The sequence below is a fragment of the Lepidochelys kempii genome, chromosome 5, assembly GCF_965140265.1.
Source record: "Lepidochelys kempii isolate rLepKem1 chromosome 5, rLepKem1.hap2, whole genome shotgun sequence".
In the NCBI taxonomy this organism is placed as follows: Eukaryota; Metazoa; Chordata; order Testudines; family Cheloniidae; genus Lepidochelys; species Lepidochelys kempii.
Genome location: NC_133260.1, coordinates 68,223,825 through 69,327,143, shown reverse-complemented (window position 1 = coordinate 69,327,143; position 1,103,319 = coordinate 68,223,825). Strand labels below are relative to the sequence as shown.

Below are 1,103,319 nucleotides of genomic sequence, written 5' to 3'. Positions count from 1 at the left end.
CTGAGATCTCAAGCTTGCATCTGTAAAGGCAAAATTCAACACTTAACAGAGGCAGCATTGTTCACACCAGACAGAGCAATGATTCCCCCATACTTAAGGGCAAGCACAGTCTACACAATAGCAGAATTTGCCCATCCCAAAGTGAGCGCACATAACCCACGGGAGCCCCAAAATGGTGAGTAAGCACAGGGTCAAGCGTGACTGATTGTTTCACGGCTGTACTGTCCGCTGGGTTTCTGTGCCTTCGGGAGAGCTAACAGCGGCAGGGGCCCCCTATACTGAACACTGTCCCCACATTTTTCACAGGAATTCATCCTGGAAGATATCTCGCTGCTGAGGGTGACCTGGGAAGCAAGGGAGGGTCTTCTGCTACAATGCGGCTTCCGCCCTGGCCCATATGCAGCTTGCCTGTGTGCAGCAATGGTCCCCTTGCCCCTCATGGCAGAGTGGCATAGACAAGTTAGCCTGACTGGGACAAGGACCACAGTGGCTCTCCCGAGAAACCTGCACAAGCGCATTGCCCAAGTTCTGGATGAGACCTTTGAAGAGATCACTGAGGCCGATTACTGCAATGTGAGAGAGCACGTCAACGCCCTATTCCGCATCCAGGCATGCATGCAGCCCTAACCCTCCTTGCACCAAAAGCCTGCACCGAAAAACTTCCTTCCCAAAATAAAAGCCGCTTACCAGGAATCTCCTCTCGTGTTTGTCCTTCCCCAAGCACTGGCCCCCGCAACTGGCTACCTTCCTCCTGGCTGCATGCATCTAGGGATTCCGGGGTGTCTTCCTCCGCCTCAGCACCCTCGCTCCCGCTTTGCTCCTCCTCCTCCTGCCTTGTTGCACTGGGCTCTGAAGTTCCCATGGTGGTCCCCGGAGTGGAGGTGGGGTTGCCCCCAAGTATCGCATCCAGCTCTTTGTAGAAACGGCAGGTTGCGGGGGCAGCACCAGGTGGCGGTTTGCCTCACAGGCTTTGTGGTAGGCATTCTGCAGCTCCTTCACTTTAATCCTGCACTGCAGTGCGTCCCAGTCATGGCCCCTTTCCATCATGTCCCTTGATATCTGCCTGAAGGTATCGTAATTCCTATGGCTGGAGCACAGATGGGACTGGACAGCTTCCTCCCCCCAAACACTGATGAGGTCCAGCAACTCGCCATTGCTCCATACTGGGACTTGCCTGGCGCGTGGAGGCATGGTCACCTGGAAAGATTCGCTGGAAGTACTCCACGCCTGGCTGAGCAAACAGGAAGGGATTTTTCAAAATTCCCAGAGAATTTAAAGGGCGGGTCTGATGGTTGGTCACCTGAGGGCAGGGCGGTAGAGTTCAAAGTGATGACCATAGTGGCTAGCACAGGCATTGCGGGACACTTCTGGAGGCCAATCAGAGCGCACTATAGGACCAGGGCATCCACATTGGTGCCGCAGCTCTCCAGCGGGGGCACAGCAAACGTTATTCCACTCGCCAAGGTGGAGTACCAGTAGTGCTCTAGCCATGGAGTCAGAGCGCCCTACGTGCCTTGCCAGTGTGGACAGGTAGTGAGCTAGTGCGCCAGGGGCTCCTTTATTGCGCTGTAACTCACAACTGTAGCCAAGGCCTTAGTGGAAAATCATCAGAGGCATCACCAAACAATCAAAACCTCTTAGAGGTAAAAAAGGAACATTACAATAGACTGAGGTTTGCCCTGGCTGTGAATGGAAACAAAATACTGTTTTCAGTATAACAAAGTGTAGGAAAAGGCACTATTCATTCACTGAGGAAACCACTTGAGGAGCAAGGGTACTTTCATGAAAATTTGGGATCCTTGTTATTCAGAAAATACTGAACTTGGGGCAGGTGGGGTGGTGAGGAAAATCTGTATTAGATACAATAGGTAACTACTGCTTAAGTATAGCCACAGGTTCACATTTGATTATTTTATTTTGTATTGTAAACATTTGCTTCCAGCACTCTTTCTTCTTTCTATTTAAATTTTTATTCTTTCTTAAATAAACCTACTTTTGTTTTATCATAAGTGCTGTATGGTTTACAGGTAGTTTCAGGTAAAACTGGGGTACACTCCACCTTTGGGTGTAGAGGATCTGAAATTTCTATGAATAGTCAGTTTCAGGGGCTTGATACCACAGGGAACAATTCAAGGGTGAAGTTAGGGCTGGCATAGCCCAGAGAAGAGAGCCTGAGTGGCTGAGAGGCTGTTGGTGCCAGGAGTTTTGTCACAGGTGCCCTTCTCTGTTCTTTTGGACCACTGCAAACAGGCTGGACAGTTCCATGTTTATAAGCACCAGTGTGTTATTGATTGGGTCTCCTCTATCGGTTCACCAGTACAGTCTTGTGCAGCAACATACAAATTAGAAGTAAACTTCCCCTTTGGGCCATTCTCCCAGAAGTACTCCTGGAGGGAATTCTGCACCAAAAAGTTAAAAATTCTGTGCACAATATTTTAAAAATCTGCATATTTTATTTGTCAGAATAACACAATATAATCATGCCAGTTTCAATTATTTTGGTAATTTATTTTAAAATTTCTGTCAACTAGTATGTCTGTAACAATACAGACAACAAAAAAGAGTCAGGAAATGTTTTTTGACAAATAGATTCCTTACTAGGCATATTAATATAGAACTTTGAGTAATAATTCATTGAAACTACAATACACAAACATATTTCCCGCACCCCTTAAAAGCAGTGCAAAGGCTTGGAGTAGTCAGGGGTAACAGAGGAGCTGAGGGAGAGAGAAGTAATTGCTGGGAAGGAGCCTGGGAGTCTACCTGGAGGGTTGTTGGGTGTGGATGGGAGAAATATCGAACAGGTTGGTGGGAGGGATTGTTAGGGAATTGGGGAGTCTCCCCCATGCCTGACTGACCCCTAGCATCTCCCATTCAGTCAGGCACATCTGCCTCTATTCCCATGTGTCCCTGCACTCCCCTGTCACCATGTGGCCCTGCACTCCATCCCTCCATCCACACGTGACCCTGTACTCCCACTTACCCTCCCATTTGTCCCCATGTGGCCCCGCACCCACACTCCCATTCAGCCCCTGGCTCAATGCTGTCATCCCACTAGCTCCTGTGCACCTGCCCCAGTCTGTTCCCCAAACTAACCATTCTGAAACCCCAGTTTGTGACCTCCCAGAAGCCCTGTGTGCCCCACACTGTCTGCCACCCCTATGTCCCTTACCTTTTCACCTGGTCCCAAGGGCAGGGTGCTCTAAGAGAATGAGCTCTCAAAACTGGAGACTCATACAAAACCAACCTTCCACACAAAATTCCACATGGCTGGACTTTACAAAAACAAGACAAGCCATTTACAACACACACTTGACTTCTCTACAGAGGAAAAAGGACATTAAACTATTTAAACTCCTACATGTCACAGGGGCTACAAGAGTGGTACCCTTAACTCATCCAACAATATTGTTAATCTATCCAACCACACACTTAGCCAACAGAAGACACTGTCCTATCTTGAAGACTCCCTTTCTGCCGCAGCCCACCCCACACACATGATACAGTTCTGCGGTGATCTGGAAGACTACTTTCGCCGTCTCCTACTCAAGGAATATTTTCAACACACCACTGAACCGAGCACTGACCTACAGGAACCCTCCTACCAACATTACAAGAAGAAGAATTCTGCGTGGACTCCTCCTGACAGTCAAAATGGCAGACTGGACTTCTACATAGAGGGCTTCCGCAGATGTGCACAGGCTGAAATTGTGAACAAACAGCATCATTTGCACCATATCCTCAGCTGTACAGAACGCAACACCATCCGCAGCCTCAGAAACAACTCTGACATTATAATCAAAGGGGCTGACAAAGGAGGTGCTGTAGTCATCATGAACAGGTCAGATTATGAAGAGGAGGCTGCCAAGCAACTCTCCAACACCACATTCTACAGGACACTATCCTCCAATCCCACTGAGGAGTACCAAAAGAAACTACAACATCTGCTCAAGAAACTCCCTGCTAAAGCACGGGAACAAATCTCCATAGACACACCCCTAGAGCCCTGACTAGGGTTATTCTATCTGCTATCCAAGAGCCATAAACCTGGAAATCCTGGTGCATTGGCACTCTTACAACAGGATCATCTGGCTATTTGGACTCTCTCCTCAGACCCTACGCTACCAGCACTCCTAACTTTGGGACACCACCAACTTCCTGAGGAAACAACCATGCATTGCACATCCTGGTGCATTGGCACTCTTACAACAGGATCATCTGGCTATTTGGACTCTCTCCTCAGACCCTACGCTACCAGCACTCCTAACTTTGGGACACCACCAACTTCCTGAGGAAACAACCATGCATTGGTGATCTTCCTGAAAACACCATCCTATCCACCATGAATGTAGAAGCTCTTTACACCAATATCCCACACGAGGATGGACTACAGGCTGTCAGGAACAGTATCCCTGATGAGGCCATGGCACACCTGGTGGCTGAGCTTTGTAAATTTGTCCTCACCCACAACAATTTCAGATCTGGGGACAACTTATACCTTCAAGTCAGCAACACTGCTATGGGTACCCAGCATGGCCCCACAGTTTGCCAACATTTTTATGGCTGACTTAGAACAACACTTCCTCAGCTCTCGTCCCCTAACACCCCTCCTCTACTTGCACTACATTAATGACATCTTCATCATATGGACACACGAGAAGGAGGCCCTTGAAGAATTCCACCTGGATTTCAACAATTTCCACCCCACCATCAACCCCAGCCTGGACCAGTCCACACAAGAGATCCACTTCCTGGACATTAAAGTGAAAATTAGTGATGGTCACATAAACACCACCCCATACCGGAAACCTACTGACAGCTGTACTTATCTACATGCCTCCAGCTTCCATCCAGGATACATCACACGATCCATTGTCTGCAGCCAAGCTCTAAGATACAACCGCATTTGCTCCAGTCCCTCAAACAGAGACAAACATTTACAAGACCTCTATCAAGCATTCTTAAAACTACAATACCCACCTGGGAAATGAGGAAACAGATAGACAGAGCAAGATGGGTACCCAGAAGTCACCAACTACAGGACAGGCCCAACAAAGAAAATAACAGAACACCACTGGCCATCACGTACAGCCCCCAGCTAAAACCTCTTCAGCGTATCATCAGTGATCTACAATCTATCCTGGAGACTGATCCCTCACTCTCACAGACCTTGGGAAGGAGGCCAGTCCTCGCTTACAGACAGGCTCCCAACCTGAAGCAAATACTCACCAGCAACTACACACCATACCACAGAAACACTAACCCAGGAACCAATCCCTGTAACAAACACCATTGCCTACTCTGTCCCCATATCTACTCTAGCGATACCATCATAGGACCCAACCACATCAGCCACACCATCAGAGGTTCATTCACCTGTACATCTACTAATGTGATATATGCCATCATGTGTCAGCAGTGCCCCTCTGCCATGTACATTGGCCAAACCAGACAGTCTCTATGTAAAAGAATAAATGAACACAAATCAAACATCAGGAATGGTAACATACAAAAGCCAGTAGGAGAATACTTCAATCTCCCTGGACACTCAATAGATTTAAAAATAGCCATTCTTCAACAAAAAAAACTTTCAAAAACAGACTTCAAAGAGAAACTGCAAAGCTACAGTTCATTTGCAAACTTAACACCATCAATTTGGGCTTGAATAGGAAGTAGGTGTGGCTGGCTCACTACAAAAGAAATTTTCCCTCTCTTGGTATTGACACCTCCTAATCAATTATTGGGAGTGGACCACATTCACCCCGACTGAATTGGCCTTGTCATCACTTTTTCTCCACTTGTAAGGTAACTCCCTTCTCTTCATATGCCAGTATATTTATGTTTGTATCTGTAATTTTCACTCCATGCATCTGAAGAAGTGGGTTTTTACCCATGAAAGCTTATGCCCAAATAAATCTGTTAGTCTTTAAGGTGCCACCGGACTCCTTGTTGTTTTTGTGGATACAGACTAACACAGCTACCCCTTTGATACTTGAGGAAGGCAGCCTCTCCCCCCTCCCTTTCCATGGCAGTGAGCCAGCTGCTCTCTCTCTTCTGGCACCGCAGCAGCCCCTGGTGGGAAAAAGGTATAACTGTAGCACCGCCCTGGCAGAATCTATTATTCTATGGGTTGAAAAAATCTGGGAGGGGAACCTGGTTTCTGCACTTATGCAGTGGCGCAGAATTCCTTCAGAAGTATAAGAAGGAAGAGGACAAGTTCTTGCAATTCTGAGATCCTGTATCCCCGACCCCTGCCAGCCTTCCTCCTTGCACTTTCTTCCTGTTTTTAGCAGTTCCAAGCTGACAGATTGATTACTCTCATTAGCTTTTCAGTCTGCTGCCTAATAAAGTGAATGAAAACCTTTCCCCACAACTGAACCCACTCCAGGGAGGAAACAGCTAACTAATATCTTAGTGATCAGAGTGCTAGGTCCTAGCAGTCTGTCATAAGCTGACACCCAACTACCACAAGAAAGACTCCCCTCTCACTGAAGGCAGGTCCCCTCTCACTGAAGGCAGGTCCCCTCTCACTGAAGGCAGGGAGTAACAAGGTGACTCACAGTCCTGGATATCCTGAGAACCATCACAATAGCCATCAGAAGTTAGATGGGAATAGAAATGGAAGCCTACACTCAGACTTTAATACTGGGTCGAGACCAACATTTCCACAATTCTGAATTTCAGCCACAGTGTTCTCATTTTAACAGGGCATTGAGATGGGGGTCTACCGACCTTATGCTGAACCAAGGCAAGCAATAGAGCAAAACTGGTCTAGGGAAACCCCACCCCTCAGCAGGTGCAGGGCATGCTCTCACTGGAGGAATAGATTAAAAGGATGCGCAGAAAAAGTGTGCAGGTTGCAACAGGAAGCAAGGCTGATGCTCAGATAGGAGTAGTTACAGCTTTGTTAAGATTGTTATAGCAACAGTTGATTTCCCTACCCCTTGAGAACTGTAGGTTTCTTTATGCTAAAGTTCTTGACCCACTGCTGGTTATTCCAAGTCTGCATGACTATGTGATTCCACCAGTCTGTGCCTGTGGCCTTGCTCCAGAAGTACCAGTCTATGTGGAGGTCATCAGTGGTTACACTGAGAGTCGTAAGCAGCAGCAGCCAGTTCAAGTCCGCCATGTCTGTTTGTTCTCCATATCTGACAGGTACCTTTGATAGGTCAGAAAAGGCTTCCAAAATGTCCACCAGTATCTCATGGGTGCTCTGCCTGTTTCCTGAAACAGGAGTGAAAGTCCACACAGGACAAATTCTTCAAATGGTGACTCTTCCATGTTGCTGGCAGCATACAGACCCAAAAGATGGCTCAGCTGGATGTTGTGGCAGGCTGCAACAACTTCCTGTTAGGTGCTGGGGAAGACAGTCACGTTTTCCCATAGTGCCTCATGAACAAAGGGCTACAGTGACTTGGGTTTACTTGGGTTTGCATCATGCAGTGTAGATGCCTGAGCACAGGTGTGAGACCTGTGTTAACAAATTCTAAACCTCAGATAAATATTCAGTGTGGAGGCCCACATCTGGGCTTACAAACACTGAGGCTGCAGGCTTGAGTCCCACAGACTCTTGGTTTACATTGCAATCCAGATATACCCAGGGCCTAAGTCTCATTGAAAGTCAATGGAAGTTGGCATCCTATGTGCCTAATTCACTTTTGAAAATAGGACCTAGCTGTCTAAGTCACTTAGGCTTTGCAGCACTGGGTGAAGCAATGCCTAAACTTTGAAAATCTGAGCCTAGACCCTTATCTTGGATTTCAAATACCCTCTCTTTTAGATGAAAATAATTTGTAGTGTCAACAATTCTTTTTTAATTTAAAAAATAGTAATTAGGGCCTGATACTGCAATGAATCCAGTACAGTTCTCCATGTTGAGTTTATTGCAAGACTGAGACTTAAAATTAGTAACTAGCTTGCATAAAACCAAATATGTATGCAATGGAAAGAAAATAACCAATAGCTATTTTTCTAATTGTAAGAGGAGATGTTTGTTAAGATGCCATTTTTTTAGGTTGGACTTTTTTTCAGCTACATTGAATTTGAGAAGTCTTAATTTAATTGCAAAAATGCTGAATAAACAAAGGGTTAAATTGTCTGAAGAAGCAACTGACACATTGCGGGTCATGGCTTAACTGCAAGTGTAGACCAGGTTAGACCTTACTGTGGAAGCTTGCTTGCATAAATAGTCCTTACCCAAGAGAAATTGCTCAAATGAATAGGAAGGACAAATATGAGTAAGGTAGGGTTTGTAGGATCTAGTCCATGGTTTAGATAATCTAGCTGACCTTGATTATTTAGAAGCTGTTTCAAGGTTAGGGTAGTATTTCTCCCTTCAGTTTTGTGGGAGAAGTTGAAACAGTTTAATCTTAAAAGCCAAACATTTTTTCCATTAAAGATGTTTAATTAGTTAATTTGAGACTGCCGCTACAGCATGCTCTATTTCAAGCCTTGCTAATGTTTATGCAATAAGAGGAGGTAAAAACAGAAATCACTTTGTCTCAAGACAACCAACCTCTATAACATCATCTGCTATATCCTTTGCCAGTTTCTTACCCATCAAATAAGTTCCAACCTTTCTTTCACACTCTATTTGACTGTCCCTATGGCCCTGGAAATCCCATGTGATTTTCTCCTTTCATAACAGCTTTTCTAGTCCTGTTCGATTAAGCTCCAGCTATCCAGAATCCTTTCCTTTTTGCTTTTCTGTCTGCTATCCCTTCAAGTTCACTACCAGACCTATATTTCAATGCTTTCTCTTAATTTTGAATCCTCCTCTCCACCCTTGTCTAGTTTCTTCTGCTTTCTTATACATAGTCTTAAATTCCCAAATGAAATTTGGAGTGTGTGCTGCACAGTGCTAATCCTTGTGCTGAGAAACCTTAAAGTTGTACTTAGGGGACAGATCACTACTTTGTGTTCCATTATTAGAAAGAACAGCACAGAGAACAATATCAAATTTTAAATGAAATTACATGCCTAGAAGGGGAGTATAAATGTAAGAGGGAGAGTACCTCATTATTGCTCCTCTAAGCAGCTAAAACAAAATTCAAGTAATTGTAAATTTAAAAAAATAAAAAATAAATCTCTTGGATATACTAAAAATGCTATTATGCACACAGCAATAATATGGGAAAGTTATTAGAGAGGGACATTAAGAGTAAGAAATTGCAGAGGCAGATTTCTGTGAGGGATAAAAAATAATAAGCTCATTAATAAATATCCTGAAGTAGTCAGCTCTCAGACTTTTGAGCAGAAATTGCATTCCTTGGAGTACTCAGCCAGTCAAGTGATATAAACTCTTCTAGTTCACTTAGATTTGCTACAGGTCTTTGCTGAGCCATGCATGAAAGTATGTATCAATAATGTACTGTATATTCTTGGAAAGATTTGCAACTGCCAGTGGTGCACATCCACGGTTTCACTCTCTTTCCTCCACCCCTTCTTCGATTTGCTACTACTGCAAGATAGGAGAAATATGGCAAAGGAGTTAAAAACACAAACTAGTGAAAAAAGCACTTGAACTTTTATACCAGGTGTCATAAATATAAAGGGAAGGGTAACAACCTTCCTGTATACAGTACTGTAAAATCCCTCCTGGCCAGAGGCACAAAATCCTTTTACCTGTAAAGGGTTAAGAAGCTCAGGTAACCTGGTTGGCACCTGACCAAAAGGACCAATAAGGGGACAAGATACTTTCAAATCTGGGGGGAGGGGGGGGTTTGGTCTGTCTGTTCTGTGTGCTTGCCAGACACAGATCAAGGAAGCAAGCAATCCAGCTCCATTAGAATTGGTAAGTACTAGCAAGGGAATATGTAAGCTTATTTTTGTTTTGGCTTGTGATTTTCTCTGTGCTGAAAGGAAGGTGTATTCCTGGTTTTCTTTTTGTAATTTCAAAGTCTGGCCCAGAGGGCAATCCTCTGTGTTTTTGAATCTTTTGTTACCCTGTAAAGTTATTATTTCATCCTGATTTTACAGAGGTGATTTTTATCTTTTTTTTTTAAATAAAATCCTTCTTTTAAGAACCTTTCTGATTTCACAGGGGTTTGGGTCTGTGATCACTTTGTAACCAAGTGGTTAGGATAGTATTCTCAAGCCTCCCCAGAAAAGGGGGTGTAAGGGCTTAGGGGGGATATTTTGGGGGAATAGGAACTCCAAGTGGTCCTTTCCCTGATTCTTTGTTAAATCACTTGGTGGTGGCAGCGTACCTTCCAAGGGCAAAGAATTTGCGCCTTGGGGAAGTTTTAACCTAAGCTGATAGAAATAATCTTAGGGGGTCTTTCATGCAGGTCCCCATGTCTGTACCCTAGAGTTCAGAGTGGGGAGGGAACCCTGACACCAGGAATGGAGAACTGTTATTGCTGTGTAAGGGACTTGTGCTCTTCAATTTCTTTTACATAGTGAATAACAATCATATGTTAACATGTAGTGGAATGATGAACTTGTGGGTAAGAAACAGAACTGGGAGTCAGGAGTTCTCTTCCCCACTCTGCCACAGACTTCCTATCAGTCTGACCTTGAGTAGGCCATTTTCTGTGTACTTCAGTTTTATCATATGTAAAACAGGGATAACAATACTGTTATAAGCTGTGTGAAACTTTTTTATGGTATTGACACTGATAGGTGTGAACTCACCCTTCAGTTAACATAATGGTAAGCATAAGCTCCTCCTAAGACAAAGGAAGTGTGTGAACCCATCCAGGAGCTGAGGATCATTTTAGGCAGATGTAAGTGAGTGAGAAAGCAGAACAAAAAGAAATTGAGAACAGACAAGAGAGCAAGTGCTTAAATAGGCAGCCTCAATTACAGCAGGGTTAATTGCTTCCCTTAGAAGAAAGCTGGTGCGGATGACATTTGGGGTGGGATGGAGGCTGAAAATAGCATTCTTGGTGCTGTGAGTATAAGAAGCTGTTTCCTTCTGCGTTCAGAGACACAAGACTTTGTACATTCTTTGTGAATAAAGAAAGCTGCATCCAAGAAATGCCTGATTCCATCAATACCCAGCTGGAGCACCCACAGGGCCTTAACTTTGACTAGCCACTCAGGTCAAAAGGGACAACAGTACTTTCCACCATGAACATTACAAGGAGTAATGCCTGGATACTCTGGTATCTGTGGGAGTAAGTGCCTAAATACCTTTCTAGGATCTGGGCCGAGGGCATTAACAAATGCCTTTCAGATCCTCGGATGGAAGATGCTATACAAATTTGTTTATTTTATTTTTATTTTTATTTTATTCTTTATTTTTATCATCATAGGGCATAGAAATCCCAGTCATTGATCAGGACCCCATTGTGATAGGTGTTGAACAAAAAGACAGATCCTGCCTCAAAGACCTTACAAGCTAAGTATAAGACAAGGGACAACTGATGGATGCAGACAGATGGGAAACAATAAGGCAACAGAATGACAGTCAGTGGTCTCAACACAGTGGCTGTCTAACTGTTTCCAAGTTTTTTGGTAGGTCTCACAGCAGAGTAGAATTTTAAGGAGGGTTTTGAAGGAGGATAGCATGGTAGCTCTGCGGATGTTTATAGGGAGCCTCTCCCGAACATGAAGGGCAGCATGGGAGGAAGTACAAAGGTGCTTGTTTGAAAATTAAACAAGTGGGCAGTAGAGGCTGGAATCAAGGGCAGATTCGAGGTGGGAATCAACTTTTAAATACTGAATGAGAAATGATAGGTAGGGCAGAGATAGGTCATAAAGGGCCTTGAAAGTGAAGACAAGTGGCTTATGTTTGATACGATAGACAAGCGGGAGCTCATGCGGGGATTGAAAGAGAAGGGTGACATTGTCAAGCCAATGGGTAGGAAAATGATCTTTGAAGCAGCATTCTGAATAAATATTAGCAGGGCATTTGTTATGTCCAGAGAAAAGGATGTCGCAGTAACCAGGATTCAAGATAATGGGAACCTCGATGACGACAGTATTAGTTGATGAATAACATTTTAATGATTTACATTGCAAACCTGTTGATCCTCAAAGTGTAAAATTTTAAATTCTTTTACACTCACTGCATATAGAGTTACATGATTGCTTGCTATATTTTTCTACGAATGTTTTATCCTTCCTCCCCTCTCCCTTCTTTTGTAGTTAGTATTTTGAATTTCAATGTGTGTTGCCATGACAACATCATGATCTGACTGGAGCTGCTTTCTGAGTGTTTTCCAGTCTATGCTGTGCTATTTAAAACTACACATTTTCTGTTGAAGGTGCCTGGAGATTTCCTCAGAACAACCTGATAAGCTTTTCCCTATCAGAAGCTATGCTGCAGACACACGTTCGTGATTCCTAACACCTACTCTTGATTCCTATCCCCAGGCATAAATTACTTTGAAGAATTGCTTCTCCAGGCCATGCTGGCTAAATCTGAACTGGTGAGGATGGGTGTGGAATATATACTATATACCTAGCAACACTGTCATCCCACTTTCCTTCAGGAAGCAACATGTGAACTGGAACCCCTAGGCAAAATTTTCCAGAGAGATTGACCCCCGAATCCACCAGCTGCTACCATCAGCACCAGAGAAGAGTGGGAAGGAGATAGCAAGCTCCCTTAATCTCTACAAACCAGGAAGAAGTAGCCAACTCAGTCCACTCCCAGAGAGTCAGGACTTTGGGGCATTTGGCCCCAGGGTATGACATAGTTATATCCTCAAAAGCCTCATGATATCAGCAGTTCCAAACTCCAAGCTGCTATGTGGGCTTTGGGAAGAGACTGACTGTTGGGGAGGGCCAATGTAGGTAATAGGTAGGCCACAGTGGATTCTTCACAGCTCCGGGCTGTAATGACATCAGCGTATATGCTCCATAACTGATCAATGGACTTTCTGCTCTCCTGTAGCTGTCACTTTCAGGGACCCTTCCCTGGCCCCTGGACAGGAGCAGGGAAAGAGGAATAATTTTGAGGGTCCTGTGGTGCCCAATGTACATGGGACAGGTTTCACAGGGTAGGGAACTTCCGAAGAAGTACAGGGAGGTGAGATTGTTGTGGGGATCATCATTTTTTTTTAAAGAACTAATAATGCTAATCTGTATAGAAAGGTAGAAAAATACATGCTATGGAGGTGCCAGTTGCAGTCATTAGTTACAATTCAACAGTTCAACTCTCGCCTCTCCTAATGTTGTCTAAACTCCCATACAATTTACAACCCTTATTATTGACTGCAACAATTAGCCACAGTGTAGAAGACAAGAGCTGCTAAACATTTCCATTTTAAAACAACTTAGTAGAGAGCTTATGCGAGGTCACTGCAGGCACAGATCCCGAGTCTCACATAAACAAAACCAATATTATCCAGTACATCACAGGGTGACTTAGGTGCTGCAATGGTCAACCTAACTTTTAGGGGCAATGCCACAAAGTCGAATTCCCAGCTCTGAGGCACGCAGGCTCCCTATATAATGCCTGGAGAGAGTTAAGTGTCTAGAACAGGGATTCACAGATGCTAGCATTCTGAGTGCTGAGCTGCATAAGCTAATCAATAGGAAATGCTGAGGAAAGAGATGGGGACTAAGTCTCATCACTCAGAGGGAGTTAGGCACCTAACTCCAGGCCAGAGGGAGGTGTCTCGCTCCACTAAGGATTCACAGCCTTGAACCCTTTCCCAGAGTTAGGCACCTAAACACCAGGTCAGTAATTTTTCAAGAAAAACTGAGGGGGAGCTGCTGTCCTCTATCCAGAAGTCAGAGCACTAATCCAGGATATGGGAGAAGCGGCTTCAACTCTCCATTCTGGTTGAAGTGGAACAGAAACTTGAATTCAGGTCCCACAAACCCCCTGTGACAGCCCTAACCACTGGGCTATTAGGTATTCTGGGGAGGGTAGCTCTCAATCTCTCCTTTTAAAGATGATCAGCTTGGTTTAATATACTTTTAGTACCAAAAAAAAAAAAAGAAAGAAAAAGATTATCTCTATAGCCAGTAGTTATGGCACTCATGTGAAATGTAGAAAACCCAGTTTTGAATTATTCTGAGTCAGACAGAGTGAGGATTTTGAACTTGCCTTTGCCGCAGCCCTGGACTAATGGATATGTGAAGAAAAGAACAGCACCACTATCTTCTTCTTTGGCTGTTTTTTATAGTAGGGGCGGAGGGAACTGGTAGCTATGCTCTAAGGCAGTCTCTGAACACATCTGCTGTGGAGATATAGGGAGGTAGGGATGCCTAGTTTGTGACTCACACAGTACGAGTTGAGGCACAGAGATGCTTAGTTGTGTCAGGATTGACATGGCTCTGGGCATGGCCATGGGCATGGCCATGAGCAAAAATTTAGCCACCTAGGGGACTTTACCATTGGAACGTTAGATGTCTAAAAAGTTTAGGCACCTCGAGGGTTAGGCAGCAACAAACCAGGCATCTTGAGGATCTAAATATTGTGCTTGGGCACCAAATGTGGCAGTTCGATGCCTCAGTCTCCACAGTGCCTTTCAGAGTAGGGTGACCATACATCCTGCTTTGGTCGGGACTGTCCCTTTTTTTAGGCCCTGTCCCAGGCGTCACGACTTTTTTGACAAAACTGGGTATTTGTCCTGTTTGCTCTTTTCAACTGATCATCAGAGGGGGGCCTTGGGCAGCCCCATGCATGGGAATGCGGCGGAGGGACTCCGATGACCGGTGCTCAGCTGGCCCCAGGGGGTTCCCAGGTGTCCAATTTTCAACTGAACACCCGGTCAAGAAGGGACCCTCCCCCCAGTCCAGTGAAAATGAGCGATTGAGTGAGGTGGGGGAGAGTGAGCGACAGAGGAAGCAGGGGATGGAGTGAGCAGGGCAGGGCCTCGGAGAAGGGGTGGGAGAAGGGTGTTCAGTTTTGTTCAGTCAGAAAGTTGGCAACCCTAGGCACCAGTGTGGAGGGGGACCTCAGGGTGTCCTCAGATGGGTGGGAGGCAGGGAGGGCTTGGCCCGGCCTTGTGCGTCGGAGGGGTTGCGTGGGTGAGCGGTGCGATTCAGGCAGCCCCAAGCATGGGGAAGCAGCAGGAGGTCTGGGGCCAGCCCTGGTGGGGGGAGGGACCTCAGTCCAGCCCTGCATGGGCAGGAGACAGGTGGGGCATGGGCTGGCCCCACACGGTGCAGGGCTCAGGCCGGCCCAGGGGTGTACCATTTTCCCTTTGGGAAAATATGGTTACCCTATTTCAGAGTGACTAAACCAGTTTGTTATCCTACTTCTAATTACTACAACCCACATTCCTTTTCCAGATCCAGGAATTGAATCCAGGATTCTTGATCACTAATATTCTACTGCAGACCAGCCAAAAGTTGTGTAACCCCTCCTCCAGGTGCTGGGCTAGAAAGGAGCTAGCAATTACCCTGAATCTCAACTAGTAAGGGCCTCAGCTAAAAATCTGAAGCTCAAGGGAGTGAAGCCATGCTGCCTATATATGTGGGGGGAAGGTCTGGTTACATGTGATTCACAAAGTGAAAAGACCACTTTAAAACAGTGACTTCAGCAAATTAAGGCAAATTAAATTCCCAAATGCATGGAATGTGTGACAGTCAGATGTGCTGATATGTTGAAATACAAGCATATGAGGTCACTATTAAGCATTTCTGTTAGAGTCCAAGTTTGGTTAAGATGTAGTACATTCTGCTTTGGGGTATCTGTGGGAGATGGAAGTGAACCCCTAATGGAGTCTTGGAGTGTGTTATTGGATGTGTGGGCAATATGAAGTTGAGCAAGTCTTTCCCCTTAACTTCTTAAGGTTTTGTGTAGATGGGGTGTGTCCTGTTGCAACCTTTGCTATTACTAAACATAGTTTTTTGTTTTGCTAATTGGATACATTTCGAGGCAAGATTCAGTGTTACTGAAGCCACAGACATCTCAATTAAACCCCATATGTTTTCCACATCACAGAATTATTTGCCAGTGCAATGGTCTGGGTGGCAGGGTTGAGAGCTTCTAGGGCAGTGCAGCTGCAGAGCCTGGCCTGACCTGATGCTCTGTGCTGGGCGGTGGGCATGACTGGCTCCAGCCGGGCGGCTCAGCTGTAGCAACACCAGCCACCAGTGCTCCAGGCAGCGCGGTAAGGGAGCAGGAAGCGGGGGGATTGGATAGACGGCAGGGGACTTTGGGGAGACTGGTCAGTGGGTTGGGGTGTGGATAGGGGTTGGGGTGGTGAGAGGGTGGGGAATGGGGGGGATTGAATGGGGGCAGGGGCCCCAAGGGAGCAGTCAGGGAGAAGGGGTGGTTGGATGGGGCAGGGGTCCGGGGGAGGGGGACTGTCAGGAATGAGAGGAGGGGTTGGATGGGGCGGCGGGGGGGCAGTTAGGGGTGGGGGTTCTGGGGGCCGTCAGGGGACAGGGAGCGGGGGGTGCGTGGATGGGGCAGGAGTCCTGGGGAGGGCCATCAGGGAACGGGGGGGTTGGATGGGGCAGGAGTCCCGGGGCCGTCAGGGGGCGAGAAGCAGGGTGGGGGGAATAAGGGGTGGGGACCAGGCCACACCTGGCTGTTTGGGGAGGCACAGCCTCCCCTAACTGGCCCTCCATACAATTTCCAAAACCCAATGCAGCCCTCAGGCCAAAAAGTTTGCCCGCCCCTGCTTTGGCAAGTCATAAGAAATACAAACCTTGGGTAGTGCTAGTGGCTAGAAACACTCCAAGTCAGAAGACATTTATGGTTTTATTTTTCTTTTGCTTTGAAATCTTTCTGGAGTGGTACCAGAATTCTCCTTAAAATTCTGACCATCACCAACAAGTGGGCTCTCAGCTTGACATTTCATTTTAGCAGAATGTGGTTTGGATTTCTAGGCCTCAATCCTGTGAGGTATTTAGTGTGTTGTTGTTCTTATTAAGACATGGAAAACTGGTATTTTAAAACTATTACTCGTTAAGCATTGCATAACACAGCAATAAGAGCCTGCTTCAAGCTACAGCTAGCTACAATCTGTTTTGCCTCGTGCAGTCCACAACGCCACCTTCCAAAATGGAGGATGGCCTTTGGTCTTTGCAGCCACAACCACATCTTTACACAGCAATGACAGCTATTCCACATCTTCTGCTTTTATACAAAAGCAAAAAACAAACCTTATTTCTACACCAATAAATTGAATCCCACAAAAAAATTCTTTTTCAATAAGTTTCTTGGGTGTTTATTTGAAAACTATTCTGTCACTACATATTGTTGCAGGTGTTAAAACAGACCATTTAGTAGAAGATCCTGGAATTGCAACTGCATGTTGTGGTGACATTAGTCCAACACATCATTACCAAGAAAGCACAGTGGTTCTGTGCCAGGGTATTAATATCCTTGGAAGTCTCATCTAGTTATACCATTTCTGTGCAGATTAGTATGGCTCCAGGCAAGTCCAGTCCATAGGCTGTTGTAAGAGTGAGCACATGTGCACATTTTTCCATATGAACCCTAGTAAGTCTTTGGTCGGTGAAGCACTGGAACCAGAAACAGGTGATTAAAGTTTCTTCTTAATAAGAGTCTTACACAATGATAACTACGCCACACACTGAACTTTTCCAGCAAGGTGCTGCTCACCTTCCCATTGAAGCCCTTGCTGATTATTGGGGGGCTTGTGCCCCGGCTTGCCCCTCCTTGTGCACACCTGTGTGCCACCATTCTCCTTCATGATGTTGTGCTGTGATTCAAGCAGGCTTCTCCAAACGACCAGTATCCAGGTTCCTGCCCCATTCCACTGAGCCTTCTTTAGTCCTTGGACTTATCTTCTTCTCTTTCCAAGCCCCTTCCCTTCTTGAGGCTCTGCTGTGATTCAGGCAGGCTGCCCTAGCTCACCAGTCTCCTTTCTGGTTTGGGATCTCATCTCAAAGGCCCTCTCTCCTGACTTGATGCTCCCCTGTCATTCTCTTCTGCTAGGAGTCACCTAACGGCTGGGTTTTAGCATGTTAAGGAGGAAGCTACCTGATTAACACCTGGCTTCAGCGAGTCTGATTCTCCCTTGAATACCTGTTTCCTTGGAGCAGGGTTCGGCTGGCCCAAAGCACCACTATCCCTTAAAGGGGACAGACCATCCTGTTATATCAGACCACTTCCAACAAGCTCATATATCACCAGTAGTACACGTACCACAGTACTACAGTAAAGAAACTGTGCCCTCTAAATTCTGACGTAGGTTTCTACATGAGAAATACTTTCTGAATTAGCCTCTTCAACTTCGGTATTTAAAGGGAAAAATCAGCAGAAAATATTAAAATAGGAACTGTCTTCCCGGTTGCAAATATAATAATTGATCTTGTTTCAAAAAATATCTATTTTGTCTTTATCTCTATTTCAGTCCTGATTGTATCATAATTGTACATTAAGTGCAAACAGTGTGCTTCTTAGAAGATTGAAAAAAAAAAAGGTTTTTTAAGTCAAGACTCTGTTCTCCTTCACTGATAGATGTTATTTAATGTAGATGATTGCATTTGCAGGACTACTTTGATATAATTTAAAAAAAACTAAAACCAAAAACACCATTAATGTATTTGACTAGGATGTTGTATAGCGTTACTGTATGTAGTTTATTTTATAGGCACTCATCACTATATTGATTTTTATTAAACACAGAAGTTGCTTGGCTGCCTTTCATTAACTATCTGGTACTTGGGACAATGTTTGTGTTTATGTACAAAGTTGTTGTTTTTTTGCAAAAACTACCTTAACATCTCTACGTCTTTTTTGGTTTCTTTTAGATATTCATGCCAATACACCAAGAACACACTATTTGTTTCTTTTTCATCCTTTTATGTCCCTTTGTCCTTTTTACATACTGTATGAATGCAAAGGCTTGCCTGAACTTGAAAAGTAGCACAGACTGCACCACACTGCCACAGAAATTTCTTAATCTAGGAGTGAAACTCACCAGGCAAGAAGGGGTTAAAGAGCAGCTTTGGACCCACAAGGCATGCCGGTCGTGGAGAAGGAGCCTTAAAAAGGAAATTTCAACCAAAATGCTACTGCTATTTCCGAGAACAAGGTTAGGAAAAATGCATCATTTTGCCCACGTTAAAAACTTCCAGCAACTTTTTCTTTGAGAAGCTCTAGTGCTCCCAAGTTTTGGAGGAGGGTCTTGAAATCTGGCAGAAGTGGCCTTTGTGTCAGCTTTGAGCCTTTTGCCATCCCTGTGAAAAATTAACCCAACTTTGGCATGCTCCAGCCTGGGGTAAAGAAGAACTTCACTTGCATTTGGAAACTACTGGCTCCTAAGAGCCCTGTGGAGCAGGGACTCAGACCTGTGGTCCCTGACAAGGAGGAAGGGAAGATTCTTTCTCTGAATGATGTGTTTGTTGGTTATTTCAGTCAGGAGTGACAGTGGTTGTTCCTGACTCTTTCACAAGTCAGGAAGGCCATGGGTTGGATTCACAAATCTTGGGCCAGGACTCCTTTAGTATGTCCAGAACATCTTGATGAGTGAATGTAGTGAAATCTGGGACTGCAAGTGATTATTGATTAGTGGATATAGGTGGGCTGGATCCATGCTGTCTGAAAAGACTTCCCAAATGTGTGTGATGGTTCTTCTCAGAGGTTGGTGCTTGGCTCAGGTGCAGGTTGTAGGCATTCAGGATGGATTGATCCATTCATCACCCTGAATAACTCCTTGAGGAGAGATTTGACAGCCTCAGTGCAGGCTGATTAGAAGGTTGTCTTGGTCTGTAATATAGCTAGGCTTTGAAGAATTTGTTACATTTCATCCTGTCTGAATCATCCTTTGTTTCCTGCCATCAGTGCTGGAGTCTCCACTCATCTCTACTTGTCCAGTGCAGGGTGTCAAAAAAAAACCCAGGTTTCAGAGTAGCTGCCGTGTTAGTCTGTATCTGCAAAAAGAAAGGAGTACTTGTGGCACCTTTGAGAGTAACAAATTTATTTGAGCATAAGCTTTCGTGAGCTACAGCTCACTTCATCAGAATGCATCTGATGAAGTGAGCTGTAGCTCACGAAAGCTTATGCTCAAATAAATTTGTTACTCTCAAAGGTGCCACAAGTACTCCTTTTCTTTTTAAAAAAACAGGGAGATTTGTGTGGGTGTGAGGAGTAAGGGGCAATTTTGGGGCTAACATGTAAGTGGTAGAAGCCAGTTTAGAATGGTAGTGATTCACCAGGCCGCCAACTTCTTGCCCTATGGGTGGAATGGACTTGGACAGAGAGTTGTATGGGGAGAATGGGACTGGCTGGGCAAGGAGCCTGGACTGAGATAAGAGGCCTGAGGAGTGGAGATTGTTACCCGTATCTGAGGAGAATGGGATTAGGATAAAGAAACAGGACTGGCACAAAGGCAGGTTGAAGTGGATGAGGCAGAAGGAATCAAACTTGGAGCAAAAGTGCAGAAGCTTCTGTGCTCCCTAAAGCATGCTCCCCTCCAGAGCCTTGAATGGAACCCAAGATTCCTGAGTCTTACCATTCCTCTCTGGTTAGCAAATGTCTCTGGAGTGCTGTGACAAAGTGCCTCATCCCCATCAAGGTTGATCCACATAGAGGATTACATATTACAATTTACAGTGGCTAGCATTAACTCCATTAGCTCAAGTGGCTGAAGTTTGGGTGGCGGATCTAAAGGTTCCAATCTTACTGATGAAACATGGGTGACAGTATGATGCCAAATGATGGAATTTCTAGGGTCTGTTTAGTTTGATTTTAAAAAAAACCTAGCAAATTACTCACAAAAATTATATTAAAAGAACATTATTAAGGTTGTAAACTCAAGTACCCAAAAGTTAGTAAATGCTACAATTAAGATTTCCTATGCAAACTTAATTTTTCCTTCTTGTGCATCTGCTTTATGATACAGTTTTAAATTACATGATCACATACTATTTTCTCCACAATACCCCTGCCTCTTTAAGTGCACAGAATGGACCTGCTATATGGGTAAATCAGTGTTGTGTAACAAAAGGAGATTTTTATCCACAAACCCCTGCTTCCTCCGTGAAAAAGTTGGAAGGCGTGTCATGAATGAGGCAGGGGATTTCAGGAAGAGAAAAGATGATGGCATGATTAAGATACTTAAATGTTGCCCAGGGGAGTTAGATTCTATCCTAGCCTCTGCCACAAAGTTCCTATGTGATGCTAAGCAACTCAGTTAAAACAAGTTTTTCAAAACTTTGCACAGGTAATCTTAATTCTGGCATTTCCTAAGTTGAATGCTTGACTTTGCGACCTTAACAATGTTCTTTTAATGTAGGTTTTTGTATATAAATATATAGTTTCCACTGAACTCTTTCTTTTCTCAGCTACAGGCAAAACACCAGGAAATCAATTGCAGAACTTCTTGAAATTTAGCTTATAATAATTGTGTTTTTTCCATTTTCTCATTGTTCAGTTTTTTAAAAACAATACAGCTCTCTCAAAATTGTTTCCCACATTCATCTTCATAGGCTGTATGCATAATTAGTAGCTCAGTCTCATATTAGCATGTGGCCAGCTGTCACAGGATGGCACTATAGGGAATCCAGTATAATTTTAGTACAAGCTGCAGAGTCACATCATCCATAAATCTAAAATTCACTTGATGGTTTATAAGGGACATAATTATCATCAGACCTGGAAACAAATCCTTCATTGCTTTTATCTTGAGTCTCATCATTTACTTGGCTTAAATTATTTTAATTATATAATAGATGTTGAAGCTCATCAGTGATAAAGTTGCAAAGTACAGTCTCAGTTGCAGAACTCTTTTAAAGTCTTCCCAAAGACCTCTGATTCTCCCGCCCCTCCCCAAGCCTTTCAGGGTTTTTGGTTGCTTTTTTCTTAATACTTTGCAGCCCCTGAAAGAGATCTGTGGGCTGCTATCACTGAAATGTCATATCTTATGATCATGACTAAAAATAATCAGAAGCATACGTGTGTAGCCTAACTGCAGCCTAGGAATTTCAGTGTGAGTACAGATTTTATTGTCGGAAAGACTATAAAAAGTGTCAAATGGTCACCTGCTCCAGATTTCTATCAAAACCTGACTGTTCACTTCCTTAATTTCTTATGCTGATTTAATTAGTAATCATTCTTTTATTTTTCACATAAAACAGTCCTATAGTTTTCCTGAAAAAAGAGACAGAAGATGAAATTTAGCTCAGAATCATCTTCTTACTTTAGTAGGATCAGAGTCTCACATTCCCACTGTGTGTTTAATCTTTTACCATGCTTTACAAGCTCCTGTGAATTTTGGCATAAATCTCTGATTAAGGTGGCATAAAGCACTGAATGACTTCTAGAAAGTTTTTTAGAATGCAGTGTCTAATAATAAAATTTATTGTATTTGTATAGTACTGTCCAGCCCTAAGAATCCAAAAGTGCCTTACAAACTGTGGACCTGATCTTACAGTCCAGGTTCATGCTGAAAATAACAGGGTCTAGATCTTTGGAACCAGCCACATGCAACCAAGTGCAACTTTTGAGGGGCAGCTGCAAAGATCACTCTTACTGCTCATTGATCCTCAGGCTTCCAAGTTCTGGTCTAGTCCTAAAGCATTTTTAGAGTCTCTTATAGCCACTCTAACTTCAGCCACTTGTAGTGACCCCTTCAGGGCTATTGCAGCAGCTAGTGATCGCTGGTCTGCGGCAATACTCTCATCCCCTTTTCCTGGCTACATTGCCCTCGGTTGCAGGAGTATCGGGGTGGGGGGTGCAGAGAAGAGGTGGCGTAGCACTTCAGATAGCTGGTTAAGGCAAATATAAGTCTGCTCCTTGCTACCAGAGAGGCACTAAATGTCTCAACAGAGATTGTGATCAGACTTTGGAAGTGCTGCTTGTGTTATGATTGCAGGATTGAGGTCTATGCTTAGGAAATACTTCACCCACACCTGTGTGCAGCCACTTCTCAAACAGAATGACCGTGCTGTATCTTAAGCGGGGTGGGGGGAGGGCATTGTCTACATGTCTGGGGGACAGGGGTATACCTCTCTCAGGGCAGAGGCATGGATGTTGTTGCGGCTGCCGAGTGGATCAGCATGAGGACACTGACTCATTCCCTCCAGGAGACTGCTAAGAGGGGGGAGAGTAGATAGATGCAAGCTAGGCAGGAGAAGACATCTTTCACTCAGATTCTTCTGGAAGGGCTTTGGAACCAGAGGATATACACTGGGAGGAGCAAGTGGAAGTCAAAGGAACTTGCAGAAGTCAAAGAAGGATCAAGGAGGCTGGGGTGAATCAATAGTCCTTTGGGAGGGAAGCAACCCTGGGGGCTGCCCTGTGGAGTCTTTGAGGGCATACATGGCAATAAGACCGAAGAGTGATGATCTCCTTTTTGTGCATGGTGACAGGAATTGCCTCACAACATACCAGTTCATTACAGTGTTGAGATGGGGACTGGTGAGCCTGGGGCTCCCAGGCTATGAATTTGGTTCCCACTCATTCAGGATTAGGGTAGCAACAGCAGTGACACAGCTGGGTTTGGGGGCTAGGCCAATTCAGGCAATTGGGTGTTGGCATTCGGAATCATAAGGAACCTATGTGAGACCCCAGGTGGAGGAATCAATGTTCATTTTCTGTTGTGTTTTCATTCCAGATGTGGGAAGATGGGCCAGGCAGGCAGTGGTATGGATCTGTAGGCACAGTATTGTACTGGGTGCACAGGTGGGCTTCCATGTTGTCTGAGGGTTCGCAGCTGGGGCTCACTGATTAAGCAATCCTGAGCTGGCATGGAAGGAAGGGCATGTTATGTGATCAGCTGATGCTCCTTCTGTATGTTGTGGGGGCTCATAAGTGGGAACCACATATAATTGTGATGCACCTTGGGGGAAATGATTTGGGAGTGTGTAAAGGAGTAGCCTCAATGCTTAGAGTGAAGAGGGACCTGGGGGAGCTCTTGGAACTTTTTCCAGGAGTAAAAATTGTGTGGTTGGACGTGCTGCAACACAGGGTGTGGTGGGGAACTATGAAGGTCCCCTTGGGTTGACAGGCTAAGAGGTATGTGAGTAGGGAGGTGGCCAAATTCATGGGGGTCATATGGGGCTCAGTAAGTTTGAATCCTGATATAGCATACAGGATACGAGAATTATTCAGGGAAGATGGGGTTCACCTCTCAGACGTGGTGGCTGACACTTTTTTGGCTGATATTAAAGGGAACATTAGGAGACGCCTGGGAACCTGGCTGGGTATGCAGGGGAGTGGCCGCCTAGTTAATTGCTGGCACCTCCTTGTGACAGATGTCCAGTGTAGGTACTCCAGGGAAGGGATACCGTGATCAGACAAATGGTTTGGTAAAGGATTTGAAGGAGGTGTTTGTTAAAGTAGCGGAAACAGGGTGGGATTCAGGGTTCCTATGACTGGCACGGCAGGGAGCCACCCCTCCTTCTTTATAGCCTACCTAACTCTCATTCAAGGGTTGGGGAGATGGTAAGATCCCAGCACGGGGTTGGCTGGGGACCAGGATGAAAAAAAAGCAGGAGGGCCTGATGGAAGCCCTCCAGGTAGATATTGAAATGATCATAGAATTACCTGCACTGTACACTTTTATCTGCTGGGTACTCCCAGACAGTAATATAAAAGTTGTGGTCTAATTAAACGCATCCAGTTTTTGAGCTGTAGCTCACGAAAGCTTATGCGCTAATAAATTTGTTAGTCTCTAAGGTGCCACAAGTACTCCTTTTCTTTTTCCAGTTTTTCCTGTCCACTTTCCAGTATAGCTGGACAATGGATTTAATATTTACAAGGGGATTGGTTTATGTCTCATTTTAAAGAGTGCACCCCAGAACCTCATTTCTGTCTGAAGACTATGCTGAGGCACTTGAAGAGTAACATGTTTTATTTCTATTAGGCTGGGCCTGTTCACTCCTTGGATTTCTTAATTTGGGCCGCCTATCCAGAGTGGATATTGCTGTAGAGTAGTGACAGGATGTTTTATTTTGATTCAACAGAAATGCCTTTAAGACCAACAAAGAAATTCCTAGCAAAACCAAGAAAGATCAGAGAATGATACAGACAGCACCAGCTTCACTGATGTCTGAACATCCTGTTACATTATGCGTCAGTTCATCTGTGTAGACTGATGGTGAGTGCCTTCTCATTCTAACAGCATACCACAAAGCTATCTCAGTTGGTTTATTCTGCCAAGCATCTGTCACTTCATGCTTATTGTATCCCCTATTGTTTTGGACCCCTGTCTGGAACTTTTTCTTCCCTTGCTTGATTTCTGTACTTCATTGGAAATTTTTTACCTCCTAATTCGTTTCTTATAACCCTGATGTCTGCACTAAATTCCTGCTGGTTTTCTTTGACCTCTAGCTATATTTCTGGCTGATAGTTGCACTTTATTTATTTTTTTGGATTTACTTTTACATCTACTGTTCTTTAGAAAAGTGCTCTCCTGACCAGTGTTGTTATACTTCAGGTTTTTACCAGCTATTTTTCAAGATGTGAGTGGTGTCAGAAGAAGTACTTTTTCTTTGATTGGCAGTTTTAGGACCCTACACTACGCTATGAAATTAGGTCGAATTTATAGAAGTCGATTTTTTAGAAAGGGATTTCATACAGTCAATTGTGTGTGTCCCACTAAGCGCATTAAGTCGGCGGAGTGCATCCAGAGTACCACGGCTAGCATCGACTTTCAGAACGTTGCAGTGTGGGTAAGCTATCCCACAGTTCCCGCAGGCTCCGTTGCCCATTGGAATTCTGCGTTAAGCTCCCAATGCCTGATGGGGCAAAAATATTGTTGCGGGTGGTTTTGGGTACGTCGTCAGTTGCCCCTCCCTCCGTGAAAGCGACAGCAGACAATCATTTTGCGCCTTTTTTCCGTGCGGGCATCATACTGCTTTCAGCAGAGGGTGCAATAGGATGGCAAACCATTGTCATCGAACGACCGCTTCCGCTGCCACTCTGCTCTCCTGATGCTATGAATCCACCTGCAGGTCCTCTATATGACCGTCATCATCCACTGCTTCTGCTGCCACTCTGCTCTCCTGGTGATCTCGCAGGGCCACTTCCGCTGCAGCTCTGCTCAGCTGCTATTGTCTCACCATACCACGGCAAGCGTGCAGCCCGCTCAGCTATTGTGTCCTGGCAGCAGACGGTGCAGTAAGTCTGCAAAAACGGTCATCCAACCACCGCTTCCCCTGCAACTCTGCTCTCCTGCAGACGCCATACCACAGCAAGTATGGAGCCCGCTCAGATCGCCGTGGCAGTTATGAGCATTATAAACACCTCACGCATTATCATACAGTATATGCAGAACCAGAACCTGCAAAAGCAGATGAGGAGGTGATGGCAGCATGATGACGAGAGTGATGAGAACATGGACACAGACTTCTCTCAAAGCACAGGCCCCGGCAATTTGGCCATCCTGGTTGCAATGGGGCAGGCTCATGCTGTGGAATACCAATTCTGGGCCCAGGAAACAAGCACAGACTGGTGGACTGCATAGTGTTGCAGGTCTGGGATGATTCCCTGTGGCTGCGAAACTTTTGCATGCGTAAGGGCACTTTCATGGAACTTTGTGACTTGCTTTCCCCTGCTCTGAAGCGCAAGAATACCAAGATGAGAGCAGCCCTCACAGTTCACAAACGAGTGGCGATAGCCCTCTGGAAGCTTGCAATGCCAGACAGCTCCCAGTCAGTTGGGAATCAATTTGGAGTGGGCAAATCTACTGTGGGGGCTGCTGTGATCCAAGTAGCCAACGCAATCACTGAGCTGCTGCTATCAAGGGTAGTGACTCTGGGAAATGTGCAGGTCATAGTGGATGGCTTTGCTGCAATGGGATTCCATAACTGTGGTGGGGTGATAGACAGAACGCATATCACTATCTTGGGACCGGACCACCTTGGCAGCCAGGCATAAACCGAAAGGGGTACTTTTCAATGGTGCTGCAGGCACTGGTGGGACAAGGGACATTTCACGAACATCAACACAGGATGGCCGGGAAAGGAACATGATGCTTGCATCTTCAGGAACTCTGGTCTGTATGAACAGCTGCAGGAAGGGACTTACTTTCCAGACCAGAAAATAACCGTTGGCGATGTTGAAATGCCTAAAGTTATCCTTGGGGACCCAGCCTACCCCTTAATGCCATGGCTCATGAAGCCATACACAGGCACCCTGGACAGTAGTCAGGAGCTGTTCAACTATAGGCTGAGAAAGTGCAGAATGGTGGTAGAATGTGCATTTGGACATTTAAAAGTGCGCTGGCGCAGTTTACTGACTCGGTTAGACCTCAGTGAAACCAATATTCCCATTGTTATTACTGCTTGCTGTGTGCTCCACAAAATCAGTGAGAGTAAGGGGGAGACGTTTATCATGGGGTGGGAAGTTGAGGCAAATCGCCTGGCCGCTGATTACACACAGGCTGACACCCAGGCGATTAGAAGAGCACAGCAGGGTGCGCTGCACATCAGAGAAGCTTTGAAAACCAGTTTCATGACGGCCAAGGTACTGTGTGACACTTCTGTTTGTTTCTCCTTGATGAAAACCCACCCCCTTAGTTGCCTCTAAATTCCCTGTAAGGCAACCGCCCTCCCCTCCCTGCTTCGATCACAGCTTGCAGAGGCAGTAAAGTCATTGTTGTTTCAAATTCATGCATTCTTTATTAATTTGTCACACAAATAGGGGGATAACTGCCAAGGTAGCCCAGGTGGGGTGGGGGAGGAGGGAAGGACAAGGCCACACTGCACTTCAAAACTTATTCAATGCTAGCCTTCTGTTGCTTGGGCAGTCCTTTGAGGTGGAGTGGTTGGGTGCCCGGAGCTGCCCCTGCCCCCCGTGTTTTTGGGCATCTGGGTGAGGAAGCTATGGAACTTGGGGAGGAGGGCAGTTGGTTGCACAGGAGCTGCAGTGGCGGTCTGTGCCTTTCCTGCACCTCAACCATACACCAGAGCATATCAGTTTGATCCTCCGTAGCCTCAGCATTGCATCCTGCCTCCTTTCATCATGCTGCTGCCACCTTTCCTCTTGACCCCGCCACCTCTCCTGTTGCTTCCGCCACTTGTCCTCACATTCATTTTGTGCCTTCCTGGACTCTGCCATTGTCTGCCTCCATGCATTCAGTTTGGGTGGATTGCATGAGCTCAGAGAACATTTCAACGAGAATGCGATTTTTTCACCTTCTCATCTGCGCTAGCCTCTGGGACGGAGATGCTAGTCACAGCGTTGAAACATTTGCAGCTGCAGGAGGAAAAAAAGGGAGATTAAAATTGAAAAAGACACATTGGCCATTTAAAAGGAGGGGCTGATGTTTTCGGGTTAACTTGCAGCACAAACCCAACTAAACCTCCGCACACACCCAATTCTCTGGGGTGATCGCTTCCAGATCTGTGTGGCTAACAGGGGGGGTGATTTCTTTTCAGCCACAGGCAAACATCCCAGCAGGAACGGGCACCTCTGATGTCCTCTGAATAAAATTCCCCTATTTCAACCAGGTGACCATGAATGATATCACTCTCCTGAGGATAACACAGAGAGATGAAGAACAGATGTTGTTTGAATGCCAGCAAACACTGGGACACACACTGCCATGCTTTCTTATGCAATGATTCCAGACTATGTGCTACTGGCCTGCTGTGGTAAAGTGTCCTAGTATGGAGGATGCAATAAGGCTGCCCTCCCCAAAAACCTTTTGCAAAGGCTTTGGGAGTACCTCCAGGAGAGCTTCATTGAGATGTCCCTGGAGGATTTCTGCTCCATCCCCAGACATGTTAACAGACTTTTCCAGTAGCTGTACTGGCCGTGAATGCATCCCAAGTCTTCAGGGCAAATTAATCATTAAACATGCTAGCTTTTAAACCGTGAATTATATTTACAAAGGTACACTCACCAGAGGTGTCTCCTCTGCCTTCAAGGTCCGGGAGCCCGGGTTGGGACAGTACTGTCTCCAGGGTGATAAACAGTTCCTGGCTGTTGGGGAGAACGGTTTCTCCGCTTGCCTGGTGTGCGCTATCTTCAACCTCCGCCTCCTCCTCATCTTCCTCATCCCCAAAATCCTCATCTCTGTTGAGTAAGACTCCCTTGCAGGAGTCCATGTACAGGTGTGGGGTAGTTGTAGGGGCGCCCCCTAGAATTGCATGCAGCTCATCATAGAAGTGGCATGCCTGGGGCTCTGACCCCGAGCAGGTGTTTGCCTCTTGGGTTTTTTGGTAGGCTTGCCTAAGTTCCTTAAGTTTCACACGGCACTGCTGCGGGTCCCTGTGATAGCCTCTGTCCTTCATGCCCTTGGAGATTTTTTCAACTATTTTGGCATTTCGTCTTTTGGAACGGAGTTCTGATAGCACGGATTTGTCTCCCCACACAGCAATCAGATCCAGTACCTCCCATTTGGTCCATGCTGGAGCTCTTTTGGGATTCTGGGACTCCATGGTCATCTCTGCTGATGAGCTCTGCGTGGTCACGCCACGGTGGCCAAACAGGAAAAGAAATTCAAAATTTTGCGAGACTTTTCCTGTGTACCTGGCCAATGCATCCAAGTTGAGAGTGCTGTCCAGAGCGGTCACAATGGAGCACTGTGGGATTGCTCCCGGAAGCCAATACCGTTGAATTGCGTCCATACTAACCCAAATTCGATCCAGCGATGTCAATTTCAGCACTAATCCCCTTGTCGGAGAGGAGCACAGAAATCAATTTTAAGAGCCCATTAAGTCGACAAAAATGGCTTCGTTGTGTGGACGGATACAGGGTTAAATCAATCTGGTGCTGCTAAATTCAACCTAAACTCGTAGTGTAGACCAGGGCTCAGAATATAAAATAAAAAGCACAGTGATTAGGCAATATTTACTCTACATGTTATATAGAAAGGAAACAAAGAACAAGGAAATCTATTGATATTCCAAGCCAAATGCTGACACTAAAATGGAGTTAAGGTTGAGAGTAAGTATGAATAACATAAGGGTAAAAATCTTTACAGGGACATTGTAATCATCTCAAAACCAAATATAACAAACCCAGGAAATTCAAAGTTAAGGTTACATTTAAAAATGCAAACATTAACAGTTAAGACACCCTAACAACTTTAACTTTGCCCTGAAATGATTCCATGCAATAACCAAGTGAATTTTTTATTTAAAAATTTTAGTATTTGTACTTAGATTAAACTGATTTTTAAACAGTTAGATTTTTCAGCTTTTTTCATTTTTTTTCTCCCCTCTTGGTGTCACTTTCCCTGCCTAAGTGGCTGAACCCTATAGATATTTGAGTCAGTAGAGCCTTTGATCTAACAGATCCAGAGGTCTTGGATAAGCCGTCATGGGATAAGACAGAAGGTCATCTCATGAATCAGTGGTTAAAAGAGGGAAACAAAGGGTAAGAACAAATGGTTAGTTTTCGGAATGGAGAGAAGTAAATAGTGGTGTCCCCCAGGGGTCTGTACTGGGACCAGTGCTGCTCAACATATTCATAAATGATCTGAAAAAGAACATGAACAGTGAGGTGGCAAAATTTGCAGACGATGCAAAATTACTCAATATGGTTAAATCCAAAGCTGACTGTGAAGAGTTACTAAGGGATCTTACTGAACTGGGTGACTGGGCAACAAAATTGATCAATATTGATAAGTACAAAATAATGCACATTGGAAAACATAATCCTGACTATACATAAAAAATGATGGGGTCTAAATTAGTTGTTACCACTCAAGAAAGAGAGTTTGGGATCATCGTGGATAGTTCTCTGAAAAGATCCACTCAATGTGTGTAGCGGCAGTCAAAAAAGCTAACAAAATTATAGGGGCCATTATGAAAGGGATAGATAATAAAACAGAAAATATCATAATGCCACTTGTGATGGGATATTCACCCCATACCCGCCTAGAAGGGCGTAATGAGGCTGAGGAGAGACCAATTAACCAGATAGGCCACAGCTGAGGGAAATTAGCTGGCCTAAGTAACCCCCTGAATAATGATAGAACTCAGCTTGGAAGCAATAGGTGGGGCTAGGATAAAGCCAGGAAGCTGGTAGCAGACTGGAATTGCAGTGAACACCTATAGCCATTCTTAGGATAGTGCAGCAGAAAAGAAGAAAAATCAAGTTGGAGCTAGCATAGGAAAAGGTGGTAAGGTTTAACAGGATGCAGACTTAGCTGCTGATTAGAGGGTCCCTGAGGTAGAACCCAGAATAGAGGATGGGCCTGGGTTCTACTGGGGAAGTGGCATGGTTTGGGTAGAGGAGGTAAAACTCTTCTCTTGGAAAAAAGTTTCCAGAAGGGGAAAAAAAACAGTGATTTGGCAAGAGGGCTATGACAGGAAGCACCCTGAGTCAAGCAGAGTGAGGGTGGATGGTGGTAGTATATGCAGCAAGCAGCTGAAGGAGGTGTTGGACCTTGGAAAGAGCTAATCCACTAGTGGTGAGTGAACCTCACAATGCCACTGTATAAATCTATGGTATGATTAAACTGTGAATACTGCATACAGTTCTGGTTGCCCTGTTTCAAAAGTCCTATTAGAACTAGGAAAAGTACAGAGACGGGAAACAAAAATGGTTAGAGTTATGGTACAGCTTTCAGAGGAGAGACTAAAAAGACTGGGACTGTTCATCTAAGCAAAGAGGTGACTGGGGGCAGGAGGGATATGTTAGATGTCTATACAATCATTAATGGTGTGAAGCAAGTGAACAGGGAAGTGTTAATTATCCCTCCACATACTACAGAAACCAGAGGTTACTAATGACATTGAGAGGCAGCGGGTTTAAAACAAAGAATGTACAACTTCACAGAGTTAACCTGTGGAATCTGTTGCCAGGGCACGTTGTGAATACCAAAAGTAAACTGGGTTCAAAAAAGAATTACCTAAGCTTATGGAGGATAGGTCTGTCAAGGCCACAACCCCATGCTTCAGGTGTCTCTAAACCTCCGTCTGTCAGGACCTGGGACTGTATATCAGGGGATAGATCATTTGAAATTGCCCTATTCTGTTCATTCCCTCTGAAGCATCTGGCACTGGCCACTGTTGGAAGACAGGGTACTGAGCTAGATAGATCATTAGTCTGATCCAGTGTGGCCATTCGTATGTTTAATTCCTGCTGCCAATCCACCCAAAAATAATGTGTTAATATTTCTAATGATCTGAAAATATGAAATAACAGTCTTAAAAATTAAAATTTTAAAAATAATTTAACAGCAACTTCACTGAAATGCTAAAGCAGCAAAAAACAACCAGCGTATATGAGTGGGTCTGGCCTTTATTTGCAATTGACTGGTTGACTTAGATGACTGTTAGTGAGACCATTGCTAAGTAGAGGGAGAGTCCAATTCTTGAATCCTAATATGTCTGCCCTTTAAAGGGTTCTCCCTATGTTTCTGCCCAGTTTCCCTAGCCATGTTGTCTTCGTATATAGTGGTGCCAAGGTAGCATTGCCATGGGGAGTCTTTCAAGCACTCAAGCCCAAAATAGCATGTGGACACAAAACTTTTAAAAACAGGGATAGTTAGGCCACGCAATCAACAATGAGAACTTTTGACAGTGGTATATGGAAGTATAGACACGTGACTCACAACAATAGAATTATTGCTTGCAAAGTAGTTGTAGAATGGTTTGCCTTTGTCACAATAGTCATACTTAAAGCATTACCTGAGCTATGATGTGACCCTATCTGTAGCCTGTATAATAGTCATGACAATGAGATACAAGGTTTGTTAATTTTCTCTATAAGGAAAGTTTAGAGTTTTTGTTGTCCTATATTTATAATCACTTGGAACAAAGATATCAATGCAGCTGATTTTCTTTTTATTTAACTCAAACTAATTAGTGGATTTAATTGGAAATACCCTGATTTCTAGAATAAATTTTATGAGAAAGGGCTGTAACTTTGGGAAGTGTACTCTACCTTTCATACATTAATAAGGGGTTGGATTCCTGTTTGAAGTATAAAATGGTTCATGTCCCTGCTGCAAATCAGGTAGAATGGGGATTTGAAAACAGGTTTCTGATATACCAAGTGAATGCCTGAACATCTTGTCTATTTGGTATTCTGACACTTTCACACTTGCCTGAAAAATTCCTAATCTAGTCACCCCAGTTGTCTTGGGGTGAGGCCTGATTCAGTAGACAGGTGTCCTGGATTGAGCCCCACAGAAGATAGGAGGCAGAGAGCCTGATTTAAGGAGCCTGCCAAGGCTCATGTGTGAGGGTGGGTGGCAAGCAGCTTGGTAGCATTAGGACTTGGGCACTTTTGCACAGACTCAGGAGTGGCAATGTAGATAGTTTGAACTTTTCTGGGTGCCCACAGGTATAAGCAGCAGTGGAGTGGGATTTGAGGATCCCAGGTGGATTTATATAGTGGACTTTGCCACATAAACTGGCAGTTAAGAACCTATGTACCTCTGAGAATCCCTTGATCTCGGCCTGGCCCTCAATACTGTACCATCTGAGCGCCTGACATGAAAGCATATACAAAATTAGGAGTGTATGAAGGCACAGCTGGGAGCGATGTGATACTCCAAGTGGAGGGAGATAAGTCATGACCATGAAGGTGTAAAGAAGAAGCTTGAACTTTATTTGGAAGAAAAGAGGAAGTCAGTGTGTAGTGATTCAAAAAGTAGGGGAGGTATGGTCAATACACCATGTGCTGTATTATACATATGTTTATCACTCTATTATTGCAGCAGATGACTATTGGTATTTAAAAAAAATACAAAAGAAATCCCATTATCGCTGTACTAATTGTATTTTATTTGAGAAATATGGTTCAATTTTGAAAAGGCAGTACTTTTGACTGACAGTGGACATAGCAGCAGCAGCAAGCATGGTGATTCATAAAATGAACCATTGAGGCTATGGGAAGCACAGGAAAAAGTGAGATGAGCAGATGAAACATACCACACAGTAGCATTTCTTTTTTCTGTACATGCAGTTTGGTGGTTTTTTTCCTGTGCTTTTAGCAAGAGGAAAGGCACTGATTGCACCATCCCACTCAATGAGAAATAAGATATAAATTACAGTGTACAAATACTGATTATGCTTCTAGAACCCTACAGGAAGAAGCAATGCTATTTTGTCTTTGGCTGTGTGGGCCTGCCTTATCTTTCACCATAAGAGATTAAATTCTATAATCCTATTTTAATAAATTAGGATGCAAGGGCCATGCATAGCAGAAGGAAAAAGGAGCTGAGACTTAGAGTTGGAAAGACAAAGCATTCTTATGGGGGAGAGGGGAGGGGAGGATTCAGCACTGGAGATTTTTTTTTTTTGAGTATTTGTTGGTCTTTTGTCCTGAAAGCTTTTTTTTTTTTTCCCCCCCCCCCTGGTGTTGCATCCTGTCACTCTCCTCTTTAACACGAGGATCAGGCAATTTGGAGTTAGCTAGAAGATACCTATAGAAACTCTTTCAGTATGTTGATGACACCCAGCTTTTTATCGCCACTTCATCCCATACAGACAGTGTGGTAAAGCATGCTTTCAAAAGCTTGGTAGGTATTGGGTCATGGATGACAGCAAGTTGATTGAAGTTCAGCCTATGCTAAGGTGATGAGAGATTATGAAAAAGTTACATCGGGCCCCTTTGACAGTGTGCATCCATGAGTTCACTTGAGTTCCTAATTTGGGAGAATCTTGTTAGATTCCCTAGTGATTTTAGACAAAAAATAGCTGCAGGGACCAGGATGGCTTCCTTTCATCTGCAACAAGTCAAGATACTCTCTTGGTGGGGATCTCACTATTATGATTGAATCCTTTGTTGGCTCAATATTAGATTACTACAGTGCACTCTATTTTCACCACAAAATCCATTTGAAAATGGAAGCTAGGGCAAAATACAGCTGCCAAATTGTAGAGTATGAGCACGTGAAATCTGTACTCTGGTATCTACACTGGTGGAATGTTTCTGATTACATGGTGCTGGCTTGACCTTCTAAGCCACCTTCTCCTTTATCACATCAAACATAAACTGCTTGTATTCACTGTCAAGGTCCTTCACAGTCAATCACCATGGTATCCATCATTTCTCATTGAGCTGACAAGGCTCACTTTTGATTGCCCAGGTGCCAGACTCCACTGACGACTTGCTAAATTTTAAAACCAGCATCTTCATGCTTTCTCCCATGCTGCCCCACGCACTTGGAAGGCATTGCCTGTAAACATCCACAAAGCTACCTCATCTTCAAATCCTTTGCCATGATGCCTATGTAGAACTAGATAGTGGTTAGGCTGCTTGTGTGCAGAGACCACTGCCTACCATGCTAACCAATATTGTCTCATTGTTCACTCATATTTCCCCTTCTGTCTGTATCCATCTCTTGTCTCTTACTTAGGTTGTAAGATCTTTGGGGCAGGGACTGTCTTTGTTCTGTGTTGGTACAGCGCCTGACACAGTGGGATACAAGTTCACGACTGGGGCTCCTAGGCACTATAATAATACGAATAAACAATAATAGAAGTCTTGAGACCTGTTGGTTTGAAAGACTGCATCTCTCATTAGGCAAGAATGCCTCAGTTGTGACCAGCATTTGTGCTCAAGCCCCTTTATAAACACGACTGGAATCAGAGGACCTGGGATCTATTCTTAGCTGGTTGATATTGGGCAAATCACTTAACCACATCATACCTCAGTTTCCCCATCTGCAAAATAGCAACAATAGTATTTGATGATCCCCTTCATAAGGTACTTCAAAACCTTGAATGAAAGGCACTTTGTGATTAAGTATTGCTTTTATTATAAACGAGGGGGCTGTCTCAGCAGCAGCATTTTGTGAGGGTGCTTGATTCTGGAATTCTATTTTAAATATTAGAATAGTTTTAATTCAAACTCCTAACCCTAGAAAGAACGGAACCATTTTTCTTTTAGTCGTAGATGCTGTCTGTTGGCTCTATATACTATTCTCACCCACCCCTGAAAACAAATATCTTTTGTGTTTTGAAAGATTACATTGACAACAATTACTTGTTTAGGTCTTACATGCCATTGTTGTTTGTTCTGACTGGAAAATATTTTTCATTATAAATCTCACGGACCAGAAATCAGGATACAGTAATAGATGTCTTACATTACTTCGCAGTTTTTAAATACTGACTATAAAATGCCTTTAGTGTTTGAGAGGGGGATGCTGAATTACCCCATCATTCACTTCTTGACCTTTCTGCTCCAACTGGCAACAAGCATACCAATTGTTTCTGAATAGAAACTGGACTGAAACCAGCTGGCTGTGGCTGAGTGAGGGGTGGGTGATTTGTTGAGGAGATGGGGGAGTGTTCAACAGTCAGGAGTGGGTTAGAGTCGCTTTGCTCAACAGTTGGAACAGGATTGCTGGGGGGAGAGGAGGGAGAGCTTTTCAGAGAAGGAATTGTAGGAGGATTCCATAGAAGAGTTGTTCAGGTCAGATTCCAGAGCAGTATATTCACTGAACTACACTAAAGATGAAGTTGAGTCTGCAGTATTTTAAGGGATACATCTGGTGATGTTACAGACTAGATCCCATTTCTTTGTAATGCAAGCTGGTCAGTCTGGCACTGTTCTGTTAGCTTTTTTTTTCTTCTTGAATGAAGAGTGAGTAACTTGTTCCATTCTGTGACCCCCCCTCCCCCCGACATTCAAGGGTTGTCAAAATTTTGACAGCTAATATTTTGTGAATTGAAGTGACCTTTTTAAAATACTATGTTCTGGCCACATGGCCACCCCTTTCCTCTCTGGATTTTGGGACAGTAGCCAAGGCAAATACAGAATACTGAAAAGATTAGTATCACATTATCATAACTCAGATAGTCACAGAGTGATTCCTCATTCTTCTGACAAAGCTCCTCACAAATAAAGGAGGCTAGATGGTACCGACAATTCACTTGGGTTTATTTATAGGCACTTACAAACATTTTACCTTCTATGTCCCATTTTCAAAAATGACTTGGGCACTTAGGGTCAGATATTCAAAGATACTTAGGCCAAAGTTGCTGATAGGTGCCTAGCCTGCATAGGCACTCTTGAAAATCACACTAGGCACCTGGGTCCCATTGATTTCAGTGTATTATTAAAACTGGTAATGAAGCTTTGAATGATTGGAATGTTAAAATAAATGGTTATCTATTTAGGAAGGATGAAATGTACAAAAAGGGAAGGAAGTAGCACTCTACTTCAAAAACAGCATTACCTGTTTGAGTCACTGCTAATTCAGAAGCAAATAATCTTGAATGCTTATAGATCGATGTGCTATCAAAGCACAAGATGGGGTATTAGTTGGTGTCTGTCACAGATCATTAAATCACACTAGAAAACAGCTTGATCAACTTATTTAAGAACACATCTGTAATGTGTATGGGGGGTGAGGGGAAAAGCTGTGTTATGTGGGACTTCAATCTGGGTGACCAACTGGAAGCCTCAGGGTGCAATAGTAAAACATCAGAAAACTATAGATTTCCTAACTCAGTGTTGCATCCAACATAGGGGAAACCTATATTAGTCCTCATTTTGATAAGTTAAGAGGAATTGATCACAGAACTAAAAATTAGTGGTTGCTTTGGTGCATTTGAGCTTGACTTGATTTCATTTGTTGTGTGCAAACAGGATAAAGTCCAAACCAGCACTTAGGAATTTAAAAGGGCCAATTTCACAAAGTTGAAAACAATTATAACCAAATTATCTGGGAGAAAAAAAAATCAACAGAAAAATGTGAATAATTGGCAACTGCTAAGAATATTTTACTAGATACCTGAGAATCCTCAATCAAGGAAGAATACTACAATGATTAAAAAGTTAACATGGTTTAGAGTGGAAATGAAAGCAACTATAAAATTTAAATATATAACAAATGGAAAAAGGGGGAAGTTGATAGCAATGTACATAAACTGGAAGCTAAAGAATTGTAGAAAATAAAATGGAAAAGAAAGATACCAAGAGAAATCAATGGCTAGCAGAGTAAGGAGTTTAAGCGTATTAGAAACAGAAGGAATTCTAAAAATAGTATCCTACCATTATTTGCCTTTTCTGCATTATTGACAAATTGTACCATTTCCATGGATGTTCAATAAATACTTGTTTTGTAGTTAGGGATAGGCTATGAATACATCACTCTTCCCCTATGATAATGAAATACTTTCAATTCCAACAATAACTCAGGATGTTAAATAGCTGCTATAGTTAGTCAAAGGTGTATGCAGAGAGCCAAAGGTGTAAGGGGCTGTTGCCACCCAACTTGCTCTCTGCTCCTTTGCACCACATTATCACGATCCTAAAGTAGAAGGGAGAATCAGGGAATGTGTATGTGCAGAACACATTTTGTACAATAGTTATCATACCATTTTAGTGAAAGAAAAAAGTTACGTGGTGATGAACATATATTCCACTTCAGGTGACTCGCCAGCAATTCCCATGTCGATGGCTGGACTTCAGAACCATTGAATAATAACCTAAACACCAACATGCTGAAGTTTGCATTAGCTCAGGAAGTCTGGATAATGGCTTAGCACCTTGAGAAGGTTTGCCTAGATCATGTAGCAGCCCTGCAGATGTCTACAAGAGACATAGCTTGAGGCATTCTGGAATAAGCCATTATCCTTGTTGGAGGAATGAGTTTAGCAAGGTCATGGCAATATTTTTATAAACTCAAATACCCAAAGGAGACAGTCTTTGAGCTGAGACAGGTTGTCTTTTAACTCTCTAAGCATATGCTACAATCCACCAAGAAGATGCTCTGAACACTTTGGTCCAATTGATAGAAGATAATGCTCTACAGCTATACAAGGTATGAAAGCTCACTTCACTTTTATTTGCATGAGGCTCAGGACAAGAGATGGGCAGCTAAATCTGATTCAAATGAAAAGCTGAAATTATTTGGACATAATTTCAGGATGGGGCCTCTGAGTAACTTTGTTTATGAAATACCATGAATGGCTGGCTCGCTAAGAGATCCTGCAGCTCTGAAACTCTAACAGCGGTAACTGCTATCAAAAAAGCAGTTTCCATTGACAGGACTGATAAAGACTGTGGCAGACCAGGTGCCAGCTTATGCCAAGCCCCTAGGCCTCACTGAACAGTGACAAATGCATAGGTAGAAGCCTGTTTGCTATTAGATTTATAGAGGTGTGTTTGAACTTTATGAAATGTTTGTAGGATGCTGCATGCATTAATCTCACTTTTAAAATCTGTATCCCATGTTATAAGACACTAGTTAAGGGTTTTTGCTCTAATTATTAAAGCATTTTCTATGAAACCAGAAACCCCCATAGTCAGAGAAGCATTACCAACTGTGAAATACTAGTTTCTGATGAGGTGTCATCTCCTGCCCAACAAAAGAAGGGCTATACCAGACAAACTGTTTTTGTCCACTGATGTTCAACAGGTTTTGTTTTCCCCACACCAATTAAGAAGGGATGTGCACAAATGCTTGTCCCATCATGGCTTGAATTCATGGAGAAGGAAATAAAAATCCCTGTCAAGAAGAAACTATCAGAATGTTGCTTGGAATTTGGAGAGGGCAATATTTCTAAGAATAAGCAAGGAATCTCCAAGCTGCTTAACTTAGTTTAGCCCTAAAGGACACAGAGCTTGTACACTGTATACGACTTTTTGGAACCTCAGTCTAACTCATATGTTTACTTGCTTTAACCTTGTAAATAACTCATTTCTTTTTCCTAGTTAATAAACCTTGAGTGAGTTTTTATTATAGGATTGGCTACAAGCATTGTCTCTGAGAGATCTAGGGTGCACTTGACCTGGGGTAAGTGACTGGCCCTTTAGGACTGGGAGTAATCTGAATATTATGATTTTTGGTGTAAGGGACCAACTATGACAAGGGAGACCTGTCTAGGTGGCAAAATAGACTGTCAGACTGTCTGTGACTCCACATTAAGGCTGTTAGAATGCCTGAGGGATTCACACTTGATACTGGGTTGGTGAAATGTAAGTATAGAACACAACAAATTCAGGGTTTATGCCCTGGTTTGTAACAGTCTACCCTGAGGTTGGTACTCACAGCCATGAGCCACTCCACACAGCTTGACAGACTGTCACCATTAGTTCAAATGGGGGTCCTACTGAGCAAGACAGAACTAAGTTCAGGGGGGAACTGGAAATGACATGAGGATCATCTTAGACAAGACTTCTAAGGAATTTTTGTTACCATTGGGTGTGAGAACCGAGGAACTATTGATGGGTGGGTGAAAAGTTGAAATGGCCATCAAATGAATTAACACCAAACTAATTGAGAGATGTGCAGGTTTCAGATTGAATGAATGGTCCAGCATATGCATAACTTCAGTGTGAGAAGCTGAGAAACCATGAGACTGAGCCTAGACTGAACCTTTTCCTTTGAGCTGAATATAACTCTCATTGAGTCCTCTCTAGTGCTGTGAGTCCTGTGAGATGAGCTAAATCGTTGATCAGCCAGAGATGAGATGAAGGCTCTGTAAATCTGGATACAGAGTGACCTTGATTTTGAGATGGAAGATCTTCCATCAGGGGCATGATCAGCAACTGTACTGAGAATTGCAAGAGATCAACTAAAATACCAAATAGCCATTATCACAGAGGGAATCCCAGGTGAGTGCCCTAACCATCATGGTATAGAATCATTGGCCCAGTGACTATTTATCCAAAGACTTGCTCTTTAACCCTTGGTTCCCTAGTGTGGGGCTTATATACCCATCACATACCTTCCCTCTCTGGCTAGGACCCAGAGGCAGGTCTTCCTCCTGTCACCTCCTCCATCCCAAGAAAAGAAATTAGTGTTTGTGTGCCTTTCCCAGATGATGGCGTACCTGCAAGTCATAGGACTGCAGAGAAAGGTACCCTTTTGTGATCTGGGCATTGGTGTCCTTCATGGAGTTTAGCCAGTGGAGGTGGGCCATGGTCTGTAGTGTATAGAACAGAGTTCTTTAGGAGAAATCTCTGGCCCATTTTACAGCCAGGGCTTCTTTCTTGATCATCAGGTAGCCCACCTCTGGAGGGAACATCTGTTTACTTGTGAATAGGATCAGATATTCTTTGCCCTCGACCTCTCAGGACCACATCTGACATGTCCATTTGTGGAATGGATTGTTTCATGAAGTCAGGGTGGAAGAGAACTGGCCCCTGGATTAACTGGTTCTTTAGACTTCTGAAGGCCCTGTCACCAGCCTCCATCCACTGCTCCTCCTTCAGGGCTGGTGCCTTCCCACAAGTTGGTAAGAGGGGTGGCTACTGTGGCAAAGTTGGCCTGTAATAGCCAGCCAAGCCTAGGAATCCTAGAAGATTAGAGTTGGAAGAGACCTCAGGAGGTCATGTAGTCCAACCCCGTGCTCAAAGCAGGACCAACACCAACTAAATCACCCTATCCAGGACTTTGCCAAGCCAGTTCTTAAAAATCTCTAAGAATGGAGATTCCACCACCTCCCTCAGTAACCCATTCTAGTGCTTCACCACTCTCCTAGTGAAATAGTGTTTCCTAATATCCAACCTAGACCTCCCACTGCAACTTGAGACTTACTCCTTGTTTATCATCTGCCACCACTGAACAGCTGAACTCCATCCTCTTTGGAACCCCCCTTAACGTAGTTGAAGGCTGCTATCAGATCCACCCTCTTTTCTGCAGTCTAAACAAGCCCAGTTCCCTCAGCCTCTCCTCATAAGTCATGTGCCCAACCCCCTGATTTTTATTGCCCTCCACTGGACTCTCTCCAATTTGTTCACATACTTTCTGTAGTGGGGGGCCCCCCAAAACTGGATGCAATTCTCCAGGTGTGGCCTCACCAGTGCCAAATAGAGGGGAATAATCACTTCCCTCTATCTGCTGGCAAGGCTACAAATGCAGCCCAATATGCTGTTTCCCTTCTTGGCAACAAGGGCACATTGCTGACTCATATCCAGCTTATCATCCACTGTAATCCCCAGGTCCTTTTCTGCAGAACTGCTGCTTAGCCAGTTGGTCCCCAGCCTGTAGCAGTGCATGGGATTTTTCCTATGTAAATGGAAAACTCTGCACTTGTCCTTTGTTGAACCTCATCAGATTTCTTTTGGCCCAATCCTCCAATTTGTCTAGGTCACTCTGGACCCTATCCCTACCCTCCAGCATGTCAACCTCTCCCCCAAGCTTAGTGTCGTCAGCAAATTTGCTGAGGGTGCAATCTATCCCATCGTCCAGATCATTAATGAAGATGTTGTACAAAACCAGCCCCAGGACCAACCCCTGGAGCACTCTGCTTGATACCGGCTGCCAACTAGAGATCAAGATGTTGATCACCACTCATTGAGCCTGACAATGTCATACCTGGTTTTTTTGGCTGACTGCATCAGGCAATTTCCCAGCACTTGGTCCTTGTCTGCCGGGGGAGCAGCCAGCTCTGCCCCATAGTGTATCTGAGGTATGTCACCGATCTGTCTGAAGTAGCACTTGGCAGGGTTCACTACAAGTCCTGCCCTCTCAAGGGCTCAAACAATTGTGGTGACATGCAGTATGTGATCTTCCCCATTACAGCTATAGGTGACTGTCATCAATGAATGTGGCTGTGTACTGATCACAGGGCCACAGTACCTAGTCCATCCACTGCTGAAAGGTGGCCAGAGTGGACTCAGCCTTTCCCAGTCTCTCGGGTAGCTCACCCACCTGGGGCATTGGGTATGTGCAGAACGTCAATATCTCATTGACTTTCTAAAAGTCAGGGCAGAATCACATCAAGCCATCAGCTTTTGGAACCAGCACAATCCAATTCCTCCTTTTACTGTGGGACATGTTAACAACTCCAGGTTAGCAGAGCTTGTAGTTTGTGGACCACATTCCTTGGCAAGGGTAGGTGACACTGGCATACTCTTGGCTCTGGTGCTGTCGCAAAGTGATGGTGGGTTAGAGCTTTCCCTAGGAGGGCCAACAACAGCCTGGGGAATGCCTGAGTCAGTGGCAGCATTTGTGCTCATTGCATCAGGTAGAGCTCTGTCTCCATTGGCATGGAGCCTGGGTTCAGAGATGTCATGGCTTGAGGCCCCCCACTTTGGCTATGGTGGGTACGGTGCTACCAGTGAGTCCTCCTGAGATTTCAGGCCTTTAAGAGGTTGAAATGATATGTTTGCATCTCTCCATTTTCCAGGCAGATGGATCTCCCAGTCTACAGGCCCTACCCTCACTGCTTCAAATGGCCCTTGCTACTGGGCCAGTAGTTTAGAGTTTGCTGTTGGGAGTAACACCACCCTGTCTCCAGGTTCACCCCATCACAAGTCCCCTCTGTTGGGGGTGTTTTTTTGTTTTTTGTGTTCTCTCCCTTCTATATCTACTGTATTTTATCACAACAATTTGTATTCAACCCAACTCAAAACACCTACACAAGCCTAATGGGACTCACTTACCTACTTCACTTCAAGCATATATGAAAGTATTTGCTCGATCAGGGATCTAACAATATATTTTTTGAAATAAAAGTTTTAACAGTTAAAGTGCAGGAGGTTCTTGCTTAATGTGCATCTCTCTTTCAACATAATGACTAGAGGTTGTTGGGAACTGGCATTTCCATTCTGTAGGAAATTCTGACATTTAAATTTAGTTCTGAATCAGAAACATCAACATTTCTTATGAAATGAAAATTCTGAAATTTTGACTCCAGACCATCAAAACATTTTGAGTGTCAGTGTTTCATTTTGTTTTGGCTTTTGTTTGTTAATCTGGTATTGAAAGGAAGCTATAAGTGAAAATGACTCTGACCCCTTCCCCTAGAAAACCTTGTCAAAATCATGTTTCTGCAAAACATTTGGATTTTTGACAAAACTGTATATTTTGACCAACTATTCCATCAAAATTTGTATAACGAGCTCTAATGATGTAGTTTCTACTTAAGTATCTACTACTTAGTGTGCAATGTCTGAGGTCACTGTCATTCCCCCTTCCTCCATAAGGTGTAGTTTCTACTCTCAGGAATACTCTATTTGTCAGGTATTGTGCTCCTACTCGCACTGAAAATCTCTTCCTTTACCTCTACTACAGACTAGTATTTGTTTCTGTTGCTAGAAATACTGGTACTTTTTTTAATCTTTGTTTTTTGGTGGGTTCCTCCCCCACCTCTTGCGCTATAGATAAGCGGCAGCATACAAAGCTTTGCACATGCATAAGTGTTTGCCTGACTGGTATTCTAGTGTCCTAAAAATCTATAGGTATCTGTCCTCAGGCATTTTCTGAGGTCTGCATAGGAGTCCCTTTAACTCAGTCAGTAATGGGACCATTATGGTTTGTAGATACTGCTGTCTAGTTTTATACAACTGTTTTTATGATATTGTACCTTTTTTGCTTTTTACATAACAAATGTAATATGAAGGAACAACATGGGCACAGGGCAGTCCAAATAATGTTTTTTACTTCCTGGATCCTGTACAACTTACAAAGCCTAGCTACACTGCAGTTCTGGGAGGGTTCTGGTGCCTTCTGAAACAGAGGACAATGAAGCCACTAGAAGGTGTCAAATCATTTCTAGGGATACCACCAAATTCCTGTACACAGCTAACTGATACCCTTTAAAGATGAAGTACAAATCAAAAGACAAATAGCATATAAACTTATACTTAGCTGATGCTCAATCTTCTCACTGTAGGAAGCATTCAGCACAAAAACACTTTTTTAACTTCCTCTTTTAAGATACCTCCCCCTTTACTGTAGAATCAGTGATTCTACAAACTCTGTGGTCCTTACTCAAGCACAACTGCTATTGTGTTCAGGGGAGTCTTTTGTTCAATCAAGGACTGCAGAATTTGGCCTATGGGTTACAACTAGACTTTTGGTATTTGCTGTCACAGTATGACACTGATACTATCTGGGATACTTATTTTCAGAGAACCAGGAAGTACCAAGTGGTTTACAGAGGGAAAAATATTTTAAAAGTGAGTTCAGTGTTTGTTTCATGGCCTTACCCGAATAGTCATTAGTGACTATTAGCGGAGTTGTCCCTTGGGTACAGCAAATCAGGGTGACCACTCCTGGCCCTGCTCTTTGGGAGGCTCAACAGGCCAATGCAATTGGCTGGCGTGATTGGTCCCAGAAGTGACAGATTCGTCTCTTTCACCCCAGGCCCTGCACCCCACTAGGGACAGCCCTGGCTATTAGTCACAATGATCAGGGATGCAATCCCATGCTCTGTGTCCTTAAACTCCGATTGCCAGAAATTGGAAGTGGACAATGGAGTGGATTGCTTGATAAAGTACCCTGTTCGCTTCCTCTGAAGCATCTGGTACTAGCCACTGTCAGAAGACAGAATACTGGGCTAGATGGACCATTGATCTGACCCAGTATGGCCATTCTTATGTTCTTACCCTGTTCTTCATGCTGAGTAATGAAAACTGTTTAGCACTTAATTTTAATTAATCATAGATTTAACTTTTGATTTGCAGTTCACCTTTAAAGAATAACTGAGCTCACCAACAACCACATACCACACAACAGAACCACTAACCCAGGAACTTATCCTTGCAACAAAGCCCGTTGCCAACTGTGCCCACATATCTATTCAGGGGACACCATCACAGGGCCTAATAACATCAGCCACACTATCAGAGGCTCGTTCACCTGCACATCCACCAATGTGATATATGCCATCATGTGCCAGCAATGCCCCTCTGCCATGTACATTGGTCAAACTGGACAGTCTCTACGTAAAAGAATAAATGGACACAAATCAGATGTCAAGAATTATAACATTCATAAACCAGTCGGAGAACACTTCAATCTCTCTGGTCACGCGATCACAGACATGAAGGTCGCTATCTTAAAACAAAAAAACTTCAAATCCAGACTCCAGCGAGAAACTGCTGAATTGGAATTCATTTGCAAATTGGATACTATTAATTTAGGCTTAAATAGAGACTTGGAGTGGCTAAGTCATTATGCAAGGTAGCCTGTTTCCTCTTGTTTTTTCCTACCCCCCCCACCCAGATGTTCTGGTTTAACTTGGATTTTAACTTGAAGAGTGGTCAGTTTGGATGAGCTATTACCAGCAGGAGAGTGAGTTTGTGTGTGTATGGGGGTGGGGGGGATGTGAGAACCTGGATTTATGCAGGAAATAGCCCAGCTTAATTGTCATGCACATTGTGTAAAGAGTTATCACTTTGGATGGGCTATCACCAGCAGGAGAGTGAATTTGTGTGGGGGGGTGGAGGGTGAGAAAACCTGGATTTGTGCTGGAAATCACTTTAGATAAGCTATTACCAGCAGGACAGTGGGGTGGGAATAGGTATTGTTTCATATTCTCTGTGTATATATAAAGCCTGCTGCAGTTTCCACGATATGCATCTGAAGAAGTGAGCTGTAGCTCACGAAAGCTTATGCTCTAATAAATTGGTTAGTCTCTAAGGTGGCACAAGTCCTCCTTTTCTTTTTGCGAATACAGACTAACACGGCTGTTACTCTGAAACCTGAGCTCTTTTTGCACAGCACAACAATCTGAAAGTAAATAAGCTAAGAAGGACAGTCCAGTAGGAATAAACTGTGGAAGGTAACTAAAATTAAAGGTTTTAATTAAAAATGACTTTTCTAAATCTACAGATTATGCTGGCCATTCTTCTTGGAAAAATTACACTGTTTGTGACAGACATAGGCATTGCACTCTTTCAGAACTTGTAAAACCAGCTCTAGCCTACTTTCATACTGCCTTAATAATTAAGAGGAGCATCTATCCTTAAAGAATTTTTTAATTCAATTAAGTTTAAGGATAGAAGCTCTTCTAACTCTTGTTAAACCAATATGAAAGCTGGCTGGAGACTATTTTACAAACTGACATTGGAATTTCTCTGCTAGTGTCAGAGATGTTATACTTTATAGGCAGATGGTTGTATGCCAGGATTAGCTTGAGAAGTGTCAATTGTAATTAAAAACAAACAAAAAAACCCCACCTCTTTATCTAAGCAATCATAACCCCTGTCTGGTATTTCCTGGCAGTTACTGACCAGCTGGAGTTGTTGAGTTAAAGATCCAAGGCTTTAACTGGCAGGAAATGATCTTCTAGATGGTCCTTATGCCTGTTAATTTTTTAAAATATTTTTATGGTTTAAGAAATAAAGCTCATTTTTAAAGTAATTTCTGATGCAAACTTAATTGTTGCCATGGACACTCTGTTTATAGTCCCAGGCCCAGATTCTGAGTCAAGATCCACCCAGAGAGGCTGCTGGGGTGGGGAACAAGTCAAAGAGCTGGTTATAGCGATTCACAGGCTGACCTGGCCCTGGGCCGTAGCATAAATTAGAGCAGACTTGAGCTGCTTTGATTTGTCAGCTTTTATCTCCATGTAACAGGTATGGGTGGGGATCTGGGCAGCAAAGCAGGGTGTGAGTGAAAGTACTTTTGGGCTTGGAATCAGGAGGTGAATCTATTGGAGTATGATGCTATCTCACCAACATAGTTTCTGCTGCTCATTGAGCTAGTTCTATTATATTGACAGAGCTCACTCCTGTTGACATAATGTGGCTACACAAGTGATCTTACAGCAACACAGCTGTATTGGTGCAGCTCTTAATTTCATTTTGTACTTTTCCATTTATATCTAAATTAAATCTTGAGATAGGATCTCCTTTTCAACTGGGTCATGATCAATTGAGCTCCAGTCTTTCACAATCTCACATAAATACATCCATATGCCAGTGCTGTGAAGGATTTCACTATTTCCTGGGACAGATACTTAAGGGAAAGTTCACAGCTGCTGAAAATCTATTTTTCCAAGTTTATTTTTAAACATGACACAAAGTTGTGCTTATATGATTAAGCTCCATTACCCACTACCTCAATCCTTCTTCAGACTCACTGTGTATTTTTAGGATCAAGCCTTCCTAGGAGGCTCTCTTAGCTTGGCAATAAATATATCTCTAATATGAAGATAAACAAAGACTTGAGGACAGGGTTGGCTCTAGGTTTTTTGCTGCCCCAAGCTACGAGAGCGCAACTGTCCAAGCCCCTCCTCCCCTCCCCCCCCCCCCCACAAAAAAAAAAAGGGTGGCCGGAATGCTGCCCCAGAATTGTGCCACCCCAAACACATGCTTGCTTTGCTGGTGCCTAGAGCCAATCCTGCTTGAGGAATTAAGATTCTTTTTTCTGTTTGTAGAATCCTCCAACATGCTGTTTCAGAATACTGATGTAAATCAGCCACCATTGGTATTAAGAAGTTGAATTTTGTATCACTAATAGAATTACTTTCCAATAATTATTTGATGGAAATACCCATTTCATCTAAGTATCACTCTTGTGTCTATGGAACTTCATGTGGATTTGGCAGGACATCCTTTAGTTTAACATTCTAATCTAAGACATATGACCCAACATCTTAATGATAGGCTAAGACAGCTGTCAGATGAACTCTTAGGGAAACTTCCCTTTATCCTCCATCTCTGACACCTGCAGGAGGTACTCAAGTAGTTTTTTCTTTGTGGTTTTTTTGTTTTTGTTTTTTGGTATGAAGCATGTAAATGGATTAATTAGAGCTTTTTTGCACTAGACCACAAACAGTTTTTGCAGATACTAATACTTTCCATAGACATACTGTCTTGGTTTTTTTTTCTTTCTTGGCTGGTAGATGCCCACTAGATATTTCTTGTTGGACTAACCCCAAGCCTGCAGGGTTTCTTGAAACAGGAGACAAGCCCCTAACAGACCTTGCTTTATATGTAAAACTTAGTGGACTGAGTGGTGGCTGCAAACAATGGCGAAAACAACATGGGAAAACCAAGTCTTAGTTGTCTGCACGTTCCTCGATTTCCCCACTCCGGAGGCAGTGAGGCATTCAAATGACAAGAGGCTGCAAAGAATCTCTGGTGCCAGGTTGCCAAAAGGAAACCAGACAACTCTCTCAGTGTGCACTTATAACTGCAGAATACTGACAAGGGAGGAATCTATTAAACCATCTCATGGAGGAAAAGGCAAAAACAACCTGCAATGTGCTGGGTGTTTGTGAAACGTGATGAAAGAAGGAGATAGAAGTCAGCTGGAGGGATGGAAGCACGGTCCTTCTAGGAAAAGGAGAAGGCAGGAGGACAGTTGGAGTCAGATTCATCATAAACAAAGAATGGTCTTGAAAAATTCTCATTACATTTTAAGTCATTGCATATCAGGGTTCTTTACCTCCAACTGAACTGAAATAGTACCCTCAAATCATCCAGATCTATGCTCCCACAAGTGTATGCGAAGATGATGTGAAAGGATTCTATCAGGAATGGGAGGGAACCCTTGCCCAGAGTTCCACATATATGATTGTGATGGGAGATTTTAACACTAAGGTTGGAAGAGGGAGAGAGGGCAAAAAGTTCATAGGAAGGTACAGTATCAGAGAATGAAAGGTGTGAGGAGAACAACTAGCTATATTGGCAGAGACTAGGAGAATGTTCATTGGTATGATCCAGGTCCATCTTCTGTTGGCCTTCTTTTGGAACCAGGTGTTACCAAACACAGGCAAAAAATGAAAGATTATTTTCTGACCAATAGACAATGCATTGTGCAGGATATTTCAGTAGTGCCATCATTCAATATTGGCAGTGATCATCGCTTATTGAGAGCGAGCCTATTGAGAGCTGTGTTAGGGCAGCAAAAAATGGTCGCTGTCAAAGATTGAACATCAGCTGTCACACAGAGGGCAATGGAACAAACCATTTTTGGGCATTGCGCTCCACGATCACATCCCCAATGAAATAATTAGGCAGCAGTCTAGAGTGCGAGATGTTATTGAAAGCAGGCTCAGCAAAATGCAGCGGGCGGGACGTGGCCCAACTCAGTGACAACAGACGGACTGCAGCTATATCAGAGTGGTATCCGCGAGAACAGAAATGGCCATGCTGTCGGCCTCCAAAGAGGTGGGATGACTTCCTCATAACAAGGAGATATGGACAAGCATGGTGAAGGATGTCTAGAGCGAGAGAAGATTGGAAGATGTGTTGTGTTGTGATCAGCTCAGTCTCAACCGATAAAGGACCGACAGTCTACGCAGTGGACTGATTGCTGTTATGGAATATCCAGTCTCCAGAGTTTTGAATGAAGACTGGTAAAGCAGATGGCCCAAAAGAGGCTCTAGGTCTTAAATGGTGGACAGCACAGAACCTTTTGAGAACCATTACATTAGTGCTTTCGGGGCTACTTCTCTCCATAACAATAAATAAACCTGTAGTTCCTGGAGAAATTGAGAACTCTGGGTGAAGAATTCATCCCCATGAGCTGCCTGTCCTAGGTAGGATACATCATGGTTACGGTTACAATTTAGCAGTCCCTGCATTTCCACCATGCCAGAAAAGTTTGGAGGTCCATTTGAGATATGAAGTCTTTGTGTACATTGTGGCCACTTGGACCTCAGAATCCTGAGGTGGTCTAATGCCTTTGAAACTATGATTATTGTTAATCCCTCCTATCATGGACCTGTCTTATAGCTTCTGGTTCTGGCAAGTCCTTTTTTACCTGTTGTTCAATGGTCTGGATGCCAGTCTCAGTCAGGAAAGCTTTGAGATGTCTCACATATATGTATTCCAATTTGTTTCCAGGATGCTGAATAGTTCTCTTGAACCCTAATGACTCCATTACCCTGCTCGTGGGGTGGTCTGAATCTTGGATCTCTTCCTTGATAAGTTGGTAAAGGAACACCCATACTCCACTGTGTAAATATATGGTCACTATCATCAAGCATTTTGTAAAATTGGACAGTGCCAACACCAACTCAAATTGGTGATAGTGTTACAGTATTAGACATATGAGGTATGTGTCAAGTACAGGGTGCATCTGTGACAACAATTTTCAAGGTTGATATTCTGCTCTCCTGTTTAAAACAAAACCCTATTTTGAATTTTTCTTTGACCAAATAAGTGATGGGCCTCAGATGGGCCCGTGTTCTGCCCGTCTCCAGGACTGATGCCCTAAAATCCAGAACTCAGTGGGTCAGCTATTGCCAGACGCTTTCTGTCCTCCTCCACCCCATCTCCTTTCGCTCCTGGAAGAGACAGACAAGGCAACATATCCAAGAGGGAGTTAATGTTTTTGGCCTTAGTGAGGGCTTCCAGAGGAAGTTCACACTGCTTCACAAGGATTCTGGTTCTTTAAAGCCTTATCCTGCACTGAAAATAGATACCAGATAGGAAAGCAACATAGCTGAGAGAACAAAATGCCAATGAGCTGAGACAAGCCTTCCTTTTAATTGTTTGTTGCTTTGCAGGCTTGGAGCTGGTGAAGACTCCTTACCAGGTGTAAATACCTTTTTTTTTTTTTTTTTTTTTTTTTAGGAATTTTTCACTAGTTTCCGATGCAAGGAATTCTAGGAAGCAGTCTAGGCTATAAAAGCCTAGATGTAACTGAAGACAGGATTTAGCTCTTGCTTGTCACTTGAGGATGACTGAAGAGTCTATTTCAAGGGAGACATTATGCAGAAAACCCTGGAACAGCTCTCACAGCAGGGGCACAGATAATTAGGTAGAGCTTATATGTTTGATTTTTTTTCTCACTTTGCAATAAACAGTTTAAGTTTTGCAGGATACTACATCAGGACACTATCAAGATGCCAGCACTTCTATCACAGTATCCTTAATTTAGATGCTCCACTCAGAGAGCAAGTATGACACAAAATTTGTGCCAACTAAAATTTAAAGGCAGTGTTATCTGTTGGATTGGATAGAGCTATCGCTTCATTTATTGGGCAATGACTCTAAATTATTCATACCTGATCTAAGCAGGGCCACCAGAGTGTTCACATGACAGATTAGGAACCAATGTGATTGGATGGCTACCCAATTATCCATCAGTATTTTACCACATCTGATCATTACAAATTAAGCTATTGATTGTCACCATTTTTCTATTTTTGCAAAGAGAGGATGCCTTCTGGCATTTAAAACTGCCTGCAGGGTTGGTGATCAAGGAAAAGAAAACATACAAACATAACCCAGAATAAATGATTCTTACATATATTTTGCTTCCACCTGTAGGAGTCATAATGTAGACTGATCCTCTTATTCTCATTTCTGCCAGTGACTAATCTAACTTCATTCTCCTATCCATACTGGCAAAAGTACCAGAATCATGTGAGGATGATTGATTATAGGTTTAATGAAAGGCCCTGTGTACTCAGGGGCATCATCAGCCTAGATCCTGTGGCAAGGTCCTATGGTTTTTTTAACATACCAGTTAAAAATTTAAAGTTTTAAACAGGAAGATTGTGATGAATTTTATATTTAATACAATCGTCAGAAATATCCCTTTTTATATTGAATTTAGTTTATTTTACCTCTTCCTTGAGGCACAGATTTGTTTTTTGTACTAATGATTCCTACCCATCTATAGGAGTTGCCAGAAGAAGCTGGAGGCTTTAGCAGCTGTGGAGGGGGCAAGTGGGCCTTTAACAATGGAGTAGCAAGAAGTTTGGGACTGGGAGATAAGCCATTAGCTTCATATTTCTGCTAAAATAAACATCAGTAAAATAAGTGTTGACATTAAAGTGGTTGTCGTCATACATCAGCATGAATGCCACATTGAAACAGGATAATTACATCTAACTGTCAGCAGAGTAAAAAAGATAGGACTATATCCATTTTACACTTAGCCATTATGTACAAAAACCTTAAAACAAACTATCAACATAACTTTTATTTTTTTAAAAAAGAAAGCTTAGATGCCAGTGCAAAATTCAGTAGCAAGGGGTGGATTGTGTTAGATATGGTGTGTGCTAGACTGTGAACTATACAAGGCCTTGATTTAATGCAAACATAAATTAAGGACACTTTTGCATAATCCATGTTCTAAGCATGTATGTTCTGTTACACTCCCTGATGAGGGACAGTTTTAGAACTGGAATTTTATGACACTTGCTGCAAAATAACCAACACATGCCCCATTGCTGCTCAGTCCTTTTGGAACACATGCAACTTTGCTGCTGCACACCAGAGCTACCCCCATTGATCCTTTCAGGAGACTGTCAATCCTTAAAGGGACAGAGTACAGGTAAATCAAACGCTCATATTCCCTTATGAGTGCTACATATGCACTTTTGATCCTTTAGGGAAAGGAAAAGGAATAATGCTGAAAAAGATGTAGTAGTATTCATGACATCTCTTAAAATAGGAAACTGTCATTTATATAATCTACTGTGGCATGTCTGTCTCCATTTGTGTAATTTAAATGAGATTATGCATCAACTGTTTTATAGAATGGAAAAACTAACTATAGTAACTAGCAAATTATGACTAAGACTTTGAAAAATACCTTCCTAAAATAAGGCTTCGAAGCCAAGATTTTCAAAGGTATGCAATGGCTGTCTGTTAAGCATCTAACATAGTGTCTAAGGTCCTTCTAGTTACCTGTGCCATTTTCAGAAGGGGGGATAAGCATGAATCAGGTCTTACTGGCATATTTCTGGGGACAAATAAGTTGTAAAAATTCTATGTCTAATGGGAAATGAGGAAAAATTCTGAAAGATATGCTGGCACCTAATTTGAGCTTTTTGAATGGGAACCACACTGACCTCATCAGGGGACCTATGGGATTGGTATACAGGTGATGCCTCGTAGGGGCAGTATAAATCCTGGTTCATGCCCCTTGTAACCCAATAGGGTGTGCGGATGCACTGGATATTTGCACATATAGAAAATTAGGCAGGGTCAGCCAACAATTACCTTTCCAGGAGCAAGACCAGGTAGTCTTCACCAAAATATTGTGTGCATAAATTTAGATATTTATTAGGCCTTATCTACACAGCTAGTTACTGCGTGGTCAGCCAGTGTGTGAATCTACAGTGCACCAGCTTGCTGTGCAGTAACATCCCATGAGGACCCTGTTGTAGTGCAGTGAAAGACCTAGAGTATGGGTCGGCATGCTACAGTTTCAAGAAGTATTCTAAAAATTCCATCCCATAATCCTTATTTAGGATCGCCCTAAAGACTACAACCTAACTGTAGTGCTCATTTTTAAAAATTTTGGCCTGTCATTATGCGTGTAGTACAAAGGAGAGCTGTACAAACAGGGTCCTTTTCATTCAGATCTGGAGGACAAATCCTGGCCATCACAGGGTGTAGTGGAGAAATCTGAGGAGAATGTTCTGATTTCAAACAAATGACATTTACTCCATAGTTTAATCTATTATTGAAAAATTATCACATACATTGCTAAAGAAGCATTATTTTTATGCTGAAGTGAGACTTTTCCAGTTTTCTTAACTAATCCTAATTGGGTTAAGTGAGTTAGGTGTTATGCCCTTTTTTATATTAATAATAAATTAACCATATATTAAGCCACTTGGCCAAAGTGTTCTCCCTCCTTGCACCCCCCACACCCAAATAGGTTAGTTATTTGGTTTTGTAGTTTAAATGCTGTGGGCTTTTTTTTTTTTTCCCCCATCACACCCACCACGTAAGATACTTATGTGTGGAAATTACATATTAGTTAAAATCTAATTCTCCCAAACACACTTGTGGGCAGAGAGAAATATCACCTTGATATTTACTTCAATGATAGACCTATGCAGTCTCTCTGGAGCTGTGAAATTGTTATCTAGGACATAGTAATCAAAAGGGGAGGTGATCATTTAAATTCCAACATGCACAAAGCCTTGCTCAATGAAGGTCACTTATAAATCAAATCAATGTCATTTCATAAACACCCCTAAACAACTGTACTCCATTATCTAAATGGGAAACAGAGCTGTTAATGGGTATCTAAGGACTGAAATCAATTTAGCTTATAGGCACTCAGCTGTTAGAACAGTTGTGAATGTGTCTGAATGTTGTTAAACATTGGTTAGTATTACCATCCCATACACATTTTGTAATGGGGCTAGAATGAAACTTTAAAATCATTGAAGGGTGGGGCTTGCTGATAAAGGTTCAGTTTTCTTTATGCCCCGGGGTGTGTAGAGTTTACCATCAGCTTTATATCAAAGCACTAGCAGTGCTAGGTTCGTGAGTCTCTAAGGTGCCACAAGTCCTCCTTTTCTTTCTGTGAATACAGACTAACACGGCTGCTACTCTGAAATAGGTTTTGGAGACTTACTCCCAAAGGCACTCTTTGCTTGTGATGATGCTCTGAAGGAGAATGTGACTGGGCTGTAATGTGCAAACAACATACACTATTGCACTGCATGCTTAAAAAGCATCCATGGGAAGAAGAGACTTGGAGCCATGAAGCAGACCTGTAGGGGATGATGCAGATATTTTGAAATGGAGTTTGGAAGCTGCCTAATTATATAGCTCAACTGTCAGTGTCTTTAGCCCAGCTGTGTTTTTCTTGTGATTTTTTTTTTTTTCATAACGTGATGATGTTACTGGGAAGGGAGAGCCTCTGGTATCAACTACAGCAGAAGTAGAAAAACTCACCAGAACAAAAACAAACATTTTGCTCTCCAAAACAGGTGAGGACCATGTCAGCTCCACTTTTTAGAGGTAATTAGAAAATGTGAAAAATTAAGGGGTAATCAGTCTGGTCAGACTCTACCAATCCACAAAGGTCTGAATGGTACTCCTGGGGGAATTCTGCGTGTGCCTAGAATTCATGTCCCTTGCAGATTTCTTTGCTTCCCTGCAGAAAAATGACTTTCTGACAGGGAAGCAAAGAGAACCTGCAAGAGCAGTCATGCACCACTCCCTAGCAGGCCAGGTACATAGTTTCAGGCACCTGGAGCAGCCGACAGAGACCTAGTGGCTCCTATCCTGAGGCAGAATCAGTTGCTAGTCCCAGCTGAGGACTAGGTAGGAGAGGATTGGACTTCCTCTTCCCCTGCAAGGAGTGGCTGGGGCTTTGTCAGATCCACCCCCAGCTGCAGGAAGCTCAGCATCCTCCCCTGCTTTCTACCTCCATCACTCATCAGCTGTGGAGGGAGGAGTCACTGTATTGGGAACTGCTCCCCCATCTGCCCAACCCCATGCAGCTGGACTTCCCATACCCAGATATGACTGCTAAGCCTCACCCTACACACCCAGAACTCATGTAGCACCCAAACCCCACCCCTCTGAACCTCAACTCCTCCATCTGGAACCTCCCTGCATCCAGACCTCCACCCCTACACACAGACCACCCCCCACTGAGCTCCCTGCACTGAAACCCACATCCAGACCTCCACGACCCTCAGACCTCGCTGCAGAATTTTAAAATATTGTGCACAGAGTTTTTAATTTTTTTGGTGCAGAATACCCTCAGGAGTAGAGAGGCAATGGAGTGTACTTGCACTATCTTGCCACTCTGAAATATTGGCTGAAAAGAAAGCTCTTTGATTGAACCAATTTTGACCCCACATCCTAAAGAGGAGTCTCTTCAGAAATGTGTGCCCTCGGAAGAAGAGAAAGTGAACTGGTTTTTGGGAAGCTGCCTGGTGTTCAAGAGTTTCCAGTAAAGAGTAGAGAAAAGACCTCATGGAATCAGAGTTTGAAGAAACAAAGGAAACTATGAAATAAATGTCTAAACTTGCAAAACACTCCTAAAAAAACAACCTTGGGCTGGAACAAAACTTGGAAGCACTTGGGAATTAAGTTAGGGTTTGAAATATGCATATTCTTGGAACATCAGCTTGGTTTTTTTTGAGCCCCAAGCCATAGCAAAGCAAATCACTTGTGGACACTCCAAATGATCCCATATATATCTATATATATATTATAATAAAAAGAGGAATTATAGAGCCCCTACATGTAAAAACAAAGTGTACAATGGAGGAAGCACAACTACTACCTTGTGTAATACGTGACAGAAAGGGATTGCTGAAAGCAGCTAAGCCCATAAGGAATCACTTACCAGAGTTAACATATTATTTTTCTCTGGTCAAACCCCTGTCATGCAGGTTGATTCAATAGTTTGTATGTCTTAGAAAGGCCATAGAAAGAGTCAGGATTAGAAACAGCTACATTATTCTTAGCAAAATTGCAGATAATCTCTTGGCTCATTAGTTCAGCTAAAGCCCTGCTGGAAAAGATCCTTAAAGCCAACTGATCTAGCTCAGCTGAATTATCAGAGGAGAAAGGGCTAATGTTTAAATAGTAATTACTGCAAATAAGAGAATTTTTACTTTAGGGTGTGTCTACACTTTGAGCTGGGGGTATGATTCCTAGCTCAAGGAGCCATACCTCTGCTCGCACTCTCATTTAGCTAGCATACTAAAAATAGCCACAGGGGCATGAAAAGCAAGAAAAGCCAACAGAGTATATGCTTAGGGTCTTGGATGGGTACACATTCAGGAAGGCTAATCCCTCTAGCTTCTCGCACTGTTGCAGCTACATTCTATTTTTAACATAGTTAGCTAAATCCAGAGGTAGTACATGTTTCCCTGAGCTGGGAATCACGCCCCCAGCTCAAACTGCAGACATACCCTTAGTTGCCAGACATCTTATTCTATTGCAGATGGATTTACTGTCTATCCATCAATGGAATGCTTTTCCCCCTTCTTCTGTTACAATTGTGTATAGCTGTATCACAATGGCAGTGCATACACAGTGAAAGCAATTAGGAGAATTCTTGTGGGCCATAGTAAGACAAAACTTACATTTTCAGCAAGTTACGTTTGACATCTCCCTATTAAAAATGGCCAAAATTTTCATATTTGGATAACTAAAGTTAGGCACCTAAATAAAAATGTCTTTCTTGCATTGGGGATGCTTCAAATTGTAGCCAATACTTGAGGAGGGGAAGGAAACTCCTCTTAGCATAAAGGATCATAGGAAGATCTCCCAGGTTTCTGTTTACAAAGGGAGCAGTAAAGATTAATTTTAACCCCTTTCTTCCTAGCATACAGCTCAAGTAGTAGTAAAATTTTCCAGATCCATAATACCTCCGACCATACTGTATTTGGTGTTCAGCCTATAGTCTTTTAGCCAGGGCTAGATTTGGCCATGTGTTCTTGCTCCAGGCTATTATTAGTACTATTTGTATTGCAGTACGGCCCAGAGGCCCAATTCAGGATCAGGGTCCTGTTGCTCTAGGTGACATACAGAAGACTAGGAAAACACAATGCCTTGTACTGGTGCCAAACATGAATATTCCCCTCTCCTCAGTGGCACAAAGTCATCTTACACGAGACTGGAGCACAGGTATTGAGCATGTGTGGCAAAGTGACTCATCAAAACACCCATTGGAGTTATCACTTTGGTCTTGGTCTCCCTGTGATTTACATGCTGTAAATGAATTGAATTTGCAAAGGAAGAAGACAGGAGACATAATGAACAAAGTGGAGCCACACTGCTGGGGTACCAATGCAAAGGCACCAGAGATGCAGTGCAAAGGGACAAGGAAAGGCCTCTTTGGATCTTGGGGAACTGCCCGTTTCTAAGACAGAACAGTAAAGCTGAATCTCTGTAAGATTTTCTCCCCCACATCCCTCTCCTGTGGGTTTTACCTTGGACATGAATGATCTGGGTCAGAAATGTCTTAGTGTAGCTAAAGTTATGTGTTATGGGGAAAGTACACTTGCCTAATCCTTTCCCAGAAAGTGTGTCAGATTGATGTGGGTAACCTAATTAACATGAAAAATGGAAGAGAGAAATTGTGAGCACAACTAGTATTACTAAGTTACCTGCATTGATTCATTTCATGGCAATAGGTGAAGATGGTAGCAGTAATTGTGGATACTTAGCATGGCTCTGCTGCTCTCATAACAACACCAGTCATCTTCTCTGAAAGTTGAATGGATTAAACAGTTGTTCACAGCGTTGGGCCAGTTGGTGCCTTCACCCTGGGGACCACCATCTTCTTGGTGTTTGTCTTCAATAAAAAAGGGAAAATTAGGTTAGGGTTTTTTTAATTAATAATATTCATTCAGCCACAGAGCACCTGAACACATGAACAGCCTGCCAGATCTTTGTACACACTCAGAGGGCTAGTACCACACACTAACAGGTTGCAGACTGATGCAGAAGTACCATGAGAGCGATGCACTATTTGCTTTTATATCCATTGTGAAGAACTATTGCTGCTGTTCATTTAATAGAATTTTGGTGAAATAGGTGATTCTACTTCAATACACTGATTATATTTCATATAAAGAGTTAATAAGAGTATTTAATTAAGGAACAGATGTTGGTGTAGGTAATTCAGCTGCTGCTCTTCTTCCAGGTCCCAGTAATAAACTATGACCTCGAAGAAATGTTATTACTATAGATGTATTATGGCTGTCCTTATGGTGAAATTGCTGGTTAACAGTGAAGTAAGCTTAATTATTTCTGGATGCTATAATATTTAGAAGTGTTACATAAGGAAAGAGATGATAAAAGATAAAAGCAAGCTTTTTAGGAAGCCTGGAGATAAGACAAAACTTGAGGGATAAAGAGGAAACAGACCACAAGAGGAGATACTAATTCAAAGAAAAAAAGAGAAAAGTAGAGGAGAGCGAAAGACAGAAAAGGTAGTGACACATTACTCATTGGCAGGAAAAGCAGCCTGAAACTGTTGGTACCTGTAGGGGAAGTTTAAATAATCTGATCTATGCATTATGTGATTTTTTTTTAATTAAAATATTTTTGAAAGACCACTAGGGGATAGGAGAAGGGAAGGGAGCCTTATATGTCTTAGAATAACTTTCAAATAGACTTTTAAAGCACTTTTGAAAAATATACATGTGGAGGATTCCAGAACTTGTTCTCCTATTGAGATTCAAAGCCTTTAGCAAATTAAGCTTCATGCCCAAGCATTTCTATTATGGCATAATGGCAAGGACTTTAAAACATTTCTGACTCTGGGGGTTTAAAGTTAATAATGGCCTCTGCAATGCTTTCAATGTATTTATAGTTTTTGATCTAAGATAGACATAGTTTAATTGTGTTTAAAAAAAAACAGGTGAAATTTTTAGGAATTTTTTTGCTCAGCTACCAAGAACAACACTCACATGGATCATCCATTGTTGAGCTCCTAAAAAAAAATTAGAGGAAACGTTATTTAATATATGCATAGGCCAAGTTTACTTTTTCCAGATTGTTTTTAAACCAACAATTTTTGAAGTTATAGTTTAAATAAGAGAATAAAGTAATTTAACATGTTATATTTCTGGTTGAAGGTTTTTATATTTCAAAATTATATAGTCCCTTCCTGCAAACTCTGTACAACACAGTGCTATAACTATGTCTTTGTGTCAAGCATAACTAATAGAGCCTACAATTTGAATTGATATGCATTATTTAATAAAAACAGAAGATAATATGCCCTTAGGGACATTGTTTTTGGTCTGCTTGCATTACTTTATTGTATATTTAAAATATCTTAAAAGAAATACATGGAATAACCACATGTAATTCTGATCTAAACTTCTCTGTGTAAAAGGAACTTTGATGCTGTCAGAAAAATAAGCTTTTCTGCTATTCTTTTGAGGAGCAAAAAGAAAACCACTGATTAGGTTCTTATTTTTCTAATTTTCAAATGATTTATTGTACTGTATACTTATCTTTTATATGCCCGAAGGTAATTATGACATTCCAGGGTGCAATCCAGACCCGGGAAGGGGCTATATCACCACCTGCCCTGAAACCTTGAGTGCCTCACAATGTTTTGCTGCTGTATTCCCATCTGGGTTGCTCCAAACAGCCTGCCAGCATGCAGGTCACACCCTGAATGTCTGTGTTTAGCTGCAATCTTCCAGCACACTCCAGTTGCACTCAGGCTTCCACCAGCCTCGGTTACTACACAGAAGGTGACCCCAACATATTGCCAGTCCTGGATTTTCCCCCCAAAACCTATGATCTGTACTAGGCAGCCCTCCCTTAAACAGTCCAAGTATATTATGTCCATTGCCCCTTGAAGGGGATCAAGATAAAACCGTTTGTCACCTCAAATGGAATTACCCACACAATTCACAACACTTTTTTAATTAAAGAACAAAAAAGTGTATTTAATTAAGAGCTGTTTTAAGCAAGTACAAGTATTGAGGCATAAAATCAGAAATGGCTACAAGAGAAAAAAAAAAACATGCTTTCTAAACTTAACAAACTAGACATGGTTCAAGAAAAGTCCCTTACCACATGGTCCAGTAACTTTGCTGACTAAACTCTCAGGCCAGGATCTGTTTCCAAGCTTCAACTTTTTTTTTTGTCCTTAGGTTTATAGTTGTCACCCTTTGAAATGCATTTTCCTGAAAGTGATCTCCTACATAAATTTCTTTCCAACTGTGACCAAAGAGACATTGACTCTGGTGGAGGATGTTCCATGCTTTTTCTTTACACCTGCATATGCTGAAACAAAGATTTGCCTTGTTTCTTGCCTTCCTTTCTTTCCATGCCAATGAATGGCTGCTTGATACATGATGGCCCATCAGCTTTGACACCTGGGTAGAAGCGTCAGCTTGTCCTTTGACTTTGAGATATAGGTTTACCCACTTTCTGGACTGCTCTGGTAAACACACTTCAGTCATGATTTCAGCTTATCTTCATAATTTTATATATAATGTTACTACATACATGTCACCATATTATTGACCAGCAAGTTATTAGTTTTCTAATGATACTTTACACGAGATATTTTGTACAAATATTATTACAGTGGGGTGTAGGGTGTGAATACAGGGGTTCATTCCACCACAGTAATACAGTGGTTGGACTATCTTTCCTGGATTCAAGTTACTCCATCTGTTCTACTTCTGAAGTTTTTCTTATTATATCAAAGCAACAGAACCTCTGAAGATATTTTGTCAGGATTCTCATTCCTTGGGCTTGTGCACAAGGTAGAAGGAACTCCTCAAGCTCTAAGGATTTGTTTGATCCGTGTGGGTTAAGGCACAGCCACTCCCTACTACAATGGTGGTGCATGTCACCTTTTAGATTTAAAAGTCACATTTGGAACCCTTCCAGTTAGTTCCAGATTTGACCAGGACATAAAGGTTCAGCAAAGAAAAATCAGTAAATCATTAAACAAAATCAGTGCCTCAAAAAGTTAGAACAACATCTTTGAAAGGTAAAACCGGGCAAACAAACCAAAAAGGTTCCCTTCTGAACACAAAAGGGAGGTAGGTGAGTGCAAATCCTACCAGAGTTCTGTCCGCAGAATTACAAGGAAAGTAATTCCATGTTATCTAAAGAAACTATCTTTGGAAGCTTTCAAAAGCTTTGGGTTTTTGATGTTTTGGAGAGGGAAGTTAGGCCTGCTTAGCTTATGTTGATGATGATGCTGTGGCCAAATGCCCTGTGTTGGGGGAAACTAAGCCCTTTTAAGTCAATCATTGATTTGAAAGTTTTGTAAATTGAGTATTTCACTTCATGGCTATTGGAAGGGGGGGGCATTTGATAAGACACACATCTAAAGGAAGGCAGAGTGACTCTTAACTCCTTTATCTTCTCTAGATAGGTTCTTGCTGGTATAGAGTAGATCCTATTCCATGCCTCTTGGTGGAATGTTGAGATCTGCAGCCAGTCAGCTGTGTGAACATTCACTCCTGAAACAGGGCTCTTGCTACCATATGCCTAAATCACAGGACTCCTGTACCTGATGTTGTATCACAGCCAGAATTTCAGGCACTAGCTTTTTAAATTCCTGATATTTGTCCTGTGAAAGAGATTCAATAAGGGCAAATAAATTTTTCCAGAGCTTGTACCTTTTGACTATGAAGGCTTGGTTATCTAAATTGTGAAGGGTAGCAGCTGCACACTGAATTTTGTTCAAGAAATCCCAGTACCAAAGCTCAGGTGTATAGGTACCATGTGTTTACAACTGGTCTTTGTTCTGCCCATGGGCACTACAGATCCTGAGTTCTCTGGTGAGTGGGTGGAAGACATAACCAGCAGCACCCTCAGAGAGGACATATTTTTGATGCCTTTCAAGTCAGAGCAGTGATCTTAGGTGTCCCCCATACCTTCTTCGTCTATTGACCCAAAATAGGGTGGAAGGATACAGTAGCCCTACTGAACAGGGTTTTGTGGACCAAGTACCTCTGCACTGTGGCCCCTAAAGATACCTGTCTCAGATTCACCTGACTTAGCCCATCTTTCCATAAACTTGCTCTCATGCAAATAGTTCTAGCAGAAATGGAGATGAACATGATATTGATACCATAGGCTGCTGAAAAAGAAGTAGAAATCTTCAGGAACCACTCTTTTCTTACCCTAAACCCACGTAAGCTCTCTTAAACTAAGTAGGATTGGGCAGTGCTAACACTTCACTTAGAGACTTGCAAGAACAGCTAGGTGCCTGGGCCAATCCCCATCTCTAAAGGCATATGACAATGTAGAGCCAGGATTGTGTCAAAGTTTAAGAGTTGAAAAGGGCAGCATTCATTTCAGTGAGTTGCAGGGGATGATGCAACACAAAGCAGCTGTCTCAAAGCTCTGGCTCTCTGCCCAGCCTTACCTCCCCAAACTTCACCTTTGTGGCGTTCACGCAGCGGGACTTCCATGTTTTCTAAGGAAGGAAATGAAACCACATAGGTTCCTTTGCCTCCCTTTACTTACTTAATGGACATTTGGGGCTGGTATTTGTCCCCCTCTTGTACTCTTCCCACCTAAAAACAAATGAAATAATTGGGTCCAAAGTTTGTAAAAGACTTTGAGATCCTTCTGTATGAAAGTAATAATATATAAATGTGAGTTCATTCTCAGTCTTATCAGTTTTCTTAAATACCACACATTGTTAATCATTCTCAGGACAGTACTAGTTTTATTTGTTTGTTGTTGTTCTGTCTTTGAGGGGAAAATGCTAATTTTTAATAATTTACAAGAAATTAACATGACAAAGTAATTTCATACTGTTATTCTTTTTATTTTTGTGTTTTCAAATGTAAATGGCTTAACAGGCTTGTAGAGACCAAAGATGACCAGTATTCTGTATTCAGTAAGAAACTCTTTGATTCCTGTTGAGTATGGACAGCTGGATGTTAGCATTTGCATTGTGCTTAAGAGCCATCATGTAAAAAAGACGCACACACATAAAGGCTGATTGTTTTTCATTATGCCCTTGAGCAGCACATCATTAACAAAACTTTGTCCAATTAGTTTATGCTGTGGAGCAAAATTCTACTATACTTTCTAAATTAGCAGAGAGGAAACTCATTTAAACCTGCCGTAAGTTTCAAGCTAGTATCTCTTAGGGTTTCTAACTTACAGGAATGTAATAACTGACCTATTGTGCTATGCCCTAAAGCAACACAAGAGTTGAAACAGTATCTAATTAACCTCCTGCTAAACCTCAAATGTCAGGCAGGAATATCATCAAACCTAAAAGGTTTTTTAATACAGTAGACATGGATGGAATTAGTTGTTCTCGATTTTGAGTCAATTGCCCTGAAAGGTGACAAGTCACTAACAGATAGGCACTTTGCATTTAAAACCTGGGACTTTGCCAAAAGGGAAATCTAAGGTCTTCTATATTTCAACCTATGTTTGTAATGGTGAGACAGACACTAGTACCTGAAAATTACATTTTGCTTTTTTTTAAGCTTGAATTCGTTTGCAAGTAAATTGGTTTTCTGTTGGGAAGCTGTCATCACTGACCAGAATGTGCACATGATGATCATTCCAATTCATGTAAATGTAGAAAGGAAAACTTATTCACGTTGTGTAGCAATTCCAATTTGAACATTTTACTTATCTGCTTTATATTCTTGATACACAGATGTTAAACCTGGATATAATGCAGAAATTCAGTAACAAATAAATTTCCCATATAGCTTAATAAAACAGAATCACAGGGAAAAAAAAGCTTAGAAATTAAGATGCTCTTGGTGGGTCCATATGCTAAGTGAGTCAGTATGAAAAGCACCTCAAATTATCTTGTACATCTGCATCAGAGGCTAGAGAACATAAACTTCAGTATTTTAATTGTTTATGCTCAAATGTGTAGAGTTATGTGCTGGGAAGATGATCGTGTTTCAGTAACGGAAGGGTTTTGGTCAGAGTCCAGTTACGCTCTGAACATGGAGAGGTGTGCTCCGCACCTGGAGTAGTAGTTCCATTTTATGCTATTTGTGAACCATAAACATCTTGTTAGAATGATTTTGCTGCTGTGCTAGCTGTGCAATGGAGAGAGAGAAAAGTTCACTCGAGGTTCAACTCTGAACATAAAGTTACCTCTCCAGGTAGCATTTTATTGCAGGGTTTGAGATTTTAGCACACGTTTGGCTAATTAACTGCATTCCTTACATGCACTTTCACAAGCAGCAAACTCGAAATCCCTTCCTCAGAAAGCACAAACCATACTAGTAGCTCTCATGTTTCCCTCAAACTCTGTGCTCTGGCTTCTGATACAACACTCCTTTTTCCCTCCCTTCACTGTGGTGCCACACCCGTATTTTAAGGTTTTTAGCTTAAATAGTAGGATGACCATATTTCTCAAAGGGAAAACAGGACACTGCCCCCCCCACCCCCCTGCCCCACTAGGCTGTCACTGGAACCCAGCCTATCCCCTGTGCAAGGCTGTGGCTGGTTGGTGGGACTCTGTTTCCCCCCCACACACACACAAGCCCTGCCTGCCCCGTGCATGCTGGCACCCTACGTGCCCCTGCCAGAGCCCTGCCTCCCCCATTGCATAAGGCTGGCATTGTAGCTTCCCCCCAAACATTCCTCTGCACCGCACCCCACTTTTTTGACAAAAGTGGGGATTTGTCCCATTTGCTCTTGCCAACTGATTAAGTCAGAAAGAGCAAATGGAACAAATGGCCACTTATGTCAAAAACAGGGATTAACAACCGGACTGTCCCAGCCAAAATGGAATGTATGGTCACCCTACTTAGACTCCATGACACTTAGGAACATAGGATAGGAAGGGACCTCCTGGGAAACCAAGTTCAGTCCCCTGTCATTGCAGGCAACCATGTCACATAAGTGCATTCATAAATTTATCAAGCTCCATCTTAACACTAATTAAGTTGTTTCCTGCACACACACTATTCCTATTGCCCTGCTGTTCCAGAACCTCACTCCTCTGATGCTTAGAAACTTTGTAATTTCCAGATTAAATTTATTCATGGCCAGTTTATACCTATTTGTTTGTGTGTTAACATTGTCCTTTCACTTAAATAGCTCTTCACCCTCCCTGCTGTTTACAGTCCTGGTGTACTGATAGGGGGCAATCATCTCCCCTCACAGCCTTCAGTTTGCTAAGCTAAACAAGACAAGCTCTTTTAGTTTCCTCATCCTAGTAGCCCTTCTCTGCACCTGTTCTAGTATGAATTAATCTTTCTTGAATAGGGGTGACCAGAATTGTACATGGTATTCCAGATAGTGTCTTTTTTTCAGTGTCTTTTTTTCACCTCGTAGCCTTTCTACTCTGCTGTGTAGGTTCGTACATCATTCTTATCTCTGTAATATCTGCACCTCCCAGCAGTGCATTAAATGATATAACATCTGTCCCGTGTTGTTTGTTCTCTCATCCTCTTCCCAGGCGGAAAAATATGTAAAGCTGAATGTCTTGTTTTGGTAAGGATTTTTTTAATTAAAAAAAAACCCATGTTGCTAAGGATTGGGCTATTCTACCGCGGTAAATCAATCTAACTTACGCAACTTCAGTTACATGAATAACGTAACTGAAGTCGATATAGTTAGATCCACTTATTGTGGTGGCTACATTGTGCTGTGTAGACGGGAGAGCGTCTCCCATTGACTTCCCTTATGCTTCTTGGGAAGGTGGAGTACACAAAGTGATAGGAGAGTGCTCTCCCATCGATTTAGTGTGTCTTCATCAGACCCTCTAAATCGACACTCGCTGTATTGATTGCAGCACTGCCAATCTATCGGTAAGTGTAGACATGCCTTAAGTATCTGTTAAAGAAGGCCAGGTCAAAGTAGTATGCCTTGCATTTGGAGTGGAAGGTGGTGAGATCCATCCTGTCTATTCAGAATGTAAACTCCTCAGGGTGGCGATTGTCTCTCACTGTGTGTTTGTACAATGCATAGCAGAATAGGGTCCCTACCTTGTTTTGGGTATCTAGGGCACTACTGTAACACTGTAACTAATGATATTTCTGATTCAATCACATACCATATTACGAAGCTGTAGGATTACTTGAAAAGTTCTGCTTTATTTTAAAATAACAAGAGTACTTGTGGCACCTTAAAGACTAACAAATTTATTAGAGCATAAGCTTTTGTGGACTACAGCCCACTTCTTCATCAGCAGAAAAACAAAAACAAAAACTTTTGTAGTGATAATCAAGATGGCCCATTTAGACAGTTGACAAGAAGGTGCGAGGATACTTAACATGTGGAAATAGATTCAATATGTGGAATGACCCAGCCACTCCCAGTCTCTATTCAAACCCAAGTTAATGGTATCTAGTTTGCATATTAATTCAAGCTCAGCAGTTTCTTGTTGGAGTCTGTTTTGCCGATGAAGTGGGCTGTAGCCACAAAAGCTTATGCTCTAAAAAATTTGTTCGTCTCTAAGGTGCCACAATTATTATGGTTTTTTGGGGTTTTTTTTTTTGTGGATACAGACTAACACGGCTGCTACTCTGAAACCTGCTTTATTTTAGGCTCTGTCTAGTAAAATACATGTCAGTCTCTGGGTTTGCTCATTTTAGTTATCTCAGTACCTACAGTAAATAAACTTTTACTATTTTTCTATGCATGAAAATTTTTCATTTAAGAAAATTAGAAAGATTAAAAGACAGCAGTTATTGTATGGTGTGTTACTTTCTATTTATCTGTATTAGCTTCAGATGCAAGATAAGTCTCCATCGTTTCTGTAATGAACTTTGATTTTTGTGGTTTGCTATCAGAACAATTCTGATTTAGGACATTTTGTTGTTCTAACTAAAAATTAGAACTGCATAGATTAAGCTACGGGCATGCAATATGGTACGACAAGGAAATCTGGATTAGCTTCTCATCTTGATTTCTTGTTCCTGGGAAGAGGCAAGAAGAGAAATAAAGTTAGGATATTCTTCTGGTTGGCAGAGTTTGGGAGGAGATAGAACCCTTGACCACTTCTGGTCAAATGAAAGTGCTCATTGACTGACTGCAGAAGGAAGCAACATCTAACATTACTGGAAGAGGGGAAAGGTTTTTGTCACACCAACGGACTTTTGAGGGAGGATTAGCATGACCTGGAAGGAGAAAATTGATGGACTTCAGAGATGTACCAACTAGGGCTGATTGTGCCCCCAAAGATCTGTATGTAAGGAGAATCTTTATTGCACAGATCACATCCATGCTTCATGAAAATTGGAGGAGAGAGAGAGGAAGCAAAGAGAGGCAGCAACCTCCATGGCAGCAGCTAGCTGTCTTCCCCAGAGCCTGTGGAGCGAAAAGGGGATGAGGGCTAAGGGGGGAGGAGTACTGATGGGGTTGTCCCCTTCTGTGCCTTGTGAAATGTGGTAGAGAAAGTAATACAGTACCAGGTTGTATTATCTCTCCCCGTACGTGATGGTGATACCTCATTAAGGATTGTCCTGGAGTAGCTGCTGTCTGAGGAAGCCTCGACTCCACATCCAAACACACTGAAACTCAGCAGCTTGGCCCCAATTCCAGTTGTCATTTTTTAGTTCTCCTACACCTCTCCACTTTCTTGTTTGGGCTGCACCTGAAAGCAAAAATACCTAAAGCGGAGCCATTTTTCTGGTATTTCCACCAGTATTTCCAGTTTCTCCCCCCAGTAAACTTCAGGTAATCTACTCAGCTCTTCTCTGACAGGGACCTCTCAGAACCCCAAAATCTTTGTGGTTTGTTCATCACTGGTAAAGACAAAATCCTTTGTCACTATTTCTGCTGGGATATGTCATACATCAAGTTGCACCACTCTGATCACCAAAAATGTCATGTGGCATGGCAGTCTGATAAAACAAATGGAACAGTAGCAGGGTGCACTTAAGATGCAAGGGTTAATTTCTATTAATTATGTAAGGGTCATGCACAAGAAAGTTTGAAGTATTTTTATGAATCATGTAGAACCTTTCAAAATTCCTAGATCTGTTTAAAAGTCATGGCAGCAGGCCAGCTGACTCTGTAAGTTCCATATGAAGAAAGAGCAAGAGACAGGAACAGAAGAACATTGCAACTTAGAAGGTATTTAAAGCCTTGCTAAAACTAGCATTTCCTTGCCAAGTTTGATAGGGTATAGCTAATTTTAGCAAGTTTATTTCCCTATAATCTCCCTCTCTAGAGTATCACATGCCTTCAAAAGAGAAAGATTTTTTTATTTTCCAGTCTGAGTTCACCCTCAGCCCACACCATAATGATGAAATACAATGTAAAGAGTCATAAAAGTTTACGAATGACATATTTCTGATTACCTGAGGTTTCCTTTAGAAAATTCTCATCACAGATTCCACTGGGCATGATTTAGCCTAGTTGGGATTAAGGACACTCAGCAAGATATGTTCTAGTCTAGATAGATCCTTATAGTGTGCTCATCACAGTAGTATCTGAGCACCTTCCGGTAGGACATAAATAACATGACTTCTAAAATCTGACACATTTCCTCACCCCAGGGGGAGAAGCATGTGCTGTGGATTGTCTTGTTTTGTAAATGTGTTTTTTGCGAGCACGGGGTTGGGTGGGATTCATTTTGTGTTTTATTTGCTTTTTAAATATACATGTTGCTATGTATGTGTTAGAGGCTGCAAGGTTAAAGAAATGCACCTCACACTTGGAGAAGAGATGGTGAGATTTGTTATGGTCCTTAGTTCTTGTGGGATTTTGTTCCAGAATTTTAGGTCAGCCTCTGAGACAGGAGCCTCTGGGAGCCTCTGTCTCCCACACAGATGAGTTTTACCCTTACTGTGAACAGTTCCATTGTGCCAGAGGAGAGAAGATGTCGACCACAGTGCTCATTCAGAATCCTTAGTAGTCTTTTAGATATCCTGGGTCAGATACCCTGGACCATGAAGCACCTTGAACATAAAGTGTAAGACCTTGAACTTGATTTAAAATGTTCTGGGGAAATCAATGGAGAGAGCAAAAGGCAGGCGTGACATGCTCACACTAGCCTTGGTTGCTGAGGAGACACGCTGCAGTGTTTCTATACTTGTTGGAGTTCTTAAGCATTGAAGCTTTCATGCGCAGTTATACTGCATTACTGTAGCCCAGCTGAGAGGTAACAAAAGCATGAATAGCTGAGGCCAAGTCATCATCTGACAGGATGGGACAGAGTCTCCTAGCCACCCAGAGATTATAGAAAGTGTAATTCATGAATGCTGCTAGGTGAGAGCTTAGTGTGAATGAGGAATCCAAAGTAATTATGTAATTATTCTCTGTTGCTTAGCCTGATCAAGTGAATTTAAGAGGCACAAAAACAGTGAAAGAGAGTATCTGCCCACTAAATCTGAGATGCGGGTGAATCAACAACCTCACCACTTTTCACAAGTAATTTTACAACGGTACCCACTGAAAGAACACTGCACCCATTTTCCTTTACCTTTTCCCCTTATCGTTCAGAAAGGAAGAAGCAATTTTCACAGTGAAAACACTAATGCATTTAAAATACATTTGACATTTCTGGGTCCATGTTGGTCATTCCCGTCTTGCTGAAAAGTGACATTGGCAATATAACAACCCAAAAAGCAATAGTGCTGTAAGTAGATGCAGCCATGTATTCCATGTAGGTGTGTATGAGCAGTCCCCTTCAGACCTGGCAAGTGAAGCCATACCACAGCTCACACTGCCCAGGCCACAGACCATGGAATTGAGGCCATTGCTGGGCCCAAAGGCCTCCTTGATGCTGGTGAACCCTTTGCCACCATTGTTGTCTTGGTGACAGATCCCATTGTCAAGTTCAGTGCTGGCATCCTCTGCCCAGTCGGGCTCGACACATGCCAAGCAAGGGGCCAAACGGTCATTTTGAGGATGTACGCGAGGGCGACCTACCAGACTGTTCCCCAGGAACCACTCCATCGTATATCCTCTATCTGCACACCACACTAATATCATCCCGGCCTGGCTTGGTCTTAAAGCCACTGCTGTAATCTAATCCAATCTAAGCAGCTAGGCACTGGGAAAGCACAGATATTACACCATCCAAGTGTGATGAAAATGAGACAAAGCTGCAGGTCATCTTCATACAAATTGTCTTGCAATCTTCTTCAGTGGCTTCATTGAACTTGAATAGGAGAAATTACAAAATCGAGCCTTGTGGAAGGTGCCACAAAAAATCCTTCCAGGCAGGCTACTGTGCAAAAAGCACCCTTTGTGACTTCTTGTGGAGGAAACAGTAGAATTAATCAAGAGCAACACCATCCACCTTGGCTGGGTTGGTAGGCAGGTTAACAAAACTTCAAGTCAACTATATCAAAGAATGCTGGCAAATCTAAAAGAATTAGTATGAACTTCTAAACATGATATCCTCTAACAAATCAGCCAATGAGACTAGAGCAGCCTCCATCCCATATCCATATGTAAAGTCAGCTCAAAAGGGACCAAGGAAGTCTGAGGCCTACAGCTGATGCCAAAGTTATTTTATCATAAAAATCCAAATCTTTCTCAAGGGAAGATTAAAGAGACAGAGATCATTAGCAACATTGCCAGCATTCAGAAATGGTTTTATGATTAAAGGTCAAACAACCATTGGTTTGAGAGAAGCTGGCCATCCATCTTCCCACAGGGAGGCTGTGGAGTGGACTAGTTGGTCCAGTTGCAATTCTTTCACCAAGCTGTTTTCCTTCCAGGCTTTATTTTGAGCCATTGTGTGCATTAGTTATGGAAAAAACCCCACAAGTGTTTTTAATATAAACACAGATCCAAGAGCAAGAAAAAGTCATACTCAAGCCAACAACCCAGCTCTTGAACAAACAAGTATAAAGGTGAACCTCAGAGACCTAACTTCCGATGACCATGTAGATGTTCTTCATAGAAATTTGCTGTGTTCTCTCTGAGAGCCTGATTAGGCCTTCAGTTCTCAGCTCCGTTTCATTACTTCACCTTGTCCACCGGCGTAAGAACTAAACATATTAACTCCTTGCTGTCTGGAAAAAAGATAGTGTCTCTGCACCTGACACACATGATTGACTAGAGTCTATTTTATCTCAGTTGGAGGGGGAAAAGGCAGCAGCACAGAGGTATTGACAAGCCCAACTAACAAAGGGACAGTACCTCTCCTCTTCTTTCAGCATGGATACGAGCAAAGCTAAAGAAGGAACTTAAAGTAGGGAACCAGGAGGTGCAAATCATTAGTTCCTTCTGTATTTCATTCACCTTTTTGATTATTGGATTCCCAAGCAAGAACGAGACACCAGCATACTGGAAGCACGTTTGAGGGTAGCCAGACGATGAGTTGCTTTCCTTGCTGGTCCTGCTACGAGCTGCTCAGTGAGAATAAAGTTTGACAGTGAATTGTTTTCTCATCATCAAGTTTCCATACTAAACTACAAAGAAACAGTACCTCATGAACTGAGAGCTGGCAGGGGATGTGAGCCTCCCAAAAAGAGAGGCTACTCTGCAAGCTACTTTCATTGCTCATGTGTCAGGTGAGTCTCACATTCAATGGTACTCACATCACAACTGAAGCAGAATACCAGTGTTCTTTTCAGCCTCACGTTGGATGTTTTTTTTTGCTTTTTTATCATCCAGGATTTTAGGTAGATGTCAACAAGTTTACTGTAGCACAATGAGAAATTAAATGTCACTTTTCCAGACTGGGTTATGATTATCTAGGAGTGCTGAACAATGACTAAGATAAAAGTGAATACAAAATTTATAACTGGCTAAAATCATTACTGTTTTACCCAATGGAATTACCCTGGATATTAATTTTATTTATTAAGACTAAGAGAATAGAGGTCAAGGACGCAAAGGACATTGGAGCTTATTAAGCACCGTACACAGTGCCAGAACAACTTCTGAATAGTAATTTTGATTCTAACCTTTCATTGGAAGAAATAGGAAATAGCTTCATGAAAATCCACTGAAAACCTCTGTAGCATTTCCTGGTGTTTAATTACTAAAACATGGATCTTCAGTGTACTGAAACTTAAACCTTAATCTAGCTCTTTTTGTAAGAAATCCTCAATTATAAAGATGGGAAATCTAGGAGGGTTTGCTTAAGGGAGCTGTGATTTGAGACTATCTTCTTTTTTTGTCATAAAAGTTGAAGGTACCTGGGTTGTGAGAGAAAGGTGCCATTCATTCCTGTGCAGAGTGTCCACACAAAACTCATTCCGCACACTTATGCTCCATGGTAAGATCTTAAACAGCATAAAGGTCTTGTGTGGGTTCTCTGTACTGAGGTGAATAAAATGTCCCTCTATGGCCCAAATTCCCTGCTGGTGTAAAATAGTGCCGCTCTGTTGGGTTCCGCTGAGAATTTGGGCCCTAGGGCCTGGATCCACACAAACGTAAGCATTGTGATGCTGACCATTGCCTAAAGGCGCCTTAAAAATCACTGGAATCCATAAAGTCTGAGTTGGGTGCTCAGGCTATATACAATGCACAGGGAGAGAGAGAGGCCCCTATGAATGGGATCCACAAAAAACAGCACACTAGGCAGGGAGCCAGCTAAACTACAAGTTTGAGAGATGGCAACAAGAGGGGTGTATCTTAAGCCCCACCCTTCTCAGGGAGAGACTATAGAATCATTTTCACCTTTTCTCTGGCTCAATTAATATTTATTACAAAGCAGAACAGCTTGAAAACAGGAGACTTGCATCAGAATAGGCCACAGGCCTGTGGTTAGGATGTTTTGCCTGGGAGGTAGGAAACCCCTATTCCAATCCTTTCTCCTTATCAGGCACATGGGGGGAATTGGACCAGAGTCTCCCACATCCAGGTGAGTTTCCAAACCACAGGGCTAAAGGCTGGTTATCCTTCTCCCTGTTTTGTGTGGAGTTAGGCAGGTGCCAAAGCCATTCTTGCAAGAAATGCCTTCGGTGTCTAAGCCTATCTGACTCCAGAAGACAATTCCCAGCTGTGGATTGCAAGCAGAGATAGGCATCAGCACAGATTTAGGTGCTGAAGGCCAGATCTTTACATATATTTAGGCATCTAGTGAGAATTTCAAAACATCTAGGTACCTAACACCCATTCAAATGAATGTGTTTTAGCCTAGGTGCTTTTGAAGATCCCACTAGGAGCCTAAATAGTTTTAAAAATCTGTCTCTGAGCACTGTAATGTCTAAGTTCCTTTGTGAATCTAGCCCTAGATTCTTAAGGGGTTGTTAAGTGATACCTAGGAGCATGCACCCTCTGCACAGGGTGAAGTTCATATATAGAATCATAGAATCATAGAATCATAGAATATCAGGGTTGGAAGGGACCCCAGAAGGTCATCTAGTCCAACCCCCTGCTCAAAGCAGGACCAATTCCCAGTTAAATCATCCCAGCCAGGGCTTTGTCAAGCCTGACCTTAAAAACCTCTAAGGAAGGAGATTCTACCACCTCCCTAGGTAACGCATTCCAGTGTTTCACCACCCTCTTAGTGAAAAAGTTTTTCCTAATATCCAATCTAAACCTCCCCCACTGCAACTTGAGACCATTACTCCTCGTTCTGTCATCTGCTACCATTGAGAACAGTCTAGAGCCATCCTCTTTGGAACCCCCTTTCAGGTAGTTGAAAGCAGCTATCAAATCCCCCCTCATTCTTCTCTTCTGCAGGCTAAACAATCCCAGCTCCCTCAGCCTCTCCTCATAACTCATGTGTTCCAGTCCCCTAATCATTTTTGTTGCCCTTCGCTGGACTCTCTCCAATTTATCCACATCCTTCTTGAAGTGTGGGGCCCAAAACTGGACACAGTACTCCAGATGAGGCCTCACCAATGTCGAATAGAGGGGAACGATCACGTCCCTCGATCTGCTCGCTATGCCCCTACTTATACATCCCAAAATGCCATTGGCCTTCTTGGCAACAAGGGCACACTGCTGACTCATATCCAGCTTCTCGTCCACTGTCACCCCTAGGTCCTTTTCTGCAGAACTGCTGCCTAGCCATTCTGTCCCTAGTCTGTAGCTGTGCATTGGGTTCTTCCGTCCTAAGTGCAGGACCCTGCACTTATCCTTATTGAACCTCATCAGATTCCTTTTGGCCCAATCTTCCAATTGGTCTAGGTCCTTCTGTATCCTATCCCTCCCCTCCAGCGTATCTACCACTCCTCCCAGTTTAGTATCATCCGCAAATTTGCTGAGAGTGCAATCCACACCATCTTCCAGATCATTTATGAAGATATTGAATAAAACCGGCCCCAGGACCGACCCTTGGGGCACTCCACTTGATACCGGCTGCCAACTAGACATGGAGCCATTGATCACTACCCGTTGAGCCCGACAATTTAGCCAGCTTTCTACCCACCTTATAGTGCATTCATCCAGCCCATACTTCCTTAACTTGCTGACAAGAATACTATGGGAGACCGTGTCAAAAGCTTTGCTAAAGTCAAGAAACAATACATCCACTGCTTTCCCTTCATCCACAGAACCAGTAATCTCATCATAAAAGGCGATTAGATTAGTCAGGCATGACCTTCCCTTGGTGAATCCATGCTGGCTGTTCCTGATCACTTTCCTCTCATGCAAGTGCTTCAGGATTGATTCTTTGAGGACCTGCTCCATGATTTTTCCAGGGACTGAGGTGAGGCTGACTGGCCTGTAGTTCCCAGGATCTTCCTTCTTCCCTTTTTTAAAGATTGGCACTACATTAGCCTTTTTCCAGTCATCCGGGACTTCCCCGGTTCGCCACGAGTTTTCAAAGATAATGGCCAGTGGCTCTGCAATCACAGCCGCCAATTCCTTCAGCACTCTCGGATGCAACTCGTCCGGCCCCAGGGACTTGTGCACGTCCAGCTTTTCTAAATAGTCCCTAACCGCCTCTATCTCCACAGAGGGCTGGCCATCTCTTCCGCATTTTGTGATGCCCAGCGCAGCAGTCTGGGAGCTGACCTTGTTAGTGAAAACAGAGGCAAAAAAAGCATTGAGTACATTAGCTTTTTCCACATCCTCTGTCACTAGGTTGCCTCCCTCATTCAGTAAGGGGCCCACACATTCCTTGGCTTTCTTCTTGTTGCCAACATACCTGAAGAAACCCTTCTTGTTACTCTTGACATCTCTGGCTAGCTGCAGCTCCAGGTGCGATTTGGCCCTCCTGATAACATTCCTACATGCCCGAGCAATATTTTTATACTCTTCCCTGGTCATATGTCCAACCTTCCACTTCTTGTAAGCTTCTTTTTTATGTTTAAGATCCACGAGGATTTCACCATTAAGCCAAGTTGGTCGCCTGCCATATTTACTATTCTTTCGACTCATCGGGATGGTTTGTCCCTGTAACCTCAACAGGGATTCCTTGAAATACAGCCAGCTCTCCTGGACTCCTTTCCCCTTCAAGTTAGTCCCCCAGGGGATCCTGGCCATCCGTTCCCTGAGGGAGTCGAAGTCTGCTTTCCTGAAGTCCAGGGTCCGTATCCTGCTGCTTACCTTTGTTCCCTGCGTCAGGATCCTGAACTCAACCAACTCATGGTCACTGCCTCCCAGATTCCCATCCACTTTTGCTTCCCCCACTAATTCTACCCGGTTTGTGAGCAGCAGGTCAAGAAAAGCACCCCCCCTAGTTGGCTCCTCTAGCACTTGCGCCAGGAAATTGTCCCCTACGCTTTCCAAAAACTTCCTGGATTGTCTATGCACCGCTGTATTGCTCTCCCAGCAGATATCAGGAAAATTAAAGTCACCCATGAGAATCAGGGCATGCGATATAGAGGACAGTAACTATTTCTCTTCATGAAAACCTGAACTTTCTCCCCAGAAATCATTTCAACAGCCAAGCCTTTATACTAAACTTTTCTACATTGTTATGGAAAAGAGGGAATGACACTGTATATGGCTCTAGAGGGAATAGCAAATGCTTTGGGGCTAAAAGGAATAGGAGGTCTTCACAGGTGAATGCAAACCTTACATGAAAATTGAATTAAGCCCAGAAATGTGTGCTGAATGTCTCCCTTAACTCGTCTCTGGGAGTGTGTGGGACCAATGGGATCCGGGACCTCACAAAATGATGTAATTCAGCAGACAGTATCAGACAATCGAACAGAAATGGAGAAATAATTATTTAAAAAGTAAATGATCCATTTATGTGTGTTCCATGTCAGCCATAGTCTGGTACTGTGGGCAGCGTTTTTATTAATTAGTCAACAATATTGCTGGTCTCTTTACAGACCAGGGTGAGGTGACAAGGGCCCTGCACCCACTCAGCATATTTTTTTTTGGACTAGTTCAATTTTCATGTTAACTGTGCTGTTCACCTTTAAGCTTTTGAGCTGTTTGCTCACGTTGAAGCTATTAGGATTCCCTTTAGTTCATTCCTGGAAACAGGCCTAGTGACCTCGGTAAGTCAAATGAAAGGGGGAAAATATTGCACAGCATTTCATGGGACAAAAAGAATTTGAAAGTACATCTGTTGTTGCCTATTGTGGTTACTTTGGGATTTTGTCACATTTTGACAAAACTGCCTTTTCTCTGGTGGCAAACAGGTCCATAATCATTATTCCCTATTTTTGACAGATATAGTCTGCAAGCCCAGGGCGCTTTCATCACATTGGACAGACTCCAAGATCAACCACTATGCTGTCTACACTTATCAGTTATGTGAACTGTGCCTATACTCTATGCCCTGGTCTACACTAGGACTTTAGGTCGAATTTAGCAGCATTAAATCGATGTAAACCTGCACCCGTCCACACGATGAAGCCCTTTATTTTGACTTAAAGGGCTCTTAAAATCGATTTCCTTACTCCACCCCTGACAAGTGGATTAGCGCTTAAATCAGCCTTGCCGGCTCGAATTTGGGGTACTGTGGACACAATTCGACGGTATTGGCCTCCGGGAGCTATCCCAGAGTGCTCCAGTGTGATCGCTCTGGACAGCACTCTCAACTCAGATGCACTGGCCAGGTAGAAAGGAAAAGAACCGCGAACTTTTGAATCTCATTTCCTGTTTGGCCAGCGTGGCAAGCTGCAGGTGACCATGCAGAGCTCATCAGCAGAGGTGACCATGATGGAGTCCCAGAATCGCAAAAGAGCTCCAGCATGGACCGAACGGGAGGTACGGGATCTGATCGCTGTTTGGGGAGAGGAATCCATGCTATCAGAACTCCGTTCCAGTTTTCGAAATGCCAAAACCTTTGTCAAAATCTCCCAGGGCATGAAGGACAGAGGCCATAACAGGGACCCGAAGCAGTGCCGCGTGAAACTGAAGGAGCTGAGGTAAGCCTTCCAGAAAACCAGAGAGGCGAACGGCCACTCCGGGTCAGAGCCCCAAACATGCCGCTTCTATGATGAGTTTAGGGGGTTCAGCCACCACTACCCCAGCCGTGTTGTTTGACTCCTTCAATGGAGATGGAGGCAATACGGAAGCAGGTTTTGGGGACGAAGATGATGATGATGATGAGGTTGTAGATAGCTCACAGCAAGCAAGCGGAGAAACCGGTTTTCCCGACAGCCAGGAACTGTTTCTCACCCTGGACCTGGAGCCAGTACTCCCCCAACCCATCCAAGGCTGCCTCCTGGACCCAGCAGGTGGAGAAGGGACCTCCGGTGAGTGTACCTTTTAAAATACTATACATGGTTTAAAAGCAAGCATGTGAAAGGATTACTTTGCCCTGCCATTCACGGTTCTCCTGGATGTACTCCCAAAGCCTTTGCAAAAGGTTTCTGGGGAGGGAAGCCTTATTGCGTCCTTCATGGTAGGACACTTTACCACTCCAGGCCAGTAACACGTACTCGGGAATCATTGTACAACAAAGCATTGCAGTGTATGTTTGCTGGCGTTCAAACAACATCCGTTCTTTATCTCTCTGTGTTATCCTCAGGAGAGTGAGATATAATTCATGGTCACCTGGTTGAAATAGAGTGCTTTTCTTCAGCAGACACTCAGAGGAGCCCATTCCTGCTGGGCTGTTTGCCTGTGGCTAAACAGAAATGTTCCCCGCTGTTAGCCACAGGGAGGGGGGAAGGTTGAGGGGGTAGTCACGCGGTGGGGGGAGGCAAAATGCGACCTTGTAACGAAAGCACATGTGCTATGTATGTAATGTAAACAGCAAGGTTTACCCTGAAAGAGTGTAGCCACTGTTTTATAAAATGTGTCTTTTTAAATACCACTGTCCCTTTTTTTTTCTCCAGCAGCTGCATGTGTTTCAATGATCACAGGATCTTCTCCTTCCCAGAGGCTAGTGAAGCTTAGAAAGAAAAAAAAAACGCACTCGCGATGAAATGTTCTCCGAGCTCATGCTGTCCTCCCACACTGACAGAGAACAGACGAATGCATGAAGGCAAATAATATCAGAGTGCAGGAAAGCACAAAATGACCGGGAGGAGAGGTGGCGGGCTGAAGAGAGTAAGTGGCGAGCTGAAGACAGGGCTGAAGCTCAAATGTGGTGGCAGCGTGATGAGAGGAGGCAGGATTCAATGCTGAGGCTGCTGGAGGACCAAACCAGTATGCTCCAGTGTATGGTTGAGCTGCAGCAAAGGCAGCTGGAGCACAGACTGCCACTACAGCCCCTGTGTAACCAACTGCCCTCCTCCCCAAGTTCCATAGCCTCCACACCCAGACGCCCAAGAACTCAGTGGGGGGGCCTCCGGCCAACCAGCCACTCCACCAGAGAGGATTGCCCAAAAAAAGAAGGCTGGCATTCAATAAATTTTAAAGTTGTAAACTTTTAAAGTGCTGTGTGGCATTTTCCTTCCCTCCACCACCACCCCTCCTGGGCTACCTTGGTAGTCATCCCCCTATTTGTGTGATGAATGAATAAAGAATGCATGAATGTGAAGCAACAATGACTTTATTGCCTCTGCAAGCGGTGATTGAAGGGAGGAGGGGAGGGTTGTTAGCTTACAGGGAAGTAGAGTGAACCAAGGGGCGGGGGGTTTCATCAAGGAGAAACAAACAGAACTTTCACACCGTAGCCTGGCCAGTCATGAAACTGTTTTTCAAAGCTTCTCTGATGCGTACCGCGCCCTCCTGTGCTCTTCTAACTGCCCTGGTGTCTGGCTGCGCGTAACCAGCAGCCAGGCGATTTGCCTCAACCTCCCACCCCGCCATAAACATCTCCCCCTTACTCTCACAGATATTGTGGAGCACACAGCAAGCAGTAATAACAGTGGGAATATTGGTTTCGCTGAGGTCTAAGTGAGTCAGTAAACTGCGTCAGCGCGCCTTTAAACGTCCAAATGCACATTCTACCACCATTCTGCACTTGCTCAGCCTGTAGTTGAACAGCTCCTGACTACTGTCCAGGCTGCCTGTGTACGGCTTCATGAGCCATGGCATTAAGGGGTAGGCTGAGTCCCCAAGGATACATATAGGCATTTCAACATCCCCAACAGTTATTTTCTGGTCTGGGAATAAAGTCCCTTCCTGCAGCTTTTGAAACAGACCAGAGTTCCTGAAGATGCGAGCGTCATGTACCTTTCCCGGCCATCCCACTTTGATGTTGATGTCCCTTGTGATCCACCAGAGCTTGCAGCACTATTGAAAAGTACCCCTTGCGGTTTATGTACTTGGCGGCTTGGTGCTCCGGTGCCAAGATAGGGATATGGGTTCCGTCTATGGCCCCACCACAGTTAGGGAATCCCATTGCAGCAAAGCCATCCACTATGACCTGCACATTTCCCAGGGTCACTACCCTTGATATCAGCAGATCTTTGATTGCGTGGGCTACTTGCATCACAGCAGCCCCAACAGTAGATTTGCCCACTCCAAATTGATTCCCAACTGACCGGTAGCTGTCTGGCGTTGCAAGCTTCCACAGGACTATCGCCACTCGCTTCTCAACTGTGAGGGCTGCTCTCATCTTGGTATTCATGCGCCTCAGGGCAGGGGAAAGCAAGTCACAAAGTTCCATGAAAGTGCCCTTACGCATGCGAAAGTTTCGCAGCCACTGGGAATCGTCCCAGACCTGCAACACTATGCGGTCCCACCAGTCTGTGCTTGTTTCCCGAGCCCAGAATCGGCGTTTCACAGTATGAACCTGCCCCATTAGCACCATGATGCATGCATTGGCTGGGCCCATGCTTTCAGAGAAATCTGTGTCCATGTCCTGATCACTCACGTGACCGCGCTGACGTTGCCTCCTCACCCGGTATCGCTTTGCCAGGTTCTGGTGCTGCATATACTGCTGGATAATGCGTGTGGTGTTCAATGTGCTCCTAATTGCCAAAGTGAGCTGAGCGGCCTCCATGCTTGCCTTGGTATGGCGTCCGCACAGAAAAAAGGCGCGGAATGATTGTCTGCCGTTGCTCTGACAGAGGGAGGGGCGACTGACGACACGGCTTACAGGGTTGGCTTCAGGGAGCTAAAATCAACAAGGGGGGTGTCTTTACATCAAGGAGTATTTCAGGCAGGACTTTACGGAGGGTTCCAATAAGAAATGGTGCACCTAAGTTATTGTTCTTATTGGAACAAGGAGGTTAGCCTGGCCTCTGATTGATACATGGCTAGATTTACCTCACTGCACCTTCTCTGTGAGTGACTGCAGTGTGACCTAGAGGAATGAGTCCCCTAGACAGGGGAGGAGGCAAATGAGTACAAAACAAATCTGGTCTATTTCTTGTTTTGATCCACTCCATCTATCTTTTACATCTTTGGCTGGCAGCAGACAGTGCAGAAGGACTGCATGCCATCCACATCTCATGGCTGCTCGGCAGAAGATGGTACAGTACGACTGCTAGCCATCCTCATCTCTTGCCTGCCCGGCAGAAGATGGTACAGTATGACTGCTAGCAATCCGTATCGCCTGCCTGCTCACTATAAGACGGTTCAATAGGACTGACTGCAGGACTAAAGAGAATGACCTAGTCAAGTCACTCCAAATTTAGTCCCTGCGCCCATGTCTGCCCAGGCGCTCCCAGCCGACATGGCCAGGAGCACCTCGGACATGACGATGACGGCTACCAGTCGTACTGTACCATCTGCTGCCACAAGGCAAGGGGTTGCTGCTACTGTGTAGCAATGCTGTACCACGTCTGCCAGCACCCAGGAGACATAGGGTGACGGTTACCTGAGCGGGCTCCATGCTTGCCGTGGTATGGCGTCTGCACAGGTAACTCAGGAAAAAAGGCGCGAAACGATTGTCTGCCCTTGCTTTCACGGAGGGAGGGAGGGAAGGGGGGCCTGACGATATGTACCCAGAACCACCCGCGACAATGTTTTAGCCCAATCAGGCATTGGGATCTCAACCCAGAATTCCAATGGGCAGCGGAGACTGCAGGAACTGTGGGATAGCTATCCACAGTGCAATGCTCTGGAAGTTGACTCTAGCCTCGGTACTGTGGAAGCACTCCGCCGAGTTAATGCACTTAATGCACTTAGAGCATTTTCTGTGGGGACACACACACTCGAATATATAAAACCGATTTCTAAAAAACCCACTTCTATAAATTCGACCTTATTCCGTAGTGTAGACATACCCTATGGGTGATACTCTGCCCAGTGAAGCATTCTGCTTGTTGGAATGAGCTATTCTCTCCCTGTTGACTGAAATATGCTACTACAGATGTGGGGTTTGTTCCGGTCAAAGCTGCTCTGTCCATGACACAGTCAAATTATTACCAAGGACTTGTAAACTTCCCTTTTGCCTTCAGTTCATATTGGTGTTTTTTCCTGTAATCATCCCCACTTCTCCTGTATATAGAATGTCCAATATTAAAAAGCAGTAAATCTGTGCAGTTGTGATGGTGTTTACAGATCCCACACAGAGCCTAACAAAAAGAAGGAGCAGTACTGGGCCAAAAGTTGCAAAGCATGCTTCAGGGGGAGGATCTGCTTAAAAGGATACTCGGTCAGGGGTGCGGTGTGACAATAAATTTACTTGAAAGGGTCATATAGAAAGTATTACAAACACATATAAAGGTAGGATTAATCTATTTAAAAGTATTGCTGAGATTAAGTGGCAGAACAGATAAAAAATTGGTGATGATGCTATACAGAGCATTAATAAGATCAGCCATATGTTATGGGTGTCCAGCCTTTAGTTCTGCATTTGGAGAGGAGCTTAAAAAGTTAGTCAATTCAAGCTCAAACACTACAAACTCAATGTGGTGCATTTCTTAATAACACAATGTCTAATGTAGGTAGCTACTAACTAGAGAAATGCCTGTTAATTTAAGGGTGAAAATGTTAGATCTGACACTTTGGGCTAAAGTTAAGGGAAATGGCACAGATAAGAACACTGAACAAATATATGAGGCATGTTGGGAATTAAGTGAACTAAATGTAGCCTGACACAGTAAACTTCATCATGCTCTTGGGGTTAAAATGTAGGTAAAAGAGTTAAGTGAAAAGGAAGGATTAGACGAGATTAAAATCTATGGCTATGAGGCAGAAAATGTATACCTGGAAAATCATCTCTCTGAATGTGGACTTAGAATTATCTAATAAAGTAAGGGGAAAGAAAGAGCCATCTTATATGACAGATAAAGTTTGAGTTTATACATACTAAATGGAGTCACCATTGCTGAATATAGACTGACAAATTTAAAGATGAAAAATCAGGTAGAGTAGGAGTAGCATTTTGCATCCTTGAGATTGGAGTAAAGAAATCTAAAAGAATATCTAAGTTTGTAGCCAGCCTGACAGCTGAATTGGTAGGAATAATGTGCAGATGACTGCAGCTGTTATCTTTTTTGATTCATTATCAGGTATATTGGCAATTAAAAGGAGTACCTCAAAGCAGGAGTGACCTAATGAATGAAATATTGTTTTTGACAACAGTTAGTATGCTCAGACATGAACATAGCACTTCCACCCCCTCAAGTTACCTGGTGCCAACAATTCCCTCCTCTGAAAGCACCCAACAAGAGGGGCAGGCTGTGGGATGGACAATCCGGGGGGGGAAGCACCCACGTGTGAAAGGACCCCTCTAGGGTGGTGGTGTCCGCAGCAGCAATGGCTGGGGCTGGGGTCTCTTACTCTCTCCCCCAATCAAAGGGTCAGACCCAGATGGGGACACCGAGCAGAGAACCTCGGACAGCGCCCACCGCTCCTCAAAAGGATCAAGGGAGTTGGTGGACGCCACCCAGAGGAACTCCGCCCAGATACGTGAACGGACCGAGGATCGGAAAACGGCCCCACAGTCACAGGAAACTCCATCGGCCAACTTCCTCACTCTGGTTTTATAGATGGCCGTTTTAGCCAGGGCCAGGAGGAAGTTAACTAGGAGATCCCGCAACTTTGTGAGGCCACGGATGGGGAGTGCATAAATAAAAAGGTGAGGGGAAAAATGCAACCAAAAACGTAATAGGAGATTTGTGAGGAGCCGGAACAGGGGCTGCAGCCTGGTGCACTCCAAATATATGTGTGCCAGGGTTCCCTCACACCACAAAAGGGACAAGTATCTGGGACGAGGGTGAACTGCTCCAAGTACGTGCCTGTGCTCACAGCTCTGTGAAGGAGCCACCAACTGATGTCCCTGATGGGCCTCGGAACCAAGATGGAATATAGGCTGGCCCACTGGGGCTGCTCACCCTCCAAAGGTGGCAGAAGGTCTTGCCACTTTGTGTCGGGGCGGGACACTAGGGTGAGGGCATGAAGGGTGTGGAGCACGAGCGTGTATAGATATTTCCTTGGCGCGGTTTGGAAGCGTACCGGCTGCAGTTCATGCAGCCGGCTCACAGTGAAGTGTGGGGGGGGTCAATTGGATCTGTGGGGCAGGAGTCCAATTAAAAAGTCCGGCAGGCCTGGGGTAGAGGGTGGGCGGGGCATGCCCTCAAGCAGGACCTGGTCGAGGTAAGCTCGAGCAGAGGGCGGCAAAGCGGCCTTCACCTCCTGAAGTACACACCGGGAGGTATGAGGTCTGGAGAGTCCCATGTGCCGGGCAAGCATCAGGGGATCCAGCCAGTCTCCCCAGTCGTAGTACAGGAGGTCTCTGACTTTCGTGACTTCTGCCAGGACCAACCTCTGGCGCACCGAGCGGGACTCCGCCACCTGCACACGGAGCTGGGGGTTGTGTAGCAGGGGCTCTGTGAGGAGATCTACCCCCTCGGTGGCCGCCACAGACCTGATCATTAAAAACAGTTTCCAAGTCCGGAGGAGGTCCTGGTAGAAGACCAGCAGCCCGGAGAGGTCTCGCGGAAGGCCTCCCGGACGGAGATAAAAGAGCTGCTGGTCATATTGGAGCCCTCGGATGCGGCGCAGGATGGCGTGCGCCAGTATGCTCCACGCCGAACTGCCTGCACCATAGAGGAGCCTCTATAGGGTCTGGAGGCGGAAGACACAGACCTGAGTGTGTAGACACTTCAGGCCCTGTCCTCCTTCCTTCAGGGGTAGATGAAGAACCCCTACAGGGGCCCAGTGAGTTCCTGACCAAAAGAACCCCAGAACCGGTGTCCGGAGGTTGGTCAGGAAACCCGGGGCTGGGACCAGGGTGTTGAGCCGGTACCAGAGCATGGACAGGACTAGTTGATGTTAGGGATTGTCTATAAATGAAACAATTCCTAAAAAATCTATACCACCAGTCATATTAAATCAGACTATTTATTTATGCTGTGCTACCTAGAAACTTCCACTTTAAATGAGTTGCATCTGCTTACACGGGGAAAATGCATACCTCATGAAGCGGTGCATAGGTCATGTGGTGACTCTCTGCAAAGACATGAATTTCACCTGGTTTGAATTCAGCCCATAGGGGCTCCCATATAAGGGAATTTCACTTCCTGACAGGAATTTGAAGGAAATTTAGGGCATGTCCACAAAGGAAACCCAGGAAAGTTGACTAATCAACTAAAGGTGTGAAATCAATGTGCATAAATTAAAGTGTGTTTAATCCTCTCTCTATCAAGGATACTGTAATTCAGGAATGAAGTGGTCTGTGTTCACTGTAATTTATATTCGTATAACAACGTCGCTCAGGGGTATGAAAAATCCACACCCCTGAGTGATGCGTTTGTAGCGACCTAATCCCCTGAGTAGACAGCACTACATTGACGGGTGGGCTTCTCCCCTCAACATAGCTACCATCTCTCATGGAGATGGATTAATGAGGTTTAGCAGAGTCTTCACTGAAGCACTACAGTGGCTCAGCTGCGCCACTGTAGCATTTTAAGTATAGACCTGCCCTTAATCCTCTTTACCTAGGGTTTGTCTACACTGCAATCACAAGGTGTGATTGCTGTTCATGTATGCACACCTGAGCTAGCTTAAATCTAGCTAGTTTGGTTAGCAGTCGCAGTGAAGCTGCAGCAGGGCAGGTTCCACAAGCCCACCCAGAACACTGGATAATTGCTTTGCTGGCTAGCCTGCACTGAAGCCCATTGTCCTGCAGCTTCACTGCTCTAGTACTCAAACTACCTAGGGTATGTATACATGAGCTGTTATCACACCCCGCTATTGTAGTGTAAACATAACCATTGTGAGCCGAAACGTATGCTGTTTTCTCATGCCCTAGTGGTAATAAACTCTGCAGGAGAGAAAGTGGCCCATATTTGCTATTGCATCAAATAAATTGTCTTCTTTAAATATCTGCTTTTAATTTATTTTTATTTTGGTTATCAATATACACAGGTCTCTTGAACTTACTGTTGGCTGATATGTGATACAGTATTGTGTACAGCAGGCTTGTCTAGTCTTTAGATGAGCAGAGCCCATTGTAATTATGTACAGCAACACATAAGTCTAAACCCTAAATTCCTGAAAATGTGACCTTAGGGCCAAAACAGTAAAAACCTTTACTGCTGGAGTGAGTCTTCTAATAACCTCAGTAGACAATAAAGTTATTGGCACCACAAGCTTTGCATTTATAAAACCAACAAACAAACAAAAATAAAACAGGTGACTTGACATTTCATATTTGAAATCAGGAGTGTAAATACATGTACATAAACCTTTGTATCATGATCTAACTAAGGAGATGCACTGTGCTGCTGCAGGCTGTATGAGCACAAACCAGTTTTATTTCACTAGCTCAGGAATAACAGATGTCTGGTACAGAAGAGATAATCCTCTCTCAAGAGAAGGCCAAGTAAAAAGAAGTAGGCTGAAAAAAAAAGAGAGGAAAAACCAAAGGACTGGACTGAATTTTATTTACTTTCACTTTTGTGAATTATACTAGATATATAAAACTATTTATACAGAGACTGGCCCTAGTTCTCCAATGTACTCAAGTTGTACTAGGACATGGTGGAGAGTGGCATTTACTACCCACAACATGCACATTCTTTACCCTTGTGCTAGGGCTTGAAGGACCAGACTTATGACCATGGAAATTGCCTCTCTAGTGGGAAAATTCACCTGTGGGTATCTCTGGCTGGTTTAGGTTACCTTTGTGCTGCTTTTATGGTGCAATGTGAACTTGGCAGGCCAGGAAATTTGGCCTGCTGAATTTTTAAAGGTCATACCAACCCTCATGTTACAGACTGGAGATGACCAGCTTTTTGGAGGGGGTCTGGCATTACTTGCTTGATCACATTCACTTCTCACCTTGGAGAAAGCCTAATTAAAACCCTAATTGAAAACGAGTGGTTTTTGAATGATTATGTATGCTTGGTCTATACTACAGAGTTAGGCTGACAAGCCAGCTGACACTGACCTAATTATGTCAGTGTACACACTATAGCCTTGCCCCTGTGGATGTAAGTGTTCTAGTACACCGACATAATAACTCCACCTCCACAAGAGGCGTAGGGCTTACGTTGGTGTAGTTAGAGCAACGAAGTGTCTGTGTAGACACTATGTTACTTATATTGGCATAGAGCCATGAAATTGACAAGAAAGTCAGGCTGTCAACCTGGGGCTGATGGGGCTCTAGCTAGAGCCCAGCTGCCCCCGAGGCTCCCTGCTCCCATACCGGCTGCGCCTGCCCTATGTGGAGCTGGGCTGCGCCCCGGGTTCTGGGTCCCCAGCCTGGCTGCTGCTCAGGCTCCATGCTCTCCACTGGATTCACCCTGGATTTCCTGCTCTCTGCTGGGCTGGAGCCCAGGAGCCTCCTGGACTTAGGGTACGGAGCTCCTTGCTGGGGCAGGGTGGGCAGCTGAGCTCCCGCATGCAGAGTTGTGTGTGGAGCTGAGAGCCTGGATGGTAATTTACTGCGGTGGTTGTAGGGCAACCTACCACAGCTTGACTAAAGTTTCTAGTGTAGACATGCCCTTAGTTTACTACAGCATTTTAATGTCATGCATAATACAATAACAGTCACAGATGGAGACCATAAAAACATAAAAATTGCCATACTGGGTAAGATCAAAGGTCCATCTAGCCTAGTATCCTGTCTTCTGACAGTGGCCAATGTCAGGTGCTTCAGAGGGAATGAACAGAACAGGTAATCATCAAGTGATCCATCTCATCGCCCATTCCCAGCTCCTGACAAACAGAGGCTAGGGACACCATCCCTGTTCACCTTGGCTAATAGCCACTGATGGACCTATCCTCCATGAACGTACTCGTTCTTTTTTGAACCCCGTTATAGTGTTGGCCTTCACAACATCCTCTGGCAAGGAGTTCCACAGGTTGACTGTGCATTGTGTAAAGAAATACTTCCTTTTGTTTGTTTTAAATTTGCTGTCTGTTAATTTCATTTGGTGACCCTAGTTCTTGTGTTATGAGGAGTAAATAACACTTCTTTATTTATTTTCTCCACACCAGTCATGATTTTATAGACCTCTATCATATCCCCTCTTAGTCATCTCTTTTCCAAGCTGAAAAATCCCAGTCTTATTAATCTCTCCTCATACGGCAACCGTTCCATACCCCATATCATTTTTGTTGTAATTTCCTGAATCTTTTCCAATTCCAATATCCAATATATCTTTTTTTGAGATGGGGTGACCACATCTGCACACCGTATTCAAGATGTGGGTATACCATGGATTTATATAGCGGCAATATGATATTTTCTGTCTTATTATCTATCCCTTTCTTAATGACTCCCAATATTCTCTTTGCTTTTTTGACCTCCACCACACATGGAGTGGGTGTTTTCAGAGAACTATCCACAGTGACTCCAAGAAGAAAAGGAGTACTTGTGGCATTAGAGACTAACTAATTTATTTGAGCATAAGCTTTCATGAGCTACAGCTCACTTCATCGGATGCATACTGTGGAAAGTGTAGAAGATCTTTTTATACACACAAAGCATGAAAAAATACCTCCCCCACTCTCCTGCTGGTAATAGCTTATCTAAAGTGATCACTCTCCTCACAATGTGTATGAATGCTTTTTCATTGTTCTCAGATCCAAGGGTTTGGGTCTGTGGTCACCTATGCAAATTGGTGAGGATTTTTACCAAACCTTCCCCAGGAAGTGGGGTGCAAGGTTTGGGAGGATTTTAGGGGGAAAGACGTGCCCAAACTACGTTTCCCAGTAAACCCAGTTAGAGTTTGGTGGTGGCAGTGGAGATCCAGGGACAAAGGATAAAATTAATTTGTACCTTGGGGAAGTTTTAACCTAAGCTGGTGAAAGTAAGCTTAGGAGGTTCATGCAGGTCCCCATATCTGTACCCTAGAGTTCAGAGTGGGGGAGTGTGGGGGGGGCGGGGTGAGAAAACCTGGATTTGTGCTGGAAATGGCCCACCTTGATTATCATACACATTGTAAGGAGAGTGATCACTTTAGATAAGCTATTACCAGCAGGAGAGTGGGGTGGGGGAAGGTATTTTTTCATGCTTTGTGTGTATAAAAAGATCTTCAACACTTTCCACAGTATGCATCCGACGAAGTGAGCTGTAGCTCACGAAAACTTATGCTCAGAAAATTGGTTAGTCTCTAAGGTGCCACAAGTACTCCTTTTCTTTTTGCAAATACAGACTAACACAGCTGTTACTCTGAAACCAGTGACTCCAAGATCTCTTTCTTGAGTGGTAACAGCTAATGTAGACCTTTAGTCATGACCAGAAAACCAGCTGAAGCATATGTTTTTCATAAAGGCTTTGAGGATTTTTTTTCTGATCGTCTTCTTCAGTAAATTCGTATTGAAATTGAATATGAGACAAAATTGCTTTTAGAATAAGGCATAACAACATTGGGTCTGATTTTCAGATGTAATCAACACCAGCAGTTTCCACTGACTTAACCTGGCTTTCCGTGTTTAGCACTTCAGAAAAATAAATTCCCTTGTCATGTGCCATTTGGTTTGAAACTCACTGCCTCAGTGCCTCACCTTCTCCTGCTGAAGCAAAACTCAAAAATTTACAAGTAACAGAAGTGTGTGTGTGGGGGGGAATAATAAAAAGCAGAGTAAATAGTGAAGCTACCAGACAGAAAGTGGGGTTTTTAAGTTTTTTGTATTTTGTTTTCTTCCCTGTCTTCTCATCTCATCTTCTCCCACTTACTTCACTATAAGTTAACAAGGCATTTCTCCTCAGACCACCTGTCAGATATTTGTGATTAGAGTGTCTGCTTATATGGGGAGAATCCCAAGTAGTCTTTTGAATTGGAAAGAAGAAGCTTTAAAAAAAATTATTCATTTTTTTCTTTAAAATTTGAATAGTTAATGGGGACATTTTCAATATAACTAACTGGAAAATTATTCCTATTAAATGTGCTTCCTTTTGTGTTAGATGCCTTAAAATACCTTACCTAGATAGGTAATTACCATATCTTGGACACATTTCAAAATACAAATCATGAGAGGGCATGTTCCCACAGGAGGACCCCAAAACATGAGGAGAACAAATGAAACATGTACATGAACTTGTATGAATTAGCAAACAATTGTGAGTATAGGGACAGGAAACTGGAAACTGTGAGGGACAAGCCTGTCATAAGGACATTAAATAAAGAGTTTCCTTGAACTTGCTTGTCTGAGAGTAGCTGGCCCTCTGCAATCTTTTATTAAACACTCCAACCACTAAAACAACACAGCAAAAACAGACATAAAAAAAAACAACATAAAGGGTCAAAAATAGAGACCATACTCATGCAAGACAACCTAACCGTCCTCTTCTTTCTGTCTGATATTCCCTTGACAGGAGAACCTCAACACTAAAGGTTTGTGCCCATCCTCCAAATACCATCCATTTGGTGTCCAAAGTCCAATCCAAGAAGAAATCAACCTTGATCAGTTGTCCTTGCTCAATACCATAACAGGTGCTACATCTCTCCATAGAAAGCCCCATACATATGCTGAAAATTCTGCTTCTGGCATCCTTCCAAAATGTGGGTGCAAACACAGCTCCTTGATACACAGAAACACATCGTTCCATAAAAACCAAAGGATAGAGAAAGACAATCAGCCTACAGCTATAACAAAATCCTCAGTCATTACATAATACTGATACTCTGTGCCCCAACATATTAATCAGTTAACTATACTCTTGGTCCAATGTAATTTCCCCCACCTTATACAGTAATCCTTTTCCAATTCCCACTATATCATGAGCTAAAACACATTCCAACATCCTCTTACTCCTTCACACTTTTGTCCCAAATTTACTTCCAAAGGCCTTTGTGCCTATACACTGGGCTTTTCTCCCTCAAAGGAGAGCAGCCCAACCCAAACTCAATCCATGTTAAACTCCACCACGTCCTCTCCTTCTCTAGGCTGCATTTCCTCTCTGCATGCCCCAACACCCCCAGCTCCTTCGGGATTGTGTGCATCAACTCCTTCACAGATTCCCACATTAGAATCATAGAATATAAGGGTTGGAAGGGACGTCAGGAGGTCATCTAGTCCAACCCCCTGCTCAAAGCAGGACCAATCCCCAATTTCTGCCCCAGATCCCTAAATGGCCCCCTCAAGGGCTGAACTCACAACCCTGGGTTTAGCAGGCCAATGCTCAAACCATTGAGCTATCCTTATTTCCTAATAGGTCATAGGTTTCTTCTGAAACCACCACCTCACACCTTGCCTTGTACACAGGACCATGCTGATGAGATAGAAGGTCTCTCCTTCCCACTATACCAGACGTGATATACCAGCCTTGAAAAATCCCCATATCCCCATTGGGCCCTCTCTTGTCCTAAAATAACTAGCACTTTCAGCATCCTTGCTAATCCCACCTGAACCTTCTGAGCCCACAGGTATTCCCCAACAAATACGCCAGAGCCTTCTGGACCACCACACCCTCCTGAACACAGCTGTTGCCTGGGACGTGCCCAGTCTTGTTTTTGCCAGGTTATCTATACTTCCCGCACGGCCACTTTATCAAGGCAAAGCCTCCAGGCCATCTCTTTATATTTAAAGGGGACCCTCTGGAACCTTAGAAGTTTCAAAGCCCCCAAAATGACTGAAGGGCTAAAATCTATATGCTATTTATGTAACAACCTGAAATATAGACCATGTCAGCTCTTTTTACAGGCCCAAAGTCCAGAGTTTGGTCAAGAGGCCAGAGGCCTAGCAAATAGTGAACAGTATTAGCTAAGAAGCAGAATAAACAAAAGACAACCTTGCTTATTGCTGAGATAAGCTTGGTCAGCAAGATGTCAGGTGAAGAATTATAATTGGTGGTTTTATCTAAAAGTTGCAAACAGACCTAAGGAATGAAAGGGGCCCTGTTTCTTCTGTAGGAAGAGGTGCCTTTCCACACACCAACCTTGAGTTTATGGAAGAGGTTCAAACATGTTAGTATGAGATATGACATCCTCCTTCTCACAGATGTACACCCCTCCTCCAAGCCACTACCAATGCCTGCCTTAGAAACACAAATGAGCAACTAAAAAGTAATCTTTATTGCCATGTGCTTTTCATTTGTCTCTTTGCTTTAACCCCTAGGTATGTACCTGTGGACAATCAGAGGAGCTACTTCATTCCTATGGACCCCAAATCAGAATTCAACATATATATTTTATACTAACACAGTTTATACATTTTTAAAGGAAAACACCTGTGTACTAATTGTATGTTACTTGTTAACCTGAAACCATGGGTGGAGACATTATGTAATCTTTTTACTATTGGCTACTGTGCTTATCTTGTCTTGCTGCTAGACCTATCCAGGGGTTTGGGACTGCCTACCCCGTCATTTCCTCTGCCCATGGAAAATCCATATAATCCACTGTAATCAATTGTTTGGCATTGTCTCTGAGCCTAATAAGCAAGTTGACACTCCGCCAGCGCTGTGTGTAACAAACCCACATGCTTGATTCTACACAGTGTCCGTTTGGTCCTTCAATGACTATCATCTGGACCACCAGCTGGCTGTAAAGGCTCATATACCTTCGCCTCCAACACCTGCTGGTACATCCCCTATCTGGTCTATCCTCCTCTCATCTCACCCCAGCATGTCCACCATTAGACAGGAGAGATTCCAGAGGACTGGAAAAGGGCAAATATAGTGCCAATCTATAAAAAGGGGAATAAGGACAACCCAGGGAATTACAGACCAGACATCTTAACTTCAGTACCAGGAAGATAATGGAGCAAATAATTAAAGCAATCAATTTGCCGACACCTAGAAGATAAGTAACAGTCAGCATGGATTTGTCAAGAACAAATCATGTCAAACTACCCTAATAGCTTTCTTTGACTGAGTAACAAGCCTTGTGGACAGGGGGGAAGTGGTAGCCTTTTCATACTCCATTTCAGAGTGTAATCTGGTTTTCCGAATCAGGTCTTGTAACAATCCCATCTTCCACTCTCGTGTCGTTGGTGCTCTAACACAATTCACATTCAATGTCCCCATCAGAGGATCCAGCTCCCCTGTCTGCCCCTGCCCATTTTGCCCCTGCAGGTCATATTCTCACAACACATCTTGTTCACTTCGGACAGGAAGGTGGGAGGAGGGGGGAAGAGAGAGAGAGACTGACTGTTAATAGCATTTTTATTTTTAAATCATTAGGAAGTGATCATGCTCCACTGAGGGGAAACTATATAAGTATCTACATAGAACAGCTAAGTTTGTGATGCAAAGACCATGCCAAACTAACATGATCACTCTTTTTTGACATAAGTGTTGGTGAATGAAAAGACTACAATTTATCTGTATTTTAACAATTTATAATACTACACAGAAAACTCAGTGAGTGGCTGGAGAAATATTGTTGGGCTAGTATACAGTAAAATGGGTAATCTAGTTACTTAAGAAAAATATTATTTATCCCGATCAGACCAAATTACTGTGCGAGGATGTGTAAAATGGGATAAGTCAATATGGGAACAAGCATTATTCACCATTGTCATTAATGACCTTGAGAAAAATGTTAATTCAACATGAATTCAGTTTGGTGATGAGACAAATAGAAGGTACAGCAAATATAAAAGCTGATATATTAAATGTGCAGAGGGTCTGGATTATCTGAAACACTGGGCAGAACAAAGTGAGATGAAGTTAAATATTAACAGACCTGCCAAGACTATTTTCCAATATAGACTACAGGTTTTTGTCTGCAGGAAAGCTCATGTACACTGCTGGTCTTGTGCCCACTGATGTAATGGTAAAGGCTCAGTGAGGGGGATTTCATATGAAATTAGAAAGTGGTGTGGGGGTAAATACCCTTGGTATTAAAATATTTCAGTCATCTGCTTTCTTGATTTCTCTCAATATAGATTAGCCAAATCCATATATCCCGGGTTCTCTCACAAGCAAGTATCTTTCTTTCATTTTTTTAATGTCCAAATTTCTCACTTCATCCTATTTAAAATTTACTATGAGAACTTATTGGCGCTACCATGGAATTTTACAAGTGGCTCTGAAGTCAGAGAGCCATCACTTTTGCATTTTTGAAAGAAGTTCATCCCTGACTTTTGAATCCATGATCTTAAAATATAACTACCAGTTCTTATAAGAGCACCAGTGCAGTCCTTTTGACATTTTTGCGGTTGTTATAATGAAGCAAGGGATAGTACTCCCAGGGAATCCTCCCCAAGTTACTGCTTGCCAAACTGGAAATGTGGTATGAATGCTTTTAATTTATTTAATGGATTTATATACAGTATGTGACAAACAAACGATTGAGTAAATGTGTGCAATTATACCCTCATAGTGGGGTTTGTTACAGCATAACTTTAAAAAAGGAAGGGTGATGCTTCTGATGATCTATGCCTGAATTTATACAAATGTATGAAAACTTAGTTAACTTGCAAATCTAACGCTTTGTTGCAGAGGATGTTGGCAGGTGTGTGTTTATAAAAGCCTTCAACATAATACAACTGGGGAAGTAATTCAGCAAAGATATATATTCATGAATTATTTAGAAATCAGTCATGAAGAGAGATGTAACTGAGTGGTCTGCCCCTTTAAGAGCTAGGGGACCTCAGGCCAGCCACCCTTATTCTGAGACAGAGCACCTTTAAGATTAGGTATTTGGGCCTGGGGATTATCAGACACTTGTGGGAAGGGCTTGGGTGACTCCTCGATGAGCACTTGATTCCTATAACCACTGAAGGAATGGGGTGCAGAGTACAGAAAGCAGGTTGGCTCATATGGCAGTTGCTAGAGTAGGGGGATGTCCAAGCAGATGGTCTGGGGAAGAGCTGCTAGGAACAGAGAGACTCTGGCAAGGTAACCCCTGGATCAGGGGAAATATGGTTTAGCTGTTGGATTTATGTTGAACTGTTGGGTTTTGCTGAAGATTATTGGTGCCTCTGATAAATGAAGTCCAGAGGAAAAGGGCCTGATCCAGACTCAGGGTGTGGCGCCAATCCTTTGTGGGCTAGGGAAACAGATGATCAGCCCTCAGAAGAGACTGAGGAGTAACGTTGGGAAACACACTAGATGAGTTCACAGCATAGTGTTGTGAAGGGCCAATACTGTTCTGGGATGTGTAGAAAACATAGAGGGATCTCTTCACACTGCATTGGTAAGAATGAACCTGTGATATAATGCTGGAGATTGTTTTGGTGCCAACAGCTTTAAAAAGACATTAGTATGATAAAATAAACCTAAAGAATGGTAACTAGAGCAATGAAAGGATTTCAGAACAGTTTCAATAATTAAATTTGTTTAAATAAAGCTAAGGAAGAAGGTGGTATCTTCATAGAAAAACATAAAAGGGAAATTATACAAGGGAGGGAAATACTATTTAGATCTGATAATACTAGTAACAAACAAGCGGGGAAGACAAATTCAACTTGGAAAATAGGAAAGTCTTTTTTGATGACATTAAGGACAAGCAGACAGCAGATCGGTTTGCTTAACAGAGGAGTTAGAGCAAACTAAAAGCAATTCAAGTCAAGGCTAGATCACATTATGTATAGTATAGACTGTTTCTCGCTTGGCAAAGGTGCTGCTCCCACCTCTGTAATCTCCGATTGTGTAGTGTTCTGCTTTAACTGAAGATCTGACAAATTTTGGCACTTGTGAACTTTTTTCTTATTTACAGTAGTAATAGATTTAAAGTATCACTCTTAATATTTTCTGCACTGTATTGACAAAAAGTGTGTGGTGCCTAAGTGCAATGTGAAAGCATACTTGTGTATGTATCAATATGTTTCCATAGCACACATTAGAAATGTAGGCACTATCCATGAAGAAAACATAGAGTTAACTTTATTAATCTGTTTCTGCCCTCATCCATTATGTTCAGTTCAGAATGGCTTATGTTAAAATATTTAATTTTTGTTATATATGTATGTGTTCTGAATGTTTTGGAGGATGCCTCTGTCTGCTAGGCATTCACTTGGCATTCCTGTCCATAGAATAAAACCATGTCTCCACACTAACCCAAACCAGACTAGAAAAATATCATTATTTGTATAGTAAAATGTGATGCTTTCAAAGTAATTCTTACCATATCTAAAGTTAATGAGAAATTCAGTGACTCCCTCACCTAGCTTAGCTGAAATATGCTTCTCAAAACATCCTTTAATTAAATTTTACAGTGTTTTGCTTTTTAAGTCCTATTGCTGTTGGCTGTTATGAAAATAGGATAAGCGTTACTGCTGGAAGGAGAAAAATCCATTTTTTCATCCAAGAAAGCACCCTTTGGCTAATCAGCATAGCGTGTAAATAGTGTGTTAGACGGTGTTTCTGTCTAAGGGGAAGGAACACTGAAGCTGGCAAGATACAAGTAGAAACTCAGCCAAAGATGCCAGGTAACTTGCTGTAGCCCCACAGTTTTTCCATTTGGAGAAATTAACTCTTAGTCATATTGATTTGGAGGAATAGAGGTCAGTGCGAAAACTGGATGAATCATTGTTTTATTTTTTGGGTACTCATGTGGGATACAGGAGACCCAAGTTCAAATCCCTGTTCCAAGTATAGATATAAAGCTTTAACAGAAGAGACTGAGGGAGACCCACCCTCCAGTACATGACAGTTTGGGGGCACTCCCCTGCAAAGAGGGAGACCTGGGTTCAAGTCTATGTTGCAGAGCAAAGAATCAAACATGAATCTTCAACATCCCAGGTAAATGACTTACTCTGTAGGTTAACTCATTGGGTATGAGGGGCCATGAGTACTGCTTCTGCTAAATCCCTTGTGAATCTAGTCTGAATTATTTTGTCTTAAACTGTCAAATATGAGAATAGTTTTAGTCAACCTGAGACTGCATTTTTTGGGCAAATAAACCATTTGTCTGAAATTTTTTTTAACTTGGTCCTAGCCAGAATATAATCCACTGTGTTCAAAGTGCAGTGTGTACTGAGTGAGACATGATCATCTCTTTAGCGGGGGGCGGGGGTGTTATCTCCTGGAAAACAACACATGCCAATGATATTTACTGCATTCCTAGTAAATGAAAAAGACTGACTTACTAAGTAAATTGCTTAAAAGGCCCCAGTAAAAATGAGATTTGTTTCTTCTCTCCTCCCCCCCAACCCCCCCGCCCCAAAAGAGAGAGGTCAACAAATGTAATAGTCATAGGCGCTGACTCCATGGGTGCTCCAGCCCTGGAGCAAACATTAGTGGGTGCTTAGCACCCATCAGCAGCCAGTTTCCCCCCTCCCCGACCCCAGTGCCTCCGGTCCGCCAGTGGCCACGCTGATCACTTCCTCTCCCTCCCTCCCAGCGCCTCCCACCCACCACAATCAGCTGTTCCGTGGCTTGCAGGAGTTGCTGGGAGGGAGGGGAGAAGCGGGGATGGAGCATGTTCAAGGGAAGGAAAGTGGTGGAGCAGGGGCTGGAAGAGGTGGGGGCTTGGGAAAAAGAGTGGGGTGGGGCATGGGGCAGAGTAGGGGTGGGAAGAGGCGGGGTATGGGTGGGGACTTGGGGGAAGGGGGTCAGTGGGGGTGGGGCCTGGGCAGAGCAGGGGGTTGAGCACCCCTTGGTCCCAGAGAAAGCCAATACCTGTGGCAATAGCAGATCCTGAGTTTCTACTTTATCTTCTTACAATTTAAATTGTTTACAGACTTACAGCTTAGATATAGAGAAGACATAGAAATTTACTTCTTTCTGAAGATGTCATCTCTGGGATTTCCCTCTTCTTTCCATCTTCCAATTACTTTGGGTGCTACTTTTTTAGACTATGAAGCAGTACTTCTCCTGAGCTAATAAGCTCCAGGACTTCTTGTTTTTATCCTCTGAGTTTTAGCCAATGAAATGGTTACTACCAACTTAACAGGGAAAGTGGTCAACTGTTATACTGAATGTATTATGATACTCAAATGTACTCTCCATCATCTCAGCTCTGCACTCTGGCTGCTATAAATCCTTCTGCTCCGATAGTCTATAGCCCTCAGGACCATATGCCCATACAGATAAGGATGCATTGACTTCTTATCCAGTCATCCCTCTGACCCCCATCTTCTCAAAATCTACCCTTTGATGATCCGTACCTCCTGAGGAAGGTTTCCTTGCCCCTTTTACTTCTTGAACTAAGATTAATTCTATTTCCAGTTACACTAACTCTAATTCTCATTTATACTCAGGCCCATTGTACTTAATATTTATTGTTAAATTGTGTGATAGAGTAGGAAGGGGAAAGGAGAAGAGGTGACCATACGTGTTGTAAGCAGTGTATTGCAATAAAGCAGTTTATTCCACGATTGATCAGTCTGAGCCTGGATCGAGGCAGCACCTGGGGGTTAACCCTGCAGCACAAGCTATATTCTTCAGTCTGTGCACTACAGTGTTGGAATTATTATTATTTATGCAGGGTATTAACATAACAGTAATTTAACCATAAAATCCTTTATTAAATCCAAAGGCTGAATGGTATTTATACAATTGCTTATTATTTAGGCTTTTAGGCTTGTTTAGAGCAATTCACTACATCCAAACAGGAACAAAATATTTATAAGCATTATCAACTGGCTAAACTCTGGGGTGCTTAGACCCATATTAATCAGCTCTAACTTGGTTAGGCAGATATTAGCAATGAACCCTTTAAGAGTTTGTTTTTATACCCTTTAACAAACAAGTGATGTCTTTGCCAATTATCAGATTTTAGCTAAGTCCAGATGAAGGAGTTTCTTATATAGCTAATTATATTCTGCACCTGATACCCAATTAACCATGTTTTATTTCTATTAATTCAGCCCAAACCTGAAATAAGATAACACTGGTATTTCAAAAGGCCTCTACAAGTTTAGCACAACAACTCTTCTTTCTCATGATTTCATTCTTTTTTGGTCATAGGCTTTGGATCTGTTGCTCATGCTAATATCCTAACTCAATTTAAAACCATAGTTCATACAGGTTTAATTTGGGCCTATATTCCTACATACAGAATATCTGCTTGTCCTGTCACCTGTATATGGTAGCTGTACTCTGTACTTACTGCACCTGGATCCTGTCTCATTACCATCACAAAGAACACTACAGGCTTATGGATGGGGAATTTTGCTGATCTCTACTGCTGCCTTTTCTCTCTTCCCCTATGCTAATCACAAAGTAAAAAATATGATCGTTTAAGCTTCATACACAATGTCACATCTTTGGTTTTTATAATCCTTCTCTTGCCTTTCTGTTCCTCTTCCTTCACTGTTATTTCTGTATTGGTCTAATTTATGCTCCCCATTCCACTTTATGTGGGAATAATCTTCAGGAACCATGCTACAAATTTCTCCTTCAACCTCCAGCTTCTACAAAACTACCCTCGAGGGATGGGATCCACATCACAGAGCGTCAAGCAATGTAAATTGTTGCAGCCTCTGTGCAGTAATTTACTCTGCTTTGGCACACGTCTGTGTGCAAAAATGTGGCAGAAATTTGCCTATCTGTCCACATCCATTGAGCTGTGACTCCCTGGAGCATACCATGGAGGAGACATCCCCTGCCAGCTGTGAGCTCTATACCTAGGCTCCCTTCTGTTAGCTCTTCAGGGAAGGGACTGTGCCAGTTTGTTTTCTGCAAGGAATCTTGCAGATTTGTGGCACAATATGAATATTAAATAATAATAATCCTGAGGACAGTAACCAGTCAAAGCAGAGGGATTTACATAATCAATGTGTGGCTGTAACTGTGCAGTTATTAGGCATATGTCCCATCTCTGGCTGCAATGGCTCTCAGCCAGTCAGTATGACTATTAGCATACTATATTGTTAAAATACCAGTAATAATTGTATGAATAACTTCCTGACAGTTCTTGCCACTTGATGTCATAGAATCATAGAATATCAGTGTTGGAAGGGACCTCAGGAGGTCATGTAGTCCAACCCCCTGCTCAAAGCAGGACCAATCCCCAATTAAATCATCCCAGCCAGGGCTTTGTCAAGCCTGACTTTAAAAACTTCCAAGGAAGGAGATTCCACCATCTCTCAAGGTAACACATTCCAGTGTTTCATCACTCTCCTAGTGAAAAAGTTTTTCCTAATATCCAACCTAAACCTACCCCACTGCAACTTGAGACCATTACTCCTTGTTCTGTCATCTGCTACCACTGAGAACAGTCTAGATCCATCCTCTTTGGAACCCTCTTTCAGGTAGTTGAAAGCAACTATCAAATCCCCCCTCATTCTTCTCTTCCGCAGACTAAACAATCCCAGTTCCCTCAGCCTCTCCTCATAACTCATGTGTTCCAGTCCCCTAATCATTTTTGTTGCCCTCCACTGGACTCTTTCCAATTTTTCCACATCCTTCTTGCAGTGTGGGGCCCAAAACTGGACACAGTACTCCAGATGAGGCCTCACCAATGTCGAAGAGAGGGGAACGAACAGGTCTCTTGATCTGCTGGCAATGCCCCTACTTATACATCCCAAAATGCCATTGGCTTTCTTGGCAACAACAGCACACTGTTGACTCATATCCAGCTTCTCGTCCACTGTAACCCCTAGGTACTTTTCTGCAGAACTGCTGTTTAGCCAGTCTGTCCCCAGCCTGTAACGGTGCATGGGATTCTTCCTTCCTAAGTGCAGGACTCTGCACTTGTCCTTGTTGAACCTCATCAGATTTCTTTTGGCCCAATCCTCTAATTTGTCTAGGTCCCTCTGTATCCTAACCCTACCCTCCAGCATATCTACCTCTCCTCCCAGTTTAGTGTCATCTGCAAACTTGCTGAGGGTGCAATCCACGCCATCCTCCAGATCATTAATGAATATATTGAACAAAACCGGCCCGAAGACCGACCCTTGGGACACTCCACTTGGTACAGGCTGCCAACTAGACATGGAGCCATTGATCACTACTCGTTGAGCCTGACAATCTAGCCAGCTTTCTATCCACCTTATAGTCCATTCCTCCAGCCCATACTTCTTTAACTTGCTGGCAAGAATACTGTGGGAGACCGTGTCAAAAGCTTTGCTAAAGTCAAGGAACAACACGTCCACTGCTTTCCCCTCATCCACAGAGCCAGTTATCTCGTCATAGAAGGCAATTAGATTAGTCAGGCATGACTTGCCGTTGGTGAATCCATGCTGACTGGTCCTGATCATTTTCCTCTCCTCTAAGTGGTTCAGAATTGATTCCTTGAGGACCTGCTCCATGATTTTTCCAGGGACTGAGGTGAGGCCGACTGGCCTGCAGTTCCCAGGATACTCCTTCTTCCCTTTTTGAAAGATGGGCACTACATTAGCCTTTTTCCAGTCGTCCGGGACCTCCCCCGATCACCTTGATGTTTCAAAGATAAAGGCCAATGGCTCTGCAATCACATCCGCCAACTCCTTTAGCACTCTCACATGCAGCGTCATTCATGTCATTCAGGCCTAAGCAGAATACAAGCACCACTCTGACGCTTGTCTATAGAACAAATGCAAGGAGTATGGAGAATGAACAGGAAGAACTGGAAGTATTAGTGTATAAGCCAAATTATGATGTATTTGGCATCACAGAGACTTGGTGAGGTAAGTCTCATGGACTGGAATATTGGCAAAGGGGGATATAGCTTGTTCATGAAGGCCAGGCAGGGTAAAAAGGGAGGAAATGTTGCACTGTACATCAAGAATATATATACACTAGTTCTGAGGTACATAAGGAAGTAGGAGGAAGACCAGTTGAGAGGCTCTGTGTAAAAGATAAAAGGGGTAAAAAAATAGGGTGATGTCATAGTAGGGGTTTATTATAGACCAACTCAGGAAGAGGAGAAGGAAGAGTCATTTCTAGAATAAATAACAGAAATATCCAAAACACAAGACCTGGTAGTAATGGGAGAACTACCAGACTTTTCTGTTGGAAAAGTAATATGGCAAAACACAAAATTTCCAAAAAGTTCTTGGAATGTATTGGGGACAACTTTTTGTTTCAGGAAGTGGAGGAAGCAGTGATTAATTTGTAATGAAAGAGTTGCTGGGGCTCAAACAATTTTTTTACTTTCATATATGATGGGGCAACCCCAGAGGTGCTGGGGCTATGAACTGGAAAGCCTAGAGGTGCTTGGGCTCAGCCCTGGCAAGCCCTGGCACAAATTAAGCACTGGGAGGAAGTAACCAGGGATACAGCCATTTTAGACTTGATTCTGACCAGCAGGGAGGAATTGGTTGCGAATCTGAAGGTGAAGGCAATTTGGGTGAAAGTGAGCATGAAATGATACATGTCATGATTCCAAAGAAAGGAAGGAATGAGAGCAGCATAATAAGGACAATGGATTTCAAAAAAGCAGACTTTAACAAACTTAGAACTGGTAGGTAATGTCCCATGGGAAGAAAATCTAAGGGAAAAAGGAGTCCAGGAGACCTGGCAGTTTCTCAAGGAGACAATATTAAAAGCACAATTGCATACTATCCCTATGCAAAGGAAAGGAAAAAGAGCCAATCTGGCTCCAGCAGGAGCTTTTTAATGAATTGAAAATCATAAAGGAATCCTCCAAAACGTGGGACAAATTGCTAAGGAGGAGTACAAAAGAATAACAAAAGTATGTAGGAATAAAAGCAGAGAGGTAAAGGCATAAAATGAGTTACACCTAGCAAGGGACATAAAAGGCAATAAGAAGACTCATAGACTCAAGAGGTTCTTTAAATACATTAGGAGGAAGAGAAAGACAAAGGAAAGTGTAGGCCCTCAACATACCAGGGAAGGAGAGCTAATAATTGGCGACATCAAGAAAGCTGATGGGTTTAATGCCTATTTTGCTTCAGTTTTCACGAAAAAGGTTAATGGTGAGCAGATACTCAAAACAATGAAGGGGGAAGGAATGTAAGCCAAAATGGGGGAGGGAGGTTAAAGAATATTTAGATAAGTTAGATGTATTAGACAGATAACTAGGGACAGGTATAAAAATATTGCTAGCGCATGCAGGGGTATAATAAGGAAGGTCAAGGCACGCTTGGCATTGCAGCTGGCAAGGGATGTGAAGGGTAACAAGAAGGGTTTCTACAGGTATGTTAGCAACAAGAAGAAGGTCAGAGAACGTGTGGGACCCTTACTCAATGGGGGCAGCAACACAGTGACAGATGATGTGGAAAAAGCTGAAGTACTCAATGCTTTTTTTGCCTCAGAATTCACAGACAAGGGCAGCTCTCAGACTGCTGCACTGGGCCACAAAGTATGGGGAGGAGGTGGACTTCAGTAGAGTTGGAGAACAGTTGTTCACAGTCCCCTTTATAACAGCCCTTCACATATTTGAAAACTGTTATCAAGTCCCTTCTCAGTCTAGTTCTCAAGACTAAACATGCCCATTTTTAAACTTTTTCTCATAGATGAGGTTTCCTAACCCTTTTATCATTTTTGTTGTTCTCCTCTGGACTCCCCAATTTTTCAAGATCTTTACAGAAGTATGGCACCCAGAATTGGACACCATATTCTAGTGGAGGCCTCACCAGTGCCAAGTAGAGTGGGGCAATTACCCTCCGTGTGTTAAATATGGCACACTGTTAATACAATGCAGAATGATACTAGCCTTTTTCGCAGCTGCATCACATTGACTCATTTAGTTTGTGATCCGGTAACACCCAGATCCTTTTTCAGCAGTACTAGCACTTAGTCAGTTATTCCCCATTTTGTACTTGCGAATTGGATATTTTCTCTTCCTAAATGAAATTCTTCGCACTTGTCTGTATTGAATTTTATCTTGTTGAATTCAAACCACTTTTTTAATTTGTCCAGGTCGTTTTGAATTCCAATGCTGTCCTCCAAACAAAGTGCTTACAACCCAGCCAAGCTTGGTGTCATCTGCACATTTTATAAGCATACTCTCCACTCCACTATCCAAGTCATTAATGAAATATTGACTAGTACCGGACTCAGGACTGATGCCTGCCAGACCCCATGAGATACGTCTTCCCATTTTGACAACAAACAATTGATAACTACTCTTTGAGCACAGTCTTTCAACCAGTTGTACACACACCTTATAGTAATTTCTTCTGGACCACATTTCCTTAATTTTCTTATGAGAACACCATGTGGGATGGTGTGAAAAGCCTTATTAAAATCAAGATATATCACATCTACTGCTTCCCTCTTCTCCACTAGGTCAGTAACCCTGTTAAAGAAGGATATTAGGTTGGTTTGGCATGAGTTGTTCTTGCTGGCTATTTCGTATCACCCAAATATCCTCTGGGTGCTTATCAATCGATTGTTTAATGATTTGTTCAAGTTTCTTTCCAGGTATCAAAGATAGACTGACTGGTCTATAATTTCCTGGGTCCTCTTTGTTCCCCTTTTTAAAGATAGGTACTAAGTTTGCCCATCTTCAGTTCTCTGGATACTCATCCATCCTCCATGAGTTCTCAAAAATAATTGCAACAGTTCTGAGATTGCTTCAGCTAGTTCTTCAAGTACCCTAGCATGAATGTCATCAAGCCCTCCTGAGTTGAATACATAGAATCATAGATTATTAGGGTTCAGAGAGACCTCAGGAGGTCATCTAGTCCAATCCCCTGCTCAAAGCAGGACCAACACCAACTAAATCATCCCAGCCAAGGCTTTGTCAAGTTGGGACTTAAAAACCTCTAAGGATGGAGATTCCACCACCTCCATAGGTAACATATTCCAGTGTGTTACCTCCCTCCTAGTGAAATAGTGTTTCCTAATATCCAATCTAGACCTCCCTCACTGCAACTTGAGACCATTGCTTCTTATTCTGTCATCTGCCACCATTGAGAACAGCCGAGCTCCATCCTCTTTGGAACCCCCATCCAGGTAGTTGAAGGCTGCTATCAAATCCCCCCTCACTCTCGTCTTCTGCAGACTAAATAACCCCAGTTCCCTCTGCCTCTCCTCATAAGTCATGTGCCCCAGCTCCCTAATAATTTTCGTTGCCCTCCACTGGACTCTTTCCAATTTATCCACATCCTTTCTGTAATGGGGGACCAAAATTGGACGCAATACTCCAGGTGTGGCCTTACCAGTGCCGAATAGAGGGGAATAATCACTTCCCTCGATCTGCTGGCAATGCTCCTACTAGCTACAGCCCAATATGCCATTGGCCTTCTAGGCAATGAGGGCACATTGCTGACTCATATCCAGCTTCTTGTCCACTGTAATTCCCAGGTCCTTTTCTGCAGAACTGCTGCTTAGCCAGTCGGTCCCCAGCCTGTAGCAGTGCACGGGATTCTTCCTTCCTAAGTGCAGGACTCTGCACTTGTCCTTGTTGAACCTCATCAGATTTCTTTTGGCCCAATCCTCCAATTTGTCTAGGTCACTTTGGACCCCATCCCTACCCTCCAGCATATCTATCTCTGTCCCACAGCTTAGTGTCATCTGAGAACTAGCTGAGGATTCAATTAATCCCATCATCCAGATCATTAATGAAGATGTTGAACAAAACTGGCCCCAGGACTGACCCGTTGATCATGACCCATTGAGCCCGACAATCTAGCCAGCTTTCTATCCACCTTATAGTCCATTCATCCAATCCATACTTCTTTAACTTGCTGACAAGTATACTGTGGGAGACTGTATCAAAAGCTTTGCTAAAGTGAAGGAACAACACATCCACCACTTTCTCCTCATCCACAGAGCCAGTTATCGTGTCACAGAAGGTGATTAGATTAGTCAGGCATGACTTGCCCTTGCTGAATCCATGCTGACTGTTCCCGATCACTTTCCTCTCCTCTAAGTGCTTCAAAATTGATTCCTTGAGGACCTGCTCCATGATTTTGCTGGGGACTGAAGTGAGGCTGACCGGACTGTAGTTCCCCGGGTTCTCTTTCTTCCCTTTTTTAAATATGGGCATTATATTTGCCTTTTTCCAATGGTCTGGGACCTCCCCTGATCGCCACGAATTTTCAAAGATAATGGCCAGTGGCTCTGCAATCACATCAGCCAACTCCCTCATCACCCTAAGACGCATTAGATCTGGACCCATGGACTTGTGCATGTCCAGCTTTTCTAAATAGTCCTTCACCTGTTCTTTCACCACTGAGGGCTGCTCACCTCCACTGAAGGTAGGACAAGAAGTAATGGTCTTAATCTACAGGAAGGGAGATTTAGATTAGATATTAGGAACATTTTTCTAACTATAGAGCTAGTTATGCTCTTAAATAGGCTTCCAAAGGATATTGTGGAATCCCCACCATTGGAGGTTTTGATAGGTTGGACAAACACCTATCAGGGACGGTCTATGGTTACTTGGTCCTGCTACAGCACAGGGAGTTGAACTTGATGCCTTCTCAAGGTTTCTTCCAGCTCTAAATTTCTATGATTCTAATACTGTTTTCTTTTTTCAGCTGGTGGATCTATAGCTGCTGTACTTCCAGAACTACTACTGCTGGTTTCTTCAGTGGAGTTTTATTGAATGCTCATGTAGTTGAGTTATATGGAAACTTTAGGAGGTCTGTGTGTAGTAGGTCTGAAAATGTTCTGCAGAGGCTCACATCCTTCATGCTAATCTTCAGTGCAACAGACTGAACTGTTACACTGGTGTAAATCTGAAGTAACTTCATTATCTTCAGTGGAGTTACTCTGGATTCAGAATGATGTAATTGAGGTCAAAACCTGGCCCAACGCCAGAAAGTTTATGAATATACAGTTATGCTTTACAGCTGGACATCCACATGAGCTGACAGTCTAGTTTAAAATTAGCATTTTCCATAATTTCTTTCCTTGCCCTCATGTCTGATCTTATATTTGTAAGATTCAGTCCTGTGAAGTTATAAGTATCAATATATGCCATAAGGTAAGAATACAACTCCAGTGCTAAAAATCTGACATCTAGGCAATAAAATTATTTACAGTTTAAAAACACAATCCAACTCATATTTAAAAGATACTATCCTAGATCTTTAGCTTGGCTAAGGGGCTCACAAGGCAACTCAGGAGAGGATAATAGTACAAGCGTGACCTTTGTGCTCCCCTAATCCTGTGCTGAGGGTTTGCCAAGCCCACCTCCCCACATAATTTATTGGAGCCTCTCCAAAGTTTCCCCAAATTATGCCAGCTATCAATTGCCCAAGTAGTCACTATGGCTGCTGTGGATCAGTGGGGTGGGCATACGGAGGCCCAAAAATGCCCTCTGCATCAACACCGAGGAAGAAAATTGGTACAGCAGCCTCTTTATCAAGTCAGTACTACTGCAAAACATCTTTACGGTTGTGATCATCCCCTGTCTGGCTATGCAGCCAGACTTTACTCGTGTGTGCTTGGATTTATTAATTTTAGCAAAATCTACCACCACCATAACATAATTTGAACCATTTGGTATTGGCTGGAGTTCTAGGCTCTTCTGGGACCAATTAGTTTTAACTTATAATGCTGAATATTACACGTGAGTAGTTACTGAATATTTTTCCCATTAAAACTTCCTGAGCTTACTGAAGTGGCAAATTTTGTTTTATTTGCATGAATATAGCCTCTGCATTGCATGTTCTTTCAGAAAGGTACTTGTTATACCAACAGAAAAGGTCTGCACTAGCTTGTTTTCGAGTCAGATCTTATCCTCCTTATAAATGTTTCGCATTTGACATGGTTTAAAGGGGGAAGAAAAAATCCACACAGTTGCAGTAGATGAACATTCCTGTGGCTCAATTTTAAAAACTAGCTGTTAGCAGGTTATATTGTCACTTGTATTGTTTTTCCTATGGAAATTCTTGATTATGAGTTACCCTGGAGGCAAGTGACTCAAATCTGTTAATATTTATATGTTGCTCTTGTTATTAATTTGCAACACACTAAATGGTCAGTTTTCAGAATGCAGAGGTAAATAGTGGTGTTCCTTGGGGGGTCTGTACTGTACTAGTGCTGTTCAACATATTCATAAATGATCTGGAAAACGGGTAAACAGTGAGATGACAAAATTTGAAGATGATACAGAACTATAGTTAAGTCCCAAGCAGACTTCACAGAGCTACGAAAGGATCTCACAAAACTGGGTGACTGGGCAACAAAATGGCAGGTGAAATTCAATGTAGATAAATGCAAAAGTAATGCACACTGGAAAACATAATTCTAACTATACATATAATACGATGGGGTCTAAATTAGCTGTTAGCACTCAAGAAGGAGATCTTAGAGTCATTGTGGATAGTTCTCTGAAAACATCCACTCAATGTGCAGCAGCAGTCAAAAAAGTAAACAGAATGTTGGGAATCATCAAGAAAGGGATAGATAATAAGACAGAAAATATCATGTTGCCGCTATATAAATCCATGGCATGCCCACATCTTTAATACTGCATGCAGATGTGGTCACCCCATCTCAAAAAAAGATATATTAGAATTTGAAAAGGTTCAGAAGAGGGTAACATAATGATTAGGGGTATGGAATGGCTGCTGAATGAGGAGAGATTAATGACTGGGACTTTTCAGCTTGGAAAAGAGATGACTAACGGGGCATATGATAGAGGTCTATAAAATCATGACTGGTGTAGAGAAAGTAAATAAGGAAGTGTTATTTACTCCTCAGGTCACTTGTCAGGATCATCTGAATATCTTATTTAATCAATTTCTTGCCATCGCAGGGGCCTTAAGTATTGGTGCAGCTCGGTCCCTCCTATTCTCTGCCTGTGGCACATAATAGTTTAGTCCCTGAGGGCTGTAATACATTGGTCTAATTTCAGTTGTTGGGTTTAGTGTGCAGGTATTGGCTGGTGTTGGTGTCCTATGATACACAGGTAGCCAGACTGTGTGATGATCCCTCTGGCCTTAAATTCTGACTCTATGACTCTGTCTGCTTGAGCATGTAGGCAGCCTGACATAAAAGCTCTACAGGGTGTGAACTACCCTATGCATCTTAATAGGATGTTAACTGTTCCATCCCCACCGAAGACCATGTATAGCAGGAGGAGAAGAGCCCAGTTGGCCAGGTCCACCCATGCAAACATATATACCGCAGCTGCTGAGGTAATTATTGAGGCCCCCCTCTGCTGCTACCACTGCCTCTCCAGGAGAGAGGCTAAGGGAATCCCTGCTGAATGAGTGGACCTTCCGGAGTGAAGTCCAGTGTTGTTAATGGCCTAAAGGGTGAAGTCCTACATTGCCTTAATCCTGTCCTGACCTAGGCCCTAGTAAGGTTTTGTTTCCTTTCTCCTCTTTTCTTTTTCTTCCTTGCTTTGTAATAGGGTGGAAATTAAAAAATTTTTCAAGCTACAATAAAAGTAAAGAGGAGGGTTTATTATGACAAAAGCAAAAAATACTGAAATGGTCTAACTCTCTGTTATGTCTGGGTATAGCAGCAGATGGAACATTACTTTTATCCCTATTAATTAGACACCTATAAATAATAGGATGAGCAGGACATCATGGTCAGTGAATATCAGCTGATTTCTTCATCCTATTTGTTCTCTAGTAATGAGCCACTTTTGATTCTGAGCAAATGCACAGATCCCCAAAATGCAAAAAATTCACTTCTTGAATATCAAGATCTGTCAGACAAGTCATTGCCTCTGAAGTGTTTTAAAATGTCTGAAATGATTCAACTCCATTAGGAATAAGTATTTTAAGAACTTCACGTTGCAAAGTGTGTGAAATAATTTTCATCTTTGAAGATGAAAAGCAAGTAGTGTCTAACTTGAAGAGCTTTATTTTGAGCCTTCAGACAACTTTCTTTTACTTCCTGCCATATAATTTGTGATCCATCAGCATGAACGACTGCAAAATATAAGGAAATGATTTGTCAGTTTTAATAACTATTTCAAAACGATATTTTATGTACTTCTGTACCAGATATGGGCTGGTCACAGAACTTGCTTATGCACACCAGATGTGTTCATAACACCCTTTAATGCTCTTCCAGCGATGGCTCAGGTAAATAAGGTATTTTATGCACAGTATCACCTAGTGACTGAAAAGTATAATACAGTATAGCATTCCATTACAGATATCACTTCTGTTTCCTGCAAAAGTTGATGGAGTTATCCAGAAGACTATTTTTCATTACAAATATTTATCAGCCAGCCCTGCTGGATTGTTTTTGGGGGGATGATCACTGAATGAATGATGTACATTATAACAAACCTAGAGGAATGCTTTTATGTACTTAATTTCTTTTATTAAACTTGAGCTCTACCTCTTTTTCTTCTAGAAAGTGTGTGTGTGTGTGTGTGTGTGTGTGTGTGTGTATTTAAAAACCATTGGCAATAGCCACTTATCTGTAAGCACCCAAAACATATATTTAGTCAATTGGTAACCCTTTATAAATGATACTTGGGAATGGGTCTATATAGAACATATGCGATTCAACTATGGGCATATGGTGGGGCATACAAATCCCACAGTAGCCAATCAGCCCCAGCACACTTCATGTGCAAGAGCTGTCAGGTATGAAGGGTGCTCAGTCTGTGTAGTGAGAAAGTGGAAGAGGAACTATCTTCTGATTTTCATTGTGGGAAAAGAAAGGATGGTCGTGAGGCTATCGCAAAAGATAGGGAAATGAGTGTTGTGCATTCTATTTCCATTTCTGCAACAAGTTTCCTGTGTGATCTTGGGCAAGTTATTAACTTCCTTGAGCCTTACTTTCCCCATCTGTAAATATAGGATAATGTCAAACAATTAATCTTTGTAAAGTACTTTGTAATCCTAATACATAGAAGGCACATTAAATTGTACAGATCCCTGCAGCACTGTCACTGGAAGGGCTCTGAGTTGCACTTTTTCTCAGTTGGAGACTGATTGGGAAGGAAAGCAGACAAGGAGCTACCACGTTGCATGAGAAATCTGCATGGGTCAAGGAGCTAACTGAAGTATGTGATCTTGCAGGACCTCCTTGTGCAAGGGTAGACCTGACACCAACTGTTATTTTGATTTGTTATCAACTACCAGGAACCTGTTGGTGGGTGATAAGGCAAGCCACTGCAGCTGGGGCCTGCCTAAAAGGAAGAGAGCTGAAAGCTGAACCCACTAGTCACTAATTCTTTTTATGTATTTATCTATTTTTGTACATTGCTATACTAGCTGTTTCTATGCTAAGTCATCTTCCGTTTCACAGAACTGCAGTATTCTTTGACTAAATGTGTCTCTATATAGTTATTTGCAGCTTATTTTCTGAGGTCTAGAGGGTTTAACACGTACTCTGACTCAAAGTGTCTCATCTATAAAAACAGACAAAAACCTAACAGGAAAGTAGCAGTTACTAGTGTGCATAGCTGTGGGCTTTGCAAGAAGTGCCTAGAATTACAGCTTGTTGGAACTATAGGTTGTTGCCTTGCAGCAAAGGTGCTATCCCTCTACATGCCCTAATGGCATAGGATTGCAGGAGCACTGCCTCCCCCAATGGAGTTTCACCCAATGGAGTCTTCAGGACACTTTGGTTACTGATGACACCAGCCAAGTCACTGCGAGAATTCAACTCCTTTCAGAGGTACAGAGTCCTCAAGTCAAAATCCAACATAAACACAAACCAAAAGAATCTTCTGCCAGTGCCAATTCAGTACCTGCTGTTTACTATGGCTCTAAGTGGCAGTGGACCCCAGTCTTTATGCTGCTTTCTTGTTCTTTGCTATAAGCTGTGCTGCGATAGTCACAAACCATATCATTCAAGATTTTTGTGGAAACAGCCCGTGTCGCTGGAGGGCTCACATGCACATCCCTTAGGATCAGTTCATTTGGGACAGTGGCTGGGGAGAAAAGAGGAAGAGGGGCTTAAGAATGAAATATCCCACTTGTCCACGTCCATAAATTGGGAGGTAAGCAAGATAGATTATCTGCTGGTTCTGAGACCCTCAAATCAGTTCTGCTCATAAAAGCTCTAGGTTTATTTGCTATTAAGATGACAGTATTGGATCCTAACAGGTGGTATGTTCTGCTGTAACAAATACTTGCAAACTGAAGTGTCTCCATTATAATGCTATTGTTTTCTGCAAGATGTGTTCTCCACATGGATTCCACTCTTGATGATATACAAAGTCTGATTCTTTTGGCCAGCAGAGTCAAACTGAAACCATGTCTGGGCCTGAGGTGCCCTCCCACTTGAGGGCATAAAGGATGGAGCAGTCCCAATCACCCATCAGCACCTTTGCCAATACAGAAGTCCATAGGAGCAGTACTCCATAGTAGTTGATTCCATGACCCACCCTCTTTCCCCGTGTGAAAAACACATTTAAAAAACCAAATCACTCCAGAATAATACTGGTTTTTCCCCCCTCCAAGTGGTTGTCCACACAGATTCCACACTTGATGACTAACAAGCAGTTGTCTATTGCTTGGAGGTGGGCAGCATGAGTCCTACTTAATTAGACTACAAATCAGCCTTACTAAAACTGGCATCCGATCTGGAAATCTCTGTTAATTAATAATGTATTGTAAATGTGTTTGAGCTCCATTTAGTGCTCTACAAATCTCAAACAGGCAGCAGAGGCTGCCTGAGCTCTTTTTATTATTTGTATTACAATAGCATCTACCAGTATGGCTACAGAGCAAAGAAAAACCCATGGGTGGCCCATGGGGGTTACATCTGTAACTAGGGTCAAGCCAGTGGCTTCACAGTAACACTCTTTACTGAAGTGATAAAGACACAAATTTAGGAGGAATCTCAGTCTTTGAGCCAGTGGATAGAAATGTTTGGGCTCTAGGAAGAATGCAAGTACTGTTCAGTGTCATTCTTTCTGTCAGCCAGTAACTAAAGTGAGAACTTTCAAAATTGTGAATGGAGATTTACAATTTACATGCTCAAATCCCAGGAACATTAGTGGGAGCTTTTTTACCTAACCTGCCTCCATGCCCTCCTCCCATACCCCACTTGTGCAGCTTTAAAGATGCAACTTTTAGTAGCATTAGCCACATCACACATGTTCCTGTCTGTAGGGACAGAGATTCAGTCAAAAAGCCATCTAAATAATGGTTGGTTCTATGGGGATAGAATAATGGGGTGCTGCAGGACTCATTTAAGTTACTTCAAACAGCAAAATCTTTAGGAACAGATCTAGGCTATTTCAGTTAAGTAATTTCAATTTAAACGTGGGCAAAACATAGTAAGCCGTTTTACCTATTTCAAATTAATGCCAATGCATAGAGAGAGAAAGCAGGCCCAGATTGTAACCTCAGGCTAACCCATAGGGAATGTAGACCTATAATTAACCATCATTAGGTATCACTACTGCTCAACTTAATTGCAGCTCAGAATGCATTTATCTAGCAGTGTAAAGTACTTTATATGTCTCATACAACAGCTTTGTACAGTTGCATTTCTAAATAAATCCACTTTATTACAAGAAAGCTTGGGTGGGAGGATTGGGAAGCATGAAGCTGTGTAAATATGAAACTTTATTAAGGAATAAAATTGTATGTCATTCAATGGGAATAGGTGCCATATGTTCCAGTTCTTGCACGCATTGCAGTAAATGGGAGTTTTGCTATTGACTTTCTGGGAGCAGGACTAAGCCCCTAGGATCACTGACCACTCCTATCTGACCACTGACATTTATTTAAACTTTAAAATAGAGGCACCTCCAAGGGTCTGCCTCATGATTTTTGATCTTTTAAGGTTGGCACTATTGCAGATTTTCTAAAGAGCTGTGCATGCAACATGCTGAGCTTTTCAGAAATCTGCCTTCTATTTTGATATATAAATGGAAGGCGAAATCTTTTGAAAAACTAGCTCAACATCTCTCATAGTTCCTGTGAGGGTGATGCACCTTTTCACCAGCTCATACATGGGACTGTGCCTTCAAGCCCTCTATATTTGCCTTTTGTAGTAAGGGTCTTTTCGCCTACTGATCTGGTGCAATAGAAATGTTGAAAAATCCAGTAGAGGACCTGATCCTACAACTTCTACACACTTATGTAGACTACATTGAGACTACTCATGAGTAAAAATTGCAGGAACAAGACCACATTCAGTGATCGGAATGCAGTATGGCATAACTATTTGGATAAGATTGTATCAATTTAGTAATTAACCATGACAAAATATTACAATAAAATATTAATCCTAAAAGAGAAAAATATATATATATATGAAAAAGTAGTATAATGGTAGAAAAACTAGAAATGCAAGAAAGTTATGTGTACATAATTATTGTATGTGTTTTATAGTTTAAGCGGGGCTTGCTATTTTGCCAAGAAATACTTGGCAGAAGATAGATGGTATCCATTGGTGCCACACATTATGGGTGTACCTGTAGTGGTCCCTCACTCACAAGCGAGGAGGGAGGCCACTCCACCTCACTACTGCAGGCAACAATAGCTGGGCTTACTGGCCCCCATAGACGACTGGTGCCTCCCCAAACTGGGCAATCTAAAAGGGAGGACATGTGACCACCCCATGTGTCTCCTCTGACCAGCAACACCCCCTGCGCCCAGTCTGGGCCCGCCGTGCTCTCCCCTCCCCATGTTACCTGCGAGGAGGGGCGGCTTTGTCCTTTTTCTGCTGCACCATGACCTTCCACCCACCACAGCACGTTTGACCGTTCTCCCTCGCAGGTGGGCCCGGGCAGGGAGCAGGACAGCGCTGCTTCTCACGTGACTGAAGCTGGCCGCTCTGGGTCGCTGCTCTGTGCAGCGCAGCAGCTGCCTGAGAGCCTGGCTGGGGCAGCAGTGGTGGCCCGCCCCAGGTCTGGCTGCCAGGGACAGGAGCCAAGCAAGCTGGAAACATGCTGGAGCAGGTGGGGGGACTCCAGCTCACTCGGCCCCTGTCCCTGGTAGCTGGGCCCGTGTTGGGGGCAGAAGGGACGGGCCGCCCCGCCACCTCAGGCAGCTGACATAAGAAGTGGCTAGTCCCACCCCTTCCACTCCCTGCCTGAGCCCAGCTGCTTGTGGGGTGTGGGGGAGCAGGTGCAGCGGGAGGACAGAGCCCCTCTCCCACCCACCCCCAACAGGCCAATATGAGGGAGCGTTTGACCCCGCATGCCCCCCACATGCGTTGCCCCAGCTAGAACCGCTGGCCGAGGCAGAGCAACAAGCAGTCCTTAATCCTAACCCTTCTGGCTGGGGCAGACAGCCGTCAACAGCCAGAGAGGAAGTGTACAGCCAACCCCAAGTATGGGTATGGCAACAGGGGTACAGGGGCCCAGGTCCACCCCACTCCACTGAGCCCCAGCCAAGGGTTTTGTTAGTGGAAGGTGGTCCCTTCATTAGGTCAGCAAAGAAACAAAAATACACTGCTTTGCTTCCTACCAGCACAACCAGACCAAAGTCTAGTTCTGCTGGACTACTTCCTACCCAGCTCAGACAGCTTTGCTCTATTGGCCCCAGGCTCCTTCTCACCGCTTCACAGTCGGATGGCGTCCTTTCAGGCAACTCCTCAGAGTCCTCTGCCTCTTCGGTCAGTAGGGCGCTAGTCTGCTCAGTTTCTCGTCCGGGATCCCGCAGAAAGCTCAGTTCCCCAGAAAAGATGTCTGTCTGTTCCAGCTCCAACTGAGCTACAGAGCCCTCACTTTTATACTTCCTGTCCTGCCCGGATACTTCCGGCAAGTGAGGCAGGGCAGGACAGGAAAATAGCCTCTCTCTAGCCCAGAGGGAGGCCACTCCGCCTCACTACAGTGCCCTTCAGGATCTCCATTAGAAAATGTGTGAAATAGAGGGATATGAGATAAGATGCTGTACCATTTTAATATAGGTTTTACCACGGCAGATCTCTTAAGTTACTGAAGATTTCACAGCTTTTCTGGCTTTGTTATGTTTGCATAAGGGTTATGTATACCTTCAGTTTGGGGATCTGCAATTGTTAGAAGGAGTGAAAATGTTTAACTTTGTTGCCCATTGGAGACTAGACTGACAAAGCTTCAAGGAATATTGAGAGCTGTATTTTCTCTGAAAGGTTCTGCCATGGCTGCTGCTACAAGATAAAGGGCCAGGTTCCATGTAGGTTTATGCTGGCATAAACCCTGGCAAAGACCACAACCTCATTTCCATGGAGAGACTGTAGGGACTCAGCTCTGCTCGAAACATTTCTAACGGATTATCATAAATGGCTCCCTGAAATAGGAAATGGGATTTGATAATTTTCTAGTCATATATATTTTTGTCACTTTTATGAGGCAATGTACAGGTTATGTTGATAGAGTAAACTGGGCAAAGTGAAAGATTACAGACTGTTCATTTACAGACATTTTATCATTTGGCTTTTTCAAAGAAGCAGAATTTTTGAAAAGAAAGTATATTTTTGGTGTTAGCTGAGCTTCCCGGAAACACACATTCAGTCTTAACTCCCTCTTCAAAACTATTAGTTTCCAGATTACTCTTTAAATATAAACTTTTCCTAAATAAAGGTAAAAAGTCTCCTGGCAAGTCTGTTACCACAAAGGTTTTCAGCCACATTGCCCTTTGGCTTGCATCACCTGTTTCTGACAGAATTTCAGGCACATACCTAGTAAGGTTTTTCTCAAGACAGCTTTTGTGTTCAGTCCTGTATCTCTTTTGGGGGCAACCTTCATCTTGGTCTGGACTTACTCATTCTCTGGCTTCCCATCACTTGGTAACCCCCAGATATTGGTCAGGTATTTTTGGGATTGGCTCACTCAAGTTTTCAAATTCCTTTCATCATCTTGTAGCACGGGGTGGCCAACCCGTGGCTCCGGAGCCACCTGTGGCTCTTCAGAAGTTAATATGAGGCTCCTTGTATAAGCACCGACTCTGGGGCTGGAGCTACAGGTGCCAACTTTCCAATGTGCTGGGGGTGCTCACTGCTCAATCCCTGGCTCTGCCATAGGTCCTGCCCCCAGTCCACCTCTTCCCACCCCCTCCCCTGAACCTGCCATGCCCTTGCTCATACCCCCCCTGCCCCCCCGCCTCCTGCATGCCACAAAACAGCTGATCTGGAGATGCAGAGAGGGAGGACGAGGTGCTGATCGGTGGGGCTGCCGTGGGCAGGAGACACTGGGAGCAGGGGGAGCTGCTGACGTATTACTGGGCTCTTTGACAATGTACATTGATAAATTCTGGCTACTTCTCAGGCTCAGGTTGGCCACCCCTGTTGTAGCATTTTATAAGTTATTGCAACTAATTTAATGATAAATCCTTCCAAAGACAACTTTCTAAAGCATATTAAACAAAATGTAACCCATTTAAAACCACTTATTAAAAATAACAAAAATGCCAGTTTAAAAAACAGCAACCAGTTAAATGGCTTGTGCATGTTAATTAGGAAGTGTTTCATGCAGCTTCTCCTTTCCTTTCGGTAAGCAGGGGAAAAAAGCCATCAAATTCAGCCAGATCTTCTCCTCTATTTTCAGTATTTATAACAGAGTAAACTAATTTAAACAGTGAGTCAGCAGAGCTACACTAATGATCTTCCTCTGAGTACAAGGAGAGAGGAAACTGAGGTTAATACCTAGTTCCTCAAGAAACAGGCACTGTTGTATGCATTGTCACACCTCTGTGTGGCATCAACAATTTTTTTTTTCCCTTGAAGGTTATTGGGGCTTTCCTGAAAAAGGATAATCCCTCCTCTCCGTTTGGTACTTAGAGTGGAAGAAACAATGAAACTTTCAAAAAAGCATTCTATATGACATACAATCTGTCAGTAACACTTCTCAGATGTATAACAAATAAGGAGCAGTCTAGATATACAGTGTCCCATTCTCATTTGCACAAAGACCTCTATGCTGCCAGAGTAATGTAAAATGGTTATAGTGTAAATGACACTCAGACTCATATACTTTTAAACGCCTTTGTACAGAATAGGAGATCCAATGTCACTGAGTACACTCTTGTATATAGATCTGACCTAATAAAATGTACAGTTGCATTAGAATCTGATCCTACATTCCTTACAAACCAAAACTCACTTTGCATTCATCAGGCATTCTGAATGTTCATGGAAAAATTAGGCCCATTATGTACAGCACTCAGTTTGTGATCTTCAGATTGAGAATATGGGATAAATAATATAATTTTTCAGAGCACAATATGGGCCCATGTGAAAAAAGACATAATAAATAAGAAATTGGTTCTAAAAAATGTTGCATAGATACCAAGGTCATAAGGATCATTGTGATCATCTCATATGACCTAGTATAAAACACAGGTCATAGAGTTTCACCAAAATAATTGCTAGAGCATATCTTTTAGAAAAACATCCAATCTTGATTTTACAAAAGTCTGTCTATTACATCAACACTATTACCTTTATCAACCAAACTTGTAATCTCATAAAAAAAAGATATCAAATTAGTTTGATATGATCTATTTTCTATAAAGCCATGTTGACTGGTATTAATTATATTATTATCCTTTTAATGAAGTCCTGCTTCATTAACTTGCCCAGGATTGACATCAGACAGAAAGCCCTATAATTACCTGGGTCATTCCATTTATCCTTTTAAAATATTGAAACAACATTAACTTTCTTCCATTCTTCTGCAACTTCAAGACTTATAGAAAATCAACATTAACAATCTAGTGAACTCCTCAGCCAGCTCTTTTAAAACTCTTGGATGCAAGTTATCTTGGGCTGCTGATTTAAAAATGTCTAACTTTAGTAGCTGCTCTTTAGCATCCTCCTGAGAAGTGGAATGGAATGGAATACTAGTGGAATGGAAAAAGTGTTATCATATGCTATGACTACATCATCTGTTCCCCCCCCCCGCAAATACAGAATACTCCTGTAAATACTCCTCCTCATCCTTGACTCTACTAGCCATAGATTTCTCCTTGTGTCCCTTTGTATCCCTGATCAATTTTTTACAGTTCCTAGCTTCTGATTTGTATTCATTACTATCAGCTTTCCCTTTCTTCCATTTGTTATCTTTTTTAATACTTACCCTCACTTCCCCTCTAAACCAGGTCAGTTTTTTTATCCAATATAGCCTTCTTCCTCAAATGTGGATTGTGACTTTTTGGGCATCTAGTAAAGAATTCTCAAATAATTCCCAATTATCAGTCAACATTTTTCTGATTAAATTTTTTCTGTCAGCTGATTTGGCTAATAATTGTTTTCAACTCTGTGAAAGTATCAAGTACATATATTACTGGTCTAGACTTTATTCTTTGTGCACATTATAAACATGATCAGGTCATGACTGCTTGTGCCTAGGCTACCATTAATTTTTAGTTCTGTTATCAGTTCTTCTTTATCTGTCAAGAAGAGCTCAGATATTGAATTCCCCTGTGTTGAAGGCAACGCTTTTTGGCTTAGGAGATTGTCATCTATAATATTTAGAAATTCCAAGGATGTTTCAGTACAGGCAGCATGAGACTCCAGCATGTGTCATTCAAACTGGAGTCCCCCATGATCACACAGCTTTTTTTCCTATACATTATAGATAGGTACATAAGGAGCACTGGCCCTGGTCTTCCACTAGGAGAATGGCAGCCATAGTGAGACAGTTCCCTGGTCCTCAGTTGACTTCTTGAAGTTGGAGCAGAAGGGGGAGCCTCCTGACTTCTACAACTAGCTGAAGGTCTACAACAGCCATTGGAGGATTAATCGCTATGGAGCTCTGCTCCTCCACACCCCCTTTTGTCCTTGGAATGACCCCCCTCTTCCCTGATGCTAGTGGCAAAGAGGTAGCTGGTGCAGAAACCAGTGTAGAGTTCCCCTACAGAAGAAGAATTCTCTACTGTCTGTCTCAGGCCATTTTAAGGCCATGTGGCATTAGCAAACTGGAGAATCCAGACTACTGTATATTTTATGCCACAGTTATTTATTTTACCTCCTGTGTAGTTAAGATCACTATATGATACCTTAGAATACAGAATCTATAGTTTAAATTTTATGGTAGCAAGGAAGTATGAACCACAGTCATAGAAGCACTAGTTATGTGTCCCTGAGAAAAAGGTAAGAGACAGATTTCTGGGAGAAGTTCTGTCTGTAAAGGGACTTAGAACTGTGAATAAAGAATCTGTCTCCTGATGTTTGATTCCTATTGTGTTCAGAGAAACAGGACATTTTTACATTCTTTGTAATTAAACAAGATTGTAGCAAAGAAATACCTGACTCCATCATCTGTTTCTCCCCCAGATGGAAACAACCCAGAAGACCCTGCAATGTGGCTAATTGCTCAGGTTTATATATTGTGATTGCATCTATACAGATGATCAAATCTTGTGTGTTACTGTAAATGTCTTAACCATTTAACAGCTGTGAGAAGGGCATTATATAAGTCCATGAGAGAACCAGGCAGCCTTGCTGATGGGTGCAGCCTGCAAATATGTGGCCTAAATCTTTTGATTTTGACTTCACACTTTGCCACTGCAGCCAAAGGCCCCACTTATAGTCATTATCAGTGCATCTGATCACACCACTTCTGAAGCAATCAAACTTTCCCCAAAATGGCATGGAAGGTCAAAACCAGAGGCCTGGACTGTTGGATCTGTCACGAGATAGGCATTGGCCATGTTTGTAGGTTGTTCTTGCCACCTACCACACCGCATGCAGGTGATATCAAGGTTCCTTTGGCAAATTGTCCAAATGGGGGTGACTTGAGCTGAGATGATGGCTCAGTGGATTAAATACATCTTGAAACAGGGATAGGTGTGATATGTCTTGCATCTAAAGGAGCATATTCCACAAGGTGGCTTGCACCTGATGTCAGGAGTGGGGATGTTGAACAGGACTGGCAACCAGGCCAGGTTGATCAGTATCATGGTACCCATTATACACATGGTTCCATTCAGCTGAGTATCTATTAGTCCGGAGGGGTGGGGGAGAAGGAGGAGGCTGAGCCACACTGGGGAGCAATACTCTGCCACAAAATAGCACAAGACATGCCAAGAGTATCTTAATGTCTGCACATTGGCTCCCCAGGTAGAACCAGCTAATTTGCTGATCAGGTTGTTTCTTGTCCTTATTTTCTGTGAGGTCTTGGTAAGATGTTCCTTGAAAGTCAAGGTATATTTCAGTGTAACACCTGAAAGTCTTTGGGTTGTGGTCCAGCCTATGATAATTCAGGAAGATGCTGAGCTGTTTGTTGGTCTTTGTGTGGTATAGATGGAATCAGCTGGAATGTCTCTTTTTGGTACTATATTTAAGTAACTTTCACAATAGTGGGTCAGATCTCTGATGTTATCATTAAGGACTTCTTCCAGGTGACTGACATCCTGGTTCTGTACTCCCAGACAGATAAAACACCAGGCAGTGGTGTTGATAAAACATCTGGCAGTAGTGGTATGAAAATCATTTTTAAAGTTTAAAAAGTGTCAATGCTAGACTTTAACCCTGAAGCAGAGCATTGTTATGGGACCTCCAGGAGCTATTTTGTGTGTGTGTTGTGTGTTTTTTTCCAGGTAAAACTTGGAAAAGATGGCCTCTCAGCAACAGTTCCACAACCATGAGAACCCACTTCGTTAGGACCAATGACAGTTTGTACAGTAGGCCTGTCTATCAGATCGTGTCATATGCAACAGTAGGATCTAGGAGTACTGTCTTCTGCCTGGTCTGGAAGGAATTCTCATTGTAAATGGTGAGTGTCAGCACTTGAACACAGATATTTAGCTACACTCAGGACATCATCCAAGGTGGGGGCATTTCTTTGAAGGATAAGCTTTTCAAGTAATTTGTACACGCAGCTTAGCAAAGAGATGGGTTGGTAATTTATTGCAAGCTGGTGATCTCTCTCTCAGGTTTTGGCAGGGCTATTACTTTTGCTCTATGCCAGAATTTAGGTATTTTATTCTCCTGAATGGCTCTAGATGGAAAGGTGGCTAGCTTTTGTCTGCTAATTTTTCCCAGGTTCTTCAGGAATTTAGGGGAGTTGTTATCAAGCCCACAGGCTTTACCATTTTTCAAAGGTTTCATTGCCATTTCTATTTCTTCTGCAGTGAAAGGCTGGAAGACTTCTTTGATATGCACTGTTTACATTGCTGCCATTTCTTCTTTACCTCTCCTTCAACCCTTTTGTTCTTATTCATCTTAGCAACATTTATCAGGTGGGTAGCAATCCTGTTTGGAGAGACAGGGTAATGGGGCTGTACTGGAAGCTTCCGAGAAGCATTAAGTTATCTGATGAGTGCAGGCCTTGTGGTAGGATCTTGACATGTTTAGGTCCAGGGTAGCCTGATTACACCTTGCTCTTCTACAAATGTTCAATCTGTCTAAAAGATGTGTGCCAATGACTGGATTGCCACTCTCTTCATAATTCTTGAAGAGTTCTGTACTCTCCTCATCTGGGCAGGGAACATATTATAACAGCATCTTGGAATTGACTTGGTGGTAACTTTGCAAATAGTTTTGGTGATCCGCATGTAAGCTTCTTCAATAGAGTTGTTGTGTGGGATACAAGTGATGTGGTGGTGAGTGAATTGAGCAAATCTGGGTCAGTTTGCTTTCTGATAGTTCTAGAGAGTGTTTTTATTAGTGCTCAAAATAAGCATGATTACTTTGACTTTGGTAAGGATCCGACAATGTTGACCATATGGAAAGTTTTTCAATACACTGCTTATAGTCAATTCTTGCCTGTGTTGATTGTCCAGGTGAGGTAAGGAGAGTAGTCTTACTTCCATCGGGTACAATGAAAAGTACTCAGTTGTCCCTGTTGATCATTCAGGTCGAAAGAGGTAACACCAGTCACAATTGATTTAGTAGGAGAAAAAGAAATTACTAGGAAGTCCATTTTGCACTTAAAAGTCACAGTGAGACACATAGAAATGAAAAATTGTAAGTAAAGCACTGTAGGTGAAATCGTGGCCCCACTGAAGTCAATGGAAAAAACTCCTGTAGATTTCAATAAGGCTAAATGAATGAGTTAACACAGGACAGTATGTGTGTAGCCAAATGCACAGAGTCCGATCTGGTCTGATCTGCCAACAAGGATCTTCAGAAAGCAATGACATTTATGGCCTTATTTTAGAAAGAGAAGAGTTTAATTTTGCTTAAAGTAAAGCCCTTTGAAGCAAATATGTCATTGGGTTTAGCCAGATTTTTATAACCTATTGCAAAAAATGCACTCTTCTTGTAAGTATAAAATATAATGCAGTATAGTAGGCAAAGGATGTTAAGGATGCACTTTTTAGCCTTAACATTGAATTTCCTGGATTATGTCAATTTAAAAAAGTCTTAATGTTATCTTTAACAATTTTTGTGTGTGTGAATTTATTTTCTCCATGTTACTTAAAAGACAAAAAGTTGCAGTGAGGAAACTACAATAATTCCAAATGAGACACTCTGTAGTTTTCTTGAAAAAATCTGTACTGAATGCTTGGAAAGTAGTATTTTGGTAATAAAGTAATATTCTTCTTTAAAAGGCAGTTTCTACTTTTAAAAGTTACAGGATAATTTATTTCAAATTTTGAGCTAATTTTAATTCAAAATTAATTTCACTGCTTTTTTAAATTTCAGGATGCATATTTTTGTCTAATACTGGTAATTCTGTATATTTTTCACTCAAAATTTGAAACTTGTAATTTTAAAAAAACCTTTGTAAACGAAAAGGAAGTGGTGCAGAGCTGAGACCTTTAGCACCTAAGTTTCTGTATTAAATAAAGTTTTATTGACCAATGACAAAGGCTAACCTAACAATAAGGATTTTAATGACACCATAGACAGCAGACATGTACTTATAGCAGTATTATGGGAGACCAGAATACACCTTTTTGGTAATCAGTGTAAATATGCTGTTTCACTGCAATCTCAATTATACAGGCTTTTACAGATGACAGCGATTTTAAGAAAATTATGGCAGATCAGAATATTTTGAAACATGTGCCACCTCTTTCCCCATCCTCCCTCCTCTTATTGACAGCCTGCCACTTAGGTTCTAGTTTTCTTTTAATTGTACCTTAGCACCTGAGCTGTATTTCTTAAATGTTTGTTTTCTGAGTAAAATGCTGCCATCTTGAGGCTGTCTTAATTAAAACAAACAAACAAAAAACTTCTATTTTTTCCCCTACACTTCATGAAGTATTCATAAATGTGGATTTTTAAAAAAATTATTGAAAAGTTCTTCAGCTCAAAAGAAGCAGCTACTTTTATAGCCAATCAATTAATGGAAATATTACTTCATTTAACAGGTGTACACACTCATATGCCCAAATCCTGCAAAAACAAACACCTGTCACGGATGTTCTACATAATACTTAGACCTGCCTCAGTGTAGTCCTCAGCAGACTGGACTAGATAACCTATGGAGGTCCACTCCAATCTTACATTTCTGTGATTCTATGTGCTTAACTTTATGCACATAACCACATGTGCAAGTCTTTGCAGGATCAGAGCCTAAGTTTTAATAATGAATCAGGTACTGACAGATTCTGAATTTATACTAAGAAAAAAATCTCTGACATAATCTTTAGGATGTTATACGAATGTATGTGAAAATGAAACTGGCAAACGTCATTTATTGCAGCAGACATTTCAGATGAACTGCATTAAGCAGGCTACAAGGCATTCAGCACATCAACAATTACATTAACTTTCCTTTTCCTTCCTCACATTGCCCTGGCTAATTGTGCTTAGCAAAGTGATCACATAATGCAGCAGAAAGAAGCACGGCTGGAGTGAAGACTGGATCTATAAAAGCTCTGATAACATAGTAGATTTTTTTCATTTAAAATTTATGACATGGTTTCCTTTTTAGTACTATATACCCCTGATGATATACAGTAATATAAAGATAGGAATTTTCAGATTACCATTTTTCCAAAGATTTTTGTTTAATGTGGCACACAGAAACCATCATACTCGCTCTATAAATATGATCTTATGTATGCCATCCATAAATAGATCAGGATTCCAAAAGGCAAAAGAAATCAGTACCTGCTTGATCCTGAAGCATATTTATGGACAAACACTAACCCAAATCATTCAATTAAATTAAAAAAAACAGTTAACATACTTTTAAAGTTGAAATATCACAAACTTTAAAAGTCAGAAATTCAAATTATTATTCCCATGGACATATTCAGTCACATTATATGTATTATGTTCTATTTTCTACTACTGTTTTATTAGTTAAATGTAAAATATTCAGGATAGCATGGGTGAAATTACTTAATGGAATTATGGAAATTATGGAAATTACTTAATCTTTTGGGATTTCCTAAACTTTATGTACCTGATATTGGGAACTGGAACATATCTCTTCCAGTTGTGACTTCCACGAGCCTCATGAGCAAGAGCCCCGAGATCATTGCTGAGTCTGTCTCCCCCATATAGTACAGCAACATGTTTCTTCTGGATCCCGAGGTTAGTAATGTCACTGACATTTTCCTCTTTGTGATTTATTTTCACAACCCAAATCCAGTGAGAATAAACATTTTAAATTTGGTGATAGTGATGAACAAAGGAGTGGAGGGAGTTTAAATTAAATTCTTTGGAGCGCTTCAGTTAAAGCTTTGGGGTCATTTTTCCGTTTCCCTTGTGTCAACTATGATAGGATAAGAGACTGATCTTGTGGAAACAGATATATGAAAGTTTGTGAGATTCAGGAGATCAGATACTATGATAATAATGGCCATATCAGTACCATAGATAAAATGATTAAAGGAATAAAAACCTTCTCTGATCATCAATGACTTTCAATATGAGAAAAATCTCACTTAGAAAAGGAAAAGTCCTTGGCCAAAACTATTCTTGTGAAATGCCAACCTTCTATTCCTCGTAACGATCGTTTTACAAAATGTAATGCAGCCAGTTGCTGGGAATGAAGATAACTGAAAGTTGAAAGTAGACCAGTTCTCCTTCAACCCAGCTATCCTCCTTGGTGAGTATATTAATATCTGTATATGCCCTATATAAGTACATTATTAACCAACTTTTTAAAAGTAACCCAGAGTCACTGTGTAAAAGTGTATATGCTGCCTAGATGTCCAAATGCAATTTCCATAATTTCACATGAAAATAAAGAGTTAGGTGACTATCATTTGCAGGAACAGTCACTGTAATTTCATGGGCATATGTAGGCACATGACTGCCCATACATTTTGCAGATAGACCTCAAATCACTTTCTAAAAGAGTCTGTTGGCTTCTATGTATGCATAAATACACTGTACAGAATACATTTTAATTTATACTAGAGCCAAATTCTGCTCTCATTTACACCTCTGTAAATCTGGAATAACTCCATTGTTGTTGGAGTTACTCTAGATTTACATTGATAACTGAAAGTAGAATATAGCTTTTTTCCTCCCTTGCCTCTTACTCTTCCTGTTCAGCACAGGAGAGAAGGCACCTTCTCATTCATCTCATCATTTTTTCTTTATCATTTTATTTTATCAATTTATTTTATCAATTTATCATTTTATTTTCTTCCTATCCTTTCCCTCTGACAGCTGCTGACATGATGCTTTGTCAAATAACCTCTTCCTAAGCTAGACCCAATTGCACTCAAAGTTGCAGCCAGCATGGGAACATTGCAAGAGAAATAATGTTATCAGCAACCAGTCTCCTAGGGTCCAGGTCACCTCTATGTTTAACTCATGGACATAGATGCAAGCACAAAAAAGGTTGGGTGGATGGTGAGGGAATCAGTAGACTTATTTGGACTCACAAGTTGAGGGGGAGGGGCAACAAGCTAGCTTCACAGAAAAGCTTAGTTCTATTCTTCCCAAAGGTCTCCCCAGTAACTCCACAACCTATATTTACACCATAAAGGTATGTGTGTGACTATCTTTTGTGTACATATGTGTATACCCAGTGATTTGTCACCCCCTTCACCCCATTATTCTGTCCCCTTCATTCTCTCCCTTTGTGTTTTGTTCCCCACCAGCCTGTGTTCTTAGTCCCTTCTGCACTCCCCCATGTTCTCTGTTTCCCTCACCCATCTTTTGGATCCAGGCAGTATCTGCTTCCTTCCAAGCAGTACCTTCTTCCTTTCCATTGGGAAAGTCACTGCTGGGTGTTCTCTTCTTCCTCTCATAAGTTGCAGCTTGTGGGGTCACGAGGGAGGGGCTCTTCCTCCCTGCCCCTGTGAATATAACCAGAAGGTAGGAAGTTTGACTTTTCCCTCTGGTTTTCCCTGCTGGATCTGTATGGTGCTGCCTCTGCTCTGCCTGTCAGATTGTAAGCAGCTCTTATCCTCACTCATCATCTATTAGTAGACTCAACAGGGGATGGAAGCAAGAATGCTGAGCCCACTGCTGGTGGAACTCATCCCCATTTGCTTCCCCTCCAACACAAGCTCAAAGTTGGGTGAGAAAAGACAGGGGTTGTGCAGTCTCACAAGTAATGTTATTTTGGCCCCTGCTGCAGACAGTCTTGCAATGATGTGAAAAGCTATGGCCCTCATGCAATTTTTTAGAAGTAAAACTAGAGAGAAAGACGCATCCCCACACCCAGCAATGCCCCTGTAGCAGAAGCTTTAACTGAGAGTTTATAAACCATGAGCTCTAGTCTCAGCTCTTCCACTGACTGCTGTTAAAATTTCTGTGCACTTAACCACCCTTATTATGAGCAATTTCATTCCTTTTCTGGTAATTTTCATAAACCTATTTCACAGATAAGATCAACAAGAGCTTGCACAAAATCACTTCAGACAGAGCTCACAACAGAAGTGAGCTCTCTAATAATAGACCTAAGTCTTTGTCACAGTCTTTTGAGAAGAATTTGTGAACGTAGGTGTTTGTTTAACTCTTACTAAGGCAGTGTGACTCTGTCACTGTCTACCTACAGCACATGTAGAGATTTATGGCTCTGCTACTACTTCCACACTGAGAGAGCTTGTTTTCTATCTGCAGTGGTAAATGCTCATGCTTTCACATGCAGGGTCCCAGTCTCAACAGACTAACCAGACAGCATAGTTGTTACATTTGGACATGCTGTCTGTAATCACTAAACAATAATCTGCTCCCAGAGCCAGGAGAAGAATCCTGGTGCTCAGTGTTCCACTGCTATCTTACAAATACTGTAACCCACTAGCACTGTGTGTATTGTAGGGGATGGTTCACATATCAGATAACAGCATGCTTTCACTCTCTAAGGCTCCTCTTGTAGGTGGAGTGGATGCTATAGATCTGAATTTTGTGGTTTCAAACCTTTCTAACTGTGAATAAATTGAGCAACTGTCTTGTCAAGCTTAAATGGAATAGAAGTATTGCAAACGTTAGGCCTCAAACTTCTGTTTACTTTAAAATGTAAGCCTTGCAAAAACAAAGCCTAAGCTTGTGGCTTGTGGTCAGGACGTGCTGCAACCAGATAACAATTTATGCTGACTCCTATGTACTTATCAACCCCAAATTACCCACATTCAAGATCTAATTGGCTACAGAAAATAAACAGGCCTGAATTATATGAACAACTAAAAATTGGACATAAAAATTAAATATGCATCTGTCATAAATATAAAGGGAAGGGTAAACCCCTTTAAAATCCCTCCTGGCCAGAGGAAAAATCCTCTTACCTGTAAAGGGTTAAAAAGCTAAAGGTAACCTCGCTGGCACCTGACCAAAATAACCAATGAGGAGACAAGATACTTTCAAAAGCTGGGAGGAAGGAGAAAAACAAAGGGTCTGTGTCTGTCTGTATGCTGCTTTTGACGGGGACAGAACAGGAATGGAGTCTTAGAACTTTTAGTAAGTAATCTAGCTAGGTATGTGTTAGATTATGATTTCTTTAAATGGCTGAGGACAGAGCTGTCCTGAATAGAATGACTATTCCTGTCTGTGTGTCTTTTTTGTAACTTAAGGTTTTGCCTAGAGGGATTCTCTATGTTTTGAATCTAATTACCCAGTAAGGTATTTACCATCCTGATTTTACAGAGGTAATTCTTTTCTTTTTACTTCTATTAAAAGTCTTCTTGTAAGAAAACTGAAGGCTTTTTCATTGTTCTAAGATCCAAGGGTTTGGGTCTGTGGTCATCTATGCAAATTGGTGAGGATTTTTACCAAACCTTCCCCAGGAAGTGGGGTGCAAGGGTTGGAAGTATTTTGGTGGGAAAAATGTGTCCAAACTCCATTTTTTTCAGGAACCCAGATAAAGTTTGGTGGTGGCAGTGGAAATCCAAGGGCAAAGGGTAAAATTAATTTGTACCTTGGGGAAGTTTTAACCTAAGCTGGTAAAAGTAAGCTTAGGAGGTTTTCATGTAGGTCCCCACATCTGTACCCTAGAGTTCAGAGTGGGGAAGGAACCTTGACAGCATCAATTATACAAGTAGGGCAACCACATAAACAATGTGGCCAACCCTGATTGGTTGATCTGTTCTAAAACACGGCCGTCAAATCAGATAAAAAGAACGAAGGCATGGGACTGTGTGTATGTGTGTGTTTTCGGTACCCACACCCCCTGAACCGAAGGGACATGCACTTCTCGACTGTCTGTATCTGGCCAATGCGGAAAATGGCTGACTGAAGGGTAACATATTTTCGGACGAGTGCAGGGTAAGTCTATGGCGTAACGAAGTCTGGTCACTCGAGCTGAATTGATCATAGTTGTATCGATACTGTAGTATAAAATCAATAGTAGGTGGCTGATGCATAATAGCTTTGCATGTATTTGTGCTTCTTTTTTAAGTAGTCTGAGCAGATGCATGTAGTGCTGTGGTTCACTAGCTCCTTATTCGTATAGTTGTGTTGCCACAATATTACATGTACTTATGCTTGTCTTTAATATAATCTGCCTTTTGTATTAATTCTTATTCAGTGCTGGTCTTTGGTTTTCCTTTTCTTGTTTTGTTTATGCTGTTATTGTCATTGAAAATCATTAAAAGCCTTTCTTGAGGAATAATTAGTAGTTATAAGGACACCACTTAACCTCATTACATCTGTGTTGAGTGGTGGGAAGTAGCGAACACCCCGGGGTGAAATAGGGCCCCAAGGTGTGCCTCCTTCTTCCTTTATCTCTGCATTAATGAGCCATGTGAGGGTAAAATACATTTATGTATAGAAATTAGTGTAAGGATGCTGAAATGATTTTATATTGCAAAAATCACAGAGCTAAAATATGATTTCATCTTTTAAAATCTGATGATTTGGGGGCCAACTTCATGGTGTTTGGGGGTGTCATAAATATAAAGGGAAGGGTAAACACCTTTAAATCCCTCCTGGCCAGAGGAAAAAACCCTTTCACCTGTAAAGGGTTAAGAAGCTAAGACAACCTCGCTGACACGTGACCAAAATGACCAATGAGGAGACAAGATACTTTCAAAGCTGGGGGGGGGGAGAAAGGGTTCTCTCTGTCTGTGTGTGTGTTGGTTTTTGCTGGGCCCAGAGCAGGAATGCAGGTCAGAACTCCTGTAAAAAGTCAGTAAGCAATCTAGTTAGATATGTGTTAGATTCTGTTTTGTTTAAATGGCTGATAAAATAAGTTGTGCTGAATGGAATGTATATTCCTGTTTTTGTGTCTTTTTGTAACTTAAGCTTTTGCCTAGAGGGATTCTCTATGTTTGGAATCTGATTACCCTGTAAGGTATTTACCATCCTGATTGTACAGAGGTGATTCTTTTACTTTTTCTTCAATTAAAATTCTTCTTTTAAGAACCTGATTGCTTTTTCATGGTTCTTAAGATCCAAGGGTTTGGGTCTGTGTTCACCTATGCAAATTGGTGAGGATTTTTTTCAAGCCTTCCCCAGAAAAGGGGGTGTAGGGCTTGGGGGGATTTTGGGGGAAAAGATGTTTCCAAGTAGGCTCTTTCCCTGTTATATTTGTTAGATGCTTGGTGGTGGCAGCAATAAAGTCCAGGGACAAAAGGAAAAATACTTTGTACCTTGGGGAAGTTTTAACCTAAGCTGGTAAAAATAAGCTTTGGGGTTTTTTCATGCAGGTCCCCACATCTATACCCTAGAGTTCAGAGGGGGGAAGGAACCTTGACAGGGGGTCTGACTCATTACTTTTGAACTTTTTGTGTTGACTACTTTTGTCGTCCTTCCCTGTCTGAAAATTGGAGGCAGGGAATGATCCTTGTGTCCCCTTTGTACTGGTACTTCCAATCATGGATAAATTAAACAATGATCTTCCCTTTTGAGAACGTGTTTACTTGAACAGATAATTTCACCCCTTGAGCACCTATTTGTGGGCTCAGCAAATGAAGTGCTCAGCAGTCTGACCCTAATATAGCCAAACATTTAAGTACATGTTTAACTTTCAACAGAGGAGTAGCCCCACTCAAAGTTAAGCATTGCTTAAATTCTTTGCTGGATCAGGGCCAGGGTTCTCAGCATCTTGCAGGATAAGCAGGTGATCTCTGTCAAATACACAGTTGTGATGCATGAGAGAGAAAAATAGAATAGCTTCATTTCTTTTAGCAGCCCAGAATGGTTTAGTCCTACCTTTAGCTCACCATTAACTACATGTATCCTGATCAAATTTGCAAGGAGATAACTTTGATAAATGTCATACATTCAGAAAACTTGATTGTAGTATATCCACTAAATCTTTAGCAGCATAAACTAGGTGGGATAGATGATTTTTTCAGTGTCCAGGTAGTGCATTTAATTGAATTTCTTGGATAGTTAGTTATTCAGCTTTTGGTTTTATGCCTTTTAATCTCAGCTAATATATGCAATAATCATTCAGAAATGCACTGCTAGTTATGTCCTCTTGCTTAAATTAAGGTAGTTAAGACTTCACAGCTGATCAGATTGCTTGATTACTCCATTATCTAATATTTCTGTCTCATCCCGCTGCCACAGCAAACCTTCACATGGTGCTCTTCTTGCATGAAGCAATAGTGACATCCAGTGACTAAATATATATATTAATCACAAGCATCTATGCCCATTGACTTCTATGTATCCCTCAGGACAAAAATTCCATAATTGAAACTTTATGGGTTTACAGCTTCTAATAGGCCAAATTCTCCTCTCAGCTACACCAGTGCAACCCTATTTGGCTAGCTGTGTAGATGTTTAACAGTAAGCAACATTTAAAAATGTTGCTTGAAGAATTACAATTACTTTAGTCTCAATACAAATTTACTGGGAAAAAATCTGACATACTCATAGATTATTAGATCACCATTTTACAAAAGATTATAGGACCAAACTTGCTCTACCTGATCATAGAAGATATATATGACCAGATTTGGATCTAATCTACTCTGAAGTTAATAATTCATTTACCCTATGATATTTGATATTTATATCTGGGAACAAAGAATGTAGGTCATACTTACAAGATGGGGGACTCTATCCTAGGAAACAGTGACTCTGAAAAAGATTTAAGGGTTATGGTGGATAATCATGTGAACATGAGCTCCCAATGAGACACTGTGGCCAAAGGGGCTAATGTGGTCCTGGGATGCATAAACAGGGGAATCTCGAGTAGGAGTAGAAAGATTATTTTACCTCTGTATTTGGCATTGGTGTGGCTGCAACTAGAATACTGTGTCCAGTTGTGGCATCTATAGTCCAAGAAGGATGTTGATTGGAGAGGGTTCAGAGAAGAGCTACAAGAATGACCAAAGATGAGAGAACATGCCTTATAATGATATATCCTAGGGCTCATTCTATTTAGCTTAATAAAGAGAAGGTTAAGAGGTGACTTGATTATTGTCTAAAAGTAACTACACAGAGAACAAATATTTAATAATGGACTCCTCAATCTAGCAGAGAAAGGTGTAACATGATCTAATAGCGAGAAGATGAAGCTAGACAAATTCAGACTAGAAATAAGATGTAAATTTTTAACAGTAAAGGTAATTAACCATTGGAACAATTTACTAAGTTGTGGTTTCAGAGTAACAGCCGTGTTAGTCTGTATTCGCAAAAAGAAAAGGAGTACTTGCAGCACCTTAGAGACTAACCAATTTATTTGAGCATAAACTTTCGTGAGCTACAGCTCACTTCATCGGATGCATACTGTGGAAAGTGTAGAAGATCTTTTTATACACACAAAGCATGAAAAAAATACCTCCCCCCACCCCACTCTCCTGCTGGTAATAGCTTATCTAAAGTGATCATTCTCCTTACAATGTGTATGATAATCAAGGTGGGCCATTTCCAGCACAAATCCAGGATTTAACAAGAACGTCTGAGGAAAGGGGGGGGAGTGGTAGGAAAAAACAAGGGGAAATAGGTTACCTTGCATAATGAATTAGCCACTCCCAGTCTCTATTCAAGCCTAAGTTAATTGTATCCAATTTGCAAATGAATTCCAATTCAGCAGTCTCTCGCTGGAGTCTGGATTTGAAGTTTTTTTGTTGTAATATCACAACTTTCATATCTGTAATCGCGTGACCAGAGATATTGAAGTGTTCTCCGACTAGTTTATGAATGTTCTTGACATCTGATTTGTGTCCATTTATTCTTTTACATAGAGACTGTCCAGTTTGACCAATGTACATGGCAGAGGAGCATTGCTGGCACATGATGGCATATATCACATTGGTGGATGTGCAGGTAAACGAGTCTCTGATAGTGTGGCTGATGTGATGGTGTCCCCTGAATAGATATGTTGGCAACGGGCTTTGTTGCAAGGATAGGTTCCTGGGTTAGTGGTTCTGTTGTGTGGTATGTGGTTGCTGGTGAGTATTTGCTTCAGGTTGGGGGGCTGTCTGTAGGCAAGGACTGGCCTGTCTCCCAAGATTTGTGAGAGTGTTGGGTCATCCTTCAGGATAGGTTGTAGATCCTTAATAATGCATTGGAGGGGTTTTAGTTGGGGGCTGAAGGTGACGGCTAGTGGCGTTCTGTTATTTTCTGTGTTAGGCCTGTCCTGTAGTAGATGACTTCTGGGAACTCTTCTGGCTCTGGTATTTTTGACGTCTCTGACTCAAGGAATATTTCCAACATACCTCTGAACAACATACTAATCCACAGAGACCTCCCTACCAACACTACAAAAAGAAGGATTCTAGGTGGACTCCTCCTGAAGGTCGAAACAGCAGACTGGACTTCTACATAGAGTGCTTCCGCCGACGTGCATGGGCTGAAATTCTGGAAAAGCAGCATCACTTGCCCCATAACCTCAGCTGTGCGGAACACAATGCCATCCACAGCCTCAGAAACAACTCTGACATCAAAATCAAAAAGGGTGACAAAGGAGGTGCTGTTGTCATCATCAATAGGTTGGAATATGAACAAGAGGCTGCTCAGCAGCTCTCCAAAACCACTTTCTACAAGCCATTACCCTCTGATCCCACTGAGAGTTACAAAAAAACTACAACATTTGCTCAAGAAAATCCCTGAAAAAGCATAAGATCAAATCCACACAGACACACCCCTGGAAACCCGACCTGGGATATTCTATCTACTACCCAAGATCCATAAACCTGGAAATCCTGGGTGCCCTGTCATCTCAGGCATTGGCACCCTGACAGCAGGATTGTCTGGCTATGTAGACTCCCTCCTCAGGCCCTACGCTACCAGCACTCCCAGCTACCTTCGAGACACCACGGACTTCCTGAGGAACGTACAGTCCATCAGTGATCTTCCTGATAACACCATCCTGGCCACTATAGATGTAGAAGCCCTCTACACCAACATTCCACACAAAGATAGACTACAAGCCGTCAAGAACACTATCCCCGATAATGTCACGGCTAACCTGGTGGCTGAACTTTGACTTTGTCCTTACCCATAACTATTTTACATTTGGGGACAATGTATACCTTCAAATCAGCGGCACTGCTATGGGTACCTGCATGGCCCCACAGTATACCAACATTTTTATGGCTGACTTAGAACAACGCTTCCTCAGCTCTCGTCCCCTAACACCCCTACTCTGCTTGCGCTATATTGATGACATCTTCATCATCTGGACCCATGGAAAAGAAGCCCTTGAGGAATTCCACCATGATTTCAACACTTTCCATCCCACCATCAACCTCAGCCTGGTCCAGTCCACACAAGAGATCCACTTCCTGGACACTACAGTGCTAATAAACGATGGTCACATAAACACCACCCTATACCGGAAACCTACTGACCGCTATTCCTACCCACATGCCTCCAGCTTTCACCCTGACCACACCACACGATCCATTGTCTACAGCCAAGCTCTGCGATACAACCGCATTTGCTCCAACCCCTCAGACAGAGACAAACACCTACAAGATCTCTATCAAGCATTCTTACAACTAAAATACCCACCTGCAGAAGTGAAGAAACAGACTGATAGAGCCAGAAGAGTTCCCAGAAGTCATCTACTACAGGACAGGCCTAACACAGAAAATAACAGAACACCACTAGCCGTCACCTTCAGCCCCCAACTAAAACCCCTCCAATGCATTATTAAGGATCTACAACCTATCCTGAAGGATGACCCAACACTCTCACAAATCTTGGGAGACAGGCCAGTCCTTGCCTACAGACAGCCCCCCAACCTAAAGCAAATACTCCCCAGCAACCACATACCACACAACAGAACCACTAACCCAGGAACCTATCCTTGCAACAAAGCCCATTGCCAGCTGTGCCCACATATCTATTCAGGGGACACCATCACAGGGCCTAATAACATCAGCCACACTATCAGAGGCTCGTTTACCTGCACATCCACCAATGTGATATATGCCATCATGTGCCAGCAATGCCCCTCTGCCATGTACATTGGTCAAACTGGACAGTCTCTATGTAAAAGAATAAATGGACACAAATCAGATGTCAAGAATTATAACATTCATAAACCAGTCGGAGAACACTTCAATCTCTCTGGTCACGTGATTACAGATATGAAAGTTGCGATATTACAACAAAAAAACTTCAAATCCAGACTCCAGCGAGAGACTGCTGAATTGGAATTCATTTGCAAATTGGATACAATTAACTTAGGCTTGAATAGAGACTGGGAGTGGCTAATTCATTATGCAAGGTAACCTATTTCCCCTTGTTTTTTCCTACCACTCCCCCCCCTCCGTTCCTCAGACGTTCTTGTTAAACCCTGGATTTGTGCTGGAAATGGCCCACCTTGATTATCATACACATTGTAAGGAGAATGATCACTTTAGATAAGCTATTACCAGCAGGAGAGTGGGGTGGGGGGAGGTATTTTTTTCATGCTTTGTGTGTATAAAAAGATCTTCTACACTTTCCACAGTATGCATCCGATGAAGTGAGCTGTAGCTCACGAAAGCTTATGCTCAAATAAATTGGTAGTCTCCAAGGTGCCACAAGTACTCCTTTTTCTTCTTAAGTTGTGGTTGATTCTCTGTCAATGGCAATTTTTAAATCAAGGTTGGATATTTTTCTAAAAGAGATGCTCTAGGATTTTTTTCGGTAAAGTTGTATAACTAGATGATCACAGTGATCTTTTCAATCTATGAATTAAGGGGGCTTCTCTGATTTTGCAACAAAGCTTTACAGTCGTTGAAGTTTATAGGATCCTGTCTTGAGCAGGCTGGGTCTTGTCTTCAGTTAATCAATGCTGTAAAAAGAATATTGGCAATCTGAGAATCCCATAGAACTTGCAAAGCCAGAGGGAACTCTGAAGACTAACTGCTAGAAAAATCCAGATTGCCTAAGACAAATATCTATTTGTAAATAAGTAACAGAGCAATTGAAAATAATATGTTAATTAGTAATTGGGTAAAGCTTCCATCCTTAGGTCCAAATACTGATTCATATGTTTCATATTTACTGTGTGTAAATAGTCTTTTGTTATGTGAATTGGCCCCTGAATATTCCCACTGTATTCCACCTCAAGTGCTATTGAGTTTCAAGGACTTTCTGGAAAGCAGTGCCCGCTGGGGCCACAAAAATGCCCTCTCACTGCTCTAAATGTTTGGAGCTAAACTCTTTCCTTTATGCAGCCAGTAGTGATTATAGGGCCCTTCAGTTTGTATCTGGAGTGATTTCTGGGTGTGTAGTCTAGACTACAGAGTTAGGTTGACGTAAGGCAGTTTTCGTCAACCTAACTCTGTAAGTGTCTACACTACAGCATTGCTCCTGCCAGTGTAAGGCCCCCATTATGCTGACCTAATAACTCCACCTCCACAAGAGGTGTAGCGCTTAGGTTGATGTAATCAGGTCAGTGTCTGTATAGACACCGCATTACTTACATCGTCTGTCAGCTCCACACCCTGCCCAGCTCCCTGTAGGGAGTTCTGTGGGGAACTCAAAGCTCAGCTTCTCAGCACCTGGCAGCCGGGCTCCCAGCATGGAGCTCCGTGGGGAGCTGAGATCCCAGGCTCTCAACACCAGGCTTCCAGCAGGATGCTCTGCAGGGTTCTGAGAGCCCAGGCTCTCAGCCCCTTCACTGTCCCTCTTAAGTTGGTGCAGGTGTTCCTGGTGTGGACGCTAACCACCGCAGAAGGATAGTGTGGATATGAAAAACTGTGGTAATTACTGCAGTGGCTGTAAGTTGACCTAACATAGGTTGACTTAATTGTGTAGCATAGACAAGGACTTAATTTATGGTTTGTCATAACTAGTTACTTAAGTTTGGTAGTTCATTACCCAGTGTAATTAGGGGCTGATTCCGACGCCAGTATGGTACTTCAGCAATGTATAGGGGCTGTGAATGACTTGCAATTTCTCCCCCTTCCCCACCAGAGAAGAAACACTGGGCCAGTGCAAGAGGCTATATGCTTCCCGCTCCTAGCAAACCTTGGACCAATAAAAGATGTTATCTCCTTCACCGTCTCTCTAATTGTTGCATAAGATTGTGTGGCTGCAGAGACCAATAGTCATTCTCCCTTTTGAAAGATGGGGTTCTGGACTGCAAGCAGCAAAACAAACTGTGGCAGACTGAATCTTTCAGCAGGCTCTCACTGCTGTGTTACATAATGCTTAAATAATAATAATTGTTAATCAGTCTTTCTATGCCTCAATAAGAACAACACCACAGATATAAGTAAAAGTAGCCATAGCACTCAGCATAAGGGAGATTCTGGGCTTCATTGGCCATTATCTTTGAAAATTTGTGTGATCGGAGGAGGTCCCGGACGATTGGAAAAAGGCAAATATAGCGCCCATCTTAAAAAAGGGAAGAAGAAGAACCCGGGGAACTACAGACCAGTCAGCCTCACCGCACAGACCAGTCAGCCTCACCTCAGTCCCTGGAAAAATCATGGAGCAGGTCCTCAAAGAATCCATTTGAAGCATTGGAGGAGAGGAAGGTGATCAGGAACAGTCAACATGGATTCACCAAGGGCAAGTCATGCCTGACCAACCTGATTGCCTTCTATGATGAGATAACTGGCTCTGTGGATATGGGGAAAGCAGTGGACGTGATATATCTTGACTTTAGCAAAGCTTTTGATATGGTCTACCACAGTATTCTTGCCAGCAAGTCAAAGAAGTATGGATTGGATGAATGGACTATCAGGTGGATAGAAAGCTGGCTAGATCATCGGGCTCAATGGGTAGTGATCAACAGCTCGATGTCTAGTTGGCAGTCGGTATCAAGCGGAGTGCCCCAGGGTTTTTTTCAACATCTTCATTAATGATCCAGATGATGGGATGGATTGCTCCCTCAGCAAGTTCGTAGATGACACTAAGCTGGGGGGAGAGGTAGATATTCTGGAGAGTAGGGATAATGTCTAGAGTGACCTAGACAAATTGGAGGATTGGACCAAAAGAAATCTGATGAGGTTCAACAAGGACAAGTGCAGAGTCCTGCACTTAGGACAGAAGAATCTCAAGCACCGCTACAGGCTGGGGACCAACTGGCTAACTGGCAGTTCTGCAGAAAAGGACCTAGGGATTACAGTGATGAGAAGCCATTGTCCATCAATGGCTATTAGCCAGGATGGGCAGGGATGGTTTGCCAGAAGCTGGGAATGAGCGACAGGGGATGGATCACTTGATGATTACCTGTTCTGTTCATTCACTCTGGGGCACCTGGCATTGACCACTGTTGGAAGACAGGATACTAGGCTAGATGGACCTTTGGTCTGACCCAGGATGGCCATTCTTATGTTCTTAAGCCGGGTATGAGTCAACAGTGCCCTTGTTGCCAAGAATGCTAATGACATATTGGGCTGCATTTGTAGGAGCATTGCCAGCAGATAGAGGGAAATGATTATTCCCCTCTATTCAGCACTGGAGTACTGTGTCCAGTTTTGGGGCCTCCACTACAGAAAGGATGTGGACAAATTGGAGAGAGGCCAGCGGAGGGCAACGAAAATTATTAGGGGCTGGGGCACATGACTTATGAGGAGAGGCTGAGGGAACTGGGCTTCTTTAGTCTGCAGAAGAGAAGAGTGAGGGTGGATTTTATAGCAGCCTTCAACTACCTGAAGGGGGGGTTCCAAAGAGGATGGAGCTTGGCTTTTCTCAGTGGTGGAAGATGACAGAATAAGAAGCAATGGTCTCAAGTTGCAGTGGGGGAGGTCTAGGTTGGATATTAGGAAAAACTATTTCACTGGGAGGGTGGTGAAGCACTGGAATGGGTTACCTAGTAAGGTGGTGGAATCTCCATCCTTAGAGGGTTTTAAGGCCCGGCTTGACAAAGCCCTAACTGGAATGATTTAGTTGGGGTTGGTTCCGCTTTGAGCAGCGGGTTGAACTAGATGACCTCCTGAGGTCTCGTCCAACCCTAATCTATGATTCTGTGCAGTGCAGCTAATAGGCAGCTGGGGAAAGGCTACTGCAAGTTAGGGCAAGGTTCATTGCACAGTAGCTGCCAGAGGGTATGCAATGGTGCATGTATACTGCTTAAGGAAAACCTTGCTCTCTGCTTTTGTCTATTACTCCCATCCTCTTCAACTCTGTCTAACTCAACCTTTTCTTTGTCTCCTCCTATTTGTGGCTCAGTGTTTCCCCCTGCTAAAATATTTCCTACACCTATAACTTACTTCCAAAGCTAGCCCACCTTTCCCCATCCTTCTCCTCCTTCAAGTGTCTCCTTAAGAGACTTCAAACAAAGCTATAAGTTGTACACTTCCCCGCAGTGAAGTGCTCAAATCCCCTTTAATAGCTTATTGATAGCTTTCAAGTAGGGTTGTCAATTAAACAGTTAACTCACACAATTAACTCAAAAAAAATTAATCAAATAAAAAAATTAATTGCGATTAATCGCAGTTTTAATCTCACTGTTAAACAGAATACCAATTGAAATTTATTAAACATTTGTGGATGTTTTTCTACATTTTCAAATATATTGATTTCAATTACAACACAGAATACAAGTGTACAGTGCTCACTTTATATTATCATTTTTATTATAAATATTTGCACTGTAAAAATGATAAAAGAAATAGTATTTTTAAATTCAGCTCATACAAGTACTGTAGTGCAATCTCTATCATGAAAGTCCAACTTACAAATGTAGATTTTTTTTTTTTGTTACGTGACTGCACTCAAAACAATGTAAAATTTTAGAGCCTACAAGTCCACTCAGTACATCTTCTTGTTCAGCCAATCACTAAGACAAACAAGTTTGTTTACATTTATGGGAGATAATGCTTCCTGCTTCTTATTTACAATGTCACCTGAAAGTGAGAAGAGGCATTCACATGGCACTTTTGTAGCCGGCATTGCAAGGCATTTACATGCCACATACCCTAAACTTTCATATGCCCCTTCATGCTTTGGCCACCATTCCAGAGGACATGCTTCAATGCTGATGGTGGTCGTTTAAAAAATATGTATTTAAATTTGTGACTGAACACAGGGGGAGAATTTTAAGTCTCCTCCTCTGTTTTACCCACATTCTGCCATGTACTTCATATAGCAGTCTCAAATGATGACCCAGCACACATTGTTCATTTTAAGAACACTTTCACTGCAGATTTGACAAAACACAAAGAAGGTACCAATGTGAGATTTCTAATGATAGCTACAGCACTTGACCCAAGGTTTAAGAATCTGAAGTGCCTTCCAAAATCTGAGAGGGACAAGATGTGAAGCATGCTTTCAGTAGTCTTAAAAGAGCAACACTCCTATGCCGAAACTACAGAACCCGAACCACCAAAAAAGAAAATCAACCTTCCCCTGGTGGCATCTGCCTCAGATGATGAAAATGAACATGCGTCGCTCTGCACTGCTTTGGATCGTTATGGAGCAGAAGCAATCATCAGCATCGACACATGTCCAATGAAATGGTGGTCGAAGCATGAAGGGGTATATAGATCTTGAGCACATCTGGCACATAAATACCTTGCAACACCAGCTACGACAGTGCCATGCGAACATCTGTTCTCACTTTCAGGTGACATTGTAAACAATGTCAAATATTATCTCCTGGAAATATAACAAAACTTGTTTGTCTGAGCAATTGGCTGAACAAGAAGTAGGACTGAGTGGACTTGTGGGCTCTAAAGTTTTACATTTTATTTTTGAATGCAGTCATTTTTTTTACATAATTCTACATTTGGAAGTTCAACTTTCATGACAAAGAGATTACACTACAGTACTTGCATTAAGTGAATTGAAAAATACTATTTCTTTTGGTTTTTACAATGCAAATATTTGTAATAAAAATAAATAAAGTGAGCACTTTGTATTCTGTGTTGTAATTGAAATCAATATATTTGAAAATGTACAAAACATCCAAAATATTTAAATAAATGGTATTCTATTATTGTTTAACAGCATGATTGTGATTAATTTTTTAATCACGATTAATTTTTTTAATCACCTGACAGCCCTACTCTCAAGACAAATCCTCCATTAAGAACAAAAAATATTTACGGAATAAGATAACAACACTTCCTGCTAATCGCGAACTGTAGCCTGTGAATGCCTTGCCCTGTGCTCCTTCGTTTATCTCCTCCCTAGCATGTAGTGCCTCACAGAAAAAAACACAGAACTGCTTATAGAATGTACAGGAACTGTGGCATCTCTGCTCCTCCTGAGGACTCACTCTATAGCACAGCCCCCTTTCAATTTTTTAAATTTATATTTTATTAATTTTTTTCCCTCAAAAAATAAGGGGAGAACAAAACAAACAAACAAAAAAGGAAGGGGAAGGGAAGGAAAAGGGAAGGAAGGGGGACTGGTAGGAAGAAAGGAATGCCACATCTCAGTTTCCATCTGCCAGGAATTAATCAAAGGTTTCTAAAATGTTAGAGCAAATCTTTTCAAATTTGTATTGAGGTCCCTCGTCTCCAAAACATTTCTCACTCTTTAGCTACCAAGTCAGTCAAGTTGCTGTGCCAAGCTTCTACCCGTGGAGGCAGTCTGCTGTTCCAGCTAAGCAATATAAATCATTTGGCTACAAGCACAGCTCAGCAGAACCAAACTTTCTATGAGTTGGAGAGTTTCCAAGATGCTGAGAAGTAAGTAATTTTAAAGTCGGTATCCATTATCATATTACTTCTCCTGCCGACTTCTAGCAAAGAGGATAGTACCCTGGGACGGTCCCAAAACATATGAGCCAGTGTGGCTCTGGGAGAATCACATCTCCAGAAGCAGTCTGTTTTACCAAGGCCCATGCACTGTAACCTGTGTAGGGATCAGTGTAAACAAAATACAGTTTTCTCTTGGATTAGCCTTAATCATAGATCAATAGTATGGTTTTTAACGTTTTGTGAGGCACTTATACATTGGCTAGGTTTCCAATATATCCATAAATCTTTTTTCCAGGCTTGGTCCAGGTAATCTAAATTAGGGAGGGTCTTTTGGGCCAGGACGTAATTTTTTTTTCAATTGACATGTTACATACACATTCAGTGTGTTACGTTCTCTTTTTTTCCCTTCCTTGATTTTGTGTTGCCTACTCTAATGTAAAGCTCCTTGGGGCAGAGTCTGTCTTTTATAAGTTTGTAAAGTGCCTAGCAAATTGTGGGTTCAACACAAACAATAATCAATCATTTGTAGACAGGCTTGTAGGAATCTTGAAAGAAATCTGTCTTCAACAGTCTTAAAGAAAGAAAATGTGGGAACATTTCTTACAAAAAATATAAATCACAGTTGTGCGTTTGATAATTTGATTTTGATAGAACAATCGTTTTAAAATCACATCACAGACAGAATGTCTAAATGTAACCACCTTGTTTGGGCAGTTCTCTTACTATGGAAGTAGGAGCAGAGTCATAAACCTCTACATGCTAGAGGAAGACACGTCATTATACTGCATTAGTGTATGCATTACACAAGCACCTGCTATGGCAGGTATCGTCAGGTAGCACTGGTATACATAATCTTCAAATTTATTTTTCTTTGAGTGAAAACAAATGATAAGCCTTGGAAAGACATGATGTGTGTTGTTGTTAGTTTTGTTATGCAAGGTTCTGTGTAGCTGTTGTGGTCCTTGGAGGGGCAGTTGTGCAAGCAGCAGGAGCATTTGCTGTCTGCCTCAATCCTTGATTAGAATCAGTTCCTGAAGTAAAGTTGCTCTGTGGGAACCAGGCATTGATGTTGGACTGGGATTATTGAAAGATGAGATTGCCAGCATGCTGTTTGACCACCTCTGTTCTAAGAGTGGTTTACATGTGTAAATAAAACAAGTTACACTTAGAATATACTCAGACTCCACATCACTGACTTCTCTTCTCTGGGAAGGCAGCCTTCAAGACCCCAGCATTTACGAACTTTCAGGAGATGGGTGATTCTGGTGTTAGTATGAGATGCTGGTGTCTGGAGAAGGAACAATACTGTTATAATTTTTAAAGTGATATTGAATAGACTTGTCCATAACATTCAAGCCAATCATATTGACAGCAAAAATATCCCTACCAAAAGAATAATTTAAAAAGAAGTTTACTATTTCTTTCTTAAATAAACATATTAGAATATTTATAAAATGAATTTCCTATACTTGGTTCTCCTTGCATAAATGGAACTAGTCTTAAATCTTAAATTTAAGCATCACCAAATACAAGTGATTTGTTTTGAATATTGAAAAGAGATGTGTAATAAAATTGAACTTGTTTAATACCTGAATTATCTCTTTGATTTTGTCAAGCTGAATTGTTAACTTAAAACATCATAATCTTCCATGAAAAACACTGCATTTCTTAAGGAACAATATACACTGCATAAATTCATCACAAAGCCTCTAAAAGAAAACTTTCTGTTAACCCAGAACACACCAACTTTCCTCTGAAACATAATTCAACATGCACATAATAAAAGAACTCGTCAGAGCTTTGATTAAAAAAGAACAGGTTCCACAATAACATTTTTAATAGCTTAAAATAAGTTTAGGTAATTTTATATTTGAGAACATCATCAAGTTTTAGTGCTCTGTAATTTTACTGTAAGTTGATAAAATGCTCTAAGGTTAAATCAGCTGGAATCAGAAGGCAACCTAGGTCACAGGCTGTGTGATCATGGAACAATGAAGTGATGGATCCTGCTCTGATTCTTTGAACTGTACTAAGGAATTCATTGATTCCAAGACCGATGAGACACAGTGACTTATAAACTTAGTATAAGGCATTCCTAAAAGTTCTGGGAAGATAGGAGCATTTTGAAATGCAATGTTCACTGCAAGGGTCAATCTTTGTTGCATCAATAGAGGACTAGAAATGTTCATACTAAGTCCGGCTGCATAAACCCAGAAGATAATGAATTTTTTTCAGGGTAGCAATTTCAGACTGGATAGTGTTCCAAAAACTGACTCATCAGACTCAGAAACCCAATATTTGCATGTATCTCTTTAGATTTATTCTGTAAAATACAAAATCCCTGAAAATGAAACTTCAATTCCTAAAACTGAGCAGCTTTAATACTTGAGCAGTTATAACTGTTTCAGAGCTCCTTTCATAGAGATTAACTATTATTCCAGTATACTAAATATTAAAAAATGGAATTTAAGCACATTAAAACAGAAGCTTCATAATGAACTACAAAAATAGGAATTCATATTGAGAAAAAGCTGCTGGCATCAGAAGATTTAGTAAATCTCATGTGTGTAAAGTGATGACTGTAAGTCAGTACATTCACCATATATTTTAAAAAGGACAGTCAAGTTAAAAATAATACAAAAACAAATAAATACATTTTACAGATGTAATGCCCTGCGTGTTTGGAGTGGTGCTTTGTCCCCCTGTAGTGTTGGCTAGGCCCTGTAGAAAATTATGAGCTTGCTACAGCCTTGGCTAACAGAGATGCGTCTTCCAGAGGTCCCAGGGTTGATCCTTGCTGCTCATGCCCATGTGTGGGTAGGCTTTACAAGTGGTGGCCCAAACAGGGATTTCAGGCAATTCAACTGGGAAACAGCCTCGGAAGCTTGGGAACATGTTTCCCTGCCCAGGGGGCGTATGTAATCACCTGCTTTCTCTGAGGGGCACTCATGTAGTGGTGGCTAGGCCCTCTAGAGCAGCAGTTCTCAGACTGTGGGTTGGGACCCCAAAGTGGGTCGTGACCCCATTTTAATGGGGTGGCCAGGGCTGGCATTAGTCTTGCTGGGGCCAAAGCTGAATCCCGAGCCCCACCTCCTGGGACTGAAGCTGAACCCCGAGGCCCACCTCCCAGGCAGCAGGACTCAGGTTACAGGCCCGCTGCCTGGGGCTCAAGCCCTTGGGATTCAGCTTTAGGCCCCTCCACTGGAGGTAGTGGGGTTCAGGCTTTGGCCCTCCTGCCTGAGGGTTGGGGCTCAGGTGGCTCAAACTTCGGTCCCGCCTCCTGGAGATGGGTAATAATTTTTGTTGTCAGAGGGGGTTGCAGTGCAATGTAGTTTGAAAACACCTGTCCTAGAGAATGCTGAGCCTGTTACAGTCTTGGCTAATAGACAGGTGTCTTTTAGCTTGTGCAGTAGAAGCTAATGCATTTAGCTCCAGAGGTCCCAGTTTTGATCCCTGCTGCCAATGCCCATGTGTGGGTTGTTGCTACACATCTATTGACAGAGTGAAAGATAAAGGAGTTAAATAGGTGAATGGTCAAAATAAAACTATGATCCTAACTTTGCTCAGCAACTCCTACTGATTTTAGCTAGAATTGGGTGGGTGGTCATCACTTGTGGAAATAGAGCCTGAGAAATATCTATGTTCAGTGCCAATGCAATAAACCTAAAAACAAAAATAGAACAAAACCTAGAATGCTTGGCAATGGAAGAGGACTGTAACATAATGGACATTATTAAAACTTGGTGGGGCAGATCCTCAGCTGTCCTGCAGTAGAACCCCTATTTTATGCGCCAATTGAGGCAGTCTTAAAATTGAACATCTCAAAAGTACAGTAGGCACTATACATAAATTGCAGTATGATTCACTGCATTGCTTTCTTCTTGTCCTTCAAATCATGCAAAGTGATTTCTAATGCACTGAAGGCATCAATGTGAAGGGATGTCAACTTGTTCTTCAATGACATCACTTCTGTTATGTGATTCCCTCCTCCCCCCCATCAGGAATAATAACTTGTAAAACTGGTCATTTGTAAGATTGGTATTTGTAAAATGGAGATTCTACTGTCAGTGGAAAGATGACAAGTTACACCAACTGAGGATCAACCCTGGTGGTTTTACAAAAGTCCATAGGATACAGTATCACGTGAGTATAATCTATATAGGAAGGACAGATTAGGTCACAGAAATTGGAAAGTAGCATTATACCTGAAAGATACCATGTAATCTAATTAGATGAAATTTCTGTAGGAAAGGACCTTACAGTAAAACCTGTACTGATACAAATTCCAAGGCATCTGAATTCCAAAATATTAATATGGTTATATTTTTTAGTATAAAAACATAGAGACCCAAAAAAGTACCACCGTGGCTAAACAACAACTTAAAAGAAGAAGTGAAAGACAAAAAGGCATCATTTAAAAAGTGGAAGTTAAATCCTAGTGAGGAAAATAGAAAGGAACATAAACTCTTGCAAGTGAAGTGTAAAAATATAATTAGGAGGCCCCAGAAGAATTTGAAGAACAGTTAGCCAAGACTCAAAAAGTAATAGCAATTTTTTTAAGTACATCAGAAGCAGGAAGCCTGCTAAACAACCACTGGAGCCACTGGATGATCGAAATGCTAAAGGAGCACTCAAGGATGATAAGGCCATTGTGGAGAAACTAAATGAATTCTTTGCATCAGTCTTCATGGGTTAAGGAGATTCCCAAACCTGAGTCATTCTTTTTAGGTGACAAATCTGAACAACTGTCCCAGATTGAGATGTCATTAGAAGAGGTAAAGAATAAGTCTTCAGGACCAGATGGTATTCACCCAAGAGTTCTGAAGGAACTCAAATGTGAAATTGCAGAACTACTAACTGTAGTCTGTACCCTATCATTTAAATCAGCTTCTGTACCAGATGACTGGAGGATAGCTAATGTGATGCCCATTTTTAAAAAGGGCTAGAGGTGATCCTGGCAATTAGAGGGTGGTAAGCCTGATTTCAGTACCGGGCAAACTAGTTGAAACTATAATACAGAACAAAATTGTCAGACACAAATTAACATTGTTGTAAGCAAGACACAAGAAATAATTCTTCCGCTCTACTCAGCTCTGATTAGGCCTCAACTGGAGTATTGTGTCCAGTTCTGGGCACCACATTTCAGGAAGAATGTGGACAAATTGGAGAGCATCCAGAAAAGAGCAACGAAAATGATTAAAGGTCTAGAAAACATGACCTATGAGGGAAGATTGAAAAAACTGGGTTTGTTTAGTCTGGAAAAGAGGAGACTGAGAGGGGACATGATAATAGTTTTCAAGTATTAAAAGTTTGTTACAAGAAGGAGGAAGAAAAACTGTGTTTCTTAACCTCTGAGGATAGGACAAGAAGCAATGGGCTTAAATTGCAGCAAGGGAGGCCTAGGTTGGACATTAGGAAAAAACTGCTGTCAGGGTGGTTTTGCACTATAATAAATTGCCTAGGGAGGTTGTGGAATCTCCATCACTGGAGGTTTTTAAGAGCAGGTTAGACAAACAACTGTCAGGGATGGTCTAGATAATTAGTTCTGTCATGAGTGCAGGAGACTGGACTGGATGGTCTCTCGAGGTCCCTTCCAGTTCTATTATTCTATAATTTGTTGTGGAAGAGTCAACATGGTTTTTGTAAATGGAAATCATGCCTCCCCAATCTATTAGAATTCTTTGAGGGGGTCAATAAGCATGTGGACAAGAGGGATCCAGCGGATATTGTGTACTTAGATTTTCAGAAAGCTTTCGACAAGGTCCATCACCAAAGGCTCATAAGCAAAGTAAGCTGTAATGGGATAAGAGGGAAGGTCCTCTCATGGATAAGTAACTGGGTAAAAAGATAGGAAAAAAACAGGTAGGAATAAATGGTCAGTTTTCAGAATGGAGAGCGCTAAATAGTGTTGTCCCCCAGACGTCTGTACTGGGACCAGTACTGTTCAACATATTCATATTCATTCTGGAAAAAGGGGTAAACAGTGAAGTGGCAAAATTTGCAAATGATACAAAACTATTCAAGATAAGTCCAAAGCAGACTGCGAAGAGCTACGAAAGGATCTCACAAAACTGAGTGACTGGGCACCAAAATGGCAGATGAAATTCAATGTTGATAAATGCAAAGTAATGCACATCAGAAAACATAATCCCAATTATACATATAAAATGATGGGGTGTAAATTAGCTGTTACCACTCAAGAAAGAGATCTTGGAGTCCTTGGGGGTAGTTCTCTGAGAACATCCACTCAATGTGCAGTGGCAGTCAAAAAAAGCAAACAGAATGTTAGGAATAATTTAAAAAAGGGATTGATAATAAGATAAAATATCCTATTGTCTCTATATTAATCCCTAGTACACCCCCATCTTGAATACTGCATGCAGATGTGGTTGCCCTATTGCAAATTAATAAGCAGCAGGTTTAAAACAAACAAAAGGAAGTCTTTCTTCACACAACACATAGTCAAGCTGTGGAACTCATTGCCAGAGGATGTTGTGAAGGCCAAGACTATAATGGGTTTCAAAAAAGAACTAGATAAATCCATGGAGGATAGGTCCATCAATGGCTATTAGCCAGGATGGGGAGGGATGGTGTCCCTAGCCTCTGTTTGCCATATACTGGGAATGGGCAACAGGGGATGGATCACTTGATGATTATCTGTTCTGTTAGCTCCCTCTGGGGCACCTGGCATTGGCCACTGTTGGAAGACAGGATACTGGGCTAGATGGACCTTTGGTCTGACCCAGCATGGCCACTGTTGAGTTCTTATACTAATGGATTCCTATTCAGGAAAAGGATATTGTGTGCACACTGCTGAGGGAGATGAAATAGATAACTAAATCTAATACAGCAGTAATGCTCAGTGACTTCAACTATCTGTATATAATCTGATTGTATATCATGTGAAGACAAGGTTTACAGAAGCTATTTGTAGACATATGACTACTTCTTAGAATAAGTAGTTCTACACCAGTCAAAAGGAGAGGCTTTACTGGTAATTCACTGTGATGCTTCCTGGGGACACAGAGTTGTGAGGTACCTCGCTACCAGCTTAGTGTGAGGAAGTGTTGTCTGTGCCTGCTGTGAGTCAGCTCCCCAGTTCCACTGGCCATAGGCAATACAAGCACTGCCTTCCAGACCTCCACAGACCTGCTCTCTCTTTCCAGATTTGTGATAGGCACATATCAACTCCCGAGCCCTGTAATCATCTCCCTGGGTTTCCGGCCCCTGTTCTACTGGACACTCACAGAATTCACAGATTCACTGCTCCCAAAGGAACAGTACACTCCAGCTTACCAGTTTCACCTCAGATCATTACTCCATTTAACATGCAGCACTTACATATGTTTATAGTGAAAACATGTAAAAGTTTACTTAACAAAGTACAGAGTTTCACGTGATACCAAGGAGTATTAGACACGAATGATAACATCTAAAATAAAATCATAACATACATTCTATAACCCAGAGTTATTTAACTAAGCACTTTCATGTTTTATAAAGCAATGCTCTCTCAAAGCCTTCCATCATTTTACGAGACAAGTCACGCTGTCAGCTTTCCTCCTCAGTGAATGCTCCAATGTTTCTGTTTGCACCCTGTGGTGCTGGAAAATTTTTAAGAGTTGGGGTGCTGAAAGCCATCCCCCTTACCTCTGTCCACCCCACTCGAGAGCTGAGGCCAGGATCCTGGGTGCCTGGGGCTGGCAGCCGGGAGTTTGGGGGTGGTGCAATACCCCCCCCCCCCCGCACCCTTAGTTCCCATGCCTATGTTTGCACTCCCAGATATATCAGAACAATCCTTTGTCCTTATTCATCACAAGATACTTCTGTGTGGGTTGTTTTTCCTGTATACTTTTTTATTGTAGATTTCACAATCCTTTAATCAGCATCTGGCTCAGTATGGAAATAGGCCTGCATTGTGACGCATACAATACACAATGACCAGACAGGGAGATAAGCGTCTGTTACCCCTGGCCTGAAAGGAATCCATCCCAGACATGACACCTCCTTGTTACTTGCCTCAGGAACATAATTTTAAGTATAGACACGTAATTCCTTAAATATTATTTGTGCATACATTTCACAATGATCATGGTGACCAGTGGGCTACGGGCTTGCAGTAGAGCCAGCACGTGTCACCCTTCAGTTCCCTCTGCCATTTGGCACCAAGAAATCCCTGGGTCACACTCAGGTAACACTCAAGGAACATAAACCTCAACTTCAGCTTTCCCCCCCACCTAGTCATTCCTAGTTTACTGCAGGCAGTGGTGGATTAGCCACTTGGCCCCATGCCCAGAGGCCCCGACCAGCTGGTGGCCCCCTGGAAAAAATCCACTACTGGCAACAGAAGCCTGGAGCCCCCGCCACCAGGCGGGCAGGGTGGGGGAAGCCCCCGATGGCAGCAGCTCTGAGCAGGTGGGGTGGGAGAAGCCCCAGTGCCCTGACCCCGGTCCCCTACAGAAGTGTAGGGGGGATGGCAGGGAAGTCCCAGCACCCAGACCCCCACTGCGGCCCTGGGACTGGAGGAGCTCTCACTCCCTGCTGTGACCCCGGGACCGGGGTGCAGGGAGAGAGCTCCTCCGATCTTGGGGCTGTGGGGGGGAGGGCGTGGTATGTGTGTGGCAGAAAGGAGCAAAGGGGTTGCAGGGCTGCAGTTCTGTGGGAGCAAAGTGGGCGAGAGACCCTGGGTGGAACAGGGGCAGGCCCTGGGGAAGGGACAGAAAGGGGTGGGGCCGCAGGCAGAAGGGGTGGGGAAGAGTCTCCCACTTGCTCTGGCCCCGGGCCCCAGCAAACCTTACTCTGTCTCTGGGACATACTTTGTGGGAAGCCAAACTCTTGGTGGTTTTGAGCCTTGTTAAGTCTTAGCCCATCATTGCTGAAGACTAAGGTGTCTACACTGCAATTAAAAACCCATGGATGGCACGGACCGGCTGACTCGGGCCTGTTTAATTGCAGTGTGGGGCTTTTTAAATGGAGTGTAGACATCACGGTTTGGTCTGGAGCTTGGGCTCTAGGATGCTGGTAGGTGGGAGAGTCCCAGAATTCAGGCTGCAGCCCAAGTTGGAATGTTGCAGCCTGAGCTGGAATGTCTACAAGGCAATTAAACAGCCGCACAGCCCAAGCTGGAGTCAGCTGCCACAGGCAAGTCATAGATGTCTAATTGCACCGTAGACATACCCTAAGTATGATCTTGAAAAATACATGTATAACTTGACTCACCTTGGTAGCCCTATTTAGTTCAAGAGGAACTATACACATAAATCAAGTTAGTCCCATGCTTGAGTGTCTGCAGGAGTGGGCCTGAACATAGGTATAATGCAGTGTCAGTTGGTGCAATACCTAGCAACCATGCTTGTAAAAGGAGAAGCAGTTACTTTGTGTGGGGCAGGGGAGGCAGGAGTGAGGCTGTTTTTGCGTGTATGTGGAGGGGGGAGAAGGGTTGTTGTGGGTGTATGGAGGAAGGGAGAGGGGCTATTGTAGAGATGTATGTGTGGAGAGTGGAGTTGTTGTGGGGATGGCGATAAGAGGAGGAATTGTGGATGTGGGGGAGTGGTAGGATGACCAGACAGCAACTGTGAATAAACGGGATAGGGGGTGGCACGTAATAGGCGCCTATATAAGAAAAAGTCCCCCAAACCGGGACTGTCCCTATAAAAACGGGACATCTGGTCATCCGAGCGAGTGGAGCTGTTGTGGGGATGTGCGTAGGCGGAGAGTGGGGCTGATGGTGTGTGCATGTAAGGGAAGTGGGGCTGCTGTGTCTGCTTCCGGGGAATGGGGCTGTTGTGGGGTGTGTCCTGGAGGAGTGGGGCTGTTGGGGGTGTGCCTGGAGGGTGAGGACAGCCCCTCGCCGTGAGCCCGGGGAGTGACTTCGCGGAGGGCGGGCTCCAGGCTCCTTTCCAGGCGTCTCGCTGAGCATCCTCGGCCCCAACAGCCGTTGCGGGTTGGCGGCCCGAGTCCAGCCCGGCCGCAGGCGGCAGCAGCAGCGCAGAGTGCTGGCCCCGAGGCGGCCCCTCTTGCTGGGCCGCGAGCGGCGCCTGGGTAAGGTCAGGGCGGCGGTAGCGGAAGCTTCTGCCGGTTCCATGTCCCGGAACAACCGGCGCCGCCTCCCGCTCGCTGCCACCTGCTGCCGCGCCCAGCGACCGGCCCCCGCCCGGGCACCATGACACCCGCCGCCCCTGCCACCGGCCGCAGTTGACACCGCGACGGGACCTGCCTGGGGGCGGCGGCCGGGCCCCCGCAAATCCCCGCTCTGGAGCTTCCTATATGGGCCACCTGCTCTCGAGGGAGGGAACCAGCCTAAGCCGGGAGAGGAGTCGCCGCCGTTGCGGGAGCAAGGTGCCGCCGCGGAGCCGGAGCTGCTTCCTGCGCGGGCCCTGCATGCTCTGCTTCATCGTGCACGGCGCCAGCCCGCCCGCCCCGGAGCAGCCCCTGCCCGGCCGGGACTCGCCGCCTCTCTGCGCGGCCCTGAGTTCCCCGGAGCAGCGCGCCGCCCGCCGCCTCCTGCACCTCTCGCCCGCCGCCTGGGAGCAGCGGGGCCCCTGCCAGCGCCTGCTCCTCTCGGGCCTGCTGCCTCCGCCCGTGCGGGCCTTCCTGGGCTCGGCGCGGCCGCCCGGCGAGCCGGCCCCCGACATGGTGTGTAAGCGCAAAGGGGCCGGCCTGCCCGCCTGCCCCCCCTGCAAGCAGCCCCGCTGCGGCGCCACCGCCCCGCCGGAGCCAGAGGCCGCCGTTTGCGAGTGCCCGAGCGAGCAACAGCTCTCTCCCCCGCCCTGCGCCTCAGACCGCGCTGCTGGCGGCGGGGGGCCGCTGCCCAGGGGCTCCGCCGGGGAAAGTGGCGGCAGGGGGGAACTGGCCGCTGAGCTGCCGCCGCAGGCGGAGGAGGAGGAAAGCAACGAGCCGGACCGCCAGGAGCCGCTGGAGAACCCCAGCGAGTGCTGCCGAGAGTCTCTGCAGCCGTCGACCCCTGACATCAATCAGCTGCCGCCCTCCATCCTTCTCAAGGTGGGTCCGGGTGCGGGGGAGGCCCCGCCAGAGGGGGCTGATTCCTCGCCAGCGGCTAAGTGGGAGCCGGAGTTGAAGGTGCTTCAAACTCCTTCTGCTGATGGTGGTGTCTGTCGTCATCAGGAGTGCTTGCATCGACTTAAGTGGACCATTAAGTGGACCAGTGTTGGGGGTGACAGCAGGAGTCTCTCCTTCCCCATCCTGGGGTCTGATAGCAGGAGTCGAAGTGGGGAGGCTCCAGCAGTGAGCTTGGGACAGGGCTGACAGACAGGGGTGGCAGAGCTCAAGCTGTGAGCCCTGGGGTGGGGCGGACAGCTAAGAGATGATGTAAGTAATACAGTATCTACACAGACATTGCAACACCCTAATTACATCAACCTCTTACAGAGGTGAAGTTATTAGGTTGATGTAGTGGGCAACTTACATCGGTGGGAGCAATGTTATAGTGTAGCTGTCTACAGAGTTAGGTCAACATAAGTTGCCTTACATCGACCTAACTCTGTAGTGTAGATAAGCCTTAGCTGCCTCAACAATGCCACTTCTCTCTGCTGCATCCCTTTTCCTCTAGGACCTTGCAGGATGTGGATCCATGCATGGAGGTTGATGGGGTCTGCTTATGAAGATAATGGGCGTTCCGGGGTTGGGTGGGAAGGGAAAAGGCATGTGATTACTTCAGTAGCTTTACAGAATAATCTGGGAGACATTTAGTGAGGGTAACCTTGCCTACCTTCTACCTTGTTCCCTTCAGAGTTCCTCTGGGCGGTGTCCACTGGCTCCCTTGGCACCTTCGAGGAGCAGTGGGCACTGTCCGGGGGTCTCTGCTTGGTGTCCCCCTAGGGTTCCCTTTGTTTGACCCTTTAACGCTCATACCTGCCCCAGTTACATTTTTGGTTGTCCCCCTTAATTATTTGCATTCCTGGACCTTGTGGAATCTCCCCTAAGGCTGGGGGAACATCCTTTAGCAATGGACGGGCTTTTGCCCACCCGGTTCCCGAAACGCAATAGGACCTTGTTCCTTTCTGAGAGTCTTACCATGGGATGTGGAGTGACTGAGCTCTTAGTGGTAGGTAATGAGTTCAGTTTCAAGACTTAGCTCAAGGTTAATTTAAAGAATTCGAATGTGTTCTCTCCACCCCCTGAGCCCCTAAGGCATAATCTCAGGTGAACTTCAGATTTAACCTTTCCTTGCCAAAATTTTCTCTATCATGTAAATACACCTGTTTGTTACAGCTGACAAGTACTAGGCTGTTGGAGTTGTGTGTGATTGAGGGAGACACATGGGTGACCACTGATGGGAGAATAAGAGATGCTGATAAAATGGAAAGGATTTTCATTTGACAAGATTGTGACCCAACTCTTGGGTCACACTTCAGAGGAAGTGCTGTTCAAAATTTATTTGAAATTAGTTGTACGTATTAGGCAAATCTGACTCTGTACAACAATTGTAATACTCTTCCTTAGGCATATATTACAATAACGCCTTTTAATGTATGGTTCAGTGTGGGAAGTAAAATAAAATAATTCATGTGGACTTGTGTTACAAATTTACAGAAAAGTGCTTAACGTTTTGCCATCAGTTTCTATCTATTTTCCTTTGATTCTATTCATGTATAAAATTCTATTTGTTCTGTTCACTTCTTGTTCCACCCTTGGTGTTTAGTCTTCAGATACTTGTAGACTGTTATATCTCCCCACTAGCTATTTTTTAGCCACGCTTTTCATGTTTAGCTCTTAATCTTTCCTTATGCATCAAACTCTCCAGTTCCATATTTGCTTTGGTTGAGCATTCTGATAAAGAATTACACTGGAGTTGTACACATTGGGATAACTGCTTCCCTATCCTTCGTATTCCATGATGCTTATTTGCAGCTTAAAACTGCATTAAGTTTTTTATGTTGGCATATTGCATTGCAAACTTGTCTGTTTTGGTATCCATTACATGGGTTTCTTTTAGCAGGACTGCTTTCCACATTTCTCCCAACGTGAATATTATCAACTTTCCTGGATTATTTTTCTTAACATACTGTGTTTACTGTCTTTCCAAGTACAAATTGATGTGGTTTTCCCCATTTTGCTAATTTCTTGGTCCCTTAGTATTACTTTTGTCCTCACTAGTGATCAGAGTGCTTTCTCATTTTGTTACCTTTCTTTTTGTGTTGCTAACCAAGATATTAAATGAAATATTACTGGATCCAAAGATGGATAGTTGTTACCTCTTCCATAACTTAAAACATTGTTTCTTTACCTATTTATTTTCCTTACATACATTCCCCAAGCCAGTCCTACTCATACAATTCAGCTTTTGTGAGAGACTATTGAATGCTATACTAATACTCAAGCATGCATCATATTTCCTCATCGACTAAGGTCCCAATCCTGCTGACACTTAAGTATTTGCATAATTTATAGGAGCAGCTTCATTGAGTTGATGTGCTTTAAATGTTTGCAGGATTGGGATCTTTCTTCATAATGCTGTGAAAACAATTGCTTTGGTCTGGCAATATTAATTCTTTATAAGCCTATGTTGCTCATGGTCACAGTATTCTCTAGGGATGTTAAGTGTTTGTGTTTTTCTTCTTAATATTTGTTCTATTATCTTACTGTCACTAACTTCTATTCCTAGTAATTCTGAGGATTACTTTTTTTAAGATCATTGGCACATTTGCTTTTCTTTGGTCTTGCAGTACTTCCCTAGATCCCCAGGACTTCTCAAAATAGCAGCTTGGTGAGCCCACTAGCCCAGTGGTTCCCAAACTTTTCTGCATCACGCCCCTTTTTTAATTTTCAAGAAACCCTCAAATCCTCATGCCCCCCATCTCTCCTTTACCATCATCCAATCCCCCCTGATCCTTGTCTGCTGACTGCCCCCACAATTTGCAGTCTCTTTGACTGTTGGGGAAATCACAGTTCTTCTAGACCAGCTGTCCATCTGATTTCTCCAACACCAGTAGCTAGTAGGGGAACCCAGACCCGCTACCTGCACTGGGTTCCAGACTAGGGACCCTATAACATGTACTGTACTGACCTAGTCCTTACTGCTGTTTCCCCAGGCTTCTACCTATATAACTGGCTTCCACCTTCTCTGGGTATGCCAGCCTCCCAACTCCCGTCTCTCAGGAAGTAACAGCAGCCTGCCTTCCTGCTGTCTCTTGTTGCTCTCAGCTTCTGGGCTTTATACAGGCCCAACCTGTTCTTGCCCAGCTGAGCCTGCTACTAATTAGTTTACAAAACTTAAAAGCTGTATGTTTATTTCCTCTAATTAGTGGCCTCTTTGTAGCCTACATCTCTCCCTGATTTGCTGCTTAATTGGTTAATTAGGTGTGCCTCCCTAATTTATTTTCTCAGAGCCAGTTTGGGGAATACACCCCATCACAGGTGCTCTCTCTGGACCTTGCTTAGGGCTCTATCTTAAATATTTTTCTTTAGCTAGTAGGCATTTGACAGACTTGAAGCTCTACCTCTCTCTAGGTTTGGGAAAGACCTTTCCATATCTTTTTCCTAACTTTGTAGCCTCCTGGCTACTGCAAGGAAGTAGGTAGAAAATAAGTTAGCATTATTCTCTCCAATTAATTCCAATTTTTTCCTACAGTTGTGCACAAATTTTTCCAAGCATGAAACTGACTTGGTGGGGTGTCTTTGTTTTGTTTTGGAAAGTTCACTGCTGCCCATAGCATTCCAAAAAAACAGTCTGAAACTGACTGGTCTTGTTAACCTCATCATGCTGCTTCTGGGTGAAGCTAGGAGTAGCATCAGAGGCACTGTTATTGTCAGAAAGATGTTTTGGTTCACGTTTTGAAGGCTATCTTTGCAACCATAATGTTTAGAAACTTTTTTTTAACATCTTAAATTCTGCAGAAATTGATGGCTTGGGCTTCTGCACTTGTCATTAAAAACTTCTGACTTATCAGTGTTCTGTTGTAAGCATGCTATGTACTATAAAGATGAATTTACAAAGAGTTCAGTAAGTGTCTCAATTTAAATTGCTGCACAATGGTATAGAACAGCATGGGAGAGCAGATCATAGGAAAAATGACTGGGGGATTGGGAGAAGAGAGGAGGCATATTTGTGAAGGGAAAGAAATAGACTGGCAACGGGAAAGAAGAGGTGGGACTGGTTCAGATGCTGTATGAATCAACATTAATTTTTGACAGGTTTCAGAGTAACAGCCGTGTTAGTCTGTATTCGCAAAAAGAAAAGGAGTACTTGTGGCACCTTAGAGACTAACCAACTTATTTGAGCATAAGCTTTCGTGAGCTACAGCTCACTTCATCGGATGCATACTGTGGAAAGCTTATGCTCAAATAAATTGGTTAGTCTCTAAGGTGCCACAAGTACTCCTTTTTTTTTTCATTAATTTTTGGTGGCAGACTTATGAAAGGCAACCTTAAATATTTGAATGCTGTAAAGTAATCGAGCATCACCTGCCTGATTTTGCAGTCAGCATGAAACAATAGTTATGAGAGAAGTGAACTCTCATTCACTTTTTTTGGAAGCATCCATGGACTTTTCCCAAGATGTTGTGGAACACCTCCCACTGCAAAAATGCTATGCATTTTGCTGCAGTCATGTGCCTTCTGTCTCTGCCCTGCTGGAGTCAGCCTGTAGCTGCCTTTTGCTCTCTAAAGCTTTTCATAAAATTGGTTGGGGGTTAATTGGATTGTCGTATGTGTTCCTGAGCTGATTTGTAGAGCCAGACAATTGTGGATCAGGAAGTCAAGCTTGCAGCCAGTGCAGGGTGGGGATCCAAAAGGGCAGGCTGGGTACTTGGGCTGCCTTGTGAACAGCACAGAGCCAAAGGCTGAAGAGATGAGCTGTTGGAGGCTGGCTACCAGCCTCCTTTCCCTGACATGCATGGTGGGGAAGTAGGTTCCGAGATTGGACTGACTGAACAGCACTACAACAGTCAAGATTTATGGAGCTGCCTGGAGAGCATAATGAATAACACCATCAAAAAATAATCATTGCTGAATATAATTGATGAATTTCTCAGTTGAACATGCTCATTATGAGCTGTAGTAGTAAGTGAGGGAGGAGATGGGATAGAATAAAATATTACTGTGTAACTTAGTGATGTTTGTTACAGAATTTGAGCCCTTGTCCTACTGAGTACACATGGGACCATGCCTGTATCCGATGTTCAAGTGTTAATACAGTTTTGTGTTCAGAATGAACTTTGAAGATGAAAAGCACTATACTATATGAGTGCTATGTAATTTATCTAACACAGACTTCAGTTGTGTTCCATTCTTTGAGGTACCTGACAGCTAAATATATTTGCTTTTTTTCCGTAACTTTTTCCTGGGAGAAGTGTTTCAGAGAAAATATTTTTCTGTCAATTGTTGTTACCAGATTTGCCCAATATTTGGGGTGTGCTAATTGATTAGGGTTACTCTTCTGGGGTGTGTGTGTGTAATTCTATCAATGTACTGCTTGTATCACTTGTGTTGTCATACGGAGCTCTACTTCTCCCTGCTTCAAGTTCCCTCCCAATGGAGCTATCCTGCAGGACCTAGGTTCCCCAGGGCTGGGTTTTTCCAGCCCCAGCATCAGACAAACGCACACATTAACAGAGCACATCTTAGCAGCACTCCCAGGCAGACCCCTTATATGTTCCTGGACTCAGCAGGCTGGGTCAAACAGCACCTCCAAGCTGTCACCCTCAAATGCCATGGGCACCACACCAGAAGTGTGGGGCCCATGCTTGGGGTGGGGGCAGCACGCAGAGCCCCGTGGTCCCACTGCCTAGAAGCTGGACCCGCTGCTGGCTGGTTCCGGTACTGGGTCTCTACCTGAACTTTGAAAAACACTGCTATAAAGGATTTACTGTCTCTGAGCTTTCCGCCATTGTGTCTGTTTTTACTTTCTTTTAACCATATTTAGGAGTTCCCTAAGAGTAAATAGTAGCAACAGTATATTATTATTAATAGGTGGCAGCATCTGCAGGACATAGGCTGGAGGGGCCTTGTCTGGCAACAGCAGCCGGGCTAGCAACTTAGAGTAGTAATTGTATACCTAGTACCTTTTTTCCTAAAGCTCTGGTAGCAATTTCTTTCACTTCATTTTGGACCAAGGACTTTTGGCTGACTTTTCATCTCCCACTCATTGTCTCCAAGTGCCATGAAAGCTTCCAGCATTTTTTCTTCAGTCTTATCTGTAGTCGCAACCTTCTTTTTTCGCATTACAGCCATACCTCTGAAAGAGGACTGGGTGTGACTCCTTTCCTAGCACCTCCGCTCCTATATACCCTCTCTAGAGTGACACGGATCATTCCATCTTTGAAGATCATGGTGTGTCTCTCTAGCATTCAAAGCCTCAAATTGGGATAAGGATAAAATGCTAATCCTGCACTTGGATGCCTTGCATTGCAGTGATTTGTATTGTTGAACCTCTGGGCTATCCTTGTATGTGATCTCTGAGGATGCTTTTTAAAAAATTAATGAATATGTTTGTTAATAAAGCATTGTCGCAGTGTTTAAAAGGTGTGCCATGTCTCAGGCACATGCAGAACATCAGATGTAAAACTGTGCCTGAACTAAATGTTTAAGTAGAATCCATGCTCTATACCATATGGTTTATATGACTGAGATAAATATCTCAACAAAGCTGTTTTGTTAGTCCTGTTTTTCATCCTTGGCTGAACAAGTTGGAGACAAAGAATAGAAACAAGTGGAAATTACAACTATATGAATATTTTTTCTGTCTGTCTTATACACAGGTTTTCATGGTCCACTAATAAGGAAAGCATTTAATTCTGTGTCTCATATATGGTAACCATATCTGACAAAGTTTTTCTTCTTTTACAGATATTTTCCAATTTATCCTTGAATGAGCGCTGCCTTTCAGCATCATTAGTTTGTAAATACTGGCGTGACCTCTGTTTAGACTTCCAGTTCTGGAAGCAGTTGGATCTCAGTAATCGTCAGCAGGTATGAAGACATAATTATGAAAAATTGAGTACATTTGGACAATTCAAAATTTGTTAAAACTAAAATCAAAATTGTGAAGTACATGCTGGTAGTTGGTGATCTTTGTTCCTTCACTTTTCAACTTTACTTTTCCTGTTAGAAGCAGAAGATGAGTGAATTATGTCTTAATTTAGATTTTCTAAATGCACTTTTGCTTTACTTTGAAGTCTGTTAGAGCACACCTTCATTCTGTTCTATTTAAATCAAGTGGTGTGTTACCTGTCATCTATTCATTGTATACTTATGTAAATAAGACTACCACTGTTTAATAGCTGATCTTGGAGTAGAGGCCTGCCTTTGCTTAAATTGTTGAGAATTGGTTGCTACTAGATCTAGTTTTTGTGATCTTTGTCCAGCTGGTAATTGGTTCAGCATAATCTTAGGGAGAGGCGTATCTGTGGTGTTTTGTGGGTGTTTTTTTTTTTTTTTTTTTTAAATGACCCTCTTCATCAGTAGAGGGTGCACCACTTAAACATGGAGTCTGTGTGTCTCCTGGGTGAACCAAGTCCAGAATTAAACCTATCTAGGATTCACAGAGCATAAAGTCCATTTTGCTCCTCCCTTAGATTCCTTACGGTGTGTGACAGGAATCTTATTGGGCCTGGTGTTGGAGTTGTAGTTGTATATGGTTATTTTTAAATGCTGGCTTCTTATTCTGTAACAGCCTATGTGATTATCAAAGTGACTTGAGAATCCACTCAAAACAGTGGTTACACACTGTAGTTTATCTTTGGGATAGACCTGGAGATTGAAAATATGAAGGTAGTACATTGGTCATGGTCAGATGAGCCCTTCCTTTAGACCAGGGTGGGCAAACTTTTTGGCCTGAGAGCCACATCGGGGAATATAAATTGTACGGTGGGCCATGAATGCTCACAAAAGTGGGGTTGGGATGAGGGCGGGAGTGAGGGCTCTGTTTGGGGGTGCGGGCTCTGGGGTGGAGTTAGGGGATGAGGAATTTAGGGTGTAGGAGGGTGCTCTGGGCTGGGACTGAGGGGTTTGGAGGGCGGGAGGGGAATCAGGGCTGGGGCAAAGGTGAGGGAAGGGGTGCAGGTTCTGGCTGGGGGTGCGGGCTCTGGGGCAGGGCTGCGGATGAGAGGTTTGGAGTGCAGGCGTGTGCTCCGGGCTGGGATCGAGGGGTTTGGAGAGCGAGAGGATATCAGGGCTGGGGCAGGGCATTGGGGTGTGGGGAGAGGCTCAGGGGTGCAGGCTCTGAGTGGTGCTTACCTCAAGCGGTTCCTTGAAGCAGTGTCATGTCCCTCCTCCAGCTCCTACGTGGAGGCGCGGCCAGGTGGCTCTGAACGCTGCCCCATCTGCAGCCACTGCCCCGGCAGCTCCCATTGGAGCATGTAGGAGCTGTAGTGGGGCCATGCTGTGGCTTCTGGGAGCCCGTAGTGCGGCTCTTGACCCAGCGCCCCGGCTGGAGTGGGGCTGAACCGCGTGGTGTGGCCCCCGACCCAATGCCCAGGCAGAGCGCCAGGGCGGGGCCAAGCTGCAGACCCCGCTCCCCAGTGGGAACGGCTCGTGTAGTTTGCCCACCCCTGCTTTAGGCTGAGGTCAGGGCTTAGCCTTACTTCTGATAAAGTGGAGGTATTGGTCTTATGGTCTGCCCTACGACCATTGGTCTAATGCTCTGATGTAGGAGGTTCCTTGTTGAGTTTCCAAGTGTGATATTTGACCACTAGTCCATTTGGTTGATTATTTAATAGGATACTAAACCAGTTTTTTAAAATGCACAGTCATATCTTCCATCCTTATGGGTGGGGTGTGTGTGTGTTTTTAGAAGTCACTATGGTTTTACAAATAGCCATTGGCTGATTAAATAAGGGTGGAGGCTTGAGGACCATTAACGGCAAACCGATTGTTTATTCCTGTACTGTACAAGAAATGGAGGCAAAAAGTTTTTATTTTCATCTGCCCATAGCAAAACCAAGATCTCATACAATGTAACTGAGTGATGAACAATTTTGTCAATTTAGCTGGGTTTGCTTTACCTCTATTTTTAAAAGTAAACTTTTCTTCCTTACTGTTTCTGTTTCTTCATTTGGATAGGCTTTGTACTGTATTCTGTCCAATATGGTAAAGCTTTGAATTGATTCATAGGCTTAAACAGCTGGAATTTGGCTGTCTTTTCTACTTTAAAAGACTTATATTATGCTAATAAATTATTGGTTTGAATTGATGAAATGTGTTTAGGTGCCAAGGAGATGAGTGCTGTTACAAAGGAACTACTGTGAAAGGCATTGTATAACAATTCCTGGTTAATGATGACTGAGCGTGGGCTAACTGACATTTTTAAAAAAATCAAATTTTCTATTTTTTTTAAAATGAGAACATTATTTTTTAAGAGACTTTCTATTCCTGTTTTTTTTTTTTTCCCTGTCAACATATTGGATTTCCAGTTATCATCAGACTCTCCAAGCTGCTGCTGTCATTAAAAAACCGGGTATCACTGACATCACTGTAATGTTGAGATGGTAACAGCTATTGGATGGCTGCCAAAAGCTATCCAATACATAGCTTCTTAAGTGAAGAGCAATATCGAGTAATTCCAAGCAGCACGAGCACAATAGCTCTCTACTGTGTTCATAGAAAAGTACCACAGCAGGAGTGAGATTAAGGCCAGGTCTACACTCGGAAGTTAAGCTACATCACACAAGGGTATGAAAAATCCCAGTCCATGAGCAATGTCATTAAGATGACCTAACCACCAACACAGACCATGCTAGGTTGATAGAAGAATTCTTCCATTGACCCAGGCACCGCCTCCTGGGGAGATGGATTAACTATACTGATGGGAGATGGATTAACTATCCCCTCCCGTTGCTGGACTGAGTGTATATGCTGAAGAGTTACAGTGGTGTAGCTGTAAGTGTTTCAAGTGTAGACAAGTGCTTAGTTTTTTCCCCATGAAAGACGGTGGTCCCCTGTTGAGGGTGTGAGCAGGCCATTTAAAACTATAGCTTTAATTGTCATCAGGGATTGGGACAGGACTCGTACAAAGGTAACTGTCAAGTTGATTACAGTAATTCATGCTTGGAATCTGTAAAAAACAGAACTTTTTCCTCCCCTCCTTTGTGCAAATGCTTCCTGCTACCAAGTCATAGTACTCGTGTATTCACATATGATATCTCCTTCATTATTCGCTCTATATACATGTTTTTAATCTAAAGAATCAGATGACTATGAGAATATTAAATTGAGAATTTGAATTTTGTTGACAGGTCACTGATGAATTACTGGAAAAAATTGCATCAAGAAGCCAGAACATATCTGAAATCAATATTTCTGATTGTCGCAATGTGTCAGATACAGGAGTCTGTGTGCTAGCATTTAAATGTCCTGGACTTCAAAGGTATACTGCCTACAGATGTAAACAACTTTCAGACACATCTATCATTGCAGTAGCCTCCCAGTGTCCTCTACTTCAGAAAGTACATGTAGGCAACCAAGACAGACTCACTGATGAAGGACTCAAACAGGTAACCTTAAATTTTTGTCAGTGATACCAAACTTGATATTGTCTTTTGCAGTGATATTAGGTTGTGATGACAGACTTTCTTCTAAAATCAGGCTAGTCCTTTTCAGCTGTATGACGATTGTTATTAAAGGGGTACATAAAGAGGTCAGGAAACTGAGGATTTTCCATACAGACCTTCCATAAAAGAAATATTACTTGGAGTGCCTGGTCTGGTGTAGTGTAAATACATATCTTGCAAAATACGAAAAAAAGTAACCTTTTGCTCTGTTTTGTTATGGTTTAGAAAAAGTTAATCCTTTAGACCAATAAGTTTTCCCCCGATGCTTGCTCTTAACATAAGAATGGCCCTACTGGGTCAGACCAAAGGTCCATCTAGCCCAATATCCTGTCTTCCAACAGTGACCAATGCTAGGTGCACCAGAGGGAATGAACAGAATAGGTAATCATCAAGTGATCCATTTCCTGTCTCCCATTCCCAGCTTCTGGCAAACAGAGGCTAGGGACACCATCCCTGCTTATTCTGGCTAATAACCATTGATGGATCTATCCTTCATGAATTTATCTAGTTCTTTTTTGAACCCTGTTATAGTTTTGGCCTTTACAACATCTTCTGGTAAAGAGTTCCACAGGCTGACTGTGCATTGTGTGAAGAAATACTTCCTTTTGTTTGTTTGAAACCTGCTGCCTATTAATGTCATTTGGTGACCCCTAGTTATTGTGTTATGAGAAGGAGTAAATAACACTTCCTTATTTACTTTCTCCACACCAGTCATAATTTTATAGACCTCTATCATACTCTCCTCCCTCCCCCCCGATGTCTCTTTTCCAAGCTGAAAAGTCTGTCTTATTACTTTCCTCCTACCCCTAATTATTTTTGTGGCCTTTTCTGAACCTTTTCCAATTTCAGTACATCTTTATTGAGATAGGACAACGACATCTGCACGCAGTATTAAAGATGTGGGCATACCATAGATTTATATAGACAATATATTTTCTGTCTTATGATCATTTATCCCTTTGTTAATGATTCCCAACATTCTGTTTGCTTTTTTGACTGCCGCTACACATGGAGTGGGTGTTTTCATAGAACTATCCACAAGGACTCCAAGATCTCTTTCTTGAGTGGTAACAACTAATTTAGACCCATCGTTTTATATATATAGTTGGGATTGTTTTCCAATGTGCATTACTTTGCATTTATCAACATTGAATTTCATTTGCCATTTTGTTGCCCAGTTAGCTAGTTTTGAGAGATCCTTTTGTAGCTCTTCACAGTCTGCCTGGGACTTAACTATCTTCAGTAGTTTTGTATCATCAGCAAATTTTGCCACCTCACTGTTTACCCCTTTTTCCAGATCATTTATGAATATGTTGAACAGGACAGGTCCCAGTACAGAGCCCTAAGGGAACCACTATTTACCTCTCCCCATTCTGAAAACTGACCATTTATTCCTATCCTTTGGTAACTGGTTAAAAGACAGGAAACAATATATGAGAGGACCTTCCCTCTTATCCCATGACAGCTTACTTTGCTTAAGAGCCTCTGGTGAGGGACCTTGTCATAGGCTTTCTGAAAATCTAAGTACTGTAATGTACACTGGATCCCCCTTGTCCACATGGTTGTTGACCCCCTCAAAGAATTCTAGTAGATTGGTGAGGCGTGATTTCCCTTTACAAAAACCATGTTGACTCTTCCAACCCCCCAACCCCCCCCAGAAATTATGTTGATCTATGTTTCTGCCAATTTTGTTTTGTACTATAGTTTCAACCAGTTTGACTGGTACTGAAGTCAACCTCACTGGTCTGTAATTGCCAGTATCGCTTCTAGAGCTCTTTTTAATAATTGGCGTCACATTAGCTATCCTTCAGTCACCAAAGCTGATTTAAATGATAGGTTACCAACCACTGTTAGTAGTTCTGCAATTTCACATTTGAGTTCCTTCAGAACTCTTGGGTGAATACCATCTGGTCTGGATGACTTATTACTGTTTAGTTTATCAGTTTGTTCCAAAATCTCCTCTAATGATACCTCAATCTGGGACAGTCCCTCAGATTTGTCTCCTATAAAGAACGGCTCAGGTTTGGGAATCTCCTTCTCATCCTCAGCCGTGAAGACCAATGCAAAGAATTCATTTAGTTTCTCTGCAACGGCTTTATCATCCTTGAGTGCTCCTTTAGCATCTCCATTGTCCAGTGGCCCCACTGGTTGTGTAGTAGGCTTCCTGCTTCTGATGTACTTAAAAATTTTTTTGCTATTACTTTGAGTCTTTGGCTAGCTGTTCTTCAGATTGTTTTGGGACCTTCCTAATTATATTTTTACATTTCATTTGCCAGAGTTTATGCTCCTTTCTATTTTCCTTACTAGGATTTAACTTCCACTTTTTAAAGGATGCCTTTTTGCCTCTCCATGCTTCTTTTATTTTTACTTGTTTAGCCACAGTGGCACTTCTTTGGTTCTCTTACTATGTTTTTTAATTTGGGATGTACATTAAAGTTGAGCCTCTATTATGAGGGCATTTTTTGGTGAGTTCTCCCTGGAAATAGGACTATACGAATATGAAGCTGATACCTTAGTTTTTTGCCTTTGGTCAGGATGCAGGAATTCTGAACTTTGCCTCAGTATTTGAATTATTTTCTCTTGCTCTGTATTCTTTCACGCTAAATACAGTGGTTTCTGATTTCCCTTTTGCAGATTAGACATATTCTTCTATTAAATGGACATAGAAAGCTGTGCTACTTTAAAAAGTAACTTCTAGTTTTTACTTTTTTTCCCCCTCCTTCCATCTGAATTTTTTTTTAAAAATTTCTGCCTCTGAAATCACAGTTAAAAGAACAAAGATTGGGAGACTCCTGAAACTAAAATCTATTTAAAGCAAAATAGACCTTCAAAATAGAACTTGGCTAATTAATGGGAGACTTGGTGGGTGTCTTTCAAGTTATATCTTGAGTTTTCATATTGTGTGGAAAGTTGAAATTTCCATGAATGTTTTTTAAGTCATTTATTTTAATATGAAATAAGTCTTCAAAAACCTCTCGGTTTTTTTAGAATGATTATTCATTTGTTTTATGTTGTTTTCAAAATCAAGATTATTACAAATTTTCATCTTATAATACACCAATGGTGACAAGGAAGAGAAAAACCATAGAGTTTAGAAGTGTGTGTAGGGATAGGAAACACCAATGAGGGAAGAAACATCTCTAGTTTTGTCTCAGTTCTCCCTACCCTCCTCCAACGATTTCTGGTTAGTGTGTTGGTGGTGAGGAGTTTAGTTTTCTGGGAAATTAATGTGTTGTAATTTTTCCTTCCACCTCTTAATAGCCCTCCCCCAACTCTTTCTATAGACCTCCCCAGTACTACTTGCCTTATTTGCCTGAGCAAGGACAATTCCTGGATGACTCTATCTGTACCCCATTCTGATTATATCCTCTGCAATAAGGGTAAGCAACAGGAATAGATGAATTATTAAGGAACACAGATCCTATATTCACACAATTACCTAGTGTTTTAATAATAAAAAATACAGACTAGATCATGTAAATTCAATCACTTTTTTTCAAAGCTCACCCAGGCATCAGCAGGCCTTTGAAGAAGATGGAAAAATTGAATGTTGAAGAGTAAGTCAATATTCGACTTCAGCAAAACACAACACACTGATCTTATCAAAAGAAGTTTATTTCCCCAACTACACTTTGAGATCACAGATGCCTAAAAGACTATATGAATTCAAGTTTCCAGTACTACTGTTTGTGATATCATCTGTGTCAGGAAAGATTCTGGAGTCTGGCCGGTTTAGTCAAGTGAAATGAATTTTCAGATTTTTTGAACAGTGCATTTAGTAAGAAATGTTGATTGTACATATAAAGCTTGATATTAAAACGAACAAGTGAACCTACAAGCATGTCTAATTTTTATACACAGCTACTATGTGGGACAGAGTCTATGTAACTGGGCAGATTGATGCTGGAGTCTTAAGCAAAGAAAGTCATCTTGAATTTTTTACTTTACCGGGTTTTTGGTGTACCCTTCAATTCAAGCTCTTCCTGGACCACTGTTGTGCCTTGACTCTTAAATCTCAATGTCTCTGTTGCTCAGAAGAGCCTCTAGGAGCAGCACTGAAGTGAGGTGTGTGCTGACTTTGAGGAGGGAGTTAGGCGTCAGTAAACTAATACATAATGTATTGTCAGTCAACTGAGTATCATAATGATTTAATTGTGCATTCAGTGCTTGCCCATTTTTAAAAGTTCAGCGTATGGAACTACCTGTTCTCAGTTTTGTAGCATAATGTTGTTTTGGTGGGAGCAATTAACCTACAAAAACAAGTGAGAGAAAACAATCCTCCTTACACAGTGACTGTGTAATTGAACCACTTGTTGGCATTTAATAGGTTAACATGGAGGCTGGGAGGAAAAATGAAATTCTTTGGATTGTTCCAGAATTGTAATATCTACCTGAGTTTTTTGCATTTTTCATTATGAGCTGTACATCAGGCACTGTGACTATTGAATCACCTTCATTTTAGGCACGCATATATCTTGCTGCACATCTATGAACTGTAAATTAGGATAAAAGCTGAGAGTATAATCTTATTTCAAAGGGTACTGTAAGTATTCAGCCTTCCTATTACAGTTGTTATGTGGCAACCCAGTTCAGTTCAGGCTGACCACTGGCACAACTTCTTATATAAAGAAAAGAGGTGAAACGTTTTTATAAGCCAAGATTTTTAAAAAGTGTCTAGTGATTTTTTTTTTGATGATCTACCCCCCCCCCTTTTTTTTTTTTTTTGCTTGTCCATGTGACAGAGTGGCCTGTTTTTCAGAAATATAGAGCACTTAGCCAATGAAAATAAGGCCCCTTTAAGGTTCCTCAGGTTAGGCAATCAAAAGTGGTGAAGTTAAAATAGCTAGTTACTTTTGAAAATTTCAGGGATATGGTAGTAGCTGTCCATGCTCAAATGCCTATTCATGATTTGAAGAATGTAGCCCATGAACCATTTTTAGTAGTTGTTCATTTTCTTACTGTAGACAGGACTTTAGTGATCTGGCAACTAGAAGTTCAACTTGTTAAAACAAATACACTAGGAAGTTTTGTTGCAAAATGGAGATGCTAAACAGAATTGATGTATCTGTCTCTGAGGTAACTTTTCCTCAGTCTGTCTGTTTTTCCCAATGCAGACAGTGCAGCAGATACCTCTGATTTTGCCTTTGGCCACAGACATTTCCCATAAAGGGATTTCCTTTACAAAAGGTCACTATTGTACAAAGATGTGCATTAAAATACTGGTTATTCTTGCACCCCAGAGAATTTCCATTTCTTGACTACTTCCATTAAAGATCAGGTAATAGTGTACCGCCAAATAGCTACACTTTTTCTTCAGTACAATGGAGCCCTTATCGCTACCGCATTCCATCCTGCACGTGGGAGTGATTATGAATTACAAACTTCACAAAATATGTATCCTGAAGTGGTCTTAGTCATCCATTCATTATGCTTTAATTTTCTCAGACTGAGTGCAGTCTGAGTTTTTCAGGAATGACAGCCTTCTGCATAGACATTGTGATCTGGGCAAGGTTTCATGAGAATCTCTGCCGAGAGTCTTATTTTATTTATCCACCAAAATGGGTCACCCATGAACTAATGAAATACTGAAGCTGGTAGTAATCTAAGTTCAGGTTCTGATGTGGGCAACTTATCTCAGAACCAGAGGGAATGGTTATCACAACAAATGGACTTTTTGACTGTGGACTTTGATTCCTCGGACAAGTTAGTTCAGGATCTGTGGTCTCCACAGGAATGTCACAGGTGTATCAATTGTCTAGATCACTGAGCAACCTGATTAATTTATTGGGCAATAATTTCAGTAAAAGGTTGCCCCATGCTATCATTAGTGAAAACACCATAGCCATGTCTGTGTGAACAGGCAAGGAAAACAGTCACCTTCCCTATATGAGGAAATTGAATTCTATGTTTGTTAGATTTCAGAGTAGCAGCCGTGTTAGTCTGTATTTGCAAAAAGAAAAGGAGTACTTGTGGCATCTTAGAGACTAACCAATTTATTTGAGCATAACTTTCGTGAGCTACATCAGATGAAGTGAGCTGTAGCTCACGAAAGCTTATGTTTGTTAGAGAAACTCTTCCCTCCATTTGGGAACTTTCATAAGAAAGGTCTTTTTTTCATAGCAGACAAAAAGTGACCTGTTGAAATGGCACTTGCACAACACTGGCTTTTTTGTCGCTCTCTCTGTTGGTAAAGATTTGGCTATCTAGCTGCAGACTTTTTTGTCAGGCAAAATTACAAAAGACCTTAGCTCTAGATGCTCTTTCCTAGCCCTTCCCCAATTTGACCCCTGGTCTTTCATTAAGTACATGGCAGTACAGTCTATTGGCACCTCTCTTAAGCTGCCAGGTTGTGCCCCAGAATCTAAGCTTTAATTCTGAGTGTAACCAATGCAGCAATATTGATCTGTGTTTGCAGAGACCTGAAACAATAGTTCTTATTATTTTAGAGCTATCTTGTTTCCCTCAGTGAGATATCCTGATGATTTTAATATCAACATCGCTACCTATATCAATTCTAATCAAAGGATGTAAGAAGGGAGATGAAAGTTCACATTATGGAATAATGGTGGAAATCTCCTTTGCAAACAGATTGGAGAAGATCTGGAAGACAGGGTAATTGAATTCAGATTTTTGTCAGAACAGTGTGTTGTGGGATCTATCTTTACTCTCCGTAACTCCAGCACAATGGTGCCCTTGTTACTGGTATTGGTGGAACTTGCCAAGTGCTGCATCATCTCCTATCCCATTGCATGGTAGGAGGGGGGTTAGGGCTGCCCTGTTCCCTGGCTGGAGGAGTTGGGGGGCCTCTGGCTTGTGATCTGTAGTTGATATTTCCAAGCTCAAATCCAAATTGTGCTGGGAATGGCCCACCTTGATTATCATGCACATTGTAGGGAGAGTGGTCACTTTGGATGAGCTATTACCAGCAGGATAGTGAGTTTGTGTGTGTGGTTTTTGGGAGGGGGTGAGAGAACCCGGATTTGTGCAGGAAATGGCCCAACTTGATTATCATGCACATTGTGTAGAGAGTTGTCACTTTGGATGGGCTATCACCAGCAGGACAGTGAATTTGTGTGTGGGGGGGGTGGAGGGTGAGAAAACCTAGATTTGTGCTGGAAATGGCCCAACTTGATGATCACTTTAGATAAGCTATTACCAGCAGGACAGTGGGGTGGGAGGAGGTATTGTTTCATATTCTCTATGTGTATATAAAGTCTGCTGCAGTTTCCACGGTATGCATCCGACGAAGTGAGCTGTAGCTCACGAAAGCTCATGCTCAAATAAATTGGTTAGTCTCTAAGGTGTCATAAGTACTCCTTTTCTTTTTGCGAATACAGACTAACACGGCTGTTACTCTGAAACGTGTTGTTTTATGTAGCTCTATTTCTCATGCTTCCTAAGTAAAGCTACTGATAGTCTTAGCTCCAGAAGCTGTGGCTTTAAGTAAAATATTAAATATCGGGAGACTTATAATATTTCCAGAGTTCGCTACAGGTGTTAACGTTCCTAATTACAACCTAGTTTTTTAAATATATACACTGGTTGAATGCGGCTAATGACTTAACTGAATTGAAGGACAGCAAGCCAGATCTTTTACAATGTTTCTCACATTTTAAAAAAATTAACAGATTTTATTTTAAAATCCCCACATTTTTTTTGTCCACAGCTCAAAGTGCTACAAGTTTGGGGAAGATGCACTTTATTTTGTGTATGAAATAAAGAAGTCGAATCCTTATTAAAGGGGAAAAACTGATCTCGGCCTTAATAGCGGCACTACTGCATATCTATAAAATATATAGACACGTAGGTGCAGTCCTGAATGGCACTGAACAACTTCTTTCCTTCCATATCTTAGGAGCTTCTAAAACAAATGAACAAGAGTTTTGTTCAGATTATTCCACGTGTCGTCTTAAAAAACAAACGAATCAATGTGAGCATTTTTTGGCTTGTCATGCAGGAAATACAAGTGCATTATCTGGGTTATTTAATACTGTTTGGCTGATTTTCATCAATGAGGGAAACTACAATTAAAAGAAAAAAGGGTATAAGAGAATACTCTAAAATAATTTGTATAGTTTTCTTCAGCTTGCTTGATTACTCTGAAAATCAGTTTACGATCAAATATATTTATTTACTTACTTCAAGTGTAAGTATGGTCAGTATGGCTATTGCTTCTCAATTTTCTTTACAAGTGTCTGCATGATAGTGTATTGAACCAAGTTTCCTGGTCAGTCAATGAAGGAGGCTCTGGAAAAACTGCTTGTTACCTCTGAACTTTTTGAGGTCGTCTTGGCTTTCAGAAAGTTGTTTTTATTTGCCAGTGGTTGCTAGGTCTGCAGTTAGTTGCTCTTTTTCCCAACTGCTGCCTATAAACCCCCAATTTTTTTTTTCAGTGGTTACTTTGGTACCTAGCTTTTAAAATTACTTGTCAATTGATTAAATTATCTCTAATGTGTCAGTCTGGAGATTAATTGTATTACAAATTTTTGGCTATTATGCCTGAGTTTTTCAAGGCTTGACTGCCATTTGGAACTAAGGTTTGAGTATCTAACTTGCAGAATGAAAGAGAGAGTTACTTGATTCTGACTGCTTTTATTCTTATTAGGTATGCCCCTCAAAATTTAAGGAGAATTAGAATTAATGAACATATATTTTAAACTGGTACTTACAACACAATTATATATTAAAACAAATGTGTTGGAACTGGCATGGGGCACAATCCTCCTGGGCTGCTCAAAGTTGTCCTGTCAGAAATCTGATTTTCCTAGGCAATGTTGTAAACTTCTTTCAGGTTCTTCAATTTCGTCATACTATAGGAACACAACAATCACACTAGTGTTATTCACAAACAAGAAAAAGTATCTTTCAGATGAGCATATGCTTCAAAAACATGCTACAAATAAGTTTATATTCTTGTATGTTTGCTGTTTTTCTTTAAGTATTAACATTAATTTACTTACTTGCAGCTGGGCTCAAAGTGCAGAGAACTGAAAGACATTCATTTTGGCCAGTGTTACAAGATCTCCGATGAAGGAATGATCATTATAGCTAAAGGATGTCTGAAGTTGCAAAGAATATACATGCAGGAAAACAAATTAGTAAGTACATGTTGAAATATATGAAATTTTAAAAATGCTCATGCTGTCCTTTGTTGTTCTGGGTCCAACTTTTCAGCATCAATATTTTCTCTAGATTTTAGTTCTTAATGCTATTTCTAAATACTTTTTTTGAAGTTGCTAAAACAACTTCTCAATTTGAGATTTTCAGTTCTCTATAGATAACACAGCTGACTGACAAACTGAATGTCAAAACTCTTTTGGTATGTACTGATTAATCCTCTTGGAGGACAGCATATCTAATACCACTCCAGGTAAGTGTATGTTTTTGCACTTGTTGCATGATCTACCCTACAGACTTTTTTTTTTTTAAACTGCTTCAGTCTAGAAATAGATTTCTTATAAAATATGTTCAGGCGTCAGGTAGATAGATAAATAAGAACAAGTCAAGTCCGTGCACAACCTTCTGCAATAATTACACTCTTACCAATACATTGTTTAATAGGAAGTCAGTGCCACTTTCTCTGAACTTTCAGATGTGTAGTTTTTGTAATGCCTGATCAGAAATGCTTGCAAGTACAACAATTTAGTAGTCTAATCTGGAAATGTGAAACCATTTCTCAATCAGGTTCTAGTAGAGCAATCTTCTTTAGATAAAAGGATGCTATAACTGTGCAAGTAATTTATTGAAGAGTAATACAGCGTCTTTTGTGACCTAGATATTGGAGGCCATTTCTGAAGTGACAAGTTGTTACCATCAAAGCCAGCAACTGCTGAAAGCAATAGGTTAGAACAAGTGAGTGTCATGTATGTAGGTGAGCTGCATACTATAAGTGTATGTTTGTTTAAATGGTTCTTAGCCAGTTGATCTTTAATCTCAATTAGATAGTTTCACAGTACAGATACTAAAGCAGAATGGCTGTCTGTGTGTGGTATCTAATGAAAAATGAGCTACACTTTGTGGTGAATGATAGAGACGAAAGAATACTTTGTATTTGCAGAGAAGTATGGGGCGCAGCAAAAATTAATGTGATTGCCAAATGTAGCCCAGAAGAACATGGAAAGGTCACTTCTTCATGGTGAAAAAATGGCATTTTTCAGTACAAGAGACACTAAAATGATGGTAAATAATATTGACTCAAAGTGCCTGAAAATATTAAAACAAAACCAGATTTATAGTAGTATAAGTTTCCAAAGATCAGGAGAAATAATACACACTACAGAATACATTGGTGAAGAAATTTTTTTTTTCTTTTGAAAAGGCTGTTTTTTGCTTAGTTAGATTTAATGGTACTCCAAGGAAAGGCAGAAAAACAATCTCTGCCAGATGTGAAGACCCACGATTTGTGCATAATAGCATATGTAGATTTCAATAAGTAATAACTGCAGTTGTGCATACCAAGTTATTTTATGTATTTGTGGCTGCTAAAGAGTGGAACTAGCTGCTATTGGCATAATCACTATAAATATATGGTTATGCAGTTTCTTGTGTAATTTGACCCTCTGTGTACCTGTTTTATTTTAATTATGGCATCTGTCTTTACCCACTGTATTTTCATATTTCTCACCTGAAGTCATAGTCCTTGATTTGTGACATCCTAACTATTTGCATTAGAGAATTTTCATAACAAGGATTTTGCTACACAACAATTCAACTTATTTCTGAAATTATTTTTATTAGGGTCATTGTAGAATACTCATTTCTGAAATAATTTCTGAAATTATAACCCCCTTTTAGGGACACTGTAGTCAGAAATGAGTATTCTGCAATGACCCTAATATAAAATTATATTTTCAGAAATGAGTTGAATTGTTGTGTAGCAAAAATCTTGTTATGAAAATACAGAAGGTAGAAAAACTTTTTTTTTTTTTTTAAACATTTCCTGTAAGTAGTATGCTGGTTTAAGTTGTAATTCGAAGTTTTGTCTTTATCTTCACTTATAATGTATTATCACTAAAGCTGAGCAGAAAATGGGATGAAAACTGAAATTATTTCTTTTGAGATTTCAAATCTCAACTATTTATAGGTTTTTTTTTTAAACTGTAATTTTAAATTTCCAAATGAAATATTGTTTTGAACTGGAAACTCAAAAGCTTTCATTTTAGGAAATGTCGAAACACTCTGTTTTGACAACTTCAAAACTTTTTTTAGCATTTTTTAGAGTTGAGAAATTTGTCCAAACTGACCTGTTCCTGCAGAAAGTTTCAGTTTGAATTGTATTTTGCAGCGAATTAAAAAAATTTCAGCTCTAACTATCACAAAAAGAAACTGAATTTGTCACAAAGTATTCCTTCTCTAGAATCTTGAAACTAGAAATGAATTGTGAGACTGAGAGAACTAGATGACACAGGATATTTAGTTAATGGAAATACTGTAATATTCAGTGATGATACTTATTGGTAGCAAAGCTTTCAAAAAGCTGCTAGGTTATTTAAAAACTCCAAGCCCTACGTTTTCCAGCCCCCTAATGCAAAAACCTCATCTGCTATGGGTCAGGACAGTAGGTTGTGAGTTTTAAACTGTGTCACAGTTGTGTGGTAATAATTTTCAGTTTAGAAATCTGAAGGAAAAGGTTCAGAATCATTTGATGCCATGGGGTTGTCTGAAAACAGAGTGATAGTAAGTGGCAAATATGTGCTGATCTATGGTTTGCTTTAAGCAAGTCATAATTTTGTAGACTTAGCTTTATAAAACACCATATATTGCTGGTTGTGCTTAGTTTATTGCTCCTTTGAAATTATGTTCGCTGTGCAGATTGTTCTAGCATCTTGTCAGATTTCATTTAAACTGAGATACATGAAACAGATTTATCCATGGACTACTTCCCTCAAATCACACATTCTCTAGCAAAATAATTTTAAAAAAAGGCCTGACATATAATTTGTATAAATATATTCTTTTTTTTCTTTGTAATTTGTTTTATGGACTAATAACATCCTATAGAAAAGCTGTTTTTATTCTAAACGTTCTGTTGTGGCTTCAGTCTATAAGATTGCGGAGCAACTCCCTTCTCTCTCTGAGGAGTTGAAAATATGTACATTTCACTGACTATTTCTCCTAATAGGAAACTGTAGCAGTGCAGCATAGAGTGCTCCCTGGTGGCTGAGTTTGCATGTGGACTCATCTCAGAGTTTGTTATATTAAAAAATGAACAAACAAAACTAGGAAGCTTCAAGTTTACAGTGAAAACAAACTCATCAGTAAAAATTCAGCTTTTCTATCAAATGCATAAACAGTATAATTAGGTCCCTGTTTATACCCTGTGAAGGAATCACAAACTAATTAATGAGCTTATTCTGTCTGGGGGATCTTGAACAGTGTAAGACACACAGTGTAGGACTAAGGGTGACACCTGAATATCCCATCTGTAATTCAAGAATGGCTGGGCATAGCACTCTGGTATTTGTCTGGGAGTGACTTGCATGCTAGAGACTAGGGTGCGTGGCCATAGTGGCAGCTCAAATGGCAAAGCAGGGCATAGTGCACACTGGACTGGTGAGTTAAGGGGACGGCACAATGCAACAGTCCAGATTCTACCCTGGGATATGTCACATAGATCTCGTATCACAGAGCTGTGGCCAGGGGGAGGCTGGCACAGGAGCCGCTGTGCTGCCTCCACTAGGTTTAGGTGAGCAGCTAATTTCTGTACACGGGGAATTCTTTGCTGGCCACCTCTAGTCAGAATCCTATGGCCACTTTGCATCACCTTAGTAGTGCATAGTAGTTGTAGTGGACCAGTGAAGCTACCTCAGACGTGCAGGCAGCCTGAAAAAACACCTGAAAGTGGCAAATTGCCCTGTTTTTCTCACTGGATTGTGTCTGAAACCCAATGATTATAGTATAAATGTCAGCATTGTTAATGGTTTTATTGCAGATCACTTTAAACTGGCATTTCTCAAACTATGGGGCGGATCTTGCAAGGGAGGTGTGGGAGCATGTCAAGGGAGGTGCGAGCTGTGTGGTTTTTAAGAGCTTTGTCAGCCCCAAGTGGCTGGGACTTGTGCAGAAAGGCTGTGCACACCTGGTGGTGGGTATAAAGGAGGCAGCTGGAGCCCCACCACTGGGCTCAATCTCTCCTTCGCCCACCCCATCCCTCACCTGGAGGTGGCTGGGTGGCATCAGCAGTGCAGAAGTAAGTGCTAAGTCTGCTGTGAAAAATATTTACAAATATCACTTAGCCACTCTTACTTCTGTGCTGCTGCTGGTGCATGCTGTCTTCAGACATGGGCGCCTGGCCAGCAGCCTCTCCTCTCTGCTCTGCCTTCAGAGCTGGGTGGTGGTATATGTACTTGGGGAGGGGTAAACAACAACTGACACAAAGAAGGGGACCTGATCAGATAAGATTGAGAACCACCGCTTTAAACAGCTAGGTAAAGTGCTTATTCCATGATCTCCATACAAATTCCAACTGCTTCTGACCCAGCAGCCAAAACCTCCATTGCTCCCAACAGCTTTTGTAATGTAGTTGTAAGTTGCCAGTTCAAAAATCGGTAGCATATCAAACGAAAATGTCTTAAAATTATATTTGATATCAAAGTAACACCAGATGTTCTGTAATTTCTTCATTATTTATTTTCATATGTAAACACGTCCTTTCTTTTTTTTATTCAAAGTAAGTCTTAAAATCTTCCCTTTGCAGCACTGTTGCGGTGTAGTTTAGGTCTGGCTTGCTGTAGAGTAAATACACTTTTGCTTATAACAAATGGTTTGGAACAACCCATGCTATTACAGAGCCATCCAGCAGCAAAATGATGTCTTTTAGAGAGAGGATTGCTTTGCAATGAAATATAGATTAGTGAATACACTTCAGTTGCCTCTTATATTGCAGAGTAACTCCATTATGAGGCTGGTGGGTAAGAACAGGGAAAGCAGAACCTTTTTGTTTTTTTGGTAACTGGCTGTTCATAGCACCAAAAGCATGCGATGCACCTTACAAAATAGACAGACGCATTCCTTGCTTTGAACTGCTGACCGTTGAATGGTGGAAATGGTGTACCATAGAACCTCAGAGCTACGAACTGATCGGTCAACCATACACCTCACTTGGAACTGGAAGTATGCAATCAGCAGCAGAGACACCCCGTCCACCCCCCCCAAAAAAGCAAGTATAGTACTGTGTTAAACTACTATAAAGGAAAGTTTTAAAAAAAAGATTTGACAAGGTCAGAAAACTGTTTCTGTGCTTGTTTAATTTAAATTAAGATGTTTTTTCTTCTGCATAGTAAGGTTTCAAAGTTGTATTAAGTCAGTGTTTGGTTGTAAACTTTTGAAAGAACAACCATAACGTTTTGTTCAAAGGTACGAATATTTCAGAGTTACGAATATGACCTCCACTCATGAGGTGTTCATAACTCAGAGGTTCTGCTGCATTAAGTGGAAGTTACAAACAATAGACAGAGAAAGAAGATGGGAGAAGTTATACTGTCACTTGGTTACTTTGTGTACATGTCTTATTACATGTGGACTGTTTTGTTTCTATCCCATTAGAATGTCATGCTTGCTTGCTTGATTTTATATTCTCTCTAAACAGGAGAGAAAATACAGGCAAAGCAGGGTGTTCTCCCCCTCCCCCCCCACTCCCCATTGGGCAATTGTTCAGTCTGATAACATAGTAAAAAGTAACAAACATTCCACTTTGCAAGCTTGTTGATTTGGTTTGATTTTTATAATTGCTCTGACAGTTTCTGATTTTATAATAGGGTAAAAACTTACATCTAACTACTTTACAGTAGCCGAACATAAATGGAAAAACTGTTTTAGAACCAGGCTTTCAAGTTTAACATACTGGTGTGAGGATATGGTTTTTACTTAGCTGCTGCTGCTGCTATTATTTGTCTGGCTGGAGCTAACTTCTGCAAGGCAAATATTAAATATATTTCAAATGAAATAGTAATGTAGATCAAGATGGTAGGAGATGAATTGGTTAATATTCCTCACCCTATCCCTCCAAAAAAGGTGATTAGTAAATTACTGTACATACTCACTAAATGAAGCACATAATCCTTGTCCTGCATTCAAAGGCACTGAAACCTCTCAAAAAGTGTAAAGCAACAGTATGGTATTGCCACCCTTATTTCTGCAATGCTGCTGGCAGTTGCATTGTCTTCAGAGGTGGGTAGTTGGTAGGGTGACCAGACAGCAAATGTTAAACAATCGGGACGGGAGTGAGGGTAATAGGAGCCTATATAAGAAAAAGACCCCAAAATCGGGACTGTTCCTATAAAATCGGGACATGTGGTCACCCTAGTAGTTGGAGACCTCCCCAGGCTACCTCCCCTCCCTGCAGCAGCAGTCTTTATTTCAGCAGTTCTCAACTGGGTTTGAGACCCCTGTGAGCCCACAGTATGTTTTAGGGGGTCTGCCAAGCAGGACCAACATTAGACGCACTGGGGCCCAGGGCAGCCAAAGCCCCATCACCCTGAGCCCCGCCATCTGGTGCTGAAGCCTGAGCAACTTACCTTTGTGGAACCCTCTGTGGCATGGGGTTTGGCCTTTGCCCTGCTTGCTACCCCCTAATGGTGGCCCTGGCTTTTCTGTGCAGAAAGACAGTTGTTGTGGTACAGGTGGGCCATGGAGTTTTTATAGCATGTTAGGGAGCCTCAGAAAGAAAATGGTTGAGAACCCCTGCTCTATTAGGGAACTTGAAATATGGTAACCTGAGCACAAAATCTAAAGGTTATCACATTTTTTTTTTTCTGATCCAGTGACTGTCCTACAATAGCCTTGTTGATTCCCTTTTGGGCTGGGACCCCCAGTTTGAGAAACTCTCTGCTCTTACCAGATTGGACTGGGAAGGGTGTTTTGTTTTTTTTTTCCCCCCACCTCCACCCCTTCACCTTCCTGTCCATGTGTACTTGATAGCAGAATCTGCAACAAGTTGTTCCATATTTATAATCTTTGCTTTTCCCCATGCTGTTTTAGGTTTGTATCTTTTAACAGAGTAGAAATGGATTGTAAAATCTCATGCCATAATGATTAAATGTAGCTATAAAATTAAGAGTGGATGTAAAGTGGGCAATCATTATAGTCCCTATATAAAGGAGACACTAGGCAAGGTCAGTTCAAGACATTTCAGTATAAATGTTTCTATCTCTCTATTGAATACATGTATGTATGTATGTATGTATGTATGTAGAAACACTAACTTAAAAACATATTTATACACTAAGTGAAACCCTCCTCTCTCTCCTTAGTGGTACTTAAAACCTATAGGAGAAAATAAATTTGCTTCTAACTTCTTCCACATAGTTACTGTGAAGTAACTTGATCATTGATCCCAAGGGTATGTCAACACTGCAGTTGCAGTTGAAAACTTGCAGCTAGCCTGTGCCAGCTGACTTTGGTGTGTGGGGCTTAGGCTCAGAGGCTGTTTAATTGCAGTCTTTCTCCACATTAGGCAGATGGGTCCAGGATATGGTTTGACAGGGTTACATTGTAGAATTTTCAAAGATTCCAAATCATTTTCTCCTTCTTCCAGTATCCTCAAATCTGCAAAAGAGGCAAAATATGTAAAAGCCTATAGATTGTCCTTTGTGAATTGGCATGATAGAGTTCCTGAGACAGAGAGGTTCTCTGACCAGTACTTGGTCTTGTTTTTGGTATCTGGGAGATCCGGGGAAGACAGCACTGTGTTGGACTTTAAACACGTGAACAAATTCGTAAGGAGAAACAGATTCAAAATAGACACCTTGAAGTCAATAAGGTGGTCTTCCAGGGAGATTACCTTATGGCCTTTGATTTGAAGGAGGCCTATCGTCGTGTGCAAATTCACCAGCACACAGGAATATTCTATGATTTATTCATAGGACCAATCTTTTCAATACTGCCTTTTGGACTGCCATCCATTTTCAAAGCACTGCCTTTTGGATTGCCACCCATGCCTCAAATGTTTGCAAACGTTCTTGTTGTTCTGTTGGCTTCTCTCAGGCAGAGCATGTCCAACGGGGGGTCGACACAAGAAACTCAGACCACAGTGCAACATCATGAATTTATAGTAAATTTTGATAAACCATCTGCGGCCATCTCAGTGCCTGCTTCACTGTGAAGTGTTGATAGACAGACAGGACCTCAAAATCTTTTCATCAGCTAGGAGATCAGATTGGCGATTACCCCTGTGAAATGCCTGAGGATGTTGGTAGGCACTCTAATGAATATTCTAAGGATGATTGTGTCCTGCATAGGGACAGTGCTTTGGGCAAAAATGTGTCAGAGGACTCTCCAGGGATTCTTCTATCCTTCCACTGCTATCTTCTGATACTTTCCATTTCAGAAGGTGAACAGTACAGTACTTGTTTGAATTCACTGGTTTGCTGGATGTGTCCAGAGAGATTCCAGGGAGGCCTGGCCATGGTGGAGCCAGAGAGGTCTGTCATAACTGACATGAGTTTGAAAGGCTGGGGATCGTTTCCTGAAAGTCAGTGATTCAGAGGATTTGGTTCTTCTCAGAATGAAAGAAAAGCACACATTGTCTCAAAGTGAGGACAATAAAGTATGCTCTTCAACAAATGGCTGAAGCATTGCTGAATGGTCACATCCTGGTAATGATGGACAACACACCAACGGTGGCCAGCATAAACCATCGGGCGTGGGTACAGGGTCAAAGGATCTACAGAAGGAAATGGCATCATTGATGCAGTGGACAGAAGGCCCATCTACCATCTGTCAGGGTCTCGCACATAAAGGGTGCCAGCAATATGAAAGCCAATTGGCTGAGCAGAAGGAGAAGAATCAATTTGGCAGAATGGAGTCTTCACAATTAATCCTTCTGGTTGATCCCCAAAACTTTCAGCACTCTGATTCTGGATATTTTTCTGTGTAAGGCAAACTGGAAGGGTCACCAATACTTCTCAAGTGAGAGAGAGCCAGGAGCCTTAGGCACATATGCCCTGCCATTCAAATGGCGAAAGGGCTTACTTCATGCTTTTCCCCGCAATGCCCATCATTGCCAAGGAAATACAAGTCAGGAAGGAGGAACAGAAGTGATTTTAATGGCTCTCCATTAGCCCGGGAAGTCTTGGTTTCCTGACCTCATGAACGTAGAATTGTACGGTTAGAAGGGACCACAAGGGTCATGTAGTCTAACCCCCTGCCAAGGTGCATGGTTTGTTGTTGTGTCTTAACCATTCAAGACAGATGGCTATCCAGCCTCCGTTTTCAAAACTCCAGTGAAGGAGCTTCTGTAACTTCCCGAGGCAGTCTATTCTATTGTCCTACTGTTTTTACAGTTAGGAAGTTTTCCCTGAGATTTAATTTAAATATGCTATGCTGTAGTTTGAACACATTGCGTCTTGTCCTGCCCTTTGGGGTAAGAGAGAAAAAACTTTACTCCATCTTTTTTATGGCAACCTTTCAAGTATTTGAAGACAGCTATCATGTCCCCCCTTTAATCCACTCTTTTCCAAACTAAACATACCCAGTTCCCTTTAGCCTTTGCTCATATGACTTACATTCCATTTCTTTGATCATCTTTGTCGTCACTTCTGGATCCTTTCCAGTTTCTTTGCATCCTTTCTATACATTGGTGACCAAAATTGGACACACTACTCCAAATGAGGCATAACCAGCGCCAAGTAGAGCAGTACGATCACATCCTATGACTTGCATGCTATGCCTCTGTTAATGCAATGTTAAATTGCATTTGGTTGCTTTTTTTTTTTAATTTTTTTTTGCAATAGCATCACATTGTTGATTCATGTTTGAGGTCATGATCCACCACAACTCCCAGATCCTTCCCAGCAGTGCTTCCTAGCCGGTTACCCTGCATTCAGTATTTGTGCATTTGGTTTTTCTTCCTTAGGTGTAGCACCTCACATTTCTTTGTTGAATTTCATTTTGTTGGCTATAGCCCAGTTCTCCTCCAATTTATCAAGATCCCTCTGAGTTGTAGCTCTATCCTCCAAAGGATTGGCAACCCCCACTGGCTTTGTCATCTGCAAATTTGATCAGTATGCTCTCTATACCTACATCCAGGCCATTAATAATGGTGCCTCCACTGACGTGTTGTTCCTGAATCCAAGGCTGGATTTATCATCTGGCGGTCCAGTTTTTCCCCAGGATCCAAAAAGATTATATATAGCAGCCTGGCATTTGCAAGCAAGTTTCTAAAATGAAAGGGTTGCACGGCTTGTTGCATTGAAACTCTGTTGGCATCTAGGAGAAAATCAATAAATGGGGCTTATTTTAGGATGCGGTCTAACTTGAAAGCTTTGTTCACAGGGAGATGTGTTCAGCATCATGTAGCCAAAGTGTCTCATGTTCGGGAATTTTTACAGGATATTTTTGTTCTCAGGTTACAAGCTAATCACTTGAAAGTATGTTTCTGCACTGTCAACAATTTTGAGTGTAGCCAGAAAATCTTCCATTTCCCGCCATTAGGACATATGTTGCTTCATTAGAACAATTGAGATACTGTGTCGCCCTACAGCTCATAGAACTCTGTCTTGGGATTTGAACGCAGGCACCTTTTGAAGCTTTGAAATCAGTTTTATTGTAATATTTGACTATCAAAATGACCTTTGTGATCTCTATCACCTCAGCACCCATGGTATCTGAGCTGGAAGCATTAACAGCTAATCCGTCTTGCTGCATTTTCCACAAAGATAAGGTGGTTTTGAGAATGGATCCCACCTTTTATTCCAAAAGTAAAGTTGCTTTTCCCCTCGTGCCCCTCCCCCCCCAATCAAATTCAGGAGATCTCATTGCCTTCATTTTTGTCCAAGTCCTTTTCATCCAAAGGAGAATCTATGGCATTTGCCGATTGTAAGGTAAGCCTTAAAGCTTTATATTAAAAGAACTGAGAGCATAAGGAAAAGAGGTGCAAAGGCATCTAAACCATCTGTCTTATGGTGGATATGCTGGTTCATTGCTGAGGCATATAGAGCAAAAGGAGTCAATCCTCCAAATAGGCACAAGAGCTCACTCAGTACAAGTAGTGGCAGCATCATGGGCTGAGAAAGTATGAGAACTCTTGTAATGAAATCTGTAAAGCTGCGACTTGGTCATCCTTGCATAGTTTACCAAGTTTTACAAGTAATTTTACTTGGTTTTCAGCTAATGCAGCCTTTGGCAGCAGGCAGGCCCTGCTCAGTGTGGTGTGACTGCTTAGGGTAAGGGAGTACTTTATCTCAATGATGTTATTTTGTTCCCTGATAAGGTCTCTCACTGAGGATCTGTGGTCCTAGCGCTGAAAGAGATTGGGAGAATTTGTGGTTGCGCACCTGAAAAAATTCTCTTATTTGACAGGATAGGACCATAGATCCAGCCCTCCCTGAAAAAGGTAACTAATGGTTAAAGTTATCTGCAGTAATAAAAATCTCTTATTCATAGTGTTCTCTTTTTAAGGTTTTTTTTTTTTTTAATTTTCTTTTTTTTTGCAAGGTGCTGATGGGTCAAGAGATTAGTGTTTTGTTTTGTGGTGCATTGTTGTGAATCTATGACTAGTATAGATACCTACGGTGCAAAGAATAGTTAAGTGTATTAGAGGAATACTCAAAGGCCAGCAAAGCTTTCTTCCTAGCTACAGTCTGATCCTTTGCTTATTACTATGCATGAAAATCCTTGCCTTTTGATCCAGTTAAGAAGTTTCTATTTTGAAATATGTTTTAAGGGGAAAAAAAACCTTCTTGTCAATATCTCAGAGAAATATCAGTAGTGTTCAGATTTTTGGTTAAATATATTTGGTTAAAAGCACTTGAACTGCTATATAAATGTTTAATGTTTAATTTTTATGACAGTTCTCTGTAAATATCCTAGTACTAAATACACATCTTTACTTTGTGTATTGGCCTTTAGGTGGCAGTATTGACTTTGTAGATGGCAGTAACAGGCCTTTGTGTCCTTGGTATAACAATAATGAAATGCCAGTACGCAGGCTGTTTTTAAATACAGTACTGGTACTGTATGTTGCAGTATCCTTTATTCCTGTCATATACAAGTCACTGGATGACTATCTGTTTGTTGGTTTTTCTTTTAAAAGCCATTTCAAAATATGTTGACAGCGAGCACATAACAGGTAATTTAGCCTACATATTTAAATCTTACAATACAGATATGCATATTTTAGTTGCAATTTTTTTAAAAGCTTTGCTTTTTAAGTATAGGTCATTGCTTTGTTTCCAAAAATGTTAGCAAAGAATGGGGGGCAACTGACATGAGTTGTGGTGTTTGGGGAGTATATTAAACCCTTTCTTTTATAAAGTAAAGTTAGTTAATCGTGTAGGACAGCAAACATATCCAGGGCAAGGAATATATGGAGTAGAAAATAAATGTGCTGAGGCTAAACATCATGCATCCTTAGGGAAATGTTGGGGAGAAACAACTATTGTTCCTCGATTAGACTTTTGCCCTGTCTTAAGGTCGTATGTCTGTATTGTGAGTTGTGAAAGGTGAGAGGTTGGTGGTTGCTCATAGAGCACAAAGACCCCATCTTCTCAGGATGTGGTGTATTTGGGAATTCAACCTAAAGAGGATGGAAGTCTTCATCTAAGTACTGACATGCTGTCAATAATCAACAGCTAGTGTAAGGTGGTACCTCAGGAAATTGGAGGAAATTCTGACTAGAACTGTATTGTTCATGTTCAAAATAAAATTAATTTTATTTTACTTATTTCTGTGTGCATGCACATTTCTCTCTGATACTGTGTATTTTTTATGTATCATATTACGTGCCCTGTATAATACAAAATAAAAATACTAAAGCTCTTTGAAAATGTATCTGAAGAGCTATGTTTAGTTATTTTCAAGTCTAATATATTTTATTACTTCTGAGTATGACTTAAACAAATCCTATTTAACTCCTTGCTGTCAGGTAAGTCAATAGCTCCTTATCAGTTAGCACTGTTGCATCTCAGGTGCCTCCTCCTCTAATGTTATATTAACATTTTTTTCTTATTGCATAGTTTGTTCAAAAGGCATTTTGGTATGTGCAGGAGGAAGATACCGCTTAGAGTGGAGCAAATCTTTTTATGTACATAGTCACTGTTTGTTTTTCACCATCTTTAATAAATTAACTTAGTACTTAGGCCCATTATTACTTTTCAGAATTCTAATAACTTTATCAAGCAAACAGTACTTAAATAAAGTTAAATATATATTCAGCTTTAAAATAAATTTAGTGCTTTTGAAACATGCCAGATTGACAGCATTGGAAACTGAAGTCCTCTTTTTGTCCACTGAACAGGTACAACGTGAGCAGCAGCAGTGCAAGCTTCTCCACACTGCCCCACCCCTGTGCTGCAAACCCTGACCTAGAGGATTCCTCTAGGATGGGTAAGAGAGTAGTTCAGTCTCCATGCTTGTTCAATCGTTACTGTGGCTGCCAACGAGAGTCCCCATTTGTGATAGTTGATAGCATCAAGAACTGGACTGAAACCACCAGCTCATTTTACATTAACCACCGAACATCTGTCCATGGTAATAACTTCAGTTACAGCAGACCTGGACCATTGATAGAAAAGTGAAAGGCTCCATGTCCCTTTGCCAATTCTCCAAGTCTAATCAAATATATAAACATTAATTATGATCACTACTTCGTTATACTGTACAAAAAAGTGTACAAATTATAATTATTTTGTAAAGTTAATGTCGTACAATTTTTAAATGGCTACCTCCTTAAGATTAAGGGCCATAATTTAAAAAAAACAAAAAACAAAACTTCAGTTACATAATTGTACTACTCTGTACACTGCAGACACCTTTAAGTGCCTTTAAGTTAGCGATTTTTTTTAAATGGTTTATATGACTTTGTCATTATACAATGTTACATACAGTATTTTTAGGCACTAAGCAATTTAAATTGTAATATGTATCAGCTTGTGCATTGTATATCTATTCTTTTTACTACATGAATTATGTTTTCAGTGCTCTGTTAGGTAATAAATGGGAGATAAATTGAATAAGAAATTTTTATAATTTTCCAATTGCTAATTTTAAGTTATCAGACACATTTTTGTATAAATTTATAATTTGGACATTTGATATTTATTAATAAAACATAAATGTAAATAGGTTATTGAATATCATTTGTGATATTTATTCAGGTGTTAACTTGTTATAACATTCCTGGCTATAAATATTTCAGATATACGTGAAAAACTTGGTGGATACACAGGAGCTGTGCAAATTGCAAATGAATATAACAGAAAAGATTACATTCAGTAGAGCTGGTTTTATGGTTTAGATAAGATGGAAATTAAAAAGTGATGGATACAAAGCACTGGTAAAAGCTGTGTCTATGATTCTGGTCAAAGCGTAAATGTGGTATGATCCTGACTATTCTTCCATAAACAACATATTAATATATTTTGCATACAGTTGTATGGATTCAATGCTTTTATTAATTATTGTTGACAGGAGACTTGCCAGTCATTAAAATGCAGGCACATTAGCACTACGTAAACTTGTACATTGAATTTACAGTGTATATTAATGGATTCTAGTTTTAAAATTCTTTAAATCTTACTATATCAATCATAGCGTAATGAGTGGAGTTCAAATGGAAAATACGAAATTTAAAGCTGAATGAGAGTTAAATCCCGCTTTGACCTGAGTAATCTAATGGAGTCCTATATTGTAATTTAAATTAATACTGCAGGTAATGGGACTAATCAAGTGCGTAAGGTGGAAGAGGTTTGTCCCTGTTTTTATAGAACATACGTTTTATTTTTATCAAATATCCTATTGATCTTTATTGTAATTAGTAGTTATTTAAAAATAAAATCCTAAAATTTCATTATTGCTGTGGTTTTTTGGTAATTTGAACTGTTGGCTTTTATGGATCAAGGAGAAATGTTAGCAAAATTAAACCAATAGAAAGGTTGCGTTAAGCAAATCTGCTCCAAACCAGGATATCGCTATAGTTCAGAAAAATTATTTTACAGAAGCTAAATATTTTACTGAAGGATATTTGTAAAGGTCAAGGTATTTATCCTGAAGAGCCACAATCACCTTTTTTGTGAGATTTATTATGCTTCAAATTTTTTACCAAAATGAGCAGAAAGAATTTATTAGAAAAAACTCCAAACTGTCTGAGCAGGATAATTCAATGTTGTTTATCAGGTTCGTGTATTATGTAGTGGACATCATAAATCTTTGGTTAATCTGAAGTATATGTACCTGATATTTATATTAAAAACAATAAAAAAATCTGCCCTGAGCTGGATATGGAGCCCCTTTGATTGCTTGAACATATGCATTATATTATAACCCAGGTCAGTGATGATCAAGCCATTACATTTTATACTTCTATAAAATGAGAATTCTATAGTGTTAGAGTGACCGAAAAGGGGTTTCCGCAGGTACATATGGTTAGGTGAGAAGAAACAGAATGTTTTAGCATTTCTGAAGTACTTGATATCTTTAAAGCACTGTACAAATAGTAAACCTCTGAATAAACCCGTGTGACCTAGCTAAGTGTTATCTCCATTTTATGGATGAGGGGGAAATGAAACATAGAGGTTGAGACCTGTCAGAAGCCACACAGTGAATCAGTGGCAGAGCTGGGGCTAGAAATCGTGATTTCATTCTATCCTGGCCTGTGTCTAGTCCATTGGAGCATTTACCTACCTGTAAAAAGCTAGGAGCAAATTTTTTCTAACTCGGGAGCTCAAAGTTAGGCACCTACATAAAAATGACCTGGCAATTCAGAGTTGGTCAGCACCCAGAGTTTCCACTACAATAATTTAAACAAACAAACAAAAAAATTCCACCCACCACTGTGGGACAAGAATGATTCTGAAAATCAGTCCATTTTTACTTTAGTGTCTCTCAACTTCCAAGCTTGAAAAACTTGATGCTAGCTCCTTATGTCACAACTAAATTAAATAAAGAACTATTCAGATATTTCCTTTTAGTGTAACAACATCTTTTAGTTGAAGAGAGCACTGAAAAACTCTAATTATATGCGATTCTCCATTTACATAGTCATAATCTTGACCTCTTTTGTGTTGCTAAAATTTCTCAGCCACTCACTTAAAAGTGAGCAATGAATCAAAACAGTTGTTACTTCCTGTGAGCTGTAGTGCCTTCTGTTGAAAAGAGATCACAGTTATGATGCTATGAAGTGAGTCCTCATAACTGTTGGTATCATTTCTTTAAAATGGTAGCGATTTGCATCCATCAAAGATAATATAAAATAGACTTTTTATATCAACAGAACACAGACAAGTTTATGCAAAAATAAAATGCCAAACAAGCCTTCCTATTTAAATCAAGCAGCTCTAACAAATACCAGTAAACATCCTTTTAGCTTTGTGAAGCTAGGTTAAATGATCATATGTTCGTCCTTGTTCTCAGTTTTAAGCAGGACTTCAGCGATTTCTGTTCCCTCAAAGGAGATATTGATTATCACCATAAGTAGTTCAAAGTTTGGGAGTATAACAGTGCTACCTCATGTTCCATAGTCTATCAAATGCCTTTTTTAGTGCAAGAAACTTCTACAAATTCTCTTCATCCATGCCAGTATAGTGCACCTATCACCGTAATAGCTAAGCACCATGTGTAATCATGACCTTTTGATTTTATGTTTTGAGCTGATTTTAGCACAGTTACTACTGCATGGTTGGACACAGGTAACATTGTTGGCATATGCACAATAGAGGCCACAGACTGAATGGGCATGGAGACTGAACTATTCTGTCAGTGTTTAGAGGTAGTTACTCCTAAATCAAGGTTAAGCCTTTTTGCTTTTTTTCTCCATTGTTATGAACAACAGAACCATCTGTCACCCATGTTTACAATCTTGGGTTCCTATTTCATGCTTCACTTTCCTTCTTGCCAGGCTTCCTGGTTGTCACCATGTTTTGCCACTTCAGCAACGTAAAATCTTTCCTGTGCTGTACAGATCAAAACCACAGTCAAACCCTGCTTTAATTACTGTAACCTCTACTTTGGCCTTTCTCCCCACATTAGTCCTGTTTAGTTTGCCCAAAAATACAGCTGCTAAAATTATCTTCTGTTAATCAGGCCTTGTTGCTTCATTCTTCAAATCCCTTTACAGACTTACCTTTACTTGTCATTTCAAAGTTCTTGTCCTTGTCTGCAAAGCTATGCACAACTTCATTCTGGCTTCCATGTCAGATTCCATTTCTTACCATGCCATTGCTCAGTGATTCTATCTTTGCCTCCTTTGCTGATTTCTTCCACTCCTGTCTTTTGCCTTCGTCCATGGTACCCCCATGCCAGCATCAACATGCCAGGTGCATTACCCTTTTTGCTGTTTTCACATACCTCCTACAGACTCTTTTGGTGTGAAGTCTTTGAATACTAATCTGTGTCAGTCTGATGTCCTCTCCACTCCAGTATTGTAGAAGAGGGATACTCACGCTTCATATATAAAAATTATCTTCTTCTGGGTTTCATAGTGAGATTTGTTTTGATTGTTTACCTTTATAAACTTGAGGTGTAGAGATTCTGTACTTATCTTGTGCAGCATTAGAACATGATAATGCATGCCAAATAATAAGACCCGTTAGTAGGGGATTGGGGGAAAGATTGCATTGCCACTGTCCCATGCTCCACTTATTTTGCAGATAAATCAGGAGACCAACTGTGTTTAATAGAAGAAATACTTGTTTACTGTGCAGAACTGGTTAAATATCTGTCCCTAGACGACTTAAATGTTTGTTTGAAAAGAGTGAACTACTGTTACAGTAAAATGCAATGAAAATGATCAAAGGGGAAACAAAAGTTGCTTTTTAATTTACTCATTTGTTTCTTGGTCTTGTGTGAACTTTACTTTTGTTCTATGTGCCTAACCCAAAAAAAAAAAAAAAAGTATGTTAACAATTTATGAGCTGTACAGAAATCCAGACGAAAAGAGCAATTAAGACTTTGGAAGGGTCAGTGAAAACTTGCTGCTGTTAATATTTTTGTGAAGCTCCAAAATATTTAGTTTGATGTGACAACTAATTATTTTATTACTATAGTACTGGTATTGGAGGGCTAATAGCAGTAGAAGTAACAATAACCAAATTTATGGTACTTTTTTAGCCTTTAAATGATTGGTTGAGAATAAAACAAAAAGGCTATTGTCAAATTATTTTTAAATTAATTTGAATTCATGACTGACAAAGGTGAAACACAAAATATTAATAGTTTCCAGGTTATACAATTCATTATGCTTTTTTCTTCTTCTGGCCTGGATTCAGATGTTGGTCAGACTGGTTAAATTTAATGGTCAGTCTTGTCCCTCAGTAGATGTTTAGTCAGCATAAAATATACAAACTTTGGTATATTTGACTTTACATCTCTAAAATAGTATGGAATAGTTGATCCAGACTGAAGAGCATTAGAGTTTGTAACTTTTTAGCTACTATGATGATTGATCTATAGTGCGATCACTGATAGGTACAAGGATATAGACAGCTCAGCACTGAGAAGGTTGTGGAGAAGACAATACTACAGCAGCAGCAATTTTGATTGTCTCATCCAGACCTCCTCTTGCAGCTTCCAGGGAGTATAAACTGCAGTGGTAACTCTCACTCTTTTTAAAATGATTCTTACCAGTGCTAAGGGCGGTGTAGTCATAACTCCACTATCACCGCTTCCTGCTCCGTTTGTAAATGCGGGTGCCAGTGTCTTTTTCACGGAACAGTAGGATTGCTTCTAGGCCACTCTGCATTGATATTGCTTGTGCCTCTTTCTTCCCACAGCCTTCCTTTTATATCCGTGTAGGGCTAGCCAAAGTATAAACCTCTTAAGACAGGTCTTTTTGCACTACCGAAGTCTGCTGTGTTCAAAACTCCTTTTATACAGTTATAAGTTGTTTCAGTGGTGCACAAGGCTCACCACTGCTTCAGCAGGTTGTTCTGCTCCATTGTAGTGCGAGTGTAAATCAAAAGTGCTGGTGTCTTTTAGTTGCATTGTTGCAATTAGTTTATCTATCACAGTCCAACAATACTGAAAAAGAAATAGGTCCATGTCTGAAGGAAAACTTATTTTTGGTGAATAAACCAAACGTTTTTCAGAATTTCAGCTGTGAAGAGCTTGCTACTGCAGAACATTAAAGGTTAAAATCAACCCCCCTCTCCAAATTCTCCCCAGGCAATCCCTTCTCCACTTCTGCTTGGTGGATGGGATGTGAAGAATCTCAGATGCACACATGACCCATACTAATGTCACTCTTGGAGGGTAAAACCGTTTTGGATTGTTAAGAAAGTTCACATGATCAAGTTTGTACAATATGTGTATATTGGGTCTCCTTTCTCTTGTCTCTCTCTAGTGAAAGCTTTTGGCAGAATTTTGTTCTGGATTACATAAAGGGATGCTGGTAGAACATTTTGACAGACTTTTTAGGATGAAAAGCTTATCTACAGCACCTTTTTCATTTATTGTGGAGCAGAATTAATCTCTGTCCTGGTTAAAGTTGATTTCCTATATTTAGGCCTGTGGTATGGACTTTTTTTTTGCGCCTCCCTCTAAAATCCACTGCATCTTTTCAGAATCCTGTACATGTCTTAAGATTGTGGAACGGGGGGTTTAGAATCTGGGGGAAGTGAGAGGACGAGAGGGAGAATAGTAGGTCTGCAGCTACATGTTGCTGAACTGCAATGACAATGCTCCCACTACTGGTTCTCCATAGCCTGGCAAACTGAAAGCCAAGAGAGATTTTAGTGCTTTTGAGGAAACAGCAATTTGTTATGAGGTAATAGTTTTAGTGAATATACATATCAGATGGTACAATATCTCTTTATTGATGTGGGAGTGGGAATGGTTCTGCACCCCAGCTTCTTTTGAAAGCTCATCTGTGGTGTGTGTGAGGGTACCTCCAAGCCTAAATTTTGGTTGGCTCTGCAGAAAACTACTGGCATTTTTGCCACACATATGACAAATCTGGAAGGACAGCATGGCCATCTCTGACAGCAGTAGCCTACCTGAATCAAAAGTAGGCTACTGCTGTCAGTATCTTTCCTGCAAATGGAAGTAGGGAATTAATTGTTAACGTATCATGCAAATGTAAATACTGTCTCTTTTTCCTTTGAAGCCGTCTATTTGCGGATCACTTCTACACCCGCAGGAATAGTAAGGAATTTTATAAGAGGCCATGCAGTATTCATTCACTAGTATAATCTGATGCTGCTGCCTTAGTTTGTCTTTTTTAATATCCCTTCACCTTCCATCAACAGAATTTTGTAGCTTAGGAGCTAGATGGATGCAAGCTGTTTACTATAACTGTGAATTCAGAGCTTTTAAGGAGTTTTCCCTAACTTTCTTCTTTTATTTTTTAAGGGATGTAATTAAACTAGGGTGGGGTCATCTTGGTATCCAAAAACACTCTAATGGCAGTGTTAATTTAAAAATTGAATCCTAATCGCTATGAAATAAGGCACTAATTCTGGAAAAACTTAAGTCTTTGGTACTATTTGTGCATAAAGGTAACTGTTTGGAAGATTGGGACTGAGGGTTTTAATGTAGGTATTTAGATATCAAGTTTTAGTTAAAAAATGTACTCCTAATTTTAAAAAATGTATAGTTTGCAAAAAAAATAAAATAAAAATAAAATATGGAAAACTGCTTGCTGTTATTGACCATTGTGTCTGCTAGGAAATGTTTCCTAGTAACTTAATTTGAAATATATATTTATTTTAACTACATATGTGTGTGAGGTTTGAGGAATGCCTAATTTTTCTACTTTAGGGCATGGGAATAGTGCTATTAAGATGGTAATATACATTTTGGCTTATTCTCATTTGTTGCTTAATATTGGTCAAGTGATTAAAGATGGACAGGGTACCTGAGCATATGAGAGCTATTAAAGGAAAATGCACATAGACTAGTTATCCCTCCAGTAATGTTTAAGACCTGATATTTCTGGCCAGGAAAGTGTGTGCTTGATTACAGCTGGTTTCTGTTCTGCAGAGGATATTAGCTACACTATATTACCCTACAAAGGAATCAATGTAACTAAACATAAGTGATTTTTTTAGCATGCTGTTTGAATAACAAGAATTCGAAGATTTCATTACCTGCTTTTAAAAAAATTATTTTTAATAAAATTTGGATCCAAAAATGTAGGAGTTCATTTTTGTCCAGTAGTTCAAACAGAAATTTTAACGGGTTCATCTTGAATTTAACCATGCTATTTATCTTTCTGCTTCCAGTATTTTTAGGAAACATTGGTTTGAAAGAAGATAAATTTAGATGCATAAATGAAAGGCAAAAGACAGATTAAAGATTTAAATCCAGTGGTTCAAGACCTTGCACCCAAAATGAATGTGTTCCTTTTATCTGGTAGCTGTGTTAACGATGTCATTCTTTATGGATCAAATCTACCCTGCTGAAGTCATTAGTATGCTGAGACTGTATTTTCTAGAACATTTGGCTTTTACAGTACTTAAACTATTCATCAAATTGGAGTTTAATTCCTATTCTTTGTACCGAATACTAGATTATTCCATTGCTTACTTCTGACAAATTTTATTATTTTATAACTAAAACTGGATTACACCATCCTAAAAGTTAAAATTAGTTTTTTAAACAGTGTCCTTTTTAGTAATTTTTATTTTCCTTCAGATTTCTTTAGGGAAGGAATTACCCTAAATAATTTTCTTTGCAGTACTGGTTGGGGGTGGGAAGCAGGGGAGATTTTATTTCTTTTTTTAATTGCTTTTGCCCATTTGGGGACAAATTCCACACTTCATGATTTTTGTTTTACTCTGGACTTATATTTACCACCTAGGATAATTAGGCAGATTCATGAATTAAAGTAGTAGGTATTATTACTCTCATAACCTACAAAAGCAGCATGTTTATAAAGGAAACTGGTTTTGGTTGATACATATATTGCAAGGGACCGTTTACTATTATTATTTATTTATTATTTATTAAACTATTTTAAAATTGGGACATTACTGAATAATTGATGATGATAATTTAGTTTAACGCCTCTAGTTAATGTTGCCAAATTCTATAAGACCCTATTTTCAGTTGCTTATAACTTTGCCAAACTTTTACTGTTTGTTTGGGCTGAAATTTTCCATGTAGGGTGTCTGTCTCAGGGTGATTGTGTGATGCTTCAGCAATAAAGGTTCAACTGTTTTTGAAAACCCTTAAGGTTAGAGAAAAATAAGTTGTTTTGCCAATGTGAAATCCTAGTGTCAGGGAAATGCCATTTGCTGTCCCTGTGAAGAAAATCGCCATAAAGTAAGTCAGTGTATAATCCTCTGAAAAATGCAATTTGAACATGTTCAGCCAAGATTTGTTGTTGGCTGGCAGCACTATTCTTTGAAAATTGTCTGTCTGCTTTGAGCATGCCTCATTCCCACACAGCTCCTATGTTCCAGCCGGACTGTGCGTGCACAGAGTGACAAAGCATGTTCTATTCCGGGTTGGAAGGGGCTACAAAGCAATTGCTCCTCCCGGGTGCCAGGAGCTGCTATAGTCCTAGTAACCTGAACTAAGATCTAGGAGTCTGAACTGGGTCCCTCTATGAGCACCCAGTAGGAACTACCTGACTCAAATACAAAGGGTTGAGGAGCAGAGACGGGAAGAGTTAGGAGCAGAGTGAGAAACTGAAGTCTGTGTAAACAACTAATGTACACTCCTTTTCTGGGCCTAGAACTGAGTTGGAGAACCTTGAATCTCAACATTCCTCAGATGCCTAGCCAATGGCTGTGAAACCCACTAGCAAAATGTCTCCTCTTTTTCTTATTGATCCCCATACAGGATAACAATCTACTACTCCTATCAATCTGTGACTCTAAAAGTCCTAATCTTGTTCATAATGTGGGGGTGGTCCGAATGCTTCTGCATGATGAAATTTTTTTCCCCAGTTTGTTTTTATAAAAACTTAGCAGTTTTTTATATAATTTCCTATGTTAGAATATTATGTTTGCAAAATCAAGCACTCAGATATAAGAAATTGATATTGCCAACCTCAGTTCTCGCATTTCCCAACTTTTTTGAGTGTTTGATTTTGCAATGTTAACTTTCTTCTAACATACATTTAATTACTCCGCCCCCCCACCCCAACAGCGTGTGCACACACAAAACTACGTATAGAATGTTTAAACAGTTTAAACAAAAATCTGGTCTATTAAAAACACTGAAGCACAGTGAAACAAAACCCTGTGTAAGTAAATCTTTCATCTAATGTACATTGGATATCAGGTTTCAGGCCATAAACATGGAATAATATGTGAATTAATTGAATGAAATACTCCTGAAATCTCATTGGTTTATGTATAAATGCAGTCAGATCCTGTACATACACAAAGAAATTGCATCACTAGATCCATGCTTCAAAATGAGCCATAAAAAATTGTAGACCTTTGATATAGATTTTGTCCATGTATCCAAATTAAGGTTGGGTGGTGTGTGTGTGTGTGTGCTGCCTCTTTAACTATTATTTTTTATATTTTAGTTCTACCACCAGTCTTCTTAAATGTTGTTCCCTTCTGGCAGCTGGCGGATAAGCAAGACAGTGTATGAAAATTTTTATTTCTGCAATATGCTGTTAATTTAGCACTTTCCTGAGAATATATTGGTTTCCATGCTGGTTTATGGAATTAGAGATGTACTATTCTATAGTAAATTCCACTCCTTTCTTTAACAACCTGTTGCACTTTCTTTCCATTTGCAAAGGCACTTAGAGCCAGTTAGCAATGATAAGGATCTATGCTGAAGGTTAATCAATCCTTCCAAGAATGGATGTTCAGGACTACTGGTCTCTGCCTCAGTTGTATGGGCCCCTTTGAGCTAGGTGTAGAGACCCAGGCTGTGTAGTCTCACTAAAGAACTTACAGTGGCGCAATTGCATTGGAGAAGCTCTCCTACCAACATAGCATTTTCCACACTGGTGCTTAGGTCGGTGTAACTTATGTCACTCAGGAGAGTGGCTTATTCACACCTCTGAGCAACATAAATTATATCGACATAAGTGGTAGTGCAGATATAGCCTAAGTGTCTTCTGACTAGGGAATAACTCACAACCTTAAGAATGAGCCCGTCTTAACAAGGTTCTTGCATATACAAATACTAATTATGGATAGGTTTTGTTTTTTTAAGAGTCTTTGAATGATCTTTCTCTCTCCTAGCTAATTGCATTCCAGCTCTACCTCTGTGCACCACAGCCCTGGTTGTTTGAAAGGTTCCAAATACAACTTTATCCAATAATAGTCATAATTGGTAGCTGGAAGCATGAGCTCTAATGTGGGGATATGCCAAACAACTGCAGCTGACAACATTTGTGAAAACTTTTTAGTCTAGGTGTTTCTGTACATTCTTTTGATTCTCTAATTTCCTGAGTTTTCCAGACTTTACCACATTTGTCAAACGTGGTAACTTCACATCTTGTAGGCACCACCTACATTTGCTGAAGGAGAGTCCGGCATCATAAAAAATTTCTATTCTGAGCTCTGATGTTAGAGGTAGCTTACAGTGAATCTTCTGGATGTTCTATATAGATATTAAAGCTGTGTGATACTTAGCCCAAAAAGAAGTGCCCCCTCCAAAATGCGGTATTATCGTTGACAGTTTGTCCCATTAAGTATTTTGATGACTACATTTATTTGTTACATTTATGCCTTAATTTGTGAACAGTGTGGCTGGTTAAAGTGGCTCTGGGAACTGTAGCAGAAGTTTTTTATACTATTTTAATTTGAGTACTACATTCAGTTATACTGTTTGAATTCTTTTATTTTCCCTTTAAAATTATGTAAAATATACATTTAAAATCTGTCTGCATGTGTTTTAAAGTACTTGCTTTTCTAACTGTAGGTTTTTGGTGTTTAATTTTTGGCAGTGCATTGGTGAATATTTGACAAGTCATTGGCTCATTATGTTCTTGCAAGGACTGAGCCTCAAAGCTCCACCTCTATCCTCATTCTCTGTGCTGTTTCCCAGCCAGTCTGAGCTCCATAAGAAAGGAGGAGGAATGCTCCTGAATTGGCCCTTGCTTAGCTCTGTTGTTGCAAGCTCTTGTCAGGGGAGGCATATCTTGTGTTTCTGAACATGGGTCTCATTCCCATAACCCACTCACTGACTAGTTTAGCCAACTGCGGGGGTGGGTGGGGAATGGCTTGAGCGTCTCTTCTCATCCATGTGTCTGTCTTAAAAAAAAAAAAATTGAAGAAAACTTCAAGATGTGGGAATAAAAGAGAAAAATAGAAGCAAACTGCTTAATTTTGAGAGGTTTTATATCTTCATTTCTTTTGGTTACTTTTACAATTAACTATCACCTTTAACTAGATTGAATTTTTCAGATAGTTTCAGAACTAACCTCTTTCCCCATTCCTCTTAAATGTTTTGAGCCTTCCCCTCATGAAAATTTAATACTCCACCCCACTCAACTCTTATCTGGAAAAGGGTAGGGCTAATAGAGTGATCTCATTATGGTTCATGTTCACAAATTTAATGCAGCCTGTGTCGACAGTGGTTTCTTTTCATCAGCTTGTAATGTTGTCGTCTTTTCTGTTCAGTTGCCTACGTTAAATTAATATTGTTCTATCTTCATGATGATGTGGGGTTTTTGTGTGTTCTGTTAAACAAGTTGACTTTTAATTGTCATGTTGTGGAGGGGTTTTTTTGGTATTGAGTTTCTCTTTGTTTCTTCTCTAATCTGACACGTTCTTTCTTTTTGCTCATAATATTGTTTCCTTTACAGTTTCTAGTGTTACTGAGTTCCTAGAGAAACCACATAAAGATTTGGACTTCTTTCTGTATTTCTGAATTATCAACAGCCCTTTTTTATATTCTATTCATCATATTGTGAAGATCACATTTTCATCTCTTTATCCACCATCCCTCCCTGGAGGCTAAATGTAATTGTGTCTGCAGAGATTTTAATATCTTTCCCACTGAATCAAAAGTGTGTAAGAAATGTCTCATTCATAAGACGTTTCTGTAACAGGGCGCAGGTGGGCCCCTCTATCTTTGGCCAGTTCTGTACCCACAAACTAGCCAGAGACCTCTGCTTTGGTGCATTCACCCATGCTCTTTTTATAAGCTCCCACCACCTTGTAACTACAGACAGCGTTCAGCTTACAGCCTCAGGGACTGCTAGCTTCTGCAGCCAGCAGGGGAGAGCAGCCTCTAACTCCCTGGCTCCTCCCTTTCCTCTCCCCCCATGGCTTCCTTCCTGCCAGCCTTTATGCAGCCCCTGGCTAACGAGGCCTGCAGTTGTTCTCTATTTGCCACTTAGGCCTGGGCCTACTCAGCCAGGTCCAATTTCCCTTTCTGGATTGGAGCTGGCATGACAGGTCTGGCTCAGGGTTTCCTAGCCTGTAACAGTTTCATAATGGCTGTCACCATTTTTTTTTCATTGTGAGCAAGTGGTCTGCTTATATAAAATCTTCAATGTGCCTTGGTTACTTAAAATATATTTTGCCTCTTTATATTAGTGTTGTCTTGAAAAATACATGAAGGAGGCTGACGAGCCTGAAGTCATACAAGGCTTTCTTTCTTTAAAAAAAATAAATAATTTGTGTGTTACAGGTTCTTTCTCTCCATTTTATGACATGAACACTTATTTTTTCCCCCATTGTTGTTCTTCCGCTATGCTCTTGAGATACTTTATGATGTCAGTAGTGATGTTTTTTCCCCTCGAGCACACTTTCTCTTGACTGCTTATTTTCTCTGCTTGTTGTATCTTCACCGTTTATTTTCTGCTTACAGATGTTGGTGCCAAGGTCAGTTTGTAGAACTGTTTGTCTAGCAGTAAAACTCTGCTACCTTCTGTAGGATGCCATCTCGCTTTATAATTGTTTCATTGTTTGTCCTGCAAAAACTGTCACTTTTTTCATTTGAGAGTCATTTCCTTTTAGCCCTTTTTTCCTTCCAGAGTGATATTTTGTTTCTAGGATGCCTTTCTTTAGATCACCCATGTTGTCAGATGCAGAAATCACAAGGTGTATATCTCCATCTCTTCAGCATGTTTTTATTATGTTATGCAAATAATTTATCTTCTTTGTCCAGGGTTTATAGATATATGGTTTATTAAATAAAACATGCTTTTCTGTGGTTTGTTTGCAAGAACTTAAAATCAGAAACTAATTTCAAGCGAGAGAAAAATGTACCATCTTTTCTAAGTTAATTCTCAATATTTTGTACACTGATCAGTTTTGTGTTATGCAGCTTTGTTGATCTATTTTGATTCCATTTCAAGGATTTTCATGTATTGGCACCCTGTGGTCTTTTCTTTTTTTTTGCTTTTTGTTTTGCTATGAACAGTTTTTTGCCAATAAGCTAACACTGTATATAAAAAATGAATAGTACTGCACATATTTAAAATATACTTATTTCAGAAAAAGGTTGGCTTAATTTTGCTGAAAATGGGAAATCAGCCTCCAGATTTCATATTTACGTAGATCATGGATAAACAAATAATACAACTGGATTAAACTAGTTTATGACCTGAGTCCCAGGGGAGCCAGCTGAGGCCACTCAGGGTGAACTGGAAAGAATGGTGCAGATAATCCCCAAAGAATGGTGGATATTCCAATATTTAGGTTTACCAAGCCAGCACAAAACAGCTTCTTTACTACCTCACTGGTTACTCAGAAGTCAACACCACAGTTCCCTTAAAATAACCCAGCCTCAGGCCTCCACATAGGCACCCAAGTCAGATATGATGAGTGTCAGAGTTCCCTCCCCACTCTGAACTCTAGGGTACAGATGTGGGGACCCACATGAGAGACCCCCTAAACTTATTTCTACCAGTTTAAGTTAAAAACTTCCCAAGGCACAAATTCTTCCTTGTACCTTGGATTAGGTAATGCTGCCACCACCAAGTGATTTAGACAAACTCAGGGAAAGGACCAGTTTCTACTCCCTAAAATTCCCCCAAGCCTCCACACTCCCTTTCCCGGGGAGGCTTGAGAATAAATAAGATGAGCATTGACCAACCTTGGGCTTTTTTAGGACACTAAAAAAAAACAACAAAACCCAATCAGATTCTAAAAGAAACTTCATAATAAAGAAAAAAGGTAAAAGAAGCACCTCTGTAAAATTAGAATGGAAGATAATCTTACAGGGCAATCAGATTCAAAAACACAGAGGATTTCCCTCTGGGCCAAACTTTAAAGTTACAAAAAGAAAATCAGGAATACACCTTATACAGAGAAAACCACAAGCCAGAACAAAAATAAGCTAATGCATTCCCTTGCTAGTACTTACTAATTCTAATGGCGTTGGATTGCTTGCTTCCTTGATGTGTGCAAGCACACAGAACAGACAGACCAAAACCACCTCTCCTCCTCATCCCCCAATATGAAAGTGTCTTCTGCGCTTATTGGTCCTTTTGGTCAGGTGCCAGCCAGGTTACCTGAGCTTCTTAACCCTTTACAGGTAAAAGGATTTTGTGCCTCTGGCCAGGAGGGATTTTGCAGTACTGTATACAGGAAGGTTGTTACCCTTCCCTTTATGACAATGAGGATTAATGAAAATCTTATTATCATACAAAAAAGGTTTTACCAATCCCAAAGGATCAGACACATTACCTCCCATGTTAATGAGTATTCCAGATCTTAGTCAAATACCCACTTACAGCCAATTCTTATTAACTAAACTAAAATTTTATTAAAAAGAGGAGAGAGAGAGAGTATGGTGAAAAGATCAATATACATACAGACATGAGTTCAATTCTTGAGGTTCAGATTCATAGCAGAGATGGTGAGCTTTGTACTTGCCAAAAGTTCTTTTTGAATTTAGTCCATAGATTATAGTCTAATGTCCAATATCATATTCAGGGTGTTCCAGCTTAACTGGAACTCAGTCTCAATCTTGTGACTCAAACTTCCCCTGATGAAGCTTAAGCAGATCTGAGATGACAGGATCAGGACCCAAGGATCTTTTATTAAATTTCAAGGCCTTCTTTGACAGATCGGAGTCTGTTAGCTTACAGTAGGCAATCAGGGTGACTTTGAAGTAGGTCCATCACCGGTACTTAGCTACATTAATTAACATAGGGCAGTTGCCTGTTGTTCCACCATTCGCAGATTTACTATACATTTCAAAGAGAGATTAATAGAGCGATATCCTATGTTTACAGTTCATTTAAATGTTAAGAAGTTATTTTGATCTCTGAATAACAGAATACAGCATAGACAGTGACTGTTGGATTATATTGTTGACCTCCAATATGTATGTAAATACACAAAAACACAAACATTATCTCCCCATATGTTTTTACGGGTTAAATTTGAGTAATTTGTTCTGCAAAATGTTTAACCCTTTCTGGTCATTTCACACAGTTATGAATCTGTACTGGTTTCTTATATTTAGATCAGTGAAGATCTGTGCTTTCCTTACAAATATATATGTGATCACTGTGCTGCTACTTTCCAAATGGTCTCCTCTGCACAAAACTGACACAAGCAATCTGTTGTGGCCTGGCAGTTTGTCCCTTGCCCCTTACTACTTTTCTGGTATGGATCTTGCAAGGGCCTGGTTCAAAATTCACCATGTTAAAGTGGTGATTGTGCACTGTATTAGAGTGTCTTGATGGCTGGGATGAGAATCTGAATTGATGCCTCTTTTCCGTATTTTCCTTCCTCTCTCTCCAGGAATGCTGTGGGTTGCAGATCAAGCAGTGGACTGTGACCCCCTGCTTACCTAGTTGATGATCTGGCCATGTGGCAGTTTGTGTGTCTTGAGGAGTTCTGGCCCAGATCTTCAAATGTGCCAAAAGTTAGATTCTGGAGCCAGATTAGCAGCAACCAGCAGCTCCTTTAAATAAGTTGTTGGATTTTCAGTTGAGTTTGGCTCCCATTCAAATATCTGTTAGGAGCTGCTGGTTGCTGCACCCTTCTGAAAATCTGCCCCCGTCATTTAAGTGCCAAACCAGGAGCTGAGCTCTTAGAAAAGTTTTGCATGTTGAGCACTTTTGAAAATATGGTCTATACATTTATTTTTAGTCTCCTGAGTAAAGATGGCCAGAGTTTCAAAGGCATTGAGCATACTCAGCTCCCATTACCTTTCAAAAGTGTTGAGTATCAATAGATTCCTTTGAAATCAGGCCACCTTTATTTCATGGATTATAGCTACTGAAATTTGTAAATTGACACATTCTTCACATGATGATAAAATGGGAACTGTATGAAATCTACTGGGCTATGCTTGTACTCTGAATAAGACCTTTTAATCTGTTCTTCCAGACTGAAGAATACCACCATTTTCAAATGTAATATCTGAATATTTACAGTTGGGTGTCCAAGATACTATTATATAATTACAGTAAGAGTCTGAGAATGATTTTAAACATGCTGCATATAGTGTTTTAATTTTTCTTCTTTGCTTTGATATAGTGTCCAAATACTGTGTGTTTCAGTGATCTTTGAAAAGATCATATATAATATGTAGTAGTCTTATTCTGTGCTGTAAGACTTCCTGAAAATGAAATTATTGCTAAAATACATAGCCTTACTAAACTCTGAATTAAAAAATCAAAATTTGTAATTTTCCCATGTATCTGTTCTTTTATAGTTTATAAGTTGATCATAGTCCTCTTATATGAAATTTCTATGTAACTGCTAAAAGCTGCATGCTTTTATTGCTGTTTTTATGTATGTAAAAAACAAAAATTTAAAAAAAAACCCTTCTCCAACCCTTTTCCCTCCCCGCCCTTTCATTGCCGCTTGCCAGCTGGCCTGCAGTGACCTCACACAATATCAGTTGGAAACCTTTTTTCAAAAAAAAGTCCTTAGTTTAACTACAGGACATTCAGTAGCTTTTGTTTTCTGAGGAAAGAGGATTTAAACAAACTCTCTATTACATTTGTTGAATGTGTATTTCATAGTAACCACCATGAAGTTCACAGCATTTAAGGAGACGACGAAGCTGAGATGAAAAGATATAAATTCATGAAGGCTTGGCTTCACAGTTGGCGTATAATCCTTTCTGCTGTCATTGGTACCCTAACCCCAGTACCCACCAGAACAAAAGAAACTGAATTGGAAATTGTGGGAGCTAGGGAATGTTCTGTTGGCAGCACATCTCATGGCCCATAGGCCTTGTCAGGTCTCAGTTTGATACCCTTTATTCTATCTGACAGATGTGAGGTAAGTTCTATGAAGGGGAAGTCATTACTAGAGTGAGGGCAGTGTCAGATCAAAAGTAACCAGTGATCAAACAAGGTGAAGGGCTGTGGAAAACAGGCTTTTTTTTCTGGCCTTGACACCTGCCTGATCATTGAGGGGAACAGTCCTTGTGTGTCAGGTTGAGTTGATTCTCTTTGATGTACAGTGAATGAGTGAAGATGGAAACTGAACTGGAGAATGGAAGATTTTGGTTTCCCTTTTCTTTCGGGTCAATTAAAGGTGCTTTGTTATGTGACACTGACATTTGGCTATACAACTGCATGTCCTGTGTATGAAATAAAATGTTCAGTCTTGGGGTATTGTATTTTAGGTGCCTTAGTCTTGCTAATTAAATTTGAAGTAGCACAAATTGTGCTTAGTGAAAAAACAATCTGGTGTATTAGTATTTAAGATACACTTTTCAGAAAAGAATCAACTCGTGGTTTAAAACACTCAATCTTTCTAGAATAACTTGTTTAAAATTATGATTAATATGTGCTACTGTTGGGAGAAAACTCTTCTATTTTGTGGAGTTACTTTGAAAACTGCAGGATTTGGAAAGTGTCTCTGCTGTTAGTATACTCACACAGTAATGTCTCTCTCTTGCCTTTCAATCTTGATTTCTACATTTTGGTAGAAAATAATACTTTTTTTCAAAAGTAAGAAAATTTACCCACAAAAAGTACTTTTGCTTGTATCATTAATAAAATAAAGTGTAAAATATTGAATACTTTCAAATGAAGCATGTCTATAGAAAGCACCCAAAGGATTTGTATAAATCGCTTATTGCCAGTTCAAATGTATTGATAGCACTTACTGGGGTTCTAAACCTAACAACTAAACATGTAGTCTGTTCAGCAAATAGAAATATATTATGTAAGGGCTAAATATACAAATATTATAAATAGAAAATGAATTTTATAGTTGCCTAGAGTTTAATTTTAGGCTCTCCATGCATTCCATTGAATACATGATTGTATAAGCTACTGTAGTTTCAGTGAACTTCATTGGATCCCACAATTAGGATAATTTCTGCCTCATTTCTTTGCATCCTTTTTGATCTCTAGTTCAATATTTTTTACAATATTTTCATATTTCTGATGGATGGATGTCTTAATATTTGTAATAGGAAATATTGTACAAAAATTCTATGGAAAAGAAATTCAGTCCGCTCATAAAGTGTGGTGTTAACTGTAACATGTTCACAGATACGTACTGAAATTAAATAAGTTTCATATTCTCATACCTCTAAGTATTGCACATCACATCACAACTATATTTTTGTTTTCCTCTTTGCAAAAGTATATCGGGTATACAAACACACGTGCAAAAATATTGAAAATTTAAAAAGAGACAGGTACTTTAAAAAAGAAAAGCATTTGAAAGAAGAACTGTTTGATATAATCTTAAAGAAGCTGTATTTTAAATGAAATATTCTATATTACTGCTAATTATGGTCTGTTTTTTTTTAAAGATGATATATCTGTTTCCACGTGTTTCTATATGTTTTTGTAGTTAAACTGGAAATTTGACAATATGGATTTCCCATAAATTTTAGTCAGTATTGGACCTCTTCAATATTTCTTTTATTTTTAAAAATAAAATATTTAAGTTAGGTTAAGTTAGAGATAAACCTACCAATTTTAATTAAAATAATGGAAACTCTAATTGTTACCATCTTTTCTAAGCAATGCTGAAATGCTTGTGCAGTTCTTAACATTCCAAAGTTCAAATTTGAAAGATCACAGAATTGACTGTAAACATTATTAAAACAGTCACACTTGACAACATACAGAGGAAATCTTTCTCTCTCTTTCTTTCTACAACTGTAAATTTTGTTTCTGTAGTAGGTCTGAGATTCCTATTAAAAGAGTAATTTGGCCGTCAGGTGGTCTCTTAATTTTTATTTATTTAGGGCTGTCAATTAGTTGCAGTTAGTTCACGAGCTTAACTCAAAAAAATTAATTGCGACTGAAAAGATTAATCACAGTTTTAATTGCACTGTTAAACAATAGAGTATCAATTGAAATGTATTAAATATTTTGGATGTTTTTCTACATTTTCATATATATTGATTTCAATTACAACACAACACAATACAATGTGTATATTATTTTTTATTACAAATATTTGCACTGTAAAAATGAGAAACAAAAGAAATAGTGTTTTTGAATTCACCTAATACAAGTACTGTAGTGTAATCTCTTTATCGTGAAAGTGCAATTTACAAATGTGGATTTTGTTGTTGTTACATAACTGCACTCAAAAACAAAACAATGTAAAACTTTAGCGCCTACAAGTCCACTCAGTCCTACTTCTTGTTCAGCCAATTGCTAAGACAAACAAGTTCGTTTATATTTGCAGGAGAAAATGCTGCCCGCTTCTTGTTTACAATGTCACCTGAAAGTAAGAACAGGCGTTTTCATCGCAAGGCATCGCAAGATATTTGTGTCAGATGCATTAAAGATTCATATGTCCCTTCATGCTTCAACCACCATTCCAGAGGATGTGGGTCCATGCCGATGACAGGTTCTGCTTGATAACAGTCCAAAGCAGTGCAGACCAACGCATGTTCATTTTCATCATCTGAGTCGGGTGCCACCAGCAGAAGGTTTGATTTTCTTTTTTGGTGGTTTGGGTTCTGTAGTTTCTGCATCGGAGTGCTGCTCTTTTAAGACTACTGAAAGCATGCTACATACCTCGTCCCTCTCAGATTTTGGAAGACACTTCAGATTTTTAAAACTTGGGTCAAGTGCTTTAGAAATCTCACACTGGTACATTCTTTGCGTTTTGTCAGATCTGCAATGAAAGTGTTCTTAAAAGGAACAGTGTGTGCTGGGTCATCATCCAAGACTGCTATAACATGAAATATATGGCAGAATGTGGGTAAAACAGAGCAGGGGATATACAATTCTCCCCCAAGTAGTTTAGTCACATTTAATTAACGCATAATTTTTTTAATGAGCGTCATCAGCATGGAAATGTCCTCTGGAATGGTGGCTGAAGCATGAAGGGACATATGACTCTTTAGCGCATCTGGCATGTAAATATCTTCCGATGCTGGCTACAACACTGCCATGAGAACGACTGTTCTCACTTTCAGTTGATTTTGTAAACAAGAAGTGGGCAGCAGTTTCTCCTGCAAATGTAAACAAACTTGTTTGTCTTAGTGATTTGGCTGAACAAAAGGTTGGACTGAGTGGACTTTGCTTTATTTTTGAGTGCAGTTTTGTAGCAAAAAAAATCTACATTTGTAATTTGCACTTTCATGACAGAGATTTCACTACAGTACTTGTATTGGGTGAATTGAAAAATGCTATTTCTTTTGTTTTTTACTGTGCAAATACTTGTAATAAATAAATATAAAGTGAGCAGTGTACACTTTGTATTCTGTGTTGCAATTGAAATCAATATATATGAAGATGTAGAAAACATCCAAAATATTTAAATAAATGGCATTCTATTAACAGAGCAATTACTCGTGATTAATTTTTTAAAATTACTTAGCGCTATTTTTATTAATTACTAATAAATATTACATTGTTTAATTAACCTGGGAATTAACCTCAGGCTACTCTTCCAGTTCAGGTTTCCCATATGGTCAGTTACTTATAAACACAAGCACAGAAATTAACTTTTCCATCTGTGGCTGTTTATTAATATCAGCTTTTTGAAAGAGAATATATCAATACTTTGGTAGGACAGTGCTTTAAATTTTGATTATTTTCTATCTGATGTCATGACACTACAGCTAAGAATCCACCAGCCAATGGAAATTCACGACATTTTTGGTTTTTTAAAGTTTTTTAGGAGGGTGACCTGTTACAATTGTTTTCATCCTCTTGTATGGTGCCCTGAGTATTCTGGGAGGAGGAGAACTATACAGATAAAATGATGAAGTGACCATTATACATTTTTTTTTTTTTTTTTTTTTTACTGAAGCAACTCACTGTGTAAGCTCCAGAGGGGTTAAATGCTTAAGGTCTCAGTGAAATGCAAAGCAATGATGCAGCTTTAACTAGGAGCCCCCATTAGTGTTTTCATAGTATTCAGTTTGTCTTAAAGATTTAGAGGATTATCATCAAGAGCTTTGCATTCAGTTTGACTCCTCTTAAAATGTTTATCATTTAATGTGTAGATTCAGTTAACATGCTTCTCTTTTTGAACATACCTCCTAACAACCCCCCCACCCCCCAAAAAATTCAGAAAACAACCCAACAATCCCAACTTTGTGTGGTGTCTATCAAACAGATGTGTACATGTGCTGTCAGGTATCACAAGTAATGCACCTAGCTCTTTTTGTTTTGTGGTTACAAGAATTTGTGCATTCCTCTTTAAACTACTGCTTCAAGAAGAAATTAAAATAAGAATAAGTTGATTTACAGTAAAATATTTTAAAAAGTAGTAAATGTAAGTTAAATTGAAAACTAAATACCTTTATAGTATCCCACTAAGAAAACTGGCACTAATTTTGTAAATTAAACTACCAAGTACTTAAAGTAATAGATGCTCGTTTTGTGTGCATTGGGACTCCTTCGTAAAAGAAGTTTACTGGATTTGAAATGGACAGTTTGGATGCAGCATAAATTTATACTAATATTTAAATTCAGTTACTCAAATAGTTTAGTAGAATACTGTATGGTACTAAATAATACTGATTTTGTCATACCATTGGATGATTTTGTCTGAACTATTACTTCCCTAGCCCCAGGTATTGAAGGGGGTATTGGTTCACCCTCAAATTCTCCTGCTTTTTTAAGGATATTAATCTTGTGAGTCTCCATAAAGCGTGCCTGGAGAAAACCCCCAGCATTTTATATTTGTGTACATCTCTATCTCTGTCTTGATTTTGAGGGGTTTTGGAGAAAGCTGTGTATGAATCAGTTTTTTTTTCTTTAACTGCCCTCAAGCACTTAATTCTCCTATGTTGCTGTAAAATGCATTTTTACCAAAATGTTTAGTTTTGCTAACAGTGCACAGAGCTGACTACTAAATATCTCAACTTTTCAGAAAACCAGGGAATTTCAAATAGCAAAAGTAACTTTATTTCAATTTAACATGGCAGATACTTCAGGTATGTTTTAAATGCTGAAACCTTTCTGTCACATCTGCTGTGCTATCCGTCATTAACATGCCATTAGTACCACCAGAATATTAGGATGTCTGGTATATTCAGCATGGCTAGTGTATTGTGCCTGGAACATTAAAATAATGAACAATTAAAATATTGTATCCGAAAATGGTATAAGCACCTTGGATATGAATATCCAAACTGTGCCTTGATGAGCATTTTAGAAAAATGTATATACTGTAGCCTGTAAAATTCTAATGATCAGCTTCATAAAAGCTAAGTCTTGAATTGTCACTGTTGCATTAAGGAATTTACAACTAGTTGTGTCTTAAAGTTGTTTTGACTGCTGAGGTATAATAAAATAAAACAGTCTCATATTTATAAAATCTTTACATTAAGAGGGGGAGAAGTCTGCACATTGACCAAACCAAACTGCATCTTGAACTTCCAAGAGAGTGGCTTAGAAGCAAGTGAGTAAAAAATAATTGTAGAAATTCTAAAAGGTGGGGGGTTTTTCTTTTTGGTTTGGTGTGGGTGTGATGTGGTTTTTTTTTTTTTAGAGAGAGAGACGAGAGCGAGCGTGACATTTCAAGTAGTATTTTGGAGGTCGGAGGATATTTTCTTGGAGGAAGACTTAATTTAAATCCATTAGAATTCCAAAGACCCTTGAGATGCACTAAATTATAGAATCCTACTTAATATTAGTATCTTTTTCTCTCGACTGCTTTGAGCTAACAAGGGGGGCAGGCGGGCAGGGAGAGTTTGGAAGCTTTCCAAGACCTCAGTCTATGTGTATGAGAAGTTATGATTTCTGGCTGTGAAGTCTGAGTTTTACTGGGCAGGCTTTTCTGGTGGGTTAAAGCCCCCCTCTATCCCTTCCCAGATGGTAACTGGCTTTTATAACAAGAATTACTTGACATTCTCAGACCTAACTAAATGGGGCATCCACTGTAGGGTTCACATGCTGCCAACTGAAAGAAAGTGACAAATGAGAACAGATGACAAAACAGACTGGTATAGTAAGAGAGAGGAAGAAGAAAAGAGAAAACAAAAGGTATGAATATAAAGAAAAGGGAGATGGACATTGGGGAAAAATGAGGAAATAAAAAACAGAGGTAAATAATGAGCTCCAGCAAGTTTCAGGACTTCAAAAATTTATTACAGGAGTAAAAATATGCCCTTTGCAATTAAGGATACAGTGAAGATTTGATGATCTTAACTATGAGGTAATCTAGTGCTCAGTAATAGTGAAATGGAATGTTATCAGCAAAGTTTGCAAGATATTTCAGTGGTCTTTTTAGGTAAGGCCGGGGGGTTTTGAGTCTTTTTTAGAACCATTTTTCGAGTGTAGCAGGTTAGAAATATATTTGAAATTGGTTTATATAATCTGATCTCTGTATTTACCTACTATTACTGGTTAGAACTGCCCTTTGATTTAATTGTCTAGAGAAACTTATCATTTGCATAGTGAATACCAATAAACAGAACAGATTTCTAGTAAAGGAAAAAATTACAAAAATATATGGGCCTTAGGTGTTAGAAAATGAATTCTAAAGAATTCCACACTTGAAATTATATATTTATTATTTTTAACTATTTTAAACTACTTCCACTCTAGAGTACTTTTTAGTGTTGTAAAATAAAAATAACGTAGAATGTTATTTTTAAAATAGCCAGAGGAACATGAGAGCTCAACTGAATTTTGTTTGAACTGCTGTAAAATAATTCTGAACCTCTTTTACAGAACTTAAAAGGGAGCAGTGAGTCCAATGGGAGTCTTGGCAATTATTTCAAGAGTAACAGGATTGGTCTAATTCAGTAAAATCTAATACTCTCCTGAAAAATTAAAATTAAAACAGAATCTAACACATATCTAACTAGATTGCTTACTAACTCTTTACAGGTTTCAGAGTAACAGCCGTGTTAGTCTGTATTCGCAAAAAGAAAAGGAGAACTTGTGGCACCTTAGCGACTAACAAATTTATTTGAGCATAAGCTTTCATGAGCTACAACTCACTTCATCGGATGCATTCAGCGGAAAATACAGTGGGGAGATTTATATACATAGAGAACATGAAACAATGGTGTTACCATACACACTATAAGGAGAGTGATCACTTAAGGTGAGCTATTACGAGCCGGGGGAGGGGACCTTTCGTAGTGATAATCAAGGTGGGCTATTTCCAGCAGTTGACAAGAACATCTGAGGAACAGTGGGAGGTGGAGGTGGGTAAATAAACATGGAGAAATAGTTTTACTTTGTGGAGAGTGGGGTGGGAGGAGGTATTGTTTCATGGTCTATGTGTATATAATGTCTTCTGCAGTTTCCACAGTATGCATCCGGTGAAGTGAGCTGTAGCTCACGAAAGCTCGTGCTCAAATTGGTTAGTCTCTAAGGTGCCACAAGTACTCCTTTTCTTTTTGCGAATACAGACTAACACGGCTGTTACTCTGAAAACATCCCCCACTGTTCCTCAGATGTTCTTGTCAGCTGCTGGAAATGGCCCACCTTGATTATCACTACAAAATGTCTCCCCCCTCCCCCCCCCCCCCCCCCGGCTGGTAATAGCTCACCTTAAGTGATCACTCTCCTTACAGTGTATATGGTAACACCCATTGTTTCATGTTCTCTGTCTATATAAATCTCCCCACTGTATTTTCCACTGAATGCATCCGATGAAGTGAGCTGTAGCTCACGAAAGCTTATGCTCAAATAAATGTTAGTCTCTAAGGTGCCACAAGTACTCCTTTTCTTTTTGCGAATACAGACTAACACGGCTGCTACTCTGAAATCTAATTAAAATCTAGTATTTTTTTAGCAGCTGTAATGCTCTTAAGCAATAACATCTCTGCCATCAGAATCCCTGAATTGTTTATGGCAGTCCTTATAATTAATTGAGCATTTTGAGGTCTAAACTATTATACAGCACCACGTGCATTTTAAAATGTAAATAAAGTGTCATTTCTGGGAAGTCTTAGGTATGACTGTATAAATATGTTTTTTGTTGCTGGTATTTAAAAAATGTATTGCTACATTCAATGGGTAGTTTATAATTGGACTTATAGACATAAAAACCTAATAAATCTGCAAAAGTCCCAGATATGTATAAATGTCAAACATGTTTAAGTGACAGGAATCTGTTGTACATCCTAAAGGTTTGCAAGAAGGTGATTGTTAAATACCTTATTTAGAAAACAAAACAAGAAACCATCTCATCCAGTCCCATACTTAAATTGACCATCTGCTGAATACAAGGTTCACAAACCTTGGCAGCAGTGAGATATTTTAAATTCATATGCTAATATAAATAGAAATGCCAAATTTAAAGCTTTGATAAATCAGGAAATATAAAAGTTGCACTTGAAGGCTCAAACATTTTGTTCCAATTTACTGTCTGTTTTTCATAGTCTGAATATGCTCTCAGAAGGAAGTTTTCTTCTTATGATGGTAGTAGCAGTGTACCCTTTAAGTAAATTGCTAGAAATTGGTGATGCAATTTAATATTAGTTGATTAAAATGATGACTGCTGTTGCTGGTTGTGTATAATATTAAAAAGCTACCAAGCTATTTAAATTTTCACATTACTAGGATATTTATTTTGATACTTCTGCCATATATGTAATTTTCTAAGGAACAGTTAGAAAATCATATTACCGAATTTGTTCTGCATTTTTGTTTTCTATAAGAACAATTAAAATTTCAGGGCTTTTTTCCAAATACAGTAACCAACACATTAATGTCTTGCATTTTTTTTCTTAGTTTCTTGTCCTTCCTTTTTTCAGTGGCTGTTGCTCAATGTTCGAGTTAAAGAAATCGATAACTTGAAAAATAATGACTTTTCAAGCTGAAAATAATGTGAACTATTTTTGTTACTTAAGTAACTTAGTTACAATGTGGAAAGCAATTTAGATTGGAAGCTCCTTGGGGCCAGGATCTTGTTTTCTATCTTTGCCTCAAAAGCTCTGTTCTAAAGTAGTAAGATTTTTAATTTGGTACTTGGGGGTCCTATCATTCCTTTGCCAAGCATGGTCCATGGTGTAAAGTTATCTATTACAGCCAAAGTCTTACTTTTCAACTACATGCACAAAGTGAAAATAACCAGTTTCTATTTTTGTAGGATTTTATCCTGTGTGGGGATAGCACTGAATTGTAACATGGAGACATTATGTCACAGCATACATGGGATTTGGGAAGGAGTTCCTCTTGAAGGGAATTCAAAATTTTGGAAATATTGCAAAGGATAGGGCAGTACCCACCAAATTAAAACCCTCTGTAAAAATTGCGGATGGTGGAACATGTGTGTGGAGAAAGACATTAGTGAAGCGCAGCTCACCTTTGCATCCTGTATTCTATTGTGTTTGTTCTCTTTCTTACCCCAAAGTAAATGAAATAACCTGGATGTTAGAGTGTAATAATAGAAATCGGCTGTAACACGGCTGCCAGTCTATTTCAGCCTTATGGAAAAGCCATTGCAAATACCTAATTACTATTCAAGGCAATCTAGTAACTTCTGCGCTGTTACAAAAGCATTTTTCCGACTTGCAAATAAAAAGCATCAACAATTCTCACGTCTCAGCAAAGATTTCGTATCATAGGGCTGTAATGAGGTCTCAGATTACCACGATTTCATTTTTACAAAAAAAAAAAAAAAAGAAGAAGATAGAGAGAGAGAACATAAAAAAAAAAGAAGATAGAGAGAGAACATAATGACTTTATTCTAAATAATTAAAAGTAAGTTACATTTGTCAAAATAAATTAAGCTATGTTTTGTGATGCTCTAGCCTTGATTTTTTATTTTTTTCATTTACTTGCTACTTTACAAAGTTGAGCAATATTTAATGGGTTTCCTAGTTATTATTGAGGTTCTACTGACTGTTTTTGGACACGGACCATCTTTGGGATATGTGCGTTCAGTTCCAATTACTCTTTTGTTTTAAATAAGTAAATAAATCTAATAGGCCTCTGTGCCCAGTTATATATTTCCAGTTCCCTCAGCTCGCACAGTAGTTATTTGAATATATTTTCTGTAGTCTTCTTCACTATTTATTTGGTAGCATATAGGACAAAATGTAGAGGATTTGAACAAATGAGGCATTTTCTGTACTCTATCATATTAAGGATCACAGTATTTCATAAATCTAATGAGCATTAATGAAGGTAAGTAGCTTAAGGAAGGAATGTTTGCTTAAAATATTACTAACAATGTTCACAGCACTGGAAAAAATATATATGTAAAAATGTAAACTAAATCCTGCCTTTTTTCATCACCTCTGCTTGTCCATTTCTCTTTTTCATAAAAATAGGGTTTACCTGGGAGAAATTGGGAGGGATAACTAGGCTCATCAGATTAAGAGGAAGGCAGTAATGATATTGTTTTAGGACCCAATCCTCTGAAATGCTGAGCACATTGAGCTGCTTTTTAACATCATAGGTATAGCCTTCTATGTTTTACCTTTTATTTAGGAAGTGTGAATGTTCATTTTTATTTCAAATTTAACTAGGAAATATGCATTTGACAAAAGCTAAACATGCAAGAAACTGGTTCTACATACTATTTGTCCATTTTCATACTCTGCTTGTATCAATATTTCTCGAAAATGCTTCAGTGTTTGATTTTTAAAATTGGAATAAATAAATTATTGATCATGTAAAAGCACTTTAACTAATGGTTTTGTGTATTATCTACATTTTAGTCCTGGGTTAAATTGTTTTCTTTTTATGTTACATTAGTAAAAGCACATCCACTCTTGGTAATGGAGAAGATCATTGTAACAGTGTGAGCATTTTTGCACTCTCTCTTTATGTAAAGGAGATTAACACTTGTAGATTACAGCACAGCTGCTGGATGGGTTTTTTTTTTGGTATTTTTTGGGCAAGCATATTGGTTTCCTTTCATAGAAATAAGTGTCAGTTTGCAAATTACTCCAATATTTTGAATCTTGCCTTCTATATATAGAGGCTTGATCAATGTGCTTTTAAAATGTATATTTAATGTATATTCTTTTAATGTTCAGAATAATTTTATAGGGTACATAATTGATTATACCATATTCTTAACATCGTGATAAAGTATAATCAAATTAATTTACCGAGGCTTACTCTACTTTTGTGTTTTATATGCTAGTGAATGAAAACTACACAAGACTGTCAACGGAAAAGAGTAGTGAACGCTTCCAATAAAACAAACCAGACTTAAGCATCTGTTGTGTTTAAAAACAATAGACCTGTAGGCACCTGGCTCATATTTGTATGCCTTCATTATAGATTAGGTTCCATTGCTTTATTAAAGAACATTGCCATTTGTAACTTATATATAAAATCTGCATTTCAGTAAAGTACACTATGCGAATTAAATGCTCACATTTATACTATCTGTAGTCTTGAAAGATTTGGATATATGCAGTGGTCTTGATACATATTTAAAGTGATAATAGTAAGACAGGCCTTAAATTTAAAGTATCTTTAAATTGTATGGGATATTATAAATTAAAATGTGATTTTTTTTTAATTAATTGTTTTCATCTAATTGTTCCACAAGGCTGAACAATTTAAAAAATGAGACTAAACAGAAAAGTATGGCACACAGTGTAGGTTCCAAGAATAAATAAAAGTGCTTGCAAACATGAAATTTGTGAAGATATGGTTATATATCTCTTTGTTTCTGTAGTACCTATTAGTACCACGGATGGGATAGTTGGTTTGTTTTTACTTAATGATTCTTGCAATATATTTAATTTTACCCAAAAGCACTATGAATATGTTGTGTTTTATTCCCCTAAGCCACATAATTTTTTAAAAAGAAGTTTAATTTTGATGGCTAAGCATGTTGAGAATTCCGGTAGTAAACAAAGCAAGAGATTTTGAAAGCTAGTTCAAGGCATATCTTCCCTTTCTAAAATGCACATGTGTAAATAAATTATATTTATGCACAAGCGTACATGCAGACACTGATATATATTTATGCCTGCATAATTTTTAATAACTGGAAAATCAAAATAAATTAAAAAAATTCACATATGCAGCTAAGTTTTAAACTCAAAGAAATTGTATGCTATATACTCTAAAATTAAACAGATTTTTCCACTTAAGATCAGACATTTTCAGTAACACGGCTTCACTAAGAAAACCAGTGGCATCTACATGACTATTTATTTGAATTTTTAAAATACAACTATAGGTAGAATGTAGCTAACCAATAAGATTTGAACAGTTTAATACGGAGTGCCCACCCATTTATTATGCTGAGAAAGCTAATCTGTCCTTTTTTAGGAAATGTCTAACTTCTGATTGCTTAGTGCAATAGTAGAAAAACATAATATGTGACTCATAATTTGGAGTTAGTTCTTGACATTTTAACATGACTAGCCATTATCTAGCTGTTATCAAAGCTGTAATTTTACTTTATTGATAGCAAATGTAATCAATCTAAAATGCATAGTAGGGTTTTTAGTTTGCATAGATAACACGATGGCTCTCAGAAATTGTGGAATGGTTTCTTATTGACACAGCTTCTGTGTACTGTTACCACACTGTAAAAGTAATTTGTTTGCTAGTAGTATCTTAGTGTTCTAGTAGGTTTCAGAGTAGCAGCCGTGTTAGTCTGTATCCGCGAAAAGAACAGGAGGACTTGTGGCACCTTAGAGACTAACCAGTTTATTAGAGCATGAGCTTTCGTGGGCTACAGCTCACTTCCTTAGTGTTCAAGTAGTAGTACTTTACCTGGTAGCGTTTAGTGGAAAGTTTAGGTTGTGGCACACAGGCTAACCTGAACGTACTCAATACTTTACATTTTCTCTTTCTAAATTGTAGAAGTATTCTTGAATTGTATTATAAACTTAAAGTGTTAGGTTTGATACTGTGGAGACTTCAATGTTTGTAAAAAGAGAGTATTTTATTCATGTTAAATTATGATTAAAAATATTGTATCTATAAATAGGGTTTTATTTTGCTAGAAATATTAACCACTGTGAAGAATATCAGATATACAAGAACTTAACATCTTGCAATATTTGTCTGAATGGAGACTATATGTGGATGACAGATAACTTTGGAAGTGTTTTTTAAATCTTTTTTAGGTGGCTGCTCTTTCCTGTGCAATAATATTGTAATATGTTTTCAAGGTCCTTTTTTTTTTCTTAATGAAGTGTGCTCTGCTTCGATCACTGTGAATATTTTAAAAGCCACTACATTTTAAGGTAACCTGTTCTGATAGGCTATTGTTATCCCTACCTTATGAGCTTTAATAGTTCGTAATATTTTATTTTGGCAGTAGCGTAGCTCTTGTAAGTGCCATTTTTGCTAAAGCGTGGTTTCTTGATTTATTTTTTAACATGGTACATTTATTTTACTTAGTTTATGAATGTTGCTTTTTGAAAAATATTTTAAAAGTATTTTTGTTTTTATTACGATAAGTTGAACAAAATGGTTTAAAGTAATAATTGTATATTGGCCTTCTGTTTCCTCTTAGATTTGCAGATCTGCTAAATGATAATTTGAAAGTAGATACTTTTTGCTATTAATAATAATGTTTTTTTTAATGCCAAGAGCCCTTAATTTTTTGTCTCTGTATTTGATTGGTATTCTAGATATGTCACAAGAAGAAAGGGGAGCTAATGTGATGCTGGCAACTCTTTTCGGAAATTCTTTATTGCTGAACATGAATAATAGAAAATCTGAAAATAAAAACATAAATGATAAGAAAAGATGAAAACAAATAAAACTCTATACTGTCAGAAAGGGTTCACTGAGGTAGGGGTTCATAAAATGTCAATAGTTAGTGCGAATGGATTTTTGGATCTTTATTGTTTGACTAGACTGCCTAGGTTTTGATCTTTTGCACGTAAGAGCCACATTATTCAGTGTAGTTTGACAAAACTAGAAAGTAATTAATCTATCTGCCATTCTGAATTGATTATTAGAGAACCTTGTCATAGTGTACATAATGTATGACTTTGTCTTCTGTCGATAGTGATATATTTACAACGTACAGAATTTAAACATGCGTCAATTTCTTTTAATATGTCCTTGAAACGATCTGCTTATACTACACTTTGTGAAAAACACTTAGTTCTTGACACAGCAGAGAAGTAATGTGTTACTAGAAAGTGTAACTCATTTTAGCTTTTTGCATGTGTTAATGCAGCATCATGGTAGTGGCTCTATAACTCTGGTGCTTTTAGGACGTCTGAAAGTGACTTGATTGGAATGAAACCTAGTTTCCTTTCTTTCCTAGTTTTCAGATTTGTGTTTGCTATCACTGCGAGATCACAAAAAATATTGTTTCAATCAGTGTAGTGAAGTACTTTAATCTTTCATTATATGAAGGATGGTCTTGTGCCTAAAGCACAGGATTAGAGGTCAAGAAATCTGGGCTATATTTCTAGCTCTGCCTGATTATGGGACTTCATTTTTATTCCTCTTTCTTCCCGACAGCAACAGCCTAAAGGCCTGCAGGCTGGGAAGGGGAAGAGAGAATTAGTTATTTCTGTTGTTAAATACTTGAGATGTGCTCAGACACTATACTACTTGGCACCCTGTGAGGAGATAGATTAATGAACTTCCTGTGTTACCTTCAGTAAATTACTTAACTCTTCTGTGCCTTGATTTCTCAATCTGTAAAATGGGGATAATAATGTCTACCTCATAGGGGGTGGGAAGAATAATGTTTTCAGTGTGCTTTGAAATCCTGTGTTGGGAAGGTGCTATGAAAGTTCAAATTGTTTTATGTGGTTTGAATCTTAGAGCATAGGAATACTTAAATTGCATTGGGGAATCAGAAAAATAAGGCTAGAGAGCCCCTTCTGTCCCATCAAAATTTAGCAATAATTTGAAGACAGGGCAACTGAAATGTCATTTATCCAGCCTTTTATGCTGTGACTGTTCTCCGAGTACCCAGGATTGAGAATCACCTTGTTACCTTCCTGCTTTCAGCATGAGAGAGACTTACTTGTGCTTAACTGGGGATCGGCTCGTTGAAACCACCAGTCTGTTAGGCCAGAGGAGAGTGCTTGGGTGGCTATGCCAGCCTTTACGTAGGCTTGTGGGTTAACAATAGGTGTACCCGAGTTCCTGAAGCCCTTTGAAGCATTCCCCTGTAGTATCCAGCCCCTTACCTACTGAATGCTCCTAGAAATACCAGGTCTGCTGTCTCCAAGGGAACAGTGTACATCCCAGCTTGTATGAATCAGCTTAATATCACAGCATTTAGATATATTTATAGTGAAATGAAGGATACATTTATTACCAAAGATGCAAGAATAAGGATAATGGAAACCAAAGGGTTACATATAAAACAAAAGCTTCACATGCTTTCTAGAGACTAAACTTAAGTGTTAGGTTGACCTCCTGTCTAGTGAAGTTTTTCACCCAAAGCCTTTTGCAGCATCTTGAACCAAAGCTGGTTGTGGTCCCATTTTCATGAGAGTAAACGCACTGCCTCTTTACTTCTTGATGGGGTGTCTTTTTTGTTCCCCAAATATAGGCCAGCAAACCTTTGAAGTGTATTGCAAGATAAGGTTCTCTTCCCCCATTGTGTGCTCTTCCTTGTTGACTTGATCTCTCTCTGACTTGGTATGTGTAAATGTGCCTCCATTGTGATAGCTTACAGTTTACATGCCAACAGAGAGACAGGTGAATAAACCGTTGTTTGTCTAACAAGAAACGTGTTTCTCCCCCTGTGGTGTGATACAGAATCTAAGAACATATTTTCAGTATAGCTCCATAACTCCTTACCTAATATCGGTCCAACATTTCACAACAATGACCAATGTGACCCTAGGTTTCATTTAAGACCTCACGTGACATTCTTTGATGAATCAGAATGTACACACCAGAATCAGGATATTCTTCTAACCTACTTGACTGTTGCCATTGAGGGGTTTTTGGGTCATATCTGCCCACTAGCTATTTGCAGATGGGAGTGAATGTGACCTCTGACTGAAATAAAGAACAACTCAAACAAGGTGAGGATCAAGAAGAACTAAGGATGTATCTACATTTGAAGTAAAGAGGTGAGTAAAGCATTGGTAGGCATACCGGTGTTAGGTTTAATCTAGCTAGCGTGGGTAACAATAGTAATCTAGAGGTCACGCTACAGTCTTCAACCTGGACTAGCAACCAAGCCTGCCAGGGACCCAGGGTACATACTTTGGTTGCTAGCCGGTGCCACCACATCTATGTTAGCTAGTTTGAACTAGCACGGATAGGCATACCTGTGATGCAGTCACATTTTCACTTGCAATGTAATCATACCCTAAATCACTAGTGTGATGGCCACTGCTTCTTGAGGCTGCACTCAGAGAAACAAAACCTGTGGACTACTATTCTCAAATATTTAAGTTGATTGTGCTTCTGCATACTATGCATTGTGGAGGTGCATTGTGGATAGATGAAGAAGAAAGATGGTAAGAGGAGAGGGAGAGATTCTGAAAGTGAAAGGGAAAGGAAAGAATACTGATAGAGGCAAGTGTTTAATACACGTCAGAGTTTTAATATTGGGAAGTTGTATGTGTGGTAAGGAAAACACTTCACATCAGGTTGTCTAATTAAATCTGTCTAGTTCATGGTAATGTATATGTATGTTAAAAAGTTACTTGAAGTCAAAAAATAAATACTGTAGGTTTATAAAAATTCTGTTAAATTTGCAGTTTATATATTGAACACACATAAAAGATTTAATTGCCAGTATATAAAGATACAACGCATCAAAGTTATGCTGGCATTTTCTACTTCGTCTTTAGTTGGAAGGTACATTTTTTTTTATAAATACCATTAGTTTTATATAAAACATGTAGTGACCAGAATTCATACAGTCTGTCATGATTTCCATAGAAGTTTTACTAAATTAAAGAAAAGCAAAATTAAAATTTTTAAGATAATGATTCCAGGAGTTGCATTTCAGTACTCTGTCTCTGAAATACTTCTTTAATGCACCTGACGTTTGCAAAAATAAATACCTTGTCTTTATCGGTTTGGTCAATATACTTTGAATAATAAGACTTTGCTCTTATATAGCTCCCTGTTTTCAAACCACTCTAAAAATATTGAGTAATTAGTCCTCCTTGAGGGCATAAGAATTTAACAGTTTAACGTTTCATACAACACCTCAGGTCCTTGGGCCTATAAGAAATTGAGATGTCTTCTAACTTTTGGGAAAAAAAATTTCTTGTTCACATTGTATGTACTTAACTGACAAATGTTCCTAATAATTGTGATATTTTCAGAACTCCATTCATTAATTTATATTCTGAAAATTCCTTTCTCTCCACTTTTATCCTACATATATCTGATTACCTACATGTCTAGAGTTCTTGAGCTCTGGATGTAAATATTGCAGACTACAGTTATATATGTGGACAGAGAATGATGACAGACAGGAAAAAAGCTGAACCATAAGAAAACATTGAAATGCTGGTCCAGATCCTTGGATATTGTGTGGCAGCTTTACACTGCACCAGTGGCACATTCTGTCATGAGAAAATCACCCCAGTGTAGAGAGATCTGTCAGTGCTTCAGGGCTGCAATATCTTCTCCTTTCACACTAGTGCTGGCATAAAGACATGGTTGGCGTAAAGGTGCATGGCTTGTGTTTCCAAATGACCGGCTGATTACCAACTGCACTATAGAGCTTTTGGGGCACTGGGAGATGTTGTGACTTGGAACAGACGTCAGGTTGCATAAATTACACTGGGAGCTGCCTCAGGATCAAGGGAGCAGAGCACATTGTCTCTTGAGTTGAATGCTCGCGCTCTCTATCTCTGTCTCTCGCACTGCAGTGTGAGCTCTTTGCGTTATTTCTTTCCTCATCACTAGGAATTGTGAATGTTTGATGTAGTGATTGGTAAATGGGTTTTGCAGGAGGGCTGTTAAGAGCAGAGGGAGTAATGGTTAGAGTTGTGGAACAGGGTCTGTGGTGTACTGATGCTATTTAGTGTTTGCTTCTGATTGGAATTTCTACATACAATGCTTCAAACCTCGTTCTGGAGAGGAGAGCTTATTTAGAGATCCAGGTCTCACTGGCATATCAGTTTTACCTTGAATAGAAGCCACTAAAGGCCTTAACTTAAAAATGTGTTGGAATTCATCATGATTTTGGCTGTTTTTGAAAATACCTTCTAGTTTTTCAAATGTAACACAATTTGAAATAAAAGCCAGCAAGTTTCCGACAACAGAATGTAGGGCTGGTCTATGCTTGAAAGTTTATTTCAGGTTAACTCAGGTATTTTTCAGAATCAATTGCCTTGTGTCCAGATAAACTTTTCCCCAGAAATTTTCTGGCATCACATTCCACATTCATTAATCTACTATGGAAGTGAATTTACTCAAATTCAGAAGAAGTTATTCTGCCATAATGTAGGTGTGGATTCAGATAAGCTATTCCCGTTCTGGCAGTACTCTGGCTGCTGTCCTTTACTGCATTGCTGCACACCTGCTTAAGCCCGTCTGTTTGTCTGTGTGCCTTCTATTGCAGTCATCTTGACCTAATGTTGTTTTGCTATTTAAATTCTCATGCACAGCCCTTTGTGATTGCAGCTTCTGGAGAGTTCATGCACCCAGAGTCACATACTGGTTATACAGCAGCTGTATTCAGCAACTGTGCTCTGTACTTCCCAGTTGTTCCCTGCTGAGGACTTGGACTTCCTTTCCCTCTGGGGAGAGGAAACAGTCCAGTTCCCTCATAGCCCCAGGTACTCAAATGCCAAGATATATGATAGGATATCAAACCAAATGGAGGACGGGGGCACTCTAGGGCCCTGGTCTAGTGCCACAACAAAAGAAAGATGTTCCAGCCGGGTTATAAAAACAGAAGATTATGACGACTGTTCGGGAGGAGAGAAGGTTTGTATGGTCCTGAGCCTGCTGTGAGGAGCTGGACTGGATTTTTGCAGTGGAGGCCATCATCAAACCCTGACATTTTCTGGACAGCACTGAAGACACCCCAGTGGATGCTGATTAGGCAGATTGACTATCCATGGTAGGATTAATTTGATCCACAAAACCCTGAGATGCAGGTGAGATCCCCACCCCCATCCCAGGAGGATGGGACCTCTTCCAGTAAATGTTGGGTGCTATATTACAATGCAGTTGTTGTGGGGGATTTAAATAACTTTGTGCTGGGTACTGTCAAGGCACTGCCATATTGGGCAGATGTGAGCTAGGAGCCTCTCACCTTTGCTTGCATTTTTGGTTTAAGTTGGCACTAGATTTAAATTTGTACTGTTATGTTCAATAACATTTATAATTCAAATCTTGGTTCATTTATTTACAGCTTTCACCCAAGATACCTTCAAATTCTCAGCCAGATCCTTCCTATTTGTCAGAATCAAATCTTGCCTCTCCCCTCGTTGCTTTCTCCACCTTCTGAAATAAAAAGTTGTCTACAATGCATTCCAAGAACTTGTTGGATAATCTGTGCCATGCTGTATTTTCCCAATAGATGTCTGAATAGTTGAAGTCTCCCATCATCACCAAGTCCTGTGCGTTGGATGATTTTGTTAGTTGTTTTTAAAAATAGTCATCCATCTCTTCTTCTTGGTTTGGTAGTCTGTAGTAGGACTCCCACCGTGACATCACCTTTATTATATACCTCTTTTATCCTTACCCAAAGACTTTCTACAGATCTGCCTCCCACTTTTGTCTCAACCTCAGTTCAAGTGTATATATCTTTGATATAAAAAGCAACACCTCCTCCCTTTTCCCCCCTGCCTGTCTTTCCTGAACAAGCTGTACCCATCTATACCATGTTTCCAGTCATGTGAATTATCTCACCAAGTCTCTGTGATGGCAATTATGTTGTAATTGTGATTATTCACTACAATTTCTAGTTCTTCTTGTTCCTTATACTTCTTGCATTCGTATACAGACATCTAAGATGTTCATTTGGGGTTCCTTCTACATTATTTTTTGTTTCCTTTGCCCCTGCTATGTTTACCCCTATGTTCCCCATCTTCCCCAGATTCTGATCCTTCATCAAGATCTGTCTCACTTCCCCCCACTGTCAGGCAACCTTAATAGGTGGTGGTACACAGAGCATATTCTACGTGAAGAAATGGGATTATATGTAGATATATATGGTGAATTGAAACAAGCATCTAATAGAACATAGGCCATTTAGAAAAAGAGAGTAAGGCTTCTGGAAAACCATAAACCCTGCAAACCCCATAATTCTTCCTGTAAGGATATAAAATGAAGTATTTTAGCTTGTTCAAGGCACTTTTTCAGTGTAGTGTTTCTTGATAGTTGCAGTGGGAGAGGTTTAGATTGGATATTAGGAAAAACTTTTTCACTACGAGGGTGGTGAAACACTGGAATGCGTTACCTAGGGAGGTGGTAGAATCTCCTTCCTTAGAGGTTTTTAAGGTCAGGCTTGACAAAGCCCTGGCTGGGATGATTTAACTGGGAATTGGTCCTGCTTCGAGCGGGGGGTTGGACTAATGACCTTCAGGGGTCCCTTCCAACCCTGATATTCTATGATTCTATGATCTATAATTTATTCAAGCAACTTATTGATGCTCTTTGATATTTGTTTGAACAGGAAAGAATTGGTGAGAGAGGCAGGCTGCTGTTTGCACAAGTTCCAACTAAAGAGAAAAGGGGCTTACTTGAACTTAAAAGATACAAGGTTAAGAATTATTCATTTGCTAGTATTGTTTGGAATTTAGCACTGTATGAAAATACTGCAGTAGTCAATAAACAAATAAATGTCTTTATAAATGTCATCAACTTTTGACTGATTATTACAAACAGTTTTTAAAATAACAGCACAGTCTAACTTATTCCTGGAATTGTGCATAGTGCTTAATAAATTGTTAGTTAAAGGAATGGGTATGTAAATTTTTTTGAGAGAGCCATGAATATGAACATAGGAACCAGAAAGCACTTATGGCTGGTAATGTAGAAACCTGATGGTCAAGCACAGGAATTACTTCCTCTAATTTTTTTTTCCAAATGTATGGTCTATTTGGTGAGTAACTCACAGGGTAAGTCTTACAAAAAAACAACGACCCGAGGTGTTCAGATAACCTGAAGTGGTCAAATTATTAGATACCTTTTTCCACAGACAAGGAAACAAGCGATTGGTTTTTCTAAGGATGGAACCCAGTCTAAGTATAGCACAAGAGTCAGTCACCAAGGTTCTAGGCAGAAGACCTTCATTAACAATGCAACTACATCTTTATAATTCAATTTCCAAGGCTAGCCACAATAAGGGAGAAAGTTCTTCTGAACAGTAAAAGACTGTCAGACAACTTGCACCTTGGAGATCATGTGGGAGTAATATGCTCTGGGATAGAAGGAGATGTCTCAACCAAAGTTTTTCCAATGATCAAAATCCAGCAGTGCCCTCAAACATGAAGGGATTACCACTGAGGTTTCACATCAGTTACTTTATATTTACAATATTTTTAAACAATACCAGCAAATGGAGAATCATTCTTAACCTCATATGTTTTAACAAATATGAGATGCAGGATGGAGTCCCTGGATTTTTAGACAGCTTCCAGAAACATAGAGGATTTAATGTCTTAGATCTGGGGGATGCTTAGCTGTACTTCACGATCAGGAAATCATACCAAAGTGTGTTTGAGGTGTTATTAATAGAACAGACACTTTCATTTGTGAACGAGTTCTTTTGAATTAACTACAACTACACTTTTTTGTGAGCATGTGAATAATGAGTATTGCTTCCCTTTAGTCATTAGAAGTGCATATTTTCTCCTTTTTGGATGGCATTTTGACAAAGATATAATCTTTCAAGCTGTGCTGTTACCTGGTTGGGCATGAGGGAACAAACCTTGAAAGTGGTCACAAAACTATGACAACTAATCACTCAAGTGTCACAGTTTTGTGATGAATTTCAAGATCCGTTTCTTCATACGCTGGTAGGTGATTGATTTCAGCACTACCCCCAGATATTTAATGTAAGAAAAATGTTCCATAACATTGAGTCAATCATGAATATTAAATTCAAAAGATCTTAATTGGTTCGAGAGATGATGAGGGTTTTGGGTAGATGGTACCTTTTTTTATAGGTGTGACATGGGCCAAATACCTCTTTAGTTCCTTGAAAATGTTTAATCAGGGACCTAATTTTTCAAATAGGTCATGCAAGTCTACCTTAGAACCTAGGGCCAAGAGTTTAACTAAAATCCAGTAGAAATCATGGGAAAAAAAAAAAAGTACAGACCTCTTTAATCTGTTATCTTTGCAAATCTCTCTTAGCCTATTATGTGTGGAATGGTCCTTCAGAATCTGTTAGTCAAGCCTCCGTCTGCCTCATTCAGATTACGACTATAGATTTGCTTCTACAGAAACAGTGTGCACACACACTAATATACGTATGTTTGTGTTTTCACTAGACAAAAGGGCTATCAAGACATATGAACACCCAACATCATAATTGTATATCTGAAATCCATGTCTTTCCTTACCGCTCCCCTTCCTGGTATATGTTATAGTCTTGTTTGTTTCAAATCCATCCATTAGTTTATAAACATTATGGGACAGGACCTATTCTTTATATGTTTTCTGTGAGGTGTCTAGCACACTTGAGGGTGATATAAAATAGTTGGGATTTTTTTTTTGTGATGGCTTAGAAAACAAACCACAGATAAATATTCAGTTAATATATTAAAATGCTTTATGCAAAGTTGTTTCAGGAACATCTGTATGCATTGTCCCATTTTCTGTTTTGACTGATGAAGTTGAAATGCAAACATAAATAAGGTGTGTGTACAATATGTATATTAGTATAGTGTAGTATATGGTAATGTTAGGATTTTCTTTAATAGCCCCTTGGCTACGTTTTTGGAGTATACTTCTATCTATATATCCTCAAACAGCTGAAACGATAGGAACTATAAAAGCATATTTGCCTTTTAGGCAGGAAAAACTAATGGCAAGGATTGTTAGAAATTTGTGTGAACTGGTTCTATTTCTATTTTCTCATGTTATTGTTTGTATGTGGTTGGTGGGTTATTGTTTCCAGCATTACCTAGAAGAAGCTAGGTATTGTATAAACATAAAAGCAGGTATTATCCTTCCCCCAAAGAACTTACAATTTAAAACACAAAATGATGCCTCCTCTCCACCACTCCCTACTCAATTTTAATGTGTTGGGATAATTACAAACAGATGAAAAGTGAATTGAACAACCTCTGCTGTTGCAACGAGTGCTCTATAGAAGTCACAGAACTCAGCAAGCCACCACACTGTTGGTGTCCAATAATTTTTAATTAATGGAAGTATAATGGTAATTTTGCAGTAATATCTAAGGCCCTGTCAAACACCTCATTTAACAGAATAATTAGGAGAATATTTGCCAATTTGGATATTCAAATCTTGGAATCTTCCGAAGGATGGAATGGATTGATTGTGAACTGTGCTAGATAGTCGTTGGAATGTTCCTAATATAATAAGCAGTGTTGACATTAAGTGTTCATAAGTAGACTTCAAAGTTAACAGCTCATTTAGATGAATGAGTGAAATTAATTCCTGATGCTTACTGTTTTAGTTTTTCCCAGTAGAAAACAATTCAAACATAATTCACATACTGAAATGGATCTGAAAGCTTTGAATACTAGCAGGCTTTTTAAAATGAATTACTAGATTCTGGACTTTTGTGGGAAAGACTGTGAATCTTAAGTAATGTAACGGTAAGGAAAATCTGTTCTATGTAAACATAACACTACCTAAGAAAAGTGAATAAACAATCACTACTGCCCAACATTTCATGTAACGTTATCACAAATGTTAGGCATTGTCCTCCAGGCCATAAACTGGAATGTTCTCAGTATCAGTGCTGACTAATATGAAGGCATGAGTGAATGAGATCCTGAAATGTGACCTTGTCTCTAATTCAGGGTCCATGACATAGGCTCATAGTGAAGGAGAATAAAGAGAAAATAAGGTTTATGCTAAAGAGTGGTTGCTAGCAATTCATACTGCTAAATTCTGTCTAGTTTGAGATTTTAAAAATGTTTGTTCTTAAATTTGTGGCACAGGTAGTTTTCCATAGGATATGAATAAACTTACTTAGAGTGTTATCAGATTTTCTTCAAAGCATTCAAAGACATTTTGAATACTGGAAACTCTTTAGTTTTATTGCACGTGGAATGGGATTAGAATGTGTTGGTGTGTTGATTTTTTTTTAATGATGGATTAATACAAATTATAAAACTTTATATTTTTCATTGCTGTGTAATCATTAATTCTTATAACAAGCTTATGAAATACATTAATGTCATCTTCATTTATGGAGAAACTGAGGTATAGAGTGTGACTTGTATGATGTCGTGCAACAAGTCAGTGGAAGAACTAGGGGTAGAACTTGAGTCCAGGATCGAAACAGTGTGACATTTACAGGAATGTGGTCATTTTGAGTGAGGCTAGCATTTCTAGCCAGCAATCAAGCTGACTATATTCTTGTAGTGTGCAGTATTGTAGCCATGTTGGTCCTAGGGTGTTAGAGATACAAGGTAAGTATCTTTTATTGGACGAACTTCTGTTTGAGAGAGAGCGAGAGACAAGCTTTTGAGCTTACACAGAGCTCTTCTTCAGGTCTGAGAAACGTTCTCAGAGTCACAGCTAAATACAAGGTGGAGCAGATGTTTTAGGATAAGTAGTTAACGCATATTTCAAGGGACCATTCAACGGAAGTGGCCCATTAACACCCCTAGAGTCATAGGGGGGAAAGAAGGTGTGGGAAAAGGCCGCTGTGTGTGTGTGTGTTTGGGTGTGTGTGTGTGTGTGTGTTGTTGTTGGGTTATAGATTTGTTGTAATAAGCTCTAAATCCATTGTTGAAGTTGTGATTTTTAGCGTCTTACAAAGTTATGAATGTAGCCTCCCAAGCTTGTCTTTTGAAAGTCTTGTGCAGGTTTCCTTTTGAGGAGGAGGACCGATTAGACTGATTGCTTTGTGAAAAGTCTTCATCCACAGGTAACACAGTTTTTGTCTTTTATCATTTTCCTTTGTGTGTTCATTCGAGAGCATAATAATTGTCTGCTTTCACCCACATAGTTGTTGGGACATTGAGGTACACCATATGTTGTGATAGGCATGTGTTGAACCCATGTATCTTGAAAATGTTGCATGGGGTGTTGATCATCGTAGCAATGGAGATATGTCTGCAGGTTTTGCATCTGTTGTTCTGGCAGGGTCTGGTGCCGCTTTGAATTGGTGTGTTCTGGTCTGTGGGGAGCTTGCTTCTGATAGTGAGCTTGGAGAGGTTGGGAGGTTGTTTGAAGGCTGGAAGAGGGGGTTCAAGAAAGTTTTCTTTCAGGTTAGGATCTCCACTGAGTATGGGTTCTAGTTGTTTGATGATACCCTATATAGGTTCCAGTGTGGGGTGGTAGGTGACAACTATGGTGTGCAGTTGGTGGGGGCGGGGGAGGTTATTTCTTTATTGAAGCAGATTCTCTTGGGATATTTGGGTGGGCCATTCCATGATGCAATCTACTTCTCTGATGGAGTGTCCTTGTTTGATGAAGGCAGTTTTGAGTGTGTTAAGGTGTATATCGTGGATGTTCTCCCTGGAGCATACTTGGTGGTATCTGAATGCCTGGCTGTAGATAAGATTTCTTGATGTGTGTTTGGGGTGGTTACTGGATCTATGAATAATATGGTGGTGATGCATGGGTTTCTTATATATAGTTATCTGTTCGGTTCCATTGTTGAAGCTGATTCTGGTGTCCAGGAAGTTGATGCTAGGGTGGGAGTATTCCAGGGAGAGTTTTTAATAGATGGGTGATGGTTGTTGAAGTTGTGGTAGAAATGTATGAGGGAGTTTGTCCTCTGTCTAGACAATGAAAATATTATTTATGTATCTCCCGTATATCATTGGTTTTGTGATGCATTCTTATAAATGGCACTGTTTTGCTAGTTGGGAACACGATCAGAAGTAGCAGAGGCAGACTAAATTCTCTGCTGCTGTTTTGATGGACAGAAGAAAATGAGAGACAGAAAATGTTTAAAGCCTTCACTGTATTTTTTTATCTTTGCATATATCTGATCATCCTCGATCTATACCATGCCTGATTATATCTTTCAAGCTTTTGTAGCTTGTCTCTCTTTCTATAAAGTCAATAGGTGTCAGGAGTTAAAATCGAGCACATTGCTTTGAAAATGGCTCCCTTCTTAATATAGTTATGATTTCTTTTATTAAATATGGATTTCCATTGAATGCTTTTATTTATTTTTAACGTTGAATTAGGAAGTCTGTGACTGATAATAGATATCAAATATATTTACAGGCATCCCATATCTTATCCACAGGGCAGCATGCAATAAGTCTGAACTGACATTTGCTTCTGTCAAAAAGGCATTAAAAATATATGTTGCTCTTTAAAATGAGGCACAAAAGGATCTGTATGTTTGTTTTTTCTACTGAGACATCAAAGTGAGTGCTAGGACTGTATCAAAATCTGAACCCTTATATATTAGTAATGTACAGTAAATAAATCCATGCTTTTGGGTCTCTGAGAGGTTAGTCCTTTTTCTTTTAGGTTGTATTTCTTAAATAGCAAGTATTCCTAGCATAGTGATCTCCTATTAATAAAATATCTTTAATAAAACAGGAAGTTAGAAATGAAGTACTGCATAAAGTACACAACCTTTCCCCCCAAAAAACCCTGAACAAAACTCTCCATTCGTCACATGTACATTCTTTGTTATCATGAAAGTAAGTGTTTTCTTTTAAAGAAGATCTTTCTGTTTTTCAATGGACTTTGAGAACTTGTTTGCAAATTGCTTGTAAAAAATTCACTTTCACCTGAAATTGGGTATATTGTACATACAGAGCTGTAATCTCAGACCAAAGTGAGTTAAATATGTTTTTAATAAATAATATGGCACAAATATTTTATTTAAAATTTTGCCTGGTGCTGTTTCTTTGAAAGAGTGTGCTGGCTATTAATCTGTACTATGGACTAATGTGTTTTACTTTAAAACAAACAAAACCTATTGTGGTTTATAAAGTAATTATGGTTTATGTGCCGTTCTTCTTTTATGTAAAGATTTTTATTAGGCCTTTTATGAATGTTCAGGTTAGCATAATGAACATTTAAAAAATCTAAATAGGAAATTTACCATTTCCCTTGAGTAAAGTCAGTTAAAATGCTTCATTTAGTAAAACAAAAATATAGAACTTTTACAGTCATAACTCTTCATTTTGTTTAGTGTATTAAATAGGACATCTGGTTTTAAGTCAGTGTAAAAAATAACAAATAATGTTCAGCAATGAGAATAGTAGAAATTTAAAGTTTTCAAAAGTTGAAATAAGAAGAAATGGTGAGAGAAATTATTTTATAAAATTATTTTATATTATTTTATATTTTATGGCTATTTTGACATAAGCTTCCACACAGAAGATTAACAATTTTTCATGGTTTTGACTTGTGGTATTTGTAGAAAAATCATTTTACTTGCTGTTAATATAAAGCTGTTTTGTGACTCTACATTTGCATTGATATATAATTCAAGAGATGTTATCTTCAGCCTTGATGTCCAGCAATCAAGTATATGATTAAACGGTTATGGATTGTTAGCAAGAAGTCTGTGTGTGTGTTTGCACTAAATGCATTTTTAATCTAAACAAAAATTAAAGTAGAACACATTGAACACAAGCTTCATGGCCAGGACATAGTGTCATAATTCATCTTCTGTTGTATTCCATCTGAGTTATAATAAAATTATTTGAATACTTGAATTAAAATTTCAAAATATTTCAAGCATGTTTTAAAAAAAGATTAGTGTGGTAGGAAAAATATTTTCAGAAATGAAAATAAGTCATAAACACATAAACAATAACACTCTCAAAAGAAAAGTAAATGACAGAAAAGTTAAGAAAATGAAGAAATAGGGTGTTTTAAAGTTAAAGTTGACTTCTCACAGAGTAAGGCAAGATTATTAACTCTGAACCTTGTGTAATTGTAATGACAACTGACTGAAGCAGGTAAGTACCTAAAATACTGACGAACAGAAAGGACCTAAATATTTTATGGACTGGATAAATACTGTTTAATAGTCAAAATGAGCTTAATTGCGAAATTAATAGCTTGATTAAATGTATGGTACATTTTTTCTGAATTATATTCAGTCTTTTATTACGGGTCTAACTATAATTAACAGAAATCTTAAAATACTTGTTTTTAACGTTGACCAATTTGCACATACATAAGTTCCTTAGTAGTGAATACAGTAGCTAAGCGAAAGTATTTTGCAACGTTATAAACTTGCTTTCACTTACTCATAACTTTCTGAATAAACAATTTTCTGCTGAAACTTTCCATGCATGTTCTCAGATGAAAGGTAATTTTTTTTTTTTAATATTTGAAGGAAAATGGTCAAGCGATTTTTGAGTTGTGTGAGGCAGAAGAAATATTCCCCCCCCTATTGAAAATAAGTGCGCACAGTTTTTTTTCCTGATCATTTTGATAGCACAGAAGGTTGTTGCTGGAATAATTATATGAAAAAATTATAACTTTCTCATTGAAATAGAGAGAAAAATCCTCCAAGCTCTTTACCATATTAACATCAGGAAAGGAGAAAATTGTGGGCCTCTGAAAACTGCATATCCCATGATTTTGTGATTTCCCTACAATTTTTGCTTAATTCTCCAACATTCCGCTTTCATTTAAAAAAAAATCTATCTTTCTTTCTTGCTAAGATACAGATATATAAAAATGGGGAATATCTAATTGCCGAATTGCAGCATCAATGGTGTGAACTCAGCCTTCCCCAACCTCCTCATCTCAAAAAGATATGAACTGCAAATTCTAATTGGAACCATTTGAATGGTAACATATTAAGCGCAGGCATCTCTTCCCCGCCCCCCTTCTTTTATAAAAATGGAATGAAAAACTAATATGGCATTGACGTTTAACACTTAAAATCACAAAATGGCAGGAATTTCAAAAGCCAAAGTTTCCTTCAGCAACATTAGGTCAGCGGCGTTGCACATCCTGTGTTTTATGGCATACATTTTATAGCTTTGATCCCAATCCTGCAAAACCCTTACTCATAGAGGTAGTGCTTACTCATGTGAGCAGTCTCATTCATCTGCATGAGGCTTCTCATTTAAGTACTTTGTGCATATATAAGATTTTCAGGATTGGACCTTTAATCAGTGATTTACTAAGCTATGCATTTATCCAGAGGAACAACATATGGTACAGTTGGAATGTAAAATTTTATATTTCCTTTGTTTTTGAAATGTACTTTGAAGTTGCATTAATGGTAATTTGCACTTGATATGGCACTTATTAAAACAATCAACTATTTTACTAGTATTATATCAATAATTTTTTCTGTTAAACTGTTCATTTTCTGTAGTAAACCTAGTGTAATTGTTCCTTTTCCATCATTAAATGTGACCAACAAAGGAAAATTAGATTGGGTTTGTCCCCCTTTTTTCTATTCTGTTTTTTGTGTGTATGGTATCTAAAGATGCGGAAATTGGTTTTGGTTCTTTTTTTAATATTTTTTTCTTCTTGTTTTACCTTAGAAATATAAGGAATATTATTTCCTATTTGGGAATGGCATGGTGGGGCATGGTCTATTTAGAGGTCTAAAGAACTGTAAACTTTCCCAGCCTAATTTAATTGGTGGATGTTGAACTGTTAAAAAAAATATTTTCACCAAAGGGCTTGTCACACATTTGAGTTATGTGGGTGTTAACAAATATAAAAATAAACAAACAAAAAATCCCAGGATTTTAAACAGAGGCTAGAAAATTGCACCACTTTAAACTAAATCGTCGGGAAAAAAATCAGTCTGGTTAAACTGATGCAAGCCCCTCATGGAGACACACTTAAATCAGTGTAAGTCAGTAAAGAACCAATGCAAGCTTAACCAATTTAAGCAAAGCTTAAACACATTTGTATGTGTGTCAGGAGTTTGTTGATTTAACTAGATCAACTTTTCAATCACTTAAGCTAAACTGATGTTTTTTTCTAGTATAGATAAAAACTTAAACTTCTTCCTCTTGCTCAGATATCACTTCCTAAATACTTGCTATGTCATAATCTTCCTAGTGTAGTTCTCAAATCATCCACAGAGTGTGCAGGGGAGAACAAAGTAAACAAAGTCTGAATTCCTTATGGAGAAAAAATCATCAGGAACTCCCATTCTTTTTAGGGGAATTTTTTAGCTTTCTTTGTTCATCATAAAGGGCAGTAGAAAAGGCACCACCACACTTTCTCCCTCCCCTACCTTTTTCTGTAGTAAGGTATATACAGATTTTTTTTTTAAGAATACTGTATAATTTTGAGTAAAATTTCCTTAAAATTAGAAATTTTATATATTCCATTTAGCCCAATCTATGAAATTGAGAGGTGAAGGATCCATCCTGCTGTCTTTTGAAGTCCATGGCAAAACTCTTGTTGAATTCAAAGAGAGCATGAGTGGTGCTCAAAACAGCCATTTTAATGCATGCCCTTGGATATTTTACTTTTGATTATTCATTTAAAAAAATGAATAGTGTCCTTTGAGAGCTATCTGCTATTGATATTGACTTTTTGGGTTGGTAAATCTGAGAGTTTGTATACTTTCTGAGAGTACAGTATAGTAAAAGTCAAGTTTTTTATTCTTTCTAATAGCATCCATATAAATACCTTGTGTGTAACCTTGTTCAAATCTTTTCTCTTAATCAATAAATCTTATTTTACACTTTTGGCTTTGCCATCTATAATCAGGTGCATATCATGTAGCAGTTTCCAATAACTGAAATAGTTTTCACTTTACTTTTCATTTTAGAAAAGAAATCAAAGCTAATTGAAAAGAGAGCTATTATACTTGGTTGACTTTATTGATTATCATAATCTTATTAATATCGAATGCAACAAATCATATACATCTATTATTCCTGTAAAGGTGACTGGCCAATTAGAAATAATATGGAATTGGCGGCATAATGTTGTATGGCTATTGGACAGTTTTATTAGAGACAGTTTTCTGCTTTATCCTTTCCTCCTCTCCGTGAGTCATTTTGAGATTTTTTTTTTTAAGATATACTGTTGTGTTAAGACAAATTGGTCAACAAATATTTAATTTAATCTGTGTCCAGTTAAAACATTTATGTGTAAATACTTGTATCCACATAGGTCTCCTGCTTTCTTCCTTGATTCAAGCCATTAGCCAGTATTTGTGTCTATGCAATATTTGAAGAAGATTGTTGTATGTGAAAATTGTGTTTTTTGTAATTTTTTTGTGTGCAAAATCTTAATGTTATGATTATACCAGTGTAATTTTTTGCATTTGCCACATTTGGTTTTTAAAGGAAGTCTATGGGAATAGTTGCACAGTGATATTAATGCACAGAGTTTATTACAATATTAGCAAATATGCGTGGGATCACACATTCAACATACTGCATTTATATGAATGTATAATCGCTACATGAATTATTTCAGTGCTTTGCTGTCCAAATATATACAAGCTTCTGATGCACACTGAGACTGATAAGCGCAGTACAGGTTCTAAACAGACAATATATATGTTGGTTTTCATTTGTTTCATAATTTTTAACCACAGTTTTTTCAAACTTGGAAAAGCTTGAGAACTGTTATACAATCAGAAGTTGAAATTCAGACAAATGTGTTTGAGTACAAAAATGTCTTTAATAACTAAGGTGTGAATTTTTTTTCATTACCTGATTACTGGCTAATGGCTGGATTGAAGTTTGTCAAACTTCCCCCACAAAGAGAATACAGCCTTTGAACTCAGAACATGCATGAAAAAATTGGGCACAGAGAGCCATTTTCCTGGCAATTTACATGTGCTTGAAAACAGGGCCTTAGAATTTGTGGGTTTTTTCAAAACCATGGGTTAAATTGCTTCCTCCTTGTGAAAAGACATGGTAGTGGGTTCTTTTGGAAAAAACCTCTCTCAAGATTGCTTCATGGAAATTCTTTCAAATTATCCTAGTGGAAATAGGGAAAAGCAAAGTTTTTCTCTCAGGGTAAAGTGGTGCAGAGACCTCATTCAGACCTGGCAGATCCCATTAATGCCGCATTACTAGGGGTTCCCTGACCACACATGATTACATAATTTGGTATATTATCTTTTCTGGATAAATTCTACGAGGTTAGAAGTGGGGCCATTTGCATTCTCACCCACCCAGTCTTCATCTTGTTATCCAGAGTAGACCCAGAGAGAGCAGGGCAGAGGATGTGGGTGAGTTGTTAATATCATCTGTGTTGTGAATCCTACAGGCAGGATGTGCATACAGAAGAACTCAGGTTATCTACTTCTCATTCTAATTTCAGAAAAACAACTGGGGAAATTTTGGATATCAGCTTCTTGCTGATATTTTTTATTAATCTCACAAATTAGAAATGGGAAAATACTATTAAATCATCTAGTCCATATGACTTATGTTTTGATGGTGCCCATCACCATCTAAGTACAGTACACCATCCCAGTACAGCACTGGAACCTACAGTATGTTTCTACTTCTTTGTCCAGCGTAGTTTTAATGGTCTGAGACAATGAAACTTGTGTCACTTTATCAGTGAAATTATTCCACAATCTAATGTCAGTGTCCATTTGTTTGCTGATATTCAGCCAAATATTTTTCTTCCATAATTCCTAATTATATAAATTTGTAGCAACCTAAATAATTCCTCTCCTTTATGTTTATACTCTTCCTGCTTTACACACTTTATATAATTGCAAATGATTATTATGGCTAAGACTTTTTTTAAAAATGAGTGTCCAAAGTTACACTGTCTTAAATAAGTAGCCTGATTTTCAAAAGTGCTGCGCACTTAGCAGTACCACACAGTTGGTCCATGGCTTTTCAAGTCTATCTCTCATTTTTTGTATATACATATTTACATACACATATTGATTAGGAGAGTCTGTGTAGATCCCTCAACATAGCAGCGAAATTACAACAATGGGTTCTTTTGAGTCTGAAAATTATTCCCCTATCCCAGGCTTGTGGACCGAAATATAAAAATTACATAAAATAAGACTGTCCTGGAATATAAATATCGTAGCATGAATGTGTTTCTTAAATGTGAACATACACTATGGATTGATTGCAAGTTTGGAATTAGATTTGTCCTTTTAGTGATGTCATACAATGATATGTTCAAGCGAATAGCAAAGTGCTGGTAATATTTTTTGGGGGAAGAGATTTATTTATTTTTAAAAATGATTCCTTTTCTGTCCTGTCCAAACAATTTGATTAGTGTGAATATTTGACACACAGATCTATACTTAACTCAGTTTTCTTTTTTGGTTTGCAGTTAACCTTTAAATAAGTTGCATTAGCCCTTAATCAGAGTAGCTTAATTGAGATACATGAAAGCATAGCTAATAGGATAATATTTTTTGAATGAGATGCTGTGATTGAATTAAGGGTATGTCTACACTACGAAATTAGGTCGAATTTATAGAAGTTGGTTTTTTAGAAATCGCTTTTATATATTCGAGTGTGTGTGTCCCCACAGAAAATGCTCTAAGTGCATTAACTCGGCGGAGCGCTTCCACAGTACCGAGGCAAGCGTCGACTTCCGGAGCGTTGCACTGTGGGTAGCTATCCCACAGTTCCCGCAGTCTCCGCTGCCCATTGGAATTCTGGGTTGATATCCCAATGCCTGATGGGGCTAAAACATTGTCGTGGGTGGTTCTGGGTACATATCGTCAGGCCCCCGTTCCCTCCCTCCCCCCGTGAAAGCAAGGGCAGACAATCGTTTCGCGCCTTTTTTCCTGAGTTACCTGTGCAGACGCCATACCACGGCAAGCATGGAGCCCGCTCAGGTAACCGTCACCCTATGTCTCCTGGGTGCTGGCAGACGCGGTACGGCATTGCTACACAGGAGCAGCAACCCCTTGCCTTGTGGCAGCAGACGGTACAGTACGACTGGTAGCCGTCATCGTCATGTCTGAGGTGCTCCTGGTCGCCTCTGTGAGGTCGATCAGGAGCGCCTGGGCAGACATGGGCGCAGGGACTAAATTTGGAGTGACTTGAGCAGGTCATTCTCTTTAGTCCTGCAGTCAGTCCTATTGAACCGTCTTATGGTGAGCGGGCAGGCGATACGGACTGCTAGCAGTGGTACTGTACCATCTTCTGCCGAGCAGCCATGAGATGTGGATGGCATGCAGTCCTTCTGCACCGTCTGCTGCCAGCCAAAGATGTAAAAGATAGATGGAGTGGATCAAAACAAGAAATAGACCAGATTTGCTTCCCCCCCTCCCCTGTCTAGGGGACTCATTCTTCTAGATCACACTGCAGTCACTTACAGAGAAGGTGCAGCGAGGTAAATCTAGCCATGTATCAATCAGAGGCCAGGCTAACCTTCTTGTTCCAATAACGACAATAACTTAGGTGCACCATTTCTTATTGGAACCCTCCGTGAAGTCCTGCCTGAAATACTCCTTGATGTAAAGTCACCCCCTTTGTTGATTTTAGCTCCCTGAAGCCAACCCTGTAAGCGCCCCTCCCAGCGTCAGAGCAATGGCAAACAATCGGGCATCTGAGAGTGCTGTCCAGAGCACTCACAATGGAGCACTCTGATGGGGCTAAAACATTGTCGCGGGTGGTTCTGGGTACGTGTCGTCAGGCCCCCGTTCCCTCCCTCCCTCCGTGAAAGCAAGGGCAGACAATCATTTCGCGCCTTTTTTCATGAGTTACCTGTGCAGACACCATACCACGGCAAGCATGGAGCCAGCTCAGGTAACCGTCACCCTATGTCTCCTGGGTGCTGGCAGACGCGGTACGGCTTTGCTGCACAGTAGCAGCAACCCATTGCCTTCTGGCAGCAGACGGTGCAATACGATTGGTAGTCGTCCTCGTCGTGTCCGAGGTGCTCCTGGCCACGTCGGCTGGGAGCGCCTGGGCAGACATGGGCGCAGGGACTAAATTTGGAGTGACTTGACCAGGTCATTCTCTTTAGTCCTGCAGTCCTATTGAACCGTCTTATGGTGAGCGGGCAGGCGATACGGACTGCTAGCAGTCGTACTGTACCATCTTCTGCCAGGCAGGCAAGAGATGAGGATTGCTAGCAGTCGTATTGTACCATCTTATGCCAGGCAGGCAAGAGATGAAGATGGCTAGCAGTCGTACTGTACCATCTTCTGCCAAGCAGCCATGAGATGTGGATGGCATGCAGTCCTTCTGCACCGTCTGCTGCCAGCCAAAGATGTAAAAGATAGATGGAGTGGGTCAGAACAAGAAATAGACCAGATTTGTTTTGTACTCATTTTCCTCCTCCCCTGTCTAGATCACACTGCAGTCACTCACAGAGAAGGTGCAGTGAGGTAAATCTAGCCATGTATCAATCAGAGGCCAGGCTAACCTCCTTGTTCCAATAACAACGATAACTTAGGTGCACCATTTCTTATTGGAACCCTCCGTGCAGTCCTGCCTGAAATACTCCTTGATGTACAGGCACACCCTTCGTTGATTTTAGCTCCCTGAAGCCAACCCTGTAAGCCGTGTTGTCAGTCGCCCCTCCCTCCGTCAGAGCAATGGCAGACAATCGTTCCGCGCCTTTTTTCTGTGCGGACGCCATACCAAGGCAAGCATGGAGGCCGCTGAGCTCATTTTGGCAATTAGGAGCACATCAACCACCACACGCATTATCCAGCAGTATATGCAGCACCAGAACATGGCAACGCGATACCGGGCTAGGAGGCGACGTCAGCGCGGTCCCGTGAGTGATCAGGACATGGACACAGATTTCTCTGAAAGCATGGGCCCTGACAATGCATGCATCATGGTGCTAATGGGGCAGGTTTATGCTGTGGAACGCCGATTCTGGGCTCGGGAAACAAGCACAGACTGGTGGGACCGCATAGTGTTGCAGGTCTGGGACGATTCCCAGTGGCTGCGAAACTTTCGCATGCGTAAGGGCACTTTCATGGAACTTTGTGACTTGCTTTCCCCTGCCCTGAAGCGCATGAATACCAGGATGAGAGCAGCCCTCACAGTTGAGAAGCGAGTGGCGATAGCCCTGTGGAAGCTTGCAACGCCAGACAGCTACCGGTCAGTTGGGAATCAATTTGGAGTGGGCAAATCTACTGTGGGGGCTGCTGTGATGCAAGTAGCTCACGCAATCAAAGATCTGCTGATATCAAGGGTAGTGACCCTGGGAAATGTGCAGGTCATAGTGGATGGCTTTGCTGCAATGGGATTCCCTAACTGTGGTGGGGCTATAGACGGAACCCATATCCCTATCTTGGCACCGGAGCACCAAGCCGCCGAGTACATAAACCGCAAGGGGTACTTTTCGATAGTGCTGCAAGCTCTGGTGGATCACAAGGGACGTTTCACCAACATCAACGTGGGATGGCCGGGAAAGGTGCATGATGCTCGCATCTTCAGGAACTCTGGTCTGTTTCAAAAGCTGCAGGAAGGGACTTTATTCCCAGACCAGAAAATAACTGTTGGGGATGTTGAAATGCCTATATGTATCCTTGGGGACCCAGCCTACCCCTTAATGCCATGGCTCATGAAGCCGTACACAGGCAGCCTGGACAGTAGTCAGGAGCTGTTCAACTACAGGCTGAGCAAGTGCAGAATGGTGGTAGAATGTGCATTTGGACGTTTAAAGGCGTGCTGGCGCAGTTTACTGACTCGCTTAGACCTCAGCGAAACCAATATTCCCACTGTTATTACTGCTTGCTGTGTGCTCCACAATATCTGTGAGAGTAAGGGGGAGATGTTTATGGCGGGGTGGGAGGCTGAGGCAAATCGCCTAGCTGCTGGTTACGCGCAGCCAGACACCAGGGCGGTTAGAAGAGCACAGGAGGGTGCGGTACGCATCAGAGAAGCTTTGAAAACCAGTTTCATGACTGGCCAGGCTACGGTGTGAAAGTTCTGTTTGTTTCTCCTTGATGAAACCCCCCGCCCCTTGGTTCACTCTACTTCCCTGTAAGCTAACCACCCTCCCCTCCTCCCTTTAATCACCGCTTGCAGAGGCAATAAAGTCATTGCTGCTTCACAGTCATGCATTCGTTATTCATTCATCACACAAATAGGGAGATGACTACCAAGGTATCCCAGGAGGGGTGGTGGAGGAGGGAAGGAAAATGCCACACAGCACTTTAAGCACAGCACTTTAAAAGTTTACAACTTTAAAATTTATTGAATGACAGCCTTCTTTTTTTTGGGCAATCCTCTGTGGTGGAGTGGCTGGTTGGCCGGAGGCCCCCCCCACTGCGTTCTTGGGCGTCTGGGTGTGGAGGCTGTGGAACTTGGGGAGGAGGGCGGTTGGTTACAGAGGGGCAGCAGTGGCAGTCTGTGCTCCAGCTGCCTTTGCTGCAGCTCAACCATACACTGGAGCATTCTGGTTTGGTCCTGCAGCAGCCTCAGCATTGACTCCTGCCTCCTCTCATCACGCTGCCGCCACATTTGAGCTTCAGCCCTGTCTTCAGCCCGCCACTTACTCTCTTCAGCCCGCCACTTACTCTCTTCAGCCCTCCACCTCTCCTCCCGGTCATTTTGTGCTTTCCTGCACTCTGACATTATTTGCCTCCACGCATTCGTCTGTGCTCTGTCAGTGTGGGAGGACAGCATGAGCTCGGAGAACATTTCATCGCGAGTGTGTTTTTTTTTCTTTCTAAGCTTCACTAGCCTCTGGGAAGGAGAAGATCCTGTGATCATTGAAACACATGCAGCTGGTGGAGGAAAAAAAAAGGGACAGCGGTATTTAAAAAGACACATTTTATAAAACAGTCGCTACACTCTTTCAGGGTAAACCTTGCTGTTAACATTACATACATAGCACATGTGCTTTCGTTACAAGGTCGCATTTTGCCTCCTCCCACCGCGTGACTACCCCCTCAACCTTCCCCCCTCCCTGTGGCTAACAGCGGGGAACATTTCTGTTCAGCCACAGGCAAACAGCCCAGCAGGAACGGGCACCTCTGAGTGTCCCTGAAGAAAAGCACTCTATTTCAACCAGGTGACTATGAATTATATCTCACTCTCCTGAGGATAACACAGAGAGATAAAGAACGGATTTTGGTTGAATGCCAGCAAACATACACTGCAATGCTTTGTTCTACAGTGATTCCCGAGTACGTGTTACTGGCCTGGAGTGGTAAAGTGTCCTACCATGAAGGACGAAATAAGGCTGCCCTCCCCAGAAACCTTTTGCAAAGGCTTTAGGACTACATCTAGGAGAACCGTAAATGCCAGGGCAAAGTAATCCTTTCACATGCTTGCTTTTAAACCATGTATAGCATTTTAAAAGGTACACTCACCAGAGGTCCCTTCTCCGCCTGCTGGGTCCAGGAGGCAGCCTTGGGTGGGTTCGGGGGGTACTGGCTCCAGGTCTAGGGTGAGAAACAGTTCCTGGCTGTCGGGAAAACCGGTTTCTCCGCTTGTTTGCTGTGAGCTATCTACAACCTCCTCCTCATCATCATCTTCTTCGTCCCCAAAACCTGCTTCCGTATTGCCTCCATCTCCATTGAAGGAGTCAAACAACACGGCTGGGGTAGTGGTGGCTGAACCCCCTAAAATGGCATGCAGCTCATCATAGAAGTGGCATGTTTGGGGCTCTGACCCAGAGCGGCTGTTCGCCTCTCTGGTTTTCTGGTAGGCTTGCCTCAGCTCCTTCAGTTTCACGCGGCACTGCTTCGGGTCCCTGTTATGGCCTCTGTCCTTCATGCCCTGGGAGATTTTCACAAAGGTTTTGGCATTTCGAAAACTGGAACGGAGTTCTGATGGCACGGATTCCTCTCCCCAAACAGCGATCAGATCCCGTACCTCCCGTTCGGTCCATGCTGGAGCTCTTTTGCGATTCTGGGACTCCATCATGGTCACCTGTGCTGATGAGCTCTGCATGGTCACCTGCAGCTTGCCACGCTGACCAAACAGGAAATGAGATTCAAAAGTTTGCGGTTCTTTTCCTGTCTACCTGGCCAGTGCATCTGAGTTGAGAGTGCTGTCCAGAGCGGTCAGAATGGAGCACTCTGGGATAGCTCCCGGAGGCCAATACCATCGAATTGTGTCCACAGTACCCCAAATTCGAGCCGGGAACGTCGATTTAAGCGCTAATCCACTTGTCAGGGGTGGAGTAAGGAAATCGATTTTAAGAGCCCTTTAAGTCGAAATAAATGGCTTCACTGTGTGGACGGGTGCAGGTTTAAATCGATTTAACGTTGCTAAATTCGACCTAAAGTCCTAGTGTAGACCAGGGCTAAGAGATGTTTAAAAGTGAAACAATACTTTTAAAGTAGAATTAGCCTATAAATATAATTGTACAGATAGATAAACTTTAAAATAAAGTACTTGAAAATCTGTTGTTCCTTTCTGTACTTGTCAAGACACGAGTTTAGGTTTCTATTATAGATGACAAATCAAACCTCAAAATAAGAAAAACAGGGGATTCTGCTCCCTGCTGTTGAGAAATTTACCAAATAGTAGATGAGAAAAACAGAAACTGAACTTGAATTTTGTAAGGGTGTGGGGGGGGAATCAGTTTTTTCAGCTCCCATGGCTTCATTCAGAGTCTCGTGATTGGTGTTTTTCTTAAAGTCCCAGCTGCTGGAATCATGTGACAGCATTAGAATATCAGCTTTTTTAAAAAAAGTAAACTTCTACCTCTTATGGTTGGAAAGTAAAGCCTACAACCATGAACGAAGGACTAAAAACAAAAAACGAACCCTTAGTAAAAGAAACCTAATTTACTATTTTTAACAATCTCGCGATTTTTAAGTCAAGGTCATGATTTTTGAATGCTTGGAGTTAACAATACTGAGGAGCAGATAGTTCTCTTAGGCCTGTATTTAAATTGCCTCTTGTTCCCATTCTCCTCAACTCTGTTGGACTGTCCCTAGATTGTGAGCTCAGACATGACTCACGATATGAAAATTTATTTTCTTAAGATACTGAAAATTTTTAAGAAAAGCATGTAGTAGAGAAATCTCTTAACATCAATAATGTTTCTGAGCAAAAATTGCAACTTCATTTTGTTCCACTTAGTTTTTCTTTGTTTAAGTAACTTCTGTTTTCTGTTCAGATTTACTCTTGACTTTCAGTATACAGTATCTGTATTATTGCTACTGCCTTTTGTATTCTGGAAATGCCAACAATGTGGTTAGTAATTTCCAAACACGCAGACACATAATTACTGCCCTGAAGAGTTGATAATTTGCTCTTAAAATAGTGTAACGTATGTGACCAAGCAGGAATTATATCCCACATATTCCTACGTGACTTGAAAACAGGCAATAAAAAAGATTCCTTTGACTGTGGAGTAGATGTTTTGGCATAGAGCACTTAAACTATGTTTATTTTGTTCTTTGATTGCATTTAAACTAAACTGGCAATTGTTCCCCCTACTGTTTATTTACTTGTATTGCAGAGATGCCTAAAGGCCCACTGAAGAGGTTCCAAAGGATGGTGCATATATTTAACACCCCAAACTTTTCATTTCAGAAAAGTTGACCTAGATTGTCTTTTAATTGTACAGCTAGAATATCTATATTGAAGCAAAGAAGGTGCTTTACCCTATACACTATTTTTGAAGCATAACTGACTAGAAAAATCCCAATACTTAACGACGCTGGAGGGTAGGGATAGGATACAGAGGGACCAAGACAAATTGGAGGATTGAGCCAAAAGAAATCTGAGGAGGTTCAACAAGGACAAGTTCAGAGTCCTGCACTTAAGAAGGAAGAATCCAAAGCACCGCTACAGACTAGGGACCGAATGGCTCGGCAGCAGTTCTGCAGAGAAGGACCTATGGGTGACAGTGGACGAGAAGCTGGATATGAGTCAACAGTGTGCCCTTGTTACCAAGAAGACCAGTGGCATTTTGGGATGTATAAGTAGGGGCATTGCCAGCAGATCGAGGGACGTGATCGTTCCCCTCTATTCGACATTGGTGAGGCCTCATCTGGAGTACTGTGTCCAGTTTTGGGCCCCACACAACAAGAAGGATGTGGAAAAATTGGAGAAAGTCCAACGAAGGGCAACAAAAATGATTAGGGGTCTGGAACACATGAGTTATGAGGAGAGGCTGAGGGAACTAGGATTGTTTAGTCTACGGAAGAGAAGAATGAGGGGGGATTTGATAGCTGCTTTCAACTACCTGAAAGGTGGAGCCAAAGAGGATGGATCTAGACTATTCTCAGTGATGGCAGATGACAGGACAAGGAGTAATAATAGTCTCAAGTTGCAGTGGGGTAGGTTTAGGTTGGATATTAGGAAAAACTTTTTCACTAGGAGGGTGGTGAAACACTGGAATGCGTTACCTAGGGAGGTGGTGGAATCTCCTTCCTTAGAAGTTTTTAAGGTCAGGCTTGACAAAGCCCTGGCTGGGATGATTTAGTTGGGGATTGGTCCTGCTCTGGGCAGGGGGTTGGAGTAGATGACCTCCAGAGGTCCCTTCCAATTCTGATATTCTATGACGTACAGCTTGATTGTCCATGTCATTGCATTGGCTGGGCTTGTTCAGAGGGGTGCACGTCCGTGGGTTGGCTCAGGGCTCCCAGCAGGCTCCAGCAGTGCTGTGCTTCAAAGTTCTCCATGAGGCCCAGTGCCTACTACCTTGCTACTGGGGCTGTGAGGCTCTGCAAGGCATAGTTGATTTTATAATGCCTGCATCAAGATAAATTCAAGTAAAAATAATCTTTGTTTTGTTGTTGTTGCACTCTAAATTTCAGTGAGCAAAGCTTTTTTTTTTTAATCATATTTTGTGAGAATCTTTTACTGCACTGTCAGGAGTTGAATATTTTAGAGGAACATTGAAGCTGAACAGCTTTCTCATAAGTTTGTTTTGACAGTAAATGATGTAGAAGTTTATATACAGGTTGCTAAAAGTAGATGACAAAATATGATGCAGAAATAGATTTTCTAAATGGTTTTACAGAATATAGTTCTTTAAATAAAAATAACAGGACTCTTATAGGAAGCAATGTCATGAGTAGGTTTTGAGTGACAGAATGACGTATATTTTAGTATGAGCAATGTTTGGTTTAAATCAAGGCAAATCAAAATTGTAATGTTCAAATAAAAATATGTTCTTTAAATGTTCACAGGAAAACATCTTGCAAAGTAATAACTATTGACTAAGTCTTTAAACCTTAAAAGACACAAAATACATCTTCGTTCAAGTGGAGATATCGTAAGCCTGACAGTGACAGTGTGAAGAAGGCTCTTCTCATAAATAACTTCATAAATAGTTCCAAGGTGTCTGAGTAGATTCTTGAATCACGTTTTTCTGGAATACTCTGCAAATGACATTAACTGCATTGGGATAGACATAGTTCACCAATATCCTGTGCTGTTCAGAATCATTACCTTATTTAAGATTTTCATGGTATTTATGGTGCTGTGTGTGTGAAAAACATGAGTGCTGGATAGTTCTTCCCCCTCTCTTCTCCCACCTTATTTAGAAATTATACTGCCAGTGTGCTTGTCAAAGAGCACTATGAATAGGGAGATAAAAATACCGGTAGTTAGATGGCAGTGTTTTATCCTTGCACGTTATTGATCCATAAAGACTTACAATGTATTATTCTAAGATTGCTATTGCTATAGGGGACCGAGGAAAGGATTAAGAAACTGCATGTTCAGATTTCAGAGTAACAGCCGTGTTAGTCTGTATTCGCAAAAAGAAAAGGAGTACTTGTGGCACCTTAGAGACTAACCAATTTATTTGAGCATAAGCTTTCGTGAGCTATAGCTCACTTCATCGGATGCATACAAGTACTCCTTTTCTTTTTGCATGTACAGAAGTTGTCATTTTAATAACTAGCAATTTTGTTTGGGGTAGGTGGAGCAGTGAATAATACAATCAATCCTATCAGCAAGTATTTTTACAATTTTTCCTAGTTTATAACAAATGTTGTACATACCATCGAGGTCATTTGATGGTGTTCCCGAGATATCCTTTTCATATCATTACAATACTGGTGTTTTGAATAAACTGTCATGTCCAATTCCTTGGAGTTTCCTCAGCACAGTGAAGCAATGAGATAGGAAATAAGACAGCTGCAAAATGAGACAATCACTTCAAAGTAATAGTTCTAGTATTTTTTGCAATAAGTAGTTTTTAGTACAGATCCTCCTCTCTTCTTAGTCCCTAATAAATGGCTGGTGCCCAGGCAAAAAACATTTCCAGTAGAAGCAAAAGGCCTATGTTTGACCAGAATTCTGATAACCTGAGCAGATGTGTTTTCCTTCCTTTTAGTTTTTGCCTGCTGTCTTTAATGCTCCTTTGCTCTTGTAATAAAAACTCGATGGTAGGGGCAGAGATGGGAAACACACTTTATAGACTTGGGAAAGGTTGCGCTGAGGTGTATCCTCCAAACATAATTTGTGTAGGGCATAAATACATTTCTTTATCATGAGGAAGATAATACCAGATTTGTGTTAGAGATGGAACAAATCTAAAGCTGCCTTAATGTACAGTTAAAAGGTTCAGTCAGGCCTCCTCACAGTATATGTTATTGAATCCATGCCAGTCTGACAAGAAAAAGGGTTTTATTTAGAGTACTAGGTGATTATTACAGGGATTCATGTAAGTTAGTTTTGAGAATATTCTCTTCCTTTAAGGATCCCAAAAGGAAAAAGTTCAGTATTGTGAGGTATGGAAAACTTGGGTAGTTTCATTGAAAACCTCTACACAATAAAACATTCTTACATTCATTCAGTGGAAGATTCTTCTCTGTTGATTTCAGTGGAAGATTTTGGGAGATATTAAAACTTGGGTAGCAAGCATTTAACTATACTTTTTCTCTTTTTCATTAAGAAGTATCCTGGGGTAGCCATTTACTAATACATGTTTATATTCAGCTAGGCTTCTGGATGTTATTCCTAGCCTGTCTCCTCCACTTCTATTCATATCTTTAAAGCCAAAGTGTTAATCTTGGCACAAGCATAAATAGTTATAAACTGAACATGAACAAATTTAGGTTGGAAATTAGAAGAAAGATTCTAACCATGAGAGGGGTGAGGTTCTAGAGCAGCCTCCCAATAGGAGTAGTGCTGGCAAATAACTTAAATAGTTTTGAGAGAACTGGACAAATTTAACAGTAGAATTGTATGATGGGGTCGCTTGTGATGATAGAGGGCCTCACTTCTAGTTTGTCTTACGTTGCTAACGCTCATATTTCAAGGTTTCAGCCGGCCACTATGTTCTGGGTTGTTTTTTTTTTAATCTCCTCCTTCTGAAACATCAGGGATGGGTGTTGCTGGAGTTGGGACATAGGGCGGAGTGGGCCGGGCTCTGAGGTGGCACTGAGCATTCTCTCTCTCAGGTGCTTGGCTGGCTGAGGATCTAACTCATTGGTTCTCAAACTGGGGGTCGCTGAGCCCTGACACCAGCATGCGAGCCCTGAAACCTGCACCAGGCTGTGAGCCCCGACCGTGACGCATGGCTGCGAGCCCGACTCCTGTGTGGAGCTGCGGGGCTATGAGCCTTGACCTGGGCACACAGCTGCAGAGCTGCGAGCCCCGACGCCGACAGGGATGCGGTGCTGCGAGCCCCGACCCCAACCCTGGCCAGGACCGGGGCTCTAGCTCCGTCCAGGCATGGGGCTGCGAACCCTGACTCTGACCCCCCCAATGGGACTGTGGGCCTAGACCCCAACCCTGGCCAGGAGCGGGGCTTTGAGCCCTGAGGTGGGGCATCCAGGACGCTGTGAGCCCCAACCCCTGTACTGGGTTGTCAGGGGGAGCCCGGTCATGCTGAGGGTTATCAGCCAGGTGATCTGCCAGGCACGAGGTTAACCTCCAGCCCTGCCACACACAGGGTTGTCAGCCCCGAGCCCTGCTACCTGCTGTGAGCCCGGCCAGGCACTTGATGATGAGCCACCATCATCACCATGTGCTGACCTCAGAGCCCCAAGCTCCTCCAGCCCAGATCCACCCCAAACTTGGCTCCACCCCCAACTCCACCTCCAGCGCTGCTCCACCTCCAAAAAAAGGGCACCAAATAGAAGTTTGCCCAGGGCGCCATTTTTCCTATGGCTGGCCCTGGTACCGAGACAACATTAGAGGGCTTGATTCGCAGCTGAACAAGTACTTTATTAATTAACAGTCAGACACACAAGTGCAAACTTTCTCCTGAAAACAATGGCCAGTTGTACTGCTAAAACTGCTAAAAAACAAAAGTATCTCGAGTCTTACATTATACTTGGTTTTACCAGTATCATCACCTCTGATATTGAAAAACTGTAATGTGTAATTTGCTGTGAAGTTTTGTCTGCTGAATCAATGAAACCATGCAAAGTGCAGCGACATCTTGAAACTAAACATCCTGAGCATAAAAATCGAAACGTGGATTTTTTTCAAACGCAGACAAGAAGCAACAAAAGGCGGCCAGGCTTGATGCTGGTGGACGTGTCCGACCGCAAACGTCCTCAGCTGTGGAGGCCTCTTTGTTGTGTCACTACGAGCTGCCCGTACCAAAGTGCCGCATACAGTAGGTGAGGAGTTTATTCTGTCAGCATGCAAAGAGCTTGTGGCACTTATGGTTGGCAAGGATACTGCCAGAAAACAGAATATGCTCTCTATGTCTAATGATACCATGAAACACAGAATATGTGAGATGCCTGACGATATCAAAAAACAAGTTGTACACAAAATTCTGCTTTCAGTATGTTCAACCTGCAACTTGATGAAAACTACTGATGTTACTCACTGTGCACACCTGATTGCATTTGTCCAGTATGTTAATGCCGGGGATATTAAGGATGAGTTCTGATTCTGTGAACAACTTGAAACAACCACAACAGCACAGGACATTTTCAATAAGGTGAATGCCTTTTTTTTCAAAAGCAATGGCATTGAATGGAAAAATCTTTGTGGTATCTGTACTGATGGTGCTCCAGCAATGATGGGTGCATGGTCTGGCTTTCAGCAGAAGGTAAAGTGCGTCTCACCTAATGTGATTGTCACTCACTAATGTGATTGTGTGGAATCCATCGTCAAATCCTAGCTGCAAAGACATTGCCAATATGCCTTAGTGCTGTGGTGGATGTTGTTACATGAGCAGTGAACTACATTAAAGCTCATGCTCTGAATAGTAGTCTCTTTCGAGAGCTCTGCAATGAAATGTGTGGTGAATGTGAAGTTCTGCTTTTCCATACTCAAGTCCGATGGCTTTCTAGGGGACGCGCATTAAAGCGCGTTTTTATACTCCGTGAAGAGATGGTAGAGTTTTTCCTGCGAAAACAGAAACGAGCTGAACAAAATATTGACAAGAAATGGCTTCTCTGCTTGGCATACCTAGTTGATATCTTTGGTAGCCTTAATGATCTCAATCTGTCACTTCAGGGAAAACGTTCAACATTAATAGACCTGACTAATAAAATCAAAGCCTTCCAGATGAAGTTGGATCTGTGATGCAGGAAGCTGGACACAGACAGATACGGCATGTTTCTGACACTTTCCTCATTCAGTGAGGAAGAGGAGGAAGTTAACATTGATAGTGCTCTCAAGTCAGCGATCAGTGAACATTTGAGAGCCCTTCATGAAGAGTTCTCACACTACTTCCCAGCACTACGAGAAGCTCTTCATTCCCTGGTGAAGAACCCTTTCAGTGTGACAGCTGAGCAGTTACCTACTGAAGATATTCACACACAGGAACAGTTTGTCGACCTGATCAATGATGATGAAGTGAAAGCAAAATTCACACAGCTGACTCCAAACCAGTTCTGGTGCTCAGTTGCAAGTGAATACCCACTGGTGTCTGAAATGGCCCTGAGAGTCCTTCTGCCACTTCCCACTACCTACAAATGCGAGAGTGGATTCTCCAGCCTTCTCACAATAAAGATGAAATCTCGAAACTGGCTTCATGTGAAGTATGACATCAGATGCACCCTTTCTAAAACAACACCAAGAATAAAACTTCTTGTGTCAAATAAACCGCATCATTCACCTCACTGATTTTTGGCAGCTTCAGGTCATTAATTGCTGTCAAGTATTAAAATAAAATTCTACTTAAAAATAACTTTTCCACTTATTTTTAGTTTGATAAAAAAGTGTTTTAGTCTTAATTTAAAAGCAGTGAGAAAGGTAAATTCATTTTAAGTAATAGGGTTTAAATTCACTATTTAACATAGTGTTAAATATCCAAAATGTGTTCTTAATTTCTAAGGGGGGGGTCGCACTCAGATGCTTGGTGTTCAAAAGGGGTCACCAATACAAAAAGTTTGAGAACCACTTATATCTGTGTGTGGGTTTGGAAAGCAGTTTTCCCCCAGATGAGATTGGTAGTGACCTTAAGGGTTTTTTTGCCTTCGTCTGCAGCATGGGATGTGGGTCACTTGCAAAGATTATCTGGATATATCATTTAACTTATTTCCCTGCCATTGCAGATGCCTAGGGCCTTGGTGAACCTCATTTCCCTCCTGTTCTCTGTCAGTGACACACAATAGTCCAGCTTCCTGTGGGTTGTAATACTTTGGTCTAATATCTGTTGTTGGGTTTAGTGCATGGGTGTTGGGGGTATTCATGGTCTGTGAGATACAGGGGGTCAGACTGATCTGGTGGGCCCTTCTGGCCTTAAACACTATGACTCTGAATCCCTTCTACAGCATAGAGTTTCTAGTAGCTAGATGTGCATTCGCCTTCTGAAAATTCCACGAGGGAAGAGACAGGGAGAAGAGAATCCTACTCCCATGGTATGGAGTGGCAGTAAATCTACTCAGCAGCCAGGAGACATTAGTACCAACCCTGGCTCGTGTACTTCTGCTCTGTAGTAGAAAATGGCTGGTGAATCAGTACAGCCTTTGCTCTGCTCCAGATTTTCCCTCTGAGTCCTCACTGAACTCCACACCCCAATGCAGGCTCCTCAAATCTTGTTTCTCCCTTCCATTACAGCAGAATTAGTGTGCCCGCACAGCTGCGAGGCATAATTTACCTTTAAATACATTGCATGAAATCGTGACTCTGTTAAAGTGAATGAGAGCTTGGCCATTGACTTCAGTGGGGCCATGATTTCACCCATTGCTCTACCTGGAATCCACAGGATGACAAGGAGTTGCAGTCTGACAGTGTTGGTAAATAAAATGGACTGACATATGTTTCAGCAAAGTATAGAAATAACTTGATATACATAAGTAAAACTTACTCAAACTCATCTCAATCCTTAATGGAATGTATAACAAAAGTATTGTAGTATATTACAGAAACTTACATTCTAGAACTGGATTTAATCTGTTCTCCTTTCATGTTTTTTATTAGAAGTTTGAAGTGCAAAAATAAATAAATGTTGTGTTCTACTAGTTGAATTGAATTCAAGTTTACTTTCAATTCTTATTTGCATTGCTAATTAGTCTCCATAAGTTCTTATGCATGGGTTGATTCTTAATATGACAACTTACGTTTTAGATGTGTTTTGAAGATATTGCTGGTATGCTTGAAATAGTTTACATATTATTTAAACAGACACTTGTAACATTGCAAATATTGGTAGTTTTAGTTGTGCAAAGTATTGTATTTAAGTTCTGAATATATGGTTATTGTAATTGGTTGCTACCAGTGCACATTAGCTGTGTAATTCTCACTTTATTTTCATCACAGACAAAAATTAAATCTCTAAGAATTCTGTGTCCTCTCATCTTGTTCAGAGCTTCTCTAATGCCATCAAATTGCAGTTTTGGCTTGATTGCAGGTTTAGCAGATCCTGTTTTTCCCTGTCATTGATTGAGAGACTGTTATACTTCCATATTTGTATATTTTTGTACATAGTCATAAAAAGGAAGAAATATGAGAAAATATTTATGTAAGGACTTGGATGTATTGTGCTGATATGCAGGAAACTACATGAGGTTCCTTTATGGAGCACCAAATGCAGACTGGATGTATATGAGCACAACTCTAGGGAGACAAATTTATTTTATAACAGATCTAAGTTTGGCAGGGAGTATTTGCTTATGTGCCCACTGGGAAATACACCACATTGCTTAAATGGCTCACTCATTATACAACAATTTTTTGCTAGACTGTGCAAGAGCTAGAGCAGAAAGTAATGTGCAGGAACATTAGGAAACATATGAGTAATGGCCAGTCTTTCTTTTTCCCAAGATATTTTTCTCCATTTCGGGGTAGGCCGGAGGGGCCCATATTCAGGCATATTTACTTGAACCAACAAGAAATTTCCTAATTTGGGTCTAGACTTGTATATTCAAGTTTTTCCCTATCTTCTCCCCACAATATTTTTCTCCGTGGACCGGATCAATAATAGGTCTTTCCTATCTTCATGTCAGCTTCAATGTAATGTCAAGTTTTACAGAATGTTTAGTTTGAGTATATAATGGTAATCTTTCTCTCACTCTAGGAGACTGTCCAAAGAGCATCAAGTTTGCAGCCTAGGACTGATTATTACCAGCTAACATGGTGTTGAATCTCATGCAGACTGGGTATTGAGTGAGGTTTTGAATGAAGATAGCCCAGCTAAAAGCAAACCGATTTCCTAACCTAGACACACCCATTATGTAATCTTAGACTATAGTGTTGACCCCAGTTATACCTGTTATCCTGACTTTGTGGTCTGATAGTTCCTTACTATATGCAATCAGTTGCCTTTATGGTAAAATAAAAAGGAATTCAATAGGTTCTGTTCTGCATATGCTCAAATTTGAGCAATTCTCATCTTTTTATTTTTATTCTGAAGATTGGGTCGCTGGTGCCTATGTTAAAGATCAAACTGGGTTTGAGGTGCATGTGTGCTTTCCTTTAGTCTTCCTGAAGCTGTTCTTGATGGACTTTTTCAGTAGCAGTGTTGCTAAGTTTTACAAAATGTGATGTTTTGTGCCAGGTCCCAGCTCTTGGAGTAATGTGATTATCTGAGAATCTCACCTTTCATTTTTTAAAAAGAAAGTGGAACAGAGTGGGGTGCTAAGATCCCAGTGCACAGAAAAAAGCCTGAAAAAGTGAAATGTCAAAATGAAAAAGGCAAATGAAAATCAAAACTTTATTTGTTTTGAATTGTGGCTTAAAAATTATAAATCTCATTACTTTTTGGGGCCTAGCTCATGATGATTGAATACTTGCAGTGGGCAATACTGCAGTAATAATTGCCATGACTAGAATAGGAATTGGCAATGAACTTTGTTTTTAGCACTACTGTGTGTGTTACACAGAAGTAAATTAACAGGTATAAAATATTTTTTCCAAATATTTAAGTTTAAAAAGAAATTAAATTTGTGTATTCATATTGTAATGGCAAAAGTTTAGGACTAGGCATTTCCCAGGACCTGAGAGAGAGCCCAGGGATCTGGTCATGAGAAGAGGACAGTATTCTATAACTGTCACTGTTGGTGGGTGGCTGGGTATAATTTCTGGAAATTTTGTGTATGGTTTGGATTACTTCAGTGAAAGATCAACAAGACTCATGTACATAGTGGAAATATGTCAATAAATTGCAGTATACCTGACTTAGGGTCACAGATTTCTTTAACAACTCAATCTGACTTGCTGCAAGGCCTGAAAAAGAACTACTGCTTGGTCAAAGCAACAACAGAATTAATACGGAATAGAAAAACTACTTCTTAGGCTTCTATTTATAATTAAAAATGGACATAGATGGTAAGATATAAAAGTAATCTGTAATAAAGAAATATAAAATTCCTTGCTGCACAGTTCAAACTGGGAATATTTCTCTTCATGTTACAATCCTAGATTTGTTTAGTTGAGTTGCAAGCAGCTCAAACAGTAGTACATCAGGGGGAGTACCTCCTATCCCTAAGAGATTGATCACAATCAAGCTTTAATTGAAAAAAAACAAACAAACCAACAACATATCTACCCTTAAAGGTTGCAAAGAAAACCTTCTAAAAGTGCTGAGTCTGCTATTGACAGAGAACCCAAAACTATTGCAGTAAAAGAGTATACTCCCCTTATTAATTTTAGTGGTCTGTTAATGCTAACAGACTGTCTCTGGAAGACATTTTTAAAACGTTTTCAGTTATTTATTTTAAAATCAGAATTGGGAGGGATGTCATTCTCTCCAAATCCCAGGCGGCATGAGAACAGGAAACCTATGGAAACCCATGCAGAGCCAGAGAAACTATATAAGTGTTCTCCATTAAAGGCAGGAGAGAAGGATGACCAAGTAGATGGGCATAGCTGGGGGCCAAAGACAAAGGAAGGGAATAATCGAAGCAGACTGTTGTGGAGGGTGTTGTATAAGAACCTGAGTAGCAGGCCTGGATTAACCAATGTGTACTCAAAGCACTTGTACAGTGCCTCATCTCAGGGGAGGGGAGTTCCCTGACCACTGGATAAAAACAAAAATAAAACTGAGTTCTGCTGTGACCCCATGCACCAGGTCACAATGCAACTAACTCATATGTGGCCTGGCCTCCTCTCCATCATGACCGAGGGATGTTCAGGCCAAACTGAGTGGCACAGGGCTGTGAGACTGTGGGGAGGACGATGGAAGTGAGTGGATCTGCCTTAGCCTTGGAGAAGTGCAGAGCACTGAGCTGGGGGGTACTAATGAGTGGCCACAAAGGTCACAGGGATGGTGGGTGAGAGGCTGGGGGTAAGTTGTTGGTGTGCTATGGGGTAAGTGGGAGTGTTGGTGGGCTGTGGAGTGTGGAATTGGAGGTGAGTGGAGATGTGGGTTGGGGTCCAGGATGTTGGGGGCTTGGTCAGTGGGGCTCTGGGGAGTGGCATACAGGTGAGTGCTGCTGGGATGTGTGTGGTAGCTGTCAGAGTGGAGGGTTGTTGGGGTTTGTGGTGTGGGAAGAGGTGAATTTTGGTATCTGTGTGGGATGGGGGAGCTTTAAGGAAGGTGGGGGTCCCCAGTTTGCATTTTGCACAGGGCTCCAAAATTCTTTAATCTGGGCCTGCTGAGTAGAATACAAGAGTACAGAATGAAGGGAGAAGGGGCCAAAGGAAGTGGAAGTGGACAAAGGGGCTACAGGATGTTAAATAGAACTAAGGATGGAAAGAGGCAAGAGAGGACAGGGATTGCCAGCTTCTTCTCAGACCCTGCTATGTTTGCACAGCGTAGATCATCACATATTTGCTATTCTACCTATGACTACAGCTAATGGAGAAAATTATTCTTCTTCTACTGTTACACAGCTGAAGAACTACTAACATTGTAAAATGACCCAGAATTATTCACTGCTGATGGAATAGTGTTTATTCATTGAGAGTTGACTGAATTGGTTGCTTTTCAAGAAAACCAGGATCTTGAAGATTTATTGCTTTCTATTCATTATATTTACACAAAGTTGGAGCTCATTTACGAAACAAAAAACCAAAAAACCAAACTCATTGAATGATTAATAGTGTCAATGCTTAAATTTTTTCCGTGGATGTAGTGGCTCTTTAAGTAATTTATGTATTTTAATGGAAATAAATGTGATCCATACTGATTTAAATAATAAATATGAATAAAGAAAACAACTTTTCAGATACAGTACTGTGTATGTTGCACGTTGGATATAACACAGAGATTCATGTAAGCAGTAAGACAAATTGGGTTCTGTAGCATGAAGCCGAAGTTAGTGTTACTTAAGTCTTAATGGCGATATCCGTAGGACAGCTGACAATCTGTAGCAGGGGTGGCCAGCCTGTGGCTCCGGAGCCACATGGGGATCTTCGGAAGTTAATATGCGGCTCCTTGTACAGGCACCGACTCCAGGTCTGGAGCTACAGGCGCCAACTTCCCAGTGTTCCGGGGGGTGCTCACTGCTCAACCCCAGTCTCTGCCCCAGGCCCTGCCCCCACTCCACCCCTTCCCGTGCCCTCCCCTGAGCCTGCCATGCCCTCACTCCTCCCCCTCCCAGCCTCCTGCACACCACAAAACAGCTGATTGGGAGGTGTGGGGAGGGAGGGGAGGCGCTGATTGGAGGGGCTGCTGGTGGACAGGGGTCGCTGGGTTGGGGGGAGCTGGTGTGGGGCTGCTGACCTATTACTGTGGCTCTTTGGCAATGTACATTGGTAAATTCTAGCTCCTTCTCAGGCTCAGGTTGGCTACCCCTGATCTATAGGAAAAGGTTGATAACTCCACAGAGTTTTTACACCAAATTCTGTGGAATATTTTTAAAATTATCTGCCAAAGACCTCCCTCCCCCCAGTTTAATTTAAAATACACTTGCAAACACAAGTTGTTTACGACATTATTTGTGTGTGACCTATTCAATAGTGCTCAATAAAATAGCTCTTCCATTTTCACATTTATTTTTTACAATCTCCCCTTCTGGGAGAACTTTTTGTTTTCCTCCCCTACATGAGAGAAGGAAGCCACTAGCCAGTTTGTTGCAAAGAATTCCCTCAGATCCAGTCATAAGGCCTGCCCCTCAAAGTCGAGGAATAGAAATTGAAAGGGTATGATTTCCCTTTTATCTGTTCATTAATCTCCTTATTAGTAACATCTGGCTGATGTCCAATTCCAAGTAAACATTGCCCACTCACAGTGCTGAGCTCTATGGATAAAATGTACTCTTTTTTTACATTGGGCTGACAAAGAGCTTCTGCACCACATAAGCCCTATAATGGAGATGTGTGTGGAGTTTCTTTTTCCTTCTGTGCATACCATGGAGAGAAGGAAGTTGCCAACAGGTCTGAATAGGATAATAGAAAGTGAGGATGGAGGAGGGCTATGAGAGGCCCTGATATCTATTACTAGGCTGATCCACCATCCAGTATTTGTGGGTCACAAAACCCACAAATGAAGTTTGTGAATGGATAGTTATTGTCTTTTCCAGTGTGTAGGCTGAAATAAGTGGCTGTATTTCAGTTGTGTGGCCTTTCTTACAGTTAAGAGCTGTTAATTTAATTTCCATAACCCTGGTTAGTTCCCTGTAAAGTAAACCCCGTTATTAGTTTATTTCTGGAGTTCTAAGATTTTCATAGTGTGGCACATGTCATAATATAGGGAGTGCATTGTGAACACATTCCTTCCCATTCACAGTTGCACTGCCTCCCCTCCCATGTGAATTTGCCTGATATATCTGTGATAATGAAAGCAAAGACGTAAATGAAGAATTGTCAGGAGGTATATAATCTTAGTTCTCTTTAACCTAAGTGTTTTGTTCATTTCATAAAAATTAATCGCACTCTGTTTAATCCTTTACTCTTTTAACACATTTTTAAATGACAAATTTTGTTGTAAAATATGCTAAAATGAGCACAAAATAGAGTGGAATATATTTTATACACCACCTAGGGTCTGTTCTTATAGAACAATGCTATAGCTAAGAGCTTGCACATTATACTTCATTATATTTTTTAGATGATGTTTACAGTGCCAGTGTTCCAGGGCTCATACTTTTTAATTTAATGCTGGAGTAGGTTTATAAAAATAACCCTACATTAATAACCAGATTTCCAGTCAGATAGATGCTTGGGCATTGTCAGCTTGTGAGATTTTTTTGGTTTTGGCTTTTTTTGAGGCATATATAACAATTAATTTGGTTTTGGTCCTGCTTCAGCTCTCCTTTTTGGTTTTGTTACATTATTTTCAGTGATAGGTAAGTTTTTGCACACGGGGAAAAATCTGGTAAGTATTTGTCACACAAGTGTACCAAGAACCAAGAATATCACAGGTGCTTTCCACATAAATTGTATGAAGAGAATTTTTAGTAAATTCACGCTGTTTGATTGCAACTCATTAATGAGTTGGGTCGATGTGTAAAAATCTCTCAGAAGAGATATTTGACACTATTTGACACTGTGCACTGGGGTTGAAAAACATGGACTTGCCATAAAGCCAGTGTTAAAACCAAGTGAACATATGATCCTCTTTGAATTTCAGAGGAGATGTTTCAGTTTATTCCAATTGCTTTAAATTTTGCTGCCAAAATACAAAACTACGGTTTTAAAGTATACAAATAAATTGTCTGTGTTGTTTTAAAGGGTACTTACAGTAGAGAAAAAGCGTCTCTTTACTTCTTGGTTTTGTTTTTAAACTTAAGGGTGAGAAGAGAATAGGTTAAAAGAAACAAGTTGAAATAAAAATAAATGTACTTTATTTAGACAAATTCAGACTATTAAGTAAGGCGTAAATTTTCAACGGTAAGGCTAATTAACCATTGTAACAATTTACCAAGGGTTGTAGTGGAATCTTGATCTCTGTGCAGTGTAAGTACAAGAATGGATGTTTTTCTGAAAGATATCCTCTAGGAATTATTTTGGGGAAGTTCTATGGCCTATGTTATACAGGAGATCAGACTGGATGATCCTTGGAATCTATATGAAGCTATGATTGTGTAATTGGCCAGTCATCACAGGCTATTAGGTGGAAACTGTTGTGAGCTGTTAATAATGGAGGCATAATCATAGAGTCGGACTTATGGAAGTTTTGTTCTTGCTTGAAAGAACACATTGATACATGAGTGTAATGTAATAGAAAAATCCATCTCCAATCCACTTGTTGAATCGTATTGCAACATGACTAAATGTCGTCCAAGCCCTAGTTACTAGAGGCTTCACATTCCTAAGTATAAAGCTAAAGCCAACCAATGATAACTGAAGACAAAGAATTATAACAATGAAAGAGATCGGGGGAGAAGAGAAGGAGAAAGAACACTCTAAGCAAAGTTGCTTAACTTATGACAGGTAATGGCAAACAGCAGAGTCCACTAATAGAGTCTAGTATGGCTAGCTCAATGCAAATCTTAATTACAGTATTCAGTAGATATCCACTTCCCTTAAGGAGGTAGTTCTTCATTTAATAAACATTTTTTTAATGTGGGCACTCACCAATTATTGTGGATCCTTGAGAAACCTTAGCTATACAAGTTCTGTTTTATTCTTGGTCACGCTTTTATATTAAGCGTACATTTTATATATAGTTTATAAAGGGATAATACATGATAAATGTTTTAATAGTTAATGGTTGATTTCAGCAGGTCAATATGCTGAAAAACCATCTGCAACACACACCGGTCATAGTGTTACCTGAGGTTCTTTCAACCCAAAGCTCTTGGTAACTTTTACTCTGTGTGAGGTGGTGTCAGGAAATAAATCAGGGGAGACACGGCCGTCCGACCGATAGATGGCTGGCACAAACAGGACAACACAAGAGTGCTTTCACTTAAAGCTAAACTTTACTTAGTCTCAAGCACTTATACACACGTCTGCAACAGGTTAGTAAAACACCCCAACCCTGGATAATTACCAAAGCTGAGTGTGGCTCTCGAGTGACACAGCGGCAGGCTTCCAGTGGCCAAATCTTCCATCTGCCGGTGAGGACTGCAAGATGTATCCTGAGGGAGAGTCCAAAAAGAGTCTAACTACCTCAAACTTTTTCCCCTTATTTATACATTAGTAATAGAATGACATGTCCCTTAAAGAAAATGTGTTAAGTAAGCAGTTTCAATAGTCAAGCAAGAGGTTCCTTCTGATTATCGATTAACCAGGTGGGAGGTTTTCCAGAATTTGCAGCCTTGAGGCCCCCAATAGACATTCCTGGGGTATATCCTGCTCTTCTAAAATGCATGTATCCGCCACTTCAACACAGTTCTTATCAGGAAGGACGTGGGGTCAAATTGCCCTCTCTGTGGCACCCAAAGACCTCCCTCCCTTCCTGCCTTGGTTAAGCTAAGCCTGCTGACTTGATGAATTTACAGCCTGCTGACTTGGCTGCTTTTAGCAATAAGCCATAGTGGTTTCCAGCACTTTACTGTTTTGCCAAAGTCTCCCCATACAATAGCTGCAACAGGCTTCTAACATACATTATTTATTAATTGTTTGCCGACTATTCATATATATACTTTTGAAATAAAGTGGGATCCTGTTCTCCTTAGGATCTTATACTGTGTTCACTACCAAGGTATCTTAATGATCCAGATTATGCAAAGAATTATATAGTTCAGCCAGGCACTAGTGGGAATTTGACTTAGCTGGCATTGTCAAAGTTCCTGGCATGGCGAGCTATTCAAACTAGAGGAAAACAGTTGGGAGACCAAATGAAAAGCTGGTGCTACTACTAAATGAATTGACAGAAGCTGTACAAGACTTTGACAAACAATTCTAGCGTGAAATATTATTGAATTGAAAGGAGTCATTCCTTGTATAGTTTTAACAAATCTGAAAATTTGATGGCAAGCGGATGGTCTCTAAAGTCACTTAGGTAAGGTCAGGTTTCTGTACGTAGAGCTTGATTGAATCGATATAGGAGAAATCAAAATAATTCAAGGAGGATTCAGTGCCAGAAAGAGAACTTCCTCGTGTATGTGTTATATGAATTTCTTTTTTGCTACCTACAATAACTGACTCTCACACTTACCTAAGGTCACCCACAATGAGAATCTCTTTGTTTTTGTAGTCTTTTGTTATAAATTATAAGTGGCCTTTCTACACAAATTGTTGGAAGAAGGAAGAAAAATAAAGATTTGAATAATTAAAGCCTATTTCTCTAATTTTGTAATACCAGTGAAAAAAACTTAGATTAGGTTGGCAAGGATATATAATGGTAACAAAATATCATGTGGGGACCAGTGATAGGTAATCTAGCTTAGTACTAATTACAAAGGCAGGGTCTTGGGTGCTGCTAAGACTGTACAGTCAACTATTGTGTCAAGGAGGATTTAAAAATCGGATGTTGCTTTGCACTGGCCACTTTGGTCATTTTGAATGTGTTATTTCTGGGATTTTGAGTAAGCCTCACCCAGCCTTTGGAGAAAGGATCATTGAGACATAAAGGCATTTAGGGAGGGTGGAGTAAATGGGAGGGAAAAAAAAAAGATTATTGTTGCTCCCAGACTGACTGAGGGGATTCTCACTTCCAGAAATGAAAAATAAACAATTTGGAATTCTCTGCCCTGTGTTATGTAGGGGAGAGGATCATCATATAAAACATTGCACTTGTTTCCCATTCTTCCAACACTAGTGTCCCCTTTTTGAGACTGATCTTGGCAAATGTCCAGTGCATTGCAGACAGACTTCCCAGTGGAAGAAAATTCTGTGATGCAGAATTTGTGGGTATATTCTAAGTCTCTAACTTCTTATTTAGACACATACAGCAATCCTGGATTTTAACAACACTGATAAATGATAAAACAAAAATTCTTCATCCAGTAATTGGAGGAGATTGCAGAGTAAAATAAATGATTGCCTGTCTTGGATTACTGAAGGCATTTAAAAATATGAATTTAACTTATGAATTTAACATGTGATTGACAGCCCTGGTGACTGGTATCTTCTTTGTGCAGCGTACGTACAAGACAAATAAAATCGTAATCTTCTCCACGTTGCTTGGTCAGTGTAGTTTAACTTCTGTCCTGAAAGGAACATATTTAGGGGGGAGATGGGATAGTTCTGTGTCCAGGCTAGTGTGTCGGCACCTTGGTACAACTGGGACTAAAGATGCTAACTGTGGTGGTGTCATATATGAATGACAGAAGATGATGTAAGAGTAAACAAATTGGGGTAATAAATTTTAGGGATAACTTCTTAGGATTTGGAAATTCTTGTATTTTTCTTTCTTAAAACTCTTCTATTCTTGTAAAAATAATAATGTAAAATTCATCAAAATAAGCAGAACAATGTTTACTCTTTTCCCAACAATTTTAATATATATTAAAGCATGCTGTAGGAAATAAAGTATGTAATAAAGACAGTATAGATTTCTAAAATCCTTAGTGAATAAACTATGTATCTGGTTTACAAATCTCTGTAGATCATTTTCAGTGCAATTGTGCTATGTATTCTGCAAAAAACATTTAGAGAGTTCTCTGCATTCTAAACGTTAGCAGGATCTTATATAATTGCACTCTAAGGGAAGATTAAACGCTGTGCTTTGGAAGCAGTATTTTTAACAATCCAGAGTAAACAACATCTTGAAATGAATAACATTTTAGCATGAAAGCAATATTTTAATAAGCTAAAGAAAATACTTATTAGTTTTAGAACTTTATTTCAGTTTCACAAGAAATAAGTTCAAACTTTTTGATAGTCCTGTTCAATATAACGGCAGTCAAATAGTGCTTTATTAAATGGTGGGGATTATTAATGTTGAATCAAAGATAATTTTACTGTAATACTGGTATTTCTTTAAGTCATAATTAAATTCTGAAGGCATGCGAGATGACTGTACATATAATTTTTCAAATTTCCTATGCTCTTTATTTGCTGAGATTTAGCCTCTGACTAGGTCAGCAGTTAAAGTAGATCAAAATAGGAAGGGAAACGCACCAATTTTGGTGGCTATCATCACAAATCTCTATGTGAAGTGATGTGATGTGATGATTTAATGACTGGGTGCATCCAGGCGGAGAGAATAGGACCAAAAGAAGAGATATTCCGAAAGGAGGAGGTTTGCGTTTGCAGGACCCTACCCAGCAAACAAGTGTGAGTGCAATGGGCATAGCTGGCCACTTGAATTATTAAACTACTTTGTAGCTCGTACAGATACAGACAGACATCATCTTCCTTTCCAAATGCAAACGGATGGACATCATACCAAAAGGACTGAAGGTAAAAAATCCATTACAGTCTACATACCACACAGACTATGCTGACAGATTGTGCCACACACTCTCAAAGAAACTGCGGAACCACCTGTTCAACGTTCTCTACAGCAAACAGCGAAAGATTAAGAATGAGCTCTCAAAACTGGATACTCTCATAAAAAAACAACCTTCCAAACAAACTTCCTCGTGGCTGGGCTTTACAAAAACTAGACAAGCCATTTACAACACACACTTTACTTCTCTACAAAAGAAAAAGGACACTAAACTATCTAAACTCCTACATGCCACAAGCGGCCACAACAGTGGTTCCCTTAACCCACCCAGCAATATTGTTAATCTATCCAGCTATACTCTTATTCCATCAGAATAATCTGTCGTATCTCGGGGCCTCTCCTTCTGCCCCTCCACCCTTACGAACATGATACAGTTCTGTGGTGATTTAGAATCCTATTTTCGACGCCTCCGACTCAAGGAATATTTCCAACACACCTCTGAACAACATACTAACCCACAGAGACCTTCCTACCAAGACTACAAAAAGAAGGATTCTGGGTGGATTCCTCCTGAAGGTCGAAACAACGGACTGGACTTCTACATAGAGTGCTTCCGCCGACGTGCATGGGCTGAAATTGTGGAAAAACCAGCATCACTTGCCCCATAACCTCAGCCATGCAGAACACAGTGCCATGCACAGCCTCAGAAACAACTCTGACATCATAATCAAAAAGGCTGACAAAGGAGGTGCTGTCGTCATCGTGAATAGGTCGGAATATGAACAAGAGGCTGCTAGGCAGCTCTCCAACACCACTTTCTACAAGCGATTACCCTCTGATTCCACTGAGGGTTACCAAAAGAAACTACACCATTGGCTCAAGAAACTCCCTGAAAAAGCACAAGAACTAATCCGCATAGACACACCCCTAGAATCCTGGACACCTGGAAATCCTGGACACCCCATCATCTCAAGCATTGGCACCCTGACAGCAGGATTGTCTGGCTATGTAGACTCCCTCCTCAGGCCCCTACGCTACCAGCACTCACCGCTATCTTCGAGACACCACTGACTTCCTGAGGAAACTACAATCCATCAGTGATCTTCCTGAAAACACCATCCTGGCCACTATGGATGTAGAAACCCTCTACACCAACATTCCACACAAAGATGGACTACCAGCCATCAGGAACAGTATCCCGGATAATGTCACGGCAAACCTGGTGGCTGAACTTTGTGACTTTGTCCTCACTCATAACTATTTCACATTTGGGGACAATGTATACCTTCAAATCAGCGGCACTGCTGTGGATACGCGCATGGCCCCACAGTATGCCAACATTTTTATGGCTGACTTAGAACAACGCTTCCTCAGCTCTTGTCCGCTAATGCCCCTACTTTACTTGCACTACATTGATGACATCTTCATCATCTGGACCCATGGAAAAGAAGCCCTTGAGGAATTCCACCATGATTTCAACAATTTCCATCCCACCATCAACCTCAGCCTGGATGTGTCCATACAAGAGATCCACTTCCTGGACACTACAGTGCTAATAAGTGATGGTCACATAAACACCACCCTATACCGGAACCCTACTGACCACTATACTTACCTACATGCCTCCAGCTTTCACCCTGACCACACCACATGATCGATTATCTACAGCCAAGCTCTACGATACAACCGCATTTGCTCCAACCCCTCAGACAGAGACAAACACCTACAAGATCTCTATCAAGTGTTCTTACAACTACAATACCCACCTGCTGAAGTGAAGAAACAGATTGACAGAGCCAGAAGAGTACCCAAAGTTACCTACTTCAGGACAGGCCCAACGAAAAAAAAACCAGAACTCCACTAGCCGTTACCTTAAGCCCCCAACTAAAAGCTCTCCAACTCATCATCAAGGATCTACAACCTATCCTGAAGGATGATCCATCCCTCTCACAGATCTTGGGAGACAGGCCAGTCCTTGCTTACAGACAGCCCCTCAACCTGAAGCAAATACTCACCAGCAACCACACAACAGAACCACTAACTCAGGGACCTATCCTTACAACAAAGCCCGTTGCCAACTGTGTCCACATATCTATTCAGGGGACACCATAATAGGGCCTAATTACATCAGCCACACTATCAGAGGCTCGTTCACCTGCACATCTACCAATGTGATATATGCCATCATGTGCTAGCAATGCCCCTCTGCCATGTACATTGGCCAAACTGGACAGTCTCTACGTAAAAGACAAATCAGATGTCAAGAATTACAACATTAAAAACCAGTTGGAGAACACTTCAATCTCTCTGGTCACTCGATTACAGACCTAAAAGTGGCAATTCTTCAACAAAAAAACTTCAAAAACAGATTCCAACGAGAGACTGCTGAATTGGAATTAATTTGCAAACTGGACAGCATTAGCTTAGGCTTGAATGAAGACTGGGAGTGGATGTGTCATTACACAAAGTAAAACTATTTCCCCATGTTTATTTCCCCCCCCCCCCGATTATCACTACAAAAGGTGTTTTTTTCTCTCTCTCTCCTGCTGGTAATAGTTCATCTTACCTGATCTCGTTATAGTGTGTATGGTAACACCCATTGTTTCATGTTCTCTGTGTATATAAAATCTCCCCACTGTATTTTCCACTGCATGCATCCGATGAAGTGAGCTGTAGCTCACAAAAGCTTATGCTCAAATAAATTCCAGCCTCTAAGGTGCCACAAGCACTCCTTTTCGTCTTGCAGATACAGACTAACACAGCTGCTACTCTGAAACCTGTAAACTACTTTTGTTACAGTCTTGAAAGTTGGATTATTAGTGAGATCTGATTGTGCCAGGTGCTCTGTATAAAAGTCAGTTTGACAAGTTTTCTATCAAGAAAACTTGTAGTGTTTGTTTAATGTTAGCCTTTAAAGAAAGGGACAGGAAACTCTTTTACCAGACCAAATCTTGAATTATAAGAGTATATCTATAGCAACTGCAGTAGGCTTGACTTTTACATTATATATGTTCTCTCTCAGAGTGAATGACTTCAGTTTCTAGGAAATAATGTAAACTATCTTAAAACTCACATCTGAGTAAAGACAACAATATAACTTTACTACGTTAAGTAAATGTTCTCACAGTTGAACACCAGCATATTTTTATCTTTTGGAAATATTTGTGATTAAACAAATGTGCCCTGTGCAACAAACAGTTTGACTATGCTAAGCAGACTTTTGGGGATGCTATAAGTTTTGTGTTCCATTGAAGCAAACCCAGTCAGTAAAATGTACTGAAAATGTAAGTGTTCATTGTTGTCTTCTAGGGTATGTCTTCACAGCAAAGGAAAACTCGTGTCTGGCCTGTGCCAGCCAACTCAGTCTCTCAGTGCTAAGGCTGTGGAGCTGTTTAATTGCTGTGTAGACTTCTGGCCTTGGGATGGAGCCCAGGCCCCACGACTTTGCAGGGTGGGAGGGCTGTAGAGCTCGTCTCCAGGTGGAGCCTAAAAGTCTACATAGCAAGGAAACATCCCTGCTGCCTGAGCCCCGTGGCATGGACCAGCCACAGGTTGTTTTTTTTTTTGTTGTGTAACAGACCCATAGTGTCTGGACCTTCATGAAAAAAAGATGCATCACATGAGGCTATCTCAGGGTGCAAAAGTGTTTATATGTATAACTTATTTTAACAAAACTCTAATGGATATAGAATTATGGTAATTCAAATGCTTTGATCTTAGCTACAGGAACCGGAATTGAATCTTGGTAGCTTTTGTTAGAGGCTGGATATATGTAAGAGAAGAAATCCTTTGAATGTTCCTTGCCCTTGGCCAGAAGAAAGACCTGATAAAAACTTAACTAGATTGCAATAATCAGTAGCAAAATTTGAGATGGCCCATTGTAACAAATGATGAGAGAATTGATGAGCCTTTGCCTAGTATTTCCCATTAAGCAGTATGTAAATCATTCTGAGACCTGTTACAGAAATACTAATGAAGCAGTACAGAAATTATTTTAGGTATTGTAGCTATAAAATGGCACTATGTCTTCCTTTTTTTAACCATCTCCTATTGAAAATCTTCATCAGAAATTAACATACATTACATAAACTGAAATTACACTACTGAATACTTGAAACATAGGTTGGATTGTGCAGTATTTTCAACTCTTAAAATGTCATTATAAATTCATAAATTGTTCTGAAATAACTTCATCAAAGAAGTGGAGGATATTGAACAACTGGTACTAGAGAGGGATGATTCCTGGAGCAGCTTCAGATCATGCAACAAGGTTTCTGGGCTTGAGAAACCAGCATGGATTGTTGGGAAAGGATTGGTCTGCAGATGTGGGATGACTAGCAGGGATGAGATAATTTCAGGATGGCAAAGGCAATCTTTTTTGAGATATGAGCTGAACTAGCCTTGGAGCTGCAGTGACAATGCACCAACACACAATACCCCATACCCATGGAGAAGGGAGTTGCCATTGCCATCTGGAAGCTGGTCACCCCAGAATGCTAGTGGTCCATAGCCAACTGATTCAGCAACGGAAGGGCCTTTGAATGTTAGGGCCTTTGCCATGCAAGTGTGTAATGCCGTGAAAAAAGTACTGTTGCACCGGGTTGTAAAGTTTGGTAATGCTCAGGAGATTATTGATGACTTTGCACTCATGGGGTTTCTAAACTATAGCGGGGCAATTGATGGGACCCATGTGCCTATTATCTACCTTCCTTCTGCCATGCCTGCTTCCCCAGAGCTCAGAATTTATAACAGAAAGGGGTATTGCTCCATGGTGCTCCAAGGCCTGGTTGACCACTGTGGCTGGTTTACAAACATATATGCAGAATGGTCTGGGAGGTTCCACAATGCTTGATCTTTTGGAACTCAGCTCTGTTTACTTTCATGGTTACAGGATAGCTTACCCACGTGGTCATGATGGACATTAAAGGGTGGAGATTGCTCCAGTTACCCTGGGAAACCTGGCTTATCTTTTGCTTCCCTGGTTAATGAAGCCATTCAGAGGCTGCTTGGACAGAAGGAAGGAACTGTTTAACTGTCACCTCAGTAGTTGCAGAATGGCAGTGAAGTGTTCATTTGGCCATTTGAAAGGAAGGTTGTACTCTTTGTGGAAAAGGTTGGTAGCTTGAGAAAAAAAGAGTACCTAAGATTGTAGCTGCATGTTGTAATTTGCACAATATTTGTGAGGATTAAGGAGAAAGCCTTAGTGAGGGTGGGATACTGACGTGTGGAGACTTGCTCAGCGGTTTGAACAGCCAAGAAGACATCCAGTAGAAAATGGAAACCTCCAAGGCAGTATTGGAAGGGATGCCTACTATTGCTCTTATATTGACTCTCAGGTCTGAAAATGTGCAACTGTACATCCCAGCTGTTAGCCCATGGAGGGGCGTTGGGATGGATTGTGAGCAATGCAGTTTCATTTTTGGGTGGTGGATGTGGCATGTTGTGGCAGTCCTTATTTTATCTTGTCAGTGCCTAGATACTTTTTGTAAAACCCTATGAATTAATTAAAATGCACAGACTTTCTGTGTAAAATGCATTGATGCATCTTTATGAAGCAATTTTAAATGGTTATTATTAAACAATCTATGATTTAACACCAGAAATAAACCTTTAATAAAAACAATATGAAATAAACATTCCAAGTGACACAGTGCAGAGGACGGCAGACCAATGCAAGGGGAGGGGGGGATTCAAGTCACAAGCAAATATATGCCTTGCCTCTCTGCCTCTTGTTCTTGGGCGTTAGGGTGACCAGATGTCCTAATTTTATAGGGTCAGTCCTATAAAAGATTTTGGGGTCTTTCTTATATAGGCTCCTATTACCCCCCACCCATGTCCCGATTTTTCACATTTGCTGTTTGGTCACCCTATTGGGCATTCTTGTGTTGACTGGTGATGCTTGAAGTTATCAGGGGTGTTGGATGGCTCAGAAGAGCTTGGCTCCCAAACTTCTTCTTGCTGCTCTGAGCAGGGGTCTGTGAAGGGAATGACCCATGGGAGCAGAGCTGATGGGGTACAGTGGGGATGAGTTGCTGGTGTTCCCAACACACTGTATAGTCAAGACGCTGCAGGACATGACTGGGTCCTGGTTTACAGCATTACATTTCCTTCCTGGTGCCCTAACAAGACCCTGGGTTGCAGCAGAGCACTCTGGCTCTATATTGTCTCCAGGAGTTGCCTCTGCATCTCCCTCTGTTTTTCAATTGTGTCATGGCAACACTGTGCTTGGCCACTGCAATGCTGCCTTTGGCCACTACAACAATCTTTCTGGAAAACTCCATTTCTTTTTCTCTCTCTGTCCTCAACTGCAACCAGCACCTCTCTGTTCTTTTGGGCTATTGTTTGGGGGTGGTGGTGGGGGAGGGGAGGAGTCTGTAATGAGGTTTGCAAATATTTCATCCTGAGTTTTCCTTTTTGCCCGTCCCCCCCCAGGGTAGCCAGCCACTCAGACGTTGGTGAAGGTCCTGCAGGTGTTGCTGGCTGCTGCAGGTGCTGTGGCTGGGAGTAGGGAAAAACCACAAGTAGTTATTGTTCATAGAGAGGCTAAGTTAGCATTTTTATATGCATTTCTGACTTTCCCTTCTGGAGAGTCTTCCCTGTATTGGGAGAACTTGAGAGAGGGTAAATGGTGTGTGCATGAGGGCTGTATTGGGATTTCTGTTTGCAGAGTATATGCTCTTTGGGTTTGACTTTGTGCCTTGGAGGGTGGGGAAGGGGTAATGGGAAATACGATCCTGGTTTCAGTTTGCAGTTTTGCTTATTTGGTGTCGGAGGGCTTAGCAGGGGCATCTGGGACTGAATTGGGTAGTAATCTCCTTACGTCTCCTTTAGGCTGTCCCACTTACTTACTCAGAGGTAAGTAACTAGAAGGCAGAGAATGGCCATAATTCAAAAAGGAAAAGGGGAGACCATTGAGAGATGCTGTGAAGTTAATCATCAGCATATTCCTCCAGAAGTGCTGCAGGAGTGGAAGGGAGTTGGAGCTATACTGCGGAAATGACCATGCAGCTTCCCCTCATAACGGCTGGAGCAAAACAGAGCAATTTCTCTGTCTTAAATTCTGCTTTATCTCCCCTGCAGACATGGTGAAAGTGCCGAGAAAAATAGATAGGGTTCTGCAATGATTATCTGAACCTTTCAGTGTTCCCAGTTTTTCTCGGTGGAAGCCTGTAAAAAGCCATCACGAGCTTTGCCATCCCTAACATAAAGCTCTTTTCCTGGAAGAATGAGTGTTATAGGGCATTTAAGCCTAAGTGGGGAGCTGTAGTCTTTGTACCTTTATGGGCATGCAGTGCCACATCTACTTCTTGTAAACTGACAACATGAAACAAATTTCTTTTCCTGTAACCACTGTCTGAGCAAACTGTTGAATTTTCCACAATTGAATGTTTCATTATCTGAATCTGCTGTGGAAGGTGAGGAGGGAGGATACTGTGGCTGTGCCACGTTGCCTGACTGCCATTTTGAGCTGGAGAACCAAGTGCGGGCAGAGTTTGCTGGGCAGGACAGAGGCGGGGTGGGGAAAGGAAAATAGGTAGATGAGCATATACCCTCTGAGTTGTTGGCTTGAAAATGGTCAATGGTCAGGGCTTTAACATGACACAGAGGCCGATTTGCCTGGCTGGAGCAGCTGCCATTTAAAAAATATGAACGGGGGCAAAACGGAGAGTGTGGGCTATGGGAGGGAGGGGAGCCAGAGACTCTCAAAGTCTCCTAACTCACATCTGCCTCAAATGGCTTTAGCTGTGGAACGTCCGGAACAGAAACTAACAGGGCAGTATAGCATACAAATAATATTAAATTGTAACTAGAGATACTCATATGATGAGTTTCCCTTGATAGGGTCGGCCTTCTTATTCCTGGCCTGTGTTTCTGGCTGGGAATTGGGCTCATTTCCTGCATGGCAGGAATTTAGTTTGCCTGTGAACTGACCAGTGTCAGGGTAGAGCTAAGAGAGCTAATTCTGGGGAAGCTCTTCACTGGCCTCCTGGTGTACATGCTCCAATGACTTCCTTTTTGGCCTCTGGGGAGGGGAGAAGCAGAGCCAGCAGCAGGGTCCACAACCTTCTTGGGTTGGGTAGTTGTGCAATTGATCAAAATCCTGTCCAGCGCCTCAGAAAATGGACAGGTCACATGTCCACTGCTGGAGCTTTTCCTAGTATCCTTGGTTTTTAAAGTACATTTTTGTGAGCTGTTTGCTCTTTATCTTGCACTGATAGGCATCCTAGTTGTGGCCCCTCATGGCCATTTGCTTAGCAATGTCCACAAAAGATCCTGGTTCTGATGGCAGCTTCCAGCACCAACCCTTCTCCCCAGATGACAGTCAGATCTAGAATCTTAGCTCAACTCAAGGCGGCTGCTTGAGATATATTGTAGGGCTTCTGGAGTAATATCACAGCAATGCTGATATACTTGAATCTAGGACAAACGGGTAATTCCTGGCTATGCACCAGTTTTTAGACAGGGAAGGGGACGTCCGGTAACCTTGATGCTGGAGCAGTGGACACGTGCATGTAAACGAATGCCCACAAAAGCAGTATGGGATAGCAGTTGGAGGACTGCCAAAGTTGTGCTCAGCATCATAGTGTACACATTAACTATGGACCAAACTCACTTGGTTCGCATAAAACATCTTCCATTTTGAAAGAGGACTGCAGGGTTTGTGATAAATGCAGAGTTAGTGCACTATAGTGAATTGTGTTGTGTGAACACAAGCATTTTCAGACCAGATTAATTTGAACTAATCTGATTTAACCACCTCAAGTAGACAAGCCCATAGTCATAGAACTAGTCATTATGCACATGAGTAGCTTCCCTGACTTCCGTGGGATTATTCCCATTCGTAAGGTTCACTTGCGTTCCAGGTTTTGGCTCTGTATTAGAAATAATATACTATAAGGCCAGGAAGGGCCATTGCAGACTCGTTAGTCTGACCTCCTGTGTAATAGAGGCCATTGGATTTCGCTGAATTAATTCCTGTTTGAACTAGAGCATATCTTTTTGTAAAAAACATCCCATCCTGGTGTAAAAATTGTCAGTGATGCACAATTCACCACAACACTATGGTAAATTACCCTCACTATTAAAAATGTATGCCTTATTTCCAGTCTGAATTTGTCTAGCTTCAACTTCCAGCCACTGGATCTTGTTAGAGCTTTGTTATATTCCATGTTTAGATTTCAGCTTTAAACACTAATGTATATTTCATGTGTCCTATGACTAGAACATGTGTAGGTCTTCTTCATTAAAATTCATTATTGAAAATGTCCACTGTAGTAAAATGTTCAGTTTATTGTTGATGATCAAAAATTGGACTTGCAATTTTGGCAACATAACTTTCCCCATGTTTTGAAACAATCAACTAAATTAAGACATGAACGTTCATTTTTTGGTTAATAATCTAGAACTTTTATTGTCATATGGTAATATAGCTCACTTGAGCAACTATAAGATTATTTCTCTTTTATAGGGTAAAAAAAAACCTAGAAAAGTTTTATAAAGCCATATTATGAAGAGAATGTATAACTGTAAATATTACAAATAATTAAAAAGAAAAAAGAAAATTGGATAATTTCCTTACCTGCTGAGACTAGAGCACAGGAGTCTGTTATCCCCCTGCCACTCCTGCTCCCCCCCATGTTTATAATACTGAGTTGGCAATAAACCTGAAAGCTCTCTATATTACTGCAGATTTAACCCAGAGCTCTTGAGTTGCCTTTTTGAATAAATCCACAGTTAAATTATCCAGCTATTGTACTGAGCCTTAAGAAATTAGTAATGTGACCAAAAGCATTTAGATAAGGTGGGCATAGTACTGAACCATTAATGAAATTTGGATGTCTTGTACATTGAAGAATAATGATAAATTATCATCATCTTATCTTTTGCAGATGTTTTGTAATTACTGTAGGGATTTGTGAATTAAAATAGTCACTTCAGCACTGGTTGCTTTCCCAGAATGTTTGCTCCAATTATCATTTAAATACAGTATGCCATTTGTAAAAAGTAAGCATCTGTACCATTTCTTTTAAATTCTGTGAGAACCTTTCACTAAATTTTAGATAAGTCCTTTTTTATGTATTTATATTGAAGCTGTTTTCCAGCAATTTTGTCTGTGTGGAAATGTGCCCCCATACCGTGTGTGTGTGTGACAGAGAGAGAGAGCGAGAGAGAGCCATATTCCCATCTAACTCAATACTACCACTTTAAATTCTAAGTTTTATATTTGTGCACTTTAAGGTAGCATGGTCAATTTCTATTAAACTTTCTTTATTAATAAAGGTTAGAAATAAATGTTAATGAGTGCCCCTGGCATGCTAGGGGAAGGTGCCTTTAATTGCCTCTATACCCAAAAATGGTTGCTGCAGCCTGATGTAGAAATGGATTTCAGTGAAACTGAACAATTTAACAGTTCAGATTAAAAACGTAATAATGAATACTCATTTCTAGGGAGGCATCTCTTTTAGGCTTCTTTCAAGCTCATCTGTGATTGCAAGTTACATTTAGTCTTTGATGTATGTTCCTCTTTCCTTACTCAACCAATAGGGACATTCCAGAATATACAGTGTGATAGCTTCACCTATGAGGAGGTGAATAGACGAATCGGTGTGCACGCCCTGTATATAAGGTCCCGGCACATCTGTCATACTATATTTAACAGGTTTTTTTTCTTTGCCTCCTGTTCCTGGAAGCATGAAGCATGCCTTTGTTCTCATGCCTAAGTTCTTCTCTTCCCAATCCTGGAAAAAGAGTGAGGAAAAGAAACGAGAGTGTGCCGGGAAAATAGAAAACCAGGGGCAGAGAGTCCTTAACAGTGAGTCCTCTGCTTCCTTCCTATCCTCCTTGTAGGACAGGGTGGTAATAGCACCAGCAGCTGTGAAAGGCAAAAGCCCCCAAAAGCTTCCATCCCTAGGGGCTCTTAAGTTGCGTTGCGTAGCACTCATCCCCACTCTGTTCAGCCATCTTGCCTTGTTGAGCAACTGCCTCTATCTTAGCTTCTCTGAATCAGGAAGCCTCTGTCCATAGCTCTTCACATGTAAAAAGTGAAGGAATTTGTTTGGCAAATTAATCGTTAGTCATAAATGCTCTGTAAGATAATAGTGTAGAGGGACTGTCACAGGAATCGTGAATAACAGTTAGCCATGTTTGGCAGATGTGTAAGACGGGTACTTGCTTTCACGTTATGTACAAGTGAAAAATACAACTCCTCTGTCCGGTATAGAAAAAGTACTAGATAACTGCAAATTTTTGAATTAGGCTGTTTTGTATATGCTTAACTTAACAGTGACAAGGTAGATTCATTGTGCCTTATTGTAAAGCAATGTATTGCTTTTTTCCGTCCTCTTTCCTTTTGAAGGACAGTATCACAGTTGTATCTCCTCTTCTGATAGGCTCTGATGTCTTCATAGAAAAACTTTGAATCGATTATAGTAAAAGAAACATTTTGATTGATTACTGTGCCAGTGCTCATTTACAAATTATAGGTTTCAGAGTAACAGCCGTGTTAGTCTGTCTTTGCAAAAAGAAAAGGAGTACTTGTGGCACCTTAGAGACTAACCAATTTATGCTCAGATAAATTGGTTAGTCTCTAAGGTGCCACAAGTACTCCTTTTCTATTTACAAATTAGTTTACCTCTTATTTTCCCAGCCATATAGCTTGATTTAATACAAAACATCCCTAATTATGCAAAGATACTGACAGTGCTGGTGGTGGCAGTATGACACCCAAAAGCTGGGCCCTGAAGTATGCATCTAGGGATGACAGAAAGGTCAAAGGCTACTTTTCCCAAACTTGCTGGCTCCTATGGCTTTTTAAGAGCTTTTCAGGGCTGAGCGGAACAAGAGCTCTGGTATGCAGAGCTTAGCTTTTGACTGAGGCTTCAGACAAATCTCTTGGGCTTTAGTTGGCATTCTCATACCTGAAACTCTGTTAATTGGGGCTCGGATTACTGAGGTTGGACTGTATGCAGAATTGTATAATATAATTACTCATACGTTTCCAAGGTAATTTTTCTACATTCCTCAGACAAACCCTCAGATATGAACTACAAAATGACAGCAACTAATTCATTTGTTAAAATCTCTTTGGTGACGGTCATTGTAATGTTGAGTACATTTACTAAAAATTCCTCTAAAATAATACCACCATGCTCACAGTTTATTACTCAGAAGGCAAAACTTTCCCCAAGTGCTCTTTAATCTGACTTTAAATGATCTAAATGTTTTCAGTGCTATTCTATAATAAGGGATTGACCATAAACCTCTCCGATTAAGTGGATCAATCGCTTGCATTGAAGCAATTGTCACAACTGCCTTATCCTTTTAGACAAAATGGCAGAGTAAGTCTCATCTTTAATTATGCTTTTGTAATTTGACGTGCTTTAGCAATGTGGTAACCAGATTTCTTTTCTGAACTGATTTTTAGTAGTACATTTACAGTAATCTCCGTTTACAATAGTACTTTTGCTTTTGTCTGTATTCGCAAGAAGGGTACACAGAAATAGGAACAGTTTTCCTTACCTCTTGCCTTATAACATGCAAGTAGTTGTCATAACTTTAAACATTTTCATTTCTTCTGTGTTATAAAGGAGCCTACTCCCATGTTGCAATAAAAGCTGGTAAAACCATTTCCCCCAAATTTCTCCTCTGGCATATTTATAAATGTATTTATTCTAAAGTTCACAGTAGTGAATTCTGTAGGGAAAATTGTGTAGATTTTCATTGTTATAGTTTTATGTCCTTAGATTTGTTGTAGTTATATATGATTGTAAATATAAATTTTTAAAAATGTGTGTTTGTGTATAGCTGTTGTGATATGCTTGAAGTAGTTTTACCAAATCCAACCATGTCATTGCCTGAACAGTAGCCGATAAATACCATGTTAGCACATGTTATTATCATCAATTACCAATTGCCTAACTATTATTTGGCTGATCTGAATGTTCTGAAAGTAAAGTCTTTAGCATTAAATGTGGGAATCACTGATCTTAAGGACTATTGCTCTTATAAATCATTTTCAGAAGTTGCTAACAACATTTCTTCAAATGAAAGAAGAAGAAAAGAGCAGTAGCGTGGCTGAAGTTAGTATATTGAAAGATATTTGTACAAGTCAGATGACAAATTATATTCTTACAGTTTATAATCCGAAAATACTAATTTATACTAATTATTCTTTTTCTCCTTAATGAATAGATTAGTGGAAGCCATTGAAATATTTGGAAAGAAATATGGTCTAGAGCAGTGGTTCTCAACCTTTCCAGACTACTGTATCCCTTTCAGGAGTCTGATTTGTCGTGTGTACCCAAGTTTCACCTCACTTAAAAACTACTTGCTTACAAAGTCAGACACAAAAATACAGAAGTATTTTAGAACACCATTACTGAAAAATTGCTTACTTTCTCATTTTTACCATATAATTATAAAATAAACTGATTGGAATATAAATATTGTACTTAGATTTCAGTGTGATATTCGAGCCTGTTTTTCACTTGAGTCTTGTCTGAAGCTGGAGCTCTGAATGAGAGGGCTGAAGCCTGAGCTTCGCTGCCTGGGGCTGAAACTGTAACTTAGCTTCACGGGGGCCCTTTTGGTGTGGGGCCCCAGAGAGTTGCCCTGCTTGCCACCCTCTAATGCCAGCCCTGCACTTGCAACCCCCCTAAACTCACCTTGCGACTTCCCTGGGAGTCAAACCCCACAGTTTGAGAAACACTGATCTAGATGAGTTGATGTACCCCTGGAAGATCTCTGTGTACCCCCAGGGGTACATGTATCCCTGGTTGAGAACCACTGGTCCTTAGTTTAAAGAAGGGGGTAAGGAGCCATTGAGAATCTGAATCTGTGTAATAAGTATCGATTACACAAACTTGTGGGTGCACTTAAGACTTCAAGATAAAAGAAGCTGCAAGAAGATAACTTTGGTATCTCAGATACCAGTGTGTTGGCAATTCTTGGAAAAGATTGATTTCTTATCTTAAAATTATTCATTTTGGCAGTGTGTCTTTACACTAGATTAAATATTCTAGAACTAAAAACAGCCATGCAGCTAGGGATGCAGAAGTATCATGTCATGGGACAGGATTATGATAATCCCACTCTCTTATTATTCTGGTGTGACAGCCTCTGTGATATTGAGATGCCTCCTGGGCTCTTCATTATCAGAAAGATGGAAAAATTGGAGGCATTTTAGGAACGAGATCTGGAAATAGTTAAGGGGCTGGTAGTTTTATTTAAGATTAAAATATACGTACTTTTAGGTTAGCTAAATGATGACTACACAGGAAATAAATTCACAGGTACTTGAAAGATTTAAACACCAAGGATAGACAGAAATTCTTCATATACTTATATATCCAGGTTAGAAGAGAACCGAGAAAGAGGAAGAGTGGCCAGGATGGACCAAGTTGGGCTGTCCAGCCTTCTGAGTTCCCTCCAAAAGGCACCTTTGTAGCTCAAGTGATAACGGTCTGCAGTGACATGGTGAAAATTTAGGCCTCCAATCCTGAAGATGATGTATGATATGAGGTCTGTTTAATTTGCAGATATGGAATTTGCTTTCATTTCCTTTTTAAAAAAAAGTAATTACACACACAGTCTATTCAAAATGTTATGGTTTCGTTTTAACTGTTGCTTTATATAACCTTTTTATAAGTGTACCAAGAAAAGGGAAATGTTAGACTAATGATCAGAAAAAAGGTTTCTAACAGTGATTTCTCTTGGTTTGTGGCATAGCCTTCGTAATAAAAGGCGAAGAAAGCCCTGGAAAGAATACTCTTAAGGGGATCGTCATGCTGGCAAGTGGTCATTGAGATGACAGAATAGGTTTTTTCCACTTCCAATTTCTATGAAAGCATACCTTGTAGTTTCTTTTAGAAAATTATATTTCAATCAACCAGTGAGGGTCAGTGGGTGGGTGCGCATGAATTCACATGAGTGGCCAATCTTGTTCCCACTGAAGACAAGAGGTATCTCCCTTTATCCATTATGAAGAAGCAGAAAAGGGCTCAAACAATTTTTTCTTTGCAGGTGATCCTTAAAAATAGCCCTTAGTACAGCTAAAGGGACAAATACTGCCTTCCTCTGCAGGCATGGATGTCCCAAAATCCAGTGGCTCTATTATAGTTCCTGTAAGCCAGTGGGTTAACTCACTGTCCTGCATAACAAAGAACACTCTCCATCCACAGGAATCCAGCTCTACGTTGCTACTTTCTCCCAAGCGCACATGGTAGGCGTAAGGATGGGGGAGGCACCACCTGGGTCCTAATACTACCATACTGTGCAGGCTAAGCTAGGGTGCGCACACCTTGTGTGACACAGAACACAACTAGATGGGGGCTGCACACCAACATGTTGTTGTGCAGGAAAGATTTCAGGGTGAGCTGACAGAGACCTATTTTGTTTGTATGCATTGGGTTCCATTTTTAAAAATGTGGTCCTTGATATTAAAGCTGAGATTATGTACAGTAATGTATGAGTCTCAGGTGAGTTCATACTGGGTAATGTGTGGTTTAGTGCCTGTGCACCAGGTAGGTAAAAGTGTTTTGGTTTGAATTTTGGATTTCCTTGCATTTGTCAATTTGTGACCATTAAAAACACTAACTTTCTTTAAACATAAAGCTGAATTCAACTACAAGAGACAACAACAACAGAAATTCAGTCTGGCTTATATGAGCCCTGAAAATCTTTCTGTATGGAGAAAGAAAATCTGGAAAAATAAGAATTGCATGGTTGCACATTAACGTCAATTTGTAATATGCATTTATAAGTTAGGGAACACAATTCCTATTTTAATCCAAGCTTTATTTATAACATTAGCTCCTTTTATGTATTTCCAATTATTTCTGTTTCAGCTTCTCTTTAACTTTGTTAATCAGTTATTTTCAGTATTTTTTGTTGAAATTTAAGTAGCTTGTGTTATTTTTCATTTTTGTTTAGAATTATCACCTTTGCTTCAGAGATAATCTTTTTTTGCAGACTTGAAACTTGAATAGAATACCAAATAGGCTAATATTTAGTGAATTTAATTCAGAATATCCAAAATAGTGAATCTGAATAAAATAATGCAGAACTGCAATAATAGAAACTAGTCCAATAAATTAAAGGAAAATGGTTAAGCCAGGCCTAACTTATCATAGATCATTTTAATAGGTGAAAAATATCTGTGCCATTAGTTCCAGGCCAATGTCTTTCCCATTCACAATGCTTTAGTGCATAACTTATAAATCTCTGCTCATCAGCTTATATGACTATTTCAAAGCAAGACTAGCATTGAGCAAGGCAGAATGAGTGAAAGTCAATGAAGGTCGAACAGGCAATCAAATTATTACAGATTCCTCAATGAGCACTAATGTACTTTTGTAATGTGATTAGTTGCGAATTTCTGTGCCCTTGTTGACAAGGGGTCATTTTTAGTAGAACTATAGTATATTCTTTGATTTGCTTTGAGTTGCACTGACTAACCTGTGTGTGTTTACATGCAAAGAAAGATAAGGAAAAGAAAGTTATTTTGGTTGCAAAGTCAAGCACTCAGAAATTAGGAAATCCCAAATTTACAGATGCCTCTGCAACCTTATTTCTGACTCTTGTGCTTCCGTACTGTGGACTGAATGATGCAGGGGTTCACTAAAAACAAATTATGTGATCATGTAAGTAATGATTATCATAATGCACACATACAAAGGCACAGAATTAAGATTGTACAGTCACTAAGTCTGACATTTCCTAACTTTCAAGTGCTTGATTTTGCAACCTAAATAACATTTTTAACACAAACTTTGTGTAATTTCTTAGTTGCTTTTTTAAAGGAAATGAAAGAAAATTCCATTATCTGCAACTGTAAATAGCCTTCATATATTGCATCATCATCAGGATTGGCGCCCTAAACTTTCACCATTGCAATGCAGACTGTTCTTACTTGAGCTACAGAACTAATTATGTTAGCTGGGTATAGAGGGTGCCTCTGGGGGGGAATCAGAAAGTTGGAGAGCCCAACTTGGTCCAGCTGGCCAGTCAGTCTTCCTCTTTCTCTCTGATCTCTTCTTACCTGGATGAAGGTTTTAAACACCAAAGATAGGCAGGTCTGATTTAGTGTGGTATAAGGATTAGAGCTGGGGATTTCCCAGTACAGCTGCTGCTGCTGCTTTGGCAGCAGCGTGTACTTGGCCTAGAATTTTCATGTTCCATTATTATTTTGCCAGTGTTTTCCTTAGGCCCATTTGTGAAAGAAAGGAAATGGCGATTTTTACACTTTGTATCTTAGCAAAAGTTGAATGGAATTTCCTGGGACAAAGAAAGGGAACTTCTGTAATTTGAGGGCGTTCTCTTTGCTGAATATCAAAGGTCTTCTGCAAGCAGTGGAGTTGGGGAAGCTTCTCAAATAAAAGACTGTAAAAAGTTTTTATAATGTAAAGTGCAACCTGAATGTTACCAGCTCTTCCTATGAAATATTATAATTCATTCTCTCTCTCTCTCTCTCTCTCTCTCACACACACACACACACACACACACGTTTTGTTTTCTGAGCTGAAATCTTACACTTGTTATATATGTACATTGTCTGTTCTTATGTATTGATGTCTGTCTATTTATATACATGTTCTATTTATATATAAATCTCTATGTAAATAGCAAACACAAAATACTAATAAAAGAACATTACGAATACAAAGTTAAGCACTCAAAGTTTAGAAGATGCTAGCATTAAGCTTGTCTGTGCAATCTTAATTTGGCCTCCTTGAGCATTTGCATTTTGATACAGTTTTTAATTACATGATCACATACTATTTTTTCCACAAAACCCCTGCCTCATTCAGTGCACAGGATGGACCTACTCTCAGAATGAATCAGGGATGTGTAGTGACCTTTGGTTCATTTGTTGCAGAAGTTGGAAGGTGTGTAGTGAATGAGGCAAGAAGTGTGGTCTTGTGGTTAAAGTAATTTTGTTTTGTTTTTTTAAAGATGCATATACCTCCGTTTGAATAACTCTCAAAATTTTTGAAACACTTCTCTCCAGATGAAAACATTGCATTTTCTGTAGGCCTGTTGACTCTTTGCAAGGAAAAGTAATGTCCAAGTTAGGTTTGGTAATGGGATACTGTTATCAGTGATTCTGGCTGGATGCAATGCTAAAATATTTGACCACAAAGATATTTTTTGTTTGTTTGAAAAAAAAAAACAAACCCTCCCAATCCATCTCTTCCACCTCCCAAAATATCAAATCAAAACAGCTACCCTAAACACATCTAACACTAAATATCTGGCCAGACACTGAAGGACTTATATCCATTTTTCCATAGAAGTCTGTCGCTTTAATCATGTCCCAGCTGATTCCCATTTTTTATCGCAGCCAGGGAAAAGAGCAGCCATGTGTTAAAATTTCTGATTATTAAAATGTCTGGTGACATCTGTTGCATACTCCCTGGACACTGCAACATTAAAATATCCATTTGCCGTGTATAGCATTTGGGCTGAAAAAATTCAGGAACTCCTGAGTACAAGTATGGTGAGGAATGTTAACTAGGAAATTACAGTGCTGACCAAAGAAATTTTATAATTTTCCCTTGAAAATTTAAATTAGCCTCCACAGTTAGTGGAATTTCTGCTGACTGGCAGCCAAGGAGGCTATCTATTATTGAACTGAGTCCACAGTTGTTAAACTGTTTCAGTGCAGTACTGGTTTTTGCAAGTCAATATTTAAGAGCACTTGTGTATGTTAGCAATACCCTATTGATGTCTGTCTAAAATTTAATCAGTTCATGCATAATGTAAATAATTTCTATGAGACCGGAAAACATATGACTTGCATACTGTAGAAAAGGAGTGAGAGACCATATTTGATTGGGTGTATACTAAAATTATATATGACATTGAAAAGGTCCACTCAAGTAATAACCTATTTTACCAGTAAAATATCCTTTGTGCAAAGATTACTTGGTATGTAAAATGTTTTGTTGAGTACATTCATGTATTAGCAGGAAAGCATTGTGAAGTTTAGTAATTTTATTATTTGCAAACAAGTCAAATATTTGACATGTTTGTCATGTATTTAATATTAGTCATATATTTAATATTAATGTGAGAAACTGCAGAGCCTTATTATAAATCTATGGTATTTGACCATCTAACCCACTATTTGCCCACTCCATATCAGCACGGGGGAGGGAATGTTACGCCACACTGAAAGAAATGATGCTCATACTCCAAGATGAGGTGGAGGAGGGAGTGTCAGAGCTAGCTTCTTCTCCAATATCAGTGAATGGAGGAATGTGCATTGGGCGGGTGTGGGGGAGGTGATTTCTCTGCCTTCCATTGGCTGGCTAAAGGGGGGAGTAGAGCAGCCAGTTGGCTATCATTCCCCCCTCCCCCATTTCAAATGTCCCCAGGCTTTCAGTAGCCCTCTTACGCTCTTTGTCTACCCCAGTAACCCATCACTAGAGTGAACATAGGTCCCATAACAGTCCTATTTCCAGTGACCGGACCCTTGGGGAGCCAAACCCTGCCAGTGCTGCTTTTGTTGCTGCCCTGATCTGGAAGGAATGTGTGCAAAGTTCTCAAATTAATAAAGTTGCAGACTGCTACTGAAATCCATCTATAACAGGGTAGATGGCCCCTCAAATGAAATTGGACCCAGCTCTCCTGTTCCAGTCCAGATGTGCTATGGTTTGGTATAATGAGGGAGGGTAGGGCTATCTCTGGGAATTATAAATGAAAGTCCAGAACCCAGAGAAGGGAGAGTTCAGATCCCAGTGTCCAGAGTGGGGGACGGGTGAGATGGGAGAGTCCTGAGAATAGAGAGAGCTCAGAACAAGAGCAGGGCTGTGCTATGAGCTTCAGAGAGGGGATGCTCCTGAAGAAGGGAGCAGTGAGAATTCCCTAGTTGGGCACTGGGGGCACATCGAGCTGGTGAAAGCAGAAGGCAGCTAGGGGTCAGCTACAAACCTTCTCCAGGCCAGACAACCACAGGCAGAGCAGGCTGGTGAGGGATGAAGGCTGAGAGCATCAGCGGGAGATGTCTGCTGGCTCTCTAAGCCAGAGAGCTGAAGTAGGAAGGCTAGAAAGGGCTGAAGGCTGGGGAATAATGGAGGAGTGAGCCCACGGATCTCTCCAGGCAAGAGTTGGAACTATACCAGGAAAGGAAACAAGGCAGAGAAGCACCCCTGCTGGAGGGGCCTGGGTCAGGCACACTGAGGAACACTGCAGCTATACCTAAGAGCCAGAGCATGGTGAGGTGGCGTGTTGATGGACTGTTGGACTGGAGAATTTTGGACTATGGTTGTGGGATTTTGGGTAATAAATTAAGCACATGAAAGGCTGTTTATATGTGAAAAGCTATGGTGTAGAGTTACTGGGGACCCTGTCAAGAAAGGGAAAACTGAGGCAGGCTTGCTGATCATTCCTGTGTGTCTTGATCAATCTCCTCCAGAATTTTTTTTAACTTTTCAAGCTCCTTAAAAGCTTTAAAAATTTTTTTGTTGTTTCCCACATTGTTCTACTTTTCCTTCTACTCCAAAATGTGGAATTTCCCTCCAGAATTATCCTGGTCTAAGGTCAATAATGGCTTTTCTACACATAGAAATGTCATGAATTTAAATTTGTCTCATGATCCAAGAAGCCTAAAATTAGTCCTATCTTCCTGTGGGGACCCAGCAGCATTCTTTTCTAAGGTGCTTGTCAGCAAAGAGGACATGGGTGCATGCACACAGCATTTAGTTGTATTAAGAGCGTTACATGCATACTGTGCATGGAAAGGAAGATTTACCCAAATGAACATTCATTTTCACATGTCAGAAGTTAACCTTCAAAAAATATTCTAAGTAACTATTAGTGAAGAAAAAATGCTCTTGATAACATTCATTTTAATTTTCTTTTTATATTTTACTGATTATAAAAATAAATTTTAAATATATGATTTTAATTCTCATAACCTTGAATATTTTCCAGTTGATTTGTTTGTGGTTCAGCACTGTTTTGAATGCACAGTTTTAAATGATGAAATGTTGCTCATGTGTTAATGAGGAACAAAAACATCCTGTGAATGGCAGATAACAAAATGGTACTGAAAAAGAAGATCAATCAAAAGAAGGTGAAAAGAAAAATGAGGGCTTCTGAGCTCTCTTTAAAGTAATGTTGCAGACTAGAAATAGTGTCATAATGCTCACAGTGTTTCAAGAGAAAAACTTGAGACAAGTGAAGTTTAGAACATGTTAGAATGTATTGGAAAAGTTATTTATTGTATCAGAATTAGAACATATACTGTAGAGCTGTACATGAGGTTGTAATGCTGTATACAGTAATCATTCTTCTTACTATTGCAGATAAATATTATAGTGTAAAACAAAGTATCCTCATACTTCCAAGGGACAGGAAACAAGATGTATCTAGATGTATGTTTTACTGCACTTAGAATCAGCTAACTTTTGTAGCACGGTAACTTTTTCAGCATATATACATTGGGGTCCAGTCCTATTCCCATTGAGGCCAATGGCAAAACTATCTATGACTTTAAGGCAGCAGACTTTTGTGCACTTTGCTATCTTTAACTGAGCATATAACTTTATATATGATGAACATCCTTTTGATTCAACCTCAGGAAAGTGGAAAATGAGAAGGGAAACATGATGAAGAGGTTTTATGACAATAAAAGCATAGACTTGATTTGTTTATGGTACGTTGTATATTCTTTGCTTTAAACAAGTCTTCAGGAGAAAATACAATACAAAACAATGCAAACTCAAAAAAAACAAACAAACCCCAAAACCACAAGTGGCAACAATGCCTATTTTGCATTTATTAATACAACCCTTAGCTTAAATATGCTTCAGGCACGTATTACATTTGAAGGTGAGCTTAATATTTCAACAGATGAATGTTGATGCCAGTGGCTTCATTTCTTTTAAAAAGTACCCCTTTTGATTTGTTTTTATATTATGCTTTTAATATACTGTACTTAAGGATGGTGAGTTTTCAATGTCTGCTTAAAGTAGATAAAGTTCTAAGCTGACATTCTTAACAAGTAAAGCCAGTGTGAAATAGGTATTTGTAGTGAAGAATAGAAAATCTAATAAAAATATGTAATTGTCTGGATAGTAAAATTGAATTCCAAACTGTGATGGAGAAAATTGGGTTTGGTTGATTTAAGCCATGCCTTAATAAACCATTGGGAGAAATACAGTAAAATATGGAGAAATATAAAGGAGTTGAAAATTTAAGACGACTAAAAGTTTAAGGAAAGGAGTTCAGACTATTGTCCTTCCAATGAGAGAACATTTTTGTGCAGAAAATCTAATATTAGAATATTTAAGCATCAAATTGAGTGCAGCACATTGCTCATGTTACATTTTATTAAGTTTTGTTGCAGATATAGACTTAATTATAAAGCTTTCTATATAGATAGATATAGATGTAGAAAAAGTAATATTCCAGAATAACAAAACACGCAGCCTGTACACCTGGCTTATAATGGGAGGTGGGGGGAGAAGGGGAAGGAGCAGAGATTAAATTGGAAAATTAGTCTCTCGTATGGAAAGTGAGGACAAAGCATTATTTACAACTGCTAGCCTATGTATAATACATTCACTTCTGTTAGTCAAAGATTTACTCATTGACAAGAAATTAGGATTGTGTTTTAAGATGAAAAAACCTTATTCATTCTAGATGGCTTAGATTTAGTGGAAGTTGTTTGAAAGATGAAGTAAAAAATCTTCTTGAAATATAACATAGTTCAAGTACTGTCTGCACAGCCAGTAATGGGGACCATGAGAGTCTGCAGGAGCTGGCAATAATTTTCATTTGTTGATGTTCTGATGTTGTGCAAAGTTATGTGAAAAACAGTTGGAATGGATTGTTTTTCCCCTGCAGATAAATTCAGTAGTAAAATTTGAAATTCACTGTCCATCATCTAGTAGTTACTGTCTTTCTCTTTTGCTGGGGGAGATGATTCTTTTTTATCCCATACATATATATCTGCAGACCTGTAGGCACGCTATACTTTCTCGCTCATACTGTCAAGACAAAGAGAACTATTGAACCAACAGTTCACCACTGTTGCTGAGATGCTTGCTAGATTTCATTGAATTGAGTAGATAAGAGTGTCATCTTCAACTGCTTTCTCTCTATCTCTTTGTGTAGGTGACAGATCACTCGGTAAAAGCATTTGCTGAACACTGTCCTGAGCTGCAGTATGTTGGGTTTATGGGATGCTCTGTTACATCTAAAGGAGTCATTCACCTCACCAATGTAAGTACAGTAGCTACAGTACTTAATTATCACCAAAACTGTTGGCATCAACAGTATTATGCTTGTACGTATAATAAAATAACTAGAACTGAGTAGAACGGAAAAAGATTTTTTTTGTGGTCATAAGAAAAAAAAGTCTTTGAAAAGTAAAAAGTGGGCTTTCCCTCTTCAACTGTATACCATAAACATGTTGTGTAAAAAAATCTTCCCACAGAAAAAATAGTGTAAATGTCAAATGTCTTGTAGGCAATCAGTCAGATTAGATGTATAGATTCAATAGAAAAACTTTCTGAAGTTCCGTGCCCTCAGTTAATTGCAGACATAAAATTGTGGATGCAAATAAGACTTTAAACACCTGCCTGTGTGCACCAGCATATATTTTACATGTGTATGTATATGCATACATATACTATGTATATGGATATCTGTATTATGTAATATATAATGTAAATCACTCTTGATAATTATCTTTTATGTTTCCTTATTTCCTTTTTAATCAGTGTGGGAACATGAGAGAAATATGCCAGGCTCCAGAAATTGGTTTTGGGACTGGTCTTATTTAATATCTTCATTAATGATGTGGAAGAGGGGATAAACATATTAATTACATTCATAGATGATATTAAATTGGGAGATGATGCAAAACAACAGGAAGGACAGAGAAAAATGCAAGATTAGCAATATAGCTGGGAAATAACAATGACATTCAAATAGGAAAATGCAGTCTAGTACAACTGGTAGAAATAACCAGGAATAGGGATGTCACAGGGTGACTGGACCTTTAAGGGATGAGAGGTGCAGCCCAACTTGTGACACTTAGGTTACTTCTCCTGCTTGTCATGTGACTTTGTTTATATGCCTAAAATCAGGCTTTGGGGGTGGCAAGCCAAGGGAGAAGAGAGGACAGACAGCCTGGAGAGGAGCATTGCAGGGGGAAGCCTACCTGCCTGCTTCACAGCTGAGGAGGAGTGTGGAATCCCTTTAACCTATGGGAAGGAACTGAGTTCCCTACAAGCTTAAATTAGAAGCCACAAGGGGGTGAATAAGTATGGCTATGAAGGGTCAAAGGAGACTACATTGTATACTTACTAAATTAAGCTCTGGAAAGGGGGGTGTTACTTTAAGAACTCCAGGCTGTGGATAAGCTATTGGGAAAACCAGGAGGGAACTGAGTGCAGGTTATATCAAGACCATGCCATGCAGGTTAGTGCTGTGGGATAGGATCCTACCTTAAATGTGAGAGAGAAAACTGTTAAGCAATAGTGACCAAAGAGACCTATGGGTGGCAGGTGACATCAGAGAGCATATGAGATAAGAATTTGTAATGTAATATGGCTGCAAAAAATACAAATACAATTTTGTGATGCAATTGTGTCGGCCTCTTGTCATGATAGTGGTTAATTATAGACTCTCTGTACTGGTCAGACCATCTCTAGACTATTCTGTTAAGTTCACATCACCTCAGTACTTGAAAATGTTATTGAACTGGGAGGAATTCACAAAATTAATAAAGTGGCTGGAGGGACTAATTTACTTGAAAAGTTAAAAAGAATTAATTATGTCTAGTTTGGATACATGACCGTGTTGGATACTGAAATCATGTCCTAGCATCTGAAAGGTGTAAACAACATTAGGAGAGAGGAATTACTTAAGTGGGACAAATAGGACTAACCTTCAGTGTCTTAACTGATATGTAAGTATTGTCCTGGGTATGCAGGAAGAAAGAGAAGATGTAAGGAATATGGTTTGATTAGGCTGAGACTTTATTAACTTGTCTGAGAAATACCCTGACGATAACTTGTATAGTGCAGGTCATCATTCTTTCCTTTATCATTCCCATTGGTATGGGAGGGCTGCTGCCAGCTCTCCCCCTTCCCAACCTGGTTCCTGCTTGTTGTTGGAATTCTGCCACCTTCCTCTTACAGGACGGTTAAAGGGGGTTGGGCACTATACTATATATTAGGAGCGCCAATTCACTTTCGCCAGCTTCTTTAGAGGATGCCTTCCTGTAAGTCCACTTCTGACTGGTTTATCAGGGAACTGGACCCCCTATGGAATGAGAACCTGCCAAAGAAGGCAGCAGCTAGTTTGGTTGCCTCATTTTATCGTCAGCTAACAATTTCCCGATAGCTAACAGTTCCTACCCTAATACTGGCAAAAAATATATCCATGCTGTGGTCAGACAGGTATACCCCGTTATCCCTAAATAACTTGGATACCCCATACAATATTTCCTGATGGGTAAAGCTAAGATTTAGTTATGGGTAATTTTAGTAAAAGTCATGGACAGGTCACGGGCAATAAACAAAAATTAATGGCCCTGTGACCTGTCTCTAACTTGTCCTATATAACCCTGACCAAATCTTGGGAGTTCTGGGGGACTCTGGGGGCACAGCTGCTGGTCTGCATAGGGGGCTCTGGGGCACCTGCTGGTGCTTGTGGGGGCAGCACTCCAGCGTGCCTGATGAAGCTTGGGGGGCGAGGGATGGGCTGGGATTGTCGCTGTTGTGGTGGAGCAGTGCCACAACTCCTTTTCTTCTTGCTGGCCAGACAAAGCCTCACCACATTCAGGTTGCATTGACTTCATTTAATCTAACCTATAATTTACTAAGAAATAGAGAGGTTAAGTAATCTGTCTAAGGTCCTGGAGAGATGACCTCGCATGCTTTTGATGCAGGACCATCCTTTCCCTTATTCTAATCTAGCGTTATCTATTATTTAAGACGATTACATCATCTCCTTTCACCAAGTGATCTTAAAATATACAAATATTTGTTAATATTAAGAAAATATTAGGTTTCTTCCTCTGATTAATATTAATTCATTTTTCTTAATATTTTCAATGTGATTTTTTCTTTAATAAATGAGGTTTTGTCATATCTGCACGCCAGAGTTCAAACTGGCACTCGGTGAAATATAGACTAGGGGAAGACTAGGAGAACCAGCCAGAGGAACCGACAGGCTAGTGAAGGGAGTGTGTGGTGTTCTGGAAGTGTTGTGGTGCTCGCTGGGGGGTTTGTTTTGCTGTGGGTGGTGGTGTGTTGGTTTGGTTTGTGTTTCCTGGACTAACAGGACTTAGGTGTGAAGGCTATGACAGATACAGAGGCAGCAGTGGTGGTGACCCAAGCAGTGGAAGATACAATGAAGATGACTGGATGTGGAAGCTGTGGTATGTGCAGGATCCTAGAGGGAGTATCTGAAAAGAGTTTCATCTGCATGAAGTGCTGCCTGATAGAGCTGATGGAAGAAAAGATCAGAGGATTGGAGATGCAGGTGGAAACTCTGATTGAGTTTAGAAGCGGGTTTGAGCAGATGATGGAGCAAAGACATGAGGGGAGACTGCTGGGTGGGTGAGGAAAGTGGACAGTGGAAGCATGTGACTAAGAGAACCAGGCAGAGAAAAAGATGGGCTAGTGAAGGAAAAACAGAGCTGAGGAACAGGTTTGCGGAGTTGGAAAATGAAGAAGGGGCACAGCAGGTGGTCACTGAAGGTGGGAGGGCAAGGAAGAAGAGAAGAGCAGCTAGTTCTATAGGAAGAGACGAAGAATCAATGGAGATAACACCAAATATGAGCCCCAGGAGGATATAGGATGGGTTGCAGAGGATTGCAAAGGGAGGATAGGAATCGAGAGGACTTGCAGCCAGAGGGAATGGGATAGACCGGAGAATCGCACCATCACCAGGAAAAGGCAGGTCTACATGATTGGGGACTCCTTACTGAGAAGAATAGACAGCCCTGTAACAAGAGCTGATCCAGAGAACAGAAGGGTGTGCTGTCTGCCGGGTGCAAAGATACGGGATGTGGACCTGAGGTTGAAGAGGATCTTAACAGGAGCGGGAAGGAATCCACTGATTGTCCTTCATTTGGGAACAAATGATATGGCTAGATTCTCGCTGGAATGTATCAAGGAAGACTATGCCAGGCTGGGGAAGACGCTTAAGGAAACTGAGGCTCAGGTGATCTTCAGTGGGATTCTGCCTTTTCCTAGAGAAGGGCAACAAAGGTGTGACAAGATTACGATGATCAACAGTTGGCTCAGGCAGTGGTGCTAAAAGGAGGGCTTCGGGATGTATGGCCACTGGGAGGCATTCCTGGACAGAGGACTGTTCTCTCAGGATGGACTTCACCTGAGTAGGGATGGAAATAGACTTCTAGGATGGAGGCTGGCACAACTGATTAAGAGAGCTTTAAACTAGGAATTTGCGGGAGATGGTTGGGAGATGTCCAAGTAATCTCCATGCCGGATTTTAACATTCAGAAGTAAGAAAGGATACAGCCGTGGGTAGGAGAATGGACATAAGGAGGAAGGGAAGTTTAGATACCAGTCTGATACTGGCGGTAGAATGTCTGTGCTTAATCAGGTAAAGAATGTGAGCGAAGCCAAACAGCAAAAATTAAGATGTTTGTACACCAATGCAAGGAGCCTAGATAACAAAATGGAGAAACTAGAGCTACTGGTGCAGGAAGTGAAACCAGATATTACAGGGATAACAGAAACATGGTGGAATAGTCGTCATGACCAGAGTACGGATCTTGAAGGGTATGTGCTGTTTAGGAAAGACAGAAATAAAGGCAAAGGTGGTGGAGTAGCATTGTATATCAATGATGAGGTAGACTGTAAAGAAATAAGAAGTGATGGAATGGATAAGACAGAGTCTGTCTGGGCAAAAATCACACTGGGGAAGAAAGCTATTGGAGCCTCCCCTAGGATAGTGGTTGGGGTGTGCTATAGACCACCGGAATCTGATTTGGATATGGATAGAGACCTCTTTAATGTTTTTAATGAAGTTAAATACTAATGGGAATTGTGTGATCATGGGAATCTTTAACTTCCCAGATATAGACTGGAGGACAAGTGCTAGTAATAATAATAGGGCTCAGATTATCCTGGATGCGATAGCTGATGGATTCCTTCACCAAGTAGTTGCTGAACCAACAAGAGGAGATCCATTTTAGATTTGGTTTTGGTGAGTAGTGAAGATCTCATAGAAGAAATGGTTGTAGGGGAATAACCTTGGTTTGAGCAATCATGAGCGAATTCAGTTCAAACTAAATGGAAGGATAAACAAAAATAGATCTGTGACGAGGGTTTTTGATTTCAAAAGGGTTAACTTAAAAAAATTAAGGAAATTAGTAAGGGAAGTGGATTGGACTGAAGAACCTGTGGATCTAAAGGTGGAGGAGGCCTGGAATTACTTCAGATCAAATTTGCAGAAACAATCAGAAGCCTGCATCCCAAGAAAGGGGAAAAAATTCATAGGTAGGAGTTGTAGACCAAGCTGGATGAGCAAGCATCTCAGAGAGGTGATTAAGAAAAAGCAGAAAGCCTACAAGGAGTGGAAGATGGGAGGGATCAGCAAGGAAAGCTACCTTATTGAGGTCAGAACGTGTAGGGGTAAAGTGAGAAAGGCCAAAAGCCATGTAGAGTTGGACCTTGCAAAGGGAATTAAAAACAATAGTAAAAGGTTTGATAGCCATATAAATAAGAAGAAAACAAAGAAAGAAGAAGTGGAACCGCTTAACACTGAGGATGGAGTGGAGGTTAAGGATAATCTAGGCATGGCCCAATATCTATACAAATACTTTGCCTCAGTCTTTAGTGAGGCTAATGAGGAGCTTAGGGATAATGGCAGGATGACAAATGGGAATGAGGATATGGAGGTAGATATTGCCACATCCGAGGTAGAAACCAAACTTGAACAGTTTAATGGGACTAAATGGGGGGCCCAGATAATCTTCATCCAAGAATATTAAAGGAACTGGCACATGAAATTGCAAGCCCATTAGCAAGAATTTTTAATGAATCTGTAAACTCAGGGGTTGTACCGTATGACTGGAGAATTGCTAACATAGTTCCTATTTTTAAGAAAGGGGAAAAAAAAGTGATCTGGGTAACTACAGGCCTGTTAGTTTGACATCTGTAGTATGCAAGGTCTTGAAAAAAATTTTGAAGGAGAAAGTAGTTAGGGACATTGAGGTTAATGGTAATGAGGCATGCATTTATAGTGGATTAGTTAACAACACTGTAAACCCAAGTTTCAGAGTAACAGCCGTGTTAGTCTGTAATCGCAAAAAGAAAAGGAGTACTTGTGGCACCTTAGAGACTAACCAATTTATTTGAGCATAAGCTTTCGTGAGCTACAGCTCACTTCGTCTGCATTAGTAGCTGTCATATTCATTTTGGCATTCAGAATACAATAATCATATTCTATTATGGAATCTACAATACCAAATATGTTTACATGAAATAATTTTTCTAAACAGTAGCAGAATTTACTTAACTAGGATTTGCTGTGGAACATAACCAATATATACAAAAATTAAAAATAAGGAACGCCATTACATAAAGGAAAAGTAGACAAAAGTGCTTATAATAATTTTATATATACAAAATACAGTGCTTCAAATAATTTTGAAAGAATTGCGGCTACTTTTTTGTTCAGAATGTGTATAGGTACATTTTCATCTGGATTTTTGGAAATTCATGCATCTGACTCCCAATGTACATACAAGTGTATAAACTCTGTTAAGTTATGAATTAATGGTATTGGAATATATAATATCCAGCTCCTAAATATAAATTTGCCTTTTTTTCCAGGTGGTTTTACAGTTATTTTTACTAGTAATTCATAAGTGATTGCTTCTGGGTTACCAGGTATTAGTTTCAGCACCTATGATTGGTTCCATTAAATATCAGTTTTATTTTTTAAATTGTAGATACATGTGGGAAATGTCTGATTCCATAATGAGGTGTAGAGCTCTTCCTATCCTAATGGGAGAGAGTGGCTTTACCAAATGGCTAATTATTTATCTCATCAAGGACTTTGTTTTGCTTGTCATACTCCTTTCCTATCTTTTCCCTAATGTTTTACTTTTAAAGATAAAGATTGTGATGGGTTCGGTCACAGAGATCCCCTTGGGACTGTCACCTGAAGTGCTGAAATTACCTCTGAGCCCGTTTTCCTTCCCAGGAAACCCTGCCTTGTTGAGCCAGACACTCTAGCCTGCTGCAACACAGACTCAGGGTCTGGGCCATGCCCCCAAAGCTGGAGACTTTAACCAAAAACTGCTCAGCAGATTACCTCTCCAGCACCAGACACCCAGTTCCCAATGGGATCCAAACCCCAAATATATCCATTTTACTTTGTATAAAACTTATACAGGGTAAACTTATAAATTGTCCGCCCTCTATAACACTGATAGAGAGATATGCACAGCTTTTTGCTCCCCCAGGTGTTAATAACTTACTCTGGGTTCATAATAAACAAAAGTGATTTTATTAAATATAAAAAGTAGGGTTTAAGCGGTTTCAAGTAATAACAGACAGAACAAAGTAAGTCACCAAGCAAAGTAAAGCAAAAACACGCAAGTCTAACTTAATACATTAAGAAACTGATTATGGTTTCTTGCATCTGAAGAAGTGGGGTTTTTACCCATGGAAGCTTATGCTCATATAAATCTGTTAGTCTTTAAGATGCCACCAGACTCTTTGTTGTTTTTGTGGATACAGACTAACACAGCTACCCTCTGATAGTTGAGTACAGGTAATATCTCACCCTCAGAGATATTCCAATAAGCTGCTTTCACAGACTAGACTCCTTCCTAGTCTGGGCCCAATCCTTTCCCCTGGTACAGTCCTTGTTAGTTTCAGCAGACATATTAGGTGGTAACTAGGGGTTCTCATGACTGGCCACCCCTTTGTCCTGATCCACCCACTTTTATAGCTTTGGCACAGGGTGGGAAACTTTTGTCTCTCTGGGTCCCCACCCCTCCTTCTAAATGGAAAAGTACCAGATTTAAGATGGATTTCATTATCAGGTGACATGGTCACATGTCATTGTAAGACTCCTAGTCTCCATTCTTCCTGGGTTAACCCACATGTAAACAGGAAGATTTGCAAGTAAACAGCCATTTACAGTTCATTGACTCTGAAGTACCCTTAATGGCTTCCACTTAATATGTTTACATCAGTAATACAAGTTTAAATCTTATTCTCCTAACTTCAGACATAGAAATAATAAATGCAAACAAATAGGATGAACACACTCTTCATCGGATGAAGTGAGCTGTAGCTCACGAATGCTCAAATAAATTGGTTAGTCTCTAAGGTGCCACAAGTACTCCTTTTCTTTTTGCGAATACAGACTAACACGGCTGTTACTCTGAAACACTCTTGAGACTATAAGATTTGTAATGAGACCTTATAAGAGACCTTTTGCATAAAGCATAATCCAGTTACATCATATTCACATTCATAAGCATATTGCATAAAGTATATGGAATGCAACGTCACAAAGATAATGGGTAAAAATTTGTGCTCTTAAAATAAGACAAGTTATGACCAAGTCATATAAGACAGTGCCATCATTGAGCAGCTGAAACAATCACAGTGTTTACTAGCACCTGAAATGATGGCAATGAAATAAGTGTCAGTGCAAACTGTAGCCACTGTGCTGCACTAAATACACCAGCTGTGAAGTGGTTGGTATTGCTGAGTAAATCCCTTTCTTGCTGGCTTGCCCCTGAGGCTATGAAAAATGTCAGAATTATTCTACCTTTGAGCCATGTAGTTCAAGAAAGAGTCCAGATATCTCATACAATGGGATGTAAGGCTATTGTACGGTATATAAAAATGGGCTCACTGCACTCTGGCAGCTGAATTTCAGAATTCATTGTAAGAGGACACCTTTCATGTTTAAAGGAAGTAGGGTTAATCAGTTCTTCTGTATGTTAGGTTAAATGGAAAACTGGTTTCCAATTTCCTTCTTTAACAAAACTTTTCTACTATATTCTCTATGTTTTCCATGCTGTACCTTTTTATGGAAGGTTTACTGAAAATTCTTCCCATAAGAGTTTTTTTCCATGTTTCATGATAATATTTTGCACCTCTATAGCATCTTTCATTTGAGGACTCTTTAATAAATATGTGTGCGACATAAGTATTGCGATCCATGTTTTATTAAAGAGTAAACAGGTACCGAGAGGTTAATTGATTTGCTGAAGGTCATACAGCAAGGAAGTAGCAAATAAGCTTCGGAATCCAGATTTCTTGATTCTCAATCCATTGCTCTTAACATGATATATTTCTTATGTTATGTTTTACGTTAGGTTTAAAAATAGTCCTTTTACAAAAGCTATAATTCCTGTATGTTGTGGGGAAGAGAAGTACCTTGAATGTATGTGTTTCTTTGAATGTTTTCTGCTCCTAAACATGATGAAATTATACAATCAAACAAACAAAAACTAAATACATTTTACAAAGATAGAAGTATTTGTTCTTGTGTCTTAGGTAAAATACTTATAATCTTAGACCTAAAATAAATCACAGTAATGAGACAAATAGGTGTAGGTAATCCTAGGACTCCATTCTTTAACTGTAACCAGCAGAGTCTTCCGTTTCCTCTCAATCGTAACTTAAAATATTGTTACCATTGTCAGTTTCATAGCTGTAATGTCATTTTACAAATAGTGCCACAAAACAGCTTGACAGTTCTCTGTGATGCCAAAAGGATTTGGTCAGTGGTTCTGCACTCTTTTGGGGTGGAGGAAGCACACTTAGTGAAGGATTGGGTGATTACACACTTGTATACACAGTAATGCGCTATAGGGATTTCTTTTTTAACTATTTCTTTAGAAATCTTCAAGTTTACACATCCTTGCTATGTAAATATCAGAAACAAAACCATTATTACAAGAGTTAGTTTTTGTTTAAAGAGACATTATACAGGATTAAAGTAATCAGATATTTTTGCTTAATAGGGTGTTACTCTATTACAGAAGGAGTATCATTACAACCCCTATGTTGTTTCTAGTGATTTTATTAAACTGAGTGAAATCTTTATCTATACATATTTAATAGACCAGGTATGTCTATCAAATATTAATTTTAAAAAAAGGGACAGGTGTGCTGAGTTTTTTTGCAGGTGAATGTACTTGTCTGAGTACTGAATAAAAGATAACCAAATAGTTATGTATCTATTCGTTGTCTGTTTTGCTGGGTACAAATTGGTGTGTTAATTTTTCCGTAATCACAACCTTCCATATTTTTTTCAAACATTCCTCGATGGTTATTTTTCTTTTCCCAGTAAGAGTCTACCAAGAGCCAAGCAGCTAGTAGTAGATAAGAGATCAGTTCATTTCCTTTTGTGTGGCTGTTTCCACTAGGAAGCCACAGGGAGATTACCAAAGAATCATTTGGTAATAAATATCCATCAATGTGTGAGATTTGGTTATGGATTGCATTCCAATACTCTGATTGGGCATGTCCACCATGTATGAATAAAATCTCCTCTTTCATCATGATTTCTCTAACATTTGTCCCTATCCTGTCTCTGTATTTTTAATCTGACTGGTGTAAGGTATCATTGAAATAATACCTTAAAGAAGTTTTCTTTTGTAGTGCTACAGGCTGAGGTTGCTGGTCCTCTTTTCCAGATCAAACTCGATTCGTCTGAGCTAATTTGTCTAGCCACAGCCTTCTTCCCGTGTGTCATATATGGACACCTTTTTGTCTGCAAAGATTTATATCCGCTAGTTATAAGTTTTTTAAAAAGAAAAGGAGTACTTGTGGTACCTTAGAGACTAACAAATTTATTAGAGCATTTGCTTTCGTGAGCTACAGCTTGAAAGCTTCTGCTCTAATAAATTTGTTAGTCTCTAAGGTGCCATAAGTACTCCTTTTCTTTTTACGAATACAGACTAACATGGCTGCTACTCTGAAACCTGTCTTTATAATTTTTTTGTTTCCTAATTGACCAGACACTATTGCTTCTATTAAAGTTAGCTTTCTGTATAAAACAGTGTTTCTAGAAAGTTGAGAAACATAGTGCCTGGCTTGAAAGTACTGGTACCAGGGGACAGTGGGCCAGTTAAAGTTAGTTCTGATCTCTAAATAAATTAGAAAAGTTTCTTTATTGAATAGCTAGCCAACCATGTATATTCCACATTTCTCCCATCTTTGAAGCTCTCTAGTTCTTGATTTGGGTTAAAATCTGGATTATCTGCAATGGGTGTCATTGGTGAGGGAAAAGAACTGATATCTCTAGTTCTATCCCAAATCCAAACCCACTGCTAAAGGATGTGTGTAAATTTTCTGGTGGGTATGATTTTTTTAGTAATCTGTGGTAGGCTAGTGATATTTACACTTTTGCAATCTTTTTGTGGCTAGGTTAGAGCACCCCCACTCCCCTACAGTTTAGAGCTGTCTGGCATGTTAGTACAATAGAACATTTGGAACAGCTAGTCCACTCTGTTTAATGGGTCTGTACAAAGTATCTGCTATCTCTCTTGGACTTGTCTTATTCAATATAAATTCTACCATCATCCTCTGTATTCCTGCTAGGGTGGGATGATCACAGAAGGATTTTTAAATAAGAAAGAGATCCTTGGGTGAATATTCATTTTGACTGTGGCTATTCTTCACCACCAAAAATTGGCATTCTTCCGCTAGCACTCCAGACCTTTTCTTCATTTGCTGAAGTGGTGTTTTGACATTTAACTCATAGAGCTCTTCTAGGGTTGTTTGAGATTTGAATTCTGAGATATCTTATAGAATTTGTTGCTCATTTGTATCCAAGTGTTTTCTGGAGGAGTGACTTTTCAGAGTCTAGCAAATTTATAGCTAACGTTTCAGATTTGGCATAATTTACTTTAAATCCAGACACTTTCCCAAAGTCCTGGATTTCTTTAGAAACTAATTTTAGGGAAAATAGTTGGTTTAGATAAAAATACTATTACATTATCAGCATGTAATGCTATTTTCTGATGTGTTCCCGCAAATTTAAGCTTTCGAGCAAATTGCCTATCAATTTTATTTCCTTTTTCATTAAACTGCTTTGTATACCTGCGGGCTTTTCCAGAGGTGTCTGTCCATTAACATATGCAACTGTCCTCTAGTATTAGTAACTGTTATCTTTTTTTTCTGAACCTGGGTTTTTATTAATGTCTTGTAACCTTTTCATTTCCTGTTCTAGTTTTATTTTTTCTTCAGCTCCTTTTTTCAATTGAGAACCTCTGCTTTTCAACTGACCCCTAAATATGCTTTACCTGCCTCCCAGAGAAGCCCTCTTTTTTTTATTTTTTATTTTTTTATATTGTCCATATAATTTATTTGGAAGTATTGAACAATTCACTCTTCAATTGCTGCAACCCAGTCTTTGTCTTGGAGAAGCAAGCAGTTCATTTTCCAATACAGTGATTTTTAGGACCAACCCAGATATCAAATATTGCTTCCACTGGTGCATGATCTGACCATGTAATGTTGCCGATTTCCACAGACCTTGTCTGCTTCGTTAATGACTTAGAGATTAACATTAAGTCTCTTCTAGTATATAACCGATAAGGATGTGAATAATATATGCAGTCTTTTTCCCCTGGGTACAGTTTTCTCTAGAAGTCTGAAAGATTGAGTTGTTGGTACAGAGAAGTCAATGCTGTATCTGCTTCCCTGTCCCCCATGTCTTTTTTTATCAGATCCCTCCCAGTAAGGAGTCGGTGTGGAATTGAAGTCTCCTCCAAGTAGAATTTCCCCCTCCCCATAGTGTTGCAGTGTTTTAAATAAGTCCTTTTAAAATTTTTTTTTTGCTTTTGGTTGGGAGCATACACTGAGCCCACTGTTTTTAATAACCTAGCAATTGTGCCCTTCAACAGTATAAATCATCCTTCCTTATCCTTAAATTGATCTTTAATCTGAAAAGTACATGTTTAGCAAATATTATTCCTACTCCTCTTTTCTTTTCTTTAGACAAAATGTCTGTTGAAACCAGTTACCTTTCATGTCTATAATTTGCTCCTCCTGAAAATGAGTTTCTTGAAGTAGAATAATTTGAGAGTCGGTTTTAAGTTCTACCAGGGCTTTTTTCCTTTTAACAACATGATATAGCCCTTTGATATTCAAAGATGTTACTCTCAATGTGTCTTCCTTTTAAAGTAACTGTTCAGCTTATTGAAAAACCTGAAATTATTGTGATTCTTCAGCTGTTTGATAAAATGAACCCTTGTGTTGCCAGTGACTCTCTTGTTTTTAATTATGTTGCATTCACTATTGTGTGCCTGAATATGGCTTAGTTTCTGTTTGTAAACTTCCATATTTACTTCTTGTATTAATTCTGCCTGGCATCCCCACTTCTCTTCCCCCTTCTGCATTCCCTTCACTCTAAATTAACAAATGAAATACCAACGTAACATGTAAAACAGTCCCAAAACGACTATGCTTTGCTGAACCCTCATCCCTGTACTCTCCCCATAAGCACTTGGATTGCTTCTCTTGCAATCCAAAGGAGGTACATTCTCCACCTATAGGACCTTGACCCTCACGTTTAGGGATATATTTCTATCTGATCATTTGAGTTATGGGGAGGGTTTACACAGAACCCGTAAAGACTCCTTCCCAACTCCTCTCTATCTTCTCTAATCTCCTCCAACCTTGAAATCTCCCCTTCCCCCGACTCCCTTCGTATTGTTCTTTATTTCCTCTACGTTTTAAAGTACAGAACACAACTATTAAAGTAAGCTTCATACTGTTTTGCTTATAACATTAGCATAGTCACTGTCCAGTTGTTCATTCCCGGTGACTCACAAGAAGTCCCTTCTGATTAGTTTTTGGATTATTGTCAGGTATCTGAGTTCTCTTGTTCAGCTTCACTTCTGCCATTACTAGTGTATGGTCTCTCTTCTTTTTTTTTCCTGTCTTCTTTTTCCTGGGTTTCAACATTCACCAAGAGATCTTTTTAAGTAGCTTAGTTGTAGTTACTATCTCTGGAGAATCTTCTTGTATTTCTTGAGATTTGGATTTGTATCCTAAGTGACTGGAGTGTATTTTTTCCTTATTTACAGTCTCTTATTGTATAATACTGATTTTTGGAAGATGAATCAGATTTTAAATGGGAATCCCTGTTTATTGTGGATATCTTCCTTCTTGAATGCTGCTGTAATTCCCCCCGGCTCTCCTCTCTTTTTTAAAGTTAGGGCAGAGAGGTCATGGAAATTTTGCAGCTTGTGGCTTTTGAGTATGAGCTCTCAATACTCTCTGGCTTTTTTCATAACTACATTTTTTTGCTGATAGTCATGAAATTTCACAATGAGATCTCTGGGTTTATTAGTATTATGAGACCCAAGTAAGGGGAGCAGCACCCTGTTTGCTCTCTCCCCTTTTCCAGAGAGTTCAGATGTAATAACTGCGCAATTAAAGTTTTTACATACCAAATTGGGTGTCCTCCTTCAGCGTTGTCAGCCAGTCCCATAATTCTGAAATTGCTGCTTCTTGGTCTTTTTTTCTATATTCTCCAATTTAAGGCAGCATTTCTGTCTCTTTGCTCCACCACAGCCAGGCAACACTGCAGCAGTTTTTCTCGCTTGCTTTTCTTAGGTCTCCAACACTGTGACTGTATCTTCTAAGTCAGCACCTTCTTTCTTTACTGCGAGAAGCCTGGTCATCAGATCATCTCTCATGGCCTTATACTCCGAGAACTCATGTCTGCTTTGGTAGCTATTTGATTTTCTTGAGCCCTGGCATTTCTGCTTGATTTGGCTGCTACATGTTCACTTGGAGCCTGACAGGCTTCTCCATACTGTGAGCCAGAAACATTCTTCTTCGTGAGATGTCCTTTTCAACTGTCAGATTTTCTCAGAGAATCCATCCTCTGCAACTATGTGCTCTGTGTTTTGGGGGAGTGTAGCAGGTTTTGGGAGTCGATGGAGGCACATTGCTCCTGACCCTTGCTCCTTATTCCAGGCTCCCACTGCTGGTTCCTGTTTCTGCTCCAGTTGATACTCTGGCTCTGACCCTTGGCTCCTGATTCCTGGATCTTGGCTCCATCTCACTCCCTGGACTTAATATGTCAGCTCCTGATTTGGTCTTTTGCCACTGGGCCTGGTCACCTCTGCTCCAATCACGAGGCCAGGCAACCACCTTGACCATTAGATAAGACTGCCCACTACCCAGTCCGCAACAGTGTCTTGTGTACTGCAGTAGCTCAAATAGTTGTGCTGGGAATAGAGGATGACCTGACATTCCATTTTACTGGGTTTGACCCAGTTTGGGTAGAAAGATAGAGGGTCCCAGCTGTTTTTAGTAAAATCAAGGATTTTAATTTGGTTTTCCTGTTTAATTTGGTTTTCCAGAGTAACCCAAAGACGTTTGGTCAGCTGCCTGTCTCATTGCCAACATGTGCTGCTTTGTCCCCAATCAAGTCTGCATTTTCCCTCCCATGATTCTGTGCTGGCTGCTTCTCAGGTCTTTAACAGATACATTTCTAGCAGATATACTCTCTTTAGAGTTGGTGTCAGTGAGTTTCAACCTTTAGAGGTTAATCTTCTGTCTAATACATTTAATAAAGCCAAGATAGATTTGTATTCATATTGAAGCCTACTTCCTTGTATTCATATTGTAGCCTAATAGCTTATCATTTTATGAACACTTCCCCTAATGCTTGTATGGGTGAAGTTGAGTGCATGATTTGGTTTAAAGTATTCCTTTTGCATTAATCCTAATTGGGCATGTCTTATTTTTCTCATCACCAATGTATCAGGTGATTCTTCATCTAAGAAACCTTTTACAGAATAAAGTTGTCATAATATCTGCCTAGCCATATTCTGATAATAGCTGCAACTATGCTATGTTGCCAAGAAATGTCCTGCACAACTTGACACAAAGAAGGTGCTACATGCCTGTGTGTGTGTGTGTGTGTGTGTGTGTGTGAATGGCTGGTTCTATGAGGGGAGATGGGAGGTGTTGCAGAGTTGGCCACAAGGGATGAAAGGATTTCAGGGCTCTATTAGGACTGAATGAACCTCTTAGGTATATGATTAGTTTCCAAAACCACAAGTGGTGAATTATACATGACACTTTAGTAATTAATATGAAAAGAGCAACATAGAACATAGCAGCAATTTTCCATTTTCAGCTCATAATCCCTTAACTATTTTGGGCAACTATACATGCAGCTCAACTTTTAAATACACATACACAGAAATTTGAAAAATATGAGTTGGGGTTTTTTTGGTTAATATTTTCAACCTGCTGTCATGGAGCAGCAATTTGAATACAAATGTCCTTCATTTTGTCACTGCACTGCAGAGTCTGTTGTTGTGAAAAGGATGTATGCATAACATTATTGCTTTATTCAATATATCTCATCAGTAGTCATACTATTTCTCCCTAGTGAATATACAAAACACTGAATATATAAAACACTTTGAGATCGATAAATGATGCTAGATTCTCTCATTACGTAAACTCTTAAAATGTAGTCTCTACTGTGCTTGCTAGGGGTCTGATCATTAAGGGTGCAAGTCTGTCACGGAGGTCAAGGAAGTCACAGATTCCGTGACTTTCGGGGACCTCTATGTATTCTGCAGCCAGCTGGTACGACTGACCCCAGGGCCACTGGAGCAGCTAGGGTAGCCCCAAGACTGGCCACACTGGCCCATCCTCAACAGTGGAGGTCCCAGGCCACTCCTTTTTCCCCCAACAGGGACCACCCACTCCGCCGAGCTCCAGTGGGTGTCCCGGAGGGGCCCCCCCCAGAGCACTAAAGGGCGCTCCAGAGCCCCCCCTCCTGAGCAGCAGCTGCTCTTCCAGAATCCCCCCAGGACACTCAAGATTTAGTCATGGGTATATAGTACAAGTCATGGACAGGTCACGGGCCATGAATTTTTATTTATTGCCCGTGACCCATCCCTGACGTTTACTAAAATTACCAATGACTAAATCTTAGCCTTCCTGATCATACATGGTGTTGAGCATACTTCTCATTGTAATCGGTGGGAGTTAAGAGAATGCAACATGTTGCAGGATTTGACTTTAAAAATGTTTTAAAATAAAACTTGTAGACATCTGGATCATTAAAGTACTCTGTGGGAAAACAATTTCTTCCTGACCTACTCAATCATCTTTCCTTATTTTTTTAAAAACCAGGGATGATTACTATTTAATGACAGCCATAGATATGAGTAGTATAACTGAAGTTAATCACTGAATGTAAAAAGAAGCCATTTACCTCCATCTTTAGTAAAGTCTAATATTTGTACCCAGCATTTTAGAATGTGAGATTCCATTCATATCTTCTTGGTGACCTCAAGTTTTTAATGGCAGTTCTTTAGAAATGCTTTAAAGTGACAGGGCTTGATTTTGCTCTCTTAGGGCAGTGGTCTGCAAAGTGGGGTGCGCAAGACGATCGAGTGGGGGGCGCAGCAGAAGAAGCGCTGCCAGAGCAAAAGGGTGGCGTGGCAGGAGGAGCACCGCCGGAGGGGGGAGGGAAATAAAAGGGGGGGTGGGGGGCGGTCTTGAGTCCTCCAGCCCGTGGAGGAGCAGCTGCGCAGCCAGCGGCCGGAAAGAAGCGGCACTTTCCCCTTCAAAGCCGGCCGGAGAGAAGCGGTGTTTCTCTCTGATCGCTGGCTGCGCGTTTGCCCCTGCTCCTCCTGAGTCCCCCGGCCCGTGCTCGCAGGGCCGCATTCCGAAAGGGTCTTTAGCGCTGCAGGCCAGGGCCCCGGGGCCCCGAAGCCCCTAACCCCCCTGCGTTCCGGGGGGGTGGAGGGAGGGCAGCTCCCAGAATGGTGCCGCGTTGCGGAGAGCCACCTGCGCACCCCCTGCACCAAACAGGAGCTGCCCCAGGTAAGTGCTCTGCACCTCCGGCCTGCCCCAGCCCTGAGCATCCTCCCACACCCTAGCTCCCTCCCAGACCCCGCACCCCACCCTGAGCGCCCGCTGTATCACAAAGTGTTAAGCCAAGATTTTCAAAAATAATAAAGCGTATTCAATCACATTGCTCTCACTAAAAATATTATTAATAATAATTTTTTTTAGTGAGAGCAAAAAGGTTTTTTGTACTGTTAATAAAATAAAATATTTTTTTTTAAATATTGTTTTTCATCTTTATCTCATCATTTTTAATTTCTATTTTTGTGTATGTTTTATAATTTACATAATATATTAGTACAGTAGTACATGTATATAATTTATACATAAATAAATATACATATATTGGGAGTGCATGCTCAAAAATTTTTTACTGATAGGGGTGCGTGATGAAAAACGTCTGGATACCACTGTCTTAGGGAATGCCTACAAGGAGACACACAGGAAAGTTAAGCTGAATTAATGTGAATTTAGAGTGCATTAAGCCCCTGTATGGATGCTCTCATTCATAAGGAAAGTGGCTTTAGTTCCTACAGGGTATTAAGCTAAAGCAAACTAAGGCACTTTGCTTCTGAATGAGAGCATCCACACTTGGGTTTACAAAAAGAAAAGGAGTACTTGTGGCACCTTAGAGACTAACCATTTTATTTGAGCATAAGCTTTTGTGAGCTACAGCTGAATGCGTCCGATGAAGTGAGCTATAGCTCACGAAAGCTTATGCTCAAATAAATTGGTTAGTCTCTAAGGTGCCACAAGTACTCCTTTTCTTTTTGCGATTACAGACTAACACGGCTGTTACTCTGAAACTTGGGTTTACAGTGTTGTTAACTAATCCACTATAAATGCATGCCTTCAGTTAATTTGTCTTAACTTTCCTAAGTGTACCTTTGTAGACATGCCCTTGCACATTGTTTCTGTGCCTGACTTTATTGATTTTCTTAAAGAAACAATGAAAAGTAAAAAAGGTCAATGACTTACAGGTTGTCTGTTTCCAAATACTGCACACTTCATGGAATCTCCAGTAGAAATATGCAAATGAGGCAATTTTGCCCCTGTCAAGGCTGCAAGACTGGACAATACTATGTAGACACAACATGTTAGGGAGGGGTATAATAGTAATAAAATGGGAGAATATATACATGAATAGAGAAGGAGAAGATGTGGGGGGCAGTGAAGAGGAGTTAGGTGGAATGGAGATCTGGCCTTGTTTGAACCTTCTCAATATTTTTTATCCAAAGGTATCTAAAATTTCTTTGTATTCAAATAATTGTTTTCTATGGCAATAAACTGTTCTTTCTTTGGCTAAAAGAAAAGGAGTACTTGTGGCACCTTAGAGACTAACCAATTTATTTGAGCATGAGCTTTCGCGAGCTACAGCTCACTTCATCGGATGCATACCGTGGAAACTGCAGTAGACATTATATACACACACAGACCACGAAACAATACCCCCTCCTACCCCCCTGTCCTGCTGGTAATAGCTTATCTAAAGTGATCATCAAGTTGTTTCATGGTCTCTGTGTGTATATAATGTCTACTGCAGTTTCCACGGTATGCATCCGATGAAGTGAGCTGTAGCTCACGAAAGCTCATGCTCAAATAAATTGGTTAGTCTCTAAGGTGCCACAAGTACTCCTTTTCTTTTTGCAAAGACAGACTAACACGGCTGTTACTCTGAAACCTTTCTTTGGCTGTAACTCAGACAGGTTTGAATTCCACTGCTGTGTTCTGGGCATAAGTCTACTCTTCCATATTTGCAAAATCATGCTGTGACAGGGTCCCCGCGGTACAACCTGGACTATGGGACTGCTGAGCCCTCCAAAACCCACCAGCCTGTGATGCTGATGTCAAGCTACAAACCTCTGACAGGCACTGTACTTACACAGACATCCTTAGGCAGGTCCACACCCAACTGTGTTACATGAATGATCTCCCAGCCACTCAAGAACCATTAATAGAGAGACTCCAGCCAATTCCCCCCAGCTCTCCAGCCTTGCACCACCAGAACTTTGCCGATTTGCACTGGTCAGAAGCCTGGTCAGTATAAGCTCACTGGTACACCAGTCTGAAAAAAGGGTAGTGGACATGCAATAGCTCTTGTTAACCTAAGCTGAGTTTTTGCAAACACTTCAACCAAAACACAGTTTTAGGTAAAATATAAAACAGATGCATTAACTACTGAAAGGTTGATTTTAAGTGATTATACATGCTAGTCATAAAGGTCAGAGATAGTTACCTTAAGAAAATGAAAAATAAACATGCATTCTAAAAACTAAAATTGTAGTCTAAGCAAGAGTTGAATCAAACAATGTCTCAGTCTGACAGATGGTATAGCAGGTTAAGTTCCTTAATGTACCGACTAGACTCCCTTTCTAGCCTGGGACCACTCATCCCAGTTCAAAGTCTTTGTCTTCCAAACAGATCCTTTTTCCAGGATCAAAATGTTGAGATGTGTGGGAGAGAGGCCAAGTGATGACATCACTTCACCTCTTTTATATTTTCTTCGAGCGGTTGGTTATGAGCGTCTCCCAACCTTACAACATACTTCAGTAACACGTGTAGCAATGCTTCATAACTTCACAAATTATGATAGCACCATACAATTCAATAGGATATTGATGTTCAGCAGATCAAGACTTTTAAAATGATACCTCAAAAGGTATACTTTGTACAAAACATATCATAAAAATATCACCATGGTGAATGTGGGGATTCCAGATTGGTACTTAGAGGTACGGAGTATCACACATGCGCTTTGTGATCATTGCAGCCCTAAAGAACCAAAGTCTGTGTGGCAGAGTTAATCCCATTTTACCAGGTAAATGTCCTATGATATAACTTTCATCTGCGGTTTGACTCCTGAAGCGGAGCTTTATTTTAACTCTAGAGTCCACCTCTTTCCACAGCTGCCTGACTATTGGACAGTCCCATCCGTGCATCAGGGTTCTTTTTTCTTTTTTTGTTGTATTAAGCATAGGCTGAGATCCACAGATGCACTTTTAACATTATATACTTTGCTACTGGGATTCTTTTTAAGGGATGTGACAAATCCTTTGTCCAAACTAGGTTCCCAGTAGTTGTGGCCTCTGGCAGTCTTAGGGCATCTGGATTAATTGATACATTTAAAGCGGAAAAATCCCTTTTTTATACGCAAAACCGTGGGAGTGTCTACATTTGTCAATGACTTTTTGCATTGAAACTCAGAAGTTTCACCGCAAAAATGAAACCACCTGCATGAGAGATGGACAGCTCTTCGCCCCCCACCGCCCCAACCTGTCATCAAAATGGAGAGAGCTTCACTGTGGGATAGATGCCCTAGAGCGCTGCTGTCATCGGGAATGGAAGTGCTGCTAATATAAACACTCTCTGAGGCCCGAGGAATTAAGTGAGTACACAAACCAGTGCTTTACTTTCACCGGTTCTCTTAGTTGTAAGTACTGCCACTCCACTGAGGATGGCAGGCCATAATGATGCTTTAGTGTTAGAAAATCACTGACTAATCGAGAAACGTGTATGATGCCCCTGCTCAGGCAGTTCTTCCAAATCATGGGTTTGTTCCTAATTTGCAAGTCTTGGTTGCCCCAAATAGGTGCTTTTGCACACTGGCAAGGATTAAATTGCTGCATCTCTGCTTGGATAGCCCAAATCCTTTGTGCAGCCACCACAGTATGCAGCTTATTTTTTTCTTCATCGGACAAAAAGAGGAGCCAAGGAACCCATGGGGGCAGAACAGGTTCGGGGGGAATTGGATGCATTAATACACGTTCCATTTCCATCCTCATGATTATAACAGTGTTAGCATGTTGGAACCAATCTAACATCTGAGACATCATAAAAGCATATGATTTATTTTGTAGGCCTCTGAACACAACCTGCTTCCCCTTTGCCTCTTGGGAGTTGGAGTTTTATTAAATGATAGTTGTGAACGTTGACCAGGGTCCCACCGGAAGGCTCTGATAATGCTATTAAATTTTCTTAAATAAGACAAAGGAATATATGCAGATAGGCCACTTAGAATGTAGAGGAGCCTAAGCAGAATATTCATTTTTATTGTGATAATACTTTCCCATAGACTCAGGAAGAGAGGATGCCACCTATTTGTGTCACTAACTGTTTGAGAGAGTACAGGATCTAAATTTATTATCACTAGTTTATTAATATTTCTTGGAACTTTTATAGATAGGTTCATAACTGCATCCGTTTGCCTATGAAAATTCCACTAAAGAGTGCCCTACTACATGCCAACTGGGAGATTTCCAATAGTTCTGCTCCTCCCCCCCATTTTATTTTGTATCCAGATATTGATAGAAGTTTTTGAATTAGTGCTAAGAGGGCTGGAATTGTGATTTCTGACTTGCATGTAACATCAATTTATTTACCATGGAACCATGTTGGAAGAGCCTATATGGCTATTGCCAGGGCTCAAGAGCCAAATCAAACAGTAATGGAAACAACTTTCCTGAAGAGGCTGAAAGTAGCCGAAATCACATTGTTGGTTATGTTGTGGAAGGTGAGGTGAGATCATAACACTTGGATCCAGGAACTAAATACAGCTCCAAATCCAAGTTTTTGTACGGTATAAAACATACCTGTAGCCCACTGTATCAAAAGACTTCCCTGCATTTAAGACTAAAATGGTATATGGTTTGGGATTGTCGTATTTTATTGCTATAATATCAATTAGTCAGGCATCGGCAACCTTTGGCACACAGCCCGCCAGTTTACTTGCAGCGTCTGCAGCTTCGGCCAATCGCAGCTTCCGCTGGCCATGATTCGCCATTCCAGGCCAATGGGGCCTGCGAGAAGTGGCAGCCAGCACATCCCTCGGCCCACACTGCTTCCTGTTGGCCTGCAGTGGTGAACCGCGGCCAGTGGGAGCTGTGATCGGCCGAACCTGCAGATGAGGCAGGTAAACAAACCGGCCCGGCCCGCCAAGGGCCTTACACATGCCAAAGGTTGCTGATCCCTGCAATAAGTTGGCGAAGCTTAACAGAACCATGGCAGCCTCTGACAAACCTGACTTGATTTGGATGTATGATAGAGCCCAAAACCTTTTAATAGAATCATAGAATATCAGGGTTGGAAGGGACTTCAGGAAGTCATCTAGTCCAACCCCCTGCTCAAAGCAGGACCAATCCCCAACTAAATCATCCCAGCCAGGACTTTGTCAAACCTGACCTTAAAAACCTCAAAGGAAGGCGATTCTACCACCTCCCTAGGTAACACATTCCAGTGCTTCACCACCCTCCAGTCTCCTTGCCAGGACTCTTGGCAATATGTTGACATCACTATTAGTAAGTTAAATTGACCTGTAATTGGAGTATAGTGGCATCTCTTCCTTGTTTAGGAATAACTGATATTAAGGCTTCTCTTATCATAGGCAGAAGGGTACCCTCTGTAAGTGACTAATTAAATATTTCAAGCATCTTGTCAGACAGAAGTTCAAGGAAGTGTCTATGGCATTTAACTGAGAAGCCATCGGGCCCAGGGGCTTTCCGTACTTTTATATTCTTAATTGCCCAATTAACTCATCTTATGTTAGGGGGGTGTCAAGGTTTCAACACTAGATTGCAGTAATATTTTGAAAAATTGATCCAAAACTCTTGTGGAGAGGTTTGTGTCTAATTTGTACAGATATTTATAGAAATTAAAGAACTCTTTATTAATATCTTTGTGATGAATATAATTTACCATATTTGTCATGGCTGGTTGTGATTCTACATGCAGATGCGTTCTCTCTTATGTGGCATGCTAACAGCTTGCCTGCTTTTTCATCTGATACCCAGAAATCCTGCCTAAATTGAAATAGGGTGAATTCAGTGTGTGCCAAGTATATCTTGGTGAATTTATATCTACAATTGATCAGGGATCATAACCTATCTGGAGATGGGACTGTGGCATAAGAAAAATAAAGCTCATTTACTTTTTTCTCAAGGGCCATCATATTTTCTCCATGTTCCTTCTTCTAGGCAGATGCAAAACCAATAATTCTACCTCTCAATAGGCCTTGAGCATCTCCCACAATAGCCTGCTAGAAGCTGTTGAAGGTTCATTTATCTCCAGGAACAGACCAATTTCTTTTTCAATAAGAACTTTGAAATGGAGATATAATAAAAGTGAAGTAATAAATGTCCATCTACATGGCCATTTCTTACCCGGCTCTTTTGATAGTTGAAGAGTTTTACAGGGGCATAATCAGAGACAACAACTGGTATCGATGGAAGAATCAATTACAGAATTAACCAAGTCCCTGGAGATCAAAGGTAATCTATATGGGAGTAGGACTCGTACTGGGGAAAAGCATAAATAGTTCCTACTTATTTGGATGAGCTGTCAAATATCACATAGTCCCAGGACTTTAATGTGCAATTCCAGGCCATTCTATTTTTGGTTAGTTTATGACCCTTATGACAAAAGGATCGAGCCCTTAATTAAAATCCCCAGAAATCATAACAGGGGGTGTGGGGTTCTCCATATAATTTAGTAAATAGTATATGAAAGATTTTGGAATCATCTAGATTAAGTCCATACAGCAATTATTATTTCAGATTCATTTACTGTGACTTTATGGGTTAAAAATCTGCCCCTGATCATCTGAAGTTGACTTTGACTTTGTTACTGCCAGCACTTTTTGGAAGAGTACGGCTGCTCCTCTGTATTTGGATGAGAAGCAGCAAGACACTGCTTCTTCTACTGAGTCACATTCTAATTTAGCAGCCTCATCTGCGGTCAAGTGTATCTCCTGCAAAAAGCACTACATCTACTGTTGCTTTCTATAACTAGTACACTTTTTTCTTTTAACACTCCCCACAGAGAAGGGGAGAGGGAGGAGCAAGAATCTATGGCTAAAATGCTGCACATGTTTGTTCCACAATTTTTGGATTGTCTTAGAATCATAGAATATCAGGGTTGGAAGGGACCTCAGGAGGTCATCTAGTCCAAACCCCTGCTCAAAGCAGGACCAATCCCCAATTAAATCATCCCAACCAGGGCTTTGTCAAGCCTGACCTTAAAAACTTCTAAGGAAGGAGATTCCACCACCTCCCTAGGTAATGCGTTCCAGTGTTTCACCACCCTCCCAGTGAAAAAGTTTTTCCTAATATCCAACCTAAATCTCCCCCACTGCAACTTGAGACCATTACTCCTCCTTCTGTCATCTGCTACCACTGAGAACAGTCTAGATCCATCCTCTTTGAAACCCCCTTTCAGGTAGTTGAAAGCAGCTATCAAATCCCCTCTCATTCTTCTCTTCCATAGACTAAACATCCCCAGTTCCCTCAGCCTCTCCTCATAACTCATGTATTCCAGTCCCCTAATCATTTTTGTTGCTCTCCGCTGGACTCTTTCCAATTTTTCCACATCCTTCTTGTAGTGTGGGGCCCAAAACTGGACACAGTACTCCAGATGAGGCCTCACCAGTGTCGAATAGAGGGGAACGATCACGTCCCTCGATCTGCTGGCAGTGCCCCTACTTATACATCCTAAAATGCCATTGGCCTTCTTGGCAACAAGGGCACACAGTTGACTCATATCCAGCTTCTCATCCACTGTAACCCCTAGGTCCTTTTCCGCAGAACTGCTGCCTAGCCATTCGGTCCCTAGTCTGTAGCGGTGCATTGGATTCTTCCTTCCTAAGTGCAGGACTCTGCACTTGTCCTTGTTGAACCTCATCAGATTTCTTTTGGCCCAATCCTCCAATTTGTCTAGGTCCCTCTGTATCCTCTGCCTACCCTCCAGCATATCTACCTCTCCTCCCAGTTTAGTGTCATCTGCAAACTTGCTGAGGGTGCAATCCACACCATCCTCCAGATCATTTATGAAGATACTGAACAAAACCGGCCCCAGGACCGACCCTTGGGGCACTCCACTTGATACCGGCTGCCAACTAGACATGGAGCCATTGATCACTACCCGTTGAGCCCGACAATCTAGCCAGCTTTCTATCCACCTTGTAGTCCATTCATCCAGCCCATACTTCTTGCCAGATGATTGCCACTTGCCAACCTCCAGGGAATAGGGTAGGTGCAGGAGGATTGGGTTGATACATCAACGTTATTTGGAGCTGCCTGCAGGAGCTTGATGCAAATCACATTCATGTAGGTTGTAATTTTCTTGAGTGCTGGTGTTAGAGAGAGAGGTGAAAGCGGGTGTGGAAGAGTGAGTGTAATAAGGGCTCTGGAGAGGGGGAAGGAAGAGCCCAAAAAGACAGGTTAAAGTAAAAACATCAGGATACATAACGACTTGACCTATTACCAAACATGAATGTGCTCTCTTTGGTGTGTCGTATTTTCCCATCTCTCCTGAGTGATAACTCCACTTAAAAGGTAAATCATAATGAAAAAGCAGCAATTGTCCAACATGTAATGCTGTAAACTAAATTAAACCAATCATCAGTTCTAGAGAGAGTTCAAGGCCAGGAGCTTCATCAATACCCACTATTTAAAAACAGACATCCTATATTTCCTAGACAGCAAAGAAATAAGCACGTTGTAAGGAGATAGAAAGGGAGTATACAGTCCACAAATGTGATATTTTCTTCACCTGGAATGTCAAGTATATGCCTGTGTGTTATCCCCTAATTGTCATCTTTTCAGTTTGCCAAACCAAACACCAAAGAACTGGTAGTGCAGGTTGGAGCACTGTGAGAGATGATGTATGTTGTGGGGATTATTTTCCCAGGGCCACATGCTCCCCTCCCTTTGTTTTACAACCAAACGTTCTCTTTCCATTCTCCATATTAATGAACATATAACTGATGGGAGAAATTCATCTGCTTTACAAATTGTAAATTTATGCACCAAATAGCACAACTCTCAGTCCAATTCAGCCAGTGACTCTTCCATACTATTTTCATACTCCATGTCCATGGACTCAGGACTCAGCTTATAGAAAATGTTAGTTTGGGGAAAGGGACTGAAGAATTTGACAGGAGGCAGGGCCGGCTCTAGGTTTTTTGCCACCCCAAGTGCCCCCCCAAAAAAAAAAGGGCCAGAGTGCCGCCCCTTGAAAAGTGCTGCCCCACGCGCATACTTGGTTTGCTGGTGCCTAGAGCTGGCCCTTACAGGAGGCTTTAGTGGGAGAGGGAATGAAGCAAGAGGGGGAAAAATTGGGGAAATAGAAGATGGAATAAGAGGAGCCAGGGAGGCATGGAGGGAGAGTAAGGCAGGGGAGGTGGAGAAAGAGATAAGCAGTGAAATAGAGAGGAAGTAGGAGCTGATAGGGATGGCAGAAATCACTAGTCCATGTAGCTCAGCAACCGCTATTTTCTCCTGCTCCGTTAGCCCACATGGGGTACAGCTGCATTACTCGGCCCCTGTGCATCATACGAGGAGGAAAGCTACTTCTCATCCTTCCAGCACATCCAATGTCCCGTCACCAGGCTTTGAGGACCCACCAGTAGCTAGTTGTGGTGACACAGTAAGGTCTCTCCCTGAGATGAAATTTTAAAAGATGGAATCAGAGCTCTCAGGTTCCTACGGAGCAACAGGCAGCTGAACTGCTGCTGTGATCTCTTTGATATACTTCTGTGCTGAGGTAACACATAGATCTTGTATAATCACAAACAAATATTTCATGTTGATCTATCCAGTTAGGGATGTCGTCAAATATTTCATTGACTTCCCAACACAAATACGGGCACAAAGGCACCAAGTATTGTTAATACACATTTAAATAAATCATTTTCACAGTCAATTCTCTCCCATGAGATCAGTTTAGGATGAGGTGTTCCCCTTAACAACCCTTCTGGGGGACTTCACTTTAGCCATTTGATGAGATGTGATATTTATGTCCCAAAAGTTAATAAAATAAATGCTTGGCATAGAAGAGAGAGTCCAAATAAGTTAGTTAGTCCCAGTCACTGGATAAGTTTGGATGTGCAAGTAGGGTAGACATACCGATTGGGAAGTAAACTTGGCATAAACTAGAATAGATGCTTAATTCATTGCAGGCGATTTAAAAATATTTCTGCTTCTGATTGCTTTTGGAACAGATACACTTCATCCCCCAACCTTGATGTAGAACTGTGCTGCAAACTTCTTAAAATATTGGAGCCCTTGCTGCTTCGCAAGTTCCCTTGCTCTTCTAAAGGCTGATCTCTACTCAATCACATCTTTTGCTAAATCTTGAGGAAATCATTATAGCATTTTGTGACATCCCCCCAAAACAGTTCTCTCTCTTCATGAGCTAGCTGCATTATTTTTCCTTTTGCAGTAAATCTGAGAAATTTAACAATCAGTGCATGAGGCTTTGGCTTGTTAGGTCATCTTAGGAGCCCGGGACCTTTGTGTGTTTCTAAATTATATTTAAAATCATCCAGCAGATGGAGCACTTCTGCAAGAAGCCAGGGAACCAATTCTTGTGGTTTGCCTTTCTCTGCTTCTTCCGGTATTCCTGTAATTCTTAAATTACTGCAGTGAGCCCTTTCCTCGAAGTCTGCCACTTTAGATTTAGGAGAAGGTAAGTCTGTTAGGCTTCTCTTCACCTGGGTAGAGAGCCCTTGTACCAGATCTTCCACTGAGGATATTTTCCTTTCTGCTTCATTCACCTGTCCTGTCAGAATTTGTAGAGAGGAGTTAATCGAGGTAACAGTCAATATTATTGTGGCCGTTGTGGCCTTGATATCTGATAACACCTGCAACAACTTTCTCCAGCAGAGGCACCACAGACACCGTGCCTGCATAGCCATCTAGTTCAGGGGCCGAAGGGGGAGGGGGGGTGTAAATGGAATTGAATTAACTGCTATTTCCTTCTTTTCTAGCTTTTTCTTTTTCTTTTTACTTTCATATTTTTAATTCTTCTATTTGTACAATTCTTTCTGTTTCAAGAGAAAGGGTATGTTTACACTGCACACTCCGTTTGGTGGTGTTTAGAGTACATACACAACACGCCTTCCAAGCCCAAGTATATATAGCGGTGTAGATGGTGAGGCTCTGGTTAGGTGAGTAGACACTCCTGTATCCCATGGGTGTGTACCCCACTGGGTTCTCTACTCAACCAAGCAGTGTCTCCCCATCTACACTGTGATTTTTAGCAGTATAATGTCCTGCTACCTCGCTCTGCTGGAGTCTTTCCCTGCCACAGGTGGGGAAAGGCTCCAGTAGTACCCTGAAAGACTCCAGCAGTGGGGAGCAGCCAGAGCTTTCTCCCCTGCAGCGGAAGACTCTGGCAACAGGAAAAGCTCTGCTGGGGGAAGGCAGCAAGAAAAGGCTCTGGGATTTACCTGCTGCTGACCCTTTCTCACTGTCTCCCCCCAACCAGAGCCTTCCAATGACACATGTAGCTATATATGACACTGTAGATGCAGCCTACCACAGTGTAAACACATGTCCAACATGCCACCACCAGTAGTGTGCAGTGTAGAAGTAACCAAAGAGTAAGAGAGAGTTGTTTCGTACTTAGGGGAAAAAATGCAGAACTCAGCTTCTGCTTCACTTTGACTGCTGCTGGTAGTCAGTTTTGAGCTTTGGAAGTAAGTGTTGGAGAAAAGAGGGACTAATTGCAGGAACAGTCATCCTAAAAGTAGTCAGTAAGAGGGTATTGCTGCCTGTCAGAAGGCAGAGGAGAATTATACTCATTCTCATGCTCTAAGATGCAAAACTTAATTAATAGAATATTCTGTTCCTGCATTGTCTGTTTCTGACCGTGATTAAAAGTCTCGCATGTTTAGGACACTCAAGATTCATGCCTGACGGATCAAAAGTCCAACTGTTTACAAAGGTTTTTTAGTGTTCTGTGCTCTAAGAGCAAATATGTAAATAGTGAAATGATCATGTGTCTTGGTGCTGGAGTGGTTTGTAAATCAGTGGAATGGGAATTTGTTTGTTTTTGTATTATAGTTAATTGTGTATTAATGAATACATACTTTGCATAAAGATTTCAGATGCAGATCTTCAAAGTCCAGTTTAAACGATTAATTCCTAGATTCCAGCATGGTTATATTATTTAAAAGATTCAAGACAAATTTCTAAATCTTTCATGGACAATTATTTTTTTCTTCTACATTTCAGGTACAAATATAAATAAATGTTTTGCCAGATATTCTGCAACCTTGTGCAACTAAAAATCTACTGGTCCACTTAGGCCTAGAAACAAAATTCCTTAGTGCTTTGGAGTTTTGTGTCCCTTGTTTCCCTGTGGGTCATTGTAAAGTTATTTGGTTCTTTCCCCTACTTGTAAAACTTGAAACAAAGAAGGAACACTGAACAAAGTTTGTGAAAATTCTATACAGCTTTTCTTTACTAAGTCTTTATAATGTGTTGCAGCATATATGATGGTTGGAGTAGAAGACTGGGAGCCAAGAACCTTGGATTCTATTCCCATCTTTCCTACTGTCTTTATTGTGTGACTGTGAATATATCATCCACTGTAATTCAGTGTCTCAGTTTCCCCATCTGTAAAATTGCAATAATATCCACTTTGTAGAGTTTTTTGAATCTTTACACTTCAAAGTGCTTTTTGATCCGGGATTAAAGATGCTACATAAATGCAAAGTAGTAGTAGCAGTGCGATTATCAATTATTCATACATTTATAGTATTCGTGACTTACAGGGAACTTAACACTGTGGCACTTATGCTTTACAAAATACTTCCTTTGAAATCAAATGAGAATGCCATGAGCATATGACAAGAGAGCATACACTCAACTCTAATTTAATTCATGATGAAAATTGATGCAAATATATTTAACACAATTCACTAGTAGCTAATGGCCACTGCCATGTAGTCCTTACCAGTTAGATCAGGAGGGATATGGCCTTTCCTTTTCATTTGTATAGCACCCACTGTCAAGAAACCACAAGGCTCCACTGTAGCTCAGTTGAACTAGGCACTAATGAAGCCAATAGACCCACCACTGATGTCTGAGCAATTCAAATCTTGTATACTATTGGGCTCTCCCAAGCCCAAAACAATCCCTAATGGTTGGCTTATTCGTAAACCAGGACAGCCTTAGCAAATATGATTGTGTGGGATGGCTTTCCAGTGAGAATCACAGTTGAGATTTGCATCCACTCCTGGTTAGTGGCAGCTGGAGTATTGGCACCCTGATATACCCAAGGTAAAAGGAATGCTGACCAGATCTTACTCACCTTCCAGAAAAATCCACCTCAGTTTGATTATTAGACCAAACATTTCACACTCATTTCCTTTGTGGTCTTTGATCCCATGGTGACTAATAATTACTTCTGGCCAGTTGTGCTTGTGCTACATGGTATGGATAAGGATCACTAGTTGGTACAAGGACCTGCCTCGGATACCTTCTCATGTAATTTGGTTGAGTTCCTGTTAAATCCCAGTTGTGAGCCTCACTTTTTACCATTGACATGGTTTTGAAATAAAGGGGTATTCTGTGAGTGTTTGATAGCAACCACCTCTAGAACATAGTAGGAAGAAGGATAGATACAAACTTTCTGCCTATCCTAGGAAATTTTGCTACACCATCAGATGCACCCCTAAAAATCTCTCCAACTGCCATTTGTCAATGGCTCTCACTTCATGGTCTAGGGATCATCTATAGCAGCTGAGGTGGGGTCCTTGATATCAAAGGTTCAAGTTACATATTGTCTCGAAGGAAAGCCCAAGAGAGAAGGTCTTGCAGTGGATTGTCAGAAATTGGTACTGGATAAGGAAGAGCTCTATTCACAGAACAGAAAGCTCTTTCCATGGGGGTGGAGTGATACAACTTGACTATTGTGAGCTGTCTTGGTAATGAATCATTATAGGATGATGATCTAGGGCAAAATATTCCAAAGTGTGTCACTTAGAAACCTAAATTCCATTTTCAAAGTGGTTTAGGAATTTAGGCACTTAAGTCTCATTGAAGGTCATTGAGACTTAGCCTCCTAAGTTATTTAGGTGCATTTTAAATATCTTACCCGTAGCTCATATTCCTTCTGGTCTGTCTGTGAGAACTGGTTGTGAGGCTCAAATCAATCCTAAAATATATACTTGTTCCCCTAACTATAGTGAGTTGGATGTGTCCCATCTTCTAGTCCTTACAGGCTGTTCACTCACCTGAAGTTCCCCAAAGATAGTGATGGTGAAGTAGCTTGGAATAAATGATGCTTGAAGAGCCTGGAGCTAGCCACTCTTACTAGCTAAATGGATCCCTTAAGATTTGTGAGGAAATGTACATTGTGTATTTACAGTAATAACAATGATAAATATTAAGTCTAAGCTTCTCCACTGGTCAGGGAACTAGGTAGGCTACCTGTGAACAAGAGGATATGACAATTAATAGAAAATGAATAGAATAAAATAGAATAGGATGGTGGAGTGATGGTAATCTCTAAAGATATGTCTACACAACAAAGGAAAACCAGCAGCTGGCCCATACCAGCCACTTGTGGGATGGGTCCCAGCACTCAGGCTCCAATCCAAGCCTGGAAGTCTACACAGCAATGAAACAGCCCAAGCCCCATGAGCCCAAGTCAGCTAGCATGGGCTAGCCATGGGTGACTAGTTGCTGTGTAGACATACTATAAATGTGAATTGGCCATGGAGTGACTGTGCAAACAAGGGATGACATCGTGGCCTCATTGAACTAAATGGCAATTTTGTTAATGATTTCACTGAGACTAGAATTTAATCCTAGTTTTGGGGGGTGTCTCCATCCAGAGCAAAAAGCCTTTACTAAGAAATTGTGTATTCTTATTTATGACACCCCCTATCCTTCCTTCCCTGAGTTGACCCTATCGTTTTGGTGCCCCACTTGTAAGTCACTTGCAGTAGGCCTCAGAGGCCTCATTTTTCAGAAGTGCTGATCATGCAAATCTCCAGTTTAAGTCAGTGGAAACTGCAACATTGGGAGCTGTTGAAGTTTTCAGCACCTCTGAAAATCGGACATTGAGTCTTTTTATCTTTATTAAGTGGTGCCCTTTGTTGGACACTGTAAAACAATAAATAATAATAATAAAACTCATGAAGGGAAAAAAGAGCCAGCAACATTGGTATCTGTGAGTAAACATAATGGGGCTTGAAAAAAAGAGTGCTTTTGGCTGGCCTTCACTTCTTGTAATATGTAGTCCCTTATTACCTCCAGGAGTTCCCTGATGGATATTTGGTATTGTGGTATGGTGCACACGCCCTGCTGAATTGCCCAACAGAATTATTTCCTGCCCTTTTAAGACACTCATGCTTCATGGGATGGTCTTGTGGCTAAGGCAATGGACTGGGATTCAGGAGATCTGGCTTTAATTCTCCACTACAAACTCCATGTGTTAACTTGGGCAAACTTTGTATCTCAGTTCCCCATCTGTATAGTGAGGATAAGAGGATAGTTGTCTACCTCGCAGAGCTCTTCTGAGGCACCTAGATACAGTGATGATGAGCACCATATGAAAACCTCAATAAATAAATCATTGAGAGACTCTGGTACATCGTTGATTAGCAGCCCTCCAACAGTGAGAGCTAGGGCAAGTATGTGTGTTTGATTATTCTTTAGACCTTGTGTCTTTCTGGGATTTGGAGTGATTCTATGCAAAAACATTTATTCAGAAAACAGCAGTGAACTATTCCCTGGTAACAGTCTTTCATAATGTATAGATCCATTCTTCAGTTATAAGTGAAAGAGGAGAACATCTTTTCTAATATTGCTGTAGGATGTACATTTATTTGGATTGACATATAAAATATTATTGTAATGATTTGTTTGATGTTTGTGCATGCCGTTGATTGACTAAATGGGGGTTGCACTGCTTGCGGAAAATTTTTGAAGGGAACCATTAATTAGGATTACCATCCAAATTCATGACTAGCGTAAGTAAGACTTCAGTGGACTGTCATGTGGCCTGTTATTCCCAAAATTATTACTACGTGTCAGATTATTTAATATAACCATTTAGTTGAGGCGAATCCACATCCCAATAGCAGCAGAGTAATTGCAGTTTCACTGCACAGATACAAAGGGAGATGGGATGCCTTTGTGGGGGACACTGAAAGTGTTTCTCCCCTGGGCTGTGTAGAGCCCAGTGCTGCTGAGGCTCTCTTTCCAACTAAGTGCATGTATTAGACAGGAGAAGGGCCAAGAAGATCTGCTGCTGCTGTATGAGTCCATTGTCCCCCAATCTATCCGAACCCCATTTGCCATTCTTCTCCCCCTCCCAGTATGCATGCACAAAGTAGTAGGAATAAGTTAGGGTTACAGAGAGCCTTTCAGCAATTGGACTGGAGTAGCCTCTACATAAAGTTGCCCTATGTCTCATTTTGGCTGGGACCCTCCCTTTGTAAGCCCTCTCCAGAGTGTCCTGAAATTTTTTGGAAAAAGCAGGGTGCAGAGGAACATGCGGAGGGGTGAGCAGTGATGCCAGCCCCATGCGGGAGGATGGGAGGAAAGACAGAGCTCTGGTGGGGGGCAGGCATGGCTCTAGCAAGCAGCAACGTCAGCCCTAGCCTCACACAAGTGGCAGGTGGGCTCAGGTGAGCAGGGATGCCAGCCCCAACCTTTGGGAAATATGGTCACCCTATCTAGTATGTGCGTTGCTACTCACCCAAGCACTGCCTGCTCCCTGTGCGGGGAGAGGGCTCAGGTCATTCCCGCGCTGGGGGTTTGGGCGAGCGGCTCAGGCCAGCCCCGTGCGGGGTCCTATTTTCCCCTTGGGAAATATGGTCACTCTACCTCTACAAAACAGCTCTGCAACCTGGGGGTAGCATTCTTTTTCCCACTCCTTGAGGAAATATTCTCCATCCAACCCATTACTGGGGACTGGGTCCCTGAATTTAACTCTTAATCAGCAGAGTTTTGTAGGCAATAAATCTATTTAATTTCTTTTCTAACTTTAAATTGGAGAAAGTTAGACCTTGTGGAATAAAACATGGTTACACCAGTTCTAAAGATTGCCTGCATTCTAAGTCCCCAGTTTCTTTTAAATATCTTGACTTAGTGTTTAACTACTGAAGTGAACAATTTATATGATCTCAGTTGTAAGCCTTTACTTAATCAAATCCGTGGTGGTGACTTAAATCACTGAATAGGATTACTATTCTTTCATACAGAGAAGGTAAATTTAATTAAAATGTCAGTATTACCTAAATGCAATTATTTGTCCTAGAGTATGCCAGAGATTATTTCAGACAGCTTTTTTTTTTTAAACACTAGAAGTTACTATGACTAAGTATATTTAGAAAGAAAAGGATTGAGAGTTATTGTCTGAGGAGTTTGTGGCAACTTGTGTACATTAACTCAAAATATGCCTCCTGCTATATCCATCCTTCACTTACGTGCATACTGAGTTCATCCTTTTTTATTTTTACAGGGAAATACTGAAAAATATTAAAAAATGGGAATACATCAAGTTAATGTTAAAGTTACCCAGGCTATATCGTTTGTCATATTGTGCTCCTCCCAGGAAGGCAGGATTGTGTTCTGTGTGCCTTTGAATTTTGTGTAACCCTACTCTGTGGATAGATATTTGTTTAAATTCTCCATATATAACTATAGTTAGATGTAGTATTTTAGACTGTTAGGTTAATAAGATAGTACTCTTTATACAAGATCACTCTGTCCGGAATGAGCTGGAAGCTGCCTGTTCCTGGAGAGAGAGAACACAATAAAAAGACAGCACAATTTTTGATGTAGGTCTGACTACTGTAATCAGGGATCAGTTAACTATTCTGGTAATAGTAATGTCTACTGTTTATAGGAAGATTGAGTATTTTAGGGGTATCCTTCCTGTCTCAATGAATTTGAAAAAAGGCTTTGATTTAAAGGGAAGTTGTCAATATGAAAATCACATTTCCATATGAAAACTATCACAGGTCTCCCCAAAGTGACTGAAAGAGATTAGAGAAATTAAGTCGATCAAAGCGAAGGTGTTTTGATTACTCTCTGTAAATACTTACATGGAGAGAAGCTTTCAGATAGTAGAGGCCTCTTCAGCAGAGAACGGGCTTGTCCACATGGTAGGATAGAGGTTGCGCGCTAGGGGGGTGTTGATTTTTACTGCTCAGTAACATAGGCACTAACTGTTCCCTCGTTCTCATGCTTTAACGTAAAATGCGCTAGGGAACATTTAGTGCACACCAGTAAGGTCTACAAGGACCAGTTAATGCATGACGCATTAGTGGGTGTTAAAAACCACACATCCCTAGTGCTTATTACTACATTGTGTAGGCAAGTCCAAAGATATAACAAGATACAGTATTGCCAACTCTTGCGTTTTTATCATGAGACTTACACTACTTGTAATTTTCTTAAAGCTTTGGCTCCCAGAGTTAAGTGATTACATTTGCATCTCAGCTCTTTCTTTTCTTTTTTTTTTAAATGTCTCCAGCACTTGTGGTTGCAAAGAAAAGCTTGAAAATTGTGATCTAAAGTTTGTTCAAATGGCTCAAAAACCAGAAGGCAAATACCTCCCCTGCAAGTTTTTTTAAACACCTCATTATTTTTAAGCCAATCTCAAAATTTTGGAGGGGGTCTAACTTTGACTGCTTTTGGTTGACAATACTGAAGACCAGTGGCTGTGAGGATATTCACCATTGGATTACTTAACAATGGATATGAGGATTCCCCATCATGTAGTCTTTAAATCAATTTAGATGTCTTTCTAAAAGATACACTTGAGTTCAGCTGGAAATTGTGGACTCGATGTAGAAACTGTATCATGGAAAAGCAATGCGATGTCCTGCAAAGATTAACTTTAAAAGTCAAAGTCACATATTTAAGTTCTAAAGTTGTAAAAAGTTTTTGAAAGCATTAACTTTATTTGCCTTCAACTAAACCACCACCAAAGAAACATTTTAGTATTTCAGGAAAAGAAAATGCCGGAAGCCTCTGATTTCATACAGCCAAAAGCCAGAGCAGAGTTTTGCAGGTACTAAACCTGGGGGGGGGGGGGGGGAATTCATAATAGAACTGCTAAAACACTCTAAACTATAGATATGCTAGAGGGCCCATATAATACTAGCCAACAGTTATTCTGTCATTTTAATTGTATTACATTTTCAGTAATAAACTCTTCTCAAAGAAAAATCTGGTTGTCTCATGCTGATGTCTGTATTATGTTTCTGAGTGAGAAGGGCTTTTCATGAACTGTAATGCATCTTGCCTGTCTGTCCTATACTGCACATGATTCCAGAAAGGTGTAAAAGCTTTTATAACAGAATGTGTCAGTACTTACTGAATATTAGTACCTTTTCAGACACTTTCCTCTTTATTGTATTTCTCTCAATAGCTACGAAACCTTTCCAGCCTGGATCTACGTCATATCACAGAACTGGATAACGAAACTGTGATGGAAATAGTGAAGAGATGCAAAAACCTTAGCTCCCTCAATCTCTGTCTGAACTGGATCATTAATGACAGGTAACTTAATTATACCATCTAACAGCAGTAAATCTCAGAAGAGCAAAGTTAACCCATTGTATTGAATAATTGGAGTCAGTGATGATTCATAGCAGTTTGGTGGGAAAGAACTCCTAAAAGCAAGCAAACTGTTTTTCAAACTGATGTTTCTGTCTATGTTGGGTAAATCATCTAGACCCTTATTTTCTGGTGCGTCCGTCATATTTTTTAACAGTAGAGAGTGAGTCACTTATAAATGAATGAGGGCATTATTCAGTTTTTCTTGTAGATAAAGTCAGAATGTGCTCCTTGATTTGGTTGCTTGAGATATAGAATTCCTGTTTTGAATACTTCTGCAGACAGGTGTGCAGTATTTGAACATTGCTCATGGGCACATAAAATCCAAACAAAAACATGAGTATGCAAGGAATGATAATTTATTTGTAGGTTCAGTTTGTGGAACTTGTATTTGTTAAAAGTTAGAGAACTGTATTACTGCCAGGCTTTTGGCAAAAGAAATAGTGTGTATCAGTAAAGAATTATCCTTAGATTAACTTTAGCTATGACTTTATATGTTCCTGTTTCTTTCTGTCTGTAAACTAATCTTGTATTTAAAATTAAGAAAAATCTCATGGGAAATTTAAGTTTACACCTTACATGGGGTGGAAAATATTGTTAAAACATGAGACTAAAAAGTTAGAAGTGTCTTTTAAAACAATTTGAAAATATCTCAAAGCCAGTTCTTTGAAGTGAAAAGCAACAAAAAATTCTTCTGAGTGAATTTCTACAGAAGGAGTTTTATAAATGCTGAAAATAGAGGCCTTAAGTAGAAGCCATGAGATATCCTTAGATTACAGTGGTTGTTCATAGTGCATTTCACACTAACCATAAAGACATTGTTTAACAGTTATAATATATTCCTCTTCCTAACCACAATCACAATTTTATTTTTAAACCTCTTACAATCTTTTTTCTTTATCCATTAAAAATTATACCTGAAATAAAAATGGGAAGTAAGTATTGAAGCATATGATTAAAGAAATATTCACTCTCTCTCTCTCTCTCTCTCTCTCTCACATATCTATATATCTATGACTGCCTTAATTAGTTTTCTGATTTTTCTTGAAATGGCCAACAAATTTATTTTTAACTTCATTACATTTTACTGATATTTTCTTTTTAATTCACACCAGTACCAATTCAATATTGTTTTAGAATTTTTGTGGGAAAATGGGTAAAACCTTTTTGGATAAAGGTCTTCTCACTCTCCCTTTGTCTTTATTTTTAAATGCCTAACATATGTTTGTGATGTACAGTACCATCATAGACCACTAACATGAATACCAATTATACCTCAGATTCAGTCATCCTTAGGCTGAGTGGTTAATTCCTTTGATAATTAAATGGGCACAACAGATATAGTAACATACTTTCTTATAGGTTTCAGAGTGGTAGCTGTGTTAGTCTGTATCAGCAAAAAGAATGGGGAGTACTTGTGGCACCTTAGAGTAGACTAACAAATTTATTTGAGCATAAGCTTTCATGGGCTAAAGCCCACTTCATCAGATGCATGCAGTAGAAAATACAGTAGGAAGATATATATATATATATATATACAGAAAACATGAAAAAATGGGGGTTGCCATACCAACTCTAATGAGAGTAATCAATTAAGGTGTGCTATTATCAGTAGGAGAAAAAAAACGTTTGTAGTGATAATTAGGATGGCCCATTTCAAACAATTGACAACAAGGTGTGAGTAACAGTAGGGGAAAAATTAGCATTGGGAAATAGTTTTTTGTTTGTGTAATCACTCATCGACTCCCAGTCTTATTCAAACCTAATTAATGGTGTCCAGTTTGCAAATTAATTCCAGTTCTGCAGCTTCTCGTTGGAGTCTCTTTTTGAAGTTTTTTTGTTGAATAATTGTGACTTTTAGGTCTGTAATTGAGTGTCCAGGGAGGTTGAAGTGTTCTGCGACTGGTTTTTGAATGTTTTAATTCTTGACGTCTGATTTGTGTCCATTTATTCTTTTGTGGAGAGACTGTTCGGTTTGGCCAATGTACATGGCAGAGGGGCATTGCTGGCACATGATGGCATGTATCACATTGGTAGATGTGCAGGTGAACGAACCTCTGATAGTGTGGCCGATGTGATTAGGTCCAATGATGGTGTCCCTTGAATAGATATGTGGACAGAGTTAGCAACGGGCTTTGTTGCAAGGATAAGTTCCTGGGGTAGTGTTTTTGTTGTGTGGTGTGTGGTTGCTGGTGAGTATTTGCTTCAGGTTGGGGAGCTGTCCATAAGCAAGGACTGGCCTGTCTCCCAAGATCTGTGAGACCCTTGATGATGCGCTGGAGAAGTTTTAGTTGACGGCTAGTGACTTTCTGTTACTTTCTTTGCTGGGCCTGTCCTGTAGTAGGTGACTTCTGGGTACTCTACTGGTTCTATCAATCTGTTTCTTCACTTCAGCAGGTGGGTACTGTAGTTGTAAGAATGCTTGATAGAGATTTTGTAGGTGTTTGTCTCTGTCTAAGGGTTTGGAGCAAATGCGGTTGTATCATAGCGCTTGGCTGTAGACAATGGATCGTGTGGTGTGGTCTGGATGAAAGCTGGAGGCATGTAGGTAAGTATAGCAGTCAGTAGGTTTCCGATATAGGGTGGTGTTTATGTGACCATCACTTATTTGCACTGTATTGTTCAGGAAGTGGATCTCTTGTGTGGACTGGTTCAGACTGAGGTTGATGGTGGGATGGAAATTGTTGAAATAATGGTGGAATTCCTCAAGGGAAAAGAAGCCTTAGTGTGCCATGTTATAAAATAGGAATCCTTATTGTCTTGTGCTTCTTTCTGGAGTGTTTCAGCTTGAGAAAATGGCTTTTTGTGGTTGGAGTCCTGGGATCCAGAGGAACATTTCCCACTCTCACTGTTGCAGAAGAAGGTAGGATTATATTCCCTGTCTCTTAGTAGACTGGAGAAGAAATGGTCTTGCATGTTTGATGGCCCTTTCGAGGCTGAGAATAGGGAAAACTGACCATTCCCTTAAGTTCAAGAAAGGAACAATCAGCAATTTTCTGAAGTGTTTGGATGGAGGCTTACAAGATGCCTCTAGAAGACAACACTAAGTATGCAGACAAGGGCAGGAGCTGTTGTTGTTTTGGAGGTAGGGAGTGTCCTATGGGAGAAGTCATTTAGGTGAGTTTTTTCAATTTTGTATCAAAACCAGTGAGTTTTGCTGCTTTTGTACTGAATTTCACTTTGAGGATTTGGATTTGTTTGTGTAAAACAAAAACTTAAAAGTGAAACTCTGGAAGTGTTGAAAACATGCAAACCAAACATACTGGTAAAGTTACATGTAATCTGGTTGACGAAAAACTAGACTTTTTGTTCAGCTTTAAGGTATAATGGTGAATAACCATGAAATGCATTTGATGTAGAACAGCAGTGAAATGAGGACAGACACATGGATGTGGCAGGCCACAATTTTTATTAATCTTAAATACAAGGGAGGGGCACTACCTACCCATGACCCATACACTCCTATGCTAGGCATTTAGTTCCAGTGTAGGTGTTACAGAGCTCCTACCATATAACCTGTAACTTGTGTGGTAGGCTCTCCTCAGCCTGCACCCCCAGGATTCAACTTGCTCTGAATCCAACACACATACCCCTGCAAGGAGAACAAAGGGTGCGGAAGGGTGGGGACCTCAGCTCCATGAAAGCCACAAAGTCTTACCTTACCCCATGAGCCCAGGGCCCGTCACCAAAATCCCAGGTCTTTCACCTCTGGGAATTGTTCATTTTATTATTTTAACTGCACAGGAAAGCAGATGCAAGTTGTGATGAATCAAGAACTCAACCAAGTACCTCAGTTAAGTACCAAGTGCATTGTTACTTAACCTACCGTGGCTTGACAGTGTGTGCAGGAAAGGCGTAAAACTCCCTGGCTCATGGGAGAAAAAATTCCTTCCTGACCCCAAAATTGACTAGACCTGCAGCATGTGTGAGGCCAGATTCCCATTCCTAGTTTGGGGTGGATAGGGTGGACTGCTGGGACGGAGTTGAAAGACGCTCCCCATTGCTCCTGCGCCAGGTTAAATCCTGGGAGCTGAGGAATTCTGGCCAGTCAGCACCCCTCTCCCCAAACTGATCAATGTGTGTCAGAGGAGTTACCTGGTGTCCCACAGTGAGTGTCTCCCTCCCTCACTGCTGGGCCTTTCACCACCAGTCCCATAAAGTTCCTCTACCTGTTGAGGTGAGTGAGTGGGTGGCATTTGCAGATTCTTTGGCAAAAGTAATCAAAGTTTGCATTTCAGATGCAAAGTACCTTAATCTGGAATCACTAGTACTGTGGCAATGCACCAGTCTATCTACAATGTTAATTCCTCCTGGTTGCACAGTGCCATCTCCCATTATGCTGCAACCGAGGCATTTCTTGTTTTCAGGAATTTAAGCCTTCAGCGTGCAAGACTTTCACATGTCTTGTATACCCTGTAAATCATCTCCACATGCAGAAACTCATAAGATCTATTGATTATTTTTCATGTTTTATTAAAGCTATTTTGTCATAAGACGTCTGTGTCTTCAAGGCAAGCACAGAGAAATAAATTCATTTTCATTTTTACCTACAGGAAAAATATGTTCACTTAAGATAACTGTGAATTAGTTTTAATATGTAAAGAAAATAGGTTTCTTGTCATGACAAATAAACCAGTCTGTCAGAAGCTGAGGGCTAAATAGGAACTTGAAAATAGTTTATTTTAAAATGGCTTATTAGGAAAGTCTAAATATGTTGAATACCTGAGTAGGTATTCAAAGTCGCTCTGAACTTGCACAATATATGTATCACTTAGGTAAAACAAAATGTGGAAAGAATTCCTTACTACCTGTTTCAAATGTGAAGAAAATCAAAAACTGTCGTCAATTCCATTAATAGACAGACTTGGGGAAAATGGTCATTATAGATTATTAAATCATTTTGTATCCATACTTTATCATCTGATGGGTACAAACAGGAGATCTCTGTACACCCCTAGCTGCTGTAACACGCTTTGACACTGTATTTAAATATTTCTGTGGACCCCAATATTTTCTGCTTGCTTTCTTTTTACATCAAATTTCAGTTGATTCAATAAAAATGGTGACATTTGGAAATAAAATTAATGGGGGATTTGAGCAAGTGGTGGTTTACCAAATGTTTGCAGAGTGCCCCATAGTATGTCATTTTCCAAGAAAGGTTTTGTGAACTTGTGCTATGTGTTGTATCTATAAATGATCAAGGATCAGGCAGTAGATGATCTGTTATTCTTTTGTAAAAGTCATGTCACAGTGCACTTGGAATTGCAGTCCATGTCAATTTCAATATTACTTAATTCACCTAGAGATAAGTTTAAAAACTATACAAATGAAACAAAACTATATACTAAATATGGCACACACACAAAGTAGATTTTGTTTTACAGAACTTCTAGTTTATCTTAAACTTGGGTGCTCTGGAAAGGAGAGATGGAATTTTCACTCAAACTTTTGGTACAAGGCTTGAGCAATTTTTGTTTTTCCTCTCCATGAATGGCAATGAAATTTTTGGCATATTACGGGCTGCATAAATTGCCTTTCATGCTAAAACACTTTATTGGTAGTATTTGCACCACAGATGGTCTGTCTATGTCTATTGTGATCAACATAAGTTTTGAGTGGAGAGGGAACAGTACAGGTTTTTGTTTTTATTTTTAAATCATTACTAGAGAATTGAGGCAAATAATTTTAATTGGTGTGACTTTGTTTCTCTTAGCCAAGAGCATGTTGTACTTTTTCCACTGTATAAGAAAAGATAGAATCAGTGGGCATGGGAAAAGTAGCCACTGAAAAGATACAACTGAAAATGGAAGCAAAGAGGTAGAACTCAGCAGAGCTGAATTTTCAGTAAATCCACCAAGTGCTGAAACATAAAGTTTTTAGTTCTGTCTTGTACTTCCTTCTTAAGAAAATTGTGTGCAGTTGCATATATATTTTTGCAAGCCATTAAATATGAGGACCTATCTGCATGACAAAATTGTCAGTATTCGGGGACACTACTACAACACAGTAGTGCCCCAGCTATAATTAGAACACAGTTTGATCCTGCCTGTGTAGATGGTATCAAATAGCGTTATAAACATGTTTCAGTAGAGTTGTAAAAGAGTTTGGTAACATGGTGATAATACTGGCTGGTGCTATATAAAGAGGCAAAACCGACTAGTGTCAAAGCACAGTGGGGGGTACTACCATGTTATTACCTAAAGTAAATTATTATTAGAGCCATAACTACAATAGGGAAATATATGAACAGTTTCTATTGTTGCTCACACAGGTTCATCTGAACTAGTGTTAACAACTTTGGGAGACTGAGTGGAGATAAGGCTTCTTTTCAGACTGCCAGTTGCATTTGTTGCAACCAGTGCTAGATGATAAAGTGCTGAAAATGGTGTCAGCAGCTGACTAGCTCCCTTTGCTAGTGCTCCCAAAGTTGCTAATGATGGGTTCAGCTAAAATGGTGTTGGCAGTGGTGGAAAATGAGGCATTAGGACAATAACTAAGCTGTTACTCTCAGGTGTCTACTAAAATGCAGAATCACTTGTTGCTAGAAACAATCTTAAATGTCTAAAAATGGTCTAGTACATTTTAAAGCTTGTCCATTACATGTAATGAAACTAAAGCTGTTCCTTTAGAAAGTATAAGTTACTACATCTTGATGTTGAAGCATTATTTTAATAAAACACATTTTAAATTCAAATGTACATAGCCTTCCTTGCACCGTATTTTTACATGAGAAAGAGAATGTACGCTCTCTTTATCGGTGGTCGCTCTCTTTATCGGTGGTAGCTACAGTAGTAAATGGTGCGTGTTCAGATCCATCATCTTTAATCTGACTGAAGTGGAAATGTACTTCAGGAGCATTGATATTTATTCTTCTTCCTATCATGTAATATAACTTGTGCTTGGGGATATTTTAGAGTCTTCCAGAAGAATAAATGTACTTTGTACTGTATGACAGCTGACATGAATTACTATAGGTAAATCCTAGCATTTCTTAATTCTGAATGCATTCACTTCTTTCAGTTGTCTTCTTTCGGTGTTGTCTAAAAGATCATATCCCTTGTGTCTTGCTATTATGCATTTTGATGTCTACATATTCGTAAGACGTTTACAACCATCTACGTTTAAAAAAATGCTCAAACTCCACCACTAAAAAAATAAGTTATACAACTTACCTTACTTAAATAAGTTATACAACTTACATTAATGCACATATGACCGATATTGCAATCCTCTGCAATATCTTTGGGGACCATATTGTATTATGTATCACTGTGGGCCAGAAATTGGGGGGGGGGGGATGGTTACCAGAACTCGTCCAGGAACAAAAAACAGTGTATGTGGGGCTGATTAAGGTGAATTGCTTAGGTTGTAAACACTTTCAGAAAGGCACCGCCCTTTGGGAAGGCTTGCATATACTGGTACTCACTGGATTTTCCAGAGATCAAAGAAAGGACTTTGGGTAAATAGCCTGAGTTTAAACTCAGGGCTCTTCTTCCTGATCCAGCAGACAAACAGGGCATTCTGTCCAGGAGGGGCCCCAACCCTTGCATTACGGTGTCATTGTTCTCTGGCTGCTGATGGGCACCTCTTACAGTACGGATACTGAAAAATGCTTTGGACACCCCATCTGCCTATATGGGAGTCTCTGTGATATAAATTGGGTCATACCGTCCACTTGTGTTTGAAGAGGATGAAGCTCTCGGATCCCACTGCCCTAGTCCCTTTAGTATGGTCTCAGATTCCCTAACCCCAAAAGGGGTAGGGGATAGAGGTACCAACCTCTACCTTGGAGCTTGCCCAACCTATCCTGTCTGATCAGTATACCAGGGACATTTTCTCCATATAGGCGGGGTGGTGGTGATGCTAGTGAATGGCCTGTCTTAGGGCAGTTCCCCCGAAGGCTTCCAAATGTCTCCCTTGGGAACTATAGAACCACTGTCTGCTCTCTCCCAGCTGCTGGGAACTTCCTGCTTTTAAGCCCTTATTCCACGCCAACATGATAGACAAGGCTGGAAGGACAGGGGCCAGCCTTGCTCACAGCAGCTCTTTAATCCCTTTGTCACTAGTATGGGGTTTATAAAGGTTTGGAAATACTTTAACTTACTAGGGCCCCATAGGGCTGATGAATGATGAACTTTTAGCATGCATATGGGAATGTTTGTTGTTTTTTATGTTTTCTCTGTAATGAATGCATGTGCTTGCTTGGAAAGAGCTGTGTGGTAACTTTTAACTGCTGGCAACACAGTGTTAGTAGCCCTCAGAGAGAAAGAGAAAAGCCCAGGTACTGACTTTTGGGAAGACTGGCTTGCTGGGGATTTCACGGTGTAAAGAAAGGAGCTGTGCAACTTTAAGCCCTGCACCCCACATCAGAAGGGAGAGAAACATGAATCTCTGCCCAATGGAGGTGATTGCTGGGAGCTGGAAACCTTAAATGAGTGGAAAGTGGAAACCTTAAATGAGTGAAAAGTGGAAACCTTGAGGGAGAACTGAGGGGGAATACAGGTGCAGTTACCTGAAAATGTGACAGTGTATTCATAAAATTACTTATTCTCTGAGAGTATCATACTATTGTGCTTAATTGAAGTAAATTTAGAAGAACTTTTACAACTTAAGTCTTTCATAACATAATTAGTTGATGAATGTAAAATATTTCAAACTTTTAAATTTGGAGATAAAGTCTGACCAGTCAATAGAACTGGAATACTTTGGATGAGCTCCTACTTTAAATTGTTTTATTCAGAAGCTGTTTTATTTTGAAGATTGAAACTGTCTGTGAAAACAGTGTCTTTGTGATGAATACAGAGGTTGCATTAATCTAGAAGCTAAAGTAAATGGGGAAGACACAAAGTGTTTGTTCCTTCACCATTAAAAACAATCGGAGCTTTGCCATTGAATTCTGTGGACATAAGATCAGGCTCAGAAGTTTAAGCCAAGTGTTAAAAATGTTCATATAATTAAGACAGATGTAAGATCACTGAGACAAGAGGGATCAATCAGGAAACTATCACAAGCATTTTCTGGCAAACATAAAATTGCTGGATGAGAAATTTGTCAACCTGACTTCTGTAAACAGAAAAGTATGAGGCACGTTAAGTAAGGACGAAGTAAAGACAACTTCCCCAGAACACCAGTCAACCTAAAAGACCAGTGCCTGTGCTTTTTCTTCAGTGGCTATGAATAGCATATTGCCAGCAGTTACAAGTTACCACACAGCTCTTTCTAAGCAAGCACATTTATTCTTAAGATAAAGGCATTGCAGAAAAACCATAAAGACAACAGACATTCCTTTGCACATGCAAATAGCTCATCAGAAGTTATTCATCAGTCTTACAGGGACCTAATAGGCTAAAATCTTTCCAAACTTTCTGTGAGGTGTGGGGCCCCCCTTTGAATAGAAAGTGCTGTCCATCTGTTGATTCAGTTGAATCAGGCTATTTATCCAAAAGTCCTTTCTTTGTCCCTTGATCTCTGAAGAATCTAATTTGCCCTAGTATCTCTCTCTTTGGGGTTATTACAATTTGGGTCATTGGGCTTAATCACTGCCCACTATTTTTAGTTTCTGGTGGAGCTGCAGCAGTCCTCCCTCATGAAGTAGAACACAAAAAGAAAAGGAGTACTTGTGGCACCTTAGAGACTAACCAATTTATTTGAGCATGAGCTTTCGTGAGCTACAGCTCACTTCATCGGATGCATACCGTGGAAACTGCAGCAGACTTTATATACACACAGAGAATATGAAACAATACCTCCTCCCACCCCACTGTCCTGCTGGTAATAGCTTATCTAAAGTGATCATCAGGTTGGGCCATTTCCAGCACAAATCCAGGTTTTCTCACCCTCCACCCCCCCACACAAATTCACTCTCCTGCTGGTGATAGCCCATCCAAAGTGACAACTCTTTACATAATGTGCATGATAATCAAGTTGGGCCATTTCCTGCACAAATCCAGGTTCTCTCACCCCCCTCCCAAAAACCACACACACAAACTCACTATCCTGCTGGTAATAGCTCATCCAAAGTGACCACTCTCCCTACAATGTGCATGACAATCAAGGTGGGCCATTTCCAGCACAAATCCAGGTTTTCTCACACCCCCCCACCCCCATACACACACAAACTAAAACTCTGTGTGTATATAAAGTCTGCTGCAGTTTCCACGGTATGCATCCGATGAAGTGAGCTGTAGCTCACGAAAGGTCATGCTCAAATAAATTGGTTAGTCTCTAAGGTGCCACAAGTACTCCTTTTCTTTTTGCGAATACAGACTAACACGGCTGTTACTCTGAAGTAGAACACAGTCATACATAAACCATTGATTTAATACAATGGACTCCAAAGATGCTTCAACTTAAATTCAATAAGGATATAACAGGAAGTTGCGATATCTGTCAGATGCCTCCATGCATCTTTGGTTGGAGACTTTCAGTAGAAGTGCCCATTTGGCCTGCACATGTGCTTTGGATCTCCTTCTGCCGTGTTCTAAGGCTATATCGAGCTGCACAGGCAAACCAACCTCAGTTCCTTCTCAACTGCCCTACGGCCCGACACAGAGCATCTTGCGTACCTGCTTTAAGCCCTTTAGTTTTTACATCTTAGACTTCTTTAGTTTTAGCTTACTCATTGGACTTTGAAGTACAGAAGGAACTGAGGATCATTTATCTATGCAGCTTTGTATATCCTCAGTATGGGACATGAGGAGGTCTGGAGCACATGCGTGGGTTGAACAGGCAGTCCTACCAAAAGTCTCGAATCCAAGGCTCTTGGGACACGTGTGCTCCTGAAGTGGAGCACCCATACAAACACTCATTTAAAAAAACTCCAGTTTCTGAAGAAGGTAAATAACCTCTACAACTGGCATTGCTCTAGTCAGAGAGCATTTTAAAACTACTAATAAACGTATTTAGTGAATTCAGAATATTCTTTATTGTTTTCTGGTTATAGTGTTATGATTATGAGGAAATGGATTACAAATTCTTATTCTTGGAATTTTTGATAGTTTCACTTCAGTGAATGTTAGGTGTGTTAATAGATAAGGACGTGTCATGTATCACATTTTTCTTCATTTTTCTCTCAGATATATTTTGGTAACATTGGAAGTTGTCCTGATTAAATGGAATAAGTTTTTGGAGCTTTTATTTTGTTAATGGTGTATAGGTTCTATGCTTTAAAATGTGTACATTATTGGATGATTTGATTAATTTTTCTCTTTGCAAGTAATAGTTTTATGTGAATCAGTATATTATAGAATTTAATTGAGTGGGGGGCCTGAGGATTTTGGAGTATCAGATAATTCTGATGCAGTGTAAACAGGAAAAATATTAATAAGGTATTTACATATGTAATTAAACAAAAGTTGGCTTTCAATTGTTTTATTGCTCTTTGTGGTTGCTACTTCAGATGTATTTCTGTTAGATTAATTATAGCCAAAAAAGTTTGCTTGTTTATAGGTTTCAGAGTAACAGCCGTGTTAGTCTGTATTCGCAAAAAGAAAAGGAGTACTTGTGGCACCTTAGAGACTAACCAATTTATCTGAGCATAAGCTTTCGTGAGCTACAGCTCACTTCATCGGATGTTTATATTCCCTCTATTCTGTTGTCTCTCCAAGTCAGCTGTATCTGTTGCAGCTTTCACATGACTGTACCTAAAGGTGTTGACTATTAGGAGTTTTTCAACAGTAACCTAAAACCTGATTTTACTGTACTCATAAAATTGATTCATGGTAGCGTCTTTGACAAGAATTTATGGGAAACTAAAAGGACAAAATTATTATGTCTGATTCACTATCTCCTCCACGTTATATTCTGCCAACAATCTGTAATTTAAATAAAAATGCAAGTTCACATCTTTAGGTTCTCGCCATTGTGGTTTTAGGGAATTCCGATATCAGTTTTCTTTTAAAATCAATTAAAATGGTGAAGCTGCATTGTTCTGCTTACTGAATATCGAAGCACATATTCTGCAATATTTCATTATAACAGTAATGTAACATTTATACACACAATGTCTCCACTGACAGATTTAGGAGTTGTCACTCATTCTTTATTTCAGTAAAGTAATTTCTTGCATGATTTGCTTTTTGTTCTCATTGAGCAATAATGTATAGGTAAAAGGAACTTCATCTGATTATTCTTAGTAATCCATGATGAAATTTCTGTACAAGCTAGCAGTGTACATATTAAAGTGCCATTCCACAGAGCTTTCTTTGGATGATGGAAGTACAGCAGCCACTTAAGTATGTTTACTGAAAAACAGTCTAGGGCCAGTTCCCCAAACACCTCTCCTAAATCAAAGTGCTTACTATAGTGAGTAGTCCCACTGAAGTCAGCTTATAGTAGTAAGCACTACATCCAATTAGAAGTGCTTGTGAATTGAGGCCCTTTGGCATTTTTACATCAATTTCTATTATAGGAGACAGATTTTAAATATCAAGCATTTGATTGAAACAGATCCTTCTCATAGTTGTTTTTAAAGTTTTACCAGACATAGACTCAGAGTATATTCTCAGTGATTAAGGTGGAAGTGTATGTTTGTACCCTTCTTAATTCTACTTTTACATACCACCAGTGTTAAAATAAATGTCTCCTTAGAAACCATTTTCTGGTGGAGATGGATTTTACCAGAAGTGTTAAAATATTTAAGCCACATTGCCACCCTTTTTATTTTCTTCTTTCTATACTTGAGAATTGGGAAAGGCAATTAAATAGCTCAGTGTTGTCAAACTGCTAAAATGTATGATAAATGAAGCTCTGTAAATAGTGAAAATATGCTAAAGGTGATTAACTCCGACAATTTTCATGTAAGAAGCTTGAGATGATAAATCTCTCCTGTGGTTAGTTATTAATTCAGTGCAAGGGATTTAGCATCAGCCTAAACTATTTTATGAATTGTGGCATAAAAAAATTTTTTAGAAGTTAGATACATGCATGTTAAACCAAAGGAGAAGTTGTTTGGACTTGATTGGTAGTAATTAAAAATGGCAGATTTGACGTAAGTGTGACTTGGCTATTTTCTATATGACAGTCCTTACAGAAATTAACAGAGTGCAGTGGACCCTGAAGGTATGAAAAATGACAGAATATTATAAATGAGTCCTTAGACCTACCTGAAAACTGAAAGGTTGTATAGATATCATTCCTCTACAGATAAAATATTTGCAGTGGTATAATTTAAAGTACAAAACAGTAAAAAAAACCCAGTTATTGACACATAGAAAACAAGACACAATCTTTATTGCAATTATAGTTTCATTTTGAGGCTACCACCTATAATTTACCATGCAACTAGCATGGACACTCTATTTACACAAGAAAGAGAAAAAAGTGATGGTTGTCTTAATGATTTACGGCACTGACTATATTGTTTAGAGTCTGTCAGTATTTCTGTTATAAACACCATTTTTGAAGGGTGAATAACTCATCTTTTAAATTTGCCTTGGGGTCTGTCTTGGTGCATGGGATATCAGCGCAAATGTAGATTGTTCCTTTTTAAAATTTTTGTGCGTGAATTTGCTTTTCATAATAAATGAGTGATTAATATTACTGAGTGGAATCTGACATAGTGTGGGCAGGAGCTACGCAAGGTGCCACAGACAGCTCTGCTAAATCCCTTGAGTCCACATTTATAGTATCTCTGTGATCCCAGGTCTGGGAGCACTTTTAGCAGAGATTGCTAATAGTCCTGAATTTTTGTGGTGGTTTCGTATGGACAGATATTCGCTGGGAACAGAGGGCGAAATGCTCATATGGTCAGAATCCATGGCTGGCCAAGATGATGTGCAGGAGAGGAGATGTGAACTTCTGCTTCTACAGAGGTAGTGATCCAGGGAAGGTTGTGGGGAGGAGGTTATCAGGACATGATGAATCTCTGAGGGAGCTTAGTAGCATTAGGATGGTGAGGTGAGGGCTGCATCAGAGCTGGTACAGATTAAGCAATGGGGAATGCAAGTGTTAGCAAAACCAGCAACAGGTATACATATATGTATATTGGGAGGGGTGCAGTGGCTTCTGAAGCTTGTGAGAGAGCAGACTTCTGGGAGTGTGTGTGGAAAATTAAGAGAAAGGCTGGTGTTCTGAGGGAGGATTTAGGAGCAGTAGTGAGCACTACTAGTTGTGGTGGAAAGTAGGAGAGGATTAAGGAAAAGCAGCACAGTGGGAAGGACTATGCCTAGGGGAGGCAGAAGGAACCCCTGACTCCTCACCAAATATAGTTTCTCAACTCTCACCTTTCACTGGCAAGCTTGTCTGTCCCTCATTTGTGTCTTAAAGAAGGCCACTCAGTACTGGCTTGTCCCTCTCCTAATAAGATCTGTGTCTGCATAGATTGGTGGGCTGATTTGGAATACAGTCACCCTCTTAAAATGATGCTATATCAAGGGCACAGGTGCTTATCGTAATAATAAAAGAGGAAGAGATTCAGGCAGATAGTCGTAAACAATCTTTGACTTTGAGGACCATGAGGTGTTACTACTTACTTCCACAGCCATTATGAAGGTAAGGAAGACATTTTCTGTTCAGAAACATAAGACCCTCCAATATTAATACTTACATTTCTATTGTGGATAGAAATAATTCTTTCTCCTGTGGCATCATTGCAATTAGTGGGGAGGTCTGGCCAGGACCTACCTGTTCTTTGCTAGCTCTGCCCCATAGTGAGGCATATAGGCTTCTAAGAGAGAGAAAAAAGTTTGTAGCAGCATCCTAAAAGAGAGTCAGATACTGCATAGTGTTTTCATGATGACCTTACTTTCAGCTCTATGGAGGTACCTTCAATTTCTGTCCATGAGATATGAAAAAAGACTGGAATGAACCATTAACCCACTAGGCAACCTGTCTTCCAAAATATTATATTGGAATTGGTATAGTCAGTTTACAATTAAATAAAATCAATAGGTTTCTTTTCTGCCGGCCTCTGAGACAAAAATGTTCACAAATAGAAATGTCAAGCCATTAATCTATGACTGCTTTACTTCTGGCCCATAAAAGGATGTACTACTACTTTTAAACAGACTTTCTTTAAAAGTTAGCAAAAACAGCAAGGCATTGCAGGTATATATGAGAGCACAAAAAGGAGGTTTGTGTCTGCCAGACATACTCGGTGCATTTGGCATTTAAATACAGTGAACTGGCAACTGATGTTTCCGTTGATTTACTGTGGTATTTTGGTGTATTTTCTATTGTGCTTATTTGTAATTATTTTCCTTCACTGTATATTTAAAATTGTTATGCTTTTGTGTGTCCTTTTTTTCCTCCTATTGTGGGTGTGCGCATGTGTGAGATCATTGTTGAGTTATGTTATATTTGGGGGACAGGGGAAATATTCTATATTTGAATAACTGCTAAGGATATTAATGTTTTCCTGCTTGCTTGACAGTTTAAAATTACTGTTAAATCTTTACAGCTCTCAGGAGTGAAGTGGGGGGAGAAGATTTTATTTGAGATGAGGCCACACTACAAAATTCAGATACAGATTCAACTCCATATTTTAACCCAAAGTTTAGGATGCTATGGCATGTTGCAGATTGAAACTCTAATTATGACATTGAAACCTGGGTTCAGATCTGGGTTTCAAGCTCTACATCACTTTGAGGTGTTCAAATTCTTGTTCCTGGATCATTTCCTATACTTTGCTAAAGCAAATTATTAACAACTATATTTTTAGAAGTTAAGAGTTGTTGCTCTGTTACATACAGATGACATTATCTTTGGAGCTCTGTTGCCAGTGTTATTGAAGTTGCATGGCTTACCACAACTAAGAAACATCAAACATATGAACAAGTATAAAAAGGGAAGTGGGCTGGGGAAATACTGGAATAAATTTATATTTGACAGAATGCCAACATGAGACAAAAGCTCTCTTATAGGTCTCCATTAACTAGGGCTAAAGGAAGAGAAAGCTGTTTTCTTTAATTCTTTCCACGTAAGTATAAATTGATAAATTAACCATCTGTACAGGCATACAGCTTTTGAGAATCTAATAATTATATTTTCAATTTGGTTAATGTTTTGGATCATAAGTGGCGTGCTTACTATAACTGAGACTTTAGAAAGTTTTAGACTTCAAAGCAAAGTGCACCCTTGAAATGTATTTGTTTACTTGCCATAATATCTTCAAGTGGAATTTATTCCCAAAGTTTAAACATCATTATATTGTAGAGAACTGCCTTTCTGTGGTGAATCATGGCAGCCATCCATCAATAGGACATAACAGTGAACTTGTTAGACCGAAGACTGAATGAAGTATTGCCAAGCAGGTCTTGTCAGATGACATTCAAATATTCATGCAAGTCATTGCAGGCTCTTGATAGTGGTTGCCCACTGTGAATAAAGCAACTGCTTTAACTGGAAGTTCGTAACTTCAGAATGTTATAGACGTATTGTTTACTCTGTGCATACCCATGTTTCTTTCAGTTCTGGGTGTACACCAATTTCTTTACTGTTTAGTTTCAAATGTATAATACTGTATCTCCGATTTTAAAAACCATCACTTTTTGGACACATTTACATACATGAAAAAATCGAAGACAGTGGATTCTACTTCTGGAATTTTGATTTAACGTGAATGTTGTCTCCTACTTCAAGACATACAATGTAAGTGGTAGAAATTTTAATTAAAATTTAAATCTCAGGAATGATGCAAAGTTATGACTCTTTGTTTAATTTACATTTTGAGAACCTGATACAGTTGCATACTTTTTTTGTGATATGTAGTTTTGTGGATCTGAAATTGTTTACAGAGTGTTTTAATAGAATATACATATGTGACTTTTATTAATCTGTTTAAATATGTTTCATGTAAAGTTTTTTAAAATAGTTTTTTATTGTGTTTTAGTTATAGTAATATATCACTGTCTGTGGATATATCCACACTATGAGCTAGGGGTAGCTCATGTACACATACACATGCTAGCTTGATGAGTGCCTCACATTCAAAATGGAGTTTGCAGCTTGGTAAAGATACATATAGAGTTCAAATATCATAGACAATTCATAAACTGTACAGACAGAGTCCCCAAAATCATCACAGTGCTTAATACCCTGATTTATACATTCAAAGAACTTCTTGGGAATTTCTTTGCTTTCTTCTGACCCACATAATCCAAAACATGCTTTTAGTGATGTTTGAATCTTGATTCTCAGATAGCAAAGTCATGATTTGAGGATTCTCTTCTTATTTAAAACAGTTTTGATCGTGAGCCTGGAATAATTTGCATTCTGGAAGAAAATTAAGGACCATTTAAATGCCTACAAAATGTTACTGCATAGTGTATGATACACTGTTTGCATTTCATGCATTATTTCCCCACAATTTTAATGAGCTTTCCCAAATTCATTCCTACAGGAGCAGAAGTAGGTAAGTGACAGACGCACCACTATTGTTTACTGTACAAGGTTACCAGATAGCAAGTGTGAAAAATCAGGACACTCTTTTTTGGTGTGTGTGTGTGTGTGTATGTGTGAGAGAGTGAAATAGTTCCATATATAAGACAAAAGTCCTAATATCAGGATCGTCTCGATAATGTCAGGATATCAGGTCACCCTATTACTATAACAAATGTGCATACGTTGAAGTATTTTTGCTTACTTGTCATTTTATACACCAGAATTATATGAGCTTGAAACATTTTTAACTTGGTCTCATCCATAACCAAAATATGATCCCCACCTTCCTTTTACCGTTTTCTGTTCCCACAAGTACTTAAAAAGTAATTATTTTCTGAAGCAACAATTTTGGTAAATATTCTCCCTTTCATACAATTTTTAGGTAATTTAAGAGGACCTGCACACCACTTTCCTAGAATTCAGTTGCCAGTTCGCTTCATGAAATCAGAAGTTACTTTACATAAAATCATGAATACTTTTCCTCTCTTCCTCAAAGAGCACAAAATCTAATATTACATATAAGCAAAATTAAGGAGCAAACACAATAGTGGAATAGGAATGGGGAGGAAAGACAAAGACTATTGTAATAAGATTACAAGGTTCCTCAACAAAGGATGATATGCAAGAAGGATATTTTTTCATAAAATGTGTAAGTAAAATAAGTACATGACTTTTTAAGTATAAATATTTGTCATGATTTTTTATAGGTGTCACAGTTAGAAATGGGTCTTAAGGAAGGATTTGAAGGAGAGGAGGTTATTGGCCTTGATCATACATAGACACCTCCCACCCTTTGAGACACTCCTAAACAAGCAGTGCCTCTCACTTCTCTTTGGAATGCTCCAACCAGCAAACCTGTTTCCCCCTCTACCCACAGGGGAAGGTGCTATGCTGGAGGCCTTTCCTGCTCTTCTACTCCCAATTAACTTTTTCTTTCAGTACTGCATGAGGAGTCCAGGGCGAGGGGGCTGAGGCTGGTGCTGCCAAACTTGAGATCTCTGCTGTACTAGACCTGCTTCCGGTTCTGTCCTGCTCAGAGTACACGGTTATGTACTGCAGGCAGCAACTGTCCGATGCTGTCTGCTGCACAAAGTGGCACAATAACTGTCTGTTGGCCAAAGGGGGAATTGCTAGGAGCTCAGGTGAAAAGTCCGAGCTACTAGCAGTTAATGTACAGGATTGAGAGTCCCCTCAAAATCTGACCTACATTGTGACAAGTTTTGGCAACGCTGCTGCTGCTGCTGCTGCTTCTGAAGATGCCAGCAAGCAGGCTGGAGGACACCCAGAGTAGCAGAAGAATGAGCCCAATTCCGTTAGGTGAAATTTGTTTCAGTTCTTCTTTCTCTGCCAAAAGGGAATTTGATAGCATCATCTTAATTTGTGTTTATTCCCTCCCAGCACAAAGAGGCCACAGAGGACAGCTAAGGAGTAGAAAATGTGTGCGTGCTCCTTTATAATATTGGAAGGGTAAAGAAGGACATATACTGTCTATGTCGAATAAAATTGGCCAGTATTTCATTAAATGGTTCCGAATTTAGAAATGTAGAAACCCTTTGCAATACAGATGATGTAATCATCTCCTTGAAGGTCTACATTCATGATGTATCTGGAATATTACATTATCACTAGTAGATGAAAACCCGCTTTGTCATGCACATGTGGCAATTGGGACAAGTAATATACCATATGTGCAGTCTCCCTCAGACAGCCAATTAAATTGTTGCATGCAAAATAGCTGTCAAGTAAAGTTGATGATAGGTTAATTAATCTGTGATATCATTATGGTCTAGAAACTCTTGGCATGGCACAGATACATGGCTTAGTGTATCTATACACTGCATGGGTGTAATTCGAAAAGTCAGAGTGACTGAGAACTTGAGAACTTACAAACTGGACAATTAACAGACCACAAATTCCAGTTATGATTGAATGTGGTGGTATTCTAAACAAAAAGAGCTCTCAGACATACTTATCGCTGTTTCCATCTCTCCATACTGTCTCAATGGACATTCTAGGCTTCAGAGTAACACAGTCTGTACCACAAGTTAGGAAGTGATTCCCTGCTCCTGTACGAGAGCTAGTATGAATATAAGTAGTAATGAAGCTGTGGTTGCATGGACAGTGATATGTTGCCCTGGGTTTATACCCGTTGGTTTTACTTGGCACAGCTAAGCTAAGTTTTTTTGCTGTTTGAAATATTTGATAAGAGAGTTTGCCCTTTCCATCGTTTTCCATACTAATGAAAAAGCTTCAGGAATAAGTGTGGAGTGATGCACTAAACTCTTGCAAAAATTCGGTGACATTGAAACTTCTTGGAAATTTCTTCACCTTCTCCTAGTTCATATAATAATAAAAATGCTCAGCGATGATCTTATCAGGGTTCTCAGTGATTTGGAGAATCCTTTTTCTTTCTTATTCAGATAAGTTTTTATCACTTTGTTGGTGTGCATGGAATAATTAGCATGCTGAAATCAAAGTAAGGTCCAGTTAAATATCCACGTGAGGTAACTTCATGGTGGACTTTAAGCATGTGTCCTACAATTTTAGTTTTCTTAAATCTATTCACTAAGAGGTAGACCCAAACACGGATAGATCCACTATTGTACTTAACCTCAGTATATGCTAGGGAGACCAGACAGCAAGTGTGAAAAATCAGGATGGGGGTGGGGGTAATAGGTGCCTATATAAGAAAAAAGACCCAAAAATCAGGACTGTCCCTATAAAATCGGGACATCTGGTCACCCTAGTGTATGCCCACACAAAATTGTATTGTTGAGCAACCTATGTGAGGAGTAATAACTGTTTGCTGAGTCTCAGATCTTTTACAACTATTCAATAACTGGTCCAATATTTCATGTCTATCTTTATATGGGTTATCTATACTTAGGTTTGCTGCTACTCATTAGAGCAAAAGGTTTGAGAGGCAGTGTCTAGAAAACTGTCTTTTTTTGTATTTGCTTAACGTAAGCTACAGTTTCTCTTGGTTGAAGTTGTTGCTTAATGTATGCTTATCAGGTTCAATTATGTGTTCCAAGATGGTGTTTCCCTTTGCCTTTGAGTCAGGAGTCCTAGTTTTGGAAAATTCTTTAAAGATTTTTTCCTTTGGTTTACCTGCCATTCTTTCGTGCCTGGTTGTTCCCTGGACAGCTTAACCTTGCAAATCTTGAATAGCTTTTTCATACTCAAAGGAAAGTAAGGTTCAGTGTGTCCTTGGCGCTTTCCCTCACCTAATTACTTCATAGTTATAATTTCTTCTCTCTCTGACATACATTTGTGAGAATTTACAAAAGCAATAAATGAACTCTTGAAAAGAGGAGGAAAGAAAAATTAATTATAATCTATTACAATATCCTTTGCCAAAATGTACTCAAGTCAAGCAGAGCAATTAGTTACCGAATTAGACAAAGCTTTATGTAGTGTATTTCTCTTAATGCTGTTCTGATCATAATGCCAGTAAACCTCTTATAGGTTTGGCCAAGACAACACTGTGATGTATTTTTTGAGACATGTATAAATAGGCTTTCTTCTAATGAATAGGTTCAGTTCACCAATTTGGGCCAAGAAAACATGTTTTCATTATAATACCTTTGCTTATTTATAAGGCTGAGGATAAAGTCCTTCAGAAATTTAATAATTGGATTTCAAAAGAGGGATCTCCACATATGTGAAAGCTAGTTTTTGATTAATGACTTGGCCTTCCATGCATTTCTGTGAAGTTTAGGTTTTGTTTTTCCAGTGTATAGTGCTGGATGCAGCTCTTCAACTTTAAGTACTCAATTACACTGCTCTTTGCAGCATCAAGATTTTAATCACTGTCAATTGACATTATCAATAAAACATTTGGCACAGATCATATTTCTCCTGTACTTTACAATGAATTACACAAAATGCACAAAATGTGGGAACAGTTGAAGATTAAGCAGATTATAGAAGCACATCCTGCACATGTCATCACAATATCTCAAAGTTTTTTTTTAAAAAAAAAGAAGAAAAAAAAAAGGGTTTTCTGGGTTGTGAAGGCCATGTCCCCTGCTCTTCTGTTTGTCCAGAAACTCCTTGCCCCAGGGGGTGACCATTTAAATTCATGGAGTTTCCACACACTTCGTTCCTCCTCTTTCACATTTTGTCATGGGAAGATATGGTATGACCCAAATTGGATCTAATGATTTCACTAGTATTCTGATTAACAATATTCTGCATGAGATTCACTAAAATACAAAATTGGGCAGAAAGAGATGTTGTTCTGCTCTCTTTTTTCATTTCCCCTAAGCCAAATATAGATAATAAATAAATAGATGTGCTAACATGGTAAAAATGTCATTAACTTGCTTTCAGGGGTTTTATTACTATGAATTTGCAGTAAACATGTATTCAGGATTGTTAGTTTAAATACAAGATTATGGGGTATAGTGGGTACAGTGTTTTTGTTCTTGGTTTAATAATTGTGTTGAGAGACTTGTACAAATCTCAAAACCAAAGATGTTTTGTGGCATACTTTAAATTTTCACTTTTTGTAAATAAAAAGTTGATTTAAAAAAATAAATACAAATTTTAAAGCTCAATGGTGTATAATGTGTACTTATTTAGTTATTTAAAATTTATGAGGTTGAAAATTTTAAAAATGGATTCCTCATAAGGATTGTCAGTGGCAGACACATTTGCTAGGTGTATTGTGTATAACAAATTATTTGGCTAGTGCAGTGTATTGCTTTGAAATACAATATGCAAATACTTCTCAGCCATTACAGTGAATACTGTCAGTTATATCTGTATTAATAATTGTGAAAATATGCACTGACAGAAATGTCTCACTTGATCCTGTAGAAGTTGTAGTAGTCTGTTTTATCAACTATTTTTGGATTATGCCAGTGAGTCTATCACTGAGACTTTTAAAAAACTGTTGATTATACTTACCTTTTTAATATTTCTGTGGGAATTTAAAAGTGTAATGCATAATATTAGTGCTAAGTATTATCATCCTCATCATTGTCATCACTGTGTTCATACCTGTGCAATTCTGTACTTCAGTGTCACGGGGCAAACTGAGAATGGTGTGGACGTTTTAATTCAGCTCTTTCATGGTACTTGCTGTTGCTTTTGTGTCTGAGAGATTCATGTGCTGCTGAAGCATGGTTGTTTTTAAGGCTTGTTTTCTCATTTGTGTTCCACAGTCCTCCATTTGTATCTACTAAATGTTAGGCTAATAGCACTGAGTAGCCTAAAATAGAGTCTATGTAAACAATTGCTTCTGCTTTATATTTCCTGTACTCTCGAGTTCTATAACACTTAGTCTTTATAAAACATTTTGTGATAATAGTTCATCTTCAGCTTGTGTGTTCTGAATTTTTTTCAAAACGTCTAAACTTGCAGACAAAGACATAATAAAATCCACCATCAGGAAGCTGAAGCTTGACAAATTCAGAGTGAAAATAGGGTGCAGACTTTTCACAGTGATAGTAACTAACTGTTGGAACAATTTACTGAAGGCTGTGGTGACTTCTCAATCACTTGGTGTTTTAAATGAAGATTGGATATCTTCCTAAAAGCCATGTTTTAGCTCAGCAGAAGTTAGGGGCTTCATCCAGGAATTACTGGGTGGAATACTATGGGCCATATTATATAGAAGGTCAGACTAGATGATTATAATGGTCTCTTCTATTTTCAAGTTCTATAAACCTATATGCTTTAATGTAATATGAATTAAGATAAGTGAAGACAAAACTGGGTATTTTAGAAAAATAAAACTGAAGCAAGATTTGTAATTTTCACTATTTACATCCTTTTGTTTAAATCAGGGGTGGGGAACATTTTTTTAATCAAGGGCCATTGACCCACAGAAAAAATCAGTTGCGGGCCACACACAGCCCTGTTTGCAGGGGCGGGGGGGGGGGGAGAAGGGGGCACAGAAACTCGGGGCTTCCCCTAGGCTCTGGGGTGTTGCTGTTCAAATACAAGACAGCACAGAGCTTTAAGCAAGCAAACAGGCTGGTCTGCCAATGGACTGGTCCTGTCAGCTTTCCACCCTCTCCTTTATTCTTTCTCTCCCCCCGCGCATTACATTCTCCAACAGATAAAAGGAATACACTGGCTTTGTTTAATATTCTTATTTACCAATTTCTATCTACCGCATTCCTTGCTCTTGGGCCTTGAGCCCATCCTGGGAGGCTTCCCACGGTTCATGTCATCTGGGCGAGATTCCAAGGTTCATGCCCTTGAGAGGAGCTGTGTGTGCACAGCTCTTACACAACACTCCGGGTGTGCCCTGAATGTTGCCAAGTGCATGAACCCTGTATGAATCCTACAGTGGGGTGGGGCCAGAAATGAGGGGTTCAGGGTGCAGGAGGGGGCTCCGGGCTGGGGCAGCGGATTGGGACGTGGGAGGCGGTGACGGCTCTGGCTAGGTGTACGGGCTCTGGGGTTGGGGTGGGATGACGGGTTCGGTGTGCAGCAGGGGGCTCTGGGCTGGGGCCAAGGGGTTTGGAGTGCAGTAATGGGTTCAGGGCTGGGGCAGGGGGTTGGGGTGTGGGAGGAGGTTCAGGGTGCGGCCTCTAGGAGGGAGTTTGCGTGCAGGAGGGGGCTCAGGGCTGGGGGTTGGGGTTAGGGTTGGGGTGGGGGTGCCAGGTCTGTGAAGGAATTAAGGTTCAGGAGGGGGTTCCGACCTGGGGCAGGGGGTTTGGGGCGTGGGCTCCAGCCAGGCGGTACTTACCTCAGCCAGCTTCCGGTCAGCGGCGCAGCAGGGCTAAGGCAGGCTCTCTGGCTGCTCTGGCTACGCATTGCTCCCTGAAGTAGCCGGCATGTCTGGCCTCTAGGCAGAGGGGCCAGAGGGCTCTGTGTGGTAAGTGCTGCCCGCTCCTGCAGGCGTTGCACCCACAGCTCCCATTGGCCACAGTTCCCGGCCAATGGGAGATGCAGAGCCAGCGTTGGGGGCAGGGGCAGCACACGGAGCTTCCCTGATTGCCCCTGCTCCTAGGGACCACAGGGACGTGCTGGTTGCTTTTGGGAGCTGTGCGGAGTCGACTGGAATATAACGGCTCGGCAACCTTAGCTTCCCACGACAGTGGGGCGAGCCAGCGCTCGCAGCTTGGCATGGAGGCTCGAGCCTTCCGGCCAGCAGTGCAGAGACTTGTCATGGGTCGGATGAAATGAAGCAGTGGGTTGGATCCGTCCCGTGGGCCAGAGGTTCCCCATCCCTAGTTTAAATAATGATTTAATAACACACAAATTAGAGATATAAAACATTTATTTCAGGATCAATTTTTATGGATAATTATGTGCTCCAAGTACCACTTCTTAGTCACAGACATCGTCTCGTACTCCTGGGGGAATTCTGCACCAATGCGTAAGTGCAGAATTATTGTCCCCACAGAATTTTTTTTCTCCTCCAGAATAATTGATTCTGAAAGGGAGGCAAAGGGAAGCAGCAATTACATCTTTCATCCACCACAGTCTGAAATGGCTCCAGAAGAGAGGCCAGCTGACTCATGGGCTGGAGCAACAAGCTGTGGAGAAGGAGGGGGCAGGGGCTGCCTTCCTCACAGTGCCCTCCCCATGGGGTCAGGTGCGGAGGCATGGGATATCTGGGGGATGGACAGAACAAGGCACATGGGATTGCTGGGGTGGGGGGTGTCACACAGACTGAGGTTCAGAAGGGCCAGCGGGGGGAACAGAAGGGAAGGAGGCCCAGGAGCTAGTGTGGTGACATTGAGCCAGGGGCTGAATGGTAGTGGGGGTACAGGGCCACATGGTGACAGGGAAGGGGAGGTGTAGGGAGTGTGGGTGGCTGAGTGGGGGTGCAGAGACACATTGGGCAGGGGCAGCTATGCCTGGGTGAATGGGGAGTGGGGGTTCAGGGTCAAATGGAGACAAGGGCAGATGAGCCTGACTGAATGGGAGAGGCTAGGGGTCAGACTGCGTCTGTATGGGGCTGGCTCTTCAATTCCCTAACAATCCTTCCCCCACCCCCAAAAAAGCAACAACTGTTCCATGCTTCTGCCACCCACACCCAACAGGCCTCCATGTTAATTCCCAGGCTCCTTCCCAGCAATTACTTCCCTCTCCCTCAGCTCCTCAGTTACCCCTGACTCCCCCAAGCCTTTGAACTCCTTCTGAGGGCTGCGGGAAATAACATTCTGTATTGTAGTTTAAATGAATTTTTACTCAAAGTTCTGTATTAATATGCCTAGAAAGGAATCTATTTGTCAAAAAACATTTCCTGAATCTTTTTTGTTGTTTGTTTGTATTGTTATGGACATACTTGCTGACAAGTATTTTGAAATAAATTTCCAAAATATTTGAAACTGGTGTGATTATATTGTGTTGTTTTGACAAATAAAATATTCAGCGTCTTGCAGAATTTTAAAATATTGTGCACAGAATTTTTGTGTGTGTGTTGGGGGGGGGGGAATGCGGGGTTCAGAATTCCACCGGGAGTAATCTAGATCCATTTAGTGAATGCATGAAATCACACTGTGGTGCATAGTAACTTAATGTGCTTACCTTTCAGAAATGAAAAGATAATCACTCTTTTAAAAATGCATTTTTACCAAATTGTTGGGGTTTTTGCACTTTTTGTAATACAGTATCTTCCCATAATCTTGCATTACAAATACCAAAAAGAAAAGAATAAGCTTTGTCAAAAACTCCCTTGGGATTTTTTTATATTGACAGCCAAAAGGCAAACTGCCAGGAAGAAACAATAACAGGTGCTAATTTTACTTCACTAGATCTTGCCCTAGTTTTTGGCCCAGAGACTTACAGGTTTATTATAATCGTATGTTTATTCAGTTTTTATTGGCATCTTTCCAGATTTGGTTATTGACATGCCTAAAAGTAGCAGAATGTAACCTCTGAATTTTTGAAACAGGTTTTAGTCAGTAGAGATATAAAAATCATATTGTTAAAAAGACGTGTGCTAAGGGGACTGTCTTTTGAAGCAGAGATCTTAATATGGATATAAAGCAATGCTCAGACCAACAGAGTCTACTAATGGACACTGAGTCTTTTTGGTTTCTCTGTATGTTGTTACCATTTAAACAATAAACATCCTGTAAATAAGAATGAAATAATTAGGTCTGGAATGGAATGGTGCTGTATTTGAGATAGTTGTATGTATTATTTTGCACGAAAGCATTTAGTGCCTTCTAGGGCACTGGGCAAGCCATGGCCGTTTGGTTTAGAAGAAAAAGAGCAGTGCTTCTGCGTTTGGAAACAGTTCCAAGGAGTAGAAACCAATCATGATAGTAGCAGAGAGCTGTGGGGGAAGAATCAGTCCCCAGTTGAGCCCTGCAGGCTGCCCTCACCTGCTCAACCTCGTGGAAAAAGTGGTGCCATCAGATACTGCTTTCTTCAGTTTTAACTCTGGGCAGTTTTTACTCTCTGTTGATCAGATTTGAGCTAAAAAGCTTCAATGGCTTTTCCATTTTATTTTGGGAACTGATTTTATCACTAACTTTCCTTCACCTTGTTTTTCCTTTTTAACTGGTGCATTGAGTACTGTACCTCTGGCCTGCAGGGTAGAGTAAACACCCTCTTTTGAGACTGCTGATAATGCCAGTCACTGTATCAGCCAGCAAAGAATGCTTTAATAGCTGGCACTCTCCTCTGCATGCTATGTGTTGCTGGTCATGATTAGTCTCTACCAGCAAAGGGCAGGAGAGTAACGGTGTTAAACAGGCTCCTTCATCTAAATAACTTGCGCTATCTCAAGTCATGCGGTCATGAGTAACCTCATCAATATGTAAAACATATACGACTATATTACAAAGTAAAAGGGATTTCAGGAAACGAGCTATTTAAAAAAAATAAATATCAAGTGTCAGATTACCATATTTTAAAATCCTTTTCTGAGATTGTTTAGGTGAGAGACCTCCTCACCTGTGCCCCCCAATTCAAAATACCATTTGAATTTCAATACTCATATAAATTACTTGTATAGAGTGAAAAGGGGCAAGCCAACAACATCTCTTGTTTATAGGGAAAAATAATTGTTTCATCAAATATAGAGCGTTTTGATACATAGATACCTCCGAAGATGATGCTTTTCCCACTTCAAGATTATATATATGAGTAGAGGTAGTATTTGTAAAATTGTTTCACATAATTTGGTACTCCAGATATTTCAGTATGTTGTGAAATTTCAGGAGACTGAACGTTTTTTACTTTGAGGCACATGATAAATTAAAAAGGCTTATTACACAATATTTTATTCAGGAGGTTTATTGTGACTTTTTGAAGAGGAGATTCCATGGAGAATACCTAGTGTAGAGAAAACATAGGACTGTAAGCCCCTGAGTCACATGCTGATTGTGCCACTGATAGGACTTTACATTTATACTTTGCTTTTACATAGCACTTTGCAAGTATTGTTTGATTACAGCTCATAACATCATTATGAAAGAAGCTGTGTTTTCCAAATTGGGAAACTTCTGTTCAGTGAAATTACGTGACTTTCCCAAGATCATATAGCAAGTCAGTTTATAAAGAGGACTAAAATCCAGTCTACCGTTAAACACAGCCTCACAGGAAAGTCACTTAACCTCTCTGTTTCCCCATCTGTAAACTGAGGGTAGCAATTCTAGTCTACCTCCATCTATATGTTTGTGTATATTTTTAATGCTGCATATCTTTATTATTTTACAGTGTTATAATAGAGAATTGTATGAAACAGTATTTAATAAAAAAGTAGAGCTTGATGGTCAGATACCGTCTCTCTTATGTGTTTAGTAGTACTTGGTAATTGCTTTTCTAACGGGAGAGGGAAATGATTTTTAATATAGAAGTGTCAGACATGCAGCCTAATCCATGAGAAATCTGAGCTTTTTTTAGATGCTTTTTTAAAACAGTCCTTGTTCAATGTGTACTCCGAATAATGGGGACATTTGATTTTATGTGGATTCTGCCTTTTCTATCAGTTACAGTGAGCCAAAGGGTGTGTGAAAAATTGAAATGATAAAAAAAAATTCTTTAATATGGTAATAGTGACAGACAGCAGTGTTCACCTTTACAGGATCAATGGATGCGTTGGGGGATAGATGATATAGAGTGTTCCTAAAATATTTGTCACTTTTCATTATCGTATATGATGTAATAGAATTTTCTCACCCCAACTTAATTATTTCTTTCTAGAAATTAAATCTTGCCCACATGAGTGCAAATGTAAAATGCAGTTGTACTTTAACACCAGCATACAGCTGGTGACTGAGAACCACTTCCTTTGCTTTTTATTTAATATGTATGTGAAACGATAGGGATAGCGATTCGTCTAATTGCTGTACTGTAGTTACAATTATAGAGAAAAGGTCAATCTAGTCATCACCAATTAAAGTAGGAAAAAGCTACATTTATAGCCCTGAAGAGCCATTATGTCAATTTTATGCTGTTCATCAGGGTATAACACATTTTCTAGGATATATAAATCTAATCTTCCTTGGTAGCAGACTCATTTCATTATAGGCATTTGGTGCTGTAGAGGAGAAGTAACCCTGAGCAACGTCTGTTAATTGCACATCCTTTCATTGTATCTCATGTTTTTCAGGATTCATGTACTGTTAAACCTGGCAATTGTAATGAGTAGAAATGGATGTTCCAGATTGCTATTTGACCTCCTATTCTTACATATTTAACAATGTGAAGAATGAAATTGTGGAGTCTTGTGTCTTCTAACCTTTTCTTAAAGGCTGTGAGTGATAGTACTAATTGACTTCAGTTCTAGAATTGGCTACATTTTTAAAGGGACTGTTTTCACAGTTCCTAACATGATAGCAGGTACTCCCTGGAACTTTAATATGTAAAGTATTACCAAAAGCTTAAAGGGATATTCAAGAACTTACTTATTCATGTGTCTTTGCTGTGTGGTCAAAGGGCTTTCTCTCTGGTTCTTCATTTTAGTTGACCTGATTCTACTCTCATTCTGGTTAAAATCATGAGTAGCTACATTGATGTGGATAGGATTACATTACTATAAAACTGGTGTGATCATAAAATTGGCCCACTATATTTATCTTAAAAAGTTACTTAACATTTTGAAACAAATAAAACCCCACATTTTAATAGATTATATTTGAAACTCACAAATATTAGGTACTTTTAAAGAAATTATAGAACAGCACAATTATGGTGGATGGCATATATTATATTATTTAAACTTACATTTTTAGTCATTTGACTTACTGATTGCTGCAATAGATTAAATACAAGCTATAATATAAGGTTTCAGAGTAACAGCTGTGTTAGTCTGTATTCGCAAAAAGAAAAGGAGTACTTGTGGCACCTTAGAGACTAACCAATTTATTTGAGCATAAGCTTTCGTGAGCTGCAGCTCAACTTCATCGGATGCATACTGTGGAAAAACAGTATGCATCCACAGTATGCATCCGATGAAGTGAGCTGTAGCTCACGAAAGCTTATGCTCAAATAAATTGGTTAGTCTCTGACAAGCTATAATATAAGTTTCTAAATGTTTCAGAATGTGTTTGAGTTAAAATATAATTGTTGTTTGCCCCCAATGCTAACAAAATTAAATCTGAGGCCATGTCTCCATGCCCTAAACTTATTACTGTATGTCTGTCGTCATGAAGCATGTGATTTTTTTTCCTAGGAACATAAGAATTTTGAGGCAAATATTTCCTTTTCAGCAGAAGACTGAACAGCTAAAAATTTCTGTGAAAAATTACTACACTTTCACTACAAATTAAATTTAAATGTGAAGGCATACTTTCAGTACAGCTTCTCTGCCAAAGCCATCTTGCATTTCAAGAGGAGTGTCTGAAAGTAAAAACTGGTGGAAAGCAAATTAGGAAAAAAAATAATTTGACAGTGTACTACAGTTTTATTAAAAATTCCTCTTAATGATTCTTTTTAAAGTAGGTGGATGGGCATGAGCAAGGAAAATTAATATAATTCCATTAATTAAGCTCAGTGTTGATTTAAATGTTAAGAAAGGCAAAGTTTTGGTTACCTGTGCATAATGAAAGTAGTATAAGTAAGCAAGAATGCAAAAATAGTTATTGATCTTATAAGATATACTAGTTAGATATGTATATAAGATTTTTGTAGAAAAAGGTCTGGTGTATATATGGTTATTTGAGAAAATAATATGAGACAATAACTTGAGATGATAGAATTAAAGATTGTATTGTAATCCATAAATACAAGGGGGCAAAGTTAAAGTTTCATGCACAACTTTTACATTGTTTTCTCAGTTTGGAACACTTAATGCTATATTATTAATGTTCTCTTAACATAGCTTTAAAATATAATTTCTTAGGTTTTTTTTTAAACAGAAAAAACAAATTCTATAGTTTAGATCTGTTTGGTGCTATCTTGCCAGAATACTCTATTGTGTACGCTATATGTAAGAATTTTGCAGATGAGAATCTTCACTAAATTCTATGAACGGGGCTGCTTTTATGTTTCAAGAGGCACAGTGAACGTTGCAAGGACGCCTGATGTCTGGATTCCTTTTCTAACCACTTAAAATTATTTACAGTAGTTAAGGTGCACAGCGAATGCTTAGAAAATATGCGGTGAATGAGGCTAGGGCTTCTTCTGGTTCCTGAAATGCAATTTTCAGACTTATTGTTTGGTCAAACCAAAACTATTTTTCACCAGAATGCTTAAACACACTTCCCTTCAGAGAAAGCAGTTTTGAAATTTCTATGCTCAGCCATTTTGCCACTAGAGCTGTTAATAAATAGGGGTAGCATTTAAAAAAGTGCTTAGGAGGTTTAGAAGCACAAGTCCTTTTTGAAAATCTCTCCCAACATTGTGTGTATATATACACTCACACATACTCTCACACATATTTTCAACTTGTCCTGCAATTTGGCTTAAAGAATGGCTCAATCATTTTAAAAAGAAATCTCCTTAAGACAAAGACAAGGCCTGGAAAGCTTCAGGTCAAAAATGACTTTATCAGGACATTACAAAGGACTAAAGCCAGCATTGTAGAAAGGAGGTGCTTTTGCTCTCTGTATAATGTAGTAATCCTTAACTCCCAGTATCTTTCATTTCAACAGCAAACCAAATGTTGTGAACACTTAGAAGAAATATGTAGTGGTGTTTAATTATCTTGTCCAATTTTAGATAGATGTAGCAGTTTGCAGACAGAATGAAAATCTAACCTTTCTTAAAACTTGCGTATGTTTAATATTTCTAATTTTAAAAAATCTATTATGATTCTGACATAAGCACACGTTTACAAGTGTTCTTCCTGCCCATTCCTTCCTCTCCCCCTCTCCTCCCTGCTCTCCCCTCTCCTTCCCCAGTTGGAAAAGGTTTGGCACAGTGTCAGACCACAGTCAAAATACATTTCAGCCCTTTATAGATAGAAAAATAAAATAGTGAATTATACAGTAGTATTTTAAACTTTTCAGCATTATTTGGGAGACTTATTGTTTTGTGAAGACTTAGAGCGTTGTAGCAATTACAAGCCCTGGAGAAATTAATTTCTTTGTAAAATGGTTCTGGGACGTTGCCAGAGAAGGTATTTATGTGATAGTTAACCTTCTTTTCCCCTCTGTGAATCTGTACTAAATTTCTATGAAGTAAGGGTTGGTTTTCTGTGAAAGAGGTGAACACTTTGAAAAGATTGTAGAAAAGAACTAGTGTGAATATAATGGTATTATTGTAAACTGACATCTTATGTTCAGTTGTGCTAGGTTTTTAGGTTTTAGTTCCTGAGATCATACTGACAGAGAGTGAATATCTCCCAATGCTCCATTTTAAAAAAAGGGTGAATGGATGATCCAGCTAATTATAGGCCTGTAAGCCTGACATCGATCCTGGGCAAGGTAATGGACAGCTGATACAGGACTTGATTAATAAAGAATTAAAGGAGGGTAATGCAATTAGTGCAAATCAATGTAGTTTCTGGACAATAGATTCTGTCAAAATAACTTGATAGCTTTTCTTTTATGAGACTACACAGTTGCTTGATTTAAGGCAATAGACTTCTATAAGGTGTTTGACTTGTTTCTGTACAATATTTTGGTTAAAGCACTAGAACAATATATAATTAACATGGCACTCAGCCAGTTTTTAATCCATTTAATAACTGAGACGTCTCAAAATGTAACTGTAAATGGTGAATCATCATAAAATGGGTCTGTTTCCAGTGGGGTCCTGCAGGGATCTGTTCTTGGCCCTATGGTATTTAACGTTTTTTTCAATGATCTGAAAGAAAACATAAAGTCATGACTGATAAAGGTTGGAGATGACACAAAAATTGAGGGAGTGGTAAATAATGAAGAGGACAGGTCATGGATTCAGAACAATCAATCACTTGGTAAACCACATGAAAGCAAACACTGTGCGTTTTAATACAGTTAAATGAATACATCTAGAAACAAAGATTGAAGGCCATACTTACAGAATGGGGGATCTATCCGGGGAAGCAATGACTCCGGAAAATTTTTTTTGGAGGTGAGGGTGGATAATCAGATGATTATGAGCCCCAGTATGATACTGTGTCCAAAAGACCTAATGTGATCTTGGGATGTATAAATAGGGGAATCTTGAGCAGCCATAGAGAGGCTATTTTACCTTTGTATTTAGCACTGGTGTGGCCACTGCTGGAATACTGTGCCCGGTTTTGGTGCCCACAATTCAAAAAGGATATTGATAAATTGGAGGTTCAGAAAAGAGCCATGACAATAATTAAAGGATTAGAAAACATGCCTTATAGTGATAGACTCCGAGATCAATCTATTTAGTTTAACAAAGAGAAGGTTAAGTGGTGAATTGAATACAGTCTATAAATATCTACATGGGGTACAAATTTTTGATAATCAGCTCTTCAGTCTAGCAGAGAAAGGCATAACAATATCCAATGGCTGGAAGTTGAAGCTACACAAATTCAGATTGGAAATATAGCGTACATTTTCCATGGTGAGATTAATCAATCATTGGAACAATTTACCAGGTTTAGTGTGGATTCTCCATTGCTGACCATTTTAAAATCAAGATGGAATATTTTTCTAAAAGATATGCTCTAAGAATTATTCTGGGGATATTCTTTGGCCTGTGCTATACAGAAGGTCAAACTGGTGGTCACAATGGTGCCTTTTGGCCTTGGAATCTATGAAGTACCTCCTGTCACTGAATTGAGCTCAGATGCATTTTGTGTAGTAGAAAGAAAAGCTTCATACCATGTTATAAATTGTTCAGTATTGGCCAACATAGGTTTCAAACAAACAGAATACAGTAATGGCATTTCAGACTGTTAATGGAAATATATGGACAACATGTTTTCATATTTGTGTGGAATTTTTAATTTTTTCCATACTCTTATTTAAAATAAATAGATTTGATTACTCTAATCAGACCAGCATAGATCCTAGAGTTATCAGTTTCCCCCCTGCTCCTAGTCTAGAATGCAATAGCTAAACTTCTTAGGATTACAGTTATTGATCATGTATTTGTATAGACAGTCTTAAAAACTTAGTTGCAGATTGATCTAGGTAGCACTCGACCTGCAAGGAGGCTACATCTCTTTGGGATTTGCCATGATGCTGCTGATGATTGTATATTGGTTCTTTCATTGCTATTGTAAGGGGTTGACAGTAGCACGTTGACTGTAATATAAAATGCATCAAAAACTGGTACTATGTTTTGTGCTTAATCTTATTGTATCTTTTATCTGGAGTAGATCCTTTGTCTCTGCTCATTTTTAATTAAAAACAAAATGGACAAAACAAGTCCAGTGTAGAAGTCTTTCCACATTTTATTATTTTTATTTGAAACTCCTTCTGAACAGTTTTCAGGACAGCTTCCTTCTTTAGTGTAATTTAATAACAAAATTTAAAAAAAAATCTTTTCTACTTAGCGAATGGTAGTGAATATGTTGCACATTCTTTGTTTTCTAGTTGTCCGTGTTTTAGATCAAGTGTTAACAAATTCCACTATCTAACTGGAAAAAAAGGATAATTTAGTTTTTGTGTACTAAGTATAGTAATCAGTACTGCTTCACGTAATCATGGCAATATATGACCTTATTTCCAAATGCATTTTTTGATGGCTTAGCACATACAATATCTGTACTTTAGAAACAAATTGTGATTTCTGGGACTTCTGAGTAGGTCAAAAGTCCTAAGCATTTCCATTAGCTCATTTTGGTAGGACAGTAATGTGCCAAGTTAGAGGATTTACTTGATTTTTTTTCAGCCCCCCCCCACCCCCCATGGAAAGAGAAAATCTTGAAGGAAAGTTTCTGAAACATTATTCATAAGAGCACAAATTAATCTAGCATTTCCAGATGTGAGGCTTTCATGCAAAAAACCCTGTAGATTAGTTGAATGCAATGGACCTACATAGGGTTTTTCAGGCTCTTTGCTAAAGGAACCATATATCCCATAAACATTACTAAATATGACTGTAGTTCAGACATCTTGCCTAGGAAATCTCAGTGAGATTTCTGGGGAAGAAAAACATAAAGCACTTATTCTTCTGTCTATTGTTATGTACATTCAGTTAGTTCAAAATTCTGTAACTATAATGCATTTGCTGAGAAACAATCTCTTGTACATGATTTCATGGCATATAGACTTCTTTATAATTTTCATTAGAGTTTTCATAATCCCAACACGAAGTTTATCATAATCTATAATCCCCAGAGCCTCAGAGGTGAGGGTTTTTTGTCTGGGACAACACTTGCTTTTGGCCTCTTTAAAATTTGTAAACCCCACCCCCTTCTTGTGAGCTTGAAGGGGAGAGAAAGGGGCCTTTGTGGTTGATTGGTTGGGCAGCCAATTGGCTCCTGTGCAACCAAGGGTAGATTTTGTAAGCCCTTCCCTAGCCCTATTCTGCACAGGGAAGAAAAATCCCCCTCCTCTTTTGGGATTAGGGTAGGACCAGGTTTGGGGGCCTTTCTCTGGATGTTATGCTTGTAGCCTTTTTTGGGCTGGGAAGGAATTTTTCCCTTACTGCCAGATTGGCTTGTGTAGTGTGGGTTTGGTTTTTGTTGGCCTTACTCTCGGTAGTCCAGGGACCTGGTGGGTAGGTTAGATTGTAAAATCCATTTTGTTGCAACTTGGCAGGTACCCAGTGCAGATACTTGTTCCACAAGTGGTCATATTTTCTGATAAACCAGAATTGGAAGAGGATTAAAAGAAGACATCTCCTAAAGAAGGTGAAGAATTGGGTTGGGGATCCTAATGTTTGGTACAGTGAGACAAACACCCATCTTCCCCACGCCCATACCCTTGTATAAAGGGGAGGTGATGGGGTCAATTGATAAAATGTCCTGTTCTGTTCATTGCTTCTGAAGCATCTGGCACCGGTCACTGTTGGAAGACAGGGTTCTGGGCTAGATTGAAAGTTGATCTGGCTCAATATGGCCATTCTTACGTGCCCCAGAAATGGTGCTGGAACAATTTGTGTAGTGGGGGTGCTGCGAGTCATTGAACCAAACTGTAAATCCTGTATATGATGGAAACCACTTAAAGCCAGGGGGTGCTGCTGCAACCCCAGCACACCTACTTCCAGCAGCTATGGTGCTGGGATCAGTTAATAGAGCCGGGGGCTGAAGCCCTGCACCATATGGAATGGGTTACAAAGGAAGGATGACTTTCACTGAACAAGTTATGCCAGATATGCTAATGAAGTTGTGGCCTAGTTAAAACACATTTTTGCTGTCTTCCTGTGATGTCCGCGACAATTAACAAGAAGCATATCTGGTTCTTAGAATCCAGGTAAAGTTCATCTTTGGGAGGGAAGGGGAACATGAAACAGAATCTAAATTATGTATTCTTATGGAATCATCACTAATTGTAATGCCCAGGGATTTAAAAAACTTTTTATGGATAACCTAGTACTGGTGTGGTTGCTTCTATATAATCTAAGTAATGTTAGTGGACAATGCAATTGATAACTTTCTTCATGAAAATCATTTATACTATTTTTATTATAAAATATGTTTTCAGAGAATATCTAGGACTGTATCTCAAGAATACAGAAATATACATTACTGTATGCTCGAAAGTATTTAAATTTATTTTACAATGTATATAACATGACTGTGACAACTACTGAATGTTATTTATGAAGTGTATGAATGTACGTATTTGGAGCTAAATCCTTTGAGGCCAGTGGGAGATAGATGCTCAGCTTCCTTTCTCTATTATTATTCTTATTTATTTGCTTTACCATTGTGCCTAAATGTCCATCTATTGTTCTCTGATTTCATGTAATAATTGGTTAAATCCAAACCTTACTAGGCATTGCTATACTTATTATTTACTCCAGGAGAGGAGCCTGGCACAAGATAGAATGGATTAAAAGATCACGGCTGGTGGGAGAAGAAATTTACTTAGTCTGTGTATAAAGCAAGTTATTAGAATTAAGGCTAAGATTTTGTCACAGGTATTTTTAGTAAAAGTCACAGAAGGATGAAAGCAATAAACAATAAATCATGGAAGCCCGAGCCCCGCCGCTGACAGCTAGAGCCTCGCCACCCAGGGCTACAGTCACGAAGGTCACATACAATTATGGAATCCGTGACCTCCATGACCAACTCGTAGCCTTAATTATAATTAAAACAATAAACTAAGTCACCCCTCTATCTTCGTGTTATAACTACAAGCTTTACCCACACTCTCAAGGCTACTTGTAGAATTGACACAATTGCCTCTGAACAGGGTGAAGGCTTCTCTGGAACAAAAAACGATGCACATAGAATGCGTTTACTCTGTAGACACCACTCTGCAGAGATAAAGAAATCTTAACACTTGACAGTTGTTGGTAAAAGGATGTGGAACTTCATTAACCAAGGAACTAAATAAGGAAAAATAAACTATTTAAATAATATATTTGGTTCAAAAAGAAACCGTGAAAAGTTAATGTTCTTTGCCCTAAACACATGTTGTTGAATCTAATCCTTCTTTGTCACTGTGGTATTTGAGCATCTTACAAGAAAACAGAATTGGGTAGTTTATGTAGAATTAGTCACTTCTCTGTTCCTATCTCTCCTGTTGAATGGGAGGGAAGGGTATTTGAATTTAAGTTTGTTTGTTTTGGGGGCCTTTGTCTTAACTTGGATCAAAAGGTGTTGAGAGTTGAGATTGCTTTGATTTCTTGAGAACAACAATTCCACAGTTGAGGGCTACCTACTGAAAAATTCTGGCCCCAGCTCTCTCATGTCTTACCTTTACTGTGGACAACACTGTCCTCAAGGAGTGTAACTGATGTGAAAAATTGTAGGCTTGGAGGGGAGGTAGATTTGATATTTAGTGGAGAACAAGTGTAATAATAAAAACAATCATAGAATTGTAGGACTGGAAGGGACCTTGAGAGGTCTTCTTGTCCAGTCCCCTGCATTCAAGGCAAGACTAAGTATTAGCTAGACCAGCCCTGACAGCTGTTTGTCTAACCTGTTCTTAAAAATCTCTAATGTCCTACCTAAACCTCCCTTGCTGCAATTTAAGCCCATTGCTTCTTGTCCTATGCTCAAAGGTTAAAGAAAACAATTTTTCCCTCCTCTTTGTAATACCTTTTATGTACTTGAAAACTGTTATGTCCCCCGTCTTCTTCTCTTCTCCAGACTAAACAAATCCATTTTTTTCAATCTTCCCTCATAGATCGTGTTTTCTAGACCTTTCATCATTTTTGTTACTCCCACCTACGCATTTTGCTGATAGGATATCCTCACTTGTTCTCAGATGTAGGACATGTGCAATAATAATCCAGCCTTGAGGTCCCAAAAACTTGGATCATCATTCCTAAGTCAATAGTGGGAGCAGACTCATTTGAAGAAGGTTTTTATAGTGTTAGTTATAAATTGGGTCTACACAGAGAAACTCCCTTAATGAAGTGAGAAGAGACGCTTCTAGCTAGTTCTTCAAAAACCGCTTCATCTTCCTACCAACATGAGTTTCCTGGGTTTAGGTTCAGCCAGCTGCTTATCATTCATGCATTGGTATTACATAAGTATTGGAAGAGAAGGAAGATCATATTTCCTAAACTTGTTGGGAAGAAGTACCGGCACTTGAGTCTCTCAATCTCCCTTCATGATCATTTAAAAGAGATGATGAGATCCTGTACAGCACACATTATAAAACCTAGGCAAAATGGGATAATTTTTGGATTTAGGTGTAAGCATTAAGAAGAAATGTGAGGTTTTGTGGTAGTTTGTTACTCTACAAAATATAGGGAAAGCATTGGGCTAGGTTTACACCTCTTTCAGACTTTATATATTCAGTGAAATTATTAAGACTTGACACACCTCATTTAACCTTCATATTTAATATATTAATTTCAAATTGTAATTAAAATGTGACTCCCAGAAAAATTGAGCTTTTCAAGTAGCTCAGCATCCTGAAACAAAGCTTTTTCAGAAAAACAAAGAGTAGAGAATTTGACTAATTCATCTAATTATTTTATATGGTAAAATACTTTTTTGTTTTATTTTTAGCCAGGGAATTGTGTGGGAAAATTGGCAGACATCTCTTAGCTGTGGTGCTAGAGATTCTTCCTGTTCCTTCCCTTCCAGTAAAAAAGAGGTCAGGAGATGGAAAAAAAAATTATCAGTATGCACAGAAAGTATTAAATGTGTTCCTGGGAGCCATGTTAAAATGCAAAACTGAGTGTCTGTGTAATTGGTTACTTAATATGGGTACTGTTCCTTCAGGTTAAAAGCTAGTCTGAATCACTTCTTTTGCTCTGAAATTGTGTTCCTTCCTCAGAGCAGTTCTGATCAGATAAAGTTCTCTGAGTTAGGCTGATTGTTTCATTTATGGGAGCAGTAAGCAAATCAAATAATTAGCCATAAAGAGGTGTGGTCTGGGCAAGGTATTCAGCAAATAGAAGGAAAATGAATGATCTATAAAGTTAGAAATAATTGCAAAGTAGTTGTGCATAAAGGGATAGGCTGTTGAGAAGCAAATTCATAGAAAAAAGTTTGAGATCTCAATTTAGTATTTGATAGTTCTAGTTATAGTCAAGATATTTTATATAGACTGCTTAAACTAAACTAAATTCCTCTTGCAGATGATATTAGATTCTTCTGTAATTTAATTCTTGAATGGGAAGATGAAACCTTCGTCAAAATAATATAAAAATGGTTTAACAATCTGTGGTTGCAAACTTCTATATTTTGAAACAGATCCCGAGTCCTTATCTAGTTCTCCCTCACTGTCTTCAGTGGGAATTAACTTGAGTACAAGAATTAAGACATAAGTTCTATAATTTTCAGTCATAATAAAAAAGAACAGATATTCCCTCAAAATAAACTGAATCTCAACCCACCAACCACTCACCAGGCCTGAGAGGAAAGATGAGCCTTGCACCATGCTATGAAGGTCAAAATACTATATCAAACCATGGGATGGTCTCTTTCCTAACCAGGACCAAGTAGAGAGGGCATTATTCATCAACATTTACACCCACTTGAATTGAACACAGAAATTAATAGGAAGCCAGTACAGTCCCTGACACAGTGAAAATCAGATAACTATATACAGGCAGAATCAAGAATAATCTAGGTAGAAACCTCATTTTGGGAGAATCCTCCATTGTAGAACCTTTAAAGCAAGGGGTCATTTTTATTAACATATTGTAATAAATGTTGTTGAATGCTTGGTCATTACTTAAGTACCTTCTTTCTGATGCAGCGGGACAGGAGTCAGCTAGTAGAGGGCTTCATAATTCCTAGAATACAGGAAAGAGAAGTAATATCCTAAGGTCAGAGAGGCCAGACTCAGAAGAGAGACAGAGGTTTTCATGACGGCATGAGCAGCAGGCTGGCAGCAACAACCTTAGAGCTGAGACTAGAAGCATTAGAACTGGGGAGACACATCCTGTTGCCGGCAGGTGGCAAGCAATAGCCACTAGAGCTCGGTGAATTATTGAGCTGGGCCACCAAACTGAAAAATTAAAAAAAGGGGGGGATTTAGGTTGACCTAAAACAATGAATTGTTGGTTTCTCTTGCTGAAATGAAAAACCAAAAGCATGTAGTTTCTGGTCAAACTAAGGGCTTGTTATAACTTAAGTTGCTCAGGGGTGTGGAAAAGCTACCCCTCTTAGCGCCATAAGTAACACCAACCTAAGCGCCTGTGCAGACAGCACGATGTAAGTGGGAGAAACTCTCCCGCTGACATAGCTACTGCGACTTGGGGAGGTGGAATAATTATACTGATGGAAGAGCTCTCTCCTGTCAGCATAGAGCGTCTGCACTAGAAGAGCTACAGCGGCAGCTACATCGGTACAGTTGCGCCACTTTAGCGGTTCATGTGTAGATTAGCCCTAAATGTTGAGTGCTCTGCACTTTCATTCTGTTTTAGCTAAATTTCACTAAATTTCAAAGTGAAAAGTCATTTTGAAACAGAGTTCAAATGTTTTGTTTCAAAAACTTTTCAACTGTTTTGGAAAGTTTTTTGTTTGTTTGTTTGTTTCCCTGGCCAAAATTATTAGATGAACAGTTTTGGTTGGCTCCAGACTATATTTTTTTACAAATAAACAATTTGTCAACATTTTTGCCCATCTGTACTAGCCGCAGATAAAAGATATTGAGCAGTGGCCTTCATTGAAGAGAGTGTTCAGACATTATGAGACACTGTTACCCATGTGCCTTCCAACAGCACTGCCTCTAAAGACTTAGTTAAGAACTGTTGGGTTGATTATTTTGTTGTAACTGGTAAGGAAATTGTGTGTATGGTATTTGCATGTTTTTGTTTATGGCAGCCTTGGCAAAATAATTTTCTGTTACTCAGAATGTGAAAGTGTTTATGGAAACTTGCCAAGGTCTACAGCCAGTACCGCTTTGTGCTTGGATCTCCTATAGAGCTTGCGTCTGAGCTCATGGTCCACAGAGCAGGCTACCAAACTTCCACAGGGGACTGGGAAGTACCACTACTCTCACAGCATCATCCTGCAGTGGGGATAGTTACAATATTTTTTTAAACAGTTTATATTCAAGCTTTGGCCCATATCTTTCTATTCCTGGACACTATTGTTACATGAGTTATGTCCATAAGTGATGGGAGAACTGGCAGAATCTTAGTTTAAAAGCTTTAAATTCATTTAGCAGTGAATGGCAAAGATTTGAGTTTAAAAAGTCCCCAAGCCATTAGCATCCCCAGTCTACAACAAAATGTAATTTATTCTTTTGGAAACATTTTAAAACATTTTACCTTCACTTGCTTGACAGACATGAATTCAGGATTTCGTAACCTCACAAATCCCTTCAACAGTTTAGCAAAATGGAAAGAAAAAACATCTTATGTCCTGATTTTCAGGACGTCTGCACCACTCCCATTAATTTCAGTGAGATTTATGGATGCCCTGCATTTCTGAATCTCCGGTCACTAATGAAGAAGAAATGGAAAAAGATCAGGTTTAAACTAAAGAATCAGAACTGGGAAATTTTGGGAAGCTATTTGGTCCAGCAAGTAGGCCACTGGATGGGGACTGAGAGATTTTGATATTATTCCAGGCATTTCTTTTACTACATTTCTGACTACTGAGAAAACATTTAACCTGTCTCTGCCCTCATTTCTTCTTCTGTAAAATGAGGGTAATGATGCTATAACTCAGTTTTATATATCACTTTGATAGCTACTGATGTGGCTCTTTATAAATACTAAGTATTGATGGCTGTTATGGGCAGGGATGGCGTCCCTAGCCTCTGTTTGTTAGAAGCTGGGAATGGGTGACAGGGGATGGATCACTTGATGATTACCTGCTCTGTTCATTCACTCTGGGGCACCTGGCATTGGCCACTGTTGGAAGGCAGGATACTGGGCTACATGGACCTTTGGTCTGACCCAGTATGGCCATTCTTATGTTGTTAGTTATTTTAAAACCAGATTTCAGCACAAGTAGGTAGTACTGTCTTGTGGCGTGACTGTACCTTTGTATTCACTTCCGATTTTCCCATCTCCGCTGTAAATTTTTGATAATGGTGGAGCCAGGCCACATGTTGTCCATTTTCTTTCGGTGATCAGAGAAAATGTAATGACATTTAACATGCTGCAAATAAGGAGAATGCTATCCAGTTGGGGTTGTTTTGCATAGTTAGAGTAAATTGGAGTGAGTATACTGGAGATTAAATTTCTCTGTAGTTTAAATAAAAAAAATTGCCTTGTCTTTTGTAGTTTTATCCAAATGAAAGAAATGCTTAATCTTTAAAGTCACTGACTTTTGGAGGAAGTTATCTTCTCCTCCTTCCCACTGGCACTTTTAAGACTTCATTTTTCTTAGTGTTTTTCTACTGAGATTGTGTTAATCTCTTTTCCTACATTTTCATGTACAGTTCCTTCCTTCCTGATCTATTTATTTATCTTTCAGTTTATAAAATGTGCCTGCTGCTGAAGTCTCTGAGCATACATATCCTTAGGTTCTACATGTTGTGTGTCTATTCTGAAGTTGGGGCAAGCCTCCTAGCCCAGATCAAAAGACTCATGCTGGCAGTCTTTGAGCTAGCCTGCTAAAATAGCTGTGTGTGGACTTTGCAGAGACTAGGGTTAGCCACCTGAGCTCAAGCCCGCCCAATGTCCTAGTCTTGAGTTTTGAGGACTAGCCTCAGTCTCCACTGGAGCCGCAACATGCACGCAGTTATTCTTGGTGTGCTTGCTTGAGCCCCGCTAGCAGAACTGTGTCTGCCTGAGTTTGGAGGCGTGTGCCAAGCTGCAGTGTACATCCCTTAATAGGTCAAATAATTAGCTCCTCCCCAGCCTCTCATCTAAAGCCTATGAAGAGATTATCTTTTCTCTGTGCCTGTAAAGTCAGTAAATTTCAGTTCTGTGAATTCCAAAGTCAAGGATCCTTCCCCAAGAAGGATCTGTCCACTGAAATTTAAATATGTGGTCTTGTTAGCTGATGCTTGGCCCTATGGGGAGAGGGTGGAAGCAAGGACTGACTACATGTGATAAATGTTAGTCACATTGCTTAATACATTGCTGGATAGCATTCAGATACTATACTGATGGGGGGAATGTAAAAATCAATACAGAATATATCAGAAAAAAACTACATTAAAAGGAACATTAAGGTTGCAAAGCACTCAGAAGTTAGGAAATGCTAGAATTAAGAGTGTATGTGTATCCTTAATTGAGCTCCCTTTTGGGTATGTGTTATAATAGTCTACAATTATATAATCACATATTATTTACTCCATTGGACCCCTGCCTCATTCTGTGCACATGACAGAGGTACTCCCTGAATGGATAGCTGTACAGTATTTCTTCTGATACTCATCATTCAATATGTGGCCCAGTCCTTACTCACTGCATATCATCCAAACCCTCCTCTAAATACAGAATTATTAATTTTCTCAAGGACTTTTCTGTAGCTCATCGCCATAATATCTGGGTGCCTCACAAACATTTCTGAATTTACCTCCTTATTTCCCTGTGGAATTTTGAAGATATTTTAATCCTCATTTTACAGATGGGGATTTGAGACCAAGAAAGATTCAAGCCAATATTTCAAGTGTCCATTAATTTTGAGTCCCCAATTTAAGATGCAAGGGCCTGCTTTTCCAGGCCTTGTTTATAGCATTTAATATGTGTAAAGTTGCAATTGATTTCAGGCGGAGATGTAAGTGCTGAGCACCTTCTGCAAATTTGACTCCATGTGTTTCACTCTGAGCACCTGTAAAATAAGAAACACCCAATAATTTAGTTCAACACCTGAGAGAATTTTTGATTTACGTAACTTGTCCAGGGTCATATAGGAACTTTGGCAGACATCGGATAGAATCTAATTCTCCAGGATGTCACTCAACTGCCTAAATCATAAGACCATCCTTTCTTTTCTTGTAGCTCCCTGCCTCATTCACTATACAGCTTTCAGCTTCTGCAACAGAGGAGGCAGGCCTCCCGCAGATAAATCTTATTTATTACATAATGCTGATTAGTTCTGTCCTGTACACTAGCAATCCTGTGGGGGAAAATAGTTTGTGATCATATATTTAAATATTACATCATAATGCATATGCATAGGGGGGCTAAATCAAGGTTTCATGGACAACTTTTCTCTCTCCCCCACCACAGCTTATCTCTGCCCCTCCCTTTGCCTCCATCCCCTTCTGCTATGCCCCTTCATTGCCCATTTGTCTCTATCCTTCTGTTCTTTATTCCAGTCAGGCAACTTCCTTCTCCTGGACAATAGCAATGGGATCCTGGAGAGCACTGGAGAGTCAATCTCCCTGCTGTCAGTTCCTGTGGCTCGTACCACAATAGTCCCTAGATTCTAGGAGATGTAACGGCAAAGTATGTTGCTCAGCCCCTGCAGTCCTGGGATGGAGCATGCGTAGTACAGATAGAATCTATGGAGAATTTAGCTGCTGTTCTTGAACATGAACATCTACTGAGCATTTGCAAACTATAGTTTTTCTGAGACTTAGAATTTGGCTGAATTTTGCTAAATTTGGGTAGATTTTCATAGGGGAGCACAAAGCACATCACTGAATCCAGGCTGATGCACCTGCCAAATTTCATTTCCCTGATGCAAAGCATGGAGATCCTAGAGCTTCTCAATGAAATGGTTGGTTATGAAATTTTTTTAACAAGGGAAAAATAATGTATTTTCCCCCAATTTAATTCTGAGGAATGGCTGAAACGTTTAAAACAAAAAACAGCCTGAGGCCCACATACCAGAACTTCACCCATTCAGTTCAAGAGTGGCAACGTTATAAGCAACAGGGTAACGGGGTCTTATAGTGGTAAGTGTTAGACAACATTAACTGTAGCCATTGCTGGCAGCTACACCTATATGAATAGAATAGAGCGGAGCTCTTGTGAAACTTTCACAAGCCAGGGCAAGGCATTCTTGATACTGGGCTCTACCTTGTAAAGAGATCCTAAATGTTGTCCTTCATTATCTACTTTCCATAATTCATGGTGGTTGAAAATAGAAGTAGGTACATTCAAATGTTTTGATTTGGAGCAATATTATCCTCTTTTATAGAATATTATTGGAAAGTGAAAAGACTATAACTTAGCATGGCAAATGGGAAAATATGTCTGTCCTGCTTTTCTGAATGAACTTGCACTTGTTAAGTCTTTTTTAGCTGGACAATTACTTAATACCTAAAGCCCTACTTCATTTGTGAAATTGCAAAAATTGTGGATTCCACCATATTAGTCTTCCACTGCAGTTTTGATTTTAATTAGCTTATTTTGCACAGTCCACAATTTTGCATAGATTTTGAGGTTTGCAACACACACTTTTTCTCCATTAGTACAGTAGAACCCCTTTTATCCGAGTTGACAGCATCTGGGGCTCGGGCTGTCATCCCCAGGCGTCTGGGGCTCAGGCTGTCAGCCCCGTGCATTAATGACTATAAAATAGTTGCCGCAAAATGTCTGATTATCAAAAAAAGTAGGAGGCATAACATAATACTTGAATGCTTATATTGTTGCAGGAAATTGTTCTTAAACAAATAGGTTTTCTCTGGCTTTTCCAAATACTGCAATTAATAAAGCTCCATTATTACTTTTCTGTGATTTTTTCGTGCCTTGTCCTCAACTGAGCCACAATATTTGACAATCGTCCTGCAATTGAGTTAGGGCCTTATTAATACCACATTTCTCACATCTCATGGATTTCTCCTCGGCAAAACTTTCTGACACACTATTCTTTTAAATTTTAATTTGCTCCTGTGAATCTGTTTTCTGAAAAGGAAATGTATCAGATATTCACATTTTGTAAGTCCAACTCTATTAGTTGCTTGAAGATATATCTACTCCAGTCCTCAACTAAAATGAAATTGCATCAGGAATGAACAACACAATGCAAGCAGTGAGGTATTATTGTGATGGGGACCAAATAAGATAAAGTAAGAGAGAGAGAGAGAGATTAAAAAAAGAGTAAGAGATACTGTGACAAATTTTTGTGGCTTTGATATGTCATCTGTAGAAGCAGTGTATATGCATTTGTACAATATTGTGTATAAGATGTGTAATATTATGTGCATATATATCATAGTTAATGTATATATTGCATTGCATATTGTAGAGAGAGCTGGCAGCATCAATGTTGCCTGACATTTTCCTTTATAAAATCCCATTTTCAGTTGGTACAACCTGTGTGCTGGAGGATGTAGGGGTCCTATGGGCAAGACTATCAAAAGGCTCACGCAGAAAGAGGCAAATTAAAGTTGCACAGGCAACCTTACCATTGGCATCACCTAAATTTTGAGTTCTTGACTTTTCAATCTTGATAATACTCTTATAACATCGTTTTGTGTGTGCAATCTAATATATACATATATACACACACTACTCCTAAAGCTATTTCAGAACCACAGAAGTATATTGTCTTTCTTTTTCCATTTATCTATATCTTGCTTCTTTTCTCTTATCTACTGATATGGCCCCCACCACTATAACACCTGAATGTTTTGCATTGTGGTGTCCCTTCCTCCTCTTCTTTAATTTTAGTTGAGGACTGGAGTAGATTTTGAATTAAGACAAATTTCTGATAGGAAAGACTATATGAATGTATTAAACATACTGTGAGGAACAATATAGGCAATGAATTTAAGTATATGAAAGGGAAAAAGCACTCTGTATACTTTTTAATGTCTGACATTTGACTTGCTTACAAATTGCCAGTAGTATTTTATAATCTGGTATGGCCATTGCCACAGAAACATGAAAATATTTTCAATCTTCGTTGACAGCATGCCTGTGTATTTTTGCATAATTTCATTCTAGATTGGATTTGTTGTATACTTATAGCTCTAAGGAATTCCTTTCATGTACTGAAAAAATTAAAATGAAGTCCACCATGCTATCACTTATTATTCCTGTGTATTCATATTATAAATATCATCTTGGGGGCTAGGTGGTGCAGTGAATTTGTGTAGTCATTTTTCATTTGTGATGGGTCATCAAAACATTTTAATACCTCCAAATGCAAAGTTATACATCAAGGATCCAAGGCATTCAGGCCATACTCTACAGACTGAAGGACTGTATTCTGGAAAGCAATGACTAAAAATGATTTAGAGGGGTCATAGTAGAGAAGCAACTGACCATGAGCTCCCAGTGCAATGATATGGCAAAATGAGCTCATCTGATCCCTGGATTTATAAACAGGGAAGTAATGAGTAGGAGGAAGGAAGTGATTTTACCTCTGAACTATGGCATTGGTCAGACCAATACTGGAATACTGTGCAAGATGACTTGATTACAGTTTATAAATCTCCTTCAAAAGGAGGTGTTACACAAATAAAAATGATGCCAACAGGATCTTGTAAGAGGGACAAGGCAAAATGCCACGTTTATTGTAAATACAACAAAATATTCCTATATGCAGTTTCTATATAAATCCATTCACACACACAGACATTCACAGAGGTTCTGCAAAAAGGTTGTTATAGTTACCAGCCTAGACTTTGCTCGTGCCAAGTCACTGGCCAGGTGGCCTGGACATGAGAGTGGAGCCGAGTCGTTGTCAGATGCACATCCAATGCTCCTGGAGGGTGGTCGTAGAACCAGACTCAAAGAACACAGTCCCTGGACCCAATTTTTATAGGTCTCTGGTTCAATATGAGTCTATGGAAGTTGCTTTATCATGCTGAATTTACAATGGAAATGACCATCAATCAGCAGGTGGTACATCCATGATGGCTAGGTGTTATCTTCTTGTTCTTCCTTGATGCGTTTTGGGTGGATTCCGGTTCGCCCTCCGGGGGTTATCCAGTTATCTCCACTTTGCATATCCTTCGGCCCATCGATACCAAGGTTGAAATTTTTAGGATTAGGCTGGCACCATTTACTAACCAATTAACTCTCTGCTTCAGGCTCTCAATTCCATGCACTCATCATTCATTCTTTTACTTAACAACACAATCTATGACTCTTGATTCATTTAACAATTTTTTTTTCTCCACTATCTTTTTTTCCCCTCTTTGGATATCAAGATTTACATAGGCATGACAAGGGGCACCCCCGCGGGGGGAAAGCATCAGGGTGTTGTTTTAAAGAACAGCATTGTTTTATCAAACTTCTTATCACTTTCCAGCACAGACTCTTTATCCTGTACAGGCCTGAAATAATGAGCACTTTGGCCTTGCATTTGTTACAGAGTGAAATTCAACAGCATGGAACTGATGTTCATACCCTTTTAAAATACCTATATACTCTTTTGTCTATCTTTATTTCTACTACTACGTAACTAAATTATATGATACTTATATAACTTTGAGGGTGACCCAACAGAGGCAATAATGGCTACTAAAGGACTCTGTAATCTAGCAGAAAAAAGAGTAACAAGAACCCATAGCTGGAAACTGAAACCAGACAAATTCAAATCAGAAACAAGGTACAATTAACAACAGTGAAGTTGATTAACCAGTGAAACAAACTACCAATGCAAATGGTGTATTATACATCTCTTAAAGTCTTCATTTCGTGACTGGATACTTTTCTGGAAGATATGATTTAGCCAATGCCAAATCATGCTTTAGTCAAACCTGAAATATTGAGCTCAGTATAGGGGCAAATAAATTGGGTGACATTTAAAGGCCTGTGATATATAGGATGTCCTAAATGATATAATGGACCCTTCTGGCCTGAAGCCCTGTGACTGTATGACTATGATGATTTTGAGGTAACTGGTTTTAATTGCGTTTGTGTTTGGGAATGTAAAGGGATACAGCAGGCCTTTCCTGTTCCTGGTGCTCCCTGTAGGTTGTCAACTCCACTTAGCAGATCTTCAGATCTTGGTGTGAGTTGCACTGTCAAAAACGAACCCCTTCCGGGGTAGCAAAGAGTTCAACAAATAGTCTGTTTGCTCTCACTAGGGTTTTCGGCCCCAAAACCAGGCCCTTTAAATTCAGCCCTTTGCTGTCACTTCTAAAGAAGCCTTGTCCCCTTCTCAGGACTTCATCAGTGGCCACTGGGGGAACATCCACCCACCTACTACTCCAGGTTCTAACCCAGGGACCTATAAACAGCAGAGACACACTGTTCCTTTCAATTAGTTGCTGCTACTTCCTCTTTCCACTTGGCCTCTTTATCTTCAACCCTCACCTTAGGGTTAAAATTCTCAGATCCAATATCTCCCAGCTTAAGCAAATGCAGCTACTTGAGCTCCTGTGGCCAGAGAGGAGCACTCCTCCTTGTCCCTTTGGTCTGAGCCAGGAACTGACTTGCTAAATTTCTGCAGGCCCTTTTGTCTGAGCCTGCTGGGCTCTGATTAGTTGCTTCTGTGCAGCCTCTCTAGGCAGGCCTGGAGGACCCATCTTTGCTGCTTCTTTTCTGGGGCAGGGTGTAACAGGACTGTGTGGCCTCCTGCAGAGTGCCATGAAGGTCAGGTACACCCCATCACTTGGAGTAATTACAGTCAACTTTGTATGGGGGAAAATACATTTGTATTAGGCTGATTACCTTGCAGAGAGTTGTATCACACCAAAGAACTTCCAACACCAGTTGTTTAACAAGGAAACTAAGTATTTTGACTATTCAGACATCAAAGAAAATTTTATCCCCATCAGAATCTGCTAGAATGCACTTACAATGACAGAGAGATCATTAATAAATCTCAAATAAACTTAATGTAACTGTTTTAGTGTTCTAAACTAATTGAGGTTTGAAACCCACCAGTAATAATGGTTGTACTAGAGAGGTCATAGCTTGACATAGAAGAAGGTGATCAAAGACTTCATGATATCTATAACAAGGTTTCTGTGATTGTGCCAATTTGTTAGGCCAGTCCTGCATATCTCAAACAGTGCACATGAAGTACAGTCCCAGAACAATGGCAGCTAATGCAGAGACCCATAATTCTATCTCTTGGCGGAAGGAAGAGAAATTCAGATAGGTTTAAGATTGTCAGTATACCTGCTAACTCGAAGATGGCATTAGTTCAAAATTGTCCTACTCCTTTATATGTTTAGATTTACGAAAGAGGCACATTTCATTGTAATCTCTTTTCTGTTAAACCTTTTAAAATGTTCCACAGTTTCTCTCTGGATCATGTTTCTGTGTTTGTGAATCTGAATCTATAAATATAAATATTATTTTGTAAACAATCTCCGGTCTGATCTATGAATCCAGATTAAATTCTAGTCACGCTCCATCATTTTGTAGTATCATGTTACTGCTACAAATATCCTAGAATCATCACACATCGTCCTAAATATGACAATATGCCTGAGAAAAGGTGTTATTTCTCATGATACTTTACAATAAGGAAGTTGATCTACATGGGGTAAGCTTGGTTATGGTAGACTTTTTAAATCAGAAACTAGATGCAACAGTAATAGCAATGAAACACTATATTACAAATGTTACTCAAAGAAAATATGATCTCAAGTAACCTTTAAACTAAGTCTCATATAAAATGTATGCTTTAGGCAGTGATTAGCCTCATAAATTCTGGTTCACAGTATATCTATATAATTATTGTAAAAACCTAAAGGATGTTAACGGTTCATTAAATTGACCATGTTTTTTTCTTTACATATTGTATAATGCTTCTGTAATGTCTTATAAAAAGAAAAAAGTAATCAGTAGTTAGATATAATTGACCTAAAGAGTTTTTAGGGGATTACAAACTGAGCCAGGCAAAGTGGCATAAGCCCTTAACGTTTTATTAAAGAGTTTCCTTAAAATGTTTGTACTGTCTTATAGCTGTAACAACTTAAATGTGAGATTCTGTTGTTTTTATTGGGTATGCTTTACTTGGTTCTATATCATCTTTTATGTAAACTATGGCTTAGTTAATCTTTTTTCTCATTCCTCATCTTTTGTTGAACTAGTTCAAATCTGGACTTTCACCATGAGAAAAGTGGAGGAATTTAAGTACTTTGTGCAGGGCAGGAGGGAGACGGTCAGTATCAAACTGATGACGAGTAAACACTTGTGGCAGGGCTTGTGAGTCAAGATCTCTTCCAGATTCAAGAAAAATAGCATACATTGTTTACTGAAAAAGTTATGACACTGGCAAATCACCAGTACTGATGGGATCCATCCCAGAATTCCTAGGAAATTAAATAAGAGGCTAGGCGAACCACTGGGATTTTTTTTTTTTGTAATTCACTGAGTATAGGGAGGTTACTCAATTACTGAACCAAGATGTAAGTAGTACCAGTTTTGGGGACAGGGCTGTTTGTTTATTTTTAAAAGATAGCAGCTGGTAATTACAGGTGAGTAAATTTGACTTCTGTTCCTCAAAAAACAGGAGTTAGACACTTAGGTTTACTAAGGCAATATGATATCTTCAATGGAATAACCAAAAATATTGATGAAGGCAGGGCACTGGGTGTGATTTATCTGGGTTCCAGTAAAACATTTGATGTTTGAATGGTAGCTTAAGATGGTAAATATAGATATGGGGTGTGCTCCAACAAACACCTTTACACTTTTACCCTTGTTGTCCCCTGGGAAGAGCTCCCTGTAAAAATTTCCGCTACACTACTGTTCTTTCACTTTCTCCTTAAAAGCAGCCTCAGCTATTACACCTACAAATCACTAGATAGTGGCTAGGAGTTGGTGTGCTGTGACCACTGCCTATTATGCTTATAATAGTCTTGGTGTTATCTTGTACTCCCCCCATCTCTTTGTGGTATCCAATTTCGGCCCCTCTTATACTTAGGATTTAAGCTCTTTGGAGTAGTAACTTTCTTTTTGTTGTTTTTTGTACAGTGCCCGGCACAGTAGGACTAGGGACTCTAGACATTACTGTAATAAAATAATAAAAACTATAAATAAATAAAACTATAAATAAGTAAAAATAACTAAACACTCTCCTTTATTTCCCAGCTATGGTGCAACAGAAGCAGCACCTATTTCCAAAGTAATTAATAATATGCTGTTTCCTTTCTTCACCTCCTCTGCTCTGGATTAGGCCCCAATTCACCAAAGGATTTAAGTATGTGCTTAAAATGAAGCTTGTGAGTAATCCATCCCTGTTCTGCATGTGTTTAAATCCTATTAATTTCAATGAGACTTAAACATGTGCTCAAAATTCTAATATCCTTGTACAGTGGAACTATGCCAACTACACTTTGTGTGGGGATGACTGTGCATATGGACAGTGAGGGAGAGAATACTTGTCACCAAAAGTGGATTTGTCTCTTATTTGCTAATAATATTTTAAAAATACTAAACTGATTATAGAACGTTATGACCTAATTGTTAGCTAAATACAATGTATTGTCTTAAAGCCATATTTTAATTTTACAGACACGAAAAAGCATTCAAAGCAGAGAAGCTTTTTTTCATATAATCACTTTTAAAATGAATAAAGAGAATAGGTTTGCCAGGTTTCATCTTGGAGTAAATATTCATAATAGGTGTGACTGAGAAGCTGACAGACCCTTAACTTTTCTTGAGCGCAAACTCTGATCATACCATAAACATTGCTTCTGATGTTTTTCATTGTGGATATTTGTAATCATTGTATACTGTACCTGATCAGCTTTGTTTGTTCTCCTGAACAAATGGCCATCTACACTGTAAAATAAATATGGTAAAAGTAAATATGGGAAATTCTCAGATTCTTGGAAAAGTTCAGATTCCAGTGAAGTTCAAAAGTACACTTTATATCAGCTGACCCATTCTGATCCTCTAAGACAGCGGTGTCCAATAGAAATTCGATGCTAGCCACACTGCTAGCCACCCTTGTGGTTTTGAATTTTTCTTATTAGCCACATTATAAAAAAGCCACATGCATTAGCCACAATTCAATAGTCTATTAGCCACATGTGGCTAGTGGCGAACATATTGGACACCGCTGCTCTAAGAGCAGCACCCACATCTGTGCTACCTTAAATGTTCAGATTTTATTTTTTTTTAAATAACAGAAGTAAGTGGCAAGTGTTTGATTGAAGTAATTTCCTCAATGAAAACTTCCACTGCAAATTAACAAGGCAAATTAACAAATCTGTATAAGCAACATGGTTGTGGTAACAGTTTTATTGTTACTTGTCATTAAAGGCCTCAATTGGAAAGGATGGAAGCCTGATAGACAAAAAGAGTTTAAAAGTTGTACAATTGCAAGTAAAGCAGTGAAAAAAATCTTTATGTAGACCAAATCATATGTTTGCAAATATAAACCTAATCTCTAGTCAGTGGACTGAGTTTTTGTTGTCCGTATCTGAGTTATCCCTGAAATATTAACAAAACTGACCATTACCTCTACCCTTCTATTCTGGAAATATTTGAAGTAAAAATAATTCTAAAAGAGGCTTCAATAGTCAAGAATTGACATTCCCACCTCTAGATTTATATGTTCTTGATTCTTTCAGAAAAAGTCAGAAGTATTAATATTTACTTCTAAAAAATAGTAGTTGGCTAGAATTTTGAATATTGCTGGAATATTGCTCCATAAATTTTCATTTTGTCTTATTTCTTACTGAGCTTCTCTCTTTAATTCCTAAGTTAAAAAAAGGCCATTCATTTAAATGTTTTTCTTCATTGTCTTTTAGATTTTTAACATGCAATTAATTTTTAAAAGGCTGCAATTAGTGTTATTTATGTAGATTATAGAGACCGAAGCAGTTAACATATTGTAACAAATTGGCGTTTATTTATAATAGCCCACTGTTTTGAGGACTGAGATTGTCTCTTGAGTGTCAGAATGTTGTTGCTTTGAGTTGACTTACCAAAAAAAAAAAAAAAATGAGCATCTGGAAGTTTCAGTCACAAATTATTTACAGTTTTACCTTATCATTCTGGGTCTGAGTACAGATTTAGCTCATTAAACACCTTTTAAGAATCACCTGCTGCTGGGAGTAAAGTGGGAAAAAAATTCCCAAAACAGTCTTTGAAAAATTACTGTTTGCAAAAAGATTACAGGGGAAGCAAAACATTGGATGCAAAGTAATTACAGTTAGAGTGCAGCTTCACAGTTTCTCAAGTACCAGTGCAAAAGTGATAAGACGTGCATGAGAGAAGTAATTTTGAAGATGTATTCAAATAAATAAACACAAATATTTAGGGTAATTAAAATTCTAATTCCTCCTGCTGCTATCTTCTTATCATTGTGAGAAGATGTTAAATATTTATAGGGATGATGACCTCTTGAGGTCCCTTCCAGTCTTACGATTCTATGATATGGATCACAGAACATTTTGATTCGGAGTCTAGGTCAGTGTTTCTTAAACTATAAACACCTAACAATGAGAAAATCAAATAATAAGTTTGCTCAATAGCATGAATAGTAGTTATATTGGATGAGGTGAATGTTTTTAAAAGGGAGCTGAAAAATATTTGGAAGTGAATGTGATGACAGTAAAGTGTTAAGGATTAGAAGATTTCCAAGGCTCCCCAGAGTATTTCAGCCAACTAGTGACTGGATTTAGATTCTTGTATGATTTGGAGCAAGGTGTCTGCTTTCTTTTCATTGCTTCCTGGAAATTAGTAAGAAAAAGGTCTCACATTCCAATTCCAAACAAGTAAAAATATATAAAGTTCCACTTAACAATATATTGTTGTTATTTTATGTTTTGACACAGACAGGAGGAGAGGCAGAGCAAGTGAGGTCTCTTTCAAGACACGTTTTAGACTTTTGCTTTAGTTAGTCTCTGCTGACAGTGTTGGGTAGTTGCTTTGTTGTGCGTCAGCTCAGGTGCTGCAGTCCTTGGTTGCAGTGTTGAGTTTTTTGGTGGGGGAAAGTCTGTGCACAAAAATGTGTAATTGTATGTGTAAATACAGGCATGCAGTCAGGCAATTGTACATACTACTGGCTATTTAGGCATCTAAAATAGCATTCTCATCAGTCTCTAACAGACATGTGAAGACCTATAAAGATCCAAAAAGAAACTGTGCGTATGTCCATAGAAACATATGTTTTTCATTTATCGTTTTAAAGTGTAAAGTCACAAAAGGGCACTCCTGCCAACCACATGCTCCAGTCTGTCTCCACTCCCTGGACCCATCTGCTACTGAACAGCTCTCCCTGCTGGGATATTGTCATAGAGAAATCAGCCAACCTTGCAATGAGTCTTCTTAGTGATGAGCAGCAGGGGGAGCTCTAATCAATGAAATGATGCTCTGTTCTATGTCTGACCTCTTTAAAACAGCCAGAGGCAGTTAGACAATCTATTTCCCTGTTGCAGCAAGCAGCGTAATCCATGCGACAATCCAGAAATCATACAAACTTGATACATTTCTAGAATTCCCATGTATGCTGACAGACATGACTATGTCCAGTGCTAGTACATACGGTATGATTGGTGAACATGGTGGTGGTCGTGGCATCATTCCACTTTACATTCTCCCTTCTTCTGGGTCACCACTGCTGCTACCCTGCTGCGTGCCCTTTAAAAAGTTGCAGTGGCGGCAGCCTGACTTCTGCTGCTGTGTTCTATGACAAGGTTTGATTAACAGCTGGTTCCAAGCTTCTGTGTTTGAAAATAAATTTTCTTAGGTATCACACTCTTAAAAGGGACAAGTCAGCAATGGCAGTGAGGGAAGGCAGGGGAGGGGATTGAGGATCAGAGGAGGAACATAAGCCCAGCTGCATAATTAGACTGTAAATCCATTGAAGAGGAGGGGTGATGAGATAAAACATATAGACAGAACAGAGGTGGGTGTACTGAGGCTACCAGAGCCACAAGATTAGCTTTCTGTCTACAAAAGAAGTATCATAAGGGTTTAATAATTGTTGTGTTCTGACACATTCTGCTTCTCCTACCCCCACCTTCCTATTTAATTGACAGATACATTTTTAAAGAAGGCCTTGGAATTTTTTGGTTTATGTTTTATAGCATGTGAAATAGTGAATTATGAACATCAATAATTGGTAAACCAAGTAAACAGCAGCAGGTGGAAAGGATATGCACCAGAGAAAAGCAGAGTGAGATTAAAGTAAATAATTTTTAACGTGCAGCAACTAGAATGATCCCCTCAGGAACATTCCACCAGCTGGGGAATTGGTGCAGCACTTTGCATAAAACCCCATTTTGCCCATTGTGCTTTCTGTGCTGGCTTTACACAGGCCCAGAATTCCTCCATACAGAGATGTGGTATCTGCCTTACACAGGAAAGAGGAAAATGTAGTATTGCCAATCCATTTCGGTTCCTTCAAACCTTGTAGTTTACCTACACCAGCAGTCCAAAATGACACTGGTAGAGCTCAGCACCTGGCCCATGGGTGGTATTATTAAGTTTTATAAACTTTAAAAAAGGTACTTTTAGCTTGTTTGTAGTACTCTGCTATAGTCATGACAATAAATGCAGTGTGCATTATAATTAGTCCACAATAGTTCCCTTGTGTCATTTCTCTCATTCACGTGATACTGACGTGACTGTGATACATGCTGACAGACATGACTATGTCCAGTGCTAGTACATACGGTATGATTGGCGAACATGGTGGTGGTCGTGGCATCATTCCACTTTACATTCTCCCTTCTTCTGGGTCACCACTGCTGCTACCTTGCTGCGTGCCCTTTAAAAAGTTGCAGTGGCGGCAGCCTGACTTCTGCTGCTAGATACGTGTGTGTGTCTGTAGGTGATGCAGTGAGTTTGTGTATGCACACAGACAGATGTGCATACACTTAACTCACTGCGTCACCTAGCCTAGTGCCATGACAGCAGGAAAAAATATTCTTACACTGTACTTCAGGGTGGCCACTTATCGTTTCTCTGCAAACTAAAGCCACAGAAAGATTCCATGCCACACTGTATATAGTGCAGTTGCATAACATGCTTGCACTTTCACTCACTGATGCAAGTGTGCGATGCCTATATCTTTGCCACTGTTTCGTTAACCTTGACTCAGACTGCCGCTGGGTGAGCTCAGGCTGGCTCTTCCTATAAGTCTTTGCTCCTGTTTGGTTGACCCTAGGTCTCTGATGTCTTGCTTGCTGCTCTTATATTTCTTCAGTTGGCTCTGAATTCCCTGCCCCACTATGCTTGGGTAAGCTGGTGGATATTATGCTACCAGCAGCATGTTTCCTCTTTGTTGTCCCTGATGCCTGAAGCTGTCCCTTAAATCCTGAATAACATTACTTACACTTCCAGTAATCACTTCTACTTCCCACACCTTGGGCTACTGTTGTTCCCTGTTTTCAGCTTACGTGGTTTCATCTTAGTACGATGAACCTTAAAAATTCTAACCTGAACCTGGCAAAAAGCACACTTGCAATCATTTCCCAACCCTCTTCTGTCACTCCCACACTTTTCATATTCAGAATTCCAGACTTGGCTAACATGGTCTCTCATTCTCCAAATCTGACTAGTCCCCTGACTTCAAACTGCCGTCTGTAATTCTTACAAATGTAAGCAATTATTGGTGTTCGGCTACTCTGCTGTGTCTATTTTTGTTCTCTTGGATCACCTGTTTCCCCTGTGTGTTACTGCCTCCTGCTTTGAAAATTGACAAAATGCCTTGACATTACAAATCTTGTAGCTGGTGACATCTTGTATCAGTCATCCTAAGAGTAGCACAGTGATTATGTGACAAATTCAAGTCGTCGGTTTAGATTTCATTGGTTGGGATTCCATGCTTTATTGATGTGCTTGCAAAATTGACCAGTCTCTCCTATAATTTTCACTCTGCTTGGGTTGCCAGTCATCAATAGCAAGACACATTTGAAGAAGAGAGTTATTAAATGTAGTTAGAAACATTCATTTTTAATACTTACACAACCATATCTCATACTACTGTCCTTATGTGGTCTCAGTCAATATCCTGAGATAAACACATTTGGCCACAATGATTCGTGCAGTTGTGATATTGAGGAATGAATGTGAAGATATTGATGCTCCAGGTTGTAGCAAGAAGCTGTCCATCTACTTACTGTACGGATCATGGCTTGATCGCTCTCTCTCTTTCTCTCTCTCTCTCATCAGCAAAGTACATGCACTAAACAGATGTTGATAGAATTCTGGATCATTTCAAGAATCTGGTGGTGATCTTGAAATCTCTCAATTGGCTTGACCCAGGCTATCTCAAAGACTGCTATTTTCTGCTACAACCTGGCTTACCCTATCTATTTAAATCACTTGATTTTAAAAGATCATTGGTTTAAATCAAGTTGCCGCTTTGTACAACTAATTTGAAAATGTGTGCTATAATTTTGATTACAATTTATAATGAATTAAATAACTGCAGTGTTTTTAAATGCCACGGTTGGTAGGATGTTCTTATTTGAACTTTACTAAGCTGTTATAGCAAAAAACCCACAAAATATTGAAAGGCCCTGAATCTACAAATACTTAAGCAGGTACATAGCTTTACTTCTGCGTCTTCAGTGGAACTTGTCATGTGCTTGAAGTTAAATGTGCACGCAAATGTAGCATCAGAGACTAAATCTTTCTCTTTTTTTCTCTTAAATCTTTTGTCTTAGTGGCATAAAATCTTTGTCACTTAAAAATAACTTTGGTTCAGTGTTAACAATGGAAAGCTATTTCAATTTTCAATACATTAACAAAGTTGTTGTGAAGTCATTTTGTAGACACAGGCCAATTTTTTCCCCAAAAACAGGAGCTTAAAGGTGATAAATACAGACTCTTCCTAGCAAGCACACCACTTTTGTGTATTGGGTATGTGAGTTATCTGCAATATGAAATTGCCTATGTATAAACATATCTATTTAGCAGAATTAAGTTTGAGTTGTGTTCTGGTGCAATTTGGTCTTCTCTGTTGGGATAGGACCAAACCATTTATCCAAAGATGGGATAGGACCAACCCATCCACTAGGGAGGAGTATAAAAATATTGCTAGAGCGTGCAGGGGTGTAATCAGGAAGGCCAAGGCACAATTGGAGTTGCAGCTAGCAAGGGATGTGAAGGGTAACAAGAAGGGTTCTACAGGTATGTTAGCAACAAGAAGAAGGTCAGGGAAAGTTTGGGACCCTTACTGAATGGGGGAGGCAACATAGTGACAGATGATATGGAAAAAGCTGAAGTACTTAATGCTTTTTTTGCCTCGGTCTGCACAGACAAGGTCAGCTCCCAGACTGCTGCACTGGGCAACACAGTATGGTGAGGAGTTGAGCAGCCCTCAGTGGTGAAAGAACAGGTTAAGGACTATTTAGCAAAGCTGGACATGCATAAGTCCATGGGTCCAGATCTAATGCATCCAAGGATGCTGAGGGAGTTTCCATTTTGAAGCACTTGGGGGAGAGGAAGGTGATCAGGAACAGTCACCAAGGGCAAGTCATGCCTGACCAACCTGATTGCCTTCTATGATGAGATAACTGGCTCTGTGGTTATGGGGAAAGCAGTGGATGTGATATATTTTGACTTTAGCAAAGCTTTTGATACAGTCTCCCACAGTATTCTTGCCAGCAAGTTAAAGAAGTATGGGCTGGATGAATGGACTATAAAGTAGATAGAAAGCTGTCTACATTGTCAGTCTCAACAGGTAGTGTTCAACGGCTCAATGTCCAGTTGGCAGCCGGTATCAAGCGGAGTGCCCCAAGGGTCTGTCCTGGGGCCAGTTTTGTTCAATGTCTTTATTAATGATCTGGATGATGGGATTAATTGAACCCTCAGCTTGTTCTCAGATGACACTAAGATGGGGGGAGATGTAGATACGCTGGAGGGTAGCGATAGGGTCCAGAGTGACCTAGACAAATTGTAGGATTGGGCCAAAAGAAATCTGATGAGGTTCAACAAGGACATGTGCAGAGTCCTTCACTTAGGAAGGAAGAATCCCGTCTACCACTACAGGCTGGGTACTGACCGGGTAAGCAGCAGTTCTGCAGAACAGGACCTGGAGATTACAGTGGACGAGAAGCTGGATATGAGTCAGCGATGTGCCCTTGTTGCCAAGAAGTCCAATGGCATATTGGGCTATATTAGTAGGAGCATTGCCAGCAGGTCAAGAGAAGTGATTATTCCCCTCTATTTGGGACTGGTGAGGCCACACCTGGAGTATTGCTTCCAGTTTTGGTTCCCCGACTACAGAAGGGATGTGGACAAATTGGAAAGAGTCCAGCGGAGGGCAATGAAAATTATTAGAGGGTTGGGGCGCATGACTTACGAGGAGAGGCTGAGGGAACTGGGCTTATTTAGTCTGCAGAAGAGAAGAGTGAGGGGGGATTTGATAGCAGCCTTCAACTACCTGAAGAGGGGTTCCAAAGAGGGTGGAGCTAGGCTGTTCTCAGTGGTGGCAGATGACAGAACAAGAAGCAATGATCTCAAGTTGCAGTGGGGGTGGTCTAGGTTGGATATTAGGAAATACTGTTTCACTAGGAGGGTGGTGAAGCACTGGAATGGATTACCTAGTGAGGTGGTGGAATCTCCATCCTTAGAGATTTTTAAGGCCTGGCTTGACAAAGCCCTGGCTGGGGTGATTTAGTTTGGGTTGGTCCTGCTTTGAGCAGGACTAGATGACCTCTTGAGGTCTCTTCCAACCCTAATATTTTATGATTCTATCAAGGTTAAAAACAAACAACAGCTCCACATGTATTATCCATCAAGGCTAAAGTATGGGGGTAAGGGGTTTTGTTTTGTTTTGTTTTTAAACTTGGTTAATTCCATCCTTGCAAGAGTGACCAAACCCTGTTATAACACTTTTGATATTAAACTGGGTTAAACAGCTACTAATATTAAACAGGGTTGGGTTTTTTTGGTCATCCATAGTGTAAAAGGTTCTTGGGTCTTTCTAGTAGTCGCTCTCTTAATACCTCAGATCTTATTTAATCCCTTCCCTGTGACAATATAGATTTCAGGTTGTCTGAATTCTAGTTAGTTATCTTTTTAGACTCACTTAAAATGCATGTTAGATTATGGTTCATTATATGAAGGTGAGCAACATAACAGAAATGACCTTATATACTCAGACATGCATGATAGTGGTCTATTTTGTTTTCTTTTATAAAGTTATAAAACATTATTTTAAAAGAGAATAAACTGTCACAACTGTTCTGATATACATTTGGAACATATGGCAGTCCTGTTTTATATCCAAAGTATGAAAAATGCGAACTACACAAACAAACCCGCTATGGGCACACCTGATTTTCACATTGTTAATGTCGTTTGCTTTTAAATTAGCCTGGATGAAATTAAAGGTAATACAACATGAATGCATGATTAATTTTGATTCAGACTATGGGAAAATATCTTTTACCATGTGCATTTTATTTATAGCCCATTTATATTTTTAGTGCTTATTCTTTCTTTGGCCAAACATTTTTCTCTTTTTAGTTCTGGTAAAGTTAGGAGTTTGAAATCATTCCTAAAACTGTCAAGAGAAAAGGGTTAAAATGTTCGTCTTTTGTGGTGGGGAGTGGATTAAAATGGCTTTGTTCAATTTATCTTTTTTCTCTATTGCTTTCAGGAAATATTGAAGAGACCAAAGAAATTTTTCTAGATAACTGAAAAAGCAGGTTCACAGAGAGTGCTTTTGCTTTCCCCCAGATTACTTCTAGAATTACTTTTCTCTTGAATTTGTCACATAAAGATTATCAAAGTGTGGGTGAATTTTTCAGTAAAGTTTTTGTTTTCCACAGTGGATCAGTTTTCTGTGCTTATTCTGTTTGAACGTAAGAACAAGCATTCTAGGTCAGAGCAATGGTCCACCTAGCCCATTATCCTATCTTCTGACAATGGCCAGAGCTGGATGCTTCAGTGGGAATGAACAGAGCAGGGTAAGCTATTGAGTGACCACCACTTGTCGTCGAGTCCCAGCTTCTAGCAGTCAGAGGTTTAGAGACACTCAGAGCATGGGGTTGCATCCCTGACCATCTTTAGCTAATAACCGTGAATGAAGCTATTCTGCCTGAACTTACCTAATTCTTTTTTTAAACCAGATATACTTTTGGCCTTCACAACATCGCCTGGCAACAGGTTCCACAGGTTGACTGTGCATTGTCTGAAGAAGTACTTCTTTTTGTTTGTTTTAAACCTGCTGCCTATTAATTTCATTGGGTGAGCTCTGGTTCTTGTGTTATGTGAAGGGTTATAGAACACTTCCTCCACACCATTCATGATTTTATAGAGCTCTGTCATATCTCCCCTTAGTCCTTTTTTATTTAAACTGAACAGTACCAGTCTTTTTAATCTCTCCTCATGTGTAAGCTGTTCCATACCCTTAATCATTTTTGTTGCCCCTCTTTGAACCTTCCCCATTTCTAATATATCTTTTTTGAGATGTGGTGACCAGAACTGCGCACAGTATTCAAAGTGTGGGTATACTGTGGATTTACATCGTGACAGTATGATATTTTCTGTCTTTTCCTAATGGTTCCTAACATTCTATTAACATTTTTGACTGCCGTTGTGCATTGAGTGGATGTTTACAGAGAACTATCCACAATGACTCCAAAATCTCTTTCTTGAGTTGTAACAGCTAATTTAGAGCCCATCATTTTATATGTGTAGTTGGGATTATGTTTTCCAGGGTGCATTACTTTGCATTTATCAACATTGAATTTCATGTGCTGTTTTGTTTCCCTGTCACTCAGTTTAGTGAGATCCCTTTTCAGAGTAACAGCCATGTTAGTCTGTATTCGCAAGAAGAAAAGGAGTACTTGTGGCACCTTAGAGACTAACCAATTTATTTGAGCATAAGCTTTCGTGAGCTACAGCTCACTTCATCGGATGCGATGAAGTGAGCTGTAGCTCACGAAAGCTTATGCTCAAATAAATTGGTTGGTCTCTAAGGTGCCACAAGTACTCCTTTTCTTTTTGAGATCCCTTTGTAACTCTTTGCAGTCTGCTTTGGAGTTTGAAGAGAGTTTTGGAGCAGTTTCGTTGGGTGTGATCTTTTATTTGGAGGCTGTGCTAGTTTTATTTGATTTTTGTATGCTTTTTTATATGTATGTATGTATGTATTTCCTGTAAATGAGATTGTGTAGTACCACATGTTTGCAGAAGTTGGAAGCAGCATAGTTCCTTGGGTTAGTTAACACAGTTGGGATTTTTGTCTGCATAGTTCAAAAACTATCTCATAAAGAAGTGTGAGACAGCACAGCATAGGGATGATATCTTCTCTTTGATACGGTATTAGCAGTAATTTATTAATGATTAGGGTGACCAGACAGCAAATGTGAAAAACTGGGACAGGGGGCAAGGGGTAATAGGAGCCTATATAAGAAAAAGCCCCAAATATCAGGACTGTCCCTATAAAATCGGGACATCTGGTCACCCTATTAATTATACTTATCTTTGTGAACACATTTAACAATGCTGTAGTTTAGATCCTATGTATTTATGGTTAATACCTTTTTGGTAAGCAAAATTAAAGTATTGGAAACTGTCAACAATAGCTAATCTTCAATAAATTGATTTAATTGCTTATGTCACAATAATTTAACATTATTTTCAATTAAAGTCCTGTGATATTTCTATTTGAAACATTGTTTCTAGGAATTGTGCTGTAGGTATATCAAAGGATAAATTGTGCATTAAAAAGTATTGTTGAATCCCAAAGTATTTGATCTGAGGTGTATTCAACATAGAAGAGCTAGGCAAGATGCCAACTCAATGAAACTTATATTTTCACTTAAGAGTTTTTATTTTTCTCTCTGAGACCAACTTATAGGAAATGGAACTAATTGAAAGTAGTTATAATCTATATCTATGGTAAACCATCCATGCTGGTTTTGTAACAGCAAGACTGAGTATAAATATTAAAATCATTACAACAGCTTTGCTTTAGCCAATCAGAATTCTAGGTCATCAGAGTTCATGGATTTGTAATTTTAGAAGGGTTTAAAGTGATGGTTAATTGAACCCCTGAAACAAAGAGCACCAATCTCTAGCTTTCTGTTCTCAGTAAGAGAGCATGAGATCAACTAATAATATATCCTCGGGAGTGGTGGTGGGGAATTAAACTAATGTTACATTTAAACCAATCACTTCAAATAGAAATGCAGATAAAATTATACCTGGATGGTACTTCTTCATATTCCTAGAACCTAATTTTTGGATTCTCACTTCCAGAGTGGAGGTAGAGAGAAATTACAGACTACTTTATCAGGTGATAAACCATGATATTATACCTCAGCTCAGAACCCCAATGTCCCTGTCTTGAGATGGCATTATGGTTAGTTTTGGAAGAGGCAGATGCTTTGCTTTTCCAGCCAAACTATTCTCTAGGATGGTATGTATTCTGAAGGGGCGCAAAGGAAGAAAGGCATCTGAAAGAGGGAAATAAAGAAAGTGTAGAATGAAGGGGTAATTGAAAACTGGAGATCTGGAACTGCAGGCTGACAAATAATAATAATAATAATTAACACTGATAAAAAACCACTCTTGAACCTCTGCCCCTGGAATCCTTTTGCATATGCACTGAATTATGATAAACAAATGAAGGTTCTCTTTCTGCCCTTATATTGTAATAGAGTGTGTGTGTGTGTGTGTGTGTGTGTATACATCCTGAGATGATTGGAGAGGGGAAAAATTTAATGAAAAAATATGAGTCAATTCAATATTTTCTTTCTGTTGGAACAAGTAACAGGTTCTACTAAACGTGTTTCCAAGAAAATCATGTCTAAATGGCAGTCGGATAGTTTGATTGCATTTGTAATTGTTACAGTGTGGTAATGTGAAGGACAATCCAAAGGATGTCAGTCTTTGTGGCCAACCTCCAATCTATTTCTTTCCAGGGCTATTTTAGGGTCTAAACCTGCAAATACTACTTAAGTACATACATAAGTGATTGCGGCATTAGGCCCTTAAATTGCGCATACTCAAAGTCAGAAGAGTTAGGCAGTTTCCTAATACCAGATCAGTTGCACTGCTACAGTTAAGCATTAGTGATGCATCAGATTCCTCTAGCAAGGATGCCTGTAACTGTGGGGAGACCCATTGAAAGCAATGGAACTCTGCCTGGATGCAGAAGTCTATGTTAGCAAATCCCAATGAATGAGTGAATCCTAAATGGATAAGAATCCAGTTCATGATTCTAGTTTTTTCTTGTAGCAAGATTCATAGCTTGCATTAAGAAGAATAATCCTTCCCTGTACCAAAAAAATGGGGTTTTGAGTTTTATGGTAAAGCCATGTGACGTAATCCTTTCAGAAAAACTCTCAAAAGCAACTTACGATATCTTGTTAAATATCAGATTAGAAAAGTGTATTGTTTAAATCACCTTCTGAAGAGATTTGAATTTTCAGATATTAATCAAACATAAATGTAATAATGCTCCTCGAAATGGTTTGGCATTGTTTGATGTTGCTTCTTTGTTAAAATAATCCTGATGATTTTAGCCCCTTAAAGCACTTATGATTTTTTAGAAGTTGTTTTTCTGAATGTGTGGCTTTACATGCTGAACCTCATAATTGGTATCATCATCAGCTGCATACTAAAGTGTTCCCCTTTAACTTTCTTTAACAATGATAAGAGAGATCAACATCACATTAAATTTTAAAGATGCCCAGAAATAAAACTGTGGTACAGAACTTCACATAATTTTCATCTATGCTGTGTAGTCTCCTAATGCATATGAAATTTTATGAGCTAGGTACAGCCATCAGAAGATTTTTAAATAAATAAATATATAATCTTAGAGTACTACTTGCCGCAGGGCAAGTTATAATAAGATGGCAACTACACTCAATGTGACATTAACCCTTTAACTTTTCATTTATTTTACAACACTGTTGATCTTGTAAAACAATATTTTACCATTAAGCCATAAACTAGTTAGGCTAACAGACCATAACGGTATGACTCTGCAGATTTTAGGTAGAAAGCATCTCCTGTTAAAAATGATAAACTAGAGAAATACCAGAGCTGTTTGTGAGTAAATAAGCATATTTTTGCTGTGTGAGCTTTCTGATAGATGTGAAGCAATGGATAATAAACTTGAGAAGAGTGACTGAATTAGCCCTGTCTTCGCATTTTAGGGATGAAGGTAATGAGCCTCTTTTGAAGAGATTATAGATTAAAAAAAGTATCATTAACACATGATTCTCCCATGAAATTTGGCAGATAAACTTTTAACATTCCTGAAATGGCATTCCTTGGAAGTGTCATAGTATTTAAATGTAGAGTACATAAACATCTATCTGGGCTTAATTCCTCCTTTAGGAGTCCACAGAGGTTAACAGCTTCCTGAAAGTTTTAAATTAAGTCATAATGATTGTTATTTTCCACAAAATTCATGTAGTGGGGGTCCTAAATCCACATTACAGGAATTCTGGTATTTTACAGGGAAATGAAACAGTTCATAGAAATTTTTTTCCCCATGCATTGGTATTAGATTTCGAATAGTAATATTTTATAGTTGTTTTTATGCTAAAAGATCTATAAATACTTCACAGATATTTACATATATGCAACATCACTGACATGCAGTCATCTCTATATTGGAAGGCAGCAGTTAACTGGCACACAGGAGGAAAGGAAAACTTTGACTAAAAATCATAGACTAAGCCTCTACTTATCATGGAAAGCAGCGTGAGAGTCATTTGAGTTTTCCTTTTAAGAAAATTAATGTAAGTTTGTGGAAAATCCAGCTCTGATTGGAATGCCCATATAACTCATTAATGTGATATGTTTCTGAAAGCATTTTCCTACCTAATTTCTTTCTGTAGCCCTGATACGCCAGTTTGGAATTGTTGGCTCATTGCTGTGATGTGAGTGGTAGAGAGAGGCATCACTTAAATTGCATGACTATTGGTCCTGCCCTGTGTCTCCTTGATTGCTTTGTATCTCTCTTGAAGGAGCTACAACCCTCAAGATCCCCTTGAAATAAAATTGGTGGGTCCCTTAAGAGATCTTACGAGTTTGTGGCTGACATGCTCATTGTGGCATGGTTGGAAGAATTTCTGTCTTCCTCTAACAGGGCTGTGTCTCAGTCCTATTATATATGTCAGGACTCTCTAATCTCATGTCCTCTTATCTCCATGATATGTCTCAAGACTGTTTAAAAATGTCTTACAGTAGCAAGCACCACCATAGTGACATTCATGTACAGGAAGAAAGAATTCTGCAAAATTCTGGATCATGGTCCTTGCACATTATGATGGTTACTTTTTGAAAGATCCTTAGACCAGATACCAATGGCCTGATCAAACTCCCATTGAAGAAAATGGGATTTTTTCTGGGACTTCAGTGGGCTTTGGATCAGGCTGTTAGGGACATTACAGAAATCAGAGGTGGTATGTATCTTCTTCGGAGACACTTCAGTCCTCTAATTCTTCTAGTCCATATGTATAGTAAGTCCATTACTGATTTTTGACTTTCCTTCTATAATGGATCACTTAGGGACTGATAGTGGAGAAATTATCAACGGAATTTGTTGTTTCATTCCAACTTCACTCAAGGGAGAGTTGGGAATACACAGTTCTATTAATCATCCCCACTGAGAAGCTGTGGGGAAAAGAGGCAGACATATCGCGTTTCTTAATTAGTGGTGGTGCTTTGACCAGTGGACCCTCTTGATAGTCACCCAGAGTCTATTACGTAAAGATTCTAGACCTTCCAGACCAATCCTCTCCATAGTCCATGCACCTGAAACATTAGCTTTCAGTGAAAGGTTCCCTATCCTGATGGTTAGTAGTGCCTGTTAAAATGGATCTCTCTGAAACCTGACTACTTCATAGTGACCACAGGGGCTAGGCTTGTGATATGGGGCCCTGATTAGGTGTGCAGAATGGTATAAGGAAAGTAGTTCTTTTCTCCATGTGAGGATTTTTCTATTCTTTTTTCCCATATGCTTAGAAAAATCTCCTTACTCTTAAGTCCAGCCATCGGGAAAATGTAATTACGCATTGTACTAGGAACATGAATCCCGTGTCTCTCAGTTTCTTGCTATTGTTCAGATGGGACACGCTTCTTTAGGGAGCCCTCTCCTTGTCCTCCTTAGAAGCCAGATACCCCACCGTTATAGTAGCTACATCAATTCACACAGGAATCTTTTATGGATGCCTTTGTGATCTTGTATAACTGTTGCTTCTAGTGGTTGGGTTTTTTTGGCTCCCCCTCAGTGATCTTCCCTCCTTTATTCCCCCTTTTTTCCTGTAATGGACCCTTTCAAATTCATTGAATTAGCTTTGAATTTTAATGAGTAGTTTTTATTATAATTATTTTATTGTAGTTTAAATGTTCCTGCTGTTCTGCACAGCACTAAAAGCATCTGATTAGAGGAGGGGTCTTTAAGAATAAAAGGATGATGATGAAGGAATGAATTATTATGAAGTGAATAATATCAAGGAATAATGCACACCATTTTATTTCCTACCGTTTTTTTCTGAGATATGGAATAATGCTGCATTCAGTTTGCCAGTTTGGAATAAACATGGCATGGAAGAGAATAGATTAGAACCACTTCCAGCTGATTAGAAACCAGTGAGCTGGGACAGTTCCCTGAACCAGCCAGGCCTGTGGGGAAAAGGGTATTTAAAATTGTTAACAGCTACCAAAATTGTTCCAAAGCTATGTTAGCTAGATTTTTGTACCGTCAGCAAGCAGAATATTGTTTTCAGTTCTTTGTCTTTTAAATGCTGCTGAGGGAGATACATAAGTTATAATTGATACAAGTGAAGAGATTTAGAATTTTATACTCCTATAAATTGGCACAGTTACATAGACTAGAAGAATGACACAGAGAAAATTATTTTCCGGGGCAAATAATACAAATGCTGTTTACACACACTAAAACATTTTTCAATCCATTCATTTTCAGTACTAGCTGTATAGTCCATTTATTGTTGTACAATAATGTGGGGGACAAAGTGAAGAAGTTTGCAGTACTTTTGTTTATAAGTTAGGGCTGTTAGGTGATTTAAAAAATCATTTGCGATTAATGAAACTGTTAATAATAGAATACCATTTATTTAAATATTTTTGGATGTTTTCTACATTTTCAAATATATTAATTTCAATTACAACACAGAATAGAACATGTATAGCACTCACTTGATATTTATTTTTGATTGCCACTATTTGCAATTTGTAAAAAAGAAAAGAAATAGTTTTTTTCAGTTCACTTAATACAAGTACTGTAGTGCAAGCTCTTTATCGTGGAAGTTGAACTTACAAATATAGAATTATGTACAAAAAATAATTGCATTCAAAAGTAAAACAATGTAAAACTTTAAGGCCTACAAGTCCACTCAGTCCTACTTCTTGTTCAGCTAATCGCTCAGACAAACAAGTTTTTTTACATTTGCAGGAGAATAATGCTGCCCACTTCTTTTTACAATGTCACCTGAAAGTGAGAACAGGCATTTACATGGCATTGTTGTAGCTGACATCGCAAGATATTTACGTGCCAGATGCGCTAAAGATTTATATGTCCCTTCATGCTTCAACCACCATTCCAGAGGACTGGAGGGCAGCCTAGGGGTACCACAGATGCTCAGGGGGGTGGCCAGGGGGCGCAGTGGGTGCTCAGGAGAGGGGGTGCGGCAGGCTCCCTACCTGGTTCCACGCCTCCCCAGAAGTGGTAACATCCTTCTTCCTCAGCCCTCTAGGTGGAGGCATGGCCAGGCAGTTCTGTGCACTGCCTCCGCTCTGGCTCCACACTTCCCACTGGCCGGGAATTTCAGCCAATGGGAGCTGCGGAGGAGGTGCCTGCAGGTGGAGACAGTGTGCAAAACCCCCTGGCTCCTCCACCTAGATGCTGAGGAAGGGGGATGTCCCACTTCCAGGGATCCCCCCCCCCCGAGATAAGCGCCACCCAGAGCCCGCCTCACCCCATCCCGGGCCTCAACTCCCTGCCCCCTCGCACCCAAACTCCTGCTGCTGCTGGGGGTAGGATGGCCTGAGACTGCCCCAACAGCAGCAGGTGTGACTGGCCCAAGGCTGCCTGAGCTGCTCAGGTGGCCCTAAGGCCAGGCACACCCAGCCACTGCAGAGGTCACGGAAATCCGTGACTTCCATGATCTCCATGACAAACTCGCAGACTTATGCATAGCATATGCATTAGCCTACTCACAACCTTAAACACATCACATAATCTCAATTGCATAGTAATTTCTATATTAATAATTTGATGCTTTATTCCTGCAGTTAGGGCCACATCCATTTCTCAATATTGTTTCCTTCAAAAGCAATTAAGAATGGAGAAGCCCCTCCAGCCTTCATGATGTCTGGAGAGTGCAACCAATATTGGAGAGGATGTGGGGTCGTTGCTCAAATTATATTTGGTGGATTGTTCAGTACAAATTGTAATGATGACTATTTATTATATGCATTTCCAGTGTTCTCATGGAACCCGAACGCATTGGGGTGTTCACCATTTGGTGTTCAAATTTATGTACTTGAATGTGGGACACCATGTCCATGACAGTCTCACTGCATATTCTGTATGATATTCCCGCTACTACTAATGCAATCCTCTAGGTAATAGTGCAGGCTTTGCATCATTCTCAGCACAGTGTTCACAGTTTTGTGACCTACAGTTGATTTTTCTACTCACATCAACTTCTGTTTATTACAAAGCTGTCATTTTCCTCATGAGTTGGAGGTACAATATGTATGTAGCTAATTTCTTTGCTAATTTCTTGCTCCTTGTTTTTACTATAAAGGGGATCATCTGGCTTTATAGCACAAATACTATATATAAAATAATATGTATAAGCAGTAAAATACATGCACAGCATGAAAAGGGGTATTTTAAAAAACAAAATTGTGACAGAAGTTAATAGGGGATAGAATGGACTGAGGGGATTTAGGACCACAATATTAAAAGTGTATCCAAGTGAAACCCCTGAGACACAAGCACAAACTGAGATTTGCATGCATTTTTACTTGATCACTTCTTAAAATTTGTCCCATGCTGACTTGAGAGGGAAAGATGTAATGGAAAAGACAGTGTGATACAAATGAGGAATGGACATGCTAAAAAACATAAGAAACCATGTTATACAAAGCCACAGAGTTAAATTTTATGGATGTAGAAGGAAAAATAAGTAAAGAAATAAAGTTAGCACCATGTAACAGTTAGCTCTGGACCACCAGCTAGTGGTCTGTGGCTCATCAGTTGTCCATAATCAAAATTTGGGATTGTCTTCTTTGAATGTTCCCCCATAGGCATGTAGCACAGTACCTTGACCTTGAGATTACTATAGCTTTAAGTGAGTTCCAAGATTCATCTCTATTTGTTTTTCAATTTGAATCATGACAATACACAATATATCATTTAAGGAGTAAGATGGAACAAAAGGAAAGTAAATAGAGCTAATGTAAATAGATTAGACAGTTATAGGGCAGAATGATACAACATTAAGTGGTGAATTTGGATATTATGATACAATTAAGGTTTTATATATAGAATGTTCAGATATAAAACAATATAATGGACTAATCGGCAGCTCTTGGGTATCAATGGCAGCTGCAGCTCTGTATTTAGGTGGATGGTAGAGAAAAACATTTTAAACATTCGATCAACAGAAGCTGCTTTAACACTTTTCTTGTAGATGGAGGTGGTCCCAGTTTGCTTTCCAGCACTGAAATCTCAATGTTGTTCTTATTAATATTGAAATATAAATGTCACCAGGAATGTTTAGTTCTCTTCCAACTTTGTGCTATTATTTAACTTGGTGAAGATGGGTATAGATTTTAAGTTTACATTGTAACAGATGGCTGTTGCTAGTTGTCTAGCACACAGTGGATGCATGGTTCTTTCATGGTGCTACTGAGAAACTACAAAAAGGAAATCAGTTTAGAATAACTGGACTCTTAAGTCTGAATACTAAAATATACTTGCCATTTACATGTTTCAGTTACTTAGTAGAAAGTAGCAGGAATAACTGTATACAAAATTTTAAGTTTAGAATATGTTTATTTCCTACAATGAATCTATTAAGAAGAAAAATGGGTTGTATAACCCAAATGTGTAAACAACCACGATTATCTTGTCCTGCTTCTGTGGATTCTCTGTCTGAAATTCAATCTGGAAGAGATTGAATGTTGAACATTGATTTATAAATTGAAACCCATCACAACACAATGGTAAATAATTTCATCCGTAATTACTGAGCTAAATTATAGCTTTGAGAGCCAGTGTAACACTGAAGAAATGGGGAGGGAGAAGAGAGCATGTGAGCAATAGGAATGGTATGCTATAGCTGTATAAGGCATAAGGTAACCAGGATCCCAGAAGGCAATTTGATCCACAGCAGCATTTACTGTACCTGCACAAAAGATGTAAAAGACCTATAAAAAGACTCCCCACTGCTGTTCTCCTCACACTTGACGGTAGGTATGGGGTGGAGGCTAGGGCCTGTACATAGGTAGAAGCAGCTCCCTGCGCCCTCTCTGCTACCTACCACATGTGTAATCTGTTTAACTGTGAATAGCTCCGTCCATAGGATTATCAATCAGTGGTCTTTCAGTAGTCCATATTTCTTCTTCTTCTTCAACGCTTAGCCAGACACTTGGCCATAGCGATCGTTCACCATTTGGTCCATTCCTGCACAGCCGCAAAGACTTGACGGCCTGGGAGTCCAACATCGGAACAGACTTGATGAACCCATGTAATAAGGGGTCTGCCTTTGGGCCACCTCCTCCCCTCGGTTGGTGGAATTTTATCCCAGATGTTACAAGCCACCCGGAGAACGGAGTTTGCTGGAACGTCTTGTGGCATCCCTGCAACATGTCCAAAAAGCATAAGGCCCCTCCTGCGGACAATGGCCCCAGTAGTCTGTAGACCCAAACGACCATAAACATCTGCATTACAGATGAAGTCATTCCACTTTATGCCCAGTATATGACATTGACATTTTGTGTGTAACGCCTCCAGCTTTATCTAGTCTGTGCAGCGTAGTGTCCATGTTTCGCAGCCGTACAACAGTATGGGAAGGATACAGCTCGAATAAATCCTGAACTTGGTTGTCATACTAAGATGATGTTGATTCCATATCTGTTATAAATGGCCCATGGCAGATGCTGCGATGCCAATCTAATGGGAAACCTCTGTGTGAGAATTGAAGGAGATGGTAAGTATAGAACCCAGATAGTAAAAGCTGGAAACTGACTTAATGGTTTCATTGCTCAAAGAGGCTGGAGTCACAAGTGGACCTGGTTCAAATTTTGCAGTTTTGTCTTTGACCATGAAACATGGAGACCAATTTTAACTGACTCCTCCTCCATCTGCTGGAGTGCCTCACGAAACCTGTTGGGGCTCTGTACTAAAAGAACAATGTCGTCAGCGTGGTCAAGGTCTGTGAGTAAGAGATCACTGATCTCAATTCCTATGGACCTGATGGAATGCTGCAGTATGAAATCCATTTCCCGACGAAAGAGTGCAGGGCCAGAATGCAACCCTAACACCAGATACTGATTTAAAAGGCTCTGACATCCGGTTCCTTAGACGGACACAGACAGTGGTTCCATTATGCAGCTCTCTAATCAAGTCCAGCAGAGTGGTAGGACACCTTCATCCATTAAGGCCTTCCATAATGCGACACGGTCTCCTTAATCAAATGCAGCCTTAAGATCAACATACACTACGTGCAGGGGCTTCCTGAACTCACGATGTATCTCTGACAACAAGAGAAGGGCCAAAATGGCATCTAATGTGGACCTGTTCCTCGTAAAGCCTGACTGTTGAGGACGACACTTGCGATATAGCAAAGGCTCTAGGCGTGCCAGCAAAACATGCACAAACACCTTCCCTGGAACGGAGAGCAAGGTGATCGGCCTGTAGCTCTTACATTCGCTGCACAGTCCCTTGCCCTTATTGAGTGAGATCACAATACCGTCCTTCCAGGCAATTGGCAGGGTTCCAGTTCTCCACAAGCGAAAGGATGGCCAGAAGTGATTCTGCTACAGAATCAATAGCACATTTTAGCAGCTCTGAGGGGATGCCATCAGCACCGGCTGCACATCCATTTTTTAGTTTAGAGATGGCACACTTCACTTCATCCAATGTTGGTACATCAGTCCATATTTGGGCTCAAAAAATCTAGATAAATTTACAACAGATATAAGGTTGTGTTTGTGCATGTATACAGTGTTTGGTATCAGTATACATTATTGCATACAAGATGCCTTTCTAAATTTGTATACTCCAAGGAACAAAATCTACATGTGACGATAACATAAAGGTCATAAGAAAAGGAGTACTTGTGGCACCTTAGAGACTAACCAATTTATTTGAGCATGAGCTTTCGTGAGCTACAGCTCACTTCATCAGATGCATTGGTTAGTCTCTAAGGTGCCACAAGTACTCCTTTTCTTTTTGCAAATACAGACTAACACGGCTGTTACTCTGAAACCTGTCATAAAGGTCATACTATCATACTTCAGCATGTACTAAAATTGCTAGGTTTTTGAATATACAACACCTTTTTTCCTGTATACAATTATTTTCTTGCCTGATTTGCTTCAATCAGCCATTTAGTGATATATGTATAATTGTGCGTCCATAACAGTAAATCTCAATTAAAATATATGATGTTATGAAAAATTTATAATAATTTTAAAACCAAAGATTCTTACTTATTGGGAACATAATGAGTGGGATTGACTAATCAGTGACAAATCAAAAGTAGTTTTAAGCGTAAGCAAATTGTAAAGGTTACTGTGCACAATAAATCAATAGGCAATTGTGCAGTTCCTTAGAGTTGATATAGGCAAAAAATCATGAATTTGTAACCACATCATGAAGTGCCAACTCTTCTGTTACATTTATCCTTGAGTATTTATTACAGTACAAACAATCAGAAAGTCAGTATAGTGGCCTTCACATTTGGCATTACTTTGTGCAGAAGGTTGCTTTTCGTACTCAATACAAATTCTGCAGAAAAAGAGTCGTGTATAGCTAAGGGGAAGAACTTGTTTTGTAATTACATTAACTGGTAATCATAGCTGATGAAAGCAGCATATCCTCTTATCATATATTGTTGAAATGAGGAGGAAACAAAAATGCATTTCTTGATAATTCATTTTTAGCAGTTCTGCATTTTTCCATTTGAAATCTTAATCTAAGAGATTTAATTACATAATTAGGAACCCAAAGTTTTTGCTCACTAAATATATTTTAATTATAGAGTTCAAAAATATTGTATGCCTTTGTTTTACATGAATTGTGTCCATAGAAGGTTGCCCTAAATCATTCTACTATGTAGTAGACAGTGGCATATGCTAACTATCCAACCCAGAATTTATCCAAATTTGGGCTAATTATACACAAGCCAAAATGATCTTTTTGGCTGCTCACCCTTAGCAATGCTTTGAGTTTTCTAGGCCAGAGGTTTTCAAACCTTGGGTCATGACCCAGGCACTGGGTTGCCTTGCTCAGCACCCAGGGACCCTAGCAGCCGGCCAGTAAAAACTAGTAGTCCCTACCTGTTCTGACACCACGCTGCGCACTGGAAGCGGCAAGCAGCAGATCCAGCTCCTAGGCAGGGGGGCCATGGGGCTCTGAGCACCAGCTCCGCACTCCCAGCCAATGGGAGCTGGGGGGGCAGTGCCTGTGGGCGAGAGCCACATGGAGCTGCTTGCGTGCCTCCACCTAGGAGCTGGACTTGCTGCTGGCTGCTTCTGGGGCACAGCAAGGTCCGCAGTGCCAGGACAAGTGGGAAGCCTGCCTCTGCACCCCGGCTGTGCTGCTGACCAGGAGCCGCCGGAGATAAACCCGTGCCCCAACTGCTCACCCCAATCCCCTGTCCAGCCCTGATCCCCCCCAAACCCAGATCCCGCTCCTACACCCCAAATTCCTCATCCCTGGCCCCACCCCAGAGCCCTGACCCCCCTCCAGCGCTCCAACACCCTGCCCCAGCCCAGAGCCCCACCCCACAGCCTGCACCCCCACACCCCAACCCTCTGCCCCAACCCTGAGCCCCCTTCCACACCGCAAACCCCTCATCCCCAGCTCCGTTGGGTGATGGGCATCAACAATTTTCTTCAACTGGGTCACCAGAAAAAACGTTTGAAAATCACTGTCCTAGGCTGTTCAGCCTCCAAAGTTCCATGCAGTGCTGATTTCATCTTCATACAGTACTGCTTCTTTTCTTTCCCTGGAGAACTGTGTAACTCAGTGGCACATACATAGATTTGTTGTTTGCAGCAAGTCATCTGTTCTGGTTAGTTTGACCTTCAGCATGGCTAGAATGCATAGCTTTCCAAGTTATGCTGAATTTCTGCTAGTTAGGCCTGTTAGGTTGTTGCGGGGAGATCGGGAGGACAATTAAAAGAAAAGTGCAGGGAGGCTGAGTTCTTTACCATTGAAATATAGTAGACTTATTTTTCACCTTTTTACCAGGTGAGCTTGAACTCTGGAGACATTTCTGATTGTGCAGTAGATATGAAAGAAATTATTCTAATCTCTTGCCTAAATTGGGTATAAAAGATTTTTTGGAATGTTCAGTGTGCAGCTAGATGATTTCACCATGCCAGTATTGTGTTCTGAGTGTAGCAGCACCCAACCAGCAAAATTAATAGGTGCAAAGTTCATAGGCTATAGATTTTTTGCCAAAGTAAAATTCAGATCCACAAAGTTGGGGTGGGTATAAAGGATTTATAAAAGGACCTAGGCACCTAATGGCCAGAATCAGGCCTTGCTCTGCTGCCCACAAACCCTGTTGGCACCTAAACTTGCTCAGGGCCTAAATTTTTCAGTAAAAGCTCCCTAGGCAGCTATTTTTGTGCCTCTCACAAGCACATTGCAGCCCCGTATCAGGTGTCCAGATGTCTAAGCTCCAGACTGAGGCATGGACCCTGGGAAAATAGGTGTTCCTCCTAACTCACCTGTGAGGCCCAATCCAGTAAGCATGCTCAGATCTCACCTACCGGATTGCGCCCATGTAGACAAGCTTACACAAAATGGGGGGAAGGGAGTGAAAGGCTGCTTTAAGATAGTGGTTAGATAGGGTACTCACCCAGTTTTGAAGCCATTGCACTGTGGATAAATAATGAAAGAATCACTGGGAGAGAGAGTGAGTGTGAGCAAGCAAGCAATCAAGCATGCATGAGAATGATTCTGCAGTGTGGTAGGGAACTCACCTAAGAAATGGGAGATTCAGGGTCCAGGGCCCTGTCTCCAATGAATTTTTATTTATTTATCCACAGTGCAACAGCTTCAACAAGAGAGACTGAGGGAACCCCTCATAACAATATCCTATATCCCAGTGGCTACATCCGTCCCCTGAGAGGTAGCAGATCCCAGTTCAAATCTCTTCTCTCCCTCAGGTGGAGGGGGGAGTTGAACTGGTGGTCTCCAATGTGCCAGGGGAATACCACTGGGTGAAAAGTTATAAGGGAACGCCTTCTCCTCCTAAATTTCTTTGTGAATCTAACCCTAAATGTATTCAGGTGAGGTTTTTTTTTCATATATAGAGAAGGTTTGCTATAAGAGTTTCCAGATTTACTTTAACAATTTTTTGGTTGTAAATAATCTACCACGTTAATATTTGTCATATAAAATATATTTTTGAAATAAATTAAATCAGTAAGAAACAATCTACTCTGAAGTGGTTTTATAGCTGAAAAACCAGGCATTGCTTAGCACCGCTATTTACAAATACTTCTAATTTATTTAATATAAAATATTAATATTTTAGTTTAAATGAGTACTGTAGCTTATAGTGGAGATTAAGGTCATACAGTTGTATAAAAATTAAGTGAATTTTGGTTTTGTACTTTCATCAGTGTTATATTAATTGCTTAAGACAGTGATAGGCCCCTTTGAAGCTATTCTAAAAATACTTTTACTAGATCCTTTTAAATAGAATCAATAAACAAGGGTGTCAAAGCTTTATCGTGTTTTTTAATTTTCACTTCAAACAGTTTTCAGCTAAGGTGTTCTTCAATTAAGTGTTGAGTTTTTAACCCCCTTTTACTTGTTTTTTCCTGTTTTGAAAAGTAGTATCTGCAGCTAGTTGTTAATATGTATAAATTCACTGGTTCACTCTAGTGCAAAAAAGGGTCATTCTGGAACAGAAAGCAAAGTGATTGCAGAATTTCAAGCAGTTTTTGCTGCTCAGCAGGGTCTGTTAAAAAAGGGTCAGGCTAGCACCTGTTGCAAAGATGTTCTGACCTTGTCACAGTTAGAAGAGACCTGATGCTAGAATGAATGGTCTCTTCATGCATTTGTAGTAATAACACTATAGCTACCATGAGAAAATAGGCCACTGTAGCCCAAAATGGTTAAGATCACTTTTTAGAAGATCTACTAAAATGTCATCCACATTAGAACTGCATTTTTTAATTCTGCTTGCCAAATATTTGAGACCAATATATATGTAACCAGGATTTTCACCCTTCCTGTTTATTAGTTCTCTCCCACTGCCACAGTGATTATAGCCAGCTTCCTTGCAGCATCTTTTGTAGGTATCACAGTCCATTTTAAGTTGAGTCTTCAAGCCCATTCCCTCATTTCTGCTTCTGCCTCCCTTAGAGTCAGAGGACAGTGTGCATCTTTCTGAAGTGCCTGACAGAGGACTTGTCTACACAGCCACTGGAAGTGAAATAACTAACTCTCTGGTTTTAAATCATTTTGTTGTTTCAGAGCAAATCTGGATGATTTCCTCTTATTTTGCATTAAGATGATCCATACTCAGGTTTGTACCAAAATAGCAAAGGGTGTGAATGAAGACCCAAGTTAAGTAATTTCACTTCCCATTAGTATGTAGATAAATCCAAAGATTATACCCGCTAGATTTCGACACAACCATTCCATGTGTTTGGGGTGGGAGTAGTTACTTGTCATTGGATGGAAAATCAAAGAGAAAATGGTAAACAGTTACGATGTAAACAGAATGATGTAAACATAGGCAAATGCAATACGAAAAGCATAGCTATGCATGATCTAAACTTAGGTACACAGCATGTTGGTTAAGAAAAATTAAACTATGTATCTTAGAAAATTCTTTCTCAGACACATTCAGCCGGCTTCTCTCACGTTTCCCCAGGCAGGAGTATGACAATGAAGTTTCTGTTTGCCAGGGAGGATCTTAGTCCTTTATAGGAAAACATCTTTTCTTTGATTTCCCAAAAGCATCTTCCCTTTCTTGTGCTGAAGGAGATCAGTTATCCATTGTCTCATGGTCCCAGACCAGTTTGAAGCCGCTGCATCCTTCTCCCCAGCCTCCAAGTGCTGTGAGCAATAAACCATATATTCTTTGATTAGCTGCTTGTAGTCCTGCATTTGTAGCAATTTGTCATAATGACCCTCCACATTTTAGCTAAACCTATGTTTTCCCGAACAGTTTTGTTCAAGAATAATGTAATTTGATCATCTGTATTAGAGATTAGTTTAATACAAATGTCAGAGGGTTTGCCGTGTTAGTCAGTATCCACAAAAACAACGAGGAGTCTGGTGGCACCTTAAAGACTAACAGATATATTTGGGCATAAGCTTTCGTGGGTTAAAAAACCCACTTTTTCAGATGCATGGAAGAAGTGGAGTTTTAACCCACAAAAGCTTATGCCCAAATAAATCTGTTAGTCTTTAAGATCCCACTGGACTTGTTGTTGTTTTAATATAAATGGATTGTTCTCCTTTAGTAAATGATTTCATATTTCCTAAATGAAGATTTCTCACCCATTTCAAATAGAAGATCCTGTGTTTCTTGGAATGCTTTATGGTTGGCCAGTCTTGTGGCCTATAAACTGTTATGTGCAGGAGATGCAAGTCTCTCACTCGCTAAACCAGCAAGACAAAAGCAGATTGTGGACTGTGATGGGAGGAGAGTCTGAGAGTTTAATTTAAAAGATTTGATCTCCAGATTCTGATTGGGATGCTTGTTTCAGGAGACACATTGGCCTGCAAACATGCTATAAAACAGGTGACAGGGCAAAAGCCATATCATTATAATAAAATCTTATTTTGTCAGCATATTAATTAAACCACACAATAAGCATTACAAGACATCTAAATGAATCCGGAATACACATTATTAGCCACATTTTTATTTCAAGATGTACAAAGAAAATGATTGACCTATTTTTCTTCCTATTTTCATTAAGCATATAAAATAGACTCAGTTCTATCAATTTTGATTACTTATTTGGGCTACTGAAATTGACTGTGAAATTCTATGTAATGGAAGAATATAATTCCCTTGTCAAATATATTGATCACTTGTAAAGAATTAACTTTGCTGTTTGTTTAAAAGCTCATATATGATAGTGAGTAGTGATGTGGCTGCCTCCCCCAGAAAACAATCATTTGATAGCCAAATGATACTAAAAATTAAAAAAAAAAATCCATAGTAATAGAGAATTACACATTTGTATTTTGAATATATAATGCATATTTCTTTTTGAAATGGTGTCTCCTTACTGTAAGTGTAGCACCCAGAGTCTCCAGTCAGGATTGGCACCCTTTTGTACTTTCCTATTGACCCTACTCTTGTCTAGTGCTTTTATAAGTTGAAACTAGTGCACAGTTATTTTCCTTCAAATTAAAAAAGCAGATTGAGGTAATCATGTCAATCCCCAAAGAGTTTTGGATGTTTATAGTCTAGTTTGGATGAAATGGGTTGCTGACCTTTTTGTTAGTCCATCACTACTATTATATAAAATATATGTATTTAATAAGAAAGCAGCATTAATAGCATATTAAGGATTTAGAAATCAAATATTCAAAAGTCAGGAAATTCCAAAGGTTACAGTTGAAAACTCCTTATATCTGCTTGCTTGTGTTCATGCTTTAAAATATGGGCTTTATATCATTATTATTTATCAAATAATACAGTGTTGTCCAAATCCTGCTGTTCTTATATATGAATAGTCCCACTGAGTGGAATTACATGCGTGCATAATGCAAATAGGAGTTTACCTTATATAATATAACTAACATATAATGCATAATATAAAGACATAATATGAAAAAAAAGTATAAATTCATGCATCATACTCAGAGTTAAAGTCAAACTTTAATTTTGAAATTTCTTGTCTTCTAGACTTTGATCTTTCAATCTTAACATTGCATTTTTAAGTCTTAACGAGATCTACAGACAAGTCAACTTTGAACATTCTGGTTTCTACTGTTTTGAGCTAGCCAAGGGCAGAAATTCTGATTGGAACATATGGGGGAAATATTTTTCATAACTAGAAGACTCAAAAAATATTTTATTTTAAATCACTTTTCAGCTGTGGCTCAAAATAGAAAAACTTTTAGTTCAAAATAAATTTTTTTGAGTGAGGTCTGAGCATCTAAAAGGTAGGCTAGAGTGTAATCAGAACTAAACCTTAACTAAATGCAACCCATCCCTGTTGTATTAAAAACAGTGCCACTTTTAGCCCTAAGATATCTGCTTCTCTATAATAAACTTCATTTCAAGCCATAAAGGTTCATTCCAGGCTGCTATGTGGAATACAAAATAGGTTTGGGGAAAATTTCTTTAAATTAGTAGTATTCCAAGAATGGGCTCTGTGTAGTTCAGTATTTGGTATGACCTATGGGAAAAGGACAAAGAGGAGAGAACAAGATGGGAGGAGTGTATTTCCTTTGCAGATATTGTAGCTCTGTCAGTTTGGGGGAAGGAATTGGCGTAGTTAATTGTTTTCAGCACTTATATGTTAATAGTACTGATTAGATACTCTGGATTCTGAAGTTAATATTGGAGTTGTCTTGGCTGCTTACCTATATTTTTAGTATAAGTTCAAGCTGTTTTTATCTTGGTTGTCCCTTTGACAATGTAAAAATTGTCTAGGTGAGGGAAAAGCCAAAAATCCAAAAATAATAAGTATGAGTGTTACTTGCTGTGTACAGTCACTCTCTTTCTCCCCTACAGCTACTTCTCATTTATGTCTTTGCAGATTGTCTTTATAGATTGCAACCAGTGCTCAATTAATTATTTTTCTTAACATCAGAAAGCTAGATTGAAGTATGTTTCTTCAAACATTTGCACTGGAATACCACTTTCTTCCTGATTTTCTATTCTAGGCATTCCTCCATCTTTTCCTCCTCCACAAATTCTCCACTCAGGAGACACACTCACATTTTTAAGTTCCTCTGATAAAATGCCATTAATCTCAGTTCCTTTTGTCAGAGCATTGCTCAGGGCTCTGTCAAAAGAGGTATTTCACTTCATTTAACGCAGCTCCCTGATTGTTTATGTCATTTACAACACTAAGGACTCTGGTTCACCTAGTTTGTGTAAAATTTGACTGGAAGTATATTATTAACAGATATATCTCTATTAATAATCAAAAGTTTCCTTGAAGTACTTTTTTATGCCCTTGTAATGCTTACTTTGGGAAAGTTATACTATTAATACCTTATTGTCAGTAATCCAACACAAAGGCAAATTATCCTTAAAAATATCCACAACGCTACCTCATTATCCAGTTGCAAATCCCTTTTCAAAACTCTCCTTTGCTGTGATGCCTATGAAAAACCTGAAAATGATTAGGTTGTTGGTGTGCTGAGACCATTGCCTGTTGTGCTGACAGACATTGTCTCATTGTTTCCTTGGCTTTCCCTGGCTCTATCCATCTTTTGTCTCTTGTATTATACTTAATTTATTATGTATTTGTCATACTGTAGCCCCTATGGGCCATAGTCATAGACCAGGACCCTATTGTGCTAGGAGCTGTGTTATGCTATACAAAGCACACAAGATCTTTTATAGGGGAGAAGGCAAAACGCCAAATTTATTGAGAATAGAGCACTTAGCATATGCTTTTCAGTCGCGCACACACACACACACACACACACACACACACACACACACACACACACACACACACACACACACACACACACACACACCATGCACACAGTCCCATCAGTCGATGTTTATAGTTACCAGTCCAGAGTCTGAATCAATCTAGTGGCCAGCCAGATTGGTCACAGAGGGGAGCTGGGCTCTGTCAGTCGCGAGCCAATGCTCCTGGAGTGTGGCAAGACGAACCCAAAGTCCCATGGCAAAGCACCCTGTTCTTACAGTCTTTTTTTCTCCGTTGAAGTCTATGGATTTTGCTGTGTCAGTCTGTGACTGGTTACTCCTTAATCGATGTTATCTTCTGGTGTTAACATTCCAAAACACCTCCGAGAGGATCATCCTGTCCTGGATTTGATTTAATCAATTGTCTTTAGGGGTGCCAGCCCTCACCTCAGAGTCGTCAATCTGCCCTTCCTCAATCATAGATGCATGTTGATGGTTCTCTGGTGTCAATAAGTCTTGATCAGTGTCTTCGTTCCTCCTTTCTTGACCATCTGGTTAACAATGGCCTTCACAACTTATCTTTTCCTGATGCATGCATTCCTCATTCACACAAACAGTCTTTTACAGAGACCTTTAAGAATGCAAACAGCGGCATTTTACATTGAGCAAAAAGACCTTGTAAATTAAACCTTGCTAAATTTTATAACCAAAACAATTCACATTGAGGCCCAGCCCTTCAACGTTCCTCTAATCTACTTAACATAGACACAATGCAAGATCCTGTCTCTTACTAACCAAACCTTAAAACAAAGAACTAAAAGGGCTCAATTTGTAATGAGTATGGGAAACAGAATCCCATGGTACCAGAGGGTCATTCCTTTCTGCTCTTCAAAAAGGGTGACTGGCAGGATGAAATCAAATCATACATTAATTCTCACAGTACAATTATAAAAATCCTTCTCCCACAGCTGTACAGTCAGGGACCATCTTTTTGTTATGTTTGTATAGCACCTAACACAACAGGGTCCTGATCCATAACTAAGGCTCCTAATACAAATAATAAACAATAATATATGAAATAAAAGTATGTTTATAAAACTAATGTATTAATTTTATTGCTAAATTAAAAACTACAATCAACTGGCATTCAGATTGTGTGCATATCAATTACTTAAAGGCAGGGGCAGTGGAACCGAGGGGCGGGGAGGCTTGTATCCTTGCAATGGAAATATTGTGGGTGGCTGATGTATGTTTCCACACACCCCAGTGTTGTCTGCCCCCATACTATCTCTTGGAGGTGAGAATGGGACCTGGCTATGTTTTTGCTCCCCCCATCCATGTACATGGGGAAGGAGTGGAGGTGAGAGTGGAGCCCAGAGGAGGGGCTAGAGTAGCCGCTGCACACGACATTGACCCAGCTGCCAGGGAGCAGTTAGGAAACACCCAGTGGAGACACCCGGCCCAAGTGAAGGGCAGGACTTGGAACACATGTGCCAGCTGGCATGGTAAGGTGAATGTGCGGGTTCATATCTTTTACTGAACCAGCATCCGCTGGTGAAAGAGACAAGATTTCAAGCCACATTGAGCTCTTCTTTAGGCACAAAAAGTGGTCTGACACCAAGAGCTAAATTTTATTAAGTATCCATTTTTGCTGAATTTTAACTCATAAATTAATTAATCTTTTACTTGAAAATTCTCAGAAATTTCATTCTGTACCCAAAGTGTCGAAGTGTTTTAGTTTTGGGAAGGATCCACTCTGTTCATCATACATAACAAGTGGTGGAATCTCTGTGTTTTAAGTATAAATCTCAACTCATCCTTTACTCCGGAAGCATGACTGGCACGTCTATAATACTACTACTACTAATTATTATTATTATTTATTGTTATTAATTGCAATTGCTAGTCTGTAGTTGCTACCTCTGACAGTTCCTCATTGTCATTCAGCAGCCTGTTACTTTCTTGGTGCATGTTACTGGACGTACATTATTGATGAATGATGGGTATTTTCACTACAGTTGACTCATGTTATATTTAATGCATTTTTTAAAATTGTTTTGTATTAGAGCAATGTTTTTGGATCCTTTGACTTACTCTATGCATAATTTAGTTTTAAATCCTCAAGATGATTTCTTGGGTTCTCTTATTTCCCTTTAAAAAAATAAAAGGGGCAGATGTTATCTTACTTTTCCTTGTCTGCATGCTATCCTGTGCAAGGAAAATGTTAAAGGGAAAGTTAATTTTAAAAAATAAAACTTTTTTTTTATTCAATAATTAAAAACTTTTCCCCCATTTATATTGGTTGATATTGAAATTCAAGAGAGAGGTAACTCAGTTTAGTTCAAAAGCCACTTTCTAAATGAGAGGAATTAACTGGGAACAGTACTACATTAACACACCCTGCCAACAGCTGAGCTCTGCATACAAAACACTTGTTCATGTTTTCCTGAACTCCTTTGATTGGACCTAACATTCAGCTTACACTGAATGAGCTCTGTCTGAACCTTGGCAGGAATTGGAGAATGTTGATGTGTGTTGTAATGAATAGTGGAACTTCGAAAGGCTTAAGTGTGCTGGCACAAGTACTGTCTCAGTATGATGAGCTAAACACAGGCATTGTTCAATGAGAAGCCTCTGTGTCTTTTTTGGAAATTAAATCTTGGCCAGTGAACATTAGATCTGAATTGAATTTCTTTGTCTTCTTACTGTGGTATTCCATTCATAATCAAACATTTCAAGCAAAGTTCTAAAGAGGTTCTTGAATGCCACCTCCTTCAAATATGTCCTGAAACAAGTGGTTGATGTAAGGATGACATAGTCCTCTCTCTCTTAATTGGTAACATTCCTTAATTTACATCAAAAACCTTAAGAACAAACTTCTTGCTCTAGTCATAGTTACAGCTGGAAAATAGCATAGAGATTTATGACTGTTGGGGACATGATTCTTCTGAACTCAATGGTAAAATGAAATTTACAATAGAATGTATAATGTATGGTACTTTTATATCTAGAATGCCTCCTGAATTTGCAGTTGCACTTCTATATTTGTCTCAAAATAAATCTAAAGTCAAAGAATCCATCTGTTTTCTAACAAATGCCTGCTGTTTGCATGCAGAAAAATATGAAAGTAAAATAATTATTTAAAGTATTAATTCAAACTCATTAAAATTAGGGCTGTCAAGTGATCAAAAATATTAATCGTGATTAATCGTGCAATAAAAAAATTAATTGTGATTAATTGCACTGTTAAACAATAATAGAATACCATTTATTTAAATATTTTGGATGTTTTCTACATTTTCAAATATATTGATTTCAATTATAACACAGAATACAAAGTGTACAATGCTCACTTTATATTTAATTTTGATTAAAAATATTTGCACTGTAAAAAACAAACGAAATAGGTTTTTTTCAGGTCACCTAATACGAGTACTATAGTGCAATCTCTTTATCATGAAAGTTGAACTTACAAATGTAGAATTATGTACAAAAAATAACTGCATTCAAAAGTAAAACAATATGAAACTTTAGAGCCTAGAAGTCCACTCAGTCCTATTTCTTGTTCAGCCAATCGCTCAGACAAACAAGTTTGTATACATTTGCAGGAGATAATGCTGCGCGTTTCTTGTGTACAATGTCACCTGAAAGTGAGAACGGGTGTTCACATGGCACTTTTGTATCTGGCGTAGCAAGATATTTAGATGCCAGATGCACTAAAGATTCATATGTCCCTTCATGCTTCAACCACCATTCCAGAGGACCTGCGTCCATGCTGTATATAAAAGTTTGTTACAAGGAGGAGGGAGAAAAAATGTTCTTCTTAACCTCTAAGAATAGGACAAAAAGCAATGGGCTTAAATTGCAGTAAGGGAGATTTAGGTCGGACATTAGAAAAAACTTTCTGACTGTCAGGGTGGTTAAGCGCTGGAATAAATTGTCTATGGAGGTTGTGAAATCTCCATCATTGGAGATTTTTGAGAGCAGGTTAGACAAACACCTGTCAGAAATGGTCTAGATAATACTTAGTCCTGCCATGAGTGCAGGGGCCTGGACTAGATGACCTCTTGAAGTCCCTTCTAGTCCTATGATTCTGTGATGACGGGTTCTGCTGGATAACAATCCAAAGCAGTGCGGATTGATGCATGTTCATTTTCATCATCTGAGTCAGATGTCACCAGCAGAAGGTTGATTTTGCGGGGGGGGGGGTGGTTCGGGTTCTGTAGTTTCCGCATCAGAGTGTTTTTCTTTTAAAACTTTTGAAAGCACCTCCACACCTCTCAGATTTTGGAAAGCACTTCAGATTCTTAAATCTTGGATCGAGTGCTGTAGCTATCTTTAGAAATCTCACATTGGTACCTTCTTTGCGTTTTGTCAGATCTGCAGTGAAAGTGTTCTTAAAATGAACAGCATGTACTGAGTCATCATCCAAGACTACTCTAACATGAAATATATGGCAGAATGCGGGTAAAACAGAGCAGGAGACATACAATTTTCCCCCAAGGAGTTCAGTCACAAATGTAATTAACACATTTTTTTAATGAGCACCATCAGCATGGAAGCATGTCCTCTGGAATGGTGGCTGAAGCATGAAGGGGCATATGAATGTTTAGCATATCTGGCACATAAATTCCTTGAAATGCCGGCCACAAAAGTCCCATGCGAATGCCTATTCTCACTTTCTGGTGACATTGTAAATAAGAAGTGGGCAGCATTATTTTCTGTAAATGTAAACAAACTTGTTTGTTTTAGCAATTGGCTGAACGAGAAGTAGGACTCAGTGGACTTGTAGACCCTGAAGTTTTGCATTGATTTATTTTTGAGTGCAGTTATGTAACAAAAAAAATCTACATTTATAAGTTGCCCTTTCGCAACAGAGATTGCACTACAGTACTTGTTTGAGGGGAATTGAAAAATACTGTTTCTTTTTATCATTTTTATCATGTTATCATTTTTACAGTGCAAATATTTGTAATAAAAATAATATAAAGTGAGCAGCATACACTTTGAATTCTGTGTGGTAATTTAAATCAATATATTTGAAAATTGTAGTAAAACATCCAAAAATATTTAATAAATTTAAATTTGTATTCTATGGTTTAACAGTGCGACTAAAACTGCGATTAATCACGATTAATTTTTTTGAGTTAATCACGTGAGTTAACTGCGATTAATCGTCAACCCTAATTAAAATTGATCAGACTACTAACTTTTTTAAAACTTCACTTTCTACTCCATTTCCTCCCCAATTCAAAAATCTATCACAATGGGAATTACTGAGGGAGCCAGGCAGGCGGGTGTTGAGGAATAGGAATTTGTACAGCAGTGCTTCATTTGTGTTATGAGCCTTGTGTATTCCATGATTCTGCAGTCACGTGATTTGCTGTGGAATCCATCCCTCCCTGAATTGTGCTCTAAAAGATATATTCATGCATCTAGTCATTCCACCAAGAACCCTCTGTAGAGGTCACTGTCCCACATGGTTCCGCTTCTCAAATGCACAGTAGGGTGACCAGCCATGTCCATATGTCCCTCATCTCAGAGAACCTGCAGATGGTATTTTTTGGATCTGGGGAAGCAGGAGAAGGATTGGCAGGTGGGGTGTGACCCTGTTGGAGCCAAGCATCATTCTTGAACCAGAACAAGTTCTGAGTAAAATATAATACAGCCCCAGACTGTATTATCTTTCTATGCCACTCTACCTACTCACCCATTCTCTATGATGAGAAATTGCAATAAGGGGGTTCCTTCATCCATGTGGATCTGGTAGATATGTGATTTTTGTGCTCAGGCCTTGCTGCCTGTTCCATGGGGGAGCAAACCTTAACTCCCAAATGAAATCAACAGGGAAAAGTTCAATGCAGTTTTTTAGTACAGTAGAAGACACACACACACAATTTTGTGCCTGTGTTAATCTGGTCTTCCAAATGACCTCACAGAATACACTGCTCTATTTGGTACTGGTGATGCTATGTGTTTGTCTTCAGGACATTCTGTTCCCTACTGAGGCATTAAGGCATGGCATTAAGGCCCAGTGTTTCCAGGATGCACTGATTCAAATACAGTTAGGCAGTGTCATTAAAGTACAAACATGGTTGATCCCTGGTTGTGTTGTAAACACAATTCAACCATATTTCTTACATCGGATGAGAATATCACAGACTTGTTATAAAAACAAGTTTGTATTGGTAGTGTAGACAGGGACTTAATTTGGGAGGAGAACAAGGGACTGGATTCTTCAAGTTTCAAACTCACCCTAACCTTCCTGGTCCTACAGGGCCAAAGTACTACAGAGAAAGCGGGTGGCTCATGTTGCTCTTGAACAACCTCTTCTGGCTGACACTTGGAGTGATATTGATGGACTCTGGAGGGATGTTTGGTATGACATGATATTTTATAGGATGATGGGGTTATTGAAGAAAATAAAGAGGGCAAATTAAGGGTTAAAGTCACCCAAATGGCTGCAGAAGATCAATGCAAACAGTGTATCGGACATCTTGATTTGATGTCAGTGTGCTTATGAGGACAAGGAGATCTTTTTCTATATGTTTTGATCCTTACAATGATAAGAAATATAAGCCATTATGTCTAGCTTTCAAAGCCAGTGAGAAGCTTAGTAAGAGCACTGGAAGTCTGTTTATTTCCTTCTTTGCAAGGGGAGTTTCAACAGTACCCTCCTGGGCATGATGTAAATAAATAAATACAGTCTCAACTAATAGTTTAGAAATATTGTCGTATTCCAAAAAGAAAATACTTATCCCATCATGGGACAATGATGACTCAGGTTTGCCGACTGCATTAGCTCCCTAATGGCAAGATTTATGCCTGATATGTACTGCTCAGCATTCCTAGATAGAAACTGTTGATAATACAAAACCCTTTTAAAAGTAGTTCATGAATTGCTATTTTTTCTCATACTCTTTCAAAATATTTACCAGGTTTGTATGTAAAGGGCATAAACAATCAAACATACATAATTAATTTTGCATTTTAAAAACATAGAGATACCTTTGTAACTTGTTTGTGTAGAAGAGTGTTTTACCTGTGGTTTATCCCAGTTTCTTGATTAACTCATGAGTCTCATGGTACTTAATTTGGATGGAGTAATGACTGAAGGAAAGCATGTCTGATTGTTGTTGCTTAGTTTCACCGGTTGTGCTGTGTGCATGTATTATAGTGGTGTAAGGCAGCTTTATTTTTGACATATCCAGGACTTGATGGTAACACGGATAGTACAATACCTTAAATTCCTTACAAGACTACAATTTGTTTTTTTATTATACTTACTTGTCCAGGTGAAATGTTTATGTTGTTTGTTTATGTTGATTTTAACAGATATGTATTGACTTGGTATTTACTCAGGGGGTAAACTCGGTGTTCAGCTACTGTTAATGACCTTCAGCTAACAGTTAAGCACTCATGGTACGAATTGAAATTCAAATACTGATTGTAACAAGGTCAGAGATTTGCACTTCTATCACAAAGTTTCCTCATGATTCCTGTGTAGTTTTTAGTAAAGATTTACAGTGATCAGTGTTACTGAGTTCATTTAAAGACTTTTTCTATTATACCTCAAGTAATATTCAGTAACTTCAAAAATTGTATTTGCTTTTTCCATAACCTCTTGTATGGTATTGTTTGACTGTCATCGTTCTAAGATAAAATTTTATATTAAACCCCACAGAGTTTAAGATTTTAAATCTTATTCAACAATATGTACAGTTAGACAGATCCACCCTTCTTGGAAAACACTATTTGGGAATGTGTAAAAGGGTTCAATTACTGGCCAGAACATGAAGGGACTTGATGCAGATTCATGTTGTCGGACATGCATAAACGCAGGGTCTGGCTGGGAGCTGTGGGGTGCTACCTGGGTGGACAAGGCACGACAGATGTTGATGGGGGTGGTCAAATTCCTTGGGTTCATAAGATGCTCGGCAGTTTGGGTATCCTGGGGAACCAAAATTACTTGGAGTTTGGGGTTCCCCCATCAAGCTTTGGAGCTGATTTGTTTTGGCTGATATAAAAGGGGGGGCAGTAAGAGATGTCTGGGAACCCAACTGGGTTTTGGTGGGGAGGCAGCCAAGCTAATTGCTGGCACCTCCATGTGGTATTCTTACGTAATCCACTGAAATTCAAGTAAAGTAGTTTCTGCTGAGAATTTGAAGGGATCAGTTTGACAATATACATTGAAATTTCATAAATCGGAACAGCAAACAAGCTTTCAATATAAACCTTTCAGTAAATTCTTTAATCTGTCCTTTTAGAGAACATAATTTGGATAAGAACTGTCTGTACCTTCTGGTCTGTTAATTCTCCCTTTAAAAATTGTACATTCCCCAGTAACATAATCAAAAAGGGTCCAGTTACATATGCAGGGAAAAAGTAGTTAACGTATCCTAAAAAATATCCTTTGAAATTCAAAGGAGGCACAGATACACACAGTGAAAATCTTCATGTTTACATGAAAACAGGCTAGATATTTGAATCAGGGTTTAATGACTCGTATACTGTTATTGTCGAGGTCCTCTCTTGTTTGATAGAATATTTTGAAGTAAAAAGATAATGAATAAAATTAGGGCAGAATTTCTACCATAGCATTACAAATTAACTTTTCTCTCACCTTTCCTCTTTCTACACATGCAAAGGGCTATGGGCTGTGCTGCACTAGAAAATTAGATGAGCCCAGCTATCTCGCTGAGGGGTGTAAAAAGTCCACACCCGTGGAAGACCTAATTAATCTGACCTAACTCCCAACATAGACAGTGCTTCCATTGACCTAGCTACTGCCTCTCCGGAAGGTGGGTTACCTACAGAGATGGGGGAAGCTCTCCTGTCACTGTTGTAAGTGTCTTCATTGAAGTCCTACAGTAACACAGTTGCAGTGCTGCAACTGTGCTGCTGTAGTGTTTCTAGTATAGACATAGCCTTAGAGATTCATGTATGTAATTGAACCGAGAATTTAACCCATCATGTATTTACACTTTTTCCTTTTTTATGTGTACTCTACTGTGTGAGTCACTGGTTTATATCATAATCTAGTCAATAGTAAAAAAATAAAAAGTGACCTCACTGAGTTTCTAAATACACTGAAAATATTTAATATAAATAACAAATGAAACAATATAAACTTAACTAAAACTCATTCATTTGTATTGCTTCAGTTTAGTTGATAAATGTTAATATAGGTAATCTGATAAAAGTATTCACATAATATAAAATAGTATTATAAAATAAATGATAGTGCTAAGTAATGACATCTGGAGAAAACAACATCAGACATCATTTATATTGCTTTCCCATCTTGCTTTTCCCAAGATAAATGAGAACTTTTTAGTATCTATCTGCAATGCTAAAAAGTGATGTGACTAACTGAAATCAAAATCTATCTTCATAAGTAGTGAATAGTTTATCATATTATTAGATCTCTGTGTGAGGAACTGTAGAGAGATATGGTACATATAGACATATTACTAATTATTTTGCACTTGGTCTATTTCCTGTAGCACATCAGTACAGTCAAATGTTGGGAGATACTTTAATATGTATAGAAAGAAGAGTAGTATATACAGACTTTTAGGGACTGGTGGTAATACATTTCTACAAAAAATTATCAGGTAGGGATACTTATTGGACTGATTGAAACCATATGTAGATATATAATGTATGTAAGTATTTAATCTGATAGACAATGGTACAATGATTTTTAAGTATATAATTTGATTTCTGTGTTAAAAAATTTGCTTTGGCTCAGTGGATGAGATTTGCAAGCTTTCTCACACTTATTAATTATACTGGATTTTTAGTTTTAATTAGAGTAGCTCTTCTGGGACTGAACCTTTTTACCATTAGGCCATTTGAAACCTATGAGATAAAAAGGAAGAGTTCTTTCAGAATATTATTTACATGATTTTAATTAATGATTATAATCTCCATGGTCATTTTTGCAAAAGAGCATTTAATCCCTTAACCAGTTTTCATGATTTGCATTTTGCAAAAACACGTAAGCCCCATAGGCTTATTATCTCCAATTTTTTTCAAACCAAACTTCTTTTTAGAAAATTTTATTTTGTTCCTGCTCCAAGTCTCATTTCCTACCATAACACCTGTTTCTCATGCAGAGTGAACTGATAGGTAGAAAAGTAAAGTTTGCTTCCTTTTGCCAAGACAGAACATAGCCCTTGGCAAGGTTACCTTTGAAAACAGCTTTTCATGCAGAGACCGTATACAACAGTATTGCTGTTGCCAAGCTCCTCTGACTTTCGAAGGGTCGGAGCAATAGTGTATTCTTTCTCATTGCTGGCGGCACGTATATGTAGCATTTCTTTTGAGGAAAGGCACTCTAGTGTTCCAAACAGAAGCTAGAAGTTTAACCTTCTAGGAGGAAGGTCAATGTTAGTTTTATTGATAACACAGAAGGAAAGCAACTTTATAGGAATATAAAAGTTAAATTCCGTGCTGAGCAGAAACTGTTAAAAACAATGAGTTTTCAACTGTTTTTATGAAAATCAGTGTGAAAACTTTTATGTTTACAAAGTTGCTTCTTTAGCTCTCAATGCAGACTTTTGTTTAAAATGTCCATATTGACGATTTGGAGAACTGATTCCTAACCTGTATTAGCATACAGACTGAAATGAAAGGTCAAAATTTCAGGTGCACACTTATAGATAGATTTCCCCTTTCATTCCTAATTCAAGTTGTGCAGCATTAGGGAAAAAATGTACCCTTTAATGTTAATTTGGTTTACAAACATTGATTACTCATAATGCTGGAGAGCATTTGCACTGTGTGTGTATTTTCAAGTCTTTGCAATATATGATATTTCACAAAAGTATAGTTTAGGACCATATAGTTTGTGCTTAGACATGAAAATTTTGAGTAATGAGAGGTTTCAGAATGGCAGCCGTGTTAGTCTGTATCAGCAGAAAGAATGAGGAGTACTTGTGGCACTTTAGAGATTAACAAATTTATTTGAGCATAAGCTTTCGTGGGCTAAAACCCACTTCATCAGATGCATGCACTGGAAAATACAGTAGGAATATATATATGTATATGCACACACAGAGAACATGAAAAAATGGGGGTTGCCATACCAACTCTTAACAAGACCAATCGATTAAGGTGGGCTATTATCAGCAAGAGAAAAAAAACTTTTGTAGTGATAATCAGGATGGCCCATTTCAAACAGTTGACAAGAAGGTGTGAGTAACAGTAGAGGGAAAAGTTAGCATGGAGAAATAGTTTTTAGTTGGTGTAATGACTCATCCACTCCCAGTCTTTATTCAAGCCTAATTTAATGGTGTCCAGTTTGCAGATTAATTCCAGTTCTGCAGTTTTTCGTTGGAGTCTGTTTTTGAAATATTTTTGTTGAATAATTGCGACTTAGTGTCCAGGGAGGTTGAAGTGTTCTGCAACTGGTTTTTGAATGTTATAATTCTTGACGTCTGATTTGTGTCCGTTTATTCTTTTGCGTAGAGAATGTCCAGTTTGGCCAATGTACATGGCACATGATGGCATATATCACATTGGTAGATGTGCAGGTGAACAAGCCTCTGATAGTGTGGCTAATGTGATTAGGTCCTATGATGGTGTCCCTTGAATAGATATGTGGACAGAGTTGGCAACGGACTTTGTTGCAACGATAGGTTCCTGGGGTAGTGTTTTTGTTGTGTGGTGTGTGGTTGCTGGTGAGTATTTGCTTCAGGTTGGGGGGCTGTCTGTAAGCGAGGACTGGCCTGTCTCCCAAGAGACAAAGCAAAGCAAAGTTGCAACAAAGCGCGTTGCCAACTCTGGACAGTCTCTATGGAAAAGAATAAATGGACACAAATCAGATGTCAAGAACCTCCCTGGACACTCAATTACAGACCTAAAAGTCGCAATTATTCAACAAAAAAACTTCAAAAACAGACTCCAACGAGAAACAGCAGAACTGGAATTAATCTGCAAACTAGACTATTCCTACTAAAAGAGTAAACCCAATTTTCTTGAAGGATTGTTTTTTAAAATTAATTTTAACTCAAAAGCTAATTATTAATAGATTTACTTCTACATTCTGTCAGTGGGTAAGTGCTGTAATTTTGGGGAGGATGTGGTGAATTTTTCATAATACAAATAATAATAAAAAGATTGAATTCTACTTTAAGTGCAAAGGTGAACTCAGCCCTAACTATGGAGCCTCAACTGGAACCTGCATAATGCTTTCTTCCTCTCTGCAGAGCTCTTCCTCTGCTTTTCCAAAACAGAGCATTTCTTATCTCTGTTTCAGAACAAGTTTAAAACCCCAGTTTGATATGGAACTCGGGGCCTGGGGCTTTCTCTTCAGTTAAATATTTTGAATGGACAATATCTAGCTGTTTTGAGAACCTGTCTTTTCTGTGTTTACTACATACAGACATTATACATGGAGGATATTTCCCCCCATGTGTCTGCAACCCTTTTGAAGTTTACACATAGAACTTCTATTGCACACTAACAATGGGCTTGCTAATTTAATAGACCCCTATCTACAGGCCTTGGTTCACCAGGATAAATAGTTTGTCCTTTTTAATATCTTGTCATAAAATTGTATTAATTCACATTTTCAAAACCACTACAGTTTCCTCACAACATCTCAAGAATGCACCAGCCAAACCAAGTGCTTACCTGTAGTTGGTAGTATATTTTCAGTTACAATACACAAAGTGTTAAGTAATATAGAAACCTATGCTTAGTACCTGTATCTTGACTTTGTTTTTTAATTGGATATGTGCTCTAGAGGGCATTAGGTTGAAGTGAACAACAATATAGAAACAACATTGTATTCCTTGAGTATAGCCAATTAATCTCCCTCTACCTTTCAAAATAGTTAGGTCTAAGTAACTGTTGTATAAATTAGGTCCCACTGCAATTGCTATACAATAAACAAAAGAGAGCCAGCTACAATGCAGATTAAATGCAGTATACATTTGATAATTCTCAACCCCTAGTGAGATAATCCATAAAACCTCATTGTTTGCACCCGCCAAATAGTTATAGAAACCATGACCACAATGATTATGTAGTCCCATTGTAATTGCATATTTAAGTCTTGCAAACAGGTGTTCATAAAGACAGATTGTTATGCCTTTAATTAGGTTCTCTGGGTCTAGTACACTGTATAGTATTGCAGAGTGTTGTTAAGAAGTGTTTACTTTTAACTAGCTGTGACATAAAAACTTCTCTAAAGGCACTTGCAAAAAGAAACCAACCAAAGAAAAACAACCTCACCCCTACCTCTCAGGGAAATAAAACAATGATGAAACCTGCTGGGAACTAGATGGCTCATATTTTGTGCACTGGTTTTTCACCTCTTCGCCTCTCGGTCACTGCTCTGAATTCAGGGTAGGTCCTCATTGACCAAAAGTAGTTTTGTGTTCAGGCTATTCAGTGACCTCTGAGTAATGAGTGTGGTCATACTCCACATATGTCCACATCAGAGTTGTTGCAAACTAGCAGTTTCGTTGGCAGTGTCATTGAAGATGCCAAAGTTTGAATGGACCTGGAGACTGGATAAGCTGTTCATGCCTATGTGCTTTGAAAAGAAAGAGATGAACTGTCACTGACAAAGATCAGACCCTACTTATTATTAAAAAATATTATCATAGAGAAATCAAGAGGAAAATATTGACAACATCTTTCCATAACTATACAAATTATATATTATATAAGCTTTATATTGTGTTCTTGAAAGTCTTTGTGGTGTTGAAAGTTATAGCTAAGGTTGAAAATCAACTTTTTTAAATGAATTCCTATGTTTACATGATCATGACTGTTCCTCAAATTTTAGTTTACAGCTGAAATGTCCATGCTTAAATTCTCACAAAAGGTGAATTTATTTTGGTAAAAGTATGATCAAATGCCATTTAGAATAATGCAAAAAGAGAAAATATCAGTTTTGTATTTTAAAACAACTGATTGATTTGTGCATAGCACTCAGAAAAACCAGATTAATTTTAAAATGCCAATCTTCTCAGCCAATGGCTGTTCTTCACTGAGACAAATGCTATGTTTGGAAACCATATTTTAAAATAATGAAATTTATAACCAATTTAAAATTTGTTTTTGCAAACGTTCAATAAACGTTGTCTTAGACTTTGTTTCTAAATTGCCTGCAGCACAAAAAAATAGATTTATTTGCATATATGTATTATATAATATTATTTAAACTATGCAAATTATAATAATACAGATTCATGCTGAAATCCATATTGCCACAGCTCACATATGATTTTATTTTTTGTTTCTGCATTCTCTTTGGTGTATATAAAAATAAAGGAAAGTAAATAACAAAACCTATATTAATGGAGCATCATGGTTGTAACTTGAAATATGAGATGTCAGGAAATGAAAAAGTCAAGTTCACAATACAACATGAAGTCAGCTCTGCTGTTAAATATATGTGTAGTACTTTTTATTAATATTTAGATACCTATGGCCAGAGTCCAGCCTCCACTACAGCAAATCTTGTGCTGCCCTGGGGCGCATAAAGAGGCCTTAAAGCTTCCTTCAGTTGCTCCTACCCAAAGCAAAGCTTCCTTGTAGGGGGGAAGAAAAGCCAACGTCTCAGTGAAGTCCACTAGGAACATCACGTTGCCACTTTTTTTCATGTTGGAGACCTTAAGACATCACATTGTTTAGGCCATTACAAAACCACACCACCTCCTTGCCGACCCTTGTTGTAGTCCCCAGTGTATAGGATGTGTCAGACCAGAGTAGCTTTGGCAATCCTTCTCTTTGGAGAAACTTGAAATCTGTTCTAAATTGCATTGAGCCAAACTGGTACCTGGATGACCACAGGAACAAAGGTAGCTTAGAGCCGTGTTTGAGCTGTAAGGTCACCATACCTATAGAGGTTACCATTAAAAAGCCAATATTTTCCCATTGTCACCACCCAGTGGAATCTGAGATACTGTAGTTAGGGCTAGGCAACACACAAACCAATTCACCTGCAGCAACATAATCCACTTTCCTTTCATCTGGTCTACCACAGATGTTGACTACAAATGGAAGCGAGTTGCTCCAGCATTTGTATCAGTCTCTGATTAACACTGTCTTTGAGAATTGAATCTCTTATATTGCTTTAGTCCCTCACGGCAGCAATGACTAAACCAACCATAAATTGTTTTGCCAGATTTTAATCTTTAGCAGTTGCTCACTATGACTTTTGAAAAGCAACTTCTCAGGGGAATTTCCTTAGAGGTGTCTTACTTTCAGATAATACTGTATACCCACATCATAAAAGTCAGACCTCTTTAAGGTGTCTTATATTGGCAGTCAAAATCACTAATCACTTTTCAAAATGTCGGCCTTCAAAACCACCAACTTGCCATCTTAAAGTAATCAAGCATAATATCATCTCTTTTCTGAATACACAGATCTAAATATAGTTTTTCTTTGGAAAAAATATGCAAGTGATGGGCTATAATTAAAAAAATGGTCCTCTCTAAATTTAGTTTCTTTTGTTGGTTAAACCCCTCCTGCTGATTTGAGGGTTCTGAAATGTTTTCTATACATTAAAAAGTCAGAGTAAAGAAGTAATAAAGCTGACCCTACCCTTCTTGCTTACAGTGTCATTCAAAGGTTAGCATTTATTTATGGAGTAAGTGGTAGTTTTTAGAGCCAAAGCCCAAATATATTTTCTCCTTACACGCATCTTTATTTGGGGTTTCAAACTTTTCTTGTCTCTTTTCAACTTCATCCCACCAAATCACAATAATCAAAAAGTAAGAACAGAAGAAACAACACCAGTTATGCTACTGGTAAGCAATCACTGCTTATGATTTTAGAAAGTAGAAACTGTGTAAGCCCATACACTCATTTTTCAAAAGGAATAGCTATGGCAGGTCATAAACAGTTGTAAAATAGGCATGGTGTGTGTAGACTAGGTTGATCTAACTGGGTTAGCAAATTACACATTAATAAGCAGTTTTCCAATTTACCAACCTTTATCCTCATTTACTCTTTTTTTATTTATAGTACAATATATTTCATAGACGTTTATTGATGTAACTTTTGGTTCGTTTTGTCAGTTTCTAGGCTTTTCAGTAGATAATGTACTATGTGCACAGGCCTCTTGTTAAACATTTTCATAAATTTGTTTAAACTACGAATTTCAAACTCCTCCTTTTGCAATCATAGTATATTCTGAGGACTCTTCTGGAGAATCCCTTGCTTGCTACAGATCTAAAGACTATGTTTTCTCATTTGCTCTGCCATTTAGTGAGTTGTTTATGGGCACAAATACCTAGTACAGTTATCATTTCTAACTTGTAACATGGGATAGTGCTAAAATAAAGTATCATTCTGAGGTATGGACAAGTTGTTCTTAATGTTGTACTAAGTGTAAATGAAAAGAACTAGTACAATGTGAATTTCTGTGTAAAGAAAATAGTTTTCCTACCCTTTTATTCTTTGGCTTAGTTCTTGCATTTGTCAGTTTCACATTTGTCTATTTTTTTTTAAACAACAACAACTGCAAGTTTAGTGATACAATCAGCATTGAATAAGGCCTGGACTGCCTCCAGCAATTCTGTAATGTCTTCAGTACCATGGAGCTGATGTAAAATGATTTTACAAATGTGTCAGTGGTTGAGGTCAGAAGCTTTATAACATTCTGTACAACTTATATGACATTCTTTAGATTGTGATAGCTTTGATCCAGAAATAAAATAACAACAACAATAAAAATTTTTTGTATAACTGAGAGTTACAAAGGAAAAGTCTTGTTTATAGATAACATTGTTTTTGATATGACTACCTGTTCAATATCTTTAAATAGTATCATAGTGTGAAAGTGATTAGTTAACATCTTACTGCATTGGATTTCGTGTTCCTATATGCAAATCAGACTGAGTGCCTTGTTCTAAACTTTGCCTGCTTGTACTTCACAAAAAAAAATTGCATTTGTCAAAGATAGCTTGCACCACCACTTAACCTGATTATTAAAAAGTATTGCAGGAATCATAGATCCCCGTGTGATGTTCCACACAACGTATATGCAGTGTTGCAACATATCCGTTGCAATACTGAAGCACAAGCAATCATTAGAGTCAACTTTCTGCTTTCAATTTGTTTATGAGTTACTTTCTGTCAAAACTAGAGCATTACTGTAAAGGCAAACAGCAGTTTCTTTAAGATTCAAGTCATTAACAGAATATACTTGAAAAATCAAGGATTAAAAATAGTTACATACTCAAACAAATTATTTTGAAAATCATTTCTACTATCTTCAACAATCTGGGTTCAGTGAGTTGTCACCATTATTTTACAGGTCGTAGCTGTTTATGGTGTTAACTATTGAAGGGAAACCACATAACTGAACGCAAATCAGTTTTAAAATAATGGTCCAATTTGTGCATTAGCCTACACTCCTGTGTGTAAATCAGCATAATATTACACCTATTTTATTTAAAAATGTAAAATGCTTGTTTGTAATTTTAAAATCTACAGTAATTGTTTCTTCGAACTCCCTGGTATGTATGTCTGTATCCATGTGTTGTCCTTTGTCTTATACTTAGATTCTAAGCTCTTTGGGCAGGGACCACTTTTTTTGTCTGTTTGTACAGCACCTAGCACAGTGTATCTTGGTCCATGACTAGAGATTTTAGGCACTACACTGAAACAAATCTATCATAATCATAATTAATAATATACATGGATCAAATTGGAAAACATAAGTGTTGATAATCTCCTAGGCTTTGCCTGCTTGAGATGCCATCTTGAGATGACACTGGCAATAGATTTTGCATGTCTTTGAAATACACTTGCTGCTCTTCTTTCTTGCATGCTTAAATCAATCAGCAATGAAAAATAACAATTAATAGTTAATCTTTCCATTAAAATTATTATGACTCTTCAGAGATTGTGAACTGTTACTTAAATTAATGAGCAATTATTCCTGTGACTGGAACCCACTTCAGCCAGTGGGAGCTACTCATGAAAAAAGTGCTCACTAGCGAGAGTGAGGGTGGTCACAAACTGACCCTTATATTTTTTGTAATAAAGAATTAAACAATGAAGTTGAATTCAACCCATATGTGTGCATATATCATTAGTGATTTCTGACAAATTCACACTTTTAAAGTGCCATTCATCTTTAAGGTAGCTTGTTTATATGTTGTTTATTATTTTTTTCATCTAGAATAGAAGGATTTTTTTTTATAAATAATAGAAAATGTGGGGAGGTTGGTCTCATGAAGAGGGTTTGAATAATTTTTTCTTTTTACACAAATTCTTGCATAGTAAGACTACTATTGACACTTCTTAGCCTGTTCAGAAACGTAACATACAATACACAGAGCATTATGTGAAACTGTTTTTGCTTTATTATGATGGTGAGACTAAAATTCTCACAGTACTTTATTAACCTAAAATTCATTATTCTGAAAAGAAACTATTTTGAAGCCTTTGTGGGCAATAAATTTTGGCTTTTTGGAAAAGAAGTGCTATTTGTCTTTGAAACTTAGAATATTTTTCCATGTATATGTTATCTCAAACCTATAATAAATCTTTATTTTTATCTTAGAAATTATTTTTCTCCAGTACTCCCATGTACCATGCAAGTGGTCTTAAATGGTAAATGTTGTTACTCAGAGGGCGTTCCTATAGTAGAGGACTGAGATGAGTGGGTGTTATTTTGCTTGAATTTTGAGACTGTATGTTACAAAGAAAGCATTCTCCGAATGTTGTACTGTATGTATTATTTAAATCACTGAATTAAAAATAAAATTAAGCAATTATAATGTGCTTTAGTCAAACAATAACATTGATCTGTCCAACAAACAGGTCAAAATGGCTGAACCTTGAAACAGTATGTGGTTTTTAACTAAGTTATATGTGGATTTCAAATGATAACTTGGTAGTGTGTAGAATTCTTTTGTCTTATTATTTAAGATAATGTAAAGTTCCTTTAGATTTATTATAGTAAAATAAGGAATTAGGGAACATAGTATATAGAGTTTCAAAATTCAAATAAGCTATTTAAAATAATATAATGAACTAGTCTTCCCTCTCAAATAAAACACTGAATATGAATGTATTAACAGATACTTTATTCTCTGCCAGTTTTAACGATTTCCAACCTTCTAAAATTTATATAAAATAAAAAACATAAAAAATTGCTTTGCCAGTGGCTGGTTCTCAAACTGTGGTCAGTGGACAGCCACTGGTCTTTGAGCCCTTTCTATTTATCTGCAGAGTGAAACCTGTGAAGCAGCCCTGGCAGAGTGGAGATCAATTAAAGGAGAGTTGCATCCATGAGAAGATCTTTCTCTTACAAAATGTTCCTCAGAATAGCAATTTTGGAGAACCACTGGCCTGGCACCAATATCAATGGCAGAGGATCACAGTCCTGGATTCAGGTTAGCAAGGACTGTGAGTGCTACAGAATAGTGTAAATGAATCATTCATATGCCTCCTGTTGCTCTCCAGCAACGTTGGTAGCTAACAGGTGGAGCATTATTTTGTAGTGCCCATACGTTTTCTGGTAGCTTCACAGGAAACACATAGAAGATCGGCTCATGATCAAGGGAGCTTAGAATTTGAATGATGGACTTTAGGATAAAACATACACAAGGAAGAGGAGGTATGAGGAAGTGATTTTTGTGAAGCATACATATGCCATGGTTGTTTGGTTTTCTGGGTAAGTGAGCCAGTGTTGACTTGGCAGTAGAGGAGTTACATATAGTTCTCCTTATCCTGAATTAAACATTGCCAGGGTTTAACAGGATTTGTAAGGAGAAGAAATGGGGAAATGAATGATGACTCCTCAAAGGGAGGCCTGGATACATTGTACTTGGTTGTTTTTTAATTATAAGACGTTTTGCAGAGGTTTTCATTGAAGAGTTTTATTTATTTATTGCCTTTAAGTTAGTAATCGCAGGATATGTTAGGAAGGTATCTGTAATGCTATTTTATTAATTTAGGGACAGATACTTCCTGTACAGTGGCAAGGAAAATCATTTCCTTAAATGTTTTGACACTTTAAATGTTTTCTCCTCATTCTCACATCTAGTGTGGATGTTCTGCTGTGCCCCACACAGAAGTGGAGGAGTGTTTGGCCCACAGAACTTGTGATTTTCAGAAAATATATGCAGCTCTCAAGGATGCACTAGAATCTAGGGCCTGTACCTTCAGACTGTCTCCCAGCCTCCTCTTCCCCCAGTTTGTAAGCGGTTGCCCTGCAGCCCCCCATTGTGGGAGGATCCAAGTCTTTCTGGGGAAACGCACACAATTCATTGCTGACTATATTAGCATGAACTTGTCCCAGGGTTTTCTTTGACGCTTTGAGGGAATGTTCTAGAAAGCAGCCTTCCTCCTAGTTATCCCTCTTCAAATCTGCAGGGGCCAGATCATGTGGGGCACTTATAGAAAGGCTCACATTGGGTTGGGAGATGCATGCCATAGAGCCAAAGCAACAGGCAGAATAAAACTACCCATTTGCAGAGACTTCAGCTCACAGTGAATGATACAGGGTTGTCCTCTGTCCCCCTCCATTGTTTGACATCTCCATAGAACCTATGGCACACTGTGTTAAGTACAATTTTTACATAGAAGATTTTAATTTAAGGGTTACGAACCATGTGCTTTCTTTATTAATGGAAGACATCCTATTCTATCTGGGGAGCTGTTCACCTGAAAGACCTTCAGATTCTAATGCATATTGAAGTAAAACTAGTCTGTAAATAATGTGAAGAGACTCAGTGTTACTTCCAGTAATAACAGTGCCCCAGGAATCCTTGTGGGAACCTACCTGTAAGGTGTAAGGAGGACACCTGAGAAATGTGTATATACAGTGTAAATGTATATACATGCATTGTGTTCAGATAGGGTTAGCAAAACAAAATAACACAATCAGAACTATGTCCATGACTGTCACTTCCATAATTGATTCACTTATGAAAAATAACTGCAAAAATTAGATTTGCTCCAATAGAATGCAGTAATGCCATTCAGAGGAACATCCCCCATACGTTGCCTATATTTCCTGAGGCTTTCACATTAACTATGCACACCAGTCTATCTCTGTGTTGACAGACTATTGAACATATTCCTGTGAAACGATAAAATGGTGGGAACTTTGCCATTGACTTTGAATGATACCAGGATTTCACTCCAAGAGTTTGTTTAAAATATTGGTATTGTGTTTGGTTATCAGTAACCTTCTGGGCCCTTCTTTTAATTGTTCTTCTGGGTAGGTCAATTATAATTTTAATATCTGAGTTGCAATATGGCCACTCTTCTACAATATATCAGCTTGTTAAGACACTTCCAGCTCTATACCAGCCAAGCAATATTCTGTCTACTTTGACAAAAAATGAAATTAAAGCCATTACTCAGGACAGAACTATAACAGCATGTATCATTTGACATAAAGTGCTCAAACTTTGTAAAGTACATAAGCAATATCCCACTTTGGTCTTTATCTAAAAATCCTATGTTTCCACGAGCTTTACAAGATAACATTTTAGTCACTGGAAGTGCCAGAAAATCAAATTGCTATTAAATATTTATGGTGGAAGACACCTAATGACTTACAGGGGATGCTGAAAGAGAGTCAGTATCCACAGAGTGCACTTATCATAGTTTGTTGTTGTTGTTGTTATAATTAATTATTTAAGTGCTGACAGTTTGCTCAAAGTTGTACAAAACACAAATAAAAATAGTGTCAGCCCCCAAGAACTTAGTCTCCATCAAAGACAAGACAGTGTGTACCAGGAGATCCAGAGGAAGGAGCTAATTTATTTTCTTTTTAAAGCACTTTAGACCAATTGGCAGAAGAAAAGACCTGGAATTAGCAGTGTTATTACAAAGTTGCAGTTTTGTTGTAGCTGATCATTTTTTTTTATGTTGATGCTAAGTATACTTGTTTTCATATGGATTGCTAGTTATTTTAATGTCCATGTGGCTTGATTTTTGTGTTAATATGCTTACTTATTTTTTAATATAATGTATCATAATAACATAGGAAGGGCAAAAGCTATAAAAAGGGAATTAAAGGCCATTTTTTATTCATGTATTTTTTGAATATTCCTTCTGTAGCTGATTCTAGATGCAGTTTAGCCTAATAAAGCATACCAAATGAAGCTACACAATCACTGCACCGCATCTAAAAGTGGGGGGCGGGGGGGGGGGGCGTTGTCCAGTGTTGCTGGAGAAAGGCAGCAGTGCTTTATGGCAGCAGGGAAGGGGGGAGGGAAACAAGGTCAGAAACTGCTGCAAAAAAGGTTAGCGGTGGTCAGCTTTCCAGCGCTGACTCACCCCCCTGAGAAGGGCTGAAAGCTTTAAAGGTGCAAGCCCTGGCGTTGGAAACCCCTTTCTTCATGCAGCAGGCAAGGCAGCACCTACCCTTCTTCCCCTAGAGATGCGTTTATCAGGTTGTGTTTGCTGTGGGCATTGCGCTAGTCGTTCATTTTTAGGGGGGCTGGGAAGGAATTGTTCCCTCACCGCCATATTGGCTTCAGTAGAGTTGGGGGGTTTTCACCTTCCCCACAGCAGGTGTCAGGGAAGACCTATTATGGTGAGGAAAAAAGTGGTTAGGCTGTATATCACAACTTATTTTGTAAATGTGGGGCAGATGTCCAGTGCAGGTAAAGGAATCCAGTGCCCAGATAAATGGCCTAGTAAAGGACTTAAAAAGGAGGTGCTGATTAAAGGAGTGGAACAGTGGGAGATTTTGCGGCTCTTATGGTTGGAACGGCAGGGAGCCAATCCCCTTTCTTAAAGTCCACTTTAATCCTCCTCCAAGGGGGGATGGATGGTAAGGTCCAAGCCACGGACTGGCTGGGGAACCTGGATGGAAAATGAAGGGGGGGCTGGTGGAAGCTCTGGGTAGCTATTTGAATGATCATGGAGTTGCCTGCACTGTACACTTTTATCTGCCGGGTAGGCCAAAACATCTAATAATAAAGTTGCGGCCTGATTAAATCCATATCTAGTGTCTTCTGTTGTTCTTTCAGTATAGCTGGACAATGAGGGAGCTGTGGGTTTGTTTGTTTGTTTGCAAAAGGAAAGGTCTGTATATTTTAATTTTAATTCTTTCAAATGTATGCACTTTTACTTTTTGAGAATGATAGCTACTTTTTTATTTTTGATCACAGCCTAATTAATCAGAGGTCATTGACGAGCACAAAGTTTTAACTTATCTGAGCACCAGAGAGACTACTTATTTCAATTACACTATACTTTTGTGAAATACATTTGCTAAAACATCTTATTTTACAAACCTGAATATTATATTGATATTGTGAGTACTTACTTAAATTGGAACTGAGAGTACTAGAATATATCCACAGGTTTAAACTATCCTTCATTAATTCAAATAATATAAGTTTTTGCAGACACTTAATCTATTAAAAACTTCAGACACAAAGAAGTTACTTTTAAAATTAAATGCTGAATATCTGAATTTATTCCAGTTTCCATTCCAAGAAAAATAGGACTGTCAGAAATTTAAAGACAATCCTGTGTTTAAAAGGTAAACTGATGTAATATGTCATATTAATAACCTGCTATACATTTATGCCACTCTGATCTAGAGTAGGAACAAATGCAGTGGGAAGGAGCACAGCAAATGGTAGTTTATTTCGATAACCACTGCAATAATTGTTGAAGAAGTAATGCATTTCTTATTGTGCTACCTATATTTGAAGTTGAGAGTTTGTGAATGTTACAGTTTGATAAAATTTACAAAACATCTTTGCAACTGTGTCTCCTTTTGCATTATAGAAGAAGGAAGGCATAGGGCTGTGGCCCCTTTTTGAGAGGGTAGTAATTAGAAGTATATAGAAATAATATAATGATTAGATAAAATATTGTACAGAGTTTTCTTTTATGTGATTCTGCCTGTTCTAAAGTCAATTTATGAAGTGAAAATGCTAAATCTCTCTTCCCCAGCCCCAGTTTTTTTTTCTCTCTCTCTCTCTCTCTCTTTGGTTCTACACGTTTTATTTCAGGCTGAGACACTAAATCTGTGTGTATTTAGTTCACAAATTTCTTTCAAGTTCTATTGCTGCTAGCTATAAAATATTTGGAATTTCTCTATGCTTTGCATCTAAGTCTTACCTAGACTTGGACATAGATCACATATGTACATCTGAGATATATGGAGGACCAAAAAGGCTTATTTATAGTTTTTGTGATGTAGGGTACACACTTTATACTCATTTTTAGGCTTTTAGAGAGAAGAGATGTGATTAATGAGATTTGGGAGGGGCAGGGAGTAGAGGTTGTTGGTTGGGGCAAAAATGTATTGGAGCCTATAAAACTACATTTCTTGGTTCGTGTTCTCTCATCAGAAATCCTAATCTTAGTTACAGCAATATGATGATGGTGAGATACATTGTAATGTGTTATTGTAAGAAATGTTTCATATCAGATATTTTACTTGGTTTTATTTTTAGTTTGAACTCTGAAAACAAAATTTAAGACTCAGGACAAAGAGAAACTGACCAAAACTGGAAACATTTAAATGAATACCCCTGTAGATGAAATGTTGACTATTCAAATAAATGGGATCCGGATATCAACCTTTCCTGGTTTTGGCATGGCAAAAACAAACCAAAAAACTATAACAAAGCTTTGCTAAAACAAAATCCCCTCAAGTTCAGTCCCTCTCTATGTAGAACCATGTAGCTGAACTGTCCCACAACTCTGGAAAGTTGGATGAATTGGGATCAGAACTGAGCCTTCTTTGAATTTAGCTTTCCAAAACTAAAATACTCAAATGCACATTTTTGGGGTAGCTACTTAAAGAAAATTGTGTGAAACATGCTGGCTTACACTAGCACAGGGTTATCATAAACCAGTGGATTTAGTAAGCACGGATTAGCATCCTGAGCATAGAGTTCATATGATCCTTAAGTGAAATCCGATAAAAGTTTCCATTTTCATACTGAAACTGACAACTTTCATCAACTATAGGTACCAGATTCCTATTCTAAGGGAGAGCCAATGTGACATTCAGCATCCTTTCCTTCAATATCTGGGAATGGCTGGCCAGCCTCTTCTATTCCTTCTGTGCTTGTTGTCATTTGTAGTAAAACACATAGTTTGGGGGTTTGTTCTGATAGCAAAATTCAAACTGGATTGAGTTTCACAGGAGCTATACGAGGGCATAAACCACAAGGGGTGTTCTAATACAGAGATGGTGGCTCACAGTTACATTTGCAGACAGTATTGTGCAGCATGGTTTAGAAGTGTTGTATTAGTCTTCATATATTGCTGTAAATATTGCTCTACTGGTCCAAGGAAGGCACCTGAGGAGTCTTTCCCTCACTATCTTCAGGGATTCTGTTTTTCTCTTAAATGCCTCTCACACCTCTCCATTAAGAACACTACATCAGCACAACAAATTCATCGATAGACTTCTGATAGCCTAACACAAGTTTGTAGAAGTACCTCAACAGACAAAAAAAAAAAGGAGTAGTTGTGGCACCTTAGAGACTAACAAATTTATTTGAACATAGGCTTTCGTGAGCTACAGCTCACTTCATCGGATGCATTCAGTACAGTAAGGTACAGTACTGAATGCATCCGATGAAGTGAGCTGTAACTCACGAAAGATTATTTTCAAATAAATTTGTTAGTCTCTAAGGTGCCACAACTACTCCTTTTCTTTTTGCAGATACAGACTAACACGGCTGCTACTCTGAAACCTGTCAATAGACAAAACCACTCTAAACTAGCCTCCCTTATCATCTCCCCGGTGCCCCACCCCACAGCTTGGAGTGAAAGAATGAGCTGGAGTGAGAGAACAATTTCTAACTTTACCCTCCCACATGGTATTACAATGTCTGTACCATGCAACACACTTTAAGAAAAGAAAATCAAACAAGTGACTACAACTTAAAAGAAGGATATATACGGTATGCTATATTAATGTAAAATAAAAAACCTTTACAAATGCTACAGTTAAAAAGACTTGGAAAATGTCAGCAACAACATAGGATACAAACTACAGAGAGTAAAAAAAAATTTGGGATACAAACTTTTCCAAATAATTTATAGGATACCAATGAACCACAGGCAAAAAATACTACTTAAAGAAAACTTCAGTGGAAAATGGGAAGCTCAGAATAAAAAGTACTCCTAGCGGAATGAAGCTTTGTTTAAAAATAACCAAAGAGACAAAGCTTAAAATATTCAATTTTTAACTCGAGTAAGGAATAGTGAAACTGAATCGAAAAGTTTGTGACTTGTTCGAAAACTCTATTAAAAAAAAACAAACCCAAACAAGCTCCGGTTTCTGTTTAAAACTATTTTGACATTCAGGTCTCATAATACATACATTTATTTGTGTAAACACCACACTTTTATGGCAATGTTTCCTTGTCTTTTGTAATGAAAAGTGTTTTATTTTATTTATACTATATCTTGCATCCAATTAAACAAAAAACAAAAAGATCCTTTACAATGTCACAGTTAAAGAGGCTTGGAAAATGTTTGCAACATATAGGATACAAAATACAAAGATCAAAAAACATTTTGGATACAAACTTTTAATAATAATTTATAAGACACCAACGAACCACAGGCAAGAAAGACTACCTCTTATAATCATGTTATTTATAACCTATTCTTCCAAAATATAAAATCACTGGTTTCTCAGGATAAAATTATGTGAGATTAGGGAAGGTCAAACTAATTAGAATAACTTAGTATTTTCTGCCCTGAACTTTTGGCCAAAATGTGAATCAAACCTAAACTTAACCTTTTTTAAAGGTCTGAAAAGTTCAGTTACATTTTTATTATTTTTATTCATTTATTTGAACTGTCATGCATCTCCAATTTCCAGGTTGGTCCGAAAGTCTGAATGGTACTTCAAGCCCAAGCAGAAGCAGGAAGCACTGCAAAACTCATAGAAACACTAGTCTCTTGAGATGATCAAATGAATTTTGTAGAGTCAGAAAGTTGGTTAAGTTCAGATAAGCATCTGGCCTTTAAGATGCTTTCTGAAACCAAACTCAGACTCTGAATGTTGTGGAATTTGTCCATCATTAGTCGAGAACATGCACAGTAATGGAGTTTGAAATACAGTCTTGTGCCCAGGGAATTCATCAGTCCAGAACAGAGTGCTGGTAGCCAAGCCTACAAGCATTCCTGGAGGCAGCTCAACTGGATACTTTTTGACCCTGATCCCTCTGTTTCATGACGGTGGAGATGTTGTTAAGGGCGCAATCTGCCCTAGTGTGCCTTCTTTGGAGTATTTCACAAAGTGGGGGTGAGGAATTCTCCTTTTTGTTCTTTGCACATAGCTCCCATTGTCATTAATGAGAGCTCCATAAGAGATCCTCATTTCTTGAAAGTGCACCCACACTTTCAAAAGTGTAAGTTCTGAAAATGAAGGGTCTCCCTTCAACAAGTGTTCCTTTACATTGGCTGAGAAAGTTTTCCAAGCCCATCAATTAAGGCAGCCTTTCTGATAGACCCAAGGTGCATCTGACTGGAAACTTGGCACATACACACAGTGCATTTTGGAACATTCTTAAGAAGGAGTATGTATAATCTGATTTACGGGGCAGTAGGGTCCTAGCAAAGAGGCTGCGATAGCTATTAGATATTGCAATATTATTTGCTGTGGTACAAGTGCTTTAAAAGACACCATGCTGTTGTCATGGGCTTCATGTTGCTAAGAAGTCTATGAGGGAAGTCATATAAGTGGAAAGAAAGGAAGTATCATATTTTTCAAGTGAAAATTAAGTTTTGGAGAAAAATGCAAACTTTCTAATATTTTTCAGAAACCACTGGCTTTCTTAAGCTTTGTTCTTCTTATACTCGCTTATCACCTTATTACTTCATTTAAATCATTATCGAAGGTGAGAAATTTTCAGTATGTAAGAGACACCAGAATATGACACTTAATAGAATCATAGATGATCTTTTGCACAGTCACAAATAAGTACTAACGATTGTTTCCTGGAATGCTGATTTTAAAAAAAAAAAAAAGATAAGACAATAATGAACTCTCTCATTTCTCATACCATTGCAGGATTACCTGTGTCTCAGAGTCAAGGCCAACTTCGCACTTAAGACAATTTGGATAGAAAAAGGATTAATGAAATTAAGTATATAATGCAAGATGATAGACTGGCCTCCTTTGGTTATTCCTGGGAGAATTTTGTGCCAAAAAAATCAAAAATTCTGTGCACAATATTTTAAAATTCTGCAAAAATCTGCTTTTTTTAAATCAAAATAACAAAAGTATCACTCTAGCTTCAATTATTTGGGTAATTTATTTCAAAGTACCTGTCAACAAGTAATCAACAATACAGACATACACACAAAAATTTTCCCCGGGAGTATAAAGAAACCTCTACAACAGCCTAGTTCCAGTTCAGTGCTACTGGAGGGGCTGCATGGGGCCCCCCAGAGACCAAATATCTGCACCCTTCTCCCACCAGAGCTCAGCTGCAGAACATTCCCCAGCAAAGACACCCAAACCCCCTTCCCCCAGAACCCAGCTATGGGGCACCCCCAAGTCCAGACATCTGCGCTTCCTCCCCCCAGATCCCAGCTGCAGGGCACCCCAGAGCCCAGACACTTGCACTCCATCACCCCCAGAGCCCATCTGCGGGGCACCCCCAGAGCCCAACATCTATACTTCTCTCCCATCAGAGCCCAGCCACAGAGCACTCCCCAGCCCAGACACCTGCACCTTGTCTTCCCAGAGCCCAGTCATGGGGTACCCCTAGCTGAGACACTCGCATCCTCCTCCCCCAAGAACCCAGCCATGGAGCACTCCTGGCCCATACACTTGCATCCTCTCTCCACAGCTTCTTTACTGTCCTATCAGGGGACGAAGTATGGTGCCGCCCTGCCCTTCCTCACCATTTACCAGAGCCGGGTCTCCCAGACCCTCTCCTGTCCCTGATGAGGATCAAGGATCCCTTGATCCTTGATGAGGATCAAGCCTGTCAGCCAGAGCGTGCAGAGCCTCCATCCCCCACCAGACTAGGTGCTCCGCTCACTGTCAGCTGAAAAGCTAGGCTCTGCAGAGCGTGGGGGCCTGCAGCCTCAGTTCTTCAGGGAAACATAAAATTCTGTGTGCAGAATTCCCCCAGGAGTAATGTGGAACTAATACCAGCTGCCACTGTCTCACAGTTCCTTCTTTCAGAGGCTATGCTCAAGGATTCATTCAAGGCTAGGGGACAATTGATTTGTTTCAACTCTCTGACCTCTTGAGGAACACGTTAAGAAATATAGGGGAAAAGTCTCTTTGTAGGAATAGCTTACAGGTGAATTAATGCTTTGCAGCACTCTCAGTCTCAGTCTCAAAGAAAAATGGGAAAAAGAAATGACCCTTCCACATTTCAGTTGAGATAGTAAGGCTATCTGGCTTAATGTAAAGATACATCAGATACTCTTTATCCTTGTGATTGTTCCAGAGCAAGATATTTAACAGGTGCTACTGAACTATGAAACATTTGTTTCGCTAGATAGGCAATGCCCAGCAAATGTTAGAAATGCAAACAGCTACATGCTAAACTTTTGCACATCCTGTGTATCTGTCAAAAAAAAAAAAAAAAAGCATGTGGTCTGAAAAACCATATTCATTGCTCTTTCAAAAACTTAGTGTCACTATTTTTCCATCTCCATACTTGTGTATTTTAGGAGTGCTAGATGACTTGGTATTACCACTTAACATTAAGAAATGCATGGCAGTGAGTATTCAAGTAGCCCAAAGAATTATTTGAAGAAAATGAAATCTGTAATTCCTCCCTCATACATAGACTGGCTTAGTGAGCTCTTTACTACAACATTAATGGGGGAAAATGACTGTCTAATAGAAACAACTGGAAAATATAGGAGGATGTCTGGTTGCACACAAAACTATTGCATACTTCTTCAATTTAGTATATATTAGTTCCCAATACTCAGAGGTTATGTTCTCACTTACCTATCTATTTAGTCATTTAATAATTGATGCCCTGCACAACCTCTATGTGCCTCCATGGTTTTTTTCAAAAGTTTTGCAAATAATGAACACTGAATTATGTTATTTTTGTTATTTTCATCTTATGCATGTATTTATACATGATTGTTATGTGTTTATAATATATATTAGGGCTGTCAATTAATCGCAGTTAACTCACACACTTAACTCAAAAAAATTAAGCGTGATTAAAAAAATTAATCGCTATTAATTGCAGGTTAAATCACACTGTTAAACAATAGAATTTAAATTTATTAAATGTTTTGGATGTTTTTGTACATTTTCATATGTATTTTATTCTGTGTTGTAATTCAAAAAAAGCACAAAAACAAAACTATGTAAAACTTCAGAGCCTACACGTCCACTCAGTCCTCCTCATTCAGCGAATGGCTAAGCCAAACAAGTTTGTGTAAATTTACAGGAGATAATGCTGCCCTCTTCTTAGAATCATAGAACATTAGGGTTGGAGAGATCTCAAGAGGTCATCTAGTCCAACCTCCTGCTCAAGCAGGACCAATCCCAACTAAATCATCCCAGCCAGGACTTTGTCAAACCAGCCATTTAAAACCTCTAAGGATGGAGATTCCACCACCTCACTAGGTAACCCATTCCAGAGCTTCACCATCCTCCTTGTGAAATAGTTTTTCCTGATATACAACCTAACCCTCCCCCACTGCAACTTGAGACCATTGCTCTTTGTTCTGTCATCTGCCACCACTGAAAACAGCCTAGCTCCATCCTCCTTGGAACCCCACTTCAAGCTGCTATCAAATCCCACCTCACTCTTCTCTTCTGCAGACTAAATAAGCCCAGTTCCCTCAGCCTCACCTCATAAGTCATGTGCCCCAGCCCCCTAATCATTTTCGTTGTCCTCCACTGGACTTTCTCCAGTTTGTCCACAATTTCTGTAGTGGGGGGCCCAAAACTGGATGCAATACTCCGGATGTGGCCTCACCAGTGCCAAATAGAGGGGAATAGTCACTTCCCTCAATCTGCTGGCAACACTCCTACTTTTGTAGCCGGCATTGCAAGGTATTTATGTGCCATATATGCTAAACATTTGTTTGCATCTTTGTACTTTGGCCACCTTTCCAGAGGACATGCTTCCATGTTGATGATGCTCGTTAAAAAAAAATGTGTTAATTAAATTTGTGACTGAACTCTTTGGGGGAGAATTGTATATCCCCGGCTCTGTTTTACCTGCATTCTGCCATATATTTCATTTTGTAGCAGTCACAGCTGTTGACCCAGCACATGTGGTTCATTTTAAGAACAATTTCACTGGTATCTTCTTTGCGTTTTGTCAAATCTGCAATGTAAGATTTCTAAAGACAACTACAACACTCGACCCAAGATTTAAGAATCTGAAGTGCCTTCCAAAATCTGATCGAGACAAGGTGTGGAGCATGGTGTCAGAAATCTTAAAAGAGCAACACTCTGATGCGGAAACTACAGAACCCGAACCACCAAAAAAGAAAATCAGCCTTCTGAGGGTGGCATCTGACTCAGATAATGAAATTGAATATGCATTGGTCCACACTGCTTTGCATTGTTATCGAGTAGAACCCATCATCAGCATAATCCCCTTGCTGAAATATATTTTACTGAATATCCTAATTTTGAAAATATTCTCTTTTATTTTTTTTAGGGTTCATTCTTAGTCTTGGCTGTTGGCCAAGTGGGATCTGACTAAAGCCTTGTAACATTAAACAGAACATTAAAACCGTGGTTTCCAACCACCGGTAGGGGTGCTATTACTGGTGCTTCAGCTTTAGTGACTGCTACTCTATATTTCCTCTTTATGCCATAACTTCAAAGATGAGCCGGGCCTCTCTGAGACAATTTCTGTCATTTAGGGGTTTTACCCATAAACAAACAGAGGTCATCTGAAAGCCTTCCCATTGATTTCAGTCAGCATTGGCTCAGACCCAATCTCGTACAGTTTCCTGAAAAATTTAGCAAAAAGAAAAGGAGGACTTGTGGCACCTTAGAGACTAACCAATTTATTAGAGCATAAGCTTTCGTGAGCTACAGCTCACTTCCTCAGATGCATATCATGGAAACTGCAGCAGGCTTTATATATACACAGAGAATATGAAACAATACCTATTCCCACCCCACTGTCCTGCTGGTAATAGCTTATCTAAAGTGATTTCCAGCACAAATCCAGGTTTTCTCACCCTCCACCCCCCCACACAAATTCACTCTCCTGCTGGTGATAGCCCATCCAAAGTGACAACTCTTTACACAATGTGCATGACAATCAAGCTGGGCTATTTCCTGCACAAATCCAGGTTCTCACATCCCCCCCACCCCCATACATGTGGGTGGGGGGGATGTGAGAACCTGGATTTGTGCAGGAAATAGCCCAGCTTGATTGTCATGCACATTGTGTAAAGAGTTGTCACTTTGGATGGGCTATCACCAGCAGGAGAGTGAATTTGTGTGGGGGGGTGGAGGGTGAGAAAACCTGGATTTGTGCTGGAAATCACTTTAGATAAGCTATTACCAGCAGGACAGTGGGGTGGGAATAGGTATTGTTTCATATTCTCTGTGTATATATAAAGCCTGCTGCAGTTTCCACGATATGCATCTGAGGAAGTGAGCTGTAGCTCACGAAAGCTTATGCTCTAATAAATTGGTTAGTCTCTAAGGTGCCACAAGTCCTCCTTTTCTTTTTGCGAATACAGACTAACACGGCTGTTACTCTGAAACCTGAAAAATTTAGGAAACACTGCATTGAGGCATTTCTTTTGAGGAGATAAATTAGAAAGAATTACCCAGAGTTTGCCAACAAATACTGTATTTGCATGAAGAGAGGGAAAGGGAAGATCACATACATTTTGAGCCTTAGCAATATGGGCATAAAATTAAAAAGGTTGGAGAGAGGACACTCAATGGCTTAGAAGAGTGATAATGAAATATAAAACTTTTCTTCTGTCTCCAGCTCCCACTTCAGATTGATGTATTGGGAAGCAAGGTGTACCCAGAGGAAGTCAATATGATGCTTCCCAATTCTTGTTTGGCTGGAGCTAGGAATTTTTCATCACAGTGGGCATTTTCTCTTCTCCAGGCTCAGCTCCACTGCAAGACTGTCAACCCGGCAGATTTACTTTTTAGGTTGTACAGTCCCACTTAAAATTCCTCCTTAGCTGACTGAATGTCAGCTTAGAAACAGCCACATGTGGTATTTAAAAGTAGGTGGATGCACTGAAGTGCCACTTGGGGTAAAGAGCAGCCACTGTGTAGTTAAGAAAAGGAGTACTTGTGGCACCTTAGAGACTAACCAATTTATTTGAGCGTGAGCTTTCGTGACCTACAGCTCATAAGGAAGCTCGTGTAGTAGCTAGGTCAGTGGTTGTCAACCTTTTCTAATGTGGACTCCTAAAAAATTTCAAATGTAGGTGTGGACCCTTTTGAAAATCTTAGACATAGTCTGTGGATGCCCAGGGGTCCGTGAACCACAGGTTGATAACCACTGTTCTATGGTAACAACAACCTTTTCTGGGCCCTTAGACGTAGTCTGCAGACCCAGGGGTCCATGGACCACAGGTTGAAAACTACTGATTTAGGTTCATTAGTTCTGAAAGCTGTTTTCCCATGAATAGAGCTCTCATTATGCCATCTTTAAGCCTGACATGAGAGAGCCTTCTAATGCAAAGACTTTTGAACCAAAAGATGCCTCTGTTTCTTTTTTGTGGATTGTTTTCCAAGATTAGTATTGGGAAACTGCTCCTCCCCTGTGAGGCTGCTGTCATGTGGAATTCTGCAGGGTTCCATTCCATCACCCCTCTTGTGTAAAGTGTATAGAGAGTTTTTCAGTGCATTAGTCTGGAGACTGGGCTATGGTTTTTCAGTACTATGATGAGTCTTGATACAAGGCTTTACCTCTCCCTCACCCAATCTTATTCAATGTCTGGGTAAGATTTGGGAAAGAATGGGCATTAGCAGGCTGAGACTTCGACTAGACAAGACCGAAGGGATGTTAATTTGGTAGGGAAAAAAACCAGAGGATATAGCAAGAATTATATGATTCCCATTGAGGGGGTGTGTCTGTTATTCACAAGTCAAATTCACAAACTAGTATTCTTGTGAAAAGTGGGTGCCTACTTGACATCACTGAAGACTGAAGTCCTCCATCCATAGAACAGTTATAGTACAGAATTCTAGACAATTACTACTTGTAAGATAGCTCAACTCCGAGCTGGGGAATAAAAAGACATTTCTATGGTTGTTTAGGATTTAAGGTTCTTAAGGGTTTAGAGGGTTTCAGCCTCATAGGGTATGTCTACACTGCAGTTAAACATTGATGGCTGGCCTATGTCTGTTGACTCGAGCTTGTGGGGACTGCAGGGCTATAAAATTGTGATGTAGATGTTTGGGCTCAGGGACCATCCCGCCTCATGTGGATAAAAAATTTTATGGAAGATTTTCAATAACAAAATATGTACCTACTGGCAATAAAATGCTTTCATAACTTTCAAAGTTTTTTTTCAATGGTTTCAACAGCTTTGTAAGAGAGTCCAAAGGTCTACGTTTCTGTCTAGAACTCAACAGTCGTGACAGGTAATATCAGCAATATGGAGAAGATTAATTTCACTCACTTTGATTACATATATCAAACAAGATCAGATGGTAGCAACTTTCTGTCACTATTCAATAAAATTGTTTCAGGCTGGTAATCTAATGGAGAACAACTCCATAACCTACTACCAACCCTCCAAATTACTCAGTGTGAAAAATTATTTTTTTCTGTTTGGTGGAAATTCTGTATTGGCTCTCATTGATTCCGTCTACGAAGTTTTGTTGATTTCCTTCTAATCCACATAATTTTAATGACAATATTTACTTTTTTTTAACACGTCCATACTATGATGCATCTGTCCAAAGATTTTTTTTTTAGAGAAGATTCAGCAGGATCAAATTAGTTATATGTCCATAGATTGTTTACTACCCTTTTGTCCCAAAATTGTAATTTTTTTAGAAACCCAACTTGTAAATTCCTATAATTGGTAAGCGTGAGCACAAAATTTTTTTTGCTTCTCCAGTTGGTGCACTTTAAGTGATTTAAAACAGTTCCTGTTAGCTATTGCATACTGAATAATTTCTTGATGACCAAGTAATACATTACCACCAATTTTCTCTTTGAAAAATTTAAACAGCAGCAAGACATTTAGGATGAACATCTAAGATTACATTTCCCATTTTTCAGAAGATCCAGCATGTCCAACACTTGATCCTAATTTAATCCACTCCCATATTTTAGTGCAAGCTGTTTTTAAAATGACATCTATTTTGTTTAGCAAGGAGAGACATTCAGTCTCTTCTCTTACACCATGCTTGCTTGCATTTCCCCCTTTTTCCTCAATAAATCCTTTGCATAAATGATCAAGATGTGTCTCTAAGGGGACAATTTGAACATTAAGAATTCCTAACTCTCACTGTGTAGGATTTTATATTCAATTTTTCTTCTTGTTTCTGTTGTTGATATTTAATTTCATTTAAAATAGTAGTAGTGTTTTAAGTTTTGAGTGCAATTATATAATCTGCTGATATGGAACATTGTACATATTGGTGAACTCGGATCTCTAGAAATTGTTGTATTTTAGTATGTCTAATTTTCTTCCCCATGTGTCCTCTAGCTTTTTATGTGGCGTTTTCCCCCATAATTCACACCAACATGCACTGGGACAACTTCTGAGTCCCAAGTCTTAGCCAGCAGTGTGCAAAGCATATATATGAAGAATGGGATTGTAGATTTTCTACTGCTGTGTTTTGAGATTTGTGGTGATGGTTAACAAGGCAGGGGTCTAAATAATTTTTCTTGTGGCAGAATAGAGAACTGAACTATTAAATGTTTCAAGTTGATTTATATCATAACAGTAACATAAAAGCCCACGTAGATTTACATATTTCCCTTGAACTACTAGCGGTACCATTTGTTTTTATATAATGCTGTTTGAATTCAGATGATCGAATTCTACACGCTGGCATCTATTTCAGATATGTTTATTTATTATCTTAGATTTGCTTAGTATTGTATCCCAGGAAAAGTTTACCACACTTTCAGCTTTACTGGCCATTATTTTATTAGTTTTGCCAGTTTTTAGTATTATTTATTTAATTACTAGTAAGTATATATGATATTCAATAATTCATAGCTGTTTTATTATTTTATTTATTTTTGCATCTCTACAACAAATGGGAGTGCTTTGTAAATGACATTATTTGATTATGATAAATATGAAGGAAAAGCACTGAATTAACTATTATTCTTTTAGGACAAGATTACCACCTTGAAATCAGCCCTGAGTAAGGGGCAGAACGTAGTAATGTTGTGTGGCCCCAGAAGCAGAACATAAACAGAATTGTGACTGAAGAGTCACAATTTGGTCACTGGTTCCCCCTTGTTTTTCTTATGTTAACATTTTAGATAAACTGATCAGAACTAACACTGGTGTTTTTTGTTTTTGAAAGTTTTAAAAATCTATTTTGGTATGACAGTAAAACTGAAGTATCTGGTGAAAGAATTTTGCTGTTTTTCGAATCATAACTGCATGAAGCAAAACAAGCCTAAGTCTTGGATTTATCTACAATTAGACAATCCTTGATGTGTCATATTATAACTAGTCTTTTTATTATAACCCACTAATAAACTCGCTGGAACTCCAGCATCAGGAGTATACTGGTTTCTGTAAGAGTGGGAAAGTTTACACTAATTGTGAATGTCAGCCATTCTAACATGTAGTCCAGAACCAGTGAGGTGCTTTGTATTGTTTCTGTAGTAATTGAAAGGGAAATTAAAATTTTGTGAAGTCCAGTTGTTTGAGGTTTACAGGTTTTTTAACTCGACTAATATCAAACATTTTATCAATTTCTTGCGAATATTTGTTCCTATGTTAACTTATAAAACAGATCCAACTTCAGAGATGTTCCTCATGCTTTCTTTGAGTAAAGCTATGGAACATTTAATTGCTTGCACCCATTTTCATGGATGCATGAACTTGCTAGATGAATACCATCAGAGCAGTTATTTCTGCAATTATCCTTGCTCCTGTTTGTATGCAGCCCTATACTTCCTGAACTGTCTGTGGCTGCATGGGGGTTACAGTCCTCTCCCTGGCAAACAAAAGTTTAAAAATAAAAAATACCCGAACGGGGAGTCACACTCTCAAAACTCTTTCATCAAAGTAGCAAAGATTGCTTTAATTCATGGAGCCACAGCACTCCTTATGAAGACTGCCAGATCTTGCTTGAAGGAGCAGAGAATGAAATGGGTGTGGGTGGGACAAGAAGCCCATTTATTTGTTTTTAAATAAATACTTCATATGTTTATAGTTTTTATAGCATTTATGGAGTCATTGAAATTAGAGATGGAAAAGATTTCTCTGTTAGTTATAGCCCATTGCCCTACCTTTGCCAACTTGTTTTCAAGTGTTTTTTATAATGTAGTTTTTAAATGACCACTATTTAAACTATTCCTCGGCATGTTTCCTGATAACCATCCTGAATTTTCCTTTGCGGAATTTCATCCCATCCTATTTATAAACTCTTGGAGTATCATTATAGACCCAGACAGAGATAAATTATTTTCTGAAAGTCCACATTTCTTGGTCAAAGTATAGTCAAGGTCTAGACTCCAGAGAAAATAATACAAAAATAGTAATAATAATGATTGCAATAATAATACATAAATAAAAAGATTTTGTGGTCCATTGAAAAGCATCTGGTGTCCTGATTTGACCCGTGATCTGCCTATTGATTACCCTGGACCCAGATTTTTAAAGGTATTCAGGCATGTAGGAATTGACTGTTAATGGAATTTAGGCTTCTATGTGCCTAAATCCTTTTTGAGAATGAGCTTTAGGCTCCTACAGGAGTTAGGTGTTGCAATGCTGAATGCAGTAATGCCTGAATACCTCTAAAAATCTGGCCTTAAGTGTCTAGGTAATTAGAAGACTTATATCACTGAAGGACCTGATAACCTCCCAAGTATTTATGGATTTATCCTCCACACATCCCAATGAGGAAGGAAAATTTCATTATTCCCATTTCACTGATGCAGAACTATCACCCAGAGGCATGAAGTGAATTGCCCAAGTCAAATAAACCAGTTTTCCTGAGTCCCACTGCAGTGCCTTTAACCACAATATCATTCTTCTCTCTCTCTCCCTCAAATAGGTATACACTACTACCCATCCTGGCTCCTAAATCCTCCTTAGTAATCATTTAGACAAGCTACACCTATTTATTTATCTTCATTTTTTTGATAAGTCATCCCACTAGACAATCATTTTTATTGCTCTTCTCTGAATTCACACCGTGTGTGTCAACCTCTTCCTGGTTGCCCACCCATCTTAAGTCAAACATTATAATGTTATGCTGTTCTGCCATTACTGCTTTCCAAAATTTTCCTAACATTGTATACCTTTGTTTTGATTTATTTTTTCCTCACTGTATTACTTTGCATTTAATGGGTTCATTCCCATTGAAATTCCAATTGCTGCTTTTCACATTATTTGTTTGTTTCATCACATTCATAACACACTTTCCTTTTTTAACATTAACTTTTCAGACTTTGAACTTAAATAGTGGATTATTCCACTAAATTTCAGGAGTTAAAACTTGTAGTTGTTCAAGAGTGTTTTCTGTTTGGCAATGTATATTTGAATTGTTCTTTCTAATTTGCTGAAGGTTTTTGTTTGTTTAAATCATTGCACAGGACAATTTAGCTGATGTAAGCTAATGTACAATGATGCTTTATTTTGAAGACAGGGTTACTTGCCTAATTAATTGTGCTGGCCAAGAACAAGAAAAAAAAAGTAAAGCATTCGTATTATTATAGGTAAATTAACATATACCCATATCAAATCTGTGGTAAATGTTTAAAGGGTCTGCTTTTAGTACACTAAAGGGAATTACACTGATATTTTGATAACAAAAAGAACAAAGATTTTCTTTTTAAAAACTGCAGAATTAATTGAACTGATGGACAGTGGATGCTGTGTTTTTTAAAAAAAAATCTATAGAAGCAAAATCCTGTTTGCTGTATTTATTATTGGTTTCTGAAATAAGCAATGTTTTATTAGAGCTGGATCTGGCACATGCCTGGATATATGATGTACAAGCTTTTCCTTTAAAAAACAGCTGAATCATGCTTTCTGCTGACCCTTCCTGAAAGCTGTAAAAGAGTATGAGATTTCTCATGTTCCCACTTCAGGATATAAATAGTATAACTGCCCACAGTAAAGTTACCACAGAGCTCTTTATAAGCAAGCACATTTATTCTTAAGGTAAAAGCATTACATAGAAAACATATTTAAAACAGTCAAAGAGTCTACATTCATGCTAATAAGCTTGCCAGAGATCACCCCAACTCCCAACCAAGGCCTCTGGCAGGTGAACAGTACTTCAAACCCCACCAAGGGGTTTTGCTATGGTCACAAGTTCACAACAGCTATTAGCTCAGAAGAAGCACATTCATGAAAAGTTTAGTCCCCTCTTTATAAAACCCGGGTCTTTAATCTGAGATAAGTAATTTGTAAACTGTGAGTTTCTTCTCAGAGCATAGCTTCAAAAGTCTGGGGTTTTGCATAACCGTAGGATTTTTCATTTGCATACACTTCTCCCTAGAGATTTCCTGGGAAACCCACTTAACTTTAAAAGTTCACATTGTTTCAAATAGTCCTTTGAAGCTCATAATGCTTCCCAGGTTTTACATTAGTCAGAACTTCTCTCTAGAGATGTGTCAAAGTCAGATTCAGGACTCACATAATTTCTCAGACCACTCTGTTTATTAGCAAAGCGCTTTGCCAATGCACCCAGATATGTGAGCCCTTCTCTGAGACTCAGGCTAACTTATTTATACAAATAAGCCAAAGCCAATTTAACATAAGAGACAAAAGGAAGCAGAAACTGACAAATATACATACATATCTTATTTGCATACTAACATTTACCAATCTCCTAGCTCAGTAGGAGCTCTAAGTTAATTAGTTTGAGGACCCATTGTCTCACACTCCTTAATGTTTCTCTTCCTGACAACTATATTTCAACAAACCCTTCAAGTAGCATTTCTTTAATGAATTATAATTTCAATATAATTCATTCTACTTTCACAATCCCTCCTTTTCGTCAAGCTACGCAATAAACAACAATGACTGGGTTCCACATATCAATCGTTCTTTATCTCTTTGTTCATCAGTGATATTTAAAATCATCAAATTAGCACTCTGGTTTGGGGCAGCTATCTGTGTAGCATGCCTGACACAATTTTGGATACAACAGGAAAGTAACTGAAAACATACAAAAATTATTAGGATTCCAAACAGGAGAGTTAGGGCTCCCTGAAACAACCAGTTTCCTATGCCAGAGAAATTGAAAAGGTTACTTAGCCACTTCCATAAAGAACTTGGCTCTTCGTGCGGAAGATATGCGATTTGTTCTCAGTGGCTAGCATGATCTATTACCTCATTGGTGTTGTCTGGTATATACACACAGCAGTCTTTTCCAATGAGAGCACAAGTTCCTCCTTTTGCTGCCAGCACTATGTCCAATGCCTGACGGTTTTGGAGGGCCATCTGTCGGATTGCCCCTGTTTCTTTGGCCAGGGCTCTTAAACTTTCTCCGGTTTCATTTGCCATTATTTCAACTACTGCTTGTAACCTTAGGAGCCTTTTTGCATGGTGTATTACTCCCCCTCATGGTATGAAGGAACCGCCAATGGCCTCTTCCCAGGTTAAGGGGCTTATGTTATTTACATACCATTGGGCATCTGTTAAGTCCCTTCTTTTTCACCTGAAATTGCGGATGCGTTCTCAAGGGAAGGTTCCTAGCACTCGGAATTGGGGAAGAGTCGGGCGGGATAACAGATTCCTGACCAATTAGCTGGTAGTGCGGTATAAGCTGTGGTCCCACACACCCAGTGATGGCCTATTAAGGCCGGGAAGGGTCGGTTGCACCCATTTGTCATATAGGTGTTTGCAAAGGAGGAGGAGTATCCCCCACAGGGTACAGCGTAATTCTCCTTACGAGGAGTGGTGTTATTTGCATGACTGTAGGGGGAACATGAGATTGATTTCTCTGTTTGATCCCAGATTGAGAAAAAAATTCATATCTCCATACCCGGCCCGCCACTTTTTAGTTTTGTTTGAATAATCCCATACACCATTGGCCACAATATGCTGAAGGCAACGGCTTTTCCCCAGATCCAGCCCTGTCCCATTACACACCCAACACCAGTGACCTTTTCCCTCCACCGCACTTATCCATTTAGATGCATTTATTCCCACCGCTTCCCAAGTGTCATTGCTGTTCCATATTTTGTTAAACGGACGAGGCCCTCCAGTGAGGTTTGGGGACTTGAGTGGGATAGCCAGGACAGGAACACCAGTTTGAGAGTGGGCTGGGATGTGGCTGCAGACTCAGCAATTAGAAATATTAAGGGTCTGAGGTATCCACACCTGCTGCTGGATAAAAGAATTATCATCGTGGTCTCCCCAAACCGTAAGATACCAGCAGCCGAGAAACAGGCAGAGGCGCATGTTGGAGGCAAGGCTCTTCTGGTTCTGACAACCTCAACTGAGGGAACCGTGGTTTTACGCCCACCGGGTTTTTTTTTTTTCTCGTCTGCTTCTGGCAACCCTTACGAGAGCGTAGATTGTAAGGTATTGCAGACTGTTCCTCTACGTCTTCTTCTGGAGTCAAAATTGACTCTGCATTGTCCTGAGGTGATGATTGGTTCTCTGGGGATGGTGCCTTCTTACACTGTGAAGCATGTATCCATGCTGCGATGCCAGATAGTTTAACAGCCGTCTGTGTAGTAAGCAGTACCTGATGAGGACCCTTCCACCAGGGCTCCAAGGAGTGCTTTCGACGATGGTGCTGTACGTAGACCCAATCACCTGGCTCGAGGTTGTGGCAAGCGTCAGAGGTGGGTTCCGTGGGCCAGGCGGCTCGAACCTGTGAATGGAAGTGACTTACACTTGCATTAGTCCCTTGCAATACTGAAGAAGCACACTGTGAGTCAAGTTTAAATCTGGAACGGGAGTAATGGTAGTCATAGCTCGCATAGGGCGTCCCATAACAATTTCAAAGGGACTTAATTTATGCCTTTGGGATGGAGTGGATCTCATGTCCATAAGGGCTAATGATAAGGCTATTGGCCAGCTTAATCCTGTAGAGTCAAAAATTTTAGCAAGCTTATTCTTAAGTACACCTGTCAAGGTTCCTCCCCCACTCTGAACTCTAGGGTACAGATGTGGGGACCTGCATGAAAGCCTCCTAAGCTTACTTTTACCAGCTTAGGTTAAAACTTCCCCAAGGTACAAATTAATTTTATCCTTTGTCCTTGGAATATCCACTGCCACCACCAAACTCAAACTGGGTTGACTGGGAAATGTAGTTTGGACACGTCTTTCCCCCCAAAATCCTCCCAACCCTTGCACCCCACTTCCTGGGAAAGGTTTGGTAAAAATCCTCACCAATTTGCATAGGTGACCACAGACCCAAACCCTTGGATCTGAGAACAATGAAAAAGCATTCAGTTTTCTTACAAGAAGACTTTTAATAGAAATAGAAGTAAACAGAAGTAAAGGAATCACCTCTGTAAAATCAGGATGGTAGATACCTTACAGGGTAATTAGATTCAAAACATAGAGAATCCCTCTAGGCAAAACCTTAAGTTACAAAAAAGACACACAGTCAGAAATAGTCATTCTATTCAGCACAGTTCTTTTCTCAGCCATTTAAAGAAATCATAATCTAACACATACCTAGCTAGATTACTTACTAAAAGTTCTAAGACTCCATTCCTGTTCTATACCTGGCAAAAGCAGCATATAGACAGACACAGACCCTTTGTTTCTCTCCATCCTCCCAGCTTTTGAAAGTATCTTGTCTCCTCATTGGTCATTTTGGTCAGGTGCCAGCGAGGTTACCTTTAGCTTCTTAACCCTTTACAGGTGAGAGGATTTTTCCTCTGGCCAGGAGGGATTTTAAAGGGGTTTACCCTTCCCTTTATATTTATGACAACACCATTTCGTCTTTCAACTGCACCTGCACTCTGTGGGTGGTAGGGACAGTGCAACAGGTGTTTGATATGCAATACACGGTCCAGGTGTTGAACAAGTTGTCCAGTAAAATGTGTATCCCGATCACTGGACAGAGTAGCAGGAATTCCCTTGGCAGGCATAATATAATTTATCAAACATTTGGCAACAAACAGTGAGTCAGCCTTGCAACAAGGAAAGGCTTCAATCCAATCAGAGAATAAACATACCATAACCAATATAAATTCATATTGTTGACACTTAGGCATTTGTAGAAAATCAAGTTGCGAATGCAAGAACGGTGCTTGAGGCAGACCCCGGAACCCCTGGGCCACTTTTACAGGTTTAGCAATAGTATGGCTTTGGCAAATGGTACAGGCTGCACAGTGGCAGGCTGCAAAAGAGCTAAAATGGGGGGGCCACCATCCTGTCTTAGTTACAGCAGAGACCATCCCCTTCTTTCCGACATGCGAAACACCATGTAGCAGGGCGGCCAGAGATGGGTAGAGTGAAAAAGGGGCTACAAAGGTACCAGTAGGCGAGCGCCAAAAAGAATCGGGATGTAGAGAGCAACCTTGGGCAACCCAGGATTCTTTCTCAGTTTCTGGGGCAGAGTCTTGGAGCAGGGTGAGGTCAGTGAGGGACCATGAGGGTAAGAGGAGAGCGGAGAACAAGGGAATCAGACATTTCGACTAGGTGTGCTGCAGCAGCCACAGCACGCAGGCAGGGGGGTAAGCCTTGGGCAACAGGGTCTAAAGTGGCAGAGAAATAAGCCACTGGACGGTTCTTTTCTCCGTGCATCTGAGTGAGAACTCCAAGTGCACACCCAGATTGTTCGTGGCAGAAAAGGGTAAAAGGCTTAGAATAGTCAGGCAGCCCTAAGGCAGGGGCAGAAGCCAAACCCTGTTTGAGGGAAACAAAGGCAGAATTGGCCTCAGGGGGCCATGGCAGGGGTCAGGCACAGAGAAAAGAGTGAGTTCCTGGAGAGGTTTTGCAAGGGAGGCATATTGGGGAATTCATTGTCTGCAAAATCCAGCCATAACTAAAAACTTCTGGACCTGGCGTGGGGAGCAGGGTCGGGGAAAGCTAAGGATAGCTTGGACGCGGGTGGGAGAAAGTGCATGGGAACCCTGGGAGAGGAGAAAGCCAAGGTATGTGACAGAAGCTTGACAGAGTTGTAGTTTAGAGCAAGAAGCTTTGTGACCCTTATTTGCTAGGGCAGTAAGGAGCACTAAAGAGTCCGTTTCAGAGGCAGACAATGAAGGGGAACAGAGGAGTAGATCATCTATATATTGGACAAGTGTGGACCTGGACAGGAAAACAAGGTCAGCAAGGTCTCAGGCTAATGCTGGGGAAAAATATGATGGGCTTTCAGTATACCCCTGGGGCAGTGTGGTCCATGTGTACTGTTGCCCCTCGTAAGAAAAGGCAAACAGGAACTGGGAGTCAGGGTGAACCAGGATGGAAAAGAAAGCAGAGCACAAATCAACAACAGTAAAATGAGTTGCATCTGGTGGGATAGAAGCCAGAATCTTTGAGAGAGGCAAGTTTTGATTCTGTCCACCTATGATTTGCCTCTTCCCACCACTGCATGAAACAATCAACCTCTCCTTTTGCCAATTTAGTTTTAGGTTGGCCGAGTTTGCTTTTAAGACGTCTACTCAGTCTTTGTCCCAAGATCCTAACAGTGGCCACTGAATTTTGGGATTCTCCTGAGTTAGCCTAGACCATTTTTCCAGAAATTTACAGGAGTCCAGACCCTTCCTAAAATACATAAAATGAGCCGGTGTTCCTTTAGGGAACTGTCCCGACATAGACATCTGGTTACCCATACAGGAGGACTTTACACACCAATCACACAAGAAGGAAAGTCGGGTTTGTCAGAGCGATGCCCGGTGCAACACACAAAAGGAGCCCACAGGCTACTGCCTCAATCGCCCTTGTTTTCACACCAACGGTTTTACCCAAGGCGCGGTGCGGCTGCGATTGTGCAGATTTCACTCACTCAGATCGTGGGGACAGGGACCCTTTGGTCAGCCGATCCCCGGATGGAGATGGCGCCCAGACTCAAACACACCATAGGGAGGATGGATAGACACAGAGACAAGACAGTCCTCAGTCCGGACAAAACACAGAAATAATTACCTGACCAGATTCCTGATGTCAGATCCCGGGATCCCTACCAGAACAGAGTGGGAACCAACAGGTTCAATGGCGTAGACTTCACTGTGGTCATGCACTCTTCCGTTCTGGTGGAGGACCGCTCGGGCCAAATGCCCAGGTGCCGGCTTGCCACGGCAGTCCTAAGAACAGTCAGGAGTCACACGGCCCCAGTGAAGATGGTTGCCATCTTGGTGGAACTTCCAAATTGTCAAAGTCAGATTCAGGACTCACATAATTTGTCAGACCACTCTGTTTATTAGCAAAGCGCTTTGCCAATGCACCCAGATATGTGAGCCCCTCTCTGAGACTCAAGCTAACTTGTTTATACAAATAAGCCAAAGCCAATTTAACATAAGAGACAAAAGGAAGCAGAAACTGACAAATATACATACATATCTTATTTGCATACTAACATTTACCAATCTCCTAGCTCAGTAGGAGCTCTAAGTTAATTAGTTTGAGGACCCATTGTCTCACACTCCTTAATGTTTCTCTTCCTGACAACTATATTTCAACAAACCCTTCAAGTAGCATTTCTTTAATGAATTATAATTCATTCTACTTTCACAGATGTTACTTACAATTCCACAATAATACAAAGAATCATTGAAATGTAGGGCTGGAAGGAACCTCAAGAAGTCATAAACATTAACATTTTTGTTACAATGAACTCATAGATAATCATAGAGTTTAAGGCCAAAAGGGACCACTAGATCATCTAATCTGACCTCCTGTATAGCACAGGCCACCAACACCACCCAGCACCCACACACTAAACCCAAAACTGAAATAAGACTAAAGTGATATGGCAAAATTTGTGAATGATACAAAATTATTCAGGATAATTAGATCCAAAGCTAACTGTGAAGAGTTGCAAAGGGATCTCACTAAGCTGGGTGACTGGACAACAAAATGGTAGATTAAATTAAATTTTTATAAATGCAAAGTAATATACATTGGAAAACATGTTCCCAAGTATACATACAAAATCATGAGGCCCAAATTAGTTACTACTGAAGAATGAGATCTTGGGGTCATTGTGGATAGTTCTTTGAAAACATCCACTCAAGTGTTAGCAATTGTTAGGGAAAGGATGGAGGATAAAACAGAAAATATCATAATGCCACTATATAAATCCATGGTATGCCCACACCTTGAATACTGTGTGCAGTTCTTCCCATCTCAAAAAAGATATGTTAGAATTAGGGAAAGTACAGAGAAAAGCAACAGAAATGATTAGGGATATGTAACAGTTTCCATATGAGGAGAGATTAAAAAGAATGGGACTGTTCACCTTTAGAAAAGAAATGATTAAGGTGGGATATGAGAGGTCTATAAAATCATGAATGGTGTGGAGAAAGTGAATTAGGAAGTATTATTCACCTCTTCGCATAGCACAGGAAACAGGGGTCACCCAATTAAATTAATAGGCACAGTCAACATGAAGAACTTGTGAAGTCCAAAAGTATAACTGGGTTTGTCAGAAAAATAAAGGGAAGGGTAACCACCTTTCTGTATACAGTGCTATAAAATCCCTCCTGGCAAGAGGCAAAACCCTTTCACCTGGAAAGGGTTAAGAAGCTAGGATAACCTCGCTGGCACCTGACCCAAAATGACCTATGAGGGGACAAGAACATCTGAGGAACAGTGTGGGGGGGCAATAAACGTGGGGAAATAGTTTTACTTTGTGTAATGACCCATCCACTCCCAGTCTTTATTCAAGCCTAAGTTAATTGAATCCAGTTTGCAAATTAATTCCAATTCAGCAGTCTCTCGTTGAAGTCTGTTTTTGAAGTTTTTTTGTTGAAGAATTGCCACTTTTAGGTCTGTAACAGTCTCTACATAAAAGAATAAATGGACACAAATCAGACGTCAGAGAACACTTCAATCTCTTTGGTCACTTGATTACAGACCTCAAAGTGGCAATTCTTCAACAAAAAAACTTCAAAAACAGACTCCAATCAGAGACTGCTGAATTGGAATTAATTTGCAAACTGGATACAATTAACTTAGGCTTGAATAAAGCCTGGGAGTGGATGTGTCATTACACAAAGTAAAACTATTTCTCCATGTTTATTTACCCCCTACTGTTCCTCACATGTTCTTGTCAACTCCTGGAAATGGCCCACCTTGATTATCACTACAAAAGGGTCAACCCCTCCTCACCCCCCCCCCCACTCTCCTGCTGGTAATAGCTCACCTTACCTGATCACTCTCGTTACAGTGTGTATGATAACACCCATTGTTTCATGTTCTCTGTGTATAGAAATCTCCCCACTGTATTTTCCACTGAATGCATCCAATGAAGTGAGCTGTAGCTCACGAAAGCTTATGCTCAAATAAATTTGTTAGTCTCTACGGTGCCACAAGTACTCCTTTTCTTTTTGCGGATACAGACTAATATGGCTGCTACTCTGAAACCTGTCAACGTGTATCTATATTACTAATAGGTAATCTGAGGGATTTGATCAAAGTTGCATACAGTTGTACAGTAGTGGCAGAGATAGCAATAGAAAAACAGTCTTGAGTCTCAACCACTAGATCACACTCACCCCTAAAAAGTCAGGTTTTATCTCTGTCTGATGTTTTAATGCTACTATTTACCCAGGGATTCTTGTATACAAAGTGTTTTACACAAGTGATTTTTGTGCCACAAATTTATTTGTAGTGGGGAAAGCCAGGGAAATTCCTCTCTCTAAATTAAACATTCTCTAGCTCAAAATTCAACAACTTCCATACGAGATGATGTCTCTTTCCTTATGTCTAATGTATTCTTCTTTAGTTTGCATCATTACTTGGTAAATATATTACAGTATGTTATTTATTTGGTCTATACTTTCAAGAACTTTACATGCATTCCTTCCTTCCTTCCTTCCTTCCTTCTTTCTTTCTTTCTTTCTTTCTTTCTTTCTTTCTTTCTTTCTTTCTTTCTTTCTTTCTTTCTTTCTTTCTTTCTTTCTTTCTTTCTTTCTTTCTTTCTTTCTTTCTTTCTTTCTTTCTTTCTTTCTTTTCTTATCTATCTAAATAGTAATTCTGAGTTTATAGTACTTTGCTAAGTACCTTCACCCCACCCTGTCCTGTATGTGGTTTATAATGCATGGTAATAGTTGTTAATTACATTACTTCCCTCGTCTTTTCAAAGTACACTACCGTAACTCTTGAGAATCCTTAATAGCAGTTATCAATAACCTTTCTATGTCTTTGGCCCTTAATTGAGTGCTTTTAAAGATTTTTGACCGCTTCTATTTTCCTTGATCTTGTTGGGGAGAGATGCCTACAAAGAATTATTTAAATGACTGAGGTTTGGCTGTTTTATACAAATCATTGAGATCATAGGTGGATCGTTTTATGTGAGGTATAAACAAAATTTAAAACAGAGTGATAACTTAACCAGACAGTGTATTCCTTTTCTTTGATCTTTTTTGTCCTGTATTTAATTATGATAAGAGAAAAACAAGCTTTTAAAGTTCTGCAATCTTTACAAAACATCTTTCTTTTATTTATTTGGTGACTTCAGTAGTTTGAGAATGTTTCAATAACAACTTTAATTCTATGGATTTATTCCAGTAACAACAGAGGTTTGTGACCTTTATCTACCTGCCTTGTATGTTCTTTAAAGGATGTGTAGATATAAATTTTTTTTTTATTGCTTAAGAAAGAGAAAGTTATTCTTGTTCTTTCCCCCACCCCTGGCCTTACTAAATAGAGGAAATTTCCCAAATTGCATGAGGAATCAGTCCTCTAAGTGTGTAAAGATATGTCTTAATAATGCCTCCCATTATCTCGGACAAACGTCAACATTGCTATTTAGGTACGGTACCCCACAGAGCCTAAAAATATGTCATGGGCTGTGATCTTGTCAGCTGTCATAAATTAAGCAAAGTTAGTTCTAGTAAAAACAAAGCAAAGTTAGCTGTAGCTCACGAAAGCGTATGCTCAAATAAATTTGTTAGTCTCTAAGGTGCCACAAGTCCTCCTTTTCTTAATGTTAAACTAGTATAACTGGATGTTTCTGAGAATTGGTAAGGGGATACAGAATCTTTCATCACTAGTCTTTCACCACAGTTCAGATATAACCTACATGAGAAGTTCTCAGAAATCATGATCATTTCATGACTGTTGGTGACCTAAGTAAAATGAGTTCATAATTTCCTTATAATTGCCTACAAGTGTCTCAAGTAATGCCGTTCTCAGTAAGGAGGACAGAAGTGATTGGCCATGGAGACTGAAGTTCTGTCTCACAGGGTGTGTTTCCTCCAGTTTAAGGCTAAGGCACGGTTGATAGAGCCGTGAGTCTAAGTCACACTGCCATTGTCTGTGCTGTCCATCTTATATGGATAAACAGATGGCGTAAGTCTCTCAGCCTGGCGGTCCACAAGCGCTAAAATTATTGAAAATTTTAGAAACTATCCCCAGTGTAGGTGCTGCAGTCATGGTGCTTATTTGTCGGGGAAGCTGCGGTGATAAGAGTGTCTTCTTTTGGATAAAATTAAAAAGAAAAAAACCACTACCCAGATCCCTGAGCATGTAGGACACTTCCAACTAGGAGTTATCTAGCAGTGTCAGCACTGGTATCTCGGCAAATTGGCATGCGATCCATTGAAATGGCAAATTACCTCTTGTTTCCCTATATTTGACGCTGTAAGTTACTCACCATTTTTCAAACCTAAATTGTTATTAGGTGCTGCTGATACTGTTTAAAGTTGTGTTGCATTTCAGCTTGTGGTCTCTTGTTCAGCTAGTGTATGTGAAATGCTGTTTGGACTCAGATCTTCTAGGTAAAAAGTGTACTTAAAGTTATAGAATTATTATTCATCAATATGTGGGAGCTGATGTACTGTAAACCATTCAAAACACCATGCTCATATGCCACATCCATGTGTAAAATTATATGTCGGTTAAGAAAGAGGGAGAGAAATCTAGCTAAATTGTCTTTCTTATGGATGCGAAGCCCAGAATTGTAAGGAAAGTAACCAAAAAAATGTCATATGCAGTGGAGTTGTAGCCATGTTGGTCCCAGGATACTAGAGAGACAAGGTGGGTGAGGAAGTATCTTTTATTGGACAAACTTCTTTTAGTGAGACAAACATGACTATGAGCTTATACAGAGCTCTTCATGTCTGGGAAACATACAGAGTGTCACAGCTAATAAAAGGTGGAACAGATAGTTTAGCATCAGTAGTTAACATTCAAGATGAAATGCCCATTAACACCCCTGCAGTCATAGGGAGGAAAGAAAGGTGGGAGTGTGGAAGGCAGCGTGGGGGCAGGCGTTGTTAGTTGATTATAGATTGTTGTAATAAGCTGTCAATCCAGTTTGTCTATTCAGTCCATGATTTTTAGTATCTAGCAAAGTTACGAATTTAAGATCCCAGACTTTTCTTTTGAAGGTGTTGTGCATGTCCTTTGAGGATGATGACTGAGAAGTCAGATATGGAATGATCACTTTGTGAAAGGTGTTCATCTACAGGTGATACGGTGTTTGTCTTTTATCATTTTTCTATGTGAGTTCCTTTGAAATCATAGTGATTGTCTGGTTTTACCCACATAGTTGTTACTGGGGCATTGAGTGCACTAGATGAGGTACACCGTATGTTGTGATAGGCATGTGTAGGACCCATGGATCATGAAAGGTGTTTTGCTGGGGGTTGAGCATCATAGCAGTAGACTTATGTTCTTAGGTTTTGCATTTCTTCTTCTTTCAGGGTCTGATGCCTCTTTGAGTTGGTAATCCTGGTTTGTGGGGAGCTTGCTTCTGATGATGAGCTTGAAGAAGCCATCCTAATACCCATGGCTGTTCCTGTGGTTTGGACAAAGTGTTTGTTGTTGAATGTAAAATTCTTTTGAGTGAGGATAAAATGGATGAGAAAAGAATGCCAACAGGAAAGGCAAAGTTGTCCAGTGCTCAAAAAAATTTCCACAAAGACCTCCCACACCAAATCAGTGATATAGACTACTGGCAAGAAAAGGACTGTTGAAGATTGTGATTACTAAGGTGAAATTGATAAAATGTAACCTGGCTAAAAGGAAATGTCTCAGTAGCGAATTTCCTTTGTCTCCCACCCTCCAGGAAAGTGGTGCACAACAAATCAAGATCTGAGAATTGCCTTCATGCTGAGTACTAATGGGACAGTCCTGGGCTCAGTATGATATGAGGAAAGAGGACATATCTAAATTTGCCAGGACACAAACCATTTAGCACTTTACAGGTGAAACCCAACAATAAAAATTGCAGTCAAAAATCATGTCAAGCACTCCCTTGCAGGAAATACCACATAATAAACAGTCACATTCTGCCCTAATTGAAATTTCTAAACAGTTTGAATAGTCTAACCTTTATTAAATATTTAAATATTTATTAAATATATCAATAAATTCTTTGCAGAACACAGATGACAAAATACATTCTTGGCAGCCATTGCTATCTGAACAGCAGCTAAGAACAAGCAAAGCACCTATGTTGTGAATCTGAGTAACAAATGCTAGATATATCCCTTATTTGTTTTCTCATGTAATTATGATGGCTGAAATCTTGGCAGACCAGGGATTAAACTGTGGACCTCCAGAGCTAAAAGTCTAAAGCTCACTCACTTGGGCTGTAACATATTCATCTCCTCTGAAGATTGGGGGCAGAAGGGGACCTGTAACACACACCAGATAGTTACATGATCTCTGTAATGCCTTCTGGTCACTTCACCCAGCACATAAGCATTAGCTAACTCAAATCTAGGTTGAGTCTCATCAGTGTCCCAGTCCTGGTTAGGCACTGTTATGACTGAGGTAAATAGTACTGGATGGCTTAGATGAAATGGAGGTGTAGAGCTTTGTGTCATCCATATTCTGAAGACACTGCAGCTTATACCTCCCTATTAGCCTGCTAGCAGCCTCATACACCAGCTAAACAGGAGAGGATGGCAGAATTAAAACTGGTGAAACCCAACAAGAGAGATTTCTCAGTGCAGATAAACAAGATCATCTGGGATCTTGCTAAGAAAGAAGAGAATGGAGCTACTCTCATCATTCTGTCAAAAAAAAAAACACATGGTTATGTTAAAGATAGCTGACACATATAACAGAATCAGCACTGATGCCTGATCATTGTGCACAGCCAGAAAGAAATCATCTTGAACCAGGATGTAATAATTATTTCCTTAACTGATGCTGGAATCTTGCTTTCCAACAGCAAAATATTGATGATTGATTCCAAAAATGCCTCAAAGACATGCCTTCACGAAACAAGACCGGCAAGTATCCAACTTGCATGTTGCAACCTGTCATAAATATAAAGGGAAGGGTAAACCCCTTTGAAATCCCTCCTGGCCAGGGGAAAGCTCCTCTCACCTGTAAAGGGTTAAGAAGCTAAAGGTAACCTCGCTGGCACCTGACCAAAATGACCAATGAGGAGACAAGATACTTTCAAAAGCTGGGAGGAGGGAGAGAAACAAAGGGTCTGTGTCTGTCTGTAGTCGTCTTGGCCGGGGACAGAACAGGAATGGAGTCTTAGAACTTTTAGAAAGTAATCTAGCTAGGTATGTGTTAGATTATGATTTCTTTAAATGGCTGAGAAAAGAATTGTGCTGAATAGAATAACTATTTCTGTCTGTGTATCTTCTTTGTAACTTAAGGTTTTGCCTAGAGGGGTTCTCTATGTTTTTGAATCTAATTACCCTGTAAGATATCTACCATCCTGATTTTACAGGGGGGATTTCTTTATTTCTATTTACTTCTATTTTTTATTAAAAGTCTTCTTGCAAAACACTGAATGCTTTTTCATTGTTTTCAGATCCAAGGGTTTGGGTCTGTGGTCACCTATGCAAATTGGTGAGGCTTTTTACCAAACCTTGTCCAGGAAGTGGGGTGCAAGGTTTTGGGAAGTATTTTGGGGGGAAGGACGCGTCCAAACAGCTCTTCCCCAGTAACCAGTATTAGTTTGGTGGTGGTAGCGGCCAGTCCAAGGATAACGGGTGTAATATTTTGTACCTTGGGGAAGTTTTGACCTAAGCTGGTAAAGATAAGCTTAGGAGGTTTTTCATGCAGGTCCCCACATCTGTACCCTAGAGTTCAGAGTCGGGGAGGAACCGTGACACAACCTGAATGTCTTCTGGCACCTCCAGAATCTCAGAGAGTAACAGCAACTGAAATTCCTCTTCAAAAACAGAAATGGTGCTAATAAGAAGGGAAAATATTTGAAGAACTTGTCAAGACTCAGACCTCACCAGTGACCAATGGCATTAGACCACAGATCATCAAGTTGGTGTGAAGCCTTAGGCTTTTGCTGGACTCATCGCCACTCCAGGAGTAATAGACTCAAAAATTGCTACTGCAGTGAGGAATTTTCGATGGATGACTTACCAGGAAACTGCATCTTTTTTTCTCGGGAATGGACCAGCATCCTTCATGCTAAAACTCATTCTGTGATGCCAGAGTCTGAAAATTACAGGTGTCAAAAGAAAACTGAAGTTGGTGCAGCATATGGTAGCATATATATCAGAACAGTGCAAGACATCGCCTCTGCTTTGTGAATTCATTGGTTCTCCATTCATTTCAGAACAGAATTCAAAGATCTGGTCCTAACCTATAAAGCCCTTAATGAACTGGTAAAGATGAACAGAGAAAATGCCATTTGTTCTTGACTGCTACTTTTCATCATAATATGGTCCAGCTCTCAGATACCAATGTACTAAGCACCTTGTAAAAAACTGCAATATAAAGACTGATAGAAACATAAGCTGAGGAAGCTCTGCATTGTCACCAATAGACATGATTCTGCTACCATGGAGACAGATAGATCGGTATGAATCTAAGTACTTGTGGCACCTTAGCGACTAACCAGTTTATTTGAGCATCCAATGAAGTGAGCTGTAGCTCACGAAAGCTTATGCTCAAATAGATTGTTTAGTCTCTAAGGTGCCACAAGTACTCCTTTTCTTTTTGCAAATACAGACTAACACAGCTGTTACTCTGAAACCTATGAATCTGAGTGATCTTATCTGCAAAATAATTTGAATTTATAATTTAATAGAATGAGGTTACTTACGCATCCAAAATGAGTTCTGTTTTCCCTATCTTTGAGCAACAAGGTTGTCTACCTGTCCTGCAAATAATCAGCAAACTGTTTTGGGCTTCAAATTAAACAGCATAAACGAGTAATTTCATTAGGAGTTAGAGAGAGACTAATATTTCTCAAATATCCCAATCAGTATTTCCTAGGTATAGCCTAGGTAAATAGTAACCACTAGCCTTGGTAAATAGTAACCACTCTGAATTAGATTTTGAATAATATAAAGCAGCATGTTGAAGGTTGGGAGTATTGTTTGCGCCTACTGACTACCAGACATCAGCAGAGTTGTTTAACCATCTGGGGGGAAAAGTAAGCATACGTTTTTGTTTTCTTGGTGCTTATTTCTTCTCTGATTTCACAACTTTGTACATGTGGAAACTGTAATTCCTCCTCTCCCCTCCCTCCCCCCACACACTGTTTCTAACAAGCTAACCCTAAGCATTCTAACCTAACCCTAAGCTAACCCTAACCCCTCTAACCTTCTAACCCTAAGCATTCAAACTAGCTACATTCGTTTTCCACCATCTTCCCTGGTGAGTAAAGAAGTGTGCCTAAACTGCTTATATACCAATTGAGTGGCAAATCAAACCAAACCTACCTGATTTTAGTGACTATCAAATTTCTAAGCTAAGGCCAATAATACAGTCCTTACCTTTGGAAAGCTTGCATCAACTGTAATATTTCTTAATTTAATAAAAAGGTTAGGAAGGACAATTCATATGTTAATAAATTGTGATCAAAATAAAAAGCGTAGCTTGCTTTGACTCCAACAAAACCATTTTACCACAGGAAAAGTGAGGATTGATGGGTTTGCCATTTTAGTGACTTAGACTGCTTTATTAATAATTCTTTGGAAGCTGACATTCCCTCAAAATAGGCAGTGTTTAGTCTCAGCGTCCTTGACTGAAATTGTCTACCTGCCAATGAGCAGAAGTGGAATCCACAAGAATTTGTTTGCCTATCTAGCACATAGATTTTAACTGATTTAGATAAGAATGGTCCATCCAGCTCAGTATGCTGTCTTCCAACAGTGGCCAATGCCAGATGCTTCAGAGGGAATGAACAGAACTAATATCAGTGATCCATCCCCTGTCGTCCACTCCCAGTTTCTGTCAAATAGAGGCTAGGGATACTCAGAGTATGCATCCCTACACATCATGGCTATTAGCCATTGATGGGGCTATCCTCCAGAAAGTCATCCAGTCCTTTTTTTTAACCCTGTTGTAATTTTGACCTTCACAACATCTCCTGGCAAAGAGTTCCACAGGTTGACTGTGCTTTGTGTAAAGAAGTATTTCCTTTCATTTGTTTTTTTATAGACCTCTATCATATCCCCCCTTAGCACTCTCTTTTCCAAGCTGAAATGTCCCAGTCCTATTAATCTTTCCTTGTATGGAAGCTGTTCCATATTCCTAATAATTTTTGTTGCTCTTTTCTGTAGCTTTTCCAATTCCAATATATCTTTTTTTAGTTGGGGCAACCAGATTTGCATGCAGTATTCAAGATGTGGGTATACCATGGATTTATGTAAAGGCATGGATTTATGTCTTCTTATCTATCCCTTTGCTAATGATTCCCAACATTCTGTTAGCTTTTTTGACTGCCACTGCACATTGAGTGGATGTTTTCCAAGAACTCTTCACAATGACTCCAAGATATCTTTCTTGAATGGTAACAGCTAATTTAGACCTCATCATTTTGTATGTATCATTGGGAAGTATGTTTTCCATTGTGCATTATGTTGCATTTATCAACACTGAATTTCATCTGCCATTTTGTTGCCCAGTCACCTAGTTTTGTGAGCTCCCTTTGTAATTCTTTGCAGTCTGCTTTGGACTTAATCATCTTGAGTAGTTTTGTGTCCTCTGCAAATTTTACCACCTCACTATTTACCCATTTTTCCAGATCATTTATGAATATGTTGAACAGAACTGGTCCCAGTACAGACCCCACAAGGAACACCACTATTTACCACTATTCACCACATTTTGAAAACTGACCATTTATTCCTATCCTTTATTTCCCATCTTTTAACCATTAATTGATCTATGGGAGCACCTTCCCTCATGTCCCATGACAGCTTACTTTGCTTAAGAGCCTTTGGTGAGGGACTTTGTCAAAGGCTCTCTGAAAATCCAAGTATCGTATATCCACTAGTAGATCGCCCTTGTCCACGTTTGTTGCCCCTAAAAGAATTCTAATAGATAGATGAGGCATAATTTTCCCTTAACAAAAGCCATGTTGACTCTTTCCCAACATATTGTGTTAATCTATGGGTCTCAAAGGTCTGTTCTTTACTATAGTTTCAACCAGTTTGCCTGGTACTGAAGTTATTGGCCTGTAATTGCCGGGATTGCCTCTGGAGACTTTTTTACTAATTGGTATCACATTAGCTATTTTCCAGTCATCTGCTATAGAAGCTGATTTAAATGCTAGGTTACATAGCACAGTTAGTAATTCTGCAATTTTGTATTTGAGTTCCTTCAGAATTCTTGGGTGAATACCATCTGGTCCTAGTGACTTATTACTGTTTAATTTATCCGTTTGTTCCAAACCCTCCTCTAATGACACCTCAATCTGGACAGTTCCTCAGATTTGTCACCTAAAAAGAATGTTTCAGGTGTGAGGATCTCTCTCACTTCCTCTGCAGTGAAGACTGATACAAAGAATTCATTTAATTCATTCAATTCATTCATTCAAAGGGCTTATCTTTCTTGAGTGCTCCTTTAGCACCTCAATCATCTAGTGGCCCCATTGATTGTTTAGCAGGCTTCCTGCTTCTGATGTACTTAAAAAAATGTTTGCTGTTACTTTTATAATCTTTGACTAATTGTTCTTCAAAATCTTTTTGGCCTGCCTAATTATACTTTTACATTTTATATATGGGAATTATTTTGATTCAGGGATGTAACCTGTGTTTTTCTGTATCTTATTACAACTACTCAAGGATAAAGTTTCCAATTGGGGCAAATTAGTCACACTACCTAAATATAGCTTTAAAAAACCTTATCCTTTGGTTTTCTGTCTAGTTAGACTATTTCCCAACAAGATTTTATTATTCATTTTAGGATTTTGGAAAAAGCAGACATTTTTAAATACTAAGCAATATTTAAAATATGTATTTGCAAAACACAATTGGCAGTATCCTAAGATTATAATATAAAGAAGGAAACTCTCCCTTCCCAGTCCAGGAGAAAATATTTTGCTAGATCACCTCTGAATTACAGATGTAATTTTATTTCCTATAAGCAGAGACAGCGTCATCAGGCATTTTTCTCAAGTAATGTACCAGTGATAGGAGTGCTAGATAGGCAACCTTGTTGAAGGGAATTCCTAATCGTTTCAATAATAGGTCCTGAAATCTTGCCTTTAAACGTTTTATAAGAGTCACAGCCGTCTGTCTCTGCATCATTTCTAGATTTAAAGTGAGTGAAACATCTTAGAACTGTGGTATACCCTATCAAGATTTATAGTAATATTTCAGTCCAATCGAGAGGCTTAAGATTATACAGAAATTTCATATCAGTTTTAGGGTGGGGTATTGAACTTCAGATAAGATTTATACTGAAAATTTCCCATGTCTTTGTTAGTATTGCATGACATAAGAGTTCTGCCAAGGAAGTTTTGTAAGCCTTGCTAGCATTTTACCTGTCTTATTACTCTGTTGAATAAGTCAGTGTCTTGCAAATAATGATGGAGCATTAGCCTGTACTAGGTGCTTTAGAGTTTCACTTGCACAAATTTTACACTAGTGAAATGCCATTTTACTTAGTGTTCACAAATCAAAAGGTGCTGTTCCCTTTGTAGAGGCTGAGGCCATATCTATACATACTGTACTGCAGCGGTGCAGCTGAAGCACATCTGGTGAAGATGCTCTGTGTCAGCGGGAGAAGCTCTCCCTGTGCTCACGAGGGGGTTGGAATATACACACCTTTGAGTGACATAAGTTTTGCCAACGTACATTGTAGTGTAGACATAGCCTTGAGATTGGGGAAAGGTATTCAGTGTCGCAGCTAAATACAAGTGGAACAGAGTGTTTAGCAGAAGAGGTTAACACTAGTTGCAAGAGATCATTAAAGGTGAAGTAGACTGTTAACACCTCTGCAGCTGTAAGAAAAGGATGGTTATTTGGTTACACGTTGTTGTAATGAGCATAAATCCTGTGTCTTTATTGAGTCTATAATTTATTGGGTCTATCAAAGTTATGATTTTAAAATGCTCGTCTTTTGAAGGTGTTGTGCAGGTTTTCATTGAGGATGAAGGCTGAAAAGTCAGATACGAGTGATCATTTTGCGAGAAGCGTTTGCCCATGGGTGCTAGGGTGTTTTTGTCTTTTATTGTGGTTTTGTATGAGTTCATTTGAGGAGAGTAGTGATTCCTCTCTATTTAGTTATCTTGGTTCTTATTTTTTACCTATAACCATTGTGTTTAAGCAGGAACTTGTAAGAAGCAGTAGCTATATAGAGAGAGGGAGAGAGAGAGAGTTACAGACACATGCTATATAGATTTTAATGACTTCTGGCAATAGGATTGAAATACTTAGCACTTAAGTAAAAAGAAAAGGAGTACTTGTGACACCTTAGAGACTAACCAATTTATTAGAGCATAAGCTTTCGTGAGCTACAGCTCACTTCATCGGATGCATGAATACATCGGATACAGACTAACACGGCTACTACTCTGAAACTTAGCACTTAAGTAGTGCTTTTATAATTTCAAAGAACTTACTGAACAAACATTATATAAACAATCTTCAAAACACCACTGTAAATTAGAGAAATATTATTTACTTCCATTTACAAAAGGGGGAACTGAGATGCAGATATTTTGTAATATGCCCAAAGTCACACAGGGAGTCATTGTCAATACCTGAATTAGAGCTCAGGAGTTCTTGACTCTGAGTTTTGTTTTCAGTCCACTACACCACATTGACTACTATGTTCTTCTGCACTATTTATTTCCAGAAGGGTTAAAAGAAATAAAATTCTGGGGGTTTGGGTTCCATTTCTGTGAGGCACAATCAGTAACAGTAATTGGCCCAATTATGGTAATGATTTTACAATAGAGACCAACCAAAAGGTATTGATGGGTGAACCTCAATAGAATTAGTTAAGATAAGGATTTAAAATTTTAGTTGCTTAACTTCAAAAGCTTCACCAAATTTATTCTAACTGCTTTGGTCTGGAAATTGAGCTGTGAATCTTGTGAGAACAGGGTTTCTTGTGAAACTCAGCCTAGAAATAATGTGCATATTTTTTAACAGTGAGGGTAATGACCATTGGAACAACTTACAAGGGCTTTGGTGGATTCTGCATCACAGGAAATTTTAAAATCATGAATGGATGTTTTTCTAAAAGAGATCCTTTAGTTCAAGCACAGCTATTGGAATTGAAGCAGAAATTAATACAGGGAAATCCTATGGCCTGTGTTATGCAGAAGGTCAGATGGTCACTTCTGGCCCTAAAATGTGTGAACCTATGAAAGTGTTCAGTGTGGCCAGAAGTAGCACTTGGGATGGTACTCTGGTACTTAGATACATGTCCTTGCTGAGACCTGAGCTGTATGAACACTGAACATTTTGGTTAGTTTTCTTAAAACTTCAAAGTATTAAGTGTTGGGTGAAAGTTTCTGTTCATTCCTATTTCATTAAAAAAATGCACCCAACTCTTCTAGAAGGATATGTGTTTTAGAAAAGCATTTTCAAAAGGTTCAAGTATAATGCAGTGCCCTTTATGTAGAAGGGCTTCCGCACATTAAACAAGACTATTTTCTTGCTGTAGAGAACAGCTGGTTTTGAGTACTCTGTTTACTAATATGCCAGAAACAAGATGACACAAAAGCATTTAACAAACAAATAAAAACCCATCATCATTGAGTCTACATTATCATTATATATGAAGGCCTCTTTAACTCTGAAGTAAACTGTCATAATCCTTAAAATGCAGAGTTGTTGTAGCCATGCTGGTCCCAGGATATTAGAGAGACAAGGTGGATGGGGTGATATTTTTTATTGACCCAATTTGTGTTGGTGAGAGAGATAAGCTTTCGAGCCACACAGAGCTCGTTCTTGAAACCTGGTCTCTTTCACCAACAGAAGTTAGTTCAATAAAAGATATTACCTCACACACCTTGTATCTCTAATAATCTGTAACAGGCAGAAGGAAGTGGGACCAGCCTTGCTAGCAGAGGTGCTGTGCCTGGCCAGAGTTTAAAGCTGCCTTTCTCTACCTTTATTAGGGGAGAGTTCTGTCCAGCATTCTCAGGAGTGAATCTCTTTTGCACCCGTAGGAGCTGCTGCTCCAATGGTTAAGAGGTCCCTGAATCTTTCTCCATGTGTGAGATCAAATAATTATACTTGGCACTTATAAAATGCCTTTCATCTGAAGATCTCAAAGCCCTTTTCAGTATGAGTTATCCTCACAACACCTCTCTGTATAATTCCCATTTTACAAATTAAATCAAGTCACAGGGAGGTGAAGTGTTTTACCCAAATTCACAGTTGCTTGCAAAGCTAGAAATACAATCCAGATATCCTGACTCCCAAGTCCCTACTCTAATCCCTATACAGTGCTCACCACTGAAATTTTTACAGTTTTGCTGTTTCAAATAGGTAATATTACCATCATTTTCCTTATACTCAGGCATGGGGAGTGTCATAATGTGTGAATTATTTGCAAAGGCATTTGTACAGATTGTGGTGGTGACGACTGTAACACAGAGTCATCCATCTGAATCATAAATAAAATTGACCAAAATGCAAGTCATATGCAGGTTTCTCAAGAAAGCAGTAAAGAGCACTTAGTTCTGACCTTAAGTAACATAAATCTGAGTTACTAAAGAGCAATCTTGTACTTAAAAGGAGATCGTGTTTAAATCAGTTATTAACAGGTATACAGAAAAAGTGGAGGGGACATGGTGGAGGAGGGGCTCTTTGAGCAAAATAACCTGTTTTCCTTTTTAAAATCATTTAGAGGGCATAATAATTAAGTGTTTTATTGTGTTTTTTGAAACATAGTCTGTGAATGTGTGTGGGGAAGTGCACCATCCTGGCAGCAGTTCCTGAGGGCCTGATTTCCATGTCGCTTACACCATTACACTAGCATACTCTTATTTACTTCTTGGTTTACATCAGTGTGAGAGGACAATCAGGCCATCTAGCATTCATGGAGACATAATACCTTGATGAATGATTAAGGGGCAGCCAAGTGTGCAATGTGCATTCTATCTACAGTGGCTGAGCTTTGCAGGCTGGCGTAGAATGAAGAGCCAGGCCATGCCCTGTCCCACTCTGGCCCCTTTGGTAATTCTAGCACTGGTGACTCTAGAGGCTCTCCTGATGCTTGGTTTCAGAGTAACAGCCGTGTTAGTCTGTATTCGCAAAAGAAAAGGAGTACTTGTGGCACCTTAGAGACTAGCCAATTTATTTGAGCATAAGCTTTTGTGAGCTACAGCTCACTTCATCGGATGCTCCTGATGCTCGTACTTTGGGAATGTAAGGACTGAGATGTTGGCTATCACATACCCTGGGTAGAAAGAGAGGCCCATACGCACTCTTCCTCTCTTCCCTCTTCTGTATGTCCATACAGGGCTAGCTCCAACCTAGCCTCATGTTGCTTCTTTGTCGTTTAACCTAATAATATACAATAGCACAACTAAAATGTTTAAAAAGGAAGGCATTATTTATTTGTTCAATATAGGCAAAAATCACTGCTGGCAAAAATTTTCCAACTCTATTGTAGTCAGTGGAATTGATTGCTCTTGTTTATTCAGTGGAGATATTGGCCCTATGAATTTAAGATGTTACACTCGAAGTTCTTGCTATTAAAAAGGTTGATGGCCTCTCTTCATCTGTCATCCACGTTTCAAAAGCTTATAGAAAATGGATAAAATGTAACATTTAATTGTCTTGCAGTCTCTAGCATCCCTCGTAGTGGACTTTTCCCTCAAGGTTCGTCCAAACAAGTCCTAAATCTTTATTATTTTCCACAGTTGCTGTTATTCTGTAAATCTGTTGTAACGGCACCTAGTACTTCCAGTCAAGTGAGGAGCCTGGTGCTTCAAAAGCCACCTCCAGTACTATTAATGTGTAGGCCTGCAAGGAGAATGAGACAATTAGCTGATTCTCCCCTTCTTTTCTGTTTTTCAGTCCCCCAAATTAATACAAATCAATTGCTAGTGTTCCACACCATTAGGGTAGCAAAAATTCTAAAGACATTTAATTTTAAAAACTACTAGAAATTTGAAAATAAATATCTGTCCACTTTTTGTGTCTTCTAGCATGACAAAACATTTATTAATTTCTGCTGTTTTAAGTAGCAAAGCTTCTTGGTAAAAATGATTTTCTAATGACATTGGCTTTCTAGAGAATACAACTTTGCTAGTGAGAATTTAATGACTGCCCTACGATAATTGTTGTTAACTCGTGGAAGTGGTGACATTTTGCAGATCAGTCCCTGACTACACCATAGTCTGCTCAAAACGTGCTTTGCACACACTATTTAATGCTTTTAATTGCAAGTCTTAGTCTGCTTTCTCTTGCTTGCAATTAATGTCTGTTGCTATAGAACATCTCTAATGCTCAACTGAAAAGTAATTTACAAGCATATATTTTCTACTGAAATTTAATTCAGCAGATTATTTAATTGTGTCCTATGATAGTGAAAAGAGAAGTGAAAAGCCAGTTTCTCATTGGTATAGAGCATTCACAAACAAATATATAGAAAGGGACAAATTTATACATACCTTAAATACAAAATAAGCAATAACAGGCTGTCCTGTGTCCAAATATACACACTCATTTTTAAATAAAGAGTCATAGATTTTGTTTACATGGTGTTTTGGAAAGATTCATTTGATTTTATTATAGTTTTTATAGATGCTGGATAATACAACGCTACTTTCATTTTGTTACTTCTCCCATTGTTCCTCTGAAAATGAGTACAAATTTCCTAGGAGTTCATCGGTTCCTTAGTATCCTATATCCGATCCCGTTGTCTTGATGGGAGATTTTTCTGAGCTACAACTGCATTATTTGCCTCTATGAGTTTTTAAATTATTCTGATTTACTGATTACTGAGTACTGATTTAATCCCTTTTCCCATTCATTTTATGCTTATCCTATCTGCAGCCTTTCCTCTCTACTACCTCTATCTTACTTGCAAAGCCATCCTTTCTGAGAACCCTGATGCATCTCTTTCACAAAAGTGTTCTGTCTCCACCAGTTTGTACATTAGAGCTCCATGTTCATTCCAAAATCTGCTTCTCTTCTCAATGTACTACAGTGCTGTTCTTGCTTATGTTTTAAAAGATAGCAGGCATTTGGTTTTCTGCTCACAAAGATATCTGTGCTAATCAAATGCAAAAGTGACTTGGCGTGCACATTCTGATGTTTTTTGAATCTCATCAAGTCATGTATTAATGTGTCTCTAATGGTATGATTTCTTTTCACACCTCTACGGTGATTGAAACTCAGTCCTTTTAAGTGAGATCTCCTAACCAGTGTATGGCGGTTCCAATTAGCTTCTCTTGGGCCTGAAGTGCATCACAAACGGTAACAAGGTCTCCCAGGAACACTTTTGTTGCAAGTACTGTAGTCATATTTCCTCATTAGTTCCTTTCAATTGTCACTAATGCCATGTTCCAAGCTTTTGAGAAGTAGACCAAAAACAGAAAAACTAGGTATCAGTGTAGAATAGACAATTATTTTTCATATTTCAAGACCCCTTTGAATGCCTTTGATAGTTTTGAAGCTTACACAGTTTAATTTATTAACCATTACCACTCACTAAAGTCAGAGGATTTAGTGATTTGTTGCCTCGGAAAAGAGAAAAAATATTTTGTCATGGCCGATGGTTCATTTTCTAAATTTGTGATTTTTTAACATTATTTTTAGTCTTTTAATTAAATTTTGCACAAACTATGAGCAAAATAAGAAAAACATAAAGTGTTTAACCATGTTGTGTGTACTTTTATATGGGTACCGTCAAAACCAATAGGCCTCAATTTTTGTGTCCAGATCATGCTTTTTTCTGCTCCACTTGTCAGCGCAGTTCTTGGGAGGATAACAGTTTTTGGAGACTCTTGCCCTTGCAGATGCTCTAAAGGAATGATTTTTTTTTAACATTTCATTACTCTGCCTGCTTGTGTATGTAGAACTGAGAAGGGCTGAGGAAAGGAACAGCACAATATGGAGGTGCACTGTTGCACACTTTCTCCAGGGTTTGTCAACAGTGGTCCTTCTAACCTAGGAAGCTGAGATTTTAACAATGTTGCAGTTGTTTTTTGTCAAGTTGTCATGCTTTTCAGAAATATTAAGACATTTTTAACTAATAGGTGTAAGAGGCAGTTTTGATCCTGTCATCCTCAGAACACCACTTAACTATGGGAGTTTGAAACTCCATTCATCATCACAGTACTGAACAGATTCTGGTTGCTTACAAATTCGTAACACATTTCGTAACACTTCATATTTACGTTAGTTATGTTCTTCTTCTGTGAAATATTATTTAATTGGTTTTGTACTGTAAAATAATTTTGTGCTATTTGTATTTTCCTGGGCTCTGTACATTTGCTTGTTCAGGCTACCAACTATCAAATTTGATGATAATTAACTGCATATCAGTCTGTCAGAGAGTAGTCTTCATAAAACTTATGGTGGATGTGGAAAAGGCTTGGCAAGATGGCACAAGGGCTTTTCCTTTGGCATCTTCAGACTGAGTGAATGAGTAATTACATCCCTCCCATAAAATACACTATTTATAGTTCGCTCTTCTTTGGAATTTTTCCTTTGTTAGATGGTTCTAAATTCTCCTCCTTGAGAAAAGTCACAAATCAAGTCAGAAGATTATATTTTTAGTGAGCTCAGTTCCTGAGTATCTTGTTTTTATTCTACAAGCTCTACTAATTGAATTTCTTTAGCCCTTTGATTAGGAATAATTCATTGTTTTGATTATAAAATTGAAGGGCTCAAAAGAATATGTACATGTAAGTGTATTTTCATAGTCTGGGAAAAGCAAAACTTATTTTTATCGTTATTCTAAGACGCACTCCTATTTCCAACTTTCTTTCTGCAAAAACGTTTGCTCTTTCTATAGGTAAATTGACATTAAATAACGAATTGTTCAAAATAATATTTTTTTAAAAATCTAACATTTTATGAAAATGGGTGCAAATCAGCCACAGTATAAACTTAATGTCTTAAAAAGACAGATATGGCTACAATTTGGGGTAATTTTTTGATGGATTATAGCAAACAGACTAAATATGACTTGGTCCTTGCTTTGTAGAAAAGGTTAATATCATTTGATGCTTTTACCCTTTTTCTTTGATTTCATTTTTAACAATGATTAATAAAGGTAATGAATATACAACTACTTTCCCCTCTCCCTTTCATATTGTAAGGGACATGTTCACAAAAATAGTTTTAATATGTGTTCTTTCCTATACAAGTTGATTAGTATGTGGGGGAGGCAATCTAAAGTGTTTTTGATATCCCTACAAATTAATTTACATGCGGGTGAGCTACAGAAGGGAACTAAAAGTGAGAATTAAATGGTGGAGCATAGAGGCAGCTGAAGGTGAACACAGGCATTTCTATAGCATTGTTCTAGCTATATTAAAAATTGCATGCTTTCAAAGAAATATGTGATCAATTCATTTATTTGGATGCCCCAGGTGATTCAGTGTTTTCATAAAATCAAAAATGGTCACATTTTGACAATGGGTTTCATGTATTCAAATGTAGTGCAATCAGCTGAAAATTGTGAAAAATTTACTCGGATTGTAGAAAGTTGAACCGTGTTTTCAATTTAAATTCTGTGTAGTTGCTCTGAAAACTGTAGAGGATTCCACAAGCCATGCAATGGGGGTTCAACTCTCACAATTAGAATAGCACAATTTGGGAAAATTAAAGAATAGTCCCTTGGGTCCTAGTTAGTGAACTCACGTGATTATGTTAAAATTTAAGCTTTCATTAAAAATAATGCAATCTTGTATTTATGCTCATGGAGAAAAGTTGCAAAATATAAACTGAGTGTAAATTAGTGCAGTGCATCTGTCTCAGTCTTCAGCAAACCTGAAAAACAGTTCTCAGAAACATAAATTGCCTCCAGAGTTGGGTGCTCCTGAACCCCAGAAACCTCTCCTAATGCCATTCCTAAGAGGTGTGAGGCCATGACATGGGTAGGGGAAGCCATTTAGGGCAATGGATTGCCTTCACCTGGCCCTGAACATGGTGTCTTTGCAATGTTTCATAATTGACGACAAAATGAAAAACTAGGTTGTTTCTTTGGTTTGACTCTCTTCAGTTAGTAATGTTCAGGATTAATTATAATGCTGTGTACTTGCTCAGTTAACCTTCTCTTGGTAAACACTGACATAATTATAAAAAATTCTAAACCTTATAGAATACATCTCATGAGACACAATAATATAAATAATTTTTTCCAAGATTAGAAGTTGGCCCAAAGTGTGTAATGTATGTAAGAAACATTTTCAAATTAGGATTGGAACTTCAGTTCTGTGCCTCATGACTTACTTCATAAATGTTAATAGGCAACATATCAAAATGTTCCTGTTAATTAAAAGGGCTGTTCAGCTTTTAATTTATCTAATTTGCAGATATATGGTAGACTGCAAGTAGTTCTTGTTAAAATGTATCTAGTCTCATTTTGTAGGAGGATAATTTTCTTTTTATTCAGATTATGGATGTGCGTAGTAAAACAGTATTATCATGGAATACAATACAGAAATAAAGTCTTACATTTATTTGTCTTAAAAATAATCACTTTGTGCCACCTCACAAAGGCAACAAATTCCTCTGCCAAAATGAGGTCCTCCAAAAATGTAAATGCATTTAATAAATTTTATACAATAAGAGGGTTTAACTGTCTAGATAGTTTCTGATTTGTATAAAAGTAACCTGATGAACCTGCGTAGTTCTAGAACGTAAGAATGGCCATACTGGGTCAGACCAACAGTGGCCAATGCAGGTGCCCCAGAGGGAGTGAACCTAACAGGTAATGATCTTGTGATCTCTCTCCTGCCATCCATCTCCACCCTCTGACAAACGGAGGCTAGGGACACCATTCCTTACCCATCCTGGCTAATAGCCATTAATGGACTTAACCTCCATGAATTTATCCAGTTCTCTTTTAAACCCTGTTAGAGTCCTAGCCTTCACAACCTCCTCAGGCAAGGAGTTCCACAGGCTGACTGTGCGCTGTATGAAGAAGAATTCCTTTTATTTGTTTTAAAGCTGCTGCCCTTTAATTTCATTTGGTGACCCCTAGTTCTTATATTATGGGAACAAGTAAATAACTTTTCTTTATTCACTTTCTCCACACCACTCTTGATTTTATATACCTCTATCATATCCCCCCTTAGTCTCCTCTTTTCCAAGATGCAAAGTCCTAGCCTCTTTAATCTCTCCTCATATGGGACCTGTTCCAAACCTCTAATCATTTTAGTTGCTCTTTTCTGAACCTTTTCTAATGCCCGTATATCTTTTTTGAGATGAGGGGACTACATCTGTATGCAGTATTCAAAATGCGGGCGTACCATGGATTTATATAAGGGCAATAAGATATTGTCCATCTTATTCTCTATCCATTTTTTAATGATTCCTCACATCCAGTTTGGTTTTTTGACTGCCACTGCACGCAGCGTGGACGTCTTCAGAGAATTATACACGATGACTCCAAGAGCTTTCTCCTGATTAGTGGTAGCTAAATTAGCCCCCATCAAATTGTATGTATAGTTGGGGTTATTTTTTCCAATGTGCATTACTTTACATTTATCCACATTAAATTTCATTTGCCATTTTGTTGCCCAATCATTTTGTTTTGTGAGATCTTTTTTAAGTTCTTCACAGTCTGCTTTGGTCTGAACTATCTTGAGCAGAAAGAAAAGGAGTACGTGTGGCACCTTAGAGACTAACCAATTTATTTGAGCATAAGCTTTCGTGAGCTACAGCTCACTTCATCGGATGCTTACTGTGGAAAGTATAGAAGATCTTTTTATACACACAAAGCATGAAAAAATGGGTGTTTACCACTACAAAAGGTTTTCTCTCCCCCCACCCCACTCTCCTGCTGGTAATAGCTTATCTAAAGTGATCACTCTCCTTACAATGTGTATGATAATCAAGTTGGGCCATTTCCAGCACAAATCCAGGTCCCCCCCCCCCACACACACACAAACCCACGCTCCTGTTGGTAATAGCTTATCTAAAGTGATCACTCTCCTTACAATGTGTATGATAATCAAGGTGGACCATTTCCAGCACAAATCCAGGGTTTTTTCAAGAACATCGGTCGGGGGTAGGAAAAAACAAGGGGAAATAGGTTACCTTGCATAATGACTTAGCCACTCCCAGTCTCTATTCAAGCCTAAGTTAATTGTATCCAATTTGCAAATGAATTCCAATTCAACAGTCTCTCGCTGGAGTCTGGTTTTGAAGTTTTTTTGTTGTAATATCTCAACTTTCATGTCTGTAATCGCGTGACCAGAGAGATTGAAGTGTTCTCTGACTGGTTTAAGAATGTTATAATTCTTGACATCTGATTTGTGTCCATTTATTCTTTTACGTAGAGACTGTCCAGTTTGACCAATGTATATGGCAGAGGGGCATTGCTGGCAAATGATGGCATATATCACATTGGTGCATGTGCAGGTGAACGAGCCTCTGATAGTGTGGCTGATGTTATTAGGCCCTGTGATGGTGTCCCCTGAATAGATATGTGGGCACAGTTGGCAAGGGGCTTTGTTGCAAGGATAGGTTCCTGGGTTAGTGGTTCTGTTGTGTGGTATGTGGTTGCTGGTGAGTATTTGCTTCAGGTTGGGGGGCTGTCTGTAGGCAAGGACTGGCCTGTCTCCCAAGATTTGTGAGAGTGTTGGGTCATCCTTCAGGATAGGTTGTAGATCCTTAATAATGCGTTGGAGGGGTTTTAGTTGGGGGCTGAAGGTGACGGCTAGTGGCGTTCTGTTATTTGTGCTGGAAATGGCCCAACTTGATTATCATGCACATTGTAAGGAGAGTGATCACTTTAGATAAGCTATTACCAGCAGGAGAGTGGGGTTGGGGGAGAGAAAACCTTTTGTAGTGGTAAACACCCATTTTTTCATGCTTTCTGTGTATAAAAAGATCTTCTGTACTTTCCACAGTATGCATCCGATGAAGTGAGCTGTAGCACACGAAAGCTTATGCTCAAATAAATTGATTAGTCTCTAAGGTGCCACAAGTACTCCTTTTCTTTTTGCGAATACAGACTAACATGGCTGTTACTCTGAAACCTATCTTGAGCAGTTGAATATCATCTGCAAACTTTGCCACCTCACTGTTTACCCCTTTCTCCAGATCATTTACGAATAGGTTGAATAGGATTGGTCCTAGGACTGACCCTTGGGGAACACCACTAATTACCCCTCTCCATTCTGAAAATTTACCATTTATTCCTACCCTTTGTTCTCTGTCTTTAACCAGTTCTCGATCCATGAAAGGATCTTTCCTCTTATCCCATGACAACTTAATTTACATAAGAGCCTTTGGTGAAGGACCTTGTCAAAGGCTTTCTGGAAATCTAAATACACTATATCCACTGGATCCCCCTTGTCCACATGTTTGTTGACCCCCTCAAAGAACTCTAATAGATTAGTAAGAATGATTTCCCTTTACAGAAACCATGTTGACTTTTGCCCAACAATTTATGCTCTTCTATGTGTCTGACAATTTTATTCTTTACTATTGTTTCAACTAATTTGCCTGGTACTGACGTTAGACTTACTGGTCTGTAATTGCCAGGATCACCTCCAGAGCCCTTTTTAAATATTGGCGTTACATTAGTTATCTTCCAGTCATTGGGTACAGTAGCTGATTTAAAGGACAGGTTACAAACCATAGTTAACAGTGCCACAATTTCATATTTGAGTTCTTTCGGAACTCTTGGGTGAATGCCATCTGGTCCCGGTGACTTGTTACTGTTAAGTTTCTCAATTAATTCCAAAACCTCCTCTAGTGATGCTTCAATCTGTGATAATTCCTCAGATTTGTCACCTACAAAAGACGGCTCAGGTTGGGGAATCTCCCTAACATCCTCAGCCGTGAAGACTGAAGGAATCGATAATGTGAAAAGAGTTGGTCTCAGTCCAGTTCCCAGAGTGAAAATCACCATCACAGTTGATGCTAATAGGCGCCCTTGTTGGCAGTGTCAGTAGAGAAGAGAAGGACTGGAATGGACATGGAGACTGTATTGTCCTCTGTCCCCTAGGATTTTTACTTAAAGTCAAGGTTGAGATGCAATGGTAAGAAAGTTTTCAGTCTTTCTACATTTGCTGTATCTGCTCTCTGGTTGAAAAGAGGACTTCACTCTTCAGTACTGCCACTCTAACAACTTTCCACAGACTAAGTTCACCCAATTTTAGAAAGGAAAATTAAAAAATTATTAAAAATGTGACCTGATGGATGATATAAATTTGGTGAGGGAAATCAAGGTCAAAGTGACCTCCACAGGAAGTTTTTTAAAAAAGTAGGTTTTGGTTCAGGATTTGAGGAGAGGGAAGGGGACAGATAACACCGAAAGTATGTGATGCTGTTATCACTGTAAATTCTAACAGCTGTTCTGATTTAAGAAATCAAATTGTCAGCATCAACAATAAAATCAGGTTGGGGAATATACTGCTGCTCCCGCTGCTGCTGTGTGGAGTGTGTTCCTGAGGGTATAAATGTATTTTTCCCAAAAGATTATGAAGAATTCAAGCATACATATTTTCACTTTAAAGTTAGCAAATATTTTTATCCTGAGTAATGCAGTTGGATTGACTTGGGAGCTGTAGCAGTCTATTGGGTCAATGACCTGCAAATTAAAGAGGACCCATTCTGGCTCTAAAGGAATTGTTACAATCTATCTTGCAAAAAATCCTCTTTTAAAAATATGTCTATGTAGAAAGTTACCCACTCAGCAGGCTATCACAGCTCGTCTAATGAGCAAGGAATACATTTTAAAATTAGCAGAACAAAAAGACATTTTATGGTACACAATTGATACTGTGTAAATAATACAGTTGTAAACATAACATATAAAGAGATATTAATCCAGATTCAGTTATAATTAAATTATAAAGGATAAACACATATTTTACAATATATTTAGTTCATTTTCCCCCTTTTTTTTGTACTTACAAGTTAAAGAATGAGAGAATTCACAGATAAAGAACTGTTCAATTATATAGTTGTGACAAACCAAACAGAAATGTAGAAATTCAAACCCCATTTTCATAAATTAGACCTTCTGTAAGAACATATTGGAACACAAATGGTACATGCTATTTCATGACCTGATGAATGCTGATCTCTGCAATAATCACAGTAAAAACATAAAACTGAATTTCAGCCTGACATTTATAATGGCTGGTATATTCTGTGTCGCTATTGTAATGTAGCTTATGCTTTTTGTCTGCAAAATCTCTCAAAGCTTAAACATTGCATGAAGCAGATCTTGTATCTGATAGTTGCACTGAATTTTACAACAGAAATCAAAACATTTCTGTAACATTTTTTTTTCAAATAACCTCTATGTGATATTGTATATTGAAACTGCATTAGTGTGTCTTTTTATAAGGGTTGTCACAGTCCCACCAGGCTGTTGAGTTTGGGTCCACACAAGTCAGACCATGTATACTTTTAAGCTTACCTTGCTCTGTCTCTTTCTTTGGCCTCTCTTTTTGGGACATGGAAATCTTAGTAGTCAAAAATGTGTCTAATTGAACTCATACATTTTTTAGCATCTGAGTTTAAAAGGTGTGGTAATAATAAATTCTATTGAAAGAGTTCTAGGGAAGGTCACAAAAAGAAGAAAGTTTTGTATAATGCGTTCAGAATTACCTTGTTGTGTTACCGTTGTGGATGAGTCCTTATTGATTTAATATGAAATGAATTCTTGCAAGTGTGACTCTTATTTTATGTGTATTCCAGATGTGTGGAGGTCATTGCTAAAGAAGGACAGAACCTGAAAGAGCTGTATTTGGTATCCTGTAAGATTACTGACTATGGTATGTAAAATGGCTATTGTTTTTCACCCTTTATCAAGACTGATCTGTTGAAACTTTACATGGAGACTTAAAAAGTGGAATTTACCTTGTGATACTTGTAAAAATGTTGCTGTGACACTAGACAGAGAAGATTTAGAATGAAGAAGCTACAGGACAGGCACTCTGTTAGATTTCAGAGAGCTGCAGATTTATCCTTCATATAGAATTGACTAAAAAAATTTGATTGATCTCTGTGATGAGAGTTTGAGTGTTGATCGATAAGCACTCAAATTTAAATTAATTTGCCTCGTACTCTTCCTTTTTTCTTTGCCCTTAGTTTAAATGGAAATTTGCAGGGTCTAGTAAATATCTAGTCTTTTTAATGAACTCAGACTGATTCTTCCTTTCAAATCTTGCACTGTTCTGGGATCTGAGAGTTGAAAACAGAGATTATTTTTGGCCCAGAAGAGAGGAAGGGCCATGCAATGCTTCATGAAGAGGCAAATCACATCCACTGCACACCTAGCCCGAGAACAGTGGCTTGGTGCAGGGGAAACAGTGATCCTGGGTTTTGGGAAAAGAATCCCTCTCAGGATGCAAAATGATAATGAAGTCACTTTATGGCTACTGCTGCAGTTTTGGGGTTGTAGTAGCCTCTGCTCTGCTTGAAACCCCTCCCTCCCTTCATGTAGTTGCAGATCCGCTAGCCATGCCGTATCCTCAAACCTTTCTTCCTTGGAAGGAAGGAATTCCTATAGAGTTCATGGCATCCTGTCCCTCATCCCAACCCAGTGAACTCACATCACCCTCTAAGGGCCTTCTTCGGCTGAAGGGGCTGACAAGGGAGCAGTAGTTTCCCTCAAAAGCAGTATGACCAGACTAGCAAGGTAGTGGGGAAAGGAAGGCAGATGAATGTATTGTACTGGATTTGATGGAAAGTGAAAGGAAGTGGTTATGCATAGATGAGACATGGGAAGAGCGATGATTGGGAGGATGAGTGGGGGGACAGGGAGCATCTCCATAGGCTTGGTTGGTTAGATACCATAATTATCCAAACTGCACTGTTACATCAAATATTTTAAGGTTTGCCCATCACTAATTTATAAGATTCTGTAGTCGTTTCACATCATCAGTGTTCTTGATCTTGTAGTCATTGGGACTTTTCAAACAACTTTTGCAGGTGCTACTAATACTAGATGCTCATGCTGATACTACTAATAAATTAATTACCTTTGTGATAGTGTTAGTAAATTGTTCAGTACAGTAATTGTGGCACTGAACAATTTTTAACATTATTATTGAATTAGGGTATGTCTACACTACGAAATCAGGTCGAATTTATAGATGTCGGTTTTTTAGAAATCAGTTTTATATATTCGAGTGTGTGTGTCCCCACAGAAAATGCTCTAAGTGCATTAAGTGCATTAACTCGGCGGAGCGCTTCCACAGTACCGAGGCTAGAGTCGACTTCCGGAGCGTTGCACTGTGGATAGCTATCCCACAGTTCCCGCAGTCTCCGCTGCCCATTGGAATTCTGGGTTGAGATTGCAATGCCTGATGGGGCTAAAACATTGTCGCGGGTGGTTCTGGGTACATATCGTCAGGCCCCCGTTCCCTCCCTCCCTCCGTGAAAGCAAGGGCAGACAATCGTTTCACGCCTTTTTTCCTGAGTTACCTGTGCAGATACCATACCACGGCAAGCATGGAGCCCGCTCAGGTAGCCGTCACAGTATGTCTCCTGGGTGCTGGCAAACGCGGTACTGCATTGCTACACAGTGGCAGCAACCCATTGCCTTCTGGTAGCAGACGTGCAATAGGACTGGTAGCCGTCATCGTCATGTCCGAGGTGCTCCTGGCCGCGTCGGCCGGGAGCGCCTGGGCAGACATGGGCGCAGGGACTAAGTTTGGAGTGACTTGACCAGGTCATTCTCTTTAGTCCTGCAGTCAGTCCTATTGAACCGTCTTATGGTGAACAGGCAGGCAATACAGATTGCTAGCAGTCGTACTGTACCATCTTCTGCCGGGCAGGCAAGAGATGGGGATGGCTAGCAGTCATATTGCACCATCTTCTGCCGGGCAGGCAAGAGATGAGGATGGCTAGCAGTCGTATTGCACCGTCTTCTGCCGAGCAGCCATGAGATGTGGATGGCTTGCAGTCCTTCTGCACCGTCTGCTGCCAGCCAAAGATGTAAAAGATAGATGGAGTGGATCAAAACAAGAAATAGACCAGATTTGTTTTGTACTCATTTGCTTTCCCCCTCCCCTGTCTAGGGGACTCATTCCTCTAGGTCACACTGCAGTCACTCACAGAGAAGGTGCAGCGAGGTAAATCTAGCCATGTATGATTCAGAGGCCAGACTAACCTCATTGTTCCAATAAGAACAATAACTTAGGTGCACCATTTCTTATTGGAACCCTCCGTGAAGTCCTGCCTGAAATACTCCTTGATGTAAAGACACCCCCTTTGTTGATTTTAGCTCCCTGAAGCCAACCCTGTAAGCCATGTCGTCAGTCGCCCCTCCCTCTGTCAGAGAAACGGCAGACAATCGTTCCGCGCCTTTTTTCTGTGCGGACGCCATACCAAGGCAAGCATGGAGGCCGCTCAGCTCACTTTGGCAATTAGGAGCACATTAAACACCACACGCATTATCCGGCAGTATATGCAGCACCAGAACCTGGCAAAGCGATTCCAGGCGAGCAGGTGACGTCAGCGCGGTCACGTGAGTGATCAGGACATGGACACAGATTTCTCTGAAAGCATGGGCCCTGCCAATGCATGCATCATGGTGCTAATGGGGCAGGTTCATGCTGTGGAATGCCGATTCTGGGCTCGGGAAACAAGCACAGAGTGGTGGGACTGCATAGTGTTGCAGGTCTGGGACGATTCCCAGTGGCTGCGAAACTTTCGCATGCGTAAGGGCACTTTCATGGAACTTTGTGACTTGCTTTCCCCTGCCCTGAAGCGCATGAATACCAAGATGAGAGCAGCCCTCACAGTTGAGAAGCAAGTGGCGATAGCCCTGTGGAAGCTTGCAACGCCAGACAGCTACTGGTCAGTTGGGAATCAATTTGGAGTGGGCAAATCTACTGTTGGGGCTGCTGTGATGCAAGTAGCCCACACAATCAAAGATCTGCTGATATCAAGGGTAGTGACCCTGGGAAATGTGCAGGTCATAGTGGATGGCTTTGCTGCAATGGGATTCCCTAACTGTGGTGGGGCTATAGACGGAACCCATATCCCTATCTTGGCACCGGAGCACCAAGCCGCCAAGTACATAAACCGCAAGGGGTACTTTTCGATAGTGCTGCAAGCTCTGGTGGATCACAAGGGACGTTTCACCAACATCAACGTGGGATGGCTGGGAAAGGTGCATGACGCTTGCATCTTCAGGAACTCTGGTCTGTTTCAAAAGCTGCAGGAAGGAACTTTATTCCCAGACCAGAAAATAACTGTTGGGGACGTTGAAATGCCTATAGTTATCCTTGGGGACCCAGCCTACCCCTTAATGCCATGGCTCATGAAGCCGTACACAGGCAGCCTGGACAGTAGTCAGGAGCTGTTCAACTACAGGCTGAGCAAGTGCAGAATGGTGGTAGAATGTGCATTTGGACGTTTAAAGGCGCGCTGGCGCAGTTTACTGACTCGCTTAGACCTCAGCGAAACCAATATTCCCACTGTTATTACTGCTTGCTGTGTGCTCCACAATATCTGTGAGAGTAAGGGGGAGACGTTTATGGTAGGGTGGGAGGTAGAGGCAAATCGCCTGGCTGCTGGTTACGCACAGCCAGACACCAGGGCGGTTAGAAGAGCACAGGAGGGTGCGGTACGCATCAGAGAAGCTTTGAAAACCAGTTTCATGACTGGCCAGGCTATGGTGTGAAAGTTCTGTTTGTTTCTCCTTGATGAAACCCCCCGCCCCTTGGTTCACTCTACTTCCCTGCAAACTAACCACCCTCCCCTCCTCCCTTTAATCATTGCTTGCAGAGGCAATAAAGTCATTGTTGCTTCACATTCATGCATTCTTTATTCATTCATCACACAAATAGGGGGATGACTACCAAGGTAGCCCAGGAGGGGTGGTGGAGGAGGGAAGGAAAATGCCACACAGCACTTTAAAAGTTTACAACTTTAAAATTTATTGAATGCCAGCCTTCTTTTTTTTGGGCAATCCTCTGTGGTGGAGTGGCTGGTTGGCCGGTGGCCCCCTCACCGCGTTCTTGGGCGTCTGGGTGTGGAGGCTATGGAACTTGGGGAGGAGGGCGGTTGGTTACACAGGGGCTGTAGTGGCAGTCTGTGCTCCAGCTGCCTTTGCTGCAGCTCAACCATACACTGGAGCATACTGGTTTGATCCTCCAGCAGCCTCAGCACTGAATCCTGCCTCCTCTCATCACGCTGCCGCCACATTTGAGCTTCAGCCCTGTTTTCAGCCCACCACCTCTCCTCCCGGTCATTTTGTGCTTTCCTGCACTCTGACATTATTTGCCTCCACGCATTCGTCTGTGCTCTGTCAGTGTGGGAGGACAGCATGAGCTCGGAGAACATTTAATCTCAAGTGTGTTTTTTTTTCTTTCTAAGCTTCACTAGCCTCTGGGAAGGAGAAGATCCTGTGATCATTGAAACACATGCAGCTGGTGGAGAGAAAAAAAGGGACAGACAGCGTTATTTAAAAAGACACATTTTATAAAACAGTGGCTACACTCTTTCAGGGTAAACCTTGCTGTTTACATTACATACATAGCACATGTGCTTTCATTACAAGGTCGCATTTTGCCTCCCCCTACCGCGTGGCTACCCCCTCAACCCTCCCCCCTCCCCATGGCTAACAGCGGGGAACATTTCTGTTCAGTCATAGGTAAACAGCCCAGCAGGAACGGGCTCCTCTGAGTGTCCCCTGAAGAAAAGCACCCTATTTCAACCAGGTGACCATGAATGATATCTCACTCTCCTGAGGATAACACAGAGAGATAAAGAACGGATGTTGTTTGAACGCCAGCAAACATACACTGCAATGCTTTGTTGTACAATGATTCCCGAGTACGTGTTACTGGCCTGGAGTGGTAAAGTGTCCTACCATGGAGGACGCAATAAGGCTGCCCTCCCCAGAAACCTTTTGCAAAGGCTTTGGGAGTACATCCAGGAGAGCAGCGAATGCCAGGGCAAAGTAATCCTTTCACATGCTTGCTTTTAAACCATGTATAGTATTTTAAAAGGTACACTCACAGAGGTCCCTTCTCCGCCTGCCGGGTCCAGGAAGCAGCCTTGGGTGGGTTCGGGGGGTACTGGCTCCAGGTCCAAGGTGAGAAACAGTTCCTGGCTGTCGGGAAAACCGGTTTCTCTGCTTGCTTGCTGTGAGCTATCTACAACCTCATCATCATCATCTTCTTCGTCCCCAAAACCTGCTTCCGTGTTGCCTCCATCTCCATTGAAGGAGTCAAACAACATGGCTGGGCTGGTGGTGGTGGCTGAACCCCCTAAAATGGCATGCAGCTCATCATAGAAGCGGCATGTTTGGGGCTCTGACCCGGAGCAGCCATTCGCCTCTCTGGTTTTCTGGTAGGCTTGCCTCAGCTCCTTAAGTTTCGCGCGGCACTGCTTTGGGTCCCTGTTATGGCCTCTGTCCTTCATGCCCTGGGAGATTTTGACAAAGGTTTTGGCATTTCGAAAACTGGAACCGAGTTCTGATAGCAAGGATTCCTCTCCCCATACAGCGATCAGATCCCGTATGTTCCGTTCAGTCCATGCTGGAGCTCTTTTGCGATTCTGGGACTCCATCATGGTCACCTGTGCTGATGAGCTCTGCATGGTCACCTGCAGCTTGCCACGCTGGCCAAACAGGAAATGAGATTCAAAAGTTCGTGGTTCTTTTCCTGTCTACCTGGCCAGTGCATCTGAGTTGAGAGTGCTGTCCAGAGCGGTCACACTGGAGCACTCTGGGATAGCTCCCGGAGGCCAATACCGTCGAATTGTGTCCACAGTACCCCAAATTTGAGCCGGCAAGGCCGATTTAAGCGCTAATCCACTTGTCAGGGGTGGAGTAAGGAAATCGATTTTAAGAACCCTTTAAGTCGAAATAAAGGGCTTCATCGTGTGGACGGGTGCAGGTTTACATCGATTTAACGCTGCTAAATTCGACCTAAAGTCCTAGTGTAGACCAGGGCTTAGTGTATTATCAGTGTTCACTCAAACATATAGCCCTCAACACCACTAAATAAATAAATGTTATGTCAGCGCCCCCGACAGTTCCATTCTTGTGTTTTGTGTTAAAAATCATGAGTGATGAATGCTGTAGAGAAGCAGTGCTCATAAGCACCACTTAGCCGTTGTGCGCAACTCAGGAACTCTTACTTAAGTGGGGAAGGAAGGTGCCACTCTCTGTACAAAGCTCCAGAGGTCCTTAGGGGGAATGGAGCCTCTCACCAGCAGAACCAGCAGAAAGGATGGTTTGTTGTGGTCTGGTTTAAGAAATTTCCCAATGGTCTTATTATGCTGTTGATTTCACATGCATAACTGTTCAGGCCCCACGAAATGGCAGATGCTTCTCTCTTAGTGGAAGCATGTTATTCTATAAATTTTCAGGATAGGTGTCATACAAAATGTAGACTCAGTAATGTCTTAGCCAAATTTTTAGTATCATATTACACTGTCCAAAATTCTGGGAGGGAATAACTGTATGTGAACATCCATTACTGCTTAATCTACCTGGTAGTCTATTGAGGATATTAGCATATGCACTTGGTCCATGTCGGTCTGGTAGATTCAACACACAATTAATGCCTGCTTTTTATATTTAAAATTTGACTATTTGCCAATTGTGACTGTACAGATTTCCATACATATTTAGCAAGACACCTGAGCAACTCTATTTTCCCAACTAATTTTGAAGATAAAACCAGGATTTTTAGAAAGAGACCAAGGAAATTATGCACCCATATTCCATTCAAGTTCATTGGAATTCAGATGCATAAATCCCTTAATATCCTTTGAAACTCCCAGTCCACATTTCTTGATACATTAGTGATTAACTTAGTGGAATTGCGACTGCTGGTTCAAGAGCCTAATTGTCTCAAGGTTCAGTTAGCAAAAATGCAAATTCCATAGCTAAATAAAATATTGTTGTTTGAACAACCTATTTTAAGCACACCTTTAATTTGAGACATCAGACAAGAAAAAGAGATTAGTGCTAATAGTGATTGCTGACTCATAACTAATACCTAATATAGGGACAGATGTGTGAAATAATTATGTGTATTCCAAGAAAGCTAGACTATGAAATGTCAGATTTAGCAGTTTTCATAGTCCTGATTTGATTTTGACAATAAGATGTTGTGAGAAAATAAAAGAAGCAATATTGAAAATGGAAAAGGAGTACTTGTGGCACCTTAGAGACTAACAAATTTATTTGAGCATAAGCTTTCGTGAGCTACAGCTCACTTCATCGGATGCAGTCAGTGGAAAATACAGTGAGGAGATTTATATACACACAGAACATGAAAAAAAATGGGTGTTATCATACACACTGTAACCAGAGTGATCACTTAAGGTGAGCTATTACCAGCAGGAGAGCGGGGATGGGAGGGGAAATCTTTTGTAGTGATAATCAAGGTGGGCCATTTCCAGCAGTTGACAAGAGCGTTTGAGGAACAGTGGGGAGAGGTGGGGGAATAAACATGGGGAAATAGTTTTACTTTGTGTAATGACCCATCCACTCCCAGTCTCTATTCAAGCCTAAGTTAATTGTATCCAGTTTGCAAATTAATTCCAATTCAGCAGTCTCTCGTTGGAGTCTGTTTTTGAAGGTTTTTTGTTGAAGAATTGCCACTTTTAGGTCTGTAATCGAGTCACCAGAGAGATTGAAGTGTTCTCCGACTGGTTTTTGAATGTTATAATTCTTGACGTCTGATTTGTATCCATTTATTCTTTTGTGTAGAGACTGTCCAATTTGACCAATGTACATGGCAGATATTGCTGGCACATATCACATTGGTGGATGTGCAGGTGAACGAGCCTCTGCTAGTGTGGCTGATGTGATTAGGCCCTATGATGGTGTCTCCTGCATAGATTTGTGGACAGAGTTGGCAATGGGCTTTGTTGCAAGGATAGGTTCCTGGGTTAGTGGTTCTGTTGTGTGGTTGCTGGTGAGTATTTGCTTCAGGTTGGAGGGCTGTCTGTAAGCAAGGACTGGCCTGTCTCCCAAGATCTGTGAGAGTGATGGGTCGTCCTTCAGGATAGGTTGTAGATCCTTAATAATGCATTGGAGGGGTTTTAGTTGGGGGCTGAAGGTGACGGCTAGTGGCGTTCTGTTATTTTCTTCGTTGGGCCTGTCCTGTAGTAGGTGACTTCTGGGTACTCTTCTGGCTCTGTCAATCTGTTTCTTCACTTCAGCAGGTGGGTATTGTAGTTGTAAGAATGCTTGATAGAGATCTTGTAGGTGTTTGTCTGAGGGGTTGGAGCAAATGCGGTTGTATCGTAGAGCTTGGCTGTAGACAATGGATCGTGTGGTGTGGTCTGGGTGAAAGCTGGAGGCCTGTAGGTAGGAATAGTGGTCAGTAGGTTTCCGGTACAAGGTGGTGTTTATATGACCATCGCTTATTCGCACCTTAGTGTCCAGGAAGTGGCTCTCTTGTGTAGACTGGTCCAGGCTGAGGTTGATGGTGGGATGGAAATTGTTGAAATCATGGTGGAATTCCTCAAGGGCTTCTTTTCCCTGGGTCCAGATGATGAAGATGTCATCAATGTAGCGCAAGTAGAGTAGGGGCTTTAGGGGACGAGAGCTGAGGAAGCATTGTTCTAAGTCAGCCATAAAAATGTTGGCATACTGTGGGGCCATGAGGGTACCCATAGCAGTGCCGCTGATTTGAAGGTGTACATTGTCCCCAAATGTGAACTAGTTATGGGTGAGTACAAAGTCACAAAGTTCAACCACCAGGTTTGCTGTGACATCGGGGATACTGTTCCTGACGGCTTGTAGTCCATCTTTGTGTGGAATGTTGGTGTAGAGGGCTTCTACATCCATAGTGGCGAGGATGGTGTTATCAGGAAGATCACCAATGGATTGTAGTTTCCTCAGGAAGTCAGTAGTGTCTTGAAGATAGCTGGGAGTGCTGGTAGTGTAGGGCCTGAGGAGGAAGTCTACATAGCCAGACAATCCTGCTGTCAGGGTGCCAATGCCTGAGATGACAGGGCACCCAGGATTTCCAGGTATATGGATCTTGGGTAGCAGGTAGAATACCCCAGGTCAGGGTTCCAGAGGTGTGTATGTGCGGATTTGTTCTTGTGCTTTTTCAGGGAGTTTCTTGAGCAAATGCTGTAGTTTCTTTTGGTAACCCTCAGTGGGATCAGAGGGTAATGGCTTGTGGAAAGTGGTGTTGGAGAGCTGCCTAGCAGCCTCTTGTTCATATTCCGACCTATTCATGATGACGACAGCACCTCCTTTGTCAGCTTTTTTGATTATGACGTCAGAGTTGTTTCTGAGGCTGTGGATGGCATTGTGTTCTGCACAGCTGAGGTTATGGGGCAAGTGATGCTGCTTTTCCACAATTTCAGCCCGTGCACGTCGGTGGAAGCACTCTGTGTAGAAGTCCAGTCCGTTGTTTCGAGCTTCAGGAGGAGTCCACCCAGAATCCTTCTTTTTGTAGTCTTGGTAGGAAGGTCTCTGTGGGTTAGTATGTTGTTCAGAGGTGTGTTGGAAATATTGCTTGAGTCGGAGACGTCAAAAATAGGATTCTAAATCACCACAGAACTGTATCATGTTCGTGGGGGTGGAGGAGCAGATGGAGAGACCCTGAGATACGACAGATTCTTCTGCTGGGCTAAGAGTATAGTTGGATACATTAACAATATTGCTGGGTGGGTTGAGAGAACCACTGTTGTGGCCGCTTGTGGCATGTAGGAGTTTAGATAGTTTAGTGTCCTTTTTCTTTTGTAGAGAAGCAAAGTGTGTGTTGTAAATGGCTTGTCTAGTTTTTGTAAAATCCAGCCACAAGGAAGTTTGTGTGGAAGGTTGGTTTTTTATGAGAGTATCCAGTTTTGAGAGCTCATTCTTAATCTTTCCCTGTTTGCTGTAGAGGATGTTGATCAGGTGGTTCCGCAGTTTCTTTGAGAGTGTGTGGCACAATCTGTCAGCATAGTCTGTGTGGTATGTAGATTGTAATGGATTTTTTACCTTCAGTCCTTTTGGTATGATGTCCATCTGTTTGCATTTGGAAAGGAAGATGATGTCTGTCTGTATCTGTACGAGTTTTTTCATGAAGTTGATAGATTTCCACTCCCTACAGCTAAATTCAGTGCCTTGCATAATGATAGGTTTCAGGGTAGCAGCCGTGTTAGTCTGTATTCGCAAAAAGAAAAGGAGGACTTGGGGCACCTTAGAGACTAACAAATTTATTTGAGCATAAGCTTTCGTGAGCTACAGCTCTCTTCATCGGATGCATTCAGTGGAAAATACAGTGGGAAGGTTTATATACATAGAGAACATGAAACAATGGGTGTTACCATACACACCATGTTTATCCCCCCTCCCATCTCCCACTGTTCCTGAGACGTTCTTGTCAACTGCTGGAAATGGCCCACCTTGATTATCACTACAAAAGGTTCCCACCCCCACCCCCTGCTCTCCCACTGGTAGTAGCTCACCTTACGTGATCACTCTGGTTACAGTGTGCATGGTAACACCCATTGTTTCATGTTCTCTGTGTATATAAATCTCCCCCACTGTATTTTCCACTGAATGCATCCGATGAAGTGAGCTGTAGCTCACGAAAGCTTATGCTCAAATAAATTTGTTAGTCTCTAAGGTGCCCCAAGTCCTCCTTTTCTTTTTTGCGAATACAGACTAACACGGGTGCTACCCTGAATATTGAAAATGTAATACTAATTGATTATTATTTGAAAAATATTACTAAATACAGTGCACTGAAAGATTTGCCTTCATATTGAAAGTTAGAAGTCGATTAAAATTCTCTAACCTGTAACATATGGTCATAGGCAACATTAGTTTATCTGACACATTGCCACCATGGAATTTAATTTGGTGGAATGAAGTACAGAACGATGAGATTAAAAACATTACTGTAGTGGAGGGCAGCAGACTCTCTAGGTCTGTGTTTAGACACCAACAAATCTCCAAAACCTCTTTTAGTAGATCTTCTGTTCTCAGTACAGCCACACAGGACTTTTTTTTTTTATATGGAACATTTAATTATATTAGACAAAAAGAATAACAAAAAAAGGAAACCAAGATGGATTTGAAATAGGCAGCAGATGCTAAGAGTTGTTAACTGCAAAGAAAAAAGAAATATATTGTTGCTGATTGCACTGCTACTGTTAAGAGTGTGTCAGCACTTCTATTATAAACTTCTCACAAGTATATAGCACAGCTGTAAAATTTTTCCCCAAGTTAACACTTGCCACATAAAGTCTCAATCTTGTAATAAATTTATTTGTGTGTGTATGAATGCATATATATAAAATCACATACAAATACATTTATTACAAAAACATGACTATATATATAATTATAATTGAAAAAACAGCCAAAATTATTTGGCTTTTATAAAAACACACATATGTCTGGTTTTAAAAAGCAAAATCATTTTAGCTGTTATTCAGTTTTACTCTGTATGCTAAAAATGAAGTGTTTTGGTTTGATGTTTCTCTGTCCTTTTTTGACCCAAAAAATAGCTTCATTTCGGGATTCTTTTGTTTGTTTTGAAATGCTTAGTGAAAATTAGTTCTTGATATATAAAACTTGTCTGCCATTCAGTATTAAAATTTATGAATGTTAACTTATTTCATAATGTTTTTATCTTTATATACATATTAATATAATGCCACATTATAAGACAAATTATTAGGATACTAAATAAGGATTTAAATATTCTTTTCAGTCTGGCATACTAGGTAAGTACTAAGTGTTTTAAATATTTGACGAGGCATACAATTACTAGACAAAGTTACCAGAGAAGCTGCCTGCAACATATGTGACTGAACCACTATGATCTCTATAGTAAACACCTGTTTACCCATGACCACTGACAGAGTGAAGTCAAATCTCACATTATTTCCTTATGCCATTTTGCCTTTTTACAAACAATTATGAATTAAGCATTGACTGTCAAAGTTATTTTTGAATTTCCTGCCTTTTGTTGATTTGTGTCTCAACCTTAACTTTATTTACGCATAGGGGCTTTGTATTTAATCTTTTACAAAAGTTGGACTTTCTAGCTGTAGGGAGACTGTCAAATGGATTAGGTTAATGTGAAGATGTATAGCTGTGAGAGAAAGCAGCAATCATATACACAATTGTGTAACTGTCTTTTCAGTTTTCCATTCTAATTCTGTAGTTTATTGATTCCCTGGGTATTGAGAATTTATTTCTAAGGAATACTTCCAGGAGTAAAATATTACTTACAAGGTTAATGATGGTGCATCGTGCTTGGTACAGAGAAAAACACAAAGGTGGGATTTATGTTTAGAGATGAAAAGATTTGATGAAATGAGCTGGTGTGAGAGTAGGAGGGTCTCATGATCTCGCAACTGTGCTACCCAGGCAGTTACTAAGAATTACTAAGAAAGCTTGGCTTTCTCAGCTGTGGGGAAAGATAACCTTGGGTTTTAGAGTCAGTCTCTCTCGCTTTCACCAGAAAATTCAATCCTGGACCTGAGAAACCTTTTTGAAATAAGTTTTGTCAAAACCAGTAACTTTTTATGAAAAGCTTTGGTTTCGATGACTTGGTGTTTTTGGACAAAAAAAGTTTCATCCAAAAAAATGCCTGAAGAACTCCACCCATCATTTCTGTATACTTATTGTCACTTGTACACTGCAAAAGATACAACTGAGCTGGAGTGCTTGTCTTGTTTCATTTTGATTCCCTAATAGTTCTGGACTTTGCAAAATTAAGGAATTCCCCACTTCCAGCTGTTAATTGCGTGGGACTTCTCAGGCACAGTGAACGCGAGTGTAATGTTCTCTTGATCCCTTAAGATTCTGAACACTGAAGCTGAGCTGAAGAACTCCAGATTTCTGGCCTTTTTGTTCTCTAGCTAGTCGCTCATGCATATAATGATTAGGGTCGTTCCTCCCTTACGTCACCTCTTCTCCTCACGCCCTCCAATACATTTAGTGCTCCTAAGAAATTTTGAATGTGAGTGGCAGAGGGAAGAGGTTTCATTCAAGAATTTCATGGATGTAGGCTCTATTTACAAATACCTGTCTGGAAGGCCCTATGATAATGTTTGTACTGACTGGTGCTCCACTGTCACAAGCGAAATCATTATTTCAAGTAGCTTCTGTCTTCCTAATTAGAAGGAAAAAATTTAAAAGAAAAAAAATGAAGTATAATTAACAAGATTAAACTATAAGTGCTGATGAAAAAATGTTATGTTAGAATAATATCATTATAGATTCAATATACACTATATCATCACTGGTATTAAAGGAACTTGCATATAAATTCTGCCTAAAGAATAAATGTCCCTCTTTCTTAAAAAGTGCCTAAAGCAGTATGTGTGCATGTATCCTTTCTCACGGACTGAATATTGCCTGAGTAAACTTGATTTAAATATTAAGAAATTGTCACAGGGCAGTTTGCCTCTGTGATTAAAAATAGGTCCAGCTTTCCTGTGCCAAGGCAGGTGCTCCCAGTTGAGCTAATTAAGGAGGGAAGGGCTGCATCTGGGTTATAAAGGGTCAGAGGGATTTCTGCGAGGGCTTCGGGGAGAGAGAGTCTCCTCCACAGGGAAACTAATGATCCAACCAGCAGACCAAATTTGGTGATGAATCTTGGTCATGTGCCACCTAAGGCACATTGCGCATACGCTAAGAAGTGGTCCCCAAAGAAGGATGTTGGGGTCGTGGAAGAAGACCCAGCGCCTCAGTACTTGTTGGGAAAGGGCACACAGTTATTGTCAACAGAGATAAACTCCCAATAGATGTGAGCTGAAAAAGGAGAATCAATAGAAAATATATTTGCTAGTCAAAAAGATTTTCTCTTTATGTATTACGGATTATGCAAGCTCTCCCTCAGTTTCTATCATTTAAATACACATAGCTTTTACTGCTTCTCTCAAAATAATACTAAATTGCTACATTGTCGAGTACTTCTTTTCTTGTTGCGAATACAGACTAATACAGCTGCTACTCTGAAAACTGTCAATTGAGCTTCAAGTTTCCCTTATTTGTTTTCTTCTCAAAACTGGTCTTTCCCTATTTCTGTTTTCCTTCACAGTTGTACACATAAGTATTCTTTTCTCCTCTGTTTCTTTCCTCCTTTTTATGGCCTAGATCATGCAAAAATTAAAAACATGAGTACTACTCTCATGAATAAAATTAAATGTAAATAAATCTTTGCAAGATCAGGGCCTATATTTTTATCTTCAATGTTATTTTCTGTAATTTTCTAAATTCTGAAATTTGTTGTTTTCCAAGGAGTCTTTCTTTTCAAAAAAGTACTTTGTTTCTATATTCTTCTTTTGTTCTCCTATTATTTGGGAACTCAACAGTGAGCACCTGTTGAAGACACACAAATAAATGAACTGTATCTCAGATGGTCTGCAGAGAGCCCATTACTTTTTTTTGTTATTTTGCTTTGATGGGTTGCAAATTTTACTACAGTGATCTGTAAACTTCAGAGAGAGTTGTATAATCTTATATTCATTAATGATACTTCCCTTGGAAAAATAAATATAGCAACTAACAAGTTTAAAAAAATACTAGAATGTTCTATGTTTTAGAATCATATAAGAGGTAAAATCTTTCTTCCTTTCAATGAGACTGTGGCAATCTGGAGAATTAACAGCATATTTCAGAACCTTTTAAGTTCCCCTTAATTTGAAATTAGAAACATGAATTATTTATTATATACCGTAGCTAGGTCATTTTTATATATTTAATGTATTTTTATATTTTCCATGTATTTTCTAAAAAACTAAGTTCTGAATTTGACTATTTACTGATTGAGAGTACAATCTTGCAAACACTTATGCACAGGAAGCCAACAGGTTTATTCATGTGAGGAAAATTCAACATATGCACAAGTGTCAATGTTTGCAGAATCAGAGATCCAATTTGTAAAGCTCCTTCTTTTTAGCAGTAGTACTCAAGCAGTGGATTGATATTTATTCATCTAAATAGAGTTTCATTATTAATCATTATTTTTTTAAAAAGTCAATTAAAACTTTGTCAACACTAATCTTAGCAGCTGAAGCAACAACAAAAACAAAAAAACCTTTTCTACACACTGGCAGTCTCATATGTAATTCATAACTATCAAAAATTTGTTTTCTCTGCTTAACTTTTAAGACTATTCCTAATGTGATAAGAATTCTGTGCAGTTTTCTTTAAAAGTTGGTTTACAGTGCCACTGTGCATCTTGAAGCCTCATACAGTGAGATAAATTACAGCAATAATATATTTTTCAAATACTATATAGTTGCAAATCCTTTGTCCTTCAGTACATAATAAAGGATTTTCTCCTCGAACAATGAGGTAAACTGAATTTTTAAGGGTTTTTTGTCTTGCTAGCTGGTGAACTGCACCCCTTTGTGTGTGCCATCGCCAAAACACTGTGCGATATAATGGCTAGTTAGAGGAACCTGATGTAGAAGCACTTTTGGATCAGTATGCACAGAGCATTAGTCTCCCACCTGTGATTTGCATTCCATCTCTTCTGAGGTGGTCATTCTAAATTCAGAAGACTGTTATATTGTATTTCCCTCCCAGTTCCTCTCTGTAAGAGACATCCACAGCTACTGAGGCTTGCATTTAAATTCTTCTAAAAGGAACTTTCACAGTGTTTAAGGGTTTGTTGTGTTGAACGGATGGGAAACTAGAGGCAGTAGAGAATGGACATGATAGCAAAAAAAATTTAAAAATCCACAAAATTACAGAGTAGTTTCACAGTTAACCTTCTAAAGATACAATATAACAGCTTTCTGAATGTGCATTATTTTTGACTACTAAAAGGACAATATTTTTCTCATCTAATAAAAAAAATAGCAGTGACCTGTTTCTGTTCAGTACTATATGTAATCACAAATATATTTTCAGATTTCCATTTTATACATTTACTGTATTAGGACATAATAATTTAAGACTAAACTTTAGTTTGACCCAGAATGTGTGTTCTGTTTTCGTGTGATCTTTCAATACATTTTGCAGTTTTATGTGACCTTTTAAAAATAATATAAAACTTTTTTTCCTCAGTTAACATGTTAACTCTAGATTGCGTATAGTGCATCAACTGCTTGCCTCAAAACAGTGGCGGAAACCGAAATATTTGCTATGATATCTAATCAAGTTAGAGAACTGATAGCCTTAGCTCTGCATTTATTTATTTTTGTGGACTTGCTTTATGTCTGACTCTTAACTATATTTGATCATATTTTCCCTATGATGAAATACGCTCTGGTTAAAAAAATCTGTTGCCATCACAGTAAACCATAGAACTCTTCCAGGATCTAGCTGCAGAATAGTGTAGATGCTATGTTGTTACTGCTGAAGAGGACATAGTTCATTTAATAAGAAAGCTGAAAGGCTTTGTGCTTCCAGTAATAAAAATGACATCAAGGACCTACTCTGGTCAGCCTTAAAGATTTAAAGAGTTTGCCTTTAAAAAAAAAAATGTTCAAAGTCGCTTTTAATTTATGTATTTAAGTTCCTCATAAGTCAAGTGGAATGATTCTACCTTTTGAAATGTCAAGGTTCTTTTTAACCTAGCTTAGCTAACGACATTACTTGATTTGCAATTCTCTTTCATTCGGTGTCATATTGTTGCTTATTTATTAACTGTACATGTTGAACCACATTACTTCTAATTACAGAATGCCAAAAGCTTAATAAAAGGTATCCATAAATATGTAAGCACTGGGTCTTAATAGAACAAACAAACAAAAAAGAATCTTGCAGTAGGGGACATCTGAAAGTGAATAAAGTAAAGGAAATAAATAAAGTCCTAAAAGACACAAGTGCTTGATTTATGAAAGACAACAAATTATACATAGCCTGACCATTTTGAAATCCAGGTTGTGGATTTTAATTTTATTTTTTAAATCTTTTTATAACAGATAACTGTAATAAATCCATAGCCCTCAATTATTTACATTTTTACAAGAAAAGGTTTTGAGCTTGTCTGAACATTTTGTGCTAGACATAGTAACTGAGTATTATTCCCTTCCCATTTTTTTCATTAGCCCGAAGTCATCAATATTCTTTGTGTATGGTCATGTTACCACATAATATGTAGGATATATTATGCAGCTAAGCAACTCTCTCTTATGCCCATGTTTGAAAACGCATGTTTGTTAAATATGATGCAGCTGAGCTCCTCCATCAAGCTTAAACATGTAACTCTATCGGATTAACTCAGGGTTTAGACTGCGCTCCTATGTCTATATGTCCCAGTTAACTACAAAATAAGGATTCCACTCTGCCATGGGACTGGACATTAGTTTTGTTTAGATGAGTAAAGGAATACCCTCATTCTCTTCAATGGGGGAAATTCTTAGTTATCACTAATGTAAAACAGACAGACAGCACTATAACAGAATAAAGGGAAAGTATGAAGAAAATAGTACCAACAGTGAGCCCAGTGCTCCACAACGAGTGGGGTACTCAGGCCTTGTTTCGGGTGGGGGGAGGGAATTAAGCCTGAAGTGAACAGGAGCGTTTGTGATTATCAGGTGAGGCTCATCATCTTTATGATGAATCCAAACAGAAGGCTTAACAATTATTTTATATAAATATAATGGAATATCTTATATTATTTTATTTGTATGATCAGAACCTCTAGGCGCCCCAGTCATGGACCAGGACCCTTTTGGGCTGAGCACCATACAAACAGAAGAAAGAGATAATCCCTGCCCTGAAGAGCATACAGTCTAAATTTGAAACATGATTAGTCTTTTCATTTCTGTGAAAACCCTTTAATGATGTATTCATGCATACAGAAATTGGAGCAATGTCTAATTTTGCACACTTATGAAAGAAACAGCGCATCCCAGTATTTTTGATGTTTTCTGTAACATTTGCATAATATCTTGCAAAACTAATAACTTTCAAGGAATACTGTGAATGCTTAAATTTGCCCAGTAATGTAGGGGAAAAGGATTGGTATTAGAATTGGTCTGTGTTTAAAAAACAAAAAATAAAAAACAGCTTGCACAGGTGTATACTTAGTGCTCAAAGTACACATTCTCCAAACAGACGTCAATACTTCTTCCCGTGCTGCCTGTTCACAAAGTGTCATGAATTCAGTGGCCTCATGTTCCAGGCTTGGGGAACCTAGAGCAGAAAGTGCAATTTTTCTTTCCTGTAAATTATATTTCTTGAAGATGCTCTTCCACTTTGGGGTGCACCACAAAATAGCTGACACTGAAGGTCTGACCATTTTTTCAGTTGTCTTGTATATATTACCAATTTTCGAAAGTGGTGTTGGTGTTCATTGGTGTTGTTTTTTTTTAAAATGTGTTTAACTTCCTGCTAAATCATTTTAACCTGGAGAGTATAAGGTCAGGCTGCTCCTAAGAGGGAGCGCTGTTGGTCCCCAAATTCAACCAGCAGAGCAGTCCCTTTACCTCTTTGGAGTACGGCATGAGGAACAACCTATCAGTTCTTTGGTAAAAGCCTGTAGCCTACATTTGCCAAAGCGACTAGTGATTTTGTGTGTGTCAATTTTTGCGGGCCAAACGTATACAGCTTCAAGTTAAAGGATTTTCAGAGTACATGTGCTCAGCATTTTCTGAAAATCAAGTCCCTATAGGGCATCTCAAGTTGGGCACCTAAAATCACTAGATGCTTTTGAAGTTTAGGCTTTAAATTTTAGTAAGCACTCAGGAGATTGGAATATTAGGAGTGAAAACACAATGCTTTTTATCAATAGCATGAGCACTCAGCTCGTTCCCAATGGGGTCAGGCTTTGGCAAGTATCTAGCTCACACTGTGAATGCTCAGAGGCTTAATGCCAGTATTAGCGTAGTCATTCTATATGTATTCCATAGTAGCATTACATCATCTCATGAGCCATAGTCTTGGTACCTTTCCTAACAGTGTCTCTCACAGAAACACAGTTTGCAGGTAAAACAAAAATTAGCTCTTTTGCTAATTTGAAATGAGGCTGCAATTCAGACATTTGGAAATGAATAAATATTAATAAAATGATAAAAATTAAATGTTCTTAAAGAACTTCCTATTTTAATTTTTTTTATATTTCAGACCTTTAATAGTCAGTGTGTCCTTTTTATTTTTTGCATATTTTTGTAATGTATCATTTTTATTTTTTCTGAATGATATGAAAATAAGTGATTTTTCTCTGGTTTCAGAGTAAAATCACCTTTTAGCTCTTCTGTTTATCTAGGGAGAAACAAACATCTTATTAATTACTTGTATATGCCCCATAGTGAGCAATTGCATAAAGACAAACTAAAAACACATTGACACTACTGCCTGCTGCTTTGTTTTAACTCACTGGAACAATGAAAAACTAAGAACTGCTTTAATTGGCTAGATATTAATGCTGGCCATATTCAGCATTAGAGGGATAGTTTCTATATTCCGAGGCAAATCTATGCACAACCCACTTCCACAGGAAATTGTGCCATATTGAAAGATCAAGTTATAACATGGTAGTGCCCTGAATTGATCATAACACATTTTGGTTTTGCTAATGTAGACAATACCAAACCTTGTTATTCAAACCGTGTTACAGCAGGGTCTAACTGTAACCAGAGTCTGTGCCAGCTTCTGCCAGCAAAGAACCCATCATAAAGTTTAGCAACATAAAGTTTAAAGTCTGTTGAATGGAGTCCCAGTGATAGACAAAATCTCTCCAGCAAGGGGACCGCTGTAACCTGAAAAATGAGTGATATTGACTGAAGGAAGGGCCATGGGTTGAGCAATCAGTGAATGCACTGATGCAACATATCCTTGAGGTACCCTCTGCCTCAGGTACCCAGAGGTACCCTCTGTATGTTCTGGCTTCCTTTTGCCCCTCAGGGCTACCGCCCCAGTACTCCCTCAAAGCAGCAGTTTGTACCTCTTTGGGCCAGTGAGTATGAAGCAGGTAGTGGAGGGAAACCTTTCCAGTTAATCTATAATTATTTTTCTTCTAAAGAAGTTAACTTTGTCATATTGATCAACTTGCTTATTTTCCTAGATTGATGTTCAAGGGGGACCTAAACCAGTGTGGAAAAGTTTGGAGTATGTTACCACTCATACAACCTCCTTTCTGCTTCAGACTCTGAAAATAATACCTACATCTTTCATTGAGATAAAAGATAGCAGCCATTGATTTTACTAGGAGCTACAGAAAGATCTCCATTGTCTCTCTTTGATGAGATAGGGACAACTGGACTCTCTGTTCTGCCTAAACAAGGCCCATCAGTTTTGCAGTAAACAGATCTTACCCTTCCTTCCATGCCATGTTGTTGCACCTTGTCAGACAATTAAAGGGGGAAAATTAACAGACCACTCTGTTCAAATGCTGTTAGGAGAATAAAAACTAACAACCTCTTTAATCAATAAATACACAAGTGCATTTTGAAATTAATGGAGACTCCAAACTGGGATCACATCCCTCACAATGGTGTGTTTTCCCTTTGCAATTCATTTTCTTTCCATACTTGTTTATGATTTATGGCCATGGGAGTGCACAGGCAACTAAGACTTCAGTTTGCTTGTCCAGCAAGAAGGTATGGCTGTCTCAATTTCTGACTTGTGTTGGAGTTCTCGCTCTCTCAAGCAGGGGTTAAAGTGTGGGGAAATAGAGGAAAAATGCAGCTCCCTAACCTCCTAAGTTGGTGCTGTGAGAGCTCCCTCTTTTATTTCAGACCACTTTAAACACTGATTTCAAGTAAATTAAAATTATTGTTGTTGCTGCTCTGCTTTTGTTTGTTCCATTTGAGACTGGTAAGCCAGGGTTTCTTATTCTTATTCTCTTGTTTTTAGTGTGTCTGACTCTCACTTGTATGTTTTTTCCTTGCCTGGGCTCAATTTGAAGGTGTAGTTTGCTAGTAACCTGATCCGTGGTCTCTTATGACAGGGTAGTGGGAAGAGAGGATCAGGGCTTTTCAGCTCTGGTCACCTTGTTTTGCAGATAATGCAGTCAACAGCTAGATTTTCAACAAACGTGGACAAGGGGAATCCAGTGGACATACTGTACTTTGATTTCCAGAAAGCCTTTGACAAGGTCCTTCACCAAAGGCTCTTATGTAAATTAAGTTGTCATAGGATAAGAGGAAAGATCCTTTCTTGGATTGGGAACTGGTTAAAAGACAGGGAACAAAGGGTAGGAATAAATGGTAAATTTTCAGAATGGAGAGGGGTAACTAGTGGTGTTCCCCAAAGGTCAGTCCTAGGACCAATCCTATTCAACTTATTCGTAAATGATCTGGAGAAAGGGATAAACAGTGAGGTGGCAAAGTTTGCAGATGATACTAAACTGCTCAAGATAGTTAAGACCAAAGCAGACTGTGAAGAACTTAAAAAAGATCTCACAAAACAAAGTGATTGGGCAACAAAATGGCAAATGAAATTTAATGTGGATAAATGTTAAGTAATGCACATTGGAAAAAATAACCCCAACTACACATACATTATGATGGGGGCTAATTTAGCTACAACTAATCAGGAGAAAGATCTTGGAGTCATCGTGGATAGTTTTCTGAAGACGTCCATGCAGTGTGCAGCGGCAGTCAAAAAAGCAAACGGGATGTTAGGAATCATTTAAAAATGGATAGAGAATAAGATGGACAATATCTTATTGCCCTTATATAAATCCATGGTCCGCCCACATCTTGAATACTGCATACAGATGTGGCCCCCTCATCTCAAAAAAGATACATTGGCATTAGAAAAAGTTCAGAAAAGGGCAATTAAAATGATTAGGGGTTTGGAACAGGTCCCATATGAAGAGAGATTAAAGAGGCTAGGACTTTTCATCTTGGAAAAGAGGAGACTTAGGGGGGATATGATAGAGGTATATAAAATCATGAGTGGTGTGGAGAAAGTGAATAAGGAAAAGTTATTTACTTGGCCACCAAATGAAATTAAAGGGCAGCAGGTTTAAAACAAATAAAAGGAAGTTCTTCTTCACACAGCATTCAGTCAACCTGTGGAACTCCTTGCCTGAGGAGGTTGTGAAGGCTAGGACTCTAACAGGGTTTAAAAGAGAACTGGATAAATTCATGGAGGTTGAGTCCATTAATGACTATTAGCCAGGATGGGTAAGGAATGGTGTCCCTAGTCTCTGTTTGTCAGAGGGTGGAGATGGATGGCAGGAGAGAGATCACTTGATCATTACCTGTTAGGTTCACTCCCTTTGGGGCACCTGGCATTGACCACTGTCGGAAGACAGGATACTGGGCTGGATGGACCTTTGGTCTGACCCAGTATGGCCATTCTTATGTTCAGCCAAGCTAGAGTAGTCTATGTAGCAACTTTAGAGGCCTGCAAACTTCGTAGCAGCTGAAAGAAGGTTTTATTTGATTTTAAGAGGGAGATTAAAGTTTGCAAGCTCTTGGCCAGTCAGATACTTCAAAGACAATTATTTCTGCCAGAAAGACAAGCAATAGTTTAATTTGCTAACTATAACAGAGTAGGCTTTGGGATAAAATAAGTACAATTTGATTACTTGCTACTGATACAAAAGACAATTTGATTTGATTTTAAGATGAAGAAGGCCTCTAATGGTAGGGAGATGGCTTTTATGAGTGAAATTCCCTCTCTCTGATACCTAGCTACAGCCTTACAATTGAAAACTTAGCTGCTTGTGCCAAGGCCAGGAAGTATAATTTATAAATCAATCCTTGAATTGTATACTAATTTAAAAAATGTATATGCAAACTTTACAGACCCAGACTTGATTGATTAAAAAAATAGAATGAAATGTCTGGATTACATGAAACCATCCCATTGGCTTTAAGCATTAAAAAACAAGGTAGATAAAAATAAATTAAAAACAGATTTTTTTGTATTTAATTAAATACAGGTATATGTTAAAAAAAAATCTGTGTAAAATTACATTTAAAATTGACAACCTGTGTTAAAGCCTAAACTACTTACAGTCTATTAAAATCATTTAAATTAAATACAAAACATAGTATAAACTATTACTGCCAAGTTTTAAAGAAAGTCAAAGTACCAGGAAGTCACTGACTAAGCACCTGGAACCAGCATTTGTTGAAGTGCTAAACAAGCATTTGACAGCAGTAGCCTCTTCGTCAGATTCAGATAAAGTATTTTCTTCATTTCAGTTTATTCAGCTAGTTCAGTTCAATGACTAGTCCATTCAAAGTTAGGAAAACAAGCTTTTCTGCTTTTTCTCTTCCAAACTGTGAATAAAGACCAGGCATGAGAAAATGAGATCTACTGGTTCTAAACCTTTGAAGGACTGGTGACCAGAAACAAGCAGTTCAATTCATTCAGTACAGATAATACTTTCTTTATTTAATAAACCAGGTAGCTTTAAATGCAAAAAGTGTTTGGATATATAATGGAAGAGTCATTGGTCCAGAGAGAGAGAGAATAAGTATAAGAGTGACTCTGTAGCCTGGTGGTTAAAACTCCCACCTGGGAGGTGGGAGACCCGAACTCCCAGTCCCTGTGCCCCAAAGCCTTTTAAAGTATTTATCCACAGTGGAATAGCTTCAACAGGAGAGACTGAGGGAGATGCCAGTTCAGATCTCTTCTTGCCCTCAGGTGGAGCAAGGACTTGAATCAGGAGTCTCCCATATCCATGGTGAATATCCAAACACTATGCTAAAAGTTATGAGGGAGCCTCCCCTCCGCAGCCTCTTGCAGAAAAACATTGTGTAAGTGCCTAACTCCAAGAGAAGGTTTTATTTTATTTAAAAAAGGATCCCTGTCTTTTCTCAGTCATTGTATAAGGATCCTAGGCACCAAACTCAGGCTTTGTGAATCCTAGGGATTTTCTAGGCACCTTAGCATTGCCAAAACTAAGTTCCTTTTCGGCTGTAGCCCCCTTTGTTTACCCTACACTTAATATTAAGGCTGTTTGCTGTTTATACCCACCCATAACTTATGCCTTTGTTCCTGTAGCCCTTCCTCCCCTGAGTAACCCATACAAGTAGGATGAATAAACTAAGGCCCTTCGTTCCTCGTTTTTGTTTTATTTTTTTAATTTCCCCGGGATTATTCAATGTTTATTTCAAAAATTAAAAAGCAGGTGAAAATCAGTGCATAAAATTAACATCACAGTTTTCCGTGAAAATATCAGGGTTAATATTGTAGGCATAGAAGGACAGAAAAACAAAACAACAAATAGAGAAAAGTAAAAGTTTGTTTATGAAATCATTGTCTTTAATTCCCATTGAAAAAGTAAAGCACCTTTTTAAAACAAAAAGTTTACTGTTGGTGACTTGCACATACACTTGACAAAAGGGTCTTCATTCTGAATTTCAAAAGTCCAGGCTAGCGCAGGCTTGCAGCAGTTTTTTCACAGTGTCTTTCCCAAGGCTCATTCTCCTGCAGACTTGGTCACATCCCTGGGCTCAGCTACTCACAGGGGCTATAAGGGGGGCAGTGGTTGAGCGGAGGTTTTGCCTAGCAGAAAGAGCAGGTGCCTGATACTCAAGGATCCCCAAAATCATCATCTTTCCTTTCACAGGCATGGGACATGGATTGGCAGCAGATCCCAGTCACTAAGGCTATGTCTACACTGTGCTTCAGTTCAGTATAAATTTCATTGTGCTCCAAAGTGTTGCACTGTACATGCCCCGTGCGGATGCTGCTGGTGCAATCTACAAAGTACCTAATGCATGTTAACATAATCCTTGTCAAATGCAAACTAGGTGCTTTCTAGGCTGCACCGGCAGCATCCACATGGGGCAGTTACAGCACAGAACTGCGGGGCATGTTGCATTTCACACTATGTAGTCTGAACTGTGAGGCCATGTAGACAAGCCCTGAGACACAGACCCGCCAGCAGCACAGAGGCTGCCACTACCCTCCTCCCCACGCCCTCGGCTCCTCAGGGTCACAGGGGGGATTGGAGCGACCTGTTCACTGGGGGCAGGAGGGGTCTCTGGTGAGTGAAGCAGACAGGGCTCTGTGCCCTGGGGCTCTTCTCGAGGCAGTGACTCATCTCTAAGCCTACCTGCTCTTAGGAGCTATCATGGGAAGGAAATGGGCAGCCACCAGCCAGCAGTTGCCCTTTCCTGCACAAGCACAATGTGCTGTCCACTGGGGAGTCTGTGAGCGGGGAGCTGGAGCAGGGGAATTTGGGTATGTACAAAAAGGTTGAAATAAAAAAAATTGAAATACTGGATTTTTAAAAACCTGGGGATTTTTCTGAGATTTTTGGTAAAAAATGAAAATGAAGTGCACTAGAATATGCTCATTGAGCCATTAACATTTTTTAAAGCTGTACATAAAATTGAAAAAAGGAACAAAAGTCTTGGAGTCATCGTGGGTAGATCTGTGACAACATCTGCTCACTGTGCAGTGGCAGTTAAAAAAGCTAACAAAATGTTTGGAACAATTACGAAAGGGATAGATAATAGAAAATATCATAATGACACTATATAAATCCATGGTATGCCCACACCTTGAATACTGCATACCGTTCTGGTTGCCCCATCTCCAAAAAAGATGTATTAGAATAAGAGAAAGTACAGAGAAGGGCAACACAAATGATTAGGGATATGGAACAGCTTCGGTACGAGGAGAGATTAGAAAGACTGAGGCTCTTCAGCTTGGAAAAGAGATGTCTGAGGGGAGATATGGTAGAGGTCTATAAAATCATGAATGGTGAGGAGAAAGGTTTCAGAGTAGCAGCCGTGTTAGTCTGTATCTGCAAAAAGAAAAGGAGTACCTATGGGACCTTAGAGACTAACAAATTTATTTGAGCATAAGCTTTTGTGAGCTACAGTTCACGTCATCAGAGAAAGTAATTAAGGAAGTGTTATTTACCCGTTCACATAACTTCACCCAGTGAAATTAATAGGCACAAATTTGAAACAAAGAAAAGAAAGTTCTTCTCCATACAACACACAGTCAACCTGTGGAATTCATTCCCAGGGGATGTTGTGAAGTCCAAAAATATAACTGAGTTTAAAAATAATTAGATAAGTTCATGGAGGATAAGTCCATCAATGGCTATTAGCCAAGATGGTCAGGGATACAACCTCATACTCTGGGTGTCCCTCTGACTGCTAGAAGCTGAGACTTGATGACAGGGGATGGATCACTCAATAGACTACCTTGTTCTTGTTCCCTCTGAGACATCTGGCACTGGCCGCTACTGGAAGTCAGGATATTGGGCTAGAGGTACCATTGGTCTGATCCAGTATGGCCGTTCTTTATGTTAGAGCAATTCTATATTATTAGTTAAATGTGATGACTCTTTTTAAAATGCAAACACTAATATGACATTTTAAAGGGAAAATGAAGAGTGAAAATTTAAAAGAAAAAGGAAATAAATGGAATAAAAGTGCTGTGATCAAGAAAGTTCACAATTTAATCTGATGTCCTGTATGGGTGATGAACTGAAAGCTGCTTGCTAGCTAGATCCATGGACAGAGATTTCTTCAGTTTGAGAAGATGTGAAAAATCAGAGGAGAAACTATATATTGAAAAGAGCCTTGCAAACAATTCTTCATTGGGAGATGAGGCACCAGGGAGGCATTTCTTCTGCACTCCTCTGGACTCAGGTAAACCTGAGTGTGAAATCACTTAGAAAGAAAATCCTCAGGAAAAGTGGCAATGCGCGTAAGACATCTCTGCTTTAGACTCCAAATTAGATAAACTGACCTGTTTAAAAGGAAGACCGGACATGGCTTTGGGTTGCATGATCCATGCAGAAGTCAGTGCAAACTAATGGAAGAAGGTTTTCGCATTAGTCAAAGAAAGAAAAACATCACTGCAGTAGAAACTGGAAAATGTGGAAACAAATGGCAGACACAAATTGTGCAGCTGGCAAGTCTGTTGGAGGGCAACAAAGGGAAACACCCTGTTTGCTTTGTAGAAAATGGCTCCCTGAAGTTTTGATTTTGGCTATCATAGATGACTCTATTTATTTGGAGAAAGTTTATCAAATCCCTCTCAGGCAGCAATAAATAACTCTTTATCAGAAGCAAGCCTGGTAATTTTTAGAACACCCTATAAAAAGGAACAGACAATTTTCATGGCAAGAAAAGAAACCTAGTGTTTTGTACAAAAACAGGATTTCCCTAGACCAATGTGTCAGCCAAACAACCCAGGCAAAACAGCAGGAGCTGATTCCACTTAAGCATTTCTATATGTTACTGGGAACAGAGGGCTCTCTGTTATATCTTGCAAAGCTGTGCATTAATGATGAGGCTAAAACCCTTTGGGGAGACAAACTTTTATCAAAATTAGCTATGGAATCAACACTTGTAGATTGTGTGTTTGGAAGATAAAATAGCATTAGATGGCAGTAGCTGAAACACCCCAATAATCGTGTTTTGCTGGATCTTTAGCCTCACTTTGAAGCCCCCAATCTCCCCTGACATGAGAATCTGCCCTGTTTGAATGGTGGTTGTCGATACTGATCAGAATGTTTTATTGTTACTAGGCTTCTCTTTAGCCAATCAGCGGCATGCTGGTTTGGGAAAGGGTTGAAATTTACCTTTTTTGTTGACGCTAGCCCCAGCTCACTTTACCACCACCTCTACCCTTCTTCCTTTCTGGAAGTGGAAGGCAATCTTTGGATTTGCAAGGAATAAAGGCAGGAAAGGCAGGAGAGTACCACACCTACATAAGGAGAGAGCTTCTACAACACAATCAGAGAGGGGAGGGGATATCTTGGGGGAGGTAAGAGGAGCAGTAAAAACAAGGGGAAGAAGGAGAGAAGCAGGAGGAATGGATGACTGGAGAGGAGTAGAAAAATGGGAATAATTAAAATTTGAATTGCAAGCTCTTCCTTTCTCCCCTCCTCCCGGTTTTTAAATCCCATCCCTCTCCTTTACAAGCTATTCATTTGGGGAGATTGGCTTCAAAATTCTCTGCCACCATTCTTCCATTTTCCTCCCCCCCCCCCCCAAAAAAAGACCAATTTTTTTTTAAAAAGAAGTAAGAAATTAAGTGGTCCGGAATCTCGACCATGAGATAAATTTACAAACAAAACAATTTGCAAAGGTATCTTCAACTGATGGTTCAACATTACTGGGTTATAGTAACAAATAAAAAATAAATAAATAACAAAAACAAATAAAACCTAAATGTATTTAACAAATTTTAAAAAGCTTGCTTCAATAACAAGAGAGAAGACACATTTCTAGTTTTGTGAAAAATATTTTTCTTATGAATAAATGGTCTGTACTAAGGTGACAGCTCTTCCATATTGGAGAGAGCATGCTATTTTTATGCTTTTTAACATTCATGTTTTTAAAAAATGCATTTAATAAAAGTTCATAAAATACAATTACCAGCCAACATTAACATTCCTACTCGTGTTCAGTATGACCCAGTACAAGGAAGCATCCCAGTTCAGAAAAATACTTAATCACATGCTTAAATGCAGCATTGAATAGGAATGGGTTTAAACACATGTTTAAGTGCTTACCTAAGTCAGGGCCAAAGCCAGTAAAGCCTGTATGTGACTACTGGAATAGAGACATGAATCTTACTGATCACAAGTCGGGTTATTTTGCTAGTTTCCATCTTTGCTTCTAGGCAAGGTAGTGAATGTATCTGAATCACTTATATTTTAGGCTCCAGTTGCTTTATCGAGGTCTCTTGGGTATGTGTACACTTCAAAAAAAGACCTGCGGCAGCGAGTCTCAAAGGTCAGGTCAACTGACTCAGGCTTGTGCTGCGGGGCTAATAATAGCAGTGTGGGTTTGAGCTGGAGCCCAAACTCTGAAACCCAGTAAGGGAGGAGGATTTCAGAGCCCGTGCTCCAGCCTGAGCCCGAATGTCTGTACTGCTGTTTTTAGCACCGCAGTGCAAGCCCTGTGAGCCTCACTCAGTTGACCAGGGCTCTGAGTCTTGGTCCTCTGGGGGTGGTTCTGTGTACGTGTACCCTCAGTGTGTTGGTTGCAGTGCTTTTTTCTACTTTGCCTGGGGCTTTATGCTTTTTGTTTTGAAAAGACAAACCAAGCACAAAGCTGTTACTGAGAGTGCTTACTTCCCACAATAGGTCAGAAGACATAAGAACATGGCTCATCTTCTAGAGTCATTGTTCACATCAATGTTTTCTAAGAATATCTTCTTCCTCTTAGTTGCCTAGAAAGTTAAGAAGGTTGATGAATCAGGTTCAAAACATACATGTCTGTGCTAGAAGTTGATGTATCTGGTGCAATAGCTGACATATCAAGTCTACTTCATGATATTTGTTTCAATTAATGTTGTCAACAAACAATTTATGGAAATTGATTCAATAGATTTGTTTCGAGTGAGGAATGGCTTTGTTTCAATTAATGTGCTATATATCTTTCCATATAAACTGTATCAGATACATTCTATAATATGTTTATTTCCATTTATTTTTATAGATTTTTCTATGACACTCATCATTGTAATAGTCTTCCAAAATTATCAAAAAAACATACCAGCCTTTGCAAAAATCTACTAACCTATCCTTAAAATAAACACAAATATGCACAAGGCCCCCCTCATACAAGCACTCTCAATACATGTAGGTACACACCGGTGGTACTTTTCTCCCAATGTGCTCAAACATGCCTGCAAATTCTCACCCTTGGGTATCTTTCCCATGCACACCACCTCAGATGGTCGTACTTTCTCTCATTAACATACACTTCTGCACACACTTTTCCCTTCAGACTGATATTTCACAGCAGTTCACACCATATTGCATACTGTCTTGTACACACACATTTCAAACTTATTTCTCTCAGAACTAGTCAACCAGCCCATCCCACTGATCACTTACTACTCAGTTCCTGACTCTGTCACACACACACCCCAACTAACCTATTTAGGCTGTACATCACACTCATTCACGGTTCACTTGGCCCCAACTCAGCAATTTTCTTTCTCCCATAACAAACCTAGAAATAGCTGTCTTATTTCTTATGAATACTATGCGTACCTTTGTGTGTTTGTTTATGATGGACTACTTGCTATTGGGTGAGATCAACAGGCAACCAAACAGGAAAGGCAAAAAGAGTGATCTAGATAAGGAGCATCCAAGCAAACACTTAAACAATAGCCAGGTTATTAGCTGTAAATAAGTTATCTCTCTGGTGCCAACAAAATAAAAACAGTTGTTTTGCCAAAGCTGAGAGGAGAGAGAGACAAAAGACATTGTCTAGTTAAAGGATTCACTTTGTAGAAAGCAGGGGGAGGAGCGAGTGGATTGTCAGTGAGATAGATGCTGACACTGAGGCCATGTATACACTACAGGTAGTACAGTGGCATAGCTACAGCACCATAGCTATACCACAGTAACCCCATAGTGTAGAAGCAGACTACAGAAAGGGAAGGGGGTTTTCCATTGCTATAGGAACTCCACCTCCCAGAGCAACAGTAGCTAGCTTTCTTCCATTGATCTAACTCTGTCTAAACTGAGGATTAGGTTGGCTTAACTACAGCACTCCGTTGTCTGGAGTTTTCACACCCTTAAGCGCCATACCTAAGTTTTAAATGCAGATCATGCCAGAGACATGGAAGTGCTATAAGACAGTCTGCTCCACCTAATCCAAAGATGGAGGAAACTGGGCTAGAGGAACTTTCAGAAGCTGGCAAGGAAATATTAAAGTATAAATAAGACCATGCATATAGGCCTTTTTTTGTTTTAACCTTTTGCTCTGTGTGTTCTGTACCTTTGGATGAAGCAATAAATAACCCTTTGCTTTGACGAAGCTGTTTTTGAATCACTGTAATTAGTTGCTGTCACAGGCTCCCAGACTGAAAAGACTTACAGGCCTCATATCCAGATGGGCCTTTCAAGTTAATAGAGTTGCAGCCCACAGATCCAGTCCAAGAATGGTAGAACTGCTTGGTTGTGCCCAGAGTGAGTGCACCTGGAAGCCAGGTCTGTCACCTGAGGATGCACTCAAGAGAGACTGAAAGGTGTCTAAAGTTTGCCCTCTGGCATCCTCAACTTAGCAATTCTCTTCTCTGCTTCACTTCAGAGCTGTAGCAGTCTCCTCAGTCCAGTCAGCCTCTCATGCCTACAGTGGCTTTCTCAGCACTGCTACCCCCAGCTGGTTTGCTAGTAATCCCCTGAAGGCAGGTGCCTTATCTCTCCTCCTAGTGATCCTTTTGTAGCACTAAAAGAAAAGGAGTACTTGTGGCACCTTAGAGACTAACCAATTTATTTGAGCATAAGCTTGCGTGAGCTACAGCTCACTTCATCGGATGCATACTGTGGAAAGTTTAGAAGATCTTATTATATACACACAAAGCATGAAAAAATACCTCCTCCCACCCCACTCTCCTGCTGGTAATAGCTTATCTAAAGTGATCACTCTCCTTACAATGTGTATGATAATCAAGTTGGGCCATTTCCAGCACAAATCCAGGAACGTGGGGGGGGGGGGGGAGGTAGGAAAAAACAAGGGGAAATAGGCTACCTTGCATAATGACTAAGCCACTCCCAGTCTCTATTCAAGCCTAAGTTAATTGTATCCAATTTGCAAATGAATTCCAATTCAGCAGTTTCTCGCTGGAGTCTGGATTTGAAGTTTTTTTGTTGTAAAATAGCGACTTTTATGTCTCTAATCGCATGACCAGAGAGATTGAAGTGTTCTCCGACTGGTTTAAGAATGTTATAAATCTTGACATCTGATTTGTGTCCATTTATTCTTTTACATAGAGACTGTCCAGTTTGACCAATGTACATGGCAGGGGGCATTGCTGGCACATGATGGCATATATCACATTGGTGGATGTGCAGGTGAACGAGCCTCTGATAGTGTGGCTGATGTTATTAGGCCCTGTGATGGTGTCCCCTGAATAGATATGTGGGCACAGTTGGCAAGGGGCTTTGTTGCAAGGATAGGTTCCTGGGTTAGTGGTTCTGTTGTGTGGTATGTGGTTGCTAGTGAGTATTTGCTTCAGGTTGGGGGGGCTGTCTGTAGGCAAGGACTGGCCTGTCTCCCAAGATTTGTGAGAGTGTTGGGTCATCCTTCAGGATAGGTTGTAGATCCTTAATAATGCGTTGGAGGGGTTTTAGTTGGGGGCTGAAGGTGACGGCTAGTGGCGTTCTGTTATTTTTTTTGTTAGGCCTGTCCTATTACCAGCTGGAGAGTGAGTTTGGGGGGGGGGGTGAGAAAACCTGGATTTGTGCTGGAAATGGCCCACCTTGATTATCATACACATTGTAAGGAGAGTGGTCACTTCAGATAAACTATTACCAGCAGGAGACTGAGTTTGTGTGTGTGTGTGGGGGGGGGGGGTGAGAAAACCTGGATTTGTGCTGGAAATGGCCCAACTTGATTATCATACAAATTGTAAGGAGAGTGATCACTTTAGATAAGCTATTACCAGCAGGAGAGTGGGGTGGGAGGAGGTATTTTTTCATGCTTTGTGTGTATATAATAAGATCTTTTAAACTTTCCACAGTATGCATCCGATGAAGTGAGCTGTAGCTCACGCAAGCTTATGCTCAAATAAATTGGTTAGTCTCTAAGGTGCCACAAGTACTCCTTTTCTTTTTGCGAATACAGACTAACACGGCTGTTACTCTGAAACCTGTCATTTTGTAGCATTGTTTCCCTAGTCACAGTAGATGAGCTGGAATTCTGCTCAGCCCCCTGTCTTGCTTATAGAGATTTCCACTGGAACTTTGGAACCTCCCTGGACGGGAAGGTGTGTGGAGTGGCCTGATGGACCCTGGTTACGGGAGGAGGCTGGGGTCAGCTGTGAGAAGGGGCAGCAGAGCAGGATTGTCCTGTCCATTGCCTCAGCCATCTTGGGGGGAAAGGAAAGAACAGATCTGGTCAAGGAAAAGGGTGGGTGGGGTGGAGTCTCAAAGAGTTGTTGATCTTCACTTCCTTGCCTTTGCTATCTGTTTCCACACTTGCTCTAGTGCTGAATTGCATTAGAGTGGAGCTCCCAGTATAAGTCTGACTGTGTAACAGTTTCAATTGCACTCATACTGGCCAACAGCTGCAACACTTGATACACTTTGTCCACATTTTTAAGAAAGCTCAAATTCTCTAGAAGTTGACAGCATTAGTCATGCTCACCTGGACAATTTTCTTTTCCATCACAGGGAGAGGTATTTTTCAAGTCTGCAGTAGTATCTGAACATCTTATGTGTGATATGAATGTTTTACAACCATTATATATTTGACATCTTAATGTACACAATTACTGTCAGGGTGTAGCATGTCTACTATTCTCTTATTCTGTATGTAAGGGCAATTCATTCTACTTAGGTGGTTCTCTGTGTAATCTGATGGTCTAAGGTGAAATTTGCACATAGTAGTTCTCATTCAAAAACAATTGAACCTCATTAACTGGCTGTCTGAATCAAGTGCATAAACAGTGTAAGATAGAGAGAGATTATTTATGAACTCAGAGAAGAAGGCATTCTTTATATAAGAAATACTACACAATCGTTGCTGCAGCAGTTAACTTGAGTTACTTCATTTCAGCTAGCCTAGGTCAAGTGCAAGCAGCAACACTGAGAAACTCCTGAGCTATACAGAGTGATTGGATTAGCACCACAGAGTGACTGAATTAGCAGAATGATTGGATTGGCAGCTGAGTTGTTGTTGTAACTCAGGCCTGGTCTACATTAGAAAATTAGGTCAGCAGAACTACCTTGGTCAGGGGTGTGAAAAATGACCTAAATCCCTGTGTAGATAGTGCTAGGTCAACAGAAGATTTCTTCCATCAATGTAACTACTGCCACGTGGGGAGGTGAATTACCTATGCTGGTGAGAGAATCCCTCCCATCAGGGTAGGTAGTGTCTACACTGAACCACTACAGTGATGCAGCTGTGCGATTGCTGTGTTTTAAGTGTAGACATACCATCAGGCTGCTGTATCTCTATTGCATTATGAGCTCCAGAATCAGCAGCACTCCAGCTTCCACCCACCCTCCCTGATGGGCCAGCTAATGTAAAGCTTAACTTAACTTGAGCTAGAGACTTTTTGTGTGGACTGGAGTTGGGTTAGGTGCACAACTCGAGTTATTCTCAGGCTAACAATGCATTGAAGACAAGCCCTCAGTGGTGTTCTTTTCTGCATTACCAACTAATTTGTAATGTAAAAGACAAAAAAAGCACAAGAGGCTAATTTCAGGAGATGCTTCTAGGATGGTCTCTAACATACATCAAAGTATGAAGAGCTTTCAAGAGAAACATTAGAGTATTCTCTTTGGTAATCCTGGAATAAGTACACCATCTGTGCCGCTTTTATTGAGCTTTTAGCTTTCTCTTGAGGCACTTGGCAACATGCTATGTCAACCTGATACCAGAAATACAAGGTTTCAGAGTAACAGCCATGTTAGTCTGTATTCGCAAAAAGAAAAGGAGTACTTGTGGCACCTTAGAGACTAACCAATTTATTTGAGCATGAGCTAAGGTGCCACAAGTACTCCTTTTCTTTTTTCAGAAATACAAGAGTCGATCATCTTTACCCAAGAGTTTTTATAAAGTTGCATATAATGCTTTTAAAAACAGAAATAGGAACACAAGACTGAAGTATCTCTTTCCAATGAATTTTATTCATGAAGATCTGTAACAAAGTAAGCCTGTTTCACATGAACTATCAAATGTTAAGGAAAGTGGATTGCAAAAACTTGTATTTTTACTCATTTCCATTTTGTCACCATGAGGTTAAAAATGAACTTGACATTTGCAAAACTCCATGAAAAGGAATTGGTTTGTATCTTTGGCATTATGACATAGTGGGGCTATAGCTGACCCCATGTTAATTTGTTCAGGTTCCATAACAAAAGTCAGACTGCAGTTAATGCTTCCATGGAAAGGCTTTTATTTCTAACCCTTTATGCTCGCTAGTTAAAATTGCATATGAATCTTATATTATGTTTCTTACCCCACAGAAAAAAAGTTTGTTAATGGTATCATTTCAGCCTAGACTCCTTTACATTATCTCAATGTACATAGAGAGTATATTTGACTCAGAAGAGTCTAAATTTATCACTACCCATTGTGCTGCCTTACCATACGAGCAGAATGATGTGCGAGCTTCAGTTAAGAATTTTCTTGCTTTTGAATCTTAAGTCAAACACGTAATCAATTCCAGTATATTTCTTTGGGGTTTAATAAAGGAATTAGTCACAATGTTTAGATATGGTTGTAATTATTGTATATGTAATTTGATTTAGAAGAAACATCTATCTCCTAAAATGTGTAAACCAGAAAAATGCTTAGCAGCAGCTGAGCTCCTGCAAGTTCTGTTAACTAATCAGAACACTAAGTCATCTCTTGACTCCCACTGAGTTCAGTTGTAGATGCAAGAACTCAGCACCTCATAGAATTCAGCCTTGTGTTTTCATGTGTTAATTTCCTTACTCAAGACATTCGCTGAGCCTGAAGAACACTGGCGTGATGTACAGTAACAGCTCCTTGAGAATACATACTCTGTATCAAGGCCTACTTGGTGTCTAGGCTATTTGATAGTGCCAGGGATTAGTTGAAGACTGTTTAGAGGGGTTTTTTTTTTAATTTAACCCTCCACATATTATTTATTACTACCTTCTGTTAGTGCCCACCTTGTGTGAGGTGCATACACACAAAGGAAAGCAAATCCCTGCCCCAAAGTTCTTACAATCTAAAAGGTAACACTCATAAATTGAACTCTGAAATGTTTATGCCTGATTTAGATAGTGAAAATAGTTTATAATGGACATACTGACAGACCCTTAACTATGAAGGCACGACAGAGCATCAGTATAATTCATCTCTCACAAGGAATGCTTTTAAACTGTTTATTGGAAATCTATTAAATATGACAGGAAGACAGACTGAGATCTATTTCTAAACATGGCATTATAATCGGTACATACACTAATTAAGAATGGCTTACAGAAATGTTGTCTGCAACTCCCATCAATTAAACAGAAATGTTCAATAAACTGAGGGGGTGAAATTTAGTAATTTCAGAAGCACTATTTAATACTGACAGTACATTCAGCATGCAACCAATTTTTTTCAGACTCTTGATGGAGTGAATTTCTGTACTTACATATTAAACTTTTTTCACAAGAAGTTAAAGTTAATTGCCATGTTTTTGTTGTCTTTTAAGTATGCATTGAACCAAGGGCTGCAGTCTTATAAAATGAAACATCCATCTACAAAACCTGAATGACAAGCTTGCTATTTAACTTGTACCATTTCCTTGACACCCTAACTTTAACATCTTTTGAGTGGATACTGAATGGTACAGATTGTATTGCTGTTACCAGATTCTACTGTCTTTAAATGTGCTCTTCTGCAAACAAAGCAACAAAACAAATTCATGTTTTTATTTTTAGATGAGAGCACATGTATATTACATGCCATAAGCATCACTTAAAACTGACACACCTTTGAGCCCGCATTTTTTCTTCCCTTCATATTCAAGTAATGGAGAGTTACAGGAGTTGTAACAAGTATCAAACTACAACATATTTCTGTGCTCTGTCTGCTTATAAGAAACGCCACTCATCTTAGAACTAACACAGACCTACTGTTAAACCACTTTCTTTACTCTGAATTTTTAACATCAGAAATACTAAACCATGTTTATTAAAAACTCTATTATTATGTAAATTAAATCCATGTTATTTCACACTTTTCCTTTTTCATTATTTTGATGTGTCCGTAATTTTGTGTCTCTGACACACATTTGGGCCTAACAGATTGTGAGCTATACATAAATGAGGGCATATTGAGTGTGAATTTACTCATTCATATATATTCCATATGGACACACAATAAAAAGGCACAGATGTACGTACAATTTGCTTTTAGTTTTTATTTATTTAGATGTTTACACTCATGTTGTAAAAATGAACACCCATCCTTTGTTGCAGGTGCTTCTTCCACACTTTAAAAAGAGACTCCCCAACTATCTGCCATTGCCCAAAAGTGAAAATATAGAATAACCCAGCAGTTGAAAACATATTTAAGATCTTGACAGTCTCCCATACGAGTCTTACCAGTCCCTCATCACTACAGAATATAAATGAGCCTTGCAGCATGCCCTAGAGATTGATAAACTAGACTATTATGGACCTGGAAGGAAAACAAGTTCCAAAGTAACACATTTGCTTTGTAGTCCTGAGCACAAAAGAAGTTTGAATAAAATTTATATTTATTATTTATTTATTGTATATATGATCAGACAAATTTCTTGGCTAGAAGCCCCAGTCATTGACCAGGACTCCATGGTGCTTGGCACTATACAAACACAGAACAAATTCTATGTTACGCAAGCTAATAGAATTAATAGTAATATTAAAAAAATCCTTACGTATCATTGTGATGTCATTCATTGAAGCTTACAGATAATCAGATAAAGTAGTTATAAGAACTTTGTCTTATTTATTATAGGCAAGGCTGATAGCATTGACTATTATTAAGGTTGCTCAACATTTCCTATTATAAGACCATGTTTTCAGTTGATTTAACTTTGCCAGACTTTAACTGTTTGAGCTGAAATTTTCCATACTGGGTATCCTCAGGCTTAATTTGGCTGGGAAATTTCCGCCATTTCTGAGAACAAAGCTAGGGGAAAATACATTGTTTTGCCCTTGTTAAAATTGTTTTGAGACCTATACTTTGAAACGTTTTACTGACTCCAGGCTTTGGAGCAGGGACTTGAAGTTCGGAAGGGAGTGGTCTTTTTATCAGGGATGTGCCTCTTGTTGTTCCTATGAAAATCTGCCCAAATTTAGTGAACTCATTTGAAAAATTTAACTTTACACATGCTCAGTAGGGACTTTTAGCTCTAACAGCTAAAATCTCCTCAGTGAGCATGCTTGAGCTTCTCACAACTCCTAATGTTGACTGGACTATGCGTGCACCATCTCCACAGAACAACTGAGCATGCTCACAGCTCCTGTATGTGACCAGACCAATGACCTAAATATGATGGGAGGCTGGGACTGAACCTCCCTGCTCCTCCCACAACCTGGGCTTCAGCAGTTCTCCTATTCTCTGTGCTAGGTAGTGCCACTGAGCCCTGGGTAAAACTTACTCCTCCCAGGGTTCCCAATCCAACCTCCAGGGTCATAGACCCCTTCTTCTTCCCTGGCACAGTGACCCCTCATGGTGTCCATCCCCAAAGACTGGCTGAGTATGCTCTATCCCCCAGCTCCTGGTGCTGACCAGACTGTGTATATGCCATCTTGGTAGAGCAACTAAGCATGATCCATCACAGCTCTGTAGGGCTTCAGAAGGGCTTTCCTTGTAATGGCTGCTTCCAGCTGCTCTGAGTCAAACCTGGGCACTGGAACTGAGAAGTTCCTTCTCCATTTTCCCTGGGAGCCTGTCTTTTATGCTCTTAATCACCCTTTACAGGCACCCAGGGAAAATGGAGAAGGAAGCTGTCAAGGTTTCCTCCCCACTCTGAACTCTAGGGTACAGATGGGGGAACCTGCATGAAAGACCCCTTAAGCTTATTTTTACCAGCTTAGGTTAAAACTTCCCCAAGGCACAAATCTCTGTTTGTCCCTGAACTGAGGTATGCTGCCATCACCAAGTGATTTAGACAAAGAATCAGGGAAAGCATCACTTGGAGTTCCTATTCCCACAAAATATCCCCCCAAACCTACACCCCCTTTCCTGGGGAGGCTTGAAAAATAAACAAGGTGAGCACAAACCAGACCCTTGGGTTTGTAGGACACTAAAACCCCACTCAGATTCTTAAAAAACAGAACTTTATTATAAAGAAAAAATAAAGTAAAAGAAGCACCTCTGTAAAATCAGGATGGAAGATAATTTTACAGGACAATCAGATTCAAAACACAGAGGATTTCCCTCTAGGCAAAACTTGCAAGTTACAAAAACCAGGGATAATCTAGAGCAGAGAGAATACATATGCACCAGCAGCAGACACAATTTTCTACACTCTGGGTCTTAGTGGCTCTCCCTCTCCCCCAAGTCTGGCACCTGAGGCGCCTGAGTTCGCCTCATGGTAAGGCCAGCCCTGCAACCAGGGTATGTCTCCTACCTTCTCTTTGGTGGAACCTGTCAAAGGCATGCTCTGGGTAACCTGCCTTTAACTACAATGTTCTAAGAACATAATTTCCTATATATATATATATATATGCCTATCTCCTTACATATTATCTATACATACATTTCACAAAGGTTATGATGACCAGTGTGACACATATTTTCAGTAGAAACTTTACATGATACTCTTTGGTGAACTAGAATATAAATTCCAGACCCAGGGGATCCCTGTAACTCTTGTGCACCCGTCCATTTAGCATCAAGAGGTTCCTGGGTCACACACAATGCTAAAGAATGTTGATGAATTGTCTAATTCTGACAAAAAAATGTTTTGTTGAAATTTTTCCGACCAGCTCTAATCATTACCTTGGCTGGTTTAACAAGCAGTAGTGCTGAAGAGGAGTGATTGTGAAATAAAATGGAAAGGGGGGGAAAAAGCTGAAGCTTTTAGACCTAATCAGTAAATTGGCATGTTCTTCATTTTCCCACCCGTTTTTTGTGGGAAAGCGTTAATGCATTAAGCAGACTATAAAAACTATAATTGTACACCACTTATTTTCTATTGTCTCGTATATAGTCTAACCAGATTGTATCTTTTCTTTTGTGGGACATTCATCATGCCATAACCCTGTCTTTGGTTATTTGAACCTGATGAAAGAAGCACATACTTCTGATTTCTTCTTCTCTTGCTTAACTTACTTAAGCAATTTCACATCTTTGACATAGTCTTTTGCTGTCCTTTCTTTTTCCCCATACCATAAAAAATAGTAAGGAAAACAGATGGGCTCCTAGAGAATTGTTTAGATGTAGATAATTGACTGCCTTAAAAATTAATGCTTTAAAATGTTCTCTTTTTTAAAATGAAGGGGACAAAATTGCCTTCTTTGGGACTTACTCTAGCCTTCCACAGGGACCCTGTCTCTCTTTATTACCCTTCTGCTCCTTCCACATAGTGACTGACTGACACTTTCTGTTTCTTCCTACACACACTGTCTGGACGCTATTAGTGGGCAAACCCCCTGCAGCTCCTACAACATGGAATAGCTTTTTATAGCTCTCTGCCTCTCAAATTTATATCTATTTTGAAATTTCATCTGCAAACATCTATATTTACTCCCTTACTTGTACCTTTTAGTTTTTCTCTTTCCCTGTTCTCATTGTATATTTTAACGCTGTGTTATTTATTGAGGGAGGATGGAGGCCTGTCCCATAGTTTGAGAACTGCTGTACTAGAGCATACCTTTTAGAAAAACAACTGTCTTATTTCTGTAGATATGGAAGTCCAAACTTAAAAAAAGAAATGTAAATGAGTCCTTTATATGAACAGACACATTTATGATAATGACAACAAATGTAAACTCCCTACTGTTCTGTCTGCCAGCACTAGATTATTTTGTCATAGACAAATGATCACTCACATGCTTAATACAAGTATAATTTCTCTCACACCTAATTTATGGGAATCTGGTACTAGGCCTTATTCATATTAGAATAGAGCAATGGTTAAGAAATAGGCCAACTAACTCTTTTAGCATGACAAATCTGGTGCATAGCCAGAAATAACATTAAGAAAACACTGTATAAAGGCCAAAGAGACTGTTCTTTTTTCGAACTAAACATGGAAGGCATAACTAAAGAGGTTTCTTAGGCCCAATCCCCTCAGCCCCTGGAGTTCACTATACTAACACCTATCTATGTGAGGCATTAGAGAGACAAGGTGGGTGAGATAATTGGACCAACTTCTGTTGGGGAGAAAGACAGGCTTTTGAGCCACTCTACCTTGAGTGGTCCCTTACAATATGTACTAACTACTTATGCTAAACAATCTGTTCCACCTTGCATTTAGTCGTGATGCTGGGAGTATATTTCCCAGACCTGAATAAGAGTGCTGTGTGACTCAAAAGCTGGTCTCTCTCACCAACAGAAGTTGGTCCAATAAAAGATATTACCTCACCCAACTTGTCTTTCTAATGTCCTGGGGCCAACATGGCTACAGCTACATTGCATACCTACATAGGGTAGTCAGACCCATATAAGCCAAGAAATATAGCTTTCCTTTCCTAAAAAGTTTGGGAGTTTCATTTGAACAAAAATATGCAATTAGTTGCAATTCAATCAAACTACCCATACTATATCTTGGGAAGGATTTATGGTTCGGTGAGTACCTTCCTGCCACTTATAAAGGTACAAAAAGATAGATTGATACCAAACAGTAACCTTAGAAACACAGAATGCTAGACTCTTATTTACAAAAGGGTTTCTGTTTCTTTTGAAAGCGCATACACATGTCAGGAACTAAGAGAGCTCTTGTAAGGAATATTTCCACCATATGTCCCATAATACGTGTTCATGGTGTTTCTAAACTGAGGTAAATTTAGTTTCAAATCTGCATGTATTTATCAACAGGTATTATGTAAAGTCCAGTACTCTGCTTGTGCACATATGTCTCACAGCTGGTTTTATAAATGGCTAGTTGTACAATATTAACATATTAGAGATCAGTCATAGAATCCTTATGGTGTATTGTATTTTCTCTTCTCTCTGACACAAGTAAGATCCACAATCCGATGTTTGGTTTCTGAAGATTCATAGATTCTTATTTCTCATTTGTTTTTTCTCTCTGTCTACAAGGATATTTAAATACAGCAAACTAGTTTCTTAGCCCGAAGTTGTTTCTACTTTTGCTGTAAAAAGCCAGTAACATTCAGAATTATACCTTGAAATGTTCATGTTTCATGCTTAGTGAATGCACACCCTGCTAGCTGGGCCCAGGAACAGCAAAGACACCTGCAGGGGGTGGGGAAGGGAGATCTCAGCCAGGATCAGCTGTGGCTGTGTTCCAGGTGCCTCTTCTTTCCCCCAACCTTCACTTCTGTCAGGTGGGACCTGCTGCTTCACTTCCCCCAAACTACTTGTTTGCCCCCATGCTGCATGGTGTGGGGAGGAAAAAGAAGGAAGTTACATGTTACATCTGAGACAGTCCAGGCCCTTGGCTGGAGGAGTTGCTACAGTTTAATAGAGTGGGCGACTAATCAGTGTTAGAATTTGGGTTGGGGATGTATACAGGTTGCTTCACAGGCAGGGGTTTTCATTGCAGGATCTTTGTTTCAGCCTCATCTTTAAATTAGTTACTGGATCTCCTGTGATGCAAAGGCATGGCTGATCGTCAGCTTTGGGATCTTGAAGGCAAAATTAGCCTTCAGGATCCCAAAACTGACCCCACAAAACTGCTTTGTGGGCTTTTTCATCTTCTTCTATATATTCTAACTTCTAATTTGCTTTTTCTCTCTGTCTACAGTTGATAGAGTAGGAAGGGTCCTGTTGAGGGCTGCGTAGGTGATGATCCCAGGAACTCACATGGCATGGTGAGGGGGTATGTCTCTATATTTGGTGCAGCTTGTGGGTTTTTCTTCCACCTCCTGGAATACAGAGGGTATGATTGCATTAATTAACTTTTTATTACATGCAGATATTATCAAATGCATCTTTTCCATAGGCCAGAAAGCTGGGGAGCCACCTGGGCCGTGGCCCAACCATTTGGCACTATATATACCTTCAAGTCAGCAGCACTGCTATGGGTACCCGCATGGCCCCACAGTATGCTAACATTTTTATGGCTGACTTAGAACAACGCTTCCTTAGTTCTCGTCCCCTAACAGCGCTACTCTACTTGCGCTACATTGATGACATCTTCATCATCTGGACCCATGGAAAAGAAGCCCTTGAGGAATTCTACCATGATTTCAACAATTTCCATCTCACCATCAATCTCAGCCTAGACCAATTCACACAAGGGGTCCATTTCCTGGACACTACTGTACTAATAAGTGATGGTCACATAAACACCACCCTATACCGGAAACCTATTGACCGCTATACTTACCTACATGCCTCCAGCTTCCATCCAGAACATACCACACGATCTATTGTGTACAGCCAAGCTCTACGATACAACCGCATTTGCTCCAACCCCTCAGACAGAGACAAACACCTACAAGATCTCTATCAAGCGTTTTTACAACTACAATACCCACCTGCTGAAGTGAAAAAACAGTTTGACAGAGCCAGAAGAGTACCCAGAAGTCACCTACTACAGGACAGGCCCAACAAAGAAAATAACAGAACGCCACTAGCCATCACCTTCAGCCCCCAACTAAAAGCTCTCCAACGCATCATCAACCTACAACCTATCTACAACCTATCCTGAAGGATGACCCATCACTCTCACAGATCTTGGGAGACAGACCAGTCCTCGCTTACAGACAGCCCCCCAACCTGAAGCAAATACTCTCCAGCAACCACACAACAAAAACACTAACCCAGGAACCTATCCTTGCAACAAAGCCCAATGCCAACTCTGTCCACATATTTATTCAAGTGACACCATCATAGGACCTAATCACATTAGCCATGCCATCAGGGGCTCGTTCACCTGCACATCTACCAATGTGATATGTGCCAGCAATGCCCCTCTGCCGTGTACATTGGCCAAACCGGACAGTCTCTACCCAAAAGAATAAATGGACACAAATCTGACATCAGGAATCATAACATTCAAAAACCGGTAGGAGAACACTTCAACCTCTCTGGCCGCTCAGTAAAAGATTTAAGGGTGGCAATTTTGCAACAGAAAAGCTTCAAAAACAGACTCCAAGGAGAAACTGCTGAGCTTGAAATAATATGCAAACTAGATACCATTAACTTGGGTTTGAATAGAGACTGGGAGTGGCTGGATCATTACACATATTGAATCTATTTCCCTAAGTTAAGTATCCTCACAACTGCTTGTCAACTGTGTAAATGGGCTCTCTTGATTATCACGACAAAAGTTTTTTCTCCTGCTGATAATAGCTCATCTTAATGAATTAGCCTCTCACAGTTTGTATGGCAACTTCCAGCTTGTCTGTATGTGTGTGTGTATATATATATATCTTCTTACTATATGTTCCATTCTATGCATCGGATGAAGTGGGCTGTAGCCCATGAAAGCTTATGCTCTAATAAACTTGTTAATCTCTAAGGTGCCACAAGTACTCCTGTTCTTTTTGCGGATACAGACTAACATGGCTGCTACTCTGAAACCTGTCATTTGGCATTTGGTGACACTCTGGCACTTCAGAATTTCCCACTCATCTTCTCCCATTGGCTCCCTCTGAGTCTCATTCTCTTCCCTGACGTGCCATTACTGGGTTGCCTGGGGAGATGTTGTGGATGGGAGTGGCTGAAGGGGCACAGGCATCAGATAGTTTGAGCTAGAGGGCGCTTAAATCTGAACCACATGCCACCTGCTTGCACATCCCAGCTTGGCAGGTGAAGCTCCGGCTCCAGGGACATCAGAGCAGCAGGATGAGCAGGAAGAGTCTCCAGACCTTGGTGGTTAGGCAAGTCTGCTGGGACTGCATCACAATGCTGCAGACAGCACCCAGCCCCCTCCCTGCTTGTCCCTTCCTGCTGCTTTGGAGTGGAGCTGGGGCTAGTGTCAGCAGTGGAAGTGGGGAGGGAGTGAGACGGGAGGGGAGGAGAAGGGGAAGGGGCTGCAGAGGAGGGAGCTAGGCAGTTCTCTGTGCTCCCCCATTCCACAGCTCTCTGCCATAGACCTCGCACCCTTCCCACAGCTCTCACCTGACTCCCCTCAATCCCCATCCCACAACCCTTACCAGACCCACAAATAACACCCCCACTCAGCCCCCTGCCCCTGCTTAAACACACACCTGGACCCATCTCCCACCCCCGCAAATAAACCCACTGCCCCAAACCCCACAAAATCTCCTCCTTCCATGGTCCCCACTCATCTCACCTCCCCACCACACCAGCCCCCATCTTCTCAAATAACCCAATCCCTTGTTGCACAGCCCCCAAAATAAACATGCCCAGAAAACATCACCCTGCCAAATCCCTTCTTCAACCTCCCTCTTTGCCCACGGCTGCTCCACTGCTCCTTACTGCCCACAAGGCCCTTCTCCTTCCCACAACACCCAAATCCATCTGCCCTACAGGTCAGTCCAAATGGCCTGAACTCCTGGTTGCACTAAGCCCCCTCTCCCTTCTTCATTTGCTCCAATCCTCTATGACTCATCCAGGAAGCCCCCACAGGGCCTTTCACCCCTTTAGCCCTGGCATCAATATCCCATCTTCACTTTGGAGTGTTATGTGAGTGTGGTGACCTTTTCCCTCTTCCTCTTCTCCTCCTTGTCTTCTTGGATAGGGGCTTCCTGAGAGGGAAGAGGTGGATCAGACTAGTGGAAGTGTGCAGTATACTGTATGGCTCCACAGTCCTTAATCTTTTCACAATGTTGATTCTGTTGCCTCTGTAGATGGATACAGTCATGTCTGTTCTTTGACAAAATTGGCCCAGTGGCTGAGATGCCACCTGCTTGTGTTCACACAATGGGGACCATATCTTCCTGCAGCTTTTGCTGGACCCCACTGGCCTTTTGGTGAATGACTTTTCACTAGGGAACCCACTGATTGTCCACTGATACCAACATATGGATTTAGTTTAATTTCATGTATTTGCAACTGTATGACCCCAGATTACCCACCATGGACATATGTAAAAGACAGCTTTTTGAATTGGCAGGGGGAGTCATACCATTTATAAGGGTAAATCAGTATATGTGCATGTCTTTCTTTTCTGTTAACAGTAAAATAAAATGCATTAGATTATTGGTGGTTATCTTAGGTAGGATTTCTTTTGTTTGGTTTGGTTCTTTGTTGTTTTTATAGCAAGATTGGACTTTCTAGCCTTTTTGATTGCATTGGTTAATCCTTAAAAGAGGGCTAACATCTGGTTTATTCAAAGACACTTAGGAAGATGGGAGTTCAGTGTTTCCTGATATAAGAGTTGTCGTGATGTGGGAGATTATAACGTATGTAGTAACCAAGTCAGCAATTTGGGATATCAGTGGAGGTCAGAGCAAGTGTGGATACATGTCAGCAGCTTGCCATGCCTGGTAACCACCATGAATCAGTATTGGGGTTTAGATCAGGGACCTGCTGATTCCCCATTGCTGTGATACAATGGGAGAAAAACGTTCTCCTTCTCTTCACACATGCAAGGACTTTCTATTCTAGGACTCTACCTTAATCTCAACGTTCAATTTGTGTATTCGCACAACAGTGTGCTTTGAATATAGGAGGGTATGGGAAAATGAACACTGTTAATGAGATGGCGCTCATTGCTCTTAAATCTGGGAAAAGTCTAATTCAGTATTCTACCAAAGCATTTAATTTCGTAAATATGTTTTATCAGTGTCACTGGCAGTGATGCACTTTTAGCTTCAAAATTAAGAGAGAAAGTTCCATTTGAGTTCATTCCCAAGACCAGTTCCTGTTCACATAGGGTAAACATTACTTATAAAGATGATTCTAAAATTTAATTATTATTTCAAAGCTGTTTTAATGATGTTTATAAATGTTATAAATTGGACATTTAAATGAGTCCTTCCATTACTGTATAATTAAGACTGACTGAAAGTAAAATTACATTTTAATAGCCTTCTCTCTTTTCCATGAAGGCAATGGCAGAACTCCCATTGACGTCAGAAACTGCAGCATTAGGCCTTAAATGTCTCTGTCTTTGTTGTGAGTAATCTCAATAGCAAAATACTGTATCTCCTTACAAGAGTACTGTTTAGCCAACCATTGAGTGGCTGGTACAGTGCTTGTTCCTGAGAAAATGTTTCTGAGCTAGCATAGAGATTTTCATAAAAACTGATAGATATCATAATGTTTTGGCAGATTTTAAATTGCCATTTCATTTGAGAGAGAACTGTATTGCTCTAGCCAGCATCAGCGAACTGTAGTAGCCTTTGTTTTCTGTACTGAGATTATTCACTGGGAACTACACTGAACTTACCTGGACCACTTTGACATGCATCCACATCTAATTATGCTCCAGTGATGCAAGGCCAAGATGATGTAATGGAACATGAAATCCAAGTGAAAAGCTGAATGCGACATTAAGGCTCTTCAACTCTGCTATTTATTATTGCGGCAGAGTTAGCACCTAGATCCAAAGAACAAATAACTTGGATAGTCTCATTGGAATATCAAAGTGGATAACCACAATGGGATGAAAGCTTTCTCAGAGCCATTAAAAATGTCAGGCCAAACACCTTTAGTAAAATGTAGAAGAACTGGAAGAAAAATATGTAGCTGCTGATTATGATGTTGGTGTCAACAAACAATTTGTTTTTAATGTGAGTTATAAATACGTCTCCAACAAATTCTGTTCTAAATGTTGCCACTCACTGTGGTAATAACATAAATACAGTGACTTGTATTAGTGCATCTGTCTCCTCCAACTGATACCTAAGGTGAAGATGTGAGACAAAGGAGAAATAGGTGAGTTTCAGGGCAAGAACATCAAAACTATATATTTGAGCCTGATCTTCCTTTCAGAGATATCCTGGTGCACTGTGTGTGTGTTAACTTCTGTACACATATGGTATAGCTGATTTTACAAAATACTCTTTTACAGTGGTTGCACTTCAAAAGTTTCTTCTGTTTTGAAAGATTCTACCAGTGTGAGATGTTCCTTATATTTAAAACCAGTAGAACCAATAATATTTCTCAAATGAAGAGAAATTTGAGGGCATATAGGGAAATATGTAGGAAAAAAAGTAGCTTTGAGACCAAAACGTATTCTGTTAAGAGCTATGGTCCCGTAATAGGCTTTATTTAAGAGAACGGTATTGTTTCATATATATATATATATATGATTTAGTCCATTTTATTCAGAACATCCCATACGCAGAATGTATACTTTTGTTAATTGAGAATTTAAAAAAATATTTCAAATAATTCTCCTATGGCACTTGTTCTTTGCAGTAGACTTTACTGCAGCTGATTATATTGTTTGGGCTAGTTCCAGCCCTGTGTTGGGTCTTCTTTTGCTAGTGTAACCTATGGACAAGGAAAGTCCACTGGAGGGGACATTGTGGCAGAGAGAAGGCAGTCACAACCTTTTCTCTGATAAAGACAGAGGTGATACAACCCAGCTAGTGAATTTCTAAAAGTAGGAAGTGCTAGCTGGAAGGAAGGGAAGCCAAAGCAGATGGGATGTGTTAAATCAGTACATCCTCTGGGGAGACTCTGTAAATGTAGGAAAAGCCTTGGCCTGAGGCCAAATTAGTCTATTCTTGTTCTGGGGAGGCAGCCCTACAATGTATTGCTTACGTTAAATTCCCTTCCCTTCTTCTATGGAAACAAAGTTTCAGAAACCTGGGTAAAAAGAGCCACACAAGCTCTTAAACTCATATAATTTGTTTAGTCTAACTTTAGTATGTTCCTACATATTGTGCTTCTAATAATGAGAAAAGTAGCTAGGCCTATAATAAGCAAAAACAATGTAGACAAAAGAGAACATTGATTTAAGGTCATTGTGTCAAATGCAGCAAAACACTCTGTTTATAGCAGGTCAGGCATGAGTTTACAATTAGCACTAATTACTGCAGAAAAATCAAAACAGCAGCTTTAAGGAAGGACACTTTTCACTGCAAGATCAAAGCCATGTCTGTGCAGAATAGCAAAGCCTCCACTATTTAATTGTACTGAAGTGCTAATTGGATTTTGAGGTGCTTTCATGTGTTCCCCCAATTAACCAGTCACCCCTGACCAAATCCACATAAAAAGAGATTACGAGTTTTTAAAGCTTTTGTCTGCTTGATTTTGGTTGGGTAGAAGGAATGGTGCCTTCTTTCTATGTAAATTGCGGGGGTTTGGGTCACAGTTACTAACTTGCTTGAAATGAACGGATATGGGGCAGAGCAACAATATACTATGCTGTAAATAAATAGTTAACTGGCATCTAGAAATCAGTGGAGGAAAACAAAAGCTACAGCTAAACCTTATATTTATGTTTCTTAGTTTACTGATACACATTTTGAAAAGGGAGATTTTGATGCCTGGGGCAATTCCTGTGATTAGTGAATTGTTTTTTATTTTTGTCAGTGTTTTATATTTTTCATTATGATAGAACTAGCATTGCTTATTTTTAGTATTCATTTTTTAGACATATTTGCAAACTTTTCCAAGCATTTTTTAAATTCTTCAGTTTGTTTTTATGACATATGTAAAACTACTGTACACAATTATTTTAAATTTTTTAAAAATCTTTATTAAGTTATTAATGTTCGAACATTATATGCATATGTGAAAATACAAGAAATATGATGTCAAGACACCAGTAATGCAATTCATGAACCTCAGAGAGTTGGGAAAAAAACCCAGTTTGTCAGTAGTAAAAGTTAGTTATCTAGTAGTCACAAATTGTGAACCTTTTAGGCAAGGGGTGGAGAAATTGCCTCAGTAGTAAGCTGTAGGCATCACCTTTAACATACCCTAAAACTCCGTCTCCAGCTTACAAGCAATACATCTCCTCATCCAGATTCAGATAACTTGCCATCATCCAACCTCTAACTCAACTAAATCTGGGAAAGCACGGACAGTTCACCACACAGATCTGATGAATGTATGACATAAAGCTGAGTTTTATCCAAGTATTTGGGCACTGCAACCCAAATCATCATGCTGTTCCCTTCAGTGACTTCATATACATATTGAACAGGAAGAGTGACACAATGTGAACTCCACAAGAGAAATTCCTAGAGGCAGGTCAATAATTGATCACAAACATTGTATTAGTACTTCTCTGACAAACCATTCTAACAATATCACCTGTTCCTGCCAGGGTCCACAGAGGAGTCAACAAAACCTTTCCATCAGTGATATCTATGAGTATGATAAATGTAGAGTGATTGGCACCCGGGTGAGTCTACCTAGGGTATGAGAAGCTATACACCAAAGCTGTACACAAGTTACTGTGTGCTCACTGGTGCTGCGGTTACCTGTGTGTGTCACTAGGACTTCTGGGGGGCATATTCCATGGTTCTTTGTGCTGCACTAAGCTGAGCTGCTCTAATTCTTTCCCTGTGACTTGTGACAGAATTTATCTGTCCTTCTGGGCACACAGGAAGAATTGTGGGAAGGCATTAGAGGACTGTCAGCTTGAAGCCATTTGGTCTGTGTCCTCATACGAAAGTGGGTGGATTACCAGCCTAAGGGCATGGCTACACTTGCAAATGTAGAGTGCTGGGAGTTAAACCAGCCTTCAGAGACCGCAGCAGGGAAAATGCTGCCGTGTGTTTACACTGTCAGATTCAAGCACACTGGCTTGGCCACATTAGCAGCTCTTGCAATACCACAAAGAGCAGTGCATTGTGGTAGCTATCCCAGCATGCAAGTGGCTGCAACGTACTTTTCAAATGGGCGGGAGGTGGAGTGTGACAGGGAGTGTGTTGTGTGTATGTGGAGGGTGAGACAGTGTGTTTTGAGGGGACTGAGAGAGAGTGTCAGCATGCTGTCTTGTAAGTTCAGACAGCAGCAGACCCTCTCTCTCTCACACACACACTCACAACAACAGCATTCCATACTAATGGTTTGTTTTGTCCCGGAGCAGATAAGCATGCCGGCTGTCAGAAATGGAGCTTTGAAGGGGGATATCCGCATTCCTACAGCCAATTCCAAAACAATGAGAAGAGTGGCCACTTGACTTGACACCTGGGCATTTCAGCCGGAGCACAGCAAGCATTATGCTTCTTGTGGAGGTGGATTACCAGGAGCGCTCCAGTTCAGGGTCCAGGTGCTCTATGTGCCTTGCCAGTGTGGACGCATCGGGAATTAGGGCTCCCGGGGCTGCTTTAATGCGCTCTAACTTGCAAGTGTAGCTAAGCCCTTTGTGAAAGTGGCACTCCAACTCTCACCTGTACCACCTCTGGGTCAGCTAACTTGGGATTAAAGCACCTCCAAACTCTAGTAAGAAGCTTTTGTGAGTAGGTGGGAGGGAATTTAGAGGTGACTACAGAATAGGAGCCTGAGTTAACTCTGCAGTGAAAACATATCCTAAGACTTGACAGATGGACACCTGACCATTGTTCATCACTAGGAAGAGGCTAGGAAGTGAACCAACAAGGCTCAGTCTCTGCAATACCTAGGCCAAAACCTGACTGAAAGAAATCAGGAAAATCTGAGGACTCCAAATGGCACCTGAACTGTCATGCCATGATTTTCTCAGTAATCTTCCTGAAATAAGGTGCTCAGTTGGTAGAATTGACAGCACTAACAGATAAGTGTCAAATAACCAATTGCTAAAGGGTTCCTGGTATCCTGCCCTCCCATTGGCTCATCGTGGTTATGAGAGGGGTCTCTCTTCTTTCCTTATTAATCAAACTTTTCCATGTTTTTTACTGAAGACAGATTTTTAAAAGGAGAAGCTGTGTACAATATCGGAACTACACCAACACAAGTAAGACTGTTCTATTTAGTAATTTCACTATAATTACTTTAAAGTGTTTAATTGACTTAACCAGGAACAAGCTGTGAAAATAAACAATGTAAAGACCTTTATTTCAAACAAGGTTTGAGATAAGGTCCAACCCCCCCTCACCATTCTTTTACTTTCTGATTTGACAAAACACGTTCTCCCTACCTCACTTTATTGGTTTTTATATTTCCTTTTCAAAGTGTGGCCACAGGCTCCAACCTTGGGACTTCATAGTATTCTCTCTTGGTTCCTTTTGGCTGATATGAAGGCTGAGCTGTGCCTGGTGGATGATCTAAAGATAAGGGTGGACATACAAGGCAGGCTGCAAAAACCGTAGGTGGCTTTGCACTTCCCGGATTCCTGGAGTTGTGTAAGGGATTTATTAACGTAGGCTGCCTGCAGGCTAACAGCACCCCAGACTGTTGCAGTATCTGACATACAGTATGACTCCATCAGGAACTCTTTAATGACCTGAAAATCAAAAAGGAATCCTACAAAAAGTGAAAACATGGATAAATTGCTAAGGAGGAGTACAAAAGAATAGCACAAGCATGTAGGAACAAAATCAGAAAGGCTAAGGCACAAAATCAGTAACACCTAGCAATGGACCTAAAAGGCAACAAGATGAGGTTCTTAAAATATATTAGGAGCAAGAGGAAGATAAAGGAAAGTGTAGGTCTTCTATCTATCAGGGAATGAGAGTTAATGACTGATAACATCAAGAAAGCCGAGGTGTTTAATGCCAACTTTGCTTCAGTCTTCACTAAAAGGATTAATGGTGACCAGTTACTTAACACAAGTAATATTAACAACCAGGCGGAAGGAATTCCAGCCAAAATACGAAAAGAACAGGTTAAAGAATATTTAGATAAATTAGATGTATTCAAGTCAGTAGGGCCTGATGACATTCATCCCAGGGTATTTGAGGAACTAGCTGAAGCAATATCAGAACTGTTAACAATTATCTTTGAGAACTTATTGAGTTCCCAGTGAGAGTGAGGTCTCGGAGAACTGGAGAAGGGAAAACTTAGTATCTTTAAAAAGGGGAAGAAAGAGGACTGGGGAATTATAGCCCAGTCAGCCTAACTTTGATAAGATACTGGAACAAATTATTAAACCATCAGTTGGTGAGCATCTGGAGGATAAGGAATAGCAAGCATGGGTTTGTCAAGAACAAATCATGCCAAACCAGCTTAATTCATTCAGGGTTACTGGCTAGGGGAGAAGCAGTACATGTGATATATCCTGATATTAATAAGGCTTTTGACACAGTCCACATGACATTCTCATAAGCAAACTAGGGAAATGTGATGTAGATGACGTTTATATAAGGTGGGTGCACATCTGGTTGAAAGACTCTAAAAGTAGTTATTAATGGTTCACTGTCAAATTGGGAGGACGTATCTAGTGGGGTCACACAGGGATTAGTCCTAAATCTGGTACTGTTCAATATTTTCATTAATGACTTAGATAATGGAGTGGAGACTGTGTATAAAATTTGCAGATAACATCAAGTTAGGAGGGGTTGCAAGCACTTTGGAGGACAGGATTAGAATTCAAAATGACCTTAACAAATTGAAGAGTTGGTCTGAATTCAACAAGATGAAATTCAATAAAGACAAGTGCAAAATACTTCAGTTAAGAAGGAAGAATCAAATGCACAACTACAAAATGGGGAATAACTGGCTAGGTTGTAGTACTGATGAAAATGATCTGGGGTTATAGTGGACCACAAATTGAATATGAGTCAACAATATGATGCAGCTCTGAAAAAGGCTAAATATAATTCTGGGATGTATTAACAGGAGTGTTGAATGTAAGATGTAGGGGGTAACTGTCCTGCTGTTCTCAGCAGTGGTGAGGCCTCAGCTGGTGTGCTGTGTCAAATTCTGGGTGCCACATTTTAGGAAAGATGTGGAAAAGCTGGCGAAAGTCCAGAGCAGAGCATAAAAAATGTAAAAGTTTTAGAAAACCTGACCTATGAGGAAAGGTTAAAAAAAAGCCCTGAGCATGTTTATGTTTAGAAAAGAACACTGAGATGGAATCTGATAACAATCTTCAGATATGTTAAGGGTTGTTATAAAGAGGACAGTAATCAGTTGTTCTCCATGGCCCCCCCATTTTGTGTCTCTAGTATCCTGGGACCGACACCACTGCAACTACACTGCATACAATTGTTTTCCATGTCCACTGAAGGTAGGACAAGAAGTAGTGGTGTAAGGGTGTAATCTGCAGCAAGGGAGATTTAGGTTAGATAGTAGAAAAAAACCTTTTAACTATAGGGGTAGTTAAGCTCTGAAATGGGCTTCCAAAGGAGGTTGTGGAATACCCATCATTGGAGGTTTTTAAAAACAGGTTGAACAAACACTTGTCAGAAATGATCTAGGTTCACTTGGTCTTGCCACACCACAGGGGGCTGGACTTGATGACTTCTTGAGGTCCCTTCCAGCCCTACATTTCTATGATTCTATGATTACTGGAGAGCAGTGTGCTCCAAACACACTCTTCCCTGACATATCCTTGTACCTGGGGTTCTGAGGGAGTGGTGAAGAGCCAGGTACAGAAGCTCTGTCACCCAGGGATTCTCCTACGCCAAAGGAATACTTAGATAGCCACTTAGGCCAGCTTTAAGGTTACTTTGTGCTGCTACAGTGTTGCAAGGCAGTGCTGAATCAGAGCCTATATCTAGAGACCTGTGTCTTTTGCAAATACAAAATAACAGAAAATTAAAAATGAAAAACAACCTATAAAACAGAATAAAATTTTAAAAGTCACCCTGTAGCAGCTGCTCCTGTGCTGTAGGGCTGGGCCAAGTTCCCTGCTCCCGGCGTTGTAATCTCCCATGTGGGGTTGCAGCACCACTCAAGTTTGGCCTGTCACCTCGCCATCATAAACCCTGTCCTGCCAGCTCACAATGCCACTGAAATTTGGCTCAGCCACCCCCCATCATGATCCAGAAAGGGTGGCAGAGCCAAATTTGAGTGAGTGGTATTGCAACCTGGCACATAGGGTGGCAGCATCTCTCAGGTTTGGCCTGGCCACTCCTCCATCATCATGATAGGGGCAGGGGAGGGGGAGAGGAACTGAGAAACTGAGACAAATTTGAATGTGTGGCATTGTGACCTGGCAGGACAGGAGCAGCTGCTGCAGGGTGAATGTGGGGCAGGATCACTCTGCAAACTCCACCTGCCAGGCATCCCACCTAACCCCCATTGCCCCCCCCCCGGGGGGCAGGACCCTCTCTTCCCCTGCACCCCCATGTGGATAAAAACAATAAAACAAAATAAGAAATTCCCCAAAAATTAAATGAAAATATATATATAACAGGGATTTCATGGGTCTCCATCTATACCCATGTTTTAGTAAGGTACTTAAGTATGTGCCTAACGTTGAAGCAGGAATTCCATTGAAGATCCATTTTCCATACTCTAAAGTTTTTGAGTTATTTTATTTTACTGTTACAGCTACTGCTCTTGAACTTTGAAACTCATTTATTGATTTTAGAGGCTTTAATTCCTTCTTGAGAGTCAAGTCATATTATAAAAGACTGCGGCTTCACTACTGTGATTTGTGAAAATAGCAGAACCTTCATAGTACCACTCCTTCATGTTTTGCAACAGTCAAGGAAAATAGATTAATCAGACATACCATTGCGTGCAATACAGAACTCTATATCTACAGTATTTGTTTACAAATATACACAGATAGCTAGAAAAACAGCTCACTAAAGCTTATAAACATATGTATAAGGCACACACATTTCTTTCTTGTTGCCTATTTTTCCTCTGTTTTATACGTAGTAATAATGTCCTGATCCTGCAGGAGTGTTGATGGGAGTTATGTAACAGCAGGAATGAGCCACCAGTAGTGCTTCTGAACACGGCAGTTTATGTTTCAGTAAGGTGAAGTAAGTTGAAAGGAGTAGCCACTGCTGGCTCATGTCTTAGCAGCTGGATGTGAGCATTAATGTTTCATGGGAATCTTTGGAAGCATGTCTGTCAGTGGGTGGCCATCATCATAGCTATCCCTGCTCTGATTTTTAAGTGCCTGCTCTTGGTCAGTAGAAGGAGTAACTGAAAAACCTAAAGATGGCTATTACCCACATAGTTTACATACACTGTATTCCAGTTAAGCACTTAGCCTTGGCTGCTCACCATCTCTACTCTGTCATGTCCTCTCTTCCTCAATCTTGCTCACATTGCTTGGATATAGAACTGCACATTTCTCCACACTATGCATAAGAACGGCCATGCTTGGTCAGACCAATGTTCCATCTAGCCCAGTATCCGGTCTTCCGACAGTAGCCAATGCCAGGTGCTTCAGAGGGAATGAACAGAACAGGTAATCAAGTGACCATCCCGTCGCCCATTCCCAGCTTCTGGCAAACAGAGGCTAGGGACACCATCCCTGCCCATCCTGACTAATAGCCTTTGTATTTATCTAGTTCTTTTTTGAACCCTGTTATAATCCTCACCTTCACAACATCCTCTGGGAAAGAGTTCCACAAGTTGACTGTGCATTGTGTGAATTAATACTTCCTTTTGTTTATTTTAAACCTGCTGCCTATTAATTTCATTTGGTGATCCCTGGTTTGTGTGTTATGTGAAGGGGTAAATAACACTTCCTTCTTTACTTTCTCCACACCAGTCAATTCTATCGTATCCCCCCTTAGTCATCTCTTTTCCAAACTGAAAAGTCCCAGTCTTATTAATCTCTCCTTCTAAGGAAACTGTTCCATATCCTCAATCATTTTTGTTGTCCTTTTCCAATTCCCATATATCTTTTTGTAGATGGGGAGACCAGATCTGCACACAGTATTCAAGATGTGGACATACCACGGATTTATATAAAGGCAATATGATATTTTGTCTTCTTATCTATCCCTTTCCTAATGATTCCCAACATTCTGTTAGCTTTTTTGGCTACTTCTGGATGTTTTCAGAGAACTATCCACAATCACTCCAAGATCTCTTTCTTGAGTTGTACACCTAATTTAGACCCCGCCGTTTGATAGGTATAGTAGGGATTATATTTCCAATGTGAATTACTTTGCATTTATCAACATTGAATTTCATCTGTCATTTTGTTGTCCAGTCACCCAGTTTTGTGAGATCCCTTTGTAACTCTTCTCAGTCTGCTTTTGACTTAACTAGCTTGAGTAGTTTTGTATCCTCTACAGATTTTGCCACCTCACTGTTTATCTCTTTTTCCAGATCATTTATGAATATGTTGAACAGCATTGGTCCCAGTACAGACCCCTCGGGAGGACACCACTATTTACTTCTCTCCATTCTGAAAACCTACCATTTATTCTTACCCTTTGTTTCCTATCTTTTAACCAGTTACTGATCCATGAGAGGACTTTCCTCTTATCCCATAACAGCTTATGCAGAAGCGTCTCTTCTTAATGCTATCACTTTGGCTGTTTGCTCTTATTTGAACATTGTTTATTTCCCTCCAGAATTAAGTACATAATATCTAAAATATTTTTCTTATGCTTTTGGTAGGTAGATAAGATCCAGGGCCAGATTCACCACTGTGTTACTCTGGTTTCACATCAGTATAGCACTGGAGTAATGCAATGGTGAATCAGGCCCAGGTGTTTACTAAGTATTCTATGGCTGTACTCTACATGATGGATTTGACAAAGTACCTATTCAACTTCAGTGATTAATTTACACTTTGGGTAAAGGAATCCTTTGTTAAAAATTCAAGCAAAAAGTTAGAGCTAACAAAGAGTTTTGAGATCTTGTAGAGGTTCTCCAGCCATACAAGGAACAACTTTTAACTACTGATATTTTCAAGGTAAAAAAATTAGCAGAAAAAAGCTCATGAGGCATTACGTATATACATCATCATCATAAAGAATAAAAAGAATCCCAAAGCCTAGTTTTAAAAATAATTCTGTACATGTCACCTTTAATAGGTAGTGCTCAAGGAGTGTGTTGATAGAAACAGAAGGGGACTACTTATAAGAAATGTATCTTGTTGTACAAGAAGTGTGCATGTTACTGTATTTTTCATTTTTCCTTTGTTGTGCTCAAACAATATGCTACAGTGCTAATGAAATGTTAAGATTGCATCATTAAAAATATAGGAATTGTCATACCAGATCAGACCAGCGGTCCAACAAATTCTGGTGCCATGCCTCTGTCAGTGACTGGTACCAGATGCTTCACAGGAAGGCGCAGAGATCTTCAAAATAGACATTTATGGAATAACTTGTCCAGAGGGGAAGATTCATTCTAATCTCAAGGTGTAAGCAATGAGCTTACAAAATTTTAAAAAGGAAATGGGAAAGTGAAAGCTCTACAGTAATGTTAATCAGGTCAAGTTGCTTCTAAGTAGTATTTTTTATTCCAAGAAAGAGTTTTGTTAATTATATATCTTGCAGTAAACGTATGTTGCTGTTTATATTGTTAAAAGTATACAGTAAAATAGAGTTTGCAACATAGCCTGAGTGAGTTAATATGCCATAGTTAAATTTTGTGACCTTATTGTTGCATTAACATAGTTTCCTGCATTTAATAAGGAAAATTATTTAAACAGACTCAGTTTTACTATAAATACATTCTGTTCTGTCACCAAATAGTCTTTGTGTAATCTGTCTAGCTTTTGAGGAAGCCAGACTCTCTCTCTCTCTCTCTCTCTCTGTGTGTGTGTGTGTGTATATATATATATATATATATATATATATATAAACTTAAATTGTGTATTGGTATACCTGTTTATGTATTTTAAGATTTAGAGCTTTTGTTTGGCCTGAGACCAAATATTATAGGATCATTAATTGCAGTGTAAGCTTTCAAATGATGCACAAGTAAGGGACTTGACCTGATTTGACCACATCATCTAGCGGGAAGAGAGAGAGATAATTCAGACTTCATATTTACTCAGCCTGAAGTCTTTTCTGAGTTGAGACTGACAACAGTCACATGTTATACTCATAAAACCCAAGGAATCAAAACTGAAAAGTTTCAACATCAGCAAGAGATTATTTCAAATGTAATTAAGACAGCAGAAACACGTTACATTTAAAGTTGATGCTGCTCTTTAACATGTAAATAATTAACTCTCTACTTTTATAGAATACATACTTGGCATCAAAGCTTTACATGAGTTAACGTGTTGAAGTGCAGTTTACTCACTATCACTGTGTTGAGTTCAGTCAGAAATCATGTCGCATGACCTTGGCAATTGTCATGTTCATCCTTCTCCTTTCTGTGTTCAAAAATTTAAAAAAATTTAAAGGAAACTTGAAAAGCACCAACTTAACTGGAGCTTTAGTGTTTCGGGGGAATTCTTCTTCTGAAGTCTACGAAAAAAGTGAGTGCAATTTGCATTAAAAGATTCAAGCTTTCCTTTCTTTTATACCTTATTCCTTCTTAAATTATCCAGGTGTTTCAGTCTTTATGTAACCACTATTACCATACCAGTCTCGACACTTCAGATCCTGCTGAATGCAGTGAAGTCGGTCGGGGGGGGGGGGGATGAAGATGCTCAGCAATTCCCAGGAACAGTTCTTTATCTGAAAGGTCCTAAGGATGAACATCCTCTTTTCTCTTCAAGTTACATGAGATCTCTCACTTCCCTTCCTTTTAAATTTGTTGGATGACTTGAAATGTAGGCCATTTAGACTAGAGTACTCCTTTCATTTGCTTTTTTAATTTTGATGTGATTATAATTGGCTGATGAAGTTTTATTTTTGGGTACATCTGCGTTTAGTGTTTTTTTTTGACACACATGAACATTGATTTTTAATTAGTACATGTGGCGACTAAACAACTGGTCTTTGTAGAGGTTAGTTTAGAGGGAAATTAGGAACAAGGATGCAAAGATTATGTGAAGAGAGGGAAAAAAGCATAGTTGCATTGAAAGAATAGGATTTGGAATAAATAAGGCCCAGCTCATATTCTGTCATTCTCTCCGTGCATTTTTCATGGAGAAGGGCTGTTGGTAACACTCACTAAAGTGCTGCAACATTTTGCAAATTTAAAAAGGTCTGCCTCAGATCGATTGCGACCTTATCAATAGGATAGTTTCATTCATCTGCTAAGCAGACTGCTGTCACATTGTACTATAATAGCTTTAGGCTGAAGTTACTCCTGTTAGAAGATAGAGCGTTTAGTAATGCTTTGAAATGGGTCTCACACAAGGTGAAACAACATTGTCCAGATTTCATGAAGACACTAGTTTCACTAAAACAATCAAATTAAGTTCTCAAAGCACAAATGTAATTGATCAAATCGTAAATTCTATGACTGACTGACAAATAGTGTTTTGTTTTCACTGATGAAGAGATATTTTGCATAATATACTAGATTTGTAGTTAATGAATTTCCCCATATATTGGAGAGTACTTAGAGTTTATTAATATTTCCTGATCACAGGTGGCAGAGGTAACCCATGCTATAGTTAAGGTTTCACAACACTTTCCATTATAGTACCCTATTTCATTTTCTTATAACTTAGCAAACTTAGTCTGAACTGAATTTTTCCATGACTGGTGTCTGCCTCCAGCTAAACTTTTGGAAAGTTTCAGCTAACAAGTTTCAGCCATTTCTGAGAATGAGATTAGGGGAAATACATGATTTTGCCCATGTTAAAAAATTATCACAATCATTTCACTGAGAAGCTCTCATCACTCTATACTTTGGAGCAGGACCTTGCAATTTAGCATTGGAGATTTGCCTTGGTGTCATAGATGTGCCTTTTGCTGTCCTTGTAAAAATGTACCCAAATTTTGCCAAGTTATAACCTCTGAAAAATATTTGTTCACACATGCTCAGTAGAGACTTTTTAGAGGAATGACTGGCAGGGAAATGGGAGCAGGAGCTTCGGAAGAGAAGAGGACCAGGAGCTGGCAGAGCATGTAGGGTTGCCACCAGTTCAGATTTTACCTGGACAATCCGGTTTTTGGTTTCTGTGTCCGGGTGCCATTTAGGGTTGCCAAGCACCCAGTTTTCAACTGGAAAGTCCAATCAAAAAGGGAGCCTGGCAATGCTAAATGGCACCCAAACCAAAAGTCTGGTTACCACAAAGTTGGGTGAGGCACGAGGTCATTTACCCACCTCCTACCTGCAGACAGTCTCCTTGAGACAATCCAGCAAGCAAAGGGGGAAGAGGGGCAGAGGAGTGGTCAATGGAAGCAGGGCGTTGGGGGGAAGAGGTGGAGCAGGGGTGGAGCCTTGGGGGAAGAAGTGGAGCAAGGGCAGGGCCTCAGGGGCCCAGTTACTAGCAATTAAAAAGATCGCAACCCTAGGGAGACAGGTAAGAGCAGATGGGTACAGGAAACTGGGGGAGGGGCAGGAGCAGAGGAAGGGGAAGGATAGGAACAGAGCAGGGGAGAGCAGGAGTAATGGAGGGAAGAGGATAGGAGCAGAGGTGGAAACATGGACAGGAGCCACAGGAAGAGATTAGGGACGGGGCAGGAATCCAGTGTGGGGAGGCGATAGGTCAGGAGTCAGGGGATGGATAGTAGCAGGACAAGGGACAGGGATAGTCTTGCAGAGGCAGGGACAGAAAGGTTCATAATCACTAGGGCATATTCCCCTGCAGAACTTGGAACTGAACCCAGGAGAGAGTCTCAGATTCCTTGGTTGTCTAGCGAACAGCTGTGAGACTCATTTTTAAAGCATGAAAATGGCAGGTCCACACAAGTCTGGTGCTAATGGTTTCTCCATTATCTCAAGTGGCAGAGGACTGTACTGTGGATCTAAAGTTCTCAACCCCACTGATGACGGATGGGACTGGGGAGTGTCAATCTGGTTTCACAGGATGAAGTTTTTGTTTTTTCATTTGTAAAGATTTTTAGTACTTAGGAAATGACATAAACCCCCCCAACATTGATAGAATATTAACATTGCAAAGTCAAGCACTGAAAAGTTAGTAAATGCCTGAATTAAGGTTATTTGTACAACCTTAATTCATCCCCCTGGGGTGTATGCATTATGGTATAGCCTGTAATTACATAACCTGTTTTTCCCCAGAAGATCCCAGCCTCATTTGTAGAGAACAAATCAGAGTTGTGTAGTGAATGAGTCTGTTGTCTCTAGTACCCCTGCCTCATTTGTTCCAAAAGTTGGAAGGCATGTTTTGAATGAGACAGGAATCTGCAGGAAAAGAAAGAATGGTCTCATGATTAAGGCAGGTGAATGCCATACTGGAGAACTGAGGTCAGTGTACTGAGTGAGGCAAGGGTTCTATGGGGGAAAAATGGGAGCATGTGGTTAAATGTTTTATCATAATACTTACAGACAAGGGACCTTAATTAAAGTTGTATGGACAACGGTGGCATTTCCTAATTTTGAGTACTTGTCTTTGCAACCTTGCCATTCTTTTAATACAGTTTGGATGTAATTTTATGTATATATTGGAGCAAATTCTCCAGCCCCCTGTGGAGACACAAAAGGCTGGATTGGTAGAAGAACAAATACTGGTTATGCTGCGCAAGCTGTGGCCAGATAGTGGGAATACATGCAATGGGCCACTTTCTGTGTACACCAGAACTTCTCTCTTTGGTAGTGGAATCAGCACTACCAGAGAATAGGGTTTTTGGGTCATAGAATCATAGAATATCAGGGTTGGAAGAGACCTCAGGAGGTCATCTAGTCCAACCCCCTGCTCAAAGCAGGACCAACCCCAACTAAATCATCCCAGCCAGGGCTTTGTCAGGGTCGGGACCACGCAGCAACATATATCCACTAGCCATACTGCAGCCCTCATACTGTACTTCCCCTCCCACTGCTCCCATTACTTTGCAGTGGTGGAGGAGCTCTTAGGCCTGGAAGTGAGGATTCTATCCCTCTGCAAGCCTCCACTCAGAGGACCTGTTTACTTAGGCTGTACACTGTTGCCCAGGATTTGACCCAGGGTAATGGTAAGTAGATCCTATAGGAAGTTTGTTGTGTTTAGAAGTGTTTATCGTTATGGTACCATCTCAGATTGCTAAGATCAGTGTTTTCCTGCATATGTGCTGCTGTGATACTAAGATAATGCCTGGTATCATCGTGCTGTGATTTCCCATTCACATGGGCTCTGATGGAGTGACAGTTAACAATAGTGTGGTGATGCTGGAAATCACTGCAGCAGCATTTCAAATAATCAAGGTGGGGAATACAATCGCCACCTTAAGCATACAGTTCTGTTCATTTTTCTGTCCCCTTCTTTGGCTAATTTTCAGGCAAACCCATGTATGTATATACTTTACAGTTTAGTTTTGTGTCTTTTCCCTGGGTTTCAGACAAAAGGAATGAACTAAAGTTGAATCCTAGGAATAAAAAATGAAAGTAAATTCCTTTTAAAAACTTCCCCCGCCACCACCAAAATAAAATAATAAAAGCGAGGAGAAAGAGACAGACAGACGGACAAACTGTTACTCTGTAAAATGCTGCTGCATTAGCCTCTGCTACATCAGCATTGCTGTTAACTTGGCTCTTCAAGGAGAACTAACATAGAGGGATGAAGGGGCGGGGACAACAGCATGATATCAGCACTAAGTATCATGGGGAGAGAAGGCATTCCTAATACCTTGAAAAGATCAGGAGGGTTACTGCTGTGATGCGGTAATAAGGGATGCTGCCATTGTATTTACATGAACTGTTTTATAGTTCAATGCCAAAAACAGGTCATCAAATACACGTTGATAGAAGAAAAAGTGTACCCTTTTAGAACGTTTTCAAATGAATAGTGGTCTGTTTGCCGTAATAATGATGTGTAATTCCATATGTGCAATCTTTTTTCAGTGATTACATCCATGTGCTTTTTTTTACTGCAAAATAAAAAGGGTCTTTTGGAGCTGTAAAAATGTGGCTTCTGTTAAGTCCTATACTTGAAAAATGGTCAGTGTTTTTCATCAGTCTGTGACTTATTTTAAGACATTTAATTTATCTATACCATATATCTCTGGAAAACAACTTGCCCTGAAAAATTAATATGCAACAATTGTTACTATTACTATTTTATTATTTTGTTAAGCACAGAAACTGATGAAAATAAGGAAAATATTTTCTCCATTTTACTTATTGTTCTATGTTCACTTATTCTTTTCAAGTTAATGCTCTCTTCTGTCTGTCTCCCTTTCTCTGAGATTTCAGTTTCTTTCATTTGCTCCTTCTGCTCATTTGTGATCCAAGCCATTTTTCCTTGTAACTTCTTCTCTTAATCTTCTGTTATCTTATTTGAGTTCCTCTCCTCCATTTTAATGAATATTGTATAGTATTTTGTTTATGTAAATCCAACACTTATCGTATACAATGAAAATATCTGGATTACATGTGATCCCAGTGTAAATTGGAGCTTCAGTGCACAAAGACCAAACTCTGTCTACATGCCATTACAGTGCTACCTATTGTGGAATATTTATATCCAAAAAATGTATTGAATTGAAGATGACCATATGAGTGAAACTAATTGATTAGCACAATCTTTAGATAGATGCTGTAATATTTTAGGGCTTGTCTATTTGTCTAGTCCAGGCATTTCTAATGTACATGTGTCACTTTAAGCCACAATTTAATGAAACAGGTAGCTAAAGTTAGCTCTTAAATCTACATATAGTCACCTAAAGACGTGGCCTTATTTTCAAAAGTGCTCATCATTCCTCATTTCACAGAGATGTCAGTAAAAGGTGCTGGAGGCTAAGAACATTTGTAAAATCATGCTTTAAACACTTAAATGTGGATTTAGAAGCCTAACTTTAAGCATCTGTGTTTGAAAATCTTGTCTGTAGTGTCTAGACACAACTGTAAGGTCTGTGCCTGCTTCTAAACCTACTGCTTATTTGGCTCCTGTAAATCTTCGTGTTTCATAGCTTTTAGAAGAAGATCCATGAGTATTTGAAGTTTTAAAGTTAAATTTCTTATTCTGAAATGGAGGGTTCTTTAGAAAGTAGGTATTTGGTCAGGAAGTAGAGAAAACTGGAATACGCCTTGACAGAAAGTACATTTTTCATTAGTTCCTGTGAGACTTAAGTAACTCTTTGGCACCCTCTAGCATTTCTTCTTAAAGAATTGTTTGAAGGTGGTACTTCACATGTGGTTTACCACTTTATGACAAGAAAAAGTGTGTTTGTAATAACATATCTCATGGGGAATTTGCAACTTTCCCGACTGGAGCAATAGGTCTGATTTTCATACAGTAATGTTTTTTAGCAGGAAAACTACAGCATAGTGGATAGGGCCCTGGATTGGGAGCCAGGAGACCTTTGTTCTCTCCTGACGCTGACTTACTATGTGATCTTTGACAAGTCACTTCACCTGTCTGTACTTCTAATTTTCTTCCCACCTTTTTTCTCTTTTGTTTATTTAGATTGTAAACTCTTGATGCAAGGACTGTCTTTCACTATGTATTTGTACAGGTACTAGCACAATGGTATCAGTTAAGAACATAAGAAAGTTTGTTTGTAAGAACATGGTATCAGTTAAGAACATAAGAAAGGCCATACTGGGTCAGACCAATAATCCATCTATCTTATCTTCTGCCGGTGGCTGGTGCCAAACGCTTCAGAGGGAATGAACAGAACAGGGCAATTATTGAGTGATCCATCCCCTGTCATCCAGTCCCAGCTTCTGGCAGTCAAGGCTTAGAGACACCTGGAGCATGGGATTGCATCCCTGACCACGTTGGCTAATAGCCATTGACAGACCTGTTATCTAATTTTTTTTAACCGAGTTATGCCTTTGGCCGTCACAGCATCCTCTGGCAAGGAGTTCCACAGCTTGACTGTGCATTGTGTGAAGAAATACTTCCTTTTGTTTGTTTTAAACCTACTACTATTAATTTAATTGGGTGATCCCTGGTTCGTGTGTTATGTGAAGGGGTAAATAATACTTCCTTCTTGACTTTCTCCATACTATTCATGACTTTATAGACCTCTACCATATTCCTCCTTCATCATCTCTTTTCTAAACTGAATTGTCCCAGTTTTTTAAGTTGCTCTTTGTATGGAGGCTGTTCCACATCCCTTATCATGTTTGTTGCCTTTGCCTATAGTTCTTCCAATTCTAATATATCTTTTTTGAGATTGGGTGACCAAAACTACATACAGTATTCAAGGTGTGGGTGTACCATGGTTTTATATAGTGGCATTATGATATTTTCTGTCTTATCTATCTCTTTCCTAATGGTTCCTAACATTGTTAGCTTTTTTTGACTGCCACTGCACGTTGAGTGGATGTTTTCAGAGCGCTATTCACGATAACTCTAAGATCTCTTTTTTGAGTGGTTATAGCTAATTTAGACCTGTGATGGGGTATCTGTCCAACACGGGCAAAGAAGGAGTTAATGGAGCCCTAGGGAGGCTGCGCAGAAAGTAGTCAATAGGAGAGGGGCTGTGAGGAGCAGCCAATCAGGGCCCAGAAGGCCGACATAAAAAAAGCCTTAGAGCAGAGCAGGGTCAATATTGCCTGGAGCTCGAGGAGGTGGGACTGTATCTGGAGTAGGCTGCAACCCTGTAGCACCTGGACAGAGCAGTGCAGGCAGGAACCCAGGGAGACGAGAAGGAGCTCTAGATGGGCTGCTGAGACTGAGGAGGGTGCTGTGGCTGCGGGAATGTCTCCCAGGGAAACATAGCAATAGGTAGAGGCAAAGGAATACAGTAAGTGACTGCGGTCTGGAGGGTCCCTTGGGCTGGGACCTGGGGTAGTGTGCAGGGTCGGATCGTCCCCCCCACACTTGCCACTGGGGAAGTGGCAGGACAAGTGACTGCAGTGGCCATGTGGAAGTGGCTGGAGTGGGAACTAAATTCCCCTGGAAGGGGGGAACATAGACAGTGACATTGCCAGAGGGCTGAGCCATGAAGAAGACACTGCAATTCCTGATGCTATGAGAGAGGCAGCAGGAAGACATGATGCTGTGCATACCATGGACGAGGGTGTTGGCCTCTCGCTAATCCGCAGGACAGCTAGCAGGAAGTGCCATTCGGGCTGGCTGTGAGTGATGCCCGCTGTGACAAGACCCCATTGTTTTGTATGTATAGTTGGGATTATGTTTTCTGTGTGCATAACTTTGCATTTTCAACATTTAATTTAATTGCTGTTTTGTTACCCAGTCACCCAGTTTAGTGAGATCCCTTTGTAGCTCTTCTCAATCAGCTTTGGATTTAACTATCTTGAGTAATTTTGTATCATCTACAAACTTTGCCACCTCACTGTTGGCCCATTTTTCCAGAGCATTTATGAATATGTTGAACAGCCCTGGTCCCTGTACAAATTCTTGAGGAAACCCCACTATTTACTTTTCTCCACTGTGAAAACTGACCATTTATTTCAGAGTAACAGCCGTGTTAGTCTGTATTCGCAAAAAGAAAAGGAGTACTTGTGGCACCTTAGAGACTAACCAATTTATTTGAGCATAAGCTTTCGTGAGCTACAGCTCACTTCATCGGATGCATACTGTGGAAAGTGTAGAAGATCTTATTATATACACACAAAGCATGAAAAAATACCTCCTCCCACCCCACTCTCCTGCTGGTGATAGCTTATCTAAAGTGACCGCTCTCCTTACAATGTGTATGATAATCAAGGTGGGCCATTTCCAGCACAAATCCAGGGTTTAACAAGAACGTCTGGGGGGGGGGGTGTAAAAACAAGGGGAAATAGGTTACCTTGCATAATGACTTAGCCACTCCCAGTCTCTATTCAAGCCTAAGTTAATTGTATCCAATTTGCAAATGAATTCCAGTTCAACAGTTTCTCGCTGGAGTCTAGATTTGAAGTTTTTCTGTTGTAATATCACAACTTTCATGTCTGTAATCGCGTGACCAGAGAGATTGAAGTGTTCTCCGACTGGTTTATGAATGTTATAATTCTTGACATCTGATTTGTGTCCATTTATTCTTTTACGTAGAGACTGTCCAGTTTGACCAATGTACATGGCAGAGGGGCATTGCTGGCACATGATGGCATATATCACATTGGTGGATGTGCAGGTGAAAGAGCCTCTGATAGTGTGGCTGATGTTATTAGGCCCTGTGATGGTGTCCCCTGAATAGATATGTGGGCACAGTTGGCAAGGGGCTTTGTTGCAAGGATAGGTTCCTGGGTTAGTGGTTCTGTTGTGTGGTATGTGGTTGCTGGTGAGTATTTGCTTCAGGTTGGGGGGCTGTCTGTAGGCAAGGACTGGCCTGTCTCCCAAGATTTGTGAGAGTGTTGGGTCATCCTTCAGGATAGGTTGTAGATCCTTAATAATGCGTTGGAGGGGTTTTAGTTGGGGGCTGAAGGTGACGGCTAGTGGCGTTCTGTTATTTTCTTTGTTAGGGCTGTCCTGTAGTAGGTGACTTGTGGGAACTCTTCTGGCTCCATCAGTCTGTTTCTTCACTTCCGCAGGTGGGTATTGTAGTTGTAAGAATGCTTGATAGAGATCTTGTAAGTGTTTGTCTCTGTATGAGGGGTTGGAGCAAATGCGGTTGTATCACAGAGAGAGGCAGCCTAATAACATCAGCCACACTATCAGAGGCTCTTTCACCTGCACATCCACCAATGTGATATATGCCATCATGTGCCAGCAATGCCCCTCTGCCATGTACATTGGTCAAACTGGACAGTCTCTACGTAAAAGAATAAATGGACACAAATCAGATGTCAAGAATTAGAAGTAGACGATGGATCATGTGGTGTGGTCAGGGTGAAAGCTGGAGGCATGTAGGTAGGAATAGCGGTCAATAGGTTTCCCGTATAGGGTGGTGTTAATGTGACCATCATTTATTAGCACTGTAGTGTCCAGGAAGTGGATCTCTTGTGTGGACTGGACCAGGCTGAGGTTGATGGTGGGATGGAAATTGTTGAAATCATGGTGGAATTCCTCAAGGGCTTCTTTTCCTTGGGTCCAGATGATGAAGATGTGTATATAAAAAGATCTTCTACACTTTCCACAGTATGCATCCGATGAAGTGAGCTGTAGCTCACGAAAGCTTATGCTCAAATAAATTGGTTAGTCTCTAAGGTGCCACAAGTACTCCTTTTCTTTTTGACCATTTATTTGTATCCTTTGTTTGCTGTCTTTTAACCAGTTACTAATCCATGAATGGATCTTCACTTTTATCCCATGACTATTTACTTTGCTTAAGAGTCTTTGGTGAGAGACCTCATCAAAGGCTTTCTGAAAGTCCAAGCGCACTATATCCACTGGATCACCATTATCCACATGTTTGTTGACCCCCTCAAAAGAATTCTAATAGATTGGTAATCCATTATTTCCCTTACAAAAGCTGTATTGGCTCTTCCCTAAAGATTTTGTGTTCATCTATGTGTCTGATCATTCTATTCTTTAGTATAGTTTCCAACAATTTGCCTGGTATTGAGGTTAGGTTTACAGCTTGTAATTGCCAAAATCTCCCTAACATCTTCTGCAATGAAGACATATGTAAAGAATTCAGCTAGCTTCTTTGCAATGGCCTTGTCTTCTTTGAGTGCCTTCCTCAGTCATCCTGTGGCTCCACTTATTGTTTGGCAGGATGTACTATTTCTGATGTAGTTAAAAAAAATTACTGTTAGTTTGTATCTTTTGCTAGTTGTTCTTCAAATTTTTTTCTGGCTTGCCTAATTATACTTTTACATATAACTTGCCAGAATTTATGTTCCTTTCTATTTTACTCACTAGGATTTGACATCCAATTTTTGAAGAATGTCTTTTTATGTCTAATTGCCTCTTTTACTCTACTGTCTAGCCATAGTGGCATTTTTTTTTTGGTCCTCTTACTGTTTTTTGTTTGTTTTTGTTTGTTTTTTTTTTCATTTGGGATATATGATAAGCCTAGTTTGGGGAAAGGCAGGGACATTGCCCCTCCAAACTGCAAGCCTCAGGCAGGTGCGGAATTTGCCTCCCCCCACGCCTGGCCCCACTGGCTCACGGGAGCTGTCCCCCCAAATGTAGAAGTCAAACTATGCCTATGGATATACGTTTAATTTGAGATCCTATTCTGGTGTTTTATAAAAAGTTTCCATACAGCTTGCAGGTATTTCACTCTTCTGACTGTTCCTTTTAATTTATATTTAATTAACTTCCTTATTTTGGTTCCCCTTTTTAACGTTAAATGTTACTGTGGTGGGTTTCTTTGGGATTTTCCCCCCTACGAGGATGTTAAATTTAATTACATTATGTTCATTATTACTGTGTGGTTCAGCTGTATTCACCTCTTGTACTAGATCATGTGTGCCACTTAAGACTAAATCAAGAATTGCCTCTCCTCTTGTGGGTTCCAGACTAGCTGCTCCAAGAAAAAGTCATTGATGATGTCTAAAAATTTTATCTCTGCATCACTGCCTGAGGTGACATATACCCAGTCATCATGAGGATAGTCAAAATCCCCCATTATTATAGGATTTTCTATTTTTTATAACTTCTCTCAGTTCCCTGAGCATTTCACAATCAGTCTGACCATCTTGGTCAGGTGGTCAGTAGTACATTCCTACTGCTATACTCTTATTATTCAAGCATGGAATTTCTATCCATAGAGATTCTGTGGTGCAGTTTGATTCATTTAAGAATTTTACTGTATTTGATTCCATGCTTTCTTCCACATATAGTGCCACTCCCTCCATTAGCATGATCTATTCTGTTTTCCCTACATATTTTCTACACTGGTATTACAGAGTCCCACTTATCATCATTCCACCACGTTTCTGTGATGCCTATTATATCAATGTCCTAGTTTAATACCAGGCACTCAAGTTCACCCATTTCAGTATTTAGACTTCTACCTTTCGGATACAAACACTTATAAAATGAGTTAATATTTAGTTGTCTGCCTTCATGTGATATAATTGAGTGGGACTCTTGTTCGTTTGACTTTTCTCTTCAGTTCCTACCTGTATTTTTTCAACTTCTATCCTCTCTTCTTTACTAGGATGTAGAGTATCCCCTTAAATAAATCCTCCTCTAATGGATGTCTCTCTCCAAATTGTGTGCTCCTCCATACCCGTCGCCTTTCCCCCAGCTCTGAGTTTAAATACTCTTCTACAAAGCTTTTAAATGTACATGCCAGCAATCTGGTTCAGTTTTGGTGGGCTCTCTAGCTGCTACTATAATACAAAAAATAAATAACAATCAAATTAATACTGTTTTAACATCATCTATGCCAAGTGTGTTATGGAATATAGTGAATAAATGCAGGTATAGAATTAAAATCTATTTAACTGATTTGATTTCCCTGCTTCAGGTTCTCTTTTTGAGTTTAGACTTACCATGATTTGGTAAAATATTTGATCTACTACTTAACTTTCCAAGCGGTGTGGTCATTTTTAAAATTTACCAGTTCTTTATTATTATTGTTGTTTTGTTTGTTTGTTTGTTCGTATTGTGGTAGGAGCAAGGCCACATTGTGCCAGGCACTGTATAAACACACAAGTAGACACAGTCCAAAAGAGCTTTCACTCTTTAAAACCAATTTCAGACCAAAAGGAACAAAGTACTGGGGAAAAACCTTTAGTTTCTCAATAAACATTTTATTTTAAATCTCCCACTCTGTCAATGTGAAATCTGTATAATAGGCTTCAGAGAGACACACAGAGTGACAAATTTACAATCTTATTATGTCTGTATAGTCATTGTGAAATGACGGAAACAGCTACAAGCTTAGGTGAGAGCTCTTTTTGTTCAGAATATCACCAGGTTGAATCATCACTGGGTTTCACAGTCTGTTACCATTCAGTTATTAAGTTCTGAGCCATTTTGAATTTTGAGTTACACCTGTGCGGCATACATCTGCAGTAAGGCAAGTATCTATGCTATGCCAAGAGCCCTAAACCATTCTAATATCAATCGCCACCTTTACGCTACAGCTGATTTGCATGCAACAGTTTCATTGGTTGTATGAGGGAGACTGCACATATGGTGGATTACTTGGGCCAGCTGCCACACCTGTACACTTAACTGCCACCCACAACAATTAATACAGATCTCCCAGCACAACCTTCCCTACAGACAAATCAACACAACCACCCATACAACAATACAACAATCATACACAATAACCCCAAACACACATAACCCTTCACTGCAGCACACACCCCTCATTTGCCATCCATACAAATCAACACAACTCTGCCAGCACAACACAACCACCCACACAGCATAACTAGCATACACAGTAACCCCAAACTCACAAAGCCCCTCTCTGCAGCACACATCCTCATCCACTTCCTGCGCAAATCAACACACATTTCTCAGCACAACCCCCCCGACAGAAATGAACACAACCTGCACGCACAATAACCCCAAACGCACATAGCGCACGGCCTTCATTTGCCACCTGTAAAAATCCACAGTTCTCCTAGCACAACACAACTCCACACAAATCAACACAGCCATCTACACAGCAATACAGTCAACCCGCACAATAACCCCAAAACATCACTCTGAAGCCTAGAATGTCTGTTGAGTTAGTGTGAAGCGATGGAAATAGCCAGAAGCATTGAGAGTTCTTTTTTGTTTAAAATATCACCAGGTTCAATCATTACTGGGATTTGAGGTCTGTTATCATCCAATTTTTAAATTCTAAGCCTTTTCCATTTTTTTACACACATGTTTTTTACAGATTACACCTGTGTGACAGCATGGACTTTCAGCTACTAGTTTGTTTGAATTTGAATCACTTAGGTGTAGCCTACCTGTAAAGACACACATGGCATACGGGAAAATTTATTGCAGCTTTTAGTCACAACCAATTGAACTACAGTGAACCTAAGCCAGCACTGGAAGTTCTAATTGGGCCTAAGCTGTACCAATGTGCATTGGTAACCCACACCATTCAGAGCCAGCTTCAGTGATTCACTGGGCTTGACACCATAGGTGAGATTCCCTTATTCCCTAGAAATGGTCCAACATGGTAGGCTGACCATTCATAAAGGAACTCTTCTTCCTGCTGCCCCAAATCCATTATCATTATTTATTATTTGTATTGCAGTAGCGCATGGGAGTCCTCATCAAGGAGCAGAACCCCATAGTGCTAGATGCTGTAAACACAGAATAACCCCCCACAGAGATACAATCTAAATATAAAACAAGAGACAGCAGGTGGAGACAGACAGATGGGAGAGTACAGGGAAACAATGAGACAACATTGGTCAGCATGATAGATTGCTGATAGATTGCCCCAGAAGCTTAACTGTTGTCAGGGTTTTGTAAGCATCTTGGAAAGGGAGTTTTCAGCAGAGTTCAGAAGGAGCATAATGAGATAGCTTGGCAGATATCTAAGGTGAGCTCCTCCCAACTGTGAGGGGCAACAGGAAAGCAAGAAGAGAAGCAGGAAAGAACAGAGGTGCTTCTTTGAAAATTTCACAAATGGACAATGGAGGCTGGCATCATTTTCCAGTTGGAGGCAGGAGCCAATGTCTTGATAGTGAATAAGAGATGACAGTAGGGTGGGGATAGACCAGGAACGGCCTTGAAAATGAAGCAAGTAGCTCGTGTTTGATGTGATAGAGGATGGGGAGCCAGTGGAGGGATTCAAAAAGAAATGTGACATGGTCAAAGCAACAGTCTAGAAAAATGATCTTTGCAGCATCATTCTGAATGGATATGAGTACAGCAAAATTGAATTTGTCAAGGCCAGAGAAAAGGAGGTTGCAATAACTGAGATGCGAGATGTTGAGAGCCTGGGCGACAGGTTTAGCTGTGTGGATAGAGAGGAAAGGCCACATTTTAGGGCTTGTCTGCACATGGAGTTATTCAATACCGGGGACTGCTATTCTTAAATAACTCTGTGTGGACACTCTTATAAGGATGCCTTGATTCTTTTAGCTTAATATACTTGAAAGTGGGCTAAATAGCTAAACTCCCTTTGTACTTAAGACCTGTTATGCAGAAAGAATTGCTGAGATTTAGACATAGCCTGGATGTGAGGGGTCTCAGCTGAAGATGATGCCTCGGTTATGGGCCTCAGTGACAGGCAGGAGTGTGGAGTGGCCCACAGCGACTGAGAAAGGTGGTGGAGGGAAGATTAAGAGCTCTGTGGTGCTATATATATGCATACATCACATATGTGGAGGTGATATCCATGTGAAATATTTCTCTCACTTTCATTCTATGGCCCAGGGACTTATTGTAACATTCCAAACTCCTGAGCAACTCAAACAGCTGCTGTTTATTCCCCTTCAACTCCCACCCCCAATATGAAATTTTCCATCAGAATTACACAGCCCAAGATCTAGGAAGGCAAGATTCAGTCCTGCATCAAAAATAACTTTTCTATATAGAAAATGTCTGATATTGCCTTCCAAAGTGTCCAGATTTTATTTCATCAGAGGAGTAGGGAGAGAAACTGTAGAGCAGTTAAATACAAGTATATTACTGTGGGTACAAAACATGGTTTTGCACAGTGAGTTAGAGTACTCAAAAGATGCTGTGCCCCTCACACCTAACTAGTCCATTGTGTTAGCAGTATCATCCATGTTCAGCTTGTTGCAGGACACAGGTCTCACCAGCTTCTCCTGCTATTTAAGATGACTTCAGTGACTGTCCATCCTGCAAATATGTACATATTGTCATACAAAGAAAAAGGCAACCTTTTGAAACTTCTTATTAGAATTCCAATATTGCCAGTATCGGTATACTGTATTATTTCTGGAATTACAATGACCATTTATCAATTGGCATCCCTGTTTTCCATGTTGTAATTGACAAACAGATAGCAGACAGCAGACCACCGAACCCACATATCATTACACTATGGATCTCAGTTTGTTCCATTGACTGACCAAATCATGAATATATATTTTAAGTACCCAAACTTATTAACTGTATAATGTGTGCTCCATAACTGCCATGTTTATTGCTTTCTATATACTTCATACATTGTATACATTTATTTCATTTATATTTAAAATAAAACATAAAAGCATTTATAAGCTACCAATGTGGCGGTATCTGAGTGCATTTTATGTGTCTTCGATTTAAAGTAAAAATATTTCCCAAATGCAGGAAGAATATAATCATGATCCCACACAGCATCATATCATTAAGAAGAATAATGAAAATCTTGCTAGTAGAGTAAATACTAGGGCCACACGAGTGAAAAGCCATGTGGTGCGTCTTGCAGTTTACTGAATATAGCTGGGCTTGGATTTAGATATACTTCTGGCAGAAGTGAATTTCAGAGATGATTATGATGACTCTCTCAAATTAACTAAAGAGTCTGGGAGAAATGCAGTGTGGTAGGATAGAGGGAGTGATAGTTTCTGAGGTAACTGGGCCTTCACTCATTTAGGACTATAATTATATTGTATAATATATGATGTACATGCTATATGTTCCTAATACACTATATAATCATATGTGAGTATATTTTTATTGAAGTTTTTTTACAGGACCCATGGGCCTGATCGAAAATCCAGTGAAGTCAATGAAAAGTCTTTCATTGACCTATTTATTTAAACAAAGAATAAATCCAAGTCTCTTGAAGCTCTTGCCATAAATTACCAAAACACCAAACTCCTATTCACCCCACAATTCTGATTTCCCTCAAAAACCAACCTCTGCAGCAGCCAGTGTAAATAGACACATTTCAGCATGCTCTGAAGATCCATAGAAAGGCTGTGTTAGACTGGGGGAAGCCTGTTCCACAGCCAAGTGCTCCTTACAGAAATGCTCTACTGACTGCTCCCCACCCCCCATTTTAAATCACAGGCCTCCAGTGTGGGTGCCTTGCTGATCACAACTGTAACAATATGGTTTTAGATGAGGTCCTACATGAATGGCAGTGATAAATTTTAAAAAACGCATTGGCTTACTGTAGTATATTATCTTTTTTTCTGTATAAGGTATGGTTTTTAATACCACAGATGGCAAAGTCATGGATGAATTATGATTATACATTTAATGTGTCAAAAGTAAAAGTTATATCTCAGGGTTACTACTTTCATATAATTTATGAAATATGGGGACTGCAATGATTGATTTTTCAAATTTTAGAAATGCTTTACTCTATATACGTATGTTTGGGTTTGGCATACAGCACAACTGGGATTTTTTTTCCTGTCAAAAAGTTTCCCTGCTGGCGGGGATTTTTTTGTTTTGTTTTTTTAACGCAAAATACTGAATTTTGGAATTGGTTAACTCCAGTGGTAATACTGAGTATTAGTATGATAAGATTTGTTATAGCGTCAGATGTGTGGAATGTGATCTGTGCCTATTGAAGGTTCCTCCGTATTGGGGAAATCTTTAGCTTAGGGAAGCCAACTAATTTATGACCCTTTTGTGCCTCTAGAATAATGCAAAGGGGCAGTATCGTGGGAGACAATAAAGCCTCTGGTTCACATTAAGCTTGCAGAGTCATGCTTTTCTAATTTTTACCAAACCTTTTTGATTGCTTAGCACCACTCAATGGAAGTTAGTGGACCATTTGACAAGACATACACAGAGCTCGATTACACAGCCCTTCTTTGGGGCTGGTGTGGAGCAGCACTACCGGTGGGATGCTCCCAGAGGAATTGTACATCAGCAGGGCAGAATTACTCCACGAGTTCCCCAATGTTATGCTCCCGGCTTGTGGGCATGGAGAGGTTAGGGAGAGAGGGGTGTTAATGGTCTTTGTAATCCTTGCCCTTGCCCTCCTCTTTTATTAATTTATTATTTTGAGGCACTGAGGAGCCCCAAGGGGAGCAGGGTAAATCAGCCCCCTGATTACAGGGACTATTCTTACAGGTGAACCTCCTGTGTAACACCGTAAGGGCCAGGCACAATCTGTCCAGTAGTAAATATATCATTGATCCTTCTTGCCAAATGATCCATAAAGAGGCTAGAATGATGAAAAGTATAGAGAAGTGATTAAATGTCTTCCGTGGCAACACATAGAAATTGTATCCTTTTCTCCCTCATCCCTCCTGAAAAATATTATTTTGCTTCCAAGCAGGGCAAATGCAAGAATTGTGAATTCTAGAAAGATGAAAGGTGATTGCAAAAACTCCCATTGACGTCAATGGGAGCAGAATCAAGCCCTATAACTTAGACGTGATTGGAACAACATAAAATGCAGGCTAATAGCAATAACATTAAAACACTGAATGTACTAAGGATATTAGATCAGGAAGGATAGATTTCAATTTACTGTAACAAAGAGCCATCGTCTTGTTCTCAGTGTTAGAATAGCAGAATTTCTTAAAGCAATGCCCATGGTGATGTTTTATGCCACATGTGAATGGAAGATGACTCGTCTCTGTGGCACTTAAAACATGATGAGAGGAAAACTCAAACCATTAGTTCCCGTGAGTTACATTTTTCAATTATGTTTGATACACATATGGTTGTTACAGTACTAACAGTGCCCCTTGTTGCTGGGGTAGTTTTAGCCCTTGCTTCTTTGTGGTTGCCCATGCTTGACAGGATATGCAGAAGCATGATTCACTGCAGAGAGTTATGAAGACAGATTTCAGTGCTGTGAATTATCATTTTTTCTGCAGTAACATTACTATTTAGATACAAAAAGTAATATGTCATGATAAAGGTCTTATGATGTACTCTTCTGTTGTTCTGGTAAATCAGGAAGAAAATCAATTTAGGCACTTCTGTACTGGCCTCAGCTATGGTAAATCAATTTACCTTTTCATTTAAAAGATGTAATGTTTATTTCATTTAGAAACTGGATTGTATTTAGTGACATTTACATTATAAGCATAATATAATATGTAAAACAATAAAGGGCAAACAAACATTGTTTGCAGTGATGGAGATGCAAAAATTAACAATCCTGCTCTGTTTTTGTATAGCTGAATGCTGTTGTCATGTTTCAAGGTTACATGATTGAAACATGCAGGACAAGAGTATAGATTTGCTTTATGTTATGTACATTGTATTTTAAGCATGCAAAATGAAAGCCACGGACTGTGTTACTTTTTGAGCCTTCCTACAGTAAAATGCAAAGGGTTTGCACACTTCTGGTTTTGCTGCTCTAATTATGTGATTTTTTTTTCCATTTTATAGTGAGTTTTATAATGAAATACCATCAAATACATAGTGCAAAGAAGACTGATCACAAATTTAAACGAAAAATTCAATATAATTATATTTATGTAAAAAAGAAAAGAGACAATATATTTTTGATAAATATTTTTTCTGTCAGTTGAAATAATATAGGTTACGAATTAAATCAGAAAATTGTCATTTTAATATAACAGCTAGGTTGTTAATGTAGATTTTTGTGTTTTGATGCTATTATTTTATTTGGTTTCTGTGGTTCTCATAACAGATAAAAAGAAAGATGTTTGAAATCATAAAATATATTTATAACACAAATTCTAGTTCTGTGAGTAATGAAATAATGATGAATTAGGCTACATACCCACTCACTGACCTGAGAATAATAACCCCAAAATAGACCTTTTTAAGTATAGTTAATACTCCTCCTATATCATAAATAAAAGACAGAAAGAAATGGGAAAAGTTAGCTTTGGTAGCATTAATATGCAGGCATGTTGTTGTACTGCAGGGTTGCATATATTTAATTTGTTGACCTGGCACCCAGTTTTGCAAACCTCTATTGATATTAATAGTCCTGTTGAAGCTCCCTGTGTGATCTATGTGCAAAAATTGTTGTTTATATCAATTGATTAAGTAAATTCTCTTTACTTATCTACATATAAAACCTTTATATTCATTAGTTATACTTAGAAATCATGACTGTAGTCTACAGTTGCAATTTTTTGAGGGAGAAAACATGAGTTATCAGTTCAAGTTATCCCTATCTATTTTATGTTAGACCTTATATAATTTTTTATCCCTGTGTCAGCAATGGAAATTAAGCACATTTTCTGATAGCCAGCTGGGCTTTTGATTTAGTAGGATTGATATTCCAGCCTATTTTGTTCTCTAATTGGATAAATAAAGATATAAATCAACCAAGAAGTTAATATCTATGACATTTAAAAAAAATCCAAGTTTTGATACAGAAGAAAGTGTTTTAATTGTTTCTCAGCACAGTTAAGTATGTCACCCACCATGAGAATTGTTAAACATCTCTAAATAAAGAAGTATTGCAACTACAAATCTTCATGAGATTATAACTCTTTATAAATGAAAATTAAATAAACATCAAATAAAGAGACTTACTCTGATCCCTTTGGGAACAAATCAAGCTACAAAACAAGAAACAGTTAGTGACATAATATTGAAACACCAGGGAAAATATAATTGCTGATCAATAAAATAAACTCTTATGTAGTTAAAGAGAGTTTCTAACTAGATGTCCCTTTCACAAGAGAAAATTAATTTTAATATTATGAAAAACAGTTGCAAAACTAAAAAAGAAAAGTTTAAAAGGCAATCTAGCAAAGTCAATATCTGGCAAATCAGATATATTTATGAATGATTATACTGATCTGTAGTTACACAGTATAGCTCGGGGTGGGCAAACTTTTTGGCCTGAGGACCACATCTGGATGGGGAAATTGCATACAGAACCATGAATGTAGGGCTTGGGCAGGGGGTTGGGGTGCAGGATGGAGTGAGGGGTTGGGGGGGGTGGAATGTGCAGGAATGGCTCAGGGCAAGGGGCTGGGGCAGAGCAAGGGTGCAGAGTGTAAGAGGGGGCTCAGGGCAGTGGTGCAGGTGTGCGGGAGGGGGGCTTAAGGGGTTGGGGTGCAGGGAGGGGTGCAGAGTTTGGGAGGGGGCTCAGGGCAGCGGATTGGGGTGCAGGCAGAGCGCTCTAGGCAGGAAGTTGGGGTGTGGGGTGCAGGAGGGGTTCAGGGTGTGAGCTCCGGCCCGGCACCACTTACCTGGAGCGGCAACGGGGTGGCAGCAGCGCGCACTGGGGCCAGGGCAGCCTGCCTGCCTGCCTGCCTGCCCTGGCCCTGGCCCCACGCTGTGCCGCTCCAGGAAGCGGCTGGCACCATGTCCCTGCGGCCCATGGGGGATGAGGCCAGAGAGCTGAGCATGCTGCCCTTGTCTGTGGGTACCTTTCCCGAAGCTCCCATTGACCACAGTGCCCCGTTCCTGGCCAATGGGAGTTTCGGGGGAGGTACCCACAGACAAGAACTGCAGGTGGAGCCCTCTTCCCCCCTTCCCCAGGGGCCTCAGGGACGTGGTGCCTTCTGCTTTCTGGAGTGGCGCGGGGCCCACGGCGCCACCAGGATGGCAATCCCACTGGCCAGATCCAAAGCCCTGAGGGGACAGATCCAGCCCACGGGCCATAGTTTGCCCACCCCTGGTGTAGCTGGATCAACCATAATAAAAATGTGACTTAGAAAACGCCAGTAAGTGTAGTTTAGTTTTTGGCCCGAGGGCCACATCTGGGTATGGAAATTATATGGCTGGTTATGAATGGTCCCAGCCAATGGGAGCTGCAGGGGCAGCACGCGGTGCCTCCTGGCTGCCCCTATGCATAGGAGCCAGAAGAGGGACATGCTATTGTTTCCAGGAGCTGCACAGAGCTGTGGTACACACGCGTGGAGCAGCCCCTGACCGCACGGAGTGGCTCTCGACCCCGCTCCCCACTGGAGTGTGGGAGCGGGGCAAGCCCCAGATCCCACTCCCCAGCACAAGCTTGAGGGCCACATTAAATCGGCTGGCGGGTCGGATGTGGCCAGTGAGCCGTAGTTTTCTCCCTCTTGTTCTAGACATTCTGTGCCTGAGGGGCTTCTGCAGATCCCTAAAAAAAAAAAAATGTAAATATGCTCTTAAGGCCAAATCCCCGGGGCAGGGCAGGCAGAGATATCTCAGGGGTCCATTCCTCTTCCAGCACCATTACCCTCAAGACATAGGGAGGAGGAGTCTGCAGTCCTGGGATCACAGGGTGGCTGGGATTTTGACATACGAGATCGCCCTCTCTCTGTTCTAAAGCTCCTGCAGTACTTTGGGAAAACGCTGTGACTGCATGGAGATGCAGGCTTACCTGTGAATTTCCTTGTTTTTCTGCAAAAAGAACAGGAGGACTTGTGGCATCTTAGAGACTAACCAATTTATTTGAGCATAAGCTTTCGTGAGCTACAGCTTCATGCATCCGATGAAGTGAGCTGTAGCTCACAAAAGCTTATGCTCAAATAAATTGGTTAGTCTCTAAGGTGCCACAAGTACTCCTGTTCTTTTTGCGGATACAGACTAACACGGCTGCTACTCTGAAACTTGTTTTTTTGGACTGAATTTCAATCTGAATGCCCTTTTAATATCATAGCACTATCTATCTCACTGTTTTTAGAAACTGAAAAAAGATTATAAAGTGCATCTCAAAAGGAAGCAAGAGAAATACTTCTCCTGCTCTTCTGAATGAGTATTGAGAGTGACCACAAATGTGTAGCACTTCAACGGAAGGCACTGTACAGTGTCCAATATGACTTTAATTATTCTTATCCTGTTACGTGCCTATAGATATTTCAAAAGCCCAGCAAGAAAGGCTATAAAAATATAATGAAGCCTTAAAATTATACAGGTATAAAAGCTAAGCATATGGCTGTTTGCTAGAGGATATGTTAATAGTGATATAGCATATGGGTACCCATATGGGAAAGAATTGCCCTGGCAGTGCTTTGGAGATTAGACTAATATATCACTACTAAGCAGCTGTAAAACCCAGTTCCTTGGTCACCTGTTGATTGTTACTGGTAGTTATGCAAGGTGCTTCTCTATAGCTGCAAGGTAGAATGTAGACCAGATATTTGTGAAGACAGAAATTATATATTTATAAAATATCGTGTATTGGAATAGAGTCACAAAATGTCTAAGTTGCAAGTCAATAATAATGTGCTTTTCTGCATTAAAGAATACATTTTTCTCGCTTTTATTAAAACACTGTATAGAATTTCAGTAGTGACTCCATAACTTTATATTTCTTAATGTGACTCATGAAGCATTTTCTCTTATTTTGTGTCTTTGGTACAGAAATTTGGCATGCTCCTCCCTGTGTTCACAATTGACAGGCAGCAGGAACTGTCATGTAGCAGAATTTTTCCTGCCTTATTTGTGCTCATTCTTTCTCCTGTTGTGACTTTTTGACCCCAGTTTTTTCATGGAAACAGTAGCATCAGGAAGTACTCAAGTACTTTCTTCTGTATACAAACCTGCATTTTTACAGGCATGCTTAAGTGTGAGCATGTGGATTTCCTTTACATTCAACTATGGCAGCATCAGTATGGAATTTCCTGAGCTTTTGCCCCCAGGGATAGGGATTTGGGGGGCTAATGTTTATTGTTGTTTGTTCATTTATTATTTGGTATAGCATTAGGAGTATGTTTTACAGACCCTGAAGAGCTTACAACAAGATATATTCGTTCTTATCCATGCCTGGGGAAAAATGAATACCTGCAGGAAATTCACTGGCTCCACCACCTGGCACTCTGACTAATCTGCAGTTTTAATGGGATTAAGGGAATGCTGAGGCAATATTATGTATAACTCTATTACAGCAACCTTCTTCCTGTACTGCACCTTAATTCTTTGCTGAAGAACATATCAGAGTTCTGTCTTTTCATGACTTTTCAGAAAGTATCACAGAGTTGAACTCCAGGGCTATTGTAAATTAAAATATTGATCAATAGGTGTTAATCATTTCCAGTCAGCTTCAAAGAGAAAATACCATACAGTTTCTTAGTAAACAAATATTTAATACCCACAGAAAACATTGTAAATAGTATAAAATATTGTAAATAGTATTTGCAATATGAATAACTTTTAAACTGATATGCAGTAGATCAACTAGTGTTCCTTACACAGATTTTCCCACTTTGTTGCCATTATGTATATTCGCATGTAAGATTCCAACGTAACATTTACACACATATAAACACATTCCCCTTTGATCTTCTCTTGGAGATGATTTCTTGGTCTTTATGGAGTGGCCATAATATGTAGTGTGCGTCACTTGGACTCTTTAGAGCTTGAGCAGAAAGGCAGCATTTCAGTCCTTTCAAAATACTTCAGAACCCTGTCACCAAACAATCAATCTGGGGATCTCTAGTAACATTCAAGACATTGGGTTAATAGTTCACTGGTCCTCAGTTGCTGGTGAAAGAAATATGTACCCTGTATCCAAAGTGGTACGTATATTGGGACCCAGCCCTCACAGCAGACTCATCTCCACATCTTGTGTGGATCAGCTACTAAGTCCACAGGACTGCCTTTAACTCCTATATTTATAACCTCTTTCCCCTGTGGCTTATGTTTCCTTCTTGGTTACATCAGTTTGTAGTAGTGAAAATCACCTTACACTTGGTATATCAACAGCCATCCCCACTCCTTGTTTTACAAACAAACACTAACAGATTTTCTTTGGAGGTCTTTTTTTCTACAAGTGTAACTAATTAAATCTTATGATATTACAGCCTAGGGTGATACAGTTGCACGCTATACTCAATCCAATATTAAAGACTAGCACAGAAAACCCAAGGTTCTTTCACGGTAACCTTTCTGGATGTCACCATGTCGTCCCTGAGCCCACTTTTTCCCACCCTTACTGCTAAACTGAGCACCTGGTTTCAGTCATTCACACATAACAGCCCTTAAGGTGTCTCATTCCAAGCAGTGTCCTGACATATCAATATAAATTTAAAAACTGCAACTTCAGAACAGCCTTCTAGTAGATCAAAGATATTCTTCCTAGAATAAATGAGAAGCAGAAATGTAGCAAAATACTCATCAGTAAGCAAATTTTGAGTATGTCCCAAATAAAGCCACAGAAAACAACATTAATGCAAGATTCATGCTAGAAAAAATTTGCTGTTAAAGAGATGTAAAACCTGTGATAGAGATGGCACATTACTTCAACAGATATACTTATCCTTTTGAGCCCTGGTCTACACTACGAGTTTAGGTCAAATTTAGCAGTGTTAGATCAATTTAGCCCTGCTCCCGTCCACACGACGAAGCCATTTTTGTTGCCTTAAAGGGCTCTTAAAATTGATTTCTGTACTCCTCCCCAACGAGGGGATTAGCACTGAAATCGACATCACCAGGTCGAATTTGGGGTAGTGTGGATGCAATTCGATGGTATTGGCCTCCGGGAGCTATCCCAGAGTGCTCCATTGTGGCCGCTCTGGACAGCACTTTCAACTCAGATGCACTAGCCAGGTACACAGGAAAAGCACCAGGAACTTTTTAATTTAATTTCCTGTTTGGCCAGCATGGCGAGGTCATCAGCAGAGGTGATCATGCAGAGCTCATCAGCACAGGTGACCATGCAGTCCCAGAGTCGCAAAAGAGCTCCAGCATGGACCAAACGGGAGGTACCGGATCTGATCGCTGTATGAATGAATCCATGAGATGAGATGAATCCATGCTATCAGAACTCCGTTCCAAAAGATGAAATGCCAAAATATTTGAAAAAATCTCCAAGGGCATGAAGAACAGAGGGTATAACAGGGACCCACAGCAGTGCCGCATGAAACTTAAGGAGCCCAGGCAAGCCTACCAAAAATCCAAAGAGGCAAACGGCCGCTCCGGGTCAGACCCCCAGACATGCTGCTTCTATGATGAGCTGCATGCAATTCTAGGTGGTGCCCCTACCACTACCCCAACCCTGTATGTGGACTCCTGCAAGGGGGGAGTCTCACACAACAGAGATGAGGATTTTGGGGACGAGGAAGATGAGGAGGAGGAGGATGAAACCATTCTCCCCGACAGCCAGGAACTATTTATCACCCTGGAACCAATACCTTCCCAATCCTCCCAAGGCGGGCTCCCGGACCTTGAAGGCAGAGAAAGCACCTCTGGTGAGTGTACCTTTGTAAACATAATACATGGTTTAAAAGCAAGTGTGTTTAATGATTAATTTGCCCTGAAGACTTGGGATGCATTTGCGGCCAGTACAACTACTGGAAAAGTCTGTTAACATGTCCAGGGATCGAGCAGAAATCCTCTATGGATATCTCAATGAAGCTCTCCTGGAGTTACTCCTGAAGCCTTTGCAAAAGGTTTCTGGGGATGGCAGCCTTATTCCGTCCTCCATAGTAGGACACTTTACCATGCCAGGCCAGTAGCACGTAGTCTGGAATCATTGCATAACAAAGCATGGCAGTGTATGTTCCCGGTGTTTGCTGGCATTTAAGCAACATCCGTTCTTTATCTCTCTGTGTTATCCTCAGGAGAGTGATATCATTCATGGTCACCTGGTTGAAATAGGGGAATTTTATTAAGGGGACATTCAGAGGTGGTTGTTCCTGCTGGGTTGTTTGCCTGTGGCTGAGAAGAAATCATCCCCGCTGTTAGCCACGCGGTAGTGGGAGGGGTGAAGAGATGATCCCAAAGAACTGGGGGGGGCACGCAACCTTTTACCAAAAGCACATGTGCTTTGTAATGTTAACAGCTTAGTTCACTGTGAAAGAGTCTACCCATTGTTCTCTGAAATGTGTCTTTTTAAATACTACTCTCCCTTTTTTTCCTCCCACGGCTGCAAATGTTTCAACACTCCCCCTATCATCTCCATCCCAGAGGCTAGCACAGATAAGAAGGCAAAAAAAATCGCACTTGCGATGAAATGTTCTCTGAGCTCATGCAGTCCTCCCGCACTGAAAGAGCTCAGCAGAATGCGTGGAGGCAGAAAATGGCAGAGTCCAGGAAAGCACAAAATGAATGCGAGGACAGATGGCTGGAGCAACAGCAGAGGTGGCGGCAGCGTGATGACAGGAGGCAGGATTCAATGATGAGGCTACTGGAGGATCAAACTGATATGCTCCAGCATATGGTTGAGCTGCAGAAAAGACAGCAGGAGCACAGACCGCCGCTGCAGCCCCTGTGTAACCAACTGCCCTCCTCCCCAAGTTCTATAGCCTCCTCACCCAGACGCCCAAGAATGCAGGGGGGGAGGGGCCCTCCAGGCACCCAACCACTCCACCCCAGAGGACTGACCAAGCAACAGAAGGCTGGCATTCAATAAGTTTGGAAGTGCAGTGTGGACCTGTCCTTCCCTCCTCCACCACCCTACCCAGTGCTTCACTCCTCCCCCACCCCTCCTGGGCTACCTTGGCAGTTATTCCCCTATTTGTGTGATGAATTAATAAAGAATATATGAATTTGAAACAAGAATGACTTTATTGCCTCTGCAAGTGGTGATCGAAGGGGGAGGTCAGTTGGCTTACAGAGAAGTAGAGTGAACCAAGGGGGCAGGTTTTCATCAAGGAGAAACAAACAGAACTGTCACACCGTAGCCTAGCCAGTCATGAAACTGGCTTTCAAAGCTTCTCTGATGCACAGCTCACCCTGCTGTGCTCTTCTAACCGCCCTGATGTCTGGCTGCACATAATTAGCGGCCAGGTGATTTGCCTCAACCTCCCACTCTGCCATAAACATCTCCTCCTTACTCTCACAGATATTGTGGAGCACACAGCAAGCAGTAATAACAATGGGAGTATTGTTTCGCTGACGTCTAACCGAATCAGTAAACTGTGCCAGCGTGCTTTTAAACATCCAAATGCACATTCTACCACCATTCTGCACTTGCTCAGTCTATAGTTGAACAGCTACTGACTACTGTTCAGGGTGCCTCTGTTTGGCTTCATGAGCCATGGCATTAAGGGGTAGGCTGGGTCCCCAAGGATAACTATAGGCATTTCAACGTCTCCAACGGTTATTTTCTGGTCTGGAAAGTAAGTCTCTTCCTGCAGCTTTTCAAACAGACAAGAGTTCCTGAAGATGCGAGCGTCATGTACCTTTCCCAGCCATCCCACGCTGATGTTGATGAAACGTCCCTTGTGATCCACCAGTGCTTGCAGTACCATTGAAAAGTACCCCTTTCGGTTTATATACTGGCTGCCAGGGTGGTCCGGTCCCAAGATAGGGATATGGGTTCCGTCTATGGCCCCACCACAGTTAGGGAGTCCCATTGCAGCAGAGCCATCCACTATGACCTGCACATTGCCCAGAGACACTACCCTTGATAGCAGTAGCTCAGTGATTGTGTTGGCTACTTGGATCACAGCAGCCCCCACAGTAGATTTGCCCACTCCAAATTGATTCCCAACTGACCGGTAGCTGTCTGGCATTGCAAGCTTCCACAGGGCTATCACCACTCGCTTGTGAACTGTGAGGACTGCTCTCATCTTGGTATTCCTGTTCAGGGCAGGGGAAAGCAAGTCACAGAGTTCCGTGAAAGTGCCCTTACGCATGCAAAAGTTTCGCAGCCACTAGGAATCATCCCAGACCCGCAGCACTATGTGGTCCCACCAGTCTGTGCTTGTTTCCTGGGCCCAGAATCGGCATTCCATGGCATGAGCCTGCCCCATTGCCACCAGGATTTCCAAATTGCCGGGGCCTGTACTTTGAGAGAAGTCTGTGTCCATGTCCTTATCAATCTTGTCATTGTGCTGCCATTACCTCCTTGCCTGGTTTCGCAGGTTCTGGTTCTGAACATACTGCAGGATAATGCACAAGGTGTTTACAATACTCATAACTGCCGTGGTGATCTGAGCAGACTCCAGGCTTGCCGTGGTATGGTGTCTGCAGGAAAGCAGAGTTGCAGTGGAAGTGGTGGCTGATGACGGATGCAACGAGAATAGATATTTATAGAGAACAACGAGAGGACCTGTGAGGTGGATTCATAAGAGCAGGAGAGCAGAGTTGCAGCGGAAGCAGGAGCCCATGACAGCCAACATGGAGAAATTCGCTATCAAGACAAGAGCAGGAGAGCAGAGTTGCAGCAGAAGTGGTGGTTTGATGACAACGGTTAGCAGTCCTACTGCACCGTCTGCTGAAAGCAATATGGCGTCTGCACGGAAAAAAGGTGCTAAACAATCGTCTGCCATTGCTTTCACGGAGGGAGAGACGACTGATGACATGTACCCAAAACCACCCGCGACAATGTTTTTGCCCCATCAGGCATTGGGAGCTTAACCCAATATTCCAACGGGTGGCGGAGACTGCGGGAACTGTGGGTTAGTTACCCACAGTGCAATGCTCCAAAAGTCGACACTAGCCACGGTACTGTGGATGCACTCTGCCAACTTGATGCGCTTAGTGGGGGCACAAACAATCGACTGTATAAAATTGCTTCCTAAAAAATCGACTTCTGTAAATTTGACCTAATTTCACAGTGTAGACATACCCTTTGATAATCCCTCTCTTTTGAAAGGCAGTAAGCCTGTGAAAGATTTCATTAGATGTTTGTGTGAGTGCATTGTTAGCGAATGTCAGTTTTTAACTCCACGGTCTTTATTAAAACAAAACATCCAAATAGTATGCATGGAAATATGGGGAGGAAAGATTTTTTTAAAAAAAAAGGATGCATAAATGTTCTCCATTTCATATAAGTATCAGTAATTGTTTACATATCAAAGTAATAGAAAATTAAGGATCAATAGATAATTCTTGCAGTTTCTTAAACCTGCCTGCCCTTGGTGAGCCCCTGCAATTACCTAGCAATTTTTAAAATTCTATAATAATACCTCAGTGAGGAAAAAGCACTCATTAAAAATAATGTTTTAGAAACATTTAGAAACTGAATTTCTGTACACTTCTAATTTGATAAACTGCCTATATATTAAACGGAAGTATATAGGGGCAAGTATAAGTAGGGGCATAGCGAGCAGATCGAGGGACGTGATCGTTCCCCTCTATTCGACATTGGTGAGGCCTCATCTGGAGTACTGTGTCCAGTTTTGGGCCCCACACTACAAGAAGGATGTGGATAAATTGGAAAGAGTCCAGCGAAGGTCAACAAAAATGATTAGGGGTCTGGAACACATGACTTATGAGGAGAGGCTGAGGGAACTGGGATTGTTTAGTCTGCAAAAGAGAAGAATGAGGGGGGATTTGATAGCTGCTTTCAACTACCTGAGAGGTGGTTCCAGAGAGGATGGTTCTAGACTATTCTAGACAGGACAAGGAGTAATGGTCTCAAGTTGCAGTGGGGGAGGTTTAGGTTGGATATTAGGAAAAACTTTTTCACTAGGAGGGTGGTGAAACACTGGAATGCGTTACCTAGGGAGGTGGTAGAATCTCCTTCCTTAGAAGTTTTTAAGGTCAGGCTTGACAAAGCCCTGGCTGGGATGATTTAATTGGGGATTGGTCCTACTTTTGAGCAGGGGTTTGGACTAGATGACCTCCTGAGGTCCCTTCCAACCCTGATATTCTATTATTCTAAACTTTTAAGCTTGCGAAAGGATCAGTGAAGTTGTCTGCATTTACAGTACTGTCCCTCATACTGGTTGATATAGTCAGTAGCCCACAGCATTAACCCTAACCACATGATCTCCTGACAATTTGACAATAATTTAGCCTCTAGCAAAAACACTGGGAAGAGTATAATAGCACGAATATTTCAGAATTTCAAAAGGTTGCTTGGTGAAAAATCATTTAAAATAGCTGCCCGCTGTCTCTCCTCCAGGAAAACAATTGGAGATATGTGTTTTAATCTTACTAAATCAGAAAATCAGACCAACTTAAACTGTAGAATATTTTTATAGACTTTTGTTATGCCTTTTTATTTTCTGTAGCAGTAAAATTCAACAACTCCAAATTTCTTTCAGAAATGGATTTTTTATTTTACTGGAGTTACTTCTTTCTTCCTTATAAAAGCTGAAGTGCAATACAATATCTGGTTCAATTTGGAACATATTATTAAGTTAAGTTTCTCTTAAGGCTCCAATTTTAGGTGTATTCAGCCACTAGCCTAATGGTACATTTGCTATGAAGTTTTAAAGTCTAGAAAAGCTAAGTTCAGACATTAGGCTAGCAAAGACTGAGGAAAATTGCTGGGGTGATGATCCCAGGTGCCCAGGGAGGGATACAAACCTACACCACGGTAACAATGTCTTAGCTGATACATCTAGTGGAATTGTGGTCAGAAAGGCAAAGAGACATTTAAGTACTTTTTCAGCTGGAGTCATGGAATTGTGCTATGAGACTAGTAAACTTTATGAAGAGGAAAAAGAAGCTGCCAAATCAAAAAGAAACAAACACCTAGAAAGTCAGCAAAAGCAGCTGAAGTGGAAAATATGGCTAAACCAGCTGCCCTCTGAGTTAGTTTAGTGACTACTCTGGGATTCTCGCTCCCCAGTTAATGGAAATTAGAAATTACCTATTGTGGTTACCCTGTGTATTCTGGGTGTTGCATGCTGCTTTAAAATCTTAAATGGGCAAATGTATACACGTTAAAATCAGTCCTGACCGTGTGGCTGCCAGGGATGTTGTGTTCCCAGAGCTTCCTCAAAAGAATCTGAGAGTGGGTAACTTTTTTATAGTCCTGTATACGGTGAGAGGTTCATGTTACAATGTGGTATACCAGGGGACAGCCCTGGCTATAGAGTTGGCTTTGGAATAAGTAAACTGTGAAGGAATGGGTAAAAATTCCCAGGATGATTGCATTGAAAGATAAGAGAAACATCCCTTTGTGGAGGACCCGTTAACACTGTCTCTGTAAAAGGTACTTCTGCTCTGAGAAGTAATTTTGTAAAAATGGCATTATGGAGTTCTACTTGTATTGGGTCTCAATGATTTATTTCCATGCTACATTTCCTCAGTCTACAAATAAAAAAAATGGTGTGTTTTTTTCTGCCAGCCCTGCAAAGTCTTCTGGGATCTGAAAGTTAAGCTGGGTTCTTCCAGGCTTGTGGAGCAAGCTTTCTGCAGGCAAAATGCTGTACTTGCCTTCAGTGGGGCTGCACAAGAGTAAGCGAGGGAAAAATTTGTTTTGATACAGTGGGACTGTAGTTGGAATTTAAGCCATGCCTATCTGAAAAAAAAAAAGTTACACTGCTTTAACTGAATTATTTTTGAATCAATCCAATTAAATGGGGCGAATCGCTCATTAGATATTTTTAAACTATTTAACCCTCATTTAATATGTTTTAGGGCTTGTCTTCACCATTGTAGCTACACCACTATATTGCTTTAGTGAAGACACTCCTATGCTGGCGGGAGAGCTTCTTCTATCGGTGTAGTTAATCCACCTCCCTGAGAAACGGTAGCTGTGTAGAAGGGAGAAGCTCTCCCATCGACATAGCACTGTCTACATGGAGGGTTAGCTCAGTATAGCTATGTCGCTCAGGCATGTGGATTTTTCACACCCGTGAGCAACACACTTATACCGATATAGGTGTGTAGTGTAGACCTGGTCTTAGGTGGAGTTAGTAAATTACTGAATAAAGCTAAACTAATTTAAGTGAGGGCTTAATTGGTCTACGTGGATTTACATTAAAGGTTTGCACTGGTTTAACTGGATTAAACCAGTGCAAATTTTCTCCTATAGGCACAACCTTAGTTAAATAATTTGGTTCATGTGTGAACCAGAAAAGAATCCAGCTTGGGTGCTGTCAGAAGTGAAAAGCAGTAAAACTTACTTTTGTCAATTGAAGTAAGTGAAATATGTGTTTGAATACACACATGTGGACCCAGATTCTCCTGAGTTGCTGAACTGTGCTTAGCACAAGCTTGTTGGGGGGTGGGGGTGGGGATAATAGGTGGTGGCATTAATCTACTTTTGGAGATCCCTAACATTTTTTAAAAAACAGTTACATTTTATAAAAAAGAGAGGTTAACATGTTTTAAGATAATGTTAAACCTATATTGGAGACTGTTGGTCACTTCACTGTTGGTTTGACTCCAGTGGAGCATTTTGGCTCCACTGAACCTGCACTGCCAGGAGAAGAGCGAGCATCAGCTTAATGTCAGAGGTACTGCACAGCCATGGGGCTTCCCCATGAATAGCCCTCCCTTCCCACAGATTCTCTGGGATTCTCATAGTTTCTGGATGTCCCATAAAGTTCACTTTTTGTCAGGGAAAACCCAACAGCCCCCCAAATGAATGATTCTGGGGACCCGTGCAAGGAGATTCTCACAGGGGTTTTCCTCCCTCAAGCTTCCTCCCATAAAAGGGGTTAATCAAGCAGTCTTTCCAATCTCCTTTAATCACCACTGGCTCAAGTCTCCCCTTTTGCATAGCTAGACTCAAATAAGAACATTCTTTGCTTTTGTTATCAAAATAGAGCAGCAATCTGTTACATCTGAAATTGTAAGAATCATATTTCCCTCTAACCTTCTACTGCCATTCCAAACTTCCATTATGATAGTTTTTCTCAATGTATATTGAATCCTCTGCAGTACATTCTAATTCAGGAGTCCCATGAGATTTGGGATAGATTTGTTATCCAATTGTTTCTGTTTGCTCAGCCCAATGTAACTTTCAGATCATTGTCCATAATAATATTTTACAATAATTTTCCTTTATTTGGTCCTTGCTGATTTCTGTACTGTGTTCTGTTGAAACCACTATGGTCATAGACTCAAATAGACCATCCAAGGAAGCCAGTGGGTCTTGCAAATTTACAATCTGCCTAGCATGATTGGAAATATTCCTCAGCAGATCCCGTTGATGCATGAGACATCAGATTCTGTTTCTTAACTGTTATTCTGAGTCCGACAGTTTGTCCTGCAGGTATGGTCCACATTTTTTGCACTAGCCAGGATGTTTGTCCCAAATATCCAACAGCTGCTTAAAGAAACCTGTATCAGGTGTCAGTCCAAAGCACAAATTACTTCATGCTGCTCAACAAGTGCACTCTATATGCATCTGCCTGATTCATTTGCATTATAGTAAAAGACACCCTCAAAATTTGTGTTTCTTTACAGGATGGACCTGCATAAAATTGGAAGGTAAACCTATCTGATTGAAACACTCAAACTAGTTAATTCACTTGTGCTTTTAGGAAGAACTATCCAGCACATAATTTATGTCAAATACACAAAGCTGTGGCTGACAGGAATGAGGGACTATAAAATGATTTGATATACACTTTCTGAATTCCCATCATTCTCAGAAAAGAAATAGAAAGATAAGCTGTTTAGGAACAAAGTATCTAAAGGCCCTGGGTATTGAGTCTTTTTAGCCTTCACAGTGTTCAATACTGACAGTTGAGTTTCTTTTCACCACTGATATGGCAAGACTCTTTGAGGTACTGTATATTAGAAATTTCACCTTTCATTGCCTTGTATTATTTGCCCTCCATTGAACTATGTGCAAAAAGGTAGACTGTAAAAGACAGTGCATAACAAGGCAAGATTCGAATTATTCAGTCCAGCAAAACTAAAGAGATTCTGTGGTTTCTGCACATAACTGAATTTTGCCAGCGCAAGAAGCCCTCTGAAGATGTTGGTAGGAAAAAAAATTAGAGGACTTTTTTTGAAATGCCACATTTGAAACCAGCACCTGTATGCAGTTATAATAATTAGTGTAATTGGAAGGAGGCATGCAACTTAATGAAGTATGAAATGCCATAGTCATTTTAAAATTAGGAGTACATTGAACTACAATGCTTTCTGCTCTTCTTGTAGAAATCAGATATTGAATAAACAGTCAGCCTGTTAGTGAGAAGAGATCCATTTTCTGAAAATATGAACTTTCCATCCAACTGCTGTAGTCTTGTTGATCAACAGAGATGAAATTATTTTGTAAAGATATTCCATCCTTTAGTCTCTGACTCTTAAATTCTTGTGTAAATATTAATACTTTTTAAGAAATAAAATTGTTGCAAGGTGAAACTACAGTATCTGAAGCCCAAAGATAAAATGCAATAGTAAGAATAAACCTTTTAAAAATCAGTTAAACTTGCTGCTTCCCAAAGCAAATTATACAACATAATTGTCTTATGTGAATAAAGGTTTAAATGAATAAACGTTTTAGAACCAAGGGTGGAACGGATTGCTACTGTATACTTACTTTCCTGCAAAGCTAGTGAAAGGATTTCATTTCATTTCCCTTTTTAATCTTAATGAAAAGCTATTCCCTAGAGTTTGAACATGCTCCATAGGTGTCCTATTTTCCCATTATTTGCCTCTACATGCTTCCCCTCTTCACCAGACTTTATGATACATCCAGGTTTCCTACACCAGTGGTCAAAGAGAAACAATATTTTCTCACACTTATTATTATTTAGAATCTCTTTTGTTATGGAAGATAGAGAGTATGTCCAAGGGATGCTTTTCCCAGGACAGCACTAACGGTTTTTTAAATGGCCTCTGCAGGCAATCGGAACCTCACATCTCTGAGAGTGACACATGCAACCCTGAAATACTTTCTTTTCTACACTTAAATGCCAAAGAAGGTCAGTAAAAAAATAAGTAGGTGGAAAAAAGTATAATTCATGCTGCTACATGGAAAGAGTGATAACACTTGCAAAACAGCAATGCTCAGCTTTGAAGAAAAAAGCAGTATTTTGTAATTCCTGCCATGCTTTTGGGGCTTTCTTTGGAAAAACTTGATATGTCAGCACATTGAAATTAAACATGCAGAAGAAAATGATGTGATAGTAAATAAGGAATCATGAAGAGCTGTGAAAAATGTTTAGTAACCTGAGCATAATTCATGGAAATGAAATACAGTATGAAGGTTTTAGCACATATAAGAGAGGTAGCTTGACTAGTGACTAGCTGAAATGGTAGCAAGTTGGAACTTGCAGTTTCTTCCTGACTCTGGCCAAACCACTTAACATCTTCAGTTCTCCAGTTAAAAATGGAGATAAGTCACCTTTGTAAAGTGTTTTGAAATCCATGGATGAAAGACATTACATAAAAGACCAACCCTGCAAGCCCTTATTACTCAGTCAGTTATTATTCTAATTAAACATTTATATTAGAGTAGCATTCAAAGGCCCCAATGAAGATTGTGGTCACATCGTGCTGGGTGCTGTGCTAATACAGATAAAGCGACAGTCCCTGCTGCTGAGAGCTTACAATTTTAAAAGACACAAGAACAGATGAGGGGTGGTATATGGTGATGTAACATAGGCAAATGAACATGGTGAGGACTGACACAATATAATTAGTTTTATGTTTTATTGTTGGTCTTCTTTTGTGGGTAGAGGTAAAATGAGGGGGTATGGCAGAAGTAGGGGAATAAATAAGAAAAATGGGAACAAGAAAGGAAGTAGTGTGCATTTTAGTGGGACTAATTGGATGAGTAAAAGCTTTCAGGATCAGGCTCAAAGTACCAGATACTATTATTTATGTATTATATTTACAAATTAAAAATGGGGAGTAATTTTTCCTGTATGAGAATGTGTTTCTGTAACTCCTAGACTATCTCTGTCATATACTGTAAGTGTACGAGGATACTCAGTTACACACGTCAGTGAACTTCAGAAGATGGTGCACTCAATGAAAACATGGCAAAACAATCATACTTGATAAACACTTCATTTCATGAGGAGTAGGGTACTCAGATATCATACACAACACCTGAAATAATCACATCAAAATATTATTGTAGCTTTTAATTTTGCTTTTATAATATTTAAGGAGAAACTGCATTTTATAGTAAGTTGACATTTATCCCACGTTTTTGAAGGATCATTTTCTTTTAAAGAACTTTGTGGAATAGCATCTTGTGGGTTTTGTCTGCGATATCATATTATAAGAGGGAAAAGAACAGTGCTAAGGTTGGTAATACTATAGACCAACACCACAAATCTGGCATATCTTTCTTATTTTTGTTGACAAAGAAGATATTATTCATCCTTTTCTTCTCTCCCCCACTCCCAAAATAAGAACCTGATCCTGCTCTCATTAGAGCAAATTGAATCTATGGAACTGGTTTTTGGAGCAGAATTGGGCCCCAATACAGTCGTATATTTGTAAAACAATTTTCAAAACTCTATGCCAGTAATTCATTAATCCAGACCAACCCTGTAATAAAACAGTATGAACACAAAGCAGAAGGAAATCAACTTCATTTTTCAGTCTTTGACATTTTATTGCTATTGTATGAATGTAACTAAAAGGACTTCTTGTAGCATAGCACTTCAATATAGTTACCCTGTGATCAGCTCTACGGCCAAAGGGGACTTTTCAACAGTTATATTTTTCATTCATTTCATTGAAGCTGTCACGCAGCTAATACAGGGGACATTGTAGACAGCTGCTATCCACAGGGCCCCGGGCTGGAACCTGGTACAGAGGGTGGGCCCGGGTTCCCCCCATCCCCCCAACTCCTGATCGTCCACAGGAGGAGTTGACCTGGTCTGTGAGAAACACCAGAAGGGAAGGTCTAATTTGGAAAGGGATCTGGCCTGTCCCTGACCCACTAGGTGGGACACAAAGACTGCGGGGATTGTTCTCCATTTCCCCCATGCTGGCCAGTGATTAGGTTAGCTGAGTGAATGGCAGGTTTGAGCCTCTAGCAGAAGCAGACAAACTGAGGGCTGCCGTGAACCTCTGAGGCGAGTAAATCCACCAAAAAGCGCAGGACTCACCAAGGCAGAGGAGGAACTTTGTCACAGCTGGTGTCAGGGGTGGAATTTAGGTGCACAGTGCAGCAGAAGAAGGGTGTGGTTTTTTTTTTTAAAAAAAAGAGTTTTTAGAAAAAAAAAGAGAGAGGTTTTTTTTTTTATTCCCACCGCCACAATGGATGATGTAGTGTGGGCACTAATACAAGCCACGGCTGCCCAGCAGGAGGCTACCTGTATCCAGGCAGCTGCCCAACAGGAGGCAGTGAAGCTGCAGCAGGAGACCAATCGCTTGTTAATGGACCAGGCTGCTCAAGAGCGTGCTATGTTGCGGGAACTTGTAAACTAGGTAAAGGCCCTTACAGAGCTGAACCGTGGCCATGATGGGATGCAGATCATACGGGCCAGCAATTGGCTGCAGAAAATTACTCAGGAGAATGACATAGAGGCATATCTCCTGGCATTTGAGAGGACAGCCCTGCGGGAGGCTTGGCCCCAAGAACAGTGGTCTGGCATCCTCACCCCGTCCCTGTGTGGGGAGGTCCAGAAGGCCTACTATGATTTGCCTGAAGAGGCTGCGGCAGACTATCCCAGCTGAAAGCAGAGATCCTGTCCAGATCTGGGGTAACGACCATAGCGCAGGCCCAGCGATATCATGAGTGGAGGTACCAGGAAAACAAAACCCCGCAGTCTCAATTATATGACCTCATCCATCTCGCATGAAAGTAGTTACGAACTGAGTCCCAGAGTCCGGAGGAGATACTAGGGGTTCCGATCATTGACCGGTACATGGGAGCACTGCCGCCAGACCTTCGTGCCTAGGTAAGCCAGAACGAACCCTCCACCTACAACGAGGTTGTCGCACTGGTAGAGAGGCGAAGGACGGCGAGGGAGCTGACCCGACCAGCTAAGGAAGAAGCACCCTGGGTTAAACTAGCAGCCCCAAGCCCCGGAGTTCGGGCAGTGGGGCCGCCAGGAGGGCCCAGATGGAAAAAGAGAGGGGCTGAAGGCCCGTCGGAGCACTGAGGAGGAAGAGGATAGTGTCACTAAACTACCCAAACCAAGAGACCGGGGAATGCCTAGGGCCCCATACAGATGTTACACCTGTAGGGAGTGGGGACACATAGCTGCACAGTGTCCCAATGCCGAGGAGCCTATGCAGTGTAACCTGGGGAACTGGGCAGACCCATGCTCCTTAATCCACTAACCCCGCATATGTACACTAGACCAGTAAAACTAAATGGGTCAGAGACCATGGCACTGGTTGATTCTGGGAGTGCGATCACGCTTATTTCAGGGAAGCTTGTGAAGTGTAGTCAGCTGCTGCAGGCAAAGCGCACAGGGGTGACCTGTCCATGGGACAGTTAGTTACTACCCCACCATTCCAGTAAAAATTGAAATCCAGGGGAACACCACTGAGGTAGCAGCAGGTGTAGTCCCTAAACCCCTATACCCGGTGCTCATAGGGAGGGACTTTCCAGGGTTTGGAGACTTACTCCCGGTAGGGGGATTGGAGAAAGGGGGAAACCTTGAAGTTAGTGAGACATCCGCAGTAGTTTGTCAACCCCCAATCTTCTCTGAAATATCTCCATGATTTGTTCTCTACTCCCAGGCAGGGTAGAAAGATGAAAAGGGAAAGAAAGGCAGCTAAGGCCTTGGGGACCCAGATCGTGGCCCAGAGACAGAGGGTCACCCTTGTGGCAGGCGGACCAGGGTAGCTGGAAAGGAGGCTGCCCCGGAGGAGGAGGCTCCCGAGCCTGACGCCCATCCTAATGTCTCTGAACCAGGAGAGGCAACAGAGACTGGCCCCCTTGAGCACGGGCAGATTAGCCCCGGGAGAGAAAATTTTGGATGGGACCAAGCTGAAGACCCAAGGTACGACAACTTTAGGAAGGAGGTGACCGAAATCGATGGGGTCCCTGTGGAAGGGAAAACCCAGGGACCAGGACCCTACTTCATAATGGAAAAGAATCTCTTGTACCAGATTGCATCAGTACAGGGGCAGAAGGCACAGCAGCTTCTAGTACCTCAAAAACACCAGAACGCTGTATTAACTTGCCCATAGTTATCTTTGGGGGGGGGCATTTGGGGGTAGAAAAGACCCTGGCATGGTCCTAAAACGGTTCTTCTGGCCTGGGGTGCATGAAGAAGTGCGGAGATACTGCGCCTCCTGCCCAGAGTGTCAGCTGCACAGTCCCCGTCCCCACTTGAGGGCACCTTTGTTACAGCTACCCATCATAGAGGTCCCGTTTGAGTGAATAGCCATGGACTTAGTGGGACAGTCTACCCAGGGCCACCAATATATAATTGTCGTTCTGGACTGTGCTACACGGTATCCAGAAGAAAAGGAGTACTTGTGGCACCTTAGAGACTAACCAATTTATTTGAGCATGAGCTTTCGTGAGCTACAGCTCACTTCATCTGTAGCTCACGAAAGCTTATGCTCAAATAAATTGGTTAGTCTCTAAGGTGCCACAAGTACTCCTTTTCTTTTTGCGAATACAGACTAACACGGCTGTTACTCTGGTATCCAGAAGACATCCCCTTGCGGAACACAGCCTCTAAAACAATAGCCAAAGAGCTAATGGGGATCTTTGCCAAAGTGGGGCTATCAAAGGAGATACTGACGGAGCAAGGAACCCCATTTATGTCAAAACTAAAGAGGGACCTATGTGACCTTCTCCACATACATACCCTGAGGACTTTGGTCTATCATCCACAGACCGATAGGCTGGTAGAAAGGTTCAACCGAACCCTGAAGGCTATGATAAGGAAGGTGGTAAGTCAAGACGGGAAGGATTGGGACAATCTACTACCATACCTTATGTTTGCCATCCGGGAGATACCTCAGGCCTCAACTGGGTTTTCTCCCTTTGAGCTATTATATGGATGCCACCCCCACAGCATCTTGGACATAGCCAAGGAAATTTGGGAGGAGGAGCCCAATGAGGGGAAGAATGTAACTGAGCATGTGTTACAAATGAGGGACCGGATAGCACAGGTCACTCCCATTGTGCGGGAACACCTAAAGAAGGCGCAAGAGGCCCAACGAGTTCAGTACAGTTGCCAAGCCAAAGTTTGGCAGTTCCAGCCTGGAGACCGAGTAATGGTGTTGGTATCCACAACAAAGAGTAAACTTTTGGCCCAGTGGCAAGGACCCTACGAAATAGTTGAACCCGTAGGGGAGGTAAATTACAAGGTGCAACAACCAGGACATCAGAAACAAGAGCAAATATATCATGGCAATCTTCTGAAACCCTGGCATGCACAAGAATCATGTGCAGCTGTCCAGAAAGACCTACCCCATGAAAACAAACCTTCCGAACAGGTGAGGGTGTCTCCCGATTTAATGCCAGACCAGAAGAATGAGGTGTCTAAGATGATCTTCCGGAACCAAGATGTGTTCTCGACAAAACCAGGTCGAATAACCGAGACACATCACCACCGGGGGCCAGAGTAACAATGAGGCCCCACTGGGTGCCAGCAGCCAAAAAGGAGGAAATAAAAGCAGAAGTAAAAAAAATGCTGGAGTTGGGGACCATTGAAGAATCCCCCAGACAGTAGTCCAGCCCAGTCGTGTTAGTGCCCAAACCTGATGGCACCACAAGGTTTTGCAAAGACTTCCGGCGACTAAACGAGGTATCCCAGTTGGACTCATACCCCATACCTTGCATAGATGAACTAGTGGACCGTCTGGGCAATGCCCGGTACTTGACTACCCTAGACTTGACAAATGGGTACAGGCAGATTCCCCTTGCCGAAGAGACAAAGGAAAAGACTGTGTTCTGTACACCAAAGGGTCTTTTCCAATATACTGTCCTCCCTTGGACTACATGGGGCCCCATCTACCTTCCAGTGCCTCATGGACAAACTGTAACGCCCTCATAATCATTATGCTGCTGCCTACCTGGACAATGTGGTCATTCATACCCCAGACTGGGAAACCCACCTAGAGAAGGTGGAGGCAGTCCTCGATACCTTCAGGCAAGCTGGCCTTACAGCAAACCCTGCCAAGTGTGCCGTAGGGTTTACAGAGGCCAAATATCTTGGCTACATTTTGGGAAAAGGTTTGGTAAAACCCCAACTGAATAAGTTAGAGGCCATCCAAAATTGGCCCCATCCAAATTGCAAGAAACAAGTCTAGGCATTCCTAGATGTGGTGGGTATTTCCGACGATTTATCCCCCACTTTGCCACAAGGGCAAGCCTTCTGACAGACCTAGTGAAGGCCCATGGATCTGATCTGGTGAGATGGTCTGATGCAGCAGAGAGAGCGTTCACAGACTTACGGGCTGCCCTCTGAAGTAACCCCATACTAATAGCCAGATTTCACCAAGGAATTTATCCTGTAGACAGATGCATCAGAAGTAGGGATGGGGGCCATCCTATCACAGATGGTCAGGGAGGAGGAACACCCAATTCTCTACCTCAGTAGGAAACTCCTTCCGAGGGAACAGAAATATTCCGTGGTGGAGAGAGGGAGAGTGCCTCACCGTAAAATGGGCCACGGAAACGTTGTGCTACTACCTGCTTGGGCACAGATTTTTCCTCGTAACCAACCATGCCCCTCTTCAATGGAGGCAGTGGAACAAGGAGAAGAATACATGGGTGACCAGGTCATTCTTATCCCACCAAACTTTCCAGTTCTGTGTGAAACACAGAGCAGGGAGCCATCACGGCAATGCCGATAGCTTGTCATGTGTGCACTGTCTGGCATCCCAAGCTGCCCAACCCTTGGTGTTGAGCAGGCGAGAGGGATATGTGACAGACCCAGACCAGTGGGGTACAGGAGTCTGGTAGAAGGCAAATATACTGGCCACTGAATGAATAGTTTTCTGTTCCCTGAGTGACCGGAGTAGAGGCTGCCCTAGGGCAATCAGGAACCTGCTAAAACCAATTAAGACAGGCAAGCAAATTAAGGCACCTGGAGCCAAGTAAGAACCTACTAGAATCAATTATGGCAGGCAGGCTAATCAGGACACCTGGTTTAAAAAGGGGAGGGAGGGCGCAAGGAGCAGGGAGTGAGAAGGCATGCTGCTGGAGGATTGAGGAGTACAAGCGTGATCAGTTTCAGGAGGAAGATCCTGCAGTGAGGATAAAGAAGGTGCTGGGGGAAGGCCATGGGGAAGTAGCCCAGGGAGTTGTAGCTGTCATGCAGCTGATACAGGGGACATTGTAAACAGCTGCTATCCACAGGGCCCTGGGCTGGAAACCAATGTGTAGGGGGCAGGCTTGGGTTCCCTCCATTCCCTGACTGGACACAGGAGGAGTTGACCTGGTCTGTGAGAAACACCAGAAGGGAAGGTCTAATTTAGAAAGGGCTTTGGCCTGTCCCCGACCCTCTAGGTGGGACACAAAGACTGTGGGGATTGTTCTCCATTTCCTGCATGCTGGCCAGTGATGAGATTAGCTGAGTGAACAGCAGGTTCGAGCCTCTAGCAGAAGCGAACAAACTGAGGGCTGCCGTGAACCTCTGAGACGAGTACATCTGCCAAAAAGCGCAGGACCCACCAAGGCAGAGGCGTTATATATATTTGTCACAATATGTATAACTTTGGAATTTCAATAGGCAGCTCAAAGAAGGAATGAAGGAGAGGGATGACCATAGTAGAAGGAAGAAGAAGAGAGAGAATAAGGCAATATAGAAGTCTGAGATCTTCACTTGTCTTTTGTACTTTCTTAATTTTTTCCTACATTTGAATTGTTTTTATATTCCAGGAAAATTTCTCAAATATTGTAAAACTTTCTCAATTGATCATTAATTCAATCTGTTGGTTCCTTTTAAAATCCTGCCTCTTTGATACTGTATATAGGTCCTATTCTCCTATATGTTGGAGTAACCTATGTAGAGGAGTTGTATCAGCTTATTGAATTTTTATGCATTCTTCCATCATGGAGGCAGGTTTACTCCTTGTGGAAGAGGTAGGTAGTTCTAGTCCCCTAAAACTGCTGGCTTCCCAAAATATACTTCAAGCTGTGGCTTCCATGTGAATGTCCCTTATTTTTGTACTGCAGCTTCCTTGATCCATGGTAGTTATAGGCATTTATGCGTATTGAGCTACCCTTAGGTTCCATTTAATTCTTCTCATGACTTTTTGTCTGTTTTATCTAATCAGATTTAGGCATTTACACTGCAGTCATCACCATGGTATATGAGTATCTGTGAAAGAGATCTGGTATATAAAAACAAACAAAAACAGGATTTTGTGAAAATTAAAAATAAAAGTTGCATTGGTGCTTTTCCACATAAAAGCATAATAAATAATAGGGTTTTTATCTGTGAAAGTTGTTTCACGCACAACAGATTTATTCCCCCCTGTTGAAATGGCTTCCATTATTTACATTAAGGCAATTTAAACTTATTTTATATGTACTTTCTAATCCACAGTCTGAGGAAGTTACAGGCCCTTTTAGTTTAATTTAATAGTGTCCTACAGTCATGGCAGTAGAGAACCACAATTGAAGGAACTGTTAAAAGTATTACTTATTTAAAACCAGAATCAAAAGGATAAGACTGTAGAAAAATAAAATTAGAAACACCAGTAAAGATACCCTTTGAAGGTGAGCAGTAAATATTTTTTTAGTGGGCTACCTTTTTTTATTCTTTGATGTATAAAGAGTTAGTAGTTAGTTTTACTTTTAAAATATCATACATGTCAAATCTAATCATCTGTTTTTGCAGTAGGATATCTGTAGGGGGTCTCAGAGCATCTGTACTTTTAACTGAAAGGTTCCGGGGTTCTAAATCTTTAATAAAACGTCCTTTCTACAGAATGTTCATTAGTCACTGGCACTACGTAGGTAATAAGAAAACATATTTGAAATAATCTCACTGAAAATCCCTCTCAGTTGTTCATCCTTCTGTTCTTGATTCTTGTGATTTCTTAAGTTCTTTAGTGAATTTCTGATGGAGGAGAGGGTGTACCATTTGTTCTTTTATGACAAGAATGTTCAAGCCGCCTTTATGCATCAGAAAGAAGCTAAAACACACACACCATTTTCCCCCTTTGAAGATCACTTTTAAAGCCTTTAGCTAGGAACTCTGATAAGACTGGCTGTAAGTGGTGCCCAAACAGCTACTCTCCACACTTGGGCAAGCAGTCACATACTTCCTTAAATCTTTGATATACCACTGTCTTCATTATTCCAGTACTAAAAGCCAAGTCATCCTTTTTCAATAAAACTAAAAATGTATCTCTTGGAACTGATTTTCTGTTATTTTCTCATTGCATTTCCACCCATTAAAAACTATGCTGCTAGGCTCTGACTAAACAGGTGTGAAGAAGCCCGCAATGCTCAGCACAGAGAGGCTTCTGGATATGTGCACATGTGCACAGTCTTCAATGCAAATAATATGCCTACACTGGAGAGAGGGAAATGGGGAGGGGGGAGGTAGGGCAGAGGTAGAGGTAGAGATGGGTGTGATCAAGAAGTAATGGCTTCAGTATAATCCTATGCATGCAGAAGATTGGCCAGATCCTTGGCTATGTAAATGAAATCAGTGGATCTATGCCAAATTACTCCAGGTTAGAATCTATCTCGTGTTTGTAGTGTTCATTTCAGTATGCTCCTGTTGCCACTCTGAAGTATTGCTTTATGGGCAGTGTGGAAGAACTGATCTTAGGTGAGAGTGAGCACAGAGGATCTCATAAGGAACAGCTGCAGACATAGAATGCTTTTGATGTTTTCTATCAACATTATGTCTTACATGACTTATTACATAGGCTAAACACAGTTTTCTCACTGAACTATAATGCTGCAAGTAACCAAGCATCATATTCAGCAGCCCTATAAGTGGCTCAAGTGATGCTCTCTCTCATATCTCATCCATACTCTTGTGGGATCAGGCCTTGTTATTCAGGCAAAACTCTCACTGAAATCAGTGGAAATGTTAGTATGAATATAAAGTGCTGCATGGGGCTCTTAGATTTACACTTTTCAAAATTTTCACATGGAATAGCCAATTTTTTTAACGTTTCCTGAGGTGTGTACTTATTTTTGCTTTAACAAGTAACTATTGACGTAAAACATCAATACAAAGAAAAGGAGTGTCAACTTATTGAGATAACGTGTAGACAGAACTGTTTTAGATAATATTCGGCCACTGGGATGTTTCATTTTTAGCCTGTGCATCATTGGGGAACATTAGTACCAAAGTTGTCTGTTGAATTCTCAAGGTCTATTCAGAACACCTGGGCATTCCTTAATGTGATTATCTTTTCTGAGATCTTTGCAGCCTCTTAACGAAGATGAAAACAGACACCTATCTCTCTGTGAAGTTGTTTGAAATGAGCAATAGTCTAAGAAAGTATTCTAATTGAAAGGTTTCTTATACCTATTGAGTGCTGGAGGACATTGGTTTCTTGATGATGTATTATATCGAGGATGGTTGCGTGGATACAAACTGACAGATGCTGCTGTGGGAATTGTGCACCTGGCATCGCCACCCTGGTGACCAGCATATGAATTCTGCAGCGTAACTGATCTATAATTATTCAGAGAAAATGCCCCCTTAATTTCCTTCAGAACTAACATATTTTCCACATGCCAGGATGTGCTAGGTATTTTTTTCAATAGTTTTGTCTTTTACCTTTATTAAAAACTAATAAAAAAGAGAGAGAGAAGCAAAAACATAATGTCTCAACTATTATTAAAGAATATTACGTCACTGAGATTTCTATAGCACTATATTAAAAATGGATTTTCCAGTTTTAGCAGAATTGCTGTACTCTACTACTAGATAAATACATTTAGAAAACAATTAAATACTCTATGCAAATATGGTTTCCTAACATCCCTAGACACTTTTTTTTTTTTTACTAGAACTGCTAAATATAGTAGACCTAGTTAGTCTGTGTAAGATTTATCTGAATTTAGTCTTGACATCTAAAAGATTGCAGTTGTTGTTAACCTTATAGCATGTTAAATGGAGTTATTAATGTGAATGGTTTGTAACTCCAATGGAAACAGAGTTTGCAAACTAGAATAGAATAGATAAAGCTGGCAGTACATCTGAACTTCCAATCTTAATTTATTGTGAGTGTAAATATATGGTGGGGAGATAAGATGCAGCTAAATATCCAATATAAAATTCAGGAAATCTGTGAAATCTGTGTTTATGTCCTATGAAAATGGCAAAGCACTCTGGTAATAGTTTTGATACAAGGAACTCATACAGCTCCTAGTGGAGCTATGCAGTAATTTTCATGGCTTTATAGTCACAGCACAATCTTCCAACACTGACAGATTATACCATGGAGACCTGTTAAACACTTAGCCTTGGTGAACACTAAATATATCCCTGCAATACGTTTATTGCCAGATTAGGTACTTATTTCAGAGGACTTCATTGTATGTATGTATTGATGTAAATAGGTGCACAGCTGGTTTATAATAGGTTTCTTTATGTTATGGATTTGATTTTTGAAAAATGTTGAAATGTTGCAATGTGGAATATTTATTAATTTAATAAAGAGGATCTTTTAAAAGTATTAACTGAAAATTTTGCAGCAATGATATGGCATTTACTAAAACTGAACACCAAATTTGTTACTGTTATTTTGCTTATATAGCTGTTTTATTTTTATTACTACACCTGCAATTGGTGGCATTATTTTATTACTCCACCTGTAGTTGGGGTAAGTTTGTTGTCTGTAGCATGTGTATCTGTGTTTGTGGTGTGCTTGCTGCTTGACTGAAATATTTTTGTTTGTTTGTTTGTTTGTGGGACTGTGTGCTGACCATGTGTGTGTTGAGCCTAACAGCCTGCCAGGCAAGGCTGAGAGCGTCTTAACACCGCTGTGATCCGTAAGCCTTTTAGCACCCATCAACCCTTAACTGGGGGGAGGGGCTACTCAGGGAGACCAGGGCTTTAAAAAGCCCGTTCCTGAGGCCTGGTCTACAGTACACGGTTATTTCGGAATTAGCCGAGTTACCTCGAAATAAAACTAATTCCTTCCACACAACCAAACCAGTTTTTTCGATTTAAAGGGCTCTTTATTCCGATTTCGGTACTCCACCTCGGGAAGTGGAGTAGCGCTAAAATCGAGATCGCAGTTCCAGATTACAGGTACCATGGACGCAATTCAACGATATTGGCCTCTGGGAGCTATCCCAGAATGCTCCCTTGTGACCGCTCTGGACAACACTCTGAACTCCGATGCACTAGCCAGGTAGGCAGTAAAAACCCCGTGAACTTTTGAATTTCCTGTTTGGTCACCATCAGCACAGGTGACCATCAGCACAGTCCACCGTCACAGGCGACCATGCAGAGTCCACCATCTCAAGAGACCACGCAGTCCCGGATTCACAGACGAGCTCCAGCATGGTCTGAATGGGAGGTACTGGATCTCACTGCATGTTGGGGAGACTAATCTGTTATGGCAGAATTACGTTCCAAAAAAAGAAACGCAAATACGTATGCTAAAGTCTCCAGGGCCATGACGGAAAGAGGCTACTCCAGGGACACAGAACAGTGTCGTACAAAAATCAAGGAGCTCAGGCAAGCATACCAAAAAGCCAGGAAGGCTTCTACCATGAGCTGCATGCAATTATGGGGGGTGACGACACCACTGTCTGTGAACACCTGCAAGGGGGGAGTAGCACGGAGTGAGGAGGATGAGTTTTTGGAAGACGAAGAGGAGGACGAGGAGGAGGAGCCACAGTGCACAGGAGGCAAGTGGGAAATCTGTTTCCCTCCCTAGCCAGGAACTATTCTTAATGCTGGAGTTAATAGCCTTCCCTCCCCACCCCACCCCCAAGCATGCTCCCGGATCATGACCCTGGAGAAGGCACCTCTGGTGAGTGAGAGCTTGATCAGAGTCACACGATGGGGGGGTGGGGGGTAACCCAGCCGCACTGGGCTGTTCGAGTTTAGTTTAAAGGGCTCATTCCTGCTCAGAGCCTCATCGGAGCCCCGCAGTGGGTGGGTGTGTGGGGTGGGGGTGTTGTGTGAAGCGATCATCACAGAGAGCCCGCAGACTGCCTGCAAGCTGAATTCTGTTGCCTGGCCGCATGTGATGGCTTACTCTCACCAAAGTGGCAGGCACTTCAGTATAAGAGGCAAAATGAGACCTTGTACAGAAAGAACATGTGCTGTGTAGTATGAATTACCTGTTTCACTAAGAAACAGTGTCCCCTTTGTTCTCTAAAATGTATCTTTTAAAATACTACCCTCCCTTTTTCTCCTCCTGCAGCAGGTGCAAATGTTTCAATGCGGCCCCTATCTACTCCGTCCCAGAGGCTGGTCCGGATTAGAAGGCGGAAAAAACGAACTCAGGACGACATGTTTGCCGAGCTCATGCAGTCCTCCCGCAATGATAGGGCGCAGTTGAATGCGTGGAGGCAAACAGTTGCGGAGTCGCTTAAAGCGTTACATGAATACGAAGAGAGGAGGGACGTGGGCGATGAGAGCAGTCAAAATGCTATGGTCAAGCTCATGGGGGAGCAAACTGACATGCTCCGCTGTATGGTGGATCAAATGCGGGAAAGGCAGCAAGACCACAGACTGCCACTGCAGCCCTTGAATAACCGCCCTCCCTCCTCCCCAAGTTCCATAGCCTCCTCACCCAGACGCCCGAGAACACGGGGTGGGGAGGCTACGAGGACCCACACAGTCAACCCCAGAGGATTGCACAAGCAGCAGAAAGCTGGCATATCCTAAATTTTCATTTGGTTTCTAGACTTGTCCTTCCCTCCTCCGCCACCCTCCTAACCCAATACCCCCCATCCCCCTTCTAGCTTCTGATTTCACTCAATGTTTTGTGCAACAAATAATAAAGAATGGTTTTTAAACAATTGTGACTTTATTTCCTTTCATATATGTATAGGGGGCAGGCAACTTAAAGAGAAACAAACACAACTCTCACATCGTACCCTGGCCAGCAATGAAACTGGCTTTCAAAGCTTCTCTGATGTGCAGCATGCCCTGCTGCGCTCTTCTAATCACCCTGTTGTCTGGCTGTGCGAAACTGGCCACCAGGTGGGTTGCCTCAACCTCCCACCCCACCATAAATGTCTCCCCCTTACTCTCACAGATATTGTGGAGCACACAATAAGCAGCAATTATAATTGGAATATTGGTTGTGCTGAGATCTAACCGAGACCGTAAACTGCGCCAGTGAGCTTTCAAACATCCAAAAGCACATTCTACCACCATTCTGCACTTGCTCAGCCTGTAGTTGAACTGCTTCTTACTACTGTCCAGGGTGCCTGTGTACAGCTTCATGAGCCGTGGCATTAAGGGGTAGGCTGGGTCCCCAAGGATAACTATAGGCATTTCAACATCCCCAACAGTAATTTTCTGGTCTGGGAAGTAAGTTCCTTCCTGCAGCTGTTCAAACAGACCAGAGTTCCTGGAGATGTGAGCGTCATGCACCTTTTCTGGCCATCCCACGTTGATGTCAGTGAAACGTCCCTTGTGATCCACCAGTGCTTGCAGCACTATGGAAAAGTACCCCTTGCGGTTTATGTACTGGCCGCCCTGGTGTTCCGGGGCCAAGATAGGGATATGCGTTCCGTCTATTGCCCTGCCACAGTTAGGGAACTCCAGCGCATTAAAGCCATCCACAATGGTCTGCACATGTCCCAAAGTCACTACCCTTGATAGCAGCTGGTAAATGATTGTGTTGGTTACTTGCAGCACAGCAGCCCCCACAGTAGATTTCCCCACTGCAAACTGATTCCTTACTGACTGGTAGCTGTCGGGCGTTGCAAGCTTCCACAGGGCTATGGCCACTTGCTTCTTTACTGTGAGGGGTGCTCTCATTCTGGTGTCTTTGCACTTCAGGGCAGGGGACAGCAAGTCACAAAGTGCCATGAAAGTAGCCCTACGCATACAAAAGTTTCTCAGCCACCGGGAATCATCCCATACCTGCAACACTATGTGATCCCACCAGTCTGTGCTTGTTTCCCGGGTCCAGAATCGGCGTTCCATGGCATGAACCTGGCACAACAGCACCATGATCTCCCAATTGCCACATGCCATGCCGTCTGTGTCCTTGTCCTCATCAGTATAGTAATCGCGGTGTCGTCGCTTCCTCACCCGGTTTTGCAGGTACTGCACATACCGCTGGATAATGCGTGAGGTATTTACAATGGTCAAAACTGAAGCAGAGATCTGATTGGGCTCCATGGCTATGGCGCCTGCACGGGTAATCCTGGAAAAAGGGTGCGAAACGTAGGAGAGCAGAGTGGCAGTGGAATCTGTGCTGTTCGGTTCACGGTAGCCGAACAACGGCGGAAAATGGTTGTCTTCTGTGGCTTTCACAGAGGTGGGAGGCCAGGACAGACAACATGGAGAAGCTCGGAAGCGTAGCAATAGCGGGAGAGCAGAGTTGGTGGCAGAAGCTGTGCTGCTCGGTTCACAATGACGGAGCAGAGTTGGCAGCGGAAGTGTTCGATGAGGAAGAGAAAGAGTAGGGGTAGTAGAGATTACATAGGAAGATGAGAGGAAATGAGAGGTGGATTCATAGTAGCAGGAGAGCAGCGGTGCACCGTCTGCTGAAAGCAGTATGGCGTCTGCATGCCAAAAAGGCGTGAAACGATTGTCTGCCGTAGCTTTCTGATGACACACACCCAGAAACACCCGCGAGAATGTTTTTGCCCCGTCATGTACTGGGAGCTTAACCCAGAATTCGAATGGGCGGCGGGGACTGCAGGAACTGTGGGATAGCTACCCACAGTGCACCACTCCGACATTTGATGCTCGCCTTGGTACAGTGGACACAATCCGCCGAATTCACTCGCTTTAGTGGGGACACAGAAGACCGAATGTATAAAATAGCTTCCGAAAATTCGAATAGAATAATTTTGAAATAATTTCGTACTGTAGATGTACCATAAGTGACCAGAGGAGCTGGGGAACGGGAGCAGCTAACAGGGGAGTTTGGCGAGGGAGTTTAGAGGGGGAGTGTGAGCAGGGGCTAGAACCCAACATTCTTTAAACTTAAAAGCCAGAAACACCCCCTTGATATAAACCCAACAACAACAAAGGAACCAGCTGCAGGAGTAAAGAGAGAATCCAGGCAGAAGTCCAGCAACAGAGTGGGGGCTACCCAGTTTACTGCACCCAATGCAGCATGTATGATTACCTGCCCTATGTGCAGGTGGCATATGTATGCATTCGGTGCAAGGAGCACCTGGCCCTCAGAGATCGTGTACGGGCTTTGGAGACCAGAGTGGCTGAACTGGAGTAGCTGAGGAGACAGAGAGGTACATAGATGAGACTTTCCGGGACACAGTAGAACGGTTCCATCCCCGGTCTGACAGCCACTGTGCTGTTGAGGACGATGAAAGTCCCATGGAAGGAGAGCATCTAACTGGAGCAAAGGGCAACAATCCTATAGTTGCAACCCTCCTTCTGAGGATACCTCTCTGGGGGAAGAAACTCCAGCTATTAGAAAGAGACAGGTATTATTAATGGGCGATTCAATCATTGGAAACACAGATAGCTGGTTTTGCAATGATCAGGAGAACCACATGGTGACTTGGCTGCCTGGTGTGAAGGTTGCGGATCTCACAAGACATCTAGATAGACTTATGTGTAATGCTGGGGAGGAGCCAGTGGTCATGGTACATGTAGGTACCAGTGACGTAGGGAAGGATAGGAGAGAGGTCCTGGAGGCCAAATTTAGGCTGCTAGGTAAGAGATTGAAGTCTAGGACCTCCATGGTAACATTCTCTGAGATTCTCCCAATTCCAAGTGCAGGGCCAGTTAGACAGGCAGAACTGCAGAGTCTCAATGTGTGGATGAGATGATGGTGTAGGGAGGAGGGGTTCAGGACAGGATGCAGAGATAAAGTTTCTTCACATCTTAAATGACTGCTGCTTGGAGCAGATCCTGGAACCCACCAGAAGAGAGGCAATTCTTGATTTAGTCCTAAGTGGAACACAGTATCTGGTCCAAGAGGTGAATATAGCTGGACTGCTTGGTAATAGTGAACGTAATATAATTAAATTCAATATCCCTGTGGCAGAAAAAATACCACAGCGGCCCAAAACAAGCATTTAATTTCAGAAAGAGGAACTACACAAAAATGAGGAGGTTAGTTAAACAGAAATTAAAGGGTACAGTGCCAAAAGTGAAATCTCTGCAAGCTGCATGGAAACTTTTTAATGACACCATAATAGAGGTTCAACTTAAATGTATACCCCAAATTAAAAAACATAGGAAGAGAACCAAAAAAGAGCCACTGTGGCTAAACAACAAAGTAAAAGAAGCAGAGAGGCAAAAAGGCATCCTTTAAAAAGGTGGAAGTTAAATCCTAGTGAGGAAAATAGAAAGGAGCATAAACACTGGCAAATGAAATGTAAAAAATATAATTAGGAAGGCCAAAAAAGAATTTGAGGAACAGGTAGCCAAAGACTCAAAAAGTAATAGCAAATTTTTTTAAAGTATATGAGAAGCAGGAAGCCTCCTAAACAACCAGTGGGGCCACTGGACAATCGAGGTGCTAAAGGAGCACTCAAGAACGATAAGGCCATTGTGGAGAAACTAAATGAATTCCTTCACAGCTGAGGATGTGAGGAAGATTCCCAAACCTGAGCCATTCTTTTTAGGTGACAGATCTAAGGAACGGTCCCAGATTGAGGTATCATTGGAGGAGGTTTTAGAACAAATTGATAAATTAAACAGCAATAAGTCACCAGGACCAGATGGTATTCACCCAAGAGTTCTGAAGGAACTCAAATGTGAAATTGCCGAACTACTAACTTTATTCTGTAACCTATCATTTAAATCAGCTTCTGTACCAGATGACTGGAAGATAGCTAATGTGATGCCAACTTTTAAAAACGGCTGCAGAGGTGATCCCAGCAATTACAGGCCTGTAAGCCTGACTTCAGTACCAGACAAACTGGTTGAAACTATAATAAAGAACAATATTGTCAGACATATAGGTTAACATAATTTGTTGAGGAAGAGTCAACATGGCTTTTGTTAAGGGAAATCATGCCTGACCAATCTACTAGAATTCTTTTAGAGGGCAACAAACCTGTGGACATGGGTGATATAGTAGTGGATATAGGATACTTTTTCAGAGAGCCTTTGACAAAGTCCCTCACCAAAGGCTCTTAAGCAAAATAAGCTGTCATGGGATGTGAGGGAAGGTGCTCTCCATGGATCAGTAACTGGTTAAAAGATGGGAAATAAAGGATAGGAATAAATGGTCAGTTTTCAGAATGGAGAGAGCTAAATAGTGGTGTCCCCCAGGAGTCTGTTCTGGGACCAGTCCTATTCAACATATTCATAAATGATCTGGAAAAAGGGGTAAACAGTGAGGTGGCAAAATTTGCAGATGATACAAAATTACTAAAGATAGTTAAGACCCAGGCAGACTGTGAATAGGTAGAAAAGGATCTCTCAAAACTGGGTGACTGGGCAACAAAATGGCAGATGAAATTTAATGTTGATAAATGTAAAGTAATATGTAATGCACATTGGAAAGCATAATCCCAACTATACATATAAAATGATGGGGTCTAAACTAGCTGTTACCGCTCAAGAAAGAGATCTTGGAGTCATTGTGGATAGTTCTCTGAAAACATCCACTCAATGTGCAGCAGCAGTCAAAAAAGCGAACAGAATGCTGGGAATAATTAAGAAAGGGATAGAAAATTGGACAGAAAATATCATGTTGCCTCTATGTAAATCCATGGTATGCCCACATCTTGAATACTGTGTGCAGATGTGGTTGTCCCATCTCAAAAAAGATATATTGGAATTGGAAAAGCTTCAGAAAAGGGCAACAAAAATGGTTAGGGGTATGGAACAGCTTCTGTATGAGGAGAGATTAATGAGACTGGGACTTTTCAGCTTGGAAAAGAGATGGTTACGGGAAGATATGATTGAGGTCTATAAAATCATGACTTGTGTAGAGAAAGTAGATAAGGAAGTGTCATTTACTCCTTCTCACAACACAATAACTAGGGGTCATGAAATGAAATAAATAGGCAGCAGGTTTAAAACAAATAAAAGGAAGTATTTCTTCACACAACATACAGTTAACCTGTGGAGCTCCTTGCCAGAGGATGTTGTGAAAGCCAAGACCATAACAGGGTTCAGAAAAGAACTAAATAAATCCATGGAGGATAGGTCCATCAATGGCTATTAGCCAGGATGGGCAGGAATGGTGTCCCTAGCCTCTGTTTGCCAGAAGCTGGGAATGGGAGACAGGAAATGGATCACTTGATGATTACCTGTTCTGTTCATTCCCTCTGGTGCACCTGGCATTGGTCACTGTTGGAAGACAGGATATTGGGCTAGATGGACCTTTGGTATGTTCTTATATTCACTGAAACACTGAAGATAAGATAAGTAAAGCATAGCACACCTTGATCTGGTTCTTTTTTTTTCTTGAGGGGATCCTGAATGTAGTTGGTCATTACTCTTCTATCCTGAGAACTCTTTCATGTAGAGTGTCACAAGGCTCTGTTCTTCCATCCCTCCAGCTCAATGTGTATATGCATTCCCTAGGGATGAGTCATTTTGGGTTGCAATGGAACCTGCATCTTCTTTTCATGAATCTCTATGGAGCAGTTTCTCTACTTTTCTGGTGTCTAGCCAAGACTGGGGCCTGGAAGGGTATGTCTACACTGCATTGTAAATCCAGGTCTATGGAACCTGAGCTTATGGACTCAGTGGGTGCATCTGTACTGGAATAAAAGATTTGCAGCACAGCCAGGGCTGGTCTAGGACATCTGACTCAGGCTCATGGGACTATAGACTTGCAGTGTGCTTTTGGATGCGGCCTTGAGTCCTGACTCTGAGACCCACCCACCCCTTGCAGGGTCTGAAAGCCTGCACCAAATGTCTACACTGCTATTTTAGCTTCACTGCCCAAGCCCAAGTCGTTTGACCTGGGCTCTAAGACTCGGTGCTACATTTTTTTTTATTGCAGTGTGATCGTACCCAGTGTTTCCAAGGCTGCATTTGAGCATCCATTCTGCACTGTAAACCTGGACTTACAATTGCTGGACCTGGGTCTCACAGTGTGCTAACACATCCATACTGCACTACACAGATCTTCTGTCTCAGGTCTGCAGCTTGAGCTGTGTTCAGATTCCAAAATGGCAGGACTTGGACCTGAGTCACAGTGGGACTTGGCTCTGACCCACTTCCCTCACAGGGTCCTAGGATTTGTGTTTGAATAGAAAGGGAGCTTGGCCATAAACCTGAGTGAGAGCCTGGGATTAGTGTGCAGTGTAGACATACGAAAGAAGGCTCCCTGGTTGATTCTTAGCCCTTACTAGACAAAAGTGAAGCCAGTTGGCTTTGAGGAAACACCCAGACGGTGAAAATGGTACATTTTTTCCTGCCTTTGTTAGTAAAGTGCTGAATGTAAGTGTATTGTTGGCTTGATGGCTGCTTTGAATTGATCAAATAGTAGCAAGTAATCAAGAATGATATATTTGGCTAGGAGATTGCAAGGTTTCTTCTTAGTTATGGCGCTCACCATATTAAAGTTCAACTCTAGAAAAATTCACCCAGAATCTTGTGGTGCCATACAAAACTTTGTGTTTGCTACTCAATATATTAAAATTTGACATCTGTGTTAATCTACAAAAATCCACTCAAAGTTTAGCGTGTGCTCCTAAACCTTTTTAACCTCTCATTGTAAAATCAGTACAAAAATGTTCTGTGGATTCAATGGTATTTTGCTATCCTAGCTTTTCTCCTCTCTCATTTATTGCAATGGAGTTCTTACTGGAGTCTGCTTGTTACTGTGTCCCATTTCCCATCAGTTACCCGCTGTTGGTGGCATCTTCATCTCTCCTGTTATCTGTCTGTGGCATAGCACATAGGTTAGTCTCTAGAAGACTGAAACGCTTTTGTCTAACTGAAGTCTTTGGGGTATATCTGGGTGAAAATTAATGGCCTGTGATATACAGTAGGTAAGACTAGATTATCTAATAGTCCCCTCTGGCGTTAAATTCTATGAAACATGAAACCTTTTCTTCATCTGTCAGCTTTAGAGCAGATGAAGGCAATGTGCTGTATTTGGAGCTACATCTGAAGGCCACTCAGACATTCCAGCTAGTACAGAATGTGGCTGCCAACTAATTTAATGGTGTTTCATTCAGAGAACATATAATATGCGCTCCAGAGTATGCTCTAGTTTCCAGCTGGTTTCCAGATGCAGTTCATGATGTTGGTTTTACCTATTGAGCCCTATATGGTTTCATCCTGACTTCCTTAGAGACAGCCTCCCTTCTCTTGAACTATTCCAGGAGCTGAGGTCATCTAAAAGGCACTCAAGTTTACAGTGTACAGTTTTAAAAGGCTTTTGGTTTCAAGAATTCGGGAACTCTGGAATTCTCTTTCTCCACTGGTCCAACAGTTAGTGTGGGGTCAGGGGCAGCTTTATCCTGAATTAGGAACTTTGAGTCATTCAACTGACATTGAATCAGTTTGATTTATAGTTTCTATTGTTATGTATTATTTTAAAAGGTCCATGCATTGAGAGATTTTGATAAGCGCATTTTATGCATTTGACAAATAAATAAGTTTAGTGTTCTTTGCTTTTTGTAATACAATGATCAGACCTTCCATTTGCTATTTCAGATGAGATAGCAAAATTTGTAATCCGTACACTGCATAAGGGCAACCGACCTTTCCAAAGGCCTAATGTGATAATGCTTTTATGCACATTTTAAATGGATTGTCTGCAAAAAGAAAACACTTTCTGCAAATAAGAGGCTTGACTCTCCACTCCATTGCACTGGGTTTACACAACATAACTCTATTAACTTCGATTTACACCAGCATAAAATTAATGCACTAGAGAGAGAATCAGGTCCAAATGTCTTTATTTTTTTTCTTAAGTAAACATTCCTTTCACCCCAGCCCAAATCCAGCAATTACAAAATGGGTGGGATTAACAGAAAAATAAGTTAGTTGCTCATTGAAGGATATATTTGTAAATTTAAAAACAAAGTAAAATAACTTTGCATCATACGCAAAATGGAACAAAGCAGTTGCAGACTTACAGAATAACTCTGGGTAAACTCTAAATTTTCTTGGCACTACTGTGTTCTGTACATGTTTTGTCATTATGTCAAGATATTGGAATACATGTGAAAATTTGTACCTGGTGTAATTCAGACTACTGCTCCTCTAATTTTCCAAATGCAACATACCTGTGTAAAAATATGCACCCTGAACTTGGACAGCCTGTACTTGCATTTAAGAATTATGCTTTCCCTGCTGCACTATTTATTCATCTTTTATCTGTTTTATGCCATAGTAGTTATCACCTTTCATAAATCCAGCCACCAGTTTGCTAACTTTTGGTATTATTACTGCTAAGAAAATTAAGAGTATTAATTCTTTGGCTTTCTAGCACTATTTATGTTGACTTCCTAGAAAAAGGAATGTTTGTTTAAAACAATTTGGTTTACATGCTTTCCTATATTGTAATTCATATAAACAATTGTTTTGATTGTTACTATTATACATAATATATTTATTTGTAGTATATATAAAATGTATCTTTTCTAAAATGGAGTTCCTTTTCTTCCTCTGAAGTACTGTAAGGAAAGGATAGTGGGACCTGGAAAAGTAAATGAATTCTTAGAAAAAAGGGACTATGACTTTGTGATGTACCTATCATCACACTCCAAGACTAAGTTCTTAGCATGTTGCAGGGAAAAGAAGTTAATACAAGGTTTTTATCTGTTAACCTCAGAAAACTGGAAATTATACGAAGTCTTCAATTCTTTCACTCTCCTTTACAAGACCAAATTAGGGAGGGTTCAGAATTTGGGGATTTGATCAGTTGTGGTTTCCTTCATTAAAAAAAAAATCTGGAGTATCTATATCAGGGGGAGCCTGGAAGGGGTTAATACTCGTACCTCTTGATAGGGAACTGTTCCCATAATTCTGCTGAACCTCAAGCTTCCAGCTATCAGTTTTCGTTCCTTCCTGCTGAACTCAAAGGGTTGCCAACTTTCTGATTGCAGAAAACTGAACACGCTCCGAGGCCCCGCCCCTGCTTACTCCATCCCCCCTCCCTCTATTGCTCACTCTCCCCCACCCTCCCTCACTTGCTCATTTTCATTGGGCTGAGGCAGGGGGATGGGGTGCAGGAGGGTGTGAGGGCTCCGGCTGGATGTGCAGGCTCTGGAGTGGGGCTGAGGATGAGGGTTTTGTGGTGCATGAGAGGGATCCAGGCTGGGGGGTGGGGCTGAGGGGTGCAGAGTGTCGGAGGAGGCTCTGGGCTGGAGCAGAGGCTTGGGGTGAGGGCTCTAACTGGGGGTGTGAGTTTTGGGGTGGGGCCAGAAATGAGAGGTTCAGAGTGTGGGAGGGGTCTTTGGGTTGGGGTGCGGGGAGGGGGGGTAAAGGCTCTGGCTGCGGGTGTGGGCTCTGGAGAAGGGCCCAGGATGAGGGCTTTGTGGTGCAGGAGGGTGCTCCAGGCTGAGGCCGAGGGCTTTGGAGGGTGGGAGGGGGGTCCAGACTGGGGCAGGGGGTTGGGGCGCAGGAGGGAGTGAGGGGTGCAGGCTCTGGGCAGTGCTTACCTCAGGTGGCGGCATGTCCCTGCTCCGGCTCCTAGCCAGAGGTGTGGCCAGGTGACTCCACACGCTGCCAGCGCTCAGGGTGGGGGAAGCACACAGAGCCCCAGTGGCTGCCCCTGCACCTAGGAGCTGGAGGGGGAACATGCTTCCGCTTCCGGGAGCGATATGGAGCCAGGGCAGGCAGGAAGCTTGCCTTAGCCGCGCTGTGCTACCGACCGGACTTTTAACGGCCCAGTCTGTGGTGCTGACTGGAGCCGCCAGGGTCCCTTTTCAACCAGGCGTTCTGGTCAAAAATCAGACGTCTGGCAACCCTATGAACTCAGGAGGAGAGCCCCTTCAAACACTAACAAACCAACAGCAGGGAGCCACACTTTCCTGCATCTCCTATTCTCTGCAAGAGAGAAGACTTGACCCTGAGGATCTGTAGAGATTTTCAAAATTTGAAGACAGTTGTACCTTAGAAAGTGCTAAACTGGTTGAATAAAAGCCTGGGGTACACTTGCTTTGTCTGAACTAGAGTTTTAGAATGTGGTAACCAGAGGCACTTCATACCTTCTGTAGGCAGAGCTATACTCCCAGTGAGAGAGCGCAGCATGTGATGATGATGCTGTCTGTTATATCTGTAGGCAGTAGCAAGGGGTGCCACAGAGACTCCTCTGTCTTTAGCAATTTCATGACAGGAGGGGATGTGTAGGGCATGGGGGAGGGATAATGGGGACCAAGAGAATGGGCAGAGGTAGGAATCATGGGGGCTTACAGACCCCAGCCCTTGCACTGAGAGCTGTTTTGTCCTTTACCTCCAATTACTCATTAATATCCCCTACCAGAATTATCCCCCTTCCACTTGCCCCCTCAAGCCCCGGCTGGGAATTGCTCCCTTCCCACCCCTAGGGCCTTTCTCCTTCCAGGGTGGATATTTGTAGAGGTTGAGCTGAGAAATCCTTCATTGTGCCCTCCCGCCCCATCCCTGCTTCTTCCACCACCAACACTCCCCTCAGGGTTTCTATTTCCCCACACCTCTTGGTCCCTCCCCATCCCCAATTCAAATTCTTCCCCTCCACATCCCTGCTTCTCCCCTGCCACACCCCCTAAGTCCCTGCTGTTTCCTCCCATCCAAGTTCCAGCTAACCCCACCACCACTGCCCCATCTCTCCACTCCCTGCTGCTTACTACCACCACCACTACTCTTGCCCCCTCCCAACACTCTGCTTCCTCCCCTCTCCCTAGGGCCTCTGCTCCCCTCCTGTAAAAACCCTCCCTGTTATGCTAGCAGTGGCACTGTTCATGAGTTTTAGATTATCCCAGCAGCAGAAAAGGCTGGGGATGGGGGGGAGCAGAAGTTGGAGAAAATACCTGAAATTGTTAGATTTTATTCTGGCTTTCCAGTGGTATCACAGGTAGACATCTCATCTGGCAGACACTGCTAGTGGCTTTATTTTTTACAAAAGTGACCGAAAAGTTTAAGTGCAAGGGATAAAGGTTTACAGAAGTAAAGACAGAGATTTGGCACAAGTACTATTTTGTATGAAAAGGAGGTTGAACTTCTGAAACAATTATTGTCAATATGATTGAAGACAAAGAGAGCGATAAAGTAAGGCCAAAAGCAATAACAATAAAATGCGGTGGAAGTCCATTTCAGGTTTGGGGACGTATCTTCTACAATATAATAGGACAGGAGACATGTTCAGAATAAAAACTGTGCTCACAGTTGAGAAAAACAAAGAGGTATTGATCCATTTCAGGGATCAAAATTATTTTTTACACTACATGCGCAAAGGTGTATTCAGTGCTGAAAATTATCTGCACTAGTATGGTTGCTATCTGTGAACAATGTTCACTGAAACTTCAGACCAACAGACAGAAAAAAATAATTACTTCTGTAACTTCCTGAAGAAAGTTTGTCTCACATTTTTTTCCTGGCTATTGAAGAAAAGTGAAACTCTGGATTTAAGTTTAAAAGCACTTACTGACCTTTTGTTTTTCATGCCTGGGCAGTAGTCTCTGAGAACACAAGCTTGAGTTAAATATGCACTGTTTTGGTTTTTGATGGCATCTAAATTATATGCAACTTGGAAATAACTTCTCAACATTAGTTCTTCTACAAGAAAATTGCCTTCATACATTCACACCCTTGGAATCTCATATCCCAGAACTGTGAACCTAGACTGGGGTCTTGACACCATGCCCACTAAGCCATCTGTAATAGCAGGCACAACAGCTCAGTCCCATTACTTCCCATCCGGAATTCAGAAACTCTGAAGGCATGCTAGGAAAGAGTGAATTTATCTGCAGAGATCATACATTTGGAGATTTTCAGTTACTGGTGACACATTTTTTTCTCTTCCATGGCTCTACGTGGTTCATTCTTGTAGACTAGAGAGCTGGGAACACAGTCCGTAACAGCACTCTTCCTCTTGAAGTTCTAAAACTCATGCCCAAATAATACGAGTAAATTAACTAAAGGAATTATTTAAGGAGTTAAAGTGTTTCTCCAGCACCTATAACTGCCTTAGAGACCTCAGAGATTGGAACTTGGCCAAGGTAAGTATTCAAAGCTGCCATAGGTCTGATCGAATGAGTCTTTAAACCATATAAAAGTAGGGTTGCCAACTTTATGATTACAGAAAACCAAACACCCTGGCCCAGACCCCGCCCCACCTACGAAAATGTAGTCTACGCCAATTTGTCTCATTACTCTGATTTATTTTAGGTAATTTTGCTATTATTTATAACCACCCTTGGGAAAAAACACTAAAATTATACTGCATATTTTACCTAAGACACAAGAACTAGTACTTTTATCACTATGTTAAATATATTTAGGTTTTGTTGTCTGTTTAATTTCACCCATGTTTAGGAGCAGGATTAATTCAAAGCAACACATACATTCAAGGTACTTCCCTTCCCCACAACATACGGGAATTATAGCTTTTACAAAAGGACTATTTTTAAACCTATTGTAAAACAAAATGTAAGAAGAAATGTACCATGTTAAGATAGAGTTGCCAACTTTCTGATTGCAGAAAACTGAACATCCTTGCCCCACCCCTACCCTGCCCCTTCTCCAAGGCCCCGCCCCTGTTCCCTCCATCCCCACTCCCTCCATTGCTTGCTTGCTCATTTTCACTGGGCTGGGGGTGCGGGCTCTGGGGTAGGGCTGGGCATGAGGGGCTTGGGGTTTAGCAGGGGGCTGGGGGTGGGGCCGAGGGGTTCAGAATGTGGGAGGGGGCTCTGGGAGGTATGGGAGGGGGTATGGGAGGGGGCTCAGGACTGGGGGCAAGGAGTTGGTGTATGGGGTGGGGTGCAGGCTCTAGGCAGCACTTACCTCAGGTGGCTCCCGGAAACAGCCAGTATGTCCCTGCACAGAGGTGGCTAGGGGGCTCTGCGTGCTGCCCTTGCCTGCAGGCGCCACCCCCGCAGCTCCCATTGGCCAGGGTTCCCAGCCAATGGGAGCTGCAGAACCGGCTCTCAGGGGGGGGGGCAGTGCTCGGAGCCACTCTGGACTCAGGACTGGCTTTAGACCTTAAGTCTGAAACTGTTAGTGTCTGAAGGTGAAGGGAACCTTTCCTTCTTCCCGTCTTTGTACAGTAGATAGCAGGACACATGACTCCAAGAGTGTGGATCTGTGGAGACAAGATATTCAGTGAATCTCAGTTATTGGTGGGTAACCTAGTTTCCTTTAGAAGTAAGCAGTACCATTTAGCTATTATTAATTTTGGAGGAAGAGGTTGATAGGGCTTCTCTTGCCTTTGTTTTGAAGCATTTGAAAGCAGTCACAAGACTTCAAGAGGCTGGGTCATGGAACCACACAAACAGAGAGCTTAACGTGGTTGTGATGTAGGCTGGTCACTAGGTGTCCAGGCCATACGTTGTCATTACAAGACATTGACAATCCATCACGGGGTGATGACAGGCCAGTATTTATCTGAGACTGCTTTAACCCCTCCTAGCCATCTCCCAGCATGCCTCACATCCACCAGTCCATATCCTGCAACTTATGTGGAACATCTGCCGAATATAATTTTGAAACGTTATCTGTTGTCCTTTGCTATCAAGAAAAGGAAACGTTCTTTGTGTATTACCACAGCATACAAAACATGTAGAAAATAAATAATTAGCTGTCAAGGAGAGATTAAAGAGACACCATCACTGAGTTATAGTGGTGTGTGGTATAATGGTTATATGGCAGAGTTGGACTCATTTTTTACTTTACATTTTCAATATTTTATACATTCTGCTTTTCTAAATGCCAGTTTTTCTGAATGCTTACAGCTTGACATTAAACTGAAGATTTTTTTCATATCTATCTTCTAATGTAGTGTGTCTACGTATATATATACACACATGTCCTCTCTTCAACCAGCAGACATCCTTTACCAAAAATGATTTTCAATTTAGCCTTGGATCTCTGTTGAGCCAGTTGCCCAATATTAAGTTATAAGGTGAGTGATCCAGTAAATTAGATTCTCAGATAAGATCACAAAGGTACAAAACTATGTTTATATTAACTGGCAAAAGGAAATGATTTCCAGTTGACCAGCTTAGCCAGATAAGCTTAACTTCTGCATTTTAGAAAAACACCATTGATTTGAATTTTGTAAAAACTTTCAACTATAAACCTTAAATATGCTTGAGTAGCGTATGCATTTAATTTTGGTTTAATAAGGTAACTGTATTTTAATTAAATACTTGTTGAGTATTAAAACTGTTTCAATATCAGTTAACAATATAGTTTAAATCCTGTGATCCTCACTTCAAACGCCCATTAACAGACTGCAGGCTTTGGCTCGTAGTCCATAACGTTGAAGTAACATAGCAGATAATCCTCAATCATTTTTCATAATCAGTTTGATTTAGTTAATATTTCATTCAAGGTCAAATCTTTCTTTCTCACCATATTAAAAAAGAAAATGGGGGCCCCATGTGTGATCCCACAATTTTTACTAAAGCTTCTCTTTATAGTGATAATCTTTCTGATATTCACAATATAATGGGTAACAATAGAGCTGTGCAAAACATTCACATTGAAATCAATCACGCAGTTCAGAGAGGGTTAGAGTTCTATTGTGTTCACAAATGATTTGTGAACCTGGACTCAAGTTCCAGTTTGCATAGCTCCCTCTTTTCCCACATATGGTTGGATTACTGCAAAACCTTACACAATGAATTCCAGTGTTTGAAATAACCTAGATGTGTTTCTGTCCCTAGAATTGTCCTAACCACTGCAAATACGGCCAGTACCTTTTTTCTTGGTCATTGAATGCTTCCCGCAAAGTACCTCAACAAATAACTAAAAAACTCAGTCTGAAGTATCTTGCAAATCCAAAACTGTATATGCAGTTTCTTCTCTCTCTCTCTCTCTCTGCAGTGTAGTTGTAGCTGTGTCAGTCTCAGGATATTAGAGAGACAAGGTGGGGGAGGTAATATATTTTATATATATTTTATTGGACCGACTTCTGTTGGTGAGAGAGGCAAGCTGTGTGGCTTGAAAGCTCGTCTCTCTCACCTACAGAAGTTGGTCCAAGAAAAGATATTACCTCATCTACCTTGTTTCTCTCTCTCTCTCTCCCCCTAGTTAGCCAGTTACTATAACTAGTTGAGTATCTATAAAGTACCTATCATATTGATAGTCCCCATAGAATGTAGGTACTGGTAAATGGACATCTAGTTGGAATGAACTCAAGCATTGTCCTCTGTTACAGTAGTGCCATGCTGAATGACTAAATACCCAGTAAACCCAATAAAGCTATCAGTTTCGCTGTTAATAGATCTTCTGTTGAGGAAGGATTTAGCCAAATTAAAGTGCTTTCCTATAGGGTCCCTCAGGAAATGGCCCTTACTAGTGAAGATCCTGAGGAAACTGAGATTATGCTATTGAATGCAAAGTGCACTGAAGAAATACTCAAAGAAAAACAGGGTTTTTCAAGCCCTTGGGAACTAACATTTTTGTTTGCATTTCCATCATGTTAATTATTATTCAAAGAGTTCCCGAGGTGATTACACTAAGCTACTTTCATGAAGTTTTATCCCATTTATTATGCATTGCAGCTAATTAATGTTGGAAGAGTTATTATTCTAAGGAAGATGGAAATAACGTGTAACCATTCAGCTACAAACATCTTGCATATGTACTGTAGGTGTCATTATTTGAAAGAAATTTGATGAGTCCACTGCACACCCACTGTAATAAACTGTTTATTTCTTTTCATGGGAACATGGCTACAGTTGTTCTGTTGGGGTATCCAAGACACATCTAAAGTATTTAATAGAGTCTGTCAGTTGTGTTGTCTGAAAGTAGTTCCTTCATTAAGTTTTGAGTCTGTCTGTGATGATTCACAGTATGAAGCCATTTTAAATTTTTGTTCATTTTTTCCTGAGTCTCAGTAGTATTCACTCTAAACATCCATTTACACCGATTTATATGAGCAAGTGAGATTAATACAGGTTTAGTTAATCATAATTAACTTAGTGGCAAGATACAATATTGTGGTCATTGGCTATCCCTCCCAATTCAAAACTGTGTATCTTGACTGAAATGGACCAATCATAAGGTTAACGAACACAGACACCTTGCTAAAGTTAATTCATGTTGAGGTTTGGAGTGATACACACTGACAAAAGTTGGAAAATTCAAAATTAAGTCTGACAGTTTGTGCTTACCTTTCCTGATTGTATAAATGTGTTGTGCCACATCTAATATGTAACTTCATTCTGTAACCTGGGACCTAAGCATAGAATCATAGAATATCAGGGTTGGAAGGGACCTCAGGAGGTCATCTAGTCCAACCCCCTGCTCAAAAGCAGGACCCATCCCCAATTAAATCATCCCAGCCAGGGCTTTGTCAAGCCTGACCTTAAAAACTTCTAAGGAAGGAGATTCCACCACCTCCCTAGGCAACGCATTCCAGTGTTTCACCACCCTCCTAGTGAAAAAGTTTTCCTAATATCCAACCTAAACCTCCCCCACTGCAACTTGAGACCATTACTCCTTGTCCTGTCCTCTTCCACCACTGAGAATAGTCTAGAACCACCTCTCAGGTAGTTGAAAGCAGCTATCAAATCCCCCCTCATTCTTCTCTTCCGCAGACTAAACAATCCCAGTTCCCTCAGCCTCTCCTCATAAGTCATGTATTCCAGACCCCTAATCATTTTTGTTGCCCTTCGCTGGACTCTTTCCAATTTATCCACATCCTTCTTGTAGTGTGGGGCCCAAAACTGGACACAGTACTCCAGATGAGGCCTCACCAATGTCGAATAGAGGGGGACGATCACGTCCCTCGATCTGCTGGCTATGCCCCTACTTATACATCCCAAAATGCCATTGGCCTTCTTGGCAACAAGGGCACACTGCTGACTCATATCCAGCTTCTCGTCCACTGTCACCCCTAGGTCCTTTTCCGCAGAACTGCTGCCTAGCCATTTGGTCCTTAGTCTGTAGCTGTGCATTGGGTTCTTCCGTCCTAAGTGCAGGACCCTGCACTTATCCTTATTGAACCTCATCAGATTTCTTTTGGCCCAATCCTCCAATTTGTCTAGGTCCCTCTGTATCCTATCCCTGCCCTCCAGCGTATCTACCACTCCTCCCAATTTAGTATCATCCGCAAATTTGCTGAGAGTGCAATCCACACCATCCTCCAGATCATTTATGAAGATATTGAACAAAACCGGCCCCAGGACCGACCCCTGGGGCACTCCACTTGACACCGGCTGCCTACTAGACATGGAGCCATTGATCACTACCCGTTGAGCCCGACAATCTAGCCAACTTTCTACCCACCTTATAGTGCATTCATCCAGCCCGTACTTCTTTAACTTGCTGACAAGAATAGTGTGGGAGACAGTGTCAAAAGCTTTGCTAAAGTCAAGATGCAATACATCCACTGCTTTCCCTTCATCCACAGAACCAGTAATCTCATCATAGAAGGCGATTAGATTAGTCAGGCATGACCTTCCCTTGGTGAATCCATGCTGACTGTTCCTGATTACTTTCCTCTCATGTAAGTGCTTCAGGATTGATTCTTTGAGGACCTGCTCCATGATTTTTCCGGGGACTGAGGTGAGGCTGACTGGCCTGTAGTTCCCAGGATCCTCCTTCTTCCCTTTTTTAAAGATTGGCACTACATTAGCCTTTTTCCAGTCATCTGGGACTTCCCCCGTTCGCCACGAGTTTTCAAAGATAATGGCCAATGGCTCTGCAATCACAGCCACCAGTTCCTTTAGCACTCTTGGATGCAACTCGTCCGGCCCCATGGACTTGTGCACGTCCAGCTTTTCTAAATAGTCCCTAACCACCTCTTTCTCCACAGAGGGCTGGCCATCTATTCCCCATGTTGTGATGCCCAGCGCAGCAGTCTGGGAGCTGACCTTGTTCGTGAAGACAGAGGCAAAAAAAGCATTGAGTACATTAGCTTTTTCCACATCCTCTGTCACTAGGTTGCCTCCCTCATTCATTAAGGGGCCCACACTTTCCTTGGCTTTCTTCTTGTTGCCAACATACCTGAAGAAACCCTTCTTGTTACTCTTGACATCTCTCGCTAGCTGCAGCTCCAGGTGCGATTTGGCCCTCCTAATTTCATTCCTACATGCCCGAGCAATATTTTTATACTCCTCCCTGGTCATATGTCCAACCTTCCACTTCTTGTAAGCTTCTTTTTTATGCTTGAGATCCGCTAGGATTTCACCGTTTCGCCTGCCATATTTACTATTCTTTCGACACATCAGGATGGTTTGTCCCTGTAACCTCAACAGGGATTCCTTGAAATACAGCCAGCTCTCCTGGACTCCTTTCCCCTTCATGTTAGTCCCCCAGGGGATCCTACCCATCCGTTCCCTGAGGGAGTCGAAGTCTGCTTTCCTGAAGTCCAGGAGCAACATGTAGGCACAATAGAAAACATTCAGAACAGACTGCCAGCCAGAACTTTTAATTTTATTGTGTCTTTTTATCATGTGTAGGGAACTAAAATTTACTTGCATGTGTTAAATTCAAAAGTATTTTTTTTAAAAAAGGAAGAATCAAAATATCAACACATTTGGAACACTCATAGTGTGAAGTTCACTTTATAAAATATAAATCTCTATGTTTTTTTAAATAAGGCTTATGAAACAGATTTATTTTAAGTACCAAATTTCAAAATATGAGTGTAGAAAATACACGTGCAGTTGCATTAGGGTGTATTTAAATCAAGTATTACACTTCCAAATGGCTAATGACACTTAACTAGCCATTTACAAGTATGAATCCTTGATTTGCATTTGCAGATTTTGTAATTTTACATGCAAATGTAGGCACATAATGGTGCATCCATCTCTAAACTCCTCTGTTTAGCCTTTTGTGCATAATCCACAAACACAATGTTCCTACCCTTGTTGATTATGCTACAACAGTTAACTGTGAATAGTATTCCCAGAGCTGTCCTGGCATAAATGAATGTTGCTGGTGTAGAAACGTGTTTTGGCATGATTAGTCAGGTGTCTGCATAAATATAAGATGTTGCAAAATTAATGCTGTCACTGTCCACATTTACTTCATATTTACCTACCAGCCCCTGGCAATGTCCTCTTCTGAGTGCAGCTCACACCATCATCAGGGGGTCTGCTGATGATCCCACTGCACTGGAGTTGCTTGGATGTCTTCACAGAAATTGCTGTCTGCCTACTCCCCAGCTCTTCTATGTGTGTAAAGGAGGTCGCCGGTGACTGGGTCTCCACCTTAGGCAGCAACTTTATGTTGTGCATATATGCAGCATGCTCATTAGAGCAACAAAAGAAGTGGGCATACAGTTTTCAGTTATGTAGATTATACATTTTTGTTTTAATTTATGAACCTTGAGAGAGACTTTCTAAGCAAAATAGCTATGTTAATTTTAGCTCCATTTTAATGAAAAAGAATGGGCTAGGGATAGGATAGAAAAGGAACAAAACTGGTGGTTGGGTAAGACACATTATTTTCCACAAAGTTAAAAGGATATTACAAATTGTGCGGAATATGAAACAAAAATTTAAAAATATGATAGATAGCAATAAGCAATTGGAGGCTCAGAATTGCCTCCCTTGGATTATATAGCCTCATCATTCCCATTTCATCTGATTTAATTTTTTTTTTTTTTTTGGAAATATGCAATAGTGATGTCTCAATCACATCTCTTGGTGATGTATTCCATTTCCTATAATTGCCACTACTGTTAAGACTATTTTCCTAATGTCAAGCTTAAACGTTTCTTTCCTGTGCTTCAAGCTATTGCTCTTTTTTCTACCATCATCTGAAACTGAATACTTTGTCTTTTATTTACATTATAATCGTGAAGATCTCTATAGACTGTCTTTTTATATCTCCTAACTCTTCTCTTTCTAGAGTATATGTACTATATATTCTTTTTTAAAAAAACCTACATTAATTCAGTGTTGTTTACAGTGCAAAGTCAAGCACTGAAAGTTAGGAAATGCCAGAGAGAAGTTGCCCTTACTTTCTTATTTTTGCTCTTTTGTGCATACATGCAAAAGAATGCTTAAGATTTTGAGCAACAGATCATACATAGTGTGTGGCACACTGAAACAAAGTAGTACATGCACAGTGCTAATATAATATCTAGGAATTTAGGCAGCAAGCCAGAATTTGCGTTAGTGGAAATGATGATTTTCAGCAGCTCAGAACTAAGCCAAACCTAACAGATTTGCATGGGACAAGCAAAAGACACCTCCTTCACCTTCGTGTATCACATTGCCAATTTCAAAGTCCTGCTACAAACCATGGAGGTCTTTGTAGCTTTTTTTTTTTAATTTAATAAATGATCTAAATAATTTTTATAGCAGAAAGCATAATCATGAAGATTGTAAATTAAGCAACGTCACTCCAGAGCTATGCATATTTTCACTTATCATTTTAGTTTTATATGTAATCCTGTGTATCTGTTTAGTTTTCACCTTTTTTCCCCTCCAATTTGCATTGCATTTGAAGCTCCTATTTAATTTGCTATGTATTAGGATCCCTAACTCTTTCTCAAACTTGCTACTCTAGAGCTTGATCTAAAGCCTATTAAACTCACTGGGAGTCTTTCCATTAACTTCAGTGGACTTTGGTTCAGACCCTCATTCCCTCTTCCTAGCTGTATGACTTTACAGGTTGAGTAATGAATCTCATCCAGTTGCATGCATCTCACTTTTCCAGTCTTTCCAAATCATTTTGCAGGAAGACCAAGTATGAAGGAAATCAAGGATAAAGTGACTTGAACTACTAAAAAAAATGCAATCTCTTGTTAAAAACAGCCACAGAGGATTAGAGGATTGTACTAATGCAAAAGTTGTACCTATATTTTTTAAAGGCTGTAGTGGTGATCCTGGGAATTATACACAAATAAACTTTACATCTGTACCTGGCTAACTGGTTGAAATGATAATTAAAAGCAAAATAACAAAACACCAGGAAGATAATGATATGATCAGGTCTAACTAATATGGGTTTTGCCAAAGAAAATCATGTCTCATTTACAATTTACCAAGGATTGTGGTGGATTCTCCATCACTAAGTATTGTTAAATCAAGATTGGATGTTTTTCTAAAAGATCTGCTGTAGGAATTATTTTGGGGAAGTTTATGGCCTGTGTTATACAGGAGGTCAGACTAAATGATTGCAGACTAGATGATTGCAGCTCCCTTCTGGCCTGGGAATCTAGAAATCTATAATCTGTGTGAATTCTCTGAATATATCAATAAAGTAGTAGATAAATGATAGCCAGTTGACATAATTTATTTAGGCTTCCAAAAGCCCTTTGACTTCCCACATCAAAGGCTACTAAAGAAGTTAAGTAGTTACAGGCTGTAAGGCAAAGTATTGTGATGGATGAAAAACTGGCTAGGAGACAGAAAACAAAAAGTAGAATTAAATAGTTAGTTTTCATCATGGCAAAAGGTAAACAAAGGAATACCTCAGGGTTCCAACTAAGTTCAGTATTGTTTGTTATATCAATAATCTGGAATGGCGGATGAATAGTGAGGAAGCAAAATTTGCTGGTGGCACAAACGTATTTAGGTAGTTGGAACTAAGAGGATGGTGAGGAACTTCAGAGAGATCTCAACAAGCTAGGTGAAGTAATGCACATTAGAGTGAAAAATGTAAACTACTCATACACCTTGCAGAGTTCAAAATTAACTGTATCAATTCAGGAAAGAAACTGGATAAATACCAGCTTTGAACTTTGAAATAATTGAGCTGTCACCATAGACCAGGAATTCCCAAACTTGGTGTGCGGCTTGTTCAGGGTAAGTCCCGGTGGCCTACGAGACACTTTGTTTACCTGAGTTTCCTCAGGTACAGCCGCTCCCAGCTCCCAGTGGCCACGTTTCGCCATTCCCAGCCAATGGTCTCCCCTTCCATATTTCTTGAAGATATTATCTCTTTTCTAGTCCCCTGGTTCTCCTTCTGACTCTGATCGAAACTGAAGGTTATTTTAGCTAACATAATGTAGCCTAAGTAGATAGAATATTTTTCTAATACAATTAACTAGATACATTTTTCTTTGTTTTAAAGGTGTATAAATACTGTATCCTTTCCAAACAGATTTTTAATAAAAATTACTGCATTCCCACTGGTTGAGTGATTTGTCACCTAGTTTCCAAGCAAAGGTCAAAATATGCATTCAGATAAAGGGAATTTAACCAGATTTGCTAAACTCATAGAGAAAACAGACTTGCTCTAAGGAAGCAGTCTGACTCTCTCCCTTTTCATTTCCTCACGGCATCATATTAGATTGGTTTCCCAATGTGGTCATGCCCCATATTCCTTTTGCATTTGATTGCAGTCCCATACGTCATTCGTAAGAAATGTTGCCGGAGCCACAAATGCACAAAGGTATAACAATAAAATTATCACAGCAGACCTCAAGCAGCCTGAGGCAGGTGAGGCCCACAGAAATACAAAACATACTTATTTTATTAAAAAGCAGGTTTGCTACCCAAAAAGAGATGGTATAGCATTCCATTATAAAAATATTTCCGGGTGGACAAAAGCTTGATTATCTCTCTGTCTTGTCCTTCTATCTACCTACCTACCTATCTATTCACCCACCCTTTATCACCATATTTTATGAGCTCATTTTAAATATTAAACACTGGAAATACAATACTAATCTCTCTCTTTCTGTTTTCTTTCCTAAGCTGTGGGGGAAATGGTGAAATTCATTTTTAAAAAATGTTTTATGGTATGGATGTGTGTGTGTATTGTGGGAAAAACAAGTTGAACAGATGAGTTTCCATTTAGTTGAGTGATGAAATCCATCGTCATTTTTTTTTATTTCATAGGAATTACTCATGTTTAAAAGGAAGCATATGCTTAAGTTGTGTGCTGGATCAGGGCTTTAGTGAGCTCCATATTCGAGGTCCAGTTCCTGTGAAAGTTCTGGCTCCTGGGTTCATCAGCCTCCGTATTAGTCAACTGGTCTGTGATTCCACTGAAATGTAGCTGTCGTGGAAGATCATAACCCCAGAAGGAGATGAGATCTCTCATGTAGCTAGGACCATAGTAGCCATGGAGGGCTGTGACTATCAGGACAGAGGACTTGAACTGGACTGTTCATTCTTTGGAAAGCTAGTGCAGAGGGTGAATAGCTGGGTGGTATGCTCACAGTGACCTGTATTGAATAGCAGAAGGGCTGCTGTGTTCTAAACGTCTACCAATTTGAACTTTTTCACAGTGTTCAGATTTGTTTGTAGATATGAGTTGCAATAATTAAGCCTAGAGGTCACATATGCTTAGGTTACTGATGGTAAGTCTATGTCTGCTAGGTTGGGAAGCAATCTTTAGTCTAGTCATGGACAACCTTCAAACCTGCCAATGTGTACAGGAGCAACTGAAATATTATAAGAGGTCTTATTATAATTTGTTCACAAGTGGGTCTTTGCACAACATGGATCAATTAGGCCACGAGGGGTTTGGTTGGCAAGCTGCAGCCTGCCACATCCATGTAGGTTATCACAGCAGTTCAGCGCAAGTCTTGGGGGACACGGATCCTACAGGCAAAGCCTTTTTAATTGAGCTTTTGCACATGGCATCCAGTTTGGGTCCAGAGCGCCAAATTCTGTTGTCCTTGGCCTTATTCAGACAAAGTATCTGCAGTCAGTGAGGGATTTTGCCTGAGCACTGACTTTAGGATTACAGTGGGTTCATTTTTAGAAGCTGAAAATAAATAAAATTATATTTTCTGAAGGACTGAAAAATGCATTATTCAGGAGTACTATGCTCCACTAATAGTTGATCATAAGGGAAGGCTCTTTTTCCTATGTAAGCTAATGTTTTTCTATATTAAATGTATATTCAGTGTTTCCTACATATTTATAATACATGCACGCAATCTAGATTCGCTATTTTTATCCTTTTAATTGTTAAACATGTTAGTATATGGTGAACTTAAAATCAGCTTCAGCTGCAATAAGTCATCCCTTTTACTAAGCTGTATACTTCACCAGTGAATAGAGTTTATTTTAAGATCAAGGAATTACTTAATTTTCTGAATGCTATTCCACAGATGAGTGGAAATGCAATATCACAAAACATTATATGTAATATCAGTTTATTGCATTGAAGTCTCTGTAATTTATCTGCATAGTTTATATCATTCTTCTTTTAATTTAATAGAATAGAAATTGACAGTGAAAAAGATCTTTCAAATCCTCTTGTCTGATCCTTGCCAGTACAACATTGTTCTCTGTAATCTCTCCAGAGCTTTGTCCACTCACTTTTTAAATGACTCAAGCAAAGAGACTTCCACAATTTACCCTGGGAGAATATACTACAGTCCAGCAGATTTGACTCTTACAAAATTTTCTTAATATTCAATCTACATTTTCCTTTGCTCATTTTCATTCTATTTCATCTAGTTATTTCCCCCTGGACCATCTTGAAAAAATCCTCACCCTTCTTTGTTCTTAAGCCCTTCAATTGCTTGTAGATGGTTATCACAGACCCTTTAATAGTACATGAGCCAAGATATACATGCTGTAAATAAAATGTAATGGCAAGTACCATAAGAAGAAAACCATTACCTGGTATGATTTAGTGGAAAGATTGGTTTCTACTTGATATGTAAGCCTTTAGTGAGCTTAAAATTTTTAATTCTTATATTTTTAAAGGCTTAATGATTAATTAGATCTAATAAACCAACATGAGGTTGTTTTAAATGAATGTATATATATTTATAGTGCTATGGTTTTCTCTAGTCAATCATGACCAATATTTGAAGACATCTCTCTCAAATCCTGTCCTGTTGTTGGCTAATGTGGTGCTTGTTGCATATACAATGTGTAGCTGACGGAAAGAAGTGAACAGCAGCACAATTGGATTTCATAACGGTTTATTTTCAGTTAAACTGCAGTAGGTCTTGTTGATATAGGAAATGTTCTGCTAGGGCCAGGTGCATTTTAATAAAATTATTTCTTTAAATAAATCTAATTATGTTCAGTTACACTAGACATTCAGTCACTTTACCTGGATAAATTATGCAAATCATAGTGTGTTCTTCTTATATTTTTCCCAGGTAAAAAACTATGTTAAAATGGAGTTAAGCTTAGGACAACGTATCGATAATTTAGGCTAAACACTAATTATAGAGATGTAATTATTCTAACAACAATATTTTAAACCTGGAGTTAAGAAATAAATTTAAAATAACTTCAAATATGTTAAGGGATGGAAATACAGAGTTAGAGCTCTCTTAAACCTTAACTCTGCCCTCTCATGGCAGTAACCGTATGATTAAGGCATTTCAGTGTTTGTGGTCCCGTATTAAATCAAACTGATTTCACATTAGATTTTTTTCATTTATTTACCCTGATGGTATCCCTGCAGGGAAGAGATAAAGTTAACTCATAAGTATTTAACAAATTTACTTGTATATTCTTAGAAAATTCATTCTCTACTGAAAGAATAAGTTCTGTAATTTTGGGGAAGACATGCTGTATTTTTCAGCCATAAAAAAGAAGCTGAACCCTTATTTTAAGTGCAACACTCATCTGCACCTTAACTGTGGGGCTACAACAGGCAACTCCATTTTTATGTTAAATCAGGACAATTTACTAAGACAAACCTAGAAATCAAATTAAAGTTAAAATTAACCCAGGTGTCATTTGCTGGTGGATGGATGGGGAGGTAAGAGGCTAGGGATATGGTAGGCAGAACAGATCGTGGGTGTGGGCAAGGCGCGGACCCCCCCTGGCCTCTCTGCCTAGGAGTTGCAGGGACATACGGGTAGGAGCCCCCCACCCCGAGGTAAGCACCGCCCTGCACTCCAATCTCCATCCCCTAGCCCTGAGCCCCCTCCCGCACACCCAATTGGACACTTTAGAAGTCACAGAAAGTTACAGAATCCGTGACTTCCATGACAGACATACAGCCTTAATTATAATATTGCAAAATTTGGCAGGGAGAATCAAGGACAGGTGTAGTGCCTGAAATGACTTGTAACTTATTTTTTGAAAATTACTAGATTTCAAATTGACAATGTTCTTTTTGTCTTATTGATATTCCTTCTGTAGGGTTTTAAACCAACCTATAGAATTTCTTAGAGAAGTATATACTTGCTATAATTTTTTTTAGATTGGTTTAAAAATTCTGTAGAAAATTTATAATTTTCTGTTCTGTTTTCATAAGGATGACACATAAAAGGGCTGTGTAGAGGAGAAATGCAACAAAGCTATGTGCTCTCCTGCCACCACATCACTTGCCATTAGCCACTCTGTGTTAGCAGTACATTTTTTACTCCTGAAGGAATTCTGCTCCAAAAAATTAAAAGTTCTGCAAAATTCTGCAAATTTTATTTATCAAAATAACACTATATAATCACACCAGTTTCAATTATTTTGGTAATTTATTTCAAAATACCTGTCAGCAAGTATGTCTGTAACAATACATACACACACACAAATTCCCCCATGAGTAGAGAGTTAAAGAAACCCCTACAACAACCCAGTTTCTGCTTCTTTGACCCCTTCTCTCCGGAGCCCAGCTGGGGAGGAGGGAGGCAGACACTCACACCCCCTTTCCCTGAGAGGCCCCCTCTTCCCCCGCCCAGAGCCCAGCAGCGGGCCCCTCCCCAAGCCCAGACCCTCACACCACCCCCCATGAGTCCAGCAGCCAGGTCCCCCCCAGCCCAGATAATGACAGACCCTACCCTTCTAGAGTCCAGGGATTCAGAGGGAGAAACAGCTTGATGCTGGGAACCAGGCTTGCACAGTTTCCTACATGCTGCCACCTTCATCCTTCAGGACATGCTAGGAACAGCAACTGCTGGAAACCCTCCAGTTCCCTCCCCCTTCCACCATCCTTGTCTTCTATTTGCGAGCTGGCCTCTGTCAGGTCCCAGTGGCAGGCAACATCTCTGCAGCCCATTTCTGTGGTGGGGGAAAAGGAAATTCTGTGCAGACAATATTAATTTCTGCAAAATTCTGCATTGCACAGTAGCACAGAATTCCCCCAGGAGTAATTTTTGGAGATGATAGAGAAACAGAAGGAATGGCCCCAGGGGAATGTTCAGAATAGAACTGGAGTGCTGATGCTCTACATCAAATCTGCCCATGAAACCATGTCTTAATGTATGCAACAAATTGCAGAATAAATTAATGATGCCAGTTAAAGGATTAAATTAATGTGATCCCTTTTCGCCCAGTTGGATAGCCAGTTTTCGGGGTCTTGACAGGTTGTTTCCATTAGGAGGCGACAGAGTCAGGATTTCTGTGGTGCAATCCTGTTTATTTACAAAGAATATATAAAAAGTCCTGTTACCATTCACAGAGTAGGAATCAAACAATAGAAGAAAGTTTCCTTTCTCAGTATTCCAAAGCCGCCTCATCTGGCACTCTTCCCAAAAAGCTCTTTCTCTTAGCTTACTATCAGTGTCATACTGCAAGTGCTTCTCTGGCTGTCCTTGGCTTCCTGCTGTTTTCTTGATTGTTTCTGTGGTGTTTCTGGCTGCATCTGCTCAAACACACACTCAACTCCACCAAAACAATACCCAGCCCTCTACATTTGCGTTTAACCCTCAGTAAAACAACTCTGCCCACATAGTACAGCTCTTGACCAGTCCTGCATATGGCCTGTGTTTTGGGCAGTGGTTTCTATTGTTTCCGCTATTTGACTCCAAAAGGAGCTTCACTTCTTACATTTATCCTGAATGAAGGATGACTGTTACACCCATCAGCTTCACAAGGTTTGACCCTATACCCAGCATAACATTACTGTAGCATTTCCACACACACTTGGAGAGAACAGGGCAATGGCAGCATGGCATCGGAAATAACCAATCTGCTAGTTTGTGGGTTAGAGATGCTGGGAGGATGATCAAGGCAGACAGGCTACTCATAAATATAGTAAGGCCTGCAAGATAGGCCTTGTTTTGCCTATGCATCCCCAGGTTCCTCACACCAGCTAGAACATGCTCCTGCCCATTACATATTTGCACCAGTTCTGCAATGCAAGAGGGAAAATATGCTGCAACAGTTGTGGAGTTTGGTAAATAAAAATGTTCATCATTAAGAATGTTATATGGGAGAAGCTGATATGCCCATAGGAAGCACAGCAAGAAACTTACTTCACAGTTTATAACAATGGACACAACTGTAATTCCTTTTCCAAAAAACTGTAGCTATTACTATGTGATTTTGTATTAAGTTTAAAAAGATCTATATTTCAAAACAAGCAGAAGCCATGAATAACAATAAATCTTAGACATAGCATAAGTAACAAAAAATGTTCACAATTTTTTTTATTTCTATTAAAAAATTGTCACTGACGAGGCAATTCTAAGGTGCAGCAAACTACTGTTGTTACAGCATCAGTACAAGCTATGAAAAGCAACAGTGGTGTACTATAGACTATATTGTTATAGAAAACTTTATGCACACTGAACAACATCTGCTACCTGTAGTTTTTTAAAAACTTGTTTTGATGAGTCATAAAATGCCCTATTATTCTCTGAATATTCCTGTAGTAATTGTTTATCAGGTTGGCAACCCTGTAGCAGAGTGTTTGCTCATAAAAGGAATATAATCTCAGTTGTTCTCGCAGGAGAGTCTGGTGGAATTGTCTCGTATTCTATAGTTATTTCACGGATGGATTGATCCTTCAGAAAATCAATTGAAGGAGTCCATACAGTATACAATTCTGCTAACAGATCTCTAGAAACATCTACTGTCTTATCTAGTGGGATAATATATCTTGTAGCACTTTGACAATATATAATACAAATAACAGTAAGTTTGTTTGTTTGTTTGTGGTTTAGAGGGGAAATGCTCCAATAACTGAAACTGAATTGAGTTACTCTGATAATTTTTAACATTACATTATTTGTTTTCTGTAAATAATTCAGAGAAAGAGTTCTAATTAATTGTTTGTAATTCACCATAACACATTTCCTTTCTTTCACTAGAATATACTTTTAAATATTAAATTAATGCTTTTAATTCCTAATTTGGAAATATACAGGTTGTTACGTAGAAGTGAAGTATTAATGTAGAAAATGTTTATCAGAAGGAAAACATTATGCAGATGAGTAGAGAAAGCTATGTGCTGTACAGCATATTTCTAAGGGATATTTTAAACTTAGCTCCCAGGAAAAATTATGAAAAATGCTCTAGGAGGAGTTTAGTTCCAATTGCATGATTTCAAGTGTGTGCATGTGTCTATTTAACCTAGTTCCTCCATCTCTGCTATTAACTTCTGTACTTTGTCTTTCTTATTTTTACAGCCCTGATAGCCATTGGACGATACAGCATGACAATAGAGACAGTGGATGTTGGGTGGTGTAAAGAAATTACAGATCAGGGAGCCACCCAAATTGCACAAAGCAGCAAGTCTCTCAGATATTTAGGGTTGATGAGATGCGATAAGGTAAGCAGCTTCTGTGAAAAGCGGATGTAGGCTTCTGAGTATATGTATGGAATGTGTGAGACAGACTTGTTTATTTTTTCCTATAAAAATATCTTTCTTCTTCGAGTGATTGCACATGTCCATTCCATTGCAGGTGTGTGCACCTTATGCACAGTTGTTGGAGAACTTTTTCCCTCAGCGGTACCCACTGGAGTGACTTAAGCACACTCTGCCACTGGGCACCACTGTGTGCCGGCGTAAGAGGGAAGAGCTACCTCCAATCCCCTTTAGTTCCTGCTTACCACCAGTGATGGTTGTTGGAGTGCTTCCAGTCTGGCTAGCACAAGTTTATTTCCCTCACTCTTTGTATATAGTCTGTTTCTTGTTTAGTACGTAGTTAGATATAATGTATAGTTAGTGTTAGGTTTTAGTTGTTAGGTCACTTTTGGACCAGATTTGATTTTTGAGACTGGGACTGGAGCCATGCCTCTCTCTCTGGGGTTCAAGTCTTGCCAGTCATGTGCCAGACCAATAACCCACACCTCATCTGCCTGAAATATCTTGGGGAGTTCCACATCAGTGACAAGTGTCACATTTGCAGAAGATTTAAGCCTCACTCAAAAAAAGACAGCGCAGCGAGTCTTAAGTGTCTCCTTATGGAGGCGGCACACCTCCTCCATCAGAGCCCTTGGGTCCAGAGTATACTCCAAGTGCAGCACCATCAGTGCAGAGTTCCCCTACTGAGATGTCTTCAACACCATGCTCTGTGTGTCTGGTACCAAAGAAGAGAGACAGATCTGCCAAGGACATGGTACCTTGTCCAAGAAGACCTTTGGTACCAAGGCCAGCTAAAAGCAAGATCTCTGGGAGAGAGGAAGTGGAGCACTCCTTTGCTGCAAAGACTCTGTCGACTCTGGGACCTATCCCAGGTCCACCAAGGCCATCCCCTGAAATTTCTATTCACAGACCCAAGACCCAATCCCAGTACAGATGATGCCGGGAGCATACACTGCTGCCAGAGAATTACTTAACCTCTCAGTACCGGTGTCCCTGGCAATGCAGAAAGTGTTCCACTCGTACCAATAACTGTAGTACCTATGCCAGCTCTGCAAGAGCATATGGTACTGATCCCAATTCTGGTACCTGGGAGGCCAGTACACTCCAAGGGCAAGCCGCCATTAACGTCCCTTGTACCACCATCTCTAGGTTTGGCTTACCTGTCTCCTGTCCACATGGGTTCTGCTCCACCATTTTCGCAGGACTCACTCATCTTTGTCAGATACAGAACTGAGGCTTGTTTTGTCCCATACTAGCTAGAAAGCTTACCCTCCATCAGAGGCGTGTGGTCCATGGATATTCCAGCAGTTCCAACGCTGGGCACATCACAAGGGACAATGGCATGTGCAACCATGGGGCCCACCATCCACATGTTAATGGTCATTCTGGACATCATGGGGTGTCCCTCTCCCTGTTAGGACCTCTCCTCACCTGTCTGAGTTGACTTCCTTGAGGGTTCACCAAGATCATTGGCATCACAGATAGTGTACAGGCACCAAGCAACTGGAAGTTGCTCAGACAGCTCCTCCACCACAAGAGGCAGATCAGCCATTGCCTCAGCATCCTGGTGCAGCTTCTTCCTCATCACAAGATGAGGCTGTAGAGATTGTGAGCAATTCTTCACCCCAGAGGATAACAAAGCTCACCAAGAACTGCTTAAAGGGGTGGCCTTGTTTTAGACATTCAAGTGGCAGAGGTCTGCGAGAAATCCCACAAGATAATGGACATTTTAGCTTTTGCAGGACTCTCCAGAGTGGTGCTTCTGATTAACTAAGCAATTTTGGAACCAGTTAAAATCTTTGACAGACCCCTTCTTCCCACCTGCCTATGGCAAAATGGGCAGAGAGGAGATACTGTGTCCCTTCTAAGGGCTTCAAACACCTCTACTCTCACCCATCCACAGACCCTTCAGTGGTGGCAGCAACTAATGAGTGGGAGAGGCAAGCATTGGTGCCAAGCATTGGTGCCAGTGAATAAGGAATCAAAGAGGCTGGTCTGTTTGGCCGTAAACTTTATTCAACAGGAGGTCTACAGCTAAGAATTGCTAACCAGCAAGCTCCACTAAGTCACTATAACTTCACCTTGTGGAAAAACATAATGAAGTTTAAAGACAGGCTACTGGAGGACTCCGGGCAGGAGTTCATTCTCATGATAGAGGAGGGTAAGCTGGTGGCAAGAACAGCTCTTCAGGACAGTTTGGATGCGGCGGACTTAGCAGCTTGTTCCATGGCATCTGTTATCTCTGTGAGGAGGTGTTTGTGTCTGCAAACTTCTGGTCTCCCCCCTGAAGTACAGCAGACCATCCAGGGTTTGCCATTTGAGGGGCCGTCCCTCCTTTTGGAAAAGTCTTGGATCTATTTTAAATCTAAGAGAGTTAAACAAGTACCTGAAGAAAATTAAGTTCTGCCTGGTTATCCTGACTTTCATAATTCCTTCCCTGGAACAGGGCGACTGGGGTGCTGCTCTCAACTTTCAAGGACACTTACTTCCATATAGAGATGTGTCCAGAGCACCCCAAGTTCCTCAGGTTCATAGCAAATGGAACACATTACCAAGTCAAAGTACTTTCATTCGGCCTATCAGCATCCCCTCACATTTTCACAAAGTGCATGGTGCCAGTAGCAGTATATCTGCGAAGATAGGGAATCCATGAGTTCCCCTATCTGGATGACTGGTTGGTGAGGAGCCGGTGATGCTGTCAAGTGCTGTCCAGCAGGGCCATCATTGAATCCACCTTCAGTGCCCTAGGTCTGTTACTCAGTCAAGACAAATCAATTGTAAAACCTGTACAAAGAGTTTATTGGAGCACTACTGAAGGCTATGCAAACCAGAGCATTTCTGCCTCAGTCAAGGTTCCAAACACTTCTAGATCTGGTTCTGAAAGCACATTCTATTACTACAGTGCACATTTGCCTCAGACTTCTGGAGAACATGAGCACGTGTACTTACGTGGTGTGACACGCGAGACTATGCCTCAGTCGGCTTCAAGGATGTCTAACATCAGTGTATACCCCCTGTTGTCATCGTCTAAACAGAGTGATTCATGTTCCAGGGGTAATTTTGTCCTCTCTGGACTGGTGGACGGATCCTTGGAATGTTTGTGTGGGTATCCCTTTCTTTCTCCGCAGCCAGAGCTCATTTTGGTCACAGATGCCTCATCCCTAGGTTGGGGGCATACATCAGAACTCTACAAACTCAAGGGCTGTGGTTCTTGCAGGATCTGACTCATAAACATCAGATAGCTATGTGCTATCTATTAAGAAGGAACTGAGGGAGGATGTGGGCAGCTCCGCCCTCTTGTACCAGCATGCAGTGATGTGTGGTGGTAGAGGGCATTCAAGCCACCTTAATGGGTACAGCTGAGGGGAAAAGTTCTCCGACATCTGAGCACAAGGCCTTCACACACCTATAATGGAATGGATATGTACAACACAACTCCACAACAGCTATGGAAAGGTAGGTAACCTTTTTTGCCTTTCATTGTTATGGTGGTAACTCTTGTAGCGTGTTGTATTTGCAGGTTTAAAATAGGAATTAGCCACAGAGAGAAAGAGAGCATATCTTTTTGCTGACCTAGATTTCTGACATGCATCCTTACGCTACTGGCTCTGAGCGCTAACACAAGTTTTGTGTACAAGCTATCCTTTTCTGATTTGATATATGATTGATGTCTCATATCATTAATATAACAGTCTGTCTTAAAAAAAAGTAGAAGAATTGTAAAAATGCTGTAGTGTTACTTTCAAAGGAAATTATTTTCTGTAGCTCCATTCTCTTGATCACCTTTGTATAAACATATGAATCAAGAATGTGGATGTTGAGATAAGGTTATGAGAATTTGAATTCATGACCTTTTGGAGTAAAAAACTTAATCGCATGGAGTATTTTAAAATTGTCAGCACTTACTGCTTTTTCCATTAAAAATAATTGTAAAGATGAATTTTGTAAAAAAGAATGTTCAGCTATAATTTTACAATTATTCAAAAGTTGGTAAATCTAAGATATGAACATTCCACCCAAATTTGGGTTTAGGCAGTTTAACTTCATGGTATGTGCAGTGGGAGACTTTGGGGAAAGAAGGGTTTTGGGATTATCCTGTGCTAGAGCTAATGAATTTTCACATCAGGAAGTCCAGACTCAAAATGTCAGAGTTTAGTGGGACAAGCTGGGAAAATAGGCACACTGATCAGAGGGAGAGAGGGTAAACAAAAAAGCTACAGCATTCATATCTGAATTCTCTTTAATCTCAATTGAAATGTGTATTGCTTTATATAAATAATGTATTTATCTAAATGTATTTTCAAGGATTAGTTGAATGTTTAAACTGTATCAAAATGCAAACTTTCTTAATCTGAGACTTTTTCTGTTTTAGCTTCATTTACAACCTCTTGGGTTCAGTCAGAAATAAGAACAATGAAACCTATTTATCCAAAAAAAAAATCTCTTCCTTTTCCTTCCTCCTTTTTCCTCCTTTTCACTGTCCATTCTATAAAAAGAAGAGGTAGAAAGCATAATTAAAACATACATCGATTGGATACAGAGCTGTGTGAGCTGCTCAATTCTATAAAGGTACTCAAAATCAGACCTGGTCTCACTTTAATCACATTCTGGTCAGAAACACATTTAAGCTTGTGTCTAAGGAAAACACATGGTCAAGTGTTTTCTTGAATAATTATATTTTCCTGAAACTGGGCCCCTGCTTTCAGAGTCTTCAGGTCTAGAGATGAGTGAATAATGGGGTTTGTTGAGGGTTTTTTGTTTGTTTGTTTTGAAGATGAACCGAAAAATCAGGCTGGGGGGAACTTTCTGGTTCGATTTGAACTGAAAACAGCATTTTCTTAATGTTTTCATTGAATCAAAAAAAAACCAAAAGTTGTGTTTCAAATCAGCATAAACATTTTGAGTTGACTCAAACTAATTTTTCTGAAGTTTTTGTTTTGATTCAGCCATTTCAGGTGCTTTTCCTGTTTTGTTTCTCTTGTTGTTTTTAATTGGCCAAATTTGAAATTGAATCGCTGTTTCAAATCAATTTTTAAAAGAAACTAAATGTTTCAACTCTTCAAAAAAAATTCCCAACCAAAACTATTTGTCAAATTCAACCTGAATTTGGTGAATATTTTTGGGACCTGAAAAATGCATTTTTCAGCACACACACAAAAAATTGTTGAAAACAATTCACCCACCTCTGCTCATTTCACACTCACAAAAGTTTGGTGAACATGGGCAGAGGTTGTTTGCACATCTGTTAAAAATAATGAACCTCCCTCCAACAGCCATCCTCCCTTCCTTCCCTTCACATAATCCTTTTCACTCCATTCTCAAAGAAGTCTCAGTTAAGAGGAGAAGGTCCCAGAGTCCATAGGGACTGACTCTGTGGGTGCTCCAGGGCTGGAGCACCCCTGGGTAAAATTTAGTGGGTGCTCTGCACCCACCGGCAGCCAAGCTCCCCTCAACCTCCTCACCACCTCTTCCTCCTCCCTGCCCCCCGAGCACACTGCATCCCCACTCCTCTGCCTACCTCCCAGCATTTCCCGCCCAGCCGCCGCCAATCAGCTGTTTGGCAGCGTTAGCACGCTCTGGGAGTGGGGGAAGAGCAGGAACGTGGCGTGCTCAGCGGAGGAGGTGGGGAAGAGGCAGGGCCAGGGCAGGGATTTGGGGAAGGAGTTGGAATATTGGCGGAGCAGAGGGGGAATTGGGATGGGGACTTTGGGGAAGGGGTTGGAATGAGGATGGGGAAGTGGTGAATGGGGGTCGGGAAGTGGCGGGGCCTCATGGAACAGGTGGAGTGGGGGTGGGGCTGGGGGCAGAGGGGGGATCGAGCATCCACGGGAAAGAGGGGAAGTGGAGCCTATGCCAGAGTCCATGGGACCAGAGATTAAATGACTATGAGTCCTTGGAGGTTTGAGACCTCTGATCTCAAATCTCCTAGTGAACATACAGGGATTATTTCTTTCAGTCCCCTGTGAACCAAAGTTCAGCTTGTGAACCACATTGTGAAACAAGCACAGCCCTAATTGGATACAAGTTTTAGAACCACATTTTTATCATAAAACAATCTGTGCACGACAACTATGCTATGAATTTGTTGTGATGTGGAGAGCAGTGAAGAAAAGTATTTCAGCCAGCAATGAATAAAAAATTCCAGCTCAACTGTAAAGTTTTAAATAGCATCACACAGCCTCAGCTTTTATAGTTTTCCAGATTGAGGGGAGGATAAGCATGTTAGAAGAATTGCTCTGGTTTTTGAAGCTGACTCTACTTAATCTCCTAAACTTTAGTGTTTTGTTAGAGCCAATAGAAGAAAACAGTGTGTGAGTTGCCTTTGATGAATTGGGCTAAGATTATGTACTTAGAAATTGTTCAAAGCGTTACTTGACCTTGGGAATTAGAGCTAACCCTGAACCACCTGATCAATTTTACATATATTTATTTTGTGGATTAGTTAAAACTGCTTGTACAATCAACAGGGATCTAATAAGAGCAATAGGTTTATCCGGTCTTCAGTGGCTATAGACAATCAATTGCCTTGATGCTGAAAACAAGTTTTACCACATCAAACAGCAGCTAAACCACATATACTGCATAATCTGTATTCCTGTAATTGATGGCTTATGTTTTCCTAGTTTCTTTCAAAAAGATTGTGCAACATTTGGGAAGGCAACTGAACTGCAAGGAATAAAAATCTCTGAGAAAGTTGCAGGACAGATGGAAAAACAGTGTTCAGGATTAATTAAAAAAAATGTATTGGGTAACCAAAGCTTTCTGAGAATTGAATTAATTCTGTAGAGCAAACATTGTGGTGCTAGGAGTACCATGGGGGGACCCTTTTACTTCTTTGTGGAGCCTTGGTGTGAAGAAAAGTAGCAGCCTGAGAAGGCGTGAACTAAGTAAGGAATCTTAGAAGCACCATCCCTGAATTTCACGTGTTGAAAGGCAATGTGAAATTGGCAGATATAAGATGACAAGCCCTTTCCCACAGCAACTGAATAGAGATGTTACAGAACAAAATAATTTCTTTCACTTTTTTTTCCAGCTTTGTGCAGAACTAATTTTTTCCAATGACTGCTCATTTAGGTTGAAAATGCCAGCATCCGGGTATCTGGGGCATCATTAAAGCAAATTCTTGGAGCGTGGAGAAAGATTTATTTGCATGTCTTTCTGATTAAAATCCATGTCTTTATATTGTATGAGTTTGCAGTCTGGGGGAGGTGAGAAGATTTGCCCCTTCTGACTAGCCTTCCCCCCCCCCCCAGAGCAAAATCAGTACTAGGTAGGTACTGTGTGTTATGCTTTTCTAGGAATTTCCATGCATTCAAGAGAGACGTTCTTAAACACAAAGTTGCATAAGGAACATATATAAATAGATTTTAAATGGTTACCACTAAAATACCCTATGACTAAATCTCCTTGGAATTTCTTTGATATGCAATTGACATAAATTAGACTTACACAGGCGTCAAGCGTCCTCCCAGAAAAGATCAGAGAAGCTGCAGGGCTGGGTAAAGGCGTGCTGTGTTTGATTCCATTGATTATCTAACTGCCTTTGGGCAATGGGTCTCAGCCAGAGTGTTATTGATCCACACCATGAAAATAATCAAATTAATTCATTTCTCATCAAACTGCCAGTGCCATGACCTTCTTTTTCTTTTCCCCCTGTGCGCCTGCCTCCTAACGTGCACAGCTCAGGAGCAAAATATTCACTGCTTTAAAATAAATGTCATTGTTTTCATGATGCTCATGAGAAATGTCAATCTTAACATTATATCCTTGTAATGAGGAAGATTATTTAGGTTGGGTTTTTGTATTGTAGCATTTTAAACCCAATCTTCTAAACATCAGAGTTCATTATTTAGTCAAATCAATAAAAGAATAAGGCCCAAGGCCACTAAGAAAATGCTGAAATCCCTTTAAAACTACCAGTAGTAGTTGTGCTGTACAGCTCTTGGTTTTTGCTGAGACAAAAAAAAATGTTTAATGTAATGTAAAAATATTCAGCAGACATACATTTCTCTAGAAAAATAATTACATTAAAGGAACTACTGTTCCCCTTAACAATCTGATACATATAACTCTAGATATATTAGAAGATATTGGAAATAGGAATTTCTTCAGGTTTTTAGTTGTAGTGGTGAGGAAGGGGAGTGGGGCATTTCTGATAAACTTGGCTTTTATTGCCAATGGGTAAAGATTTTTAAAAGCACCTACATGACTTACGTACCAAAATTTTCAAAAGTGACATAGCAATTAGACACCTAAATCCCATTGACTTTCAATGAGAGATAAGCTCCTAATGGCCAGATTTTTAAAGATATTTAGGCACCTAAGTCCCACAGAAGTTGGTCACCTAAATACCTTTAAGTGTCTAAGTAGCTATTGAAAATGTAATTTAGGCTCCTAAGTCATTCCCCACATCTCTTTTAATTGTTTAACAGGGTAAGAGTTCAGACACTAATAAACTAAAGACAGAAATAAGATGGAATTCTCCCAGGTGTAAAGGAGTCCACACAAGGCCAACTTCAGCTTCCCATAGCCCTTCTGTGGGCAGAGTGGCCACGTGAGGGCAGAGGGATCTGCACCTCCTGCATGCCATTAAGAAGAGCTCTGTGCCAGCCCTAGATAGACCAGCAGAGAGGGAACAGGGAGGCCAACAGGTAGATTTTAGGGGCAACATTTATGAGCTTCCAATGATTCAAACCCCCCCCCCCACACACATAGGAGGCAGAATTGAGCTATGGTCACAATTCCAGACCAGAGGCAGAAATAGTGCTCATGGATGGGCTGCATTGCAGCCCCCTGGCATACCTATGGTATCTAGTGGTGAATTCCATTCCCTCCAGGTCTGTGGAGTTCCCTGCAAGAATACTGCATACAACATGTTGTTTTTGTGTCACCTCGCCCTGGGTCTTCCCAGAAAAAGGTTTCTTTTATTTATCATTACATGTTTGTGTATCTTTTACTTACGTCTTTCAACACGTTACTTTTGTTCTGTCAGCAGTAACATATTAAGCAGATTAGCAATTCTATATAAAATAATTGGGAAAACTACAATTATGCCAGCAAGGACTTAGACTAAGTGTTACCTCATCTGCTCATTCACGATACAAAATTATTAAAATACAAATTATTAAAAATATAGCTATCAAAACTCTTCATCTTACCATTAACAATTCTTCATTGTATATTTCAATATTATAAGTCAGTGCATGTTATTTTGTGCTACCCTCAATCTATTAGAAAGGAGTGGGGGGGAATACGATGTTTTCTTAATGTCAGCATTTCTTATCTTCTTTAAACAAGGGTTTTTCATTCAAAGTCCAGTTTTGTTTGTGAATCATTACAAAGAAACTTCATTAGAAATTTTCCTGTGAATGCATTTTGAGGGTTTCTCAATTTTAGGTCCTTAATATTTAGTTGTTTTTAATGCTACGCCAACAGCTCTATGCTTTTTTGTCATTTCAGTCACATGATCCCAAATATATTTTCTGGAAAATTATAACAGATAGGATTTCAAACACCAACACTCACTGTTTAGGATTTGAGCTGGACATTTTAACCTTTAGTTTGGATATCCTTATTTGAAATTTCCGGCAGTGTGTCAGGGTGACTGCAAAGATGCAAGTCTTCAGCTTTCTAGTTTACTTTTTGTAAACACGATTATTTAAACTTGTACCCCTAAATTGTCATCTAGACTGATACAGGAGGTTCCCTACAAAGTAGTTATTCCAGTTCATTTTTAAAAAATCCAACATGATTCAAACTGAGGGAAATGTGACAAACTGGGTCGCATTAAATTAACTCATTTATTGCTAAAAGAAAAGGAGGACTTGTGGCACCTTAGAGACTAACCCATTTATTTGAGCATGAGCTTTCGTGAGCTACAGCTCACTTCATCACTTGCATCCGATGAAGTGAGCTGTAGCTCACGAACGCTCATGCTCAAATAAATGGGTTAGTCTCTAAGGTGCCACAAGTACTCCTTTTCTTTTTGCGAATACAGACTAACACGGCTGTTACTCTGAAACCTGTCATTTATTGCTGGAACTCATGTTTTAATGATTTTATTTGGTTTCTATAGTGTCCTTTATAACATCCCATCAGTTTTTGGCTTATGGCAATCTGAACCCTTATCTTTCCTAAAAAAATCTCTTGCATGATGCCTAGGAAATATTGAATGAAAACTTCATTAATTTTCCTGACTGACGGTTTGGTTAGTTGGACTATCTGTCATAATAATCTTCAGTTAGAGGTTGTGAGTTTCCTATCACAGATTCTCACAACTCTGGATTCTTTGTGCAATCTTATGGTGTTATTTGAAATGGCTATCAGAAATACTAGTGTTAAAATGCAGCAAACATTTCTTGAAAACATACATAAAATGGCATTGAAAAACCCAGCCCCCAGGAATAGTGACAGAACTCAGCACCTCCAGTCTGACGCTGAAGTGAAGTTAATTTGACAGAGTTGGCTGTGAAGGAGTACACCAATTTCTTTCATTAAATTCACCATAGTCTTGGCTCTTCCAAGCTTTCTGTTTTTAAGAAATTTAAGTTGATCTTCAACAGGAATATTTCTGAAACCATATAACTTATCCCAGAGGCTTTCTTAGATCATCTGCAAAATATATTTTCCATCAATACTTTTATTGAGATTTTAGGACATATAAAGTGCCAATCAATACAACTGACAAAAGACCAACCCTTTTAGGAAACTACAAGAGAAAAAAAAAGGTCAAACTGATCCCTAAAATTGAAAAAGTCTGTTAAGAGTGTTTTTTCAATATGGTTAGGTGATGTCACATTTCAACTGCAAATCCTTAGTGTGATGAGGACCTGTGTTTTTTTCATGAAGAATGTGATTTGTAAAGAAACACCAACTTATGAACAAGGTTGATGCCTCAGTGTATAAAGAATTTCCTGCTTTTGTATATATTAATAAGCATGGTCTGTGCAACATTTTTCAACCTTTTGTGCAAGGTCTGTTGCTACTTACACAGATTGCTTGAAAATGAACTGAGTGGAAGGGCGATAGGATCTCAGGTGCTGGATCTTTATCCGGGCCAAACCATTATTAGTCAACAATGCAACTACAAGAATATAGGGCCATGTCTTGATTTAATATAATTAGCATAGCCATTGGCCTTACCATTTTAAAAAGCTAATAGAAGCTAACTTGAAATAGAGCAAAATGCCTGACAAATTACTTCCACTTTAAAAAAAATCATTTTGAGAATTAAATTATGGTTTGATCTTGAGAACTGCAAAATCTGTTTTTCTCCCATTTAAAAAAAAGTCTGTAGCACTTATTCTCTCCCTAAATCACTGTAATTTGTTCAAATGACATTGCTGCATATTTAAGAAGATTCTCTGTATTTTTGAAGTAACGTGAAATGTAGGAGCTTCCATTGATATATCTGTTTATGAATAATGAGAGAGAGAAGGTGGGTGAGGTATATGAATAATGAAGATATCGGATGCATAAGACCACTGAACCCTATTAGAATGAAATTACAGCAATCCTCCCTCCCCTGATAAAGACCCCACTGTCTTTTAAAGTATTCATTTTGCCCTTTGATTTTCAATATGAGCATTTTAAAAAACGGAACAATAAATGATTCTTTTTTTAGCTAACTGGAATAGCTTACCCATTAAGTGCATGACTGAAAGTGTCTGCTAAAATGCAGGGGAAGAGAATTCAAGTTAACTGTATGCTATTGTATCTTTAGTTTAACTATTTCATTTCCAAAATGTGTGCAAGTTGTAGGCAGCAAAGTTCGACAATGGGATACATTGAGGACTCAGTCCTTTAAAGACTTACTACAGGGCATACACAAGTCAATAGGTCTACTCATGTACCAAAGGCCTGATCCAGTTCTTAGTATAGTCATCGAAAGGATTATTCATGTCAATGTGATCAAATCTAAAGCCCATTGGTAAGTATTTGCAGGGTCAGGCCATTGTTGAGGGGAAAAGCAATGTGAACTAACCAATATTATGTATGGAACACAAAAAGTGAGGGAATACTTTCTAGAAGTATTGTCTGAGTAACTTTTTAATGATGTCTGTTAACTGTGAAGTTTTTTAACTGATTTTTGCACTTACTTTTAAATGTCTCCCAGTTTATTAAACATTACAGTAATATGCTCACGGAACGGAGGAGATAGCTTTGATAATCCATAGTTTTCCACAAAGCAAAACAGCCATCACTATCTTATCAGTATGAACATTTCAAGAAGTTGAAAGAAGGTCCATTGTTTATAAATAAATACCATCGTTTCACTGGGCAGTCATCACTTACAAAATATTTTTCTAAATAAGGACAAAACAGCCTACGGAGTTTGCGGGGTTTATTCATTTGAAATAATTGTGAATAATTTTGTATACTATTTTTGAGGTTTGTACTCTCAAGTGCTGTACAATCTGTGTCTAGAAGCAATTAGCTACTTTGTTTGAAACATACAAAAACAAACAACCAAAAACACTTTGGAAAGGCTTCTCTTACAAAATAACAAAAGTAATAGGCTCCTAATGATCCTGGAGACTTGAGAATGAAACATCTTTGTCATTTATGGGAATGTAATACTTGATATTGCAGGAGATGTAAGAGATAATGGTTAGCATGGCCAGCTTTGGGATGTGGGCTCTTCAAGAACTAAGTACGCTACAGAAACCTGAAATTGATTATTTTGTTAATTTGCAATAACCTTTGTCCTCTCCAAGAGACCACAGTGATTGTTTGAGGCAATAGCATTCAAATGTATGAGCAACTTCTCAACAAAGCCTTTGTCCCTGCCGGGTTGTGCATCTCTGTGTGAGCTGAAAGAAATAGAAAAAGGGGACACATATTCCACAAGTAGATTTGCCACAACTTCTCAATTGGAGTTTCATGATGTCAGTTCTTTTCTGAAACCTCAAAAGGTACTTGAGCTAATTATGGAGTTTGTGTATTTCATTTGTTTAATTTTGGCGCACAAAAATATCAGACATATTTATACTTCTACATAGTTTCTACCCCTCCTCCTTTTCCTATCCCACGCATAACTGGGAAATAAATTGCTATGGTCTTTGCAGTACAAAATTAAGTGGTTTGAATGTCATGATAATCATATTACATCAATATTTTGGAGGAGACAGGACTTGTCAATTGCATTAATCATCAATCCACAAACATAATGATTTTGTAAAAGAACTACATCAGTTAAGCCAAAATGCGTTCTTTGTCTAAACCAAAAGGGAATTTATTCAGACTGTAAAATGTTGTACTAATATAGTTAGTGCTGTTATTTTATTATTAAAGTAGTCCTAAGCAAGGGTTCTGCTTCTGGGAATTAGGGCAGTCTTTTTAACTCTGTGGAACATATCTGCCTTAACTGATCAAATGCATAGCACTTCACACAAAACGATTCCAGAAATCTTTCATTTTGTTGTGGCTATAGGCAACAGTTATAATTGAGCCACTTGAGAATGTTACTCATTCGACTGTTAGCTGGGGGGAAAAAATCAAACATTTGTTGTTAAGTATACTTTTAAAAAACTTTGAATTGAGGAAACAGTAAACTAAAGCTGGAGAAAGGAGAAGAAGAGTGAATAAATTTGACTACTCTATAATTCCCTTCCCTCTAAATTTTGGATTTCATCTTTAAAACATGGGAGAGATTGTGTGTTTGTGAAATATGTCTAACAAAATCTAGTCCATGACTCAATAACCAAAGTTCTTTCTGTACTGTGGACTCATGGCATATTTCTCCCCACAATATAAAGACAAACTTCCCTCTGCATTCACAACATGGAAAAATGGGCTTCCATATTATATCATCAAGCATGCAGAGAGAAAGCTGCATGTACCATTTCCATGGAAAGTCCACTCCCCTGAGCGACACACTTATACTGACCCAACTCCCAGTGTAGACAGTGCTATGTTGACAGAAGAGCTTCTCCCATCAACATAGCTACCACCTCTCCCATCAGCGTAGGTAGCATCTTCACTGAGTGCTAGCGTGACTGCTCTACTGGTTAAGCTGCGCTTTGGATTTTGTGGATTTTCCACACCCCTGGGTGACGTAGTTAAACCAACATAAGTTGGTAGTGTAGACCAAGCCTGGTGTAACTTAGAGAGCCCTTGGGCCTGTCTAAGTTTCAGTAGCCTCCCAAGGCTGCCCTGTGAGCCACAGCATGGACCAGAATCTCTTCAGGGTTGTGTGCTGCAGCCCTGCCCCTGACATACTCCTTACACCGGGGCTTTTTGAATGTGTCCTCTGAAGGCAGCCTTTATGGCTTTTTATTACAGTACACTAGAGGAATCCTCTTGCATTCTGGAACTGGAGCTTATAGGACCCCTTTACACCACTTCTGCCCTTTTACTCAGCATAAAGGGTCCAGAGCAAAGGCAAGTTATCGTCCCTGGAGACTTAGTTTAATTTTATAATGACTCCTAAATTATACTGAAACATAGTACTTCTATAGATACAGAGATTTCAGCAATTACAGCTTTGACACCAGAAAGGTATAGATGGTCTGTCATTACCTCTGTCACTGTCCCCACTGCAGTCCGCTCTTGGCAAATGTTGCTATCCACTTCACTGAAAAACTTTTAGATTCAGCTGACTGTATTTCAGCTGCAGCACCTAATTTCACTGAAGAAGATTCTTGAGGCTAATGAGGGGCTTAAATAAAAAATTGATTCTCTTGGATCAAAATATGATGTATTTGACCAACTTTATCTTGAGGGCATAATGGAGGCAGTGAGGAAAAAAACCTAGAAACAATTCCCTGATATAGAAGTTACAGAATATAGTATTAAAACTCTCTCTGGAGTCCAATATAGAACACTGCACAAATCCAGGTTTTCTCACCCTCCACGCCCCCCCCCCCCCCACAAATTCACTCTCCTGCTGGTGATAGCCCATCTTTACACAATGTGCATGATAATCAAGTTGGGCCATTTCCTGCACAAATCCAGGTTCTCTCACCCCCCAGGAAATGGCCCAACTTGATTATCATGCACATTGTGTAAAGAGTTGTCACTTTGGATGGGCTATCACCAGCAGGAGAGTGAATTTGTGTGGGGGGGTGGAGGGTGAGAAAACCTGGATTTGTGCTGGAAATGGCCCAACCTGATGATCACTTTAGATAAGCTATTACCAGCAGGACAGTGGGGTGGGAGGAGGTATTGTTTCATATTCTCTGTGTGTATATAAAGTCTGCTGCAGTTTCCACGGTATGCATCCGATGAAGTGAGCTGTAGCTCACGAAAGCTCATGCTCAAATAAATTGGTTAGTCTCTAAGGTGCCACAAGTACTCCTTTTCTTTTTGTTAATTTCTTAAGTTCTTTGGAGCTTTTTAACCCTCATGTTCAGCTGTGAATGGCCTATCAATTCATTGATCTTGCTTTTAGGGACAAGGACTGTGTTTTCCTTATGTGCAGATAGCATCTATCACATTGTAGGTGCTATTGGAATACAAATAAATGATAATGTATTAGATAATGTAATTGATTTATCTTAGCTAATAGCCTTTCTTTTGACATTTCAATTGTTGGAGATTAATGAAAGTTGGTTGGAGAAAAAAAATAACATTTAACATGAAGATGTAAACATTCACATTTTTCCCTCGGTGTCCAATGTCATACAGGCTTGAAGGGGGAAATTGCTTTCTTTAAGTGCTGAACTTATTTTTGGAGGTTTCTGTTTTATTGCCAGGCAAATTACATCTTATCAAAGATACAGACGCTTAATTTTTTATGATTTTAATTATGAAAATGCTTGTTGGTATCTTAATTTAACATTAGAGGACCTGATGACAAGGACCAAATGATTGACATCTTTTTGATTTAAAGCTATTACCTCCTCTTGGAGAATATACTATTTATCCCTTTGAGTAGGATACTGAACCTTTACAACTGCTAATGATTTAGTATCTGATTTGGTCTGAGTTTTTCTGGTGGTAAATAGCAAGATTTCCATTTGGTTTCAGAGGGAATAGTCTACGGCCTTATTTTTCAAATACAGTTTTTTTCTCATCCTAGAACTTACATAGGTTTTTATAATGGCTGAAAGTTTTTTTAATCTTTTTTTTTTACTATGATGTAAACTGGATTGATTTATCTTGTCTAATATAATTTTGTCATGTTTATGATTACTTTTATTAAAATGAATTTTTAAAGTGTTTAACAACTAAATATTTAACTAAGTCAAACAATTTCATCATGTATCATGAAACCTGGGGAAAAAATTCTCCTCTGGCATGAGAGTAAGCTTGCTAGTTTTCAAGCTCAAAGTGGTTTCTTTCTGGACTTTTAAAAGTTCCAAATATGAACATAAGAGAAACCCTAACTGCAATCTTACCGGTAGCAACTAAGGTTTATATCTAGAGTCTGAATAAGAAAATTAAGGTTTTCAAATGACCTTAAAACAAATCTCTAGAAATCCTCATGACAGCCCTGGAAACTAGTTGTGTCTGTAAGTTTTTGTCCACGTTCAGATTTTGATTGAGAGACAGGTGATTTATTTCTTGCTCTTTCTTCCATGGTGTTTTTGCCTGTCCCCTTCGTGCTCAGGTTTATCCTGTAGGCCAACTACATGTAATGACCTATTTATGCTTGAGCTTGCCCCCTGGCTTTACTGTCTTACCTTCAAGAACTGTCTGTTCCTGCAGACTCTAGATTTGTATAACCTTCAATTTCACTCCCTCCCAAGTGGTCCTAGTTGGGTGTCCTCTTGATACTCACTGGACCACAGTCTGCCCATTTGGCAACCACAATTGCTAACAAACCTGTGTGTTTTTCCCCCCACTTATAAGATATTTCTATATTGTGGCACATAAAAGCCAGCAAGTATAACTGCCTATAAAGACACATATGGCATTAATGGCTTAAGCGTTAAGTGCTTTTTTATAGATTCATAGATTTTTAAGGCCAGAAGGGATAATTAGATCATCTATCTGACCTGTGTATCATAAGCCATTATATTTCACCCAGTTACTTCTGTATTGAGCCCAGTAATTTGTGTTTAACAAAGCATGCCTCCCAGAAAAGCATGCAGTCTTGATAGAAAGACCTGAAAAGATCCACCACTTTGTGGTTACACATTCCCACTGTTAAAAACTGTGTGCCTTGTGTCTAGGTTGAATTTGTCTGTTCCCTATCATATGAAAATCTGTTTGCACTATTATACACATTGCTCCACTAAACCCTAACCACGACATCTAGTAAGAAACCCCAACTTGTTTGAGAGTGAGTGCAATAACATCCACACATTAGTGTTTAAAGATAGTTAAATGATAGTTAGATGAGTGTAAACTCTGCTTCCTGGGTTCCCAGCTAGGAAGGTCAAAATGGCTGACTCTCCTTTCTGAGCTTCTTCATTCTGTCTACATTAATGTAATGTAAAAATCATGAAATTTGGGGGGTTTAATCCAGTGATTCAGGTTTAGTATTCCAGAGAGGGAGGTGAGGGATGATAACATGATGAGTTCTGTACTCTATCTTTGCTCTCTGCAGAAAGCCTGAAAGGTATTGGCTGAAAGAAAACTGTTTGTTGACTGTTCTGAATAGGACAAAATGGTAACAAACACAGTTATGGAGACTCTACTTCCAAGAAGCATTTCTGCTGAATGTTGCTGTTAGTTTAAAAGTTTGTATTCACCAGTGAGTGTCAAATATTTTGGAGGTCTGATGCAACCTCTAATTTCATTTGGATTTATTAAAAGATGCTTCTTGTTTTTCAGCACCCACGGGTGTTACTTTAACATAGCTGTTTACCAAAAGAGTACAGAGCTTGCATTTTTCCTGTGTACATGGAGGAGAAGTTAAACCAGTTTTCTATCCAAGTCAGCCTCAGATAGATGAATCTTCCCATGAAGATTGAGTGTTTCTATTATCAAAGCAGAAGAACTGGAGATTAAAGTCTTCATTTATCCCTGACAGAAAGTGCAATCACTGTTCAATCTCTGCAATCCCTGCTAGAGTTCTTGGGTTTTTTGAGAGGGAAAAAAGCTTTATTAGATGTTGTAGCTTTAAATATTCCAAGAAGACTCTCAATGACGAAAACAAACATTATTTTTCATTTTTTTCCTTGAATGTTGGACACTAGAAAAGTGGAGGATTGTATTACCGGTACATCCTGTCAGTGTAGGCTGCTCAGTATTTAAATGAAATATTCATGCATTGTAAAATGCCTGAGTGTTCAATAAAGATTTCAAAGAAAGGTACCTAAAAGTTGTGGTTCTTAGGTTAATCTTTTATTTATCTAAAGGATGAAGGAAGCTGTCTACTTCTGTGATATGAACTGCAATCAGCTTAAAAATAATTGACAAATTAATCCCCTCACAGCATTCAATTGTAAAGGTGTTAGGTTTAATTAGGCCTGTCTGATTGCCTTGTCTAATCAAGAATAAAGGTGGTACCTTTGATGGTTAAGGTCTAGCGGGGACATCCCTGATCTGCCAGTCTTGTACGTTTTAATTATTGATTCCTACCATTTCAGCCCGTCTCACCAAGGACCTGAGTTCTGTGTTAGCTTTACAATGAAAGGCTAAAAACAATAGCTGCCACCAAAGATATATGTAGAGCTGTGTGGGCTTTTAAATATTTCTGAGGACTCTTTAATCTTTGGAAGTGCTGACCCATATTACCATATGATGTTCATATCCAATACAATTTGTTCTTATTGTTTTCTCCCTACATAATCATGTGATTTGATGTTCTTCATTAACAGAGGCCCACACTCTGATTCACGTTGATTAGTACCATTTCAAAGGTGCTGATTGTGGAGTTACTACTTGCTGTAAGTAAGGGTATCAGAACCATGCCCAAAGTCGGGGGGGTTTTTCACTTATATTCAGTACTCTTACAGCCAATTTCTCATTTTTCTGTCACCAGGAAAATCTTACACTTGGTAAGCTTCTGTCTGGCTGGTAGAGTTTGAATGGATACTGCTCTGTGAAAAGACTCCTAATACAGGTGTTTGTCACTCTGACCAGTGCAGTCGTGAACAAGATACTGTAGTCTTTGAACGTTTACAATTTTGGCTCCCCTGAGTGTCCAGGGTAGTGGCACATGGGATCTTAAAAGGTTTTAATCTGTTTGGTAAATATTATCAAATGGTTTAAAACGAATGCTTATTTCAAAATAAAGATTATGTGTTTGACTTTCCTTATCATTTTCCACCACAAACAATGGTATTAACTTATGACTTGCATTTTTTGTCATGATGGAGCCGTGATTTTTCTCATTTTTGTCATAAAAAACAACCGCACTTAATTACATTCAGATAACCCAAATTATAAACCAAGGGTCCAATGCTGCAAGCTCTTCTAGCATAAAAAAAGACTTGCAGGATGAGTCATGCAGCTTCATATTCAGAAATCCAAACCCTGATATGTCTTGTTCTCCATATCGGGTTGCATGTTTTATTTACTTAGTGTGAGTTATAGAGTCTTTTCTTTGGTTGTAGGTGAATGAAGCAACAGTGGAACAGCTAGTGCAGCAATATCCATACATAACCTTCAGTACTGTACTGCAAGATTGCAAGAGGACCTTGGAACGGGCTTATCAAATGGGCTGGACACCCAGTATGTCTTCTGCTTCATAACGACCTATGTGATACTACAATTCGACTAATGCATTCAGCAGGTCTAATGGGGACTGCAGATTTTGGTTGTACAATGTTGCAGGAATATTTTAAACCTTTTCATGTTTTTAAATGTCATTTTGCTTTCTGTGAAATATATGTTCAAGAGTCCATCGTTCTAAAAGAGGTTTTTATTTTATTTTTAAGTTTTAAATTAATGTTTTTTAAAGCAGTGAACATTTTATGTCTGGTGGTACCTCCTGGAATTTTGGAACAGAAACTGGACTCTCTAATTGTAGTTAGACTCACGTAACTGTTCTGAATGTTAATTGTCATCCTAAAAATCTGCAAATCCCCAAAGACATTGAAGAGGGCTCACAACCTTTCATGTTGCAATATAATTGTGAGTTTACACAAGTTACAGTAAAATGGAGTTGACTATACACTGACTTTGATGTACTGTAAAACTATGTACGAATGTTGAAAACAAATCTTAAGAAATGCATTGTATCCTTTTTGTTCGCATAAACACAATGTAAAAGCCTTTGGCAGATTTCCTGAAGTGGATTCCTTCTAGTTCTGTGGATGGCTTGAGTTATATTAGATGTTAAGCCTATTTTCTTTTGTTCTATTCCCTTTGCCTCAGTCATGCGTGTTTCCTTTGGTTTGTAAGTGATACCTCAATGCTAGTACCAGTGTAACTGATCGGTATAGGCCTCTGCTGAAACTGGGAGCTAATCTTAATCCATATTATTTCTTAATCCATATATTACTGACACCACCCATGTATTTTAGGATGCACAGTAATATAAGAATCCACAAATAATTGTGATTTTCTTCTAAACATTTTGCTAATTACAAAAATCATTATTTTGAAATTCATTTTTGAATGGAAACCTTAACAAATGATGGTAACTATTGAATGGTTATTCACGTAGACAATCTTACTTGTTTTATGTTGTAGAACAGCAGACGTGATTTTTCCTTAAATAGTCATGTAGGAGATGTTGTATAGATTTCTCAATTTTTGCACCTTGCCATTTTTGTAATAGGTGAGCTAACAGCGCTTTAATTTACCACAGATAACCAATTCCCACCTTGTGAGGTCAAATGCTGCATAGAAGACACCCGCTGTGGGAAATAAGTTATAAGGCCATGTTTATATAGCTTAAAATAAAGTTGTTGTTTTTTCTTTGTTTTTTTTAATTAAACTTTCTGAATGAACCAGTTTTCTTTCACAACGCTGTCATGTTACCGAATTCTGAAATTTCAAGTAAAAAGGAAAGTTCAATTAATAAAAGCCACACCGCTGATTTTCACCGATGTAGTGTGTGGTTGCTAATGTGGGTTCCACTCCTGCAAAGCAAGAGCGTGGCATAGGTGACTTCAGTGGGACTCCATGTGGGCATAAGGGTCCAACCACATGCATCACTTTGCAAGATCAGGGCCTTACTCTAGAAGAGAATAATTGCTCTGGAAGAAAAATTATTCTGGCATCCTCTAAATCGTGTATTTTAAGCCTTGTACTCTCTGCTTTTCATATTTGTTCCCAAGCTCTTGAAGACTACTTTGGTTGGCAATTGTGTACTCTGTTTTTTAATCCAAAACTGATTTATAAGATAATATATGCAGAAAATAGTTGAAGTGAATACATAAAAAGTTTAATTTTCTATATGTGTTGCAAGAGTTAAATTTGACAAGTGTTGATAAGCAGCCATTGAACATACAGATGTTGCAGCTTTGGTTTGAAGTTGCATTAACCTTTAGACTGTTGCAATTTGGTGAAAGGATGATTTTTTGAGGTGTATAACACTGCGTATTTGCTTTTTAAAGGTTATACTCTTTTAATCCAAAATATCAAATGCTCAAATTTCAGCTGACAAATTGCCATTATTGTCCAAGTGTTTTGCTAATCCAGAAGAACTGATGCAGCATAACCTAGAGAACAGTTTTCATATGTCCGTGCAATTCTGCCAAAACTGTATTCCAGTCCCATAGCATTAATTCTTGACAATTACAGAAAGCATCAACTCAAAGTCCAGTGACAGTTGTTAAATGTTTTCTTATTAGACACTTCAAAATGAAGCTGAAAACATTTATCTGGAAAAAATATTAAGTAGAGTTTTGCTTGGAATGTCATAAATACATGTGAACACATATTATGCTGGACTTTTTATTGACTCCAAAATGGCAACAGTATTTTCAGAATAAAGACAGTGAATAATATTGCAGATATAATGGAGAACTCAAGTCATTTCTCTTTAATGTCTTTTTATGAATGCAACAAGACAATTCACACAATTTGTAAGTTTCTATTTTTCCGTGAAAGTTTTGACTTTGAGATTGGTTGCAATAAAAGAGAGAAGCAAAACTGTGTGTCTTTTGTTTGGTTATGTAGATTACTAACTCTGTTTAAGTTTTTGTATGTAATATTGGCCTATTACATCACCACTTTTTTTTTGATCTTCTGTTAGGTCAACTCCCTGCCAATGCAGGATTTTTCCCCTGTTGTACATTTGCTAATGCATTTTCCAGTCTAGTTTTAAATGTCCCAAGCAATGAGTCTTTCACCCTTGGAAGATTATTCCATCATCTACTCGATTGTACTATCAAAATATCCAGGTTATATTTTATCTGTCTTATTTCATTAACCATTATACCCACATGTAGCTGCTTAAATAATTCCTCTTCATCCTTGGTATTTACAGCTTTCAGATGTTTGCAGACTGTTATCCTATTATCATGTCCTAGTACTCATTGTGTAGCCAGGCTATACTCATTTAGCCCTTTTAATTCCCCCTCAATAAATCAGAACTACCTAGATACTACAATGATAGGTACATGATAGACAGATTAGAAAGACACGTGACCTCATTAATTTTGCTATTCTTTTCTAAACACCCTCTAGGAAAAAGCGTTCACTGCTTCTTTACCCCTCCCACTATTCTTTCCTCTGTTTTCAAAATGGAAAACAGCTTGCAGTGGAATCCAGACAACTTCCAAGCTGGATTGTCTTGGTTTCTTCAATCCCATTCTATATGCTCCATTATTTTATTTCTTCAAGGGAGTCTAGCAATTTATTGGTACCTGTCATTGTTAAGACACTTTATCCTCTCCCTCTCAGAACTCTTTCAAAATCCTCATTTACTGCTCACAATTTATGTAGTCCGAGACCTTTAATCTGCCTTTACTCCACTATCAACAATGACTCATAGCCCCAAGCTATTCACGCACAAACATATACATCGAGTTTATTTATCTCTATTTTGAAAGCAACTAGACTCCTATCAAGGATCAGGGCCCTACTGTGATTGACTCTGAAAGTACATAATACAAATATAGACCCTCCCCCTGAAGAATTTACAGTCAATAGAGAGTTTTCAAACATAGAACCCTAGGCACACACAGAATCCTAGGGGACCAGACTTTATTTTCAATCACTTGCCACTCTAATTCCAGATTTTAATTCTTCTGTAATCTCCTTTGAATCACGCTCTTTGCAATGGTTGTATAACCATTTTTTTTCTCAGCACCACCACCCCCAAAATAAAAGAAAAAAGGAAAAGAAAGAAAGAGTGTGTGTGTGTGTGTGAGAGAGAGAGAGAGCGAGTGTGTGTCTGTACACGCACCTTTCTGCCTCCCCCACTTAGAGAAGTTCTGTGAACTTCCTGGGTTCAACAGCTAATGTGAATTCCCTAAGAAAAAGTAAACATGTTCTTTGAACATTCACAGAACCTTCACCCACAGGCATTCTATCCCCTCTATGATGCAGAATCTTTCTCTGCCTAGTCCAAGAAACTGCCATTCATGACAGCAGAACTGAAAGACAGCACATTCTGCTCCTGAAATCACAATATTGAGATAGATGCTTTGTTGATTGACTCAGAGATATTATTAAAGGTGTCTTATATATAATGACCTAGCTGATTTTTCTTTTTAAATGGCCATATAGAGTGGAATCCCTGCAAAATGGGGAAATTTACTTTGTGAGAACATAGGGTTTATAGAGAGGGAGCTGAATAGGTTCCTAGGTGAACTGGCTGATGTTCACCTAGATTCTCAAAGGTTCTGACCCATGTTGCTGACTTTAAAAAATATCACTCAGTGTCCTCTTTATACATTTTATTAGAGTTATTAAAAATAAAATCAAGACAAAATCATTACCAGACTACATAAATGCTGCCAAAATATACAATACAGTCATCAAATCAAAATCATATTAAGTTCAAGTGAACAAGTAAATAAGCATATTGGATTGCAATTAAGACCAATTTAGTGAAACAATTGGATTAATGCAGCAGATAATCAATCCTTACAAATTCTAGAAAGGAATCCAAGGAGATGGCTGTCAGTTTGGTTATACACCACAACTAAAGAACTTTGCCAGTGGTGTGCAATCAAAACTTAGCTGGTTGTATATTTTAATATTGCAACCAAATTATTGTTTATCTCTTAAATCACAAACTCAAAGCTGATTAAAGATTCCTCCTTGGATTTTACTATCACAGGCATAGGTGCTGAAACTAGGGATGTTGGGGATGCTGTCACACCCTCTGGCTTGAAGTGGATTCCATTTTTTACAGGGCTGACAGTTTAGTTCAATTGCTCTCAGCACCCCCACTATACAAATTGTTCCAGCACCCCTAATTAATGTGATGGCTAACCTTATCTTCTCCCCAAATGCTGATACAGACGTTACTAAGATTCTTTGATCAACAGAAGCTTCACTTTACAATTTACCACTGATAGTTTTAAAGGCTTCTTAGGACACTTCTACAAAATAGGGACACTTTTAGCAAAGATTTTATAAGGGAGTGTCTTTCCGGTGCCTTCCATATGTGGACTTTACAGGTACTTGTACACACAGGCACGCACACAACCACACTTTCACACCCTGAAATGATTAACGCCTGGGATGTTGCCCAACTAATAAAAACAAAAGTCAAAACTAGAAAAAGGAAACACAAGATACTCACAATAACAGCGGGTTAAACTCTTCAGCGCTGCAATCTTTGGGTTCACATGGAGTACGAGGAGGAGTAGCAGTCAAGGAACCAGACGATGACATTGCAGACATAGTATTTCATTCAGGCTTTTCCAGGTGCAAGGAGACTGGTCAAAACTGGCATGGTCTGTCACTGATGATTTGACTGCCTAAATGATTGAACTCAGGGTTCTTTTGATGGCTTGTTGCCTGGAAAGGCACACAGACCGTCTTCCTTTACCTCAAACTTTATATTGACAGTTCTATCTTACTCCACTTTCAGAACCTCCCACCAATGCCTTTGGGCAAATCAGGTGTGATGTATGCTTTGGATGCCAACAACATGGTGGTCCAATCAAACTGGAATGGAGGAGTTATTAGGATACTATCGATTTGGAAGAGTCACACTTAAGCCATCAGTTCTTCTAAAAACATTCTTGTTGCGTACCATGTGCACTGTGAGTCCATAACACCAAAAAATATCAAAACTAAAAGAGGCACAAGATTACTTTTGAGAAAGATGACAGCGTCTCAGCCAAATGACAACACTCTTGAACTTACCAACAAAAGATAAAGAGGGCTCAGCCTTTTCTGGTTGCAAAACTTTTGCAATAACTGGTTGCAAAAGATCCTAATAGGAAAAAACAAAACAGCAACCAATGATAATCATGCATTCATCAGCAATTGTTAAAAATAACTTTAGACCTCCTATGATAGGTCATAGATTTTCTTGCAAACAAGATAGTTGGGAAAATTCTCTTATTTCAAATGGGGTGAGAAGTGATACCGCTTGTCTGTTTGGAAATGTCCATCTTAACAGAAAGTTACTTTAAAGCTGACCAGGATAGCCCATTTAAAATTTATGCTAGGTCTGTATATGCTATTTTGCTCACATTCTTATCCATGTCTCCCACCCACTCCTCTGGCAGCATAGACCATGGGTTTTTTTGTTTAGTTTAGTGTTACTGGTGAATTTGGATCTGGGACTGTTGAGTCTGCTCTGCAATCCACAGACACACACTCACACACGAGATACTCCAGCGTTGAATATTTAATTTTCCATAGGTCAGCAACATTTAAAATATTCGATTGGGTGACATGCTTTAGCAAGCTGTTGCTGATAGACAGATGTGGATGTATGCATGTTGCTGAACCAGACAGGTTGGTTACAGAGTTGGGGGTTCTCTTTGCACCCCTCCCCTTTGGAGTTTTAGAGAGGGGTTGTTTGCTTTTTGTTTTTTAAGGATTAACAGTGGAGCATTTACAAAAAAACTAAAGTGGAAACCTTTATGGTTGTTTTAAATAGAGATGTTGCCTTGGTGAATTCAGGTGGTTAATCCCCAAAATGATATTCCTCTGTAAGATTATACTAAATGTAAACATTTATATTTATTTTCTTTTTTACAATTTTACTGGTGACAAGAGTCTGCTGGTCTTCTAAATTATAACTGGAAAAACTTCTGTACTGAGTCATCTGTTGGGGAAAAAGTAACAAACTATTAGATTAATATGAGGAGCTGAGTAAAAAGGGGCTATCTGTCGGAAGTGTTCCATTTTTTTTTCCTCTTTCCTCTTTTGGTTTATGTAGGTTCATTCCCAGTTAATTTAACCTATATTCAGCTAGATAATCAACGGGAAAAATGGTTATTCCCTGGACTTCATGGGAGAGAGGATTGCTTAAAAATGAGCTTAGGTTTGCCCAAAACTCAGCCCAGGTGCAGATGTCTACAGAAACTGAGGCCCTCTTTCAGGTCTGTAACAAAACTTGGATTGGTTGAAGTGTGCTTCTTTTTGAGTTTTGTTCAGAATGTTTTGCACAGTTCTGTATATGAAACTAAGTGGTGCTTCTGTTGGGCTTTAACTGTAAAAGCCTGACAAAATTAAGCTAACGACTTACTGGTAAATATTTGTTTAAGCCCCCAAATCCCTGTAATCTCTCCTGCCACGATTGTGCTCCAGGTACTATATCATCTTTTCTCTGCTTCTAGTCAGTGTCACACTGAGAAGTAGCATGGGGCTGATGACTGGGTGTGTGCAGAGCAAAATACTGAGCTTTACAGACAGGTATTTATTGATCAGTAAATTACACACATAATTTCTTTTCCTATTTTGTGACAAAAAATACAGAAAATATTTAATGCTGAACTAGTCCAGGGCAGAAGAAAACTAGTCTCATTTGGTATCTTTTAGAATTACGCTTGAGTTGAAGAAAATGATTTGTTTTGCTATGTGATGGTTTTGAACTAGGAACGTTATGTATTTCACTTTTTATGGGTTAAGCCCAAGAAAAGAGAAAATACTGTAGCACAACCAAGGATCAGGGTGCAAGGTAATGAGAACACTTTTTAGAATTCCATTTCTGAGGTTGTTTATTCCGGAGCTGGTTAAGCCTGGGCCAGACTGATTGTTTCCTGTCCAATGTCTTCAATTAAAAAACAGACATCAGTAACCTCAAGGTAAGAAACAAGCATTTGCCAAACATTCAAACTTCAACCAAAAGCCTTAAGTGAGAGAATTCCTTGCTATTACATTGCTCTTTTCTTGCCTTCAATATTTCAGGAATTTAAACACATACAGTCCTGTTCTCTTCCACTGCCGCAGCTGTTCTTGATCAGTTGCCCCACCTCTATTGTTCATCAGTGCAGAAAAGAAAAAGTAAGGTGGGACAAAAGGGACGAGATACACCATGTAACAAAGCTTTAGGAAGTTTGCTTACATTCAGACCTTCTGCAACACTTTAAGCTGGAGAAGCCCAGGGTATCCTTTGCAACACAGGCCCTCCTCAGTGTCCTAGAATGCAGGCCAGGGCTTTAAAGAACAATCTGGTCCTGAAGTGGTAAAAGACTACTAGAAAATGCACTCACCTTAAACCCATTCAGAAAATTAGTACAGAATGCAGTTGCTCATTAATCAATGCTTCAGACTGCGTTTACCGTACCCCGTGTCCTGTGCATTGCACTGGGTGCCTATACCTTTTTGGATGGAGTTTCAGGTATTTTGTTTAACATGCAGTATGAAGCCCTAAATGATTTGAGATTTGCCTGCTTGAGACACTGTTCATCTCCCTGTGTTGTACTGCCATAACTGCAATCACTGAAGGTGTTATAGCTGTCAGCCGCCTAGTTTAAAATAGCAGGGGCTAGTGGCAGGGCATTTCCCATAGAGAATCCTCTGGGCCACCCTCTGTCTGAATTAGGCGATGATGCTCATATCACACTAATGTGAATGGGTAAGGTGAGTTTCCACCTTGCTGTTGCTATTGCTTGGCTGGAGACATTTCTGTAAGGCTAAAATAATAAAGATGGAAAGTTAGGCCGAGATTTTAAAAAATGGGTGAATTAAATTTTGTGGAAGTTGCTGCGTATGGAGCACTTTTGATCATCTGTTCTAGTTACAGTATTTAGGTGCCTAAATCTAGATTTAAGAGCCTAAATTTCAGCCTCTCTTGTCTTAGAGCTTGACCTTAATTTATTTTTAATATGAAAAGTGAAATGTGAACAACAATATAGAATGTAAGTGAGCAGTGGAGAGATTCTAAAATTGTAGAGTTGCACATTTTTCCTGTTCCTCATGTTCAGGTAGGGTTTTTTCTTTTGTATGTATGTTTCAATAAGCCCTTTATAACCCCCATCGTACAGTGTCCTAGCAGTCCCTTACTTAACTTGAGCCCATTTATCAGGGCTGTTGGGGAAAATGTGTCACAAAATGGGTGGAGTTTCAGTAACCTCTGCGATAAATGTAGTTGATACCCACTTTGCATGCTCGGAAGTGATATGTCAAGCACTTGTCATGTTTTAATTTCCCCTTCTCCCCAAAGTCCTTATATATCGCTGAAGTCAACTTTCAAGATTCAACCATTACTTGTTTTGGCCATAGATGTGTTGTTATGTTTTTCCCACTATTAAAAAAATGTTTCTACAATTCCATAATTTAGAACCTGAAGGGATTTTGTTCACAATTCTCTCCACCCCACCCCACCCCCAAACAACTTCCTTCCCCCATGCAGGGGTGAAAGTAAGTTGAGCGACTTACTGGTACTCTGGGACCAGCTCTGGCCCCCGGAAGGGGCGGGGCCTAGGGTGGAAGGGGTGGGGTTGAGGGGGTCAGAGCCAGCCCCAGCCCACCCTGTAAGGTAAGTGCCCCCCCACCGGGGTAGCAGCAGCAGCAGCAGCCCGGGGCTCCGTGGGCTATTTAAAGGCCCCGGGGCTCCCCTCTTCTAATGCCCTGGCCCTTTAAATAGCTGCCAGAGCCCTGCAGCCGCTACCCCAGGGCTCCAGCAGCGGGGCTCTGGAGGCAATTTAAAGGGCCTGGGGCATACCGGGGCATACCGACTTACATTCACCTCTGCCCCCATGTTCACTCAGACACCAATCATGGGCAATTTCAACCCAGTTGGTTAATATTTTAGAGAAACAAGTGTATGTAAAAAAGCTTAAGAATGAAAACTGGCTTGTTACTTGATTACTTGGGCATATGAATTGCTATAATTGTGTAATACTCAAGAAGTCTGCAGAAGCTGTAGACTTAGCTTTGGACAGAGAATATCACCATTTAATACTTTCATCACCTTGCAGCTGGACTACAGCAAAGTGATATGCCTGAGCATGATGCCTTCTGCGCACCAGAAACTCCAGCTAGTACATAATGCTTCATAATCTCCTCAGCAATATCAGCTACCATGAACATATCACACCTGTCCTCCACTCTCTACGCTGGCTTCCCATAGAATACTGAAGCAAGTTCATGGTCTTGGTCCTTCTCTTCCAAGTGGTCCACAGCCTGGGCCCCAGATATCTAAAAGATAGACGAAAGCTCCAGGATGAAGACTGTGATTGACAACTTCACTCCTCTGGCACTCTGAACTCTAGGTTACAGATGTGGGGACCCGCATGAAAAACCCCCTAAGCTTATTTTTACCAGCTTAGGTTAAAACTTCCCCAAGGTACAAACTATTTTACCTTTTGCCCTTGGACTTTATTGCTGCCACCACCAAGCATCTAACAAATATATAACCAGGAAAGAGCCCGCTTGGAAACATCTTTCCCCCCAAAATCCTCACAAACCCTATACCCCCTTTCCTGGGGAAGGCTTGATAAAAATCCTCACCAATTTACATAGGTGAACACAGACCCAAAACCTTGGATCTTAAGAACAATGAAAAAGCAATCAGGTTCTTAAAAGAAGAATTTTAATTGAAGAAAAAATAAAAGACTCACCTCTGTAAAATCAGGATGGTAAATACCTTACAGGGTAATCAGATTCAAAACATAGAGAATCCCTCTAGGCAAAACCTTAAGTTACAAAAATATACAAAAATAGGAATATACATTCCATTCAGCACAGCTTATTTTATCAGCCATTTAAACAAAACAGAATCTAACTCATATCTAGCTAGATTGCTTACTAAGTTCTAAGACGCCATTCCTTTTCTGTTCCTGGCAAAAGCCTCACACAGACAGAGAGAACCTTTGTTTCTCCCCCCCTCCAGCTTTGAAAGTATCTTGTCTCCTCATTGGTCATTTTGGTCAGGTACCAACGAGGTTATCCTACTTCTTAACCCTTTACAGGTGAAAGGGTTTTTCCTCTGGTCAGGAGGGATTTAAAGGTGTTTACCCTTCCCTTTATATTTATGACAGGAACCTTGGAACTTTCTACAACAAGGCTAAAGTTTGTCAGGGGCTGACCGAAGACCAAACTCCACCAGAACCTAAAGACCATCACAAACCTCTCCAAGTGCAAGGCACATTTCTTTATCTTTCCTTCTCTAACAAACATTTAGCAACATGTGTGTGGATGGCTGTGTAAAATATGAAAGTGTGTGTGTGTGTGTGTGTGTGTGTACAGCTACTAGATTAATAACATTTCAAGGGAAGGGATGAAAAGGGAATGACATCTGTGTAGGATGGGGACTGGATCTGGAGGTCTTCAAGAGATATCAATAAGGTTACACCTAAAATATTATTTTAACGCCATTTAAAGAGGTTTGAATTGAATCCCAAAGCTCAGCTGCCTGGATGAACTTACCAAAGGTAGACTAGGCCATGGAAGTGGATCCACTTAGAGTCTTTTCATTTTGAGTTAAAATTATGATGCACTTTAACTGCAAAACTAAAAGGCCATTGTCCAGTGTATGAACCTTTAAAATAATAAGACAGGATCAACAAAATATCCTTAAAACTATAGAACTACCAAATTTAATAGAAATACTGGACACTTCAGTTGAGTGTACATTTAAATTGGATGTTAAGAAACAATTGGGAGGATAGGTCACAGGACTCAGAGCCCGGAAAGAGGTGATCAGATACTAGTTCTGCCCCTGAGTTGCTGGGTGCACTTAGGGAAGTGACTTAGCCCTCTGTGCCTCAATTTCCCCAATAACTAAATAGGAATAGCAATACTTTGTGTACCTCCCATTTGGCTATATCCATTCATGTTTCTGAAGTGCTTTGACATCTTCAGATAAAATAGATATCCAGAGTATTATTGGTTTATTTAATAATTACTATTGAAAAAGATCATTAGCCTTTCCAAACCATTGCATCAAGGTTCCAGTTGGGCCAGTCTGGAAATTTTCCATCTTGGCTGCCCATTGCCTTTTGAAACAGAAAATCCAAATTCATGCAATCAAAGAGTTTACATGAATAGCCTCAGATTAACTGAGGCAAAGCTGTTTCTTTGCTTTTTCCTCTGTTTGTAGCTCTGTGCACACAGCTTGTCAATGATTCCACCATGAAGTCTAGCTGAATTATTGCTTTTTTAGCAAGCACCTCTGTACAACAGAAACTGTAGAACTCTGTGTTCTTACAACATTCAAAATGCTGAATATAGTCAGGCTTTTCAATACAATTGACATAAAGAACAAATGCCATAACCCCCTTCATGTTTTCAATAAAAGTAATTTCCATTTGTAGTCTCCTGCACATGGTCACAGGAACAGTTAAGTGTATGAAGAATATTTGCATTAGCTCAGCTACAGATAGAAGCAAAATGCATTTATGGATCAATGTAATCCATTCATTGGTTATGGTCCCAAAGTCCTTCAGGGAGTGTCACATATCCCCAAGCTGTCCCTGAGTGCTAGATTTCGCCATTGCATCTCTGAGCTAGCTGAAAGACAAGTAAAATGACATGTAGCCAGGCAGTTAGTTCCCTATTGACTAGGCATCTGTGAAGGCTCGAGGCACTAGGTCCTCCAGGAAGGCTGTGCAGTAAATTAAACTCAATAAATTTGCTTCAGAAAAATACATGCTCTGTAGAATAGTACCAGGAAAATGTAGATGCTGTACTAAATCCTTCCCTTCTTGAGGCTCTTCCATCAGAAGTGGACCCAGAAGATGACAAAAACTGGTAGGTCAGCAATTAAGCATGGAGTTGTCTGCCCCTCAAAAACCCACATTTTTTTTCTTTTCAGAATGTTGTATGTATATATGTGTGGGTCAATAGGAGTCCTAAACTGTAACGACCTTTTAATTAAGTTCTATTGAGATTCCTGAAATTTGAGAACAAAACATTACGTCATAATCCATTATGAAACAAATTGGTGCCACGTGACATTTTTTAATAAAACGAGTGATATAGGCACTATTTTATAACTAGGCAGAAGAGCTGGTACTTGATAGGAAAAAAACTTACCCACCAGCCAGTTTTCTGAGTAAAAGAGCTTATCTGAATCTCAACACAAGCTTTTTTAACAACAGAAATGAATACATTTAGGCAGTGGCCAAGGGCAACTCTAAAGGAAGACAGTTGGTTACAGTAGCTATAATTCTCTAAATAAGGTCATCTGCTTTTCTAGACCAGCCCTTTGCCATTCAGGGAACTTGCCCACTATATCTGGGGAAGAGGAATGAGTAGGGGAGGAGGGAACTACATTAATCAGATGAAATCAAGAATCATTAAGAACAGAAATGAGCAATTCTCTCCAAATTTTCAGTGTTACAATGCTCATATGTTGAAATCCTAGGAAATGCTAGGAAACACAAACTATTATTGACATTAGATTAAGAGTAACATTTGCAAAAACACCCACATAACATAGGTCTTAATGCACATAGGCCTTTTGAAAATTTTACCCAAGATGCCCACATACCATGGCAATAGGTGCCATAGAAATTTATCTCTTTTGCTCTTTCTGCATCCAGGAATAGTCTGAATCAACATAGATGAAAACAAAGCTGACCTAGCCAACAATTATGCTGAAATATGGACCTCTGACCTTCTTCTCTCCTTCCTTTTGCTTCACAACATCTAACAACTTGAATTCTTAGTCTCTGCTATGGGATAGCTCTGGAAACAGAGTCTGTCACTGATCCAAACCTTTTCTTCTTTTCTGGATCCTTAGCTCTCTTGGATCGTGCACCTGACACGGAAGCTGAATTTTACTTCTTCCCTGCTAAATTGGTTGGAGGTGGTGCCAAAGCCAGTCTCTGAGTACCGGCTGTGATTCCTGCAGTAAAGTTGCCTGAAGCCTGCTTTGTCTCTTTGCTCTTGTGGTATCAATGTTAAGCATATTGGACAGATATAGAGAGAATGTCCTTCCTCCAGACATATGGCAGGCACATGCATCTGATGCTGCGAATACCACCGGGCATGAGACAGATCTCCTGAAGCCAGGTTTCATAGCCTGCTGATCCAAATAAAACAATGTAACCGATGTACTTATGTAACAACTAGCCTCTACAAGTGATCGATTGACTAGGGAGCTGAAAGGATCAGACAGCAGCAATGTAACCATCCAGCTGGTTGCAGTTGAAGGAACTGAGGCAGTGGAGCACCATGCTCCTTTTAAACCCTTGCCCTAGAACGTCCAGAGTTGGGGGGGATAAGGAGGTGTGTGGATGCTCCAGTGGCTACTGCTAGTAGAATTTTACCATGCAGGCTACACCAGCTGGAGTATTCCCATGAGTAGGAATATGCAGAGCACATTTGAAGGAAGACCCTTTGTTGCCCCTTGGATGCAAAGCACTATGATAGTGTTATACTCTGGTCATTTGATATGTCATCTCTTTGCATTGTTTTCTTTGTCTGTGTGGCCTGTAAGCGCTTTGGACAGGACTCTGTTCTGTGTAGCACCAAGCACACTCTGAATGTTCAGTAACGAATAAGCCAGCAGCTTATTGTTTGTCAATGAGTAAATGTTATTCCTCTCCAATCACACTGCATTTTCATGGCCCCTCCAAAAACTTCACTTATCCGTGTATAGTTCTTCTCTACTCAGTTTTGGATATAGTGGTCCTTTTCTTCTAGCCTCCTCAGTAGGTAAGTTAGACATTCTTAGACTTGGTATTTTGGTAATTATAACAAACGCTCCTTAGCCATTTTTGAGATGGTTGCTGTGTAGCCAAAGAAGCTTTTCCTTTTAAAGAACATTGGTTAAACCATGCTCAACATTATCACTATCAGGAAAGCAGCAGTTCAATCATGCCCTTTTACCAAGATTTTTTACATGGCTTTATGATTTGTTATTTCACCCACAAAGAAGACTCTTAATACTAAGTACTTGTCAGGAAGACAATAGAAAATGACAAGAAAAACAAAGGTAACTAAAACAGGACCTCATTATAAAATTAAGTACCACAAGTTAATTCAGTAACTGAACACAGAATCATAGACAATAGGGTTGGAAAGGATCTCAAGGGCCAAGATGCAGGATTTCTTGTGTCTAAAACATCCAAGACAGATGGCTATCCAGCCTCCTTTTGAAAATCTCCAGTGAAGGAGATTCCATGACTTCCCTAGCAGTCTGTGCCATTGTCCTACTGAACATAACTACCATAAAGAATCCCTCATCTTATGTTATGCTGTTGCAGCTGGTAAATGATATGCAAATGCTAACATATTAGAGATAGTTTTTCCCAGAGAGAGAGCTTAAATGAAACTTAAATAATACATTTTGTGATAACAAAAAGAATAGTTTTTGGTGTGGCCAAGGGCAAATCAAAAAATAAAAAAGGAAGACAATTGTCTCGTGTTAGCTGCCAGCAAGTTAGATTGATTGTTTTGCAGACATTCTAAAAGGAAGCCAGATCTACGTATGATTTGCTCTGTATTTATTTTACTCAGGTGTGGCACCGAGGAAAATTTTGCAGCCCTCCTCAGTGTTGGTCTCATTACAACAAGCCAATGTGAGAAAGAAGGATTTACAGGGGCACAATCTCAGTGTGAAGCCAGGCCATGATTCAAGCTCTCAGCACACATTTAGGAGCCATTCCCCTATGGATCTGACAATATCAGACCCAGAGGAGCCTTTCCTTAGGGTGAGATCTAAGGAGCAAAATAAGAGAGCTGATAAGATTTTTGTTAACACGGCTCTTCACAGAATTACAGTTAAAGCTGTAGTTCATCAGGTAGATTGTACTATGACTCCAGTAATAGTTGAACCAGGTACGGCATCTAAGGACACGTCAGGTGTGTTACTACAAACCATCAGGCTAACTGCTTCTCCAGGAGTCAGCAGCGAACAGGAAAGGGTCGGGAACTCTCAGCTGCTGCCTTCTCGACAGACAGCTTGGGGATCTCTGAAGAAGAACTTCTCTCTGCTTTCTTTTTTAAGAAGATTATTATCTATGGTCCCATCTGAGCTGTAAATGGATTGGGATGAGAAGAGAGATGCAGATCACAGATTAGAACCAGGAAAAAATTTTTATAATCAATTCAATGCAGCCCCACAGGATCCGCAGGCACAAAGATATTTCCAGCCAGATCCATATGGGGTTTTGGCATGAGTGGCATGTAGCTCCTTGGATAAGGTGGTTTCACTGGCCATTTCTGGCATCTTATCAGGAAGGACCAATGTATGGGGACAGAGCTTCAGCAAGACAGCATCAGGAGGACAATTCAATTGTCAGTTCCAAGGGTAAAGACCACCCAATGCCGCTTACTCAGAAGAAGTCACCTATGGAAATAGGTGAAATATTATCTGATAAGGAAGAACTGGAGCTGGCAGAATCTGATTCAGAATTAAAGGATATGCCTTCTCCAAATGAAAATGTGGGGGACATCTCAATATCATCACCATCGGAAGATGCTATAGCCTTTCATGAATTAGTATCTAGAATGTCAAAGATGTTTGATGTTCCTACTCTTTCTGTGGAGAAATCATCACTTACTGTCTTCAGTATTTGGGGACAGTGGCTAGTCAATGAGTTACACTTCACTGTTTAGAGGGATTGCTTCAACCAGCAATGGAAATCTCGAAAACTCCCTCAACTATTCATCCTCTATGTAAGAAGGCTTACAAATTATGTAAATTCCCTCGAGAAGGACTTGCAATGATTCATACTAATCCTCTTCCTAATTCATTGGTGGTCAAAGTGGCACTTCATGAGCTAAAGGTGTCCTAGCTCACTCAACTCCATCAGATAAGGAAGAGAAGAGGCTGGATGTACAAGTAAGAAAAATACCTTCTTCAGCTGCATTAAACATACATATATCCAGCTATGAAGCTGTCATGGCTAGGTACCAATTCCACCTCTGGAGCAAAATGTCCTCTTTTATTAGAGTACTTCCAGGGGAACACAAAAAACTTGTAAAATGTTATTTTGAATGAAGGACTGAATGTTGCTAAGCAACAATTGAGAGAGGCTTTTGACTCCTGAGATATTTCAGCAAGATCAATAGCTTCAGCAGTCTCACTAAGGAGACACATGTGGCTAAGATCAGTGGGACTCCTTCCCAAGACAAAAATGATGATTGACGACTTTCCATTTGAAGGAGCAGGTCTGTTTAGTATTTAGACTGATGAAGTACGAAAGACGATGAAAAATGTAAGATCTACGGCTAGCTCTTTAGGTTTCTTTAATACAGGAAAGGGGCCATATTCTACTTCCTTTCATGAGTATCAAAGGCAATAGCTTCCTTTTTCTTCTCCTTCATTTAATTACAACTATCAGAGAAGGGCATTTCCAACTTTAACATTATACCACCCCCCACAACACCAGCTACAACAGAGGAAGAAACTTAAAGCTCGTAATAATAAAGAGAAAATGTGTCTTCTTAGTCCTCTATAGTTCCTCCAAGACAGTTGACATGAGGACATGGAGCTTAAAGCCAGTCCACCTGGACATTATTTATGCACAGTTTTTGGACTGGTTGTCCCATTGTTATTACCAATGGGAGTTAATAACATTGGACAAGATGGATTTAGAAGTTCTCATGTGGCTACACAATTTAATTCAAAAGTGCCCCCACCCCACCCCACCCCACAAGCCATCTACTTCATATCTGAGCAGGGATTAAAGCCATCTCAATTTGCTGAAAAAAGAGGTTCCCTCGCTACTGCAGTTAGGTGCAATGGAGGTAGTTCTGTGAAATCACAGAGGGAAGTGGTTTTACTCACTTTATTTCCTAATCCTCCAAAAAGACAGGGACCTTCACCCTATTCTGGATTTAAGGAGATTAAACACTTACATAAATAAATTTTACTTCCACCTGTTGTCTCAAACTTTAACTTCTCTTTCCCTCCAGGAAAGGTTTGCAGCTCTGGAATTAAAAGATTCAGACTTCCACATTTCTATATGACCATGTCATTGGAAGTACCTGAATTTCTTTGGTGGAGAGGACCATTTTCAGTACAAGGTCCTCTCTTTCAGGTTGTCTACAACACCCAGGGTATTTGCAAAATGCCTGTCTGTTGTGGCAGCACACCTAAGAAGGCATGGGATGTATGTATACTAGGGCTGTCAAATGATTAAAAAAATTAATCGCGATTAATCATGCGATTAAAAAAAATTAATAACGATTAAAAAAATTAATCATGATTACTCACGCTGTTAAACAAATAATAGAATACCATTTATTTAAATATTTTTGGGTGTTTTCTACATTTTCAAATATATTGATTTCAATTACAACACAATACAAAGTATATAGTGCTCACTTTATATTCATTTTTTACTACAAATATTTGCACTGTAAAAAACAAAAAAATTGTATTTTTCAATTCACCTCATACAAGAACTGTAGTGCAATCTTTTTATCATGAAAGTTGAACTTACAGATGTAGAATTATGTACAAAATAATAACTGAATTTGAACGTAAAACAATGTAAAACTTTAGAGCCTACAAGTCCACTCAGTCCTACTTCAGCCAATCACTCAGACAAACAAGTTTGGTTACAATTTGCAGGAGATAATGCTGCCCACTTCTTGTTTACAATGTCACCTGAAAGTGAGAACAGGCGTTTGCATGGCACTGTTGTAGCTGCAGTCTAATATTTTTCAGAGTTTTAATGATTCATGAACAAATTCTTCCAAAATCTCACTAGCAGAGATCTTGTCTTCATTCATTCATTCATTCATTCATCTATTTATTTTTACTAAATGATAGATTTTACTCACCTCAATTTTAATTATTCCAAAAGAGAAACAAAAAGATACTCTGGGTGAAATCCTGGCCCCACTGAAGTCAGTAGGGCCAGGATTTCATCCACACTTTCTATCATAGAATATCAGGATTGGAAGGGACCTCAGGAGGTCATCTAGTCCAATCCCCTGCTCAAAGCCAGACCATGTGACTATCATGTGATCTATAGAAGCAGCATAAGTAGTAATACATTGGCCCCTTTTCTACTGGTTCGGACATTATCTGTGAGGCTTGCTGGTTAAAGGAAACAGTTATAACACTGCTGGCACAAGAAGAAAGGACAACAAGAGCTTTGTGAGAATGAACCTACTAAATAATATTACTGAACGTTGCGCAACTCTGAGAATTTACTGCAATTATTCTAGATGAACCTTGGTGTTTAAGTTAATGGATAAGATGTGCTTCCAGATCTCTGTCTTAGTTCTTTGTGCCTGCAGCCATCACTATGGAGTCTGAGCACAAAAGTTTTTGAGGGAACTGAACACTGTAAAAGTAATGTTTATGCAAAGTTCTCCTCACATACCAGCTGGAGTTAAGTCTGCCTCTGTAAAATCAGATCCATTTCTTTTCAATACCCTATCGAAATTAATTTGTTGACTCAGTCAGATTCACTGGCATCTGGTTTTCCTCACTTCCTACCTTTTACTACTCCACTTCATTGAGGAAACATATACACAGTGAGAAAAATGGGATGTTTCGAATCAGCTTAACACAGTAGGTTTTTCTTCCATCTCAAAGCCTTCTCTGATTTCATGTTATGGATTTAAAGGTATGGCAAGGGACACTGGTTTTTATTCTTTCTGGGAAAAGTGTGTTGACTTTAATAACATTTCCTACCATTCCTGAATAGAAAATGGGCCAAAACCTAGTGGAGTTATGCATGGGGTGAATTTGGCTCAGTGTAATGAGATTAACTAATTTCTTTTTTAACTGTGAACCTCATTTCAATCCAATCAAAATTTTAAATCCAACGTCCTATAACATTTTCATTCACAGATAATTGGGCTTTTTAATAATTTATCCGTGTTGCTGGAGAGATGGGGGGGAAAGGACTGGAAGTTTAAAACACAAAGGAGAAAAGTTAATTTAAAGTGATGTTTGGAAAAAAGTCCCCTTTGAGATCCTGTTGTGTAATTGAACAGATTAAGAGAACTGACAGTAACTTCACGGTGTGTCTAAGTGGAGGTCTCTACGGGTCAACTCTCGGATCCTGTGCTGACATGTTAAACAAGTTTGTCAATTTTCCATCAGATTGATTTTTCTCACAGGTCTGGAAGCCTCGTCTCATTTCATCTTATTTCCACAGGGGTTCTTAACATTGCAAACTGCCGTTTACTTTTGTCTCAAAGTGTGAGGAATGATTTTTATCTCTTAGTGGCAATCAAGGCAGGAGGCTCCAGAAATGGAACTCTCTGTTTACCCTGTAGCACATTGCATTCACCCACTGGTTCTTTTTTTAAATTCTTCCCCCCACTCCTCCCTTTTCCAATATGATGTGGAGGTTTTGAATAAATTTTTAATAATTATGAACAATTTACTTAAGGCAATTGTCTGTATCCAATTTCTGAAGCATTGTTTTATGAAGAAAGAAATGGACAGAAGTCATATTTTCCTTTGCAATTTCCAGCATAATGAAGAGTCAGCTTGAGAAAATATGGTACCCCCTAAAAGGTCACAAGAAAACCTATTAACGTCTATTTACATTTCAGTGTCTGTTCTCCCCTCCTGTTAATATTAAGGGAAATTACATGCATGGAATAAAGGGAGAGCCTGTTTCTCAGTGGCCAAATGCTGCTAAAAAAAACCACTGTGTAATTCTGAAGTAATGCCATAAGTGACAATGGAACGACTCTAGATTTACACCAGTGTAACCAAGAGCAGAATTTGTCCTCATGTCCGTAAGCCCTGATTCTATTCTCATGTGGTTGCATACGTGTGCAATTCCACTGACCTCAGTGGACATCCTGATTAACACCAGTGCAAGGGCCTGATCCGGTTTCCACTAAAGTCAGTGGAAAGACTGCCATTTACTTGAATGAGAGCTGGATCTGACCTTAAGAGAGGAATCTTAGACCCCAGGGATCTGATTCTTTGTTGTCCTACATCTAATGTAGTCATTTACCCCTGTGCAAAGTAGGTATAAAACACCACCAAATCATAATGGGAGCATTTTACATGTACTTCTCACTGATGTAAATGTCTGCACAAGGTGCAGGCCAATGGGCCTGATTCTTATTTACACTAACCCAATTTACACTGTGCTGGCAATGTAAAGGGGCCTTGTTATGCCTTCTTTAGGGCTCCTTTATATTACCAGAGCAGTATAAAATGGCCATAGTGTCAATGAGAATCAGGCCCATTCTGGAATGTAATATGCTCGAGTCTAATTTAATAAAATAAAATAAAATAATGATGTGAAATATTACAAAACAGTTTATCTTATTTTTGCAGTATTTTCCATATTTTAAAAAATGTTTTCTGTAAAACTTTTTGATTTCACTTAAAGTGAAGCTTTTGGAACCAAAATCCTGTTATTACAAGTGAGGAAATTACAGTTCAAAAGGAAAGGGAATTTTGGGATTGGTTAAAAGGATGCCGTCGATCCTATGGAAATTGTCCTCTGCTACCTTGCAAGTTGTATTAAGTCATGGACTTACCGTCTAACTTTCACATGACTATGTATTTTGTTAAAAGCTTTGCTAGTTCCTGAAAATCAAGACAAACCCATTAAGCTTCATCAGGACATGGAATGAGCTGAATTTTGTTTTATAAATTTGGAGAAGCTTTAGTTTTAGTTTTTTGTAATCCTGTGTGGACATTAAAAATTACAGGGCACTTTCCTAAGAGTAAGGATATGTTTCAAATATTCCTCATTATAGTTTCTGACCTGCACAGTATCAGACTGTGATGTAATATGTTAAAATTGATGTAGAAGGGTATCATCGATATGATATTGGTCAGATAGGTATGTCTAGGTAATAATTGAGTTAAACAAGTAAGAAAAAGGGGACAAGTGCAGAAAAAAGAGCAACAGTTTAGCCATTTGTGTGTTTTAAGTGCAAGGTCAAATTGAAGCAGAGAACTCAAGAGTTTCGAAAACTGGGTTCTTTTCCTGGCTGTCACTGATACACTGGGCCCCCTGTCACACCCCTTCTGTACTCCAACCCCCTGCCCTGAGCTCCCTCCTGCACTCCCTACCCTTCCTGAACCCCAGCCCCCTTCCCTGAGCCCCCTCACTCACCCTCTTGGTGCCTCTTTCCCAACCTGAAAAACAAGGATCACGTTTTCCAACTGCACAGAATTTACTTATGATTTATTAATAGATGTAAAATTCTATAAAATTGCACAATCATTATTATAGCCATATATTCATATATTTTCTATGGAAAAAATACTATGCAAAATGGCCCAATTCAATTTGTTTTTTAATTTTGCTCTCAGGCTGAACTCTTGTGTTACAAGTTTCTAGCTGCAGCAGATTTTTACTGGTTGATTTACAAACGAGTTTCTGATGTAGTTTACTGATTACCATTGCAGTGCAAATGTAATGGAGCTCTAATGAGTTTTTTGGTCAATTTGTAATGTGGGCTTAGGGGTTGAAATTGACAGTGGTGCTAGGTTTCAGTACCACAACTCCTATTAAAATTAACAAGAGTTGTGGCAGCTAAACCTCCAGAATGATCTTAGAAAATGTATCCCATGGTGAGTTTCATCGAGATTTATGTCCTGTCGCTACCACCTTAAAAAAAAATATTTCAAGAGAGTTGGCTAGTACCAAAAGTAACAGTGCTATGTCTTTACCACATAAAAATATACTAAAATTTTCCAGATTTCAAACCCTTTTTGTATTGGGATAACGTGAATTTTTTTACGCTTTAAGAGTTTTGTTGGTATTTGACTTTAACTAGTAATTGCCTGAACAGTATTTTAATCTGAGAAGTTCATGCTTAACCTATTTACCATCACTGTAGAACGACAGAGTGATGGAGTGCAACTGCAGGAAGGGGCATCAGCCTGACAAGGCTAATCCCAAGACATGGCCAGAATGAGGCACTCCACTGGTGAGTAGAGTACCCCAGGACAACCTGGTGGAGAATGTGTGTAGGCAATTACCCCTGATACAAGGGGAGGGTTGAAAGACTGTGCATGATGATTGCCCCGGATAAAAGGGGAGTAAGAGACTGTGGCAGACAGTGACCCAGATACAAGGGGACTGTGAAAGGCCATAGCAGAGAAAAAAGGGAAAGAGACAGTGGAGCTGCAGAGTGCAGATGTCTTTTTTGCTGAGGGTCCTTATCCTCCCAAGCTGGACCCCAGAGTCACCGCCCCTGTTGAAAGGGGCCAACAAACAGCAGGGATGGATCCAGGCTCTGCTGAGGTAGGTGCTAGAGAACAGCTGAGATAGTGGGAGGCACATGTGGCCCTGTAAAGCTATTTGACACAGCTGGCTGAAGAGAAGCTGTATTTATTTAAACTCATGCTGGAAGAAATTAGCAGAGGCTGCAGATTGCAAGATTGGAAAGGAGGGGCCAAGAGGCCAGAGGCCTGGCCAAAGATGTTTTATACCTGTGGGCAAAGGGGACACCTAAAAAAGAGAGTGCTCTTACCTGTATGGAGGAAAGAAGCCTTATTCAGAAGGCAGGAAAACAAGAAAGCCCAAAAGAGTCCAACCTGTGGGGAGAACTGGAAAGGGAGAGACATGTTTTGTCTGTGCTCAGCATGGGTACCTAAGAAGGAGATGCCCATGAACTGTTAGGGGAAGGCTAAGCCAGGAGAGCAGGCTAGACAACAGAAGGCTGGAGTACAGCCTACCCACAAGTCAAGGACAAGGGTTTGTTTTGGGTTCTGTGAAGCTGGCCATGTAAAAAGGCACTGCCTTCTTAAGAAATTGTGGGGTAGCAAAGGGGAAGCCATGGACACCACTGAGATAAAAAAAAGGGAGAGGTGTCTGGGGACCAGAGTGTGCTGGAGACTGTCAGGGTAGACATGGCAGTGATGACATGGACCTGGCAGATGGCCAACCCACATGCCAATCGTGGGTTGTTAGGAAATAGCAGATAAAATGATTGGGAAATAGAGGGCCCAGACAAACACAGAAGCAGAGCTGGCTCCTGTGAGCACTCAGACCCTGAGTGAAAGGGTGATGGGGGATCCTGTGGGGCAAGTAAAGGAGCTATAGGAGAAATTAGTAGCAGTGAAGCAGGCCTTGCAAGAAGCTGCAGGGACCTATCATTGCAGCGAAGAGAATACCAAGACTCCATGGAAGAGACTGCTCCTTATGGTGGGGGACCTGGAACAGGAAAGGGATGACCTGCAAGCCCATATCAGACAAATGCAGGGCGGGAGGCATCCCTACCCCTGAGGTTACAGGATTGAGCAGGAGGGTATGTGATGGGGAGTCCACCCCACACCATGCCAGGGGTTAAGGTGGCAGGTGGGCTAATTAACTGCCTAGTCTGCATCTGGAGGAGGAGCCAGGGAGTGGGGACTAATTAGGGAGGAGAATCAGCTGGACAGGACCAGGAGAGCCCTGTATAAAGCTCAGGAGCTGAGAGCAACTAGGGGTTGCAAAGAGAGAAACATGCAGTCACTGTCAGGGAGAGAATGCCAGGTAGGAAGTAGCCCAGGGATACAGCAGTAAGGTTTGGGACTGTGCAAACATTGCTTGTTGTAGGGTCCCGGGGCTGGGTTCCCCTACCGACCACTGGGGAAGTGGCACTATTCAGGGTCAGTGAATGGGAAGACTGCCTGGGACAGTGGGTCCTGAGAGACTTTGATACCCTGGAAGGGGAGGATTACAGTGACCTGGCTGGAGGGCTAAACCAAGTGGGAGTAGTTGAGTGCAAAGAGAACAAGACAAGGAAACTAATGGAGTGCAACTGCAGGAAGGGCGTCGTCCTGGCAAAGCTAAGTAAGACATGGCCAGAAGGAGGCACTCCAGTGGTGAGTAAAGCACTCCAAAACCCGGGGCCTAAGCTTTTGGAGCACCAAAGCTATTGGAGTCAAGGCATAGCCCATCAAGCCTTGTCTTTCCAGGAAACAGGCAGACCCTCCTTAATTAGTGAAGAAAAGGGGCAAAAGGGAGGACTTTCTACCTTTTTTTAATCCTCTCTTTAGAGCCAGTGGGAATTCAGGGAACTCAGCACCTCACAGGGCTAGACCTTTCTCCTCCTGGTCTTCTTCAGATTCTAGGTCTAGGCTCAGGGGACAGCAGACCTATTCTTGCCTTCCAAGGATAAAAGGCACCCACTAGGTCTAATGCCCTTTCAAGTAACTGGATGACTCAGCAATGTAATGGTGAGAATGCAATCCAGTGGATGATGTTTGTTTGCTAAGTTTTCTGTATCTAAATAATTGTTTAAGAAACATTATTTGTGAAGCACTTTCTTGTACTGAAAAACAAATTCATTAAAATTTATCCTCCCAGAAGAGGGAGAATTGTTTATTGTCTTGGATCTAGCAAAGATATAAAAGGATACATTGGCTGGAATTTGAAGGAAGTCAAGTTCAAACAGGAAAAAAGATAAACATTTTAAAGTCAGGGTAATTAAGCATTAGAACAGATTACCAAGGGATTTGATAAATTCTTCATTATTTGCAGTCTTGAAATCAAGTTTGGCAGTCTTTCTATCAGATATGCTTTATTCAGTCACAAGTTGCTGGGCTAGACACAGGAATAACTGGCCTGTACTTTGCAGAAGGTCAGATTAAATGTTCTTAATGGTCCCATCTCACCTTAAAATCTATGTACAGTATCTGTTAAAATATTCAGTGAAAGCAGATTAGGCCATTGGGACCCTGATCTATGCTACATCTCCATCCTGTTTTAAAATATGTTCAGCTGAATCAATTTTAAAACTGGTTAGAAATTTCCACTATGTTGACTAGACCAGGGATCGGCAACCTTTGGCACGCAGCCCACCAGGCACCATCCCTCGGCCCGCGATGCTTCCTGCAGCCTCCGTTGGCCAGGAGCGGTGAACCACGGCCAGTGGGAGCTGCGATCGGCTGAACCTGCGGACTAGGCATGTAAACAAACCGGCCCGGCCCATCAGGCTAAAGGTTGCCGATCCCTGGACTAGACCTTTGAGTCCCTTGGTCAGTAGATGATTTACTTTTGTGCTTTCATACTGTTCAACATCATGGAGAGCTAATTTTCATCTAAACATTGTCTTATCACCTTATCATCCAAAGTATGTGATTTATTTTCCCTTCGTGTATTTTAGTAAAATCTTCAGAGTAAAGAATTCAGTGTCCCCAAAAATATGTCCAAGACTTTCTATTTCTTCCCATTCAAACCCCAACACATCTGTGAGCTATGCAGCTACCTTTGTGTGTATTGGTGTCTGTCTCACTTGAGTTCAGAATTTCTGTGTTTTGTACTGCCATAACATGCAGCATTTCATACTGGAGCAGAGGTTTCCCTGACCAGGTCTATAATTATGGGTGGCGGGGGGGGAAGGTAAAGCTGTCCTTGCATAGTGGGGAACAGAGTTCCTGTGTCCCAATTTTGTTCCATGCTTAGGCACGAATGAAGTAGGCACCTTGAAAATCCCACATATAAAATAAGATTAGATTAAGATAGATGTGTGTGTATAAGGGGATAAAAGGCCCATACCAGGGACAGGAGTGGTGTGTGAAGAATGGCATAATAAGGCATGGCAGGTGAGGATATCTGCAGTGATAAGTGAAAGATTTAAACTACATCACAAAATCTATTGTCTGGAAAAAACACTCTTATCCCTTATAGGCAAAGCAGTAGTGAAGACAGATCCTTTTACTGAACTAATCTTTTCTCAGATAAAGTTCTAGATGGAAACTCTGATACCAAACAGTTTAAGCAAGATCTTTTATGGATGCCTGTTGGGGACTTACTGTTTTCGTAAGATGGAGCTCATGGATGGCCAATTTTTTAGTATAAATCACAGGCGGAGTGGATAATTTTGAGTCTCTCTCTTCATATAATGTGTGTGTGCAGTTCACACTGGTTTTTTTGATAGAACTCCACGCCCAGAAAGCCAAAGTTGTTTCCCAAAATCCTATCTCAAAAAATAGAAAGTGATCACACTCAGCCAGCAACAGCAGAATGTCAGCAGGAAGGCACCAACACCCTGGAGCAGCATCGTTTAGAGCTAGAGGCACAATATGTTTTTAATCCAAGCCCTGATCTCGCAACTCACAAGAAATTAATGAAAAAAGATTTAGGTGAAGCAGTTACCCAGTCTGCAGAACGGCTCATGCTGGAATATCAGTATTACGAAAAACTAGTTTTCATGTTACAAACAGCAGTGATGAAACATTTAGGCATAGACAAATAGCAAACCAAAATAACAACCAAACAGCCTTGCATTCTAAAACCTTAAATGACAGGTTTAAAGATTTCTTTATGCAAAACTTTAAGGCTCCCTATAATGTAAATGCAATAAAATATTTGCTAAATGTGTGTAAACTAGGAAAGCTTAAGGGTGATAATAAGGAAGAGTTGGATGCTGGGATTACCATATGAGAAATAAAAGCCCCAGCCCATCCATGAACTATGGAAAGGCATGGAGCAAGATGGCCTTGCAACTAAACTATAGAAACTACATGCAGAAGGTCAAATCCTGACCCCGTACCAAGGCCAAGCACATTGCCTGGTGCTGGGGTTCTCTGCTGCAATCAGGGGAACAGAAACTTCCCAAAACCTCATCCTTTTCTGACATGCACAATAAGAAATGGACATTGATCTTCCACTTGGCACAACCCTTCTTCTGTCTGCACAGGAGCACGTCACTGTCCCTACTGTGCATGGTAGTTACTCCACCTAACTCCATCTCAGACTCCAGTTGATCCCTGTTCAGTGTCTATAGACTTACACAGCAAAGGAGAAATCCTGCATCCCTTTTATGAACACATAAAATACAGCAGAACAACTGTGGTTCCTTTGCACAAGTTGGGACAAACCATGGAGAAGCTCTGCAAGAATACTCCACATCCTTTGATTCATTATTATCATTAAACAATGGCCTTCTCCAGGAATCTGTACTCAGTCTGATGCTCTTAAATATATACAGCTGACCTGCTGCTCACCTTGGCAAAGAAGTTCGTGTACGTTGATGACATCCGCTTGGAAAGAGCCAGATGGATCTTTGAGGAGCTAGAGTCCTGCCTGCCATCTGACCTTGTCACCTTCGCCAAGTACTTTTCAAAGTGGTGACTTAAGCTAAATGCCCTAAAGACAGAATCATCTTGTTTCCATCTCGCCTGCTGGTTAGCTCACGGACAGCTGCAGGTCCTTCTGAACAATCAGCCAATCATTACTGAACCATGCCTTATTTATTTGCTCTCTGTCCTTTTGATAACACATTCAGAAGACACACGCCGAAGTCCAGTTGAGAGTCACACTTGTCTGCAGGCTTGCTGGCAACTCAGGCCAGGTGCCTTCTGGACATTTCCCAGTGCCCTACTTATTTCACCTGCTGAATACCGTGTGGCAGCTTGGGGCTCCAGTCTTGTGGCAAGCTGGATATCAACTCTGCCCTTCATATCATCACTGTGCCCCAGATAAGTCCAGTGTCCAATCTTCCAGGCCTGGCTGGCATTGTTCCCCTTGCAATTAGGTGTGAAGGCAGGGCCCTGGCTACATTACTGCACACAGCTGGCCATCAAGACAGCCTTCTTCGCTATTCCCTCTCAACGTCACATCAGAAATGCCAGATAAAGACAAGATGCCCCTTTTCTGAAATAGTTGAGCATCTCAGATGGTACAGTCGACATGACTTGTCTAAGGAACAGTGGCAAGAGGTGGTGTGGGACTACATTTTGAATCAATGGCACATTTCTTGGCAGACTGACAAGTCAGATCTGCTCTCGCATGAACCAACAGGATATGTTGTGCTCACAAGTGGTTTAACTCATATCTGTACCACTGGGGCTTCATGAGCTCTCCATCCTGCCCCTGTGGAGCTCAGGAACGAACATGCATGCCATCTGGCTGTGGACTCCCGTCTTTATTATCTTGATAGTGGATGGACGCGCATGATGTCTCTGGATGCTGCTTCTGAGACAGAGTGGCAACATCACTTACCCAACATTTAAGAAATTGTTTGCATCATCAGAAGCTGTCCTCCAAAAGATTATTATTATTATTCAACATGTGCGATAGCACCTAAAGGCTTCCACGTGCTAGAATCCATACTCATGGGAGTGGTACAAACATACAGTAAATAAATGGCAGTCCCTGCCCTCCATGCGTACAATCTAAAAAACAAGGCATAACAGGTGGATCAGACAAACCTATGGGTCAGGGTAGAATGGGGAGATGGGTAGGAAAAAGAATAAGATATTCACAATGCTGAGCCAGTCATGAGTAGTAATCACAGCTCATCACCTGCTTGGCCATTGTCAGGCTAGAGGTCACTGCATACTTGCCATGGAGCAGTGCAAAGGAAAGGACTGTGGGCAGGCCAGGAGCAGAGCAGGGCTGTGGTTAGTGGGTCCCCTGGCTAAAAACTTCACAGAGGGGAAACATAGTAGACTGTAGAGTGGCTACATCAGAGCTTTGCAAGTTTGATGTGGGATAGATCCATAGATCTCTTGTACAAAGCTGTTTACTCTGTGTGGGTGACATTGGTTTCCCCACAAATGAGCTCCTGTTCTGTATTGGGTGGGTTATGTCTCTGGTTGGGTTATATTCATTTTAGCTGTTCCACTGCCTCTTGACTCCTGCTCTATTTCCACCAAGATCACTGCTGACTTTTCATTTAAATGCTATAACAACACTGTAAAAGATTAGCTTAATAAAAAGACTTTAGAAAACATAAAAATTGCTTCCATTCTCTGAGCATCTTTCTTACCTCCAATCTAATGCCAATTTGCATGACCCAGACACACATTTTATATGCTCCCTGACCTCCCAGACGACCTGAGAACATAATGTGACAGACAGACAGCAGTATGAGTATGCAGGAAAACAATGCAATAGAACCACACTACTGTGCTTAGATTTTACAGGAGTCAGCTCAGCACACATGGACCAAACAGGCATCTAAGAAGTGAATGTGCCATGTGTATTTCCCTCCCTGTCGGACTATGCTGTGTTGTTAGTTGCTTGGATGCAGTTCTGAGAAGTGGGTTTTTCCAGCTGAGAACAGATATCTGGTTAACAATTTATAAATCTACCCTTCAATTTCCCTCTGACCTAGCAAAATAATGGAGCACAAATAAACCTATATTTAAAGCATACTGCCTGCCTCTTCCCAGGAACTGCTCATGATAGCAAAAAGACAGATAAACAAATAATTTTCTGGTTTTAATGAACACATCCATTATAACAGCAATAGTTATGGCAACAGGAATTATGTACTTGGTGCAAACATCTCTTGTGCCTTGTAAACACCTCAGCCTTCTGTCAGTGCCCCCTCTGGGGCTATTTACAGCCTCAGTATTACAAGGTAGCTACTGTCTAATTATACACAGCTGGATTGGTTTCTACCACTCAGGTCCTTAGTTAACCCTTAATAATAATTAAATTTTTACTGTTACATTGTATATCAACTTTAAACTTTCAAGATTCTAAGGTGTCCCAGTAGAATTGAAAACCTATTAAGTTATCAAGACATGCATGCTTTGCAACTTCTGTTTTCATTAGCAGAAGAAGGTCCTAAAGAAAAAAGAGAGCTGTACAAAGGCACGGTAGCTGAGGTCTCAGAATTTAATGCAGCAGCACTCAAACTGCAAAAGGGCCAGAACCTGACATCCTTACTTAGTCACACATTAACTTTGGTGAGAGCTTTGCCTGAGTAAGGACTGAATTAGACTCTCAGGATTTGGTCCAGAGTAGATAGAAGATCCATGCGTCAGCAGCACAAGTAGCCAGGTCAACTTAGGTAACAGATACATTGCTCAATCCTAAAGGAACCTGAGCTTTGGAGAAATTTTAGAAATCCTGTTACCTACTCCACTGGAGCCTGGAAGCATCTTGAGTCACTACTCAAAAAAAGAAATGGCCAGCTCAGAAGACAGAGAAGGGGAAGGACAAAGAATACACATTGCTAGAATAACAGGATGCTATTGAAAACCCTGTAAGACTTCCATGAGGTTTTACACTGAATAATCTGATTCAGGTTCAGACCAACAAGGTGATGGGAATCCCACACCAGAAGCCCCCCACCCCCCTACAAATATATGGGGCTGCTAATGCAGTGTGAAAAGCTGAAGTGGGGACACAGGCAAATTAAACGGCTCCAATTCTGCCCTTCCCTCGCATCATTCCTCCCCTTTCTCCAATCCCATTCACTTAAAATACTGGGATAGACTCTGATCCTGTTGACACTGGTGGAAATAATAATAATTTAAAAACCCAGGACAATTAGATTTATTTCAGGCCAGGAAACCTTCACCGATGGAGATGGAAGGTGGAACAGCTGGTGGAGAGGGCAGGCAAAGCCTGGTGACAAAAGAGGATCTACTTCCTGGGAGCAATTCCAGAGGAAATAAACGTCAGAGTGAATGACTTACAAGGTACTGTAACCTCATTTGTTGGCAAACTGGATAATCTTACCACACAGATAAATATTCTTGAGTTGAGGTCTGATGTTGTGAGCTCAAAGCTATTAAAACAGCATGGATTTAACAGCATGTGAGGAGAAGGTTAAGCAAACATCTGAGCTGTAAAACTCATTAATGAGACATCATAAAATAGTAGGTTTGAGAGATGAATTGCTTGAAAAAACCAATCAAGTCTCAGAATATTCACAAATATCGGACCCAGAGGGACTAGCAGAGGGGAGGAAATGTGCCACAACTCTGAAAAATAACTACTAATGGATTGGGATCAGCACAGAGGATGACTCCCTGCACACAGAAAGGTAAATTCACCCCAAACAGAAGGTCAGCCTAAGGCCTATGGACACTTATGTCCTATTTTGAGGGCTTAGGTGGGACTTAAGTGGTGCTTAGGCCTTTTGCTGTATCCCACTGCACAAGAGTGAATTCACCTGGAAAGCTTGCAAAACAACAGGAGACATTATCCCCAAATCTGGTAGACAGAAAGCAGCTGTTTGTTTGGTGAATTTCCCAGATAAAACCAGGAATGAGACCCTGGTCGAAAATAGAGAGAATGTTCCTATACTAAGGGGATTTTGAGTTTCTCCAACACAAGTTTTCAGACTTATGCAATATATATATATATATTTCTCCTGCTCAGGGAGATAATTCTGGGTAAGAAAATGGAGACATCTGAAGGGGAAAAAACTAAGGAGGACCAACCTATTTTGGAACTTTGACTAGGATTGCCAAATTTGGTTGAACAAATTCCTGGAGATTTTATCACATGACATAGTCTTTAATTAAAGATTAATCTTTAATTCTTGAACACTATAGGACAACCCTGGAAGGGCTGGCAATCCTAACTCTGACTCAACCTATTTTGGAACAGTTAAATCAGTGGTTCTCAATCAGGAGTCAGAGACCCCCTGGAGGGCTGCAAGTAGGTTTCAGAGGGGCTGCCAAGCAAGGCCAGCATTAGGTTCACTGGGGCCCAGGGCAGAAAGCCAAAGCCCCATTGCATGGGGCTGAAGCCCAGGGCCTTGAGCTCCGCCACCTGGGCTGAAGCCGAAGCCTGAGCAATGTAATTTTGTGGGGGCCCCTGTGGCATGGGGGCCCTGGCAGTTGCCCTGCTTGCTACCCCCTAACGCCGTCCCTGGTTTTTATTTGCAGAAAACCAGTTATTGTGGCATGGGTGGGCTGTGGAGTTTTTATAGCATGTATGGTGGGCGGGGGGCCTCCAAAAGCAAAAGTTCCCAGAGTTAAATAACAGAAAAAATATAGATTTAGAATGAGACCTTGATAGACCTATGGGTCATGCCTAGAACTTTGCCTGTCTTTCAGCCAGGAAAATTATTAAACCCTGACACACACATCCTTGGTTTCTTGTTCAAATTTGAATCATAGAATATCAGGGTTGGAAGGGACCTCAGGAGATCATCTAGTCCTACCCCCTGCTCAAAACAGAACCGATCCCCAGTTAAATCATCCCAGCCAGGGCTTTGTCAAGCCTGACCTTAAAAACTTCTAAGGAAGGAGATTCCACCACCTCCCTAGGTAATGCATTCCAGTATTTCACCATCCTCCTAGTGAAAAAGTTTTTCCTAATATCCAACCTAAGCCTTCCCCACTGCAACTTGAGACCATTACTCCTTGTCCTGTCATCTGCTACCACTGAGAACAGTCTAGAGCCATCCTCTTTGGAACCCCCTTTCAGGTAGTTGAAAGCAGCTATCAAATCCCCCCTCATTCTTCTTTTCCGTAGACTAAACATCCCCAGTTCCCTCAGCCTCTCCTCATAACTCATGTGTTCCAGTCCCCTAAACATTTTTGTTGCCCTCCGCTGGACTCTTTCCAATTTTTCCACATCCTTCTTGTAGTGTGGGGCCCAAAACTGGACACAGTACTCCAGATGAGGCCTCACCAGTGTCGAATAGAGGGGAACGATCACGTCCCTCGATCTGCTGGCAGTGCCCCTACTTAAACATCCCAAAATGCCATTGGCCTTCTTGGCAACAAGGGCACACTGTTGACTCATATCCAGCTTCTCGTCCACTGTCACCCCTAGGTCCTTTTCCGCAGAACTGCTGCCTAGCCATTCGGTCCCTAGTCTGTAGCGGTGCATTGGATTCTTCCATCCTAAGTGAAGGACTCTGCACTTGTCCTTGTTGAAACTCATCAGATTTCTTTTGGTCCAATCCTCCAATTTGTCTAGGTCCCTCTGTATCCTCTCCCTACCCTCCAGCGTATCTACCTCTCCTCCCAGTTTAGTGTCATCTGCAAACTTGCTGAGGGTGCAATCCACACCATCCTCCAGATCATTAATGAAGATATTGAACAAAACCGGCCCCAGGACCGACCCTTGGGGCACTCCACTTGATACCGGCTGCCAACTAGACATCGAGCCATTGATCACTACCCGTTGAACCCAACAATTTAGCCAGCTTTCTATCCACCTTATAGTCCATTCATTCAGCCCCTTTAACTTGCTGGCAAGAATACTGTGGGACACCGTGTCAAAAGCTTTGCTAAAGTCAAGGAACAACACGTCCACTGCTTTCCCCTCATCCACAGAGTCAGTTATCTCGTCATAGAAGGCAATTAGATTAGTCAAGCATGACTTGCCCTTGGTGAATCCATGCTGACTGTTCCTGATCACTTTCCTCTCCTCTAAGTGCTTCAGAATTGATTCCTTGAGGACCTGCTCCATGATTTTTCCAGGGACTGAGGTGAGGCTGACTGGCCTGTAGTTCCCAGGATCTTCCTTCTTCCCTTTTTAAAAGATGGGCACTACATTAGCCTTTTTCCAGTCGTCCGGGACCTCCCCCGATCGCCATGAGTTTTGCTTTTCCTCTTTGATGTTTAAAGCTTCAGTAGTTGTAGTAAATGCTGTGTATAACTATGTGTCAGCTCCAACAAGGCAATTTGTATGATATGTTTGTGTTCTTTCTGTCTTAAACAAAGAAAACAAGAACATGATTATCTTAATGCAAAAGGTTTGTGGAGATATTAAAATGGATAAACATAGTTTGGAAACACCTGACTCTTTCCAGTCACATTTTCAAATGGCCTCTGTTTGCAGAATCAAACACCCATTAGTGTGTGAAATTGCCACATTTCTGAGTGCAGATCAGATTTGCACATGTCATTTTATGTGTAAGGGGCTAATTTGCATGTGGTCATTTTATGTACAAGGGGCTGAGAGTGAACATACACCAAAAGGAAACCATTTGAAAGTTTAGCCTTTTGTGTCTTAGAAATATATCTTGAAAAAGTACATTTTTCTAGTTCCTCACCCTTTCCCAGTTCCATTTCCTCCTCCCTTGGGATATAGGAATATCCCAAGGTAATTTGTTGTTGGACTGTTGGAACACTATAAGTGTAAGGTTCTGAAATTATTATTTGCTATTTTCTTCCTTGCAAAGTTGCAGGTCCTTATCATTATTTTCTTCTGTCCTGTACCTATCAAAATTCATAAACATTTTTAAAAGAAGTTTCTATGTTGTTCAACTTTGAGTAAGGGCAGAAGTTCGAGGTGGGGTCGTGATAGTTCTTAATTATCCAAAATTGTTTAGATGTCTCTAACTGTAATGGATTTGCACAGCACTTAGATACCAAGATGACAGATGGTGAAGAGAGATTTGAAACAGAAATGGCAAAAAGGCAGCTACAGAATATTAGACAACGATACAATATTGTACATTGTATCAACACTAACACAATATACTGTACTTTGGAATATATGTTTCATAAACGCTTTTTGTTCTGTGTTTGTACAGTACATAGCACAATGGGATCCTAGGCACTATGATAATTCAGATAAGAAGAAATTAGAGAAGATTGGTTTTTTAACATAGTCAAATGCTACTAAAAACTAGAGCTGGTAGAAAACCCCATCTTCTTTTGTGTGGCAAAGTATCAAAATATTTCAAATTAAAATCTTCATTTCAATTCCATTTTCAAAAACTGAAGGAAACTTGAAATTTCAAAATTAAGTGTTTTTTGTTTTTGTTTTTGTTGTTATTGCGTTCCTCTTTCTCCTGCTTTTCCCTTTTTTAGCCACTTAATGCAAAAGAAGGAATTCTGTCTAGGGGTTTTATTTTCCCTTTTTTCCTTTTTTTTAAATCTCCTTTTCCCGCCCACTCTGTAATTTTTCAAAATGTCTCCAATTTTGAAGCTTACAACATGGCAAAAAGAAAACTGAAACATTGGAACTTTGTCACTCTGCAACTTTTCCACAGTTTGATAACTTTTGAAAAGTTACAATGCAGCAAAAGTAAAAAACCAAACAAGAGAAAAGTGAAGAACTCAGCCTCTGAACATTTTTCTTTTTCTTTTTCTTTTTCTTTTTTTGCACTCACTGGGGGGAAATGGAGAATGGAGAAAAATTAAAATATTAAATTTTAAAATAATTGATTTATGAAAACTATAACAGCACAAAAATTTCAAATTGAAACTAAAAATGAAAAAACCCAACCCTCATTTTGTTTTGAAATTACCCATAAGAAAATTGGAAAATATCAAATGAATATAAAAAATTCATTTTTGATTAAACCCAATTTTTTGGCAAGAAAAAATTTTGGTCAAAAAAACATCAAACAGCTCTGTGGGTTTGGTTTTTCTGTTTTTTTTAAACCACACAACCTCTTATTTTGCTCAGTGAAGCCTGTATTTCTCAGCTTATGTTACCTTGCTTTCAGTTTCCATGCAGCTGATGATATTATGGAAAGAAAAAGGTTACTTTGCAGACTAAAAATATGCAAACCCTTGAGTGCTTGCAGTATTTTTTTAATCAATTTTATGTTGTGCAATAAATAGACAAAGTATGTGTGAGGATTAATTTATGCAATGTGCTTTGAGATCCTCAGATGATCTATGTAAATGCAAAGTAGTAATATTCATGTGACCATTTTTAGAATGTTCATATTAATTCCATGTTCATATTAATCAGCAGCAAGATGAAAACCTCACAAAATAAAAAATAAGCATAGTTCTGCCAGGACTCTGTTAAATCCCCCATCCCGTGTATTTCCCAATAATATTCCCCTGTTGCTTTGCTGGGTGATATTGAAGGATGTGAGAATAAACCACGGAACTTGCAACAGAGTAAAAAAAATAAAATAAAAAGCTCCTCTTTGTTATATTAAATAGTATCCCGCAGTGTTTCAAATAAAATCTCATTTGATGGATCTCATCTCTTCTGTGAGCTGTATTTATATATTTAAAAAACAAGATCTTTGCTGCATTGCCAGTTCCTTGTCAACTCTTTTGGTGGCCCCTGACAGAGCAACAGGGGAATATTATTGGAAAGGGGAGGTGTAGGGGAAATTAAACAGAATTCTGGCTGCATTCAATTTTCTGTAGTTTGGGGAGATTTTGCACCTTTCTCAGAGACTGTAGCCAGCTGGGATTTGTACATTCCATTTCCTGGGCTCCTCACAAGGCTGAGAACTAAAGAAAATTAAAATACGTCTGTGAACTTGGCTTCATTTCTCTCTCAGTAAAAACTTGTCCATATGTTTGCTTCTTTTTTCTGTGATCCCTTCTTGGTTTTTCAGACTCTCTCTATATATCTGGTAAGCTTTTATTTATTTCAATTCTATTACATAACCATTGTGTGGCTCCATTGGGATTAAGTGTATACAAAAAAGCCTTAAAGGAAGACTCAGCCCTTCTAATGCAGCTTAATAAACTTCCACTCTTTTGCGCATGAAAATAACTTTTTTATTTATCTATATTTTTACTCTTTGATCAAATTCACTGTTAATGAAAGGTGATGGATTGACAGTCCTGGAAACTGAAACCGTCTCTCTGTTCAGACAACAGGCTATTCAAGCTTCTCACATACACCTGTAGGGGCATCCCTTACCATGCTTACGCAGTGCTCAGCCTTCCTGCTGAGATTTCCAAGCAACAAGGTGGTGATTTTGTGATAGAGGCACCTGACTGCTGTGGCCTGGCCTGAGAGTACCAAACTCATTTCACGCAGGCGCCAAGTAGTCATCATAGGGTCATAACTTTTGGTCACTACTAATCTAGTCTGGATTTAAATCAGCAAGATAGAGATGAAAGACTCCAACCCTCATTATCAGCCTCCTGAGCCAGCCAGTCTTGCTTATATATTTATGTACCTAATTTACCTTACTCATGCATTAATATTTCTAACACATTAACTATACACTTCTTTCCTGGACCACCACCCATCTCTTGAGCCCAAGAATCATGCCCTGAAAGTCTGAAATGCACTTGTTGACATGGGCAAACATTTTCAAACTTCAGAGTAACAGCCGTGTTAGTCTGTATTCGCAAAAAGAAAAGGAGTACTTGTGGCACCTTAGAGACTAACCAATTTATTTGAGCATGAGCTTGATGGTCTCTGTGTGTATATAATGTTTTCTGCAGTTTCCACGGTATGCATCCGATAAAGTGAGCTGTAGCTCACGAAAGCTCATGCTCAAATAAATTGGTTAGTCTCTAAGGTGCCACAAGTACTCCTTTTCTATTTTCAAACTTGGGTTCCTAAAATGAAGCACCTAAATAGAAGTGACCTGATTATCAGAGGTAATTGGCACCAGCAGCTCCTACTAACTACATTTGGAGTTGCATTGCAGGCAAATAGTCCATTCACTTGCAGCTGAGTTCAATATACATAGCACAAAGAAGGAAATAAATCTCTGAAGAGTTCCTGTTGAAGACAAGGAGAGCAGGCTAGTAGCAACAGCTTTTCTGATTATCTTCCTGCAGTGGTTGATGCTACTGACCATCTCACTTGCATAGTGGCTTAAAAAAAACAGCCACTGCAGCAGTAAGAGTTGGGTCCTGTCATAAATATAAAGGGAAGGGTAAACCCCTTTGAAATCCCTCCTGGCCAGGGGAAAGCTCCTCTCACCTGTAAAGGGTTAAGAAGCTAAAGGTAACCTCGCTGGCACCTGACCAAAATGACCAATGAGGAGACAAGATACTTTCAAAAGCTGGGAGGAGGGCGAGAAACAAAGGGTCTGTGTCTGTCTGTATGCTTCTCTTGCCAGGGACAGAACAGGAATGGAGTCTTAGAACTTTTAGAAAGTAATCTAGCTAGGTATGTGTTAGATTATGATTTCTTTAAATGGCTGAGAAAAGAATTGTGCTGAATAGAATAACTATTTCTGTCTGTGTATCCTTTTTGTAACTTAAGGTTTTGCCTAGAGGGGTTCTCTATGTTTTTGAATCTAATTACCCTGTAAGATATCTACCATCCTGATTTTACAGGGGGGATTTCTTTATTTCTATTTACTTCTATATTTTATTAAAAGTCTTCTTGTAAAAAACTGAATGCTTTTTCATTGTTCTCAGATCCAAGGGTTTGGGTCTGTGGTCACCTATGCAAATTGGTGAGGCTTTTTATCCAACATTTCCCAGGAAAGGGGGGGTGCAAGTGTTGGGAGGATTGTTCATTGTTCTTAAGATCCAAGGGTCTAGGTCTGTAGTCACCTAGGCAAATTGGTGAGGCTTTTTACCAAACCTTGTCCAGGAAGTGGGGTACAAGGTTTTGGGAAGTATTTTGGGGGGAAGGACATGTCCAAACAGCTCTTCCCCAGTAACCAGTATTAGTTTGGTGGTGGTAGCGGCCAGTCCAAGGACAACGGGTGGAATATTTTGTACCTTGGGGAAGTTTTGACCTAAGCTGGTAAAGATAAGCTTAGGAGGTTTTTCATGCAGGTCCCCACATCTGTACCCTAGAGTTCAGAGTGGGGGAGGAACCTTGACAGGTCCTATTATCCCTCAGGCTAAGAGGAGAAATAGGGAACACCTACAGTTAGTGAAGAAATCTCATCATAGAGCCCGGAGTTCACAGCTCTCCTATTGCTTGCATGGAGGGTTCTCCAGTAGGCCTTGCCCCTGGGGGCTCATTGCTATTCCCCCAACAGGGTAGATCAATGACGTTCAATTGTGGTTTCATTTTTACAATGAATTCTGCACAGGAATTGCAGTCAGATAAAGGCCGTGCAGCCTGATTTTGAAATATGGCTGAGCTGATCTCAACAAAACCTGGAGGGACCAGCAAATGGCAAAACAGCTTGTACTGCTCAGACCCAAAAGCTTTCCTTCCTTTGTCTCTAATTCCACATGCTAAACATCTTGGTCCCAGGAATAGATGTACAGCAGATGTCATTAGAGCTTCTTTTCATTTCCTTTTTTTCTCTCTCTCTCTCACTGATGTTGTTTAATTTAAATCTCACTAATTCTGAGACTCCAAAGCCTGCAGAGAAGTGTGACTCAACTGGACTTCGGCGTGTGTCTCCTCAATATGTCGTCGAAAAGACAGAGAGCAAATAAGTAGGGCACAGTTCAATAATGTACTGGTGACTTTGAAGACTAAATCTTGGGAAATGTAATACAGCCTAGTAAAAGGGCTACAACTCTTACCCTTTTTTGTTAGTTCCTAAAGAGGGAATTTTGCAACTTAAGAAACTTCTTGTTTTATATCAGAGTGCAAGTGAACAAGCCACTGTATAAATTCACAACTAGTGATTCCTACTTAGCTGCAAAATTAAAAAGGAAGAGGAGGATTAGGATCAGTGAGGGAGAGATTTATAGGTATTACAGGAAGAGAAAATGATAAATATTACAGAGGGTAAAAAATGCAGAAAAGAGCATAACAGAATTTAGAAGATTTGGATTTTATTTAATTTAGCATTGTCCCAGTGTATCAATATCAAAATTCTTTTAAACTCAAACAACTCAGAGAGTGAGCTGGATTTCATTACTACGTATGTATCATCCACAGAAATATAAAATAAGGTCCAACTGCAGAATCTTGACTTTAAAGGTCCCAAGTTGAGTAGGCAGAACTGGCAGATAGGAAAAAATCTTTTATTTGTAAATGGAATGCAGTTGGTGGTAAATCAGAAGACTCAATAAACAATGAACCATGATTCAGTTTTACTGAGTCACTTTTCGAGTAGAAGTGCACTTTACATTTTCAGAAGAATTCTGTAGTGTGGACAACACGAATTTTCTCCTACCTGGGAATCTTTGCCCCATTTTAAATAACACACACGAGATTTTTTTTTTGTTTGGTTTTTTGAATGAGTTGTTTCTGGATAGGCTGGATTCCTGCAGAGCGAGGATCCACAATCTCAAAGGGCTCTTTACAACATGGAAGGCCACAGATGTTTTTTTACTGACTCAGCCCTTCTCTGGCTATTTTATTGTTTTTATTATTTTATGTATTTAGTCACTCTTTCAGGATCACGTATACAGTGACAAATGTGGGAGTATGGGGTCTTAAAAAGTGCCATTCCCAGCTAATATAAATTGAGATTTATAGAGATTTACACCAGCTGAGGTCTGTTCCAAAGTATTTTAAAAGGGCATTTTATGTTGTTAGACAGTAAACATATTTTCAGCAAGCTGGAGTGCTTGTTCTTGGATCTTTAAGCATTCCAGCTTGCTGAAAAAATGTTTGCTATTGAAAAAAGTACAATGTACTTTTAAAATACTTTGGAACAGACCCTCAGCTGGTGTAAATCCCTGGGGAATGTATTTTAACACTGCAGGATATTATGTTTAGACTCGTATTTTACAGTCCCTTTGCACTCAAAAACCCACTTATACATGCACATTTACTGAGAATCTGCCACTAAGCTAATTGCCTTCTGGGAGTCTCTGTGGTGCAGAGCTCTGGAGGTACTTGGTGTAAATTTTTTAAAGAAGCCTGCTCTTTATCACATGATAAATTCAGGTTTCACTGACCAAAAAAACAAGCTGTAGGCATACCTACGGAGTGTTGTAACATCTGCTACCAGTCAAAGTCTGCAAAGGGCAAATTGACCCAAGCCCCATTACTGGTGCACATAGATGGCTGCATGGACTCTCCCCCAGATACCTCACAAAAAGGGAGGAAAATATCAAAAGGAAGTTAAGGATGTTTTTGACAAAGTCCTTCACAGGTGACTAAAAGACAACTAAGTACTCCTAGGGTGAAAGGTAAAATAGTCATGTATTAAAACCTGATTGGAGGCAGGAAATAAAGTTGGGATAAATGGTCAGTTTTAAGATTCTGTGGTTTTTCTGGGGTTGTTTCTTACATGCATTAATTATCTGAAAAAAGTGGTAAGCATGACCTGGCAACATAAAATGATGTAGATTAGACAAGCAGAGAGGACTCTGAGGAAATTCAGAGACACCTATCAAAGCTAGGGCAATGGGCAGCACCAGACCAAATAAAATGTGTTGATGATAAAATTGTTAGGTTCTAAATTAACTAGCTACTCAGGAAGAGAGGCCTTCCCATCATTCTGGACAGCTCACTGAAAAACTCTGTTTGATGTACTGCTGAGGTCAAAACAGCCTAGTGTCAGGATGTATAAAGAACGGGATGGAAAATAATTGTGTATACATAATGAAGCCATCACATAAACTGATGGTGCACCCTGGTGAGTTCAGTTCTGGTCACTCCTGTATCAAAAAAGCTACAGCAGAAATTAAAAGGGATTGATAGCTTGGGCATGGTCTAAAGAGAAAGAGTATTGGGCTGAATTTCTGAGATCTTTTATGTAAGATCCATTAAAGGTGGTTGATTCTCCTTAGCCTTCACAGTGAACTTGCTTCCTAATTTATCAAATGTACCCATGTACTAATAATTAAAACAAAATGGAAATGAATGTCACAAAGATAAAATGTTCTTTGTCTTCCTGATTTGTTGTACAATGTTATATAACTGACTATGGAAAACAGACACCAGCATCCCTTTGGACTACACCAAAGGTACTAATATCTCTGTCAACTTTTAAATCTCCATCACAGTAGTCAGAGAGTTGCTCACAGTAATGAATGACAGAGGCCATGTGGCCAACTAGTCTGGTAATAGGAAGTCGTGTTGGAAAAGCTCGGCTCTACAAAAGGGACTTAGGCCTTGTGATGCTGAGCATTGCAACACCTAACTTTTAGGTGACTAGAAAATCACAGGAATAACAATGTGATCCACAAATCCTGAAATAGTGGTAGAGGCTTCTATACAATGAATGGGGAGGAGAGGCACCTTTGAATGTGAATGACAAAACCTCCATGCTAGGTGGGAGCCACCTGAGCTAGCAAATGATGATGAGTCCTAAGCTCCAGCCCTTCACAGAGATAAGCACCAAGACTGGGCTACAGGAAGGTGCCTATCTCTGCTTGCGGTCCATGAACTGGGGGAAAATAGATGTGCCTAAGTTGCATACAGGGCCTGATCTGATAGGCATGCTCAGGGGCTGCCTAACGCCACACAAAGCAGCACTGGTAGAGGGAGAGGCAACCTGAACCAGGGGGTCTCCCGCATCTTGGGTGACTTCCCCATCCAATAGGCTATAGATGGTGGTGCTGCTGCTGCATGTGAACTTGCCTGAGAGTTCTGATCCTGTAGGTGCGCTCAGAGGCTGCCTACCAGATCACGTCCCTGCGTGTGCCTTGGGCAGCCAAATCCCTGTCTTTCCTGGGTTGTGAATTGCTCTGGGGCTTAGGTGGGAAACGGCTCTGTATGCCTATCCTGAGGCAGTAGTGCACATCTTCAGGCAGGAGACAGGTGCCCAAGTGTTTAAAGGGAGGCTGCAGTGTGCATGCCCAGAGGAAAAAACTTAGGTTCTAAGTCAGTTTAGTTGCCTCCAGGGTTAGCTGAGTGGGAGTTCTGTGGATTGCAATGGTGACTAAAAACTAAGTACCTTTGGAGATCCAGCCCAAGATGCCTAAGTACTTTTGTGAATCCAAGCCTAGCTCAGCAGGCCAGTCTTTTTGCTATGAGTGTATACTGCGATGTGCAGCCTATTCTTGTAGAGACAGACTTTTGGAAACAGTGAGGATGATGAGGATGGTATACTCCACTGAATGAAACTTATGCTCCTTAGTCAGTCTGCTTTTTGAAGAATTCAGCTGTAGAAATGACATTTACCAAGAGGCTTAGTGCAGCCAAGTGATAAATGGGGCAAGTTGGGTGTAGATGAAAGGGCCTCTCTTCCTCTCCATTCATAGACATGGGCAGGCAGTGGCATGCTAAATAAGTACATGGTGAGTCATGTGTGAAAAATTCTACTGGTAAAAGATAATTAGAAGTTAAAATGTTACTCTCATCTTCAGAGAGTTGCTAAAATAATGGAGGGTACGTGATACCATTTGTGTTTGAAAGAGAAGCTAAATAATTTAATATTACAAACCAAGATGCTCAGTACGGGGCAGAGATGATGAAATCCCCGTGCAGTCTGTGTTGTGCAGTTGCCACACTAATTACAGATCAATTACTTCCCAGTTGTTTGCAACCTTATCAAAGAATAGTAAATTCACCGAGAGCAAAATGTGATAAGATGACTTTTCATTATTACAGTAGATTTGTTGAAACAGCTCTGACACTGAGATTAATAAGAGCTTTCCCAGAGGTAATATGATCTGTAAGCATAGAATGAGAATTTTAAAAGCCTAAAACTTGATTTTAGGCACTGTCATAAAAATCCTTGCTTCTTTAATTGTTATCATGAGAGTGATTTTAATACAGAAGGGGGAGGAAGGTTTGATAAACTGAAAGCTTGTTACTAGAAATGTTACTATACCTTTTAGCTTCCATAGATCAGGTAGTGAGTGAAAACAAAGTACAGTAGTATAAAAATGTACACAATTCACAGTATAAATGAAGTTTAAAATATTTATAATAGAGTGTAAGAAGGGTGTTTTTGTAGAACAGTGGGCATGAATAAAAAGTAGAGATTCTCAAGTATGTCAAGATGGGTGAAGTATGGTACTTAGAGTAAAACACGGCATGTTCTGGATTTTATTCCCAGAACTCCCATTGACTTACTGTGTGACCCTGTTACATCAGCCAAGCTCGCTGTCTGCCTCAGCTTCCCCATCAGTAAAATGTTATAACCTACCTCGTCAGAGCCGTTCTGAGGCTGAATTCATAAACGTTTTGAGAACTTGGGTTGGAAGAGAGCATTATTATTATTTTAATATTATCTCTTTAATATTTTACAGCCATTTTTCCACCTGAAGGCAGACATGAAGAAATTTAGGTTTGGTTTGTATAAGTATCCCAAATCCCGCTCCAACCTGACCTGAAGTGCAACAAAGAAATGTTTGTGTCACAATGACATTTGCATGAAGGTATCATTATTGCTAATTATCTGTACTGTGGTAGCAGCCAGAAGCACTGTTCAGGATTGAGTCCCATTTTGCTAGCAACTGTACAAATACATAGTAAGAGGAGGCCCTGAATAGTTTGCAATCTAATTTGTATACAATCTATTCATGGTGTGGTGCCAGCCCAAAGGAGCCTGCACTCCGGTGGGAAACCACACTAGCATTATAGATAGCAGAGTAGGGCTGGTGGCATGGGGAAAGGGCACCAGCTGAATCTCTCCTCCTTTCTGAATTCTGGGGATGGACACTTGGAGCATCAGCTCTTCTGGGTTGCTACTGTAACATGATGTGTATGTGCTGGTGACACAAGGAACACTCTGAGACACAATTATCTCTCAAACAGGACCGCAAATGGTTTGGATTTGGTTCAACAGATTCCAACAAGCCAGTTCATGTAAGGTCAAATTGTCTCCCAAATTCTTTCTCTATTCCTTCATATATTCATTAACCCCTTGGTTGCCTTCAGCCACAGTGTATATTATGGACCCACTCCAAATCTCATGGACTTCTGTGGAAGTTGGATCAGGCCTTATATGAAGAAGAGGCTTTCATACAAGACCATAGAGATGCCCTGTACACTGAAAATAGAAATGTCGAATGCCATGGCCCTGAGTTTTCAGAAGAATACCAAGGGAGTCATTGTGCCATGGATTGCTGCAATCTTTAGACACATGTTGTAAATAATTAATTAATTAATCATGGTAAAGTGCTTTTAAAGAGGAAAAGTGTGATTTGTGTGATTAAGCAATATATTCTTCTTAAGAATCCTATTAATTACTGCACAAACATTACCTATATTAAAACAAATATATATTCCACAGACTGGAAAACAAGCAAGGAGCTCTCTCAATTTATTGGGTAAATGTATTTTAAAAATATCATAAATATAGTTTAATACTTAAATTAATAAAAATGTGTGATAAGTATTTACTGGATCTGATCTCTCGGGTAAATATAACTCGTTAAGTGTTTTCTTTTCTTCTTTTCTTTAAATTAAAACAAAAATATCTCTGAATGTGGACATTTAAATAAGGTTTAAGAGTTTGATACAAAGGTTCAAAAGCCAGGAACATCAAAGTGCAGACTGGCATGCTGTCTTAGTGAGCTCACAGTTACAGAAAAGGCACCAGCAGTGTGCTTTCAGGACAGGAGGAATGACACTCTTTACTTTCATTTTCCTGGCGTTGGTCAGTTTTGTGTCACAGGTGCACATTATTTAAATAACTTTATGTTACATTACATTTTCTTATTTGTTCATTGGAAAATTGATAACCAGATGTAAAGAAAAACCTGATTAAGCTGTGAATGACACAGATTCATAGTGACTCTCTGCTCCTGGGAGTAGACAGCAGTTAATAGTGGGGTGCACCAAAGAGATAAGGAAGCACAATAGCTGAGGAAAATTAACTTGAATAAAAGCAGTGGGCCTGATCATGCTTCCATGGATGTCAATGGGGCAAAGCTTCCCTTGATTTCAATGACAGCAGAATTGAGCACTAAGATAAAACACAGTGGTGAAAGTAGCTTACACCAGATATATGTGCTGATTACTTCTACATTTGCAGGATCATACACAGAAAAGGACTTTGAGTCATTGTTGCTAAGTCATTGCAACTGTTTGCCCACTCAGTGGCGGCAGTTAAAAATCAAGAGACTCATGGGATAGAAAATAATATGAAAAAAAGTATAATGACATTATTTCAAAAAAGGGTACTCTGTTATCTAGAGTATCGTACCCAGTTTTGGAGAACAATCCTATCTTACTTACTTAGGCAAGACTCCCAGAATCATAAGACTGGAAGGGACCTTGAGAGGTCATCTAGTCCAGTTCCCTGTGCTCATGGCAGGACTAAGTATTATCTAGACCACTTCTGACAGGTGTTTGTCTAACCTGCTCTTAAAAATCTCCAATGGTGGAGATTCCACATCCTCCCTCGGCAATTTATTCCAGTGCTTAACCACCCTGACTGTTAGGAAGTTTTTCCTAATGTCCAACCTAAACCTCTCTTGCTTCAATTTAAGCCCATTGTTTCCTGTCCTATCTTCAAAGGTTAAGAACAACAATTTTTCTCCCTCCTCCTTGTAGCAAACTTTTATGTTTTGTGTTTTGAAAACTGTTATGTCCTCTGTCAATCTCCTCTTCTCCAGACCAAACAACCCCAATTTTTTCAATCTTCCCTCATAGGTCATGTTTTCTAGACTTTTAATCATTTTTGTTGCTTTTCTCTGGACTTTCTCCAGTTTGTCAACATATTTCCTGAAATGTAGCTCCCAGAACTAGACACTCTACTCCAACTGAGGTCTAATCAGAAGGTATTCCTATGTCTGCTGGAACTAGGGCTAATGGAGAGACCAAGAGGAGGTGGTTTGTGCCAGACCTGTTTAGGGGCTCTAAACAGCTAAACCAATCCCAGAGACGAAGGCAACCATATGGGTTTTCCTAGCTTGCATCCGCTACTGCTACCACTTGTGGCAGCTGAGAATTGTCAAGGTTCAGGGCTGCCCTGCCTATACCTCCTCTTGCTTTTGGCTCAAAGCTGGTCTGCCTTTGACATGCCCCCTGGGCTGGATGCTTCTGTATGGACTCCACAGAGCCAGCAGAGCTGATCCTACTCCTGGCAGAAAGGCATCATTTGCTGGTGCTACTTAGATTCATGGATGAATCTAGCCCCCCCAGTTGCTGAGTGAGGATCAAGCCCTTAGTAAACATATAGCAGAAATTAAAAAGATCCAGAGAGGGGCAACAATGAGGTGTGGACATGACAGGAGATTGCATAAAGTAGGACTGTTTAACAGGACAAGAGGAAAAAGTAGACGGAACTTGAAGGAAATATTCACATAATTGCAACGTACATATGCAAGGTGCAATAAAAACTGATCCCTTTCCCTTTTTTAGTCTGTCCTATAGTATGAAAGTATGGAGTGAAATTAAAAAGCAGTACATTCAGACCAAACAAAAGAAAGATTGCTTTCCTCTGAGATTTCCATCAGTGAAATCTCTACTATGGAAGCTCATTGAGTTAAATAATCTTGATAATTTTATGATGACTTATAATATTTATAGCTTTGCAAATAAGGATCATAGTGACAACCATAATGTTTTGGTGGATCAGGACTAAATCTTTTATCTCTGTGTGTTGCCCAGTTAGCTGGGTGCATTATCAAGTGTCTCTTCCCTTTACGTCCCCCCGCCTTTCTCTGAAGCATCTGGTGTTGGCTATTGCATAAGCTAGGAAACTGGGCTCTGTGGAATCAATGGTCTGATCCAGTATAGCAAATCCTATGTTGCTAAATCAAGGCTTTAAAGAGGTTTCTTAGTATTCAGAGAACTCTTCCTTTTTTAAGCAACACCGGGAAAGAATCTGGCCTTTAACCCTTGGCATGGTACAACAGATCAGAGTTATTGTTAGTGCCCTTTGGCCTTTTGCATGTCTGAAAGGCAAACTTCTCACAGAATTAGAGATAATCACTTCTGAATGTTTTGCACCCCTCAGGTTTCAAACAGCCAGTTTCAAAAATACTACTTCAACAATTCCTGTATCAAAAACACTATATATCTACTACCACACTGCCCAAATATATTTCATTTGAATGTGCTTTCCATTAATTATCATAGTTCACCTCACTGATTTTTTTTTCCTTCATGGATCAGTTTAGGAGTACATTGCTGTGCAGTTGCTGATTTTATTCAAACAGATCAACAGCTCCCTGCAACGAAGTGTTTCCAGGTTAAAACTGCCATCATTCCCACATGCCAGTCACAGGAAGGGATTGTGAGGGTGGAGTGGTTAGTTATCTCCAGCCTCTACAGAAATCTTCTATAGCTAACAGTGCCGCTGGTAAGCAGATCCACCATTTCATTTACATTTTAAAATCATTTCAATCATCACAGCAGACTGACGGTGGTGTACATTTTGCTTTGGATGCTACATTTCTACCATTTGTCTCCACATTTTTCTGTACTAAAAAAGCAACATTCATACATTTTTTTCCAGTAAGGAAACACTGTACCAAACCCAAGAGTGAACAGTACTTTTAAAAATAATGTGTCTACGTCTTGATGTTCTGATGCCCCAAGATCCTACCTTGCTGCTGGTCCCCAATGGCTAGCTGGTCACCTTGTTGACTAATGGAATGTCTTCAATTATCCTGCTACACACAAGGATCTAGTTAGGAAGGAATTATAGTATGACAGCTTCCATGAGCCGTTTGTTCTGCAGCCTTAATAAATGGTAAGGACCTAATTCTTACAAAAGTTAGTCATGTAACTGCATGCACAAATGGAGTAACTGTGCCCAAAGGTATCTGTAATTAGCCACTAGTCTGTGCAAGTACTTAGTTTGTACAAGTACTTGGGTACTTATGTACACAAATTTGATACATAATTGCTCATCTGTAACCCTGCAGGTTATATTTTCCAAGGAGAGCCTAATGGGTGCACCAGCAAAAATTCAAGCATACATACTATGCTCATACTTGTTCATGTAAATTAAACTATTGTGCATCTATTTTATTTACAGTCACAATCACCCACTTTGATAATGACTGCAAGTTTTTTGCATGGCCATTTTACAGGAGTGCCCAGTGCACTGATCTTTGAAAATTTGTCTTTAAAGTTCCAAGAGTCTGCATCATTGGGCTCTATTTTGGGGAAATTTCACTTAGCAAAATAATAATTTTCCCTCTACTGTCCTCCCTTGATGTTACACCAAAGAGCAGAGCACCACAGAAGCAATATAAATTAATTAGAAACTTGTTATGTTCTCTATGGATTAGATTTAGGTACCAGACTCTCAGCTTGCACTCATTCTGATACAAAGCTGGAGGGGAGATAAAGTGACCTAATGATCAGTGTGTAATTTGGAGTCTCCAGTCAGGACAAAGCTTTCTGTATTCACCACTAGCTGAGCAGTCTGGGGCTGAAGTGGACTAAGGACTATTTCAATAAATCTTACAGATTATTTAACAAATATGAAATTATTTTCTTAAAAGGCTTCTTCTTCCACTGCTGATTTCTATCATGGTGCCTGGAGTGTTCTGCTTCCATTTAATGCCTTTTGTCCTTGAACTGTTGCCTTCTAGAACCCAACCAGTCTTGATCTTTTTGCAGCTCCCACTTCAGAATGTGAAGATAAGGAGCTCTCTAACATGACTGCTCTTTCTCTAGCCATGGTATTTCATTTTTTTTTTAATTAAAAAGGCATGTCTGTCTGCAGTTTTCTGCTACAGTTACAAAACACAAAGGAGGTGCATATCAACTACTCTGCTGCTGTTGCATTGTGAAAAGTCATGAATTATGTTCTCCCAATTGCTGGCTTTTCCCCCTAGTTTCAGTTCCCATTAAACCATGTCTGCCAAATTAAACAGTTAAAAAACAACAAGAAAACAAAAAAGCCACCACAGACAATGCTACAGTAAACTCTACTGCAGAGGAGTTTGGAATGTGATTTTCCTCCCTCCCTAGAGAAGTGATATGATCATACAAAACTGTAAGAAGAAGAGGCAATGTTACAGTGCTGATTTGTTGGGTTTTTGTTGTTTGGAGGAGGGGATTTTGTTTTAAAGGCATATTGCCAAAAACAGTAGTTTAGGCCCAAAATTTGACAAGCACTCAGACTCTAGGAAATGAAACCCACAATGCTATCATTTATCCTCCACTTCCAGGAGGTTAGGTTGGGGATAAAAAGGATTGATACTCTACTAAGGCTTTGCCTTCAATCCCCAGAGTAGGTGGATGATTGTGCTGAAGTACTGAGTGCTGAAATAGTTGACAGTGTTGCCATTTAAATTTTCATCATTAGGTTTGAAAGCTTGCAGAACATGAGTAAATGAAGGGAAAGAATCCCGCAACACCCCAAACTGTCTGTGTTTAAGGCCTCCCAAGGCCAATAAATCGAAATTCTTATCCCACAGCCATCAGCATGACATCTGAGCACCTTACAAGTGTACTGACAGTTCTCCACTGTCTCTTTCTCTTTCCTGCTTTCATAGGTATTTGTTTGTTTGGTACATATATGATTCAGGTTGAGAGAGCATTTGAACTGGTGCAGAATTTGACTTATGAATATGAACTGCCAAGTCTGCAGTCTTTGTTCTACATCAGGTCACATTCAGAGGCATTTCTTTGCAGCCATAAGGGATAGAAACTTCATTTTATTAAATAAAAGCTTAAAGTCTGCAGAAACTGATGAGACAAGAACTAGCATGGTCTGCTGTCATCTCTTGACTTAATCTAGTCCCTGATCGGTCAACTCATTGTCTCCTTCCTGGGCATCCTTTTAGTCTGGTTACCTGGACACTCTGGTTACCTTCCCTAGACCTGAAGATGAGCTCTGTGAAACTCAAAAGCTTGTCCCTTCCACCAGCAGAAGTTGGTCCAATAGAAGATGTTACCTCACCTACCTTGTCTCTGAGCTTCCTTTCCTAAGATTTCAAATGATCTGTCTTCACAACAACTCCTAGGGAACAAGTGTCCAGCGCAAAACCTAGCCCCTCCCTCAGCATTTCTTAGACTATAGGACTGAGTTCTCTATGGAGGCATAGACCTTTCCCAGGAGACTCAAGAAGCCCTTGGAAAGTGGGAAAGAAATACTTTTTCTATTTTCTTTCTTTTCCTTTAGGACTTGACAAAAAACAAATGGCCAGAACTGAACATTCAGAAATGAATATTTAATACTCAGTAGATGACTCCTAATTTTTTCTGTTGGAAATGATCCAGCAAAAGAGAAAAATAGAAAGGCTGTTCTGTCTCATTCCAACCATTCAAAATAGAATGTCCAAATATACCATATTTTCAACATCAAAGGCTTTGCTTTCCCGGCCCTCTTTCCTCCACACATGTCCTCATTCCAGTTTTCAAAATGTTAGGCCTGAATATTTTTTCTGCCTTTAGGGGAAGAATGTGATGATAAAATTCAGGGAACCTTGATCTAACTTCCTCCCTGCCCTCCCAATGGTTTGTCAAAGTTGTTACTTTCCAGTTTCTATGCAGCCTGGAACCTGAAAACCTCAATTCATCCACTAAATAAACTGAGAGGCTAAATGCTTGATGGACTGTAGTTTTGTAGAGGTGGAATCCAGCCCCGTGCATGGGGCCTAAACACTACTTAAATTGAACGTAAGCCTTCAGAATAGGCCCTGTTTCTGCACTGGGGGAAATGTCCAGCTACCCTTCTCTTGAAGCCATAGGCACAGCTATAGCCGTCCTGAACACTAATCTAACTCTCTAGGCATACCATGAACATTGCTCTGTTGAGATTTTTAAATGATGTCATCCATCTTTTTATTCCATGTTACCATTTCCTCCATCATAATAACAGTCTGATACTGCCCTTTGGTTTAGTTGGGTTTTAGGGCAATCTTTTGTGTCTGCTAGGGCAGCTATCCAAGAATACCACATATAAATCCTCACCCCATCTCAGAAACATTCCTAACACCCCCTAGCCGGAGGACTGATTCAGCATCTCCTTTATGTGCTAGCTACTTGAGCCTGATCCACAGTACAACACTTCAGCAGGTTTGAACACAGTTGTGAACAATGGAAGTAGTGCACACCATGTACTAGGTCATTGTCAGTATCATGGCATCTAATTCAATGGTTGAATCATGGTAAAATTTTGTAGCAGTGACATAACCTTGCACTCCAGAGTAAGTCCTAAGTTCTGTACTGAAAGTAATTCTCCTTCAGTTTGCCAAAAGACTGCAAATCAGGTAGATCTGGATATTTTAAAATAAACGAGGAATTTTTAGGTTAGCTTTACCCTAAGCTAAATGAAAAGCTAAGTATCTGTGTGTTTGCTTTGTCAGAACCCAACTGAATGGCAGCTGCAGTGAGCTAGTGGATTTTTTTCTGGTGCACTATTTAATGCTGACTCATTGGAGTTGTTTCACTGGGTTCACCAATAAATCCAAGGATTTCCCCATGACCACTTTCTCTAAATACTAAAAATCCTTCCCCAGGGCCCCTCTCTTTGTGATGAACTGAAGGCATACTGCTGATCCTATACCAGCACACTCTTCACTCGGCAGATTGGTATTTTTTGCAACTGAAGGGGAACTGTGAAGAAGATTATACTCCAATCACAGGGTAATGCTCAGCTTTCAGAGCTGGGCCAAAATAGTAGTAACTTAGTCAGCAGAGCAGTGATTTGATCCAGGCTCATCAAGAACATGTTACTCACACTCTCTAATGCCGCTATGGAGGGCTTAAGGTGTGACCCAGTTAATTTAGGCACCCCTGCCCTTTTTCTTTTGTGGGCTTGGGATGTGAGGCACCCATCCTTTCCTGTCCAGGGCTCAGAGCAAAATTTGGTCAATTTAAGTACCCATCCTTATCCCATTTCCTTGGGGCTTAGGGCTTTATGGGTCCACAGGACCTTTTTCAGTGAAAGTGCCTTACACACTAAAGCTGCGCTTTAAACATTTGTTTATTAGCAACACACACCGAATACATATGCTCATCAAAGCTATTATGCTTACCACTTTTAAAACACAGTCTTATTTTATCCAATGGACAGTCAGTCTCCACTTGTATGGAGTTCCGGTGACCTTACATCACGGTTGTGCAGGGGGTATGATGTTTCGCAGCTTGTTTTTGCACTGCAGTCCAGAATTGATTTCCAAGAAATCTTTGTTTTTTATGTACATTATATAGGCAAACCTTTTAAACCTATTATATTGTTCACCACGCCTAGTTAACAAATTACCCACTGGCACCTATGTGTTTTTCTTTTTGCCAAAGTTTTTTACATTTTTATTTTTTTGCCCAAATTGTAACTTATTTATGATCTTTTTTTGTTTGTGCAGATAGTCAGCATAAATTTGCTGGTCAGAGCTTATTTTATTTACTACCATTTCTTTTTGAGTGTTGTTTTATTCTTTTTAAAACTTCTCAGTGCCTGTGTGTCTTTACTTTACAACCTTTGGGGTGATTATAACTTTTGTTAGGGGCATTTTTGCAGGGAGCTTTATTAGCTTTATTAGCAGCAGAAAATTCTTTTTTTTAAATTTCAGTGGTGAAGTCCCTGAGTTTCACCCAACACTGGTCCAGGCTAATATAGCATGGGGGTGGGTTAGGTGCCAGGCCTACAAAAATAATATTTCATATAATTTTTCTGACTGGATTATCAGTCACAAAACCCTCCTTGTGCTCCTATGCCATGTACAGCTGTGTGTGTGTGTGTGTGTATATAAGCATAAAGTATCTGCATCTCTTTTTTGGTGGCACAAAATGCAAAAGTATTTTTTCACAAAGAACGAGTTAGCAACCTCTAAAATAGCTGAGATTTGGACTTGTTGAGGAAAGAAACCAGAACAAATAAGGCAAGCTTCATGTCACTAACTTCCCTAATACAACACGGCAGAGTATGCTGAAGATCTCTTATAATTCATATTTGGATGTAATGTTAAGATGGAGTGCTTTGTGCAGTTGCTTAGCACTTCTCTGAAACTGATTGGCTTGAGATGCTGTGAAGTTCAGCCTTGTTATTGGCACATGTTAAAACAACATGTAAACTTTTCTTGTCTCTTTGTCTCCTGATAGTACTGAATATGGTGGGACAAAATAAACAGAACAGGCATCCACGGGTTGGAGACAGTCTCTGGGAGAAATACAGTCCTGATATTATTGGCAAGCACAACTCTTATTGACTTCAGTGAGAAATGCACTAGATTACTCCAGGGATGAGTTTGATCTTCAGTCTCTCCCTAGTAATGAGTGCACTGGCAAGAACATTAAGCATAACAAGCAAAGAATTAGCAGCCCCAGCATTATCTGTGTGTTGTTGTCAAAAGACACGGACAGCAAGCAGGAGACAGAAGGCAAGGTATCATATGTGCTTTACTAGTTTGCAAATATATACTAATTCTATCACAAGCAACACATTGACAAAGTTAGGGCTTATTTTTTCCCCTGCTAAAACCATACCCAAATAATAATTATTTAAAGCCCTTAAGCCATCTATTAATAAGTTATCACTGTAAGGGGCAAAGGCCCTTAGAAAGAGGATTATAACAGGAATAAATGCAGTGCTCCCTCAGAGACAGAGATAAATTGCTGAGAAATGTTTCTACCATGAGAGCTACTAGGTGGCACCTAATCAAGTTGCATAGGGTCCAGAGGAGGCTGGCAACATCTGAATTGGGTAAGCAAGCCTGGTTTGTCCCCCCAGGCCAAAGAAGCTGAAAGAAAGGGCCACTTTTAATCACCTCCAAAGAAAAAGGGAAAAATAAAGGCAGAAGGAAAAAAGATGTAGGAGTCAAATGAAACAGAAAGAAGCAATATCAGAAAAAGCAGTAGGAGGAGACAGACAGAGGAAAATATGAATAACAGAAAAGCAGGGATAGTCAGAGACACATTCTCTACCCTCCCCATTCTGTAACAAACACTAAACACAGCATACGCCTGGCCTGCACCATGCACCATGATTCTGATGGTGGTGTTTTTCAGTACATACTCTGCTTCTCAGCTGAATCTGGCCATAGCTATTAAGCTGGGAATTCCCATAATGGGAAAGTGGAGCTCTCAGATGGCAGAAAGACAGTGGAGCTGGCTCCTGTGCCAACCCCTACCTCCTTTACACCCACCCCTGGCATGTGGTGGGCAGGGAGGAATGGGGAAACGGTAAGGTATAGTCACTCTTTGCTGAATCTCATTTGGTGTATCGTTCCAGAAGAGGCTATACCCAGCTGGAATGTTAGAGTGAACTCAGTCTTGGACCAAACTAGCCCACAAAAATTAGGTAGCTGCAAGTAGCTTCTAGATGCATGTACCTTGCTCCCCTCTGCTAAGCAGATCTTGACCCACCAAAGAATTTGGCTCTTTAATCTTTGTCCCTCTCTCTGTCCTTCCTCTTTTCCCATCTTTTGTTTCCTCCCTTCTGTGCCCCTCATTTTTCAGTGTTCTCTGTTTTGTTTTTGTGTTATCCCCCCATTATCTTACTCATATTCCTTTGTTCATTCTCCGCTGGTTCATCTTCAGCCATGAGGAGAATGGCTTCTCCCTTCCTTCTCCCCGCTCTGAGCCCCAGTTTTATTCCCTATACAAGAGATTCCCCCTTCTCTAATCAGCCTCTGGTTAGAAGTCCCTTGTCTCACATCACTGCCCCCCTTTCCACAGGACAAGTTGCTCTTCCCTTCTTTCAACCATTCTGTGCTCTTTTCCATCCTTTCTCTGATTGGCTCCATGTTGCTGAAGGCTAGAGAACAATGCAAAGTCTAGAGGTTGGGAAGGAGTTGGGCTTTTCCTGAAACAGGGAGATTGCTCTTGCTCTCATCCAGGTGGTCTGCAAAAGGGTGGAGAAGGGGTCTCTGACAGAGACTGCAACAGAATAAATCCTTAGGAGATTTCTCCTAGAAATAAGAGAGAAATACGAAGCCTGGGACTGAATCTCCACTCCAGTACACTGGTTCTACTTCAGTATGTTACTAGACTGAGTGGACAGCCAGGCTCCCTATGTCTAAAGAAAGAGACTCTGTCTTGACTTACACCCCATGCTTCCCTACTGAAATCATGGGGATTGCATGCAGTGTACCTTAGAGTAAAATTTGGCTTTAAGTTTCTAGGAGCTCCTTAACCTCATGCTTTAAGGCTCTGCACAATTCTCTCACTGCCCACCTCTCAGCTGTCATTTGCTCGTGCACCCTATCTTTAACTGTATACGTTGGCCAGCTCCATCTCTTCAGTGCTACCTTTGTCACTTTCTCTCACTCTGAATTCCATGCCTATTTGTACAATGGCTCCTATATGTGGAAAAGCCTCCCCAATGCCTGTGCCTCAAATCTCTTCTGAAACCCACCTAGACTTCCATTGCTGGTTGACTGCAAACATACTCATGCCTCACCTATTCTTTTTATTGTTTTCTTTCCCTTTAATTTATCAGAGCCTTAAAGCAGGGACTTGCCTTTTTTCCACATCTCTGGAACACCATGCATGCTCTTTGATGCTGTATACATAAATAATCATCTCCTGAAAACCCCTCCTGTGGAGTGTGGATGAATGAGGAAGGGATGAATCCTCTTTTTGTTATTCATCACACCTTCCCTCTCCTGTCCCCCCTCCCCCAGGTTTCAGCTAAAATGGCTAAAGTAGTAAGCAGAAGACTGCTAACTAAAGACTGTATTCTTCTATGAGTGTGACCTTCCTACTGAAGGCAAAGGAAGCTGTGTGGATTTGGACATAATATAGCACTAAAGCTGGCTGAGCTGTAAACCCTAAAAAGGAAAACACTTGTGGCTAGTTTAAGATTTGTTTCTTAACTAGAGCAGGATCAGCCATCACCTGCCATGTATGATTGATCCGCAAATTCTGTTGAATGCACTCATTCTTGGAAGTCACTAGGGTATAACCGTATACTCAGCTGTATTTGAATGCTGCATAGAAATAAACGTCACATTCTCTGGTAAAATGAGAAATAGATGGGCTTCTGTTGTGAATAATGCAGGCTTATCAGTGAAAAAACAAAATGGGATGAATGATGCTTATTTTGTTTTCCATATTTACCATTGCAAACTCTAATTCTTTACCCCATGAACAAATAAACTGTGCAGGAATGGACTGATTTCTGATAAAGCAAGGGTTGGTAAAATCCTTGGTGCAGAATGAAGTGTATTTGGTTTGTGTACAGCATACAATTAGATTTCCTCTCTAATCTCCTGACCTTCACTGATGCTACTAACTCAAGGCTATCCTCTCAAATGAAGCAACACTGTACAGCAAAATGTGCACTGTTCTTATGGCACAAGGTGAAGTGGGACAAACTAGTATGAAAATAGGTCTCCTCCTAGGGTGAAGGCCTTTTGTCAGGTTAAAAAACATAGCTCTCCAGCAAACATTTGTCGCTGGTCTCTGGAGAAACATTCTTTCCTTTTTAAACAGAGCATGTGTAAAAAAACAAGCTGAAGAGTAATTACTGAACTTAGTCTTAAACATAAGAGCCCACAAACCCATTTTTATTCAGTGGGAATTAAAAGATTATAGTGTCTAAAAGGACAAAAAGCAGCATAGTTTCTTCATCTATTTGACCTTGAGGTAGTACTAATTAATTGGCCAATGGAGCCCATCTCAGAAAGACATGCAGTTTGCAGTACAACTGTGGAAGATAATTATTCAAGAAGCTGACCAAGGACTAGTGGCTTTTGTTAGAGAAATACATTATAAAAGGACAGAGAATCTGTTACACCAGACTGACCTTGTCTTTCAAAAATGTTTACCTCTCTCTGGCAGTGGCTAGTCTTGATCATTAAGAGGAAGTCAACACCCCATAATGCACCTACACAATTGTGCAATATTATACATAACTGAGGGATGGGTGGGCTTTATTTCTTCTTTCCACTCTTGTGCCCAATTCTGCTCCTGAAGCAGGAGACCACATTACCAATATCTTGAATAACCATAAGTGATATCAGTGGTCACAAAATTAATCAGACCTTTTTATCTTGCAATAGTATTTAACTCAGTGACCCCCTGTGACAGTGAACTTTATAGGTTAACTACACATTGTGTGAAATAAAGCAAAAGAAAGGAAAAAACTAAGCTTACTGGCCATTATATTACAGATCCTCAGTGGTGTGCCAGCTATTTCACACATTATTTCCTTTAGAACTCTTGGACAAGTCTTATATGTACCTAGTGATTTACTGTACTTGAATTATTTCAGTTCCTCCCTACCGTTCTCTGGCTGACATGCCCATCGGTATGGTATTTTAGTGCTTCTTTGTCAAGGCCACAGTCTCCAAATTCCATCACAGTCTCTTTGTTTTTCTCTCTTTGTTTTGCTGCCTGCCCTAGTGACAGGTGCTTAGTTCTAGCGTTTAGTCATGGCCATGGCGTTCTCTCTGGTGGGTCAGCCTCCAGGTTGCCCTCCATTGCTGCACAATCTCTGTCAGATTGGACAGCCAGTGCTGGTGCATGCTAGTCTGAGCTCTCCCAGCCAGACTTTCTAAGATTTTATCCATTTTTATTATGTTTATTATGCCATTTAAAGATGGCATAGACCCAAGCAGTGGGCCTCAGTGAGAGGAAAGCGGCACAGAGCACGAGATAGGGAAGGAACTCAAGCAGCAGAAAATTGCTACCATTTTCTTCCACTGGGAGGTCTGGTGGAGGCCAGCATATCATGAAAATTAGTTCTTGCTAGGAAAGGGGCACGATCGGGGTGACTGACAGAGCAGCGAGTCCCTTTAGCTCGCTCCACTAGCAGAACCCTTATGGCATGCAGTCTACAAGCTAACACTTACCCCCAGTTATCCTCCATCAGAGTAACCTCCCCTGGAGAGAACAGGACCAGTCTGTCATAGGAAGATGTATTTTATACTTCCCTGTGCCAGCTGTGGTGAAATGGTCTCGCTCGCTCTCTCTTTCTCGTGGCCCTAAGGTTCTCTGGCTAATTGATCAGACAAAAGGTACTCAAATGAATGATTTTTCTAGTATCCAAATATATTTGTACATAATGGAGGACTATTTGTAAAAACACACGATAAGTTGCTCTGAATCCGTGAGATCCTCATTTAATTTCATTCTAAATCCTTGCTTTACAAAAAGGTTATGACATGGGGCTGGGAAGATTCATCCCTTCTTCAGTGCCCTGGGATCTCCCCATTGAAAAGTCTTATTACTCAAGTTTTGCACTGGGTTCAGGGTTGGCCTTTTAGAGCACTGTTAAATATATCTATACACTGGGGTATCTCAACATCCTTTGGTTCATTTAGCTGTAATGTGGTGTGATGTCGGTCCATCTATGAAACACAAGTTTGGCTCATTGCATTATTAGATATAATGTTGTTATCTGTGTTTATGTATTTTGGCAAAATTAAAGAAACCAAACAAGCCTTAAAATGCCTTTGCTTAAAATATCTGTAAAAAGGTTGAGAGGGTTTTGCAAAGTGCTGGATTAGGAGCTCTGGACAATGTGCCCTGAACTGATACACCTTATGCATCCTGATTATACTGCCCCACTCATATGTCACAATTTTGTTACAAAGGGACCAGCAGGGCTACTCAGTCTCCATGTCATTGTAGTCCTTGTTCCTCTCATTTCAACAGCTGTCCACTAGGAACTGGACCATTTAAACTCACTTCACATGTTTTCACTGAGCAGCCATCAGAACCGACATGAACATGAACTAGATTTGAACCCCCATGTTTGTTGACAGATGGCTTCTCCATCCTGCATTGGTTGCACTGGGTCAAAACTTACCTGGGGTTTGGCTTTGTTCACAAGAGGAACTCAAAGTCAAACATATTTCTTCTCCCAGGCTTGGCTGTTCCTTGAATTTCTCCCTGAAGATTGCTCAGCCCACATGGTAGTTTCTCTCCAGAGAGTCACTGTCACCTCTCTATTTCCCAGTCAGCATTGAGGTACATTGGTAGGGTGGTGTGGAGGAAGCTTGAACTACTTCTCTCTTCTTTTGTGGATAAAGAGCAGACTTCAGTCTCCAGCTGGCACCTTCTATGAGCACTAAATCCTCATGAAAGAAAATGCATTTTCTTAAACAAAGAAGCATCTGCCGAGCATCCTTAGCCAATTCATAGCAGATAAATACATGGTGGGCAAACAGCTGGATCACCCTATTGAGATTCTTACTACAGAGAGGTAATAGCATTGGTTTAGAATGTTTTAGAGAGTATATTTGTTCACATTGGGTGGGCAGGAACCAGTAAAAGTTAGAGAGAGGCTCATTTAGTGCATGGTAGGCTGCTACTTTGCTGCTGCCTGTTATTGACTAGATGACACTGACTGCAGTGCTTCAAACACAGTAATTCATCAGACAGATGCTGACTAGTTACCCATTCATTGCTTATTTATGAGAAATGAAAGATTTCCAAAGGTTCTGAGAACCCAGCAATCAATGCATAGATACTTCCGGTTATAATTCAAGCTAAATTCTATTTTATTATCTGAAGTAAAAAAAATAAAATAAAAGCCCTCGGGGGCAAGCCAACTTTTGTTACTGAAGGAATTGCCCATTCAGGGTGGACTCTGCCTCCCAACTCCTCATTAACTATTTATCAATTCCTTGGAAAGAAAACCTACTGTACAGTGAATCCCCATCAATATTTAATATAGCAATGCCTGGAGCACTGGATTGACTTTCTCACTTGTGCAAAAGGGAAAAGCACTACATATGCTAGCCAGTTCCTTACTGGGGAAAACCTCAGATAAATCCCAGTGTTTATTACTTCCTTTTTACTGGTTATTTTATTTTATATACTTAGCATTACTAATGATCTGTTGCTGAGTATTTCTGCAAGAGCTCTTCCCGTTCTCATCCCATGACACATAGCAACTAAATTTATTGATCATCATTCTGTTTTGTCTGAGAGACAGGGACGTTCCGTGTTGACCTAACGCTACCATCTCCGGCTCAAAAAGTGCCTTTGCCAGACTTGCTGATTGGTCATTTGTTTGAAGTTGTGTTATGAAACAAAATGATCATGTGTGTAGCTTGTATCATTGCTCTGGTTTTAGTCCCCTGGTTTATGAAGCTCAGATTGTAATCTGTCACTGGACCATATTATTCATTAATAGAATTTGTTTCCAGTTTTAGATCCATCATAAAAATGTTTAGTGATTCCTCCTAGTCCTCCGGTTGTTCCAACACTATCAGGCTGGCCAGTTCTTAATATTAGATATTCTGCCATCATTCCAATTAAATTTACAGCTGCCAGACTGCAGTTAGCCAAACCTCACTTTCCTCATAATTTCTATGGCTCAGATCCTGACCTAGGGTAATATGATAACAAGGGAGTAAGGAGCAGGTTCATCCTTTATTTCTGCATCACTTAGACCCAGCTCCTCACCAGCCCAACCAATCCTGAGAGTGGTTAGGCCAGTAATGAAGGGCTGCAAAGGGGACTTGCACTTGTTGCATGACTGTGGGGTGGGATGCTACTTAAGAGACAGGGACCTTGAGTGACACTTGACAGATCCTGATCACCCTATCCTGGTTGTACCTACTGAGGTTTTTGTTTTTCACCTCAAGGCAGCAGTAACTCCCATAGACCTGCTGCAGTAGGAGAGAGAAAGATCAGAATCAAGGGTCCCTAAAAGGGATTAACCAAACAACCTTAACCCATTATAATTCTGAGGGTTGCCAGGGTTGTCTGTTCTCTCATTACTCACCCTATCTGATTGTTCTCTCTCAGCCAATAGTTCTATTTCAGGACTGTCAGCTAGGACTCATAGCTCTGGGCTCTGGTGAGCAATTTATTCTCCCTGGCAATCAAGTGTAGAGTAGCATGTCCACTCCCATTTAGACATTTAGGAGGAAATAATATCATCTCCTGTCCTCTGGTTGCCATATATGGCAATCGGGGAGAGGACTGAGGGGACACTTAGGAACTATCTGGCCACCCTGGAGAGGATCACTTCAGGGTGTAATCATGGGGTGTCCATGACTTGCTAAAGCCTTCGCACCCAGTGGCTACATTGCCTGATTTTGTCCCTTAGTTAATTATAAGCTAATATGATTTCTTCCATAACCTTGAAATACTTTGCCTTTAATTCTTTTCCTCTGGCTGTTCACATTACTCAGCAATGATCGCTCTCTTTCTTCTCGGTTCCCTTTTTAACCGTTTGGGAGCATCGTGGCAATCTGCCACGCAGTGTTGGGATAGTTTTCTGGTTCTGGTTTATTCCTTAGTCTCCTCAAAATTTATTGCAAAGTTTTAGTTTATGTAGTGCCCAGTCCTACTGGCAGATGCACATTGGAGCTCTCTGAAATTTGGAGTAATTTATCTGTCAGAGGAACTGCCAGCAGCTTCTTTGCTAGACTGTTGATCTTCTAGTCTGTGGCTGTCATCCAAAAAGCAGGACTCTCCACATTTGTGATGGCAGATTCCCCAAAACGCCGTGGTTTGGCTAAAAAGAGGTAGATTTAGCAGAATATGTAAACTCATGTGCTACCATTGGAATTAAGGGTAGTGGAAATCCACTTATCGTGGCAGTGTGATTTCTTTCAGACCTTGGGGCCTGACCTGAGAGGCATAAGCAATAAACCTTGCTCTTCAGATATGTAGGTAATATGGAGCTCTCTCCTTATCTGAGGAATAGGTATTTTTTACATGTCTTTCAGCTAAATCAAAAATCCAAATCCAAAATCACCCTTGGATATCAGGCAAATTTGTGCTATTTCCTGGAGGACTTTACCTCCATAAACTAGATTTACAGTCATCTTCAGACAGCATGTAATCACTTCAGGGTGTAATCAGCAAGGTGTACAGATGCAGTGAATCTGCTGCCTGCTCCCCCACTGGCCAGCAGCTATATTAAAAAAGCCTGCTTTTAAAAATAGATAGGCTCACAATGTGTCTGTGCAACTGCAGGCATAATTTGCATGTGCACCTTGATTGTACAAACATTTTATGTAATTGTATATGGAATGGTTAATCATGGTGCAGAATTGCACTTGCGTTTCTTTTCTTCTTTTCATTATTTTCCCCCTTTCATCCTCTCCAGCCTTGCTTGTAGAGGTGGTAGAATATTATTTGTTGAATAATCTATTCCCATGGGCGGAATCTATGAATCTGAAGACGACCTGAAATTTGGTGGGATGGCCATGCCCACAGCAACGTATGGAAGTAGCTCTGTTAGAAAGTTCTGGAATCAAAGATCTCTCTCTATAGAGAGCTGAGACTGCAGTACTTCCCCAGAATTTTGCTTCTCTTGCAGTGAAGACAGCTTGCTTATTCTCTCTGCTCTTCTTGGAACATAACTAAGCTTTTTCCTTAGAAGGGATTTGGAACTGTGTGATCTGAACATATTCCTCTCTCTTTTTCTGTATATTGACCCTTCTCTTCCCTTACTTCCCTCATGGATAATAACTCGGAAGCTTTCAGCACAGGACTTCAGAAGCAAGTTAAGAGTAGATGGGCCCTGTCTGCTAATTACTGCTCTCTACCACCTTCAGTGATGCCACCGTTGAGTCTCCAGGCACCCCACCCACCCCCAACACAGGGCCTCATCCTTGTGACATGGCTACATCTCTTCACAGAGCAGCAGCACATTTCAGAACTACAATGAATTGGGCAGTTCACACCCCTGAGAGTTATTGTTTCAGGCTGTTTGCAAACTCAGGAAGGCATCAGTTATACTTAAGTCATGTCTTCAAGCTTTTCTCTGAATCCCTAGGATCTAGAAAAATAAAATAAAATAACCTTCCCCCATGTGATTTTGACCTCATTAGGTGACTCCAGGATCTGGGTTCTAGTCATGGGCCTATAGTGCCTGAGCATTAATCTGGCCCTGATTGGGCTCCAGATAATCAGTTTAACATTCAATTACTGTAGCCCTCTTGCAGCTGTAAACCAGCTTCTCAATGGGATCTATGTGTGAGGAATTTTAGTGCTCCTAAATGCAGCTGATCCAGCAGCTGTCAGGAAGACTGAATGGGAGACTCTATTACAGCTTCCCTGTGCTTTGTCACACCTCTATTTACAGGTAGAATGGAACATTGTAGAGCTTGGGGTTCCTGTGGGTGATCTTTCTTTGGAGGGACCCTTCTAGCTTCTGTGAGTTCAATCCACTCTCATTCATTCTGTGTATAAGATAAGACAATTTTGTTCTCACCCATACGTATGTCTTCTCATTACAAGAGTGTTATTGCTTTGAGGCAGGAATTGTGCCTATCTCTGTGTTTGTACAACATCCAGTGCAATAGGGCACCACTCCTGACTGGGGCCTCTGTGAACTAATGCACTATGTCATAAACAATCATGTTAATATGGCACAGTGGCTTCAGGTAATTTATGTAACCAACTGCTGTATTGTAAAATGATTAGAACAACACTTACAAAACCAATAATATTTCCCAGGGATGTCCTGCTAACTAATTATTATTTGTGAAAGTGCTTTGAGATTCTTGGATGAGAGGAGCTATATCAGATCTTAGCAGGCCCTTAAGCATATCCAACCTGTTTTATCCAGTTCTATTTATGATAATTAAAGAAAGGGGTCCATAATCCTTTTACGAATTTCATTCTTTTAAAAGGTTTCAGAGTAACAGCCGTGTTAGTCTGTATTCGCAAAAAGAAAAGGAGTACTTGTGGCACCTTAGAGACTAACTGGTTAGTACTCCTATTCTTTTAAAAAGATGTTGAAATCTTCTTTCCTTTATTCCAATTAATGGGCCCAATCCTGTTCCTACTGAAGTTGATGGGAAAATGTTTGCTGCATTCAGTGTTAGACGGACTGGGCCTTATGCATGTATCAAATGTATTTTCATTATGCTATTCAATTCTTAAGTATGGTGTGATATGGATGTAACTGCCTGTGTCATTTATACTGTTTTCTTTGTCGATGACCTCACCAGTGCATTAGCTGAAGTGCCTGGATCTTAACATAATTGTTTCTCCTTTCTTTGTGGGAATAACTGCATAATCGCAAAAGGTCAGGTCACATCAGCCTAGTCCAATAAGACAGAGTCAAAACTGGTTTTGATCGTTCTGCTTTGGAACATCTTCTAATTAAATTCAAATACAAGCATGTAAACACCATGGAGGAAGAAGAATTGTTTAGGGCTATAACTAGCAGGAGTGGGATGAGAGTAAAGCAAAGCAAAATGTAGCTCAGATATCAAAATAAAAATCTTTATGGTTAAGTCTGTAAGACTGCAGACTATTCTCCCCAGAGAAGTGGAAGATTCATCATTTGAGGCATTTAAAACTCCACTGTCCAAATCACTGGAGAATATACTGTAGGGAGCATTTCCACTTCCATTTTCCATGATTCTGTGCAATTCATTTTAAAGCTATTGCATTTGCTCGTACAATGCTGCTTTCTCACTGTAAGATTCGGTTCTTTCGCTGTCACTGATACCATTATTACCATTATCTTAAAAACAAGTAAAAGCTTAGCTGAAAATATGCATTTCATTAGTCTTTTTTTACTAGAATCTTTTTCCAGTTGGAAGATCAGGCTACAGATATCTAACTAATGCAGCATTGAGAACAGTGCATAAAAATAAATAGGCAGACAAAGCAACATTTACTCATTGTTTGGGTAAGTGGGGAGAGGGAGGTCTTAGAGTACGGGAGAACAATGAGAGAAAAAGAGACAGTGTCCTTAGGAGAGGAGATAGAAGGGGGAGGTCTGGTGGTTCTGGGAGAATTGAAAGGGGTGCATGGCGGGAAGAAGAAGGAGAGAGAAAAAAGAAGGTGGGTAGGGGAAAGGGAGTAATGTGATGGGGATTCTAGTGGGATGGAGGCTCTCAAAACTAATCTGGCTTGGGGTTCTCAATATCCTAAAGCAGGCAATTATAATTTAAACATATAAAGTCAGATTTTTTTCTGGCAGGGAGCAGAGTGGGGTGGGAGGGAGGCTCAAGAATCATCTCTGATTTTCCCCTCCATTCTAAAGCCCTTCATTCAGAAGAAGGTTTTAATATGGGGGGTCCCTGGTATACATTGGGGTTGTGTTCTTGAAAAGGGCAATGGATACAGAAATGATGTAAACCGGGGAATTTTTCCCCATAAGAAATAATGGAATAAGGGGGGGGGGGGATGTGTTCACAATTTCACCACACTCGCCTATGATAATGCTCTTTTCACCTTTACAGTGTATGTTTTTACAATGTCAGGTTATACAGTACACATTTTACACATAAAACATTAAATAAAAGAATGTAGAACCCTACTAACACCATTCAAACACATAGAACATTTTAATACAGTAATAGAGTATAAAACAGTGTCAATTACGCTCTGCCGGCTGGGTTTTCTTGGGCTGGCTTTTCTGTGGCTGGCTTTTTGGTTGCAGAAGTCTTAAAAAGTATTTTATTGATGTCTGCTCTCCTGCATGAATCTTTGAAAGATAGATCTTCCTGTAGCAAGCCACTGCATCACTGAAAGCCCTGGAGACTTTGGCAGACCATTCACGAAAAGGATCACCGTTCTGTATGATTTCCGTCATCTCATCCAGAAATCAAAAGAAACGGGAGAGATTCTTTGTCATCAGACTCCTGGCTTCCTGCCCCACAGCATCGTCAGCATCGTCCTTGCTTTCTTCAGATATCCGTTGTTGGTCCAGCTCAATCAGTTCCTAATTTGTTAGTTGTTCAGCGTGAGACTCCAACAACTCCTGTACATCCTCCTCCTCCACCTTCTTGAAGCCGACATCCAAATTGACAATTTCTTGCTTGAGAGCACGAACGGCATCAAATCCTGTGAAGCTGTGGACAGCATCTGGCCATGCATGGCACCAAACACCGTTCATACATTGCGAAGTGACCTCTTCCCATGACACATCAATTTTTCCACACCACTCAAGATGTTGTAGGACTTCCAGAACTCCTTTATACTGGGCTTTCCTTCACCTGCCGTCTCCTTAATCAGCATGGAGAACATCCTCAGTAGGTAATAAGCCTTGAACGTGGCCGGCGGACGCAAGTACAGTACTGTACAATAGGGGAACGTGTTCCAATTCATGTCGGTCCCAATCCATGCAAACGATGGATATGCAGATCAGGATCAACATAAATTGTAACACGTTCCCCTATTGATGAGCGACGGATATCTGAAACCATGGATAAGGGGGAGATGTACACCAGGGACTCCCAGTATGCTGCTGTTCCGGGGTAACTCCTTCAGAATTCAGGTTTAAAATTTGTTTTTAGAGTCTAATTTTAAACCCATAGTATTTGGATAGATTAGAAATTAAGCAAAAGAGTTCACTCTTTCCTAGCGATTATTAATTATTATTAGTCATAAAACATGTGATTTAGTCCGTCCCCCGGCCCGCGCCACTTCCAGCAGCTCCCATTGGCCTGGAGCAGCGAACCACAGCCACTGGGAGCCGCGATTGGCTGAACCTGCGGACGCAGCAGGTAAACAAACTGGCCCGGCCCGCCAGGGGCTTTCCCTGCACAAGCAGCGGAGCAAGTTTGGGAACTACTGTCCTAGAGCATATCTTTTAGAAAAAATCCAATCTTGGTTTAAGAATTTTCAGTGATGGAGAATCCACCACAACACTTGGTAAATGGTTCTAATAAATTGCCCTCACCTTCAAAAATGTACACTTTATTTCCATTTGAATTTGCCTACCTTCAACTTCTAGCCAGTGTTACACTTTTCTCTGCTAGATTGAAGAGTCCATTATGAAATATTTGTTCCCCAGGTAGATACTTATATACTGTAATCAAGTCACCCCTTAACCTTCTCTTCTTAAGCTAAATCGATTGAACTTTTTGAGTCTATCATGTATTCTAATTCTTTTATGATTCTTGTGGCTCTTCTCTGAACTTTCTCCAATTTATCCACATCTTTCTTGAATTGTGGGCACCAGGACTAGTCACCGTATTCCAGCAGTGGTTGCACCAGTGCCAAATAAGAAGATAAAATAACCTCTCTACTCCGACTTGAGATTCCCCTGTTTATGCATCCCAGGATCTCATTAGCTCTTTTGGCTACAGCCTCACACTGGGAGTTTGTGTTCAGCTATTATACACCCCCACCTCCAAATCTTTTTCAAAGTCACTGCTTCCTAGGATAGAGTCCCCGATCCTGTAAGTATGACCCACATTCACTGTTTCTAGATATATATACATTTACAGTTAGCTGTACTAAAATGCACATTGTTTGCTTGTGCTCAGTTTATCGCCTCTATATTGTTAGACTTCTTTGCCTGCTGGAATCATCTCATATTTGCATATAATGTCAAACAAAATTGATAGTATAAGACTTTGAATATAATGCACTATTGCATTCCAACTCACTATCAGCAGGATATGTTATCTCTCTTGTCCATGACCAACTATATTTTTCATATATTCTGCACCATGCATCCTGACTAACCAGGATCTATTACTGGTCATACCACATTCAGTAAATCATAGAACTTTCTTTTATACGTTGGAGTAAAATTTGCAGACTCCTTAAATCCATGAAAAATATTTTTGTGTGTCAATTTGTTGCAAATAAAACATGTTTACTTTGGTGAACGCAAGTCCTGGATTTTAATACTAAGGTTTTAATGCTATTTAGTTGTACACTTTAAACATTCTCTTCCAAGCGACTAGAATACTTGCTAACACTTTAAATAGGATGTACAATATCAGCAGAGAACAGTTAATCACTCTGGGTGAAATCCCTCCCCCACTGGAGTCAGTGCGACTTTTGCCATTGACTTTAATGGGGCTATAATTTTATCGTCTTTTCAGACCAAATCAAATACTCCAAATGAAGAGTCTAGGCTCCTAAACAGGACAGAGGACTTATTGGTAACTAGGACCAAACACTTTAAAACAACACTTACGCAGACGCAGTACAAACAACAGCATACCGTGTATGTAGAAACTTTGTGCAATGCTGTAATTTTTACTACTTCTGTATCTTTAGAAGTTAAGCTGCGCTCTTTTTAAACGCATGCTACCAAATTACATCCAGGCAGCCTTTATTATAAATCAGTGACAATATCAAAAAGAAGCTAAGAAGGATCAGAATCTCTCTCATGTGTAACCTGACTTGCTATTAGTGCAGTTACTTAAATGAGTATAAGTGACAAGGAGATGAGGAAAGGGAGAAAGGGTAGTGGACGGTTCTTGGGAAAATGATACAAGGCATCTGTCTTTTGATTCTCTAAAAGGCTTGTCTGCAGGGGTTCTATTGTGTTCTAACATTTTTTAAAATACTTACAAGTAACTTTAATATATTCCATCCATCCAACTATGCTTAGAGAAAATAATGAACTGAATAGCGATGATACTTTGAAGGGATTAACTGATTGTTGCGGAACAAACTAGATCAACTGCAACTAAACCAAAAACTTACTGAATTTATTATTTATAGTTGCTACCAGACAGAAAAGCAATATAGTCAAAATTAAGTAGTCTTTTTTTGAAAATTGTAGTTATTTTGATAAACAGTGCTGTCAAAACAGCAAACGTGAATGCCACAAACTCTAGATCATTCACTTTCATGTAAGGTTTGCAAGGTTTTAAGTGAGAATACTTCATAGTTAAAGTATGTCTTCCCTTGGGGATCACATGAGCATTTAATTTTTGTTCTGGCATTGCGCCTATTGTGTTTATGAGGTTCTTTGGAGAAATAGAATTGATGACCACAAAGGAAAAATTGAGAGTTACTTATTTTAAACCACTATTATAACCTTTTAAGTTTTTCAGGAAAAATATGTTTTCTTCCAGATATAAAATAGAGGCTTTACTGTGAAAAGGTTTCAGAGTTCCATATTTATCCTACCAGTAAACGTTCATATCAGGCTTTGTATTGTAAGGCTATCTATTGTGTTATGATGGTATCCTTTGCTCTTCTGCCCAGTTACATTAAACTATTATGAACTATATTCTCTTGATTTAGAACATATAAAATGTCTGTTGGCAAGTATAATTTTATAGGCAACATTTGATTTTTCACATAGCCCTTTACATTGTTAATAGCCATTTATTGTGCTTTTAATCAATAATGATTTCTCAAACACATATGTAAATATACAACACACATACGGTAACACCATCTTTAGCAGTAAGCCCTAAAGCTTGTGCAGCAGCAAATGACCATATATTGTGAGGTACGTGCATAGCAAGAGCAATCCTGCTGTGGCAGGCTAGCATGCCACTTGCTGATCTGACTCTATATTTGCTATCTTGTAGCTGTTGCCATGGCCTCTGTCATGAGTGACTTGCATGCTGCTTTGTTGGCTTCTTGCACAGAGTTACATCATGGTTGCACATACACTTTTCTAGTTTTCCATCTTAGCATCCACCTTACTGGACACATTCAGCATCTTACAGCAACAGGCAATTTGTGTTTAACTATACACTGTTGTAGGTTGTGGTAGAGTATAGGATTTACCTCAACACCATGTGCAATGCTGCTTGTGCGCTATATTTGGAAAAAGTACACTATTTAGGAAGGAGAATTAATATGATAATTGATATTTCCTTAAAAATTACTTCCCAGAACTGTGTTTAAGGATATTTCCAATCATCCTGGGAACTCTCCAACTCGCGGAAAGCTTGGTTCTTTAGACCATGGCTTGTAGCCAAATGACTTATATTGCTTGGAAGAGCAGACTGCCTCCAGGGATAGAAGGTTGGCACAGCAGCTTGGCTGACATGGCAGTGAAAGAGCAGGTAGCATTTTCAGAGAAAGAGGAACCTCAGACAAATATGAAAGATCTGGTCTAACATTTTAGAAACTTTTGATTAATTCCTAATGGATGGAAACTGAGCTGTCGCTCTCCTTCAAACTTTCCCGACCGCTCTTCTTTTCCTTCCCCTCCAGGCCCATTCCTTTACTTTTTTGATCATTATGTCTTTCCCCCCGTCTGCTCCCTTTATTTTTTTTTGGGGGGGGAAGTCAATAAAATATAAATATAAAAAATTGTACACTCATTTTGCTGCTTATGAACCTGTGTAGACATGGGCAGAATTTAATCTGCATCATATAACAAGTATGTGAATATGCCAAGTGATGATGATAATATACCATGTAAATCTCTTCTGATGAAACTCAACTACAAATCATATTCTAATACGTTAGAGAAATATTGAACTGGTCAAACCTTAAGTAACTTAACTGCATTGAAAAATGTTCTTATTTTAAATGTGTTTTTGCCCTAGAGCATCACATCCTGATGTTTTCCGAAGTAGGGTCTAGTAATAGGGGAAAATGAATTGTTATATTCCTGTTTCATTGCTCAGGGGAAAAGTGGCAATGTTTGCACAATAGATAACATCGGTTGTCACTCAAAATGAAAACCTTTATGCTGTCATAGGAGATAGCAGATTAGCTGATTTCATCGGCAACCTCCACAGTGACATGATTTTCTACTCTAAGTGCCTCCTCCATGTCCCTGTTGACATAGGATTTTAGAAGTGTAAAATAATTAGTTTCTTTTCTTTTGTTTATGCAAAAATGCTAAATGCTGTTATTCAAATAGAATACACAGTAGATTTTGTTAGATAGTAATAATCACCTTTCATTAAGAGATCTTACTTCGGAATTCTCTTCATGATCACATTTCTTCTCTTTTATGACTTATCAGTAATTACTCAATTCTTGACTTCTGTTCAATTATAAGATATTAATATATTTCACATCTATCCTTCATTCATTTATAGCTAAATTCTATAATCTTTGGTGACTTCCTCACTTTGAAATTAAAGTCTGATATATTTTGATTTCAAGAACACCTTTCAAAATTCAAATAGATGACATGTGCCTTTCAAATATTTGTGACAAAGATCCAAAATGCAAAACAAACATCAAAATAAATCTTGAAAAGGTGTGGGATTAATTTATTACATATGTATGAAGATTTCTATAACTTTGTTTTCAAGAACCAGCATTTTCTTACGTTAATTTACAGTAAACAAACAATGAGTTTATACTAGATTTGTCTGGGTAGAAGCTACATAAGGGTCTAATATGTATAGAATAATTCACGTTGAAACATTTGAAAGAGAAATTGTGAGCTAACTTTTCAAAAGGAAGTACCTCCTGTCTTACCCCAAGGCACATACAAAATTTAGTAACCCTAGCCACCTTGTAGTTGTGAGGTTAGTAAAATATAACATTCTAACATTTAACCTATTTGGATCTCTCAAGTTATAGCACTTTGTAGCTTATGCCACTATAGATGGGCAGGGGAGCAATATTAGTTTGGAATTGGTGCAAGCATAGCATGGCATGCATACCATTGGAGATATCCTAGAAAATGAATTAATGAAAACATTTTCACAGTCTCATCAAGATTACAGCCTACCCAAAGACTGGTTTGGACACTATATACAACTTGAAATATATAATCACAGTGTCTCAGAAAATCGAAGTTCTACCTCAGGTCCATTTTGTCTGGTCTATGTTAATTCAAGTGACCAGCTACATTATGGCAGCCTCGAATATATGTTAAACATCACTCAGGATTCCGGAACAAGTTTACAGTTGATTTCAGGCAAATATTGTGGAGAAATTTTATCATAAACAAGTTGGCTATGCAACCTCGGAAACATGACTCAATGGATGTTCATATCACAGCAATTTTATCTAAGATTATGCACCAAATGGTCTGGGCACCATCTCACCTTTTAAAAATCAGTCAGGTAGGCACAAGTATCTGTTGGAAACAACCAACCAACCATGGAACCCTAATTCACATGCTTTGGAAGTGTATGTGGCAACTCTATCTTGGATAAAAGACTTCGGCCCAGATTTTTAAAAAAAGAAATATTAAGTAATTTTGGATGTCCTAGACACCTGGAACATAATTTTCAGAAGTCCTGGACACCCATAATTACAATGCAAGTCAGTGGGAGCTGTGAGTGCTCAGCACCACTGAAAAATGGACTTCAGGAGTCCCAAGTCGGGCACCCAAAATTAGAGGTCACTTTTGAAAATGTCCTTAGATTTTAACTTTAATAGAATGTGCAGCATCTAAATGTATATTTTAGGCAACACATCTCAGCCTTTTGAACAACAATCCATCAGTAGTGCACTTGAATATTATTTGTGTCCGTATGCTGTTCATGAAAGATTTTAGTGAAAGCTTCTTTTCCCTATCTGGATTTCCATGAACTTTATTAGCTTGCTGTTTGTGGCATTTTTCAAGTTTAAGCCCATTTTGTTGGCATAGATAACATGGGGCAAGTATTTAATCAGTGTTCCTGTATTTGGCCAGGCCCAATCTATGTTCTCAGGAGAGTCAACCCAGCTCAGCGGAAGGCATGCAGAGCCTGCATAAAACTCTAGGTAGCTAAGTGATATGTCAATTGAACTTTCTGACTGAGATGGAAAAATCTGTGAGAAAAAAAGTTCTGCCAGCCACATTTACTGTGTCTTTCTGATTTAACAGGCCTAGTACACTAATTATTTTCCTTGGGTAGCTGTCTTATTAGTTCATAAACAGTATTGCCAACCCCAAGCATCCAAACATCATGAATTTTGTGTTCTTATTAATCATCTTCTGCTTTTTAAACTTTTATGGTGCACTTTTCAAGCTTTTCACTACAACCATGAGGGCTAGAAAATTACTTTTCTATATATGAAAGCTGAGATTCCAGGAACTGGGGCTTAAAAAACAAAACAAAACAAAAAAACCCACACCACCAAGTATGGTGATATTTGACAATGCGGCAAATATCTTCCCATTTGCTAAGGGGCCATTGATTTATTTCACCACTTAAACCTCTGATTTTTCTTTGTTGCATCCCTATTCCCTCAAGCTTGCAGCACCACATGGTATTTTTAGAATTTGCCTGGTCACTGATTTTATATTTATTTCATATCCTGTTCATAATCAGACAGACCTTCTCCGTAACATGAACATGCTTAGACCTAGAATCAGATTGAACAAATGTCTTGCTGCTAATATATGAAAGAGACTATATCCCAAGGCAGAAAAGGGATCATGTAATTTTCTTAACATTGGCCACCTCTCAGTTAGGCATCTCCACCTTCAGAGCTGTTGCCCAACTACGTGCCTGTATAGGAAGAAATATGACTATAATGTTCATGAACAAGTCACTGATCAGTGTACAACTGCAAGCATAAGCATTTCTCCCTGAGTTTGGTAAAAACACCTGAAAATAATGATTTATTTGCATGTTGTTTCCTTTAACTGAACTTTCCCAGCAGCAGCTGGTGACATCTGAAGTTGCATGGACGAACGGGGCATAATATAAATGCCTAGTCTGTGTTAGGCTTCTCTCCTGCTTTTCTTCCACTGCTTTACATTTTGTCTTACTGGGTGGGTTTTGTACACACCTCTGAAAAGCAGGGCAGGCATTGCTTGCCTTTCATGCTCTGGACTGGCCTGGACCATCTCCAGCCTCTGAAGGCTTAAAATGTACCCTGAAAAGCTAATTCTCCTTATTTTGTAAATTCTGAAGGAACAGATTCCCTGTGTGGGCCCTTGGAGGACACAAGATATCCCTTAAAAACATCACTTGGCCAAACAGCATCTCTGACTATTTACCTGCTTGTTTATCTTTGTTGCTGAGCCTTGATCCTGAAATGACTCCACACCTGCACACAGCTTCATACCTTCAGTGGAGCTTTACTCATGGGGCTGCCTGCTGGATCAAGACTATATACAACAAGTTGTCTAAAAGTTTCCCGATGTCTAACTTTCATTTATTTTCACACATCTATTTTACCACCCAGACAATTCAGTTTAACATAGTCTTTCTTAAGCCTAAGAGGTCTGTAATGTAAGAACTGTCTTCATTAAATGTAGTGAGTCATAATCAATTAATCCCACAAAGAAGGTATTTTTAAATTTCTCAATAATCTTTTTAATTTAAAAAGAGTGCATGTGGGGAGAAGTAGGATGTATGGGCAAAAGGAAGTTAGAGCACTGCTTAAAAACTATGGCTTCTGTTACTTAGCAACAATTGCCTGAACTGCATCAGCTGGTCTGTTTTACCATATAATTATTCTCATTGATTCATCATTAATGACAAATCAAGACAGCTGAACATGACTTCCTTGGGTGGCCAGAGAGACTAATCTGAATATTTAGACTGGATAGAGAAGCAAACTGTTAGTTTAATATTTTCAGCATGGTAGGATACAGAATATTGTAATTTAACAGAATTTTTAATTTAAATGTTCATCTTCATAAATATATCAAAATTAGGAAACTGACCAACAAGAACACTTATGAGTAAAAACCACATGATACTGAAGGCAATTACACTTTTTATTTGATAGCTATTTCCAATTTTACATATATTCTGTGACGATATAATTTCATATTGTATGGGAAGATTTTCCAAATATTATTAATTTATTATTATTTATTATTATTTTTTATTATTAATTTATTATTATTAATTAATTTATTATTATTAATTTCCAAATTATCTCCCATTTATGGATTTGAAAATCTCTCCCTGTAATGCTTTGTATATCAAGTTTTGCTGGAAAAAAATGTTTGATGCCAGTTTGAAGTTCAGGGAAATCCTCTGCTTTCTTCTCAAAGGTCTTTCTTGAAATATTTAAACTCTAAAGTTTCCAGGCTAGCAGCCAATAGACATGTGCAGAAGATGTCTGTCAACAGCCCCGTTCTTTTTCTAATTGGTGAGTTCAAGTGCTCTGGGTGCTCAGACAGATACACAGATTTTGTACTGAGACGTTGAAACAGAAACAGTGTGGATGGTTATTGATAACTTTCATTGAAGGTATAAATGAATTCCAAGAATAATTTGGTAAAAAAATAGGCAAGGTTTCTGGGGGTGTCAGACAGCTGTTGAGAACAGCACCAAATGAAAATTTTCAAAAATATCATTGACAGTTTGTATTTACGCAGCTCCTTTCAACTGAGGATCTCAAAGTAATTCATCTGAAAATCTACAAACATTAATTAATTGAGTCTTGACACATTCCAGTGAAATAGGTATATCTATATTAGCATCTTTTAGTACAGGGGGATACAGAGGCTGAGAGGTTAAGAACGTGGCCAAGGCCACACAGTGTCATTGAAAGAATTGCGAATAGAATTGAGAGTCTTCCATTCATCCTCTCTTCTAATTAGTAGAAAATGTAATTAAATATTTGAGGCAAGTTTATCTGTGATCATTTGATTCTCTACTTTTCCACAAAATTACACAAACTCAAAAAAAATGAAATAAAAAATCCATGTGTACGTTACACACACGCTATCTCACTTAGGTAAATGCATATCTAAGAGGGGAAAGAAAAAAAGAAAACAAATCCTTAAGTCAGAAAATCACCCAGCAAGGAAGGCTTTTATCTGGCTCATGAATATTTGCCTATGCTTGAATCAAATAATGAATATACTTCTCTGTAAAGAATTATTGAATTATTATTATAATTCAATAATTATATTGAATTATTCTCTGAATTATTCTCGCTAACATTATTACGTATGCCTTTGGTACTACTCATGTTGTATGAAAAGTATGTTCAAGATTTTGTTTTGTATTACTCTTTAATAGCCTACAGTGTCAGGAGTTACAGTAGAATAGAGGAGGATTTATAATTATTAATCATTCTGTTCACTTATTAATTTTAAAAACAGTCTGAACTACAAGTTTTGAAAGTCATATTTCAGTAGTTGTTTTATGGCAACAGGAAGGGATTTTAAAAATGTAAGGAAATGTGATGTTTGGAAGTTCTGAAACAGAAATTTCAATGTATGCAATAGATAAACAAAAGCTCGGCTTTTAATATATATTGTTCTTCATAAAGAACATAAGATAAGTTAGAGAGAGTCCACTAAGAGAGTCAGCTATATAAATAGGATCTTGTTTTAGGTTAAACCCAATAAAATTCCGCTTAAACAAAAATGTAATGAAAAAATTTCCCTCCCTTTCTACAAAACATACACAGAAAATTCTTGAAACTTGCACTGTTTGCAGTTTTAAACTGTTTTTGCAGAGGGTTAGTATTTCTTAAAGCTCTTCTTTGCACTCCCCTGTATTTTTAATTATAGATAAAATTCTAGTGGTCAATCCTTTCCCCAGTGAAGTCATCAGCTTCAGTAGAAGCAGGATTGGGCCCCAGTTGTTTTACTCTTAAAATAGGATCCAAAATTTATACCTCAAAAATCAACACTGCAAACCAAAAATGCTACACATATGCTACAGGAAAAGTTTTAAGGTGCTCTGTCTTATTGTTTATATTTGTGCATTTAGCTGACACCAAACTATCTTTAGTCTAGTTCATCTGGCACTTATGAAATATATAAGTTATTTTAACAGAACTGCTTGCATGAATAAGACAGGCAGGATTTGGCTCAGTATGTAATTCATATCTGTTTAAATGACCAACTATTGCTCTTGATTAATGGTTCAAAACACTGTGTAGTTACTTAAAAGTCCATGAAAAGCCAAGTATTTCTCTGCAGCTTTCTCAGGTATATTAAAGGAAAACCCATTATAAGTGTAAGTCTAAAGCTACTCTTAGTTATGTACTTTAAATTATTTCAAGATACCTAATCAGTTAGCCTAATGTTTAACAGCACCACAGTATAACCAAGGCAGTTAAAATGCTATGTAACTGCCAGAAAACACATATTACATAATTCATATTTAAACATTTGTTAAGATTGTCAAGCGGGGGATAAGGTGGTGGCTATGGAAGCCATTCATCAGCCAATTCAGATCTATTGCTTATAAACTTGGAAATACTTTATTCAAAACAGTTTAACTGAAGTTAATGCTGAACAGTTCCCAGTTAACAATCCTTATGATTCCACAAAATGCATACAAGGCCAAGGTGCTCATTGGAATGCAGTAGCAGTTTACATCTTTGATGTCAATAATTGCTTAATCATGCAACTACAAAAGGAGGCATTAAGACAGTGGATGACATCTTGTTGGATGTTAGATATTCAGTATGCCCATATAAATTGCTCATGATGTGACATCTGCAAAGAGCACAGACCTTTCAGTCACTAAAGAATTATTTTTTTTAAAAGATGCTTTTTGTTTTGTTTTGGTTCAAAGTGCTTGTTTCTCTAATTCTCTGCATTGTCTATAAACAAATAAAATACAGCCATCTATAGTTTATTAAACAAAAGAAGGTGGTGAGAGGGAGACAGTACCATGACAGCTATGTCTTTCTGCTTCAGCCAGTATTCTCTTTTTTTACGTTTACAGACTGTATTAATTTTACTCACTTTACTTGTGTTCTGCACCTCCCTGTTGCTGTTAGTATACAAAGGGTCTGCTCCTGTATACCTTGCAGAGTATTGGATGTGCAGGATTGAAACTCAGTGGAAATATATAACAGACTATCTATCAAAAATGGCTTAACTAAAAAGTCAGCTTTTTCCTGCAATATTTCTTACAAGACACCAAGGGAAAAATAAATTAAAGGAGCAAAAGCCAACCACTTTTCTTTTTAGCTGTGGTTAAGGAGATCTCTTGAAAGGGTCTATAATAAGATTTCTTGCCCAGGCAATGCAAGGATGTCTGTGTATAATATTCCTATTATCAAAATAGTTAAAGGAAATTTAACATAAGATGAATCCATTCAGGCACAAAGAACTCAGCCCAAGCTATCAAAACTTGGGAAGCCTACAAAAGTGACAAAAAATAATAAAGGTCATAAAATTAGAAATGCTATTTTTTTTTTTTTTAGAAAATAAAATAACTTAGCTTTTTGGGGGGTATTTGTTACTTCTGGAGTCTTAGATGGGTTTTTTTCCCCCCAGGAATATTTCATGGGCTGCAACATGTTAGAGTAGGAGGCTGAAGGTAACCCTGGTAAGTAACAACTAGGTAAATCCTTTTAAATCCATGATAAGGAAGTAAAAACAAAACAAAAAACACTAAAGTTGTAACTTTTGTTTAGATAGATTTTTTTTTTAAATAGTTCAGGTGCTATTAGTCCTTGCCTTGTAATTGAAATATGTTTTTTTTTAATTGTGGCAAAGCTGAATATCCATTCACAGCTTCAAAATATTTTTATGTAGTAGAGTGTATACAAATAGAAAATATTGATTTAAATATACTTTAGATGCAGAGAAAAATGCATAATGAGATCAAAGCCTAAAGCTAGAGCAGCTGTGAATACTATTTATATGAGGGATTTTTACTCGTTTAAAGGAAAACACACAACAAAACAGAGAAACTGAAGTGGTGTTTGACCTATTCATTTTATTTGGTATTTCGGACTAGTCCAGTGTGGGGACTTTTATCGGGCTCACTTTTCTAGTCTGTTTAAGAAATACCAACATGAAGTGCGGCATGATAATCTACCACTGGAGGGAGTCTGGGAGCTTTCAAACAGCTCAAAAGCACCGGGAAAACGGCGAGCGACAGGGGGAGAAGGACACGGTGAGAGAGGTTTTTATTGAAGCAAAAGAAAATACAGCGGCGCCGGCACGATTTCAGTCCAAAACTAAAGGTGCTTGGGTCAGACGAGACAGGAATACTTGAGAGGGACCTGGGAGGGGGATCCCCGTTGGTAACTGTAGCCTGCGTGCTGTGACCCTTCGCAGTCAATGCCCCCTTCTGTCCATAGAAAAAGAGCAAAGCCCTTGTCCACAACTATTGTCCCATTCAGGCAACCTCTTCCTGAGGCTTTTGCAAACTTCGGAGCTAAACGGGTTTGTGGCTTGGGGGGACAAATGGAAGGTAAGAGACCGTGTGTCTGTATAGACACAACACCCCCCTTCAAATTAGGGATGGAGAAGCTCACCTGATCTAAGCTCTCTGCCAGCGCAGCATAGCACGGACAGCTGGTGCATGGTGATGGCATTTCTGCCCTTTGAGAGATGTTAATGAAACAGAGCCGAGTAGCTCCATTATTATTAGCTCATCCTCATAGTTTACACGTAGAACTTGCAGTGGTTTTTGGGCGGTTCATTTTGCCGCATTAACACCAGCTCCGCCGATGCGGGGTTACATTTGTCTGATAATTATCCAAGGAAATATTTGCAGGACACGCCCAATTATAAACTCTCGCTTGAATAAACTACTTTAAAGACACACACACAGCCGTTTAGCAAGCCAAAATGCAATTGTTGGAAGAAGAGGATTAAATCTGTTTTCCAGACTGCTAAACAACCGTCCGGTTTTAATTTGATTATGTAATATTTAAGATTAGCGTTGCAATTTTGCAAACCAATTCAATTGATCCTGTCGCATCTCCTCCAGTAACAGCTGATGTCAGATCCCCGGTGGCGTATAAATCATATATTTAAATCTAAACTAAGTGATGAAGGAGCTTTATTGCACGATTGAATTATTTTCTACACTCTTTTCAGTGACTGCTGTCCACTCTTAAGATTGAGTTGATGGGCGTGTATGTGAGTGAGAGAGGACCCCTAGACAGAACCTGGGTTGACATGGTTACATTTAGCAGTAAGGCCATATAGGGACCACTCGGAGCTCCTTGTAATTCAATTAGTCAGGTTTCAGGAAGGTGAGGCTGGGTAAATTTTTTGGCATGGGGTAGGGGAGAAGAAGGAAACGCCCCTTTTCTCGCGTCGTAAACCAATCCGCGTGCAGTAAAAAAAAAAAAGGGGGGGAAAAAGCAGTCTGTAAGCAAACAGCAGGCTGTGCCCTGACTGGCTGCGCCGGCACATCCCCCCCTCCCTTGCTCAAGTAAACTGCATGCAAAAATCCCACATGATCAACCAGCAGCGCCTGTGCTCCGAGCTAGATGTCTGCGCCTCCTCCGTGCATCTACTCCTCGCACACACCAGCTTCCAGATCTCTCTTCTGACGCACACGCATGTGTATGTATGTGCGTGTGTGTATATATATAATAGATAGATATACCGTGTATATAGCTATGCAGCTGTCTGTTGCACACGCACATGCACACAGACGCCCAGAGCACTAGGCTCCTAGATTTTCCTAGGCTGCTGATGTCGGATTTACAGGCAGTGAAGGGACCAGCGTTGCAAAAGGGGGCGTGACAGTTTAAATATCCCCCCCTCCCAAACATTTTTTTTTTCAAAACTGACTCCCCCCCCCCCCTCCCCGCCGCTGCATTCAAGTGTATTTGCTTGCTAGGGCGGAATATTTTTTTCTTCAGAGGGAAAAGCTGCCGGGCAAGACCAAGACGAAGGCTTGATTTGTTTTCTGATGTAGTCCTCTGAGGGGTGCTTGCTTTCCTCCCCCTTCCCTCGCTCCTTCAAACTGTTTCGTCCTTCGTCCCAAGTCGATGGTTCAGGGATGGACCCTGCTTTATTCTAACACAGACACTTTGGGAAGCTGAGGGAGGAGATTCCTGCGGCTCCATCTCGTTCCCTGTGCAGAGGAGGCGGCTTGACACCAGCATCACCAGAGGAGTTTGTGGGCTTTCAGTTTCCGCGCCTGCGGGGTTCGGCTGGTTTTACAGCCTCTCCTAAAACACCCTCATTTCCATCTGCTCGAGTCCCGCGCCGCAGTACTGCTTGGATTGGCCGCTTTTTGTGCCTTTGCTGTGGCTCGGTCCGTGGTGCATCCAGCGCCCAGGAACAGGAAGGACAAGAAAGCCACCCCACGAAGTCTCCTCCACCCGAGACGCTCTCTGCTGCAGAGCAGGCTCCCCAGCTCCATCCGCGCAGCAGCCGGACTCCGCGGGGCTCGCTTGCTGCCCTTCTGCAGTGTGTGTGTGTGGGGGGGGGGGAGCCGCAAACTTTGTACTTGCTGCACGGATTCGCCTCCCGCCCGGCCCAGCTGCCTGGACACATCCCCAGGAGCCCGGGGGGGAGGGCGCCAGGGGGAAGATTTGTTGCTGCTGGTGCCCCTCCATCCTCGCGCGCTTACCTGAACCGGTTGCAGCTGCCTCCAGAGCCGGAGGGCTGCGAAGGAAGGAAGGACCTTGAATCCCCTCCCCGCATGTGCCACCAGCCACCAAGTAACTTTGCAAGAGGCCGGAGAGCGGTGCCTTGAGAGGAGCCCCCAGCCTAGCGCTAGCAGCCTCCCGGCACCGGTGTATGTCTCCTCGTGGGCTCCGCACTGGACTCCCGGCTGCCGCCGCCCGGCTCGGCTCCCACATCCCCCTGCCGGGGTGACTAAGCTCCAGCGGCTCCTGAAGGGACCTAAGGATCCTCCCCCCCCCCCGGCCACACCCTATCGGGGGGGCGTCTTGCTGCGGCTTGTCAGTGCAGCCTCCGTGTGGCCCCCTCCCTGCTCTTTCTGTGACTTGACTGCCTGAGTGGACACCCCCCGGTGGCGGTGTGGGCCGGGACTCAGTGATGTTGCACGTGGAGATGTTGACGCTGGTGTTTCTGGTGCTCTGGATGTGTGTGTTCAGCCAGGATCCCGGCTCCAAGGCGGTGGCCGATCGCTATGCCGTCTACTGGAACAGCACCAACCCCAGGTAAGAAGGGCGAGGGGCGGGCGTGGGAGCCGATCCCCGAGCACCCACTGTGCTGGGCTCTTCTCCCACGGGCGGCGTGAGGAGCCGGGCATCGGAGTGAGCAGCGCCGCACGCCGGGGGAAGATCGGAGCGCTCCTCCGGCTGTACACGTGCTCCGAGCACAGGGGACGAGGACTGGGAAGGAGAGGAAGGGGCTGTCCCCCTACTTCACGTAGCCGACAGAGAAGGGCTTCTGGGCAGCGCCCTTCGGGGCTGGAGTAGGAGGCTCTCGACCAGTGCCTGGAAACCTACTTGTCTGCAAGAGGGGCGAAAACTTTCTTCTTCGGGCTGCGTTAAGTGCAGCAGGAGGGGGAACGCTTAGTTTGGGTCTTCCCGGTTCTCCATAGCAAACAATATTGCATCAGGCTAACTGCCCCCTTGTGCTTGGCACTCTGGTTCCTTAGAGGGCCAAATAGTGATACTTGTGTATCAAAGTGGAGGTGCGGCATCTACAGTTAATAATGAACTCTGCGTATGTGTGTCTGTACATATATCGGCATCTGTGTAAGCATATGCGTTTATAAACATTTTAAAATCTAATTCCCTATTCTAGATCGGTAGTGAAACCCATTTATACTGACCTCTGCTGCAGGGAAACTCTTTATAATGATGTGAAATGAAAGTCTTGAACTGTTTCAGTGCACTGCCGCCTCCGTTATAGCGAACCTGTTTATAGTGGATTTGTTCGGGGGGGGGGGAATTACTTTTCTGTAAGAGGGTTTCGCTAGGGAGAGAAGGGAAACGTTTTGCCTGGATTGAGATTGTTAGAGGCGCCTGGAACTGGCTTCCTTGCGGCCACATGTAGCAGCTGTTCCATATCAGGGCTTCAGAGATGGAGTAAAGGAGCAGCGTCCCTCTGCATGAATTTATGTAAGCTGGTTAAGTCACATTAACGGAGCAAAGAAGCCTCCAACTTCTAAAACTTCAGCACTTGTAGATGAGTCCTGGACTGAACGTTTCCCATGAAAAAGGGCAGCTTCTCTTGCTCAAGTTGTCATAGCAAATTCAAGTGCAATAGTTAGTGATGCACTCACAATGAAAGGGGCATCTGATGGTTTAGAACTACATTTATAAATGTTGGTGTGGGAGGAGGAACCAGTTGTTCACTGAGCCACTTAGTGAGAATCAAACTGTTCTTGAATTATAGTTGACAAGACAAATAGACCGCAAGCTTTCCAGTTGGGATTGTGCTAAAAGATTTTTTTTTTTGTATCTTTGCACGTTTTTGGATAGTGTAGCTATAAATGAAAGATTTTTATTTAAAAACTTTCTATTCATAATGTTAAATGAACCTTCTTTGAAATAAGAGGTTTTATTTAACATCTATCAGTGTTCCTGTTATTTCCCCTTTACTTCAGTATAATGATATTTCAGTCCTGTTCCAAATGGTATCCATATGTTTAGGTAAAAAGTCACCTGTTGTATTTTTGCCTTGTTAAAGTAAATGTGAGCAGATTTTTTTTTTTAAACCTGTCAACCTAGTCAAAGTAAATTTGAGGACCTTAGGTTATCTCTGTTTTATGTTTCTGATACTGCTGTTTGGTTTGCGATTAGCACATTGATTTTTGTTACGTCATGTTTTTTAATACATCTGCATTGTTTGCAGAATATCTTTGTACTCTGTATACCATTGGTATCACCTATTTTGAAGCCAAAGTTAACTGGCAGAATTTTCAAGTGCCTGGAGTTTGCTAGTTAGCTTAGTTCTTTAATGTTATGCTTCTGATGGCAGCTTTTCAGTAAAGTTAAACTCATGTAAAAGAAGAGTGACAGAAAATAATGATTTATCTGGATAATTTTTTAGTTGTGATGAGTAACTATACTTTTTTAAAAAAAAATCTGTCACCATGGGCATAATGTTAAAGTACTACTAGAGTAGAATTAAGGAAGGTCCTACCTCCCATCACACTTAGATATATTTTAAAGCATATGCCTCTTTAAAAAAAATTGTGTCATCAAACAAAGTTTTCTTAAAATAAAGTTGAAATGAAACACAATAAAATCATTTAAAAAAAAATCAACCCTCAAACAAACAATGTTTACTTACTCTACTGTAAAGAGAGAGAAATATTTGAGGGAGTAAATTTGACCAAATGATATGCACATGTTGCTAGTATGGAGATTTTTTTTTAAAAAAAAGTCTATAATTTTAACTTTTCTGCTTCTCTGTGTGTAGTTATTATGCATGGCTTGTAAAAAGGTGAAGATACTTGAAATAATATTTAATGTGACAATAAGTAGTATGTATTTAATGGGTTGCTTTGTAATGATTTTTATTAAACTTTATAAATTTACATCACTGTAAAATAACCTTTTGTAACTTAAACTTTCAACATCTTCAAAGAAAACTTTGTTTTGTTAAACTTCCAAATACAGGAGGAGCATGAGTTCATTAAAAATTATTTTAAGCCATCTCTTCTTAAAAAACAAAGCAAAACTAAACAAAAAACACTTTCTTGATATCTTAAAATAGGAAGCAGCCTTTTTTTTTAAAGTATCTGTTTCTATATTACATGTTTGTTCAAGAGTTAAAATATGGTAAAGTTATAAAGAGCTACTCTTCTGTTTTATAGAGTAGTGGCAGTAAAACTCTGTATTTTGTTCATGCCTATCAAGTTCCACAATCTTGTGCTATAAAAACAGGCAAACATCTGTTTGAATATACATAAGAGGATGGGAGGAAAACTTGCTTTGTATTTTGTATTGCCTTTGTCAGGATCTAAGTTCAGAAGGTAACATTCAGTCTGGTTATCAAAATTTTAAAACTAGTCAGCTGTTCAATAGTCATAACTTGTCAGTAATTTTTCTTTGTATGTCAGAGGATTGACTGCATTTTGTTTTTACTAACATGTGGCAATCAAAAACAATATCTAATTGGATATTAACAATCTGAATTGGCAGGTGAAATAATGTTGTATTTCTTTGACCTCTAATGTAGCCATAATAGTTTAACTTACTTTTTTATAATATTTATCCAAAATTACCAATCCATTGTGAACTAATTATTCAGTTAAAAATTCAAATTTCAATTCAAGCGTAAGAAAATAGAAAAATGCTCTACAATACAGTTTCTTCAAACCTTTTGAGTGAATAGATTTTTCATTTACTTCTAACAAGTACAGCTATATCTTGGTTTTATAGTTACTAACCTAACTAAACAACTTATGAAAACAGAAATAATTCCTATTATTATTATTATTATTAAAAAGTCATATTAACAATCTGATGAGTGGTGCAAATAGATTAGTGCCTGCAGTATGAAACACACTTCCTTAAATAAAACACCATGAGTATATTACAAAGGTTTGTATTGGATATTTTTTGAATAGATGCCAAAATCCTGGTAGAATAGTTAAAATATCTTCTGTAATACGGTTAGTAATATAACAAGTAATTTATTTTTAAATCATCCAAATGTATTTTCAGAAAAATCACTTAGAAGTATCATTTTGCTTACTTCCTATTATGTCACTTTAATTAACAAAATATATGACTCCTCATAAATTCCATATGCTGATTCCAAATAAAAACATATGTTCCACTTCTATAAATGTGAAGCTTTTCTAAAATGTGGTAAAATAAGGTTGCTTTATTACAGGTGAAACTCTGTGTAAAAATTTGTGGATAGAATATTTTACAATAGGTATTCTTGAAAATTTTATGCAAGTGATTTTTATACGTGGTTTTGTAGATGTTAAAGTGCTTGTGAATTCTGATCTTCTCCTAAAACACATTAGTCTTACATCTGTGACTGCAGAAGTACCACTTCACTGTAGAGAAATAGTAAGATTCTTGTCATAGCCACGTTCCTGTGTGCAACATTTAACATAGTTTTGAGAGTTCATTCAGAATGCAACATATTGATTTCATCTGACTCATCAGTACCTTGATGATGACGATTCGGTCACCGACATTTCTCCCGTTTAGGGCCAGATCCTGCAATTGCTAGCTACTGAGCACTTGCCATTGTGAGTAGTATTACTGAAGTCAAATTGGACGACTTGCCGTAGTAAGTGCTATGCGCTGTACTCATTGCAGGATTGCATTTCAAGACTGCAATTTCTGTTTAATTATATAAGTTATTTCAAGAGTTGCATGTTATGTAGAATTTATAAATTGATTCTGGTTTTAAAGAATTTTAAATAGTGTGTGTTTCTAGTTAGGTCAAATCTCTTATCACTAATACAAAGGGCAAAATCTTGCTCGTCTCACTTGGAACTAATTCTGTTGAAATCAGCGGTATTTACATGAGAAGGGTGTATGCCGTTGGCTGTAATAAATAATTTAGGTAAAAATATATGTAATTTAAAATTCAATATAATTATTTGTATTCATGGATTGATCGCTCTAAATATAGATATGTGTGTATATATGAGGGTCTACTGGAAACAATATAGTCAAAATAATTTTAATCTCTAACTCTATGGTTCTAATAATCATAAGTGATGCCATAATTTGACTCATCAATATTAGAGTTCTCATTAGGACAGTTGCTTGAGGTCTCAAGTACAGAGTAGAAAAATGAGCGTGTTCCTGTAAATTCCATGAATAGATTAAAATTTCCAATGCAGGTGTCTAAAGTTAGGAAGCTGAATCCATAGTTAGGCACTTAGCCCTTGATTCAGGGAAGTATCTGTGTTCACAAAAGCACTTACGTACCTGTTTAAGTCCCATTATAATAAACAGGACTTAAGTATATGCTAACAGATAAGTGTTCACTTAAGTGATTTCCTGTATCAGAGCCTGAAAGAAGTGGACTGATTTTTCAGATTCGTTTTCAGAGTTTATGAGCACCCTCAGCTTCTGTTGACTTCTCAAAACTGTGTCCTACATCTAAGTACCTCAGCATGTTTTTATGCACCTGCGTTTGAAAATTTGGCCATAATATGTTGATTTCAAATGCACAAGTCGTATGGATGGGTTTATTTTTTAAAACCATGAAATATTCCTGCAGAAATGAGGGAAATTACATGGAAAGCGTTGGAGCTCAGAGAGTATAGATTTCAACTGATCAGTTTGAATCGGTGTTGGGAGCAAAGTGGGGAGAACCAAGGTGTTTGATATTGATCATTCAGAATTTGTTAAACTTCAAAAGGGACATACTGCTTTCAGTACCAGAAGTATTCAGTCTTTCCATCTTTGGGTACGATATGTCTTGTATTTGGAGGGATAGTTTTATCTGGCAGCTCAAATCGGAAAGACAATAAGATCTCTGGCCCAATACATTTCTTATGATTAAACGTGCAGCAGTAGAGGCTTCAGTAGTTCATTTCACCTAGCTTAGCAGATTTTAATAATGTTACTCTTCCCTTTGTGACTCTGAAAAAATACCTTTTGGTTGAATTAGTCATGGCGTCCCTCTGTGAAACCTGCACAATAGTTTTACAGGCCCACATCTTTGCAGGGAGGAAATTTAGTTAAGGGGTAAATTACTCTCCTGAAATTCTTCCCATTTAAACTTTTGCAAATGCCCATAGTGAGGGCATTTCATTACACTCTGCCCACTGGCCCTATTTCCTTGGAGAAGGACAGATAAAGATGAGCCTTTCTTTTTCTCCCTTGTTGCTATGAGCCCAGCAATCTACCAGTGCCATGCTGGGCTGGGAAAATGAATGAATACAATTAGTCCTTCAGGAGTCCTGGCCTTTGCAGTCTTAGGGAGGGGCATACATACACACACATACATGTACATAGACACATAGAAGTGTCTTTAAAAAGTGGTGGTGGGGGGGGGAGAATAGCATAAATGTAACAACCACCAAGAAAAGAAAGGAAATATGAAAGTTTTTTTTAATTAATAAAGATGGCTAAACTCACAGGATGAACAGTGTGTTGTACAAACGGTTTCCCAGCCATCCTCTTCCAATAAAAAAAAATACAATTTCTTATTTGATTAAAAATAAAAAAATGTTGAATAATGTGGTTTTTAGTTCTTGGCCTTCCCCTCCACTACCCTACTTCTTTCACACATTGGTAGTCCCTTAGTAGCAATGTATATAAACAAATGTAATATGAAACACATGAAATTACAGGCCTCTGCTTCAGAAAACAAACCACTGAGAATTCTCTGCATTTATTAAAATACAGTGCTACTGCTTTTTTCCTGAAATAATCCCACATTAGGAAGTACGCTATACTGCTTAAATATTGTGATTTAATTAAAAGAGCACATAAAGTGGGAGGGTTGTGGGGAGTTCATGTTGCTGTGAGGCAATAGTTCATGTTGGAGAAAACAATATTGAGGAGAAGACACTCTTGCAGTCTGAGAAACTATGAGTTGAGTGAAATTCTTCCTTGGTTAGCAATATGTGTCCTTTTGTTTTGGTTGACAGGTTAAGGGTTTTATGTAAGAAATGTCTTAAAATTGAAATGCAGAGAAGCTCAAGAATTTTTTTCTTCTTCTACTCACTCCATGCCCTTCTCTCCACTTCTGAGCACTGCTTTGAAAAAATGTCTTTGGGCTCATGATTAATCTAATCTTCTACTGTTGCTGAATGATGTATTCATTATTGAGAAGAGAGGATTCTGTTTTGTTTAAATTTTCTTAACACTTCTGCATAAAGATGTAGTCAGCAGCATACTAACATAATTAAATGGACATGTTTAGTTTAAAACAGGCATATTATTGAAACTGCTTTCTGGTGATTATTACAGCTATTGTGAGTAAACCTATGGTAATGTACTTCAGCATAGTTGAATATAAAAATAAAAATCTTCAGGTCTCAGAATTCTTTCTGGTACTTTTGCATTGTCTCTGTTAATTGTACTCTCTACATGATGGATTACAATAGTTGAGCCCATTTAAAATGGAATAGTATTCTTTACTGTGCCAGCCTCCATATAGTTGAAACCCTGGTTTTTAAGGATCCTAAGATCGATTGCAAAATAGTGAAATGATGCATTCCGGTATTGGCAAAATTTAAAACAAAAAGAATCTATATTAAAATCAACCATTTGAAAGAGAATACACTATTTTACAGTGATCATGAGCTTGGATTTCACTCAGGTAGAGTTCTATAGGTTCCAATAAAATAAAATAAAATCTTTGTCTTAAGAATTATACTTTATATATTTGACATTTGAAAGGTAGATGAAAATGAACTGTCAATCCTTATTTTTCATTTAAGTTGAGAATAAAAATGGGTTTAACTAATTTATTTTTCTTCAATACTTGCTGCAAAACGTAGAGAAATGTTTGTAATTGATACCCATGTTTGACTATCTCGTATGCTAGAGTTTTTCCATGATTTGTTTCAGTTAAATAAAGGAGCAATAACATGCATTTCAGTGAGAGAGCATCTAGTAGCTAAATGTGTGAACGTTCTGCTAACTGACAAGGTATATACTTGAGTTGCTGATACTGATGTTTGATAGCAAGTTCTTCATGATCGGCAGTTTTCATTTATAATCTTCAAGCCTGTTTGTTTTTTAATTTCTATTGCAACTACTTTGTAATCTGTTAGCATGAATGGGCAAAGATTCAGGCATGTCAAAAACTTTCAATAAGGTGAAATCTATGAATACAGTATTTACAGCAGAAGTGTGTTTTTACTTTTAAAAATTTCCTTTTCGCTCATTAAGTGAATATATTTGTCCGGGAGACAATTGCACAACAAAAACTACTTTGCTGCATTATTATTGGTAGGTTGCTTGGCTAACTTTTTACTTTCATTTCAGTTACACCAAGTACTTTCCAAAGAGCCATTTTTGGTTGAGTTGAGCCTGTTCGGCTCTTGAGGAGAGCAGTGAAATGGAAATGGAGAGTAGAGAAGGACTAAACCATTTGAGAGTCATTTGGTGAGGTAAAAACTGGACTGGGAGAAGCGTGAGGTTTCTACTTTTATCTCCCTTCAATTTGCTAACATGTTGCTAAATGCTGTGTTCTATTTTATAGCAAATATTTGGCCTGTTTCTTTTTTTTCTTTTTCTTTTTTTTTAAAAGATTAAAATTTCTGCGTCACGTGCTTTTGTATAAAACTCACTCGCTGTGCCAGAATTAATCTTTACTTTATGGCAAGACATCCGTTGTTCATTAGAAGAATATATTCTTTTTTCTCCCCAAAGTTCTTTTTCATTTCTTTGCTGTTGGGTGAATGCTTGCCAGCCGCTGGCAAATCCACATTGCACTCGAGTGGTCCACAAACACACGCTGTATACCTTAGCACTTCCCTAGTGGCTAGTAACGAAACATTGCATTTTTGCTTTTTGTACATTTTAAAGTAGTAATCCACATATTCAGGTTCTTTGTTATGAAGAACCATCTTGCCTCCTACATACGTGCATACTCCTCAGCCCCCACAGTTATATAATCTCGTAGGGAATTATTGAGGGACATAATGATTTTTTGATAATGCACATTATTATACTGTGTGGTTTTGGTTTGTATTTTGTTTTGCTTAAAGTGTAATTTCCCTGCTGAGTATGTTTCTCCAGATACCAAGTGCTTATCTTTACTGTGGAATCAGGGTTCAGTACATTCTAAATCACTTAATAAAAACAAAACTTTTGTGGTGCTGTGTAACCAAACATGTAGATTTTTGTTTGATGCCAACTTTAAAATTTATTCTATCTGTTGATATGGTGATAATCTTTACTGTGCCAATCTGCTGTCTTGGACTGGCAATATTGGTTAGTGATTGGCCCCAGGCTGGCAACAGCTTTACCAGAACTGCCATTGTCTTTCTTTGAATTAATAAAATGGCTCCAAAGAACCTTAAAAATTAAATAGACATTCTCTATTTTGATTCACTCAACATGTTTGTGACAGATGTTTTATAATAGTAAATATGCCCTAAAATAGTGGGGGAGGGAGAAGGAATGGAGAAATGACGCGCTTTAACAATGAACAGATAACTTGTTCCTTAACTGACCAACAAAGACCTCTAAAGGCCACTGTTGCCAAAATATTTTTCCTCTGATTTAGTTATGTGGTAAACGCAAAAAATCTTTATTTGCTGGTCCAAGCTTTTGAGGTTTACATTTTTAAGTTTCCTGTAAATTATTAGTGTTTGTCAAACCTGTAACTGCAGCTACTGTTATGCTCCTTGTATAAAAATACAACAGAAAGAGAGAGTAAATAAAAAGCATTTTTTCCTTATGACAACAGAAACTTGTTGTGCCTTAGTTTAGCTTAGTTGGTGAGTTAGTGGGGTTGGGTAATTTGGAGATTTATTATTTGCCTGCCCTTGATAGCATTAGAAGTTTGTCTTTCCCTGCAGTTTTATTGGTATCAGTGAGGTTTTCTTTGAGTTGTACTGTAAAGTTGCTGTTGAACAAAAACAAAAATAATTCAACTTAAAAGAACAGTAAACATGCTCCTAGAGAGAGGAAATGTATTCTCCTATCATTAGCAAGTAGGAGTTGACAAAGTAGAAGCTTTCAATCCTACTTTCCCTCCTAGTGTTTTCAGGAAAGGAGGGAATAAAGAGAGACGCTGGAATTTCAAAGTGGTGACCTTCTGACACTCACACACAGCATGGTCATTGCACTGGCACAGAAAGTGCCTTAAGCTACCAGAATGGCAAACTGATTTTTGAAGTCACTGATATGAGAGCCAGCTGAATGGGGGATGGAGGCTCTGCCATTGACTTCACAGCTATTTGCAAATTTCCATTTTATTTCAAGAAACTTTAACTTTTAAATTCCAAAACTTACCATTTAAGAATAATGTTACTTTGTTCAGTTTAGCCAGGGATTTGTGACTGTTACATAAACTTACTACCATTTGGTCCAGAATTCTGTGGTTATTCTTCATAGAGATCTGCTGCGCAAAGTAATTTTGTTCATCTGGTGGTGGGGAGGGATGAGAAACAATGACGGGAGGTTCATATCAACATTCTTCTGCAAGTAAAATCCTCATCCACGTTATTTAGTCACTAGAGCCTTTTTTAAAGATGTAGGCTGAGATTTGGAACAAGTAGCAAAGAACAGGTTCAGGCCGTCCCCGTCCCCCCCTTCAGATTACATGAGATCTCCTGGATAACCACTGCATGCATAGTATAGAAAAGACCTAATATTTTACATGCTGCCCTTTTGTATTTGTTTACTATTATTACTTCAATACATCTTTTTATAGTTCTCTTAGGGCTTAGTTTATTAAAAATTAGTGATCCATCACTAAGAGGGGTACAGTACAAACAGCGGTGCTCCCGTCAGACAGTTTTTGTGCCAGACCGAGGAAATAATAGGGATGTGAAAGCTGCCAAAAAGTGCGTCTCCCAATTGCTAATTAATCAGGCAAAAAAACCCACAAAAACAAACAAACCCCCAACTTCCCAGGGACAGAACTAGAGAGGCTGTCATAGTTGATATTGGGAAAATGTACTCTAAATATTGAATAAAGCTATTTTAAAACAAAGTAAGGGGATATGTTGCCCTTTTAGCTGCTATCACAATATATGTATTTTCTTTAAAACTATTTAAAAAATGTTAACTACAAATTTGAGTTGGTGGGAAATTTTGGTGGTGGTGTTCCTGATGTTGTCAATAGCTTGAGCTTCTTAAATAACATGTCACTTTTTTTGAATGAACACACATTGTTTTCCCTATTGAGCATTCCCCAGTAATTTTAAGGTGGGGGTCATTTGAAGCTGTGTAGCACTAGAGTAAGTGGTAATACAGTATAATATTAGTTTTAATTGTCAGTAAACAGTCACAGGGAAAATATATTTGAAAAGCCCACATTTTCAGTAATTTGGGCACTAGAATAGGGAAGAAAGACCTATTTTTGTGAATATCTTCTATCCAAAGCTGCAAATCACTTCTGGCACAGCTCCCATCATAGTTGCTGTGCCTTTAATTAAACGCCTGCCATTAGTGTATTTTTTCCATAACATTTCAAATGGAAAAGGCAAGGGGTCCTTGCAGAGCTGTGACTGTCAGGGGAACAAAAAAAACTAATTACATACTGTACTGTCACCATTGTCAGCGCTGCTTTTAGGGGGAAAGAACATGGAAAGTGTGTGTATAACAATGTGTAATGCATGTGCATGTATGTACGTGTGTGTGTGTATCTAGATAGATATACACATTTATCAATATAACTGAGTTTACCCAAGAGTTACTGTGTGTGTATATATAAATAATTGTGTGTACAGATGTACACAATTATATTTATCAGTATAACTGAGTTTCCCCAATAGCATGGGTGTGTATAACACATTCTGACTCTATTGGGGAAACTCAGTTACATACACTCACAATTATATTTATCAATATATTTATATTTACATACACATGTTCATATATAAACACATGCATTATATATTTAGTGTACACACACTAACACTATTGGAAACTCAGTTATATTGAAGTGCCATTTACATGTTTGTTCATAATTTCTGCCTTCAAAAGACTTGAATTCTTGCAGAATTTTCCCCCCTCCAATTTGTGATCAAATCATATATATATATTATTGCTCTTGCAGTTCACCCACTTTTTCCTTTCTCTCTGTTGCACATGCTTTCTGTGAACTGAGCTTTCCAATAAAATTGCAGGGATCAACACTGTATTTGCCTGCATTTATTGAAAGGGTGCAAGTCATCTGTTCTATTGTACATTTTAGATTGCAGGCTGGATAGTAAACTTGATCAAGAAGTTGAATAAATGCAGCCAGTTATTTTCAAATTACTCTGTATAGTCAGGTGTGTTTTTTTTTTTTTTCTGCTTACAATCTGGGGATGTGGGCCATGTGCAAGGCCCTTTGTTTTCTGTTTTTATTTTGTTTTAAAATTTTCCAGGAATTTATTGGTGGTTATTACGATTGTTAAAAGAATGGGTAAAAATTAGGGCCAAAAATTAACTTCATAGTTTTCTGGGTAAATCTGAGGGTTATTTCTGGAGGAATGGGAGTACAGAAAAAAGCAACAAATAGAGAATAGTAAGAGTGTTGAATGTAAAAGCAGTTTAATTGTGGTTTATTTAATGAACTGTTCATTAACAGTATGTACACACATGCACACACATTGCCTTGCTTTAACAGATAAACAGTTAGTGTAAACGTGAAGTTATTAACATACATACTGTAAATGTAACGTATTGGATTTTGTTAACATAATCTGTTTTTTCATATACTTGAATGGTCCAAAATTTGGTTGAAAATCGGTAAACCCCCAAATAATAGCTTTTGTAAAACCCAGGAATCTATTGGTAAGAAATGAAGGATTTTAGCCATCTGCAATGAAATCGACAGGCTATAGGGCTTTGGGATGTCTTTGGGATGTTTTGGTTTCGTCAAACATTTGCCCAGTTCTTTTTAATATAAAAGTCTGCTTTCAAATATAAGGCTATAAACACAAATGAGGATAGAATTGAAATTTTATCAACATTTCAAGCAGTAAGTAAAGTGGAAGAGAGAGACAGCACATCATGCCACTTTTTTGTTATTACTGTTACTTGCATAGCCACCAAAATGTAGACTCTGCTTTACTGACTGACTAAGCTCAAGAATTTAAAAGATGGCTGAGTAAAGTTAGGTTCTTAGGGCCAGATTTTTAAAGGTATTTAGACACCTAAATATGCAGCTAGATGCCAAGGGAGATTTTTAGGCGTATCTACATACCTAAATCTATAGAAATTAGGTGCCTATGTGCTATGAAAATCTAATTTGTTGTATATCTGCCTATGTAGCCGCCTAAATACTATTTACAGTCGGGTCCCTAAATCCTTAGGAAGGTGCCCACTGTTCTTTAAATGCCTTGTTTTTTTTTTTTTAAATTGCTGGAGGCAGTATGAGGTGATAATCAGTTTGGGAAATTGGGGCACTTATTTTCAGTATGTGTATAAATGAGGATTTTAGGAGCCTAATTTTAGGCACCCATTTCTTTTAAAAATCATGGTTTGATATCCCTGTTCCACAACCATTTAAGCCTAGGCCGTAGTCCGCTCCTGTTAAAATCAATAGGAGCCTTTCAGTTGACTTTAGTTGGTGTTGGATTAGGTTCTACGTACATAACTGTATTTATGGACATAGTCCCCTAGACTTCACTAGTTATGCGTGAGCTTAAATGTGGGCCATGTATATCTGCAAGACGCACTTTATGTATGTGAGTCGTGAGGTTAATGGGGCTACTCAGGCATAGAGTTATTTACGTTTGTAGAACTGGGTACAAATCATTATTAAATTTGTTTTTTACAGAACTGGAACCTCCTTGTTTGAGGAACTGGAAGGAAGTGGGTTTTAAACAATTGTTGCTCTGGCTTCAATAGAGTTAACCTCGAGAATGAATTTTGCACGGTAATATTTTATTAGGTAAACAAAATAGGGAGTAGTTAAATTATGATGTGTGTTGGATACTTTACACCAGTGGCTGTACCCCTTTCGGGAGTCTGATTGGTCTTGCATGCCCCCCAAGTTTCACCTCCCTTAAAAACTTCTCGCTTACAAAATCAGACATAAAAATACAAAAGTGTCACAGTACACTATTACTGAAAAACTGCTTACTTTCTCATTTTCACCATATAATATAAAATACATCAATTGGAATGTCAATATTATGCTTGCATTTCAGTGTATAGTATATAGACAAATATAAACAAATCATTGTCTGTATGAAATTTTAGTTTGTACTGACTTGGCAAGTTCTTTTTATGTAGCATGTTATAAAACTAGGTAAATATCTAGATAAGTTGATGTACCCCATGGAAGACCTCTGGGTATCCCCAGGGGTATGTGTACCCCTGGTTGAGAATCACTGCCTTACACAATACAGACCAGTTTACTACATGATAACTATGGTGAATAAAGTCAGAAGTTTAAAAAGGTAAGACCATAATTAATCAGATGTAAGAGTGCAAAATATGTAAAAGCAGATGAAATCTCCTTGAAGTATCATGTGATAGGTTACTCTTTCAAGACCACCTGGAACTTGCGAACACTTACTTGTGTGAATAAAATTATGTGGTGTTCTATCTACATGACCAGCTTGTTGCATTCCTTTTGAGAAGTGGGTTTCTACTTCTGCAGTATAGCTCTAGCCATCAACTCTCCTTGCAGTATGAGCTCTGTATTAGATGATTCAGTCATCCCTCTTCCATTGCCTAGAATCTCAAGCACTGGGTCCTGCACTGTAAGTTTAACTAAATTAGGGCTGAGGGTGTTAGGAGGGTGTAAATTTTAAAGATTGTCATTTAATATGCTGTCGTGTATTTGATGGTTTTGTTGAATTTAGGTGGACTGGAAGATCCCTTGTGAGGTCTGATGTAATGGGGAAAATGTAGGGGAGATTGAAATCTCCGGAAGTTGAGATGTTGATTTAATTTTAAAAGACAAGACTTGGTGAAATAAGACCATTTTACTTATAACTACTGAGTAAAATAAAATAATTTGAAAACTAAGCTCCAATCTTGTAAATCGATTCAGCCCTTCACTTATGTGGAGTCTCATTTACTTCTATGGGGCATGTTAGCAGATCCCATTGTAGGATCAGGGCCCAGATAATGTTTTTATATGTATTCATGCTGAATTTATCTTAAAGAATCCAACACATTTTTGAAAAATGTGTGTATAACTTTGTTTTTCAGGTGAATTTCTTTGAATTTGGCAAAATATCCCATGGATTTCCAGTGGCATTATTCCGATCACTTCACAGGCTCTCTTTTAAAAAGATCCTATTATAGATGTATTAAGAAATTAATTTCTGAAGCCACCTCCAAACAAAAATACCAGAAACACTTCTTACACAGAGCATCATTTTGTAACACATTTAATAGCATAATTGTCCTTTAAATCCATGAAGTATAAATCAGACAAAGTCTCTTATTAACTTGGAACAGAAGTTGTCTTGCAAATAGTTTCTTTGCTTTCATTAGCAAATGTACCATAAGCAGGCTGAGCATTTGCTTGAGAACCATAAAGAGAATATTTATTAAATAAAATAGTGGCATTATGTTAAATATTCTTAGTTTAAACCAAGTGATAGGAAATCCATAAGTGTCCTGGAATGTCATTTGATGTATATTAGCATAGCAGGTAAGGAGTGACAGCATAGGGCAAAGGGGAGGAAAATAACTAAAGTGGGAGAGTTGTTCTTTTCTTTCCCATTACTATTTTCATGACTACCTACCACTTGATAGCCATCAGCAAACTCTCTCTGTCTGAAACGTACAAAATTTATGTGCCAAAAGCGCTTACGGATAGATTTTCTGCCCTAGTTTCTAGTCCCATTCAGGTTAGTTTTTTTGTTTTTTTTTTAATGGTTTGTGTTTTACAGTCTATTTTCTATTTTACTTTAGCAGACCCTGTCACTGAGTGAACTGTATTTTATAGTTCAATATAAAATGGACTCCTAGCCTTTCATTTTCATATTAGCCATCTTGATTTACTGCTGATAAAATGGCCTTCTTTAGAACAAAACATTTGGAAGAGTTTCATAAGCACTTTATTTTAGGTGCTGGGTTTGGAGCTAATATAATTTTATTGATGAAAGTGTGTTTGCCTGTAGACTATAGCGTAACTTCTCTGGGTAAATCAGACCGTTGTGCTTCTTAGCAGTGACATTGAGGCAGTACCCAATTAGGACTTTTGTTCTCATATACAAAGGAAGAAAGTCTGAATCTGTGTGTGTGTTTCTGTTTCTATAAAGCAGGTGCTCTAGGTGCCTACAAGATTGTTGATTTTTAGATTAGAATCAGTATGAGGTAGGTTAAGGTCTTTGAACTGTGTGTTTCCTTGCATATCAGTAAAGTTACGCCCTTAAGACAAAAATGTCCTCTACATTCCACATGTTAATCAAAATGCCCAGGGACAAAGCTGGGAGGGTCTGAAGCCGTAACACACCTAGATCAAGGCAGAGTTCCTGGATGAAACAGTTTAAAAATGGAATTAATATTTGGTAAAGATGTTAGAGATTTGTATTTTTCCTCATGGTTACCACTAGTAATGACATTGCACTTAAATGCAACATTCTCATGTTAGCAGTCAGAGGACAAAAGATCAAAATCAGGATCAGGTTCTTGGGCTGTACAAGCAGGCTATCTAATTTTGAAAAACATCTAGGTTAATTAATCAAAATTACTAATTTAAAATAGGATATTTTCTGCTCTAAGCACTTATATAGCCCACATCACAATTGTGCCAGATATTATTAAATATTCCTCAGTGAGGGAAAAATGTGGGGAAAATATAATCCTGCCAATTCAAAAGGCACCTGAGTGGCATGAAGGATCCATAATCATGACAATAATATGGGGATATGAAGATGACCCTTACTGTGCCTGGGAGTATTAATCGATATTTAAGTGTTGTGGAGATGCTAATAAAATCAACACTGGGTATATACTGTAAGTACATTATAGTAATATTTATTTGAAGAACCTATTGTAAAAGTCTGAACTGGTTGCATACTCGCAGATATGCTGACGAGATGCTACAACTATTTGCATACAACTCCCATTGCATACATCCTACCAGTGAAGATTAAACACAGAAGGATTTGCATCTCTAAATACAGTGAAATAGTGTATAACTAGTAGTTCAACTAGTTTTAGTAGTGTCAATGTATTTCAGAAGTTAGGGTATGATTGAAAGAGTTCCCTAAAGAGATTTCCCATGCCTCACTCTTGTGCTTAATATTTCAGTTCTGGTGTTTTAAGTCTATTTTATTTTCGTATTTCATTGGTTTTCACTGCATGTTTTGTCCCTTTTAAAAACTATTTTCCTCCTAACTTTGACCTGTGGGAATTGTTTTAAGAATGATGTAACACTCCCTTAAAACTCCTGTTTAGCTTGAAAAATGGGAGAGTACAATATAAAAGGGTGGGGGAAGAGAAACTGGCTGTGAAGTGATACCTGGAGTCATTTATCCAGGAATCTTTCTTGAAAACATCTAGTCGTCTTCCTTTCAGACTCTGCTTAGGAGAAGCAGTACACTCACAGCATCTTTCATTCACTCTGGAATCCCTCTCCGTCCTAGCCCTGCTTGTCCTTAGTCTGTAATCTGATTGCGCTAATCCTTTGTAGCTATTATTTTGTGCTTATAAGCATTTCTGTTTTACCTGTAAAATGGAAAAAAGGAAAGCAGCTTAGAATCCTTTCTATTCTCCATTTAAAAAAAAATATCAAAAAAGTGCTAGCAGGAAGAGGGGGAAATGTAAAAAACAAAACACAACTTTCCATCATTTCAAAAAAATAGTAGTGAACTGCTGTTGCATGCCCTTTAACCCCAGGACTGTCATAAACTATGATTTTCAATATGTCTGGACACATCTGAAGTTTAAGATGTAATTTTTCCTATTCTAAACTACAGTTTGTCAGAGTCTTTGGTTGAAGAGTACAAGTAAACTGGGAAAATGTGAAAGCTACATTTGGACAAGTCTCTAAGCATTTTAAAAAATACAGTTACCTATCAGTTTGAACAGGTAAATGATGATCATTATGACTCTGGTTATACCTAACCTTCATAATTTTTTTTAGTTTACTAGAAGACAGTCCTATTTTATTTGGTTTTTATTTTAATGATTGCTGTTCCCTAAGATACTGTACTAAGAAATCATTTTAGTGTCCATTTTTAAAAAAATTGATCCAGAAGTTGTACCTACGAAATGTGTATGTGGAAAATGCTTAGCTAAAAGTTGAAAATGTGTAACTGCCTACTTTTTCCATTTAAAACAAGTCACTAATGTGTTTTCAGTGACAATTACTTCTGTGCACACAACTTAGGTCGTTAATGTCATAGAGGGGAAAAAATATTCTGTCTCCTTTTTCTAGTTCTGTTCCGCTAGCAAATTTCAGGTGTATTTTTAATTATAATTTCAAAACATCATCAAACAATATGTTTAGTCAGGCTAAAAGAAAATGGTACATTCATGATCAGTGTCCTTGCATATGTGGTTAACTTGGGTCACTTTAACTGGATTTGCATACTGTAGCTGTCTGATATGTGATTTTCAAACTCTTCTAATCAGCTTTAAGGGGAAGAGGATTTTCCTAATTCTAAATTGCTAATTAGTCTTGAAACCTAAATTGTTTCATTGTTTAGAATCTTCTGCACCTTTATGGTCTTCCTCCTCCTCCTTTTTTCTTTGTTTGTTCCTTCTCTCACCGTGATTATTTTCATGAAAAAGTGGTTTTGGTTGTGATCTGTTTACCTCCTCATTGCTTCCGTGTTAAAATAAAATCTGGCAACCTCTTAGGGTTCCCCACTGGTAAGTTCTGCTTGGAAGGAGCCTTAAAACAGTGGTTCTAAACTGCAGTAAATATTGACTGGGTCTCTGAGCTGAGCCCTTCTCAAAGCCTACCCTGAAGACTTGAAAAGCTCCTATTGTTGCTCCTTAGTCAGCACTCCATAGCCAAGGCTAAAGTATGCATCTGTTAGAAAAAGAAGAAAAGCAGTGGGGGAAATTAAACAGGGAACACTGCTGATCTCCTAACTGCTCAATGTGGAGGAACGGAAAACCTACAACAAAGAGGGCAAGAGCTTACTCTGGGTTACAGAAAACTTTGCAGAAGTGGAGTGCCAAACATTGGCTGCCCTCTCTCTGTGGGAGAAGTTAGATACATGTAGCTGCTTGCCTTGGCTAACAGTTAGTTAACAATATGTGGCTAGGATTAGGTAAGGCTCTTAAGTGAAATCCTAAAATTGGTCCCTTCTGTCAGTCTCTGGTGGCTGCCCATGTTGTAGTTAAAGATTCCCTAATACGTTTTGGAACAACTAGGTAATGAGCCTGGATTTTTGGCTAATAGTCTTTCTTGGGTTCTGATAACAAATGCAATAACTATTTTTGAGTGCTCAACTGCTCCCATATTTGCCAGTGTCCAAGAGGTGTCTATCTCATTACTGTAAAGAATATTGGGATACTTCAAGTATGAAAGGCACTGTATAAAAACAATTTTTTATTTCTCTTCTGAGAGAACCGTTGTCTAAACTTGTTACTGCATTGGCCCTTTCCTTAGGAAGGGACAGTGCATGACATTGCCTGCTCCTAAAAATGAGCTTGTAGTTTACTTTAGTTGTCTCCTACAGGACTATGGCAAGTGGAATCCTAATCTTTCAGAGGTGTATGTATGATGAATGGAAGAAAGCCTTTACTGAATCCTGTGAAAATTGTCTAATGATCTGCAAGTATTCAATGTTATGCATTCACAAGTGCAGTAAATATGCCAAGTTGGTTATAGCTCATGAAAACAGTTTTCTAAATCCATGTTGTGCAATATAGTATTTCCAAGAATACAGAATACATGATCTTTAGATAAGTGTGGAAATAACACATGGTGTGCATTGCAGTTGGGGGGACTTGCCCAACCTTCTGTTAACCAGGAGTGTCAGTTAATCAGAGGCTGGCTAAACAGGATTGTAAAGTAATTCAGTATAGAATATTGATTTAATGACTTTTTTTAAAGTTTGACAATGATGGTTTTCAACAAGCAGAGAGATTCATGCAAAACTCATATAATTGACTGCAATAGTATAAGAATACTCAACCACTGTGCTGAAGATCTATGTCCAGTATCATTAGCTAGTCTGTGTTCACAAATAGTAGAATAATCAAGACCTATTTAGAATTAGAAATGAGACAAAAAAGGGCAGATTTATGTTTTTTCCATAAATGTATATTTTTCCCTTTAAACCAATAATCTAAAATCACATTTTTTGTGTGTGCCATAAATAGTAACTATCACTCGTATTTTTAACAGCTGGAAATTTTTGTGTTTTAGTGACAGGTTTCAGAGTAACAGCCGTGTTAGTCTGTATTCACAAAAAGAAAAGGAGTACTTGTGGCACCTTAGAGACTAACCAATTTATTTGAGCATAAGCTTTCGTGAGCTACAGCTCACTTCATCAGATGCATACTGCGGAAAGTGTAGAAGATCTTTTTATATACACAAAGCTTTTTTTTTTTTCATACTTTGTGTGTGTAAAAAGATCTACACTTTCCACAGTATGCATCCGATGAAGTGAGCTGTAGCTCACGAAAGCTTGTGCTCAAATAAATTGGTTAGTCTCTAAGGTGCCACAAGTACTCCTTTTCTTTTATGTTTTAGTGAAAACCGCATATACTGACTTATAAAAGTAAACATCCGTAGAATAATTTCTCATGTGCTTCAGATGCAAAGTGACTTTCAATAACGACAGTATAAGGAAACCAAATGATTGGATTGGATCCAGACCAGTTTCCTTTTCTTTTTATATCAGTCTTACTTAGTCTGAATGCCCAAACTCCTGGCTTCTTGCTGGATACAATGACTTCAGTGTTATGGTCGATTATTTTATATGCAGAAAAATGTAAAAATTCAGAGTTATTGTTCTCATAGCAACTGGTATTCAGCCCTCTTGAAAATACTATAAGTAATATTTTCTGTTTCCATATAATGTGTGTGTATTGAGGGTAATTTTTCTTCCTAATGTGCAGTAGGCAAGTGGAGCCAAGTTACCGCTGCTATGAAATACAAAAATTAGAATGTCCTGCTCTTGTGTTGGTAAAACCTCAAACATAATTTTTCTACTGGAATAGTTTATGATTTTTTTCGGGGGCTGGGGGTGTATTTCTTGATTAAAAATAGCGATTGTGACACATTTATTTCAACGTTCTCGTATCCACATGCCATCACATGTGAAAACACACTCTTCTCTTTATATATGTAACCCTTGAAATAAATTGAGCTTTATTTCATTGAGCAGATATTTATTTACTGGTATATGCACACTCACCCATGCAAATATTGGAATAACACTTGGAGCCTTATCCCGCACCATGGAAATCAATGGGAGTTTTGACACTAATTTCAGTAGCAGCAGGATCTTGATGCATACATAAGGGCCCATCATGACCCAAATAAAGTAAATTGTGCACCTGTCACTGAATGGATAGGAGCAGGATTGGGCCCTCAAACCTTGGGGGGGGGGAACCCCCTCACCCAACATATTGGCATACCTAATGTGGTTTCCCTTATATATTGATTTTTTTTTTAAATTCTCGTCTACTATTCAAACTTAGTAAAGGCACATTCCTAACTGAGGACTACAACTCAAAAATAGTTTCATTTTGAATATTCAAATTTGACAAGTATGATCAAATTTATGATCTATTTTAAAAAAAAAAGTGTTTGAAAAATACCTTAAAGCTTAAGTGCATCTTTCTGACAATTGGGTCACTCAGAAATGAGCAAATGGAATTTTAATAAATTATATTACATTTGTTTGTCTAACAGATTCTTAATACATCCTTCTCCTTTGCTGCACTGGTTATATTCTTATCAGCCTCTCCAGCTCCTCATTTTTAAAAAGACACCAATTTAGAAAACAGATTACACTGTAATATATGTTTTGTTCAGTTTCCACTCTAACGTCCCAGTTCTGCAAACACTTATGCATGTATTTAACTTTATTTAATCCTAAATTAGTATTGTTCCTAGAAGATGCAATATAAATTTAAAGTTTGTTTGTGTATAATTGATTATATCTATTTTTTCTTAGATGTTGTCACCCACCTTGTTGTCATCATTATTTATTTTTTCTCACCTTTTAAATAATAGAAATTTAAAAGTAAATAGTATCCCAAAGTTGAATGGGTTTACCATAAACTTTGAAAATGTTTTCAGTGATTCCTTATTTTACTGGATTCATTGTAGTTTGAAAGAATTTCACAACAAGAACTGAAAAGTTAGATGAGCTGAACCTATCAAAGAAAACTTTTGAATTTTATAATGTTTTAAATTAAGCTTTTAAAATAATGTTTTAAATTAAGCTTTATAGACTGAGAGTCAACAAAGGAAAGAAATGAAATAATCTAAGCACTTATTAAACATGTTTGCATGAAGATTGTGCTAATGTATGCAGAGGCAGGTTACAATAGGCTATGTAACTGAACACTAATGCACCTGTTAACTATCTACTCAGCTTCACATTGAAATAGACCTGCTTAAGGAGGAAGGGGGAAAAAAATCTAATTTATTTACTGACCCCAAGCCCCATTTCAGCATACATTTCCCTTAGCTGTTCCCAAATCAGATTCATCTTAATCAGTTTCCTGGTTGATTGGAACTGATTCAACACATTTCCTGTGGCACCGTGGATTTTTAATGAACTGATCGAAATCACAGAGCACAATGAAGAATGGTTCTCCTAGAGGTTAGGGTTTGTTCTCAATCAGCCATTGCTTCAAGTAGATTGATCAGGAAACACACACGGCAGCCTAGCCATTGCAAACCGATGAATATATTCATGTTTGCCTGTGTGTTTGCATTCAGAAATTTGTTGAACGTGTTTTTATGCCTTTTCCTGTTCCTCACTTCCATGTTATCTAATAGTTTAGTGACTCACTCTCTGACCTTGCTTTAGTTTTCTAATGGCATTTGTTTTTCTTTATGTGCGTTCCAGTTTTTTAAAGACAAACATAAAAGTAGGTGATTTAGTATTTTGAATGACCAAGGATGGATTTTATATATGGTGCAAGTGATCAAACATTTATTATTATTATTCCGTTTTAAAGAATGGATAATTCGTGATTTAGGAATAGGAAGTGGAATGTAATACATAGCTGCGTAATACAGTTTTAAATCCCAGAATGCATTTGTGTTTGTTTGATTCTTGGTTACGATTACTAGAATTTGTATTACACTCTGTACAAGTCTATGTGAGTGCATACAAAGTGTGTATGTGTGAATGTGTTACATTTTTTTAGAAAGGTGGTTGTGATGCACACCAACAAAAAAACAAGCAGTGCTTAGGAAAGTGTCCTTAAGTCAACCCATTATGCTTATGTATTGCAGTGAATGTTACATAATTTCACACATTTTTTGTAATTCTACAGTACCTTAAAGCACCTGGTCATGGATCTTTCAATTGATGAATTATAAGATTTCTTTTGAGGCTATTAGAATATATTTTATCTGTGCTGTGGAACCCTTATCATGCATATCTTATCTATCAAAAAAGTGAACCTGTTCCTGTTCATAAAATTGTTTTGAGTACATCTAATGCGTTAGTCTATATACCCCTCTCTCTCTCTCTCTCTCTCACACTCTCTCTCTCTCTCTCTCTCTCTCTACTATTTGTGTGTGTGTGTGTGTGTGTGAATGAGTAATATTTTACAAAGCCTGAAAAGGAGAGAGTTTGGCTGGTTTTATGTATGTTGGTTAAGCGATTACTGTGCACATGCTTAGAATACTTTTCAGTGATCATATTTCTAATATTTATAATTTGAGATGTCAAAATTTTTGCACTTGGATGCTTGAAGTTAGGAACCCAGTAAAAATAATCTGGCCCTGCCTTTTACTTAAATGCCTAGCTTCACACCTTTACTGTGAAAATGTTGGCATATACATTTTATCATTCTCTGACACTTAAAAAGTACAGTATAATTATTTAAAGATTATGACAAAAATTAAGACCTAAGATCCAGTCTGGTATGTATCATGTTATCCGGAGGTAGACTTTTAGATACTAATTAAGGTTAAGGGTCCAATTAACATAAGTGGGTTTATCTTTGAAGCAGTGAAAGCCTCTTAACTTTAAAAAAACATAGTGTCATTGTTTCTGATTTTATTACTGAAGAATTATTGACATCTCTTTATGCCCAGAAAACATTTTTTGTTTATCAGTGTATGAAATATTTTAAGGTATTGAACAAATTATTATGAGGATATGTTTAGTTTCAATTTTTAGGATTCATTTTGTTGAACTCTACTGAAACATGACATTTCACAGCTGAAAGTCTTTGGTTTCCTAAGCGTCCTCTCTCCTGATAGGTGTCCAGTAGCGCCTTTTCAAGAGCTTATCTAAATAATTGTCGAAATGAGAGAAAGCATTCACTTACTTGGTGAATTATAAAACACACACACACACACACACACACAACCCCCCCCCCCCCGCGCTTTGGAAGGGTTAAAGCTTTTCATGAAGGTTAATAGAAAATAAAGAAGTGTAGCAATGTAGTGTTAGTCTGAGGAATTTGAGCCAAGGTGTCTGTCTATCTCTAATGGAGGATGACAACGAAGGATTTAAGAAGTCATCCCACTTATTGTCTCCAACACAAAAACCTTCCGCCTGCATCTTTCAGTTTGCTTCACCACTTCTCAAGGAGCCATGGGCAAACTGCTGAATTTTTATTAATCAGCTTATCCTAATGAAAAGACCTTTTCAGAAGAATGGGGAGAGACATACATACAGAAAACTGTTTTTGAATCCTTTTACATAAACAACATGTAGGAGTTTTCTTCTTAGAGGTTGGGGGAAGACAAGTTTCAGTTCTGCTTTTTACTCTTTCATCTGGCTGTTCTCTCCCTCTTTCTTTCACCTAATTTTATACTTTCTGTAACCATATGTTGATGAGTGGTGGGTTTTTTTTTTTTTAAGACAACTAAAAGGCAGACTTAGTGGTGGGAGGGGGGAATGGGCGGAAATACCTTTGGGAACTGAGGCAAGAAAGCCTAAGCTGATAAAACATGACTCTCTTCTGATGGGGGCCCTGCTTGGATAACTTGCCCTCTTCTAAATTCTTAGTCTCCCTTTCTACACCCCTCCTTCCTCTCCTTTTCTCTCTCTTGTCAAACCCACTTCATAAACAGTAACAGCTGGAGGTCTTTTTAGTGGCATTCAGGGATTACTGCCCTTCAGGATTTTAATAAGCCCCAATGCCTGAAATGCCTGTAAGGGTGCTCTCTGAGACAATTACTATTCAGGATGGGGATTGAGGACCCTTCAGTGGCCCAGATGGCCAGGGTTCTGTGCACAGGGAGATAGCGTTCCAAGAACAACAGATCACTGGAGCAAAGAGGGTTTTTTTTGTTGGTTAAAACTGGGAGCAGGAGAGGGAGAAAGGGAAGGGAATAAGGGGGTTCTCTCACCTTCCAGCTAATCAAAGCAGAGTTTACTCATTCTGTACTTAACTGGATTTAAAGCTGTAACCTCTTAAGAGCAGCAATTTTAGGTTACCACAGTCCTATGGTTGACTTGCACAGGGCACTGTAAAATGTAGGGCAGCTGCTCTTCGTAGTTTAAATGTACAGTACTCCTGATGATAAAGAAGCATAACTAAGTATTCCTTTTGTTAGGACCATAATGAGGTGGCTACCCATAATACTTCAATACTGAGAGTGGGTGGCAAAGGTTGTGGCGATAACAGATTTTTAGCTATGAGTGTTTTGGAGGGGAAAGTCTGGAAAATGCAGTTTTTCCACATAGGGCAAATATCCAGTCAGGAAGAACTGACTGTTTCAGTTTCCCTTTACCTAACATACTGCATGGCTTCCATAGGGTAATTCAGAGCCCATGGGAGAGAAGTGGTTTGCTATCTCAGAGTCCTGTCATGCAGGGATTTCCCAGAGAGAATCTATTTTTAGCCCCAGGGCTGATATGAAATAGGCGGGATGGTAGAAAGTTTGGAATTTGTTTGGGTTATCAAAACCCTCTGATTTGAGCAATGAAAGGGCTTCGATGGTGACTTTGCTACAATCAAATCAGTTTGGTCTTACTGTTCCTAACAATGGGTGGGGAGGAGTGGCTTATTAGCTGAACAGCTGTTCTCTGTCTGTGTGAACAGACATTAATTTTTTAATCCTTGTATCCCCTGATGGCAGAAAAATCCTTTTATGCCTCTTTAGATTAAGGTTAATATTTGCGGTACTGAGTTCAGATATTCCATTTGCTGACCACTGGTGTTTGATTTTTACAATGTATCCTTTATTGTTGTACATCAAACTTAATTATAAAAATAATTACAATAAATAAAATACATCATTACATCATGACAGAGAAAGTGAACTTGCCTTAATAAAAAGTATACATCTGGACTAAGCCTCATGATTGAAAAATCTACATCAGTGGTTCTCAAACTTTTTTTTTCATGGACCACTTGAAAATCGCTGAGCGTCTTAGCGGACCACTTAATGATCTTTCTAAATGCTGTTTGTACCGTCAGTGCTTTGGATAAATGCACTGTATAAAAAAAAAGTAGTAATAATTAACGTTATTTTGTTCTACAAATAAAAACACACAACTCCTATTTTTATATCAGTCGTCTTTTCTAATGTGATGGATATGCCCTCTCTCCCTGGCTGTGGCAGCCCTGAGTTGGGGTTCTCTCCTCCGCCACAGAGCTGAGGCTGGGAAGGAGGGCTGTCTCTCCCTGGCAGCTGCAGCCCTGGAGCTGGGGAAAGTTGCCTCTTTCTCTGGCTGCTGCAGCCCTATGTCCCAAATTCCTCCCAACCCCTCTTCTCACCCCACTGCCCCCCCCACCTACCCCCTATTCCCCCCCCCCCAAGGCTGGCACCTCACCTTACATGTGCGTCTTCTCCAGGGTCTATGCATCTAATTCGCGGAGCCACGACTGTGTGGCTCCAATAATTAGGTGGGTGACCCTTCATTCTCTCGTGTGCAGACCACAGTTTGAGAACCTCTGGTCTAGATGGATGAGGATACTTCTGTAGGTATTGATTTTGAGGCTTTTGTCCTGTCTGCTGCGTCCCGTGTCTCCCCTCCCTCTGTAGTCAATACCCCCGACCCTTCATCTGTCTCTTAAACTACCTGTACTGAGGATACTTATAAGGTTAAGAAATCATTTGTAATATGAACAGTAGTACAGCAAGACAGTCAGTTCACCTGCAGATAATGTTTCAGTAGCCTCTTTCAAACTGACAAGTGTAGCTGCTTGAATATGCTCCCCTTGTGAAGCTGAAAGATCTGGTTTGTTTTTCTTCTGCATTGCTTTCACAGGTCATTTTCCATAAAAATCTTGCTCCTTTGGCTTTATTAGGGAAATAAGTTAATAAACGGATAAATAAATCTCATAAAGCAGGAAGGACCTAACCCACTAGTGGGTGTCAGTAGTCGAAGTTTTGCTGACCTTGGCATGAATTGTAAACTGTGCAGGCAATGTAAATCTTACGGCAGTTTCTAAATGGGCGAAATCCAGCTTGCCTTGCTTGAACGAGTAGACTTGCTAAAGTCAGTGGGATCATTTATGTGAATAAAGTGAGTGGCATTTGGCCCACTCTAATTTGTTAGTCTCTAAGGTGCTACAAGGACTCCTCATTTTTTTTGTTTTGTTTTTTGCTGATGTAGACTAACACGGCTACCACTGAAACCTGTATAGAAATAGTATCTCCTTTAGTCTTATCTTTTCTCTCAGTTCTCCAGGTTAAACTCTCAGGAGATATAATATTTTAAAACAATTTTATAAAATATGGAAACTTAATTCTTGTCTGTTTTCACAATTGAATTAAGAATACCACAAAAATGTAGTAAGAATATACATTTAATGTTATATGTAATGAAAACTATACAGTTCCCCACCCATGAAGTCCATTAATTTCAGTAGAGTTATGCTAGCATATAACTTGGCTAATGTAGTAAAGTGGTGAATCAGGCGAGTGTTTTTAGAGCATATGTAGAAATATATAAAATAAACATGATGCGCTCTCTCTCTCTCTCTCTCTCTCTCTCTCTCTCTCTGTGATTGATTATATATCTATGTTTGTGACAAGGGCAGTTCTTCTTTCTGATCAGCATGATGGATCTCTTCAGGATGATCCTGCTTTCCCATACCTTTGAAGGATTCTAATTTATATTAAGGATGGTGCCTTTTCAAGGAGATTTCTGCTCTATTTCTGTAGACACTTATACCATGTGCATCACCATGATAGGTGAGCACCTCTGTGGTATCTAATTGCTGCTAAAGAAAGGGTGCACAGAAGAGATTATAGTGCATATCAGAGAGGAGAACTTGAGCTCAGTATCACACCCTTTATTCTCTCAGGAGCCTTTAGCCTTAAATGGCATCTGTGGTTTGAGTTACAGAGAGGGGCCATTCCCAAATGCTCCAGGTCTTGCCATGTTATGATAGGATTTTTTTCCCAGTTCCCTCCCACTTTTAAGGGAAATATTTTAACTACATTGACTTAACACACAGAATCCTCCCGCCCCCACCTCCATTGTCCTCTGCCAAGAATTCTTAGTCCCTATCTGAGCCTGTAGCATTCTTCATTAATAAGTGAGACCTGAGAAATAGACCATGATCTTGGATGTTAACCTGTTTAAAATAACTGTTTGTTTTAAATGTATGGCTCTGGAGTTTTTATTCCTTATTTCCCCCAAAAGGATGTAAATGATTTTAGTCTCTTCACGTTTTTCTCATTTCTGCGTCAGTGAATTGAGTATGAGCTGTGATTTGCCTGATGCTGTCTACGACTGCCAGATGCTAGAAGGCTGATGGAGTCATGGAACAGCACTACAGTGCTTGGCATTCTAGATATCTTGAACTGAGAGGACTTCTGTAACCTGATTAGACTCTTGCTTTTTTTTTTTTTTTTTTTTTTTTAGAGATACAGTCTCAAGCTACAATACTTACAGTTTCCTAGTTACTACTAATGGTTTTCATTATTTATTTTATACATTGTTGGTTACAAATGTTGCAGAGTTAGGGCGGAGAGGAGAAAATGATGAGCTCATTTGCTATAGTTGGATTGTTAACAAAAACCTAAACGGTCTGCACTGTTACATGGTTGCATAAATCATCCTCGGAAAATTTGCAATAGTTTTAAGGTCAGCTAGATAAAATAAAAATGTATAAAGTGGCACACAGATATTACTGTAATCTGTAGGTGGCATTTAGTAGAACATGCTTATAAAACTGAACCAGCAATTTTGAATCTGCTCTAGTGGAACTAATGGCCTTGTATTCAAATATAATTTATGTTAGAAACATGTAATTCCTTCAACTAATGCTCTACTAATTGTGGTATTATATTGTATAAGTGCTAAAATAATATTAAACCTGTTTAATTTTAGAGACTTGCTTCAGAACTTCAAAAATATTTTAGCTTCCCATTTGAGACAATCTTTACTAGGCTTCTGCTAACACAATAGTATGTTGCTGCTACCTCCCTATCTCCCTGTTTGTCCATCCTCCGTCCAGGCTCATCAACATAGGATCACACAACATGATGTAATGATACACTAGAAATTCATTGATGTCAGGCTAGGATGCCTTTCAATGAGATGAGCTGACATGTCAGTCTCTGTAGATATGGAAATCCGTAAAAGTAATGATAAATGGATAACAGGATAGTAATTAAACTGGACTTGCACTCAAAGCCCTCTACAAATAGGAGAGCTGTGAAGATTAGGTACTGTTAAGTAAGTGTTGTTATGAGATGAGAAACTGAGGCATAGAGTTTTAAGTGACATGTACAGGGCCAAAGAGCTAGATTGGGTCAGAGGCTTCACTGGAAGACCATTCCCTGTACTCCCCTACCTAGCTCATGGTGCCAGACTACACCTCTCTCTGCATGAATGATCAGTTGACTCTTAATCAGTGTCTTATTTACTCTGTGTCCCAGTCAGTAAACACCAATAAAAGCATTCAAAAGCATTTGCTCGTCATTTCCTAAAAACTTGCCATGGCTGCCTGGCGCTTCTGGTTTTGACGGATTATTAGTCTGTGAAGGCAAAGATAAAGCATTTCCTTGTATTAAATTTGAGCACGCTCTGTGCTTTGGGCTGAATGAAATATTAAAAGCTGTTTGCGATCTCACAGATGACTATGGCAGGCAAACTTTCGCACGCACATAGGGGGAGGAAAAAAGAAAACCTGGCTGAGACATCCATAGGCAACAAGACCTGCATAGGCAGTTTGTCCATGTTTGGTGGTAATATTTCCCTCTGATGCACTTTTGGAAAGGAGGGAAGCGATTAACACCAATGGCACATGTTTTACATTATTATTTTAAATGTACTTAGGCCACCTACATTTGTTAATCCTCTGATTTACCACAGCTCCTGAACCCATCAGTCGTCAGAAGACTATAATAAATTCTATGAATAACAGGATCTAGTTTACAGGAACGTGTGCATAAAGTATAATATACTTACATAAAATCTCATCTAAAGCATGATGAGGAGAGGAGGATTTTTGCAGCATTGGCTAATCCTTCTAATATTCTATAATAATACAGAAGTGGTAATTGTCCTGTAGAGATTTTGTCCAGTGCAGTCCTTCTTGATTACAATTACCTTGCACATTGGCTCACTGCTGAGAACTTTCATCCCATGGATGGCTGGTTTTACAAGTTTGGCCTTATCTGTCAGTCTGTCTATGTGGAACTGAATGGAAACGCATCCATGTTACTTAATAGAGAAACTTTGTCTTAAGTGTAGTGAACCCTCTCACTATGAGGATGTCTGTTACCTAAGGGCTTAAAATCCATGATAATTACCATGTCTATAAAATGCCCCTCATTACAGCACATAAAATGCTTGGCTTCAGAGAACCGCTTTGTGGAGATGGTTGCACTGTGCCCGTCAGCATAAAATAAAACTCCTGGATTTAAAAAAAAAAAAAAAAAAGCATTGCACTTTATTTAATTTGCGCATCATACAGTAAAAGATATCTCCAAATTCTCTGGCTTTGGCGTGGTAGTGACTTGAAGCATGGGCTGTTCATCAGCAAGGCACTAAAATGGAGGGCAAAGTGACACTTGTAGAGGCCTGTAGGCCCCACTACAATAAAAGCTATGGCTCTGGGGGGAGCACTGTTCACGAGGGATTAAGCAAGGCTGTTCTCAGTAGATCAATACTGGAAAAAAATACAGTAAGAACCTCGTAACCTGCCAAAGAAGTTGTTTTGAAGTGTTCATATAACAGTAAAGGGGCAAATTCCCCTCTTATTTGAGGGGAATTTAGCAAAGATGCACCTAACGTGAAGAAATACAAAAACTCTTGTACTCAATTACAAATGGTTAGCTTGAAGCAAATAATGAAATCATTTCAGAAAATAACTGAATGATTAGTTATTGAATTTGGCCACATGATTTGCTGAGTCATATGGATGCTTTTAAGTAGGTTTGCTTTTTTGAGCAACTACTTCCCCCTCTTCCCTGTACCCTCTTTAATTTGCCATGGCTAAATCCCAACACATTTTTGAAACCACAATTTGAAAACTTAATATTTTCAAACTTGAAAAAATTACATTTATAAATGCAATGTTTCCTTTTTTCTTAATTGTGTCCCCCTCTATTATTTTGGAGTATTTCTGTATGTTGCAGTCACATCTCAGATAGAAACAGTGTTGACTTGAATTGTGTCAAAACTAATTTCCTGAAGTGTGGACTATCAAGTGGAAACATTCCATGTATCCTCTATTGCAGTGTCCAAATTATTAGTGAATTTTCCAAGCAAACAAAAAATGTAATTTAGATCCATTCATGTCGTCTACACTTCATCTTGAAGATCCCCTTGTTTTAAGTCAGTGTGAGCTGGACCTAGCACGCTTTAGGAAAAAAACCCCAAAACTATAAACTGCTGGTGTTACAAATGCTGAATCATGAAACTGATGTTAGAGAAAACTTTGTGTATATTTAAACTAATCCAGTGCTGTTTTGAACTTGTTCCTCTGCTGTTTTTGTCTGAGCAAAGCCCTCATTTTAAGTCTTTGTCATGCATTTGAAAGGTTGGTGTTGCACATTTGATCCTTGGCAGGTTGCGAGCTTGTTTTGAATCACATATTAAAACCAAAATGAAAGCTGTTCGGAGCAGAGATTGGAAAATGTCACTTTTTACATCAGTGTCTAAGTGGCAGGAGACAGGTACTGGAGTGGAGAGGAAGGAAGTGAACTTACTGTTGTCAAAGTACCAAATAATATTTTCCAGTATGCTGTTCTTTAAAGAAGTAAGTTTCTGTCCCCCATTAAGTAGCCAGAGAATGCTTTTTATGGCTGTCTTTTAAAACTTTAAAATCTAATTTTTCTGTCTGAAGACCCCTTTTCTCCTTTCCTTCGATTGAGCAGTAGAGGAGGGAGCCTAAGACGCTCAGAGTTAAGCAGAGCCTTCCAACTTCTCTTGAATATAGATCTTTGAAACTCTCCAACTATTCCAGCATTTGTGATGCTAATATATTTTTTTCTAATTAATAATAATAATAATAACTAATAATTAAAATATTTTAACTGTCCCCCACCCCCTTCTGCAAACTGGGGAGTTGTCAGTACATTAAGAATCTGAGCCTTCTCTAGCAGTACGTTAGATTTTGCCAGCCTCATATCACTAGTAAAAGGAACATGGCACGCAGGTGTTTAAATTATTTACACTCATAATAGGCCTTTATGTTACATTGCCGAGCCAGCCTCTGTTATTCTAGTGCATAATTGATGGTGCTCAGAAGTGGAAAAGTTAGAAAAGCGGAAGTAATGTGATGCGAAAGTGCAGTGAGGCAGCTCCAGCTGGCACAGCCTATCGGGACTGAACAGTCTGAGGCAGAACAGGATGGCGTGCACACGCCCACCAAGGAGAAGACATCAGAAGTAACAAGTCTTGACTTGGCATGTTGTCAGGAGTTTTATTCAGGAGTTGAGTGGGGAAAGGAGTCAGCCCTTCAGATTTCTTCAGCCAACTCATGTGACTAACATAGAGCTAAAAAGTTGTAAAGGTTTGTCACAAAACACCTTCATGAAGCTTTCAAAGGAATTGGAGATCAGCATTCCCAGACAGGGCCAGTTTATAGTGAGACTTAGCAAGCTTTTCTAATGGATTGATGACTGGTACGAATGCACTTTATGGCAAAAGGGAGTTTAATCCCCTAGTACTTTTACTATAGGGACTCCAATAACAGGAACATTTTATAAAGAGGCTTGGAAACACGGCTAAAAACTGTTAAAAGTTTTGCCCATTTTATGTTACACAAGAATTTTGTCATAATAAAATCCAAATACTTCAAATTTTAGGAGCATCCTTTGTAACATTGTTGCCGTCTTGGGTGAAAATGCATATAGAACACATCAAAGAGTAATTAAGTTAGCTGGAATTATTACATGAAGTGGTGTTTAGAAAGAGCTTGCATGCATGGATTTCAGATGATGTCATTTTTGTGCATAAATAAAACACTTGTAATGCCCTGTTTGGAAATTAACCTGGAGGTCTTTCCTAAAGAATACATCCCATTTAGATGGATAGAAGTCATTTTAAATTTTTATTTCATTTATTTATAAGAAAGAATCAGCAACTTTATTTTGCTGCCTACTTTATATAGGCTGCATGTGAGTCTTGTATGATAATGCACTTTGCCTCCTGATGGTGCCTATTTAGGAAATAGGGTTGCTTTCCCCAGTAAGAACTGAAATAGGCTTTTTCTTAATAAATAAATAACTGGTTGTCATTTTGGGCTGGACTTGCATCTATTGACGCACATAGAAGTTTTGCACTAACTTCAGTGGGTGCAGGAGCAGGCTCTTTGCTTCCAGTTCTTATGCGTGAACCTCCTAAGGTGCAGAAAACTAGCAGTGCTTGTGGGCAGGTTGAGATCCTGGGAAAAAAGTAGGGATGAAACAGTCTTGTTTTTCTCCTTGTTCCTTTAGAGCTGGCCAGAGATGATAACAGGAGGTTAGGGCAGGCAGTTGAGGAAATGTGATGCAGATGATGATTTTCATTCTTCAGGTTTTTAGCACTGGAATTCTTTCTTCAATGACAATATTTGTCCTTAAAACAAATGAGTGTTCAGCTATGTACAGTAGCTAAAGGTAAAACTTCTTCATAATTGGCGGTGAATAGTGCGAATGAATTGGACTTTCTCAACTCTTGTGAAAACAAGTGTTGCAACTTGTACAAACACTACTGATGTAATTGAAATGGAGATACTGTAATGTGGGACACACAATGGAAGTAATGAAACATTCCATGTTTATCTTTTGTTTCTAGTAGAAACAGATAAATTTCTACGAACTGGAGCATCTGGACACAAGCACAGTGGTTTAATGCACTTTAATTATGTATTCTTATTCTAACAAACACTAGTGTTGTTTGTGTGCGTGTTGTAAATGTCCGCACTCTAGTTAACTAAACCTCTGCTTGTATTACCTTTATACAGAGGTAGCGCTAAACACAGGCGTTTGCATGCTAAACACTCCCTCTGTGACAATTCTTTAGGTGATAAAGTGGCTAATAACTTTTATTATTATTTCTATGCAGAGAAAATGAATGTTTCATTCCTATTCATTGGGAAGAATAGTACAGAGGTCCCAAATCAATTCATACCCATGCTTTAATAACCCTGCCTCATTAACATTTCCTATATTAATTCTGCCAATGAAAGAAACAAACAAATAAGAAAAGAAAAAAAGAAATAAAGGAAATCAGACAAAGATTATTATGACAATAAAAATGACAAAAAAGGTATGAAATGATATCTCATAGAGGAAAAGGCAGTCTCATAACGTTTAATGAAGCAACACAAATCCTTACCACTTCTTTGGTGCTGATACTATAAAATATCCTAATAAGCTATAAAGAAAGGAGCCTACATCCTGTTGAAAATAATGACTGTTGCAAAGTCCCGTGCCACAATGTTAAGAAGGTAAAAACAGAGGAAAGTAGACACTGAAAGGAAGAAAACCTCAAACAGCTTTTTCCTAGTGCTACAGCTATCAAGCTCTCTGTGGAAGTGCTGTTAAGAAACAGTTTTTTTGTTAAAATATATTTATGAAGGAATGAATTAACACTTTTAATTATTTTTACTTATTTTATTTTTTTCCTATTTCATCCACTGCTTCAGTGTAGACTATGTATGTCAACAGGAGGGGTTCTCCCATTGGCATAAGTAATCCACTTCCCTGAGATGCCGTAGCTAGGGAGAGAGAAGAATTGTGCCTCTGTCTATGCAGGGGGTTAGGTCAGCATAGCTAAGTCTCAGGGTGTGGATTTTTCACACCCCTGAGAGATGTATCTATACCAGTGTAGACCGGCCCTCAGTTTCTCTGTGGTGTGGTTAAACTACCAGTACAACGGGAGTGTTTGTAAACTGCTTTGAGATACTTGGTTAAAAGGTGGATTCCTGCTTAAGAAGGCCAAAACTAACAAAATTTTGCTTCTGATTCTGCAGTCTTTGTCCAGGTAAAAATCCTATGAAGTTCAGTGGCAGTATTGCATGCATAAGAATGTGGGGCCCTTCCTTTTGAAAATATGAATTTAAGCTGAACATTAACTTTATTCTTCCAGTTATAGACATATGAAAAAATTATTTAAGTTGAACCATAGAAACCTGTGTAGAATTTGACTGAAATCTACAAAAACAGTAATGTACTGAATTAATGCCCAAAACTTCATCTGACACTTGCTTCACTGTGCTTAATTTTTGCAATCCTCTCCAGGCAGGAAGTGATTTTATTTGTGTTGCCGTACTTCAAGAGGGTGAGAAAGGAATTGAGTTTTTGACCTGAACTCTGAATTTTTCCTTGCTTTTGTGGGATTTAAAGTCAGACCATTTAACTTTCTGTATTAAAACCACAAGAAACTATAATCAACATAACATATGCCTGTTGTGTCAAAATCTGCCATTCTTATGTTAAAGAAGGGGGCCATGTTTAATGGCGAAAGCATAGGATAGAAAGTTCAGAAATCAAGCTTCTGTTCCTAGTTGTGTCAAGGACTTGCAGCGTGACCTTGGGTAAGTCACACAACCTATTTGTGACTGTTTCCTTTTTTTGTAAAATGGAGATATGACTTGCCTAACTCACGGGGGTGTTGAGTCTTAATTCACTAATGTTTATAAAGTGCTCTGAGATAGGCGGATGGAAGCTGCTATATAGAAGTGTAAATATTATTGATTTAGAATTAATGAAGGGGGAAAAAAGGGGGATCTCAGTCAGGATGTATCAATACTGAAGTGTGCTTGGCATGATCTTTCACTCACATTAAAACAAAGATTATTGCAAGTGATGTCCATGGAATAGTGTTATGCATTCACTGTAATCATAATTTTCAAAATATGTTGTTTAAAGGAAACCAAATTTATGAAACTAGATGAGTGTCTCCTTTTTTGCTATATATTTTTCATATTTATAAGCTACATGGTCATTATTAATCTTTGAAATTAAAGCTATTGCTCAATAAAGAGCAGGAGTATTGATGCTAATTAAAGCTCGATTTTGGAAGCCCTTCCATTCATGTATTGCTCATTTCAGGGGCAGTTTTGCATATGGAGGGACAGCAATAATCCTGTAATACTTTGCAGTAACTAAGTGTTAATTAATGCTCAATTACAGTGGGATTTTTCTAAAATTAGATCTTTCATTGACCCGAAATCAGAAAGTTTGTTGTATTTAATGTTTAGTGACTGAATGTGAAAAGCATTAATGTGAATGAATATTGTGAAATCTACCATCTTTGTATCAAACCTCTTGCTCTGCAGAAGAGCTTGCACTGCAGGCATGTGTTGGGAGAGATTTTGTTTTTTAAATTTTTTAAAAAGAGAAACCTCTGGAGACATTGGTAGGTGGCTAATGAATATACTGTCTAAAGGATAGGAGTACTTGTGGCTCCTTAGAGATGAACAAATGTATTTGAGCATAAGCTTTCATGAGCTACAGCTCACTTCATCAGATGCATTCATCGGATGCTGTAGCTCACGAAAGCTTATGCTCAAGTACATTTGTTAGTCTCTAGGATACCCCAAGTACTCCTTTTCTTTTGCGAATACAGACTAACACGGCTGCTACTCTGAAACCTGTCTAAAGGATGACAGTCAAGTACATGAGACCTTGTGATGCCGTGCCCAGATGGGCCTGCGACATGAAGTCCAAACCACACATCTATCATAACGAATTAGAAGGCGCTTAATTATATTGCTGAGATGGTGTCTCCACCTCCTGATTGCCATTTCAACTCTTCTGACTCACTCGAGCATCAAATCTGTCCGCGATCGCGGGACTTGCCCTCTGTATGCTATCAGTGCAGGGAGAGAGCACGGCTGGCATGGAAAAATTTTTTAGCCGACATTACCCATCCTGAAATGAGCCAGCTCACAGAGCAGGAGATGGGAGATTTCAAGAACAATGGTTCACTTCATTTTGTTCAATAATTTCAATTATTTTCTTTTCATCTTCAGAGTTATAGCAGGTCTTAAATTTTTACTAAATACTGTCTGCTGTACTCTTTGATTTAATCACCTATTAGGTGTTTCAGTGTAAATACTAGTTATTATGTACACGATGCCATAAATGTCCAGATATCTAAGGATGTTTCATTTCTAAAACAAAAAGAAGTTAGGGAAGGATGTTTCTAGATATAGGTTTGAATGTATAAACAAGTTGCCAGCCACCTGCTTTGTTGCCTTTATATTTACTCTGCCATGTAGATCATAAAAGCAACGTAAAGGCTCATACCTCAGAAACGTATTTGCACAGATAACAGGACATATTTTATCACATTTCATGTGTTTACTTGACCTATTTTTTTTGTCCCTACACACTTGTCCTCTGTGTTCAACCATATAGTTCTGTGCTTAATTCTGTCTAGGTGGAGGTGTCTTATGGAGAAAGAGAGGACAGCTTAAAAAAGTGGCAGCCAGGCAGACAATTTTTCGGGAATTGGACATCTGCATGTTCAGAAAAACTTCATGAAATTTTCCTGAATCCTTTTTAGTTTTATTTTGTGAATGTTGTGCCATTTGAAAAGGAACAGAAATAACTGCACACCAAAATATACATAATATAAATATATATAATCATTATCTGGGGAACACTACACAGCAGATTCAGGGAGGTGGTTCTTCCCAGTATTTATCTTATCTTTTTCTGGTGGAGAAGGAAGAATTAGTGCATCCTTCAGGGGCACAAAGGATTTTTCTGCCAGAGAAATTTATAGCATTGAGTAAGTATTTTTCATAGCTGCCAAGTGCTCTTTTTTATGTTTTTGGAAGTAATAAGGCAGGATTACAAACTATAAATTATTATAGTGGTCATTGCTCACTGGCTTGCCCACCCATTCACGCTGCATAATACTTTATGGAAAGTTATGTTTAATGTCACTTAATGAGTACTTAGGACCGAGTGCTCTCAAATGCTTTGATGGGCTGTTAAATTTACAAATGTCCTGCAGCTATAAATTACCATTAAAGATTAGCAGAAAGAAACAGAGTGCATTGCCATATATTTCACTGATTTACTTTAACTGGAAGGTTCTTCTCCCAGAACTGGAAATCCACAAATGAAGAGAGAGGATTTATCAACCATCTGTGGTGACTTCTGTTGATATGTACAGCGTAAATTCCCCCTTTTTTGGTGAATTTTGGCATGAGCCTCTTTATTTTGGGGGATTTTTCTGAGGAAGCATTTAAAAAAAATATTGAAATCATTACAAACCAGCAAATTAGAGTAAGTATAATTTCTGTAATTAATAGTACTACCCAATTGGGGTAGTCAATAGGTGGGTCGCGGGTCAAATCTGAAGCACCAGACGCTTTTGAACAGACCCCAAAATCTTTTTATTTACTTAATATCAATAATGTTGGTTTTTTTATTATCTTCTCTGGAGTCTGGACCTTTACTGTACCTTGACCAAGAAATTTGGACCTTGACAAAAAATAGATTACCCCTGTACCCAATCATAAGAGTAGATAAGAATATTTTTTATCACAGGCATAAAAAGAGGCAATGACTCTTATTCTCAGTAGTTATTTACTGTTTCTCCTAAATAAATAATGGTATTAACCAACACAAACTAGGGGCTCAATTCTGCAAAATATCTACTTGTGCATATAGTCCTTACACAGGGACTTCACTAAGATTTACTACTCATGTGAAGAAGGGTTGCTTAGGTGAATAAGGGTTTGCTGGGTTGGTCCCAGGCACTTGTAGCTCAAGAAGTGGTTTGCAGCTGGAGTTTTAGGGACAATTTCTGGTGGAAATGTAGTGTCCCATCTTTTTGGAACAGAGATGTGTGTTTTTCCACATGTAAAAGAGAGTTGAGAAAGTGCAGATGACCTGGATAGAAGATGGAAGTAGGAAAAAGAGATGCATTGATTTAATTTAGGCTCCAAATTGTACATTTAAAAAAAAAAAACATTTATGGCAAATTATTCCCTGATTTATATACCCTTGGATTTCAGATGAGTTATACTGTGTATCAGTTAAGGATTTGGCCTCTTAGGATATTTTTACCACCTCCATTGCTCTTGTTTTCCCCACTCCTCCTGCAAAAGACTCTTTCCTTTCCACTGCTTTTAATAACTGCACAAAGTTTTGGAAAATTGATTGCTACCAAATTTGTACTGAATGAAAAGTGCGTATGGGCAACTTAATTAAGGAGTAGCAAGAGTGCGCTCCTGTATTGATGTCAGATGATAATTGAAGACCACCTGGTGACAACGATTTTGTAAATATTCTTTATTGCTGTAGGTTTACAAGTGAAAACCAGTGAAACCACTGTGGTATTTAACTGTAGAGATATTTGCAAAATCAGCCTACTCTGAAGAACAGTGCTGTGGTTTTAAATGTAAAAGTAAAGATTACAATTTCTTCTGAAATTTACCACAGTGAGATGCTTTTGGGATGAACTTTTCCTTTTCAGAGATCCAAGAATACCATTTTGAAACTCTTCTTTTGCATATTGATAATGTTGCACCAATTGCTGTTCTCCCCCACATCCCTTCCCATCCCCTATGCATCATATGGAAGTAGATTTAAAAATGTGTGAATGGTTTTTAACTTCATTTTTGTTTCTTAGCTCTGATATACATCAGAGCTGCTGGACTAATACTTACAGCCATGACCCTCCATTTACCTCCATGACCTGTATGTACTTCCCAGGGCAGCTGATATGGAATCACAGACATGATGTAACCTTTGGAAATAGGATATATAGCAGGTAAATTTATTCCTGATAATTATTTATCAAATAACGTTAGTAGAGGATGTGGAGCAGAAATTAATGGTTAAAATACTATGATTACTGATTTGCACTATGTTATATTTATAGTCCCATTGAAATGAAAATGCTCTGTGGTTCTTGTCCCAGGTAATATTTTTCAAAGTTTTTGTATATCACAAAATACACACAAAATATATTCCTCCTGCTTCTGTGCCCTCTAGTAAGTCCTATTTACTGTCTTCAGAATAGGTTTGAAACAAAAATAAGGTTTAGGAATTTTGTAATTGCTAGTATGTATGTTAATTATGTGAAGGACATGTCACATACATCCTTCTGTGTGTTTTATGCTACCTGTGCTGTGTAATACCACTGTTAAATTGAGGAACAGCACAGGTTAGACACTGTACTACTGTTGAATCAGCTGTATGACATGCCTTTCACTTTATTGGTGTATGGTACATGTTGCAAAATGCAGCAACTCCTTTCAGATTGGAAAATTAGTAATTGTTTATGATGAGCTAGCTATACGTTCTAAAGTCTTAACAAGAATATTGTACACATATTAGTCTTCCCCCAAAATTTGACACGTCAAAAGATGATGCCAAATGTACTTTCAGATATATTTCATAGTTTATTCAAACTGAGAGTTACTTATTTTCTTTTGACAGGTTTCAGAGTAGCAGCCGTGTTTGTCTGTATTCGCAAAAAGAAAAGGAGTACTTGTGGCACCTTAGAGACTAACCAATTTATTTGAGCATAAGCTTTCGTGAGCTACAGCTCACTTCATCGGATGCATTCAGTGGAAAATTCATCGGATGCATTCGGTGGAAAATACAGATGAAGTGAGCTGTAGCTCACGAAAGCTTATGCTCAAATAAATTCGTTAGTCTCTAAGGTGCCACAAGTACTCCTTTTCTTTTCTTTTCTTTTCTTTTCTTTTCTTTTCTTTTCTTTTCTTTTCTTTTCTTTTCTTTTCTTTTCTTTTCTTTTCTTTTCTTTTCTTTTCTTTTCTTTTGTTTTGTCAGACTGCTGGTCTAAGGAAAATGGGTACAATTATTTTTTATGGAGCAGGACAGATGTGGAAACACACCAATATATTCAGAGAGTTTTATGCTACTGTTACTCACACCTTCTTGTCAACTATTTGAAATGGGCCATCCTGATTATCACGACAAAAGTTTTTTTTTCTCCTGCTGATAACAGCCCACCTTAATTGATTACTCTTGTTAGAGTTGGTATGGCAACCCCCATTTTTTCGTGGTGTGTGTGTATATATATATTTATATCTCTCTCTCTATATATCTTCCTACTGTATTTTCCACTGCATACATATGATGAAGTGGGCTTTAGCCCACTCAAGCTTATGCTCAAATAAATTTCTTAGTCTCTAAGGTGCCACAAGTACTTCTCGTTCTTTTTGCTGATACAGACTAACACGGCTACCACTGTGAAACCTGAGATACTGCTGAGTATGTGCAAGATGAAGCTAGGGTGTCTAGACCCTATGGTAGGACAAGTAGTAGTAGTAATTAATGTTTTACTGGCTGATATTTAAAAGGTTCATGTTTAGGTTCACATATTAGTACTTTTAACTGACAAAGAAATTATTGTACTGTGAGGGAACCCTCAATTTCTGCTCTACCAAGTAACTTTCTGCATGCTGTCATGCAAGTAACTTTAACTTCTCTTTGTGATCCCATTCATAAAACTGGGATTAAAAACAACCACCTTTGTAAACTGCTGTGAGAGCTACAGATAAAAATAATTAAGTGATACTTTATGTAGGACTAAATTAAAATAGGCCAATAAACATAATACATTTAGTAAACATTTTTTTTATAAATGGGTACTTTCTTTCAGATACACACATACAGGTACACCTATCGAGTACCTGTCAGCAGAGACTAGCGAAGATGAGTTATTCCAAAGTCAGTTATAAATTTGCTGCCTCCAAAATGTGTGTGAAACTGAATATGTACATTATGGAGCATCTTTACTTTTATTTCCTAACCCCCAGCTCCCCATTCCTCATGTCTTCATGACTGTCTTTGTGTCCTGAGTCACTAATGTGGAAGGGGATGGTGAAAATTGAATCCCAGACTCCGTTGAGTAGGGTAGATTGTGGCCAAATCTGAATGATGTCTGGAGACTGCTAATGCAAACAAGATTGCCCGGTATCAACCTTTCTCCTGAAATCTGCAACACACGTCCCAGAAGATTGCTGTGTCAAATTTGGCCCATGACTTTCAGCAGCTTTACTTGATAACTCTCAGACTTCTTGTGAAAAAGTTCCTGTTGACAATTAAGCTCTCATCAGCTTTATTAAATTACATTTCTGTGCAAGTGTGGTAGATGGTTTTTTTGAAAACAAATAGTGGTTTGTTTTCAATGGTGGCAAAACAGTGGAGAGTTTACCTTTGGAAAAAAAAAAACAAATACTCCCCCCCCCTCCCTTTTTTTGTTTTGTTTTTGACTTAGTCTAGTGGAACTTACAGCTCTTGCCACAGCTAGGAATAATGCAGCAAAGATAAACCGCATAGTGCACTTTTGTTGATTGCATCTCAAGAAAAGTGAGGTTTTGAGTGATGGGCTGGGAGAGTATTTAGTCAGATTTCATGTAAGAACAGCATTTAAAGTCCAAGTACTGGAGAGTTGGTGAGGGGGGGAGGGAGGTTGTCCCTCCTTTAGAAATTTGAGAGGAAAAGATATAGACTTGTGCAGTTCAGTGAAGATCTAATCTTTTTGAATTCATTGCTTGTGAGTTGTTATTTCTAATCACACGCTTGATTGGCTCCAGCTAAATGACTCGGACTGAAAAGGCAGGGTGTTTAAATCTAAAACTGCAAGTACATATTTTAACTGAAAATAGGGATCATCATGGAATGTGTTCTCAATCAGTGCTTGACACCCCACTGAATATATAGTTAAAAAAGAAAAGAAAAAGAAAGTAAACTGTGCTGTCCTTGGGCAGGAACAGAGCGTAACAGACTGTGATTGAGCTCTGAGGAAGAAAATGAAACTCAGGAGGGTATATCGAATGATAAAAGTGAGCTCTTTGATGCCATGCTATATATAGTTAACAGGCCACTTTACTCTGACAGGAGAGTCAGGTGCCCCTTAAAACTCCTTGCTATGATTATAGTGTTATTATGAGGTTTCAAATTTTTTTTTTTTACAATGGAATTGCTGATTACAACAAAATGTGGCTACTTGGGGATATTATTTATATTGGGAGCAAACGCGGGGCACAATTTGGCCAAGCCATTTCTCATATAAATTGTTCTTACTCAAAGGAATAGTCCAGGTCTCCTCAATGAGAGACTCCTGAAAACAACCATGTGGGATCAGTCCCAAATTTTTTATGATCGCGTATTCCAACTACGTGCAGAATCATTGAGGTAACTGAAAAGCTAACTTAATTTGGTTTTGGTACAACAAAAAAATAAATCAAGAGAAGGAAGAATCTTTTAAAACAAACAGAAGAGTTATGCTACCTGCAGATCTCCTTTCCACAGGTATTGCAAAATTTTCTTTTCCTGTGGTTCAGACATCTAACTTGCCACTTCCCTTTGCCTTTTAGTACACATAATATGTTCATATACTGAGGTTTTAATACAGAGAGCTCTTTGTAATTTTACAGTTTAACAGTAGCCCTTTTCTTAATTTTCCTACAAATTTTATGATAAACTAAGTACTTCTAATTCTTACACTATTGTGTGTGGTTTGTGTGGACATCCAAAACGGTATAGGGAAATCAAATAGTATGTTTGAACAAATGATTTTGAACAAATAACTAATTTGGAATTGTTAATTTCACATAAAAGTGGAGCTGACAAAGTGACTAATATCTACAAGGCATAACTGTAAAGTCTTTTATTTTTAAGAAAGGAAATACGATGGCAGTCATTGGAGATAATAAATCTAAGCATGTCATTCGTTTTGGTTATTTTAGGGCCAAATCATAGTCCCATTTAAGTCAATGATAAAATTGCCATTGACTGCAATGATTTTGACCCTTTTGAAAACAAAGAGAGTCAAACATTTCTAATAAATACATAAGTGTGCCAGACATGTTTAAATGTTCTGTTCAGCATATGTGAAGTAAAAACAGACATGGTCAAATTGTAAAGAGTAGGCAATTTTAATTTCCTTTGTGAGTTTTGAGATTAGGATGATTTCTGTCTAGATAAATTAAAGTATTTCTACATGTTAAAAACAAATATGTGATTTTTCTCTCGCTTGAGTGACATTCGGAATACTCATCATAGAGCATTTACAGCTTTGTACACGTGAGCATTTAGGTAAAGCTTTAAAAAGGGAAGGAAATATGGAATGTGTTTGTGTCCGCATGTAGATTGTGTAGTACACAAGTTACTCTGAGATTTCAGTTAATCTTTTTATGAAGGTTATCTGATAGTGACCATGGACAGGTGTTGGAACGGCTGTCGGGTCCCCAGGGATCAGAAGGTTAGACAAACTGCCCCTAGAATTTGAACAGGGCAGTTGTTTCATGTCAGTTTAATTATCCTTATGTTTTATGAGACAGTCGGTCAAGTCATCTGGAAATCTTAAGAAATCGGAGGCTTTCACAGCTCTGAGGGCAAAGTTCTGATTGGGTTTGTTTGATAATCATTTTCTTTGTGATACTCTTAATGCAAGTCGTGGGCTGATAAAACCACAAGGCATTCTTAGTGCCAAAACAAAATTTAATCAAGATGGTATCATTCAGTGAGAAATGCCTTTCATTCCAGTTTTATTTATATGAATTTAGTCCATAACTCAGTATATCCGCTTGGGGTCATTACTTTGATTATAATTTAGCAATTTAACTCCTGAAGTGCTTCAAATAAAAATATCCTTGAAGGAATAATAAGTTTAAATAGTGCTGAACTGGTAGAAAATAGTTTTTTAATTTAGTTCAGACTGGGAGCACAAACTGCCAGGAAAAAAGAGACAAAGTATAAAATATATCACACTGTGCCATGCAGCCACAAAACTTAACAGGGGGAAGGTTCATTTTTCCTTCTTTCTAGCACATTTGCGTTAATAAATACCCAATGATAATACATAATAAGTAATAGCCCAAATAATATTTTTGTTTATTTGTTTGTGGCTTTGATTATACAGATCTCATTACTAATACTGGAGATTTAAAAATGTAACTATGACATCCTAAATTAACAACTTAGTTACTAAATGGGGAAAAGACATTTTAACATAAATAAAAATAAAAATCTCTAGTCATTTCAGCCAGCCCCATTGCTTTTATAAAGCACTTGAGATTTTATTTTCATTAGCACTGAGAGGCACTTTGAAATGAGTAGCTAGAAAATAAACTGAGATAATTCAAGTTTATATTGTTGAGTTAATAAAACTAATAAAATCTGAACATTTCCCAAGGTTTTCCATTATTACTATTTAATTTTTTTTATTGCAGTATAAAATTGTTAGGTTTATATAGTCTAAGGCATTATGAAAAATTCCTCTTCCTATTTTATGTTCCTTTATGACTTGTTGAAGAAAATGAGTCTTGTTTTGCAGCTTGTGAACAAGGAAATGCGTTCTTCAGCGGTTTCGGCCGGGTTGGGTTCATCATTGCACGTTGCCTCTTGGTGTGTGCTTGAAGGTTCAATCCTTTAGCAGTTATTCCTCTAAGAGGATTCTGGGATCTTAGTGCAGATTTTACAGTCTGGTAAACAGAAAATGTATTCTTTTAGCAGCTCTGTTCCTTTAGCAGCTATTCATTAAGTAGGTTTCAGTGTATTAATACAGTGACTGATAGGAACATCAGAAGTTGTGCCTTCACATAAGGATGTCTATTCGCTCCTTCTCTGTACCGCTTCGCTTTGCCATGCTGTGGGTTTACTTTTGTCTTGTGCCGCTGCACAATTTTTTAAACAAGTCTCCTTCTCTTTTCATCGCTGACCTCCCCCCCCCTCAAATACCTATCCTTGCAGAGTAGATTTGCTCAGACTTGACTGTGCTGAGGAGGTGAAAGGTCCTTGCCAGGCGGAAATGCTGGAACAGATTTTTAAAATAACGTAGATCATTTATCTAACAAAGGTTGACTTTGCCTTACCATATGCCTGCCTGCCTTCTATTTATTTGGACCATCGCCCTGTAATGTGCACTTTCTAATAACAAGAAGCCTTCTCCTAATCTCAACAAACAGTCTGGGAATAGACCAAATAATTTGGAAAAACTGTCTAAGAGCTGTTCAGCCGTAACTCACATGTTGTACCTCCGGTATTGATGTAGTGTAATCCCCTTATTTTGCCATTGGATATATTGCATTATTCCAGGTGGAATTTTTTTCAGTTCCAAGTTATGTTGTAATTTGCATTCATTAATTGATTCTTAGTACAACTATGTGACACTTAGCTCTGAGTAAATATCAGACGTGACAAAAAAGATGAATAAGTTAATGATCGTGAACAGTGCAGAAGTCTGTGTAATAAGGCCCAGTTGAGTTTTTGATATGACATAAAAATGCACATATGCAACCAAGTATTTGAATGATCTGAAAATCCATTAAATGTTTCTTAGGGAAGAGAAAAAAAAGAAAAGCTTTTGGTGACTTTTATGACTAAGTTCACGTTAAGATTTTCCAGACTCTTGGTCATTTTCTCTCCTCTTTCTTTTACTTCTGTATAATTAGTAATTTGAGCATAATATAAAGCCTGCTGCAATATGGAGTTGCCTTTATTTTCTGTTAACAGACTAGTAAATAAGAAATCAAACTTGAATTCATATTACATCTAATTTTTAGTACTCAAAAAAATAAAAGTTACACCTTTAGATTTAATTCAGGGGATAAAAGATGGCAGAAACATTTACAGAGCATAATTTGTCTTTCAGAATGCCCTCATTTTGATTGTGCCCTGCCCTTCATCATACCCATAATTGAAAGCAGATGCTGAGTGAAAGGGAAAAATTGAAAGAGGGTTTTTGCTTTAATTAAGAAAAATATCACTTACTGATATAGCTGAATGTTTTGCAATATGAATTGATTGTTGTTGTGGTTGTGTCCTTTGTTACTTTCCTGGAATCAAGATGGAATCCTGCACAAAGGCTTGGCTCAGGAGGAGTGAGACATCAAGTAGAGATAATTTCATTTCTGTGTCAAATCAATAGAGCAAGATACCTTCCTCATATTTTTGTGCATGCCAATATTAGTTCCCACCCCCTGATTTCAATACAAAAGGACTTTCAGATTTGATTTATTGTATTCACCAATCTTTCCTCCCTTCCCCGCATTTTGCTTTGTCTAGAAGCAGATCAAGTCGGTAAAGAGTTAATTTCCGGTGAATACGAGACAGGAGTTCTTCCATGGTATTTCGTGCTAGGTTTCGTGTCTGTCACTGCCCCTCTTTCATGCTTCTGTGAGTATGGAAATGATTTGAGACAGAAAATTGTTGGAGTGGGCAAATGGATAAGTGCCCAGGTCTTGTGACCGTGCATTGCATCATCAGAAGTGTCTCTGTAGAACTCCTCTGGTATTCTTGGCACGCAATGCGCAGAGGGGATGAGATCGAGAGAGCACGGATCAAAATCTGCACTTCCAGAAAATTCCTTGCTCCTCAAACAGCCCCCAAACTTCACTTCCAAAATCCCCCCATCAGTTTAGTAAGTGGCAGGATTGCTGTAGAAGTGCCAGGCAGTACGGCAATAAAATGTGAATAACACGAACAATTGGTCACATAATTGTGTTAATTGTTTTTTGCTCTTAATGGTCTTAGATTTTGTATAAAATGCTGTGTGTGTTGCCTTGAAAATGATAGGGTTGTGTGTGTGGATTTTTTTTGTTTGTTGTTGTGGGTTTTTTTTTTTTTTTTTTTTAAGTTTTCAGTATGACTCTAACTACTGGATAATGGCTCATATTTTTTCCAGTGCCCTAAACCATCCCTCTCAAAAAAAAAAAAAAAAAAAAAAAAAGAAAAGAAATTATATCAGGAAGAAACTCACCCACAAAGTAATAAGAAAGGGAATCATTGTGGCATCTCTCGTGGTAAGACAGGAAAGGTAACCTCCGTAGCCCAACAACTTAAGGGACTAGCCCAAATAGCTAGCTTTAAAATACCATGGCATGGATGATGTAACACATTTATTAGCGCATCTAAATTGACTGTTGCACTCTCGGATCATCATGAGGAGGAAAGGAAGCACCTCCCAAAGGTACTACGATCAGCAGAAATTCACAATAAATAGTGTTCTCTTGATGTGCCTGAAAACTGTAGAATATAGTAACAGTATTGTTAGTAAAACAGAAAAAACTGATGTCTTTATAGATGCACAAAGTGGTGTGATTTCCGTGAGAGGAGCTCACCCAAACTGTGCCGTATCCTTTTATAAATAATACCATTGTGCTTTGTGGTGATCGGAACACTTAGCTATCGGTCTGTATTAAAACTGGAAATAATAGAACAGGGTTCTATTTTGAAGAGCAGACTTTTATTATTATTATTATTTATTATTCCCATCCTGTTGGGTATTATCTATCCTTGCTTCTTAAATGAGAGGTGATCTTGCTGATGAATAAAATCAAAAGCTAATATAATTTTTTACTTATTCAGATTCTTCCATCTTTTTGGTTTTGTCCTTTTGGAAATAATAAATTGGGTTTGTTATCATGACCTTTCAAGGTGTTCAGTTCAGTCATCTGTTAATCAACCAGTAGGTGGAGGAATGGAAAAAAAAGGTGGAATATAGACAAGCTTCATACTTGTAAGTCTCCCATAGCCTTGAATAAAGTGCTGGACGAGGAAGAAATGTGACCAAAAAATATTCTAAATGATACTACTCAAGGTTAGCTGCAGTCGCCTACATGCTGACAGATAGCTGTTCCTCCAGTGATTCAGCACAGCAGTCACGCTGCATGTTGGGAATATTTGGTATGTGTGGTTGGTTTTTTGGGGGAATGTCTTGGTGTCTCTGGCTGCTTGCTCAGTTCAGATTCGTTCCGCTCAGGAATTACTTACCTCATTTCAACTTGAACCTGCCACTCCTGCAGCTCATGTTATTAACACAGACGGACAGATCAAAGGAGACAAAGCCCCAGGAAGAGGGAAGTAGGGTAGCTCTAGTTGGCATAAAAGACCATTAGTTTTAATTATTAGGTTCTTTTATGATGCAACTTTAATAATGGAAAATGAATCGCTTTAAATAAGCAAATATTCTCAATGTTGAATTATTACTGTTTTTAACAAAATTTGTGTTTTAGATTGTATGCAGACTTAGAACCCAATCCTGAAAACACTTATGGATGTGGTTTTACTACGACTAGCCTTCTCATCCACGTCAATAGGAATACTCACGCTAGTACACACTATTCTCAGTAGTAAGCATTGTGGGATTTGGTCTATAGGAACTGCTTATAAAATGGTTCAACCTTTAATGTATGGAACATGACTCAAGAAATTTTGAATAGGAAGCCATGCTTGGCAGGTATCAGCACATATAATTGTAGCCGATGGTAATTTTTTTTTTCTTCTTCACAATTAGTCCGTGTTTTGATTAAAGATAAAGTCATAATTTTCATTAGGAACTGTCTTTATTGTTACAGTTTATAGAGTAAGAATCACACTCTGGATGGAGGGAACTATCTGATCAGAGCCAAATGCAAAGAGAAGGAGCTAAGAGCACAAGGAGACAGAGCAAAGCTGTGCCCATGGAAGAATAGGAGGGTCAGTGCCTGTTTCTAGCAGTGCAGACAGATCTGGCCTCATCCTTCCTCACCTTCAGTAAGTGCCAAGGGGACACAGCTAGTTCCCTTTAAAGCTAAAAATGTCTCCTCTACAGAGCTATAAAAATAGACCACATTCTCCAGTCATTGTGAGCCCTTGATAGTGGTTACAAATTGAATATAATTGTGCTGCTTCGCTTTACTGCCACACTGTGGAGAAAGAAGCCAAACTTTGGAAGCTTTACTACATTTTTCACAGCATGGTAGTAAAGCAAAACGATGCAGCTGTATTCCAATCACAACCTGGATTTGCATTTTTGCCTGCTAAAAATAAGCAGCTAGTGAAGAGATCCCCAAGATTCAATTTCACATCTGGAACGGGAATCGATATGTTGCTCTTCCCCCAAACCAGGCCCCCTGCCCTTATACCATTGTAAATCAATACAAGAGAAATTAATTTTGATAAAAACACATTATTAACTGGGCAGATGAGACCAGATTACATGCACCACAAAATTTGAAAGTGTTCCTGGATGAGATAGGAAAAGTTTCAGGTTTTGAGAAGCACATTTTTGAGGCAACACTTCATATAGTAATTGGAGGCCAAAGGATGAGAATCCGATATTGTCCGGCACACCACAGATTCAGTAATGGCTCTGAAATCTCTTCTGAAAGGAAAGTAGATTTAGATTAAATCTCAGGAAAAACTTCCTAACTGTAAGAACAGTAGGACAATGGAACAGACTGCCTAGGGAGCTTTTGGAAGCTCCTTCCCTGGAGGTTTTCAAAAGGAGGCTGGATAGCCATCTCTCTTGGATGGCTTAGAGACAACAAATCCTGCATCTTGACTGGGGGTTAGACTAGATGACCCTTGTAGTCCCTTCTAACCCTATGATTCTATGGTTCTATGTTCATAAGCGAGGGAGAGAGAGAGAGAGAGAGAGTGCTCTGACCAGACCTATATGGAAAGAGCCCTCTTTACTACTTGAGCCTTGGATCCCTGCCAAATTAGTTTTCTGTAACGAGCCAGACAGATTTAGTGAATGACACATGTGTACTAAAGCCTGATTGTTTGTTAGTAATTCAATTTTAAGAGTAATTCAATTTTCACTGCTGTGTGCCTGCATGTATCTTGCCTTACATCCTACAAAGTAGCAGCAGCAGCGATACATGTGTTGGTTGCTTTGTTGACTTAATAGTATCGGGATCAGTTTTGGCTCAGTGATGCTCTGTTTCTTCTTGTGCCGCATTTTATTTAAATAAAGTCTCCCCCCAAAAACAATACAGCTTAAAGGTCTGAGGAAGATGGATCACTGGGACTGCAAGGCCTGACAATTAATCTGCTTTTGTCCTTTTTTTTTTGGGCAGGCTATATGTAACATAGCAGCCTGCTCTAGTTTGCTCTCAGGTGAAAGCTGTTCATTTTAGCATGTGTAAAGGTGGTTTCCCATTTAACACACAAGATTTATTTGTCCTTTTCTCTTTCTCCTCTTCTTTCTTCAACCCCACTCTCCCAAATTTCCAGTTTTGGTACTATAAGCTGGTAAACTCAAATTCTCTTTTTACATTTTACATGGTGAAGTAATTATCGGTCTTTTTAAAATAAATAGGCATTATTGGCTGGGAAAAATACATATTTAGTTTGCCTTGAGACATGTTTTTGCAGGCATTGATCTCTAGGTACCCAGCTCCGCCGTGAACATTTGGGTGAATAAATAAATATGGCATAGATGTTATCTGCAAACCACTAAGATTTTGTGAACTTGTGGCATAGCTCAGTAGGCAGGTCTTGTTGTCTCCCTTCAGTCAATCCAGTATTTAATTAAATGCGTGGTGAAGTGCTTTGTAAAACCTAGATACTATGGTTATTGGCACCATATAAATACCTAGGTCTGATAGGTGGGAGTGCAGCTTTTTTCCCCCCTGCATATTTACGTGAAAACCAGTATCTGAAGCTCTTTTTCCCAGAGTTCTCCCTTCTCTTTATAGGGCACAGAGCTGAAACATTTTCTTGACTTTAGACTCTTGATTCAAAAACACATTAGGGCCAAATTTTGTAAAATTCCTCTTCCTTCATGAGAGTAGCGATATGCAGGGTAGTAAAAATGAAGCCCTTAATTTGGTGCAGAAACACTCTTTTATATTACATATTTCTCCTTGCTAAGAACATGCATTTCCCACGCAGATCCCTGAAGGGAACAATAGGATCGTGGGTTTAATTAACCCTCCCAAAATGGAAGTTAGGGGAAGAAAATGTGCACATTCATTTTGGGGGAGGTTTTCAAGAACATTAAGGGATTTAGGAGCACAGTGTAAAGTGAAGCTTTTGAAAATCTTCCCCTTTCCACTTATGTTGCACTAATTTAATATTACAGTAACCGCTGTGTTATCCAGCACTTTACCAACTGGAAAGCTTTATAAACCAGCATTTCTGATCTTCAATAGGGTTGACAGATATCCGATTTTCAACTGGAAAGTCCGGTTGAAAAGGGACCCTGGCTGCTCTGTTCAGCACCGCTGATCAAGCCATGAAGAATCAGGTTGGCACTGGGCTGGCAGGCTCCTTACCTTGCGCCGTGTGGCTCTCCAGAAGCAGCAACATGTCCCTGTTGCTCCTACATGGAGGAACGGCCACGGGGGCTCTGTGCACTGCCCCCATCCTATCCCGCCTGAGCACTGGCTCCGCAGCTCCCGTTGGCCGGGAACCACAGCCAATGGGAGCTGCAGGGGCGGCATCTGTGGGTGGAGGCAGCGCGTAGAGCTGCCTGGTTGTGCCTCCGCCTAGGAGCAGCAGGGAGAGGTTGCTGCTTGCAGGGAGCTGCCCAAGGTGAGTGCTGCCCAGATCTGGCACCCTGAAATCCCTCCCATGCCCCAACCCCCTGCCCTGAGCCCCCTCCCACACCCAAACTCCCTCCCAGAGCCCGTGCGCCGCACCCCCTCCTGCGCTCCAACCCCCAGGCCTGAGCCCCCTCCGGCACCCAAACTCCCTCCATCTTAGTTAACCGGAATTTTGGACTTACCCCCCATTCCTCCAACATGCCGGATAACAAAGTTTTTTTACTGTAATTATGAAGTTGCAACAGAACCTTTCATAAATTAGATAGTCTTCTACTTCCCCCTCTTTCAAATACTATTTTTAGAGATGAGGACTGAACTAAAAGTGAATGAGAATGTTTTGTTTAAATATAAGATGATTTTTAATTAATAAAAAAGCATATTAAAAAGTCAGTAAAAGCAGACCTTAGGCTTATGGACAGCAAAGGGCCTGGCACTGGGACAGCAAAGGCCGCAAATATCATCTTTTTGATAAGTCTCAAAAGGATCTATTGCCACTTCTGTTTCTTCAGAAAGCCAGTTAGAGTTAAGGGACCTTCTTGGCTCTGGAACAATCCAATTTCCTTGCATCTCTGATCTGCATGCCATTGTCTAGGGAGGCAGCAAATCCAGATGTTTAGTTGGCGTCTTGGGTAGAGTTGGGAGCGGGAGGGGGGACTTTCTTATGGGGAAACTTTGAATGGGAGGCTATCACATATTCAGTGAATTGGAACAAGCAGACTGTGCTGTGTCTCATTCATCCATGTCGTCTCCTTTTTTATTATCTGTGTCTTTGATATCCTTCCTGCTCCAAAATTACTTGAATTGATATTACATGAGTCAAGGGCTGTGATGAAAAGGGTTGGGACAGGCATCCCCAAGGGAGTGGACTTCCTCCATTATAATAGAAAAGAAGAACACTCCCAAAGTTGTTCCTTTGGCAGCCCGAAGAAGAGGGAGAGACCATGTTGGTGAGTGCATGCGTGTGGGAATTCAGAGAGAAATGCAAGCAGAGGGAAACCTCTCCCAAGAAAAATGTCTACTTTAGTTTTTATTTTAAATCATTTGCAACATCTCTTCTAAATTAAAGCTGAAACTTTAAACCATTTGGAATATGACAGGTTTCAGAGTAACAGCCGTGTTAGTCTGTATTCGCAAAAAGAAAAGGAGTACTTGTGGCACCTTAGAGACTAACCAATTTATTAGAGCATAAGCTTTCGTGAGCTACAGCTCACTTCCTCAGATGCATATCGTGGAAACTGCAGCAGGCTTTATATATATACACAGAGAATATGAAACAATACCTCCTCCCACCCCACTGTCCTGCTGGTAATAGCTTATCTAAAGTGATCATCAGGTGGGCATTTCCAGCTGGAAATGGCCCACCTGATGATCACTTTAGATAAGCTATTACCAGCAGGACAATACCTCCTCCCACCCCACTGTCCTGCTGGTAATAGCTTATCTAAAGTGATCATCAGGTGGGCATTTCCAGCTGGAAATGGCCCACCTGATGATCACTTTAGATAAGCTATTACCAGCAGGACAGTGGGGTGGGAGGAGGTATTGTTTCATATTCTCTGTGTATATATAAAGCCTGCTGCAGTTTCCACGATATGCATCTGAGGAAGTGAGCTGTAGCTCACGAAAGCTTATGCTCTAATAAATTGGTTAGTCTCTAAGGTGCCACAAGTACTCCTTTTCATTTGGAATATGTGTGAATAAACAAAACCCCGTCCTCACCCAAAAAGCAAAAGGTGCTGGCAGCATGCCATGTTAAAATACTGTTGTTTGAGAGTTTGAAGCATGATAGAGGTGGTGGAAGGTCAACTCAGAAACAGAATCTGCCATTCACAGAAAAAGAAAACTAAGCCTCCGATCTCCAGTTCTCTTGACTTTGTTGCTCCGATGTTGGCTCACTCAGTTATCATTACTGATATCTGCTAAAACTACAATTTAATGCCAATTATGGTATTTTGATAAGAAGAGGTTGAAGGTTTTGTTAAATAAATGTCTCTTCCCATTGCCCCTATGCTTCTGGTTAGGCATTAGTCTCATATAGGTTAGGTTATGTTCTCATGCCTTTTGTATGATGGAGGGAATTGATCCCCTTATGGGTCACACACACTTTCTCTCATAAGGGGTTTAAGGGAGGGAAGGAGAGGAATATAAACACAAAAACCACATCCTGACAGCTGCCTCCAGTTAGCCCTGTTTTTCCCCCTGGCTCTTAAATCTTACAGCAGCTCCTAATTTGTCCCACATGACTCTTCTCCCAACGGGGCTGTTGTCCGTTTCCTCAATGCTTTCATTTGATCCAAAGCAAACAGTTAATGAAGAATAAACCAATTCAGGCAGCTGTCAATGGGCCATCAGCTTTCAGGTGTCATGGACAGGAAAAAGAGGGCACATTATTTTGGGGGCAAGGAGGGAAATCGGGACTGAAACCTGATGCTTTTTTAGAACTGAAAAAAATCTCCAGGTCAGGTATGCTTAAGACAATGAGATCACAGTATGTCCTGGAGAGAAATTTTGGGCCTTCTGGTTTTCTTTTGTTAATGCAAGTTGTACCCTTTCACAGTAGGACCCCGAGAAATTAAAAATACATATGTTGTATATGGTGAAGAGGCTACTCTTCAACAGAAAACATGTCCCAGTGCATTTCTGGTAATTCGTGAGATTTGCAGGCTCATTTCCCAGAGACCGGAATAAACATGCAAACATCCCTGCTGCTAAACGTAATGGCAGTTGCACATTTATTTGCTGGTGTTTAAGATGAGATTTTTTTTAGATACAAATGTGACTTGCCTGTTCGGTATGAAAATAGCTAGCAGGAGGAAAAAAACCACCTTCGCTTTAAAATCAGACATATCTAGAGTGGTAAGACTAGTGTTTTACTGCAGTCCAATCCTGTTAATCTCTGCTATGGATAAATTGCTTATCAGACCTGTGAAACTAAAGAAAGCAATTCATCACATCACTTGAAAACTTCTGTAGTCTGTGTGAAAGAAGGATCTGAAGGATTTTTGTGACATTTCCTGAAAAGTAAAGATTTTCTCACAAGAAAGAGACTTTATATTCTTATCCAAGTGCCCCTTTTTTTGTAAGCATCTCAGTAGTGACTTTTAATAACACAGAATTATGTATATGTTGGCTCCTTTTCTCTCTCTTTCCTTCCAAAATTACAATTTAAAAGGAAAAGAAAAATAAATGGCAGTGCAGTTATGTATTGGAGAAGATTGTGTGTCTATATGCGTGCTACTTTGCCTTTTTTGAAGGCATTTCATTAAAAATTCCGTCGAGGCATGCATTACATCAGCACCTTATCAGCAGCTGAGGAAGCTCCACTTTTCTGCTCACTCAGTACTTGTAAAAATGGAATCCATATATCGGTTTCCTCTTATCCCATAGAAAATCTCTGGTTAAGCATCTGTTTAAGTGAAGCTTGTTACATGTGATATTCATCTTGCGGGAGCAACAACAGAGCATGAGGCTCAGACTTGCTCAGCCTGGCTTTTGTTTCCATTCATTTGCAGTACTACTATTACTTAGAGCTGTTTTCCCTTCTTGTTTTGCCATTTTTTTTTCATTTTCAAAAAATAATGTTTTACAAGCTTTTTGTGAAATATAAGATGGCATATTGTTTCAATAAGTACCATAGCACCTAGGCCAGATACTGGTTCAGCTGCTCACTAAAGAAATTAGAAAGTGTCAATACCAATGGAAGGAAATATCTTTGTAGATACAGGCAACTTTTGGCCATAAGGTGTTTACTAGTTTTGCGTGGTGGATGCTGAACAAGAGAAGCCAGAGGAAAATTGTCTGTCTGTCTGTCTGCCTCATATAGGTTAGGTTATGTTCTCATGTGTGTACATACACGAGAGAGAGAGAGTGATTTTTAAAGTACAAAAACACAGTAAAAACAAGAAAATAAATTACAAACTCAAAAATAATTGCCTGCCCCGAACAGTACAAACTACACTTCCAGTAACCCACCACTGAATAAATTGATCGAAATTGCTTATATGAATATAATATCTAAACTGCAAATGAGGGCATAAAACCACTAAAATTCAAAGAACATTGGCAACCCCAATACCAAATAATTTACGTCATTTTCTTTTTTAAAATGGCCATCTTTGCTTGACACAAAGTAAAGTTTGCAAAGCATAGTACAGATCTATGTACGAATCTATATCAAACAGTAAAAATAAATGCAGTAGGAAAAAAATCAAAGGACAATAACTAACAAATACCCTGAAATAAAACACATAGTGGCTTTAACTTGGAACAAGTAAAAAATCATATGAGAAACTGTCTCCTCCATGTCACAAAAAGGACATGACACAGACCCCTTTGGAATTAAACTATGCACAAACACATTCATGGCATGAAGAATTCTCTATTGGAGATCACCCATCCTTTTTACAATTGGAGGCTTGTATACAGTTCACCAGGGTGGATGGGTGGAGTCCATCACAAGAAGCGGTCTTCTCCATACTGTATTGGATAATCAACAAGCATTCAGAAATGATGAATCTTTACCACAAGCACATACAATGACTTGTGGGCTAAGAAGTTGAAAGTAAATTTAGAAGATACACTGAAGGTAAGCAAGCTGCCAGGCTTGTCAGCATTCCAATCCACAGTAGGAATACCAGGCAAAAAAAATAGAAACATTTAGTAGAATCAGAAATGGCTTGCTCAAGGAGGCAACTGTCCAGACTGGCAATACTGTCCCTAGGAAGGGCAAAATCCTCCTTCTGATTAAAATCTGAGAAACCCAGTGAATTGAGAGCTTGACAGCCAAGATATCCACTGAGACTCGTGTAAAATTAGTAAAATCAATTAAATGAACCTGTTTTGTTACACCTGCTGCATTAAGGGAAGAGACAGGACTCCTAGAAACAAACCCGTGGAATCCTCATGGCAGGGTCATTAAAAAGGCGTACAGCAAGCAGCCCTGGGAATTCCAGCCTCCTATTCTGTGGTTTATAATCTCCAAGCTTTGAAAAGGCTTTGATTAAAAATCAGGTAACACCTCAAAATTGAGGCACTCAGGTTCCAACAACAAAAATTCAGAATCGAAACTCAACCACGCTCCCCCACTTGCCTAAAAAAAGCAAAGGCCCGTTGCTTCAAGGAGGAAGGTTCTCCCCAAACAGCAGCTGCTGCAGAGATTGTAACCGAAAAGTAGTGACTCTGCTCAGAAAGTCAATGAGACCTTGACACCCTTCTGCACACAAAATACTCTGCCTTGTCAGTGATGGCTGTCAAGAGTTTTGGACTGGCTCAAATGCATTAGTACCAACCTCGGGGAAGACCCAAATTGGTTTTGAGTTCTATACTTAGATTTCAACCACCAAGTATCAAGTGTAAACTCCTGAGGCACTATAACAGCCAGTCACATATAGTCCCCTTGCATACCTCCATCTTGTCAACGGGGCAAGCTTACCTTTAGGGTAGATAGTCCCTTACACCAAAAAAAATCACAATAATATTCAGGTTACTCCCAATCCCAAAGGACTGGTCACTTACCCCAGGTCAATTGCACTTTAGCTATTACATCAAAGATAATCCTATAATAAATTAACTAAAGATTTGTTAACAAAGAAAAAGAAATGAGATTTATTTACAAGGTTAAAGCAGATAAACATGTTCACCCACAGACACATGAGTTACAGTCTTAGGTTTCAACAGGTGATAGAGAGTTTGCATAATACAGAAGCTTCTATGTCCTTTAGGGCTAATCCAGGCTAAGCAGCTGGGGATCCCTTGCTTATGCATAGAAATCTTGACATCCCAAAGTCCAAACAGCATAGAGATACCATTTTTCTTATTAGGGATTTGTATTCCTTTCCCCCCCCAGAGTTCAAGCAGATGAGATGAGTTTGTGAGCATATCTCCTCTTCATGGGGGGAGGGAGAGGAATGCATTTAATAAAGTCTTTGTTTTTTGTTGTTTCACAAGGGCTCATTTGGTTTCCATGGGCCTTCCTGGTGGACAGGATCTTCTGTAGAAAGCCAACATTTCTACATGAATTAATGCTGCTTTCCTGTTTGTTTGACTTACACAATCACAGAGGATTATGATACAAACACTCACTGTCACCTTATAACATGGGGTACAGATGTTGTAAGTAAGATGAATACATGCAGCATCCTACATGCGTTTCATAAAGTCTAAACACTAAGCACGTTTTTATATTTCTAATACCTGTTTTAACAACACTAACACACAGGTGAGCCAGACTGGTTATGGCTGTGCATTCGTCTTTGTTCAGTTGAGGTCTAGGGCAGGGGTCTCCAAACTACGGCCAGCAGGCCGGATCTGGCCCGGGGCTTCCATTTGTCTGGCCCTCCAACCAACAGGGGAGAAGCTGAGTAGGCACGCCAAGCAGGCAGGAGGAGGGGCCGCAGGCAGCAGCTCACATGGGGTGGCAGCACAGCTGAGCTGTGCAGAGGAGTGAGTGCCTCTGGGAGCCAGTGTCCCCCCAAAAGAGGAGCCAACTTTGGGGAGAGTTGATGCTGCAGCTGAGCAGGTACAGGGAGAAGCAAACAGGCAGGCTGCAGCTGAGTAGGCACGCGGAGCAGGCAGGGGGAGGGGTTGCCGACAGCAGCTTGCGCGGGTGGCGGGGGGTAGCTCAGCTGAGCTGTGCGGAGGGGTGAGTGCCCCCGGGAGCCAGTGTCCCCCCAAAAGGGGAGCCAACTTAGGGGAGAGTTGCTGTTGCAGCCGAGCAGGCACGGACCCCTGCCTTAGAGTAAAAAATACAAGCCAGATGCTTCATTACATCTCCAATAAATGGAGTAAAGAAGATGGAAATTAACAATTTCATAATGGTTAAATTTTAACTACAGCACTAATAGAACCAAACAGTCCCAACCAACAGTGGGAACCTGGAGCTTCTCTTACCAAAGTACAGCCAAACTTTCAATCCTTTGTCATTTTCTTCAGCATAGCAGGCATGCCTAGCAGGCACAGGGAGAAGGGAGCAGGCACGGGGCAGAGCAGACCCAAAAAGGGGAGCAAACTTACAGTACCTGCATCGATTAACTTTTATACCTGATTTAGAATTTAATGCAACACTGACACAGTAGAGTAGTGTTGTTTTTTTAAGTATTTTGCAGCTGGTCTGACCCCCTTGCCGATGATGGGTGGCCTTTACAGACTGCAGTTTGCCCCAGTGACAGGGGGCTAGATAATAACTGGCAGTAGCCACTGAGGCAGGTGGGGGTAGAGGGTTGGGGGTTCCCCTGGGAGGGGAGACCCAGCGTGTGGGGTTACTGTGGTGGGGCAGCACCCCAAGGTACTGGGCACCAGGGTCTGGGAGGGACATGGGGCCTAAGGCAGGTGAGACACCAGCCTGCAGAGGGCGCTCTGGGCTGGACAAGAGCTAATTCCCAAGATGACCAGCAGGAGGTGCCATGCCGGTGAGTCTCACTTTGCTGCAGTCCAAAAGAACCTTCTGAACTCCTTTCTAAAGTGTGAAGGGGGATCCAAAATAATAGAATTATGCCACAACATAAAGGCAGTTGGGGGGAGGGATAGCTCAGTGGTTTGAGCATTGGCCTCCTAAACCCAGGGTTGTGAGTTCAATCCTTGAGGGGGCCATTTAGGGATCTGGGGCAAAAATTGGGGATTGGCCCTGCTTTGAGCAGGGGGTTGGACTAGATGACCTCCTGAGGTCCCTTCCAGCCCTGATATTCTATGAAATGATTAATGATTAACACCCACTCTTAGAAAGAGAGTTGAGGCAAACACCACTTCCACTTTTGCAACCTTCCCTCCAGCTTTTCCATAACTCCCTCCCAACTTTGACCCAAAGTATCATTTGGTCCCAGCATAATTCCCAGTGCCTTAAAGCCATTTCAGCTCCACAGTAGCCTCCGATGTGTCGAAAGAATAGTAAATATGGCAGGCGACCAGCTTGGCTTAACGGTGAAATCCTAGTGGATCTTAAACATAAAAAAGAAGCTTACAAGAAGTGGAAGGTTGGACATATGACCAGGGAAGAGTATAAAAATATTGCTCGGGCATGTAGGAATGAAATCAGGAGGGCCAAATCGCACCTGGAGCTGCAGCTAGCGAGAGATGTCAAGAGTAACAAGAAGGGTTTCTTCAAGTATGTTGGCAACAAGAAGAAAGCCAAGGAAAGTGTGGGCCCCTTAATGAATGAGGGAGGCAACCTAGTGACAGAGGATGTGGAAAAAGCTAATGTACTCAATGCTTTTTTTGCCTCTGTCTTCACGAACAAGGTCAGCTCCCAGACTGCTGCGCTGGGCATCACAACATGGGGAAGAGATGGTCAGCCCTCTGTGGAGAAAGAGGTGGTTAGGGACTATTTAGAAAAGCTGGACATGCACAAGTCCATGGGGCCGGATGAGTTGCATCCGAGAGTGCTAAAGGAATTGGCGGCTGTGGTTGCAGAGCCATTGGCCATTATCTTTGAAAACTCGTGGTGAACGGGGGAAGTCCCGGATGACTGGAAAAAGGCTAATGTAGTGCCAATCTTTAAAAAAGGGAAGAAGGAGGATCCTGGGAACTACAGGCCAGTCAGCCTCACCTCAGTCCCCGGAAAAATCATGGAGCAGGTCCTCAAAGAATCAATCCTGAAGCACTTAGAGGAGAGGAAAGTGATCAGGAACAGTCAGCATGGATTCACCAAAGGAAGGTCATGCCTGACTAATCTAATCGCCTTCTATGATGAGATTACTGGTTCTGTGGATGAAGGGAAAGCAGTGGATGTATTGTTTCTTGACTTTAGCAAAGCTTTTGACACGGTCTCCCACAGTATTCTTGTCAGCAAGTTAAAGAAGTATGGGCTGGATGAATGCACTAACAGGTGGGTAGAAAGTTGGCTAGATTGTCGGGCTCAACGGGTAGTGATCAATGGCTCCATGTCTAGTTGGCAGCCGGTGTCAAGTGGAGTGCCCCAGGGGTCGGTCCAGGGGCCGGTTTTGTTCAATATCTTCATAAATGATCTGGAGGATGGTGTGGATTGCACTCTCAGCAAATTTGCGGATAATACTAAACTGGGAGGAGTGGTAGATACGCTGGAGGGTAGGGATAGGATACAGAGGGACCTAGACAAATTGGAGGATTGGGCCAAAAGAAATCTGATGAGGTTCAATAAGGATAAGTGCAGGACCCTGCACTTAGGACGGAAGAACCTAATGCACAGCTACAGACTAGGGACCGAATGGCTAGGCAGCAGTTCTGCGGAAAAGGACCTAGGGGTGACAGTGGATGAGAAGCTGGATATGAGTCAGCAGTGTGCCCTTGTTGCCAAGAAGGCCAATGGCATTTTGGGATGTATAAGTAGGGGCATAGCGAGCAGATCGAGGGACGTGATCGTTCCCCTCTATTCGACATTGGTGAGGCCTCATCTGGAGTAGTGTGTCCAGTTTTGGGCCCCACACTACAAGAAGGATGTGGATAAATTGGAGAGAGTCCAGCGAAGGGCAACAAAAATAATTAGGAGTCTGGAACACATGAGTTATGAGGAGAGGCTGAGGGAACTGGGATTGTTTAGTCTGGAGAAGAGAAGAATGAGGGGGGATTTGATAGCTGCTTTCAACTACCTGAGAGGTGGTTCCAGGGAGGATGGTTCTAGACTATTCTCAGTGGTAGAAAAGGACAGGACAAGGAATAATGGTCTCAAGTTGCAGTGGGGGAGGTTTAGGTTGGATATGAGGAAAAACTTTTTCACTAAGAGGGTGGTGAAACACTGGAATGTGTTACCTAGGGAGGTGGTAGAATCTCCTTCCTTAGAAGTTTTTAAGGTCAGGCTTGACAAAGCCCTGGCTGGGATGATTTAATTGGGGATTGGTCCTGCTTTGAGCAGGGGGTTGGACGAGGTGACCTCCTGAGATCCCTTCCAACCCTGATATTCTATGATTCTATGATTCTATACTCTAGCAAAGTCGGGGGCGGGAGATCACCAAAGCCTCCAATACGAGTGTGCCACTCTTCTCCCACTTTATATGAGCTGAGCAAGCCTTCATAAAAGAGTGCTGAGACTCTGTCAAAACCTGGCCATCACAATCATGAGTAACACAGTCACGTCGTCAGCAGAAACTTGCACCGGAGTATAAGCTGGAACAGGGAGAGAAAGGCCACAAGGCTCTTTTGCAACATGCATAACAGAGGCTTGATAGAAAGAACCTATGGTAACCCAGAGAGGGAACAACCCTATCTGATTCCCCTGCAGACTGGAAAGGGGACTCTTAAAGCACCGTTCACCTTAAGTATTGTTAAACAGCGACTGAAAGTAGGAGACAAATCTGGGCCCAAAAGCACAAAGTGTGCAAAACAAATATCCATGATCTACATGATCAAAAGCTTTTTCTTGATTAAGGGAAATCAACCCCACATTCAAATTTAGACATTTCTGAGGCTGAAATTACATCCTGCAATAAGAAAGTGGACCACTCAGGGACATAATGGGCTCAATAAAGGTGCACGACCAAACCAATCAGTCTATTTTTTCCAAGGCCTTTGAAAATAGTTTTTCTAGTTGGAGCAAAGCAGGGACAGGAGCAAAGCAGGGACATGAGTCTCCAATTCTTCACCTCCCCAAGATCCCCCTTCTTAGACAACAATATAAGAACCATTTGACAACAAACAAATGGCGATATCTTCTCTCCGCTCTCCTGAAAAATCTGGAACAAGTGAGGCCCAAGAAGGATCCAAAGGCCTTATAAAACTCAATAGGCAAACCATCAATACCACGTGCCTTCACTGGAGCAAAGTCATTTAGGGTAGAAGTCAATTCTGTGGTTGTCCGATCCTGTTCAAGTCTGTCTACGTCCAACACTGAGATCCTAAGAAGAGCCTCAAAGAGCCGCTGAGTCTCAGATGGACACACTGGCTCTGTGGCATACAGGTCTGAGAAAAAAATCACTGCAAATTTCCTAATCCTTACATGATCTGAAAACTGTTGCCTTACGATGTCTTGAAGCGGCCAATCATCTTCTGTTTCTTTTCCAGGTCGAATTGAAAGTGAGTAGGCTCATCCGCTTGAGAGAGGCCATGAAATTGGGCCCTAACCAGTGCACCCTGAACTTTGCTATCCAACAGAACTCTTTGTTTATATATATATATATATATATATATATATGTATATGTATGTATGTATGAGGGCTTGAAATATACATATATTTCAAGCCCTCGTACAATCCAGCATCATTACTGTCATGGAAGACTTGAAGTTCTACAATCCCCCACTCTAACTTCTCCATACTCTGGCAAAGGCCCAGGGTTTTGTGCTGCGTGTATTGCTGACAAAACATTTAATATTAATTTTATCCGTCTCCCACCATTGCCTCAAGGAGGGGAAAACATCCTTTGAGGCAACCCAGGCTCCCCAAAAATGAACATCTTGTAAAAGGTGACTGTTAAAATACCAGTATGGGTGTCTTGAATAGAAAGGAGAGAAAAGACAAATAAGACCCCAAACCATTTTCTGAAATCCCAGTCGGGACAGTGTAGCTAGAAAGCAAATGAGACAAATGAGTGAAAACAGCCCCAATGCGCCATAGAGAAAGAGGTGGCAGTAGCACTCAATCAAATGTAATGCTGCACATAAGGTTGAAAATGTCACTACGCGTCAGTAAGGTCAGAAGCCTGTAAAAGAGTTGCAAGTCACTGAACAGACCGTGGGTGCTGTTCAAATGATTCCTATCTAATCTCTCATTAAGAGTACAATTAAAATTACCTTGCAAAATTAAAATATCACTTGTCAAACAATTTGTCAAAAGAGCACCCAAGCATTGAAAAAAACACACCCTCTCTTTCCCTACAGTAGGAGCATAGAGAATAATCAGAGAGACTGCTCAAAAGTAGCTTGAACTGTCAATAAATAGCTTGCAACAACTTCTGCTTGTGACTCTGTCCACAAAGAGAATGGCAACCCCTGCACTTGCAGTGGAACCATGACTCAGAAAATCTCTCCCTCGCCAATCAGCAAGCCAGCCAGTTTGGTTGCCTGCATCTGTTTGTCTCTTGCAAAAATGAAATGTCCACCTTTTTTTGTGATAGGTGCTCAAAAAGAGCCATGCATTTTTTAATTTCCCTGTACCCAATCACATTCAGAGAGCCATATACAAAATTATCCCTCAGACCAATACTTATCAGAAAAAATAAGAAATAGATCCAGAAACCCCACCCCAAACAAAATCACCAAATTTTCTATATCCATTAATCCCCAGATTTCCATTGGTCAAGGAGACAAGCACTTTGTCATCAATTTTGTCAATCTGTATAACTTCTTTTTGTCCAACTCAGACATGTCTCACAGTATTCTGAGCAGACAGTAACAACCGATTAAGGTCAGGAAACCAATCTGCTACCTCTACTCCACGTTTCCCTGTTGTCTCGTCCAGAAACCTACTAATAGCATCTGGGGTATATCCCCTCTCAGGGAGTTCAGTAACTTAAGAATATGTGAGTTTGTCATCCACCACATTCTGACTTAGAGTCACTACCAACCTCAAGAAGGGAAACCTTAGAGACCGGAGGGAGAGGGGCTGCTGGGAGTGGGGTGGGGATCAAAACTAATACCGGAGAATTCTCCATGCCCCCAAGAACCACCCTCAGCAATGGGCATCCCAACTACATTGACAAAACTAGCCCACTTTGCAGCACCCTCCAAAAATGGAGCTCCTGCCTCCTACAACAGATGCTTTTTGCTTTGGGGCTTTGTCAGCAAGCCAGATTCTTCAGCTGAGGCTGCAGATTCCATAGCAACAGGCTCAGCCTCCGTTTTGCAGTCAGACTCAGGCCACTGAGTCAGGAGCCACAGAACCAGTAATACCATCTCCCTCAGGTTATAAAGGGGGCACTACCCCACCTCCCCCGAACCAACATCCCCAGAGACACTGGAGCCTGATGGGACCCAGTATCTTTCCCAGCCACCCAGCACCCTTGTGCTTTACTCTCAGAAACCTCCACGTGCCCAGGCACAGGGTCACCATTCCCAGGGCAGTCTGCCTCCTCTTAGGCCACTTATCAGCCAAATGTGTCAGACTCCCACAATGAAAGCAGGCCATGTCCTCAGTGGCAATAAACACAGTGTAGTTAAACTCCTCAATCCTTACTTCAGGGAAACTTTCAACTTCGAAAGCATTGTTTAAATATCGTATAAACCTGCCTACAATAGGATAACACATGCCAAACCTCTAGGATATTACAACCCAAAGGAATCCGTCTAATAGGGCTAGTGATCTTACCATAACTCACCAGGTCTCTACCCAGTTGCTCCTTTCCTAAAAAAAAAAAAAAAAAGGAGGAGCCTTAGAGATAGTGACAGCAGATGTTGAGAGGGGCACTACAGGGACAAAAACATCCTGCACAACAGTCTCCTCCACAACAGTTTGCTTAGCCATGCCAACAAACAAAACAGCATGGCTCATGTGGGAGGCATACTACATTTTTAAATTCAGTCATCTTCTACATACTTTGAACATGCTCCTCCCAAGGAGCAGAGTCTGGAGGCAAAATCCGCAACCCATGGCAACAGGTTAAACCTTCATGATCCACAAGAAACTGAGCCAGTGGGCAGACAAAGCTTGCGAAAACTAAAGAAATCCTGAAATTAAACCCATAACAACCACAAAACTAAACAAGCACAGAAAACCGAAACCCCATTTCCCACCAGAAACACAGAGGGAACAGCAAAGCACTCCCACTCACTCCCACAATCCTTTGAGAGAGATTATTTTTATTTTATCGATATTTACATCTCTCCCACACACACAAAAGTGTGTATAAATACACACACACGTATGTATACCATTATAGGAGTGTGTGTGAAATAAATATCAACAAGATAGACTTTGGGAGTTTTATTGCTGATGTAGTTGGGACTAAGTTTGCCCTATGGTATAAGTCAGTCTCTTGCAAATCACAAACATTGCAAAACATTAGCTTCAATTAACAAGTTGGAGTTGTAGGGAATGCTTGTTAATTGGCTTGAAAAATGCATAAACAGAAGCTGAGTGGATATTGAGTGTATATCTTTAGCTTCACTGTTCATTGTAGTCAGCCCCGCCTCTCATTCTTGTGAAATAGCAATTAGAAGAAAGCTAATACTTTCTCATGGAAGTTTAGAGAGAAGGGAGGTCATGTGTATGAGCTGTAATCTCTGACCTATTTTTACATGCTCTTACTTCAGCTGCATCATTACATTCTCTGCAAGAGAGGGCAGGAGTTGATTGTCAGGTTGTCCTAAAGCCAAATTCAGTGCTGTTCAGGTGAGAGAGTAGGTACAGATTTTGAAGACTAACTTTCAGGATGATAAACATAGAGGGTCTGTTCGGAATGAGATGTTCCTCTTTGTGATCTTCTTCTTGAACTATCTTAACATTTTTATAAATAAATCCTAGGGCATATGCCATCCCCAATGTGGGAGAGACCTACGATGGGCACAAGGCACCTAGGTAATGTCTATACCGCAATTGGAAGTAAGCTTCCTAGCATGGGTGGTCAGATTCACATTAGCTTGGCTTGAGCTAGTGTGCTAAAAATAGCAGTGTGGGCACTTAGGCTTGGGTGGCAGTTCAGGCTCTAAAGCCTACCAGATCCCCTTGGTCCAAGCGTGAGTGGTTAGCCTGAGCCTGTGCTGGTTCTGCAACATCCACACTGCTATTCTCGCGCACTGACTCGGGCTGAGCTAGCACAAGTCTGTCTACCGGGACTGGGAGGCTTGCTCACAGCTGCAGTGTAGACTTATCCTTAGCAAGGTCCACCTCATTTTCCCCTTGATCTTTTCATTGAAGGACGGTGTTTGTGCCACTAACCACAAAAACAAACAAAGAAACAGAAAAGACCCCAACAACCAAGGACAGGGCCATCTGTGTGGAAGCCATTTGCCTCTGTACTTCCTCTGGGCCCCCCTGCTGTATCCCTCTGCCAAGCTGCCAGGGACTCTGTCGCTAATATTTCCTCTGGAGTTTCCGTAAGAGGGGATGGTGTGCAGAATGTGCAGGAGGTATGTACAAAAGTTAATACTGACTGATGTTCTGCTGAATTTGGGGAGAGGGCAGAAATTATGTATTTCCTCCTCTCCATGGAATTCAAGTAAAGGGCGGGGTGAATAATGAAGAGTTAGCATTTTCCCCATCCATGGGTTCTCTCCCCTTTTCATTTAGGGGATGTGGGGACAACTTAAGTCTTATTTTATGTATCTGTTTTTTAAAAGAAAGTCTCTGTTTTCTCAAAGAAAAAGAGTACTTGTGGCACCTTAGACTAACAAATTTGATTTGAGCATAAGCTTTCGTGAACTACAGCTCACTTCATCTGTTTTCTGTTATCTTTGCTTCTGGAACTCTGAACATTTGATTTCTAGAGCCACAACTTGTAGATCCTCATCTCCTACGTTAGATGTATCTATTTCTTAATGAGCCCCTCGTATTCTAGTTAGCTGGTTCTGCATTTATGAAGTGACACAAAGACCTCCCTTTGCAAAGTGCCACTGCCTTTCCCACTCCTTTATGAAGACAAATTATTAATTTTTCCCTCTTAATTAGGTTCCATCTGCTGTTAGTGTCTTGAATTCTAAAGGTTATAGTTATTACCATATTCATAAAACTGCCCAACCGTGTAAGAGAACTTTAACAACAATTTTAAAGCCAAGATTCTCCATTATGCTTTATCCAGGGTACTGTCTGCAGTTAATGGTAGGGGAGTGGATCATACAGGACAGGGTTCTACATATTCTCTCTCCATTGCCTGGTCTTAAAAACATGCCACACTGCGAAGAGAAATATTTCTGTAGTCCAGTACACATCATATAAACTAGGGCGTTCAGCATAAAATACATAAAGAGGAAATGTGCGTAGTTGAGTGGCTCTTGGATGCAAGACAGTGGTGCTGAAACAATTTTTATAGTGGGGTGCTGAGAGCCACTGAGTCTTCCACACCCTGTGCTGTGTTTTATGCTCTTGTTTGTCAGTGCTGTATGTGTATAGTTTGAGAGTTGCTTGAGGATCCGTTGGAATGAAAGGTGATATGTAAATGTTAATTATTAGTATTACAACTATTGTGAAACGATTGCAAATTTATTTTCCTAAATTTATCATTGTCTTTAACTTTGAGTTAGCTGTCCCATTGTGGAGTATACCATGTTGCTGACAAAGACTGACTAAAACACATTGTAATTGTTATCCATACACAGAAAAACAAAGTGTATTGTCTGTCTGGTGCACTGTCTGAGCCAGTTTGGACACCAGAAGTAACAATCCATTCAAGAATAAGGCATCAGTGCAGAGAAGTGGTCTTAGCAGTTACTATTCAATTAACTCTTGCTATTGCTGAGGGAGGATGAGCGGTCAGTGTAATTTGCATATAGAAGCCTATTTCAGAAGGACTCAGTGAGTAGCTATGTCTTTATGGGAGATTAAAAAGTTTGCTTTTTAATTTTAGCTATTAGTGACAGATTTCAGTGTGCGTTGCTCATGGTAAAGGTGCTGGGGGTGTCTCTTCAATAGATTTGTTTGCATAGTATAAACTGTAGTCAAGATAACATCACACTTGTGACTAGAGCTTTGTGACAGGGATATTTGACACAGGCTATAAATTCTTTTCCCACCAGACCTTTATATGTGTTCTCAGGCATTTCAAGAATTCCATCCTGCTCAGTGCTGCCCTTAGGAGAGTTCAGGATTTAGGGAAAGAAATACATCCCAGGACCGAGGTCAAAACTGTATAGGTTGTTAAGCTGAAACATGTATTTAGGTATTGATAGCACAACACAGTTCAATTCAGTGTGCCTTTTTTAGCTTGACAAGCTATGTTAGTGTTGCTAAAATAGGTTTTAAAGACAGGCCTCTCAGGTATCTGTTCGGGGTAGGTGAGATCTGCCCACCATAGGGACACTGTGTTTGGAGTCTGATCCCCTGAGTCTGTTAGTCAGCAGTGTTCAGTGCTGACTTGGTGGCAGTTTGCTACATACAGTGCCATCTTCACCACCTTTCTCCTAGGATTAGGCACAGTTTTGCTTCGTGGCTCTTGAGAAGTCTTTTATGGTTCATAATAATTTTGAGGAAATATCTCCCTCGTGTTTTGGGTATTGGAGTAGAAAGTGCCTCTCTGCTTCTGATTGTCCTCTAAAAGAAAAGGAGGACTTGTGGCACCTTAGAGACTAACAAATTTATTAGTCTCTAAGGTGCCACAAGTCCTCCTTTTCTTTTTGCGGATACAAACTAACACGGCTGCTACTCTGAAAGACTGTCCTCTGTTGCATTGATTGCACAGTTGCTTTTCTCTAGGTTTGGATTGTGCTCTGTGCCGCTCAGTTTCCATCTATAGGTTATGGTAACAGTTCCTGTATTTTGGTGGGAATCTACTTGTGCATTTCCTTGAATGGGCTAGCCTGTTAGTATAATGGGTGGGTGCAGGCATGTGTAGCAATCTAGCTTTTTGCTGTTTTGGTATTTCTTTCCGGTGACTGCTATATATTGGTGTATTTGGTCTAACATTTTGGGTCAGAATTATTTGCTTCAGAGTTCAGAAGGTTAGGGTTGTTGAGTCCAGGGAGTGAGGAAACAAAGATGTGGATCATGTTTTCATTTGGATTCTGTTTGTCTTTCTGGGTCATGCTAGAGAAGGTAGGCCTCATTTAAAATAAATAAATAAATAAATAAATAAATAAATCCAAGCCTCCATGTATGAGAAATCTTAGATTAGTACTATCTTGCAGTAGTTCAGCTTGACTGGATGGCCACTTTTATTTTGTGTGTAAGGAGAAAGAAGGGGAAGTACGGCAATAAGGATCTTTTTCTGGCATAGCTCAAGGAACTAGAAATTTAGAAATTAGCAGTTTTGGAGAAAATAATATAATTTTTGGTTTACTTAGTGGGGAAGAGGGAAAGGTCCAAAGCAAATATACTTTACTGTCTAAGGCAGTGGCATTCAGAGTAAAATTTTGTTCTCTTCTTCTGGGATTCACAGCAGTAGCTGAAGCAGAGAATAAATGAGGAATTAAGAGCTGGTCTTGTTTGAATCTTTTTAGCATCATGGTGGTAAAACAGCAACAACAACAACAACAAAAAACAACCTATAAATGAAATGGAAAGGAGTGAAGGAAATGACCCTCCCTCTCACAGCCTGAGTTCCCTTGTGGGGGCTGCAGAAATGGATTGTGGAAAAGGTTTCTGCACCGCAAGATTAGGCATGGGGGTGGGGAGGGAGATGAGCAGGGCCGTGCTTAGGCATACACAGAATACACAGCTGCGTGCTCTGTATGCGACAGCGGCCAGTCCCATCCCCCAGCTAGTCCCCCTGTGGGGTGTGTCCACTGCAAGGGGAAGGGCTGTTCCTAGGCGGGTGTGGGGCCCGGGACAACTCCCTCTGCCCCTGCCCCGCCTCTTCCCGCCCCCATTTCCCATCCCTTCTCCAAAGTCCCCTCCCACAGCGACGGATGCGGCCCAGGAAATGAGCGGGGGGGGCCTGGCCGCTGGCAGCAGGGGTCAGGCCTACCTCCGCACTCACCGGCGGTGGCAGAAGGCAGAGCATCCCAGCTCCACTCCGCTGGCTCCCTGCTGTGTCGCTCCGCTTCCTGCCGCCGGTGAGTGTGCGGGGCTGAGGGGACCCCTTCTCCCAAGACCCCTCCCACGAGCGACATGGCTGGGGTGGGGGGGAGTGAAGTGGGCTGGCGCGGGTCGTTCCGCTTCCTGCTGCCAGTGCCAGGCTCCCTCTAATCCCCCAGTCTGCTCTGGGCCTGTGGGGCCCCGCAAAGCGGCCCCCCACAGCTCCTGCCTCTGCGGCCCCGCAGGCCTTGAGCACAGCCCTGACTCTCTGCAGGGGGGAAGGCAGGTGCTCAGGCTGCGTAGGGCACCATAACTGGTAGAGGTGGGGCTGGGGATGTGTATGACTGCCTATATCTATATATCTTTGTCTGTGCTGTGACATAATTTGGAATTATTTTTCAACTTTAGTGCTGCAAGTTGAAGTGTAGTGTATGGCCTGAGGGCCCTATTTCTGGCCACTTACTTAGCTGTGTTGTAGGAATAAAGGGAGAAGTGATTTTTGTTTTTTGCTCCTGCTGAACAGGGGGAGAAATGCTGATGCAGAGCAGGTTGGTCAAATGCTGTCTGTGCCTTAGGAGCCAGAATGGTGTACACATTCCCATTTTGCACTAGAGCCAAAGCACCTGCTCTGTGAGAGGAATCAGCTAAATTACTAGATGTAATTGATGTTTGTGCAAAACAGGGAACATTTGTTTTTCTCTACTTGTGGTTAATGCTCAGCATGATAATGTAAATGAGTCCTTGACTCCCCCTCCCTCTCCTATTCCATCACACATACTTTTTACCCTTTTCCTTTGTCTTGTGGGTACTAACAGTTGCTAAATGGTTTTTATGGAGGATAATATATTTAGGAAGCAATTTCCATTTGAGATTTTAACTGCTGCCTCTCCCTTTCTACGACTTAGGGAATGGAAAGCAAATATAATACAGTTATCTTTCCAAGATGAGTCACTTTAAAGCATGTGCACGTAATATATAGTTTTTAATAATCTTTCCTGCCATAGAGCATAAACTGGTCTCAGAACGAGGACAACCAGATGAAACTTGCTTCCCTGTAAACATGGCTTGAGCAGAATCAGCCAATTTCAAGGCAGATTAGTGTCTGGGCAATGAAAACAGGATAAGGAAAGTATGAATATAAGGATAGCAGGAACATCAGTTGAAGAGCAAAAAATCTGCATGAGATCACTTTTTATTTTATTTATTTATGACACAGAAATATTTTTGGTTGACTACATTATGTCCTGCCTCTCGATTCTTCCATGCTTTAAGCCTAGAGAGATGTGTGGCAGGGCAACGTTCTTCCGTACATTCTGCCAGCTCATGATACCGGTCTGCAGATTGCCTTGGCATGTTCAGTGTTACCACAGACCCATGTAAGCAGCAAACATTTTCCTAACATTCGTCCCAGAGCATGCTTTGGTTTGCTTGTCTAATTTCTTACCAAACTATACTTTTTAATGAGTCTGTTCCCAAGCCAAAGTAGTGGGTCACCGTGAGTTTTTGGCTTCATCTTCACACATGTTAAATTGTTTAGGCCTCTCAATTTGTCTGGATTTGATTAACTTTTGTTGTGCTCAGTGGTTTGCCTGCTGGTGACTGGCTTCATGAGGCCTGTTCCTGCTAGTTTAGACTCTGGGAGCCGACCCATTTCTCCCTCAGCTTCCTTCGTGGCCTTGTTTATTTTCCTAGCCAGCAGGACGGCCAGCCTCAGAGTGGAGGGAGACTACTTGTCACTTCTCAAAACTGCAGGCGGCATAAAACAAAACAAAACAAACAACCCCCCACCCCAATAACCCCCAAACACAGAGAGCAGTAGAACAAAATTTGGTGGCAGAGAGCTATCACTAACTAATCAGCTGTAGCTTTCAGCTCAAGGGTGGTGTTGCCAGGATTCTACCACCATGGTATTTCAGGGCTAAATGAAAGTCCTACAGTTTCTAGTGGACATAGTGCTCTACTTGAAGGTGAGTCTTAGACATCTAAATGGCAGTGGTGTCTTAAATCTGGGCCACCTGTGCAACTGTATAAGGCTCTGCTTTCTCAGGGAAAAACTATACTTGTGTATAGGTCACACTATACTTGTGACCCACCATTGACTCCACCTTTCTTGATTACTGTGGCTGTGAGCCTCTTTGGCTCTGGTTACAGTAGGTCACAGAAGATGGAGATGCTATTCCCTAATTGCTCTGCCCTATTATCCCAGTCTCCATTTGGAAAGTCACACTTAAGTTCCACTTCCTGGCTTCCCAGTTCATGTAAGAATGTCCTGAGAAGCCATAGAGTCTCATAAACAGGTGTGTTGAGTGTGTGTTTACCACAGCCTGATGAATCACAGGCTGGTAGAGGCAGAAAGGGGGCAAAAAACAAAAGGTTAAGATGGGTACAAAGAGGCTGAAGGGCCCAGTCATTAGTGGATGGGGAGTTGGATGTATCCCTGCAAGTCTGGTCCTATGGAGCTGGATGAGGAACCTAGGGCTGACATTGACAAATCGACACTCTTGGATGCTTTGCCAGAAGTGAGACCATCCCCTTTGTACTCTCTCATTATTACAGCACAGAATGCATTGTGTGATTAAGTAGGTTTCCCTTGGAACTTGGTATTTGATATTGTTTCAACGGAGCCCCTTTTCCTTTGCTGCAAATAATTCCAATATATCTGAATATTTTACTCCCTTTTAAATTATTGTGATCAGACAAACAGGTTAAAATTGCAATTCACTATGAGTGTCACGTGTCGGAGTTATGCACGGTATGTTCATTGTTCAGTGTTTCTTTCGGTGGGTCTTGTGGCTCAGGTTGTGAATGTTTTAAATAGTAAATCAGCCTGTTAAAATTGGCTGAACATGAAGCTGTTAAAAGCTGAAGACTCATACATCTCAAATAATGAAGAAGAAAAAATACATACATTGTGAATTCATTGTTCAAAGTGATGGCTGAGGTTGGGCATGCTCAGAAATATAAGTAGGTAGGTGGCAGAACTGTCAGGAGTTTTGAAGCCCCTTTGATATTTACACTGGTCGATCTGTTTTATTTGGTAGTCCCACCTTGCAGCAATTTAACTTAGTCTGTTATTAGAGAGTATAAAATATACCAATGAATCAACCTGCCCAAAGCCCATTCAGAATATTGTAATTCCATTTCTTACCATATGGTATCTTGTATTGATTTATTACCTGACAAATGCTGCTAGATAACTTCACTTCTAAAGAGTTGTGTTTCCATGTCACATTTCTTGCTAATTTGAGGGAAGGGACCTTTTAAGGCTCAATTGTGGTGATGATGGCAACCTTTTCTCATGGGTGAAACTTTTTTTTCTCTTCAGAAAAGCACTAATTTTCTCTGGGGTGTCACTCTTCCATTAATTTGGAGCATTTTGTAATCAGATCCATCCCATTGTACTCACTCAGACAGACTTTGTCAAAGACCTGAGTTAATTTAAACATGAAAAGTTTGCTTCCTCCCTCATTTTGTCCCTCATTTTAGACTTAAATTTCCCCTGTCCCACAGAGCGTGGTGTTCTCACTTCTGTCAGAAAACTTGAATCAAATCATGAAATGGAGGTTTATGCTGAAATAATTAGCCATCATTGAGCTTCCAGCTTTATTCTCCTTGTGTAAAATTGCCCCCCACCCTCCTTTATTTTTAAGCTGCTGTTTCACATTCAGACCTTGGTAAACTGAGATGTTATGGTTTAGCTGCTGTTTCCCTTATATTTTTTAGAAATATGTACCTAAATGATGTAAAGCTTTGAGCATGACAAATTTCTCCCCACTTACCCTTGAATACTTACTTGCTTTTTTTTTTTTAATATGAAAGAGATTATTTTGCACTTTAGGAGATACCATGTAGTTTCCTTCTGGGGGGTAGATGGAGGCTTAAATTGGGGAAATTTGGGGCCCTTATTGTCATAACCTTTCAAACCATAAAGGAATCCAGGTAACTAGATTACAGTGATTTACAGCTGTTTCCTCAAAAAGCCAAAGTTCTCTTCATCTGTTGTTTGAAATGGAATGAGGGTTTTTTTTTACACACTAGGCTGACTGGAAAGTAATTCTCTGTAGTAATATGAAGAAAAGAGAGTATTATAGAAAATACGCTTTCAGAGGTGAAGCTTTCTACGACTCATGCCTGGTGTCACTCTTTATTTGCCATGCATGTTTGAGAACTAAGCCTGTGCACCACATACAATAAAAATTCCAATTCAATAGTAAATAATTTCTCTGATGAAGTGAGCCAGGGAGCAAGTTCCAATTTAAATACTCAGCAGTACTGTGTGTTTTTAAGTTGCCGGATATCACTGTGGTGTCTGGCAGGAGCTCAAAGGAGCATATTTTTCTTCAAGTTAATCAGTGATAGGAGAAATTTGTAACAGTTGCATTCTTAGTGTTCTGTTGCTAATTTTGCTCTGTACACCTGGCATCTCAGCTCTCACTCTGCTTCTGTAGAATTTTGTAAATTTGCAACAACAAAAGAAGAGAAGTTAAGGAGCTGTTATTGACTATGACAGAAATGCTATTGAATGTTCTACTGAGAACCAATTCATGCTTATATTTGGGATGGACAAATTAGTTAGTTTGGATAAAATGGGAACTGACTCAGTTGCCACTTAAAACTGATGATTGATGTTTGATGCAGTTTAACTTTGTTACAGTTTTTGTATACCTTTGTACTCTCTGGTTTCATCCCCATGTGGAAATATTTCTTGAGAGTATTCTTGTGGTATTTTAAAATACTAGAAATAGTGTGATAGCCTTAATTTTATTAATTTGAATTCCCAGATTAATTAATATCCCTAATAGATAGGATAATTGGTTGGATTAGGATCCAAATTATAGGGCGTTACCAAAACTTTGAACTTTTTGCAGTTCATGCATCTTTGGATTGAACATTTAGCTGGGAATTAGAACTGGGTTTTATTCCTACATGTACCACTGACCCTCCCCCGCAACCCCCAGACCTTTTGTAAAACATTTGTGCCTCTTTGTGCCTCAGTTTTCCTATCTATAAAATGGGGCAAAGGTTTTTTTTTTTTCCATTTTGCCAAAGCACTTAAAGATCTATGGATGAAAAGTGGTATAGTATTTGAAACTATTAATCATGTTTTTCTTTCTTTTTATTTTTTTTTATTTCAAGGAACATTTTAATGAGACAGGAATTTTTTTGTTTGTTTGAATCATCAGTCTCAGTGATGTCACTATCACTTCTGAAGGAAACAATTATAATACAGTAGAACCTCAGTTACGATCTGACTGGTCAATCAGACACCTCATTTGGAACTGGAAATATACAATCAGGCTGTAGCAGAGACAGACCCCTTCTTCCCCCCCAAAAGCAAATACAGTACTGTGTTAAATGTAAACTACTTAAAAAAAAAAAAAAGGCAAGTTTAAAAAAAAATTGACAAGGTAAGGAAACTGTTTCTGTTTCATTTAAATCAAGATTATTAAAAGCAGCATTTTTCTTCTGCATAGTAAAGTTTCAAAGCTGTATTAAGTCAATGTTCAGTTGTAAACTTTTGAAATAACCACCATAACGTTTTGTTCAGAGTTACAAACATTTCAGAGTTGTGAACAACCTCCATTCCCAAGCTGTTTGTACCTCTTGAGGTTCTATTGTACCACTAACAGAGGGTTCTGTCTTCAAGTGGGGAAGAAACAGAGGAAGCAGATTAATAAATTAAAGTGAAAATCCTGGTTTCATGCATATTTCACAATCAACAAAAACAGGGGAACAAAAATACAGAATGTATATGATAGACTGTATAAGAAAAATCTCTAACAAGAATACCTCTCAAAGTTTTTCATGAGCCATCAGCGGGGCCTTTAACTTGAATTGTAAGCAGCATCAATTACACTATGGCTGCTGTGTAACTGCAACATGTTACATTTTAATTGTATTTAGTTAAATAGGCTTCCCTAGCAACTTCAAGAGTGTCATTACATAGCTGGCTAATACAATGCCTTTATGAAGGGGTTGCATTATTGTTTCAATCTTTGTCCAGAGCCCATGAAATCACTCTTTATGTCCTATATAATCAACAGGTTACGATAAATTTATGAAAGATTTATTAACAAAGACTCTGACTGTAAGTATTCTGTGTTTTTAATTGAATAGACATTCCACTTGTTCCTCGTGTTACAGATGCTGTAAACAGGGAGGAATGCGAATGACAACTGAAATTACCAAACAGTGTGGAAGTCAGAGAAGTATAGTTTAATATAGTCTTTCACACAATTGTGTACATCTTTCAATTATACTGAGTTATGGGGTCAAACAGTCCACAGGGCCCTACTGTTTCTCTATTTCACTTTCCCAGCATTGTGGATATCCAGTATGTCAGTGAGATTGAAAGAACTTCTGCTCCTCACCCCAGGAGTCTTTTAAAGGTAGGCGTAGACAAGGAGCTGCTGACCCATTTAAGGAAGGAGAGGGCTGAAATTAGCTGATCTTGGGAGAACATTTTGCTTTGGAAATAATTGAAAGTTTGGTCTGGATATTATTTTGTCTGAACTAGCTCGCTGTTCTCTCTTAAGACCATATAGGAGTCTGACCTTTTTAATCACAACCTTTTTAACTACAGAGTTAGCATACTAGCTATTTAAAAGTGTAGAATTTTATAGTTGCTAGAAGCTTTTTTTCTTTTAAAATTCAACTTCTGAGAAGAAAGAAAACACTTATTGCTAACTGAAGATAATTTGTGAAGTCTGTGGTCAGAATAAAGGCCTTCCCCCACTCTCCTCTCCTGCCAAATGCCAACTGCATAATCCAGAGGTTTGGGAAGGAGACCTAAGGTCTTTTTGAGCTCCAGCAGGCCAATGAGATTTTTCTCAGTTTTTGGATGGCAAACCTTGGCAACTCTCTTCTAAGCAGGGAGAGAGCAACCTTATCCTTTTTTATAATGACATTTTTTCTAATTTTGTTTTGGACAGGTGAGTCTTGGGCATTATCCATCTGGAATAGCAGGTATATTATAAAAAGCCCCCGTATTGCAAAGCGCTGTTCTCATTTCCAAGTTCCATCAGACATATAGTAATTCAGATTCTGGCAGTAACAGCCACTATGGTTTTCATAGGTCACTATGTCTACAGACAAAAAGGCATGTACTGAAAACACTTTTATACAAGCAGTATCTGAGGAGAAAATAAACTCAAAAAACCCACCCTTATACCAGAGGTGTAGGTTGTGTATATCTGTTCACGATGACAATAAACCAAAGATGAATAATGGCTTCAGAAGGACTCCAGAGGACCTGAGAAAGTAAAACTAATGCTGTTTGATTCTTTGGGAGGTGAAGAGGTTTTGGCTTACATTTTGCACTGAAAAGAAGTGCTGGCAGTGAAGGCTGAAAACCTGTTTGATTGGCCTGTGGTCTTTTTGATCTGTGGACACAGTTTAGTGTATTGTTGGGGGGGGGAATGTTTTCCATTGAAGGAGAGGGATCAGATGGCTGCCCAAGTACACTTCCATTTTTGCTGTTCTTGAGTTTCTTCCATCTGGACTGGAGAAGGGCATGAAATTTCACTCCTCCAAGGTCCAGTGTGCAGCCATTTTGGCTGCTGAAGATCAGGACACATTACACCATTCTCCTACTATAATTAGGGCCTTACCAAATTCACAGCCATGAAAAACGCATCACGGACCGTGAAATCTGGTCTTCGGTCTGCTTTTAGCCTATACTCTACATTCATGAGGGAGACCAGCTTTTCTCAAATTGGAGGTCCTGAAGGTTATTGGGGTTGGGGGTTGTGCTATTGCTACCCTTCTGTGCTGCTGCCTTCAGAGTTGGGTGGCTGTTAGCTGGGCGCCCAGCTCTGAAGGCACCGCCCTGCCATCAGCAGTGCAGAAGTAACGGTAGCAATACCATACTATACCTGCTTACTTCTGCGGTGCTACCTTCAGAGCTGGGTGGCTGGAGAGTGGCAGGTGCTGACTGAGGGCCCAGCTCTGCAGGCTTCAGTGCAGAAATAAGGTTGGCAATACCATACCATGCCATCCTTACTTCTGCGCTGCTGCTGTCAGCAGCTCTGCCTTAAAGCTGGGCTCCTGGCCAGCAGCTACTGATCTCCAGCTGCCCAGCTCTGAAGGCAGCACCACTGCCAACAGCAGTGCAGAAGTAAGGGTAGCAGTACCGCAACCCCCCCCCCCCGTCCCACACAATAATCTTGCAGCCTCCCCACAACTCCTTCATGGGTCTGGACCCCTACAATTACAAAATCATGAAATTTCAGATTTAAATAGCTGAAATCATTAAACTCCTATGACCGTGAAATTGACCAAAATAGACCATGCATTTGATAGGGTCCTAACTATAATCTATTCCTTTGAAGCTGTTTCTTCTGAGAACTTTGTGTATATATAAAGCAGTTATTTGTTTTGGACTTATATGAAGTTATTTATTAGAACTCTGCAAGCTAGGTAAACAGCAGCAATGCTTGATGTCTTTTGTTTTATTTTTTTATTGGGTGCTGATGGAGTGCTTGGTGCTGTACAGAATAAAGAGGCAATGTAGATCCTGACCTTGAGACATCTATAATCTCTTCAGATGAACTGAAGTCAGTCTGAGTTGCTTTGTGAGAATGTGCCATACCAAAATTTCTGTTGTGCGACTATCACTTTCTGTAAAATTTAAACTTTTTTTAAAAAATTAAGTTTCTAGTCCTTCTGATTGGGAAAAAAAGAACCTTCTAAATTTAACCCTAATGCGTGCTAGTTTCTTGTAACTGAAAGACAAAATGAAGTTACAGGTGAGTGTTGTGAACTGCCCCAGTCATCTTAATTGAATGTTGATTCTATAACCTAAAGATAATTTAACTGTTAGGATTGTCTATCATGAGAAGGATCCGAGTCTCACATCTTTCCTCTGTATTGTGATCTTGATAGATACAGTGACTGGATTGCATAGTCAGATGGTTGAAGGGTGTCAAAGCATTTGTTTTCTTTTTATAAATAAGAATAACAACATTTTTTGTGTTAACTGGGTATGTGAGACTTCATGAAAGAAATATATTCTAAGGGAAGAGTTGGTGGAAGCAGTGGCATACCAAGCCCAGAAGAGAGATCCAGGCATATGAAGCTTCATAGATGAAGAAGCAAAGATGAAACTCTTCTTAAAATCCCCAACTCCAGACTGACATTGAAACATTCCTTCAAGAGCAATTTGTTTCTGCTCATGAATTTCTTGTCTACTAGTTTTTCACACTAGCGACAACCAAACATCAATGTTAGTAGAGCAACAGTTATGGTAAAATGCCTTATTTGAAGATGATGCAGACCGTTCCTGTAGTACTGTACATAGTCTTATATGTCCTATTGCAAGGAGATCTAATAAAAGATTATGGTTTAGAGCAGTGGTCCCCAAAGTGTGGTGCATGCCTCCCTAGGGAGGCATGGAGGAATATTTGGGGGGCACATGGCAGAGCCAACGCTAGTCCCCAGAAAGGGCAGAGAGGGAGCACTGCCCAGCCTCACAGTACCCTCCGGCGAGCTCCTACACCCAGCTGCAGCTCCACTCCACCTCCCACCTAGCTCCAGCCCCAGCCGCAACTCCACTTCGCCCCCTGCTCTGCCCCTAGCCCAGCCACAGCTCCGCTCCGCCCCCTGCTCTGTTCCCTCTCCGCCCCCAGCAAGTTCTGCCTCTAGCCCCAGCTCCTCCCCCATCCTCAATTGTGCCCACAGCTCCGCCTTCAGCGCAAGGTCCTCTGCTGAGGAAGCCTTGGCTGTGCAGAAATGAAGGGAAGGGGTTGTGATAGATTCTATTACTGGTAAGGGGGAGCATGACAGGAAAAGTTTGAGCACCACCAGTTTAGACTATGTGTCCCTTCCCCTTAATCTGTTTGGTTTTTAGATTGTGAGTCCTTTGGGGGCAGATATTGTGCCTTTACTGCTTGGAAAACATCTGTCATGTGGATGCTATAGAAATAAAAATAGGCAACTGGTGGTAGCCTATAATGGTAAGGCGCGGGATCTGGGAAGGGTATAGTTTGTAGAAGAATTAGAATGAATTAGATTTCTGTTGTCTAGAAAAAAGGTGACCGAAAAGGGACATAACTGATATGTAGAAATGGAGAGATACATGGGAAGTTGATGGTACAAATATTTGATGGGGAGAAGCTCAAAACAAACAGAGCATTAACTGAAGCTAATCTAGGACCAAGTATGAATGGTGTTTAGGAAAAAATTCTCTACCCTAAAGAGATTTAACACTATAGCTTGATGACAAATTGCCTCAAGCAGAAAAAGGAGCTGCAAACACAAATATATTCATTAAAAGGCAGATAGACCTATAGCACACGGCCTTCTTTCCATCCTTGAATGCTGCTGACCTAACCACTGGGCTATAAACCGTCCTTACTTGTGCTCTGGTTAAGTGCATATTTAAGTATTTCATGTACAGTGGATCAGGTTCAACAGGGGATAGTGAGAGAGACCCACATCAGAATATCCCATAGTTTGGTGGTTAGGGTACACACCTGAGATGGGGGGGACCCATGTTAAATCCCTTCTCCATTATCAGATGGGGGGAGGTGGGGAACTGAAATCTCCCACACCCCATGTGAGTCCCCTAATTACTAATCTCAAGGTCTTTCCTCCTTTTCTCATGGCTGCAACCCTCTCACTTCTCCCCCGCCCCCCATTTTGTGTGAAGTTAGGCACGTACCTTTCTTGTAAGAAATGGCTTAATCCAGGAGAGGGTGCCTGTCTGTGAATCTCAGTTGGAATTAGGCACCTCTCTCCAGCCTGGATTTAGGTGACAGACTCCCTAATAGGGGTGGGGTGTAGGCCATACCCCTGTCAGAATTTCCCGTTAGCTGGTTTAGGTGGCTTCCTGCTCAGTTTTCTGGCTAAGGCAACTCCCATCTTTTCCTGTGCTGTGTATTTATTCCGCCTACTGTATTTTCTACTCCATGCATCTGGTGAAGTGGGTTATAGCCCACAAAAGCTTATGCCCAAATACATTCGTTAGTCTCTAAGATGCCACAAGGACTCCTCGTTGTTTTTGCTGATACAGACTAACAGGGCTACCCCTCTGAAACCATTCTTACATGCCTAACTCTTTGTATGCACTGTATAGAGAGCCTGGGCACCTAAGTCAGCTTGTGTGGTTTCCAGAAGGTGGCTAGAGGCCTGAAAGTTAGGCGTTGCTCAGCGTTGCCATTCCTAAATCCCTTTGTGAATCTAGCCCTTAGAGTATGCAGTGAACAGTGGTGCCTATGGTGGTTAAATGATTTAAGAGGGAAGAACAGGTAGAGGAGGATCTTGGAAAAGATTCACTATGTCCATCTGCTGGATGTAAACAAAATAGCTGTAGAGTCCTAACCAGTGGTGAAACAGAAAAGAAACTTATAAGTTAGGACTGTGTCAAACCCATAGTTTCTCTTGCTTAACAAACATAAAGGGAAACTCCTGTATTAGGTCACACTAGGATAATTCATTGGTACAAAAGCTTCTTTCTACCATGAGAGTACGCTTTGTGGTAAATACTGTTTTCAAATTCCTGATTGCAACTTTTCTAGTATTTGGCATACCCCTGACTTAATTTTATAAATAAAGCTGCAGATTTCATCCCTTTAAATAGCCTGGAAAACAGTCAGTTGATAAAGCACAGTGTAATAAAAAGTGGTGTAGAAATCAACAACCAATATCTGGTACAATGATGTACTGCTAGTAGCTTATTTCCTTAAACAGTTTTCTAAACCTGTTACCTGATTGTCATAATCATGCCAGTTACTGGGTTTTAGGGTAGTACATTTACTTTGTAGGGACTTGGTGTAAACATATCTTTTTCAGTTTATACATTTGGGAATGAAAAATCACCTCAGTGGTTGTGCTGAAGGGAGGAAAACATTAGAAGGATATCAAATTAACAATTGCTCCATTTTATTACACATCAGACACAGCCAAAATGTTGGCCACATTAAAATAAGTTGGGTTTAGAGCACTTGTTAGACTTGCGTTTGAAGATGATCCTTTAATGACTGAAGTCCGTTGTGTATTAAATGGGTGAATTTACTAAGAGTCTTTAGAGACAAGTTGATTTATGTAGCACAGCATATGAGGTGTTGAAGGCATGTGCCTAAAGGAAGTGGCCCCTAGGGAATATTTCTTCTAGGGGAAAGGTTACCATGGTGATGCCAGTAAAGCAAGAAATGAGGCAATAGGTTGTGGTGGCTGGAAAGTGAAATGAACGACTCTGGAAGATGGCTATTCTTGATACCTTGGATGCGAAAGAATGTTTTGATTTTTTTTATTCATGTTTAATCTGATTAATTAGTTACAAATTTCTGTCTGTGAGAGAGACATTTTACATGGTGTATTTTCCCTTATGGTCCACTTTGATTAACCACCCGTGTCTTTTCCCAGATGGGAAGCAATGGAACACTCCAGTTTCCCTCTTTGCTGTATTTCAGGGATTAATTGGAAATAGTGTCATGCTTTCTCAAGGGACAATTTTTCATACTAATGTTTGCAAAGCAGAGCTAGTGCCCTGTGCTGTGGCTCTTTACCATATTACAAAGGAATGTCCTTCTAAGTCTTTGTCAATGATGGGTATAAATCAAAGTAAGAAAAATGATACATAGTAAATTTAACATTACTGCATTTTTTAATATATAAGTAGGCTTAACTTCTTTTCCTGTCTTAATCCCATCAAGATCAGACTCAAGCAGCGTTCACATCCACAATTGAAATGCACCAGCCTTTTTCTTTGTTAACATTGGTCCAAACTCTCCCCACTGCTTTTGTCAATAGATCATTTAAAGGCAGGCAATAGAGTTAAGTTTGCCTTAAGTCTTCTTTTCTTCTTCACAGCTTCAAGCTCAAGGGCATCTTTTTTAATAGGCATTAGTTAGGGCCCAGAATTAAGTAGACATTTGTGAAGGAGACTTGAAGTTTGGAACAGAATTGTCCTTTATACTTTTTCACGGGGGGAAAAATCTTCTTATGAGAATAAAGGCTGTAGGCTAATCTCTTGCCGTCTGGAAAATGGAGAAGCCAGAGGTTGTTGGCATCGGGTCATATCCCTTATGTAAACTGTCAAATTCTTTTCATATTAATGGCATATTGAGTTAAACCCATGAGGTTTGTATCAGCCACAGCTAATTTATTGATTTATATTTTGGTTGTTTCCTATTAAAGTTTAATATCATTGACTGATCTTTGATAGAAATTTGTTGCCTGTTTTTGGATATGAATTTTCCTACCTTTTGCTTCCTCCTTTCCTCCCCCCCCACCCCCGCCCCCTTTGTTAGCAGGTGATGGTGTTTGTTAGACTCCATTAAATGAAATCCACTTAATTTTGGAGTTTTCTTAAGTGACTTTTGCAGCTAATTAACTTGAAAGGAAGCTAGGGATAACTGTTGTGTGCAATGAGATCGCCTGTCACATGCCATATTTAATCCTGGCACTGTAGACTACTGGAGAGGTGCTACCATCCAATGTGGAAACTATTTGGGGATGAGACTTGATGGAACCTTAAGCAAATTCAATCAAATTAAGATGTTGTTTTCCTTGGAGGACTTATGCCTTGTGGTGGTGGAATTTTCTTTTCTTTTCTTTTTTTTTTTTAAACAGAGAACTTGAGTGGGGGGAATAGGTTATGCTGTCATATGGATATCTTCCTTGTAATGTAATATAATGCTGGCATTTTGGCATTGTCAGTATCTTCAGCAAACCTTCCCCCCTCCAAAAAAAGGAGCAAAACAGAACAATGATTGTTTAAAATCATTAATTCTCTAGGCCTAGAAATGTAGCCTCCAATGGAAATTGGGCCAAATAGCTTTTGGACATATTGACAACTTTGTTCAAAGACGAAGAAACACTTGTCAACAGCTGCTGTTATCAAAGTTGTTGTGTATTGATTTTTTTCCTCTTTTCTGAAACTTTTCATTCTTCTTCCTTCCCCCAAATAAAAAAGAAACCATGAAGTTGGTTTTAGACCTTTTGATAGCTAAGGGCTGAACAACGTAAACTACACCAAGGAAACACACTATGTCTTGTTATTCTAGCAGACAGCCTTTAATGTTACATGCTGGAAATAATGGCCAATAAAACAACACCATATTGTTTTCCTGCCAAATACTGCATACTCAGAATACATTGCCAAAATGTAAAATGTGATTGGTAGTGACTTGCACAGTAGTTTGTTTCCCGTTTCTCCATCCCTATCTGTCCTTTTATTGCACAAGTCTTACTAAGACCATTAGGATGAAAGTGACCAGAATTAAAGTATAAAGATTGATATTTTCATATTATAAAATCATTATTATTTGATGACCAGAAACCTCTCCACTAGGGATCAATGTGTCTTCCCCGCCCCCCTTTTCTGTTGGTGTATTGTCTAAACCAGAGCACTAAAATGAGGCCAGATAACCAAAGGGTCTGACTGTTGTTTGTTCTATCCATTATATTTCTCTGCTCGCTTTTAGATTCCTCCTCTGTCCCCTGTGTTTGAAGTAGAGAGATGGGAACAAGCAGAAGATTGAGGTCCCAGGGGAAGTCAGTTCAGCCTCAGCCAGGGCAGTTTGTTCTCCCCAGTCTGACTAAAGGGACGGAATTTGCTCAGGAAGCTTTGGGATGGCATATCCGGTAGAGGGGAGAAAGAGAGAGGAGACTTGTGGAGGGACGATCAAAGGCTTTGTCCACACTTTGTAATGTGTACTGTAAACAGCGCCTTTGTCATCTGTGTGTATGGAGCTGAGTGGAACATATTGGCAGTTTTTCTTAAGTAATGACAGGTTTCAGAGTAACAGCCGTGTTAGTCTGTATTCGCAAAAAGAAAAGGAGTACTTGTGGCACCTTAGAGACTAACCAATTTATTTGAGCATAAGCTTTTCGTGAGCTACAGCTCACTTCATTGGATGCATACTGTGGAAAATACAGAGAAAACCTTTTATAGTGATAAACACCCATTTTTTCATGGTTTGCGTGTATAAAAACATCTTCTGTATTTTCCACAGTATGCATCCGATGAAGTGAGCTGTAGCTCACGAAAGCTTATGCTCAAATAAATTGGTTAGTCGCTAAGGTGCCACAAGTACTCCTTTTCTTTTTTCTTAAGTAAGTGTTTCCAATTGATGATGGTGGGAATGTGCTTGCAGACATTGCCTGTGTTACACAGGATTTTCTATCAAAACCCTGAGATACTACAATAGCGGTGATGTGGTATGGAAAACTTGCTACAAAATGTCAGTGTAATTCTGTGAAATAGCAATAGCAAAAAAAAAAATTGCAAAACGAGAGGTCTGAATTAAGTGAGAGTATGGAATGAAGTATTATGGCATGATAGAAAAACAAGAATACAAAACTGATCTTGCTGTTATCTTTTCACGGGTTAGACAGAGATCCTGCTCTAGTGTTAAAATAATTTTCAGTGCTGTGTCATAGTGTTGGACATTAGGGATTTAAAATTATTGCATGAAAGCTTCCTGTGATAAATGCTTGCTTATTAAAATTGTTGCAAAATGATCTTGCCTTCTCAGTCCCCAGTGACAAAAGGTATTTTTGTGGTTGACGAGTACTGTTCTCTTTCTTCCTAAGTCTCTCGCTTGCAGATCAGCCATCAGGTTAGTAGTCATTCACCACTGTCCTCTTGGAATTAATCTGACTCAAGAGAATTAAGATTGCAAATATATCGTGATTTGGGGGCTGTTGCTTACGCAACCATTTTCTTTTCCTGTCCCTTAGTAGGGATTGAACTCTCATTGTTTTGTGACCCTTTGTCAGAGTTTAGCTGAAAATATCTGATGTCTCTAGAGCAAGTTCTGAGCAGGGGCCAGCAGGGGGGTGCCCTTACCAGTTAAAGGCAGACATGGAAGAGTACAGTACCATGAGAGAGGGAGAGGCTGGGGAGGAGCTCAGGCAGTCAATTTGAATCTGCCTTCCATCCCTTTTATTAGGTTGAATAGCTAGCACTAAAGCATTTCATACCCTTCATTCTCTTGCCGTTCCCCCCCACCACCCAAAAAAAAAAAAAGATATATCTGTACTGTTTCACCTCTGTGGTGGTGCTGTAGTCAGCGTAGGCTGCAACCTGGGAATTGCGCATTCTTTATAACACCTGTCATAACCATACAGCTAAGGGCAGCCTAGAATTCCTCCTTACCTGTAAGGGGTTAAGAAGCTCAAATAACCTGGTTGGCACCTGACCAAAAGGACCAGTGGGGAAAGAAGATACTTTCAAATCTTGTCAGGGGGAGGGGGGAGGCTTTGTTTTGTGTGTTCTCTTGGGAAGCAGAGAAGCATCAGGTCAGAAAACTCCTTCTCCTGTAAGCCATTGTAAAAGTCTCTCATATTACAAAAATTGTAAGTAAAAGCCAGGCAAGGCATATTAGATTATCTTTTGTTCTGCTTGTGAATTTTTCCTTTGCGGGAGGGAGGTTTATTCCTGTTTTTTGTAACTTTGAAACTAAGCCTAGAGGAAGTTCTGCTGTGTTTTTGAATCTTTTGTAACCCTGTACAGTTATTTTCCATCCTGATTTTACAGAGGTGATTTTTACCTTTTTTTTTTTTAAATAAAATCCTTCTTTTAAGAACCTGACTGATTTCTCTATTATCCTAAGACCCAGGGGTTTGGGTCCATGATCACTTTGTAACCAATTGCTTAGGATAGTATTCTCAAGCCTCCCCAGGAAAGGGAGTGTAAGGGCTTGGGGGGATATTTTGGGGGAACAGGAACTCCAAGTGGTCCTTTCCCTGATTCTTTATTAAATCACTTGATGGTCGCAGCATACCCTCCAAAGGCAAATAATTTGTGCCTTGGGGAGGTTTTAACCTAATCTGGTAGAAGTAAGAGTAGGGGGTCTTTCATGCAGGTCCCCATGTCTGTACCCTAGAGTTCAGAGCGGGGAGAGAACCCTGACAACACCCAGTCCTCCTTGTTTCTTTAAAATGTCTTTCAGAGGGAAAGTTCTATGTCAGCCTCTCCCACAGAGTAAAGGGGGCAAACATCATCTTTAGGGACCAGGAGCAAGTTTTCAGACAGTAATATTCCCAAATTACATTATGTAGTTGCTAAAGAATGTCAAATCTTTCTAGAATAAAGAAAACCTATTTTGCTATCTCGGTGGAGAGCTGTGTGTTCCCTTGTCATTACTGGTGCTGCTCACTGTCTTTCTGTGGATTTGAAGTTAGGGAAAGTGTTAGAAATTTGAGCAGGAACATTCCACTGAGTGATTTCTGGCTCTTGTAGCCTGGAGGATGAAATCTGGGTTGCTGGGTGCCATGGTAGTTCATTCAGATAGTGAAATAATGACACAACTAGATATTCCTAATGAACAATAATGTCTTTCCTTATCATTCTTCAGATGGATAGCACAGTATAACATCATCTAAGTGTAATGTGAGTAATGTTTTTAATGAAGTACAGATGACACATAATTTTTACTGGGTTTAGACCTGTTATGCTGTACCCAGACAGCGAGCCAGCTGCACAGTGAAAAAAGTTCACTGGTTGTATTGTCAGAGATTGTAATCATAATGTGGTGCTTTATCACTGAGCTCTTTGGCTTGAATGACTGACCCAGTGGGTTCCCATGCACTATGCCCCGTGTTGGATTAAGTGCATCCCTGATGCTGGGGTGCTTCCCAGGCAAAACTAAAAGAACAGAAGCCATGCAGCACGTTGCACAGCTTTTGAAGGTTCATGCGCTGGCCACTTTACCTTTAGCTGGGAATGGTACCCAATAACAGCTGCTACCAATTCTACTGTTAGTTACTCATTTTCACTTAGAGACAAATCTTCCCAAGAAGAAAATGTGTATAAACATCATCATTTTAAATGAATAAGCAGAAAGCCATTAGTTCTTTTTACAGGTTTTCTGGTATATCAAGAATTTATCAGTTTATGGGTGTTCTTTTACTTCAATAGGTCTATTTATTTGATTGAATTATTTCCCATTAGGAATAGTCTTGTAAATACTACCATGTCTGTCATAGCTCAGATTTAGGGCTAACACCTGTTGGTCCCTATTGTGTTTACACACTGTATGCACATTTTCATTTAGTTGTAAAGTCACCTGTTGAAGCTCCCTGTTACAGAGAGCTTCATTGTTCACTAATTAATGTCATGAATCCATTTGAACACTAACAGGAGCTTGTTATAATTGCTCACATACAAGTAAAAACTTTCTCTGTATATTAATTAATTGATACAAGGGATTAAGATTATCACATGGGAGGCAATGCAGTTTCTTTCTTAATAAGTTGCCTGGAGTGGGTGCCAAACCAGTTCTCGATCCCATTTGAGCAGTGTGTTTTGATAAAGGCATAGATCAAACTATTAAGCTCCCTATGGCAGCAGGAATGTAGATCGTTTTGGTTTGCTATTACTGCTGATCTGCAATGTAAGATATTAATCAAGACTAATTATACGCACTGGCTATGAAACAAACTCAAGGCCAGCGCAGGGCATGCTTCTCTATGTAATTACGGACTTTAAAGGTACTGGGGTAATTACTAGAAATTAGAGGACCTTCTATTTACAGACATCACATCTCAGAATAGCAACACAGTGCATTGGTTATTTCTTTACAGCTCTGTCTGGTTTGTTATGTCATGTCAGTCTGCAATTAGATAGGCATCACTTAATTTCCTATTTTTCAGATTCCATACTCAGACTCTACCAAAGTGGTTTTTTTTAATTTTTGTTTTAGAAACAAACTTTAGATAGTGAGGGGCATCATGTGATATTACTATGGAGGATGTGGAATGTGATCTACTTTTGTTAAACACTCTGATAGAAGATCCCCTTAACCTAAGCTATTTTTCAGTACAGTTTAATCACTTTGTGTATAATATGCATTATAATATATGTTAAGTATATAATGTATATAATTGTCTGTAAACACACAAACCCGTGTGTATATGTATATAATTATATACACATAAGCATGCATGGACATTCTCACACGTGTGTGTGTGTGTGAGAGAATGTCCATGCATGCTTATTGTGTATATAAATGGTACAAGTGGTCTTTCTCTGGAAAGTGGCAAGATTGCTAGTGATCATGAACTAACACTTAACTGCAGTGACAGAAAGGAAACTGGAATGAAGAAAAGGCTGATATTCGACAGTGGAGATGATTGCTGATACTCTTGAGTTTTTATTACCGTGGTCCATCAAAGATGTGCTAAGATTGATTACAGAATTATGCAGGACTGTCATTCAGGGCCATATCCAGAAGAATATACCGAGAGAAGGGAATTCAATAAATATTCCTTCTGCTATTAACTTTACACTTTTGCAACTGTAATTGTAAGTACAGGAGGGAGAGCTGAGTCTCTGAGGGTATGTCTACACTACGAAATTACTCCGATTTTACAGAAGTCAATTTTTGGGAACAGGCTGTATAAAGTTGAGTGCACGCGTCCACACTAAGCACATTAATTTGGCGGTGTGCATCCACAGTGCTGTGGCAAGCATTGACATTCTGAGTGGTGCGCTGTGGGTAGCTATCCCACAGTTCCTGCAGTCCCTGCTGCCCATTGGAATTCTGGGCTGAGCTCCCAATGCCTGATGGGGCCAAAAATTTGTCGCGGGTGGTTATGGGTAAATGTCGTCAGTCAACCCTTGCTCTGTGAAAGCAACGGCAGACAATCATTTTGCGCCCTTTTCCCTGGACTGTCTGAGCAGACACCATAGCACGGCAAGCATGGAGCCTGTTCAGCTCATGGCGGCAGTTATGACCATTGTACACACCTAGCGCGTTATCCTGCAGTTTATGCAGAACCAGAACCTGAAAAACCAGGTGAGGAGGCGACGGCAGCGCGGTGACGAGATTGATGAGGACATGGACACAGATTTCTCTAAAACCGCGGTCCCCAGCATTTTGGAGATCATGGTGTTAATGGGGCAGGCTCATGCTATGGAACGCCAATTCTGGGCCCGGGAAACAAGCATAGACTGGTGGGACCGCATAGTTTTGCAAGCTTGGGATGATTCCCAGTGGCTCCGAAACTTTCACATGCATAAGGGCACTTTCATGGAACTTTGTGACTTGCTTTCCCCTACCTTGAAGCTCAAGAATACCAAGATGAGAGCAGCCCTCACAATTGAGAAGCGAGTGGCAATAGCCCTGAGAAAGCTTGCAACGTGAGACAGCTACCGGTCAGTCGGGAATCAATTTGGAGTGGGCAAATCTACTGTGGGGCTTGCTGTGATACAAGTAGCCAACGCAATCATTGAGCTGCTGCTATCAAAGGTAGTGACACGGGGAAATGTGCAGGTCATAGCAGATGTCTTTGCTGCAATGGGATTCCCTAACTGTGGTGGGGCGACAGACGGAATGCATATCCCTATCTTGGGACTGGACCACCTTGGCAGCCAATACATAAACTGCAAGGGGTACTTTTCAATGGTGCTGCAAGCACTGGTGGATCATAAGGGACGTTTCACCAACATCAACGTGGGGTGGCCGGGAAAGGTTCATGACGCTCGTGTCTTCAGGAACTCTGGTCTGTTTAAACGGCTGCAGGAAGAGATTTACTTCCCAGACCAGAAAAAACTGTTGGGGATGTGGGGTGGTGGTGGCGGCTCCCCCTTGAGTTGCATGCAGCTCAGCCAAGAAGCGGCATGTCTGGGGCTCTGTCCTGGAGCGTCCATTTGATTCTTTGGTTTTCTGGTACGTTTGTCTGAGCTCCTTAAGTTTCATGCGGCGCTGTGTTGCATCCCTGCTGTAGCCTCTGTCCATCATGGCCGTGGGGATTTTTTGAAATGTTTTGGCATTTTGTCTTTTGGAAAGTAGTTCTGATAGCATGGCTTCATCTCCCCATACAGCAATTAGATCCAGTACCTCCTGTTTGGTCCATGCTGGAGCTCTTTTTCGATTCTGGGACTGCATGGTCACCTGTGCTGATGAGTTCACCTGGCCAAACAGGCAATGAGATTCAAAAGTTCCTGGGGCTTTTCCTGTACACTTGGCCAGTGCATCCAAGTTCAGGGTGCTGTCCGGAGCAGTCACAATGGTGCACTCTGGGATAGCTCCCAGAGGCCAATCCATCGAATTGCGTCCCCACTAACCCTAATTCGAAACAGCGATGTCGATTTCAGCGCTAATCCCCTTGTCGGAGAGGAGTACAGAAATCAGTTTTAAGAGCCCTTTAAGTAGACAAAAATGGCTTCGTTGTGTGGATGGGTGCAGGGTTAATTTGATTTAACACTGCTAAATTCAACATAAACTCGTAGGGTAGACCAGGCCTGAGTTACAACAGCTGTTAGGGTTTTTTGCATTCCACATCCTTAGTGTGAATTGATTGCTGGACTACCAAAGGAAACACAAGAATCCCAGTTTGTGCTTTTGTGATGTATTTTATTATGGTCCATGTGGCAATGAGAAAAAATACTGTCTTTGTGTTTTTAATAATAATTGCTGGTAATGGTAATAGTTCTATCTTCTTTTCACAGATGTATTTGATTGCAGTTCACTGACTGCCACCCTTAACAAGCTGGAAACTGTTGCTACTGTCAAATACCTTTTTTATCTAGGTTTGAACTTCTCTGGTATGAATTGCTTATAGATGGAGTCTGAGCCAGTCCATTCCCATTGTGTGTGCAGAACTAGACACATGAATGCCCAAAATTAATCAGATCTAAGGCAAGAATAGAAAGCTCTCACCCACTTACATGTTTCTGAATGCAGCTTTGAGTTGGAGGGAAAGAACCTATCAAATGTACATGAAAAATGGTGAGTTTGTGAAGGCCAGGGAATTGTGCAGCTTGACTGGACCTGCATGCCACCATGTGGGGGTGGGGGATGGAGGAGGTGGTACAGGGTGGGAAGACTACCAGTCTGTGAGGTTTTCTTCTAAATGATTTTCTCTGATTGATTGATGCTACTGAGGTCATAAATGAGCTCCTTGCTGAGGCAGGGTTGGAGGTCAAAGTGTAGTGCCAGCTGCCTGGCCTGCCATAGCACAATAGCAGCACCCTTCTATACATAAGAAAGGAACATTCCAGCATAGACTTCGGACTAACCTTTCCTTTTGCAAACCTCAGGATTCTCTTGGGCGGAAATTATACAGTGTCGTTTATAATTAACCCTTTTCCCCCAACCCATGTGCACTTGAGTGTTCCTTAAAATCATCTATAAATACCATGCATTAAACACTCCATCCTCTCTTCTCTTTCTCGGTTATGTTTAAAAGTATGATAGTGTAAATGAAACTGAAATAAAACTACTCCTAAAGGTAAACTTTTGGAATGATGCACTAAAAATGTGGTGGTCAACTCCCATAAAATAACAACTGGAATTATATGCCACATTCCCTAGTCTTGTGTTTAAATATTTAGCTTGAGATGCAGCAGAAAAATTGTACTTTTTAACAAACATATGGAGCACTGTGGAAGACTAGAAATCACATTGCTAAAGAAAATAAATGAAATCTTGGCATTTATAGAACGATTATAATAAATACAAAACCATCAAATGTGCATACATTTTTAAAAATTCCTGAACACATCCTGATTAAATTGAAAGTTGGTCCTAACATACTGCTTTTGGTCTTATGGCTGCAAGATTTTTTTATTCTTTCTGTGGTTTGTATTCCACGTCATGTTTACTTTTCTCCATTCTTCTGTTCCTCATATGGAAACTGCATAGATCTTTCTGTGGAAAAAAGAGCTTTGTATCACACTTCCTGTGCAGTGCCAATTAGTTCCAGCGTGGACTTTCTTTGTGGCTTTCTCTTGGAAATACTATAGCACCATTATTGGCCTTCAAATCTGCTGGAGCAGCTACACTTTTCCAACCTCCAGCCCCAAGTCATGCCAAAGGTCACACTAGAACTAACCTCAGAGGGTAAAAAACAAAGTAAGGGTGTACCTTTTCTCAAAGAGATGACCCTCCTCAGCTTGGCCTCTGCAAGGCTCTAATATATTGATAAAGCTTAACAGCTTGTAAAAGCACTAACGGCTTGAGGATAGCCATGTTAAACAAATGGCTGGCTCACATTACTCTTTGTCACTATCAGATTTATAACTCAATATCCACCGAAAGACTCTTCAGGAAGTTGAGGCAGGGGAGTGAATAGATAGGAGGATTTTGTAGGGACTCAGCAGATCATTACTCATACACATTATTTAGAAACTTTAGCTAGATACTCCTCTCTTATCAGCATCCAAAGAGAATTTTGGGAAACTCATATATAAGTAACTAAGTAGGACTGTTGTGCTTCATATCTCTGTCAAAAGATTGAGTACACCTCTAAATCCAGTCAGATTCATAGTCAGACTCTTAATTATTAGTCCAATTTGAATAGAAATTAGAGAACCGTTTTTAGACTGAAAAGCTGCCTTTCTGATGATTTCGAGGAAAACAAAACACTTCAGCTCTTGAGACTAGGTCAGCCCCCAGCTTTCTGCTGGCAGGCACAGCACTTTCATCCAAGTTAAAATAAAACATCCATAGAGAAGGAAACACTTTAGTTCCTTCCCCACACCTCATTTCCTGTCAAGTCCCTTGAATTGTCTGGCTCTAGCTGCAGCCTGGGATGGAGTTGGACAGTAAGGTTATAACTACCATCAGACATTTAAAGTCAACAGAGCAAGCTCAGCTGCAACCATCTTCAGAGCCTAGGAACAGCTAAAACTTGCTTTGTATTCAGATCTGGTTGTGGCCCACCCAAATCCCAAACTCATCATTATTGTACATAGATAGAAGTTCCTGTTGAGAAATCCCAATATCCAGAAGAAGGCAGAACCCTGCTACTTCCCCAAAAGTATGAAATAATTATTTGTTCATTGATTTATGCCAATCCAGGTGCCTTTAAAATAGTAAACTAGGAGACAAATCCAGAAAACAGGCAACCTACTTGTGCCAGTTAATTAAAACTTTCAGAAAAGCAGACTTTGACTCCCTCAGGGAACTGATGGGCAAGATCCCCTGGGAGAATAACATGAGGGGGAAAGGAGTCCAGGAGAGCTGGCTGTATTTTAAAGAATCCTTATTGAGGTTACAGGGACAAACCATCCCGATGTGTAGAAAGAATAGTAAATATGGCAGGCGACCAGCGTGGCTTAACATTGAAATCCTTGCTGATCTTAAATACAAAAAAGAAGCTTACAAGAAGTGGAAGATTGGACAGATGACCAAGGAAGAGTATAAAAATATTGCTCGGGCATGCAGGAGTGAAATCAGGAATGCCAAATCACTCCTGGAGTTGCAGCTAGCAAGAGATGTTAAGAGTAACAGGAAGGGTTTTTTCAGGTATGTTAGCAACAAGAAGAAAGTCAAGGAAAGTGTGGGCCCTTACTGAATGAGGGAGGCAACCTAGTGACAGAGGATGTGGAAAAAGCTAATGTACTCAATGCTTTTTTTGCCTCTGTCTTCACAAACAAGGTCAGCTCCCAGACTACTGCACTGGGCAGCACAGCATGGGGAGGAGGTGACCAGCCCTCTGTGGAGAAAGAAGTGGTTCGGGACTATTTAGAAAAGCTGGACGTGCACAATTCCATGGGGCCGGATGCGTTGCATCCGAGAGTGCTAAAGGAGTTGGTGGATGTGATTGCAGAGCCATTGGCCATTATCTTTGAAAACTCATGGTGATCGGGGGAAGTCCTGGACGACTGGAAAAAGGCTAATGTAGTGCCCATGTTTAAAAAAGGGAAGAAGGAGGATCCTGGGAACTGCAGGCCAGTCAGCCTCACCTCAGTCCCATGGAGCAGGTCCTCAAGGAATCAATTCTGAAGCACTTAGAGGAGAGGAAAGTGATCAGGAACAGTCAGTATGGATTCACCAAGGGCAAGTCATGCCTGACTAATCTAATTGCCTTATATGACGAGATAACTGGTTCTGTGGATGAAGGGAAAGCAGTGGACATGTTGTTCCTTGACGTTAGCAAAGCTTTTGACACTGTCTCCCACAGTATTCTTGCCAGCAAGTTAAAGAAGTATGGGCTGAATGAATGGACTGTAAGGTGGATAGAAAGCTGGCTAAATTGTCGGGTTCAACGGGTAGTGATCAATGGCTCGATGTCTAGTTGGCAGCCGGTATCAAGTGGAGTGCCCCAAGGGTCGGTCCTGGGGCCGGTTTTGTTCAGTATCTTCATAAATGATCTGGAGGATGGTGTGGATTGCACCCTCAGCAAGTTTGCAGATGACACTAAACTGGGAGGAGAGGTAGATACGCTGGAGGGTAGGGATAGGATACAGAGGGACCTAGACAAATTAGAGGATTGGGCCAAAAGAAATCTGATGAAGTTCAAATAGGACAAGTGCAGAGTCCTGCACTTAGGATGGTAGAATCCAATGCACCGCTACAGACTAGGGACCGAATGGCTCGGCAGCAGTTCTGCAGAAAAGGACCTAGGGCTTAGAGTGGACGAGAAGCTGGATATGAGTCAACAGTGTGCCCTTGTTGCCAAGAAGGCCAATGGCATTTTGGGATGTATAAGTAGGGGCATTGCCAGCACATCGAGGGATGTGATCGTTACCCTCTATTTGACATTGGTGAGGCCTCATCTGGAGTACTGTGTCCAGTTTTGGGCCCCACACTACAAGAAGGATATGGAAAAATTGGAAAGAGTCCAGCAGAGGGCAACAAAAATGATTAGGGGACTGGAACACATGAGTTATGAGGAGAGGCTGAGGGAACTGGGGATGTTTAGTCTACAGAAGAGAAGAATGAGGGGGGATTTGATAGCTGCTTTCAACTACTTGATAGGTCAAAATGCCCCCAAAAATTGTTGATCAGATCGAAAGAAACTTCCAATATCTGTACATTGACATCAGTGACAATCGCCCAAACAAAATACACCTCACCTCTTCATTGAGTTTCTTACTAGGAACTTAAGTTGGATCATGTAGAATATAGTATGTGATAAACTAAGTCCAGCTGTCCTCTCTCTATCAAGATGGAAATCTCAAGTCTACATCTCTAGTGGTAAATGCTGTGAAACAGAAAAGCATTGTCCCTAAAGTGAAAGTAGAAAAAATCATTTTCCAAATCTCATAATCCAACCTTGAAAAACTTGATTTGCCCATTCACTAAAGTGCGGGGCTTTTTCATCTTTGATTTTGATAGGCAGGTAAAATATCTTTAGCTTTTTAATTATCAGTGATTGTGGTAAAGGGCAGGCAAGTAGATTTTATGCCTGGCCTGGTACAATTTCATTACAGTTTTGAAAGTCTGCTTGAATCTGAAATTCCCTCTTACCCAAATGCAAGCTGGTTAGTTGGTTTGTTGATTTATATTTTAGACACCTATTGATAGTATCTATGTTCTTACAAAAGTAAATTTAAACCAACACTTCAGTTGGCTCACTTAGATCTTGAGGTAGGATCCAGATCTTCACTTGACATATCCTTGAAATCAATGGGACTTTGTGCATTTATAAAAGCGTCTACTTTGTAGTCCCATTGCAGGATTGGGGCTTTATCCAACCTGTGGCCTGATTATCCAGCCCCGCACACCTACAAATATTTCTGATGCCTATACAACATTTTTGATAAATGAGTTTGTATTGTAATTTTATTCCATGGAATGAATGTCAAAAATATTTGTTTTAAAACAAATGTAAAGAACAGGAAAATCAGCTCTTCAGTGGAAAGAATCTGAGCGAACTCTAATTTTAAAGAGCATCTTCATATCTCACAGTGCTCACAATAATGAATTAGTGATTAGAACCAATATGAATACCATATATCTATAGCTAGTCTATATAGTCAATTTTAAAACATATATATATATATAGGTAAACAATACATTTGTCTTTGCATAATGATGCACCTACCGCGCTCTCTATAATTCCACTCATTATACTGCAGAGATGACTACTGAAATTTCCTCCCCAAGTGAGGCATAGAGTGTTTTAAGAACTTCTTGTCAAGAATTAATTTTTCCTCTTGAGAAAAAATATTCTTTTTCCTCTCGATATTGCTTAACTCAGTGAATATGCTGACATAAACCTTGAAAGAGGGTCATTCTGCAGTTAGAGACAGATGGATCAGCAGTACTACAGATTATTTTAAGTTGGTTTTCAGAACAAGGGGATTCACTGAACCAAGTCTCCAAAAATGACAAATGCCGCCAGAAATACTGTCCTTTTCCTCCTCCCCCTCATTCCCATTCCTGCCTTTTTGTTTTTCGGTGCATATTGTGAGTCTGTAAGCAATGGATGGAGAGGAAGATAAATATTTACCATAGTTGTTTTCAGAAATCTCTTGAAATTTATTTGTTGTTAAAACTATATACAACAAGATTGTCTACAGTACCAAAAAATTTAGATCACTATGCACTTGATGCTTTCACTTAACCCCCTTCCAAATATTTTGACATCATTTTAATAAGAATTTATTAAAGATGAAACTTAGCAAGGTTAAATACTATCTGAATGCAGAGTGGTGATACTGTTTGTAGTATTGCTTGCCAGATTTGAAGTTACTTTCTAACTCTCAGTATTTACAGATTAATTTATTTGGAGCTTGTCTCCTCAGAAATAGCCATAATTCCAAACTAAGGGCTGAATCCTGGTTTGTAAAGGTTGTGTATCCTTTTGGGACAGGGACCCATGTCTGCATCAGTCTTTGCGCAGCACCTAGCATGGAGAGAGCCTAATTATGCTTGGGGCTCAGGGTGCTATGGTCATATAAATAATAATTAATAAAGGGTGAGAACTCTCAGTTTGGGGCTAAGGTAGTTTAAAGCTAACCAGTGTGGCCTCCTGATCTGGGGTTGTCCAGGGCTCTCAGCGTAACTGCCTGTCTGAAGTTCAGTATCCCCTCGCTGCATGGAACCTCAACAGCACTTCCCAAGCTAAAGTGATGTAGCTCTCCCCTCTGTAGATGCTACAGCAGGTGGCAACATGCTCCTATAAACCTGAAAATAATCAGGATGTAATTCAGTTGGTGGTGCTTTAAAAAAAAAAAAAAAAAATCAGGCATGTAAAATGTATTAACCTTTTTAGCTTCAAGGGCATGAGCTCTTTCTCAGCAGATTATAGCATAAAGATGAGTTTTACTAAACATTTGTCTTGGCTGGGGGTCTAATGACGTTACATCTGTAATGCAAAGAACAGTATTCTCCATTGTCAAGGGAAAATATTAAATACTGAGTATTTTTATATATATATATAAAATATATAATATATATATTATAAAATATATTTATATTTATTTAAAATATAAAATATATAATATAAAATATTTCACATCTAACCCTCTGCTATTGGCAGTTCTTTGTATACACCAGTTCTATGGCAAGTTAACTGAACAAAAGCTATGGCCAGTTTCCATTAGAATTGACGATGTACTTTGCAGTCAAAATAGTTTAAGGTGACTATGCCTGTTAATGTGGAAACTTGCTTTAAATAAAACATCACAATAATACTGCAAATTGCAACTTTATTTACAAGGCAAGGAGGCAAACTCTAGTAGCCATACAGTCTAAGGTATAGTTTATTGGGTAGTGGTGGGAGATGAATAAAGAAACAAGCCACAATAACAACAGCTAGAAAGCTAATGGAAAATAAATTTCAGCTCCACACAGAGACCACACAGATTTGTTTGCTGGATGTCCGACTAGATGATGGGGGAGCATAGCTGTCTTAGGGTTTTGAAAGTTTTATCAGAACAAGGTAATGGAACTGACTGTCTGACAGACAATCTGCTTTGAGAATTCCAGTCAGCTATGAACTAGCGTGTTGACTAATAAGTCAGTAGCTTGCTAAGCCTTGTCATTACCTAATATGTTTTTGTTTAACAACTTGGGGCCTTGCAGGAGTGCTCTGTTTCCATTGTTGTCAATGCCTATTTTATTCTTTTCCCTGCTTCAGAGCTCTGAATGGTTCCAAAAGTTGCAGCTTGAAGGTTCAGTATAAGGTAGTGGGGTTTTTTGTATTCTTACCATAAAAGCTTTACTGGTATTACTGAGTTACATTATTCTTATTTTTTTTTTAAATCTACAGAAGTTAATGATCCCCCTACAAATTGGATGCAATATTAGAGTAATGTCAGCATGCTGAGATTTTATATAATATCATTGCAATGAGACTGCTTGCTTCGTGTTATTAAACCAAACTGCTCGATGACTTTAATAACTATTTACTTGGTATATAAAAATATCCATCTTGGATAAAGATGCTTTTTGTTGTTTGAGTTTGAAATTTAAATAACTACTACAGTTATTGATCCAGTATACTAATAGTGTATTTTTTGGACCCTATAAAATAGTTTGAGCCCAAACTATTTTTAAACATTGGCCTTTAGTTTTGCAGGCAAAGTTTTGTACCCACCAATAATTGCGTGTACATTTTTGTGTTCAGGTGCAACTGATAGTACTATCTAAATAGTTGTTTGCCAGTACAAGTCTGGTAGCTAGATTACTTTTAGTGCTTCCAGATGTGTCTGAAATTCAGGCACAGAACTGTGAGAGCAGTTAATTTTCTCTGTTTTTTTAATTCATATTTTGTTGCTTAGGAAATGAATTCCCTTTCATATCCCCAACAAAAATACTCCCTGCTCCCGGACCTTTTTTATGTAGGATGTACTATATATTTTTCTCAGGTACTGAAGAGCAAGCTAACCGACAGAGGGAGTAGAAGTTTAAAGGGACTCTGTCATGTTAAATATCTCAAAGGCTATTGTAAGCCTAGCTTGTAGGACATAAAGGACTATAAAAAGGCCTCAAAATAAGTCTTGCACTCAGTGGATTGTCATAACAGTGCATCGGCATTGTGATGACAGAATACACGCATCACAGCAAGCAACCATATCCCATAGGAAAAGCGTAACTTGAATATTTTTATTTCCTTTTTGGATGAGTCATGACGATGACAGGAACTGAAATATTATTCACAATAAATGGTCAGAGCAATAATACACTTTTTTTAAAAAAAAGCTTTAATCTGCATTGTTTTCAGTCCTCCATATACAAGTAGTTAAATAAAGCACTATACACAAATTGCTAGGTCATAAGTTAAAGAAAAAAGAAGGGATTTTTTTTTTTTGGGTGGGTTGGGGGAACCAGGAAAAGGGGCATGAGGGAGAGGGGAAATACATGAATAGTTGGAGCACATGACTGTGAGCCAGAAACTCTATTAACTTTAATCTGCACAGAACAATTTGCAGTTTGCCCTGTAAAATGGGTTTAATCATATTCTTACCTTACAGGAATGTTCTGAAGATGAATTGTTTAAAGTTAATATAACATTCTGAAGGTGGAAACATGCTGGTGCTGCAATTATATTATTTATTTCTACTGTATTTGTAAAATGAGTTTTCTTCCAGTTTGAACATTTTAAAAATGTTCATTTTTTCTCTTTAATTCACATTCACATTTAATTCACAGTACTATAGCTATAAATTATTATTTTTGACAGGCTGTTTTAGAATTGCACAATTTTGACCCAGCTTTGCGTACACTTAAGCAAGTGTATAACTTTACTCCCATAATTAGTCTTACTGAGGGAAGTTAGTAAGACTACACACATGTATGAAATTATGTATGTGCTTAAGTGTTTGCAGAATTGGGGGCTTTTTTAGGTACATTACCGTCTCTTAAGACACTGTTTCATGAATTCCAATCTAAAATTTGCCTTTGTCAAAGTTCAGTCTAAAATCAAAACTCGTCAGATGACCCCTGGTCAGTAGAAATGCTTTCATAAATTCGTGTATGTTCAATACATTTCCCCTCCCCCCCCCCGGCCCCCATAGGTATTGTAGTGTTTACAATCCAAATGTTGTAGCTTTGTTCTAGGGCAAAAGAACAAGAAAGTGAAACAGGTTTTTTCTGAGCTTAGAACAGGAAGTTCCCACTAGTTGCTTGGCGGCTCTGGAGAGAACAGACCACAGCTCTACAGCTTCCAAAAGAGACTCCTGGAAACCTTCAGGGGAATTGCCATCAGGAAGGCCATTTATCAGTACCCCTGTGACTTCAAAGAGACAATGAGTCTGGTGTACTGCCTGGATCGGATAGGTTCAGCAATCCCCAAAGCAAGCCAGTTGGGCAGTTGGTGCTGCTATCCTCTACCCTTTTCATGGTTAGGGGATCTGAGACAATACTAAAGGGATTAGGAGTGGGAGCCAAGAGCCCTGTCCCCTTCAACCCAAAAGGACTCTCTCTCTCACAATTTGTATCCTAGAGATGCCTACTTAGGCAGATGTGGGGTGCCGTAGGGGCTTTCAGTGTCAGCCCAGTACAAGGCACCTGTCAACAGCCCAAAAACTGTGACTAGTTTCACAACAGAAAAGAGATCTGTTTTTTTAAATAGGATCTTTATGTTGCTGCAAGGTTTTATGCAGGACTGTGTGATATTTTATGCTAGTTATTAAATGATCCAAATTGTATATTTCCAAACAACTTGGATATAACCACAAATGTCAGCTTAAAACACTGTGGATTTAGTGCTGATGAATGCATTGGAGCCCTGGTGAAGTCCTCTGTTTATCTACAGAGCTGCAGCAGAGTAAGCTTTCCACATACCCTGCCTGCATGCTGATCTGGGAGCAGGGAGGAGGCTTCCTCTTGGGGCAACAGGGCTAGTTCAGTCACCCATCCACGACCCATACAGTTCTTGGTCTCTGAGCCTGCAAACTGTGGTAATGAATTTGTAATGCAGCAGCTGGAATGAAAATTCACCTCATCGAGGGGCTGCTAAACATTCATTACACAGAAACAGCTTTTAATCCCTGCTCAGCTGGGCTGGATTCAAACTAGTGACCTATAGGTGAAAGTCTGTGTAACTCATTAGCAATGCCCCAAGGCTTCCAGCCACCCAACAAGTGCTAATGTTAAACCTTTGAGACAGAGGCTTGCTTTCTTGACAGATAAATTTATTAAATTAAGTTCTGACCTTTTAGGAGCCCACAAAGGCAGGATCTTCCACTTTATGTATACACAAACAAAATCATCTACACAGCACTATTTGTTTCTGGCAAATACATTTTACAATCTAGTGCCTCACCTGTTTCTTAGAGACAGCCATCATTAATCCAAACAGCAATAAAACAAATATTGATGTCAAAGTTCTCTTCTAAATGCAATATCTTGCAGTGTAAAATCAGAATAATCACCCAGGACCTAGCAGACTACTTGAACTAAAGGAGGAACCAGTGAGAAAAGTAAGTTATCTTCTGTGTGGGGCAGCCTCTAGAAGGGACATGAAATACACTTTGCCAGTAGGTTTTGTGACTATTTGTGAGATAGTAACAGAATGTTATTCAGATTCTTGGTTTCTGTCCCTGGCCGTGATAGCAGAATGTGGATTAGTTGTTGGAGCAGAGTTAGAGCACATGCATGAAAATAGATTTGACATCTTCCATCTGAAGGTGACTGTGGCTGAGACTTGGCCATGTCATACAAGAAACTGGGTTCCATATTTTCAGCTCTTCCTGAAGTGAACTTGTGCAAACTACTAATATCCTTATTTGTAAAAAGGAGGAAATGTTAATTGCTTGTCTTCTGGGATGTGAGAGCGAAACCTTTGTCAGTAATAAGGGTAACTGTACAGAAATATTAATATCTCTCAGTGGAAGAGATAACACCAGAACTCCTGGCTCCCAGCCCAGTGACCTGCCTTGAAGCCAAAGGGGAAAGGGTGTCTCTCTCTCCAATGAGTGAAATTTTTATCTAAAATGCAGGCACTGTTTTTCTCTAGAGTGTTTCTTTTAACTTTAATGTATGTTTGGAAGGTAAAAGGGGAAGTCTCATATTCTGTGAATTCTGCACTTTTCCTGAATTAGTATCTTAAATTCAAATTCTTTTAGCCTTGCTCACATGAATAATTCTGCTGAAGTCAATGGGCCTATTTGCCTCAGTAAGACCAGCAAGATTTGGCTCTTGGTACTTATAGCCTTACCCTGTAGCCGTTCCTCATACATAACTTCCCTATGAAGACAATGGGAATTTTGTGTAACCCTTCTGCCCGCCAGAGTTGGCAGCAACAAGGGCCAGGTTCAATATCTAGGGGATCCATTCCAATAACACAATGCAAACCGGCTCAAGCCCCCATCCAGTGACCTGGGACAAATATATACCACCCCCGCTGGGCGCCTCCAAGAGGCAATACTTCCCCTCTCGCAAGCACATAGTCTGAGTGTAGCAAAAAGCCTTTTAATGACAGAGAGAAACAATGTGGCATTATGTTGGGGAAACACCACCAACAGGATTTGTAACACAACCCATGAGCAAAAAAACCCACCCCAAGCAAATTGGGGCATGCCCCTTTCCCTTTGGTTCTTGAGTCCAGCAACCCCAAATCACCCAAAGTCCCAAAAGTCCAATGACCCCAAAGTCTCTGTCCCTGGTCAGGGCAGCCCCAGAGTTCGCAAGTTTATCTGCGGAGCTTTACCTCCCAACCTGGGTAGAGATAGGATGGGGGTAAGAAGCACCTTACATGATCTGAAGCTGACCGCCCCACAGCTCCATAGGCCTTCGCTTCGCTCCGCTCTGCCAGCCGCCCCATGAACTCCTTCGCTCAGCTCCGCGGCCCACAAGCAGCTCCCGCCGTCCCACAAACTGCTCCGTGTCCCACAAGCAGCTCCCACCGTCCTACGAACTGCTCCACTGGCCTGTCCACAAGGCACTCCAGCCGTCCCACAAACTGCTCCACAATATATCTTCAGGATCCCCCACTACTTAACACAACACTCAGTAATTTCAGCTCTTAGTCAGTTCAGCTCTTTGGTGAATTCAGCTTGCAGTAGGGGAGCCTCAGTGCTGGTGCACCATTAGCCCAAAGTGAGCTCAGCAGCCTGTAACTAGACTCCTAATGGAATCAAAATTAGCTCCGATATTCCACAGTGGAGAGAGGAGGAAGTGCAATTAGCATGTAAGGCCCTCACCAAGGGGCCCATGCCACCAACTATTAATACTTGTCCCCAGCCTCTCTCCATTCACACAGTTTTGGAACCCATGACCCTTGCCTAGCGAGTGCTACTTAGTTGATGGTGAGTCCCTCCATCATAACAAAAGGCCACGTACAGTTCCAAGCACAGTTCCCATAATCAGGGTAATAACAATTTATTCTTCCTGCCCCAATAACAGAGACACTGGGGATCCCACAGCAGCCAAAGTGTCCATTTGGGCAGCTATGGCCTAATTCTAGGTGGGGTGGGTGTGCCTATGCAAATGAGATCGGCCCCTGAAGTTCTTTTCCACAACTTGCCACACCTCACCACCAGATGTCAGGGTGGAGCTCATCCTGACACTGCTTACATCTGTGTGTGGAAAAGCTGCAGAACGGGCTAAGCAAAATGCAACTCACAAGATTACCTGATGTTCAGAATCAAAGTACATCTTATACCTTTTAAGTTTCAAACTTTATAATGAGGGCATATAACACTTACTCCCCTTTATATACTTGGACCACTTATTGCCTGCCCCCTCTCCCCCCAAAAGAGTATGAGGCTGTAGAGTGAAAAGGTTTTCACCCTTGTTCCCCCTGGTTAACAGAATAAGTAATACCTTCAAGCACCTGTGTGGTGCAGGTTCCGCCATGCTGAAATGCACTAACAAAAAATAGCAAGGATCAGTCCAGAATCAACGCAAAATAATTTTTTAAAATTTTTTGTTTCATACACATACATAGCATAATTGTGAGAATCGGCTCTTTTATTTTTAAAAAAATCCCATACATGTGTGTGTTAAAGAAAACTCCAAATAGCCTACTTTTGAGGATTTTAAACAAGGGTGGGGGGTGGTATATTCTGGAGAGCATCACAGGAATTTTTTATCAACTTGCTTAGTGAGTATATTATTTACACATACACACAGTTCCTAGACTTTGAGGAATTTGCAGGTCTTAGGGGAAATTTCTGAACAGAATTCTCATTTAGGGAAATCTAAACAGTTTATATTCAGAGTCTAAAAGGTGGCATTCCATCATGGAGGGTGAAAGAGAAATATAGGAAGTTCTATTGTAACCTTATTAAAACATTACCCATGCACTGGAAATGCCACTTCTCATTGGAGATACCGGTATACTTTTGCACTGTAACACAGATTTGTTTTAATAACCTTAAATTGGCATTGAACAAAGTTAAACTATACAGGTAGATTGTGTAAACAATTACACGGTCTGCTTGTGCACTGGGCTGTTGCCTCTCTTACCCTCTTCTCTCCTGCCATGTCCCCCTCACCCACTTTTTCTTCACTGTCTCCTGTCCCTTCACTTTTCTTTCTATTTAGCTTATCCCCTCTTAACTAAATCCACCTGAAAATAGTAAACATGGAACTAACATGATGTTTGTTGCCATCACATTGATTGCTCTGCTTGTTGTTATACCTCTCTCTCCCATCCCATGTCTATCTTTTATCTCATTGTAAGCTCTTTGGGGCAGGGATGATCTGCTATTCTGTGTCTGTACAGTGCCTAGCATGATGGGATCTGATCTTGGTTGATCCTTAGGTACTACTGTATTAAACATGATTAATAATAATACCGAAAGAGGTGAAGTAACTGCTTTGCTGTCTAATGCCAGTGCTCAGTTAGGATCTGATTTTGAAAATTGGCGCTGTGCAATTGTGTATCCAATTTGTACCCACAATTTATATCATTACAGGAGCAGATGGCGTTCTATGCTACCTGGCTATTTGCATATGTAGTTACCCAGATTGTGTGTTTTAATATTTGGCATACATTTACACTCTTATTATAGTGATTGTGAAAGGACTGGATTGAAATGCCAGGACGCTAATTTACTCTTTTTATCTACAGTATAGATAGGGCACAACAATAGTGGTGCAGGCTTCTGCATACTCTACCTACCCATTTGCCTCAGTTCTGGGGTAGAGGTTAGTTGAGTCTCTATGGCTCCTTCATTCCTGGGCTTATCTGCCAGGAAGGGTTCCAGTTATTACAATATATCACAGTGGTTTTTGAGGCATGGAGAGCTGTCCAGCAGGAACTGGATGAAGACCACCAACTCATTTCAAATAGTCTGTCTGATAGCAATGCTTTTTACACATTTTGTCGCTATGCACAAAGAGCTTATTCACAGACATGTAATATGGTGTCAGTACATTTACTGCAGTAAAGCACCGAAGTTTGTCTCACTACAGTTCCACATTTCAGGAAATGTCTGTGCAGCATGTAATTTTCATAAAATACCTTGGTACATTATTCTGGGAAGAGTGTTTTCTTTTCGCAATCACAGGTATTGCCGATATTATGCTCTTGTTTGTCCACGAAGAACCTCTGCAGGAAAAATCCATCAATTTTTATTTCTTTTTGCTCTTTTTGACATGTGTTCATGTGAGTTCAGTACTTGGGAACGGTGCTGGATTGATGATCGTGGAGACTGAAGTGCTTTAGTTAGTCATGAAATGGGTACACAATAGGGACAAACTGACCCACTGCCCTGCCTCACTTCTGGGCCACAATTTTAGATGCCATCTGTGCAACAGTGGTGTCGCATGACAAAGCCTATACCTGCCGGAGTGATCTTTGGAAGGGTGAGTGGCCTTATAGCCCTCCCCATGGAGGTTGTTCAGTCTCCTCCTTTGCTGAGACTGCTTCCCCAGATGCCAAATACCTCTTGTTTGTTTTTTGGTTTTCTTCTTTGTAGTATGGTCAGTCACTTGTAAACTGGTCAAATGACTGAAACCACCAACCAGCTTCACATAGACCACAGAAGAGTATTTGGAGGTTAATATCATTTGGTTACTAACTAGCTACCTGGTCTGCACTTAAATCTTTTACCTGGAGATGAAAGACTTTTACCTCTGAGTCATCCAGTGCCTTCTTAACTGTGTTTCTGTATTGTACATTTCTTCTCTTTTTGGGAACAAGACGTAGTTGATTAAGAATGTTATCTAGATGTGTTTAGACTTTTAAAATGTGCTTATCACAAGTCTCAGTGCATATACAAAACTTAAACCAGTAATTAAAAATATTTGAAAACTAGCTCAGTGCCAACAAAGGACTTCCCTAATAGCCAGCTCTAAAACGTCAGTCAGTACCCACCTCCTCCCTTGGAAAAGCCTGACAATATAGATAGGGCTTGCAGCATGCCCTGAAGATAATTCCATTATTGTATTGCAGTGATAGTGTTTACATTAAGTTGTATAAAGAAGTTCATTTCTTCTTTTTATCCTGTTTAACAACACAAAACTTGCAGCATCTTCTCCCCCATACCCAGGCTGCATATGTATGTGTTAGGGAGAATGTGGGGTGGAGGGGACTTTGAATTGCAGCAGAAGTTTACTATGATCATCTAACCCTAGCCTAAGAAATGCTAAGTGGATCCTACCCCCTTGACTTCGTATATGGAGCAAGGCTGAGTCAGGAAGTAGCACATCTTCATTCTGCGCCATCATTTTAGGCATCATCTGTGCAGCAGCTGGATTGCAGCACAAATCCTAGGACCTATACCGAAGAGGGTTGACCACCTTCCTTAAGGCACTGCTACTCTAACTAGCCTCTACGTTGTGCTCAATAGTAGTTCTTTCTCTACATTCCTGTCTGCTAGCATGGGCTGCTGAAGGTATTTCTGCCTCAGTGGTCCCGGTCCCTGCTGGGTTATAATGGTGTACGGTGTTAGTGGACAAGGGAATAAATCTCCTAGGAAACAGTTAATTGGTTCTTGTAACAAGTACCCATTAAATTCATGTAAACTTGTATAATTGGTAACTGTCCTCCTTTGTGCCTTGTCCTCCATTAATTGTATGTAAAGGCTTCTTGGGGTGGGTGTGTGTGTGCAGTTCATAGGTTATGTTGATTTTAAAAAAAATCCAAGTGTACTGCATATGAATATATCTAGTTTAACTGTATGTTGTTGCTTATTGCCTGGCCATTTGAACAAAAATATGGACTATATGGAGTTTATGAATTCAGAGCTAGTGTATAGATAGTTCAACTGCTCAAAAAGGCAGAAATTACTTTGCACTAGTATACTAAGTGCATTTGAGGCGTGCCCTGGTATCATTCTGTCTCAGGACTGGGGTCATGATGAGGTGTGCATCTCATATGTCAGAATTTATATGAAGCTATCTTTCTGAAAAAAACTTTTCCCTGGAGTCCTGGGGAGGGTTTTCTCTGTGTTAGTTTCATTATACTGTAGTTTTCAGATAGGGCAACATAGCGCAGTATATCCATGGTCTATGTTTGCAATAAGGGAATGAGTCTATAGTAATAATACAAAAAGCTACTTCTCTTGAGGCTTGATTAAAGCAATACTGTTTGGAGATGCTTGGTTGTCAGTTTGGGCTTGTGTCTATCTTCTTTCTTGCCTCATTCTTCCATCCATCACTCCAGGGATCACAGAAGGAAGAATACTTGCTTAGGCCTTGGCAAATAACCATTCATCAGCCCACTAGCTTTAAAAGAGACCATTCATTGGTCTGGTAGAACATTACAGCTTACCCAGTGTTCCCTGGTGTAAGAAAAGTCACATGACCGGATCTAAAAACAAAAGGAATCCCACAATATGTTCTCGGCATTATTAATTAAAATAACTGGTGTTGAAAGGAAAGCACATGAAAGCTTTTGTTGCATGATCTCAATATTTTGTGGAAAGATTCCTTTCCTTCCTTGTTTCTCAGAGAGGATTGTTCAAAATAATAAGCATGCCCCTTGCCCCCAAAACCATTAATAAACTATTTTCTGTCTGCACGGTTTCTTATTTCAGAGTAGTAACTCTGAGACTTTGTAGCTCAGGAAAGAATAAATGTAATCAAAGCAATTGGCTGCCTGAGATCTTTTTTAATGCACTGCTTTGGACACGGCACATATGCTCTGCAAATAAATACAGAATTAGTGTTCCTGTTGGAAGCATTTGGTGAGAATGAGTGATTTGTCTTGCTTATGAAAGGTGCATATATTTTCCTCTCTTAGCTGTTTATCAGCCTGCCGTTTTTCTGCTTATGGATTCAGAGATGGAATTTATCATTTGTTAGCTCATGAGCAGATGTGCTGGAGACAACCAAATTGATCAGTGAGGATGAACAGAACACTGGTGTCAGAGTTGGGAGGGCAGCTCTTACAAATTGTATTACCTTCCTATTTTTTCCCCTTTTTCATAGGTTATTTTCCATTAGCTCTCCTCCAAGTTGCAAGGAGAGGAAGGAGAGAATGCTTTTTTTGTTTTGTTTGGAGACAGGCACTTCAGTACAGTGAATGAGAAGGACAAGGCAGACAAAGACTGCACCCAGAGTGAAATCACTTTGCTGCAAACACTCTTTAATGACATCAGAAAGGCATCATTTAGTGCCACATATCAGTTAAAAAAGATCACAAGTATTACTTGCTGTGTTACCATGAGGAGTTATTTTAATTGTTGTCTGTCTTTCATACAAATCCCGGTTTGAGGGAAGGTGATGGGAGGTGAGAGAGCGCAAGCTATTTGACAAAACTGATTGACTTTTGAAAGTTTCATTTGCTTTTAGCTTGTGCAGGAAAGACTGCTGGAGCTGGGTTGATTACACAGCCATCGAAGGCCTTTCTTGCCAAAAAGCCCTCCTTTGCATTTGTGTACTGTTGAAAATTGTGATCTGATGCCAGAGGATTGAAGAGCTAAACACATGTTGCTGAAGAGCTACATGTGGCTTTCAAACCACAGGTTCCTGACCCCAGCCTTAAGTAATTAACAACTGTCTCTGGAATGATGCAATGCTCTACATGAATCATTAAGAATAAATACCTGCCCGTCTTCAGTAAATGGGAAGGTTTGAAAATGCATTGTTTCTGGTTTAGATGCAGGGGACAAGGATAGATATCCCTTATGGGATTTGGGGATGGGATTTATTTTTTCCCCCTTTGCATTGTGGTAGCACCCAAAGGCCCTAGTCCTGCTGGTTAGCCTTTCATGGTAGGTGCTGTACAAATATGAGGATGGATAGACATTTGATGTAATCAAGATGCCTAATTGGAGCTGGAGTTCTTTTTCATTAGATAGCAGGCTCTCTGCGCAATGTTGCTGCTTATGAATACAAACTTTTTCTATGGGGTATATTATTTCATAATGTTTTTTTAATTAAGAAGACTCATAAAAGTTAGCATATGTCATATTATGCTTAAGATCATATAAATACAAGACCTTTTGAAATTGCAGCTGATGGATTAAGTACGTATCGGTGGCAGTCAAGATCACAAAATCAACTTAGTATTTTGCTTTCCAGGATCTGATATCTTGACAGGTAGGTAATGTTTGTGAAAGATGTGGTTTTGATGCAGTAAGGAAAGTGAGAGGTGCAACATGTAGCTTTTATTTCCCATTTATTATTTTATTTCCCCCATTTAGTGGGGATTGAGGTAGGGCTTTTAGAAGGCAGAGAATAACATATGTCTCAAACCTGTCATTCAACTTGTAGCCCCTTCATGCTCTCAGTTATGCTAGTCATCAGTATTTTTAAAAGCTCATTGCTGCCGAGGTGGAACTGTGTAAATATAATTAGTAGGATATCTAAGATTCAGTTAATTAAAAATTTAAAGGAAGAGATTGTCAATATTAGGAACTGGAAAATGGGTGTAATTTCAGCAAGAGTTGTAGGTTGGGTTTTTTTCTCAACAGGATTTTTCACCGTGGTGTGTGTGTGTGTTTTTTTTTTTTCCCTATCGTCCAGTTTTGGTAAGGTTTAAAAAATAATTTTCAGAGTTTGCAAGGACACAATATTTCCTGCTCTTGTGTACTTTAAAACCTAGAGCTTTGCAAGTATACACAAGAGAGCCTGTCTCTCAGGAGCAAACTTGTTTCACAGTCAGTGCAGGGTAGAGGTGATTTGGTACCTACAGAAGTCACAAGGAAAAGCTCGTCCTTGTTCTGACTGGTTGTCAGGTGCTCAGGGTTGCTGTGGACACTAGATTTCAGGGGCTGTGTACTGCTTAGTGATGATCTTGTAGGAGATAAAAAGGCCTCTTGTAAATATAAGCACTACAGTTCTTCCCTTCCCCTGTTTTCTTCTTCAGCAAATACCAAATTTCATCTGCATTGGCTGAACTGTGCTGATTGAATACTAGTTAGCGTTCTTCTGTTCTCTATAATCTCCTCTTCATTTCTTTCCTAAATGATCTTAGTTGCTTAATACAGAGGCTCCATTCTAAAGCTTTCTTCAACAGTTGGCTGTCTTTTCCTAACTGTAATGATGTTAAATGTAAAGAGTGATGTATTCTAAGTGGACCCTAGGCGCAGCTCTGCTGCTGATTCACTATATGGCCTTGGCAAGTCAGATTGTAAAAATTGGCCTGTAAAATTGGGGATAATACCATATATCAATACCACATATGAGTATTGTGAGAATAAATTAATGTTTGTGAACTGCTGAGATATTATAGTGCCATAATATGAGAGCCATAGAAAAGCCCATGAGGAAATGAATAATCCTGTATTTAGAGTAGAGTTTGAAAAGTGGTAGCATGCTGGGAGTCTCACAGTGTATCAGAGTCTTGAGACTCTCAGCCTGCTCTTGATCCTGTTCCTGTTTGTGCCTTAGCCTTGCCCAGGCCCTGTTCCAGTCTTGTCGCTGCCCTGCTCTAAACTTGCTCTAGCCCTATTACTGACCCGCTCCAGCCTTGCCTCCACTTCCTGCCCCTCCCGGACCCTCAAACTCTGACTACCCTGCTTTGACCTATGGCCTGTACCTGGACCCCAGCTACGATACGGATTTGCCTTGTCCCTGGGCTCTGACCACCAGGCTTTAAACCCAGGCTTGTACTTGGACTCTGGCTACAGTACGAATTCTGGCTTGTCCATAGGTGTGGGAACTAGGGATGCGGGGGGGGAGGGGGCGGTGCTGTAGTACCCCCAGGCTGCCGGCTCCACACCTGGGGTCTTGGTTGCTGGCTCTGCACCTCAGCTCTTGCTAGGGAAAGATGGGGTAGACGGGGTAAAGGGCCTGGCTTAGAGCACCCCCACTATTAAAAATGTTCCAGTGCCACTAGGCTTGTCTATGAACTGTGATCTCAGTTATGACCCTAGCTGGTCCCCGGATCTCGGTTCCAGTGCCACGCTGCATCTGGCTTTGGCAGAGGTGAAAGTAAGCCGGTCCGGTCCGGCATACCGGCAAGAGCCAATACGCCGGACTGGACTGGCTTCCCCATGCTGGCGATTTAAAGGGCCTGGCAGTTTGAAGGGCCTGGGGCTCCGGCTGCTGCAGGGAGCCCCATGCTGACTATTTAAATGGCCCGGGGCTCCCTGCAGCAGCCGGAGCCCCAGGCCCTTTAAATTGCCACCGGAGCCCTGCTGCCGGAGCCCTGGGGTAGCGGCGGCAGGGCTCTGGCAGTGATTAAAAGGGCCAGGGGCTCTGGCAGCTGCTGCCGCAGTGGACCCCAGGCCCTTTAAATCTCCGCCTGAGCCCCGGGGTAGCAGCAGCAGGCGGGAGCCTCTGGGACTCTGGCAATTTAAAGGGCCCGGGGAGCCCTGGGGCTCCCAGCCACCTCTGCTGTTGGTAGCTCTGGGGGTGATTTAAAGGGCCCAGGGTTCCCAGCCGCCGCTGCCAGAGTTCCAGGGCCTGTAAATCTTGATGTAAAGGTCCTGCCTCTTCTGGTTGAGGCCATGCCCCCTGCTCAGGACTCCGGCGTACCGGTAAGTCCTTTAAATTACTTTCATCCCAGGGCTTTGACCTCTGCTCTAACCACTAGCCCTGGCTACTGGGAGGCAGTACCTGGTCCTGGCATAGCCTGTACGAGCCAGGAGCAGCAATTGCAGGGAAGTTCTGTTCAGGCCTGGACTAGAGCATGCTGGAATCTTTGAGGAATTTGGCTGCTAAAATCTAAGAAACCTTTACTGAGCATGTGCAAATTGTGATTTTTCAAGGGTTATAGTTTGGCCAAATGTTGTGGATTTTCACAGGGATGGTAAAAGGCACATCCCAGACATAAATGTACTCCCTGCCAATTTCAAGCTTCTGCTCCAGAGCACTGAAATGGCTGAACCATTTTGGCTGAGATTCTGGCTGAAATTTTCCAGAAAAATTCATCCTGAGGTAGATACCAGCATGGAAAATTTCAGCCCAAGTGGTTAGAATTTGGAAAAGTTATAAGTAACTGACAACAGGGTTGTATATTGGGAAGTGTCGGGCAACCAATAATGGCTCCACCAGTAATATAAAGAGCTTCTGCTGAAAACATGTGAGGTAACAAGAACACAATTTGCTCTGCATCATGGTGCTCCATCCCAGTACCAGAATTGTTGTACGGGGCTATGGATGTGTTCAGGAAATTCCCTTGTGAACTGCAGATACATAGAGAAAAGTGTAGAGAAAATCCCACTAGCAAATTCACAAAAGATGCCATTCTATGGCCTCTCTGGTTGTTTTTATCCTCCCTTCTTCCCAGCATACAGGCAGGTTTCACTGCCCTGAAAGTTGTGTATCACATGTGGTGACTTCAAATGCTCTGATCCCACTTCTGGCATTTATCATCACTTTGCATCTTAATGCAGTTTAGGATAGCATCAATTAACACAGTTGTATTCATTTTTAATTATAATTTCTGTGATATTTGGAGCCCAAACGTCTAGTAATACGATTCCTTGCATTTCCTCCTGTGTGACTACTATAGATCTTGTTGCTGTGGCTGTTTGGGCAATACACCACATACTGTTTCACTGATAGGCACTTTGTAGACACTTTTAATAGTAATTTACCAACATCATCTTCCTTTGCAGCATGCATTAAATAGGTGCATATGTACCTAAACTTAAAAGAACCAGGGAGAAATAGTAGAACTTAGTACATCTGACTTTTTTTAAATTTTCCAAATAAAATCTTTTATATAACTGTGTTTAAACCCCCCTCCTTTTTTTTAAATGTGAGGGTGGGAAATATATTTTAAACAGAAAAAGATCTGCATTGCCACTTAAATTCAAATGCCATCTTAAAATAAATTCTGAAGTTGCTAACACAACTGTTAAAATCATTTCTGTCTCTGAGGACGATCTTTTTCTCTTGCTTCTATTTTTAAACGCGTAAGTTAATTTAATGCTCAGGCAAGTCGGAGACAGAGAACACTTGGGTGAGACACCCATGCCAGTGCGTTCCAGTCTGGATCTGCAGCACCTTTGCTCTTTTATTCTTGGGCAATTCCTGAGCAGAGACTGTCGGCTGCATTGTGTTGGTTTGGGGCAAACAGCGTGGTGTCTTTATGGGAACTAGTATTTGTCCACCAGTTTTATCGCTTGTGGCTTCCTATAACCTTAATCCTACAAATACTTCTGCACAGGCAAGACTCTCTTTTTGTAAGGTGTCCCATAGAAGTCAAAAGTAATCTTTAAGAGAGTAAAGTTGCAAGCAAGTGTAAGTGTTTCCAAGATGGGGGACAAGTTTTGAATACAGCTCTTCTGTTGTGAAATACTTATTAACTAACCCATTGTATCACACAGATCTCCGTGTATTTCAAGTAAAGAATTTTTCCTCCTTTTCTTGCAGCTGAAAATATTTTGTTTAACATAAAACCAAATTTATTATGAAGTGGATCAAAAGAGATATTACATACCGATTGTGAAATGCAGTATGCAGGATATTTACCAAGACAAGACGCCATCCAAAGTGTCTGAATCTTTGTTATCTTCAAATGGTAAAAGTTTTTGTATTAAATTATCTGGTAACCAGGAGAACACTGTGTCTGGAGTCTTTTCCTTGCTGGAGCACACATTAGGGCTATTTGCTGGCAGAAGAAGTATGTATCTCCCCTAATGGTGGATGGTGCATGAGCAGCTCAGCTGTCAGGTTCCTCACAGATACTAGAGTTCATCATTCCCATCATCACTGGACCAGCTCCTGTAATCTGCACCTTCTTCTTTCCCTCCCCTTTGGCATGGAGACGGCTTGTCCTCTGCACAGCAGGCTCTCACTGTGCCTATAGGACCAGATCAAAAAGAATGTTTTATATGCCTCTCTCTTCACCAGTGTCAGTGCACTTTTCTGTCAGGGTTTTTTTTTTTTTTTTTTTTTTATTTCCTGAAGGCCTTTGTCACTCTTTTCTCATTGCATTCCCACAAGGTCTTGCAAAACATAAAACATAGAAGATGGAATAAATCTTCTCCAACATAGGAAGGGGCGCCAGGAAGATAGAAAAATGCAGATATGAAATTTCTGTCCCTCAAAATACATTTAAAATACAACTTTAATCTGTGTACAAGATGTATCCCATGATGCTTTTGCATTAAATACAAATACTTTTCTTATTAATTATTATTTGATTTGCTGCAGCTCCCAAAATGTACAAGGCACATAAGTAGACATAATCCCGACAAGCAGACATCCTAAAGACCCCAAACTCATAACTTGTATATGGTTGCAGAATTGGATCCTTTGACAACAACAGGTGAAGGGAGAGAGAATAAACACATTACAGATTATTTGAAATAGAACTGGCTCTCTAGCCATGACTAGTTGGTTAATTTCTTGTCATGTACAAGTGGTCCTTGAAGGTTTTGAAGGAGAAGAGGGTAATGGTGTGTCAGACTAGTTCAGAAAGGGTGTTCCATGCAGGGAGGGGTATATGAAGGAAAGCATAAAGCCCACGGTATGAGTTGCTGTTACAGTAAAATGGAGGACAGGGCAAGGGGGCATGATGCAATAAGAGACCAGGGCAGTTAAGTAGAGATAAGAATGTGCAGAGGTATAAATGAACTTGAGGGTGAAGACGAGAAATCTGTATTTAATCAGAAAATGAGGGATTTAAAGGGGTATGTTGACATGGTTGTGAATGACTGAAGGGGAAGATGACTTGAGCAGCGATGTTTTGCGTTTACTGGACGGAATAGAAAAGTGTTAAGTATGCCAAAGAGGAAGATGGTAGCCGTAGATCGATCATATATGATTTGTCCAGTAAATATATAAGAAAGTAGAGAAGGGGACACTATGGTACTTAGATGTTGAATGTTTTATGCCCTTCATTTTTGGAGTCCTCTGGGCCTGATCCTTTTAGATGTGGGTTGAATATTTTACTTTTCTGTCTTACTTTTTAAATTTCACCTTACTAAAAATACAATAATTTGCTTTAAGTTTACAAGTAACTAAGCCAAATAAATAAACGAGAGTGCAAGAAAATCCTCCAGCCCCCAGAAGAAAGCTTTTGTGCAAAGTTGCAGTTTGAAAAGAATTATTATCTGTAAATGCTCACTGCACCTGTGAACCAAGGGGGTGTAATTTAAAAGACCAATCAACTGATAATATGATGTTATAATTCTACCTATGTGCACATGTAAAGCTATTATATTTATATATATAAAAAATAGCACATGCCCTAAGAAGGGGTTGAGATTGGTTTTTACTTTCAGTTCTTTGAAACATCCCCCCCACATTGTTTCATCTTTCTTTTAGTGTATTATACAGGTCGTTTGTTCAGTTCATAGAGTTCCCTCGTGCTCTTAAAATAGTCTGGAAAAAATAGTCCATGGTGCTAAGAAAGCTGATGAGCATTTTAGTGTGAAATACCAGTAGTGGCTGTGGTTGGTATCTGCTGAAAATATAGTCAGAAACTAGATGCCACAGGCTATTCTGTGGCCAAAAGCTCTTCAAATAACAAAACATCAGTAGTGTAGCCACTGCCTTCAGGAGTCTACTGCTATTTTATATGATTTTGTATAATTAGAATATAAATGGTCTGAAATCATTTCAAGATCTTTATAAAGCCTAAGAGGATTTTTTTTCTTAAATTTCATTCTTATCTGGTAGTAGTCTCTTTGCAAGGCAGGGTTTCTGAATTAAATACACTACCAGGAAACTGACCCAAGTTGTCATTGTTGTCTACATGCTCTGCCTATAGCCCTTCAAAGGAGGGTGAAATCCCTTGTGTAAGCTGTAGCCTTTTGCATTTCCTCTGTAAAAGGTTCAGCTCCCTTAAAAACATAAATTAAATTAGCACATGTTGCACCCTTAAACAGTCCAGACATGTAAAGCATAGTTATCTTGCCGAGAAAATGATCACAACAACATTCAAAGAGCCCAGCAATCTGCCAAGGACATCTCAATGTGGCATGACCTTTTCAGGATAAATGGGATTTTAAATTCAGCCTTTTCATTAGCGTCCTCTCTGTGTATTATGCCTTGCAAGTTGGAGCTAGCTTTGAAGCTGAAAATGTTGTGACAGTGGCTATTGTTCCTGTGTGTGCATTGTTAATTGTAATAGCAGGAAATGTGCGAACCATATCAAAACAAGCGAGAACATAAGAGGGGAGAAAAGTCTGGAAACTTCAAAGTGAACAGTAAATAAAAAGGTGCAAAAAGCCCAAACAAATATGTTCACAGACAGCAAAATGCTGTACAGAAGGATTGGGTTTTTTTCCTCTGAGAGAATGATATGGAAATAGTAACAGCCAATCTTCCCCTATTTCTAAAACACATCTTTCTGTGAAGGAAACATTTAAAGGGCTCTGAAGAGAGGAAGAAGAGTAAGGCATTAAGATGCAGAACTACTGCTTGGATGCTGAAGGCATTCAGATGGGGGAGGGATGTTGCCCCGCATTGCACCAAGTGCATTTGGTACCGGGGTGTTGCTCCAATATGCACCATACACCTATTCTGTAATAAAAAAGACTTAATTTTAATCCTTTGGGGAGGATTAGGCCATCAGTCTTTCTCCTAAGACACCACACTGGTGACCCAATAGTGACCCCATAGTTGTAAGAGTCAGACAAACCAGGTGGGAAGACATTGCTAAAACAGACTGAAAAAGTGCAAGGCATGATGATATCTGGGAACACACACTAAAGTTTGGATGGGGATAATCACTAGGTCAAATAGGAGGTTCATAAGGAAGAACAAAGTTTTAGGAATGAATGAAGATTACATGAAAACATCATGCTTAAATCTATTGTATGAAATAGGAGTGTCATAGCTTACTGTGTTCGTAGAGGTTACCTGGATTTAGTTTTTATAAGAAAATAACAGAATAGATGATTAAATAACTTTTTGGGTTTAAAGGAAATGCACAGTTTTCTGCATCAATCATTTTTTGTGCTCAGTGGATGATCTGAATGAAGGACTTTTGTGCTCCAAGCTCCTCTAAGGCTTTGTAAAGCCGTTACTAGAAGAGATGGCAGAGATTTGATTTGAAGAGGTCAAGAGTAGGATCTCATCTCTAATACTATCTGATTCCGAAGACAATGTCCCCTTTTTGTTTAATTTTAAAAAAAAAAAAAACCTCAAGACTAACATTCTCTCCATCACTATTGGTTTCTTAGAACTCAACTGACAGTTCCCCCCTCTCTCCTTTCAAAGAGAGAGGCAGAATTTGAAGATGTTTCACAAAGATTTGAAGGGTCCCACATGTGTAAACGAGGGCAGAATTTGGCATGCAGAACCTTTAATACTAGTGAGGTTGATATACACAATACAGACAGAACACAACTTGACTTGCGAATTCTGGTTGAGTTTACAAGGAAGGCAGTTAGAAAAGACATTCTTTTACCTCTAATCTGAGCAAATGTGATCTAGAATTGATTCAAACAAAATATAAATTGAAACACATAATGTCCATTTTTACAGAATAATTTTTCAGAGGAGAATCACATTTTAAAAGTGTTGCAATGAAATGTAAAAAGAACGGGTGAATAGGAAGTAGAGCCAGAGACACTGTGTGTTCTACTAAAGACTCTGCTATTGTCAGTCTATTTTTATGTGGAAGATGCTCAGATACTGTAGAGACTGGCAAGAGTAAAAATCCTGTGTGTGTTAGGTTTTAGAATTTGTTTCCTGAACAACTCAGGTGACCTGGGAAGTTTTTAAGAACCCTATTTCTGTAAAGAACCCCACGAAGCATGGTGTTGAAATTTCCATGAGCACTCTGGGGAATTTATGTTTGCTGTCATTTTTATGTTTCGCATCTCCATAGTATTCCTTAGCTGTAAGCTTGTGAGGAAAAAAAAAAAAGGCAGCTCAGGACTTAAAGTTTGGAGTCTCATCTCAGGGTTTTGGCAGTAGCACTGAGAAATTTATCATGAAGTAGATTAGCGTATGAACAACGCCAGACAGAGATGCTAGTGGGATTTCATAAGGTAGAAAAGAGACTGATGTAAAAAGGTGAAAGAAAAATGTGTGTAGTCTATTTATTATGAAATATTCGTGCTTGACAGTTAAACCATAAATAGCATTTTACCTTTAAAAATTCACTAGGTTTTCAGCATTTGCAATTATCAGCATTTGCAACCCAGCAGTTCTTTCAAAAGTAATTAACAGCTCTTGTAGTTCTCTGAATATGTAGCATGCTCACTCTTTCTAAAACTCTCGCGCACATATGCATACCCTCTTCCTTCGCCCATGTAGAGCAGGAGCTAGGTCCTGTGTCATATTCTTGATGTAGTAGAGATAGTATCAAACCTCTCCCTGTTTACACATCCTTTAACTGTATTTATGGTGAAAGTCAAGATTTTGAATTGTTCGCTGTTAATTGGTTTTATCTGCTGCTATCATAAGAGCCTTATCTCCGCAGCCAGTTGCATGGATAATATTTGGAGATCAGCATTCAAGCCCAGCCACACAGTGTCATCCAGCAATTAAATGTTATTTGATTGTTCTGTCTGCGGCTCAGGTGCCACGGAGCTCCCATCTCTGGTTGAGTCTTTATAGCATCATAAAACTGTTCTCAAGGGAAATCTGGTTATGGAAGGCTTTCCGAATGGAAATGGTTAGAAAAGCCTGGGTAAAGTGCAGTTCAAGCTCAGTGGCACTTCTAATCATTGACTATTGGCTAATGACTATGCAGTTCAGCTCTGAAAGATGTTTAATTATTTCTGTTGTTGGCATTTGGTGAGGGAATAAAAAGCCTCTGTCTCATGACATGGATGCTTACATGTACTATGGGGGAGAACGTTAAATGTCTCAATATTGCTTTTCTTATGGACTTCCCCAAGTGTTTTACAGGGCTGATTAGGTAGCCTTTCTGTTGTTTTGTTGGGCGCTTGGCTTTGTTCCTGCTGTATTCCTTGATGTAAGAAAAAAAGAAGCATGTCTTAAAGCAGCAGTGGTGAGCACCTGACATAGCTAGAGTTCAAATGCTATTATAGTGTGTTTCTGGCCCCTTTGGGAGTGAATTGTTTCTTGACCCTATTTGGCCATTATAGTGGAACTATAAAGAAACCCAGTATGTGCATTTTTTGGTAGAAACACTAAGTGTTCTGCTCATTACACCTTTTAATTGCTCAGTTGCACCTAGGGTGTAGATTATTGTAGCACCTGATTAATTTCACCCCAGATGGGGGTAGAGACCAGTAGGATGACAAATGGAGTTGCTAAGTGGAACCCTGATCGATAGAGTGCTGTCCATTTGAGTAATAGACATCACTGTCATATCAGCTGTTAAAAAATTAGCTGAGATGGGTCCCCATCGGTCTACGAAGTATATAACCTGTCCAAGACAAGAAGCATTACCAAGTACCCCTAACATAAAAGGTAAATCTCAGGAACTCAATCTTTGAGCTGTTAGAAGCACACATTCACTAAATATATTAGCTATTTATTTAAAAAAACCAAAAAGAAAATGCTTTTTTATTTCTGGTAGAAAAAGACCACATATTTATTGTGCAGGGTATGGAGATCTTTGTGAACATTTTTATTTATCAGAAGTTATGGTTATCCCCTTCAATCATTTTCCTTTCTCCTTGGTGGTAAAAAGCCACTACCATTCCCAGAGTCAAGAAGATTGCTGATGAATACTTTTGAACTAACAGCATATATCTGGGACATTGGGTAAGAGAGACTCTAACCAGTACACAGGTTTCTTATTCTACCCAGAGGGTAATCAACGTTGCCAGTTCATTTATCACAGTTGTCCTTGTAAAATACCTGATTCTGCAACTGGGTTGTTGGCCATAATTTATAATTTATCATAATTTATCTTTTGAAGTGGCCATCACCACATAAATCCTCCCCCAGCAGTAGATGGCCAGATTTTCTGGAAGTACACTTATCGTGATAACAGCTAACAGCTAACCTTAACAGCTAGCTACATTTCTTCTCCTGAAAGGGAACTGTTCTCAATGCACATGTTCCTGTTACTGGCAGTTGCTAAGTCTGAGGACCATGGAGGAGGAGGACTTCCTGGAGAGGCTTCTCTGACCAGGATACTGAAGGCTAGTGGCTTCCTCACCTTCAGAGGGTAAAATATTAAATGTTACTCTTTGCCTCTCTTCACTTTGCCGCCACATGAGTGCCTTTTTATATACCTTTTGCCTACTGCTTCCTCTCATTTCCTCCCTGTCCCACCTTTAAATACCAAGTCCCTTCCACACACTGCTACCTGGTACATACTTCCCCTCTTGTCCCAGACCTCCAGAGTTCTCGCCACATCCACTTGCTGCCTCTCCCTGCCCTTTCCTCCTTCAGTGCTGCATCTTTTCTTTCTTAAAGCCATTGCTTTCTTTCCTAAAGCCATTGCTTTTTTTCCTATGTGCTCCATCCATCATCCTCTTTCACATGCCTGGACCCCTTTCTATCATTGTGCTACCACATTTTACTTGTGTCTCAAATCCAGGATTGGTGTATTCCAGCACCATCTCTCTCACAGCTGCTTCCTATACCAGTAATTGGGAGGAGTGAAGTAGAAATGTCCTCCCTCCTATTCTTTTTCTTTGTCAGCAAGCAGAACAAGTGATGGAAACTCCCAAATCCAGTAAATAGTAGAACTGGATGTGGTTCACTGACTCTAAATTCAGCAGCAAAGCTACAGAAAGCAGAGAGATTTGTTGACAGTGGATCCTGTGGCATATTAGAATGTAGAATTTCTGTAGAAATTAGAAATCAGCCTAAAATGCAGAGGAAATAGATTTTAAAAAATGAAATGAAATTAAACAAGAAAATGGATTTTATCGTAAACTTCAGTGGGAGCAGAGTTAGGGTAATGCTGAGCACTTTTGAAAATCTCACCTTACAATGATATTTTGAAGGAGCTTTTTATTTGAGGTAATAACTATTTCCTGGGCTGATTAAACTCTAAGCTACAGATGAAATAAGCTCTCAGGCCAAAAGCCCAAGAATTTATTAATCTAGGATGAGGTTATTAATGAGTTTTTTCATAGATATCAGAGTTGGAAGGGACCTCAGGAGGTCATCTAGTCCAACCCCCTGCTCAAAGCAGGACCAATCCCCAATTTTGCCCCAGATCCCTAAATGGCCCCCTCAAGGATTGAGCTCACAACCCTGGGTTTACCAGGTGCTCAAACCACTGAGCTATCCCTCCCACCTCTCAAATAGGTTACCCTCTCAAATTGTTGGTACTGTATATGGAAATGTTTAAATGTGTTAAATGAAAGAGGGGCACCCAAAATGGGCTGTGAAACCACTGAATGGTAAGCTTTTTTTTAAGTTAAAATGTCCTTCAGCTCTTCCTTCCTTTTCTCTTCCTGTTATCTCTCCTTATTTTCATCTTTCTTGCCTTTCTCTTATCACTCCTTGTGCAACAGGTTAACGCTTCTCCCCAGGCTGCAGTGTATCTTTATGTTTTGTGTCAGAACTGACCCGAGAGGGAGAGACTGCACACAAACAAAGCAGGCAGTGTAGTCAAACAAAGACAATACAAGTGTATGCAAATTATTATGAAGACAAGCCCTTCTGACCTGTAGGGAGGGAAGCATGAGAAGGACTGATCCTACTCCTGTAGTAGTCAGTGGCAATGGGATAAAGTTGCAGTTTGAAGCAGAGAAAATAGTTCTGTTGTTTTAAATTTTAATTATTTCTGTTTCAGTAGTTCCACAGACTCAATTTCTTTACTTATTTGTATTTAGTTTTTCTTCATTCACAGACATTTGTCTGTTTCAGCTGAAGGTAGTGAGAAACTAAGATGGGATCCTTTTGGCCAACAGCCGTTTGGCTGTTCTGGGTAGAGGTCTAATGGAGCTGAAGAAGTGTAGTAGTCAATCAGAATACAGAGGTGTGGGCATTTACATTATGGTTATTGAGAAATAACTGTATGGTGATTGTGTATTGCAGACAACATCAGCCCACCAAAATAAAGGGAATTTCATAGCTACAAAAACAGTGATTCTCAAACTTTTTTTACTGGTGACCCCTTTCACATAGCAAGCCTCTGAGTGTGACCCACCGATCAATTAAAAATGCTTTTTTAATATATTTAACACCATTGTAAATGCTGGAGGCAAAGCAGGGTTTGGGGTGGAGGCTGACAGCTTGCGACCCCCCCACGTAAGAACCTTGCGACCCCTCTGTTGGGTCCTGACCCCCCAGTTTGAGAACCCCTGTACAAAAATGTTTTGTCATGGGTCAGTAACTGTCAAGGATCCCTGCGCTCTGGCTGAAATAGTTTCATAGCATAGTCAATACTGTTGTATATAATATAGTAAATCCCTCTAACTTTCTTAATGTTTTTTCTAGGACTCTCATTTTGATGCAGAATGTCTGGTTTTTGGTAAAATTTAGCATTGATATGCTGCAAAATGTAGGGAGTTTTGCTTTACAGTTTAGGTGCAATAGGCCAGTGTACCTGAGGCATTGAATATTATTCCCTACGTATTGCATTGAAATATTTAGATTGAGGAAGCATTCATGTTTTTCACTCTCCATCCCTAGACTCCACCGTCTTCTGCCTCTCACGGTATGGAATATACAGGATATAATGTTCATTGCTTTATCTGTGTTAATGCTTTCTGTTTAATTAGCTGGCCTCAAATAATCTCCAGTAACTGGTACCCACCAGATTCAATCCTGAATGTGAACATTGTTATGTGGAGTAGAGTTTCACTGGGTGGTCAGATGTGGGTCACTAATTTTCAGCGCTGCTGTTTAACTATTAATGAGGTCATGGCCTATGGGACAAATCTGATGTTACCTATCAGATGTCTTACATATCCCAATAGGCCTCTCACTTTTAGTCAAAGCTCTTGACTAATAATTGTCTCCTGCAGTATTCACATTCCATTGTTTCATCTTTTACCCTGACCTTCTTCTAGATTAGATATAATTCCTTGTGCCCATCTCCACACTCCTCCATTTTCAGCAGGCCCCATAAAACAAAACTGTTCCCATACTCCATTAACCTCCTTGTCATGCAACTAATTGATATACATATTTGCTTTTTCAACCAAGGCTACCAAGTTACCACCAGTATATTTCTTGCTGAGAGGCATCACTCACGTTCATTCCAAAGTTGCCTATACAAACTTGGTATCCCCTCACTTTCATTTTAAAAAATAATTTACATCAGAAACAAAGAATTATGAAAATAAAGTGAAAGAATTATGCTAAAGGAATGAATCTCTTAGGATTTTAAGTTTCCTGCATGAATCAAATTTTGGGTCTTTCATTTTGGGTCTTTGTAACACGTGGTTTTGACGGATTGAGAGGTGTGGTCACCAGTTCCAGGAAGTCTGGAGAGGCATCCAACTTACTGTTGCCACCACCTTCACTCTTGGTTTCTTGTTTACTAAATAAGTTGAAAAACTCTAAAAATGGATGATATAATTCTTAGCTGTCAGCAGCCTTACCATATCACATTTGACAGCAGATTTCATAATCTGAAGGGACATTCTGCTGTATCAAGTTTCATGGGATGTTGGGAAGGCCAAAATTATAACTGGCTTCAAAAAAGAATGAGATAAATTCATGGAGGATAGGTTCATCAATGTCTGTAGCCAATCCCATGCTCTTGGTGTCCCTAAACCTCCAACTGCCGGAAGCTGGGACTGGGTAACAAGGGATGGACCCGTTGATAATTGGCGTGTTCTGTTCATTCCATCTGAAGCATCTAGCTCCGGCCACTGTCAGAAGACAGGATACTGGGCTAGATGGACCATTGGCCTGACCCAGAATGGGCATTCTTATGTTCTTCTGACTTCAGAGTAAATAAAAATGGCTTTTTCAGAGCACGCTACTGCTTGCTCTGTATAGCATGTAATATGAAAACTATTGACATAATGATCAGTATTTTTGCCTTTCCTTACTGCACATAGTTGCTGTAATTTATAAGATGCTGTAACTCTCTCTCTCTCTCTCTCTTTTTTTTTTTTACATATGTTTGTTTGTACTTTTTGACAGGTAATATTTGAAATTGGGAAAGCCAACAACAAGGGAAGACTCTTTTTTAAATTCAGGGCTATCTTCAGAAAGACCTTGTGCACTCCTCTTTCAGAGCAGTCATCTTGCAATAGTGATGTGACAGTTATGGGGCCTGTGTTTTTTTATGTTTTGGCAACTCTGCTTTGCCCATTGGAATGGTTTTATTTATATATATTTTTTCAGGTAGAAAAAATAGTGCCAGTCATGATTCTTGCAAATGAGCATTCTCCTGTAAATATTGAACAAATCTGCATTTTGATTCAAGTCTTTTCATTCCATATACATTTTTTTCAGTGTATTTCTGCTCTCCTGATAAGGGACATTGCTCTACTTTACATGTTTAGATTTTTAACTAGAAGTTTTATTGAAGTTTACAGAAACATTGGCCGTGTATGAAATAATTTTGAGGAGAAAGCAAAAAAGAAAAATGTGGAAAACTTGAACAGCAATAAGTATGGTAGAACTGCTGTCAGTTCACCTAGTGTTAGGAAAGTGATTGATGTTAGTAACCAGGAAGTCTAGGCGGTTTGGAATAATATACTTGAGGTCACTCATCTCAGAGAGAGGGGCTCTGTTCTAGGAAAGATGATATCCATTCTGATAGAGACAAACAGCAGTTCCCTCCAGAATCTGACAAGCATATATCTGCTATGTATAGGACAATCCTAATGATTAATGACTTTTCCAAATGTTATTCCTAGAAACTCCAGATCAACATGTGTGATCCACTATTTCCTTGTCACAGTGCTTGAGTGTTGCTGTTTTATGCCATGGGCCTGCTGATCCTCTCTGCTGTGTTTCTCAAAGCATTTTTCACTCTCTGCCTTCTTTAACTCTCTCAGGGCACAGATACATCAGGACATGGAAATAGATAATGAGGCTCCAGAAGGTCTGTGGTTCTACCAGTGCAGAGGGTCTGACTCTTCCCTCCAGTGCCTCAGGATCTGTGAGGGATTAGAGCCTGATTTCCCCACAGTCATCAAGTCCTCTGCTCCTCTAGAGTGGCTGCAAAATCTCTTTTTTGAGAAGTATATGTTGTGTTAACTTCATGAGGTTTATTGTGGGCTGGATTAAGGCATAGGGACATTATCGACCCTGGGGGCACTTAGTACTCCAGCTTCTGGAGTTATGTGATTACATCAGAATCTAAATTTTCATTTTTAAAAGGAAATTTCTGTTTTCACGTTTGTGAGGAAAAGCTTGAAAAAGTTAATTGTTGCAGTGATCTCTGCCTAGAGCCATGTCTACATTATGCTTTACTGGTATAGGAATACTGGTGTAGTATACCAACAAAGCTCTCCTGATGAAGATACAGCTATATCTGCAAAACTGATCTTTGTACCAGTATAAACCTCCTCCCAGAAGCAAAATAAGTTATACTGGTGAATGTGCAGTTTTGCTGGTGTAACTGTCTACACTAGGGGCTTCTGTTGAAACCGCTATGTTGGTCTGAGATCCCACCTTTTCACATCCATTCGCGACATAGCTATGCTGCCCGAAGTTTCTAGCGTAGATGTGGCCATGTCTCCAGTGGAGCCAAAACAATAGCTCAGAGGTATGAACTGCCCCATTAATCTTAATGATGAGACGCTAATTCCAAGACGAGCTACTGTGGGTGGGTGGAGTAGAGTGTAGAGAACCCAGTCTATTTACCCAACAGATGCTGGGGTAAGTACGAGGGGCTGTCTTGTTGCTACCTCTGCCGTCCGTTTTCACTCCTGGGGGAATTCTGCACCACTGCGCAATCCAGATTTTCTTCAGAACTAATATTTTCTGCAGAATTTCATTTTTCTCTGCAGAATTGATGCTGCAGAGCTGCTGGCTGTCACTAGGGGCTGCTGGACCCCAGCAGAGCCTGCCTCTCCAGCTCACAAATAGAGGACATTGTCGAGGGAGAGGGGAGGGGAGCTGGAATGGCAGCTACGGTTCCCAGCATGTCCTGAAGGAAGGAGGCAGCATGCAGCAAACACCAAACAGGCGCAGGATTCAGCATCAGGCTGTTTCTCTCTCTCTCTCTGCATCCCTGAGCTGTGGGCGGTAGGGGGTATGGATTTCTGGACTGGGCTGTGCCCCACGGCTGGGCCCTGAAGCGAGGGTGTGTAGGTGTCTGGGCTGGGGTTGCCCCGTGGCTGGACTCTGGGGGTGCAGGTGTCTGCTGGGGGTTGCCCAGTGTCTGGGCTCTGGGGAGTGGAGGGTGTGGGTGTCTAGCCTGGGGGGGCACCCCACGGCTGGGCTCTAGGGGGTAGGAGCTGTGGGTGTCTGGGCTGGGGCATATCTCCTGGGAGGGGTACAGGTATCTGGGCTGGGGGGTGCCCTGCAGCTGGGCTCTGGGCGGGGATGCCCTGCGGCTGGGCTCTGGGGGGGGGAGTGGTGATGTGTCTGAGACTAGAGGGGCAGATTTTTTCCCCCAAGATGTGTCCAGCTGACACATGTGACACACCCAGACTCAGCTGCCCAACAAAGCATAAAAGAGAAACAGGGACTGGGTTATCGTAGGGGTTTCTTTAACTCTCTACTCCTCAGGTTAAACTTTTTTGTTGTCTGTATTGTTACAGACATATTTTCTGACAGGTATTTAGAAATGAAGTATCAAGATAATTGAAACTAGTGTGATTACATTGTGTTATTTTGACAAATAAAGTATTTTAAAGAATTTTAAAATATTGTGCAGAGAATTTTTAATTTTTTGGCTCAGAATTCCCCTAGCTGTAGCTTTTTGTTGCATTCCGGGAGAGAGGGTCCTGTGTCATAATATACGTAAGGCCGTGGATTACCTTAACCCAGCCCTGGGTTCATCTTGTCCACTGACCATATTCCCCCCCCCCCCTTTTCTTCAAGAGAAGTGGACTAAGAGTCATATTTTAGAACATATGTAAGCTATTTGTGACCCCATTGCTTAGAGTCTGTTAGGATCTTCAGTGTGAGACCCTATTTATAAGTTAATAGGTGCTTGATTGCTTACACTTCTAAACTCTTTTAAAAAAAATAAAAAATGCTAGGACAGTCCCGAACCTTCGGAAATATCATCACATTCTAATTAGATATTTCTAGTCTACAAAATAACTGTCTAATACTTTTAGAAATGCACATTTTCATGTAAAAATGATCTGTCTGTAACTCCTACGCTAATAGTTACAAGCACAATTCAGTGGCATAATTCACCTGCATATAAACACATGAATTCTTACAATGTGAACAATCTGAGTTTGATTAAAGGCAAAGAACGCAATTCTCATACATGCTACTAAATCTGTGCACTATAAGATTGTAATTGAGGTGATTCACTGTAATCTGCATTTCTCCGGTAATCACCCTGCAGACTGCAAGGACTGAAAAGTTGAACGAATTATTCAAAAAGTCATGAGAAGAAAGATGCAAAGCTTCAGTGTCTGTTGATAACAGGCAAAATTAATTCTTGAAGCAGATTTGTTGTGATTTTAGCCTCTAGAGTACTTTAATTGTAGTTTCAAGGAGATACATGTATAAGTCAAGGAGTAGTATTTTGTATTTGTGAAGATGGGTAGGAATTTCATGGTAGTATGTCTTTGGAGATCATCTACTTAGTCTTACTGAAAAGCACTTTTACATCTGAACAGTGATGAAAAGGATATTGAAAATGGTGCATGTCGTTATTCTTATTATATGTATATAGATACGTTAGCACAGGGATCGGCAACCTTTGGCCTGTGGCCCGCCAGGGTAAGCCCCCTGTGGGCTGGGCCAGTTTGTTTACCTGCCGCATCCACAGGTTCACAGGAAGCGGCACGGGCTGAGGGATATGCTGGCCTCTGCTTCCCACAGCCCCCATTGGCCTGGAATGGCAAACCGTGGCCAGTGGGAGCTGCGATCGGCTGAACCTGTGGATACGGTAGGTAAACAAACCGGCCCGGCCCACCAGGCCGCCTGCCAAAGGTTGCTGATCCCTGTGTTAGCAGCATGATTCTGCATTCCTCACACACTCAAAGTTCTGATGGGCATCAAGAATGCAGAATCAGGCCCCAGAAACTTCTTTATGATGCTAATTGAGCTAGAAGATTTTTTTTTAATGTTGTGGTAGAATTGGAGGGTGGGGTAGATGTTGAGTGGTTATGATGGATTAATGTTTTTCTGCATCTTTTATGTTGCTCATATGGGGAAATGGTCACCATGTACTCCAAAGGCTTTTTCAGATTCTCTATTCAAACAGATCAATCTGACTCTACAAGTGCAAATATCTAAACTAAGAAAATGCAAATCTGATCGATTGGGATGAAGGTTTGCAAATCGCAGATGTATAAAAGGGAGGACATAGCATATGGCAGGATACATCTTAATGCATCCAGCTCTAGGAAGCAGATGTGCAGAGTTTACCCTATCCACTACTAAAAATTATGCTTAAGTATGACTTAAACTCATAAAAGGAAGGAAATTCACAGTTAAAACTGAAAATCCAGTCTGATATAACAGCGTTCAATTAAGCTCTAACTCACGTTATTGTAACAAGTTAAAAAAGCATGTGTCTTAAATCATTCATGAAGGTAAATCTACTTACCTGTTCATTTTCTTCTCTTTGTAGAATTAAATCAGGTCCTTAATGTTACATAAAACGTACATTTTTAAAAATATGGTTAAACTTTGCAGTATGTATCATACTAACGTTTTTAAAAAGTAGTTTTGGTGGTTATCTGTCACATTGAAGTGATAAGAATTTAAAACGCATAATACAAGAACTTTTAAATTGGCTGTTATTTACTTTGGCTTTTACTTGAAAATCCCTAACTGTTCCCTTAGAGCTCTTACAGATGGTCAAGTAAATACAAAGGAATATATGCTGTCAGTACAAGGCTTTCTGCTGGGGTTGTGCCAGAAAATCTGTGTTGCTAAAATTTTATGACATTATAACTTTAAAAAAGTATATGCACAATAATCTGTTTGTAAAATGGAATTACTCAGGTTTCTTTAATTAGGATAGCAAAACCAATAAGTTTCAGAGTAGTAGCCGTGTTAGTCTGTATCCATAAAAAGAAAAGGAGTACTTGTGGCACCTTAGAGACTAACAAATTTATTAGAGCATAAGCTTTCGTGAGCTACAGCTCACTTCATTGGATGCATTAAACCAATAAAACGAATTAGCTTACACTTTGAAAAGCTAATCATCTGTAAAAATGCTCTGTGATTTTAAGGAAGGAATCTGTTTTAGTTTCACGATTACAATAGAAAACATAGAAGAGCATCTTAAGACTCCATTATCCCGTTTATTTTTTGCAGACTCATAACTCTGAATTTTGGTGTATACTGATATGTACAATTAGTATGTGCAGGTATATTGTTAAATAGTGGTATATATCAAAATTCTTCACCCATCCTATTCGATTCCTCCCCAAACTGGTCAATTCCTAGTTCATATCACAGTATCCATAATAATAAAAGCCACTAATTGTCAACCTTCCTCGAAGAAGTAAGGAAGACTAATTGGACATGGACACTAAACTACTTTTCACTCCTAACAAAAACACACACTCAAAAATGTTTGCTTCTCTTGAAGTCTCTTAGCTGTGTCTTTTTTCCCTTTCCAGTGGAGTTTGCACTGGGAGCTGCACTAAGTGCACTAAAAAGTCCACTAGTAAACTCTGAGAACTAACGAAGAATGCCATGTTGCAACATTACACAAACACGATTTAACAAATAAACCCCAAAGAAATCTTAAAGGAAATGGGTGGAAAAAAGTGCCAAAAATTTCATACCTTTAGCAATACTCACGCAAACAAATGGTCTTCAAATTCTGTAGGCTAAATATATTGTTTTGGTCAACTTACAAAATCCCAAAGAATTTTTTTTTTTTTAAATTCTTTTGGCATGACTGAGAAATGTTTCTCACACATAACTCTCATGGGCTTCAATATGAATTATGTGAGGGGAACATGTCCCAAGGTCAAGTTCTTTGTGATTAATTATAAACATTTTTCCAATGTTTGTTTGAAATGGGGAGTGCTAGAACCATGCATTACTAGACAATTTCAGGGCATTAGTTTTTCTTAGTAGTTACTGTACATTACAGATATTTTTATTGTGACCTTTTATAGACCATGTGCAGCTTTGAGTTACTAATTTTGAGGTGTTGGTGTGTAAAACACAAGGCTTTTTTAAATTATAGGGAAAACTTGGGTGATTTGCTTTATAGTGGAGAATGCAGCATTTTGGGACTAACTCTTTATCATCTTTACTCATCTGAATGTTCCTATTGACTTCACACCCCACATGACATATTTCACAGACTCTAGTCAATATCCCTCTGCCCTTGAAAAACAAAACCTCAGGTTGATCCATAGTTTTTCTAAATGTTTTAAAAGAATTGTAGCTGTATAAATGTACATATTTCTAATTCTGTGTGTGTGTGTGTGCGTGTTTACCAAATGACAAAGAATTTATAAATTGCTGGCTCGTAAATATGTAAATAGTTCTGGGAAATAATTTCTTGTGCTTTTGTTATCTAGAATAGACTTTTGATCTTATTTTCTTTGGCTACCTGTAAGTAAGCATCTGTATAGCTCTCAAAAAAAATTTTTTTTTAAGCATTTCTAAACAGATGAGCTGTGGGACTGTCCTGTCGTTTACTTTGATGTCTGGGTAAGGCCCAAGGAAGAAATGCTGTATTTGACTCTGTATAAATAACCAGAAAATGTCAAGATTTTGACAGGGTGATTTAAAACCACTAGCTTAAAAATTAACTCTTCTGATTGTAAGATTATAATCACCAGAATGACGTGTAGAAAATTGTTGCTTTAAATTGCTATGCATTTGAATTACTTTATGGCATTAAGAATGGTTAAAGCACTTGGGGAAACAAAAAAGGTCTGCTTTTGCTAACTGCGTGCCATAATCCCCAAACAGCTCCCGCTACCTGTATTGATTTGTCTTTTGCCAACCAAATATAAAAGCAGCCATGTCCCTCCTCATCTGCATACAGGACAAGTAGGAAACTCTCATTAGGTCTTACAAAGGGGTTTATTTAAATAAAGAAATAAAGCAGAGGGATGACAGATAAGCACACTTAAACCCTTTGAGTGTTACGTCAAGCTTGTAGAATGTGGACACCAAACATGATAAGCTTTGCATTCTTCCTTAATGATATAGCCTTGTAGAGAAAATAATGTTGTGGTCTGGACTATAATCTCTCTTTATGCTGCTCTGAAGGCATCAATCCTTGCAGAAATATGGATGTGCAGGTGCATTTCTAAGATTTTCCCCTGTCTGGCTCTGAAAGCAAGAGCAAGTTATTCCTTTTGACGCTTGTGTGTGTCTGTCTCTGTGTGTATTTTCTTAAATATAAGCATATGTGTGTGCATGTAGGGTGGCAGGGCTTTCTGGGATTTTATACATTGTTGCTCAGTGTGGGGTGAAGCAGAGATCATCTTTGGCCAGAGTATGTGCTTACATGTATCTTCTTCAAAAGTGTTGTTGTTGATTCTTCATGAAAACAAGTAGCATTACTCATCTGCCCACCACTTCTCACTCTGCTCTCAAACAGAGATGGACCTAGTCTAAGAACATAGGTAGAGTTTCGTTGCCCTTGGCAAAAAGGGATACCTACTGCAACTTGTGCAGGTGGAGAGGAAAGGGGATGAGGAGCCTTTCTGTAGGCTCCTTGGCATTACACACGCTGCCTGGAGTCATCAGTAATCCTAGTCCTTGTTCATTGCAAAGGAAAGGAAAACACAGCACCACCAAGATGAGTAGATGCCCCCAAAGGGCCTGCGCGAGCTTTTGGCCTATCTCCTTTAATAGCCAGCAGAGCTGGTAAAGGATGAACAACTGCTGTGTCTGTTAGAGTATCACAGCTTTAACATTTTGCATCTGCAAAATGGTGCCATCTTCTGAGTGGAAAGACAGTACTCCTGAATAATGGTGGTTCAAGAGGGCTACTCAAGCCCAGTGAGACCTGGAGAAATGCTGCCTCCTGATCTTTTTTCCTGAAACAGGTGACAGAATGAGAACATTACTAGATGGAGAAACATTTGGGTCTATTCTCAAGTGCAGTCCAGGGGTAGAATATCAGAGCTGAAGCATGTCTACACAACTGGGTAATGTGCACTACTGAAGTGTGGTTTCTAGAGCACGCTGATGTTTTGTGTGCTTATTGGTCCATGTAGAATCTGGTGTTGTGCACTAAAAGTTCCCTAGTGCATTTGGTAGTATACGCTATGTTAAAGCGCAAGGGAACTTTTAGTGAGCACCAGCAATGTCTACATGTACAAATTTCAGTGCCACATGTTAGTGTGCTTTAGAGCACACTACCCCGCTGTGTAGACCATTGCAAACCCCATTATGCCTGACTTTGGCTACACGGTTAATTCCACACTATTATATGATTCAACACACACTTTAAAAAGTCATGAGACTTTGCAATCAAGTTCAAGGGCATACCGAAGGTACTTTTACTGACGTGTTTGTATACATATAGCTTATTTGTGAAAGAGATTGAGGATCTGTTCAGCACAAAGAACTGAGCAAATGAAGAATTGGTTTATCTCTATGACTTACAGAGAAGATGTTTAAAAACACAAAACACCTCTTTTGCAAGCCTGAGAGATATCCCAGAGAGTTTTAATTATTTGTTCATTTATTTTGTTGGAATAGATATTTTTATTTACACCGTTCTGTGTATTTCTTGAATCTGAATGGTTAAGAAGATGGCAAAATGGAGGGTTTTTTAAAATAGTTTCAGTTGCCCAACATCTTGTAAGGTGATTTGAGCAGGTTAATTTAAAGGATTGCGTGATCTGACAGTGCTTTATTTTTCATAAGAGTAATGCCCAATCACCTTTTAAAGGTGATATATTTGTAACCTATTTCTGATGATCAAGGTTTTATAATATAGAATAGAGTGTGTATATGCAGTATGTATTTAACTATATTTGAGTATACTATATATTGGAGGTGATAGCCTTTTCATAATTGTAGGGGGATTGTGAAACATTCATTTATCATCAGTTTGATTGCCTCATCTGCTCTCTAATGCATCTTTCTGGGACTTGCTTTAAAATTTCAAACTGCTACTATTTAAAAAAATCAATCTTCCAGAGAAATGTTTATACTCTCTGGTACCTTGCTGAAAGCCCTAGAGGTCAAGATTTAGTCCTTAGTCAGTAAAATTTCTTCCAAACATAAAAGTCATAAATTTAAAATCATGGCCCTGCAAGTCTAGAAAGGGGAGCTCTATCCTACTGGAAAGTGGAGATGATTCCCAGTTGGACTAAAGAGAATTCTAGCCCTGGAAGGATTTCAGGTAATCAAGTTTAAAGCCATAACTTTTAGATATTGAAAATAAATCATTTTTAGAAGTTTTTATGACTTCCTCTGAGTTCTATACAGTTGAAATCATGGTTACTAAAACCTCTAAAAATTTAATCTAAGATAGCTCTTCCATGTACAAAAAGTCACAGTTTTCAAGTTCAGTTTGTCTGGAATTCCTAAGCCTGGAAATAAGGGCTGTTTATCATATTAGAAACCTGAGAAATTCTCATGTTCTAGAACTTCTGTTTCTAGTTGTGAAGGGTTATAAGAAATCAGACCTTTAAATCTGTCACTTGTCCAGGATGGAATATTATCTGAATGCTGGGCTCCACAACAGAGTAATTTGGGAATGAGGAGGAGGAGGAGGAGGTTGAAAAATGTATATATTGGTGGTTTAAAGCTGTTCAGAAATTTGGAAAGCATGGGGAAGTCCTAGGGGAGATGGATTAATGGGCAGGCCTAAAGAGAGCTGGTCAAAAGGGCAAGACAAATGCAATTTATCATGTGGACATGACCACCAAGTGTGTGGGAGGGGAGGGGGGAAGGAGAGTGCTAAACAGCCAAAACAGACTTGTTGGACATGTGGTTGGAGTGGACGATTCACTAGAAAGGTGAGATTTCCACAGATAAGTGGATTCCCTTCGCTGAAGGGTCCTGGTCCATGACAAGGACACATAGGCACTATGGAAATACAAATAATTAATAGCGATAATATATACACAGATCCCCATATGGCTATATTTCCTAATGTTGTTGTAGGGCAAGTATTTTGGAGAAGATTCCTTTTGCCTCCTCAATATATGGCTAGCTGAAATTTCCCTGTGGACTGCAGTTTACTGGATTGGCCGTAAGTTTTTATGTACAAGTGTTGCTTGAGACCAGAAACTTGGAAGGTCAGGGAAGAGGGAGGGATTCATTATTTTACATGATACCATAACACATTATGTTTGACTAAATAGCTCAGAGTTGATAACTGTTGACTACTCTAATCACTCTATGGTATTGCAATTAAAGTTAATTTATAGCATGAGTAGCAAAAATATCCTGCTCATTATACATCACTATCAATCCAGGCCGGATTAGGTAGAAGTAAATTGTATAGTAAAACTATTGAAAAAACGCACAATAACTAACACTCTTGTTAGTGTGCTAATAATTGTAGCTCAATTGACTACTTCTTTGATCATAGAATCATAGAATATTAGGGTTGGAAGCGACCTCAGGAGTTCATTTAGTCCAATCCCCTGCTCAAAGCAGGACCAACACCTACTAAATGGCTGACGTGGTGTTGGAAAGAGAATCTTGGGGAGACAAAGCTATGAAACTAGCAATACACTGGTGCTTTGGGGATTGTATCCTGAAGCTGACAGTCTGGGATTTTAATATAACTGTCTGTGTGTGGGTGGAGGGTGGTTCCTTGTCATGTAACAGAGTGGCATATCTAGAACTGAAGAATGCTTCTCTTCCAGTTTATAGTGGTTTACTCCATTTGTAGAATTTACTGACAAGCCAGCTGTGTTGTTTGCTAACCATATCAACTCGCCTGTATAAAGAGGGAAAACCTAGAGTACAGTACATGAGAACAGTTATTGTTATACCAGAGACACTATGATTTATGAAGCGTCAAACCAGGTTTCCTTTGAAGAAATCCTTTCTTTACATCTGTCTTTTGTGCTTACTTCTGTTGTCCTGGTGACACAGTATCCCTCTAGGCTCCTGAAATAGTTCTGTGGCCCTGCTGAAATGAATGGAGGGCCTCTTTTTTCTGTCTACACCGGGGAAACAAAGCTAGTGAATGAGGAATCAGGAAAGAATGGGAAAGTGAGTCACTGTGCTTTGTCACAGGTACACTCACTCCATCACACCTAACACAAACTGAGCAGTACTCAAAGTTCAAAGGGAAAAACCAGGCCCTACTCTGGTATCATTTTGCCTCAGTTCCAGGGCTTTCGAACTTAAAATATTTCCAAAGTGTGTCTTTATTTTTTATTTTATTTTAAGAAAATACCTAAATGAAGCTGTTTTAAGTGGTACTGTTGTTTCGTTCACCCCGAATGCTGTATGGAAGTTTGCGAAATAACTATAGCACTTGTTTAAGATTTTATTTTCACTCTTAAGATGCGTACCAATATTTTATGCTTCTGTGTGTTGTAAGATTTTTAAGGAATGTCTGCCTTGCCAGAAATAATCATCCAGACAAGCTTTCAGAAGATATTTTATTTTGCAAGACTAGACTTTGCAGGTGCTCTTTGGCATCAATTTTCTTGTATTTTAGAGCATATCGTTTTTCCTCCAAATTTTGCTGCTGTATTTCTTACTGTTTCCATATCATACTAGAATTCTGTGCCAGGCTGTCAGAACAATGGGGTGAATTAAATAGATCAAGGCCTTAATTCTGTTCCAATGGAAAACAACAGCAAAATTCCCAAGGTCTACAGTACAAACTGGATTATGCCCCAAATGTTTTCCGCACAGACCAGGATAAGGGCCTGCTCCCACTGATGTTAGTGGGACTTTCTCAATGGGAGCAGGAGGAGCCCCATGAAAATATTTGGAGTTCTCATGCCAAGACAGAATAGCTTATATCAGATTTTTGTTGAGGGGAAATATTTACAATCATACTTGCAAGAGGTGCATGAGCAAAGAAATTAACATTGGCTTCTTATACATTAACAGATATGTTACCAACAAGAAGTAAGTCAAGGAAAGTTGTGGGCCCCTTACCGAATGAGGGAGGCAACCAAGTGACAGAGGATGTGGAAAAAGCTAATGTACTCAATGCTTTTTTTGCCTCTGTCTTCACAAACAAGGTCAGCTCCCAGTCTACTGCACTGAGCAGCACCGCATGGGGAGGAGGTGACCAGCCCTCTGTGGAGAAAGAAGTGGTTCGGGACTATTTAGAAAAGCTGGACGAGCACAAGTCCATGGGGCCGGATGCGTTGCATCCAAGAGTGCTAAAGGACTTGGCGGATGCGATTGCAGAACCATTGGCCATTATCTTTGAAAACTCATGGCAATCGGGGGAAATCCCGGACGACTGGAAAAAGGCTAATGTAGTGCCCATCTTTAAAAAAGGGAAGAAGAAGGATCCTGGGAACTACAGGCCAGTCAGCCTCACCTCAGTCCCCGGAAAAATCATGGAGCAGGTCCTCAAGGAATCAATTCTGAAGCACTTAGAGGAGAGGAAAGTGATCAGGAACAGTCAGCATGGATTCACCAAGGGCAAATCATGCCTGACTAATCTAATTGCGTTCTATGACGAGACAACTGGCTCTGTGGATGAGGGGAAAGCGGTGGACATGTTGTTTCTTGACATTAGCAAAGCTTTTGACACTGTCTCCCACAGTGTTCTTGCCAGCAAGTTAAAGAAGTATGGGCTGGATGAATGGACTATAAGGTGGATAGAAAGTTGGCTAGATTGTCGGGTTCAACAGGTAGTGATCAATGGCTCCATGTCTAGTTGGCAGCCGGTATCAAGTGGAGTGCCCCGAGGGTCGGTCCTGGGGCCGGTTTTGTTCAATATCTTCATAAATGATCTGGAGGATGGTGTGGATTGCACCCTCAGCAAGTTTGCAGATGACACTAAACTGGGAGGAGAGGTAGATATGCTGGAGGGTAGGGATAGGATACAGAGGGACCTAGACAAATTAGAGGATTGGGCCAAAAGAAATCTGATGAGGTTCAACAAGGACAAGTGCAGAGTCCTGCACTTAGGACGGAAGAATCCAATGCACCGCTACAGACTAGGGACCGAATGGCTAGGCAGCAGTTCTGCAGAAAAGGATCTAGGGGTTAGAGTGGACGAGAAGCTGGATATGAGTCAACAGTGTGCCCTTGTTGCCAAGCAGGCCAATGGCATTTTGGGATGTGTATGTAGGGGCATTGCCAGCAGATCGAGGGACGTGATCATTCTCCTCTATTCGACATTGGTGAGGCCTCATCTGGAGTACTGTGTCCAGTTTTGGGCCCCACTCTACAAGAAGGATGTGGAAAGAGTCCAGCGGAGGGCAACAAAAATGATTAGGGGACTGGAACACATGAATTATGAGGAGAGGCTGAGGGAACTGGTATTGTTTAGTCTACGGAAAAGAAGAATGAGGGGGGATTTGATAGCTGCTTTCAATTACCTGAAAGGGGGTTCCAAAGAGGATGGATCTAGATTGTTCTCAGTGGTAGCTGATGACAGAACAAGGAGTAATGGTCTCAAGTTGCAGTGGGGAAGGTTTAGGTTGGATATAAGGAAAAACTTTTTCACTAGGAGGATGGTGAAACACTGGAATGCATTACCTAGGGAGGTGGTGGAATCTCCTTCCTTAGAAGTTTTTAAGGTCAGGCTTGACAAAGCCCTGGCTGGGATGATTTTGTTGGGGATTGGTCCTGCTTTGAGCAGGGGGGTTGGACTAGATGACCTCCTGAGGTCCCTTCCAACCCGGATATTCTCTGATTCTATGATTAACAGTTTCTCTATCTGTAAAATGGGTCTAATGATGGTGACCACCTTTGTAAAGCAATGAAACAATGAAAAGCAATATGTATCATCATTGCTAGGTGGTGGTATTATTTATTAACAGGATGGTGCTTCAGTAAGACCAAAAGAATACAGAATTTTAACCACTTGTTGAAATTTTAATCACAACTTATAGAATCAAATGTTACTCCTGTAGCCTATGTGAAGAAATACAGTAAAGCATAAAACGTGTAATCAATAATTTGTCGATAATTCTGTTCACTGAAGCTATACATTTAAACACTGAATAGAATTACTTTTTCCCCTTGATATAAAGATGTGATTGTTTTCTAAAACGCTAGTTGGAGACAGATACTACTTAAGATATGATTTCACAAGTCGGCCTTCAGAGCAGTAGCTGGAGAAGAGGAGTGGAAGTAACAGCCAAAATAGATGGGTAGGACATGGAAGAAAGAAAAGTTACCCATATGCAGTCACATCATAAACCAGTTTATTAACATGCCAATGAAAGCAATTTGCTCTGCATTAACCAACAAAGAAAACTGGTTTGTAAAGATGAAAGGAATGGAAATTTCATGCTTTTCTGATGTATAGATGGTGTACCTTCTAGTGAAGGCTATCTGACTGCAGAAACAAAGATCAGAATCCAAGTAGCAAAAATGTTAAGAATTGCTTGCAATCCTGTGATGCACTGAAAAGATTTCACGTTATGGCTGCAGTAAGCACTCAGCATGGAATTTCTGTTGAGCAGGTCTTCATCTGATTTGAGGCTGTGATTTCCTGTCTTTATCACACTTCATGAAATCCCAATCCTAAAATTTAGGTTATTGTAGATTACAGAAACTGAAGCCTGTGTACCCTGGTTAAAATGAGTTTTCTAAACAACTTTACTGCTATAGTAACTCGTATAGCACATTTTCACATGGGAGCCCAGACATAAGTACACAGCAGCAAGGTGCATGCTAAAAAGTGGTTACAAAGGTAGTTTTATGAAAGACAATCTCAGAGTGGAGGGATTTATTTTTTCCACGATGAACCCTCTTGCTTTCTAGTTGGTACTAATTGACTAAGAATGTAATTTGCAAAGTTTGAGACACCCCCTAGCCTTCCAGGCTTTGCTTGCTTCATTGTTCAGCCTACTGTCTGCCCTTCCCCTATTAAGCATGGTCAGTACTCAGAACTTGCCTCTCCAGAGATGTGTATGTATTATCAACCCTTATACAGGAACCAAAGGCTTGTCAATCACTGTGACCTCCAAGGGCCTCTAACAAGCCCAGCAAACAAGGCGCTGAGGTTTGAAATGGCCTTTTATTTTTCAATCAGGTTTTTTGGAGTGGGGTTCTCTAATTATTTGGAAGTGTATGCAAACACTGAAGGAGCATTAGGAGCATCAAGTGGGGCCTCTGCTTTTATTAGGAAACTCTTTCTCTTCTAAATAGATGTCAAACATATTCTTCACTCTTTAGACAGTTAACCTTTCATCACTCCTGTAGCAGAAATTCCACACTCTGAGCTATGCTAATTTGCTATTTGCAGTATTCTAAAGCAGAAGAAAAATGTCGTTCTACAGGGCCTTCATTAAAAAGCCCTTTATCTGTGTTCTACATATTTTCTGCATTCCAGCTAGTTACATTTTATTAAACAAAAACACCCCTATATGTCCTGTCCTTCTAAACTATAACAAGACAAAAAACCCAAAGAGAAGACAAAACTGCACTGTAGATAACTCTTTGCCATGCTTGTATTTGGTACAATACTGTCCTGGCTTCACCTGCCATGAAGCAGGAGACAGAAGATTTCTTAGTCATCCAAACTTGCATAAAGATAATCTCCACCCAGTTCCAACAGTCTGTGTGCTGCCTCTCTGTTGGAACAGCCAAATTAACAGAGCCTTTTTCTGCATTGTTGTTGTTCTACCAATGGAAGAGTTTTAGCAGAGAGGAAGGAAACTAAGAGAAATCAAAGGGACTAAGAAATATATGAGGAATAAGCAACAGGATTGAGTTGAGGCTTAAATGTATGGAGGGAATGCAGCCTTCACAGACTCAGAAGCCTTCTTTGCTATTTTCTTTTGTCTTTCTTGTCAATACCTGGCTCTACTGACTAGGGCATGTTCTTATGTTGCAGCCCAAGCAGGCTGCATCAGTTGCAGCAGAGCGAGAAGGAGATGTCACAAGTCATGCCTATCTTTCATAAAATCCACATGTATTGCAAGCCCAGGCCTTTAGGCTATGTCTATGCTGCAGTCGGAGGTGTTGATTCTAGTGTAGGTAGCGTTCATCTTGCTAGCGCAACCAAAAATAGCCTTTAAGACGTGGTAGGCATGGGCTATGCATGTCTGCCCAGTACTTGGGTTGTTAGCTGACGTTTGGGTCTGTGCTACTAGACATAGCCTTAGCTGCTTCCCTGAGGGTGCACATGCCATGGTTGTGTTTCCCTTCTTCCACTTTTCAGTTGGGTGTAGGGAGAGAGAGAGAGAAAAAACATTCTCTGGCCTGGTCTAGATTAGGTAAAGGTGTTGAGGTTGACATCATGTTAGATAACATGATGCCATCTATGACTTTGTCCCTCTTGTAGACAGATTAACATCTTTTCATGTGTTTATTGGTCATGTGCCCCTCCCCACCTCCTTTCCCATGGCAGGGAGACATTCTCAGTGTCCACTAAAAGAACATTTCATACACTTTAGGAAACACTGTAAAATTTTGTGTAATCGGTCATGCAGGGGGTGATTGTTCTCTCCGAATCTGTGCCACAGGTCAGGTGTCAGTATCTCCTTGGCACCACAGATATGATCTGCTTTTTCCACAGATGTGTAAACCCTGACATCTTCCTCTTCCCCCTACCCGTTCACGGAAATGGAATGACCTCTGTGAAGGCTCTTCATGGTTTTCCTCCCAAGATCTCCCACCCCAAGTAATGAGTTTAACTATATTCCCAATATAATCCCATTTCTCTTCCCTTTTGTGTTTGCATTATCCTAATGATTTTTGCTGGCAGGCTAAGCAACTTGCATTTGCAAATGTAGTTGTATAACAAGCATCCATTTAGCCAGATTCAAGGCCACTGGAATGTTTGTTTTTCCTTAAATTTTGTTAAATTGTTATTTATTATTATTTGATGTTTCCAGCTGAGGTGAAATATCACATTCACTACAGACTCCTGAGGAGGGCAATAGCACTTACATGATAGAAAAATAATAACTGAAATTGGGTTTTAAACCTAAATAGTTCAAACAAACTCTGATAATTAAAGAGCGATAAAGTACTTGGAAAACATCAGGTTCCTTAATCACTTTTCAGTGTTTTTAGCTTGTGCAGGTTTGGGGTTTTTGCCCCAAAACCACTTCTTTTCGTCAAATAAATGATGGTAAACAACTCTCCATTATGTGAGCTGTTTTTGCAAGGACCACACTGGAAATGTCCACCTACTCAGGCAGACAAATCTAATTCTTCACAAGTGATTGGACATTCAACATGACTTTCGTATTGTACACAGGTAAGTGGAAAAAATAGAGCTCCGTAAATGAGTCCAATATGGGATGGTGGTGGTGTGATATTTTGTCTGCGTACCATGGGGTAGGAAGGGTGAAAGAAGGAGGAGAAATAATTACAGACAAAACAGTAACCTTTTCTTCTTTCAGACATTCTCATAGGCAAAGAAAAACACACAAATGATTCCTTTCCTATCATGTATTTAGACATTCCGTTAAGATGGATCTTTGTGAATTCCCAGGTGGAAATCCCAATCTGTATTTAGTCTAAAGTACTTGGAGTGGGGGTGGAAATAATCTCTTGACAGGAGCCTTTGGCGCTCTTTTGTTTAGGTCTAAAGAACCAGCTCAGTTTAGGCCTCAACAGGGGGGATGTTTCCAAACTTAGTGCCAGAAAAAGAAGGAAGATGAATTATTATTATAGTTTTTAATGATGTGGCAAAACACACAGCTAAAACCAGGAAATCAGGAACAGAACAGCCAGCAAGTGTGACGGTCACAGAAATAACTCTTTTGACTTTTGCTTTATTTTTTTATTTGGCTTGGTTCATGTAATGAGAGATTTGTATTCCCCCTTCCCCTGCCTCCCCCCCCCCCCCTTTTGGTATTAGCTGTTGTTTTTATGTTTACTGCAGATGTTCAGGAAACTAATTCCAAACCCTGCACCTGTGCAACACTGACCCAGGTCTACCTTGCCACATCCTGCCTTTATCGGTTGCACAGATCAATTTGCAGTTTATTCCTCTTCCCTCTCTCCTTTTAACCATTCATCAGGCACTCTCTTCCAACAAGTTGGGAGGGTGAACACTTATTTCTGTGTCTCCGGGCTGTTTTGGAAGAGCAACAAGAGACCAGATTTTTATCAGGTTAAGGTGCCATCTATTAAAATAGTATTCACATTTTCATTATGAAACCCATTTTGAGGGATTTATAACTTGGATATAAAAATTTTGCTTCAGGCTGAAACTTGTCATACATATTTTAATCACAGGGGAGATTATCATCATTCTCTCTCTGATTCTCTGAGCCAGTCCAGATTCTTAGGATATAGTTCTCCACCCGCCAGAAGATGGAGACGGAACAGTACATTGAGACTCTTTTGGGGTAATGTCATTTCCTGCTTGCTGGCTCCCAAAGTTCACTTGTTTCTGTCACCACCAGATGACACATCAGTGCATTTGTGAATTTAGGGGAGAGGCCAGAACAAAGAAGAAAATGAATAGACCTCAGAGGTCTACTAGTATTTCTGGTCACACATTAGTGTGCAGTTGCCCCTACAGCACCCAAGTGAGGTTCCTATAATCTTCAAGACCTGAACTCGAATCCAGCAAGTCCCTTTCTCTCACAGAGCAGATCCCCATAGTAGATTCTTCCCCTCTCTCCACCAGGGAGTGGGTAGAGTACTGAGAGGCTGGAGGGGGAAATTGGGGAAGATCCACAGTAAGAGTAACTACCTTTTACAAAGATCCCTTCAGTGGGGCCCAGGTAGAAAGTGGTTGCTAAAGAGGGTTCCCATTCTTTCTCTAGGCACCTTGCGCCTGAGGTCCCAGAGGTGTCAGTGCGTCTAGCTAACAAGACCATGTTAGGCAGCCTGCAGAATTTGTCCCTGTCACAGTGCCATTGCTTCTGCCCAAAACCAGGCTGCTACTTCTTCCTTCTTGTGTTTATTCATATATACAGATCAAAACATATACCTAATCTAAATTGCCTGTATTTTAAATTAGAGGCAGGACAGGAACCAAGCAATAACAAAAGTAAAGTCTCTGCTCGAAGACTTAGTGTGCTGAATATGTCACTCGCTTTGTGCCAGACTACAAGCAGGTCTGAGAATAAGATGGCTGCTGCACAGTTCTATGTGGTGGGAATTTTAATGGCGTCAGCAGCAGGCTGTTATCCACTCCTTTTCCAGCTACACAAGGGCACATCTTCTTCTAGGTTCCACTCTTGCTCCTCCTACTGGGCAGTAGCTCCTTTCTCCCCTCACAAAGGAACTGCTGTCAGGCTGCACAGCAAGAGAGTCAGGAATTGTGGGGGGGGGGCAGGGGGAGGGTTCAAATATAAAGGAAGGGTGTCCGCTGACGAGAGGTGAGACCATGAGGGCGAAAGTGCGCTATATAGCACAATAGTAAAAACTTTAAAACGTTTCACAACAATTTTATTAGATTTAACTCATCTTTTAAAAAAATCACACAAATTAAAGTTGACTATTCAAGCCTACTGTGAAGCGCTACATCTACATCCTTCTTGGTTTCTTGTTGTAATTTTGCACAAATCTCTTAATGACTTTCTTGAATGAATCATGTTCATCTTTGGTGTCTTCTAATTTGTCCGGTACATCCAGTCCTTCATGATATGTTCATAATTAGGCAGAAGGTGACTGCTTTCAGAAAACAACATTCTATTCAATGAAGAAAAAGAATGCTCAACAGTAGCTGTTTTGACTGGGAGTAGCAAGAGATGAATTCCTACTTCTTTCATACCAGGAAATGGAGCACAAAGATTGGGTTGAACCACTAGTGATGATGATGAAGAAGAAGTTGAAGTCAAATCTTCATTCATTTATCATATGATATTTCACTCTGTGTTCAAATTTTCTATTTTGTCCTTATCACATAGCAGCCTCATTGTTGGTAGTGCCTCACTCCACTCAACTGTCAGTGTTTCATAGGACATACATCTGTAAAAACTATGTAGAGGCTGAGTAGAATCCAGAAGTTGCTGCTGTAGATTTGTAAGAATCACATTTGTGTACTTTTTCCGCTGACTTAACAAACACTTCCTGTTCTCTTCACATAAAGAGTCAATATAAGTGCCTTAATTAGTCAACTTCTGAACTGAAGTCTTTGCTTCTTCCACTATGTTTTCAATGGATATCTCTCTGATTGATCCAAATGTAGCTTCTATTGCTGGACAAAGATCTACTACTGTTGCAGCAGGTGCCTGGATGGCATTGTTTAATGACCCAAGTGCTTTCAACAGTAGACTTACAAAAGAGAGAATGGAAATAGTCTTCTCTGAACTTAGTAGCAAAAGTAGTCCACCAGCCTCACTACAAAGATCCATCCCATCGCGGGAGATACTTTCCAAAGTCAGTAATAACGGTTGCAGTAATTTTAAGACAACAACCAAGGATCACCCATGAAAAACCCAGCATGTTTTCCTAGATTGGACTCCCACATTCAGTCCCAGTGTATCTTCTGTTTTTTGCAAGATGTTCAGTCCTTTTGGACTCTTGCTGAAAAAAAGAGTATTACGAAGACATTACATTTATGGCTTTTTTAATGTCTTTTGAAGATTCTGCAGCTTGTACTAGTGCTAGTTGGAATAGATGGCCTCTGCAGTGTGTATAGAAGAGATTGGGGTTATACTTTTCTCTGAACAAAGCTTGTACTCCACTATGTCTTCCAGAGAAGTTTGCAACTCCATCAAATGCACAAGTAGCCATCTCTTTGAGGTTCAATTTACAAGCATTTATCTCTTCTAAGATGTGGGTTATCACAGATGTAGCCTATGTGTCTTCTATAACCTGAACATGTAGGAATGGATCTGCTGGACTTTTACTGACATCAAGATAACATATGCAGTGACTTAATACTTGACCCCATTTGCATCATTGCATTAATCAGCCATGTATGCGCATTTTCTGAATGTGGGGAGAGAGTTCATCACTTTTTCAACTGCTGAGTCTTTCACTGTTGCACCGCTTGGTTCTAACCAGTCAGTTGAGTTTCTTGCAGAAAGATAGTGAGCATTTGCCAATATTGGTTGGAACCAGTGTCCAACTTCAGGATTAACAAGTCACAATACATTTAACATTGGCCTCCAGTTTGTTGTCTGTGGTATCTCTTGCTTAAATAGAAAGTATGATGTGACAGCCATGTTTGTTCGCCTAAACTATGTTGTGTCTCCAGCATTCTTATCAGCCTCATTAAGTAATTCTAATATTGGCTTTTACAGTGACTGGCTTATAAGGCTTTCTGCGTGTCGATGCAGTCCAGAGGCTTGGTGCAGCCTTTTCATGTAGGTTGTCAGTATTGGCTTTGCTGATCGGTCTAGCAAACCAAGCTGCTCACTTTTTTACTATATAAATCCATGGCATACCCACATGGTGAATACTGCATGCAGTTCTGGTCGCCCCATGTCAAAAGATATATTGCACCCCACTCACAGTTGTTGCCCTTGGTCAGTGGAGACCCAGAGTTCAGAGGTACTTTTGAGTGAGTTCCCCTCCCACCGTGGGGGGAGGAGGAGGGAGAAGGCACTTTGCTCGTTCCTCTAGCCACTCACCACTTGTTCTGGCAGCTCGCTCCGGTCGCTGTTTGTCATGTCACCATTCACTCCACCACTCGATGGCCCTGTGCTGCCACCTGCCATTGTGACCTCTGTGAATCTTTCTCTTGAGGCTCCACCCAGCTCTCAGTAATTTCAGCTGTCTGTGATAGAGCCTCACTGCTAGTGCAGGCGGGGCAGGGTCTTCCACAGAAAAGCTGTCCCACAGCATATCTAAGCACTTAGACCTGACTATCAGTGATTTCAGCTGTAGTGGTCACTTAACAAAACAAAAAGCTCTCAGAGAGCCTAATCAGGTCTATCTTTAAACAGGCGAGGGGGCAGGACAAATAGGGCCTGTTACTCTTGTGCAGAGCCCACACCAGCAGGCAAAACCCCTGTATCCACACTTCCCCCCCCCCCCCATTGGGATCTGGCATCCAAACACCCTGCTTAGCAAGGTCAGTTCAGTTGAGGGTGACCAGTGCTTAACTGGTAATGAAAGAGGTGCCAGGGCTCAACCAAGTTTTTGACTTTCATAACTGATGTGGAAAGTCCCGGGGCTATGAACTACCAAGCCTAGATGTGCTGGGGCTCAGACTTGGCAAAAATTAAGCACAGAGGGTGACCCTTTCAATCAGGACAGGCTAAGTATAGCTCTGCTGCCCTTGATAATAAGGATAACAACATTTCATTACCCCCACCATTCAATACTAAAGTGATTTATAACCCAACACCAGCCAAAATTGATCGTGTGGGCAACTCAGCTCTGTCTGCTGGATACCTAGGCAGAGTAGGTGTGTTCATGTAAATACAGTGTGGTCCTGAAGCCTTCCCCTCACCCCCCCCCCCCCCCGGCTCATCACTAGCTGTCAGGGGAGAGCTCACTCAGATCTTGCTTACAAACCATAATGTGAAATTATAAGGTTTGCCAACATTGCCGAAACGAATGCACTGACATTGTCAGAAAAAAACAACAGCTGTGTGAGGAAGCTAGTCTTTGTTCATACTTCTCAAACCTATTATGCTTTTTCAGGTACAAATATTTTATCATACACGGTATATGCTTTTCAAGTGTGTATTAATATTTCGGTTTCAATTCAAAATTCCAACTACTGACTAAATTGGCAACACTACATATAACTAGTTGACCACTGGGGGGAATGTTGGGGAAATTCGGGGTAGGGGATGTATGCACCCTCTGGGGGAGAGGCTGTAGGGTAATCCCTGGTCAGGAAACCAGCTGCTCAGTAAAATCCTACAGAAGGTTTTCAGTGTAGATTCTGCAAGTTTATGAAAACAGCATTTATTAAAACATGCGAAGAAAAAGGGCCAGACTTAGAGAGAGGGGAGAAGAAAGAGACTCCTCCCCTCAGGAGCAAACTCTGTCCTCTTCCAACACACTTTACTGTGGGTCCAGTTACAATAAGGATTCTTTATGGAACAAAGTAGGGAGAGATCTACAGCACTAAGAAATGTCTGACTGATTCCACAGCTAAAGAAAAGGAGATTTCAGTCTCCTCAAGAAAAGGGATGTGTCCCCTTTAAATACCTAGTTATCACAGATTTAAAGTTTGGCAGAGATAAAACCAGTGGACCCATACTGTGGATCCTGTCCTTTTGAACAGCCAGAGGCCCCAATAGCCTTGTTGGTAGAGCCACATGTTATAAATACGATTACATTTCATAGGTATTCTCCTAATAAGAAACTTCAGATTAATAGACTTTGTGTTTTATTTGCAAGAACATAATTGAGAAATTTCAGGTTGATCATCTGTATCTAGGATGGCTAAGCCCTGAACAGGAGAATAGAAGGTTTTGGGTCATCTGGTTCCATCTTTTTGGCTTCCATGCAGGTGACATAAGCTTGCTAACCTTGCAGATTTATAAAGGTAGAAGGGAGGTGAGATTACTCAAAGCAAAACTTGTGGATGTTGAAAGGGATATTTTGGGTGTGTTTTTGACTTAGCATGTTATGGGAAACTCAGTTTTGTGTCATAGCTAGGATTTAAGTTGAAAATAACTTTCCCATCTAGATGCTGTGATCAGGTGGATGGATGCATAGGTTTGGGGTTTTCCTAACAACATTAACATTTCTAAATAGATTTTTCACATGATCTGCAATTTAGGCACAATATGTTTTAGGATTTGGAATATACATGTCTTGAAACTTGACTTAAATATTTTAACACTTTTTGTTGTTGTTTTATGAAAATAATAGAACTTCCATCATGGTCTCTCATTTTTACTCTCTTCTGTTAAGCTTTTGAATGTGTGTTTTGTGCTACACATTGTATACACAGTATATTGCATAAATGCATATCTGGGGTAGGACAGTTACATTTTCTCAGTAAAACATATGAGATATAGAATCATTCCCCAAAGTTTCCAAGTTGAAGTAGAGTCACATTTCAAAAATTTACCTCTCTGCACCTAAGATAAATGTTTTTTTTCTAAAAGTAAACAATGAATACTATATACAAATGTATTTGTTGAGTACTGAATATATTCCAGAGTAGTTCACTTTGCTCTTGAAAGATTTACTTGAATATTCCCCTTGTAATACTGAGACCATTGCTATCTGTTTTCTAGCTCTTTTTTTGCATTTACTTAGCTGTGCTTGTCTTTTACTGTTAATATCACGACAGCTCATAGTAATTTGAATTAAAGATATACAACTTCTTTTTCTTTTACACAGAAAGTCTTAAGGTAGCTGTAACTGTATGATAAACTTGGAGCATGTATTATAGCAACACCTTTAAGTACAGGAAACACAAAGAGTTTGCCAGAGTTTCAACATAAACTCTTGTTTTCAGGATTATTTTTAACTCCATCATAAAAACTTGTTCTTGGTATAGGAGCAGTTTCTTTTATCACGACTAAAAAAAGATGTGGCTGGATTTTTTAGGTATGTTAGTGTTTTTTTGGTTTTTTTTTACTCCTGAAATTTTGTTTAAAATGGAGGAGGAAAGTATTGTATGTTTGTGATGGGTTTTTTCTTTTTGATTTTATTTAAACATATATATTCTTTTTCTTCTTTTCATCCCAAAGAATTTTTACTGGCAGGGGGAGCAATTCAGCATCGCCATTTTTTCCTGCTTGTTCCTCCATTAAGCCCAGCTTGGTCATGTCCCCGTGTACAAACTCACACCATCTATTGGTGGTTGGACTCTAGGTCAGACAGACATTGGTTATGTTTGTATAATTTTCTTTGATATCCTGTCATCTGTTTGTTTTCTGCAATGTCCCTGGCATTGTACTCTTTTTGACGAGACAATCCCATACCTTGATTTCACATCCTATTCTTCTTTGTCTTAAAATCATTCCACTTTAAGCCTGCCATCTTTCACATAAATCTCATCTCTACTTCCTCCAGCCTTCTGATGTCTTAACAGCAGGGACGTACTGGCCGCCGCTTCCCACAGTTCCCATTGGCTGGAAACGGCTAATCGTGGTCATCGTCAGCAAAATGTCTTGTGGCCTGCAATCAGATTACCCTGATTGGCCACATGCGGCCCGCCAGCTGCAGGTTACCCACCACAGTGCTAGATGAACAGGGCAGTTTACAAGGCAGAAGGGATATTAGCACTGAACCACCATCAGAATTGAAAACAGAAAGAGCAGTGAAGCAGTTAAAAGGGGGAATGTACATATTGACAAATGTTTTGCTCAGAACTAATGTGTTATCACATTTGGTATATAACAACAAAAAACAAACAAAAAAACCCAGGAGTGATTTAAAGGCTTTAAAACCATCTGTGTGTACATTTATTTATTTTTAAATCCATAGCTTCAGTTATTTGCATTAGGCAGGCTTAGTGCACATGCATGGGTGCCAAACTGACTTAATAGATTGTAATTACTCCAAAGGAGCATTCACAGTCCATCAAGGCAGTAATCTTTGACCTAGATATTTACATGACCGAAACAATAACTGAAGGAATTGGGGAAGGCAAGCACTCACTTGTGCTTAAATAAGGTATTGCTCAAATGAGCATGCTAACTCCAAAGGAACAAATGTCGTTAATCGCTTTGGACACAATCCTGAAAGGTACTGAGCACTTCTTGAGATGTCTTGAGGACCCATTGGCATCCAGTGAAATAAAGTAAATACTTTGTGATAAATGGAACTAGATAAGTATCACACAGGGTTTTTGTTAAAACAGATTAAAGGAATTAGCTTTCAGTGGGCTTTCAAAGGTGTCACTAATAGCATAAGCTGAAGGTCATAGGATTGCACAGGTGTGGTAATAATACCTAATAATAATGCCTAATTTAGTGTCACTTTGCAGTAGTACAACCATGCAGCTCTACCTTGAGAAGTAACTGTAACAGTGACTTTGGTGGGATTCCATCTTTATTGTCTCTCAGTGACTTCCACATCAAATATGTTCAGTTTACAAGTCAAAACATGGTTGGTTCGGTTTTGTAACTATTTTCCTTGCAAACTCTGCCTGATCCACTGAGGATCGAACAGGGATTAAACGATTACTCCATCCTTTGCAACAATAAAGCTTCTGCAGGCCAAATTAGGCCCACAGTTAACACTCTTGCAATCCAACTGCCTTCTTATTATGCCTAGTATATCTGTGCAAGTCCACACCTGCCCTTCTAACAGGTACAATTTACTAAACACTCCTATGGATGAAAATGATTAGATGGAATCTTCTTTTCATTACTTTTCTCAACTGTTTTGGCTCTGCAGGGCTAACAGGAATAAAAAGCAGTAAAAGCTAATTTTTGTCACTAAAGTCCACAGATATGACTGAATGCACACAGAAAACAGATTCGACAGCCAAGAAGCTGCCATTTTTACCCAAATTCTATTAATATTAAGGATATGGCTTGACTAGGGAAAAGCTTGTTTTGCCTTGAAACTTGACTGTTTTCTTCTTCTTTACTTCTATTGCCTTCTGCTTAACATTGCTATTAGCAAATAGTAACAGGGCACAATTCCAAACTTAAATGTTGCTTTCAACAAAACAGACATAACTTCAAATTAATGATGCTTTCAAGACCTATAGAGCCTCCAATCCATTACTGTAAATATGTGTTACTATGCTTGTAAAGGCCTATTCAATTTTAATGGGATTTTTTTATATTCTTAATGGTGTAGAATACTGGTACTTTGAAACAGTCATGAGGTAAAGATGATTAAAAAGTGTATATCTTATATTAAGCAGGGTATTTCCTGAGAGGGAAAAACACTAGTAGGAGGTAAGAGCCTTAATTGGCATGTGGCTTAAGATTCACTTAATAGAAGTATGTATCCTGAACGCCTATGCAATAAGCAACGTAAGTATAAATAAGCAACTTCAATGCAGATACGATTTTACATGACAACCTTACGAACAGCCATCCTGTGGTGCACTTTGAGTTAGCACCTCTTATCTACCACGCAGGTTCCCAATTCAGTTTAAATTCAGGCAAAGCCAGTAATTCTATTTGTTTTGGGTAGATTTATCAAGCTGTTCCTGGTTACACCTTAGCTGTGGACCATCTGTTGACAGTGCATCTTTCTGTGAAGTAGTTTCTGCAGGCGATGAATGGGAAAAGTATTGGAGCACCAATGCTATAAGAAAGCAGATGCATGCTATCATAGAGCATCCTTCCCGCCTTTCAATCTGCCAGGTCCCTGTATTGATGGAGTGTTGTATGCCTGCAAGCTAGTCTGTCCTAAGGCAATGAGAAGTGCTCTCTTAGGGCCCATTCATCAAGTATTTCTGCTGGTGTTCGATGGACAGGAATTATGAATGCATAGTTTAATACAAGAACAGAAAACATGGTCTGATTTTTCTTTGCTCTTCCCTATCTTATACTTGAACCACATATGCATGTTTTTCAACAGTGAACTGTTAAAAGATTTGGTATTAGAAACAACAGGGTACAGTAAATCCCAAAGTTCCAGGAATGGATGATTTTTAATTTTGTTTCCACAACTGCCAGTTTATCAAATCAAATCAAAAGACGCTAGACCAGTACACTATCTTAGGGGACCATTTTTGAGTCTGACCTTGGCATGTTGGAGAATGTCTAAATGATTGGGTTTTTTTATGTTATAGCTATTAAAATCATGACTAAGGTTGGTACTATATTTTCAGTTCACCGCAGGCAGCAGCTTCCTATTGCAGGAAGATTCAGAAGATGGCATTTGTGAAATAGCATGAACTGCTTCATCCTGTGTTTTGAAACAGTTGGAAGAGAGAGAGATGGACAGATAGTGTGATCGATTGGGTAATGAGTTATCCGTTTAACTCTGTGAACCTAAAAACTGAATAAGATCAGTGAAGTAAAATGACTGGTTATTTTTTTATGGTAGGTGGTGTACAATAGCCCACTGGATACAACTAGCAGTATGCCAGACGGTACAGTTATGAGCCTCACTTAAGGTTTGCTCCTCACTCTGTTCGTATGGAAACAGAATTTACCCATGCAGATAGTGTTAATCTACTCAGATTACAGGTTTGTTGTGGAGTCCTCACTGGAACTATGGTTTCTGTTGGGCAACCATACAATTTGCATAGGCACTTTCATTAGTTCTCATCTTCAGTGAGCCAGGAAAGGTGTGGAAGCTAGATAGGCAGGAAATTGTGTGTCCATCAAAATTTCACATAGTGCACCCACCACTTAAATTTATCCAAAGGTCCATGTATCCTGGTTCAGAGACACATAAGGTAATGAATCACAAAAGTGACAGTTTGTGCTGCTATACGATTCTGAGAATCTTGATGTAGTAATTTCAGCACATGATTAGGTTAATCGTGAATTCACTTTAGTTTTATAACAAAATATAATGATTGCATATTAGATACAAAGTGCAAGAATGTGGCAATGGAATTAAGATTAATGAGCTGTGTTAATTCTTTAAGAAAAAGAAAACAAAAATACAGGGAATTTCTGACCAACCCAGGGCAGTCTGATTTTATTGCAAAGCCGTTTAATGAATATGAGGTTGATTTAATCTGCCATAATGTTTGCACTAAGCTACCAATGCAGTAAATGTATTGTATGTGAGCTCTGATAGTGCAGCACGGTAGCAGATCAGTGAAAACTATAAGTCCATACAAAACCATACATGTAGGGACATACTGCAGGTGATGCTGGGAAGAGGGTTTACCTTAGAGCTGGTAATCTGTTAGCTTCTAGTAGCCAGTGATTCAGAAAATAAACCCTGGGCTTCAAATAGGATTATTTTGTATTATTTGTATAACAGTAACAGGAGGCCCAAAGGAGGATTGACGGTCCACTTTGGCAGGAAACCGTGCTTGCCCTGAAGTGTTTCTGATCTGAATAAACAAGATGGGCAAAGGATCAGAGGGAAAACAGAGGTACAGAGAGGTGAAGTGGTATGCCCAAGGTCACAGAGCATGTCCGTGGCTGAACTAGGAATAGAATCAGCATCTCCTGACTCCCAATCTAGCGGCCTAGATCATGCCGTTTGCCTGCCAGACTGCCCCTTTGAAAAACAGGCATGTAATCCAAGTCTTAGGGATTTTCCTTTTCCAAGTCTTTTCCTTTCTTCACTGTATGCACTAGATTTTCACTGGACTGCTACCAACTGATCACAAAGCAAAAACTGTGTGTGTGTGAGTGTCAGTCTGGTTCCCTCCTATATGTGCTGGGCCTAGGGTGACCAGACAGCAAGCGTGAAAAATCGGGATGGGGGTGGGGAGTAATAGGAGCCTATATAAGAAAAACACCCCAAAATTGGAACTGTCCCTATAAAATAGGGACATCTGGTCACCCTAGCTGGGCCCAATTCTTCTCCCACTGGTAAAAAAAAAAAAAAATCACACCGAGTTCAGGAGGAGCAGGACTGTGCCCATTGTGTGTTTAAGTCTCGGGTTTATGTTCAAACTGAGGTAATGGCCCTCATGCAATAATGCTGGGCAGTCTTTACGGAGACTTCAGTAGGCAATAATCTACATGATAAAACCATCTGAATAATTTTGTACACTCAATAGTGCTTGAACAGCATCTGAAGAAATTGGTCTTTCCAGGTCATGGCTGCTGGCTGTTTATAGGGGAGCTTCATAAGCAGTGCATTCCTGTGTATCTGGTTTGGTGATGCATGAGGAACTGTTTTCAGTCTTATTTTTGATATTATAATGTCAGGGTTGTAGAGCACAACAAAGCACCTTATCTTGACATATTCAAAGATCGCAGTTGTGAAGTTCTCTTCAAGTGCTTAACTGTTCAACTTATTGTAAACAAACAGTTCTTGTGTTACTGTTTCCTGTCTGTGATGACATTTCCTGTCGGTGAAGTGTATTGGCTTTAGGCTTTACAACTGACAGTGTCCCTTTTTAATGATACAAAAATTGAAAAGAGAAAACATTTTTAAAAGGTTGTTTTTAGGCTTTTCTGATGTTGCACATTGTAATGCAAAGACAAGATCGTGGGGCACTTTGTCCAGCAAGAAAATGCAGACTAATAATAAATACTGTTTTTTGGGGTTTTTTTTTATCACAATGGAAAAGATTATACAGGCATCAGCATCCTTTCTCTACATGTTGTAAATGAGAATCTCTTTTTTCTTTCTGCCTCTCTTTTTATTTCTTTCCCACTATGTGGCCATTTTTCAAAGAACCCAAATGAAAACAGAGCTCAAATAGCAGAATACTTGTTTGTGATGAGCTGATACAATAGGAAGGAAGTAATCAGCATCTGTTGATGGGGCCCTGCAGCAGGGGTCAGGCTGCAAAAGTATGGCATTTGGATAAAAAATGAGGCTTTAGTCAGGAGACTGTCACAGTGCCAAGTCACAGCTGCCTTCGAGCTATTGATCAGTGTGATTTCACCAAGCAAATTATTCCTACCAGGATAACTGCAAAGCACAACAGCATTGAGACACTGACTGTGTTTTGTTTATTTAACCTCCCCCCAGATATTCTGTTTGGTTTACCTGCGTTGTGATGTGTGTGTCATTCTCTGCATGGAAAATTGATGCATCTGTGTGGGTAATATTTCCACTGTAAGGCATTCAGATCTTGTTTTCTCACTGTTGCAATAATGCATTACAATAAAAAAGGCTTTTACTGGCAGGAAAAGAGTATGGAAGAAATAAAACTCCCAGTTATGGCAGCTTTAATTAAAAACAACAAAAATGTTTTATTCCTGTTTAGTCATTAGCTGATACCTGGATATTCCTTATACATCTGGGCTAAGACTTTTGCCAGAAGAAATCTAGTTCAGCCATGGCATGAGTGTTTGGGTTTATGATTTTTCATTCACTGCCTGTTAGTTTAAAAAGAGGCGATCACAACTTAGGGTGAAAATATATCAAGATTTTTGTGTCACAAATGGCAAAAAGCAAAGGTGTTGTGCACATATGGAGAAAATGATTCTGTATAAGAGAAGTATAAATGAGAACTGGTAGGTATTAAGTAATTAAGGTGGCTTAAATATGCTTGCCAAATTCCAGCTGTTGACTGAAGATGTATATAGAGTGTTTTGTTTGTTTGTTTTTTAACAAGTTCAACTGGACGTTGATAAGACCTCCCTAATGGACAGCATCATCAACGCTACAAGTAAATGGCAGTTGATGGGTGAAGAACCAAGCTCTCTTTAGTTCCCCAAGTGATTTGCCATGGGATCTAGAGTAATGGCTATCTGTGTGCTACTTCAGTTCAGCAAAGACTCTTATGTATAACCTGTAAATTTATTTCTTAAAGGCAGATTTGATCTTCAGACTGTTATTGAAGGATCCATAGGCTGAAGACACATGCTGGGTAGAAGGTTAAACAGCTGGAGGTGGTGTCTGTGATGCTATCTCTGGGTGCCCAGCACTGAGAATCACCCTGATACCCCCTCTGCTTCCAGGGAAAGCGAGAGACATGCTCTTGCTTAACTGGGTGTCAGCTCCCTGACACCACATTTCTGTTAGCCAACTAAACAGTCTCCTCAGAGTTCTGCCCGCCCGCCCTTCTTTTACTTTTGCAGGTTAACACAAGGTTCACCCCAATCCCAACTGAAAGCATTCTTTGTGGTATCCAGCCCCTGCCACTGGACACTCGCAGTAATTACCTGGTTTGCTGTTCCCAGTGGAACAGTATGCATGCAGTTTGACTGGTACAACTCAGGATCAGGTCCTTCATAACATCACAGCCTGGAACTATATTTATAGTGAAGCAATCATAAGTTTATTATCAAGGGCTAAGATTTGAGTGAGAACAATAACTGTGGGAACAGAATAACAATAACAGTGGGAACAGAAATGGCTACATATAAAACAAAAGTAAAACATGCTTTCTAGAATCTAAACTTAACCTTAACAGGCAAAAATCCTTTTCTAAAGTAGTTTCTCACCTAAAGCAATCTCCCATCATCACCAATCCACATGGCTGGGATCCACTGTTCATGGATGCAAAAAGCAGTGTCCTTTTTGTACCCTCAGTGATGGATGAGCGGTTGCTGTCCCAGTCCCCCAGTTATAGTCCAATAAATCTTTGAGGTGCTGCACCCTGCCCCAAACAAAGCTCTTTTCCCCCTGCGCATCTTCTCTTCTTATTAAATCTTGCAATTCTTCATCTGCATTTAGCTCAGATTGATGATTTTGATGAGACAGTACTCAATTTATAGTTAATCAGATAGATTGATAAACCCTTTGCCAGTTGGCATTGAGGAGCTCTTAGGCTCACAGTGTCTGGTCCAGCAGGAAACCAGATTTTCACTTCTGCTGAGGAGTAACACTTTGATACAAACTATAAAGACTTATTTCCAGTCTATGGAGATAAATTTTAAAATATCACCAGTCCATATATTACACAATGATATTGATAACCAGCATGATCCTGGTTTTCATTTAAGATTTTACATGGCTAAAGACTATGAAAGAAATGTGTTAGATGTAGTGAGTTGGTCAGGCTGATAGGAGTTGCTGTTAGAGTACAGTGACCTCTTCACCAGTTGGTATTTAGTGGCTCTTAGGGTCATAGTGGTCATGACATTTTCTGTGGAGAAACCGACAACACTGAGTCTTAGATCTGACCTTTTCTAGTAGAAGCATAGGTACAATACACGTGCAAAAACTCCAAACAAAACACTAAGCTACTTGTTAACAAGATGGTATTACTGAAAGAATTTGCTCCCAACAATTAGCCTAGTAGATCAATGTCATGTTTCTTGGTGTGTAGTGGACACTATTTCTAAATCTATCGTGATCAGAAACTGAGCACTGGGAAACTACATTTTGGTGTCCGTCACTGCTTGGTTGGTGCACATCTGGAACTAACCACTGGAATTGATACTTTCAGATATAACAGTTCATTATTCTAGGCATGCTGGTGAGTGACGAACCTTCAGTGAACGAACGTTTTAGCACCCACTCATCTTCAGCTGAGAGCTGGTTTTCACAGGAAAATTGACCAGAATGGCTATTGTGGACTAAACTGTTCTGCAGTAGGTATTCTGAAGTTGCTCTATATGTGGGCTATTGTTCTTTAAATTCACATCCTCCCTTATTCTGGAATAACTTCTCCATGTAGACAAGCCCTAGGTAGTTAGAAGTAACTGCTTAGTTTACCTATGCAAATAGGAAGATATTTTGATAAAAATATAACATTTTAGTTAAAAAACTAGAACAGTATAAAATTAACATGGTACACATTAAATTGATTAAAAACTGGCTAACTGTTAGGTCTCAAAATGTAATTGTAAATGGGGAATTGTCATTGAGTGGGCGTGTTTCCAGTGGGGTCTCACAGGGATCAGTGCTTGGCCCTATGCTACTTAATATTTTTATCAATGACCTAGAAGAAAACATAAAATCATCCTGGATAAAGTTTGCAGATGACACACAAATTCGGGGAGTGGCAAATAATGAATATGGCATGTCACTGATTCACAGTGATCTGGATTGCTTGTAAATATGCATTTCAATACAACTAAATGTAAATGTATACATTGAGGAACAAAGAATGCTGGCTGTACTTAGAAGACGGGGGACTCCTATTCTGGGAAGCAGTGACTTTGAAAAAGTTTTGGAGTCTTGGTGGATAAACGGCTGAACATGAGCTGTCAATGTGATGCTGTGGCCAAAACTGCTCATGTGCTCCTGGAAGGCATAAACCAGGGAATCTTGAGTAGGAGAAGAGAGGTTATTTTGTCTTTATATTTGGTACTGGCGCGACTTCTGCTGTAATGCTGTGTCCAGTTCTGGTGCCCACAATTAGAAAGGGATGTTGATAATTGGAGAGGGTTCAGAAAAGAGCAAGGAGAATGATTAAAGGATTATAAAACTTGCTTTATAGGGATAGACTCAAGGAGTTCAATCTATTTGGCTTAACAAAGAAAAAATTAAGGGGTGACTTGATCACAGTCTGTAAGTATCTACATGGGGAACAAATATTTAATAAAGGTCTGTTCAATGTAGCAGAGAAAGATACGGCACGATCCAGTGGCTGGAAGTTGAATCTAGAAAAATTCAGATTGGAATTAAGGGGTACATTTTCAACAGTGAGGGTAGTTAATTGTTGAAACGATTTACAAAGGGTCATGGTAGAGTCTCCATCATAGATGATTTTAAAATCATGATTGGATGTTTTTCTAAAAAAATATGTTCTAGAAATTATTTTGGGGAAGTTATATGGTATTAAGGCCAGGAGCTCAGACTAGATCATCACAATGGTCCCTTTTGGCCTAGAAATCTATGAATACATAAATGTGAGTGCAGGATTTTTCATCCAGGACAGACACTTTAAGTATTGATCCAGGTACAGATTGGATGAGAACTCATAGTTCCCAAGTATAACCATTTGAATAATGCTGGTTGTGAGGACCAAACTAGTGGTTCCCAGACCCCTTTCCATTTAACAATATGTGATGGACAAAGGTGGTGGCAGTAACCAGAAACAAAAGGATCCATGGAGCATTCTCTCTCAAACAATTATATAAAGATTTTCACAGGGGTTGGAAGTCTCTAATTAGAGGCCCATACAGAAATGTTCAAAATATTAAAACTAATTTTAGTTATTAAGAAAATGTGCAATCTAAAATCAGGTGTAAATCTTATAAGATATTAACTGTTCTAATTTGGAAACATTCTGTATTTCTTGCTTTTCCATATCGACAGATTCTTTAAGAGTCAGTACAATTAAAAAACCTCCCTCCTCCCCCCTTTAACATTTTTGGTCTGTTTTGGAGTGTTCATTAGGGTCGGAGGGTTGAGAGTTCATAATAGTGGTCAGTTTGGACAGAGGCATAGCCTATACAGAACGCATATCAGTATGGCCATTGGGAATTAGAAAAATGTTCTCTTATTCCTGATCAATACATTTAGGGCTTGTGTATATGGAAAGTTATTGTGGCATAAGGGCAGTATGAATTTATGCTACTGTAGTTCTACTGGTGTAATTCCCTGGGTGGATGGACACTCTTATTCCAGAATAAGAATAAATTTATTCTAGTTTAGTTTATATTGCTTTGGAAGCAGTTTAAACTGTTTTGGAAAAGGCCTTTTATTCGGAATTAGTGTGTCCACATGGGTAGTTATGCCAGTAGAACTGTGGAGGCATAATTAGATTGGCATACTTTTGCGACTTAATTTCCTTAGTATAATAACCAACCTGGATAAAGAAAGATACAAATTCTGTCACAGCTCTGTGATCTCCACTGTAGAGGTTATTCTCAAATACTCACACTTGAGTCGATCCAAAATAGTACAATATGACAAGTATAACCTGAGCTTTGTAGGGGATTATTGTGTTTCATTAAGTTTTATTAAAGCTGCGAGTGAAGGACTTTATGCTTGAGAGCTATAAAAATTATTCTCCTGCAACCTTGTTCTGTAAAATTGTGGATGCCAGTCTGGATTGCGATTCATATTCACAGTGGGTTGGTTCCATAGGAACAAAGAAGGAGGTGTGGGAATCTGGACTCCAATTACCTCACACATTCTGCTGCTGAGCTCTTTAATTTTTCTTATCAGTAATTCACTTCAGATAACAACCCTGTAGATAAAGTAGGCCTTCAAGGAAAAGGGGGAAAATGGAGGTTTTATTGGCTTTTATCGGTTTACTAAAGAGTGTTTGGTTATAAAACATTAACACAATATTATTCTATCTATAACAAAAAGTAAATGAATAAAAGTAACAATTATAAGCCAGGGCAAATAATGACTAGAATATATTTGCCTTTCCCTGATCACTGGGGGCCTCCAATTTTTTTCTTCTTGTCTCCATGATTGTCTTCATTTACAGCATGTCCACCGAACATGCTAATTACAGTTAACCCCTTTTTCCTTTCACAGCAAGTCAGAGGGACTTGACCTGCTCTCATTCTGATTTGTATTCATTTAATTTTGTACATGTCTTTCCTCTGAGACTGAAGTCTTGTCTTGGGAGAGGAGCATATGAGAGAGTCATTAAATGAAGCCAAGAGGTTCCTATTTGGGACCTGAGGTTATGAGGATCTTTATTATAAGGAAAACCTGCAGTGCTACGTGTGCATTAATTACAATTCTCTGCACGTTGATAGTTTCAAATAAGAGTTCTTACCAAGTTTTTTGTTGTTGCTGTTGTTAGAAAATAATGATTATAGTGATCGTGTAATCTTCCTTTTTCACACCATAAGATGATACTTATAAAAGAGTCGGGGTACTTGGGATGATGAGTGGTGGAAGGATGTAATTAACAAGCAGGTAATTTATTAATTTACAACAGTAGATTTTACAAAGACATTACAGATTTTTAGCAGCAAGGAGACCTGTTTGGCGACATAGTCCAACTTCTTAAATGTGAAGGTTTCTTTTGTATGTTGTGTTCTAGTTTTTTGTCCCACTAAATGATGGACTGCTACATCTTCCCTTTGAAAGTTTGCCATAGTAATAAGTTCTGTTTTTAGGAAGTGTAAAGTGCAGTTGTAGTTTTAAAAAATACACTGTGGAAAAGTGTAATGAATATACTTTTACTCAACAGATTTGTTCCGAGTGTGTACTCTGGGCCATTTTAGCTTATTAAAGTACTTGAAATTTTTCCCCAATTCTGCATTCGCAACCCAAGAATAGAAGAGAGCTGAACTCTGATTCACGCATCATTGACAGAATTCAGAGTAACAGCCGTGTTAGTCTGTATTCGCAAAAAGAAAAGGAGTACTTGTGGCACCTTAGAGACTAACCAATTTATTTGAGCATTGACAGAATTGTTAATTAAATTTCTGAGCCAAATTCTGCTGCCATTTGCATCTGTACAATGTCACTAATGACAATGAGTTGGCACAGGTGTAACTGAGGACAAAATTTCATTTATAGAATCTTTTATTACTGGTGATGATGGCTTAGTTGGAAAGAACACATCTTGATTTCCAGGTTCCAGATTGAGTTGCAGGGCTAGCAGTTAGAAAAGCCACCCTTTTTGCATATAAACTATGCAGATTTGCTCTAGAAGTCATTGAAATACACTAAATCTAGAACTTCATAAGATCATTTTTACAGTCACTTTTTAAAGCACACTTCCTAGATCTAAAAAAAGGAAATTTTAAGTTTGTGTCTTTAGCATTTATTTGAGGGAACTGCTCTAGACAATTGGAAGTGCAATTTTGAAGTGAAACTGTCCAAGCAGAACATTTGTTTGTTTTAAAGAAAATTCTTTCACCTTTCCATTCATATAGATAAGAGATGGCTCATATTGATTTGCACAACATCCTAGAGGAAAGACAGCATATTGGAGCAGAACTACATTACACCACAATTCACATGATGACATGAAGAGGGAAAATTAGTTTCAAAATGGAAACACAGTACCCACTAAATCCCACAAAACCAGGGAGTTGCCTAATGCAGAATAAGTAGAAACCCTAGTATACCCCAACTTTTTCCAGTTGTGCTCAAGATAACAAGGAAATAATTAAAGAGTCTACCATTTTGAATTACAGACCTTCACCAAATTTTAATTTCCTGAAATGATTAGCCCACAGTTTTTCTACTCAAATATTTTTACACTGAATTGGCAATTCTCATTTTCACCTGGTATGTCTGCTCATATGTGTCTGTTCATAATGTCCTTGCCTGCCCAATTTATTGAATTTATTTACTTCTGAGTATTTGATGGTGGAGTGAGAGATTATTTAAAACAAAACTCAAAAGGTTGATCTGTTTATAAGCATTTACTGCATCAGTATGAGTTTTGACTCATAATTAATTTTTAGATGTCTTTGCCAGATCAGAGGTGTCATTTACCAAAGCCACATCTAATACACAAATTGATAGAGTTAGCAGCTAGGCATACAGATGTCCATGTGATTTGTTTACAAAATAAATAAGGGATTATAGCAGCATTTTTTCCATATGGTTATTGATTGGTTGCCTTACATATTTTAGTGCTTTTAAGTAAAGAAAACCATAATTTACTCTTATTGTTTTCTTCACACTGAGATTAAAGATTTTCAGGCCATGCTCTTATTCATGTAAGTAAACATCTGAGGAAACCTGCTTTTAGATTTTTTTTTAATCCTTCCTTACGCCCCTTTACTCACTTTAGATTATATTCCTTTTGTTCATGAGATCTATAGCATCTTCCCAGCTACAGTAATAGCTACTGATCAGTATTCACACATTAGCCCTATATTAATAGACACTGTGAATTCACAGTCCTTCCACCTACAGAGACATGAGGAAGACCAGCCATTTCTAACACAGTGGACTAGCTAAATTTAACAGTATCATTTTAGCCAGAACAATGATTTGTCCTAACATAATATATCTAATTTGTTAGCTTGTGGGCTCTGAGCATTTAAAAAAAATACTCATGTATAAAATCTTGCACTTTTTTCATGATCATGATGATTTTAAAGCTTATGGGTCTCTGTGGCAAAGAGAGAGAAATATTTTATTGAAAGTATCTGTGGGATTGGTTTTAAAGTGTTTTTAAAGATCAAAATATACTTGAAAAGAGAGCCACCGTCATGTGGAAATGTAATACTTCTGCTAATACAGAACCAATAGTTTTCAATCATAAAATAAAAGTTGAATTAAGACTGCGGATGGAAGAAAACAACAATGGAGATAAAGTTTAAATTTCTTTTTAATTTGAAAGTTCTTGCAACATTTTTTCCACCTCCTTAATCCTTGGTGGAAATTGTGTGCTGTGCATGTTTGTTTTTTCCTTTGGGTAAAGCTGCAATAGACTTGAGTTTCTTATTAGTCGAAGGCGTTGGTTGAACACTCATCTGTGTTGTGAACCAACTTGACTAGTAATTAACGTTTTGATGCCCAGAAATATGAAGAATGCAAAACCCAGTGGCATTGCGTTGAGATAAAGCTTCAGCAGGAGAGCTCCTTGCAAACTCTCACAATTAACTTACTTTACAGATTATCTGAGGGTCTGTCGGGTTAAGTTACCTGCATGACTTGGAGACTATTTGACATGTGTATATAACCTCAGTTTAAAAAGAAACTATTCAAAACAAAAGTGTGAAGCCTGAGTGTCTCCTACTGGTGCACAGGATGGAATGATCCCGCTGTGCCTTGGGGAGACGGGCGTTCTCTAGGGCAGGACAAGAAATGTTTATAACTGTCTCCCTCCTTGTGTGTGTAATGGATTCCACTGGGAAGGGCAACTTTATACAACTTCTGGGCCTCTGTGTGAAGGCTGCCCTGGGGATGTGCTGACTTTTGCAAGTGTATCTCAGGGCTGCATTATGTTATGTTCCCCACTATCACAGATAGTTATGGACTTGGATAATAGTAGTAAATAAAATGAGCTGGGAGTGGATTAGTCTCCTATAGGAACCTTTGTCTTTAAAAGGTAATTTCTGGGTTTGGTTTGCATTATAAATTCTCCACTCAGCAATGCTCATTGAAATCTAGAAGCTTGAGCAGACCAGTATCCATCAGGAAGGGAAGAGTGAGTCATGATTGACCACTGGTCTTGTAAAATGTATGCTGATCTGGGAGAACTCCATTTGTCGTGCCTGGATGCAAACTGTCACTGGTTGTAAAATTTGTGCTTCAAAAAAACAGACGGTGTCAAAAACAAGAGAAGACAGAGATAAATTACACATACACAAACAATCTAGCCAGGCTTTGGCTGGTGAGAAAAAAGCATGGAAGTAAGCCAGATATTGACGGAGGTTTTAGGATGCAAACAAAGTAGGTAGATTAAGAGTTACATATCTGCATTAAGCAGGAGCACAGGTTCAATGGGTTCCCTCATGGGGCAATTTAGTCAGAAGACTAGTTGTTGGACTAGAAGTGGTCTGTGTGAAGAGAAGAGAGAGCATGTTTTCTCATACAAGTTTATGTATCATTAAGGATTTCAGGATTTATTTGTAATTTAACTTGAAAGCCATTTTGCACCAACAAAGTGAAATTTAATTTGGACCTTCAGTGGAATTTGTTTTCTGTGGGGAATCTCTTAGGTAAACTGTATTTCAGCTGTATATTCCTCATATATGTTTCCTGCCTAATATAAATTATGCAGCGCTTTTACCTTTAACAGGACACTGATCAGGAATATAAATGGGTAAAAAAAACAAAGCCGAGGAATACAAATATTTTATTCAGAGTATTTAATTTTTATATGTTCATGAATAGTCATGTAGTCCCAGCTCTCTAAGATGAACAAATGATGTTTAAAAGAGTAATATGTTATTTCAATATATTACAAAATGATTCAGCTAGTTGGGGTCACATATTTATTATTCACACTGAGTACTGAGTAGCACTGCTATTTTACAAGTAGTCCCATTAAATCAAATTGCCTAGTAGTATCTTACCTTACAAATAGTCCCATTGACATGATAGGGACTATTTTCAGACTAAAGTGCTACTCAGCTTGAGTAAAGGTGATGGAAACTGGCCCTTAATATTATTTGACCAGTGCTACTCAGAAATATTTTAGATTTTATTAAATGTGGCATTTTCCCAATCTTAGATCAGTCTCCCTAAAAAAGAAAAAAAAAGACTAGTGAAGTTTAGTGAAAAACAAACTTATTTAAAATTCAACTCTGAACATAAGCATGTGCAGAGATTACTTTCTTTAGCACTGTAAAATGAATTCTTCATGTGATCAGGAAAAGAAACAGACTGATCTAAACCCAAATTCGTTATCTGAAAATGCGCTCTAGATCCCAAAACCATACGCATTTCATCAACTCCCGTTTGACCACTGATGCTTGTGTTCTTAAGGCTGATCTTAAAATAAGCAACAAAGGATGCTGGCCATCCTGCCATTGCATGGAAAGGGAATAAACGAATAACTGTAACTCTGAGAATTGTGACATTTCAAAGATGGAAAAGTAGACACAGTGATACCTTTTACTGGACTAGCAAAGAGGTCCAATAAAAGTAGCACATTATCTTGTCTACTTTTTCTTGAGTACTGATGCGACTACAAACATTTTGTGCACTACAAATTTAAATGCTTTTAAATGGATTTTTCTGTTTATCTGTCATTTAAGAAAGTTGAAACATTGTGTAATATATGGACATACCTCAAGGGGTTGCGTTCAAGAAGCTACATCTAGTACACTGTATTTGGAAAATGTATTTGGCTATTTAAACAAATTTATTAGTACTTTCTGTCCTTCATGATGGAGAGGAGAGAGGGTGGGAGAGGGAAGTGAAGGACTCCCCCAAATCCTGGACTTTATGAATTGAAGACAGGAAAGTAGGTAAAGGCATGCAAAGTAGTCAAATACTCTTGTGGCTAAGGGATTAAAGATATGTTAATATAGTTCTGTTTTGTCTTTTTCTGTTTTCAGCTAAAATTAACTGTACTTTCCATAGGAATATAATCAAAGAATCTTCTGTTTTAAAAAAAAACAAGTTTATTTTTGTCAAGGTTCCTCCCCCACTCTGAACTCTAGGGTACAGATGTGGGGACCTGCATGAAAAACCTCCTAAGCTTATCTTTACCAGCTTAGGTCAAAACTTCCCCAAGGTACAAAATATTACCCCCGTTATCCTTGGAATGGCCGCTACCACCACCAAACTAATACTGGTTACTGGGGAAGAGCTGTTTGGACGCGTCCTTCCCCCCAAAATACTTCCCAAAACCTTGCACCCTACTTCCTGGACAAGGTTTGGTAAAAAGCCTCACCAATTCGCCTAGGTGACTACAGACCCAGACCCTTGGATCTTAAGAACAATGAACAATCCTCCCAACACTTGCACTCCCCCTTTCCTGGGAAATGTTGGATAAAAAGCCTCACCAATTTGCATAGGTGACCACAGACCCAAACCCTTGGATCTGAGAACAATGAAAAAGCATTCAGTGTTTTACAAGAAGACTTTTAATAAAAAATAGAAGTAAATAGAAATAAAGAAATCCCCCCTGTAAAATCAGGATGGTAGATATCTTACAGGGTAATTAGATTCAAAAACATAGAGAACCCCTCTAGGCAAAACCTTACGTTACAAAAAAGATACACAGACAGAAATAGTTATTCTATTCAGCACAATTCTTTTCTCAGCCATTTAAAGAAATCATAATCTAACACATACCTAGCTAGATTACTTACTAAAAGTTCTAAGGCTCCATTCCTGTTCTGTCCCTGGCCAAGACGACTACAGACAGACACACAAACCCTTTGTTTCTCTCCCTCCTCCCAGCTTTTGAAAGTATCTTGTCTCCTCATTGGTCATTTTGGTCAGGTGCCAGCGAGGTTACCTTTAGCTTCTTAACCCTTTACAGGTGAGAGGAGCTTTCCCCTGGCCAGGAGGGATTTCAAAGGGGTTTACCCTTCCCTTTATATTTATGACACGCCCCCCAAATCTCAGCTAGGGTGAAACACTGGCTGGGATTTCTTCCTGGAGCTCTAGGAAAACAGAGTTAATAAGACACATGCATCTCTAAATATACTACCAAGTACATAAAGACTAACAATATTTTCCACATCTCAAGGACGATTTTAACCAGTTGATTCTGGGAAACTTTCACGGGAGAGTGCATCAGCCACTTTGTTAGAAGCTCCTGAGATGTGTTGGATGTCGAAATCAAAATCTTGGAGAGCTAAACTCCACCGAAGAAGTTTTCTGTTAGTTTCTTTGACGGTGTGAAGCCACTTTAGTGCAGCATGGTCGGTTTGCAGGTGGAAACGCCGTCCCCAAACATATGGGCGTAGCTTTTCCAGAGCGTAGACAATGGCATAACATTCTTTTTCAGTGACTGACCAGTTGCTTTCCCTCTCAGACAGTTTTTTGCTGAGAAACACTACAGGGTGGAATTCTTGATCAGGTCCTTTCTGCATTAAAACTGCTCCCACACCACGCTCGGATGCATCTGTGGTTACTAGGAACGGTTTGTCAAAGTCTGGGGCCCTTAGTACAGGGTCAGACATGAGTGTCGCTTTAAGCTTGTTAAAGGCCTTCTGACACCTTCCGGTCCACTGAACAGCATTTGGCTGTTTCTTTTTGGTTAGGTCTGTCAGTGGGGCAGCGATTTGGCTGTAGTGCGGTACAAATCGTCTGTAATAACCGGCCAAGCCTAAGAAGGATTGAACCTGTTTCTTTGACTTTGGGACAGGCCACTTTTGGATAGCATCCACTTTGGCCTGTAGGGGGCTGATAGTTCCTTGACCCACCTGGTGTCCAAGGTAAGTCACTCTGTTTAGGCCTATTTGACACTTCTTAGCCTTAACAGTTAGTCCTGCCTCCCTTATGCGCTCAAGGACTTTTTGTAGATGTTCCAGGTGGTCTGCCCAGGAATCTGAAAATATGGCCACATCGTCAAGGTAGGCGACTGCATATTCTCCTAATCCCGCTAGGAGACCATCTACAAGTCTTTGGAAAGTGGCGGGTGCATTTCGCAGCCCGAAAGGGAGTACATTAAATTCATACAGCCCGAGATGTGTGATGAAGGCTGACCTTTCCTTGGCAGATTCATCTAGCGGTACCTGCCAGTACCCCTTGGTTAAGTCCAAGGTAGAGATGAACTGGGCCCTTCCCAGTTTCTCTAATAGTTCATCTGTGCGTGGCATGGGATAGTTGTCTGGGCGAGTTACAGCATTTAGCTTACGGTAGTCCACGCAAAAACGTATTTCCCCATCTGGTTTGGGAACTAGAACCACTGGAGATGCCCATGCACTTTCAGAGGGGCGGATTACACCCATCTGTAACATATCCTGGATCTCCCGTTCTATAGCAGTTTTAGCTTGAGGAGACACCCGGTAAGGGTGGACCCTAATTGGGTGAGCATTACCTGTGTCAATGGAGTGGTATGCCCGTTCAGTCAGTCCTGGGGTGGCTGAGAACGTTGGCGCGTAGCTAGTGCACAGCTCCTGGATCTGCTGTCGCTGCATACGCCCAAGGGTCATGGAGAGGTTCACCTCTTCCACACCACCAGCACATTTCCCTTCGTAGTAAACACCTTCAGGCCACTCAGCGTCGTCTCCTCCCTGGGCTGTAAACTGACAAACCTTTAATTCTCTGGAATAAAAGGGCTTTAGAGAATTAATATGGTACACCTTAGGCTTTCGGTTGGAGGTGGGGAATGCTATGAGATAATTAACAGCTCCCAGGCGCTCCTGGACCACGAATGGCCCTTCCCACGATGCTTCCATTTTATGGGCCTGGAGCGCCTTTAAGACCATGACCTGGTCTCCTACTTTGAAGGAACGCTCTCTGGCATGTTTATCATACCAGGCTTTTTGCTCTTTTTGAGCATCCTGTAAGTTTTCTCTAGCAAGGGCTAAAGAGGTTCGGAGGGTGTTTTGTACGTTGGTTACAAAGTCCAGAATGTTAGTTCCTGGAGAAGGTGTAAATCCCTCCCATTGCTGCTTCACCAACTGCAATGGCCCCTTAACCTCACGGCCATATACAAGTTCAAATGGGGAAAACCCTAAACTGGGATGTGGTACAGCTCTGTAGGCAAAGAGCAACTGCTGCAATACTAGGTCCCAATCATTGGAGTGCTCATTTACGAATTTACGTATCATGGCCCCCAAAGTTCCATTAAACTTCTCCACCATGCCATTTGTTTGATGATGGTAAGGAGTGGCAACCAAGTGATTTACCCCATGAGCTTCCCAAAGGTTTTTCATAGTTCCTGCCAGGAAATTAGTCCCTGCATCTGTGAGGATGTCGGAGGGCCAACCTACCCTGGCAAAAATGTCTGCTAGTGCCTGGCACACACTTTTAGCCCTGGTGTTGCTTAGAGCTACTGCTTCCGGCCATCGGGTGGCAAAATCCATGAAAGTCAGTATGTACTGCTTTCCTCTGGGTGTCTTTTTCGGAAAAGGACCCAGAATATCCACAGCTACTCGCTGAAATGGAACTTCAATGATGGGGAGTGGCTGGAGAGGAGCTTTGACCTGGTCTTGGGGTTTTCCCACTCTTTGGCACACCTCACAAGACTGGACATAGGTAGAAACATCCTTGCCCATTCCCTCCCAGTGGAATGACCCCCCCAAACGGTCTTTGGTCCTGTTCACCCCAGCATGGCCACTAGGGTGATCATGGGCTAAGCTCAAGAGCTTGGCCCGGTATTTAGTTGGAACTACCAACTGTCTCTGAGGATGCCAGTCTTCCTGGTGTCCCCCAGAAAGAGTTTCCTTGTATAAAAGTCCTCTTTCTACAACAAACCTGGATCGATTAGAAGAGCTGAGAGGCGGTGGGTTGCTCCGTGCCGCCGTCCAAGCTCTCTGGAGGCTTTCATCTGCTTCCTGTTCGGTCTGGAACTGTTCCCTTGATGCTGGAGACATCAGTTCCTCATGGGATTGTGGACCTAGGCTTGGTCCCTCTGGAAGCGATATAGGGGATGGAGCTGTTTCTGTTGACTGTGAACCGCTCTCCGCTGGTGCACTATGTTGGGATTCAGGCTCCGGCTGAGCCTCTTGTGTAGGGTTATCGGCTGCTGCCAGTTCAGGTTCGGTGGGGCCCTCTGGTGTTGAGGTTGCAAGTACTGGATTCAGTGCTGACACGGGGTCTGGTGTTGGTTGTTTGGCTGGTTCCGGTTCTGGGACTGGTTCCGTCTGGGTCTCTGGGACTGGATCCACTACTGCTGTTGCAGACATTGGCCTGGGGTCCAGGTCCATCACCTCTGACTGGGTCCTGATAGAAGTTTCCGGAACAGAGCTAGGCCTCACGGCTTGTTTAGCCTGGTTGCGGGTGACCATTCCCACCCTCTTGGCCTGCTTCACATGATTGGCCAAGTCTTCCCCCAACAGCATGGGGATGGGATAATCATCATAGACTGCAAAAGTCCACATTCCTGACCAGCCCTTGTACTGGACAGGCAACTTGGCTGTAGGCAAATTGAAAGAGTTGGACTTGAAGGGTTGAATCGTCACTTGGATCTCTGGGTTGATTAAATTGGGGTCCACTAAGGAAGCATGGATAGCTGACACTTGTGCTCCGGTGTCCCTCCACGCGGTGACCTTCTTCCCACCCACACTCACAGTTTCCCTCCGCTCCAAGGGTATCTGGGAGGTATCTGGGCCTGTGGACCTCTGGTGTGATTCCGGTGCAATGAACTGTAATCTGTTGGGGTTCTTGGGGCAGTTGGCCTTTACATGCCCCAGCTCGTTACACTTAAAACATCGTCCAGCTGACGGGTCACTGGGACGAGGAGGGTTGCTGGAGAACGGGGTGGTGGGACGATAAGGGGTCTGGAGGGTTCTTTGGGAGGTAGGTGGGGCTTTGGGCGGCCCCCGGTAATAGGGTGTGGTCTGGGGTGGTCCCTTCTGGTCTCCGCTCCAACTGCGACCAGTTTTCTTCTTCTCTGCCACCTCCACCCATCTGGCTCCAATCTCTCCTGCCTCGATTACAGTTTTGGGTTTCCCATCTAGGATGTATCTTTCTATTTCCTCAGGAACACCCTCTAAGAATTGTTCCATTTGCATTAGGAAGGGCAAATTTACTGGAGATTCAACACTTGCTCCTGATATCCAGGCATCCCAATGTTTCACAATGTGGTAGGCATGTCGGGTAAATGACATGTCTGGTTTCCACCTTAGGGCTCTGAACCTCCGACGAGACTGCTCGGGTGTTATCCCCATTCTGACTCTCGCCTTGGATTTAAACAGTTCATACTTGTTCATGTGTTCTTTAGGCATTTCAGCTGCCACCTCAGCTAAGGGTCCACTGAGCTGCGGCCTCAGCTCTACCATGTATTGGTCAGTAGAGATGCTGTACCCAAGGCAGGCCCTTTCGAAGTTTTCTAAGAAGGCCTCAGTATCATCACCTGCCTTGTAGGTGGGGAACTTTCTGGGATGGGAAGTGGTACCTGGAGAAGGATTGCTAGGGTTTGTTGGTATATTCTGCTGGGCCTTTATCCTCTCCATCTCCTCCACATGCTTCCTCTCTTTTTCCCTCTCCTCCTCCACATGCTTCCTCTCTTTTTCCTTCTCCTCCTCCACATGCTTCCTCTCTTTTTCCCTCTCCTCCTCCACATGCTTCCTTGCCTCCATTTCCCTCTTGTGGGCAGCCTCTTGGTGTTGTTCTGCCTCCCTTTCTTGTTCCTTCTTCAGCTGCATGAGTTCTATCTGTCTTTCATGTTCCCTTTGTTTTTCCTCAGCCTGAAATTTGGCTAATTCCAGCTGTAGTCGAGCTGAGGATTTGGTCATTCTAACCTCTCTGTTTTTAACTAACTTTACACCTGAGGTTTAGAAATAAACAAACAAAACTTGGCTGTAAAATTTTGCTGTGCTGGAATAGAATACCTATTCTCTGATAGTGATTGTCAGCCTACAGAAAAAGACAATTCCCTTGTCTCTGCTCTGGGCCCAAATTAAAGCAAAAAACCTCCAACTACTTGGAAACCTGCTTACCCAGCCCAACGAAGAAAAAAAAAATTTCTTTTCAAACCTGTGCTCCTTGTAAAACAAAACAAAAAAATCAAAATCCTAAAAAAAACCCTGCCACTTTTGTCTCCAGGCAAATGGGTAGAGCACACACCCCCTATTTACTTTTAGGAAGAAAAGAAAAAAAAAAAAAACCTCTGGGTTGGAAGACTGTGAATTTCCCTGCAGGAGTTAAGTACCCTGCCTCCAGGCAAATGAAACCTGCAATTCACAAGATAATCCCCTTTTGTCTCTGCTTGGCCACAAAGCAGAGAGAAACCAAGCTGCTTTCAGTTTCAAAGCTGCCTTCTGGACTTCCTAAAAATTCCTTTTTAAAATCTGTATTTCTAGTTCAAAAAAATCTCAACTGGATCTCAAAATGATTTCAGGTTAATCCCACCACTGTGCCACCATGTCAAGGTTCCTCCCCCACTCTGAACTCTAGGGTACAGATGTGGGGACCTGCATGAAAAACCTCCTAAGCTTATCTTTACCAGCTTAGGTCAAAACTTCCCCAAGGTACAAAATATTACCCCCGTTATCCTTGGAATGGCCGCTACCACCACCAAACTAATACTGGTTACTGGGGAAGAGCTGTTTGGACGCGTCCTTCCCCCCAAAATACTTCCCAAAACCTTGCACCCTACTTCCTGGACAAGGTTTGGTAAAAAGCCTCACCAATTCGCCTAGGTGACTACAGACCCAGACCCTTGGATCTTAAGAACAATGAACAATCCTCCCAACACTTGCACTCCCCCTTTCCTGGGAAATGTTGGATAAAAAGCCTCACCAATTTGCATAGGTGACCACAGACCCAAACCCTTGGATCTGAGAACAATGAAAAAGCATTCAGTGTTTTACAAGAAGACTTTTAATAAAAAATAGAAGTAAATAGAAATAAAGAAATCCCCCCTGTAAAATCAGGATGGTAGATATCTTACAGGGTAATTAGATTCAAAAACATAGAGAACCCCTCTAGGCAAAACCTTACGTTACAAAAAAGATACACAGACAGAAATAGTTATTCTATTCAGCACAATTCTTTTCTCAGCCATTTAAAGAAATCATAATCTAACACATACCTAGCTAGATTACTTACTAAAAGTTCTAAGGCTCCATTCCTGTTCTGTCCCTGGCCAAGACGACTACAGACAGACACACAAACCCTTTGTTTCTCTCCCTCCTCCCAGCTTTTGAAAGTATCTTGTCTCCTCATTGGTCATTTTGGTCAGGTGCCAGCGAGGTTACCTTTAGCTTCTTAACCCTTTACAGGTGAGAGGAGCTTTCCCCTGGCCAGGAGGGATTTCAAAGGGGTTTACCCTTCCCTTTATATTTATGACAATTTTCTTTAAACTTTCTCCCAAAATTATAAACTACTAACAGTGTTTGTTGATCAGAAAAATTTGGGTGTTCACTGTTAGGCAACTTTGGGACTGGTTAAAGTATATATGAAGTATTCTTGAACAATGGACCTGTTTTTAAGCATAACTTCCATCTATGTACTAGACAGAAGTTTAAAGCCAACAGTTTAACATGTAAATTGAAGGTTAATGAAAGTTAATACTGTAGCAATATTTTTCACGCTTTTCACTCACTTACAAAATTTTTCCTATAATCTTTCATGCATTCAGAACTATGCAAGCTGTCTGTAATCTACTAAATCCCTGAGTAGCTGTGTGATTTCAGGTATCTTCATTTAAATAGCCTGCTGCTTGCTAGCTCTCACAGGACTTACAGACATTAGCCTTGTGGGAGAATGGAATAGTCCCTTAAGCACAGCAGGATATGGCTCCTGTAGGTGTTTTGGGGTCACAAAGTCACAGCTGTGTTACCTGTTCTTTACTAATTAAGAGTTACTATGAATCTCTTTGACAATTAAGAACAGAATGAACTTTAATGTAGATAGGCACTGTGGGACAGTAAACAGTTCTAAAGCAAGTAAAGAGCCGGCACAGAAAATACTGCTGACAGCATGGACTTTCTTTTAATGATGTAAATTGCAGTGCATTAATAAATGTCTAAACTCACCATTGCAGGATCGAAGCTTGTATCAGGTAGGGACACTGTCAAAAATTCTTGCAACCATTAGATTTGTCTATTCCATGCTTCACAATCTTCAGAAAACTATTGGTCCTAACAGTCTCTTCTGAGAATGACTGTAATAAACATCATGAGAGCCAATGCTCATTCCCTGATTAGTGGTTAAGAGCAGCACAAGAAGGTTAAAGTTACAAATGACCTGGGAGGAGGTGGGAAAGGGGTGCTAGGGAGGATCTTACATAGTCAGAAGATATTCATTAAAAAGGGAACCCTGGTTCCCCAAAAATCAAGGTTTCCTAATTCAACCTAGTAATTACAGATGCATCTTGGGGTTTGGTGGTTTTGTTTTTGTTTTTGTTTTTTTTTTGTTCAGTTTATATTAGCCGGCTATTTGGTTTTCCAAGTAGTTTTAACTTAAAAGAAGGTTCCTTTAAAAAAATTGTAAAGGGGAGGGATGCTCTGAGATTACTCAAATTTTCAGAGGGAAAAATATTCTTCTTGTTCATGTTTCCCTAGGAAGGTATATATTGTTGTATGCTAATAGGCTGGTTGAAAACTGGAAATGTAAATTAAATTTAACGAGGTGCATTCTTTAACAATAAGAGATTAGGGATTGGTTGATATGGGAGGCCATTGAAACACAAGTGATTGATGCCAACCTGTTTATATCCCCCTCCCAGAGAAGGAGGAAAAAAAGGGAGAGGTGCAGTTTGATGTCTATATGAAGTAATCTCCAGAAAGAAAAAGATTATATTTGTTAAACTGTATAAAAAAAAATCTGAAGATAATATGGCTTTGTTCACAGTGTTACATAAAGAAGATTAAAGACAGGAAACAAGCTGCTTAAACACTGTAAACTAATTAGTTCGACGAATTGTTTTCCCGAGGTTCATGAGATATGAAACATTGGCACCAGTGCATGAAATACACTCTGCCTCACTGCTCTTTTCAATTTATTTTTCTGTTAGTGTCATATGTATATATATATAAAAAAGAGCAGCCAAAAAGAGAGAGGTTACAGAGGGAGACCAATGCCTGTCAAATGATTGAAGCTGACATTTTGTCATCTTAAGCCTGATGCAGGAGGGCTTTTTTCTGATATCCTTGTATAAATACCAGCTTTATTTTCTGCCATCACAGGCTACATTGCACAAATGATGTCATGACAAGGCCCAAAGGAATTCCTCTTGTTGCTCAGAGCCACTTTGGCAGCTCCAAGCTAAGCTAAGCACAAGTGAGCTGACACATCATTAATTAGTTTGCCCAGTATCAGGATGTTCTGGGGGAGGAGGAGAGTCAGAAGGGCAATGGCAATGGAGTGGGGACAGGTGTTCGGCATCTTTTTTTTTTTTGTTTTGTTTATTTTTTCCCTTCCCCCTAAGTTGACACATTTATCAGATAACATGCCAACCAATGCACAGGTTCAAGGCACTTTCCAAATTTGTGTTTGCATCTGCTGTCAGATCTCCGAACTTTTATCCGATGATTATGTTGTTGTCATATTTATAGGGTCCCAGAGAAGTAAATGACAAAGCTCCTGTTGACGTCAGTGGAGGCAGGATTGCATCAATAAACTTAAAAAACCCCAAACCCTTACAATTATATCCTTTTCCCTTCTCTTTCTTGCTCTGCATGTTTCTTTGTAAATGTGTATACAATATAATAGCTTATATGGAGACATGTATGCACAATGTGGTAGAGTGGAGAGAGTGTGTGCACAAGTACAATAATAGTTTTGGTTTGAAAGAAATGAGGAGGGAAAATCCAATTTTGACTTTAGGGTGCATTGCTTAATAGTGTTGAAATATTAATAAAGTGAACATTTTCAATTTAAATAACAGCCCATGGGTTTTTGAATAATATCTGCGGGGCACTGAATATACAAATGAGACATAGTAGAAAGGACATGGTATACATTTAGTTGCCTGTGTGGAGGAAAAAAGAGTTAAGATTTTTGCCTCTAGGTTTTCTAATAATCTTTTGCTTTATGTTGAGACACTCAACACTATATTTTCTGTACCATGTACAGAATCTGCAAGTTATTGGTATTTGCTTTATTAGTGAATATATATATATATATATAGAGAGAGAGAGAGAGAGAGAGAGCAAGTCTTTTACAAACTTTATATTTTAGGAGGTAATCTGTGCCTGTGTTTGAGTTGTTGAAATATGCTGGTATACAGTAGAGTATTGTTGCTCAAAGAAACAAACCAGTTGTTGAAAAGGGGAAGGAAAAAAAAAAGGCTGTGGGTGAGGAGAAAAGAAGACATTATCTTTCAGAGTGAATTAAATTGTCACTTCCTGTATCCTAGAGCACTCCAGTAATGTCCCGTTTCATCAGCGACAGTAACTACCCAACATTCTTCAGTAGCTCCTTGACATCAAAGCTCTTTAATGACCGCAAATCATATTTTGGCCTAAATAACTGAGTGCAGCTGTACATTTTTAAGATTTTTTTTTTTTTTTACTACTTTCCCCACCTTGATTTTTGCTTTTATTGAGGTCAGTGCATTAGTGCCTAAAAAGTGAATCCAGCCTGGAAATCATTGTAGCCTGGGCACTGCTCAATTATTACTTTTAAATAGGCAAATCAGATTCTAATTAGCACCACAATCAGAACTATTAGTGCTATTTTTATTCCCCATTATAATGTATTTGCTTACAAATGTACCCTGAGGTTACAGATGTTTTATTCATTATTTTTGTTGGCCACAAAGGTAGCGCTTTTTACTTCTGATTTGAGAGGTACCAAATTGAGCAATACTTTTTAAGTCACTAGTCACAAAGACATGAACAGCAACACGTGTCAATTTTACGGCACATCCCAATGAACTACAAAAATCAGTGCCTATTGGGTAGGATGATTGCCTCCTGGTAAATTGTAATTGTTCCATCTCTTCCCCACTCCCTTTAAAAAAAAATAATAATGACAAAACACCTTTGCAGCTCATATTAAAGTAGAAATGTAGGCATGGCAGCTATTGATTTTAATGGTTGTTCTGTTCAAAATCTGATGGAAATATGTGGCCTATTACCATTACTAACTTTGTTAAATACTCCATCTGACTGAAAAATTTGCATTAGTTACATTAAAATGTAATGCTTAATATCACTTAGTTATATACCCCTGGAAGGACATATGGTGTATACACTATTGTATCATTTCAATAAGAAGAAACCTTTAGCCTTCTTAATGGATGAACTTCATTTTAAAATGCTGACTAATGAAAAATGAGCCAATCTACTGACAAAAGTAAATGGAGGAATAAAACCTCAGTCCTTTTTTTCAAAAATAATTAGATACTAAGGGGCCTTTATAGGTTCCAGAAGTAAGCCCCTGTGACCCTGTCCTATTTATTAAGACTGATGAACTCTTGTTAGTGTGTTTACCATTTCCCTCCTGCATTACTATTTTTTTTACAAGCTGTCTAGAAGTTTGCAACTTTTATGCTATATATATTTTTCCATCTGACTTTTATGACTTTTCCCATAAAATTTATTGGCTGGCTGAGTCTCACAAATCTTAAACTACTTAATGGTTCTGGCTGCATCCATTATATCGCCTATATTTTTTTCCAGACATCTGTGTAGATATCTTCTGAAATTTACAAAACCTTTGTAAGTAATCCCATAGGCTGAGCTGCCCATTGAAATCTCTACCAGTGTTTGTTGCTGCTAATTACTTAGTGTAAACCTGTGGGAATCAGGCCCTTTCTTAATGAGTTTGGGCAAGTGACTAAAAATTCCTGTGTAATTTTAAGGAGATTTACTACTCAATTTCAGACCTAAAAGTCACAATTCTCCAACAAAAAAACTTCAAAAACAGACTCCAATGAGAAACTGAAGAATTGGAATTAATTTGCAAACTGGACACCATTAAATTAGGTTTGAATAAAGACTGGGAGTGGGTGGGTCATTACACAAAGTAAAAACTATTTCCCCATGCTAATTTTTCCCCTACTGTTACTCACACTTTCTTGTCAACTGTTTGAAATGGGCCATCCTGATTATCACTACAAAAGTTTTTTTTCTCCTGCTGATAATAGCCCATCTTAATTGATTAGTCCTGTTACAGTTGGTATGGCAACATCCATTTTTTCATGTTCTGTGTATATATATCTTCCTACTGTATTTTCCACTGCATGTATCCAATGACGTGGGTTTTAGCCCACGAAAGCTTATGCCCAGATAAATTTGTTAGTCTCTAAGGTGCCACAAGTACGCCTCGTTTTTTTCCCCCTACTGTTGTGACTTTTGGTCAAGACTGGTGTCCTGCATAGACCTGGTCCACAGTGCTGCCTGTGTAATTTTGTTCTTTGTTAATTTAGAGAAAGAGAACTGTGTTTGGCACCACTCTATAACAAAAAGAGCTGTGTAATGTGGCACAAGTGGGTTATTAGATATGACATAATGAGTAGTATTTCTATCATGGAATTATATATCTGTCAGTGCTTTTGTCAGGCAATTTTTTCAGAGGTTGAAGTCCTACTTGTCTGTTTTCAGTGGGTATCAGTTAAAATGTCCAGAAATCCCAGTGCAACCAATCAGTTTTGCTTCCTCTAAATATCCGCCTTTGATTGATGGCTTGTTAAAATGAGTTAGGAAGCCATGGGGAACTCAACTTACAGTGTGCAGACACAGCCATAACTTGACACAAGGAGTATTGATTTGCAAGGGTTAGGCAATAAAGCTAATCCTCTCATAAGTAGAGATCTGTGTAATTGAAGATCTGGAGGCTTTTTTTCCCTTCCTCTTTAAGTCAAGAACATATACGGATCCCATGCGTTTTTAAAATCCCCTGCATACATGCATAGTTGTAATGTCTCATATGAAGAAAAAACAGACTGACTAACAAATTGTCTTACACATTCATGCAGGCACTTGGCCTTGGAAGCATTTGAAACAAGACACTTTGGTCCCATACGGGGGGGACTGTAATCTACTTCTAAAGGGGGCAAAAGATTTGTAAGTCTGTTCCTGCTCTCACATGGCATTGTTATCAGTAGTCTATCTCCCTATTAGGGTCTGTCATAGGCACCTTATTATGTGACATACTGATTCTGTTGCTGATTTCTGTGCTCTGCTCTAGAATATTATGTAGAGTTCCAGATTTGTGAAAATAAGTGTTTATTCCATTTCAACACAGTTATTTGATGTGTTCTGAGTATATATTGGATATCATATATTATACAAACAGTGTTCAAATGCTAACGTCTGCACTGACGGACAGCCAGGAACTTGTGGGCCACGCCTCATAATTTGCCATAAAACTGACCAGATTGCAGCCACTTTTATCTGTGTAGGCTACTAATGTGATTGCTTGGATCAAAATGGAGCACTGAATGCCAGGATCTTAGCAAGCTGCCCTCCATGTTAAAGATGTGTGTTGCTGCAGGCCATATTGTAAAATTCTGTGAACCGCAATTGGTCAATGGGCCACTTTGGCCACCTCTCTCTATACTAAAGTAGAAATGAATTCAGTATTTAAGAGTGAGTTGCTGATTCACAGTTTTAAAGTAGTTTTCAGTACCAAGAGTAGGCAGACCTCTCTTCTCTGTCACTAATTCACCACTCAATAACTAATAAGGCCACCCCAACTTCACTTCTCTTTTTATGCTGTTAAGAGTTGTTCTTTCAGTTAAGATAATTTTTTAAAAAATTATGTCTTTAAAATATTGGAGATTAAAATTAAAGATTTAAGTATCATAAAAAATTGGTTGAGTACTTCCTTTTAATCTGGTAATATAATCCTGGCTATATTTCTGAGTGATAGAGTTGCAGAGATAGGACATAGTTGGATCACGATGGACGAATGAATCAGAATCATGCTTTCTTCTGATAATGGAAGAGGTCAGTTGATTGAAAGGGGGTTATCTGAGAAATAGAATTACTTCTGGGGGAATTCTGCACCACTGTGCATGCGCAGAATTTATGTCCCCTGCAGATTTTTATGCTTCCCCACAGAAAAATGACTTTCTGACAGGGAAGCAAGAAGAAGCCACAAAAGTGGTCATGTGACCCTCCCCAGCAGTATGTTTTGGATGCCCAGGGCAGCCGGCAGAGAGGTAAATCACTGTGGGGCAAGGGGCGGAACTAGGGAAGACCCAGCTGGTGGCTCCTACTCTGTGCCAGGCTCAGCTGCTAGTTCCAGCTGAGCTGGGGAGGATGGGACTTCCTCTTCCCCTGCATGGTATCTAGGGCCAGATCAGACCCACCCCCAGACTTCTCCCCCAGCTGCAAGAAGCTCTGCAAACACCCCTCCCCCCACCACTTCTTGCCCCCATTGTTCCTCAGCTGCAGGGGGAGGGATCCCTGTCAAGGTAGCTTCTCACCCATTCACCCAACCCCAGGCGTCCAGACCCCCCCATATGGACACCCTCCTGTCGAACCTCACCCTCCACTGCACTCATAACCCTCCCAATGAGTCCCATTCTCCCTGCACCTGGACCACCCTAATGAGCCACCTGCACCCAGATCCCCACCCAACTGAGCTCTATCCCCCACATGCCCAGCACTACACCCCCCTCCTTCCCCCCCCCCCCCCGCTGAGCCCCAACCACCTTCACCTGGACTCCCCTGCAGAGTCCTATTACTGTTGCACCCAGATTTCCCCCCCTCCGAGCTGCCTGTACCCAGATTTCCCCACACAGAACCCTCTCAACCCACACCTGGATCCCCCCACACTTCAGGCCTTTGCTGAACCTGCCTGCTCACACCTCGTGCACGAGGCATGGAGGGGCAGGGCCTAGGGTGTTTCTGGGCAGCCCATTCGTTGCGCTACGTCAGGATTGGGTGCAGCCTTACTGCTGAGTCCATGTCCCAGGGGAGGGAGGCAAAACTGCACAATCATTTCCCAATGCCATGCTTGAGCCTCCACATTTATTTGACAAATAAAATTTGCAGAATTTTGCAGAATTTTAAAATATTGTGTGCAGAATTTTTATTTTTTGGCACAGAATGCCCTCAGGGATATAAAGTGAGGAGAACAAGAGTTGCAGTTGCATTGAGCCTTGGTGCAGAAGCTTGGACGTGGTAAACCCCTGACCCAAGAGATGAAAAATAGTAAGATTGAGTTCTGCATGAAAATCCTGTTGGAGAAATGGCTGTATTATACCCAATTACAATTAAAGAGAATGAGTATTCCCAGAGGATGTCTCTGCAGCTAGTTAGTTAGGGACATGTATTTTGATCATGTGGTTTACTCATGCACAAATGGAACCCTTCATGATCATGTTGAGAACAATTAATTTTGTATCTCTTGCATTATTGTTGCCTCTTCTGCAAGACATATAATTGTTCATTACCTCCCTTTCCCCTGGAGATAGATGAGTGTTTGGAAGGCCCATTGTTTGGGCCTTCCAAGCCCAAACAGACATTCTGTATTGTTTGGACAAAAAGAAGCATTAGCTTAGTTATAACAACTGCCTCATGCTAATTCACTGGCGATCCTTAAATTCTAATAGTGATGTAACAGGATGATTGAAAAATAGTTCTATGGTATGTAAAAAGAAAAAGAGTACTTGTGGCACCTTAGAGACTAACCAATTTATTTGAGCGTAGCTCACGAAAGCTTATGCTCAAATAAATTGGTTAGTCTCTAAGGTGCCACAAGTACTCCTTTTCTTTTTGCGAATACAGACTAACACGGCTGTTACTCTGAAACCTGTTGGTATGAATGTAGAGATCTTTAAATATTGTTGATTTGTTTTTATCCAGATCTGTCCCCTTTCCCTGATTTCTTTTTCCTTAAATGTTGTTTCCTTGTTAAATTTGAGTATTTGTAATTCTGTTTAGCGTATAGTATTAAATCATGTGGATTACCCAAAAAGTGGAACTCGGTTACTGGATTGGGTGGAAGGCACTGCTTTAAAGTAAGATCTTGGCAGGTGTTTATCAACTGCCAATCCAGGACCCAAGAGATAGAGGTGGTGATGCCATGTGAACTTTAATAGGACCCAGGCCTATCATTCCAGATGGTATCAGTGAGTTAGCTTGCATTCATAGCCATCAGCTGTTAATGGATGACTGATGTTTATATGTGCATATGGCTTAATGTTTCTGTGTTTGTGATATCATATTTATGTGGCTGGCGCACAGATATCAGGAAGGATAAGGGATCCACTGTTCTACTACCATGACCAATTAGGAGAGAGCTCCACTAGGTCTAATGGAAGAAGCCTTTGGTAATAGAGCTGGAGAAATAAAAATTCCACTTCCAGATCTACTAGTGTATAGGAGATTTTTTGAGTAACTGTATCCGGTTTTTGCAGCACATGGATTCGGTAAAGGTGACTACAATAATGACTGTACACACCTTAACCATAAGCCTTACAGTTTTAGTGTAACACACGATTATTACTCTTAATAGGAAGCAATATCAGCTACTTGTCTTTACATCAGTTTGATAGACATTCTCTCCACTATAAATGACTGTAGCTTAATAAGATATGATTAAGCAAGTTTAGCATATTTAAGTAATTCAAGACTCTTATTAAAATATTTAGTGGGTAGGAGAACATGTTTCAGTTCTTAGAAACGTGTAGCGCAGCCTAGATAACAAAGTTTAGGTAGATAAAGAGCATTGGCAGATGGTTCAAGACTCTATTAACAGTGTTAAGGTTCCAGAATATCAATGAGTTTGCAAACATTATATTTCGCTCTTTTCATCAGCTTTACATTTGCTTTACTTTATCAAGCAGCTTTATTTCAGAAGTGAGTATGGTTTAGATAACTGATCTGCCTCATGTTACTGATCTGTATCTGTTTGTGTTTCTACCCCCTTTACCTCCTACATGAGTTGTACCTTTCTGGTGCAAATAAGCTGCCACTCCCCCTTCCCCCCCTCCATGCTTGATCTCTATACTACAGATGTCTCTAATTAACTTTACTGTGACAGGCCAACAGGATACAGTTACAGAGGTTGACAGGTCTCAGTGTCCTTGGAGACACTACCCTGTCACCTGATGTATTCCTCATGCTAACATTCTTTTGGCAAGCTTCCTTAGTGATTACAGCCATCAAATACCCGTGTGTTTAATATGGGGAATGTGGAGTGATAGTGACTAAGAGTCAGCAAAGAATGCAGGACTTGAAAAAAAAATTCCAGTAACTACTTTTGGTTATTGATATAAAAGATGTCACTAGGTCTGCTTTCAGATCTGGCAGAGTTCTGTTCGTATATTGCACCAAAAACCAGGTTTGTTTTATTCTTAAGGTCTTACATGAGATGTTTGCAGTGCTGGTATAGCCATGTTGACCCCAGGTTATTACAGAGACAAGGGTGGCTACCTTTTATTGGACCAACTTCTGTTGGTGAAAGAGACAAGCTTTCAAGCTACACCGTGATCTTCAGTCCATTTCAGACATCCGTGTACCTTGAAATCTTCTCTTTCACCAACAGAAATTGATCCAATAAAAAATATTACCTCACCCACCTTGTCTCTTTAAATGAGATGTATCTGCTTATTTATTTAACTCCATTAATCTATTGGAAGGGCTATGCTCTGGCGTTCACTTTATCATAGGCTAAACATTACTGCAAATGTCACTGGTGGCGCAGCATGGGAGTGAGAGTAGTAGGGGGTTATAGTCCTGTACCACGATATTAAACTGATTGTATTGCACAATGCTGATGCTTTTCATCCACCTGAGTAGGATAACTTGCTATGGAGGGTACTTACGCTAGAGAAGAATGTCCTGAGCTTTAGGGGCATCCACATTGCCTGGCTTTGTCCTGGATGAACTTTTCATTTTGGGGTGTCTGGAAAAAGTGTGTGTGAGAGCGAGGGTATCATGGCAGTCCCCATAAAGGAGGAGATATCCTCAATATTTTATCTGGGCTGGCCATCAGCCATTACCAGACCAAGTGAGGAAGGAGACACACACTTCAATGTCAGGGGGCAGGAGACACCATTCCCACAACGAGCGACCAGTTACAGAGTTAGGCTTGTAATCAGAGTTCCAGAACCCACTTAATGAATTTAAGATTGAGAATCTCATTCTCTTAGAGCTATCACTTGAGAATCAGAGTAATTATTTCCTATTGCCCTTTGTGGAATACAATTATAATTGCATTACTGTAACAGTGTTCACATTAACACTTACTTGTTAATGTCCTCCTAATTTGGAGGAAATCATCACTTCTTCATATTTCATTGCCAGAAAAGACTGTGAAATTGAAAGAAGAGCATTTGAATCCACTGAATAAGGGAAAAGGCGCAGCTGATATATCATTGGCTTGGAAGACAGAATTCAGATATATATCTCTATTTTTCTGAGATATGTTTCTCTTGTCCTTTAAGGTACTCTACATCTGCTTCCTCTCAGAGGTTAAACTAGACTGAGCAATCGTTCATCAGAGAGAAACAGGGATTCCTGTGTGGCATGAAAACTATGCTTGTGTTCATTGTAGGAAAAGGGCAGTAACTTTCTCATGGCTGACATCCTGTCCAAGTGCTGAAAGATACATTAGCAAGAACAGAAAGACACCACTGTGGCAAGGTCAGCCAGATGATGGTGGTCTACAAGTTTCCACATCCAGATGACTGTAACTCATTCCTTTACACCTGACTGAAGTTCTTTATAGAAACAGCCATTAGGCATGAACTAGACTGTCCACTTAGCAGCACTGTCAGATACTTATACAGTAAAATTTCTAGAAGAAACATAGGAAATGGTCATTGCATTGCCTCATTTTTATCATAATGAGCAAATATTTGACCTTGTTAAGGCATTAGTGGCTTGATACCTCCAGTGATTAAAGCAGTTCGGTATAATAGGGGGAGCTCACCAGTTTTGATGGCTGTCATCACGAGTCTTGAAAAGACATCACCACAAGATCGACACAAAACTGCATCACCACAAATGTCAAGACTCATGACAGGGAACAATTGACTATATGTATCCAAAGGGAATACGCTATCTGAAACAGGTCCCTTATCCTCAATGGGAAAATTTGTGGGTACAAAGGCTTATGGGTGTGGCTGAGCACATTCCTGAGGCTCCTGTGCCAGTTCTTAGAAATGCCATCATTTAGAGTTGATCAGATTGGAGAATCTGTAATGATCAAAAAACAAATAAAAATGGGGGAATCCCTCCCAAATTTCTTACATTTTACCAAATGTTAAGACATTTCAAAGAAATTGTATAAAGAATCTGTTATCCATCTTTCCCTCCAAAGAAAGTCAGAGGCAGCACAGGGAGCTGGCGGTGATGTGGAACAAAGAGGAGATGCAGTGGGATGAGAGGAAAGTAGGTGAATAGGAGATTCTTTGCTGGAACTCTTCCTCTTTCCCTACTGGGTGAATCTGCTCCTCCACCAATTGGTGGAAAAGGATCGTGGTGGAAAAGGATCAGGGTTGTCCCTATCCATACGCAAAGTACACAGCTGCGTATGGCACCAGGAAATTTGGGGCACCAAATTTCCTGGTGCCCTGCGCAACTGTGTGCTGCTCCAGGCCCTGTCCTTGCCCTGCCCCAGCCCTGCCTCCCCCCCACTTCCCTGAGGACTGTTGCAGGGCCAGGTCTGTACTCACCAGTGGCAGAAAGTGCAGTGACCCGGCCCCTGGCACGCCACCAGTGAGTGTGGGGGGGGGGGGAGCAGTTCCTCCCATGGAGGTCTGGGGCCAGCCTCCTCCTCCCCCTCCCCGCAGAGGCCTGGGGCCCCACACACACACCCTTTGGGGAGGCTGCATAGGGCCCCAGAATAGCTAGGGACGGCCCTGGAAAGGACAGGAGCCTCATAAACTCCTTAGCTAGACACCACCACCTCCTGCTCCCTCTTTAAATTCCTCTTGCTGGTAAGTCCTCACCTAACAATCCAAGAATGATGGGGAGGCAAACAAGTAAAGCAGCACTCCCCAAAGACAGCAGAAGGTGAAGGGAGAGGACAAAGGAATAAAAATTGTGCTACCCATTATTTTCACCAGCAGTTGCTGCCATTTGTGCATTCGTTTTCCTCCACTGTCAAGTGGAGATGTGTTAGGTATCACAGTGTGATGTTTCACTTCATCAAAAACCTTGTGACCGCTGGCTGTACGTATACAGCTCTCCAGCTGGTTGTACATGTATAGCTCTTGTACATATACAAATAGTTAGAGTAGCCGGCAGTTATATCTCAACAGGTTAGAGTAACTGCAGCGATGTTCCCTTTTGCTGGCATTGAAATGGTTAATCTTTTTAGTCATACTTGTTTTAACATAGACTTTTATCACAAAAGAACTGTCAGGGCTGCTGATTCAAAAGTGGGCTGTTTAAAAAAAAATAAGTGTGTGTGAGAGAGTGGTTTTCATATACCATTGGAATACCCTGGGGACCTCCTTATTTTGTAGGAGTGTGATAGCTTAATTCTGGAATATTTCAAAAACACCTCTAAAAAGTGAGGCCCCTCCTCTAAATAAGGCCAACTGGCACAATTATGGTTCAGGAATGGCTGTAGAAGGATTGCTCTTCGTGTGAGTTGATTTCTTATCAAGTTGTGTGCTGACAAGTGAGGAACTACAAGATTCATTTTCTTCTGCTCTGTGACTCATTAGTTTTATTTCTCATAAATGCCTTCCTCTCCCTCCTCCTTCTGCCTTCTAACTAGAAGCTAAAAAATTCTGTCATTAGAAGCAATTTTGTCTTTTCTGCCTTAGGAGGACTATTCCAAACAATGTATGTTCATTTTTGAAGATATGAGTCCTGCCTGTTTAAAGCTGTGGTATAATTCCTTTTTATTTGGTGATAAACTTATTTTCAGTCTTCCAAGCTCTGGGAAAACATAAGACTTTCAATAGTTCTCTGTTTTAGATTAAAAAAAAAAAGCATCTGTGATTTAGCACTGCTTTCCATATCATTCAAGACAGATTTTATGTAGATATACTTGTTACATCCAAGGCATACTAGCTGTGCACCTGACCTGCATACTGCCTTCCTATTTCAAGCACAACATGGTACTGGAGTTCTACAGAGGCCAAAAACAAACAAACAAACAAAAATCCTCCCAAAACACAGAGACAAAAGAAACAAAATAAAATAGTAGATGCTATCTGTGAGAGAGATGGCATGTCAGTCACATGCATGGTAAGAGACCCCCTAGGCTTTCAAGTTCAAATGCTTGAGCACTCTAACCTATTCTAGTCATTTGGAGGCAGTCTGAAGAATTTGAAAGCTGATTTCAGGGAAGAACCACTGCAAAAGTTTATTTCCCTTCCTCTAATTTTCTTTGTTTTGTGCAGTATGATGCCGATAGCCAGAACACTATGTTGTTACGCTTTATGGGAAGTTCATAATTGTGCAGATTATTATCACAGCCAGTCACTCCACCTTCATGAAACAATTTTTTGGGGGTGTGTGGGGGGGAATATGTGCAAACCAATACCAACCCCTTACTCCAAACAAAAAGAACACCCCTCCTTCCCAAACTCAAATCACATGTGAGTTTTTGACTTTATATATTTGTATCACTGGATCCAAATTGGATGTTGGGATTTGCTCTTGCTATGCCTACCTTCCTTTTGCTATGCCTACCTATGGTATGTGCCATGGGATTGTGTGTGTGTGAGAGAGAGAGAGAGAGTGTGTGTTGCACTTAAGACATAGACTTTCAGTTATAATATTGGTGTCAGCATGCTCTCCCATCCACTCTTCCATTTGAGCTGCCCAGGTTTCCCGTATTATTGTTGTTAAAAAAAAGATCCCATGCTTTAGTCACAACTTCACCATAAGCACAAACCTTATAGCCAAGAGACACGTAATGAAGTCTTCTCGAGACTGTGAGTTTTCTGTAAGTGTCTGGTGGAGAGGAGGTAAGGAGTCAAGAGAACAATGCTATGAATTCCCTTCCATTTCCCCATGACCTTCTCAACCTCTGCCTGTTTTTGTTTTCAGCATAATTTACTATCCCAAAACCATTAGTCTGACCCTCTTGGACAAACTCATTTTGTTAGAAAAATAAGGGTGGGAAGGGAGGGGAAACTGGATATTTGTAAATTTGTAGGACATTTCTTGTGGCTCCTGTGGTGGATATGGTTAGAAATAATGCCCAGTACTTATTTTGGCTACCTGTTTTTTTTGGCTTTTAATTAAGCTGGACTAAACTTTTCATAAGCTAAATTTCCATGACAGGATGCTTAGCAATCCAGATGAGCCACATTTATGATGGAGAACACATTGATATATGTAATTTTCTTGACCTGCCTTGAAGAGGAAGTTTTCCTTTTCCAGAGCCCCTTTATTCTAAACCTTTTAATGACCTGGCCAGAGATTCTTAAATAGAATGCAATAACTCCTTAGACTCTTTGTGAAGTATATGGTGCAGAAGGATGACATGATGCACAAGAGGGTTTTTACCATGAGGGAGGAGGGGTTTGAGAGAGAGGAAAAGGATACTCATTTCTGCCTTTATCTTCTTTCAGCCAACCTGGAACTCTGTGGATTTGACTGTGGGACCCGTAAGGGGTTAAAAACAACAGCAGAAATCACATTTTTAGCAAAATCAACAGAGTCACTCTGACAAGGACATTCCCAGATTTCAGGGACATATGGTCACTCTACTTGGCTTGAGCTCTGAAGGTGTAGAAGGATCAGTTAACTACCTGGAGAAAGAGGGGTTAGATTTAAGTGGGGATGTGAAGTAGGTAATGTTGAAGGGTATGTTTCGGAGAGAGGATTTTCTTGAGGCATTAGCAACAGTGGCACAATTAAAAAGCTGTTTCTAAAATGATGCTATAAAATATTTTTTTAGAAAGCAATAAAAGTTCATGTCACAGGTGTGAATGCTTAGGCATTGCTTCCTCAGTGGCTCCATGAACGACACAGAGGACAAAGTAAAGAGTTTTACATTCTAAACAAATTTCTGTCTTTAGTCAGAAGGACCCAGGCTGCCATCAAAACCATCTCTATTGCACTATGGGGCTTGGAACTGGAAGCAGTAAACCATTTTCCAGCTGTGTATTTTCCTCTGATTACCTGAAAACCTCGCTCCCCCCACCTGGTGTGTGTGATTAATTTCTATCGTATGAAATATTTTATTCAAAGTTCTCACTGTACTAAGTTGAAGGTTGGGGACTTGGGGCTAGGTACTGTGTTTCAGCCTATGAGTGACTCCATTTATGTTAAGGGATGATATTTGCTGAATCTTTCTCTCTGGGTTCAATAAAGCTGTCTGTGTTGCAGGGAGCTGAGTTATGATAGCTCATTGTAATAGTTTCAGTCAGGAGATGGAACTGCGTGCCATATAGAATGAGAGTTCTGGGGCCAGAATACTCTGTGGTAACTGGATCCAGAGGAAGAGTGCCTGGAATTTGTCTTTTAGTGAAATTGTGTGCAGTAAATTTCCTACTGATGCTGTATCAGCAAGTAATTACTTCTGTTGTATCTTAAAAGCTTTTGATATTTAAGGTTCTTAAATGCTCTTTTAAATTTTATCTGTTGCTTTGAATAACTTCCCTCCACACTTAAAACCCATTCTGCTTCCAGAGTTTCTGAAAGTGGACACTGTGCAAGAAAATTACTGCTGTACTTAGGGGAGGTCTGCCAGCTAGGCATTTTGGTCCCAGATATATAGCTCAGTAATTGCATCCTTCTATCTTTAAAGCTGATCATGAGTCATGTAAAATCAGGGCTATGTAGTATGGAGGAGTCCTTTTCTGTTCTCAAGAAGAGGAAAGAAAAGATAATATGTGCGAACGCGCACTCTCTCTCTCTCTCTCTGCATATATTTACAGTTTTGTACAGGGAAACAAATCTAGCTGTAGTATTCAACGATTAGGTATTTTTCAGGAAAAGTGGGGGTTTTTTGTGTGTTTTTGCTTAACTTATTTCCTTGCTATATGATAATCCAATAATCATTTAATATGTTACTCTTGGTTTTGGCTAGGAAAAGACCTCCGTGACTGTTCAGAAGAAGGCTGTGATAGTACAGTTAAAAGCAACAATCAGTCTCCATAAATATAGAAAGAGAAGAACATTTCTCAGGGGAATGTGTTCAGTGTATGCATTTCCTCATATCTGTTGGAAAAAATTGTGTGTTTTGGAAGCAAAATGTAACACAACATCCAAATGTTTTGAATAAGTTGTTTAAAGTCAGTTAAGTGGAAACAGGTTTGTGGTTTTTTTTTTTTTTTTTCATCTAACCGAGTAGGACTAGAGGCCACTCTGAGTTTCAGCATGCAAGAAAGAGAGCTCTCAGAGGCACATAAGAAATATGAATGAGAATTCCAGCCACACAGGTGCGGACTTCTTTTTTCTGGCCAACAAGCACAGTGTGCTTGGAGTCTTATCGTTAAGTTATTCAGCAGTGTGGGTGGTTTGCTTGGAACAAAGTTTGCCATTGAATTAAAAAATACTAACACTATGTCTACAGTGAAGCAGATGTTTAATTTTCTGTTTGTTTGCTGCATTTTTCAATACAAAGCCTGGTGTTTAGGACACAGCTAACTAAGTGCATGTAAAATATAGCTGTGTCGCTCCCTCTGTCAAAAGATAATTACATGCAGTAAGGTTTTCAGTATGATGAAGTACAATTTTTGTACATCACAAGACCTATCTAGGCAAATCTAATTTTTTTTTAAGAAGTTTCAGGAAATAATTGATCAAAAGGTTACTGCATGTAGGGCACATTGGAATATAGTTAATATGTACCCTGCAGTAGGAGGTTCCTTTTTGAAAACATCTATAAGCATTTGGTGAGAACTTCAGAACTCTGTGAAGCTGCCTTTGATTCTGAGGACATCCCAGATATTACAGATGCATTCTCCCCCATCTAATTTAGGTATTGCCTATATTAAATAATTGCAATTTGCAAACTAACATGATTAAATAGGTTAATCATCTTATTGCTGCATTTGCTTAACTTGTTTTGTGCGTTTTTAATTTTGGTTTTACTGTTTAAAGAGGCAAACTGGTTCCGTCTGCCTCCACTAAAATGGTACTGCACTCACTGATCAGTTAAAGTGATAGCTGTGAAGTTGGATCTTGTTATCAAATGTTCTCGATCCCACTTGTTCAAAGCTTTAAACCTTATTTAAATCATACACCAGTGTGTTCTCTTTATCAGTCTTCTTTCCTTTTACATTTAACTTCTTACACAAAGCAATTGCTTGATGTGAGAACTCCAAGCACGAAGTCAGGTGTAGTAGGAGATGCACAATTTCAACATTCCTTTTTTGTTGTTAAAATATTGTCTTTTCCCCCCATCAATATTGTATCAGTGTTAGGTCAAATCCCACATCTCTTACTCACTCGCATAGCCCCACTGCAGTCAGTGTAACTATTATTCCTGTGCTTAAAGTGACTCTTCCATAGTCACCTGCGTAGTTCCTTTACTTTGATCATGCAAGTGGTGCCACTGGCTTTAGCCCTGTATCTGTATTTGGTCTACATTTGAAATCAGCCTACTTTTAAAAACAAATAACTATATGTTTGAAGGCTAGAGAGTCCAAATCCATAAAGAGACTTTAGCATCACAACTTTGAGGTGCCTAGCCACCAAGTGGCATCCACAAACCCTGAGTTAGATGCCCGGGTTCCCTGTATAGTGCACTGGGAGAGATAAGTGCCTGAGAATAGGACCTACAAAAGCCAGCACGCTGCTCAGGGGGCCACGTAAGCTAGCCAGGAACAGATCCCCAGGACAGTGGTGTGTGCCAAGTTCCACCAGTCTCAGGGAGCTTGGTGCCTAAGTCCGGGCTGGAGGGAGATGCCTTTTGTTGCTTGGGATCCCTAACCAAGACCTGTTCTCCAGGAGTCAGGCATCTAAGATGTTTCTTGCAAGAAACTCCACACAGAATGGGCTGGGAGAGGAGGAGGTTTCCCCTATAACCATTAGCCCAGTGATTAGGGGACTTATTCAGGTTGTGAGAGAGCCTTTTTCAGTTCCTCCCTCTGCTTGACACAGAGAAGCAATTTTAACCTGGGTTTCCCACCTCTCAAGTCAATGTCCTAACTACTGGTCAGTAGAGTCATTCTTACTCTCTTGCTGGCCCAATGCGTATGTAATTATTTATATAGTGGAACAGCTTCAATAGGAGAGACTTACATCAGAATATCCTATAGTCCATTGGTTAGGGCACTGACTTCACATGGTTTGAGGATCACTTGGTTCAAGGATCCTGCTGGGGCTTAGACATGAGATAGGTGCAGGCTGACAGGTAGTGAGAGAGTAGTGCACGTGCCCCAAGGAAGACACTTAGGAACTCAGGGACTTTTATTTTGAAAATTTAGGCGGTGAGAGATTTTTAGGCCAACTCCAAGGTTAGGTGGCAGCTTAGCAGGGGTTTTGAGGATCTCATTGGTACCTGTATTTTTGACTTGAAGAATTGAAGTGGGAGTTTGTCAAGGTTCCTCCCCCACTCTGAACTCTAGGGTACAGATGTGGGGACCTGCATGAAAAACCTCCTAAGCTTATCTTTACCAGCTTAGGTCAAAACTTCCCCAAGGTACAAAATATTACCCCCGTTATCCTTGGAATGGCCGCTACCACCACCAAACTAATACTGGTTACTGGGGAAGAGCTGTTTGGACGCGTCCTTCCCCCCAAAATACTTCCCAAAACCTTGCACCCTACTTCCTGGACAAGGTTTGGTAAAAAGCCTCACCAATTCGCCTAGGTGACTACAGACCCAGACCCTTGGATCTTAAGAACAATGAACAATCCTCCCAACACTTGCACTCCCCCTTTCCTGGGAAATGTTGGATAAAAAGCCTCACCAATTTGCATAGGTGACCACAGACCCAAACCCTTGGATCTGAGAACAATGAAAAAGCATTCAGTGTTTTACAAGAAGACTTTTAATAAAAAATAGAAGTAAATAGAAATAAAGAAATCCCCCCTGTAAAATCAGGATGGTAGATATCTTACAGGGTAATTAGATTCAAAAACATAGAGAACCCCTCTAGGCAAAACCTTAAGTTACAAAAAAGATACACAGACAGAAATAGTTATTCTATTCAGCACAATTCTTTTCTCAGCCATTTAAAGAAATCATAATCTAACACATACCTAGCTAGATTACTTACTAAAAGTTCTAAGGCTCCATTCCTGTTCTGTCCCTGGCCAAGACGACTACAGACAGACACACAAAACCTTTGTTTCTCTCCCTCCTCCCAGCTTTTGAAAGTATCTTGTCTCCTCATTGGTCATTTTGGTCAAGTGCCAGCGAGGTTACCTTTAGCTTCTTAACCCTTTACAGGTGAGAGGAGCTTTCCCCTGGCCAGGAGGGATTTCAAAGGGGTTTACCCTTCCCTTTATATTTATGACACGCCCCCCAAATCTCAGCTAGGGTGAAACACTGGCTGGGATTTCTTCCTGGAGCTCTAGGAAAACAGAGTTAATAAGACACATGCATCTCTAAATATACTACCAAGTACATAAAGACTAACAATATTTTCCACATCTCAAGGACGATTTTAACCAGTTGATTCTGGGAAACTTTCACGGGAGAGTGCATCAGCCACTTTGTTAGAAGCTCCTGAGATGTGTTGGATGTCGAAATCAAAATCTTGGAGAGCTAAACTCCACCGAAGAAGTTTTCTGTTAGCTTCTTTGACGGTGTGAAGCCACTTTAGTGCAGCATGGTCGGTTTGCAGGTGGAAACGCCGTCCCCAAACATATGGGCGTAGCTTTTCCAGAGCGTAGACAATGGCATAACATTCTTTTTCAGTGACTGACCAGTTGCTTTCCCTCTCAGACAGTTTTTTGCTGAGAAACACTACAGGGTGGAATTCTTGATCAGGTCCTTTCTGCATTAAAACTGCTCCCACACCACGCTCGGATGCATCTGTGGTTACTAGGAACGGTTTGTCAAAGTCTGGGGCCCTTAGTACAGGGTCAGACATGAGTGTCGCTTTAAGCTTGTTAAAGGCCTTCTGACACCTTCCGGTCCACTGAACAGCATTTGGCTGTTTCTTTTTGGTTAGGTCTGTCAGTGGGGCAGCGATTTGGCTGTAGTGCGGTACAAATCGTCTGTAATAACCGGCCAAGCCTAAGAAGGATTGAACCTGTTTCTTTGACTTTGGGACAGGCCACTTTTGGATAACATCCACTTTGGCCTGTAGGGGGCTGATAGTTCCTTGACCCACCTGGTGTCCAAGGTAAGTCACTCTGTTTAGGCCTATTTGACACTTCTTAGCCTTAACAGTTAGTCCTGCCTCCCTTATGCGCTCAAGGACTTTTTGTAGATGTTCCAGGTGGTCTGCCCAGGAATCCGAAAATATGGCCACATCGTCAAGGTAGGCGACTGCATATTCTCCTAATCCCGCTAGGAGACCATCTACAAGTCTTTGGAAAGTGGCGGGTGCATTTCGCAGCCCGAAAGGGAGTACATTAAATTCATACAGCCCGAGATGTGTGATGAAGGCTGACCTTTCCTTGGCAGATTCATCTAGTGGTACCTGCCAGTACCCCTTGGTTAAGTCCAAGGTAGAGATGAACTGGGCCCTTCCCAGTTTCTCTAATAGTTCATCTGTGCGTGGCATGGGATAGTTGTCTGGGCGAGTTACAGCATTTAGCTTACGGTAGTCCACGCAAAAACGTATTTCCCCATCTGGTTTGGGAACTAGAACCACTGGAGATGCCCATGCACTTTCAGAGGGGCGGATTACACCCATCTGTAACATATCCTGGATCTCCCGTTCTATAGCAGTTTTAGCTTGAGGAGACACCCGGTAAGGGTGGACCCTAATTGGGTGAGCATTACCTGTGTCAATGGAGTGGTATGCCCGTTCAGTCAGTCCTGGGGTGGCTGAGAACGTTGGCGCGTAGCTAGTGCACAGCTCCTGGATCTGCTGTCGCTGCATACGCCCAAGGGTCATGGAGAGGTTCACCTCTTCCACACCACCAGCACATTTCCCTTCGTAGTAAACACCTTCAGGCCACTCAGCGTCGTCTCCTCCCTGGGCTGTAAACTGACAAACCTTTAATTCTCTGGAATAAAAGGGCTTTAGAGAATTAATATGGTACACCTTAGGCTTTCGGTTGGAGGTGGGGAATGCTATGAGATAATTAACAGCTCCCAGGCGCTCCTGGACCACGAATGGCCCTTCCCACGATGCTTCCATTTTATGGGCCTGGAGCGCCTTTAAGACCATGACCTGGTCTCCTACTTTGAAGGAACGCTCTCTGGCATGTTTATCATACCAGGCTTTTTGCTCTTTTTGAGCATCCTGTAAGTTTTCTCTAGCAAGGGCTAAAGAGGTTCGGAGGGTGTTTTGTAGGTTGGTTACAAAGTCCAGAATGTTAGTTCCTGGAGAAGGTGTAAATCCCTCCCATTGCTGCTTCACCAACTGCAATGGCCCCTTAACCTCACGGCCATATACAAGTTCAAATGGGGAAAACCCTAAACTGGGATGTGGTACAGCTCTGTAGGCAAAGAGCAACTGCTGCAATACTAGGTCCCAATCATTGGAGTGCTCATTTACGAATTTACGTATCATGGCCCCCAAAGTTCCATTAAACTTCTCCACCATGCCATTTGTTTGATGATGGTAAGGAGTGGCAACCAAGTGATTTACCCCATGAGCTTCCCAAAGGTTTTTCATAGTTCCTGCCAGGAAATTAGTCCCTGCATCTGTGAGGATGTCGGAGGGCCAACCTACCCTGGCAAAAATGTCTGCTAGTGCCTGGCACACACTTTTAGCCCTGGTGTTGCTTAGAGCTACTGCTTCCGGCCATCGGGTGGCAAAATCCATGAAAGTCAGTATGTACTGCTTTCCTCTGGGTGTCTTTTTCGGAAAAGGACCCAGAATATCCACAGCTACTCGCTGAAATGGAACTTCAATGATGGGGAGTGGCTGGAGAGGAGCTTTGACCTGGTCTTGGGGTTTTCCCACTCTTTGGCACACCTCACAAGACTGGACATAGGTAGAAACATCCTTGCCCATTCCCTCCCAGTGGAATGACCCCCCCCAAACGGTCTTTGGTCCTGTTCACCCCAGCATGGCCACTAGGGTGATCATGGGCTAAGCTCAAGAGCTTGGCCCGGTATTTAGTTGGAACTACCAACTGTCTCTGAGGATGCCAGTCTTCCTGGTGTCCCCCAGAAAGAGTTTCCTTGTATAAAAGTCCTCTTTCTACAACAAACCTGGATCGATTAGAAGATCTGAGAGGCGGTGGGTTGCTCCGTGCCGCCGTCCAAGCTCTCTGGAGGCTTTCATCTGCTTCCTGTTCGGTCTGGAACTGTTCCCTTGATCCTGGAGACATCAGTTCCTCATGGGATTGTGGACCTAGGCTTGGTCCCTCTGGAAGCGATATAGGGGATGGAGCTGTTTCTGTTGACTGTGAACCGCTCTCCGCTGGTGCACTATGTTGGGATTCAGGCTCCGGCTGAGCCTCTTGTGTAGGGTTATCGGCTGCTGCCAGTTCAGGTTCGGTGGGGCCCTCTGGTGTTGAGGTTGCAAGTACTGGATTCAGTGCTGACACGGGGTCTGGTGTTGGTTGTTCGGCTGGTTCCGGTTCTGGGACTGGTTCCGTCTGGGTCTCTGGGACTGGATCCACTACTGCTGTTGCAGACATTGGCCTGGGGTCCAGGTCCATCACCTCTGACTGGGTCCTGATAGAAGTTTCCGGAACAGAGCTAGGCCTCACGGCTTGTTTAGCCTGGTTGCGGGTGACCATTCCCACCCTCTTGGCCTGCTTCACATGATTGGCCAAGTCTTCCCCCAACAGCATGGGGATGGGATAATCATCATAGACTGCAAAAGTCCACATTCCTGACCAGCCCTTGTACTGGACAGGCAACTTGGCTGTAGGCAAATTGAAAGAGTTGGACTTGAAGGGTTGAATCGTCACTTGGATCTCTGGGTTGATTAAATTGGGGTCCACTAAGGAAGCATGGATAGCTGACACTTGTGCTCCGGTGTCCCTCCACGCGGTGACCTTCTTCCCGCCCACACTCACAGTTTCCCTCCGCTCCAAGGGTATCTGGGAGGTATCTGGGCCTGTGGACCTCTGGTGTGATTCCGGTGCAATGAACTGTAATCTGTTGGGGTTCTTGGGGCAGTTGGCCTTTACATGCCCCAGCTCGTTACACTTAAAACATCGTCCAGCTGACGGGTCACTGGGACGAGGAGGGTTGCTGGAGAACGGGGTGGTGGGACGATAAGGGGTCTGGAGGGTTCTTTGGGAGGTAGGTGGGGCTTTGGGCGGCCCCCGGTAATAGGGTGTGGTCTGGGGTGGTCCCTTCTGGTCTCCGCTCCAACTGCGACCAGTTTTCTTCTTCTCTGCCACCTCCACCCATCTGGCTCCAATCTCTCCTGCCTCGATTACAGTTTTGGGTTTCCCATCTAGGATGTATCTTTCTATTTCCTCAGGAACACCCTCTAAGAATTGTTCCATTTGCATTAGGAAGGGCAAATTTACTGGAGATTCAACACTTGCTCCTGATATCCAGGCATCCCAATGTTTCACAATGTGGTAGGCATGTCGGGTAAATGACATGTCTGGTTTCCACCTTAGGGCTCGGAACCTCCGACGAGACTGCTCGGGTGTTATCCCCATTCTGACTCTCGCCTTGGATTTAAACAGTTCATACTTGTTCATGTGTTCTCTAGGCATTTCAGCTGCCACCTCAGCTAAGGGTCCACTGAGCTGCGGCCTCAGCTCTACCATGTATTGGTCAGTAGAGATGTTGTACCCAAGGCAGGCCCTTTCGAAGTTTTCTAAGAAGGCCTCGGTATCATCACCTGCCTTGTAGGTGGGGAACTTTCTGGGATGGGAAGTGGTACCTGGAGAAGGATTGTTAGGGTTTGTTGGTATGTTCTGCTGGGCCTTTATTCTCTCCATCTCCTCCACATGCTTCCTCGCCTCCATTTCCCTCTTGTGGGCAGCCTCCTGTACCTCCTTCTCCAGCCGCATGAGTTCTATCTGTCTTTCATGTTCCCTTTGTTTTTCCTCAGCCTGAAATTTGGCTAATTCCAGCTGTAGTCGAGCTGAGGATTTGGTCATTCTAACCTCTCTGTTTTTAACTAACTTTACACCCGAGGTTTAGAAATAAACAAACAAAACTTGGCTGTAAAATTTTGCTGTGCTGGAATAGAATACCTATTCTCTGATAGTGATTGTCAGCCTACAGAAAAAGACAATTCCCTTGTCTCTGCTCTGGGCCCAAATTAAAGCAAAAAACCTCCAACTACTTGGAAACCTGCTTACCCAGCCCAAAGAAAAAAAAAATTTCTTTTCAAACCTGTGCTCCTTGTAAAACAAAAAAAAAATCAAAATCCTAAAAAAAACCCTGCCACTTTTGTCTCCAGGCAAATGGGTAGAGCACACACCCCCTATTTACTTTTAGGAAGAAAAGAAAAAAAAAACAAACCTCTGGGTTGGAAGACTGTGAATTTCCCTGCAGGAGTTAAGTACCCTGCCTCCAGGCAAATGAAACCTGCAATTCACAAGATAATCCCCTTTTGTCTCTGCTTGGCCACAAAGCAGAGAGAAACCAAGCTGCTTTCAGTTTCAAAGCTGCCTTCTGGACTTCCTAAAAATTCCTTTTTAAAATCTGTATTTCTAGTTCAAAAAATCTCAACTGGATCTCAAAATGATTTCAGGTTAATCCCACCACTGTGCCACCATGTCAAGGTTCCTCCCCCACTCTGAACTCTAGGGTACAGATGTGGGGACCTGCATGAAAAACCTCCTAAGCTTATCTTTACCAGCTTAGGTCAAAACTTCCCCAAGGTACAAAATATTACCCCCGTTATCCTTGGAATGGCCGCTACCACCACCAAACTAATACTGGTTACTGGGGAAGAGCTGTTTGGACGCGTCCTTCCCCCCAAAATACTTCCCAAAACCTTGCACCCTACTTCCTGGACAAGGTTTGGTAAAAAGCCTCACCAATTCGCCTAGGTGACTACAGACCCAGACCCTTGGATCTTAAGAACAATGAACAATCCTCCCAACACTTGCACTCCCCCTTTCCTGGGAAATGTTGGATAAAAAGCCTCACCAATTTGCATAGGTGACCACAGACCCAAACCCTTGGATCTGAGAACAATGAAAAAGCATTCAGTGTTTTACAAGAAGACTTTTAATAAAAAATAGAAGTAAATAGAAATAAAGAAATCCCCCCTGTAAAATCAGGATGGTAGATATCTTACAGGGTAATTAGATTCAAAAACATAGAGAACCCCTCTAGGCAAAACCTTAAGTTACAAAAAAGATACACAGACAGAAATAGTTATTCTATTCAGCACAATTCTTTTCTCAGCCATTTAAAGAAATCATAATCTAACACATACCTAGCTAGATTACTTACTAAAAGTTCTAAGGCTCCATTCCTGTTCTGTCCCTGGCCAAGACGACTACAGACAGACACACAAAACCTTTGTTTCTCTCCCTCCTCCCAGCTTTTGAAAGTATCTTGTCTCCTCATTGGTCATTTTGGTCAGGTGCCAGCGAGGTTACCTTTAGCTTCTTAACCCTTTACAGGTGAGAGGAGCTTTCCCCTGGCCAGGAGGGATTTCAAAGGGGTTTACCCTTCCCTTTATATTTATGACAGAGTTAGATACCCTTTTGAGGATTTGGGCTGAGGTGACTTAGAGGAAAATGCTCTCTGAGGTTGGTCTGTTTATTGGACAGGAGTGGGGGAAGTTGAGAAGGAACCTGCATTTGTCCTTTTCCTCTCACCACATTATGACCCATCCTATGATCACTGGTTGTCCAGATGGAACTTTTTAAAAAAAAATGTGGCAAATCTAGATGTCTGGAATCACTGGCAGGGTGTCTTCCAATGGAATATGATGACTTTTAGGGAGCTGCTACATTCCCAAAAGTATCTGAAACCAATCTGTACCATAAATGGGTGGTCATGCTATTTAGTGTGATCTGGGAATATAGGATAGGGGAGAAGTATTTAGCAGAGGAAGTGGGCAAGATTATCTCAGCTTTCCTTTTCTGAAGTTACCAGTTATTTGTAGGGAAATGGGGCCTACCTTTTCCTTTAAAATTATTTTTCTTCCAGCAAACAAGTTTAAAAATAAAAGGAGTACTTGTGGCACCTTAGAAACTAACAAAATGTAAGGGAGAAGAGATATCAAGAGCAGATTTTTATATATATATATTTTCTCTTTGATGAATTAGATTTTACTCAGTCAAGTTTTCAATAAATCACTTACACTGATATGCTTGCTAGGTGACAGGCTGCTACTGAACCTCATTATTCATACGTGTCTGTGTGATGTGACTGAATCAATTTGTGCTGTATCCATTTTGTACTCATGGATAGTTCACACTCCCTTATGATCAGAAATATTCAGCAGGCAATAATGGGAGACATGGAGCAGAAATGGATTGAGCCCACAATCCTTTGCTTTGTGGCACTAGGTCTTTCTTTCATCCACTTTGTGTCTTTTTTTTTCTTGCCTCATCAATATGTACAGAGCAGCAGCTAAGTCAAAAAGCAGATACACTCTAGCTCTTTACAAATCAATCCTTTTACATTGTAACAGGCACAGAGTTAAATGAGGGTAGAGAAAGGTCTCCCTATTGTCTGATTGACAGAAGAGGGCCATGCCTGAATGTAATTGCTTATTGGATGTAATTCTGTTCAAAGACACTGGCACGCCAGTCTTGCCAGTGCTTAGGCTGGTATAAACCGAAAGGCTAGCGGAGGGCATAATTTTTTGTTGCTGCAGTACTGTGCATAGCAGGTATGAACTATCTGTCTTACAAATTTCACTTGATAAATAAGGAAAAAGTCAAGGAATCTCTTTAAAATTTATTTGCTGGAGAAGTATGTATCATATATATCAAACATCTATGTTTAAGACTATACACACTGTGATATTACGTATCATCATGTTTCTCCTATCCAGCCACATTCCTCTTATCCAGCCTTTTTCCTTTGCCTATCTGAGAAATGCTGCTTAATAAAATGAAATAGAGAAACAGGACCGTATGTGAAATCAAAGATGACAGACATGTAAACAACAATAGGAATTCAAAATGTTCCAATTATAATCCCTCGCCATTTTATCCCTTGTGTGCTTTTGTTTTAGTATATAACAGTAGTGCCTATTGGTTTTTGGCAGGTGATGACATAAATGTAACCATTGGAAGTGAATTCTAGTAGAGTTGTCCAGTACCTTAATATGTCATGCAGCATGCTGATATGTCATCTTGCAGGTGGTGCATTCCTCTGCAGGAATGGACTCATTCTCTCTGTCACTAGAAAGACGAAAAGTCTTTTCTTCCTCTTCTTCTCCACCATCATTTCATTGCCTGACGAAACTCACTCCCTGAAGCTTGCTTTGATTGTATCTTTAATTCTCAATTGTTCTAAGTGTACTGGGAATTAAGTTATAAATTGCACATGTCCCCAGGCTCCACAAACTAGCTACCTGGGGCATTTAATCATTGTGCACGCTTGAGTCCCACTTTTCCTCAACAAGGCTGAAAGCGTCTAAAAAACCCTGAATGTTAGTATTAAAAAAAAAAACAGTCAAAATACAAGAAAAAGCAGATTTAAAGGATGCATAGCTAGAATGCACAGCACCACTGCCATGTGTCATGCATCTCTTATGACAAGCATTTGGCAGCCCCTTTGCACAGCCCTGCTGGGTTGTCATGTATCCAAATCTGCAGGGGGGCAGCAAGAATTACCCCTGGCAGGGATTCATCCTTCCTACCAGGGGCCACAGTGGTTCTTGTGGAGATGGTAACCCTCCTGTCTTTCTGCTTCCACTCTTCGGTGGTTCCATTCTTTCTGCTGGATCCCAGCCACCATAATGGAGAAGCAGCAGCCATGGAGGGCAGAGGAGAGGAGGGAGTAGAGCAGACACACAGGGCTGTGGGGTTGAAGAGGCATAGGTAAGAATCAGGGAGAGCATTGGGGCAGAGATGGCACTGGTAGCGTCGGGGAGGGTGAGGAGGCTGTGCAGCAGGTGCAGAGGAGATACAAAAGGGGGAGGTGATGACAGTGGGGAGCAGCTAGTAGTGATCATAAAGTGAGGGCCCAGTATTGCTCCAGACTCTTCACCCTCTCTTCTGATTGCCCAATTGCCTGTCCTCCCAACAAATCCCTTGTCTCTAGCCCTCGATCAACTGAGTCCGTATTGCATCCTAACCCTCTGCTAACTTAAAACTTGCACCCCTCAGCTTCCACTGACTCCTCTTATTCTCTATTGACCTGAACATTCATTCCTATAATGGACTAAATTCTTTCTCGCCTCTCTGCATGTGGGAAACCCTTCTCATTTCAAGAGGGAATTCCAAGAGACTTCTCCTGCCCATAAAAGACAACTTCATGCTGAGCTCCATCTTCCCTTTAAACTGGGTGAGTGGGAGGGAATCTCTTCCTAGTGCAAGAGTAAAATAAAGAGATAGGTGCTCTCAAAACTGTGCTAGCCCACCAGATGGCATGGAAACAGCATGGTGTGAGCTGGGAGATCCAGGTTTGAGAACAAAAGCAGACTGTCTTACTCTTAGCTGGTTGGACTTGATGGAGAAAGGAGGGTAAATAAATTGTTTGGACAACAAGGAGTGGCTAAACATGCAAACACCTCCTACTGACTGATTCATAGAATCATAGAGATGTAGGCCTGGAAGGATCCTCAAGAAGTCAAGTCCAGTCTCCTGTGCTTAGGCACGACCAAGTAAACCTAGACCACCCCTGACAGGTGTTTGTCCAGCTTGTTCTTAAAAACCTCCAATGGTGGGGATTCCACAACATCCCCTGTGGAAGCCTGTTCCAGAGCTACCTTTACAGTTAAAACGTTTTTCCTAATATCTAGGCTAAATCTCCCTTGCTGCAGATTAAACACATCATTTCTTGTCCTACCTTCAGTAGACATGGAGAACAAGTGATCTAATAGCCTTTAACATATCGGAAGACTTTTATCAGGTCCCCCCCCCTCAGTCTTATTTTCTCAAGACTAAACATGCCCAGCTTTTTAAAATCTTTTATCATTTTTGTTGCTCTTGTCTGGATAGTCTCCAATTTATCCACCTCTTTCCTAAAGTGTGGCACCCAGAACTGGACACAGCACACCAGCTGAGACCTCACCAATGCTGAGTAGAGTGGGACAGTTATCTCCCGTGCCTTACATACATAATGCTGTTAATACACCTCAGCATATTAGCCTTTTTCACAATGGCTTCACATTGTTAACTTATCATATTCACTTTGTTATCCGCTGTAACCTCCAGGTCCTTTTCAACAGTTCTAACACCTAGCCAGTTGTTCCCTATTTTGTAGTTGTGCATTCGATTTTGCTTTCCTAAGTGAAGTACTTTGCACTTGTCTTTATTGAATTTCATTTTCTTGATTTCACACCAATTGTCCAATTTGTCAAGGTCATTTTGAATTCTAAATTAATCCTGTTATCCAAAGTGCTTGCAACCCCTCCCAACTTGATGTCATCTGCACATTTTATAAGCTTACTCTCCACTTCATTATCCAAGTTATTAACGAAAATATTGAATAGTATCAGACCCAGGACTGACCCGATATACGTTCTCACAGTTTGTGAGCGAACCACTGATAACTACTCTTTGAGTGTATGGTCTTCCAGCCAGTTTACAGTAATTTCATCTCGACTGAATTTCCCTACTTTCCTTTCCTGCAACAGCAGAGCTACAGTCCTATAAAATCCTCTCTTTCCCCGATACACATAAAGAACTAGATGAAGATGGAAAACATGCAGTAATTGTTTCTCACCATGAATTATCTCCTAAGGATTCTATATGGACTGGCCTCATCTGCAGCTAACATAGGTGTATGTAGAACTCAGTTTTGGAGAACTGATCAGAATACATCCAAAGAAAGAAAAGCTGGGTCTTAAATGGTAGGACAAAGTTCTCTGAACTGATCTTCCTTGACATACTTCCCTCTAGGTCAGACGTGGGCAAACTATGGCCCGCGGGCCACATCTGGGCCGTGGCATCGTTCTGCCTGGCCCCTGAGATCCTGACCCGGGAGGCTCACCCCCGGCCCTTCCTCTGTTGTTCCCACTGCACTGCCAGCGCAATGCTCTGGGCAGTGGGGCTGCGAGTTCCTGGGGCAGTGCAGCTGCAGAGCCTGGCCTGACCCGGTGCTCTGTGCTGCGCGGTGCATGGCTGGCTCCAGCCGGGTGGCTCAGCTGCCTGTCCTGGCGCAGCCATGCCGCCAGCCACCGGTGCTCCAGGCAGCACAGTAAGGGGACAGGGACCTGGGGAGGGGGGTTGGATAGAGGGCAGGGGAGTTTGGGGGGGGGTGTGGATAAGGGTTGAGGCAGTCAGAAGGCGGGGAACAGGGGGGTTGAATGAGGGCATGGGTTCCGGGGGCAGTCAGGAAGGAGGGGAGGGGTTGGATGGGGCGGCAGGGGGCAGTCAGGGGTGGGGGGTTCCGGGAGCGGTCAGGGAGTCAGGAAGGAGAGGGGGGGTTGGATGGGGAGGTAAGGGGCAGTTGGGGGCGGGGTCCGAGGGCGGTTAGAGTACAGAGAGCAGAGGGGGTGGATGGGGCAGGAGTTCCGGCGGGGGGGGGCATCAGGGGGTGAGAAGCAGGGGGATCAGATAGGGGGCGGGGGCCAGGCCACGCCTGGCTGTTTGGGGAGGCACAGCCTCCCCTACCGGCCCTCCATACAATTTCTGAAACCCGATGCGGCCCTCAGGCCAAAAAGTTTGCCCATCCCTGCTCTAGGTACATACATGTCCCTCATTGCTGTCAAATCCAAGTGCCTCACAGTCATTAATGACTTATTTCCTCACAACACCAAGAGAGTGGGGAAATGCTATCCCCATTTTTTTCAGATGGGGAACTGAGAAACAGGTCTGTGTGCTCAAGGTCATACAGGAAACCTGTCACTGGGAATTGAACCAGAACTCCTGTGTCTCTGTCCACTGGTCTGTGCCCTAGACCATCTTTCCATCCTATTGTACTTTATAGTATTGTGGAAATAGTTCACATGACAGAAAGAAAAAAAAACGAGTAATATAAGGGAGATAAACTGGAACAATGAAGAGATTCATATTAGGCCTCTGACTGTATCCTACTATCCCAGTATCTCAAAGCTCTTTTATACTATACTTTCACCATGATTATATTGTGCAGCAAATCTCTTCTTTGTAAGTACAAAAGTAGAGTAACAAAGAAATCTTACGATACAATCTTATGTTTTCTCCTCTTAGTAATTATGCTGTGACATTCCCACAGTTCATCAGGAGATGGAACTCAGAGTAATGTTGCTTAATCAGATGATAAGTAGCTGGGAGTTGCATTCCTTAATGCATTCAATACCTTGATAAGAGATCTGTAGTTTGCAGGGGGGAGGAGGGGTGGAATGTCCTTAGATTTTGTCAGTTGGTTCCAAGAGTTGGGTCTTTAAATCTGTATCCCATCATTCTTTTCTCCCAGTGCATAGAGCTTGTATTCTGAACCAAATGAGCTCTTCTCCGAAGGATGCAATCTGGACAGAAAGCTTGTGATGTCAAAGCTTAAAATCAAAACAGAGAAATGTATGAAAGTAATGTTTCCATTACAGGGTTAGGCGTTAGCATTTGAACAGCCCCCTGTCTGCAAAAGGAACATGAAATAGGCAGCCCATGTATACAGCCATTTGGCTATTGGAGTGCCTATTGCAGTGCTTTGAGCTGACCTAGAGTATACTTAGAATGGACCCAAAATCTAATAATGATGGACTCCACCCCCACCTCCCAGCAACCCACAAGCCAAACAAAAACACCACATGTGGTGCTGAACCACCCAAATCAGTGGCGTAAATCAAAGTGTTCTTTTGGTGTTGCCTGAAGTTACAGTAAATCAGTGATGAGGGCAGCTCCCGTTTACTGACCTGGTATGAGCCTGCTCAACAAACCATTGATGACATCCAGATAAACACAAAACCTGGGCACAACACTGCGTTGCTTGGTTTGCATTTTGATTTGCAATATTCATTCTCCAAAAGGGATATATGAGCTCTCTGGAGGTTTAACAAATGTGAAGGATTTGGAATATGTTTGCTGACGGAAGCAGGCATTGCATGATATAACCTTCACCTTTACCTATGCTCAAAACACTGTATCCTCCTGCTTTGCATGTTCAAACAAGCCCTGCTTGGCTAGATTACAGTGTGTGAACAGCTGGTTCCTGAGATGCTGCAATGTCCTGATGTTACCCAAACAATCAATACATTTTTTTTTTAATACTTTAGCTCAGAGGGAAACTTTGGTATGTCAGGAAAGGGCTACAGGTGGTTTCTCTGTGAGGATTCCACCAATGTATCTATCACAGTGAGCATCCCTAGAATAGAAACAAAAACTAATCAGCAGATGTTGAGCAGATTCAGACTCCATTTATAACCATCTTTTACAGGAGAGTCTCCTTGGCTACCCCATCAACCATACAAGCGTAAACCAACATGCATCAACAAAATTAACAAGTGAAATGTGAGCCAGTATGATCAAAATCTGTTTGAATTGGATCCTGATTCTAGTTACTATGCTATGGGTGAAGTATTACATTTCCTGTTGAAAGAATAAACTCTTGCAATATAAATATATCTACATAAGGAATACCATACATGTGCATCTATGTATATCAATGCGTGGACATAAAATCAAAATAGTAGCATGCCATATACAATAGGTACTCAGAATCATTATTTTCTGTTGGTAAATGAAATTTGTATGCTGAAAACTTTCTGAATTGGAGGTTCTGCTTCACTAAAGCATCATGGTTATAGGGCTTCTGAATGGATGCTGATACTAACTGGACCAAAGTGTTGGTTTTACAGTTCGCTGGGAATCTTGTGAAAAATAGCAATTTGTACTGGGTCAAGTGAAGAAAATTCTCCATTGCCAGATTGCTATGAGTTCTGACTGTGTAGATGGAGAGGCACCACCCATTTTCTTAAATCCATAGCTGACTGTGTGGAGTGGGTGGATAGCAAAGAGCAGGCTTTCCCCCATTCAAATACCTAAACAGCTTTTTTGAAGCAAAAGGGCAATTCTTCCTTTAAAATCCTCATTTGGCGTCTCTTGACATGTATCGGCCTATATAACAGGTCTGCTAAATAATCTTTCTCACCCACACATTTACTCATTCTTTCTTGGTTAAACGGTTTCTGGCAATGCACTTGACACCTTTGAATGCAAGGGGGTTTCCCGATCTCCTTCTGGACACACCAGGTAGGAGCATGAAAGGATCTGGGCACAGACAAACATGGTTAGCTGGCTTTTACTTATCCTGACAAGAAGAATTTTAAAAATGTGCCAGGGTTAGCGGGTCAGAGGCTAAAATATGGATGTGTTTAATGTGTATTTTGATTGTCCCTCTAAAAGACAGTTTGACACATTCTTTCAATGAATTGTCTGCAAAGTAAATATGCTCAAAAGCAGAGGAAGGGGGAAAGTCTTCAGTCTCAAGAACCAAAATTTTATCTAATTAATGCAGCTATTTGCAAGCAACAAGCAAACTAGCTGGAAATTCCTTTGATTCCTGTTGCAATTTGGATATGTAGATTGAAGTATTTGGTGGTGCAAAGTGTTTAACTTCTCTAACCTGATCATAACGTATACAACCAGGGATATTGGCTCAAAGGCCTGCTACAGTGTGGGCTTATTGGCATTAACCTTTTGATAACTCATTTAAAAGACATTAATCAAAAACATGCCATTATGTTCAGTCAGCCAGGTGAAAGGAAATATAGACCACCTTCATACATTTCATGTAACTAAAGCACCAAAAGTTCCATTTAAAGAATCTCCTCTACATGTATGAAATATGGATTATGAAAGCAAAGGTCTATTTTTAGCTCCTCTGTCCTTTTACTTCTCAGCTTTTTATGTGTGATCAACTTCACAGATTTTGAAGATATCAAATAAACAATGCTACCACACTGCTTGACATGATGTGCTTTTTGAAATTATCAGCCTAGAAATAGAATTTGTCATTGTATATTACTGCTCATTCAAATAAATACTCATCATTTTCACCAGAAGACAAATACTAATGGAAACATGAATTCATTATAGTCAAGATAGTAAAAATGGTAGAATACAGCATAGCAGTACAGAGACAGCATGACACAAAATCTGTTTATTTTAAATATTGCAGGTTTTCCTAATGATCATAATATTAATTCCACATTTTCAGAGAATCACAGTTGTACAGGAAACTCTGGAGAGATGAGCATTTTATCAAGTGTAAAAAAGAAAAATGTATAATTCTGTTTTGAAGGGGTTAATTAAGATAAAACTGGAGAAAAATGTTGTCTACTTAAAATATCTTGAAAGTAATTTCTGTTTTATGCAGTTAACTCTTAATGACACGTATCATTCAGCAGAGGTTCAGGGATTTGGTAGCTCTTGTTTTTTCGGTGACACAGTATGATTGGATCCCCACTTACAAGAAAGGCTGGAGATCAGCATTTGCTTTAGTCTATATGAAAGCAATGTCAAAGTCACAGAAGGAACATGTCCAAACTAATTATGAGGAGAATTATTGGCTTTGTTCATATAGGAACCCCTTTATGTTTGATGAGTGGGTAAATTATGTGATCTGGCATTCATTCTGCGGTGCATCATCATTATCATCATCATCATAAAAAAAGCCCTCGGTTGGCATTTTTGCCTACAGGCTGCTGAGAGCTGATTATTCTTCTAATCAGAACCATCATAATCAAGGGAGACAATTAGCTAGGTTATCTCTCTGCTGATTTCTCTGTGGCCCTTAGCATCAGATGGTTTTGAACATGCTTGAATCATATCAACAAGTATTTCTGTAATACCTGTTCTGCTCCACCGGCTGTCATTAGGACCCTCTTTTCATTCCTTGAAGTGCTGGACTTTTGGCATACTTATTTATAGTAAATCGAGGCTGCAAGGTATTGCCATCTTTCAAAGGAGAAAACTTGCCAACAGATGGAGAATTTAAGCATCTAGTCTGCAGCATAAAACTGTACTACGTGTATTTGTGTCTAACCCTGAATTTCTGCCATTACAGATACGTTTTAGTTCATAAAGTAAATATATATTTAGAATAGATATGTAATCAAATATACAGCATGGATGTGTCATACATGCAGTGAACCTGTGTGTGTTAGTAAATAATTTTTGCAACACAGCGTGCTCCTTCTCCCAGCATTCGCCTTCTGTCATGGGTTCTGGTTTTCCATTAGTATTTTTTCATACAGCAGATGCTGTTCTGCTTAGTAGGATTTGTCATACCTAGTGGCCTTCTTAATAGCTGAATGAATCAAATATTAGATAATGGGAGTGATTCTGCTCTCAGTTACATCAGTGTAAATATGGAGTAACTGCACCGAAAGATGAGAGCTACTCCAGAATTATACTGGTATAACGGACACCAGAATTAGTTACAGTATCTGTTGGGATAGACTTCTCTGCCAGTACAAACAACGAGGAGTCCTTGTGGCACCTTAGAGACTAACAAATTTATTTGGGCATAAGCTTTCGTGGGCTAAAACCGAAGTCATCAGATGCATGGAGTAAAAAAAAACAGTAAGCAGAATATATATTATAGCAGATGAAAAGATGGGAGTTGCCTCATCAAGTGAGGGGTCAGTGCTAACCAGCCAATTCAATTAAGGTGGAAGTGGCCTATTCTCGACAGTTGATAAGAAGGGGTGAATACGAAGGGAGGGAAAATTACTTTTATAGTGCTAACAAGGCCAATGCAATAAAGGTGGCCCATTTCCAACAGCTGACAAGAAGGTGTGAGTATCAGCGGAGGGAAAATCACTTTTTGTAGTGACCCATCCACTCTCAGTCTTTATTCAGGCCTAATTTGATGGTGTCCAGTTTGCAAATTAATTCCAGTTCTGCAGTTTCTCATTGGAGTCTGTTTTTGAAGTTTTTTTGTTGAATAATTGCCACTTTTAAGTCTGTTATTGAGTGTCCAAGGAGATTGAAGTGTTCTACTGGTTTTTGAACGTTACAATTCTTGAGGTCTGATTTGTGTCCATTTATTCTTTTGTATAGAGACTGTCCAGTTTGACCACTTTTCATGGCAGAGGGGCATTGCTGGAACATGATGGCATATATCACATTGGTAGACGTGCCGGTGAACGAGCCCCTGATGATGTGATTAGATCCTATGATGGTGTCCCTTGAATAGATATGCGGACAGAGTTGGCAACAGGGTTTGTTGCAGGGATTGGTTCCTAGGTTAGTGTTTTTGTTGTGTGGTATGTGGTTGCTGGTGAGTATTTGCTTCAGGTTGGGGAGCTGTCTGTAAGCGAGGACTGGCCTGTCTCCCAAGGTCTGTGAGAGTGAGGGATCGTTCTTCAGAATAGGTTGTAGATCCTTGATGATGCGCTGGAGAGGTTTTAGTTGGAGGCTGTAGGAGATGGCTAGTGGCGTTCTGTTACTTTCTTTGTTGGGCGTGTCCTGTAGTAGATGACTTCTGGGTACCCTTCTGGCTCTGTCAGTCTGTTTCTTCACTTCACCAGGTGGGTATTGTAGTTTTAAGAACACTTGATAGAGCTCCTGTAGGTGTTTGTCTCTGTCTGAAGGATTGGAGCAAATGCCAATATATTTGAGATGAGCTATATCAAAACCCTTGATGACTCAGTGATACTTCTGTCTTCACTCACTTGCACCAGCTTACCTTTTTATAGTGCACAAAAGTTTAGGTAAAAAGTATGCTGGAGATTTTTGCAATATATAGTTTGTTTGTGACAACTGCTACTTAAGAGTATCTGGTTGAGCTACTTGATAAAAACAATCTATTCAACAAGTTTAGCTCTCTTATGTTCACAAATTGTGAATACATTATGGATTTTACAGATTTTTCCATTATTTAATGTTTTTCAATGAACTTATTTGAGCTACAAATTGTCAGTGAACTGTTCACACAAGTATCCAGTTAGGTATCCATTATTTGGAATTTGCTATTGGAGCTATTTGACTGATCACCTAAGTCACACAGTATTCTCTTTGCTCAGTGAATAACCTAAGCTTTATAAACTCTTTCATGAATTTTATTTTGACATGAAAGCCATTTCACTTCCTGATTAAACAAACTCTGAAATGAGCCCAGAATTCTGCAAATATTCATGTAAACAAACTTTGAATATTTGCAAATGGTGAATAATAAAAGGAGTATAAACAGGATGAATTGATATCCATTCTGATATGTCAAACTGTTTGTAAACCAGCTTTAAACTATTCCACCAGCTCTGTTTAATTCAGTAAATCCCTTTATAAAGCCAATAGTTACAAGAGAAAACAGATGAACCACAAATAGACTTTTTTAAAAATGGGCATTAGCCCTGTAGCTAAGGCATGTGAAAGAAAACGAAGGAAGTGGCAGATGATTGCACCAAGTAAGATGATCTGTAACATTTTTTTTTTCCTTAGAGGCTGCAATGTTTTGGGGTTTTTTGGTATTATCCGTGTAAACTCCATTGCATATATCTAACATTAAAATTTGCACTAAAGTATGAATATGTTTTGAGCTTGTTCAGTAGTAGAAACTGTTCCAGTTACTACTGTATGTTGGAATTGCCTTCAGATTAAATACAACATATTTGCCAAACTTTCAGATTGTCCTGTCCTTAGATGAAACAGTTCGCTCTGTCAGTATGTTCACTTTTTCTCACTAGTAGGTGAATGACTAAGCTAGTCAGGATGGTGGACTGATTCTGCATGTGTTCACTCACTTGTGTGCTTTTGTCTGATGTCAACAACAATAAACGTTGCATACAGGCTGAAAAACAAGCAATTCAGTATTTGGCACCTGTGGAAATAAAGGGATAATTTGTTGAACTGTCACCTGAACTGTTAGGCCCCAATTCAGGAAAACATTTAGTGGTATTGTAACCATATTGTTCCCAGGATATTAGACAGACCAGCTGGATGAGGTAATATAAATATGTATACACAAGAAACCCACAAATCACCACACTTAAGAGATCTAGTAACCATCCCAAATACGCCAAGAAATCCATTATCTACACCGAGGCACTCAGATACCACAGAATATGCTCCATAGTGAAGGTCTGGGATATCACCTTGACACGCTTAAAACTGCCTTCACCAAACCACAAGACACCAGAGAAGTAGATTGCGTTGTGGAAGAGGCCACCCAAATACCCCTAGAGAACTTGCTTAAATATGGGAGGTGGGGGAAGCCTCTGACTGCACACCCCTAATTGTTACCTATCATCCCACTCTGGAACCCGTATGGGGTGTCAGTAAACCATTACAACCCATATTTGATGGGGATCACATCCTGAAAGAAATCTTTCCCAAACCTCCTTTTCTGGCCATTAAACAACGCCCAACCTTGCCAAGGCAAGGCAAGGTCCCCACAGATCAGGACACACCAAATCAAAGTGGCACCAGTCCCTGCCATAACAGATGCAAAACTTGCAGACATATCTCCACTGCTACAATGATCAATACCCTCCCATAATATGCATTTCAAGATCCATGGGGGTCCTACACATGCCTATCGCAACATGGTGTGTACATCATTCAGTCCCGGTCTGCATTAGCAAATTAGGTCAGTATAACTGTCACTCAAGGGTGTGAAAAATCTACACCCCTCAGCAATGCAGTTAAATTGACCTAACCCCCAGTATAGATAGCACGAGGTTGATGGGAGACTTTTCCTGTCAACTTAGCTGCCACCTCTCAGGGAGGTGGAGTATCTAAGCCAATGGGAGAAGCCCTCCTGCTAGCGTAGGTAGTGTCTTTATTGAAGTGCTACAGCATCACAACTGTGCCATTGCAACATTTTAAGCGTAGATAAGCCCAAAGCGCACTAACTGCCTCAATAACAGCTATGTTGGTGAAACGAAATAATCACTATGCTCTCAAATGAACTCACGCAGAGAAATGATAAAGACAAAAACACAGTATCACCCGTGGGAGAACACTTTTCACAAAGTTATTACTCTGTCTGACCTCTCTGTCCTTGTCCTCAAAGGAAACTTGCACAACAGATTCAGAAGGTCTAACTCTGCTAGACACCAAAAATCATGGACTTAATAAAGACACTGGCTATATGGCTCATTACAACAGTCGTTAAGCCACTAACCCGCCTTTGTTCTACAGCTGTAGAGATGTTAACTGCCCACTTCACCTTGAATCATCTCTTGCAACATATGTTAACTCCTTGTCCTTGTCTGTTCCACGCTTGTATTTCGCTGTGACACTCTGAGTACTTTTCCCAGGCCTGAAGAAGAGCTCTGTGTAAGCTTAAACCAATAAAACATATTACCTTCCCTTTGCCCTTCTCTTCCCCCTCCCCCCCGCCCCGGTCTCTTTAAAAATGTACTTAAGTCCCATGCATATGGGCAATCCTGCGTAGGGCTACTTTCCAGAATTGGGGCCTTAATAATTAGATAGATAGCTTTAACCTTTAGCTCTTTTTAAAAACTGTGGTTAGTTGTAGCCTCCACAGCTTTGAACCAGTGTGTCAGGCTTTATTAGTTCTCATTATAATTTAAATAGAAATCTATTTCATTCCAGTATTAGCAAGATAATTCTTCTGTCTAGTGACAGTGTCCTATAAATTGCTTCAAAGTACATCAGAATTTCAGTATTTGAACATGTTAAGATGTGAATAAGTGTGAAAATACCAAAACTAAAGAGCAAAAGGTGCTTATTAATAAATGAATAAATAGTTTGGAAACAGAAACAAAATAGCCAGTGGTATGGTGGTGGAACAACTCAGTTCCCATAGCTCAGTGAAAACAATACATTGCTCTAACTAATGGCAACAATTTTCCATTTGACAGATTTGTCTGTGTTTCAGAATTACAAAGGTGTTTTTTTCGGATTTAGAAGAAACTGTTTTTCTGCTCTGGAATGGATCAGAAAATATAGATGCCCAGGAATAGTATAGAATGATGGAATCAAAATGCACAGGGTTGGGTTTTTTTAATAATTTTAACCACTGTTGTTCCCTTGACATAAAAACAAACAAAAAAAACTCATATATAAAATTCTTCTTAAATTTTCATCATAATAAACTCAAATTTACTGGTGAAATAATTAATCATTTAAAGTAAATTGCTTGCCTCACTGCTGGGACATGCATACATATGCATAATAACAAAGAGGTTTTCAGTATATTTCCCTTTACAGAAGAAATGAAAAGTTAGGGAAATAAAGAAAATGACCTCCATCTGCCCAGCATACTGTCTGCAAATTTGGTGACGGCCAAAGCCTTAAATTACCATTTCCTTTTGGGAGCCTGGATAGCATAATTTCCTTCCTAAAGCCTTTGGAATAGGAGGAAGGTTATCATTCAAAGGCGTGCTCTACAGACGTTTCTTGCTGTCATTGTTTTGTAGTGGGGAGCAGGTGTAAAACAGGTTTGATTTTGCGTGCTGCACCATAAAAATTCCCACAGCAGGTGTTATGGAGCATAGATAACTTCCCAAGAACCTTAGAAATTGAGACAGTCTGCAGAATTGAGCATAAGAGGATTGTGCTATTAATCCAACACGTTTGACTATTGATTGTAAGGTATGCACATGTATGGGAGTTATATAAAGAGAACAATAGAATAATAATCTCCACTGTCCATGAAGTGCATTAACATTTTACAAATAAAGGTAAACTAAAGTACTTACTCTGTTTTTACTCAGTCCTTGCTTTGGCCAAACTCCCATTGTAGTCAGTGGTAGTTTGACTGAGTTTGGATCAGAGGATTTGATCAAAAATAAGGAAAACCTGGAATCCCCACTTTGCCTCAGCTCATTTTATGCAAATATGAAAACATCCTTGGAAAATCAGTGACTTCCATTTGGACCCAGTGTTCTAAAGTCTTCAATTAAATTGTGATGTATCTGGCTTAAAATGTTACAAAATGGGAAATTCAGAGATAATATGGCAAATCAAATCTAAAACTACTGCATATTCCTCCCAACAGTAAATAATTTTACATACCAGCTATGCTGCAAAATCACATTATCTTGGGACTGATTAGAGATCAAGTTTTATCCTTAATTCTGGGTAGGTTTTAATTAGTGATGGGGAAACCTTGGGAGGTTCAGAGGTTCCGTTCAGGTGTTCATCAAACCTTTTGACTCAACACAACACTTGAGTGGAGACATCTAGTGAACTGATCTTTATTCCAAGCAGGTGTTATCTCCCTCCCTTGTGATTTCCCATCACACCCCCAAATCTTTCCTTTCTTATAACTGTCTTATCAAAAAGAAAAGGAGTACTTGTGGCACCTTAGAAACTAACCAATTTATTTGAGCATGAGCTTTCGTGAGCTACAGCTCACTTCATCGGATGCATACCGTGGAAACTGCAGTAGACATTATATACACACAGAGACCATGAAACAATACCCCCTCCCACCCCAGTGTCCTGCTGGTAATAGCTTATCTAAAGTGATCATCAAGTTGGGCCATTTCCAGCACAAATCCAGGTTTTCTCACCCTCCTCCCCCCCCCCCCCCCAAACTCACTCTCCTGCTGGTAATAGCCCATCCAAAGTGACCACACTCTTCACCATGTGTATGAGAACCTGGTGAGAGAACCTGGATTTGTGCAGGAAATGACCAACCTTGATTATCATACACATGGTGAAGAGTGTGGTCACTTTGGATGGGCTATTACCAGCAGGAGAGTGAGTTTGGGGGGGGGGGGCGGAGGGTGAGAAAACCTGGATTTGTGCTGGAAATGGCCCAACTTGATGATCACTTTAGATAAGCTATTACCAGCAGGACAGTGGGGTGGGAGGGGGTATTGTTTCATGGTCTCTGTGTGTATATAATGTCTTCTGCAGTTTCCACGGTATGCATCCGATGAAGTGAGCTGTAGCTCACGAAAGCTCATGCTCAAATAAATTGGTTAGTCTCTAAGGTGCCACAAGTACTCCTTTTCTTTTTGCAAAGACAGACTAACACGGCTGTTACTCTGAAACCTGTCTTATCAAAAGTTACAGGTTCTTTCCTCTGTCCTTAGCCCCTTTGTCTTTGAAAACCCATGTAGCAATAACATATCTGGCTATAGTTTAGTAATAATTTTTTTAAAGGAGAAACCATTCATGTATAAGTATAAATATCTATAAAATAGTGTAAACTTACTGATAGACAATCATGGCTCCAATCATTGGTAGATGTGCAGGTGAACGAGCCCCAATCATTGCAGCCAATAATAAACAGGTAATGTGTTTACAGAAAATACTGCCTCAAAGGTGCATGTTTGGGAGTGCTTTACTGCTGTTACACTGACCGTAGAAATAAGGAAAACAATTTAATTTGTCTATAGTATTCTCTATTACTTATCCTAAACTGTAGTGTAGCATTCTCTGTTCTTAAAACAGTTGTGGTGTCCTGCCAATGAGGTGGCCATGATTCAGCTGTGGGAGAAGTGATCTCTGTATAGAGCAGGCTGAAGATGAAAATTGTGTACATATTTTGCTGAAGCCCTTTGGGATGAAGGTACTATGAAGAGATTGAGGGTGCATTTTGGTAGTTTTAACCATTTTGAAAGTTATGCTTTTGAAAGAGTCTTTCTTTCTCTCAAAATAAAATGGTCAGATTCTTACTCATGTTGAGTGGAAGTCATACATATGGAAAGGATACATTTGTGGGTTAAGTGCTATTGAATGTGAATAAGAGATGCAGAATCAAATAATCCCCATAATGGGAATATAATTAGAAACAGTAAAAATTTTCAAAATGGTAAAAGTTTTGTGTGTGCCCATTATATAGAATTATATCATTTACTAGACCTCATTCAGTTAAAAAATATTTGTAATTGTTGTCCAACAGACAAAATATTACAAAGATTACAATCTGCTTTATAGGGCTTGAAATATGTGTTAACTACTTATGATAAATAATCCCTCCCACCTTCTATTTAACTGTGACACTCTGAGTATGTTTCCGAGACCTGAAGAAGAGCTCTGTGTAAGCTTGAAAGCTTGGTCCAATAAAAAATATTAGCTCACTCACTGTATCTCTCTAATATCCTGGGACCAACATGGCTACAACACTGCATACAATATCTCAGCACATTTTCTTATGCCAGATACCAAAACACAGATTGTATTACAAACTAATTGCCATTTTAAAAAGCAAAGCAGAGCTATTTGAATCATTTTTGTAAGCATAAAACCCTCCCTTGAATCAGTATCTTTCTATTTTGTTTGAACTGGATAATTTACAGAGGCACATTTCTCTGGAAAAAATGTTTTAAGTGCATTTGTTCTGAGACTGTGTGTACCAACATTCAGTCTGATAGCAAATTTAATAGATTAGTTGTACTGTAAGTCTTTAGAAAAAATAACAGTATTAGAATAATATTTCTATCATTAATAATAGCTTTACTTGATGCTGTAATTTCTAATATAGAATTGTATTTTTTCTTTAAATTTCAGTGTGTGTGGAATGCAAGAGTGTCTTTTAAAAAGACTTGAATATAGAAAGTTAAAAAGAGTGAAGTTTAAATTATTAAATGTCCCTCTGGAACCCTCTCTAAAATTGTTCTCTTGATGTCATTAAGGTCAATCTTTTTTTTTTCTTACGATCTCATAGCTAAACATGGTTGAACTTTTTGTTACAAACAATTTATTCATTGATTGTGGCCCATTTTTCTGATATCAAATAGTCTGTGAATAGGTAATGACATTTTACGCATTTGTTAGTTATTCTTAACGGTTCAAATAGATTTGGCAAATGTATTTGAACTTGTGTTATTCATGACTTGTTCATAGCAAGTACCTCTTTGAGTATTAGATATTAGGATTTCCCTGATTTAGTAGTTAGTTTCCTGTCACATTGTATAGCTTACATTCTCTGATTTGATCCTCTTACTTGTATAGATCCTGATTCACAAAACCATCTGTATTCAGGACAGCATTTCATCATTTGCATTATCTTTAAGCACTTGTTAAAGCCCATTGAAAACTACTTGAAACAAGGGTCATGCTACTATTCAGTTGTTGAGATCCTACAGGATATTTTGCAAATAATTGTGAGAGCGCTACCCATATTGTATTTTAAGATACATAGGTCTTGAAATAACTGTTTTTCCTTCACAGTAACAATATTTTAAGTATGTTACAAAAATTGTTTAGTCCCAGAAGTGAAAGTAGTATACCCAAGACTAACAAATTACAAGGAAAGTGTCCATAACTGAGTTGTCCGGTGGCACCGTAAAGACTAACAGATTGATTTGGGCATAAGCTTTTGTGGGTAATGCATCTGAAGAAGTGGGGTTTTTTTACTCACAAAAGCTTATGCCCAAATCAATCTGTTAGTCTTTAAGGTGCCACCAGACTCCGTCTTGTTTTTGTGGATACAGACTAACACGGCTACCCCTCTGGTACTTCATAATTAAGTTGGAAATTAACAATATACTTAACTTACCTAGAAAAGGTGACATACGTATTCTGTGTTTTTGCAGCACCCTCCCATAGGTTCTAAATGATAGCCTAAGGAAGAGAGCTTATATTATACGTTGCTTTTTGGGTGTTCATGTTGCTGCTTGAATGGAACCAGGCTGGTTCATGGAACATTTGTGGTGTTAGGTGTTGCTATTAAAAAGTGGTTTTTCATCTTACTGCACTTGGTTATAGGATGTGGCATTGACACCATTTAGGTGAAAAGTTGTGAAATTATGGCAGTACATAAGTTTGTTAAACATGAAAATAAGGAGATTTTTTGGTGAACAATGTATAACTTTTGTGTTTGCCGATAAGGAAATTAATAGTTAATGTGATCCAGCTAACTTTTAGCAATCCTAGTAGCTTTTAAAAAAAATCTAAATTGATCGCTAAACAGTTAAAATAAAAGTTTATTAATCACTTCAGAGATTAATTATAAGCAGGTATATAAACAGTTGGAACTTTTTATACCCCTACTAACTATATTTGCTTAAATATAAATTCATTGTCATTTACTGTCCAAGGCTTCAGCTGATACAAATCGACATAGCTATTTTCCCATAGAGTATTGAAGTCAATGGAGCTATGGCGATTTACACCAGCTGGCTCTAATTCTTTAGTCTGACTTTAATATATCAGTGGGAAAATTTGTTTGCAAAGATGACCTGCATTAGTGTCAGTGAACTATTTATTCTGTACTCCTCAAGGTGGAAATTGACTCCACTTTATGTATATCAATCACATTGTAGGTCAACCCGCCTGTCGTGCAAGTGTTCTTTCTTTGGCTTTGAGTGTGAAAAACAAGACCTTTCGGCAAATGGGGCATTGTTCTCCATATCCATTAATAGACGTCAGTGCATGCCTCAGGCAGGATTAATCAATACCAATCATGGAATCACATTCTATCAAGCCTGATAGACTGCGGCTTCTAGGTTAGACACATGGTCAACATATGTTGTTATGTAGTGCAAATCTGGACTGTTTAACACTAACTTATAATTATTAGTGCCCTGTATTTGCCCAGTTTAATTTAAAACCCTCCTCAATTTTAACTTTGAATGGGGGAATTCTGCCCCCTAATCTCTGCTGATCCTAAAGCATGCATGTTAGTGTGCCTGAAATCTGAGATGCAGACCATGATGTTCATTTAAAAAAAAAATCTGCCAGTTAATAAACAAGTTTTTTGAGATGGCCTAGGCTAGGGCATGAATATTGATGTGGATCTTGTGTTTGCAGGTAAGTTTGTATTACACATACTATAAAAGGAAAACCTTGAGAGTTTCTGTGAATATCTGTAGGGGAGTGAGTGTGACTGAGGGGATATTGTGAGTGGTGAATATTTTGAAGGCAGTGTATAGAAATGTGTGGATGTTAATTATCAGCTTCACAATCCACCTCAGATAAATTGGAGTAAATGTTGAGTGCCAGGCCACGAGTACCATTACTGGAGAGAACTAATATGAACAAAAGTAATTGGGAAATCCACATGAGCACATGTCCACAAATCAACCTAGCAAAGCGGCTGGCATTGTCTCAGGCATTATGGTTCCACAATCTGGATAAAGAGTCTGTGTGGAAACCCAGACTGATTTGAGTGTCTTCTTGGGTGTGGTTCCCTGCAGTTTGTGTGACTCAGGTTATCAGCACTGAAGTTTAATGTGTAAGTCTAAGGGTATATCTACACTCTGAAATTAGGTTGATTTTATAGAACTCGATCTTTAAAAATCAATTTTATACAGTCCATTGTGTATGTCCCCACTAAGCGCATTAAGTCGGTGGAGTGGGTCCTCACTACTGTGGCTAGCATTGACTCATGGAGCAGTGCACTGTGGGTAGCTATCCCACAGTTCCCACAATCTCCACTGCCCGTTGGAATTCTGGGTTAAGCTCCAAATGCCTGATGGGGCAAAAACATTGTTGCAGGTGGTTTTGTGTACATGTTGTCGGTCTCCCCTCCCTCCCTTCTTGAAAGCAACAGCAGACAATCGTTTTGCATCTTTTTTCCTGGGTTACCCATGCAGACGCCATAGCATGGCAAGCACAGAGCCCACTCAGCTCACCACTGCTGTCGTGAGCATTGTAAACACCTCGCGTGTTATCCTGCAGTATGTGCAGTACCTGGCTAAGAGATGCCAGCACGAGGACGATTATGAGGAGAACATGGGCACACGCGTTCCTGAAAGCACAGACTGTGGCAATTGAGACATCATGGCGGCAGTGGGGCTGAATGATACAGTGGAACGCCAATTCTGGGCCCGGCAAACAAGCACAGACCGGTGGGACCGCATAGTGTTGCAGGTATGGGATGATTCTCAGTGGCTGCGAAACTTTCACATGCATAAGGCCACTTTCCTTGAACTTTGTGAGTTGTTTTCCCCCACCCTGAAGCGCAGGAATACCAAGATGAGAGCTGCCCTGACAGTTGAGAAGCGAGTGGTGATAGCCCTGTGGAAGTTTGCAACGCCTGGCTGCTACTTGTCAGTTGGGAATCAATTTGGAATGGGCAAATCTACTGTGGGGACTGCTGTGATCCAAGTAGCCAATGCAATCACTGACGTTCTGTTATCAAGGGTAGTGACTCTGGGAAATGTGCAGGTCATACTGGATGGCTTTGCTGCAATGGGGTTCCCTAACTGTGGTAGGGCAATAGACGGAATGCATATCCCTATCTTGGTACTAGACCACCTTGCCAACCAGTATGTAAACCACAAGGGGTACTTCTCAATGGTGCTGCAACCACTGGTGGATCACAAGGGCCGTTTCACCGACATCAAGGTGGGATGACCAGGAAAGGTGCATGACGCTTGCATCTTTAGGAACTCTGGGCTGTTTGAACAGCTGCAAGAAGGGACTTACTTCCCAAACCAGAAAATGACCATTGGGGATATTGAAACGCCAGTAGTTATCCTTGGGGACGCAACCTACCCCTTGCTTCCATGGCTCATGAAGCCATACACAGGCAGCCTGGACAGTAGTAAGGAGCAGTTCAACTATAGGCTGAGCAAGTGCAGAATGGTGGTAGAATGTGCCTTTGGACGTTTAAAAGCTCACTGGCGCTGTTTGCTGACTAGGTTAGACCTCCGCGCAACCAACATTCCCATTATTATTGCTGTTTGCTGTGTGCTCCATAATATCTGTGAGAGTAAGGGGGAAACATCTATGGTAGGGTGGGAGGTTGAGGCAAATCGTCTGGTGGCCGATTTTGAGCAGCCAGACACCAGGGCGATTATAAGAGCACAGGGAGGTGCGCTGCGCATCAGAGAGGCCTTGAAAACCAGTTTCATGACTGGCCAGGCTTCGGTGTGACAGTTGTGTGTGTTTCTCCTTGCTGCAAACCCACCCCCTTTGTTGATTTTAATTCCCTGTAAACCAACCACCCTCCCCCCTTCGATCACAGCTGGCAAAGGAAATAAAGTAACTATTGTTTTGAAACCGTGCATTCTTTCTTTGTTAATTTAAAAAAATTGAGATAAGTGACAAGGTAGCCTGGGTGGAGTGGGGGAGGAGGGAAGGACAAGGCCACATTGCTTATTGTAGCCACACTACAAATCAAAACTGTTTGAATGACAGCCTTCTGTTGCTTGGGCCATCCTCTGGAGTGGAGTGGCTGGGTGCCTGGAGCCTCCTCTCCCCTCTCCTCCCTCCCCCACCGCGTTCGTGGGTGTCTGGGTGAGGAGAGTATGGAAGCTAGGGGGGAGGCCAGGCAGTTTACACAATGGATGCAACGGGCGTCTGTGCTCTTGCTGGCTTTCCTACAGCTCCACCAGATGCCTCGTCATGTCCATTTGCTCCCACATTAGCCTCAGCATCGCCTCCTGCCTCTGCTCATCGCAGTCACTTAATGCTTTCCTGGCCTCTGCCACTGAATGCCTCCATGCATTAAGCTGTGCCCTATCAGTGCAGGAGGACTGCATGAGCTCGGAAGACATGTCATCGCGAGTGCATTTTTTTCACCTTCTAATCTGCAATAACCTCAGGGACGGAGATGACAGGGAGAGCATAGAAACATTTGCAGCTGCGGGGGGATAAAAAGGGAGCATAAAATTTAAGATGATACATTTCTGAGAACAAAAGGGAGATTCTTTCACAGTGAATCAAGCAATTCACACTAGACAGCACATGTGCTTTAGGTACAAGGTCGCATTTTGCCTTTTATATTGTGCGCCTGCCGGTATGGTGACACATGACACATGGCTGGGCAACAGAATTAAGTTTCCAGGCAGCCATGGTAAGCCAAAGGGCATGCGGGGTTGGCTTCTTACGCCTTCATAACATGTGGGAATGGTTTCAAACCGCAGCACCCTCCTTTCCCATAGCAAGCAATGCCAGTTGGGTTTCACATTTAAAAGGGCTGCAGTTTTTGGGTGGATGTGCAGCACACACCTCCCTCCACCCCACCGCGTGGCTATTCTCTGGGATGGTCCCTTCCCCCCACTGCATGGCTATTCTCCCTTTTAGCCAAGCACAAACAGCCCAGCATGAACGGGGTCCTTTTGCTGTTCCCTTACAAAAATTCCCCTATTTCAACCAGGTGACCATGAATGATATCACTGTCCTGAGACTAACACAGAAAGATCTAGACACAATATTGCTTGAATGCGACCAAAACCCAGGACCATTTGCTGCCGTGCTTTGTGCTGCAATGATTCCAGACTACTTGCTACTGGCTTGGCGTGGTAAAGTGTCCTACCGTGGAGGACAAAATAAGGCAGCCCTCCACAGAAACCTTTTGCAAAGGCTTTCAGAGTACCTCCAGGAGAGCTTCATGGAGATGTCCCTGGAGGATTCCTGCTCCATCCTCAGACACGTTAACAGACTTTTCCAGTAGCTATACTGGCTGCGAATGCATCTCAATTCTTCAGGGCAAATCAAACATTAAACACTATTGCTTTTAAACCCTGTACTGTAGTTACAAACGTGCCCTCACCAGAGGTGCCTTCTCTGTCTTCAGGGTTGGGAATCCTGCCTTGAGAGGGTATTGGCTCCAGGGTGATGAAAAGGTCCTGGCTGCCAGGGAGAACAGATTCACCGCTTGCCTGCTGCGCATTCTCCTCCTCCTCCTCATCCACAAAATCAGACAGTGGTGCGGTAGTGGTAGGGTCCCCCCATAAAATGGCATGCAGCTGATCATAGAAGCGGCATGTATGAGGCTCTGACCTGAAGCCACCGTTTGCCTCCTTTGTCTTTTGGTAGGCTTGCCTCAGCTCCTTAACTTTCATGTGGCACTGCTGTGTGTCCATGTTGTAGCCTCTCTCCACCATGCCCTGTGCGATTTTGGCATATATATTAGCATTTCTTCTTTTTGATCGGAGTTCGGCTGTACACATTCTTCTCCCCATACAGCAGTCAGATCCAGTGTCTCCCGTTTGCTCCATGCTAGAGCTCATTTGTGATTCTGGGGGGGGCTGCATGGTCACCTGTGCTGCTGAGCTCGCTACGCTGACCAAACAGGAAATGAAATTCAAAATTTCCCAGGGCTTTTCCTGTGTACCTGGCTAGTGCATCGGAGTTCAAAGTGCTGTCCAGAGCAGTCACATTGGAGCACTCTGGGATAGCTCCCAGAGGCCAGTACTGTCAAATTGTGTCCGCACTACCCAAATTCGACTCAGCAAGGTTGATTTTAGCAGTACTCCCAGACCAAAGTCAATTTGAAGAGCCCTTTATGTCGATGGAAGAGGGTTGGTTATGTGGATGCATTCATTTTAAAATCGACCTAATGTGGCTAAATTCAACCTAACCCCATAGTGTAGAACAGGGCTAAGTAACGCCTTTGACAGAATAATAACTCCTCCTCTACTCTCCCTTCCTCCTTCCCCCTCTATCTGGCTCAGTAAGTTAAATGCCCACAGCAATGAAAAAATCAATAAACAGGTAGAGGCTGCAGCTTCAGGGATTAAAGCTATCAGAACTGGGAGAAGCTGAGGACGGGAGTCCGACCTCTTTGGGATCCATTCTGACATTCCGCACGGCATGAGGGTGTCCCTTTTCACTCTCCTACTTTATCGTCCTCGTGTCTTGGCATGACTGTGTCACTGAAGCCCCACAGACCAGGCAAGTGCTTCGCTTCACAGGCTGTAACAGAACAAAAATTCTTAGAGATGAAAAGGAGGGCATGTGTGTTTACTTTGAACCGAAGTTCTTTTTCAAATGCAGACTTTGAGAGAGGACAGTGTTATTAAAAGGAATGAAAAATGTCCACATCATCAATAGGCAGTTTGGAAAGGCTGTGAAGTTAAGTGGGTAAAGGTGTTGCAGGACTTGAGCATCCCTAGAGCACTCAGATTTATAGATGGGAAATAAACGTTGATTTTTGTTTCCCCTTCCCTCTTATGTTTTCTCAGGAAAGAGCAATTAGTTTCTATTTTTTATGATTACATTATCATTGCATATATATCTTTCTGCAGAGCTGGCTATAAAAAAAACAATGTAGGACCCAGCTGTACAAATAAACATAGTTATGAGTGTGAGGAGGCTATATTAATAGTAAATGGAGCACACACATTTTTGCATAGTTAATAAACAGCTTTTAAAAAGAAGTCCTCCTTATTTTTAAGTCAGGTGCCATTGGTAGTTGCTTTAATGTAGCTATAGTTTCATATGCAGCACTGAGACTGGGAAAGTTTTTTGAGGGCATAGTGCTTTTAATGGAATTTGCATAGAATGTGCTATCTGAAGACATTATACTTATACACAAGAGGAAACAAAAAAGGATATATTACTTTTCTGCTCAAATCCACCCCTTTCTCTTTTATTTAGTGGTGTCTCTGATGTAATGCCATCAATACAAACCTCGTCCTGCTGACTATAGTTTTCTCAATGTGGAGGGTCAGTTTCAACCCTCAGGACTGCTCAGTTCTAAATGCGTTCCTTTGATTAAAAACCAAAGGTCAAGTTAGCTTTGCTCTCTTCTTTCTTCCCACTCCCCCTCTCTTTAAATAAGTTGTCTGTCAGTTTTAGCATGTAGCATAATGTTCCATATATGTTGTCAGTTTATAAGAAGGGTAAACTTGCTGTTTAACAAAAAAATAAAATGTCTACAATGAACAGAGCAATTGATAACCAGGGGGAAAAGGATGAATTCCAAAGGGAAGGCAAACTATATAAACTGGCCCTGTGCTCTTGAAGTCCAGCTTAATGCTATTCCGTTCTGTACCATGCCACTGTGCTGTCTCGTCTTTGATTCTCTCCTCTTTCCCCCATTCCAAGGAGTATGTCATATTTTGCTGCCAGTGCAGGAAGGCAGCAGGAATAAGAGGTGAAGTTAGGTTCCTAGTACATTTGTACAAAGTGAAAAGGCAGGAAGACTGTATCAGTTTTACTGCGAAGGCGATAGGTTGTTGCAGTCTGTTGTGAAACAGTAATTTGAAGTCTGATGAACTCTCAAGTGCAGGGACTGGATTCTGCTCAGCTGCGTAATTGTGATGGAAATGGGCCAATGAAAGCAGAGGCTTGGGCACAATCTTTTGGGTGCCTATCTTCTCACAGAAGCCTGACAATTGCGGAGCAGCTTTAGCTGAATGCCTGTGACCATGTCTTATTTTGATCAGCTGCGTCATAGCAAAGACATGTAATTATCATAATCTAACAATTAGTCTGACATCCTTTCCCAGTGTTTAATTACCCCCGATAAATGATAATTTAATAGAGGACTTAATGACAAGAGAATAACTTGCACTTTGCTTCATGTACTTAAGTTGCCTCTTTGTCTAGGCATGTTTTTGTGGCGCTGCTTGAAGAACAGTCTTGATGGTCATTTCCTTTGTTTGTTCTGTCAGTCATTATTTTGTCTCCTAATATTCTTTTCTAATAATATTTGAACTTCTCCTAACTTGTGAAATTGTAACATATAGGACCAAAAGATGATGGTAAAATCTTCTTTATTACTTTCATTTTTGTTTGTTTGCTTGCTTTCTGAGGTTGGGAATACACTTTTAGATGCCCTAAAATGTCACTTATTTCATTATACACACTTTTCTTAGCATCTGGAAAATGCTAAATATTCTTCTGGTTTGAATGGAGCTGAAATTAAAAAAGCTCTTTGATTACTTCATTGTTTGTGCATCAGAATTAGTGATGATGTCAGCACAGCTATATGAACAGAGTTTATTAAATGTTGTGACAAAGCCAGTAAAGGCAGCAGAAAAGCATTAATGGGTGCCACAAAAATAGCAGCTCTAAAATAAATTCACAGCAGTAAAATTATGTACTTAACCCCTGAGGTTATTAGCAAGCATGAAACCTTCCCCATCACATTATAAGAAATTTTAATCAAATATGGGTCTTGGGGGGACTGTTTAAAAGAACAAAGAATAAATAGACATAGGTTTTCCTGTTATGAGTTACCATGCTTCCATCAGGATTCAATGGAAGTAGGAGTTTAATTTTGGATGTTAAAAGGCTTTGAATAAATCTGTTTCTTATGAGTTGATTAAGCCACTGATAATGTGTTGATCGTGTCATTATAAGTAACACAGCACACCTGTAAAGGGGATCAGTGGTGCTTAGGATAGATACATACATCAAATACATCTGAAGGGACATCAAAACGTTGTCATAGTAGACATCAATATCTCTTCAAAAAGGATTTAATTTTGCCTGAGATTGTACTGTATTATTTCATGCAGAAATACCCAAATGTACATTCAACTCTCAAAACAAAAGCCTTCTACTGTTCTGTTTCTGACAAAGCCCAGCTAATTCATTCGTTTCATCTTTCTTTCTTTTCCGCTCTCCTGTTAAATTTATGTTAAGAATTTGTTGGTTCATTGAGCCTGATTCACTGTTGCCCTGCACTTTGTATCATCAGTAACACGAGGACAAATGGGTGTTTAATCTTCTGATTTGGTAACATCCGCTTTGCGTAGGTAACAAAGAATCAGGGCCACCATCTGCAAGTGACTACTTCTGGGGCTATAATCAAGACTAGAATTTCAACATTCATGGTTACAGCACTTACTTGAACTAAATTCCTGTTAAAATTAAAGACCTTTCATCCATTTGAGAGAACAAACTTTGAGTAAGGGAAGGAATGATGCTACAGAAGGAAGTGTTTCCTGTGCACTCAGTGTGAAATAGAGGAGCTCCTAGTAGAATATGTACTTAAGAAAGGATATGACTTCTATCATTTGTATGGGAGAAGCAACAGGGAGAAGCTAATGCAGTTTTTTATTCATCTATATGATAATGGGCAATTAATGTCAGTTGCGCTATGTTTTAAACCAGGTTTTTATATTATTTATTTAAAGAAGGAAAGAAAGAAAAGAAAGTGAAGTAGAGCAGCATGCAAAATATTATTTCAGTCTAAATACCTAGTTAAATAAATCATTTCTTATTTCAGTAGCCAACAAAGTTATTAAATTCAAGATGAGGCTTGCATATGCTTCAGAATTTATAATTGTGAAAAAATGCATGTGCACAGACTGTGTGCTTGAATTTGCATTAATGGATAAGCAGAGCACCAGAATTAGGTTCAAAAGATTTTTGTCATCATGATGTTTCTGTCATTTAAATTGTCATGCAGCTTTTTCACCATGTTCTGAATTCCTAGTGTTGAGAATTAAAAAAACAAAAACAGGAGGCATCTGAGAAATTAAGTATCCTTATGTTTGTTGTTTCTCCCAACTATTCTATAGTGGTATCAGCGTAAGTTTTGTGTAATGATCTGGTATGTGTAGGTTATGGAGAAATTTTGGATTAGAAGGTACTTAGCTATCTGTTTTTGTGTCTTCTAATGCCTCTTCCTCTTCCACGTGAGTGGATCCCAGTGCAGGATCAGGGCTGACGTAAGGAAAAGTAAAAGAGCATCTCTGGTGTTGGGAGAGACAGTAGGAGAGCATAAGGTTTGCATTCTCAGCTGAAAGGAACAACAGAAGTGGGGGAGGAGGAAGATGCTTGTTATGACATAAACACAGGCTGCTGTTTTTCTCATCCTTTCTCAAAACATATTTGTAAACTAATTCCACTTCCATTCTCTGTGTTGCCGCGTTCTACAAGCAGTTGGCTAACAGGGGCTGATATATGCACTTATTTAAAGCCAAAGCTTTGTCTCACTCTAGTATTTGGTTTTACACTAATAATATTAGGTTTGCAGCTGGTAAATGTCAAATATATTCCCTTTGGATTCAGTTTAGGGTGCTTTAGGGGCAGTTTCATCTTCTAGTTTTTAGCTAGTTACTAATCAGCATACTTAACTTTTTAATACAAGAAGTGTCCTGTCTCTTTTTGTTTTCCCTTTCTGAGCATAATATGGCACTTGAAGGGGGGAGAATGTAGTCTTAATATACTCTGGTAGGCATGTTGGAAATTATGTAACTTCTTTGGTAAAAATAAAATAAGTTTTGAAAATCTAGTAAGCCTCTGTTCCACTTAGCTTGGACTCACATTAACTTGGTTACTGGATCCCTCAGAACATTACAGGAGAGGGAATAAATGTCCTGTCTGCTTCCTTCCTCTCTAATATCCATTCTGTCTCCTTTCAGTATTGCTGTTACTATATTTATGGAGTTGCTTGATAAAATATCTGGTATATGTTTTCCCTGAAGCAGGTTCACTGCTGTGCCAGCAATATCAGCTAAAGACCAATTTACATCACTTTAAATATGCACCATCTTCTTCCTTTTTCAGACATTTAAATGTGAATGCTTTTTGGTGATAGAAAACGATTATGGAATGAAAGTATAGACACTGTAGGGAAAAGTGATTACAAAAAATACCAAGAGGAAAAAAATGACTTAGCTGTGCACTTCAGCTGCAAATCTGCTTTGCAGTTAGTGTTTCCTTCAAGGCTTTCTGTTTCCAGCTGTCCATATTAGTGACATGGGAGTAAACTGAAGAGCTTGAAGAAGACCATAAGGTCCATGACTTGTAGAGGCAGAAGGAAGTTCAGCCAGTTCTTAATTTGTGCCGGGCCTGAGCCTGGACTCCTCTAGGCTTGGCAGTTAATGGCCCTGGCACCTCTGGGCTCCTGGCCGGCAGCCGCTGCTCTCCAGCCACCCAGCTCTGAAGGCAGCACTGGAATACACTGTACCATGCCACCCTTCTGCAGTGCTGCTGGTGGCTGCGCTACCTTCTGAGCTGGATACCCAACCAGCAGCCACTGCTCTTTGGCCACCCAGCTTGAGCCCCAGCACCTCTTTCATTACAAATTAAGGACTGAGGTCATGTCTGTTAAAAAGTAACGGTCGAGGAGAAAAGTTAGGTCATGGATTTATTTATTTATTTGTTTATTTTTGTTCAAAGGAATAAAATGGAAGGACACCACTAAAAAGGGATTAGACAATTTCAACATTTATAATATTAGGTGGAGCAGCTCTTTCACTCCCACTAGAGATGAAGTTTAGATCACAGATTTTTTATTAGTCTATTTCTTTATTTATATGATACCCATTACCATAGCCTTGGTTCTTAAGCACAATAGCTCCCATCCCTAAACCATAATTGTCCCTCTCTATTTGGGAGAGGTCTAGTACCAAGGAACCCGGTGAATAACCGTGCAGGAAAGTTTGCAGTGTCTGCATGTGTATCCCACACACCTTCTGGGTGTGGTGGTCTGTCCCATCTGGTGGCACTGAGACCACTTAAGGAGAGAGATAAAGGAGTCTGCTCTACAGCTTAGCTAACAGCCAGTTGGCTTTTAGCTCGTGCAGCAGAGGCTCATGCATTAAGCTCCAGAGTTCCCTGGTTCGATCCCACCCACTGACAACTGGGGTCTGTTGACGTTACACATGCGCAATAATTAAAGCCAGGTAGGGCACATACTCACTCTTCTTTACTAATTAAAAAATGGAATTTTAGAAAAATACAAATAAGGAGATTGTTGGGAAAATTGGGTTTCTGTATACACACAAGATATCCCTGTTTGTAACCTCTAGGTTACAACTAATAATTTAAATAAATGAGTTTTTGTCTGAAATGACAGTAGTTCAAAAAGGGTTTTCCATATTACAGGAAGAAACCATGGGGCTGTGCGTTGGCAAGAATTCTACAGCTATATCAGGCTTTTTCCTTTAAAAATCTGTTATTGAAGCAAAATTATTGTAGGGATATGAAAATGTATAGTTTGCTCTGAATATTTCCTTGGAGGACCAGCAGATCATTGGTTTTCTCTGAAATTAGGTAGAAGGACCCAGGTGGCAGATTTCAAGCCCGTCAGGTATTTAAAATATGCCCTTCAGCTGAAAAGAAGTATTACAGTTAAACCTGTCATTATCCCTTTATCATTCTGTGGTGCACTTGACAACTGTAGCAGTCAAAGAAAGAAGCCACAAGTAGTGATGAGCAGTCAGCCTGAAGTGGAATGGGTCAATGTTTGGTTGCACAAGTTGCCCTAGGGGAAGTTCACATCCATTGACAGACTTACAGATGTTGGTTTATGGAATCTTTAAATGTATCAGGGTGGGCTCATGTGAAGGTGTTGAATTCCTTCTCATAGTTTCTTCCACAAATAATGCCAGGCATTAAAAAGTCAAAGTAAGTGACACTTGCTAAACCTCTTCCTTTCAATGTCTAAAGAATCTTCAGTAATAATAATAATAATATAAAGGAGTGCATCTGGGCCACTGCCTTACACTACATTTCTCATCTGGCTCTCATTCAGAACTGTCAAGTTAGGCTGAGTGCTGATAATTCATATCCCAGTATCCTTTTATCTGAATGTAGCAATATCTCCTCTGTGTACTTTGGCAGTGGAGTTACACTGCTTTTCAAATACCTTTAAAAAGCAATCCAGGCTTTTCTTCCATCTTGACAAAGTGTTGCCAGTAATGAAGAAAAAAGTAAACGTAGTTGTGCTGCTGTAGTCAATTTAAGTATTTTTAGCCCAATCAGCTTGCAGCACGTAAGTGCTTACTGCTGGATTGGTGATTTTGTGCGTGTCTGTGTTGATGTGTACAGTGAGACTGATTTGGTGAACCTAGTGCATTTTCTCTTTCTTTTCCTCTTTTTGCTTAATTTTAAATTAAAAAAAAAACACTGTTCAGAAAACCACAGGAGAAAATACACTTTAACTTAGTGTAAATTAGCAAGAAGATAATTCTACATGCTGAAGGAATGAAAGTGTGAATGATCATGGTACTGCATAAACAGGTGCAACTCTGCTGATGTCAACAGAGTAGCATCCATTTACACCAGAAGTGAATTTGGCCAGGATTATTTTGAAAAGTGAATGATGTGGCTGAAGTGAAATGAAGTGGAAGTAATGACCTTATCATTCTCGAAAGAGAAAATCTATAGCTAAGTATCCTGAGTTAACTCTATCTTTTGTCTTCGTGTTTCGTTTAATTTTAGATTCCAGAGGGGTGACTACCACATTGATGTCTGCATCAATGATTATTTGGATGTGTTCTGCCCTCACTATGAGGATTCGGTGCCAGAAGATAAGACTGAGCGCTACGTTCTTTACATGGTGAACTTCGATGGCTACAGCTCCTGCGATCACACCTCCAAAGGATTCAAGAGGTGGGAATGTAATCGGCCTCATTCCCCGAATGGACCATTGAAGTTCTCAGAAAAATTCCAGCTCTTCACTCCCTTCTCACTAGGATTTGAGTTCAGGCCAGGCCGGGAATATTTCTACATCTGTGAGTATCTAGAGATTTGTCATTGTTGCATAGCAGCTGTAAGAAAACAGGCTAACTTTTTCACCTATGTTTTATGGAGCTGCAAAAGACCAGCCTATATGGGTGGCAGATGCCTCTTAGTAAATGCAGACTTCAGGATCCCCAGATTCATTAGCTGGGAATCTAGAGTAAAAATCAGATTAAAAGCAGTTTCTTTTCCCCACATGAAATAGCATGTCAGCCTGTTCAATGAACCTTTGCTGATGTTTAAAGCTAGAGATACTACTGTAGTTTTTCAAACATTCTAAAAATTCTCAGGGGAAAATAATTAACTTTGTATACATAAGTCCCTAACTGTTCTTATTTGTGTGGCTGAAATACCCCTGCCATCACCATCATCGTCGTCATCATCAGAGGGGAAATACTGTATACCCTGAAGATGCAATAGCTGCACATGCCAATGGTCCAATATTGTTTGAAGTAATAATGTCTCAGAGTAAATACTTCTTGTACCAAGCCAAAGAGAACTTTATTCAGAGCAGCTGTTTCTTTAAGTGTGGGGTATATGGAATGCGGTGGAAGCGGGTTCGAAGTAAATTAGCATGAATGAATGCATCAGTAAAAAGTGATGGTGAATGCTGTGTGCTGCAAGCTGTGTTCCAAGGAGACCTGTACCAATTTAGGCAAGAGAGAGATGAGGAAGTGAGGGCAGAAACCTAGAGGAGAGGCAGGATAACTGCTGGGGATAAAGGAATACAAATATCAGGAGGCTAAAACTGGAAAGTTGAGCTAACTGGAATTTCATGATCTCATAGCCGGTCTGGATAGCTGTCACTCCTTCAGTTATCTTGTTTGGGTAATACTCCACCAAAGATCTCATTTCATCCATTTATTATGTACCTGAAGTCTCCTGTTTCCTAACAAGATTCCAGTATTACAACTGCAATATTTTCCCATGCTTTCAGTGTCAGACAAGGGAATTAAAAGCTTTAAACAGGGCTGAAGTTCTCAATAAATATTGTCTTCATGTCTGGAGATGGCCTTTCTACTGTGAAACAGTCATTCTACCTCATTTCAGCAGAGAAACTGAATACATAGCATTCCTATTTTTCAGCCTCATTTCTTTAGCATTTTCCCTTTTAAACCTACAGGGAAGTGTACTCATAGTGAATTGTTTTCAACTTCCTTTCCTCCCCATCAAATAAAGTTTTATAATAAGAGGGATTTCAGCATCATAAGAATACTACCTTGTTCTCTCTCTCGTGCTGCAGTGCAATAAAAAAAAAAGAACTGTAAAAGTTTTATCATTTCAGTACTGGTTCCATGAGATAGTCATGAGAAAACATGTAAAAGCCTGATGCCATTTCACATCTTGTAAGTGAATAAAAAAGGGAATCATAGCTATGTGGAGAATGTTGTAGAATAAATAATGCACATTGTATTGAAAACATGAAAACTGCCCATTAACGTCCGAAGGAGTTTTCTGTCACCAAATATTACAAAATCAGGCCCCATGTAAGCATCAGGTTTGTCTTTTAAGTGAATTTTTTCCTTCTTAAAAATCCTGCTGAGAAAACAAGCAGGGATATATAAGATGAGGAATGAATTCTAATTTGCATCATGTGATTGCTTTGCAATAAAATGCTGTACAACTACCATACCACACACACTGTTCAAACCTCCTTATTTGCTTTCTAGACTAACAAACAGTAATAAAAGTGAAAACCAAACAAGAATGTAGAGAAATCTCAACTTGGTCTAACTAGTTAATAGCCTGATTATCAGAAAATACAAAATCCACTGAGCTTTATAAACAAGACATTATTATTCAAATGCACCCACTGTGCTTATGACTGGTTTTCCTTGTTTGTGGTTAAATTCAATATTTCACTAAAAATCATTGTGTCTTCTATAACATTCATTTAACAAAGTCATTTAACTGTCAAGGGTTCCCATCAAAGTAATTGTTCCAAAGAGCGTTAAAATATCAGGAGTTTTATGCTGTTCAACTGAGTTTAGCTGGAATTACTTTTTTTTTAATGAAAGACAAGAGCACAAAATTAGCAGCTAAGAGATGTCCATTTACCAGTAGTATATTGGCCTGGTAGTCAGTTAAATTAGATTTTCAGCCATGTTTCAGAGACACAAAAACATTCTCTCTCCTTTGCTATAGTTGGAATATTTCTTCCTCTTCATTCTTTCACTCATTGTGAGCAGTAGCACAAAGTAGCTAATACAGTGATCCCAGAGAAGCATTATATACTGTGGTAACAATTAAACATGAAGATTCTCAAAGGAAGGTTGTCCACCATGATATCTTTTTTTTTCTTCAAATATGGGCTGAATGAACAAGATGGTAAAACAGTTCCTTGTTCCTTTCTTGAAGTTATCAGCATGCCCTCCATTGCAGGCCGCAGAAACAAGCATTGCTACCTTACTGTCTGAATGGTTAATATGCTCATTGCTCAGCAGGGGGATGTTTCATCTACCCATCAGATCCAAAAATTTTGACATTTATAAACATGTTATCCAAGGACAGAAGGCTAGTAGCTTTCAGGTTGGTGTATTCTGGGAAACAGGATTCAAATTGTCCAGTGACTAGATAGCCTGGAAAGTAAGAGGAAATTGAGCTATTGCCTGGGTTGGTGTAGTGTTAGGCTAGATTTCACACTCCTTGGTATTTATTTGCAAAAGTTTTTAAATAAGAGCCATTATCAATCTTCCTGCCGTATGCTTTAAGGACAATTTTTGTCCCTCCTACTTCCACCAGTCTCAGGAAATGTAATAACCATAAACCAATTATTTTTTTTCTACCTGAACTATCCTTTTTATGAAATATCGCTTCCCTTTATTGCTCCATGTCCTCATTGGCATTTGGCACACAACATGTATCAGCGGAATGGAGTCAGATCTCCTTGTTCTTTATTTCCCCCATCTAGAAATCTTAGATTATTACATGTTTTGTATCAGATCATCTCTATTTGCACTTGAGAGATGACTTCAATAATATAAACCTGCATATCAGCAAAATATCAGTTAAGTAGGTTTACTTTTGGAAGGGGAAAAGTTTATTAACTGGAGTTTAGTTCCAAAAACCTAACTGCTTACAGCAGTGTTTATTAGGGTAATTTTAGTGGAAAAAATAATGGATCAAATTATGGGGCTCAGTCCTTCTTCAGACTACCATCTGTGGAGGGTAGAATGTGTTAGCCTGACTAAAAACCAAGTAAAGATCATGGGATTTAGACCTTTATTATTATTGTTACTACTGAAGCAAAAGCAGACAGAAGAAGATGTAACATACTGAAAGAGTGAGGTGTACCCAAAGAACTTGAATGTTTCATGGAATTTTTATGTTTTGAGTAACTTCTTTAAGGAGGGAAACAGAGAGAGCATGCAGTCTAATAGCAGAAAGGGGGGAAAAAACAACATAAGGAAGAGGGAAGTTTCAAACTGACCTTAACATTTGGATTTTTATATGGTTCAGAGTACAGATTTGTCTTGAATATGTTTCAGTATTTTTATCAATGATGTGGAAGTAACTATAAAATCACTGCTGATAAAAATTTACAGATGACACAAAGATTGGCCTAATGGCAAAAAATGAGACAGTCTGGAAACTCATATGGAATGATGTGGATTGCTCAGTAAACGGAGTCCATTCAAATGAAATGCATTTCAGCACAGCCAAATGGAAGATTTTACCTCTAGGAATAAGGAATGTAGGCCACACATACGGAAATGGGGGACTGAGACTCTGAAGCAATAATTCTGAAAAGGATTGAGAGGTCATAGTGTATAAACACCAGCGTGGCTGGTCCCTGTGACCCTGTGGCAAGAATTTCTAATGTGATCCTTGGATTTAGATTTACAGGGGAGCAGTGAGTAGGAGTAAGGTGATCATTTTACATCTTTAAACAGCACTGGCAGGACCTGTACTGGGATACTGCATTGAGTTCTGGTGCCTTCATTTTTTAAAAGATACTGAAAAAATTGGAGAAGGTGCAAAAAAGAATCACAGAAATGATTTGATGGCTGGATAAGGAGCTCAATTTAGTATAGTTATGAAAAAGTAGCCTGGGAGGTGACTTGATTATAACTTATAAATACCTTCATGGGGAGAAAATACCAGATATTAAAGGGGTCTTTAACTTAGAGGAGAAAGATATAACCAAGGCCTGGTTGTTATAACCAGACAAATTCAAATCAGAAATAAGGCATATATTTTAATAATGAAGTTAATTAACCATTAGAACAAATTACTAAGGGAAGTGGTGGATTTTCCATCTTTTGAAGCCTTCAGATCAAGACCGGATGACTTTCTGAAAGATATGCTTTAATCAGACACAAGTTACTGGACTCATTACAGGGGTAACTGGTTGATATTCTATGACCTGTTTTATGTAGGAGGTCCTACTAAATGATCTAATGGTCCCTTCTGTCCTTAATAACTATTAATCTAGGAGTCTTTCTGAGCTTGTTACTACTAGTTTGTACTGATGGGTATTCCCACTCAGGTAAAAACAGTCAGTTACCTAGCATGATATTAATAGGTTCTTTCCCACTGGCTTGTACATACCTCTTTGGATTGCCAATCTATTTACTGTCGTAAAGTAAAGGAGATTAATACAACCATATCTCTGTGAAGTTAGATTTGTAGGGCAAAATTTTCAAAAACTCCTAAGCTCCATTGTTAAAAATTACTTAGGCACTTAGAAGTCTAAAGTTTCATTGAAAGGTAGTGGGATTAGGGTGCCCGATTTTTTAGGAAATATTAGCCATTAATATGTTTTCTGTGTAAGTGTTGGGATGCGGGAGAGACCAAAAACAGCACTATGTGGTAGTGACATTCAAGGTGGTGGTGTTGTGAAAGATGTAACAGGAAGATAGATTCCCAAATTCAGTCCTAGTGTAAGTGGATAGAACCCCAGTGAAGGCTGTAGAGTATGCAAATGCTGAATTAGACCTTGAGGCTACTATGCCAAGAATCCAGTCCCTAAGTGCCACAAATACAAAACTGTAAAAGATTTACCCTTCATGGCGAGAAGCATCCTCAAATCTCTGAATGAGGTTGGCATTAGAAATGTCCAGGACAGTCTAACAAGAAAACTGGCAGTGATCTGCTTGTTACCAGAGCTTGGTATGTGCAAACACAGACCAACAAGTAAAACAAGAAGGGCATTGTCCTGTTCTCATGGAAAGTTAAGTCACAAAGAGCAAAATAATTTTCCATGACTAAAAACCTGGCAAAGCTTCACAAATTGCCAGTGTGGCCATTATCCCTTAGGATTGTTTTAGCTATTGCAGGAGTTTTTTGATCCTTTAGAAGGGGTGGAGAGGCAAGGTGGTATATTGGACTGTAAAGCTATGCTAGAGAAATTTATTGGGAAACCACGTAACCTACAGCATATTAGTAGGTTATGTGGTTTCCTAATAAATTTTGGTCTCTGAGTCTATTGTACTGTATATTAATTTTAAAAGCTATATTAGAAGGATCATAGAGCTCCCTACTTTCACAGATGCACTGCACAGACTAAAAGTGTATCTGGGCAAATGTTCTGTATAATGAGGCACAGGATTTAATGAAATAGGACTATTTGATTGTAGATAGGGACCACCGCTTGCTCTGGAACAGGGTTGGATTTGTGTGATGAGGGGACAAAAAGGGAGGATTAGAACTGCAATCTTGTCCTTTCAGAGATTATTTGGAGAATATTTAAATCAAAACTAAAAGCTGTGGCACTCCATGAGAACACGCTATTCTTTCAATCCAGGAAATCAAGTTAGTAAAAACAATCAAGACAGGTCAAATCAGAGTTATTGTTTATGCCCTGATATGTCCCAGGATTCCAGAGCTAGTTTGAAAGTCACCAGAACAACTATTGATATCACTACTTATAAATCTGCTGACTGTGAAGCACTGTGCGGTGAGATCAGCCCAGAATTGCTCTAGCTCCTAGTTTGAATTGTATGAGCAAGCTCCTGTTGGAAAGTGAGATACGAAAGAGAAGCTAGTGTGACTACTCTGTTGCACCTTGCAGAATGTTGGAAGTCAACCCAGAATTCCTGTAGATTAGATCAGTGGTTCTCAAAGCTGCGGAAAGCCCCTGGCAGGCCAGGCTGGTTTGTTTACCTGCTGCGTCCGCAGGTTCGGCCTATCGTGGCTCCTACTGGCTGTGGTTCACCACTCCAGGCCAATGGGGGCTGCGGGAAGCGGTGCAGGCCGAGGGATGTGCTGGCTGCCCTTACTGCAGCCCCCATTGACCTGGAGCGGCAAACTGTGGCCAGTAGGAGCCGCAGTTGGCCGAACCTGTGGACGCAGCAGGTAAAAAAACTGGCCCGGCCCACCAGGGGCTTTCCCTGAACAAGTGGTGGACCGGCTTTGAGAACCACTGGATTAGATCACTATCTTTTCATAATGCAGAGATAATGAGGTCTTTTTTTAGGAAATCAGTTGATCGATATTCTCAGACTCTTGCAGTAGTGGCAAAGCAATAGCTAACTAATAATATCAGTGAAGTACATTTTTTCACATCTAGTGCCCTTAGAAAACATGGTTTCTCTATAATCTCTCATTCCTATAAAGTCAGGTCTCTTGGGACCCAATTCTCATTTACACTAAGGCCACTTTACACCACTCTGGCAATGCAAAGGGGCCTAGTAGTGGGTATAAATTACATCCACTTTTAGACCCCTTTGCAGTTCCAGAATGGTGTAAAATAGCTTAAGTGTAGATGAGAATGGGCCCTTGATGTTCACAGATATGACCAACATTAGAACTCAGGTAAGATAATGATTAATTCTTCTCTGAAGCCTTACCATGGTTGTGTAAAAATATAAACCTCCATTTGAATGACTGGGCTCTGTTTCTCCGTTAAACTGTCCTGGAGCTATTGCCTACTCCGTCATTCAGCAATTTCCGTGTGGCTTTTCATGAGGAAAACTGGTACTTTGCAGTCTTCTGGCACTACTTCTCAAATTAGAGTCCAAATACAGCATTAGGTGGTAAATTAATTTCACTAGTGTTATAATTCTTCCATATTATAAAGACTTTTTAACATTATTTTAATGTCGACAGAGCCATTCCTTTTTATTTTGTTAAGTAACAAATCTTCCACACAAGTGGCTTTCCTTTTGAGGTCCCCACAAAGGAGCATTAAGTTTATGGCCTTGTCATCCTTGCCAAACGGCTAAAGACTTATGTCAGAGCAGGCGGAAGATTTAAGGGGTTGTTAGTCCCAATGGAATCTGGATTCACTCCATCAGGGCTGGCTTTTCCACTTGTGAAGAGTGATGCTTACACAGTGGAAAGAAGGATAAAATATGGCTCAGTGAAGGTCTACCCATGGAGATCTGTGTGTACCTGTGTGTGGGGTATTCAGGTTTTGATGATTGTCTTTCTCTTTTTAAGAGTCTTGATATTCAGAACCCACCTGTCTGAAGTAGCAGCACCCAAACCTTGGAAAACACAGAAACTCGCAAAATCCAGCAGGACACTGATAATTTTGATTAATTAAAATATTTTTTTCAGTACATATTGTTTCCCTTGTCTTGAAGTATGATGTGTAAGAAATTAATTGAAAGGCAGTTTAGTTTCATTGTGACCTCTGTAGGTGCTCATCCTTTCTTGAGATGCTTGTTTGTAATGTTTTACAGCAATACTCCCTTGTGAATCACAGGCATATTTATGCCTGTAACAGCATTCATACATGAAGATGGTCTGTCTTTCTTTCTTTCTCCACTGATGAGAAAATACAACTGTCACGAGAGGGTATTATACAATAGCTATTATCCTTTCTATACGAATACCAGTAAATTTTGTGTATTGTACAGACCTAAAAGAAGACTTTTTTTCTATAGTTTCTTTTCTTAGCTCATTAGTCATGAGGTTTAAAATCTGGTATAATTCAGGTTGAAAATTTATAACCTGAAAAAGCAGCTACTTCGCTTTGGAAATGAAGACTAGTCTGGTGGTTCAGTGAGAGTTTCATAGGGTATGTCTACACTACGAAATTAGGTCAAATTTATAGAAGTCGGTTTTTTAGAAATCGGTTTTATATATTCGAGTGTGTGTGTCCCCACAGAAAATGCTCTAAGTGCATTAAGTGCATTAACTCGGCGGAGCGCTTCCACAGTACCGAGGCTAAAGTCGACTTCCAGAGTGTTGCACTGTGGGTAGTTATCCCACAGTTCCCGCAGTCTCCGCTGCCCATTGGAATTCTGGGTTGAGATCCCAATGCCTGATGGGGCTAAAACATTGTTGCGGGTGGTTCTGGGTACATATCTTCAGGCCCCCGTTCCCTCCCTCCCTCCATGAAAGCAAGGGCAGACAATCGTTTCGCGCCTTTTTTCCTGAGTTACCTGTGCAGACGCCATACCATGGCAAGCATGGAGCCCGCTCAGGTAACCGTCACAGTATGTCTCCTGGGTGCTGGCAGACGCGGTACTGCATTGCTACACAGCAGCAGCAACCCATTGCCTTGTGGCAGCAGACGGTGCAATATGACTGGTAGCCGTCATTGTCATGTCCGAGGTACTCCTGGTCGCCTCTGTGAGGTCGATCAGGAGCGCCTGGGCAGACATGGGCACAGGGAGTAAATTTGAAGTGACTTGATCAGGTCATTCTCTTTAGTCCTGCAGTCAGTCCTATTGAACCATCTTATGGTGAGCAGGCAGGCGATACGGATTGCTAGCAGTCCTATTGCATCATTTTCTGCCGGGCAGGCAAGAGATGAGGATGGCTAGCAGTCCTATTGTACCATCTTCTGCCGAGCAGCCATGAGATGTGGATGGCATGCAGTTGTTCTGCACCGTCTGCTGCCAGCCAAAGATGTAAAAGATAGATGGAGTGTATCAAAACAAGAAATAGACCAGATTTGTTTTGTACTTATTTGCAAACCGCCCCCCCCGCCCCCCCCGTCTAGGAGACTCATTCCTCTAGGTCACACTGCAGTCACTCACAGAGAAGATGCAGCGAGGTAAATCTAGCCATGTATCAATCAGAGGCCAGACTAACATCCTTGTTCCAATAAGAACAATAACTTAGGTGCACCATTTCTTATTGGAACCCTCCGTGAAGTCCTGCCTGAAATACTCCTTGATGTAAAGCCACCCCCTTTGTTGATTTTAGCTCCCTGTAAGCCAACCCTGTAAGCCGTGTCGTCAGTCGCCCCTCCCTGCGTCAGAGCAACGGCAAACAACCGTGCATCTGAGTTGAGAGTGCTGTCCAGAGCAGTCACAATGAAGCACTCTGGGATAGCTCCCAAAGGCCGATACCGTCGAATTGTGTCCACGGTACCCCAAATTCGACCCGGCAAGGCCGATTTAAGCGCTTATCCACTTGTCAGGGGTAGAGTAAGGAAATCGATTTTAAGAGCCCTTTAAGTCCAAATAAAGGGCTTCATCGTGTGGACGGGTGCAGGTTTACATCGATTTAACGCTGCTAAATTCGACCTAAAATCCTAGTGTAGACCAGGGCATAATAAAAGGTGTTGGCTTTATTTCCTTCATTTTAAAGGTCCTACAGTTAAGCCAGGAAGACTACACTTGTTTGAGTTTTTAAATTTCTTTTTAAAGCTGTCATGTCAGAAGAATTCTCCCCAGGCATCTTTTTAAGAATTATGAATGTATTCAAAAAGTTAAGAAATTAAGGTTAACTAAAGAGCGTTAGGAAGGGATATGAGGGAATTTAAAACATTTTAAATGTGTTAATAGTACTTTTGTTTTGGGGAAACAGTTGTTTATTACTAGGCGCCCTATTAACCTTTCAGTCAAGATCTGATCAGCATAAACACTGATGCTACTTTGACAGCAGTGGGCCCAGACATGCTGCACGAGTAGGAGTCTTGTCTTTGATAGTTGGTTCACCCAAAGCGCTTGAGATGTTCTGAGTGAATTGGAAGGGTTTGCTAAATGTGTACGTTAAAAAAATACATTATTTTTTTATTTTGGTGTGATAATATTAGACAGACGAGCAAGGTTACCTTTACAAGGGAATTCATGCTTAGCTTCATGTGTAGATTAAAGGACTAGTGGCTATTAGAAAGCATCAGAAGAATTAAGTTCTGGGTCTGTTTTTAAAAAAAAATCAATCTGGAACAGTCGCCAGAGACTAACAGATTTTGACGTTGGTAGTGTTCTTCGAATCCTCAAAGGGTGTATTTAGAAGCTGGTGAATAATTTGGTACTCAGGAGAAATCCATATAAGAAAATTAAGAGAGAACCCACAGAAGTATTGGTCGCTGTTGTTTGAGTTTTTCAAAGAGAATGTCTTTCAGAGAAGTTGAAAGAAGATGATTTGGATTCATACGCTTCAAAAATTCAAGTGCTATTAAGACACTTAAGGGGGAGGATACATAATACATCTGCAACTTTGAAAACTGTTTCATGAGCATATTGTAGAAGGTCTTGACCCCTGTAGGAGGATGAATGAATTATGTTGCATTCCACTGTTATATGCTCCATTGATACTGGACATTAAAAGAGAGTGTAGGGGGAGCTTTTTTCTTTCTTTTCATCTAATGTTGGAAGAAAGCCAGCCTGTCTCTGGGGGGAAAAGCACATGTTGAATTTTGTTATATCTGTGATTCCATCAAATCCCATGACTTAACAGGGGATGGACTGATTAGTACCTGGATAAAAAACCTCCAAGGAGCACGTAGGTGCTCGGTGATTCAGTAGGTGACATTCTTGCCTCAGTGAAAATACTGAACCAAAGTCTCAACATAGAGCTAGGGAGCACGGTATTTCTGAAGAGTAATGTCATTTAGATATGTAAAACTGAGGTTCTTAATATTTATGGTAATTAAAGATCCCATAGGATATACTTGGATACCACTGAGCCTGCCTGTTCCACCACCCTGGGCTCCCTTACACTGTCCTGCTGACGATTGCAGCTGGTACAGGAACCCACAACGGGAGAGGCAACTCTCGATCTAGTCCTGAGTGGTGCGCAGGATCTGGTCCAAGAGGTAACTATAACAGGACTGCTTGGAAATAGTGATCATAACATAATAACATTTAACATTCCTGTGGTGGGAAGAACACTTCAACAGCCCAACACTGTGGCATTTAATTTCAGAAAGAGGAACTATGCAAAAAAAACCCCAGAAATTAAAAGGTACAGTGACTAGAGTGAAATCACTGTAAGCTGCATGGACACTTTTCAAAAACACCATAATAGACGCTCAACTTAAATGTATACCCCAAATTAAAAAACACAGTAAAAGAACTAAAAAAGAGCCAGCGTGGCTTAACAACCATATAAAAGAAGCAATGAGAGCTAAAAGGCATCTTTTAAAAAGTGGAAATCAAATCCTAGGAAATCAAATCAAATAGAAAGGAGCATAAACACTTCCAAATTAAATGTAAAAATGTAATAAGAAGAGCCAAAAAGGAGTTTGAAGAACAGCTAGCCAAAAACTCAAAAGGTAATAAAATTATTTTTAAATACATCAGAAGCAGGAAGCCTCTAGTTAAAAGTCAGGTTGACAGAAGGATGTGACGTCGGGGATACAAAAGGAGCACTTAAAGATGATAAAGTTATTGCAGAGAAACTAAATGAACTCTTTGCTTCAGTCTTCACGGCTGAGGATGTTAGGGAGATTCCCCAACCTGAGCCGTCTTTTGTAGGTGACAAATCTGAGGAATTGTCCCAGATTGAAGTGTCACTAGTGAAGGTTTGGAATTAACTGAGAAACTTAACAGTAACAAGTCACCGGGAGCAGATGGCATTCACCCAAGAGTTCTGAAAGAACTCAAATGTGAAATTGCGGCACTATTAACTATGGTTTGTAACCTGTCCTTTAAATCAGCTGTTGTACCCAATGACTGGAAGATAACTAATGTAATGCCAATATTTAAGAAGGGTTCTAGAGGTGATCCTGGCAATTATAGACCCGTAAGTCTAACATCAGTACCAGGCAAATCAGTTGAAACGATAGTAAAGAATAAAATTGTCAGACACATAGAAGAGCATAAATTGTTGTGCAAAAGTCAACATGGTTTCTGTAAAGGGAAATCATGTCTTATTAATCTATTAGAGTTCTTTGAGGGAGTCAACAAACATGTGGACAAGGGGGATCCAGTGAACACAGTGTACTTAGATTTCCAGAAAGCCTTTGACAAGGTCCTTCACCAAAGACTCTTACATAAATTAAATTGTCATGGGATAAGAGGAAAGATCCTTTTTGGATTGAGAACTGGTTAAAAGACAAAAAGAAAAGGAGTACTTGTGGCACCTTAGAGACTAACCAATTTATTTGAGCATGAGCTTTCGTGAGCTACAGCGTGTGTATGATAATCAAGGTGGGCCATTTCCTGCACAAATCCAGGTTCTCTCACTCCTGGATTTGTGCAGGAAATGGCCCACCTTGATTATCATACACATTGTGAAGAGAGTGGTCCCTTTGGATGGGCTATTGCCAGCAGGAGAGTGAGTTTGTGTTTGTGTGGGGGTGGGGTGGGGCGGAGGGTGAGAAAACCTGGATTTGTGCTGGAAATGGCCCAACTTGATGATCACTTTAGATAAGCTATTACCAGCAGGACAGTGGGGTGGGAGGAGGTATTGTTTCATGGTCTCTGTGTGTATATAATGTCTTCTGCAGTTTCCACGGTATGCATCCGATGAAGTGAGCTGTAGCTCACGAAAGCTCATGCTCAAATAAATTGGTTAGTCTCTAAGGTGCCACAAGTACTCCTTTTCTTTTTGCGAATACAGACTAACACGGCTGTTTCTCTGAAACCGGTTAAAAGACAGGGAACAAAGTGTAGGAATAAATGGTAAATTTTCAGAATGGAGATGGGTAACTAGTGGTATTCCCCAATGGTCAGTCCTAGGACCAATCCTATTCAACTTATTCATAAATGATCTGGAGAAAGGGGTAAACAGTGAGGTGGCAAAGTTTGCAGATGATACTGAACTGCTCAAGATAGTTAAGATCAAAGCAGACTGTGAAGAACTTCAAAAAGATCTCACAAAACGAAGTGATTGGGCAACAAAATGGCAAATGAAATTTAATGTGGATAAATGTAAAGTAATGCACATTGGAAAAAATAACCCCAACTATACATACATTATGATGGGGGCTAATTTAGCTACAACTAATCAGGAGAAAGATCTTGGAGTCATCATGGATAGTTCTCTGAAGACGTCCATGCAGTGTGCAGCAGCAGTCAAAAAAGCAAACGGGATGTTAGGAATCATTAAAAAAGGAATAGAGAATAAGACGGAGAATATCTTATTGCCCTTATATAAATCCATGGTATGCCCACATCTTGAATACTGCATACAGATGCGGTCCCCTCATCTCAAAAATGATATACTGGCATTAGAAAAGGTTCAGAAAAGGGCAACTAAAATGATTAGGGATTTGGAACAGGTCCCATATGAGGAGAGATTAAAGAAGCTAGGAAAAGCTTGGAAAAGAGAAGACTAAGGGGGGATATGATAGAGATATATAAAATCATGAGTGGTGTGGAGAAAGTGAATAAGGAAAAGTTATTATTCCCATAATATAAGAACTAGGGGCCACCAAATGAAATTAAAGGGCAGCAGGTTTAAAACAAATAAAAGGAAGTTCTTCACTCAGCACACAGTCAATCGGTGGAACTCCTTGTCTGAGGAGGTTGTGAAGGCTAGGACAGGGTTTAAAAGAGAACTGGATAAATTTGTGGTGGTTAAGTCCATTAATGGCTATTAGCCAGGATGGGTAAGGAATGGTGTCCCTAGCCTCTGTTTGTCAGAAGGTGGAGATGGATGGCAGGAGAGAGATCACTTGATCCATTACCTGTTAGGTTCACTCCCTCTGGGGCACCCGGCATTGGCCACTGTCAGTAGACAGGATACTGGGCTGGATGGACCTTTGGTCTGACCCAGTATGGCCATTCTTATGTTCTTATGTTCTTATATTCTATCTGGTGGGCATTCCCCAAGTGCAAACACTTTTGTAGTACAGATGTATAGTCAACATTCCTAACTTTAGATACAAAAAGGATACATGCCTACGAATAGGATAATCATATTCAGTAAATAATAACCTTTCCAATGATACCTCACATGACCCATCTTGCATAAAATATATCTTAGCTATGCTACAATCATATTATAACAATATTTCAATGAAGAATATGGGGGTGTAGTATCACATTGGTGTCCTGACCAATTCAGAACTTGAGTGATTACATTGTCTATCTAAATTCTTCCTGCAGTTTTATTTTGATATAGCATTTATCACTTCTTGGCTTAAACAGGTTTTGGTGCTGCTGTGTGGTGTTAAACAGCTACCTCTTTTCACTTCAGAGGTGGCTGCATTTTAGTTGTTGGTAAAGTTATTTTGTAGTGATATTTTGTCTCTTACCTACTCTTCAGAGATGTAAGGAGATTAATAAAGTATATAAAACACTTACAGTCCTTGGATGAAAGGCACTGTAAAATTGGAGAGTATTATTTATTATTATCTCAAGGAAGCTGTTTCTCTCAGATTTATAAACCTGTATCGCTGTGCTAATTTGATTTCTGAGCTAACTGAAGCCAGTTTAATGAGCTTCTGTATTGCATGTTTGTATTTTGTAACATGGAACAGATGCCAGGAGAAATGGAAATAACACACCAGTGCCATTTGGAATAACAGTGTTTATATTCCATTGCCTCCATGTCATCAGCATGTTAGTCTCGTAGTTCCTCAGACTAACTTTATTGAGGCAGCTCATTCTAGGTTGATATTGTTGATGTGTCATGTTAGACATGATATATATCCATGCCTACAATTGAAGGACCAAAAAACTAAATAACCTCCAAACAATAAATAGACATTTCTGTGTTCTGAACAATTGGCTGTTGGAGTTTTTAAAAAACATGAACATATAGGTTTCTTTGATTTGGAGATGCAAGTGGTTTAAACTGAGCAAACTTGTCTATCATGATGATATTACAATGTGGTTTAAAGAATGAGAATGGTATTCCAGGCATTTTTTCCCATTAATGCATAGAACCGCATAGAATGACCATGTAACTCTTGTGTGAGTATTGTGGCCAGGTTGGTCCCAGAGAGAGTAGGTGGGTGAGGTAATATCTTTTATTGGACCAGCTTCTGTTGGTGAGAGAGACAAGCGTTCGAGCCACACACAGCTCTTCTTCAGGTCTGGGAAAGATACTAGTGTCACAACACTTTCAAAAGATAAGCCCGTGAGCTTAAATTCATAGCTCTGCAAGACATTAAAAATCATGGACTGAACAGACACACCGGATTTATGGCTTATTACAGTGATTCTCAACCTATTTACCATAGTGGTCCACATCCAATACCACCTATATGGCCCTGAGGATGTCACATGGGCCGCAGCTGTGTGCTGACTGGGCTGCAAGTTGAGTACCACTGGCTTATTACAACAATCTGTAACCCACCAACCCCCTCTTTTTGTCCTTGACTGCAGAGATTTTAATGGGCCACTCTGCCTTGAATGGTCCCTTACAGTATGTGCTAAGTACTTATGCTAAACTATCTGTTCCACCATGCATTTTACTGTGATGCTGGGAGTTCGTTTCCCAGCCCCGAAGAAGAGCTCTGCATGGCTCCAAAACTTGTCTCTCTCACCAACTGAAGTTGGTACAATAAAAGATATTATCTCATCCTCCTTGTCTCTCATGTAATTCTTGGCTTAAAAGGGTGTCATACAGCCACATGGCAGGTTTAAATTATCTCTCAAGTTCTTTAAGGCAAAATAAATCACCCAAAATTAGATTTTTTTACAGCCAGAATTATTCAAAAATTTGTAGAAAGACTGCTTGCATACTGAAAAATATCTTCAAGGCTACAGGAAGTCTCACACTTCTTTCTCTTTGGGGAGGTGCCATGTAAGCCACCCTCAAAACTTCCAGTTTATTGCCCAAGGAACTTTCCCTACCCCTAAACATTTGTAGGGCTTTCTTTGCATTGCAGATCATTAACGCTAAGTATGAAGTAGTGTCACCAGCTAGACATCAGTCCTTCTTTAGGGAATTAGGAATGGCTTGAAAGGCTATAGAAATCTGTGCAGCATACCTACTACAGTGACCTTCATTCACAGAGTTAACTAGGCCTCCATGGCTACTGGTGGTAGGTATGGTGAATGCCTTCGTTGTTGCTGATCTGCTGGGGTACCTTGATCATGTGAAGGATAATCAAAATGGCAGTATGCTGATCAGTTAAAAGAGCACTGGTAATTTAATTGTAGCAGTGGAGTATAAAAATGCTGCTGGATGAGGATTACCACACAACTGGGGCTGAAACACTCAGGTTTATTAATTCAAACCTTTATTTGAAGCAAAGCATAGTCTTGTATTTTACAATTACTATAAAAGCAGTGAATGACGGATATACAAAAAAGGTATCGATCAATGATCTTCTTCCAGGGTTATGATGGATTTCCTCTACAAGTCTTCAACTATACCTTACACTCTAGCATATTTATACCTTTCCACATAACGACCATCAAATCAATCATTAATCATTATGTTTTAGTAACATGCACAACACACAAGCAGAGACTTCAGTTTACATACCTTTTGCTGTCCACATTATTTTCATGTTGTGTCACCTTACTCCATATAGGAACTTTCCTTTCCCCTCCCCTCCCCAGTACAGAGGCTCTTTGGCATTACGTTTTGTGTATTAAGAGGATACTGATTATTTTAAGAGGGGGTTGGTGGGTTACGGATTGTAATAAGCCAGTGGTTCTCAACCTGCGGCCCAGTCAGTGCACAGCTGCGGCCCATGTGACATCCTCAGGGCTATATAGGTGGTATTGGATGTGGCCCACTATAGTAAATAGGTTGAGAACCACTGTAATAAGCCATAAATCTGGTGTGACTGTTCAGTCCATGATTTTTAATGTCTTGCAGAGCTATGAATTTAAGCTCACGGGCTTGTCTTTTGAAAGTATTGTGACACTAGAAGTATCTTTCCCAGACCTGAAGAACAGCTGTGTGTGGCTCGAACACTAGTCTCTCCCACCAACAGAAGCTGGTCCAATAAAAAATGTTACCTCACCCACCTAGTCTCTCTGGGATCAACCTGGCCACAATACTCACACAAGAGTTACATGGTCATTCTCTGCAGTTCTATACATCAACGGGAAAAAATGCCTGGAATACCATTCTCATTCTTTAAACCACATTGTAATATCATCATGATAAAGAAATCTGTCCTTCAATACAGTACAAAACATTACTTTTATCCTACATAGCTAAAAGCATTATTTAATCAAGTCCACACAACAACACTCATGTCAAGCAAAGACTAGGCCAAATTCAGTTACTTTAGCATAAGTATTACCTTGGCCTATATACATGATCCAGGATTGTGATATTTCCAGCAATCTATTCGGGGAAAGGTTGGGAAACTGCTTACCTTGCAACATTTTGGACAGATTTATAGGGGCACATCCTGCAGAAGTCAACATGTAGGATTTTTACATACTTTTTTTATTTGTCTGTTTCATTTGTGGTGGCTCCCACCCCTCCTCCTCCTCCTTGTTTAACCTGATGTCTTAAGGTGACTCTCACTACAGGTCTGGTGGAATCAGAGATGAATTATGCTTTTGTGTGGCCCTGGGCCAGAGCAAGTGGGGGTCCCTCCCCACCCCTTTGGCCTGCAGTCCCCTCTATCCCCCACCACTCCCGTCCCCTGTGCTCCTGCTAAGGAAATGGGGTCTGGGCATGGGGTCTCCTCTTTCTCCCAGCAGGAGTGCTGGGTGGAGTGGGGCAAGCCCCTGCGGCCTGACCCCTCTCCCCCCAGCAGGAGAGCCGGGCAGAGCAGGTCAGGGCTCGGGGCGCCCATTTTTGTGGGGCTGCCCCCCAGAAGGCCATGACCCATTGGCCCAGTGGCTAATCTGCCACTGGGTGGAATTAAAATGGTGCATACGCTTTCTTTCTATGAAGCGTTTTAGTTACACTGGCAAGTAGAGCGTGAAAGGGAATACTAAAGAGTGGGCTGGATTATGTACCGTTATGGCGGTACCGTTGAGGTAAACTGCCCCAATAGGAGCTAGAGGAGACACTGTGCCTCAAGACAGAATGCCCCTCGAGAGCACAGAAGGAATGTGACCACTGTTGTATCCTTTGAAAAGGTGCATATTTACTTCTCTCTGCAACTGGCCAGCATTGCAGTTAAGTACACAGGAGAGTAAAACCATGACTTGGCTCCCTGTCCTTCTCGCACATCTCTCTTGGGGTGCCTAACAACGGTAGCCCCCTGGAGTTCTTTGCATTCCCTGAACACCATCTGCCTGGCCCCTGCACATGAGAACAATGGGGAGAAAAGCTTCCTCTGCCCTCTCCTTCCCTTGAATGCCTATGTATAGGTTGGGCCCAGCCTGATCTCCTGTATACAGAATAGGCAAAAATAATGTATATGTAAAGGGGCTGAAGTTTTCTAAAGGAGGTAGGTGCCCAATTCCCATTGAAAGTCACTGGGAGTTGGGTGCTTAACTTCATTAGGCTCCTCTCATAATACTAACAAAATAAAAGGAAGGAACAACTTAGCCAAAAGTCAATAGGAGCATATTCCAGCCAGAAAAATGTCAGCACACTGACAGGTCAGTTTCCTTAAGACTTGAGAAAGAAAAATGTAGACAGAAAAGGTATATTTAGAGAGAAATGAAAATAACTTCTGAGGAGGAAGATGACTGTAAGTTGTGGCTGAGGCCTGAACACCTGACCTCAGGTGGATGTTGGTGTAATAAAACTCTTAGTTATGAAAAGTCATAAAACGTATAAAAATTGTCAGTTCTTCCTTACTTGCTTTCTTTTGACAGTTGAGGAGTGGACCATATTGGAAAGTATGTATGTGAAAACATAATTCTGTTAAAACTTAAGATCAATAATGTTTGTTTAAGAATACTTTTAAAGTTCATTTATGGTAGAGCAACAATTAGATATTGAACTTTGATGTCTGCATTGATCTCTGGAGACATGGGTATTAATTATTGTTTATTATTTGAACACTGGTGATCTCCACTTTTCACCCAGCTTTAGGGACTAATGGAGTAAACTAGAGGCCACTGGATCTCCTTTGGATTTTAACTTTAACTGGCAAGTTAAGCAACTATTTGGCAACTATATGGTATCATCCTGTGGAATGTATACATTCCAGCCCACTCCCAAATTTTAAAGAACTATCACCTGTCTTTTTCCAACAGTGATGTGTGTCCTCCACTTGACTTGGAGAACACCCCATTTTCTCCTTGTTTTAACTGTCGCCTATGGATGCCTCCATTGTTATGACAGTCACAGAACTAAAAAGATGCTGCTGAGGAAGCAGAGCAGCACCCTCACTGACCCCAGGTGTACTTTAATGACTCCTGTGCATGTGCAACATATGCCAGGGTGTTGTCAGTGAGAAGCTAGTAGGTGGTTTTGAATGTCGACCTTCCGCTCCTGTCAACGCAGAGTGATAAACCAATGAAGATGTGGTTCGAAAGTATTGCCATTGATAGGATTCTTCATACATAGCACTGTACCTGTGTTAGCTTTCCTCAGAAACGTGCAGTGATATGATAGCACATTGTGCACAGTCCCACTTGAAATACTAAGTGGTAGCTCAAGCAAAACTGTATAAATTAGTGTCTGTCACATTTAGCCATTAAAAGTGGAATTAGTAATTTATATTAATCACAAATGTTTATCCAAGTTTATTAACAAGCAGAATGGCTGCCAAAGTGCTTTCTGGAGTACACTTTTCACCCCCAAACTGCCACTGAGAACAAACCAGTTTATTATGGTCTCTTAGATAAAGATTAACCGTTTCAACAATTCATTTGTGGAAAACCGTGTTTTACTATACATTCCCCTTCAGCGCAGGGCATCACTGCTGGCATTATTTGACAGCTCTTTGATAAAATTATACAGTGGAGAGACAAGATGGTGTAATTCATTTTAAGAACAGAAACAGATTAATCAATAGAGCAGTCTAAAGCTACAATCAAACCAGACCCACATTTCTTAATTTTTGGCAAGTCTAGTATTCAGATAAGAGAAGCAAGATGTCTATCTAGTTGCTGTTTCAGCAATTGCTGGATCATTTCCTCTTCACGCTTATGCATTTTCTTCCCTCCTCTTCCCCCTTCCCTTCTGGCTTCTTTTCTTAAGAATGCTTCAGATGCCAAATTTATGGCTCCAGGAAAAAAAAACATCTGAAGCTATTTAATATTCTGTACATTTGCAAGTAATCCTGTAGAATACTGTAGGAACTGTCCATGAATAATGGTACAGAATATGTGGAGCTGACCAGAATGATAAGAAAGAGGATAGAACAAATCCTGCAGGGTCTAAGACCAGTGTGGGGCAGACTGTCAGTATGACCTTCACACTTTATGTATCTTGTACAGGCAAAATCAATTTCCTAGCATACTACTTTTTGAGGCTTATCATGTTCCAACAAATTAAAGAACAGACATACAGTATCCTATTCTGTTCGGGTTAACTTCCCCTTTCCCCCGTGCTCTTGTGTTTTAAGATGGTAGAAAAGGAAGGAAACCAAAACAAACACACACAAAATCAACTGCTTGCTACAAAAGACATAAACAACGATAAGGGGGAAAGAAGCTCATTATAAAGAGATTAGAAAATTAATTGATTGGTGGCTCTGACAGTTCCCTTCGGACATCTAAGGACCCTGCGAAATGAAAGTGTAGTCTCAAACATAACATTCCTTCCTATTTCTTTTTCTCAGTTAGGAACTCCTCTGAAGAATCATTAAGTTCCAATTATTTTCAGTGAAATATTTCACAAGAAAAGGCCATGATAAAATCAGCAGTGGTGGTGGTATTCCCTAGAGAAACCTACTATGTCTGATATTAGAACTGTATAAGAGGAGGCTCCTATTCAACACAAAATTTAGATGCTTGAGTAAAAAGGCTTCTGTTTCATAGAGAATTGATACTCTAGTGGCAAGAGGTTTAGCAACCTCTCTTGATTGGTATTGGAACGTTGATGAATTTAGTGGTGGTGGGGTGTGACAGTTTGAGCAGATATGCTGGACTGACTAACATAAATATAAGTGAAATCTTCATTGAGGGATTTCTTTTTAAACATGACGTCTCAAGATGGATGTTGAGTTAAAGATTTTAATTTAAAAGCCATGGTGTCATTTTTAGAAACTACAAAATATTTGTAACCTTTAATTGTTGAGGACTTCGTATATATCATTCCATCAAATTGTGTCTCTAAATGTGTGTTTAAATTTTAAGTCAAAACTGTGTTTGATGGAAAATTAGTTTTTCACAAAACAATTTTTTGTGTGTGAAAGAGTCTGCTTTCTGCGAAATTTCATTTTTTATTGAAAAAGTGAAAACCCAACCTCCCCCCAAACAATTTTGGAAGGGTTTTTTGGTTTGTTTTTGGTTTTTGGTTTTTCAGCTGAAAATTGAGTTACTTTGATTCTGAAATGCCACCGTGGTGCCTCATGGGAGATGTAGGTCAGGTGCCCATTCTTCTCTTTGGGCTGGGCTGGGCTCCCCAGCTGGGCTGCTTCTCCCTGGGCTATGATGAGAAACCAGGGTACATTGTGGGAGATATAGTCTCATCAGGGAGTCTGACCAGGGGAATGTGTGTGGCACCTGAGCTTTAACTTCCATGACGCAGAATTGAAATATTTCAGTTTTTCCACCAAAGTAGTTCAGATTTTAAATTTTCTCAGAAATGCAATTTTTTTGTTTTTAGTGAAATTATTCATGGGAGAAAAACATTTTTTTTCAAACCATCTCTAATATGTAATATATAAAATTTCCACTTAGAGCAGCTTTTCAGTTGATTTAGGACCCAATCCTGTGAAGTGCTGAGCACTTCCTCTACGTTGGGAGTTGAGGGGGCCCGGACTTGGTTACACTGGTGTAAATTCAGAGTAACTGCACTGAGGTCAATGAGGGCCACATAAACTAATGACTGGAGGAAAGGAGTACTTGTGGCACCTTAGAGACTAACCAATTTATTTGAGCATAAGCTTTCGTGAGCTACAGCTCACTTCATCGGATGCATACTGTGGAAAGTGCAGAAGATCTTTTTATATACACACAAAGCATGAAAAAAACCTCCTCCCACCCCATTCTCCTGCTGCTAATAGCTTATCTAAAGTGATCACTCTCCTTACAATGTGTATGATAAATCAAGTTGGGCCATTTCCAGCACAAATCCAGGGTTTAACAAGAACGTCTGGGGGAGAGGGGTAGGAAAAAACAAGGGGAAATAGGTTACCTTGCATAATGACTTAGCCACTCTCAGTCTCTATTCAAGCCTAAGTTAATTGTATCCAATTTGCAAATGAATTCCAATTCAACAGTCTCTCGCTGGAGTCTGGTTTTGAAGTTTTTCTGTTGTAATATCGCAACTTTCATGTCTGTAATCACGTGACCAGAGAGATTGAAGTATTCTCCGACTGGTTTATGAATGTTATAATTCTTGACGTCTGATTTGTGTCCATTTATTCTTTTACATAGAAACTGTCCAGTTTGACCAATGTACATGGCAGAGGGGCATTGCTGGCACATGATAACATATATCGCATTGGTGGATGTGCAGGTGAATGAGCCTCTGATAGTGTGGCTGATGTTATTAGGCCCTGTGATGGTGTCCCCTGAATAGATATGTGGGCACAGTTGGCAAGGGGCTTTGTTGCAAGGATAGGTTCCTGGGTTAGTGGTTCTGTTGTGTGGTATGTGGTTGCTGGTGAGCATTTGCTTCAGGTTGGGGGGCTGTCTGTAGGCAAGGACTGGCCTGTCTCCCAAGATTTGTGAGAGTGTTGGGTCATCCTTCAGGATAGGTTGTAGATCCTTAATAATGCGTTGGAGGGGTTTTAGTTGGGGGCTGAAGGTGACGGCTAGTGGCGTTCTGTTCTTTTTTTGTTAGGCCTGTCCTGTAGTAGGTGACTTCTGGGAACTCTTCTGGCTCTATCAATCTGTTTCTTCACTTCAGCAGGTGGGTATTGTAGTTGTAAGAATGCTTGATAGAGCTCTTGTAGGTGTTTGTCTCTGTATGAGGGGTTGGAGCAAATGCGGTTGTATCGCAGAGCTTGGCTGTAGACGATGGATCGTGTGATGTGGTCAGGGTGAAAGCTGGAGGCATGTAGGTAGGAATAGCGGTCAGTAGGTTTCCGGTATAGGGTGGTGTTTATGTGACCATCGTTTATTAGAGGGAAACTTTCGGAATACTCTAGGCTGTTCCAAAAAGATATGATGCTGGCCAGGATTATTCATTTTTGTAAAATTGTCCTGAGTCACGAATAGTGTAAGCCAAAAAGAACATACTGTTATATTTAAGAATTCAGGAGAAAAAGAAGAGAAAGTATTCTGAACTATATGGTCTATAAAGAACACGATGATTATATTTTAAAAACTTGGCATTAAATTGCATTTTAATATGGGGGCCTAGATGCCCACAAGGTTGTGTGCCATTCCCAACCATAAACTGGCCATGATATTTCCAAACCAGATGAAGCTATGTTTAGGCACACCTGCACAACTTCTGGAAACTCCCCCCCCCCCCCCCCCCCAAATTAGAAGTGGGTGAAGCAACGGAGATTTTCATGTAAGTTCAAATGTAAAACTCAGCAATGAAAGCTTTCATAAAAATGAATACATAACAATTGAAATGCTTTTAAACTTGTTTTAGCTTGTAAAGTGACTCCAGTAGTGTGAAGTAAAAGGAGGACTCTTAAATGAAACAGAAGACAGTATCCTGTGAGAGCAAACATAATTAGATATATGTAATTATTTTCCATTCTTCACAGAGGAACAGGGTATTTTATATGACTGTACAAGAAAGTCCAGTTTGGGCTTCTGTATGAAGATTTGGGCAGGTGAATGTACAGAAACCTTGTATGTGTATGTAATTATGAATGATGTGATTTGAAACCTTTTTAGTGACTGGTTTACTAAAACAAGTATTAACGAAGATAGCTAAATTCAGCCCTGGTATAAGTAGGTGCAACTCACACTGACTTCAGTGAGCATTGGATCAAGCATGTAGAGCATATACATTTTTTCTTAGATTGGAAAACAAATAAGACTAAAACAAAAAAAATAGACTATTACATTCTATTAATCTATCCACCTATCAAAATAATCCCATCTCGGACCACATGCTCCTTCAAGCTCCCCCACTTTCCCTTCTCAAAAACTTGGTAAAGTAGATGGGCCTTTCATTGTCCTGCTGTGCTACCACTGCAAGTATTATTCCATGTTTCTTGTCAGGGGATGAAAGCAGGCATTGTGCCCCACCCTGTCTGTCAAGCCCGTCTACCCCAGATCCACTGCACTACTAATATGTACTTTTTCTTTATTTTTTTTGGTGGTGTTTTCATATGACATTACATATCCGTGAAACTAAGCTGGTGTGATTCTGTGCAATTTAATAGGTGAGTATGTTATTTTCAGCCTCTTTAGAGGATGGGCAAAGTTTAAATTTTTTTGTCTTTGCATTTGCAATACCTCTCATTGGCTACTAATGAATGTAATCGTAGAGTAGATGGGTACAAGTCAATACTTCTTTCTAAATACTTCCTACCACTAATCAGATGAATGAAGCTTGTCTTTACGAACCCCAGCACCGTCCCTAGAGATGGCTACTGCAGTGTGTCGTTGCTGGAGTCCAGACTGTAAAGGAGACCTAGTGAAAACGTTGGGAACATCTGATGTTTTCTGGTCCTTGGCACAGCTGTGGCACTCACTCTCCCTGCTGCGCTGCGTAGCACACTGGCCATTTGTTGGCGAGTTCATATTTCACACTGCAGGGAATTGAAATGATTGAACAGATAAGACGAGTTTTATTTGTGGTAGCCTGTGTATCCCTAGACTCTGATTTGGCATAAAACATCTGCTTCATGATCTGTTTCAAGGCCAGTTCCCTTCCGCCAGCAAAGGTTACGACTTCAGGCAAGCTGTGCCTTCGCTGGCAGGGGGAAATTTGCCTGAAGACTTGGTTTAGTCAGAATCAAAGCATCCTGCCACAGAAATCCTTTTTCCATTACCTCTGAAAAGGCAGCCAGATGGTAAATGTATCAACATAATAAATGTAGTGAGTAAAGGAGGCCAATGGTTTTTGTTGTTTGGGCATTTGTGAGAAATAGACATGTACAATGTGTGTCTGTGTAGCTATGTACATATAGAAATGCACATTTTAAAATACTTTGGTAGATATTCTGCATGTACTCACTCCACTGCAAATGAGCACAGTAGATCAACAGTCAATAAGCACATCTATTGGTTTCAGCTACAGTATATGCATATTTTCAATTTGTAACATTAATTGGTGCAATACTGAGTGTAATTTCTACAGATAGGCACTGCAAATTGCGGTACTTGGAAATGAATCAGTACATTAGGTCTTCGTTTTCCTGATAGGTACCTAATCACATCTTTCTCTTCTATATATTTTTTTGAGTCCGATATAGATTTCTGTGCAGGACTGTCATCTTGATACATACAAATATATACACAAATGAAATGCCTGTTCCTTCTTGCAACAGCATAGTCAGATTCAATCTTTATTACTGTGAGTAGCATATTATCACCCACATGTTTTACTACTGTTGGTACAAAGTCTATACAACATATGGATATTTCTCCTCCTTTAAAAAAAAATCCTTTTTCTAGCTTTGAAAAAAATAGTAATTGAATATTTGCATATCTCCAAGGAGCCATGCGGGTTGAACTGTGCATTCATCTTCCGCCATTCTTAGGCCACTTTGGTTTAAGAGTAAGAACTATTGCTTTTATGAAGTGCTTTTTTCTATAAAGTCAAAACCTCCCAGCAGTGCACAGAAAGCCAGTGGTATAAAGGAGCTAAGTAGAATCTTTAATAGAGAGAGCGAGGTTGTAAGTGTTTTTGTTCCTATGGAGCAGATAGATTTGGCTCCATCTGTTCCATATTCATAACAAAGGAGCTCACTTACAGGAGGGCTGACTTCCCTGGAGTAGCATGGTAATGATCTTTTCACCACAGAACGAAAGGATCTGAATGCGGTCACTTCAACCCTGCAGAAAGCAGTGAGCACTGATAGCACTTCAGACCTGCTATTTTTCCTACAGCTCAGTTTTAGCACAAACCCTTTTATGACATATTTAGGATACACCCCCCCCACCCCCGTATTCTCTATGTAGCAGTCTTGCTGCGGGGATGTTCAGAATGATGTTATTTCTGAAACAAAAAGGGGAGTCACAGTTTACAGACTGGGAGTGGGGGTTCCCCTTTCATATGATCTCAATACTAAAGACAGAAATGAAAACTGGTATAAATACTACTACTTTAGATCCCGTTTTTGAGCTTTTTAAAGATGCTAAATATCTTGACTTTGTGAACTGCAAATCTGAGGTACGCAAAATGTGTTCATAAGATCCTTGCTGGGTCTTATAATTAGGATGATCCAAAGCCAACTTTGACTACACACCTTATGGACGTACAGAAAAAAATATTCACTTGGCCCAAGACAAAATATTTTTGGCTCCTCAGGACATTTCGCAAAGGGAAAAGCAGAGAAAAACTTTCCAAAAATGTGGGAGTGGAGAGCAAATGCTGCTTCTTGGCCAGAGCACAAATTATACAGTGACCCCTTGAAGGTGAACTTTCAGTATGCAAAGCTTTAAAAATTTAATACAGTGTTTAAGAACCCAAATCATACAGTATTTTAAAATTACACATCAATTAATTTTTAAAACAAAATATTTTAAAATCCATTGGCCAGCTTCAGAGTTCTAGTTATGTGCTGCAACAGCTGATGGAAGCACAACCATCTCATACAGCTCTCCCTGCATGATTAACGTAGTTGGAGGTTGATCCACTCACTTGTATGGGAAGCACAGAACCCTAAAGCTATTTGGAATTTGCCTGGGAAGTAAAGAAAAAACTCTCATACTTACCTGGTATGTCTCACCCTGCAGCCAATAGAACCATATTATTGGGCATATAATTTATATAGGTCAACTTCTATAACATCTACTGTTGCCAGATATTAAAATTGGTCCCTCTAGAGGATTTTCATTACCATGGAATATGAGGGTAGGATCCTGAATCTGAATGGATCCCTGAATAAGTTTGAAGCCTTCTGATCAGACTTTTATCTTTTATCCAAGGAAACTTAAAAAGACCACATATCAAGTCAGAGGCATTCAGATATAACAGTGATGGGTGCTGTATAAGATACATAGATAAAGATTAATTCTATGGACAGATTTTTTGTGCTCTCCTTTGAAATGAAAAATGCATCAGTCAAATTTTGAAGAATGGTCAATAAAGTATTATCAAGGCTAAGTGATTTTTGTAGTCTCCCGTATAGTTAATATAACAATCATCAACTAGACATGGGAGGACTACCTGGACTGTATAAAAATTCTAATTACAAGGTTACTACAAATAGACTTAGAATCATAGACTTTAAGGTCAGCACGGACCATTATGATCATCTAGTCTGACCTCCTGCACAGGCCACAGAATCTCACCCACCCACTCCTGTAACAAACCCCTAACCTATGTCTGTGCTATTTAAGTCCTCAAATCGTGGTTTAAAGACTTCAAGATGCAGAGAATCCTCCAGCAAGTGACACGTGCCCCACGCTGCAGTGGAAGGCGAAAAACCCGCAGGGCCTCTGCCAATGTGCCCTGGAGGAAAATTCCTTCCCGACCCCAAATTTGGCGATCAGCTAAACCCTGAGCATGTGGGAAAGACTCCCCAGCCAGACACCCAGGAATGGATTCTCTGTAGTAACTCAGATCCACCGCATCTAACATCCTATCACAGGCCATTGGGCATATCTACCGCTAATAGTCGAAGATCAACTAATTGCCAAAATTAGGCTATCCCATCATATCATCCCTCCCATAAACTTATCAAGCTTAGTCTTGAAGCCAGATATGTCTTTTGCCCCCACTGCTTCCCTTGGAAGGCTGTTCCAGAACTTCGCTCCTCTGATGGTTAGAAGCCTTTGTCTAATTTCAAGTCTAAACTTCCTGATGGCCAGTTTATATCCATTTGTTCTTGTGTCCACATTGGTACTGAGCTTAAATAATTCTGCTCCCTCTGTGGTATTTATCCCTCTAATATATTTATAGAGAGCAATCATATATCCTCTCAGCCTTCTTTTGGTTAGGCTAAACAAGCCAAACTCTTTGAGTCTCCTTTCATAAGACAGGTTTTCCGTTCCTCGGATCATCCTAGCAGCCCTTCTCTGTATCTGTTCCAGTTTGAATTCATCTTTCTTAAACATGGGAGACCAGAACTGCACACAGTATTCCAGATGAGATCTCACCAGTGCCTTGTATAACAGTACTAAAACCTCCTTATCCCTACTAGAAATACTTCTCCTGATGCATTCCAAGACCGCATTAGCTTTTTTCATGGCCATATCACGTTGGCAGCTCATATTAATCCTGTGATCGACCAATACTCTGAGGTCCTTCTCCTCCTCTGTTACTTCCAAGTGATGCATCCCCAGTTTACAACAAAAATTCTTATTAATCCCTAATTGCATGACCTTGTACTTTTCACTATTAAATTTCATTCTATTACTATTACTCCAGTTTACAAGGTCATCCAGATCTTCCTGTATGATATCCCAGTCCTTCTCTGTATTGGCAATACCTCCCAGCTTTGTGTCATCCGCAGACTTTATTAGCACATCCCCGCTTTTTGTGCCAAGGTCAGTAATAAAAAGATTAAATAAGATTGATCCCAAAACTGAGCCCTGAGGAACTCCACTGGTAACTGCCTTCCAGCCTGACAGTTCACCTTTCAGTGTGACTCGCTATAGTCTCCCCTTTAACCAGTTCCTTATCCACCTTTCAATTTTCATATTGATCCCCATCTTTTCCAATTTAGCTAATAATTCCCCATGTGGAACCATAGCAAATGCCTTACTGAAATTTAGGTAAATTAGATCCACTGCAAAAAGAAAAGGAGTACTTGTGGCACCTTAGAGACTAACCAATTTATTTGAGCATGAGCTTTCGTGAGCTACAGCTCACTTCATCAGATGTTTACCGTGGAAACTGCAGCAGACTTTATATACACACAGAAATCATGAAACAATACCTCCTCCCACCCCACTGTCCTGCTGGTAATAGCTTATCTAAAGTGATCAACAGGTGGGCCATTTCCAGCACAAATCCAGGTTTTCTCACCCTCCACCCCCCCACACAAATTCACTCTCCTGCTGGTGCTAGCCCATCCAAAGTGACAACTCTTTACATAATCAAGTCGGGCTATTTCCTGCATAGATCAAGGTTTTCTCACATCCCCCCACCCCCATACACACACAAACTCACTCTCCTGCTGGTAATAGCTCATCTAAACTGACCATTCTCCAGGTTTAAATCCAAGTTAAACCAGAACATCTGGGGGGGGGGGGGGGGTTAGGAAAAAACAAGAGGAAACAGGCTACCTTGCATAATGACTTAGCCACTCCCAGTCTCTATTTAAGCCTAAATTAATAGTATCCAATTTGCAAATGAATTCCAATTCAGCAGTTTCTCGCTGGAGTCTGGATTTGAAGTTTTTTTGTTTTAAGATAGCGACCTTCATGTCTGTGATTGCATGACCAGAGAGATTGAAGTGTTCTCCGACTTGTTTATGAATGTTATAATTCTTGATATCTGATTTGTGTCCATTTATTCTTTTACGTAGAGACTGTCCAGTTTGACCAATGTACATGGCAGAGGGGCATTGCTGGCACATGATGGCATAGATCACATTGGTGGATGTGCAGGTGAACGAGCCTCTGATAGTGTGGCTGATGTTATTAGGCCCTGTGATGGTGTCCCCTGAATAGATATGTGGGCACAGTTGGCACAATCCACTGCGTTTCCTTAACAAGTAGGGCCAAAAAGTGCTATCTAGGCATGGGGGGGATTCCTTTAGTGAGGGTGGAGTTTGGGGAGTGGGATAATAAAATCAGAGTCTGCTAAAAAGGGAGGTTGTTAGAGTTTGGCCCACTTCCACAACAAAGAAGGGCTTTTCTGGGGAGATAATGAAGAAATACTCCTGTTTTCTGAGCCATTATGGTAGCATTGCAGCCCTTATCTTGGATCTGATAAAAAGACAAATGCCAGAGTAACTTGTCTCTCTCAAGAGTGTGATCAATGTTTTTCATTGCCTTTAAGAAATGGTTGGCAAAGTCACCCATGCTTTTGAGTGAAGTGCACACAAATGCATCTAACTTTGAGTTATGCTAAGACCAATCATTTTGAAGAGGGATGAGTATCCCGGGGTGCATGTTACTAAAAATTTAGTACTGAGGGAAATTATTTGTGTCACATGAGAAAGCCTTGCTATAGTGTAGGCATTCCAAACTCTCTCTCAATGGTAGTTGTGACAATCCACAGTCTCTTTTTGGGTTAAACTGTATGAATGAGACTACTGTGGTAAAGCAATTCTTGAAGAGACTGCAGTAATATAATTAACACCCATGCAGACTGGCTTTTTCCTTAAATATACAGGATGACTTGTAGGTAGCCTGGAATGCTGCCAGAAAGAATGTGCCAAAGAATGTTACACTTGCTGAATTTCAAAGGAATTAGTTAGGAGTTAGGGCTTGTCTACACTGGCACTTTACACCACTGCAACTTTCTTGCTCAGGGGGGTGAAAAAACACCCCCCTGAGCGCAACAAGTTTCAGCACTGTACAACACCAGTGTAGACTGTGCACGAGCACTGGGAGCTGCACTCCCAGCACTAGGAGCTATGCCTCTCATCGAGGTGGGGTTTTTTAGAGCGTTGGGAAAGCTCTCTCCCACCATGCTGCCACAGCAGAGCTTTAACATTGCCAGTATAGACTAGCCCTTGGATGCGTATTTAGATGGATAGTTTTCAAGGAAGGGAAGACAAGTTGGCTAAAGGAGTTGGGAGTGGGGGAGAATCCTTGATGTGGAATGGAAGCAAAGTCCCTGGCTCATCTGGCGAATAGAATGAAGGGCTGAATAGTGATTAAATTTAGATTAAAGGCTCAGCTGGCCCTCCCCAGGAGTGAATAGCAAACTGGGAATTTGGCTGCTGAAGGGTATTATTGATTTAATTAATTGATTATTTATATGGCAGTAGAACATAGGAGCACCAGTCATGAACCGCAACCCCATTGTACTAGGTGCTGTACAAACACAGAACAAGCAGACAGTCTCTGTCTCTTATTTTCAGTGATAGAGATTGGGGATAAGAGAGAATCTATCACATGATTTTAGACAGGTATATGTTTATCTTTGGTATTTCAACCTAATTTTAGGGCTTGATCCTGCAAACCCTTGGAAAATCTTGTGTGAGGGTGGCTAAGTAAGCTTTATGCAAAAAAGCATTATTTTGGATAAAATATACAGAACTACTCTCAGACTTTCACTTATGGAAATCATTTACCAATACTTTGTGAGCAATGGTATTCTCTCAACACAGTGCATTTGCACACACACATTAGAGTTCAACACTCACTCAATTCCCAGGGTCTACCTTTATTCTTAACTTAAGTAACAACCGAATACAAAGCTCAGCCTAAGTTTTCTCCTGAGTTTCCCTTTTTCCTATGGCTTCCCCCTGCAGGATCCTCTGTCCCTGCCTCTGGTTCTTTTCTCCCCTAGATAGAGAATTCAATGCTGGGTTTTGTAGCTAATAACACTTATCTGGTTGCATGCATCAATAGAAATAATACTGTATCTTTATGCAGAATCAAAGCACTTATCACACACTTGGTACAATACAAAATGTATGCTTATTTTTATAAACGAGCAAAATTTAGAAGCATGGCATAGTATGCTAGAAATTTTTTCTGAAATATTTCAAAGCTAGTTATGAGCCATGAACATGCCCTTCTCAGCTGAATTATAGTGTCAGTATTGGTAATGCTAGACATGGGTAATGTGAAGTCCATTAATGTATATGAGGTACAATAATATGATACAGTATCCACACATTCCATGCTGGTGAATATACATCTGCAAAGATCAAAAGAGATGGTGATTACTAACAAGACTATACCGTCTCTTCAAAGAATGTACTTATGCCTAGTTCTTAAAGATGGAAATTAGCCAAATGGATAGCCTGCTTGTAGAAAAAACAAGTTATTTCCAGTGATACCAAGGGAAAAGCAACATATGAAAGTGCTTATGAAAAGGAGAAAGGGGATGCATTTTCTCTAAGTGCTGTTTGAAAATATTAACTTGTTTTATTAGCAATTTACTGTAAAACAATCAAAATGTTGTAAAATAACTTTTTTTTCTGTTAATACTGTCAGAAACAGTAATGAGATTTGTGGCTTTCATTTCATTCTAGTTAACACTAATGCTGGTATCATGCAATAAAAAAGTGTGCCACAAAAAAGTGTCCTTGTTTTGTGACACATAATGTAGCTTGTGTCTGTTTATGCAGGGGGAACCTGATGTTTGTGTGAATTGCCTGTGTATATTTCTTATAGAAACATCCATATGACCCCTTCATCTTCTATACCAGGCCTTGGTATCTTTTACAGGAGCCTATGTACAGCTGTAAGCCTGTCCAGAATGTGGTATGTCTAAATTTTAACTGGGTTTTATTTTTAATGAGGGGAAGTACTGTCCAGACAGGATAGATTCACTGGTAAGTTCAGGTTAGCATGTGCTTCTCTGGCAAAGTAAAGCAGTGAGAACACACTAGTGACTAGCATCCATCCTCTGCAATAAGACCTCACCACAGTCTGCAAACAGATAAAAGAGCTCTTTCTTTTGTGAAGAAGACTTTGCAAAGCACAGCTGAACTGGGCTGTTGTAGCCAAGGTTGGGTCTGGGAAAACTGTTCAAATAGGGTTATTTTCATAGATGATATGTGTTTGCCATTTATTGTTCTCTTGAAGGAGGTCTGAAGGCAACAGACTACGGTGCATTGGGATGATTTCGTATCTTCCCTACTCAAGTGAACTCTGTGTCTTGGGGCAGGAAGTGGGGAGGTTGCAATAAAACTCAGTGCCTTCTGAGAGCCCTCAGCTCCCACTGACATCAGGAGGTGCTCTGCAACTTGAAGGATTGGGCTATTGGGTGCTTTTAAGTTGTCCCGCAATAAAATAAAACAAAAAAACAACTCTGACTGAAGTGCACTGGCAGGGCAGTTATCTAACAACAGAGAAGCCTTGGTATTAAGTCAACCCGTAGAGCAGATAAGAGGCCTTCTTGAGTGAAATCTAGGACTAGACCACACTAAATTCCTAATAGAGGAAATATTGGACTAATGATCTAATTACAGTGGAAAGCCCCAGTTTACATCCCTCACTATGTAGATAGTTTGATTTTGACTTTTTATATGAAATCTAATTTCAATCCATTCCGTTTTCAACCAGATCTGTAGGCTGCAGTGGATTAGAGTCTGCAAGATAAATTATATCCTTACTGACCAAGCAGTGGAAATAGGACAGTTGGTTCACCAGTAAGTGCTAATGCACAAACAGTAAATGCCTTTACTTTCTTCCAACAACTCTCTCTGAAATACAGTTCATTCTTGCATATGTCTGGCAAGCCATTTCCATTTACTAGACTATTTTTAGCTCATAAGGGGGAAATAGCCATTTATAATGTATAGCCTGATAATTCACTGTCTTACACCAATGCAAAGTGAGTGGAAACTGGATATAAAAATCCAAATAGTAGCATTTTAGATCCACTGTGCCATTTTGCACATCTAGTTTAATGAGCCTGTCTCTCCATTGCTTTGTACTGTGTGTAGTCACTTATATTTGTGAAAAGTGAGTGCAAATTGCTACCACCCATGTAAGTAAGTGGAGAATTATGCTTTTAGTTCCATTTTGCACTTTGCACAAGTATAAATGGCTACCCGGGGTGTGAAGCAATGGAGAATCTGATCCACTGTTTAGATTTGGTACCCTCTGATATTTTATATTAAAAGAACCCGTCCCCTGACCGAAAACAATAGTTAGTACCTACAGTACCTTGTCTCATACCAGTCTATAGGCTATATGAGAGGTTCTTTTATCCGTTTTTTTTCCTTCTCACTGGTCCTTCTAAGACACAGAGGCATCATGACATGGTTTTTGACTTCCCCCAGCAATGTTAAAGCAAATGGAATCTTCCTGTCTGATGCTTTCAGACATCAAAGTCCTCAGCTTGCACTATACTTTTTTCAGAATAGCAGCCATGTTAGTCTGTATTCGCAAAAAGAAAAGGAGTACTTGTGGCACCTTAGAGACTAACAAATTTATTTGAGCATAAGCTTTCGTGAGCTACAGCTCACTTCAATGCATCTGATAAAGTGAGCTGTAGCTCACAAAAGCTTATGCTCAAATAAATTTGTTAGTCTCTAAGGTGCCACAAGTACTCCTTTTCTTTTGACTATACTTTCTGTGTGTGACCTGATCCTACCGATGATTAATGTGGAGATACGGTAGGCTAAGTGAGATCAAATGTGCTAGAAAGTTTAGTCACCGCGTTTGGCTACGTAGCAAAGCAGTTTACTCAGGATGCATGCTTGATAAATCAGGTACCAAGAAAGAGCAAGCAATGAATGGACAAAACTTTAAGTTTCCATGAGCAGAGAAATCATATTTATATGACCACCGCAGAACGTGACATTTCACTTTTGCATTGAAAATGGAGTCAAAGAGCATATCTGCATAAATATTTTTAAAGGACTCAACTCAAATTGGTAGAGGCTAAGATTTCCGTAGGAAGAGAACACAGCTATTTTTTCTTATAGATTATAAATTTTATCCTGAAAAGAAAAATCTGTAAATTCTTTTAAGAAGTCTCTTATTTTAGTTAATAAATTTATAAAACTCTCACTTCTTTTTTACAACATAGCCCCCACTCTACACGCACACACACATAAAGTGGTGTTTTACTGATTTATTAAATTCCAGCAGACTATTTCAGTAGTACCGTTTATGCAAATTTGAAACTTTTTTCAATGTGCATTGTGAGAGAAATATTAATGTCTAATTCTGCATTTACCTGGCTAATTTCCATATATTTGTGTTGTATGGTAAATCACATGAAAACCTACAGGGGAAAGTCTCAGCTCTGCTGACAACTAATAGGCTATCTTTTCTTTAGACTTGCACAAATTGAGAAATATAGCCTGTGGCAAACATAATGGAAAACTGCATTTTTAATGCTCCCACACATACTCATTTCTTCTTCTTTACAAAGAAGAAAGCAGATGACTATTCTTAAAAAATAAAACTTGCCAAAGCTCTCGGAGTGATACAGGGTATTGGAAACTAAATGCTTCTAGCTGTGGGAATTTTGATTTGAGGGTTATTTTTTGACTAATGGGAGTGGCATTGTGCCTGAAAGGTCTCAAGGAAAATCATAGCTATACATACTTTTCCCCCAAAGATTATCTATAAGTTACAAAACTAAAAGAGCAGAAAGATTGCCTAAACTTGAGTTTCATATTTACCGTGTTCTGCATGTTTTGTAAGGTAACTCCCTTCTCTTCATGTGTCAAGTATAATAAAGCCTACATCTGTAATTTTCACTCCATGCATCTGAATAAATGGGTTTTTTACCCATGAAAACTTGTGCCCAAATAAATTTGTTAGTCTTTAAGGTGCACCAGACTCCTTGTTGTTTTTGTGGATACAGACTAACACGGCTACCCCTCTGATACATGTTCTGCATAATTGCTGCATGTTCTCCTCTTTTGGTACTTTTAAAGGTGATTACAAAAGATGCTCATAACAACCCTTTTGACTGGGCTTAGTGATGTCTGGGTGGCTACATCTGCCTTTTGGACAGCTTTTCTATTTAAAATTACAAGACATTTTAAGGTTTAGATTTCTGTCTCTCAGCAAGGAGAGACCACTTGGTTGATCTGATATTTCTGTTAGGTATTCATGGGTCAGACACTCTGTTCAGTTTCTGTGGTTTACTTCACATATATGCAGTTATTCTTTTGATGTCTGTCATGAACTGGACTGTGGAATTCTAAATTGAACTACAGTAAATAGAAGTCCGCACTGCAACAAGATAGTCCAGGTGGACCATATTAGCAAAACACAAGTGTTCAGATACAGGGGGAAAGAGATGAAATAACAGTTTTTTTAAAATGTAGTGAGAACAAATAGACTTGTCTCTGGGAGTGTTTCATAGACAGCAGCTTATAATTATCTACCTTCAAGGAATATTCTAAGTGGATTTGTAATAGAAGCTTACAGAGTAGTAAGAGATCTTGTAGTTCCTAGTACCTCCTCAGCATGGTATGACAGGGCTGTGAAGACTTGTTGGAGGAATGTCGTTCTATTTAAATAAGGAATACTTCTGTGTCACTGCCCTCCTGTTCTGAAAAGAAGGTGACTGAAATATGAGACTCCACTTGTGTACTGAACAGTTCAGTGTCCTTTTGCTCTGCCTGGCTAATAGGGCCCATGGTGGATTGTGCATTGAATATTAAATTAATTTGTAATGCAAAATACAGATTTAAACTGCAGTCACGAATTTTTTTGACATCAGGGTGTTCCCTGACTTGCATTTTTCTAAAAGTTGCAATGTTATAATTAGACAGCCAGTGCTGAACTCTGAAGAAAGCAGTAAATACTGTTGATTACACATGAATGTCAGTAGATACTTTTGGATGGTAGAATTATAGAGAAACTTTTAAATGGTCGTAAATAGTGTACAGCTCAATTAGAAATGGAAACTCAAATAGGTAGGAGCTAAAGTGCTGCTACTTGTCTGAAGAAAGAAGTTAGTGTAGCCCCAGCTCGTGCTATACATTTAGCTTATGGCAGTAACTGTGAGTTATTTTTAAAGTTTCGAGTCCTGTTTTCTTATAACTTTTCCCTTTGCTTTTAATTAAGACCATTCTCTGACTTGCTGCAACTCACATAGGGGATTTGGGGAGCTTAATGCACTGATTCAACCACAAATCTATTAGAAGAAATGTTTTGTTGCCTGTTCCTATTTGTTGTCGTTCTGTGACTTTACTGCAGATCTAAAGTAACTCTGATAAGATTACCCTGGCCAACTAGGATTTAAACTGTCGTATTATATCTGTTATATGATTGTATCCACTAAATTGTATCCATTGTGTAATATGATCTGATTGAATTTCTCAGTTGGGGAATGGAAGTTGTTGTTTTTTTCTATTTAAGGCAGTATGAACACAAAGGATGGGGAGGTGTACGTACATGTGTATTTACATATGCGTATATATACACACACACAGGTAGTTTTAACTGTTCTCTTTGGAGACAATGATTTCCATCGTTGCCAAAGGAACTAACAGACTAACATTTCACTGTTTTGGGGGTGAAAAAGAAGGTATGGCTAGCAAACAGAAAATGTGTGCTGTATATTGTGGCTTGATCCTAGATGCTGAGAATGTGGAATCTTTTCTCATTCACTTAATTTTACTTATAAGCCATAAAAAATGGCAGCCAAAATGATACACACAAGAGAGGTTTTCCCACCCATTCTGTCATTCTGGGCTATAATTTCATGTCCCATGTTGGATCTATTGCCATGGATATTTCTGTCTAATGTAGCTGAAAGGAGCTAAAGTGAGTATTGTCAGCCTCAAGCATTCAAAATCAAGAGTCAGGCCCCCCAAAATCATGAGATTATTTTAGAAATCCAGAAATTAAGAAAACAAATGAACTAACCTATTGGCTCTTTTTATGTGTCTTCTGACTTTGGAGCCTTTAGGATACACTTGCTTCTCATTTTCAAGCTTTTCTCTGCAACCATGACAGGTAAACCATTGGGTTTTTTTCAGTGAAAACTGAGATTATCATGCAGCCTCTTGAGAGAAAAACACCAAATATTGTGTGAGTTGCAATAAAATCACAAGAGCTGGTAACAAGGCAGAGTTCTTCCTTTTTATTTTATTTTTTTCAATCAGAACTCTTCTTGCTGACATTTACTCAGGTGACCAAACTCTCCCCATTTTCTCACCTACATGGAGAGGAGAAGATACAACTTCTGCTCTTTGTCAGAGATCCTTTTCCAAAGGATTCTTTTCCTTGTGCAATACAGTTTTCTTCATTTCCCTCTCCCCCCCAGGAATTTTGCCATGTGGAATGGGGGGCATTGCTGAGGACAGATTCCATTCGTATCAGAGGCTTCTTGCTCTTGGGACTGGCCTCTATTTGTACATCTCTGATAGTACAGAGTACAAATAGAAAAGACCTATAGCAAGGCCTGAGAGATGAACTTGGTTCTCTGCAACCAAAGAGAATGGTATTTTCCCAGGTACTGTCCAGACAAGAGACTTTTTTTGTAGCAGCATGTCTAATTTCAATAGATGCTAGCAACAGGCAAATGGCATCTTATCCTGAAGATATGCTACAGATGCCAATTGAATAGTTTTCTCCTACAGGGGGGCTAGTTCACTCTCTCCTTTTGCAGAGTTCAGAGATTCTGCTTATTTCACAATTGTCCACAAGTAAGCGCAAGAGTCTCCTTGAAGTTTTTCCACCTTCCCTTGGAAAGGAAAAATGGCCAGGAAAATATACAAAGACAAGGCAGTGGTCATTCCAGTAGCACTTTGATGACTATGGCTTTCCTATTCTCCTCAGTTAGATGTGGAAGTCAAACAATAGATCCTTCCAGCAGGGGGTTGGACTAGATGACCTCCTGAGGTCCCTTCCAACCCTGATATTCTATGATTCTAGTAATCCTGGTGCAACAGGGTTTTTTGGTTAATCCTGATCACCGGTGCCTAAAGCTTCTCACCTGGAGCTCAGGGATTGTTAACTTCTTGGGTGTATTGAGGCATTCTGAGATTTTAACTTCATTGGAGTCCTAGCTGAAATACTATTCCTCCTCCCTTGCCCATGAAAGTTATCGTAAAATCTGATTAGCAGTGTTCTTCATAAATAAAGAGCATATTTAGACTTTAATCTGAGCAGTATGCGTTGTACATCTTCTCCTCTTCTGCGGTAGACTTTGGTCACATTGGCAGAGTTTCTGTGTAGCTGTGATTTGCAATGCCTACTTCTAAATCACCCCAAGGACTGAAGGTTATGTGAAGCTAAAAACTCTCAATAAAGCTACTTTTAAACAGTGGGATGGGAGCCTATGCAACAACTCAACTAGCTAAATTGAACTTCAGGGTGGTACCATGCATTTGCATTGGGAAACAGGCTAAGTTTAGGTCAGATTTAGCTAGCAAGTGTTAACTAAACTCAACCTAAAAACTCTGATAGTGTTTCCTAGTCAAGACAACATCTGTGATGTGCCTAATATTCACCATTCAGAAAGAGAGGATCCAGAGGCAGCCAGTCATATGTTACCATCTCAGCCCAGACTTCTGTGTCCTAATGAAAGGATTAAGATAATCCCAAAGATTTTCAGTATCTGAGTTTCATGAGATGAGTGGGCAAACTATTTCACAGTAAGAAGAAGAAAACAGGTCTTGGAAGATGCAATGACACTAGCACGCCTGCTGCAGTACGTGTAAAGAGGACAGATGATAGGAGCCACCTTAAGTCCATCCTGTGAGTAATACATCTGGATCTAAAGTGTACACTAACTGGTCGTTGGGTTTTGGGGATTTCTTTTTTTGTTTTCTTTAAGATGAAAAGAGAGAAGGAAGGGAAGAAATAAAAACTGATTGCAGTAGCCCAGTTTGGCAGGCAATTCTTAATTTCTCCAGAAGTCCAGAGAGATTACAGTGTGTCCCTTAATCACCTTATTCTTGGTAGTTCACGCAGATGTAAGAGCAGGGCAATAACTCAATTGAATTTTTGTCCTCCTGAGGTAATAAAACATTATGGGGAATGAGGAGTATTATGCATTTGTTTTACTGTAAGCATACAAAATAAATGACCTCCTTGGAGAGGAGAGGGGGAAGCTCTTACCTCATGTCTATCATCAAAGTGTGCATCTGTTCCTAGGAGGAGGAATTTAATATTGCTGTTACATTGTAGTCATTGTATTTTTATCATGGAAATATCAGTCAGCTGGTGGAGTAGAAAATTGTTTACCACACCCATGTTACCATTTGTGAGGCTCTTCTGAGGAAGGAGGGCTAGATAGGATACCCCTTTTTTTTCTTCCAAAGACGCAGACCATCAAATATTAATTGTGTCTGTAGGTTTTTGCTTCTAGCTGTGGCAGTGCAGGTGCAACATTGGAGGTGTATTCAAAGCATCACTTTTCTATTTTCCCAGATGAAATATTAATCCTATTTATCACAGGACTACTTTCATCACAGTTAGCAAACCGCTCTAATAAAAAACAGTTATGCATGCAAGTCCATGCAATCTCATTTATGAAACTGAATAACAGTTTCCAGACTTAAAATGTACGGGCTACATTCTGCCTTTGAATAAGTATATGTACCTTGCTGAATCATTTCTAAAATCATTTTCTACACAAGATAGAACTGTAAGTGGTGAATCAAGTATGTGTTGGTCTTTGCTTAGGCTAGCAGTGGAAATGGTTATATGTACAATGGTATCACCACATCTATATTAGTAATGCAGGAATAGATATAGCTTTTTTTCTATGAATAATCCATGACTATGTGTGTAGTCTAAGCAAAATATTCAGTACTTGCATGTATACAGTCATGGGGCCATAGGAAGGACATAATTTCCTGGATGTAACCACAGAGTGCAAATATTGTGTCCTAAAAATAACACACCAGTTACTGTAAATGTCAGCAGGGGGAGTTTTTCTGAGTTTGATTTAGTGAGAGCCTACAGCAGAGCCAGCTGTTAGCACTTCTTAACGACTTGTCATTGTGCACAAGAGAGGGAAAGCATCATTTCTCTATATTTTTGTCTTGTGATTAAGAGGAGACAATCTCTCCTGCACTTGCCAACAGGCACAGAATCAGAGCACCAGTTCTGCTTAATTTCTTTCTCTTGTTTGCATGGTGAATTTGCTGTTTCTTCGCACTGATGCCAGCCCAGGAAGCAAGGAATCTAGGAGTGAGGAGAATTTGTTTTAAGTTAGTTCAGAGTGCTTCAAGTACACTGTTACCTTACAGAGAGTGTGTGAGTTTGTGTCTGCGTGGGTAAATCATTTTAGTTATCTGTTACACACAGGAGGACACAGTTAATAAAAACAGATGAGACAGGAGCAAGAGACAGAATCACTTTTTTTCCCAAAAAATCTTCTTGTAAACCAAGACAGCTCCCAATTGTTGTCATTTTCTGGAACACAGAACCACTTGCTATTAGCCAATACATAGCTCTTTAAATCACTGTGGATTCTGTGTATTGAAATAAAAATTATTTGCAACACTATGGGCTGTGCTTTCAGCTACAACCTCTGATATTTGTGGCCACAAAAAAGTGCCCCAAAGTGTTTGCACATAAAGAATGTGCTGTCTGCGTGGGGACTGAATGCAGGTGACTTGACTCTCAGTTTACATGCACAGATACAGGTGTGCTTACAATTTTGTAGTTGCAAACATTTATGCAGGTGCCAAAGATCATTTGAAACTAATAGAAAATTTACCTCGAGAGATCTATATTCTCCTCTTGTGGATGTTTAATTTACAGTAGTCACCATGCATTTTAAGGACAGGCTAGTCCCTTAACTGACAGAACTGTGTAGAGCTGCATTTGTCATGGGGAAACAAGTAGATACTAACCACTGTCTTCCCCAAATTATCTTTTGCACAGTATGAAATTTAGTATTATGGCCCTGTTATTAATTTCATATTTTTCTCTTCAGGTATTACCTCTATAAAGACATAATTTGAATGGCAAGTAGGAGGTGGCTATTTTAGTTTAGTTGTATAGGATGCGGGGTGAAGTTTTGAGTAGATCCTCTGTATCACTGGCAAACAAGTTTTAGGAACATAAGCACTATGTTACCTTAGTAAAGTCAGGTTATGTTAATTTTCTTCTGATTATTCTTTTAAAGTCATCCCCTACCATTTCATTTTGTGATCGTTTGGTCCCCATTTTGTGGCACTAATTCTAAAACCGACCAATATCAAGACTAGCTTTTCCTTTGGTGAACTCAGGAGAATCCATTTCACTGTAAGTGTGGGGAAAATACTGTAATGTGTCATTTTCCAAGATAAGCACCTGGAATACAAATTAATGTTAAATAGGCTGTTGAGAACAAGGGTTGGGAAGGGAGAGAGGGGAGATTGAAACTTTCAAGAATATCCTGTGCTTTGTTTCTCCCATTTTTTAAATAGGGACATAGACTCATAGAAGTGTAGGACTGGAAGGGACCTCAGTAAGTCATCTAGTCTGGTCCCCTGCACTCAAGGCAGGACTAAATAATAACTAGACCATTCCTGACAGGTGTTTGTTTAATGTAGTCTGGCCTGCAATTCTCTTCATGCACTTGCGTAGCCAGGGAACCCGGGTACTTGACTTTTTTGTTCCTTTCTTTGTATGGCAAAGCCTGGAATATGTATATTCCCTTCAGAAGATCTGGAATATTTGCCTTTAAGATAAAGAATAATTGTATTTTTCTCTCTTTCTCTTCTTTTACAGCTTCTGCAATCCCAGATAATGGAAGGAGGTCCTGTCTAAAGCTTAAAGTCTTTGTGCGGCCAGCAAGTAAGTTCTTTAGATCAAGCTTTAGAGGGTGGCTTAATAGCGCATGCTTTATTGTGTGGTCTGGTAAACAGCAATAAACCTTTTTGTTTTTTTTTTACTGTTAAATCTTGTGTGGTATTTGTTCTGTATAGCAACATTTGTGTTTCAGTTTTCCCCATATTTTCTTATCATCCTTCATAAAGCTTTTTGTTTTATTACCTAGCAGTTGCTAACTTGTTGTTTCTTAAATTGTTGTACAAATGGACGACTATACTGGCATTTGGACAAGTGCCAGAGACTTTAAAATATAAATATATATATAGATATAGATATATATAAAAAAAATAGAGAGAAAAGATAGAAAAAAAAAAGGAAAGTGGGGAGTTTAAGGGTGTCTCACTAACATATTTGGCTGTTATCTCTATTTTTGTTATAGACAGCTGTATGAAAACTATAGGTGTTCATGATCGTGTTTTCGATGTTAACGACAAAGTAGAAAATTCATTAGAACCAGCAGGTTAGTATGCTTAGAGAATCTCTTTTAACAAATGCGTCTATCCCTCTGGTGCTTCAGTACTTTTTTCCTTCTCTTTCTCTCTGCATGCTTTGCATGGTATAATTGCTCTGCTTTGGCTCATTTCTAGCAGTGCTAATATTGCTTATGGTATACCTCATTCTTCCAGTATCCTTATGTAATGCATGGGAGACAAAATGTTGCTTTTTTGTGGCATATGGTTTAATAAAATGCAGTGCCCAAATTTAAAATCTCCAGTGACATGTCCAGAAGCCACTTTCTGTTCCATCTCACACCCCAAGCATGTTGACAAACCACTCTATCTTCTAAATGGGTCCAGAGTTTTAGAAAGATAGCAAATGTCTGAACTGTAAATACTCTGGTTTCATGTGGTTTGTATGCACATTTAAAAGGAATTGGGTACTGCTTATTTAATACTAATGCATGACAAAGGCATGTAACTGATAAAAGTTAATGTTTTCCTAAATAATTCATTTGTACACTTAGTTAGGCAAAGTGGTGGTATAAATTTTCCCATCTAGTTTTTACAAGAGAATTGTAATCATGTCATCTTCTGGTCCAAATACGAGAGCAAATATATTCTAAAATCTTGTGGCCTCTCTTTGTATCCAAGTGTTGTAGCCTTAAAAACAGAGAGAATGCTTATATCACCAAATATTTCCTTTCCCCTTCCCTTCCTCCCCGCCCCTGCCACCCACGTGCACAGTCAGCAATAAGTCAAATTAATGTCAGCCATGAAAGTGTGTGTGTGTGTGTGTGTGGGGGGGGTTTATATGTGGTTCAGACCATGCACAGATTTAGACACATGCTTACCTTTAAGAAAATGATTAACCCCACTGACTTCAATGGGTCTACACATGATTAAAATTAAGCATGTGTGTAAGGCTCTGGAGAATCAGGGCCTAGATGTATATTGTATAGAAACATGCACACATAGTAATGCACTGCTAATTGAAAATGGGTAATTAAACACACTATACCAAAAAATTACACAGACACAATTTTTAATGCAAATTCAGAGAGCACACTAGAAGAACCTCTCTTTTTTTAGGTTACTTGAAAAAGGAACTTCCCTTTGATATGAAGCAACAAATTATTTTTTCCTTGCTCTGTTTTGTAATGGAATATGTTTGCTGATACTTTCAGCTGAACTAGGTTATTAGGCAGCAAAATAAATAAGACTTTAAGAAATTTACTAGTCTATATGATATGCCTGTGGACATACACTGTCTTTCATTATTTTTTACTCAAGAGGATATTCCGGGCTCTCTAAAATGTATTGATTTGGAAACCGACTAGATTCTCAAAACAAATGAGCATCTAAATGCATGCTGACTCCAAGCAATGTATTTTTGTCACAATAAATGTAGTAGTTTTATTATTTTAGCATACTCCTAGACGAGGCCATAAGGGCAATATCTCCCTAATTGTTCATTAACCTAAGAATCGAGAAGCCCTATGTGTTTTCTCCTGATATGAAATGTAGTGAATACTGGCTAATTAATACATACACCCTTTGTTAATGGTTTGCAGCAAAGACTTTAGTCTGGGTGAGACCAATAACAAAGAAGTGCTTTCAGTAAAGATAGAGGGTCAAATTTTCTAAAGTGCTGAGCACCTGCAGCTCCCATTGACTCTGTAGCGCCTACTTAACACAGTAACAGAAGCAAATCATTAAGACATCAGGCAATGGGGAGACTAAACCACATGGTGGGCATCCTGCAGACAGAGATGAAGTGGAGTGGTGCCATGAGGATGAAAGTTGGGCTTAATAAGAAGTTTATATTTAGAACACATCAGTTACCAAAAAACTCTTCCCCCCACCCCCCCTCCCGAGCATGGCATATTCACAACATTATTTGAGCTAATCCCCAGTTGACAATTAACCATTGCTGGAGCTGACAGTTTGCTGATGCGCTTCTTTATTGTTAGGATGTAAGACAGTGGATCTTGTGGCATGCTGTCTGCACTGTGTACTAATTTACCTGTCCTTGGAATGCATTTGTCTGTTTTGCATCTTCTCACGTTGTCTGCCACCATGTTCTGTCAATAAAGGACACGAGGGTTGGGGCAGGTCAGGGGCACATTGTACAATTGCCAATCATTCTATCTAGAAATCATTCTTGTAAAAATTGGACACTTATGTGATGACCTTCCTGGTTTCAAACAGTGTTTGTTCATAATCGGGAAATGGCGGGAAACCGACAAGTGAAAAGTCACTTCTTAATTTCAGAATTTGGGTTTGTAGCCATAAAACCACATAAAAACTTCAGAAGCCATAAAACGTATCAAATTCAAAAAGGCAAAGTTAAAATAAATTCTTCCCTCAAATGAAATTGAGATTGTGTATTTCAGGCCAGAATTAGACCCCCAGGGTATAATTTAAAGTGATGGTATCTAGAAAATTCATATTTGAGACGGTTGTACTAAAGTGTGGTCTATTTTCATTTCCTACCTTCTACGATGGTAGTGACATTCTAGTTTTTACTAGTGAGGTCCTAGTCTCCTAGTTTAACTTTCCTTTTTGCTAAAATAATCCAACCTCTTTCCCCTAAGTATTTAAGATTGTGCACGGTTTTAACTGCACAAATGCAATTAATAATAATATTTATAAAGCAATATGGGAGCCACGGATAAAAAGTGTGCTCTACTGTACAAGTGCAAAGAGACCTTGGGATCATCTTGCCAAAAAGCCCAGATGCTGCTTTGAAAAAGTACCCCTTCATCTTACATGAAAAAAGAAGTTCTACGTGGAAAAGTGGCTTTATAAAAATGGCATCATAGGGTCCTTCATCTATTAGGTCTCCGTGATTTCCAAACCAGATTTGTTCATTTACAGGTAAAAAGGATTTGGGTTTTGTTTTAACCAAATTGCCAGTGCTGCATTCACCATGGGATCTGTAACTCAAGCTGCCATTTGTATAATCACCACTCACAAATTCTGCCTTTATTTACACCAAGGCAGGCCTGTGTGTGATTGAGGCCAGAATTTCATGACAGTGAGGGTTGTACAGGGAATTATAGGCGGCCCAGGAAACGGAACTTAGTTTGCAATTTCATTGATGATACATGAGATAGAAGAGAATCAGTTTCATTCCCCCAGGAGTTTTGGTTTGACAGTAATAAGTAAACTTTTCCTCTGAATTGAGCAGATAGGGACTCTGAATAGACACTGAGAGCAGATCTGATGATTAGGAAGATGCTATTCTTACACAGAAACTTTTCAGAGTATTTTCTCAATGAAAGGCTCTTTTAAGAAATCTTCCATTCATAAAGTAACAGCGTGAAACACATAAGTGTGTAAATCATAAGTAAAAATTGTGCATTGCGTTTGGGCCATATGCCCTTCTGACCCAGTTCTGTTATCACTGGAACTAGTGAAGTTCTTTAATTATCTGTTGCAGTTACATAGTGTAATTTGTAAGGTGTTTTGAAATGAAAGATGCTGGATAGAAAGATACTGTGGGCCTGATTCAGAACCCATTTAAGTCAGTGGGAGCTTTTCCCATGTATAAACTGTAGGCTGTTCAGTTGAGTCCTGAAGTCATTACTCTGACTTCAGCGGGACTTTCATTTGAATGAAGGACTGTGTTTGTCCCATTATCATGTAACATAAATAATATAATAAAATATTTATATTTGAATTTCAGTTACTCTGCATGCATGCTCTTCATAGTTATACCTTGAAACAACACTGAAAACATGTCATGATAAACTTGAGACTGTTCCATTGGCAATTTGTCCTGGAGTCAAACCTTTGATAGATTGCTAGTCAAAGTTACTATACAGATTCCAGTGATTTCAGATTGGGTATGAAGAGCCCATGGACCCAAAATCGTACTTCCTTTATCTTTTAACATTCTGTGCACTTGCATGTTGGGTGCCATTACAGTGCACATATAGGGGTTTCTTAAAAACTGCTTTTAAACTAACATTAAGGGGTACATTTTCAAAACAGTGTGGCATTTTTAGCACTACTTCCCCCATCATTAAGGAGAGTTGTGCAGCTCACATTGTATACAATCCTGGCAATGTAATTTGTATACGTAGGAATTAATTGACTTACCATGGAAATGTGGACACATCTTGCATGAAATGCAGTAGTTGTTTATTACACTAAGTTGTAAGTGGCTGTGAAGTTTTCTGTGAAATTTTTTTAGCTAGGTTTCAGAGTAGCAGCCGTGTTAGTCTGTATTCACAAAAAGAACAGGAGTACTTGTGGCACCTTAGAGACTAACAAATTTATTTGAGCATAAGCATCCGATGAAGTGAGCTGTAGCTCACGAAAGCTTATGCTCAAGTAAATTTGCTAATCTCTAAGGTGCCACCAGTCCTCCTGTTCTTTTTTAGTTAGGGTGGATCAGAAGAAACGTCTCAAGTTAACAGTACATTTTTTTAGACCACTTCGTTGTTTTAAAAAGATGTCTGATTTAATCCATTTATTTGGAAGAAAATTCACATCCAAGACTGATGCTTTTATCCCCACCTTAGGAGAGATGAAAATTAAAATATCTAAGTTCGATAACTTAAACTCTGAGATACATAGTAATGGAAATGGTAAAATCATCCACAACTACAGGTATATCAAAGATAGTTTAATGTGATCTGTGTACAGTTTCTTTAAAATGTCTTATTGTGTTAATACGAAATTGTGTCAGAAATTTAAAAGCTTATAAAGAGAGAAAAAATGTTCTGCCCATCATGTTCTACTACTAACATACATGTACTTTGCAACTATTTTTTCCAGTGATGCTGGCGGATTTACATTAGTTTTAGATTTAGCAGAGTATATGAGTAATCTGCTAGATACAATAGATAGCAAATAACTATTTACTAAGAGTTATCAAGGTTTGCATGTTTTCTCTTTCAGATCACTGATTGTAACCTGTTAGCATTTTTTCTTTCATTCATACTTCTGGGGGAAAAAATACATTCCTTGTGCACCCCAAACTCCAGTTAACTGTACTGGAAGTTTTGCACATGAAGTGGACTCATAGGCCAACATTCCAAACTTAGGAGCCTAAAGGTAGACTCCTAAATCTATACTTAGGTAGCTAAGTAAGGGATCTGATCTTCAAATGTGCTAAGCACCTGCAACTCCCATTGAAGCATCTTTGAAAATCAGGCACTCTTATTTAGCTGTCTAAATATGAATTTAGGTGGCTAAAGTTAGATACCCAAGTTTTCACAGATTCTAAGACCAGGGGAAACCATTGTGATCATCTAGTCCAGGGGTGGGCAAACTTTTAGGTCCGAGGGCCACATCTGGGAATAGAAATTGTATGGCAGGCCATGAAGGCTCAAAGAATGGGGGTTGGGGAGTTGGAGGGGGTGGAGCTCTGGTTTGGGGTGCGGGCTCTGGGGTGGGGCCAAAAATGAGGAGTTCAGGGTGTGGGAGGGGGCTCTAGGCTGGGACCGAGGGGTTCGGAGGGCGGGAGGGGTTGGGGTGCAGGAAGGGGTGCAGGCTCTGGATGGGGGTGCAGGCTCTATGATGGGGCTGGGGATGAGGGGTTTGGGGTGCTGGAGGGTGCAGGCTCTGGATGGGGGTGCAGGCTCTATGATGGGGCTGGGGATGAGGGGTTTGGGGTGCTGGAGGGTGCTTTGGGCTGGGATTGAGGGGTTTGGAGGGCAGGAGGGGGATCAGGGCTGGGGCAGGGGGTTGGGGTGTGGGGAGAGGTTCAGGGATGCAGGCTCCAGGCAGTGCTTACCTCAAGCAGCTCCCGGAATCAGCAGCATGTCCCTTCTCCAGCTCCTACATGGAGGTGCGGCCAGGCAGCTCTGCATGCTGCCCCATCCTCTGGCACCACCCCTGCAGCTCCCATTGGCTGCAGTTCCCAGCCAATGGGACCTGCCGTGGCAGATGCGGAGCAGAGCTCCCTGGCTTTCCCTACATGGAGGAGCCAGAGGGGGGCCCCTCCGCTGCTTCTGGGAACTGCATGCCAGATCCAGCCTATGGGCCATAGTTTGCCCACCCCGATCTAGTCAGACCTTCTGTAAGTGTGCACCATACTGTTTTATTTTAGGGGAACACTGCATTCCTTACCCTAGCAAAACCACCAAGGCCCTCATTTTTGCTCCCATTGCCTTGAGTAGGAGTCTTGCCAGAAAAAGGAATGAGTAAGGAACACAAGATTTGACCCCAAGTTTGTTACATAATGAGTTATTACACGCTTGTGGAAGTCAATTTGCTAGCACAAGGTTCACTGCCCTACTTCACAGAGGATACTGAAATCTACTTGCAGACTGCTGAAAGAGACCTTATTAAGGATGCAAAACCTCATCGGAATGTGTGCTTTCTGTTTGAACAGATGATACCGTACATGAGTCAGCCGAGCCATCCCGCGGTGAGAATGCAGCACAGACACCGAGGATATCCAGCCGGCTTTTGGCAACCCTATTGTTCCTCCTGGCGATGCTTTTGACATTATAGCACAGTATATTCCAGTAACCTTCTCACAGAAAACATCAGGGTCTTGGAACATCAAAGATCCACCTAACTGCTCCTCCCAGGAAAGGGACTTTATATTGGTTTTGCAGATGTCAAATTTTGGGGGGAGGGCTGGAGGGGTTGTTTGTTTGTTTGTTTGTTTGTTTTCTTTTCAGCCTGAACTATGAGCAAGAATTTGAGGGGAATAACTAGTTTCAGTTCCCAACCTTCCCCATGACTTTCCTTGACCCCTCCAAAAATCAAAGGACTCAAAATGAAAATGCCAAATTATAACAGTGATACTAGTGATTCTTATTTTCCTCTTCATTCTCCTTTAAGAAGTCACTTCTGCTAGCTCACTGTATCATCTGTATGTGGATACGGAAGAATAGTGGCAGATGCAGTCAGTGAAGGATAAGGAACCTGAGTGGAAGCCCACCAGGGTATTACTCTCCAATACAATATTTATGCCTTCTCATTCAGTACTGTAAGATGATCCTGCAAGGCATCATGTCACCATGTCAGGACTGGAGGGGAAATATTAAGAACAGATATAACACTATTTCCTCTAGGAGTTTCTAAATGAACAGGCTTTTAAAAGGAAGAGACACAGTTTCTTATAAGACTGTCTTGAAACATCACTGACAGTAAAAACCTGTGCTCCATAATAGAAGCTCTCTTTAGAAAAAAAAAATTAATATTTAGGAATGTTAGCACACAGCAAGCAAGGTCAGATTTAGGAAACTTCACTGGGGGGTACGAGTGCCTCTGTTATTTTCATTTAAGTGGGTAGTGCACACCAGATTATTTTCTTTCAAAACAAATCACCATGGTGCTACAATTTTTTTTTCTTGAAATGCAAAGAGGCATTTTTTTGTGAATAAAGTGACCTTCCCCAGGGCTGACTTAGTAGCTGGTAGCTTTGTATGCAGCTCTGGGTGACAATATGCTCTAAGGAGAGGACTTCAGTGGCCAGAGGAAACATTTTTTGGGACACAGGATATCCAGTGTGTTCTTGAAAAAAGAAAAGGAGTACTTGTGGTACCTTAGAGACGAACAAATTCATTTGAGCATAAGCTTTCGTGAGCTACAGCTCACTTCTTTGTCTCCCTTGCAAGTTCCACCATCATGGGAATAAAAAAAGCCAGAAGAAGCCAGGACAGCCAATCGGCATTGTTTGGGGGTGGCGGGGGGTAAGGAAAAGTGTTTGAAAGTAAGGAATACAAATTGAAATGTTGATTTTATATCTTCTCCCTTTCCAACACAGTTTGAACAGTAGAGGAAATACGTTTATCAGCAGGAGATAAACCAGATGGGCTCCCAAAGACTTTAACAAAATATTTTTTTAAAAATCCACTAGAATAGAAAATACATTATTTAGATATACTTTATGCTGAGAGTGAGTATATATGCTTGTCCTATTTAAACGTGAGAAAAGTGGTAACCCTTGATGCAATTAGGAATATGGGAACTGTTTTGTTTGATGAAATTGGGGGGTGACCCTGTTTAAGGAATCTGAGCATGGCCAGGAAAGGACTTGAGAAATCATTCACCAGGAAATGCAAGACTTGGGGTTTCTATTGGTGAGGCTGCCATGATCTTTGAAATCTGAAATATAGTCAGGGAAATATGTCAGGCCAATATCAAAACAAAGCCTTTCAAACAAAAACTGATGATTATGATTATGTTGAATGTGGAAAAAAATGGAACACATTCCAACAAAACAAGGGATTTTATGTATTAGTTAAAAATTAATAGGGGTTGTTAATGGGCTTCATTTTGTGAAAATGATTATAAATTAAATTAAATTAAAAAGAGCTGCTTCCTAGAATTTTGAACAGTCCATGATCCAAAAAAGAGAAAAGGAAATTGTACACATGTTAAACTTAATTGTGGGGTTGCCTGATACTATACAGTATGGATATTGATGCAGAAGCTGCCCTTGAGATAGAATCAAGGAAATTTCTACTAATATTGAACACACAAAATCAAAAACCACAGTCTAGACACTGAAGAAACTCACCATTTCATTACGAAATAGTCAATACATTTCTCTTTCTCCAGCATGTATAGTTGGTGCACATGCTAATATTTCCTTCAACTAAGAATTACAGAACTTTGGGGGAGGTGGGCTTAAGGATGAAAACACACCTTATAATAGACAGCAAAAAGATAATATTGCTAGGTAAGCATATTTAAAAAGATTCACATTGGCTGCACTTAGTCATACTTATATTAATAGTGCTGATTTTATTTCAGAAGTGAATTTCATTATGTTCTATCATTTCTCTATCCATGACAATGGACTCTCACAACCGTAGGTGTAGTTTAACTTCTGTATTGGGGAGGGACAACTCCAGTCAGGACAATAGGATTGCATGTCAGGGGGGAAATTCCATGCCTGCCCAGGCTTGCAGTTGGGCAGGGGGCAGAGGCGGAGAAAGGCCCCCCATCTCCAAATTATGCCTATGCTCAAAAGCCACACTTATCAACAGAAAACTCTTTTTTCACTAGTGTTTTCCACAGTGAAATTCAATCCTTTATTTTACCACATTATCAGCGCTAACTAAATTAATAATAGCAAGACTATCACAGCTAACGGACAGACTACTACACTACATAGAACAATATAACTGTGAATTGCAAGCTTACCAGACATCAGCTTGGATACTTGATGGCATCAGGCAATCCCAGTCATATCAAGTAAGCAAGTGCTGCAAACCATTGAATCTTTGGTTTTTGTTGTGCAGAGTTACAAGACTCTGGAAGCTTTGAAGGATGTTGGTGCAAGTGTAAGCAGCTCTTTCCCCCCCCCCCCCCAACACACACATGCACCCACCCTGTGAAGTCTGAGGGACTAACTAATTCTGCAGCAGACATCTCTCAGCCCAGATAGTTCACCCCTGTGACCTGCACTCCTGGTTGCCAAGGGCTTTGCAACGTGAAGCAGGGAAATAAGGATCAGTCTGTTTAGTGGATACTATGTATCCTTTAATAGACAAGGTAACATTTCGTGTTAGTTTAGAATATTGTTTTGTACTGTACTTTCTTGAATGGCAAAGGAAAGACAAGTAAAACTTAAAAAAAAAGGTATGTTCTTTAAATTCTGTATTTAGCAACCTCTGTTGTATATAGTGTTTGATAATAAAGTATTAATTTGATTCTTATGTCTTTTGTAAGTGAGAACAATAGACTTTCAGGATATTAAAAACATGCATTGATTATAAGACAGAGCTTTGAAGCATCAAGTGTAATCATGGCTGAGAACTGAGTTATAAGGGGCCATGACACTGCATCATACAGGACTCATCTGTGAAAACTGTTCACCTGATCTCAAGACTTCACAATGTCAAGACCTGGAACAACATGACTTTTGATGATCAATGTTTTGTCCTCAGTGTTTAAAGGTCTGATTTACAGCGTGTGGTTTTTTGTGTTGGTTTTTTTGTTTTGTTTTGTTTTGTTTTGGGGTTTTTTAACATGTTGGTTTCTAAAAGGCTTTGGGGATCGAAAAATTCTTCTATTCCTTTGTTTTCTTTATTCTTTGTTGTTTTCTGTTTTCCTTCTGTCTTTTCCTTCCCCTCCCTTCATGGATAGTTTTTTTCCCCCAGAAGGGATCTTGCCAGTATCATGTGTGACATGTGCATGGACTTGATTCCAAAACAACAAGCAACAGACTTGGGAGAGTCAAACGTGGATTATTTCCTTTCCTGTATATTTGTGGAAGGAAAGGGATTGTATTTGTACCTGTTGATTTTTCCTAGAAACTGAACTTTATCTGTTGCCTCATGAGAGCAATTGTTCTTTCAGTTTCAGAAAATTAGAAAATAATTTAATTTTCCCCCTTCATCCATCCACTCAGATTTGTGCTCACCAGTTTTACTTTACAACTCCTCACTTTACTCCCATCCCCCTCCACTCCCCCTCTCCCTCGTTCTTTTAATTTGGAACAGTGAATGGGCAGATCTGTTTCTGGTTTGGCATCACTGAGTTTTTCCCATGCATTCGCCCCTGAGCTTCTCGGATGTGAGACAAATCTCCCTACAATAGGCTTGCTGCCATTGTCTGTACAGTTTAATAGATGCTGGCATGTTGGAGGTTACCCATGAGTCTGCAAAATCCGCTTTCCATGCTTACTCTTGACACCCCATTGAAGCCACTCATTGTGTGTGCATCTGGGTATGAAAGTCCAGCTCAGTGTGGTCCTGTGCTTGTACTGCCCTGCTTTGCAGTTTCTTTGCACTTATTCATTGAGTGCTGTTTTTGAAATGCTTACATTATATGAACTTAAAAGAAAATGTTAAAAAAAACAACCCATAAGATCTGTATTTGTATATACACGTGTCCGTACAATTATACTTAAATAAAAATTAAAGATTTTCATCATTTTAATTGGTTCTCTTAGGCTACATTTTTGTTCACTGAATGATGCCTTTATTTCAGGGACTTTCGTCTTACGTATTTGTGGGCAATGGACGGCAGTAAGGAGTATAATAGGGAAAGGCTATGGAATGTGAGGAAAGCCATGTGTGCAATGACAAACTGCCTGGATCTGTACCCCCCAACATCCTGGCTGGTGTACTAAACTCTGGCAGCTGTGAGATTTTTCACCCCTAATGTATGTGTTAATAGCTTTTCAGAGTACTTGGGAGAGTAAGGAATTGTGTCCTCCAAGTGCTAGAGTATTCTTACCGGCTTTATATTTAGGGCCCTACCAAATTCACGGTCCATTTTGGTCAATTTCAGAGTCATAGGATTTTAAAAATCACAAATATAATTCTTGCAGCTATTTAAATCTGAAATTTCACAGTGTTATATCTATAGGGGTCATGACCCAATTCTGAAGGCAGCAGCGCAGAAATAAGGGTGGCATGGTATGGTATTACCATCCTTCTGCACTGCTGCTGGTAGGACGTCACCTTCAGAGCTGGGTGCCTGGCCAGCAGCCACTGCTCTCTGGCCACCCAGCTCTGAAGGCAGCGCAGAAGTAAGGATGGCAATACCGTGACCCCCCACAATCCTCTTTTGAGTCAGGACCCCCATTTCGAGGAATGCTGGTCTCCCGTGTGAAATCTGTATAGTATACAAAAGACCAGATTTCAATGTTGTTGCTTTTGCCCCATGCTGGACCTTTTTAATAGCCGCCTTTATTGCCCTTGCTAAGATGGTCACAAGTTCCAAAGCAAGTATTCTGCTTACAGAGGATCCGAGCAGGTGCAAGGGACATACAAACAGGGCAGTCGCACATGCCCCCCTTTAACCATGATGCCCCCTGACTTACAAAGAGAGGGGGGGTTATTAGCAGCTTTAAAATAAATGTTATTAAAAAAAAAAGGAGTGAGAGCTGTGGGAGCCTCATGGGAAGTGGGGAGAGTTTGAGCAGTGGTGCCTCCTCATGAGATGGAGGGGAAGTGAAATGATGAGTTGCTTCTTTCCCTTTTCCCCCAACCATTCTTGCAGTGCCTCTAAAATTATGTGAGACTGGATTGGCAAAGATTTGTACTCAGCTCTGAAACTGTCTTTCATGGTACCTGTTCTGGGATCGCATGATAGGTACAGCAGCTTAACCTGAGAAATTAAGTCACGTGGGAGGTGGGGGATGCATACTGAAACCTCTAATATACACACTATGCATTTCAAAACTCAGCTTTAATTACACCATGTTAGCATGAAACTCACTGAAAGCTTTTTATTACATACAATTAGTTGACAGGGCAGCAAGTACTAATTGCAACTTACCGTAACCTCTTTTACAAATAAGGAGTGACAGTTTTGTGGGAAGAGGAGCGGTGTATGCGAGTGCTTAGTCCAAAGAACTGGTGCTCTGGACGTTTGCCCATGGATGTGTGATCTTACAACCAGGGCATGATTATAAGTGACACATGTTCAATATGTCTTAACATAATAGCCATGTCTGACGCAGCTAATAGTCTTGGCTCAGAAGTCACTCTGCGTTTGCTGAGAATGGCCTTTGATTTCATTTCTAGACCCTGCTTTACACGAGATGTCTCTGCATTATTTTCCCCAAGAATAATTTTATTCCCAGAATACCAGTGTGGGCATTACTGAGAATATTCTGACACTCCTCACATCATTCTGATACAGCAAAGTGTTGGTGCAGTTTGCTGTACATTACACAAAACATGTTATTTTGTTTCATTTAGAGACACGGCAACCAAATAGGGTGGTTGGGTGTGTGTTTTTCCAGATTTTGTGTAATATAAATTTCCCCCTGTTTTTTCTTAGTCCCATTTTCATTATGTTTTGCCTTTGTTAGGAAACTTGGTTTAAACATAGTTCCTAATAAACAGTATATTACGTGGCACTTAGGAGCCACAATTGGGAATAAGGCTCCTGTTATACTAAGTGTTGTACAACCATGTAAAATGAACACTGTTCCTGTTCTAGAGAGCTCATCATGTAGCTTTGTTTTTGACATGATTTTGGCCTTCAAGAGTGAATCGGGCCACACTGTAGTAATACTATGATTAAAATACTATTCTAGACTAACTAGGGACCTACAAAAAACATACAAAGTGTCTCCTAGATGAAAGAATGCCAGTATGTTACTTCAAATCCAATTCAAATGGTTTAATATAGCCCTGTTAAGTGAGCCAAAACACAGCACTATTGCAGAAATATAAAAGGCAGAGACAGATTTTTTTCAGGTAAAACACTGTCAGTCCTGGTTAATTGAGAAGAATTCAGACTAACGGGTGATTTGTACAGTCAATAATGCACTTCGAAATATCCGGATTTTCCTGTGATGATTACTTCAGGAAGTGCAGGTGTCACTTGGTTACACAAGGATGCTTGTCAATCCTGACAAGAAAACTAAGGAAGAACAAGAAACAAACTAGATACATACACTGGGGAAAAGAAATGGAATGCTTCCATGTTTTGCTAGGAATGGCTAGACTGTACATAGTATTTAAGATAAGGTAGCCAGAGTAGTTCCTACAAACTCATACATTTTATAATTTACTAAAGGAAAGCTAATCCCTCTTTCTCTCCCTCTAATCTTAAGAGCATTCTTCCTGCCTTTCAATTCTCGTGTTCAAAGTTTACTCTATCTGCTCTAAGTTCTCTTTTGTGGCACGCACATGCCCCCTCAGTGACTTGTATTTGTCTTTACTCGTTCTGATTTTAACATTGAAGTTTTGCCCACAGTACTTTTATCTCTGGGGGGAGAAATGTGTTTCAGTTTTTGTCTGTACAGTATCTGTAAAAGGAAAGGTCAAAGAAATCAATAGCATACTGTAGATATAAGCATCCCTCTGTTACTCCTACTGTTGAGAACCAGTAGTGTCTTTGTTCTCATGTACTGTAACTTGCAGTACCTTAACTAAAGGTTCCACAGAGAGATCAGCTAATAACCGGCCTCCTAGTCCAAACAGTTAAAGAAGGGTTCTTTATCTCTGCACTTTTACTTCACCCATGGCAAAGAAAAAGCGCAGTAGAAAAATGACCAAAAATCAAATGCAAGAAGAACATGTGATTAAAATATATTTTACCCTGATTAGCAAGCCAGAAGTGAAATTGTCGAGCTGTTCCCTTTATGTTAATGGTGACTAGAAATAAAAATATTGTAGCTGCTATCCTTTGTCTGAGGAAGGTTAGGATCAGGCCCCGGGCCTGGTGTGAAAGCCTAAGGGAAATTTGGATTGATGTGCATCATGGACCATTATGTATATCCTAATGCTTCCACTTTTCCACTATTATAAGCCAGATTTCATTTAATCGGGAATGTCATCAGTAAGAGCAAGGTGGGATAGACTCCAAACAAAGGAGATTACTGTTGGTAAAAACATTCTCTTTCAAGTTTATCCCTGCAAAAAAGTCCTCCTCTAATTGTGAGGATGCATAACAATCTAAGTCATAAGCCAGAAAGACGTGAGGCTGGGATTTCTGAAATTGCTCATCACTGGCCTAACTCTATTCCTGTGAAGTCCATAGATGTTCTATCATTTGTGTCACAGAGAGCAGACGTAGGCCAACCGGGAGCAATTTTGAAAAATCCCACTCTCAATGCATTTAGAAATGTGAGGTATTAATTAGTTATACAAGAGCCCAAAATATGCCAGGTGCTTTAGAGAGCAAATGAAGAGCCATAGCTTACCACTGGAGCTAACAGCCTCATGTGAAACAACGCTCAGGGAGCGAGTTGCAAACAATAAGCCATGGGGTAAAGAGAGGCCGGGAATACCATAAGCACTGGTTACTCAAAAATATGCCATTTCATTCACTCCACCCTTTTTTAAAATAGGACAATTCATTTCTTGTGAATTATATTGGAGCACTAGGTTTTATCAGGGATTTGTATGGGGGAGGGTACAGTATAGAATGATATATTCTAGTTATGCATCATGCTTAAAAGATCACCTTCTGCAAAATCTGAACCACTCAGCTGTTAACTCTTAATATCTGCAAGGAGCTGAGCACCTCTTTCAGGCTGCACCTGGAGCTAAGGGCATGGGTGCGTACTCAGTATCTTTGCAGGATCAGAGCCTTATGAGGGAATGCACAGCTGCCCCCTGGCTGCTGAGCACTCTACGCATCAAACATCGTAGTAGGTTTAGTCCTTTTTGTGTCATTAAAAAGACCTTAGTGCTGAGGCAGGAATGCAGAGCATAGATAAACTGGCTTAAAGGAGTCAGACAACTGCTAAAGTTGCACCCAAGAACACTACAAAGAACAGGATGGCTGCTCTGCTTTAAAATGGGGTTTTCTGATCTTGAATCATGCATGATGTCAATAATTATACTTCAAATGAGAAGCAGTTCCCTGTAAACCGATGCAGTGATGTTGATCTGGCTTTGCAGCACTGGCGTTAAGTCCCTTAGTCTTACAGCTTCCTGGTCTCCATAATACCCTTGTAGTGCAAAGTGTTTTGTGTTATTGCTTCCCTATAACACACAGGAAAAAGTAAGCAAGCTAGTGAGGACATGAATCTTCATCACCAGTGAATGTGGTCTCTGGTGGGTTTTTTTTGGTTAATTATGTAAAAAAACATATTTATTCTGCATTTGTTTTCAGGTAAAAAGGAAAACCTGAACCCATTTCCTGTGCTCTGGTCTCATTAGCCAGCTTTCCTCCAAACTCTTGTGCTCTCGAGAAGTTTTGCCAAGTGGCTAAATGAAATGCACACAGTGGCAAAGTGTTATGAATATTTATGATGGTTTAATGATGTGATTTTTGCATCCATGAATAATAAAGATTTTTAACAAGAACAGATAAGATCAATACAAAACAGTGAAGTGGTTAACACAAGAACCTCTTGGTGCGGAGACCCCACTGAGAGCAGCAGGGGCTATTCAGCTTCTCGGCCCTCCCCCTTCCTCTGCAACCCAAACCAAAAAATGCTAAGAAGGGGGACACAGATTTTTAAATAGCTTCATAGAAAGCAGGCACTTTATCTGTGCTTTATGCCATAGTCATCAGCTCCTGCATGCTTCATTTGAGGAAGTTCAAGGTTTTCAACAATAAAGTAACCTTCAACTTTTTATCCTAGATATTCTCAGGGTGACATTTACATCTTGAGTACAGGCTGAGGCTGCTGCTTTTCCAGTCTTTGTAGGAGCAACTAACTGAAAAGTGTTTGCAAGAGGCTGAGGGTGCAGGATACTGGAGTACATAACTAAAGTCAAAGGAGACCAATTGACATATGGTGACAGAGGGGAAGGCTGCTCTCAAACAGATCATGTTAAAGGAGGAGCACATAAGTAGAGGATTGTTAGACTTTTTCTCTGGGGGTGGGGTAGTGCTCCCCTTCTTAGTTCAACAACCCGTAAAAAAGCAGTCTTGTGTAAAATCACCTTGTAGTTTACTATGAGGAAACCGCTAGGGTATGTCTACGCTGCAGCTGGGAATGAGGAGCCTGGGTGGACAGACTTGTACTAGTGGGGCTCCAACTAGCGCACAAAAACAGCTGTATGGACATCGCAGCTTGGATTGGGGCTTGGGCTCTCAAGCCCACCCCTCCCGGCAGCAAAGCCCGAGAGCCAGTCCAAACCACAATGTCAAAAGCAATGTCTACACTGCTCTTTTTAATGCACTAGCTCAAGTTTCACTAGTACAAGTCTGCCAACCCAGGCTGGGAGGCTCACTTCCGGATGCAGTGTAGACATACTCCAGGGGACTCCAACACTCATTGTAACTATCTGTAACCTCAACTGCCAAAGGGCTGAGTTCTCTAGAATCATGGAGAGCTGCTCCAAGGCCACATTAATGATATGCTGTGGGGGAAAATGGAACATTTTATTTTCAGGACACATTTTAGAATCAGGATTGTGTATTGATCCTGCCTGTTATGCTGACCTGATTATGTGGAAGCAGGTAGGCAACATAGATTTTACATTAAGGAACCTAAAGTCAAACACCAAAAATACTCACTTTTAAAAGTGTATTTAAAAGATTTGTAAGCTTACTGAGCTATGGCAGGCCAAATTCATCCCTGGTTAATTCTTTTACAGACAGTGGAGGTACCCCAGGGATGAACTGAGACCATTATTTCTCAATTTATTAGTCGTTGACGATCCAGTTCACAAATCTTCTACTTGGAAATATGACAAACTGTTTGCCTGAGTTTTCACCTTTGGCCAAATCTCCCTCAAAGCTGACATTCAGCTCTGCTCTTCATTGTGAGTCTGCCTGACATAGCTCATTAGACGTTTGATGAAGAGTGGGCCTGAAATTGTGCCCCTGACGCTGGGAGCAGCTTCTCTACCAAAGCAAGTGCTAGAAGAGCTGTAGGTAGTGTTAGAATGAGATTACTGAGGTTCGGAATTTTTTATAACAGAGCGGAGGGGCTGGGGACACAATGCAGACAAGGCAAAAAGATTGAGGGAGCAGTTGTTATACTGTGAGACCATTTCCTGCCTCCTCCCCAAAAAACAGGGAAGAAAATGTAAAACAAAAGGGTGAACGTGAAGTGAATGGAAAAAGGTCACAGCAGGGTGCATTCTTAAAAAAGAGGTTTTAATTTATACAGGTGGCTAGTCAGGGCAATAAAAAAGAGAGACTTTAGTCCTGGGCTCCAAATCAAATAAAGAAACACAGAGCTTAAGTCACTGCTTCCCCATCCTCCACATGGAAGTTTATTTTGTATTATACCTGATACCAGTTAAGGGGGAGCAAAAAATCTTGGAGTGCTTAAATGCCAATGGTTCCATTAATTTTTTGTAACATGTAGCAAACTGAGTGCATAAAGCAAATGTGGCTGATAATGAGCTGCTGCAGCTATGTTTTCTCACAAAGCATACACTGTCCATACAATATAGCAAGCTCTGTCTGTGTTATACATGTGCCTTATGCAGCGATGCCCTTTCACTCCATCACAAGTGCCTAAGAAACCTTGTCACTGTCATTTTGCACACATTTTTCTTTTTCTATCTTTTGATGCAAAGTTGACTCCCCAACCCACTGTTAAAGGCTACATGGTCTCAAACTCAGACATAGGAATTAATTAATAGACATACCACTGGCCTAGGTCCTGCTCTCCTGAACTGTACAGCCACCAGGAGAGCTCAGTTAGAAAGGCATGGAAATGTCTAAGTGTTATTGGGAGAGCTGAATAGTTTAAGAACACTGAAGAATAGCAAAGCATTTTTGTGAAGGGTAATTCTAACAGCCAACTGCCTTTGCTACAGAAAACTAGTTATACTATGAAACTATACTACCCTTTCCTCTTTTTCTACTGAATAAAATGTGAAGACCTAAGAGTTGCTGCTGAGGAGATAAGAACTAAAGCATGTACCACAGCCATTTGAAGCACTCTGCAGCAACAGTGACAGATGCAGCTCAGATTTTGGCAGCCGAATATATACCCCCAAATGCTAAATCTGTGATTAAGGCACAACTGATGCTATCAGCAGAGAAGACATGACATTCTTGGTCTTGCAAAGAAGTAAAAACAAACAAACAAAAGGGGTGATCTTCAGGATGAAGAGAAAAGTGTTCCTGATGAAAACAAAGCCATGCACGTCTAAGACCAGAAGGGAGTGATAGCAATTAAAAGAAATCATCTGAAGGAGAGAGAGAAAACAGGTTAATGATGCTGTCACCCCATTGGATGGGCAGCTTCCACCTGATGGAAAAAGTCACCAGAAAGTCATTAACATGCAACATTGGGGATTGTCCACATCAACACAATAGATCTAGCCAAGGCCATTTGTGACATGGATTTAGTGAGCTAGGGGAAGCCAGGAAGCCATGATGGTGCATCTACAGTCACAGTGACCAATAATACATGTAAAGTATACTGCCCCCAGTCAGTCTGAAAACACAAGTGATAAATCAGTGGGTCTCAAGCTTTTGTATTGGTGACCCCTTTTACACATCAAGCCTTTGAGTGCAACCCCCCCTTATAAATTAAAAACACCTTTTTTATATTTAACACTAGTATAAATGCTGGAGGTGAAGCAGGGTTTGGGGGTGGAAGCTGACAGCTCATGACCCCCCCATGTCATAGGTGCTGACTCCGTGGGTGCTCTGGGGTTGCAGAACCCACAGAAAAAAAATAGTGGGTGCTCAGCACCAACGCCGATCAGATCCTTCCCCTACCTCCCACCACCTCCTGGCCACCAGTGATCAGCTGTTCAACGGTGTGCAGGAGGTGCTGGGGAGGAATGGGGGTGGGCGTGCTTTGGGGAAGGGGGTGGAGCAGGGGTAGGAAGACGTGGGGGGCATGGGGGCTTGGAGGGAAGGGGCGGAGTGGGAGCAGTGCCTGGGGCAGAGCGGGGGGGTTGAGCACCTCCTGGCAAATCACAAAGTTGGCGCCTCTGCCCCAAGTAATAACCTCGCGACCCCCTGAGGGGTCATGACCCCCAGTTTGAGAACTCCTGTGATGATAATAGTGATGTCCTGACCTAGAAATAAAACCTAAATAAAACCGTTGCAATTCTGTTATGAATTAAATAACTTCATTTTATGATGTGAGCTATGCTTTTACTCCAGCTCCAACTGGCTGCCTTACTAACAAACATAGTCAAATGCCACTGTGCCATATAGCCACTCTATCCATACATAGCTGTAAAATTTGTCCACCTCTTGGTTATTTTCAAACAGCTGTTCAAATACTAGTATGATGAGTGTGGCATAAAATCCTAGGCAGATAGATTAGTTACAGGCTGCAGGGCTGTTTGGTGCATTTGAAGTAGAAATCATGAGCAAATCTATAGTACAATTAAGAAAAATATTTTGGTTCCTTTTACTCTTTTATTGCCACTTCTTGGGTCCTATTTCTTCAGTCCATTCTGCCTCCTGCCGTGGTGTTGAATGTGCTTTGTTTGAGACCTTAGTTAGTCATTTTCAAAGAATTAGATTTGCAAACATTTCCATTGCATTGTATTTATATAGATTCTTATATAGCACTCATCGCCATAGCTTCTGAGCACCTTCCAGTTATGCATTAAGCAATGTGACAACTAACTGTCTGGTGTTGTTTATTCTTTCAGCCTCTCCCCAGGGTGAGAAGTATGTGCAGTGGAGTGTCTTGTTTGGGAAGGGTTTTTTTTATTATTATTTCTGGGGGGGTTGGGGTCGGGGTTGTTTGTTTAATATATATATATATATATATATATATATATATATATATATATATATATATATATATATATATATATGTTGTTATGTATTTGTGTAGGCAAACTCAAAGAAACACACCTTGCACTTGGTGTGGAAAGTTATGAGGCTTGTGATGGTTCATTCCACTGTCTCAGCCTGCCACCAGAGAAGGATCTGTTTCTGGCCCAGAACTTTATTGTAATGAGTTTCATTGTGCCTAAAGAGAAGAGTTGACAACTGTGATTTTCATCCTGGCGTGCTTGTCAACGTTCCTTCCCCATTCTGAACTCTAGGATACAGATGTGGGGACCTGCATGAAAGACCCCCCTAAGCTTATTCTTACCAGATTAGGTTAAAAACTTCCCCAAGGTACAAACTTTGCCTTGTCCTTGAACCCTATGCTGCCACCAGAAAGCGTGTTAAACAAATAACAGGGAAAGAGCCCACTTGGAGACATCTTCCTCCCAAAATATCCCCCCAAACACTACACCCCCTGTCCTGGGGAAGGCTTGATAAGAATCCTCACCAATCTGCATAGGTGAACACAGACCCAAACCCTTGGATCTTAAGAACAATGAAAAAGCAATCAGGTTCTTAAAAGAAGAATTTTAATTAAAGAAAAAGGTAAAAGAATCACCTCTGTAAAATCAGGATGGTAAATACCTTACAGGGTAATCCGATTCAAAACATAGAGAATCCCTCTAGGCAAAACCTTAAGTTACAAAAAGACAGGAATACACATTCCCTTCAGCACAGCTTATTTTACAAGCCATTAAACAAAAGAAAATCTAATACATTTTCTAGTGAGATTACTTACTAATTTTACAGGAGTTGTAAGGCTTGCATTTCTGATCTGTTCCTGACAAAAGCATCACACAGACAGCCCAAACCCTTTGTCCCCCCCCTTCAGATTTGAAAGAATCTTGTCCTCTCATTGGCCATTTTGGGTCAAGTGCCAGCGGGGTAACCTAGCCTCTTAACCCTTTAACCAGAGGATTTTGCCTCTGGCCAGGAGGGATTTTATAGCACTGTATACATAAAGGTGGTTACCCTTCCCTTTATATTTATGACACCTGGAGCACCAGAAGGTCTTTTAGATACCCTGTGCTTAGGCCATGGAGTGCTCTGAAGATGAGGGCTGAAACCTTGAAGTTGATATGGGAAGCCACTGTGGAGAATAACCTTGAAGTTGATATGGGAAGCCACTGTGGAGAATGGATGAACAGTTTGATGTACTCATGGCAGCCTGTGTTGCTGAAGAGATGCTCTGCAGTGTTCTGGACTAGGTGATGTTTCCTAACTGCTGAAGGCTTAATGCCAAGACTTATCACATTGCTGTAGTCCAGATGACAGGTGACAAAAGTGTGTATACCTGAGGCCAGGTTACCATCTGTCTGGTTGGGACAGAATCTTCTAGCTAAACACAGATGCTAGAAAGCATTACTCATGGCTGCTGCTAGGTGAGTACTTAGCATCAGCAAGGAATCCAAGAGTTCTCCTAGACTATGGACTGAATTGAGCAGTTGTGGATGTGTATCTTCAACCAAAAGAGGCTACAGCATGGCTGTGAATTCTTCAGAATGCTTTTTTCCACCTACCAGTATCACCTCTGTCTTGAGAGGCTTCAACTTGAACTAGTGCTCCATCCATGAACTGATCTCATCTAAGCACTGGGCCAGCTTGGTGGTAGTGGTGTGGTCATATGTAGTGAAGGCTAGGCAGAGCTGTGAATCATCCGCATAAAGCTGGCATTTGAATCCATTTCCTCTTCCCTGTTCAGCTAGTGGTGCACGTAGCTGTTGAAAAGGACGGGAGAGAGAACCGCTCCTTGTGGGACAAGTGAGGGGGTTCATGGTAGAGTTTCCTATCACTATTTTTTGGGTGCATCTCTCCAGGAAGGACTCAAACCATTTTTGTACATTACCCTGGATCCCTGCCACTCTTTCAGGTGAGACAACAGTATCTCATGGTCAACAATGCTGAATGCTGCAGAGAGGTCCAGGAGAATGAGAATAAATGTCAATGTCATTGGCTGGAGGAGATCCTCAACCAGTGCCACTAGTGTACTTTAATACTATGGGATGGGTGTCTAGAGACCATGCACTGGTACAAAAATGTTTAGGCAGGTTGCTAGGTAGGTGCACAAAAACTCCTGTGGTGGCAGAAAAACTGCTGCGGAGACACAAATCGAACCACGCGCCATGTCATATGTAACAGGCTGAGGTGACCATGACGCTTATCTGTTACAAATTCACAGTTAAAAGTTTTAACGTGGGCCAGGTCTCTAGTGACTAAGAATGTTCTAAATAGATAATTACGCTGCACTGAGTTCAATAACAAAGATGGCCATCCAGCAACTTGCCTCAACACTATTGCCCCTTTTTGACCCGAGTGGCTAATCAAAACTTTTGGGCCATGGAGATGCTCCAGTTGAAAGTAGACATTGATGAAGGCTGGTATTTCTTTGATGCAGCCTTGTTTATTTACAAAGAATGTACAAAGACCACCTTCTCTGAACGCAGGAGGAACCAAGAACAAATGGAGTTGTTTCTTAGCTTAGCTCCCCAAGCGTCTTTAGCCAACACCAAACTGAAAGCTCTCTCTCTAGCTTTTTCAGTGTCAGACACCATGCTCACAGGCTACTGCTTGCTTTTCTTACTTTTTGCCTGTCTCTGTTCTATCTGTTCTCAGCTGCTAATTTCTCGGCATACTCCATGGGTCTGTCTACACAGGAAAGGAAAACCCGTAGGTGGCCTACACCAGCTGACTAGGGTTTGCAGGGTTCAGGCTGCAGGGCTGTTTCATTGCTGTGTAGACTTCCAGGCTTAGGCTGGAGCCTGAGCTCTAGGACCCTGCGGGGCGGGAGGGTCCCAGAGCTTGGGCTCCAGCCCGAGCCCAGAAGACTACATAGCAGTGAAACAGCCCTGCAGCCTGAGCCTGAGTCAGCTGGCATGGGCCAGCAGCGGGTTTTTCTTTACTGTGTAGACAGACCCTATTAGGCCCTGTGTATTAGGCCTTAAGTGTTTCTTACAGTTATTTTAAATGAAGGGTGCATTCACACCCAATCTCGGCGGTCATATTGTACTCTTCCATGAAAATGCTTGTAGGACAGGGTCAGAGGGCCCAGAAAATTCCATGATGCTTATTGAGTTTCTGACAAATCTTCTCCCAAGCCAGAAGAGAGGTCTGCTCAGAAGTGGGAGAGGCAGGGACTGCAGACTTCCAACCCCCCAGACCCTTCATAGCCACAGGCAGAAGAAGCTCCAGTCCCATGAAGGCAACGATGCCACTCTGATCCTGCTACCCCTTGCCTGGATGGATCTTGCATTCATCAATCATCCTGAACCAACAAAAAACCTCTCTCTCTCTCTCTCTCTCTCTCTCTCTCTGAGGGAGATATAGGTGTGGAGCATAAGTGAATACTACTCCACTACCCAGGGCCATCCCAATCTAGCCCTACCCGTAAATTAAAAAAAAGAGCCCTGATCTCCCAGCTCTACTGTGTGTGTATGTCTGTGTGTGTGGTGGGGAAGATCACACTGCTGAGCTGGTACTTTTTTCTTTCGATGCCCCATCCCTTTCCAGATGCACCTTATCTGACACCCCTCCCCTAACAAAAACAGATGGCCAATAAGGCCCCCTATGACTAATTGATATCAGCTTTCAGATCAGAGATTGGAATAATTCCTAGCTGCTTTTCAAAGGGGTTTCAATATATAATTTCAGTGTCTTTGTTCTTCTCCCCCCACACTTCATCTTCTTTGAAACACACCATTTATTATAATTTAACGCTCTCTTGGCTCTCAAACTTGGCTCGCCTTTTTTTTTTTTCTAAAGGAGGGAGGAGTTGCAGGGGTAGGAGGAAATGAAACTTTTTCCTGGCAGATGGATTATTCCCCAGCTCTGACAACTCTCCTTATAAGAACATGTTGCACAGTGTGGAGGACAGACTCAGCAAGAAAAGGACAGTGGAAAGTAGAATATGCTCTTTAAATGGCTTCCAGGCGCTTTCTCTTGCCAGTCCAAATGTTTGGGTTTGATTTTTTTTTTTTTAAGTAGAATTCATTGACCTCTCACTAAAAATATTTATCCAATGTGATTTCTATCAGATGGATAGTGACCTTATTTTCTTCTTCAAACCTTTTCTTTAAGTGTTGTTTCAAACGTAATTCTGTGCTGTCACATCACATGTAGCAGTTGCCAGTTCCATCTACTGTGGAACACAGCTGGGAGGCGAAAACCACTTGTGATACCTCACACTCAAGCAACACTCATCTTGAAACAAATCTCTTTAAAATATTCTGCCAAACTGCATCTTTGTAAATTTTTCCTTCTAATGTAGTAAACAAACCAGAAACTCTCTGTGTATGAAGAGAAGCATTCGCTACCTAGCCAGCTAGGGCAAATAAGAAATGTTAATTCGATAAATTCTCTAACACACAATGCTTCACAGAGCTACCCATTTTTTGAATGTGGTACTGTAAATCCTTTTTCAGTGCTTGCTAAATCTAAAAAGTCACAAGAAATGAGACTCATTTGATGGGGGGGGGGAATAAACAGAACATTTGAACAACACTACTTCCCCTGCACTGTAAGCAGTCAGCTTGGGCTATTTTAAAATTAGCTATGATTTGCATAACATATTTTACTGTTATAATTCACTGGCTGGATTTATAGCCATTTCATAACAATCAAGCTTGTTTTTCACTGGGGCATGTGATTTGTATGAAAACCATGGCTAAGTCATATATTTTTTGTTCCAGAAGAGCACACGAGATGAAGAGACATTGTAATGTCATATGTTTAGAACACCGTATGATATGATAATTCCAGCCTCCTTGAATTAGAAGCTTCACTTACCAATGCTCTTGTTTTTCCCACTTAACTAAAGAAAGCAAAACCTTTTGCAATGACTGATAGGAACAAAATATGCACATATATCACATATTTGAATTAAGACCACCTGCAGATCAGTTAAAACAACACAATACTCTTTGACATTTCCATATTCATCAAAAAGAACTAGAAACCAAATGCTAATATCCTGCAAAAATAGTCAGTCACCAGGCCTGAAAATCACCGCATTAGGAGACTGCACCAATGGAGCAAACTAGATAAAAGGTCATTTTATTGCACATTGTATTTTTCAGTGCTTTAAGCTCTAATGGCCCAGATACGTCTTTGCCTTACAGTGGAATTGCTACTTAGCAACAGGTTTGAATCTTACATCAACTGAGACTGTGCTGGGTTGGAGATTGCCTGAACAAAATTCTCAGAGGCTGTGGAGGCTTCATATTGCATAAACAATCCCATGGAGCTGTCTCATCTTATCATTGCATTACACAGAAGCATGCATTCCTACTATCACTCCTGGTGAGTGAGGTTTAAACAAGTTTTAACTGGATCAGCCGGTGCCAAACATTCAACTGATCCTGTGTGCTCATCACTAACATAGATTTGTATGTATGTTTCACAACAGTGAAATACTACCACGTCAGTGATATGTTGTTCTTCTGCATTGCTGCTCTGGCTATTTGGATGACATCTTTAAGGAGAGGTAGTACTCGCACTTCTGAAAAGTTCCTGGTGTCCCATTTATTGTACGCATATACTCTGGAAAAGTGGAGTTTGGAGGAGATTTTTTTAATAATATACCTGTTAAAGTGGCAGATTGATCCAACATGTCACACATAGCATGCACTGGGGTTTCTTCCTACATAGGTAGTTGTACTATTTAGTAAAAAGGAAAGTTTTTGGACTATATCTCATAGCAAAGCCTGTAAATGGATAGAATGGAAACAGCCAGGATACAGAGAAAAAAGAAAAAAAAAGCTGGTAATAGATAATTGAAATAGAGAGTTTTTGGCAAGTATGAGCTTGCATGGCTTCTGAGCAGAATAGCATTTCAGGCTCTATTTGACTTATTGACACTGATATTTTGTTGTCCATTTTAGTTGACAGGATTGATTTTATAATATCTGGAACTGCCCTATTAGTTTTGTTGCAGCAGAAAGTCTTTGAGTGAATCTTACCACTAGGAAACCTCCTGTATCTCCCCACTTGGGGCTCATCATCATCATATGTAGACAGACAGGTATGGTATTGTGTCTTTAATTAAAATATATATGATCAACCAGGGACAGAGATGATGTCCTACATCTGAGGGAGGTGTCTAGGTCCCAATTCTGTGGGGGGTGTGGGAAAAGGTTAGATTAAGTAATAACTAGAATTAGTAATTTACAATAAAAGTAGTGGATGAACATCACAACAGAGGCCAAAACTCAGGCAAGTAAAACACACAAAAGTTACAAGAATCAGTGCACCTACTAATCATCAAGGACAATGAACAGGCCTTATTACTGATCTTCCATTCTAGAAAAAGTCTAGCTGAGGATAGTCTAACAAAATATAATAAGACTGTAACAAAACAATCTCCAGATCCCCTCTAGAGGCCAGTATCCACAGTGACATCACCATCCCCTGCAAAACCTGCTCAGAAGATTTAATCTTAGTACGTAGGATGACATGGGAAAGTATGACCATCCTAGGGCCTGTTGTTGCAAGATGTTGAACACCATATGAGAGCTGCTGAGCACCCTGAGATTTCAGGTCAAAGTGCTCAGGAAACTCACCATGTCAATCCATATGGCTATAGTAATCATATGAGGAAATGAAAACATAAATTTAAACATAAAGAATTACAATCCAAGAAACTTTTTCACCCGAGCTAATGAAAACAACCCCAGTCCCCCTTTTTTAACCATCTATGGCACACCATACAGAGATCTGTAATTTCTTCACAAGTCCATGCCAAGTACTGACCATTTTTTATTTCTTTAATAACTGTGTCTCATATGCAGAAGAATTTACAAGATCCATGGCACCAATCGCTGCATCTTTCATCTGGATTGAAATTGCTTCAAATCTCTTGTCAAGAAAGGATCCAAGCAGCACCATCTTGGATGTTATATCCTTCTACATTTAGTAGCTATCCAAAGGATTTAAGATAGCTCAGATAGCTTAAGAATGGTCAGAACAGATTCACATATTAGCATGTAAACTAAAAGACATTTGCTGGTATAAATCTCTGTACCTCACCTGAAGCCACTGGAGCTACACTGATTTACACCAATGGAGGAGAATATAAATGACTCAGCTCACATATATGGTGTGCTCCCTGCCTAGCATTTTACTTTCTCTGAGCAACTTTGATGCCCTCTTGTAAAATGTGATTCACAGTTGGGATGCAGTGATCTAGTGCTTAGAGTCAAAATTCCTTAAAGATACCAAGATGGCATGAGGATTTATGTCTCCTAACTGAGTGCAACTGAAATAATTCTGAATGAAAATCCTCCCACTGACATTCTGTTCAAGAGCTTGTAAAACTCAATTTAGTTTTTGGAGGTGGCTTTCTATCAGTGAAATATTGCCCAAAGTTATAAACATGTTAACACTGATCTTATGGATACTAATTCTGATTTGATCTTGTGACCTTTAAGCAATGCACAAGGTGACATCAAGCCAGGTGTAACCACTGCTTTGTTACAGTTAGCACTTTATGTGAAAGAAAGCATAGAGTTAAATTTAGTAAAAATCACCATAGAATCTCTGTGGATGGAAGTTTTATGCTTGAACAGCAAGCAGTAGGAATATACTACTGACCACCTGACCAGGATGATGACAGTGATTGTGAAATGTTCAGGGAGCTTAGAGAGGCTACAAAGGTAGAAAACTGGGCAATAATAAGGGTGGATTTCAACTATCCGCATATTGACTAGGTAGGAAGGGACGTAGAAATAAAATTTCCAGACACCATACATGACTGCTTCTTGGAGCTTCTTGCCCTGGAACCCACGAGGGGAGAGGCAATTCTTGATTTAGTCCTAAGTGGAGCACAGGATCTGGTCCAAGATGTGAATATAGCTGAATTGCTCATTAATAGCAACAATAATGTAATTAAATTTAACACTCTAGTAGGGGGAAAATGCCAAAGAAACCCACTACAGCAGCATTTAATGTCAAAAAGAGGAACTACACAAAAATAAGGAAACTATTTAAATAGAAATTAAAAGAAACAGTCATGCAGTGAAATGCCTATAAACTGCATGGACACTATTTAAAAATATTATCATAGAGGCTCAGACTAAATGTATACCCCAAATAAAAAATAAAAACAAATGTTAAGAGGACCAAAAATTGGCCATGATGGCTAAACAGCAGAGTAAAAGAAGCAGTTAGAGGCAAAAGGCATCCTGTAAAAATTGGAAGTCAAATCCTACTAAGGAAAATAGAAAATAGAATAAACTCTGGCCAGACAAGTGTAAAAGTATAATAAGGCAGGCCCAGAAAGAATCTGAAAAGCAACTAGCTAAGGACACAAAAATAACAGCATTTTTTAAAAGAAAAACAGAAGCAGGAAATCTGCCAGTCAGTGGGGTCACTGGACAATCGAGGTGATAAAGGAGCACTCCAGGAAGAGAGGGCCATTGTGGAGAAGCTAAATGAATATTTTGCATCCGTCTTCACTGCAGAGAATATGGGGGAGAACTCCACAACTTAGCCATTCTTTTCAGATGACAAATGTCTCAGAGAAGGAACTGTCTCAGATTGAGGCATCAATAGAGGAGGTTTTGGAACAAATTGATGAATTAAACAGTAATAACTCACCAGTACCAGATGGTATTCAGTAAGTGTTCAGAAGGAAATCAAATATGAAATTGCAGAACTGCTAAGTGTGGTATGTAATCCAGCACTTAAATCAGCCTCTGTAGCAAATGATTGGAGGGTAGCTAATGTAATGATAATTTTACTTAAGGCTCCGCTCAATGTGCAGCAGAAGTCAAAAAAGCTAACAGAATGTTAGGAACAGGATAGATAGATAAAAAGGCAGAAAATATCATAATGCCACTATACTAACCTATGGTATGCCCACACCTTGAGTTCTGCATGCAGTTGTGGTACCCCATCTCATAAAAATATATTAGAATTGGAAAAGATACAGCGAAGGGCTACAAAAATGATTAGGCGTATGGAACAGCTTCCATATGAGGAGAAATTAGAAAGACTGGGACTGTTCAGTTTAGAAAAGAGTTGACTAAGTGGGGATATGATAGAAATCCACAAAGTCATGAATGGTATGGAAAAAATGGTATGGTATTTACCCCTTCACATAACACAAGAACCAGAGGTCACCCAATGAAATTAATAGGTAGCTGGTTTAAAACAAACCAAAGGAAGTACGTCTTCACTCAGTCAACCTGTAGAAGTCGTTGCCATGGTATGTTGTGAAGGCCAAAATTATAAATGGGTTCAAAAAGGAAATAGATAGGTCCATCGATGGCTATTAGCCAAGGTGGTCGGGGATACATCCTCATGCTCTGGGTGTCCCTACACCTCCAACTGACAGAAAGCTGGGTCTGGATGACCAGGGCTAGATCACTTGAAATTGCCCTGTTCTGTTCAGTCTCATTGAGACACCTAGCATTGGACACTTAGCATCAGAAACAGAATCCTGGGCTAGATGCCCCATTGATCTGACCCAGTATGGCCGTTCTTATGTTCTTACTGTGGATAGGACTTACAGACTGGTTGGGATATTTAGGAGATGGGGATGGTTAGGATTAAAATCTTGAGGACAGACTGTCGATTCTGTATTGTTATGTAGGACACACTAAGGATCTAAGGAGGCCATGTTTAAAAATAGTATAATAAAATTAGTACAGTTCAATCTGCCCAGTGGGGCTGACATGACCTGACTTGATGAAGCTGCACATACTGAATGGCTTTTATTTTTAGGGCACTCTATCTGGGATAACAATGACTCTGCTGATAGTGAAAGAGTGGGTATAGTTTGTCTTGATGGCTGGCACTTATGCCTGAAAAGAACAGAATAGCATATTTAAACTGTTAAGCCTTAATTGTTTCATTAGACAGTGGTACCTTTTGCACAAAAGGAGCAATCTAACTGCTGAAAGAAAGAATGATGAGCTGCAATTCTGGAAGGGCACAGGGGTGCTGCACTAGTTACCTCTTTTTCTTTGTTTCTTCCCAGTTCATCTCTGTCACCAGGAGAAATTTAATTTTTTAACATAATGACTGTTATTAAAATCAGTTAAAAGAATTTCATGAGCTCTGTGGCATAGCTATCCCATATTTTTAGATAGAAATGAACCACAAAAATATTCACGCTGCCGAATTCAGTTATTGTGTCTCCAACATCTAGTTTATTGATAATGATGACTTTCATTTATAAATGTGTCTTTTATCCTGTAGAAACCCAAAGTGTTTTTATACACACAGGGTATATGAATCACTTCACCCACTGCTTGAAGTTCAGCTACCTTGAGGTGTCAGCTGCTTAACTGTGCACACCAACACAACAAAACAGTTTGAGACAGGAAGTGAAGAGTATAAATCATTGTCAATTGAAACTACAACACGGGGCTCTCAACATATGTGAGATCTAATAACCCAGCTTAGAATTTGGCCAGGACAGCAGGGCTGATCATGGGAGCTATACATTTCTGTGGTGGGGGAAGTGATAGCTATAGAGTACATTGAAGCTGCGAGGAGTTTGTGTGTTCTTCATATCAGTGGGATATCAAGAAATAGGAAGGGATAATGGGGGTCTCTCTGATTTATTTCCCACTACCATGTGGAATACAGATCTATAGTCTGTTTCCCACTTACATACATTTAAGAATTTAGAAGCTTTTTTATGGCAAAAGGATGGTTATATTTAATCAAGAAATAAAAAAAGCTTTCCTCTCTTTTAAGCATGAAACCAGATCCCAAAGGTAGGTGTTTTTCCTCAGTTATATTTATCCTTCATATCATGATTTTTTTCAGGTACAAAGAACAGACTGTGATTAATGTCTTTTTTAAGAGCTGGAATCCTGCTCTTGGTGCGCTGTAGAAATGGAGGGGAGGATTCCTCACAGATGTCCTCCTTTATTCTCTGGAGGGTGGATGGCAGTAGTTTGGCTGTTTCTCCTTTGTGGGCTGTGTAGCCCTCTGCCTTTTAAGGTGGACAAGCTGATTTATTGTCATCTCCATTTGTTAAATTGGTTTTAAGTGGTTAGCTATCTTCTTCTTAATCCAGTTTCACTTTTATTTGAATCTTACTTTTTGCAGATATGTGTCTAGCTGAGTTGTACAAGATTGAGGCATCATGGGCCTGATTCCTAATTACAGTGAGGCCTCTTTACATAATTTTGGCATTGTACCTGTCACTTACATTCACTTTATGACTCTTTTACACTGCCAGCATGCTGGGGAAAACCTGAGCATGAATAAGAATCTAGGCTTCTTTGATATTTAGGGGAGTTTTAAAATCTGTTGAGCGGCTCCTGGATGGCTTTACAGTTTTCTAGCTTGCTGTTGGAGCAGGGAGAAGAAGGGATTCATGTTCTAGGGCATTTTACAGGAAGTTCCTCACTCATACCAGTTCTATGCTGAGTAACTCTCAGGACTCTGGTCTCAAACACAGTCCTTTCATGAGGTAGCCTTGGCTGTAGCTCCACATCAACATACAAGATTACTAGCAAATTCACGGACTTGGGTGGGCCAACTTCCAGGGTTCTGCAACCCACTTCCTGATTGGCCACATGATCTTGACCCTGATTGGCTGGTGACTATATATAAACTTCCTGCTTCCAGTCTGGTTTTGTTAGGGCAACATGTTATTGCAGCAACCTGACTCTGCCTTGTATCTCTCCTCCTGGGAAATTGGCCTTGCTGCCCTACCTACCCACCAGCTGCCTTATTGTACCTTCCCCTGGGATTGGATCTCCTGGTGATTGGACCCTTTGTGTGAACTCTGCCCACTGTCTGCCCTGTGACCTGCCTGACTCCTGGGCATTACAGTAACTTCATTGACTTCAGTTCTATTACTTACAATTTATACACATGTGACTGACAAGAGACTCAGGCCCCTAGTATTTTGACTGCTGCTGGAAGGATTACAGAATAGCAGACAGTGGAGTGCAGTGAGCATTGATCAAGGGTGGTGGGAGAGACAGACTCCAGAGAAGGTCAGTAATGTGATTTGAGAGTGTGTACTTCGATAAACCCCTTGTGGAAATACCTGCTGCAGGATTCTGGAGAAACAGAGAGTTTCCAAAAGCTGCTGAGAGACCTCGGAGAATGAGATGAATAGGGCAGGAAAAGGTGAGAACTGCAGAGAGAGACAATCTCTTGCCTAATGCCATACTACCTTTACCTTTGAAGTTAAAATGAGGTGGGCATGGAAAAACAGTAAGGTGGTAGAAAAGCCCCCATTTGCTATAGGAAGAGCCTGTAGATTTGAATTGTGAGATAGTGAGTGTGGTCTCATGGTGAGACTTCTAATGAGTTTCTTATATAAAACAGCTGATATTTATCCTTTTATAGCGGCAAAGAGTCCGGTGGCACTTTATAGACTAACAGACGTATTGGAGCATAAGCTTTTTTGGATGTCCGACGAAGTGAGTATTCACCCACGAAAGCTTATGCTGCAATACGTCTGTTAGTCTATAAGGTGCCACAGGACTCTTTGCCGCTTTTACAGATCCAGACTAACACGGCTACCCCTCTGATACTATCCTTTTATAGTTTCCTCCACTCAAAGTTTCCAAAACACTAGTGACTGTATTTTATCTTTGAAGTTTAGTTGCAGCCTTCTCCAAGTGATTCATTATGACTCATTATGTGGCTAAGACCAGTATGATGCTCATTTGCTATTTTAAAACCTTCACAGCCTTTTAAAACCACCTTTTTTAGTGCCTGAAGTACTCCAGTTCATTAAGGATCTGGGCCTCTGTCAGTGTAGTTGTGAGTATAACTGTGGTGGTTCAGTCACCCTGGATGAACAAAATGGTTCTTGCTGTGCCAGGAAGATTAGAAGAAGATGTTACACACATTCTACAAGGGGAATGAATCACTCTGCTTTATAGTCACCTAGTACTGTAGGCTTTCATCCATAGTTCTCCCAGGGCTGATTGGTGGAAATAGATTGGATGACCATTCTCCTATGTTCTTCTAATCTCTAACCCCTGTTTACTACTATGACCTGTTTACTACTATGTTAGTTGCTCAGTTTGTCAAAAAGCTCTCATCTGCTGGGCATGGTATAAGAACCAAAATCTAATAGAATATTTGTCATGATCATATGGTATTGACCTGTACTGCAAAGAAATATCTTGGATCAGATGATGCAATGGTAAATACGCTAAATCCATTTTAACTCTAATCCAAACTGGTATGCTGATGCAGTAATTTTTGTGTGTATTTATTCACATTTTTCACTTTTAGTTCTGCTTATTTAATTTTGAGCATATTTAGTTTTCTGTTGTGACTGACTCCTCCTTTACTGACCTTATGTTTTATTTCCCTGCCCTAACACAGAATGTTACTGTTTTTTCTCAATCCTTAGAAGCTAATCTGATGTGTTTCCATTAGGATCATGGAGGTTATATCTCCCATATTGGATGAGTAAAGCTGAATATTTAGAGTAATTTCCTGGAGCCTTTGTAGAGTCAAAACTCCCCTTGGATTCTGACAAATGGTTTAGGGCTGCAGGGTTGGGCCTTTACTTTTAAACTCACTTTATGGTTTAATTATAAGAAAAGGAGTACTTGTGGCACCTTAGAGACTAACCAATTTATTTGAGCATAAGCTTTCGTGAGCTACAGCTCACTTCATCGGATGCATACTGTGGAAAGTGTAGAAGATCTTTTTATACACACAAAGCATGAAAAAATACCTCCCCCCACCCCACTCTCCTGCTGGTAATAGCTTATCTAAAGTGATCACTCTCCTTACAATGTGTATGATAATCAAGGTGGGCCATTTCCAGCACAAATCCAGGGTTTAAACAAGAACATTTGAGGGGGGGTAGGAAAAAACAAGAGGCTGCTCGGCAGCTCTCCAACACCACTTTCTACAAGCCATTACCCTCTGATCCCACTGAGAGTTACCAAAAGAAACTACAGCATTTGCTCAAGAAACTCCCTGAAAAAGCACAAGATCAAATCCGCACAGACACACCCCTGGAACCCCGACCTGGGATATTCTATCTACTACCCAAGATCCATAAACCTGGAAATCCTGGGCACCCCATCATCTTAGGTATTGGCACCCTGACAGCAGGATTGTCTGGCTATGTAGACTCCCTCCTCAGGCCCTATGCTACCAGCACTCCCAGCTACCTTCGAGACACCACTGACTTCCTGAGGAATCTACAATCCATCGGTGATCTTCCTGATAACACCATCCTGGCCACTATGGATGTAGAAGCCCTCTACACCAACATTCTACACAAAGATGGACTACAAGCCGTCAAGAACACTATCCCCGATAATGTCACGGCTAACCTGATGGCTGAACTTTGTGACTTTGTCCTTACCCATAACTATTTCACATTTGGGGACAATGTATACCTTCAGATCAGCGGCACTGCTATGGGTACCCGCATGCCCCCACAGTATGCCAACATTTTTATGGCTGACTTAGAACAACGCTTCCTCAGCTCTCGTCCCCTAACGCCCCTACTCTACTTGCACTACATTGATGACATCTTCATCATCTGGACCCCTGGAAAAGAAACCCTTGAGGAATTCCACCATGATTTCAATAATTTCCATCCCACCATCAACCTCAGTCTGGTCCATGCTTTTTTCATGCTTTGTGTGTATAAAAAGATCTTCTACATTTTCCACAGTATGCATCCAATGAAGTGAACTGTAGCTCATGAAATTTTATGCTCAAATAAATTGGTTAGTCTCTAAGGTGCCACAAGTACTCCTTTTCTTTTTGCGAATACAGACTAACACGGCTGTTACTTTGAAACCTGGTTTAGTTATGATCACTTTTCTTTTTTTACTTCATTCTAAGAATACTTTGTGATACTTCCAGGGTGCATAGTCAGTAATTCTTGAAGTAAAAATGGTATACTTGAATGATGGGAGTCTGTGTACAGAGCATATCCTGCCACTGAATGATCTAGCAGAACCTGCTGAGGTGGTCTCAAAATTACAAGGATGGTATTGTAGATTTGTGATTAGAGCAGGTTATTCACTAGCTGAGCCATGCATATGGACAGAATCCACACAAAGATTTACTATAAGGTTAACTACGTTACTGAAGAGTAACTTGCATTACCTTAAATGCACAAATGAGAGACTTCTGGGAAGTTTTTCTTCTGGTGTAAAGTGGTTATGTATGTCAGTTATATTTGATCCCTGCCAGTTTAGAAGAGGGGATTAGCTTTGTGACTAACATTACTATTTATACAATATGGTTGTTGAAGAAACACGAGAGGTTCTGAATGCTGTGGGTGAAAGGGTTAAGGCTCCAAAATGGCCTACTTTTGGGCAGTCATCCCATCTGAACAGCTTTACGTCTTCTGGAGTTGTTCCATCTATATTCCCTCTCCTCCCTCCCTACCCCCCATTGGAACTATTCTGTGGAGTCTGTTCAAAGTTTTCACTTCTTGTCCAGATAAAAGATCAACATTTAATTATAGTTTCTAATATAATACTCCTAACCCATTGTTATCTTCATTCTGACCCCCACATTTAATTTATCAAAACTGTTCTCTTCAGTACAATGCATTACCCTCTTCCTCACCATGAGTACTTGAGTACAGAGACACAGTACTAGAGAAAATATTGTAGCCATACTGCATTCCCAACACTTCAGCATATGAGTCTGGCTAACTTTTCCAGGCTTTCTAAATTTCTTTGTTCTAGTTTCCCTCTCCTTTTTGTAGACCACATTCTAACAGCGTTTTGAGTTCCCTGTGCTTGAGAGACTGAATCTGATTTTGATTTGTATAACACCAAAAAAGAGTCCCTGTTCAAGTCACAGTTAATATTGTTTTTCTTGGAGTTTCCTTTTCTATTACAGTTCCCTTCTACTTTTAATGTATTTTTCCTAAATGACAGGAGGACATTAAATCTCAAATATTAATCATGTGTCTTGTTGGAAACCCAATTCCTTTAAATCTATGAAGCAGCCCCTGTAAAGAGGGGAAAAGGAAAAAAGAATAATAATTTGTGGGAAAATGCTTTGAAGTATGATATAATAGTCTTATGTAAAAGAAAAGCAATTCAAACAAAACGATAAAAATAAACATGTTGTATGGATGGTCTAATGCATAAACAGCTGGTAAGTAGATATACAGAAAAGAATCTGCTTTCAGTTTTCTGCTCTTATTTCTTTCCATTAAAGTCAGCAGAAGATATTAGTTGAAAGCTAAATAAATAAATAAAAAGGAGATGGAGAACTACTTAGGGCTGCTCAAAATGTTGGACGAGGGAACAGATGTTGCAATTTTATATTTGTCCACTTACTATCAGCGTCTGTACCTATATGTAATATATGCATATATTTATAAACAGATACAGTATTCATTACACAATCATAAAATATTAAATAGTAACTGGTCTGAGGTCAACAGTTTATAGCTATTTCTCAGCAGTATATATCAATTATTTTGTTTATTACACTCTTTCTAGTCAGAGTACAAATGTTAATTTAAAAGGATGCATGGGATTAAAGTTCCAGCGAAGGTTACCAGCTAAAGTGCCACATAACTTGTTTTGGGATGCTAAAGCTGTTACAAATCTGTCTGTTCTTCGTGAATAAATGTACTCTGTGTGTGAGAGAGAGACACCAATCTAGGATGAAGTCTCTTTTTATACATAAATGACTTTCTCAGTATAACCCCTGGGTTCTGTTCTCATTAAGTTTGGGTGCCTATTTCCTCTGCAAGTCGGGGTCAGAGGTGTGGGATTAGCAGGGAACACTGACTGCTGGATATAGGAAGACCAAAGATTCCTGGGAAAGTAGGTCCAAATATGGTAGCTCTTGGGCATCTAAATGCTGTGTCTTTGCCTGCATGTCACAACCAGTAACCGCCCCTTGACTGACTCAGTCATTGAGATGCTATTCGTTCCCTTGAGGTAGCTGACAGGATTCTACCTGCAATAATGGAAGTTAATTGCTGCTTCTAGTATCGTTAATTTAGAATGGGTTTTCCAGAGTCATAGAATCATAGAATATCAGGGTTGGAAGGGACCCCTGAAGGTCATCTAGTCCAACCCCCTGCTCGAAGCAGGACCAATTCCCAGTTAAATCATCCCAGCCAGGGCTTTGTCAAGCCTGACCTTAAAAACCTCTAAGGAAGGAGATTCTACCACCTCCCTAGGTAACGCATTCCAGTGTTTCACCACCCTCTTAGTGAAAAAGTTTTTCCTAATATCCAATCTAAACCTCCCCCACTGCAACTTGAGACCATTACTCCTCATTCTGTCATCTGCTACCATTGAGAACAGTCTAGAACCATCCTCTTTGGAACCCCCTTTCAGGTAGTTGAAAGCAGCTATCAAATCCCCCCTCATTCTTCTCTTCTGCAGGCTAAACAATCCCAGCTCCCTCAGCCTCTCCTCATACGTCATGTGTTCCAGACCCCTAATCATTTTTGTTGCCCTTCGCTGGACTCTCTCCAATTTATCCACATCCTTCTTGTAGTGTGGGGCCCAAAACTGGACACAGTACTCCAGATGAGGCCTCACCAATGTCGAATAGAGGGGAACGATCATGTCCCTCGATCTGCTCGCTATGCCCCTACTTATACATCCCAAAATGCCATTGGCCTTCTTGGCAACAAGGGCACACTGCTGACTCATATCCAGCTTCTCGTCCACTGTCACCCCTAGGTCCTTTTCCGCAGAACTGCTGCCTAGCCATTCGGTCCCTAGTCTGTAGTGGTGCATTGGATTCTTCCATCCTAAGTGCAGGACTCTGCACTTATCCTTATTGAACCTCATCAGATTTCTTTTGGCCCAATCCTCCAATTTGTCTAGGTCCTTCTGTATCCTATCCCTCCCCTCCAGCGTATCTACCACTCCTCCCAGTTTAGTATCATCCGTAATAGTTAATAGTCAATAGTTAGCATCTATTTTGGGCATATTTTTCTCCATTTACACATTTAATATTTCCTAAAAGCACACTGTTCAGCTTTTCGGTGAACTTGGCTGTCAAGGACAAAAAATTTTAAAATTGTGCTTTGATAGCACATTTCTGAACAAAGACACAACAGAAACCAGAATGAACATGTATGTCTGCATTCTAGGCCAGATTTCAGGCCACCTTTTGGGTTCAGTCAAACCAAACTGGGTAGACTCCAAAGACCTCAAGACTTCATTGTCTACCCAGACCTGGGTAGTTCGCTGGATAGGCAATCTGGCTGGGACCACAGTGAGACCGATCCTGAATTTTACTTAGGCCTTGTTCAGGCAAAATTCCTATTGACTTTAGTAGAGTTTTGCCTCAATAAGGCCCAAATAAAGATTTGGCTCTGAGTCAGTGAAAAGAGTTAGTTCCCATTAAAGAATCTCATGGCATGTCAGAGAAATCTTGACGTCACAATCTCCCACAGACTCAGACTGGAGATTAATCACCTTCCCATACACCAAAAGGCTGTATATATAAACTCAGTTCTCAGTAAGATCTGTTCTCAATTGCAAAAAGGAACACAGAATTGAGAATCTGAATACAGTCAGGGGTAAAACCATTAAAACGTCACTGCCAAGCAATGACGAAGGAAGTACATAGCAACAACAAAACCAATGTCACTGCAAAGAAAGAAAACATAAACATTTGGTGCTAGTGACCGTACCAGTGCATACATAGCTGCTTCAACTAACAAACTTAATCTTAATAACAAATTCTCTTATTTTCCCCCACAATCCCTTTGCTCCAACACATGGATTAGTGTGTAAAAACTATTAGCTAGAGTAAGTGAGACAGCAAAATGGGCCCTTGAGTTGCTGCCCTGTTATTTATAGGGCTACATCAATCGGCAGGCCCATCTTTGCATCTTTGGGTAATGCATCAATTTGCCAACCTTTAAAATCAGTCAGTAATTGGCCAGTTGGTGTTATAGTCGCCGCTGATCTCACCGTGTGGGAGGGACAAGGGTGATCACAGCATTTTGTCAATCACCTTAATGTGTTTTTTTTTTTTTTAAATAAAAGACTGGGGGGAGAGAGAAGAGAGACCTCCTCAACCTCTCCAAAATCAGATGGAGATTCAGCATCTGCCACTTCGTTTTCTGAATGCTAAGCAGGTTGAAGCCTACACGTTAATTGATAGACTGGCTGCTTTCACACATTGGTTCTCAGTTGCATCAACAATGTCTGCTATCTCTGACCACATGACTGTGCTACAATGTGAATGTTTAACAATCAAAAGCCATGTGCATAGAGCCATGCACTAAATTCCATGCAAAAAAGCTGCCGATTTAATCTTTCCCAGGTTTTAAGCAAAATCATGGAGAGAGCCCTTAACTGATGGTTTGGTTCAGATTTCCAATATCATGAACTTCAGGTGGATTCTATTTTTCTTCCGGGTCATTAGTGTGGTACTATCCATTCCTTCATATGGCCTGAAATTCTTTAGTATTCAGCCATCATCACTCCTTCTGAAAGCTTCTTGTGGTTGAATGTTTAAGCACTCTGAGAGCTGAAAGGTATTTAAATGGTGTAATGAATCCTTATAATTAGATTTACTCTTTTTAATCAAGTATGCAAAATAGTGTTTCTTGCTCCCAATGAAGCTTCTGGCTGAGACAGAGGATATGTAACAATAAATGAATCTGCTTGTGCCTATTAGAAACTCTGCATCTCTCTTGAATTATTCTTATTATTCCATAATGTTCTTCTCAGTGTACAATTATTTTTATGGATGTAAAAAAACCCAAACCCCACAACTACAATATTCAAGTAATAAGAATTCCAGCCTGGTGGGACTGCATCTGTATGTTGTAGTGAAAGCTATCTTTGTGCGGGTGATGAAGATTAAAAGAAAAAGAACAAGAAAGTAAAGAACAAGAAAAATGGAAAAGGAAAATGTAGAAATGTATACCTTCACTCCCGTTATTTTGTGTTTCACATGAACAGTTTAAAGGAATCCCAAAACTTACCTGTCATAGAGAAGCCAACAAAGACAGGATATTAGAATGCAAAAATCTTATTTTTCTTAGAGCTGGTCGGGACTTGGTAGAGATCTTTCTTAAAACATTCATTTTAACTAAAATGAATTTGTCGGTCTCAGGAACCAGTCTCCATCTCCAGATGAAAAATAATCTTGTTGTGATTTATGCATTTAATATTTCACACTGGAAATATAAAACTACAGCAGTTATTTTATTGTGACAGATCAGGAAATATAGGGGCAATTTATTACATTATTTTGCTTTATAAAACTATAAATCAACATTATTGAAAATTAAATGTACATTAGACTGTAAGGGACCTTTGAGGTATAACAATGTTTTACATATGACTTTCGAGGATATGATGGAAATCAGAATTATTCATGGGATCCTTGGATTTTTCTTTGACTTAATCAAATTAATAAAACAATTTCATTTCTAAAACTTATTAATGGAAGAGAGCAACCGGGATGCATTTATCTTTAGGGGCATGTGTACACACACACACACACAAGCAAAGAAAAATGCTGTAATCCTAGGGGTTTTATTATTTTATTGTGCTGCCTTCTAGCCTGGCTATTTAGGGTCTATCACTGGACCCCCTATAAGCTCTGTATTTCAGGGGCCATTTCAGCAGTAAAAATCAGTTTGGACAGAAATGTGTACAAAGGCCTCAGTGCAAGAGCACTCTTTAAAACTAAGTATTTAAAAAAATTCAACCGTTAAAAAAAGTCAGCCATTTAATAGTGAGGTTTAATTGTTTTAAATGTTTTGTCTTTTATTTTTTTTAATTTTGGGAGTGTATTAAGATCCTGTAGAGGTGGGGAACAAGAGCCAGGGAAAGGAAAGACAAGTGTTGCCCAAGTTTCCATATACAAGTCTGTCAATGCACTGAAAGTCTGACTTGCAACACCGAGGCCATTCCGATTATGGGTCACTCGTACTTACACACACACACACACGCGCGCACAGCCCTGTGATTTCTTTCTTCCAGATACACTGTACAACCAGCTCATTTTCACTCATGAAGCCCTAAAATAAGATGCAAAAAAGCACCTTCAGAAATGGTTTCACTGCATCACTTACTCACCTTTATGCTTGAAATATCCAAATGAATAGATGGGGTGTATGTATAAAATATACGCAACTTTGCACATCTCTCTTAGATGGACTTTTTTTTTAATGGCTAAGATACAGAAAATGTTTTACTGCTCTGTGTACACTGAGTCTCCAAAATGGTTGCCTAAAGTTAGACTTCTATATTTATATTTTGACACTTATATAAGTGACCTAAAGTGAATGGGAGATGCTAGGTGCTCATTAGTATTAAATAATCAGGCCTCTTATTTCAGCGCCCAAGAATGGACTTAAGGTAGAATCATGGCCCTTCTGGAGTCAGTGAGATTTTTGTCATTGATTCAATAAGGCCAGGATTTCACCAGTACCCTAGGTGCCTAAGTCTAACATTAAAGTACCATTGGCATTCAGCACTCCCCCTCCCACACGGATGCCACCTAATCCTGAAGGCACTTAAGCATCCTATGTACCTATGTTTCTGCAGTTAGTTTTCAATGTGCCTAAATATTAGCGACTGTGCATGGGCACGTTCACAACCACCTCAGTCTTGACGCTGCCCCAGCCCAGAGCCCTCACCCCCTACTGCACCCCAACCCCATACCTGGTGAAAATGAGCAAGTGAGTGAGGGTGAGGGAGAGTGAGGGAGGGGGGAATGGAGTGAGTGGGGGCAGGGCCTCGGAGAAGGGGCAGGGTGGGGGCGTGGCCTTGGGGAAAGCATGGGGCAGGGCAAGGATGTTCGGTTTTCTGAGATTAGAAAGTTGGCAACCCTACACACAACACCTAGAAGAGGTGCAGCCTTATAAACTTTAGTTCAGTGGTTAGGAGGCTGACCCAGGAGCTACAAGACCTAGGTTCCCACTTCCCCTTTGCTTGATGTGCAGAAGGGATTTAACTTTAGGTCTCTCAACTTCCAGGAGAGTGCCCTAACCACTGGGCCATCAGATATTCTGGGATGGGTGTGTCTAAATCTCTCCCACTGAAGCTGTTCACTGTGTTTAAGTAATTTAACTATGCATTGTGCCTGTGAGAGAGTGTGACTTTGTAGCCTGCTGGTTCGAGCAGTCACCTGAGAGGTTGGAGGTCCAGCTTCTATTCCCCCTGCTCCATGTGGAGTTTACATGCAGCCCAGGGGGAGGCACCTAACTTACTCTGAGGGATGGTGTTTCGGTCACACTCCTCCTCAGCATTTCCTATTGGCTAGCTTAGGCAGCTCCTTGCTCAGCATGCTGACTCTTGTGAATCCCATTTCTCAAGTGTCTGATTTTCCCTGTTGACTGTACAGGGAATCTGGGCACCCTACTCAGGGCTGTGAATTTCACTGGGTGGCATCTGCATCTTTAGCTGCCTAAACAACTTTTAAAAAAAATCTAGCCTAAAGTGACTTAGGAGCACAAGTCCGACTGAAAATCCCAGTTTGGAGCCTAATTTTGATCACCCATTCATGAAAATTTTATTATTTCTCGTAGAACTTCTACTCCACATGTCAGCAAAAGGAAAGAGCCACCACTAACTCCTATTTGCAGGTTAGAGGACTGATAGGAAATCCCACTGCTGACTTCCTGTCCCCACCAGCCTACTGCCCATTAGAGGAGGCAAATGCTGTTCCAGAGTGGGAGTTTAACCTGCCCAAGTGGGGCTATGATTGTTTGTAGGCCTCCTAGGTCAATTTAGTTTCAAGAGAGACAGTGCTGGGAGAAAGTGCATGTCTTAGGCAGAGAACATATGAACCCAGGGCTGAGTCCAGGTGCAAAGCTGTAGCCAAGGTGAAGAATAGTCCAGAATGAGCAGAGGAAGCTTGGACTGGCAAAGTGAATACAGGAAGAGACATCTGGAGACACTATGAAGACTAGGACTCATGATACTGAGCTCATACTGCACCCAAGCACTGGTGATCACTACCAGAGGCAGGAGGTGCCCTGTTGGGATGCTCAGAGACTGAGGCTGGATGGCAATTTGCGCTATTTGTCAGGTAAATTAGGATTTATTCTGTTCAAGTATTAGGGACACTGTATTATTACTGAGTTTATGTGTGTGACTTCCTTTAGGAGTCTCACAACGATCCCTTGTATTGATTGTCGTTTTGTCCCTGCCCACTAGACGGCAGTGATATATAGCAGTGTGCAGCAATTATTCCTGGGTAAATTCCTGACTCCCCAATCAATCAAGAGATCTAGGCAGATCTAGTGAAAACACAAGAATGAGGGGTTATTCAGTGAAATAGAAAGTGTGTGAACAGTATTTCCTTTTATGTAATGAATTTTCCGAATGTGTGGTTAGACTGTGGAACTCACTGCCCCAGGAAGACATTGAGGCCCAGAATTTAGCAAGATTCAAAGAGAGATGGGATATTTATATGAATATCAAAAATATCCAGAGTTGTTATAGTTATTGCTAAGAAATATTTTAAATCTGATATTAGGTATTAAGATGAGGCTTTCATGGAGGGCAGATAATCCCACATATGCCTATTTCAGGGTATCTAGCATCTGATTCTGGCCACTTTCAGAGACAAGATATGGGACTAGCTGGATCAAAGAGCTGATCCAGCCTGGTAAATTCATTCTTCCTTCCAAACTAGGTGAAAACTGGATTGTCTAAACACAGAACAATCAGACTGTAGCTTTCATAGCTAAAGTTGGATTATATGGTAAACCATAATCTCCACAAAAGAAGCGTTTATCAACTTTTTTCATACACTTCTTTGAACAGAATTTTTTCTCACCCACCCCCCTCAAATCATGTTTGTCATTCTTAATACAAAGACGTGTGGGGAAAAATACTGTGACACAAAACATAAAACCCATTTTGCTAATAAATAGTTAAAACCAATTACCATTAGACTGTAAGCACAGTCTCTGTTTGTCGGGGACTAGTTCAATGCAGCCCTGATCTTCTCTCTTGTCTAGGTGCTAGTGTAATGCAAATAATTAAGAATAGTAACAGATGAAAGTTCTACCAGTTATATGATGAAAATGTTGCTAAATTTCTGGTGGTTTTTGTTTGTTTTTGTTTTTTTAGATTTAATTCTTTGAGTATATAATAAAAGGAAAGTAGATGATTAGATAACTGGCATGTATGAGTGGCTTGCGGAACTAGTCAGCTTTTCTATGGTGAGCCCATGCCAGATTTGCTTGATCGTTTACCTATTTTGCAATTGAACAAAGGTTAGCGTTAAATTTGTATGAAGTGTTTGACAACTCAATAAAGCAAGGAAATTTTTGTCATTCCTAACTGGCATTCTTCACTTGCCTCATCATGCCTTGGTACTGCAGCCTGTAAGATATATCAAGCATGATTCCAAAACTTCAGCTACAGGGACTGTTTCAGGTGTGTGTATGGGTGGGGTGGGGTTACATAATTAAGTACTTTTGTTATGCTTGCATGCCTCTGAATTGCAAAGAAAATGTTTGACATCTGTTGAAATAGGGTGTAGGGTTTGTTTTTATTATTTCACTCACAAACATACTTTACCAGCTCAAGCTATTATGAGTTTTATATGGTTTTCTTGAGCATGTTTGTTATAGGTGACAATGATGAGGGAATAATTTCAGAATAGAGTTTTTTACATGGATGTGCTATATGGGGCTTAGGGGAGCTGAAGAGGGGAGCAGTCCATGGACCTGCAATACAGCCCCCAGCTATTTAGTGGCCTCTAAATGGGGGTTCTTTGCTACTGAATCTGCATTATTTTGGATCCAAAAGCCCTGCCTCCCAGTTCCTATGTAAACTCCTTTCCATGCTGGCCTATTCAGAACTGGTATGGCATCCCCCAAAATTGGCAATGCAGGCAAGGGTAGAAACCCCATTTTATTGTCACTTTCCCTGTGGCCTTTTTTCCTCCATTGCATGTCTTAAGTGGTATGGAGGACTTTCTACCAACTCTTCACATCAAGGTGAATTTCACTCTGAGTAGCTATAACAGCATAATTCACTCAGACTAGATTTCTTGCACCGATTCAAACTTTTGAGGAAATTGCCAGTGGTGGAAACTCCCCTGAGAGATCAGGTAGTGGCAGTGCAATTCAGTCAGATTTATCTTTTGAATTAGGGGGGAAGCTATGAGAGATTGGCACAGCTCATAGAGTTGGTGGCTCTAGCAAAAAATAAATCTATTTTTATTCTTTGTGTTAATGCCCAAAATACCATGGTGGTGGGTGCTTATATCAGACATTGATAAATGGGAAGAGGACATGGAAGGGCAGCTGGATTGTGCCCTAATTCTCCCCACAAAGGCTTCCACTGAATTATGGGAAATGAAGCTGCCTTTCAGAGGCTACCCCAAGAAGGACTCTGTCCTTTGGGGTGAATATTGTACAGGACTACATAATTTCCAGTACCCTGTGCCAGTTTTGCTGAAGTTGATCCTCTATCAGTTTCACCATGCACACTGTTCAATAGAGAGCAGCTGCCATAGAAACCGACAAAGCAAACAAATTGAAAAGAAACACCACATCCCATAAATCAGGCATAGTGGAAAAATCTGCTGTATGGGACAGTGATTACACTCTTTCCCCCCACTGAATAACTACTCCTCATGAGAGAACCCTATGCAATTCTTTAGGGAATATAAGAGACACACAAGGTTGGACCGAACAGATTCGTCCTAAACCACAGGGATCAGCAGCAAAACACTGACCAACACTAGAAGACAAAATAGGAAGACTTGAAAGTTCAGCTTCCACATAGAGTGTAGGACAATAACTCGTTCTCTCCCTTCAATCAAAATCTCACTTCTTACCCTTCATTCTCCACCCATGGCAAAATAGGATACACTGAATTTTGGGCCTCATCCTCAACTTCTGTAAATCAGCATGTCTCCGTGGACTTTAGTGGAGTTATGTTGATTAACGCTCGCCCTTAAGTCTACCCCCTCTAGTTGGCTAGACCCACGCTGAATTCAGCTTCCAAAAGAAATCAGTGTGGGTTAGATATGGGCAGGGCAGAATGAGCTGCCAGAGCCCTGTTTCTTGGAAAAGTGTTTCCTAAACATGCTGGGACAGTTCACTAACTGATCCACCCGCAGTGGAAAAGGTACAATATTGTTGATTAAAGTCCAGGTACAACATGTTTGATCAGAGCTTTTGTAAAATTCATTGCTAGTTTGCCTTGCTTTTAACCTTAGGAGACTATATATCAAATGCTATTTTTTTTTTTTTTTTGGCTACCACTTGTTGCTTAAGGGAATTAATTTTTTTCTTGTTTGACCTAATAGTGGATTTCCAGAGGTGAAAGCTTCCATCTGAGAAGCTGACTTTCACTAAATTTACTGACAGTTAATAACAATATCATTAAATAAGTGCCTGACTCAAGCAAAAATATGACCATTGGTAATACCTTATGAGCCTCAATTAATAGGGTTCACTTTTAATTTGTGCAAATAATATTCAGTCAATAACTTAAGAATGCTAAATAGCTCTTCAGAAACTACTGGAATGTACCGTGGTTTGCTTTTCAAAGTCTATCTGTTTTACATAGTCCTAGAGTTGGTGTCAGTAAAAGCATGTGCCCTGTTTCAGTAAATGTAACAAGGTGTCTGGCAGACCCGATCCATCCTTGTCAAGCTGTTCTTCTTTTGTTGCAGGGGGGAAGAACCAGTGGGTTTCTTCTGAAAACAGATTCAGCTTTCTTTATGGGAAATTCATCTCTCTCCTTTTGTAAACTCGCCTTTGAGTTTTATAGGACACCTCTAGCAGAGACTCATAAGACATGTATCCGTCTAAAGCCTGTAGGTATCTGTGCTGCTGTAGGAGGAGCCCTTCCATTTGTCTTTCATTTAGATTCGTTGCATGTTTACCAAGGTGAAAGGATTAGTGCCCTGGAGATCATTTGCTTTCATAAGCTTTAAACTAGAGTAGAAAAAGTTTCATGCCTTGATTCTTTTCCAACAGCCCTTTCACTCTCAGCAAGGCATATAGGAGCAAGCTGAGACATATTGATTGCCAGCAGACTCTTCCAACAAAATTGCCCTGTCTGAATCAGTTAAACTGGGTGGGAAGAGAGAACTTTTGCCAGTTTCTCCCATCTTTTCTACCACGTGGTGAGACACCTGGAGCGTTCCTTGGGGGTTTATAATCAAGATGAAATACTTCAGATTTCTACGTCTAAAAAATGCCAAAATCCCAGACCATATGTAACGATAATTCACATGCCTTCTAACCTTTTGTGTTTTGCATATAGTCTTGCAGTGAAATATTGATTCCCTAGATGCTTTTCTATAGAAAGAGAAGTTTAAAAAATTGGAAGAAAAGAGGAGTCTTGGTTTAGCATCATTTCCATTTAAATATAAAATCAATAGTAGGTAAATACATTAAAATCCTTGCTGTCCTGAAATTGACATCTGATGGTATTTCTCCCCTCTGAGACTGGTAGCTTAAATAAAAAAATTAAAAAAACATAACATTTGGCTGAAACTGGCTATAATAAATTAATACCAGCTAGAAGAACAAAACCCCAATGCAGGAAACTCCAAACTAGATAAGTTCAAACAGACATCTTTCTCTGAATGACATTTTCAGAACATTTCATTAACAATTATAAATTCTCTGTGATGATCCTTTCACCACAGAGTGTGGTGTGTTGCAGGGGGAGGGGAGGGTTTATTTACTGATTTACAGTGAAATACTGTGGAGGTATTTAAGGGATAATAGGAGGAATCCTCTGCTTTACAAGGGAATAATCCAGTTCCCAAATGGATTAACTACCAGTCTATAGCAGAACAGTTCATTTAAGCAAGGGAACTCCCTTAATACTGAGAAAATCAGAGCAGCTGTTCTGTTGTCAATATTGTACAAGTGAAATCATTCTTATTAAAAGTAAAATTGAGGTTCCCTTTAACCAGGTAATTACCCTTAATTACATTGCATTTTAAATTCCTCATTCTCTGATAAATGTGATCTGGGTTTCCCACTACTGCAGCTGAGAGAAAACATTCAACACAAGAGGGACTAGGAGCAAGACAAATGTATGGAACAAACTAATTAAAGAAAAAGCTTGCACAAGGCAGTGTGGTCTGAGGATGGAGAATCAGGAAGTCTTCAGTTCTAATTCCAGTTTTGCCAATGACTTATGTTATACTAATAAAATAAAAACCAGCAGGATCTTAAAGGGGAAAAGGCAGAATACCACATTTATTGTGAATACAGAAAGAATCATAGTAAGCAGTTAGTTATAGCTATAACATTTCATTCAATCTCATATTTACTGACACATTCATTCATTCATACACACACACACACAGGTTCTGCAAGGTTGTTATCATAGTTATCAGCCTTAGAGTTGCTCGTGCCAAGCCACTGGCCAGGTGGCCTGGACATGAGGAGGGAGCAGGGCCTTGTCAGATGCTCATCTGATGCTCCTGGAAGTTGGTTTGCAGAATCAGACCCCAAAGTTCTCACTTTCTAGAGTCCATTTTTATAGGAGTTTCTTCCTATGCCAGTCTATGGGAATTGCTTCATCATGCTGTTGCTGAATCAATCAGCAAATAGCACATTCCTAACAGCTCCGTGCTACTAGATGTTATCTTGTTATTTGGTTCTCCCATTCTTGAGGCTGTTGGGTGGATTCCAGTGGACCTCTGGGGGGGGGGGGGGGTCCTCTGGTTATTTCCACTTGACGCCTTCTTCAGCCGATGGACACTGGATTCTTAGGCTGGCACCTCCCTGATCATTCAGTTATTGTCCACACCAAGCATCCATCCACATACATCCTCTATCTCTATTTTTAATCACAATTGTTAGCAAAGCGAGATGAATACAACAAAAGGGCGGGGAGTCTCTGGGTGCGGTTTCTGTTAGAGTATTGCTTTCAGTCTCTCTCTGTGTGAGTAGTTATTACAAAGAATTGCTTTGAGAACAGACTCTGTCTTAGAATGTACTAACACAATTAGCAGCTTGCAAGTTTAACACATAGAGGGAGAGAAACAGTACCAAAAACCAAGAGACCTCTTAATTAGTAATACCCTGGAATTTAAACTAGGGGAATCAAACTCATTTGTGATTTTAATACAGAACTTCTTTAGTATGATCCAACACTTGCTGCATGGCCTTGTGTATCCTCACCTTCTGCTTCCATTTCCCTGTGGAGATGAGAATACCTACCTGCTTCACACTGCAGAGTTGAGAACATTGGTTAAATAGTGTCTTAATCTTCCACCCTCACTCAAGCTGAGTACTTCTTACTATACTAGTGGTCCCAAACCATTACTCTACTTCAATACATATTACAATGCTGGAGTAATGCATTATAGTAATTTTATAGGAGAATTGTATCTGAGTGCATCATGCAGACTTGGAGGAAGAGGTGGTGATGCTGGCAGACCAGGTCATGCTAGAGTGTATTCAGGTCAATTCAGTTGTGTATTAGTATAGATCAAAGTAATGGTTAGATGTATCAGAGTGTATTGTATGTTTAAACTCCATGAAAACTAGTGAGAGGTTATTTGCATTGTTTTCACTTATCTGTTCCTGTTACAATGTAAGAGCAAACATTTACATTGTATGTACCCCTGTAACTAAATAACCCATCAAAAAAATCTTGTGAAATGCTAACGAAGGGTTTAAGGACTTTAACAGAAAATGTTAATTTCAAGCAAGTGGCTATTACGTATGATGGTCAGAGGTCCAAATACTAAGTGCATTCCTCACTCAAAGGAAAAGCTCATGTGGGCAGAGAGACTGTAAGCTTGTCTTCTGTGAGAAGAAGCTACAAGAATGGAGCCAAAGAAAGATCCTTCATCTCTGAACGGTTTGGACTCTTGCAGAGAAGCGTACGAAATGCAAAGCAGAGATCCCCAGAAAAACTTTTGGGAAACTGTCAATTTATTACATCACTGCCACAGGAGTTGCAAACTGTGACTCACCTGTACATATACATTACTTGCTTTAACCTCTCATTCCTTTTCTTAGCTTTCTATGACTCCAGGATATGATTGGTATAGTGATCTAAGAATTCAGTTGTTACTGGCTGTGTGAAATCTAATTATAGAACCATCAGCAGCTTGGGGTATCTGCCCTGTTTCTGACAGTCTGCCCTGAGGTAGGTGCTCAGTTGTGAGTCACTCCAGAACCCCCTGACAGAGCTTACATGGCTACTTTTTCCTGGGAATTATAAATTTCTTTGAGAATGCAGGAAAGGGGTTTGCATTATATGGCAAGAATGTCTCCTTCTGTAAGAACACCATGGGAGGAGGACAGAAAACAGGAAAACCCTATGCTGTTCCTTTAAAGCACCCTTTCAAGGAGAGCAGGTTTGCAGCCCTGTGTATATGTGGAGAGGAAGAACTCCCTCTTTTTGGAGATAGAGGCCATAAACATAGGAAACACCTCAGACTGAGGGCTTGTCTACACTGGCACTTTACAGCATGCCACTTTCTCGCTCGGGGTGTGAGACCCCTGGCAGCATAGCAAGTTTCAGTGCGGTAAAGCGAAAGTGTAGACAGTACCCCAGTGCTGGTAGCTACGCTCTGCCCCCGTGGAGCTGCGTGGTTTTTTTTTTTTTTTTTTTTTTTTTTTAAGAGCTCTGGGAGAGCTCTCTCCCAGCACTCTGCACGACTAAATGAGTCATGTTAAAGTGCTGCTTTACTCGCACATTAGATTAGCCCTGACTGTATGGTTGAACACCCTACTGCTGATCAGCAGAGGCCATGGTGGGAATGTATACTGCTGCCTCACTCTAGACATCTGGATGCCTACTTCCTGCCTAAGCCCTAGAGCGCATCGGAAACTGGGAGAAGATACGTGTTAGGTCATCTTAGTCATGTGCAGGGCCTGATCCAGTAGATGTCCTCTGAACATGCCTGCTGGATAGGGTCCCCTTCGGATCTGGCCAGAGGAGGAGATAGTGGTGGTTCTCCCACTCACCTTATATCTTTTAGCCCAGTGGTTAGAGCTAAATGGGATGGGGGAGACCCAGGGTTCAGTCCCCCTGTTCCAATCACTCTTTCGCTATTTGTCCACAGTGGAACACCTTCAATCGGAGAGACTGAGGGAGCCTCACATAAGAATCTCTCATATCTTTGTGGTTAGAGCACTCTCCTGGGAGGTGAGAGATGCCCTGCTCAAATCCTGTCTCCCCACTCCTTGGGGAGTAGTCTAACCACCGGGTGAAAACTTAAGGTGGATAGTGGCACCATCACCTCCCCTCCCCCTAGAGGGATAGGTGCCTACAACCACCACCTCATCCAGCCACTTACTGTGGAGTAAGGCAGGTGCCCACCACTCCTCCACCTTAGCTATTTTGACTTTGTCTACACTTCGAGCTAGGGCTATGATTCCTTGCTTGCCTAGGCATATTTGCACTAGCTCTCGTGGAGCTAGCATGCTAAAAATAGTGTAGCTGTGCTGAATACAAACCCATCTAAGCTCCATGAATATGTATTTAGCCTGGCTAGCTCATAACACCCTGGCTACACCATTATTCTTCGTGCACTTACTCGAAGAGAACTAGCTCAGATGTCTCTGCAACCTGGAAGTCACCGTCTTCCGCTCCAAGTGCGGACATACCCTTCGTATGGAGTGAGGCCAACACTCAACTCATTCCTGCAAAAAATGCTTTAGGCATGTAAGTCACCTGACTCCAAGTGGCTGGTTCCTGCTGAGGGTCATTAAGCAGAGATAGGTGCCTAAAAGTTCAGCACTGTTACTCAGCATTGCAATGCTTAATTTCCTTCATGGATCTCCCCCCCGCCCCCATATATTTTCATTTATAATACTCATGAAGAAAACATTTAATTCAAATTAAAATTTCCTGTCTTGACTGTGCTCTGAAGAGGGAGATGGAGATGGGATTAGATTTAAAAGAATAAAGAGGCAGCAGATGTTTTCCTTAAGGAGAAGCTAGAGGCTGCATATATTGTTATTGGCTGACCCTCAGCTTGAGCTCAGCTGTAGTATCTTTGGGTATCTTGCCCCTGGGTCCCCTACTTCTGGGCAATCTTACAGTTCCTGGCAAGAGTTCAGCTTTTTCTCAGGTTCTCTTCAGTACCTAATTTACAGCCCCCTTATCTCTAGCCCCTGGCAGCCTTTCCTAATACCTACCAGAAGTCAGTGGTTGGAAGTGGCCCTGCAGGTTAGAAGTTTGCTCATATCAAGATTGTAATGTCAATCTGCCCCAAACAGAGGGTTGAAGAAAAAAGTTAGCAAGTGCCTTACACTGAGCTCTCCTTACAATCAGTGCTCACTAGCAGTCCCCTAGTAGCTTCCCTGGTACTGGGAAACAATCTTTCTCCCCCTGCCCTTTTTAAGAGCCACTTCTTCAGTTGGTGCATGTTTACAGGTGCACCTAATTGGCACTGCCCAAGTGCAGTAATGCTCATTAGCCTTTCTACCAGTAGGATAGGGTGTGTCCCATCACATTACTCACCTATTTGCTCTAAAAAGCTGTTAAATGGAAATTTCACATTGACCATTAGCTGCATCAGAGTGGAAATTCTAGACTGATTAGTGCTGTAAGTGTAATTCCTTGTTACTTGAGTAATAGGGTAATCTTCAAGTATTTTTCAGTGGCCTCACTGTTTAAGCTACCATATTTTTCTGGACTGGTTGCAGAGATAGTTTTCACTCTGTAAATCAATACTCGGTGGCTTTGTTGGTTCTACTGCCAAGCAGACTGAAATAAAAGGTGTGAAGCTATTCTATTCATCTTAATGGGGTGTTAATGATTTCAAAGCCTAGCTGTGACCATTTAAATGTGAACACTATTAATCAATGGCTATAACACAAACACTCAGCTTGAGTCACTGAAATTTAAATGCACAGGGCAGTTGGTTAGCAAATGAAGATTTGTGGGGGTTTTGTAAGAGGGGAAAAAAATCCCTGCCACATTAATTTAGCAGATTCAAGAAGGAAAAAAACCCATAACTCCTGCTTTATTGAGGATTTAAAAAGTATATTGCTACCATAGTCACAAATTAACCAATCTGCATGAAATAAATACATTTCAGCAGTGGTGTCATTTTGGTTACTACTACAAGACAGCGACTTGCAAAATTAAATTTCCTTCCAAACAGTTCTCATGTGCCCTTTGATTGCAAAGCTCATTTAAACAGAACCCCCCTTCAGAATTGCTTTAAAAAGTCTTTAGTTCCACAGAATATTCTCATTCACTCAAATAGTATATTACATGTCTGCAGAAGCTACATGTACAGATTTTGCTAGGGCTGTAATACTGTCCTTATGAATTTGGAGAAAATCATACTGGATATATCACTATTAAAGTGTCAGGGAAAGCAGGCGGTAGGTAGAGGTTGGAACAGTGTAGCACAAGGTGGCAGGTGTGCTATGACTGTTGCTTAATACACATCATAACTGTTCTCTCCATCTAGTTGTTGCATCTGTAAGTTGCCTCTTGCTGATATTCAGACTGTAAACTCTTTAGGGCAGGGCCCATCGTTCTGTTAAATGTTTAAATGTACAAAGTTGGGCTCTGGCCCTTGATTGGTCCTACTGCTAGACAAGTAATAACAATCAGAAGACTTTGGTTCTTTTTCCAGCCCTCCCTGCATGATGTTAGGTAAGTTATTTAACCTTTTTGTCCTGGTTTTCTCAATCCCCCTTCTATTATTATAAATGAACTTTGGAGGGAAAAAAATGTTATAGATTCCAAATTGTCTTTTTGGAACAGAAATCGTAATTAATTTTTTAAATTTAAGGTGACTGTAGTGCTTATGACAAAGCCTGGTACAGTTAAGTGTGTGGCCAGTCCTTGAACAAACTCTGCTAATGTACCTCAATTCTGACATGTGTCAATCTTACAAACTTTCTGAGGACATATGAGACTTGCCTGAGGGCTGCAGTGTCATCTCCATTTTACCTCGTGAATATACCTTGCGCTTGTTCCTAATGGTAGAGGCCCGGTCTACACCTAAAAATTAACCTAGCTACATTGCTCAGAGCTGTGAAAAATTTCACACCCAGTGTCACGTACTTAGGTTGATTTAGCCCCCACTGTAGATGCCGCTGGAAGAATTGGAAGAACAGCTACTGCCCGTTGGATTACCTTTTCTGTCAACATAGGAAGTGCCTATGCTACAACGGCACAGCTGCAGCGCCATAGCTGTGTTGCTGTAATATAGACATGGCCTGAGTCTGGGCTACATCTCTTATATGAAAGGGGGACACACCCTTTCCAGCTAAGGCCTGGTCTACCTTATGTTGGCATAGATACATGAAAAAAATCACCCGTGACTGATGTAGCTATGTCAGCTACTGGGGATTATGTTGATGGAAGAGTGCTTCAGTCCATATAGCTAACGTGGGCCGATCTAATCCCCAAGGTAGAGAGCACTCTGTCAACAGAAGAATTTTGTTGCCCTAGCTACTGCCTATCAGGGAGGTGAATTACCTACACCAACTGGAGAACTGCTCTTGTCAGCATAGGTACTGTAGTGTCTACACTGAAGCACTAGAGCTGCAGCTTTGCCACTGTAGCATTTCAAGTGTAGACAGGCCCTTTGTTTGGGGAGGGTGTTCTTACACCTACAGGAAAAAACCCTGCTGTCAGTGTAGGCTGTCTATGGGGTTATGCCAGCGTAGTTATGATGATATAGCTATGCCATATAGTCTTTGTAGTGTAGACATGCCCTAACCTACCTACAAAATAGTGTTGTAACATTCTCATCTTATGTTGTGGACCAATGTGGAGATATGAAAGGATTATTAATAAACTCTTTTCTTAAAAAATCAGATGAAAACTCAAAATCTCTGCTTTTTGTGGCTTCTTCTCTTTGGAGCATTCAGCAATTTCTATAAATTAATGAATTCTTCTGACCTTGTCAATCAGAAGCTGAAGAATAGTGCCACAGGTATACCACTGTGAATCTAGTTAAATATGTAATTTGTGCTGGTCCCATGCAGCCCCGCTGTCGCCCATCTTCTTCCACATAGCCCTGCCAAAGGGATGTATGCCTACAGCCAACTCTCTTACAGTATCTTGTTTGCCTGTGATTTCAGACAACAGTGAGAGGCCATCAAATTAATAACTCACTCTTGGCTTTACAAAGAATCTTTTTTTTCCCTTTTATCGGGAGTAACTAAGGAGGGAGATGGAAATAATGCACAGAACCTGTTGTTGGTTGTGATGGGGTATTAACCCTGCATGGGCTCTGCCAGAGCCTAATTGGGCCAGGTGGACCCAATCAGCCAATTAGGCTGCAAATGGGGGAGATTTAGGTTGTGTGGAGAGTTTTGATTAGAAAGAAGTCCGCCTGTGAGGGACCAGGCAGGGCTTCTATAAAGCCAGGAGACTGGAAATAGTGTAAGGAAGAAGTCTTTAGTTCTTGTCTCTGAAGTGAAGGAAGGGGAGAAGAGGCATGGTAGGAAGGAGTCAGGTAGTGAGAGTAGTAAGGTGGTGCAGATGCAGGCCTTGACTGTTCACTACACGGGGTCCTGGTCTGGAACCAAGAGTAGAGAGTGGGCCTGGATTCCTCTGCTAACCACTGCAGAGTGGTAGCTCTAAGGGCTATGGATATGAAGACTGCCGAAGTCGTTGTGAGAGTGATGTAGTCAGGGCAGTGAGAGGACTACCTGATGCTGCTTGTGGAGAGAGACGTTGAAAGACCACCCTGGAAAGGGAAAACCACTGAGTGACCTGGCCAAAGGGCTAAGTCATGAAGAGGTAGTAGCAGTTCCTGAAGCAAGAGTGGGGCTGCAGACAGACAGAGAGAGAGCAAGAGTGCAATAGCGGGAGGGGTGCTGGTCTTCCAGAGCTAATCTCCAGAACCGTCAGGAGGAAGTGATGTCTAGTAGTGAGTACTGTGCCCCCTTACTCTGGTGTGGGCATCAATTTCCTCCTAAAGCTTAACTTACGTTGCTTCTGTTAATCACAAAGTTCAGTACCTGAAATATATTTTGCAATAATCACATCTTCTATCAAAGGATAGTCCTGGTTATTGTGATCATTTTTTCCCACACATGTAGCCTCAAACCTTGGAAGTGCTTTAGGGGCAACAAGTAAACAATAGGATTCCTCAAAGAACAGCAGCGGGAAATCTGCTCCAAGTCAGCAACCCTAATTATATTTGACTCCCAGGTCTTTATATCAAAATCCACATATTGGTTGAAGGGTAGAAAACAAACCTTTCCTAGAGGAGGAACATATTACTATCTGTGATTCCCAGTATTGCTTCCAATTGTATACCGAAGCTGTCCTGAGACTGTTCACCTGACACATGGAGTTTTTTACAAGCACATGTATTTTAAAACCTTGTCTAAGGGGCATGTCTACATGTACCGCTCTGTAGCGGTGCAGCTGTACCAATGTAGCTGCTGTGCATCTGGTGAAGACGCTGTATGCCGATGGGAGAGAGCTCTCCTATCTGCATAATAAAACCACCTCCACAAATGGCAGAAGCTATGTTGGTGAGAGAAGCTCTCCTGCTGACATAATGCTGTGCACATGAACACTTACGTTGCTCGGAGGAGTGATTTATTCACACGCTGAGCGACATAAGTTATGCCAACATAGGCTGCAGTGTAGACCTAGACTAAATTTTACTTTTTCTCCTGCTTGGATGTTCTTAGTTGTGTGTACAACTGCTTGTCAATATTTACTTCTATAATAGGAGATTCCCCAATCTCCCCATGTCCAGTTATTGATTTTTTTTCTATAAATTCAACTTCAGGGGCCATTTTATCAAATAAATCCTTCAATCTGTCTTTTTTAAGAATGTTTTCTCCATCTTCAGCGCTGATTTACATAAAATTGGTAGGTAAGCCTCCCCTTCACTTAGAAAGATCTAATGGACCTAAGTGCATCTTATGTAAGCGCAATATTGGTGATAAGCATGAGGTTGATTTCCAAGCTATTTATTATAGGAAGAGCACAGAGCCTGTGGCTCAGATTAAGAGCTAGTGTGTAAGAGTGTAGCTGTATGTCAGTAAATGACGTTAGAAAATCTAAGTAGTTGTAATTTACCGAAGGCTGATAACCCCTTCCCTCTGTAAAACCTACCTATTGGGGGTTAACAGAAAAGAAATCTCTACCTGGAAACCTTTTGCAAGGTTTCTCACTGATCCTTCTGTTGGAGAAGGGAGTCTGTATTCCTGCAGAATGAGCCAAGGGCTCTTTCCTATGTCCATGTTAGGCTCTGGATTTCTGGGTCCTTGATAGAACAACTTCAATGGAATTCCCAGTGATTTTCTTTGACCCCAAACCCTCCCTTAAATGGTTTCGCCCCTGTGTAAGGGCTCTATAGAAAGGATATTCAGGTGCTGTATTACATTAGCTTTCTCAAATCAGCATGGGGTCAGTGGGGTGAGGGGATGAGGCCCCATGGTGATTTGCCTCCTAGCCACCTAGCAAAGGGCCAACTGGTCCCTCCGCTGCCTCCTCCAACCTCCACTCAGATTCCTGGATTGTTGAGTGCCTTTCATAAGGCTTGGGGGAATGGAGGTGGGGAAGGCATGTCACCCCTTCTGTGGGGGAGAAGTTCAGGTACGGAGAATATCCACCACACATGGATTGTGGGGCATGATGTAGCTTGGAGAGGCTAGAGAAGTTTTGTTTTTCACTAGCTTAGACTCCCCTAGAGTCACTGATGCTACTTTATACATCACTTCTGAATTTGGCCCTGTAGTATTGCCAGGCAGGCTAAAAGTAAGAGTTGATCAAGTTGGTACAGGCTTTTGTTGGGGTAACATCAGGTGAAGTTTTCCTTTTTGAGGTCATTGACTTGTTGGCTTCATAAGACTAAAAACATAAAAGCTGCCAAATAGCAAAGAAATCACAATGTCAACAGCTTCACAGAAAGGAGCAGGAAAGAAATGGGTGAGTTAAAAGAAATCCTGAGACCGGCACCAGCAAGTGTCTAAGTGGCACTCACTCAGTCTGTCATCTTGCCTTCTGCTACATCTTGCAAACATTGGCAGGCATTCCTAGGCAGGGAGTAAAGACTGCCACTACACTAATCTACACCATTACTAGCCCTTGGAGAAGCCCTGAATGTTTTTTGATAACCAGACCATCCTGTATCCAACAGCTGCTGAAGACAATGGGAGCTTTTCTGTTTAACTCTCATATGACTTAGATCAGGCCCCTTATGTGAGGAGGAAAGGCATTTAAAAATAACTTTATATGTTAGTTTGAAGGGGAGGGTGCTACACTGGCCAAACAGCTGTGATATGAGAGTGCAACAGAATAATAAAAGCATAAATTGGAAAAAAAAAATGTCCCCAATCCCTTTTAATGTGACATCCCTGCCCCTAGCTTATAAGAAAATGATGGAACAAAATCTATTATCACTTACTAGTGTGCAGCCTTCTCTTTTCTAGTGACAAATGTTAGTTTCATCAATCAAACGACTAAACTGAGTGAATATTCCTGTCTGATTTGTCATAAACAAAACTAAAATAATGAATCAAATTTGTTGATAAAACTGTCAATTAGAAAGATTCTTATCTAACAGCGGGTTGAAAATCCAAGATGTCTGCCACAATAGAAAATGATGAAAATGACAGCTGTTTAAATGCCAGTGCAAGATTTCTACATCTGCTTTGTACAGCAGCTGAAAGTTCAGACTCTGGGCTTTAAAATGATAGAAAGATTAAGCTAAATCTTCATGTGATTGTCAAGATATCAATGTTTAAAGCAGATGTTGGCAATTTTTTAAGGAATGAAAACTCCTACAGATGTTGGAGGCTGGAGCACTCAAAGTAGTTGGGCTATATAAAACTCTGTCTGAGGAAAAGAACATGATTTTTGTAGAAACTAAATGATCTGCTATTTCTGAGCTCAAAAATGGAACTTCCCTCAGCATGGGTATGAAAAGCACTGCTTTTCCGTGCTTGTTCCCATTCTGCTTTGTGACATTTGTCAGATATGCCCAGAGATTTTTACCTCTTTCTTTATGGTGATGCCACAAGTTAAAATGAAAGATGTTGGCAAAGCTGGTTTAAAAGGAGGACACATTAATCACCAATTCTGGAATAAACATTTTCAATGCTTGGCCACCCCAGACGTTGGTTATTTTTCTTCTTTAACTGTATATCTCCCATTTACAAGTTCCACTTATAAATATCCTGGATCAAATTCAAGGTCCCCATCTTAATTTTCAAGACCCCTGCCTCTGTCTTTGTGATGATGACCTCCCTTGACAGCCATGTTCCTCAAAAATTGAGAGCCTGTCATTCTCAAGGGTGAAGCTGATGAAAGCAGGAGATAAGGCTTGCTTGACAACAAGGCAAAGGCTTTGGAACTCATTACTAGAGGAGATAAGAATTATTACAAATTTTGCTGCTTTCAGAACAAAGCCTAAAACTTACTACTTCAATTTAACTTTTCGCTAGGTACTGTTAAAAACAGCCAAAAAGAAGAGGAGGAGAAAGAGGCAAAGGGAAGGAATTAGCAGGAGAGGGGGCAGGAGAGAGCGAGAGAGAGAGAAAATAATTAAAGAAATAAAATGTAGTCCTGCCTGTCTGGGTAAGTAGAGAGGAGAACTAATTTACTGGCCTGTTGTGAGTTTGGTTATTATTTCTTATGAGGTACTCAACCACTACTGTGATGGGAAACATTATAAGAACTTAAATAGAAAGGTATAACTCCAGTTTCCAATGACAATAACAGACATCCTAATTAACTAGGTAATCAAAAGAATAGTTGAAAATATCTGAGTAATTAAACTGTGATAACTTCTAACTTAGATGGAGTTGAAGGGTCCATTTACTCATAGCATGTGCAGACATTTTCCTCTCTTTTGTTTGGTCTACTTTAGTGGCCTAAATGTGGTGGAATAGGACATAAATTTCGACCACCTGTGCTGCTCTGCCTCCTTATACCTATAATATTACTGCCAAAACCCTAACTTTCTACTGGTCTCCCATGAAGACCTATGGCTCAACTATCTGTCTGTCAGTCAAGTTTGTTGAACTGGTAACCTACAGTACTGCATAAGCAGCATATACACTCATACATTAAAGCATCTCCACATAAATTTACCCACCTACCTTAACTGTGTTATCACTTTCATTTTTTTCACCTTTTACCACTTGCTTGCCTTTCAGCATAGATCCCTCTTATAATCATGCGAACACCCATACAAACTTATTCTCCTTTTAGCCTTCTTCCTTGGTATCCCATTTTCCCATCTATGCATCTGGAGTCCCTGTCCAAACTTGCTGCCCAGTCTTAACTCTGCTCTGGCTTAATTAACACAACTCTTTTTTTTCTTCACCTATTATAACCTATCCCTGTGGACCACCTCTATGTGTGATCAGAAGAGCAACTAATTGAGAAGTTATTCTTAGGCCTAATCTTGGCTTGTGCCTCTGTACTATTCTCTTATCCCTTCTTGAAAATAAAGAGGTCACATTTCTGAGTTAACTACCTGTTAGAGTTTTCACTAAAATTAGGACCAAATTTCTATTTCAGATACATGCACAGGGCTCCCATTAACTTAACATGTTCAACATTGGAATTTGGTCCATAGACCTTGCTTGACCTTTGTACAGAAGAACAATGTAAGACTGAACTTTCTGAGGGCTGTAACATGCCAAAGGTCTGAAGCAAACATTTTCACATCATGGCTAGAAACATCATGCCAGAAACATGCAAATAAGGCTGACTATTAAAAATCGTACGGGATGGTGGTGTTTGTCAAGATTTTTGCAATTTCAACTATCAGTTCTTTTGTTTCTCTGGAGAAGATAAAATAGTATTTCTGTGTTTGTGACATTAGTCCTCTAAATGGTTAGTTTCTGCCAAAAACCAGGCCTTTGATGTATATATGTATAGCCTTCAGAAATATGGCTGTGACATAAATTAGAACTGTAATGTACAATGAAACTGGAGTATTCTTGCCATAACCTGATTTTGTTTAGCATTGCTGTAAACTATTTGAAAGAGGGTGTGTGTGGGTATTTTTTGTTTTTGTTTTAGTCCTAACCAAGAACAGAAAAATATACTAATTTCATTGTGTTTGAAATTCAAAAGGTACAGTATCTGGATACCTCTTTTCTTGCTATGAGCTCCTGGAACTGCATACCTACTGGTTTTAAAAAAAAAACAAAACCAAAAACCAAAAACACCCCCAAACCCATTTTTGACAACTTGTGTCTCTTCTTTCCACCTCCGCTCTAACCCCAGCGATCTTTTGATTCTCTTGGTGAATCAGACATACCTTTCACTATGCCTCTTATATTTTCTGTTAGAAATCCAGTTGGGAAAACCTTGCATAGACCAAAAAGTCGTTCCCCATGATCTGTCATTGTCTGACTTTGAGTGGGTGCATCTGGCAGAGATAAAACTGGTATCTGTGGGTTTTCTTGGAAACAGTCCACCTAATGTGTTCTTCTGAATTTCTCAGAATTTTTGTTTTCCTAACACAGAGCCTAAGTGCCACTTCATGCTGTGATTAAAATTCAAATGGCCAAAGAGATTATTTAAATTCTAATAACAGAATATTCTAATCTAAATTAGGAACAAATTCTGGAGTCAGCAAAAACATGACATTGTAATCTTGACATTAATGTTTACCTAATTCAACTCAAGATCATGATCTTAAAGTCAGAATGTGTTTATTTTGTCAAGTCATTACAAATATGCTTCTTACCGTAGAATGTATTTACTTGTTCTTATTTTCTTCACTATTTAGGTATTCTCTGGGCATAGTAATTCCCTTCTGAGGCCAATACCATTGCTAATACTGCATTAATAAAGATAAAGACATAAAATAAAATGTTGCAATAAATATATCTTGGTAGATACAGACCTGTATTTGAACTGAAAATTGTCTCAAGACACTTTCATTTTTTCTATTGCTATGGTTGTAGAATTAGGGCACATTGCTAAGGGGACCTCTATTACATCTATTAATGAGATTTATAAGAATGCTAATAGGTAAATCGAAAGTCCAACTCTAGTAACAATAATGCAAATTAATGCAACGCCAACTCTTTGCAATTCAGGTTTATAAATATTCATGATTGTCTTCCATTCTCATATGTATAAATACTTTCAGGACATACTTAAAAATAAAATGTGTATGTTTAGAATAAATCCTATTATATGTATGTCCTGTATCACAAAGGGGGATATTAAATCTACTTAATGTGTAAGGATTAAGTCATGTCACTCTCATTATTGATGAACTGGAGAATATATTCCAAAGTATTTGTGCCTTGTGGTTAAGAGAGATTATTGCTGTGTCATTACCATGTTAACTTTTTTCACTTGCTGCACACAGTATTAATGTGAGTTTATCTGGTTCCTACATTTCTCATGTTTCCTGTTTTGTAGGGTTTTCTTATTAAACAGGTAAAAGTTAAACCATGAAGAGACTGCCAAACAAAATGGTGTTAGAAAAACAAAATATCTCATTGGTTCCTGTGATGATATTGGAAATTGGATTGGATTATATAGCGGTAATGTACATGTATAAGAATAATACCTTGCTCCACCACTTAAGTCATCCCATTTGTGAAAATCAATACCACATTAAAATTTGACCTATTAAATAATATGGCATTTTTCCAGTGCTATAATAAATGTAACTGATATTCAAGTCTACTGTTTGTGTGTGTGGTTTATGACTGTTAAACAACATGTACAAGGTCTTTTTTGTTTTGTTTTTTAAGTATTATTGATCTTGTCCATGGGTTGCTTTACTCAGTTATGTGATATTTAGGGCATATACTTTTTACTTTATTTTGATGATTAACTTCGACCTCTATACTTTTCATTCTGTTGAAATAGTTACTTATCTGCTCACTATCTGTCTTCTCAAATCAGTCAGGTTTTAGCCTTAAATACAAATAAAATTAGTTTAGTTCTCTGCTTATTTTGGTTTTGTCTTCAATAAGACTAAAAGGGGGAAGTTAGAATGTGTTAGCTAAAAATGTTTGAACTAAATCTAGTGTAGACAAGGCAGTGTAGGGTTGAACGCATGTTAGGTTGGTCACGTTAAAGCCTAGGCTCCCCCTTAGGCCTTACATAAGAATGGTCATACTGGGTCAGACCAAAAGTCCATCCAGCCCACTATCCTGTCTCCCGACAGTGCCCAATGCCAGGTGCCCTGGAGGGAGTGAACCTAACAGGTAATGGATCAAGTGATCTCTCTCCTGCCATCCATCTCCACTCTCTGACAAACAGAGGCTAGGGACACCATTCCTTACCCATCCTGGCTAATAACCATTAATGGACTTAACCGCCATGAATTTATCCAGTTCTCTTTTAGACCCTGTTATAGTCCTAGCCTTCACAGCCTCCTCAGACAAGGAGACTGTGTGCTGAGTGAACAACTTCCTTTTATTTGTTTTAAACCTGCTGCCCTTTAATTTCATTTGGTGGCCCCTAGTTCTTATATTATGGGAACAAGTAAATAACTTTTCCTTATTCACTTTCTCCACACCACTCATGATTTTATTTACCTCTATCATACCCACCCTTAGTCTACTCTTTTCCAAGCTTTTCCTAGCTTCTTTAATCTCTCCTCATATGGGACCCGTTCCAAACCCCTAATCATTTTAGTTGCCCTTTTCTGAACCTTTTCTAATGCTCGTATATCTTTTTTGAGATGAGGGGACCACATCTGTACGCAGTATTCAAGATGTGGGCGTACCATGGATTTATATTAGGGCAATAAGATATTCTCCATCTTATTCTCTATCCCGTTTTTAATAATTCCTAACATCCCATTTGCTTTTTTGACTGCTGCTGCACACTGCCTTGATCAGTCTAGCACATGTTAAAGCAGAGTGTCTACACTAGACTGTGTGTTCTAACTGATGTTAGAAAATTGTCTTACATGTTCTAACAATGCACCTCTTATCCTAGTTTAGACAAGCCTTCATGTACCTCCCATGCAGACTACAAGAACTTCTTTATTGCCACTGGAGTTTTCTTACTTGTGATGGAAACTGTAAAGCCAATGAAAAGCGTGATCACTTTTTAGCATGCTGTACTAGGGGTTGGATTTTCCAAAGTGCACAGCGTTGGCCTAACTGAAATCAGCAGTAACTACCTTTCCCAAGGCAGCATTCCCCTTTCCTCTTCATTATCAAACGCCTCTTTATTGCTATGCTTCCTTTATTATATGCAGGCTTTCTCAGCATTATTTGATAGTAAGCATATTTTTGATAATTACACTGCATGGCCTTTCCTTCCTTCCTTCCCCTTTCCTTTTTGTACAATAACTCAGTTTTCATATACCATTTATTCTCCTATACTATGAACACCGAGCTCTTCTGCTCTTGGCAAGGTCAGCACTCAAAATGTCTTCTCTTAATTCTCCTGAATGTTGTAAAGGATGGTAATTTGATTCTTTGTATCCGCAGTCTTGCTCTGAGAATGCTTAGCAAGGTAGCACAGCTGTACATACCCAAATATTTCTCCATATATTTTCAACACAGGAAACATCTAGCACAACCCAGAAATGACAAGATTTCTTTGTATTTGAGTCCCTAAACAGCTGCAATCCACACTTGATCATAACCGCTACAAAAATACTTGAAATCTAAACAGAGAAGGTCAATGAAAGACAGCAGTCAATGGCTAATACTCATGGACACTGCCACCTCACAAATACACTCCAATCAGCTGTAGTCTGAGTAAACTCAGAAGTACACAGGTATAAACAGAAATGACTTCAATAATTATTCTTAACAATCTTTTGTTAGGGCCTTTTGAACAATACACACTGGCAACACCAAATCAGGAAAGACCAGGGAAATAGTAATGAGATACAGCAAGAAAACCCCCAATTGGACCAGCTGTTGCCCAATTAAACTCAATAGTTCGCAGGTGTTCACTGGAGAATACACAATTTTGCCTAAGATGATGTATCTTCCTAAATAACCCATAAGAGAATAATACAAAATGCACTTTTATAGTGCTCTTCACATACTTTTTAAAGCTTTTTACATTAAGTCAATAATTTTATCCATTAAATATCTCCCTCTCCACTTATGACAACAAGAGGGTATGCATACACTGCAGCTGAGACTGTGCTTCCCAATGTGGGTAGACAGACACAGGCTAGCTCTACTCCAGGTAGCCTGCTAAATATAGCAATGTGTCTGGGGGGAGCTTGGCAGGGGCTAAGGCTAGCCAACTGAGTACAAATCTGCCTGACACTTGCTTATATACTTGGGTGGCTAGCCCAAGCTGCTGCCCAGGCTTCTCCCTGCCACATTGCTATTTTTAGTGCACTAGCTTGAGCAGAGACTGGATGTGTCTGTCTAGACATGCTGGGAAGCACGGTCCCAGATGCAATGTAGACCTACTCTCAGTCAAAACTGAAAATGTAAGCCTTCATACCTAATGTGTATGTTCCCTTTTCTTTTTAGCTCTTAGCCTGCTTTGAAAAATAAAAACAAAAAACCCAAGAACAAAGTAATCTAGGGGCCTCAATTTTTTTTTAAAGAAATGCCTTTTGAAGTCTTTCCATGCTGAGCTTCAGAAGGTTAGAATAGTAGCAATTCAGTTCATAGACAAGCTTTTCAGTGAAAGTATTCATATAATTCAAAACATTTCAAAACCATAGTATTGGGTATTTAAAATCCTGGTGTGATACATGCAGAATACTGAGTGCTGAACAGTAGGCTAGCAAAAAATGTAGCCTATTTGCAAAGGTGATGGAATAACCTTCACAATTTAGCTGTAAATCATTGTGACTTCTTGTCACTTTCTGATACTTTTTTTTTCCTTCTGTCATTCTGCTTCAAAACACAATGGGCAAATTAAATATCTCTCCTCAGTTGAGAGAGAAAATGGGATTATAATATTATGTAGAAAGACCAGTCATAGAAAGATCATTCCTGCCAGGTGAAATCCATTCCACACAGAAAGCCATTAGGATCTATGTGGGTGGAGGGCAAAGTGTCTGGGAAAGGTAGAATTCTTACCATCAAACCAAAGCCTGCATGAGGGGTGCTGTGTAGCCCTCACAGATGCTATTCATCCTATAAGCTGCAGTAGCAGCTTCTGCCTCTATATATCAGTTGTGTGGAGTTCTGGGCTCAGCTGATTTCCCAGTCCATTAACTAAATTACTGTCCCAGTACATTCACTAGTCCACAATGACATCAGCCAGCCTTGGGCTTGCCCTGAGTTATTGCACAGTCTGAGCTCTTATTGTGCATTCTAATACATCTGGCTTTGGTTTTAATTGGGTTTTTCCTCATACTTGCTAAATTGCTAATCTGAAATGGTTGTCAGCATTAGGGCAGGTTAAAGAGGTTCTAATGCCCAGCAAGAAGGGTTCTAGTGTTCAAATAAACAACTGAAATGTTGAGGCTTATTGCTTATCCAAACTAAGTCAAATTTCCCAGTATTTGAGGTCTTCCCATCACTACTTCTCATAGGGATTTTTTTATATACTTATGATTTAAAGAGATGCATATGTATAGCATACATGTTGCAGCACAGTTCAGCACCGGCAGGGAGAAAGTTAACTAGCTGCTCAAATCTCCTGAACATGTAAGAGGGATGGTGAATAAGGACTGGATGGAGTGTCTGCTCCAGAGAATAGGAGTTAAACCAGGGAACTCTGTAAACACAGCTCATTGGTAGTCAGGGGGGAAATAGGTTTTTTTTTATTCTGATGGACAATGTTGTCCTTCTTGCCGGAAGGGTATACATTTAGGTCCCCTTCCAAACCCACTGAAAGTTGATAGAAAGTCACTGGCTTCCCTAGGTTGCTCTACATCATGCCCCCCCCCACATTGTGAACAAACACTAACACAGGGTAAAGTTCACCACTGTGCAGAGTCCGACCAAAACCTGTTCACCACTGAAGTCCTACTTTAGACACAAGTCCAGTTTCAGGCCTTCTGCACAGGAGTGAATTTAACCCATTATGTGCAAGATGTGGTGTTGGCTGTAAATGCGCATTAGCATGTGTCCATTGTGACAGCTTATGTAGGAATGTGATGGACTCTCCATCACTTGAAGTCTGTAAATCAAGACTGGATGTCTTCCTAAAAGATGTGCTCCAAATCAGTCAGATCTTATGGTTTGATATAGAAATTATTGGGTGAGGGTCTATGGCCTGTGTTATCTGGAAGGCCATACTAGATAGTCATGATCTTTTTTGACCTTTAAATACCTATGGATTAACAAGAATACACAAAAGTTGGATACACCTGAACAGATAGTCTAATGCAGGGCTCAGCAACCTTTGGCCTGCGGCCCGCCAGGGTAAGCCCCCTTGCGGGCTGGGCCTTTTTTTTACCTGCTGCGTCCATAGGTTTGGCTGATTGCTGCTCCCACTAGCTGCAGTTCACCGCTCTAGGCCAATGGGGGCTGCGGGAATCAGCTGCCAGCACATCCCTTGGCCCGCACAGCTTCTCCCATCAGTGTCATTAGTCCATCTCCATTAATGGGACATAGCGCTGTCTACCATGTAGCTTAGGTCCGTATAACTGTGTCGCTCGGGCGTGGATTTTTCACCACCCCAAGCGACGTAGCTATACTGATGTGAGTTTATAGTGTAGACCTACTTCTAAGAAATACTGCAGACCTTACTTCTAAGAAATGATTAGAAGTCTGAAAGCCATTTCATTCCCTGAGTGCTTATTTCCTTTTCAATTTAGCAGGCATTCAGTCTTTCCTTCTATTTCTTTTTTTACATACAAGTGCACACAGTAAAATCCACCACAAAAACATCACATCACATTCATATGTTAGAGTGAAACTACTATAGCTAACATATATGCTCTTTTTTTAATACAAATGTAGATATGAAAATTGTCCAACTGCAACAGTAAATGTGATTTACACACCACATCCGTTTTTTTTTCCTCTTAGGGAACAAATGGTGATTTATTTAGTCTCTCTAACAAGTCAGTCAATCCATGAAGGAACTTGCCTTTTCCTTGGAGTCAGGAAGGCATTGCTTTCTCAGATGTCCTCCTAAGCACCATTACTGCCATATATGGTAGTCAGAGGCATGTAGTCAAGTATTTCTGCCTGGGAGAGTGGTTGGTGAAATGGGTATAAAGCTTTTAACACAAACTGCCTCCAGCGGGGAGATGTCCTACCAGGACTCTTACTGGTTAATACTAGATAATACTTAGTTCTTCCATGAGTGCAGGGGACTGGACTAGATGACCTCTCAAGGTCCCTTCTAGTCCTGTGATTTTATGATGTCCCATTGTGGGCTTCAAACACAGGTAGTTAGGATTTGACACTAACTTTAAATGGACACTAAAATAACATTTTCCCCCTAAGTATCCAATCCTGAGGTTCCCACATAGACAATCTTGCTGCTGCTAAAGCAAAATTCATATTGTGGACCAGATTTTTCATAGAGGTGTGTAAGCAAACACAAAATTGCTTCCCTAACTTGTATGCACAGTTACTGGGAATGCATGTGCACAGACATAAAATGTGTGTGCAAATGATCAAATACAGAGGGCACTCTCTGCGTAAGACCTTTTATTAACTTGCTGTACAAGGTTGAACGTTATGCATCAGGAATATCTGTTTATACCTATAATATCTTACCTAACCGAGTGTCCTTTCTTTATACATATTTATAATATATATGAAAGGGCACGCAATGTATGTCATTGTGCACTGATCTACTGGGTATGTGCACAGTTCTGGAATTCTGACTGAAAATATACAATTCAGCCCTTAACATTTTAGTGACCGAGTCTGATCTTCTTATGCTGGTTTTACTCCTGATTTTCAGCAGCATAAGTGAGATCAGAACCAGGCAGTAGGTATTACACAGCTATTTTTCTGACTGTTGTAATAAATATTATCCTCTTTATTCAGAGGATACTTGAGGTTTTTAAGGGACTGAATCTGGACACATTTACAACATGTCCTGAGATCAAGACTATATTCCAGTCTTGATTCCTGCTCTTGTCTAGACACTGGTAGCATAGTTTTAAAGATTCCTCTTCATTTAGAAATGCATCAAATGTATCAGTTTGCTCATCTAGTGGAACTCTTTCTATGTAAATGGTTAACTTGTGGAATTTTTCAATGCAAGATTTTTTTAAAAAAAATTTGAAAGAAAGAGAATAATACTGTCCTTGATGCATCTTTTCAACTTTAGCATAAAAATGAATCAGACTGTGTCTGTAAGCTCATTGTAATTTTCAGAGCTGTATCTAACCCCTTTCTAATTATTGTAATGTAATTTCATCCACTTAGGAAGAAGAAAACTTTTAAATGATTCTGTGCGGTTCAAGGGCAAACTAACTATGCAGGGCTTTATATCTCAAGATCTTGTGTCAAAAATGCTGCTTTCATGGTTTTTGGGGCGAGGATAAATGTTGGATTCCTTTAAACCCAGGGGGTCAGATCCTCAGCTGGTGTAAATTAGCATGGCTCTGTTAATTCCAATGGACGTACAGTAATTTATAGTAGCTGAGCATCTGGCTCAGAGATGGAACTGAGCCATGCAGCATTTGGATATGATTTCAAGCACCCGAATGCTTGGCATTGTTCCAATCTAATGTTTTGGTTTGGGTCCATCTTTATTTAAAAACCTAAACATGCTTTTTTTTTTTAAGTAACTTGATGCTGACATTGTTTGCTCCATCCATATTGTTCCTTTACGTTTATTTGGTTTTTTTTCTTTCCTTCAATGAATAAGCAGAAAGAAAAAACAAAGGTGAAATCTTCGCACTTTATTTAGACTAGAACTGGTAGACATGATGGCAATGCAAACAAAATGATAATGCTATTGGAATGCATGCTTGCTTATTTTTGAATACTGCCAAAAGATGTCCCAATCCTTTGTCTTTTTTTTTTCTGAGAGTTTATTTTTATTACTAAATGTTTAAAATGGACTGCAGTTCAGTAAGACTTTTATCTAGTCTTAGATCTTAGTCTTAGAGCATGCGACAGGGCTGCTTATGAATGACAAAGCTCCAAACCAGAGGCCAGGTTAGATAAATGTAAGCTCTTCTACATGGGCTCTATACGAGCCTCTTAAAGTTGACTAGAGCTCTGTGAAATGTTAATCATAAAGCCCAGAATTCATATGAAACGCACCCGGGTTGCAGTTTTGTTACAAACTTGGGCTAGCTCCTTACAAAGGCTCACTCAGGTATGCAACCTTTTAGAGCAAAACTTGACTAATTTACAGTTTTGCATTGCAATTAGAGATAGACCTGAGCTGCAAGCAAATCTAGATATTAAACTTTCTAAAGTTCAGGTGTGTTCAAATGCAGGATTTTGGTTTGTCATTTTGTACAGTCAGAGATCCACAACAAATTTCAGATCTGGAACTTAGTTTAGAGCCCTTTCTAAGTATTGGAGTACTGGGATCCACTGATGTTTGGGTCCTTCTCTGACTGAAATCTGGAGAAACTCAGTGACTTTTTTTGACGGAGTTTCTGTGACACTAAGCTCCCCTGTGTTCACGCCCTACACATTATTGTAACAATCTTTGTACAAAATAAGCCTGGAGAGTTATCATTTGAAAACTAACAATTCACCGATCATTAGTATCCTTGCATGATGCAGGTACTGGATGGGTCTTGACTTATGAATCTATTCTGGAACTATGACTAAAGTGTGTGTGTAACCGAGGTCTGACAGGGGGAGTTGTTAAACAGGTCTATCCTAAACAAAGGAAAGTGTGTGTACCTCAATTTACATATAAGCAGTAAACGGACCCATGAAGCTAAGGCAAGCCTCACCCTAACAAGAGTAGACAGCGTAGTGTCTACATCCAACAGGAGAGAGAAGAAAGGTCTGGATTTTATTTTTCAAAGAATCCATTTCAAAGGTTTACGGGTTTATAAAGGCGGAGGCTAGGGGCAGGGGAAAGCAGCTGAACCTCCAGTGTCAAGCACCTGAATCAAATGATTGTATACAGTATTACTGTAAAAATTTAAAAAAACCCCCAAAACTAAAAGGGTATAGAGTGAGGTCTCCTTTGAAAGCAAATGACACACTGGTGATTGATATCCTTGAGAAATGTATATATTAACACTATAGGAGGAATTAGGAATTTCCTGTGCTATTTATTTTATGCAAAAAATTAAAAGGGCGGACTATGTGAGGCTGTAGATACCTCTCCTGTAAGTTACAAAAACAAGTGCAGAACACCAAGCTCCCCGCTGTATTTTAGTCTTGCATGTTTATGATCACTTAAACTTTGACCCACAGAATAGGATAGTGCATTTTTAAATCAAAGGATTTGACCTTCTGGTTATGTTATTGTCTTGAAATGACTTATTTTAAAAAGTGAATTTAAATCACTGGAGAAGTTGCTGCGGACTTTGCCAGAAATGTGCTGTGCTAATTTGTCCCCTCAAAAGCTGCCCTTCCTGACTCAGGCTCTGAAAAGAGAAAGGAGATGAGTTTTTGGGCAAGTGAGAGAAGATGAAAAAGGCAAAAAGATGGCAAATGACTATATTTGAGGTTAATGTTTGTAGAACCAAATATTTAAAGGGCCACCATTTTTATATGCACAAAACTTGCCTGAATACACTTTCACAAACTGCATTACCCAGGGAGGTTGCAGAATCTCTACCATTAGAGATTTTTAAGAACAGGTTGAACAAATGCCTGTCAAGAAAGATCTAGATAATACTTAGTCCTGCCTCAATAAAAGGCACTGGATTAGGTGACCTAGTGAGGTCCTTCCAGTCCTACACTTCTGTGTTTTTAAGATTTATGAGTGCAAATTGGGTAATTACTAGAGTTGCGTGAACTGGACATATGCTGGTTAGTGTTAGTTGGACACATACTAAAAGGTAATATAATATTGTTTCTGTTCTCTGGTTAGATTAGTGTAAGGCCTGGTTTACACTGAAGTTTTTACTGGTAAAACTTGCGTTCTGAATAACGTCGGATGCATTGACACTCATTGTTGTATCTTGATGACAAACCCCTGAACCTCAGCTGATCAAGTTAATCAGCTCACTGTGCAGTATAAGTCCTCTGCTGACACTCTTTCACCAGTACAAGCCTGCATGGTTGCCTGTACTAGTACGGTCCCCAGCAACAATCCCAAAATGAATTTCTGTCCCCATAGCAGTGACGGTTGAGGTCAAATTTTTGAATGCTGCTTTCTAGGGGTCACACCTTGGCCTACATCCCTGCCTTTAAAATCTCTGGTGTCTTTTGGAAATGCCTCTCTTCCTAGTAGCCCACCTTAGCGAGTCCATCTTTGCTATCTTAGCATATAGGTATGGCCCCACATAAAGTTGCAACTAAATCTTGTGCTGCTGCCTGGTCCAGGAAAGAAATCCTGGATTTCCTCAGTGCAGGGAGATGAGAAGTGCAAGCACAGCTGCAGAATTTCTTCAGGAATAAAAATGTTTACTTAGACATAGTGAGGAGATGCAGAAGCTGGGTATGACAGGGATGAGTTCCGAGGCCAGGCAAAAAGGGAACTGTGGCAGTCCTGCCAGAGGACAAAGGAGGCCAAAGAAACATCTGGTGGTGCTCCCCCCCCCCCCCAAAAAGGTGCCACTACTCTGTGGAGATAGATGTTGAACTGTGCGGGGACCACACTGCCTTCCAGTGGGTGACAGTGGACACCTTGTGATGTCTGGAAGAAGACATCACAGGGCTGTACAAAGATGAAGAGTTTATTTTGGAGAGGGAGGTGGAGAATGCAGAGCCCATGAACAGCCAAGAGCTCTTTGAAACCCAACCTAATCCCGAGAGAGAACCCGCAGAGGGAGGGGAAGGGGACTCAAGTAGATGTAACTTCTGTTAATGCTCATCTTTTGGGGAAAAAATTCTTCATGGCCTGTGACACTTTTCTCTCCTCCCATACCCCTGCTCATGCAGGCAGTTGCAAAAACTCAGTCTCTCTCCCCTTCAGAATGGTGGCTGATTGTGCATGGTCAGAGAACAAAGGAATTCTCTTTTAAAAGAGCCAGTTTATTTTAAGAGCATGCACCGATAGTAATAGGCAACAAATAATTAAATACCTTAAGCAACCAAAAAGCATTCTGACATACATACTTTAAACTATATTTCTTATTTTTTGCCTGCAAAATAAAATCTGTGCCAATATAATTAAATGCATTCAGAACCAAAAAGGAAATACGTATTAACCAATACCTGAGCATTCAAACTAAACACATCAAAAATATAAAAGAATGCTTGGCATTCAGATAACATGATTTTGCAGACATAGAGTTATAAACTTATTGGATGTGGTTTTCCAGTCAAACACAATATTTTGGTTTTCAAATCCATGAACAAAACAAATTACTTGCATGCTATGCCTAGAGTCGTAAAGTAGAAACTGTTGCTGGCTCAGGGGGCTTGGCTTGCACAGGCTCATAGTAATATCCGCTGACTACAACTGTACTGTGCTTTCAGAGCTTCTCCTTTTTCTTGGCCCAGACATCCTTTTCATCCTCTGGTATAAGCTATCCAGGGTTGCAAGCTTTCAGAGCACAGTTACCACCATTTCTTCACTGTCACAGAATCTCTCATTTCAGTGTCTGAGTTGGAGTGCTGGGACAGACGTCACACACACAAAACCAGGCATGTGGTGAGCTGCATCCAAGCGTTCTACAGCCACTGCTGACAGTCCGATTTGTTGCATGATCAGATCCCCATCACTCAGTGCTCTTTCATGGGCTCAGAACCCCTATTTCCCCATTGAGACCTGGTCAGTGAATATCTGCAGTAGCTGGCAACTTTCATTCACTGTTTTGTATCATTCACTGCTCCGTAGTTTTCTCATTTTCACTGCTACACCATGGTGGTAGTTGATATTCTGCAGGTTCAGAAGAGTCAATCACTTTGTCTCTAAAATGGATGAGATAGCTCTGCTGATCGGTTCAGCATCTGTGCTTCTGCAACCAAGATGGCAGAGAGTTTAAGAAGTGGCACAAGGAAGAGAAGATTGTGGCATGGAACTGAGGGATAGTGGAAATTTGACCCCAGACTCCCACAATTCCCCAAGAGGAGCGCTGGTATCCCATAACGCATGGCAAAATCTTCCCAGAAGATGGCCTGCTGGAAGGTGGGACAGGTGACACTGGGATGTCTACCCATGTACTGCATGTCTTTTGCTGACGTCTGTTGTGTGAGGATATGCTGTACTGGCAAAGGCAGCCAAACGTGAACACATTTTAGGAAGATAGCAAGGATGTCAGCAGGGATATGCCAACAGAAATTTTAACTGGTAAGATTTTTATAGTGTAGAATTAGCCTAAATCTGAGCATTAGGTTTCTAGTGGGAAGATTAAGTAGGACTCAGACTCTGTCTATGCTAGAAAATGGTACTGCTTTAACTATACCAATATTGTTAAAGCCGTACAAGTGTCCTAATGTAGGCACAATTATACCAGTTTAAAGGTGTCTTATACTGGCATAGCTATATGCGTACAGGAAGCGGAGTAACTATACTATACAGATATAGTTACATCCACAATAGGCCTTTTACTGGTATAGCTATTTTGTGAAAAAGCACACCCCTAACCAAAATAATTATACCAGTAAAACTACTAAGCCCTAAGGGAGGGGAGGGTGGGGGGCATGCACCTGATCCTGCCTCCTCTCTCATTCTTGAATACTCTCTAAAATTTATTTTTCTAAGCATCTATGGTAGTAAGTGTATTAGCTGGAATAGTCATGGAAAGTAAACACAAAGGCAGTGCAAACTCAGTCAGAGACTTAATGTATTTTCATTTGGGTGAATGTGTGCAGATATTTTTCTGAGGTATTCACTCAGATCTGGTAACTGCAGATCTAATTGTCAGATTTGCGCATGCAAATGACTGTTTGAATATGCAAACAGATGTACGCAGATTTTCACACAGGCAAGGGAGACCTAAAAAGCTTTATGGCCGATGTAGAGGAAACCTGTTTAGACCGTTCCACTGAGCATGTGTATCAACTGAGGTTATTTTGACAGGGGTAGTCTCTCTCTTTCTCTGTCAATATACTGATGTTAAGGACAACAGATGAAAAATTTGTTACGTCTGAGTTAGAAAAAATATAGAAAATGATGATTGAAACCAAATATTTTATCATATTCCAGAATCAATGAATCAAAGTAACTTTTCTTCCCAGAGGGAATATGTAGCAGCTGTTGTTGTCTGAAATACAAGCAACTATTTATTTTTTATTACGTTTCTGTATTTTTTTTTTTAAAGATTGCACATGAAAGTTACTTCACTTTTAGTCAATTGAGGGTAGATGTGGGTAATCAGAGTACAACCATTTCAAAGGTAGAAATCTTTAAAGGGCCACGCCCACTCCTTTGACACTTGTGAATACTGGTTTATGCTTGGAACCTTTTTGAATTGTAGTGTTTCCTATCCCATGCTTTATTGTAACTGATTCCAAAGCATCTGTATCTGGAAAACTTTTGGTCAAATCACCGGACAAAGCCTGCATTCTAAAAAACAAAATAAACCGCACCTTCTTTTTCTTGCTCTCTTTATCTGAAAAAAGGCAAGAGACAGCCAGCTGCCATTCTCAAATTACCCACATTATTACCATAACCTCTCACTAGCTGGCAAGCAGTTCTCTTCACATAAATTCCTTTTCATTTTTCTGCCGATAATAGATTTATATGATGCTGATCTGTCCATGGAAGCAGCAGTGGGAGGAGTGTGAGCACAGCAGTTGGCAGTCCATGGTGCTGACAGGGAGAAGAAACCAAGAACAGAAGATTTTACTTTTTAAGGTCAGCATCTTCATTTCATAACTGAAGCAGGAATAATGATTTTTGGTGAAGTTTTAGAAAGTTAATTTGTCCCTGTATATGCATCAGCATTGGCAGGGATCCATTGGCAGAAGGAGAAAAGATATGTTAAGTAGCATTACTGAAGCAAATAGTGCTTTCCATTGGGTGTTGGCTGACCAAAGTCCCAAATGCTGCATGTTATAAACTATACTCGCATCTAAAATTGCTACTCTCCCACTGCCTCTAGCTGCCCAACTGAATTGTTTCATTTCTTAACACTCCATTACTTTCACCATGCTATAGCTGTTGTTTATGGGATTTGTGGTCTTCTCTAATTGCAGGCTCTATGTTCTCTTCTCTTGACTTTCCCTCACACTGGTGGGGGCGTCTGACAATGTAGGGAAGAGTGGCAATGTTTTTCTGGGAGTCCTTGGCACAGAACTGTCCAGGAACAGCAGCATACAGTTTCTCAGCTACTGTTTCTCTAGTTATACAACACAGTATGAAACAGTCCTGCTATGTGGATCCCCTGAACATTTCAAGGCATCCTGTTCCCTCTGTGCAGCAAAAACACAGCCATTCCATGATCTATTGTATTTTCTTGCTCACAGAGGACTGAAAGGCAGGATTTACCCCATACGATACATATTATTATACTCTTACTAACGAGTACTGCCTTACTCCACAAGTCATCTCGTTGACTTCAGTGGGATAATTTGTGGGGCAAACTTGAGTACACATATCAGTCTGGCCTGTAATGAATAATTTTGTTCAATTTCTGAGGGGAATATTCATGGGAAGTGGGGGAAGACAGGGAGAAGAGTCAGTCAAACCTGGAGATAGCATGTAGTAATATTTATGTCAAAGAACATACTCTAATATTACATATATGGTACTTGCAAAGCATCTTAGCACAGAATTACTCTTAGCATTGATAAAGTTTTGTTTTACAATTAAATAGCAGCAGAACCAGAAAAGCAATGAGCACATATGGATTTTCCTTTAGCAGTTAACTGAAGTTTTCTATATTTCCTTTTAGCCTGCAAATAGATTTTGGACTGGAACCATCAGCATATTTGCATTTTTATTTATTTTTTTATTTGCTTATTTTGGTTAAAGCAAAGCAGATGTAAGACCCAGCTTTCAATAAAAATAAAATCTCATTTACAAAGCGCCTAATACAGGAGTGGGTACACCACAGGCTGTTTTTATCTTCCAGTGTTCAGAGTGGGGTGAGGGGAACTGGGCAGTATTAGAAAACTGCAAGTCATTTTTATTGTTTTAGAACTAAATGTGTGTTGAGCTGATACATTGAAAGGACCCTGAGACTGAGTTTACATATGGTGTATTGTAGTGTAAAATTTATAAGCATAATACAAACCTGGATTCCAACAAAGACTAGTTCCAACTAGCTGTGGATTTATGAAATGATTAGGCAATTTCATGTAGCAAAGCCTGATGACCGATAATGTAGTTTACTTAAATGGCAGTGGATTAGCACTTAAATTGTTTAAAGCTACATGAAAAGCAATCTTCAGTGAGCCACAAAAATCTGCTTTTTATAAACCTCATCTTTTATCAGGGATTAAAGGAGCAATGTTTTGACAACATAGTTGATTTACGTGCAACTCATCATTTGTGTATCATTAATCCAAGTTGATTAGTGCCCAAGTTTTCTGTGTCTGGTATGTGTTTCAGCTGTTTACATTTTGGGTAAATGATGCCTTTTTTTATTGTACATGTTGGGGTTCAGGGCTGTTTTGTGTCTTGGATACACATTCTTGTGATCAGTCCCATCTATGCCTCAGCAAAGTCAGAGATTTATGACTTTTCAGCACGTTTTGGTTTAAGTGCTAATCCATCAACATTGTATAGCTGAATTCTGAAATCAGCATCCTCCAAGATGCATTGGCTTCTGAGGCCAGGCCTCAGGTTCTTGTAGAGAAACAGAGGTGCCACTAGATAGTTTTGGATTGAGGATATGTGCTCAAGAGGAATTTCTAGTTGGTATCTTTTATTCAATGGAGTGACATGTCATAATAAAATAAAGCTTTTTCAGAGACTATATTAAGATTACAATGTACACTGTTTTTACAATAATAGAATATTACGTCCACATAAGAATCATGTACTTTTAAAGCAGAGTTCTATATGAGGTGGTGCACCTTGCAAGCTGGTATTTATACATAATTTTCATTTTTGCTTGCTATAGCAACTCTCAGTGATTTAAAATATTTATGGCCAGAAAGCTATTTTTTTCCAACTAAAAATGTGCTTGAACTATTCATTTGCAGAAGTCCATTTGCATATAGACTTTCTTCAGAAAGACTAATAAGCTTGGGTTTTCAGAAGTGACTAGTGATTTTGGGTGCCTCTAATTTTGGGAGCCCAGTTTAAGATGTCTTAAAGGGAATTAATTGTCAAAGGGTGGGATTTTCTAAAATTTGGGCCCCTTTAGGGTACATTAAGGCGCACAGAAATAGAAGCACCCAAAATCACTAGTTATTTTTGCCCATATTACTAGTGTCTAACTTATTATAGTTGTGTGTATTGTCTCCCCTATTACATTCATTCTGTAGAGTAATAAGTATAACAGTTACAGTATTTTATCACATAAGTTAAGTGCAAAATACAATAAAATAATTATGCATACTAATTAATTCTACTGTGTCTTCACTGACAAATGGCTTCTGCACTGCTTGACATACTGTTTTACTTTAAAACTATTTTACTCTGTTTCTGAATGGATAATCCAGTTTTGTCTGATTCTAAAAAGATGCAGTAATTTCTATTATACTTAGAAGTGCTGTAGTTTCCAATGCGAAAATAGACTTTAGAAAAAGTCCATATGATTCCCAGCTATTAATACCCCTGAAATCTACTGGTTTCCAAAATCAACAATATCATCCAAGAAGGTTGATGCAGCAGGGATCCAATTTTATAGTATTTATTTTCCCAGGGTGATCATTTTAGTTGTCCTGTTTGTTCCTAATATTTCCTATAGAGTTCTTTGTGGTTTTCAGTATCCTGCTGGCACTATTTCTTCATATTTGGCATAGAGTTTTATATACAAAACCATTTCCAAAAGATCAAATCAACTTGTGTAACATGTCATAGTTGCTTGTATTTTAATATGAGCGATGTGTTTGTTTTTGTGATTTTTAGAAACTATGTAAGTATGAACTTTGGCTTTAAGCAGCTTAAATTGTAGTGAGCAGCAATATGAGGACTAGATGGAAGAAATTTGAGAGTTGGCCTATCTAACCATTTTTGCAGTTTTCTATGTGATGCACAGAAATGAAAATAACATTCTGCTTATTATGCATCTGAGTCTCAATATGATACAAGCAAGGCACAAAGTTGTCCTCGCCTAGAAAAATCTATCATAATCTGAAATGTACTATATGTAGGGTATCCTCTCTCAATGGATGTCCTTGACAGCCAAGCAATTAATATATGATAAAAAGGTTAGACTAATAGGAGTCAATAGAACAGGGGTCTAGAGGATAGTGTTATGTTGCTAGCTGGCATATGAAAGACCGCTATAGACTGAAGCTTCAGTCACAAGCATATTAGAATTTTGTTTATCTCCCTAATCTCAATTCTACTGATTTAAGTTCTGGGCTTTAAAGAAGTAAAATATTTTTGAGATAGGGCATTAGTAGTATTGATATTCTAACTTGCTGGATTAACAATATGAAGAGCAGGGTATTAATTTTTAAGAATCTGAATCCTTCCTGTCCAAAAAACCTACTATTTCACTAATACAACCATAGCAGAACATTTATACATTTGCTGGAGTTTACAAATTAACTTGAAAAATGCAAATTTGACTTTAAGATTCTTCAATAGAAAAGTCTACTGAACCCAAATACCTTGAAGTAAATTTACTGTGAAGTACTGTAATAAAGCAGAAGATATTCAGATTGTATGTTTTGTTTATATGACAGAAGGGGTGAAGGAGCTTGTCAGTGTTCAATTAATTGAACACTATGTCTTCCACTTAATTGTGTTATCTCCCATGCTGGTCACACTAGCTCAGCTTTATTAAAAGCAACCATATCCAGCTCAAAAACAATAAACAAGCAATGAAAATATTTAACCATTGTCAAGGTTCCTCCCCCACTCTGAACTCTAGGGTACAGCTGTGGGGACCTGCATGAAAAACCTCCTAAGCTTATCTTTACCAGCTTAGGTCAAAACTTCCCCAAGGTACAAAATATTCCACCCGTTGTGCTTGGACTGGCCGCTACCACCACCAAACTAATACTGGTTACTGGGGAAGAGCTGTTTGGACGCGTCTTTCCCCCCAAAATACTTCCCAAAACCTTGCACCCCACTTCCTGGACAAGGTTTGGTAAAAGCCTCACCAATTTGCCTAGGAGACTACAGACCCAGACCCTTGGATCTTAAGAACAATGAACAATCCTCCCAACACTTGCACCCCCCCTTTCCTGGGAAATGTTGGATAAAAAGCCTCACCAATTTGCATAGGTGACCACAGACCCAAACCCTTGGATCTGAGAACAATGAAAAAGCATTCAGTTTTCTTACAAGAAGACTTTTAATAAAAATAGAAGTAAATAGAAATAAAGAAATCCCCCCTGTAAAATCAGGATGGTAGATATCTTACAGGGTAATTAGATTCAAAAACATAGAGAACCCCTCTAGGCAAAACCTTAAGTTACAAAAAAGATACACAGACAGAAATAGTTATTCTATTCAGCACAATTCTTTTCTCAGCCATTTAAAGAAATCATAATCTAACACATACCTAGCTAGATTACTTACTAAAAGTTCTAAGACTCCATTCCTGGTCTATCCCCGACAAAGAAGACTACAGACAGACACACAGACCCTTTGTTTCTCTCCCTCCTCCCAGCTTTTGAAAGTATCTTGTCTCCTCATTGGTCATTTTGGTCAGGTGCCAGCGAGGTTACCTTCAGCTTCTTAACCCTTTACAGGTGAGAGGAGCTTTCCCCTGGCCAGGAGGGATTTCAAAGGGGTTTACCCTTCCCTTTATATTTATGAAAACCATAAAAGAGAAAAGTAAAAGTAAAGAATTCAAGGGTGTGAAAGAAAATTGCTGAGTTAAACGTGTTGAAAAGAAAGGTGGTATAAAATTAAAGTGAGGCTGGATATGTGTAAATTTATGGTGAAGAAGAAGAACCAAAGAGACATAAAACAAGGAAAATCGGACAGCAAACCTAATGCAATTTTGGGGGATGACAGAGAGAGAGAGAGAGAGAGAAATTAAAAAAGGAAACCGTTTTGCAATCTTTACTCTCCTGAGTAGTCCTACTGAGGTCATCAGGATTATGTAAGAGGCTTCAGGATCAGGCTCTTAGGAAAGATACTGTATATGCTTAATGAGCAAGTAATGGATTAAAGGATTTCAATCTTTTACTGAAGTAAACAAGAACATAAGAATTGCCAAACCAGTGATCCATCTATACCAGTATCCTGTCTCCGGCAGTAGCTGGCACCGGTGACTTGAGAGGCAGCTGCAAGAATCACTATGGTACACAATTAGGAAATGGCCTGCCCATAATGGAAGCTTCTTCCTAACTTCCATCAGTTGGCATATATTGTATTCAGATGCAAAGAAGTTAGCACCCCATCATTTAGTGACAGAGGGGCAAGATTTTAGCAAACTTACATTATTACAATGACCACTTTTCACCAGTAGCGTGAGATTCCCAAAGTACATTATTCTGGTTTCTAAATCTCTTACACAGTCTAGACTGTAGGCATATGTTAACTTTACTTCTCTTTAAACCTAAAACAACTCTTATTTGTCACTCATGCATCCCCATTGTACTTTGCAGGATTATACATCATGTCTGAAACCCATTATCCACCATTGATTAATGGAGGAGGCACCAGAAGAGCTATGGTGAACAAGTGCTAGATATCTAATGTGTGGCAAGTCTCTGCAGACCAGTAATATTACAATGAGACTGTGAACTCAGTCTTAGTTCTTAATAAATGCTCACCCTCTGGTATGTCACTATGTAAAGCAATATGACTCTAAAACCAGGAATTTATTTAAAGGTGAGTTAATGTGTAGGCTAAATAAAAGGTCATGACTGCTGGAGCAACTGTGGGGTGGATGGGAACTCAAAAAACCGCCTGAATTTTCCTTTTGACCAAAAAGCCTTGCTATTTCCTGTTCACCTAGCTGTGTGGTAAGAACTCCTCAGATCTAATTCCGAGCATTCTGCAGAATGATACATAGACGAATGAAAAGCTTAAAAATCCTGTTGGTTTGATTCTTCTCACACCATTTTTTCACTGGTGTTACGCCATTGACTTCAATGGATTTCTCCCTGATTTACAGTATTGTAAGAGGAGTATTGGGCCCTATATAGTGAATTATGTTATGGCCATATTCTTAATGTTAAAGTGATTTGAATTAAGAGTTTTATAGGCTTTAGGTTGGTTTATTGTATGAATACAGTACTTCTTGTGGTTTTTTATATGACCTATTTTGCTCAGTCCAGCTATTTGAAGTTTTGAGGAGGGGGGAAAAGCACATCTCAACAGTTTGCTAAAACATTTGGAACATTTTCTGGCTCCCCACCTCCAGGGGTGTGAAAATAGGACAAGCCACCACTGCTGTATTGTTTGCCAACTTTCACTTGACTCAGTGGTAGCTCCTATCGGGGACTGGGGATCAATGGGCCAAAGGTGGGAAGGAGTAGGGCTAGGAGAGGGGCATTCTTGGTGGCAGCCATCTTGCTAAAATAGTAAAACTTGTGACCCTTTCAGTCCATTAAGGTTTGTGAGAACAGATTGATGATGATGGTTTTTCTTTAATAACGATCATGATATTAACCCGAAGGAATTCTCCAGGAGGAAGTAAATCCCCAGGCAACTGAAAGGGTAGGAGCTTAGGAGTGACAGTAACAGGAGAGAACACACAAGGAGGTATCCCTCATGGGGGGAAAAAAAAGAATTATTGAGCAAGTATTAAGGTACTTCTGTTTTAGCAAAAGAGTATCACAATCCAGCAGTTTTACTTATATTTTGTAGAAAGTGAATAAGGTACCAGAGATGTTTATTGATTAAATGAACTTGGTTCTAAATTTCTGTAAAGCAGAACTTCTTATTCAAACCTGATGGGGAGAATGATCAGAACATCAAAGTTTACCATGTCCAAATCTGGCATTTTATTCTTACCATTACATGAATGCCAAGAAACCCAGATTAGGCTTAGACCCTATTCTATTAGGTACTGTATAAGCATACAGGAAGACATCATTTAAGACCATACATTGCTACAGGTTGGTATAAGAAACAAAAGTGGTCAATGAGGGAAAGAAAACTAGTGACAGTGGTTCTCACTGGCAGTGCAGCTAACTAGAATTTGCCAATAAAATAAACTTGACATTTCTAGTACATTTCCTGTTAGGTTATTATGATTTAATCTAATAGGATTATATTATATTGTAAATCTCTAAGAATCCTTTAGTATTAGTCTGTATTAATAGAATAGTTTTAAACTTTTGACATATATGCTGTATAAAATATGCAAATATTAGTTCAAACACTTTTAATCAGCTTTATCTATTTTATATTGGTAATGGTAAATGAAGTGTGGAAAGTCTGTATGCAGTCCTGTGAAGATATCCTGTTAGTCAGTTTTGCATGTTACTGTAGTACTAGGCAAATGTCATGCAATAACTTGCACATATTACAGTAAAAACAATGTCTGGATTTATTTTAACAATCATACAGTGAGTGATATGTTAGTATTTTAGTTCAAATATGCTGTATTGAGCATGCAAATTCAAGTGTATTTTATAGAACAAGCTAAATTCCTAGACCTTACAAATACTCTAGTGTATAACTAGTAGTTTGTCATAATACATCAAGAAATTATCTAAAAGCAAATGAGTGCAGAGATAGGTTGCTTTAATATAAAATGTTTCCCAAGTAGAGAGTGACCCAGACCAAAACCCTAAACTGAACAGACCTAAAAGTTTATCTGAATTTTGAAGCTGGAGCCTATCTCTAGAATAGGTCAAACGAAAATCCCGGTTCTGGACAACTCAGAATTTTGGGAAAATTTGGGTCCAAATCTCCATTTTATTGTTGGATCCTATCTCAGTACTATTCAGACCAAACCCCCAGATTCTGTCCTTCAAAGTTTGGATCTATGATGGCATATTAAAATATTGCAGCACAAAAAGAAGGGATGTTAAACAAAATAAATTTATATTTAGTATCTGGGATATTTTATTAAATATGCTGCATTAAAAAGAACTACTAATAGTTGGGCTGGGATTAGAAACAATAATCAGATCGTGCTTGATTAGATACAGTTAACATGATGTATTTACTTTCTGTAACACAATTTTTTGCATTTTGTTTGCATTTTTCTTTATCTTTTTTCTCATTTTTGTTTGGATCATAATTTGTTTTAAATAAACATTTTATGTATTATAGGTTTAGCTTGAAGTTGATTACTGTGCAAGGGAAATGTTCGGATGTCTATGGATACTGTGGGTATTTCTGCATCTGAGCTTTCTGAACAAGTGTGTTTCCGTTCTTAAAATTGCAATATTTGGCAACACTATCATGAGTTTTACAATATTTATTTTTTTCTTAAAACCCCAGCTCCTGGAATCATGACATTTCATAAGAATCTCAGCTTTCATTTAAGTGAAAAAAAACTTAAAAACATGATCGAAGTATGCTCTAAAGGCCCAGATACCAATAGGCAAATAAAAATAAATATGTCACAACTTTAAAGTAAATCTTGTGATTTGGGAGGGGGGGAGCACATGATTCCTGATTTTTGAACACTTAGGCGTGGCAATATGGCATTCTGCTGATTGTCATTCCCAGAAGTACTGCAGTGAAAGTGGTATTCCAAGGCATCACAGAATTAGAGATCTTTCATTAATGATTCACTTTGTTAAAAAATTCCCAGAATTAGTGCCTTCCAGAGATGTCCCTTTTAAGTAATTCCCAGGAAGTACCACTGTCAACTTGGTATTTAGACAGTTTTAAAAAGAGAGTTAAAGAAGTTTCAGGCAGTATACTTGCCCCTGAGTCTCCCACACAATGTTTGTGGTTTTACAAATATATTTTTTTCTAGCATGTTTTTTCTTTCTTCACTTGCTGTGAGACACAGGCAGGGGAAACTGCCTAGTTAGGGGGAGACAGTAACAATGACTTTACACAAAAAGCTGCAAACGCACAAAGTAACTAGAGGAAAAAAATACTTTTTCAGTTTATCTCTTTCAATTCCACTATTATCAGGTATTGTTTGTAATTACAGTAGATAATGTTTCTTTAGACAGATATGATTTTTAAAAAAATAATTTATTTTAAAGATGTGTGGTCCTTTTTAATATTGAAGGAAGAAGGATCAAAGATATTTGATCTATGATAAGTCACTTAACTGGTCTGTTTCAGCTGCCCTGCTAGCAAAACAAAGGTAATATACTTTACATGCCACACAGTTATATTGTGAAACTAGTTAGTCAGTGGCACAACTATCGGAATTTTTCATAAATAAGGGCCGAGCGATCAGATCCAATATTTGCTGCTTTATGGCATAACATGTAATATAAGTGCCGTTATTGATGTTCACAGTAGTTCAAAACAGAGTTGTTGTCTTTAGGGACAATAATGGAGTAGGTATTTTTTTTACAGTTTATTTAGACCAGCTATTTAATTCCATTCTAGTTTCACTCTGACTTTCATACAGAATTCAGTTTTCTCTGGTGCAGAGGGCTGGTTTGAGTTGTATTTCAGCCCTATCTTTAATAAGTAGATAAGACTTGCGTTGGCCTTCTGCATGAGAATGATTTTGACCTAGATTGACTTTAGATAGAGCTGAATAATCCGTGACTGAAGTTCCCCCATTGGACCTATTCCCTTTTTTTTAGAGACTCCTTAAGGCCTGAATCTGCCAAATAGTCTTGAAAGTCCTGAAGAGCTGAACTGGAGAGGTTCTGCACCTTCTCTTTTCATCAAGCTGTAAAGATTCTAGGGGGTCTTATGTAATTTTGAAAGACATAGGAAAAAATCCCCTTTCTTACCTCTCATTGCTCCTGGGAGCACTGAATACATAATTAAAACTTCACAAATTACTTTTGCTGTGTTCCCAGTTGTATTTTGTTTAGTAGGCCCTTAAGGATTTGATGAACAAAGCATTTAAATGCTATCCTTAGTATTTAAAACATACCAACAGCTATCAATTATATTCTGGCCCAGTTCCCCCCTTTATTTGTGTGAAATCCCTTCTTTGAATCCGGCAGCATCAGCTCCTCCCCACCCCCATGTACTACATTATCATGGTGATGGTGATGATGATTTCCTGGTGATTCAATGAACTAGATGCAAATGAAACTATCCCAGAGCTCACTCTGCCCTAATATCTTAATCCATACCTTTTATCCAGCCTAAGCAGTGTATATTATGAATCTCCTGAGATGGAAAGGCATTCTCTGCATGACTAAGTGATAGGTGACCAGTGCATGTCAGAAAAATCATCTCTGTTAAGTTTAACCCTGCAGCAGAATTGATTAAGCTAAGTGGCACATGCATTACCGTCTATGTTACTTACAGAAAATCAGCAGCTGATTATGGTCCTGAAGAAAAGGAAAAAGATTTTCTTGTTTACTCTCTGGAAATGAAAATCTTAAGATTTTAATGTTAATCTCAGTACAGTGACTCCAGTCTTAGCTCTTCTCCAGCAAAGCAACTTGTAGAAAACCGCTGATCAATTTCTACATACAGCATTTTTATTTAGAATTCATTTAGTCTTTCTTGATGTTGCTGGTTTTAAAAAAAAACTTACTATTTTCATCACTGATGTGATGAGATCTCATTTGTGGTGGTGGGTACCTGACATGATATGTAGGGTTTTAACCTAAACAAAAATATCAGGGATGGCCCAGAAAGCTGCCTCCAAATCTGCAGATGTCTTTGTTGGAGGCTTTTGTAGTATGACAAAAGAAAGTATGAAAGAAAGTATGACTTTCTAACCTCTCCTACTTCTGAATCCAGGAATCTACACTTCAGTTGACATTTCTAATGTGGAAGAGTCCACCCAGATTCCATCCTGCAAATGCATCTCCTTGATCTTTTCCCATTAACATTTCCATGAGGATATAAACCCATTTTAACTGATAGACGCAAGAAATATGACATATTCAGCATATTACAGCCAGGACTTGAAGTCATTAATTCATGTTTTCCACAAAATGCTAAAAATGGTCCTTGTCACTTTTGAAATAACAATCATCTTATTTTGGTCTCCTTTTATGCTGATTAGTTGCATGAAAAGGGTGAAAGGCCCTAAACTGTTTTCATTATATTAGCTGCATAGCTTTGCAGGGTTTTTTTGTCTTACTCACTTGCAGTTGTATTCAGACAGAGCCAATCAAAACACTAATGGCAGTTTTTACCATTTAATTTCCCCTGGTGGGCTGCTTTATTATTACTATGCTTTTATTTTTTACCGTTCCATATTTCAATATATTTAGCAACACTAGTTAATCTTCCTCAGTTTGCAAATCGCTAAACAAATACCACATCGCTGAATCATCTGAATTTTGGAAGCACTGGTCTCTATGCTGATCTTCAGTGGTTTCACATGCATAAGTATAATAGGAGTCACAGCAGTGCATAATTTCCATAGGGTTTTCTTGTTTCTAGAAGTACCTTTCAGGAAGTCTTAAATTTTGGGTGCATTTTTCTACTGAAGCTAAATACAGCCAAGGGGTAATACTTGCACTCCTTATCTGGGAAGAAGTCAAAGTATGAATCTTACTGGTGTTTAGATAACACATTTAACCTGGAGGCAATGTGAATCACTCTAGTAAGCAAACACTATAGGACATATTTCATTCTCAGATGTGTGGTCCTTTGCACTATCACATCTCTTGAAAAACCATACGTTATATATTAGAATTTGGCCTTTGGAAAAAACAGCCGCTGAAAAATGTAACCGTGTTCCCTGGAAGTGGGCAGGTATATATATGTAAGTCACATCATGCCGTACAACTTAACTTACTTGGGGCATCATTTCATTTGGTGAGTAGGTTTGTTATTTTTATTCATCAGATAATATTTTAAATAACACATTACTGTATCTTTTGCCTGCCTGCTGGGTCTATGATCAAACTGTGTATAATGTCAAGTCTGCAAAATGAAGAATAAAGTGATATGGCAGGTGGGGGACAGTGTATGTACACATTTTAAGTGATAGCACCATCCATGGAAAATGTGATATACAATATGGGGAAAATAAAAATCAGTCAATGTTTAATTATATCTAATGTAGATACTCAAACTGTTTGTATTCAGTGGTGATACATGATGAGGTCAGGTATTCATTGCATAATCGTTTTTTATCTTGTCTCACTGGATTGCAGTTTTTCTGTCCTGTTTTATGTATTTCCTGGATCAGACAAAATTTGAATACACTCTTGTCTTTCATCTGATGTTGCTTGACAGCATGTCACTGTATAATAAACATATCTTACTTTCTGTCTGATATTGAACGTGCTGCTGCTTGTTTTAATCTTCCATTTCAGTAGAGGTGATCTAACAGTTTTACATCTAAAATTTTCCTTCCTTCCTGTGAACAAATTTAATGCTCATGAAAGAGAGGGACTAATAGAACTGGTTTGATTTAGGCATAGTAAAAGACAGGCATTATGCTAACCTTTGCAATGCATTTCAATACTGCTTTGAAATGTCTCTGCTATTCACTGTGTCGACTTCTCTTGAACAGAGCCTTCCAAATAGGCCGAAGTGAACGATGGTTTTATGATGTGATCAAAACACTTTTTTATGCTTTGATTTCAAGACAGTTGTAGAGTAGCACACGTGATTGGTAGGATTGTGACATCAGAGTTCAATCAGAAATACAAATGATTTTTGTTCATGTGTATACTGTAATCTGAGTGGTTTCAGAAAAATCTATTTTTCTTATTAATAGGACATGATAACTTTATTATATCTGTATTGATGTAACACCACAGAAGTCTATATTTTTTTTCCACTAGCCTTCATGGTGCTGACAGGGCAGATTTGTGCAATATTAAAAACGTTGTAGATATAGACCACTATAATACATGGAGAATATTATATAAGGTATTTAAGGTCCTGTATAAGGCTAAATAAACACATCAAGTGGCTCTTTGTATGATATCAAAGTAAACATGAAAGTGAAGCTAGTGTCAGTTGCCATGTCATTAGAATCACAATATATTTGTTTACATTCCTTATTTACAAAACAGTTATCTGCATTTTCTCTGTCTTATGAAAACTACATTTTATATTAAATACTTTTCATAATACCCTTCAATTTTCCTTTCAATGCTGATCACAAATAGGACTAAGGCATGATGGGGCCTGATCTAATACTAGTTCAAGTCAGTGGGAGTCTTTCCATTAATTCTAGTTGGAAAAGGCTTTTGGGGTTGGGGTTCATAGCTAAATGAACATAAAAGCTCACATTTCCCCAAAATATGGTCTTAAAAATAGAAACAAGCTATGGACTACTTTCTGAGATGCGATGATCACCCACAACTCCTCTTGACCTCAGTGCTCAGCACCACAGAACATTTGTATGTCATTGTCAGTGGTTCATGCATTTGTGCTCTTGGAGAGAGGAGAGGGAGATATCTATATCTATATTCATAGGGGATCCTATGCCATGCCCTCTCTCTTCTGCCAGGAAAGCAAGCCTGATGAGTCCTTTCCTATGTCTTACTGATCCCTGTCTGACATTTCAGCCCTTTGGGGCTATTGATAAATAGGCAACCCAAGCTCAAGGAAGTGCAATGGCAAGATTTACTTCCTCTGCACCATTCCCTGCATCCAAATTGCACTGTGTGCTCCTAGATATAACCAAAGATCTGGTAAATAAACATTGACATTTTCAACTTATCAAATAGGAGGGACTATGACAAGTTGGTTTGAATTTCCATTCGTGATGGGTCTTTTGATTCTCTCCTATTTGAAGTTGGGTAAATTTCATTTTCTAACAGGTTGTCACAAGTGCTTTATGTCAACTGCCAACAAAGCAGTTTTGTAAAACAGTACAAATGGATTCATAAACTTGATGTGCTTTTGAGTAGGAACCACTTACAAAAGTTTGGGCAATAATTACAAGTGAGGATAGTAGTAATAACTGGTATAAACTGTGATGGACAAACTTAAGAGTGAGATACTTTTTGTTGAACTGCCAGGCAAAATGAAATAAAAAATGTCCCCACCCAATTTTATGATTGCAACAAGAACCCTGGACAAAAGGCTAAGGTTGTTGTACTGTTGTTAATTAAATATTTCAGTCTTGATGCCAGAGGTTCTGCTCACATGAAACTGGAACAGACATGTGTAATTATTTTTGCCTGTTAAGAAGACAGCTTTGTTAAGCATTGATTCACACAATTCATAGCAGGAACTTGGGGTGTCTAGAAAACACAAGATAAGTGCACCAGATCTTGCTTTTAAAAAAATGATGGGGAGGAGGGCGGTGAGAGGAAGAAGAGGTCATAATTTGTTCCATGTACTGTCTGATATGGACTGGTCAGGATTCAGACATTCTAAAAATCTGGAAGAAGCGATTTGGCTATTGTATGAATAATACAACAATGTACATTTAAGGATGGGTGAGTCTGAAAAAGACTCAAAACTCTGATCTGGTCCAGCCATCAGAGTTTATGTGAACTCATTTGGTTTGTAAATGCAGGAGGGGAGAATCTTACAAGAACAGATCACACTGTGTCAAACGGAGCTGAGAAAATATTTTTTGTGAATAATTTTTTGACAGATTTAGCCTTTTCTGTTCGCAAATTATCCAAGCATCTTATATTTTTCAGATTTATTCATAATTTGATCTGCAGAATGATTTTGTTGAAAAATAATGCTCGGGGCAAGGTTTTTTGTCTGGATTCTGGCCCTTTGCCCCACCTGAGGAGCACAAAGGGGCTAGAACTAGTCTGCACATGTCTATTTGAGAATCCATTCCATGAAGGAGAGAGGTGGTTGAGATGTCTTATGGGCCAACCTCCTCATCCTTGGCTTAAGGGGCATGTCAAAGCATGCTTGCGCCAGGATAGAGTCTGTCGGGCCAATGTAACTTTTAGAATCAAGTTGTTGGTGTGAATATTCATGTCTACAAATTTAAAGATAGCTTTTTATTAATATATTCCAATATTTGCTTTTGAAAAATGAGTTATTTTACATGAATATTGTTACCAATAAGCTTATTCATCAGAATTTTCATGGAATCAAAAATAAAAGGATGTGATTGTCACTGGCTGTTGTATTCCCCTCTGTAAGCAAGGACTGGCCTGTCTCCCAAGATCTGTGAGAGTGATGGGTCATCCTTCAGGATAGGTTGTAGATAGGTTGTAGGTTGATGATGCGTTGGAGAGCTTTTAGTTGGGGGCTGAAGGTGATGGCTAGTGGCGTTCTGTTATTTTCTTTGTTGGGCCTGTCCTGTAGTAGGTGACTTCTGGGTACACTTCTTGCTCTGTCAATCTGTTTCTTCACTTCAGCAGGTGGGTATTGTAGTTGTAAGAACATTTGATAGAGATCTTGTAGGTGTTTGTCTCTGTCTGAGGGGTTGGAGCAAATGCGATTGTATCGTAGAGCTTGGCTGTGGACAATGGATCGTGTGGTGTGGTCTGGATGAAAGCTGGAGGCATGTAGGTAGGAATAGCTGTCAGCAGGTTTCTGGTATAGGGTGGTGTTTATGTGACCACCGTTTATTAGCACCATAGTGTCCAGGAAGTGGATCTCTTGTGTGGACTGGTTCAGGCTGAGGTTGATGGTGGGATGGAAATTGTTGAAATCATGGTGGAATTCCTCAAGGATGACCCATCACTCTATCAGATCTTGGGAGACAGGCCAGTCCTTGCTTACAGACAGCCCCCCAACCTGAAGCAAATACTCACCAGCAACCACACACCACACAACAGAGCCACTAACCCAGGAACCTATCCTTGCAACAAAGCCCGTTGCCAACTGTGCCCACCTATCTATTCAGGGGACACCATCATAGGGCTTAATCACATCAGCCACACTATCAGAGGCTCATTCACCTGTACATCCGCCAATGTGATATATGCCATCATGTGCCAACAATGCTCCTCTGCCATGTACATTGGTCAAACTGGACAGTCTCTACGTAAAAGAATAAATGGACACAAATCAGACGTCAAGAATTATAACGTTCAAAAACCAGTTGGAGAACACTTCAATCTCTCTGGTCACTCGATTACAGATCTAAAAGTGGCAATTCTTCAACAAAAAAACTTCAAAAACAGACTCGAAGGAGAGACTGCTGAATTGGAATTAATTTGCAAACTGGATACAATTAATTTAGGCTTGAATAGAGACTGGGAGTGGATGGGTCATTACACAAAGTAAAACTATTTCCCCATGTTTATTCCCCCCCTCTATCCCACACTGTTCCTCAGACGTTCTTGTCAACTGCTGGAAATGGCCGAACTTGATTATCACTACAAAAGGTTTTTTCCCCCCCGCTCTCCTGCTAGTAATACCTCACCTTAAGTGATCACTCTTGTTACTGTGTGTATGGTAACACCCATTGTTTCATGTTCTCTATGTATATAAATCTCCCCACTGTATTTTCCACTGAATGCATCCGATGAAGTGAGCTGTAGCTCACAAAAGCTTATGCTCAAATAAATTGGTTAGTCTCTAAAGTGCCACAAGTACTCCTTTTCTTTTTGTGAATACAGACTAACACGGCTGCTACTCTGAAACCTGACCATCATAAAATCTGAGCTCTGGCAGACCAAGGAAGGAAATGTATTTGAGTCAAAGTATACTGCCTGAGAACATGTTGACAGTCACCTTCTCTTGTTTAAACCAGAAGGCTGCCAGCTCGATTATCTTGGCTGATTACAGTGGTTGCGGTATCCTTTTGTACCCTCATTGTCATGTACTAGAGGCAACATCCTTCTTACCATGAAAGACTGAATGAAATTCCTCTAGAAGCCTATCAATGTCATTTTAAAATCACTGTTAAGTGATGTGAAATATTCTTCCTCCCAGGGAATGAGACAGAGTGAGACGCAAACCCTTTACAATGTTCTTGTAGCCAAGGTGTCTCCTTCAACTGCATCATGGATTTCTCTGAAGCTTCTCCATCCCACTGTGTTGCCCTGATGAAGAGAGAAAAACATTATGGGCTTTCCAGGACTTTAGCCCAAATTAGACATACACAGTGATGTCTTTGCCCAGTGGCCCAAGTACGTGCTATGGAGTTCAAAGTAATTTCACTTTGTTTAATTTCATACCTCATTTAATTTCCTTTCCATTTTGTGGCCCACTAGTGCAAAGTTCCTTTACCAACTGATTACAGCATGCTATGTTTGTCTAGATTTGTGGACTTGGTCCTTGTTGCTGAAAAAATGGAGTGCTCTCAAGGCACTGAAGCTGTGTCACTTCAGTCTGACCCTTATCCATGCACTTCTAAATGAATACTTGTCAACCAAATTTTGTTGAACTTCAAAACAGATTCCTAAAATCTCATTTGAGTTATTTTGCTTTAAAGGAGAGTGAATCTTCACACCAGGACAAAAAATGAAAAGAATCTCACCTCGTTCTCAATGAATTAGAGCCTGTGAATATGGAGCTGACTTGCAGCACTTGATGCTAAAATGTAGCCCCTTGCAGTAGTTTTAATAAATTAAAGCGACTGTCAGAGGCCGAAGCTGTCACACCTACAGCAAAAAATATATTACCACCCTTGAAATTTTGTGCTCTAAGAAGAATTTCAGCAAGTTGATGGCAAAAATAGACAAAACCAATATTGTAGGATGGTGTGCCAACGATGATGTGCAAAAGCCTATGAATGTCTTGCCTTAAGCTGTGAGTTATAGCTGCTCCATCTTGAAGTGAGAAATGGCATATTTCTTGAGGCCCTTAGGGCATGCAGGTTATGCATTTCTCTCTTGAATGACAATGTGGTCAAACTCCTTAGCTAGCAGTACGCTGGTCTGTTTTTTCCCCTTTTACGTATAATAATATAAAGTTGCTATTAATTTTAAAAACTGTCACTCTCATAATGTGGAAAGGGAAGACCAACTGAGACACACGCACAACAACTGAAATTGGTAACCTGAGCTAGGTAAAAATTTGGTGCAGCTAATTACCTTGCCCTCCACATATAAAATGTCAAACATAATAAATTGTGGGTTGGGTGGTTTTTATTTACTGTTTTTGTTTTTATGAGGGATATCTTAAAACTTGAAGTCAGTAGTGACTCTGTCATGTAACCCAGTTCTCTATTTAAAAAAACAAACATGACAGGGCTCAGTGGATTTTCTTTCTCATGATTCATTTTTCCCTGTCCCTGACCTTGTCACTGGTACCTCAGTATTAGTCCTCTGATATTGATGATCAGGATCTGTTTAGTTTAGAATCTGAGAGGATTTAAACTGTGAGATGATCGGGGCCTCTCCTTCTGCCCTTCCACCCCCACGAACATGATACAGTTCTGTGGTGACCTAGAATCCTATTTTTGACGTCTCCAACTCAAGGAATATTTCCAACACACCTCTGAACAACATATTAATCCACAGAGACCTCCCTACCAACACTACAAAAAGAAGGATTCTAGGTGGACTCCTCCTGAAGGTCGAAACAGCAGACTGGACTTCTACATAGAGTGCTTCCACCGACGTGCATGGGCTGAAATTGTGGAAAAGCAGCATCACTTGCCCCATAACCTCCACCGTGCGGAACACAATGCCATCCACAGCCTCAGAAACAACTGACATCATAATCAAAAAGGCTGACAAAGGAGGTGCTGTTGTCATCATGAATAGGTCGGAATATGAACAAGAGGCTGCTCGGCAGCTCTCCAACACCACTTTCTACAAGCCATTACCCTCTGATCCCACTGAGAGTTACCAAAAGAAACTACAGCATTTGCTCAAGAAACTCCCTGAAAAAGCACAAGATCAAATCTGCACAGACACACCCCTGGAACCCCGACCTGGGATATTCTATCTACTACCCAAGATCCATAAACCTGGAAATCCTGGGCGCCCCATCATCTCAGGCATTGGCACCCTGACAGCAAGATTGTCTAGCTATGTAGGCTCCCTCCTCGGGCCCTACGCTACCAGCACTCCCAGCTATCTTCGAGACACCACTGTCTTCCTGAGGAAGCTACAATCCATCAGTGATCTTCCTGATAACACCATTCTGGCTACTATGGATGTAGAAGCCCTCTACACCAACATTCCACACAAAGATGGACTACAAGCCGTCAAGAACACTATCCCCGATAATGTCACGGCTAACCTGGTGGCTGAACTTTGTGACTTTGTCCCATAACTATTTTACATTTGGGGACAATGTATACCTTCAAATCAGCGGCACTGCTATGAGTACCTGCATGGCCCCACAGTATGCCAACATTTTTATGGCTGACTTAGAACAACGCTTCCTCAGCTCTTGTCTCCTAACGCCCCTACTCGTGCTATTTTGATGGCATGTTCATCATCTGGACCCATGGAAAAGAAGCCCTTGAGGAATTCCACCATGATTTCAACAATTTCTATCCCACCATCAACCTCAGCCTGGTTCAGTCCACACAAGAGATCCACTTCCTGGACACTGCAGTGCTAATAAATGATGGTCACATAAACACCACCCTATACCAGAAACCTACTGACCGTTATTCCTACCTACATGCCTCCAGCTTTCACCCTGACAACACCACACGATCCATTGTCTACAGCCAAGCTCTACGATACAACCGCATTTGCTCCAACCCCTCAGACAGAGACAAACACCTACAAGATCTCTATCAAGCATTCTTACAACTACAATACTCACCTGTGGAAGTGAAGAAACAGATTGATAGAGCCAGAAGAGTTCCCAGAAGTCACCTACTACAGGACAGGCCTAACCAAAAAAATAACAGAACGCCACTAGCCGTCACCTTCAGCCCCCAACTAAAACCCCTCCAACGCATTATTAAGGATTTTCAACCTATCCTGAAGGATGACCCAACACTCTCACAAATCTTGGGAGACAGGCCAGTCCTTGCCTACAGACAGCCCCCCAACCTGAAGCAAATACTCACCAGCAACCACATACCACACAACAGAACCACTAACCCAGGAAGTTGGCAAGAAAGTCCTTTGCCAACTGTGCCCACATATCTATTCAGGGGACACCATCACAGGGCCTAATAACATCAGCCACACTATCAGAGGCTCGTTCACCTGCACATCCACCAATGTGATATATGTCATCATGTGCCAGCAATGCCCCTCTGCCACGTACATTGGTCAAACTGGACAGTCTCTACGTAAAAGAATAAATGGACACAAATCAGACGTCAAGAATTATAACATTCATAAACCAGTCGGAGAATACTTCAATCTCTCTGGTCACACGATTACAGACATGAAAGTTGCGATATTACAACAGAAAAACTTCAAAACCAGACTCCAGCGAGAGACTGTTGAATTGGAGTTCATTTGCAAATTGGATACAATTAACTTAGGTTACCTTGCATAATGACTTAGCCACTCCCAGTCTCTATTCAAGCCTATTTCCCCTTGTTTTTTCATACACCCCCCCCCCCGACGTTCTTGTTAAACCCTGGATTTGTGCTGGAAATGGCCCACCTTGATTATCATACACATTGTAAGGAGAGTGATCACTTTAGATAAGCTAATTACCAACAGGAGGGTGGGGTGGGGGGAGAGAAAACCTTTTGTAGTGGTAAACACCCATTTTTTTCAGGGTTTGTGTGTATAAAAAGATCTTCTGTACTTTCCACAGTATGCATCCGATGAAGTGAGCTGTAGCTCACGAAAGCTTATGCTCAAATAAATTGGTTAGTCTCTAAGGTGCCACAAGTACTCCTTTTCTTTTTGCGAATACAGACTAACACGGCTGTTACTCTGAAATCTAGATACTATAATCTCTCAGGCTGGTTCTACCTAACCTCTGATGGGCACGAACCTCCATGGCAGGCTGCCCCCTAATGTTCTGCTGGCTGTTGACCTACACAGGCTGGAGTTCACTTTACCCTGCTTTTGACATGTAGCTTCATTTTACAGCATTCAGATACTCAAATGCAAAAAATTAAGCACATGTCTAAGTTTTCACAGGTCAGAGCCTCTGATGTGAAAGATTCAGATGTTGTAACTGTTCATTCAGCCCTTTGAGTTCTTGCTCTTGTGAAAACCTCTGGGATTTTTAACTTCTATAAATTGTGGGTCCATTTGACTGATTTTACTCTCTTTAAGTCTCTACCAGGCCTTGCTAGAAATAATTTTGTGCGATTGATCAGTTTAGAGTTTCATGTCCTGGAACTGTGCTTTCAGAATCCTGCATCTTGAGTAACAGTTTACTTATAAGTAAATACTTATTCCTATTCCATAGGAACAAAACAATTCCCAGAATTTGCCACTGGCGATAAAGTATTTCATTTCTGTGGCTGTGACTTAATCTCAGCTCAGCTTTTGTTCTCTCACTGGCAGAAGATTCACTTGCATGTGAGGTTTAATTCATTTAATTGATGCTCATCACAACTAACTTAATGTTTGTGTCTTTTTATCCTAGTGCGTGTTTTGAATTTACTTCTGGGAAAGCTAGCAATAAAAAAGTGCAGTGGAAGCATCTGTAACAGATGCCATACAGTAAAGAAACACAAGACCTGATCCACTAGAAGGTTGTTACTTTCTTAATGCATATAACTGCTCCCTCACAAACACACACTTTTCACTAGTACTGTTGAGCATCCTTACCATTTTTTTTCTTGAATTGCATTAATCTGTGATTTTATGCCCTCTTTGAACCTAAACTATTCTTATTAATACCTACCCTGACACACCTGAAATCACAAATTTACACCCATCACAGTTTTTAATACAGCATTTCTCATTTTCATTCTCCCTCTCCCTCTTATGTCTTATTCCCTCCAGTCTCAGCCCTGGTCTACACTAGGACTTTAGGTCGAATTTAGCAGCGTTAAATCGATGTAAACCTGCACCGGTCCACACAATGAAGCCCTTTATTTCGACTTAAAGGGCTCTTAAAATCAATTTCCTTACTCCACCCCTGACAAATCGACGTTGCCGGCTTGAATTTGGGGTACTGTGGACAGAATTCGATGGTATTGGCCTCCGGGAGCTATCCCAGAGTGCTCCATTATGACCGCTCTGGACAGCACTCTCAACTCAGATGCACTGGCCAGGTAGACAGGAAAAGAACGGCGAACTTTTGAATCTCATTTCCTGTTTGGCCAGCGTGGCAAGCTGCAGGTGACCATGCAGAGCTCATCAGCACAGGTGACCATGATGGAGTCCCAGAATCGCAAAAGAGCTCCAGCATGGACCAAACGGGAGGTACGGGATCTGATCGCTGTTTGGGGAGAGGAATCCGTGCTATCAGAACTCCGTTCCAGTTTTCGAAATGCCAAAACCTTTGTGAAAATCTCCCAGGGCATGAAGGACAGAGGCCATAACAGGGACCCGAAGCAGTGCCGCGTGAAACTGAAGGAGCTGAGGCAAGCCTACCAGAAAACCAGAGAGGCGAACAGCCGCTCTGGGTCAGAGCCCCAAACATGCCACTTCTATGATGAGCTGCATGCCATTTTAGGGGGTTCAGCCACCACTACCCCAGCCATGTTGTTTGACTCCTTCAATGGAGATGGAGGCAATACGGAAGCAGGTTTTGGGGACGAAGAAGATGATGATGATGAGGAGGTTGTAGATAGCTCACAGCAAGCAAGCGGAGAAACCAGTTTTCCCGACAGCCAGGAACTGTTTCTCACCCTAGACCTGGAGCCAGTACCCCCCGAACCCACCCAAGGCTGCCTCCTGGACCCAGCAGGCGGAGAAGGGACCTCTGGTGAGTGTACCTTTTAAAATACGATACATGGTTTAAAAGCAAGCATGTGAAAGGATTACTTTGCCCTGGCATTTGCGGTTCTCCTAGATGTAGTCCTAAAGCCTTTGCAGAAGGTTTCTAGGGAGGGCAGCCTTATTGCGTCCTTCATGGTAGGACACTTTACCACTCCAGGCCAGTAACACGTATTCGGGAATCATTGTAGAACAAAGCATTGCAGTGTATGTTTGCTGGCATTCAAACAACATCCGTTCTTTATCTCTCTGTGTTATCCTCAGGAGAGTGAGATATAATTCATGGTCACCTGGTTGAAATAGAGTGCTTTTCTTCAGGGGACACTCAGAGGAGCCCATTCCTGCTGGGCTGTTTGCCTGTGGCTAAACAGAAATGTTCCCCGCTGTTAGCCACAGGGAGGGGGGAAGGTTGAAGGGGTAGTCACGCGGTGGGAGGAGGCAAAATGCGACCTTGTAACGAAAGCACATGTGCTATGTATGTAATGTTAACAGCAAGGTTTACCCTGAAAGAGTGTAGCCACTGTTTTATAAAATGTGTCTTTTTAAATACCGCTGTCCCTTTTTTTTCTCCACCAGCTGCATGTGTTTCAATGATCACAGGATCTTCTCCTTCCCAGAGGCTAGTGAAGCTTAGAAAGAAAAAAAAACGCACTCGCGATGAAATGTTCTCCGAGCTCATGCTGTCCTCCCACACTGACAGAGCACAGACGAATGCGTGGAGGCAAATAATGTCAGAGTGCAGGAAAGCACAAAATGACCGGGAGGAGAGGTGGCGGGCTGAAGAGAGTAAGTGGCGGGCTGAAGACAGGGCTGAAGCTCAAATGTGGCGGCAGCGTGATGAGAGGAGGCAGGATTCAATGCTGAGGCTGCTGCAGGACCAAACCAGTATGCTCCAGTGTATGGTTGAGCTGCAGCAAAGGCAGCTGGAGCACAGACTGCCACTGCAGCCCCTCTGTAACCAACCACCCTCCTCCCCAAGTTCCATAGCCTCCACACCCAGACGCCCAAGAACGCGGTGGGGGGGCCTCCGGCCAACCAGCCACTCCACCACAGAGGATTGCCCAAAAAAAAGAACGCTGTCATTCAATAAATTTTAAAGTTGTAAACTTTTAAAGTGCTGTGCTTAAAGTGCTGTGTGGCATTTTCCTTCCTCCTCCACCACCCCTCCTGGGCTACCTTGGTAGTCATCCCTCTATTTGTGTGATGAATGAATAAAGAATGCATGAATGTGAAGCAACAATGACTTTATTGCCTCTGCAAGTGGTGATTGAAGGGAGGAGGGGCGGGTGGTTAGCTTACAGGGAAGTAGAGTGAACCAAGGGGTGGGGGGTTTCATCAAGGAGAAACAAACAGAACTTTCACACCGTAGCCTGGCCAGTCATGAAACTGGTTTTCAAAGCTTCTCTGATGCGTACCGCGCCCTCCTGTGCTCTTCTAACTGCCCTGGTGTCTGGCTGCGCGTAACCAGCAGCCAGGCGATTTGCCTCAACCTCCCAGCCCGCCATAAACGTCTCCCCCTTACTCTCACAGATATTGTGGAGCACACAGCAAGCAGTAATAACAGTGGGAATATTGGTTTCGCTGAGGTCTAAGCGAGTCAGTAAACTGCGCCAGCGCGCCTTTAAACGTCCAAATGCACATTCTACCACCATTCTGCACTTGCTCAGCCTGTAGTTGAACAGCTCCTGACTACTGTCCAGGCTGCCTGTGTACGGCTTCATGAGCCATGGCATTAAGGGGTAGGCTGGGTCCCCAAGGATACATATAGGCATTTCAACATCCCCAACAGTTATTTTGTGGTCTGGGAATAAAGTCCCTTCCTGCAGCTTTTGAAACAGACCAGAGTTCCTGAAGATGCGAGCATCATGCACCTTTCCCGGCCATCCCACGTTGATGTTGGTGAAACGTCCCTTGTGATCCACCAGAGCTTGCAGCACAATCGAAAAGTACCCCTTGCGGTTTATGTACTTGGCGGCTTGGTGCTCCGGTGCCAAGATAGGGATATGGGTTCCGTCTATGGCCCCACCACAGTTAGGGAATCCCATTGCAGCAAAGCCATCCACTATGACCTGCACATTTCCCAGGGTCACTACCCTTGATATCAGCAGATCTTTGATTGCGTGGGCTACTTGCATCACAGCAGCCCCAACAGTAGATTTGCCCACTCCAAATTGATTCCCAACTGACCGGTAGCTGTCTGGCGTTGCAAGCTTCCACAGGGCTATCGCCACTCGCTTCTCAACTGTGAGGGCTGCTCTCATCTTGGTATTCATGCGCCTCAGGGCAGGGGAAAGCAAGTCACAAAGTTCCATGAAAGTGTCCTTATGCATGCGAAAGTTTCTCAGCCACTGGGAATCGTCCCAGACCTGCAACACTATGCAGTCCCACCAGTCTGTGCTTGTTTCCCAAGCCCAGAATTGGCGTTCCACAGCATGAACCTGCCCCATTAGCACCATGATGCATGCATTGGCAGGGCCCATGCTTTCAGAGAAATCTGTGTCCATGTCCTGATCACTCACGTGACCACGCTGACGTTGCCTCCTCACCCGGTATCGCTTTGCCAGGTTCCGGTGCTGCATATACTGCTGGATAATGCGTGTGGTGTTTAATGTGCTCCTCATTGCCAAAGTGAGCTGAGCGGCCTCCATGCTTGCCTTGGTATGGCGTCCACACAGAAAAAAGGCGCGGAACGATTGTCTGCCGTTGCTCTAATGGAGGGAGGGGCGACTAACGACACGGCTTACAGGGTTGGCTTCAGGGAGCTAAAATCAACAAAGGGGGTGTCTTTACATCAAGGAGTATTTCAGGCAGGACTTCACGGAGGGTTCCAATAAGAAATGGTGCACCTAAGTTATCATTCTTATTGGAACAAGGAGGTTAGCCTGGCCTCTGATTGATACATGGCTAGATTTACCTCGCTGCACCTTCTCTGTGAGTGACTGCAGTGTGACCTAGAGGAATGAGTCCCCTAGACAGGGGAGGAGGCAAATGAGTACAAAACAAATCTGGTCTATTTCTTGTTTTGATCCACTCCATCTATCTTTTACATCTTTGGCTGGCAGCAGACGGTGCAGAAGGACTGCATGCCATCCACATCTCATGGCTGCTCGGCAGAAGATGGTACAGTACGACTGCTAGCAGTCCGTATCGCCTGCCTGCTCACCATAAGACGGTTCAATAGGACTGACTGCAGGACTAAAGAGAATGACCTGGTCAAGTCGCTCCAAATTTAGTCCCTGCGCCCATGTCTGCCCAGGTGCTCCCAGCCGACGTGGCCAGGAGCACCTCGGACATGACGATGACGGCTACCAGTCGTACTGCACCGTCTGCTACCACAAGGCAAGGGGTTGCTGCTACTGTGTAGCAATGTCGTACCGCGTCTGCCAGCACCCAGGAGACATTGGGTGACGGTTACCTGAGCGGGCTCCATGCTTGCCGTGGTATGGCGTCTGCACAGGTAACTCAGGAAAAAAGGCGCGAAACGATTGTCTGCCCTTGCTTTCACGGAGGGAGGGAGGGAACGGGGGCCTGATGATATGTACCCAGAACCACCCGCGACAATGTTTTAGCCCCATAAGGCATTGGGATCTCCCAATGGGCAGTGGAGACTGCGGGAACTGTGGGATAGCTACCCACAGTGCAACGCTCCGGAAGTCGACTCTAGCCTCGGTACTGTGGAAGCGCTCCGCCGAGTTAATGCACTTAATGCACTTAGAGCATTTTCTGTGGGGACACACACACTCGAATATATAAAACCGATTTCTAAAAAACCGACTTCTATAAATTCGACCTTATTCCGTAGTGTAGACATACCCTCATACATTTCCATGCTGCCAAGTATGTCAGCAAGTATGCGTCAGATGGTAGATTCCCAGGCCAGAAAGTCATGACTTCAAGTTTCAGTCCATGATTTGGTTGCATATCTAATCTGAACAGTGTAATACTGGGTTAAGTGCACTCTTAGAGTTGGTAGGTAAAATTTTCACTTCACCTATTATCTATTTTCAGAAGTAATTTAGGGAAGGGATATTATTCTTTGGAGGGAAGGGGTCACTTTCAATGGGACATAAGCGCCTAAGTGTCTAATTCACTTCTGAAAATGGATCTTGGCCTCCTAAATTACGTATGTGATTTTGAAACTGTTACCTGCCCTTATCTGGGTTCAGCATGAAGCCAAGGTCCCTTCATTCAATCTTTGGTGAATGTCCAGGTGGTACTCTTCTCTAAGAGTAAGTCAGTGTTCTGGAGCCCATTATTATTTACCGAGGTTCTGATATCTGCTGTTGTATAGTTTTTCTTTTTAAAATGTTATGGTAGTCAGCTTTAATTTTCATGAGAGATGGCGAAGAGGAAGATGACCTTGAGTGAGCTCTGTATAAGGGACAGTGTTGTTAATAATGCTCTTCTTAGACATCCAGAGAGATCTGTCTCTGCACTGTACCTGATGTCATGGTGCTGAAGATAGTCTCTTTAGTCTACAGCTATAGCAGTTGAGCTGTCTCTCAAAAGAGCCTACACACAGTAACCTTGCTAGATTTAGCTGTCTGTCACCACGCTGGAGTGCTTTGTGTGTACAACCTGACTTTTCAAAATGTAAAATGAAAATTGAAAATGTAAGTCTCTCTGGGCCAAAATAAAATAACAGTCCGTTTATTGCCTTTCATGTAAAAATTAGATGAATGTAATACAAAGACCAGTGTGTCCTTAGCAAATGAATTTTTTGAGCTGGCTGTCAGAAAAGAGAAGCAGCACTTATATTGACTGCAATGCATAGACTCTGACCCTAAATCTTACATCTATCTTTTCTGTGCTTGTGAAGTGCTGTGTACACTTACTCAATCGTATAATTAATACATAATGTGTACTATTGGAGAGTTTGTGTCCCTGCCTGTTCCTCCTTCCTCTTCTCCTGGTACTCCTCCCTATCCCATTTTCTATTGAAAATGAGTTAGAATGTTGTCAGTAGAAAGGAAGTGGTATTTAATATGTAAGAATATAATACCTTCACCGCATTCTTCTTCTTCTTCTTGTTCCAAATTTCATCTATCTAAATCTATCAAATTTTGGAAAGGGTTTTTTCTTTTCTGGGCCCCTTCACTAAGGACTGAGAATGAAACAACACAAAACTTCCAGCGCTAAAGTAAAACATCTAAATGACAACAAAATGGCTGGCACAAAATCAATGGTTAAGAATCTAATTGCAGTAAGTACTGGCTCAAGAGCTCTTTTTTTTATACTTGGAATTTTCTATCAAATACCCAACTACTTCCTCCTAACTGTATTTTGTTGGTGGTGGTGGCAGACATTCTCAAAAATACCCAGCAGCCAAATATTTTTTCCAATTTATATTCAGGAATATTTACCTTTGCCAAATATGGCAGCTATACTATTTAGGCAAAGACATTTAAAAAAAAATGAAATCAGCTCTATAAACCGAAGGTAGTCTGTTCGTTGTTCTGATGTTTCTATTGCTCTCCACATATCTGTCAACTTCTGTACAGTTAAGTTATGCACCTGTGCTAATGGTTGTCTTGTATCTCTTGCATACCTAAATAATGGCCCTTTTGTATAAATTCAGGCAGAGTTGCTATTCACAGCAAAAAAAATCTGAACAGTGCCCTTTACAGAGACTAGCAGTTTCTCTGACTGCACAGACAACTAGCTTGAACTCTAATGTCCCAAAACTCTCCAATCCCACTTCTCTCTTAAAGGGAAAACAACCTCATTAATTTCTCACATAACATTGAGAACGCTATTTAATAGTCTCATAATTTATAAACCTTACACTGTTTTTCTCAGAAAAAATATGACAGGAGAAACATTTTGGGCAACCACAGCAGAAAAATCAAACCCTATTCTCTCACAAATTGAACATAAATCTTTGATACTATATGGGTCAAGGTTCCCAATGGGTGGGCTCATAAAAATGAACATGTACTTGGTATGGCTGATTATGACTTATGGGTATGGTACAGTACCATACATAAAGGAGTTTGAAGAACAGTTAGCCAAAAGGTAATAACAAAATGTTTTTTAAGTACATCAGAAGCAGGAAACCTGCTAAACAGCCATTGAGGCCTCTGGATGATCGAGATACAAAAGGAGCACTTAAAGACGATAAAATCATCACAGAAAAACTAAATGGATTTTTTGCTTCAGTCTTCAAGGCTGAGGATGTTAGGGAGATTCCCAAAACTGAGCCATCTTTTGTAGGTGACAAATCTGAGGAATTGTCACAGATTGAAGTGACACTAGAGGAGGTTTTGGAATTAATTGAGAAACTTAACAGTAACAAGTCACTGGGACCAGATAGCAATCACCCAAGAGTTCTGAAAGAACTCAAATATGAAATTGCGGCACTGTTAACTATGGTTTGTAACTGGTCCTTTAAATAAGCTACTGTACCCAATGACTGGAAGATAGCTTATGTAACGCCAATATTTAAGAAGGGTTCTAGAGGTGATCCTGGCAATTATAGATCGGTAAGTCTAACAGCAGTACTGGGCAAATTAGTTGAAACAATAGTAAAGAATTAAATTGTCAGACGCCTAGAAGAGCATAAATTGTTGTGAAAAAGTCAACATGGTTTCTGTAAAGGGAGATCATGTCTTACTAATCTATTAGAGTTCTTTGGGGGGGTCAACAAATGTGGACAAGAGGGACCCAGTGGACATAATGTACTTAGATTTCCAGAAAGCCTTTGACAAGGTCCCTCACCAAAGGCTCTTACTTAAATTACGTTGTCATGGGATAAGAGGGAAGAGCCTTTCGTGGATTGAGAACTGGTTAAAAGACAGGGAACAAAGGGTAGGAATAAATGGTAAATTTTCAGAATGGAGAGGGGTAACTAGTGGTGTTCCCCAAGGGTCAGTCCTAGGACCAATCCTATTCAACCTATTCATAAATGATCTGGAGAAAGGAGTAAAGAGTGAGTTGGAAAAGTTTGCAGATGATACTAAACTGCTCAAGATAGTTAAGACCAAAGCAGACTGTGAAGAACTTCAAAAAGATCTCACAAAACGAAGTGATTGGGCAACAAAATGGCAAATGAAATTTAATGTGGATAAATGTAAAGTAATGCACATTGGAAAAAATAATCCCAACTATACATACAATATGATGGGGGCTAATTTAGCTACAACTAATCAGGAGAAAGATCTTGGAGTCATCGTGGATAGTTCTCTGAAGACATCCATGCAGTGTGCAGCGGCAGTCAAAAAAGCAAACGCGATGTTAGGAATCATTAAAAAAGGGATAGAGAATAAGACGGAGAATATCTTATTGCCCTTATATAAATTCCTGGTACGCCCACATTTTGAATACTGCATACAGATGTGGTCCCCTCATCTCAAAAATGATATACTGGCATTAGAAAAGGTTCAGAAAAGGGCAACTAAAATGATTAGGGGTTTGGAACGGGTCCCATATAAGGAGAGATTAAAGAGGCTAGGAAAAGCTTGGAAAAAAGTAGACTAAGGGTGGATATGACAGAGGTAAATAAAATCATGAGTGGTGTGGAGAAAGTGAATAAGGAAAAGTTATTTACTTGTTCCCATAATATAAGAACTAGGGGCCACCAAATGAAATTAAAGGGCAGCAGGTTTAAAACAAATAAAAGGAAGTTCTTCTTCACTCAGCACACAGTCAACCGGTGGAACTTCTTGCCTGAGGAGGTTGTGAAGGCTAGGACTATAACACGGTTTAAAAGAGAACTGAATAAATTCATGGAGGTTAAGTCCATTAATGGCTATTAGCCAGGATGGGTAAGGAATGGTGTCCCTAGCCTTTGTTTGTTAGAGGGTGGAGATGGATGGCAGGAGAGAGATCACTTGATCCATTACCTGTTAGGTTCACTCCCTCAGGGGCACCTGGCATTGGCCACTGTCGGGAGACAGGATACTGGGCTGGATGGACCTTTGGTCTGACCCAGTATGGCCATTCTTATGTTCTTATGTACCGATAAGCTGCAGTAAATGGCGTGGTGGGTTAATGACCTAGCATTTCTCTTCTGCCAAACTTTATTCATTCAAATGCATTAGGTCAAAAGTGGAAATGAATTTTGCCATCTCCTACTGTTCCAATTGGACACTTATGCACAAGACAACACCACCACAGCAGGCATTTGTTAACACCTATGCAGGATATTTAAACAAAAAAGTCCATAACTGAATGACAATGGAAGCTGAACTATGCTTTCTTTGAAGCCCAGAACTGTGCCCTCCTGCTTATGGATGAGGCACATTGTGTGAAGAAAGCTGGCAATAGTGCTACTGTGCTGTACTTGTTCTTCCACAGTCCATCCTGTTAACATTTTTTCCTTACTCTCCTATACTCTAACTTCCTCCCTATTTGCAACTTCCCATTTCTTAGCAAAGCATTTGATTTCCCGCTTCTCTCTTCCTACTTTTCTCAGAACAAAACAGCATGACTGACCGTTTTCAGTCCAGGTTTTGCTTTTAGTAGAGCACAAAATTGTATCACTTTTTCATGTAGGTATAGATCTCCCTTCAACTGGTGATGGCTCATTCTCCCTCTTTCTTTTTGCCTTGGACAGGCTTCATGCTGTTAGGGTCTCATTCTGCATCCCCGTTGTATAGGCTTGGTAGTTGGATACTAGACTCTGGTTTTGAAAATGCAAGGCATGCAATGGTATGTGCATTGTCTCTCTCTCTACTACCTAACATATCTCATTGTGGTATCTGAACACATTTAACTAATTTCTTTCCTATATGAGGCTACAAAAAGTCCATTTGTATCATACCTTTTCTGAATTTGGCTAGTTAGATAAAATCCGGAAGAGGAATAAGGGGCTCCCAAACATTACCGTATGTTCTTATCATATTAAGGTTTCTCCCTTCCCTATCCCAAATATTTTAACTTTTCTTAATATTTTTCCATAAAAAAATAGGTGCAAATCCTTGATTTATATAAGAGGTTGCATTGATTATATACCTGACTTTTTTTTCAGATCAGTCAGTAAAAATGGTTTGCTGTTTAAATGCACTCCATTTTTACTTTCAAAATTTTTGTTACATAATAGTGTCATTTTAAATATTCCCTTTCTGTAGCTGGCATACGCTAATGGCTATGCTGCAGAACTTTAGCTTTTTCTTTAATAGTTATTGCTGATTTCCTGCTGTGGATATATATTGAACATAAGAAATTAGCTGCAGAAAGAATTAGAGGGTGTAAGTGTGATTTTCTGAGTCATGTAAATGCCAAAAGCTTTTTGTGACATCTTTCAAATGGAAATATGTTATTTGCACACTGGCTCCTGATGGAATATGACACACTGCAACATGCTGTGCGTTTAAGATTGGGTTCTAGGCCATTAAAGGCTGAGTACATGGGGGCCTCTGGCCTCTGGGAGGGAAGGCAATGAACCACTTTCTGTATGGGCAGCTTGTGCTGAAGAGTCAAAGAATCTTCACTTAGATCAATGAAAACTAATGAGAATTAAAGACTTGCTTGAACCTGTTATCCAGAGTTAAGGCTTAAAGATTATAATTCAAGTTTGATGTAACATTTGTCGTTTTTCCAGATGGTCTTGCAACATCATTATATTAGCCTCTGAAATATTAATATTGTCCAGTACATACAGTGTTTAAATGCATGACTTCCAACTAAAAATATTCCAGTTTTGTTTAAAGAGGTACTGTCAATTTAAACTTCTATCTTTAATTTGTGTACATTTTGAAATCCCTGTGCATGAACAGTCATCCTGTCTATATTTTACATTTCCCCCCCAAACTATGTGGATTTTTATTTGTTGTTTTGGCAAGTAAACAGTCTGAGAGAATCAGTATGGAGCATGGCTTCTGAACCTGGGCTGCTGCCATTCCCCCAAAAGATATGAGGGGTTGCTCTTAGGGAAGTCATGGAAGGAGGGTTAGGAGACAGTGTGGCCTGAAGCACCTATCCTCCGTAAACAAAGGGAGAGGAGTGACTAAGCTGGGACCCCTAAAACTCAGAATAAACTGTTGAAACCCCCCACACCCAAAAATATCTTGCATAGTGGGTAAACCCAAAATGCTCCTGCAAATGTTATTTAAAGTTCTACTGCTTGGGAGCCCCCCAAACACTTTTGCAGGCCCACTTTTCTCCTCCCAGTAGATACTCTTGAGTTTATATGCAGCAGAAAAATTACTGGTTCCTGCTGTGCTATAGCAAAGGTAGTAGAGAAATGGGCCACCTTCAGGAGACAATTTTGCATTGGACAAGGTAAAATGGGCTTTGTTGCTTCCCTCTTAGCAGGAGACCAGATGTTAAACAGGAGTACAGTAGCAGGCAGCTGGACCTCCTGCCATCATCCCCAGAAACTCAACGCAAGAGGTCAAAGGAGCCATGGTTGGTGGTACCTTTTGAGGGAGGAAGAGGTTCTGTGGCCTGTGGGTGGCAGGGCCTATCCTCTTGGTAAGGAGGGTAGACCCCAAAGCTTCAGTTTTTAAAAAAAAATTCTTATTTGAACTAAATATCCAAACCTTTTGAGATCTGTCCATCACTAGTTTCCAACATCATTTTAGCCAAGAATATGCCACTTACTTGAATTCCATTATAGTACTTCACTGTAATTCTAATTATCATTCATCTCAGTAGCTGGTAGCTTTTCTATTAACTAATCATCTATTGACTCTGTGGGGGTTCCATAGCTTTCAAGCTTTTTTAGTGAGGTTGAATTAGATTATCTGCCCTTTTTAAAACATAGATTTCACCTGAAGTAAAAATGACCTCCCAGTGTTAATATATGTAAAATATATCATTATACTTGTTGGTTGCCTGAATTGCATTGCAAATTGCAGTGTTCCAAATTGGGCTAGTTTTACAGATGAGCTAAACAGCATATGAAGAATTTATATTGTATAGTGTTTAAAGCAATTAATATAATTATGTCTGAAAGCTGACCATGAATTAGCATTTATGTACACGTACTGAATAGCAATGAAGCTCAGAGCTTATTTGTGCTTTACGTGCTAACAAGGAGGAAGAGCCACAAGAAATATTTTTCTTGGTATTCCAAATAATTTCATTTCCAGATCCCTGTTACCTGTTTTTATATTTCCAGTTTAATATGTGATTACACTGTTTTGTATTTTCCTTTTAATTTACATAGATACCTCAGCATTTGGCTCTACAATTTTTATGCATGTAATCCTATTGACTTCATGAAACAATCAATATTTATTTAGGAAGCCTGTAACTGGTGTATGGGGAGGGGGTATGCATTATTTCTGCATAACTGGCTATGAAGCATCATATAAAGTGCATCAGTTTTAAAACAACAACAGGTACTTTGACTAACAGGACACGGTATCTAGGGCCTGATCCAAATACTATACAGGAAAATGGGGAATCTCTCATTGTCTTCAGTGGGCTTGTATCAGACATACAATGTATAGGCTGCTGAGCAAGTAGCCTGCCGTATTTTAGATAACATTTTCTAGTGAAAGTATTCAGATTTAATTATTTGGTGTGTGATTACAATGACAGTCTTCCTAAAATGGCACTGAACTAAAACTGTGATTTCCTCTGACTGTGCTAATTTTGCACTGCGATTTTTAATTTAATTTGAATATCATTGATATTTTTGATGACTTCATGTCTTATGTTAAGAATATACATTAAGGTTAATCTAAGTGCAAAACAAAACTTCTTTTAATTATGGCGTGACACTCTGTATCTCCAAAGTAAGACCCTGGCACCCCATATTCACAGCTGTCATCTGAGTATGTTATGTTTTGTGTAAAGTATATATAATCTCTTTAAAATCAGTCTTTAGTTAATAATTTTATTTTAATATTTTATCCTTACAAGCGAGTTTGTCTAAAATGCTTGGGAAATCTCAGCTCAGGTTACAAAGGCTGGTACATGTCCACTTTCCTGTGAAGAAGTGGCTAACTATGTAATGAACATCCACTGGCCAGGCTTTTGACCAGTGCAAGACAGTACAGTTCTTGGGTGCTAGGCTGAGGAGCTGGGGGGAATTGGCTGGAACCTCGCAGTTGATGGTTCATGAGTGACTGGGAGATCATTCATGTAACACAGTTGGGTGTGTCCTTGCCTGTGGATGTCTGTATAAGTGCAGTGCCTGCCAGAGACTTGTAGCTTGACATCAGTATCACAGTGTGAGAGGCAACCAATGTTGGTGGGTTTGGAGGACTCAACGGCCCCACAGTCTAGGTTGCACCATGGAACTGCTCACATATGGATGTGACCTTTGTTTTCTCTGAATGACATAGAACAATTTGAAATGCCATAAAATAAAATGTATGGAGATGGACATAAATTCACCTGGAATTATTGTAAGGTTGCTTGACTTGATTTTCTCTGAATCCACCAAATTTAATGGACAATAATAGAGTTTGTACTCTGGGTTTTTCCTGTACATTGTAGCCTGTATGTTGTAGTCTTTTATGAGATGCTCTGTGACTGTCTCATGGTAGTAAAGGTGCAGCTAAGTATTCTTGCAGGCTATTTACACTCTGAGGAGAATGGGAGGATGGAATATTGAGGTAGTGTTATGGACGCTTAATTTTTGTGTTTAAAAAAAAATAATCAGAATATGGCTCTCAGTGTTCTCCCATGTTAGCTAACAGTGTGAATCATAGAATAAGATGAAATAGATGGAGGGAGACTGAATGAGTTCCACAGAGATGGAACAGCACATGTGAAATTATAACCCATCCCAGCTCTGGGTAAATCTTGATCTCAGTCAAAGTTAAATGCCCATTATTACCATTAAAACAGACCAAGGCTATTTTGTTTTGCAATTCTTGGATGTATAACCAGGGGAATCTCAAGTAGGTGTACTGAGGTTATATTACCTCTGTATTTGGCACTGGTGGGACAACTACAGGACTACTGTGTCCAATTTTGATGTCAACAATTCAAGAACAATGGAAAAATTGTAGAGGGTTCAGAGAAGAGCCATAAGAAAGATTAAGGATTAGAAAACATGTTTTCTAGTG

The 1,103,319-nt window shown here is 40.3% G+C and overlaps 3 protein-coding genes across 11 annotated transcripts; 2 read left to right on the top strand and 1 right to left on the bottom strand.

Moving 5' to 3' along the window:
- Window positions 1-27,490: 27,490 nt before the first annotated feature.
- LOC140912066 (uncharacterized) lies at window positions 27,491-29,423 on the bottom strand. The gene is made up of 2 exons (XM_073346220.1): window positions 28,677-29,423; window positions 27,491-28,027 (listed from the first exon to the last, which is right to left on the bottom strand). The coding sequence occupies exons 1-2, from the start codon at window positions 29,401-29,403 to the stop codon at window positions 28,005-28,007; spliced, it is 750 nt and encodes a 249-aa protein (XP_073202321.1). The 5' UTR covers window positions 29,404-29,423; the 3' UTR covers window positions 27,491-28,004.
- Window positions 29,424-151,727: 122,304 nt separating this feature from the next.
- FBXL17 (F-box and leucine rich repeat protein 17) lies at window positions 151,728-636,921 on the top strand. Of its 9 annotated transcripts, none has more exons than XR_012158993.1 (9): window positions 151,728-152,917; window positions 159,722-159,844; window positions 163,108-163,365; window positions 172,389-172,520; window positions 286,010-286,117; window positions 322,924-323,054; window positions 401,740-401,791; window positions 478,036-478,112; window positions 559,295-559,325. XR_012158993.1 is itself a non-coding variant. In XM_073344633.1 (9 exons), the coding sequence occupies exons 1-9, from the start codon at window positions 152,183-152,185 to the stop codon at window positions 634,557-634,559; spliced, it is 1,845 nt and encodes a 614-aa protein (XP_073200734.1). In that variant the 5' UTR covers window positions 151,732-152,182; the 3' UTR covers window positions 634,560-636,921. The 9 variants fall into 9 exon arrangements, 6 of the variants coding, with proteins under 6 accessions (XP_073200737.1, XP_073200736.1, XP_073200735.1 ...); XR_012158992.1 differs by lacking the exon at window positions 559,295-559,325 and adding an exon at window positions 614,795-614,883 and having other exon boundaries at window positions 151,729-152,917; XR_012158991.1 differs by lacking the exon at window positions 401,740-401,791 and adding an exon at window positions 562,838-563,712 and having other exon boundaries at window positions 151,730-152,917; window positions 559,295-562,119.
- Window positions 636,922-714,646: 77,725 nt separating this feature from the next.
- Window positions 714,647-1,002,627, top strand: EFNA5 (ephrin A5). Its single transcript, XM_073344632.1, has 5 exons — window positions 714,647-716,291; window positions 948,609-948,901; window positions 991,274-991,339; window positions 991,755-991,835; window positions 998,162-1,002,627. Exons 1-5 carry the CDS (start codon window positions 716,167-716,169, stop codon window positions 998,281-998,283), a joined length of 687 nt encoding a protein of 228 aa, XP_073200733.1. The 5' UTR covers window positions 714,647-716,166; the 3' UTR covers window positions 998,284-1,002,627.
- The last annotated feature ends 100,692 nt before the right edge of the window (window positions 1,002,628-1,103,319 follow it).

Coding starts and splice junctions, on each gene's coding strand:
- LOC140912066 (XM_073346220.1), bottom strand. CDS start 29,403: ATGGACGCAATTCAACGGTATTGGCTTCCGGGAGCAATCCCACAGTGC. Junction 28,028..28,676: donor AGGCAGAGGAGACACCTCTG/GTGAGTGTACCT, acceptor TTCCTCCTGCAG/CTGCAAATGTTTCAACGCTG.
- EFNA5 (XM_073344632.1), top strand. CDS start 716,167: ATGTTGCACGTGGAGATGTTGACGCTGGTGTTTCTGGTGCTCTGGATG. Junction 948,902..991,273: donor CCGGGAATATTTCTACATCT/GTGAGTATCTAG, acceptor CTTCTTTTACAG/CTTCTGCAATCCCAGATAAT. Junction 991,836..998,161: donor AAATTCATTAGAACCAGCAG/GTTAGTATGCTT, acceptor CTGTTTGAACAG/ATGATACCGTACATGAGTCA.
- FBXL17 (XM_073344633.1), top strand. CDS start 152,183: ATGGGCCACCTGCTCTCGAGGGAGGGAACCAGCCTAAGCCGGGAGAGG. Junction 286,118..322,923: donor GAGTCATTCACCTCACCAAT/GTAAGTACAGTA, acceptor TTCTCTCAATAG/CTACGAAACCTTTCCAGCCT. Junction 323,055..478,035: donor AACTGGATCATTAATGACAG/GTAACTTAATTA, acceptor TGTGTATTCCAG/ATGTGTGGAGGTCATTGCTA.